Genomic DNA, 1,147,500 nt, shown 5'->3' on the forward strand with positions numbered 1-1,147,500 from the left:
AAATGCAAAAATGTAACCGACAGCAAAATAGCCAAAATGTTTTTTAAGTTGACTTTTGTGGCACCTATGTAATAATTTACTGTTATTTTATGTTTTTATGCATGATGAATTTATTTACTGGTGCATTTTGCGCCAGATGCTTTCTTGAGACCATAGGTGCAGACCCCAAATGCCAGTGCACGCCGGAGAAACCAAAAAAGTTGCACCAAACTCCCGTCATTCACTTACAGACCATGCGTATCTCAAAGTACGCATGGCCGCCACTAGGGGGTGCTGGGGGAACAACTTTCTCGGGCCCGACCGCCCTGACAGAGAGGGCCCAGACAGAAGCCCACTGCCGGATGCTGCCGCAACTCGCCGCTGCCCACTACAGAGATGGCCCCCGCTCTTAGTATTGAGAATGTCCCTCCCAAAATGGCCACAGCCTCTGACGAGACAGTTATTTAAAATGCTAGAGGAGGTGGCGGCAGTTGTGGGAGGGACATTTTCAAAAGATTGAAAGGGGCAGGCGGCCACTGTTGGGATAGCAGACTCGTGGTGGTGGTGGCAGCAGCGGCCGTTCCCCTGACAACGAGCAAGACCCCTGACAACGAGCAGAACCTGATAGGGGCATAACTGTGGGGCATAGTATGGTGACAGGGGCATAACTGTGGGGGCATAATATGGAATCAGGGGCATTACTTTGTGGGGCATAATATAGTGACAAGGCATAACTGTGGGGGCGTAATATGGTGTCAGGGACATTACTGTGGGGGCTTATTATGGTGCAAGGGGCATTACTTTGTGGGGCATAATATAGTGTTGCTCAAAGTATGTGCACAGAAATGTATATTTATATATATAGAAGATTTGTAGTTACCCGGCACTCCTATATGGGATGAGGAGTAATGCTTGCTGCGGTGCCTTCCGTGGGTTGATAGCACAACCCCTTAATAATTACCAAACTGTTGCGGCGGCACTCGTACAGACTTGCTCAGGATTTTATAAAAGTAGTAACTTTATTTTCCAACGCCGTTTCGGGGAAACCCCCGTCGTCAGGGTGATGTGCTGTCCCTGACGACGGGGGTTTCCCCGAAACGGCGTTGGAAAATAAAGTTACTACTTTTATAAAATCCTGAGCAAGTCTGTACGAGTGCCGCCGCAACAGTTTGGTAATTATTTATATATATATATATATATATATATATATACATACAGTATATATATATATATATATATATATATATATACAGTGTGTGTGTATATATATATATATATATATATATTGTTGAAGTCAAAAATATTACATACACACCACATACAAACTCCAAACAGATGGGTCTCTGTGCGTGCGCATAAACGCAGCGTGCACAGCGATATATGGTAGCATACGCATTCACACAGACAAGCCACAAAGATATATTCATCACATATTTCATACAACACATAAATTAAACATGTCAAGCACCAGACATTATAATGTATTTAGGGTTCACTACGATATGCCGGCGGTCGGGCTCCCGGCGACCAGCATACCGGCGCCGGGAGCCCGACCGCCGGCTTACCGACAGTGTGGCGAGCACAAATGAGCCCCTTGTGGGCTCGCTGCGCTCGCCACGCTACGGGCACAGTGGCGCGCTATGCGCTCCACACTATTTTATTCTCCCTCCAGGGGGGTCGTGGACCCCCACGAGGGAGAATAAGTGTCGGTATGCCGGCTGTCGGGCTCCCAGCGCTGGTATGCTGGTCACCGGGAGCCCGACCGCCGGCATACTGAAGACCACCCTGTATTTATATAAGAGAGTTATAACATCATATATATATATATATAATTGGAACAGAACAAGATAAACATATCATGCTTAGTATCAAAATGATCAGGATAATGTGTGTGTTAATTTGAAAGGTATAAGTAGATTGTAGCACATTGCAACGATTAGTTATGACCAAATGTATGAATACAAAGGATTTCCTGAAGACACATGTGCTAGCAACCTGAGACAAAAGCCCTCAAACTGACCAATGACACATCATGAATGAGAGATCTCCCTCCCCTGGACCAATAACAGAAGACTCAGTCCCAGACATGTACTTCCCCCAATACACAGTATATAGGTATTTCCCCTCACCCAGGAAGCTCTGTTTCATTGCTGTTGGTGCAGATTCAAAGATGGAGCGGAATGTGCATTGAGCAAATAGGGTGAAGTATGCTGGCTGTAATTGATCCTTATGTAACTACAACTGCTTCTTGTGTAATTGTAACTCTGTAACCATATATATACTGTACATATGTTATTGTCACGATCCGGGTATCTGGACGCCATTTCTTACCTATCAGATGCCTCCTAAGGCTGGCTCAGCGCTCCAGGACCGGATCCCATCTGTTATCCTGATGTGCACATTCCCGCATCCTCTCCTGTCTCTCTGGACGCAGTCACAGTAACGCCTTATACATCTGGCATGGCGTCTCCCGCGGCCTCCGCCGCCGTCCCTGAGCTTCTGCATTCAGAATGGCGATTACGTCAGCCGCGGCCTCCGCAGTGTCCGCGTGGTCGGATGTGCATCTGTCAGCCTGGCGTCTCCTGTCTCCGGTGGCCGGCGCCGCCATTACTGTTTTCCAGACCACATGGATTACAATCCAAACTTCCCTCCAAGTGTCTGCATGGGCGCAGCCATCTTGGATTCTGTCAGCTGATCTTTCCTACCAATCCGTTGTCAGTATTATTAATTTGCATAATTGCCTAGCCAATGCCTTCCTTGCTGCAGGTATAAATAGGTTGTGCCTGAGCAAGGAAGGTGTCAGTGCTTTGGTTGTCAAACCTAGTTCCAGTTTGTCTCTCTCCTGTGATTGTCTTCCAGGTTCCAGCTCCTGTCTCCAGACTTCTGCTATAGAGACCCGCACCAGCATTCCATCTGCGGTGTAGCCTGACTCTCCGATCCATTCTGGACTCACCTATTTCCAGCTACAATATCACCTGCTTCCAGCTCAGCTTCCAGCAGTGTACAGCTTCTCTTAAAGGGCTGGTGTCCTTTCTGCAGTTTACCACTCTCCACCGGTATTTATTATTTCACCGCTCTCAAATTCTACATTTCATCTATATTGCATCGCTCTCAAGCTTTACTTATTATTTAACTGGTTCCAGCCAGTATCCACTCCATGCCAACACCTGTCTGGTTCTAACCAGTACCCACAGCAGCATTTTATCTACAGCAGTCCAGCTTTCCCTGGAACACCAGCTGGTACGACCCTGGGCTTTCCTCATTGCTACAGTTGAGCCTGGTAAGGACTTTCCAACTTGCAGATAATAAGAACTGTCTCATACCACCAGAGCTCTGTGGCCCCTGCCACCCTGTAGTACCCAGGAACTGTATTATTATTTCTCTGCTGATTTTTATGTTTCTTTTTACTGCTACTGTGATGCATGGAGTTTGTCATAAATAAATATCATTGACTTTTACTCAAGTTGTCGTGGTCACGCCTTTGGGCGGTTTCTCTTCATGTTACTTACATGTCCAGGGGTCTGATACAACCTCCCAGGTTCCGGTACATCTCAGCCCCTACAACTGAGGCTGCCTTCCGTCAGCTCAGGCCCTCAGTTGTGACAGTAAGCACTGACCTAATGAATCCAGCCGGAGACCAGGATCAAGCGGCCAGGCCGATGCAAGAACTGGCAGCCCGACTTGAACATCAGGAGGCTGCACAGGGCCACATCATCCGCTGTCTCCAGGATCTCTCTACTCGGCTGGATGGGATTCAGACAACTCTCCGTGGATCAGGCGCATCTGGGGCGTCAACCTCCGTGACTCCAACTATAACCCCACCCACCTTACCCGTTTCTGCTCCACGTCTTCATCTTCCAACGCCAGCAAAATTTGACGGATCTCCAAGATTCTGCAGGGGATTTCTCAACCAGTGTGAGATTCAGTTTGAGCTACAACCTGGCAATTTTCCCAGTGACCGTACAAAAATTGCCTACATCATCTCTCTTCTCAGTGGCTCAGCCCTCGACTGGGCATCACCGTTATGGGAGAGGTCCGACACCCTGCTATCTTCTTACACTGCATTCGTGTCAACATTCAGGCGCATCTTCGACGAGCCAGGCCGGGTAACTTCAGCTTCGTCTGAGATTCTCCGTTTACGCCAGGGATCACGTACTGTAGGACAATATCTTATACAGTTCCAGATTCTGGCATCTGAACTGGCATGGAACGACGAGGCCCTGTATGCTGCATTCTGGCATGGTTTATCCGAGCGTATTAAAGATGAGTTAGCTACCAGAGACTTACCCTCCAAGTTAGATGAGCTAATCTCACTTTGTACGAAAGTTGACTTACGTTTCAGAGAGAGAGCAACTGAGCGTGGAAGATCATCTGCTCCAAAATCTTCTGCTCCTCCTCCTCGCCAACTGTCACCAACTAAAGATGAACCCATGCAAATTGGCCGTTCCCGTTTAACTCCTGCTGAGCGCCGAAGACGTCTCTCTGAGTCTCTCTGTCTGTATTGTGCAGCTCCGTCTCACACTATTAATGCCTGTCCCAAACGTCCGGGAAACTCCAAATCCTAGCTCGCCAAGGAGAGGGCCGGCTAGGAGTAATGATCTCCTCTCCATCTCCTCAAGATTGTAATCTCCCAGTCTCGCTTCAAATTGCTCAACGTTATCAGAACGTCATTGCCCTCCTGGATTCCGGAGCAGCTGGGAACTTTATTACCGAAGCCTATGTTAAACAATGGTCCCTACCCACCGAGAGACATCCTTCCTCCTTTTCCTTAACTGCCGTGGATGGCAGTAAAATTTTTGATACAGTTATTGCTCTAAGGACTCTACCAGTTCGTCTGAGAGTGGGAGTTCTTCATTCCGAACTTATTTCACTTTTAGTGATTCCAAGAGCCACACATCCTGTGGTCCTGGGCCTTCCATGGCTCCGTCTTCACAATCCTACAATTGATTGGACGACTACGCAAATTCTGGCATGGGGTCCCTCCTGTGCTGAGACATGTTTGTTTAAAGTGTTGCCTGTCTGTTCTTCCTCCCCCAGGTCGTCTGATGTTCCACCTCCTCCATATCAAGATTTCACGGATGTGTTCAGTAAAGCTTCTGCTGATATCCTTCCTCCTCATAGAGAATGGGACTGCCCGATTGATCTCGTTCCAGGGAAGGTTCCACCTCGAGGCCGAACTTATCCGTTGTCTCTGCCTGAGACGCATTCTATGGAGGAATACATTAAAGAGAACCTAGCAAAGGGGTTCATTCGACCTTCTTCTTCTCCAGCCGGCGCAGGCTTCTTTTTTGTAAAAAAGAAAGATGGTGGTCTGCGGCTGTGCATCGACTACAGAGGTTTGAACGACATTACCATCAAGAACCGCTATCCTTTACCCCTGATTACTGAGCTCTTTGACAGAGTTAGCGGAGCTACCATCTTTACAAAGCTGGACTTGAGAGGTGCATACAATCTCATCCGGATCCGTGAGGGTGACGAGTGGAAGACCGCATTTAACACCCGTGACGGACATTATGAGTACCTCGTCATGCCCTTCGGATTGAGCAATGCTCCAGCTGTCTTCCAGCATTTCGTCAATGAGATTTTCAGAGACATTCTATACCGTCATGTCGTGGTCTATCTAGATGATATCCTCATTTTTGCCAACAATTTAGAGGAACATCGTTTTTGGGTAAAGGAGGTTCTGTCCCGTCTCCGTGTCAATCATCTCTATTGCAAATTAGAGAAATGCGTCTTTGAAGTCAAGTCCATTCCGTTTCTAGGGTACATTGTGTCCGGTTCCGGACTAGAGATGGATCCTGAGAAACTACAAGCAATCCAGTATTGGCCGGTACCCTTAACCCTCAAAGGGGTCCAGAGGTTCTTAGGGTTCGCCAATTATTACCGAAAGTTTATACGAGACTTTTCCACCATTGTGGCGCCTATTACTGCTTTCACCAAGAAGGGTGCTAACCCGTCCAAGTGGTCTGAAGAAGCCATGCAAGCTTTTCATCTTTTAAAACAGAGGTTCATCTCTGCGCCTGTCCTGAAACAGCCTGACATCGACTCTCCTTTCATCTTAGAGGTGGATGCCTCCTCCGTTGGAGTAGGAGCGGTGTTATCTCAGAGGGCTAAAGATGGCCATTTACATCCTTGCAGTTTCTTCTCACGGAAGTTCTCCCCAGCAGAGCGCAACTATGCCATTGGCGACCAGGAGTTGCTAGCCATCAAGCTCGCTCTAGAGGAGTGGAGATATCTGTTGGAGGGAGCTTCTCATTCAATCACCATCCTTACAGACCACAAGAACCTTCTATATCTGAAAGGCGCACAATGTCTCAACCCTCGCCAGGCCAGATGGGCACTTTTCTTTTCCAGGTTCGACTTTAAACTCCAGTTCTGTCCGGGCTCTCAGAATCGCAAGGCCGATGCCCTTTCCCGCTCATGGGAGCAAGAAAATGAGTCAGAGTCTTCAGACAAGCATCCTATTATAAATCCGTTGGCATTCTCCACGGTAGGGATGGACTCTACGCCCCCATCAGGGAAAAGTTTTGTGAAGCCGACACTAAGGAAGAAGCTCATGCATTGGGCCCATGCTTCCCGCTTTGCCGGACATACAGGTATCCAAAAAACCCTGGAGTTTATCTCTAGGTCCTATTGGTGGCCAACTCTGAAAAAGGACGTTTTGGAGTTTATTGCATCTTGCCCAAAGTGTGCTCAACATAAAGTATCCCGCCAGTCGCCTGCGGGGCAACTGGTTCCACTATCTGTTCCCCGTCGACCATGGACCCATTTGTCGATGGATTTTATTACAGATTTGCCCATGTGCAACAAGTTTAATACCATCTGGGTGGTAGTTGACCGGTTCACCAAGATGGCACACTTCATTCCTCTTACCGGTCTTCCGTCAGCTTCCAAGTTGGCTCAAGTATTCATACAAGAGATCTTTCGACTCCACGGTCTTCCAGAAGAAATTATCTCAGATCGAGGAGTTCAATTCACAGCCAAATTCTGGCGAAGTTTATGTCAAGTCCTCCAAGTCAAGCTAAAGTTTTCCACGGCTTACCATCCTCAGACCAATGGTCAAACTGAGAGGGTGAATCAGGACTTGGAGTCCTTCCTCCGCATCTATGTGTCCTCCTCTCAAGATGACTGGGTTCAATTACTTCCCTGGGCCGAGTTCTGTCATAACAACCAGTATCATTCTTCATCTTCTTCAACACCATTCTTCACCAACTTTGGATTCCAAAGTCCCTGAGTTCCAACCGCTTCCAGCAACTTCTGTTCCCGCAGTGGATATCACCTTGCATCAGTTTGCCAATATCTGGAAGAGCGTACGATCAGCTCTGCTCAAGGCATCGTTCAGGTACAAGAAGTTTGCGGATAAGAAGCGTCGAGCAGTTCCTGCTCTCAAGGTGGGTGATCGGGTATGGTTATCCACGAAGAATTTGAGGTTAAGAGTTCCCAGTATGAAGTTTGCACCTCGCTACATCGGTCCTTTTAAAATTGATCAAGTCATCAATCCTGTTGCTTACAGACTCCAGTTGCCTCCCTTCTTAAAAATACCCAGGACATTCCATGTTTCCCTGTTGAAACCGCTAATCTTGAATCGGTTTCATTCCTCACTTCCTCCAACTCCGAAAGTCCAAACTCAACGAGGCGTTGAGTATGAAGTAGCCAAGATCCTGGACTCACGTCACGTTACGGTCAACTTCAGTATCTTATTGACTGGAAGGGTTATGGCCCTGAGGAACGTTCATGGACCAATGCTTCTGATGTCCATGCTCCTGCCTTGGTCCAGAGATTCCATTCCAAGTTTCCTCAAAAGCCAAAGAAGTGTCCTGGGGCCACTCCTAAAGGGGGGGTGCTGTCACGATCCGGGTATCTGGACACCATTTCTTACCTATCAGATGCCTCCTAAGGCTGGCTCAGCGCTCCAGGACCGGATCCCATCTGTTATCCTGATGTGCACATTCCCGCATCCTCTCCTGTCTCTCTGGACGCAGTCACAGTAACGCCTTATACATCTGGCATGGCGTCTCCCGCGGCCTCCGCCGCCGTCCCTGAGCTTCTGCATTCAGAATGGCGATTACGTCAGCCGCGGCCTCCGCAGTGTCCGCGTGGTCGGATGTGCATCTGTCAGCCTGGCGTCTCCTGTCTCCTGTGGCCGGCGCCGCCATTACTGTTTTCCAGACCACATGGATTACAATCCAAACTTCCCTCCAAGTGTCTGCATGGGCGCAGCCATCTTGGATTCTGTCAGCTGATCTTTCCTACCAATCCGTTGTCAGTATTATTAATTTGCATAATTGCCTAGCCAATGCCTTCCTTGCTGCAGGTATAAATAGGTTGTGCCTGAGCAAGGAAGGTGTCAGTGCTTTGGTTGTCAAACCTAGTTCCAGTTTGTCTCTCTCCTGTGATTGTCTTCCAGGTTCCAGCTCCTGTCTCCAGACTTCTGCTATAGAGACCCGCACCAGCATTCCATCTGCGGTGTAGCCTGACTCTCCGATCCATTCTGGACTCACCTATTTCCAGCTACAATATCACCTGCTTCCAGCTCAGCTTCCAGCAGTGTACAGCTTCTCTTAAAGGGCTGGTGTCCTTTCTGCAGTTTACCACTCTCCACCGGTATTTATTATTTCACCGCTCTCAAATTCTACATTTCATCTATATTGCATCGCTCTCAAGCTTTACTTATTATTTAACTGGTTCCAGCCAGTATCCACTCCATGCCAACACCTGTCTGGTTCTAACCAGTACCCACAGCAGCATTTTATCTACAGCAGTCCAGCTTTCCCTGGAACACCAGCTGGTACGACCCTGGGCTTTCCTCATTGCTACAGTTGAGCCTGGTAAGGACTTTCCAACTTGCAGATAATAAGAACTGTCTCATACCACCAGAGCTCTGTGGCCCCTGCCACCCTGTAGTACCCAGGAACTGTATTATTATTTCTCTGCTGATTTTTATGTTTCTTTTTACTGCTACTGTGATGCATGGAGTTTGTCATAAATAAATATCATTGACTTTTACTCAAGTTGTCGTGGTCACGCCTTCGGGCGGTTTCTCTTCATGTTACTTACATGTCCAGGGGTCTGATACAACCTCCCAGGTTCCGGTACATCTCAGCCCCTACAACTGAGGCTGCCTTCCGTCAGCTCAGGCCCTCAGTTGTGACAGTTATATTGTATGCATACCCTTTTAATATCAAATATATACATCTCTGAGCATTGGACCTCAGCCTACAATGTGTGCGTGTGCTTACTTTCTCTTGAGGGATATAGTGTTTGCGATGTACAGCGCACTTTTATAGTATATGGTAATAAGATGCACCTTGCGTCCGCAGCATATGTTAACGCTGGCATTTGAAATGTTTATTTAGAAATAATTAGAAATTTACAATATATATTTATTTTGTTTTTATTTATTTATTGTGGGGGAGGGGGGGAGGGGAGCTTATTTTGTCAGTCCCCAAATCTGAAAACAGGCGGATGTTCTCATGGGACGTCTGATCGCGGGAATTGCCTGGAATTGCGACTGCATTACACTTACCTCAAAACCAGGCGAGTCTTTTTAGCTGCTTGTTGAAGCCTCAGCTGTGTCAGTGGGGGAGGGGTGTAATCAAGAGTTCCCCACAGTGGAAGATGAAAAAAAAAATGAGATTACGGTGGGAATAATTTTTTGTCAGAAGCTAAGTAACCTACCAGTGCGTTTTTGGAGTGTGAGATAAAACCAGAGCACCCAGAGGAGAGCCACACAAACACAGGAGAACATACAAACTCCACACATATAAGGCCTTGGTGGGAACTGAACCTAAGACCTCAGTGCTGTGAGGCAACAAGTTAACCATTGTCCCACTATGAATGATGCTCACAATGTGAGTAAATGTGATCTACAGTATTGTAGGAAATATGGCGGTAGTTGATATATATATATTTTTTATATTCTCTTTAATTTTTTAAGGTAGTAGACAAAAAAACCTGTTTCTAAGAATAGACAATATGGGGTAAATTTACTAAAGTGGGAGTTTTTAAGAACTGGTGATGTTGCTCATAGCAACCAATCAGATTCTACTGTACATTTATCTAGCTGCTTCTAGAAGATAATAGATAGAATCTGATTGGTTGCTATGGACAACATCACCAGTTCTAAAAAACTCCCACCTTAGTAAATTTACCCCTGCATGTCAGAAACAGTATTAGGGGACAGTAAAAAAAAAACAAGAGCACGTTACCTTTCATAGCAATTTTTGCACATTAGCGTCAGGGTCTGAATCCGCCCCTTAATACGATCAACACAGAACAAAGAGAACTAAGAATCAGAATAAAATTATCGGTAATAGATATACCACGTTTCCAGAATTACTCCGCAGTTTCTCTTCTGCTCATTGGGCCTGACTTATAGATGTGCGGTGATGCCGTCTCAGCAGCGATTGTCTGTGCAGTGGCTGTGTGTAAAATATGCAAATGTTGCAGCCACTGGGATTTGTATTGAGGCGCCCACCAGCAGCTTTTACAAATCCCAGCGGCTGCGCACAGATATGCACCATTGGTTGCAGATCAGTCGATTATATAATTTCTAAGTATCCCTATGCTCGCACGGCATGGCCGCAGGAAGTAAACCACCAGAGCCATTGCAGCCGTGTATCGCAGTTGCAGCCTCAAACACGCCACCAAAATGGTTGCAGCCGCTCCGTTACCTCCCCAAACGCCCTTTGTCAATCACTGGGGGTGATTCCGAGTTGTTCGCTCGCTAGCTGCTTTTAGCAGCATTGCACACGCTAAGCCGCCGCCTACTGGGAGTGTATCTTATCTTAGCAGAAGTGCGAACGAAAGATTAGCAGAATTGCAAATAGAAATTTCTTAGCAGTTTCTGAGTAGCTCCAGACTTACTCAGCCATTGCGACGAGCTCAGTCCTTTTCGTTCCTGGTTTAACGTCACAAACACACCCAGCGTTTGCCCAACCACTCCCCCGTTTCTCCAGCCACTCCTGCATTTTGCAACTCGAACGCCTGCGTTTTTTCGCACACTCCCATAAAACGGCCAGTTTCCGCCCAGAAACACCCACTTCCTGTCAATCACACTACGATCACCAGAATGATGAAAAAGGTTCATTATGCCGTGAGTAAAATACCTAACTTTTGTGTAAAATAACTAAGCGCATGCGCTCTGCGAACCTTGCGCATGCGCAGTAATCGACTAATCGCAGTATAGCGAAAATCGGCAACGAGCGAACAACTCGGAATGACCCCCACTGTACGAATAAATCCTCTGTTGCAAGACCGCGGAGGCTAATGCACAGTGCGGCTTAGATACAGGCACAGACTGCTGATAATCGCGCAACTGCAAGAGAATCGGGTTTCCAATCCTTCTATAAATGACGTAGGTACATTATCCGTTTGACAGTTGTAGGAACAACGAGCATAGTATCAGTCACTGTCTCCCTGCAGCTCATATTGGTCAGTCACAGCCCCTTCAAGGGATTGCACATGGAAGCACCAATGGGGGTAAATCAGACCTGATCGCTGGGCAGTAATTTTTGCACTGCTGCGATCAGATAGTCGCCGGCTACAGGGGGAGTGTATTTTAGCTGTGCAGGTGTGCGATCGCATGTGTAGCAGAGATGTACAAATAGAACTTGTCCAGTCTCTGAGTAGCCCAGGACTTACTCAGCCGCTGCGATCACATCAGCCTGTCCGGGGCCGGAATTGACGGCAGGAACCCTTCCTGCAAACGCTTGGACACGCCTGTGTTTTTCCAAACACTACCTGGAAACGGTCAGTTGCCACCCACAAACGCCTTCTTCCTGTCAATCTCTTTGCGATCGCCTGCGCGAACGAATCTGTCGCACAAACCCTGAGCGGCGATCCGCTTTGTAGCCGTGCGACGCGCCTGCGCATTGCGGTGCATACGCAGGCGCAGCTTGTGTCTGATCGCCCGCTTTGCGAAAATGCACAGCAGCGATCAAGTCTGAATTACCCCCAATGAACGATCATTATATATATATATATATATATATATATATATATATATATATTTTGCCTGTGACATAAATCTATCTGTCTGTATGCACTGTATACCGTATATATACATATATAAGCCAATAGTTGATTTCCTGCCTGAAGTGAGCAGTAAGAGAGGACACAGTGTCTCTGGGTGTATGCAAAGTCACTATGATCCCGCAGCATGTGTTCTTCAGCATGGGGAGGGGGAACTATTTCCCCCATCATGAACTACTCATTTCAGTACTTTGTTTACTTAGAAGTGACACCTGCTCTTGAACGACCTCTATGCTGTTTGGCAGCGGCGCACGAGCTGATTACTAAGGTAGCGTGTCTGTCGGGTCTCCCCGTTCCCTTACATCCTTTATTTAAATAATATTCTGCTCTATTATGAATGCTGGTAGACTGCCCATAAAGGAGCTTCCTGCCGCCTTTATCTAGTAGGTAAATATATTTCCCGGCGTATAAAAATGAGAATCAGAAAAAGAGCTCATCAGGATGGTTTAGCAATTAATTAAATGAGCTGTCCACTTTAATGTGACATGCCAGGGCGTTGACGCAGAATATGTCGACATATCTGCCCTCTGTCTGCTTTATACACCCCTGTGTCCCATGTCATTAAGGGGTCTATTCATGAAGCAGTGAAACGTGTGGAGAAGTGAGCCAGTGGAGAAGTTGCCCATGGCAACCAATCAGCATTGAAGTAACATCTATAATTTGCATACTATACAATTGTACAGATGAGCTGATTGGTTGCCATGGGCAACTTCTCCACAGGCTCACGTCTCCTGCTCACAGTGGTTGCAGGTAGTGTCAGACTGGGGTATGAAGGAATGCATGGATGTGGCCAGCCGCCAGAGGGGGTGTGGCCAGCTGTCAGATGGGGTGTGGCCAGCCACCAGATGGGGTGTGGTTAGCCACTAGAGGGGATGTGGCCAACCATATTAATGGCGGACCTCCGTACAAACCAGCCAGTGTCTAAAGCTCAGTGAGAACTGCATTACGTTCAGTAAAAGTCAAATACATGTCATTGTAAAATAAAATAAAAGTTCAGTTACTTAATTATTACCACTGTGATGACTTGTGGAGGTGTTGGTTATTTTAATAAAAAAAAAATATATGGTACAAATACAGTCTACGTTTGCATTATGCTATGTTTTAAATATTTTCACACAAGAAAATACGAGGGGGAAGTTTATCAAATCTTGGAGAGAGATAAAGTACCAACCATTCAGCTTCTGTTCCTTTACAGGCTGTGCTAGAAGACAGGTGCTGATTAGTTGATAAGAGCAACTTTTACACTATGTCAATCTTAAAGATGTGAGAAATATAACTCTAGGGGGCCTATGTACTAAGCATTGGTTAAAGATAAAGGGAGTCATTCTGAGTTGATTGCAGCAGCAAGTTTGTTAGCAGTTGGTCAAAACCATGTGCACTGCAGGGGAGGCAGATGTAACATGTGCAGAGAGACTTAGATTTGGGTGGGTTATTGTGTTTCTGTGCAGGGTAAATACTGGCTGCTTTATTTTTACACTGCAATTTAGATTTCAGTTTGAATACACCCCACCCAAATCTAACTCTCTCTGCACATGTTACATCTGTCCCCCCTGCAGTGCACATGGTTTTGCCCATCTGCTAACAAATTTGCTGCTGCGATCAACTCAGAATTAGGCCCAAAGGTGGTCATTCCGAGTTGTTCGCTAGCTGTTTTCGGTCGCTGCGCAGCGATCATGCAAAAAAAAGGGCACTTCTGCGCATGCATATGCGGCTCAATGCGTACGCACAACGTACTTTCACAACGTCCGATGTATTTTTACACAAGGTCTAGCGAAGCTTTTCAGTAGCACTGCTGGCCGCAGAGTGATTGATATGAAGTGGGCGTTTCTGGGTGTCAACTGACCGTTTTCAGGGAGTGTTCGAAAAAATGCAGGCGTGCCAGGAAAAACGCAGATGTGGCTGGGAGAATGCAGGGCGTGTTTGTGACGTCAAATCCGGAACTGGACAGTCTGAAGTGATCGCAAGCTAGGAGTAGATCAGGAGCTGCTCTAAACCTGCACAATTTTTTTCGTAGCCGCTCTGCGATCCTTTCATTCGCACTTCTGCTAAGCTAAAATACACTCCCAGTGGGAGGCGGCTTAGCGTGTGCACGACTGCTAAAAACTGCTAGCAAGCGATCAACTCGGAATGACCCCCTAAGTGCAGAGAGATAACTGCAAACGAGCATGCAGCAATGCACAAAGTAGGTGTGTATTATTTAGCATCACATAGTAGCGATCCGTTCGCATGACTTACACATGTTTTCGTTAGCTTGCAAATATTTTTTTTGCTAAATATTTCATCCCATCCCTTTCTCAATTAAGAAACCAATTAGGCTAAGGATTTGTAATGTGATTGTACAATTAAGTGTTCAAAGGCTTCAAAATGAAGATTTTGGCCACCTAATTGCACAATAACAATCCTCAATTAAGGCTTAAAATATATTTTTTAACAAATCTTTGTAGCCCTATTTGTTCAATAGCACATCATTTAAATGTGTGTAATCCTTGACTGACATAATGGCCCTCATTCCGAGTTGATCGGTCGCAAGGCGAATTTAGCAGAGTTACACACGCTAAGCCGCCGCCTACTGGGAGTGTATCTTAGCATCTTAAAATTGCGACCGATGTATTCGCAATATTGCGAGCACAAACTACTTAGCAGTTTTAGAGTAGCTCCAGACTTACTCTGCCTGTGCGATCAGTTCAGTGCTTGTCGTTCCTGGTTTGACGTCACAAACACACCCAGCGTTCGCCCAACCACTCCCCCGTTTCTCCGGCCACTCCTGCGTTTTTTCCGGAAACGGTAGCGTTTTCAGCCACACGCCCATAAAACGCCGTGTTTCCGCCCAGTAACACCCATTTCCTGTCAATCACATTACGTTCGCCGGAGCGATGAGAAAGCCGTGAGTAAAAATACTTTCTTCATAGCAAAGATACTTGGCGCAGTCGCAGTGCGAATATTGCGCATGCGCACTAAGCGGAATTTCACTGCGATGCGATGAAAAATACCGAGCGAACGACTCGGAATGAGGGCCAATGTACATTACACAGTTTACCATACAGGTGTGAGTATCCCTTATCCAAAATGCTTGGGACCAGAGGTATTTTGGATATCGGATTTTTCCGTATTTTGGAATAATTGCATACCATAATGAGATATTATGGTGATGGGACCTAAGTCTAAGCACAGAATGCATTTGTGTTTCATATACACCTTGTACACACAGCCTGAAGGTAATTTTAGCCAATATTTTTTATAATTTTGTGCATTAAACAAAGTGTGTCTACATTCACACAATTCATTTATGTTTCATATACACCTTATACACACAGCCTGAATGTCATGTAATACAATATTTTTTATAATTTTGTGTATTAAACAAAGTTTGTGTACATTGAGCCATCAAAAAACAAAGGTTTCACTATCTCACTCTCACTCAAAAAAGTCCGTATTCCGGAATATTCCGTGTTTCGGAATATTTGGATATGGGATACTCAACCTGTATATGGTTTTTGGTTTAGTGTGTGTTAAAATGGGGAATGATAAAGTACCAAACAATCAGCTCCTAACTGTCAGGTCACAGCCTTTGGTTTTTAAGTGTCAGTTAGTAGTTCATTAAGTAGGCATTTCTCACTCTTCATTTTAACCATTTCCAAATGATGAAACATATCTAGCTATGTTATTTTCCTTTTACAGAACACAACACACCATTTTTGTTTTTTAAATGTGTATTTTTTTAAACATGTTTTTTTCCCCAAAAAAATAAAAATTATTTGTAAACATTTTTTATCTAAATAATTTCCTCCAGGAGACCATGTCAGTGGTCCTTCATCCGGCCCACAATTTCCTGCATCAAATCATTGGGATCTCCAACTGCATAATATGTAATGAATGGAACAATACACAATTATTTTCTCACATAACACAATATAGAAGCAAGGCACAAAACACACTTTAACCGGTCACTAGCTACAAAGGCGGATCCAGAGGGGGAGAGGGGGGGCACTTGGGCCTGTGCCCCCCCCCCATCCTGTCGTTTCTGACTTCTTTTTTCAAAAGGAGAACAGCAGCAGCACTACTGCGATTTCCGTCAGACAGATTTGATAAAAGAGCCGGCAGACACTAGGACCCACCGCTGCTCTAACAGCAAGTCCATGTGGTAACCAATGGGGAGCTCACACCGCAACCTACCTCCCCAGAGCCAGCCCTAACCAATATGATGCCCTAGGCAAGATTTTGGTTGGTGCCCCCTAGCACCGCCACTAGTCCCGCCTCTGACGCTGCACCTCTTTTCCAGCACCATCACCCCTAACCCATAGCAGTCCTCATTTTGGTGTTCCTACTAGTGATGTGCACCGGCAATTTTTCGGGGTTTGGGTTCGGTTCCGCGGCCGTGTTTTGGGTTCGAACGCGTTTTGGCAAAACCTCACCGAATTTTTTTTGTCGGATTCGGGTGTGTTTTGGTATTCGGGTGTTTTTTTTTCAAAAAACCCTAAAAAACAGCTTAAATCATTGAATTTGGGGGTCATTTTGATCCCATAGTATTATTAACCTCAATAACCATAATTTCCACTCATTTTCAGTCTATTCTGAACACCTCACACCTCACAATATTATTTTTAGTCCTAAAATTTGCACGGAGGTCGCTGGATGGCTAAGCTAAGCGACCCAAGTGGCCGACACAAACACCTGGCCCATCTAGGAGTGGCACTGCAGTGTCAGGCAGGATGGCCCTTCCAAAAAATACTCCCCAAACAGCACATGACGCTAAGAAGAAAAAAAAGAGGCGCAATGAGGTAGCTGTGTGAGTAAGCTAAGCGACCCTAGTGGCCGACACAAACAACTGGCCCATCTAGGAGTGGCACTGCAGTGTCACGCAGGATGGCCCTTCCAAAAAATAGTCCCCAAACAGCACATGACGCAAAGAAGAAAAAAAAGAGGCGCAATGAGGTAGCTGTGTGAGTAAGCTAAGCGACCCTAGTGGCCGACACAAACACCTGGCCCATCTAGGAGAGGCACTGCAGTGTCACGCAGGATGGCCCTTCCAAAAAATACTCCCCAAACAGCACATGACGCAAAGAAGAAAAAAAAGAGGCGCAATGAGGTAGCTGTGTGAGTAAGCTAAGCGACCCTAGTGGCCGACACAAACACCTGACCCATCTAGGAGTGGCACTGCAGTGTCACGCAGGATGGCCCTTCCAAAAAATAGTCCCCAAACAGCACATGACGCAAAGAAAAATGAAAGAAAAAAGAGGTGCAAGATGGAATTGTCCTTGGGCCCTCCCACCCACCCTTATGTTGTATAAACAGGACATGCACACTTTAACCAACCCATCATTTCAGCGACAGGGTCTGCCACACGACTGTGACTGAAATGACTGGTTGGTTTGGGCCCCCACCAAAAAAGAAGCAATCAATCTCTCCTTGCACAAACTGGCTCTACAGAGGCAAGATGTCCACCTCATCATCATCGTCCGATTCATCACCCCTTTCACTGTGTACATCCCCCTCCTCACAGATTATTAATTCGTCCCCACTGGAATCCACCATCTCAGGTCCCTGTGTACTTTCTGGAGGCAATTGCTGCTGGTGAATGTCTCCATGGAGGAATTGATTATAATTCATTTTAATGAACATCATCTTCACCACATTTTCTGGAAGTAACCTCGTACGCCGATTGCTGACAAGGTGAGCGGCGGCACTAAACACTCTTTCGGAGTACACACTGGAGGGAGGGCAACTTAGGTAGAATAAAGCCAGTTTGTGCAAGGGCCTCCAAATTGCCTCTTTTCCCTGCCAGTATACGTACGGACTGTCTGACGTGCCTACTTGGATGCGGTCACTCATATAATCCTCCACCATTCTTTCAATGGTGAGAGAATCATATGCAGTGACAGTAGACGACATGTCAGTAATCATTGGCAGGTCCTTCAGTCCGGACCAGATGTCAGCATCAGCAGTCGCTCCAGACTGCCCTGCATCACCGCCAGCGGGTGGGCTCGGCATTCGTAGCCTTTTCCTCGCACCCCCAGTTGCAGGAGAATGTGAAGGAGGAGATGTTCACAGGTCGCATTCCGCTTGACTTGACAATTTTCTCACCAGCAGTTCTTTGAACCCCTGCAGACTTGTGTCTGCCGGAAAGAGAGATCCAACGTAGGTTTTAAATCTAGGATCGAGCACGGTGGCCAAAATGTAGTGCTCTGATTTCAACAGATTGACCACACGTGAATCCTGGTTAAGCGAATGAAGAACTCCATCCACAAGTCCCACATGCCTAACGGAATCGCTCTGTTTTAGCTCCTCCTTCAATGCCTCCAGCTTCTTCTGCAAAAGCCTGATGAGGGGAATGACCTGACTCAGGCTGGCAGTGTCTGAACTGACTTCACGTGTGGCAAGTTCAAAGGGCAGCAGAACCTTGCACAACGTTGAAATCATTCTCCACTGCGCTTGAGACAGGTGCATTCCACCTCCTTTGCCTATATCGTGGCCAGATGTATAGGCTTGAATGGCCTTTTGCTGCTCCTCCATCCTCTGAAGCATATAGAGGGTTGAATTCCACCTCGTTACCACCTCTTGCTTCAGATGATGGCAGGGCAGGTTCAGGTTTTATTGGTGGTGCTCCAGTCTTTTGTACGCGGTGCCTGTACGCCGAAAGTGGCCCGCAATTCGTCTGGCCACCGACAGCATCTCTTGCACGCCCCTGTCGTTTTTTAAATAATTCTGCACCACCAAATTCAAGGTATGTGCAAAACATGGGACGTGCTGGAATTTGCCCAGATGTAATGCACGCACAATATTGCTGGCGTTGTCCGATGCCACAAATCCCTAGGAGAGTCCAATTGGGGTAAGCCATTCTGCGATGATCTTCCTCAGTTGCCGTAAGAGGTTTTCAGCTGTGTGCATATTCTGGAAAGCGGTGATACAAAGCGTAGCCTGCCTAGGAACGAGTTGGCGTTTGCGAGATGCTGCTACTGGTGCCGCCGCTGCTGTTCTTGCAGCGGGAGGCAATACATCTACCCAGTGGGCTGTCACAGTCATATAGTCCTGAGTATGCCCTGCTCCACTTGTCCACATGTCCGTGGTTAAGTGGACATTGGGTACAACTGCATTTTTTAGGACACTGGTGAGTCTTTTTCTGACGTCCGTGTACATTCTCAGTATCGCCTGCCTAGAGAAGTGGAACCTAGATGGTATTTGGTAACGGGGGCACACTACCTCAAGAAATTGTCTAGTTCCCTGTGAACTAACGGCGGATACCGGACGCACGTCTAACACCAACATAGTTGTCAAGGCCTCAGTTATCCGCTTTGCAACAGGATGACTGCTGTGATATTTCATCTTCCTCGCAAAGGACTGTTGGACAGTCAATTGCTTACTGGAAGTAGTACAAGTGGTCTTCCGACTTCCCCTCTGGGATGACGATCGACTCCCAGCAGCAACAACAGCAGCGCCAGCAGCAGTAGGCGTTACACTCAAGGATGCATCGGAGGAATCCCAGGCAGGAGAGGACTCGTCAGACTTGCCAGTGACATGGCCTGCAGGACTATTGGCTTTCCTGGGTAAGGAGGAAATTGACACTGAGGGAGTTGGTGGTGTGGTTTGCGCGAGCTTGGTTACAAGAGGAAGGTATTTACTGGTCAGTGGACTGCTTCCGCTGTCGCCCAAAGTTTTTGAACTTGTCACTGACTTATTATGAATGCGCTGCAGGTGACGTATAAGGGAGGATGTTCCGAGGTGGTTAACGTCCTTACCCCTACTTATTACAGCTTGACAAAGGCAACACACGGCTTGACACCTGTTGTCCGCATTTCTGTTGAAATACTTCTACACTGAAGAGCTGATTTTTTTGGTATTTTCACCAGGCATGTCAATGGCCATATTCCTCCCACGGACAACAGGTGTCTCCCCGGGTGCCTGACTTAAACAAACCACCTTACCATCAGAATCCTCCTTGTCAATTTCCTCCCCAGCGCCAGCAACACCCATATCCTCATCCTGGTGTACTTCAACACTGACATCTTCAATTTCACTATCAGGAACTGGACTGCGGGTGCTCCTTTCAACACTTGCAGGGGGCGTGCAAATGGTGGAAGGCGCAAGCTCTTCCCGTCCAGTGTTGGGAAGGTCAGGCATCGCAACCGACACAATTGGACTCTCCTTAGGGATTTGTGATTTCGAAGAACGCACAGTTCTTTGCTGTGCTTTTGCCGCAAGTCTTTTCTTTTTTCTAGCGAGAGGATGAGTGCTTCCATCCTCATGTGAAGCTGAACCACTAGCCATGAACATAGGCCAGGGCCTCAGCCGTTCCTTGCCACTCCGTGTCGTAAATGGCATATTGGCAAGTTTACGCTTCTCCTCAGACGCTTTTAATTTTGATTGTTGGGTCATTTTTTTACTGATCTTTTGTGTTTTGGATTTTACATGCTCTGTACTATGACATTGGGCATCGGCCTTGGCAGACGACGTTGATGGCATTTCATCGTCTCGGCCATGACTAGTGGCAGCAGCTTCAGCACGAGGTGGAAGTGGATCTTGATCTTTCCCTATTTTTTTAACCTCCACATTTTTGTTCTCCATATTTTGCGCACAACTAAAAGCCACCACAGGTATACAATGTAGATGGATGGATAGTATACTATTATTACTTATACTTATGGACGACGAGTGACGACACAGAGGTAGGTACAGCCGTGGCCTACCGTACTGCTGCTTAGTGCTTATATATATAATATACTGTATAACGGACCTGGTGGACACTGTCAGCAGACTGCTAAACAAACTAGTATGAAGAAAGAAAAAAAAAACACCACAGGTATACAATGTAGATGGATGGATAGTATTAGTATTACTTATACTTATGGACGACGAGTGCACTGACGACACAGAGGTAGGTACAGCCGTGGCCTACCGTACTGCTGCTTAGTGCTTATATATATAATATACTGTATAACGGACCTGGTGGACACTGTCAGCAGACTGCTAAACAAACTAGTATGAAGAAAGAAAAAAAAAAAACACCACAGGTATACAATGTAGATGGATGGATAGTATACTATTATTACTTATACTTATGGACGACGAGTGACGACACAGAGGTAGGTACAGCCGTGGCCTACCGTACTGCTGCTTAGTGCTTATATATAATATACTGTATAACGGACCTGGTGGACACTGTCAGCAGACTGCTAAGCAAACTAGTATGAAGAAAAAAAAAAAAACACCACAGGTATACAATGTAGATGGATGGATAGTATAGTATTACTTATACTTATGGACGACGAGTGCACTGACGACACAGAGGTAGGTACAGCTGTGGCCTACCGTACTGCTGCTTAGTGCTTATATATATAATATACTGTATAACGGACCTGGTGGACACTGTCAGCAGACTGCTAAACAAACTAGTATGAAGAAAGAAAAAAAACACACCACAGGTATACAATGTAGATGGATGGATAGTATACTATTATTACTTATACTTATGGACGACGAGTGACGACACAGAGGTAGGTACAGCCGTGGCCTACTGTACTGCTGCTTAGTGCTTATATATATAATATACTGTATAACGGACCTGGTGGACACTGTCAGCAGACTGCTAAACAAACTAGTATGAAGAAAGAAAAAAAGAAACACCACAGGTATACAATGTAGATGGATGGATAGTATTAGTATTACTTATACTTATGGACGACGAGTGCACTGACGACACACAGGTAGGTACAGCCGTGGCCTACCGTACTGCTGCTTAGTGCTTATATATATAATATACTGTATAACGGACCTGGTGGACACTGTCAGCAGACTGCTAAACAAACTAGTATGAAGAAAGAAAAAAAAAACACAGGTATACAATGTAGATGGATGGATAGTATACTATTATTACTTATACTTATGGACGACGAGTGACGACACAGAGGTAGGTACAGCCGTGGCCTACCGTACTGCTGCTTAGTGCTTATATATATATAATATACTGTATAACGGACCTGGTGGACACTGTCAGCAGACTGCTAAACAAACTAGTATGAAGAAAGAAAAAAAAACACCACAGGTATACAATGTAGATGGATGGATAGTATACTATTATTACTTATACTTATGGACGACGAGTGACGACACAGAGGTAGGTACAGCCGTGGCCTACCGTACTGCTGCTTAGTGCTTATATATATAATATACTGTATAACGGACCTGGTGGACACTGTCAGCAGACTGCTAAACAAACTAGTATGAAGAAAGAAAAAAAAACACCACAGGTATACAATGTAGATGGATGGATAGTATAGTATTACTTATACTTATGGACGACGAGTGCACTGACGACACAGAGGTAGGTACAGCCATGGCCTACCGTACTGCTGCTTAGTGCTTATATATATATAATATACTGTATAACGGACCTGGTGGACACTGTCAGCAGACTGCTAAACAAACTAGTATGAAGAAAGAAAAAAAAAACACCACAGGTATACAATGTAGATGGATGGATAGTATACTATTATTACTTATACTTATGGACGACGAGTGACGACACAGAGGTAGGTACAGCCGTGGCCTACCGTACTGCTGCTTAGTGCTTATATATATAATATACTGTATAACGGACCTGGTGGACACTGTCAGCAGACTGCTAAACAAACTAGTATGAAGAAAGAAAAAAAAAACACCACAGGTATACAATGTAGATGGATGGATAGTATTAGTATTACTAATACTTATGGACGACGAGTGCACTGACGACACAGAGGTAGGTACAGCCGTGGCCTACCGTACTGCTGCTTAGTGCTTATATATATAATATACTGTATAACGGACCTGGTGGACACTGTCAGCAGACTGCTAAACAAACTAGTATGAAGAAATAAAATAAAAAACACCACAGGAATACAATGTAGATGGATGGATAGTATACTATTATTACTTATACTTATGGACAACGAGTGACGACACAGAGGTAGGTACAGCCGTGGCCTACCGTACTGCTGCTTAGTGCTTATATATATAATATACTGTATAACGGACCTGGTGGACACTGTCAGCAGACTGCTAAACAAACTAGTATGAAGAAAGAAAAAAAAAACACCACAGGTATACAATGTAGATGGATGGATAGTATACTAGTATTACTTATACTTATGGACGACGAGTGACGACACAGAGGTAGGTACAGTCGTGGCCTACCGTACTGCTGCTTAGTGCTTATAAATATAATATACTGTATAACGGACCTGGTGGACACTGTCAGCAGACTGCTAAACAAACTAGTATGAAGAAAGAAAAAAAAACACCACAGGTATACAATGTAGATGGATGGATAGTATACTATTATTACTTATACTTATGGACAACGAGTGACGACACAGAGGTAGGTACAGCCGTGGCCTACCGTACTGCTGCTTAGTGCTTATATATATAATATACTGTATAACGGACCTGGTGGACACTGTCAGCAGACTGCTAAACAAACTAGTATGAAGAAAGAAAAAAAAAACACCACAGGTATACAATGTAGATGGATGGATAGTATTAGTATTACTTATACTTATGGACGACGAGTGCACTGACGACACAGAGGTAGGTACAGCCGTGGCCTACCGTACTGCTGCTTAGTGCTTATATATATAATATAATGTATAACGGACCTGGTGGACACTGTCAGCAGACTGCTAAACAAACTAGTATGAAGAAAGAAAAAAAAAACACCACAGGTATACAATGTAGATGGATGGATAGTATTAGTATTACTTATACTTATGGACGACGAGTGCACTGACGACACAGAGGTAGGTACAGCCGTGGCCTACCGTACTGCTGCTTAGTGCTTATATATATAATATACTGTATAACGGACCTGGTGGACACTGTCAGCAGACTGCTAAACAAACTAGTATGAAGAAAGAAAAAAAAAACACCACAGGTATACAATGTAGATGGATGGATAGTATTAGTATTACTTATACTTATGGACGACGAGTGCACTGACGACACAGAGGTAGGTACAGCCGTGGCCTACCGTACTGCTGCTTAGTGCTTATATATATAATATACTGTATAACGGACCTGGTGGACACTGTCAGCAGACTGCTAAACAAACTAGTATGAAGAAATAAAAAAAAAACACCACAGGAATACAATGTAGATGGATGGATAGTATACTATTATTACTTATACTTATGGACAACGAGTGACGACACAGAGGTAGGTACAGCCGTGGCCTACCGTACTGCTGCTTAGTGCTTATATATATAATATACTGTATAACGGACCTGGTGGACACTGTCAGCAGACTGCTAAACAAACTAGTATGAAGAAAGAAAAAAAAAACACTGCAGGTATACAATGTAGATGGATGGATAGTATACTATTATTACTTATACTTATGGACGACGAGTGACGACACAGAGGTAGGTACAGCCGTGGCCTACCGTACTGCTGCTTAGTGCTTATATATATAATATACTGTATAACGGACCTGGTGGACACTGTCAGCAGACTGCTAAACAAACTAGTATGAAGAAAGAAAAAAAAACCACCACAGGTATACAATGTAGATGGATGGATAGTATACTATTATTACTTATACTTATGGACAACGAGTGACGACACAGAGGTAGGTACAGCCGTGGCCTACCGTACTGCTGCTTAGTGCTTATATATATAATATACTGTATAACGGACCTGGTGGACACTGTCAGCAGACTGCTAAACAAACTAGTATGAAGAAAGAAAAAAAAAACACCACAGGTATACAATGTAGATGGATGGATAGTATTAGTATTACTTATACTTATGGACGACGAGTGCACTGACGACACAGAGGTAGGTACAGCCGTGGCCTACCGTACTGCTGCTTAGTGCTCATATATATAATATACTGTATAACGGACCTGGTGGACACTGTCAGCAGACTGCTAAACAAACTAGTATGAAGAAAGAAAAAAAAAACACCACAGGTATACAATGTAGATGGATGGATAGTATACTATTATTACTTATACTTATGGACGACGAGTGACTACACAGAGGCAGGTACAGCCGTGGCCTACCGTACTGCTGCTTAGTGCTTATATATATAATATACTGTGTAACGGACCTGGTGGACACTGTCAGCAGACTGCTAAACAAACTAGTATGAAGAAAGAAAAAAAAAACACCACAGGTATACAATGTAGATGGATGGATAGTATAGTATTACTTATACTTATGGACGACAAGTGCACTGAGGACACAGAGGTAGGTACAGCCGTGGCCTACCGTACTGCTGCTTAGTGCTTATATATATAATATACTGTATAACGGACCTGGTGGACACTGTCAGCAGACTGCTAAACAAACTAGTATGAAGAAAGAAAAAAAAACACCACAGGTATACAATGTAGATGGATGGATAGTATACTATTATTACTTATACTTATGGACGACGAGTGACAACACAGAGGTAGGTACAGCCGTGGCCTACCGTACTGCTGCTTAATGCTTATATATATAATATAATGTATAACGGACCTGGTGGACACTGTCAGCAGACTGCTAAACAAACTAGTATGAAGAAAGAAAAAAAAACACCACAGGTATACAATGTAGATGGATGGATAATATAGTATTACTTATACTTATGGACGACGAGTGCACTGACGACACAGAGGTAGGTACAGCCGTGGCCTACCGTACTGCTGCTTAGTGCTTATATATATAATATACTGTATAACGGACCTGGTGGACACTGTCAGCAGACTGCTAAACAAACTAGTATGAAGAAATAAAAAAAAAACACCACAGGTATACAATGTAGATGGATGGATAGTATTAGTATTACTTATACTTATGGACGACGAGTGCACTGACGACATAGAGGTAGGTACAGCCGTTGCCTACCGTACTGCTGCTTAGTGCTTATATATATATAATATACTGTATAACGGACCTGGTGGACACTGTCAGCAGACTGCTAAACAAACTAGCATGAAGAAAGAAAAAAAAAAACACCACAGTGTTTTTCAGGCAGACAAACGTATACTGGACTGGTGGTCACTGTCAGCAAAACTGTGCACTGTACTCCTGCTATAACTGCTCCCCAGCCCCCACAATTAGGCAGTGTGAGCAGTGCACTCAGCACAGATATATCATGCAGCAGTGCAGCACACTGAGTGAGCACAGATATGGTGGAGACTTTTTTTCAGGCAGAGAAACAAGGAATTATACTAATCAAAACCCTGCACTGTACTCCCTAACAGCTGCTCCCCGTCCCCCCAATTATAACTAACTAAGTCACTCTGTGTTCTACTATAACGGAGAAGACGCCAGCCACGTCCTCTCCCTATCAATCTCAATGCACGTGTGAAAATGGCGGCGACGCGCGGCTCCCTTATATAGAATCCGAGTCTCGCGAGAATCCGACAGCGGGATGATGACGTTCGGGCGCGCTCGGGTTAACCGAGCAAGGCGGGAGGATTCCGAGTCGCTCGGACCCGTGTAAAAAAAAGGTGAAGTTCGGGCGGGTTCGGATTCCGAGGAACCGAACCCGCTCATCACTAGTTCCTACCCCCTATATTTTAATTAAGAACAGTGCACACATTCGGCGCACAGCCCGAACAGGGGTGTGTTCTTGTTGGGAAGGGGCATGGCCACACAATATTATCACCAATTCAAATTACGCCACACAGTAGTGCAACTTTATTCACATTTTATCATGCGATAGTGTCCCTAATTCATGTTACATCACACAGTAATACCACTTTACCTTATATACATTACTAATCACAGTAGTGCCCCTTATTCACATTACACCTCACCATATTGCTCTTTATTCACATTACACCACACCATATTGCTCCTTATTCTCATTACACCACACCATATTGCTCTATATTCTCATTACACCACACCATATTGCTCTATATTCTCATTACACCACACCATATTGCTCCTTATTCACATTACACCACACCATATTGCTCTTTATTCACATTATACCACACCATATTGCTCTATATTCTCATTACACCACACCATATTGCTCTTTATTCACATTACACCACACCATATTGCTCTTTATTCACATTAGATGACACAGTAGTGCCTTTTCTATACGTTACGCCACACAGTAGAGCACCTTATACACATAATGCCACACATTAGTAATGCCTTTAAACACATAATACCACACAGTAATGCCCCTTACACATATGAGACACATTATTAATGTCCTTATAAACATAATGTGCCTTACACATTATGCCAACCTTTATTAATGCCCTTATACACATACTGTCCCTTTCACATATGCCGCACATTATTAGTGCACTTATACACATAATGATACGCATAGTGCCCCTTACACATTTGCTACACATTATTAATGCATTTATACACATGAAACACATAATGCCCCTTACACATATGCCGAACACTACTGCACAACCAACCTACCCGCACACAGCACTCACATGGTCGCTAACACTGTGACCTCTGACTCTGCTTGGATTCAGATGTTTCCTCATACATCTTGCCTCAATACGCCAAGCAGCAGGAGATGTCTGGCATGAGTCAGCTGGCAGCTCAACTAACAGTGGGCACCTTTTTTATGAAAATGCATCTTATTTGCATTACTATATGGCTAGGATGCACAAGCAGCTTCTGTTAATTAAAATGATATGCCGCATGCCTATATTCTGTGTACGACTGTATCTGCATATGAAATGCTACGTTACACAGATTTCTAGGAATACACTGTGACGTACCATTTCGTATGCTGATACAGCCGCAGTCACACACAGAATATAGGCATTCTGCATATCATTTCAATCAGCAGAAGCTGCTTGTGCCCCTAGGCATACCATATTTGCCTAGTTTGCCTATGCCTAGGGCCGGCTCTATACCTCCCCCACTGCCAGCTGGCCAGAGTCCAGCCCGGGCGCGGGGTTCAAATGCCAGCATGGAGTAAGACTGTTACTTATGACGGTGCAGAAGGCTTCATTAGCCCTCACTGCACGGCACAGTTTCCCAGCACTTCCTCCTCCACTCTCTTTACCACCATGCTAGGTGCAGTCAAACTCAGCCTCAGCTTTGAGAAGGCGGCCCGTGTGATTGTGACAGGGCTGTCCTGCAGATGTCTTATGCTGCTTGTTGGATATCCAGCTGGCTGCTTCTTCTAATCAAAGATGGGCAGTTCGTGTCCTGCAGTCTGAATCTCAGTGCAGTGCCCAAACAAGGTATGCTGCACCTGCCACCACCAACTAAACACTATAATAATTATATTGTGCTGGGGTGCCTTCCAGGCTCCCATACCTAATGGAACAGGTGACCAACATTTCAAGGCCCAATCAGCCTTTTCATCAGGGTGAAACATTGGCATTAAACCAGCGGGGGTGCGCTCCTACAGCCAATCATCACCTGATGGCGTATTCTGTGAGGCCACGCCCCCTGTGATACCACTCCTTTTATCTGGGAGCACGCGTGCCTTAGGTGCATGTAAATATAACTATTACCGTTCCCCTATCATGGTGGCCCCCCCCCTTTCATTTTCTTCTGGATCCGCCCCTGACTAGCTAGGTCAGGGATGTCGAACGTTTGGCTCTCCAGCTGTTGATGAACTATACATACCAGCATGGCCTGCAATTTAATAAAAAAATAGCCATGCTAAACTGGTGCAGGCCATGCTGGGATGTGTACTTCAGCCACATCTGTAGTGGTCAGGGTTCACCATTTCGAGTGTAGGGTCAGTCTCAGCAGATTGCGTCTCTACATCTGCTGGTGAACTACATATCCAAGCATGTCCTGACTCAGTGATAGCATGCCTTAATCCATAAACTGAGACAGGGAATGTTGGTATGTGTTTCAGAACAGCATTTTCAGGGGCACAGTTTGAAAACACTTGTACCTGTATCTACATTTCAAACAGCTTACTAATATATTTCTGTGGCAGAAATTACTCTCCCCGACGCCTGAAGAGCACCCTCCACCTCCTCAGGGGCCTCAGCTGCCCACTCTCCGGGGTAGCTTGGGATGGGGGAAGGGGCTTGAAAGGGGGTGGAAGGTTGGATGGGGGAAGGGGCGTGAAAGGGGGTTTGAGGTTGGACGGGGGAGGGTGTTTGAGAGCGGTGGTCAGATTGAGAGGGGGAGGGGGGGTTGAGAGGGAGGGTTAGATTGAGAGGGGGAGGGGGTAGAGAGGGGGTTAGATTGAGAGGGGGTTGAGATGGGGGGTTAGATTGAGAGGGGAAGTTGGGTTGAGAGGCGGCGGAGGAGGAAGAGAAGGAGGAGGAGTATTGATGGGGGAGGGTTGTTGAGGGGGAGGGGGAGAGGGGTTAAGAGGGGGAGGAGGAGGAGGATTGATGCGGGTCAGGTTGTTGAGGGGGGGAGGGTGGTTCAGAGGAGGATTGATAGGGGTGGGTTGTTGAGGGGGGGAGGCTTCTTGGAGTTCGTCATCGGATTCCTGCCTTTTGCTGTGCCTAAAAAGATAGAAACACACAAATATGTCATTATTTATTTTTATTTTTGATATTTTTATTATTTCTTTTGTAAATGTTTGTGTCATATGGTACCATTGTGTTATTTGTCATTTACCTTTTTTATTTTAGACCTTTCTATTTTGGTTTTCAAAAACTTTTTCTTTTGTTTTTGGTTTAACATTTATTTCCTATTGTAAATTGCACAGACATACAGGAATGTACTGTGCCACAGGAGTACGCAGGAGTTCTGTGGTGGTGCACTGTGCCTTGGCCTACCACCTGCACCTCTAGGGTTCCGGCTCCAGCTTGTGCACTTTAATTATACATAACACATATGTTAACTTAAACTACGCAGGACTATGGGCATTTTAATGGGCCTCATTGAGATTATCCTGCTTGCTGTAATTCCTGTATATAATTCCTGTATATATCTATGAAGGATCACACTCCATTCACTGTAAACTTGTATGTCAAACCAAAGTGGTGTCTGTCTACAGCCTCTGTGGAGACTGGCCACACCCCTACACATGGGCCCCTCCCACTCAGGGCCGGCCCGACGCATACGCGTTGAGCGCCAGGCAGTAGAGGGCGCTGCTGCAGACAGTGAGTCACAGTGACTCACTCTCTACAGCAGCGGTGGCCAGCAAGCGGCTCGATCCGCTCCCGGCCACCGCTGCCCGGCGCCAGAAAGCATAGGAGCTGAGAAGTGGTCTGTGGTCACCACCTGCAGAACAACTCTTTGATTGGGGGTGTATTGCTAATTGCCTATAATTTCCACCTGTTGTCTATTCCATTTGCAGAACAGCATGTGAAATTGATTGTCAATCAGTGTTGCTTCCTAAGTAGACAGTTTGATTTCACAGAAGCGTGATTGACTTGGTGTTACATTGTGTTGTTTAAGTGTTCCCTTTATTTTTTTGAGCAGTGTATATATATATATATATATACATATATATATATGTGTATATATATATATATATATATACGTATATATATATATATATATATATATATATATATATATATATATATATACACTGTTGCAAAGCGGATTACTGAGGCCATAACAACTATGCTGGTGTTAGAAGTGCGTCCGGTATCCGCCATTAGTGCAGAAGGACTGCAGTGCCAAACCTAGAGGGGCCAGGTGTTTGTGCCGCCCACTTGTGTTGATTAGCTTATTCATACAGCTACATCATTGCCTCTTTTACTTCTTGGCATGATGTGCTGTTTGGGTACTATTTTTAAGTGCCCTCCTGTCTGACACTGCATGCCACTCCTAGACGGGCCAATTGTGTGTGTCGCTTAGCTTAGTCATACAACTACCTCATTGCACCTCTTTTACATCTTTGCATGATGTGCTGTTTGGGGCCTTTTTTTATATCTGCCCTCCTGTCTGACACTGCAGTGCCACGCCTAGATGGGCCAGGTGTTTGTGCCGCACACTTGTGTCACTTAGCTTAGTCATACAGCAACCTTGGTGCACCTCTTTTTCATCTTTGCGTCATGTGCTGTTTGGAGCATGGTTTTTTAAAGTGCCATCCTGTCTGACACTGCCGTATAAGTACAGGGATACTGCTATATTAGTCCAGGGGTACTGCCGTATAAGTCCACCAATTGCAGAATTTTTTTAAAATGACTTGAGCGTGCAGGAGATGCTGTCAGTGGACTGAAAAATTGCGGGGTCACTTTTGACATTCAGCCACTGAATACCACTACTAGGTGGGCCAGGTGGTTGTGTCGCTTAGCTTAGTCATACAGCAGCCTCGTGTACTTCTTTTTCTTCTTTGCATCATGTGCTGTTTGGGGCCTAGTTTTTGAATAGTGCCATCTTGTCTGCAACTGCAGTGCCACTCCTAGATGGACCAGGTTTGTGCCGCACACTTGTGTCACTTAGCTTAGTCATACAACCACCTCTGTGCAACCTTTTGGCCTAAAAACAATATTGTGAGGTGTTCAGAATAGACTGGAAATTTGTGGAAATGAATGTTATTGAGGTTAATAATACCGTAGGATCAAAATTACCCCCAAATTCTGTGATTTTAGCTGTTTTTATGTGTGTTTTCCCCCCAAAAAATCATCCAGATCCAAAACCAAAACCAAAACACGAAAGGGTGGTTTTGGCAAAACCAACCCAAAACCAAAACACGAGCGGGGAATTAGAACCAAAACCAAAACACAAAACACGGATATATATATATATATATATATATATATATATATATATATAAAATTAACTACAGCAGGGGCGGATTGGGATGGAAAACCAGCCTGGGAAATGTATGGAACCAGCCTTAATGGGGGCTGGGTCTATTGTGGGGGTGGAGTCTGTTAAGGGGGACGGTATTCCTCCTCATAAGGTCTGATTCTGAGTTGGTAGCAGTTGCAGCCTTCTTTGCATTTTTTTCTGCACTTGTGTCAGAGACGTTATGCTAATGACGCTACAGTGCCCTTCCCTGGTCTACATCTGTGCATCCAAATACTGTATACAAGGACTGAGACGCTCACTTTAGTGTCCACAGACACTGCAATCATGCTTTGTGCATCTGTAGACGCCACCATCGGTCGCACCATTGTAACTTTGACCAGCCCTATGCTGGGTGCAGATCATCCGTCTGAGTATGGCCTCCTATGTGAGCAATTCAACCTCTCTATATGTAACCATTTACACGTAACCACTTTCAGCAACACGACCGTACTACATTACATCTGCGTCAGATTAGCCAACCCCCTGTAACCACAAAGGAATGATCAACATATTGCTAATACACTTCTTGGTGTGTGTGTCTGGTGTACAAACACCATCGCGGTACATGCATGTAAAGTGCAACTCAGACGCAAGCGCAGATTAAAAACATTGCACAAGAAAAAAAATAAAACTAATTGGCCCCCACAGGAAAAAATAATGAAATGTATAAAATAGCTTTTTGCATCGCAATGTGTTTAAAATTTTCATTGCTGTTTGGAAGGCCCAGTGACGCCAAGAGGTTTTATAATTCTTGGCTGTAACATCTATATATATTCATTTATTTATTAACATTTATGTAGTGCTAGCATATTCCATTGCACTTTCTATCAAAGTCGGGTAGGGGCGGACTGGAAACTGAAAGTGGCATTGCATGGGCAGCAGCAGAGGTATACCATGTAACCATGGCGACAGCACCGACCCTCACATGTCAACAAACAAAACAGGCCCCACATGCACAATTGTTACACCCACCAGGGTTTGGGTTGCTAGGATATCTTGAGGTAAGTATTTTACAAGAAATCGTAACCATAAAATAATAAACATTTATTATTCAGCAACGTAGAGTCTTGAAACTTCTTCCACAAGAAACACGTATATCAATTGTTTCAGTGATGCAGATAAATTTCCAACCTGCGGATAACTGAGCAATTAGATATTACGAATAATACTATTCCCAACATAGTATAAGTAACACTCTACCCTAGCTATCTTGTTTAACTAGCTCCTTGCAATCCTAATAAAAGTTTAACGTCTGGTAAAACAATTATTTAAACATAGGTCTTCATAGAACATACCCTGAAGTAATTAAGTGCAGTAATCCAGCTGAGAAGTACGGTGGTGCACATAGAACTCAAGATAGCATCTTACTGTATTTTCCTCTAAGGAAAAAATGCATTTGTGGCTCCTAAGCTTTGCTCATTAACCAACACTGTATCCTGAACGTAAGATGTGGCTGCTACAATATTAATGCGCTTGAATGGTGCAAACCCGGGTTTGTTGGTGGGTACTCTCCCTGCGATGTCTAGATGAACACTGTACTCCTTAGAATAAATTTGAGGAAAAGCTACTGCCCGCTGTTTCCACCTAGAAGACACAACACCGTGGCTCTAATGTCTTAACTTATCATTAAAACTCCTTACTCCAGTGAAGTCCCTCACTGTCATAAATTAATATGGTATCCCAACTCTGACAGCTGACTGTGGGTCCTAAGCCAGGGAATGTGGGCAACTGATTATTTGGCTGAACAGTAATCCGTAAATTCAGTGCAGACTGAATTTTAACTAGTTGAACTGTCTACAACGAGTCGTCTGTCAGCAGTGATAATGCTGCTCAATATAGTGTTTGTGTCCCAGGGGCTCAATTAATGTCGCTTTCCTCTACTATCAGCTGTGTAAATGTACTGCGTGGTGCTTTGAAGTACTACCTTTCCTGCAAGAGATGCTGGGGGTCATTCTGAGTTGATCGCACGCTGCCGATTTTCGCAGTGCAGCGATCAGGTTACTACTGCGCATGCGTATGCACCACAATGCGCACGTGCGTCATACGGGTACAAACAGCATCGTTGCTGGGCAATGCTTCTAGCCACGATTCCATTCGCACGGGTGATTGCAAGGAGATTGACAGAAAGAGGGCGTTTGTGGGTGTCTACTGACCGTTTTCTGGGAGTGTTTGGAAAAACGCAGGTGTGTCCAGGCGTTTGCAGGGTGGGCGTCTGACATCAATTCCGGGACCGGACAAGCTGAAGTGATCGCAAGGGCTGAGTAAGTTCAGACCTACTCAGAAACTGCAAAAAACTATTTCGTCCCGCTCGGCTGCACATGCAATCGCACACTTGCAAAATGAAAATACACTCCCCTGTGGGCGGCGACTATGCGTTTGCACGGCTGCAAAAAGTAGCTAGCGAGCGATCAACTTGGAATGAGGGCTGCTGTCCTTGTGTAATTCTCTCAGCTGTCTATGTCCCTGCTGCCTGTTTCAGCTACAGCTGTTAATCAATGGCGTGGCCAGACAGGGCATGGCTCCGCCTCTTTCACTATCTCTGTGTTGTGGCTGTCTGGGTTGCTCCGCCTGCCACTGTCAATCTAGCAGGCCGCTCCCCCTCTGGGATGGGTGTGGGTTGATAGATAGACAGTGTCTAGTTAGACAGTCAATAGATACACACCACATGTTAGACAGACATTAGGTCGACAGGGTCAAAAGGTCGACACAAAAAAGGTAGACAGTACAAAAGGTCGACATGAAAATGGTCGACACAAAAAAAGGTAGACACCCTGTTTTTTGCATTTTTGTGGTTTGTGTGGATAGTTTTGTCATCTGGGACCCCCAATTGTAGAAAGGCATTCCCTCGCGGGGCTCGCTTCTCTCGCCACGCTGCGCTCGCCACAAGGTTTATATCCAATTCTATGCCGACATGGATAGGGAAGGTATGAAATAGTTCAAAAACATGTAAAATGTAAAACAAACATGTGTCTATCTTTTTTATGTCGACCATTTTCATGTCGACCTTTTGACACTGTCGGCCTAATGTCTGCCTAACATACAGTATGGTGTCTATTGACTGTCTAACTAGACACTGTCTATCTATCAACCGGATACCCTCTAGGATGTCTCCTAATGCTAGGGCTGTAGTTGTGGCTCCGCCCGCCTTCCCCCGTCACTTACCAGCAGCCATGCCGCCTTCCTCCGCATACACACGCCCCGGGGATCACCGCCGTGGCTCCAGTGCAGACTGTCTGCGACACCTCTCTCCCTCCAGGACACAGGTACCCGCTCACGCTCCCTGCGCAGTACCTTTTTCTTTTCTTCCCCAGCAGCCACCGTGGGTCTGTCTCCGACGTCCGGCCGCGAGTAGTTCCTTCACCCTGTCCCTGCTCATGCCGCCTGGCTGTTCACTTCCCTCCTTGAGATCTGGTGCTATCCAAAGAGTGCCAGTGAAGGGGCCAGCCCGACTTCCCTTTGCGAAGGGAACATTTTATCAATTGTTTTTTCCTATGTGGGGGATCTATTGTCATGCAATATTTTCCTCGATGAGGGATCCTCAGCTGTACACAAACATCTTAAATAATGAACTTTTAAATAAGGTCCCCTATATGCATTATAATTGGTATAGGCCCTCATTCCAAGTTGTTCGCTCGCTAGCTGCTTTTAGCAGCCGTGCAAACGCTAGGCCGCCGCCCTCTGGGAGTGTATCTTAGCTTAGCAGAAGTGCGAACGAAAGTATCGCAGCGCTGCTACAAAAAAAGATTGTGCAGTTTCTGAGTAGCTCAAGACCTACTCCTAGCTAGCGATCACTTCAGTCTGTTTAGTTCCTGTTTTGACGTCACGAACACGCCCTGCGTTCGGCCAGCCACACCTGCATTTCCCCAGGCACGCCCGTGTTTGTATCTGACACGCCTGCGTCTTTACACACACTCCCCGAAAACGGTCAGTTACCTCCCAGAAACACCCACTTCCTGTCAATCACTCTGCGGCCAGCAGTGCAATTGAAAAGCTTCGCTAGACCTTGTGTGAAACTGCATCGGCTGTTGTGAAAGTACGTCGCGCGTGCGCACTGCACCGCAAGCGCAGAAGTGCCGCTTTTTTACCTAATCGCTGCGCTGCGAATGAAAACAGCTAGCGAACAACTCAGAATGACCCCCATAATCAGGGTGTTACACAACGGCCCACTTGGGTGACCGGTCCCATTTTTTATCCACTGTCCCACTGACTCTCCTGCAGGCCGCAGTGTCATGTGGTGATGGGGGGTGGGCAATTGGGAGGCTTCTGTCACTTGCTTCTCCTTTGCTGAGGCCATGCCTCTTTTGCGCAGTCGCGCACCGGGATCCCAAGTTCGCCATTATAAATGTTCGGAGGTGTGCGGCTGTGCTGCGGCGGGTGAGAGTACAGGTTAAATAAATAGTTCTGCTGGCTACGTTTAACCCTAGTAGTGCTGGAGGTAACTTTTAGGATTTTAAAAAATAAAGGCAAGAATTGCCATTGTAAAAACAACAACTGTGTGCTAACGATTTATAGGATTGGAGGGTGTTGTGTTATAATTTCCCACAGGACATGTGACACGAGCAGGTCATGGGATTCAGCTGCCTGTCCCTTTAAAGTGTTTTAAAATATAAAAATGAAATGTCCAAGTTAGTAGATCATGTCAAATTGCATCTAGTTAGTAGGACCTACAATTAGTATAGGATATAACAAAACTCTTATGCTTCCCTTCCGCCACCCTTACCCTTCCCTTCAAGATATTTAAAAGGATCCATAAATCCTCCAGATATACTGTAATTAATCATTACACTGGTCATGTTGTCATGTGGGCAATGGTTATGTTTTGCAGTGTTTGTGCTCCTGTCTATTTATGTCTTCAGTCTATTCTACAAATAAAGGGTCCGATTCAGCATGAATCGCTATTTGGTGATTTCCGCACATCGGAGGACGCCACTGTGCACACGATCGGAGTCTAAATCCTGGCAGGGACGTGGCATCGCTGCAGTGTTTGGGGGCGGCATGCGGCGTTAGCGGGCCACGGTCCGGATTACATAGGCGTGTCTGGACCTGTTGGGGGTGAGCCAAGGCGGCTGTGTGACATCACACACAGCCACTGCGACCTAAACATGGCAGCCTGGTGACTGCCTTTGCAGCTAGGCTGCGCAGGCAGGGGGCTACCCTAAACATGCGAGCGCTTCATTGTTTAGCATAGTGCTCGTGTTTCAGCCGGGTGGCCTTGCCCTGTGCTGGGCGGCCCCTCGCATGCTAGTGGAATGAGTTATAGTACTTGCCGGTGTGTGTACCCCAAGCTTCGGCACCTCTAATCTGCAGGACCTTAAGATGGATACACACTGGGGTTATGTTGCACCAAAATGCCATTTTGGTGCGACATATCGCTTACATCGCGCAGTGTGTACCCTGGATTGCGCGCTCCCGCGGTCACATGCGACAGACGCTTGGTTTTATGGGCTGCACATCAAACCAAGCATCCAGCGATAGCATCCTGTGTTATGTTAATGAAAGATGGGTCATGGTCGTTCCGTCCTTCATTAAAATCGTCCCTGTGTGTATGGGCAATTCAGGCTGACGTGTATTCGTTCCTATGTCGGAACAGATACCCATCGCTCCTGTGTGTACCCAGCCTTACTCCTAGTCGTGAGAACCTAACCGTACCATCTAACAGAACATCTCATAAACAGGAACAGCATTTATGGACTAATGCTAAAATAAAATAAGAACTGTGTCCCTTCTAACAATGGACATTCTTTACAGCACAGCACCCAAAGATCGATGGGGGTTTGCCGCGACCTGCGAGTACAAAGTCACATTTGACATGTGACTTCCATGCGAATGACCATTTGCAAAAAGAAGAAAAAAAACAGCAAATCGATCAAAGTCGACCGTTAGTAAATTTCCCACCTGGAGTACTCATGTAATAAGTCTTTGCAAATATATGTAACTAAGATCTCTGAATTAATTATTATCCTGTAGCTTTCAACTCTTATTGCTGATACCCCTTGGTGTGCTGGGGGAAAGTTTAATTTTTTCTTCTTCTTTAGAATAACCTTTCTTGTTTCATGCACTTGAGAAGTATTACTAAATTGATTAAGCAGTCTCACGATCCGGGTAACTGAACGCCATTACTTACCATCCAGATGTCTCCTGAGGCTGGCTCAGCGTTCCAGGTCCGGATCTCAGCGGCGTTGCTGAGATCCACACTCTACATCTCCCTCCTGTCATCCAGCAGCGCTATCACAGCGGCCTCATGTTAACCTCAGACTGGCGTCTCCGGCCCGCCGCGGCCGCCGCCGCTGCTCCTGTGTTTTCAGTTCACAGATTCTTCAGAGTAACGTCACCTGCCTGCTGCGGCTTCTGATGTCATTCATGTGTTTCCAGTGTGCAGGTTGCCTGTGTGGCATCTCCTGCCCTCTGCGGCATCCGCCGCCATTGTTACTGAATTCCCACATGGTTTTTTCCAAACTAACTTTCCCTCCAAGCACTACATGGGTGCAGCCATGTTAGTTTCAGTCACATGTCTTAGTTTACACCAATCCACTGCTCCACTGGAACCTGCTTAATTGTTTGGCCAATGCCTGCCTCCCTGCAGGTATAAATATCCTGTGCCTGAACCAGGAAATTGTCAGTGCTTTGGTTGTCAAACCTTGTGTTACCAGTCTCTCCTTCCTGTGGTCGTTTCTGCTTCAGGTTTCCAGCTCCTGCTTCCAAAACTCCACTAGAGACCCGCACCAGCCTACCACCTTGCGGTGCAGCCTGACTTCACAGTGCTCAGTGATTACATCTCACTCCTGGCTATTACTACACCAGCTTCCAGCGCCTATCTTCCAGTGGTGTCCAGCTTCTAAGCATATCGGTGCTCCGCCATCGATTATCTACAAACCATCGATCTCCATATTCATCGAACTCTAGCATCATTTAAGCACAGTATTCTACGGTTCATCACCCGACCGGTTCCGTCCGGCATACTCAGCAGTCTACCATATTGTACAGTATTGCCAGCTTCCAGGGAACACCTGCTGGCCAGTTACTCATCTTTTCAATACTCTGCATACGGGTTTCTGGTTAAGGACATTCCAACTCCTGGTCAATTAGAACTGTACCTGATATTTACTAGTACCCTGAGGCATTCGCTACTCCGCAGTTTTCTAAAGGAACTGTTATTGTTTCTCTTGCTCAATTCATTTCTGAAAAAGTACTGCTGTTGTTTATAAGAACTGTGCTTAATAAAAATCATAGACTTTTACTGCAGTTGTCGTGGTCATGCTTTCAGGCTTTTGTACTGCATCTCTACTGCATGTCTAAGGGTCTGATCCAACCCTCTAAATTCAAATACATCTCAGCCCCTACAACTGAGGCTTCCTCTCGTCAGCTCCAGCCCCCAGTTGTGACAAGCAGCTAACATTTTATATTGCAGTTCTGTGAGGCACAGATGGGACCACCATTTGGAGGACATTCTGGCTCTTGTAGTGCCATTAGCAGGACCTAGGGGTTACTCCAGGTAAATTGGCTCTCAATTTAGATAGATATATTTTTGTATGTGCTATTATCATGTGGCCTGACAACAAGCAATTATATGTTCCAGGGTGGGTACTGTTATCATGCACCGTTAAGGACCACCAATATCAGAGAAACCTTGACGTTGGCGTGGAGGCTACCATATCTTTGCAAATATATGTAACTAAGATCTCTGAATTTTCTATTAACATGTAGTGTTCAAGGATTTTTGCTGATACCCCCTTGTGTGCTGGGGGAAAACGTTATTTATTTTACGGATACCAGTCCAATCCTTGCACGCTTAATCTAAAGTTCCAAATAAAATTCCGAAATAAGCGAGTGACAGCGAGAGAATCCTTCTGAGATGAGATGACCGAGAGCAACTGAAGGGGGTATAAAAGCCTTGTGAAATACACCATTAGCAAAATGTTTGCCCTACACAAAAAAAAGACAATTGGAGATGGTTCACCTCCCCCAATTCAGTGTTGAGTGTAGTTAAGATTTTCCCAGTATTATATTTGTACAAATTATGAATATTGAATATTAGTATGTAATTTGGGTGGTAGCTGTTACATATGACAGTTGTGTGCTTTTGAAGCTGTGTATATCATTGTTTGGAATGTAGTTTTGCAGCAGTGGAAATGGATATACAGAACAAGATCCAAATACTTCCAGAAATAGTCCCTCTCCAGCGTATAATGTCATTTCAGTAATATCTCTTCACAAAAGTACATTTCCTTTCTGCAGTGCTCCACACACCCAGGCGCACTGATTGGTTTCTTGCATTTATTTGCCATAACCATTACAGGTACATACAGTTTATAACTCTCAGTCTGTGGCATAGATGTGAGCAGAATATTTTATTAGGGGGTGCATCATCGGAGGGGTGTTTAACACCACCTACTGGGTGTGTATAGCCTATTGGCACTCAATGCAATAAAAACACATACCGCAAGGGGCAAGCCACGCCATACATTTCTTGTCATGCTGGGAACATTCCTTTCCATTCCAAATGCCCTTTACCTATATGGTGGTTTCTTACAATGGAGAACCTCTGAAGAAATGTCTCCCTGGTCAGACAGCATCTTCAGTCAGTAATCACTATTCATTTAGGATATCACATGGTCTGGAAGGTGCCTGTTTGTGTAGGAATATATCCAAGATCATATTCATGCAACAGAGGATCAACCAGACTCTTGTTACCTCCTGCCCCATGCGTCTCAGCCACACCCTCATCTCCCACCTGCATCTCTCAGGCACACCATCATCTGCCGCCTGCATCTCTCAGCTACACTATCATTTCCTCCCTGTGTCTCTCAGCCACACCATCATCTCCTCCCTGTGTCTCTCAGCCATACCATCAGCTCCTCCCTGTGTCTCTCAGCCACACCATCATCTGCTCCCTGTGTTTCTCAGCCACACCATAATCTCCTCCCTGTGTCTCTCAGCCACACCCTCATCTCCTACCTGTGTCTCTCATCTCCCGCCTGCATCTCTCAGACACACCATCTCCTGCCCTCCATGCATGGTCTCTCACCCTCACCATCATTCCCTCCATCTCTCATTCACACCCTCATCTCCCACCTGCATCTCTCAGGCACACCATCATCTGCCGCCTGCATCTCTCAGCTACACCATCATTTCCTCCCTGTGTCTCTCAGCCACACCATCATCTCCTCCCTGTGTTTCTCAGCCATACCATCAGCTCCTCCCTGTGTCTCTCAGCCACACCATCATCTGCTACCTGTGTTTCTCAGCCACACCATCACTTCCTCCCTGTGTCTCATAGCCACACCGTCATCTCCTCCCTGTGTCTCTCATCTCCCGCCTGCATCTCTCAGACACACCATCTCCTGCCCTCCATGCATGGTCTCTCACCCTCACCATCATTCCCTCCATCTCTCATTCACACCATCATCTCCCACCTGTGTCTCTCAGCCATACCGTCATCTTCGACCTGTGTCTCTCAGCCACACCATCATCTCCCAACTGCATTTCACAGCCACACCATCTCCTCCCCTCCCTGCGTCGTCTCTCACTCCCACCATCATTCCCCCCCTGCGCAATTTCTCAACACACCAATATCTTCCACCTGCGTCTCCCTGCCATGCATCTATAACAATCCACCTCACTTTGTGTCTCTGAGTCACCCCCTTCGCTCTGTGCCTCTCAGCCTCCCACCCGTCACTGTGTCTCTCAGCCTGCCCCCTTCACTGTATCTTTTAGCCTCCATCTCCCTTACAGACAGTGCCCTCAGCAGTTGTGCCCCTTACACAATGCCTCCAGTAGTTGTTCCCCTTACACAATGCCTCCAGTAGTAGTGCCCCTTACACAATGCCCACAGTAGTTGTGCCACTTACACAATGCCCTCAGCAGTTGTTCCCCTTACACAATGCCTCCAGTAGTAGTGCCCCTTACACAGTGCCTCCAGTAGTAGTGCCCCTTACACAGTGCCTCCAGTAGTAGTGCCCCTTACACAATGCCTACAGTAGTAATGCCCCTTACACAATATCCACAGTAGTAGTGCCCCTTACACAGTGCCTACAGTAGTAATGCCCCTTACACATTTGCCCATGGTTGTGTCCCTTACACAATGCCTATGGTAGTAGTGCCCCTTACACAATGCCCATAGTAGTAGTGTCCCTTATAAAATGCTCATAGCAGTTTTGCCCCTTACACAATGCCCATAGTATTAATGCTGTTTACATAATGCCCATAGTTGTGCCCATTGCACAATGCCCATATTAGTAGTGTCACTTACACAGTGCCCACACTAGTAGTGCCCCTTACACAATGTCCATATAGTGGTTTTGGCGCTTACACAATGCCCATAGTAGTAGTGTCATTTCCACAATGCCCAATAGAAATAGTGCCCCTTGCACAATGTCCATTTGTAGAAAGGCCCCTTACACATGCCCATCCCCCCATGCGTAACGCCTATGGTCTGTGGCTTCTTGCTGCATCCATTCCCCACCTCACATCATATCACTGCCCCTGTCACATGCAGCCCTGTCCTCACTGACACATCACTCATCTCCTGAAATACTCTGTGCTGCTGGGGACCCTGCTCCTCCCACTATATAACTCTCAGTCTGTGGCTTCCTGCTGCCTCCATTCCCCACCTCACATCATGTCACTGCCCCTGTCACATGCAGCCCTGTCCTCACTGACACATCACTCATCTCCTGATATACTCTGTGCTGCTAGGGACCCTGCTCCTCCCACTATATAACTCTCAGTCTGTGGCTTCCTGCTGCCTCCATTCCCCTCCTCACATCATATCACTGCCCCTGTCACATGCAGCCCTGTCCTCACTGACACATCACTCATCTCCTGATATACTCTGTGCTGCTGGGGGACCCTGCTCCTCCCATTATATAACTCTCAGTCTGTGGCTTCCTGCTGCCTCCATTCCCCTCCTCGCATCATGTCACTGCCCCTGTCACATGCAGCCCTGTCCTCACTGACACATCACTCATCTCCTGATATACTATGTGCTGCTGGGGACCCTGCTCCTCCCACTATATAACTCTCAGTCTGTGGCTTCCTGCTGCCTCCATTCCCCACCTCACATCATGTCACTGCCCCTGTCACATGCAGCCCTGTCCTCACTGACACATCACTCATCTCCTGATATACTCTGTGCTGCTGGGGACCCTGCTTCTCCCACTATATAACTCTCAGTCTGTGGCTTCCTGCTGCCTCCATTCCCCTCCTCACATCATGTCACTGCCCCTGTCACATGCAGCCCTGTCCTCACTGACACATCACTCATCTCCTGATATACTCTGTGCTGCTGGGGACCCTGCTCCTCCCACTATATAACTCTCAGTCTGTGGCTTCCTGCTGCCTCCATTCCCCACCTCACATCATGTCACTGCCCCTGTCACATGCAGCCCTGTCCTCACTGACACATCACTCATCTCCTGATATACTCTGTGCTGCTGGGGACCCTGCTCCTCCCACTATATAACTCCCAGTCTGTGGCTTCCTGCTGCCTCCATTCCCCACCTCACATCTTGTCACTGCCCCTGTCACATGCAGCCCTGTCCTCACTGACACATCACTCATCTCCTGATATACTCTGTGCTGCTGGGGACCCTGCTCCTCCCACTATATAACTCTCAGTCTGTGGCTTCCTGCTGCCTCCATTCCCCACCTCACATCTTGTCACTGCCCCTGTCACATGCAGCCCTGTCCTCACTGACACATCACTCATCTCCTGATATACTCTGTGCTGCTGGGGACCCTGCTCCTCCCACTATATAACTCTCAGTGTGTGGCTTCCTGCTGCCTTCATTCTCCTTCTCACATCATGTCACTGCCCCTGTCACATGCAGCCCTGTCCTCACTATCACTCGTCTCCTGATATACTCTGTGCTGCTGGCTGACCTTGCACCTTCCATTACATAACTATATGACTGTGGAGTCTTGCTGCCTCCATTAGTGGGATGCTCTGGTGTCTAGCACCGCCTCTTTTTCCGACCATCCAGAATTTGTAAGGTAAATATTAATCACAGGAATTTAGTTAGTGGAAGTGACAGGCTGCAGTCACATGACTAGGAATCCAGATGACAACATGGCCGCCCCCCTGCTGTATGCAGCCAGCTGCTGTGTGGTGCTGTCACAGCCTCTTCCATGACCCTTACGCTGCTTGTTGCTGTTATTCCGATGTACTGTACATCATTTCTCCGCACTGTACAGTCTATTACTGCAGGATAAGAAAAGCAGATATTGTTCTCTCACAACAATGGCTGCAGACGAGGGCCTGGCAGACACACATGGGCTGTAGCAGGCACAATGGTTATAACAGCAGTCTATGTAATGCATTTGTAAAAGGAAAACAAATCCGCTTCTTTGTCAGACGCTGTGTCCTTGATTGCAGTCAAGGTGAAGGGTGGTTGTGAATCGGTTTTCTTCTAGGGATTAAACAGCGGCAGTCGCTGAGCTACCTGCGCCACACCTGCTGTATACCTTACTCTCCATACAGGGGCACTGCTGGTTAGAGAAGTCTGCAATTAGCAAAACACTACGTGCGGTTACACTGACATTTTTATCATGCAGGAGCTTAAACAAGGGCCTGCAGAATAAAACCCCACACAAAAGAGGCTTATGGCAAGAAAATGGATTAAACTATTTCATCATTTCTTTTCTTCTGCCGGGAGTCTCGCGGAATGATAATGGCGTTGTGCGAGCGAGGCGCCGCGCAGCTATCAGGTGTGCAAGTGATTATTATATAATGATTCCTGCCGAGGAGGATTAGAACAGTACACAAAATGTTCTCGGGAATCACAATGATAACCGGGGGGGTGACGAGGAAGCTGCCAGCGATGAATGTACATCTATATCTGTCTGTCTGTGTTTCAGAGGGTCTGAGGGGTGTTCCAGGGTTTATCAGTTTTAGGGCTCCGAGTGACCCGGCCTGGGAGGGTTATGACTTACGATCCGTACTATATCATTCAGCAGAGGCGGTTCCAGAGGGCCTGATCAGATTCAGTGGTTGTGGGCAGTGCTTAAAGTGGTTCTGGAGAGGTGGTGGAACTCACCCAGCCACCCACCCCAGCCATAAAGGCATTGGGCATGCCGTAGGCGCATGCCACAAAAAAGGGGCGTGGTCTCAAAACAGAAAAAGCGTTGGCTCCCAACATGACCGCAGCAGTATTTATTATCACCACCAGTTATTTATATAGCGCACACATATTCCGCAGTGCTGTACAGAGAATATTTGGCCATTCACATCAGTCCCTGCCCCAGTGGAGCTACAGTCTATATTCACTACCACATGTACACGAGCAATAGGGTTAAATTGTGTTGGGATCCAATTGACCTACCAGTATATTTTTGGATTGTGGGAGGAAACCGGAGTACCCGGAAGAAACCCACGCAAGTACGGGGAGAATATACAAATTCCACACAGTTAGTGGGAATTGAACCCATGCCCTCAGTGCTGTGAGGCAGTAATGCTAACCATTACACCATCCGCACTGGCCATTAGATCCCTTTCCTCCTTGCTCTGGCTGCCGCTGAGGGGAAGGTGGCGGTGCCCGCTGGTAACAGAACCTCAGCGGGCACCCATCATCCCCATGCTGCTCCGGGCTCACATTCTGGGTTAGGTGAGCCGGAGGAGGCGGAACTGCATTCCGTCTCCAATTGGAACTGATGGAACGCAGTTCCGCCGCGTTCCGGCTCACTTTAACCTCTGGTTGTGGGGCTACACGTGTGCAGAACAGGTTTTGCAATATTGCCCGCAGTCTCTTCACTATCATGATTGACGGGTGTGTTATAGAAGAACTACAATGTCTAGGTCATCAGATATGAGGTCGACCTCATCATTAGGTCGACACAGATAAAATGTCAACACATATTAGTTCGGCACTGACAAAAGGTCGACAAAGGAAATGGTTGCCAAACAATCGGTTGACACAACATATTTGATAAAAAATGTTGTGTTGTTTATACCGTCAGGGCACAGAGAAGCACAAGTAGTGTACCGCGTACTCTTACATGGCGCACGTTGCGGGCAAGGTGCCCCGCTCTGCTGCCGCTGTTCTCGGCACAGGTTACTATTCCCAATCATAGTACACGTACACTAAATCATGTCCAATCAACTGACTTTATCACAGGTGGACTCCAATTAAGCTGTAGGAACATCTCAAGGATGATCAGTGGAAACAGGATGCGCCTGAGCTCAATTTTGAGCTTCATGGCAAAGGCTGTGAATACTTATGTACCTTAGTTTTTTACTTTTCATAAATTAGCAAAAATCTAAAAAAAACTTTTTTCACGTTGTCATTATGGGGTATTGGGGGTCATTCCGAGTTGATCGTAGCTGTGCTACGATCAGGCACTCAGACATGCAGGGGGACGCCCAGCACAGGGATAATCCGCCCCGCATGTTAGTGCCGCCCCCCCCCCCCACGCAGAAATGCAAAAGCATCGCACAGCGGCGATGCTTTTGCATTTGAGGAGTAACTCCCGGCCAGCGCAGCTCCTGCGACTGGCCGGGAGAACCTCTTTGCTGCCCGGGTCGCAGCGGCTGCATGTGACATCACGCAGCCGCCGCGGCCCGCCCCCCCAATGGTCCGGCCTGCATTGGCTGGAGTACGCCCCCTAAATGGTGGCTTAACGCCGCCATCCAGCCCCCTCCCGCCCAGCGGCCGCCTCTGCCTGTCAATCAGGCAGAGACGATCGCTAGGCAACAACGGCCTTCGGCCTTCTGGCATGCGCCGGCGCACTGTGGTGCCGGCGCATGCGCAGTTCTGACCGGATCGCTGCGATAAACTGCAGTGAGTGATTGGGTCGGAATGACCCCCATTGTGTGTAGAATTTGGAGGAAAAAAATAAATTTATTACAGTCTGGAATAATGCTGTAACATAACAAAACGTGGAAAAGTGAAGCGCTGTGAATACTTTCCAGATGCACTGTACATCTATGTTAAATGTGAAGTCCTGCTCCTAGGAGTATATTTACTAAAGGGATTGTTGGTGGTTTTGCCGACAGAATTTAAAATGGAAATATATTAAATACAAAACGAGCCTGGTTCTGCCTTTAATACTGTTGCCGTTTTAAACCCTAAGGCCGGCAACAGTCAGTGGATGTTTATTAAATATATCTACTAGTCTCTTGGAAGTACACTTTGTAAACTCCGTCTTCAGCAACATACTATACATCAGGTGAGAGACATGAACTTACATAGAAAAATATCAGCCCTGCAAACAGTTGCTAAGGAAAGAAAAACTTCTGTTTGTACTTTTCATTAAACGTTTAGCCTTCAGGCAATTTACTAATTGTCGGTGCTCTGGGATCATTGTGTATCATTGTATATTTATGTGTATAGATTTTTAAGAGTTTTGCAACTAAACAGTATCTATTTGTTACACTCTCATGAGTATTCATTTATTCAGCCACCATAAGTGCTGAGATTTTGTTTTTTTTTGTTGTCTTTCTTTCTGGCTGTTGTGGGATTTGCTGACTCAGGGCCTAGATGGGTTTCAAGTGCACACCTTTGTTTAGTCTAAGTTGCTGTAGAAAGTTAAGATCGCCATGATTGGTTGCTATGGGTTACAGCACATTTTGCTCTTTTGCACAATGAGGTAAATGTATTATACCTTCTCAAAAGTGGGGAAGTAGATAAGTGGAGACGTCACCCCTAGCAACCAACATCTAGCTAGCATTTATCAGGTACATCCTATAAAATTCTAAGTAGAAATTGGTTGCTATGGCCACTTCATACTTCAGGGAGCTTTGCTATATCTCCCACCATGTTATCGAATTAGCCTATGTATATAATAAACTGATTTCTGAATGGTGCTTTCAGCACCATGGACAGCTGCTAATACCGTCTGTTATTTTATGGTTCTGCTGTGACTTTGTGTTATACCTAGTGCTTACAAAATATATACATTTCAAATATACAGGACTACATCATCATATAACATCTCCCCTTTTATATGATAAACATTTATTACCTTATTCCTGTAAGCGAGCTTTCTATCCATCACTATCTAGCTAGCACCCTCAGCTTTTAATTCTAGGAATTAGTAAAAGCATGAGATATGCCATGGTCATCATACTGTATTGTTATTATGGTAACATAACCTCCATATGTGCAGTAAAAGTTCTACGTCTTGAGTACAGGCTACGGACTGGTCATTTTACTTAAATTAATGATTTTTTTTTTTTAATTCCATTATACAGTATATTTGTCTAATGTAATTATTGAAGGATGGAAGCCTAAAAAATATTCTTTTTACATGATTTTATTTAGTTTTGTCATGGGCCAAGAAAGTCCATTTGCAGAGTTCACCAGTCAGTACAGTTGCCGTTGTTTCTTTTCTCTTCCTCATAGCGCTTCTATCGTCAGTCACTCTTAATTGAGTGTGACAAATCTTCTCAGAATACAACAGCTTGGAGGTGTAGACTAGTGGTGAGAAATAGATAACATTAAGTAAGCAGGACTATTGCAGGAGAGATCCATCCTCGGGTATCCATGTGGATGAGTAACGTTAGTGACACTGATTTGATAGAATACTGGTATGTAATCACTACTCAAGACCATGAGAGGTTGGGAGGCGACTCGTGAAATCTTCATTTATTGGAAGGTGTTCAGTGAGGTTATGGTACATGACTGGCAGAGACGATGAGTTTCTCAACAGTTTGGACCCAATAGATTTGATTTTCAGCAAAATACACTCCAGGCACTATCCAGCTTACTACTGATTCTCATTTAATATCCAAGGGCAAGAAGGGCAATAAATTGAGAGGTCACCCATCCCCCCACATCTAGCCCTTTAACCTATTACTGTCTAACCGATCAACCTTACATCTAATTTGTTATCTCCCCATACCGTTTACGGGCACTTGTGGAACTGAGCTGAAACTGAGCTTTTACAGTTTTAATAAATTACATTTTACTGTCATCTGTTTGAAACACTCTAAACGAAGATGAAATTAAATGATCACCAGTCAGTAAGACCAGGCCAGTAAGCATTACTCTGTTGCTGATGCTCAAATAATATACATGGGATTTTCTGATGAATGATTTTGAGCTGGTTGTTATTACAGATTTATAGTCCCTGAGGTCTTGTTTTTTGTTTTGTTTGTTTTTTCAGGGGGGGGGGGGTTGTAGATGCTGCTGTATCAATAGTGAATACATTTCGGAAATTATATAGTAATGCTGTAGGTTAATTAAAATGACGTTACTTGGGAATTTCCTTTATAACCAATAAATATCTTCTAGATTTGGTAACTTGGCTATAGACAAACGTCTTGGATTATCTTGTCTGCTCAGATCTAATTATATACAATACGACTGGATTTTCATTGTATAGAATAAGGCCACAAACTCAATTTTTGCAAATTACACACTTGGCACCGGCGGTGGCTGCAGCGCCGAACAAATAGTACATTGGGGGAGCCTGTTAGCACATATCAACATACATGCAGAGATGTATGTAACATGTGTGCTGGCGGAAGATCCCCAGGGATCGGATGCGCTGTGTCTATCACTATCGCATTGTATTAGTAATTACTCTACTGTCACTAAGGGCCTAATTCAGACCTGATCACTGCTCTGTGTTTTTGCCGAGGTCTGCGATCAGATATCCGCCGCCCATAGAGAGTGAAAAACCGCCCAGTGCAAGTGTGCGAATGCATGTGTACGCCGTGCAAAAACTTCACCAGACAGCGGACATCTGCAAAGCCGTTTGCAACTCACCATCAAATGATTTTTCCAGTCTGTATGTAGCCCAGGACTTACTCCTATTGGCCCTCATTCCGAGTTGATCACTAGCTGCCGTTGTTCACAGCGCAGCGATCAGGCTAAAAATCGGCATTTCTGCGCATGCGTACGGGCCACAGTGCGCACGCGCCAAGTACTTTCACACAAAACGATGCAGTTTTACACAAGGTCGAGCGACGCTTTTCTGTCGCTCTGTTGATCGGTGAGTGAGTGACAGGAAAGGGGTGTTTCTGGGTGGTAACTGAGCGTTTTCCGGGAGTGTGCTAAAAAACGCAGGCGTGTCAGAAGATAACGCAGGCGTGCCTGGGGAAACGGGGGAGTGGCTGGTCGAACGCAGGCGTGTTTGTGACGTCAAACCAGGAACTAAACGGACTGAGGTGATCGCAAGGTAGGAGTAGGTCTGGAGCTACTCAGAAACTGCAGGAAAAGATTTTCGGGCAGTTCTGCTAACCTTTCGTTCGCACTTCTGCTATGCTAAGATACACTCCCAGAGGGCGGCGGCCTAGCGTGTGCACTGCTGCTCAAAGCAGATAGCGAGCGTTCAACTCGGAATGAGGGCCATAGTGCGATATACACTGTCTGATCGGGGCCGGAGCTGACGTCACCCACCCACCCTGACAACGGCCAGTTACCACCCACAAACGTCCGCTTCCTGTCAATCAATCTGCGTTCGCCTAGCGATCAAAATTTTCGCACCATTCTGTTGCTGTTTGGGCTCGCGCCTGCGTATTGCGGTGCACATGCATGCGCAGTCACTCGATAATCGGCCGCTGTGTGATTTCGCACAACAGAGGTCAGGTCTGAATTAGGCCCTAAGGGACCAGTTATCAACAATCGCCAAACTACTCCATTATCTATTACTCCTTATTGCCACACGTCCCTTTCTAACATAAGCTGAATGTTGATGAGACTAAGATAGAATATAACATTGTCTACATTGTGGCTGACCGAGGCAGTAGTTACAGGCAGAATATTTTGTGGGGCCGCATAATGAACAGAGGTCTGCAAGAAAAAATTACATCAGTTTCTACAATGTGGGTGTAGTTTAGAATAAAATCGTTATGATGACTTGATGACATTACACTGCCGACAATATCAGTGTTGACATTGTGACTGCCCCCAAATGAACTGTTGTACAGATGGAGCCATCTTTATCTTGGCCTTTAATAGGATTAATTGAGCCAGGGCAGTCAGACTTAATCCCCTGCTGTATTGTTCTCTCTGTATTGTATTGCAGCTGAGAACAATAGATGAAAGACTTATACTAATAATAATAAACCATGGTGCACCTAGGCGCAGCAGAGATGCCAAGATAAGCGAGGCTCCATCTGTACCTCCCTTTAGAGTGATAGGTGGCAATATTTGTGGGGTATAATGTACAATTAAAGAATATAAATGTTTCTGTAAGAGTAGGTAAGGATATAGAGTAGGGCTAACATTATTTATAACTGAAGTCACGGATAAGATAATACTGATGTGAAAGCACTGGGGGGCGGGGGGGTTACCCTGGCCGTGGGAATCAGCTGATATTATAAAGGCTGATGCAGAGTTGGGCACAATATGGGCATAAAGTCATTTTTAAGAACATTTTTAAAATCCTGATATCATGCGCCATATGCATCTCTGGAGGCACAGAGCTCTGCATTGGCAGCATAAGTGCATGGATTATGCCAAGTCATCATCCGCATGTATTTACACTTGCTCTGTAGCCGCTGGGAATATCTGCGTACTATTGCTTACACAACTATGTGGCAGGGACGTGCAGTCAGGGGAGGCAGTGCCTCCCCTGTGATTAATTATTACAATCATACAAAGAAGATACTTATGACACATAGTCTGTGTCATAAGTATCTTCTTTATTTAATTGTAATAATTTGATGCATTTAAATGCATTTGGGAGGCACTGATAGCGGTGCCTCCCATAAATAATGGGATCGGGGGCAGAGCGGGGGGCGGGGCCAAGCACTGGGCTGTATAAGCCCATTCAAATAGATAGGGAAAGTGGCACTGAAAGAAGTGCCTCGCTGACAGGGACACCACCCCCATGTCAGCGAGGCACCTGTGATTGGGCAGCGTATCCAGTGCTGGATCCGCTGTCCAATCACCCACGCGACGCTGGAGGCGGAAGAGGCGGCGGGACCCGGCGGCTGTGACTGGCGTTGGAGTGTCGGGGCTGAAGCAGGAGTGAGGGGTGAGTTAGTTTTCTATTTGTTTGTCTAAAATGTCCCCGCAGTGCCCACCTCTCCACTGGGCCGCCCGCCTCCAGATCCCGTCCGTCTCTGCAGCCGTCCGCCTCCAGATCCCGTCTCTACAGCCTCCGCTCAGACTGCTTGTTGTTGCCAGGCGTCCCGTTACTAAGCAACGGGCCAGAGCGACAAGTGAGTCTCTCTCTCTCTCTCTCTCTCTCTCTCTACCCCCCCCCCTCTGTAACTGCTTATTTTCATTCACTTTTACAGGTGCCCCTATTGGATTCTAGTGGACGTGACCGGCGTGGGATGTAGGTAAGTATGTGTGAGTGTGTAAGTGTGTTATAATAAAATTTTACTTTCACGGTGTGTGTGTGTGTTGTGTTTTTATTTGGGTATTTTTGTTGTTGTAGAACTACAAGTACCAGCGAGCCCGTTATTTCCCCGCATGCTGGTACTTGAGGTTCTCCAAGTACCAGCAAGCGGGGGAGGCTTTCTGGGCCTTGTAGTTCCACAACAAAAAAACAATATTCTTTTTTTAACACTCATGACTATCAGCCTGGCACCCACCGCCCAGGGGTGCTGGGGACAGCCTCGGGCTTCACCCCTGGCCCTTGGGTGCCTGGAGGGGGGGACCCGTTGATTTAAGGGGTCCCCACTCCTCCAGGGAACCCCGGCCAGGGGTGACTAGTTGGGGGTTAATGCCTCGGCCGCAGGGACCTACGTAAATGTGTCCCCCGGCTGTGGCATTATGTCCCTGGCTAGTGGAGCCCGGTGCTGGTTTTAAAAATACGGGGGACTCCTACATCTTTTGTCCTCTGTATATTTGGAACCAGGACCGGGCTAAGAGCCCGGTGTTGGTTGTCTAAATACGGGGAACCCCTGTCCAATTTTTCCCCATTATTTAAACAACCAGGTCCGGCTCAAAGAGCCCGAGGCTGGTTATACTTAGGAGGGGGGAACCTCACGCATTTTTTTTTTTACATTTTTAACCCATTCAGACCCTTCTCCATTAAGTTAATGGAAGCCCTGGACAACAGAATTGCATTCATGTCCTCCTCCCACTCCCTTCCCAGTCCCAAACACTCATTTTTTTTTCTATAAAAATGTACAATATACAACAAGTATGATGAGCAGGCAGGCAGCGGGCATTGGCGGCATCGGACTGAGATGCAAATTAGTGGCGGAGGGCTGGGTCAGTTTATGGTGGGCGAGTTTGTAAGCCGGTGGCGGTGGCAGCGGGCATAGACACAGGGGCAGTAGCGGGCATTGGCTCGGCGGCGGTAGGGGTCATCGGCAGATTCGGCGGACATTATGGCTGTAGTGCCTCACCAGCCACTGACCTCACCGCACGCCACTGCTATGTGGGCGTTTCTGCTGGTTTGTCTGAGCCGCATTTGCACAAACACCCTCTGCGGGTGGATCAGTCGTGGAGGCAGGCAAAGCCTAATGTTTTACCTCTGCGCCTGCATCCAAGACCCACTGTGCAAGCGCCCCGATGGTTACCACTGGGGGATGCAGATGGAAATTGTATGGAAACTGGTGGGGTGGCTACCGGACGTAGGCGTGTTGTGGGTATGTCGGTGTCAGGAACTGCAGGGCATGTAGGCTGCACTGACACCACCAGCCGTGGTCACTCAGACATTCTGCTGCTGACATAGGCAGTGGCAATGTCTAAAAGTGTGACCGATGGTCTGCCAGTAGTGCGTCCTTGTATGCAGATCTGCAGATTTGTGACGCAGCGGGTGTCTCAATAGGACGCCCATCACCCTTGGCATTAGAATAAAGACACAACTGCATCCACTTCTGAATCACTCCTCTTATTCCCTGTCCTGTTCCTCTCGTCCAAGATACGCAATAGTCTGCATTGGCACATATCAGTGTGTGTCATTTATTTGCGAACATCTGCAGAATTGCTGGTACAAGTCACAGACAGGCAGATTGTGACTTCATACCTTGTGGTCTGCTCTCACACAATTCCTGAAGAATTCATAATGAAGATATATGCTTTACATGGATGGACGGAAGTTACATTGTTGCCATTCACTTTGTCATACAGGAAGTGTCTGTCATACAGGAAGTGCCTGTTATACAGGAGGTGCCTGTTCTATAGGAAATGTTTGTTATACAGGAAGTGCCTGTTATACAGGAGGTGCCTGTTATATAGGAAGTGTTTGTTACACAGGAAGTGCCTGTTATACAGGAGGTGCCTGTTATATAGGAAGTGTTTGTTATACAGGAAGTGCCTGTTATACAGGAGGTGCCTGTTATATAGAAAGTGTTTGTTATACAGGAAGTGCCTGTTATACAGGAGGTGCCTGTTATATAGGAAGTGTTTGTTATACAGGAAGTGCCTGTTATACAGGAGGTGCCTGTTATACAGGAGGTGCCTGTTCTATAGGAAGTGTTTGTTATACAGGAAGTGCTTGTTATACAGGAGGTGCCTGTTATATAGGAAGTGTTTGTTATACAGGAAGTGCCTGTTATATAGGAAGTGTTTGTTATACAGGAAGTGCTTGTTATACAGGAAGTGCCTGTTATACAGGAGGTGCCTGTTATATAGGAAGTGCCTGTTATACAGGAGGTGCTTGTTATTCAGAAGGTGCCTGTTATATAGGAAGTGTTTGTTATACAGGAAGTGCTTGTTATACAGGAGGTACCTGTTATACAGGAAGTGCCTGTTATACAGGAGGTGCCTGTTATATAGGATGTGTTTGTTATACAGGAAGTGCCTGTTATACAGGAGGTGCCTGTTATATAGGAAGTGTTTGTTATACAGGAAGTGCTTGTTATACAGGAGGTGCCTGTTATATGGGAAGTGTTTGTTATACAGGAAGTGCCTGTTATATAGGAAGTGTTTGTTATACAGGACGTGCCTGTTATACAGGAAGTGCCTGTTATACAGGAGGTGCCTGTTATATAGGAAGTGCCTGTTATACAGGAGGTGCTTGTTATACAGGAGGTGCCTGTTATATAGGAAGTGTTTGTTATACAGGAAGTGCTTGTTATACAGGAGGTGCCTGTTATATAGGAAGTGCCTGTTATACAGGAAGTGCCTGTTATACAGGAGGTGCCTGTTATATAGGAAGTGTTTGTTATACAGGAAGTGCCTGTTATACAGGAGGTGCCTGTTATATAGGAAGTGTTTGTTATACAGGAAGTGCCTGTTATACAGGCCTGTTATATAGGATGTGTTTGTTATACAGGAAGTGCCTGTTATACAGGAGGTGCCTGTTATATAGGAAGTGTTTGTTATACAGGAAGTGCCTGTTATACAGGAGGTGTCTGTTATATAGGAAGTGTTTGTTATACAGGAGGTGCCTGTTATATAGGAAGTGTTTGTTATACAGGAAGTGTTTGTTATACAGGAGGTGCCTGTTATATAGGAAGTGTTTGTTATACAGGAAGTGCCTGTTATACAGGAGGTGCCTTTTATACAGGAAGTGCTTGTTATACAGGAAGTGCCTGTTATATAGGAAGTGTTTGTTATACTGGAGGTGCTTGTTATACAGGAGGTGCCTGTTATATAGGAAGTGTTTGTTATACCGGAAGTGCTTGTTATACAGTAGGTGCCTGTTATATAGGAAGTGTTTGTTATACAGGAAGTGCCTGTTATATAGGAAGTGCCTGTTATACAGGAGCTGCTTGTTATACAGGAGGTGCCTGTTATATAGGAAGTGTTTGTTATACAGGAAGTGCTTGTTATACATTAGTTTCTGTCATTCAGAAAGTGTCTGTCATTCAGACCCTACACTGGCTCCCCTTTCCCTTCATCTGCCTCTCCTCTCCTACAGGCCCTACACCGGCTCCCCTTCATCTTCATCTGCCTCCCCTCTCCCACAGGCCCTACACTGGCTCCCCTTTCCCTTCATCTGCCTCTCCTCTCCTACAGGCCCTACACCGGCTCCCCTTCATCTTCATCTGCCTCCCCTCTCCCACAGGCCCTACACCGGCTCCCCTTTCCCTTCATCTGCCTCTCCTCTCCTACAGGACCTATACTGGCTTTTCTCATGTTTTGTCCATACTGTTTCTGTACTTTGTTAGGTACTGTGGACCCCTTGTGGCGCCAAATAAATACAGGATGACAATAATAATACACACTTGTATCTTGTTGTGTGCGATTGAGCAGCCAGTGTACAGACAACTTTAGGACAACAGGCCTAATTCAGTCCTGATCACTGCTGTGCATTTTCGCACAGCAGCTGATCAGGTCTGAATTGAGCATGCGCCGATGCCGCAGTGCGCTGGCACATGCCAGACAGCCGACGGTCATCTCAGCCCTGTGATCGCCTCTGCCTGATTGACAGGCAGAGGCGGTTGCTTAGTAGGAGGGGGCAGACCGGCGGCATTTGGCCGCTGTTTTAGGGGCGCAGTCTGGGCAACACTGGTGTGCCCTGGACCATGCGGGGGGCGGGCCATGGCGGCTGCGTGACGTCACACGCAGCCGCTGCGACCCGGACAGCGACAAGCAGCTCCCTGCCAGCTTGCAGGAGCTGCACGGTAGGGAGCTACTCTTCAAGTACAAAAGCATCACCGCTGTACGATGCTTTTGTACTTGCGCGAGGCGTTGTAGGGCCTGACATGCGGGGCGGACTAGTCCTGTGCTGGGCGTTTCCCCGCAGCATGTCAGGGAAGATGATCGTAGTTGTGCTAAATTTAGCACATCTACGATCAGGTCTGCATTAGGCCCAATGAACGAATTAGATGCAATGTGTTACAGCACCGTTGCACCTCCTTTACTATAATATACAGTATTTCTGTTTATGAAGCATACATCGGCTTAGATATAATGTTTATATATGGGTGGCATAAATAATGCGACTACAATTGCCTCACAAGCAGCGCCTCGCCCCCTGGGATGAACTGGCTGACATTTAAATTTGTACGTCTGTGCTTTTTCTATTTAGACAACCTCCTGTGACATCTCCCCCAATTATCCGTGCTAAAAGCCTCACGCCAGCAAACGCTGGGTCACAAAGGTCTCTCTATGCAGATGAATCAATTTATTCTACTTTGTCTGGCGGTTATTTGATTTGGATTTATTAAATTCGCCGTACATGCAGATAATGTGTAATGCCACAATTTATGCACTCTCCGTTCATTTTCTCTGACCAAACACAAACTGAGAACAGCTGCTGTATGGCCAAAACCAGAGGATAAACTTCCAACATGATCATGTTATTGACCAGCAGAATTTGTGCCCGCGTTTATCTTCCGTGACCCCTTCCCCCCCACACCTCAAAAAAAGAAAGTTCATGGTAAACCATATATCATTTGCAAGCAATCTTCACAATGGTCACCGAAATGGAGCAAAAAATTCGCTAATTTCTCATTGTAGAGTATAATCTCTCAAACTGGATGGGGCTAGTTGGGGTGCAGCGCCGGCCGCAGCAAATGTGAGGTCTCGCCAGAGAATGTCAACGGGATGATCATCACAGCTCAGATACATCTAGGGGGTCATTCCGAGTTGTTCGCTCGCAAGTGGATTTTAGCAGATTTGCTCATGCTAAGCCGCCGCCTACTGGGAGTGAATCTTAGCATCTTAAAATTGCGAACGATGTATTCGCAATATTGCGATTACACACCTCGTAGCAGTTTCTGAGTAGCTCCAGACTTACTCGGCATCTGCGATCATTTCACTGCTTGTCGTTCCTGGTTTGACGTCACAAACACACCCAGCGTTCGCCCAGACACTCCCCCGTTTCTCCGGCCACTCCTGCGTTTTTCCCGGAAACGGTAGCGTTTTCCCCCACACGCCCGTAAAACGGCCTGTTTCCGCCCAGTAACACCCATTTCCTGTCAATCACATTACGATCGCCAGAACGATGAAAATGCCGTGAGTAAAATTCCTAAGTGCATAGCAAATTTACTTGGCGCAGTCGCAGTGCGGACATTGCGCATGCGCATTAAGCGGAAAATCGCTGCGATGCGAAGATTTTTACCGAGCGAACAACTCGGAATGACCCCCTTATTTCCTTCATGTTAGGCCGCATCAGTGTCATCTGGCACCATCCTGTGCGTCATCGTCTTGTTGAAACACAAAGTTCCTCCCGGACCTGCTACATGGTGGCATGTCCTGTGTCCAGAGATAATCAGATTTATCTCCCCGTACTTACGTGGGTTTCCTCTGGGTACTCCAGTTTCCTCCTACAATCCCAAAATATAACGGAATGTTAATTGGGTCCCAACAAAATTAACCCTAGCATGAACGTGTGCACGTGTAAGCTCCAATGGGGCAGGGACCAGTGGTGAATTTCCCATTAGGCACGTGAGGCTCATGCCTAGGGGCAGCACTTATTTGGGGGCAGCACTTAGATGCTTGTGTTGGTACGGTCAGCCTGGAGTGTACCATTAACTGCTAGGTATTTCCACTGTACTGTATCATATGTCACCTTGAATGGAGTGTAAATGGGGAGGATATGCACATACTACCTCTATAAGCTGCCCTACTTAGTAAATATGTATAAATACAGTAATTAAAAATACAAATAAATGTAATAGTGGAGTTTCATTTGTTCTGTTAAACTGGCTATAATCAAATGAGGGTTTATAACCAATCAATGAAAATATTAAAATTAGGAGGGGTGCGGGTGTGGGGGGGCAGTGCGATGCTTTTGTACTTGTGCGGGGGGGGGGGGGAGGGGAAGGGGGGGCAGACATGCGGGGCAGACTAGCCCTGCGCCGGGCGTCCCCCCGCATGTCTGAGTAACTGATCATAGCCGTGCAAAATTTTGCACGGCTACGATCAGGTCTGGACTAGGCCCAGTGTACACAGATGGTCGCTACTGCACCCGCTCCAGAGCCCGTTGGCGAAGACACAGTTTCCATAATAAGCAAATGCTACTTTCAGCCTCCCCCTTGTGCACTAGCGAATGTGGGAGAGTACAAGTTCTGAGATGCCCATTTTCCGCGGCCCTATATGCAGTGGCGCCGCAGGTGGTTCCGGAGATTCTGCCATCCACTATAGGCGCCGTGTATCCTGTGTGGAAGTGGCTGTGCATTTGAGAAGGCAGACACTTTCACGAGAGCCTTCTTTTGCGCTCGCTTCGGCCCGCCTCCCAGACACCGCGATCTCTGATGCCAGCGCCTCTGTGCGCAACAGCGCTATTGTGCGTAGTCAGGGTAATGGGTGTGTCATAGGGCTTTTCAAAATAATTTGCGCATGCGCAAAAGTCACAGACTTTCTGAAACGTTTCATGAAAATGCACAAATGTAAAATCAATGTCAGGTATGAAACAGATTCTGTATGGGGAGCGTCTCAAGAGCTGGGTTCCCCCGCATTACACACGGGCTTATCACCCACATCTGCATCTGGTGGTGCCATTTTCTGGTGATGTATCTGGAGAGTTGGCACTTGTGCAGGAGACTGTGGCACAGTGACCGGACACCTTTCTAAACATATCACTGGAAATATGGCGCCACCAAAGGAGTATAGGGAGGGGAGCAGCTACAGTGGGCGGTCCTGGATGCAGGCCGTGCAGCGTGGGCGTTGACAATGAGGTGGCTTAGCGCACTCACCCAGAGGGTCCATCTTATGGGTGCATCCCTGAAGGTGGTTACACACACAGAGGCTCAGCTGTTCACATTGGAGACAGGGAAACCGCACCAGTCCTATGCTACGTGTAGCGTCTCCGTCAGAGTATGGCCCAGGATTGCCAGCCCATTATCAGTACATTTCCGATACCGTGCATCTCAATCGCAACTGCGCCCCTGTGTGGACACACCCTGTAATGCATGTGCCGTATGAGTTTTTAGAGTGGCAAAAAATAGCTCAACTCCGGGAAAATCAGCATTGCGTGCCACTTGGAATTTCTGAGCAGAGGTTTGTGGAGGCTGGAGGATGTACAGGTCGTGATCAGCGCGTTAGGAGGGATCCAGGCTCCAGGGGCAGAGAGCTCACAGGAAAGTGCTTTGTATCCATTTGCAGATGCATTTCCAGGTAGGAAGATAAATATAGAGAGGTATAAATAGGCGCAGGTGGCGCAGGCTCGGCGGGAGATGCATTTCTTGCCTATTACTGGTTTGCTTTGCTAACTCGGAAGGTCCTGGAATAGCAGCATGCAACATACACAGAGTGCTCTCTGACCTGTCCGGATATTGATTGGAATCAAAGAATATACTGAACAGGACAAACCCTGTTTGCTCATGGTAGTGGTAATATAAATAATACATCCATGCACCGTCTTCTGATGCAAACACATACGTTTTATTAGGGGATATCTGGGGTCACTGAAGATCCTTCTTTCTCGAGATTATAAAATCACTTGTTAGAATTTACTGGACAAATGCAAAAATAAATAAATTAACGTAGCTGTAATTGTCACACGGCGAATCTTCTGTTATACTGTATACTATATTCCACTTTAAAGGAGCCTCACACCCTCAGAGGACTTTACTGTATTGGCATGTATGAGCCACCCTTCAACTTTGACTAAACCTATTAGTTTATTTTACTGACATACAATATTTATATCATGATTCAGATTTTTTTTTCCTCTTACATCCTAAAGAATACCAGGGTCCATTTATTACCATGGGGTATAGACAGGTCCACTAGGAGCCATGGGCACTTTAAGAATTTGATAGTGTGGGTTGGCTCCTCCCTCTATGCCCCTCCTGCCAGACTCAGTTTATAAAATGTGCCCGGAGGAGCCGGTCACGCTGAAGGAAGCTCCTGAAGATTTTTCTGCATTTATTTTATATGTTTATTATTTTCAGGCAGGGCTGGGTGGCACCAGCCTGCCTGCTTCGTGGGACTTGGAGGGGGGGGGGGGACAGCCCAACCTCTTGCAGGGTTAATTGTCCCGTTCCTCGCTGACAGGACATCCTCTGCCCCGCAATCCACCCATATATATTGTATCGGCCGATCTCCGCCATACATTCAGCGATCCCGATCATATTTTGATCGGAATTGCCAGTAGGCGGGCCCTATACATTGACGATTTATTGTAACAATCATCATAACAAAACGGAGAATTGCCCCAATATATCGCAGAATGTAACTGATTGAGGTTATTTAGTAACTGACTCGGAAACAATTACTGTCCTGTTAAACGCTTTCTCATGCACTTCCCACCCTCCCCGGCCGCTGGTAACGTGGTGGAATTGGTGAGTGATCTATAACGTACGGTATAATATAATAATATAAACAGGAGCGATTAGGCTGAAATGTTCTGCAAACCATAATTAGATTTTCCTCCCCGTACGCTCTGCAATTGCAGCGGAAAGTGAGAGAGCGAGATGGCAGTTCTTAAGAAAAAATGACATTGTCAAATAAAAACCTACTCATATCTCAAATTAGAAACATGAATTTATAATTTCTTTTTTTTCCGGGAGAATATGAGTTATATAACGGATGACTTCATTATCCGAGCAGTATATTTCTGCATATATCTGCATAATAAACCTGATGACTCTGCACTTTCCTTCCTACTCTGTATCTTAGGCGTTTTGTTTTTTTCTTCATTTTCTTATGATTTAGTTAGATACAATCACTCTTTATCATACTATTCTTCATAACGAGTGTGGGGCGAGGCAGAGTTGCTGGCGAATTGGGTGGAATTGCTGTAAAAAAATAATAATAAAAAGAGCACAGAAAAATACCACCCACGGAGCCTGGCACATCTCAAGATGCCATCGCCTCCACATCAGCAGTGTGCACGACATGTGTGCAACACCCATATAGCAGGTGCAAAAGATAGGCCTCCTAAAAGGCATATGTGCTCGCACGGTGGCGGGAGGGGGGTAGGTGCATATTACCTGGAGGGGAGGGGGGGGGGGGGGGGGGAGGTTTAACCATGAACCTTCCTGCTACCCTGGGATGCACCCCCCAGCGTAGTGCCACTGCACTCGTAAATACTGGATGAGAGGGCACCGCCCACCTTGTAAATGTTGGATTCAATCAACAATAATTCTTATTAGGATGTTGACGTCTCCCAGGATGAGGGAAGGAAGGTCAGAGAAGAGGAGAGACGGTGGCGAGTCAGGCGGCAAAGTTATCTGGGAAGTGGAGGGTGGTGCCACGGGGACAGTAGATGACTGCCACCTGAAAGCAAACAGGTTGTAAGAGGCAGATAGAGAGGGCAAGGAAAGAGAAGGAGAGGGATAGGCAAGGTGCATCAGTGGAAAGGACTCTCAATCCACCACCTTTCAAATTCCCATGTTGAATCATGTACTGGAGCAGGAGGGAGAGCGGGAAAGCACACTCTCCTCCCCTTTCTCTGCTGATTGGCCAGAGCACGTCCTGGAGCAGGAGGGAGAGCGAGAAAGTACACTCTCGTTCCCTTGCTCTGAGGATTGGCCAGAGCACTTCCTGGAGCAGGAGGGAGAGCGGGAAAGTACACTCTCGTTCCCTTGCTCTGCTGATTGGCCAGAGCACGTCCTGGAGCAGGAGGGAGAGCTGGAAAGTACACTCTCGTTCCCTTGCTCAGCTGATTGGCCAGAGCATGTCCTGGAGCAGGTGGGAGAGCGGGAAAGTACACTCTCCTCCCCTTGCTCTGCTGATTGGCCAGAGCACTTCCTGGAGTGGGAGGGAGAGCTGGAAAGTACACTCTCGTTCCCTTGCTCTGCTGATTGGCTAGAGCACGCCCTGGAGCAGGAGGGAGAGCGGGAAAGTACACTCTCGTTCCCTTGCTCTGCTGATTGGCCAGAGCACTTCCTGGAGCAGGAGGGAGAGCGGGAAAGTACACTCTCGTTCCCTTGCTCTGCTGATTGGCCAGAGCATGTCCTGGAGCAAGAGGGAGAGCGGGAAAGTACACTCTCGTTCCCTTGCTCTGCTGATTGGCTAGAGCACGTCCTGGAGCAGGAGGGAGAGAGCGGGAAAGCACGCTCTCCTCCTCTTGCTATGCTGATTGGCCAGAGCACTTCCTGGAGCAGGAGGGAGAGCGGGAAAGTACACTCTCGGTCCGTTGCTCTGCTGATTGGCCAGAGCATGTCCTGGAGCAGGAGGGAGAGCGAGAAAGCACGCTCTCCTCCCCTTTCTCTGCTGATTGGCCAGAGCCCTTCCTGGAGTGGGAGGGAGAGCGGGAAAGTACACTCTCGTTCCCTTGCTCTGCTGATTGGCCAGAGCATGTCCTGGAGAAGGAGGGAGAGCGAGAAAGCACGCTCTCCTCCCCTTTCTCTGCTGATTGGCCAGAGCACTTCCTGGAGTGGGAGGGAGAGCGGGAAAGTACACTCTCCTCCCCTTGCTCTGCTGATTGGCCAGAGCATGTCCTGGAGCAGGAGGGAGAGCGGGAAAGTACACTCTCGTTCCCTTGCTCTGCTGATTGGCCAGAGCACTTCCTGGAGCAGGAGGGAGAGTGGGAAAGTACACTCTCGTTCCCTTGCTCTGCTGATTGGCCAGAGCACGTCCTGGAGCAGGAGGGAGAGCGGGAAAGCACACTCTCCTCCCCTTGCTCTGCTGATTGGCCAGAGCACTTCCTGGAGCGGGAGGGAGAGCGGGAAAGTACACTCTCCTCCCCTTGCTCTGCTGATTGGCCAGAGCATGTCGTGGAGCAGGAGGGAGAGCGAGAAAGCACGCTCTCCTCCCCTTTCTCTGCTGATTGGCCAGAGCACTTCCTGGAGCAGGCGGGAGAGTGGGAAAGTACACTCTCCTCCCCTTGCTCTGCTGATTGGCCAGAGCATGTCCTGGAGCAGGAGGGAGAGTGAGAAAGTACACTCTCGTTCCCTTGCTCTGCTGATTGGCCAGAGCACTTCCTGGAGCAGGTGGGAGAGCGGGAAAGTACACTCTCGTTCCCTTGCTCTGCTGATTGGCCAGAGCATGTCCTGGAGCAGGTGGGAGAGCGGGAAAGCACACTCCCCTCCCCTTGCTCTGCTGATTGGGCAAAACACGTCCTGGAGCAGGAGGGAGAGCGGGAAAGTACACTCTCGTTCCCTTGCTCTGCTGATTGGCCAGAGCACGTCTTGGAGCAAGAGGGAGAGCGGGAAAGTACACTCTCGTTCCCTTGCTCTGCTGATTGGCTAGAGCACGTCCTGGAGCAGGGGAGAGAGCGGGAAAGCACGCTCTCCTCCTCTTGCTATGCTGATTGGCCAGAGCACTTCCTGGAGCAGGAGGGAGAGCGGGAAAGTACACTCTCGGTCCGTTGCTCTGCTGATTGGCCAGAGCACTTCCTGCAGCGGGAGGCAGAGCGGGAAAGTACACTCTACTCCCCTTGCTCTGCTGATTGGCCAGAGCATGTCCTGGAGCAGGAGGGAGAGCGAGAAAGCACGCTCTCCTCCCCTTTCTCTGCTGATTGGCCAGAGCACTTCCTGGAGCAGGCGGGAGAGTGGGAAAGTACACTCTCCTCCCCTTGCTCTGCTGATTGGCCAGAGCATGTCCTGGAGCAGGAGGGAGAGCGGGAAAGTACACTCCCCTCCCCTTGAGGGAGAGCGGAAAAGTACACTCTCGTTCCCTTGCTCTGCTGATTGGCCAGAGCACGTCCTGGAGCAGGAGGGAGAGCGGGAAAGTACACTCTCGTTCCCTTGCTCTGCTGATTGGCCAGAGCACGTCCTGGAGCAGGAGGGAGAGTGGGAAAGTACACTCTCGTTCCCTTGCTCTGCTGATTGGCCAGAGCACTTCCTGGAGCAGGAGGGAGAGTGGGAAAGTACACTCTCGTTCCCTTGCTCTGCTGATTGGCCAGAGCACTTCCTGGAGCAGGAGGGAGAGCGGGAAAGTACACTCTCGTTCCCTTGCTCTGCTGATTGGCCAGAGCACTTCCTGGAGCAGGAGGGAGAGTGGGAAAGTACACTCTCGTTCCCTTGCTCTGCTGATTGGCCAGAGCACTTCCTGGAGCAGGAGGGAGAGCGGGAAAGTACGCTCTCCTCCCCTTGCTCTGCTGATTGGCCAGAGCACGTCCTGGAGCAGGAGGGAGATCGGGAAAGCACGCTCTCCTCCCCTTGCTCTGCTGAATGGCCAGAGCACGTCCTGGAGCAGGAGGGAGAGCGGGAAAGTACACTCTCCTCCCCTTGCTCTGCTGATTGGCCAGAGCACTTCCTGGAGCAGGAGGGAGAGCGGGAAAGTACACTCTCGTTCCCTTGCTCTGCTGATTGGCCAGAGCACTTCCTGGAGCAGGAGGGAGAGCGGGAAAGTACACTCTCGTTCCCTTGCTCTGCTGATTGGCTAGAGCACGTCCTGGAGCAGGACGGAGAGCAGGAAAGTACACTCTCGTTCCCTTGCTCTGCTGATTGGCCAGAGCACTTCCTGGAGCAGGAGGGAGAGCGGGAAAGAACACTCTCGTTCCCTTGCTCTGCTGATTGGCCAGAGCACTTCCTGGAGCAGGAGGGAGAGCGGGAAAGTACACTCTCGTTCCCTTGCTCTGCTGATTGGCTAGAGCACGTCCTGGAGCAGGGGAGAGAGCGGGAAAGCAAGCTCTCCTCCTCTTGCTATGCTGATTGGCCAGAGCACTTCCTGGAGCGGGAGGGAGAGCGGGAAAGTACACTCTCCTCCCCTTTCTCTGCTGATTGGCCAGAGCATGTCCTGGAGCAGGAGGGAGAGCAAGAAAGCATGCTCTCCTCCCCTTGCTCTGCTGATTGGCCAGAGCATGTCCTGGAGCAGGAGGGAGAGCGGGAAAGCACACTCTCCTCCCCTTGCTCTGCTGATTGGCCAGAGCACGTCCTGGAGCAGGAGGGAGAGCGGGAAAGTACACTCCCGTTCCCTTGCTCTGCTGATTGGCCAGAGCACTTCCTGGAGCAGGAGGGAGAGCGGGAAATTACACTCCCGTTCCCTTTCTCTGCTGATTGGCCAGAGCACTTCCTTGAGCAGGAGGGAGAGCGGGAAAGTACACTCTCCTCCCCTTGCTCTGCTGATTGGCCAGAGCATGTCCTGGAGCAGGTGGGAAAGCGGGAAAGCACACTCCCCTCCCCTTGCTCTGCTGATTGGCCAGAACACGTCCTGGAGCAGGAGGGAGAGCGGGAAAGTACACTCTCGTTCCCTTGCTCTGCTGATTGGCCAGAGCACGTCTTGGAGCAAGAGGGAGAGCGGGAAAGTACACTCTCGTTCCCTTGCTCTGCTGATTGGCTAGAGCACGTCCTGGAGCAGGGGAGAGAGCGGGAAAGCACGCTCTCCTCCTCTTGCTATGCTGATTGGCCAGAGCACTTCCTGGAGCAGGAGGGAGAGCGGGAAAGTACACTCTCGGTCCGTTGCTCTGCTGATTGGCCAGAGCACTTCCTGGAGCGGGAGGCAGAGCGGGAAAGTACACTCTCCTCCCCTTGCTCTGCTGATTGGCCAGAGCATGTCCTGGAGCAGGAGGGAGAGCGAGAAAGCACGCTCTCCTCCCCTTTCTCTGCTGATTGGCCAGAGCACTTCCTGGAGCTGGCGGGAGAGTGGGAAAGTACACTCTCCTCCCCTTGCTCTGCTGATTGGCCAGAGCATGTCCTGGAGCAGGAGGGAGAGCGGGAAAGTACACTCCCCTCCCCTTGCTCTGCAGATTGGCCAGAGCACATCCTGGAGCAGGAGGGAGAGCGGGAAAGTACACTCTCGTTCCCTTGCTCTGCTGATTGGCCAGAGCACGTCCTGGAGCAGGAGGGAGAGTGGGAAAGTACACTCTCGTTCCCTTGCTCTGCTGATTGGCCAGAGCACTTCCTGGAGCAGGAGGGAGAGTGGGAAAGTACACTCTCGTTCCCTTGCTCTGCTGATTGGCCAGAGCACTTCCTGGAGCAGGAGGGAGAGCGGGAAAGTACACTCTCGTTCCCTTGCTCTACTGATTGGCCAGAGCACTTCCTGGAGCAGGAGGGAGAGTTGGAAAGTACACTCTTGTTCCCTTGCTCTGCTGATTGGCCAGAGCACTTCCTGGAGCAGGAGGGAGAGCGGGAAAGTACACTCTCCTCCCCTTGCTCTGCTGATTGGCCAGAGCACGTCCTGGAGCAGGAGGGAGATCGGGAAAGCACGCTCTCCTCCCCTTGCTCTGCTGAATGGCCAGAGCACGTCCTGGAGCAGGAGGGAGAGCGGGAAAGTACACTCTCCTCCCCTTGCTCTGCTGATTGGCCAGAGCACTTCCTGGAGCAGGAGGGAGAGCGGGAAAGTACACTCTCGTTCCCTTGCTCTGCTGATTGGCAAGAGCACTTCCTGGAGCAGGAGGGAGAGCGGGAAAGTACACTCTCGTTCCCTTGCTCTGCTGATTGGCTAGAGCACGTCCTGGAGCAGGAGGGAGAGCGGGAAAGTACACTCTCGTTCCCTTGCTCTGCTGATTGGCCAGAGCACTTCCTGGAGCAGGAGGGAGAGCGGGAAAGTACACTCTCGTTCCCTTGCTCTGCTGATTGGCCAGAGCGCTTCCTGGAGCAGGAGGGAGAGCGGGAAAGTACACTCTCGTTCCCTTGCTCTGCTGATTGGCTAGAGCACGTCCTGGAGCAGGGGAGAGAGCGGGAAAGCATGCTCTCCTCCTCTTGCTATGCTGATTGGCCAGAGCACTTCCTGGAGCGGGAGGGAGAGCAGGAAAGTACACTCTCCTCCCCTTGCTCTGCTGATTGGCCAGAGCATGTCCTGGAGCAGGAGGGAGAGGGAGAAAGCATGCTCTCCTCCCCTTGCTCTGCTGATTGGCCAGAGCATGTCCTGGAGCAGGAGGGAGAGCGGAAAGGCACACTCTCCTCCCCTTGCTCTGCTGATTGGCCAGAGCACGTCCTGGAGCAGGAGGGAGAGCGGGAAAGTACACTCCCGTTCCCTTGCTCTGCTGATTGGCCAGAGCACTTCCTGGAGCAGGAGGGAGAGTGGGAAATTACACTCCCGTTCCCTTTCTCTGCTGATTGGCCAGAGCACTTCCTGGAGCAGGTGGGAGAGCGGGAAAGCACACTCTCCTCCCCTTGCTCTGCTGATTGGCCAGAGCACGTCCTGGAGCAGGAGGGAGAGCGGGAAAGCACACTCTCCTCCCCTTGCTCTGCTGATTGGCCAGAGCACGTCCTGGAGCAGGAGGGAGAGCGGGAAAGCACACTCTCCTCCCCTTGCTCTGCTGATTGGCCAGAGCATGTCCTGGAGCAGGTGGGAGAGCGGGAAAGCACACTCCCCTCCCCTTGCTCTGCTGATTGGCCAGAACACGTCCTGGAGCAGGAGGGAGAGCGGGAAAGTACACTCTCGTTCCCTTGCTCTGCTGATTGGCCAGAGCACGTCTTGGAGCAAGAGGGAGAGCGGGAAAGTACACTCTCGTTCCCTTGCTCTGCTGATTGGCTAGAGCACGTCCTGGAGCAGGGGAGAGAGCGGGAAAGCATGCTCTCCTCCTCTTGCTATGCTGATTGGCCAGAGCACTTCCTGGAGCAGGAGGGAGAGCGGGAAAGTACACTCTCGGTCCGTTGCTCTGCTGATTGGCCAGAGCATGTCCTGGAGCAGGAGGGAGAGCGAGAAAGCACGCTCTCCTCCCCTTGCTCTGCTGATTGGCCAGAGTACTTCCTGGAGCAGGCGGGAGAGTGGGAAAGTACACTCTCCTCCCCTTGCTCTGCTGATTGGCCAGAGCATGTCCTGGAGCAGGAGGGAGAGTGGGAAAGTACACTCCCCTCCCCTTGCTCTGCAGATTGGCCAGAGCACATCCTGGAGCAGGAGGGAGAGCGGGAAAGTACACTCTCGTTCCCTTGCTCTGCTGATTGGCCAGAGCACGTCCTGGAGCAGGAGGGAGAGTGGGTAAGTACACTCTCGTTCCCTTGCTCTGCTGATTGGCCAGAGCACTTCCTGGAGCAGGAGGGAGAGTGGGAAAGTACACTCTCGTTCCCTTGCTCTGCTGATTGGCCAGAGCACTTCCTGGAGCAGGAGGGAGAGCGGGAAAGTACACTCTCGTTCCCTTGCTCTACTGATTGGCCAGAGCACTTCCTGGAGCAGGAGGGAGAGTGGGAAAGTACACTCTTGTTCCCTTGCTCTGCTGATTGGCCAGAGCACTTCCTGGAGCAGGAGGGAGAGCGGGAAAGTACACTCTCCTCCCCTTGCTCTGCTGATTGGCCAGAGCACGTCCTGGAGCAGGAGGGAGATCGGGAAAGCACGCTCTCCTCCCCTTGCTCTGCTGAATGGCCAGAGCACGTCCTGGAGCAGGAGGGAGAGCGGGAAAGTACACTCTCCTCCCCTTGCTCTGCTGATTGGCCAGAGCACTTCCTGGAGCAGGAGGGAGAGCGGGAAAGTACACTCTCGTTCCCTTGCTCTGCTGATTGGCCAGAGCACTTCCTGGAGCAGGAGGGAGAGCGGGAAAGTACACTCTCGTTCCCTTGCTCTGCTGATTGGCTAGAGCACGTCCTGGAGCAGGAGGGAGAGCGGGAAAGTACACTCTCGTTCCCTTGCTCTGCTGATTGGCCAGAGCACTTCCTGGAGCAGGAGGGAGAGCGGGAAAGTACACTCTCGTTCCCTTGCTCTGCTGATTGGCCAGAGCACTTCCTGGAGCAGGAGGGAGAGCGGGAAAGTACACTCTCGTTCCCTTGCTCTGCTGATTGGCTAGAGCACGTCCTGGAGCAGGGGAGAGAGCGGGAAAGCATGCTCTCCTCCTCTTGCTATGCTGATTGGCCAGAGCACTTCCTGGAGCGGGAGAGAGAGCGGGAAAGTACACTCTCCTCCCCTTGCTCTGCTGATTGGCCAGAGCATGTCCTGGAGCAGGAGGGAGAGCGAGAAAGCATGCTCTCCTCCCCTTGCTCTGCTGATTGGCCAGAGCATGTCCTGGAGCAGGAGGGAGAGCGGGAAAGCACACTCTCCTCCCCTTGCTCTGCTGATTGGCCAGAGCACGTCCTGGAGCAGGAGGGAGAGCGGGAAAGTACACTCCCGTTCCCTTGCTCTGCTGATTGGCCAGAGCACTTCCTGGAGCAGGAGGGAGAGCGGGAAATTACACTCCCGTTCCCTTTCTCTGCTGATTGGCCAGAGCACTTCCTGGAGCAGGTGGGAGAGCGGGAAAGCACACTCTCCTCCCCTTGCTCTGCTGATTGGCCAGAGCACGTCCTGGAGCAGGAGGGAGAGCGGGAAAGCACACTCTCCTCCCCTTGCTCTGCTGATTGGCCAGAGCACGTCCTGGAGCAGGAGGGAGAGCGGGAAAGAACACTCTCGTTCCCTTGCTCTGCTGATTGGCTAGAGCACGTCCTGGAGCAGGAGGGAGAGCTGGAAAGTACACTCCCGTTCCCTTGCTCTGCTGATTGGCCAGAGCACTTCCTGGAGCAGGAGGGAGAGCGGGAAAGTACACTCTCGTTCCCTTGCTCTGCTGATTGGCCAGAGCACGTCCTGGAGCAAGAGGGAGGGCGGGAAAGCACACTCTCCTCCCCTTGCTCTGCTGATTGGCCAGAGCACGTCCTGGAGCAGGAGGGAGAGCGGGAAAGCACACTCTCCTCCCCTTGCTCTGCTGATTGGCCAGAGCACGTCCTGGAGCAGGGGGGAGAGCGGTAAAGTACACTCTCGTTCCCTTGCTCTGCTGATTGGCTAGAGCACGTCCTGGAGCAGGAGGGAGAGCTGGAAAGTACACTCTCGTTCCCTTGCTCTGCTGATTGGCCAGAGCACGTCCTGGAGCAGGAGGGAGGGCGGGAAAGCACACTCTCCTCCCCTTGCTCTGCTGATTGGCCAGAGCACGTCCTGGAGCAGGAGGGAGAGCGGGAAAGCACACTCTCCTCCCCTTGCTCTGCTGATTGGCCAGAGCACGTCCTGGAGCAGGAGGGAGAGCGGGAAAGCACACTCCCGTTCCCTTGCTCTGCTGATTGGCCAGAGCACTTCCTGGAGCAGGAGGGAGAGCGGGAAAGTACACTCCCGTTCCCTTTCTCTGCTGATTGGCTAGAGCACGTCCTGGAGCAGGAGGGAGAGCTGGAAAGTACACTCCCGTTCCCTTGCTCTGCTGATTGGCCAGAGCACATCCTGGAGCAGGAAGGAGAGCGGGAAAGCACACTCTCCTCCACTTGCTCTGCTGATTGGCTAGAGCACGTCCTGGAGCAGGAGGGAGAGCGGGAAAGTACACTCTCGTTCCCTTGCTCTGCTGATTGGCTAGAGCACGTCCTGGAGCAGGAGGGAGAGCTGGAAAGTACACTCTCGTTCCCTTCGCTCTGCTGATTGGCCAGAGCACGTCCTGGAGCAGGAGGGAGAGCGGGAAAGCACACTCTCCTCCACTTGCTCTGCTGATTGGCTAGAGCACGTCCTGGAGCAGGAGGGAGAGCGGGAAAGTACACTCTCGTTCCCTTGCTCTGCTGATTGGCCAGAGCACTTCCTGGAGCAGGAGGGAGAGTGGGAAAGTACACTCTCGTTCCCTTGCTCTGCTGATTGGCCAGAGCACTTCCTGGAGCAGGAGGGAGAGCGGGAAAGTACACTCTCCTCCCCTTGCTCTGCTGATTGGCCAGAGCACGTCCTGGAGCAGGAGGGAGATCGGGAAAGCACGCTCTCCTCCCCTTGCTCTGCTGAATGGCCAGAGCACGTCCTGGAGCAGGAGGGAGAGCGGGAAAGTACACTCTCCTCCCCTTGCTCTGCTGATTGGCCAGAGCACTTCCTGGAGCAGGAGGGAGAGCGGGAAAGTACACTCTCGTTCCCTTGCTCTGCTGATTGGCCAGAGCACTTCCTGGAGCAGGAGGGAGAGCGGGAAAGTACACTCTCGTTCCCTTGCTATGCTGATTGGCTAGAGCACGTCCTGGAGCAGGAGGGAGAGCGGGAAAGTACACTCTCGTTCCCTTGCTCTGCTGATTGGCCAGAGCACTTCCTGGAGCAGGAGGGAGAGCGGGAAAGTGCACTCTCGTTCCCTTGCTCTGCTGATTGGCCAGAGCACTTCCTGGAGCAGGAGGGAGAGCGGGAAAGTACACTCTCGTTCCCTTGCTCTGCTGATTGGCTAGAGCACGTCCTGGAGCAGGGGAGAGAGCGGGAAAGCATGCTCTCCTCCTCTTGCTATGCTGATTGGCCAGAGCACTTCCTGGAGCGGGAGGGAGAGCGGGAAAGTACACTCTCCTCCCCTTGCTCTGCTGATTGGCCAGAGCATGTCCTGGAGCAGGAGGGAGAGCGAGAAAGCATGCTCTCCTCCCCTTGCTCTGCTGATTGGCCAGAGCATGTCCTGGAGCAGGAGGGAGAGCGGGAAAGCACACTCTCCTCCCCTTGCTCTGCTGATTGGCCAGAACACGTCCTGGAGCAGGAGGGAGAGCGGGAAAGTACACTCCCGTTCCCTTGCTCTGCTGATTGGCCAGAGCACTTCCTGGAGCAGGAGGGAGAGCGGGAAATTACACTCCCGTTCCCTTTCTCTGCTGATTGGCCAGAGCACTTCCTGGAGCAGGTGGGAGAGCGGGAAAGTACACTCTCCTCCCCTTGCTCTGCTGATTGGCCAGAGCACGTCCTGGAGCAGGAGGGAGAGCGGGAAAGCACACTCTCCTCCCCTTGCTCTGCTGATTGGCCAGAGCACGTCCTGGAGCAGGAGGGAGAGCGGGAAAGTACACTCTCGTTCCCTTGCTCTGCTGATTGGCTAGAGCACGTCCTGGAGCAGGAGGGAGAGCTGGAAAGTACACTCCCGTTCCCTTGCTCTGCTGATTGGCCAGAGCACGTCCTGGAGCAGGAGGGAGAGCTGGAAAGTACACTCTCGTTCCCTTGCTCTGCTGATTGGCTAGAGCACGTCCTGGAGCAGGAGGGAGAGCTGGAAAGTACACTCTCGTTCCCTTCGCTCTGCTGATTGGCCAGAGCACGTCCTGGAGCAGGAGGGAGAGCGGGAAAGCACACTCTCCTCCACTTGCTCTGCTGATTGGCTAGAGCACGTCCTGGAGCAGGAGGGAGAGCGGGAAAGTACACTCTCGTTCCCTTGCTCTGCTGATTGGCTAGAGCTCGTCCTGGAGCAGGAGGGAGAGCTGGAAAGTACACTACCGTTCCCTTGCTCTGCTGATTGGCCAGAGCACTTCTTGGAGCAGGAGGGAGAGCCGGAAAGTACACTCTCGTTCCCTTGCTCTGCTGAAAGGCCAGAGCACTTCCTGGAGCAGGGAGAGAGCGGGAAAGTACACTCTCCTCCCCTTGCTCTTCTGATTGGCCTGAGCACGTCCTGGAGCAGGAGGGAGAGCGGGAAATCCTATTCTCCTCCCTTTGGTCTGCTGATTGGTTGGAAGGCATCCTTCAAAATCCAGCCTAAGGTATTGCAACACACAGTTAAGCGCTGGGATAGGATGATGCACAGTGGTGGGGCATAACGAAAATCATGAGGAAGTTTAGAGCGCAGAGTACTAGAGTATGGGGGAGGACCATGCACTCATGTAGGGAGGACAGGGCAAGAAGGAGACAAACAGTGTATGATGGGAGAAACAGTGGATGATCCGGGATCTTACAGTCATCTCATCCCCTAGTGAGACCGCTGTAGGGAAAAATACTTTGCTGATCTGCTCAATCTTTTAAGAAATTAAAAGATCTTTCTTTGAAGTTGATTCTAGAGGCCAACACCTACTTGGATAAAACATTGGGCTCAATTTCATATTCAGAAATACATCAGAAAATCTTACATAGAGCATAAGTCACCCCCAAGTTGCGACATCTTATTGGGGCTGCCTCCTCATCCCAGTGTTTCAAATGCGCTGCTCCAGACGCAGATCTGGTTCATTGCCTATGGTCCTGCCCCAAGGTGCAGGCACTCTGGCAAGCACTCCAGTCATATATCACAACAGACCTACAGATACAGTTTGATATCACTAAAACATGGGCATTTTGGGGCAGATATCCGAAATCCTCTCCTGTCAGACTGTCTAAAGGACAGCGCATTTTATTAATTAAACTAGCAGCTGCCGCTAAGAAGACAATCCTCTCCCAGTGGATCTCTGCCGATCCCATCCCCATCTCACTATTACACCCTAGGATCTCTCATCTTTTCCACCTTGACTGGACTAACACTACTTTACAAATACAGAAAAAAACAAGGACCTGTGGCGCTACTTGATATCTAAGAATTCAGTAATACATAAACAAATTTTTGAAAAATCTGTTTATTGTGAACATAGTACTAAGACAAAACGAAAATCAGTGTTAAATAAGCATTTAAAATGAGAGACAGCAATACCTTTATACTCGGGTTGTGGCTTAATAAGCACCTCACAGCACCTGTCTGTAATTATTAAAATTCACTGCTCACACATTTTCTTGTTCCACGTTAATTAATAAAGCATCCGAGTCTCAGTGATGCTGTTAGTGTAAAGGGGTGGTGGTTATTATAATTGATGTATATGTCTCAAGTTCATAAAGCCATAATAAATAAATGTGACAGTATTCTGATAAAACAAATGATAGGGTGTATAAATAACTTGATATAATGCAGTTTAAAAGCACTTAGTAAAAACACTTAATAAATTCTCCCATTGAGGAAGAGGGCCCTGTGTGCTGAGTCCAAATGAGAGAGCGCGCTCGGTCCTCTCTGTGCTTGCGGCCAGCGCTTGCCAGGGGATCTGGAACTCCGGGTTGGGGGCAGATGTGAGGGGGTGTGTCCATACACAGAGAGGACCGAGGAAGAAGTACTGCAGGCGCCTGCAGCAACATCGCGACCGCGGGGAGAGACTGACACACCGCCCTAGGTGAAAACATCAGGAGTCCCGAGCGGGACGAAGACACGTAAGTGAGAGACTTTTTTTTACAAACATCGGACCCAAAGAAACTCACTTGACAATACCCGACCCACATAAAGAAATCCTTCTTCCTTTTTTTGCCGCAGAAAGGAGAGAGAGCGCGCTCTCTCATTTGGACTCAGCACACAGGGCCCTCTTCCTCAATGGGAGAATTTATTAAGTGTTTTTACTAAGTGCTTTTAAACTGCATTATATCAAGTTATTTATACACCCTATCATTTGTTTTATCAGAATACTGTCACATTTATTTACTATGGCTTTATGAACTTGAGACATATACATTAATTATAATAACCACCACCCCTTTACACTAACAGCATCACTGAGACTCGGATGCTTTATTAATTAACGTGGAACAAGAAAATGTGTGAGCAGTGAATTTTAATAATTACAGACAGGTGCTGTGAGGTGCTTATTAAGCCACAACCCTAGTATAAAAGTATTGCTGCCTCTCATTTTAAATGCTTATTTAATACTGATTTTCGTTTTGTCTTAGTACTATGTTCACAATAAACAGATTTTTCAAAAATTTGTTTATGTATTACTGAATTCTTAGATATCAAGTAGCGCCACAGGTCCTTGTTTTTTCTGTATTTGTTATTGCTATAACGAGGAACCCTTGAAAAGAATTCCTCTTAGGCACCTGGGCTGCACTGGTATAACTTATCCCACAAAGACATATTCCAATTGGAGGGAGCGCAGACCACACCCCCATCTGTATAACACTACTTTACAGAAGGAAAAACTGACTGAACAATATTTTCGTATTTGGCTACCCTATGTCCTGACTCTTCCCCCGATTATAAAAGAGGCTCTACGGAAATGTTTTAAGGATACTAAATGGTATATTTTGGAGACTCTTGATTCCACAGCCCCCTTCTGATCGCACTGTTCCCAAATGTTCAACTGCCCCAATTGCTATTGTTATCTCTTGTTGATACGGTACCTGCTTGTCTCCTCTAGTGTATAGTTTTGATATCGCTTAGGGTCTAAGTGGAGCACTATTACAATTACAATTACTATTACTACTACGACTTTACGTATTTCTCAATGTTCTCATGTAATACATGTTGTTTCTTATTTGAATGATTATGATGTTCACCTGTCAATAAAAAACTTTTGGTAAAAAAAGAAGAGATTAAAAGAATTGCAGTGGAAAGGGAAATACTCTATGAAGATATACAAGAAAACACTTCCATAACTGCTCACAGCAGCAAGTGCAGCGGCTAGACTCTGATTGTGTCTGTGAACTACAGATGAGTTTAAACCATCGCAGAACTTCACGGTTGAAAGGATTCATGTTCCTAAATAAAGGTCTCCCTAGAGGCAGGAGATGTCGCCCCCACTCAGAACCAAAGGCAGAAAAACAAGTCGTGAAATGATTTGCAAATGTTGGGTCAGTGTTTCAACTTTATTTATGAAGCCAACCTACAGTAAAGAGGAGAAATGACAACTAGAGACATAATAATCGGAGACGTTTATTTGCAGATGCAATTCCGAGCTGCGGAATCCGGGTCCAGTGTTTTACAAAGTCACCTCTGAGGCTTCCATAGCAGAAAGGGCAGGGACTCCTCTCCCCTATCCTGTTCTGAGGCCACGCACGTCTCACAGCAGACATCGGATGTGTGTGCATTCAGTGTTATATAACGGAGGGTATGAAGCGAGGGCTGATTAGGTCACGAATACTTATATCCCCATTACATTCTGCCCACTGGTGCTGAAAGCGCTGTGCCATAGGTGGGTGGATGTTTATGTTTCCCATCGGCAAAGGATATTTATAAGCACTTATGGATGAAAAACACTGTGAAATCCTTGACCTCGCAGGTCCAATTTAATCGCCCGATAAAGCCTGGCTTTTAGAGGAATACATGTCTAATCACGTTGTGAAAATAACAAGTGTGGTTAATTAAGCATGTGTTAATTGGAAATATGTAAAATCATGGCTGGATGTAACCTCTGAGACCCTACAGAGTCTATACCAACCAAAATAGGATGCATTTAATTCTCGACTTGTCACATAAGCAAATAGCACATAATTGCAATATGGGAAGTGAGAGCGGGCGTTTCATTTGCAGATATCAGTGTAATAATTAACGGTAAGCTATAACAAGAGGCATCGCTTGCAGTGATTGAGCATCGATGATGAATACAGTTACTATACCAATGACTTAAGTCATTTCCCAACAAGACAAATGAGCACCCTCAGCTCAAATGTGTGTATTCCTGTTTTGTGAGAACATGCGCCTGTTTGTGTAGAGTTGCGCCAGTTGATCTAGCACCTACATAGCTTGTGGTCACAATTTGTTTTGCAGGCTGGGTGGATTAACACCTTCAATGTCTGCGAGTTCCAACTACGCAGTTGATACTGCGCCCAGCTGCATACAGAAAGTCTGGAGATATATGGGGTCTATTTACTAAGCCTTGGACAGAGATAAAGTGAACAGAGGTAAAGTACCAGCCAATCAGCTCCTAACTGTCATGTCACAGGCTATGTTTGTTAGGAACTGGCTGGTACTTTTATCCAAGGCTTAGTATATAGACCCCATAGTCTAATAAACTCTAGACGTGAAGCAGAATATAGATTGTCAATGGTTTAGTGGGTGCCTGATGAGTATTAAAGCCTACGATAAAACATATGGGCCTATTTATGCATTGGCGTTTCTATAATGGGTGCAATGGGTGCGGTGCATACGGGCCCCTGGGGCGGGGGGGGGGGGGCACACCACACACACTGCACCCATATTTGAATACTTACCTGCATTGGGCGAAGCAGCTGATGCGAAAATCACCACCAAAATGGCCACCTCGCATGTGCAGTAGTTAAATTGGTCTCTGGAATAGGTGCCATGTTTCTGGAGACCTGTGCATGTGAAGTAGACTCCAGCACAAAATGCGTAGACTATTGCACCGTACCGAGGAGGGTGCCCACCGGGAGTCTGCACAGGAAGCCTCCTCTGTTAAAACGCCTCTCCATAGACCCCTTTCTCTAGCAGTAATGGACATTTTTTATTGCAGCTTTTCGCACTACTCACCGCAATTTGCCACAAAAATAGCAACATTTTACGCAGAAACGTACCCAAACTTACCACATTGCTGGGTTCATATACGCATTCTTCAGCCAGATTGGATTTATCCAGTTTAGGGGGTCATTCCGAGTTGATCGCACGTAGCAACTTTTTGCTGCTGGTGCGATCAACTAGACGCCGCCTATGGGGGGAGTGTATTTTAGCATAGCAGGACTGCGACTGCTTGTGCAGCCCTGCTATGCTAAAAAAGTTTCCTGCAAAACAAGACTAGCCCTGCAGCTACTCACCCTGTGCGATGGATCCAGCGATGAAGGTTTCGGAATTGACGTCAGACATCTGCCCTCCAAACGCCTGTGTTCGCTGCTCAACACCCGGAAAACGGTGAGTTGACGCCCCGGAACGCCTTCCTCCTTTCAATCTTCTTGCGGTCGCCGCTGTGTCCGCTTTCTTCGCATGCGGCGTCGCTGCCCAGCGTCGACCGTCGCCAGGCAATGGCGCGCCTGCGCAATGCAGGCACCGCGCATGCTCTGTTCCGACCCAGTCGCACTGCTGCGATAAACCGCAGCGTGCAAACGGGTGGGTATGACCCCCTTAATACAAAGGTCCTGCTGCTTTCTGTTAGTTTTTATTCCATCTGGATTACGGGCCTAATTCAGACCTGATCGCAGCAGCAAACTTTTTCTCTAATTGGCAAAACCATGTGCAGTGCAGGTGGGGTAGATGTACAAATAGGTTGAATTTGATGGACAAATTTAACTTTTTTCAACCTTAGATACTATGGGGGTCATTCTGACCTGGTCGCACGCAGGCTATTTTTTGCACTGCTACGACCAGGTAATCGCCGCCTACAGGGGAGGGGGTTAGGGCTGTGCAGGGCTGCAATCGCTTGTGCAGGGAGCTGCACAAACAAAAAGTTTGTGCAGTCTCTGCACATCTCAGGACTTACTCACCCGCTGCGATGATCAGGCTTGGAGCGGACATCAGGAACCCTCCTCTTCAACGGCTGGGCACGCCTGCGTTTTGCCGGACACTCCTCGAAAACCGTGAGTTGCCGCCCAGGTCCGCCTTCTACTTGTCAATCTTCTTGTGTTCGCCGCTGCGAACAGCTTCTTCGTAAGGTCCGTCGTGACGGCCGTCGCCGGCGACCGACGCAACTGCACATTGCCGCCTGCGCGCATGCGCAGTTCTGACCCGTTCGCACGGCGGAGATAAACTGCAGCGTGCGAACAGGTCGGAATGACCCCCTATGTTACTATGTAACATGTGCAGAGAGAGTTAGATTTGGGTGGGGTGTGTTCAAACTGAAATCTAAATTACAGTGTAAAAATAAAGCAGCCAGTATTTACCCTGCACAGAAACAATATACCCCACCCAAATCTAACTCTCTCTGCACATGTTATATCTGCCCCACATGCAGTGCACATGGGGGCTCACTAGCAACTTTTTGAAGCGCTGCGATCAGATAGCCGCCGCCTATGGGGGAGTGTATTTTCGCTTCGCAAGTGTGCGAACGCTTTTGCAGCTGACGGCACAAAAAAGTTTTTTTGCAGTTTCTGAGTAGCTCTGGACTTACTCAGCCACTGCGATCACTTCAGTCTTTTTGGTCCCGGAATTGACGTCAGACACCCGCCCTGCAAACGCCTGGACACGCCTGCGTTTTTCCAAATACTCCCAGAAAACGGTCAGTTGACACCCACAAACGCCCTCTTAGTCTGTCAATCTCCTTGTGATCGGCTGTGCGAATGGATTCTTCGTTAAATCCATCGCCCAGCAACGATCCGCTTTGTACCAGTACGATGCGCCTGCGCATTGCGGTGCATACGCATGCACAGATTTGCCGAGTATTGACCTGATCACAGCGCTGCAAAAATTTGCTAGCGAGCGATCAACTCGGAATGACCCCCATGTTTTATCCCATTAGGGAAAGATTTTGCTGCTGCTATCTGAATTAGGCCTTATGTTGCATCAAGAAAGAAGTAAATACTTTTAATTGTATTACATGGGGGGTAATTCCAAGTTGATCGCAGCAGGATTTTTGATAGCAATTGGGCAAAACCATGTGCACTGCAGGGGAGGCAGATATAACATGTGCAGAAAGAGTTAGATTTGGGTGGGTTATTTTATTTCTGTGCAGGGTAAATACTGGCTGCTTTATTTTTACACTGCAAATTAGATTGCAGATTGAACACACCCCACCCAAATCTAACTCTCTCTGCACATGTTATATCTGCCTCCCCTGCAGTGCACATGGTTTTGCCCAATTGCTAAAAAAAATCCTGCTGCGATCAACTTGGAATTACCCCCATTATGTGGATTTTCAATGAAAGTTTATTAGAAAAATCTGTTTTGGTATATTGAAGAGGTGTCTTAAGAATCCCTGTCCATTACACTTGGGCCACTGGGGTGACAAAGCTGCAACTCCAGAGGACTGGTCTCTCTATCCCAGGAGGATTGGAAAAACCCAAGTGCTGGGCTGCTAACTTATGAGTAGGGTTACTTACCACCAGTGGTGGATTTTACCTATGGGCTGCAGGACTGCAGTAAACGCAGGCTGACTCCAGGCAGTCATGCCTGCCCATGGACCGAATACAAAGGACAATGTGGGATGGATCAGTAGATGACCGCATATCTCCCAAATGTCCCGTGAACAGTCCATTTTGTGGGGACTATCCCACCCGTGGGCTGCAGTGTCCCGTGATGGGGGGGGGGGGGGGGGCAGCCTAGCAGAGCAGCGGTGAACAGACAAGGGCCCTCATTCCGAGTTGTTCGCTCGCAAGCTGCTTTTAGCAGCATTGCACACGCTAAGCCGCCGCCTACTGGGAGTGAATCTTAGCTTTGCAGAATTGCGAACGAAAGATTCTCAAAATTGCGAATAGGAATTTCTAAGCAGTTTCTGAGTAGCTCGAGACTTACTCAGCAACTGCGATCAGTTCAGTGCTTGTCGTTCCTGGTTTGACGTCACAAACACACCCAGCGTTCGCCCAGACACTCCCCCGTTTCTCCAGCCACTCCCGCGTTTTTCCCAGAAACGGTAGCGTTTTTTCACACACACCCATAAAACGGCCAGTTTCCGCCCAGAAACACCCACTTCCTGTCAATCACACTCCGATCACCAGAACGAAGAAAAAACCTTGTAATGCCGTGAGTAAAATACCAAACTTCTTAGCAAATTTACTTGGCGCAGCCGCAGTGCGAACATTGTGCATGCGCAGTTTGCGGAAAATCGCTGCGATGCGATGAAAAAGAACGAGCGAACAACTCGGAATAAGGGCCAATGTGCACATGCGCACAGCACCTATTCACGGGAGACAGAGGGTTTGGTGCATGCCAGCAGCTGACAGAGCACTGGGCATGCACAGATAGTGACGAAAAATGGGGGCGTGGCTCCACAAAGCCATGCCCTTTCCTATAGGCAACACCCCCTTTTGGCTGCAGTGCGGTTTTGCCACGACAGGAGGTATGTGACAGTGATGCAGTGGTGCAAGTAGAAAAAAATTCTTCTGGGTACTGTGTGCGCGTGTTCATGGCAAAAAAATGGGTGTAGCCACATGCCACATGAGTTAGTTTTCTATTTGTTTTGTCTAAAATGTCCCCGCAGTGCCCACCTCTCCACTGGGCCGCCCGCCTCCAGATCCCGTCTCTACAGCCTCCGCTCAGACTGCTTGTTGTTGCCAGGCGTCCCGTTACTAAGCAACGGGCCAGAGCAACAAGTGAGTCTCTCTCTCTCTCTCTCTCTCTCTTCCCCCCCTCTGTAACTGCTTATTTTCATTCACTTTTACAGGTGCCCCTATTGGATTCTAGTGGACGTGACCGGCGTGGGATGTAGGTAAGTAATCTGTCTCTCATTTTACAGATTCCCCTACTGGATTCTACTGGACAAGTGGACGTGACCGGCGTGGGATGTAGGTAAGTAATCTGTCTCTCATTTTTACAGGTACCCCTATTGGATTCTACTGGACAAGTGGACGTGACCGGCGTGGGATGTAGGTAAGTATGTGTGAGTGTGTAAGTGTGTTATAATAACATTTTACTTTCACGGTGTGTGTGTTGTGTTTTTATTTGGGTATTTTTGTTGTTGTAGAACTACAAGTACCAGCGAGCCCGTTATTTCCCCGCATGCTGGTACTTGAGGTTCTCCAAGTACCAGCAAGTGGGGGAGGCTTTCTGGGCCTTGTAGTTCCACAACAAAAAACAATATTCTTTTTTTAACACTCATGACTATCAGCCTGGCACCCACCGCCCAGGGGTGCTGGGGACAGCCTCGGGCTTCACCCCTGGCCCTTGGGTGCCTGGAGTGGGGGGACCCCTTGATTTAACGGGTCCCCACTCCTCCAGGGAACCCCGGCCAGGGGTGACTAGTTGGGGGGGGGTGATGCCACGGCCGCAGGGACCTACGTAAATGTGTCCCCCGGCTGTGGCATTATGTCCCTGGCTAGTGGAGCCCGGTGCTGGTTTTAAAAATACGGGGGACCCCTACATCTTTTGTCCCCCGTATTTTTGGAACCAGGACCGGACTAAGAGCCCGGTGCTGGTTGTCTAAATACGGGGAACCCCTGTCCAATTTCTCTAACGTCCTAGTGGATGCTGGGGACTCCGTAAGGACCATGGGGAATAGACGGGCTCCGCAGGAGACTGGGCACTCTAAAGAAAGATTTAGTACTACCTGGTGTGCACTGGCTCCTCCCTCTATGCCCCTCCTCCAGACCTCAGTTAGAATCTGTGCCCGGCCAGAGCTGGGTGCTTTTAGTGAGCTCTCCTGAGCTTGCTAATAATAAGATTTTACTTACCGATAAATCTATTTCTCGGAGTCCGTAGTGGATGCTGGGGTTCCTGAAAGGACCATGGGGAATAGCGGCTCCGCAGGAGACAGGGCACAAAAAGTAAAGCTTTTCCAGATCAGGTGGTGTGCACTGGCTCCTCCCCCTATGACCCTCCTCCAGACTCCAGTTAGGTACTGTGCCCGGACGAGCGTACACAATAAGGGAGGATTTTGAATCCCGGGTAAGACTCATACCAGCCACACCAATCACACCGTACAACCTGTGATCTAAACCCAGTTAACAGTATGATAACAGCGGAGCCTCTGAAAGATGGCTTCCTTCAACAATAACCCGAATTAGTTAACAATAACTATGTACAATTTATGCAGATAATCCGCACTTGGGATGGGCGCCCAGCATCCACTACGGACTCCGAGAAATAGATTTATCGGTAAGTAAAATCTTATTTTCTCTATCGTCCTAGTGGATGCTGGGGTTCCTGAAAGGACCATGGGGATTATACCAAAGCTCCCAAACGGGCGGGAGAGTGCGGATGACTCTGCAGCACCGAATGAGAGAACTCCAGGTCCTCCTTAGCCAGAGTATCAAATTTGTAAAATTTTACAAACGTGTTCTCCCCTGACCACGTAGCTGCTCGGCAAAGTTGTAATGCCGAGACCCCTCGGGCAGCCGCCCAAGATGAGCCCACCTTCCTTGTGGAGTGGGCCTTTACAGATTTAGGCTGTGGCAGGCCTGCCACAGAATGTGCAAGTTGGATTGTGCTACAGATCCAACGAGCAATCGTCTGCTTAGACGCAGGAGCACCCATCTTGTTGGGTGCATACAATATAAACAACGAGTCAGATTTCTCCAGCTGTCCTTGCAATATATATTTTTAATGCTCTGACAACGTCCAGTAACTTGGAGTCCTCCAAGTCACTTGTAGCCGCAGGCACTACAATAGGCTGGTTCAGATGAAATGCTGACACCACCTTAGGGAGAAAATGCAGACGAGTCCGCAGTTCTGCCCTGTCCGAATGGAAAATCAGATATGGGCTTTTGTAAGATAAAGCTGCCAATTCTGATACTCTCCTGGCAGAAGCCAGGGCTAGAAGCATGGTCACTTTCCAAGTGAGATATTTCAAATCCACCTTTCTCTATCGTCCTAAGTGGATGCTGGGGTTCCTGAAAGGACCATGGGGAATAGCGGCTCCGCAGGAGACAGGGCACAAAAGTAAAGCTTTTACAGGTCAGGTGGTGTGTACTGGCTCCTCCCCCTATGACCCTCCTCCAGACTCCAGTTAGATTTTTGTGCCCGGCCGAGAAGGGTGCAATTCTAGGTGGCTCTCATAAAGAGCTGCTTAGAGAGTTTAGCTTAGGTTTTTTATTTTACAGTGATTCCTGCTGGCAACAGGATCACTGCAACGAGGGACAGAGGGGAGAAGAAGTGAACTCACCTGCGTGCAGGATGGATTGGCTTCTTGGCTACTGGACATGAAGCTCCAGAGGGACGATCACAGGTACAGCCTGGATGGTCACCGGAGCCACGCCGCCGGCCCCCTCACAGATGCTGAAGCAAGAAGAGGTCCAGAATCGGCGGCTGAAGACTCCTGCAGTCTTCTTAAGGTAGCGCACAGCACTGCAGCTGTGCGCCATTTTCCTCTCAGCACACTTCACACGGCAGTCACTGAGGGTGCAGGGCGCTGGGGGGGGGGCGCCCTGGGAGGCAAATGAAAACCTTTAAAAAGGCTAAAAATACCTCACATATAGCCCCAGAGGCTATATGGAGATATTTACCCCTGCCTAAATGTACTAAATAGCGGGAGACGAGCCCGCCGAAAAAGGGGCGGGGCCTATCTCCTCAGCACACGGCGCCATTTTCTGTCACAGCTCCGCTGGTCAGGAAGGCCCCCAGGTCTCTCCCCTGCACTGCACTACAGAAACAGGGTATAACAGAGAGGGGGGGCAAAATAAATGGCAATATATTAATATAAAAGCAGCTATAAGGGAGCACTTAATCATAAGGCTATCCCTGTCATATATAGCGCTTTTTGGTGTGTGCTGGCAGACTCTCCCTCTGTCTCCCCAAAGGGCTAGTGGGTCCTGTCTTCGTATAGAGCATTCCCTGTGTGTCTGCTGTGTGTCGGTACGTATGTGTCGACATGTATGAGGACGTTATTGGTGTGGAGGCGGAGCAATTGCCAAATATGAGGATGTCACCTCCTAGGGGGTCGACACCAGAATGGATGCCTTTATTTGTGGAATTACGGGATAGCGTCAACTCGCTTAAGCAGTCGTTTGCCGACATGAGGCGGCCGGACACTCAATTAGTGCCTGTCCAGGCGCCTCAAACACCGTCAGGGGCTGTAAAACGCCCCTTGCCTCAGTCGGTCGACACAGACCCAGACACAGGCACTGATTCAGGTGGTGAAGGTGACGAATCAACCGTATTTTCCAGTAGGGCCACACGTTATATGATTTTGGCAATAAAGGAGATGTTACATTTAGCTGATACTACAGGTACCACTAAACAGGGTATTATGTGGGGTGTGAAAAAACTACCAGTAGTTTTTACCGAATCAGAAGAATTAAATGACGTGTGTGATGAAGCGTGGGGTGCCCCGATAAAAAAACTGCTAATTTCAAAGAAGTTATTGGCTTTATACCCTTTCCCGCCAGAGGTTAGGGAGCGCTGGGAAACACCTCCTAGGGTGGACAAAGCGCTAACACGCTTATCAAAACAAGTGGCGTTACCCTCTCCTGAGACGGCCGCACTTAAAGATCCATCAGATAGGAGGATGGAAAATATCCAAAAAGGTATATACACACATGCAGGTGTTATACTACGACCAGCTATTGCGACTGCCTGGATGTGCAGTGCTGGGGTAGTTTGGTCAGAGTCCCTGATCGAAAATATTGATACCCTGGACAGGGACAATATTTTACTGTCGTTAGAACAAATAAAGGATGCATTTCTTTATATGCGTGATGCACAGAGAGATATCTGCACACTGGCATCACGGGTGAGTGCTATGTCCATTTCGGCCAGAAGAGCTTTATGGACACGACAGTGGACAGGCGATGCGTAGAGGAGTTATTTGGGGTCGGTCTATCGGATTTGGTGGCCACGGCTACGGCCGGGAAATCCACCTTTCTACCTCAAGTCACTCCCCAACAGAAAAAGGCACCGACCTTTCAACCGCAGCCCTTTCGTTCCTTTAAAAATAAGAGAGCAAAGGGCTATTCATATCTGCCACGAGGCAGAGGACGAGGGAAGAGACAGCAACAGGCAGCTCCTTCCCAGGAACAGAAGCCCTCCCCGGCTTCTACAAAAGCCTCAGCATGACGCTGGGGCTTCGCAAGCGGACTCGGGGGCGGTAGGCGGTCGTCTCAAGAATTACAGCGCGCAGTGGGCTCACTCGCAGGTAAATCCCTGGATCCTGCAGATAATATCTCAGGGGTACAGGTTGAAATTAGAGACAGAGCCACCTCGCCGTTTCCTGAAGTCTGCTTTACCAACGTCCCCCTCAGAAAGGGAGACGGTTTTGGAAGCCATTCACAAGCTGTATTCTCAGCAGGTGATAGTCAAGGTACCTCTTCTACAACAAGGGAAGGGGTATTATTCCACTCTTTTTGTGGTACCGAAGCCGGATGGCTCGGTAAGGCCTATTCTAAATCTGAAGTCCTTGAACCTGTACATAAAGAAGTTCAAGTTCAAGATGGAGTCACTCAGAGCAGTGATAGCGAACCTGGAAGAAGGGGACTTTATGGTATCCTTGGACATCAAGGATGCGTATCTCCACGTTCCAATTACCCCTCACACCAGGGGTACCTCAGGTTCGTTGTACAAAACTGTCACTATCAGTTTCAGACGCTGCCGTTTGGTTTGTCCACGGCACCTCGGGTCTTTACAAAGGTAATGGCCGAGATAATATTTCTTCTTCGAAGAAAAGGCGTATTAATTATCCCATACTTGGACGATCTCCTAATAAGGGCAAGGTCCAGAGAACAGCTAGAGATGGGTTTAGCACTATCTCAAGAGGTGCTAAAGCAGCACGGATGGATTCTGAATATTCCAAAATCCCAATTAATGCCGACAACTCGTCTGCTGTTCCTGGGGATGATTCTGGACACAGTTCAGAAAAAGGTTTTTCTTCCCGAAGAAAAAGCCAAGGAGTTATCTGACCTGGTCAGGAACCTCCTAAAACCAGGAAAGGTGTCTGTACATCAATGCACAAGAGTCCTGGGAAAAAATGGTAGCTTCTTACGAAGCAATCCCTTTCGGCAGATTCCATGCAAAGGGATCTGTTGGACAAATGGTCAGGGTCGCATCTTCAGATGCACCTGCGGATAACCCTGTCGCCGAGGACAAGGGTATCCCTTCTGTGGTGGTTGCAGGAGGCTCATCTATTGGAGGGCCGCAGATTCGGCATGCAGGATTGGATCCTGGTGACCACGGATGCCAGCCTGAGAGGCTGGGGAGCAGTCACACAGGGAAGAAATTTCCAGGGAGTGTGGTCGAGCCTGAAAAAGTCTCTTCACATAAGCATTCTGGAACTAAGAGCAATCTACAATGCTCTAAGCCAGGCGGAACCTCTGCTTCAAGGAAGACCGGTGTTGATCCAGTCGGACAACATCACGGCAGTCGCCCATGTAAACAGACAGGGCGGCACAAGAAGCAGGAGGGCAATGGCAGAAGCTGCCAGGATCCTTCGCTGGGCGGAGAATCACGTGATAGCACTGTCAGCAGTATTCATCCCGGGCGTGGACAACTGGGAAGCAGACTTCCTCAGCAGACACGACCTTCACCCGGGAGAGTGGGGACTTCATCCAGAAGTTTTCCACATGCTATTAAACCGTTGGGTAAAACCAATGGTGGACATGATGGCGTCTCGCCTCAACAAAACACTGGACAGGTATTGCGCCAGGTCAAGAGATCCGCAGGCAATAGCTGTGGACGCGCTGGTAACACCTTGGGTGTACCAGTCGGTATATGTGTTTCCTCCTCTGCCTCTCATACCAAAGGTATTGAGGATTATACGGCAAAGAGGAGTAAGACTAGTGGCTCCGGATTGGCCAAGAAGGACTTGGTACCCGGAACTTCAAGAGATGGTCACGGACGATCCGTGGCCTCTACTTCTGAGAAGGGACCTGCTTCAGCAGGGTCCTTGTCTTTTTCAAGACTTACCGCGGCTGCGTTTGACGGCATGGCGTTTGAATGCCAGATCCTAAAAGGAAAAGGCATTCCAGAAGAAGTCATTCCTACCTTGATAAAGGCAAGGAAGGAAGTCACCGCGAAGCATTATCGCCGTATTTGGCAAAAATATGTTGCGTGGTGCGAGCAGCGGAGTGCTCCGATGGCGGAATTTCAACTGGGTCGTTTTCCTACATTTCCTGCAATCAGGATTGTCTATGGGTCTCAAATTGGGATCTATTAAGGTTCAAATTTCGGCCCTATCAATATTCTTCCAAAAAGAATTGGCCTCAGTCCCTGAGGTCCAGATTTTTATCAAAGGAGTACTGCATATACAGCCTCCTGTGGTGCCTAAGGTGGCACCGTGGGATCTAAATGTAGTTTTAGATTTCCTCAAATCCAATTGGTTTGAACCACTAAAGAATGTGGATTTGAAATATCTCACATGGAAAGTGACTATGTTACTGGCCCTGGCTTCGGCCGGGAGAGTATCTGAACTGGCGGCTTTGTTTTATAAAAGCCCTTATTTAATTTTCCATTCGACATAGGGCAGAGCTGCGGACGCGTCCGCATTTTCTCCCTAAGGTGGTATCAGCGTTTCACCTGAACCAGCCTATTGTAGTGCCTGCGGCTACAGACGACTTGAAGGACTCCAAGTTGTTGGACGTTGTCAGAGCCTTAAAAATATACATTTAAAGGACGGCTGGAGTCAGAAAATCTGACTCGCTGTTTATACTGTATGCACCCAACAAGTTGGGTGCACCTGCTTCTAAGCAGTCGATTGCTCGTTGGATTTGTAACAAAATTCAACTTGTACATTCTGTGGCAGGCCTGCCACAGCCTAAATCTGTTAAGGCCCATTCCGCAAGGAAGGTGGGCTCATCTTGGGCGGCTGCCCGAGGGGTCTCGGCATTACAACTCTGCCGAGCAGCTACGTGGTCAGGGGAGAACACGTTTGTAAATTTTTACAAATTTGATACCCTGGCAAAGGAGGACCTGGAGTTCTCTCATTCGGTGCTGCAGAGTCATCCGCACTCTCCCGCCCGTTTGGGAGCTTTGGTATAATCCCCATGGTCCTTTCAGGAACCCCAGCATCCACTTAGGACGATAGAGAAAATAAGAATTTACTTACCGATAATTCTATTTCTCGGAGTCCGTAGTGGATGCTGGGCGCCCATCCCAAGTGCGGATTATCTGCAATACTTGTACATAGTTATTGTTAACTAATTCGGGTTATTGTTTAGGAAGCCATCTTTCAGAGGCTCCTCTGTTATCATACTGTTAACTGGGTTTAGATCACAAGTTGTACGGTGTGATTGGTGTGGCTGGTATGAGTCTTACCCGGGATTCAAAATCCTCCCTTATTGTGTACGCTCGTCCGGGCACAGTACCTAACTGGAGTCTGGAGGAGGGTCATAGGGGGAGGAGCCAGTACACACCACCTGACCTGTAAAAGCTTTACTTTTGTGCCCTGTCTCCTGCGGAGCCGCTATTCCCCATGGTCCTTTCAGGAACCCCAGCATCCACTACGGACTCCGAGAAATAGAATTATCGGTAAGTAAATTCTTATTTTTTTAGTAGTTCAAACCAATGAGATTTTAGAAAGTCCAAAACCACATTGAGATCCCACGGTGCCACTGGAGGCACCACAGGAGGCTGTATATGCAGCACTCCCTTAACAAAGGTCTGGACTTCAGGGACTGAAGCCAATTCTTTTTGAAAGAAAATCGACAGGGCCGAAATTTGAACCTTAATAGATCCCAATTTGAGACCCATAGACAATCCTGATTGCAGGAAATGTAGGAATCGACCCAGTTGAAATTCCTCCGTCGGAGCACTCCGATCTTCGCACCACGCAACATATTTTCGCCAAATTCGGTGATAATGTTGCACGGTTACTTCCTTCCTTGCTTTAATCAAAGTAGGAATGACTTCTTCCGGCATGCCTTTTTCCTTTAGGATCCGGCGTTCAACCGCCATGCCGTCAAACGCAGCCGCGGTAAGTCTTGAAACAGACAGGGACCCTGCTGAAGCAAGTCCCTCCTTAGAGGTAGAGGCCACGGATCTTCCGTGATCATCTCTTGAAGTTCCGGGTACCAAGTCCTTCTTGGCCAATCCGGAACCACTAGTATCGTTCTTACGCCTCTTTGCCGTATAATTCTCAATACTTTTGGTATGAGAGGCAGAGGAGGAAACACATACACCGACTGGTACACCCAAGGCGTTACCAGCGCGTCCACAGCTATTGCCTGCGGATCTCTTGACCTGGCGCAATACCTGTCCAGTTTTTTGTTGAGGCGAGACGCCATCATGTCCACCATTGGTCTTTCCCAACGGGTTACCAGCATGTGGAAGACTTCTGGATGAAGTCCCCACTCTCCCGGGTGAAGATCGTGTCTGCTGAGGAAGTCTGCTTCCCAGTTGTCCACTCCCGGGATGAACACTGCTGACAGTGCTATCACATGATTCTCTGCCCAGCGAAGAATCCTTGCAGCTTCTGCCATTGCACTCCTGCTTCTTGTGCCGCCCTGTCTGTTCACATGGGCGACTGCCGTGATGTTGTCCGACTGGATCAACACCGGTTTTCCCTGAAGCAGAGGTTCTGCCTGGCTTAGAGCATTGTATATTGCTCTTAGTTCCAGAATGTTTATGTGAAGAGACGTTTCCAGACTCGTCCATACTCCCTGGAAGTTTCTTCCTTGTGTGACTGCTCCCCAGCCTCTCAGGCTGGCGTCCGTGGTCACCAGGATCCAATCCTGTATGCCGAATCTGCGGCCCTCCAATAGATGAGGACTCTGCAACCACCACAGAAGAGACACCCTTGTCCTTGGAGACAGGGTTATCCGTAGGTGCATCTGAAGATGCGACCCTGACCATTTGTCCAACAGACCCCTTTGGAAAATTCTTGCGTGGAATCTGCCGAATGGAATTGCTTCGTAAGAAGCCACCATTTTTCCCAGGACTCTTGTGCATTGATGTACAGACACCTTTCCTGGTTTTAGGAGGTTCCTGACAAGCTCGGATAACTCCTTGGCTTTTTCCTCCGGGAGAAAAACCTTTTTCTGAACCGTGTCCAGAATCATCCCTAGGAACAGCAGCCGAGTTGTCGGCATTAACTGGGATTTTGGAATATTCAGAATCCACCCGTGCTGTTTGAGCACTTCTTGAGACAGTGCTAATCCCATCTCTAGCTGTTCTCTGGACCTTGCCCTTATTAGGAGATCGTCCAAGTATGGGATAATTAATATGCCTTTTCTTCGAAGAAGAATCATCATCTCGGCCATTACCTTTGTAAAGATCCGAGGTGCCGTGGACAATCCGAACGGCAGCGTCTGAAACTGATAGTGACAGTTTTGTACAACGAACCTGAGGTACCCCTGGTGTGAGGGGTAAATTGGAACGTGGAGATACGCATCCTTGATGTCCAAGGATACCATAAAGTCCCCCTCTTCCAGGTTCGCTATCACTGCTCTGAGTGACTCCATCTTGAACTTGAATTTCTTTATGTACAGGTTCAAGGACTTCAGATTTAGAATAGGCCTTACCGAGCCATCCGGCTTCGGTACCACAAAAAGAGTGGAATAATACCCCTTCCCTTGTTGTAGAAGAGGTACCTTGACTATCACCTGCTGAGAGTACAGCTTGTGAATGGCTTCCAAAACCGTCTCCCTTTCGGAGGGGGACGTTGGTAAAGCAGACTTCAGGAAACGGCGAGGTGGATCTGTCTCTAATTCCAACCTGTACCCTTGAGATATTATCTGCAGGATCCAGGGATCTACCTGCGAGTGAGCCCACTGCGCGCTGTAATTTTTGAGACGACCGCCCACCGTCCCCGAGTCCGCTTGAGAAGCCCCAGCGTCATGCTGAGGCTTTTGTAGAAGCCGGGGAGGGCTTCTGTTCCTGGGAAGGAGCTGCGTGTTGCTGTCTCTTCCCTCGACCTCTGCCTCGTGGCAGATATGAATAGCCCTTTGCTCTCTTATTTTTAAAGGAACGAAAGGGCTGCGGTTGAAAAGTCGGTGTCTTTTTCTGTTGGGGAGTGACTTGAGGTAGAAAGGTGGATTTCCCGGCTGTAGCCGTGGCCACCAAATCTGATAGACCGACTCCAAATAACTCCTCCCCTTTATACGGCAAAACTTCCATATGCCGTTTTGAATCCGCATCGCCTGTCCACTGTCGCGTCCATAAAGCTCTTCTGGCCGAAATGGACATAGCACTTACCCGTGATGCCAGTGTGCAGATATCCCTCTGTGCATCACGCATATAAAGAAATGCATCCTTTATTTGTTCTAACGACAGTAAAATATTGTCCCTGTCCAGGGTATCAATATTTTCAATCAGGGACTCTGACCAAACTACCCCAGCACTGCACATCCAGGCAGTCGCTACAGCTGGTCGTAGTATAACACCTGCATGTGTGTATATACTTTTTTGGATATTTTCCATCCTCCTATCTGATGGATCTTTAAGTGCGGCCGTCTCAGGAGAGGGTAACGCCACTTGTTTAGATAAGCGTGTTAGCGCCTTGTCCACCCTAGGAGGTGTTTCCCAGCGCTCCCTAACCTCTGGTGGGAAAGGGTATAATGCCAATAATTTCTTTGAAATTATCAGCTTTTTATCAGGGGCAACCCACGCTTCATTACACACGTCATTTAATTCTTCTGATTCAGGAAAAACTATAGGTAGTTTTTTCACACCCCACATAATACCCTGTTTAGTGGTACCTGTAGTATCAGCTAAATGTAACGCCTCCTTCATTGCCAAAATCATATAACGTGTGGCCCTACTGGAAAATACGGTTGATTCGTCACCGTCACCACTGGAGTCAGTGCCTGTGTCTGGGTCTGTGTCGACCGACTGAGGCAAAGGGCGTTTCACAGCCCCTGACGGTGTTTGAGTCGCCTGGACAGGCACTAATTGATTGTCCGGCCGCCTCATGTCGTCAAACGACTGCTTTAGCGTGTTGACACTATCCCGTAGTTCCATAAATAAAGGCATCCATTCTGGTGTCGACTCCCTAGGGGGTGACATCCTCATATTTGGCAATTGCTCCGCCTCCACACCAATATCGTCCTCATACATGTCGACACACACGTACCGACACACAGCAGACACACAGGGAATGCTCCTAACGAAGACAGGACCCACTAGCCCTTTGGGGAGACAGAGGGAGAGTTTGCCAGCACACACCAAAAGCGCTATATATATATCAGGGATAGCCTTATAATAAGTGCTCCCTTATAGCTGCTTTGTTATATCAAAATATCGCCATAAATTTGCCCCCCCCTCTCTGTTTTACCCTGTTTCTGTAGTGCAGTGCAGGGGAGAGACTTGGGAGCCGTCCTGACCAGCGGAGCTGTGAGAGGAAATGGCGCCGTGTGCTGAGGAGATAGGCCCCGCCCCTTTTCTGGCGGGCTCGTCTCCCGCTATTTAGAGAAATCAGGCAGGGGTTAAATATCTCCATATAGCCTCTAGGGGCTATATGTGAGGTATTTTTAGCCTTTATATAGGTTACATTTGCCTCCCAGGGCGCCCCCCCCCAGCGCCCTGCACCCTCAGTGACCGCGTGTGAAGTGTGCTGAGAGGAAAATGGCGCACAGCTGCAGTGCTGTGCGCTACCTTTAGAAGACTGCAGGAGTCTTCAGCCGCCGATTCTGGACCTCTTCTGACTTCAGCATCTGCAAGGGGGCCGGCGGCGCGGCTCCGGTGACCATCCAGGCTGTACCTGTGATCGTCCCTCTGGAGCTTGATGTCCAGTAGCCAAGAAGCCAATCCATCCTGCACGCAGGTGAGTTGACTCCTTCTCCCCTCAGTCCCTCGCTGCAGTGATCCTGTTGCCAGCAGGAATCACTGTAAAATAAAAAACCTAGCTAAACTTTTTCTAAGCAGCTCTTTAGGAGAGCCACCTAGATTGCACCCTTCTCGGCCGGGCACAAAAATCTAACTGGAGTCTGGAGGAGGGTCATAGGGGGAGGAGCCAGTGCACACCACCTGATCTGGAAAAGCTTTACTTTTTGTGCCCTGTCTCCTGCGGAGCCGCTATTCCCCATGGTCCTTTCAGGAACCCCAGCATCCACTAGGACGATAGAGAAAAGAAAGTATTTTAGTTAGGTTTTTTTATTTTCAGAGAGCTTCTGCTGGCGACAGACTCTCTGCTACGTGGGACTGAGGGGAGAGAAGCAAACCTACTAACTGCGGCTAGGTTGCGCTTCTTAGGCTACTGGACACCATTAGCTCCAGAGGGATCGAACACAGGACCTGACCTTGTCGTCCGTTCCCGGAGCCGCGCCGCCGTCCCCCTCGCAGAGCCAGAAGTCAGAAGCCGGCAGAAGCAAGAAGACATCGAAATCGGCGGCAGAAGACTCCTGTCTTCACATGAGGTAGCGCACAGCACTGCAGCTGTGCGCCATTGCGCCCACACTACCCACACACTCCGGTCACTGTAGGGTGCAGGGCGCAGGGGGGGGCGCCCTGGGCAGCAATTAGGATACCTCTTGGCAAAAAGACACATATATACAGCTGGGCACTGTATATATGTACGAGCCCCCGCCATTTTATTACACAGACCCGGGACAGAAGCCCGCCGCTGAGGGGGCGGGGCCTTCTTCCTCAGCACTAACCAGCGCCATTTTCTCTTCACAGCTCCGCTGAGAGGAAGCTCCCCAGGCTCTCCCCTGCAGTATCAAGGTAGAAAAAGGGTAAAAAGAGAGGGGGGCACATAAATTTAGGCGCAAATTATCATAAACAGCAGCTACTGGGTAAACACTAAGTTACTGTGTAATCCCTGGGTTATATAGCGCTGGGGTGTGTGCTGGCATACTCTCTCTCTGTCTCCCCAAAAGGCCTTGTGGGGTCCTGTCCTCAATTAGAGCATTCCCTGTGTGTGTGCGGTGTGTCGGTACGTTTGTGTCGACATGTTTGACGAGGACGGTTACGTGGAGGCAGAACAAGTGCAAGTGACTGTGGTGTCGCCGCCGACGGCGCCGACACCTGATTGGATGGATATGTGGAAGGTGTTAAATGATAACGTAAGCTCCTTGCATAAAAGGTTGGATAATCAGTCAGGGTCTCAACCCGTGTCTGATTCTGCAGCTCAGAGGCCGTCAGGGTCTCAAAAGTGCCCACTATCCCAGTTGGTTGACACAGATGTCGACACGGATTCTGACTCCAGTGTCGATGACGACGAGGCAAAGTTACAGCCTAAAATGACTAAAGCCATTCGATACATGATTATAGCAATGAAGGATGTATTGCACATATCGGAGGAAAACCCTGTCCCTGACAAAAGGGTGTATATGTATGGGGAGAAAAAGCAAGAGGTGACTTTTCCCCCTTCACATGAGTTAAATGAATTATGTGAAAAAGCATGGGATTCCCCCGATAAGAAAGTGCTGATTTCCAAAAGGTTACTTATGGCGTACCCCTTCCCGCCAACGGACAGGATGCGCTGGGAATCCTCCCCTAGGGTAGATAAAGCTCTGACACGCTTATCTAAAAAGGTTGCCCTGCCGTCACAGGATACGGCCGCCCTAAAGGATCCTGCAGATAGGAAGCGGGAAAGTATCCTGAAGTCTGTTTATGCACACTCAGGTACTATACTGAGGCCGGCTATTGCGTCGGCCTGGATGTGTAGTGCTGTAGCAGCATGGACAGATAATCTGTCTGAGGATATGGATACCTTAGACAAGGATACCATTTTACTGACCCTGGGGCATATAAAAGACGCTGTCCTATATATGAGGGATGCCCAGAGGGACATTTGCCTACTGGGCTCTAGAATAAATGCAATGTCAATTTCTGCCAGAAGGGTCCTGTGGACTCGGCAATGGACAGGTGATGCCGACTCCAAAAAGCACATGGAGGTGTTATCTTACAAGGGTGAGGAATTGTTTGGGGACGGTCTCTCGGACCTAGTTTCCACAGCTACGGCTGGGAAGTCAAACTTTTTGCCATATATTCTCTCACAGCCTAAGAAAGCACCGTATTACCAAATGCAGTCCTTTCGATCACAGAGAAGCAAGAAGGTCAGAGGTGAGTCCTTTCTGGCCAGAGGCAGGGGTAGAGGAAAGAAGCTGCACCATTCAGCTAGTTCCCAGGAACAGAAGTCCTCCCCGGCTTCCACTAAATCCACCGCATGACGCTGGGGCTCCACAGGAGCCAGGAGCGGTGGGGGCGCTTCTCCGAAATTTCAGCCACCAGTGGGTTCGCTCACAGGTGGATCCCTGGGCTATACAGATTGTGTCTCAGGGATACAAGTTGGAATTCAAAGTGATGCCCCCTCACCGTTACCTCAAATCGGCCCTGCCAGCTTCCCCCATAGAAAGGGAAGTAGTGTTAGCGGCAATTCACAAGTTATATCTCCAGCAGGTGGTGGTAAAGGTTCCCCTCCTTCAACAAGGAAGAGGATACTATTCCACAATGTTTGTGGTACCGAAACCGGACGGTTCGGTCAGACCCATATTGAATTTAAAATCCCTGAACATTTATCTGAAAAGATTCAAGTTCAAAATGGAATCGCTCAGAGCGGTCGTTGCAAGCCTGGAAGAGGGGGATTTTATGGTGTCTCTGGACATCAAGGATGCGTACTTGCATGTCCCCATTTATCCACCTCATCAGGAGTACCTCAGGTTTGTGGTACAGGACTGTCATTACCAATTCCAGACGTTGCCGTTTGGCCTGTCCACGGCACCGAGAATATTTACCAAGGTGATGGCGGAAATGATGGTGCTCCTTCGGAAGCAAGGGGTTATGATTATCCCATACTTGGACGATCTCCTCATAAAGGCGAGGTCCAGGGAGCGGTTGCTGATCAGCGTAGCACTCTCTCAGGAAGTGTTGCAACAGCATGGCTGGATTCTGAATATTCCAAAGTCGCAGCTGATTCCTACGACGCGTCTGCCCTTCCTGGGCATGATTCTGGACACAAACCAGAAAAAGGTGTTTCTCCCGGAGGAGAAGGCTCAGGAGCTCGTGACTCTGGTCAGAGGCCTCCTAAAACCAAAACAGGTATCGGTGCATCACTGCACGCGAGTCCTGGGAAAGATGGTGGCGTCATACGAAGCCATTCCCTTCGGCAGGTTCCATGCGAGGATCTTTCAGTGGGATCTGTTGGACAAGTGGTCCGGATCGCATCTTCAGATGCATCGGCTGATCACCCTGTCCCCCAGGGCCAGGGTGTCTCTTCTGTGGTGGCTGCAAAGTGCTCACCTCCTCGAGGGCCGCAGGTTCGGCATACAGGACTGGGTCCTGGTGACTACGGATGCAAGCCTCCGAGGATGGGGGGCAGTCACTCAAGGAAGAAACTTCCAGGGGCTGTGGTCAAGTCAGGAGACTTGTCTACACATCAATATCCTGGAACTAAGGGCCATATACAACGCCCTGAGTCAAGCGGAGCCTCTGGTTCGAAACCAACCAGTGCTGATTCAGTCAGACAACATCACGGCAGTGGCCCATGTGAACCGCCAGGGCGGCACAAGAAGCAGGGTGGCAATGGCAGAAGCCACCAGGATTCTTCGTTGGGCGGAGAATCACGTACTAGCACTGTCAGCAGTGTTCATTCCGGGAGTGGACAACTGGGAAGCAGACTTCCTCAGCAGGCACGACCTCCACCCGGGAGAGTGGGGACTTCATCAAGAAGTCTTCACGCAGATTGCAAATCGATGGGAACTGCCACAGGTGGACATGATGGCGTCCCGTCTCAACAAAAAGCTAAAAAGATATTGCGCCAGGTCAAGGGACCCTCAGGCGATAGCTGTGGACGCACTAGTAACACCGTGGGTGTTCCAGTCGGCCTATGTGTTTCCTCCTCTTCCTCTCATACCAAAGGTGCTGAGAATTGTTAGAAAAAGAGGAGTGAGAACAATACTCATTGTTCCGGATTGGCCAAGAAGGACTTGGTACCCGGAATTGCAAGAAATGCTCACAGAGGACCCGTGGCCTCTGCCTCTCAGACAGGACCTGTTACAACAGGGGCCCTGTCTGTTTCAAGACTTACAGCGGCTGCGTTTAACGGCATCTCGGTTGAACGCCGGATCCTAGCGGAAAAAGGCATTCCGGATGAAGTTATTCCTACGCTGATAAAGGCTAGGAAGGATGTGACAGCAAAGCATTATCACCGTATATGGCGAAAATATGTTGCTTGGTGTGAGGCCAGGAAGGCCCCTACAGAGGAATTCCAGCTGGGTCGATTCCTGCACTTCCTACAGTCAGGAGTGACTATGGGCCTGAAATTAGGGTCCATAAAGGTCCAGATTTCGGCCCTATCCATTTTCTTCCAAAAAGAACTGGCTTCACTGCCTGAGGTTCAGACGTTTGTTAAGGGAGTGCTGCATATTCAGCTCCCTTTTGTGCCACCAGTGGCACCTTGGGATCTTAACGTGGTGTTGAGTTTCCTGAAATCCCACTGGTGTGAGCCACTTAAGACCGTGGAGCTAAAGTATCTCACGTGGAAAGTGGTCATGCTGTTGGCCTTAGCTTCGGCTAGGCGTGTGTCAGAATTGGCGGCTTTGTCATGTAAAAGCCCCTATCTGGTTTTCCATATGGATAGGGCAGAATTGCGGACTCGTCCGCAATTTCTGCCAAAGGTGGTGTCATCCTTTCATTTGAACCAACCTATTGTGGTGCCTGCGGCTACTTGTGACTTGGAGGATTCCAAGTTGCTTGACGTAGTCCGGGCTTTGAAGATTTATGTGACCAGAACGGCTGGAGTCAGGAAGACTGACTTGCTGTTTGTCCTGTATGCATCCAACAAGCTGGGTGCTCCTGCTTCAAAGCAAACTATTGCTCGCTGGATCTGTGGCACGATTCAGCAGGCTCATTCTGCGGCTGGATTGCCGCATCCAAAATCAGTGAAAGCCCATTCCACAAGAAAGGTGGGCTCTTCTTGGGCGGCTGCCCGAGGGGTCTCGGCATTACAGCTTTGCCGAGCTGCTACTTGGTCGGGTTCAAACACATTTGCAAAGTTCTACGAGTTTGATACCCTGGCTGAGGAGGACCTTGAGTTTGCCCATTCGGTGCTGCAGAGTCATCCGCACTCTCCCGCCCGTTTGGGAGCTTTGGTATAATCCCCATGGTCCTTACGGAGTCCCCAGCATCCACTAGGACGTTAGAGAAAATAAGATTTTACTCACCGGTAAATCTATTTCTCGTAGTCCGTAGTGGATGCTGGGCGCCCGTCCCTAGTGCGGACTCTCTGCAATACGTGTATATAGTTATTGCTTACTTAAGGGTTATGTTATGTGGCATCAGTTGAGTGATGCTTGTTTGTTGTTCATACTGTTAACTGGGTAAGTTTATCTCGAGTTATACGGTGTGATTGGTGTGGCTGGTATGAGTCTTACCCTGGATTCCAAAATCCTTTCCTTGTAATGTCAGCTCTTCCGGGCACAGTTTCCTTAACTGAGGTCTGGAGGAGGGGCATAGAGGGAGGAGCCAGTGCACACCAGGTAGTACTAAATCTTTCTTTAGAGTGCCCAGTCTCCTGCGGAGCCCGTCTATTCCCCATGGTCCTTACGGAGTCCCCAGCATCCACTACGGACTACGAGAAATAGATTTACCGGTGAGTAAAATCTTATTTTTCCCCCAGTATTTAAACAACCAGGACCGGCTGTTTTTTTTTACATTTTTTAACCCATTCAGACTCTTCTCCATTAAGTTAATGGAAGCCCTGGACAACAGAATTGCATTCATGTCCTCCTCCCACTCCCTTCCCAGTCCCAAACACTCATTTATTTTTTCTATAAAAATGTACAATATATAACAAGTATGATGAGCAGGCAGGCAGCGGGCATTGGCGGCATCGGAGTGAGATGCAAATTAGTGGCGGAGGGCTGGGTCAGTTTTACAGTTGCATATGTGCAGTATGAACTCATATGTGTAATGTTTGTAATGTATGCTACGTTTTTCCTCCATGCTGCTGCTTGGCGATGCATTGTACCACAAAGAATTCCTAGTGTACGTGAGTACACCTGGCCAATAAAGCTGATTCTGATTTATGGTGGGCGAGTTTGTAAGCCGGTGGCAGCGGGCATCGACACAGGGGCAGTAGCGGGCATTGGCTCGGCGGCGGTAGGGGTCATCGGCAGATTCGGCGGACATTATGGCTGTAGTGCCTCACCAGCCACTGACCTCACCGCACGCCACTGGTACAGATATAAAGTGCACCTGAGAGCGCCAGCAATCACAGAGTAAAAAACGTTCTTTCTATCTGCAACAATGAGTATTTTAGCTGGAGCATTGGAACTGGTAATATAAAGCAAGTAATAGTTAAATATCACCCTGTGGTATTAAGGTAGGTGAGGTACTCGCAGGAATGCGGGACCCCCCTCCACCTGTCCCTATTGGTTCAAGGAGTGATTGTACCGGGATATAATACCCCTAAGAGCGTCAGCAGTAGCAATGTTCAAACAAATCTCACTACAATAGTGATTATTTAAGCTGGAGCATCAAAACCAGTTCAACTATACAGGTAAGTATTGGATATCACCCATGAAGTCTTCAGGTAGGCGAGGTGACCGCAGGGAAAAGGGAAAACGCGTTTCACACGGTCACGGGCTTGTTCACTTCTATTGAGAGCAGCTGAGTCATACTTTCTCTTTTTTCGTTGTATATGCCCTCATAGTGCCAGATATGCCCCCACAGTGCCAGATAAACATATTACCACATTACCAGATATGCCCCCACATTGCCAGATATGCCCTCATAGTGCCAGATATGCCCCCACAGTGCCAGATAAACATATTACCACATTACCAGATATGCCCCCACATTGCCAGATATGCCCTCATAGTGCCAGATATGCCCCCACAGTGCCAGATAAACATATTACCACATTACCAGATATGCCCCCACATTGCCAGATATGCCCTCATAGTGCCAGATATGCCCCCACAGTGCCAGATAAACATATTACCACATTACCAGATATGCCCCCACATTGCCAGATATGCCCTCATAGTGCCAGATATGCCCCCACAGTGCCAGATAAACATATTACCACATTACCAGATATGCCCCCACATTGCCAGATATGCCCTCATAGTGCCAGATTTGCCCCCACAATGCCAGATATGCCCCCAGCAGCGCAACTCACAGTTGTTGTTGCTGCTGCTGCTGTCTGGGGCATGCACTGTCTGCTGCTGCTGTCGGGGAAGGGAGAGGAGAGCGCAGCACGCGCCTCTCTGCCCTCTGTCCGTTCACCTCCTGCAGCAGCGGCGGCGTTCCGTAGATCAGATTTTGGCGCTGGTCCGCGAGCCTATCAAAGCTCGCGGTCAGGCAGCGGCGGACCCTGGTTGGCTGCCGGTCTGCGTATTCTGATTGGCTCACAAACCGGCGTTTGAGCACATGCCGCTGCCGCAGCCGCCGGACTCAAAGGGCTGTAAACGGGCTGAAAAGAGTAGAGAGGAGAGGTGCATGCAGCACTCTCCTCTTTCCACGCAAGGTGGCAGCCCAGCGGTACAGCATATCGGCTGGGAATTTCTTACCGGTACGCCGTACCGCCATACTTGCAGCACTGCAGTGATGTCACTAGCACTGCACCCCCACTGTGGGAATTCTGGACACTGCTGCTGATTTACAGACTGCCCAGAAGAACCCCGAATCTGAGATGGGGAGGTAGACAATCTTTTTGTGTACCAACACCGCGCTATAACACCCTGTTATAGTGGAAACCAGTCCAGGCTGTCTGAGGAATGGGTGTGGTATGGAGGGTCGACAACAGTTAGGTCGACAGTGTATAGGTCGACCAGTATTGGTCGACATGGTTTCTAGGTCGACAGGGACTCTAGGTTGACATGTACTACGTCGACATGACATAAGTTTTTTTCACTTTTTTTGGTGTCGTTTTCTCCATACAGTGACGGAACCCCAATTAGTGCACCTCACTCCGCTACCACTGTGTTTGGCAGAGGTTACCGTTCCCAATTGTAGTCCACGTGGATCGTAAAGTATGAAAAAGTAAAAAAAAATTAGGAAAAAAAAATGTGAAAAACTCATGTTGACCTTTTGTCATGTCGGCCTAGAGTTCCTGTCAACCTAGAAACCATGTTGACCTACTTACTGTCGACCAATAGTGGTCGACCTAGACACTGTCGACCAATAGTGGTCGACCTATGGACCGAATTCCCTGAGGAGTTGTGGAGGGGGCATAACTCTAATTTTTCATAATTATTATAATTCTTAGGTTTCAGGCAGTACCGTGTGGGAACACAATGGCTGTCTTTATCAGCAGTGGCACATGGAAATGCAAGTACCCACCAATGTGCAATATGCTGGGGCAAAACAGCTTCCATAAAAGTTAAAGCATAAAGAACAAGACCAAAGGTATATGGACACCAGAAAATCACAAATCTTTGTTTTTATAACCACCTCCATTTTGGGAAGGCCTTTCTAAAGATTTTGGAGCAGGGTAAATACTGGCTGCTATTGCATCATACTTGTCTACACTCCTGGAAATTGGGTGGCTCTTGAAATAGGCTCCCAAAAATCGTGTGGTTCTCCCTGCTGAGGCTCCGAACAAAAATATCCCCGATATTAGCTGCCGAGGATGCCGTTTTAGGGCTAAATTTATAGCCCCGTGGGAATAATTAGCCAATTGAATCCCCCCCTTAGTGTACAAACTATGGGGGTAAATACAGCACAAGGGATTCCATGGAAGACAAAGCTAATTATTTATCTTGAACCTAAGCTATATACTTATTAAAGACAACATACGCAATAGGCGCACGAGGTGCCGTAATGGTACGCACTTAGCGTAGCAGACGCTAGGCCGTGGTCGAGACGCACGAGCGGCACGTTTGCTCACGGCTTACGCTTGGTATCGAGCACGCTATAGGCGGCCCGAGTACCGTAATGCTACGCAAATAGCGTAGCAGATGCTGTACCGCAAGAGCGGGATACGAGCGGCGCTGACGCTCACTGATTTACACACAGACAATCTTGTAACAACACACTATAAGGGTATGCTTATACTGTAAACCTTAGTACTGTAATATTATCACAATGTAACGCTGATTAACCTTTATGATATGAAAGCTGTTTGAGCGACTGAGACGCTCAACAACCCTTTATACTAACTAGTGAAACACACACTCCTTGCTAAGGTTCCAACACCTTTACTGACGATATTTAGTACGTAAAAAGGGGAAAACAGATACAGTTCATACACTACAGACCTGACATTAATACCTAAACACAATAACTAAGCAGAAATACAAACACTAGCAAACGATTGCAAATACAAATAAACAGAAAGAGGATAAATGGCAAACACTTATAGGTTAGCTACAAAAGAACAATTGCATACATACAGAGTAACGAAATGGCCACAGAGAAAAACTTACACACGTGGGGATGAATCGCATGCGCTATCTGGAAACCAGCTCTCAGTCATCACGGGGAAAACCTTTTGGAGAGAAGTGAGGCTGGTCTGGCTATGGGGGTCTTTATATACACAACATACTGTACAATATAATGGGCCCTACAATCTCATTGTTCATTGGACACAGGAATGTCTCTCTGCACTATGACAAAAGGTCATAGGTGGATTTGAACAGGTGGGCTGTGACTATTTCAGAAATAAAACGATACGTGAAATACCACTGGACCAGCGCCTCACTTCTCATGGACCGATATATCTCAACCTCCGTATTACTCCTATTATGGAGATACTTCCAAGGGCATTTTCAGAGATTGTACCATGAAAAAGAAATGGTATGTAGACATAGTGTGATACTGTATAAAAGGTGGCAATTTAATACATAACACACATTACATGACCAAACATAACATTTAAAAAACAATTAAGAACAAAACAAGCCACACTGTGGTGGTGCAGACATTCACTATTATAACTGGCCTCCTAGGCAAAGATGTTAAGAATGGCTGATTACCGGCTGTAAGTGAGAACTGGCTCACACCAGTTCTAAAAGCATGAAAAAATCAGAGGAAGTCACCAAGCTGCAGCATAGGGATTCCCTGGTCTCAGCACTCCTTTACTCGCCGGAACAGTTCTTTATGCCATTAGCGTCCACACAGGAGGTCAGTCAAAAGAGCACCCACGCGTTACGACCCTCCTCGGGTCTTTCTCAAGGTCAGCTCCAATGTGTATGTCTGAAAAAGGTCTCCGGTTTATATCCCTACTTACTTCCTCCCATTGGTCCCAGCGCAGCTGATCTCTATACATTTGAATCCTAATCGTCCACGATCCTGTGCGCTAGGATCCTCCCTAACTACTGGGTGGCTTCCATAGCAACCCCACTTGTGGCTCGTCACTGACGGCTCCCACTGACACTTCCGCCCAATCGCGACCACGTGACGGATGCGTCATCACGCATTACGCGATACTCCCCTCTGACTTTCCCGATCACATGACTCGTCTTTCTCGTCGTTTAATGGTTGTTGGTATATCGAGGGTCCTCCTCTCTGGTATCCATGGTAACGCGGGTATTCATTAACCACGGATCCTCCTCTCTGGTTTCCACGGTTGCATAAACAATCGTTTAAGTCATCCATTGAAGTTCTTGTTCTAAAATAAGGCGCAATGAGCAAGCACCTTGTTTGGGATTTGTTCTTAAGTCCCCAATTGACATATCACTTCTGACGTAGATGCATAAGCAAGGGTTCTTATCACGTGGATTAATCCCTTATTGGGCCACAGGAAAGAACCTCTATTATCCTAGTGGATCAGAGAGTACAAGGCATTAGAATATTACAATGATAATACAGTAACACTCCCACCTATTGGGAAAGTATATATATGAAGTGTGTATCGTGCTTAAATTAAGACACAATGGTGATGGAAAGGTAGAGAAGTAAAGGGACCCATAAAGAACTACAGAAACCATTTGACTTCAAAATCTAAGTTGAGGCCCTTTGGCTGCAAAGTCCCTAGCTCGTAGATGGCTTTCATTTCTGCCTTTGCTAGTTGGTTTGGCAGATCTCGCCTCCTCCAGTGACCCTTTACACACTGTAAGCCTATAAAGCGCCTAATTGCAGTTGTGGAGCAGCCATGTTGCTTCCTAAAGTGGTCTGAGAGTGCATGCGTCTCCAGGCCTTTTCTGATGTTTCTTAAATGCTCTCCCACCCGTATTTTAAGGGCTCTAGATGTCCTCCCGATGTAAAACAGGCCGCAATCGCACTCTTTGGCATACACCACATTTTTAGTATTACATGTGATGAATTCTCTGATGTTAGATTTTTTGCCATTGATGGTAACTTCACTAGTCTTGCTTTGGTTCTCCATTTTAATTTCTCTACATCCTATACAATTCATGCATCTATAAAACCCCTTTGATTTTACTCCACCTTGTGGTACTGGTGGTAATGCGCTTCGTGTAAGGGTATTTCCTAAGTTGGGGGCCCTCCTATATATACATTTAGGTTTTGCGGGGAGTTGTTGTCCTAAAATGGGATCTTTCTGTAGGACCCCCCAATGTTTGTACATAATTTTCTCTATAGATTTGTACTGGTTACAAAAAGTGGTCACAAAGGCCCAATCAAAGGAGTTTTGCTTATTATCTTGCTTATCATCTTGTCTTTTATCATCTTTTCTTTCTAAAAGTTTACTCCTCTCCATCTTTTCGGTGTTCTCCAATGCCCTTTTTACTAGCTTGTTGTCATATCCGCATGAAAGAAATTTTAATTCCATTTCTTTTGCTTGTTCTTGATAGACATCTTGCCTAGAGCAGTTCCTTTTTACCCTTTTGAGCAGCCCCGCCGGAATGGTTTATAACCAGTTGGGGTGGTGGCAGCTCGTGGCATTAATATAACTGCTAGAGTCAGTGGGTTTGGTGAACGTTTTTGTCTGGATGGTGCCGTCCTCTACATAGATGGATATGTCTAGAAAGTTGATGAGTTCTCTACTGCTATTAAAGCTGAACTCAATATTTAAAGGGTTGTCATTGAGATAGACAAAAAATTCCCTTAGGGAAGTCTCGTCGCCCCTCCAAAAGAAAAGGACGTCGTCTATGTACCGGGACCATGATACCAGGCTCGCCCCGAATGGATGGTCACTCCAAACATATTCCAACTCCCAACTACCCATGAATATGTTGGCATAACTCGGGGCGAACCTGGTACCCATGGCGGTCCCTATCTTTTGCAAGTAGAACTCATCCCCAAAGGAGAAATAGTTGTTCTGAAGTATGAACATAACTCCTTCTAAAATGAATTCTTGTAGACCTTTGTTTAGCTTGCTCTTGTGGAGAAAACTCTTGACAGCCTGTAGACCATCTTTATGGTCTATAATAGTATACAGCGACCGTACATCGGCCGTCACCATAATACAGTCATTCTGCCATTCTAAATCTTTCAGAACCCTTAGGGCGTCATTGGTGTCTCTCAAATGAGATTTATTAAGCAAGACCAAAGGCTGCAGATAGTAGTCAATGAATTCTGATAGTCCAGCCGTGATTGAGTCTATCCCGGATACTATAGGTCTCCCTGGTGGATTGGTAAGGTCCTTGTGGATCTTAGGGAAAACATATAGCACCGGGATAACTGGTTCAGAATTGATGAGGAACTTTTGTTCCTTTTCACTTAGGACTTCCCGGGTTCTATACTTGTCGACTAAATTATTTAGTTTGTCTAAAATGTTACCCGTGGGGTCGGATCGTAGTTTATGATAGGTGGTTCTATCATCTAACTGGCGGAGAACTTCAGCCTCATATTTCGCCTTGTCCATGACCACTACCCCCCCGCCCTTGTCGGCGGGTTTGATGATGATTTCTGGGAGGTCTTTTAAGTTCCTAAGTGCCTGTCTTTCTTTGTATGTAAGATTTGATTTTTCCACATTCATAGTAATTTTATTCAAATCATCATGTACCAAAGAAAAGAAGGTTTCCACAAAATTACCTTTGATGTGTGATGGGTAGAATACTGATTTGGGCCTGAAGGGGGTACTGGCCCCTGGTTCATTTCCCTCATTGGTCTCGGTTTCCTTACTTAGAAAGAATTTTTTAATGGTCAACTTTCTAATGTACTTTTGTAGATCAACAAAGGTTGAAAATTTATTGATCGTATTTGAGGGAGCATACTTTAGTCCTTTCTCAAGGACAGATATCTCCTCCTTAGTGAGAAGATGGGAGCTTAAGTTGAAAATTTTCACAAACCCCTTTACTGGTTTATCAGTATTTTCAACCCCCTTCCTCTCCTGCTCCTTTTTCTGTTTACGTTTAGCTTTCTTGTACTGTTTTTTTCGGGAAAGTTGTTTTAATTTCTTTCCCTGACCTCCTCCCCTTTGGCCCCTAAATTTACGGAGGGTTACCTGCGCCAGTCTCTGTTTCTGCCCACCCCTAAAAAAGGAGTCCGTGGGTTACCCTCCTCTTCCCGGAGTACTTGGAACCTATTCGATCCCCAAGGAACCTGCCGTGGAGTTGTTATTTCTCCGGTATGGTCTTTTCTTACACCTCTTTCTCTCCATTCATTGGAATGTTCTTCTCTTCTATTCCTATTGTTGCCTCTGAAGCGAGGCCTTCCCTCTCTATCCATATGATAGGCATCTTCGTTACCCCCATGATTAGTAATATCTCTAAATCGGGGGGATCTGTCCCTATATTGCCGTAATTGTAGTTCTTGTTTTTTCAATGGGACATATTTTTGTTTTTGTTTTTGTTGTTGGGAGGCCCACCCTCCTCACGTGGTCGCGATTGGGCGGAAGTGTCAGTGGGAGCCGTCAGTGACGAGCCACAAGTGGGGTTGCTATGGAAGCCACCCAGTAGTTAGGGAGGATCCTAGCGCACAGGATCGTGGACGATTAGGATTCAAATGTATAGAGATCAGCTGCGCTGGGACCAATGGGAGGAAGTAAGTAGGGATATAAACCGGAGACCTTTTTCAGACATACACATTGGAGCTGACCTTGAGAAAAACCCGAGGAGGGTCGTAACGCGTGGGTGCTCTTTTGACTGACCTCCTGTGTGGACGCTAATGGCATAAAGAACTGTTCCGGCGAGTAAAGGAGTGCTGAGACCAGGGAATCCCTATGCTGCAGCTTGGTGACTTCCTCTGATTTTTTCATGCTTTTAGAACTGGTGTGAGCCAGTTCTCACTTACAGCCGGTAATCAGCCATTCTTAACATCTTTGCCTAGGAGGCCAGTTATAATAGTGAATGTCTGCACCACCACAGTGTGGCTTGTTTTGTTCTTAATTGTTTTTTAAATGTTATGTTTGGTCATGTAATGTGTGTTATGTATTAAATTGCCACCTTTTATACAGTATCACACTATGTCTACATACCATTTCTTTTTCATGGTACAATCTCTGAAAATGCCCTTGGAAGTATCTCCATAATAGGAGTAATACGGAGGTTGAGATATATCGGTCCATGAGAAGTGAGGCGCTGGTCCAGTGGTATTTCACGTATCGTTTTATTTCTGCATTTTGTACCAGGAGGTGGGAAAAGCCTCTCTTGTGACATACCACACCATTAGCTGCCTCTGCGCACTGCCTGGGTTCTTCATACTACCTATTGCACTTGTGACTATTTCAAACTGCTCAGATGGGAGGTATCCTCAAGATTCCCGCCGCATGGATAATGAACCGCAAATACAGTAAATGTCCATAAACTACTCATAGACATAACTATACGCAGGAGCGATTAATCTCTACCTAACCAGCACCGGATTGTTTCTAATAAAATACTCTTCAGTTAGGTACCAGACACCACTGTTCAACCTGTGTCAGACCCTTTGTATCGTGAAAAGAGGAATTCCCAGGTCCCTGAACCATTTACACTAAACATACTTGCAGACATTATTAAGGGGATTAATACCTACAAAACACATTACATTGGTTAAACATGTAGCGATCGAGTCGCCCGCTAGTCACACACAAACTCTACCGTAAATGCACATCCCCACGCGCAGGCGACGTGGGAGCGTCCCTTACGCAACCTGAGGGGATGCGTACGCACGGGGGAGTGGGTGCACGAGCAGCGGGCATGTGCATTTGGGTTAGTACATGGCGATGAGAATAACAATATTTTTCGACTTTGACAGTCCACCCTTTGGCAGTCACCAATAACTGCCACTTCCTAAACAATTCAAACAGAAAAATATATGTCATTATGTAAATACCTTTTTATGATTGGGTAGAGGGAGGAGAGGAGAAGGTGGGAAAGATATGACCTAGTGAGATAGTAAAGCATGTGTGTATGAATCCATGTCTGAGGGGTCATGTATCATCGTGCCGTACGTGTTTTAAAGCAAGCTTTGAGGTATTGCGAAGTATACATTTGAATCCTTCTTATCCCGTATTAAGGGTCTGTGGATGGGCTGTCAAACTCTACCGAGCTCTTTTCGGCTTTTGGTTGCAACAAATGGGGTGCATATTAGTGGATGATGCATGAGGGGGGGAGAGTATGTGGATGCTAATATGTGAGAATCACCTGTTGACTATGTGGGATACTACCTGGAGGTTGTAGAGATGAAGATAAGAAACAAGCGTTATAAATGCAGTCATATAACTATGTGAGTTTTAGTATACATTTGCCGATTGAGGTCTTGTTGATGTCTTGTCTGATGTACGTGTTGTCTGATGTCTCGCGGTGCTTTTGCTGTAAGTGGTGAACAAAAGCTTTTCCAGTGTCCATAAAATTACAGTCTCTAAAGTATTGGGTTTCCAGTAGATAGTTAAAGTCACTAAAAGTGTTGGGTGTCTGTGACATAGTTCATCAATGGTCTGTATAAAAGAGGTTGTCATATTCTTCTTCCAAGTGGATGTCCTTGTACCTTGGAGGAAAACAAAGGAGAAACGGGTGAAAGAAACGACCGTGGAATCACATTTTCATCACAACATTGTCTCTATCGTTGGGTCGTAAATTAAATTAGTTGTTGTTATTACAGTGTCCTCGCTCCTCAGACTCATCACTCTGGTACTACGTTTACACTTCATTAAAGTCCGAACGCATCTAAATATCAGACCAATCAATATGACGACTCCCAAAATACACAAGAGAAATTTTCCTACATCCATGATAATGCCTTGGGCCCATTCTCCTAAACCAGAGAACCAATTTCGTGGGTTCAACCATGACACCCAGCTGGTCAGTTCATTACCCACGGCAGCAAGAGTAAGATTATGCCTCCTTCGAAACTCCCACTTTAATTGCAAAATGTCATCCATCTTTTGGTCTATGACCTCGGCCGGGTCCTCAGTGCTGTTTGTAATATACGTGCAGCACTTTACACCATACTGAGTTGCTAGGGTAACACAATACCCGCCTGTCATTGCTGTGAGGTAATTGAGAATCATCCTATGCTGAACCAGCTCTGTTTTGTAGGCTTGTAGCTCTCTTCCAGTATACCTGAACGTGTCGTCATACATTTCGGTGATATTGTCTATCAGGTTCGCAAGTGCGTTTATATACCTAAAGTTTATCACTCCTCTGGCGGTACGAGTGATATCTAACACGAGTAGGAATTGAATCCCGGTGGATTCATGGATCAGATCAGAGGCCGGATGCTCTGTCCTCTCTATCAGGTGCCTTTTAACAACGTGCTCGTAATGAGTGTGAGTATAAGGAGCTTGGGCACCGCGGTGAATGTCTTTCATTTTGTTATGGGATACAGGCAGTACCTTTCCAATGCAACACAATCCCTCTGAGTTTGGGGCGAGCCACTTATACGCCTTCCTCCCGCATATGAAATATGCATCATCGGGGAGAACATATGGGACGGAGTATGACATAACCATGTTACAAACTTTCCATGTGAAATCTCCTAACCCTAATTCTCCCATCTGTCTAGTGCACGTATCCGGTTGTACAATATGTGCACAGTATCCTGGTGATACTTCTCCAACTCGCATGGTCCTACTTCCTAGAGTGTACCTATACCGGAAATATTTTCCACTGTTGGCTATCTGGCGTATAAGCTCTGAATCTATGGGCATTCTATCGGCTCTATGTGAAAATGTCATGGTTTGATTACTCCATGACACTTCCCAATTTCCCGGCTTTCGGGGATTGGAAATGTTAAAGCATACTAAGGACCTATCTACATGATATTGGTGGAGCTTCAAACTAGGAGGACTAGAGATATTAAACCTCTTGTCCACCGGCCTCCCACCACTTAACTCAAGTACCTCTCCTGTCGTTAAAGGGAATGGTACTAGTCCTGATTTGCTATGACCTTGAGGTACTTGAGAGCACACCCAGCAGTCTGTCTAGTTTAACACTTAACCCACTAAGGAGTGATAGTCACTCAATGGATGCCGGTCCATGTTGATATTAAAACTGGACTGACATTCCTTGATGCAATCGTCCTCAACTATATTTTTACAATTTCTACAGATGCCGTTCTCTTCAGCTAACAATCCTTCACAATGTCTACTAATGTCATAGCTACCAGATTGTTTACTGATACTCGCCTTTGCTCGGTGATTGTGTTGCTCTTGGAAATCTACGCCTCCATCCTGGTCATCAGAACCCATTCCAGATCCTTTCTCGACTTCCATGGTACTCTCACCGAAACAGACTGCTCTGGTCAACAACAGGGTCAACAGGAAAATCCGGAACACAGTCTCTTGGGGTAAGTCCATCTTAGAGGAGGGAAAGGATAGAAATAAGAAAGGGGAAGGAGAATAGGAGGGAGATGGGAACTGGAGAAAATAACAAAAGGGAAAAAGAAATCTTGGCTCGACAACCGCCTCCGATCTTATTGCTTTCAGTGCTCAGGTGCCGTCTCAACCTTCCTGAAACAGACACTCTAACGATACAATTTCCTCTACCGTCTGTTCTTTGTCACGGGACCTCTCTGGGTCAGCGACCTTCTTACAGTGAGACGAATGGACCCAAGTCTCCCTCTCGGCAACCTTCAATGCTGTTGTGCTGGTTAATAAGACTTGATATGGTCCTTCCCATCTGTCAATAAGGCAACCTGAGCGTAGAAAATTCCGTATCATTACATAATCCCCAGGTTCAATGTCATGACAATTACTGTCTGGCAGATCAGGAATCACTAACTTTAGATTATCATTCTAATTCCTCAATTGCTTACTCATCTTAACCAAATATTTTACGGTTACTTCATTGTTACACTTCAAATCATCCTGGGGGTTAATCATAACATGGGGTTGTCGACCAAACAGAATTTCAAAGGGGGACAGGTTAAGAGGGGACCTGGGAGTGGCTCTGATGCTATATAGTACAAGTGGCAAAGCTTCCGGCCATAACAATCCTGTTTCAGCCATCACTTTGCTTAACTTGTTTTTAATAGTGCTGTTTACTCTTTCCACTTTCGCACTCGCCTGGGGCGGTACGGAGTATGCAGCTTACTATTAATTCCCATTAACTTACACATTGCTTGAAAGACGTCACCTGTAAAATGGGTACCCCTATCACTTTCAATGATTCTAGGGATACCATACCTGCACACAAATTCCTGCACTATTTTCTTTGCAGTAAACACAGCGGTATTTGTGGCCGCGGGAAATGCTTCAACCCAATTTGAGAACACGTCAATACAGACCAATGCATACTTTAAATTTCTACAAGGTGGTAATTGTATGAAATCAATTTGTATTACCTGGAAAGGACCATCTGTAGGAGGGATATGGGATGGCTCTGTTGGTATTGCTTTTCCAATATTCTTCCTCAGGCAGGTGAGACATGTCATTGCTCTTTTACCCGCATGGGAAGAAAATCCTGGGGCGCACCAATAAGCTCTTACCAACTTACACATCCCTTCTTTGCCTAGATGAGTCAGCCCATGTGCCGCTTCCGCTAGACTTGGAAGGTATGCTCTGGGTGCCACTGGCTTACCCTGTCCATATGTCCAGAGTCCTGAGGACTCCTGGCCATATCCTTTTGACCTCCAAACTGCCTTCTCTTGTGGTGAACACAAATGTTGCATTTCACACAATTTCTGTGTGTTGACCGTATTGAATACCATCAGTTGTGTGATGTCTGTCTGTATGGGGGTACTGGCTGCTGATTTAGCAGCTTCGTCTGCTCGGCTGTTACCAAGTGATATCGGGTCTTGGCTATACGTGTGAGCTTTACACTTGATAACAGCCACTCTGTCGGGTTCCTGTATCGCTGTTAGGAGTCTTTTGATGTGGGCTGCATGTGCTACGGGTGTGCCAGCTGCCGTCATGAAATTTCTGAGGCGCCATAGGGCCCCGAAATCATGGACTACTCCAAAGGCATACCTAGAATCCGTGTAGATATTGGCCGCTTTACCTTTAGCCAATTCGCATGCTCTGGTTAGGGCAACCAGCTCAGCAACTTGTGCTGAGTGTGGTGGGCCTAGCGGTTCCGCTTCTATGATACCTTGGTCATTTACAACTGCGTATCCAGTACACAAGTCTCCCGAGTCCGTCTGTCTGTGACAACTACCGTCAGTGTAGAAAGTAAAATCTACATCTTCCAGTGGGTTTTCACTGATGTCAGGCCTTGCCGTGAAATTTTGGGTCAAATATTCCATACAATCATGCGTGTCGTTTCCTGTACTAAATCCTCCTTCACCATCACTCTCATCCTCCACCCTTTGTGCCTGTCCAGGCACACCTGGGAGATATGTTGCAGGATTTAGTGCGCTGCATCTCCTTATGGTGATGTTTACCGGGGCCATCAATGCCAATTCCCATCTTGTAAACCGTGCTGATGAGACGTGTCTGGTTTGGGCTGAATTCAGTAAGGCTGACACTGCATGTGGTGTATGAATGGTCAGGTTGTGTCCTAGCACTACATCTTCGCTTTTACTTACTAGCAATGCTATAGCTGCAACACTTTGCAAGCATGTGGGGAGGGATCGCGCTACCGTGTCTAGCTGAGCCCTATAGTAGGCTACCGGCCTGCTGGCATCACCATGCTTCTGGGTTAAGACACCTGCCGCGCACCCAGCACTCTGTTCCGTACAGCTCAAAGGGTTTCCCATAATCTGGCATACCTAATGCTGGTGCCTGCGTTAGGCACTGTTTAAGTCTTTCAAATGCCATCTCAGACTCGTCTGTGTGCGAAATCCGATCTGGTTTGTTTGATGAGACCATCTCCTGCAAAGGTAGGGCTAGTATGGAAAACCCTGGGATCCAGTTACGGCAATACCCACACATTCCTAAGAATGTTCTAATCTGTTGCTGGGTTTGTGGCAGAGTCATGTCATGAATTGCTTGAATTCTATCAGCGGTAAGGTGTCTCAGTCCTTGTGTCAGACAGTGTCCCAAATATTTTACCTTGGTCTGGCATAATTGTAACTTATCTTTGGAAACCTTGTGTCCTGTGTCTGAAAGATGAAACAGAAGCTGTTTCGTATCTCTCAAGGACGATTCGAGTGAATCAGAACACAGCAGTAAGTCATCTACATACTGTATTAATACTGATCTGCTCTCAGGTTGAAAAGACTGTAAACAATCGTGAAAGGCCTGCGAGAAAATACTTGGACTGTCAATGAACCCTTGTGGTAAACGAGTCCAGGTGTACTGAACTCCTCTGTATGTGAATGCGAATAAGTATTGACTGTCAGGGTGCAGAGGTACCGAGAAGAAAGCGGAGCAGAGGTCAATTACAGTGAAAAATTTGGCAGTGGGAGGGATTTGCATAAGGATGACAGCTGGATTTGGCACTACAGGGAATTGACTCTCAACTATTTTGTTGATCCCCCTTAGATCCTGCACTAGTCTGTAACCCCTCCCCCCACTCTTTTTAACAGGGAAGATGGGACTATTGGCAGTGCTGGACGTCCTTACCACAATGCCCTGTTGTAGCAAGCGTTCTATTACAGGGTAAACTCCTAACTCCACCTCTGGCTTCAGAGGGTATTGTGGGATTTTTGGAGCTATCCTACCATCTTTTACTTGTACAACTACTGGGGCTACATTTGCCATTAATCCAGTGTCTTGTCCATCCTTGGTCCAAAGTGATTCCGGTATCTGGGAAATCATTTCCTCTACCTTGGACGGACATCTATCTGTAACAGCAGTATGCGTCATTAACCTTTGTGGGGTATCTAACATATCCTGCACTTCCTGAGCGTGATTTTCAGGTATATCTAAAAACACACCTTCAGGAGTACAATATATGACACATCCCATTTTGCAAAGCAAATCTCTACCAAGTAGATTAGTTGGAGCTGATGCAGCCAGCAGAAAAGAATGCTTGGTATGCAAAGGCCCTATCGTAATCTCTGCAGGTTTGCTTAAATGATAGTGCTGTACTACTCCTGTTACTCCCATGGCTGGAATTGTTTTACCAGTGGTTCTCATGCCCACGGTCGAATTTATCACTGACTTGGCCGCCCCCGTATCTACAAGGAAAGGTAGAGATCTACCAGCTACATCAATTGTGACCTCGGGTTCACTTCCAAGGTTCGCAATCAATTTCACTGGCTGCAAGCTACAGGAGTGGTCCCACTCCTATGGTGTGTGGTGACCTCCCTGCATTGCGCTGGCAGCTATTACCTGTGGAGGGGGTAAATGGGAATTGTCAGAGACTTGCCAGTCTCTTCTTGGGCGATACCTTCTTGTTTCCCCTGCGTGTGGCTCATAACTCCGTCTCTGCGGTCCTTGATCCCAATTTCGTGTGTCATGTCGTTGCCTAGGGGTTTGATATGATTTTTGTGGATTTTTCAATCTACAGTCTCGTGCAAAATGTCCCTCTTTGTGACAGTAATAACAAGTTACCACATTTGACTTACCCACAGGGGTCTGGGGCTTATGCTGAGGTGGCCTTGTTGTAAGGGCTTGTATGCTTACTGCCATCAGCTTATCGCCCTGTGACTCCCTGTGCTTCGTGATGTTCCGATCATGATCAATAGCGGCCTCTCTCAAAGTAGCCACCGACAAACCTCGCCAACATGGTTGGGTGGTCTGTACCCTCGTCCTCAATACTTCCTTTAAACCATCCATTAACACAGAAACTGCTACTTCTCTATGATTAAAATTTGTCTTAATGTCTTCTATCCCTGTATACTTAGCCATTTCCTGCAGGGCCCGATGGAAATAATCAGCAGCTGTTTCTCCCTCCTTTTGTCTTATGGAGAAAATGTTGTTCCACTTGACAACAGCTGGGAAATATGCTCCTAACTGCAGGTTTATGCGTCTTACATTCCCCTGATTGTACTCATCAGTGAGGGGCATTTCTTCATCTAACCCACAATCTGTGACAAATCTCACAGAGTCAATGTGGGGGGGCAAACATGCCCTCAACACTGTTCGCCAATCTTTGTTATTGGGTTCTGAGGAGTTACCCAGTTCTCTAATGAACTTTTGACATGTAACTAGATCTTTCCTCGGATCAGGGAATTCAGACATAATTGCTCTTAATTCTGTCCGGGAAAAAGGGCAGTGCATCGCAATGTTTCTAACGGGAGTGACTCCCGAAGCATCAGTTTTCCCATTTGGGACCGCAATTACCCTGACAGGATTAAGTTCAATAACATCCCTCTGGGTTGATTCTACAATATGTGGTGTAACTGTTTCTGCGTAGTGTATTGTGCCGTACTTACCTGCCGACACGACCTCACCTGTCCCTCCGCTAGGGGCCTTTACTACTCCTCTTACTGGTTGGGCTGTGCCCACTGTAGTCTCTGCTATGGTGGCTGCTAGAGAGAGTGCCGATATTGTGGTAGGTTCATCTTCCTGCTCGCAATCCTGAGGGAAGTTTAAAACAGGGTACAACTTGCATGTGTTAGTATTAGTATCGATACAATTGTCTACATTACTCTTAACATTTATACATTTATTAAGTGCACGTTTATCATATACCAGTATGCCATTCTCTGCAGCCATTTTCTCTCCTGTTATGTATGGTGGGGGTACGGTGGCTATCAGTTTCCTGATAGAATTTGTACCAGCCGCTTGAGCCAATCCTCTTTGTATATCTCCTTCTTGTTGCCATAATTGTAAATAATCATAATGTCTGATCCGCTGCTTGCCAGATTTAATTAGACATATCCTTCTCCTTAAATTTTGTAACACCTCAGGACTAAAACTGCCTACTCGTGGGAACTTTTCCCCATCATGCACAGTCATTCGTTCCCACTCATTGCATAATACCTCTGCGTGTGATCCATATTTCTCAAAAATTATGTACCTCGCTGACCCGGTTGGGCGCGGAATATCATCAACCTGAACCTTGGTTGATCGCCCCTTACTTGAGCAACTGGCCCCCATTATTTGCAGGCGTTGCCTTCTCAGCGAACCCTTACAAAAAAAACAAGTTCCCAGAGGTAAGGCGACGGTGAAAGTTTACCGAGTACCTCCACACACTCTCGCCCACGTCGACCAATATGCCCACACGCTGCCTTAGCGCTGGCGTACTCAACCCAGGGCCCCTGCAACCTGAACCTCTATTTACTGGGACGTGTGGGTGTGATCCGCAGAGCACTTACTCTTCTCAGTAAATATCAGTTGCTGGAGAATTCCTGAGTGATCAGCGAACCTCCCTTAAAATAAAAAAAACCTACACAAATCACGTTAGAATGTACAAGTAGCGTTTATGATCCCACAGTAAATCTTAGTGGGTATCAAGGTAACAAACTAATGCACACACTTACGTGCGGTACAGTCGCACTGTGTATAAATAACTATTATTTATACGCCTTACGACCAGCGGAATCGATAATTGCGGCTGCGAATTCCTTTCAGCCAGAGCGTAATGGCCTATATGGGTATTGCACCAACCCTCCCGGGGTTGTGCCTCTTGACTCTATCTCTAGCGGACTTCCTAGTCTGCTGTACCTGGACCTCCTGGTCTGTATCTACAGTAGACTTCCTAGTCTGCTGTACTTCTAATGCTCTTATTTCAATATCAACAAGGGATGCCTCCTAAGCCTCCACGTGCTATCACTTTCACGGATGTACCTCACGAGAACTCGACTTCTAAGGTTCACCAAAGAGAAAAAAAACTTTTGCATACACACGATCTTTCACCTCATATACTCTTTGACTTTTCTGTACAGAAAATTTTTCTTTCACTCAGGTAACACAGGCTAATCCCAGAGGAGTTGCAACAAGAGAAGGATCTTTTTAAACTAGTTTTAGAAGACTGAAATCAATTTGTGCTATTATCGCGTTGCTCCCGTATCGCCTTACTAAAACAATGTTATCGTGTGATTTGTGTTTAGCGGGCGTATCCGTACGCTTGTTGCGTAATACACGCTACTTGCGTAGGCCTTTGCGTCGCGTACGCTTGACTCGCACTCGGTGAGAGACACGTGTACACAGCCTAGATACGTCCGCAGTAACACAAGTAACACGCTTCTATAAATGTAAACGATATTTAACTATAATCGCTTACTGCACATCACACAGTATTCCACTGTATCAACCTTTAATTAGGCCAGGCTATGTGTGTGCCTTACAATTACTCCCTTTAAGTATTTAATCTTGCGTTTAACTAAAATAGCAACAAATTTTTCTCAGCACGTTATCAAATGCAAATGGCAAACAGGAAGGAGATATGTGAAAAATACACAAATGACATTTGTATAAGTACAGAAATTTAAACCAGATTTAAAATACAATAGCTTACCGTTCTTACCTTTCCGGTTCCGGATTCCACCAGCATCCCTACAAACCAAGAGAATCAGACGCAGACGCTCATCTGATCAGCACTACGAGATACTACCTATTCGCCCTTTGCTGATCGATAAAGTCTGCGTGTCTTCGCCTGACTGCGGATATGAGGTGGACCGGACGAGCCCCCAATTGATAAAGCTAATTATTTATCTTGAACCTAAGCTATATACTTATTAAAGACAACATACGCAATAGGCGCACGAGGTGCCGTAATGGTACGCACTTAGCGTAGCAGACGCTAGGCCGTGGTCGAGATGCACGAGCGGCACGTTCGCTCGCGGCTTACGCTTGGTATCGAGCACGCTATAGGCGGCCCGAGTACCATAATGCTACGCAAATAGCGTAGCAGATGCTGTACCGCGAGAGCGGGATACAAGCGGCGCTGACGCTCACTGATTTACACACAGACAATCTTGTAACAACACACTATAAGGGTATGCTTATACTGTAAACCTTAGTACTGTAATATTATCACAATGTAACGCTGATTAACCTTTATGATATGAAAGCTGTTTGAGCGACTGAGACGCTCAACAACCCTTTATACTAACTAGTGAAACACTGTTAGGTTCCTGGTGCTCAGAACAAGGGAGATGTTATGAAGTGAGTCCAGAGCACCAGGACGTAACGCTGGGAAAGGGGAATGGAAAGGGAATAGCCCCTGGCGCCCTATCTCCGTTGTCTCGCCCGTGCTGTCAGTACACTCTTGCGAGACTATGGTTGCTTGAGCCCATGGCAGCCGCGTTTGAAGGGCGGATTACGTCTGCCCAACTTCGATGCCCCCTCAGGTCTTAATGAGAGACAAAGAGTGTACCGAGACATGGTGATAACAAGGGGCCCTCTTACTGAAACAACCAAAGCCAGGGGCTACTAACTAGCCTAAAACTAAATGTATGTGCGGCTTGCCGCCAAAGGAAAAGAACAACAAAGGAAATGCTGACCACACGCCGACACAATACTTTTGTGTCCCGGCGGTGACAGCATAAGCAGAACCCTCTGCAAAACACCAGTGACAGAAATAATAACGGAATACAGCGGCCTAGGCCGACGGACACGGCAGAGCCGCTACTCACGGAACCGGTACGAATACTGGCAAACGGACAGGAACTCCAAATGCTGCTGACACAGACTCTCAGAACTGGAGGACCGGCAGAATCCCAAACGACAGACCGGTGGACACCAAGAAGCCAGAAACTTGACCAGGCACAGGCAAAGCCACTGGACCTCAGGACAGGAACGCCTCACGGCAGGACACGGGATCAGACACAGGAATTGACACAGGGACTGACACAGGAATCGACACAGGAAGCAGTTCGACTGACACTGCTACACAGGAGCTCAGGAACTAGCAGGAACCAAGCTCAGAACTCAAGCAGACTGGAAACCTAGAAATATCACCAGCGTCTGTGAATAGCACTGAGCCAGCATATAACAGAGAGGCCTAATTAATAATCTCATGCAGCTGCCCTGTTGCATGACTCCAAACTGACAAGATGCAATTAGCAGCCAGGTGAGGCAGAACACATGGGAACAAGCTGCAATTACACAGACTCACTAGCGGCAGCAACCAAGAGTACTCTTAAACAGAGCAACGTGAAATCCTGGCCTGCGAAACAACTTATAAACATAAAATACCTAACTGACATGCAAAACAGGAATGAGCCACAGCCGTGGCTCATAACAGTACCCCCCCCCCTTGAGGAGGGGTCAAAGGACCCCAAAATACAGACTATCCAAAACAAGGGATACAAAAAAAAAAACCTGACACACTGGTCTAACAGACACGAAAACAGAAACAAGCTGCAACCACAGCTTGTAACAGTGCCCTCCCCCTGACGGTGGCCACTGGACACAAGATAAGGGGAAAAAAATCCTTTTTTTTTTTTTTTTATATCAAGGCAAGAGTCAAAAATTATTTATTTTTCTTCTTCTTCTTTTTACAAAGCTCTTTAGGTCTGACCAAGGTAATTCCCCAAACATTGTCTGAACTGATGGTACTACCCAGCAAGGCTGCGTTCAAATCAGAGACAGATTTCTTACCCTTGGGAGCTGAACTTTCTGGCAAAGTACTATTATTAGAAGAAGAAGTCATAAAAGCACATCTTGCAGTCAAAACAACAGGCTGGGACTCTTGTGCCGAGTTTACAGTATTTGGTGGACTCTCAGCAGACAAGACGGGTGACTTAGAGGAACCTGAACCAATTTCTTTGGAACCATATCTTTTAATAATTGCATCACTGAATGCTGGGGGATCCTGAAGAATGGGATCTTCAGCTTTCATTAGGCTGGTCGCCCACTCAATAGGCTCTCCTCTAAAAGAATAAATCAGATAGAGCGCAAGGTTCTCTGAAGTGATGCCTAGAAATGGTCTAGACAACATAATAATGTAATAGTGTTTGAAAAGCGCCAGAAATTGGGCTAAGTCCCCATCAAAGATTATGGATGTTGAGATATCAACAGAGTCAGGATCTGTTTCCATCCCATCTGACTGACTGGAGTGCTTTGCTAGGACCTGGTCACTATTGACCTTACTCGAGGCTGAGACTTTCTGAACCCCACACGGGGCAGTGACTTTCTGAACCCCACCCGGGGCAGTGACTTCTGAACCCCACCCGGGGCAGTGACTTTCTGAACCCCACCCGGGGCAGTGACTTTCTGAACCCCGCTGGGGCAGTGGCCTCCAGGAACCCCGCTGGGGCAGTGGCCTCCAGGAACCCCGCTGGGGCAGAGGCCTCCGGGAACCCCGCTGGGGTCAGCACCTCGGATTCTTTTACTGGGACCGAGCCGTCGGCCTCCCCCACTGGGACCGAGCCATCGGCCTCCCTCTCTGAGTCGATAATTATCGAAACTTCTCCCGGGACTATGACTTCCGGGACTTTTGCTAAAGCTATAACCTTCAGCACCTCCACTAATGCTACGCCTCTTAAGTTCTTTCCTGGGGACGGACCTCTAGACCCTTCTTAGAGGCTGCGTCTCTCGAGACCCCACTTGAGGATATTACTTCAAATATCCCTTCTGGGGTTTTGCTTCTCGAGTTCCCTTCTAGAACTATGGTTTTAGATACCCTTTCTGGGGTTGCGCTTTTCAAGTCCCTACCTGGGGTAACAGCTTCTGAGACCCCTTCTGGTATGGACACCTGAACTATAATATTTGATGTCCCTCTATAAGCTAGGGCATCGGGTACCGCTCCAGCACTCTGGGCATCGGGTACCGATCCAGCACTCTGGGCATCGGGTACCGCTCCAGCACTCTGGGCATCGGGTACCGCTCCAGCACTCTGGGCATCGGGTACCGCTCCAGCACTCTGGGCATCGGGTACCGCTCCAGCACTCTGGGCATCGGGTACCACACCAAGATCCTGAGCATCGGGCACCTCTCCAGGACCCTGGGCAACGGGCACCACTCCAGGACCCTGGGCAACGGGCACCACTCCAAGACCCTGGGCAATGGGCACCACTCCAAGACCCTGGGCAACGGGCACCACTCCAAGACCCTGGGCATCGGGCACCACTCCAGTACCCTGGGCATCGGGCACCACTCCAGGACCCTGGGCATCGGGCACCACTCTAGGAACCTGGGCATCGGGCACCACTCCAGGGGCTTGCAACTCTGCTTCAACAGGAACCTCAAGAGAGGAGAGAAACATTCTCTTTTGATTCCTGAATCTATAATGGGGCTCCCTTGCCCAAGGACCCCAATTATAGGACAGAGAGCTTTTTAGTGTGGGTTGTGTGACAAGTACCTCTGCCACAGTAGAGACAGGAGTAGGTCTTGTATCCTGACTCAACTTGACCAGAGGGCAAGACTCGTCACCACACTTTGGCTTGCACAACTCACAGGTCTGCAGATAGTGGCCTAAACCCCCACAATATAGGCGTAAGTTTACGTTTCTGCGACGCAGACGCTCCTCTTCTGGGAGCCTGGGCCGCAGAAAACTTTTAAACCTTTTCTCTTCAATTAAACCAGAGGATTCTCTTGTCACCATACTGTGAACAAGAGTCTCTTTAGAGATAGATGTACTCTCAACGACTTCTGGCAAGATGAGCAAGATTTTAGTCAGAAGGTTTTGCAGTTGCTTTAAGGATTGCTGCAAAACTTCTAGTCGCTCTGGTCTCAAAGCACTGAAAGCAGAGTTCAGGGCTGAGAGAGATGCCTGCAGGGCTTGCATAGTAGACATAGGAGGATTTAAAACTAGACAAGACAAGGCAAGACTAGACAAGGCAGGACTAGACAAGGCAGGACTAGACAAGGCAGGACTAAATTTTTGCTAAACAAAACAAGACTGTTTTTTTTAAAAACCGGACTGGATTCTAAACACCGGACTGGATTCTAAACACCGGACTGGATTCTAAACACCGGACTGGATTCTGCACACTGAATTCTAGACAGGACTGGATTCTAAACACCGGATTGGATTCTGCACACTGAATTCTAGACAAGACTGGATTCTAAACACCGGATTGGATTTTGCAAACTGAATTCTAGACAGGACTGGATTCTTGACTAGACCCTGGACTGGGCCAAAAAAGAAAAAGTTTTTATTTCTTTTTTGTGGTATGGCTGGTGATAATGTTAGGTTCCTGGTGCTCAGAACAAGGGAGATGTTATGAAGTGAGTCCAGAGCACCAGGACGTAACGCTGGGAAAGGGGAATGGAAAGGGAATAGCCCCTGGCGCCCTATCTCCGTTGTCTCGCCCGTGCTGTCAGTACACTCTTGCGAGACTATGGTTGCTTGAGCCCATGGCAGCCGCGTTTGAAGGGCGGATTACGTCTGCCCAACTTCGATGCCCCCTCAGGTCTTAATGAGAGACAAAGAGTGTACCGAGACAGGGTGATAACAAGGGGCCCTCTTACTGAAAGAACCAAAGCCAGGGGCTACTAACTAGCCTAAAACTAAATGTATGTGCGGCTTGCCGCTAAAGGAAAAGAACAAAGGAAATGCTGACCACACGCAGACACAATACTTTTGTGTCCCGGCGGTGACAGCATAAGCAGAATCCTCTTCAAAACACCAGTGACAGAAATAATAACGGAATACAGCGGCCTAGGCCGATGGACACGGCAGAGCCGCTACTCACGGAACCGGTACGAATACTGGCAAACGGACAGGAACTCCAAATGCTGCTGACACAGACTCTCAGAACTGGAGGACCGGCAGAATCCCAAACGACAGACCGGTGGACACCAAGAAGCCAGAAACTTGACCAGGCACAGGCAAAGCCACTGGACCTCAGGACAGGAACGCCTCACGGCAGGACACGGGATCAGACACAGGAATCAACACAGGGACTGACACAGGAATCGACACAGGAAGCAGTTCGACTGACACTGCTACACAGGAGCTCAGGAACTAGCAGGAACCAAGCTCAGAACTCAAGCAGACTGGAAACCTAGAAATATCACCAGCATCTGTGAATAGCACTGAGCCAGCATATAACAGAGAGGCCTAATTAATAATCTCATGCAGCTGCCCTGTTGCATGACTCCAAACTGACAAGATGCAATTAGCAGCCAGGTGAGGCAGAACACATGGGAACAAGCTGCAATTACACAGACTCACCAGCGGCAGCAACCAAGAGTACTCTTAAACAGAGCAACGGGAAATCCTGGCCTGCGAAACAACTTATAAACATAAAATACCTAACTGACATGCAAAACAGGAATGAGCCACAGCCGTGGCTCATAACAAACACACACTCCTTGCTAAGGTTCCAACACCTTTACTGACGATATTTAGTACGTAAAAAGGGGAAAACAGATACAGTTCATACACTACAGACCTGACATTAATACCTAAACACAATAACTAAGCAGAAATACAAACACTAGCAAACGATTGCAAATACAAATAAACAGAAAGAGGATAAATGGCAAACACTTATAGGTTAGCTACAAAAGAACAATTGCATACATACAGAGTAACGAAATGGCCACAGAGAAAAACTTACACACGTGGGGATGAATCGCATGCGCTATCTGGAAACCAGCTCTCAGTCATCACAGGGAAAACCTTTTGGAGAGAAGTGAGGCTGGTCTGGCTATGGGGGTCTTTATATACACAACATACTGTACAATACAATGGGCCCTACAATCTCATTGTTCATTGGACACAGGAATGTCTCTCTGCACTATGACAAAAGGTCATAGGTGGATTTGAACAGGTGGGCTGTGACTATTTCAAACTGCTCAGATGGGAGGTATCCTCAAGATTCCCGCCGCATGGATAATGAACCGCAAATACAGTAAATGTCCATAAACTACTCATAGACATAACTATACGCAGGAGCGATTAATCTCTACCTAACCAGCACCGGATTGTTTCTAATAAAATACTCTTCAGTTAGGTACCAGACACCACTGTTCAACCTGTGTCAGAACTAGGGATGAGCGGGTTCGGTTCCTCGGAATCCGAACCCGCCCGAACTTCATGTTTTTTTACACGGGTCCGAGCGACTCGGATCTTCCTGCCTTGCTCGGTTAACCCGAGCGCGCCCGAACGTCATCATCCCGCTGTCGGATTCTCGCGAGGCTCGGATTCTATCGCGAGACTCGGATTCTATATAAGGAGCCGCGCGTCGCCGCCATTTTCACACGTGCATTGAGATTCATAGGGAGAGGACGTGGCTGGCGTCCTCTCCGTTTATAGAAAAGAGAGTGAGACAGTAGAGAGAGACACAGTAGTAATTTTGGGGAGCATTAGGAGGAGTACTAGTTACTTGCTGAAGTGATAGATAGTGTGACTGTATATTATCTGACTTGTGGGGGAGACACTGACAGTGGGGAGCAGTTAGAGTCTGAGAGCAGGACTCAGGAGTACATATAACGTACAGTGCACACTTTTGCTGCCAGAGTGCCACACTGCCATTGTGACCACACTGACCACCAGTATAATATATATTGTGATTGTCTGCTTAGGAGTACTACTTGCAAGTTGCTGATAGTGTGACCAGTGACCTGACCACCAGTCACCACCAGTTTAATATATATATATATATATATATATATACAGAGCTGAGTTCCTGCACTCTCACTACAATATAGTCAGCTGCTGGGGTGCCCATCAAAGTCCAGTCACAAAAGCGACTGGGCCCATAGTACAATACAGGAAATCCCACTTGCATGGGAAAAGATAGCACTCTCCAGACTAAGTATATAAATAAAGCCAAATAAATTTAATGCAAAGGTAGTCTCACAGTTCATATGAGGTCTAAACGATCTCCAGCAGTGTCCAACGTTTCGGTCCCTGGCGGGGCCTTTTTCAAGGAACAAACAGAGTCAACAGTGGCAGCAGTGCAACATCAGTTCAGCCTAGCAGGGAAACTGGAGACACAGATGGGGCCTCACCGGCCCCTGCTAAATACCGTGTTATTGGCGCTAGCCACGCCCCCAAGATGGCCGCCGGCCGTATGGACCGCAGAGCTGGAACGCATACCTGTCACCTCCCCTGGAGGTGGGCTGCATCCAGCTATCTATAGATGAAGTGTAACGTCCTGGTAAATGATGCCGGGGACCGGGCCGCGTGTGAGGTGTGTCGCGTCACTTCCGGTGACGCGATGTCCCCATGGTAACAGCTCCGAATCCCGGAAGCAGCCAGTGTAAGGTGCGTCGCGTCACTTCCGGTGACGCAACGTCACCATGGTAACGGCTCCGAATCCCGGAAGTAGCCAGCGTAGGACACTGCACCGCACTTGGAACGCACCGCGTCACTTCCGGTGACGCGAGGTGCCGAATGTAAACAAAGGCAGTAACGTTAAACTGCTGGAGGCGTCATATTAAGCTTGCTGGTCACAATTAATGGGGAAGAAAGGGCTGCAGTATAAACACCAGTTTTAAAGTCCATGTTGCATATTTTGAGGTTGCAACATAGTATAATAGGTTAGATCTGTAGTGGTATAGCAGAGGCCGGTGAGTACACTCAGGGGGGTACATACAATGTGCAGTTAGGTGCATAAATAAAGTGCAATAGCATATATAACAATAAAAACTAGAATAAAGATATTAAACAGTGGTTTTGAAATTCAGTGAAAAAATAAAGTAAATATATACTGAATACATAATATTGTGGCTAGACAATGGTCATATACTTATTCTAGCAAATATGAACGAGGTAATTCAAGTTCTACTTCAGGAAAATTGACAAGGGGTTATTCTCATTCATGCCCCTCGGGGCTATCGTGTTAAGTCTATGTATCCACATACTCTCCTTTTTCTTCAATAGTAGGACACGGTCTCCACCCCTGGGTGGTGGCGGTATCCAGTCAATCAATTTAGATCGTAAGTCAGAGACCTGGTGTTTAGAGATCATAAAGTGCCTGGCTACAGGTAGGACTGTCGAGCCTGTGGCGATTGCCTGGTGTATAGATGTCCTGTGGTTTGCCATGCGATCCCTAAACCGTCTTGCAGTCATTCCCACATAGTATAGCCCGCAAGGGCAGGTCAAAATGTAAATCAGATGGTCCATGGCACAGTGAAGTCTGAATTTAATCGCTATGGGGCGACCCGAGTGTGGATGCGGGAAGTGTGTACCCGTAAGCATGGCCCTACAGGTTGTGCAGCCAGTGCATCTAAAGCAACCTGGCCGTCTCTCGTGTAGCCAAGTGGCACTTTGTGTTCCACCTGCGCTGGCCATGGGTCTAAGTAGTAGCTGTTTCAAGTTAGCCGATCTACGATAAGCCATCATAGGTGGCGGGCACCTCTTAAGTTTAAGGCGGTCATCAGTGGCGAGAATGGGCCAGTTTCTCCGTATGGTACCCTTGAGTTTATTGGAGGCATGATCATAGGTGGTTGTAAAGACCATCCGCTCTGGTGTGTGAATAGATACTGCTGGCGTCACAGGTGAATCAAATTTATTTCTTGCTTTGGCGAGACATCTGAGAACATTCTTCTTCTCATATCCCCGTTCAAGGAATCTTGTGGTCATATCAGCCAGTTGGGTTTCCATAGTGTTGATGTCAGAGTTATTGCGCATAACTCGTAGGAACTGCGAAATCGGGAGATTGTCCTTAAGTGCAGGCGGATGTTGACTGCTGGGATGGAGAAGTGTGTTCCTATCAGTCGGTTTTCTGTAGAGGCTTGTACTAATACGACCCCCCTCAAAGGAGATCGAAATGTCCAAAAAATTGACACTATACTGGTCAATGTGAAATGTAAATTTTACTGGGTTCTCCAATCCGTTCAGTGAGGAGATCATCCTCTGAAAGGCTTCTTTCGTACCTGTCCACAGCAAAAAAATGTCATCTATAAACCTCTTGTAGAATAGTATATGTTCTCCGAACCGGGGTAGGATATGTTGTTGTTCGTATTCAGACATGTAGATGTTAGCGTATGCCGGCGCTAGGTTCGAACCCATCGCTGTCCCCTTCAGTTGTAGGTAGTAACTGCCTTGATACAGAAAGTGATTCTGTTTGAGAACAAAGCTTGTCAGCTCGAGCAAGAAGTCAGAAGGTGGCCCACTCGGGGGTTGTTGTCGCCAAGCTTTAGCCAATGCTTGTAATCCCTCATCATGTGGTATAATAGTATATAAGGAACAGACGTCCATAGTGACAAGGAGAATATCATCCAACACATCCGGAATGGCTCGAAGCTTCTGTAGGAAGTCTGTAGAATCACGTAAGTAACTATCTCCCTGTTGTACTATGGGCTGAAGAAAGCTGTCTACATAGATAGCTAACGGTTGTAATATGGATTTCCTGGCCGAAATAATGGGCCTGCCCGGGGGTTGAACCAATGTTTTATGCACTTTTGGAAGGGTGTATATAATTGGACAAACTGGGTGCTCAACGGTCAAAAACTCAAGCGTATTTTTGTCAATATAGCGCTCTCTATGGGCCCTAAGTAATGACAAGTCAACTGCTGCTTTGATATCTTTAATAGGGTTGTGGTTTAGACAGACATAAGTTGTTTCATCGGACAATTGTCTCATAATCTCAGAGTTATAGTCAAACCAGTCCTGTATGTAATCCATATTACAACGGTTGTAATCCATATTACAACCGTTAGCTATCTATGTAGACAGCTTTCTTCAGCCCATAGTACAACAGGGAGATAGTTACTTACGTGATTCTACAGACTTCCTACAGAAGCTTCGAGCCATTCCGGATGTGTTGGATGATATTCTCCTTGTCACTATGGACGTCTGTTCCTTATATACTATTATACCACATGATGAGGGATTACAAGCATTGGCTAAAGCTTGGCGACAACAACCCCCGAGTGGGCCACCTTCTGACTTCTTGCTCGAGCTGACAAGCTTTGTTCTCAAACAGAATCACTTTCTGTATCAAGGCAGTTACTACCTACAACTGAAGGGGACAGCGATGGGTTCGAACCTAGCGCCGGCATACGCTAACATCTACATGTCTGAATACGAACAACAACATATCCTACCCCGGTTCGGAGAACATATACTATTCTACAAGAGGTTTATAGATGACATTTTTTTGCTGTGGACAGGTACGAAAGAAGCCTTTCAGAGGATGATCTCCTCACTGAACGGATTGGAGAACCCAGTAAAATTTACATTTCACATTGACCAGTATAGTGTCAATTTTTTGGACATTTCGATCTCCTTTGAGGGGGGTCGTATTAGTACAAGCCTCTACAGAAAACCGACTGATAGGAACACACTTCTCCATCCCAGCAGTCAACATCCGCCTGCACTTAAGGACAATCTCCCGATTTCGCAGTTCCTACGAGTTATGCGCAATAACTCTGACATCAACACTATGGAAACCCAACTGGCTGATATGACCACAAGATTCCTTGAACGGGGATATGAGAAGAAGAATGTTCTCAGATGTCTCGCCAAAGCAAGAAATAAATTTGATTCACCTGTGACGCCAGCAGTATCTATTCACACACCAGAGCGGATGGTCTTTACAACCACCTATGATCATGCCTCCAATAAACTCAAGGGTACCATACGGAGAAACTGGCCCATTCTCGCCACTGATGACCGCCTTAAACTTAAGAGGTGCCCGCCACCTATGATGGCTTATCGTAGATCGGCTAACTTGAAACAGCTACTACTTAGACCCATGGCCAGCGCAGGTGGAACACAAAGTGCCACTTGGCTACACGAGAGACGGCCAGGTTGCTTTAGATGCACTGGCTGCACAACCTGTAGGGCCATGCTTACGGGTACACACTTCCCGCATCCACACTCGGGTCGCCCCATAGCGATTAAATTCAGACTTCACTGTGCCATGGACCATCTGATTTACATTTTGACCTGCCCTTGCGGGCTATACTATGTGGGAATGACTGCAAGACGGTTTAGGGATCGCATGGCAAACCACAGGACATCTATACACCAGGCAATCGCCACAGGCTCGACAGTCCTACCTGTAGCCAGGCACTTTATGATCTCTAAACACCAGGTCTCTGACTTACGATCTAAATTGATTGACTGGATACCGCCACCACCCAGGGGTGGAGACCGTGTCCTACTATTGAAGAAAAAGGAGAGTATGTGGATACATAGACTTAACACGATAGCCCCGAGGGGCATGAATGAGAATAACCCCTTGTCAATTTTCCTGAAGTAGAACTTGAATTACCTCGTTCATATTTGCTAGAATAAGTATATGACCATTGTCTAGCCACAATATTATGTATTCAGTATATATTTACTTTATTTTTTCACTGAATTTCAAAACCACTGTTTAATATCTTTATTCTAGTTTTTATTGTTATATATGCTATTGCACTTTATTTATGCACCTAACTGCACATTGTATGTATCCCCCTGAGTGTACTCACCGGCCTCTGCTATACCACTACAGATCTAACCTATTATACTATGTTGCAACCTCAAAATATGCAACATGGACTTTAAAACTGGTGTTTATACTGCAGCCCTTTCTTCCCCATTAATTGTGACCAGCAAGCTTAATATGACGCCTCCAGCAGTTTAACGTTACTGCCTTTGTTTACATTCGGCACCTCGCGTCACCGGAAGTGACGCGGTGCGTTCCAAGTGCGGTGCAGTGTCCTACGCTGGCTACTTCCGGGATTCGGAGCCGTTACCATGGTGACGTTGCGTCACCGGAAGTGACGCGACGCACCTTACACTGGCTGCTTCCGGGATTCGGAGCTGTTACCATGGGGACATCGCGTCACCGGAAGTGACGCGACACACCTCACACGCGGCCCGGTCCCCGGCATCATTTACCAGGACGTTACACTTCATCTATAGATAGCTGGATGCAGCCCACCTCCAGGGGAGGTGACAGGTATGCGTTCCAGCTCTGCGGTCCATACGGCCGGCGGCCATCTTGGGGGCGTGGCTAGCGCCAATAACACGGTATTTAGCAGGGGCCGGTGAGGCCCCATCTGTGTCTCCAGTTTCCCTGCTAGGCTGAACTGATGTTGCACTGCTGCCACTGTTGACTCTGTTTGTTCCTTGAAAAAGGCCCCGCCAGGGACCGAAACGTTGGACACTGCTGGAGATCGTTTAGACCTCATATGAACTGTGAGACTACCTTTGCATTAAATTTATTTGGCTTTATTTATATACTTAGTCTGGAGAGTGCTATCTTTTCCCATGCAAGTGGGATTTCCTGTATTGTACTATGGGCCCAGTCGCTTTTGTGACTGGACTTTGATGGGCACCCCAGCAGCTGACTATATTGTAGTGAGAGTGCAGGAACTCAGCTCTGTATATTTAGAAGCAGTACAGTTATCTGTATTTGCTTTTTTTCTTGCACCCACCCTATTTTTGACTTTTTATAGGCAGGTACTCTAGACACATGATTCATCACTCATTGGGGATATTTACACGTGTGGGACTGTGCACTCTGGTTTTTTCTCTACAGGTATTTTGACTTAAGGTTGTGTATCTTCTATTTACCGTCATACCGCACTGGGCAAGCCCAAACACCATCCGAACTTGGAAGCTAATCAGTGCTGGGCCCGGTCAGTACCCACAGGGAGACCTTGGGGAATACCTGGTACGGTAAGTATCCTATTACATTACCTGGTGTCTGAACAGTATACCTATTGGCATGGCTCATAGCCAGGTTGGCTTTCTCGATGATAACCTCCTTGCACAGGCTGAGCATGGTGTGATCTCCCTTACGGACGATGACGCTGACAAGGTTCTGTTTGATCAGTCTGAATTTGAAACTCTACCTGCAGAAACCCCGACAGACCTCTATCACCAACTGTTAAGACTTAGAAAAAGGGAAATAGATTTGACTCTTCACGGTCAATTTCTGTCCGAATATTACCGCAAGAAGCAAATACCGAGGGGCTTTAGAATTAACAATATTCCTACATTGGGTAGGAATAACCCCACTTTTTGTAGCCGCTGGTGCGGAGTTTTGAACAAATGCTCACTGGACCTGGTGCTACTGGTAGTTGAAGAAGTGGGTATTGAATTAAAGAAAATTAAATCCCAGATTGAGACATTTAGCGGTTTACACCTGCTAACAATCAGAAATGATAAAACAAATAATTTAGTGGAGAAATTGCAAACTCAAATTGACAACTATAAAAAAGAGATAACCGCCTTTAAGCGCAGCAAACTTAATACTGTGATATCCGATTACCAGAACCACACAGTCTATAGGTGGCTTCTTGGTGACTCAAGATCAAATAGACAACAGAGGCCATTTAGACAAAGACGACAGGGGCGAAGACAAGTGTACACCCAAGACACTGGTTCTTCAGCTTCAGCCTCTGATACAGAGCTTTCTGACAACCGTCCATCACAGAGGCCTTTTTTAGAACACAGCAATACCCCCGACCTTCCTCCTATTTCAAATCAAGGAGGCCCCACCCAAGGAAGGGGAGATACTTGGCGAAGGTGCAGGGACAAGACCAGAACCTAGTATTTAACCTCTCGAGTAAGACACTGGACGAGGCTACGGTTAAACTCCTCTCCAGGGGTCTGTCCTTTATCCCTACAGCCCCCCATAAACAATTCGACTCCACGGTGGATATTTACAAGTTTGGCCGGAAGCTCCGTCTGAGGGAGCATTTTTCCACCGATATGGGTACTGATAAAATTCAGTTCCGGAAGCCTTCCACCTTTGACCCAACTTCCTCTAATGCAAGCATCAAGACGTTCACTCGTATGATTGAACATGATGCTTTGTCACCTGTTTCTAAAAAACGGTTTGATAATTTATCCCAAGCAGAACGCAGAGCTCTCAACTCTTTGAAAAAAGATACCAGCATAGTGATTAGACCAGCTGATAAAGGGGGTGCTGTCGTGATACAGGACTGGTTTGACTATAACTCTGAGATTATGAGACAATTGTCCGATGAAACAACTTACGTCTGTCTAAACCACAACCCTATTAAAGATATCAAAGCAGCAGTTGACTTGTCATTACTTAGGGCCCATAGAGAGCGCTATATTGACAAAAATACGCTTGAGTTTTTGACCGTTGAGCACCCAGTTTGTCCAATTATATACACCCTTCCAAAAGTGCATAAAACATTGGTTCAACCCCCGGGCAGGCCCATTATTTCGGCCAGGAAATCCATATTACAACCGTTAGCTATCTATGTAGACAGCTTTCTTCAGCCCATAGTACAACAGGGAGATAGTTACTTACCTGATTCTACAGACTTCCTACAGAAGCTTCGAGCCATTCCGGATGTGTTGGATGATATTCTCCTTGTCACTATGGACGTCTGTTCCTTATATACTATTATACCACATGATGAGGGATTACAAGCATTGGCTAAAGCTTGGCGACAACAACCCCCGAGTGGGCCACCTTCTGACTTCTTGCTCGAGCTGACAAGCTTTGTTCTCAAACAGAATCACTTTCTGTATCAAGGCAGTTACTACCTACAACTGAAGGGGACAGCGATGGGTTCGAACCTAGCGCCGGCATACGCTAACATCTACATGTCTGAATACGAACAACAACATATCCTACCCCGGTTCGGAGAACATATACTATTCTACAAGAGGTTTATAGATGACATTTTTTTGCTGTGGACAGGTACGAAAGAAGCCTTTCAGAGGATGATCTCCTCACTGAACGGATTGGAGAACCCAGTAAAATTTACATTTCACATTGACCAGTATAGTGTCAATTTTTTGGACATTTCGATCTCCTTTGAGGGGGGTCGTATTAGTACAAGCCTCTACAGAAAACCGACTGATAGGAACACACTTCTCCATCCCAGCAGTCAACATCCGCCTGCACTTAAGGACAATCTCCCGATTTCGCAGTTCCTACGAGTTATGCGCAATAACTCTGACATCAACACTATGGAAACCCAACTGGCTGATATGACCACAAGATTCCTTGAACGGGGATATGAGAAGAAGAATGTTCTCAGATGTCTCGCCAAAGCAAGAAATAAATTTGATTCACCTGTGACGCCAGCAGTATCTATTCACACACCAGAGCGGATGGTCTTTACAACCACCTATGATCATGCCTCCAATAAACTCAAGGGTACCATACGGAGAAACTGGCCCATTCTCGCCACTGATGACCGCCTTAAACTTAAGAGGTGCCCGCCACCTATGATGGCTTATCGTAGATCGGCTAACTTGAAACAGCTACTACTTAGACCCATGGCCAGCGCAGGTGGAACACAAAGTGCCACTTGGCTACACGAGAGACGGCCAGGTTGCTTTAGATGCACTGGCTGCACAACCTGTAGGGCCATGCTTACGGGTACACACTTCCCGCATCCACACTCGGGTCGCCCCATAGCGATTAAATTCAGACTTCACTGTGCCATGGACCATCTGATTTACATTTTGACCTGCCCTTGCGGGCTATACTATGTGGGAATGACTGCAAGACGGTTTAGGGATCGCATGGCAAACCACAGGACATCTATACACCAGGCAATCGCCACAGGCTCGACAGTCCTACCTGTAGCCAGGCACTTTATGATCTCTAAACACCAGGTCTCTGACTTACGATCTAAATTGATTGACTGGATACCGCCACCACCCAGGGGTGGAGACCGTGTCCTACTATTGAAGAAAAAGGAGAGTATGTGGATACATAGACTTAACACGATAGCCCCGAGGGGCATGAATGAGAATAACCCCTTGTCAATTTTCCTGAAGTAGAACTTGAATTACCTCGTTCATATTTGCTAGAATAAGTATATGACCATTGTCTAGCCACAATATTATGTATTCAGTATATATTTACTTTATTTTTTCACTGAATTTCAAAACCACTGTTTAATATCTTTATTCTAGTTTTTATTGTTATATATGCTATTGCACTTTATTTATGCACCTAACTGCACATTGTATGTACCCCCCTGAGTGTACTCACCGGCCTCTGCTATACCACTACAGATCTAACCTATTATACTATGTTGCAACCTCAAAATATGCAACATGGACTTTAAAACTGGTGTTTATACTGCAGCCCTTTCTTCCCCATTAATTGTGACCAGCAAGCTTAATATGACGCCTCCAGCAGTTTAACGTTACTGCCTTTGTTTACATTCGGCACCTCGCGTCACCGGAAGTGACGCGGTGCGTTCCAAGTGCGGTGCAGTGTCCTACGCTGGCTACTTCCGGGATTCGGAGCCGTTACCATGGTGACGTTGCGTCACCGGAAGTGACGCGACGCACCTTACACTGGCTGCTTCCGGGATTCGGAGCTGTTACCATGGGGACATCGCGTCACCGGAAGTGACGCGACACACCTCACACGCGGCCCGGTCCCCGGCATCATTTACCAGGACGTTACACTTCATCTATAGATAGCTGGATGCAGCCCACCTCCAGGGGAGGTGACAGGTATGCGTTCCAGCTCTGCGGTCCATACGGCCGGCGGCCATCTTGGGGGCGTGGCTAGCGCCAATAACACGGTATTTAGCAGGGGCCGGTGAGGCCCCATCTGTGTCTCCAGTTTCCCTGCTAGGCTGAACTGATGTTGCACTGCTGCCACTGTTGACTCTGTTTGTTCCTTGAAAAAGGCCCCGCCAGGGACCGAAACGTTGGACACTGCTGGAGATCGTTTAGACCTCATATGAACTGTGAGACTACCTTTGCATTAAATTTATTTGGCTTTATTTATATACTTAGTCTGGAGAGTGCTATCTTTTCCCATGCAAGTGGGATTTCCTGTATTGTACTATGGGCCCAGTCGCTTTTGTGACTGGACTTTGATGGGCACCCCAGCAGCTGACTATATTGTAGTGAGAGTGCAGGAACTCAGCTCTGTATATTTAGAAGCAGTACAGTTATCTGTATTTGCTTTTTTTCTTGCACCCACCCTATTTTTGACTTTTTATAGGCAGGTACTCTAGACACATGATTCATCACTCATTGGGGATATTTACACGTGTGGGACTGTGCACTCTGGTTTTTTCTCTACAGGTATTTTGACTTAAGGTTGTGTATCTTCTATTTACCGTCATACCGCACTGGGCAAGCCCAAACACCATCCGAACTTGGAAGCTAATCAGTGCTGGGCCCGGTCAGTACCCACAGGGAGACCTTGGGGAATACCTGGTACGGTAAGTATCCTATTACATTACCTGGTGTCTGAACAGTATACCTATTGGCATGGCTCATAGCCAGGTTGGCTTTCTCGATGATAACCTCCTTGCACAGGCTGAGCATGGTGTGATCTCCCTTACGGACGATGACGCTGACAAGGTTCTGTTTGATCAGTCTGAATTTGAAACTCTACCTGCAGAAACCCCGACAGACCTCTATCACCAACTGTTAAGACTTAGAAAAAGGGAAATAGATTTGACTCTTCACGGTCAATTTCTGTCCGAATATTACCGCAAGAAGCAAATACCGAGGGGCTTTAGAATTAACAATATTCCTACATTGGGTAGGAATAACCCCACTTTTTGTAGCCGCTGGTGCGGAGTTTTGAACAAATGCTCACTGGACCTGGTGCTACTGGTAGTTGAAGAAGTGGGTATTGAATTAAAGAAAATTAAATCCCAGATTGAGACATTTAGCGGTTTACACCTGCTAACAATCAGAAATGATAAAACAAATAATTTAGTGGAGAAATTGCAAACTCAAATTGACAACTATAAAAAAGAGATAACCGCCTTTAAGCGCAGCAAACTTAATACTGTGATATCCGATTACCAGAACCACACAGTCTATAGGTGGCTTCTTGGTGACTCAAGATCAAATAGACAACAGAGGCCATTTAGACAAAGACGACAGGGGCGAAGACAAGTGTACACCCAAGACACTGGTTCTTCAGCTTCAGCCTCTGATACAGAGCTTTCTGACAACCGTCCATCACAGAGGCCTTTTTTAGAACACAGCAATACCCCCGACCTTCCTCCTATTTCAAATCAAGGAGGCCCCACCCAAGGAAGGGGAGATACTTGGCGAAGGTGCAGGGACAAGACCAGAACCTAGTATTTAACCTCTCGAGTAAGACACTGGACGAGGCTACGGTTAAACTCCTCTCCAGGGGTCTGTCCTTTATCCCTACAGCCCCCCATAAACAATTCGACTCCACGGTGGATATTTACAAGTTTGGCCGGAAGCTCCGTCTGAGGGAGCATTTTTCCACCGATATGGGTACTGATAAAATTCAGTTCCGGAAGCCTTCCACCTTTGACCCAACTTCCTCTAATGCAAGCATCAAGACGTTCACTCGTATGATTGAACATGATGCTTTGTCACCTGTTTCTAAAAAACGGTTTGATAATTTATCCCAAGCAGAACGCAGAGCTCTCAACTCTTTGAAAAAAGATACCAGCATAGTGATTAGACCAGCTGATAAAGGGGGTGCTGTCGTGATACAGGACTGGTTTGACTATAACTCTGAGATTATGAGACAATTGTCCGATGAAACAACTTACGTCTGTCTAAACCACAACCCTATTAAAGATATCAAAGCAGCAGTTGACTTGTCATTACTTAGGGCCCATAGAGAGCGCTATATTGACAAAAATACGCTTGAGTTTTTGACCGTTGAGCACCCAGTTTGTCCAATTATATACACCCTTCCAAAAGTGCATAAAACATTGGTTCAACCCCCGGGCAGGCCCATTATTTCGGCCAGGAAATCCATATTACAACCGTTAGCTATCTATGTAGACAGCTTTCTTCAGCCCATAGTACAACAGGGAGATAGTTACTTACCTGATTCTACAGACTTCCTACAGAAGCTTCGAGCCATTCCGGATGTGTTGGATGATATTCTCCTTGTCACTATGGACGTCTGTTCCTTATATACTATTATACCACATGATGAGGGATTACAAGCATTGGCTAAAGCTTGGCGACAACAACCCCCGAGTGGGCCACCTTCTGACTTCTTGCTCGAGCTGACAAGCTTTGTTCTCAAACAGAATCACTTTCTGTATCAAGGCAGTTACTACCTACAACTGAAGGGGACAGCGATGGGTTCGAACCTAGCGCCGGCATACGCTAACATCTACATGTCTGAATACGAACAACAACATATCCTACCCCGGTTCGGAGAACATATACTATTCTACAAGAGGTTTATAGATGACATTTTTTTGCTGTGGACAGGTACGAAAGAAGCCTTTCAGAGGATGATCTCCTCACTGAACGGATTGGAGAACCCAGTAAAATTTACATTTCACATTGACCAGTATAGTGTCAATTTTTTGGACATTTCGATCTCCTTTGAGGGGGGTCGTATTAGTACAAGCCTCTACAGAAAACCGACTGATAGGAACACACTTCTCCATCCCAGCAGTCAACATCCGCCTGCACTTAAGGACAATCTCCCGATTTCGCAGTTCCTACGAGTTATGCGCAATAACTCTGACATCAACACTATGGAAACCCAACTGGCTGATATGACCACAAGATTCCTTGAACGGGGATATGAGAAGAAGAATGTTCTCAGATGTCTCGCCAAAGCAAGAAATAAATTTGATTCACCTGTGACGCCAGCAGTATCTATTCACACACCAGAGCGGATGGTCTTTACAACCACCTATGATCATGCCTCCAATAAACTCAAGGGTACCATACGGAGAAACTGGCCCATTCTCGCCACTGATGACCGCCTTAAACTTAAGAGGTGCCCGCCACCTATGATGGCTTATCGTAGATCGGCTAACTTGAAACAGCTACTACTTAGACCCATGGCCAGCGCAGGTGGAACACAAAGTGCCACTTGGCTACACGAGAGACGGCCAGGTTGCTTTAGATGCACTGGCTGCACAACCTGTAGGGCCATGCTTACGGGTACACACTTCCCGCATCCACACTCGGGTCGCCCCATAGCGATTAAATTCAGACTTCACTGTGCCATGGACCATCTGATTTACATTTTGACCTGCCCTTGCGGGCTATACTATGTGGGAATGACTGCAAGACGGTTTAGGGATCGCATGGCAAACCACAGGACATCTATACACCAGGCAATCGCCACAGGCTCGACAGTCCTACCTGTAGCCAGGCACTTTATGATCTCTAAACACCAGGTCTCTGACTTACGATCTAAATTGATTGACTGGATACCGCCACCACCCAGGGGTGGAGACCGTGTCCTACTATTGAAGAAAAAGGAGAGTATGTGGATACATAGACTTAACACGATAGCCCCGAGGGGCATGAATGAGAATAACCCCTTGTCAATTTTCCTGAAGTAGAACTTGAATTACCTCGTTCATATTTGCTAGAATAAGTATATGACCATTGTCTAGCCACAATATTATGTATTCAGTATATATTTACTTTATTTTTTCACTGAATTTCAAAACCACTGTTTAATATCTTTATTCTAGTTTTTATTGTTATATATGCTATTGCACTTTATTTATGCACCTAACTGCACATTGTATGTACCCCCCTGAGTGTACTCACCGGCCTCTGCTATACCTCTACAGATCTAACCTATTATACTATGTTGCAACCTCAAAATATGCAACATGGACTTTAAAACTGGTGTTTATACTGCAGCCCTTTCTTCCCCATTAATTGTGACCAGCAAGCTTAATATGACGCCTCCAGCAGTTTAACGTTACTGCCTTTGTTTACATTCGGCACCTCGCGTCACCGGAAGTGACGCGGTGCGTTCCAAGTGCGGTGCAGTGTCCTACGCTGGCTACTTCCGGGATTCGGAGCCGTTACCATGGTGACGTTGCGTCACCGGAAGTGACGCGACGCACCTTACACTGGCTGCTTCCGGGATTCGGAGCTGTTACCATGGGGACATCGCGTCACCGGAAGTGACGCGACACACCTCACACGCGGCCCGGTCCCCGGCATCATTTACCAGGACGTTACACTTCATCTATAGATAGCTGGATGCAGCCCACCTCCAGGGGAGGTGACAGGTATGCGTTCCAGCTCTGCGGTCCATACGGCCGGCGGCCATCTTGGGGGCGTGGCTAGCGCCAATAACACGATATTTAGCAGGGGCCGGTGAGGCCCCATCTGTGTCTCCAGTTTCCCTGCTAGGCTGAACTGATGTTGCACTGCTGCCACTGTTGACTCTGTTTGTTCCTTGAAAAAGGCCCCGCCAGGGACCGAAACGTTGGACACTGCTGGAGATCGTTTAGACCTCATATGAACTGTGAGACTACCTTTGCATTAAATTTATTTGGCTTTATTTATATACTTAGTCTGGAGAGTGCTATCTTTTCCCATGCAAGTGGGATTTCCTGTATTATATATATATATATATATATATATAATTGTATATAATATATATATAATATTGTATACCACCTACCCGTGGTTTTTTTTTTTCTTTCTTCTTTATACATACTACTATAGTAGCTTACTGTAGCAGTCTGCGGTGCTGCTGAGCTGACTGTGTCCAGCAGGTCCGTCATCAGTCATTACATAATAAATATATATACCTGTCCGGCTGCAGTACTAGTGATATTATATATATATATATATTGATTTCATCTCATTATCATCCAGTCTATATTAGCAGCAGACACAGTACGGTAGTCCACGGCTGTAACTACCTCTGTGTCGGCAGTCGCTCGTCCATCCATAATTGTATACCACCTACCCGTGGTTTTTTTTTTCTTCTTTATACATACTACTATAGTAGCTTACTGTAGCAGTCTGCGGTGCTGCTGAGCTGACAGTGTCCAGCAGGTCCGTCATCAGTCATTACATAATAAATATATATACCTGTCCGGCTGCAGTACTAGTGATATTATATATATATATTGATTTCATCTCATTATCATCCAGTCTATATTAGCAGCAGACACAGTACGGTGGTCCACGGCTGTAGCTACCTCTGTGTCGGCAGTCGCTCGTCCATCCATAATTGTATACCACCTACCCGTGGTTTTTTTTTTTCTTTCTTCTTTATACATACTACTATAGTAGCTTACTGTAGCAGTCTGCGGTGCTGCTGAGCTGACAGTGTCCAGCAGGTCCGTCATCAGTCATTACATAATAAATATATATACCTGTCCGGCTGCAGTACTAGTGATATTATATATATATATATATATATATATATATTGATTTCATCTCATTATCATCCAGTCTATATTAGCAGCAGACACAGTACGGTAGTCCACGGCTGTAGCTACCTCTGTGTCGGCAGTCGCTCGTCCATCCATAATTGTATACCACCTACCCGTGGTTTTTTTTTTTTCTTTCTTCTTTATACATACTACTATAGTAGCTTACTGTAGCAGTCTGCGGTGCTGCTGAGCTGACAGTGTCCAGCAGGTCCGTCATCAGTCATTACATAATAAATATATATACCTGTCCGGCTGCAGTACTAGTGATATTATATATATATATATATATATTGATTTCATCTCATTATCATCCAGTCTATATTAGCAGCAGACACAGTACGGTAGTCCACGGCTGTAGCTACCTCTGTGTCGGCAGTCGCTCGTCCATCCATAATTGTATACCACCTACCCGTGGTTTTTTTTTTCTTTCTTCTTTATACATACTACTATAGTAGCTTACTGTAGCAGTCTGCGGTGCTGCTGAGCTGACTGTGTCCAGCAGGTCCGTCATCAGTCATTACATAATAAATATATCTACCTGTCCGGCTGCAGTACTAGTGTGATATAATATATATTGATTTCATCTCATTATCATCCAGTCTATATTAGCAGCAGACACAGTACGGTAGTCCACGGCTGTAGCTACCTCTGTGTCGGCAGTCGCTCGTCCATCCATAATTGTATACCACCTACCCGTGGTTTTTTTTTTTTCTTCTTTATACATACTACTATAGTAGCTTACTGTAGCAGTCTGCGGTGCTGCTGAGCTGACAGTGTCCAGCAGGTCCGTCATCAGTCATTACATAATAAATATATCTACCTGTCCGGCTGCAGTACTAGTGTGATATAATATATATTGATTTCATCTCATTATCATCCAGTCTATATTAGCAGCAGACACAGTACGGTAGTCCACGGCTGTAGCTACCTCTGTGTCGGCAGTCGCTCGTCCATCCATAAGTATACTAGTATCTATCCATCTCCATTGTTTACCTGAGGTGCCTTTTAGTTGTGCCTATTAAAATATGGAGAACAAAAATGTTGAGGTTCCAAAATTAGGGAAAGATCAAGATCCACTTCCACCTCGTGCTGAAGCTGCTGCCACTAGTCATGGCCGAGACGATGAAATGCCAGCAACGTCGTCTGCCAAGGCCGATGCCCAATGTCATAGTACAGAGCATGTAAAATCCAAAACACCAAATATCAGTAAAAAAAGGACTCCAAAATCTAAAATAAAATTGTCGTCGGAGAAGCGTAAACTTGCCAATATGCCATTTACCACACGGAGTGGCAAGGAACGGCTGAGGCCCTGGCCTATGTTCATGGCTAGTGGTTCAGCTTCACATGAGGATGGAAGCACTCAGCCTCTCGCTAGAAAACTGAAAAGACTCAAGCTGGCAAAAGCACCGCAAAGAACTGTGCGTTCTTCGAAATCCCAAATCCACAAGGAGAGTCCAATTGTGTCGGTTGCGATGCCTGACCTTCCCAACACTGGACGTGAAGAGCATGCGCCTTCCACCATTTGCACGCCCCCTGCAAGTGCTGGAAGGAGCACCCGCAGTCCAGTTCCTGATAGTCAGATTGAAGATGTCAGTGTTGAAGTACACCAGGATGAGGAGGATATGGGTGTTGCTGGCGCTGGGGAGGAAATTGACAAGGAGGATTCTGATGGTGAGGTGGTTTGTTTAAGTCAGGCACCCGGGGAGACACCTGTTGTCCGTGGGAGGAATAGGGCCGTTGACATGCCTGGTGAAAATACCAAAAAAATCAGCTCTTCGGTGTGGAAGTATTTCACCAGAAATGCGGACAACATTTGTCAAGCCGTGTGTTGCCTTTGTCAAGCTGTAATAAGTAGGGGTAAGGACGTTAACCACCTCGGAACATCCTCCCTTATACGTCACCTGCAGCGCATTCATAATAAGTCAGTGACAAGTTCAAAAACTTTGGGCGACAGCGGAAGCAGTCCACTGACCAGTAAATCCCTTCCTCTTGTAACCAAGCTCACGCAAACCACCCCACCAACTCCCTCAGTGTCAATTTCCTCCTTTCCCAGGAATGCCAATAGTCCTGCAGGCCATGTCACTGGCAATTCTGACGAGTCCTCTCCTGCCTGGGATTCCTCCGATGCATCCTTGCGTGTAACGCCTACTGCTGCTGGCGCTGCTGTTGTTGCTGCTGGGAGTCGATGGTCATCCCAGAGGGGAAGTCGTAAGCCCACTTTTACTACTTCCACCAAGCAATTGACTGTCCAACAGTCCTTTGCGAGGAAGATGAAATATCACAGCAGTCATCCTGTTGAAAAAAGTGGATAACTGAGGCCTTGACAACTATGTTGGTGTTAGACGTGCGTCCGGTATCCTCCGTTAGTTCACAGGGAACTAGACAATTTCTTGAGGTAGTGTGCCCCCGTTACCAAATACCATCTAGGTTCCACTTCTCTAGGCAGGCGATACCGAGAATGTACACGGACGTCAGAAAAAGACTCACCAGTGTCCTAAAAAATGCAGTTGTACCCAATGTCCACTTAACCACGGACATGTGGACAAGTGGAGCAGGGCAGGGTCAGGACTATATGACTGTGACAGCCCACTGGGTAGATGTATGGACTCCCGCCGCAAGAACAGCAGCGGCGGCACCAGTAGCAGCATCTCGCAAACGCCAACTCTTTCCTAGGCAGGCTACGCTTTGTATCACCGGTTTCCAGAATACGCACACAGCTGAAAACCTCTTACGGCAACTGAGGAAGATCATCGCGGAATGGCTTACCCCAATTGGACTCTCCTGTGGATTTGTGGCATCGGACAACGCCAGCAATATTGTGTGTGCATTAAATATGGGCAAATTCCAACACGTCCCATGTTTTGCACATACCTTGAATTTGGTGGTGCAGAATTTTTAAAAAAACGACAGGGGCGTGCAAGAGATGCTGTCGGTGGCCAGAAGAATTGCGGGACACTTTCGGCGTACAGGCACCACATACAGAAGACTGGAGCACCACCAAAAACGCCTGAACCTGCCCTGCCATCATCTGAAGCAAGAAGTGGTAACGAGGTGGAATTCAACCCTATATATGCTTCAGAGGTTGGAGGAGCAGCAAAAGGCCATTCAAGCCTATACAATTGAGCACGATATAGGAGGTGGAATGTACCTGTCTCAAGCGCAGTGGAGAATGATTTCAACGTTGTGCAAGGTTCTGCAACCTTTTGAACTTGCCACACGTGAAGTCAGTTCAGACACTGCCAGCCTGAGTCAGGTCATTCCCCTCATCAGGCTTTTGCAGAAGAAGCTGGAGGCATTGAAGGAGGAGCTAAAAGGGAGCGATTCCGCTAGGCATGTGGGACTTGTGGATGGAGCCCTTAATTCGCTTAACAAGGATTCACGGGTGGTCAATCTGTTGAAATCAGAGCACTACATTTTGGCCACCGTGCTCGATCCTAGATTTAAAACCTACCTTGGATCTCTCTTTCCGGCAGACACAAGTCTGCTGGGGTTCAAAGACCTGCTGGTGACAAAATTGTCAAGTCAAGCGGAACGCGACCTGTCAACATCTCCTCCTTCACATTCTCCCGCAACTGGGGGTGCGAGGAAAAGGCTCAGAATTCCGAGCCCACCCGCTGGCGGTGATGCAGGGCAGTCTGGAGCGACTGCTGATGCTGACATCTAGTCCGGAATGAAGGACCTGACAACGATTACGGACATTTCGTCTACTGTCACTGCATATGATTCTCTCACCATTGAAAGAATGGTGGAGGATTATATGAGTGACCGCATCCAAGTAGGCACGTCAGACAGTCCGTACTTATACTGGCAGGAAAAAGAGGCAATTTGGAGGCCCTTGCACAAACTGGCTTTATTCTACCTAAGTTGCCCTCCCACAAGTGTGTACTCCGAAAGAGTGTTTAGTGCCGCCGCTCACCTTGTCAGCAATCGGCGTACGAGGTTACTTCCAGAAAATGTGGAGAAGATGATGTTCATTAAAATGAATTATAATCAATTCCTCCGTGGAGACATTGACCAGCAGCAATTGCCTCCACAAAGTACACAGGGAGCTGAGATGGTGGATTCCAGTGGGGACGAATTGATAATCTGTGAGGAGCGGGATGTACACGGTGATATATCGGAGGATGATGATGAGGTGGACATCTTGCCTCTGTAGAGCCAGTTTGTGCAAGGAGAGATTAATTGCTTCTTTTTCGGTGGGGGTCCAAACCAACCCGTCATTTCAGTCACAGTCCTGTGGCAGACCCTGTCACTGAAATGATGGGTTGGTTAAAGTGTGCATGTCCTGTTTATACAACATAAGGGTGGGTGGGAGGGCCCAAGGACAATTCCATCTTGCACCTCTTTTTTCTTTAATTTTTCTTTGCGTCATGTGCTGTTTGGGGAGTGTTTTTTGGAAGGGCCATCCTGCGTGACACTGCAGTGCCACTCCTAGATGGGCCAGGTGTTTGTGTCGGCCACTAGGGTCGCTTATCTTACTCACACAGCTACCTCATTGCGCCTCTTTTTTTCTTTGCGTCATGTGCTGTTTGGGGAGTGTTTTTTGGAAGGGCCATCCTGCGTGACACTGCAGTGCCACTCCTAGATGGGCCCGGTGTTTGTGTCGGCCACTAGGGTCGCTTATCTTACTCACACAGCTACCTCATTGCGCCTCTTTTTTTCTTTGCGTCATGTGCTGTTTGGGGAGTGTTTTTTGGAAGGGCCATCCTGCGTGACACTGCAGTGCCACTCCTAGATGGGCCCGGTGTTTGTGTCGGCCACTAGGGTCGCTTATCTTACTCACACAGCTACCTCATTGCGCCTCTTTTTTTCTTTGCGTCATGTGCTGTTTGGGGATAATTTTTTTGAAGTGTCATCCTGCCTGACACTGCAGTGCCACTCCTAGATGGGCCAGGTGTTTGTGTCGGCCACTAGGGTCGCTTATCTTACTCACACAGCTACCTCATTGCGCCTCTTTTTTTCTTTGCGTCATGTGCTGTTTGGGGAGTGTTTTTTGGAAGGGCCATCCTGCGTGACACTGCAGTGCCACTCCTAGATGGGCCCGGTGTTTGTGTCGGCCACTAGGGTCGCTTATCTTACTCACACAGCTACCTCATTGCGCCTCTTTTTTTCTTTGCGTCATGTGCTGTTTAGGGAGTGTTTTTTGGAAGGGCCATCCTGCGTGACACTGCAGTGCCACTCCTAGATGGGCCCGGTGTTTGTGTCGGCCACTAGGGTCGCTTATCTTACTCACACAGCTACCTCATTGCGCCTCTTTTTTTCTTTGCGTCATGTGCTGTTTGGGGAGTGTTTTTTGGAAGGGCCATCCTGCGTGACACTGCAGTGCCACTCCTAGATGGGCCCGGTGTTTGTGTCGGCCACTAGGGTCGCTTATCTTACTCACACAGCTACCTCATTGCGCCTCTTTTTTTCTTTGCGTCATGTGCTGTTTGGGGAGTGTTTTTTGGAAGGGCCATCCTGCGTGACACTGCAGTGCCACTCCTAGATGGGCCAGGTGTTTGTGTCGGCCACTAGGGTCGCTTATCTTACTCACACAGCTACCTCATTGCGCCTCTTTTTTTCTTTGCGTCATGTGCTGTTTGGGGAGTGTTTTTTGGAAGGGCCATCCTGCGTGACACTGCAGTGCCACTCCTAGATGGGCCCGGTGTTTGTGTCGGCCACTAGGGTCGCTTATCTTATTCACACAGCTACCTCATTGCGCCTCTTTTTTTCTTTGCGTCATGTGCTGTTTGGGGAGTGTTTTTTGGAAGGGCCATCCTGCGTGACACTGCAGTGCCACTCCTAGATGGGCCCGGTGTTTGTGTCGGCCACTAGGGTCGCTTATCTTACTCACACAGCTACCTCATTGCGCCTCTTTTTTTCTTTGCGTCATGTGCTGTTTGGGGAGTGTTTTTTGGAAGGGCCATCCTGCGTGACACTGCAGTGCCACTCCTAGATGGGCCAGGTGTTTGTGTCGGCCACTAGGGTCGCTTATCTTACTCACACAGCTACCTCATTGCGCCTCTTTTTTTCTTTGCGTCATGTGCTGTTTGGGGAGTGTTTTTTGGAAGGGCCATCCTGCGTGACACTGCAGTGCCACTCCTAGATGGGCCCGGTGTTTGTGTCGGCCACTAGGGTCGCTTATCTTACTCACACAGCTACCTCGGTGCAAATTTTAGGACTAAAAATAATATTGTGAGGTGTGAGGTATTCAGAATAGACTGAAAATGAGTGGAAATTATGGTTTTTGAGGTTAATAATACTTTGGGATCAAAATGACCCCCAAATTCTATGATTTAAGCTGTTTTTTAGGGTTTTTTGAAAAAAACACCCGAATCCAAAACACACCCGAATCCGACAAAAAAAATTCGGTGAGGTTTTGCCAAAACGCGGTCGAACCCAAAACACGGCTGCGGAACCGAACCCAAAACCAAAACCCGAAAAATTTCAAGTGCACATCTCTAGTCAGAACCTTTGTATCGTGAAAAGAGGAATTCCCATGTCCCTGAACCATTTACACTAAACATACTTGCAGACATTATTAAGGGGATTAATACCTACAAAACACATTACATTGTTTAAACATGTAGCGATCGAGTCGCCCGCTAGTCGCACACAAACTCTACCGTAAATGCACATCCCCACGCGCAGGCGACGTGGGAGCGTCTCTTACGCAACCTGAGGGGATGCATACGCACGGGGGAGTGGGTGCACGAGCAGCGGGCATATGCATTTGGGTTAGTACATGGCGATGAGAATAACGATATTTTTCGACTTTGACACATGGAAGACACCAGCCTAATTAGTTTGCCCCAGAAGATTGAGATGAGGGCTCATTCTCAATGGTGTTTTTAAGTGATGGGAAGTTTTAAGTATGGACCCACTTGTCCCTTCATATATCCCCATACAGCCAATATACCACTATAAAGCCACAAACTTCACCACATAACCAATACACCACTACTCGCCCACACAAACCACCAGACACCTAATGTCTCATCTAGGGGAAGACTTATCAAATTGTCTTAAGAGGACAAGTGGTGTTGCCCCTAGCAACCAATCACATTCTAGCTATCACATTTATAGACTATACTATATAAATGATAGCTAGAACCTGATTGGTCGCTATGGGCGACTTATCCACTTTGGAAGGTTCGATAAAAACTACACCATAAAAGCACATACAGTATATCAAGCTTTAGAGAGAAATAAAATGGAGAAGTTGCCCATAGCAACCAATGAGCTTCTGGCTATCATTCATCTAGCACAGTCTATAAAATGTCAGTTAGAACCTGATTGGTCGATATGATTGACATCCGCGCGCATTGCGACTCAGAACCGGCCCCACAGTCTGCAATCAGCAACAATGCATTCATGCATGTGAGCCAGCTTCTTCTACAAGGCTAATTGTGTGTAACAAATAAGATCCAAACCAAAAAGAAACCAAGTATATACTATTTAGGTTATATAAGTATCTCTATGTGCAATGTGCACAGTGCTGTAACAACTGCTTCCAGCTCAGCAGCTATAACGCGTTCTTAGCTGTTGTGTCCCGCGCAAGCCACCGTAGTTGTAGTCCTACTGATGCATGCCGGGAGATGTAGTGTAGGTTGTATGTTGTGCTCATGGCAGCAGCTTGGTGTTAGGTAAGTTGCTTATATCCCTGCCTGATACATATAATAAGTTTATTATAGATTGCTGGGGCTGGGTGTGACGGCATTTCCCTCTTTGAGGCCCGTGCTAGTCCCTGGCTGTGTAATACAGAGTGTGTGTGCATTGACGCTAATGCTACATGTGCAGGTGGTGCATAGTGCCTGACAGCACAGAAATCGGGACAGCTAAGGGTGGGGGGTGAGCAGGGCACCTACAATCTGCCCCCCTGCTGATTGCACAGGGTCATAGAGTCACTGCCAGTGCCTGTGATATGGTCAGTGCTCTGCATGCTGGGGGATTATCATACTCCTATTACAGTTTATATAAGTTATAGCATTGGTGCAATGATCTGCAGTCCAGAGTAATGTCCTTATATAACTCTGCAGTCCCTGCTTCAGGGCTGGGGGGCATTAACTGCAGACTTGTGCTGGAAAAGTTGCAAAATGCTGATTTATTTAGGAAGAAATTAATGAAAACTTTTTTTTGCTGTATATTACTTATTGCATTGTATATATGACATTTGCATTCGTTAAGTGTATCCCATCCCCTTGTGTAACCGATTATTATTGTGTAACGTCCAGTGTTCTCCGGCACGTAGGTAGAAGGTGCATTGTGTAATAACAAACTGCCTATTTCTTGGACCTACACTGTACTGTATGTCTCAATGTACAGTATTGCGTCCTCTGAGTGATTTATATAGCGCATGCATATTCCGCAGCGCTTTACAGAGAGTGTATGAGTCACTCACATCAGCCCCGGCACCAGTAGAGCTTACGCTCGATGGAGGTCATTCCGACTTGAACGCACGCTAGGTTTTTTAGCTGCGGCGCGTTCAGGTCAAAACTGCGTATGCACCGCAATGCGCAGGCGCGTCGTACGGGTACAAAGCGGGTCGTTGCTGAGCGATGGATTTAACGAAGAATACATTCGCACAGCCGATCGCAAGGAGATTGACAGGAAGAAGGCGTTTATGGGTGGCAACTGACCATTTTCTGGGAGTGTTTGGAAAAACGCAGGCGGGTCCAAGCGTTTGCAGGGCGGGTGTCTGACTTCAATTCCGGACACGAACAGGCTGAAGTGATCGCAGCGGCTGAGTAAGTTCAAACCTACTCAGAAACTGCACAAAACTTTTTTGTACCGCTCGGCTGCACAAGCGTTCACACACTTGCAAAGCGAAAATACACTCCCCTATAGGCGGCAACTATCTGATCGCAGCGCTGCAAAAAGTAGCTACCGAGCGATCAGGTCTGAATGACCCCCTATGTTCCCTACCACATGTGCACACATACAGACACGCTAGGGTTAATTATTTTGTCAGAAGCCAATTGATCTACCAGTATGAATTAGAGTATAGGAGGAAACTGGAGTACCACATAAACGTGGAGAAAACATCCAAACTCCACACAGATAGTGCCTTGGTCAGGAATGGACCTCCTGACATCGGTAATGTGATGCTAATGACTACACTCTCTGTACTGAAACAATATTTGTGTCTTTCTCCTCTTCTTCTCTGGAAAGTGCTCTATATTATGTGTTGCACATGTTGGCGTGCTGCTGCTGCTCAGATATTGGTATTTCCTTGTGGAATGAGGAAGGTAATGTGCAATATCCCCTGTTGCTTATGTGGAAATTTGCATCATGTGTTACAGTGATTTGCATACAACACGTTTAAGCAGGATGTAGTCACATTGCCGGCGGTTAGGATACAGACGCCGGAATTTCCGACCACTGACAATGCCGCCAGCTGGAATCCCGGCTAACAGGGGCTATTCCCACTTGTGGGTGTCCACGACACCCATACAGTGGGAATAAAGCCTGTGGCGCGCAGTGAGCCACTGAGTCCGCAAGGGGCTTCGTTGCGCTTGCCCCCTTCTAGCATACTAGCGACCGGGTTCCCAGCGTCGGTATGCTGACCGTTGCGATCCCATACCCAACGCGTTTATGCTACATATAATAATATGTGTTTAAGATCTGTTTCTAATGGAAGGTAAGTGCATGTAAGCCGTGCTTTCCTGTTCTCCTGGAAGGTCTGGGAGACTCCCTAATTTGGACTTCGGGGAGAGTAGCACAGTCTCCTGGATCCCGCCCATTTTCTCGGTGAAGTGGGCGGGGTATGATTATGTAGTTGGCAGCGAATCACATTTTCTCTAACGTCCTAGTGGATGCTGGGAACTCCGAAAGGACCATGGGGAATAGCGGCTCCGCAGGAGTCTGGGCACAACTAAAAGAAAGCTTTTAGACTACCTGGAGTGCACTGGCTCCTCCCACTATGACCCTCCTCCAAGCCTCAGTTAGATTTTTGTGCCCGGCCGAGCTGGATGCACACTAGGGGCTCTCCTGAGCCCTTAGAAGAAAGTATATTTTAGGTTTTTTATTTTACAGTGAGACCTGCTGGCAACAGGCTCACTGCAACAAGGGACTAAGGGGAGAAGAAGCGAACCTACCTGCTTGCAGCTAGCTTGGGCTTCTTAGGCTACTGGACACCATTAGCTCCAGAGGGACCGACCGCATGGAACTGGCCTTGGTGTTCGGTCCCGGAGCCGCGCCGCCGTCCCCCTTACAGAGCCAGAAGCAAGAAGAAGTCCGGAAAATCGGCGGCATGAAGACTTCTGTCTTCTCCAAGGTAGCGCACAGCACTGCAGCTGTGCGCCATTGCTTCTCATACACACTTCACACTCCGGTCACTGAGGGTGCAGGGCGCTGGGGGGGGGGCGCCCTGAGCAGCAATAAAAACACCTTGGCTGGCAAAACAATCACAATATATAGCCCCAGAGGCTATATATGTGATAATTACCCCTGCCAGAATCCTTAAAAAAGCGGGAGAATAGTCAGCGAAAAAGGGGCGGAGCTATCCCCCTCAGCACACTGGCGCCATTTTTCCCTCACAGTTCCGCTGGAAGGAAGCTCCCTGGCTCTCCCCTGCAGTCTACACTACAGAAAAGGGTAAAAAAGAGTGGGGGGGCACTAAATTTAGGCGCAGTAAATATTATAGCAGCTATAGGGGACATAATTCAGTTAGTCCCTACAGTATATAGCGCTCTAGTGTGTGCTGGCATACTCTCTCTCTGTCTCCCCAAAGGGCTTCTGTGGGGTCCTGTCCTCTGTTTAGAGCATTCCCGGTGTGTGTGCGGTGTGTCGGTACGGCTGTGTCGACATGTTTGAGGAGGAAAATTATGTGGAGGCGGAGCAGATGCCTGTAGAAGTGATGTCACCCCCTGCGGGGCAGACACCTGAGTGGATGGTTTTATGGAAGGAATTACGTGCAAGTGTCGACTCCTTACACAAAAATTTGACGACATGCCAAATGCGGGACAGCCGGCTTCTCAGCTTGTGCCTGCCCAGGTGTCTCAAAGGCCATCAGGGGCTCTAAAACGCCCGCTACCTCAGATGGCAGACCCAGATGTCGACACGGATACTGATACCAGTGTCGACGACGATGAGTCTACTTTAATGTCTACTAAGGCCATTCGCTGCATGATTGAGGCAATGAAAGAGGTGTTACACATTTCAGATTTAAACCCAGGTACCACAAAAAAGGGTATTATGTTTGGGGAGAAAAAACTACCCGTAGTTTTTCCCCCGTCTGAAGAATAAAATGAAGTGTGTGAAGAAGCGTGCGCTTTCCCTGATAAAAGATTGATAATCTCAAAAAAAATTACTAATGGCGTTCCCTTTCCCGCCAGAGGATAGGGCACGTTGGGAAACACCTCCTAGGGTGGATAAAGCGCTCACACGTTTGTCTAAAAAGGTGGCACTTCCTTCTCCGGATACGGCCGCCCTGAAGGAGCCTGCGGATAGAAAACAGGAGGCGATCCTGAAGTCTATATATACACACACAGGCATTATACTTAGACTAGCTATTGCGTCAGCATGGATGTGCAGTGCTGCCGCTGCGTGGTCAGATTCCCTGTCAGAAAATATTGACACCCTAGACAGGGACACTATTCTGCTAACCATAGAGCATATAAAAGAATCAGTCTTATACATGAGAGATGCACAGAGGGAGATCTGCCGGCTGGCATCTAAAATAAGTGCATTGTCCATTTCTGCTAGGAGAGGCTTATGGACCCGGCAGTGGACAGGGGATGCAGATTCCAAAAGGCACATGGAAGTTTTGCCTTATAAGGGTGAGGAGTTATTCGGGGATGGTCTCTCGGACCTCGTTTCCACAGCGACAGCTGGGAAGTCAGCATTTTTACCCCATGTTCCCTCACAGCCTAAAAAAGCGCCGTTTTATCAGGTACAGTCCTTTCGGACCCAGAAAAACAGGCGAGGAAAAGGCGGGTCTTTTCTGTCCAGAGGCAGAGGTAGGGGAAAAAGGCTGCAACAAACAGCTAGTTCCCAGGAGCAAAAGTCCTCCCCCGCTTCTTCCAAGTCCACCGCATGACGGTGGGGCTCCACAGGCGGAGCCAGGTACGGTGGGGGGCCGCCTCAAAAATTTCAGCGATCAGTGGGCTCGCTCACAGGTGGATCCCTGGATCTTTCAAGTAGTATCTCAGGGGTACAAGCTGGAATTCGAGGCATCTCCCCCCCGCCATCAGCCTTGCCAGCAACTCCCTCGGACAGGGAGACTGTGCTAGAGGCAATTCACAAGCTTTATTCCCAGCGCGTGATAGTCAAGGTGCCCCTTCTTCAACAAGGACGGGGTTACTATTCCACACTGTTTGTGGTACTGAAACCGGACGGTTCGGTGAGACCCATTTTAAATTTGAAATCCTTGAACACATACATAAAAAAATTCAAGTTCAAGATGGAATCGCTCAGGGCGGTTATTGCAAGTCTAGACGAGGGGGATTACATGGTATCCCTGGACATCAAGGATGCTTACCTGCATATCCCCATTTACCATCCTCACCAGGAGTACCTCAGATTTGCGGTACAGAATTGCCATTACCAATTCCAGACGCTGCCGTTTGGTCTGTCCACGGCACCGAGGGTGTTTACCAAGGTCATGGCGGAAATGATGATACTCCTTCGAAAAAAGGGAGTTTTAATTATCCCATACCTGGACGATCTCCTAATAAAGGCGAGATCCAAGGAGCAGTTGTTGGTAGGAGTAGCACTATCTCAGGAGATGCTACACCAGCACGGTTGGATTCTAAATATTCCAAAGTCACAGCTGGTTCCGACGACACGTCTACTGTTCCTGGGAATGATTCTGGACACAGTCCAGAAAAAAGTGTTTCTCCCAGAGGAAAAAGCCATGGAGCTGTCGTCTCTAGTCAGAAACCTCCTGAAACCAAAACAGGTGTCGGTGCATCACTGCACGCGAGTCCTGGGAAAGATGGTGGCTTCTTACGAAGCAATTCCTTTCGGCAGGTTCCATGCCAGAATCTTTCAGTGGGACCTGTTGGACCAATGGTCCGGATCGCATCTTCAGATGCATCGGCTAATAACCATGTCTCCAAGAGTGCTCATCTTCTAGAGGGCCGCAGATTCGGCATACAGGACTGGGTCCTGGTGACCACGGATGCCAGCCTTCGAGGCTGGGGGGCAGTCACACAGGGAAGAAACTTCCAAGGACTATGGTCGAGTCAGGAGACTTCCCTACACATAAATATTTCAGAACTGAGGGCCATTTATAATGCCCTAAGTCAGGCAAAATCCCTGCTTCAAAACCAGCCGGTACTGATCCAATCAGACAACATCACGGCAGTCGCCCATGTAAACCGACAGGGCGGCACAAGAAGCAGGACGGCGATGGCAGAAGCCACAAGGATTCTCCGATGGGCGGAAAATCACGTGTTAGCACTGTCAGCAGTGTTCATTCCGGGAGTGGACAACTGGGAAGCAGACTTCCTCAGCAGACACGATCTCCACCCGGGAGAGTGGGGACTTCATCCAGAAGTCTTCACACTGATTGTAAATCGTTGGGAACGGCCACAGGTGGACATGATGGCGTCCCGCCTAAACAAAAAACTAGAGAGATATTGCGCCAGGTCAAGGGACCCTCAGGCGATAGCGGTGGACGCTCTAGTGACACCGTGGGTGTACCAGTCGGTTTATGTGTTCCCTCCTCTGCCTCTCATACCAAAGGTACTGAGAATAATAAGAAAACGAGGAATAAGGACAATACTCGTGGTTCCGGATTGGTCAAGAAGAGCGTGGTACCCGGAACTTCAAGAGATGATCTCAGAGGACCCATGGCCTCTGCCGCTCAGACAGGACCTGCTGCAGCAGGGGCCCTGTCTGTTCCAAGACTTACAGCGGCTGCGTTTGACGGCATGGCGGTTGAACACCGGATCCTAAAGGAGAAAGGCATTCCGGAGGATGTCATTCCTACGCTGATTAAAGCCAGGAAAGATGTAACTGTAAAACATTATCACCGCATATGGCGGAAAAACTCACCTCTTTAGGCAAGCGTATCAAATTCCTGAACCGCCCACATAACTTTCATAAACCTTCCTATCAAATTACATCCACTCTGTACAGTCCACACATATCCTCACATGTCTTCTCATTCTATGCAATAGATAGCACCTTTCCTTATGTACATATGCCTATTTCCCTATAGATTGTAAGCTTGCGAGCAGGGCCTTCCTACCTCTATGACTGTTATCACCCAGTTTGTTATTGTTATTTCAAATTGTAAAGCGCAACGGAATTTGCTGCGCTATATAAGAAACTGTTAATAAATAAATAAATAATAAATATGTTGCTTGGTGTGAGGCCAATAAGGCCCCAACAGAGGAATTTCAGCTGGGTCGATTTCTGCACTTCCTACAGGCAGGAGTGTCTATGGGCCTAAAATTAGGCTCCATTAAGGTGCAGATATCGGCTCTGTCGATTTTCTTCCAAAAAGAACTAGCTTCACTACCTGAAGTTCAGACATTTGTAAAAGGAGTGCTGCATATTCAGCCCCCTTTTGTGCCTCCAGTGGCACCCTGGGATCTCAACGTGGTGTTGAATTTCCTAAAATCACATTGGTTTGAACCACTGAAGACCGTGGATCTTAAATATCTCACGTGGAAAGTGGTCATGTTATTGGCCTTGGCTTCGGCCAGGCGTGTGTCAGAATTGGCGGCTTTGTCATGCAAAAGCCCTTATCTGATTTTCCATATGGATAGGGCAGAATTGAGGACTCGTCCCCAGTTTCTCCCTAAGGTGGTATCAGCTTTTCACTTGAACCAACCTATTGTGGTGCCTGCGGCTACTAGGGACTTGGAGGATTCCAAGTTGCTGGACGTAGTCAGGGCCTTAAAAATTTATGTTTCCAGGACGGCTGGAGTCAGGAAGACTGACTCGCTATTTATCCTGTATGCACCCAACAAACTGGGTGCTCCTGCTTCTAAGCAGACTATTGCTCGCTGGATTTGTAGCACAATTCAGCTGGCGCATTCTGCGGTTGGACTGCCGCGTCCTAAATAAGTTAAAGCCCATTCTACAAGGAAGGTGGGCTCATCTTAGGCGGCTGCCCGAGGGGTCTCGGCTTTACAACTTTGCCGAGCTGCTACTTGGTCAGGGGCAAACACGTTTGCAAAATTTTACAAATTTGATACCCTGGCTGAGGAGGACCTTGAGTTCTCTCATTCGGTGCTGCAGAGTCATCCGCACTCTCCCGCCCGTTTGGGAGCTTTGGTATAATCCCCATGGTCCTTTCGGAGTTCCCAGCATCCACTAGGACGTTAGAGAAAATAAGATTTTACTCACCGGTAAATCTATTTCTCGTAGTCCGTAGTGGATGCTGGGCGCCCGTCCCTAGTGCGGATTGTCTGCAATAATTGTACATAGTTATTGTTTAATAACGGGTTATTGTTATGAGCCATCTGTTGAGAGGCTCAGTTTTGTTTTCACACTGTTAACTGGATATGGTATCACGTGTTGTACGGTGTGATTGGTGTGGCTGGTATGAGTCTTACCCGGGATTCAAAATCCTTCCTTATTGTGTCAGCTCTTCCAGGCACAGTATCCTAACTGAGGCTTGAAGGAGGGTCATAGTGGGAGGAGCCAGTGCACACCAGGTAGTCTAAAAGCTTTCTTTTAGTTGTGCCCAGACTCCTGCGGAGCCGCTATTCCCCATGGTCCTTTCGGAGTTCCCAGCATCCACTACGGACTACGAGAAATAGATTTACCGGTGAGTAAAATCTTATTTTCTCTATCGTCCTAGTGGATGCTGGGGTTCCTGAAAGGACCATGGGGAATAGCGGCTCCTCAGGAGACAGGGCACAAAAAGTAAAGCTTTAGGATCAGGTGGTGTGCACTGGCTCCTCCCCCTATGACCCTCCTCCAAGCCTCAGTTAGATTTTTGTGCCCGGCCGAGAAGGGTGCAATCTAGGTGGCTCTCCTAAAGAGCTGCTTAGAAAAGTTTAGCTTAGGTTTTTTATTTTACAGTGAGTCCTGCTGGCAACAGGATCACTGCAACGAGGGACTTAGGGGAGAAGAAGTGAACTCACCTGCGTGCAGGATGGATTGGCTTCTTTGGCTACTGGACATTAGCTCCAGAGGGACGATCACAGGTACAGCCCGGATGGTCACCGGAGCCTCGCCGCCGGCCCCCTTGCAGATGCTGAAACAAGAAGAAGGTCCAGAATCGGCGGCATGAAGACTCCTCAGTCTTCTTAAGGTAGCGCACAGCACTGCAGCTGTGCGCCATTTCCTCTCAGCACACTTCACACGGCAGTCACTGAGGGTGCAGGGCGCTGGAAGGGGGGCGCCCTGGGAGGCAATGAAAACCTATTTTTGGCTAAAAATACCTCACATATAGCCTCCGGGGGCTATATGGAGATATTTAACCCCTGCCAGAATCCGTTAAGAGCGGGAGACGAGGCCGCCGAAAAAGGGGCGGGCCTATCTCCTCAGCACACAGCGCCATTTTCCCTCACAGAAAGGCTGGAGGGAAGGCTCCCAGGCTCTCCCCTGCACTGCACTACAGAAACAGGGTTAAAACAGAGAGGGGGGGCACTAATTTGGCGTTAGAAATATATAAAAAAGATGCTATAAGGGAAAACACTTATATAAGGTTGTCCCTATATAATTATAGCGTTTTTGGTGTGTGCTGGCAAACTCTCCCTCTGTCTCTCCAAAGGGCTAGTAGGTCCTGTCCTCTATCAGAGCATTCCCTGTGTGTGTGCTGTGTGTCGGTACGTGTGTGTCGACATGTATGAGGACGATGTTGGTGAGGAGGCGGAGCAATTGCCTGTAATGGTGATGTCACTCTCTAGGGAGTCGACACCGGAATGGATGGCTTATTTAGGGAATTACGTGATAATGTCAACACGCGGCAAGGTCGGTTGACGACATGAGACGGCCGACAAACAATTAGTACCGGTCCAGACGTCTCAAAAACACCGTCAGGGGTTTTAAAACGCCCGTTTACTTTAGTCGGTCGACACAGACACAGACAGGGACACTGAATCCAGTGTCGACGGTGAATAAACAAACGTATTCCTTATTAGGGCCACACGTTAAGGGCAGTGAAGGAGGTGTTACATATTTCTGATACTACAAGTACCACAAAAGAGGGTATTATGTGGGATGTGAAAAAACTACCGTAGTTTTTCCTGAATCAGATAAATTAAATGAAGTGTGTGATGATGCGTGGGTTCCCCCCGATAGAAAATATGGGCGGTATACCCTTTCCCGCCAGAAGTTAGGGCGCGTTGGGAAACACCCCTTAGGGTGGATAAGGCGCTCACACGCTTATCAGAACAAGTGGCGGTACCGTCTATAGATAGGGCCGTCCTCAAGGAGCCAGCTGACAGGAGGCTGGAAAATATCCTAAAAAGTATATACACACATACTGGTGTTATACTGCGACCAGCGATCGCCTCAGCCTGGATGTGCAGAGCTGGGGTGGCTTGGTCGGATTCCCTGACTAAAAATATTGATACCCTTGACAGGGACAGTATTTTATTGACTATAGAGCATTTAAAGGATGCATTTCTATATATGCGAGATGCACAGAGGGATATTTGCACTCTGGCATCAAGAGTAAGTGCGATGTCCATATCTGCCAGAAGATGTTTATGGACACGACAGTGGTCAGGTGATGCAGATTCCAAACGGCACAAAGGTGTATTGCCGTATAAAGGAAGAGGAGTTATTTGGGGTCGGTCCATCGGACCTGGTGGCCACGGCAACTGCTGGAAAATCCACAGTTTTTTACCCTAAGTCACATCTCTGCAGAAAAAGACACCGTCTTTTCAGCTTCAGTCCTTTCGTCCCTATAAGAGTCATATCTGCCCAGGGATAGAGGAAAGGGAAGAAGACTGCAGCAGGCAGCCCATTCCCAGGAACAGAAGCGTTCCACCGCTTCTGACAAGCTCTCAGCATGACGCTGAGACCGTACAGGACCCCTGGATCCTACAAGTAGTATCCCAGGGGTACAGTTTGGAATGTCGAGACGTTTCCCCTGCGCAGGCTCCTGAAGTCTGCTTTACCAAGGTCTCCCTCCGACAAGGAGGCAGTATGGGAAAAAATTCACGAGCTGTATTCCCAGCAGGTGATAATTAAATTACCCCTCCTACAACAAGAAAAGGGGTATTATTCCACACTATATTGTGGTACTGAAGCCAGAAGGCTAGGTGAGACCTATTCTAAATCTAAAAAAATTTGAACACTTACAAAGGTTCAAATCAAGATGGAGTCACTCAGAGCAGTGATAACGAACCGGGAAGAAGGGGACTATATGGTGTCCCGAGACATCAGGGATGCTTACCTCCATGTCCCAAATTTGCCCTTATCACTAAGGGTACCTCAGGTTCGTGGTACAGAACTGTCACTATCAGTTTCAGACGCTGCCGTTTGGATTGTCCACGGCACCCCGGGTCTTTACCAAGGTAATGGCCGAAATGATGGTTCTTCTTCGAAGAAAAGGCGTCTTAATTATCCCTTACTTGGACGATCTCCTGATAAGGGCAAAGTCCAGGGAACAGTTGGAGGTCGGAGTAGCACTATCTCGGATACTGTTACAACAGCAGGGGTGGATTCTAAATATTCCAAAATCGCAGCTGATCCCGACAACAAGTCTCCTGTGCTTAGGGATGATTCTGGACACAGTCCAGAAAAAGGTGTTTCTCCCGGAAGAGAAAGCCAGGGAGTTATCCGAGCTAGTCAGGAACCTCCTAAAATCAGTGCATCATTGCACAAGGGCCATGGTAAAAAAAATGGTGACTTCCTTCGAAGCAATTCCAGTCGGCAGATTTCATGCAAGAACTTTTCAGTGGGATCTGCTGGACAAATGGTCCGGATCGCATCTTCAGATGCATCAGCGGATAACCCTATATCCAAGGACAAGGGTGTCTCTCCTGTGGTGGTTACAGAGTGCTCATCTTCTAGAGGGCCGCAGATTCGGCATTCAGTTTTGGATGTTGGTGACCACGGAGGCCAGCCCGAGAGGCTGGGGAGCAGTCACACAAGGAAAAAATTTCCAGGGAGTGTGATCAAGTCTGGAGACTTTTCTCCACATAAATATAGCTAAGGGTAAATTTATAATGCTCTAAGCTTAGCAAGACCTCTGCTTCAAGGTCAGCCGGTATTGATCCAGTGGGATAAAACATCACGGCAGTCGCCCACGTAAATAGACAGGGCGGCACAAGAAGCAGGAGGGCAGTGGCAAAAACTGCAAGGACTTTTCGCTGGGCGGAAAATCATGTGATAGCACTGTCAGCAGTGTTTCATTCCGGGAATGGAAACTGGGAAGCAGACTTCCTCAGTAGGCACGACCTCTACCCGGCAGAGTGGGAACTTCATGGGGAAGTTTTCCACATGATTGTAAACCGTTGGGAATTACCAAAGGTGGACATGATGGCGTCCCGTCTGAACAAAAAACGGGACAGGTATTGCGCCAGGTTAAGAGACCCTCAGGCAATAGCTGTGGACGTTCTGGTAACACCGTGGGTGTACCAGTCGGTGTATGTGTTCCATCCTCTGCTTTTCATACCTAAGGTACTGAGAATTATAAGACGTAGAGGAGTAAGAACTATACTCATGGCTCCGGATTGGCCAAGAAGGACTTGGTACCCGGAACTTCAAGAGATGCTCACAGAGGACTTATGGCCTCTGCCGCTAAGAAGGGACTTGTTTCAGCAAGTACCATGTCTGTTCCAAGACTTACCGCAGCTGCGTTTGACGGCATGGCGGTGGAACGCCGGATCCTAAGGGAAAAGGCATTCAGGAAGAGGTCATTCCTACCCTGGTCAAAGCCAGAAAGGAGGTGACCGCACAACATTATCACCACATGTGGCGAAAATATGTTGCGTGGTGTGAGGCCAGGAAGGCCCCACGAAGAAATTTCAACTCGGTCGATTCCTGCATTTCCTGCAAACAGGAGTGTCTATGGGCCTCAAATTGGGGTCCATTAAGGTTCAAATTTCGGCCCTGTCGATTTTTCTTCCAGAAAGAATTGGCTTCAGTTCCTGAAGTCCAGAAGTTTGTCAAGGGAGTATTGCATATACAACCCCCTTTTGTGCCTCCAGTGGCACTGTGGGATCTCAACGTAGTTCTGGGATTCCTCAAAACACATTGGTTTAAAACCAGTCAAATCTGTGGATTTGAAGCATCTCACATGAAAAGTGAACATGCTCTTGGACCTGGCCTGGACCAGGCGAGTGTCAAATTGGTGGTTTTTTTCTCAAAAAAGCCCATATCTGTTTGTCCATTCGGACAGGGCAGAGCTGCGGACTCGTCCCCAGTTCTCTCCCTAAGGTGGTGTCAGTGTTTCACCTGAACCAGCTTATTGTGGTGTCTTGCGCCTACTAGGGACTTGGAGGACTCCAAGTTGCTAGATGTGGTCAGGGCCCTGAAAATATAGGTTCCAGGACGGCTGGAGTCAGGAAAACTGACTTGCTGTTATCCTGTATGCACCCAACAAACTGGGTGCTCTTGCTTCTAAGCAGACTTTTGCTAGTTGGATGTGTAATACAATTCAGCTCGCACATTCTGTGGCAGGCCTGCCACAGCCAAAATATGTAAATGCCCATTCCACAAGGAAGGTGGGCTCATCTTGGGCGGCTGCCCGAGGGGTCTCGGCTTTACAACTTTGCAGAGCGGCTATTTAGTCAGGGGCAAACACGTTTGTAAAATCCTACAAATTTGATAACCTGGCTAAGGAGGACCTGGAGTTCTCTCATTCGGTGCTGCAGAGTCATCCGCAATCTCCCGCCCGTTTGGGAGCTTTGGTATAATCCCCATGGTCCTTTCAGGAACCCCAGCATCCACTAGGACGATAGAGAAAATAAGAATTTACTTACCGATAATTCTATTTCTCGGAGTCCGTAGTGGATGCTGGGCGCCCATCCCAAGTGCGGATTATCTGCAATACTTGTACATAGTTACAAAAATCGGGTTATTATTGTTGTGAGCCATCTTTCAGAGGCTCCGCTGTTATCATACTGTTAACTGGGTTCAGATCACAGGTTGTACAGTGTGATTGGTGTGGCTGGTATGAGTCTTACCTGGGATTCATAAATCCTTCCTTATTGTGTACGCTCGTCCGGGCACAGTATCCTAACTGAGGCTTGGAGGAGGGTCATAGGGGGAGGAGCCAGTGCACACCACCTGATCCTAAAGCTTTACTTTTTGTGCCCTGTCTCCTGAGGAGCCGCTATTCCCCATGGTCCTTTCAGGAACCCCAGCATCCACTACGGACTCCGAGAAATAGAATTATCGGTAAGTAAATTCTTATTATTGTCTCTACCGGTGCTGCGTGATGCTACCAATCACAGCATTTTGCTGTGGGGTGCCCGGTCATGATGACCCGAATCTCCGGCCTCGCACACCTGTACCCTGCGTCTTTCCCTTCGGGATTTTGTCCAGGAACCTTGCCAGGGCCAACACCACCCTAATGACGAATAAATATCCATCTGTCCACAACAGGCAAGCTTTCCGGGGCCCCTGCTTCAGCGGCATGCATTGGCCCTGACACATGCTTATAGTAGTGTGGGGGGTTTTCGGGAGGGGGGGGGCCCAAGCTTCCCAGCACTGGCCTTACCGAGTACCAAAGGCCATATCCCACATTGACCTCCTAACTTCGGAGGTAAAAGAAGACCCCCAGTATGACAGGCACCAGTATAGCCTCACAGGGGGAAAAAAGTTCCTTCTGACAAGAAAAATGACATGTAGATAAATTCCCCATGGTGTAGTTGTCCCACAATGTGTCTTGTTAGAAAGGCGTCCGATCGAAGCTAAATAAGGATAAGTAGTGGTTTTGGCCAGAACAGCCAATCAGATTCTAGCTACCATGTACTTAGTATACTCTAGCAAATGATAGCTAGTATTTGATTGGTTGCCATGGGCAACACCACCTGTCTTCTCTGGAATGCTACTCTTGACTTTTCTGTATATGTGTTGCTTTTCAATGCATAAGAATATATGCGACGATCTGTACAATTCTCAGCAACTGTGTTTTCAACGTATATGCCTATTGACCGGCATTTGTATGTCCGTTATTAAGTCACTATCTGCTTCTGGAAACAGAGGCCTTCCCGCGGGAATCGGGCCTATATGCCGTGACTATGAGCCATTGACTATGATGTCCTTGTTCCCCTGGCAGGACGTCTGCATCTGTGTGAATCTAGAACCTCCCAATCCACTTGGACTCCTTGAAGCTCATGCTGGCCTCACCCCGTCTGCTGACCTCGCGGATATTCCTGTTCCAGCTGGTACGTGGCATCCACATGGGAGACATGAGCTCAAAGACTCAGTTACCCAGCAAAGACGAAGCGCTGGCCGGTAGGTCAGGAGAAATGCAAGTGTCAGGTAGGTCACCGGTAGTAATAATCTATTGCAATTTGTATTCTGAAACATCAGACATAGGTGGCATGTACCATTTGTTAATATCTTACTAAAAATGTACAATGCTACATGAAATTCTGGTGTTTTATTTATCTATCTATCTATCTATCTATCTATGTAGTATTAGTGTAATTGGCGCCTTGGGGTTGTTAGAACACCCCTATTTTTGTGACAGAATGACCTAATGTCAAATAAAATCTTGTTTAGGAAAACAAACAATATGTTCCAATACGCAAAATTTATTAAAATTTATAAAAGATCATCTGATACTGTATTGATATAACTATCCATAAAACATTTTAACCACCACTAACATCCAGTGGTGGTCCACATAAGAGCAGATGTACAAATATTTATTTTGCGAACTCCTCCTTCAAGGATTGTAAGTTGGAGGTCAGATCACAACAAATTTGATAACCCAACGCGTTTCGTCTCTCACAGAGACTTCATCAGGGGTACATCTTATTCAAGTAATTAGCCTCAAATGCATTGGTCTGTGTTTGTGTGTCTGTCTGTGAGGTCACGCTGTGATGTCATAGTGGTAGTAACAGTCTATACCAGGGCTTTGCTGCTGCTCTGTCTCATACTTCTCCAGAGCCCGGGTAACACACAGGTCACCAGCAGGAGGCGATATCACATAAGGTTAGTGACTGGACAGAGATAAGGGCAGCCTAGTGCAATGCGGCGGCGGCAGACTTGGAGCGAGATTAAGGAGAGTCAGAGGAAAATAGAAATTACTGACTGTTAAGTTACAATCACAATACGACGGGGCATATTTAGTTTCTATTCCGTGCAAAAGTATTCAGACCTTCATCAATTTTGTCGTATTACTGATTAACAAATCTTACACTAAAGTTTTGCTCTTTTTGATATATTGGAGGGAATTCAATTGCTGGCAAAGGGTGCAAATTGCTGTTGCTGCGGTGTTTAAACGCCGGAAACGGCACCCCATCTCACACCCTCCACCTGGCCGGCCAAATGCCAGATTTGCACAAAAGTCTCGCAATCCTATGGGGCATCGAACACTTTGGTGCGAGATCGGTCGGCCGTGCAGTGCGCCTATTGTATCGCTGATTTGGCCATAATTGTATTATGATAGAAGCCTGGAACATATGGCTGGTGTAGGCATTTACTCCCTGTGGACGCGCTATGGTTTCACCGCTGCCAAACGCGTACACAGTGGTCTTGCAATTCCCCCTTTGCTTACGGCTGCAGGTGTCACATATTGGGTTCACCTGATTGCTAGTATATTCGGGCGCCTAGTGTTTTTTTTAACATCACACCGATAATCGACTGATCTGTGAGTAGCCCTACATCCCTGTACGCTGCTGCTGAGATTTGCAAAAATGCCGGCGTCTCAATACAAATCCTGACGGCTGCGTCAGGATTGTGCGAAGGATCCATTCGCAAGGGCGTTCGCAAGGAGATTGACAGGAAGAGGGCGTTTGTGGGTGGCAACTGACCGTTTTCAGGGAGTGTCCGAAAAAAAGCAGGCGGGACCAAGTGTTTGAAGGGAGGGTGTATGACGTCAAATCCGGTCCCGGACAGGCTGATGTGATCGCAGCGGCTGAGTAAGTCCTGGGCTACGCAGAGACTGCACAAAATCAGTTTGTGCAACTCTGCTACACATGCGTTCGCACACTTACACAGCGAAAATACACTCCCCCCTGTAGGCAGCGACTATCTGATCGCAGGACAGCAAAAATCGCTGACTAGCGATTAGATCTGAATTACCCTCTAAACCCACTAATTCCTAACTGGAGCCACTCAGGATCAAACAGGAGAATATCTTACAATGGCCCAGCCAATCCCGTAGAGAATTTGTGACAGTATTTGTAAATTGAGGTGTTCCAGCTTCACCTGACTTACCTGAAAGACACCTACCTGTAAGAATGGGCACATTTACTTTCCAGAGCTGCTGAAAACTTACCTCAAAACATGTACAGTAAGGCTGTAATTATTGCAAACGGTGGCTCTACAAAATATTCAATTCTGAGGATGTAATACATATTAAAACGGCGCATTTCAGAGTTTTTATTTTTATGTTCTTGCAACATAAAAGTCATATAAAAAAATAATAATCAATTTGAGTTTCGGTGCTTTGAAATAAGTATCTCGCAGAGAACACAATGTCAGTATAACCTTCGAAATGACGTATTTTATCATTTATGTAATTGTAAAATATATTGAAATGTGAAAGTTGATTCATCCAGAGGATAACGGGAGTCTAGGATAGTAAATATAGGAGTCATAAACTCACCCAGGGTAACACCAGTGTGGTTCATTTCTGGTGCAGCTTACTATTGCTAGAAAAGTATTATATTTTTACTGAGCTCTGTATTTTTCTTACTGACAAGCAAAAAGGTGTGTAAATGTTTACTGCAAGTAAATTTACTGACAGGCAGCAACCCTGACTAAAAGGCGTACAGCAACAGGGCTGTCTCACCTATATCTAGCTCAGCGGAGTGCGTAGAGGCCACGCTATTAGGAAAGCACAGTACACCTGCCCGGTAATGCATATGTAAATCAGCCAGTCACGTGGCAACAACATAAAAACGTGCAGACATGGTAAAGAGGTGCAGTTGTTGTTGAGGCCAAGCACCAGAATAGAAAAGACATATGATTGAGGTGACTTTGATTGTGGACTTTGATAGCCAGACGGGGTGGCTAAGTATGTCACAAACTGCTAATTTTCCAGAATTTTCATGCACAGCCATTTGAAGAGTTTACAGCGAATGGGGCGCAAAACAGAAAACATCCAGTGATTCTTTGGGTGAAAAACACATTGCTCCTATTCAGTTACATATACTGGGAAGTACACTCAGCATATAGGGAAGACAGCAAAAATAGACCCCTCCACACGTCACTGAGTTTCTTTCTACACACTGTTTGAAACTCGCTGATTGTTCTCCTGTGGTTCTTATTGTCCTATTTGAACCTCAGTGGACTCTAATATGACTGAAAGCGCCAATCTGGACATTGTTTCCATTATTCCAATACGCCTTCTTCAACAAAATGTACCATTTCTGCAGATTGTGCGCTGTGTGGCGGGCTCTGCTATGCTTCCAGAGCCCATGGCTGTATTGGCCCGGCTCCCGCTCTCAGGCAAGCCCAGGTAATTAGTGCCCACCCCCTCTCATTGAGCCTGCTCCGACAACGTAAGACTAAACCCAGAATGTTTAATACAATATTATCAAACTCTGTAAGAGAGAGGTATTCATCATACACACGTGGAACCGGTTTGTGCTGTTGGGGCGAGAAGAGTGAGGTGGTTAGCGTTCCGTCAGGGGTTTGATGGATAAGTACTGTTGCTATTACAACATTCAGGAAATGTAAACATGCTTAGGGTAATCCCCAGACATGGGGTGATCAGATGTGAATGTACTCTAGCAACGAAGGTTCTGCCCACAGTCTAGGAAGGGTTCTTTACTGTAAGGGGATTTGTGCTGTGTAATTACTTACCCAGTTGGATGCTGATGGCAAATTCACCCAAGTTTACACCACTGCCTGTGCCAGTTGCTGCTCTACCCCATAGACCCACACATTTGTGGAAAACTTGGGACTCTCAGGTGGCTTTAAAGCCGAGTTTCCATATGGGGCAAATGTTTTGCTTTTCACAAACTACTTCTGGGCAGAAGCTAGGAGGGAACTGCTGCAACTTCTGCTAAGACGGCCTCTTATTATGCAGTAAAACACGCCGCTGGCAGGACGGAGGATGGCCTCTCATGTAATAAAACGCGTCTCTGGCAGGAGGGAGGATGGCCTCTCATGCAATAAAACGGGTCTCTGGCAGGAAGGAGGATGGCCTCTCATTCAGTAAAACGCGTCTCTGGCAGTCGGAGATCAGCTGCATCTGTGTCATGTGGGTGAATCTCTGGAACACATCAGTGATATTTTCCTTCTGTGAACTTATGGAATATTAGTTTTGGGAGGGAATATTCCTTGATATTATTTGTATCAGTTGTTTTTTTGAAATGTTTTGTATATACTGTAACGGTGTAAAGAACTCTCTGACTAGTCTACATTGAAATTTGCTTTGTACGCCGTTGTGCTGCTTACATTTTGTTACCGCTGACTGTATAGCCCTGTGCAGTACAGAGTATGTAATAGTGTGTATTAAACGGCATGTACTAAATGCTAATTCAGTGAGGTGTCAATTATTTCTGACTGATTGGTAACCAATGACATGTCCTTCATAGTGAGGTCACTGGCAGACGGCTGTTGAAGCTTTCTCACCTATGGCCGGTATGTTCCTGTCTTCATATGTCCATGTTGGGGCTACATAGGTGGAGATACAGATGTATCCACTGTTATCTTGAGTAGTTTTCTGTGCCTAGTCACAAAATGACTTATTAGCATAAACCCTTCAGCTATTGTTCTCAACTGCAATACAATACAGAGAACAATACAGCAGGGGATTAAGTCATTACAGCAGGGGATTAAGTCTGACTGGCCAGTCACAGTTAATCCTATTAACCGTCAAGATAAATGTGGATACATCTGTAGTATATGACCTTTTACAATAACTATACATGTATCTGTAGGGTCTATTCATGAAGCAGTGAAAACAGTGGAGAACCAGACTAGTGGAGAAGTTGCCCATGGCAACCAATCAGAATCTCTCTTACATTTTACAAAATTTACTTGATAAATGCTTCCTTCAAAGCTGATTGGTTGCCATGGGCAACTTCTCCACTGGTCTTTTTCTCCACTCTCTTCACTGCTTCATGAATAGACCCCTGTTTCTACCTATCGCTTCATGACCGGATCTACATATGGAAAGATCCAGTAGACAAGTATCAGCGGAATTTTCACCCCAAGGGGCTGATTGAGTGACACGCCTGTGTTCACGTAAATTAGTGATTTTTGTGACTGCACACGATTCCCTCAGTGTCTGCGCACAGAGTGGCAGGACTGCTTAAGCCGCACTGACTCTGGAATGTATTGGGCGGTGACTTGGAGATGGCTAAACAGATGCACCAAGATATTCCGTGCCATGGGCGTGTTATGAGAGCGTTGCGGGTGTGGTAACCCAACCAGATAATTCATTGCGTGCGCTGGAGTGCAAACTCTGACAGAGATTCTGCAAGTCCCAGTGGTGCTTCCCATGGATGCGACGGCAGCCGCTCACAGTGGGGGAACCAGCACCGGCTGCGAGGAGCAGTATACAGAGGTGTTCTGCCGTTTATGTTACGTGGTAATCAGATTGGTCATCTCTCGTAAACTGCGTTCAGTATTGAAGCTCTCCCTCGTGTATATTTCATGGCTGGCTCAGACTTGCGCAGAACTTCGTCCGGGTTTTGATGACTGTTCTCACTCCGCATGGGTCTGAGGTGAGCAAGCACAACTTTGGGTAACCACGGGCGTCTGATAATCGGACCCCTCCCCACTGGCAGCTTAATGGGTGCAGCTGAGCAGCCACTGGGAGTTTGCACGCAGGATAAGTGCAGTGAGGGTGTAGGTGTAATTGCGGGTTATTCAGAGTTGAGCGTTCGTAGAGGTCAGCTTGGTTTCTTGCACCATGTATATAGCTGCTGCAGATATGCCCTGGTAGTACTGGCGGCTGCTTTCAAGATGGATGGGGGCATTGCAGACACACAGATGTCGCCAACTGTAAATACGGGCGAAGATCTGCAATCTTTCCTGTGCACACATTATGGGTGCACTTGCATTCAACTCTAAATCAGCCCTTTGGTGCCTCCTGCAGGTAAGTGGTACTGTCTGCTCAGGGAGACCATAACAATTTTCTGTCACTTTCATCGTCTTTCCAACTCCATTAGCCAAGGGATTCTGGGTGACTGAGCGCCCACACCCCATACTCCTGATACAACCTATCGGTACTGTTCTCTGAAGGTTGGTGCCAGGGTAAAAAGCTCTTCAGGGACAATATGGCACTTGCATGGCACGCCTTCACTTAGTGATAAGGGGCCTAATTCAGAGTTGATCGCATCAGCAAATTTGTTAGCAGTTGAGCAAAACCATGTGCACTGCAGGTGGGGCAGATGTAACATGTGCAGAGAGAGTTAGATTTGGGTGGGGTGTGTTCAAACTGAAATCTAAATTGCAGTGTAAAAATAAAGCAGCCAGTATTTACCCTGCACAGAAACAGTATAACCCACCCAAATCTAACTCTCTCTGCACATGTTACATCTGCCTCCCCTGCAGTGCACGTGGTTTTGCCCAACTGCTAACAAATTTGCTGCTGCGATCAACTCTGAATTACCCCCAGTGTCTGATACGTATGCTAGGTACTATGGATAACCTTAGTTTCAGATGACACTGCGTCCTATCTATTATTCCAGAAAACACAGTACAGAAGAATATAGATTACAGCTAATCCAGAAAACGTGCCTACCTGCCCCCCCCCCCCCCCCCCCCAGCCTTTATCCATACAATGGCACCCATTTATCAAGCCTTGGAGAGTGGTAAATTGCACGGTGATAAAGTACCAGCCAATCAGCTCCTAACTACTATGTTACAGGCTGTGTTTGAAATATGAGAGTGAGTAGCTGATTATTTAGTGACGCTGGGGCTTTTCCTGGCCTCCGATACTAGAAAGGGGCCCAGACTTATTTGACCGTAAAACCATTCATAGAGAAGAGTGCGCCAGAGGGGTTCCTTGCGCTACGTCCATGGCTTGGCCGGGTCCCCCAGACAATCCCGGGCCTGGGCAATCAGTACACTGCCACTCTCCTCACAGTGACTGTGGAAAGAAGCTCTGTTGTTTCTTCTGAGTGTCTGACATTGTTCCCCAAACCAGCAAATCTGCACTTTCTCATTTTGGAGAATGTCTTTTCACATAAGAGATCCCGGATCTGTATTTTCAAACTTTTTATTTTTATTTTTTAAATTATTAAGATTTTAAAAATGTTTCTTAGCAAATATTCTGGGCAGATTTTTGTGTGTGTGGAATCTCCGTCTCTCTACAAAGGCAGGAATGATTCCCCCCAGCTTTCTATTGTGGCATAATGTGGACGTCTCTAGCGCTCTACAAAAGCCCCCCTCCCATGTTTACTCAGTGGAGTAAGGCTGCAAGATGGAGATGTGACCACGCAGATCTATAGGAAGTTGCAATACAAGAAGTTCTGTTAGTCCAGAAACCCTAACCCCCCCCCCCCTCCCTACAGCCTAACTCTAACCCTCCCTTCCCCACAGCCTAATCCTAACACTTCCTAGTGGTGCCTAAACTTAACCCCCCTCCCTCCCTGCTGCCTAACCCTAACCCCCCTCCTCCCCACAGTCTAACCCTAACCCCCCTCCTCCCCACAGTATAACCCTAACCCCCCTCCTCCCCACAGCCTAACCCTAACCCCCCTCCTCCCCACAGTCTAACCCTAACCCCCCTCCTCCCCACAGTCTAACCCTAACCCCCCTCCTCCCCACAGCCTAACCCTAACCCCCCTCCTCCCCACAGTCTAACCCTAACCCCCCTCCTCCCCACAGTCTAACCCTAACCCCCCTCCTCCCCACAGTCTAACCCTAACCCCCCTCCTCGCCACAGTCTAACCCTAACCCCCCTCCTCCCCACAGTCTAACCCTAACCCCCCTCCTCCCCACAGCCCTAACTCTAACCCCCTCCTCCCCACAGTCTAACCCTAACCCCCCTCCTCCCCACAGTATAACCCTAACCCCCCTCCTCCCCACAGCCTAACCCTAACCCCCCTCCTCCCCACAGCCTAACCCTAACCCCCCTCCTCCCCACAGTCTAACCCTAACCCCCCTCTTCCCCACAGTCTAACCCTAACCCCCCTCCTCCCCACAGTCTAACCCTAACCCCCCTCCTCCCCACAGCCTAACCCTAACCCCCCTCCTCCCCACAGTCTAACCCTAACCCCCCTCCTCCCCACAGTCTAACCCTAACCCCCCTCCTCGCCACAGTCTAACCCTAACCCCCCTCCTCGCCACAGTCTAACCCTAACCCCCCTCCTCGCCACAGTCTAACCCTAACCCCCCTCCTCCCCACAGTCTAACCCTAACCCCCCTCCTCCCCACAGCCCTAACTCTAACCCCCCTCCTCCCCACAGTCTAACCCTAACCCCCCTCCTCCCCACAGTCTTACCCTGGAACCTAACCAAGCCAGCAGAGAGAGTGCCTGTGACACTGTAATTCTGCTATTCGGGGCAGTACCTCAGGCTCTCATGACTAAGCCATCTATGAGAGTGTCGGCTGTGACACTATGACATGCAATCGGATAAATGTCATGATTCTGTGCTGGACGTAGTCACGTCTGCGTCCTTATGCAAATGCCACTACAAACTCCTTCCCTTATGTACAGCCGTGCATTTCCCAGCGTCTGTACGCTACTTCAGGCAGTCACCCCGTAACCTCTGGTATAGGGTATATCGGCTGCCCACTCCCATCTCTCCAGCCTGCCACCCTTCCTCCTGATTGCCCAAACTCTGCGTTCCCCATTTCAAGTCCCCTCTCCCTCCTGATGCCTACCAAATCCCTAAATTGTAACTCTGACGAGCAGGGCCCCCGTATACACACGCACAAAGGTTATACTGGGTGCACTTCCCTAATGCAGAATATGTGCATGCATTGGTGTACTGTATGTGCTAGGCGGAGTAATAGGTGCATTGGTGCACAAAATAAAATCTATGGTGCACCCCTGTTTTTGAACTGTAGTTAATACCCTTTAGCGTTCTCTGCTCAACTCAGAGTTGATCGCAGCAGCAAATTTGTAAGCAGTTGAGCAAAACCATGTGCACTGCAGGGGGGGCAGATATAACATGTGCAGAGAGAGATAGATTTGGGTGGGTTATACTGTTTCTGTGCAGGGTAAATACTGGCTGCTTTATTTTTACACTGCAATTTAGATTTCAGTTTGAATACACCCCACCCAAATCTAACTCTCTCTGCACATGTTACATCCACCCCACCTGCAGTGCACATGGTTTTGCCCAGCTGCTAACAAATTTGCTGCTGTGATCAACTCTGAATTAGGCCCCTTGTCCGCTGTTTTGTTTTCTTGCACGCTCCTGACAGCGTACCGTGCTTTTCCCCCTCAGGCACTCAGAGGGTTAAGGAACCTGTGGTTTCACCATGTGGAAAGGACTCATTTCAGATTAGCAGCAGAATACGGACCCCAGCTCAATCTTTTCCGCCATGCATAGATTTGCCTGCCGATCGCTATCCATCGAGCAGGGGCCTGGCGTAATGGGAGGCTGTAATTAGGGAAGATAGCCAGGCGTCTGTATAATTTTAAATAGACAGGATATTAATATGCTGAAGATGCAGTGTTTGTGCCGCTCTACTTAAGGCCAATTAAAATTTATCGATTAAGTTGGTTTCCAAACTATAATATCTCTCATCAGGGCACTCTGGAAGCCTGGGCTAAAGAAAAATATTCTTATCTTGGATCTAGTTAGTACACCAATGCACTTAATGACCTTGTGCGTGTTTTATTTTAATTCTTTTTTTCTTTTATTACTCTCATATTTGAAGTTTAATAATTAATTTTCTCTTACGTCCTAGAGGATGCTGGGAACTCCGTAAGGACCATGGGGTATAGACGGGCTCCGCAGGAGACATGGGCACTCTAAAGACTTTAGAATGGGTGTGCACTGGCTCCTCCCTCTATGCCCCTCCTCCAGACCTCAGTTAGATCCTATGCCCGCAGGCGACTGGATGCACTGCAGGGGAGCTCTACTGAGTTTCTCTGAAAAATACTTTTTGTTAGGTTTTTTATTTTCAGGGAGCACTGCTGGCAAAAGGCTCCCTGCATCGTGGGACTGAGGGGAGAGAAGCAGACCTACTTAAATGATAGGCTCTGCTTCTTAGGCTACTGGACACCATTAGCTCCAGAGGGTCGAAACGCAGGTCTCACCCTCGCCGTTCGTCCCGAAGCCGCGCCGCCGTCCTCCTCACGGAGCCGGAAGATAGAAGCTGTGTGAGTATTAAGAAGAAAGAATACTTCAGATCTTCACTGAGGTAACGCGCAGCGGTAACGCTGTTCGCCATTGCTCCCACACATACACACACAGCAGGAACTGTAAGGGTGCAGGGCGCAGGGGGGGCGCCCTGGGCAGCAATATTAACCTTAAGGGACACTGGCAAATAGATTAGATACTGCGGAGGCAGTATATTGAAAAACCCCCGCCAGTATAAATAATTTGAGCGGGACCGAGGCCCGCCGGTGAGGGGGCGGAGCTTGATCCTCCAGCACTAACCAGCGCCATTTTCTCCACAGCACACTGCAGAGAAGCTGGCTCCCCGGACTCTCCCCTGCTGAACACGGTTACAGAGAGTAAAAAAGAGGGGGGGTGGCACATTTAATTGGCGCAGTGAGTGTATTTATATATTATATAAAAGCGCTGTACTAACTGGGATTTTATTCCAGTGTCCGGTGGCGCTGGGTGTGTGCTGGCATACTCTCTCTCTGTCTCTCCAAAGGGCCTTATTGGGGGACTGTCTCCATATAAATATATCCCTGAGTGTGTTGTGTGGGGGTGTCGGTACGTGTGTGTCGGCATGTCTGAAGCGGAAGGCTCATCTAAGGAGGAGGTGGAGCAGATGATTGTGGTGTCTCCGTCGGCAACGCCGACACCTGTCTGGTTGGATATGTGGAATGTTTTAAATGCAAATGTGTCTTTATTACATAAGAGATTGGACAAAGCAGAGTCCAGGGATAAAACAGGGGGTCAATCCATGGCTTTGACTGTGTCTCAGGGTCTCAGAAACGTCCTCTGTCCCACGTAACAGACACTGGTACCGACACGGATTCTGACTCCAGTGTCGACTACGATGATGCGAGGTTACACCAAGGGTGGCCAAAAGTATTCATTATATGATTATTGCAATAAAAGATGTTTTGCATATCACAGATGACCCCTCTGTTCCTGACACGAGGGTATGCATGTTTAAGGAAAAGAAACCTGAGGTAACCTTTCCCCCATCTCATGAGCTGAATGCGTTATTTGAAAAGGCTTGGGAAACTCCAGACAAGAAACTGCAGATTCCCAAGAGAATTCTTATGGCGTAACCTTTCCCCACGCAGGACTGGGTACGGTGGGAATCCTCGCCCAGGGTAGACAAGGCTTTGACGCGCTTGTCCAAAAAGGTGGCGCTGCCATCTCCAGACACGGCAGCCCTCAAGGATCCTGCTGACCGCAGACAGGAAACTACCTTAAAATCCATTTATACACATACGGGTGCCTTGCTCAGACTGGCAGTAGCGTCGGCATGGGTTTGTAGCGCCGTAGCAGCGTGGGCAGATAACTTGTCATCTGACATTGACACCCTTGATAGGGATAGCATTTTATTGACCTTGGGTCACATTAAAGACGCAGCATTATATATGAGAGACGCTGCGAGAGACGTTGGGCTGTTAGGTTCACGAGCCAACGCCATGGCTATTTCTGCTAGGCGAGCCCTGTGGACCCGCCAATGGACGGGTGATTCCGACTTGATGAGACATATGGAAACTTTGCCTTACAAGGGTGAGGTTTTATTTGGGGAGGGTCTCGCGGACCTGGTTTCCACAGCTACCGCGGGTAAATCTTCTTTTTTGCCTTATGTTCCCCCACATCAAAAGAAAACACCACAATATCAGATGCAGTCCTTTCGGTCGCATAAGTCCAGAAGAGGTCGGGGCTCTTCCTTCCTCGCCAGAGGTAAGGGTAGAGGGAAAAGAATGTCCTCCCCGGCTTCTACTAAATCCACCGCATGACGCTGGGGCTCCACTGAGGGAGTCCGCACCGGTGGGGGCACGTCTTCGACTCTTCAGCCAGGTCTGGGTTCTGTCAGACATCGATCCTTGGGCGATGGAAATTGTATCCCAAGGCTACAAACTGGAATTCGAAGAGGTGCCTCCTCGCCGATTTTTCAAGTCGGCTTTGCCAGCTTCTCCCCCAGAGAGGGAAATAGTGTTGGCTGCAATTCAAAAGCTGTGTCAACAGCAAGTGATTATCAAGGTTCCCCTAGTCCAGCAGGGGAAAGGGTACTATTCGACCCTTCCCGGAAGTCTCTCCATAACAGGAGTTATACGGAGGTTGGGATATATCTGTCCATGAGAAGTGAGGCGCTGGTTCAGTGGTAGCTCACGTATCGTTTTATCCTTGCACTATTCGACCCTGTTTGTGGTCCCGAAGTCGGATGGCTCGTTAGATCCATTCTGAATCTAAAATCCCTGAACCTGTACTTGAAAATTGGAATTAAGGGCCATATACATCGGCCTACGTCAAGCGGAGAATCTTCTTCGCGACCTACCGGTTCTGCTTCAGTCAGACAACATCACAGCCGTGGCTCATGTAAACCGCCAAGGCGGGACAAGGAGCAGAGTGGCAATGGCGGAAGCCACCAGGATTCTTTGCTGGGCGGAAAATCACGTAAGCACTCTGTCACCAGTCTTCATTCCGGGAGTGGACAACTGGGAAGCAGACTTCCTCAGCAGACACGATCTCCATCCAGGAGAGTGGGGACTTCATCAAGAAGTTTTTGCAGAGATAACAAGTCATTGGGGACTTCCTCAAATAGACATAATGGCGTCACGCCTCAACAAGAAACTTCGGAGGTATTGTGCCAGGTCTCGGGACGCTCAGGCAGTAGCGGTAGACGCCCTGGTGACACCATGGGTGTTTCAGTCGGTCTATGTGTTTCCTCCTCTTCCTCTCATCTCAAAAATATTGAGAATCATAAGACAAAAAAGAGTGCAGACAATACTCATTGTTCCAGATTGGCCTCGAAGGGCCTGGTATTCAGATCTTCAGGAGATGCTCACAGAAGATCCGTGGCCTCTTCCTCTCAGGGAGGACCTGTTGCAGCAGGGGCCCTACGTGTTCCAAGACTTACCGCGGTTACGTTTGACGGCATGGCGGTTGAACACCGAATCCTAGCTGGGAAAGGTATTCCGGAGGAAGTCATCCCTACTCTGATAAAGGCTAGGAAGGAGGTGATGGCGAAACATTATGACCGTATCTGGAGGAAGTATGTATCTTGGTGTGAAGCCAAGAATGCTCCTACGGAAGATTTCCACCTGGGCCGTTTTCTCCACTTTCTACAGACAGGAGTGGATATGGGCCTGAAGTTAGGCTCCATTAAGGTACAGATTTCGGCCCTATCTATATTCTTTCAGAAGGAATTGGCTTCTTTCCCAGAAGTCCAGACTTTTGTAAAGGGAGTGCTGCACACCCAGCCTCCTTTTGTGCCCCCAGTGGCACCGTGGAACCTTAACGTGGTGTTACGGTTCCTAAAATCTCACTGGTTTGAACCTCTTCAAACGGTTGAATTAAAATTTCTCACTTGGAAGGTAGTCATGTTGTTGGCCTTGGCATCTGCAAGGCGGGTGTCCGAATTGGCGGCTTTTTGTCTCACAAATGCCCCTATCTGATTTTCCATGTGGTTAGAGCAGAGTTGAGGACTCGTCCTCAATTTTTGCCTAACGTGGTTTCATCGTTTCATATGAACCAACCTATTGTGGTGCCTGTGGCTACGGGGGACTTGGAGGATTCCAAGTCCCTTGATGTAGTCAGGGCCAAAAAAAATTTACGTAGCCAGGACGGCTCGGGTTAGGAAAACAGAGACACTTTTTGTCCTGTATGCAGCCAACAAGGTTGGCGCTCCTGCTTCTAAGCAGACTATTGCTCGCTGGATCTGTAACACGATTCAGCAGGCTCATTATATGGCTGGATTGCCGTTACCAAATTCGGTAAAGGCCCATTCCACTAGGAAGGTGGGCTCTTCTTGGGCGACTGCCTGAGGCGTCTCGGCTTTACAGCTTTGCCGAGCAGCTACTTGGTCGGGTTCAAACACTTTTGCAAAATTCTACAAGTTTGATACCGTGGCTGATGAGGACCTCATGTTTGCTCAATCGGTGCTGCAGAGTCATCCGCACTCTCCCGCCCGTTTTGGAGCTTTGGTATAATCCCCATGGTCCTTACGGAGTCCCCAGCATGATTTTAAACCTACCGGTAAATCTTTTTCTCCTAGTCCGTAGAGGATGCTGGGCGCCCGTCCCAGTGCGGACATATTTCTGCAAGGCTTGTATATAGTTGTTGCTTACATAAGGGTTATGTTACAGTTAAGATCAGTTTCTGGCTGATGCTGTTTTGTTCATACTGTTAACTGGTTTCGTATATCCATGTTATACGGTGTGGATGGTGTGGGCTGGTATGAATCTTGCCCTTAGATTAACAAAAATCCTTTCCTCGCACTGTCCGTCTCCTCTGGGCACAGTTTCTCTAACTGAGGTCTGGAGGGGCATAGAGGGAGGAGCCAGTGCACACCCATTCTAAAGTCTTTAGAGTGCCAATGTCTCCTGCGGAGCCCGTCTATACCCCATGGTCCTTACGGAGTCCCCAGCATCCTCTACGGACTAGGAGAAAAAGATTTACCGGTAGGTTTAAAATCTTATTTTCTAGTATTAGTTCTTCACTGGCTTTCTAAGGATTTTATTTATGGTTAAAATTATGTTTCCGCAGCATTCCATCATGACCGGGCAGTTCTTAGAACTCACCCAGGTTATTTACTTAAGGTGGTGTCATCTTTTCACCTTAACCAAGAGATTGTGGTTTCCGGCCTTTATCTATTCTGACTTGTCCCCCAAAGATTCCCTTTTTGTACTGTTTGGTTTCCACAAACGTGGCTGGCCTGCGAATAAGCAAACCTTGGCCAGATGGATTAGAATGGGGATTGCACAAGCTTATGCGCAGGCTGGACTCCAATGTAGGAGCAGGTTAGAGGTCCTGCTGCTATTAAAGCCCATTCTAGTCAGTCTGTTGGACCTTCTTGTGCGGCCCTCCGTGGCGCTTGCGCAGAACAATTGTGCAAGGCGGCTGCGTGGTCCTCAGTGAACACGTTCATTAAGTTCTATGCCTTTGATACTGCCGCCTCCCAGGATGCTTCCTTTGGACCCTGGGTTCTCATACCCACAGTGTACCCTGCCACAGAAAAGGAGAATTATGGTAGACTTGCCATGGTTAACTCTCTTTCTGCAAGGTACACTGGTTTCAACAGGGAGCCCACCCTGATGCACCTAGCTTCTATGGGTTTGTATGGCATTAGCCGCTGGTCCCTTCTCCTGTCGTGAGAATGTGGTTTTATGTGACTAACATCTGCCGTCCCTCTAACCTACTCCTACATTGGACTGGTTAACGAAACTGTGCTCATAGTGCCTGGAGGCGGGGCTATAGAGGAGGCCCCAATGCATCCTGGGACAGCATAAAGCTTTAGCCTGTTTGTGCCTCTCTGGATCAGGATCAACTCTACACCCGATGTTTTCCCTGTGGAACCAGTGTACCTCGCAGAAAGAGAATTAAACATGGTAAGTCTACCATAACTCTCCTTTTGTGGTGCTTTTCTTAAAAATATTTGTCTTAAAACAAGTTCTGCAGACAGGTACCAGAAGATTAGCGGACTGCAAATAATAGTTCTGTTGGGCAGCATGGTGGTGTAGTGGTTAGCATTACTGCTCACAGCTCAGGTGTTATTTCCAGCCAAGGGTGTCCATATCTGTGTGGGGTCTTTATGTTCTCGTTGTGTTTTCATTGTTTTCCTCACACTACAAAAACATACTGTACGGATAGGTTAATTGGCTTCTGACAACAAATGAACACTAGTGTGTTCATTTGATAGGGAATATAGATTGTAAGCTCCAGTGGGGCAAGGACTGATGTGAGTGACTAAATAATCTCTGTAAAGCGCTGTGGAATATGTGTGCGATATATAAATAACTGTTAGTACATGAATTAATAGCCATCTGTTGTCAAAATTGGGGGCTTGTCCGTAGCAGATGAATAATGACAGGAAGGTGTATAGACCTTAGTTAAACTCCTCTTTTAAGAACGCCCCTCCTATTCTGTTTATATTAAGCAAGTTCCAAGTGAATAAAAACTTACCTTAATTATGTATAGTGTATACGTAATGAATTCAGCCTTGTGCACAGTAATATAACTGCACTCTTATGAGCCCTACACATTTGACGATCCGCCGCCGAGCTGCCCGATGGCGGATACGTCCGACGGGCGACCCGGCGGCAGGGGGGGTCAGTGACGGGGGGAGTGAAGTTTCTTCACTCCCCCCGTCACCCGGTTCCATAGCAGTGCAGGCAAAAATGGACGAGATCGTCCATATTGGCCTGCATGCACAGCCGACAGGGCACCAGCGATGAACGAGCGCGGGGCCGCGCATCGTTCATTGCTGGAGCCTCCACACTGAAAGATATGAACGGTATCTCGTTCATATCTTTCAGTATTCTCGCCCAGTGTGTAGGGCCCCTTAGCCTCCACCAGTGTTATAGATTAGTTGGGTATAGAACAAAATGTTGACATGATCTGAATATTGACATGGACAGAATGTTGACATGTCAAATGTCAGCACTAACGTAATACACAGAATGGTAGCTGCTCATATCAACTTACTAGTCCATCATATGTACATGTACTGTAATCTCCTCCTCTCTCCACTGCAGTCTATTCTCAATGCTGCTGCCCAGCTAATTTTCCTCACAAAACGCACTACGTCCACCTCCCCTCTCCTACAAGACCTTCACTGGCTCCCCTTCCCTTTCAGAATCCATTTCAAGCTTCTCACACTTGCTTACAAAGCCCTCACCCACTTCTCTTCCATCTAGATCTCTGATCTTATCTCCCTTTACATTACCACCCGTCATCTTCGCTCAGCTAATGCATGCCGCCTCTCCTGCCTACGGATCACCTCCTCCCACTCCTACCTCCAAGATTTCTCACGTGTTGCACCACTTCTCTGGAATTCCCTACCTCTCCCCCTCAGACTCTCCACTTCTCTACAAAACATCAAACGGGCTCTGAAAACCCACTTCTTCACCAAACCCAGCCAAATCTCATCCTAATCCTCTATTCCACGCTTTCTATGTACCCCATCTGTGTCAGCTCTGTCTGTCTACCCCTTCCCTTTAGAATGTAAGCTCTCACGAGCAGGGTCCTCGTCCCTCGTGCTTATCCTTTTTCTTACTTTAATAATCTTCAACTGCACCAAATCCAGCAGTCTTCTGCCACCTGATACTTATTTCAGGGTCATCTGCTGATGTAGCTATATTTATTTACCCTGTACTTGTCCTATATTGTCGTCAACTGTAAGTTGCTGTTTTCCTGTTTTGATTATTTGTTTATGTACTCTGTAATTGGGCGCTGCAGAACCCGTGTGGCGCCATATAAATAAAGGATAATAATAAATGTAAGAGAGGGGTTAATCTAGACTACAACTAAACAAATTCCCCCGGCACACTGTAATGGACCAGCAAAAGAGACCTACAGTACATCCTACATGAAAATAGTAATGCAGAGATCTCTGTGACTTACATTTGCAGACATATGGTAAACCACTACAGTATGTCTGGTGGCTTACCATAAGTTTGCAAATGTATGCAACGGACATAATGTTTGCATAATGTGAATGTCGGCAGTTTCATTTTTCCATACAGTTGTCTACTAACCCTAACCATAGCCTAACACTAACCCTTAAATCGTCCGTCGACATCCCATCTTTTGACATTCACAATGTTGGCATTCTGACAATGTATATACTACGTCCATGCCTTGTCGAGTGTCGGCACGAATGTATACCATAACACCCTCCGTGGAACCTTATATTCATGCACACTCCCACTTCTGCTGAGGACAGTGAGTAAAACTGGTCCAAAGCATACATAGAAGTAAGATGTATGAAAGGTCAGGTAGGACAATCTGATAGAGGTTCCGAGAATGAATTACAGGCCTTTGTCTGCTCCTTATCCCCGTCTCTCTGACCTTTGTAACATTATGACTGTGGTTTTGTTATCCCTACATTGTACCCTCCGGTGTTATTTTGATAGGTTATCTTTGTACGTCACTATATGGCATTACATAGTAAGCCAGGGTTTGGGCTGTACAGAGTCTCTAGACTGCTCCTGAGTATTGGATTAGTTCTGGTCACCTATCTACCAAGCTGACACGAGCCACGGTTCCGGCCTTCTCTGTAGCACGTCCCCAGCCCGTCCTTGCTCCGAGACGGCAAGCATCGCTGCTCCTCTTGTGGTGGTAGAGCCATGCTGACCGCCCGTTGTCCTCTCTGCTCCTGGATCCTTTTATTCCAGATACTTGGTATGTATTGAGCACTTTAGCCCAGATTGTAATTTATGCTAGATATTGAGGCAGAGGATTCTCCTCGTTTAGGGGTGAAAAGCTCTGGAAATATATTTGGGAAGTCATTTGGGGAGAATATACAGGACCAGCAGAGTTACAGATGTATCCTCATGCACCTAGCGTCTATGTGCCATACGTCGCGAGGCAAGCTGGGCAGCTGAGACGCTCTGAGCGGTGTATCCTATTGCATCGCAGACACAAATAAATTCCACTCACAGGGGGACATGTACTAAGCAGTGATAAAAGTGGAGAAGTGAGCCATTGGAGAAGTTGCCCACGGCAACCAATCAGCATTGACGTAACATTTATAATTTGCATACTTAAAAAAAAAATACAGAGCAGCCGATTGGTTGCCGTGGTCAACTCCTCCACTGGCTCCCTTCTCAGCTTTTTATCACTGCTTAGTACATGTCCCCCTCAGCGTGCTAGTGACGTCGGCCTGCCACTTTAACAGCACAGGATTAGTTTTAGACAAGTACAAAGATGAAGCACAGCGCAATGTGGCATGTTGTGGTGCTTCTTACACAGATTCTGACTGAGTCGCACACAGATGTACAAATGTCACACATGCAGGCCAACAGTGTAGTTTTGTCGCTCTCAGTTTTACTTACACGAATAAGACGCACATTTTGAGTGAGAAAGACGCTCAACGTGGGCGAGAGGGGCTGTTTGGCCTGAGTAAAGCCATCTATGTTTCCACAGTGCTATGTGTTTATAAGTTTATCCTGCGTAGTATATGTATAGAGACCGTGATTGATTGTAGATAACCTGATCCAGTTTAAAATACAGTGGAACTGGGCAGAGAGTTTGCTTCTCATCCATGTTTTTGTGTCAGGTGCTGAATGCGCCCCTGACACATCTTACAAAATGGCGTTACCGAGCAAAGAGGACGCTCTGCCCGGTAAGTCGGAGAATATCACTGTGTCAGGTAGGTTTGCTTTCATTTTATAATACAGTACATGTTTATGAAATTCTATATAGATTAAGTTTTCGTGCTATTTTGTCTTCTCCTTGTGCCTCTCCGTCCTCCGTACAGCAAGCTCTTATAAACAGTGGTGGTCATTCCGAGTTGTTCGCTCGCAAGCTGCTTTTAGCAGCATTGCACACGCTAAGCCGCCGCCTACTGGGAGTGAATCTTAGCTTATCAAAATTGCGAACAAAAGATTCGCAATATTGCGAAAAGACTTCTCTGCGCAGTTTCTGAGTAGCTCGAGACTTACTCTGCCAGTGCGATCAGTTCAGTGCTTGTCGTTCCTGGTTTGATGTCACAAACACACCCAGCTTTCGCCCAGACACTCCTCCGTTTCTCCAGCCACTCCCGCGTTTTTCCCAGAAACGGCAGCGTTTTTTCAAACACTCCCATAAAACGGCCAGTTTCCGCCCAGAAACACCCACTTCCTGTCAATCACATTACGATCACCAGAACGAAGAAAAAACCTTGTAATGCCGTGAGTAAAATACCAATCTTCATAGCAAATTTACTTGGCGCAGTCGCAGTGCGAACATTGCGCATGCGCAGTTAGCGTAAAATCGCTGCGATGCGAAGAAAATTACCGAGCGAACAACTCGGAATGAGGGCCAGTGTCTTATCCGATCTTTGGGGTATATTTACTAAGCATAAGGTCTTTGAAGAAGCCAATTTTCAGTGGTTTTTGATCAGTAGAATTTCAGTATTAATTTAATTAAGTTATTTCTCTGTGAAATAGAAGTGAAACATTTGTCAGGCCATTCCGACTAAGGTTAGATATCCAATTAGTCTTATTTCACTGACATTGCTTTATCTGTCATTATTATGCAGCTTTCTACATCAGTGTGTACAGTGTCCCCTCGTAGTGGTTATTCTGGGTGGCGGTTTTACATACATGTCACCATTTATTACCTTTAGTAACCGAAGCGTAGCGAGCTTGCGAGGGTACATGTTTCTACTAATTTAGATCATATATGGTTAAACATACAAAATGGCACCCAAAAATCCCCCAAAACATTTTTGTTGTGTTGACCGTTTTTATGTTAACCTTTTTAACCTATTGACCTTATGTACTGTCTACCTATGTCATGCTGATCTTTTGACCCCGTCGACCTACTGACCGTTGACCTATAGACTTTCGACCTGCCATAGAGTATGTTTGTGTCTCCTTTCCTGCGTGTGTCAGGCTAGTCTCCATGTGTCCATACCACTGTAAGACAGATTATTACATGCTAGGAAAGGAGACGGCTGCCCAGTGATGTGCTGCTTTACGTCTAATAGATTTGGGCCGGATAAATACGCCATTCTTTGCTTAGGATTGTATGGGCCGGTTAGCCAGGAGCTGTGAGGCAGTAATAGGACAAAACTGAATAATTCACCTATGTATGATTAAAGAAATCCTGAGAACATGACCTGCTTGGCGTTGAGCAGCCCTGGTCTGAATGATAAGACTGGTAACATTTGTACTAGTAAAATGTATGATACGGCGGCTCTTGTTAAAGATCTAATGACTTTTTATTTAGAATAATCCTTTTAGGACCATAGCCCTCATTCCGAGTTGTTCGCTCGCTAGCTGCTTTTAGCAGCCGTGCAAACGCTAAGCCGCCGCCCTCTGGGAGTGTATCTTAGCTTAGCAGAAGTGCGAACGAAAGGATCGCAGCACGGCTACAAAAAAAATGTGTGCAGTTTCTGAGCAGCTCCGGACCTACTCCTAGCTTGCGATCACTTCAGACTGTTTAGTTCCTGTTTTGACGTCATGAACACGCCCTGCGTTCAGCTAGCCACGCCTACGTTTCCCCAGGCACGCTTGCGTTTGTATCTGACACGCCTGCGTTTTTCCGCACACTCCCCGAAAACGGTCAGTTACCTCCCAGAAACACCCACTTCCTGTCAATCACTCTGCGGCCAGCAGTGCAACTGAAAAGCGTCGCTCGACCTTGTGTGAAACTACTTCGGATTTTGTGAACGTACGTTGCGCGTGCGCATTGCGCCGCATACGCATGCGCGGAAGTGCCGTTTTTTTGTCTGATCGCTGCGCAGCGACCAAAATCTGCTAGCGAACAACTCGGAATGACCACCCATATATAGTGACGAGCTGTCTTGAGCGCAGTCCTCCTCTTCTAAAACCGTGCACTCCCTCTGGCCAGTGTCTTTCTCTGCTATCAGGATATACCGTACATTATAACTGCTATTTACAAATGTCTGTACAAAAACGTTAGAACTTTGGGACAACTGACTAAAGAGGACAGCGTGGCTTGTCTGTAATTTATTTCTGCCCAGGTGTATCATGTAATGATACGCACTGCTTTGTTCAGAGAGTGCCTGTTCTTGTGCGGCGAGCTGCATTATTCAATATAATTATCACCTTCTGAAAGAATAATAAAGTGCAAATCTGAAAATTGCAGCCGACGGATTTACTGCAAACAAATACAATATTACGTGCTCGGTACTTCTATAAACTCCGGATGCCACCCATTGTCATTTTCCCTGCTGGGAAAAGCCTAACTTCAGTTCAGTGAAAACATTGATTTAGCGTCCGTAGAGCTAAAACAGTCGGTCGCTGGCATCCGTTACGCCGTTTACGTCGTTCTTCAGCAGCTAAGGCAAAATAGAATTATGCATAAAAAGTTTACAATACTGAAAACCAGACTGGTTTAGAATTAATGACTACACAGGAAGATAACAGCGAGCGTTGGCATATTGCGAAGAAGACGTTCACTTAATATATTAAATATATCTTTATGCAATATACACTATTGTCAAAACCATATCTAGTCTTCCTCTCCAATAGAAGCCTCTGTAGACTATAAGACTTGGCCCATTTGCAGAAACAGAGTACACATGATGTTACTATTCTTATTGAGTTTTTTTTTTTTTTTCGTGGCGGGTAGCATTCACCCGATTAAACGAAGATTGAAACTATTGCATGTGGCAATCCATATTTCCCATTGTCACGATTTAGCCACAACCGTCCTGCCATATTGATGTTTTTATCACTATCTAGTATTTCTAAGGCGCCACAAGTGTTCTGTAGCGCCATACATGGGGATGAGAGAGAATACAGAGAGTATATAATACACAAAGATATCTAATTAAAGTGAGCATTGGTATTATTGTGTAGAGAAGAGAAAAATAGGAGAGGGCATAGGCAAACATAGGGGGGTTTCCAGTTGCCCAGAAACCCTTCCTCCTCTTGGTAAGTGGCTCAAATTATGACCACAATAGCAATTTAATATAATCTGATTACAAAAGCTGCCACTGGGCATGAGCAGAGCAGCTGCACATGCTCAGTGGAAGTAGCTTCTTCTATCAAGTTTGCTGTGTGTGTGGATCGGAGTCCTCAATCGATGCACCGGACCAGAGAGCAGCTGCCTGGAAGAAGAGACAGGAGCCTTAGCATGAGGTGGGAGAATGTGTGCTTAGAAAGTGCAGTACTGGTTCTATTAAGTTTCTGTATTTATTTAATATGGTATGTTCACATTAATGTACAGGGTCTGTACTAGGTTCTTCTACCGCTCCCCCAGACTCCCGCACTTCCTCCAGTGTTCCGCAGAGTGGGAGATTGTGGACTGCATTTGTAAACCCCCCTGTAGAAATCCTGCGTTTGCCACTGGAGGGCCCTGCTCTTGTGAGCTTGCAGTCTGTAGGGGATATGGGTGGAGTCAGTGGAGAAAAGAGGGTGGAGACTGTTGGCCATCCCACGGATCTTGCATTGGTTTTGGTTGCAGGACAGCTGGAAGGTGTGATGGGTGTACCCTCAGTGTCAGTGACAGGTCTACACCCCGTGTGGCATTTCCACGCCCCCTTCTTGCGCAGTCTCCTGGCTGCGGACATCCACAAGCTGGAGCGTATCAGCTATCTAATACAACAACCTAAGTAGTCTTGCTTGTGTTTGAACTCAGTTACTCAACGGAGAGCACTTAAATGATCCTGACTTTTTTAAAGCACTGGTATACTGTATAACAGTTGCCTACAGGGTTTTTAAATGAAATACATTTTTATTTCTGCTTTAGCTGTTTTATATTGTTTTTTTTTTTTTTTTTTAAACCAGTCACTGTTGTATGTTATTACTTTGTATACAGTGACTGCGCCACACCTCGGGACACATTTACAGCTGACACATTATAAAGGCCCAGGGGGTAGGTCAGCTTGGCTCCATCCCATCTCTCTCTCTCTCTCTCTCTCTCTCCCCGGCTATGGCTTATTAAACGCACATTACAGCCCAGCAGGTGAGCTGACACTGTGCCACCGAGCATCGCGTGAGGAAATGTTCAGTGTCAGCGAGTATTATGCAGTAGACAAATACATGTCACATCAGGCCTCAGAGAATATGAAGGATGCGTGCTTTGCCGGTTCAATCTGCAACTCTATGAAGACGCTGGATTTACCGGCTGGGTATCAGTATGTTACAAGGGTTGCTAAACGCAGAGGAACAAGTCTATAACATTCGTATACCTGGTTTAAAATTCAAAGATCTACATTCATTAAACTACGCTCTGCAATCTGTACAGAAAATTGGGAATGGGCTGCATCGTCTGTCTCTCTGTGGAGTGTTAGCGTAGCACAGTCCTTAGAAAATTCAGTATACAGATGTGTTCCCATACACTGTTGCTGCAATCACACCAAATATCTCTTCTCGGTGCACCAGGTCCTGTGTTACTTGGCTTGCGCCGAACATCTTTTTCACTCAGTAGTGAGTCCTAATTGCTTCACGGGACTGCACTGATTCATTCGATATGCGAATGTGACACCTATATATATATCTGTGTGCGAATGAGTCTGAATTTCTGTATGAAGTGCTACTATGCAGCGGGCGCGGATTTTTTTCACGCCAGGTTTCGTTGTGCTTTGTATACAGAATCAGACTGTGGTCGCACACAGATATACAGTACAGGTGTCTCATATCAAATTAATCAGTGTTGTCTCGTTAAACGGCTTTGTTTATCACATTGCAATTAAGATGCGCATTCAAGCAAAAAAAGCTACGCCGCTCAGTGCAGCTTACTGGTGCCAGGTGTCTTGCCCCGCACAGCGTATCGAGGCTCGGCGTGCGAGGTCCCATCTGTAATTTCCTAGTTGGTTAAAGAGCTGTCCTGTCAGTGTGACTACGGACTATACCTACTCCCAGTTTTCCTTTCTTTTTGGATTTATGGTGTAATCTGGAGTCTTGGAGAGAGATAAAGTATCAGCCAATCGGCTCCTAGCTGTCACGTTACAGGCTGTGTTTGAAAAATGACAGTTAGGAGCTGATTGGCTGATACTTTCTCTCTCTCCAAGACTTAGGGGGACATTCCGACCCGTTCGCACGCAGCGGTTCTTCGCTGCGAACGGGTCGGAAATGCGCATACTCGGCGCGCAAGTCATTGCCTGGCGACGATCGTCGCTGGGCAACGACGCACCCGCCAGCGAGAAATGTGATCGCAGCGGCGATCGCAAGAAGGCGGACAGGCGGGAGGCGTTCCAGGGCGGATACTCACCGTTTTCCAGGCGTCACGGTTTTCCAGGCGTGGTGAGTCCAACGCAGGCGGATCCAGGCGTTTGGAGGGCGGATGTCTGACGTCAGGACCGGGACCTTCATCGCTGGATCCGTCGCACATGGTAAGTAGCTGCAGGGCTGGTCTTGTTTTACTTGAAACTTTTTTAGCATAGCATGGCTGCACGAGCGATCGCAGCCTTGTTATGCTAAAATACACTCCCCCATAGGCGGCGTCAGGTTGATCGCACGAGCAGCAAAAAGTTGCTACGTGCGATCAACTTGGAATGACCCCCATAGTACATCTTCCCCATATTCTCTACCACATGGGCTCATATACACACTAGGGTTAATTTTTGTTTAAAGCCAATTAGCCTGTATGTTTTTGGATTGCTGGAGTAAAGTGATGCACACGGATGATACCCACCCAAACACAGGGATAACATGCAAACTCCAAACAGATAGGAAAGAACCTGGCTGGAATTAAACACACAACCCCAGGGCTCGAAGGCAGGAATGCATCCACTGTGCTACCATGCTGTGTCCCAGTCCTCTTATTCCAGCAACTAAAGGGGTCACTTTTATAGGTGTTTTATGGATTTATGCCATACAAACATCTGGACAGTACGATTTTAATAACGGCCAAGTTGAATAACCGCTTGTCACTAGTTTGGTGATTTACCACCTATCTGATACAGAATGTGCACCGTGCATTTACATATATACCGGTTCCTGAATTGGCTGTAAAGTGGGAATTGATTGTGATAAATTCTGGAATTTTTGATAGCTGTGCTGCATTATCAACATACAGGTCAAGGCTAAGCTAGCGGGGCCACCGAAGGACACTTCCATATATATTCTTTAATAAATGCATAGTCCATAATAAAATACAAATCCTTCACCTGGTGATAGGTTCTCCTCAAAGGAGATAGATCCCCTGACCGTTCTCATTATTCTGCGTGGTCATCTGCGTGGCTGGGCCGCAGTGCGGGGCGTACATGTTGAAAGGGAGTTAATACGTCTTGAAATTATACAATTCTAACCAGGGCGTCCATCCAGTTTCTGCTAATCCAAATATGTATTTTGTTTAATCTTCCCATCAGCGTTTCCATCCAGATCCATTGCAGAATTTTGCCTGTTCCGAATGTGAAAAAACAAAAACACACAAAAAAACAACAACCGTAAAGTAAAAACAAGTCGACAGGAAAGAAATTTGTGTTGAAACCTGGCCGCTGTTTATGTCGGCTACAAATCGCTTTGTTACCTAAGGATCAATGTCATACGTGTGCGTAGGCTGTGCACATAGCTCATTTAGATCCCAGAAGAGCGCCCCGGCCTATTTGTGATTCTCCTCACGCCTGGACGTGTGTGTGTCGGCATGGAGCTTTGGCAGATGTAGCGATTCTTCCATCAGATGTCCGTAGGTCTAATAAGGGAACAAGCTTTCCCCGGCTTTTGTCCCCTGGCAACAGATTATAGGTTGCCGGGATACTGCACCACTCGAGGAGCACGGATGGAATCTTTTGGGTATAAAATGATTATAGCTTTCTCAACAGTGATTGAAGACTGTTTCATTTTATCTGTTTTAAAAAATAGTAATTTGTTTTTTTAGTTTTGGCAGTGTGGACGGTGAGCATTGAAAATGCATGTTGCTACATTTTATAAGCCTGTTCTTCTGGCTAATGCTTAATTACTGGCATTTTGGGACGGACAGTGGCTTTTTGGGAGATTGTGAAATTATTTGTTGTGTTGGCCGCCTATGTTAATGCATTCCTATGCTGCAGTATACACAGTGTTTGGTATCCTAGTAGCAGCGATACCTTGGGTGGTATAAAAAACGCAACATTTCTTTCCCACGAAAAGTTTTTGCCGCTATTGCACAAAAATAGTACCAAAAACGGCTTTTCACCAAAATGCGCGCTCCCGTTTTCTCAACCTATCCTATTCCAAATTCACGACAACGGGAGACCAGCAATAATTTCATTACAACCAGCGAAAACTGCAGATGAAAATGGGGAAATCAGCCTGTACCCCAAATACTGTCAAACTAACGTAGGAGAACAGTATAGAGGTCAGATTTTGGAGACTTAGGGGTACATGTACGAAGCAGTGGTAAAAGTGGAGAAGTGAACCAGTGGAGAAGCTGCCCATGGCAACCAATCAGCTACTCTGTACATTTTTATAGTATGCAAATTATAAATGTTACGTCGATGCTGATTGGTTGCCATGGGCAACTTCTCCACTTGCTCACTTCTTCACATTTATCACTGCTTAGTACATGTCCCCCTAAAATTGAGCCAAATAGCTGTTCTATGCATTTTTCTAAAAAAATGTGAAACAAATGATAAAATGCAAGTTTTTTTGTATAAAATAAATTAAAATCTATATATAAGTATATATTTGGGTCATTTTACAGGTATCTGGTTTCTAGGTCGACCACACTTAGGTCGGCAATGGCTAGGTCGACCACTATTAGTCGACAGTAACTAGGTCGACACGGTTTCTAGGTCAAAAGGTCGACATGATTTTTTCACCATTTTTTTTCTTTTTTTAAACTTTTTCATACTTAACGTTCCACCTGGATTACGACTGGGAATAGTAACCTGTGCTGAGCGCAGCGGTAGCATAGTGAGACAACTTGCCCGTAGCCTGATGAGGGGACACGGTGCACTAATTGGGGTTCCCGGTCACTGTACGGAGAAAACAACACAATTTTTTTTAAAAAAACCTCATGTCGACCTTTTCACATGTTGACCTAGAAACCCTGTCGACCTAGTTACTGTCGACCAATAGTGATCGACCTAGACACTGTCGACCGAAGTGTGGTTGACCCTCCATACCACACCCCATTTTAAGGTACTTTTAAAATAAAGTTGCAAAAAAAATGACTCCCACCTGCAAGCCTAAAAACATTTGTCCCACTCGTAAAGCACCCCAATATACCGGTCCCATACCTTGAACCCCAACTTCCATCACTTTGCATGTTTTCTTCAAAGAAATGACAAGTCATTATTGGCCAATTCAAAATTGTTAAAAACTTCTAAGTGCCTAATTGGTCATTCTGGGTGACTTTTACGGCAATAATGGTGTGTACACACGGTGAGATATTTTCTTACGATTTTAACTATATAGTCAAAATAGTAAGAAAAGTTAGTGCAGATCGCAAGGTGAAAGTCAACTTGCGATCCTGATTCGATCCCGCCGCGCGGCCGACATTGCAAGAATAGATAGACTGTACAGGCAAGTCAATTTTGACTATCTTTATAAAAGATATAGTCAAAATTGACACTTAGCCAAAATCGCACATGGGGGGGGGGTCATTCCGAGTTGATTGCTAGCTGCATTTGTTCGCAGGAACGCGATCAGGCTATAAAACGGCAGTTTTGCGCATGCGTATGCAGCGCAATGTGCACACACGCGTTGTACGGCCACAATGAACAATGTAGTTTTGCACAAGGTCTAGCGATGCATTTCAGTCGCACTGGTGGCCGCAGAGTGATTGACATGAAGTGGGCGTTTCTGGGTGGCAACTGATCGTTTTCAGGGAGTGTTTGGAAAAACGCAGGCGTGCCAGGGAAAACGCGGGTGTGGCTGGGCTAACGCTGGGCGGGTTTGTGGCGTCAAACCAGGAACTAAACAATCTGAAGTGATCGCAAGCGCTGAGTAGGTTTTGAGCTACTCTGAAACTGCACAAAAAACTTTGTAGCCGCTCTTCGATCCTTTCGTTCGCACTTCTGCTAAGCTAAAATACACTCCCAGTGGGCGGCGGCATAGCGCTTGCACGGCTGCTAAAAACTGCTAGCGAGCGATCCAACTCTGAATGACCCCCATAGTCAGTATCGCAAGCACAGTCATTATGCGGACCTAGCCCCTGTCGCATAGTGAGAATCGGGCATAGCCCGAATCTAACCGTGTGTATGGGCCTTAACTTGGATTCCTGGTTTTCACATTGGAGATAAGAAGCCCCATTTTTATTGCGTAGAACATTTTCACATCTAATAGGATACCCCTTCTATATCAGTGATAAAACACTGGCAACTATTTACCTATGTGTCAGTTAAGTCAGCAATACTCATAGAAAGTTTCTGTTTTGTATTTACTGTAAATGGCAAATTAATTAACTTCTAGGCATACAATGCGTAGTCATTTTTCTTATACCCCATTCAGATATAAACCTTGGCTTTAACTTGGTTTGTACCCTGGACTCAGAATATGGGGTGAAGCCAGGGTTTCAGTACTTACCCCTGTTCACATCTGGGTGATGGACCCGGGTCTTCTGTCGAGCAGTGGAAACTTGGAGATGATGTCATCTCCGAACGCTACTGTGGCTGCCAATGAACTTTTAGGCATGACCCGGGACACCAAGACCCGGCCATACCTTTCACACATAAGCCGGGGCACTAACCCGGGTTGCAAGTCCCGGGAATAACTGTGGTCTATTGCAGGGTCGACGAGACCCTTTAAGACACACGCAAGACCCAGGTAGACTCGCTGTGCCTCAGCAAAATTCCCGGGTTTTTGGATATGTCTGAAAAGGGAATTGGTAATCTTCCAATTTATGATTATCTCTTTTTCAAAGTCTCTCTGGAAGGAAATAAAGTATGGCTGCCAGATACAGATTCTGTCGGTCTGCTACACGACAAAGCCTCACACAGCTCTCAGCATATCATGGCGGAGGGAGAAAGACGTCGTAGTGCACATAAGTCCTAATTCTATCTGTCTGTCTGTGTATCTATCTATCTGTCTGTCTGTCTGTCTGTCTGTCTGTCTGTCTCATATATACAGTATCTACCAGTCTCCTATCTGTCTGCCTGTCTCTTTCTGTCTGTCCGCGTCATCGCCATACATACTGTAACGTCGGTAGTCAGAGCTGTACTATTGTCGTCTCAGTAAAGCAAACAGCAGCTTTATACTCTAATATGCATAAGTTAATTGAACATTGTGCGTGTTTGCACTCCCAGGAGATTTCTGATTACCTTTGCATTAATATGTGAATATTAACAAGGGTAATTGCTGATGCGGGCCACGGAGGTGACACGTTCCTCATCGTACGTATCCTAGTGCCTTTCTCAGCCTTCTCTGAAATGAATACGTGTGGGTTTTATTACTGGATGGCCCGTGGCAGCAGAAAACAATGTACTGTGGGTTACCTGCTGTAATCAGTGTGCAGACGTCTGTCACAGTGGGTGCGCTGGTACAGCTTAGCGGGGTCACCGTCTGTGGGGAACGGCATTTACAGAAGTGTAATAATTATGTTGTGGCAAAATACCTTCATCTTCCTCCTCCGCTTACCGACTCACTGCTAGAATGTCCTTCCTTCTGCGCCATGTGGTGCACATTAGGGTACACCGCATTCCCAGTCCAGTATTTCATCTGTGATCCAGGAAGATGTGTAAATAATTGCTGCAGCCGGCGATAACGTTATACACACAGACGTGACCACCAAGTGGCTCCGGCTGCTGTCACTGTGACACGCCGCTAAACCTGATTAACATTAGGGTCATTCTTATTGTTTTGTCATTTTCAGGGGACGTAAAGATTCTGCATATACAAAGTGACAGAAAAACCATGAGGGTCATCAGACCTGATCGCTCGCTAGCGTTTTTTGCACCGCTGCGATCAGGTCAGAATTGCGCATGCGTATGTACTGCAATGCGCAGGCGCGTCCAAGGTCCAAGGTTTTTTTGCTCTGCGATGGGTTTGGGGGCGAGGGGGGTGGGTTGGTTTGCTCACTGTAACTTTGCAGGCAAGTGTCGGAAAGTCACAAGGAGAGGAAGTCAGTTCAGCTCCCCAGAGACGCTACCCAGAGAAGGGAAACACACATTAATAATAATAATAATAATAATTATAATAATATAATAATGCACTAAGGCCGTGGGTTCGATTCCCACGCTGAAGTGCGGAGATCGCTATTCGGCTGCTCTGCACATGCGCAAAGACTTAGATTGCAATCCCACGTGATTGCAATCTAAGTCCCGGCAGGGGAAAGCGTCTCAGCGTTTTATGGGCGGCGGCATGGCATTGGGGGGGAGAGCGTGCTCCGGACAACGGAGGCCTTTGCGGGGCGGGCCGCGGCAAATGCGTGATGTGAAAACATGGAGGCCCAGCGACAGGGGGCTACCCTAAAGATACGAGTGCATAGCTGTTTAGTGGTAGGGGAGGACCCGGCATGTGGGACGGCCTTACCCTGTGCTGGGCGGACCCCCCCCCCGCATGCTAGAGAAAGGAGTTGTAGTGTTGCGATTTCTCCCAACACTATAACTCATACTGAATTAGGCCCTAAATACAAAATAAGCTGAACAGGAGAGAGAACTAAGCGTATGGGTTGCATTTTTTTGGGGGGGGGGGGGGGGACTAGAGGGGCATTCTTGAAATACGTGAGTAATAGGTAAGTCTTGAATCTGTTTTTATAGAGTGGGGGCCTCTTGCTGTGTGCGGGGCAGCAAAGGTCCATAGAGCGGGAGCCGCAAAGCTGAAAGCTCTACCCCCAGAGGAATTCTGGGAGATTCTAGGTACTGCTAAAAGTCCTTCATGGACAGATCACAGGTCTCGGGAGGGGCAGTGTGGGATCAGAAGCTGCTTCGGGTACACTGGTTATGTAGGGCTTTGAAAGTCAGAAAACCAGTCTTGAAATGTGCGCTGTTCCCGCTACCTGTTATAAGCACAGTTTATGCGCTGCGCATGTGGTGGGACGCAGAATTAAGGGAATTTCCGCAAAGTCTTTTACATCCACTCGGTCAAATGATGACTTTTCAGGCGGCCACGGAGCTTGTAAAGAAACCTCAGGTGTCAGCATTTGTGTTGGAGGTACATGTACTCGGATCCGGTCGTTAGGTCGACACTGTCTAGGTCGACCACTTTTGAGTAGGTTGTCATCGTTTCTAGGTCGACAGGGACTCCAGGTCGACGTGACAAAAGGTCGACATGAGTTGAAAAAAATTTTTCAACTTTTTTTAACTTTTTCATACATTCCGATCCACGTGGACTACAATTGGGAACGGTAACCTGTGCCGAGTGCAGCGGTAGCAGAGTGAGGCACCTTGCCTGAAACATGGCGAGCAAACACGGTGCACTAATTGTGGTTCCCGGTCACTAATTGTGGTTCCCGGTCACTGTACGAAGAAAACGACACCCAAAAAAGTAAAAAACAACAACAACGCATGTCGACCTAGTACATGTCGACCTAGAGTCCATGTCGACCTACTTGCTGTCGACCAATAGTGGTCGACCTAAGTCTAATCTACCTAACATACCACCCCCCATTGACTCTAGGAATTTGTTACTGAAGTCTGAGATTTGTGTCCAACTTCTTTTCCGAGGCTTTGAAAATTAACTTTTTAACATTTTTTTTTTTTTTACCCATTTTAGGGCGTAAATTTCTCTGGGTGCCAACAAATAAAAAAAAAAATGAATTAGGTTTTTTTTCTTCTCTTTTTTGGCATAAGTCAATGGGCCTAATTCAGCTGTGGTTGGAGCGAGCAGATATGGTAATGCGGCAGGAGGCACCTGGTATAAGTAGATGCCTCCTACATGCGTGTGTGATCCGTGCTGTGCCTGCAATGCAGCATCAGATCCCCTGCGTCACCATTGGCTTGCTGTGTGACACGTGGGGTCAGGCAGGCCATCTGCCGCAGCTCCGACCAAAAGGCCCTCTTTCGACGGAGATCCTCACCTTGGCACTCCCCCAAAACGGAGGTGACGCTCTTCCTTTTTGGAAAACTGTGGCCATCATCGCCCCCGTCTGTCCCCAAACGGCTGCAGACTGTCAATCACGCTGTTCTTTATAGTCTGCACAAGCGCTGCGGTGCTCTGTCACTTGACTGCTCTCTCCCACTGACAGTGTCACTACGTTGTGACATTAAATCAGAGAGAACCGGACACTGGCGAGTATCAGCGAGGGGCAATAACTGCATATTCATGTGAGACCAGGTCATCGCGAGGAGGTGTCACATCGGTTGCAGCAATGGAGTATTAGCATGGAATAGCAATATAGCATACAGTTCTGCCTCTTGGTGGTGGGAACCCCTTTATGATGGGGTCCCCTAGGCTGCAGCCTACACAGCCTGCCCCTAAATCCAGCCCTAATTCATCCAAGTAGGCATATACAGTAGCAGCATATAGATAAGGTCACAGCAGGGACCCCTGTTACGTTGCGGCACCGTCACAATTGCAAAACATTTAGTTTCTTGGTACTACGCAACTTGGAATAATTTATCCTCATATATTTGAATGAATATTAAAAAAAAAAAATATGAATAAACTCTGATCATTTACAGGGTAATTATTAGTAAGAAAGATTTCATATACAATTGTTAATCTCCTAAATAACACACACACACCGTGATTAGCGTAAGGAGTGCGGCATCTCTCGACTTGGGGAATGCTAATAATAACTGCACTTCCTATAATCAATAGAACGGTTTAAACATTGGGTTACAAATGTCAGCTTCCATTAACACTTTCCATAAATTAAACCCTCTCCAGACAGCACTATCGGGATTTCCAAACTATTGTCGGGTTGATTGCGTCGGTAATAAATGGTACAGTCAATTCCACTGCAGCCATCAGGGGGGGACTGTGGGGACTGATGTCCCGGGCCCTTACAGAGAGGGTGCCCACTCCTGACTCCTACCACCAGTACCTGTAGGACTGCACCGGTCTGCAAATGAACAGCAAGCTGTTGCGCAGGGACGGGCCCTGTCTATTTTGTCAGTCCAGGGCCTCACAATTTCTGACGGCAGCCCTGGTCCAATCAAAAACAACTTTTCAGATATTACCGTCCTGCTAATTTGTTAAGTCCTTGAGCTTCGTTGAAATCCTGTGAAAGGGGGGCTCTGTCCTCCCTTCCCCCTCTATCAGGAGCATCTGCCTATTAGCATTAATCAAGGCCTGACAAGTGCTGATCCAAAGCTATTATATTTCAATTAATTGATTTTCTGTTCCTTTAATTGCCTTTTGGCGAGAATCTTTTATCTTTTGCGTCATCAGCAGCAATGTTTCACGGCGGCTGGAAAGTTACCGAAAGTCACTTGTTTCAGATCTACAGATACATTGTATCAGACGTGGGTAACAGACCTGAGCGGTGTTCCCATTACAGGGAGAGTACAGCAGAAAGGACACAGTTCCTGTCTGTTCCCCCGGCTGCCTCTGCTCCAGTAAATGACAATTGTGCTCTCCTAGGAATATTCAACGTGAAGATAATTTGCATCTAGATTACATCAATCTTATTATACATTGCCAGATGTGTAAAGGAAGCCTTTATTGAGCTTTGTACATGTCGCTGCCTGAAAGCTGAAAATCATCATTTGTACAATTGAACCTCATCTAAATTGTGGCGTACGATTTAATTTCACCCTTTATTATAAGGAGCAGATGGATGCAGGAGCTCTATTGCACAGCTATATTGCAGCAACGATGATTTGAAGATCACGAAGAGCAAATATTTGATGTTAATAAATATTCAAGGTTTTTTATTACGGTATGCCGTCATTATGCCAACATAGACAAAAATGTCTACATGGGGATAATGTCGGCAGTGTGTATTTTTAACAGACACATTGTCGGCAGTCCAGGTTAGCCTCAGGTGTGCAGGTTAGGTTAAGGATTGGGCTGCAGCTAGAATTAGGCTAGGCACAGGCAGGGCCGGTGCAAGGGTGTTTGGCGCCCTCCTGCAAACTATAAATTTGCGCCCTCTCTCCCATACTTAATAAAGAGACAATGCAGTATGAAGTCTCACGCCGCAAAAAAACAGGTGGGGCGTGGTCACACAATAGTACCAATTCAAATTACTCCATACAGTAGTACAATCTTGTTCACATTTACACCGCGCATAGCGCACAGAGGGAACTCGATTCACCGCTGTCGGTACTCTGACTGTCATTTTACACTTTACGGCAGGTAAGAGTCCCCATTTTACACATTACGGCATGCAAGAGTCCCCACTTTACACATTACGGCAGGCGAGAGTCCCCATTTTACACATTACGGCAGGCAAGAGTCCCCACTTTACATATTACGGCATGCAGGAGTCCCCACTTTACACATTACGGCAGGCAAGAGTCCCCACTTTACACATTACGGCAGGCAAGTGTCCCCATTTTACACATTACGGCAGGCACGAGTCCCCATTTTACACATTACGGCAGGCACGTGTCCCCATTTTATACATTACGGCAGGCAAGAGTCCCCATTTTACACATTATAGCAGGCAGGTGTCCCCATTTTATACATTACGGCAGGCAGGTGTCCCCATTTTACGCATTACGGCAGTCAGAGTCCCCATTTTACACATTACGGCAGGCAGGTGTCCCCATATTACGCATTACGGCAGGCAGGTGTCCCCATATTACGCATTACGGCAGGCAGGTGTCCCCATTTTACACATTACGGCAGACAGGTGTCCCCATTTTACACATAACGACAAGCAGGTGTCCCCATTTTACACATAACGACAGGCAGGTGTCCCCATATTACGCATTACGGCAGGCAGGTGTCCCCATATTACGCATTACGGCAGGCAGGTGTCCCCATATTACGCATTACGGCAGGCAGGTGTCCCCATATTACGCATTACGGCAGGCAGGTGTCCCCATTTTACACATTACGGTAGGCAAGAGTCCCCATTTTACACATTATAGCAGGCAGGTGTCCCCATTTTACACATTATAGCAGGCAGAGACCCCTTCAACAAAGAGAGACAGAGTGAAAAAATCCAGACAGACACATAGATAGATAGATAGATAGATAGATAGATAGATAGACAGACAGCCAGACACATAGATAGATAGATAGATAGATAGATAGATAGATAGATAGATAGATAAAACATACAAAATACTCACTTAGTTCCTCTGATAGACACAACCTCCCGCGCAGTCTCTCTATTGTTCCTCAGTCCTGGTAGGTGATGAGATGGCTCCATGGATATGGGGGCATCTAGTGGCTCCTGGCAGTACTGCAGTCAAGTACAGTAGTCACTCCAGCTCTCTGCTCCCCAAGCCGTCCTTTGTCATCAGTCCCGCCCACACACCTCCCACTGCTAGCGCCAAGGCAGGAGGAGATTACATCAGCGCCGTGGGAGGAGATTACATCAACGCCGTGGGAGGAGATTACATCAGGACGGGAGGAGATTATATCAGTGCCGTGGGAGGAGATTATATCAGCGCCGTGGGAGGAGATTACATCAGCGGCGTGGGAGTGGGAACTTGAAGAGCCGGCAGCAACTGCACACATCAAAGGAATGCAGAGCAGTGAGAGCGCCTCTCCAGGCATGCGCCTCCCTGCACTGCATCCCTTTGCTGAGCGGGTTCCGCCGGCTCTGGGCACAGGGTTCGGCTGCAGTTATGGTTGGATGCAGCTAGGGTTGGGCTGTGGTTAGGGTTAGGCTGCGGTTAGGTTAGGCTAGGTATAGCGTTGGGCTGCGGTTAGGGTTAGGTATAGAGTTGGGCTGCAGTTAGGGTTAGGCTGGGGATAGGATTTGGCTGCAGATATGTTTAGATGCGGTTAGGGTTGGGCTGCGGTTAGGGTTAGGCAAGGGATAGGGTTGGGCTGCGGTTAGGGTTAGGCTAGGGATAGGGTTGGGCTGCGGTTAGGGTTAGGCTAGGGATAGGGTTGGGCTGCAGTTAGGGTTAGGCTAGGGATAGGGTTGGGTTGTGGTTAGGGTTAGGCTAGGGATAGAGTTGGGTTGTGGTTACGGTTGGGCTGCGGTTAGAGTTAGGCTGTGGTTAGGGTTGGGCTGAGGTTAGGGGTTGGGTTGTGTTTAGGGTCAAGTTAGGGATAGGGTTGGTTTAGGGATAGGATGCATTTAGGGTTAGACTAGGGATAGGGTTGTGTTGTGGTTAAAGTCAAGCTGGTGTTGGGTTAGGGATCGGGTTGGGTTAGGATGCAATTAGGGTTAGCCTAGGTATAGGGTGGTGTTGCAGTTAGGATTAGGGAGAGAGTTGGGCTGTAGTTAGGGTTAGGCTAGTGATAGGGTTGGGTTGGGGTTAAGGTTAGGCTAGGGATAGGGTTAGGGTAAGGCTAGCGGTAAGATTGGGTTGTAGTTGGGGTTAGGCTAGGGATACGGTTGTGTTGCGATTAGGGATAGGGTTGGGCTATAGTTAGGGTTAGGCTAGGGATAGGGTTGTGTTGCGATTAGGGATAGGGTTGGGCTATAGTTAGGGTTAGGCTAGGGATAGGGTTGTGTTGCGATTAGGGATAGGGTTGGGCTATAGTTAGGGTTAGGCTAGGGATAGGGTTGTGTTGCGATTAGGGATAGGGTTGGGCTATAGTTAGGGTTAGGCTGGGGATACGGTTGTGTTGCGATTAGGGATAGGGTTGGACTATAGTTAGGGTTAGGCTAGGGATAGGGTTGTGTTGCGATTAGGGATAGGGTTGGGCTATAGTTAGGGTTAGGCTAGGGATAGGGTTGTGTTGCGATTAGGGATAGGGTTGGGCTATAGTTAGGGTTAGGCTGGGGATACGGTTGTGTTGCGATTAGGGATAGGGTTGGGCTATAGTTAGGGTTAGGCTAGGGATAGGGTTGTGTTGCGATTAGGGATAGGGTTGGGCTATAGTTAGGGTTAGGCTAGGGATACGGTTAAGTTGCGATTAGGGATAGGGTTGGACTATAGTTAGGGTTAGGCTAGGGATACGGCTAAGTTGTGATTAGGGGTAGGGTTGGACTATAGTTGGGGTTAGACTAGGGATACGGCTAAGTTGTGATTAGGGGTAGGGTTGGACTATAGTTGGGGTTAGACTAGGGATAGGGTTGAGCTACTATCGACATTCTGGCAAGTTCGTACTGTACCTGTTTATTACTAGATGAATATTGTACATGAAATAAGTGGAGTTTATATACTTAAGCTAAATGTTACTGCCATGGGTTTTTTTTTCAGTTCTTTGTGGCAGGTTGTCATGTTAGAAGGATGGAGCTTCTCTAACACAGCAAATACAGAGGGGTACATTTCCTGCTGTGCAGGTTTATAGAAGTGGGGATGTTGCCCATAGCAACCAATCAGATTCTAGCTAATATATTCTAGAACAAATGATAAGTAGGATGTGGTTGCTATGAACAACATCTCCACTTCTATAAACCCGCACTTTAGTAAATATACCCCTTAGTGAGTGGCAGCTTGACAGTCTTGCATTGCCCTGGGTAGATCTGCTGATTCTTACATTTGGACAGGCTCAGTGATGTGGCAATGACACCGGTGTCCGTTTTGTGACCTGTATGAGTTACCATCGGAATATGCAGGCGCAATGTGAGTGTTAATAAATAAATAAAAGTGAAATCGATTATTTTGGGGAATTTATCGCCATTTATCTATATGACACAGAATACTGAATCATTTAGAGATTCTACATAGGATATATATTTCTCTTACGTCCTAGAGGATGCTGGGGACTCCGTAAGGACCATGGGGGTATAGACTGGCTCCGCAGGAGACATGGGCACTTTAAGACTTTAAATTGGCGTGAACTGGCTCCTCCCTCTATGCCCCTCCTCCAGACCTCAGTTAGATTCTGTGCCCAGAGGAGACTGGTCACACACTAGGGGAGCTCTACTGAGTTTCTCTAGAAAATAGACTTTGTTAGGTTTTTTATTTGCAGGGAGCACTGCTGGCAACAGGCTCCCTGCTTCGTGGGACTGAGGGGAGAGAAGCAGCCCTACTTTCCTAGACTGATGGGCTCTGCTTCTGAGGCTACTGGACACCATTAGCTTCAGAGGGTCTGAACACTGGTGTCGTCTAGCTGTTCGTTCCCGGAGCCGCGCCGCCGTCCTCCTCACAGAGCCGGAAGATAGAAGCCGGGTGAGTATAGGAAGCAAGAAGACTTCACAGGCGGCAGAAGACGTCAGATCTTCGTGAGGTACCGCGCTGCGCGCCATTGCTCCCCCACACACACAAGGCACTACAAGGGTGCAGGACGCAGGGGGGGGGGGGGCCCTGGGCAGCAAAATTTACCTCAAATACTAGACTGGCATAGTATATACACTGCATAGGCAGGGTATACAAACCCCCGCCAGTATAAATAATAGCGGGACCAAAGCCCGCCATTAAGGGGGCGGGGTTTCTTCCCTCAGCTCTAACCAGCGCCATTTTCTCCACAGCTTGCTGCAGAGACGCTGCTCCCGGACCCTGCCCTGCTATACACAAGTAACGGTGCAAAACGAGGGGGGGGGGGGACAGGACAATAATTTGGTGCTGATTTGATATTTATATATATATATATATATATATCTCCTATATAATAGCCCTATTCTGTGACCTTGTGATTCATTTGCTAATGCTGGGCGGAGTTACAACACTGGGCGGAGTTAGTCAAATGAGTCACAGAGATCTGGCCAAATCTACAGGAGACTAGGAGCAGAAGCAGATAGCATGGGCATTGGGCATGGCACAGGCAGGGGTGCATACCTCCCAGCTTTCTGCAGGAGCTTTCTCCAGGCAGAAGGAGGGAAACACACTCGGCGAAAAGGGGGCGTGGCTTCACGGGATGGTCCCCGTTTTCGTCAGTGAGGGAGCATGCCCAGCGCTCTGTGAGCTGCTGGCATGCTTCCAGGGGCTGATTATGAGTCCGGGGGGCCCAGGGCACTTGTGACAGGGGAGCCCTATCTCATTGCTGTGCCTGCTGTGGGTTGGGCGGCGTGGCCTAATCGCGCCCCACGCGACCACGCCCCCTTATGCAAATTTCGATTTTTATTTTTATTTTTTTGATGGGATTTTGGCCCCTCACCTAGGGCTAAATCTAGAGGAGGTGGTCGCTCCCCCCTAAACACCCGCACAGGCAGAAGAAAGCAGGGATACTGCTGCCTCCCTGCAACACCACAGACCTGCCAATATGCAGCAGCGTGTGCTGACTGTAGCACAATGCTGCCGCTGTTGCTGGCAGGACGGGGGGGGGGGGAGCTTCTGAGCTGGGACAGAGCTACTCCAGCCGGGGGGTCCCCTAAAACTGTGGGGCCAACGATACGTATCCCCTGCCACCCCCCACCTTAATCCGGCTCTGCTGCTGGAACCCCCCCATTAATCCGTACCCCCTGATGCCCCCTCTCCCTCTGTCTCCACTATTCACCGCTGCTCTGCTAAGCAGAACAGCGAGTACAGGAGCTTTCCAACTGCCCCCCCCCCACCGCCGGACACTGCGACCCGCGGGTGGGACAGCGGGACAGACCCCAAAAAATGGGACTGTCCCGCGAAAATCGGGACATTTGGGAGGTATGGGGGTGTGTGAGGGGTATGTCATACAGACAGACGGGCACCGGCTCACTGTGTGCTTGACCCCCCACATCGGCATACTCAGCAGGGTCTCTCTGATGCGGAGGAGCGTCACTTTCTGGCACACTCCACGCTTCTTAGCTGCAGTTTAGTGGGGCACCTGCCGCTGTGCAGGTTCCATACTGCCTCTGTTATCTCCAGCCCCGGCAACCCCACCGCTAGCTGCAGCGCTGCCACCCGCAGTGGAGTGCGCCCAGCTCATTCACACACTTTAGCTGGCGGGTAGCGCTGCAGAAATCCGAGCTGCTTGCAGGCTCTGACCCACTCCTCCCTCCAGCCGCAGCGTCTCCTGGGAGCTAACCAGTCACTCCCAGTCTCCCCTTACCACAGTGCCCGGAAGCCGTGAGGTCCGCGCCACGTGCATGCTATGACCCCCTCCTCCCTCCAGCCGCAGCATCTCCTGGGGGCTAACCAGTCATTTCCAGTCTCACCTTACCACAGTGCCCGGCAGCTGCGCGAGGTCTGCGGTGTGTGACTGAGGAGGGGGGGAGGGATGCGGACGGGCAGAGGAAGCAGGACTCCAGCCTGAGAGAGTCAGCTATGCCAAGTCTCCAGCAGCAGTAGATCCCAACAGGTTGGAGTGGAACAGCAGCAGCCAGCAGCAGTGACTCCGGTAAGACACATCTGTCTGTCACCACTGTTTTGTCCCTAATACCAATCTCTCCCGTGCCCTGTGTTCTGTCATGTCCCTGTCACCCCTGGCCTTGCCCTGCCACCCTTATCCTGGCCCTTTCACCCTTATCCTGGCCCTGTCACCCTTATCCTGTCCCTATCATTTCTGTCCTGGCCCTGTCACCCCTGTCCTGGCCCCGTCACCCCTGTCCTGGCACCGTCACCCCTGTTCTGACCCTGTCACCCCTGTCCTGGCCCCGTCAACCCTGTACTGACCCTGTCACCCCTGTCCTGGCTCTGTTACTGCATACCCTCCAACTACCTTTTATGGCATGTACAGTACCCGCAGCGCCTCCAGACCTCTCCCCAATGCACCACACCTCCGCACCTTCCCCTCCACCACATGCGGCACTCCACCCCTCCCCCACATGCTGTGCCTCCAGACCCCCTACACCACCCGTGGCTCCCACTCCTCCACCCCTTCACCACCCACAGCACCTCCAGGCCCCTTCCACCATTCACCCCCCTTATATGTCTCCCACCACACCTGCCCCACTCCACCCGCAGCATCTGCAGACACCCTCCTCCATCAGCGGTCCCCCTCTCACCCACCCCTCCCCCACCAATGGCACCCCCGCACCTGCCCCTCCACCACCTGCAGCACCTCCGGACCTCCTTTCCCATCCGCCGCAACACCCGAACCTGCCCCTACCCTACCCATGGTGCCTGCGGTCCCCTACCCCACCCCCGGCACTCCCGTCCCTTCCCATCCAACAGCACCTCCGGAACCCTTCATCCATCCACAACATCCCCACACCTGCCCCTCTCCCACCCGTGGCACCCCTGCCCCTCCCCCACCTTCAGTGCCTCCGGACCCCTCCCCCATCTGCATCCCCCACTCCTCTGCCCCTCCCCCACGCGCAGCACCTCCCGAACCTTCCCCATCCGGGCCCCACCCCCACTTCTGCCTCCCTCCACCCGCAGCATCTACAGACACCATCCGCAGTCCCCCCCCGCACCCGCTACATTCTGTACATCGTGCCCTGCAGGTGCTGTTCACGCCGTCGCAAGGGGCTGCGCCTCCTTCACCATCGCACGCCCTTTCATTGTGCAATATTTAACAACTAACAAAGGAATGCAGGTAATACTCCATATAATACAAATATTAAACCCCAGAAAGGCATGCAAGGGTTAAGGGGGCGTAGCCCCTTGCGACGGTGTGAAGAGCGCCCGTAGGGCGCGATGAAGCACCTAGTATATATATATATATATATATATATATATATATATATAAAAGCGCTTACAGGTCTGGGGTATTGTTAATATTTCAGACTGTGGCGGTGCTGGGTGTGAGCTGGCAAACTCCCTCTCTGTCTCTCCAAAGGACCTCATTGTGGGTCTGTCCCCTATAATTCAGTGTGTTTGGGGGTGTCAGTACTTGTGTGTTGACATGTCTGAGGCGGAAGGCTCTACGAGGGAGGAAGCGGAGCAGAATGTGGTCATGACTCCGTCGGCACCACCGACTGCTGATTGGGTAGACATGTGGAATGTTTTGAATGCAAGTGTGGCTTTATTACATAAAAGGTTGGACAAATTTGAGTCTCAGAACCAAGCATGGAGTCAATCCATGGATATTACTGTGTCACAGAACCCATCAGGGTCCCAGAAACGTCCCTTTACCCAGATAGCAGACACTGATACCGACACGGATTCCGACTCCAGTGTCGACTATGATGATGCAAGGTTACACACAAGGGTGGCCAAGAGTATTCAGTACATGATTCTAGCAATAAAAGATGTATTACATATCACAGAGGACCCTTCTGTCCCTGACTCAAGGGTCTGTATGTTTAAGGAGAATAAACGTGAGGTAACGTTTCCTCCATCTCATGAACTGAATGCTCTATTTGAAAAGGCTTGGGAAACTCCAGACAAGAGGCTGCAGATTCCCAAGAGAATTATTATGGCATATCCTTTCCCCTCACAGGACAGGTTACGGTGGGAATCATCACTCTCGGTGGATAAAGCCTTGACGCGGTTATCCAAAAAAGTGGCCCTGCCGTCCCCTAAAGGATCCTGCGGACTGCAAGCAGGAAACCACTTTAAAATCAATTTATGCGACTACGGGAGCCCTCCTCAGACCGGCAGTTGCGTCGGCATGGTTGGGCAGATAACTTGTCATCTGACATGGACACCCTCGACAGGGATACTGTTCTGTTAACTTTGGGTCACATCAAAGACGCAGCGTTATACCTAAGGGAGGCTGCGAGAGATATTGGCCTCTTGGGATCAAGGGCCAATGCCATGGCAATTTCAGCTAGGAGGTCGCTGTGGACCCGTCAATGGACTGGTGATGCTGACTCCAAGAGACTTATGGAGGCTTTGCCTTACAAAGGTGAAGTTTTGTTTGGGGATGGCCTCACGGACCTGGTTTCCACAGCTACCGCGGGTAAGTCTTCTTTTTTGCCTTTTGTGCCCCCACAGCAAAAGAAAACGCCTCAATACCAGTTGCAGTCCTTTCGGTCTCATAAATTCAGAAAGGGGCGTGGATCATCTTTCCTCGCCAGAGGTAGAGGAAGAGGGAAAAGAACACCAGCTACGGCTAGTTCCCAGGAGCAAAAGTCCTCTCCGCTCCTGCCAAATCCACCGCATGACGCTGGGGCTCCCCTGCGGGAGTCCGCACCGGTGGGGGCACGTCTTCGGCTCTTCAGCCAGGTCTGGGTTCAGTCCGACATGGATCCTTGGGTGCTAGGAATTGTGACCCAAGGGTACAAACTGGAGTTCGAAGACGTGCCTCCACACGGATTTTTCAAATCGGCCTTACCAGCTTCTCTCCCAGAGAGAACAATAGTTTCAGCGGCAATACAAAAGCTGTGTCAACAGCAAGTGATTATCATGGTTCCCCGGTTACAACAGGGAAAGGGGTTTTATTCAACTCTATTCGTGGTCCCGAAGCCAGACGGCTCGGTCAGACCGATTCTGAACCTAAAATCCCTAAACCTGTATTTGAAGAGATTCAAATTCAAGATGGAATCTCTCCGAGCAGTGATCTCCAGTCTGGACGGGGGGGATTTTATGGTGTCACTAGACATAAAGGATGCATACCTTCATGTCCCCATATATCCCCCTCATCAGGCGTACCTGAGATTCTCTGTGCAGGATTGTCATTACCAATTTCAGACGTTGCCGTTTGGGCTTTCAACGGCCCAGAGGATTTTCACCAAGGTAATGGCAGAAATGATGGTGCTCCTGCGCAAGCAGGGTGTCACAATTATCCCGTACTTGGACGATCTCCTGATAAAAGCGAGATCAAGAGAACAATTACTGAAAAACGTGGATCTCTCTCTGAGGGTGCTACAACAACACAGCTGGCTTCTAAATTTGCCAAAGTCGCAGTTGGTTCCGACAACTCGGCTGTCGTTTTTGGGCATGATTCTGGATATGGAAAGACAGAGGGTTTTTCTTCCAGTGGAAAAAGCTCAGGAAATCCAGAACATGGTCAAGGATCTGCTGAAACCAAAAAAAGTGTCGATTCATCAATGCACTCGAGTGTTGGGAAAGATGGAGGCGGCCTACGAGGCCATTCCGTTTGGCAGGTTCCATGCAAGAGCTTTTCAGTGGGACCTACTGAACAAGTGGCCAGGGTCCCATCTCCAAATGCATTGGATGATAAACCTGTCCCCCAGGGCCAGGATCTCTCTCCTGTGGTGGCTCCAGAGTGCTCACCTTCTAGAGGGTCGCAGGTTCGGAATTCAGGATTGGGTTCTCGTGACCACGGACGCGAGCCTCCGAGGATGGGGAGCGGTCACACAGGGAAAAAACTTTCAGGGAATATGGTCAAGCCAGGAGGCTTGTCTGCACATAAATGTGCTGGAATTAAGGGCCATATACAACGGCCTGAGACAGGCGGAGCATCTTCTTCGCAACCTACCTGTTCTGATCCAGTCAGACAACATCACAGCTGTGGCGCATGTAAACCGACTGGGCGGAACAAGGAGCAGAGCAGCAATGGCGGAAGCAACCAGGATTCTTCGCTGGACGGAAAATCATGTGAGCGCTCTGTCAGCAGTATTCATTTCAGGAGTGGACAACTGGGAAGCAGACTTCCTCAGCAGGCACGATCTCCATCCAGGAGAGTGGGGACTTCATCAAGAGGTCTTTGCAGAAGTGACAAGTTGCTGGGGACTCCCTCAAATAGACATGATGGCGTCACGCCTCAACAAGAAGCTTCGGACATATTGTTCCAGGTCAAGGGACCCTCAGGCGATAGCAGTGGACGCGTTAGTAACACCATGGGTGTATCAGGCGGTCTATGTGTTCCCTCCACTTTTACTCATCTCAAAAATATTGAGAATCATAAGAAGAACAAAGGTTCAGACGATACTCATTGTTCCAGATTGGCCTCGAAGGGCCTGGTATCCAGATCTTCAGGAAATGCTCACGGAAGATCCTTGGCCTCTTCCTGTCAGAGAGGACCGATTGCAACAGGGGCCGTGTGTGTTCCAGGACTTACCACGATTACGTTTGACGGCATGGCGGTTGAACACCAGATCCTAGCTAGGAAAGGTATTCCAGGGGAAGTCATCCCTACTCTACTTAAAGCTAGGAAGGAGGTAACGGAGAAGCACTATCACCGTATCTGGAGGAAGTATGTGTCTTGGTGTGAATCCAAGAATGCTCCTACGGAGGATTTCCAGCTGGGTCGTTTTCTCCATTTTCTACAGACAGGAGTGGATATGAGCCTAAAGTTTAGGCTCCATTAAGGTGCAGATTTCTGCCTTATCACTATTCTTTCAGAAGGAATTGGCCTCTCTTCCAGAGGTACAGACTTTTGTGAAGGGAGTACTGCACATCCATCCTCCTGTTGTGCCCCCAGTGGCACCGTGGGTCCTTAACGTGGTGTTACAGTTCCTTAAATCACATTGGTTTGAACCGCTTCAAACTGTTGACTTGAAATTTCTCACTTGGAAGGTGGTCATTATTAGCCTTGGCATCTGCGAGGCGGGTGTCCGAATTGGCGGCCTTGTCTCACAAGAGCCCCTATCTGATTTTCCATGTAGATAGAGCAGAATTGAGAACTCGTCCTCAATTTCTACCCAAGGTGGTTTCGTCGTTTTGTCGTTTCACATGAACCAACCTATTGTGGTGCTTGTGGCTACGGATGTCTTGGATGATTCCAAGTCCCTTGATGTGGTCACGGCTTTAAAAATCTATGTAGCCAGAACGGCTCGTATTAGGAAAACAAAGGCACTGTTTGTCCTATATGCGGCCAATAAGATTGGCGCGCCTGCTTCCAAGCAGACTATTGCACGCTGGATCTGTAACACGATTCAGCAGGCTCATTCTACGGCAGGATTGCCGTTACCAAAATCGGTAAAGGCCCATTCCACTAGGAAGGTGGGTTCTTCTTGGGCAGCTGCCCGTGGTGTCTCAGCGTTACAGCTTTGCCGAGCAGCTACTTGGTCGGGTTCAAACACTTTTGAAAATTCTATAAGTTTGATACCCTGGCTGATGAGGACCTCATGTTTGCTCAATCGGTGCTGCAGAGTCATCCGCACTCTCCCGCCCGGTCTGGAGCTTTGGTATAAACCCCATGGTCCTTATGGAGTCCCCAGCATCCTCTAGGACGTAAGAGAAAATAAGATTTTAAACCTACCGGTAAATCTTTTTCTCCTAGTCCGTAGAGGATGCTCGGCGCCCGTCCCAGTGCGGACTGAAATCTGCAATAATTGTACATAGTTATTGATAAGGTTACACAAAGTTTGTGTTACAGTTGAAATCAGGCTGTTGCTGTTTTTTGTTGTTCATACTGTTAACTGGTTTACTTATATACCATGTTGTACGGTGTGTTTGTTTTGTGAGCTGGTATGTGTCTCACCCTTAATTAACAAAATCCTTTTCCTCGTAATGTCCGTCTCCTCTGGGCACAGTTCCTAAAACTGGAGTCTGGAGGAGGGGCATAGAGGGAGGAGCCAGTTCACGCCCATTTAAAGTCTTAAAGTGCCCATGTCTCCTGCGGAGCCCGTCTATACCCTATTGTCCTTACGGAGTCGCCAGCATCCTCTACGAACTAGGAGAAAAAGATTTACCGTTAGGTTTAGAATCTTATTTTTTCCTTCCTTCGATTACAGTGGATATGTAGGGGCTGCAATTCATGATAATGCAGCCAATAAATTACCTATTGGCCAGTAACACATAAATATTTGTCAGGCCTAATTCATCTGTCTGGGTGAATCACTAATTAATAGCTGGGGTCCTCTTACCCCAGAGAATGGAGGGAAAAACTTTCCACAGAGGTCACAGCGCGTTTGTGTACGTGATCTAGAAACATGACATACACTTATTTGTGAGCATTAGTTATACTGGTATGTGAAAAATAATTCACATGCAGTAGGTAATACCCCTTTCTGACAGAAGAAATTGCCGGTTCTAGCATTTGGACCTAGTAATTTGCTGGCTCTACCCAGGTTCTTTTCTGTGTGAAAGGGTCAACCGGGTTGAAAATCCCGGTACTTCAACCCAACTTTTGACCAAGAGTCAAAGTCTTGGGAATTGAGACCCAGGTTGACCCAGAAGAAGGTCCCAGTTTGACTCTGCAAATTACCGGGTCCAAATGCTTGACACAGCAAATTCTTCTTCTGGGGCAGGGACCAGAAACCAACCCGTGCTTCAAATGGGAGGTCTTCGACCGCTTTCTTCCTGAAAGAGGTATAATACAGACATTTTGTGGAAGCCATCAATGTGACTTTAGAATACTCTCGCTTGATAGTCAGCAGAAAGGGGACGATAGGAACAGTTCCAAGCATAATCTCTCGCAAATCTCACACACACACACACACACACACACACACACACACACACACACACACACACACACACACACACACACACACACACGTGTGCACTTAAAGGTTCTGACCTATCCTACTGCTATGGTGCCATTTGCAAGGGAAAGACTGCCAAACTGTGTGCATGTGTGTGTCCGTGGCTGCCAGCCCCTGTGTTATTAGATTGTGATTGGCCTCACCTTTGGGCTCTTGTCCTGCCTGAAGAACAGGTGCCTACTCAGGTACCCGCAGTGACACTTGGAGAGATCTTTCCCTTCTCCCTGGATTTGTTCCTGTCTCGGGTGAAGTCCCCTAAATCCTGGAAACGAAAGAGGAGGGATCGCATAGACTGGCTTACTCGTGAGGTTCTGGTAGGACAAACGGTGCATTTACTTTTTAAGGGCTACAAATTAATTTCAGTCGATTACGCCACTTACTGCCCAGAGGAATTTCCCCTGAGATTTACTACAGCCAAACAGGTTGTGGCTAAGCTAATGGAGCTATTTTCTATAGTAGGCTTACCAAAGAAATCCTTACTGACCGAGAGACAACGTGGGTGTTAAAAATGTAATCTGTCCACGTTGAATACATTTATTGAGACAGAGAAGAGGTGGGATGCGCTTCACCCCTACTTGTTCTTGGCAGTCAGGGAGGTATACAGGCTTCGTCCGGCTTTGCACCCTTTAAGCTCCTCTATGAGACGGAAGTAGCAAGGTGTTTTTGACCTTCTTTGAGAAGTGTGGGATAGTGGTGTGTTCGCTAGTCCTTTCTTGCAGATTTGCCTCACTTTGTTCAGATTGGCTGGAGGACACTTGTGGACTTCAGTTTGCAAACCGTGCCACAGATCCTCAACTGGATTGAAATCTGTGGTCTTATTTACTAAGCAAGATACCACTTCCCGGTGTGTTTGAACCAATAATTTAAAGAGGTAATGCTTTTAATATCAAATGATGGGGTCTTTTAATTAATAATAATAAATTAATAATAAGTTAATAAACTCCCTTGGCTGTGAGTTGTCTATTTTAGAACATTCACCTTTTTGTCGTTCAACCACACCAGTGGCCTTGTGCTTAGGGTCATTTTCCTGCTGAAAAGAGAACTTTCTCCCAAGACTTGGCATTCTAGCAGACTGCAGCAGGTTGTCTTGCAGTATCTCCCTGTATTTTGCACAGTCCTTCAAGTTCAATGAAATGCCCAGTCCCTGCTGAGTAAAAACATTGCAACATTATGAGTCTTCCACACCTATACTTCAATGTTGGGATGGTGCTTGCTGAGGAATGGGTTGCAAATGAAGATATTATTTGTAGTGCAATAAGTTTCTGAAACTTCATAAATAGTTGTACTTGAACATTTTAGCAGCATTGACTCAAAATTGTAACAACGTTTGAGATGAATGTATGTTTCAGCATTGACACAGTAATGCAGAGCGTTATGGAGTTATGTTGGAGGAAAAGGTTTCATATTGGCCATTTAATTGTTAGTCTTTGTTTTGTCAGAATGGTTTCGGGTGTGTGAGTTTTCAGTGTTTGATGCCAAGTTTTTCCAAATTGTTTTCCGAAAACAGACCTCCGTAAATAATGTTATGCTGTTCTCATTACCACTAATTAAAAAATACCCCCCTCCCCACCCATATAGAATCCTCCAATGATTCTCTACAATTCACAAACCCAAATAAGATTCCATGAAGTGTGCAGTACTTGTTAAAGTTGAACACACACACCCCTCTCTCTCTCTCTCTTTCTCTCTCTCTCTCTCTGTCTGTCTCTCTCTTCTCCTCCCCCAAAACATTTTTGGCTTACAGCAGGTTGTGTCGCATGCGGACATTTCCAGACACAGAACAGATTTCTTATCTCAGAATAACAAATGGCTACAAACACTACATTACTGCTTATTAAAAATGACGTCCGGCCGCTGTGACACTTCCGAGTCCTTTCGGGTGGAACCAGGTGTATTTCGGCTGATGAGAGGGTTTGACAATTGCAAGATTTGGTAATTGATTTTCATTTCCGAGGCGTCGTTCCATTTCCCCCCCCCCTTATTATTTTTTATTATTGTTTTGTTTTTCTTACAGTTGTTTTTATCCTTTGTTGATGGGCGGGGGTCTCTATCCCCCCCCCCCCCCTTTCCTAATGCATTAACTGATCCGCAAAGGGCATCATTGGGAAAGACAGACTGGCACAGGCTGGAGCTCTGCCAAGACTACTTGGAATTGGGAAGATTGCCATGATGGGAGCACGGAAGAGACAGTGTGTAAAGGAAGAAGGGGGGGGGAACGGAGGCAATACTTGGCAGAGCTCGATCAAATCAGTTTCTTTTGTCTGCCTTCCCTGCATGAGCTTCCAGAAAGAAAACCTTTTTCGGGGGCTAAAAAGGAAAATTCAGAACTTTTTTTTTTTTTTGTTAAATTTGTTTTGTTCTGCAAACTTGGAAGCTGCTTTTCTCCTTTAAACCTTTGTGGCGCAGTACCTGCCATTCAGCAAAGTTGGTGAGATCAAAAACACACTTTACAAAATGACCTGCTGGTGATATGGTGTCCAGGTAACCGGCTCCTTTTTGTGTGCCTAAAAACGTTTGCATTTTTACAAAAGAAACCGAAGGATTTTCTCGATCTTTAATACCTGGCGGGACCGGACGCGGACTGGGAAGGCCGGGTTTGAAAACTTAAAAAACAAACTTTTTTTTTTTCTTTTCTTTTTTTTCTGCAAAGTGACTTCACAAAAACTGTTTGTCTAGTTGCGTGCGACCTAATGAGACATTTTTTGGGGAGAAAAAAAAAAGTTGCGATTCCTTTTTGGGTTCTGCAGTGGAAGCAAGCAACAGATATTCCTCGATGTCTCTGCTGGTGCAGCCTTCTGTATTGTCGCTGGTGCCTCACCACCCTGCAATTAGTGACTAGACTGTGAACCTAAACGAGAAGAGGACACTCAGACTGCACATCGTCTGATGGGCAAACCGGAACCGTGAGCATTCTCTCTTCATGTTTTGGCGTGTATACTTGTCTGTAATTGCACGTCTGTGATCCTCCTGGGAAATTCTCATGTACTTGTCTGATACGGAGATACGATAGACATGCAGCTTACTAATCAGACCTGTAGCTGTATTATTACATTGATAAATATATAATTATCATTTTTTTTTTAGTGTTTTGGAGTCTCATAAATGAATTTATGGCAATAGATAGTGTTTCTTTATCGTAGTTTTCTTGTTGCGCTGTTGGCGTTCGTACAGCGGCCGTACTCAGTATAGAAAGTGAATTTGGGCCTCATCTGGCATCAAAGTGCATCTTCATTGCGGTGCGAGTAGTCTTCAAATGTATCCAATCGGAACACGGTCGCCATGGCTAGCATAGTGTGAATGGCGGTGCCACTGTCGCAGGTGCGTGATGACGCAATACTATCTCACTTGAGTTTTATGGGGGCGGGTTTGCGGCGTTGGGGAAATCCGGGTTCTCCTATTTGTATGGTTTCACAGAAGTCCCACCTTTTATGAATGGTGATGCATTAAGTAACTTTTATGGTTTGTGTAATATTTTATGTTCGGGTCTGTTGCTGTATTACTAGTGGAGCGGCCCAGAATTAGACAGCCACGTGAATTGGATTGTATGTGATCAAATGTGTCTCCCAGTTGTTGTGGATCAATGACAGTCATCAATAATTGTCTAAATAATGATGTTTCCTTCCATTGTATAACTGTGTGTCTAGTTTCTTCACGTACTCTCAAGTGTCCCTGGGTAACACTGCCCTGTTTATACCCCTGTGTTGGCTAGAAGCACTTTAGTCTCTTCAGTAATGCTGCGTATTCATTAGTAACTGTATGAATAAATTCTCCCTGACAGGAATATTATGTGCACCAGCCGTTTACATGTAGTTCCGGAGCCGTTCAGAGGGGATTTGGTTAATATGCCGGTTGTTGGGATCCCGTCAGTCGGATTTCCAATGCTGGAATCCCGACGCCGGAATACAGCAAGGGTCATGCGTCCGACGCCGAAATCCTGTCAGCCGGCATAGTGACTTTAGTAAGTATAGCGCAGGTTAGGTTTAGGGCCGGGTGGGAGTGGGGGGTTTAATTTAGCCACCACCCAGGTGGGTTAGGCTGTGGCATGGGCGATGTTAAGGTTAGGTTGCAGGGATGGGGAGGGGTTTAGGGTTAGGCTGTGTGAGAGGGAAAGTTAGGTTTAGGCTGCGGATACGGGGGTTAGGTTTAGGCACCACTGCAGGGAGGTTAGGGTCAAGCACTAAGGGGGGAGGTTAGGCTACGGTAAAGGTGGGTTTAAGGGGTAGGGAAGTATATCACTTACTCACCCCTGACGGGATTTCATACAATGGGATCCCGGCGTCGGTGTTATGATCGCCAGGATCCCAAACGCTGGCAGTTCATACTGAACCCCCAAAGAAGGACGACTACAGACGCAGTTACAGCCCTGTGCTGTTAATACTTTGGGCAGTTCTCTGGCTATTGCCTAGAATAACCTTATATTGGAAAGGACTAACATACAGTGAGGGCAGCCATTTTGTGGCCTGAAGTTAGCCATAGAAACCAAGGGCCTTACGATATTCCATGGCAACCCATTCAACCGCTCTGGAGGCTAGCTTTTCACCACCCCCTAAAATGCACACCTGGCGCCATATCTTACCATTTGCATATTGATTTATCCATTTGGTGGCTAAATAAATGTATATATGCTGAACTGGTGTTTACCCTGTCAGCTCTCTGAGAGCTAGTGACACCTTTGAGACCTGAGGCACATTATTTTTGCCCTTCCCAAAGACACGCATCACACACCACACACAGACGGCTAGTTTGGTCGTATTTTACAATCATTTTAATGGCAAGACCAATGCGGTGTAGCCTTTTCAAGGATTGGCGCTTCAAAAATACGTCCAGACTCGCCAGAATCCTGCCTCTGCCTCTTGCAGGCTATTACATAAACCCCATAGGCCAATGGTTCCCAATCTGTGTGCCTTGACACCCTGGTGTGCCTCGGGGTACTTGCAGGGATGGCCTGGGTTGGTGGTGGAGAACCAACTCAAATAATTTATGGTCAGTTTAACAGACAACATCGGTGTTTGTGGCTTCAAATCATATATATGTGGACAAACAGAAGCAAATCCTGCCCCTCGCCTCATAACTGACCTTAATGTTTACATATAAACACAATTTACTTCATTTAATATTTTTTTCTGAATTTCTCAATAAGAAACTTTGGCCTGGGGGTGCTGTGACAAAAAATTCTGGTACTCTAGGGCGCCGTGTCTCAAAAAAGTTTGGGAACCACTGCCATAGGCATAGAATGATGGGCCCTTCCCAACTTACTTAAACATGTCTGATTGTAATTTTCATAGTCATAGTTATTACTTTCATCAGTCTATTACTTTAATCGGGACGCAGTTAATTTCCCGAACAATGGGATCCCAGTGGTCAGAATCCCGACAGCAGGGGAATTGCCGGCAGTCGGAATCCCGATCGCAGCCCGGTATTCCCACTCGGGTGGTGGATCCACGCCACCACCTGAGGGGAAATATAATAGTGTGGCAAGCGAAGCTCGCCACCAGACACGAAAGCATAGCAAGTCGGTGAGGGGACTTGATCTCGGGATTCCGGCTGTCGGTATTCCGGCGTTGGTCTCCTGACTGTCTGGATTTCATACCATAATGGCTTATGTGTGTCTGTGAAGAGTTAGGGGGTATTCAATTAAGTCCCGTTTTTTCGACTGGTTGAAACAACGGCACTAGTTCAACACGGGGTATTCAATTGCGGCCATTTTCTACAGTTTTTTAATCCATTTTCGCCTATGCCATTTCACTTTTTTTTTTGCCGAATTGGCATGGGCGAAAATTGCGCCACAAATGGGCGAATTCACCAAAACGCGTGTATCAGCGACGAATTCGCTGATACACGTGGTTTTTGCCAGTGCCGGATTTTTTGACCAGTCGAGAAAACGTCACGGGCATTGAATTCAACCTAAAAATGGGCAAAAGTCCAGTTAAAAAAAAACAGCACTTAATTGAATACCCCCCCCCATAGCCTCCAACTAAAAGCGATTAGCATCCAGCAGCATATTAAAGAGAAGCATCATCTGGACACAATTCTTCAGTGAAAACCATATAGATTTTAAAGGGTGTGTATATTTGGTTGACATGAGAATATCAACATTGACACTTACAGTATGAAGTGTTAATATGATTAGAGGGTCAACAAAACATCCCTGGCGCTCTAATGGCGACTACACCTGGTCCGGCAGCTCCAGTGGCGTCTCTGGGGTCCGGCAGTCAGGCGATGATAAATTCCGTCAGGTCCATTGTGAACATGTCAACACTCTGCACTTTCCGACATCCTAATGGCCCATACACACGGTGAGATTCGGGCTATGCCCGATTCTCACTATGCGACGGGCTAGGTCGGCACATAGTCAGTATCGCAAGCACACTCATGATGTGCTTGCGATACTGACTATGTGCGATTTTGGCTAAGTGTCAATTTTGCCTCTCTCTTCTATAGAGATAGTCAAAACGGACTTGCCTGCACAGTCTATCTATTCTTGCGATGCCGACTGCACGGGACCGCGCATCTGCGTCGGATTGGGATCGCAAGGTGATCTGCACTAACTTTTCTTACGATTTTGACTATATAGTCAATATCGTAAGAAAAAATCTCACCGTGTGTACACACCATAACTCTCAGCATTCTGAAAGTCAGTATTGTAAATATTATGACCACATCCCTTATTTATGTAAATGAATCGGTGCACTTAATGTATTTTAGAAAGTTATATAACGTTTTAAACAGTATATAAAATATATATCTGTCCTCCCAACATGTAGCAGTTGATTGTGCATTCAATCAATAGCCATTCATTCATGAGTATGCTCTGATTGCGATCCCCCCACTAGACTTGTAGCTCTTGCAAAGTAAGAAGAAGTAATATTACAGTCTTTTCTTCCTGTATTATGGAGCCTGAATTGAACAGAGCTTTGCCAGAATTCTGCTTAATTGGGGACTTGTGCCAGTTCAGGTCTGAAGAGGGTCTCTCGGGAAGAATAGCTATTTATCCACTTGTAGATCAGTCCAGCCCTTCTCCACAAAGACCCCTTTTTGTTTGTCAGCTTCTTAGCTTTTTGGTTGTAGAACAAGCTGTGAAGTGGAAGGCTGAAGTCATTAAGGGTCATATGTAGGGATGACTTTGTAATCCGCCACCCAAAGTCACATGAAACTCTCCTCTACAGAGGCACTCTAGTAACACAATGCTAAGTGAGCGCCACCTGGCTACATATATGTGGCAGGGTGACCATTACCAACTGTTTTCTCTTTTAGTTTCTGTTTCCCGTCATATTAATCACCTCGTGCCTCGCTCATAATGGTGGCAAAGGGTGCTTTGCCATGTTTTGATGCTCATAACAGGAATAGCTTAAAGGTATAAAGGTTTGTGGGACCAGTGGGTGGGGCTTCCGACGCTGACTAGCAGCCGGATGACAGAGAGGGCCGGTGGGGATTAGCTAGGGTCCAGCAAAGCCATATCTGGTGAATAAATGTGATGTTGCAACAGTTGTGAGGTGAAAAGAAGTTGCCTGATCAAGCAGACAGAGAGAAGAGTCATTCTTTGTAAAGCAGACCTTTTACTATATATATAATGTTTGCAGGCGGCACTCATGGGATTTAAATAAATCTAACCACAAGTCTCTATCATATCCTATGTTTCAGTTGCTGTTTATTGTGACTTTCCTCAGGTAATTGTCCCGTGGGTGCCACCTGTAAACGTTTCTGTTTTTTTGTGGTTTGTTGGACATCTGGGAGGACATGTAAACAATATATAAGGCGGCGTGCCGGTCTGAGTACATGGATATATATTTTATAATGTTCAATAAACAAAATAGTCAACATAAATAAATGAAAAGTCAATCAATCAATCAATCAATCAATCAATCTAATATACAATATTGATATACAATATTATATATAGCAAGGGTATAGCGAGTCTGTGTTTGACAAGTTTTGTAGCTTATATAATTAGTAATAATGAGGAATGGTGCACATATTTAAAAATAGGTAATATTGTTTATTGTAAACGTGGTCACAGCGCTCCACATATACCACTAGATGGTTAATGCAGTTAGTGAAAAGTGTATATATATATATATATATATATATATATATATATATATACTGCATCCTGTTTATACACATATACAGTTTGTACATGTACAGTATGCAGCAATAATCACAAACAATGAAAAATATTCAAAAAAGTTCTAAGGTGAGAGCTCTGGGAGTCTCTCAAAGCTGGTAAGGTACTGGTGTATCAATGTCCTGGTACCTAGGTACCATGTCCAGGTAACTTGATGAAGTCTGCACCGTGGGTGAGTGCGGGTGATGTGTTCTGTAGGGTCGGAGTCCCGTATCCCCTTTATAACCACAAATTTACCCTTTTGTCGATCTTGCGCTCACCTCTTAATATAATATATAACCAGTAAACTGAAAATCTCCAAAGTATTAGTGTAGAAATTTGAGTAGGCACTCAGCTAAACAAGAAACATACAGGCCAGAATAGTATATTGGCCTATTTGTGGCCCCCATGCTTAACCTTATGTGATGCCAAGAAGGAAGATGCAGAGTGCATAAGTGACTTTATCAGGAATCTTCTCAGAACACGCGCACAGTTGGCATAAGACAGGACAGGGAATGTATGTCATTTTACATGCAGTAACCACTGACCGTTGCTAATAAAATGTCATCATGCACAATAAAGGCCGCCTTTGCATAATTGTATATTTATGCCAATGGCAGGTGATCGCTTTTGCCCCTGCAGCCGTCATCGTTTCTGGAAGGTCTGTGAACTTGTAGACTTCAATTTAGAAGAACTTTCTACAGTATGTGAGCAACACAATAATCTTTCCCACAATCATTTTTTACTGTCTACATAAAATGTTGTTTAAAAAATGTATAGAAATAATTGCTAACATAAACATGAAGTATTGTAACAATGTCGGTCCCTCCGGTTGAATTAAAATATCCGGCGCAGCTACAGTAAGTATTATGGGGATTTGCACTGTTCACTTATATAACTGCAACACTAACTATACTGTGCTTCCAAGACTCGGAGACAAAATCGAGGAGGTGACAATTTCCCTAGTACGGCACTTGTGTGATGGTCGGCCAGAGATTCGGGGTGCAGCTGGTTCATTTTGATTCGCTGCTATCTCAGTAGTTCCTCCACCTCTGCGGCAAGGGGTCTAGCCTGCAGTTGGGACAGAAGAGATACAATGAGACTCAGAAATTCCTAGGTCTTCCCCTTTAGGCCAGTGTTAGGGTGTCCTATTCATGGGTTTCACCAAGCCCTGTTTTATATATCAATGAATGAATATATTTGTTTTTGGTGTTTTCTCTTACGTCCTAGAGGGTACTGGGGTTCCATTTAGTACCATGGGGTATAGACGGGTCCACTAGGAGCCATGGGCACTTTAAGAATTTGATAGTGTGAGCTCCTGAAGAGTTTTCTGCATTTATTTTATCTGTTTGTTATTTTCAGGCAGGGCTGGATGGCCCCAGCCTGCCTGCTTTGTGGGACTTAGGGGGGAGGGGACGGCCCAACCTCTTGAAGGGTTAATGGTCCCGTTCCCCGCTGACAGGACACTGAGCTCCTGAGGGAACTATTTGCAAGCCCCAACCATGGCGCTTCGTACATTCTCGCAGCACTCCGCCACCCCTAACAGAGCTAGAAGACAGAAGAGTGGTGAGTACTAAGCCGGCGTCCCGACTAGGGTCGCCGGCCATTATGGCGGCATAAGGGTACGGAGACGCACGGCTTCTAACCAGGGTGGAATGCGTCTCCAGACACAGTACACAGCTGCGTCTCCGTACACTGTACACAGTACCCACACTGGGCAAAACAGTTTTTCTCTCCATTTTAAGCACCAGATTACCTCAGCCAGTATAAAAAAAGCAGGAAGACCGCGCGTCATTGAAAGGGTGGGGCCTTCACTATGAGCGGATCCAGCAGCTACCCAGCGCCATTTTGCCTCTACAGTGGACACAGACGCTGACTGACAGGGACGCGCAGCTCCTCCGGAGAGACTCCAGATTACCTCAGCGGTACCAGGGGGTCATAGAAGTGGGGGAGCGATTCTTATACCCCTTTCACACCACACAATTAACCGGATATCGACACGGCATATTGCCAGGTCGACACGGGTCAGCGTGCGGTGTGAAAGGAGCAATTCAACCTGGGAATAAAACAGTGTTATACCCGGGTTGAATACAGGGTCAGTGGCTGCGTAAACGGGCTCCCGAGTCGATGCGTCCTGGGACACGTTTACTACAGCAGGGAGAAGGCGGCGCAGAGATAAGCTCATCTCCCAGTGCTACCTCCGCCCCTGCCGCCGGTTCCGCCCCCCGCTGCTATGGCACCCGCCCGGCATATTGCCAGGTCGGGGAAGCCTGCAGCAGCGGCCAATGCCAGATCCCAACTGGGAAGGACCCGTTTCCAATTCCCGGGTGGGATCCAGCATTGGCAGTGTGAAAGGGGTATTAGTGTACTAGGTCCCCTATCAGGGTACTTACTCAGGGTACTAGGTCCCCTATCAGGGTACTTACTCTGCGACCCGGCATTAGCAATAAGGGCGCAGTGGTAAATCTGTCTCTCCCTGAAGGGCTCTTTGTGGGTTAATTGTGCTTAACCTTTTCCTGTGTGTGTGTGTGTGTGTGTGTGTGTATGCTGTCACATTTACATTATGTCAGGCAATGAGTGTGTTTCTTGTACAGCGGAGTGTTCCTCTTCACCAGGGGGCTCACTACTGGGTACTCAGGGCAGTGCACCGCCCAGAATAGCGGGGCTGAACCGGATTGGGTTACTTCCATTAAGGGAATGATCTCAAATAATTCTGACGTTGACGGGTCAGACATTGAGGAGGGTGAGGTGGATTTGGAGGGGGGATGCTACTCTGTCACAGGGAGTAGAGGCTTTTATAGAGGCTATCAGAGATGTTCTGCAAATTCTTGATAAAGCGTCAGAGGACTGTGAGGAATCTTATTTTAATGTAAAAGAGAAGTACTCCGTCACTTTTCCTGCGTCAAAGGAATTGAATACCCTGTTTGAAGAACCATGGGTTAATCTTGATAAGAAATTTAAAATCCCTAAAAGGTTGCTCTCATCTTTTCCTTTTCCCCTAGAGGATAGGAAAAAAATGGGAAAATCCACCGATAGTGGACGCATCAGACTCTAGGCTGTCACAAAAAATTGTATTTCCTGTCCCTGGTGCAGCCTCCCTTAAAGATACGGCTGACAATAAAATTGAGACTACACTCAAATCATTGTACACAGCTGCTGGGGTGGCCCAGAGACCCAGTATTGGTTGTGCTTGGATCACAAAAGCCATTGCTAAATGGTCAAGTAACCTGATTGAGGGATTAGATTCCTTGTCTAGGGGGGATGTAGTTTTACTCCTGCATCATATACAGGACTCTGTGAACTTTATGGTGGAGGCCATAAAAGAGATAGGTTTGCTTAATACACGCACCACCGCTATGGCAGCGTCAGCATGCAGGGGCTTGTGGCTACGCCAGTGGACGGCTGATTCAGACTCCAGGAAAGGCGTGGAAGGCTTGCCATTCACAGGAGAGGCCTTGTTTGGAGACTAACTAGACAAATGGATCTCTAAAGCTACTGCGGATAAGTCTACGTATCTTCCTTCCACAGCTCCCCCAGCCAGGAAAGCTTATTCAGCTTCAAATTTACAGTCTTTTCGGACAGCCAAGTTTAAAGGAAAATCCGGAGGTGCTTCTACATCTTCCAGAGGTACAAGAGGTAAACTATGCAAACCAGCAAATGCAGGTGTTCAGGAACAGAGCTCAGGTTCTGCTTCCTCAAAGCCTTCAGCATGACGGTGGGCCGCGATGCCTGGAGGGCTGTCAGGTGGGAGCCCAACTAAAATTCTTCAGTCACATCTGTTAAAGTTCGTGCTGGGATCCCTGGGTCATAGATCTTATTTCCCAGGGCTACAGACTGGAGTTCCAAGAGCTCCCACCTCACAGATTCTTCAAATCAGGCTTACCAGCTTCACATGAGGCAAGTATAACTTTACAGCAGGCCATCCAAAAACTGGTCCAGACTCAAGTCATTGTTCCAGTTACACCTCATTTGCACAACAAGGGGTACTATTCCAACCTGTTTGTAGTACCGAAATCGGACGTTTCGGTACTACCAATTCTGAACCTCAATTCCGTGAATCCGTTCTTAAGAGTGTTCAACTTCATGATGGAGTCTCTGAGAGCGGTGATCTCAGGTCTGGGGGAAGGGGAATCCCTAGTGTCTCTGGATATCAAAGATGCGTACCTTCACATTCCGATCCGGCCGCCTCATCAGGCTTACCTGCGGTTTGCACTGCAAAACTGTCACTACCAGTTCCAGGCCCTGCCATTTGGTCTCTCTACGGCACCAAGGGTATTCACCAAAGTGATGGCAGAGATGATGTTTATCCCTCGCAAGCAGGGAGTGAACATAATTCCTTACCTGGATGATCTTCTGATAAAGGCGCCGTCCAGGGAGAGGTTGTTGGACAGCATTGCCTTCTCAACCAAATTCTCCAGGATCACGGGTGGATTTTGAACTTTCCAAAATCTCACCTAGAGCCAACACGGAGGCTCCCATTCCTGGGAATGATACTGGACACGGAGTCGCAGAAAGTGTTCCTTCCATTGGAAAAGGCATTGGTAATCCAGACGATGGTTCGGGATGGCCTGAAGCCAACCCGGATATCGGTGCATCTATGCATTCGACTTCTTGGGTAAAGGCACTTCAATACGGAAGGTTTCACACAAGACCCTTCCAGCTCGATCTGTTGGACAAATGGTCCGGATCGCGTCTTCACATGCTCCAGAGGATCCGTCTGTCGTCAAAAGCCAGGATCTCCTTTCTGTGGTGGCTACAGATTTCTCACCTCATCGATGGTCAGAGGTTCGGAATTCAGGACTGGATCCTATAACCACAGAAGCTAGCCTCATAGGTTGGGGAGCAGTCACCCAGGGGGTGCAGTTTCAAGGAAGATGATGAAGTGAAGAAGTCAACGCCCTTCTGCAGGCCTCTTATCTTCTTCCGGATCGGGCCATTCAGGTCCAGTCGGACAATGTGACGACAGTGACGTACATAAGCCGACAGGGCAGAATGAAAAGCAGAGCAGCAATGTCAGAGGTGTCAGGAATTCTTTTCTGGGCAGAAAAAAATGCTGTGGCGTTGTCAGCGGTCTTCATTCCGGGAGTGGACAACTGGGAAGCGGACTTCCTCAGCAGACACTACCCGCACCCGGGGGAGTGGGGCCTTCACTCGGAAGTGTTCAGGTGCTTGACACGTAGGTGGGGATATCCACACATCGACATGATGGCCTCTCGTCTCAACAAGAAGCTCAAGCGATATTGTTCCAGGTCGAGAGACCCACAGGCAGTGGCGGGGGACGCTCTGACGACTCCATGGGTCTATCAGATCGTGTACGTGCTTCCTCCACTTCGTCTGATCACAAGAATTTTGAAAAGAATAAAAAGGAAAAAGGTTCAAGCAATTCTCATTGCTCCGGACTGGCCAAGAAGAGCCTGGTACGCAGACCTCCTGGAGATGCTCCTCGAAGATCCGTGGCCTCTACTTCTTTGCGAGGATCTTCTGCAACAGGGTCCGTTCGTCTATCAGGACTTACCACAGCTACGTTTGACGGCATGGAAGTTGAACGGCTGATTCTTGCCAGAAGAAGGATCCCTAACAAAGTTATCCCGACTATGATCCAAGCCAGGAAGGGGGTAACGTATAAACATTACCACCATATTTTTAAGAAACACGTCTCTTGGTGCGAGGGTAGAAAATATTCTGCTGTGGAATTTCACCTGGGACGTTTCCTGCTTTTTCTGTAGGCAGCTGTGGATGTGGGCCTACGGCTGGGCTCTATAAAAGTCCAGATTTCGGCATTGTCCATTTTCTTTCAAAAACAATTGGCTTCTCTCCCTGAGGTCCAGACCTTTTTGAAAGGTGTTTTGCGCATCCAACCTCCCTTTGTGCCTCCCACGGCACCTTGGGATCTCAATTTGGTGCTGCAGTTCCTCCAATCAGACTGGTTTTAATCGTTACAGGAGGTTGACGCAAAATACCTTACGTGGAAGACCCGTCACACTGATGGCCTTGGCTTCAGCAAGACGTGTGTCGGAGCTGGGAGCGTTGTCTCACAAGCAGGGCCGTCTTAACAGCAGTGTAGGCCCCTGGGCACAGCAATGCACTGGGCCCCCTACCCATCCTCCAGCGGTAGGGGTGGGGGGGTGCTATCAGCAGCAGCTTTGATGTCCCATGGGCGGTAGGGGGTGTTCTATCTGCCACTCAGTAAGTAGGACCCGGAGCAGTAATTTCTGCTAATTACTCCTTTACTGCACAGATGGTGTAACATGGGACGGGAGGGAGAACTCTAAACGGTAGAAGAGGCATTGGGCTGAATGCAGGGGCCCCGGTACATAACTTCCAGGGTGGTAGGGGGTGTGTAATACGCAGTGGAGGGGTGGATAGTGGAGTGGACTTAATATTCATAATTTTCCGGTGGGAGGGCAGCTTGGTTGATTGCAAATATCTCCAGTTCCTGGAAATAGATTTCTTACCTTTTGAATGCGATAAAAAACGAAAGAGTCCCACCTTTCAAGAGGTTCTGGGGACTTGGGGATCAGAATTTAGGAGCCAGAGCAATCTACCGGCAAAAATATAAAACTGCAAACTAGATGTGTGGCGCTGGAGCAGGGTCCAGCTTCTTGAAGGCTTATATCTCCGGTTCTGGGCATAGTAGAGACAAGATGCCAGTGTCCACTGAAAGGGGGTGTCCCATCTTTTGGAGAATGCTCTCAAAATAACTCTATATCAGACAGAACCCAAGATATCTGGCTGGGAAGAGCAATTACCAGTCTTGGATGGGGACCATTGCTTCGAAGTCAGATATCTCCGGTTCCCCAGGGCCGATTTTCAAAAATCTGGTACCCCTGGAAAGAGGGGACCCTCAGCTATCAGCTTAGGGCCCTTAGACTCCTGGGGCCCTTGGGCAAGAGCCCATTGAGCCCATACGAAAAGACGGCCCTGCTCACAAGAGTCCCTACTTAATTTTTCATGAGGACAGAGCTGAACTCAGAAATCATCAGCAATTTCTTCCTAAGGTGGTGTCTGCGTTTTACATCAACCAACCTATTGTGGTTCTGGCTGTTACAGACATCTCTGCTACTTCAAAGTCTTTGGATGTTGTGAGGGCTTTGAAGGTATACGTAAAGAGGACAGCTCGTCACAGAAATCTGACTCGCTGTTCATTCTATGTGATCCCAATAAAATTGTGTGTCCTGCTTCAAAGTAAACAATTGCACGCTGGATCAGGTTCACTATCAAGCATGCTTATTCCACGGCAGGTTTGCCGGTACCAAAATCTGTACAGGCCCACTTTACTAGGTCGGTGGGTTCTTCCTGGGCGGCTGCACGGCTTTACAGCTCTGCCGAGCAGCGACTTGGTCAGGTTCGAACACGTTTGCTAAATTCTACAAGTTCGATACTTTGGCCTCTGAGGACCTTCAGTTTGGTCAATCAGTTCTGCAGGATCCTCAGCACTCTCCCACCCGGTTTGGGAGCTTTGGTACATCCCCATGGTACTAAATGGAACCCCAGTATCCTCTAGGACGTAAGAGAAAATAGGATTTTAATTACCTACCGGTAAATCCTTTTCTCGTAGTCTGTAGAGTGTTCTGGGTGCCCGCCTGGTGCTTCGTTCTTCCTGCACTGTTACTTGGTTAAGTGTTGTTGGTTCAGAAGGAGAGGCATAGAGGGAGGAGCCAACCCACACTATCAAATTCTTAAAGTGCCCATGGCTCCTAGTGAACTCGTCTATACCCCATGGTACTAAATGGAACCCCAGTATCCTCTATGGGAAAATGGGTGTAGTATGTGTTGCCGGCGGTCGGGCTGCGGTCGGGCTGCCGGCGACCAGCGTACCGGCGACGGAATCTCGATCGGCGGCATACCGACAGCTGGGCGAGCGCAAATGAGCCCCTTGCGGGCTCGCCACGCTGCGGGCACGGTGGCGCGCTACACGCGCCATGCTATCTATTCTCCCTCCAAGGGGGTCGTGGATCCCCAAGAGAGAGAAATGTTGTCGGTATGCCGGCGGTCGGGATTCCGGCGCCGGTATAGTGGTCTTCGGGAGCCCGGCCGTCGGCAACCTGAAGACCACCCTTTTTTTAGATATCAAACATGGGTGGTCATTCCGAGTTGTTCGCTCGGTAATTTTCTTCGCATCGCAGCGATTTTCCGCTAACTGCGCATGCACAATGTTCGCATGCGACAGCGCCAAGTAAATTTGCTATGCAGTTAGGTATTTTACTCACAGCATTACGAGGTTTTTTCTTCGTTCTGGTGATCGTAATGTGATTGACAGGAAGTGGGTGTTTCTGGGCGGAAACAGGCCGTTTTATGGGAGTGTGTGAAAAAACGCTGCTGTTTCTGGGAAAAACGCGGGAGTGGCTGGAGAAACGGAGGAGTGTCTGGCCGAACGCTGGGTGTGTTTGTGACGTCAAACCAGGAACGACAAGCACTGAACTGATCGCAGTGTAGGAGTAAGTCTTGAGCTACTCAGAAACTGCACAGAGAAGTATTTTCGCAATATTGCAAATCTTTCGTTCGCAATTTTGATAAGCTAAGATTCACTCCCAGTAGGCGGCGGCTTAGCGTGTGCAAAGCTGCTAAAAGCAGCTAGCGAGCGAACAACTCGGAATGAGGGCCACTGTAACATTTAAGAATTAAATAATTATGTATGTGAAATGTGAAATCAGAAGAGGTTAGTTACATACATGGTTCCGGATTGGGAACGGCGAAACATAATCTAACCAAATTTTAATATTTTGAAGATCAAGAAAATGTCAAAGAAGAATTGCAGTAAAATTCCTCTTTTTCCTGGAAATTTTGTTCCATTGTAGATCAATGAGTTGCGCTGTTGCGGAATGTAATTGGTGGTAGGGGTCTATTTACTAAGCCTTAGGTGGAGATAAAGTGGCCGGAGATTAAAGTGCCAGACAATCAGCTCCTAACTGTCATTTTTCAAACCCAGCCTGTGACATGGCAGTTAGGAGCTGATTGACTGGTAACTTATCGCCGGCCTCTTTATCTCCACCTGAGGTTTAGTAAATAGACCCCTTAGTCTCCCCTGAGAAACCGAACAAGAAGAGTAGCAAGACGGCTCTCCGCTGAAGATAACAGCATGTTATTCCTGAGGGTCTTGACACATTCATATTTTTTATACAGATATGTCTTCATACTGTACATCATTGAGACTCTGCTAGTGTCTGGCATCTGGTGGGCAGTGGGCCAATCAGGGAAGGGGGTGTGTGGAACTGAGTTTTGCATTGGGGAGGTGGGGGCTACATGCCGTGACCATTGTGATGGGGAAAAGAAACCAACAATATTCATGGCTCACTGGCATCAATGGTGGAGAACGATCGGATTTGCACCATTGATAGCTAAAAGATTGTTAGCAGACCATTGAGGATTGCTAGCCGCGGATGACCATACCTAGAGCAGCTGATGTGGCTCACTTATGAGGATCACTGGTCTTGAATTCACAAAACTTGGATTCATGACTCACACGGTTCATTAATATTTCCTCTTATGAGCAGTTTCGATATTACAGCTAAGCCACCTAGTTTCTCTTTACCGCTCCATAACACCGTGGATGATTACCCAGCAGCATTATACCACAATAATATTGCATGTCAGTTGCGTATGACTTGTGGCGGATAATGAGCGCTTTCACCGTGGCCAACAGAAGACAGAAGTTGATCCCAATGTACCCAAAGTGAATTCAAGTAAAAAGATCAGGAGGCGTCAACAAAATGTCATTGCAAAGCAAAGGTTATCGAGCACAAGTGCAAACACTGTAGAAGCTGGGTACGGGGTCACTGTTACTTATAGGACCATACTCATGTATATATTAATAGCAGAAGGACGACTTTTATGAGTGACATATTTCTATGATGCCATTGTCTGAGCAAGAAATTCAAGCTCTCGGTCCGTAGATTTGCAGGAATATATTGGCGTTGTAATGGATTGCTTCGTTTCGGAGTCATTTGGCAAAAGTTTGCCTACCATTTACGATGCATCACCATTGTGCTCTGGAAAATGTGAGAGTTGCTGAGCTCTGCCTGTGTAACTGCTGGGTGACCTGGAACATGTGACCTGATGGGTGGTCTGGAAACTGTGACAGCTATTTGCAGCCACCCACTAAGCAGGGATTTTTCTAATTGGTTGATGTACCAAGCAGTGTAAAGAGTGGAGAAGTGAGCCAGTAATCATTTACAAGGCAATACCAAGCTGGTTTTGCATTGTAAATAATTGCCGCTTTAAAAAAACAATGGGCAGACTCGCAGAAAGTCCCGCACCTCCGGCAACTAACTCGGAGGCTATCACATTTAGCCCCAGGTGTCCATATCATTGTTTACCATTTAATTGATTATGTTCTTCAATGAATTATAATTGAAAATAAAATGTAAATGGATCAGAAATAAATTAAGGAGAAGTCTTTGCGCCATAACAGGATAGCTTGTAGTATGGATTCACATCACATGGGTGGTCTTTGCGTCATCTTGCGGCCCGGTGAACCTGCAGGCTAAACCTTCCAACTCTGTACTCATGAAATCAGATAGCTATACTAATTAAATGAGCACAAGAATTAGATAAGATTAAGATAAATACTTTATTGTCATCGTAAAACAATGACGAAATTACAAACTAGGTCAACCACATACGCATTACAGGTCAGAACAGCCTATTGCTTAAAGGTCCTCAGTCAGGTTCATTCTAAGTATAATAGATGGAAAACAAACCTTCCTATACCGAGAAGTTCTGGATTGGATAACACCGAAAACCCCTTTTCCAGGGTATTAGAGAAAACACGCTGTGATTCGGATGCTGCAAACCTTTGTGATGCTATTTCCTTTGCGTAAACTGCTTGTAATTTACATTTCTTCAACAGAGGGCAACTTACTACCAGTCATTTTTGCCCTAACAGCTTACACAGAGCCGTAACTAGACTTTTTGGTGCCCTGTTCCAGAGAGAGAATTGGGGCCCCTCTCTTCCCCCCATTTTTCCCCAATAGTGTCATAAGGAGCGTGACTCATGGGAGAGCTCGTTGTCAATCAGTTACAATACCATTTATTAAATAACACATTTCTATTTATTGCCATACCCAGGATTCAAGCCTGTTGAATTCCAATCAAACACCCTACTCGTTCATCTATTTGATTCTGCATGAAAACTATGTACACTATATGAAGCTACTGGTACTTTGTAAAAAAAATAATCAGCATTGTAATTGAGCAGATCTATGTAGTGTGCAGCCACACATCCCTTGCAGCCACACACTACATAGATCTGCTCAGCCGCCATGCTGATCATTTTATCGCAAAGTACATGGTAAGCTTCTAACAGTAAGAATTCTGTAGCTTAGGGGGTCATTCCGAGTTGATCGCTAGCTGCCGTTGTTCACAGCACAGCAATCAGGCTAAAAATTGACATTTCTGCGCATGCGTATGCACCGAAATGCGCAAGCGCGTCGTACGGGTACAATGAGCATCGTGGGTTTGCATAGTGTAACGAACATTCCAGTCGCACGGCCGAACGCAGGAAGATTGACATGAAGTGGGCGTTTCTGGGTGTCAACTGACTGTTTCTCAGGGAGTGCTTAGATAAACGGAGGCATGGCAGAAAAAACGCAGGCGTGGCTGGGCATTCGCTGGGCGGATGTGTGATGTCAAAAGCTGTCCCTCCGTCGTTAGAATCAACGCACACGGAGAGTAACTACAGGGCTTGTTTTGCACAAAATGTTTTTGCAGGTGCTCTGCTGCATAAGCGTTCGCACTTCTGCAAAGCGAAAATACACTCCCCGGTGGGCTGCGACAATACGTTTCCACGGCTGCTAAATGTAGCCAGCGTGCGATCAACACGGAATGACCCCCTTAGAATGATCTATCTTTCTATGCAAGGGCAGATAGTGCAATGAATAGTGTCTGACTGCAATGCCACAGGCAATAGGTTAGAATCCCGGGTATGTCAGCATCTTGAAATGTAATAAAGGACAGTGTGACCGAGTAACAAAGAAATCTCAAGTTGAGTTTATGAATGTTGTATAGGTATTAGGGATCAGGGTAGGAGACAGCGGTGGCCAGGAGATGCTGGTCTTCAAAAAGGGGGGAAGCTGCAAGTGAAAGTAATTAAAACTAATAATTAACAGGGGCCGCCAACAGCGCCCCCTACCCTGCAGTGCTATGTGCGGTGCCCCCTCTGCACACACCTACAGACGGGAGACACGCTATTGCAGCATCTGGGACACACACGCACCCCATTCACTGCAATGGGAGCGTCTCTGTGCATTCCCGTAGCGTGGGTAGGCTCCGGATCGCCTAGCCGCACCGGTAGTGCACGTTTACGATGGAGCCGCATCAGATGAGCGCTGCCCCATCTGTAGTTACGGCCCTGAGATGCTAAAAGCATCTCTGGGCTGTGATCGCCTCTGCCTGATTGACGGGCAGAGGCGGTCGCGTGCAGGAGGGGGCATGCCAACGATGTTAGAACACTGTGTGTCCAGACTGTTGCAAGGACCGCTGCGACGCGGCTAGTAGCGGATTGCCAGCACGCAGGAGCTGCACTTTCAGGTAGCTACTCAGCGGGTGCAAAAGCATCGCCGCTGTGCGATGCGTTTGCACCCTTGCAGGAGGGGGGGGGGGAAGTAGGGCCAGACATGCGGGGCAGACTAATAAGGGTCTCTACTTTGTGGCCTAACGTGAATAAGGGGCACTACTGTGTGGTGTAAAGTGTATAAGGAGTACTACTGTGTGGCATAATGTGACTAAAGGTCGCTACTGTGTGGCATAATGTGAATGAGGGTCACTACTGTGTGGTGCAACGTGTATAAGGAGCACTACTGTGTGGCGTAATGTGTATAAGGGGAACTACATTGTGGTGTAACGTGTATAAGGGGTACTACTTTGTTGCATAAGGTGTATAAGGGGTAATACTGTGTTGCGTAACGTGTATACTATGTGGCGTAACATGTATAAGGAGTACTACTGTATGGTGTAAGGTGTATAAATAGTACTACTGTGTGGCACAATGTCTATGAGCAGTACTACTGTGTGGCATAATGTATTTAAGGGCTACTTCTGTGTGGCATAATGTGAATAAGGGGTACTACTGTGTGGCATAACATGACTAAGGGAGACTACTGTGTGGTGTAACGTGAATAAGGACACTACTGTGTGGCGTAACATGAATAAGGGACTCTACTGTGTGGAGTACTGTGAATAAGAAACTCTACTATGTAATGTGAATAAGGTAGCACTACTGTGGGGCATCATTTTAATTGGGGGTACTATTCTGTGGCCACACCCCTTCTCAATGAGCTTACACACCATTTATTGGCCACGCGCTGTCCCTATTTGAATATGTGGTGGGGCCCAATGCATATTGTTGCACCTGGTCCCACCACTCGCTATTTCCACCACTGTACAGAATCCAGTGTCGTACTGGGGCATGAATGGCCCACTGGGGCAATGCAGTGGTAGGGACCATGCTTAAGGGGTGTGGTCGTCCACAAGATGTAGCCAGCAACCGCAGACACTTGGCTAACAATCTTGGTGTAGTTTCTATAGAAGTGAACCAAGAACTAATTTTTATCGGTGGTCCTGCTCCATCAGATAACTGACCCTCTAATAGAGTGACAGTGTACAATGCAAGTGCACAATCTGGAACATGACACCTAGAGGAGGGGGTGGGCCCTCAAGAAGTGAGGCCCAATGGGGATTTTCCCTGTACCCCTGTGGATCAGTTCAACCCTGAAAAAAAAGAACAAAAAATGCTGGTGCACACTCTAAGTACTAAACACTCCTTGTCAGAACAATTATAATAAACTTTGCACTATAACATATAGAGTAAAACTGGGGTGTTTAAAATAATGGGGGTCATTCCAAGTTGATCGTAGCTGTGCTAAATTTAGCACAGCTACGATTATCTTCCCTGACATGCGGGGGGACGCCCAGCACAGGGCTAGTCCGCCCCGCATGTCAGTGCCGCCCCCCCCCCCCCCCCCCCCGCACAAATACAAAAGCATAGCACAGTGGCGATGCCTTTGTACTTGAGGAGTAACTCCGGGCCAGCGCAGCTCCTGCGGCTGGCCGGGAGTTAACTGCCACTGCCGCAGCGGCTGTGTGAGACGTCACGCAGCCGCCGCGGCCCGCCCCCCCCCAACGGTCCAGCCACGCCTGCGTTGGCTGGACCGCTCCCCCTAAACGGCGGCTTAACGCCACCATTCAGCCCACTTCCGCCCAGCGACCGCCTCTGTCTCAGAAGCGATCGCTAGGCAACGAAAGCTGCCATGTGCCGGCGCACTGCGGCTCCGGTGCATGTGCAGTTCTGACCTGATTGCTGCGCTGCAACAAACTGCAGCGAGCGATCGGATCGGAATGACCCCCAATGTTTGCCAAAAATATGGGCCCACCCACCACGTCCAGGTGACCTTATCAGGTGGGTCCCTAACATTCCTAAGGTTCAGAGTACAGGGCCCCCCAGGCCAGCACAACCCAACCGCCCCGGGCACCACACTAGTGAGAGGTAGCAATTAGTGTTAAATAGTGTTACATTAGTAAGAAGTAGCAACTATGGGGGTCATTCCGAGTTGTTCGCTCGTTATTTTTTTCTCGCAACGGCAGCTGCCAGTAGAACCCGTATAATGATTCAGTATCCGTAATTTGTTACTTTATATCATAGTTCTTTCACAAATGTAACCATCCAATATAACACATTTGGCTGTGTGAGAGCCATTCCCAGCAGAATTTTACGTGATAAAGCCCCTGTGGGAGGAGCGAAACGCGTCAGGAGTTTTGGATTTGGACCCCTGCTTGAATTGGACCCGTACTTTATATCATCTCTTAATCCTCCGTTGTCGCTAAGTATTATTGCCGGGAGGAAAGAAGCCGCCCAGCGGTGCCTGCAAACGGCACGTAGAGGTGTGGATCCGGGGAGCATAGAAGCCGCACATAATACCTCAGGGCAGGCGCCAGTTCAGGTGCCGCTCTCCCTACAGCCAGAAACCACCGTGGTAGTTACTGGGATCCTCGCTCTGCTGACTGCATAGCCTCACGTAAGATTCTGCTGGGAACGGCTCTCACACAGCCAAATGTGTTATATTGGATGGTTACATTTGTGAAAGAACTATGATATAAAGTAACAAATTACGGATACTGAATCATTATACGGGTTCTACTGGCAGCTGCTACGAGTTAACATTGACTTTTTATATGGACTGAGTTTTATATTTACAGAGACAGTCTATCTAATTCTGTGCACAGATTATACTTAAGTCCACCTCCTTTTAGTGTAGAACGGAAAATATATATTTACTCTTTTATTCAAAGGTTATTAATGATATTAAGACCGGTCTTGCTTTTTATTGTGGTATTTCTTCATTTATGAATAAAAAATCTTTATTATACTAAATAAATAGAAGTTTTGATATTATTGTCAGCCATATCATATATACAGTATCTTCTAATTTAGCGCAGGAGAGTAATTATTTTTGTTTGCAATACGTTTAAAACGAATTATGTGACAAAAGACATATTTATTGTCTAGAATACATTTGGCATTGGTAACAAGTCCTAGCCAAAGTGGTAAGTCATAGACTCTCCTAATTACTAGAGATGAGCGGGTTCGGTTCCTCGGAAACCGACCCCCCCCCGAACTTCACCCATTTTACAGGGGTCCGAGGCATACTCGGATTCTCCCGTATGGCTCGGTTAACCCGAGCGCGCCCGAACGTCATCATCCCGCTGTCGGATTCTCGCGAGATTCGGATTCTATATAAGGAGCCGCGCGTCGCCGCCATTTTTCACTCGTGCATTGGAAATGATAGTGAGAGGACGTGGCTGGCGTCCTCTCACTTTGTTTCAGGGGGCTGCATATCTTTATTCTGGGGACCAGCAGTATTATAGGAGGAGTACAGTGCAGAGTTTTGCTGACCAGTGACCACCAGTATTATACGTTCTCTGCCTGAAAAACGCTCCATATCTCTGCTCAGTGTGCTGCATATATCTGTGCTCACACTGCTTTATTGTGGGGACTGGGGACCAGCAGTATTATATAGGAGGAGTACAGTGCAGAGTTTTGCTGACAGTGATCACCAGTATACGTTTTCTGCCTGAAAAACACTCCATATCTGTGCTCAGTGTGCTGCATATATCTGTGCTCACACTGCTTAATTGTGGGGACTGGGGACCACCAGTATTATATAGGAGGAGTACAGTGCAGAGGTTTGCTGACCAGTGACCACCAGTATACGTTGTCTGCCTGAAAAACGCTCCATATCTCTGCTCAGTGTGCTGCATATATCTGTGCTCACACTGCTTTATTGTGGGGACTGGGGACCAGCAGTATTATATAGGAGGAGTACAGTGCAGAGTTTTGCTGACAGTGATCACCAGTATACGTTTTCTGCCTGAAAAACACTCCATATCTGTGCTCAGTGTGCTGCATATATCTGTGCTCACACTGCTTAATTGTGGGGACTGGGGACCACCAGTATTATATAGGAGGAGTACAGTGCAGAGGTTTGCTGACCAGTGACCACCAGTATACGTTGTCTGCCTGAAAAACGCTCCATATCTGTGCTCAGTGTGCTGCATATATCTGTGCTCACACTGCTTTATTGTGGGGACTGGGGACCAGCAGTATTATATAGGAGGAGTACAGTGCAGAGTTTTGCTGACCTGTGACCACCAGTATACGTTGTCTGCCTGAAAAACGCTCCATATCTGTGCTCAGTGTGCTGCATATATCTGTGCTCACACTGCTTTATTGTGGGGACTGGGGACCAGCAGTATGATATAGGAGAAGTACAGTGCAGAGTTTTGCTGACCAGTGACCACCAGTATACGTTGTCTGCCTGAAAAACGCTCCATATCTGTGCTTAGTGTGCTGCATATATCTGTGCTCACACTGCTTTATTGTGGGGACTGGGGACCAGCAGTATTATATAGGAGGAGTACAGTGCAGAGTTTTGCTGACCAGTGACCACCAGTATACGTTGTCTGCCTGCAAAACGCTCCATATCTGTGCTCAGTGTGCTGCATATATCTGTGCTCACACTGCTTTATTGTGGGGACTGGGGACCAGCAGTATTATATAGGAGGAGTACAGTGCAGAGTTTTGCTGACCAGTGACCACCAATATTATACGTTCTCTGCCTGCAAAACGCTCCATATCTGTGCTCAGTGTGCTGCATATATCTGTGCTCACACTGCTTTATTGTGGGGACTGGGGACCTCAGTATTATATAGGAGGAGTACAGTGCAGAGTTTTGCTGACCAGTGACCACCAGTATACGTTGTCTGCCTGAAAAACGCTCCATATCTGTGCTCAGTGTACTGCATATATCTGTGCTCACACTGCTTTATTGTGGGGACTGGGGACCAGCAGTATTATATAGGAGGAGTACAGTGCAGAGTTTTGCTGACCAGTGACCACCAGTATACGTTGTCTGCCTGCAAAACGCTCCATATCTGTGCTCAGTGTGCTGCATATATCTGTGCTCACACTGCTTTATTGTGGGGACTGGGGACCAGCAGTATTATATAGGAGGAGTACAGTGCAGAGTTTTGCTGACCAGTGACCACCAGTATTATACGTTCTCTGCCTGCAAAACGCTCCATATCTGTGCTCAGTGTGCTGCATATATCTGTGCTCACACTGCTTTATTGTGGGGACTGGGGACCTCAGTATTATATAGGAGGAGTACAGTGCAGAGTTTTGCTGACCAGTGACCACCAGTATTATACGTTCTCTGCCTGAAAAACACTCCATATCTGTGCTGCATTGTAGTATATAGTAGGAGTACAGTGCATAATTTTGCACTGTACTGCACTGACCACCAGTATATAATATATAGGAGTACGGTACAGAAGGCTACTGCTCTACCTACCTCTTTGTCGTCAAGTATACTATCCATCCATACCTGTGGTGCATTTCAGTTTTGCACAGTTTGCTGACCACCAGTATATAATATATAGCAGTACGGTACAGTAGGCCACTGCTCTACCTACCTCTGTGTCGTCAAGTATACTATCCATCCATACCTGTGGTGCATTTCAGTTTTGCACAGTTTGCTGACCACCAGTATATAATATATAGCAGTACGGTACAGTAAGCCACTGCTCTACCTACCTCTGTGTCGTCAAGTATACTATCCATCCATACCTGTGGTGCATTTCAGTTTTGCACAGTTTGCTGACCACCAGTATATAATATATAGCAGTACGGTACAGTAAGCCACTGCTCTACCTACCTCTGTGTCGTCAAGTATACTATCCATCCATACCTGTGGTGCATTTAAGTTTTGCACAGTTTGCTGACCACCAGTATATAATATATAGCATTACGGTACAGTAGGCCACTGCTCTACCTACCTCTGTGTCGTCAAGTATACTATCCATCCATACCTGTGGTGCATTTCAGTTTTGCACAGTTTGCTGACCACCAGTATATAATATATAGCAGTACGGTACAGTAGGCCACTGCTCTACCTACCTCTGTGTCGTCAAGTATACTATCCATCCATACCTGTGGTGCATTTCAGTTGTGCGCAGTATATATAGTAGTAGGCCATTGCTATTGATACTGGCATATAATTCCACACATTAAAAAATGGAGAACAAAAATGTGGAGGTTAAAATAGGGAAAGATCAAGATCCACTTCTACCTCGTGCTGAAGCTGCTGCCACTAGTCATGGCCGAGACGATGAAATGCCATCAACGTCGTCTGCCAAGGCCGATGCCCAATGTCATAGTAGAGAGCATGTAAAATCCAAAACACAAAAGTTCAGTAAAATGACCGAAAAATCAAAATTAAAAGCGTCTGAGGAGAAGCGTAAACTTGCCAATATGCCATTTACGACACGGAGTGGCAAGGAACGGCTGAGGCCCTGGCCTATGTTCATGGCTAGTGGTTCAGCTTCACATGAGGATGGAAGCACTCATCCTCTCGCTAGAAAAATGAAAAGACTTAAACTGGCAAAAGCACAGCAAAGAACTGTGCGTTCTTCTAAATCACAAATCCCCAAGGAGAGTCCAATTGTGTCGGCTGCGATGCCTGACCTTCCCAACACTGGACGGGAAGAGGTGGCGCCTTCCACCATTTGCACGCCCCCTGCAAGTGCTGGAAGGAGCACCTGCAGTCCAGTTCCTGATAGTCAAATTGAAGATGTCACTGTTGAAGTACACCAGGATGAGGATATGGGTGTTGCTGGCGCTGAGGAGGAAATTGACAAGGAGGATTCTGATGGTGAGGTGGTTTGTTTAAGTTAGGCACCCGGGGAGACACCTGTTGTCCGTGGGACGAATATGGCCATTGACATGCCTGGTCAAATTACAAAAAAAAATCACCTCTTCGGTGTGGAATTATTTTAACACAAATGCGGACAACAGGTGTCAAGCCGTGTGTTGCCTTTGTCAAGCTGTAATAAGTAGGGGTAAGGACGTTAACCACCTCGGAACATCCTCCCTTATACGTCACCTGCAGCGCATTCATCATATGTCAGTGACAAGTTCAAAAACTTTGGATGACAGAGGAAGCAGTCCACTGACCACTAAATCCCTTCCTCTTGTAACCAAGCTCCTGCAAACCACACCACCAACTCCCTCAGTGTCAATTTCCTCCTTACACAGGAAAGTCAATAGTCCTGCAGGCCATGTCACTGTCAAGTCTGACGAGTCCTCTCCTGCCTGGGATTCCTCCGATGCATCCTTGAGTGTAACGCCTACTGCTGCTGGTGCTGCTGTTGTTGCTGCTGGGAGTCGATCGTCATCCCAGAGGGGAAGTCGTAAGACCACTTGTACTACTTCCAGTAAGCAATTGACTGTCCAACAGTCCTTTGCGAGGAAGATGAAATATCACAGCAGTCATCCTGCTGCAAAGCGGATAACTCAGGCCTTGGCAGCCTGGGCGGTGAGAAACGTGTTTCCGTTATCCACCATTAATTCACAGGCAACTACATACTTGATTGAGATACTGTGTCCCCGGTACCAAATACCATCTAGGTTCCATTTCTCTAGGCAGGCGATACCGAAAATGTACACAGACCTCAGAAAAAGAGTCACCAGTGTCCTAAAAAATGCAGTTGTACCCAATGTCCACTTAACCACGGACATGTGGACAAGTGGAGCAGGGCAAACTCAGGACTATATGACTGTGACAGCCCACTGGGTAGATGTATTGCCTCCGCAGCAAGAACAGCAGCGGCGGCACCAGTAGCAGCATCTGGCAAATGCCAACTCGTTCCTAGGCAGGCTACGCTTTGTATCACCGCTTTCCAGAAGAGGCACACAGCTGACAACCTCTTACGGAAACTGAGGAACATCATCGCAGAATGGCTTACCCCAAATGGACTCTCCTGGGGATTTGTGACATCGGACAACGCCAGCAATATTGTGCATTACATCTGGGCAAATTCCAGCACGTCCCATGTTTTGCACATACATTGAATTTGGTGGTGCAGAATTATTTAAAAAACGACAGGGGCGTGCAAGAGATGCTGTCGGTGGCCCGAAGAATTGCGGGACGCTTTCGGCATTCAGCCACCGCGTGCCGAAGACTGGAGCACCAGCAAACAGTCCTGAACCTGCCCTGTCATCATCTGAAGCAAGAGGTGGTAACGAGGTGGAATTCAACCCTCTATATGCTTCAGAGGATGGAGGAGCAGCAAAAGGCCATTCAAGCCTATACATCTGCCTACGATATAGGCAAAGGAGGGGGAATGCACCTGACTCAAGCGCAGTGGAGAATGATTTCAACGTTGTGCAAGGTTCTGCAACCCTTTGAACTTGCCACACGTGAAGTTAGTTCAGACACTGCCAGCCTGAGCCAGGTCATTCCCCTCATCAGGCTTTTGCAGAAGAAGCTGGAGACATTGAAGGAGGAGCTAAAACAGAGCGATTCCGCTAGGCATGTGGGACTTGTGGATGGAGCCCTTAATTCGCTTAACCAGGATTCACGGGTGGTCAATCTGTTGAAATCAGAGCACTACATTTTAGCCACCGTGCTCGATCCTAGATTTAAAACCTACGTTGTATCTCTCTTTCCGGCAGACACAAGTCTGCAGAGGTTCAAAGACCTGCTGGTGAGAAAATTGTCAAGTCAAGCGGAACGTGACCCGTCAACAGCTGCTCCTTCACATTCTCCCGCAACTGGGGGTGCGAGGAAAAGGCTAAGAATTCCAAGCCCACCCGCTGGCGGTGATGCAGGGCAGTCTGGAGCGAGTGCTGACATCTGGTCCGGACTGAAGGACCTGCCAACGATTACTGACATGTCGTCTACTGTCACTGCATATGATTCTCTCACCATTGAAAGAATGGTGGAGGATTATATGAGTGACCGCATCCAAGTAGGCACGTCACACAGTCCGTACGTATACTGGCAGGAAAAAGAGGCAATTTGGAGGCCCTTGCAGAAACTGGCTTTATTTTACCTAAATTGCCCACCCTCCAGTGTGTACTCCGAAAGAGTGTTTAAAGCAGCCGCTCACCTTGTCAGCAATCGGCGTACGAGGTTACTTACAGAAAATGTGGAGAAGATGATGTTCATCAAAATGAATTATAATCAATTCCTCCGTGGAGACATTCACCAGCAATTGCCTCCAGAAAGTACAAAGGGACCTGAGATGGTGGATTCCAGTGGGGACGAATTATTAATCTGTGAGGAGGGGGATGTACACAGTGAAACGGGTGAGGAATCGGACGATGAGGAGGAGGTGGACATCTTGCCTCTGTAGAGCCAGTTTGTGCAAGGAGAGATTGATTGCTTCTTTTTTGGTGGGGGCCCAAACCAACCAGTCATTTCAGTCACAGTTGTGTGGCAGACCCTGTCGCTGAAATGATGGGTTTGTTAAAGTGTGCATGTCCTGTTTATACAACATAAGGGTGGGTGGGAGGGCCCAAGGACAATTCCATCTTGCACCTCTTTTTTCTCTCATTTTTCTTTGCATCATGTGCTGTTTGGGGACTATTTTTTTTGAAGTGCCATCCTGCCTGACACTGCAGTGCCACTCCTAGATGGGCCAGGTGTTTGTGTCGGCCACTTGTGTCGCTTAGCTTAGCCATCCAGCGACCACAGTGCACCTCTTTTTTTCTTTGCATCATGTGCTGTTTGGGGACTATTTTTTAAATCGACCATCCTGTCTGACACTGCAGTGCCACTCCTAGATGGGCCAGGTGTTTGTGTCGGCCACTTGGGTCGCTTAGCTTAGTCATCCAACGACCTCGGTGCAAATTTTAGGACTAAAAATAATATTGTGAGGTGTTCAGAATAGACTGGAAATGAGTGGAAATTATGGTTATTGAGGTTAATAATACTATGGGATCAAGATGACCCCCAAATTCTATGATTTAAGCTGTTTTTGAGGGTTTTTTGTAAAAAACACCCGAATTCAAAACACAACCGAATCCGACAAAACATTTTCAGGGAGGTTTTGCCAAAACGCGTCCGAATCCAAAACACGGCCGCGGAACCGAATCCAAAACCAAAACACAAAACCCGAAAAATGTCCGGTGCACATCACTACTAATTACGCACTGCCTTATTTCCTACTGCGGGACACTGTCAGATAGATAGATATTTATTTTTTATTTTTTGGGGGGCAAAGTAAATGATTAAACCTTAAGTGAAGTTCGCTTACGTATAAGTGGATTGCACTGAAACGTTTTCCTCTCCCATATCTGTGGTTTAAGATCGCATTACTGGTGTTTGCTAATCCTCGGCTATGATTTAATAAAGCCTTAGAGAAGATTTTCCCAGCTCAGCTGTTTTATATGGAGCTGGATGGGCTTACAGCGTTTGGATCGATTGCCTTTCATCATGTATTCTGTACCGGGTACTGCGGGATGCGTTCCTGACAGTAATTATCCGCATTCTCACTGCCAGAGACGGAAAGTTAGAACTTCCAGAAGTATGCAGCGGTGACGTTACAGGGAATGCGGAGACAGACTTTCCCTATACTGCTAATAAGTGAAATGAGAAGAGGAAGAAATAAGTAAAAACGTACAAAAAGAAAAAAAAATTGATACTGGCCACACATTTATTTCCTCTGATTGAGAATAAGCCGATTTCCGAACGTCGTGCTGATTTTCCTGCTGTTGTGTGGATTACAGCGTTGAAGCTTATCAGCTCCTTTAATCATTATTTAAACAGAGTAAAAAAAATAAAATAAAAGAATAACAGTGCTTGCATTGTATTTACTGTATACTAGGTGATTCATCGCGTCCTACGGGCGCTCTTCACACCCTCTTAACCCTTGCATACCCTTGTGGTGTGCAATATTTGTATTATATGGAGTATTACCTCCAATCATAATTATGTGAGTGGTTAAATATTGCACGGACAAAGGGCGTGCGATGGTTAAGGGGTCGTAGCCACTTGTAACGGCGTGAACAGCACACGCAGGCCCCGATGAATCACCTAGTAGGTGCTGTGGGTGGGGGGAGTGGTGGGTGCAGGGGAGACGCGGATGGGGGAGGGGTCCGGTGGTGCCGCGGGTGAGGGAGGGGTGGTTGCGGGGTGGCATGGGTGAGGGAGGGGCTGGTGTGGTGGTGGGGGAGGGGAGGGTGCTGTGGTGGGGGTCCGGAGCCACCGCGGGTGGCGGAGGGACGGGTGCGGGGGTGCTGCTGGTGGAGAAGGGGGTCCGGAGCCACCGTAGGTGGTGGAGGGGGGGGTGAGCGGGTGCCGCGGATGGGGCCCGGAGATACTGCAAATGGGGGAGGTGTGGGTAATGCTTCTCCTGCTTCTCCTCCTGGAAGCAGCTAGGCTGCTGTCCTCCCTTTGGCAGTGGCTCTCCCGGAGACTCGCACAGCAGCCAGTCACTATTGTTAGCGCCGGTGTCCCAACGCACTACATTACAGGGAAGAAGATGCACTCAGTAAACTACAGCTCCCAGCAGCCCTAAGGGCCGGAATGCTTCAGTGCTATAGGCTGCTGGGAGCTGTAGTTTATTTAGTGCTTCTACTTCCCTGTAATGCGGCGCGTTGGGACACCGGCGCTAACAATAGTGACTGGCTGACAGAACTGACTGACTGGCTGAATCATTGTAAAAGGTGAGAGTGCTGTGCAGTATCAGTGACACTGCACACCCACTGCACTGCACAGCACTGTCACCTTTACATTGATACAGCATCCATACATTACCCTCCGCGATATCACCCACTGTATCCGTTACATTAACCATCTCGGGGCTTCCAGGCCGGCAGGCCAGGTGCGGTGTTGCGGAGTCAGGGCCTCTGGGGATCTGGGTGCGGCTGTGGCAGGGGGGCTCTTCTGTGACATCACGCGCAGAGGAGGCTCCGGGGCTCAGAGAGTATGTGGCGCAGGGAGGGCTATGAAAGTCTTCCGTTGCGCCGCTTTCATACACATCTATGCCGGTGGCCGCAGCAGCTTTTGTTCTTCTGCGGTTAGGGAGTGGGGATTGTTGATGCTGGATGGGGCAGGCGGACTGGCAGTAGGACCTAGGGGGTCATTCCGACCTGATTGTAGCTATGCAAAATTTAGCACAGCTACGATCACTTACACTGACATGCGGGGGGACACCCAGCACAGGGCTAATCCACCCCGCATGTCAGGCCGCCCCCCTTCCCCCCCCCCGCACAAGTACATAAGCATTGCACAGCGGCGATGCATTTGTACTTGAAGAGTATCTCTCAGCCAGCGCAGCTCCTGCGGCTGGCCGGGAGTTAGTCGTCGGTGCCCTGGTCGCAGCGGCTGCGTTGGCCGGACTGTGCCCACAAAATGGCGGCCAAACGCTGCCGTGCCCCCCCTCCCGCCCACGTCCGCTTCTGCCTGTCAGTCAGGCAGAGGCGATCGCTAGGCAGCGACAGGCGTCGGCTGTGAGGCATGCGCCAGCGCACTGCGATGCCGGTGCATGAGTATTTCTGACCTGATCGCTGCGCTGCGATGAACTACAGCGATCGATCGGGTCAGATTGACCCCAATAGGACGCTGCAGTAAAAGTTGTTTTCTCTTACGTCCTAGAGGATGCTGGGGACTCCGTAAGGACCATGGGTATAGACGGGCTCCGCAGGAGACATGGGTACTCTAAGACTTTAGAATGGGTGTGCACTGGCTCCTCCTTCTATGCCCCTCCTCCAGACCTCGATTAGATCCTGTGCCCAGAGGAGACTGGGTGCACTGCAGGGGAGCTCTTCTGAGTTTCTCTGAAAAAGACTTTTGTTAGGTTTTTTATTTTCAGGGAGCACTGCTGGCAACAGGCTCCCTGCATCGTGGGACTGAGGGGAGAGAAGCAGACCTACTTAAATGATAGGCCCTGCTTCTTAGGCTACTGGACACCATTAGCTCCAGAGGGTCGGAACGCAGGTCTCACCCTCGCCGTTCGTCCCGGAGCCGCGCCGCCGTCCTCCTCGCAGAGCCGGAAGATAGAAGCCGGGTGAGTATTAAGAAGAAAGAAGACTTCAAAGGCGGCAGAAGACTTCAGATTAGGGAGGCCAATCTTGGGATCGGCGGGATCCCGGGATTTGGGCCCAAAAATGCCGGGATTTGAATCCCGGGATTGGAGCATCCAATCCCGGGATTCACAGGATTATAGTGCGCATGCGCGGGAAGGTCGGTGTGTAAGTAATACTACTTAACATTAGGCGGGCGGCAGCCATAGATAAACACTGAACGCGGCGGCACTTCAAATGTAGCGCCGGCCGCCAGCCAATCAGCTCTGGCGGACCGGCAGCCAATCGGGGAAACTGCCGTAGCAGCGGCAGCCAATCAGGAGCGACTGCTGCGGCCGTTTCCCTGATTGGCTGCCGGTCCGCCAGCTCTGGTTGGCTGGCGGCCGGCGCTTCATTTGAAATACCGCCGCGTTCAGCGTTTATCTATGGCTGCCGCCTGCCTAATAGTAAGTAGTATTACTTTCACCCACCTTCTCTCCGTGCAGTGCTAACAGGCTCCCTCCCGCGCCGCTACCCACACCAACCCTCCCTGCTACCTACACCCACCCGCACCGCTACCTACATCCTCCTGCCCAGCTACCTACATCCTCCCACACCGCTATCTACATCCTCCCACCCAGCTACCTACACCCTCCCGCACCGCTACCTACATCCTCCCACACCGCTACCTACATCCTCCCTCCCAGCTACCTACATCCTCCCACACCGCTACCTACATCCTCCCGCCCAGCTACCTACACCCTCCCGCACCGCTACCTACATCCTCCCGCCCAGCTACCTACATCCTCCCACATTGCTACCTACATCCTCCTGCCCAGCTACCTACATCCTCCCACACCGCTATCTACATCCTCCCACATTGCTACCTACATCCTCCTGCCCAGCTACCTACATCCTCCCACACCGCTACCTACATCCTCCCGCCCAGCTACCTACACCCTCCCGCACCGCTACCTACATTCTCCCGCACCGCTACCTACATCCTCCTGCCCAGTTACCTACATCCTCCCACACCGCTACCTACATCCTCTCGCCCAGCTACCTACACCCTCCCGCACCGCTACCTACATTCTCCCGCCCAGCTACCTACACCCTCCCGCACCGCTACCTACATTCTCCCGCACCGCTACCTACATCCTCCTGCCAAGCTACCTACATCCTCCCACACCGCTACCTACATCCTCCCGCCCAGCTACCTACACCCTCCCGCACCGCTACCTACATTCTCCCGCCCAGCTACCTACACCCTCCCGCACCGCTACCTACATTCTCCCGCCCAGCTACCTACACCCTCCTGCACCGCTACCTACACCCTCCCTCCCTTATGCGCCGCTAACTACACCCTCCCGCACCGCTACCTACCCTCCAGCGCTGCTCCCTACACCCTTTTTCACTGATCCCTACTGCAATCCCGGGAATCCCGGGATTGAGCGTTTTTCAATCCCGAATGGCCTCCCTACTTCAGATCTTCACTGAGGTAACGCGCAGCAGTAACGCTGCGCGCCATTGCTCCCACACATACACACACAGCGGGCACTGTAAGGGTGCAGGGCGCAGGGGGGGCGCCCTGGGCAGCAATATTAACCTCAAGGGACACTGGCAAATAGATTAGATACTGCAGGGGCGATATATTGAAACCCCCCCGCCAGTATAAATAATTTGAGCGGGACCGAAGCCCGCCGGTGAGGGGGCGGAGTTTGATCCTCCAGCACTAACCAGCGCCATTTTCTCCACAGCACACTGCAGAGAAGCTGGCTCCCCGGACTCTCCCCTGCTGAACACGGATACAAAGGGCAAAAAAGAGGGGGGGGCACATTTAATTGACGCAGTGAGTGTATTTATATATTATATAAAAGCGCTGTACTAACTGGGATTTTATTCCAGTGTCCGGTGGCGCTGGGTGTTTGCTGGCATACTCTCTCTCTGTCTCTCCAAAGTGCCTTATTGGGGGACTGTCTCCATATAGATATATCCCTGTGTGTGTGGGGGTGTCGGTACGTGTGTGTCGGCATGTCTGAAGCGGAAGGCTCATCTAAGGAGGAGGTGGAGCAGATGATTGTGGTGTCTCCGTCGGCAACGCCGACACCTGATTGGTTGGATATGTGGAATGTTTTAAATGCAAATGTGTCTTTATTACATAAGAGATTGGACAAAGCAGAGTCCAGGGATAAAACAGGGAGTCAATCCACGGCTTTGACTGTGTCACAGGGCCCTTCAGGGTCTCAGAAACGTCCCCTGTCCCAAGTAGCAGACACTGATACCGACAGGGATTCTGACTCCGGTGTCGACTAAGATGATGCGAGGTTACACCCAAGGGTGGCCAGAAGTATTCATTATATGATTATTGCAATAAAAGATGTTTTACATATCACAGAGGACCCCTCTGTCCCCGACACGAGGGTATGCATGTTTAAGGAAAAGAAACCTGAGGTAACCTTTCCCCCATCTCATGAGCTGAACGTGTTATTTGAAAAAGCTTGGGAAACTCCAGACAAGAAACTGCAGATTCCCAAGAGAATTCTTATGGCGTATCCTTTCCCTGCACAGGACTGGGTACGGTGGGAATCCTCGCCCAGAGTGGACAAGGCTTTAACGCGCTTGTCCAAAAAGGTGGCGCTACCGTCTCCAGACACGGCAGCCCTCAAGGATCCTGCTGATCGCAGACAGGAAACTACCTTAAAATCAATTTATGCACATACGGGTGCCTTGCTCAGACCGGCAATATCGTCGGCCTGGGTTTGTAGCGCTGTAGCAGCTTGGGCAGATACCTTGTCAGCTGACATTGATACCCTAGATAGGGATAGCATTTTATTGACCTTGGGTCACATTAAAGACGCAGTCTTATATATGAGAGACGCTTTGAGAGACGTTGGACTGTTAGGTTCAAGAGCAAACGCCATGGCGATTTCTGCTAGGCGAGCCCTGTGGACCCGCCAAAGGATGGGTGATGCCGACTCAAAGAGACATATGGAAGTTTTGCCTTACAAGGGTGAGGTTTTATTTGGGGAAGGTCTCGCGGACCTGGTTTCCACAGCTACCGCGGGTAAATCTACTTTTTTACCTTATGTTCCCCCACAGCAGAAGAAAACACCACAATATCAGATGCAGTCCTTTCGGTCGCATAAGTCCAGAAGAGGTCGGGGCTCTTCCTTCCTCGCCAGAGGTAAGGGTAGAGGGAAAAGAATGCCTGCTACGGCTAGTTCCCAGGAGCAGAAGTCCTCCCCGGCTTCTACTAAATCCACAGCATGACGCTGGGGCTCCACTGAGGGAGTCCGCGCCGGTGAGGGCACGTCTTCGACTCTTCAGCCACGTCTGGGTTCAATCAGACGTGGATCCTTGGGCGATGGAAATTGTATCCCAAGGCTACAAGCTGGAATTCGAAGAGGTGCCTCCGCGCCGATTTTTCATATTGGCTTTACCAGCTTCTCCCCCAGAGAGGGAGATAGTTTGAGCTGCAATTCAAAAACTGTGTCAACAGCAAGTGATTGTCAAGGTTCCCCTAGTTCAACAAGGGAAGGGGTACTATTCAACCCTGTTTGTGGTTCCGAAACCGGATGGCTCAGTCAGGGCCATTCTAAATCTAAAATCCCTAAACCTGTACTTGAAAAAGTTCAAATTCAAGATGGAATCGCTCCGGGCAGTTATCTCCAGCCTGGAAGGGGGGGATTTTATGGTGTCACTAGACATAAAGGATGCATACCTTCATGTCCCCATATATCCCCCTCATCAGGCGTACCTGAGATTCACTGTACAGGATTGTCATTACCAGTATCAGACGTTGCCGTTTGGGCTTTCCACGGCCCCGAGGATTTTCACCAAGGTAATGGCGGAAAATAAGAATTTACTTACCGATAATTCTATTTCTCGTAGTCCGTAGTGGATGCTGGGGACTCCGTCAGGACCAAGGGGGAATAGCGGCTCCGCAGGAGACAGGGCACAAAAGTAAAAGCTTTAGGATCAGGTGGTGTGCACTGGCTCCTCCCCCTATGACCCTCCTCCAAGCCTCAGTTAGGATACTGTGCCCGGACGAGCGTACACAATAAGGAAGGATTTTGAATCCCGGGTAAGACTCATACCAGCCACACCAATCACACTGTACAACCTGTGATCTGAACCCAGTTAACAGCATGATAACAGCGGAGCCTCTGAAAAGATGGCTCACAACAATAATAACCCGATTTTTGTAACAATAACTATGTACAAGTATTGCAGACAATCCGCACTTGGGATGGGCGCCCAGCATCCACTACGGACTACGAGAAATAGAATTATCGGTAAGTAAATTCTTATTTTCTCTGACGTCCTAAGTGGATGCTGGGGACTCCGTCAGGACCATGGGGATTATACCAAAGCTCCCAAACGGGCGGGAGAGTGCGGATGACTCTGCAGCACCGAATGAGAGAACTCCAGGTCCTCCTCAGCCAGGGTATCAAATTTGTAGAATTTTTCAAACGTGTTTGCCCCTGACCAAGTAGCAGCTCGGCAAAGTTGTAAAGCCGAGACCCCTCGGGCAGCCGCCCAAGATGAGCCCACCTTCCTTGTGGAATGGGCATTTACATATTTTGGCTGTGGCAGGCCTGCCACAGAATGTGCAAGCTGAATTGTACTACACATCCAACTAGCAATCGTCTGCTTAGAAGCAAGAGCACCCAGTTTGTTGGGTGCATACAGGATAACAGCAAGTCAGTTTTCCTGACTCCAGCCGTCCTGGAAACCTATATTTTCAGGGCCCTGACAACATCTAGCAACTTGGAGTCCTCCAAGTCCCTAGTAGCCGCAGGTACCACAATAAGCTGGTTCAGGTGAAACGCTGACACCACCTTAGGGAGAAACTGGGGACGAGTCCGCAGCTCTGCCCTGTCCGAATGGACAATCAGATATGGGCTTTTGTGAGACAAAGCCGCCAATTCTGACACTCGCCTGGCCGAGGCCAGGGCCAACAGCATGGTCACTTTCCATGTGAGATATTTCAAATCCACAGATTTGAGCGGTTTAAACCAATGTGATTTGAGGAATCCCAGAACTACGTTGAGATCCCACAGTGCCACTGGAGGCACAAAAGGGGGTTGTATATGCAGTACTCCCTTGACAAACTTCTGGACTTCAGGAACTGAAGCCAATTCTTTCTGGAAGAAAATCGACAGGGCCGAAATTTGAACCTTAATGGACCCCAATTTGAGGCCCATAGACCCTCCTGTTTGTAGGAAATGCAGGAATCGACCAAGTTGAAATTCCTCCGTGGGGGCCTTCCTGGCCTCACACCATGCAACATATTTTCGCCAAATGCGGTGATAATGTTGTGCGGTCACCTCCTTCCTGGCTCTGACCAGGGTAGGGATGACCTCTTCCGGAATGCCTTTTTCCCTTAGGATCCGGCGTTCAACCGCCATGCCGTCAAACGCAGCCGCGGTAAGTCTTGGAACAGACATGATCCTTGCTGAAGCAAGTCCCTTCTTAGTATCTCTTGAAGTTCCGGGTACCATCTTGGCCAATCCGGAGCCACGAGTATAGTTCTTACTCCTCTCCGTCTTATAATTCTCAGTACCTTGGGTATGAGAGGCAGAGGAGGGAACACATACACCGACTGGTACGCCCACGGTGTTACCAGAGCGTCCCAGCTATTGCCTGAGGGTCTCTTGACCTGGCGCAATACCTGTCCAGTTTTTTGTTCAGACGGGACGCCATCATGTCCACCTTTGGTCTTTCCCAACGGTTCACAATCATGTGGAAGACTTCCAGATGAAGTCCCCACTCTCCCTGGTGGAGGTCGTTCCTGTTGAGGAAGTCTGCTTCCCAGTTGTCCACTCCCGGAATGAACACCGCTGACAGTGTTATCACATGATTTTTCGCCCAGCGAAGAATCCTTGCTGCCATTGCCCTCCTGCTTCTTGTGCCGCCCTGTCTGTTTACGTGGGCGACTGCCGTGATGTTGTCCGACTGGATCAGCACCGGTTGACTTTGAAGCAGAGGTCTTCCTAGGCTCAGAGCATTGTAAATTGCCCTTAGCTCCAGTATATTTATGTGGAGAGAAGTCTCCAGACTTGACCACACTCCTTGGAAATTTCTTCCCTGTGTGACTGCTCCCCAGCCTCTCAGGCTGGCATCCGTGGTCACCAGAACCCAGTCCTGAATGCCGAATGTGCTGCCCTCTAGTAGATGAGCACTCTGCAGCCACCACAGAAGAGACACCCTTGTCCTTGGAGACAGGATTATCCGCTGATGCATCTGAAGATGCGATCCGGACCATTCGTCCAGCAGATCCCACTGAAAAATTCTTGCGTGAAATCTGCCGAATGGAATCGCTTCGTAAGAAGCCACCATTTTTCCCAGGACTCTTGTGCATTGATGCACTGACACTTGGCCTGGTTTTAGGAGGTTTCTGACTAGCTCGGATAACTCCCTGGCTTTCTCCTCCGGGAGAAACACCTTTTTCTGGACTGTGTCCAGAATCATCCCTAGGAACAGCAGACGTGTCGTCGGAAACAGCTGCGATTTTGGAATATTTAGAATCCACCCGTGCTGTCGTAGAACTACTTGAGATAGTGCTACTCCGACCTCCAACTGTTCTCTTGACCTTGCCCTTATCAGGAGATCGTCCAAGTAAGGGATAATTAAGACGCCTTTTCTTTGAAGAAGAATCATCATTTCGGCCATTACCTTGGTAAAGACCCGGGGTGCCGTGGACAATCCAAACGGCAGCGTCTGAAACTGATAGTGACAGTTCTGTACCACGAACCTGAGGTACCCTTGGTGAGAAGGGCAAATTGGGACATGGAGGTAAGCATCCTTGATGTCCAGGGACACCATATAGTCCCCTTCTTCATGGTTCGCTATCACTGCTCTGAGTGACTCCATCTTGATTTGAACCTTTGTATGTAAGTGTTCAAAGATTTCAGATTTAGAATAGGTCTCACCGAGCCGTCTGGCTTCAGTACCACAATATAGTGTGGAATAATACCCCTTTCCTTGTTGTAGGAGGGGTACTTTGATTATCACCTGCTGGGAATACAGCTTGTGAATTGTTTCCAATACTGCCTCCCTGTGGGAGGGAGACGTTGGTAAAGCAGACTTCAGGAACCTGCGAGGGGGAGACGTCTCGAATTTCCAATCTGTACCCCTGGGATACTACTTGTAGGATCCAGGGGTCCACTTGCGAGTGAGCCCACTGCGCGCTGAAACTCTTGAGACGACCCCCCACCGCACCTGAGTCCGCTTGTACGGCCCCAGCGTCATGCTGAGGACTTGGCAGAAGCGGTGGAGGGCTTCTGTTCCTGGGAAGGGGCTGCCTGTTTCAGTCTTCTTCCCTTTCCTCTACCCCTGGGCAGATATGACTGGCCTTTTGCCCGCTTGCCCTTATGGGGACGAAAGGACTGAGGCTGAAAAGACGGTGTCTTTTTCTGCTGAGATGTGACTTGGGGTAAAAAAGGTGGATTTTCCAGCTGTTGCCGTGGCCACCAGGTCCGATGGACCGACCCCAAATAACTCCTCCCCTTTATACGGCAATACTTCCATGTGCCGTTTGGAATCTGCATCACCTGACCACTGTCGTGTCCATAAACATCTTCTGGCAGATATGGACATCGCACTTACTCTTGATGCCAGAGTGCAAATATCCCTCTGTGCATCTCGCATATATAGAAATGCATCCTTTAAATGCTCTATAGTCAATAAAATACTGTCCCTGTCAAGGGTATCAATATTTTCAGTCAGGGAATCCGACCAAGCCACCCCAGCGCTGCACATCCAGGCTGAGGCGATCGCTGGTCGCAGTATAACACCAGTATGTGTGTATATACTTTTTAGGATATTTTCCAGCCTCCTATCAGCTGGCTCCTTGAGGGCGGCCGTATCTGGAGACGGTAACGCCACTTGTTTTGATAAGCGTGTGAGCGCCTTATCCACCCTAAGGGGTGTTTCCCAACGCGCCCTAACTTCTGGCGGGAAAGGGTATAACGACAATAATTTTCTATCGGGGGAAACCCACGCATCATCACACACTTCATTTAATTTATCTGATTCAGGAAAAACTACAGGTAGTTTTTTTACACCCCACATAATACCCTTTTTTGTGGTACTTGTAGTATCAGAAATATGTAACACCTCCTTCATTGCCCTTAACATGTAACGTGTGGCCCTAATGGAAAATACGTTTGTTTCTTCACCGTCGACACTGGAGTCAGTGTCCGTGTCTGTGTCTGTGTCGACCGACTGAGGTAAATGGGCGTTTTAAAGCCCCTGACGGTGTTTGAGACGCCTGGACAGGTACTAATTGGTTTGCCGGCCGTCTCATGTCGTCAACCGACCTTGCAGCGTGTTGACATTATCACGTAATTCCCTAAATAAGCCAACCATTCCGGTGTCGACTCCCTAGAGAGTGACATCACCATTACAGGCAATTGCTCCGCCTCCTCACCAACATCGTCCTCATACATGTCAACACACACGTACCGACACACAGCACACACACAGGGAATGCTCTGATAGAGGACAGGACCCCACTAGCCCTTTGGGGAGACAGAGGGAGAGTTTGCCAGCACACACCAAAACGCTATAATTATACAGGGACAACCTTATATAAGTGTTTTCCCTTATAGCATCTTAATATATAATAATATCGCCAAATAAGTGCCCCCCCTCTCTGTTTTAACCCTGTTTCTGTAGTGCAGTGCAGGGGAGAGCCTGGGAGCCTTCCTAGCAGCGGAGCTGTGTAGGAAAATGGCGCTGTGTGCTGAGGAGAATAGGCCCCGCCCCCTTTTCGGCGGGCTTCTTCTCCCGTTTTTCTGACAACCTGGCAGGGGTTAAATACATCCATATAGCCCCAGAGGCTATATGTGATGTATTTTTAGCCAGCATAGGTACTTTCATTGCTGCCCAGGGCGCCCCCCCCCCAGCGCCCTGCACCCTCAGTGACCGTTGGTGTGAAGTGTGCTGAGAGCAATGGCGCACAGCTGCCGTGCTGTGCGCTACCTTAAGAAGACTGGGAAGTCTTCAGCCGCCGATTTCTGGACCTCTTCTCTCTTCAGCATCTGCAAGGGGGTCGGCGGCGCGGCTCCGGTGACCCATCCAGGCTGTACCTGTGATCGTCCCTCTGGAGCTAGTGTCCAGTAGCCTAAGAAGCCAATCCATCCTGCACGCAGGTGAGTTCACTTCTTCTCCCCTAAGTCCCTCGTTGCAGTGAGCCTGTTGCCAGCAGGACTCACTGAAAATAAAAAACCTAACAAAACTTTTACTCTAAGCAGCTCTTTAGGAGAGCCACCTAGATTGCACCCTTCTCGGCCGGGCACAAAAACCTAACTGAGGCTTGGAGGAGGGTCATAGGGGGAGGAGCCAGTGCACACCACCTGATCCTAAAGCTTTTACTTTTGTGCCCTGTCTCCTGCGGAGTCGCTATTCCCCCTTGGTCCTGACGGAGTCCCCAGCATCCACTTAGGACGTCAGAGAAATGATGGTGCTCCTGCGCAGGCAGGGAGTCACAATTATCCCATACTTGGACAATCTCCTGATAAAAGCGAGATCGAGAGATCAGTTGCTGAAAAGCGTGTCGCTCTCCCTGAGAGTGCTGCAGCAACATGGCTGGATTCTAAATCTACCAAAGTCACAGTTGGTTCCAACAACTCGGCTATCATTCTTAGGCATGATTCTGGACACGGAACAAAAGAGGGTTTTTCTCTCAATGGAAAAAGCCCAGGAACTCCAGAACATGGTCAGAGACCTGTTAAAACTGAAAAGAGTGTCAGTCCGTCAATGCACTCGAGTACTGGGAAAAATGGCGGCGACCTCCGAGAGAAATGCTATTGTCCTCATCTACACTTGCTAGTTACCACCAAGATCTCTCTGTCAATACTTTTGAGCCTATTGGGGTTTCTTTCTTCTTTTCTCTTGGTTTTGATGGTGAGAGGTGATGAGCAGGATGATCAGACCATTATAATTAAACTTATTCATAGAGAAATTTGAGGTTTCCGGATACCGTTTGAGAAATATTGATTGTCAATGGATATTTTCGCTAGAGCTGCTTATTAATTCAGGATATATGGTATATTAATATTTATTATCAGAATAGCAGGGTATGCCACAAAACTTGGTGTAAAAATTGTTATATTCATAATTTTATAAAGATGAATTAAAAGGTAATTTTTAATTATGTAAGAAATTTATAATTTTATAAGTGTGCCCCAGAAAAGGCATTGTAGTCCCCGTTTTCCTTTTTTTGCATTCTTTTGTGAAAAAAACTTTTTGTGTTGAGTCTATTTGGACTAGTTATCTGGGAGCACCACCAACCAAGAGCTGATAGCGATTAATTTGGCAGCAACAGCTGGTATGTTGGTTTATAAATTATCTATCTAATTTTAAAGGTCCTGTGCGGTTTCAACTACAAGGTGGTCATGTTGTTGGCCTTGGCATCTGCAATGCGGGTGTCCGAATTGGCGGCTTTGTCTCACAAAAGCTCTATCTGATTTTCCATGTGGATAGAGCAGAGTTGAGGACTCGTCCTCAATTTTTGCCTAAAGTGGTTTCATCGTTTCATATGAACCAACCTATTGTGGTGCCTGTGGCTATGGGAGACTTGGAGGATTCCAAGTCCCTTGATGTATGCAGGGCCTTAAAAATTTACGTAGCCAGGACGGCTCGGGTTAGGAAAACAGAGGCACTGTTTGTCCTGTATGCAGCTAACAAGGTTGGCGCTCCTGCTTCTAAGCAGACTATTGCTCGCTGGATCTGTAACACGATTCAGCAGGCTCATTCTGCGGCTGGATTGCCGTTACCAAATTCGGTAAAGGCCCATTCCACTAGGAAGGTGGGCTCTTCTTGGGCAGCTGCCCGAGGCGTCTCGGCTTTACAGCTTTGCCGAGCAGCTACTTGGTCGGGTTTTTGCAAATTCTACAAGTTTGATACCCTGGCTGATGAGGACCTCATGTTTGCTCAATCGGTGCTGCAGAGTCATCCGCACTCTCCCGCCCGGTCTGGAGCTTTGGTATAATCCCCATGGTCCTTACGGAGTCCCCAGCATCCTCTAGGACGTAAGAGAAAATAAGATTTTAAACCTACCGGTAAATCTTTTTCTCCTAGTTCGTAGAGGATGCTTGGCGCCCGTCCCAGTGCGGAAATATTTCTGCAAGGCTTGTATATAGTTGTTGCTTACATAAGGGTTATGTTACAGTTAAGATCAGTCTTTGGCTGATGCTGTTTTGTTCATACTGTTAACTGGTTCGTATATCCATGTTATACGGTGTGGATGGTGTGGGCTGGTATGAATCTTGCCCTTAGATTAACAAAAATCCTTTCCTCGTACTGTCCGTCTCCTCTGGGCACAGTTTCTCTAACTGAGGTATGGAGGCGGGGCATAGAGGGAGGAGCCAGTGCACACCCATTCTAAAGTCTTTAGAGTGCCCATGTCTCCTGCGGAGCCCGTCTATACCCATGGTCCTTACGGAGTACCCAGCATCCTCTACGGACTAGGAGAAAAAGATTTACCAGTAGGTTTAAAATCTTATTTCTCCCCCCCCCCCTATCTACAGTGCAGAGACTTGCTGCAGATGCAGTGGCATACTCTCCAGCTGCACCTTTTTGGCAGGTACAAGACCTTTTTTTATGGTCTGTACCGATTTTTGGCTCTCCAAACTTCCATTGAAAGTATAGGAAAAGGGGCCTGACCACACCGCTGTACCCGATGCCACGCCCCCTTTTCGAATTTGCCCCAATTTGTATGTTTAAAGTGCTGGAGGGTGTGATGCTGCAGATGCTGTGGGCCTATTTTGGGGTGTGGACCTGGTTCTGCAGCTCCATCAGCCCCATTGTTAATCCTAATCTGGAGCAGCCAAAAGGCAGAGCCTCCCATTGGATGGAATCTGTGTGGGAGGGCGTTTCTTGCCCAATCAGCTGTGGACTGGGTGTGATAGACATGCTGCTAACCCAATGAAAGTTCCTAGCCACGCCCAGCGTTATCCACACAGTCACAGAGTGACAGATCTGGGCTATTATGGAGGAGATTGCAGTGATTTGGAACAGAGACAGGACAGCCTTTCATGCCAGTGATGTGTCTAGCTTAGGGCTCTATGTACTAATCCTTGGAGAGACATAAAGTGGACGGTGATAAAGTACCACCCAACCAGCTTTTGTCATTCCTCAAACTCAGCCTGTAACATGGCAGTTAGGAGCTGATTGGCTGGTACTTTATCACTCTCTCCACTTTATCTCTCTCCAAGGCTTAGTACATAGGGGGTGATTCCGAGTTGTTCGCTCGCTAGCTGCTTTTAGCAGCATTGCACACGCTAGGCCGCCGCCCTCTGGGAGTGAATCTTAGCTTAGCAGAATTGCGAACGAAAGATTCTCAAAATTGCGAATAGAAATTTCTTAGCAGTTTCTGAGTAGCTCGAGACTTACTCCTACACTGCGATCAGTTCAGTCAGTTTCGTTCCTGGTTTGACGTCACAAATACACCCAGCATTCGCCCAGACACTCCTCCGTTTCTCCAGACACTCCCACGTTTTTCCCTGGCACGCCTGCGTTTTTCCGCACACTCCCAGAAAACGGCCAGTTTCCGCCCAGAAACACCCACTTCCTGTCACACTCCGATCAGCAGAACAATGAAAAAACTTTGTTACGCCGTGAGTAAAATACCAAACTTTTGAGCTATTTTACTTGGCGCAGGCGCGCTGCGTACAATGTGCATGCGCAGTTTGCGACTAATCGCTCCGTAGCGAAAAAAAATAACGAGCGAACAACTCGGAATGACCCCCATAGACTCTTAACTCCTGTAAACTAGGGATGGCTACCATTATTGTTCCTGATCCGACGGAACTGCATCTTCCATGCGATGCCAGGACTGCGATTGTTTCTGTGCGATGACTGCTGATATTCATTCTGTTGCGTGCAAGAGGAATGTGTATCCACAGAAGAGCGTCGGGCGTCTTCTGCATGCGTATTAGCAAGCCATCAAATGGTTAACATGCAGTATACCAGGGGCACAGAGGGGCAGGAGGCATGACCACTCCCCCAAGATGGTGTTGCCACACCCCCTTTGGTGCACTGCTCCTATATAGGGCCCCCAGCAGTCATAGCCATTCGTACACCTCCTCTAGCACTGGAGCCCGCTACAGCTCTTGATGGCGCTACTGTAAACATGTCTGTGATGGACCTCCCTGGTGGATACCGCCTGCTACATTCTGCACTGCTACCATTGGTACACCCCATCACACAGTGGGCATCTCAGCGCTTATACACCCATCACACTGTGGGCATCTCAGCGCTCGTACACCCCATCACACTGTGGGCATCTCAGCGCTCGTATACTCCATCACACTGTGGGCATCTCAGCGCTCGTATACTCCATCACACTGTGGGCATCTCAGCGCTCGTATACTCCATCACACTGTGGGCATCTCAGCGCTTATACACCCATCACACTGTGGGCGTCTCAGCGCTCGTACACCCCATCACACTGTGGGCGTCTCAGCACTCGTATACTCCATCACACTGTGGGCATCTCAGCACTCGTACACTCCATCACACTGTGGGCATCTCAGCGCTCGTACACTCCATCACACTGTGGGTATCCCAGCGCTCGTACACTCCATCACACTGTGGGCGTCTCCGCGCTCGTGCACCCCATCACACTGTGGGCATCTCAGCGCTCGTACACTCCATCACACTGGGTGTCTCAGCGCTCGTACACCCCATCACACTGTGGGCATCTCAGCGCTCATACACCCCATCACACTGTGGGCATCTCAGCGCTCGTACACCCCATTACACTGTGGGCATCTCAGCGCTCGTATACTCCATCACACTGTGGGAGTCTCAGCGCTCGTACACTCCATCACACTGTGGGCATCTCAGCGCTCGTATACTCCATCACACTGTGGGCATCTCAGCACTCGTACACTCCATCACACTGTGGGCATCTCAGCACTCGTACACTCCATCACACTGTGGGCATCTCAGCACTCGTATACTCCATCACACTGTGGGCGCCTCAGCACTCGTACACTCCATCACACGGTGGGCGTCTCAGCACTCGTATACTCCATCACACTGTGGGCATCTCAGCGCTCGTACACTCCATCACACTGTGGGCGTCTCAGCGCTCGTACACCCCATCACACTGTGGGCATCTCGGCGCTTATACACCCATCACACTGTGGGCATCTCAGCGCTTATACACCCATCACACTGTGGGCATCTCAGCGCTTATACACCCATCACACTGTGGGCATCTCAGCGCTTATACACCCATCACACTGTGGGCATCTCAGCGCTCGTACACTCCATCACACTGTGGGTGTCTCGGCGCTCGTACACCCCATCACACTGTGGCTGTCTCAGCGCTCGTACACCCCATCACACTGTGGGCATCTCAGCGCTCGTATATCCCATCACACTGTGGGCATCTCAGCGCTCGTACACTCCATCACACTGTGGGCATCTCAGCGCTCGTACACTCCATCACACTGTGGGTGTCTCAGCGCTCGTACACCCCATCACACTGTGGGTGTCTCAGCGCTCGTACACCCCATCACACTGTGGGCATCTCAGCGCTCGTACACCCCATCACACTGTGGGCATCTCAGCGCTCGTACACTCCATCACACTGTGGGCATCTCAGCGCTCGTATACTCCATCACACTGTGGGCATCTCAGCGCTTATACACCCATCACACTGTGGGCGTCTCAGCGCTCGTACACTCCATCACACTGTGGGCATCTCAGCACTCGTACACTCCATCACACTGTGGGCGCCTCAGCACTCGTACACTCCATCACACGGTGGGCGTCTCAGCGCTCGTACACTCCATCACACTGTGGGCGTCTCAGCACTCGTATACTCCATCACACTGTGGGCGTCTCAGCACTCGTATACTCCATCACACTGTGGGCGTCTCAGCACTCGTATACTCCATCACACTGTGGGCATCTCAGCGCTCGTACACTCGATCACACTGTGGGTGTCTCAGCGCTCGTACACCCCATCACACTGTGGGCATCTCAGCGCTCATACACTCCATCACACTGTGGGCATCTCAGCGCTCGTACACTCCATCACACTGTGGGAGTCTCAGCGCTCATACACTCCATCACACTGTGGGCATCTCAACACTCGTATACTCCATCACACTGTGGGCATCTCAGCGCTTATACACCCATCACACTATGGGAGTCTCAGCGCTCATACACTCCATCACACTGTGGGCATCTCAGCGCTCGTACACTCCATCACACTGTGGGTATCTCAGCGCTCGTACACCCCATCACACTGTGGGCATCTCAGCGCTCGTACAGTCCATCACACTGTGGGCATCTCAGCACTCGTACACTCCATCACACTGTGGGCATATCAGCGCTCGTATACCCCATCACACTGGTGGCATCTCAGCGCTCGTACACTCCATCACACTGTGGGCATCTCAGCGCTCGTATACCCCATCACACTGTGGGCATCTCAGCGCTCGTATACCCCATCACACTGTGGGCATCTCAGCACTCGTATACTCCATCACACGGTAGTAGTCTCAGCGCTCGTACACTCCATCACACTGTGGGCGTCTCAGCGCTCGTACACTCCATCACACTGTGGGCGTCTCAGCGCTCGTACACCCCATCACACTGTAGGCGACTCAGCGCTCGTGCACCCCATCACACGGTGGGCGTCTCAGCGCCCTTACACCCCATCACACAGTGGGCGTCTCAGCGCTCATACACTCCATCACACTGTGGGTGTCTCAGCGCTCGTACACTCCATCACACAGTGGGCGTCTCAGCGCTTGTATACCCCATCACACTGTGGGCGTCTCAGCACTCGTATACTCCATCACACTGTGGGCGTCTCAGTGCTCGTACACTCCATCACACTGTGGGCGTCTCAGCACTCGTATACTCAATCACACTATGGGCGTCTCAGCACTCGTACACTCCATCACACTATGGGCGTCTCAGCGCTCGTACACTCCATTACACTGTGGGCATCTCAGCACTCGTATACCCCATCACACTGTGGGCATCTCAGCGCTCGTACATTCCATCACACTGTGGGTATCTCAGCGCTCGTACACTCCATCACACTGTGGGCATCTCAGCACTCGTATACCCCATCACACTGTGGGCGTCTCAGCGCTCGTATACCCCATCACACGGTGGGCATCTCAGCGCTCGTATACTCCATCACACTGTGGGCGTCTCAGCACTCGTACACTCCATTACACTGTGGGTGTCTCAGCGCTTGTGCACCCCATCACACTGTGGGCATCTCAGCACTCGTACACTCCATCACACTGTGGGAATCTCAGCGCTCGTACACTCCATCACACTGTGGGCATCTCAGCGCTCGTACACTCCATCACACGGTGGGCATCTCAGCGCTCGTACACTCCATCACACTGTGGGCATCTCAGCGCTCGTATACCCCATCACACTGTGGGCGTCTCAGCACTCGTACACTCCATTACACTGTGGGTGTCTCAGCGCTCGTATACCCCATCACACTGTGGGCATCTCAGCACTCGTACACTCCATCACACTGTGGGCATCTCAGCGCTCGTACACTCCATCACACTGTGGGCGTCTCAGCACTCGTACACTCCATCACACTGTGGGTGTCTCAGCGCTCGTATACTCCATCACACTGTGGGTGTCTCAGCACTCGTACACTCCATCACACTGTGGGCGTCTCAGCACTCGTACACTCCATCACACTGTGGGCGTCTCAGCACTCGTACACTCCATCACACTGTGGGTGTCTCAGCGCTCGTACACTCCATCACACTGTGGGTGTCTCAGCGCTCGTACAACCCATCACACTGTGGGCGTCTCAGCACTCGTATACTCCATCACACTGTGGGCGTCTCAGCACTCGTATACTCAATCACACTGTGGGCGTCTCAGCACTCGTATACTCAATCACACTATGGGCGTCTCAGCGCTCGTATACTTAATCACACTGTGGGCGTCTCAGCACTCGTATACTCAATCACACTATGGGCGTCTCAGCACTCGTATACTCAATCACACTGTGGGCGTCTCAGCACTCGTATACTCAATCACACTGTGGGCGTCTCAGCGCTCGTATACTCAATCACACTATGGGCGTCTCAGCGCTCGTACACTCCATTACACTGTGGGCGTCTCAGCACTCGTACACTCCTTCACACTGTGGGCGTCTCAGCGCTCGTACACTCCATCACACTGTGGGCATCTCAGCACTCGTACACTCCATCACACTGTGGGTGTCTCAGCGCTCGTACACTCCATTACACTGTGGGCATCTCAGCACTCGTACACTCCATTACACTGTGGGTGTCTCAGCGCTCGTACACTCCATTACACTGTGGGCGTCTCAGCACTCGTACACTCCATGACACTGTGGGCGTCTCAGCACTCGTACACTCAATCACACTATGGGCGTCTCAACGCTCGTACACTCCATCACACTGTGGGCATCTCAGCGCTCGTATACTCCATCACACTGTGGGCGTCTCAGCGCTCGTATACTCCATCACACTGTGGGCGTCTCAGCGCTCGTATACTCCATCACACGGTGGGCGTCACAGCGCTCGTACACCCCATCGCACTGTGGGCATCTCAGCGCTCGTATACCCCATCACACTGTGGGCATCTCAGCACTCGTACACCCCATCACACTGTGGGCATCTCAGCGCTCGTACACTCCATCACACTGTGGGCATCTCAGCGCTCGTACACTCCATCACACTGTGGGCATCTCAGCACTCGTACACTCCATCACACTGTGGGCATCTCAGCACTCGTATACTCCATCACACTGTGGGTGTCTCAGCACTCGTATACTCCATCACACTGTGGGTGTCTCAGCGCTCGTATACCCCATCACACTGTGGGTGTCTCAGCGCTCGTACACTCCATCACACTGTGGGCATCTCAGCACTCGTACACCCCATCACACTGTGGGTGTCTCAGCGCTCGTACACTCCATCACACTGTGGGCATCTCAGCACTCGTACACCCCATCACACTGTGGGCATCTCAGCACTCGTACACTCCATCACACTGTGGGCATCTCAGCGCTCGTACACCCCATCACACTGTGGGCATCTCAGCACTCGTATACTCCATCACACTGTGGGCGTCTCAGCTCTCGTATACTCCATCACACCGTGGGCGTCTCAGCACTCGTATACTCCATCACACTGTGGGTGTCTCAGCGCTCGTATACTCCATCACACTGTGGGCGTCTCAGCACTCGTACACTCCATCACACTGTGGGCATCTCAGCACTCGTATACTCCATCACACTGTGGGCATCTCAGCACTCGTACACTCCATCACACGGTAGTAGTTTCAGCGCTCGTACTCTCCATCACACTGTGGGCATCTCAGCGCTCGTACACTCCATCACACTGTGGGTGTCTCAGCGCTCGTATACTCCATCACACTGTGGGTGTCTCAGCACTCGTACACTCCATCACACGGTAGTAGTTTCAGCGCTCGTACTCTCCATCACACTGTGGGCATCTCAGCGCTCGTACACTCCATCACACTGTGGGTGTCTCAGCGCTCGTATACTCCATCACACGGTGGGCGTCTCAGCACTCGTACACTCCATCACACTGTGGGTGTCTCAGCGCTCGTATACTCCATCACACGGTGGGCGTCTCAGCACTCGTACACCCCATCACACTGTGGGCATCTCAGCGCTCGTACACCCCATCACACTGTGGGCATCTCAGCGCTCGTACACCCCATCACACTGTGGGCATCTCAGCACTCGTACACTACATCACACTGTTGGCATCTCAGCGCTCGTACACTCCATCACACTGTGAGCATCTCAGCGCTCGTACACTCCATCACACTGTGGGCATCTCAGCACTCGTACACTCCATCACACTGTGGGCATCTCAGCGCTCGTACACTCTATCACACTGTGGGCATCTCAGCGCTCGTACACTCCATCACACTGTGGGCATCTCAGCGCTCGTACACTCTATCACACGGTTGTAGTCTCAGCGCTCGTACACTCCATCACACCGCTGGTACACTCCATCACACTGTGGGCGTCTCAGCGCTCGTACAGCCATCACACTGTGGGTGTCTCAGCGCTCGTACAGCCATCACACTGTGGGTGTCTCAGCGCTCGTACACCCCATCACACTGTGGGCGTCTCAGCGCTTGTACACCCCATCACACGGTGGGGGTCTCAGCGCTCGTACACTCCATCACACGGTGGGCGTCTCAGCGCTCGTACACCCCATCACACCGTGGGGATCTTAGCGCACATACACTCCATCACACTGTGGGCGTCTCAGCGCTCGTAGACTCCATCACACTGTGGGCGTCTCAGCGCTCGTACACCCCATCACACTGTCGGCGTCTCAGCGCTCGTGCACCCCATCACACTGGGTGTCTCAGTGCTCGTACACCCCATCACACTGTGGGCGTCTCAGCGCTCGTGCACCCCATCACACTGTAGGCGTCTCAGTGCTCGTATACTCCATCACACGGTGGGCGTCTCAGCGCTAGTACACACCAACACACTGTGGGCGTCTCAGCGCTTGTAGACTCCATCACACTGTGGGCGTCTCAGTGCTCGTACACTCCATCACACGGTGGGCGTCTCAGCGCTAGTACACACCAACACACTGTGGGCGTCTCAGCGCTCGTGCACTCTATCACACTGTGGGCGTCTCAGCACTCGTGCACCCCATCACATGGTGGGTGTCTCAGCGCACATACACTCCATCACACGGTGGGCATCTCAGCGCTTGTAAACTCCATTGCACGGTGGGTGTCTCAGCGCTCATACACTCGCACGCTGGGCATCTCAGCGCTCGTACACTACATGTGACGTGTAAATTTGCTACTGCTCAGGTGCTTGGTGCATAAACTCGCCATTCACGTCTGTGCCCTGGGATCCATTTGCCCAGAACCAGGCTCGCTGTGTTTATGCACCTCCGTGGCGTGCAATCTTGCATGGGTCACAAGAATCGGTATACTGTAGCATCGGCCTGATAGCATATTTGATGCTTTCCAAAATAATGTCCTAAACAGATTGATACATAAATAAAGGCTTTCTCTACTGTCTGTAATAGTGACAGCCTCTTTATCCTTGACTTCCTCAGCAAGATGTTTTTTTCCCATGTGTGTCCCAAACATTTCTGCCGCATTCCCATTCTATACTGTGGGTGTAGGTGATCTACTACTGTATAGGACAAGCAGAGGCAAGTAGGTGGAAGAGAAAAGGGTAACCAGTCCCAGCTGCCCACTGTGTGTGTATGTGACTGTACCCAAATACAGAACGTAACAGCAAACATTTTAACCATCCCGATTTCGCCGGAACAGCCCCTGACGGCTCTGCCCTGTCTTTCCGATCGGAACGTCATGGGAGGTAAATCCATTTACACAGGTGAGCCGAGGTGCTGGTCACATCCCAGTGGGATCCGGTCGTTAGGTCGTCAGTAAGTAGGTCGACAGTGTCTAGGTCGATCACTATTGGTCAACAGTAAGTAGGTTGACATGGTTTCTAGGTAGACAGGGACTCAATGTCGACATGTTCTAGGTCGACATGAATTTTTCTATTTTTTTTCTTCATTTTTTAAACTTTTTCATACTTTACGATCCACGTGGACTACAATTGGAGATGGTAACCTGCCCAAAGCATGGCGAGCGAAGAGAGCCATGCGAGGGGATACGGTGCACTAATTGGGGTTCCCGGTCACGGTACGGAGAAAACGACACCAAAAAAAGTTTAAAAAAACCTCATGTCGACCTAGTACATGCCAACCTAGAGTCCCTGTCGACCAACTTATTGTCGACCAATAGTAGTCGACCTAGACACTGTCGACCTAATTCTAATCTACCTAACATACCACACCCCTGGCCAGTCACAAGGAAGTTAGAGTGCGTTACAGTACCTGGCGCGTGTATTGCCTGATGGGTATTGGAAGTTGGAGATTTGCTCAGACCTTGATTAACAAATGCATTTACCGTATAATTTAATTACATAGCTCAGCTAATGCCCTGTCCCTTCACTATGGATTTATATTATTCTTTAAAATACATATACAGTAGGGTGGCGTGATATTTTAAATGTCAGTGCCTTCGACGGAATATTCCAATTTGCCCGTGAGTACACGGAATTAAGCCCATTCTTTACTTTAGAGAGTAATCGCCTTTTTCATGCTACCTGTGTTCCCTGGAGCTTTAAAATGTCTCATGATCTTTAGTCTATTTGATACATTTTATGTTGGCAACACAAATGGGATTGATTGATACTGTATGTTTAGTCTGGATGTATATACAAGTTAATCATTATATTTTGTACCGCATGCCTTAACTTATTTTTATAAGACACTCGCAATCAAGCCGATTCCTCATACTGAAAGGAATGTATTGGTGACTGAGCTAGGCTGGCAGTTGCCTAGGGGCGTTCCTGTAATGGGGCATACTGAGTAATGAGGTTAATTGTCTCAGGCAGCACACTCTTTGGAGGGTGGGGGGTGGTCGACAGCAAATTGTATTAATTAACTTTTTTAAAAGCCTGAATTACAGGGTTTTTTTTTCTACATCCTTAAAAGAAAAAATTATTATGTTGTTTGGTGTAAAGGATAAGTAAGCGCCATTTAACGCATGGAAACACTTTGATATCTTTGGGTTTGTGTAAGAAAAACACTGCAGTATTTATTTTTATTACCAGTTATTTATATAGTGCACACATATTCTGCAGCGCCTTAAGGTGGGTACACACTATTAGATATATCTGCAGATCAATTGATCTGCAGATATATCTATGTACGGATCGGGCAGTGTGCTGTGCATACACACAGCCCGATCCGTCGGGGGACTGACGTCATGAACTGGGCGGGCGGGCGCGAGCGCCCGCCCAGTTCACCTGTCAATCACCGCCGGCCGCCGCAGCATGTGTACGGGCGGTCGGACGACCGCCCCGTACACACACAGCGACGGGCCAATATATCGTTAGATATATTGGCTGTTGGCTGTGCTGCGCGGCCGACGCGATACGTCTGTGAACGACGGAGTTCACAGACGTATCGCCCGTACACACTGGCCGACGGTCCCGCGATGTATCGGCCGTTCAAGAGAACGGCCGATACATCGACCAGTGTGTACGGGCCTTTACAGAGAATGTTTTGGCCATTCACATCAGTCCCTGCCCCAGTGGAGCTTACACTTTATATTCCCTACCACATGTTCACGCACACACATTCAAACTAGGGTTAATTGAAACCCACGCAAGTACGGGGAGAATATACAAACTGCACACAATTAGGGCCATGGTGGGAATCGATCCCATGACATCAGTGCTCTAAGGCAGTAATGCTAACCATTACACCATCCGTGCTGCCCCATTTACCTACATGTCATCCTGTGTCTCGGCTTTACTGTATCATCCAATGCCTGTTCCTTGATGGAGGTGGAATCTTCAGGCCTTGGAGTCATGGAGGTACCACCATGCTGGTTTAAAATTCTTGCTGCTCTGCCACTTTTCAGACTTTTAGTTGAATGTAACCATTGCCTCTCCATAAGAAGACAACTATCCTGCATAAGTGGAAGTGAAGGATATGTATAGTCTGGTCTCTGGTGGGACAGTACCCTGCAGTCTGCGGAGCCGCCCAGAGTTCCCTTAGGATGCTCCGGGCACTCCTTCTCTTCCTGGTCCCGGTGGCTCTGCCCTCTTGACGTGACGTCACATGTTCAGGAGAGGGCAAATTATAGCACTGCTGAGGCCATTTTCGGAGAACAGTTCTGCCCGTAGCTGCCATTGTAGCTTAACCCAAAGCTTGCACCAAGTGGAGGCCTGAAGTTTGAGCAAATGGTCCTCTCTCATGATAAACCCATTGATGGTGCGTTGTATATTGAATAATCATCGGGTCCCTCTTTGGTGGTAGATTGGGAGTTACAAGACGTCTTTGTCAAAATTATACTTCACACACTGGGCACTAATGAGAATTTCAAAGTGTAGGAATTTGCTAAATTAGCTTTCATATCCACATTATTTAAAGAAGATACATGGGTTTGTGCAACTACACCTGTCTGGCAAATGTGCCAGATTTATTCGCACCTGAGTGAGATCTTGCATTGTCTACATGGCAGAAGACAGAGGTTTCAATGACCACTACGCCATAAAATGCCCATAACAGTTGTTAAATGATACCTAATGTAGACGGTCCTTTGCTTTCCTATTGTAAAACGAAAGATAAAATGAATCTGCATTTTCACTAGAGTCACTTTTAGCCTCTAAATAGACTTTCTAAAAAGGATTATTAGAGCTACAATGATAATTGCACAAAATGCCAGTTACATCACACATAAAGGTCCAGATGGGTTCTAGAATCTGTCCAGTGGGCTTATCACCTAAGCTTTTGGCCTTCCCTATCTATCTGATGGTGATTTGTGCTGGCCTGAGTTCATTATTGAGGATACATTTCGATAGAAGGCTAAAATATACTTTGCTGGCCTCCAGAGTAGTGGTTGTGACCTCATCTGGATGCCCTTTCTGCAGGAGGGTGGAGCAGTCAGAGTTTGGAGAACCTACTCCTGAACATAGAGTCTTCTCTAGAGCAGCAGATTACGATAGACAGACGGTTCCACAGACAAATTGCGTTTGGCCTAAATTTACCACTAATGTGATTTCCTTCATTAAACATGCCATTATTGGGGAGGTTGAACTTTCAGACGAGGTCCTGAGGGAAACCTTAATGGAAAATGGTCTTGACCCATAATTAATGGTTGGACAAACCGCATAACCCCCGTACAAATACCAGTTGGCTCTCTCAGACAAGATTTGAGTGTCAAGCAGGTAACCTGTTACCCAAGGTCAAAACTTTGAAGTTTGGTGATATTTCCTCTCTTCTTTGGAAAGACTGTTATTGTATAAATATGGACCTCAATGAGGATTTCCATTCCAGTTCATACAGGATATCTCGGTGGAGCAGACTTTGATGCTGTCCCTGGGAAGATGTGGCTGGAGGTTGATTTCTCACAGCAAATGTGACCCTCAACCGATTCCAGATACCAGCATGTACCCTATAAGCACCTTTTCTCAGTGTGTAGATAGTTCAAATCAATTTTCAAATCAGAGATGGATTCAAGATTTAATTGGGAAGATCGGTTAATCTAGATTATTTTCCATTAGGTCGTAGTAGTATTACACCCCAGTCAGAAGTGTGTAGAATGCACGGAACCTCTAGATTATTTACTATTATAACATTTCAATGTACTCAAGATAAATAGATAAAACATGCACTGTCCTGAGTAAATAAAAAACCCAAAAAACATTACTCTAATGTGGCAGTTCTAATGTAAGAGATTGGTTGAGATGGGCAGTTGGGATGGCGTGCAAGAGCTAGTAATGGCAGAACGTTGTGGGCACTACGTGGCTTATCTTGCCCTGTTCCCCCATTGGGTGTGCGCAGTAAGAGGAGCTTTGTCGGTCTGCCGTAATCGTTTGTAATATGTGCAGCTGCACGTGACAAATTACGTATAGCAAGCGTGAGTTCCGGCCAAGACTATTGGGAACTGATGGCTCTTTCCACAAACTTTTCTACTCTTTCCCTTGCGATGCAAAATGTCAAAGAGATCCCTAATAATTTTACTTCAGGCTAAATATAATTGGACAGGGAAAACATTAGTATGGTGACAATGCTAAATTCCTTTGTCGTATAAACAACCCTTTATGAAGTCTAAGAACACTGTACGCTGCTTACTTAAGAAGTACCGTAAGGGTACGCTATTTGCGTAACGATCGCTCAGCCGTAGGCGAGACGCTCAAGCGTCACGTTCGCTCACGGCCCAGTGATCACAGGACAACACGTTATTGGTTATGACTAGAGTAATGATTCGCTATGGCGTAGCGGACGCTCGAGACCACGAGGAGATCACCAGCGACGCAGACGCTCACAACGCTATACCTTTATGTCTAAACCTTATACCAATGAAATGCACAGAATACCTTAATGTGAGTACAGGGTGTAAGTGCAACCTTGTGTAACCTGACTAACTACAAAGCTGCTTGAGCGTCACCGACGCTCAAGTGAACACTTAACACTATAGAAAATACACAGATACTGGTTTAGGGTCCAAAGCCTATTAACTGTATTATATCTAATATACTTGTAAAAGGGGATAACAGTACAAATGATACACTACAATATAACAGAGACTTCCTAACCAAAATACAATACTATCTAATACAATACAATACTAGTCTAGGGGAGATGTGAGAGAAAAGAGAAAGGAGAGAGAGAGAGAGAGAGAGAAATGGAGAGAGATGAGAGAAATTGGCTCACAGTAAGACAATGATTACGGAGAGAAACTTACGCACAGGGTAAACGATCGCAAGCGCCTGGACATCCAGCACCCGATTTTCAGCAATGAGAACCGTTGAAGAGTGAGAGCTGGATGTGGTCGGCCTGCCTATTTATGCCCCACACACAATGCAATCTCATAGTCCCTACAATCCCATTGTCCATTGGATGAAGGAATTCGACCCTGTATCACAACAAAAGGTCATAGGTTGATTCATACAGGTGGGCTGTGACGATTTCCAACAGCTCAGGTGGGTGGGAAACTAGGTTTCCCGCCGCATACCTGAGTATGAGTAAATAATAGAAATGGACATAAACTTCTTATGTCCATAACTATTCGCACGAGTGATTAATACGCTCCAAACCAACACCGGAATATTGCTAATTAAATACTCTTCCGATGGGTACCAAACACTGCTGTATGATTCCTGTTAGACCCTTCGTACAATACAAAGATGGATTACTTTAAACAGGGACCTTCTATATTAACCAAACTTTCAGAAACTATCAAAGGGATCATGATCTATAAACTACATTAATTGTGAAAATATGTAACGAATGAGTCGCACGCTACGACTACATAAACTCTACCGTAAATACGCATACCGCGCCTGCGAGTGCACGCTATTGCGGGTATACGCCTTCACGGGAGAGCGTACGCATGCGCAGCACGGACCAGTGTGCGGTGCAAATATGGCAACGTGCATGGGGATATTTTTCTGACTTTGACAGTCCACCCTTTGGCAGTCAATAATAACTGCCACCTTCTAAAACATTTCAAAAGGAGAAAAATATATGTCAGGGGTTAATTCATTTCCATGGTTGGGTGAGGGAGGAGAGAGGAGTAGGTGTGAAGAGGGTATGACCTAGTGTGATAGCAGAAGCATGTGTGTATGAGTCCATGTTTGGAGGGTCATGTATCATCGTGCCGTACGTGTTGTAAATCAAGCTTCGAGGTATTGCGAAGTATACATTTGAATTCCTTCTTATCCTGTGGTACAGGTCTGTGGATGGGCTGTCAAACTTTACCGAGCTCTTTTCGGATTTTGAACAAAATGGGGAGCACATTTTAGTTGATGATACATGAATGGGGGAGGTATGTGGTTGCTGATATCTGTGCCTGTATTCCCTATCGTCTATGTGTGTCATTACCTGAGGGTTGTAGAGATGAAGATAAAGAACACTTATGGAAAATGCAATGATATTCTATGTCAGGGAAATGTACATCTGTCGTCGAAGTTGTGTTCGGTATCTGTTGAGAGTCGTCTTCTTTGCGCTGTATTGCTCCTTGGGCATGAGCAAATAGCTTTGTCTGAGCCATCAGATTTACAAAAATGTTGGGCTAGCGTGAGTTTAAAAGTACTAGGGAAACTGGGGATCCATGGCAAAGTTCATCAAGTGTCCATATCATAGGTTGTCAAAACTTCATCTTTGGTGCTTGTCTGTTGTCTGTATAGCGTCTCATCAACTTCCTCGTCCAAGGGGGTCTTTGTATCTTGGAGAAAAGCAGAAAAACAGGTGAAAGAAACGGACCGTATAATCGCATTTTCATCACATCCTGGTTTCTATCATTGGGTCATAAATCAAATCCAGGTTAATTACAGTTTCCTCACTCCTCAAACTCATCACTCTTGTACTTTGTTTGCACCTCATTAAAGCCTGCCCGCATCTAAATATCAATCCAATAAATATAACAACACCTAAGATACATAGTAGAAACTTTCCAACATCCATTATGACTCCTTGAGCCCAGTCTCCTAAACCGGAGAACCAATTTCGCGGGTTCAACCATGACACCCAACCAGTCAGCTCATTACCTACAGCAGCAAGGGTGAGATTGTGTTTTCGGCGAAATTCCCACTTCAATTGGAGAATGTCGTCCATCTTTTGGTCTATGACCTCTACCGGATCCTCGGTGCTATTTGTGATATACGTGCAACACTTTATGCCGTACTGTGTTGCCAATGTAACACAATATCCGCCTGTTACTGCTGTAAGATAATTAAGAACCATCCTATGCTGTACTAGTTCTGTTTTGTAAGCTTGAAGTTCTCTTCCAGTGTATCTAAACGTGTCATCATACATTTCAGTGATATTATCTAACAAATTGGCGAGTGCGGAAATGTATCTATAATTCATCACTCCTCGAGCGGTGCGAGTGAAATCTAACGCTACCAGAACCTGAATCCCGGTGGATTCATGGATTAGATCAGAGGCCGGATGCTCTAACCTTTCTGACAGGTGTCTTTTAACTCGGTGCTCGTAATGAGTGTGAGTATAAGGAGCTTGGGCACCACGGTGTATGTCCTTCATTTTGTCATGTGTAACAGTCATCACTTCAGGCAATACCTTTCCAATATAACACAAACCTTCAGAGTTTGGGGCAAGCCACTTGTACGCCTTTCTCCCGCATATGAAATATGCGTCATCGGGGAGAACATATGGGACGGAGAAGGACATGACCATGTTACAAACCTTCCAGGTGAAATCTCCTGACCCTAATTCTTCCATCTGCTTAATGCACGTATCAGTTTGTACGATATGTGCACAGTATCCTGGTGATACCTCTCCAACTCTAGTAATCCTATTTCCTAAGGTATATCGATACCGGAAAGATTTTCCTCTACTGGCTATGTGGCGTACGAGCTCTGTATCTGTAGGCATTCTATCTGCTCTGTGTGAAAAGGTCATGGTAAGGTTGCTCCATGACACTTCCCAATTTCCCGGCTTACGGGGGTTGGAGATATTAAAACATAAGAGGGACCTATCCACATGGTATTGGTGGAGCTTCAAACTAGGAGGGCTGGAGATGTTAAATCTCCGGTCCACCGGTCTCCCACCACTTAGCTCAAGTACCTCCCCTAACGTTAAAGGAAATGGTACTAGCCCTGATTTGCTATGACCCTGAGGTACTTGAGAGCATACCCAACAATCTGTTTTGTTTAACACATTACCCACTAAAGAGTGATAGTCACTCAATGGATGCCGGTCCATATGGATATTAAAACTGGATTGGCATTTCTTTATGCATCCATCTTCAACCAGATTATCACAGAGCCTACAGATACAATTTTCTTCAGCTAACAATCCATCACAATTTCTTCTATCGGATCGTTTTCTGATACTCGCCTTTGCTTGTTGGTTTGGTTGATCTTGGAAAACTACGCCTCCATCATCATAATCGGAACCCATTCCAGATCCTCTCTCGACCTCTATGGTACTCTCGCCGGAACAGACTGCTCTGGTCAACATCACGGTTAACATCAAAATCCGGATCACAGTCTCTTGGGGCAAGTCCATCTTTGAGGAGGAAATAGAGAAGAATGAGAAGGGGGAAAAAGAAATTTCAAGGAAGAGGGGATGGGAAGTGGAGAAAAACAATAAAAGGGAGAGGGGAGTCGACAACTGCTTTCGGTCTTCAAGGCTCAGGTGCCGCCTCAGTCCTCCTGGAACAGACACTCCAGTGATACAACCTCTACCGTCTGTTCCTTATCACGGGACTTCTCTGGATCAGCAATCTTTTTGCAGTGGGATGAATGGACCCAAGTCTCTCTCTCAGCCACCTTCAATGCTGTGGTGCTAGTCAATAAGACCTGGTATGGTCCTTCCCATCTATCAATAAGACAACCTGAGCGTAGAAAATTTCGTATCATTACATAATCCCCAGGTTCAATGTCATGACAATTACTATCTGGTAAATCAGGAATCACCAACTTCAGATTATCATTTTGATTCCTCAACTGCTTACTCATGTTAATCAAGTACTTTACAGTTACTTCATTGTTACATTTCAAATCATCCTGAGGGTTAATCATGACATGCGGTTGTCGACCAAACAAGATTTCAAAAGGAGACAGATTAAGAGGGGACCTGGGAGTGGTTCTGATGCTATACAAAACAATGGGTAAAGCTTCTGGCCACGTCAATCCTGTCTCTGCCATTACTTTACTCAATTTATTTTTAATAGTGCTGTTCACTCTTTCGACCTTCGCGCTCGCCTGTGGACGGTACGGAGTGTGCAGCTTGCTATCAATTCCCATCAACTTACACATTCCTTGAAAGACATCACCTGTAAAATGGGTACCCCTATCACTTTCAATGATTCTAGGGATACCATATCTACATACAAATTCCTGCACAATTTTCTTAGCTGTAAACATAGCGGTATTTGTAGCTGCTGGGAAAGCTTCGACCCAATTCGAGAAAACATCTATACAAACAAGTACATATTTCAAATTTCGACATGGGGGTAATTGAATGAAGTCGATTTGTATTACCTGGAAAGGGCCGCCGGCAGGTGGGATATGGGATGGTTCTGTAGGTATTGCCTTTCCAATATTCTTTCTCAGACAGGTAAGGCATGACATTGCTCTTTTACTCGCATGAGCGGAGAATCCTGGGGCGCACCAGTATGCTCTTACCAATTTGCACATCCCCTCCTTGCCTAGATGAGTCAGCCCATGAGCTGCTTCAGCCAGACATGGAAGGTATGCCCTGGGGGCCACTGGTTTACCATGTCCATCCGTCCAGAGCCCTGAGGACTCCTGGCCATATCCCTTTGCCTTCCAGACTGCTCTTTCCTGTGTGGAACACAAATTCTGCATCTCACACAACTTTTGTGTGTTGATGGTATTAAATACCATCAGTTGTGTGGTGTCTGTCTGTATGGGGGTAGCAGCTGCAAGCTTTGCGGCTTCGTCTGCTCGGCTGTTACCAAGGGATACTGGGTCTTGGCTATATGTATGTGCTTTACATTTGATAACAGCCACTCTGTCGGGTTCCTGTATCGCTGTTAGAAGCCTTTTTATATATGCTGCATGCGCTATCGGTGTACCAGCTGCCGTCATGAAATTTCTGAGGCGCCATAGGGCTCCGAAATCATGTACTACCCCGAAGGCGTATCTAGAGTCGGTGTAGATATTGGCTGACTTACCCTTAGCCAATTCACATGCTCTGGTTAGGGCGACCAGTTCAGCAACCTGGGCTGAATGAGGTGGGCCTAGCGGTTCCGCTTCTATGGTGTCTTGGTCATCTACGACTGCGTATCCAGTACACAAGTCTCCCGAGTCTGACTGTCTGTGACAACTACCGTCCGTGTAGAAAGTTAGATCTACATCTTCCAGTGGATTGTCACTGATGTCAGGCCTTGCGGTAAAATTTTGGGTCAAATATTCCATACAATCATGTGTATCTTCCTTTGCATTAAATCCTCCTTCCCCATCACTCTCACCTTCCACCCTTTGTGCCTGACCAGGCACACCTGGGAGAAAAGTTGCAGGATTTAATGCGCTGCATCTCCTTATGGTGATGTTTACTGGGGCCATTAATGCCAATTCCCATCTTGTAAACCTTGCAGATGAGACGTGTCTGGTTTGGGCAGAATTCAATAAGGCAGATACCGCATGTGGTGTATGGATTGTGAGGTTGTGGCCTAGCACGACATCTTCGCTTTTTGTCACTAGCAATGCTATCGCCGCAACGCTACGCAAGCATGTGGGGAGGGATCGCGCTACCGTGTCTAGCTGGGCGCTGTAGTATGCGACTGGCCTGCTGGCGTCACCGTGTTTTTTGGGTTAGTACACCTGCTGCGCACCCAGCACTTTCTGTTCCGTATAGTTCAAAGGGTTTCCCATAGTCTGGCATACCTAGTGCTGGTGCCTGCGTTAGGCACTGTTTGAGTCTCTCAAATGCTGTTTCGGATTCGTCTGTATGCGAAATCCGATCAGGTTTGTTTGAAGAGACCATTTCCTGCAAAGGTAACGCCAATATGGAAAACCCTTTGATCCAATTACGGCAATACCCACACATTCCTAAAAACGTCCTGATCTGTTGCTGGGTTTGTGGCAGTGTCATGTCTCTAATGGCTTGGATTCTATCAGCGGTCAGGTGTCTCAGTCCTTGTGTTAGACAGTGTCCCAAATATTTTACCTTAGTTTGGCATAATTGTAACTTGTCTTTGGAAACCTTGTGACCTGTGTCTGAAAGATGAAACAGGAGCTGTTTCGTATCCTTCAGAGATGCTTCCAGTGAATCTGAACACAGTAATAAATCGTCCACATACTGTATCAATACTGATCCACTGTCTGGTTGGAAAGACTGTAAACAATCATGCAAAGCCTGAGAAAATATACTTGGACTATCTATGAAACCTTGGGGTAACCGAGTCCACGTGTATTGGACTCCTCTGTATGTGAATGCAAACAAATATTGGCTGTCAGGGTGCAGAGGTACCGAAAAGAAAGCGGAGCAGAGGTCAATAACAGTGAAAAATTTGGCAGTGGGAGGAATTTGCATTAGGATGACAGCTGGATTAGGCACTACGGGGAACTGGCTTTCAACTATTTTGTTAATCCCCCTTAGATCCTGCACTAGCCTGTAACCCCTCCCCCACTCTTTTTAACAGGGAAGATGGGACTATTTGCTGTGCTGGACGTTCTTACTAGAATGCTCTGTTGTAGCAAGCGCTCTATTACGGGAAAAACTCCTAACTCCACCTCTGGCTTCAGAGGATACTGTGGGATTTTTGGAGCTATCCTACCATCTTTTACTTGTACAATTACTGGAGCTACGTTTGCCATTAATCCAGTGTCCTGTCCATCTTTTGTCCAAAGTGACTCTGGTATCTGAGATATCATCTCTTCTACTTGGGATGGATTCCTATTTGTCATAATGGAATGTGACATTAATTTTGATGGGGAGTCTAACATGTCTCGTACCTCCTGAGCGTGATTCTCAGGAATGTCCAAGAATACACCTTCAGGAGTACAATAAATGACGCAACCCATTTTACATAGTAAGTCTCTACCCAGGAGATTAGTTGGTGCTGATGCAGCCAGCAAAAAGGAATGCTTGGTATGCAAAGGCCCTATTGTAATCTCGGCTGGTTTGCTAACAGGGTAGTGCTGGACTACTCCTGTTACTCCCATGGCTGGAATTGTCCTACCAGTGGTTCTCATGCCCACTGTCGAATTTATCACTGACTTGGCCGCCCCTGTGTCTACAAGAAAGTTTAAAGTTTTACCAGCTACATTGATTGCAATCTCTGGTTCACTTCCAAGACTGGCAATCAACTTAACTGGCTGCAGATTACAGGTATGGCCACACCCCTAGTGGGTATGCTGACCTCCCTGTATCCCGCTGGCAGCGACTACTTGTGAGGGGGTTAGCTGGGAACTACCAGAGGCATGCCAATCTCTGTTCGGGGGATATCTTTTTGTTTCCTCTGTATGTGGCTCAAAACTCCGCCTCTGTGGACCCTGCTCCCAATGTCGTGTGTCGTGTCGTTGTCTAGGGGGTTGAAAAGATCTTTGTACACTCTTTGTTCTACATTCTCGTGCATAGTGTCCCGGTCTGTTACAAGAAAAACATGTCATTACACTTGCCTTACCCACAGGATTCGGTGGTACATACGCAGGCTGCCTTGTGGTCAGCGCCTGTATACTTACGGACATCAACTTATCACTTTGCGACTCCCTGTGCCTAGTGATGTTTCTGTCGTGATCAATAGCAGCCTCTCTCAATGTGGACACTGACAGACCTCGCCAACATGGTTGTGTGGTCTGTACCCTAGCTTTTAATGTTTCTTTCAAACCATCCATCAGTACAGATACTGCTACTTCTCGATGGTTTGGGTTGGTCTTAATGTCTTCTATACCAGTGTACTTTGCCATTTCTAATAGTGCCCGGTGAAAATATTCTGTTGCCGTTTCGGACTCCTTTTGCTTAATGGAGAATATCTTGTTCCATTTAACAACGGCTGGGAAATACTCCTTTAGCTGTAAATTTATCCTTTTTACATTATCCTTGTTGTACACGTCTGTAAGCGGTACATCTTTATCCAAGGCGCAGTCAACTAAGAATTGAGTTGCGTCGACATTGGAAGGTAAACAAGCTCTTAGCAGTATCTGCCAATCCTTGTTGTTGGGTTCTACAGTGTTACCTAGATCCCTGATGTATTTTTGGCTAGCAACTAAGTCTTTCCTGGGGTCAGGAAATTCGGACACTATTGTTCTTAATTCCATTCGGGAAAATGGAGTGTACATGGCAATGTTCCTTATGGGAGTGGCTCCAGACACATCTGTTTTTCCATTGGGAACTGCTATTACCCTTACAGGAGCAATTCTAACAGCCTCATTCTGCGTAGATTCTACAACTTGTGGTACAATTGTTTCAGTGTAGTGCATGGTGCCGTACTTACCCGTTGACACGACCTCACCTATCCCTCCGCTAGGGGCTTTCACTAATCTTGTGGGTGTCGCTGTGCCTACTGTGGTCTCTGCTATGGTGGCCGCAAGAGAGAGAGCTGAAATTGTTGCCGAATCTTTTTCTTGATCACACTCCTGAGGAAGGTTCAAAACAGGGTACAACTTGCACGGGTTAATAATAGCATGAGTTACTTGGTTAACATCATTTACATTTACAGGGTCACTAAGTGTTTGTGTTTTACAACCCAGTGCGTTTCTCTCCGCAATCAACTTCTCTCCTGCAATGTATGGTGGAGGAGGGGCTGTGGCTATCAGCTTACTGACTGCCCCAGATCCTGCCGCCAGAGCCAAACCTCTCTGTATCTCACCTTCCTGGTGCCATAACTGTAAATAATCATGATGCTGAATTCGTCTCTTTGTTGATTTTACGAGACATATCCTCCTCCTTAAATTTTGTAACACGTCTGGACTGAAGCTACCTATTCTTGGGAATTTGTCCCTGTCTTGTACAGTCATTCTCTCCCATTCATCACATAAAGATTCTGTGTGACTTCCGTATTTTTCACACATGATGTACCTTGCCGACCCAACGGGTCGGTTCTCTGAATCAACCCGAACCGAGGTTGATCGCCCCCTACCTGAACAACTGGCCCCCATAATTCTGCAGGTGTTGCTTATTCCTCCTTGGATCTTTATATCAAGGTTTTCAGCGAACCCTTACAGCAAACCAAATTATTCAAAAATAGGCCGGCGGTGGCGGTTTACCGAGTACCCCACTCACTCGCCCACCTCGACCAATACGACCTGATCACACCGACGTGGTGCTGGCGTACTCGATACAGGGCCCTACCAAAAGAACCTTCGGTTTACTGGAACATATGAGGGTTACCCGCAGGACACTTACTCTTTCCAGTAAAGTTGGGGTTGTTAGATAGTTCCTGAGTGACCAGCGAACTTCCCTTTAAAAATAAAAAATTACACAAATCACGTCAGAATGTACAGATAGCGTTTGTGACCACTTTACTCTAATGGTATTAGGTCAGATTACTAACTACTGCACACAATTACGTGCGGTCCAATCGTTCAGTACATAAGCACTACTTGTCATGTACTGAAAGATCAATGGAATCGATGTTTCCGGCCGCGATTCCTTCAGCAAGAGCTTATGGCCTATATGGGTTCTGCACCAACACCCCAGGCGTTGTGCCTCTTGTACCTTTATAGCGGACCTCTTTGTCTATTTTACCTGTTACCTTATGACCTCCTGGTCTGTTACCGTCTGTTAATGACCTCCTGGTCTGTTACCTTATGACCTCCTGGTCTGTTACCTTCTGTTAATGACCTCCTGGTCTGTTACCTTATGGTCCGCTATACTCTAATGCTCAAATATTATTTAACCAGGGATGCCTCCCTAGCCACCGTATATGTCACTTACACGTGTGTCCCTTGACGAGTACCCGACTTTCCTTTTGGTTCAACCTCTAAGTTATATAAACTTATGTGATAAAAAAACACACTCACTCAACACATGTACACTTTGTTTCTATATCTATTTCTGCGCAGAAATTGTCTTCAGTCCAACTGTGTTACCAATTAGGAGCAGGATCTGTTAAACTAAATTTCAGATTTTTCCAAAAATAGATTTGCGTTATTTACCGCGTCGCGTTATTTATCGCCTTTGCGCTAATTATCGCTTTGCGCTAATTCAACTTTTCGTGACTTGAGCTACGTTGCGTAACCAGACGCTACGTTGCGTAATGTACGCTGCGTGCGTCTGCCGTTTGGATTGCGTACGCAAGTCTTTTGTTAGGGACACGTGTACGCAAAACAAAGATCCACCGTAGCACAATTTCTACCTTTATCAATGTAGATGATCCCTGATCATCTACCGCACACCACACTGACTGCCTTATCTCCCAGACAAGCCGTGTGTTGGTCTATACTTTAACTATTACCTCTACTATGAAATAACAGCAAATCTCTTTTAGCACTTTCTATCAACTATAAAACTTGGCAAACAGGAATAGTGATATACGAAATTTGAAAAAGAAATGCAGATAAATGTATGCGTGCGTGTATACGCAAGACAGAAGAGAAATAAAACAGTTTTAAAAGACACAAGCGTTTTGTTCTTACTTCCGGTTCCCGGATTCCTTCAGCACTCTTTATCTAAGCGAAGCAGACGCTTATCCCGTCAGCACTGCGAGACAACCTCCCACCCTTTGCTGGGGGGATAATGTCTGCTGATCTACCTAGTGCAGATATGAGAAGGATCGGACGAGTCCCCAATTGACAATGCTAAATTCCTTTGTCGTATAAACAACCCTTTATGAAGTCTAAGAACACTGTACGCTGCTTACTTAAGAAGTACCGTAAGGGTACGCTATTTGCGTAACGATCGCTCAGCCGTAGGCGAGACGCTCAAGCGTCACGTTCGCTCACGGCCCAGTGATCACAGGACAACACGTTATTGGTTATGACTAGAGTAATGATTCGCTATGGCGTAGCGGACGCTCGAGACCACGAGGAGATCACCAGCGACGCAGACGCTCACAACGCTATACCTTTATGTCTAAACCTTATACCAATGAAATGCACAGAATACCTTAATGTGAGTACAGGGTGTAAGTGCAACCTTGTGTAACCTGACTAACTACAAAGCTGCTTGAGCGTCACCGACGCTCAAGTGAACACTTAACACTATAGAAAATACACAGATACTGGTTTAGGGTCCAAAGCCTATTAACTGTATTATATCTAATATACTTGTAAAAGGGGATAACAGTACAAATGATACACTACAATATAACAGAGACTTCCTAACCAAAATACAATACTATCTAATACAATACAATACTAGTCTAGGGGAGATGTGAGAGAAAAGAGAAAGGAGAGAGAGAGAGAGAGAGAGAAATGGAGAGAGATGAGAGAAATTGGCTCACAGTAAGACAATGATTACGGAGAGAAACTTACGCACAGGGTAAACGATCGCAAGCGCCTGGACATCCAGCACCCGATTTTCAGCAATGAGAACCGTTGAAGAGTGAGAGCTGGATGTGGTCGGCCTGCCTATTTATGCCCCACACACAATGCAATCTCATAGTCCCTACAATCCCATTGTCCATTGGATGAAGGAATTCGACCCTGTATCACAACAAAAGGTCATAGGTTGATTCATACAGGTGGGCTGTGACGATTTCCAACAGCTCAGGTGGGTGGGAAACTAGGTTTCCCGCCGCATACCTGAGTATGAGTAAATAATAGAAATGGACATAAACTTCTTATGTCCATAACTATTCGCACGAGTGATTAATACGCTCCAAACCAACACCGGAATATTGCTAATTAAATACTCTTCCGATGGGTACCAAACACTGCTGTATGATTCCTGTTAGACCCTTCGTACAATACAAAGAGGGATTACTTTAAACAGGGACCTTCTATATTAACCAAACTTTCAGAAACTATCAAAGGGATCATGATCTATAAACTACATTAATTGTGAAAATATGTAACGAATGAGTCGCACGCTACGACTACATAAACTCTACCGTAAATACGCATACCGCGCCTGCGAGTGCACGCTATTGCGGGTATACGCCTTCACGGGAGAGCGTACGCATGCGCAGCACGGACCAGTGTGCGGTGCAAATATGGCAACGTGCATGGGGATATTTTTCTGACTTTGACAATGGGTTACCATGCCTCTACCGCCCCTGAGACTGCGGCTAGACCCTCAACCGGTGATAACATTAAATTGGAAGGGATACTTTCTATTGTGGGAAACGTGCACACAATACCAAGCAGTGAAAGTACGTCGATCTACAGAGGAATCGGTCCTATAATCGGCACATCTGTGTGTGACTGAGTCTGCAGTGCTGTGATGCAGCGGTTGCGGCTTTTTTTCACCCCAAGTTCCATTGTTCTTCGTACACAGATTCAGTCGCACACAGATATACAAGTGTCACACATTAAATTAATCAGTGTGGTCTCGTGAAGCGGTTTTGCTGCATCACATTGCGATGAAGACGCACATTCGCATAAATAAAAGAGGCTCACCGCGGCTCACTCTCACCAGTCATCCCGTCCCGCATGCCGTACTGAGGCTAGGTGTGCGATAACACATCTGTACCAGGAGCTTGAACAATTTAGCAGACACTTTATCCGCACAACACATTACTTTTGTGGCAGTGCCTTTAAGATCTCTCAGAACATAATAGTTTGGTCATTCAGAACCCAGGAGTAGTCTTTTTCCTGAATCCATTGAGTCCTTAGATTCCTTGCTTTGTGTCTGGGGTGAAGGCAGCCTGGGAAATGCATGCAGTGTACTTTTCTTAGTTAAGATCGGAGTCTCCCAAATGCTTGTTCCCTTTCGATTCTGTTGCTCGGTGTACTTCCCAAAATTAGATAAAGAGGCTGGAATATTGGTGGTGTCTGTAGTATGGCCATCCAGGATTTTGTCTCGGTAATTATTCGGTTACACATAAGTCCCAATATCCCTCTAGGCCAGGGGTGACCAACCAGTCATTGACAACGAGCCCAAAAATATTTTTAAGGATGTGAAAGAGCTGCATCATGCAAAAATGGGGCGTGGCCTTGTGCCTGCTTGGCCACACCCCTAGTATAAAATAAGAATTTACTCACCGGTAATTCTATTTCTCGTAGTCCGTAGTGGATGCTGGGAACTCCGTAAGGACCATGGGGAATAGCGGGCTCCGAAGGAGGCTGGGCACTCTAGAAAGATTTCAGACTACCTGGTGTGCACTGGCTCCTCCCACTATGACCCTCCTCCAAGCCTCAGTTAGGATACCGTGCCCGGACGAGCGTACACAATAAGGAAGGATTTTGAATCCCGGGTAAGACTCATACCAGCCACACCAAACACACCGTACAACTCGTGATATGAAACCCAGTTAACAGTATGAAACAACTGAGCCTCTCAACAGATGGCTCAACAATAACCCGATTTAGTTAACCATAACTATGTACAAGTATTGCAGATAAACCGCACTTGGGATGGGCGCCCAGCATCCACTACGGACTACGAGAAATAGAATTACCGGTGAGTAAATTCTTATTTTCTCTGACGTCCTAGTGGATGCTGGGAACTCCATAAGGACCATGGGGATTATACCAAAGCTCCCAAACGGACGGGAGAGTGCGGATGACTCTGCAACACCGAATGAGAGAACTCCAGGTCCTCCTCAGCCAGGGTATCAAATTTATAGAATTTTGCAAACGTGTTTGCCCCTGACCAAGTAGCAGCTCGGCAAAGTTGTAAAGCCGAGACCCCTCGGGCAGCCGCCCAAGATGAGCCCACCTTCCTTGTGGAATGGGCATTGACAGATTTTGGCTGTGGCAGGCCTGCCACAGAATGTGCAAGTTGAATTGTACTACAAATCCAACGAGCAATAGTCTGCTTAGAAGCAGGAGCACCCAGCTTGTTGGGTGCATATAGGATAAACAGCGAGTCAGATTTTCTGACTCCAGCCGTCCTGGAAACATATATTTTCAGGGCCCTGACCACGTCTAACAACTTGGAGTCCTCCAAGTCCCTAGCGGCCGCAGGCACCACAATAGGCTGGTTCAAATGAAACGCTGACACCACCTTAGGGAGAAACTGGGGACGAGTCCTCAATTCTGCCCTATCCATATGGAAAATCAGATAAAGGCTTTTATAAGACAAAGCCGCCAATTCTGATACTCGCCTGGCAGAAGCCAAGGCCAATAACATGACCACCTTCCACGTGAGATATTTCAGATCCACGGTTTTTAGTGGTTCAAACCAATGTGATTTTAAGAAACTCAACACCACGTTGAGATCCCAAGGTGCCACAGGAGGCACATATGGGGGCTGAATATGCAGCACTCCCTTTACAAATGTCTGAACTTCAGGTACTGAAGCTAGTTCTTTCTGAAAGAAAATCGATAGAGCCGAGATCTGTACCTTAATGGAACCCAGTTTTAGGCCCATATTCACTCCTGCTTGCAGGAAATGCAGAAATCGACCTAGTTGAAATTCCTCAGTTGGGGCCTTTTCGGCCTCACACCATGCAACATATTTCCGCCATATGCGGTGATAATGATTTGCTGTAACCTCTTTCCTGGCTTTAATAAGCGTAGGAATGACTTCCTCCGGAATGCCCTTTTCTTTCAGGATCCGGCGTTCAACCGCCATGCCGTCAAACGCAGCCGCGGTAAGTCTTGGAACAGACAGGGCCCCTGCTGTAGCAGGTCTTGTCTTAGCGGCAGAGGCCACGGGTCCTCTGAGATCATCTCTTGAAGTTCCGGGTACCATGTTCTTCTTGGCCAATCCGGAACCACGAGAATTGTGTTTACTCCTCGCTTTCTTATTATTCTCAATACCTTTGGTATGAGAAGCAGCGGAGGGAACACATAAACTGACTGGTACACCCACGGTGTCACCAGAGCGTCCACAGCTATCGCTTGAAGGTCTCTTGACCTGGCGCAATACCTCTCTAGTTTTTTGTTTAGGCGGGACGCCATCATGTCCACCTGTGGACGATCCCACTGATGTACAATCATTTGGAAGACTTCTGGATGAAGTCCCCACTCTCCCGGGTGGAGGTCGTGTCTGCTGAGGAAGTCTGCTTCCCAGTTGTCCACTCCCGGAATGAACACTGCTGACAGTGCTAGTACATGATTTTCCGCCCATCGGAGAATTCTTGTGGCTTCTGTCATTGCCATCCTGCTTCTTGTGCCGCCCTGTCGATTCACATGGGCGACTGCCGTGATGTTGTCTGACTGGATCAGCACCGGCTGGTGTAGGAGCAGGGATATTGCTTGACTTAGGGCATTGTAGATGGCCCTTAGTTCCAGAATATTTATGTGAAGGGAAGTCTCCTGACTTGTCCATAGTCCTTGGAAGTTTCTTCCCTTTGTGACTGCCCCCCAGCCTCGCAGGCTGGCATCCGTGGTCACCAGGACCCAGTCCTGAATGCCGAATCTGCGACCCTCCAGAAGATGAGCACTCTGCAGCCACCACAGAAGAGACACCCTGGTTCTTGCAGACAGGGTTATCAAGCGATGCATCTGAAGATGCGATCCGGACCACTTGTCCAACAGGTCCCACTGAAAGATTCTGGCATGGAACCTGCCGAATGGAATTGCTTCGTAAGAAGCTACCATCTTTCCCAAGACCCGCGTGCAGTGATGCACCGATACCTGTTTTGGTTTCAGGAGGTCTCTGACTAGAGAAGACAACTCCCTGGCTTTCTCCTCCGGGAGAAACACTTTTTTCTGGACTGTGTCCAGAATCATCCCCAGGAACAGTAGACGTGTCGTCGGGACCAGCTGTGACTTTGGGATATTCAGAATCCAGCCGTGCTGGTTCAGCACTTCCTGAGATAGTGCTACTCCCACCAACAACTGTTCTTTGGACCGTGCCTTTATTAGGAGATCGTCCAAGTACGGGATAATTAAAACTCCCTTTCTTCGAAGGAGTATCATCATTTCCGCCATAACCTTGGTAAATACCCTTGGTGCCGTGGAGAGTCCAAACGGCAGCGTCTGGAATTGGTAATGGCAATCCTGTACCACAAATCTGAGGTACTCCTGGTGAGGATGGTAAATGGGGACATGCAGGTAAGCATCCTTGATGTCCAGGGAAACCATGTAATCCCCTCGTCCAGGCTTGCAATAACCGCCCTGAGCGATTCCATCTTGAACTTGAATTTTTTTATGTACATGTTCAAGGATTTCAAATTTAAAATGGGTCTCACCGAACCGTCCGGCTTCGGTACCACAAATAGTGTGGAATAGTAACCCCGGCCTTGTTGAAGTAGGGGTACCTTGATTATCACCTGCTGGGAATACAGCTTGTGAATTGCCGCTAGCACCGCCTCCCTGTCTGAGGGAGCAATCGGCAAGGCAGGTTTTAGGAACCGGTGGGGTGGAGCCGCCTCGAATTCCAGCATGTATCCCTGAGATACTACTTGAAGGATCCAGGGATCCACCTGTGAGCGAGCCCACTGATCGCTGAAATTTCTGAGGCGGGCCCCCACCGTACCTGGCTCCACCTGTGGAGCCCCACCGTCATGCGGCGGACTTGGAAGAGGAAGCGGGGGAGGACTTTTGTTCCTGGGAACCTGCTGTCTGTTGCAGCTTTTTTCCCCTACCTCTGCCTCTAGACAGAAAAGACCCTCCTTTTCCACGCTTGCTTTTCTGGGTCCGAAAGGACTGAACCTGATAAAATGGTGCCTTCTTAGGCTGTGAGGGAACATGGGGTAAAAATGCTGACTTCCCAGACGTTGCTGTGGAAACTAGGTCGGAGAGACCATCCCCAAATAATTCCTCCCCTTTATAAGGCAAAACTTCCATGTGCCTCTTGGAATCTGCATCTCCCGTCCACTGACGAGTCCATAAGCATCTCCTAGCAGAGATAGACAATGCACTTACTTTAGATGCCAGCCGGCAAATTTCCCTCTGTGCATCTCTCATATATAAGACTGAATCTTTTATATGGTCAATCGTTAGCAGAATAGTGTCTCTGTCTAGTGTGTCAATATTTTCTGACAGTTTTTCTGACCATGCAGCGGCAGCACTGCACATCCAAGCTGACGCAATAGCTGGTCTAAGTATAATGCCTGAGTGTGTGTATACAGACTTCAGGATTGCCTCCTGCTTTCTATCAGCAGGCTCCTTAAGGGCGGCCGTATCCTGAGAGGGTAGTGCCACCTTTTTTGACAAACGTGTGAGCGCTTTATCCACCCTAGGTGGTGTTTCCCAACGTGACCTATCCTCTGGCGGGAAAGGGAACGCCATTAGTACCTTCTTAGGAATTACAAATTTTTTATCAGGCAAAAGCCACGCTTCTTCACACACTTCATTTAGTTCATCTGATGGGGGAAAAACTACGGGTAGTTTTTTCTCCCCAAACATAATACCCTTTTTTGTGGTACCTGGATGTAAATCAGAAATGTTTAACACCTCTTTCATCCCCTCAATCATGCAGTGAATGGCCCTGACAGGCATTAGGTTTGACTCATCGTCGTCGACACTGTTATCAGTATCCGTGTCGACATCCGGGTCTGCAAACTGAGGTAGCAGGCGTTTTAGAGCCCCTGACGACCCCTGAGGCACCTGGACAGGCACGAGCTGAGATCCCGGCTGTCCCACATTTGGCATGTCGTCAAATTTCTTATGTAAAGAATCTATACGTGCACTCATTTCTTTCCATAAGTGCATCCACTCGGGTGTCTGCCCCGCAGGGGGTGACGTCCCTTCAAAATGCATCTGCTCCGCCTCCACCTCATTATCCTCATCAAACATGTCGACACAGCCGTACCGACACACCCCACACACACAGGGAATGCTCAACAGAGGACAGGACCCACAAAAAGCCCTTTGGGGGGACAGAGTGAGAGTATGCCAGCACACACCAGAGCGCTATATATATACAGGGACTAACTGAGTTATGTCCCTAATAGCTGCTTTTCATATAATATATGTATATATACTGCCAAATTTAATGCCCCCCCTCTCTTTTCCCTCTTACTGTTACTGTATATTGCAGGGAAGAGCCAGGGAGCTTCCTTCCAGCCGAGCTGTGAGGGAAAAATGGCGCCAGTGTGCTGAGGAGATAGGCTCCGCCCCTTTTTCGCGGCTTATTCTCCCGCTTTTTATGGAATTCTGGCAGGGGTATTTACCTCATATATAGCCTCTGGGGTTATATATTGAGGTATTTTAGCCAGCCAAGGTGTTGTTATTGCTGCCTCAGGGTGCCCCCCCCCAGCGCCCTGCACCCTCAGTGACCGGAGTGTGAAGTGTGAGAGGAGCAATGGCGCACAGCTGCAGTGCTGTGCGCTACCTTGGTGAAGACAGAGTCTTCATGCCGCCGATTTTCCGGACCATCTTCTTGCTTCTGGCTCTGTAAGGGGGACGGCGGCGCGGCTCCGGGACCGAACACCAAGGACTGGGCCTGCGGTCAATCCCTCTGGAGCTAATGGTGTCCAGTAGCCTAAGAAGCCCAATCCGGCTGCAAGTAGGCGAGTTCGCTTCTTCTCCCCTTAGTACCTCGCTGCAGTGAGCCTGTTGCCAGCAGGTCTCACTGAAAATAAAAAACCTAAGTCTATTCTTTCTAAGAGCTCAGGAGAGCCCCTAGTGTGCATCCAACCTCGGCCGGGCACGAATTCTAACTGAGGCTTGGAGGAGGGTCATAGTGGGAGGAGCCAGTGCACACCAGGTAGTCTGAAATCTTTCTAGAGTGCCCAGCCTCCTTCGGAGCCCGCTATTCCCCATGGTCCTTACGGAGTTCCCAGCATCCACTAGGACGTCAGAGAAAATACATTTAAAAAAACAGATCCAACATTAAAAAAAAAACATTTTAAAAGCCAGATCTAACATAAAATACATTGAAATGCCACATCCACATAAAATACATTTTCAACGCAAGATCCAACATAAAATACATTGAAAGGGCCACATCCGCATAAAATACATTTTAAAAGCAAGATCTAACATAAAATACGTTGAAAGGGCCACATCCACATAAAATACATTTTAAAAGCCAGATCCAACATAAAATACGTTGAAAGGGCCACATCCGCATAAAATACATTTTAAAAGCCAGATCCAACATAAAATACATTGAAAAAGCCACTTACACATAAAATAAATGAAAAAGATAGAGCCACATAAAATAGATTGAGAAAGACAGATTCACATAATGCACTTCAGTTGCCCCATGTGTCAATCCAGCCCCCCATGCCACCGTAGCAGCCCCTCATGTTGTCACTGCAGACCTTCATGTGTCACTCTAGCCCCCGGTGCCATTCCAGCAGCCCCTGCCACATGTGTCCAGCAGCCCCACCTTGACCTGTGGTGGTCCATGCCAAGGTCCCTGTAGTTCTCTTCTTGCCGGTGGGTGTCTCACCTAGTATCCGGCTCTCTTAGTCCCCGCAGTGCTGCTGGTGTTGCGTGCCTGGTCCTGATCTTTTGCAGTAAAGTGACCTCGAGTCACAGTTGAATAAAGAAAGAGCCACATGCGTCTCGAGAGCCGTGGGTTGGCCACAGCTACTCTAGGACCATCTGTGGTTCTCCAATTGTGAGACTACAAGTCCCAGCACGCCCTGCCACAGTTTTGTGCTTAGGAAATGCTAAAGCTGTTGAAGGGCATGCTGGGACGTGTAGTTTCACTACCGCTGGAGAGACACAGGTTGGCCAAGCTTGCTTTAGGCCTAGACAGGGAGTCCAGTGGACCCTCAATACAAGTGGACGGCAAAATTCCGGGGTTTCTTGGATTACCCTTTCGCTTCCGTCACTACAATATTACTCTATATCTATATGTGTGTGTGTGTGTGTGTGTATATATATATATATATATATATATATATATATAAAGCAGAATAATGATAAAAATGATGTCATCACTTTGGCATGTAATGACAGTTGGTCTGAACCATTATCAGTGATGTCACTTTCAGAAATACTGACCTCTGTACCAATCTTCCCAGAATATATACTGTAATGTATGTCCTTCTTAAATGGCAGTTCAGGCATTTACTCTGTCACTTTTCTACTTACATCTCCTAAACTCGGCGCTTATTGCTAGGGCAACAGAATGAATCGCTCTTTGAGATCTTTGATTATCACAAATTCCGTAAGGTTATCATGTTATCTCCAATGAGCTGACATGAGCGTCTTACATTCTCCAGTCTATTGCGCGATTACTCCTTGTTAGGAATTAGGAAGATTCTACACTTGGTATGGATTAATGGGGGTCATTCCGAGTTGATTGCTCGCTGCCGTTTTTCGCAGCGCATCGAACAGGTTTCTACTGCGCATGCGTATGCACCGCAATACGCAGGCACGTTGTACGGGTACAAAGCGGATCGTTGCTTGGCGATGGAGTTAACGAAGAATGCATTTGCACAGCCGATCGCATGGAGATTGACAGGAAGAGGGCGTTTGTGGGTGTCAACTGACCGTTTTTAGGGAGTGTTTGGAAAAACGCAGGCGTGTCCAGGCGTTTGCAGGGCGGGTGTCTGACATCAATTCCGGGACCAAAAAGACTGAAGTGATCGCAGCGGCTGAGTAAGTCCAGAGCTACTCAGAAACTGCAAAAAACTTTTGCACACGCGTTCGCACACTTGCAAAGTGAAAATACACTTCCTTGTGGACGGCGACTATGCGTTTGCACAGCTGCTAAAACTAGCTAGCGAGCGATCAACTCGGAATGAGGGCCAATGTTTTTTGTTTCTATTTATCATTGGGTCTTTTCTATCAGGATAGAGATCCAACAACTTATTGAAGAGAAGAGTGGATGAGGGTGGTATGTTACGCTTAAGGCCCGTACACACTGGTCGATATATCGGGCGTTCTCCTAAACGGCCGATATATCGCGGGACCGTCGGCCAGTGTGTACGGCCGATACGTCTGTGAACTCCGTCGTTCACAGACGTATCGCGTCGGCCGCGCAGCACAGCCGACGGCCAATATATCTACCGATATATTGGCGCGTCGCTGTGTGTGTACGGGGCGGTCGGCCGACCGCCCGTACACATGCTGCGGCGGCCGGCGGTGATTGACAGGTGAACTGGACGGGCGTGTGTACACGCCTGCCCAGTTCATGACGTCAGTCCCCGACGGATCGAGCAGTGTGTATGCTGAACACACTGCTCGATCCGTCTATAGATATATCTGCAGATCAATTGATCTGCAGATATATCTGTTAGCGTGTACCCACCTTTAGAAGAAACTGAGATATTTACAGCTAAAAATACATTATTAGAACTTTTTATTGGCCGTAGCACTTTTTATAATTTTTCAGAAAACTGTTCCATAATATAACATGAGAATGACAGAAGCCAAAATTGATGCTTAAGGGTGACCCCTTATGATGTTGAGGCCACCATAAGTTCACCATTACGCACAAAGCAAGGCACTATTGCAGACTTTGGGGGACATTTACTAAGCAGTGATAAGAACGGAGAAGTGAGTCAGTGGAGAAGTTGCCCATGGCAACCAATCAGCACTGAAGTAACACCTATAATTTGCATACTATAAAATTATACAGAGCTGCTGATTGGTTGATGGGGCAACTTCTCCACTGGCTCACTTCTCCGCTCTTATCACTGCTTAGTAAATGTTCCTCATAGTAATCTCGATAAGATCGAATGTTTCAGAGCATTAACCAGGTGAGTAGTAATCTGCCCACCAGCTGTTGCTACAGTAAGTGGCAATCCGCCCTACGAGCAAGCAGTCGATTACAGGGATCTATGACCTGGAACAGCAGCCCAACCGACCCCATCCATTGCCTGTTGCCAGCTCTACTGTAGGATAAATTAGACTCTGTTGCGTTGTCTCTTAATTGTCTAAAACATGGGAGGTTTCCTTAATTACAAAGTTTATTAAATGGAATCCTCACTCCAATACTTCAATACTTCACTTTCAGTTCTTGATGGTCCATAATGATAGTCTAACACCAATTTACGTCATCTGGAAGGTAAAAAGCCTTGGAGAGTGATAAATTGCATGGTTAAAGTACCAACCAGCCAGCTAAGTGTAATTTTTCAAACACAGCCTGTAACATGACAGTTGTGAGCTGATTGGCTGGTACTTTTATCACCGTGTCATTTATCATTCTCCAAGGCTTGATAAATCTGGGCCGTGAGAGTACGGGTTGGTTGGATGTGGCTGATTGCTTTATGCAGTAATACATTTGAATGTTATGAACTTCAGTCTCCGTCCCTTTCTTGCATATTAAGATGTATTCAGAATTTGAACCTGTCGCAATACAGTTCTAAGGAATGGGATTATCATCGGTAAGCTTCTGAAGGGGAAGCAAGGGCATGTACAGCTGATCGCAGGTTTGCACGTGACTCACTAGTGCATGAGACCCGCAGCTGTGCACATTCGTAGCTTCCCTGTACTTATAGGAGGGTTCCGTGCCTTCAGCGGGAATCTGGAGGCTTGCAGCCTATGCCCGTCAGCTGTAGCTGGCAGGTTTATTCTATGCAACAAATTACGTTTGCAGGACATGTATTCCTGGAAACCACTGTTTCTTCCCGGTTCTCATCCCACTTGTACCCGGACTGCCGTAGCCTGAAACAGAGCTGATTGGCGGGTACGTTATCTGTCTCCTCTGTATATTTCTCCAAGGCTTAGACGATATACCCCAAAATGCCAACCAACCAGCTCCTAACTGCCAGTTGTCAAACACAGCCTGTAAGTTGGGGGGGGGGGGGTAAACATTTGAACCGGAGCATGCCAGACGGCCAAAGGCCGTAGCAGGGCTGCGATCGCCTCTGCCTGATTGACAGGCAGAGGCGATCGCTGGACGGGAGGGGGCGGAACGGCGGCGTTTGGCCGCCGCTTCGTGGGAGCGGTCCGGCCAACGCAGGCGTGGCTGACAGATCGAGGGGCGGGCCGCAGCGGCTACGTGACGTCACACGCAGCCGCTGCCGGACGGAGAGTGATGAGTAGCTCCCGGCCAGCACGCTAAAGCTGCGCTGGTCGGGAGCTACTCTTGAAGTGCAAAGGCATCGCCGCTGTGCGATGCCTTTGCACTTCTGCGCGGGGGGGCACTGACATGCGGGGCGGGATAGCCCTGTGCTGGGTGTCCCCCCGCATGTCAGTGTGAATGATCGTAGCTGTGCTAAATTTAGCACAGCTACGATCAACTCGGAATGACCCCCCATTTCTCTAACGTCCTAAGTGGATGCTGGGGACTCCGTAAGGACCATGGGGAATAGCGGCTCCGCAGGAGACTGGGCACATCTAAAGAAAGCTTTAGGACTAACTGGTGTGCACTGGCTCCTCCCCCTATGACCCTCCTTCAAGCCTCAGTTAGATTTCTGTGCCCGACGAGAAGGGTGCACACTAGGGGCTCTCCTGAGCTTCTTAGTGAAAGTTTTAGTTTAGGTTTGTTATTTTCAGTGAGACCTGCTGGCAACAGGCTCACTGCATCGAGGGACTAAGGGGAGAAGAAGCGAACTCACCTGCGTGCAGAGTGGATTGGGCTTCTTGGCTACTGGACATTAGCTCCAGAGGGACGATCACAGGCCCAGCCTGGATGGGTCCCGGAGCCGCGCCGCCGGCCCCCTTACAGAGCCAGAAGAGCGAAGAGGTCCGGAAAAATCGGCGGCAGAAGACGTTCCTGTCTTCAATAAGGTAGCGCACAGCACTGCAGCTGTGCGCCATTGCTCTCAGCACACTTCATACTCCGGTCACTGAGGGTGCAGGGCGCTGGGGGGGGCGCCCTGAGACGCAATAAAACATGATAAAAATACCTTACATGGCAAAAAAATACATCACATATAGCTCCTGGGCTATATGGATGCATTTAACCCCTGCCAGAATATACAGAAAAACGGGAGATAAGGCCGCCGAAAAGGGGGCGGAGCCTATCTCCTCAGCACACTGGCCCCATTTTCCCTCACAGCTCAGTTGGAGGGAAGCTCTCTGGCTCTTCCCTGCAGTCACTACACTACAGAAAGGGTTAAAAAAAGAGAGGGGGGCACTAATTAGGCGCAGTATTAAAACATACAGCAGCTATAAGGGGAAAAACACTTATATAAGGTTATCCCTGTATATATATATAGCGCTCTGGTGTGTGCTGGCATACTCTCCCTCTGTCTCCCCAAAGGGCTAGTGGGGTCCTGTCCTCTATCAGAGCATTCCCTGTGTGTGTGCTGTGTGTCGGTACGTTTGTGTCGACATGTATGAGGAGAAAAATGATGTGGAGACGGAGCAGAGTGTCTGTAACAGTGATGTCACCACCAAGGGGGTCGACACCTGAGTGGATGTACTGTTGAAAATTACGTGACAGTGTCAGCTCTGTATAAAAAAACAGTGGTTGACATGAGACAGCCGGCTACTCAGTTTGTGCCTGTCCAGACGTCTCATAGGCCGTCAGGGGCTCTAAAGCGCCCGTTACCTCAGATGGCAGATACAGACGCCGACACGGATACTGACTCCTGTGTCGACGGTGAAGAGACAACCGTGATTTCCAGTAGGGCCACACGTTACATGATTGAGACAATGGAAAATGTTTTATACATTTCTGATAATACGAGTACCACCAAAAAGGGGTATTATGTTCGGTGAGGGAAAAACTACCTGTAGTTTTCCTGAATCTGAGAAATAAAATGAGGTGTGTGATGATGCGTGGGTTTCCCCCCGATAACAATTGATAATTTCTTAAAAAGTATTGGTGTATACCCTTTCCCGCCAGAGGTTAGGGTGCGTTGGGAAACACCCCCTAGGGGGGATAAGGCGCTCACACGCTTGTAAGAACAAGGGCTCTACCCTCTCATGAGATGGCCGCCCTTAAGGATCCTGCTGATAGAAAGCAGGAGGGTATCCAAAAATGTATTCACACACATACTGGTGTTATACTGCGACCAGCAATCGCCTCAGCCTGGAGGTGCAGTGCTGGGTTGGCATGGTCGGATTCCCTGACTGGAAATATTGATATCCTAGATAAGGATAGTATATTATTGCCTATAGAGCATTTAAAAGATGCATTTCTATATATGCATGATGCACAGCGGAATATTTGCCGACTGGCATCAAGTATAAGTGCGTTGTCCAATTCTACCAGTAAAATGGTCAGGTGATGCGGATTCCAAACGGCATTTGGAAGTATTGCCTTTGAAAAGGGACATTTGGGGTCGGTCTTTTAGACCTGGTGGCCACGGCAACAACTGGGAAATCCACGTTTGTACCCCAGGTCGCCTCTCAAAATAAGACGCCGTATTATCAGGCGCAGTCCTTTGTTGGCAAGCGGACAAAAGGTTCCTCTTTTCTGCTCGTGACAGAGGGAGAGGAAAAAGGCTGAAGAGATTAGCCAGTTCCCAGGAACAGAAACCCTTTCCCGCCTCTGCCAAGCCCTCAGTATGACGCTAGGGCCTTACAAGCTCAGGCACGGTGGGGGCCCGTTCTCAATGAACTTCAGTGCGCAGTGGGCTCACTCGCAAGTAGACCCCTGGATCCTTCAGGTAATATCTCAAGGGTACATATTGGAATACGAGACGTCTCCCCCTCGCCGTTTCCAAAAGTCGGCTTTACCGACGTCTCCCTCTGACAGGGAGGCAGTTTTGGAAGCCATTCACAAGCTGTATTCCCAGCAGGTGATAATCAAGGTACCCCTCCTGCAACAGGGAACGGGGTATTATTCCACACTATTGTGGTACCGAAGCCAGACGGCTCGGTGAGACCGATTTTAAATCTAAATCTAAAATCTAAAATCTTTGAACACTTACATACAGAGGTTCAAATTCAAGATTGAGTCACTCAGAGCAGTGATTGCGAACCTGGAAGAAGGGGACTACATGATGTCTCGGGACATCAAGGATGCTTACCTTCATGTCAAAATTTACCCTTCTCACCAAGGGTACCTCAGGTTATGGTACAGAACTGTCACTATCAGTTCAGACGTTGCCGTAGGGATGGTCCACGGCACCCCGGGTCTTTACCAAGGTAATGGCCGAAATGATATCCCTTCGAAGGAAGGGAATTTTAGTTATCCCTTACTTGGACGATTCCCTGATAAGGGTAAGATCCAGGGAACAGTTGGAAGTCGGTGTAGCACTATCTCAGGTAGTGTTGCGGCAGCACGATTGGATTCTCAATATTCCAAAATCGCAGCTGGTTCCGACGACTTGTCTTCTGTTTCCTAGGGATGTTCCTGGACACAGTCCAGAAAAAAAAAAAGGTGTTTCTCCCGGAAGAGAAAGCCAGGGAGTTATCCGAGCTAGTCAGGAACCTCCTAAAACCGAACCAAGTCTCAGTGCATCAATGCACAAGGGTTCTGGGTAAAAATGGTGGCTTCCTACGAAGCAATCCCATTCGTTAGATTCCACGCAAGAACTTTCCAGTGGAACCTACTGGACAAATGGTCCGGGTCGCATTTTCAGATGCATCAGCGGATAACCCTGTCACCAAGGACAAGGGTATCCATCCTGTGGTGGTTGCAGAGTGCTCATCTTCTAGAGGGCCGCAGATTCGGCATTCAGGACTGGGTCCTGGTGACCACGGATGCCAGCCTGCGAGGCTGGGGAGCAGTCACACAGGGAAGGAATATCCAGGGCTTAGGGTCAAGCCTGGATACATCACTTCACATAAATATCCTGAAGCTAAGGGCCATTTACAATGCTCTAAGCTTAGCAAGACCTCTGCTTCAAGGTCAGCCGGTGTTGATCCAGTCGGACAACATCATGGCAGTCACCCACGTAAACAGACAGGGTGGCACAAGAAGCAGGAGGGCAATGGCAGAAGCTGCAGGGATTCTTCGCTGGGCGGAAAATCATGTGATAGCACTGTCAACAGTATTCATTCCGGGAGTGGACAACTGGGAAGCAGACTTCCTCAGCACGACCTCCACCCGGGAGAGTGGGGACTTTACCCAGAAGTCGTCCACATGATTAAAAAACTCGACAGGTATTGCGCCAGATCAAGAGACCCTCAGGCAATAGTTGTAGACGCTCTGGTAACACCGTGGGTGTACCAGTCAGTGTATGTGTTCCCTCCTCTGCCTCTCATACCCAAGGTACTGAGATTGATAAGATGGAGAGGAGAAAGCACTATATTCGTGGCTCCGGATTGGCCAAGAAGGACTTGGTAACCGGAACTTCAAGAGATGCTCACGGAGGATCCGTGGCCTCTACCTCTAAGAAGGGACCTGCTCCAGCAAGGACCCTGTCTGTTCCAAGACTTACCGCGGCTGCGTTTGACGGCATGCCGGTTGAACACCGGATCCTGAAGGAAAAAAGGCATTCCGGATGAAGTCATCCATATCCTGATCTAAAGCCAGGAAGGATGTAACCGCAAAAACATTATCACCGCAATTGGCGAAAATATGTTGCGTAGTGCGAGGCCAGTAAGGCCCGACGGAGGAAATTCAACTGGGTCGATTCCTACATTTCCTGCAAACAGGAGTGTCTATGGGCCTGAAATTGGGGTCCATTAAGGTTCAGATTTCGGCCCTGTCAATTTTCTTCCAAAAAAGAGCTGGCTTCAGTCCCTGAAGTTTAGACGTTTGTAAAAGGGGTACTGCATATACAGCCTCCTTTTGTGCCTCCAGTGGCAATTTGGGATCTCAATGTAGTTTGGGTTCCAAAAGTCACATTGGTTTGAACCACTTAAATCTGTGGAGTTAAAATATCTCACATGGAAAGTGGTCATGCTGTTGGCCCTGGTCTGGGCCAGGCGCGTGTCAGAATTGGCGGCTTTATCCTGTAAAAGCCCTTATCTGATTTTCCATTCGGACAGGGCGGAATTGAGGACTCGTCCTCAGTTTCTCCCTAAGGTGGTTCCAGCGTTTTTCACCTGAACCAACCTATTGTGGTGCCTGCGGCTACTAGGGACTTGGAGGAATCCAAGTTGCTGGATTTGTCAGGGCCCTGAAAATATTTCCAGGACGGCTGGAGTCAGGAAATCTGACTCGCTGTTTATCCTGTATGCACCCAACAAGCTGGGTGCTCCTGCTTCTAAGCAGACTATTGCTCGTTGGATTTGTAGTACAATTCAGCTTGCACATTCTGTGGCAGGCCTGCCACAGCTAAAATCTGTAAAAGCCCGTTCCACAAGGAAAGTGGGCTCATCTTAGGCGGCTGCCCGAGGGGTCTCGGCTTTACAACTTTGCCGAGCAGCTACTTGGTCAGGGGCAAACACGTTTGCTAAATTCTACAAATTTGATACCCTGGCTGAGGAGGACCTGGAGTTCTCTCATTCGGTGCTGCAGAGTCATCCGCACTCTCCCGCCCGTTTGGGAGCTTTGGTATAATCCCCATGGTCCTTACGGAGTCCCCAGCATCCACTTAGGACGTTAGAGAAAATAAGAATTTACTTACCGATAATTCTATTTCTCATAGTCCGTAGTGGATGCTGGGCGCCCATCCCAAGTGCGGATTGTCTGCAATACTTGTACATAGTTATTGTTACAAAAATCGGGTTATTATTGTTGGGAGCCATCTTTTCAGAGGCTCCTCTGTTATCATACTGTTAACTGGGTTCAGATCACAAGTTATACGGTGTGATTGGTGTGGCTGGTATGAGTCTTACCCGGGATTCAAAATCCTTCCTTATTGTGTACGCTCGTCCGGGCACAGTATCCTAACTGAGGCTTGGAGGAGGGTCATAGGGGGAGGAGCCAGTGCACACCAGTTAGTCCTAAAGCTTTCTTTAGATGTGCCCAGTCTCCTGCGGAGCCGCTTTTCCCCATGGTCCTTACGGAGTCCCCAGCATCCACTACGGACTATGAGAAATAGAATTATCGGTAAGTAAATTCTTATTATCGGGCAGCTTTGCACTTTAGATCGCGCCGTCGTCCAAGAGTGTACACACTTGCCGATGCATGGTCCCGTTGGATCGGCCGGCTACACATCGTTCTAGTGTTTAGCCAACCTGACATAGCGGTTAGGAGCTGATTGCTTTGCACTTTATCTATCCACTTTTTGTCTCCAAGCTTTGAGAAGTCTCCCCCTATGTAGGTCACACTCTACACCAGGATTTTTCATAAAGCTGGATGATGAATTAGTGACCTTGATTATTACATCACAGGGCTCCCTTGACATTACATGCCCCGTTCAGCCGTTCAGTGTTAATAAAGAGAAATGGCTTTTGCGCCATGCAAATGTACACACACACACATCTAAATCAGTTTCCCCGCAGCGCATGTCAAGCGTGTGGATGGTTCAGTGCAATCTCATTTCCCTAATCTGTGATTATTATTAAGAGCCTTATTCTAGATGTTTGATTCGTTACACTCTGCTCGCATTGCTCTCTCTTCAACCCAAATCTTTATTTCATGTTGCCACGGGTGATTTTTAGTGTGTAGCACTCAGTGGTGTGCGGTGAGGTCAAAGGATGGGGAGGCACTGGTTTCTCCACTACATCCCCAACAGCATAAGAACACAAATCTCAACTCACTTTGTAAGAACAGCAGATACACTAGAGTGCACGGGGGTGGGGGGTGGGGGGGGGGGGGCTGGTCCTGCAGCCTTGTGTATATACTGTGGTTAGAGGGGGTCATTCAGACCCATTTGCACGCTGCATTTTCTCGCAGCTGTGCGAACTGGTCTGAACTGCGCATGCGTGCAGGCCGCATTGCGCAGGCGCGTCGTTGCCCGGCGATGGGGGTTGCTGGAGAGCAGCGGCTTCTATGAAGAAATCGATCGCAGGGGTGATCGCAAGAAGATTGACAGGCAGAAGGCGTTTTTGGGCGGCAACTCACCGTTTTCTGGGAGTGTCGGAAAAAACGCAGGCATGTCCGGCCATTGCTGAGGAGGGTCCCTGACGTCAGCTGCTTCCTGGATTATCGCAGCAGGTAAGTCCTGGGCTGTGCAGTGAGCTGCACAAACTTTTGTTTGTGCAGCCCATTGCACCCCTGCACAGCGATTACCCCCTCCCCTGTAGGCGGTGATTTCCTGGTTGCAGCAGTGCAAAAAAAATGCCTGCGTGCGACCAGGTCTGATTTACCCCCTCAGTACTGATCAACACAGGATGGTATGGGCAGCATCACCAATTGGCTTCTGAATCCCCCTCCCCAATATCTCCCTGCAGCCCATGTCACCCGGGTGGCTGTAGAGGAGCTGGGGGTGAGCTGCCCCCTTCTCACCTGCGTCCTGGGCAGATGTGCCCTGTGTAGAGTCCCCAGTCTGTGAGAGTGCAGGCACCAGTGCTGCTGCTGGCTGGGAGGAGGAAGAAGAGGAAAGAGCGCCGGCCACTGCATGCACTCCCAGCTCTGGGCTTCTCGTTGCCTCAGGGGCTGCCACAGATTAGTTGCACTTGGCTCTGCCCCCCTCCCCAGTGCCAACTGTGGCGTGGTAATGGAGAGAGATCACCGGGCGGCAGCTGCTGTCAAGCTCCTATCACCACAAGGCGAGTCAGGGGGAATGAGAGGAGGTGAGCTGATGGGAATTATTGTAATGTGACCCAGGACCAGAGCACACTAGACATCTTGATGCCCTCTGCTAGAAGGAATGAGGGGAATTAGATCAGTTAGGGGAAGAAAAATATAGTACTGACCTAAAACAGCTCTGTGGGGTCTTGCTAAATAAACAATGCAGGTCTTTCTCACATAAATGGGAGCATTAGTGTGCTTCTGTCTGCCCAATAACCCCCCCCCCCCCCCCCCCCACACACACACACAGAGATACACACCAACACAGAGCCGGCCCTAACCAATATGATGCCCTAGGCAAGATTTTGGCTGGTGCCCCCTAGCACCACCGCTGGTTCCACCTCTGACCTTGCACCTCTTTCCCAGCACCATCACCCCTCACCCATGGCAGTCCTTATTTTGGTGTTTGTACCCCCTATATTTTAAATAGGAACAGTTCGCACATTTGGCGCACAGCCCAAAAAGGGGTGTGTTTTTGCTGGCAAGGGGCATGGCCACACAACAGAAACTCCAATTCCAATGACGCCACACAGTACTGCAACTTTATTCACATTTTATCATGTGATAGTGTCCATAATTCATATTACATCCCACAGTAGTATCACTTTACCTTATAAACGTTACTCCTCACAGTAGAGCCCCTTATTCACATTACATCACACTGAATTGCTCCTTATTCACATTACACCACACACTATTTCTCTTTATTCACATTAGACGACACAGTAGTGCCCTTTTTATACGCAATGCCACATAGTAGAGCACCTTGTACACATAATTCCACACAGTAATGCCGCTTACACATATGAGACACATTATTAATGTCCTTATAAACATAATGCGCCTTACACATTATGACCACCTTTATTAATGCCCTTATACACATAATGACACACATAGTGCCCCCTATACATTTGCTGCACATTATTAGTGCCCCTATACACATGACACAATGACACACATACAGTAGTACCCTGTTACACATATGCCGCACATTATTAATGCCCTTATACACATAATGACACACATAGTGCCCCTTACACATTTGTTGCACATTATTAATGCATTTTTACATGACACACATAATGCTCCTTACACATATTCCGAACCCACTCACATGCCCACAGCAATCACACTGCCACTAACACTGTGACCTCTGCCTCTGCTTGGATACAGATGTGTCCTCATAAATCTTGCCTCAATGATAACGTCGGGCACACCTTTTTTTTATGAAAATGCATCTTATTTGCATTGCTATGTGGCTAGGATGCACAAGCAGCTTCTGCTGATTAAACTGATATGCAGCATGCCAATATACTGTGTGAGACTGTGGCTGTATCTGCATATGAAATGCAACACACAAAATATAGGCATACCGCATATCATTTTAATCAGCAGAAGCTGCTGATGCCCCATGGCATATCAAATGCCCTAGGCAATTGCCTAGTTTGCCTATGCCTATGGCCGGCTCTGCACCTACACACCTGACAATTACAAGTGCTGACATCCTCATTTCCCTAGCCTCATCACATCATCTGTGCGTCTCTCTCTCCCGCAGCCTCCACTTCTTACCCCTCATTGCAGGTCGCAGACACACACCGCTGCTGGGCGCCGCATCCGAGGACAGGGAGAAGGCCGCGCCGTCGCTGGTCTCAGTACGCCTGTCTGGCATGGAGCGGGGCCGCAGCTCCCCTGCAGTAATCTTGCCGGCGGCGGTGGTAAGAGGCTGAGGACAGAGCTCCTGCGCTGTCTGGGACACTATCTGCCAAGCAGCCACAGCACAATCAGAAGTACACATGCTCTGCTGCCTGGTGTGTACGCCAGGTGCTTTCTCGTCCTGCCGCTGCTTCCCTGCGCCACAGTGCAGGTGATTGGACAGCGGATCCATCACTGGATCCGCTGTCCAATCAAATCAATCTCGCTGACAGGGGCGTGCTTTAATGTGTGCTGAAAGCCCGTCCCTGTCAACGAAGCACTCACACTAGTTCCGCTTTCTCCACTATATTTAATGGGCTTTTACAGCCCAGTGCATGGCCCCGCCCACCCCGCTTTATCCCGTTATAACTGTCAACGGGAGGCACTAGCTATCGGTGCCTCCCAAGCTAATTTTGATGTGTTAAAATGATTAGATTAATAAAAAGAAGATACTTATGACAGAATATGTGTCACAAGTATCTTCTTTGTATTACTGCAATCATTAATGACATGGGAGGCACTGCCTCCCCTGACTGCACATCCCTGGTAGCACTACATGTATATCAGAAAGCCCCAATGATAAATAGTGCATTGTGTGTTTTAGGAATTATTGTCGAATCAGGGGGTAGGGTGGTGGTGGTGGTGGGGGGAAGGGGGGGGGGGGGGTGAATTAATATAATCCTTCTTCTTATCCAAGAGGTGATATTTCTGCAGCGGGGTAAACTGGTATACCACAGGGAATAACATTGGGGTGTAGATTTGGCGTGGCTGGCATGGACACTGTACGTCTCAGTCTGCCACACAGGACGGGAATTCTGTGGACGCTCCTGCATCAGGCAGTGCTGCTCCCATAGATTTACCAGGGGGTGAACCTGCTGCTGGGGATGTGGGTGCTGGGTCGCTGGGTCCCTTACCTCTTCCACTCCACCTGTGGCCCTCGTGGCCAACCTAGAGCCACCCTGGTCTACCTTCTCTTGTATGTTAAATACTTTGGTAACACGTCATACGTCCCCTGTGGGACTACCTGTGCCATTGCAGCCACAAATTGTCCCTGTAGCTAATCCGCCTTGGGCGGACACACTATCTAACCAGATACAGGTTTTGAATAAATCCTTGGTTAAACAGAAGTCTACACCTCTGCCCTCTGGGGCTAAGGCGCCCTCTAAGCGTGTGGTTTCCTCCTCTCAATCCACTCATGTTTCAGATACTTCTTCTGATGAAGATTGGGCCTATACTGATCCGACTGATTCTGACTCAGCGGCCTCTGATGGGGAGCATGTACCTCAGGTTGATGTCCCTGAATTAGTGGAAGCTATCAAAATGGTTCTCCAGATTGATGATGAAGCTGATCCCACTACTGCATCAAAAAAGCCTGATAAATTCAAGCGTCAGAAGGTGGCAAAGGTAGTTTTTTCTCACTGTGACCTTTTAATTGATATACGTCAAGAGGCTTGGGTCTCCCCAGGAAAGAAGTTTGCCCTATCCAAGAAGATGTTGGCTCGTTTTCCTCTCCCTGTGGAGTTGACTAACAAGTGGGAAACTCCACCGTCGGTCGACTCGCATTTTGCCCGTATTGTGGTTTCCTCTTCTCTGCCTGTCACTACTGCCACCTCCCTGAAGGAACCGACAGATAAGCGTGTGGAGGGATGCCTGAAGTGTATTTATTCCCTAACTGGGGCAATTCACAGGTCCGCTATTGCGGCCTCTTGGGCTACAAAAGCTATTGATGCGTGGGTCTAGGTACTGGAGGAGGAGCTACCTCAGGATATTTCTGACATTGCCAAACAGTGTCTGTCTCATATTACCACCGCCTCCCATTATATTGAAGAGACGTCCTCTGAGGCAGGTATTCTGGCGTCCAAAGCATCCACTACGTCTATTTTGGCTCGCCGGATACTATGGTTGCGGTCCTGGAAGGTGGACCTAGATTCCAAGAAAACTCTGGCGGTGCTCCCTTTTAAGGGTGACATCCTATTTGGTGAAGATCTTAATAAGATCGTGACTGACTTAGCCTCTGCTAAGTCTGCGTGCCTTCCTAATACTACTACTTCTGCTCCGAAAGCTAAAAGTACTACTTTTCGTTCCTTTTGGACTTCAGGTAAATGAAAGGGTCACGGGTACTCAATCAAGCCTCGTACTTCCAAGGCTGGTAAGCCCAAATCTAAACAATCCTGGGCTGCCCGTGAGCCTGCTTCCAAACAGGACAAGCCTGCAGCATGATGGGGCGGGCCTCCACCTGGGAGACCTCAGGGTGGTAGGCCGACTCCTGCAGTTCACCCAGGTCTGGTTAAGGACCACTTCAGACGCTTGGGTACAAGAAGTTGTCTCTCACGGGTATGCAGCCTCTTTCAAGAGATGTCCCCCTCGCCAGTTCTGCGCAACGGTCATCCCATCGGACCTGTTGAAGGCGCAAGCTCTACACTTGGTTGTCCAATCCCTCCCGGAGACAGGAGTGGTGGTGCCGGTGCCTCTCTCTCAAAAAGGGAAGGGCTACTACTCGACCCTGTTTCTAGTATCGAAACCCAAAGGGTCTTTCCAGCCTATTCTCAACCTCAAGTCACTGAACAAGTTCATGAGCATTTCCAAGTTCCGTATGGAAACACTGCGCTCCATTGTACTGGCCAAGGAACCTGGGGACAACATGGTATCCCTGGATATACAGGATGCTTACCTGCATATTCCTATTTGCATTTCACATCAGCAATATCTGTGGTTTGCTATTGGCAACCTCCATTATCGATTCAGGGGTATGCCGTTTGGACTGATCGCGGCCCCTCGGATTTTCACCAAGGTTGCGGCCGTGATGACGGCTCATCTCCGTCAACAGGGAATCAGGATCCTGCCGTGTCTAAAACGATCTGCTGCTCCTGGCAAGCTCCCAAGCTGTCCTCCTGAGCCATCTCCAGCTGACGGCGCAATTCCTCACAGCCCACGGGTGACTGGTCAATTGGAAAAAGTCCTCCCTGGTCCCTGCGCGGCGCATGGTGAACCTTGGGGCTCCATTGGATATGCACAGCCGGAGGCTGTTTCTGTCTCCAGAGAAGGTCCTGAGGCTTCAGGACAGGATCAGATACTTCCTCTCTCGCCCAAAAGTGTCCATTCACTTGGCGATGCAAGTACTAGGTCTGATGATGTCAACTTTGGACATGGTGGAGTATGCTCAATTCCATTCTCGTCCTCTCCAATGGTTAATCCTATCCAAGTGGGATGCTCTGCCTCTGCGGATCAGGTCTCATATGATGGTCCTGACTCCGGAGGTCCACTTCTTTCTGTCCTGGTGGCTCCAGGATCAACAGTTGAGCAGGTGCCGTCCCTTCTGGATTCCCAACTGGGTCCTCTTGACAATGGACACCAGTCTGAGGGGCTGGGGCGCGGTGTTTGAGCAATATTGGCAGTATTCATTCCAGGTTTCCTCAACTGGGAAACGGATTTCCTCAGTTGTCAGGACGTACACGCCAGAGAGTGGAGCCTTCATCCGGAGGTTTTTCAACTCCTTGTGGACAAGTGGGGCCTACCAGATGTAGACCTGATGGTGTCTGACACAATCACAAGGTTCCGGTCTTCGGATCACAGACAAGGGATTCTCAAGCAGAGTTCGTGGATGCACTAGCAATTCCATGGAATTTTCGTCTGCCATACGTGTTCCCTCCGATGTCACTCCTGCCCAGGGTTCTGCGGAAGTTCAAGCATGAAGTCGCTCCAGCGTGGCCCAGACAGCATTGGTTCTCAGACCTGCAGGGTCTCTCGATGGAACATCCTCTACTACTTCCTCAACGCCCAGACCTCCATGTTCAGAGCCCTTGTGTCTGCCCAGACCTGGCCAGACTGGCTTTGACGGCGTGGCTCTTGAAGCATCACACCTGAGGGCCAAAGGATTCTCTGAGGTGGTCATTCAAACTATACGGAAGGCCCGTAAGCCGTCTTCGGCTCGGATTTACTACAGGGTCTGGAACTCTTACTTCACCTGGTGTGCTGCTAAGAACTACGATGTTTACAAGTTCAGAACCTCATGGCTTCTGGCTTTTCTGCAACAGGGCCTGGACTTAGGCCTTCATCTGACCTCCCTCAAGGTTCATATTTCTGCCTTGTCAGTGTGGTTTCAGGGTGTTTTGCGGATACAAACGGCCTATGTCCTTACTTTGGCTCCATGGGATCTGTCCGTTGTCCTTGACGCCCTGCAAGGGTCTCCCTTTGAGCCTATTTATTCTGTGTACCTGAAATGGCTTACTATTAAGGTCCTGTTCCTGTTGGCTTTTGCCTCTGCTAGGAGGGTGTCGGACTTAGGCGCTTTGTCCTGTCGCCCGCCCTTCCTGATATTTCATCGTGACCGGGCAGTTCTCCGTACTTGCCCTGGTTATCTGCCTAAGGTGGTGTCATCGTTCCACCTTAACCAAGACATTGTGGTTCCGGCCTTTGTCTCTCCTGGTTTGTCTTCCAAAGAAAGGTCTTTGGATGTGGTACGGGCTCTCCGTGTATATGTGAAGAGGACTGCCTCTGTTCGGAGGTCTGATTCACTCTTCGTACTGTTTGTTTTTCACAAACGTGGCTGGCCTGCAAACAAGCAAACCTTGGCCAGATGGATTAGAATGGTGATTGCACAAGCTTATGCGCAGGCTGGTCTCCCAGCTCATGCTACTATCAAGGCCCATTCTACTCGGTCTGTTGGACCTTCTTGGGCGGCCTGCCGTGGTGCGTCCACAGTACAATTGTGCAAGGTGGCTACGTGGTCCTCAGTGAACACGTTCATCAGGTTCTATGCCTTTGATACTTCCGCCTCCCAGGATGCCTCCTTTGGACGCCTGGTTCTTGTGCCCGCTACAGTGCATCCCTTCCCTTGAGGAACTGCTTTTGGATAGTCCCGATGTTACTCCCTGTGGAATACCAGTGTACCCCGCTGCAGAAAAGGAGATTTATGGTAAGACTTACCATTGTTAAATCTCTTTCTGCGAGGTACACTGGATTCCACAGGGCGCCCACCCTGATGCACTTAGCTTCTTTGGGTTTGTATGGCATTAGCCGATGGTCCCTTCTCCTGTGGTGAGAACGTGATTCTATGTGACTAACATCTACCGTCTCTTTGCCTTCTACTGCATTGGACTGGTTAACAAAACTGAGCTCCTGTGCACAGAGGAGGGGTTATATAGAGGAGGCGGTGTGGTGCTTCCTGGGAACAGTCAATGTTTTTAGCCTGTTGGTGCCTCGGATCAAGATCCAACTCTATACCCCGATGTTATTCCCTGTGGAATCCAGTGTACCTTGCAGAAAGATATTTAACAATGGTAAGTCTACCATAAATCAACCTTTTTTGCACTCATTACAGATGTTATTTACAGCCTGTCCCCAATCAGCCACCGGGTGCTGGTCTGGCTATGCTTCTTTATATATTATTCCAATTTAGTGCCATAAGTGTGCTGTTATGATTTACATTAAAACCTTGACCTCTCTTTGTTGTATCGGAGCTTCCCAGCAGGTGGCGCTGTGTATTTCATCTTAGCTAACAGCATTTCCTCTATACTGGACAATCCCCCAATTTTCAGGGTGTTGACCCATGGTTCCGCACCAGTAAGCTTAAGGGCGCCTGCACTTGGTATCATTAGTGGCAGCAAGTAGTGATTTGTAAGAGCCGGTAATAAAAGCCAGTGCCATTAAAGATCAGATGTTGACATGGGCTGTTAGTAAGTTTGGTTGTATAATTAGCTCCCATATGGTCACTGTTCCTCCACGCTAACAGAGCCCCATCAGATGGAAAGGCCAACAGTTTTACATTTGGCAATACATTTGTATGACCATATCTGACAGAGGTCAGTGGTTGCAATTGTACCTCCACCTTTATTTTACCTACTTCAGTAGATAGGTAATTTTCTGATTGCTGTCCTAAAATGTTTTCACTTAAAATGTATGTTATTTGTAGACAGCTGTATATAATATGTCCTGTTACTTGCATCCTGGAGACTAGCAGCATACTCCCAATGGGAGAAATGGTACATATATATATAAATTTGTTTTATATATATATATATATATATATATATATATATATATTCAGGTTGAGTATCCCATATACAAATATTCCGAAATACGGAATATTCCGAAATACAGACTTTTTTGAGTGAGATAGTGACAACTTTGTTTTCTGATGGCTCGATGTACACAAACTTTGTTTACTACACAAAGTTATAAAAAATATTGTATTAAATGACCTCCAGGCTGTGTGTATAAGGTGTATATGAAACATAAATGAATTGTGTGAATGTACACACACTTTGTTTACTACACAAAGTTATAAAAAATATTGGCTAAAATGACCTTCAGGCTGTGTGTATAAGGTGTATATGAAACATAAATGCATTCTGTGCTTAGACTTAGGTCCCATCACCATGATATCTCATTATGGTATGCAATTATTCCAAAATACGGAAAAATCCGATATCCAAAATACCTCTGGTCCCAAGCATTTTGTATAAGGGATACTCAACCTGTATATATATATATATGCTACCTACTGTATATTAAATAACTAGTTACCAGCCCGTCAACATGACAGTAATGTCAGCGCCGCCGGCTGTACACGCTTGAACGGAGAAACAATTGAATTGCTCCGTCGGGCGCCATCTGTTGGCCACCGGTGCACAAAACACTTGAATTCCCCCCATAGAGGGGAGGAGCAGTTTTTAGCGTTTTATTATACCGGATAGAATAAAAATCCCCCCTTTGGGTAGAGCTGTAAATACCACACGTTTTCTTTCCATCCACTTTCCCTCCAACTTCTCATCAAAGATTATATTCCGGAAGTGTGACTGAGGACAATTTTTATCAGAAGGCAGAACTAGTTTTGCAGAAGTGTTTGTGTTGTCTTTTGTCTCTCAAGGACGCACAATAATAACAGAGAGTCACAGAAGATGTGAGAGTCCTGTCTCTTCTTTAGTGAATGTCCAGACATTTTTTTTTCTGCGGACACAAAGGAAGATTTGCTGTGAGGACATTGTGTACAAGACGTATCGGGGAAGCTTGGTCTGGAACAGTTCGTGCAGAAGTGTGAAGGTGCATTAGGCGTTTTGTGTTCACAGTGCAGAAGAAATGTGCAAAACAGAGTAAGTGTTATAGTCCTGGCCGCTCAAGTGTTTTGTTGTTTTTCTTTCGTCTTAAAATGATTAAAGTTCTGATTTCAATGTCAGTACAGCGGAACATATTATACCTATTTTCTCTATCGTCCTAGTGGATGCTGGGGTTCCTGAAAGGACCATGGGGAATAGCGGCTCCGCAGGAGACAGGGCACAAAAAGTAAAGCTTTAGGATCAGGTGGTGTGCACTGGCTCCTCCCCCTATGACCCTCCTCCAAGCCTCAGTTAGATTTTTGTGCCCGGCCGAGAAGGGTGCAATCTAGGTGGCTCTCCTAAAGAGCTGCTTAGAAAAGTTTAGCTTAGGTTTTTTATTTTACAGTGAGTCCTGCTGGCAACAGGATCACTGCAACGAGGGACTTAGGGGAGAAGAAGTGAACTCACCTGCGTGCAGGATGGATTGGCTTCTTGGCTACTGGACATTAGCTCCAGAGGGACGATCACAGGTACAGCCTGGATGGTCACCGGAGCCTCGCCGCCGGCCCCCTTGCAGATGCTGAAACGAGAAGAGGTCCAGAATCGGCGGCAGAAGACTCCTCAGTCTTCTTAAGGTAGCGCACAGCACTGCAGCTGTGCGCCATTTTCCTCTCAGCACACTTCACACGGCAGTCACTGAGGGTGCAGGGCGCTGGGAGGGGGGCGCCCTGGGAGGCAAATGAAAACCTTTTTTGGCTAAAAATACCTCACATATAGCCTCCGGGGGCTATATGGAGATATTTAACCCCTGCCAGAATCCGTTAAGAGCGGGAGACGAGGCCGCCGAAAAAGGGGCGGGGCCTATCTCCTCCGCACACAGCGCCATTTTCCCTCACAGAAAGGCTGGAGGGAAGGCTCCCAGGCTCTCCCCTGCACTGCACTACAGAAACAGGGTTAAAACAGAGAGGGGGGGCACTAATTTGGCGTTAGAAATATATAAAAAAGATGCTATAAGGGAAAACACTTATATAAGGTTGTCCCTATATAATTATAGCGTTTTTGGTGTGTGCTGGCAAACTCTCCCTCTGTCTCTCCAAAGGGCTAGTAGGTCCTGTCCTCTATCAGAGCATTCCCTGTGTGTGTGCTGTGTGTCGGTACGTGTGTGTCGACATGTATGAGGACGATGTTGGTGAGGAGGCGGAGCAATTGCCTGTAATGGTGATGTCACTCTCTAGGGAGTCGACACCGGAATGGATGGCTTATTTAGGGAATTACGTGATAATGTCAACACGCGCCAAGGTCGGTTGACGACATGAGACGGCCGACAAACAATTAGTACCGGTCCAGACGTCTCAAAAACACCGTCAGGGGTTTTAAAACGCCCGTTTACTTTAGTCGGTCGACACAGACACAGACAGGGACACTGAATCCAGTGTCAACGGTGAATAAACAAACGTATTCCTTATTAGGGCCACACGTTAAGGGCAATGAAGGAGGTGTTACATATTTCTGATACTACAAGTACCACAAAAGAGGGTATTATGTGGGATGTGAAAAAACTACCGTAGTTTTTCCTGAATCAGATAAATTAAATGAAGTGTGTGATGATGCGTGGGTTCCCCCCGATAGAAAATATGGGCGGTATACCCTTTCCCGCCAGAAGTTAGGGCGCGTTGGGAAACACCCCTTAGGGTGGATAAGGCGCTCACACGCTTATCAGAACAAGTGGCAGTACCGTCTATAGATAGGGCCGTCCTCAAGGAGCCAGCTGACAGGAGGCTGGAAAAATATCATAAAAAGTATATACACACATACTGGTGTTATACTGCGACCAGCGATCGCCTCAGCCTGGATGTGCAGAGCTGGGGTGGCTTGGTCGGATTCCCTGACTAAAAATATTGATACCCTTGACAGGGACAGTATTTTATTGACTATAGAGCATTTAAAGGATGTATTTCTATATATGCGAGATGCACAGAGGGATATTTGCACTCTGGCATCAAGAGTAAGTGCGATGTCCATATCTGCCAGAAGATGTTTATGGACACGACAGTGGTCAGGTGATGCAGATTCCAAACGTCACAAAGGTGTATTGCCGTATAAAGGAAGAGGAGTTATTTGGGGTCGGTCCATCGGACCTGGTGGCCACGGCAACTGCTGGAAAATCCACCGTTTTTACCCTAAGTCACATCTCTGCAGAAAAAGACACCGTCTTTTCAGCTTCAGTCCTTTCGTCCCTATAAGAGTCATATCTGCCCAGGGATAGAGGAAAGGGAAGAAGACTGCAGCAGGCAGCCCATTCCCAGGAACAGAAGCGTTCCACCGCTTCTGACAAGCTCTCAGCATGACGCTGAGACCGTACAGGACCCCTGGATCCTACAAGTAGTATCCCAGGGGTACAGTTTGGAATGTCGAGACGTTTCCCCTGCGCAGGCTCCTGAAGTCTGCTTTACCAAGGTCTCCCTCCGACAAGGAGGCAGTATGGGAAAAAAATTCACGAGCTGTATTCCCAGCAGGTGATAATTATATTACCCCTCCTACAACAAGAAAAGGGGTATTATTCCACACTATATTGTGGTACTGAAGCCAGAAGGCTAGGTGAGACCTATTCTAAATCTAAAAAAAAAAAAAAAATTTGAACACTTACAAAGGTTCAAATCAAGATGGAGTCACTCAGAGCAGTGATAACGAACCGGGAAGAAGGGGACTATCTGGTGTCCCGAGACATCAGGGATGCTTACCTCCATGTCCCAAATTTGCCCTTATCACTAAGGGTACCTCAGGTTCGTGGTACAGAACTGTCACTATCAGTTTCAGACGCTGCCGTTTGGATTGTCTACGGCACCCCGGGTCTTTACCAAGGTAATGGCCGAAATGATGGTTCTTCTTCGAAGAAAAGGCGTCTTAATTATCCCTTACTTGGACGATCTCCTGATAAGGGCAAAGTCCAGGGAACAGTTGGAGGTCGGAGTAGCACTATCTCGGATACTGTTACAACAGCAGGGGTGGATTCTAAATATTCCAAAATCGCAGCTGATCCCGACAACAAGTCTCCTGTGCTTAGGGATGATTCTGGACACAGTCCAGAAAAAGGTGTTTCTCCCGGAAGAGAAAGCCAGGGAGTTATCCGAGCTAGTCAGGAACCTCCTAAAATCAGTGCATCATTGCACAAGGGCCATGGTAAAAAAAATGGTGACTTCCTTCGTAGCAATTCCAGTCGGCAGATTTCATGCAAGAACTTTTCAGTGGGATCTGCTGGACAAATGGTCCGGATCGCATCTTCAGATGCATCAGCGGATAACCCTATATCCAAGGACAAGGGTGTCTCTCCTGTGGTGGTTACAGAGTCTAGAGAGCCGCAGATTCGGCATTCAGTTTTGGATGTTGGTGACCACGGAGGCCAGCCCGAGAGGCTGGGGAGCAGTCACACAAGGAAAAAATTTCCAGGGAGTGTGATCAAGTCTGGAGATTTTTCTCCACATAAATATAGCTAAGGGTAAATTTATAATGCTCTAAGCTTAGCAAGACCTCTGCTTCAAGGTCAGCCGGTATTGATCCAGTGGGATAAAACATCACGGCAGTCGCCCACGTAAATAGACAGGGCGGCACAAGAAGCAGGAGGGCAGTGGCAAAAACTGCAAGGACTTTTCGCTGGGCGGAAAATCATGTGATAGCACTGTCAGCAGTGTTTCATTCCGGGAATGGAAACTGGGAAGCAGACTTCCTCAGTAGGCACGACCTCCACCCGGCAGAGTGGGAACTTCATGGGGAAGTTTTCCACATAATTGTAAACCGTTGGGAATTACCAAAGGTGGACATGATGGCGTCCCGTCTGAACAAAAAACGGGACAGGTATTGCGCCAGGTTAAGAGACCCTCAGGCAATAGCTGTGGACGTTCTGGTAACACCGTGGGTGTACCAGTCGGTGTATGTGTTCCATCCTCTGCTTTTCATACCTAAGGTACTGAGAATTATAAGACGTAGAGGAGTAAGAACTATACTCATGGCTCCGGATTGGCCAAGAAGGACTTGGTACCCGGAACTTCAAGAGATGCTCACAGAGGACTTATGGCCTCTGCCGCTAAGAAGGGACTTGTTTCAGCAAGTACCATGTCTGTTCCAAGACTTACCGCAGCTGCGTTTGACGGCATGGCGGTGGAACGCCGGATCCTAAGGGAAAAGGCATTCAGGAAGAGGTCATTCCTACCCTGGTCAAAGCCAGAAAGGAGGTGACCGCACAACATTATCACCACATGTGGCGAAAATATGTTGCGTGGTGTGAGGCCAGGAAGGCCCCACGAAGAAATTTCAACTCGGTCGATTCCTGCATTTCTTGCAAACAGGAGTGTCTATGGGCCTCAAATTGGGGTCCATTGAGGTTCAAATTTCGGCCCTGTCGATTTTTCTTCCAGAAAGAATTGGCTTCAGTTCCTGAAGTCCAGAAGTTTGTCAAGGGAGTATTGCATATACAACCCCCTTTTGTGCCTCCAGTGGCACTGTGGGATCTCAACGTAGTTCTGGGATTCCTCAAAACACATTGGTTTAAAACCAGTCAAATCTGTGGATTTGAAGCATCTCACATGAAAAGTGAACATGCTCTTGGACCTGGCCTGGACCAGGCGAGTGTCAAATTGGTGGTTTTTTTCTCAAAAAAGCCCATATCTGTTTGTCCATTCGGACAGGGCAGAGCTGCGGACTCGTCCCCAGTTCTCTCCCTAAGGTGGTGTCAGTGTTTCACCTGAACCAGCTTATTGTGGTGTCTTGCGCCTACTAGGGACTTGGAGGACTCCAAGTTGCTAGATGTGGTCAGGGCCCTGAAAATATAGGTTCCAGGACGGCTGGAGTCAGGAAAACTGACTTGCTGTTATCCTGTATGCACCCAACAAACTGGGTGCTCTTGCTTTTAAGCAGACTTTTGCTAGTTGGATGTGTAATACAATTCAGCTTGCACATTCTGTGGCAGGCCTGCCACAGCCAAAATATGTAAATGCCCATTCCACAAGGAAGGTGGGCTCATCTTGGGCGGCTGCCCGAGGGGTCTCGGCTTTACAACTTTGCCGAGCGGCTATTTAGTCAGGGGCAAACACGTTTGTAAAATCCTACAAATTTGATACCCTGGCTAAGGAGGACCTGGAGTTCTCTCATTCGGTGCTGCAGAGTCATCCGCACTCTCCCGCCCGTTTGGGAGCTTTGGTATAATCCCCATGGTCCTTTCAGGAACCCCAGCATCCACTAGGACGATAGAGAAAATAAGAATTTACTTACCGATAATTCTATTTCTCGGAGTCCGTAGTGGATGCTGGGCGCCCATCCCAAGTGCGGATTATCTGCATTACTTGTCCATAGTTACAAAAATCGGGTTATTATTGTTGTGAGCCATCCTTTCAGAGGCTCCGCTGTTATCATGCTGTTAACTGGGTTCAGATCACAAGTTATACGGTGTGATTGGTGTGGCTGGTATGAGTCTTACCCGGGATTCATAAATCCTTCCTTATTGTGTACGCTCGTCCGGGCACAGTACCTAACTGAGGCTTGGAGGAGGGTCATAGGGGGAGGAGCCAGTGCACACCACCTGATCCTAAAGCTTTACTTTTTGTGCCCTGTCTCCTGCGGAGCCGCTATTCCCCATGGTCCTTTCAGGAACCCCAGCATCCACTACGGACTCCGAGAAATAGAATTATCGGTAAGTAAATTCTTATTTTTTTTATCTAATTATTCAATTTCCAAAGTAATAACATAAAATGTTATTACATAGCTTAGAAGAAATTCCATAAATTCCATTACCCACGAGTTATTATTATTATTATTATTATCCTTTACTGCAGGGGTGGACATACTTTTTGAGTCGGTGATCTACTTTGAAAGCTGAAAAGCTTTTGTGATCTACCTAAATGGGATAATAGCGCGCGCCGCAGGCGCGTGCCCAAAAAAGGTTGTGGCATAACAAAAAAAGGGGGCGTGTGTAACAAAAAAAAGGGGCGTAGCCTTGCGGCACATGGTGTAATGATTGTCTCGCACAAAATCACGCATTGGCCCCCACAGGTAAAAACCTCAAACACATATGCCCCCACAGTGCCAGATATGCTCTCACAGTGCCACATATGCCCCCACAGTGCCAGATACACATATGCCCCCACAGTGCCTTGTCCCCACAGTGCCAGATATGTCCCCACAGTGCCATGTGCCCACTGTGCTAGATATGCTCCCACAGTGCCATGTGCCCACGGTGCCAGATATGCCCTCACAGTGCCAGATACACATATGCCCCCACAGTGCCTTGTCCCCACAGTGCCAGATATGTCCCCACAGTGCCAGATATGTCCCCACAGTGCCATGTGCCCACTGTGCTAGATATGCCCCCACAGTGCCATGTGCCCACAGTGCCAGATATGCCCTCACAGTGCCAGATACACATATGCCCCCACAGTGTCAGATATGCCCCCACAGTGCCAGACATGTCCCCACAGTGCCAGATATGCCCCCACAGTGCCATGTGCCCACAGTGTCAGATATGCCCCCACAGTACCAGATATGCCCCCATAGTGCTGCTCACCATTTTGCTGCTGTGGTGAGGAGAGCGCAGTGCGCGCCTCCGCTGCCTGCCGCCCTGCCCCTCAGTCTGGTCTCCGGCGTTGACGGCAGTGTGTATATCTCAAATCTTACGCGGGTCCGCGAGCTCCAATTGGCTAATGAACCGGCGCCTGATTTGAGATATACATTCCGCCGTCACCGCCGGAGACCAGACTGAGGGGAAAAAGCGGCGTGCGCTGCGCTCTCTTCACGTCTGTGGATGGGCGGCGGATTGCGATCGTCTGTTTGGCCACCCCTGCTTTACTGTATATGGTGCCACAAGGGTTCCGCAGCACCTAACAAAGTACATAAATGAGCAAAACATGAAAACAGGGACTTACAGTACAGGACATTGCAGGACAAGTACATGGTACTGTATATCACATTGCTGCATCAGGGGACAGGACACTGAAATAAGCATCAGGGTGGCAGAAATCGAGGGTTAGGTGCTGCTGTATGGAGTAGAAGATAGTATAAGAGAGGGGAGAGAGGGCCCTGCTCGTGGGGAGGGACAGACACACAGGGGTGACACAGAGGGAAGAGACAGTGAGCATGGAAAAGAGGGTTAGGATAAAGTTTTGATGAAGAAGTGGGTCTTGGGAATGAAAGAGGGGGAAATGAATGAGAGTGAGACAAGGGAAGAAAGAACTGAGGGGGAGAGAATAGGGGGAAAAGAGTGATCGAGAGAGGGAGTATGAATAGGTTGAGGCGAGATAGAGAGAGCTGAGTGGGGAGAGACACAGGGAATAGGGAGAAGAGAGAGATAGAGGCAGTGTGAATGGGAGGAAGAGAAATAGACAAGGAGAGCGAGAAACGAAGGGGGAGGGAAAACAAGGAGAAAAAGAAAGCGGGAAAACGGAGAAGAGGAAAAGAGAGAAACGGAGAAGAGTTAGAGAGATGGAATAGGGGGAAGAGCTAGACAGTGTAAATGGGGGAAGAGAGACAATGAGCCTAATTCAGACCTGATCACTCCTCTGTGAATTTACAGAGGTCTGCAATCAGATAGTCACCACCCAGACAGAGTGAAAGCTTGTCTCGTGTAAGTCTGCGAACGCCGGTCAGCCGCAAATCCGTTCGTAACTCACTCACCATCTAATGTTTTTTCCAGTGTGTGCGTAGCCCAGGATCTACTCCTACAGTGCTATGGAATCAGGCTGATCGGGTCCGGAGCTGACGTCACACACCCGCCCTGAAAACGCTTGAGAACGCCTGCGTTTTTCCTGACACTCCCAGAAAACGGGCAGTTACCACCCCCAAACGTTCGCTTCCTTTCAATCAACTAGCGATCGAAATAGTCGCTGAATTTTTTCGCAGTTTGGCCTCGCACTTGCAAACTACGATCCGTATGTATGTGCAGCTGATGGGTAATCGTCCGACCTGCGAATTCGCACAACAGTGATCAACTGGGGGGGGGGGGGGGGGGGGGGGTGAGAGAAAAGGGGAAAAGAGAGAGAGATAACTGGGGAAGGGGTAGAAGCAATAAAGGGAAGAGAAAGGCAATGTGGAGGAGGGGAAGAAAGAAAAGAGACAGACGAGGAGAGGACATTGTATGGGGATGAGGGAATGGAGCCTATTATCACACCTCTTACAGGACCCGGCCTGAGTAGTCTGATAGTGTATGTGGAAGGGGTCACCTCATGCCTGGATACATTTTGGGAAGCCAGTATGGGAACCTGTCATTAATAGCCTGCTGCCATTGCAAGTGGGTGTGGTTCATTAAGGTCGACATACATTCGGTCGACCACGTTTGGTTGACAGGATCACTAGGTTGACACGGTCATTAGGTCGACGTGTACTAGGTCGACAAGGAAAAAGGTCGACGTGAGTTTTTTTTTACTTTTTTTGTCGTTTTCTTCGTAAAGTGACCGGGAACCCCAATTAGTGCACCGCGTGCCCTCGCATGGCGAGCGAGCTTCGAACAAGGCGCCTCGCTCCGCTACCGCTGCGCCCGGCACAGGTTACTATTCCCAATTGTAGTCCACGTGGATCGTTAAGTATGGAAAAGGTCAAAAAATGAACAAAATTGTGAAAAACTCATGTCGGCCTTTTTCCATGTCGACCTAATGACCGTGTCGACCTAGTAATCATGTCGACCTAATGCATGTCGCCCCAATGTATGTCGCCCCAACTCATGTCAACCTAATGACCGCCATCCATAGCAAGTAGGTGAGTGGTTGTCACCAGGGAGCATTTCTCAGCCGCCATGGCAGCACGGTTACATACCTCCCAATGTCCTGATTTTTGTGGGACAGTCCGGTTTTTCTGGGACTGTCTCACCCGTGGACCACAGTGTCCTGCGGTGGGGTTGGGAGCAGTTGGGAGGCTCCTGACACTCTGCATCAGTGCACAGCAGCTGTGAATAGATGCGGTGCGGCAGTAAGGTGCTGCTTTCCCTCATAAAGATGATGGGAGGTATTTAGCTCTGGTTGGCCTAGAGCAGATCTTATTTCTTGGAGCCTGTGGTTTATTATTAGTATATCACGTTTTCCCCCCTCCGCCATGTGGCTGATGTTGTACAGTGTTTGTGTCCTGGCCCTGAGTTGTGCTTTCTGTTTCCTCTAATGCTCTATTGTTTGCTTGTCTCACTTAGTACAGCACAACAAGTAATATTGTCTAGCTGATGTGCCCGGTGTCAACCAGGCAAGGGTTTGCTGGTGGAACATTTTACCCCCTTTTCACCCCCTTAGTAATTGAATTTCATAAAAATCCCTGCTTAGTGGGTGGCTGCAAATAACTGTCACAGTTTCCAGGCCACCCGGCAGGTCACATGTTCAAGGTCACCCAGTAGGTGAACAGGGAGAGTTCATCAACTGTCACATTGACAGTCGGCATGGTGTCTAACAGGGACTATTCCCACTCGTGGCTGTCCATGACACCTGTAGAGTGTGAATACACTCTATGGGCCCGCAGTTAGCCCGCAAGGGGCTTCGCTCCTCTCTCCCCACCCGTTGTACATCTGCAAGCCGGGATTCCGGCGTCAGTATGGTGACCGCCGGTCACGCATACCAAACCCTTACCAGTGACTAGACATAAGACCAGTTCGCATATATATATATATATAAATGATCAGCACTGCAGACATCTGCATAGATAGCGGTGGTGCCTGCACTGATGTGACTGGGGCAGCCCCAATCCCAAACCTTTAGGGTAATGGCACATGCACCTAATCCTACGCCTTTGATATGTATGTGCGTACGTACGTACGTACGTACGTACGTACGTGTCCTCATGTATTGGGCGGCTTGTGGAAAATCAGTCTGCACCTTCACTTTCAGGATTGTGTGTGTGTGTGTGTGTGTGTGTGTGTGTGTGTGTGTGTACATATTGGAAAGAACAACATTAACACTTATGGCCACTTTCTTCATTCATGTATACTTGTATGTTTCCTACTAATATACTTCTCATTGTATCCTAAATTAAGTCTTAGATCAGTAGTACAGTGTGGGGAGGATGGATTGTTCCTGTGTTGCCCAGTTCTCTCTTTTGTGTTAGAAAGTTTTTATTATATTGGTCAATATTCTTCTAGATACGCGTTTTACCATATAGGGTGCGAAATGCGCCACTACAAAGACAGTACAGAACAATCCTCTCGCCACTGACTATTATTCTGACATAATAGGGGGATTGATGCTTCTTGTAAGGTGACTCTAAGTTATTCTTATACTGCGCTTACATCAACTTATTGCACAGGAATTACTGCGCAGTTTGCATCCCGTTCACTTACAAAGCAAATACATTCATATACGGTCATGCAGGCAGGCACGTATGAAACCTTACAGACAGAACGGGGGTGGGGAGAGGCGTCATCACATAGGTGAAGTTCATAAGGGATCACATAACTGCGGCTCGTGCAGACCAGCAATTATGCTTTTTCAAGATGGTGACTTGTTGTAAAGTAGGCTCCCCTGCAGCCGATGTGCACGGCTTTGTACATGTGCAGAAATCTGCTAATTTTACATACTTTTTGTTACCAACTCAGTGGCAAATGCAGGATTTCTAGAGGGGGTTTCCAAGTGCAGTCCACAATCTCCCACTCTGCGGAACATTGAATACAGCATTAATATTTAGCACTATACATGGTCTATAGCAGGCTTTTTCAACCAGTGTGCCGTGCACACTAGTGTGCCGCGACCAGTTGCAAGGTGTGCCGCGGAGCCAGAGTAGCTTCCTGCACCTTCAGAGTGAACTGTTGGCCCGGGCTCTCCTTAGAGGATCAGTCATGCTCCGGCTGTGACCTGTGCCTTGGTGACGCGGCGGTGTGATAACATAGGTCATGGCCGCCGCGTCTCACCACCCAGCCAGCCCACCCGCCTGCATACACATCTTCCAGTTCCCGCCTGCATCCACAGCTTTCCTTGCCCACCCACATCCACACCTGCCCGACCACCCGCTGCTCAGTATTCGCAGCACTCCACTATGAACAAACCCCGCCACTGAGGGACAGGGAGGAGGACAGCTGACCGGTAGGGGCTAATATTTGTTATGTTATTTTTCCTGTGGGGAGCAATAGGATTTATGGGGGGAACAATGTGAATAATTCATGTGGGGAGCAATAGGATTTATGTGGGGAGCAATGTGATTGTTTTTTCCGTGTAGGCCAATGTATGTGTGGATTTGTTTTTTACTGTGAGAGCCAATGTGTGTTTTTTTTCTGTGGGGAACTGATGGTGTGCCTTGGCAATTTTAAAATATTGTTCGGTGTGCCGCGAGTAAAAAAAGGTTGAAAATCACTGGTCTATAGTATAGGCTGTGTCAAATATATTTAAATAATATAAATAAGATAAGTGGTCAGGAAAAGGTTATATACATAATAAATAAATAAATAAATATACAAACATAATAGAACCAGCGGTGCACATTCTAAGCACACATTCTCCCACCTCATGGTAAGGCTCCTATCTCTTCTTCCTGGCAGCTACTCTCTGGTCCAGTGCACCGATTGTGGACTGTGAACCACACACACACAACACCAAACTTCCACTGGGCATGTGCAGCAGCTCTGCTCTGTGGTAGCTCTAGTTATTGTATTATATACCATCACTAGTGTCATAATTTGAGCCACTTGCCAAGAGGAGGGGGGTTTCCGGACAACCAGAACTCCCCGTGTTTGCCAATGCAACTGTCTGTCAGTTTTTCTACACTGACTGTTCCTGAATACTTTTAATATACTGGTGGTCATTCCGAGTTGATCGCAGCCAACAGCTTTTAGCTGCTGCTGCTGCGATCAATAGTCCACGCCTATGGGGGAGTGTACTCTAGCTTAGCAGTGCTGCGATCGCTTGTGCAGCCCTGCTAAGCTAAAGAAAAATCAAGCAGAAGTAGACTAGGGCTGGACATACTTACCGTGTGCGATGGATTCAGCGATGATGGGCCCGGCTTTGACGTCACACCTCCGCCCTCCGTTCTGCTGGACACGCCTGCGTTTTACTCACCACTCCCAGAAAACGGTCTCCAACGGTCCGGATCCGCCCATCTACGCCTCCTTCCTGTCAATCTTATTAGCGGTCGCCGCTGCGACCGCTTCCGTCGGTAGCCGCGACGTAACCCGGCAAACCCCTGTCGCCGGGCAAAGTCGTGCACAGCGGCCGCCGCGCATGCGCATTCCGTACCTGTTCGCACCGCAGCGAAAAACTGCTGCGTGCGAACAGGTCGGAATGACCCCCACTGAGCGATCACATTGATTGAATGATTGCATTTTTTTTTCCAGTTTTTTTTTTAGATTGCATTATGTAAGGGGGGAGATTTATCAATGCTTGGAGAGAGATAAAACCACTAACCAGTCAGCTCCCGTCATTTTTCAAACATAGTCTGTCAAATGTCAGAAGCTGCTTGGTTGGTACTTTATCTCTCTCCAGACTTTGATAAATCTCTCTCACGATATTTGATGTGTCCCACAGTGATGGCGGTAATTGAATGCTCGTGTGCCGGGATCACGTTGCGAGACACAGTAAATGAGCGGTGCCACACTGGCACTTGTAGTTCTACAACAACTAGAAAGGCATTATGTACATCTACTTTAAATGACACCGGAACTTTAAGTTTTTTTGTATAGTTAAAATAATTATTTCATGATTTACCCTGGATGATGGAGGGGTTCAGATCTGGGGGAGTGTTTTTGGTATAGGCGTCATGTAAATAGATCCTAGGAAGCGTCAGTGTGAATGTAATAATCCCATTCATGATAGCACTTTCCTGTGTCTCAGATCCTAATTGCGCCTTTGTGTTAAAAATAAATTCCGGCAGCACACCACCATCCCACATCTGTGACCTTTATTTAATTACCAAATAAGGGCAGTTTTCCACAGGAGAAAAAAACCCTATTTTGCATACATCAGGAGTTTTAAGAATTAATGAAGATGTCTGGGGAACACAATGCGCTGAAAGCAGGATCTCGGAATGAACCAGCAGCCTTCCTGGGAGAAAAGGGGGTCAGGATTGCATGTTGCTATGGCAACGCCTGCTGCAGTGTGATGGCTTCCGAGTCTCCTGGTGTATATCCAGACGCCCCTGCTGCAGTCTGACTTCTCACACGCCGGCGGCTGCAGCTGGATTCATGCAGTGCCATTTCTAAATAGATTTGTATATATGGAAGCAGCAACTGCGGCTCCAGGTACCTTTCCAGATGCTGTAGAACTACAAATTCCAGCATGACAACAGTAAAATACTCTATTTTAATCTAATCCTTGCTCATAAATTGCCAATTTCACCGCAAAAAAGTTATTGGCCACAATGTTCCTTCACCAACCGTATTGGAAGGCACTTTGCGGCCATTGTGCTGTATAGAATCACGCGGCTTCCCGTCATCGGCGATAGTATTGTCATCACTGGTAATTACACCGCTGGCAGTAGCATTGCATGGGGAAGCCTATTTAAAAGCATCGCCACGGTAATACCTGTTTTGCTTTCATCATATTAGGGTGGCGATAACCAATCAAACTTATAACAAAGCATAAATATATATTTTTTTAATATGTACTGTAGGTGCATATGACAGCAGTCTTCCCAGTTACTACTCTGTGCTATTAACAGTTAGGCGGATGCCCTGATTGGCTGCTTGGTGGCCTAGCCCCTCCCACTTCAGAGTTACCTGCTATAGAATGTGCAGGAGTCATTGCAGCTGAAATACAGGGCTCTGCTGCTGTTATCATTCCATAACTCTGATTGGTTCCAGCATGTCCTAGCCCCGCCCACTACTGGTCTGCCCAGTGCGAAACTATGAGTATGACATGTTCTCTGAGCTGAGACGTATACACCTAGGACCAAATGTCCCCTTCCGTGCTGCTTGCACCTCACACCCTGATAGGATAATGCCTTCCAGCCTTTGGTAGCAGGTTAGAATCTCCTTTAACATTTCCTGTGGTACCTCTGTTGCTGAATGCAAGTAAAATCCCCAGCACACAGAGTGTTCTATATATATATATATATATATGTATATATATATACACACACACATTATAAATGTTGCCGGCTAGATTGTCTCTGTCTCATGAATTGGTGGTTAGGGTTTGTGCAGCAGTTGCACATCCATCTCTGGTACACTATAACGTGTGCAGTCCTTCTCTCCGGAGAGCTACAGCCTTGGTGCAGGCAGCGCCTATCAATAGCACTCAGACAGGGATCGATTCCAATCTGCACAGCCCAGCATATAGAATATTCCTACTAATATGTTATTTCAAGATTTAGGGGGACATTTACTAAGCAGTGATAAGAGCGGAGAAGTGAGCCAGTGGAGAAGTTGCCCATGGCAACCAATCAGCACTGAAGTAACATCTATAATGTGCATACTATAAAATGATACAGAACTGCTGATTGGTTGATGGGGAAATTTCTCCACTGGCTCACTTCTCCGCTTTTATCACTGCTTAGTTAATGTACCCCATAGTCTTCTTTCGCAACAGTATTGGTTCAAATTCAAGCCTGCCGCATTTCTTCCTGCAGCAGACGCACGACAAGGTAGCCCGCCATCACTTATCGGGGTAATATAATGCCCATTCCAGCCTGCACTATGCTGCCTACTCACACAAGATTGCTCTTTTACTATACTGTATATTTACTAGTTAAAAGCCAGTAAAAATGACAGTCACCAGGGTCGGATTAAGGGGGGAGGGGGAGTTGCTACCCACACGGGAGGAGCTGCCGGGTTTACAGAAGTCCTGCTGCTGGAAGCTGGGGCTCTGTCATGTTGAGGGTGTAACTTTAGTCATATATATATATATATATATATATAGATAGATAGATAGATGCTGTATATATGTAGGGGGTAATTCCAAGTTGATCGCAGCAGGAAATTTTTTAGCAGTTGGGCAAAACCATGTGCACTGCAGGGGAGGCAGATGTAACATGTGCAGAGAGAGTTAGATTTGGGTGTGGTGTGTTCAATCTGCAATCTAAATTGCAGTGTAAAAATAAAGCAGCCAGTATTTACCCTGCACAGAAACAAAATAACCCACCCAAATCAAACTCTCTCTGCAAATGTTATATCTGCCCCCCCTGCAGTGCACATGGTTTTGCCCAACTGCTAAAAAATTTCCTGCTGCGATCAACTTGGAATTACCCCCGTAGTGGGCAGGCTATAACGATGCTGCACTATATACACCAGTACTGGCACATGTAAGCTCACCAGTCCCCGCACAGATCCCGGCCAGTCTGGGGGTACAGGACACCAGTAGCCTCCAGCAGCTGACCGGAGGGGTCTGGGCATGGCCTGTCCGAGGTGTGGGAGGGGCGAATACAGGACCCCGCCCCACCGCCGGCATGCAGTATATATAAGCATATAGTATATATCTCCTGGTCACATCACTGCTCACCCCACACTGGGTCTCATCCCTTCCTGCCTGACTGATTCACCTTCTCCCCCCACCGGTAAGTTGCCACACGTGTCCTCGGTGCCTCAGGTGTGAGCGCTGCGGGACCGTCTGGTGGTTCCTGCGTCCGTTTCCTGGTTACTGCTGCTACTTGTTACCGAGTCTCGCGATAGCAAATGACCTGGGGTTACAGTTAAGTATATGGAGGAGGGGGTGCAGAGTATACTGTATATGGCGTGACCAGTATATGGAGGAGGGGATGATGTATATAGGGGCACTATATGGAGGGTTATGGGGGTGCAGTGTGTATATAGGGGCAGTATATGGTGGGTGGTGCAGCGTACTCAGAGGTGGTGTGTGTGTCCGTGTCCCAAACGGCGCTCCGTCGGCCGTCATCCAGTGGCTGCCAGCAGCACCACAGAGGTGAGGTGCAGCGTTACGAATGATTTTATGCATGATGTACACGATCTCGACGCGTTGGATCCATATATTGTTGCGCGGTGTCAGGGTTTTCTTTGTTGTTTCTTCAGATCTTACCTGCTGCAGCCAAGATTTATCATTCTCATTAGCGATTTGGTGCAGAATGTTCGCGGTTTTGCACCTGCGATCGATCGCACGGACGATTTGCAGAATCATTAACAACACTGCATAGTTTTGCGAGTCGTTCTAATGTTTGGGGGCCTTTAGCATTTTATATACATAGATTAATGTAACCATTAGTGGAAATTAAACAAATGAATAGAAAATCCAGTCAATTTTGAACATGAAAGGTTGAAATGGCAACTGCCCCACCAAAAACCTACCCCCCGTCTTTCTCTCCCCAGCATCCTCTCTCCATATTCAACAAGTGTGAAATAGTCAGATCAGTATTTTTTACTTAATTACCGGCAGGCTGGAACATCTCCCTGCATGATCACTTTCATTAGGCCGGTGTGGCGGCCTCTGGTGGCCACCGGTGCACATAACAGAGGTGAGGAGCTGCTAGCCTTTTATTATATAGGATGTTTAGGTCAAATGCAAGCAAATTGCTTATTTTGGAACTACAAATCCCAGCACACCCTCTCCAGCTGTTGTGGCTTGCTGGGACTTGTAGTTCCACAGCAACTGGTGGACGAGGAAAGCTACATGTCCCACTCATAGCCGTACATTCAGCTGGCTTTTATTTTATAAATCCACTCGACTCTTTGGTTGTAATAGAACCTAGGAAGTTATGGTGTTCAAATGTCATGAGCGCCTCTATTAATTTCTTGCTCTGTATTCAGCTGGCTTTGCCTGTTTAATGATTACTACTTTAAATAATTTCAGTCATGAAAGTGTTGGCTGGAAGCATCATGGGGAATGTAGTGCAACAGTTGCTGACATATTGGCGCAGTTTACAGAATTCTCTGTAAATATTTACCTCATCCACCTACTGTACTACCATTATGACAGCATACTATAGCACAGCTCCCCAAAGGTTTAATAAGATGACGCCCCCTTCTCTCTGTCAGCAGTTGCCGTCACACGCCTGCCAACCTTCCCATATTAAATCCCATCTGAGCCAATTTAATCGACAGCGTCCCGCTGGGAATAGGTACGTGGGTCTGGTGTGGGCTTGAAATGGAATTTTATCCTACCGGGCTCCACTTGCTGCTGTCTTATCGCAGTCAGTCAGGTCTAACACTCCCTATTCCTGAGCACTAAACCCCTCTCGAACCCAGCGGCCACCTGCTGATGAGATTCCATACTCGCACTAAAGCACTGGTCTGACTGTCGCACGTTTCATAAAGATGGGTTGGAAAAGCTGTCTTTGAAAAAAAGATCTCGTCACTGTGATATCATCTCACCTCTGTTGTTCTTTTCGTTTTTATCTATCTCCTTCCTTTCTCCCGTCTTTCTCTTCTCTCTTCCCCCACAACAATAACTAGCTGCCAGGCTAATGTCAGGAATTAAATTACGGTTACACACGCACCCTTGATTGCATTGTTTCAAATACACTGCTATTAGCATACTGAAATGAAGCCTAATTTTGCACGTTTCACCTCGCTTAGGATCCGGGTGACAAGGGCTCGCCGGAACTGTTGATGTAATCTAAGCAATTGTTTCACATCTCCAGTCACATTAAAAGGCACGTTGCAAAAAATTGCAGAGCGGATGTACTGTAACCGCGTTCTAGTCACAGTATAGGATCTGGGTTTGCAAACACACAAGTGCTCGGCAGAGGAGCAGAGTGTGTGGGGCGTACGGTATATACGCTGAGGAATATAAATGGCTTTCTATATTGCCTTTTGGCTTTAACACTCCAGCGCTTGTTTGTTTGCATAATTCATGGCGTACAGTCTTATATCCCGGGCTTACGTCCTCTGATAATGAATACTTATTAGCATTATGGCTTCGGGGCAAGTAACCCTTGCCTTTTTTTTTTCGTCCTTCCCCCATCAAATGCAGGATGGTGTAAAGATGCTGTATTTTTTTCATTACAGACCATTATTTATCATTATGTACCAGGCTCCCGCTGTGATTAAACAGCGTTCGCACTGTGTATCGGGGGGGGGGGGAAAGGCGGCTATCTTTGTGTTTTCTGGGTGGTGAGAATGTTTTCTATCAGAGAGAGTTTTTTGCAGGATCATAGGAAATAACAATACATAAAATAATATAAAAGCTGTTAAAGTGACAGCCGAGCAGGGAGCGCTGTATTTGAAGTGCCTGGTATATTTGATGTGTTTTTATAAGTAAAGGCTTTATTATAACATGCAAAAGACTTGATGAGAACATTTGGAGAATCAGCTGAAATTTACTTCATGTTATGGAGGCGGCCATTTTGTGGGCTTGAATCAGTGTTGACTGCATGGTAATAGGAATGCAGCCTGTCTGTGACATCACTGAGACAAAAGGCTGTTCACAAAATGGCTGACTAACCTATGTGAGAGGGGGATGTAAGAGAACTTTATGACAGACTGATTTCACTGTTTGTACTCCAGGTTAGATATCCATGCTACCGATAGATGGATAAATCCCTATTGCATTGTAGGAAGCGGGGTCGCGATAAGAAAATTCACAGTCTATATGATTGGCTGAGTTCTCCAGGTAAAATATTGAGCCCCTCCATTCTACAGATATGTCCTCATACATCTTTGCCTGCGATGCGTTCGCATTGCAGACGAAGAATCCCTGCATAGCGTAACATTCGCGTCCGCTACAGTGTGCATAAAACGCCATGCGGTTGCAGGCAGTTTTGAGTAAGATGCTCCCTCTGCCCTACATAAGGAAGGAGGAGTCAGTGGCAATGTATGGGCACGGGTAGCGGGCAGTATGCTCCCGCTACCCGTAGTTACATGCGGGTTTACAAAGCAGCAGTCGCTGGGCATGTTCATACTCCAAAAATCAGATAGTTTAGCTGAGTAATTTGCTTATTCATAATGCCACCATCCCATGGAATATAACAATTCCTGGTCTTTGTGACTGATTCAGTGCTGGACCCAGGGTCGGATTGGCCCACAGAGGAAACCACCGATGGGCCCCACTGCCTATGGGCCCTCCTCATCCTCTAGGGATCAGGTTCCAGATTCTATCCTAGTGCACTTTAATTATGCATTATACTTATGTTACATTATACTGCACAATAATATGGTTTATTATATATTTACCAAGGGGTACAGAACATGTACTCTGTAATAGTTAGCCAAACCTCTGTGGTGACTGGCCACGCCCAAGTGGAGCCAGGCCACACCCTTAAGCATGGGCCCCTACAATAGCATCCCCCCGGTGGGCCCTTCATGTCCCAGTCCGACACTGGCTGGACCCAAAGCATCTATGCGTGCACAGCGGATCTGAGAACATAAGCTGCAGCCACTTCTGTACCAAGACGTCCACCGCCGACGTACAAAGATGCAGCATCGATTCATTGGTTGCTCAGAAAGTCCGCTGCAACTAAGACGTCGGGGCCAGAACTACGGAGTACAAGGACGCAGTCGATGGCTGCGAAACACCCCCCAAAATGGTTGAGACATGTCTGTCTTTTAGTAGCCACAACTCCGTTACCTCCACAGGTGGTCATGGCCTGTCAGCGTCCTAACCCACACTACGGCAGTCATCGCAAGACTGTCACGGCACTCCGACGTATGCGCAGTCCAATAGCGGCATTGCATACACCTCTGAATGTTCTATACATCATCGATCTTCTCATACAGCTTTGTACGTTCTGCATCATAAAGACTTCAAAGTAAACTGCCACAGATCAATGTTTACTGTTCATTATTGGTGTTTTTTCATGGTAATGGGAATCAGCACCTTTTTCAGCGATGTGCATCTGAGTTATTGCTTCTGACCAATGCAAATAGGTCCCAGCAGTGTTGTACAAAGCTCTGTTTTCATTTCAAGTAAAACATGAATAATTAGGCTGTATATTCCATTAGCCATAACTGTAAAATGTTCTCCATTGGATCCCAGTGCTCCTTTGTAGTAAGATCTAACGACAGTAGCAGTCTTGAGGCAGTAGGATGCCTCCTGCCTCGCTTTGAGGTACGTAGCAGGGCTAAAGCTGTCTCACCAGCACAGTCCGGTCTGTTGCAGTGACCTGGGGCCATATTAAGCGACAATTAATTCACATAATTAGGATCTTATTTGAAAAAAAGTTAATCTTTATCTTCACGGTGTGAGTGGATCTTAGACATATTTGAGGCTACTGTAACCCACCCCCAGGACCTGATATACTGTATGTAGGTAGGGCCTGTTGACCTGTGCCCCCTCTATACCCTGACTGCCCAACGTAACCCTCCCCCCCCCCCCCCCCCCCCACACTTTCATTCATAGGGTCCTTATCTTTCACACATCATTAATCATTAACCAGGGGGGAGATGTTTCAAAACTTTGAGGGAGATTAACTTGCGAAATTGCCCATAGCAACCGGTCTCTCAAAGGTTGTATACATCTCTCAAAAGGCCGCAAATTCAAAAGGTTTCCTCCGTCAAAAAGCAGGACTGATGCAGGTTATTCCCTTCTCCATTATCTGTGTAAGTGCCCTCCTGCAACTTTTACTAAATAGGCATCTTCAATCTGCATTTGTCACTCTCTTTTACCAAAGCCTTTCTATCATCCTGGCAGAGTTGACTGTTTCCAGTTCTCTTGGATATGAGGCACCTCAGCTCTAACTATTGCATACCGTGGTTTCATCAGAGTGATTGCGTCATCCCCAAGGTCAATGAAGGTGAACAAATTCTTCCTGGATGATATAGAGTCTTTGGTGGAAGAAAAGGCGATAAAGAAAAATAAAGCAGGCTCTATAAAGAGCTGCAGGAGGGCATACACAAACCAACACATTAAAGCCCCTTAGAGGATATTAATTCCTTTTAAACAATACATCAGCATCAGGCTGTACTACCCTGGTTAGTTACGTTGGTCCATCTCAGGTAATGACATACTAATAGTGCTGCACTCACCAGCTTGCTGATGCAGGAAAGTAACGTTAGGAGAACATGCTGTGCAGCAGGAGAGTAGAACCCCCAGCCCTCCGCCTCCTTTGCTCCTAGGCAGTGACCCACTCAGCCTCATGTTCCGTCTGGCCTCCTTTGACCTGACCTAGGCCCTGCTTCACCACTACTCATGAAATACCTCCTACCCCAATGTCTTTCCCTGGGCATATTTGAGTTTTGGTGACATGATTGCAGTATATGCTTCTTTTCTATTCTCGTTCTGTTGTGTGAAGTACGCAGCATTTGATGTTCCTCTACCCGCTGGCAGCAGAATAAGCTGGGTCACGGGTTGCCTCTATTAGAGGCGCATGGAGCCACCCCAGGGAACCTTCTTCACAGAATAGTAAGTACGTTCTCCAGGAGGGCTGCAGGCTCTAGAAAGCAGTATCCTTGGTTCTCTTTACAGGTAATGTAAGAACTGGGGACAATCAGTAATTATACAGACGGCTTCTTGCTATCCCTTACACGAGTCTGTACAACCAGGGCTGTCTTAACAGCAGTGTAGGCCCCTGGGCACAGCAATGCACTGGGCCCCCTACCCATCCTCCAGTGGTAGGGGTGGGGGGTGCTATCAGTGGCAGCTTTGAAGTCCCGCGGGTGGTAGGGGGTGTTCTATCTTCCGCTAAGCATGTAGGACCTGGAGCAGTCATTTCTGCTAATTACTCCTTTACTGCACAAATGGGGCTAAATTGTAGAAGGGGGCATTGGGCTGAATGAAGAAGCCCTGGTACATGACTTTTAGGGTGGTAGGGGGTGTTTAATACGTAGGGGAGGGGTGGATAGTGGAGTGGACTTAATATTTATAATTTTCTGGTGGGAGGGCAGCTTGCTTGACTGCAGATATCTCAAGTTCCTGAAAATATATTTCTTAGCTTTGAACGGGATAAAAAACTAGAGAGTCTCACTTTTCACATGGTATTGGGGAATTAGGGCTCAGAGTTCAGGTGCCAGAGCAATTCACCAATGAAAACCTAAAACTGCATATTAGGCGTGTGGAGCTGAAGCAGGGACCAGCTGCTTGAAGGCTGATATTTCTGGTTCTGGGCATAGTAGAAACAAGCTGCCAATATCCACTAAAAGGAGAGAGTCGCAGCTTTTGGATTATACCCTCAGAAAAACTCTAAGTCAGACAGAACCCAAGATATCTGGCTGGGAAGAGCAATTAACAGGCTTGGATGGGGACCACTACTTTGAGGTCGGATATCTCCGGTTCCCCATGGGCGATTTTAAAAAATCTGGTACCCCTGGAAAGAGGGGACCCTCAGCTATCAGCCTAGGGCCCTTATACTCCTGGGGCCCTTGGGCAAGAGCCCATTGAGCCCATACGGAAAGACGGCCCTGTGTACAACCTGTGATGAGGCTAGCTGACGTGGAACATGCAAGTCACAGCATCCTCTGGCAGAGCATGCTGGAACTTCTAGTTCCAGATCAGACGCTGAGATGAAGGTTTTCATACTATGCCTTCTACATGTTGCCATAAGCATTGTTTTGAGTGCAGTAGATGAAATCAACTTAAAATTAACTAGTGACCTTTGACATGTAAAACGCCTCGTTGACAGCTTCATAAGGAACCTGGGGTCTATTTACTAAGCCTTAGATGGAGATAAAGTAACAGCCAATCAGCTCCTGTCGTGTCACAGGCTAGGTTTGAAAAATGTCAGGAGCTGATTGGTTGGTATTTTATCTCCATCCAAGGCTTAGTAAACAGACCCACTGGTCACCATGGTGCAGCATAAGCTCCCAATAGCAGTGGGTACACGGGCAGTGCCCGTCTAGGTGACAGGACGATCCACCCGTATTGGGACTGCTGGGAGGTACTGTATGGCGTTTATGCAGGAAAATGATATTATACAATGACTGTGATGCGAGCATGTGCTGTCGTGGTCTGATCGTTCTCATTGTGACTGGATCTGCCTGTATATTATTTAATAACAGTTATTCTTATAGCTCACACATATTCTGCAGCGCAGTACAGTGAGCAGGGCCGGTGCTAGGGTGTTCGGCGCCCTCCTGCAAACTATAAAATTGCGCCCTCCCTCCCTTAACTCATAAAGGGCCAGCGTGCATCACAAAAGAGGGGTGTGGTCTCACATTGAAGGGTGTGAGCACACAATAGCACCTCACAATAGTACCTCCAATTAAAATTACGCCCCACTGTAGCACAAGCTTATTCACATTACACTGCACATTGGGGGTCATTCTGACCCGTTCGCACGCAGCGGTTTTTCGCTGCGCTGCGAATGGGTGCGGAATGCGCATGCGCGGCCGGCGCAGTGCGCGTGTGCGATGTTGCCCGGCGACAGGTGTCTCCGGGTTACGTTGCGGCTACCGGTGGAAGCGGTCGCAGCGGCGACCGCTAAGAAGATAACCAGGAAGGAGGCGTGGATGGGCGGATCCGGACCGTTTGAAGCCGTTTTTGGGGAGTGGTGAGTAAAACGCAGGCGTGTTCAGGACAACGGAGGGCGGAGGAGTGACGACAAAGCCGGGCCCATCATCGCTGGATCCATCGCACAGGGTAAGTATGTACAGGGCTAGTCTAGTTGGAGGGAAACTTTTTTAGCTTAGCAGGGCTGCACAAGCGATCGCAGCTCTGCTAAGCTAAAATACACTCCCCCATAGGCATGGACTATTGATCGTAGCAGCGGCTAAAAGTTGCTGGCTGCAATCAACTCGGAATGACCACCATAGTCCCCATGATTCATATTACAGAACATAGTAGTGTCCCTTATACTTATGTCCAGCATTGCCTGGGTTTATTTTATTTTTTTTAAGCTATTATTCCCAGCACTGCCTCAGGCTACTTTTACGTTTTCTCTTTTCCTCCTCTCTCTCTGTACCCCCTTTCCCCATCTATTTTCCATCCCCTCGTTCCTCTTCTGACTCCCACTACTTTGGGAGTTAGAGGGAGGGTGAGGGCAGGACGCTGACGAGAAGTTACAGGGAGGGTGAGGGCAGGGACGCAGAGGGGGAGTTACAGGGAGGGTGAGGGCAGGAACGCTGACGGGGAGTTACAGTGTGGGTGAGGGCAGGGACGCTGACGGGGAGTTACAGTGTGGGTGAGGGCAGGGACGCTGACGGGGAGTTACAGGGTGGGTGAGGGCAGGAACGCTGACGGGGAGTTACAGGGTGGGTGAGGGCAGGGACGCTGACGGGGAGTTACAGGGAGGGTGAGGGCAGGGATGCTGACGGGGAGTTACAGGGTGGGTGAGGGCAGGGACGCTGACGGGGAGTTACAGGGAGGGTGAGGGCAGGAACGCTGACGGGGAGTTACAGTGTGGGTGAGGGCAGGGACGCTGACGGGGAGTTACAGGGTGGGTGAGGGCAGGGACGCTGACGGGGAGTTACAGGGTGGGTGAGGGCAGGGACGCTGACGGGGAGTTACAGGGAGGGTGAGGGCAGGGATGCTGACGGGGAGTTACAGGGTGGGTGAGGGCAGGGACGCTGACGGGGAGTTACAGGGTGGGTGAGGGCAGGAACGCTGACAGGGAGTTACAGTGTGGGTGAGGGCAGGAACGCTGACGGGGAGTTACAGTGTTGGTGAGGGCAGGGACGCTGACGGGGAGTTACAGGGTGGGTGAGGGCAGGGACGCTGACGGGGAGTTACAGGGTGGGTGAGGACAGGGACGCTGACGGGGAGTTACAGGGTGGGTGAGGGCAGGGACGCTGACGGGGAGTTACAGGGAGGGTGAGGGAAGGGACGCTGACGGGGAGTTACAGGGAGGGTGAGGGCAGGGACGCTGACGGGGAGTTACAGGGAGGGTGAGGGAAGGGACGCTGACGGGGAGTTACAGGGAGGGTGAGGGCAGGGACGCAGAGGGGGAGTTACAGGGAGGGTGAGGGCAGGAACGCTGACGGGGAGTTACAGTGTGGGTGAGGGCAGGGACGCTGACGGGGAGTTACAGTGTGGGTGAGGGCAGGGACGCTGACGGGGAGTTACAGGGTGGGTGAGGGCAGGAACGCTGACGGGGAGTTACAGGGAGGGTGAGGGCAGGGATGCTGACGGGGAGTTACAGGGTGGGTGAGGGCAGGGACGCTGACGGGGAGTTACAGGGAGGGTGAGGGCAGGAACGCTGACGGGGAGTTACAGTGTGGGTGAGGGCAGGGACGCTGACGGGGAGTTACAGGGTGGGTGAGGGCAGGGACGCTGACTGGGAGTTACAGGGTGGGTGAGGGCAGGGACGCTGACGGGGAGTTACAGGGAGGGTGAGGGCAGGGATGCTGACGGGGAGTTACAGGGTGGGTGAGGGCAGGGACGCTGACGGGGAGTTACAGGGTGGGTGAGGGCAGGAACGCTGACAGGGAGTTACAGTGTGGGTGAGGGCAGGAACGCTGACGGGGAGTTACAGTGTTGGTGAGGGCAGGGACGCTGACGGGGAGTTACAGGGTGGGTGAGGGCAGGGACGCTGACGGGGAGTTACAGGGTGGGTGAGGACAGGGACGCTGACGGGGAGTTACAGGGTGGGTGAGGGCAGGGACGCTGACGGGGAGTTACAGGGAGGGTGAGGGAAGGGACGCTGACGGGGAGTTACAGGGAGGGTGAGGGCAGGGACGCTGACGGGGAGTTACAGGGAGGGTGAGGGCAGGGACGCTGACGGGGAGTTACAGGGAGGGTGAGGGCAGGGACACTGAGGGGGGTTACAGGGAGGGTGAGGGCAGGGACGCTGACAGGGAGTTACAGGGAGGGTGAGGACAGGATGCTGACGGGGAGTTACAGGGAGGCTGAGGGCAGGGATGCTGACGGGGAGTTACAGGGTGGGTGAGGGCAGGGACGCTGACGGGGAGTTACAGGGTGGGTGAGGGCAGGGACGCTGACGGGGAGTTACAGGGTGGGTGAGGGCAGGGACGCTGACGGGGAGTTACAGGGAGGGTGAGGGCAGGGATGCTGACGGGGAGTTACAGGGTGGGTGAGGGCAGGGACGCTGACGGGGAGTTACAGGGTGGGTGAGGGCAGGAACGCTGACAGGGAGTTACAGTGTGGGTGAGGGCATGGACGCTGACGGGGAGTTACAGTGTGGGTGAGGGCAGGGACGCTGACGGGGAGTTACAGGGTGGGTGAGGGCAGGGACGCTGACGGGGAGTTACAGGGAGGGTGAGGGCAGGGACGCTGACGGGGAGTTACAGGGTGGGTGAGGGCAGGGACGCTGACGGGGAGTTACAGGGTGGGTGAGGGCAGGGACGCTGACGGGGAGTTACAGGGAGGGTGAGGGAAGGGACGCTGACGGGGAGTTACAGGGAGGGTGAGGGCAGGGACGCTGACGGGGAGTTACAGGGAGGGTGAGGGCAGGGACGCTGACGGGGAGTTACAGGGAGGGTGAGGGCAGGGACACTGAGGGGGGTTACAGGGAGGGTGAGGGCAGGGACGCTGACGGGGAGTTACAGGGAGGGTGAGGACAGGATGCTGACGGGGAGTTACAGGGAGGCTGAGGGCAGGGATGCTGACGGGGAGTTACAGGGTGGGTGAGGGCAGGGACGCTGACGGGGAGTTACAGGGTGGGTGAGGGCAGGGACGCTGACGGGGAGTTACAGGGTGGGTGAGGGCAGGGACGCTGACGGGGAGTTACAGGGAGGGTGAGGGCAGGGATGCTGACGGGGAGTTACAGGGTGGGTGAGGGCAGGGACGCTGACGGGGAGTTACAGGGTGGGTGAGGGCAGGGACGCTGACGGGGAGTTACAGGGAGGGTGAGGGAAGGGACGCTGACGGGGAGTTACAGGGAGGGTGAGGGCAGGGACGCTGACGGGGAGTTACAGGGAGGGTGAGGGCAGGGACGCTGACGGGGAGTTACAGGGAGGGTGAGGGCAGGGACACTGAGGGGGGTTACAGGGAGGGTGAGGGCAGGGACGCTGACAGGGAGTTACAGGGAGGGTGAGGACAGGATGCTGACGGGGAGTTACAGGGAGGCTGAGGGCAGGGACACTGAGGGGGAGTTACAGGGAGGGTGAGGGCAGGGCGCTGACGGGGAGTTACAGGGAGGGTGAGGGCAGGGTGCTGACGGAGTGTGAGGGCAGGGACGCTATTTCTTTGATGCAGAGCAGCCCACAGGGGAGGCGGAGCTCAGTACTCAGAGAGGACTCTGAGCCTTGGTAGTGTACAGAGACAAACGCAGGATTTTCATGGGGGGGGGGGGGGGGGGGTTCCGTGTGTGTATTTTTCTGTTAGTAGCTTGGTCCAGCACTCAGTAGATCTCTCCACATACACTCGCTGGGTGCGCTCCGCAGATACCAGCAAGGACTCCGGGACATGTAGCAGCGAATGAAAATCAGAATAACAAGGATGTAGCAAACTGCAAAAAGAGGTAGTTAAATAATGATACCCATACAAAAGTATATATATATATATATATATATATATATATATATATATATATATAAAATATGGGATGCGGACGGCATTTTGACATGTGGTCATAATGGTGATGCTGGAACTCCAACACTTGATGAAATGCAGACTCTGGATTCCCAAATGCCGACATCCTGATTGTAAGTATGCAGTGACTGTCAGTGTTAGCCCGTGGAAGGGCGAGGTTAGGTTTAGGGACCACCCCGGGGAGGGGGGTTAGGGCTAGGCTGCAGGGAGGGAGGGTTGGGGCTAGGCTGCGGGGAGGGAGGGTTAGGGCTTAGCTGCGGGGAGGGGGGTTAGGGTTAGGACCCCAACGGGGAGGGTTAGAGTTAGGGTGGGGGGAGTTAGGGTTAGGCTGCCGGGAGGGAGGGTTAGGTTTAGGCTGCGGGGAGAGGGGTTAGGTTTAGGCACCACTGGGGAGGGTTAAGGGGCGTCTTGGGAGAGGGTGAGTATACCTTCTGTCGGGATTGTCTGCATCGGAATGCTGTGGTTGGTCTTCTGACCGCCCACATCCTGGACGCTGGGAAATCATATCACACATAAATATATATATATATATATATATATATATATACATATACATACATGCATATTAACACAAGACACACAAACACAGCTAGGACTTTGTGGGCCCCATAGCAACATTATGAAGGGCCCTCCACAGTTACATTACAAGAGCCTTCCACTGCTACATTGACATGAATATATTTACTCCTCCTCCTCCTCTCCCCCCCCCTCCCCCCCTCCCACACACACACACACACACACACACACACACACACACACACACACACAAACAAAGATATCAGCGATCTGCTCACTGTCACATTAGTATAAATTAATTCGCTCCCTCTGACATTAATATTCTCTCCCTCACACAGGTCGTCCTTGGCTCCTCCTCCATCAATACTCTGTTATCACCTGGGATGGGCAAGGGTAGATGCTAGATTGAAGTGGCGATGGCAAGGGACTGCAGGGAAGCACCAGTATCCGACTCCAGGCAGGTTCCTCAGTAGTAGAATGCCATCAGGTTGCGCACGGCAAGTGCAGAGACCTCCGAAAAAATTGTGGTCCGACTCAGGGGGGGTTTTGGGGTATGTAGAACTCCCCCCCCCCCCCCCCCCCCTTCCTTGCGTGCGGTGGTCTTCCTGGGCGTGCGGGCAGGAGGAGCGTATAATATTTGTGCGGCGCATCTCTTCATGTTGCCCGCTGCCCCTGCTGCCTGTGATGAGTGTTACAGGCGCTGGCAGCAGCGGCACCCGGCAGCAACAGGCGGGACATTGCAGCTCCGTTCGTAAGGAGGCAGAGAGGGGGAGCGCCGCTGCTGCCTGTCAGAGTGACAGGCGCTGGCAGCCGGCAGCGAAAGTGCACAAGGTAGCAGATCAGGGAGAGCGCCTCTCCGACCCGGCGCCTCCCTGCATTGCAGTCCTCGCTGAGCGGGTGGCGCCGGGCCTGACAGTGAGTATGCAGCAGACACATCAGTCCCTGCCCCAGTGGCGCTCACACTCTATTGGGGACATGTACTAAGTGGTGATAAAAGTGGAGAAGTGAGCCAGTGGAGAAGTTGTCCATGGCAACCAATCAGCTGCTCTGTATACTTTTTTTTAGTATGCAAGTTATAAATGTTACGTCAATGCTGATTGGTTGCCATGGGCAACTTCTCCACTTTTATCACTACTTAGTACATGTACCCCCCTTACACACACACACACACACACACACACACACACACACACATCACAGAGAGTGTATCAGTCACATCAGCCCCTGCTCCAGTGAAGCTTACACTCTATGGGGGTAATTCAGATCTGATCACTGGGCTGCGTTTTTTGCAGTCCTGCGATCAGATAGTCGCCGCCTACAGGGGGAGTGTATTTTAGCTGTGTAAGTGTGCGATCACATGTGTAGCAGAGCTGTACAAACTGATTTCGTGCAGCCTCTGCGCAGCCCAGGACTTACTCAGCCGCTGCGATCACATCAGCCTGTCCGGGGCCGGAATTGACGGCAGGAACCCTCCCTGCAAACGCTTGGACACGCCTGTGTTTTTCCAGACACTCCCAGAAAATGGTCAGTTGCCACCCACAAATGCCTTCTTCCTGTCAATCTCCTTGCAAACGCCCTTGCAAATGGATACTGCGCACAATCCCGTCGCTGACTGGCCATCCCCTGTGCAGCCGTCCGTCACGCCTGTGCATTGCAGTGCATGCGCAAGCGCAATACCCCCCTCTGTCCCGAAAACGCACAGCAGCGATCAGCTCTGAATTACCCCTATATTCCCTATCACATGTACACAAACACACCAGGATTAATGTTTTTTTCCGGAATCCAAGTCACCTACAGTACTAGTGTGTTTTTGGAGTGTAGGAGGACACGAGAGCACCCATAGAAAACCCTTGCAAATATGGGGGTACACACAAACTCCACACACTTAGAGCCACATTCAGAGGTAGACGCAAATTCCATAGCTACTGCGATCCCGTGCACAGCAGATCTGTGAAAATATGCTAATGCCCTAGCCACAGGGTTTTGCCCACCGCGACTGCGAACAGGGGCAGGCGCTGGCTGGGACATGCCCAGGAAACGTTATACCCATCCAAGGTTTGCATTTAAGGTATTTATTGCAGCATATAATCTGCCTAGTAACCTGACCATCTTGAGCCAGACTACCTGAGCCAGCAGGTTTTTGCGGGCAGGGTGTACGCTCTCTATCAGATAAGTGCGTGATCTTCACACTCAGGTATTCAATTAGTTGCGATAACGGACTTTTCACGTGAAAAAAATGACTTTTTCCGCGAATTGCAATTACAGCGTATTCAATTATCCGGGAAAATTTACTGGTGATAATTTTTTCACAAATTTCACTTCACCTACTCTGAGCAGTTGAAAAGTTGGGAAAAAAATCTCTATTTTAAGATAAAAATGTTTGGATATGGTACAGAACCCCTGGGACACCCCCCTTAATAACTCATTAGGCACGTTGACGGTTTTAATTATTTTTTAATTGGTCAATAATGACATGTCATTTTTGGGGTGAAAAAGTACAAAGTGATGGAAATTGGGGTTCAAGGTATGGAACAGGTATATTGGGGTTCTTTATGAGTGGGACAGGTGTTTTTAGGCTTGCAGGTGGCGTAATCGGTCTGTTGACACTTTTTTTTTTTTTTTTTAAGGACCCTAAAATGACCCAAATATATATTTATACCCATTTTCACGTACCCCAATTCTAATGAGAGCATTTATTTTGCACACAAAAATTGCTTTCTATAATTGTTTTTGCATTTTTTTTTGCAAAAATGCATATAACAGCCCCAAAAACTCTCTAATGTGATCTCTAATACATTTCTTTTCTGTTATCCTATGTTAATTTAGCATTTTTTAGAGTGCAGGCTAATGTCCCCATTTTCACCTACACTTTTCACTGCAAGAATTTTCATGTGAAATCCGTTTGGAATTAAATCGATCGAAAAACGGGAGCACGCATACCTGCGTAAAGCCATTTTTGCAGCAATTTTCGGCCGACTGCCCCCCTAATTGAATACCCCCCTCTGTCCCAAAAGAGAAGCATTAGTTCATTCCCGGCCCCCAGGGGCCAACAACACCTTAGAGGGGGCAGCGACCTTTATTTTAACTATCGCAGTTTGCCCCGTGGCAATATTAAGAGAAATGGCCAATGGTCTTCAGACCTCCCTCTTGAAATTTTGTTAAGGCTATGAGGGCTTGCTGGGACTTGTGGTACCCCAAAAAACTTCCCCCGTTACTAGTTTGTCACCTCGGTTAGACGTGTTTTATATTCGTCGAGGTACATTGTGTGTCTGACACTGGCTGGGGCTGTACGTCTGCACAATACTTATTCATCAGAACATTGAGCGCTGAGACGTAGACAAAGCTTTAGATTGCTATCGCGGCAGAGAGCATGGTAAATGACTGCCATTGTTAACTTGTTCATTAGAAGTGTTATTCCGAGGCATACAATAAATCAGTGCTCAGTCACCGGGGCCAGTAATTGTATTGTCTCCATAGAGCAAGTTGTTCCTGGGAGCGACACAACAAGCCTCCATCGCCTTCTGCAATCTGTAATGTTTCCGTTGTCTTCTTCATCACAATAAGTCACATAATTGGAGTTTGCCATCCATACACTGGCTGCCTGCTCTGCCCCGAGCTTTCCGCAACGCAGTAACACACTGTATTACTATACACGACAAGCTCATTGTGTGCATTTGTATAGACGTGTGGAGTAAGATGGAAAGATGAATAGATACAAGTTTTGCCTGCGTCTGGCTTGTTATTAAGCTGCCTCCATACAGTGTTGTACTGAACAAAAGAGGAGCTGGGATCTGTCTGCAGAGTGCACTTTTTAAAAGCATTGTAAATGGATGTGGCCCAATCTAGAGCACCATTCCTACCACTTAGAATGGACTGGTAAGTATATATATATATATATATATATATATATATAAAATTATAAATATATATATATATATATATATATAGATAACGCAGGTCCGGCACTCCTTGCCTCTCAATAAGCTGCGCCGGTGCCTTCACAGGATTTAATGTATAGCATGCAGAGGTGCGGCACTCAGGCTGGAATAAAGGACGCTAGGTCGGTGGAATGGTCATCAACATTTCAATATATTAAATATATTGAAACGTTGATGACCATTCCACCGACCTAGCATGCTTTATTCCAGCCTGAGTGCCGCACCTCTATATATATATATATATATATATATATATATATATATATATTTATTTATTTATTGTAACAGGGTTGGTTAAATAAGGACACACAACAGGCACTTTGCCGGTGTAACAGCGGCTTGTTCTGGAAGCAGGCACAGCAGTTCAGCAAATATAGACATTAGGCTGGAAGAACAGGCCTAGTAATTAAATAAACAGGTGTCAAACAACCCAGCACCAAGGTCTCTAGAGTTCATTCTGCTGACCTGGAGTGCAGCCATCTTCTGCTATGCTTCCTAGCACGGCTATTCAGTCGGTCCCTGGCACTAACCACACTCTGGCCTACTCACTGGCCGCTATCAAGCATCAGTGCCCAGAGCACAGGGTAAATGAAAGTTTTTAACTCTTCCTGTTCTCTGGTGATGATTCCCAGCTGACTTTGGGCAACCTGGAAAACCCGGAGTTACAAACCACCACTGCTGTTACAGAGTGCACAGTCTTTGCTGTCCTCTCCTTGGAGGGAGCTGATCCCACAGGACAACCTCTCACCACAATATCTATCTATCTATCTATCTATCTATCTATCTATCTATCTATCTATCTATCTATCTATCTATCTATCTATCTATCTATCTATCAGTATTGCATTACTCTTATGTATGTAGAGTATATATGGCATATGTTCCTATGTATGTACCTTACGCCCATGGTTGCAAACTCACACACTCCAGCTTCCCAAGGGCATGCACCTGCACATTGGTTTTCCAGGATCAATATGTTGCTGCGCGCTAGCTGATCAGTACAGGGATCTCATTGGGAGATGAGGTGAGCACCCAACACTGAGATCAGTTTCTCTGTGAGACCTGCCCAACTGCTAGCTGTCCTCTGTTCTGGAGCTGGTGGAGTGTCTCCTGGACTGCAGCAGCAGAGCCAGCCTGTGTAGTGAGTAGGGTGCTAGAAAGCCCATGTAGGACTTTCTCCTCTGGTGGGAGCGCAGGTGGAGCCATCAGTTCTCTGTGAGAGTCACGTCTGGGCAGCCAGTGAGTGCTGTTAGGGGAGGTAGGGGACGGACTTCCCTCAAGCTCTCTACTGATTATGCACTAGATGGGCAATAGCATCATTATATAACTGTTATATATACATTTATAAAATGGTGTGGTATATTGAGACAGAATTCACCCACGTGATTGGATACATAACATCACATGACTGTGCATTATTTCCCAACGACCGCACACCTCAGGCCTGATCTACTTCCTGCTATGACCAAAACCTCATTACTAAGCCAGTGCTGTATCACTCCACAAGTAATGCCGGGAACACACAATTGATCTGCAGATATATCTATGGACGGACCGGGCAGTGTGTTGTGCATACACACTGCCCGATCCGTCGTGACTGACGTCATGAACTGGGCGGGCGTTTACATGCGCCCGTCCTGTTCAACTGTCAGTCACCGCCGGCATCTGCAGCAAGTGTACGTGAGGTCGACTGACTGCCCCTACACACAGCACGGATCGCCAATATATCGTTAGATATATTGGCCGTCAGCTGTGCTGCAGGAACGATGCATTATGTCTGTGAACTACAGCATTCACAGACATATCGTTCGTACACACTGCCCGACGGATCCGTGATATATCGGCTGTTCAGTAGAACGTCCGATATATCAGCCAGTGTGTACGCACCCTAACAGTACCAGCTCTCACAGAGACACTGCTCACAGGTCAGCAGCACCTCGCTGCCTCATTATCACAGACATTTCTGACTGAAAAATGTCACAAAATGTCAAATTTAACACATAACTCACATGATATCACCTCAGACCCTCATTGAAAAGACTTGTACAATGATGATCTAATCAAAGAATTTGAACAGAACTTTCCTGAGCAGCCACTTCAGAATTAGCACAGTCAGGGCCAGATGCATCATCGCTTGGAGAGTGAGAAAATGGAGAGTGAAAAAATGCCAGCCAATCAGCTCCTAACTGCCATTTTGCAAACACATCCTGTGACATGGCAGTTAGGAGCTGATTGGCTGGCACTTTTTCTTTCTCCATTTTATCACTCTCCAAGCGATGATGCATCTTGCCGTCAGTGTTTTATTCACTTACGCTGTTCTTTTAATGAACACATATTTAACTGTATAAGTTAAACTAAACAGCCTATTCTGAACTATATTTTCCTCCTATTCTGTATTTTCTCCACATAGAACTAATTTGTCACAACAAGGACCATTTTATAAGATAGATTTACCACTCTTGGGTGTGCAGTCGGACTCTCATATACGCACGCCTTGTGTAGTATTAGAGCGTGACCACACGCCCAAGAGTGGTATATCTATTACTGTACGTATACTGAATCAGTGTCCTATATACTGTGTACAGCTTTTTAGCTATATTGCACAGCCCAGCAAAAAAATAAAAATAAATTGTTTAGTTGCCCTCAGATATTTGAGCAAATTTAGGGTATGTTGGGGCTGCTGAATTCCAAAATGAAAGTAGTTTATTCCCTATTGGCTCTAGTTCTTGAGATAATTGATACCATCAAATAATAGGGAACAAAGCCATAATACGTGCATATGGGAATCTGCCCGTACATTCTAGAAGGTGAGACACGCAAATATTCTATGAGTTCACTCTGCAATCATTCTAGAATATTCCTCCTCCTTATATTGGTGATTGGCCACTGTCAGGTGATTGTTGTCAGTTGAGCAGTTTGAGTTGTCGGTTGTGTTTTTCTTGTTTCTCCTTCGTATATCTAAAAAATTAGACCCAATCAAGCAAAACCGATGTCATATTCGGAATCAGCACCCCAAAGTTACCTCAAAATAGCTCTAACATGATTGGCAATAAAATGAGTGTTGATCAGTGTTAGCAATTTTTCATGTCTTCCATGTATTGTTTATCTCACACACCATAACCTGTGTATTGTGTCCAAGATGGCTTCCTCACCTGGTACTCTTAAGTATAGGATGAACAAAGCATGGATCTGATGATTTTGCAAGGATTGTGTATCTTGAATTCATTTTCCGTAGTATTCGCATTACGTATCATCTCATCTAGGCATTGCCTGTTTCGCCCAATGTATTCTTTTTAGTGTGCCCAAGATGGCTGCCTCAACTCTGCATTGTGTTCACAGTGTCTGCATTTTCTGTAAACCTAAACCTCGGTACTACTGTAAATTCATGATTTCAGTAAAGTTTCTTAAGTCCTTTTTCAGAAACTTGCAATATAAATAAAATGATTATTATTACAGTACTGGGTAGGGCTCCCTTTTGCCTTGGGACAGTATGAATTCTTTATGGTATGAATCCAAAAAGATATGGAAACACTCCTTAGAACTGAGGTGGCCACCAGTCTTCCAGGACACCCAACAGTTTTCCACATCTTCTCGCTGGTACACACAGGCTCGGACTGGCCCACAGGGGGTCAGGAGAAACCCCCAGTGGGCCACACTGCCTGAGGGTCTACACCCTCCTCTAGTGATCATGTTCCATACTGTTCACTGAAATTATACATTATGCATATGTTACATTATACTGCATAGAACTGTGGTGTATTTTCTACAGTTCTTTGCTGTTATTAATCTGGTACATTATCATGCATGCACTAGCAGCATTTACTATATTTATAAAGGGGCCCACACCACACACTCTGTAATGGCTAGGCAAGCAGCTGCGGAGGCTGGCCACACCCCCGCTGGAAGATGGGGACACCCCTAAGTATCACTGCATTCACCTGGTGGGCCCTTCATCCTGGGTGCACATGTCTATCCATTGCTAATTGCCAGTTTTGGGCAGGCTGTGGCAATAAGCAAAAATATCTAACAAGTATATATAAAAACGGGCACTGAAAATAGGGTGCTTTTTTAAGCAGCTGTATAGTGGGAGATAGTCTGCCTGCAAAAATGGTTAATGAAAAAGGGAAAACAGCGCTAACAGTGAGAGTAATTATAATTAAAACAATTTAATAACTATACATTAAAAACATGAATGAATAAATACTCCTGATTGTAGACAACAAATGTGGGCATAGAAAAACCAAATAGAGATATATTTGACTGCTCATAGATTGCCTGAGACTGTGTCCATAAATTGGAGCGGACAATTCACATTAAAGTGCAGACAGATGTCCATTGGTTTGAGTATTACTAGCCTTGTGTTCCTCAATAACGCGCCCGTAGCGATGGTTCCTAATTGTAGGAGGATTCCATGCAATTATGTCGGTATCCCTGGTCCACAATGTGGCTTCTTGTAGCTTATGGGTAGGTACCTGGGTGAATTGTTGTCCTTTGAATTTCTCCACGCTCCTAGCAAATGGAGCAAAGGTCTCACAAGTCTCTGTCAAATGTGGCGTTCGCAGTCTCTCCTTTTCAAGTGTGGCGTTTGCAGTCTCTTCTGACGCGTTTCGCTGCTCCAGGCATCTTTGTCAAAGTGGCAATAAAGCCAGCAACAATACTCAGACTGTGACATTTAGACCTGCTCATTTGGGATTAAGGGAACTGATGTGCGCCAAGAGAACATTCCCTACACCATTACTTCACCAGCCTGAACCGCTGACGGGATCCGGTCTGAAGATCGACAATGTTTAGGTCGACCACTATAGGTCGACAGTCACTAGGTCGACAGGGTCAGAAGGTCGACATGTTCTAGGTCGACAGGGCAAAAGGTCGACATGAGTTTTTTAAAAATAAATCTTTTTTAACTTTTTCATACTTAACGTGGGGTCCACGTGGGCTACGATTGGAACGGTAATCTTGCCCGAAGGATGCGAGGGGGACACGGTGCACTAATTCGCCTTCCCAGTCACTGTATGCAGAAAACGACACCAAAAAAGCATTAAAAACTCATGTCGACCTTTTGACCTGTCGACCTAGAACATGTCGACCTTCTGACCCTGTCGACCTAGTGACTGACGACCTATAGTGGTCGACCTAAACATTGTCGACCTAGACACTGTCGATCTAATGATCCACACCCACCGCTGACACCAGGCAGGATGGATCCATGAATCCATGGCTACATATTGGGGGTGATTCAGATCTGATGGCTGGGCTGCTAACTTTGCTGTCCTGCGTTCAGATAGTCGCCGCCTCCAGGAGCAGTGTAAATTTGCCGAGCAAGTGTGCGATTGCATGTGTACACCGAGCTGCTAAAATTCACTTTGTGCAGTCTCTGTACAGCCCAGTACTTACTCCTCCAGTGCGATCACATCAGGCTGATCGGGGCCGGAGCTGCCGTCAGACGCCGTCCCTGAAAACGTTTGGGCATGCCTGCGTTTTTCCAGACACTCCCAATAAACGCTCAGTTACCACCTACTAATGGCCTCTTCCTGTCAACCACCTTGCGAATGCCCGTGCAATCTGATTTTTCGCACCATCCTGTGGCTGACGGCGATACCCGTTGTTGTTGTCCGACGCGTGTGCGCATTGCGGGGCATAGGCATGCGCAGGTAGTACCTAATTGCCCGCTGTGCGAAAACGCACAGCAGCGTTCAGATCTGAATGACCCCCATTGTTTCTAGCAACTTGTCAGACCGGGAGATGTATTTTATAATCTTCAACTGTGCTTTGTTGGCGAGCCTCTGACAAAACCACAACTCCACTGAACGGAGAAACGCGTAAGTAACTTTCCTTACCAGGCGTCATGCAACTCTTGGGAGGTCTTTTATTTACGAGGAGGTCAGCAATGGTATCACCTAAAGCCTTCTAAAGTGCTTTGACTCTCTGGGCACATTGGAGATTAGCCACACTGGTAACGCGCCAGGTATGCGATGACTGATGAGCGGGTGTTGTAATTGGTAAGCTGCAGGGATCCCCATTTTAAAACAGTGCAACAAAGTGTCACGGCTGCACTATTGCTTATTGGCTGTCTCTCTCCACTCATATGAGATCCTAACATCGCAATGTAGCCCATTCATGGGCTGTCTCAGTTCAGAGTTGCTCTTCTGCATACCTCTTAACGCATGGTTATTTAGGTTACTGTAGCCTTTCTGTCAGCTTATTTCCCTTTCATGGACATGGTGTTTTGATGCGGCCATTTTCCCAGTGATTTTTCTACTGCGCTGCTGCTGCGCTGCGGGACTCCGGAGGGTAAGCATTAAAGATACTGGGTGCAGGGTGTGTGGGCCCGTGTGCACCGCACACACTGCACCCATTATAAATACGCCAGTGCAATCCACCCTGTCTGGCAATAAACAATAATACCATGGTCACATTTCTTCCTCATTCTGGATGTTTAGTGTGAACAACAACTGAACCACTTGACCATGGCTGCATGGATAAAAGTATTACACTGTTGCCACATGACTGAGTAGATATTTGCACTGTATACTGGTATTTGTGACCCTTGAGTGTCTCTCCTCTCACTCACCACACCTGGCTGTGAACTATTAAATGGACACTGGATTGAACCAGCATAATGACATCATTTATTGTCAGTATTCATACTGTGTGTATGTATGTGTATATATATATATATATATATATATATATACACACACAGTTGAGTCACATTGTTATGTCCACCTGTCCACCTCCTACATTTGATGTCAGCAGCGCGTAGCCCATACACGTATCGTATCGCTCACTGGCTTGGTGGGTATATAAGGTGCGTGACAGGCCGTCTGCACATCTATCACTCGTTGCTGTCATGGGTAAAAGGGGCGATTAATCCAGGTTTTGGACTAAGGGCGGACGTATTTCTGAAACAGCGCAGTCTGTAAACTATCCACGTGCTGCTGTGGTGAAAGTGTATCGTGACTGGACAAATGGCACCATTACGATTAACGGATGTGGAAACAGCGCAGCACCACGTGCCATTGATTTGAGAGGTGAACGTCGGCTATGAAGGTGCGTGAGGGCCGACCGACACGAGTGTGTGGAGCAGCTCACCGTCACATTGTACCTGGAGGCTGCCAGACGTGTGTCTAAAGTGACCGTTCAGCCCGTCTTGCTGCTGTCCGTGATGCACACGGCGGTTACTCTGGCTATTAGCTGGTGGTCATTATAATGGAACTCAACCGTATATATATATATATATATATATATATATATATATATATATACATACATACACAGAGGGAGACAGAAATTCACATACAGTAGATATTCATACAGCTAGGGTATAGTACTGTGTATCTGTGCACACATACACACCCAGTCATGCGGCACGTTGTGCATTAATGATTTATTTTGAGCTGTGCACTCCTTCCAGCAATCATTTTTAATTTCCTGGAGGTCACCGCTTTAAACTAAAAATACATATTACTACAGAGCGTGCTGAGGGACGGGTTAGCAAGGGTCTTCCATTCTGAGGCAAATTACCATCTGCTGTCGTCATGGAAACTGGAGCCGAGCTTCATAAAAGCCTTTTAATAGAGATTTACAAAAGCTTAACGTACTGAAGTCTAACAACATCCATTAGGGGAAAAACAAACTGCGGCGCTGACTATTCCAATACGTTGAGCACACTTCCACAGTGTTTGTTGTTTGTGCTTATGATGCAACGCTGCCCCAGTCAGTGCGGTGCGTTCATTACGATGCCTGACAGAGCCACAACTGGGGCTTTCATCCCTGGACACAAAGGAATCAGCGCGGTAAACAAAGCACGCAGCAGAGCAAAAAGCAGAAATCAATATATAGTGTGGAGGTATATTATATATAATAGAAGATTCACACCATGGGACACAGTCTTCGGTGTTATCCATGAGACCGGATGATTTCCATCTAGGGGAAAGCAATATTATAATAAATTTTATATTACATTTATTTTATTTGGACATTATTTCTCTTACGTCCTAGAGGATGCTGGGGTCCATATTAGTACCATGGGGTATAGACGGGTCCACCAGGAGCTACTAGCACTTTAAGAGTTTAATAGTGTGGGCTGGCTCCTCCCTCTATGCCCCTCCTACCAGACTCAGTTTAGAAAATGTGCCCGGAGGAGCCGGTCACAGCTAGGGGAGCTCTACAGAGCTTCTTTAGAAAAGTTTATTTAGAGGGTTTTTTTTACAGGGAGGCTGCTGGCAACAGCCTCCCTGCATTGAGGGACTGAGGGGGGGGAGCAGTGTCCGCCCTGTGGGGTCTTGAGCTACTGCCTCCGCTGACTGGACACTGAGCTCCAGAGGGTACAGATCGCGCTCCGCCACAGGGGAACGCTCACCCCGGCAGCCAGCTGCCACCCCCTCACTGAGCTGAAGTGTGGCAAGTTAGTCACTGTCCCCCCTTACAAGCGGGGGGTCAGTGTAAAGAGGGCGGCTTAAGGGTGGGAGCGCGGTATTAACCGCGCTCCCAGACGGCTCAGCGGTACTGCGGTGCGGCGCTGTGAGGGGCGCCCTGAGCTAGCAAGGTACCCTACACTGACCATTTCCAGCCTGTCGTGGTCCGCGGATCGCAGCCAGCACAAAATTCCTCATGCCAGTATAATCCTCAAGAGCGGGAAGACAGCGCCATTGAAGGGGCGGAGCTTCTCCTCAGAGCGGACCCAGCAGCGTTCAGCGCCATTTTTCCTGCCTGCAATCACTGCCAGTGGATGTCCAGGTCCCTCCAGAGCAACTCCAGCTATCTGCACGGTACCAGGGGGTTGTAGAAGGGGGGGGGGGGGGGAGGCTGTATACAGGCTGTGTCTCCTATTAAGGGACACAGTCAGCGCTGGTTAGGGTCTCCCTATACCTCTAATAGCGCTGTATGTGGGTTTGCTCCAATCTCTGTGTCTCTCTGCCATTATTGGGTGGAAACTCTGTCTACCCAGTACCCTGTGTGTTTGTGGGGTGTTTGGTGTGTATGTGACAACATGTCTAGGGACACTGTTTCATATGCTGCAGAGGATTTGTCTTCCCAGGAAGACTCCATACCATGTAATCAGGATTGCACTGTTGTAGCGCAGATCCCTACTAGAGAGCCAGAATGGTTAGTCTCTCTGCGGGGGACTATTTCTCAGATTTCTGACAGGGTTGTCAATCCTCTATGGTTGTATGGTCTGATACTGCTTCCTCGGGATCCCCTGCGGTACATTCTCACAAACGTGCACTTGCAATGCTTACGCAGGATGACACGGACACCGACTCTGACACTGCAGACGGTGACAGGGATGTGTCGAGGGGGACAGCATCACTTGCCAGAGGGGTGCAGTTGATGATTGAAGCGGTGTGGGATGTTTTACATATTTCTGACACAGCTCCTGAACAGGTGGAGGAGGCCTTCTTTACAGATAATAAGAAGCCCCCCCCCCCCCCCCACCTTCCCGGCATCCAAAGAATTAAACGCTATCTTTGAAAAAGCCTGGGAAACTCCGGAAATAAATTTCAGATCCCTAAGAGGGTCTTGGTTGCTTTTCCCTTCCCAGAGGGAGATAGAAAGAAGTGGGAATCTCCACCGATAGTTGACACCTCTGTCTCCAGGCTGTCAAAGCGTGTCGTTTTACCAGTCCCGGGATCTACCGCGTTGAAGGACCCGGCAGATCGCAAGGTGCATGCTACGCTAAAATCCATTTACATGGCTTCCGGGGCTATATTATGGCCTACTATGGCCTGTGCTTGGATTGCAAAAGCTATTGCCAGGTGGTCTATCACTCTGCAGGAGGAGTCGACTTCGCTGGATAAAGGTGACGTTGATGTATTTTTACGCCATGTTCAGGATTCTGCAGGGTTCCTGGTGGATTCCATGAAGGACCTGGGTTCCATGGCTGCGGGGATCTCCTCCATGTCCGTCTCGGCTCGCAGGGGTCTCTGGCTGCGCCAATGGTCTGCGGACGCTGAATCCATGAAGAACGTGGAGGGCCTACCCTATACTGGTCAGGCTCTCTTTGGGGAGGCGCTGGATGTGTGGATTACCACGGCTACCGCGGGTAAGTCTCCTTTTCTCCCCTCAGCTGCGCCGGCTACAAAGAAGCCTTTTACACCAGCCACGTCACAGTCCTTTCGGCCCACAAGGCCTAGATAGAACAAGCCTTCGAACACCTTCTTCAGGTGGTCGTGCTCCCGCAGGTTCCCAAGCCCAGAAGCCCGCTTCTGATGCGCCTAAGTCCTCCGCATGACGGTGGACAGCTAGGCCTGGAGGAGGGTCAGGTGGGGGCAAGACTCCGGCAGTTCAGCCACGTCTGGGTGTCGTCTGGCCTGGATCCCTGGGTACTGGATATAGTGTCCAGGGGGTACAGACTGGAGTTCCAAAATCCCCCACCTCACCTTTTCTTCAAGTCAGGCTTGCCAGCTCTGCAGGCAGATAGATCAGTTCTTCTGGAGGCCATCAGAAAACTGGTGGTGTCAGAGGTTGTTGTCCCAGTTCCGCCTCAGCAGTGGAAATGGGGTTATTATTAGAACCTTTTTGTGGTACCGAAACCGGATGGTTCGGTATGGCCTATTCTAAACTTAAAGTCTTTGAACCCTTATCTCAGGGAGTTCAAATTCAAGATGGAATCTCTGAGAGCTGTAATCTCAGAACTGACGGAGGGGGGCGTTCCTGGTGTCGCTGGACATCAAGGATGCTTACCACCACATTCCCGTTTGGTCGCTGCATCAGGCACACCTCAGGTTTGCACTGTTGGACGATCACTATCAGTTCCAGGCGCTGCCGTTTGGCCTCTCCACAGCACCAAGGATCTTCACCAAGGTGATGGCAGAGATGATGGTTCTCCGCAAACAGGGGGTGAACATAATTCCATATCTGGATGATGATCTGATCAAGGTGTCGTCCAGGGAGAGGTTGTTGCGATCCATCGCGCTCATGACACAGCTGCTCAGGAAGCACGGTTGGATCCTGAACCATCCAAAATCTCATCTGGAGCCGACAAGTAGGCTGTCTTTCCTGGGAATTATCCTCGACACGGAAGTGCAGAGGGTATTTCTCCCGGTGGAGAAAGCATTGGTGGTTCAATCAATGGTCCGGGATTTCTTGAAGCCTACCCGGGTTTCGGTTCATCAATGCATCCGCCTTCTGGGGAGGATGGTTGCCGCTTACTAGGCTCTGCAGTACGGCAGGTTTCATGCTCAACCTTTTCAACTGGACCTATTGGACCAGTGGTCGGGCTCTCACCTACACATGCACAAGAGGATACGCCTGTCTCCTCTGGTGGTTACCACTTCCGCACCTTCTGGAAGGCCGAAGGTTCGGGGTTCAGGACTGGATCCTTTTAACCACAGATGCAAGTCTAAGAGGTTGAGGTGCAGTCGCTCTGGGGGAAAGCTTTCAAGGAAGGTGGTCGAATCAAGAATCCCTTTTCCCAATAAACATCCTGGAGCTAAGGGCTGTGTACAACGCCCTTCTGCAAGCAGCACACCTTCTACAGGATCAGGCTGTTCAGGTGCAGTCGGACAACGTGACCACTGTCTCTACATAAACCGACAGGGCGGAACGAAGAGCAGAGCTGCCATGGCGGAGGTGGCAAAAATCCTCCTCTGGGCAGAAAGACACGCGGTGGAGATGTCGGCAATCTTCATTCCGGGTGTAGACAACTGGGAAGCAAACTTCCTCAGCAGACACGATCTCCATCCGGGAGAGTGGGGCCTCCATTCGGAGGTGTTCGAGGAGGTAACCGGTTGGTGGGGAGTTCCTCGCATATACATGATGGCCTCCCGCCTCAACAAGAAGCTGCGGAGGTACTGTTCCAGGTCGAGAGACCCACAGGCAGTGCTGGTGGACGCACTGGTAACACCATGGGTGGTCAAGTCAGTGTATGTGTTCCCTCCACTTCCTCTAATACCAAAAGTTCTTCAACTGGTAAGAAGAACAAAGGTTCTGGCAATCCTCATTGCTCCGGACTGGCCAAGGAGGGCTTGGTACGCGGATCTGCTGGATCTTCTGCTGGAGGATCCAAGGCCGTTACCTCTTCGGGAGGATCTGCTACTGGAGGCGCCATTCGCTTATCAAGACTTACCACGGCTACGTTTGATGGCATGGCGGTTGAACGCCAGATCTTAGCTCGGAAGGGTATCCCGATATAGGCTAGGAAGGGGAAACATCTAAACATTACCATCGCATTTGCAAAAAATATGTTTCTTGATGCGAGTCCAAGAAGTTTCCTGCGGTGGAGTTTCAACTTGGACATTTTCTCCTTTTCCTGCAAGCAGGGGTGGATATGAAACTAAGATTGGGCTCCATCAAGGTCCAGATCTCTGCTTTGTCCATTTTATTCCAAAAACAATTGGCTGTCCTCCTTGAGGTTCAGACCTTTTGAAAGGGGTTCTGCACATCCAGCCTCCCTTTGTTGCACCAACGGCACCCTGGGATCTTGATGTGGTGTTGCAGTTCCTGCAATCTACTTGGTTTGAGCCTCTACTGGAGGCTGATCTCAAGTTTCTCACGTGGAAGGCGGTCACCTTGTTGGCCTTGGCTTCTGCGCGACGCGTGTCGGAATTGGGGGCTTTTTCATGAAGACAGGGCGGAACTTAGGACTCGTCCACATTTCCTGCCTAAGGTTGTATTGGCTTTCCATATCAACCAACCTATTGTGGTGCCAGTGGCTATTGACTCCTCCATTGCTTCAAAGGCCTTGGATGTAGTGAGGGCTTTGAAGACTTATGTGAAGAGAACGGCTCGTCATAGGAAAAGTGACTCTCTGTTCGTCCTCTATGATCCCAAGAAACTTGGGTGTGCTGCTTCTAAGCAGACGATCTCTCGCTGGATCAGGTTCACTATTCAGCATGCTTATTCCACGGCAGGTTTGCTGTGTCCGAAATCTGTAAAGGTCCACTCTACTCTTAAAGTGGGGTCTCCCTGGGTGGCTGCCTGGGGTGTCTCGGCTGTACAACTCTGCAGAGCAGCTACTTGGTCTGGGTCGAACACGTTTGCCAAGTATTACAAGTTCGATACTTTGGCCTCTGATGACCTCGAGTTTGGTCAAGCAGTGTTGCAGGAGCCTCCGCGCTCTCCCTCCCGTACTGGGAGCTTTGGTACATCCCCATGGTACTAATATGGACCCCAGCATCCTCTAGGACGTAAGAGAAAATAGGATTTTAATTACCTACCGGTAAATCCTTTTCTCGTAGTCCGTAGAGGATGCTGGGCGCCCGCCCAGCGCTGCGTTTTCCTGCATTGGTTTTATAGTTCAGTACTGCCTGGTTCCTAGGTAAGTTCTGCGTTATTTACTGTTTCAGCTATTGCTGAGTTGTTCCGGCATGTTGGCCGGATTTGCCTGTTGTGTGAGCTGGTATGAATCACGCCACTATCTTTGTTATTCCTTCTCTCAAAGTATGTCGTCTCCTCGACTGAGTCTGGTGGGAGGGGTATAGAGGGAGGAGCCAGCCCACACTATTAAACTCTTAAAGTGCCAATGGCTCCTGGTGGACCCGTCTATACCCCATGGTACTAATATGTACCCCAGCATCATCTACGGACTACGAGAAAAGGATTTACCAGTAGGTATCCAAAATCCTATTTTCCTAACTTGTCAACAGTAGTGGGAACTACTTATTCTCTGTATGTGTGTCTATATGTGTATATGTCTCAGTGCGAGTGATAGAGGTCATCTTTAGGCTGCAAAATCCGTAAGAGAGATAGTGGGAACCTTAGGAGTGGCCAAATCAACAGTTTAGTACATTCTGAGAAATTAAGAACCCACTGGTAAGCTCGGCAACACAATAAGGCCTGGCCGCCCACTTCAGAGGAAAGCAGTGGTGGATGAACGCAGGGTCCTTTCCATGGTAAAGAATACTTTACAACCTTCAGCCAAGTGAAGAACACTATCCAGGAGGTAGGCGTAACCCTAACACTATTGAAGTCTGCCATGAAGAGAAGACTTCTCGAGAGCAAGTACATAAGGTTCACCACATTGTGCAAACGTACAAAATGTTGGCAGCCATGATCCTGACCCTCGGAATCCCGACAGTCACAATGCCGCCAGATCCCGGTGAGTATTTTAACCATAACCCTAACTCATTGCTCCTGCATCCTAACCCTAACTGTCCCCTGCGGTAGCCTAACTCCAACCGTCTCCTTTGGTGGCCTAACCATCCCCTTCCTCCGTCTAACCATCCCACCTAACCCTAATGCTCATCCTCGGGATTCTGCTGTCGAGATCCTGACTAGGTTGGTCTTGGCGTGTAAAGGATTGCCGCTTTAAAAATCCGGGTAGACCCAGAGGAAGTCCTGCATAGCCTGCTGCGCACAGGCTATTACATTTCACCCATTTTCTGTATCTAGATGGATAGATACTGTAGACACAGGGATGGATTTAGGTCCACATGGGCCTTAGGCTGCAAATGATCCAGGACATATAGTGATAAGTTTTGGCCAGTGCTGTGTGGGTGTGGACAGTGTGGGTGTGGCCAGTGCTGTGTGGGTGTGGACAGTGTGGGTGTGGTCAGTGCTGTGTACTATCATTCCCAATGTCTCTCTAATTATGTAAAAGCAAAAAAATGCATAATTTTGTCAGGAAAATAAAAAGTTTAATATTATGATTTATGGCTGACTAGGTGGCTGGTCATCATCGTGCCAGTCATGACGATGGCCCTGTTTTTTTTGTGCAGGCCTGGAGCTGTAGACCCATCTAATCCATTGTTAATCTGGTCCTGCTTGCATCACCAGCTGGGACTAGTCACATCCACGTTAGCCTCCATAGAAAGCCTATGAATCGCAGGTGCGAATATATGGGCGTGTGCATCTTGCCAGATGAGTCGCACGCACGGCAAGTCGCAGCAACAACCAGCGTGACTACATCTGTGCTTTGAAATTGCTGTGACCTTCAAGAAAATACTGCCCCTCCGCCCTAACATGTGTGTACACTGCAGTTACTGTGCGTGCATGGCAACGGAACATCGATGCTGGCAGTGGGCGTCTCAGACGCCTCTGTGGCATTACCATATTTTTGTATTGCTGCTACGCCCAAAGCAGTGATGCAGATCTCGTCCACCCCTGATTAAGGCCCTATATCTCATTTCCTGATTGGGGATATTCATTAAAGGTCGCTCACCTGCTGTCCAATGTGGTTCTAACACACACAGCAGGAAGCAGCACCTGGCGTGATTATTCCACTATCGCATATTGTACTTTTTAGCCCTTTTTTCAGACACTCTCAGTGCGTCTTGTCTTTCTGTTTGTGTGAATCTGTGCTTTACACAACAGATTAACCACAGAGACACATTAGATACAACAACAGATCTCACCCCCAGGTATTGGAAGGAGTCAGCTCATTGACTGTTCACTGCCTATAGGGCAAACAGTGCGCAGCAGCCACTCCCTCCATACGCAACTGGAGGTGACTTTTGCTTACTATATTATCATTCCACAGTCTATTAGTCACTACTAAATACTTGTCATTCTCTATGTACAGTATAATTCATTTTCTTTGCTCTTCACAATTTTGCGTGTTTCCTGAACTGGTTGATATAAGTGAGTGAATTATATTGTCTGGGATAATATTATATTGACCCACCTTGAATGGTATTTTACTGCCGTACAATACTGTTATTCAATTGAGTGTGCAATTATATATTTTTGGTGTCTGCCGAAACAGACTATCCTAGGGAATTTTCCTATAATAGGCTTTTTTAATTTTTTTTATTGCCTCTGGTTTCTGACCATTGTGACATTGTTGCTTGTTTATTGTATTTTAATTTTGCATACGGTATAAACGTTATAGACCATACGTTACTGTGATTATTTAATATTGGTCTCCTGTTCCTTGTTTTATAAGAGACTAGTAACAAGTATTGTAATTCGTATCATACACATTGTGGGGGTTATTTAGAGTTGTTCGCAAACCATAAAAGTTAGCAATTGGGCAAAACCATGTGCAGTGCAGGTGTGGCAGATGTAACGTGCAGAGAGAGTTAGATTTGGGTGGGTTATATTGTTTCTGTGCAGCGTAAAAACTGGCTGCTTTATTTTTACACGGCAATTTAGATTTCAGTTTGAACACACCCCACCCAAATGTAAGTCTCTCTGCACATTTTACACCTGCCCCACCTGCAGTGCAGCGTGGTTTTGTCCTTTAGTGCACTTTTTTGGTTTGCTAACAACTGAATAACCCCCTGCGTTAAGCGTGTTTGTGCCTTTTAATGTTCACTCGTGATCTGAAGCTGATATTAATTGGTTGTGGCCACCCAGGTGGTTTCTTTTTAATACATACCAATAGATGTTACGTTTTAATTATCAGTAGGACGAGTGTCACAACAAAAGAGAGTACTTTTTCTTTTCCTGTGAGATATATGTAATATGTTGTACAGAAGGTGTTCTAGAGAATAGCAGTAGTACTGACATAAATTCTGAAACTCCTGAACAATGGAGTCACATTAATAAAACGGGGTCAGAGGTCAGCGCTGTTTTATTGTTTTATACATGTCTTACTCTCATGGGGCCTGCATAGACCAAGAAGACAAGAAGCGGGGGATGGGGGTTTGATTGCACGCCTACGGTTTTTTTATGTTATTAATTTTCCTCAAATCCTTTAACCTGCAATAGTTCAGTCCATTGCCGTATGATTTACCAAGAGACTCACTTACAGGCCTATTATTAACTTTATTAAATTGTCAGAGGGTATGGCTGCCGCCATCGCTGGATAAATTCAGCAATGTTTTAAAATAAAAATATTTCCTTGTTTTAATTTATTTTAGATTTTTCAACATTATTCTTTTTTTTTTTTTTTTTTCTAGTTTTGCACCCTGACCATATTTTGCTGCAGTAGGGGGTAAATGTATCTGTCATACCTCCCCCACATGACCTCAAGCCATCACTACATGTCCATCAGACTTCTCACATGTCCATCATACCTTCTCCAAATGCTGTCAGACCAGCCCTTCGTCTGACCTCATATACCCATCAGAACCCGGCGCCATGCAGTCATACTCCCCCCATAATAGTAATATAAAGCGGGCATATGCCGGGTCACATCAGCCCTCCACACTTACCCCAGATGCGACTGTCTTATCTCTTTCTCCTGCTCCCTATTTGGGGCGAATGCAGCCAATGTCTATCTCAGGACCAGCCATTCTCAGTTATTACATAGATTACATGTTATTTAGCTGCGCCACAAGGGTTCTGTAGCGCCATATATTGTGGATGTAACATAGTTAAAAATTACATAGTACAGATTGGACAATTCAAAAATAAATACCACCTTTACGCCTCCACGTGCCCACCAAAAAGATGCATCGCCCCTTCCCACTTGCCGATACCAGTGGAGTGCATGCAGAGAGCAGAAGGGCAGGTGAGCACATTTTCCTTCTCCTAGCTCCTGCCCTGATTGGATGACCCGTGTGACCTCCCTGCATTGTGCAGCGCAGGCCACGTGATGTGGGTACATGTCCCAGCGCACACACGGCGGCATCCCTGAGCACTGAGGTCTTGGGTTTCAATTCCCACCACAGCCCTAAAGTTAAGGGCCCTAACAGTGTGGAGTTTGTATGTTCTCCCCATGATTGCTTGAGTTTCCTCCAGGTACTCCGGTTTCCTCCCACAATCCAAAATCCTGGATTGTATGTGTGTGTGCATGTGGTAGGGAATATAGAGTGTAAGCTCCCCTGGGCCAGGGACTGATGTGAATGGCCAAATATTCTCTGTACAGCGCTTCAGAATATGTGTGTGCTTTATAAATAACTGGTTATAGATAAATATGTTCCTGACAGAACATCATTTTGGCAGAAGCCTGTAAACCCACCAGTATATCGTTGGAGTTTGGGAGGAACACAGAGAACACATGTTAATACGGGAAGAGAATGGGTCTGGGACTCCAGGTCGACAACAAAAAGGTCGACACACCTTAGGTCGACGCCAATTGGTCGACACACCTTAGGTCGACATGGACAAAAGGTCGACAGGAACAAGGTCGGCATGGAAAAAGGTCGACATGAGTTTTTTATGTTTTTTTGGTGTCATTTTCTTCGTAGAGTGACGGGGAACCCCAATTAGTGCACCGCGTCCCCTCGCATGGCTCGCTTCGCTCGCCATGCTTCGGGCATGGTGCCTTCGCTCCGCTCCGCTTCGCTCGGCACAGATTACCGTTCCAATCGTAGTCCACGTGGATCGTAAAGTATGAAAAGGTTCCAAAAAAGAAAAAAATTGTGAAAAACTCATGTCGACCTTGTTCATGTCGACATTGTTCCATGTCGGCCTTGTTCATGTCGACCTTTTGTCCATGTCGACCTTTTGTCCATGTCGACCTTTTGTCCATGTCGGCCTAAGGTGTGTCGACCAATTGGCGTCGATCTAAGGTGTGTCGACCTTTTTGTTGTCGACCTGGAGTCCGGATACCGAAGAGAATACAAACTACGCTTTAGTTGGACTCGAAGTTGAACAGTGATGGGATGCAGCAATAGTAACCACTGTGCCACAGTGCTGACCTGATCTTTGAGCTCTCAATGCAGTTCCTTCTTCCACAAAGCAGATGAATCCCTTGAAAAAAAGCCGTCTCCACCCCTCTATGTCATGCACATTTCAACGTGGTCAATTAAAATCTGGAGGTAGCGTGTACTAATCTGCTCGTTTAACTGAACGTTGGTGACGTATGCTGCGTATAATTCATCCATTAATTCTATACACATGCCCAGCGGCGGAACTTCAGCCCCGGCACATGTATGAAGCAGCGCCAGTGCAGGAGGGGGCGGGAATGCAAAGGGGAACACAGTGTCACCTGGGTAAATGGGGATCCGGTCTCTAGGTCGACAGTGTCTAGGTCGACCGCTATTGGTCGACAGTAACTAGGTCGACAGGGTCTTTAGGTCGACATGTTCTAGGTCAACAGGTCAAAAGGTCGACATGAGTTTTTCACAATTTTTCTTCTTTTTTTGAACTTTTTCATACATGATCCACGTGGACTACGATTGGGGATGGTAACCTGTGCCGAGGCACTTTGCCCGAAGCTCGCTGGCCATGCGAGGGGACACGGTGCACTAATTGGGGTTCCCAGTCACTGTACGGCGAAAACGACACCAACAAAACATTAAAAAACTCATGTCGACCTTTTGACCTGTCGACTTTCAATACCATACCCGTGTAAATGGCCCATGTGGGTGTGGTTCATTGAATCGACCCTAACTAGGTTGACCACTGTTGGTCGACAGTGACTAGGTCGACACCTGAAATCGGTCGACACGGACATCAGGCCGACATGGAAAAAGGCAGACTTGGGGTTTTTTTTTTCCTTTGGGCGTCGTTTTCTTAGTAAAGTGACCGGGAACCTCAGTTAGTGCACCGTGTCCCCTCGCTTCGCTCGTCGCGCTTCGGGCAAGGTGCCTCGCTCAGTGGCGTTGCGCTCGGCACAGATTACTATTCCCAATTGTAGTCCGCGTGGATCGTTAAGTCTGAAAAAGTTCCAGAAATGAAATAAAATGTGAAAAACTCATGTTGATCTTTTCACGTGTTGATCTTTTCCATGTTGACCTATTGACTGTCGACCTAAATACCGGCCCACGTGCAACCTGTAGTGTTAGAGCCAGCCAAGACCCAGCACCTAGACTGCCCTCCTGCTTCTTGGCACGCCAACCCAGCACCTGGCGACGAGGCTGTACCCGTCCGTTGCCTCTGGGAATTACACCACTGCCAATACAGCAGGTCTGACCTCCCCAATTAAGATACAGGGAGTACTTCACGCGTTACCTCTCCCGGGGCGGGATGTACTAATGTACATCGCCGCCCATCGCCGCCCTGCGCCACGATGCTGATCGCATATGTACTAACATATGCGATCAGCATTGCGGAGGACAGCTCTTCCGATAAGAGCTGTCCTCCGCGATGCGCAGCGGCAGCCTGACTTCCGGGATTCGGCCCCAGGAGTCAGTCTGCGCATGCGCGGGGTGACGGGGGCGGCCGCAGGGCATGCTGGGAGGGATCCGATCGGATCCCTCACACAGCGCCGCGGAAAGAAGCCCATCGGCTGCTATGGGCTATCGCCAGCTAAAGCTGGCGTACCCCGCCGCGGCGCTGACCTGCCGGCCGGGGGTTAGTACATCAGGAAAATGCGGTAAACAGGGAGTTTACCGCATTTTCCGCTTAGTACATCCGGCTCACTGTATCTCCTCCAATAAAGTGTGTCTTGTGGTTAGAATATTTGGGGAGCGCTTCTCTTTTATCGGGTGCCTTGCTTCTCTGGGGAATTGCAGTTGAATGCCCCCCATAGAAACATAGAATCCGAGGGAAGACGGGAAGCAATGTTATTTTGTGTGGCTGTGATCCGATTTCTGACACAATCCATAACGCAGCCTTTATTTCTGTCCTGACGTACCCTAGGATTACAGTTGTGTAACTCCCAACAAAGACAACATAAGCGAAGACTTGAAAGTTGATGTTCTGTGTGGGGAAAACAATGCGGATTAGCGCTGTTTGTTACCGGCGTGCGTTCAATGGATGTCACTCTTATCCAGATCTGTTATTTGTCTCACAATGTGTTCTGACAGTAAATGGAGAGGAACAAACCTTTACAGAGCGTGTTGTGGGGTTGCTCGCCGCCGATTAGACCCGCGAGCGGTTACTTTATCTAGACGGGTAAATAACACACCTCACAATAGCAATGGCGCAGGAGTAATTGATCGCCCTGTAATTGCACAAGATTAAAATGACCTAATAAACGGGAACAGGTGACTCAATGTCTTTAGAATCGTGTGTGTATTATTATGTTTATCCTCATTCTATTCGCCGCGGCTTCCTTACAGTCCTGCGCCAGTAGCACCGAGACTAGAGGCTGCATTGTGTTTGGGCAGTCGGTACGCGAGGCAGTGCACAGGGTCTTACTGTTCTCGTGTTCATAGGTTACCTACATTGACTAGTGGGTTTTAAAGAAACAAATGCAATTCATACTATAAGGGGGCAGTATAAAAGGAATACCTGTTATGTTACATAGTTACATAGTCAGTGAGGTTGAAGAGAGGCAAAATGTTCAACCTGTTATCTGTGTTATACGCAGTAGCGGATCTTGCCACGGGCAAGCAGGACTTTTGCCCGGGGCGCCGCCTTCCGGAGGGCGCCGCACCATGGCAAGATCCACTACTCTGTGCCCCCCGCTGGCCGCTGTGTCCCCCGCTGGTCCCGCTGTGAAGGGAAACTAGATGCTACGCGTCTAGTTTCCCTTCGTGTAGAGGACTTTTGCTGTGCGGTGCGCGATGACATCATCGCGCACCGCACAGCATTGTGGGACTGACAGACGCTAGGGGTCATAATTGACCTCTACTGTCTGTCATCCGAGGAAAGGAGCGGCGCCGGCGGAGATCTGCAGCGGTCGGGAGCGGGGATAGTAAGTATTTTTTTTTTCTTTCAGCGGCGCTACTCCACTGTACAGGGGGCGTAACTGACCACGCCCCCTGTATGAAGCCACGCCCCCGTTTTCCGCCCGGGTCGCCAAAGGGTCTAGAACCGGCCCTGGTTATACTGTGCATATGATAATGCGCCTGCTGGAGTAATGGTGTAGTACCAATTTACAGCTATGATTCTTACCACTCCCAGATAATTTAATGTCAGTATGTTAAACTAGGTGATTCATCACACCCTACGGGCGCTCTTCACACCGTCGTAAGGGGCTACGCCCCTATTAACCCTTGCACGCCCTTGTGACATGCAATATTTTTATTATATGGAGTATTACCTCCAATCATAATTGTGTGAGTGGTTAAATATTGCACAGACAAAGGGCGTGCAATGGTTAAAGGGTCATAGCCCCTTGCAATGGCGTGAACAGCGCACGCAGGGCCTGATGAATCACCTAGTAGGTGCTATGGTTGGGGGAGTGGCAGATGCAGGGGAGACATGGATGGGGGAGGGGGTCCAGGGGAGATGCAGGTGGGGGAGGGGGTCCAGGGGAGACGCGGGTGGGGGAGGGCGGTTTGCGGGGAGGCCGCGGGTGGGGTTGGTGCGGTGGTACCGCGGGTGGGGGATGGGGTCCGGAGCCACCGCGGGTAAGGTTGGTGCGGTGGTGCAGCGGGTGGGGGTCCGGACCCACTGCGGGTGCGGGAGGGGTGGGTGCGGGGGTGGTGGGGGAGGGGGTTTGGAGCCACCGCAGGTGGTGAAGGGGGGGTGTGTGTGGGGGTGCCGCGGATGGGGCCTGGAGGTACTGCGAGTGGGGGAGGGACGAGTAATGCTTCTCCTGGAAGCAGCTAGGCTGCTGTCCTCCCTTTGGCAGTGGCTCTCCCGGAGACTCGCACAGCAGCCAGTCACTATTGTTAGCGCCGGTGTCCCAACGTCCCGCATTACAGGGAAGAAGATGCACTCAATAAACTACAGCTCCCAGCAACCCTTAGTGCCAGAATGCTTCGGCGCTAAGGGCTGCTGGGAGCTGTAGTATATTTAGTGCGTATACTTCCCTGTAATGCGGTGCGTTGGGACACCGGCACTAACAATAGTGACTGGCTGACAGAAATGACTGACTCGCGGAACAGCACTGTGACCTTTTACATTGATTCAGCGTCCAACATTACCCTCCGCGATATCACCCACTCTATCCGTTACATTAGCCATCTCGGGGCTTCCAGGCCGGCAGCCCAGGTGTTGTGTTGCGGAGTCAGGGCCTCTGGGGATCTGGGCGCGGCTGTGGCTTGGAGGCACTTCTGTGACATCACGCGCAGAGGAGGCTCCGGGGCCGCCGCTTTCATACAAATCTATGCCGGTGCTTTTGTTCCACCTGCGCTGCGGCTAGGGAGTGGGGATTGTTGATGCCGGAGGGGGCAGGCAGACTGGCAGCAGGACATAGAATGCTGCAGTAAAAGGATTTCCCCCCCCCTATCTACAGCGCAGAGACTTGCTGCAGATGCAGTGGCATACCCTCCAGCTGCACCTTTTTGGCAGGTGCAGGACCTTTTTTTTATGGTCTGTACCGATTTTTGGCTCTCCAAACTTCCATTGAAAGTATAGGAAAAGGGGTTTGGCCACGCCACTGTACCCGTGACCACGCCCCCTTTTCGAATTTGTAGTGATTTTTATGTGTAAATTGTTGGAGGGTATGATGCTGCAGATGGAGTGGGCCTATTTTGGGGTGTGGACCTGGAACTGCAGCTCCATCAGCCCCATTGATAATCCTGCTCTGGGAACACGCAGCAGCCAAAGGGCAGAGCCTCCCATTGGATGTAACCCCTGCGGGAGGACGTTTCTTGCCCAATCAGCTGTGGACCGGGTGTGATAGACCTGCTGCTAACCCAATGAGAGGACCTAGCGTTATACACACAGGCACAGAGTCACAGATCTGGGCTATTATATAAGAGATGCTATAGCCCTTGATACTTTTTCCAGTGAGAAATTTGTCCAGTCCGTTTTTAAATGCATTTACAGAGTCTGCCATTATTACCATCTCCGGGAGGGAGTTCCAAATCCTTATTGCCCTTACCGCGAAGAACCCTTTCCTACGTTGTGTATGGAATTTTGTATTCTCTGGCCTCAGCGAGTGCCCACGTGTCCTATACAGAGTTCTTTTATTAAACAAATCCCCTGCTAAATCCTTGTAATGACCCTTTACATATCTGAAGATATTAATAATGTCTCCTCTTAGACGCCTCTTTTCTAGTGTATACATATTTAGCCTAGTAAGCCTTTCCTCGTACTCCAGTGCCTCTAACCCTTTTATCAGTTTAGTATCGCGCCTTTGAACTCTTTCTAGTTCCCCGATATCTTTTTTTATAGTATAAAATTGAACCCAATAGTCCAGGTGCAGACGTACCAATGATTTGTACAGCGGCAGGATTATATCCTCGTCCCTTGTCTCAATGCATTGTTTAATGCATGCAAGCACTTTACTTGCCTTCTTTGCTGTATTTTGACATTGTGTACTGTTATGAAGCCTATTATCTATGAGCACCCCCAAATCTTTTTCCACCATAGTTACCCCTATATTTTCCCCATTTAGAGTGTAGGGTGTTTTTTGTCTCAAAATGCATAACTTTGCATTTTTCTATATTGAACCTCATTCTCCATTTAGACGCCCAGGTTTAAAGTTTAAATAAGTCATTTTGTAATTATGTGATCAAATGATGTGATTAATAGGCAATTTAGGAGATTTGCAGGAACAGGCATATTTGGGTAAGTGACCCACACTTGCTTGGATAGTATATTGTCATGACAGTAATATTAACATGAAGACTGTGAACCAGCAATGCTTTTTTGTGCATCGCAAGTTTTCCTACTTGTCTTCTGGTGTATTTAAAGGGGCATGCCCAGTTTCATCGTCCTTATTACTTCCTCCGGGAAATCATACTTTTCTGGAACTGCAGATTTTACTGAAACAGCGAAACGAACGTCACAGCACCCAAATTATAAGTTTTTGGATATTTGCCTAAATAGTCCTATTTCTCTCATCTCCTTTTTACAACTGTCACTTTTGTGTGTTAGATTTTTATTACACCGGTAGAAGTGCGTCTAGAAGCACAAAGGCGCTGTGCAAAATACGTCTCATTGTATATATAGGACGAAGTGCAATCAAGTACTTGTCCTGTAATTAGGGAATGGGGATAAATGAGACTTCTCCAGACCATTATCTTCATTTGAAATCTCTTTTTAGTAAAATAAAATCTTCCCTTTTTTTCATGTTTGTGACCGGTGTTCATTGAGGTATATCCTTGAATTCGCCAAACTCCTTCCATCGGTCGGTGTAAATTTGAAAATGATACCACCCTCCATATGCATCACAGAAAAATGGGTACAGTATTGGAAAATTGCGAAGTCAAAATAAATGAATGACCCTTACGGGATGATGTAGAGTTGAACGTACCGCACACAAATTTTAGTGAGGCCGAGTTTTCCGGAACTGCAGGTTTCGCAGACCTGGACGTAAGTGTAAATACGTCCGTTTCCAAGAGGTTGATTTGCACCAAGTGTAGCGTAGGTGCAAGTGTGCTGCTGATTATGTTGAGTGCCAAACCAAGTGCACCCAGGGGATAGGCGCACCACAGTATATATAGCTCTGCATACAGTACAGGACAATATACACATTTATTTCTGTGCACGCCGTACGGAAGCGAGTATTCTTCCTCTGGCCCTTAGTGCTGGTATAGGGGGATAAGTGATCTGAGGATACAGAAATATGTAATACTAATACAACAGTCCATGCTATCAGAACCACGTACTGATTGGAGGCCGCTGTGACAGTGAAATTGGGGCATGACTGGTATGGGGAAGATTATATAAATACTAGAAGTTCCCTTTATATAGAGAAGCCTTCCACACCACAAAGTTCCTGCTCCAGATTAATTTGGGTCACACATCACTGCTATGATGTCAGAGAGCAGGTAACGGCATTGCCTGACATTACCCTGTACTATAAGCTCCAATAGGGCAGAGACTGGTGTAAATGACAATCATTGGCGGGAGCAGAGGACTGGTCAGGGTCTCCTTTGTTTGTTAAAATTCCTTTGCGCTACTGTATATAAATAAACTGTAACTGTAATTATTGACATTCATTATTCATATGGAATAACATATACATATCTTAATGTCTCCACCATGCTCTTCCTCAGTCTCCTGCTGCAGGGTACCTGGGAGGGAGGAGCTGCTGTGACAGAGCAGGCAGGCAGTGACTGGCAGGCTACCAGACAGGCTTTGCTGGAATGCTCTTCGTTGATTGGTTATTTTATACACAGGAGCAGGGTCAGTGATGTCATGGAAACTCAGGCTGCCACTGTCCTAAACATGTGAGGGATGGGGGCTGCAGCTGTATGTAGTGCACACTCTTGCCTACAGGCAGCCATGACAAAGCAAGCTAAGCTGAAATACTCTGCTCTGCTATTAATGCTCTGACTGGCTTAGTGTTTTACACTCACCCCTTGCTCATCTGTGTTTAGTCCTAACATCCTGATTGTACAAGCCGCTGATCAGGGGCGTCTCCAGAGAGAAGGAGGCAGGTGTACAGGATCTGTCTGGGCCCCTACCTCTCTAGCCGGCATCACTTTGACACTAGGCACTCACCCAGAGTCTAGAGCGCATGCGTAGATCACCGGGAAAATGGCGGCCATTTTCCTAGTGATTTTTCTACTGCGCATGCTCAAAACTATTTTCCCAGTGATTGCTGGAGCGCTGCTGCTGCGCCGCGGGACTCCGGAGGGTAGGTATTAAAAAAACTTTTTTGGTTAAGAAAATGCTCCGGAGCAATTGGTAACTTACACCCCAGTCAATCGTACATAAGACCATAAAAGTACTGACAGGCCTTTTATATAACATCTCCAGCCCCGTGACAGCTGCTCCCATGTCAGGGACATCACCGCCTCTTTCTAATAAGAATTCAGGATCATCCTAGGTTTTTTATGTTTATTTTTACTGGAATCCAAAGTGGGGGAATGAAGACATTGTAACCTGTAATAAATGAATTATAGCCTCAATTATGTGCAGCGCTCTGGGGTTATAATATACCACACCTTTTATACTTCACCCTCTCTATTATATCACTCATGCTGTAATGCTAGTTCTGCTCAGTGTTATAAGCTGGCCTTATATTGAGGGAATGGCGTAAATCTGTAGTACAGAGTCACGTCTGTATTACTGAAATGTACTTATTATATCTGTGTTAAATGACACACATTGAGAGGGAATGCCTTATTGATCTAATGACTTCCACTAACCTGACACTTCCATAGTTAGCACTGTAACAAGCAGGGCAGCCCTCAGGGGGGGGGGGGGGGGGGGGACTGTGGGGACTGGTGTCCAGCCCCTTACAGAGAGTTACAGAGAGGGGGGCTCTGGCTCCTACCACCAATACCTCTAGAGCTGCACCAGTCTGTGAATCAACAGCAGTCTGATGCACAAGGAGGACTTCTTAAAACAAGCCTAATCTGCGCATCAGCTCTCTGTAAACCGTTCCAGTAGGTCTGCAACACTATACCTATGGGTGTGGATCATTAGATCAACAGTGTCTAGGTCGACAAAGTTTAGGTCGACCACTATAGGTCGACAGGGTCTGAAGGTTGACAGGGTTTCTAGGTCGACATGTGTTAGGTCGACAGGTCAAAAGGTCGACATGAGTTTTTCATGTTTTTTTTGTGTCGTTTTCTTCGCAGAGTGACCGGGAACCCCAATTAGTGCACCGCGTCCCCTCGCATGGCTCGCTTCGCTCGCCATGCTTCGGGCATGGTGCCTTCGCTCCGCTACCGCTTTGCTCGGCACAGATTACCGTTCCAATCGTAGTCCACATGAATCGTTAAGTATGAAAAAGTTCAAAAAAAGAAAAAAAGTGAAAAATTAATGTCGACCTTTCTCTATCGTCCTAAGTGGATGCTGGGGTTCCTGAAAGGACCATGGGGAATAGCGGCTCCGCAGGAGACAGGGCACAAAAAGTAAAGCTTTTTCCGATCAGGTGGTGTGCACTGGCTCCTCCCCCTATGACCCTCCTCCAGACTCCAGTTAGATTTTTGTGCCCGGCCGAGAAGGGTGCAATTCTAGGTGGCTCTCATAAAGAGCTGCTTAGAGAGTTTAGCTTAGGTTTTTTATTTTACAGTGAGTCCTGCTGGCAACAGGATCACTGCAACGAGGGACAGAGGGGAGAAGAAGTGAACTCACCTGCGTGCAGGATGGATTGGCTTCTTGGCTACTGGACATGAAGCTCCAGAGGGACGATCACAGGTACAGCCTGGATGGTCACCGGAGCCACGCCGCCGGCCCCCTCACAGATGCTGAAGCAAGAAGAGGTCCAGAATCGGCGGCTGAAGACTCCTGCAGTCTTCTTAAGGTAGCGCACAGCACTGCAGCTGTGCGCCATTTTCCTCTCAGCACACTTCACACGGCAGTCACTGAGGGTGCAGGGCGCTGGGGGGGGAGCGCCCTGGGAGGCAAATGAAAACCTTTAAAAAGGCTAAAAATACCTCACATATAGCCCCAGAGGCTATATGGAGATATTTACCCCTGCCTAAATGTACTAAATAGCGGGAGACGAGCCCGCCGGAAAAGGGGCGGGGCCTATCTCCTCAGCACACGGCGCCATTTTCTGTCACAGCTCCGCTGGTCAGGAAGGCTCCCAGGTCTCTCCCCTGCACTGCACTACAGAAACAGGGTATAACAGAGAGGGGGGGCAAAATAAATGGCTATATATATATTAATATAAAAGCAGCTATAAGGGAGCACTTAATCATAAGGCTATCCCTGTCATATATAGCGCTTTTTGGTGTGTGCTGGCAGACTCTCCCTCTGTCTCCCCAAAGGGCTAGTGGGTCCTGTCTTCGTATAGAGCATTCCCTGTGTGTCTGTTGTGTGTCGGTACGTGTGTGTCGACATGTATGAGGACGTTATTGGTGTGGAGGCGGAGCAATTGCCAAATATGAGGATGTCACCTCCTAGGGGGTCGACACCAGAATGGATGCCTTTATTTGTGGAATTACGGGATAGCGTCAACTCGCTTAAGCAGTCGTTTGCCGACATGAGGCGGCCGGACACTCAATTAGTGCCTGTCCAGGCGCCTCAAACACCGTCAGGGGCTGTAAAACGCCCCTTGCCTCAGTCGGTCGACACAGACCCAGACACAGGCACTGATTCCGGTGGTGAAGGTGACGAATCAACCGTATTTTCCAGTAGGGCCACACGTTATATGATTTTGGCAATAAAGGAGATGTTACATTTAGCTGATACTACAGGTACCACTAAACAGGGTATTATGTGGGGTGTGAAAAAACTACCAGTAGTTTTTACCGAATCAGAAGAATTAAATGACGTGTGTGATGAAGCGTGGGGTGCCCCGATAAAAAACTGCTAATTTCAAAGAAGTTATTGGCTTTATACCCTTTCCCGCCAGAGGTTAGGGAGCGCTGGGAAACACCTCCTAGGGTGGACAAAGCGCTAACACGCTTATCAAAACAAGTGGCGTTACCCTCTCCTGAGACGGCCGCACTTAAAGATCCATCAGATAGGAGGATGGAAAATATCCAAAAAGGTATATACACACATGCAGGTGTTATACTACGACCAGCTATTGCGACTGCCTGGATGTGCAGTGCTGGGGTAGTTTGGTCAGAGTCCCTGATCGAAAATATTGATACCCTGGACAGGGACAATATTTTACTGTCGTTAGAACAAATAAAGGATGCATTTCTTTATATGCGTGATGCACAGAGAGATATCTGCACACTGGCATCACGGGTAAGTGCTATGTCCATTTCGGCCAGAAGAGCTTTATGGACACGACAGTGGACAGGCGATGCGTAGAGGAGTTATTTGGGGTCGGTCTATCGGATTTGGTGGCCACGGCTACGGCCGGGAAATCCACCTTTCTACCTCAAGTCACTCTCCAACGGAAAAAGGCACCGACCTTTCAACCGCAGCCCTTTCGTTCCTTTAAAAATAAGAGAGCAAAGGGCTATTCATATCTGCCACGAGGCAGAGGACGAGGGAAGAGACAGCAACAGGCAGCTCCTTCCCAGGAACAGAAGCCCTCCCCGGCTTCTACAAAAGCCTCAGCATGACGCTGGGGCTTCGCAAGCGGACTCGGGGGCGGTAGGCGGTCGTCTCAAAAATTACAGCGCGCAGTGGGCTCACTCGCAGGTAAATCCCTGGATCCTGCAGATAATATCTCAGGGGTACAGGTTGAAATTAGAGACAGAGCCACCTCGCCGTTTCCTGAAGTCTGCTTTACCAACGTCCCCCTCAGAAAGGGAGACGGTTTTGGAAGCCATTCACAAGCTGTATTCTCAGCAGGTGATAGTCAAGGTACCTCTTCTACAACAAGGGAAGGGGTATTATTCCACTCTTTTTGTGGTACCGAAGCCGGATGGCTCGGTAAGGCCTATTCTAAATCTGAAGTCCTTGAACCTGTACATAAAGAAGTTCAAGTTCAAGATGGAGTCACTCAGAGCAGTGATAGCGAACCTGGAAGAAGGGGACTTTATGGTATCCTTGGACATCAAGGATGCGTATCTCCACGTTCCAATTACCCCTCACACCAGGGGTACCTCAGGTTCGTTGTACAAAACTGTCACTATCAGTTTCAGACGCTGCCGTTTGGTTTGTCCACGGCACCTCGGGTCTTTACAAAGGTAATGGCCGAGATAATATTTCTTCTTCGAAGAAAAGGCGTATTAATTATCCCATACTTGGACGATCTCCTAATAAGGGCAAGGTCCAGAGAACAGCTAGAGATGGGTTTAGCACTATCTCAAGAGGTGCTAAAGCAGCACGGATGGATTCTGAATATTCCAAAATCCCAATTAATGCCGACAACTCGTCTGCTGTTCCTGGGGATGATTCTGGACACAGTTCAGAAAAAGGTTTTTCTTCCCGAAGAAAAAGCCAAGGAGTTATCTGACCTGGTCAGGAACCTCCTAAAACCAGGAAAGGTGTCTGTACATCAATGCACAAGAGTCCTGGGAAAAAATGGTAGCTTCTTACGAAGCTATCCCTTTCGGCAGATTCCATGCAAAGGGAGCTGCTGGACAAATGGTCAGGGTCGCATCTTCAGATGCACCTGCGGATAACCCGGTCGCCGAGGACAAGGGTATCTCTTCTGTGGTGGTTGCAGGAGGCTCATCTATTGGAGGGCCGCAGATTCGGCATGCAGGATTGGATCCTGGTGACCACGGATGCCAGCCTGAGAGGCTGGGGAGCAGTCACACAGGGAAAAAAAATTTCCAGGGAGTGTGGTCGAGCCTGAAAAAGTCTCTTCACATAAGCATTCTGGAACTAAGAGAAATCTACAATGCTCTAAGCCAGGCGGAACCTCTGCTTCAAGGAAGACCGGTGTTGATCCAGTCGGACAACATCACGGCAGTCGCCCATGTAAACAGACAGGGCGGCACAAGAAGCAGGAGGGCAATGGCAGAAGCTGCCAGGATCCTTCGCTGGGCGGAGAATCACGTGATAGCACTGTCAGCAGTATTCATCCCGGGCGTGGACAACTGGGAAGCAGACTTCCTCAGCAGACACGACCTTCACCCGGGAGAGTGGGGACTTCATCCAGAAGTTTTCCACATGCTATTAAACCGTTGGGTAAAACCAATGGTGGACATGATGGCGTCTCGCCTCAACAAAACACTGGACAGGTATTGCGCCAGGTCAAGAGATCCGCAGGCAATAGCTGTGGACGCGCTGGTAACGCCTTGGGTGTACCAGTCGGTATATGTGTTTCCTCCTCTGCCTCTCATACCAAAGGTATTGAGGATTATACGGCAAAGAGGAGTAAGACTAGTGGCTCCGGATTGGCCAAGAAGGACTTGGTACCCGGAACTTCAAGAGATGGTCACGGACGATCCGTGGCCTCTACTTCTGAGAAGGGACCTGTTTCAGCAGGGTCCTTGTCTTTTTCAAGACTTACCGCGGCTGCGTTTGACGGCATGGCGTTTGAATGCCAGATCCTAAAAGGAAAAGGCATTCCAGAAGAAGTCATTCCTACCTTGATAAAGGCAAGGTAGGAAGTCACCGCGAAGCTTTATCGCCGTATTGGGCGAAAATATGTTGCGTGGTGCGAGCAGCGGAGTGCTCCGATGGAGGAATTTCAACTGGGTCGTTTTCCTACATTTCCTGCAATCAGGATTGTCTTTGGGTCTCAAATTGGGATCTATTAAGGTTCAAATTTCGGCCCTATCAATATTCTTCCAAAAAGAATTGGCCTCGGTCCCTGAGGTCCAGATTTTTATCAAAGGAGTACTGCATATACAGCCTCCTGTGGTGCCTAAGGTGGCACCGTGGGATCTAAATGTAGTTTTAGATTTCCTCAAATCCAATTGGTTTGAACCACTAAAGAATGTGGATTTGAAATATCTCACATGGAAAGTGACTATGTTACTGGCCCTGGCTTCGGCCGGGAGAGTATCTGAACTGGCGGCTTTGTTTTATAAAAGCACTTATTTAATTTTCCATTCGACATAGGGCAGAGCTGCGGACGCGTCCGCATTTTCTCCCTAAGGTGGTATCAGCGTTTCACCTGAACCAGCCTATTGTAGTGCCTGCGGCTACAGACGACTTGACGGACTCCAAGTTGTTGGACGTTGTCAGAGCCTTAAAAATATACATTTAAAGGACGGCTGGAGTCAGAAAATCTGACTCGCTGTTTATACTGTATGCACCCAACAAGTTGGGTGCACCTGCTTCTAAGCAGTCGATTGCTCGTTGGATTTGTAACAAAATTCAACTTGTACATTCTGTGGCAGGCCTGCCACAGCCAAAATCTGTTAAGGCCCATTCCGCAAGGAAGGTGGGCTCATCTTGGGCGGCTGCCCGAGGGGTCTCGGCATTACAACTCTGCCGAGCAGCTACGTGGTCAGGGGAGAACACGTTTGTAAATTTTTGCAAATTTGATACCCTGGCAAAGGAGGACCTGGAGTTCTCTCATTCGGTGCTGCAGAGTCATCCGCACTCTCCCGCCCGTTTGGGAGCTTTGGTATAATCCCCATGGTCCTTTCAGGAACCCCAGCATCCACTTAGGACGATAGAGAAAATAAGAATTTACTTACCGATAATTCTATTTCTCGGAGTCCGTAGTGGATGCTGGGCGCCCATCCCAAGTGCGGATTATCTGCATAAATTGTACATAGTTATTGTTAACTAATTCGGGTTATTGTTGAAGGAAGCCATCTTTCAGAGGCTCCGCTGTTATCATACTGTTAACTGGGTTTAGATCACAAGTTGTACGGTGTGATTGGTGTGGCTGGTATGAGTCTTACCCGGGATTCAAAATCCTCCCTTATTGTGTACGCTCGTCCGGGCACAGTACCTAACTGGAGTCTGGAGGAGGGTCATAGGGGGAGGAGCCAGTGCACACCACCTGATCGGAAAAAGCTTTACTTTTTGTGCCCTGTCTCCTGCGGAGCCGCTATTCCCCATGGTCCTTTCAGGAACCCCAGCATCCACTACGGACTCCGAGAAATAGAATTATCGGTAAGTAAATTCTTATTTTTGACCTGTCGACCTAGCACATGTTGACCTAGAAACCCTGTCGACCTTCAGACCCTGTCGACCTAGTGACTGTCGACCTATAGTGGTCGACCTAAACATTGTCGACCTAGACACTGTCGATCTTCAGATCGGATTCCCCACCTATATGTGGAGCAGTGCGACAAAATCTTTTTTTGGCTATTTGGCAGCCCTGATAACAAGTGTAATAAGTCAATAAAAGGTGGAACCATCGACCATCCGCAGGCATTATATACAGTATTTGGCCTCTAGTTAGTATTCTTCATGTATATGGCGCCACAAGGGTTCTGCAGCGCCTTGCGAAGTACATAATCAGGAACAGTGAAAACAGAGATGCAGCGGCTTACAGTACAAAACATTGCAGAACATGACACACGAGCTGTACAACATTGGGCTTGATGCAGAGCTGGCCGCTCTGTCAGTGTCAGACGTTTATGCTTCTGCACATACGTCCAAGTCGCACCATGCATGCTTCCCTATTGTGTCCGTGTAGAGTCTCATTGGCTTTAGTGAATTCTATTTATGCTGGAGCCAGCTGTCATATGTGCACATCAGCAATGATTGGGCCAATCAGAGTGGTCAGGTACTATGTTTGGCTCTTACTGCTCTGGAACAATGGGGGTCATTCCGAGTTGTTCGCTCTGTATTTTTTTCTCGCAACGGAGCGATTAGTCGCTAATGTGCATGCGCAATGTCTGCAGTGCGACTGCACCAAATAAATTTGCTATGCAGTTAGGTATTTTACTCACGGCATTACGAGGTTTTTTCTTCGTTCTGGTGATCGTAATGTGATTGACAGGAAGTGGGTGTTTCTGGGCGGAAACTGGCCGTTTTATGGGAGTGTGTGAAAAAACGCTACCGTTTCTGGGAAAAACGCGGGAGTGGCTGGAGAAACGGAGGAGTGTCTGGGCGAACGCTGGGTGTGTTTGTGACGTCAAACCAGGAACGACAAGCACTGAACTGATCGCAGATGCCGAGTAAGTCTGAAGCTACTCAGAAACTGCTAAGAAGTGTCTATTCGCAATTCTGCTAATCTTTCGTTCGCAATTTTGATAAGCTAAGATTCACTCCCAGTAGGCGGCAGCTTAGCATGTGCAAAGCTGCTAAAAGCAGCTTGCGAGCGAACAACTCGGAATGACCACCAATATTGCTGCGGTAGGGAGTCTCCTTCAGCTGCTTCAAACAAAAATGTTTTCATAGTTGTTGTGGTGATCAGTGATGCCAATGATAAATACTGTATGGCGCTGTATTTCTATAGTTACCAACTGTCTCTAGTTATCACATTAAGGTCTAAGTTTTAAAGATCTGTCCTGCCAAATTTGTGCTCTGGAAAATAATTTTTCAGTACTGTCCAGCTTCAACATAATCTTCCATTTTTCTATGTGTTGCCATCTGTTCTTACTCTCTGGGCTTTGTAAGTCTGAATTTCTTGAAATTAGCACTTTGACTACAAGAAAATATACTAGTATCACATTCATTAAGCATGCTGGAGACTGTAGTGCTGCATGATTTATCAGTGTAATCTGTGTAGATGCATTGGCTCACAAGCAGTTTTCCTGAAATTATGTTTTAGAATGTTGGCAACTTTGTTCTTCTAAAAGAGGACAGTAGATTTTCTTAATTCAAGGTTATCTACAAACAGCCACAATGTTGGCTGCTCCAAATAGAGAACCAATGACTGGGTAGCTATCAGAAATACACAACTGGTCAGCCACTTTGTCTTGAGGGAAGACGAGTAATGGAAGACACAGCTGAAGTCACTTGGTAGAATCGGGAGGGATGATTCTGAAGTCAGTTGTTTGGAGATGGTAGAATTGGGAGGGATGAATCTAGAGTCAGTTGGTTGGAGAAGGTAGAAGTGTGAGGGATGAATCTAGAGTCTCTTGGTTGAAGAAGGTAGAACCGGGAGGAACAAAGCTGGAGTCAGTCGGTTGGAGAAGGTAGAATAGGGAGGGACAAATCTGGAGTCAGTTGGTTGGAGAAGGTAGAATCGGGAAGGACGAATCTGAAGTCAGTTGGTTGGAGAAGGTAGAATTGAGAGGGATGAATCTAGTGTCAGTTGGTTGGAGAAGGTACAGTAGAATAGGGAAAGATGAATTTGGAGTCAGTCGGTTGGAAAAGGTAGAATTGGGAGGCGCAAATCTACAGTCAGTTGGTTGGAAAAGGTAGAATCGGGAGAGGCGAAGCTGGAGTCTGCGTGTTGGGGAAGGTAGAATCAGGAGGGGCGAATCTGGAGTCAGTCGGTTGGAGAAGGTAGAATTGGGACGGATGAATCTAGAGTCAGTTGGTTGGAGATGGTACAGTAGAATCGGGAGAGATGAATTTGGAGTCAGTCAGTTGGAGAAGGTAGAATTGGGAGGGGCGAATCTGGAGTCAGTCGGTTGGAGAAGGTAGAATCTGGAGGGATGAAGCTGGAGTCTGTCGTTTGGAGAAGGTAGAATCGGGAGGGGCAAAGTTGGAGTCTGTCAGTTGGAGAAGGTAGAATCGGGCGGGGTGAATCTGGAGTCAGTCGGTTGGAAAATGAAGAATCGTGCGGGACAAAGCCGAATGGGTTGAAGATGGTAACATTTAGGTGCTTTTCTGATGTGTTGGAGAAGGTAGATTATTGATGAATGAAGCTAAATGTGGTGGGTGCAGACGGTAGATACCAGAGGGATAAAGCAAATGTAACATGATGGAGGTTGTAGTGCTGGAAGGTTCACAGTAGTAATATTATTATTATCACTGTTGTTAACGGTCATTCATTATGCGCCATAAAGTGTCCACAGTGCCGTACGGGGTAAACGTAGAACACAGTAACAGGGTATCAGAGCTACAATGCATGTTGAGGCCGACACTAGTATCACCCCACAGACTGGGCAGGGCAGATAACGGACAAGAGCAGGGTACCTCACTGAAGTGATACAGTGGTGAGTCACGGGTGGCAAGTAATTTAGTACTCCGTGATCCTGTACCCAACGCATGGGCGAGCTGCCAGTGTCATTGTCACTGAAGTGGAGCACTGGTGACATGGATAGTGCTAGGGTGGAACACGTGGGCGGAGGGCCCTGCATATCAGAGCTTACGTACCACACATTGGCGTATTCTGAATAGTCAGCTCAAATGCAAATTTTCCCTGAAAACTATTTAACATTTCTGGCAGCTGTGTATTTCTGAAAGTGAACTTTGGATTTTCTTAATTTGATGTCATTTATGAATCAGTCAGAATTATTGTCGCTCCTATGAGAGATTACATTGGCTTCAGTAGCAATCGGAGATGCAGCAAACTTGCCAAGTCATTTGGTCCTAAGAATACGGGTCCCGAGGGACAAAGCCAAAGTCTACAGGTTGGAGAATGTAGAATCGTAAAGGACAAATCTGAAACTGATAAACAAGCAAACAAAAGACGTCTGTTTTACCTGCAGAATAAGAATGAAATTCCGCCGCTGTTTTTGCAAAGATCCGTAAGAGTGAGGGCCGTATAAATCCTGCGTACAGGGGAGGCCTGTCTGCGGCAGTCCACACGCAAAGGCCAATGTTCTAGTAGTTTAATCATTATCTGGAACTGTGCAAACTTTCCTGGAAACTACGGCACATGCATTACACAGAGTGTACACACTATGGTAAACTACCACATCTAATTGAATCCATCCTTTAGGACGGTTTCCAATTACCCGCGGTCATTGACCACGGTTAATTGCTTCGCCGGCGGCTATTTTATTATTCCCGGCACGATCTGCGGCTTATCAGAGATTTTGTTTCATCTGCCTCAGGCCGGCGGAGCAAAATCCCAGATAAGCACCGCCTTGTGCCGACATATCAGGGGCTCGTGCCGGTTTATCGGAGCTGTGTTTTCGCACAAAAAAGTATTTTTTTATGGCACATATAATTGGATTCCCCGTAAAAAAAATATCATGGTGAAACATTGGGAAAAATCACACAAAACAAAAAAAAAATTCGCTCCAGATGTTTCATCGTGAATAATTGGATAACCCCCTTAGTCGTTAAGTTGTTACAACTGACGTACAGCCATGATTGCGTAAGATCCGCACAGATATCGGCCACTCTCTGACCTGTTCCCATTATGGTGATGGTACAAGTTGCTGCATTTAAGATTCTGGTACCTAAGCCTTGTTTTATTGCACTCTGGTGTTTGCAGGTATGTACATTATGCTTCTGTGATCACTCTGCCTGCACGTCTCGGATCACAAGGAAATAACGTCTTGTTTTTGTTAATAGGCCCATTTGTCCCTCTGTGGCCTTGAGAAATATTGGTAGGTTTACATTGGGCGTGTATGGGCAAATGAGGACATGACAGAGTTAGCGTGCAATGATTTACTGCAAATCCAGTTGAAAGAGGCAGATAATAATTCATTGGACGAGGCCAAGGGCATGTTTGCTGGAAGGCGAGAGATTGAAGAGGAGTGCGCCTCTTGTTTGCATAAGAAATCATACAGCGTGTGATATGCAGTGTTGAGCATGTGTACTTTAACCCCCGGACCTCCGCACTCCATGTCTCCCATTTATCAAATCAACAAGCAATGAAACCTGTAACGATGCGGCGGTGAGAGAATTGCAGGCACCCAGGTTATACCATGTTCTGTAGCGGCTACCGGTCCAACATAAAGGTTTCTGCAGTCAGGTGCTACTCCGTACTACATCTATATCAGCTGCGACAGGTGTACCTATAGCTGAGCCTATGGCGATATGTATATTCTGAATATATCCACTCAGTTGTTAAAAAAGAAAATTAACCTTATTTAAGGGGGGCATTTTTCCACTTACTGTTGCCGTGAGCAGCAAACGTATCTTGTAAGAAATTCCTTCTTTATTTTCTGTTTAATAACCATGTTTTCCTAAGGTTAAGTCCAACAGACTGAACGTAGGTGTTTCCCTATAGAGTGACCTTGGTAAGGTGAACTTCTACAGTTCTATTATAACATACAGTATGTTCATTATATTGAACATCTGGTTCTAATAATTTCAACTTTCTGCTAAATATTACTCCCACACCCCATGTGCTATCCCTGGACTTTAATGGTCAGCTTCCAGTGACGCAAGTGAAGTTAAATTAAGCTTTTTCCATTTACTGAGGAGGTATTGGGCTAGAGATGCTTTTAGCCTGGTAGGGATGGTTTTGGCGTTGGATGGCAGGATTAGGATGGTCCTCGCCATTGCATATTCTTTCCAGTCTGTGATTTTGCAATGTTTGTGATGCCATACACCACAGAGAGGAATTCTGACTCATGGACAAGGCTTCCACCACAGAGAGGAACACTGACTCATAGACAAGGTTTCCACCACAGAGAGGAACTCTGACTCATGGACAAGGCTTCCACCACAGAGAGGAACACTGACTCATGGACAAGGCTTCCACCACAGAGAGGAACACTGACTCATGGGCAAGGCTTCCACCACAGAGAGGAACGCTGACTCATGGGCAAGGCTTCCACCACAGAGAGGAACGCTGACTCATAGGCAAGGCTTCCACCACAGAGAGGAACACTGATTCATGGGCAATACTTCCACCACAGAGAGGAACGCTGACTCATGGACAAGGCTTCCACCACAGAGAGGAACGCTGACTCATAGACAAGGCTTCCACCACAGAGAGGAACTCTGACTCATGGACAAGGCTTCCACCACAGAGAGGAACACTGACTCATGGGCAAGGCTTCCACCACAGAGAGGAACGCTGACTCATGGACAAGGCTTCCACCACAGAGAGGAACACTGACTCATGGGCAAGGCTTCCACCACAGAGAGGAACGCTGACTCATGGACAAGGCTTCCACCACAGAGAGGAACGCTGACTCATAGACAAGGCTTCCACCACAGAGAGGAACTCTGACTCATGGACAAGGCTTCCACCACAGAGAGGAACACTGACTCATGGGCAAGGCTTCCACCACAGAGAGGAACACTGACTCATAGACAAGGCTTCCACCACAGAGAGGAACACTGACTCATGGGCAAGGCTTCCACCACAGAGAGGAACACTGACTCATGGGCATTGCTTCCACCACAGAGAGGAACACGGACTCATGTCAAGGCTTCCACCACAGAGAGGAACACTGACTCATGGGCAAGGCTTCTTTGCACGTGCGCTAAGTAACATGGTCATTGGCAAGTGGGCCAGAGCGTGCCATCAATGGCTGAATCCATTGTATTGTTTAGAAATGATGGTTAAATGCCTCCGTTAGGCATGGAATGATGGGGGCAAAAATGTAACCATTTACTTCTGTTCTTCAACCATTCCTACATTGGACTATATTGTACAAAAAGTGTGTGATTCAGCCTGAGACCCTCCACTTCTCTGAGTAGGATTAGGAAGGCAGGTCTCCTTTACGGAGGTGCAGCAGTCTCCCGGACGTTGCAGGAGAATAAGTATGTTTCCAAGTCACTTGGCCATGTTATACTGTAGGTGGTGACAGTGTTAAGATCCTTAAGACATACTGTAGATAGCATTGCAGAAGTTTGAGTCGTGATCAGAGCTTCTATTCCTATTTATAACTCATATGTTTCTCTGCTTTGGAAAGATCTGGATGTTGATATATTCTGACATTCCAGTAATTGTATAAACATTCAGACTTTTCTTGGATAAGCAGTTTTACAGTTATGTACGAGGGTAATCCAGAAAGTAAAGACCAATTGGCTGTAAAAAAAAAAAGAAAAAACAAGAAAGAAACTACGTTGTTGTTGTTGTTTTTTGTTGTATTTTTTTTTTTTAACCCTTTGTCTATTTTTTACATACAGTAATCGCCTCCTTCATTTAGGCATTTATCATATCTGTCCAGGAGCTTTAGAATCCCCTTGTTGTGCTGACTGCCTCCACTCCATTGTACCATTTGCTTACTGCAAGTTACAGGTCATCATCACTTCCAAAATGTTTTCCGCCCAGAAGGTCTGTGAGCTCAGGTGAAAATCGATTGGAGCAAAGGGGGTCATTCCGAGTTGATCGCACATAGCAACTTTTTGCTGCTCGTGCGATCAACCCGACGTCACCTATGGGGGAGTGTATTATAGCATAGCAGGGATGCGATCGCTTGTGCAGCCGCGCTATGCTAAAAAAAAGTTTCCTGCAAAACAAGACCAGGGCTGCAATTACTCACCCAGTGCGACGGATCCAGCGATGAAGGTCCCGGTCCTGACGTCAGACATCTGCCCTCCAAACGCCTGGACACGCCTGCGTTGGACTCACCACGCCTGGAAAACAGTGAGTATCCGACCCGGAACGCCTCCCGCCTGTCCGTCTTGTTGCGATCGCCGCTGCGGTCACATTTCTCGTTGGCGTCGTCGTTCCCCGGCGACGATCGTCACCAGGCAATGACGCGTGTGCGCAATGCGGCCGCTGCGCATGCGCATTTCCGACCCGTTTGCACCGCAGTGAAGAACCGCTGCGTGCGAACGGGTCAGAATGACCCCCAAAGTCCGGACTTTGTGGTAGATAACTGAAAACCTCCCACTCAAAACTGCGCCAAGCGAAGTGTGTCCCGGCCGATCTTGGTCTAACAGGTCTGATCATCCATGACTGAACATCTCACACCACTTCTCACATCACCATACACCTGCTTTACCGTATATGATGATACATTTTATCAGGTCTCTGCGGATTCAAGACTCGAGCAGCACTCCTCATTTCAGGGGGTGTTGTATCATAGGGTTCATTTTAACGACGCACATTGCCAGACACACCATAACAGCGTGTCACTTACAGAGCACTTAGGGGGTTCTATGTACTAAGCCTTGGAGAGAGGTAAAGTGGGGTGAGATAAAGTACCAGTCAATCAGCTCCTAACTGTCATTTTCAAACACAGCCTGTAACATGGCAGTTAGCTGATTGGCTGTTACTTTATCTCCTTCAACGTTATGTCCATCCAAGGCTTAGTACATAGAGCCCTATTAGAAACAGAATAGAGGGGCCGTCCGACCATGATTTGGGGAGGGTGAATGACCTGCACGGTGAGAATGCCTGCACAGTGATTACTATCTGGATTACCCTTACTAATTAACAATTTTTATATTGGCACATATAATATTGCTTTGATGTTTGGACCTTGTCCTCATATTTGTATAATAGATATAAGTATAAGCTGTGTATTTTGGATTAATCTGTTTTGAGGGCCTAATTCAGACCTGATCGCTATTGTGCAAAATCTCACAGCGGCCGATTATGGAACGACTATGCATGCATACAGATCGTACTGCGCAGGCGCAAGGCCAAACTGCGAAAAAGTCCTGCGACTTTTTTGATCGCTAGGCGAACGCAGACTGACAGGAAGCGAGCATTTGTGGTTAGTAACTCGCCGTTTTTCTAGGAGTGCCTGGTAAAACGTAGGCGTTCTCAAGCGTTTTCAGGGAGTGTATATGACGTCAGGTTGGAGGCAGCCCATCATCTTCAAGAGTGCTGGACATCCCCCCATAGTATTGTAAGCGGGGGGGTTTGCCCCGTTTGCCTCGCCCCACCCCACCCCCACCCCCATTTCACAGTCGTCAATGTTGAGAGGTGTGGTATGCTTAGTCGACATTCAGAAGTGGACACCACAATGTTGACATGTTCTGAATGTCAACAATCAGAAGGTCTACGCAGTCATTAGGTCTGCCCCTCCCCTTTAGAATGTAAGCTCTCCCGAGCAGGGCCCTCTTTCCTCATGTGCTTATCCTTTTCTTACTTTAATAATCCTCAACTGCCCAAATCCTGCAGTTCTCGGCCACACTGATACTTATCTCAGTGTCGTCTACTGCTGTAGTTATGCTTAGTTACCCTGAACTTGTCCTATATTGTCTTCTACTGTAAGTCGCTGTTTTCCTGTTTGCTTATGTGCGTATGTATTCTGTGATTGGGCGCTGCGGAACCCTTGTGGTGCCATATAAATAAAGGATGATAATTATAATGATGATAATCACGTTAAGTGTGTCGACATTTAACAAGTCAAAAAGTTAAATAAGTATCAGAGTGTGACCTCCGAATACTTTAGACCTGGCGTTCAAAATTCACTAAATAAATAATGAATTACACACCAGTCAGGCTGCAATCTGGGATGGGACCGCTGCGTCGCTGCCCAATCTACATGCGCACAGAAGAGCAGGTTCCCGGTTGCGCCCAGCAGGTGTAATAAATAAATGATCCGCATAAACCAACAATTTAAACAAAATAACAAGAGTCTCCTTTATAAAGATATTTACTGTATAATAAATAGACAACAGATATCACATGTATAATAACATATATATAAAACAGGTAAGTAGATGGAACTGCAGTGATATTGGCATGTACAGTATAGTAAGGGTTAATCACACAAACATTATGGGACACATTCCTCTATGCTCAAATATGGGTCTCTAGAGTTAATGCCTCCAGGTAAAATACTTCCAACACAGAGAAGAACGAGAAATTAGGGATGACCCCCTGCATACGCGCCATCTTTTTTGACGTCGCGCAACCGCCCTGAAAATGGTCCAACACGCCTCAGTTGTCCGGACCACCCCCAGAAAGTGCTGCGTCGACCCCCCCCCCCCGCTACCCGACGTCCGCCGTTGTCAATCTTTATGCAGGGGGCTCCAAATGCGCCAATATGCAGTCCAATATAAAAACTGAGGTCAGAGAACAGCGGTCACGCGTTTCACTCTCATCATAGAGCTTGATCAAAACGTGTGATACCTATTGTCTATTTCTTATTATACAGTAAATTTCTTTATAAAGGAGAGCTTGTTATTTTGTTGCAAATTGTTGGTTTATGTGGATACTTCATTTATTACACCGGGAACATTTTTTTTCTTTGTGAGCATTTAACAAGCCGACACCAAAATGTCGATTTAAGATTTAATTTAAATAAAAAAAACAAATATTGACATTTTAACCAGGTTGACCTAAATGCATGTCTGCATATTGATTATCAGCCTAACGGCCATGTCAACACTCTGCCGACATTCAGAACCTTTCTGGATGTCAACAAGTCTGCTGGATGCCGCTTGGTTACACATCCAAGATGTAGACTTCATTCATGTAGTTTCAGACCTGAACTAGGCATAATATCATTTTATTCTGACTTTATACTTGAAATTCCGTGATTGCAGTTCTTCCCCGCTTCCCCGCAGCACCTCGCCGGGCAAAACGCATCAGCCGTACGGTTCTAACTCCTTGCTGAAACCAGGTCTCCGCCTAGATGTGATTTAATGACCCTGCAGCCATAGCGCGGGAGCTGCTTTGTTATAGCTGTAGTCTATAGAACTAGGGAATATATATAAAATGCCTAAATATAGCAGGGTTATGTGAGAGCAGCTGCTTATTAATAAAACATGGTATTGTGCTTGTGGAACATTGTAAATTATACCCATAGACTCCGGCGACAGCAACGTAATGTGTAGTGTTTCAATAAAGATAGCACATTAAGTCTGGCGCTCGGAGAGTTTATTAATACAATTTGCTTTCTTTTACCGCAGTCCTAGAGCCACGCAGCCGACACTGATGTCTTTTCATGTGCTCAGAGGGTGGGGGGGGGGGGGGGGGAGGTCACGGGAATCAAAGCCTTATTTGTTTGCAGGTGACATTTGAAGTAATGGTTGTTTCTTCTCTGTGTAAGTGGTATGCTTTCTTCTATAGTGCATCCGGATTTGTAGCTATCCGCCATATCCTTCTAATACCGTAAGTTAGCTGTGTGCCATCGGGAAGCCAATTATACATCTGCAGAAACATCCGTCCTCGGCCTGGAACTCTCCGAATGGTCAGCAGTGTTGCAGATTGTTGGGCTTGCCATACATTTTGTCATTCAGACATTACCACAATAGAAGGACATAGTGTAGATGGTTGTCGGGCTTTGCTTGCCGTTTAATGTGACCGCCGCCCATAAGCAAAATGGTAATGAGATATTTTATGAGAGGGTTAGGTATGATATGTCCTCAGTAATGGAATGACACCTTTTCCTGCTGGCTGCAGGTGACTTCCTGGTCTGTGGGTCATGTGACTGTCGCTTCCGGGTCAGAGCTGTGATCCTCCAGTGTTCCGTACAAGGGCCCTCATTCCAAGTTGATCGCACGTAGCAACTTTTTGCTGCTGGTGCGATCAACTAGACGCCGCCTATGGGGGAGTGTATTTCTGCATAGCAGGGTTGTGATCGCTTGTGCAGCCCGGCTATGCTAAAAAAGTTTCCTGCAAAACAAGACCAGGGTCAGACTTACTTACTCTGTACAACAGATCCAGCAACGAAGGTCCCGGGATTGACGTCAGACATCCGCCCTCCAAACGCCTGGACACGCCTGCGTTCGGATCTCCACGCCCGGAAAACGGTGAGTATCCGCCCCGGAACGCCTCCCCACTGTCAAACTTCTTGCGATCGCACTAGCGATCACTTTCTTCTTCTTGATGTTGCTCGGCGACGGCTGTCGCTGGGCAACGACACGCGTGCGCATTGCGGGCATCGCACATGCGCAGTTCCAACCTATTCGCACTGCAGCGAAGAACCGCTGCGTGCGAACGGGTCAGAATGTCCCCCTATATTTTCTCCTTTTACTTTGTTCTTGATTCCCTTTCCTTTTGCTTTCTACTACTTCTTTCTCTTCCTTTTTCTTCCTTATCTTTCTCTCCTTCCTGTATATTCTTTTCCTTTCTGTCACTGATACTAGTATAAATACTTGCATTTTGTTTCAACTGTACCACATGAATAAGGGGTCTCTTGATATTTAATGCCTAACCACAATGGGCCTAATACAGAGTTGATCACAGCAGCAAATTTGTTAGCAGTTGGGCAAAACCATGTGCAGTGCAGGGGAGGCAGATATAACATGTGCAGAGAGAGTTAGATTTGGGTGGGTTATTTCATTTCTGTGCAGGGTAAATACTGGCTGCTTTATTTTTACACTGCAAATTAGATTGCAGATTGAGCACACCACACCCAAATCTAACTCTCTCTGCACATGTTAAATCTGCCTCCCCTGCAGTGCACATGGGCCCTCATTCCGAGTTGTTCGCTCGCTAGCTGCTTTTAGCAGCATTGCACACGCTAAGCCGCCGCCTACTGGGAGTAAATCTTAGCTTTGCAGAATTGCGAACGAAAGATTCGCATAATTGCGAATAGGAATTTCTTTGCAGTTTCTGAGTAGCTCGGGACTTACTCTGCCACTGCGATCAGTTCAGTCAGTTTCGTTCCTGGTTTGACGTCACAAACAAACCCAGCGTTCGCCCAGACACTCCCCCGTTTCTCCAGCCACTCCCGCGTTTTTCCCAGAAACGGCAGCGTTTTTCCGCACACACCCATAAAACGTCCAGTTTCCGCCCAGAAACACCCACTTCCTGTCAATCACACTACGATCACCAGAACGAAGAAATTTCTTCGTTAAGCCGTGAGTAAAATACCTAACTTTTTGGCAAATTTACTTGGCGCAGACGCACTGCGAACATTGCGCATGCGCAGTTTGCGACAAATTGCTCCGTTGCGAAAACCACTAACGAGCGAACAACTCGGAATGAGGGCCATGGTTTTGCCCAACTCTAAATAACCCACCCAAATCTAACTCTCTCTGCACATGTTATATCTGTCCCCCCTGCAGTGCACATGGATTTACCCAACTGCTAACAAATTTGCTGCTGCGATCAACTCTGAATTACCCCCAATGTTTCTTCCTTTTTGGCCTAGGTCAATGTTTATTTTGTTGGTTGTAAAACTTATTATCAAACTGAATAAAAAGATTTACTCCTACCCCTTCATCTAGTGTCTAACCCTATCCTCCCGACCTTGGAGCCTTATACCCCTTTCACATCGCACAAATAACCCGGTATCGACACGGCATATTGCCGTGTCGAAACGGGTCAGTGTGCGATGTGAAAGCGCCTTTGCTGAATTAGCGGGTCGCCTGACCCGGTAATTCAACCCAGTAAAAAAGAAGGGTTATTACCATGTTAAATACCGGGTCAGGTGCAGTGTGAATGGGAGCCGTTCCGATGCGACACGGCTCCCATTCACAGCATAGGTAGAGGCGGCGCAGGAGATGAGCTCATCTCCCAGCGCCGCCTCCACCCCCGCCCCTGCTGCTGCTGCGCCCCCCGCTGCTATGGCAACCGACCCGGTATATTGCCGGGTCGGAAAGCCAGCAAAGGAGCGCAAATGCCGGATCCCACCCGGTAAGGACGCGTTTCTCTTACCGGGTGGGATCCGGCATTTGCGATCTGAAAGCAGCATAAGTCTAACCTCTCCTCCTTCCCCCCACATCCTAAGCCTCCTGCTGCCTTACCCTAATGTCGACAATCTGAGTATGTCGCCATGTTGACTGTAACGATTGTCATTATGGTGTCGACATACTGAATATCAAATTTGTTATTGTCAACCTTTTTATTACATCCACTTATGAGACGTGTGTCCGGGAGGGGTCATCACTTTTAAAATGCGTTCATAAATGTGAAATTAGTCACATGAGCAATTGGGGATTGTTAGTGGATTTAGATGGCAGCTGTCAATGGTCACAGCATGACGTCACCAACGTTCTGAGGGCATCTGGTGACCAGCATGTTGTGACCACATTGGTCAGTGTCAGGTGTTATTTGGCGTAGTCGGCTTGATGTCATCCACGAAAAATACTGAGGAAAAATGAAAATTTTCATTTTAGAAAATATTCTTAGAATATTTTAGAAAATATTTTTTGATAAGTCCTCTATGAATGACAAAACCATGAAAGCATAATGTTCAGTTTTCTGCAAAACGCCATTAGTGATTTAGGGGGACATTTACTAAGCAGTGATAAGAGCGGAGAAGTGGCCCCATCAACCAATCAGCAGCTCTGTATCATTTTATAGTATGCAAATTATAGATGTTACTTCAGTGCTGATTGGTTGCCATGGGCAACTTCTCCACTGGCTCACTTCTCCGCTCTTATCACTGCTTAGTAAATGTCCCCCATAGGGAGGATTCCACTCTTGGGCCCCACATGGTTGAGGAAGTGCTTGCTTGGGAAAAAAATTAAAGGTGAACTATGTTTATGGAAGATTCGTCACTGGAGGTATTGGATGGCTGCTGAGGAGACTCTTGTGTTTCTCCTTGAAAAGACGGGGGGTGGGGACGGGGGGGGGGGGTAGACCTGAGGATTATTGGGGATCAGTAGTTGTCTTCTCCTTTAGGGGTGGAGTAACCACCCCTGGGAGCCCTCTGCTCACACCCTTGCTTATAGGCATCCTCAGTTACCTGTGACCCCTATGGATGTATAACAGGATATGATGGTCACTGAGAAGCATTGCCATTATGCAGTCATAGTCTATGTTGCAACAGGTAACCATGTGTGCATTAGACCATCATTGCTTGTTCTTTTCAGTGTATTTTATATTTCCCAGAGCAATGCCTGAGCTGATTTGGGCATTACTGCTGTACAGAATAACAGTCACCTTTTTTCTCAACATAAAACCATAGTGAAAAGGATGTAAGTGATAAACACGCAGAAGGCAGTGTCATAGCTACAAGCTCTCCAGGCGGCACAGTGATGCACTCATGTAAGTCCTTTATTCCAGCTGCAGATTGATTTATCTGTAGGCAAGTAGCATTTGGACAGAGGGAAAAAATCATTGTAGTCCTACAGTATATACAGTATATATGAGTTACTTTGTTACTTTATTGCTTTTTTTTCTTCTTTTTTTTTTAGTGGGAAAGCATTTCTGGGTTAGTATGTGATATTTTTTAGCAGTTAGGAAAAAACATGGTGCTCATTCCGAGTTGTTCGCTAGCTGCATTCGTTCGCTGTGCAGCGATCAGGCAAAAACTCTGCACTTCTGCGCATGCGTATGCAGCTCAATGCGGACGCACAGCGTACTATTACAACAAACGATGTAGTTTTCCACAGGGTGTAGCGATGCTTTTCAGTCGCACAGGCAGCCGCAGAGTGATTGACATAAAGTGGGCGTTTCTGGGTGTCAACTGACCGTTTTCAGGGAGTGCTCGAAAAAACGCAGGCGTGCCAGGAAAAACGCAGGCGTGGCTGGGCGAACGCAGGGCGTGTTCGTGATGTCAAATCAGGAACTGAATGGTCTGAAGTGATCGCAAGCGCTGAGTAGGTCTGAAGCTACTCTGAAACTGGTCAAAAATTTTTTGTAGCCGCTCTGCGATCCATTCGTTCGCACTTCTGCTAAGATACACTCCCAGTGGACGGCGGCATAGCGTTTGTGCGGCTGCTAAAAACTGCTAGCGAGCGATCAACTCGGAATGACCACCTATGTGCACTGCAGGTGGGGCAGAAGTAACATGTGCAGAGAGTTAGATTTGGGTGGGGTGTGTTCAAACTGAAATCTAAATGGCAGTGTAAAAATAAAGCAGCCAGTATTTACCCTGCACAGAAACAATAGAACCCCTCCCATATCTAAATCTATCTCTGCACATGTTACATCTGCCCCACCTGCAGTGCACATGGTTTTGGCCAACTGCTAAAAAATTTGCTGCTGCGATCAGGTCTGAATTACCCCCAGTGTCTTCTCTTTCTTGATGCTGTTCGCAGTGATAAGTAATGACTATTCACGAGAATTTATTAGGAATCTCTTGCCGGCACAGTGCACCCGATAAGATGCAAAGAGTCCACGGTGAGGTGAGCGCCAGTGCTGTGACTGCACACTGCGTACTGACCTTACGATTTATAACAAACTGCGCCTGCGCTGTGGTCAGCATACCCAAATGAAAGCAATACGAGCGGATCTCACTCGTGTCTCCACTTGCGACTGAGTTGGGTGTCAGGAGTCAGTGGGACGTTCTAATGTTGGATTTGCGGTGGGTTCATTGACAGAATTGCTGAGTATTCATAGATGAACATATGCAGAGAGCTCTGTCCGACTTCAGTGGGAATTCTTGCACCAAGGCTTAGGCTGGTACAGACGTGCGCTGCTGCTGATGATGACAATACCGTTTGGTGCGTCTTTAGATGTCACCAACAGTCGCACCACCGAAACGTTTCTGCACCGTGCGTCATAATCTGAACTGCGACTTTGTACGTACAAAATTCTGACGCATGCGCAGTGCGGCTCGTATGCATGTGTATATGAAATCACTGCGTCCTACATCACCACTGCATCTGACTCAGTGTCATAGTAACTAAGGTTGAAAAAAAGACAATTGTCCATCGAGTTCAACCTATTTGTGGTCTCCTATGCAGTCTTATTATAGGACTCGTTATTTTTATGTTAGGACTAGTTATATTAACTATAATGCGTGCCTTCGCACCATAACCCTGAATATCTTTATCCAATAGGAATTTCTCTAACCCATTCTTAAAGGTGTTGACTGAGTCCGCTGTTACTACTCTCTCAGGCAGGGAATTCCAAACACGTATCGTCCTTACTGTAAAAAAACCTTTTCGCCTCAATGTGCGGAATTTCCTCTACTCTAACCTAAGCGAGTGACCACGTGTCTTCTGTGCTGATCTTCTAGAAAACAGGTCCCTCCCGAGCTCTGTGTATTGACCACTTATATATTTGTAGATGTTGATCATGTCCCCTCTTAGTCTCCTCTTTCCAATGTAAACATGCCTAGCCTTGCAAGCCTTTCCTCGTATTCCAGCGTCTGTCAGGCCCCTTTGTGTTAAGATGGGGGTTTGGAATTGGCAATAAATCAGTAAAGGGATTGGGCTTATTTGAAAAACGTTAAATTGCTGACCAATTGCAAAACTGCTCCGTGTAGCACTGAGCGTCTGGAACAGCCGAGCGATCTGAGGTGAGGAAAGAAGCAGCTCAGCAATCTCAGAGTAATGCTGTCTCGGCCGGCAATGTGCATTTGGCTCGTGAACCATTATGGAGTCTGTGACATGTCCCCTCTCTGGTTCCCGTATCAGCACAAGAGTTCCTGAGTCATCAGTGCTGGTCTGATGGAGGGGAACCGGCCGGGACCATGGGTAATTACTGAGCTGATGAAAGTTGGACCTAGAGAAAAATATAACCGTGAAGAGACGGATGTCACGGACGGTTTGGGGCTATTGATCACTGCTAACACTTTGTGACCCCATAGAATGCGAGATGGACTGTCTGCGGCCGGTAATTTACTGGCTCATAATTGTCAGATAGATTTGTGTATTATTCTGCCTAATTACACATCCTAATTGTAAATGAATTATAGCGAGTCCTTGGTTCTGATCACTAAAGTGGAAACAGGAAAATCCCGTTCACTGTCTGGATGCTGACAATGGTCGTCCTCATAAGGTACCGTGCAGGTAATAGACACTTGCCGACATGTGCCGACTTTATTCACAGACACAGGTCACAAATCTACTGAAAATGCTGAAGAAATAACAAAATAAGACAAAATATAATGTATATTATTATATTTGAATTATGATAATATAAATGTGAACTATAATCAATTGTTTACTACTGTATAAAGGTAATTTACAGTATGAATTGCAAAATATGTCAATGCAAATACGCCTTACAGCCACCTTGCGCATTGGACGAAAGTGAGCATGTTGGAAATTTTGTAAACGTCCCATCTAAGTCCATCCCACCCCCGTGACCAACTTTGTCATTATCCACGTTTCCCTTATTCCCCTAAAATAGTTCTTTTTAAGATAAATTGTGTCTGAAATTGATCAGGAGACAGAGAGCCTATGGCCTGCTCAATGTTTCCTTCTCGGATTGCTGTAACCCCGGCCTCTGTGGCTGTGGTTCTGCATTCTGTGTTTGCATGATCTTCCATCCATGAGACTGACAACCAGTGGCGTAACTAGAAATTTTTCTCCCCCAAGCAAAAAAATTCTTCGGCGCGCCCCCCCATCCCCCATAATTGTCACTAGAAAAGGGACAAATATGCGTATGTCGCATAAAGGGGTGTGGCTTCGCATAAAGGGGCGTGGCATTGCGGGAAAAGACTACCTTATACCCCAGTTTTGCAACCTGCACGCCCAGACGTTAGCCACCACAGGAAAGAAAAATAATCCTAATTCATGCCCCTTACATTATTTGCCATTTTTCCTCCTTATAGTAATGCCCAGTATACATTATGTCACATACTGCAATGGCCCTTAGACATTATGCCACACACAATAATGCACATGACACAATATGCACACACCGTAATGCCCCCGACACATTATGCCACACACCGTAATGCCTGTGACACATTATGCCACACACCGTAATGCCTGTGACACATTATGAGAGGAATCGCAATGCCCGTTATACATTATGCTACACACTGCAATGCCCCTGATACATTATAGCACATACAATGTCTGTGACACATTATGACACACACCGCAATGACCCTGAGACATTATACCACATACCACAATGCCCGTGATATAGTATACCACACACCGTAATGCCTGACACATTATGACACACACCGCAATGTCCGTGATACATTATGCCACACACTGCAATGACCCTGAGACATTATACCACATATCACAATGCCCGTGATATAGTATACCATACACCGTAATGCCTGTGACACATACCGCAATGCCCGTTATACCCTATCCCACACACCGCAATGCCCGTTATACATTATGCCACACTGCAATGCCCCAGAGACATTATACCACAATGCCCGTGATATAGTATGCCACACACCGTAATGCCTGTGACACATTATGACACACACCGCAATGTCCGTGATACATTATGCCACACACCGTAATGCCCATTCACACATTAAGTTCTACAGTAAGGCTTCTAATTACTTTTAAATGACCTGCTCGTTGCCAGGGGTTTCACGCTCTTGGTTCCATGCACGGTGCCAGGGGTTTTCATGCTCAGGGTGTCATGCTCGTTGCCAGGGGTTTCATGCACTGGGTGTCATGCTCGTTGCCAGGGGTTTTATGCACTGGGTGTCATGCTCGTTGCTAGGGGGTAGAGCTTGTTGCTAGCGCTGTGCTTTCCCAGTGCCACATATGCCCCCAGTGCCAGATATTCCCCCACAGTGCCAGGTACTCACATGCCCCCAGTGCCAAATACAGCCCTCTTCCCCCCCATGTGCCAGGTACACCTATACCCCCCCCCAGTGCCACATATGCCCCAAGTGCCAGATATTCCCCCACAGTGCCAGGTACTCACATGCCCCAGTGCCAAATACAGCCCCCTTCCCCCCCATGTGCCAGGTACACCTATACCCCCCCCCCCAGTGCCACATATGCCCCCAGTGCCAGATATTCCCCCACATTGCCAGGTACTCACATGCCCCCACTGCCAAATACTGCCCCCTTCCCCCCCCATGTGCCAGGTACACATATACCCCCCCCCCCAGTGCCACATATGCCCCCTCGGTGCCACATAAGCCCCCCTCCCACTCCACCTGTGCCGCATATGCTCCCCGAGTGCTCCCCTCGTTTTGTGATGGAGGGACACGGAGGGCACAGAGCGCGCCTCTCCTGTGTCCCTCCTGGGTCTCCGGCGGGTCTGTTAAAGGAAGTGCCGGTTTGTGAGCCAATCAGTGCTCACGAACGGCACTTCATTTATTAGACCCGCCGGAGACGCAGGAGGGACACAGGAGAGGTGCGTGCTGTGCCCTCCGTGTCGCTCCTTACAGCAGCGGAGGGAAGGAGACCGCAGATTGACATGCGGACGCTCGTCCGCATGTCAATCTGCGCTAAATCAGTGGCGCCCCCAAGCCACCGCGAGGGCTGCGGAGGCAGTAGTTACGCCACTGCTGACAACACTGCAATCACTTCTGTCCCTCAGTCACAGCCCATGGTTGTTATCCGCTGGCTCTACTGGAGGGGACTATGTACCCAACAGGGGTCTCTGCGTACAGTCAGCGGGACTGTATGCACCTGGGGCTCTTATAGAGGGTCCAAGGCTGCAGTGATGGGCATGGGGCTGTTATGATGGGCACAAGGCTGCAGTGATGGGCATGGGGGTGTTATGATGGGCACAAGGCTGCAGTGATGGGCACGGGGCTGTTATGATGGGCACAAGGCTGCAGTGATGGGCATGGGGGTGTTATGATGGGCACTAGGCTGCAGTGATGGGCATGGGGGTGTTATGATGGGCACAAGGCTGCAGTGATGGGCATGGGGCTGTTATGAAGAGCACAAGCTTGTAGTGATGGGCATGGGGCTGTTATAAAGGGCACAAGCCTGTAGTGATGGGCACGGGGCTGTTATGATGGGCACAAGGCTGCAGTGATGGGCACGGGGCTGGAATGAAGGGCACAAGGCTGCAGTGATGGGCATGGGGCTGTTATGAAGGGCACAAGGCTGCAGTGATGGGCACGGGGCTGTTATGAAGGGCACAAGGCTGCAGTGATGGGCACGGGCTGTTATGAAGGGCACAAGGCTGCAGTGATGGGCATGGGGCTGATATGAAGGGCACAAGGCTGCAGTGATGGGCATGGGGCTGATATGAAGGGCACAAGGCTGCAGTGATGGGCATGGGGCTGTTATGAAGGGCACAAGGCTGCAGTGATGGGCATGGGGCTGTTATGAAGGGCACAAGGCTGCAGTGATAGGCATGGGGCTGTTATGAAGGGCACAAGGCTGCAGTGTTGGGCATGGATCTGTTATGAAGGGCACAAGGCTGCAGTGATGGGCACAAGGCTGCAGTGATGGGCACAAGGCTGCAGTGAAGGACACAAGGCTGCAGTGATGGGCATGGGGGTGTTATGATGGGCACAAGGCTGCAGTGATGGGCATGGGGGTGTTATGATGGGCACAAGGCTGCAGTGATGGGCATGGGGCTGTTATGATGGGCACAAGGCTGCAGTGATGGGCATGGGGGTGTTATGATGGGCACAAGGCTGCAGTGATGGGCATGGGGGTGTTATGATGGGCACAAGGCTGCAGTGATGGGCATGGGGCTGTTATGATGGGCACAAGGCTGCAGTGATGGGCACAAGGCTGCAGTGATGGGCATGGGGCTGTTATGAAGGGCACAAGGCTGCAGTGATGGGCATGGGGGTGTTATGATGGGCACAAGGCTGCAGTGATGGGCACGGGGCTGTTATGATGGGCACAAGGCTGCAGTGATGGGCATGGGGCTGTTATGATGGGCACAAGGCTGCAGTGATGGGCATGGGGGTGTTATGATGGGCACAAGGCTGCAGTGATTGGCACGGGGCTGTTATGATGGGCACAAGGCTGCAGTGATGGGCATGGGGGTGTTATGATGGGCACAAGGCTGCAGTGATGGGCATGGGGGTGTTATGATGGGCACAAGGCTGCAGTGATGGGCATGGGGCTGTTATGATGGGCACAAGGCTGCAGTGATGGGCATGGGGGTGTTATGATGGGCACAAGGCTGCAGTGATGGGCACGGGGCTGTTATGATGGGCACAAGGCTGCAGTGATGGGCATGGGGGTGTTATGATGGGCACAAGGCTGCAGTGACGGGCACGGGGCTTTTATGATGGGCACAAGGCTGCAGTGACGGGCACGGGGCTGTTATGAAGAGCACAAGCCTGTAGTGATGGGCATGGGGCTGTTATAAAGGGCACAAGGCTGTAGTGATGGGCACGGGGCTGTTATGATGGGCACAAGGCTGCAGTGATGGGCATGGGGCTGATATGAAGGGCACAAGGCTGCAGTGATGGGCATGGGGCTGTTATGAAGGGCACAATGCTGCAGTGATGGGCACAAGGCTGCAGTGATGGGCATGGGGCTGTTATGAAGGGCACAATGCTGCAGTGATGGGCACAAGGCTGCAGTGATGGGCATGGGGCTGTTATGAAGGGCACAAGGCTGCAGTGATGGGCACAAGGCTGCAGTGAAGAACACAAGGCTGCAGTGATGGGCAGGGGGCTGTTATGAAGGGCACAAGGCTGCAGTGTTAGGCATGTGGCTGTTATGAAGGGCACAAGGCTGCAGTGATGGGCATGGGGCTGTTATGATGGGCACAAGGCTGCAGTGATGGGCACAAGGCTGCAGTGAAGGACACAAGGCTGCAGTGATGGGCATGGGGTGTTATGATGGGCACAAGGCTGCAGTGATGGGCATGGGGGTGTTATGATGGGCACAAGGCTGCAGTGATGGGCACGGGGCTGTTATGATGGGCACAAGGCTGCAGTAATGGGCATGGGGCTGTTATGAAGAGCACAAGCCTGTAGTGATGGGCACCGGGCTGTTATGATGGGCACAAGGCTGCAGTGATGGGCATGGGACTGTTATGAAGAGCACAAGCCTGTAGTGATGGGCTTGGGGCTGTTATGATGGGCACAAGGCTGCAGTGATGGGCATGGGGCTGATATGAAGGGCACAAGGCTGCAGTGATGGGCATGGGGCTGTTATGAAGGGCACAAGGCTGCAGTGATGGGCACGGGCTGTTATGAAGGGCACAAGGCTGCAGTGATGGGCATGGGGCTGATATGAAGGTCACAAGGCTGCAGTGATGGGCATGGGGCTGCAGTGATGGGCATGGGGCTGATATGAAGGGCACAAGGCTGCAGTGATGGGCATGGGGCTGATATGAAGGGCACAAGGCTGCAGTGTTGGCATGGGGCTGTAATGAAGGGCACAAGGCTGCAGTGATGGGCACAAGGCTGCAGTGATGGGCATGGGGCTGTTATGAAGGGCACAAGGCTGCAGTGATGGGCATGGGGCTGTTATGAAGGGCACAAGGCTGCAGTGATGGGCACAAGGCTGCAGTGATGGGCACAAGGCTGCAGTGAAGGACACAAGGCTGCAGTGATGGGCATGGGGCTCTTATGAAGGGCACAAGGCTGCAGTGATGGGCACAAGGCTGCAGTGATGGGCACAAGGCTGCAGTGAAGGACACAAGGCTGCAGTGATGGGCATGGGGCTGTTATGAAGGGCACAAGGCTGCAGTCATGGGCATAGGGCTGTTATGAAGGGCACAAGGCTGCAGTGAAGGACACAAGGCTGCAATGATGGGCATGGGGCTGTTATGAAGGGCAAGGGGCTGCAGTGATGGGCATGGGGCTGTTATGATGGGCACAAAGCTGCAGTGATGGGCATGGGGCTGTTATGATGGGCACAAGGCTGCAGTGATGGGCACGGGGCTGTTATGATGGGCACAAGGCTGCAGTGATGGGCATGGGGTGTTATGATGGGCATGGGGCTGTTATGATGGGCACAAGGCTGCAGTGATGGGTATGGGGCTGTTATGATGGGCACAAGGCTGCAGTGATGGACTCTGCAATGCTGAGTATGGAATTACAGTAGGTTGTGGGAATATACGGGCAACACATCTCTGGATCATGTTGTTGCCCATCCAGTAGCGCCAACCTGCTAATATGACACCTACAGCAGTAGAAGCACAGCGGCAACGTGTTTATTGAGTATTATGGTCATTTTTCCTGTGGCAAGTGTATTAACCCATCACAGCTAATGAAGAATTCAGTGGAACCCGTCTAGCGTAGATTTAGACAATGAAAGCCCTGTCCGTTGTCTTGCTCTGGGCTGTAGGACATTTTCTGGTTGATCTGATGGCCTTACTTGTACTTCTACACACTGCCTCAGCTTCTACTATTACTCTACAGCACTTTTCTCCTGGTTCTTCAGTTTTGGCTTATTAGAAAACTTTGCGTTTCTGTTCTTCCGCTCTCTCCGGCTGTTCAAGGACGCTGCCTTGTCTCGCCAACTCTTTTCTCGACAGCTTTACAGTTGTAAGTACAAAGCATCAATTAAAATCAGTTTAATGGGCTGTGAAAATGGGTATGTGGTTCATTTTAAAAGCAGAGGGTGTCGCATGTTACAATGAAGCTGAAAGGTAGGTGGTTGTATTCAGGACTGCCAGAAACACCAACAATAGCCGGCTTATTCGTTCTGTAGAGACGTGACACCGCCAACACGCAACGTCATCAAACTAAATTACACAAATGGGAAACGCTTATTAACATTCTATAGGGTATGGAACTTTCTGTGGCTTTGAAAGTAATAAATAGGAAATGCTTTGCTGAGAGGTAAGACATTCCTCTACATGGAAAGTTTTTATTCTGATTAATATTAAATATTATATTAATATTTCATTTTAATAGCATAGACCTAAGCGGTAGAACAGTGACGGGAGTGTTTTCAGGGCGGCTTAACGTCACACTCAGCCGCTTAGAGGAAAAAAAATGGCGCAGGACTGCCTGCCAGCGCAGCCATGTTGCGTAGGCAGGGTCACCCTTAAATCGATGCGTCTGCAATTAAATTGCGGATGCATCACGGGGTGGCACCACAGACTTGCTTGGTGGCCTTGCCCTGTGCTGGTCAGCCTTCAGCATGTGAGTAGATGGACGCAGATCTTGCTGCAGAATAGCCCCTAAACGCATTAAGTGTAGGTAGCCTTACAATTCTAAATGGGCCTGGCTCCTACACAGGGGAATGTTTCATTAAGGAAGAGCAAAGAGGTGAGCACCAAAATAGCAGGGCCTTCAGAACATCATAACTCCGCTTTTTGCAGCTGGGTACAATGGGATTCCACAGGGAATAACATCGGGGTGTAGAGTTGGATCTTGATCCGAGGCACCAACATGCTAAAAGCTTTGACCGTTCCCAGGATGCAACGCACCGCCTCCTCTATAACCCCATCTCCATGCACAGGAGCTCAGTTTTAAAGTCGGTGCCTGCATCCCTGAAGAAAAGACATGGTATCCCTGGATATACAGGATGCTTACCTGCATATACCTATTGCCATTTCACATCAGCAATATCTGCGGTTTGCTATTGGCAACCTCCATTATCAATTCAGTTCTCTGCCGTTTGGACTAACCACGGCCCCTCAGATTTTCACCAAGGTCATGGCCGTGATGACAGCTCCTCTCCGTCAACAGGGAATCAGGATCCTGCCGTATCTGGACGACCTGCTGATCCTGGCAAGCTCCCAAGATGTTCTCCTGAGTCATCTCCAGCTGACGGTGCAATTCCTCACAGCCCACGGGTGGCTGATCAATTGGAAAAAGTCCTCCCTGGTCCCTGCTCGGCGCATGGTGCACCTGGGGGCTCTACTGGATACACACAGCCAGAGGCTGTTTCTGTCTCTGGAGTAGGTCCTGAGGCTTCAGGACAGGATCAGATACTTCCTCTCTCGCCCAAGAGTGTCCCTTCACTTGGCGATGTAAGCACAAGGCCTGATGGTGTCGTCTTTCGACATGGTGGAGTATGCTTAATTCCATTCTCGTCCTCTCCAGTGGTTAATCCTCTCCAAGTGGGACGGTCTACCTCAGCGGATCAGGTCCCAAATGATATTCCTGACTCCGGAGGTCCGCTTGTCTCTAGCCTGGTGGCTCCAGGATTAACAGTTGAGCAGGAGCCGTCCCTTCTGGATTCCTCACTGGGTCCTCTTGACTACGGATGCCAGTCTGAGGGGCTGGGGCGCGGTGTTCGAACAACATTCTCTTCAGGGTCGCTAGACCAAGGAGGAGTCTCTCCTCCCCATCAGCATTCTGGAACTGCGGGCAGTGTTCAATGCATTGACGCTGGCCCTGCCTCTGATAAGGAACAGGCCTGTTCAAGTACAATCAGACAACTCAACCACAGTGGCTTACATAAATCATCAAGGCGGCACTCGAAGCTGCACTGCAATTATGGAAGTGTCAAGAATTCTTCTTTGGGCGGAACGCCATCTGCCAGCTATATCGGCAGTGTTCATTCTGGGTGTCCTCAACTGAGAAGCGGATTTCCTCAGTCGTCGGCACGTACACGCCGGAGAATGGAGCCTTCATCCGGAGGTCTGTCAACTCTTAGTGGACAAGTGGGGCTTACCAGATGTAGACCTGATGTCATCTCGACACAATCACAAGGTTCTGGTCTTCGGATCAAGGACAAGGGATCCACAAGCAGCGTTCGTGGATGCACTAGCAATTCTATGGGAATTTCAGCTGTTGTTGTACGTGTTCCCGCCGGTGTCTCTCCTGCCCAGGGTACTGTGGAAGTTCAAGCAAGACGGAGGAGTCCTGCTGCTGTTCGATCCGGCGTGGCCGAGACGGCATTGTTTTTCAGACCTGCAGGGTCTATCAATGGAATGTCCTCTACTTCTTCCTCAACGCCCATACCTCCTAGTTCAGGGCCCCTGTGTCTACCCAGACCTGGCCAGACTGGCTTTGACGGCATGGCTCTTGAGGTATCAGTCCTGAGGGCCAAAGGATTCTCTGAGGTGGTCATCCAAACTGTGCTGAAGGCCGGTAAACCAGCTTTGGCTCGGATTTACTACAGGGTCTGGAACTCTTACTTCACCTGGTGTGCTGCTAAGAACTACGATGCCTATAAGTTCAGAACTTCATGGCTTCTGGCTTTTCTGCAACAAGGTCTGGACTTAGGCCTTCGTGTGCCCCCTCCCTCAAGGTTCATATTTCTGCCTTGTTGATGTGGTTTCAGAGGAAGATTGCGTCTATTCCTGACGTTCATACCTTCACTCAGGGTGTTTTGCTGTTACAACCTCCCTATGTCCCTCCTGTGGCTTCCATGGGATCTGTCTGTTGTCCTTAACGCCTTGCAAGAGTCTCCATTTGAACCTCTTGAGTCTGTGGACCTGAACTGGCTTACGCTTAAGGTCCTGTTTCTCTTGGCTATTGCCTCTGCTAGGAGGGTGTCGGACCTAGGCGCCTTTTCCTGTCGTCCACCCTTTCTGATATTTCACTGTGACCGGGCAGTTCTTCGAACTCGCCCTGGTTATTTGCCTAAGGTGGTGTCATCTTTCCACCTTAACCAAGAGATTGTGGTTCCGGCCTTTATCTCTTCTGGTTTGTCCTCCAAAGAGTGGTCTTTGGATGTGGCAAGGGCTCTCTGTATATATGTGGAGAGGACTGTCTCTATCAGGAGGTCAGATTCCCTCTCTGTACTGTTTGTTTTTCACAAACGTGGCTGGCCTGCAAACAAGCAAACCTTGGCCAGATGGATTAGAATGGTGATTGCACAAGCTTATGCGCAGGCTAGTCTCCCAGCTCCTGCTGCTATCAAGGCCCATTCTACTCAGTCTGTTGGACCTTCTCGGGCGGACCGCCGTGGCGCATCCGCTGAACAATTGTGCAAGGCGGCTACGTGGTCCTCTGTGAACATGTTCATCAGGTTCTATGCCTTTGAGACTTCCATATCCAGGATGCTTCCTTTGAACGCCGGGTTCTTGTGCCCGCTACAGTGCGTCTTCTCCCATGAGGAACTGCTTTAGAACATCCCCGATGTTATTCCCTGTGGAATTCCAGTGTACCCCGCTGCAGAAAAGGAGATTTATGGTAAGACTTACCATGGTTAAATCTCTTTCTGCGAGGTACACTGGATTCCACAGGGCGACACCCAGACGCACTTAGCTTCTTTGGGTTTGTATGGCATTAGCCGCTGGTCCCTTCTCCTGTTGTGAGAACGTGATTCTATGTGACTTACATCTACCGTCTCTTTACGTGCTACTGCATTGGACTGGTTAACAAAACTGAGCTCTTGTGCATTGAGGCGGGGTTAAATAGAGGAGGCGGTGCGGTGCATCCTGGGAACAGTCAAACCTTTTAGCCTGTTGGTGCCTCGGATCAAGATCCAACTCTACACCCCGATGTTATTCCTTGTGGAATCCAGTGTACCTTGCAAAAAGAGATTTAACCATGGTAAGTCTTACCATATATCTCCTTTTTTTGCTGTTTCACTATTAAATATTGTATTATTTATTTTTGTATTAAAGATTGATATTTAAAATAGTAGAGACGAAAAATAAATAATCTTACTTCAAGTACGCATTGCTAATACCCTTCTATTTGCTCTTGCTAGTCACAGAATTGGGATATGGCATGGAGAGATACAGCAATATGACCACGTCCTAGGGGGAGATGTATCAAGCCTTGTCAAGCCGACTAGGCTGCTGATCTTCTCACTAACTCTCTTCCACTAGTCTGCTAATCTTCTTAACCACTGTCTCCTCCACTAGGCTTCTGATCTTCTCACTCAATGTCTCCTCCACTAGGCTGTTGAACTTCTTACTCACTATATCCTCCACTAGGCTGCTGATCTTCTCTTTCACTGTCTCCTCCACTAGGCTGCTGATCTTCTCTTCACTGTCTCCTCACTGTGCTGCTAATCTCACTCACTGTCTCCTCCACTAGGCTGTTGCACTTCTTACTCACTGTGTCCTCCACTGTGCTGCTAATCTCACTCACTGTCTCCTCCACTAGGCTGTTGCACTTCTTACTCACTGTCTCCTCCACTAGGCCGATGATCTTCTCTTTCACTGTCTCCTCCACTAGGCTGCTGATTTTCTCTTTCACTGTCTCCTCCACTGTGCTGCTAATCTCACTCACTTTTTCCACCACTTGGCTTCTGATCTTCTCACTCACTGTCTACTCCACTAGGCTGTTGCTCTTCTTACTCACTGTCTCCTCCACTAGGCTGCTGATCTTCTCTTTCACTGTCTCCTCCACTAGGCTGCTAATCTCACTCACTGTCTCCTCTACTAGGCTGTTGATCTTCTCTTTCACTGCCTCCTCCACTTTGCTGCTAATCTCACTCACTGTCTCCTCCACTAGGCTTCTGATCTTATCACTCACTGTCTCCTGCACTAGGCTGTTGCTCTTCTTACTCACTGTCTCCTCCACTAGGCTGCTGATCTTCTCTTTCACTGGCTCCTCCACTAGGCTGCTAATCTCACTCACTGTCTCCTCCACTAGGCTGCTGATCTTCTCACTCACTGTCTACTCCACTAGGCTGCTAATCTCACTCACTGTCTCCTCCACTAGGGTGTTGCACTTCTTACTCACTGGATCCTCCACTAGGCTGCTGATCTTCTCTTTCACTGTCTCCTCCACTGTGCTGCTAATCTCACTGGATCCTCCATTAGGCTGCTGATCTTCTCTTTCACTGTCTCCTCCACTGTGCTGCTAATCTCACTGTCTCCTCCACTAGGCTGCTGATCTTCTCTTTCACTGCCTCCTCCACTGTGCTGCTAATCTCACTCACTGTCTCCACCACTAGGCTTCTGATATTCTCACTCACTGTCTACTCCACTAGGCTGTTGCTCTTCTTACTCACTGTCTCCTCCACTAGGCTGCTGATCTTCTCTTTCACTGTCTCCTTCACTAGGCTGCTAATCTCACTCACTGTCTCCTCTACTAGGCTGTTGATCTTCTCTTTTACTGCCTCCTCCACTTTGCTGCTAATCTCACTCACTGTCTCCTCTACTAGGCTTCTGATCTTATCACTCACTGTCTCCTTCACTAGGCTGTTGCTCTTCTTACTCACTGTCTCCTCCACTAGGCTGCTGATCTTCTCTTTCACTGGCTCCTCCACTAGGCTGCTAATCTCACTCACTGTCTCTTCCACTAGGCTGCTGATCTTCTCTTTCACTGTCTCCTCCACTGTGCTGATAATCTCACTCACTGTCTCCTCCACTAGGCTGCTGATCTTCTCTTTCACTGTCTCCTCCACTGTGCTGCTAATCTCACTCACTGTCTCCTCCACTAGGCTGTTGCACTTCTTACTCACTGTATCCTCCACTAGGCTGCTGATCTTCTCTTTCACTGTCTCCTCCACTAGGCTGCTGATCTTCTCTTTCACTGTCTCCTCCACTGTGCTGCTAATCTCACTGTCTCCTCCACTAGGCTGCTGATCTTCTCTTTCACTGTCTCCTCCACTGTGCTGCTAATCTCACTGTCTCCTCCACTAGGCTGCTGATCTTCTCTTTCACTGTCTCCTCCACTGTGCTGCTAATCTCACTGTCTCCTCCACTAGGCTGCTGATTTTCTCTTTCACTGTCTCCTCCACTGTGCTGCTAATCTCACTCACTGTTTCCACCACTAGGCTTCTGATCTTCTCACTCACTGTCTACTCCACTAAGCTGTTGCTCTTCTTACTCACTGTCTCCTCCACTAGGCTGCTGATCTTCTCTTTCACTGTCTCCTCCACTAGGCTGCTAATCTCACTCACTGTCTCCTCTACTAGGCTGTTGATCTTCTCTTTCACTGCCTCCTCCACTTTGCTGCTAATCTCACTCACTGTCTCCTCCACTAGGCTTCTGATCTTATCACTCACTGTCTCCTTCACTAGGCTGTTGCTCTTCTTACTCACTGTCTCCTCCACTAGGCTGCTGATCTTCTCTTTCACTGTCTCCTCCACTGTGCTGCTAATCTCACTCACTGTCTCCTCCACTAGGCTGCTGATCTTCTCTTTCACTGTCTCCTCCACTGTGCTGCTAATCTCACTCACTGTCTCCACCACTAGGCTTCTGATCTTCTCACTCACTGTCTACTCCACTAGGCTGTTGCTCTTCTTACTCACTGTCTCCTCCACTAGGCTGCTGATCTTCTCTTTCACTGTCTCCTTCACTAGGCTGCTAATCTCACTCACTGTCTCCTCTACTAGGCTGTTGATCTTCTCTTTTACTGCCTCCTCCACTTTGCTGCTAATCTCACTCACTGTCTCCTCTACTAGGCTTCTGATCTTATCACTCACTGTCTCCTTCACTAGGCTGTTGCTCTTCTTACTCACTGTCTCCTCCACTAGGCTGCTGATCTTCTCTTTCACTGGCTCCTCCACTAGGCTGCTAATCTCACTCACTGTCTCCTCCACTAGGCTGCTGATCTTCTCTTTCACTGTCTCCTCCACTGTGCTGATAATCTCACTCACTGTCTCCTCCACTAGGCTGCTGATCTTCTCTTTCACTGTCTCCTCCACTGTGCTGCTAATCTCACTCACTGTCTCCTCCACTAGGCTGTTGCACTTCTTACTCACTGTATCCTCCACTAGGCTGCTGATCTTCTCTTTCACTGTCTCCTCCACTAGGCTGCTGATCTTCTCTTTCACTGTCTCCTCCACTGTGCTGCTAATCTCACTGTCTCCTCCACTAGGCTGCTGATCTTCTCTTTCACTGTCTCCTCCACTGTGCTGCTAATCTCACTCACTGTTTCCACCACTAGGCTTCTGATCTTCTCACTCACTGTCTACTCCACTAGGCTGTTGCTCTTCTTACTCACTGTCTCCTCCACTAGGCTGCTGATCTTCTCTTTCACTGTCTCCTCCACTAGGCTGCTAATCTCACTCACTGTCTCCTCTACTAGGCTGTTGATCTTCTCTTTCACTGCCTCCTCCACTTTGCTGCTAATCTCACTCACTGTCTCCTCCACTAGGCTTCTGATCTCATCACTCACTGTCTCCTTCACTAGGCTGTTGCTCTTCTTACTCACTGTCTCCTCCACTAGGCTGCTGATCTTCTCTTTCACTGTCTCCTCCACTGTGCTGCTAATCTCACTCACTGTCTCCTCCACTAGGCTGCTGATCTTCTCTTTCACTGTCTCCTCCACTGTGCTGCTAATCTCACTCACTGTCTCCACCACTAGGCTTCTGATCTTCTCACTCACTGTCTACTCCACTAGGCTGTTGCTCTTCTTACTCACTGTCTCCTCCACTAGGCTGCTGATCTTCTCACTCACTGTCTCCTCCACTAGGCTGTTGCTCTTCTTACTCACTGTCTCTTTCACTAGGCTGCTGATCTTCTCTTTCACTGTCTCTTCCACTGGGCTGCTCATCTTCTGTCTCCTGCACCAGGCTTCTAATCTTCTAACTCTTTGTCTCCTCCACTGGCCAGCTCACTGTCTACTCAACTAGGCTGTTGGTCTTCTCACTCACTGTTTGTTCTTCTTGGTTTTGACACTGAATAGATCAGGAAGTCAGTAGCCTCCTCAGGTACAAGGAGATGGGTAACCATGGTACTCCCTCAGCCTTGTTCTAAGGGTGGTGGCACCGGTTGCACTACCCTCTATAGGGACCTGCTAACATTACAGTGGCTTTCCTTGACACAGTTGCACTATTGTATGTTGTCACTGTCTAGTGCATGGACAACTGTCATGGTGAATATATGTTCATTATCCTTTAATCCGTGAACAGAACTTGTAATAATTACTGGCAGAGATCCAGAAAAGTGTTTATTAACATGAGGTTAATATGTTTGGCATATTTCCTTTGACAGTTATTTAGCATTATTAATGAATTTATTCCGCAGTAATTAACAGAAAATTATGAACTCATTTGCAGCCATATGGTCCACCTAACTTAATTTACTGTCAATTTTCCCTCAATTTGTTTAATGTAACGTTTTAGAAAGAATTTTGCCGTAACATAGTTTACTTAATTGCACCTTTTTGTGCTCAGTTTAATGTATTATCCATCTGCAAGGTGTATAAACATTCCCTGTCTGAGGTGGTGGTTGCAGATGGGCTTTGTCCGAGGTGGTGGTTGCAGATGGGCCCTGTCCAAGGTGGTGGTTACAAATGTGCCCTGACAGGCCCTGTCAACAGTGGTGGTTGTAGATGGACCCTGACTGAGGTGATGGTTGTTGATGTGCCATGTCCGTGGTGGTAGTTGCAGACGAGCCCTGTCTGAGGTGGTGGTTCCAAATAGGCCCTGTCCCAGGTGGTGGTTGTAGACGGGTCCTGCCGGGGTGGTGATTGCAGACGGATCCTGTCCGAGGTGGTAGTTGCAGATAGGCACTGTCCCTGGTGGTGGTTGCAGACGGGCCCTGTCCACAGTGGTGGTTGTAGATGGACCTTGTCTGAGGTGGTGGTTGTAGATGTGCCATGTCCGAGGTGGTAGTTGCAGATGAGCCCTGTCCGAGGTGGTGGTTGCAGATGAGCCCTGTCCGAGGTGGTGGTTGCAGATAGGCACTGTCCCTGGTGGTGGTTGCAGACGGGTCTTGCCGGGGTGGTGATTGCAGACGGATCCTGACCGAGGTGGTAGTTGCAGACATGTCCTTTCCCAGGTGGTTGCTGCAGACGAGCCCTGTCCCAGGTGGTGGTTGTAGACAGGTTCTGCCGGGGTGGTGATTGCAGACGTACCCTGTCCGAGGTGGTAGTTGCAGATGGCCCTTTTAAACCCCCATATAGAATTCAAAGGAGTATTTTAGTTTACGGCTAAACATTCACCACAGTTAAATTTAGTCTTAAAAATATTTGAGTGTAGGAGATCACTAACAGGTTGAACTCGATGGACTATTTGTCTCTTTTCATCCTCAGAAGCTCTGTTTCTTTGTTTGCCCGTGTACTCTCAGGTGGTCTTCTGGACTAAAAATCTGTTGACAACTATTAATTTTCTTTAAGTTTAATTTTAATTCTCTGCTCTGTGATATCTCTGTTGGTTTATTAAAATAGGACACTTTAATGAGTGTTGGGAAACATTTCTGCTGACTAATTATTAGCTAGAGGTACAGCAGCGTCAATGAGTAATCTGACATTTCTGCTGCACTTATTGCCATTGTTACCTTGTGCTACTTTCTACATTGAATCATTGCTCTTTGCTGTCTGGTTTACGAGTTCATGCAGTCCAAGCAGCGCGCGGGTGTCGCTGCTGCCTCAGAGTAACATACATGTGCATATGGAGGTAAATCCTGTATTGCTGTTTGCATAATACAACGCAACATAGGGCCTAATTCAGATCTGATCATGCGGGGGGGTGGGGGGGGGGATGCCCAGCACAGGGCTAGTCCGTCCCACATGTCAGGCCCTCCCCCGCCGCATAGGTACAAAAGCATTGCATGGCGGCGATGCTTTTATACCTGACGAGTAGCTCCCTGCCAGCGCAGCTCTTGCGCGCTGGCAGGCCGCTACTCGCCGCATTTCGGGTCGCAGCGGCAGCCGCCGTGGCCCGCCCCCCCCCCCCCCCAACAGTCTGGACGCGCCTCCGTTGTCTGGAACGCGCCCAGCCAACGCCGTTGGCGCGGCCCCTCCCACCCTGCGACCGCCTCTTCCTGTCGCACGCACTCCACCAAGTAATTTGGACTGCGATCCAGTCTGAATTCCCCCAAAGTGATTTCTCCTTTGTTCCATTGTAATTAGGTGCGTTACAATATCTGAGGACCTTGTGCTTCTCTTCAGGTGAATTTAAGCCAAACCCACATGGTGCTGTTTAAATGAACATTACATTTCTATACTCAGATGATAGATGTACTGTGTCATATCATGTGTACTGTATATCTGGCTAAAAATCTCAATATTACAAAGTTATAATACCCTATAGCATCAGATGATCTCTTTTTAAAGACCAGTATACACTGGGGACCCCCATGTTATTATTATAATTATTATTAACAGTTTCTTATATAGCGCAGCATATTCCGTTGTGCTTTACAATTAGAACAACAGTAATAGAACAAAACTGGGCAAAGACAGACAGACAGAGGTAGGAAGGCCCTGCTCACAAGCTTACACTCTACAGGGAAATAGGCATTGATACACAAGGATAGATGCTACCTATTGTTACATAATGGTCCACCAGATTGCTAGGTTCTTAATGGGTTGTATGATATGATCACCCAGCAATGTTGGAAGACAAAATGTGAGGTTATGTGGACTGTACAGAGAGGATGTAACTGGATAGGGAAGCATTGAAGGTTATGCGGGTGGGTCTGGAATTTGGTAGGCTTGTCTGAAGAGTTGAGTTTTCAGGAAACATTTAAAGGTTTGGAGACTAGAGGTGAGTCTTATTGTGCGTGGAATGGCATTCCACAGAGTGGGTGAAGCATGGAAAAAGTCCTGTAATTTTGAGTGGGAACAAGTAATACATGTGTAGCCTCCTCTGATCACCAGTGCACAATGAGTAGTCTCCTCTGATCACCAGTGCACAATTAGTAGCCTCCTCTGATCACCAGTGCACAATGTGTAGCCTCTTATCACCAGGGCACAATGTTTAGCCTCCTCTGATCACCACTGTACAACGTGTAGCCTCCTCTAATCACCAGTGCACAAAGGCCCTCATTCCGAGTTGTTCGCTCGGTAAAAATCTTCGCATCGCAGCGATTTTCCGCTTAATGCGCATGCGCAATGTTAAATTTGCTATGCACTTAGTAATTTTACACACGGCTTTTTCATCGTTCTGGCGATCGTAATGTGATTGACAGGAAATGGGTGTTACTGGGCGGAAACAGGCCGTTTTATGGGCGTGTGGGGAAAAACGCTACCGTTTCCGGAAAAAACGCAGGAGTGGCCGGAGAAACGGAGGAGTGTCTGGGCGAACGCTGGGTGTGTTTGTGACGTCAAACCAGGAACGACAAGCAGTGAACTGATCGCAGATGCCGAGTAAGTCTGAAGCTACTCAGAAACTGCTACGAGGTGTGTAATCGCAATATTGCGATTACTTCGTTCGCAATTTTAAGATGCTAAGATTCACTCCCAGTAGGCGGCGGCTTAGCGTGAGCAACTCTGCTAAAATCGCCTTGCGAGCGAACAACTCGGAATGACCTCCAATGTGTAGCCTCCTCTGATCACCAGTGCACAATGGGGGTAATTCCAAGTTGATCGCAGCAGGAATTTTGAAGGCAGTTGGGCAAAACCATGTGCACTGCAGGGGAGGCAGATATAACATGTGCAGAGAGAGTTAGATTTGGGTGGGTTATTTTGTTTCTGTGCAGGGTAAATACTGGCTGCTTTATTTTTACACTGCAATTTAGATTGCACATTGAACACACCACACCCAAATCTAACTCTCTCTGCACATGTTACATCTGCCTCCCCTGCACTTCGCATGGTTTTGCCCAACTGCTAACAAAATTCCTGATGCGATCAACTTGGAATTACCCCCAATGTGTAGCCTCCTCTGATCACCAGTGCACAATGTGTATCCTCCTCTGATCACCAGTGCACAATGGGGGTCATTCTGAGTTGTTCGCTCGTTATTTTTTTCTCGCAACGGAGCGATTAGTCGCTAATGCGCATGCGCAATATCCGCAGTGCGACTGCGCCAAGTAAATTTGCTATGCAGTTAGGAATTTTACTCACGGCATTACAAGGTTTTTTTCTTCGTTCTGGTGATCGTAATGTGATTGACAGGAAGTGGGTGTTTCTTGGCGGTAACTGGCCATTTTATGGGAGTGTGTGAAAAAACGCTACCGTTTCTGGGAAAAACGCGGGAGTGGCTGGAGAAACGGAGGAGTGTCTGGGCGAACGCTGGGTGTGTTTGTGACGTCAAACCAGGAACGACAAGCACTGAACTGATCGCACTGGCAGAGTAAGTATCGAGCTACTCAGAAACTGCACAGAGAAGTCTTTTCGCAATATTGTGAATCTTTCGTTCGCAATTTTGATAAGCTAAGATTCACTCCCAGTAGGCGGCGGCTTAGCGTGTGCAAAGCTGCTAAAAGCAGCTTGCGAGCGAACAACTCGGAATGACCCCCAATGTGCAGCCTCATCTGATCACCAGTGCACAATGTGTAGCCTCCTCTAATCACCAGTGCACAATGTGTAGCCTCCTCTGATAACCAGTGCACAATGTGTAGCCTCCTCTGATCACCATTGCACAATGTGCAGCCTCATCTGATGATGAGTACGAAATACAGAAGTCACCTAACCACTATTGCTCAATACAGAGCCCCATGCAGTGACCAGTTAAGCCCCATTAGTTTACGAGTACACAGTGTATCACCTCCTCTAATAATCATTATAAATGAAGAGTCAGCGGTCCCAGTGGTACTTGTGAGTTATAGAACTGAGGGCGAAACCCCAATCATCACCTACTGTACCCAGAGCTATACGGCTTCGGGGGATACTTATTTCTCTGACGTCCTAGTGGATGCTGGGAACTCCGAAAGGACCATGGGGAATAGCGGCTCCGCAGCAGACTGGGCACAACTAAAGAAAGCTTTTAGGTCACCTGGTGTGCACTGGCTCCTCCCACTATGACCCTCCTCCAAGCCTCAGTTAGATTTTGTGCCCGGCCGAGGTTGGATGCACACTAGGGGCTCTCCTGAGCTTCTAAAAAGAAAGTATATAATTAGGTTTTTTATTTTACAGTGAGACCTGCTGGCAACAGGCTCACTGCAGCGAGGGACTAAGGGGAGAAGAAGCGAACCTACCTGATTGCAGCTAGCTTGGGCTTCTTAGGCTACTGGACACCATTAGCTCCAGAGGGATCGACCGCATGGAACTGGCCTTGGTGTTCGGTCCCGGAGCCGCGCCGCCGTCCCCCTTACAGAGCCAGAAGCAAGAAGAGGTCCGGAAAATCGGCGGCAGAAGACATCAGTCTTCACCAAGGTAGCGCACAGCACTGCAGCTGTGCGCCATTGCTCCTCATACACACTTCACACTCCGGTCACTGAGGGTGCAGGGCGCTAGGGGGGGGCGCCCTGAGCAGCAATAAAAACACCTTGGCTGGCAAAAATACCACAATATATAGCCCCAGAGGCTATATATGTGATAATTACCCCTGCCAGAATCCATAAAAAAGCGGGAGAAAAGTCTGCGAAAAAGGGGCGGAGCTATCTCCTTCAGCACACTGGCGCCATTTCTCCTTCACAGATCCGCTGGAAGGAAGCTCCCTGGCTCTCCCCTGCAGTCTACACTACAGAAAAGGGTAAAATTTAGGCGCAGTATATATAACAGCAGCTATAGGGGACATAACTCAGTTAGTCCCTGCATTATATAGCGCTCTGGTGTGTGCTGGCATACTCTCACTCTGTCTCCCCAAAGGGCTTTTGTGGGTCCTGTCCTCTGTTAGAGCATTCCCTGTGTGTGTGCGGTGTGTCGGTACGGCTGTGTCGACATGTTTGATGAGGATAATGATGTGGAGGCGGAGCAGATGCCTATAGAAGGGATGTCACCCCCTGCGGGGCAGACACCTGAGTGGATGGACTTATGGAAGGAATTGCGTGCACGTGTCGACTCCTTACACAAAAAATTTGACGACATGCCAAATGCGGGACAGCCGGCTTCTCAGCTCGTGCCTGTCCAGGCGTCTCAAAGGCCATCGGGGGCTCTAAAACGCCCGCTACCTCAGATGGCAGACGCGGATGTCGAAACGGATACTGACACCAGTGTCGACGACGATGAGTCTAGTCTAATGTCCACTAAGGCCATTCGTTGCATGATTGAAGCAATGAAAGAGGTGTTACAAATTTCTGATATAAACCCAGGTACCACTAAAAAGGGTATTATGTTTGGGGAGAAAAAACTACCCGTAGTTTTTCCCCCATCAGAAGAATTAAATGAAGTGTGTGAAGAAGCGTGGGCTTTCCCTGATAAAAGATTGGTAATCTCTAAGAAGTTACTAATGGCGTTCCCTTTCCCGCCAGAGGATAGGTCACGTTGGGAGACACCCCCTAGGGTGGATAAAGCGCTCACACGTTTGTCTAAAAAGGTGGCACTACCGTCTCCGGATACGGCCGCCCTCAAGGAACCTGCTGATAGAAAGCAGGAGGCGATCCTGAAGTCTGTATATACACACTCGGGCATTATACTTAGACCAGCTATTGCGTCAGCATGGATGTGCAGTGCTGCCGCTGCGTGGTCAGATTCCCTGTCAGAAAATATTGACACCCTAGACAGGGACACTATTCTGCTAACCATAGAGCATATAAAAGACTCAGTCTTATACATGAGAGATGCACAGAGGGAGATCTGCCGGCTGGCATCTAAAATAAGTGCATTGTCCATTTCTGCTAGGAGAGGCTTATGGACTCGCCAGTGGACAGGGGATGCAGATTCAAAAAGGCACATGGAAGTTTTGCCTTATAAGGGTGAGGAGTTATTTGGGGATGGTCTCTCGGACCTAGTTTCCACAGCAACTGCTGGGAAGTCAGCATTTTTACCCCATGTTCCCTCACAGCCTAAAAAGGCGCCGTTTTATCAGGTACAGTCCTTTCGGACTCAGAAAAACAGGCGTGGAAAAGGCGGGTCCTTTCTGTCCAGAGGCAGAGGTAGGGGAAAAAGGCTGCAACAAACAGCAGGTTCCCAGGAGCAAAAGTCCTCCCCCGCTTCTTCCAAGTCCGCCGCATGACGGTGGGGCTCCACAGGCGGAGCCAGGTACGGTGGGGGGCCGCCTCAAAAATTTCAGCGATCAGTGGGCTCGCTCACAGGTGGATCTCTGGATCCTGCAAATAGTATCTCAAGGGTACAAACTGGAATTCGAGGCGTCTCCACCCCACCGGTTCCTAAAATCTGCCTTGCCGATTACTCCTTCAGACAGGGAGGCTGTGCTAGCGGCAATTCACAAGCTGTATTCCCAGCAGGTGATAATCAAGGTGCCCCTACTTCAACAGGGACGGGGTTACTATTCCACACTGTTTGTGGTACCGAAACCGGACGGTTCGGTGAGACCCATTTTAAATTTGAAATCCTTGAACACATACATAAAAAAATTCAAGTTCAAGATGGAATCGCTCAGGGCGGTTATTGCAAGCCTGGACGAGGGGGATTACATGGTATCCCTGGACATCAAGGATGCTTACCTGCATGTCCCCATTTACTATCCTCACCAGGAGTACCTCAGATTTGTGGTACAGGATTGCCATTACCAATTCCAGACGCTGCCGTTTGGACTCTCCACGGCACCGAGGGTGTTTACCAAGGTAATGGCGGAAATGATGATACTCCTTCGAAGAAAGGGAGTTTTAATTATCCCGTACTTGGACGATCTCCTAATAAGGGCGAGGTCCAAGGAGCAGTTGTTGGTGGGAGTAGCACTATCTCAGGAGGTGCTACACCAGCACGGTTGGATTCTGAATATTCCAAAATCACAGCTGGTTCCGACGACACGTCTACTGTTCCTGGGTATGATTCTGGATACAATCCAGAAAAAAGTGTTTCTCCCGGAGGAGAAAGCCAAGGAGCTGTCATCTCTAGTCAGAGACCTCCTGAAACCAAAACAGGTATGGGTGCATCACTGTACGCGGGTCCTGGGAAAGATGGTGGCTTCTTACGAAGCAATTCCTTTCGGCAGGTTCCATGCCAGAATCTTTCAGTGGGACCTGTTGGACCAATGGTCCGGATCGCATCTTCAGATGCATCGCCTAATAACCCTGTCTCCAAGAACCAGGGTGTCTCTGCTGTGGTGGCTGCAGAGTGCTCATCTTCTAGAGGGCCGCAGATTCGGCATACAGGACTGGGTCCTGGTGACCACGGATGCCAGCCTTCGAGGCTGGGGGGCAGTCACACAGGGAAGAAACTTCCAAGGACTATGGTCGAGTCAGGAGACTTCCCTACACATAAATATTCTGGAACTAAGGGCCATTTACAATGCCCTAAGTCAGGCAAAATCCCTGCTTCTACACCAGCCGGTACTGATCCAGTCAGACAACATCACGGCAGTCGCCCATGTAAATCGACAGGGCGGCACAAGAAGCAGGATGGCAATGGCAGAAGCCACAAGGATTCTCCAATGGGCGGAAAATCACGTACTAGCGCTGTCAGCAGTGTTCACTCCGGGAGTGGACAACTGGGAAGCAGACTTTCTCAGCAGGCACGACCTCCACCCGGGAGAGTGGGGACTTCATCCAGAAGTCTTCACGCTGATTGTAAATCGATGGGAACGGCCACAGGTGGACATGATGGCGTCCCGCCTAAACAAAAAACTAGAGAGATATTGCGCTAGGTCAAGGGACCCTCAGGCGATAGCTGTGGACGCTCTAGTGACACCGTGGGTGTACCAGTCAGTTTATGTGTTCCCTCCTCTGCCTCTCATACCAAGGGTACTGAGAATAATAAGAAAACGAGGAGTAACAACAATACTCGTGGTTCCGGATTGGCCAAGACGAGCGTGGTACCCGGAACTTCAAGAGATGATCTCAGAGGACCCATGGCCTCTGCCGCTCAGACAGGACCTGCTGCAGCAGGGGCCCTGTCTGTTCCAAGACTTACCGCGGCTGCGTTTGACGGCATGGCGGTTGAACGCCGGATCCTGAAGGAAAAGGGCATTCCGGAGGAAGTCATTCCTACGCTGATTAAAGCCAGGAAAGATGTAACTGCAAAGCATTATCACCGCATATGGCGGAAATATGTTGCTTGGTGTGAGGCCAAAAAGGCCCCAACAGAGGAATTTCAACTAGGTCGATTTCTGCATTTCCTACAAGCAGGAGTGACTATGGGCCTGAAATTAGGCTCCATTAAGGTACAGATCTCGGCTCTGTCGATTTTCTTCCAGAAAGAACTAGCTTCACTACCTGAAGTTCAGACGTTTGTGAAAGGAGTGCTGCATATTCAGCCCCCGTTTGTGCCTCCAGTGGCACCTTGGGATCTCAACGTGGTGTTGAGTTTCTTAAAATCACATTGGTTTGAGCCACTTAAAACCGTGGATCTAAAATATCTCACGTGGAAAGTGGTCATGTTATTGGCCTTGGCTTCAGCCAGGCGTGTGTCAGAATTGGCAGCTTTGTCATGTAAAAGCCCTTATCTGATTTTCCATATGGATAGGGCGGAATTGAGGACTCGTCCCCAGTTTCTCCCTAAGGTGGTATCAGCTTTTCACTTGAACCAACCTATTGTGGTGCCTGCGGCTACTAGGGACTTGGAGGATTCCAAGTTACTGGACGTAGTCAGGGCCTTGAAAATTTATGTTTCCAGGACGGCTAGAGTCAGGAAAACTGACTCGCTATTTATCCTGTATGCACCCAACAAACTGGGTGCTTCTGCTTCTAAGCAGACTATTGCTCGCTGGATTTGTAGCACAATTCAGCTGGCGCATTCTGCGGCTGGACTGCTGCATCCTAAATCAGTAAAAGCCCATTCCACAAGGAAGGTGGGCTCATCTTGGGCGGCTGCCCGAGGGGTCTCGGCTTTACAACTTTGCCGAGCTGCTACTTGGTCAGGGGCAAACACGTTTGCAAAATTCTACAAATTTGATACCCTGGCTGAGGAGGACCTTGAGTTCTCTCATTCGGTGCTGCAGAGTCATCCGCACTCTCCCGCCCGTTTGGGAGCTTTGGTATAATCCCCATGGTCCTTTCCGAGTTCCCAGCATCCACTAGGACGTCAGAGAAAATAAGATTTTACTCACCGGTAAATCTATTTCTCGTAGTCCGTAGTGGATGCTGGGCGCCCATCCCAAGTGCGGATTGTCTGCAATACTTGTACATAGTTATTGTTAACTAAAGGGTTATTGTTGAGCCATCTGTTGAGAGGCTCAGTTGTTTTCATACTGTTAAACTGGGTATAGTATCACGAGTTATACGGTGTGATTGGTGTGGCTGGTAAGAGTCTTACCCGGGATTCAAAATCCTTCCTTATTATGTCAGCTCGTCCGGGCACAGTGTCCTAACTGAGGCTTGGAGGAGGGTCATAGTGGGAGGAGCCAGTGCACACCAGGTGACCTAAAAGCTTTCTTTAGTTGTGCCCAGTCTCCTGCGGAGCCGCTATTCCCCATGGTCCTTTTGGAGTTCCCAGCATCCACTACGGACTACGAGAAATAGATTTACCGGTGAGTAAAATCTTATTTTTGATTAATTAACTTGCACAACAGGTGTTAATTTAGAACTGAAGAAGGGCTGGCTAGTAATAGCTTTGTACTTTATAAACCGGCTCCTGTTGCAGACGCACGCACGTAATAACTGTGAGTACTATAATGAAGCCAGATTTTATTGTTTTGTTGAACCTGAAAATCTGTAATGAGCAGCGAGAGTCATTTCAGCTGGAGAAAACAGATATTGATTAAATGCAATGTTTACATATTTGCCGTCAGCCAATAACCCTGGTTCCTGGCATACTGTATATCTATAGAGCAGCGCAGCCCCACTGTGGCTTTGTGGACTATAACAGCATCATTTACACTTCAGAACCGAGAGGTGGAGAAAAGAAAATACTATGCAATCTATCATAATTAAATCCCACGCTATATCAGGGAGGTCCTAGGGGGCCCGTATTGCGGAAAGCTATATATCTGTGTTATATTTGTGCATTAATATCTATCCAGTACCAGTACTCTTGTGAAGTTAGTAGCACGCAGGTGGGAGCCTGTTCTATGTGATGTACCTGAATGTAAGGGAATTGTATTGTGGGATCACTCGTTCCCATCATGATAATACTGCAGGGCTATCTATCCTGAGTTGAGAACTAAGCAGAAAAAATTATTGCTAAGGAGAGATGGTGATGGGGGGTTATTCTGTGCTAGGGAGAGGAAGGTTGTGATAGAGGTGCCCTGGGAGTACACTAGTGAGGTGTTAGGTAATATGGATAATATGAAGGCAAATGAGTGAGAGATGAATTGGAGAATTAAAGTGCAAGGGGATTTGTAGGATCAGGTGTGCGAGAGGGGATATGGAGTGTCAGGAGGCAATAGGTGATAAGGTACAGTATGTGGAAGATTGGTGGGGGTGATAGGTGGCTCAAAAGATCAGGGGTGGGGCAAGAGGCAATGCTGAGGATCAGTGGAGAGTGAGTTGTTATGCATAGAATCAGAGAAGGGTGAGAGTTAATGCAGAGGATCAGGAGAGGGAGAGAGGTGATGCAGAGCATCGGGGTTGGTGAGAGGTGATGCAGAGCATCAGGGGAGGATGTGAGGTGATGCAGAGCATCAGGGGAGGGTGAGAGGTGATGCAGAGCATCAGGGGAGGGTGAGAGGTGATGCAGAGCATCAGGGAAGGGAGAGAGGTGATGCAGAGCATCAAGGGAGGGTGTGAGGTGATGTGGAGCATCAGGGGAGGGTGTGAGGTGACGCAGAGCATCAGGGGAGGGAGAGAGGTGATGCAGAGCATCAGGGGAGGGTGTGAGGTGATGCAGAGCATCAGGGGAGGGTGAGAGGTGATGCAGAGCATCAGGGGAGGGAGAGAGGTGATGCAGAGCATCAGGGGAGGGAGAGAAGTGATGCAGAGCATCAAGGGAGGGTGTGAGGTGATGTGGAGCATCAGGGGAGGGTGTGAGGTGACGCAGAGCATCAGGGGAGGGAGAGAGGTGATGCAGAGCATCAGGGGAGGGTGTGAGGTGATGCAGAGCATCAGGGGAGGGTGTGAGGTGATGTGGAGCATCAGGGGAGGGTGTGAGGTGATGTGGAGCATCAGGGGAGGGTGTGAGGTGATGCGGAGCATCAGGGGAGGGTGTGAGGTGATGGGGAGCATCAGGGGAGGGTGTGAGGTGATGCAGAGCATCAGGGGAGGGTGTGAGGTGATGCGGAGCATCGAGAGGGTGTGAGGTGATGCGGAGCATCAGGGGAGGGTGTGAGGTGATGTGGAGCATCAGGGGAGGGTGTGAGGTGATGTGGAGCATCAGGGGAGGGTGTGAGGTGATGTAGAGCATCAGAGGAGGGACAAGAGGTGATGCAGAACATCAGGGGAGGGTGTGAGGTGATGTGGAGCATCAGGGGAGGGTGAGAGGTGATGCAGAGAATCAGAGGAGGGACAAGAGGTGATGCAGAGCACCAGGGGAGGGTGTGAGGTGATGTGGAGCATCAGGGGAGGGTGTGAGGTGATGTAGAGCATCAGAGGAGGGACAAGAGGTGATGCAGAGCATCAGGGGAGGGTGTGAGGTGATGCAGAGCATCGGGAGGGTGTGAGGTGATGTGGAGCATCAGGGGAGGGTGCGAGGTGATGTGGAGCATCAGGGGAGGGTGTGAGGTGATGCAGAGAATGAGAGGAGGGACAAGAGGTGATGCAGAGCATATGGGGAGGGTGTGACGTGATGTGGAGCATCAGGGGAGGGTGAGAGGTGATGCAGAGAATCAGAGGAGGGACAAGAGGTGATGCAGAGCATCAGGGGAGGGTGTGAGGTGATGTGGAGCATCAGGGGAGGGTGTGAGGTGATGCAGAGCATCGGGAGGGTGTGAGGTGATGTGGAGCATCAGGGGAGGGTGTGAGGTGATGTGGAGCATCAGGGGAGAATGTGAGGTGATGTAGAGCATCAGGGGAGGGTGTGAGGTGATGCGGAGCATCAGGGGAGAGTGTGAGGTGATGTGGAGCATCAGGGGAGGGTGTGAAGTGATGCGGAGCATCAGGGGAGGGTGTGAGGTGATGCGGAGCATCAGGGGAGGGTGTGAGGTGATGCAGAGCATCGGGAGGGTGTGAGGTGATGTGGAGCATCAGGGGAGGGGCTGAGGTGATGTGGAGCATCAGGGGAGGGTGTGAGGTGATGTGGAGCATCAGGGGAGGGTGTGAGGTGATGTGGAGCATCAGGGGAGGGTGTGAGGTGATGTGGAGCATCAGGGGAGGATGTGAGGTGATGTGGAGCATCAGGGAAGGGTGTGAGGTGATGTAGAGCATCGGGACGGTGTGAGGTGATGTGGAGCATCAGGGGAGGGTGTGAGGTGATGTGGAGCATCAGGGGAGAATGTGAGGTGATGTAGAGCATCAGGGGAGGGTGTGAGGTGATGTGGAGCATCAGGGGAGAGTGTGAGGTGATGTGGAGCATCAGGGGAGGGTGTGAAGTGATGCGGAGCATCAGGGGAGGGTGTGAGGTGATGCGGAGCATCAGGGGAGGGTGTGAGGTGATGCAGAGCATCGGGAGGGTGTGAGGTGATGTGGAGCATCAGGGGAGGGGCTGAGGTGATGTGGAGCATCAGGGGAGGGTGTGAGGTGATGTGGAGCATCAGGGGAGGGTGTGAGGTGATGTGGAGCATCAGGGGAGGGTGTGAGGTGACGCAGAGCATCAGGGGAGGATGTGAGGTGATGTGGAGCATCAGGGGAGGGTGCGAGGGGATGTGGAGCATCAGGGGAGGGTGTGAGGTGATGTGGTGATGTGCAGCATCAGGGGAGAGTGTGAGGTGATGCAGAGCATCGGGAGGGTGTTAGGTGATGTGGAGCATCAGGGGAGGGGCTGAGGTGATGTGGAGCATCAGGGGAGGGTGTGAGGTGATGTGGAGCATCAGGGGAGGGTGTGAGGTGATGTGGTGATGTGCAGCATCAGGGGAGAGTGTGAGGTGATGTGGAGCATCAGGGGAGGGGCTGAGGTGATGTGGAGCATCAGGGGAGGGTGTGAGGTGATGTGGAGCATCAGGGGAGAGTGTGAGGTGATGTGGAGCATCAGGGGAGAGTGTGAGGTGATGTAGAGCATCAGGGGAGGGTGTGAGGTGATGTGGAGCATCAGGGGAGGATGTGAGGTGATGTGGAGCATCAGGGGACGGTGTGAGGTGATGTGGAGCATCAGGGGAGGGGCTGAGGTGATGTGGAGCATCAGGGGAGGGTGTGAGGTGATGTGGAGCATCAGGGGAGGGGCTGAGGTGATGTGGAGCATCAGGGGAGGGTGTGAGGTGATGTGGTGATGTGCAGCATCAGGGGAGAGTGTGAGGTGATGTGGAGCATCAGGGGAGGGGCTGAGGTGATGTGGAGCATCAGGGGAGGGTGTGAGGTGATGTGGAGCATCAGGGGAGAGTGTGAGGTGATGTGGAGCATCAGGGGAGAGTGTGAGGTGATGTAGAGCATCAGGGGAGGGTGTGAGGTGATGTGGAGCATCAGGGGAGGATGTGAGGTGATGTGGAGCATCAGGGGACGGTGTGAGGTGATGTGGAGCATCAGGGGAGGGGCTGAGGTGATGTGGAGCATCAGGGGAGGGTGTGAGGTGATGTGGAGCATCAGGGGAGGGGCTGAGGTGATGTGGAGCATCAAGGGAGGGTGTGAGGTGATGTGGTGATGTGCAGCATCAGGGGAGAGTGTGAGGTGATGTGGAGCATCAGGGGAGGGGCTGAGGTGATGTGGAGCATCAGGGGAGGGTGTGAGGTGATGTGGAGCATCAGGGGAGAGTGTGAGGTGATGTGGAGCATCAGGGGAGAGTGTGAGGTGATGTAGAGCATCAGGGGAGGGTGTGAGGTGATGTGGAGCATCAGGGGAGGATGTGAGGTGATGTGGAGCATCAGGGGAGGGTGTGAGGTGATGTGGAGCATCAGTGGAGGATGTGAGGTGATGTGGAGCATCAGGGGAGGGTGTGAGGTGATGTGGAGCATCAGGGGAGAGTGTGAGGTGATGTGGAGCATCAGGGGAGGGTGTGAGGTGATGCAGAGCATCGGGAGGGTGTGAGGTGATGTGGAGCATCAGGGGAGGGTGTGAGGTGATGTGGAGCATCAGGGAAGAGTGTGAGGTGATGTGGAGCATCAGGGGAGGGGCTGAGGTGATGTGGAGCATCAGGGGAGGGTGTGAGGTGATGTGGAGCATCAGGGGAGAGTGTGAGGTGATGTGGAGCATCAGGGGAGAGTGTGAGGTGATGTAGAGCATCAGGGGAGGGTGTGAGGTGATGTGGAGCATCAGGGGAGGATGTGAGGTGATGTGGAGCATCAGGGGAGGATGTGAGGTGATGTGGAGCATCAGGGGACGGTGTGAGGTGATGTGGAGCATCAGGGGAGGGGCTGAGGTGATGTGGAGCATCAGGGGAGGGTGTGAGGTGATGTGGAGCATCAGGGGAGGGGCTGAGGTGATGTGGAGCATCAGGGGAGGGTGTGAGGTGATGTGCAGCATCAGGGGAGAGTGTGAGGTGATGTGGAGCATCAGGGGAGGGGCTGAGGTGATGTGGAGCATCAGGGGAGGGTGTGAGGTGATGTGGAGCATCAGGGGAGAGTGTGAGGTGATGTGGAGCATCAGGGGAGAGTGTGAGGTGATGTAGAGCATCAGGGGAGGGTGTGAGGTGATGTGGAGCATCAGGGGAGGATGTGAGGTGATGTGGAGCATCAGGGGAGGGTGTGAGGTGATGTGGAGCATCAGTGGAGGATGTGAGGTGATGTGGAGCATCAGGGGAGGGTGTGAGGTGATGTGGAGCATCAGGGGAGAGTGTGAGGTGATGTGGAGCATCAGGGGAGGGTGTGAGGTGATGCAGAGCATCGGGAGGGTGTGAGGTGATGTGGAGCATCAGGGGAGGGTGTGAGGTGATGTGGAGCATCAGGGAAGAGTGTGAGGTGATGTGGAGCATCAGGGGACGGTGTGAGGTGATGTGGAGCATCAGGGGAGGGTGTGAGGTGATGTGGAGCATCAGGGGAGGGTGTGAGGTAATGTGGAGCATCAGGGAAGGGTGTGAGGTGATGTGGAGCATCGGGGGAGAATGTGAGGTTATGTAGAGCATCAGGGGAGGGTGTGAGGTGATGTGGAGCATCAGGGGAGAATGTGAGGTGATGTAGAGCATCAGGGGAGGGTGTGAGGTGATGTGGAGCATCAGGGGAGAGTGTGAGGTGATGTGGAGCATCAGGGGAGGGTGTGAGGTGATGTGGAGCATCAGGGGAGGGTGTGAGGTGATGTGGAGCATCAGGGGATGGTGTGAGGTGATGTGGAGCATCAGGGGAGGGTGTGAGGTGATGCGGAGCATCAGGGGAGGGTGTGAGGTGATGCGGAGCATCAGGGGAGGGTGTGAGGTGATGCGGAGCATCAGGGGAGGGTGTGAGGTGATGCAGAGCATCGGGAGGGTGTGAGGTGATGTGGAGCATCAGGGGAGGGGCTGAGGTGATGTGGAGCATCAGGGGAGGGGCTGAGGTGATGTGGAGCATCAGGGGAGGGGCTGAGGTGATGTGGAGCATCAGGGGAGGGTGTGAGGTGATGCAGAGCATCGGGAGGGTGTGAGGTGATGCGGAGCATCAGGGGAGGGTGTGAGGTGATGCAGAGCATCGGGAGGGTGTGAGGTGATGTGGAGCATCAGGGGAGGGGCTGAGGTGATGTGGAGCATCAGGGGAGGGTGTGAGGTGATGCGGAGCATCAGGGGAGGGTGTGAGGTGATGCAGAGCATCGGGAGGGTGTGAGGTGATGTGGAGCATCAGGGGAGGGGCTGAGGTGATGTGGAGCATCAGGGGAGGGTGTGAGGTGATGTGGAGCATCAGGGGAGGGTGTGAGGTGATGTGGAGCATCAGGGGAGGGGCTGAGGTGATGTGGAGCATTGGGGGAGAGTGTGAGGTGATGTAGTGGATCAGAGCGGGGTGTGAAGTTATGCATAGGATTATCCACCTAACAGGAGCAGCCGCAGGAAGAATAGGCGTGACTGGATAGAATCGCCGCCGAGCAGGATTAACACACACCAGTCAAGCACCATTACTGACATAATCATCTGCCTGACTACCAGCCCTCACTGTACACTCTGTTTAATCAAATTCATATTTTAGTTTGCAGTGAGTGCTAGACACGCCCCTCCGACGGTGCACCCCCTAATAAAATGTGCTGTGCACGCCTATGCATGGATAGGATGGCATTCGCTGCATAAATGAAGGCCAGAAGACAAGTTTTCACCAACGCTTCAATATTCATGGGGGGTCATTCAGAGCTGATCACTTGGCTGCGATTTTTGCTGTCCTGCGATCAGATAGTCGCCGCCTACAGAGGGAGTGTATATACGCAGTGCAAGTGTGCACTGTACGCCGAGCTGCTAAAATCCACTGTGTGCAGTCTGTGCGCAGCCCGGGACTTACTCCTCCAGTGCCATCATATTAAGCTGATCGGGGCCGGAGAGTCCGACACCCTCCCAGAAAAAACTCTTGGGCACTCCTGCGTTTTTTAAAACACTCCCAGTAAACGGTCAGTCGTCACCCACAAACGGCCTCTTCCTATCAATCACTTTGCGAACGCCTGTGCAAACGGAATTTTCGCACCATCCTGATGCTGACCGGCGATGCCCATTGTTGTCCGATGCGCGTTGCGATGCATACATATATATATATATATATATATATATATATATATATAGCAAAATTGTGTTTTCTCTGGGTTTTTGCATCATATACTGTAGTACATATCTATTCCTGTGTCTCGCAGCAGAACATGACGTGCTTCCTCTTCTTATATTTTCCAGCTAAACACCATGTTAATGGCAATTCGATGGTTGAACCTTTCCCGCAAGGAACGCAGATGGCAATATTCGGTAAGTGCTTTAGAATAGACTTTCTCTAGTAAGGGTTATGTGGCCTGAAAATGTCGCCGTTCCCATCAGGCCAGACATTTATTTGTAAGTGATTGATATGTCTGAAATAAATGGATCTCACTTTATCCTTATCAATAAACGTGAGCGAAGGAGAGGAGGAACTTTGTTCTGAGTGCTGTAAGGCTGCTGCCCAGATCCTACAGGGCCTCACAGACATGTTCCGGGTCTTACCTGGGCTCCTGAACCAGAGAGAGATAAGGTGGGGAGAGAGAAAATACCAGCCAATCAGCGCCCAACTGCCATGTCACAGGCTGTTTGAAAAAATGACAGCTAGGAGCTAATTGGCTACTTTATCTCCGTCCACTTTATCTCTGCAGGTGGGGCAGATATAACATGTGCAGAGAGAGTTAGATTTGGGTGGGTTATTTTGTTTCTGTGCAGGGTAAATACTGGCTGCTTTATTTTTACACTGCAATGTAGATTTCAGTTTGAACACACCCCACCCAAATGTAACTCTCTCTGCACATGTTACATCTGCCCCTCTGCAGTGAACATGGGCCCTCATTCCGAGTTGATCGCTCGCAAGGCGAGTTTAGCAGAGTTGCTCACGCTAAGCCTACGCCTACTGGGAGTGTATCTTAGCTTCTTAAAATTGCGACCGATGTATTCGCAATATTGCGATTACAAACTACTTAGCAGTTTCAGAGTAGCTTCAGACTTACTCGGTATCTGCGATCAGTTCAGTGCTTGTCGTTCCTGGTTTGACGTCATAAACACACCCAGCGTTCGCCCAGACACTCCCCCGTTTCTCCGGCCACTCCTGCGTTTTTTCCGGAAACGGTAGCGTTTTTATCCACACGCCCCTAAAACGCCGTGTTTCCGCCCAGTAACACACATTTCCTGTCAATCACACTACGATCGCCGGAGCGAAGAAAAAGCCGTGAGTAAAAATACTATCTTCATGGTAAAATTACTTGGCGCAGTCGCAGTGCGATTATTGCGCATGCGTACTAAGCGGAATTTCACTGCGATGCGATGAAAATTACCGAGCGAACGACTCGGAATGAGGGCCATGGTTTTACCCATTAGAGTAGGGGTGGGCAACAGGCGGCCCGCGGGCCGGATGCGGCCCGCGATCCGATCCTGTCTGGCCCGCTGCCCCCCTCCAATGCGCAATGACAAGCGGCCCGAGCAGCTGAGCTGCTTGTCATTGCTGTACAGCAGCTCGCTCCTAGACGCGTGGGGCCTGCCGGCTGCTGCTCCCCTGCGCCGTCACGTTAGGTTACAGCACACAAGTAGCTTCTCCGCCGCTGCCACTCTATGTCCCCGCCCGCACTTCCGCCGCAGCTGTGAGTTCCTGGCCGCACTCCCGTCTCCCAGACGCTGACACTCGCTCACGCTGCTGGGTGATCTGGGCACAGAAAAACGGAGCTCCCTGCCGAACAAGGTCCATAATCTCCGGGGACTGTATATGTAAATGTGTGTGTGTGATAATATATATTATATATTATATATATATATATATATATATATATATAATTTTTTTTTTTAAAAAATATATATATATATATATATATATATATATATATATATATATACTGTATATATTTATTTTCTATATCGTCTGTGTTAAAGTATGAAGTATGGAACTACTTTTGTTACATTACCATTTCTGAATTATTTATTCAGTTCTTTCGTCAGGATATGTATCCTGATATAAGAACTGAATAAATAGTTCTGAAATATTGATGTAAGAATGGTGGTCCATACTTCATATTCAGAGTGCCGCTTTCGGAATATATATATATATATATATATATATATATATATATATATACATATACATATACACACACACACACTGTATGTACCTTTGTGGGACCCACCCCCTCTTTGCTGTTCTGTCCCCCAACACGCTCAGCCCACCACCCACTCCCCCTCACTCTCTACGGAGCGCACACGGGGGGGCCTTTTAAAAATCTTGCTGTGGGGCCCGCAAAGGTCTAGTTACGCCCCTGGTAGCACACAAATAGCTGGCAAGGGGTGCAGGGGTGCCGAGTATAGGGCGTATGTGTGTATGATGCAGCATAATATCATGCTGTGTTAAACTCTGAGATCTATTCCTATGGAGAGACCTGGTGATTTTGTGACACATTTACCTTTTAGAAGTGTGATTTTATAGAAGTGTAACTTCTGTATTAGGGGCCCTACACACTGGCCGATTACACTGAGCGATAGGAACGATCTCGTTCATTAATGAACGAGATATCGTTCATATCTTTCAGTGTGTATGCACCAACGATGAACGATGCACGGCCCCGCGCTTGTTCATCATTGGTGCCGGCTTGTTTATGCCTGCAAGCCAATATGGACAATATTGTCTATATTAGCATGCAGTGCTATGGGGCCGGGTGACGGGGGGAGTGCAGAAACTTCACCTCCCCCATCACCACCCACTTCCCCCCGCCGCCGCTGGGTCGTCTGAAGGCCGTATCAGCCATCGGGCAGCTCAGCAGCCAGTTGTGCAGTGTGTAGGGCCCTTAAGTGTGCCCAAGACCTGCAGGAGCTGGTCCCCATTTCCAATGATTTTCCAATGTGATAGGTATTGTATATACAAGATATTTTGTGTGCGGCCCTCGAATATTCACTGAAAGTGTTAAGTGGCCCACCAGCTGAAATAATTGCCCACCCCTGCATTAGAGGAAGATTTTGCTTTTGCGATCAACCCTGAATTAGGCTCATCGGGGGTAATTCTGAGTTGATCGCAGCAGGAATTTTGTTAGCAGTTGGGCAAAACCATGTGCACTACAGGTGGAGCAGATATAACATGTGCAGAGAGAGAGAGAGATTTGGGTGGGGTGTGTTCAAACTGAAATCTAAATTGCAGTGTAAAAATAAAGCAGCCAGTGTTTACCCTGCACAGAAACAAAATAACCCACCCAAATCTAACTCACTCTGCACATGTTACATCTGCCACCCCGGCAGTGCACATGGTTTTGCCCAATTGCTAACAAACTTGCTGCTGCGATCAACTCAGAATTACCCCCATCGTCTCATATTGCTGTTTAAACAAAAGATTCGCCTGTCCCTCTAGACTCTAACATCTGTCTTCTTGGTCTTACTGAAGCCTTGTGCATCACCCCCGACCTTCACACTGGCCAGGACGTCCTTCGCTGTCAGTGACAGAAATGTACTATTGTAGGAGCTGATCCATGAATTCAGGCGTCTCCCTGATATAGATTATCGGAGGCTGATAGATCTGTATATGATATGATGAGCCTGGTAATTGTGAATGTGGGAATCTATTGGCAGGAAGGTATCGGCTTCTTACAAATTAAATGTCAGTGTATCTACTTATTGAATTTAGGTATTATAAATGATAGTAAATATAGAAGACTTACAACCAGGATATAGGCGGAATGTATCAACATACTGTACATCACCGCCCATTGCAGCGATGTTGATCGCATATGTACTAACATATGCGATTAAATTGCAATGCTGTGACGGAAGCGCCACGCGATACCTGTGAGGTGGTGTGCGGGGGGTCTCCGTCCGTCACATCCTTGGGGTCTCCACCTGCTCACCTGCCGGGAAGCAGGCAGCAGGCTGTCCGGGGCATCTCCTCTTCCTCCCTACAGCCGGAAGGCTGTGTTGCTAGGGGGGGGAGGGGGAGTTTGACTTCCGGGTCCAGGCTGCCTAGAGGGCAGGGGGGTCGGCGTCAGCGGCTGGGATGCATTGGTCGGCAATAAGAAGCCCGTCGGCTTCTATAGGGTATTGCCATCCAAAGATGGCAATACCCTCAGGGTGTATCTACCCATTGGCCAGGATGGCACTCGCAGGGGTGCAAGCCGAGGAGGGGACACCGCCCAGGGCTGCCACCCTCAGCCAATGGGTGGAAGCCCTTAAGCGGTAGTGCAGTACCTGGTGTGCCGAGCTGGGCATTGCCTGGGATGGAGGGCGGAGGCTTGCACAGCAGGCAGGAGCTGGCACCGGTGTCTGACACCGCAATACACTACATTCAAGAAACTGAAAATAAACTACAACTCCCAGCAGCCTTGCTGTCATGATCTACCGACAGCAAGGGCTGCTGGGAGCTGTAGTTTATTTTCAGTTTCTTCACAAAGCATGGTGTGGTGCTGGACACCGGAGCCAGCTCCTGCCTGCTGTGCAAGCCTCCGCCCTCCATCCCAGGCAATGCCCAGCTCGGCACACCAGGTACTGCCAGACACTACAGCTTAAGGGATTCCACCCATTCTCCATCTCTTCTTACAGATTGTGCACCCATAAAGGATAGGAACCATAGCTAACTGCTGTATGTTCCTGTAGGTGTTATATGCCTTGTAAACTGCAAATCTAAAATGAAAGCAGTCTACATGCACCTAATGCAGCATTTATGTATTACACTCACATCGCAACATCTATTGCAACTGTTCCGCTCAGTGCAAAGTATATGAAACAAAGTGGGGGAAAGTACTGCCCAATTCTTTTATGTGCACCATCCCTCAGTGGCTCTGCCACTGGATCCCCAGCACCGGATCAATGGAAATCTGGAGAGTGATAGATAACTAGTGAAGTGGGGGCAGCAGGGCCAGCAACAGAAATCTTGGGGCCAGGTACATGGATATCTCGACCCCCGCACCCACACATTCCCAGGAGCGAGAGAGAAAGGGTGTCAGGGTGGGAGAGAGAAGTGAGATAGAGAGGGTGTCAGAGCAAGAGAGAGAGGGCTTTATGGAAAAAGAGGGAATAAGACAAAGAGAGGAGAGCGAGGGTGTCAGGGAGAGAGAGAGAGACAGAGAAGAAAGGAGCGCGAGAGTCAGGGAGAAAGGGATGGGAGAGGGAGAGAGAGAGAGATGGCATCAGGGAGGGTGTGTCAGAGAGAGAGAGAGAGGAGCAACAAAGAGACTCAGGGGAGCAAGCGAGAGTGAGAGAGCGTTTGTCAGGGAGAAAGAGAAAAAAGGGAGCAAGAGATACTAAGAGAGAGTGGCAGGGAAAGAAGAGGAAGAGATAGAGAGAGAAGGGGGATAGAGAGAGAAAGTGTCAGGGGAGAGAGAGATAGAGTCGCAGAGAGAGTGTCAGTGAGAGAGACAGGGAGAGAGAGACAGTGTCAGGGAGAGAGACCAATAGTCAGGGAGAGAAGGGGAGAGTGTGTCAGAGAGAGAGGCAGAGTCAAGGAGGGAAGGAGAGAGAGAGAGAGAAAGACAGTATTAGGTGCAGAGAGAGAGACTGTCAGGGAGAGATAGAGAGGGGGGATAGAGAGACAGTGTCAGGGAGAGAGAGATCGAGTCACAGAGAGAATGTCAGTGAGAGAGAGTGTCATGGAGAGTCAGAGAGAGAGACAGTGTCAGGGAGAGTGTGAGATGCACACCATCAGGGAGAGAGACCAAATGTCAGGGAGAGAATGTGTCAGAGAGAGGCAGAGTAACGGAGGGAGGGAGAGAAAGAGAGAGGGAGACAGTATCAGGGACAAAGAGAGTGATTCAGGGAGAGAGAGAGAGCGTCAGGGAGAGAGGAAAAGTGTTAGGCAGAGAGAGGGAGAGAGACTGTCAATGAGAGGGAGAGACAGGGAGAGAGAGAGACAGTATCAGGGACAGAGAGAGATTGTCAGGGAGAGAGAGCGGGGGGATAGAGAGACAGTGTCAGGGAGAGAGAGAGAGTCACAGAGAGTGTCCGTGAGAGAGACAGTCGGAGAGAGAGAAGGTCAGTAAGAGAGACAGTGTCAGGAAGAGTCAGAGAGAGAGACAGTATCAGGGAGAGAGAGACAGTGTCAGGGAGAGAAAGAGGATGAGAGAGAGTGTCAGGGAGAGTCAGAGAGAGAGAGAGAGAGACAGTGTCAGGGAGAGAAAGAGGATGAGAGAGAGTGTCAGGGAGAGTCAGAGAGAGAGACCGTGTCAGGGAGAGAAAGAGGATGAGAGAGAGTGTCAGGGAGAGTCAGAGAGAGAGACAGTGTCAGGGAGAGAAAGAGGATGAGAGAGAGTGTCATGGAGAGTCAGAGAGAGAGACAGTGTCAGGGAGAGTCAGAGAGAGAGACAGTGTCAGCGAGAGAAAGAGTATGAGAGAGAGTGTCAGGGAGAGTCAGAGAGAGAGACAGTGTCAGGGAGAGAGAGAGTGAGAGAGAGAGTCACAGAGAGTGTCCGTGAGAGAGACAGTCGGAGAGAGAGAAGGTCAGTGAGAGAGACAGTGTCAGGGAGAGTGTGAGATACACACCATCATGGACATAGTATCCTGAAAGAGCATGGGTCTTCAACCTGCGGCCCTCAAGCTGTTGTGGAACTATACATCCTAGCATGCCCTGCCTCGGTTATAGCATGCCTTAATAGCAAAATTGTGGCAGGGCATGCTTGGATGTGTAGTTCCACCGCAGCTGATGGCCCATGGCATAGACGGGTGTAGTATGGTATGCCGGCGGCCGGGCTCCCGGCGACCAGCATACTGGCGCCGGCATACCGACAGCGTGGCGAGCGCAAATGATCCCCTTGCGGGCTCGCTGCGGGCACGCTATTTATTATCCCTCCAGGGGGGTCGTGGACCCCCACGAGGGAGAATATGTGTCGGTGTGCCGGGTGTCTGGATTCCGGCGCCGGGATCCCGACATTCGTCAACCAGAAGACCACCCGGCATAGACTAGGGCAGTGGTTCTCAAACTCGGTCCTCAGGACCCCACACGGTGCATGTTTTGCAGGTCTCCTCACAGAATCACAAGTGAAATAATTAGCTCCACCTGTGGACCTTTTAAAATATGTCAGTGAGCAATTAATACACCTGTGCACCTGCTGGGTTACCTGCAAAACATGCACTGTGTGGGGTCCTGAGGACCGAGTTTGAGAACCTCTGGACTAGAGCATGTGGACTGGTGCAGCTGTCCAGGGTCCTGAAAGCAAACTGAGGTTGTTTATCCCTGCTGAATATCCCTGCAACAATGTAATGTCTCAGGGACTGGACAGATTTGGAACATGGTAAAGTAAAACTCATTAGTTTCCAGTCTCCAGAGCTGAGCAGAGGAGAGAGATTTACATACGTTGAATATACATAGGCCTGACAAACAGAAATATCCCCCAACGCTCAATAGACGAGTCCTTATTCTACGATAAATCTAGGTTTCTCTGACGTCCTAGTGGATGCTGGGGACTCCGTCAGGACCATGGGGAATAGCGGCTCCGCAGGAGACAGGGCACAAAATTTAAAAGTTTGACCACTAGGTGGTGTGTACTGGCTCCTCCCCCTATGACCCTCCTCCAAGCCTCAGTTAGGTTTTTGTGCCCGTCCGAGCAGGGTGCAATCTAGGTGGCTCTCATAAAGAGCTGCTTAGAGTAAAAGTTTTGATAGTTTTATTATTTTCAGTGAGTCCTGCTGGCAACAGGCTCACTGCAACGAGGGACCTAGGGGAGAAGAAGTGAACTCACCTGCGTGCAGGATGGATTTGCTTCTTAGGCTACTGGACACTAGCTCCAGAGGGACGATCACAGGTACAGCCTGGATGGGTCACCGGAGCCGCGCCGCCGACCCCCTTGCAGATGCCGAAGTAAGAAGAGGTCCAGAAACCGGCGGCTGAAGGCTTTTCAGTTTTCATGAGGTAGCGCACAGCACTGCAGCTGTGCGCCATTGCGCTCAGGCACACTTCACACCGGCGGTCACTGAGGGTGCAGGGCGCTGGGGGGGGCGCCCTGGGCAGCAATGTTAATACCTTTCTGGCTAAAAAGAATACATCACATATAGTCCATGAGGCTATATGGATGTATTTCACCCCTGCCAGGTCTCAGAAAAACCGGGAGAAGAGCCCGCCGGAATAGGGGGCGGGGCCTATCTCCTCAGCACACAGCGCCATTTTCCTACACAGCTCCGCTGCTAGGAAGGCTCCCAGGCTCTCCCCTGCACTGCACTACAGAAACAGGGTAAAAAACAGAGAGGGGGGGCATTTTTTGGCGATATTATATATATTTAAGCAGCTATAAGGAAACAACACTTAAGGTTGTTCCTATATAATTATAGCGCTTTGGTGTGTGCTTTGGTGTGTGCTGGCAAACTCTCCCTCTGTCTCCCCAAAGGGCTAGTGGGGTCCTGTCTTCTATCAGAGCATTCCCTGTGTGTCTGCTGTGTGTCGGTACGTGTGTGTCGACATGTATGAGGACGATGTTGGTGTGGAGGCGGAGCAATTGCCGGTAATGGTGATGTCACCCCCTAGGGAGTCGACACCGGAATGGATGGCTTTGTTTATGGAATTACGTGATAATGTCAGCACGCTGCAAAAGTCGGTTGACGACATGAGACGACCGGCAAACCAGTTAGTACCTGTACAGGCGTCTCAAACACCGTCAGGGGCTGTAAAACGCCCTTTGCCTCAGTCGGTCGACACAGACCCAGACACGGACACCGAATCTAGTGTCGACGGTGAAGAAACGAACGTATTTTCCAGTAGGGCCACACGTTATATGATCACGGCAATGAAGGAGGCTTTGCATATCTCTGATACTGCAAGTACCACAAAAAGGGGTATTATGTGGGGTCTGAAAAAACTACCTGTAGTTTTTCCTGAATCAGAGGAATTGAATGACGTGTGTGATGAAGCGTGGGTTACCCCTGATAAAAAACTGCTAATTTCAAAGAAGTTATTGGCGTTATACCCTTTCCCGCCAGAGGTTAGGGCGCGCTGGGAAACACCCCCTAGGGTGGACAAGGCGCTCACACGTTTATCCAAACAAGTGGCGTTACCGTCTCCTGATACGGCCGCCCTCAAGGATCCAGCTGATAGGAGGCTGGAAAATACTCTAAAAAGTATATACACACATACTGGTGTTATACTGCGACCAGCAATCGCCTCAGCCTGGATGTGCAGTGCTGGGGTGGCTTGGTCGGATTCCCTGACTGAAAATATTGATACCCTGGATAGGGACAGTATTTTATTGACTATAGAGCAATTAAAGGATGCTTTTCTTTATATGCGAGATGCACAGAGGGATATCTGCACTCTGGCATCAAGAGTAAGTGCGATGTCCATATCTGCCAGAAGAAGTCTATGGACACGACAGTGGTCAGGCGATGCGGATTCCAAACGGCATATGGAAGTATTGCCGTATAAAGGGGAGGAATTATTTGGGGTCGGTCTATCGGATTTGGTAGCCACGGCAACAGCCGGGAAGTCCACCTTTTTACCTCAAGTCCCCTCCCAGCAGAAAAAGACGCAGTCTTTTCAGCCGCAGTCCTTTCGTTCCTATAAGAACAAGCGAGCAAAAGGACATTCATATTTGCCCCGAGGCAAAGGAAAGGGTAAGAGACTGCAGCAAGCAGCCCCTTCCCAGGAGCAGAAGTCCTCCCCGGCTTCTGCAAAGGCCTCAGCATGACGCTGGGACCTTACAAGCGGACTCAGGGGCGGTGGGGGGTCGCCTCAAGAATTTCAGCGCACAGTGGGCTCACTCGCAGGTGGACCCCTGGATCCTGCAGGTAGTATCTCAGGGTTACAGGTTGGAATTCGAGAAGTCTCCCCCTCGCCGGTTCCTAAAATCTGCTTTGCCAACGTCTCCCTCAGACAGGGCGACGGTATTGGAAGCCATTCACAAGCTGTATTCTCAGCAGGTGATAATCAAGGTACCCCTTCTACAACAGGGAAAGGGGTATTACTCCACGCTATTTGTGGTACCGAAGCCGGACGGCTCTGTAAGGCCTATTCTAAATCTGAAATCTCTGAACCTGTACATACAAAAATTCAAGTTCAAGATGGAGTCACTCAGAGCAGTGATAGCGAATCTGGAAGAAGGGGATTTTATGGTGTCCTTGGACATCAAGGATGCTTACCTTCATGTCCCAATTTGCCCTTCACACCAAGGGTACCTCAGGTTCGTGGTACAAAACTGTCATTATCAGTTTCAGACGCTGCCGTTTGGATTGTCCACGGCACCCAGGGTCTTTACCAAGGTAATGGCCGAAATGATGATCCTTCTTCGAAGAGAAGGCGTATTAATTATCCCTTACTTGGACGATCTCCTGATAAGGGCAAGATCCAGAGAACAGCTGGAGGTCGGAGTAGCACTAACTCAAGTAGTGCTCCAACAGCACGGGTGGATTCTGAATTTTCCAAAATCCCAACTGATCCCGACGACACGTCTGCTGTTCCTAGGGATGATTCTGGACACTGTTCAGAAAAAGGTATTTCTTCCGGAGGAGAAAGCCAGGGAGTTATCCGAACTCGTCAGGAACCTCCTAAAACCAGGGACAGTGTCTGTGCATCAATGCACAAGAGTCCTGGAAAAAAGGGTCTCTCTGCTATGGTGGTTGCAGAGTGCTCATCTGTTAGAGGGCCGCAGATTCGGCATACAGAACTGGGTCCTAGTGACCACGGATGCCAGCCTGAGAGGCTGGGGAGCGGTCACACAAGGAAGAAACTTCCAGGGCGTGTGGTCAAGCCTGGAAACGTCTCTTCACATAAATATACTGGAACTAACAGCAATCTACAATGCTCTAAGCCTGGCAAACCCTCTGCTTCAGGGTCAGCCGGTGTTGATCCAGTCGGACAACATCACGGCAGTCGCCCACGTAAACAGACAGGGCGGCACAAGAAGCAGGAGGGCAATGGCAGAGGCTGCAAGGATTCTTCGCTGGGCGGAAAATCATGTGATAGCACTGTCAGCAGTGTTCATCCCGGGAGTGGACAACTGGGAAGCAGACTTCCTCAGCAGACACGATCTTCACCCGGGAGAGTGGGGACTTCATCCAGAAGTCTTCCACATTATTGTAGTCCATTGGGAAAGACCAATGGTGGACATGATGGCGTCCCGCCTCAACAAAAAACTGGACAGGTATTGCGCCAGGTCAAGAGACCCTCAGGCAATAGCTGTGGACGCTCTGGTAACACCATGGGTGTACCAGTCAGTGTATGTGTTTCCTCCTCTGCCTCTCATACCCAAGGTACTGAGAATTATACGGCAAAGGGGAGTAAGAACGATACTAGTGGCTCCGGACTGGCCAAGAAGGACTTGGTACCCGGAACTTCAGGAGATGCTCACGGAAGATCCGTGGCCTCTACCTCTAAGAAGGGATCTGCTTCAGCAGGGACCGTGTCTATTCCAAGACTTACCGCGGCTGCGTTTGACGGCATGGCGGTTGAACGCCGGATCCTAAGGGAAAAAGGCATTCCGGAAGAGGTCATCCCTACCCTGGTCAAAGCCAGGAAGGAGGTGACTGCACAACATTATCACCGCATTTGGAGAAAATATGTTGCATGGTGTGAGGCCAGGAAGGCCCCGACAGAGGAATTTCAACTGGGTCGATTCCTACATTTCCTGCAAACAGGATTATCTATGGGCCTCAAATTAGGGTCCATTAAGGTTCAAATTTCGGCCCTGTCGATTTTCTTCCAGAAAGAATTGGCTTCAGTTCCTGAAGTCCAGACTTTTGTAAAAGGAGTACTACATATACAGCCCCCGGTTGTGCCCCCAGTGGCACCGTGGGATCTCAATGTAGTTTTGGATTTTCTCAAATCCCATTGGTTTGAGCCACTCAAATCGGTAGATTTGAAATATCTTAAATGGAAAGTAACCATGCTACTGGCCCTGGCTTCAGCCAGGAGAGTGTCGGAATTGGCGGCTTTATCGTATAAAAGCCCATATCTGATTTTCCATTCGGACAGGGCAGAATTGAGGACGCGTCCTCATTTTCTGCCTAAGGTGGTATCAGCGTTTCACCTGAACCAGCCTATTGTGGTGCCTGCGGCTACTAGCGATTTGGAGGATTCCAAGTTGCTGGACGTTGTCAGAGCATTGAAAATATATATTTCAAGGACGGCTGGAGTCAGAAAATCTGACTCGCTGTTTATACTGTATGCACCCAACAAGCTGGGTGCTCCTGCTTCTAAGCAGACGATTGCTCGTTGGATTTGTAGCACAATTCAACTGGCACATTCTGTGGCAGGCCTGCCACAGCCTAAATCTGTCAATGCCCACTCCACAAGGAAGGTGGGCTCATCTTGGGCGGCTGCCCGAGGGGTCTCAGCATTACAACTCTGCCGAGCAGCTACGTGGTCAGGGGAGAACACGTTTGTAAAATTCTACAAACTTGATACCCTGGCTAAGGAGGACCTGGAGTTCTCTCATTCGGTGCTGCAGAGTCATCCGCACTCTCCCGCCCGTTTGGGAGCTTTGGTATAATCCCCATGGTCCTGACGGAGTCCCCAGCATCCACTAGGACGTCAGAGAAAATAAGAATTTACTCACCGGTAATTCTATTTCTCGTAGTCCGTAGTGGATGCTGGGCGCCCATCCCAAGTGCGGATTGTCTGCAATACTTGCACATAGTTATTGTTACAAAAAAATCGGGTTGTTTATTGTTGTGAGCCATCTTTTCAGAGGCTCCTACGTTATCATACTGTTAACTGGGTTCAGATCACAAGTTGTACGGTGTGATTGGTGTGGCTGGTATGAGTCTTACCCGGGATTCAAAATCCTTCCTTATTGTGTACGCTCGTCCGGGCACAGTATCCTAACTGAGGCTTGGAGGAGGGTCATAGGGGGAGGAGCCAGTACACACCACCTAGTGGTCAAACTTTTAAATTTTGTGCCCTGTCTCCTGCGGAGCCGCTATTCCCCATGGTCCTGACGGAGTCCCCAGCATCCACTACGGACTACGAGAAATAGAATTACCGGTGAGTAAATTCTTATTATTTCCCCACTTACCGTAATATTTGTGTGTTCTAGCAGAATAATGCAAGTGATCATTATCCGAGCCCTGGAGAGGCATAGATAACTTCCACTGTGTAGGGAAGCCACCCTCACCTGCTGCATGCCATGTGCACAGGATTACCCCGGGCCCGTCACCATGAGTTATCCCTGATGTAATAGTACACAGAAAACTTCTAACCTGCTAATTTCCAAATCATTTTTTAACCTTTCCCTCTGTATCCTTTGACGGCGCTGCCTCCTACTCTCTGTGACAGTGACTGACGCTGTCAAAACAATTGCTTAGAGATGACAGAGAGGCAGTATAGAAAGTTTCACTTAGTAGATGCCGATGTGGCCAAATTACCATACTATTTCATTTTTATTTTATTTTTTAAATGGGCCATTAACTTATCTTTTTTTGCTTCCTTTAACTTTATTAATGTGGATGTGGTCTGTTCTAATCTTAGTATGTGAAATAGCAATTTTGCAATATACCAATTCAGACCTGATCGCAGCAGCAAATTTGTTAGCAGTTGGGCAAAACCATGGGGGTCATTCCGAGTTGATCGCTCGTTATTTTTTTTTCGCAATGGAGCGATTAGTCGCTAATGCGCATGCGCAATGTCCGCAGTGCGACTGCGCCAAGTAAATTTGCTATGCAGTTAGGTATTTTACTCACGGCATTACGAGGTTTTTTCTTCGTTCTGGTGATCATAGTGTGATTGACAGGAAGTGGGTGTTTCCGGGCGGAAACTGGCCGTTTTATGGGAGTGTGCGAAAAAACGCTGCCATTTCTGGGAAAAACGCGGGAGTGTCTGAAGAAACGGGGGAGTGTCTGGGCGAACGCTGGGTGTGTTTGTGACGTCAAACCAGGAACGACAAGCACTGAACTGATCGCAGTGGCAGAGTAAGTCTGGAGCTACTCAGAAACTGCTAAGAACTGTCTATTCGCAAATCTGCTAATCTTTCGTTCGCAAATCTACTATGCTAAGATTTACTCCCAGTAGGCGGCGGCTTAGCGTGTGCAATGCTGCTAAAAGCAGCTTGCGAGCGAACAACTCGGAATGAGGGCCCATGTGCACTGCAGGGGAGGCAGCTGTAACATGTGCAGAGAGAGTTAGATTTGGGTGGGGTGTATTCAAACTGAAATCTAAATTGCAGTGTAAAAATAAAGCAGCCAGTATTTACCCTGCACAGAAACAATATAACCCACCCAAATCTAACTCTCTCTGCACATGTTATATCTACCCCCCTGCAGTGCACATGGGCCCTCATTCCGAGTTGTTCGCTCGCTGCTAATTTTAGCAGAATTGCTAATAGGCTAAAATCCGGCAGTTCTGCGCATGCATATGCACAGCAGGCTGCACGCGCTAAGAAAATTTACACTAAACTATGCTATTTTACTCACAGGCGAACAAAGCTTTTCAATCGCTCTGCTGATTGACAGGAAGTGGGTGTTTCTGGGCGGAAACTGGCCGTTTTCAGGGAGTGTGCTAAAAAAACACAGGCGTGCCAGGTAAAAACGCATGAGTGGCTGGAGAAACAGAGGAGCGGCTGGTCGGACGCTGGGCGTGTTTGTGACGTCAAACCAGGAACTAAACGGACTGAGGTGATCGCAATCTAGGAGTAGGTCTGGAGCTACTCAGAAACTGCAAGGAATTTTTTTTTTTAGCAATTCTGCTAATATTAGCAGAATTGCTAAGCTTTCGTTAGCAATTGCTAAGCTTTCGTTAGCAATTCTGCTATGCTAAGATACACTCCCAGAGGGCGGCGGCTTTGTGTTTGCATTTCTGCTAAAAGTAGCCAGCGAGCGAACAACTCGGAATGAGGGCCCTGGTTTTGCCCAACTGCTAACAAATTTGCTGCTGTGATCAACGCTGAATTACCCCCCATGTGCACTGCAGGTGGGGCAGATATAACACGTGCAGAGAGAGTTAGATTTGGGTGGGTTATATTGTTTCTGTGCAGGGTAAATACTGGCTGCTTTATTTTTACATTGCAATTTAGATTTCAGTTTGAACACACCCCACCCAAATCTAACTCTGTCTGCACATGTTACATCTGCCCACCTGCAGTGCACGTGGCTAACAAATTTGCTGCTGCGATCAGATCTGAATTAGACCCATAGGGCCTAATTCAGACCTGATCACAAGGGTACGTTTTTTGCATCCCTGCGATCAGGTAGTCGCCGCCTACAGGAGGGGGGGGAAACGCTGTGCAGGGGAGCGATAGCATGTGCAGGAGAGCTGCACAAACAGAAGTTTGTGCAGTGTCTGCACAGCCCAGGACTTACTCTTCCAGTGCGATGATCGGGGCCGGAGCTGACGTCAAAAGCCCTCCCTTCAGACGCCTGGTCACTCCTGCGTTTCTCCAGACACTCCTTTAAAACGGTCAGTTGCCACCCACAAACGGCCTCTTCCTGTCAGTCACCTTGCTATCACCCGTGCAATTGCTTTTCTCTCACCATCCCGTCGCTGCGGACCGACGCACCTGCACATTGCAGTGCATACGCATGTGCAGTTCAGACCTGATCGCCTGCTGTGCGAAAACACAACCTAGCAATCAGGTCTGAATTAGTCCCATAGTGCGCGGGGGTTTCAATTGATATCTTGTCATTCCTTAGTAGGGTAGCTGGAGAGTGCAAGCTTTCTGGACTACTCATGTCAGACATGGAATAATACAGGATCTGAAATGCCACACATTTTATTCACACATTGGGGGTCATTCCGAGTTGATCGCTCGCTAGCAGTTTTTAGCAGCCGTGTAAACGCATTGTCGCCGCCCACGGGGGAGTGTATTTTAGCTTTGCAGAAGTGTGAACGCCTGTGCAGCAGAGCGCCTGCAAAATCATTTTGTGCGAAACAAGACCAGCCCTGTAGTTACTCTTCGTGTGCGTTGATTCTAACGATGGTGGGACGGCTTTTGATGTCACACACCCGCCCAGCGTTCGCCCAGCCACGCCTGCATTTTCCCCAACACGCCTGCGTTTTTCTAAGCACTCCCTTAAAACGGTCGGTTGACACCCAGAAACACCCACTTCATGTCAATCTTCCTGCGTTCTGCCGTGCGACTGAAAGCTTCGCTAGAACCTGTGCAAAACCACAAAGGACTTTGTACCCATACGTCGCGCGTGCGCATTGCGGTGCATACGCATGTGCAGATTAGCCGTTTTTTTCACTGATCGCTGCGTAGCGAACAACGGCAGCTAGCGATCAACTCTGAATGACCCCCCTTGTTCAGTGTTAATTCTTGCACAAATTCTTGCACAAATATGAGTGCAAATAAATTGGGCAGCAGGTCTGTTAGCTTATTTGGGGTGCGGGGCTTATTTGGCCGTCAAATGAAATCAGCCACGGGAGGAGCCCGCAGCAAACTATTATTTGTTAATACGCACCTAGCGAGCAAATACTTTTTAAATGGACAATTGTTTCCTTTTAGAAAGTCACGACGCGCTCGTTTCCAGAGATTTCACCTGTTACGGCGTGTTTACACAAGTTTTAGGAACCGTTTGGGGGTAATTTAATATCAAATTTGCAATTGGAGCAATTACTCCAGATTAATTGCTCTTTTTGTTTCTAAAAATAAAATAAAAATAAAATCCAGACACTTAAAAGCCGACTGCGCACACCCCACTGATGTGACTAAATGAAAACAAAATTAGGATGGACGGCAGCGTCAAACTAATAATGTCAAACTGCCCCCCAAACAGAGTTGGATCTAGAACTTGTTTAATTTAACGTAATGAAGGTTGAGTAATTACACGGGGAACGTGCTCACACTGTGATAATGCTCTAATTTATCACTTGGAAAAACATTTAAAGGCAGCTATGGACGACGGGCCCTGAGCCTGCCCCGGCGATGCCGCAATAAGTCATTCTGTCTTTAATAACTCTGTATTACCGGGGACAATTATGTCGCTAGATTGAACAGGACGCCTAGAACTTCGAGGAAAAAGCGCTTCGCTGGCTGGCGTTTCCCTAGCCAAGTGCCACTGTGACTAGCCTGTGGCTAGTGTAACTGCAAGTCCCAGCACACACCCCAACAGCTCTTTTTGTTCCACAGAAGCTGGGGACCCACGGGGTGACCCAGCTTGGCTCAGGCTACTAGGATATTTCCTCCAAATACCAACTGCTGTGGAACTACATATCCTAGCTTGCATGCTGGGATGTGTAGTTCCACAACATCTGTAGTGCCTGCCCCTGAAATAACACATAAGAAGTACTCAAATGTAATATTTTTGAATAGTTTATATAAAATAAGAAAATAATTTTTTTTTATGTATTGTACATTTACCACAGGTAAATGTACAATACATAAAATGGTTGCTAAGGGTTACAGCACCTATGCACCAGTTTTCATAAGCGCCCACCTTTATGATTTCTGTAATTTACCAGGTATGAAAAGATTAAGCAAGTGCAGGGGAAACCAGAGAATTATTTCTTATACCTTTTAGAATTGACATTGAGTAAAGAAAAAAAAAACAATTCTAATCCCCCGCCCCCTCGCTGCAGCCTATCTCACCCACCCTCCCCCCCAGCTGTAGGATGGAGTTGCCTCTCTCAGCACGCGTGCAGAATGTGTGCTTGTAAATACAGTCAGATAACATATTAATAGTGTTCCGTGTGCTATTCAGCAGGGACTGGGAATACTGGCCTGAGGCAACCTCAGGCACTGTTGCCATGGTTACGGAAAGTGATGCAGCCATCTTGTGCCGGGGCAATGCATTGTATCTCAGGCAGATCAGCAGATCACCACCAGGTCGCTAGGATCTTTATATAAAGTGATATTTTTTTATGGTACACTCTGTCATGTTAAAAAGCATCCATAGACTAAATATCATGGCCTATCACCCAGTACGTATAGCAACCAGCTTATCAGTGTGGAATACGCAGATGTTAATATACAGGTATGGACGTTAAACACTAAAGGGGACATTTACTAAGCAGTGATAAGAGCGGAGAAGTGAGCCAGTGGAGATATTTCCCCATCAACCAATCAGCAGCTCTGTATAATTTCTCTGACGTCCTAGTGGATGCTGGGTACTCCGTAAGGACCATGGGGAATAGACGGGCTCCGCAGGAGACTGGGCACTCTAAAAGAAAGATTAGGTACTATCTGGTGTGCACTGGCTCCTCCCTCTATGCCCCTCCTCCAGACCTCAGTTAGAATCTGTGCCCGGCCCGAGCTGGTTGCACACTAGGGGCTCTCCTAAGCTTCTAGTAAAGAAAGTATTTGTTAGGTTTTTTATTTTCAGTGAGATCTGCTGGCAACAGACTCACTGCTACGAGGGACTAAGGGGAGAGAAGCAAACCTACCTGCTTGCAGCTAGCTTGGGCTTCTTAGGCTACTGGACACCATTAGCTCCAGAGGGATCGAACACAGGCCCAGCCTCGGCCGTCTGGTCCCGCAGCCGCGCCGCCGTCCCCCTTGCAGAGCCAGAAGCAAGAAGAACATCCTGAAAATCGGCGGCTGAAGACTCCGGTCTTCATTAAGGTAGCGCACAGCACTGCAGCTGTGCGCCATTGCTCCCTATGCACACCACATACTCCGGTCACTGATGGGTGCAGGGCGCTGGGGGGGGGGGCGCCCTGGGCTGCAATTAGAGTACCTTACATTGGCAAACAGCACATAATATAGTCTAAAAAACTATATATGTGCAAAAATCCCCCGCCATAATATAAATATAAGAGCGGGAGAAGTCCGCCGAGAAAGGGGCGGGGCTATCTCCCTCAGCACACTGGCGCCATTTCCTCTTCACAGCTCTGCTGGAAGACAGCTCCCCAGGCTCTCCCCTGCAGTTTCCAGGCTCAAAGGGTAACAAAGAGAGGCGGGGCACTAAATTTAGGCGCAAACTGTATATGTAAAGCAGCTATAGGGAAAAATCACTTTGTGTTAGTGAAAATCCCTGATTAAATAGCGCTGTGGTGTGTGCTGGCATACTCTCTCTCGGTCTCCCCAAAGGACTTTGTGGGGTCCTGTCCTCAGTCAGAGCATTCCCTGTGTGTGTGCGGTGTGTCGGTACGGCTGTGTCGACATGTTTGATGAGGAGGCTTATGTGGAGGCGGAGCAGGTGCCGATAAGTGTGATGTCACCCCCTGCGGGGCCGACACCAGAGTGGGTGGATATGTGGAAGGTATTAACCGACAGTGTCAACTCCTTACATAAAAGGCTGGATGACGTAACAGCCGTGGGACAGCCGGCTTCTCAGCCCGTGCCTGCCCAGGCGTCTCAAAGACCATCAGGGGCTCACAAACGCCCGCTACCTCAGATGGCAGACACAGATGTCGACATGGAGTCTGACTCCAGTGTCGACGAGGATGAGACATATACACAATCCACAAGGGGCATCCGTTGCATGATTACGGCAATGAAAAATGTGTTACACATTTCTGACATTAACCCAGGTACCACTAAAAAGGGTATTATGTTTGGGGAGAAAAGCAACCAGTGTTTTTTCCCCCATCAGATGAGTTGAATGAAGTGTGTGAAGAAGCGTGGGGTTCCCCCGATAAGAAACTGGTAATTTCTAAAAAGTTACTGATGGCGTACCCTTTCCCGCCAGAGGATAGGTCACGTTGGGAGATATCTCCTAGGGTGGATAAGGCGCTCACACGCTTGTCAAAAAAGGTGGCACTGCCGTCTCAGGATACGGCCGCCTTGAAGGAGCCTGCTGATAGAAAGCAGGAGGCTATCCTGAAGTCTGTATATACACACTCAGGTACTATACTGAGACCTGTAATTGCTTCAGCATGGATGTGTAGAGTGCTGCTGCAGCGTGGTCTGATACCCTGTCAGATAATATTGATACCCTCGACAGGGATACTATTTTGCTAACCATAGAGCATATTAAAGACGTCGTCTTATATATGAGGGATGCACAGAGGGATATTTGCCGGCTGGCATCTTGAATTAATGCAATGTCCATTTCTGCCAGGAGGGTATTATGGACCCGGCAGTGGACAGGTGATGCTGATTCTAAAAGGCACATGGAGGTTTTGCCTTATAAGGGTGAGGAATTGTTTGGGGATGGTCTCTCGGACCTCGTATCCACAGCAACAGCTGGGAAATCGACATTTTTACCTCAGGCTCCCTCACAACCTAAGAAAGCACCGTACTATCAGGTACAGTCCTTTCGGCCTCAGAAAGGCAAGCGGATCAAAGGTGCTTCCTTTCTGCCCAGAGGCAGGGGGAGAGGGAAAAAGCTGCACCAGACAGCCAGTTCCCAGGAACAAAAATCCTCCCCTGCTTCTACTAAGTCCACCGCATGACGCTGGGGCTCCACAGACGGAGCCAGGTGCGGTGGGGGCGCGTCTCCGGAACTTCAGCGACCAGTGGGTTCGCTCACAGGTGGATCTCTGGGTTCTACAAGTGGTATCTCAGGGATACAAGCTGGAATTCGAGGCGTCTCCCCCTCGCCGTTACCTCAAATCAGCCTTGCCAGCTACTCCCCAGGACAGGGAGGTAGTACTGGCGGCAATTCACAAGCTGTACCTCCAGCAGGTGATAATAAAAGTTCCCCTCCTTCAACAGGGACGGGGTTACTATTCCACAATGTTGTGGTACCGAAACCAGACGGTTCGGTGAGACCCATTCTAAATTTGAAATCCTTGAACACTTATATAAGGAAGTTCAAGTTCAAAATGGAATCGCTCAGGGCGGTTATTGCAAGCCTGGAAGAGGGGGATTACATGGTATCACTGGACATCATGGATGCTTACCTACATGTCCGCATTTACCCACCTCACCAGGAGTACCTCAAGGTTGTGGTACAGAACTGCCATTACCAATTCCAGACGTTGCCGTTTGGTCTGTCCACGGCACCGAGGGTGTGTTCCAAGGTAATGGCCAAAATGATGATACTCCTTCGAAAGAAGGGAGTTATAATTATCCCGTACTTGGACGATCTCCTTATAAAGGTGAGGTCCAAGGAGCAGTCGTTGATCGGAGTAGCACTATCTCAGGAAGTGCTACAACAGCACGGCTGGATTCTGAATATCCCAAAGTCGCAGCTGGTTCCTACGACGCGTCTGCTGATATTGGGCATGTTTCTGGACACAGAACACAGGAAGGTGTTTCTCCCGGAGGAGAAGGCCAAGGAGTTGTCATCTCTGGTCAGAGACCTCCTGAAACCAAAACAGGTGTCGGTGCATCATTGCACGCGAGTCCTGGAAAAGATGGTAGCTTCTTACGAATCAATTTTACTTCGGCAGGTTCCATGCAAGGAACTTTCAGTGGGACCTGTTAGACAAGTGAGGATCGCATCTTCAGATGCATCGGCTGATCACCCTGTCCCCGAGGGCCAGGGTGTCTCTGCTGTGGTGGTTGCAGAGTGCTCATCTTCTCGAGGGCCGCAGATTCGGCATTCAGGACTGGGTCCTGGTGACCACGGATGCAAGCCTCTGAGGTTGGGGAGCAGTCACTCAGGGAAGAAATTTCCAAGGACAATGGTCGAGTCAGGAGACTTTCCTACACATAAATATTCTGGACCTAAGGGCCATTTACAATGCCCTAAGGCAAGCAGAACCCCTGCTTCAAAACCAGCCGGTGCTGATTCAGTCAGACAACATCACGGCTGTCGCCCATGTAAACCGACAAGGCGGCACAAGAAGCAGGATGGCGTTGGCAGAAGCGACAAGGATTCTCCGATGGGTGGAGTATCACGTGCTAACACTGTCAGCAGTGTTCATTCCGGGTGTGGAAAACTAGGAAGCAGACTTCCTCAGCAGGCACGACCTCCACCCGGGAGAGTGGGGACTTCATCCAGAAGTCTTCACGCAGATTGTGAACCGTTGGGAACGGCCATAGGTGGACATGATGGCGTCCTGCCTCAACAAAAAGCTAAAAAAGTATTGCGCCAGGTCAAGAGACCCTCAGGCGATAGCTGTGGACGCACTAGTGACACCGTGGGTGTACCAGTCGGTTGATGTGTTCCCTCCTCTTCCTCTCATACCCAAGGTACTGAGGATAGTAAGTAAAAGAGGAGTAAGAACTATACTCGTAGTTCCGGATTGGCCAAGAAGAACTTGGTACCCAGAACTACAAGAAATGATCGCGGAGGACCCATGGCCTCTGTCTCTCAGACAGGACCTGTTACTGCAGGGGCCCTGTCTGTTCCAAGACTTACCGCGGCTGCGTTTGAAGGCTTGGCGGTTGAACGCCGGATCCTAACGGAAAAGGGCGTTCCAGATGAAGTGATTCCTACGCTGTTAAAGGCTAGGAAAGACGCTGCCTGAAGTTCAGACGTTGTAAAGGGAGTGCTGCATATTCAGCCCCCTTTTGTGCCTCCAGTGGCACCTTGGGATCTCAACGTAGTGTTGGATTTCCTAAAAATCACATTGTTTTGAGCCACTTCAGAACGTGGAGTTGAAGTATCTCACGTGGAAAGTGGTCATATATATATATTTGGCCTTGGCTTCGGCTAGGCGTGTGTCAGAATTGGCGGCTTTGTCATGTGAAAGCCCTTATCTGATCTTCCATAGGGACAGGGCAGAATTGAGGATTCGTCCCCAATTTCTCCCTAAGGAGGTATCAGCGTTTCATTTGAATCAACCTATTGTGGTGCCTGCGGCTATTCGGGACTTGGAGGCCTCCAAGTTGCTGGATGTAGTCCGGGCCCTGAAAATCTATGTTTCCAGGACGGCTAGAGTCAGAAATACTGACTCGCTGTTATCCTGCATGCACCCAACAAGCTGGGTGCTCCTGCTTCTAAGCAGACTATTGCTCGCTGGATCTGTAGCACGATTCAACTTGCACATTCTGCGGCTGGACTGCCGCATCCTAAATCAGTAAAAGCCCATTCCACGAGGAAGGGGGCTCTTCTTGGGCGGCTGCCCAAGGGGTCTCGGCATTACAACTTTGCTGAGCTGCTACCTGGTCGGGGTCAAACACGTTTGCAAAATTCTACAAGTTTGATACCCTGGCTGAGGAGGACCTTGAGTTTGCTCATGCGGTGCTGCAGAGTCATCCGCACTCTCCCGCCCGTTTGGGAGCTTTGGTATAATCCCCATGGTCCTTACGGAGTACCCAGCATCCACTAGGACGTCAGAGAAAATAAGAATTTACTCATCGGTAATTCTATTTCTCGTAGTCCGTAGTGGATGCTGGGAGCCCGTCCCAAGTGCGGACTCTCTGCAATACGTGTATATAGTTATTGCTTAACTAAAGGGTTTTGTTATGAGCCATCTGTTAATGAGGCTCATTTGTTGTTCATACTGTTAACTGGGTATAGTTATCACAAGTTGTACGGTGTGATTGGTGTGGCTGGTATGAGTCTTACCCTGGATTCCAAATCCTTTCCTTGTAATGTCAGCTCTTCCGGGCACAGTTTCCCTAACTGAGGTCTGGAGGAGGGGCATAGAGGGAGGAGCCAGTGCACACCAGATAGTTCATAATCTTTCTTTTAGAGTGCCCAGTCTCCTGCGGAGCCCGTCTATTCCCCATGGTCCTTACGGAGTACCCAGCATCCACTACGGACTACGAGAAATATAATTACCGGTGAGTAAATTCTTATTTTTATAGTATGTAAATGATAGATGTTACTTCAGTGCTGATTGTTTGCCATGGGCAACTTCTCCACTGGCTCACTTCTCCGCTCTTATCACTGCTTAGTAAATGTCCCCCTAAAGCAGCTATCTGCTGAAACTCCAACATTGCATCCAAATTGTATAATAGTGTATGGGCCACATGCTGACTGGGCAGCAAAATGAGCGTGTTTCATGCTGGGGCAAAAGGCATGGTATGTACAAACATTATGGATACTCCTATAAGCAGGAGACGCGTGTGTTTCTGTAAACCATGACAGTAAACCTTTAAGCGCGTCGCTACGCTGGGAGTTGCCAGTCATCTGGTGTTTTACGGTAGATTTTTATATAATCCAGGTGGGACCTGTAAAGCCAAAAATCGGAAAAAAACCCACAGAGGTTATATAAAGTACTTGTCCCTCCAATTTGTCGCTGCCGGGCCAGGCTGTGAGCATTCGTTTTGGGATAGACGTCATTTTTTTTTTACTGTATAAACGATTCATCGCTGCTGCCGCCGCCAATGATGTAATAGCTGCATTCGCAGCAGGTATGGCTACTGACAGGCATATATGCGGTTTTTGACCATGTTTGTGGTAATGCGCCTTTACAGCGCTCGGGCAGTGTGCTGACGCTCCATCCCTCCGCCATTCCACCTCTCTGCAATAGTACATCTCTGTGCGCCTGAGAAATCGCACAAAATGCGCTACACTAACCGGCGTAGTGCTCTCTCTGCGTCAGGCCCTTTGTGTCTGTAAGCATATGCACTGATGGCGTGGGTATGTGTGGCGGCATGGTTGTGGATTTTCAGTACTCCACGGGTCTCAGGTATGGGTGAGGGTAAGTAGCGGAATTGCTACTGATAAACTGTCACCTTGTAAAAACCCCTACAACGGAAGTTCTCAAACTTGGTCCTCTAGGCACCTTAGCACTCCAGGTTTTAAGGATATATGAAATAATTAGCACCACCTGTGCATCTTATACAAGGCGTCGATCAGAACTGAGCACACGTGTGCTCCAGCAAGGAGATATAAAGTTGAAGCTGAAGACTAAAGTTGAGAAACAGTGCTCGCACGCAGGACAGGTTGGTGGCGTCCAGCCCTGACCTGTGACCCTGTTGTCAGTCTCAGGATCTCCCATCGCTTTCTGTAGTTCCATCTATTACTGTGTAAGGTAAACCTTATCCATCTCAATAAAAGCCTCCACCTCTTTTTTTTTTAGCATGCTGTGGCACCCTAGGGTTGTGGCCGACCGGTTCCCTTACACACAGCAACCAATCGCCTTGCAGAGCTTCGGAAATGTGCGGTTCCGTACCACCAAGGGCCTAACAACCGTGGCACAGGCTTAGACGGTGGAAGTTGTGTACGATAGAGATTGTGACGCTTTTATAAGTATTGTGTTAGCATGTTCTCCTGATACATTCCTCTAATCACACAACTGCTCTGTTTCCAGGGATGGGCTGTTTCTGGGGAGCAGAAAAGAAGTTCTGGAGACAGAAGGGCGTCTACTCCACTCAGGTCGGCTATGCCGGTGGACATACGCCCAATCCCAGCTATCAGGAAGTCTGCTCAGGTATGTGAAATTATGCATGTGTGTATATACTGTATATATAATATATATAGGAATAGTAATAGGCAATAATATGGCAGCATCATTATTATGGTATCACTTGGAGACATATGGGTGGGGCAAAGATGACCCAACTTACCAGAATTTATGGTCCGAGCAGGTCTTCGTCCAGATGCTCGCACCCCTATGTTCTTGCTTTTTTAATGTGGTCGGGTCGTCCTTACTGCAGCTCACTGGCACCAAGTGTAATATTCAGAGGTACATGTTCCCTAACCTGCGGATACACATCTGCCGACACTAAATATAGAGATCTACTGTATATACAGTTACCAGTCTAATATACAGGTATCCGGACTCTAGGTTGACAGTGTCTAAGTCGACACACATTAGGTTGACACAGGAAATAGGTTGACACGACCATTAGAGGTCGACATGAGTTTATCACTGTATTTTTTATTTATTTTTTGAGCTTTTTCATACTTTACGATCCACGTGGACTACAGTTGGGAACGGTAACCTGTGCTGAGCGCAGTAGTAGCGTAGCGAGCACCTTACCTGAAGCATAGCGAGCCATGTGAGGGGACACGGTGCACTAATTGGGGTTCCCGGTCACTTTACGAAGAAAATGACACCAAAAAAGTCTAAGGTGCAGACTCATATCTGGTACTCTATCTTAATACACAACCTTGTTCCTGGTGCTCAAACTAATATGCACACTTATATCTGGTGCCCAATCTGATACGCAGACCCTTATCTTATAAAGGTGGGAAACCCCTCTAGCCAGGTAAGTATTATTTTACAGAAAATCGTAGCCATTTATATAGGGGTGCTGCTCAAGGGATACTTATGTTTATCCCCCAGGCCCCAAATTTTCAATCCACCCCCTTCTGCCTTCTCTCAGCTCTTATAATAGTGTCTGATTCTGATTTCCACGCAACACTACCGACGTTCCGCAGACAGATGCCTATGTGTCCATGGTGCAGGAGCAGTCTGCAAAGATCTCCGTATGCGCCCGCTTTCGGTTTTGCCCGCCACTCAGAATCAGGCCTTCAGCGAGGAGCGAAACCGTAATTTCTGACGCCGTTCACGATCTACGATAAACAACCCGCAATCCAAGTGAATAGTCTCCCTTGAGTTTTCGTCCCCTTGGTTAGTATCTCTGGTTAGAACCAGAGTGCGTGGGTTAATGATCCGGGAAGATGTTGATCAAATCATTTTCAGACCTAATTCATCCAAGTATCTGAGGGTATAATTAAAGGGAGCGTCTTACTTTCGGTTTCCATGGGAACCCAGCGTTGGAAAAGCTGCAAGATTAAGGTGTTCCTGATTTAATGAGAATAGTTTAGAACCTTTCCCGTTGCTGCTGTCAGGATAACGGGTCCGTGTTATGCCTTCATCGTGTCTTGCTGCAACCGTCGCCGATCAGAATAGCAGGAATATTAATAATGCGGTCAGGTTGCGGCAGATTGGGGCTGCGGTTGTTTTTGCACCGTTGCGGCGCCATCCGTCCTTATGTTTTCGTTTTTTTTTCTTTAGCAATCAGGCAAACGTACCCCAAATCTAATTACATAATATCAAGCCGTAGTACCCTTTTCTGATCTCTTACGGAAGCTAAGTGGAACAAAGAAATCTTTGACCCCCGTCCGTGCTTTATTATGAAACTTATTACAGCACAGGAGGCTAGTGGAGCATAAGAAATGCAATTATAACGTGGTATAGAAAGACTTTATATATATATATATACATATATACATATATATACATGTTTTCTGGCTGGAAAGAAAGCAGGAAGAATTTATAGCAGTCTTCTAGAATGAATAAGAAAGTGGCAATGCCGTATACTCGGTAGCTGGTGACAATATGATTGGTTGGTGACATAATAACGGACAATAACTCGTATGGGGCTTGTGGTGCTTTAAGGATGCTGCAGATAATATTATATACAAGCCTGCACAAAGTTTTGGGGAGGGGGACAGTGGTGAGGTGCAGTAGTCTTAGTATGTGGGTTTAGCTCATGTGGCCATCCTGTACTCATCCCAAAAATGATACTTGTATAACTTATGGGCCTATTTACTAAGTTCAAGGTCAAAAATAGCTGTTTTATGAGGATTTATGCATTTAAGAGCCCATGGGGTATTTAACAAGAGGGGCACCACAGCGGCTATTGGAGATATTTGCTGTGTTCCCCACTCAGCAAAAACATAGCTGTCTATGGGAACTGCGTTAAAGCCTGATTTACCATGGTCTGAAAAGCTTCATCCTTAGACTGTGTTAGCCCATTTTCACACATAGGACTTCCTGCGGTGTGTGGCTTCAGCATGTCTGCTAAAGCAGAATGCAACAGTCAAAAGGGAATGTATTAAACACACAAACAACATATTTACACAATAGTAGCAGTGTGGGCCTTCTCCACTAGCAACATTTCCAAATTGTACACTGTACATAAAATGCATACATACCGACTTAACATGGTACAATACAAGCAGTGTTACAACACATTTTCGACGTCCCCCATCACATCTCAGAAAGCAACAGAAATGTAAAGAAGACGAAAAGTAAACAGAAAATATAGGGACTTCCACATTAAAGCTACAGGATTCCTTCCGCTCATGTTTTGCTTTGGGAACCACAGAATAAAACGGATTAATGACTTTCTGCTCTTACGGAACTTCTATTTGCTGCGTCTGGAAAAAAAAAAACAGAAAAGAACACAAAATGATAATTAATCAGCCGCGATCTCTGGAGGAGTCAGTGAATGATGCAGCGAATTCGCAGTAACAGAGTAACATGTGTTTAGTGCGGCGTTAAAAAATTCTGGCTGTAAATAATTGTATTTTATGTTGGTAGAAAGTATGAGATGTGTCTCCGTCACACCGAACACTCTCCAGCATGTATCCAATTCCCCCAGAGTCTGACTCTATAAATTGCCGTGTCTGCTCGCTAAATATTCAGCAGCTGTGCATTTTATTACCAACTTGTTCAAATATTCATAACCATTGTTTTATTTTTAAGCTGTTGATGAAAGTACTGAGCGGTGCAATCCTTTGATGAGACGGCTATTATCAGTAATGGGTTTGACCCTTTCTCTGCTAGCGGCGATCGAGCTGACCGCTGACCTTGTAATAGATGAATGATTTCAGATGCTTCTTTTGCACAACAAAGACGTGGCCGTCACCGGTCATTGGTGGCCCTAGTAGGACCTCGCTCTGAGTCTCCAATAAGACTTGAGTGTGGCCTACTGCGCAGATATACATACTCCTCTTTGTAATTCAAAGTTATACGCATCTCAGATGCTGCTCGCAGACACTAAATTGACGTTTCTCTGAACGCACAGAAGAAAATAGTTTTCTCTAACGTCCTAGTGGATGCTGGGGACTCCGTAAGGACCATGTGGATAGACGGGCTCCGCAGGAGACATGGGCACTTTAAGAAAGAATTTAGGTTCTGGTGTGCACTGGCTCCTCCCTCTATGCCCCTCCTCCAGACCTCAGTTTGATACTGTGCCCAGACGAGCTGGGTGCTTTTCAGTGAGCTCTCCTGAGTTTGCTGAGAGAAAGTATTTTGTTAGGTTTTTTATTTTCAGGGAGCTCTGCTGGCAACAGACTCCCTGCATCGTGAGACTGAGGGGAGAGAAGCAGCCCTACTCTCTGAAGCTAGGTCCTGCTTCTTAGGCTACTGGACACCATTAACTCCAGAGGGATCGTACGCAGGATCTCACCCTCGCCGTCCGATCCCAGAGCCGCGCCGCCGTCCCCCTCGCAGAGCCGGAAGACAGAAGCCGGGTGAGTATGAGAAGCAAAGAAGACTTCACAGGCGGCAGAAGACTCCGTTCTTCACTGAGGTAATGCACAGCACTGCAGCTGTGCGCCATTGCTCCCACACACCTCACATACTCCGGTCACTGTAAGGGTGCAGGGCGCAGGGGGGGGCGCCCTGGGCAGCATTTGGGACCTCTTTTGGCAAAAGTTAAACATATATACAGCTGGGCACTGTATATATGCATGAGCCCCCGCCAAAAATTGCATATTTAAGCGGGACAGAAGCCCGCCGCCGAGGGGGCGGAGCTTCTTCCTCAGCACTCACCAGCGCCATTTTTTCTCCACAGCTCCGCTGAGAGGAAGCTCCCCAGGCTCTCCCCTGCAGATACACGGTAGAAGAGGGTAAAAAGAGAGGGGGGGTCACATAATTAGGCGCAAAAAACAATATATAAACAGCAGCTACTGGGTTAACATTAAGTTACTGTGTTATTCCTGGGTTTATAGCGCTGGGGTGTGTGCTGGCATACTCTCTCTCTATCTCTCCTAAGGGCCTTGTGGGGGAACTGTCTTCAAAAAAGGCATTCCCTGTGTGTGTGGTGTGTCGGTACGCTTGTGTCGACATGTCTGATTAGGAAGGCTATGTGGAAGCAGAGCGGGAGCAAGTGAATGTGGTGTCTCTGCCGACGGCGCCGACACCTGATTGGATGGATATGTGGAAGGTTTTAAATGATAATGTTAATTCCTTGCATAAAAGGTTAGAAAAAGCTGAAGCCTCAGGACAGTCAGGGTCCCAACCCGTGCCTGATCCTATGTCGCAGAGGCCGTCAGGGTCTCAGAAGCGCCCACTATCCCAAATTGTTGACACAGATACCGACATGGATTCTGACTCCAGTGTCGATTACGATGATGCAAAGTTACAGCCAAAATTGGCTAAATCCATCCGTTATATGATTATAGCAATTAAGGATGTGTTGCACATCACAGAGGAAATCCCAGTCCCTGACAAGAGGGTACATATGTATGGGGAAAAGAAGCCGGAGGTAACCTTTCCCCCCTCACACGAGCTAAATGAGTTATGTGAAAAGGCTTGGGAATCTCCATATAAAAAACTGCAGATTTCCAAAAGGATTCTTATGGCGTATCCTTTCCCGCCAACGGACAGGTTACGCTGGGAATCCTCCCCTAAGGTGGACAAAGCTTTAACACGCTTATCCAAGAAGGTAGCCCTGCCGTCACAGGATACGGCTACCCTCAAAGATGCTGCGGATCGTAAACAGGAGGTTACCCTAAAGTCCATTTATACACATTCAGGTACCTTACTGAGGCCGGCGATCGCGTCGGCCTGGTTGTGTAGTGCTGTAGCAGCATGCACGGATACCGTGTCTGAGGAAATTGAAACCTTAGACAAGGATACTATATTGTTGACCTTGGGGCATATTAAAGACACTGTCCTATATATGAGGGATGCTCAAAGAGACATTAGTCTACTGGGTTCTAGAATAAATGCTATGTCAATTTCTGCCAGAAGGGTCCTGTGGACTCGGCAATGGACAGGTGATGCCGACTCAAAAAGGCATATGGAGGTTTTACCTTACAAGGGTGAGGAATTGTTTGGGGAGGGTCTCTCGGACCTGGTCTCCACAGCTACTGCTGGAAAGTCAAATTTTTTGCCATATGTTTCCTCACAGCCTAAGAGAGCACCGTATTATCAAATGCAGTCCTTTCGATCACAGAAAAACAAGAAAGTCCGAGGTGCGTCCTTTCTTGCCAGAGGCAGGGGCAGAGGAAAGAAGCTGCACAACACAGCTAGTTCCCAGGAACAGAAGTCCTCCCCAGCCTCTACAAAATCCACCGCATGACGCTGGGGCTCCACAAGCGGAGCTAGGCCCGGTGGGGGCGCGTCTTCGAAATTTCAGCCACAAGTGGGTGCACTCCCAGTTGGATCCCTGGGCAATAGAGATTGTGTCTCAGGGATACAAGCTGGAATTCGAGGAGATGCCCTCTCACCGATGCCTCAAATCGGCCCTGCCAGCTTCCCCCCACGAGAGGGAAATAGTGTTAACTGCAATTCACAAATTGTATCTTCAACAGGTGGTGGTCAAGGTTCCCCTCCTTCAACAAGGAAGGGGTTATTATTCGACCATGTTTGTAGTCCCGAAACCGGACGGTTCGGTCAGACCCATATTGAATTTAAAATCCCCGAACATATACCTGAAAAGGTTCAAGTTCAAGATGGAATCGCTGTGAGCGGTCATCGCAAGCCTGGAAGGGGGGGATTTTATGGTGTCTCTGGACATAAAGGATGCATACCCTTATGTCCCCATTTATCCACCTCATCAGGCGTACCTCAGATTTGTGGTACAGGATTGTCATTACCAATTTCAGACGTTGCCGTTTGGTCTCTCCACGGCACCGAGAGTATTTACCAAGGTAATGGCGGAAATGATGGTACTCCTGCGAAAGCAAGGAGTCACAATTATCCCATACTTGGACGATCTCCTCATAAAAGCGAGATCGAGAGAGCAGTTGCTAATCAGCGTAGCACTTTCTCTGGAAGTGTTACGGCAACACGGCTGGATTCTAAATATTCCAAAGTCGCAGTTGGTTCCTACGACTCGTCTGCCTTTCCTGGGCATGATTCTAGACACAGACCAAAAAAGGGTTTATCTCCCGATGGAGAAAGCTCAGGAACTCATGACACTGGTCAGGAACCTATTAAAACCAAAACAGGTGTCTGTGCATCACTGCACTCGTGTCCTGGGAAAGATGGTGGCATCATACGAGGCCATTCCCTTCGACAGGTTCCATGCGAGGACTTTTCAATGGGACTTACTGGACAAGTGGTCCGGATCACATCTTCAGATGCATCGGTTAATCACCCTATCCCCCAGGGCCAGGGTGTCACTCCTGTGGTGGCTACAGAGCGCTCACCTTCTCGAGGGCCGCAGTTTCGGCATTCAGGACTGGGTCCTGGTGACCACGGACGCAAGCCTCCAAGGTTGGGGTGCAGTCACACAGGGAAGAAATTTCCAAGGTCTGTGGTCAAGTCAAGAGACTTGCCTTCACATCAACATCCTGGAACTAAGGGCCATATACAACGCCCTACGTCAAGCGGAGACCCTGCTTCGCGACCAACCGGTTCTGATTCAGTCAGACAACATCACCGCAGTGGCTCATGTAAACCGCCAAGGCGGCACAAGGAGCAGAGTGGCGATGGCGGAAGCCACCAAGATTCTTCGCTGGGCGGAGAATCACGTAAGCGCACTGTCAGCATTGTTCATCCCGGGAGTGGACAACTGGGAAGCAGACTTCCTTAGCAGACACGACCTCCACCCGTGAGAGTTGGGACTTCATCAGGAAGTCTTCGCACAGATTACAAGTCGGTGGGAACTGCCACAGGTGGACATGATGGCATCCCGCCTCAACAAAAAGCTACAGCGGTATTGTGCCAGGTCAAGAGACCCTCAGGCGATAGCTGTAGACGCCCTGGTGACACCGTGGGTGTTCCAGTCGGTCTATGTATTTCCTCCTCTTCCTCTCAAACCCAAGGTGCTGAGGATAATATGAAAAAGAGGAGTGAGAACAATACTCATTGTTCCGGATTGGCCACGAAGGACTTGATATCCAGATCTGCAAGAAATGCTCACAGAGGACCCGTGGCCTCTTCCTCTAAGACAGGACTTGTTGCAACAGGGGCCCTGTCTGTTCCAAGACTTACCGCGGCTGCGTTTGACGGCATGACGGTTGAACGCCGGATCCTAGCAGAGAAAGGTATTCCGGATGAGGTCATTCCTATGCTGATAAAGGCTAGGAAGGACGTGACAGCTCAACATTATCACCGTATATGGCGAAAATATGTTGCTTGGTGTGAGGCCAGGAATACGGAGGAATTCCAGCTGGGCCGTTTCCTTCACTTCCTACAGTCCGGAGTGAATTTGGGCCTAAAATTGGGTTCCATTAAGGTCCAGATTTCGGCCCTATCCATTTTTTTCAAAAAGAGTTGGCTTCTCTACCTTAAGTTCAGACGTGTGTAAAGGGAGTGCTGCATATTCAGCCCCTTTTGTGCCTCCAGTGGCACCTTGGGATCTTAACGTGGTGTTGAGTGTCCTGAAATCCCGCTGGATTGAACCACTCAAAACGGTGGAGTTGAAATATCTCACATGGAAGGTGGTCATGCTATTAGCCTTGGCTTCGGCTAGGCGTGTGTCAGAGTTGGCGGCTTTGTCACATAAAAGCCCCTATCTGGTTTTCCATGCGGATAGAGCAGAATTGCGGACCCATTCACAATTTCTGCCGAAAGTGGTTTCATCCTTTCATATAAACCAACCTATTGTGGTGCCTGTGGCTACTACTGACTTGGAGGATTCCAAGTTACTTGATGTGGTCAGGGCTTTGAAGGTTTATGTAGCCAGAACGGCTAGGGTCAGGAAAACAGAGTCTTTGTTTATCCTGTATGCTACCAACAAGTTTGGGGCGCCTGCTTCAAAGCAAACTATTGCTCGCTGGATCTGTAACACGATTCAGCAGGCTCATTCTGCGGCTGGATTTCCGCTGCCAAAATCAGTTCAGGCCCATTCCACTAGGAAGGTGGGCTCTTCTTGGGCGGCTGCCCGAGGGGTCTCGGCATTACAGCTTTGCGGAGCGTCTACTTGGAAGAGATCAAACACTTTTGCAAAATTCTACAAGTTTGATACCCTGGCTGAGGAGGACCTTGAGTTTGCTCATTCGGTGCTGCAGAGTCATCCGCACTCTCCCGCCCGTTTAGGAGCTTTGGTATAATCCCCATGGTCCTTACGGAGTCCCCAGCATCCACTAGGACGTTAGAGAAAATAAGATTTTACTTACCGGTAAATCTATTTCTCGTAGTCCGTAGTGGATGCTGGGCGCCCGTCCCAAGTGCGGACTTCTTCTGCAATACTTGTATATAGTTATTGCTTCAATAAGGGTTAAGTTATGGTTGCATCCGGGTTGGACCTGATGCTCTGTTATTTGTCATACTGTTAACTGGTTGTTATCACAAGTTGTACGGTGTGATTGGTGTGGCTGGTATGTATCTTGCCCTGGATTACCAAAATCCTTTCCTTGTACTGTCAGCTCTTCTGGGCACAGTTTCTCTAACTGAGGTCTGGAGGAGGGACATGGAGGGAGGAGCCAGAGCACACCAGTATCCAAATTCTTTCTTAAAGTGCCCATGTCTCCTGCGGAGCCCGTCTATCCCCCATGGTCCTTACGGAGTCCCCAGTATCCACTACGTACTACGAGAAATAGATTTACCGGTAAGTAGAATCTTATTTTTTTTATGGGTGTGCTGGGGCATGTCACATTATGTAGCCAGAGAAGAGTCGTACGTATGTGTAGGGATCTCATGCATGATCTCCTGTATGTGTAGGGATCTCCTGCACCGTGTATTGGTTAGGTGTACATGCAGATGTTGGTCATGACTGTTGCTCTTGCAACCAAAGCAGTTGGTGGGGCGGGGGGGAAGGGAGGTTGCATAGATTTGTTATACAGGCTTATATTCACATTAGCGTGTTTGTAGTCGCTTTTTCCGGAGATGTGTTCACATATGTACAACTCAGAACCATTGCGATAATTTTTTTTACATTTATTTGCTAGACACTTGTAATTTAATATACATCATTAATGGTGTATTGTGGGTCACCCAGTGTAACAGATTATAATCTAGACCATAGGTTTCAAACTCGGTCCTCAGGACCCCAATTGGTTCCTGTTTTCCAGGTCTCCTAACAGAATCACAAATAATTTGCTCCATCTGTGGATGTTTTAAAATGTGTCTGTGAGTAATGAATACACCTGTGCTCCTGCTGGGTGTCCTGCAAAACATGCACTGCGTGGGGTCCTGGGAACCGAGTTTGAGAACCACTGATCTAGACTTTGCTCTGATCTAGACTATTAGTATGGGTAATCCCCCATAGTAGTTAAGCGCCATATATAGTCAGAATGTCAACATGGGCAGAATATAGAGCGGTGTGTTACACTATAGTCGTCCTGCCTCACTGTAACAGGAGCTGTATATGAATACTATGCTGCTGAGTACCCTGATCCTTCCACTATATAACTCAGGACAGGGCTGCAGAACTGGCCTTACTAACACATCAGCATACTCGCCTTCTCTCCTGGAACATCCACAAAACTCTAGGGTAGCTCACCCGGATGCCTGGGATAGTGGCCAATTCTCCCGTAGAGCCACCACGCGGCCACCCCTTCCCAAGTGAAGTGGACAGTCTGGGCGATTTGATGATGCAGTTTGCGCTGAATTCCATCATCATGGCCCTGCACTCCCCCGTCAACACTTTACCATGCAGGTAATTGTGGCATTGTGTAGCAAAAATGGGGCCACACTGACACAACTGCACAGACACCCGTGCACTGCCCACTTGGCGGTGCCAAGCTCCTCACACCTGGCTACTCCTCCTAGAGGGGGTGGCCAAAAAGTTGGTATGTATGCACTTCACTCATCTCCTGATATACTCTGTGCTGCTGGGGGAGCCTGCTAATCCCACTATATAGCTCTCAGTCTGTGGCTTCCTGCTGCCACCATTCCCCTCCTCACATCATATCACTGCCCCTGTCACATGAAGCTCTGTCCTCACTGACACATCACTCATCTCCTGATATACTCTGTGCTGCTGGGGCCCCTGCTCCTTCCACTATATAACTCTCAGTCTGTGGCTCCTGCTTCCTCCATTCCCCTCCTCACATCATATCACTGCCCCTGTCACATGCAGCCCTGTCCTCACTGACACATCACTCATCTCTTGATATACTCTGTGCTGCTGGGACCCTGCTCCCACTATATAACTCTCAGTCTGTGGCTTCCTGCTGCCTCCATTCCCTCCTCACATCATGTCACTGCCACTGTCACATGCAGCCCTGTCCTCACTGACACATCCCTCATCTCCTGATATACTCTGTGCTGCTGGGAACTCTGCTCCTCCCACTATATAACTCTCAGTCTGTGGCTTCCTGCTGCCTTCATTCCCCTCCTCACATCATGTCACTGCCCCTGTCACATGCAGCCCTGTCCTTACTGACACATCTCATCTCCTGATATGCTCTGTGCTGCTGGGGACCCTGCTCCTCCCACTATATAACTCTCAGTCTGTGGCTTCCTGTTGCCTCCATTCCCTCCTCACATCATGTCACTGCCACTGTCACATGCAGCCCTGTCCTCACTGACATATCACTCATCTCCTGATATACTCTGTGCTGCTGGGGTCCCTGCTCCTCCCACTATATAACTCTCAGTCTGTGGATTCCTGCTGCCTCCATTCCCCTCCTCACATCATGTCACTGCCCCTGTCACATGCAGCTCTGTCCTCACTGACATCACTTGTCTCCTGATATACTCTGTGCTGCTGGGGACCCTGCTCCTCCCACTATATAACTCTCAGTCTGTGGCTTTGTGCTGCCTCCATTCCCCTCCTCACATCATGTCACTGCCCCTGTCACATTCAGCCCAATCCTTGGGTTGCCCGTTGAGGCAAACGCCATCGATGTTTGATAGTTTTAAACCATTGACAGGAAACCATCAGTGAATGAGCCAACAATGTTTGGGGGCTTAACACAATCACGCATGTACACATCTCTGCTGTTGGACCTTCTCCACTGGTACAGTATGTGGCATCGGACCTTCTCAATCAATGACAAAACCATTTGACATCTGGCACAGACCCAGGATGGCGGCAAACCACCTATGGCCAATGGCCGTCCCTACCCTGGTTTCAGTAATGTAATCCCATGGGAGGGTACTTGTCTCTAGTTCCAACATGATGGCTCATTACCTGCTAATTTTACATTCTGATGATCTGATTGGCTGTAGCTTGTTCTAGCCCCGCCCCTGCAAAACTGCTGTACTGATTACAATATGCAGCTCAGATCATCTTATCCCATTGCTTGAGTGTATAATGTTACAGATGTGTTCTCATACACCTAGCCTCTGTACGATACACGGCATGAGACGCCTGGTGCATCTGAGTCACCGTGAGAGGTGTAGTGTAGCGTGTTTTGCATCTTATTGGCATCGCAGATGCAGCGAAAGCCACTCACAGTGCACTACAGAGGCTGAGTTGCCACTTTAACCGCACAGGAATTCGTTTGACACACGTACAAAGTGGCAGATGAAGCACACTGGGAACTCTGCATAAGAAAAAGCCGCAGCTGCTGCATCGTAGCACTTCTTATACAGATTCAGACTCATTCGCACACAGATGTACAGGTGTCACACATCAGATCGATCAGTGCAATCTACAGAGTTGTTTTGTCACTTCCAGTCTTTTTGTTAATACGAATAAGACGCTCAGTGCGTCCGAATCGCTCAGGTGCTATATGGACGACTGAAGTCGCAGTGTACTAGGGACACATCTCTATGTTTTCACTAATACTGTCGTTTCTGTAGCATTTAGAGTGAGCGAAAAACAAGGCACATATTACCCCAGCACACTGCAGTGGACCAGCAAAAAATTACAGAGTACAGAAATAACCGGGAGCATGGAGCAGGGACATATTCCTAAATTCTACTTGCATCTCACTGTGGACAGAGGATGCACACACCCCTTCCTCTCTTACACCGCCCCTGGGCGTGTTCGAATTTACGAGAAAACGCCCTCTACTGCACTAGGCCCCGCCCCACCCATCCAGATGCAGTGTGGTTTCTCACATGTTGCGCTGCACCGACAGGTCTAGCGCTCACTGGGCCTAATTCAGAGTTGATCTCAGCAGCAAATTTGTTAGCAGTTGGGCAAAACCATGTGCACTGCAGGTGGGGCAGATGTAACATGTGCAGAGAGGGTTAGATTTGGGTGGGGGGTGTTCAAACTGAAATCTAAATTGCAGTGTAAAAATAAAGCAGCCAGTATTTACCCTGCACAGAAACAAAATAACCCACCTGCCCAAAATAGCCCAACTGCTAACAAATTTGCTGCTGAGATCAACTCTGAATAACCCCCACTGTGCGTCAGCCCCAAAGTGTTCGGAATTTCCGTGCCGTGGCTTGCGTCGGAAATCACTGCTAGCCGCTCCGGCTGCTAAGTTATAAAAGCAGCTATCCCAAAAAATAAAAGTTTTGCCGTTGCTGACAAGGAATGTGATGAGTGTATGGGAGTAAGTCTGATTTTCTGTCTCCTGCGTTTTCTGACACGTTGCCTCCTGCCTGGCACTTGTCTAATAAGAGGGCTGGAAGAATGGTTCTTTTAACGCCGTGCATATGCTAACTGCAGCTGTTGGGAGATCAATGATAAGATGCCACACTGCTACTTAAACACCACGCGTGGTCTACTTATTGCTTCTGTAAGTACAAGTTAATAATACGCCATTCATCGGAAAGTTGAACGCAGCTCGCAGAGCTCCAGCCTGGGTTTAAATGTCCCAGGTTTTTGTCAGTGTCTCTAGCAGGAAACAGTCCGCCCCCCTCCCCCCCTCTGTCGGGCCTAACAATTTTATCTTCAGCTTCACATGTGCCAGATGCTGCATCAATGAAGCTTCCTGTCCATCCCGACGATACTTAAGCCCAAAATTGTTTAGAAAATGGGAGCCTTTAGCGTAGCGTTGGTTAATGTGATTGCACCCCGCATTAATTGACCGTTATTACGGGCCCGGCTTCTCGTCTTAGAGGAGGACAATGGGACAATAGGCCTTGGTTGTAATTAAGGGAATTTATTTTGGGACATTAAAGATGGATGAGGACGGGGGAGTGTTAGGAGAGGCCCGTGCACGGGGGGGCCTACCAGAAAAAATATACAGATAAAAGTAGAGATTTGTGTAGAGTTTGGAGGCAGCTGCAGCGTCAGTCAATCCTCTCTCTCCCTGCGTGGGGGAAGCGAGCGATCATACCTGCACCTCGCCGCCTGTTGCCCGCTGGCCCTAAGCCCCTCTTATCTACAGCACTAGAGGCCTCAGGTGGCCACTAACCACCAATCAGCTCCTAACTGCCATGTTACTGGCTGTGGTTGAGAAATGACTAGAGCTGATGGGCGGGTACTTTATCTCTCTCCAGGGCTTGATACATTTCCCCCTCAGTCTGGCATTTTTCTCAGAATATAAAATTCTGCCTCTAAGCATTGTAGCGCTAGGTAGGCCTGTCTACGTTGCTGCATCAGGTCATTGATAGGATCACCTGAAGGAAGTACCCTCCCGCGTGTGGGGGTACACAGGAAATGACTTGTGAACCGTAAGATCAGACAGACATACAGTAAGAGTCTATTTCTAATGTATGAGTAGGAGGAGATGGGTGGGAGAGTCTAGCGCTCTGTTCCCTGTTAAGCTACTGTATATAAGTGGATTATTATCATCCTCCCGAACCTATAACATGGGGCTGATGCAACCGTTCATATACCATACAATAGATCCTATTACCCAGTCAGCAGTGGGCCAGAATGAGGCAGTGGGCGGTCTATTTTGTTCTGTTGTTAGCTGACATGAGGGAAGGTGTATCAAGCCTTGGAAAGGGATCATCTGGAGTAGTTACCCATAGCAACCAATCAGCTTTATAACTGTCATTTCATAGATTGTGCTAGAAAAACAACAGAAGCTGATTGCTTTAAGCAATCTTTCTCTAAGGCTTGATACATCTCCCCCCAAGATGTGTAGGACCTCCCTTGTTCATATAGCATATTATAGGATGAATGTGAAATGTATGCTTAGCACTGGTGTCTGCTTATCATTTAACTACAGAGAGGGTGATCAAACTCCCTTCATTCTTCTTCACTGACAGTCTGATGCCTCCTTCTGTCTGCCGCTGGAGACCCGTACTGCACATTTGCAGAACTGGTCCGGCGCACGTGCAAAGTATCAAACATCGGTGCTATGCACTATCTGCCGCAGATATGCTGGGAGCTGAATAATACCCGCAGTGTAGTAATCCGTAGCCTACACATGATGACTGCACTTCGGTTGTACCGTGAGAAGTCACACACAGCTGCTTCTTCCCCTCACACATGCTGTTTGCTCGAGGGTGGCAGGGTGGGGTTAAAAGATGCTGTCGGGAGGGGTTGGGTATGGAATCCTGGTGGCCGGGATCCCGTCTGTATTCCGGGATATTAACTACATCCCGTCGGGAGATGGGTTCCTTAGGAAATACTGAGGGAAGTTGATAGATCATTTTAAACATAGATCTGGCTAATATCCATCTGATTCCGAATAGGACGGACATTTGCAAAAATGCGTAAATACACATCTGCACTGCGCTGTAAGCAGACACTCGCAATTTGTGGCCGTCCGACTCATAATCTGGCCCATAGTAAGAATATACACCATAAACTGAAGGACGTCTCACCTGTAGAGAAACAGACTGGAAGGATCACGTCCTGACCACTCGAAGTCCGCTTAATATCCCACACACGCACCACATGGCAGTTGTAGATGGAAAGTTTAGAACAATAACAGCTTAACTGCAGCTGATTGTTACTCAGGCAGAAATGGAAGGTTCTACGCATTACATTCACCTCATGAATCCCACAGAAAATTGCTTGTGATCTCCTGTGGGTCCTATGTGTAGGCGGACTGCTGCTTGCTCTTGGCTCAGTATCGGCACCGCGCAATTTACAGTATTGCAGATAGGCTGTCCTGGAATTACCTCTGATGAAGCTGGGAACACCACCGTAACACGTAAGGCCTGGATACACCTATTTGGACTTCAGACTGCAGTTTCCTTTCACAAATCCCTCCACTGGATCCCCTGTGTCTATCTGGTGGACTTTATATACCGATTCCGAGTTTCTACTTATACAGCCTTCCAGCAACCGGCTGTCCACACCGCAACTCACTCCCTCACGTCAGATGTTTAGGAAGCTGCTAGCTATTACCCAGTTACCGATGAGACCTGGTGATACAAATGATTTGAAATGATCAGTAATATGGATCTAAGATGGACATATTGGTCTCATTAACCAAGTCATACACTTCAAGATTACATGCTAATAGCTCTCTAATGTGTTTCATTTATGATATAATTGTATAAATGTATGTTTGTTTTATACACACGTAATACTGTAGTTTACTTTTTTATTTGCTCATAAATTGATGGTTCTAAACGCGCTAATCCTTTGTAGATCTAAGATCACTTATCCTTTGTGAATAAAAACTCACTATATGCTTTGTGGTTCTAAATTCACTATATCCTGTGTGGTTCTAAACTCACCTTTGTGGTTCTAAGCTCTCTTATGCTTTATGGTTCCAAGCATGCTTATCCTGTGTGGTTCTAAGATCACTTATACTCTGTGGTTCTAAGATCACTTATCCTTCGTGGATCTAAGCTCAGCTTTGTGGTTCTAAGCTTGCTTATCCTTTGTGGTTCTAAGATCATCTATACTCTGTGGTTCTAAACTCGCTTATCCTTTGTGGTTCTAAGCTCACTTATCCTTTGTGGTTCTAAGCTCAGCTTTGTGGTTCTAAGCTTGCTTATCCTTTGTGCTTTTAAGATCTATACTCTGTGGTTCTAAGCTTGCTTATCCTTTGTGGTTCTAAGCTTGCTTATCCTTTGTGGTTCTAAGCCTGCTTATTATTTGTGGACCTGAGCTTTGTTATGCTTTGTGGTTCTAAGCATGCTTATCCTGTGTGGTTCTAAGCTTGCAATTGGGGTTCTAAGGTCACCTTTATGGTTCTAAGCTTGCTTATCCTTTTGTGGTTCGAAGCTTGCCTTTGTGGGTCTAACCTCGCCTTTGTGGTTCTAAGCTCGCTTATCCTTTGTGGTTCTAAGCTCGCTTATCCTTTGTGGTTCTAAGCTCACTTCTGCTTTGTGCTGTCTATGCCTGCAGGTTTTTGCTGTTTCTGGATAGTTGACTACCCTGTTGCTGACAGCTGGCATTATGTAGTGCCAACCTATTAAATCGTACCCTTATATCTCCATGTGCTGTGGGCTGGGAAGCGGTACGACCATAAAGCTGTGTATGACTCAGAGTATCAAGAAAGCTAGAGATTATAGCACAGGTTCCCAAACTGTGTGCCGTGGCTCCCTGGGGTTCCTCAGAACACTTGCAGGGGTGCCTTGAATGGTGGTCCAGGACCAATCAAAATTATTTCTGGTCAGTCATAAAATATGTGGACAAACAGAAGCAAATCTTGTTCCTCACCACATAATGGAACCTATAGATGACATATAAACACATTTTTGATTTAATATTTATTTCAAAATTTCTCGCTAAGACATTTTTGGCCTAGGGGTGCCGTGAATAAAATTCTGATACTCTATGGAGCCGTGATTTCAAAAAGTTTGGGAACCACTGGATTAGAGAGAGCACTTCTAGTTACTCGTTAAGGGGCATTGCGTGGTGGATTTATGTAATTCGTATTTTATATGTGAAGGAAACACACTGTTGCGGTCATCTTCATCAGCATGTGTAGGGACTGTGCTACAGACTTTTAGGACCCAGAATAATAATACCGCTTTCACATCGCAGTGCCGGGTCCCACCCGGGAATTGGAAACGGGTCCTTCCCGGCCCGGGTGCGACCTGGCATTGGACCCTACACACCGCCATCCCGACCCGGCAATATGCTGGGTCGATAACGGGTTATTTTTGCGGTGTGAAAGGAGTATTATTCTGCACTCCATTCCACTACTCTATAGTAAGGGTCCAAAACTGCAAGTCACTGGAAACACTTAGATACAGCTGCTATTTTGCCCATCGCAACTGAACTTCCTACTCTAAATCAGGCCTTTGCGGCAGGTGCACAACGGCGCAACTTACGTATTGACTTAAATATTTGCCAAGGTGAGTGGGTCATAATGACGCGTCTTAATATTTTTGTTGGAAATGAATGCTAGTCCATTCTGAGGTTTGCTTTTTTTCTATTAACTTTTATTTATTTATTCATTCATTCATTTATTTAATTGGTTTACACCATGAAACACTGGATTTACACCTATAAGAATGGAAATTGGTTTATGCCACGCAAGAGTGACTTTACTTCTAGATGCAAAAACTCCAGTATTTGTTTGTATTAGCTCCTTCTGGCTACTCGTAACCTGGAGGGAAATGTCATTTGTTCTCTCAGATTCTTTATTATGTTGAAAGTGGCATGTGCTACTGCGCAGACTCCGTGTTGCTACTTCTCCAGGGAAGCTTCATTCCCTTTACCAAGATGGCCGCAGAGGCTATTACTAATCATGCGTGAAGCCATCTTGGGACTGTGTGAGAGTGCCACAGAGGGAGACAGTAGTCTTCCACTAAGCTCCAGTGGATTACCTGCGATAGACAAGTTGTGTCAGTGTTTCTGCACCCGCTACCCAATACCTACATACATTCACCGACTTGTGAACTATATGATGCTCTTCTCTGTTCTAGCTCTGCTCCATCTACCAGTGTGTATAACAGTGAGTACAGCTGTCCCTGCTTTATTTTCAATAAAACCACTCGACTGGTTAAGCAACTGGGCTGTCCGTAGTTGTAGGGAATTATGTAGAATGCTGGTCTCATTTGTCTCTGACTACAGGGTCATGTTGTGCCTTTATGTCCCTTGTCAAACATGCACAAAGGCCTTTTTTTTGTTTTTAGCATTTTGAAGTGTGCAGTCTACCCGCAGATTGTTACTTTGTATCTTGAGAAGAACCAATTCGTTGTCCCTTATTTTGAACCCATCATCTGTTGGGCTGGGAGCAATTTTGCTGAAAAATGGGGATTTATTAACAAAAAAAAAAAATCACATTGTCCCATTATAAAACATCCACTTCTTTTTATTTATTTACTGTTATTTTTAGATTGGGTTCGTTCCCCACATTTTATAAGTTCCAAATCCTGCTACTTACCGTACATGTAAAAAAACATGTATAGAAAACACCCATCTCTTACATGGGATGTAGTAAGGATCCCGGCCGTCGGTCAGAATCTCGACGCTACAGGCTGTGGGGGGGGGCGGGGGGGGGGGGCGGCGCATTACCTTCTCCCAGTCAAACCTTCTAGCGCTCCCTGAGAACTCACCTCTTCAGCCACATAACCTTCATAAGCTGTCCTACCCAATCACCTCCTCTCTATACAGTAATGTTACTTATGTTCTCTTTCTGTGCTCACACAACCCAATGACTTCACAGAAAGGGTAGTGGATAAGTGGAATAGCCTCCCATCAGAGGTGGTAGAGGCTAAGACTGTAGAGCAATTTAAACATGCTTGGGATAGGCATATGAATATCCTTACAAAGAATGAAGGTTCAAACAGGGTTGAGATTGCCTAAAGGATAAAAAAAAGGGGCAGACTAGATGGGCCAAGTGGTTCTTATCTGCCGTCAAATTCTATGTTTCTATGTAATAACCCCAGACCAGCTGTGACTGGCTCATACAGCCCACCAAGAGCCACTGCAATCTGGATGGAGCAATCTGCAATGTGTAGCTCCTGTCCTCATACATCTAACCTCAGCACGCCATGCAGCGTGAGAAGCCTGGCGTGTGTGAGCAGCCAGGTCCCGTGCAGTTCTGCTAAAATCTGTATAAGGAGCAGAACAGAACCTGTATTGGGAAAAATGCTGCAGCTGCTACATTGTAGCACTTCACATGCAGATTCAGAGACTTGGTCGCCCAACATATGCAAGTGTCATACTGTATATTAAATTGGTCAGCACAGTCTCCTTGTGCGTCACATTTTTGGCAGACGCTAGAGTCTCATGTGACCTGGCGTGCCAAGAGGGACTGTATGACGTGACTACAAGTGGCCAGCGTGGAAAAAAAACTTGTGTGACTGATATTGTATCCAAGCTTTCAAGGTGCTTACCGGGTACACAGTAGACATGAAACCAGAGCCGGCACTAACCAATATGATGCCCTAGGCAAGATTTTGGCTGGTGCCCCCTTGCACAGACGCTAGTTCCGCCTCTACCCCTGCACCCCTTTCCCAGCACCATCACCCCTCACCCATAGCACTCTTCATTTTGGTGCTCCTACTGACAATGCTAAATTCCTTTGTCGTATAAACAACCCTTATGAAGCTAAGAACACTGTACGCTGTTTACTTAAGAAGTACCGTAATGGTACGCTATCTGCGTAACGATCGCTCAGCCGTAGGCGAGACGCTCAAGCGTCACGTTCGCTCACGGCCCAGTGATCACAGGACACGTTATTGGTTACGTCTAGGGGAAAGATTCGCTGTAGCGTAGCGTACGCTAGAGACCACGAGGAGGTCACCAGCGATGCTGACGCTCACAACACTATACCTTTATGTTAAAACCTTATACCGATGAAATACACAGAATACCTTAATGTGAGTACGGGGTGTAAGTGCAACCTTGTGTAACCTGACTATCTACAAAGCTGCTTGAGCGTCACCGACGCTCAAGTGAACACTTAACACTATAGAAAATACACAGATACTGGTTTAGGTTCCAAGGCCTATTAACTGTATTATGTCTAATATACTTGTAAAAGGGGATAACAGTACATATGATACACTACAATATAACAGAGACTTCCTAACCACAGAACTAAACAATAAATACAAAAAGACAATACTACACTGACCTAAATGCAATACGATACAATACTATAATACTATAAGGTATTTAAGAGAAAAAGAGGAGAGAGAGAGAGAGAGAGAGAGAGAGAGATTGGCTCGCAGAAAGACAATGATTATGGAGAGAACTTACGCACAAAGGGTATGATCGCCAGCGCCTCGATATCCAGCTCCCGATTATCAGCAGATAACCGTTGATGAGAGAGTGAGAGCTGGATATGGTCGGCCTGCCTATTTATGCTCCACACACAATGCAATCTCCTGGTCCTACAATCCCATTGTCCATTGGCCGAAGGAATTCGGCCCTGCATCATAACAAAAGGTCATAGGGTGGTTCATACAGGTGGGCTGTGACGATTTCCAACAGCTCAGGTGGGTGGGAAACTGGGTTTCCCGCCGCATACCTGAGTATGTGTAAATCATAGAAATGGACATAAACTTCTTATGTCCATAACTATTCGCACGAGCGATTAATACGCTCCAAACCAACACCGGAATATTGCTAATTAAATACTCTTCCGATGGGTACCAAACACTGCAGTATGATTCCTGTTAGACCCTTCGTACGATGCAAAGAGGGATTCCTCAGCTCTGGGACATTGTACTTTAACCAAACTTACAGAAACTATCAAAGGGATCATGATCTATAAACTACATTAATTGTGAACATTTGTAACGAATGAGTCGCACGCTACGATCACATAAACTCTACCGTAAATGCGCATACCGCGCCTGCGTGTGCACGCTATTGCGGGTATGCGCCTCCACGGGAGAGCGTACGCATGCGCAGCACGGACCAGTGTGCGGTGCAAATATGGCAACGTGCATTGAGACATTTTTCTGACTTTGACAGTCCACCCTTTGGCAGTCAATAATAACTGCCACAAAACATTTAAGGAGAAAAATGTAAGTCAGGGGTTAATTGATTTCCATGGTTGGGTAGGGGAGGAGAGAGGAGAAGGTGTGAAGAGGGTATGACCTAGTGAGAAAGCAGAAGCGTGTGTGTATGAGTCCATGTTTGGAGGGTCATGTATCATCGTGCCGTACGTGTGGTAAATCAAGCTTCGAGGTATTGCGAAGTATACATTTGAATTCCTTCTTATCCCGTACTAAGGGTCTGTGGATGGGCTGTCAAACTCTACCGAGCTCATTTCGGCTGTGGTTGCAACAAAATGGGGATGCACATTTTAGTTGATGATACATGAATGGGGGAGGTATGTGGTTGCTGATATCTGTGCCTGTATTCCCTATCGACTATGTGTGTCATTACCTGAGGGTTGTAGAGATGAAGATAAAGAACACTTATGGAAAATGCAATGATATTCTATGTCAGGGAAATGTACATCTGTCGTTGAGGTTGTGTTCGGTATCTGTTGAGAGTCGTCTTCTTTGCGCTGTATTGCTCCTTAGGCATGAGCAAATAGCTTTGTCTAAGCCATCAGATTTACAAAAAATGTTGGGCTAGCGTGAGTTTAAAAGTACTAGGGAAACTGGGGATCCATGGCAAAGTTCATCAAGTGTCCATTTCTCAAGTGGTCAAAAGCTGCATCTTTGGTCTTGTCTGTTGTCTTGTCTGTATACCGTCTCGTCAACTTCCTCGTCCAAGGGGTCTTTGTATCTTGGAGAAAAGCAGAAAAACAGGTGAAAGAAACGGACCGCATAATCGCATTTTCATCACATTCTGGTTTCTATCATTGGGTCATAAATCAAATCCAGGTTAATTACAGTTTCCTCACTCCTCAAGCTCATCACTTTCGTACTTTGTTTACACCTCATCAAAGCCTGCCCGCATCTAAATATCAATCCAAACGATATAACGACACCCAAAATACACAGTAGAAACTTTCCAACATCCATTATGACTCCTTGAGCCCAGTCTCCCAAACCGGAGAACCAATTTCGCGGGTTCAACCCTGACACCCAACCAGTCAGCTCATTACCTACAGCAGCAAGGGTGAGATTGTGTTTTCGACGAAATTCCCACTTTAATTGGAGAATATCGTCCATCTTTTGGTCTATGACCTCTACCGGATCCTCGGTGCTATTTGTGATATACGTGCAACACTTTATGCCGTACTGTGTTGCCAAGGTAACACAATATCCGCCTGTTACTGCTGTAAGGTAATTAAGAACCATTCTATGCTGAACTAGTTCTGTTTTGTAAGCTTGAAGTTCTCTTCCAGTGTATCTAAACGTGTCATCATACATTTCAGTGATATTATCTAACAAATTGGCGAGTGCGGAAATGTATCTATAATTCATCACTCCTCGAGCGGTACGAGTGAAATCTAACGCTACCAGAACCTGAATCCCGGTGGATTCATGGATAAGATCAGAGGCCGGATGCTCTAACCTTTCTGACAGTTGTCTTTTAACTCGGTGTTCGTAATGAGTGTGAGTATAAGGAGCTTGGGCACCACGGTGTATGTCCTTCATTTTGTCATGTGTAAAAGTCATCACTTCAGGCAATACTTTTCCAATATAACACAATCCTTCAGAGTTTGGGGCAAGCCACTTGTACGCCTTTCTCCCGCATATGAAATATGCATCATCGGGGAGAACATAAGGGACGGAGAAGGACATGACCATGTTACAAACCTTCCAGGTGAAATCTCCTGACCCTAATTCTTCCATCTGCTTAATGCACGTATCGGTTTGTACGATATGTGCACAGTATCCTGGTGATACCTCTCCAACTCTAGTAATCCTATTTCCTAAGGTATATCGATACCGGAAAGATTTTCCTCTACTGGCTATGTGGCGTACGAGCTCGGTATCTGTAGGCATTCTATCTGCTCTGTGTGAAAAGGTCATGGTAAGGTTGCTCCATGACACTTCCCAATTTCCCGGTTTTCTAGGATTGGAGATGTTAAAACATATAAGGGACCTATCCACATGGTACTGGTGGAGCTTCAAACTAGGAGGGCTGGAGATATTAAACCTCCGGTCCACCGGTCTCCCACCACTTAGCTCAAGTACCTCCCCTAACGTTAAAGGAAATGGTACTAGCCCTGATTTGCTGTGTCCCTGAGGTACTTGAGAGCATACCCAACAATCTGTTTGGTTCAACACGTTACCCACTAGAGAGTGATAGTCACTCAATGGATGCCGGTCCATATGGATATTAAAACTAGATTGGCATTTCTTTGTTACAGAGCCTACAGATACAACTTTCTTTTTGAACTAACATTCCTTCACAGTTGTTTACAAATAACATGGTTGTTAGATCGTGCCCGGTACTCGCCTTTGCTTGGTGATTGGGTTGCTATTGGAAATTTACACCTCCGTCTCAGTCATCAGGACCTTTCTGGATCCTTTCTCGACCTCACTGGTACTCTCACCGAAACAGACTGCTCTGGTCAACATCATGGTTAACGGGAAAATCCATGTCACAGTCTCTTGGGGCAAGTCCATCTTACAGGAGGAGAAAAGAAGAAGTTTGTAAAGGGGGTATAAGAAAATCAGTTTGAGGGGGAGAGAACTCGTTACGATAATAAGTTCTCTCGTTTTGTTGTTCTTCTTGTTCTGCTGTCCTCTCAAAAGGTGCTGTCTCTTCAGTCTTCCGAATGAACCTTCTGGTGATGTAATCTTTCTTCCTAACTAGCGATCTTTCTGTGTGGAGCAAAAATCTGGCATTACCATTGGTTAACACTTAGGGGTGACATACCATCTTTAAATCATGGAAACATGAGTGAGGAGAGAGAAAAAATAAAAAACAAAAGAGATAGAGAACAATTCATGTGCATATATACATTACATAACTCGACAATAACCACCAATGAGAAAAGAGAAACAAAACATTTTTAAACATTGTCAACATTAAGAAAACATTGTTAGCATTAGAAAAACATTGTCAGGCTTATTAGGCTGTCATGTCTATGTGTCTACTGGTCTCCTTGAGCAGTCCCTCCCCACCAGCACTTGCATTATTCCACTGTCTGTATCTGGCCAGAATACATTGTGGTGGATAGGTCATGCTGGGGTTTGGTAGACTTCTGCAAGGACCAAGCGAATATGCAATGTGTGAATTCTTACCAATACTCGTCAGAGATGGGGATAGAGAGAGAGAGAAAAAAAAACATTTCACAGATACATTTACAACGTTTAACCTGGTCATTCCTGTGTCTTCAGTGAATGACCTCCCACTTCATTAACCGTTACCTTAGGCTTGCCTCCATTCCTAACAATCACCTTTCCTGCCTATGTGATTCTTGATTGTAATGGTGTGTGTTGTAATTTTGCTCATTTCTTGGTCTAGGGGGTCTAACTTTATGTGGGCTGTTGCAGTTGTGGGCATAATGCCCTTCTCTCCTACAATGGTAACAAATCCTGGGCTTCCTCCCCGTGTCCATGACCTGAGGTTTTGGTTGATTTGATGCCTCCTCAAACGCTCGGATGCTCATCATCATCAATCGTTTCCCCTGTACTTCCCTGATTCCTTGGAATTTGTGATTATGGTGTTGTTTTTCTCTTGATCTACAATCTCTTGCAATGTGTCCCTTTTTATGACAATGGTAACAGACTACCATATCTGGGTTTCTCGCAGGGGTGTGGGGCTTTTGTTGGGGTGGTCTTGTGGTTTGGGCCTGTATTTTTGCTGCCATTAACTTATCTCTTTGTGACTCTCTGTATCTGGTGATATTCTGATCCTGATTGATGACGGCCTCTCTTAGTGCGGTCACCGAGATATCTCTCCAGTTTGGGTTGGTGGTCTGTACCCTTGTTTTTAATTCATCTTTTAAACCCTGCATCAATACCTTAACCGCTATTCCTTTATGTTGTGCATTTGTCTTGATGTCTGCGATCCCAGTGTTTCTAGCCATTATTTGCAGTGCTCGATTGAAATAATTAGAAACATTTTCCCTTTCGTTTTGCCTTATGGAGAAAATTTCATTCCACTTGACAGCAGCTGGGAAATATATTCCTAACTGTCGGTTAATCTGCCTAATACATTCCTGATTGTGTTCCTCCGTACAAGGTACCTCTGTGTTTAATTTACAATCAGCAATGAACTTTTCAGGGTCAACCCTGGAGGGCAAACATGCCCTCAGCACTGTCCGCCACTCTTTGTTGGTGGGTTCTGTGGCGTTTCCTAGTTCTTTTATAAACCTTTGACATTTGGCTAGATTTTTCCTAGGATCAGGAAATTCAGACACAATTGATCTCAATTCGGTCCGGGACAAGAGACAGCGCATTGCACTATCCTTGACGGGAATGATTCCCTGATCGTCAGTCTTCCCATTGGGGACTGAGATCACCCTGGCCAGATCGAGCTCAGTTACATCATCTTGTGTTGATCTTACATTTTGGGGTATATCTGTTTGTGCGTGATATGAAACATTGTACGTACCTGTGGACACGACCTCACCTGACCCTCTGTTAGGGGGTTCGATTATTGCCTTTACCAATTTGGTCGTGTCCACCTGGATGGCTTTTGTGATGGTTGCTGGAAGAGGTGCTGACATCGTTCTGGGCTCACTGTCTTGTTTGTATTCCTGAGGGAGGTTTGACATGGGGGGCAACTTGCACAGGTTAATAGTTGTACATTCAACAGTATTACAATAATCATGGTTACATTTATTACACTTATTCTTATAATCTATATTACAGTTGCTAAGAGCGTTTTTATTGTTCCACTTTTGTGCTTTTCTCTCCGCAATCAACTCCTCTCCTGCTGCCATGTCTCTCCCCTCAAGATAAGAGTCAGAAAAGTCAATAGACTCTTTTTGTAATTCACTTTCCTGTTGCCATAACTGTAAATATTCATAATGTTTATTTTGTCTCTTCGTTGGTTCAACGAGACTTATCCTCCTCCTTAAATTTTGTAACACCTCTGGACTGAAGCTACCTATTCTTGGGAATTTGTCCCTGTCTTGTACAGTCATTCTCTCCCATTCATCACATAAAACTTCAGCGTGATTTCCATATTTCTTACACATCACATATCGTGCCGACCCGATGGATCGGTTCTCTGAATCAACCCGAACCGAGGTTGATCGCCCCCTACCTGAACAAATGGCCCCCATAATCTGCAGGCGTTGCCTATTCCTCCTTGAATATCAAGGCTTTCAGCGAACCCTTACAAACAAACCAAGATGTCCTTGGGCAGGCCGGCGGTGGTGGTTTATCAAGTACCCCACTTACTTCTCGCCCACGTTGGCCTGTGCCGCAATCACTGTAACCAGAGCTGCGGTACCCAACCCAGGGCCCCTGTGAACCTTTACTTACTGGGGCGTGCTGGACCTACCAGTCCCCAGCAAGTATCGGTTGTTGGATAGTTCCTGAGTGACCAGCGAACTTCCCTTCCCAAAAAAATAAAAAATTACACAAATCACGTCAGAATGTACAAATAGCGTTTGTGACCACTTTCAGATCACTAACTACTGCACACAATTACGTGCGGTCCAATCGTTCAGTACACGAGCACTACTTGTCATGTACTGAAAGATCAATGGAATCGATGTTTCCGGCCGCGATTCCTTCAGCAAGAGCTTATGGCCTATATGGGTTCTGCACCAACACCCCAGGCGTTGTGCCACTGTACTTTTATAGCGGACCTTTTTACCTTATGACCTCCTGGTCTTGTTACCTTATGACCTCCTGGTCTTGTTACCTTTACCTTATGGTCCGCTATACTCTAATGCTCAAATATTATTTAACCAGGGATGCCTCCCTGGCCACCGTATATGTCACTTACACGTATGTCCCTTGACGAGTACCCGGCTTTCCTTTTGGTTCCACCTTAAAGTTATATAAACTTTTGTATACAAAACACACTCACTCAACACATGTACACTTTGTTTCTATATCTATTTCTGCGCAGAAATTGTCTTCAGGCCAAGAGTGTTACCAATTAGGAGCAGGATCTGTTAAACTAAATTTCAGATTTTCTAAAAACAGATTTGCGTTATTTACCGCTTCGCGTTATCTATCGCCTTGCGCTAATTATCGCTTTGCGCTAATTCAACTTTTTCGTGACTTGAGCTACGTGAGCGTAACCGGACGCTACGTTGCGTAATGTACGCTGCGTGCGTCTGCCTTTTGGATTGCGTACGCTAGTCTTTGTTAGCGACACGTGTACGCAATGCAAAGGATCCACCGTAACACAATATATTTATTTATCAATGTAGGTGATCCCTGATCATCTACCGCAATCCACACTGACTGCCTTGTATCTCAGACAAACCGTGTGTTTGTTCTATACTTTAACTATTACCTTTACTATGAAATAACAGCAAATCTCTTTTTAGCACTTTCTATCAACTATAAAATTTGGCAAACAGGAATAGTGATATACGAAAAAATGAAATACACAAGTGAAAAGAAATGCAGGTATGTATGCGTACGCAAGACAAAAGAAAAATAAACAGTTTTAAAAAGACACAAGCGTTTTGTTCTTACTTCCGGTTACCGGGTTCCTTCAGCACTCTTTATCTAAGTGAAGCAGACGCTTATCCCGCCAGCACTATGAGACAATCTCCCACCCTTTGCTGGGGGATAATGTCTGCTGATCTACCTAGTGCAGATGTGAGAAGTATAGGACGAGCCCGCAATTGACAATGCTAAATTCCTTTGTCGTATAAACAACCCTTATGAAGCTAAGAACACTGTACGCTGTTTACTTAAGAAGTACCGTAATGGTACGCTATCTGCGTAACGATCGCTCAGCCGTAGGCGAGACGCTCAAGCGTCACGTTCGCTCACGGCCCAGTGATCACAGGACACGTTATTGGTTACGTCTAGGGGAAAGATTCGCTGTAGCGTAGCGTACGCTAGAGACCACGAGGAGGTCACCAGCGATGCTGACGCTCACAACACTATACCTTTATGTTAAAACCTTATACCGATGAAATACACAGAATACCTTAATGTGAGTACGGGGTGTAAGTGCAACCTTGTGTAACCTGACTATCTACAAAGCTGCTTGAGCGTCACCGACGCTCAAGTGAACACTTAACACTATAGAAAATACACAGATACTGGTTTAGGTTCCAAGGCCTATTAACTGTATTATGTCTAATATACTTGTAAAAGGGGATAACAGTACATATGATACACTACAATATAACAGAGACTTCCTAACCACAGAACTAAACAATAAATACAAAAAGACAATACTACACTGACCTAAATGCAATACGATACAATACTATAATACTATAAGGTATTTAAGAGAAAAAGAGGAGAGAGAGAGATAGAGAGAGAGAGAGAGAGAGATTGGCTCGCAGAAAGACAATGATTATGGAGAGAACTTACGCACAAAGGGTATGATCGCCAGCGCCTCGATATCCAGCTCCCGATTATCAGCAGATAACCGTTGATGAGAGAGTGAGAGCTGGATATGGTCGGCCTGCCTATTTATGCTCCACACACAATGCAATCTCCTGGTCCTACAATCCCATTGTCCATTGGCCGAAGGAATTCGGCCCTGCATCATAACAAAAGGTCATAGGGTGGTTCATACAGGTGGGCTGTGACGATTTCCAACAGCTCAGGTGGGTGGGAAACTGGGTTTCCCGCCGCATACCTGAGTATGTGTAAATCATAGAAATGGACATAAACTTCTTATGTCCATAACTATTCGCACGAGCGATTAATACGCTCCAAACCAACACCGGAATATTGCTAATTAAATACTCTTCCGATGGGTACCAAACACTGCAGTATGATTCCTGTTAGACCCTTCGTACGATGCAAAGAGGGATTCCTCAGCTCTGGGACATTGTACTTTAACCAAACTTACAGAAACTATCAAAGGGATCATGATCTATAAACTACATTAATTGTGAACATTTGTAACGAATGAGTCGCACGCTACGATCACATAAACTCTACCGTAAATGCGCATACCGCGCCTGCGTGTGCACGCTATTGCGGGTATGCGCCTCCACGGGAGAGCGTACGCATGCGCAGCACGGACCAGTGTGCGGTGCAAATATGGCAACGTGCATTGAGACATTTTTCTGACTTTGACACTACCCCTATATTTTAAATAGGAACGGTGTGTAGCCCAAAAAGGGGCGTGTTCTTGCGGAGAAGGGGCATGGCCACACAATAGTAACCCCAGTTGAAATTACGCCACACAGTAGTGCAACTTTATTCACATTATATCATGCAATAGTGTTCCTTATTCACGTTACATCACACAGTAGTACCACGTTACTCCTCACACTAGTGCCCTTTATTCACATTACAACACACCATATTGCTCTTTATTCACATTAGACCACACAGTAGTGCCCTTTCTATATGTTACACCACAAAGTACTGTAGTACACCTTATACACATAATGCCGCACATTAGTAATGCGTTTTGTATGCAGATAGAGCCACAGTCACACACACAGAATATAGGCATGCTGCATATCATTCTAATCAGCAGAGGCTGCTTGTGCCCCTAGGCATTTGCCTAGTTTGCCTAGGGCCGGGTCTGCATGAAACCCCAAAAATTTGAATATCTACAGTACACCCAAAAGGGGAAATGTTTTCTATTATATTAGGTCATATAAAACCAGTGTAATACGCTGCAGTCACAGCTGAATGTTAAATCAAAAAGTAATTATATGTGAACGTTATATGAGTCCCTGAGCTACGTAACGAATGCTTTGATTTCTCCAATGTGCTCTTTTTCACTTAGTTAAACGGTAGTTAAGGTGCGTTCTGGATGAAGGCTGCGGACAGTTCATTGTACTGTAGGGTCACGAGGACTGCATTGTCATATACTGTGTGCACGTGTGTGATATCCTATGCTAATTCCTTCTGATTGTCCTATTGCAGGGAGAACAGGTCATGTGGAAGTAGTTCGCGTCGTCTACCAGCCAGAAAACATCAGCTTTGAGAAATTACTGAAGGTCTTCTGGGAGAATCATGACCCAACACAAGGTAGAGTGATGAGCGAGCCGGTGTTTAATTATCTTCCTAATTATAGCCAAGGATAATTAGAGTTTTGAGCTTCATGTAAGAGACGACACTTGGAATCGCACTATATAGGATTTTATTTACTGACGAATTAGGGCGACAGGCTGAAGTCGTTACTCACAAGCCTCAGAGTAGATCTGGAGAAAGGAGTTCCCCCTGCATCGTAATAGAGGCTAATATTCTATAAGTACTTATGTCGGAGCTACAGTATTGTACGTACAGTAAGGACATATTCACATAATTGTGACTGTGTTAGACACAGGTGGGTATTGAATTAGCGCCAAAATTGCAACAATTTACTGCGATTGCCATTTTTGCCATATTTGCGCCATTTTTGCGGTTATGCGCGCTCCCATGATTCTCCGTATTCATATGCAAATTAGCGAAAACGGGATTGCCGCAAAAATTGATTCCGAAAGGGAAAAATGGGTAAATCTGTTCGTACCCCCCAAAAAAGCTAAACTACTGTAACATCGGCTAACAGTATAAGAGATTATTATTTGCTGTAATAAAAGTATTTCTGGTACTTAAATTGGGTCAGTGGGATGTTATATGCATTTTTTTTAAATGTAAAAAAATTATAGAAAGCAATTTTTTTCCATCAAAATAAGTGCTAAAATTAAATTTGGGGTAGATAAAAATGGGTATATATTTGGGTAATTTTAGGGGATTTTAAAAAAAAAAGTGAAAACAGTCCGATTACTCCCATCTGCAAGTCTAAATACACTTGTTCCACTCATAAAACGCCCCAATATTCCTGTCCCATACCTTGTACCCCAATTTCCATCATTTTGCACTTTTTCACCCCAAAAATGACATGCCATTCTTGGCCAATTAAAATTAATTAAAAACTTCTAAGTGTCTAATTAGTCATTCAGGAGTTGTCCCAGAGATTGAGAACTGAAAATAGGGATTTCCCTCACCTGCTCCGAGTTGGTGAATTGGAATTTGCGGTAAAATTGGAGCGAAAACTTTTTCGCGGACAATTGAATAGGCGTTTGGCAAAATTACAGCAAATCGCGGCCATTTCGCATCTTTACCGTGAAAACGCATTTTCGACAGTAACTGAATACCCCCCTATGACGCACATAGAGAAAAGCCAGACAGGTGTATGTGTTTTGCTGGTGCTCTAGGGCTGACAATGAGAATGACTATCAGCAGTGCGATCTATCCGCGTCTGATTGGCTGTTTGTAGATTGCCCTGCGGCTGATATTACAGTACGTCAGTTATCAGCACCACGCAGCGATGCATCCGTTACGTATGTAGTGATTGTGACTTTCGCTTTTACTAATAGGAATTATTCTCTCTCGTGCATTTTGCTGCACAATGTAATGTATAAAACATCTTTCTATTACGTTATGCATTTATTACTAGTATACGCGACATACGGTAAGGATAAGCGCTAGTTAAACGCATCACAAGATGGGTACCACTTGTACGGACGCAAGCACCCGTACGCGTCCAGCTTTAAATGAGCCCCCTGATGCAGAGCGACCATCTTTCTGGTCTACAGGAACGTCTGTGCAATGGGCTTCTAGATAAATCTTATACATGTAATAAATGCTGATCTTAAAGGAGAACCGTGATGAAAACTGAGCCTAAGTCATACTGCGTGTATACGCTATATATGGGTGGAATAAAGATTAGCATTGCTGCCTCATAGTGCTTCAGTCTTGGGTTCCGTTCCGACCAGCTTCGCATCTGTGTGTAGTCTGTATGTTCTCCCCCGTGTTCTCTTGGATTACCTTGCAGTATTGCGGGTTTCCTGCTACAGCCTGAAGCCATACAGGTTTTTCATTGGCTTGTGACAAAACTGTGCCTGTGGCAGGGAGATGTCATTATAAACTGTGCTGAGGCGAAAACGAATATTTATATATTTTTCTGTTCATATTATTATTATTAGTATCATTATCTTATATTTATATGGTGCCACAAGGGTTCCGCAGCGCCCATTATGTTTTATATTCATGTTTAATGCTACCGCCTTGCTGGGATGATGCAGAAATCTCTCAGTATCCCCTAAACATTGCCGCCCGCTGCCGTTTGAAGTGTAATGAGGAGAAATCTGTTCCGGTATGATAAAAGAACGTATTTAGGAGGCTGGAAAAACGTTCAGCACTTTACTATGTGTTTCTTGTATTGTTTCCTGCATTTCGCAACATTCATATCTATTTTGAATAGGAAACATTCCAGTTGATTTTCAGCATAAGGCGGGGCCGGAGCTGTGAGGGCCGCGCGGTTTGCGAGCCGGGGAGATTAAGAAGATTAATGCTCCGTGCAATGTACTCTCACATATTTCTTATCAGCAGGCACTTTTGTCTTTTGTTTTTCGAGGACTGTACTGTTTTTAGCCAATGCATAAAGAATCCATCATCTGCATATAATTAGATGCTGGAAATTACATTGTATTGCTAATGAGCAGATGTGTCTTTCCTTGTGAGGGAACAGCTGCACTCGTATGAAAAGCCGCAACACCCACAGCCTAGTATTACAGGTTTAAATGCCGACTTGTACCCTTCCTGCAGCGTTCTGTGCCATATGCCGAGCCTTGCTAACACATATCTGACCTGGGGTCGCTGCGAGCGCTCTGCAGCTGTAAAGGGGAATGCAGGTCAGCCGGCACTGCTCTGGCGTTGCGTGCGCAGAACTGTGAGCCTGATTGGGAGTTGTACGCAGACGCGATGGTTTGCATACACCTCCGATGGTGGGCGGACTGCCACAGCCTCATTGACAGGCTGTAGTCATTCAGGGGCGGGCAGGGAGCAGCAACGAGGACCACCGGGATCCTGAAGGTAAGTATCTGGGTTGATATTACGGTTAGAGCCCGGGGGAAGGGGGGGTAGGCTTAGGGTTAGGCATTACATATAGCCCCAGTGGGGTGGGGGGTAGCTTACTTACCCCCCAAAAGTGTCAGGATTCTCCGTTTCGGGGTTCTGGGATCGATCATCCCCGGACAGCTAACATCCTGGACAGCCGACATCCCAAACGCCAGGATAATGTATCGCACCCGCTTCTGCATATAGCCCACAGATGTTAGACAGCTTTATTTTTACACTGCAATTTAGATTTCAGTTTGGACACACCCCACCCAAATCTAACTCTCTCTGCACATGTTACATCTGCCCCACCTGCAGTGTAACATGACATTGCCCAGGTGCACAGTTACTTGCTGTTTTTTGCTTTAATTGCAAATCAGAATCAGGACCAATTTATACAGACAAGCAGCACATTTACTTCTACACACACCACAGCTGCACTGGTCACCACATCCACACACTGCTGCCATACTGGTCACTGCAGCCAAGTGTACAGCTATACCAGTCACTGCAGGCAAGAACCACAGCCATCCTGGTCACCGCAGGCAAGAACCACAGCCATCCTGGTCACCGCAGGCAAGAACCACAACTATACCGGTCACTGCAGCCATGACCACAGCTATACTGGTCACTGCAGCCAAGTGTACAGCTATACTGGTCACTGCAGCCAAGAGCATAGCTATACTGGTCACTGCAGCCAAGAGCATAGCTATACTGGTCACCGCAGCCAAGCACTGCAGCCAAGAGCACAGCTATACTGGTCACTGCAGGCAAGAGCACAGCTATACCGGTCACTGCAGCCAAGCACCACAGCTATACTGGTCACTGCAGCCAAGCACCACAGCTATACTGGTCACTGCAGCCAAGAGCACAGCTATATTGGTCACCGCAGCCAAGCAGCACAGCTATATTGGTCACCGCAGCCAAGCAGCACAGCTATACTGGTCACTGCAGGCAAGAACCACAGCTATACTGGTCACTGCAGCAACGACCACAGCTATACTGGTCACTGCAGCCATGACCACAGCTATACTGGTCACTGCAGCCATGACCACAGCTATACTGGTCACCGCAGGCAAGAACACAGCTATACTGGTCACTGCAGCCACGACCACAGCTATACTGGTCACTGCAGCTATGACCACAGCTATACTGGTCACTGCAGCCAAGACCGTAGCTGCACTGGTCACCACATCCACACACTGCTGCCATACTGGTCACTGCAGCCAAGTGTACAGCTATACTGGTCACTGCAGCCAAGAGCATAGCTATACTGGTCACTGCAGCCAAGCACTGCAGCCAAGAGCGCAGCTATACTGGTCACTGCAGACAAGCACCACAGCTATACTGGTCACTGCAGCCAAGAGCTCAGCTATACTGGTCACCGCAGCAATGACCACAGCTATACTGATCACTGCAGCCAAGAGCACAGCTATACTGGTCACTGCAGACAAGCATCACAGCTACACTGGTCACTGCAGCCAAGAGCACAGCTATATTGGTCACCGCAGCCAAGCAGCACAGCTATACTGGTCACTGCAGGCAAGAACCACAGCTATACTGGTCACTGCAGCCACGACCACAGCTATACTGGTCACTGCAGCCATGACTACAGCTATACTGGTCACCGCAGGCAAGAACACAGCTATACTGGTCACTGCAGCCACGACCACAGCTATACTGGTCACTGCAGCCAAGACCGTAGCTGCACTGGTCACCACATCCACACACTGCTGCCATACTGGTCACTGCAGCCAAGTGTACAGCTATACTGGTCACCGCAGCCAAGAGCACAACTATACTGGTCACTGCAGCCTGACCACAGCTATACTGGTCACTGCAGCCATGACCACATCTATACTGGTCACCGCAGCCAAGCACCACAGCTATACTGGTCACCGCAGCCAAGCACTGCAGCCAAGAGCACAGCTATACTGGTCACTGCAGACAAGCACCACAGCTATACTGGTCACTGCAGCCAAGAGCACAGCTATACTGGTCTCCACAGCAATGACCACAGCTATACTGGTCACTGCAGCCAAGAGCACAGCTATATTGGTCACCGCAGCCAATCAGCACAGCTATACTGGTCACTGCAGTCAAAAGCACAGCTATACTGGTCACCGCAGCAATGACCACAGCTATACTGGTCACTGCAGCCATGACTACAGCTATACTGGTTACTGCTGCCAAGAGCACAGCTATACTGGTCACTGCAGCCAAGCACCACAGCTATACTGGTCACTGCAGGCAAGAGCACAGCTATACTGGTCACCGCAGGCAAGCACCACAGCTATACTGTTCACTGCAGCCAAGAGCACAGCTATACCGGTCACCGCAGCCAAGCACCACAGCTATACTGGTCACCACAGCCATGACCACAGCTATACTGGTCACCACAGCCAAGCACCGCAGCCATCCTGGTCACCACAGCCATGCACCACAACTATACTGGCCACTGCAGCCATACACTGCTGCCATACTGGTCACCACAGCCAAGCACCACAGCTATACTGGTCACCGCAGCCACACACTACAGCTATATACTGGTCACTGCAGCCACACATCACAGCCATCCTGGTCACCGCAGCCAGGCGCCACAGCTATACTGGTCACTGCAGCCATGACCACAGCTATACTGGTCCCTACAGCCATGACCACAATTATACTGGTCACCACAGCCAAGAGCACAGCTATACTGGTCACCACAGCCAAGCACCACAGCTATATGGTAACTGCAGCCAAGCTCACAGCTATACTGGTCACCGCAGCCAAGCACCACAGCTATACTGGTCACCCCAGCCAAGAGCACAGCTATACCGGTCACCGCAGCCAAGCACCACAGCTATACTGGTCACTACAGCCAAGAGCACAGCTATACTGGTCACTGCAGGCAAGCACCACAGCTATACTGGTCACTGCAGCTAAGAGCACAGCTATACTGGTCACTGCAGCAATGACCACAGCTATACTGGTCACTGCAGCCATGACCACAGCTATACTGGTCACTGAAGCCAAGAGCACAGCTTTACTGGTCACCACAGCCAAGCACCGCAGCCATCCTGGTCACCGTAGCCATGCACCACAGCTATACTGGTCACTGCAGCCACACACTGCAGCTATACTGGTCACAGCAGCCAAGCACCACAGCTGTACTGGTCACTGCAGCCATGACAACAGCTATACTGGTCACTGCAGCCAAGAGCACAGCTATACTGGTCACTGCAGCCATGACCACAGCTATACTGGTCACTGCAGCCATACACCACAGCTATACTGGTCACTGCAGCCAAGAGCACAGCTATACTGGTCACTGCAGCCAGGAGCACAGCAATACTGGTCACTGCAGCCAAGAGCACAGCTATACTGGTCACCGCAGCCAAGCACTACAGCTATACTGGTCACCGCAGCCATGACCACAGCTATACTAGTCACTGCAGCCATGACCACAGCTATACTGGTCACCGCAGCCAAGCACCACAGATATACTGGTCACTGCAGCCAAGAGCACAGCTATACTGGTCACCGCAGCCAAGCACCACAGATATATTGGTCACTGCAGCCAAGAGCACAGCTATACTGGTCACCGCAGTCAAGCACCACAGCTATACTGGTCACTGCAGCCATGACCACAGCTCTACTGGTCACCGAAGCCAAGCACCACAGCTATACTGGTCACCACAGCAATGCACTGCAGCCACACTGGTCACTGCAGCCACACACCGCAGCCATCCTGGTCACCGCAGCCAAGCACCACAACTATACTGACCACTGCAGCCATACACTGCTGCCACACTGGCCACTGCAGCCAAGCACCACAGCTATACTGGTCACTGCAGCCAAGCACCAAAGCTATACTGGTCACTGCAGCCAAGCACCACAGCTGCACTGGTCACCAGAACCACACTTTATCACCGCAGCCATACTGGTTAGCAAGCCATATTGTTCACTGTAGCCACACTGGTTACACACACACCTCAGTTACACTGCTCTGACAAACACACACATCACTGTCACACTGCTCTGACACATTTACACATAGTCACAAACACCACGGATACACCACTGTGACACACACACACGATGGTTACACTGCTGTAACACACAGACACACCACTGTTACACTGCTCTGATACAGTTATACACACACACACACACTAATTTTACCCCGTTCTGACACACACAGAGACACACACCACTGTAACCCCGCTATGACACACAGACACACACACACACCATGGTTACACTGCTTTGACACCCACAAACACACCCACACTCAACAGTTTCCCTGCTCTCAGACACACACACACACACACACACACACACACACACACACACCACTGAGGAACAGTCACACACAAAACGCGTAACCCTGCTCCTGACACACCCCACTGTTACTCCGCTCTGACACTTGCCACAGATGTGACGGCTTTCCCCTATACCCTTGTGCCTATAATATAAATGTATTCTATGTTATATTTTTCCTGCGTATACGCCTGATAATGGCAGATGGCGCATTGTGTATAAATCCTGCACACAGGAGCTGTGTATAATGCTGTCAGACTACACTGCAGACGTGGCACAAAGAGCTGCGATGTGTATTTCTCTCATTCTCTCATCCCACTCCAGAGGCTGTGCTGCATGCCATTGCTGAGACAATAGGGGGAGAGCTGGTCTTTTCATGTTCCCTTTCACTGCTGCCAACAGATAATCTCTGGCGTATGCTTGCAAATAGCTCCACTCACACGGCTTTGTATCCCTGTCTATATGGCCTATTTACTGGGAATTATATATAGAAACCCCATCATTGTGCACTGCTGAGATAGCCGCTCTGACGGCTTCTGCTGTACTGAGGTAAACGTTTGCTGTATCTGTCCGCTGTATGAGTGGGTAACCAGGCCAAACCATCTATCTAAATCAAAAGCTGGCAACCTGCGCTTCTCCAGCTGTGGTGGAACTACAAACCACAGCATGCCCTGCCAGCTGGGTCTTCTATTACCACAGAAGCTGCGTGACCACATATTGCGACACTTGGGCCTGGTATAGTCCGAGGGCGGCATGACACAGTGGCACTTCAGTTGCACAATAGCTGGACCGTCACAGGAGCTGTATAGCAGCAGCACAGATCTACCATGTGAGAACAGATGGTAGGTGGTACATGCCGGCATGATGTGTTCATGGGAGAATGCCATGTTTAGTGTTGGGACACCATTTGCACTTCATGGGAGGGGCAATTTATAGGTGGGCGTGGTTCCATAAATTGCATCATTAAGGCCCGGGACTACCTCATTCAACGACATCCAAAAGTCTCCCGGACTATCCGGCAGAGTAGGAGGCCCTACTGCCTGAGGCTCCCACCTCCTCCTCCTCTAGGGGTCAGTAACTCAATGTTACAGGATTATGGATGAACTTGGGTGTTTGTTTTTTTCTAAAGCTACACCAAGATTAGCCCTCCTGCCAATCAAAATGGGTGGCCCTCTCTAAAAGCCCTCTCTAATGGTTGGCCAAGGACCTCTTTGGTGGCTGGCCACATCCCTTAAGCTTCACTGCATTCCTTGGTAGGAACTTCATGCTCCAGGCTGACACTGTACTCTCCGATGTGACAGAACTGATAAAGCTTAAGAATGCTATATGGAAATGAGGCGTGGCTGGTTTATATAGCAGTGTGGGCATATGATGCCACGGGACGGGTGCCTGCTTGCTGTAATGCTATAAATTCGGCTTTGTGTGACACGGACGTTTCCCACACTTTTGCGTGTTTGCACTAGAGATGCGGGATGGATATGAAAGACATGGCAATGTGCATGCATGGAGTAATTTCCTTAGAGCGTTTGGACAAGCTCCAGGTGTTTAATGGTGGCCACTGATTCTGATGGGCATCGGCTGGTGGCCGCTTAAATGGGGCAGGTGCGAGAACGCCACAATAGCCACGGTGGTGTAGCCTAGTAGTGTCCCTCATACAACAGGAAGAAGTGTGCAGTGGCTACTTACCGCTGCCTGATCTGTGCACTTGCAGACGGAGGATTGTGCAGGTGCCAGCGCCAGGTACTGGGAGGTCAGATAGCATTCTCCTGCCAACTCCTGGAGACCTTGTCCTTATGCTGTGGTTCCTCCTGGGAGAAGTATATCGAGGAGTGTACCAGAGACCCGGGGTGCAGAGTGTGATGGGTGGTTGAGGAGCATGAAATGAAAGGTTCCTCAGCCCGCAGGACACCCCTCACCACCAGCTTATTGCATTGGCACCTGAAAAAGACCAAAGGGTCTGCAGACCGTTCTCTGTACAATTGTACATCTTAAAACCTGTATTGGAATTAGGTCTTATGAGCAGAGCTATTTTTTAAAATCTACATGACAGAGTTGACATTTTATATATACTTTACAAATGTCTGAATGTACAGTATAGGGAACAATAGGATTATAATTACCTACCGGTAAATCCTTTTCTCGTAGTCCGTAGAGGATGCTGGGGTCCATATTAGTACCATAGTGTATAGATGGATCCACCAGGAGCCATTGGCACTTTAAGAGTTTAATAGTGTGGGCTGGCTCCTCCCTCTATGCCCCTCCTACCAGACTCAGTCTAGAAACTGTGCCCGAGGAGACAGACGACATACTTAGAGAGAAGGAATTACACAGATAGTGGCGAGATTCATACCAGCTCACACAACAGGCAAATCCGGCTAACATGCCGGAAAAACTCAGCAACAGCTGAAGCAGTACTGAAACAGTAACAACGCAGAACTTACCTAGGAACCAGGCAGTACTGAACTGTAAAACCAAAGCAGGAAAACGCAGCGCTGGGCGGGCGCCCAGCATCCTCTACGGACTACGAGTAAAGGATTTACCGGTAGGTAATTAAAATCCTATTTTCTCTTACATCCTAGAGGATGCTGGGGTCCATATTAGTACCATGGGGATGTACCAAAGCTCCCAGTACGGGAGGGAGAGCGCGGAGGCTCCTGCAACACTGCTTGACCAAACTCGAGGTCATCAGAGGCCAAAGTATCGAACTTGTAAAACTTGGCAAACGTGTTCGATCCAGACCAAGTAGCAGCTCGGCAAAGTTGTACCGCCGAGACATCCTGGGCAGCCGCCCAGGAAGAGCCCACATTACGAGTAGAGTGGGCCTTTACAGATTTTGGACACGGCAATCCTGCCGTAGAATATGCATGCTGGATGGTGAACCTGATCCAGCGTGAAATTGACTGCTTAGAAGTAGGACACCCAATTTTCTTGGGATCATAGAGGACAAACAAGGAGTCAGTCTTTCGATGACGAGCTGTCCTCTTCACATAAATCTTCAAAGCCCTCACAACATCCAAGGCCTTTGAAGCAATTGAGGAGTCAGTAGCCACTGGCACCACAATAGGTTGGTTGATATGGAAAGCCGATACAACCTTAGGCAGGAACTGTGGACGAGTCCTAAGTTCCGCCCTATCTTCATGGAAGATCAGATAGGGACTCTTACAAGATAAAGCCCCCAATTCCGACACCCGTCGAGCAGAAGCTAAGGCCAACAAAGTGACCGCCTTCCACGTGAGAAACTTGATGTCAGCTTCCATCAGAGGCTCAAACCAAGCAGATTGCAGGAACTGCAGCACCACGTCCAGATCCCAGGGTGCCGTTGGCGCCACAAAGGGAGGCTGGATGTGCAGAACCCCTTTCAAAAAGGTCTGAACCTCAGGGAGGACAGCCAATTGTTTTTGGAAGAAGATGGACAAAGCAGAGATTTGGACCTTGATGGAGCCCAATCTCAGGCCCATATCCACACCTGCTTGCAGGAAAAGGAGAAAACGGCATGGCGGTTGAACGCCGGATCCTAACGGAAAAGGGCATCCCGGATGAAGTGATTCCTACGCTGATAAAAGCTAGGAAGGATGTAACAGCTAAGCATTATCACCGTATATGGCGAAGATATGTTGCTTGGTGTGAGGCCAGGATGGCCCCTATAGAGGAATTCCAGCTGGGTCGATATCTGCACTTCCTACAGTCAGGTGTGACTATGGGCCTGAAATTAGGGTCCATAAAGGTCCAGATTTCGGTCCTATCCATTTTCTTTCAAAAAGAACTGGCTTCACTGCCTGAGGTTCAGACGTTTGTAAATGGAGTGCTTCATATTCAGCCCCCTTTTGTGCCACCAGTGGCACCTTGGGATCTTAACGTTGTGTTGGATTTCCTGAAATCCCACTGGTTTGAACCACTTAAGACCGTGGAACTAAAGTATCTCACGTGGAAAGTGGTCATGCTGTTGGCCTTAGCATCGGCGAGGCGTGTATCAGAATTGGCGGCTTTGTCATGTAAAAGCCCTTATTTGATCTTCCATATGGACAGGGCAGAATTGCGGGCTCGTCCCCAATTTCTCCCAAAGGTGGTATCATCGTTTCATTTGAACCAACCTATTGTGGTCCCTGCGGCTACTCGGGACTTGGAGGACTCCAAGTTGCTGGACGTAGTCCGGGCTTTGAAAATATATGTTTCCAGAACGGCTGGAGTCAGGAAGACTGACTCGCTGTTTATTCTGTATGCACCCAATAAGCTGGGTGCTCCTGCTTCAAAGCAAACTATTGCTCGCTGGATCTGTAGCACGATTCAGCTGGCTCATTCTGCGGCTGGATTGCCGCATCCAAAATCAGTGAAAGCCCATTCCACAAGGAAGGTGGGCTCTTCTTGGGCGGCTGCCCGAGGGGTCTCGGCTTTACAGCTTTGCCGAGCGGCTACTTGGTCGGGTTCAAATACTTTTGCAAAGTTCTACAAGTTTGATACCCTGGCTGAGGAGGACCTTGTGTTTGCTCATTCGGTGCTGCAGAGTCATCCGCACTCTCCCGCCCGTTTAGGAGCTTTGGTATAATCCCCATGGTCCTTACGGAGTCCCCAGCATCCACTAGGACGTTAGAGAAAATAAGAATTTACTCACCGGTAATTCTATTTCTCGTAGTCCGTAGTGGATGCTGGGCGCCCGTCCCAAGTGCGGACTTTCTGCAATACGTGTATATAGTTATTGCTTAATAAAGGGTTATTGTTATGAGCCATCCGTTGAGTGATGCTCAGTTGTTGTTCATACTGTTAACTGGGTAAGGTTATCACGAGTTGTACGGTGTGGCTGGTATGAGTCTTACCCTTGATTCCAAAATCCTTTCCTTGTAATGTCAGCTCTTCCGGGCACAGTTTCCCTAACTGAGGTCTGGAGGAGGGGCATAAAGGGAGGAGCCAGTGCACACCAGATAGTACCTAATCTTTCTTTAGAGAGCCCAGTCTTCTGCGGAGCCCGTCTATTCCCCATGGTCCTTACGGAGTCCCCAGCATCCACTACGGACTACGAGAAATAGAATTACCGGTGAGTAAATTCTTATTTTTTTCCAAATCCGATGGTAATGTTTAGACGTTACCCCCTTCCTAGCCTGTATCAGGGTAGGAATAACCTCACTCGGGATACCTTTCCGAGTTAAGATCTGGCGTTCAACCGCCATGCTGTCAAACATAGCCGTGGTAAGTCTTGATAAGCGAACGGCCCCTGCAGTAGCAAATCCTCCCGAAGAGGTAAGGGTCTTGGATGGAGCCTCTAACAGAAGATCCAGCAGATCCGCGTACCAAGCCCTCCTTGGCCAGTCCGGAGCAATCAGGATTGCCAGAACCTTTGTTCTTCTTACGAGTTGAAGAACTTTTGGTATCAGAGGAAGGGGAGGGAACACATACACTGACGTGAACACCCACGGTGTTACCAGTGCGTCCACCGCCACTGCTTGTGGGTCTCTCGACCTGTAACAGTACCTCCGCAGCTTCTTGTTGAGGCGGGAGGCCATCATGTCTATGTGAGGAACCCCCACCAACTGATTACCTCCTCGAACACCTCCGGATGGAGGCCCCACTCTCCTGGATGGAGATCGTGTCTGCTGAGGAAGTCTGCTTCCCAGTTGTCTACACCCGGAATGAAGATTGCCGACATCACCACCGCGTGCCTTTCTGCCCAGAAGAGGATTTTTGACACCTCTGACATGGCAGCTCTACTCTTCGTTCCGCCTTGTCGGTTTATGTAGGCCACCCTGGTCACGTTGTCCGACTGCACCTGAACAGCCCGAGGTGTGCTGCTTGCAGAAGGGCGTTGTACACGGCTCTTAGCTCCAGAATGTTTATTGAGAGAAGGGATTCTTGATCCGACCACCTTCCTTGGAAGGTTTCCCCCTGAGCGACTGCTTCCCAACCTCTTAGACTTGATTCCGTGGTTAGAAGGATCCAGTCCTGAACTCCGAACCTTCGGCCTTCCAGAAGGTGAGGCAGTTGTATCCACCAGAAGAGCGAGATCCTGGCTTTCGGAGACAGACAGATCCTCTGGTGCATGTGTAGGTGAGATCCCGACCACTGGTCCAAGAGATCCAGCTGAAAGAATCGAGCATGAAACCTTCCGTACTGTAGAGCCTCGTAGGCGGCGAACATCTTCTCCAGAAGGCGGATGCACTGATGAACCGAGACCCGGGTAGGCTTTAAGACATCCCGGACCATTGATTGGATCATCAATGCTTTCTCCACCGGCAGAACGCCCTCTATACTTCCGCGTCTTGGATCAGTCCTAGGAAAGACAGCCTCCTTGTCGGCTCCAGATGAGACTTCGGAAGGTTCAGGATCCAACCGTGCTCCTTGAGCAGATGTGTCATGAGAGCAATGGATCGCAACAACTTCTCCCTGGACGACGCCTTGATCAGGAGTTCGTCCAGATACGGAATTATGTTCACCACCTGCTTGCGCAGGAGAACCATCATCTCCGCCATCACCTTGGTGAAGACCCTCGTTGCTGTGGAGAGGCCAAACGGCAGCGCCTGAAACTGATAGTGATCGTCCAACAGTGAAAACCTGAGATATGCCTGATGTGGAGACCAGATGGGAACGTGGAGGTATGCATCCTTGATGTCCAAGGACACCAGGAACTCTCCCTCCGTCAGACCTGAGATGACAGCTCTCAGAGACTCCATTTAGAATTTGAACTCCCTGAGGTAGGGGTTCAAAGATTTTAAGTTCAGAATTGTCCGTACCGAACCATCCAGCTTCGGTACCACGAAAAGGTTCGAATAGTAACCTTTGTTCCACTGATGAGGTGGAACTGGAACAATGACCCTGGACACCACTAACTTTTGGATAGCTTCCAGAAGAATTGTTCTGTCTGCCAGCTGGTAAGCCTGACTTGAAGAAGCGGTGAGGCGGGAGATCTTGAAACTCCAGCCTGTACCCTCTGTACACTATATCCAGTACCCAGGGGTCCAGGCTCGACGACACCCAGACGTGGCTGAAGTGCCGGAGTCTTGCCCCCACCTGACCGTCCTCCAGGCCCAGCTGTCCACCGTCATGCGGAGGACTTAGGGGTATCAGAAGCGGGCTTCTGGTTCTGGGAGCCAGCGGGAGCAGGCTTCTTTCCTTTAGCACGACCACCTCTGAAGAAGGTGTTCGAATGTTTGTTCTTTCTAGGCCTCGCGGGTCGAAAGGACTGTGACGTGGCTGGTGTAAAAGGCTTCTTCGTAGCCGGTGCAGCTGAGGGGAGAAAAGGAGACTTACCCACTGTAGCCGTGGCAATCCACGCATCTAGCGCTTCTCCAAAGAGAACCTGACCTGTATAAGGAAGACCCTCCACACTTTTTCTGGATTCCGCATCCGCAGACCATTGGCGCAGCCAGAGACCTCTGCGAGCCGAGACGGACATGGAGGAGATCCCTGCAGCCATGGAACCCAGGTCCTTCATGGAATCTACCAGGAATCCTGCAGAATCCTGAATATTACGTAAAAATAAATCAATGTCACCTCTATCCATTGTAGTCGATTCCTCCTGCAGAGTGATTGACCACCTGGCAATAGCTTTTGCAATACAAGCACATGCTATAGTAGGCCGCAGTATAGCCCCTGAAGCCTTGTAAATGGATTTTAGCGTAGCAGCCACCTTGCGATCTGCCGGTTCTTTCAACGTGGTAGATCCAGGGACTGGTAATACCACCTGTTTGGACAGCCTGGAGACAGAGGCGTCAACTATCGGCGGAGACTCCCACTTTTTCCTATCTGTTTCTGGGAAGGGAAAAGCAACTAAGACCCTCTTAGGGATCTGGAATTTCTCTTCCGGATTTTCCCAGGCTTTTTCAAGGATAGCATTCAATTCTTTGGACGCCGGGAAGGTGAGGGGGGGGCTTTTTACTGTCAGTGAAAAAGGCCTCCTCCACCTGCTCAGGAGCTGTGTCAGTAATGTGTAACACATCCCTTACAGCTTCAATCATCAACTGCACCCCCTTAGCAAGTGATGCCGTCCCCCTCGACACATCCCTGTCACCGTCTGCAGCGTCAGTATCGGTGTCCGTATCATCCTGCATAAGCTTTGCAAGTGCACGTTTGTGAGAATGTACCGCAGGGGACCCCGAGGAAGCAGTATCCGACCATAGAGGATTGCAGGACCTGAGTTGCATGCTCAGTCCTAGCAACCCTATCAGAAATCTGAGAAATAGTCCCCCGCAGAGAGACTAACCATTCTGGCTCTCTAGTAGGGATCTGCGCTACAACAGTGCAATCATGATTACATGGTATGGAGTCTTCCTGGGAAAATAAATCCTCTGCAGCATATGAAACAGTGTCCCTAGACATGTTGTCACACACACACCAAACACCCCACAAACACACAGGGTATTGGGTAAACCGAGTTTCCACCCAATAATGGCAGAGAGACACAGAGATTGGAGCCAACCCACATACAGCGCTATTAGAGGTATAGGGAGACCCTAACCTTAATAGGTGACACAGCCTATTATACAGCCTCCTCCCCCCCCCCCCCCCCTTCTACAACCCCCTGGTATCGTGCAGATAGCTGGATTTGCTCTGGAGGAACCTGGACATCCACTGGCAGTGATTGCAGGCAGGAAAAATGAACGCTGCTGGGTACGCAATGAGCAGAAGCTCCGCCCCTTCAATGGCGCTGTCTTCCCGCTCTTGAAGATTATACTGGCCTGAGGAATTTTTATCTGGCTGAGATCCGCGGACCCCGACAGGCTATATGTGGTCAGTGTAGAGTATTTTGCTGGCCCAGGGCGCCCCTCACAGCGCCGCACGGCTGAGCCTTCCCGGAGCGCGCTTAAAACCGCGCTCCCACCCTTAAGCCGCCCTCTTCACACTGAACCCCCCGCTTGTAAGGGGGGACAGTGACTAACTCGCCACACTTCAGCTCTGTGAGAGGGTGGCGGCTGGCTGCCGGGGTGAGCGTTTCCCTGTGGCGGGGCGCGATCTGTCCCCTCTGGAGCTCAATGCCCTGTCAGCGGACTCAGTGGCTCAAGACCCCGCTGGGCGGACACTGCTCCCCCCCTCAGTCCCTCGATGCAGGGAGGCTGTTGCCAGCAGCCTCCTGTAAAAAAAACAAACTCTAAATAAAACTTTTCTAAAGAAGCTCTGTAGAGCTCCCCTAGCTGTGACCGGCTCCTCCGGGCACATTTTCTAAACTGAGTCTGGTAGGAGGGGCATAGAGGGAGGAGCCAGCCCACACTCTCAAACTCTTAAAGTGCCAATGGCTCCTGGTGGACCCGTCTATACCCCATGGTACTAATATGGACCCCAGCATCCTCTACGGACGTAAGAGAAAACAGGTTATATAGAATCTCGGCAATTCCCATGTCATTTCCGTCTTCTTATTGTCTTAATTAAAATCTTACACAATGCCGCCTTGTAATTCTGGTCGTTAGATTTTTTGTTTTTTTCTCATTTATACTTATTTTGTGCATGTTTTCTTAAGTGATCACAAAATGATGATAAATAATAGGGTGACGGCTAAATGTAATTATGGAATTAGATATTAGATATTTAATCTACATTTACAGTGAGTTCAGCAATTTCATTTGCTCCTGTGATTTCGTGAGGTGAGTAACGAAACAGGTTCTGTGTGTTCCCAGCGGGATCCGGTCTGAAGATCGACAGTATCTAGGTCGACAATGTTTAGGTCGACCACTATAGGTCGACAGTCACTAGGTCGACATGGATGGAAGGTCGACAGGGTTTCTAGGTCGACATGTGCTAGGTCGACAGGTCTAAAGGTCGACATGAGTTTTTCACATTTTTTTTCTTTTTTCATACTTAACGATCCACGTGGACTACGATTGGAACAGTAATCTGTGCCAAGCGGTAGCGGAGCGAAGGCACCATGCCCGAAGCATGGCGAGCGAAGCGAGCCATGTGAGGGGACGCGGTGCACTAATTTGGGATCCCGGTCACTCTACGAAGAAAACGACACCCAAAAAAAAAAAAATCCTCTTGTTGACCTTTAGACCTGTCGACCTAGCACATGTCGACCTAGAAACCCTGTCGACCTTCCATCCATGTTGACCTAGTGACTGTCGACCTGTAGTGGTCGACCTAAACATTGTCAACCTAGATACTGTTGATTTGATGAACCACACCCGTTCCCAGCGCCATCACCGTACTAATGTAATATCCCAGTAACATAAGATATCCCCTTATAGTGCACACATGACCTGCACTCACCACTCCTAGGTTTCAGGTGCCTGAGATATGTGACCATATCTATATACTGTATATAAAAGTAAAAGTATTGTATATGTATTTGTTTGTTCTTCATAGGCTCCTACAGGGTGGTCTTCAGTATGCCGAATGTCGGGATCCCGGCGCACAGTATACCGGCGCCGGAATCCCGACACCCGGCATACCGACAGCTATTCTCCCTCGTGGGGGTCCATGACCCCCCTGGAGGGAGAATAAAATAGTGTGGCGCACCACCGTGCCCGCAGCGTGGCGAGCGCAGCGAGCCCGCAAGGAGCTCCTTTGCGCTCGCCACGCTGTCAGTATGCTGGTCGCCGGGAGCCCGAGCACCGGCATACCATACTACACCCCTCCTACACGCCTTGATGGATCTGGACCACACTTGGTGCACACACCCTTCATTATCCATCGAAAAATACTTGTGGGGTTTCAAGTGGAAAAATCCACCCCTTGCGGGGCCAGGACCCCAATCATGAAAATACATATAGAAAATGCATTGGTCTGTGTATGTGTCTGGTCTGTCTGTGAGGTCACGCTGTGATGTCATAGTGGTAGTAACTGCCTATACCAGGGCTTTGCTGCTGCCCTGTCTCATACTCCTCCAGAGCCCGGGCAACACACAGCTCACCAGCAGGAGGCGATATCACATAAGGTTAGTGACTGGACAGAGATAAGGGCATACTTGCCTACTTTTGGAAACCAGTTTCAGAGAGATTCTATACGGTATGGGAGTTCTTGCGGCACACTGCTGAGAGAGGCATGTCATGCTCCGCCTTAAGGGCATGTCTAGCTCCACCTATGGGCGTGCCTACTGCAGGGGGCTGTCCTGCAGTGGCACACAGGTGTTAATGCCACTCTACACACACAGGAGTTATTGCTAGCCTACATATACACACACAGGGCAGGGACGCTTTAAAAGAAGAGGAGGCCCCTGTGCTCCTCCGTTCGGGCTCCCTCCTCTCTGCCGGCAGCGCTGGAGAGTCTGAGCACTAGAGGGCTCAGACTCTACTGCGCATGCGCAGATCACCAGGAAAATGGCTGCTGCACCCTTTTCACAGTGATTCTGTAGCGCTGCTGACTTCGGCGCGGGACTCCGGAGGGGTAAGTATTCAAACAGTGGGTGCAGCGTGTGCCCCTTCTTGACTCGGGCCCGTGTACAGCGCACATACTGCACCCATTATGGATACGCCAGTGACACGGGACAGTGTCAGCTTATACACACATGCCAGGTAAAGCCCCTTTAACACAATATTCCAGGTAGAGCCCCTTTTACGCATTACTCCAGGTTGATCCCCCCTTTACATATTATGCCAGGCAGAGACCCTTTTATGCGTGTGTGTGTGTGTTATATTTATGTTTGGCTCTGGAGAAGCAGCTTCCACCAGCTGGCCCTTTTACACGTGGCTGTGTGTTCTTCAGACCCTGCGGACAAGCTGGGAAGAACGGGAGCTGCGGCACTGCCCGGCTACCTATGTAACAAGTAGCCAGGCTATTGCGGCGGTGGCAGCATGGCTGTGTGGGTGCTGCTGGTGGTTCTGTGCCATCACTGCATATTTGCTGTGTGTCGGCGATGCTGGCACAACCTCCAGTTATTGCTCTGGTACCTATTTACCAATATTAATTCATTAACATATTGTCCAGCCAAATTCTATAAATATAAATATGTAAAAAAAAAAAAGTCTCAGAGTAAATTACACGCGCACACACACACACACACACACACACACACACACACACACACACACACACACACACACACACACACACACACACACACACACACACACCAGTGGTGGCAGACTAAACACACATACATACAGATGTCAGTGGTGGCAGACTACACATACATACATACATACATACATACATACATGGGTCAATGGTGGCAGACTATACACACACACACAGCACAGTGGTCAGTGGTGGCAGAGTACAGTACACACACACAGTGGTGGCAGACTACGCACATAGGTCACACACACAAATACAGACACTCCTACCTCTTCTCCTGCCTCTCCTCCGGACTCCCAGGTGCCTCACTCTTTCCACTAGAGCGTCCGCGACACACCAGATCCCCCATCACTACCAACTAACAGCTGCTCCAGTCCCGATGTGCGGGGAGGTGGAGGGCGGGCAGGGGGAGTGATCAGCTGCTGATGCCGCCGGTGATCCGCTGCTGATGATGCCGCGGTTACACTGCCTTACTGCATGGTCGGGCAACAAGCTCCGCCCCTGTCGCGTCCAAAGTCGCCAATACTCAGTCCGGTTTTCAAACATGGCTGGGTGGATTCCGGGGGATTGTGAGGGCTTTCCGGGGTAGCGGGACACTGGGCGAGAAAACGGGAGCCTCCCGCAGAATGCGGGAGTGTCGGTAAGTATGGATAAGGGCAGCTTAGTGCAATGCGGCGGCGGCTGCAGTCTTGGAGCGAGATTAACCAGAGTCAGAGGAAAATAGAAATTACTGACAGTTACACATTCCCTTCATTATCCATCTTACAGTACTGGCGGGGTTTCAACTAAAATAATCCACCCCTTTCAGGGCCATGGCTATATATTTCATTGGTCTGTTTCTTTGTCTGTCCGGTTATGCATTCGGACACCCGTGCACCGGTTGGGATGAAACCAACATTAGTGGTCGGAACTTAACCCTCCCTCGCCCGAGGCCTAACTCTAACCCTCCCGGGAGTGCCTAACTTAATCCCCACTCTCTGCAGCCTAACCCTATCCGCCCCCCTCTCCTTGCAGCCTAACCCTCCCCGGGGGTGCCTAAACCTAACCTGCACTAATACTAATACTGCCAGTTCCCGCATACTTACATGTGGTATGCCAGCGGTCAGGATTCCGCTGTCAGCATTTCGTCTGCTGTTGGAGTTTTGCCGTCGGCATTATGGCCACGTGTCGGTGTTCCGGCATCCGTATTCTCGACCGCACCCCCTCATGTGTATCCACCAAGTGCAGTAATCATTTCCTCAGTATTACAGGCCGTCACAAGAGAAAGTCGCACGCATTCCCCTAGTTCTTTCTGTCGTGTCTTGTAGCATTGCGCATTTGATAAATCGCCACCAACTAGATTTACCCTATCAGCAGATTTTAATTCACTTGAAGTGCGTGTGATGTACGGGTATTTGTGTTCCTCTGTATTTTCATTAAAAGATATTTTTGTCTACAAGCTCGCAGTTCACCCCGGGGCGGAGCGCTCGCTGCCGCCATCTGCTAGACGTAATATGGAGATGGATAATTGTGCTTGGTTTGGCTGACTGTGTAAATGCCCCATGGTGATTTTATCTTGGCTCCTGTAATAATGCAGCCCTGGAAATTCACCTGTTCTCGTTGTCAGTAGTAGATTTCAGGCGTGCGATGTCCTAGAAGAATTACGCCATGCTGCAGGATAGAGGGACGTGCTTTATAGCCAGGGTGTAGTTCTGTAGGTCAGTGATGGAGCAGCTCCTGCACCTCTAAGTTCTAGAGCTCATTTCTGGCCTTCATTCTGGGGCCTTTCCCTCTGTGTGGGCGCCGTCACATGTGTCGCTCGTCGTGTGGCTGAATGGGCTGTGACCAGACAAGCCTGTGTTCTGACCTGTTCCATGTTAGCGTTTGGATGATAATTTACCTCAGGAAATCTGGTGGCTCACCTCACATTTTCCGTTTGACGGTCACCAGTTTGCATAACGTATCTTGGCCCTCATTCCGAGTTGTTCGCTCGCAAGCTGCTTTTAGCAGCTTTACACACGCTAAGCTGCCGCCTACTGGGAGTGAATCTTAGCTTCTTAAAATTGCGAACGAAAGATTCGCATTATTGCGAAAAGACATCTCTGTGCAGTTTCTGAGTAACTCGAAACTTACTCGGCATCTGCGATCAGTTCAGTGCTTGTCGTTCCTGGTTTGACGTCACAAACACACCCAGCGTTCGCCCAGACACTCCTCCGTTTCTCCAGCCACTCCCGCGTTTTTCCCAGAAACTGTAGTAACATAAAACGGCCAGTTTCCGCCCAGATACACCCACTTCCTGTCAATCACAGTACGATCACCAGAACGAAGAAAAAAACGTGAGTAAAATTCCTAACTGCATAGCAAATTTACTTGGCGCAGTCGCAGTGCGAACATTGCGCATGCGCACTAAGCGGAAAATCGCTGCCATGCGAAGAAATTTACCGAGCGAACAACTCGGAATGACCCCCCTTGCGTAAAATCGGGCTGCACAAGCTCAAGTGGTGGGCACCTGGGGAGACATGCGGGATTCTGTCACTCACGCCCACCTGTGAAGGCAGAGTACGGTAACGGCCTGTCTACTCAAATGAACTTTGAACATGTTGACATGTGCAGAATGTTGACGTGCTCACAATGACGACACCTGAAATGCCGACATCCGCATGGAGAATTGATGCAGGAGGGAAGAGTTATGGTTAGGCTACAGGAGGAAAGAGAGGTAGGTACTAGGGGTAAGATTAGAGATAGGCTATTGGAGGGGAGGTTATGGTTAAGAACTAGTGGGTGATGGTTAGGCTACCGGAGGGGAGGTTAGGGTTAGGCACTAGGGGGGGCATGTTAAGGTTAGGCACTAGGGGGCAGGTTAAGGTTAGGCACTATGGGGCGGGTTAGGCACTAGGGGGAGGGTTAGTGTTTGGCTGTGGGAGGGGTGGATATGGTTAGGCACTAGGGGGTGATGTCAGGCTACGGGAGCGGAGTTTGGGGTTAGGCACTAAGGGGCAGGTTAAAGTTAGGCACTATGGGGCGGGTTAGGCACTAGGGGGAGGGTTAGTGTTTGGCTGTGGGAGGGGAGGATATGGTTAGGCACTAGGGGGTGATGTCAGGCTATGGGAGCGGAGTTTGGGGTTAGGCACTAAGGGGCAGGTTAAAGTTAGGCACTAGGGGGCAGGTTAGGCACTAGGTGGGAGGGTTAGTGTTTGGCTGTGGGAGGGGAAGATAAGGTTAGGCACTAGCGGGTGATGTCAGGCTACGGGAGGGGAGGTTAGGGTTAGGCACTAGGGGGCAGGTTAAGGTTAGGCATTAGGGGGCGAGTTAGGATTAGGCACTAGGGCACTGATTCTCAAACTTTTTTGAATCAAGTAAATTGTGTTTATATGTCATCCTTAGGGTCAGTTATGTGGTGAGGGACAATATTTGCTTCTGTTTGAGCACATATGTTATGATTGGCAGCCACCAGCACTGGTTTTGCCTATTACATTGACCATAAATAATTAGAATTTGTCCTGGACCACCAATCCAAGGCCCCCCTGCAAGTTCCCTGAGGCACCCCAGTGGCGCACAGTTTGAGAACCACTGCACTAGGGGGTGATGGCCAGGCTATGGCAGGGGAGGTTAAGGCTAGGCACTAGGGCCAGGTATAGGGGTTATCTGCCGGAAGACATTCTGATTTCACCACTGGGGCTGCCGGAGCAGGTAAGCCACCACAGTATCACCAGTGATGTTTTATCGACATAATAATCATGTCAACATTTCATCAATGTAGACATGATGAATGCTGACAAAAATATACCACACCCCAATAAATACCTGTCTGTATATCATATATTTGTTGTTGGTCTTGGTTACACCACGGGAGCCGGCTATAGATTCCAGGTTCCTGTCACGCTGTGATTTCTCCTGTACCACCCTGCGTCACTGCGTAGGATCGGCAGATAATGTAAGGTAATATACTAAAGCTCCCTACACACTGGGCGACGGAAGCAATATGGACGATGAACGATCTGAATGATGATCGATATCGTCCAAATTGTTTTGCATTGCAAAACGACGGGAAACCAACTATGATCGACCGTGGGGCCGCGCATCCTTCATCGTAGGTGCCTACACACTAAAGATATGAACGATATATCGCTAGTTTCTGAGTGATATCGTTCATATCGCCTGTCACCATCGCCCAGTGTGTAGGGCGCTTTAGACATTCGCCTTGCTGCCAATCCTGGCCTGTATAACACAACGATGTAGCATAATCTATTCTATATCATTGTTATCCAGATGACAAGGGTTGACTCAAAAAGCAATATACAGGAGTTCTGTAGTATTATTACATGTACGCTGATTTTATATATGTTCTTTGCTTATTTGTACCTAGAAATAGGATAGGTATGTCAGATGCTTATATTAGCTCTGTTACAGGTGGTATGCCATGTTAGTGGAATAGACCTGCTCAGCCATAGTTTGGAGCTGCGGGGTTTGACATGCCTCACAGCCAGACTGCGCCCCTCGGTGACATCAGGCACCTCCTACTACACCACATTCCAAAGCAGCTGCATTTGGGAAGTGATTGTGCCTTGTACCGGTTTCATGGACATGCCCCGCCCCCAGTAATGTCACAATAGCCCATGCCACTAGGCCGCACCCCATGCTATTGTTCTGTGAAAGGAGTATCTCTATCAGTAAGACTGTCACGAGAGCTCTGAGGGGCTTTGCCCCGCCCCCAGTGATGTAACAGTAGCCCATGCCACTAGGCCACACCCCATGTTATTGTACTTTGAAAGGAGTATCACAGTCAGTAAGGCTGTCAGGTGAGCTCAGAGGGGCTTTGCCCCGCCCCCAGTGATGTCAATATAGCCCATGCCACTAGGCCACACCCCATGCTATTGTTCTGTGAAAGGAGTATCACTATCAGTAAGACTTTCAGGAGAGCTCTGAGGGGCTTTGCCCCGCCCCCAGTGATGTCACAATAGGCCATGCCACTAGGCCACACCCCACGCTATTGTACTGTGAAAGGAGTATCACAATCAGTAAGGCTGTCAGGTGAGCTCAGAGGGGCTTTGCCCCGCCCCCAGTGATGTCACAATAGCCGATGCCACTAGGCCACACCCCATGCTATTGTGTTGTGAAAGGAGAATTTCTATCAGTATGGGTAGTAAGGAGCATTGCATTGATAGTCATTGAGGAGGAATAATGTGAATGGACTGTGAGGGTAGATGTAGCAAACCTTTTTAAACCAACATAAAATGGAGTAGTTGTCCATAGCGACCAATCAGCATCTGTCATTTCATAGACTGTTTTAGCTAAATGACAGACGCTGCAAGACTTGATACAGCTCTCCTTTTGTGCTCCAGAATCTGCACACTCTGTACATGGGGGGTCATTCCGAGTTGTTTGCTCGTTATTTTTTTTTCGCAACGGAGCGATTAGTCGCTACTGCGCATGCGCAATGTCCGCAGTGCGACTGCGCCAAGTAAATTTGCTATGCAGTTAGGAATTTTACTCACGGCATTACGAGGTTTTATCTTCGTTCTGGTGTTCGTAATGTGATTGACAGGAAGTGGGTGTTTCTGGGCGGAAACAGGCCGTTTTATGAGTGTGTGCGAAAAAACGCTACCGTTTCTGGGAAAAACGCGGGAGTGGCTGGAGAAACGGAGGAGTGTCTGGGCGAACGCTGGGTGTGTTTGTGACGTCAAACCAGGAACGACAAGCACTGAACTGATCGCAGATGCCGAGTAAGTCTGGAGCTACTCAGAAACTGCTAAGAGGTGTGTGGTCGCAATTTTGAGAATCTTTCGTTCGCAATTTTAATAAGCTAAGATTCACTCCCAGTAGGCGGCGGCTTAGCGTGTGTAAAGCTGCTAAAAGCAGCTTGCGTGCGAACAACTCGGAATGAGGGCCATGATTCGTTAGCGCTGGCAGTTCCAGAGCGGCCTACCGTGCAGCCCGAGGGATATCAGCTGCCTACGGCTCCTCGGATAGAGACCACAGGTTACCTTTCCTGCATTCTGGAACGGTGCATTGAGGCATGGATTAATTAATCAGAGTTTCCCAGTAATTACTAGCCTGCCTTCAGTCTGTTAATCTTTATAAGGTCATAGCTCAGCCGAATACATTTTCAAGGAAAGCTTCATCTTTGAATTTTGGCCCAAAAAATTCCCTTTGTATATTTGCGGTGTAGGCAGGTAATTCCATCAGGGCTGGCAGGTAATGGGAGTCTTGCTGCTCAGAGATTACACTTATGGCTTTGGCTTTATATGTTGGATGTGTGTTACTGTATGTCAGACAATGCGTGTTGTTATTTATAAATCACTGTACACAGAGTGGGAGTATAACCAACCATTGTTCTGCCGGTTCCACCAATCTACTTACTGACTGTTAAATCATTTATTGTGCACAGGTGGGTGTGTACACGTAGACGTGATGTCCGGAGCGGATGTGTACATGTAGAATTGATGTGCACAGGTGGGTGTGTACACGTAGACGTGATGTCCGGAGCGGATGTGTACATGTAGAATTGATGTGCAGAGGAGGATGTGAACATGTAGAATTGATGTGCAGAGGAGGATGTGTACATGTAGAATTGATGTGCAGAGGAGAATGTGTACATGTAGAATTGATGTGCAGAGGAGGGTGTGTACATGTAGAATTGATGTGCAGAGGAGGGTGTGTACATGTAGAATTGATGTGCAGAGGAGGATGTGTACATGTAGAATTGATGTGCAGAGGAGGATGTGTACATGTAGAATTGATGTGCAGAGGAGGATGTGTACATGTAGAATTGATGTGCAGAGGAGGATGTGTACATGTAGAATTGATGTGCAGAGGAGGATGTGTACATGTAGAATTGATGTGCAGAGGAGGGTGTGTACATGTAGAATTGATGTGCAGAGGAGGGTGTGTACATGTAGAATTGATGTGCAGAGGAGGATGTGTACATGTAGAATTGATGTGCAGAGGAGGATGTGTACATGTAGAATTGATGTGCAGAGGAGGGTGTGTACATGTAGAATTGATGTGCAGAGGAGGATGTGTACATGTAGAATTGATGTGCAGAGGAGGATGTGTACATGTAGAATTGATGTGCAGAGGAGGATGTGTACATGTAGAATTGATGTGCAGAGGAGGGTGTGTACATGTAGAATTGATGTGCAGAGGAGGATGTGTACATGTAGAATTGATGTGCAGAGGAGGATGTGTACATGTAGAATTGATGTGCAGAGGAGGGTGTGTACATGTAGAATTGATGTGCAGAGGAGGATGTGTACATGTAGAATTGATGTGCAGAGGAGGATGTGTACATATGGACTTGCTGTACAATGGCGGGCATGTGTATGTAGACACAATATACAGAGGCGGACTTGTACATGTAGACTTGATGTACAAAGGTAGGCATATACATGTAGACTCATTGTACAGAGGCGGGCATATACACATGGACTTGCTGTACAGAGGTGGGTGTGTACACATAGACTTGCTGTACAGAGGCGGGCGTGTACATGTAGACCCAATGTACAGAGGTGGGCATGTACACATGGACCTGGTGAATGGAGGCTGGCATGTACACGTAGACTCTATATACAGAAGCGGGCATGTACACGTAGATATGCTGTGCAGAGTACATCTAGACTTGCTGTACAGATGCAGGCGTGTACATGTAGACTTGATGTACAGAGGCGAGCCTGTGCATGTAGACTTGCTGTGCGGAGGCGGACACGTACACGTAGACTTGCTATACGGAGACGGTCATGTACATGTAGACTTGCTGTACGGAGGCGGACACGTACACGTAGACTTGCTATACGGAGACGGCCATGTACACGTAGACTTGCTGTACAGAGTACATGTAAAGTTGCTGTATAGATACAGGCGTGTACATGTAGACTTGATGTGCAGAGGCGGGCATGTACATGTAGACTTGATGTGCAGTTGCGAGCATGTACACGTAGATTTGATGTGCAGAGGTGGGCGTGTACATGTACAGTAGGATTAATGTACGGAGGCAGGCGTGTACACATAGACTTGTTGCACGGAGGTGGCCGTGTACATGTAGACTTGCTGTACGGAGGTGGCCGTGTACACGTAGACTTGCTGTGTGGAGGTGGGCATGTACACATAGGCCCTCATTCCGAGTTGTTCGCTCGCTAGCTGCTTTTAGCAGCAGTGCAAACCCTAAGCCGCCGCCCTCTGGGAGTGTATCTTAGCTTAGCAGAAGTGCGAACGAAAGGATCGCAGAGCGGCTACAAAAAAAGATTGTGCAGTTTCTGAGCAGCTCCAGACCTACTCCTAGCTTGCGATCACTTCAGACTGTTTAGTTCCTGTTTTGACGTCACGAACACGCCCTGCTTTCGGCCAGCCACGCCTGCGTTTCCCCAGGCACACCCGCGTTTGTATCTGACACGCCTGCGTTTTTACACACACTCCCCGAAAACGGTCAGTTCCCACCCAGAAACACCCATTTCCTGTCAATCACTCTGCGGCCAGCAGTGCGATTGAAAAGCGTCGCTAGACCTTATGTGAAACTGCATCAGCTTTTGTGAAAGTACGTCGCGCGTGCGCATTGAGCCGCATGATTTTTAGCCTGATCGCTGTGAACAACGGCAGCTAGCGATCAACTCGGAATGACCCCCATAGACTCGATGCGCGGAGGTGGGCGCGTACATGTAGACTTGCTGTGCAGAAGCCAGCGTGTACACGTACAGTAGACCTAATGTACAGAGATTGTGCTCAGTACAAAATAATATTATTATTATTATTATTATTATTATTATTATTATGGGTTTTTTTCAGTCTTTGCTGCCTATCCTAAGTCATTACTGCAGTATGATGCTCCTCCTCTGTCATATTCCTCCAACTGGTGCTTACAGCCGCAAGTGTCACTGTTGCTATTGATGTTCATGAAAAGGGTCAGTGAGGAAATGTTATCTGTATGACAGCAGTTTCTTTGTCTTTATTTCTCAGGGATGCGTCAGGGTAATGACGCCGGCACCATGTACCGCTCAGCCATCTATACGTACACCACAGAACAGATGGACACTGCCCTAAAGACCAAAGAAGATTACCAGAAGGTAGGATTTACTGGATGACACACATGGCAGACTCTGACAGTCAGGCTCGGCCGGCGGTATCTCAGCACTGGAGAGATGAGATCCTGGCTTCTGCAGAGCAGAATCTGGTCACACAGGGGGGAGATGATCATAAAGCTTCCTGAGCGCTCTTACACTCTATGGCTCATTGTTATGTCTGTCACTGTTGTTTCTGTAACGCTTACGTTTCACTGTACGCAGCACTTTACCGAGAATATTTACCCATTCACGTCAGTCCCAGCCACAGTGGAGCTTGCAGTGTATATACCTTACTACCTGTGCACATACACACAAGCATTAGGAATAATTTAGGGGGAGATGTATCAAATCTTGGAGAGAGATAAAGTACCAACCAATCAGCTCCAAACTGCCATGTTGCAGGTTGTGTTTCAAAAATGACAGGAGCTGATTGGCTGGTACTTTATCTCCGTCCACTTTATTACTATTTATTTATTAACAGTTTCTTATAAAGTGCAGCAAATTCCGTTGCGCTTTACAATTGGAACAACAGTAATAGAACAAAGCGGGGTAATAACAGACAGACATAGAGGTAGGAGGGCCCTGCTCGCAAGCTTACAATCTATAGGGAAATAGGCACTGATACACAAGGATAGCTGATATCTATGGCATAATGGTCCACCAGATTGCTAGGTTCTTGGTGGGCTGCATGATATGGTCACACAGTGATGTCAGGAGGGTGTGAAAGTGAAGAACGATAAAATATGTCAGCATTGCTTAAAAGTGGTCCTAGAGAGGTGGTGGCACTCATTGCCTCCCCTCACCCCACCTCCACACCTGGGAAATAAAGGGATTGTGTACACCGCAAAAAAAAAGGGGCGTGTTCTCAAAAAGAAAGTTGTGTGGTCACCTAATAGTATCCCAATTCAAATTACACCAAACAGTAGCACAATCTTATTCACATTACACCACATAGTAGTGTCCATTATTCATGGTATGACACAAATTAGTGCCCCTTATACACAAAGCCCACAGCAGTATCTCCCCAAATACACATAATGCCCACAGCAGTAGTGCCCCTTATACAATGCCCTCAATAGTAGTGCCCCTTATGCATTGCCCACTGTAGTAGTAGTGACCACAGTTGTAGTGCCCCTTATGTAGAGCCCATAGTATTGGTGCCCCTTATACAGTGCGCCCATTAGTTGTGCCCCTTATGTCCCCAGGAGTGATGCCCCTTATTAAGTGCCCCATATGCTATACCCTCATTAGTAGTGTTCCCAGTAGTAATGCCCCTGTGTAGTATTGCCCCCAGTAGTAATACCCCCAGTAAATGTGCCTCCTGTAGTTGTGCCTCCAGTAGATGTGCCCCCAGTAGATATGCCCCCAGTCAGTAGTTGTGCCCCCAGTAGATGTGTCCCCAGTAGATATGCCCCCAGTCAGTAGTTGTGCCCCCAGTAGATGTGTCCCAAGTAGATATGCCCCCAGTCAGTAGTTGTGCCCCCAGTAGTTGTGCCCCCAGTAGATGTGCCCCCAGTAGATGTGCCCCCAGTCAGTAGATGTGCCCCCAGTAGATGTGCCCCCAGTCAGTAGTTGTGCCCCAGTAGATGTGCCCCCAGTAGATATGCCCCCAGTCAGTAGTTGTGCCCCCAGTAGATGTGCCCCCTCTAGTAGCACTGCTTACACACACACTCACAAAAAAACACAAAATACTTACCAGCCCCGCTCTTGCTTCCGGACCGCTGCCCGCCACCTGCTCCTCGGAACTATGGGAGAGACGTCATGAGGTTGGTTAAAAGAAGATTTGAGGAAAAATTACTCCACAGAGAGGGTAGTGGATACATGGAACAGCCTCCAGTCATAAATGGTGGAGACTAAGAGTAGAGCAATTTAAACATGCTTGGGATAGACATAGGAATATCTTTACAATGATCTAATGAACAAATAGGGTTGAGATCACCAAAATAAAAATAAACAGCTAGTGGAAACCCACGTAGACAAATGGAGGACATAAAAACCCTACACAGATATGACCTATTACCGCTGTGCTGTGAGGCAGTGATGCTGGCCAGGTTCACTGTGCCGCCGGAGTACAGTAGTGTGCAATTGACACTTTTAATGTCTGCAAATGGTTTGCTTGCCAGCAGAGTATTAAGAGGAGAAATCCATACAAGCGTTATTTCCTTTTATAAAGCCCAGAGTGTGAGTCTACCCTCATGTTTTCCCCTGTGTTGTACCTGGCTCCACTGATGTACTGTAAGCTCTAGCACATATGGCTGTGACGCTGTCCGTTACCATCAGACGAGCAGGAACCACCATCTCTGCCAGTCGTCTTAACTTGAGTGATGGCTTCATGAGGTATATGGCTGAGCAGAAAAACTCCTCAGCATTGAAGCAAGGCATGATGGGACAGGTAGTTCTGGAAGTGAGTAGGTATGGCCATCAGTGGGTTAACCATCAATGGCACCATCGATGGTTAACTTTGATGGTATAAAACCATCTGCAAAGGAACCATCGTTGGTCTTCCCTCATTTACTATTCAATGGAATGCGGGCCAATCAGTGCTTGGTACGGGTCTTTACAGGTGTCAGGAGGCGGAGCTATGCTCCATGTTCGTCACCTTGTAGAAAAAATAAAACAAAACCATCTGTACCATCGATGGCGGAAAACCACCTGGTTTCCCCCCCATCGATGCAAAAACTATTCAACATCGGGCATGAACCATCCATGATTTTGAATCATTGGTGGTCGATGGCTATCCCTAGTAGTGAGTAGGAATAGCTTACAAATTCCTCAGCAGCCTCCACTTTTCCCCTTGATGCTCATGACTTTGTGCCACCTACTATAGCAACAAAATTGACACCTTCCAATGAGAAATAGCTTCTGGCATAATCCATAACCACAAACCCATCTTCTCCTCCACTCATCAATTCTTTCCCTCCTGTTACTGTTGGTGAAGACCTTTGTAAACGTCGGTTTACTTACAGGACTAAAAGCACTACTTTAAAAAGACATTTAATACACTTTAAATGGAGCCGCTGCGGCCGCTGTAATCAATCCTTAGCCTACGTACTTTTTACACCATTAGCGTACAAGCCCCATACTGTGTACGTACTTTGTGTACAAACGCCGCGCTGGCCGTACAAAGTACACACAGCGCGTACACACCCAAAGATACACCGTGAGCACTTAGCAGCTACACATGTGATTGTAATACACTTATAACCTTAGCAAGGAAAGGAGACATAACACCAGATTGTACTTAAAATGCCGGGTTCCGACACACCAACATATAATTACTGAAAGGGGGTTACAATAACAATACAATACAATAGAATAATGGCTACAATCAATGGTACATACGTGTTTGGTTTCGCCTGCGCTTCCCGGCCGGTCCTCAGTCATCTAGGGAGATGACCTTCAGAGTCTGTGTGTGGCCGGGCATGCAGCTGGCTCTTTTGTACAATATTCCAAAACCTAACACAATGGATACTGTAATCTCTTTGTCCATTGGACACAGGGATGGATATTTACAGTACAGGAGAGGTCATAGGTTGGTTTGAATAGGTGGGCGATGTCTGTTCCAGGTGCACTTGCAGGTGGTCTCCTCTGGGTTCCCGCTGCATACATAATGTACAGTAAACACAGTTAATATTTATATTCTGCTCCTGCACATAACTATTCACAGGAGCGTACGATCTTCTGCAAACCAACACCGGAATATTGCCCTTAAAATACCCTACAGCTGGATACCAAACACCACCTTATAACCTTGTTCTGTCCCCTCCTATCCTGTAAAGGGGAATCCCTTTGTTCTTATACCATTTAAACTAGTGTAACTTGCTGGTGTGGTGCTGGGAGACTATGTGTACATTGTGCACTATTTGGATTAAATATGTAATGTGTTTTTATGGCTTTTCCATGCGATCACAAACTCTACCGTAATTACCCATACCACGCAATAATACGCAGGACTGCGGGAGCGACCATACGCAAATTGCGAATATGTGCACGCACGGCAGAGCAAGTACGCGCACGGAGGCCATCTGTGTGTAGTTTGTACGTGATGTGTGTACTGCAATATTTTTCGACTTCGACACCTTTCCACACCCCTTTCTTTCTCTTTATTATCGATCCATATTCTCAATCGCTTTCCACCCCAACTCAGGCACACCCCCACCAATCTTTGTGTACACCTAGCTATTACCTATTCAACTTCAACTTCACCTTCCCACTGACCTCTTCCATTCCCTCATGAAACATGCGCTCATCTCTCCTATCCTCAAAAAACACACCCTACCAGCTACCCATTTTGTACTCCCTTTAGCTTCCAAACCACATGAGCGGCCTGAGTACAACTTACTATGCTCTCACTCTATGTGTGACCGTCTACACTCCACAGAGACTACCATCGCTAAAGTGACCAATGATCTACTCGTGACTAAGCCAGAGGGTTACTTATTTCGATACAGTGTCAACCACCCTCTTCTTCTTGATACTCCTCACTCCCTTGGCCTTCAAAGCACTGTTCTCTCCTGGTCCACCTCTTACCTTTCTCAATGTTACTTGAGTGTCTCTGCTACTGGCACATCCTCTCCTTCACTCCCTCTGTCTGTTGAGGTTCCTCAAGCCCTTGTTCTTAGCCCCCTGCTTTCCTCTCGTTATAATGTACAGTGCATCCGGAAAGTATTCACAGTGCTTCACTTTTTCCACATTTTGTTATGTTACAGCCTTATTCCAAAATTAAATAAATTCATTTTTTCCCTCAAAATTCTACAAACAATACCCCATAATGACAACGTGAAAAAAGTTTTTTTTTGAGATTTTTGCAAATTTATTAAAAATAAAAAGTAAGACATCACATGTACATAAGTATTTACAGCCTTTGCTCAATATTTTGTTGATGCACCTTTGGCAGCAATTACAGCCTCAAGTCTTTTTGAATATGATGCCACAAGCTTGGCACACCTATCTTAGGGCAGTTTTGTCCATTCCTGTTTGCAGCACCCCTCAAGCTTCGTCAGATTGGATGGGAAGCCATTTTCAAACCCCTCCAGAGATGTTCAATCGGATTCTGGGCTCTGGCTGGGCCACTCAAGGACATTCACAAAGTTGTCCTGAAGCCACTCCTTTGATATCTTGTCTGTGTGCTTAGGGTTGTTGTCCTGTTGAAAGATGAACCGTTGCCCCAGTCTGAGGTCAAGAGCGCTCTGGAGCAGGTTTTCATCCAGGATGTCTCTGTACATTGCTGCTTTCATCTTTCCCTCTATCCTGACTAGTCTCCCAGTTCCTACTGCTGAAAAATATCCCCACAGGATGATGCTGCCACCACCATGCTTCACTGTAGGGATAGTATTGGCCTGGTGATGAGCAGTGCCTGGTTTCCTCCAAACATGACGCCTGGCATTCATGCCAAAGAGTTCACTGTTTGTCTTATCAGACCAGAGAATTTTGTTTCTCATGGTCTGATAGTCCTTCAGGTGCATTTTGGCAAACTCCAGGCTGGCTGCCATGTGCTTTTTACTAAGGAGTGGCTTCCGTCTGGCCACTCTACCATACAGGCCATATTGGTGTATTTCTGCAGAAATGTTTGTCTTTCTGGAAGGTTCTCCTCTCTCCACAGAGGAATGCTGTAGCTCTGAAAGAGTGACCTTCGGGTTTTTGGTCACCTCCCTGACTAGGTCCCTTCTCCCCCGATCGCTCATTTTAGACGGCCGGCCAGCTCTAAGAACAGTCCTGTTGGTTCCAAACTTCTTCCATTTACGGATGATGGAGGCTACTGTGCTCATTGGGACCTTCAAAGCAGCAGATATTTTTTCTGTACCGTTCCCCAAATTTGTGCCTTGAGACAATCCTGTCTGGGAGGTCTACAGACAATTCCTTTGACTTCATGCTCGGTTTGTGCTCAGACATGCATTGTCAAGTGTGGGACCTTATATAGACAGGTGTGTGCCTTTCCAAATCATGTCCAATCAACTGAATTTACCACAGGTGACCTCCAATTAAGCTGTGGGAACATCTAAAAAATGATCAGTGGAAACAGGATGCACCTGAGCTTAATTTTGAGCTTCAAGGCAAAGGCTGTGAATACTTATGTACATGTGATCTCTTAGTTTTTTATTTTTAATAAATTTGCCAAAATCTAAAAAAAAACTTTTTTCATGTTGTCATTATGGGGTATTGTGTGTAGAATTTTGAGGGGGGGGGGGGGGAAATGAATTCATTCCATTTTGGAATAAGGCTGTAACAAAATAACAAAATGTGGAAAAAGTGAAGCGCTGTGAATACTTTCCGGATGTACTGTACTGTACCTTTATGCTCCGTGAGCATATACTTTCCTTCCATTACAACCATTGTGCTGACAACACATGGATGCCTTGGATACTTGGATGCCCTTATGCTACCTAATGAGCTTTGTCCTAAAATCTTCCCCTCTCCTGATGTTACCACCCCTCCTTTATTTTCCCTTACGGCTGACAATACCACCATCTCCACTATGGGGCAGATGAGTGGAAGGTGATAATGCACCAGCCAATCTGCTCCTAACTGGAAATTTACATATTGGAGCTGATTGGCTGGTGCGTTATCACCTTGCACTTATCACTACATCTGACTGTATATCCCAAGCCTACTGCCTTGGTGTCTCTGTCCTCCGCCTCACTGCACACTTCGTAACTGCATCCCCCACTGCGTTACTGCTAATCCCTGCAGTGACTCCAGAATTCAAATCAAACGTCAACCTCCCGTTCAAAGCCCTCACAAACCCTTCTCCTTCATACTGTACATCTCTGACCTCATCATGCTATCCTCTCCCTCTCACTGTCTGCTGGCTGCCTCTGATATGCACCTCTTCTCCTCCTTGATAATCCCTTAGAATTGTAACCTCCAGGATGTCTCCACAGGAAATTTAAAACGGCAATACTGTCTCGCTTAAACGCGCGAACAAGCGGCAGATTCCGCTGGTTAGTAAATTGCCTCCATAATTGGGACTTTCCCGCTATAAGGTGAACTCCACATAGACCCTTCATGCCAACCAAACTTATATTGCTGCTGTTCTAGCCAGTCTCCACAATAAAGCAAGTGCCAGCAGCAGTCAGGCCAGGCAACCACTGACCATGATAAAATGAATTAGACAATATTTGGGGTCCAGTCAGTGTTACTAAAAGGAAAAGTACAGTGTAATTATATGCATCTAAATCCAATTGTAGCCGGGACATTAGGCAGCTGGCACCGCAGATAGAGGAAGTCTTCTGTGTATTGTGCCCGGCCAACAGCTCGTGTGTGAGGATTCCTCTGTGGCAGAGAGCAATGCATGCCATGAACGTCAGCCCTCTGCTAATTATTCATCATCATTATTACATGCGTTGCTCAGTGGATGATACTAATACAGAGTCTTACTCAAGGAGAATTTATACACCTATAGTTATACATGAGCTGCCAGCTGCATGCTGCCATATTTCTATGAAAGACTGCCCGGTACTGGAGTGTGGATATACTTGGTAGTGAGCAGTGTCTGCAAACCTTCACCTATATACTGGTATACTCCTTGAAAAAGTAAAACTTTGAATAAAGAAAATGTTATGTTGAGGTTGCTGATTGGCTATCATAGCATTCCCTAGCTGTGGTTCAGTAGGAAGGCTTGGCGCAAGGGTGTGGTAATAAGAGGGGTGGGTGGCACACTGCAACAACAATAATTACAGGGCAGAGGGACACGGGGGAGATCATCACTAATGTGCAGCTTAGTGCACATTAGTGATTATCATTAATTAGGTCGACCATTATTGGTCGACATGATCTAGGTTGACATGGAAAAAGGTCAACATGAGTTTTTCACATTTTTTTTCTTCATTTTTTGAACTTTTTCATACTTTACGATCCACGTGGACTACAAATGGGAACGGTAACCTGTGCCAAGCGCAGTGGCAGTGGAGTGAGGCGCCTTACCCGAAGCATGGCGAGCAAAGCGAGCCATGCGAGGAGTCACTGTGCACTAATTGGGGTTCCCAGTCACTTTACAAAGAAAACGACACCAAAAACAGTTAAAAAAAAAAAACTCATGTCGACCTACTGCATATCGATCAATAGTGGTCGACCTAATGACCCATACCCATTATGTGCGTTGTGTATAAATGCTTTAATAATGTGCGGCATATGTGTAAGGGGCACTATGTGTGTCACTATGTGTATAAGGGCATTAATAATGTGCGGCATGTGTGAAAGGGACATTATGTGTATATGGGCATTAATAAAGGTTGGCATTATGTTCATAAGGACATTAATAATGTGTGTCATGTGTAAGGGGCATTACTGTGTGGTAGCATGTGTATAAAGGCATTACTAATGTATGGTATTATGTGTGTAAGATGCTCTACTGTGTGGCATACCGTATAGAAAGGGCACTACTGTGTTGTGTAATGTGAATAAGGAGCAATTCAGTGTGATGTAATGTGAATAAGGGGCTTTCTACTATGAGGAGTAACGTATATAAGATAAAGTGATACTACTGTATGATGTAACGTGAATAAGGGACACTATCGCATGATATAATGTGAATAAAGTTGCAGTACTTTGTGGTGTAATTTGAATTGGGGGTACTATTGTATGGCCATGCCCCTTCCCAGCAAGAACACGCCCCTTTTTGAGCTGTGCACCAAATGTGCGCACTGTTCCTATTTAAAATATAGGGGGTAGGAGCACCAAAATGAGGACTGCTATGGGTGAGGGGTGATGGTGCTGGGAAAGGGGTGCAGGGTCACATGCGGAACTAGCGGCGGTGCTAGGGAGCACCAGACAATATCTTGCCTAGGGCATCATATTGGTTATGGCCGGCCTTGCTCCCCCCCCCCCCCCACACACACACACACACACACACCCAACAGCTCACACTGCAGTGGTGGCACAGACCAGCTGGAGGAGAGAACCACCACACTGGAAATGGGGTTAGTAATAGTTAGCCAGTGGCATCTGCAGTTACACTGGAGGTATGCGCATGCACGACGGATCTCTGCTGCAGCTCCTCTTTGCTGGTGAACGCAGGAGACTGGAATCCAGCAGACTTCCACGAGCCAACGCAAACCGTCCTGTCATCGAATGGAAGAAGTATTTCCATCAGATCGGGAACATTCCATCAGTTTCTGATGGCCAACCCTGGTCCCTGCGCCAGTAGAGCTTGCAATCTATGGGGGGTCATTCTGAGTTGATCGCTCGCTAGCTATTTTTTGCAGCGCTGCGATCAGATAGTCGCCGCCTATAGGGGAGTGTATTTTAGCTTTGCAAGTGTGCGATCGCATGTGCAGCCGAGCGGTACAAAAAAGTCTCTGAGTTGCCCAGAACTTACTCAGCCGCTGCGATGCCTTCAGTCTTTTTGGTCCCGGAATTGACGTCAGACACCCGCCCTGCAAACGCTTGGACACGCCTGCGTTTTTTCCAACCACTCCACTGATAGGTATCATACATGGATGGCTAGCTGGCACCTTTCCTGTGGGCTAGTAAAATAGTCAGAGGTTTGCTGCCAGATTAACCTTTTCAAAGCCTGGAACGTGGCACCATCCAGCTGGTAATAACGTGTAAATGTGGTGTATTTGGAGGGGAATAGTCATTAGACAGCCATGTAGGTGTATGTAATCTCCGTAGAATGTATTTTGCCCATAGATTATACATTGTATCAGGCATACACCGGCTATTGTGGCGTTTAGCATTGGTCAGCTGTTTTCTGATTGCATCTGTGGCTGCGCGACCGGTGACATGACAGCGAAGCATTGTACAGATTGTCTGCGGCTTGCATAAGTCCTCTCCTGAAGCATTTTCATGTGGGTCTATAGTCTTTGTGCCTCTTTTATCTTCAATCATTATGATTTGTTAGGTATTTTATGGGCTAGTAATTATAACAAATAAATCACCGCATAATGCGGTGGCTTTTTATTACAGGGAGGAAAAGACTGTAGGACTATAAATTGCTGTTATTTTTTTTTTTTTTTTTCCTTGTTGCAAAATGCAGCATCTGCCTGTGACTTGCTTACATACTGCCCTCTAGTGGATCTTCTGTGCAGCACAAGCGATGAGCACCGTACAGATAAAAGCACTGCTTCAGCCGGTAATCACCGCAGGACCAGATCAACAGTGGGGACGATGGGACTGCAGCTCCTGGCCTCTACATAAAAATAGGCCCCCCCGATATATTGTGCTGCCTGGGAGTCCTCATCGAATTTTACCCCAGCAGGACCCACTAGACAGAGCCCGGCCCGCTGCTCCCCTGTCTTCATATTCATTGGATAGAGGAATGGAAATTTGTGGCTGCAGCAATTCTGCCACCATAAATGGCCCGGAACCTCCTGACAGTAACACTTGGGCTCTGTGTGGAAGCGGACAACACCGTACTGCCATGCCGCATATGACACATTGGAGATGGGGGGGGCACTGGATTATTGTGGTGGCTTTGTCTGCCATGAGGGGGATCTGGGTGCTATGGGGGTCACTGGAAATTACTGACAGGGCTGCTTGCACACACATTAACAGCACCACTACCACGCTGGGAATATCTCCTTTTTCTATTTCTGTGACCTCTCAGATAGTAAAGGGAGAGATGTGTCAAACTTTCTAAAGAGTGTGCAAGTGGACATGTTGGGAGGTTGCCCCTAGCAACCAATCAGCTCCTAGCTCTTTGGGAGTACATCCCAGCAGTGTGTTACCGCATTCTGTAACTAAAGTGTGTACTAGTGTAGGCCGTGCATCGCATGGAGCGATTCTCTGGAATGGCGGCGAGCATGAGCTCCTAGAGTCACGACAGAGGCGCCATTCCTGGAATGAGCCAGTGTTCATAGGACTGCAGCCAATGATTCTCCCGGGATCATTGACCAGGAGCCATTTTGTGAAGCAGTGATCTGACTGTTTCCTGTTGCAATTATAAGGGGTGTTCTCATTGGCTGTGAACACAGAATGGCTGCTGTTGCTGCTATGTGAAGAAGCCAGGTACAGTGGCGCTATATCGTGTAGCCGGAGAAGTTTGGGGTACCTGGAAGGCCCTTTGTACTATTCATAAAAATGTGAGGTTAGTTATCATTGCTGTAAATAGTCACTTTGTAGAGTCTGATCTATTACTGACTAGTCATTACCGCTTACATATTGCTGTTTGTTTCACAAGTGTTTGGGGTTGTTCTCTGATCAGTTCCCACAGGTATTGTGGGAATTTAAAGAATTTAATGTTGCACGACCTCGCACATAAGAAAATGCGCTATATGCCAATTACAGGCCTTTCCTGGAGCTTGTCCGCCCTAGCTGAGCACCAAGTGGGAGTGAGAGTGTGAGGACCAATCACAAGCCACAAACGGGCGCCATTTAAAGTTTGTGAATGGAATTGATTTGTCAGTTCCTGAAACCAAATCGCCAGAGTCCCGGGAAACATGGCTGCGTGTAGCGGAACTTGGGGGACCAGCTATGGAAAGGGCACCATAGTATGTATCAAAGCATGGAGAGAGATAACGTTGGAGAGAGATAAAGAGGGAGAATTCTGAAAGCCTGTATAGAGATAAAATGGAAAGAGGTAAAGTACCAACCAATCAACTCCTAACTGTCATGTTACAGGCTGTGGTTTGAAAAATGTCAGGAGCTGATTGATTGGTTGGTATCTTTCTTCACTTTGTCGCTCTCCAAGCTGTGATAAAAAATATCCCAAGGTAGCAACCAATCAGCTCCTATCAGTGCCATAACTAGACATTTTAGCGCTGTGTGCAAGACACAGCATCAGCGCGCCCCCCCCCCCCCCCCCCCCATACAAAATGGTGCCAGTGCGCGCTGTAGGCAGGCAGAGTCCCTCTTTTTACACATTAGACAGGCAGAATCCCCATTTTTACACATTAGACAGGCAGTCCCCCTTTTTATACATTAGACATGCAGAATCCCCATTTTAACACATTAGACAGGCAGTCCCCCTTTTTTCCACATTAGACAGGAAGAGTCCTCATTTTTATACATTAGACAGGAGCAGTCCCCCGTTTTACACATTAGACAGGCAGTCCCCCTTTTTACATATTAGACAGGCAGTCCCCCTTTTTACATATCAGACAGGCAGTCCCCCTTTTTTCCACATTAGACAGGCAGAGTCCCCCATTTTTAGACATCAGACAGGCAGTCCCCCATTTTTAGACATCAGACAGGCAGACCCCCATTTTTAGACTCAGACAGGCAGTCCTCCATTTTTAGACATTAGACAGGCAGTCCCCTATTTTTTATTTTTTTTACACAGGCAGAGGGAGAGGAGAGAGTGGGGGAGGGGGGAAGAGAGAGAGGGAAAGAGACAGAGAGAGAGAGACTTGCCTGCCGTCGGGGGAGCCGCCACTCTTCCTGGGAGCCCACAGCACGGAGGAAGTCACCTCTCTGCTCCTAGATGCCGCCGGCGCCGCGAGATAACAGCATCTGGAGCGGGGGGGGGGGCAGCGGGGGAGCAGCTACGCCGTCCAACAGCGCCAGAGAGACCACACTGCGTGGAGACAAGAAGCTACAGCGCCCGACGGCCAGTCTATATTACATGCTGACAAGGTTGCCGGGCGCTGCAGCTTGTCGGCTGCACGCTGGTTTCCCTTGTGCGGCGCAGCCCTGTGCAACGTGTGTGGGTCAGCGGATGCGCCTACAGCGCAGACGCGCTGTGGGCAACGCACCGTTGGCCCACACGTAGTTACTGCACTGGCTCCTATGTCTTTTTTGTTTTTCAAACACAATCTGTAAAATAACAGAAGCTGGTTGGTACTTTATCTCTCTCCAAGGTTTGATACACCTACCCCCAAAGCTGCTAGTGATGGTTAATCTAATTAGTTGCAATACCTTCTTAATCCTGTAGGGGTTGCTACGCATCTTGTTCTGACTTACAGGAGATCAGTACTGAAACTACAAAACAAGAAGATATTAAAGTAAAGAAGTCCGTAAATTGCAATATTTAGTATTATCATTAGCATGTGTTTATAAAGCACCAGCATACGCCGAATACTTTATACACAATGGCCAGCAAGCTCTTATGTCAGAATCATTCTTCACCGTCAGGCTGGAGACCGGCAGAGAGGGGGGCCCTATTGTTTGCAGTTTGCTCCAAATGCATTTTTCTGTCTTTATTTCCTTTATATGAAAAGCTTTTACCTTTTTTGTCTCCGGTAAAACGTCTAATCAGAATGGCAGGCCAGACGTTCGGCATAATGCACTTAAAAAGCTTTTTTGGACAAATGTGAAAAAAAAACCACATAAAACAATGCTAGCATGTTAACTTTGCAAAGAGGAAGTTTTAAGGCTGAAATATTTATAGGATATGTTTTAATTATGGATAGAAATGGCTGAGGGCATTCCAAATGAGCTGGAAGAAGGCTGCTGAAATCACTTACCCCGTACCTAGCTGCGCCCAGGTCCCCTGCGCTGACGGCGGCAGCATTCATTAGCTACAGAACCCAATGTACCGAGCTGTAGGCTACCATTGTGTGATAAATGAGATCGCACCAAGCTTGTTTAACACGCCGACTTCGGTTACGCCACACGGCTGTGCCATAAATGTGCGCGATTGTGCAGAGTTACCAGATATCGACTTTAGGGTAACTGTTCATTTTATAGGGCAGGGGTTCCCAAACTCGGCTCTCGAGGCACCCTAGCAGTCCAGGTGTTAAGGCTAGCCATTCATGAGCACAGGTGAATTAGTTAGTGGCTCAGTCATTTTGATTTAACCATCCGTGCCTAACCATGGATATTCTTAAAATCCGGACTGTTTGGGTGCCTTGAGTTCCGTGTTTGGGAAGGGTTGGGTACGGAATCCCGGCGGTCAGAATCCCGACGGTCAAAATGCTGACATAGGAATCCCGACCGTCAGAAAGCCAGCAGGGGGGGAGGGGTGAGCAGAACGAAGCCCCTTGCGGGATCGGTGGCTCGCTTCGATCACCACAGGTCGTGGACACCCAGGAGTGGGAATAGCTGTGGCGGCGTTGCCGGTATTCTGGCGGTCGGGATTCCAGCTACATCCCGTTTTATAACCACTGTTATACGGTATACAATATGTAGGGTCCTGCATCGTTTTTGGTACTCCTATTAAAACCGTCGGACATTTTCATTAATTTCTTTGGATTTTTTCAGATTTTTTTAGCTTGTATTTTTGGCAAACACTAATTCGGTATTCTGTATACAGTACTTACAGCCTCATTCGCTTGCAGAGAGTCACCCGTCGCGGTATACGGCACCATCTCTCTCATCTTATAATTATCCTTTGCCGTCGCCAAGTTGGCATTTGGAGACTCGCTACCGCGGGATGGCTAACGCGTTTAAACTTCTGCAAAGTTAAGCGCTGAGTTTATCCTATGAAAAGGCGCCTCTGTTCCCCTTACGAGATAACAGCTTTCATTTGATTCTCTCTCTGCCAAGGCAGCCCGGGGAGCGACATGAAACACTTACAGTATATTGCTAGATATTTTTCTTTTTTAGGTCAAAATAAAAGTGAGAGTGGAAAAAATAAAATATATATTTAAAAAATAAAAAAGAAGCAAGCTTCCCGCGGAGCTCAGATCTTCCTTTCAGGCTTAATATAACCCTTCCGGCCTATACTGATTTTGACATCAGTGAACCCCTCCAGGGTGCCTCTTCTCCGTAACGTCAGCCATATTCCCCAGTCGCCCTGACTCCTGTGACATCTGCTCCGACGAGCCGTGGATTTGGTACGTTACCAAGGCAGCGATATTGAAGGCGACTCTTATTGGCTTACGACAGAAAAAAAAAGAGCAGAGAAATTAAAGTTCTTCCGTGTCAAAGTTCATGCCCCTGGTGGGAACTTGCCAGTGTTTTCAATCAAACGCTTCTCTTGGCTGAATTAAGTGCATATACGGAAGGGGTCTGGGTTCATGAGGTCGGGGGGGGGGGGGGGGGGGTCTGCCAGCTGTGTATTCCGGGACGGGTGGGGAATCTGGCCCCACGGTCAATGTCATTAGCTTTATCGGCAAGGAGTCTGGAAATATAAATCACGGATAACCTAGTTCCTTTCAGACCTACTGCGTGGAGCGCACCCTGTGTAATTACCCAAACCGTTGTATGTTTCCCCGTGCCTGCGTTATCCGCTCACATCTGCTGACAGGATGTTTTCACCGCAATGTTTCTCGCAAAAACGCATTAAAGCTTTTTCTTACGTGCTAATCCGTCGGCGCTGGTTACGATTTAACATTCCCGATCATTTCCTTTTCCGCGTGCTAATCTATCGTGATGGCAGACGATATTACTGACTTGACTAACTAAAAAAATTGTAATAAACAGCATTTAATACTTATTATAGGAAGCTAGTTACCAGCCCCGTCAACATGACAGTAATGTCAGTGCCTTCGGCTGTATGCGTCCGAACGGAGCAACAATCGAAATGGCCTCGCCGGGCGCCATCTGATGGCCGCTGGCATGCAAACCCTTGAATTCCCCCCCATAGAGGTGAGGAGCAGCGTTTGCCTTTTATTATATAGGATGTAGTATAATGTATCATGCCCCACATATCGTGCATCTATAAGAAAAAGACCGAGCGTCCAGCTATCGCAAAGCCGCTCCATATTTTTGTTATACAGTATAAGATAGGACTGTGTTCAACGTTCTGTTGTGTCCTGGGCCAATATTTACTAAAAAATCGAGTTTGTCCGATTTGTGTTTTTTTTTCTAAGTCCCAACACGGGAATTCACTAAACTCAAATCTCGGCAGTGTCTGGTCTATTCGTAATGGTTTGAATGACAAAGTTCAGAAATACGAATGAATAGACCATCGGTCAAACGCGGCTGTTATTTCATACAATACGGGTATTCACTATTCATTCGTATTTGGGTGTTAGGGGTATATTCAATTAGCAGTGATAACGGACTTTTCACGTGAAAAGTCCGGTTTTCGGGTGAAAAAACTGACTTTTCACGTGAAACGCAATTACAGCCTATTCAATTTTCCGTGAAAACTTATCGGTGATAATTTTTTCACTAATTTCACTTCACCTTCTCTGAAGCAGGTGAAAAGTTGGGAAAAGTCACTATTTTAAGGTAAAAATGTTTGGATATGGTACAGAACTCCTGGGACACCCCCCTTAATGACTAATTAGGCACGTTGAAGTTTTTAATTATTTTTAATTGGCCAATAATGACATGTCATTTTTGGGGTGAAAAAGTAAAAAGTCATGGAAATTGGGGTTCAAGGTATGGGACAGGTATATTGGGGTGCTTTATGAGTGGGACAGGTGTTTTTTAGGCTTGCAGATGGGAGTAATCGGTCTGTTTCCACTTTTTTTTAAAGTACCCTAAAATGACCCAAATATATACTTATACCCATTTTCATGTACCCAAAATTTAATGAAAGCATTTATTTTGCTAAAAAAAAATTGCTTTCTATAATTTTTTTGCATTTTAAAAAAAATGCATATAACAGCCATTTCACACAATTTAAGTCCCCAAAAACGCTCTAATATGATCTCTAACACACTTCTCTTCTGTTTTCCTATGTTAGTTTAGCATTTTTTGGGGTACAGGCTGATTTCCCCATTTTCACCTGCACTTTTCACTGCAAGAATTTTCACGTGAAACCCGGTCGGAATTGAATAGGTCGAAAAATGGAGCGTTTTCGCGGCAATTTTCGGCCGATTGCCGCGAATAATTTTCGGGCGCAAAATTGCCGCGAATTTGCAGATAATTGAATATCCCCCTCAGTCTCTGAGTGCTCAAGTGCGGGTCTATTTTTTTGCGATTCGTTAAAAAAAGCAGCAAAAAAATAGACCTGCTTTTTCCAGGCGAGTTTGGATTATCATGCACGGATCAGTGAGATCTGTGCATGGTTAAATATGGGAAAAGGTCTGTTTACTGTAAAAACTTGAAAAAAAAATTGCGTGGGGTCCCCCCTCCTAAGCACAACCAGCCTCGGGCTCTTTGAGCCGGTCATGGTTGAAAAAATATGGGGGGGAAATTGACCGGGGTTCCCCCATATTTGATCAACCAGCACCGGGCTCTGCGCCTGGTCCTGGTGCAAAAAATACGGGGGACAAAAAGCGTAGGGGTCCCCCGTATTTATGGAACCAGCACCGGGCTCCACTAGTCAGAGAGATAATGCCACAGCCGGGGGACACTTTTATATAGGTCCCTGCGGCCCTGGCATTAAATCACTAACTAGTCACCCCTGGCCGGGGTACCCTGGAGGAGTGGGGACCCCTTAGATCAAGGGGTCCCCTCCTCCAGTCACCCAAGGGCCAGGGGTGAAGCCCGAGGCTGTCCCCCCCCATCCAAGGGCGGCGGATGGGGGGCTGATAGCCAAGTGTAAAAATCAGAATATTGTTTTTTGTAGCAGTACCCAAATACCCAACAAAAAACAGAACACACACACCGTGACAGTAAAACTTTATTACATACATGCACACCTACATACACACATACTTACCTATGTTCACACAAGGCTCGCTCCACTTCTCCATGTAGAATCCTCGGGGTACCTGTGAATAAAATTATACTCCCATAATCCAGTGTAAGTTGTGTCCTGTTTGTAATCCACGTACTTGGCAAAAAAACAAACCCCCCGTGACTCCTGTCAAAGAGGGTCCCTTCAGCCAATCAGGGAGCGCCACGTCACGGCACTCTCCTGATTGGCTGTGCGCTCCTGAGCTGACAGTCAGGCTGCGCACTGAAGATACAATGTAGCGCATAGGCGCTACATTTTATCCAATGGTGGGAACTTTGCGGTCAGTGGTTGACCGCGAGTAACCTCAACCGCTGACCGCAAAGTTCCCACCATTGGATACAATGGAGCGCCTATGCGCTACATTGTATCTCTGCCGTGCGCAGCCTGACTGACAGCTCAGGAGCGCACAGCTAATCAGGAGAGTGCCACGACGTGGCGCTCCCTGATTGGCTGAAGGGACCCTCTTTGACAGGAGTCACGGGGGGTCCCGCCAGTCGGGGAAAGGGGTCCCATGTGTAAACATGGGACCCCTTTCAGTGCGTGGTTCGGGTTTTTTCGATTTGTTTTTTTGCCAAGTACGTGGATTACAAATAGGACAGAAGCTACCCTGGATTAGGTGAGTATAATTTTATTCACAGGTACCCCGTGGATTCGTCATGGAGAAGTGGGCCGAGCCTCGTGTGAACATAGGTAAGTATGTGTGTATGTAGGTGTGCATGTATGTAATAAAGATTTACTGTCACGGTGTGTGTGTTCTGTTTTTTGTTGGGTATTTTTTTTGTAGTAGTACTACAGGTACCAGCGGGCCCGTTTTTCCACCGCATGCTGGTACTTGTGGTTCTCCAAGTGGCAGCTTGCGGGGGAGGCTTGCTGGGACTTGTAGTACTGCTACAAAAAACAATATTCTGATTTTTACACTTGGCTACTCCTCCAGGGTACCCCGGCCAGGGGTGACTAGTTAGTGATTTAATGCCAGGGCCGCAGGGACCAAGATAAAAGTGTCACCCGGCTGTGGCATTATCTCTCTGACTAGTGGAGCCCGGTGCTGGTGTGAAAAATACGGGGGACCCCTACGCTCTTTGTCCCCATATTTTTAGCACCAGGACCAGGCGCAGAGCCCGGTGCTGGTTGTTCAAATATGGGGGAACCCCTGTCAAATTTTTCCCCGTATTTTTACAACCAGGACCGGCTCAAAGAGCCCGAGGCTGGTTGTGCTTAGGAGGGGGGACCCCACGCAATTTTTTTCATAATTTGTAACACTTTAAACACCTTTTAAAGGTACACAATGAAGCCCTGCATGGATCTCACAGATCCGGCCGGGATTCCTTGTGTTTTGTCAGGCAGTGTTTTACTCATCACTCCTGACATTACGAATCACATCGACATCGGAAAAAAACGAATGTGAAAAACTCGGCAGCTTAGTAAATGACCGTATCAGGATTCAAAAAGTTGCAGTAAAATGCACCCGATACCATTCGAGATCAAACACCCTTAAAAACGGCTAAAACACGAATATTAGTAAACATACCCCGTGGTCTCCTATATAAAGCGCTTGTAATCAAGTCAGGAGACGATGACACACAGGTGGGAAATGCGCACAGTTAGGACAGAGAATAAGCCCCCTCTCACCACTGGCGATGCTTCCTTTCTATTAACGCTGTTTGTTAATCACACTCAGTAACACAATGATAATCACATACGTGAGGGCGATGCACAGATTAATAGCTGCTGGGCCTGTGTTCTGTCTTGTGACTACAGCACCACCTAGTGGCAGTCCTGTGCTATAGCTAGTGACAAATATATATTGTCTTCTGTATGTAAATCACAATAAGTGTTTTACAAAGAGATCAGTTTAAGGTGTTGCTGTGAGAGATACGTTCATTAATTTAGAGACAATATAAACAACAAATGGTTTTTGTAACTGTTTGGGCCTTTCCTTTCTCACTGGAATCGTCCCTCTCCAAAACGTATCGGCTGTCAGTCCCTATAGATGGTGGTATTGGTAAATTACGGGTGTGTTGGGGGTGTTTGCGCACTATATAGTCAGGTTGTGGCGTGATGCGCAGACTGCGGGCAGGAGTTGAGGACATGTAACCTTAAGATGTAAAGATTTCACTTGAGGTGCCCCATCCTCTGGAACTTATTCCCTCGCCTAGCAAGACTTAAAGCCTCCCTGGCTTTAAATGTGGCCTTAAAAGGTACAGTAACTTTTTGCCAAAGCTTACATGCCCTCCTCATAACACAATACCTCTCCAACCCCCCTCCATATGTCCTTCCCAGTTCACCCCTCCCACTTAGTATGTAAACTCCTACAGGCAGGGCCCTCCGCCCTCCTGTTATTCCCTAGCACACTCCATGTCACCAGTGCACCCCTCTCTTGGCTCCTTCTCCCCCTCAGAGACTCTGACACGACTCTGCTCGACCTTACGTTGGGGACAGAATCACTGAGCGCTGGACTGATTCCCACCTGTGGCCCCTGATGCCTTCCGCTGCCATCTGTCCTACCCAGTCTGTGGTGTGATATTATGTTGGTACTTATGCGATGTACTGATGGTATGGACAGCCTAGTGTATTGTACTTGTGCTCCGATACTCTGTAACTGGGAAATGTATCTATGTGTACCATGTATGGCGCCGCAGACCCTTTATGGCGCCTGAGAAATAAAAGCTACTGATGGTAACATGAGCAGTTAGGAAGTGTAGCTGGAACACATGAATTATATATACTGGACAGTAAGAAGAAAACAACAGAATTGCTTGTCTTTTTAAGGGAACACGTCATTGAGGGGAAAGGTAATGGTTGACATGTTGGAAAATTACGAAAAAAACGTGGTTTTACTCATGAAGCCTAGAGAGTGCAATGCGGACAGCACTCCTGTTATATCACACACTGTCCCGACATACCAGAGAAGCAGGCGTTATTGCTACACAGTCCCCAGGAATATTTCCAGGTTATTACAGTCAGTACAGTCTGAGGGGTCTATTCATGAAGCAGTGATAAGAGCAGAGAAGTGAGCCAGTGGAGAAGTTGCCCATGGCAACCAATCAGCAGTGAAGTAACATTTATAATTTGCATACTATAAAATTATACAGAGCAGCTGATTGGTTGTCATAGGCCACTTCTCTACTGGCTCACTTCTCCACACTTTTCACTGCTTTGTGAATAGAGCCCTGAGTCTGCACTGATGGGTGGGGGCTGCCTAAGGGGAGCCCACAATCCATGTGCACGCCAATGGCCATTAAAGTGCCCCAGTCACCTGTATATAAACCAGAGAGGAAGACATTTTTAGGTGAACCGTTATCCTTGAGAATGTAGGCTATCAATTCACTAGAAGCTAGCGAGTACCTCGTGCCTCGGTGATGTCTCCAGTCCCTAGTAATTACGGGTGCAGCCCATCAATCTCAGCGTCGAGGCACATGCACATAAATCCATGTTATATTGTGATTAGTGTGTGATGGTTCGTGTAGCCTGACGTATAACACCAGACACCTATTACAGGTGCTCCTGAAGCCCCCCCGTCCTGCTCCACCTGCGGTGACTAGCAGCTGCATTGCAGAGAAAAGATGAAACAACAAGGTGACAGAAATATGTCTGACTCAATCACATTGATACCGGCACTGAGTGGTCTTCTAGACATTTGTCTGATCGACGCTTCCATTTTTCTGCCAGTGTTATTGTATTTTTTAGGCATAAATAGCCGGCATTAGTGATTGCTCAATTCTAGAGGATATATCACCTATATATAAAATCCCTTTAGACCAGGCATTCCCAACCGCGGTCCTCAAGGCACACCAACAGTGCAGGTTTTAGTGATATCCAGGCTTCAGCACAGATGGTTAAATCAAAATAACTGAGCTACTAATTAAGTCACCTGTGTTTAACTTTAAGCCTGGATATCACTAAAACCAGGACTGTTAGTGTATCTTGAGGACCGTGGTTGGGAAACACTGCTTTAGACTGTAAGCTCCATGGGCATGTTGTTGGACCGTGGTGTCATCATAGCGTCATCCTGGGATTACTGCACATTTTTCTGGCTGTCTACAAGGGGAAGCTCCCAGCATAGTGTATGTAATGACATGGGGACCCCAATACAAATCCCCGGTCCCCACTTCAGTAATAGACAGGCTGGAGATGTAATATATCCAATAAATTCCACAAGCTGCCTCGTATGCCTCAATCTGTGGGACAAAACATTTATATATATATATATATATATATATATATAAACAGTATATATGTAATATAATAATATCACGTTGTGAACATTTAGGCAACATTGATTAAGGATCGATAGTCACATATAAAACAGATTTGCCAGGGAAGATGAATGAGTTACGGAAGCTCAGCTTGCTGGCCCCATGCGGCGCTAGAGCTGGTTGCTATGGAAACGCCTGCAATATTTTACATACATATAGCACACATAGGTGTGGGGAGATACATACATTTATTTATTCTCTATATAGATGGTTAATGCTGCACATTGTTGCCGGGGGCAACCAATACCTAGGCGGAGGACAGTACTGTTCTCCTTTGGGGGGAAAGCAAACGGGAATATGCCTGCAGAGCACACACAGGTCAGACAGCCATGTTGTGGACTGAGAAAAATAATAGGTAGGCAGCACGTCTATTCTGTTCACTAGGAGCCAGTGACTAGCAGCAGGAGACGCAAAGTACCTCGTGGCTCAGTGGTGTCCCCAGTTCCTAGTGAATTCATAGGCTGCATTCCCAATACTCTTGTTGTTTCAGCCATTTTGTGCCTGTGTGCTATCACAGGATTACTTGTGAATCGATGGACTGTTCTAGCCCGCAAAATGGCTGCCGTATTTGCAACTGGATACACCAAAGAGGCGGGTTTTGTAACATAGCATTTCATCATGTACACTCTCACAGTATATACGGTCTTTGCCCAGTTACTGACACATTTCTAACTTAAAAGGTTTATTACTAAAACCATAAAAGCCGTTTAAATCTGCAGTCGGTGCAGGTACGTTTTCTGGATCTCATGGTGTGCGATTGAACTGCGCACGTCTTCCAAATAATGAATGAATGCACTTTCTGTGTGAAATGGTTGTATAACGAGCCATTAGCAGCAGCCGAGGCCTGAGCTCTCATCATCGGAATATCTTACCCGTATTGAGGGGGTAATAAGGCTACATATACTCCTGCTACAGTCCCTGCATCTTGACGTTCTTCAGCACATCCCGCCCTGCAACCTCACCCGAAGACCTCTCTTTGCTCCATAAACTGTCAGTCTTCTATACAGCACACCCGTTTTTGTTTTGGTCGCCCTCAAGGCAATCTATAATCTGCCTGTTTATCTGTAGAGCCAAGCTGTTCATTCTCTTCCCATTCAACTCTTCTCTGTAATTCCTCCCTGCCGCAGGAACTCTCTACCTTCCGACCAGTTGCTCTAACACCCAATAGAAAACTAACCTTACAGATGACTTTCATCAGACATCACAGTACATCCGATGGCCGCCACTTCAGTTAATCCTCTATTTTTTCTCTATGACTTCTCTCATTCAGAGATTGTAAGCTCTCCGGTTTAGAGGTGCCAGGATGTGATTGGCTAAGAGCATGTACAGTATATTCCTCTGAAGCGCTACTCTGGGTGGGGGCAAAAGTGATATGAATCTGACGTTGACTGTAGGGTTGTTAAAAAATATATATATTTATTTATTTAGTGGTCCGCACAAAGATTTGTCGCATGTTGACCCAGTATGGCATTATTATAAACGCAGTCCGTTAGTGTTTTGGGGGCGGTTTGGTTGTGGTTTCTTGCAGTGTTCTTGTCGTGTCTCATCCTCTTGACTTTGAGTCATTGTCACACTCTGAACATTTCCGTACCACACGTGGGAGTTTATTTTTGGCTGATGTGAACACATTCCGTTTTCCTACTCCCACCGCTTCTCCCAGCCTTTGTTCCTTTATATATTGCTTCCATTTATCATGGTCTCTGCCAGCTGCGCCTCACCTTTATTTTTTGTTTCATCCAGCTCTTCTCCGCTCTGAGTTATGGCGGACGGCGGCTGCTCCCAGCCAGACACTTTATCATCAACTTCTAAGCAATTCATACAGTGTATTAAGTCTCCTTCCTTCAGACTCTGCATCGCTGGGTTCTTCACACATTGCAGAAGACACGCTTGTGACGCATTCGCCAATATTTATCCACATTGGCTGCATTTTTCTTCTTACAATGCGGAATCGCAGCAACAACTTATCAATCCTTGTTCTTACAGGGGATGGAAACTCCTGGCGCGCCACAATGCGGAATCGTATGACAGCAATGGGGCTTGCTGACCAAAGATGGTGTCCCAACGCTCTGTGTGGGTGGGCGTCATGTGATCAGCTGATATCCCACACTGAGACGACCCATTTGTTCCTCTGCTGGCAAGTCTTGGCCTTCCTATTACCTGTTAATTTATGTCATAGGAGTGTGAGCTTTGCTCCGAGCCAACGTTAGTTAGCGTTTGCTGAATATGGCAGCCTGCACTTCTATAGCAGGAACCCGGATGTCTACATCGACCCAGGGTTCCGCAATGTGGCCAGGAACCACCTTTTTCAGTTCCTGGCTACGCAATTGTTAGGTTGTGCATTCAAAAAGAATGTTGGACACAGCTTCATTTGTTGACTTCCCCTGGCCGGGGAAGTCAACAAATGAAAGTACAGATTTTTCCTCATACACCTCACATACGACATGCCTGGATTGACTGATACGGTCCGAGAGGTGTTGCATACCATCATTAAAAAAAAAAAGTCTTGTATGTATTGCGACTTTCTGGCTGCCCGCAGCAAAGACGCCTGGGACCTGGCGTTCCGAGTGGGGCTGCTTGCTGCATTTGAAGCCGCAGTGCAAACGTACACTGCGCCATAGAATCACAGGAAGTAAAATAAAAAATAGTGACGTGAAGGAACAGCATAAACGGGTGTCAGGAAACTGAGTTTGTATTCATTTTAAACCTAGTCCATTTCATAGTTAGATCGGGCAAAAGGATCAACCATATCTGCGCAGCTGTAATCCTGAGAACGGCAAAAGCAAAATTCCATTTCTAATCCTAGCAAAGAACTACGGGCAAATAGTCACTGTTCTATCGTTCCAAGGTATGGAAACCTTTGCAAAGAAGTCCACCTACGGAAACTTTTCTTCTCCCGTGGGCAGCTGAGCTCACAAATAAGACATTATCGCTCCCCGTCTTTGCTGCTGTGTGGTCTGCTCAGCTGCCATGTTTTCCTGAAGTGTCACTTCTCAGCCATAAAACGTTTGGAGGAAGGAGGGGGGGCAATATTTTTAGTTGCACAGTACAGATCTGCCGATCTGTCCATTTCCCTGGTGAGTGGAAGTGATGAGTTTGTGTTCATTAATTTGAGGCCATCTGGTGCTGAAATGCTGCAGTCTGTCAACGGAACATGCATCAAACTCCGGGGATCGGATAATGGCCGTGCCCAATGTATACAAGTAAAAGCACTGGGTTCCACTACAACTGCTGTCTATAGACTGCCATCAATGGCTTTTCAATGGAGAATTTGCGACGCAAATATATTTCAGTCTGATATACTTGAACACTTTCCCGTATTGACGTTTTATACCTAGCAGAATTGTTATTTATATACTCCGGGCCTGATTCTGAGCAACGCAAAATAACAAAGCAAGTAACTTTGTGCTTGGAACAGAGCAATGCAAGGGGTGCACATACATATCTCCCAAGTAGTTCCATCTTTCTCAGCTGCAGTGTCCCATAGGGGGAAGCACACTCTTGTGATGGTAGTGTTTTAGCCATTCGATTGCAGCAGTCCGATGTTATTGAAATGCTGAGAGCTGTGCTGCCCCTGCACTTTTTGGCTGCTGCTATCTACATCGGGGAGTCATCTTGGTGACCGTAGGAGGCTGTACTGTGCCTAACGTGTCCCACTCAGTCCCTCCTCTCTCCCAGGCGATTGTTAGCTCTGATTGGCTCTATGAGGGTAATTCAGATCTGATCGCAGCAGCAAGTTTGTTAGCAGTTGTGCAAAACCATGGGGGTAATTCCAAGTTGATCGCAGCAGAAATTTTTTTAGCAGTTGGGCAAAACCATGGCCCTCATTCCGAGTTGTTCGCTCGTTATTTTTCTTTGCATCGGTGCGATTTTCCGCTAACTGCGCATGCGCAATGTTCGCACTGCGGCTGCGTCAAGTAAATTTGCTAAGAAGTTTGGTATTTTACTCACGGCATTACAAGGTTTTTTCTTCGTACTGGTGATCGGAGTGTGATTGACAGGAAGTGGGTGTTTCTGGGCGGAAACTGACCGTTTTATGGGTGTGTGTGAAAAAACGCTGCCGTTTCTGGGAAAAATGCTGGCGTGGCTTGAGAAACGGAGGAGTGTCTGGGCGAACGCTGGGTGTGTTTGTGACGTCAAACCAGGAACGAAACTGACTGAACTGATCGCAGTGGCAGAGTAAGTGTCGAGCTACTCAGAAACTGCTAAGAATTTTCTATTCGCAATTTTGAGAATCTTTCGTTCGCAATTCTGCTAAGCTAAGATACACTCCCAGTAGGCGGCGGCTTAGCTTGTGCAATGCTGCTAAAAGCAGCTTGCGAGCGAACAACTCGGAATGAGGGCCCATGTGCACAGCAGGGGGGGCAGATATAACATGTGCAGAAAGAGTTAGATTCGGGTGGGTTATTTTATAATACTGGCTGCTTTATTTTACACTGCAAATTAGATTGCAGATTGAACACACCACACCCAAATCTAACTCTCTCTGCACATGTTATATCTGCCTCCCCTGCAGTGCACATGGTTTTGCCCAACTGCTAAAAAAAAATCCTGCTGCGATCAACTTGATGTTAAACATTGAAAAGCTGAGAGGTATGCACATACATGTATTATTTTTGCATGCAGGGTAAATACATACTTTGCATGTAGCCCACAAATGCTGGGCAGCTTTATTTTTACACTACATTTTATATGTGTGTTTGGACACACGGCTCCCAAACCTAACTCTCTCTCTGCACATGTTACATCTGCCCCACCTGCAGCACAACATGGTCTTACCAAGGTGCAAAGTTACTTGCTTTTGTTTGCCTTGCTCCCAACACAGAATCAGCCCCTCTGCTCACATATATGTAAAATAAATGCAGCGTAGCCAACGACATCACATATTACAGCATTTTAAATTGACTTTCATCCATGTGTCTTAATATGGCAATTATTAGTTTGTCCGAATACTAAGTTACACTTTTATGTGACAATTTATGTGTTGAATTGTGTGGTCATTCTTTGCATTTAGGGTGCGATTCAGAGATGGCGTCTGTTCGCAGTAGGCGCCTGCATCTGGTCTGCGTGACCGCCACCATGCGATCGCATTTCGGAAGGACGCAATCGCATAGGGATTGACAGCCGTGAGCGTCGGGTAGCGGCACCACAGCATTTAACGGGCGCGGCCCGAACCATTTTCGGGGGGGAAAATTGGTACCAGATCGCAACGCTGGTAGGGGTCAACCTCAAATCGATACGTCCACAGCATGTGAGTAGATAGTCGCGGCTCTTGCTGCGGGAAGCAGGATCTGCGTCCATCTCTAAATAACTATATTTAGTTCTAATTGTGTAAAACTTGACTATGTTTTTCCTTCTTTTTTTTTTTTCCATTCCATTAAATATATACAGTATTTGGCCAGGAAAAAATGAGTCTCTAAATACTCTGGAATTAATCTGGATGTGAGTAATAAAATAGCTTTCCTGAGCAAGCAGGCGGAACGTAGAGACGCGACAATCGGTCAGGTTGATTAGGTGGTACAAGCCATTATGAAATGGAAAGATCTCCCCCTCCCGGTTAGATATTAGCGACCGGCTCTTTGGCTTCTGCTTGGAGAGGTGTCCTCAGCCTTGTACTGTATTTTATTATGTTTTTGTTTGCTCCATTATTTCTGTACTGACAATAAGTTGTAAGATAAAGCGTTCTGTGAAATGTCACGGGCACAGCATAATACAGAACAGGATGACGCAGGCCCGGCTGGGGAAGCGGGAAGAACGCAGGGAGCCTCACCTCTCCCCGTCTCTCCACGATCCACCTTCTTCATAGTTCTTGTTGGCTCGGCAGACGCTGAAATAAATGACTTTGCTGTAAGTTTCCGGAGGTGGAGGTGTCTATTCCTGGCCTTCTCGCTAACTTAGAACTTTGTTTATTGTTCCGTGGCGTAATTCAGTTCTGCATTTTGGAACGTTGGAAATAACCAGGCGGTGAGGACGATGCTGTCCATTTAGATTGTCCACCGCTTATCTGATACTTCTCAGGCCCACACGTTCTCCAAGAGCCCCTTAATGTTATCACTGTGAGCAGCTGCCTGCTATCTTAATGGTATCGGCCAGCGTTATATATACACAATTGGGGTTTTAATTGAAATTTAGCTTTAAATTAAACTACACATTTCTTGGCACTACAGTTATTTATCAACAACCCCCGTTGTAATCTGAAAAAGAAAATGTCTAGTATAAAACACTTCTATACACCGTGCTCCTATACATGTACTGTATGTGCGGCAGCGGAATGTATGTCAGCCAAATGGCGTTTATATTGCGCTGTGATTTCAAGGTAGCCTTATCACAGACATTCAGTATCGGGGGGTCAGCACCCTGTAACCACCGTCACAATACTAAATCCATAGAAAGGAATAGAATACATTACCAAGAAACTGAAATGTAATGGCAGTATATACACTACTGGATACCAGGCGCCAAAATGACGGGATAACATAACGGTAATGTCAGCGGCGTCGGCTGTGCACGGTCAAACTGAGCAACAATTGAATTTTCTCCATCGGACGCCATCTAGTTTCCGTCAGAGTGCAAAACACTTGAATTCCCCCATAGAGCTGAGGAGCTTCTTTATCCTTTTATTATATATGATATTAGCAGTTTCCAGTACAAAAACTTGCTAGATATAGCAATGCTGATACAGGGGGATATTTATGACGTATTTGTCACAGCGCCTACGTCACGGGGGGGGGGGGGGGGAGGGGGGTGAATTCCCCTTAAAATTTGCAAATTAGTAGCCCAGAAACGGGGAGATCCGCCATGGTACATTCTGGGGATACTTAATATTTGCAGGTATCTCACAAACATTCTTTGAGGAATAGGACCCAAAATGTCTAAAACTAATTGTATTATTACTATAGGGGGTCAAATACTTTAACATTTGCTGGATATTCTCCGGAAACAGTCGTTTACAGGGATACCCGCAAATATAAGGTATTCCCTCCAAATTACCATGAAGGAACCAAAGCAGATATCTCTGAGCTCGCTGTAAGGTTCTGCTTTGTAATCTCCACTTTTCCTTGGTTTGCTTCTTCAAGCTGCATAATTCTGCAGGCGTTTCATGGTGTAATGTGACTACTGTGCCGCCCACAGTCACATGATGTTTTAAGCAGAGAGTCTTTGTAACATCCACCACCCCCCTAGTCCTCTCTAGTTCTCCCATCACATGACCTGCTGAGAGTTGTGTCTGGCAGACATGCTGGTCTGTGCTCCAGAGAGATTTTGAAAAGGAGATAATAGTTTGAAAGAAGATAGAGATGAAAAATGACTATTACAAGGTACAAAAATAGCTTCTGAAAGAAGAAAATAAAACTTCTGTGTGGGATGTATGCTTTGTGGGTGGATACTGTTTGAGGACTCGAATCGATACAGTGGCAACTAGAAAATCCGTTTCAGTAACAAAGTTTCCAATAAATGTGTTCAGTGACCTTAACAAACGGGTGAGAAGCCAAGAATGTTATTTCCAGTACTTCTATGAATACTCATATTTATGAAGGTAACTGGGCTGGTTACTGTAGTATAGCCACTTTCTAACCTGTACCAACAAAAACTGATTTACTACTACCAGTAGCGTGATTGATCATGTTTGGGTTAAACAAAGGTATTTATTGGAATATAATCCGTAAATATCATTCATATAATGCAGTATTGTTTAAGGAAGTTTTGCTGGGTTATTTAATAATGATCTTTAATTGAATAAGCGTTTTACATCTTCAGCTCACAGACGTTTATTGGACAGTTGAGTCCATCACTGTGTACTGTATGTGACAGATTCGCAAAGGCCATCTGCTGTGTTTTCTCTACACCCGTTCTGTTGACACGCCCTAAAGGTGTGTCCGTCAACTTTACACAACGAGCGTGACCCCTGTGTCGGCTGGGCGAATGTTTCTGAGACTGCAGCCTATCAAGTCACTAGAAACTGTGACATCACTTAGGCCTGTGACGGGCAACAGGCCACCCTATGGCCACGTGCAGCCGGCAGCACCTCTCTGCTTTATTGTCAGGCCTGTTAGTAGTGGTAGGGTCTTTCATTAAATATATGTGGCAAAGAAACTGGGGCAGTGGTGGAATTACCCCCCTCGGCTATTCATTAAACAAAGTACAGTACAAATATACCTGCGCGTTGATCACTCTTAACTAGTTCTTTTTCACGTTACCTACAACTTATTGGAGTAAACACCGATAGCTGCCTGACATTGCCTACGTACAGTAAAACTCAGAAAGGCACTGTCGCTGCCATTTGACAGGCTCCCAAAAACTAAAGCCCCTTACCAACCTCTGCACCCATGGAGACTTAACAGTGCGGACTAGATTTTGTTTCCATGGTTACAGATGTTGCTAAGGAGTGTCATTCTTTAACGGCAACAGTGTGTTTCTGCATTTTAAGCTGGGTGTTTCAGGCAGGTGTGCTATTTCAGGTATCAGGATTCATTCTGTAGTTGTAATCGGCGTAATTAAGCAACAGCCTAGTATAATATACTTTCCTACCAGTGGCGCAGTTTATGAAACGATCCAAGAAAGTGACTTGGCATGTGGGATGGACTTACAGTAAATATGGCAACGGGAAGAGAGAAACCTTTTTGTTTTTTGTTTTTTTACCCTTAATGAACAGAGCTGTTCTGATATTAATTCAGAAGACAATATAGTTCATTGTCCTTAAAAGTTATATACTGTATATATTGTATTCGGTACGTTTAGAAACGTTACAGAAAATAAATTATATTCCCACCTTCCTGTGTGAGAAAGATATAGGGCCCGATTCAGACCTGATCACGGCTGTGCATTTTTGCACATCGGGTGATTATCGAACTACTGCGCCTGCGTATGCACCGTTATGCGCACACGCACGTCGCCAAACAGTGACAGGATGGTGCAAAAATTTCGATCGCAAAGTGATTGAGAGGAAGAGGAACTTTGTGGGTGGTAACTGCCCGTTTTCAGGGAATGCTCCAGCCCCGATCAGCCTGATTCCTTCACACTGGAGGGGTAAGTATTGAGCTACGCACACACTGCACAGAATGGGAAAACGTTCAATGGGGAATGGTTATGCAGCTGTCCGCTGACTGAGGGGAATTTTCGCACAGCGCACACATGCCATCGCACACTTGCACGGCAAATTTTCACTCCCCCCTGGGCGGCGACTATCTGATCGCAGGACAGTGTAATTTGCAGCACAGCGATCAGCTCTGAATTAGGCCCAGTACAACTTCTCTGTGTTTGAATGCAATTCTCAGTCCTGCTTCTCAGTCACACACAGAGGCTGTGAATGATCACTAATGAGATACGTTGAAGAGTTTCCTGGGGCCTTTCCCCACTACTGCCCTGTAAAATGCTGCAGTGCCACCTGATTCTTACACGGTAATGAGCGCAGTACTGTAAATGTGTAATGCATAAGAAGCTTGCAGAAAATGACATCACAAACAAGATATGCAACAGGGTAGACACACCGGGAGGGGTAAAACAAATGATTGATGACCTAGCTAGACTTGAGAAATGGTCAAGAACATGGCAACTACAGTTTAATGCTAAAAAATGCAAAATCATGCACTTAGGTCTCAAAAACCCAAAGGCTAAATATAGTATCAAGGATATTATAATGGAAACTACTGAGGAGGAAAGAGATTTAGGAGTCACTATTTCAAGTGACTTGAAGGCAGGAAAGCAATGCAACAAAGCAATGAGAAAGGCAAGTCAGATGCTTGGTTGCATAGGGAGAGGAATCAATAGCAGGAAAAAAGAAGTAATAATGCCACTGTATAGGTCATTGGTGCGGCCTCATCTAGAATACTGTGTCCAGTTCTGGAGACCATTATATAAATATATTAGAGAGTGTACAAAGAAGGGCAACTAAAATGGTGCATGGCCTACATCACAAAACTTACCCGGAAAGGCTAAAAGATCTTAACATGTATAGTTTGGAGGAGAGGAGGGAAAGGGGGGACATGATAGAAACTTTCAAATATATCAAGGATCTTAACAAAGTTCAGGAGGGAAACATTCTTCAAAGGAAGAGAAGTATTAGAACTCGAGGACATACACTGAGACTGGAGGGGGGGAGGTTCAGGGGAAATTTAAGGAAAAATTACTTCACAGAAAGGGTAGTGGATAAGTGGAATAGCCTCCCATCAGAGGTGGTAGAGGCTAAGACTGTAGAGCAATTTAAACATGCTTGGGACAGGCATATGAATATCCTTACAAAGAATTAAGGTTCAAAAAGGGTTGAGATTACCTAAAGGATAAAAAGTAAAAAGGGGGCAGACTAGATGGGCCAAGTGGTTCTTATCTGCCGTCACATTCTATGTTTCTATGTATAAAGTGTGTGCGCGACTGACTTTGTTTTACCCATCTTCCAAGCCTGTAAGTGCCAGTCACAGCAGCTGCAGCCACGGATGACAGGATGACTTCAGCTTTGCTGCAAGTCACTGTCACAGGTAGGGCCACCAGTAAGTTGTGCGATCCCCTGCTACACCACATGCACGAAAAAAATCCCTAAATACTCCTACGGCGAATGTGTTCCACAGAGAGTACGCACACAGGCGCTGCTGTGACTGCCATGCACAGTCTCAGAAGTGTCTTGGAAAAGTGCTGGACGGTGACTGGGAGCTGGCTAAACAGGCGCACGCACGCAGATGGTCCGTCTTGTGTGTGTGTTACTGACGTGTTTGCTTACGCACATGCTCAATTGTTCACTTTGGAGGCCCCACTCTGATGGAGAACCTGCACCTGCCAAAGGGCTGCTGCAAGCTTTGATGGAGCGACCAATGGTGGTCTAAATACGCCCGGATGTACACCAGGAAAGGACTTTGTAGTGGCACTTGCACAAAGTTGCAGATGGGCAACCACCAAAGAATGCGTCCGCTACTGCGTGCGCCTCTATATCAGGCCCAATAAGAGTTGTCATACAGTTTTGATGGATCGGATAGTGTCATCATGTGACACCCCCCTATTCTCCCTACCCAGGTTCCCCGGCTCCTGGAAGCGGAATATGCACAGCAGATAAATGTCATTAGAATACTTCATGTGTGACATATTAAGCAACAAGAGATTATGTGTGCAGCCAGGCCTGAGATGTGGAACCTGAGTTATGGATCTATAGATGGACTAAACAGAATAATTGCTCTGCGTAATGACATTTCCCCACGCCAAGCTGGCAAGATGGATATATTAATGTCAGTCATGCAGCAATAAGTGATTCAGTTGTTATTGCGAGAAGCCTTTCTACTCATTCATATTTCCACTGTGACTTCAGGCTGTGTAACCTATATTACATTCCCAGACCGCAGCCAAACGCAGCGGTGTCCTGTCACCAGGGACACTCTATGCAGGCTGTGTCCTCATCCTTACATCTAATAATACAGTATCTCAAGTAACTATAATCTGCTGCCTGCATTCTGAGCGATCTGACAGGTGAATGATGCCGGCTGACTGACTCAGTAAGCGTAATAGAGTATGCACAGCACAGTGGTTACACTGGAGGCACAGTGTGTAGGGGGAGGAGCCTGTGCACGTAGAGTATGCACAACATAGTGGTTACACTGGAGGCACAGTGCGCAGGGGGAGGAGTCTGTGCACGTAGAGTATGCACAGCACAGTGGTTACACTGGAGGCACAGTGTGTAGGGGGAGGAGCCTGTGCACGTAGAGTATGCACAACATAGTGGTTACACTGGAGGCACAGTGCGCAGGGGGAGGAGTCTGTGCACGTAGAGTATGCACAGCACAGTGGTTACACTGGAGGCACAGTGTGTAGGGGGAGGAGCCTGTGCACGTAGAGTATGCACAACATAGTGGTTACACTGGAGGCACAGTGCGCAGGGGGAGGAGTCTGTGCACGTAGAGTATGCACAGCACAGTGGTTACACTGGAGGCACAGTGTGTAGGGGGAGGAGTCTGTGCACGTAGAGTATGCACAACACAGTGGTTACACTGGAGGCACAGTGTGCAGGGGGAGGAGTCTGTGCACGTAGAGTATGCACAACACAGTGGTTACACTGGAGGCACAGTGTGTAGGGGGAGGAGTCTGTGCACGTAGAGTATGCACAACACAGTGGTTACACTGGAGGCACAGTGTGTAGGGGGAGGAGTCTGTGCACGTAGAGTATGCACAGCACAGTGGTTACACTGGAGGCACAGTGTGTAGGGGGAGGAGTCTGTGCACGTAGAGTATGCACAGCACAGTGGTTACTCTGGAGGCACAGTGTGTAGGGGGAGGAGTCTGTGCACGTAGAGTATGCACAGCACAGTGGTTACCGTGCACTGGAGGCACAGTGTGTAGGGGGAGGAGTCTATGCACGTAGAGTGGGGGTAATTCCAAGTTAATCGAAGCCGGAATTTTTTTTAGCAGTTGGGCAAAACCATGTGCACTGCAGGGAAGGCAGATATAACATGTGCAGAGAGAGTTATATTTGGGTGGGTTACTTTGTTTCTGTGCAGGGTAAATACTGGCTGCTTTATTTTTACACTGCAATTTAGATTGCAGATTGAACTCGCCCCACCCAAATTTAACTCTCTCTGCACATGTTATATCTGCCTCCCCTGCAGTGCACATGGTTTTGCCCAACTGCTAACAAAATTCCTGCTGCGATCAACTCAGAATTACCCCCAGTATGCACAACACAGTGGTTACACTGAAGGCATAGGGGGTCATTCCGAGTTGTTCGCTCGTTGCTGATTTTCGCTATATTGCGATTAGTCTCTTACTGCGCATGCGCAAGGTTCGCAGAGCGCATGCGCTTAGTTATTTTACACAAAAGTTAGGTATTTTACTCACGGCATAACAAGGTCTTTTCATCGTTTTGGTGATCGTACTGTGATTGACAGGAAGTGGGTGTTTCTGGGCGGAAACTTGCCGCTTTCTGGGCGTGTGCGAAAAAACGCTACCGTTTCTGGGAAAAACGCGGGAGTGTCTGAAGAAACGGGGGAGTGTCTGGGCGAACGCTGGGTGTGTTTGTGACGTCAAACCAGGAACGAAAAGGACTGAGCTGGTCGCAATGGCAGAGTAAGTCTCGAGCTACTCAGAAACTGCTAAGAAATTTCTATTTGCAATGCTGCTAATCTTTCGTTCGCAATTCAGCTATGCTAAGAATCACTCCCAGTAGGCGGCGGCTTAGCGTGTGCAATGCTGCTAAAAGCAGCTAGCGAGCGAACAACTCGGAATGAGGGCCATAGTGTGTAGGGGGAGGAGTCTGTGCACGTAGAGTATGCACAGCACAGTGGTTACCGTGCACTGGAGGCACAGTGCAGGGTGAGGAGTCTGTGCACGTAGAGTATGCACATCACAGTGGTTACCGTGCACTGGAGGCACAGTGTGTAGGGGGAGGAGTCTGTGCACGTAGAGTATGCACAGCACAGTGGTTACCGTGCACTGGAGGCACAGTGTGTAGGGGGAGGAGTCTGTGCACGTAGCGTATGCACATCACAGTGGTTACCGTGCACTGGAGGCACAGTGTGTAGGGGGAGGAGTCTGTGCACGTAGAGTATGCACAGCACAGTGGTTACACTGGAGGCACAGTGTGTAGGGGTAGGAGTCTATGCACGTAGAGTATGCACAGCACAGTGGTTACCGTGCACTGGAGGCACAGTGTGCAGGGGGAGGAGTCTGTGCACGTAGAGTATGCACAGCACAGTGGTTACCGTGCACTGGAGGCACAGTGCAGGGGGAGGAGTCTGTGCACGTAGAGTATGCACAGCACAGTGGTTACCGTGCACTGGAGGCACAGTGTGCGGGGGGAGGAGTCTGTGCACGTAGAGTATGCACAGCACAGTGGTTACCGTGCACTGGAGGCACAGTGTGCAGGGGGAGGAGTCTGTGCACGTAGAGTATGCACAACACAGTGGTTACCGTGCACTGGAGGCACAGTGTGCACATAGACCAGTGGTGGCCAACCTGCGGCTCTCTCATCCGCCGCATGCGGCTTGGTCGGCTTCCGGCCACCACTGCCCGACACAGCCCCAGACACACACCTCTCCGGCGACGGTGTCTCTCCTCAATTCGGCGCCACCCTGTGAGCCAATCAGAGCTTGCGGACCGCAGCTAAGACTCCTAATTGGCTGCCAGACCGCAAGCTTTGATTGGCTCAAGGACTGGCGCCTAATCGAAGAGACACACCACCACCAGAGAGTGAGGGACATGAGAGGCGCACGCTGCGCTCTCCTCCCCTCATACACATCAGCACTTGGGGTGGGGGGGCGAGCACTGTGTGGACATGAGTATCTGGCACTGGGGGCATAGCTGGCACTGTGGAGGCATTTGTATCTGGCACTGGGGGCATATCTGGCACTGTGGGGACATGTGTAACTGGCACTGGGGGCTTATGTGGCACTGTGGGGATATGTGTATCTGGCACTGGGGCATATTTGGCACTGCAGGGGCATGTGTTTCTGGCACTGGGGGCATATATGTATCTGGCACTGTGAGGCATATATGTATCTGGCACTGTGGGGCATATATGTATCTGGCACTGTGGGGCATATATGTATTTGGCACTGTGGGGCATATATGTATCTGGCACTGTGGGGCATATATGTATATGACACTGTGGGGCATATATGTATATGGCACTGTGGGGCATTTATATTTGGCACTGTGGGGCACATATGTACCTGGCACTGTGGGGCATATATGTACCTGCCACTGTGGGGCATATATGTACCTGCCACTGTGGGGCATATATGTACCTTCCACTGTGGGGCATATGTGTACCTGGCACTGTGGGGCATATGTATCTGGCACTGGGGGCACGTAGAGTATGCACAGCAGTGGTTACCGTGCATTGGAGGCACAGTGCAGGGGGAGGAGTCTGTGCACGTAGAGTATGCACAGCACAGTGGTTACCGTGCACTTGAGGCACAGTGTAGGGGGAGGAGTCTGTGCACGTAGAGTATGCACAGCACAGTGGTTACCGTGCACTGGAGGCACAGTGTGCAGTGATAAAGCTAAATATTTATCTTACTTAAAACCCTTTAAGAGGTCTAAGAACACTGTACGCTATTAACGTATGGAATACCGTAAGGGTACGCACGTTGCGTAACAATCGCTTAGCCGTAGTCGAGACGCTCAAGCGTCACGTTCGCTCACGGCCAAGAGATCACAGGCAGGCACGCTATTGGCTGCCGACTAACGTAATGATTCGCTATAGCGTAGCGGACGCTCGGGACCACGAGGAGATCACCAGCGGCGCAGACGCTCACGATGTTAAACCTTTATAACTATACCATAAAACAGTGTATTATGCAGTAAACCTTGGTGTAGTGATAAGATGAGAATGCAACACAGTGTAAGATGGCTTACACTAAAGCTGTTTGAGCGATAGAGACGCTCCTATTACCCACTGCAATATAATGAACACACAATACCAGTCTAAGGGTCTAACGCCTTTTAAGGAAATGAATGAACGTTCAAAAAGAATAATACAATACAAGTCATACACTACCAATATAACATAGACTACCTAACCAGATAACTACACATGAAATACAATAGCAGTACAATAACTATATAAGAGAAACGAGAGAGAAAGAGAAGAGAGAGAGATATGGCTCACAATAACAAGAAAGACAATATGATTGCGGAGAAAACTTACGCACAAAGGAACGATCGCATGCGCCTCTGGATATCCAGCTCCCGATTATCAGCAATGAGAACCGTTGAAGAGTGAGAGCTGGATATGATCGGCTTGTCTATTTATGCCCCACAAACAATACCATTCAATGGTCCCTACAATCTCATTGTTCATTGGACACAGGAATTCGTCTTCGCACTATAACAAAAGGTCATAGGTTGATTCATACAGGTGGGCTGTGTCTACTTCCAACTGCTCAGGTGGGTGGGAAACTAGGTTTCCCGCCGCATGGATAAGTAAGTGCAAATAATAGTAAATGGACATAAACTTCTTATGTCCATAACTATTCGCACGAGCGATTAATCCGCTTCAAACCAACACCGGAATATTGCTAATTAAATACTCTTCCGATGGATACTAAACACCACTGTATAATCCTTGTCTGACCCTTTGTATCATACAAAGAGGGATCTCTCTGTCCTTGAACATGCTACATTAACTAAACTTTCAGAATCTATCAAAGGGACCATGATCTACAAAATACATTATATGGTTAAAATATATATCGATTGAGTCGCCCGCTAGACGCATACAAACTCTACCGTAAATCCGCATATCGTGCGCCTGCGGGTGCACGCGAAGGCGAGTATGCGCACGCACGGGAGAGCTCTTGCACGCGCAGCGGGAGCTCGCATGAGGTGCAAATATGGCAGTGTGCATAGTGATATTTTTCTGACTTTGACAGTCCACCCTTTCGCAGTCAACAATAACTGCCACTTCCTAAAACATTTCAAAACGAGAAAAATATATGTCAAGTGTAAATACATTTCTCTGACGTCCTAAGTGGATGCTGGGGACTCCGTCAGGACCATGGGGATTAGCGGCTCCGCAGGAGACAGGGCACAAAACTAAAGCTTTAGGATCAGGTGGTGTGTACTGGCTCCTCCCCCTATGACCCTCCTCCAAGCCTCAGTTAGGTTTTTGTGCCCGTCCGAGCAGGGTGCAATCTAGGTGGCTCTCTTAAGGAGCTGCTTAGAAAAAGTTTTTAGGTTTCTTATTTTCAGTGAGTCCTGCTGGCAACAGGCTCACTGCATCGAGGGACTTAGGGGAGAGAAGTTCAACTCACCTGCGTGCAGGATGGATTGGCTTCTTAGGCTACTGGACACCATTAGCTCCAGAGGGAGTCGGAACACAGGTCTCACCCTGGGGTTCGTCCCGGAGCCGCGCCGCCGACCCCCCTTGCAGATGCTGAAGATTGAAGGTCCAGAAACCGGCGGCAGAAGGCTTTTCAGTCTTCATGAAGGTAGCGCACAGCACTGCAGCTGTGCACCATTGTTGTCACACACTTCACACCAACGGTCACGGAGGGTGCAGGGCGTTGCTGGGGGCGCCCTGGGCAGCAATGTATAATACCTTATTCTGGCTAAAAATACATCACATATAGCCCCTGGAGGCTATATGGATGTATTTAACCCCTGCCAGGTCTCAGAAAAACGGGAGAAGAAGCCCGCCGAAAAGGGGGCGGGGCCTATTCTCCTCAGCACACAGCGCCATTTTCCCTCACAGAAATGCTGGTGGGAAGGCTCCCAGGCTCTCCCCTGCACTGCACTACAGAAACAGGGTTAAAACAGAGAGGGGGGGCACTTATTTGGCGATATGTATATATATATTAAAATGCTATAAGGGAAAAACACTTATATAAAGGTTGTCCCTGTATAATATAGCGTTTTTGGTGTGTGCTGGCAAACTCTCCCTCTGTCTCCCCAAAGGGCTAGTGGGGTCCTGTCCTCTATCAGAGCATTCCCTGTGTGTGTGCTGTGTGTCGGTACTTGTGTGTCGACATGTATGAAGACGATGTTGGTGAGGAGGCGGAGCAATTGCCGGTAATGGTGATGTCACTCTCTAGGGAGTCGACACCGGAATGGATGGCTTATTTAAGGAATTACGTGATAATGTCAACACGCTGCAAGGTCGGTTGACGACATGAGACGGCCGGCAAACCAATTAGTACCTGTCCAGGCGTCTAAAACACCGTCAGGGGCGTTAAAACGTCCTTTTACCTCAGTCGGTCGACACAGACACGGACACTGACTCCAGTGTCGACGGTGAAGAAACAAACGTATTTTCCTTTAGGGCCACACGTTACTTGTTAAGGGCAATGAAGGAGATGTTACATATTTCTGATACTACAAGTACCACAAAAAAGGGTATTATGTGGAGTGTGAAAAAACTACATGTGGTTTTTCCTGAATCAGATAAATTAAATGAAGTGTGTGATGATGCGTGGGTTTCCCCCGATAGAAAATTATTGGCGGTATACCCTTTCCCGCCAGAAGTTATGGCGCGTTGGGAAACACACCTTAGGGTGGATAAGGCGCTCACACGCTTATAAAAACAAGTGGCGTTACCGTCTCCAGATACGGACGCCCTCAAGGAGCCAACTGATAGGAGGTTGGAAAATATCCTAAAAAGTATATACACACATACTGGTGTTATACTGCGACCAGCGATCGCCTCAGCCTGGATGGGCAGCGCTGGGGTGGCTTGGTCGGATTCCCTGACTGGAAATATTGATACCCTTGACAGGGACAGTATTTTATTGACTATAGAGCATTTAAAAGATGCATTTCTATATATGTGAAACTCTGGCATCAAGAGTAAGTGCGATGTCCATATCTGCCAGACGATGTTTATGGACACGACAGTGGTCAGGTGATGCAGATTCCAAACGGCACATGGAAGTATTGCCGTATAAAGGGGAAGAGTTATTTGGGGTCGGTCCATCAGACCTGGTGGCCACGGCAACAGCTAGAAAATCCACCTTTTTTACCCCAAGGCACATCTCAGCAGAAAAAGACATAGTCTTTTCAGCCTCAGTCCTTTCGTCCCCATAATATCTGCCCAGGGATAGAGGTAAGGGAAGAAGACTGCAGCAGGCAGCCCATTCCCAGGAACAGAAGCCTTCCACCGCTTCTGCCAAGTCCTCAGCATGACGCTGGGGCCGTACAAACAGGTGCGGTGGGGGGTCGTCTCAAGAGTTTCAGCACGCAGTGGGCTCACTCGCAAGTGGACCCCTGGATCCTACAAGTAGTATCCCAGGGGTACAGATTGGAAATTCGAGACGTCTCCCCCTCGCAGGTTCCTAAAGTTTGCTTTACCAACGTCTACCTCCGACAGGGAGGCAGTATTGGAAACAATTCACAAGCTGTATTCCCAGCAGGTGATAATCTAAGTACCCCTCCTACAACAAGTAAAGGGGTATTATTCCACACTATATTGTGGTACTGAAGCCAGACGGCTAGGTGAGACCTATTCTAAATGGAGTCACTCAGAGCAGTGATAGCGAACCAGGAAGAAGGGGACTATATGGTGTCCCTGGACATCAAGGATGCTTACCTCCATGTCCAAATTTGCCCTTCTCACAAAGGGTACCTCAGGTTCGTGGTACAAAACTGTCACTATCAGTTTCAGACGCTGCCGTTTGGATTGTCCACGGCACCCCGGGTCTTTACCAAGGTAATGGCCGAAATGATGATTCTTCTTCAAAGAAAAGGCGTCTTAATTATCCCTTACTTGGACGATCTCCTGATAAGGGCAAGGTCCAGAGAACAGTTGGAGGTCTGAGTAGCACTATCTCAAGTAGTTCTACGACAGCACGGGTGGATTCTAAATATTCCAAAATCGCAGCTGTCTCCGACGACACGTCTGCTGTCCCTAGGGATGATTCTGGACACAGTCCAGAAAAAGGTGTTTCTCCCGGAGGAGAAAGCCAGGGAGTTATCCGAGCTAGTCAGGAACCTCCAAAAACCAGGAAAAGTGTCAGTGCATCATTGCACAAGGGTCCTGGGAAAATTGGTGGCTTCTTACGAAGCGATTCCATTCGGCAGATTTCACGCAAGAACTTTTCAGTGGGATCTGCTGGACAAATGGTCCGGATCGCATCTTCAGATGCATCAGCGGATAACCCTGTCTCCAAGGACAAGGGTGTCTCTTCTGTGGTGGCTGCAGAGTGCTCATCTACTAAAGGGCCACAGTTATGCATTCAGGACTGGGTCCTGGTGACCACGGATTCCAGCTTGAAAGGCTGGGGAGCTGTCACACAGGGAAAAAAATTTCCAGGGAGTGTGATCAAGTCTGGGGACTTCTCTCCGCATAAATATACTGGAGCTAAGAGCAATTTACAATGCTCTAAGCTTAGCAAGACCTCTGCTTCAAGGTCAGCCGGTATTGATCCAGTGGGACAACATCACGGCAGTCGCCCACGTAAACAGACAGGGCGGCACAAGAAGCAGGAGGACAATGGCAGAAACTGCAAGGATTCTTCGCTGGGCGGAAAATCATGTGATAGCACTGTCAGCAGTTTTTCATTCCGGGAGTGGACAACTGGGAAGCAGACTTCCTCAGCACGACCTCCACCCGGGAGAGTGGGAACTTCATCGAGAAGTTTTTTTCCAGATGATTGTGCACCGTTGGGAAAGACCAAAGGTGGACATGATGGCGTTCCGCCTGAACAAAAAACTGGACAGGTATTGCGCCAGGTCAAGAGACCCTCAGGCAATAGCTGTGGACGTTCTGGTAACACCATGGGTGTACCAGTCGGTGTATGTGTTCCCTCCTCTGCTTCTCATACCAAAGGTACTGAGAATTATAAGACGTAGAGGAGTAAGAACTATACTCGTGGCTCCGGATGGGCCAAGAAGGACTTGGTACCCGGAACTTCAAGAGATGCTCACAGAGGACTCAGGGCCTCTGCCGATAAGAAGGGACTTGCTTCAGCAAGTACCATGTCTGTTCCAAGACTTACCGCGGCTGCGTTTGACGGCATGGCGGTTGAACGCCGGATCCTAAGGGAAAAAGGCATTCCGGAAGAGGTCATTCCTACCCTGGTCAAAGCCAGGAAGGAGGTGACCGCACAACATTATCACCACATGTGGCGAAAATATGTTGCGTGGTGTGAGGCCAGGAAGGCCCCACGAAGAAATTTCAACTCGGTCGATTCCTGCATTTCCTGCAAACAGGAGTGTCTATGGGCCTCAAATTGGGGTCCATTAAGGTTCAAATTTCGGCCCTGTCGATTTTCTTCCAGAAAGAATTGGCTTCAGTTCCTGAAGTCCAGAAATTTGACAAGGGAGTACTGCATATACAACCCCCTTTTGTGCCTCCAGTGGCACTGTGGGATCTCAACGTAGTCCTGGGATTCCTCAAATCACGTTGGTTTAAACCGCTCAAATCTGTGGATTTGAAATATCTCACATGGAAAGTGACCATGATGTTGGCCCTGGCCTCGGCCAGGCGAGTGTCAGAATTGGCGGCTTTGTCTCACAAAAGCCCATATCTGATTGTCCATTCGGACAGGGCAGAGCTGCGGACTCGTCCCCAGTTTCTCCCTAAGGTGGTGTCAGCGTTTCATCTGAACCAGCTTATTGTGGTACCTGCGGCTACTAGAGACTTGGAGGACTCCAAGTTGCTAGATGTTGTCAGGGCCCTGAAAATATAGATTTCCAGGACGGCTGGAGTCAGGAAAACTGACTTGCTGTTATCCTGTATGCACCCAAAAAACTGGGTGCTCTTGCTTCTAAGCAGACGATTGCTAGTTGAATGTGTAGTACAATTCAGCTTGCACATTCTGTGGCAGGACTGCCACAGCCAAAATATATAAATGCCCATTCCACAAGGAAGGTGGGCTCATCTTGGGCGACTGCCCGAGGGGTCTCGGCTTTACAACTTTGCCGAGCTGCTACTTGGTCAGGGGCACACCCTGGCTGAGGAGGACCTGGAGTTCTCTCACTCGGTGCTGCAGAGTCATCCGCACTCTCCCGCCCGTTTGGGAGCTTTGGTATAATCCCCATGGTCCTGACGGAGTCCCCAGCATCCACTTAGGACGTCAGAGAAAATAAGATTTTACTTAACCGATAAATCTATTTCTCGTAGTCCGTAGTGGATGCTGGGCGCCCATCCCAAGTGCGGATTGTCTGCAATACTTGTACATAGTTATTGTTACAAAAAAATCGGGTTGTTATTGTTGTGAGCCGTCTGTTCAGAGGCTCCTACGTTTGTCATACTGTTAACTGGGTTTAGATCACAAGTTATACGGTGTGATTGGTGTGGCTGGTATGAGTCTTACCCGGGATTCAATATCCTTCCTTATTGTGTACGCTCGTCCGGGCACAGTATCCTAACTGAGGCTTGGAGGAGGGTCATAGGGGGAGGAGCCAGTACACACCACCTGATCCTAAAGCTTTAGTTTTGTGCCCTGTCTCCTGCGGAGCCGCTAATCCCCATGGTCCTGACGGAGTCCCCAGCATCCACTACGGACTACGAGAAATAGATTTATCGGTAAGTAAAATCTTATTTTCCATGATTGGGTAAGGGAGGAGAGGAGAAGGTAGGAAAAGGGTATGACCTAGTGAGATAGCAGAAGCATGTGTGTATGAATCCATGTTTGGGGGGGTCATGTATCATCGTGCCGCACATGTTTTAAATCAAGCTTCGAGGTATTGCGAAGTATACATTTGAATTCCTTCTTATCCCGTGGTACGGGTCTGTGGATGGGCTGTCAAACTTTACCGAGCTCTTTTCGGCTGTGGTTGTAACAAAATGGGGAAGCACATTTTAGTTGATGATACATGAATGGGGGAATATGTGATTGCTGATATCTGTGCCTGTATTCCCTATCGACTATGTGTGTCATTACCTGAAGGTTGTAGAGATGAAGATAAGACACAATTATGGTAAATGCAGTAGTATTCTATGTCAGGTTAATGAACATTTGTCGGTTGAAGTCTTGTTCGGTGTCTGTTGAATACAGTCTTCTTTGGGCTTTTGCCAATAGGTGTGAGCAAAAGCTTTGTCAATGTCCATAGACTTACAAAAGTGTTGGGCTAGCGTAATTTTAAATTTCTAGGGAAACTGGGGGTCTATGGCATAGTTCATCAAATATCTGTGTATAAGGTTGTCAAAACTTCTTCTTTAATCCATCAGTTGTCTGTATACAGGCTCGTCAAATTCCTCGTCCAAGTGGGTCTTTTTACCTTGGAGAAAACGGAAAAACAGGTGAAAGAAACGGACCGTATAATCGCATTTTCATCACATCATTGTTTCTACCGTTGGGTCATAAATCAAATCCATTGGAATTACAATTTCCTCACTCCTTAGACTCATTACCCTGGTACTACGTTTGCACTTCATTAAAGCCTGACCGCATCTAAATATCAAGCCAATCGTTATGACAACACCTAAGATACATAGGAGAAACTTCCCTACATCCATTATGACTCCTTGAGCCCATTCTCCTAAACCAGAGAACCAATTTCGCGGGTTCAACCATGACACCCAACCAGTCAGCTCATTACCCACAGCAGCAAGGGTGAGATTGTGTCTCCTGCGAAATTCCCACTTTAATTGGAGAATATCGTCCATCTTTTGGTCTATGACCTCGACCGGATCCTCGGTACTATTCGTAATATATGTGCAGCATTTCACGCCGTACTGCGTTGCCAGTGTGACACAATATCCACCTGTCACTGCCGTGAGATAATTGAGAATCATTCTATGCTGAACCAGTTCTGTTTTATAAGCTTGAAGCTCTCTTCCAGTATACCTAAAAGTGTCATCATACATTTCTGTGATATTGTCTAACAAATTTGCGAGCGCAGATATGTATTTATAATTCAACACTCCTCTGGCGGTGCGAGTGATGTCTAACGCGAGTAGAACCTGAATCCCGGTGGATTCATGGATCATGTCAGAGGCCGGATGCTCTGTTCTTTCTATCAGGTGCCGTTTAACTACGTGCTCGTAATGAGTGTGAGTATAAGGAGCTTGGGCAACACGGTGTATATCTTTCATTTTGGCATGTGATACAGTCATTACTTCAGGCAGTACTTTTCCAATATAACACAATCCTTCAGAGTTTGGGGCAAGCCACTTATACGCCTTCCTCCCGCATATGAAATATGCATCATCGGGGAGAACATATGGGACGGAGTAGGACATAACCATATTACACATCTTCCATGTGAAATCTCCTAACCCTAATTCTCCCATCTGTCTAGTACACGTATCAGTTTGTACGATATGTGCACAGTATCCTGGTGATACCTCTCCAACTCTCATAATCCTACTTCCTAGGGTATACCTATATCGGAAATATTTTCCACTACCAGCTATGTGGTGTATAAGTTCTGTATCTGTCGGCATTCTATCTGCTCTATATGAAAAGGCCATGGTTTGGTTACTCCATGACACTTCCCAATTTCCCGGCTTTCGGGGATTGGAAATGTTAAAACATATTAGGGATCTATCCACATGATATTGGTGGAGCTTCAAACTAGGAGGACTGGAGATATTAAACCTCCTGTCCACCGGCCTCCCACCACTTAGCTCAAGTACCTCCCCTATCGTTAAAGGAAATGGTACTAAGCCTGATTTACTATGGCCTTGAGGTACTTGAGAGCATACCCAACAATCTGTCTGATTTAACACATTACCCACTAAGGAGTGATAGTCACTCAATGGATGCCGGTCCATGTGGATATTAAAACTGGACTGACATTTCTTGATACACCCGTCCTCAACTACATTGTCACAGAGCCTACAGATACAGTTTTCTTCAGCTAACAATCCTTCACAATTCCTTCTATGGTCTATGTTATCGGATCGTTTTCTGATACTCGCCTTTGCTTGTTGATTATGTTGTTCTTGGAAAACTACGCCTCCATCTCTGTCATCAGAACCCATTCCAGAACCTCTCTCGACCTCCATGGTACTCTCGCCGGAACAGACTGCTCTGGTCAACATCATGGTCAACAGGAAAATCCGGATCACAGTCTCTTGAGGCAAGTCCATCTTGTAGGAGGAAACGGAGAAGAATGAGAAGGGGGAAAAAAAATTGTTGAGGGAGAGGGGATGGGAAGTGGAGAAAAACAATAAAAGGGAACAGGGAATCGACAACTGCTTTTGATCTTGTGATTTTCAATGCTCAGGTGCCGCCTCAGTCCTCCTGGAACAGACACTCCAGTGATACAACTTCCTCTACCGTCTGTTCCTTATCACGGGACCTCTCTGGATCAGCAACCTTCTTACAATGGGACGAATGAACCCAAGTCTCTCTCTCGGCAACCTTCAATGCTGTAGTGCTAGTCAATAAGACTTGGTATGGTCCTTCCCATCTGTCAATAAGGCAACCTGAGCGTAGAAAATTCCGTATCATTACATAATCCCCAGGTTCAATGTCATGACAATTACTATCTGGTAAATCAGGAATCACCAACTTCAAATTATCATTTTGATTCCTTAGCTGTTTACTCATGTTAATCAAGTATTTTACAGTCACTTCATTGTTACACTTCAAATCATCCTGAGGGTTAATCATAACATGCGGTTGTCGACCAAACAAGATTTCAAAGGGAGACAGATTAAGAGGGGACCTGGGAGTGGTTCTGATGCTGTATAGTACAATGGGTAAAGCTTCTGGCCATGTCAATCCTGTTTCTGCCATAACTTTGCTCAGTTTATTTTTAATAGTGCTGTTCACTCTTTCCACCTTCGCACTCGCCTGCGGACGGTATGGAGTGTGCAGCTTGCTATCAATTCCCATCAACTTACACATTCCTTGAAAGACATCACCTGTAAAATGGGTACCCCTATCACTTTCGATTATTCTAGGGATACCATATCTACATACAAATTCCTGCACAATTTTCTTAGCAGTAAACATAGCGGTATTTGTGGCCGCAGGAAATGCTTCGACCCAATTTGAGAACACATCTATACAAACAAGTACATATTTCAAATTTCGACAAGGGGGTAATTGGATAAAGTCAATCTGTATTACCTGAAAAGGTCCGCCTGTAGGTGGGATATGAGATGGTTCTGTTGGTATTGCCTTTCCGATATTCTTTCTCAAACAGGTAAGGCATGACATTGCTCTCTTACCTGCATGGGATGAAAATCCTGGGGCGCACCAATATGCTCTTACCAACTTACACATTCCCTCCTTGCCCAGATGAGTCAGCCCGTGTGCTGCCTCAGCTAAACATGGAAGATATGCTCTGGGGGCCACTGGTTTACCTTGTCCATCCGTCCAGAGTCCTGAGGACTCCTGGCCATATCCTTTTGCCTTCCAGACTGCCTTTTCCTGTGTGGAACACAAATTTTGCATCTCACACAACTTCTGTGTGTTGATGGTATTGAATACCATCAATTGTGTGGTGTCTGTCTGTCTGGGGGTACCGGCTGCTAACTTAGCAGCTTCGTCTGCTCGGCTGTTACCAAGTGATACTGGGTCCTGGCTATATGTGTGTGCTTTACACTTGATAACAGCCACTTTGTCGGGTTCCTGTATCGCTGTTAGAAGCCTTTTTATGTGAGCTGCATGCGCTACCGGTGTACCAGCTGCCGTCATGAAATTTCTGAGGCGCCATAGGGCTCCGAAATCATGGACTACCCCGAAAGCGTATCTAGAGTCGGTGTAGATATTGGCTGACTTGCCCTTAGCCAATTCACAGGGCGACCAGTTCAGCAACCTGGGCTGAGTGAGGTGGGCCTAGCGGTTCAGCTTCTATGGTGCCTTGGTCATCTACGACTGCGTATCCAGTACACAAGTCTCCCGAGTCCGACTGTCTGTGACAACTACCATCCGTGTAGAAGGTAAGATCTACATCTTCCAGTGGGTTGTCACTGATGTCAGGCCTTGTGGTAAAATTTTGGGTCAAATATTCCATACAATCATGTGTGTCCTCCTTTGTATTAAATTCTCCTTCCCCACCACTCTCATCCTCCACCCTTTGTGCCTGTCCAGGCACACCTGGGAGATATGTTGCAGGATTTAATGCACTGCATCTCCTTATGGTGATGTTTACGAGGGCCATTAGTGCCAATTCCCATCTTGTAAACCGCGCTGATGAGACGTGCCTGGTTTGGGCAGAATTTAGCAAGGCTGACACTGCATGTGGTGTATGGATTGTGAGGTTGTGACCTAGCACTACATCTTCGCTTTTCGTTACTAGCAATGCTATCGCAGCAACGCTTCGCAAGCATGTGGGGAGGGATCGCGCTACCGTATCTAGCTGAGCGCTGTAGTATGCTACTGGCCTGCTGGCATCACCGTGCTTTTGGGTTAGGACGCCTGCCGCGCAACCAGCACTTTCTGTTCCGTACAGCTCAAAGGGTTTCCCATAGTCTGGCATACCTAATGCTGGCGCCTGTGTTAGGCACTGTTTAAGTTTCTCAAATGCCATCTCGGACTCGTCTGTATGCGAAATCCGATCCGGTTTGTTTGAGGAGACCATCTCCTGCAAAGGTAACGCTAGAATGGAAAACCCTGGGATCCAGTTACGGCAATACCCACACATTCCTAAAAACGTTCTGATCTGTTGCTGGGTTTGTGGCAGAGTCATGTCTCTAATTGCTTGAATTCTATCAGCGGTCAGGTGTCTCAGTCCTTGTGTTAGACAGTGTCCCAAATATTTTACCTTAGTTTGGCATAATTGTAACTTGTCTTTGGAAACCTTGTGTCCTGTGTCTGAAAGATGAAACAGGAGCTGTTTCGTATCCTTCAGGGATGCTTCCACTGAATCAGAACACAGTAGTAAATCATCCACGTACTGTATCAGTACTGATCCACTCTCTGGTTGGAAAGACTGTAAACAATCATGCAAAGCCTGGGAAAATATACTTGGACTGTCTATGAAACCTTGTGGTAATCGAGTCCATGTGTATTGGACTCCTCTGTATGTAAATGCAAACAAATATTGGCTGTCAGGATGCAGGGGTACCGAAAAGAAAGCGGAGCAGAGGTCAATAACAGTGAAAAATTTCGCAGTGGGAGGGATTTGCATAAGGATGACAGCTGGATTTGGCACTACGGGGAACTGACTCTCAACTATTTTGTTAATCCCCCTTAGATCCTGCACTAGCCGGTAACCCCTCCCCCCACTCTTTTTCACAGGGAAGATGGGACTATTGGCAGTGCTGGACGTACTTACCAGAATGCCCTGTTGTAGCAAGCGCTCTATTACTGGGTATACTCCTAACTCCACCTCTGGCTTCAGAGGGTATTGTGGGATTTTTGGAGCTATCCTACCATCTTTTACTTGCACAACTACTGGAGCTACGTTTGCCATCAATCCAGTGTCTTGTCCATCTTTAGTCCAAAGTGACTCTGGTATCTGGGATGTCATTTCTTCTACTTGGGAGGGAGTCCTATTTGTCATAATGGTATGTGACAGTAATTTTGATGGGGAGTCTAACATGTCTCGCACTTCCTGAGCGTGATTCTCAGGTATGTCCAAGAATACACCTTCAGGAGTACAATAAATGACGCACCCCATTTTACACAATAAGTCTCTTCCCAGGAGATTAGTCGGTGCCGATGCAGCCAGCAAAAAGGAATGCTTGGTATGTAAAGGCCCTACTGTAATCTCGGCTGGTTTGCTAACAGGGTAGTGCTGGACTACTCCCGTTACTCCTATGGCTGGGATTGTCTTACCAGTGGTTCTCATGCCCACTGTCGAATTTATCACTGATTTGGCCGCCCCCGTATCTACAAAAAAGTTTAATGATTTACCAGCTACATTAATTGCAATTTCGGGTTCACTTCCAAGACTTGCAATCAATTTTACTGGCTGCAGATTACAGGTATGGCCACACCCCTATTGGGTATGGTGACCTCCCTGAATCCCGCTGGCAGCAACTACTTGTGAAGGGGTTAAATGGGAACTACCAGAGGCTTGCCAGTCTCTGTTCGGGGGGTATCTTTTTGTTTCCCCCGCATGTGGCTCATAACTCCGTTTCTGCGGACCCTGCTCCCAATGTCGTGTGTCGTGTCGTTGTCTAGGGGGTTGATAAGACTTTTGTACGTTTCTCGATTTACAGTCTCGTGCAAAGTGTCCCTCTCTATGACAGGAATAACAGGTTACCACATTTGACTTACCCACAGGGTTTGGTGATCTATACAAAGGCTGCCTTGTGGTCAGGGCCTGTATACTTACGGCCATTAACTTATCACTTTGTGACTCCCTGTGTCTGGTGATATTCCGATCGTGATCCACAGCTGCCTCTCTCAAAGTAGCCACCGACAGACCTCGCCAACATGGTTGCGTGGTCTGTACCCTTGTCTTTAATGCCTCTTTTAAACCATCCATTAGTACAGATACTGCTACTTCTCGATGGTTTATGTTTGTTTTAATGTCCTCTTTGCCTGTGTATTTTGCCTTATCTAGTAATGCCCTGTGAAAATACTCTGCAGCTGTTTCTGACTCTTTTTGTTTAATGGAGAAAATCTTGTTCCATTTAACTACAGCTGGAAAATACTCCTTTAACTGTAAACTTATCCTTTTTACATTGTCTTTGTTGTACACATCTGTAAGAGGTACATCCTGATCCAATCCACAGTCAGCTAAAAATTGAGCCGAGTCGACATTGGAGGGTAAACAAGCCCTCAGCAATACCTGCCAGTCTTTGTTATTGGGCTCTAAAGTGTTCCCTAGGTCTCTGATGTATTTCTGGCTAGCAACTAAGTCTTTCCTAGGGTCAGGGAATTCAGACACTATGGTTCTTAATTCCATTCGGGAAAACGGGCTGTACATGGCAATGTTTCTGATAGGAGTGGCTCCTGTGGTGTCCGTTTTCCCATTGGGAACTGCGATTACCCTAACGGGAGCAAGTTTAATAACATGGTTCTGTGTAGATTCTACAGCCTGTGGTGAAATGGTTTCAGCATAGTGTATGGTGCCGTACTTACCCGTAGATACGACCTCACCTGTCCCTCCGCTAGGGGCCTTTGTTACTAATCTTAAGGGTTGGGCCGTGCCTACTGTTGTTTCTGATATGGTGGCTGCTAGAGAGAGCGCCGATATTGTTGCCGACTCGTCCTCTTGATCACACTCCTGGGGAAAGTTCAAAACAGGGTACAACTTGCACGGGTTAATACTTGCATTGGTTAACTTATTAACATTTACACAGTTGCTAAGTGTTTATTTGTTACACCCTAATGCGTCATTCTCCGCAACCAATTTCTCTCCTGATATGTATGGTGGCGGCGGGGCCGTGGCTATCAGTTTCCTGATAGGATTAGATCCCGCCGCCTGAGCCAATCCTCTCTGTATTTCACCCTCCTGTTGCCATAACTGCAAATAATCATAATGTTTGATTCGTCTCTTTGTTGATTTAATGAGACATATCCTCCTCCTTAAATTTTGTAACACTTCTGGGCTAAAGCTGCCTACTCTTGTGAACTTCTCCCCGTTTTGTACAGTCATTCTCTCCCATTCATCACATAAAACCTCTGTGTGTGAACCGTATTTTTCACACATTACGTACCTTGCCGACCCGATTGGTCGGTTTACTGAATCAACCCGAACCGAGGTTGATCGCCCCCTACCTGAACAATTGGCCCCCATACCTGTAGGTGTTGCTTTCACCACCTCTGACCTTCAATCAGGGTCTTCAGCGAACCCTTACAAAACCAAAATGTTCAAGATAGGCTGACGGTGGCGGTTTACCGAGTACCCCACTCACTCGCCCACGCCGACCAATACGACCTACACACTGCCCTAGTGCTGGCGTACTCGACCCAGGGCCCCTATGAACCTTCGTTTACTGGAACATGTGAGTGTGATCCGCAGAGCATTAACCCTTTCCAGTAACTGTTGGTTGTTGGATAATTCCTGAGTGACCAGCGAACTTCCCTTTAAAAAATAAAAAATTACACAAATCACGTCAGAATGTACAAATAGTGTTTATGACCCGTTTCGTACACAAATGGTACTGGTCAGATTAACTAATGCACACAATTACGTGCGGTATAATCGTTCAGCACATAAGCAACTAATCTTATGTGCGGAGCGACCAGTGGAATCGAAAATTGCGGCTGCGAATTCCTTCAGCATGAGCTTTATTGGCCTATATGGGTTCTGCACCAACCCCCTGGGTTGTGCTCTTTTCTCTATTTATAGCGGACTTCTTTGTCCGCTGTACCTGGACCTCCTGGTCAATTCCGGACCTCCTGGTCTGTGCTACAATAGACCTCCTGGTCTGCTATACTCTAATGCTCAGATTTTATGTTTAACAAAGGATGCCTCCCTTGCCACCATGCACGTCACTTACATGTATGTACCCTGCGAGAACTCGACTTCTTGTGGTTCAACCTCAAAAAAATTGTATAAACTTATATATGCAAACACTCACTCACCACATGTACACTTTTGTTTCTATTTCTATTTCTGCGCAGAAATTTTCTTTCCTTTAGACCAGATGTGTTGTGAATTTGGAGAAGGATCTGTTAGTCTAAATTTCGGACACTAAAATAGATTTGCGCTATTTATCGCGTTGCCACCTTTTCGCCTGTTACAATAACACTAGCGTGTGATTTGAGTTACGTGGGCGTACCCGGACGCTCCGTTGCGTAATATACGCTGCGTGTGTCGGCCTTTGAGTTGCGTACGCGAGTCTCACCCTTTGTTAGAGACACGTGTACACTACACAAAGCAAATATCCACCGTAACACAATTTTTCACGTTTATCAATGTAGATGATCCTCGATCATCTACCGAACACCACACCACTCTCTCCTTGTCTCTTTAGGTAGAGCTGCGTGCGTGTTTTGCAATTTATTCCTTAATGTATTACTTTTATACTTTAACTATGAAATAGCGACAAATCTCTCTTAGCACGTTTATCAATTAAAAAATGGCAAACAGGAGAGTGATATATGAAAATACACAAATGAAAAGAAATGCAGATATATGCGTGCGTACGCAAGACAGAAATAACAGTTTTAAAAGACACTAGCGTGTTGTTCTTACCTCCGGTTCCGGATTCCCTCAGCACCCTTTACTAAGCAAAGCAGACGCTTATCCAGACAGCACTGCGAGGAATATGATCTCCCGCCCTTTGCTGATGGATAATGTCTGCTGAAATTACCTAGCAGAGATATGTGAAGGACGGACGAGCCGCCAATTGATAAAGCTAAATATTTATCTTACTTAAAACCCTTTAAGAGGTCTAAGAACACTGTACGCTATTAACGTATGGAATACCGTAAGGGTACGCACGTTGCGTAACAATCGCTTAGCCGTAGTCGAGACGCTCAAGCGTCACGTTCGCTCACGGCCAAGAGATCACAGGCAGGCACGCTATTGGCTGCCGACTAACGTAATGATTCGCTATAGCGTAGCGGACGCTCGGGACCACGAGGAGATCACCAGCGGCGCAGACGCTCACGATGTTAAACCTTTATAACTATACCATAAAACAGTGTATTATGCAGTAAACCTTGCTGTAGTGATAAGATGAGAATGCAACACAGTGTAAGATGGCTTACACTAAAGCTGTTTGAGCGATAGAGACGCTCCTATTACCCACTGCAATATAATGAACACACAATACCGGTCTAAGGGTCTAACGCCTTTTAAGGAAATGAATGAACGTTCAAAAAGAATAATACAATACAAGTCATACACTACCAATATAACATAGACTACCTAACCAGATAACTACACATGAAATACAATATCAGTACAATAACTATATAAGAGAAACGAGAGAGAAAGAGAAGAGAGAGAGAGAGAGATATGGCTCACAATAACAAGAAAGACAATATGATTGCGGAGAAAACTTACGCACAAAGGAACGATCGCATGCGCCTCTGGATATCCAGCTCCCGATTATCAGCAATGAGAACCGTTGAAGAGTGAGAGCTGGATATGATCGGCTTGTCTATTTATGCCCCACAAACAATACCATTCAATGGTCCCTACAATCTCATTGTTCATTGGACACAGGAATTCGTCTTCGCACTATAACAAAAGGTCATAGGTTGATTCATACAGGTGGGCTGTGTCTACTTCCAACTGCTCAGGTGGGTGGGAAACTAGGTTTCCCGCCGCATGGATAAGTAAGTGCAAATAATAGTAAATGGACATAAACTTCTTATGTCCATAACTATTCGCACGAGCGATTAATCCGCTTCAAACCAACACCGGAATATTGCTAATTAAATACTCTTCCGATGGATACTAAACACCACTGTATAATCCTTGTCTGACCCTTTGTATCATACAAAGAGGGATCTCTCTGTCCTTGAACATGCTACATTAACTAAACTTTCAGAATCTATCAAAGGGACCATGATCTACAAAATACATTATATGGTTAAAATATATATCGATTGAGTCGCCCGCTAGACGCATACAAACTCTACCGTAAATCCGCATATCGTGCGCCTGCGGGTGCACGCGAAGGCGAGTATGCGCACGCACAGGAGAGCTCTTGCACGCGCAGCGGGAGCTCGCATGAGGTGCAAATATGGCAGTGTGCATAGTGATATTTTTCTGACTTTGACAGCAGGGGGAGGAGTCTGTGCACGTAGAGTATGCACAACACAGTGGTTACCGTGCACTGGAGGCACAGTGTGCAGGGGGAGGAGTCTGTGCAAGTAGAGTATGCACAACACAGTGGTTACCGTGCACTGGAGGCACAGTGTGCACATAGACCAGTGGTGGCCAACCTGCGGCTCTCTCATCCGCCGCATGCGGCTTGGTCGGCTTCCGGCCACCGCTGCCTGACACAGCCCCAGACACACATCTCTCCGGCGACGGTGTCTCTCTTCAATTCGGCGCCGCCCTTTGAGCCAATCAGAGCTTGCGGACCGCAGCTAAGACTCCTGATTGGCTGCCAGACCGCGAGCTTTGATTGGCTCAAGGACTGGCGCCTAATCGAAGAGACACACCACCACCAGAGAGTGAGGGGCAGGAGAGGCGCATATGTGTACCTGGCACTGTGGGGCATTTGTGTACCTGACTCTGTGGGGACATGTGTATCTGGCACTGGGGGCATATATGTATCTGGCACTGTGGGGCATATATGTTTATGGCACTGTGGGGCATATATGTGTATGGCACTGTGGGGCATATATGTGTATGGCACTGTGGGGCATATATGTACCTGGCACTGTGGGATATATGTGTACCTGGCACTGTGGGGGCATGTGTATCTGGCACTGGGGGCATATATGTATCTGGCACTGTGGGGGCATGTGTACCTGGCACTGGGGGCATATATGTATCTGGCACTGTGGGGACATGTGTATCTGGCACTGGGGGCATATATGTACCTGGCACTGTGGGATATATGTGTACCTGGCACTGTGGGGGCATGTGTACCTGGCACTGGGGGCATATATGTATCTGGCACTGTGGGGACATGTGTATCTGGCACTGGGGGCATGTGTATCTGGCACTGTGGGGGTATATGTGTATCTAGCACTGTGGGGACATATGTGTATCTGGCACTGTGGAGGCACCCGTTTTTTTTGGCGTTTTTATATGTATGTGGCACTGTACTGGGGCATTGTATATATGTGGCACTGTACTGGGGCATTATATGTATGTGGCACTGTACAACATGACTAAAAACGGGGTTATGACACAAGGTCATACTCCTACAAACGTCATACCGAAAGGTGTGCGCACAAAAACGGGGTGTGGCTTTGTGACTACTAGGCCACGCCCCCATGTTTGCGCGCCTTTGATAGTAGCTCTTGCTCTTGACTACAGATCTTTCCTGACTCTTTGCCTCTGACTGGTTGGCCACCCCTGGCATAGACTATGCAGAACACAGTGGTTACCGTGCGCTAGAGGCACAGTGTGCAGGGGGAGGAGTCTGTGCTTGCTGGACTTGCTTCAGCACCCCTTGCCCCCCCCCCCTCCCCATGACTAATTAGGCATGTGGAACCTTGCAATTATCTTAGTTTTGCCAATACAGGTGAGTCTGCCATTGCCAGAATTCCAAAATACTTTTTTTTTTTTTTTTACCACGACTGAGATAATGACACATGTGCTTTCTGCTGGGTCAGTGCACGCAACCTTTGTATAACGCATAGATTTAAAATATTGTATGAAATTACCTTCAGGCTATGGGGTGAATTTACTAAGACGGGAGTTCTATTGCTATTGCCCATAGCAACCAATCAGATTCTACTTATCATTTACAGTATCTAGCACCTTTTAGAAGATACATCTGATTGGTTGCTATGGACAACATCCCATCTTAAATAGAACTCCTATATTAGTAAATTTACCCCTATGTGTATAAAGTGTTTCAAAAACCTAAATGAATTTTGTGTATGTAAAGAAACTTTGCTTAATGCACATAATTATTACAAATATGGTATAAAATGACCTTCAGTCCGTGTGTATAAGGTGTGGGATCCGGTCAGTATCCCGGCTCTCAAAATACCTACCTCAGAATGATGATGCTGGCAACCCCACAGCCTGATTGGAGAGGGGGGTTATGTTTAGGCTGTGGGGGGAGGATTCTGGGAAAGAGGGTTAGGTTGAGGCTGCAGGGAGAGGGGTGGGGGGGGGGGGGTTAGGCAGCCCGGAGAGGGTTAGGGCTAGGCTGCAGGAAGGGGGGAGGACGATTAGGTTTAGGCTGCGGTGGAGGAAGAGGGTTAGGTTTAGGCACCACCCCGGGAGAGTTAGGGTTAGGCTGCGGGAAGGAGGGATGGGTTAGGGTTAGGTTGCGGTGGGGGGGGGTTAGGTTTAGGCACCACCGGGAAAGTTAGGGTTAGGCTGCGGGAAGGAGGGATGGGTTAGGGTTAGGTTGCGGTGGGGGGGGTTAGGTTTAGGGACCACCGGGAAAGTTCGGGTTAGGCTGCGGTAAGGAGGGATGGGTTAGGGTTAGGCACCACCGGGGAGGGTAAGGGTTAGGCTGCGGAGTGGAAGGGTTAGGCTGCAATAAGGGAGGGTCAAAGTTGAGGGCAGTGGTGGATTTCCCACTAGACATGTGCCTAAGGGCGGCATTTGCTGGGGCGGCACGCCAGGCTGATGAGGCCAGGTTATTCTTTTTTCTCTGACGTCCTAGTGGATGCTGGGTACTCCGTAAGGACCATGGGGTATAGACGGGCTCCGCAGGAGACTGGGCACTCTTAAAAGAAAGATTAGGTACTATATCTGGTGTGCACTGGCTCCTCCCTCTATGCCCCTCCTCCAGACCTCAGTTAGTATCTGTGCCCGGCCAGAGCTGGATGCACCCTAGGGGCTCTCCTGAGCTTCCTAGAAAAGAAAGTATTTGTTAGGTTTTTTATTTTTAGTGAGATCTGCTGGCAACAGACTCACTGCTACGTGGGACTGAGGGGAGAGAAGCGAACCTACCTGCTTGCAGCTAGCTTGGGCTTCTAAGGCTACTGGACACCATTAGCTCCAGAGGGATCGAACACAGGCCCAGTCCTCGGTCGTCCGGTCCCGTAGCCGCGCCGCCGTCCCCCTTGCAGAGCCAGAAGAACGAAGAGAAGTTGAAAATCGGCGGCTGAAGACTCCGGTCTTCATTAAGGTAGCGCACAGCACTGCAGCTGTGCGCCATTGCTCCCTTAGCACACCACACACTCCGGTCACTGATGGGTGCAGGGCGCTGAAGGGGGGCGCCCTGGGCAGCAATTAGATTACCTTACTTGGCGAAAAGCACATAATACAGTCTGATAAACTGTATATGTGCATTAACCCCCGCCATTAAAGTACATAAAAGGACAGAAGCCCGCCGCTGAGGGGGCTGGGCCTTCTTCCTCAGCACACCGGCGCCATTTTCTCTTCACAGCTCAGCTGGAAGGAAGCTCCCCAGGCTCTCCCCTGCAGCATCCTGGTACACAAAGGGTAAAAAAGAGAGGGGGCGGCACATAAATTTAGGCGCAAAACTGTGTATATAAGCTGCTATAGGGGAAAAATCACTCAGTATAGTGTACATCCCTGTATTATATAGCGCTGTGGTGTGTGCTGGCATACTCTCTCTCTGTCTCTCCAAAGGGCCTTGTGGGGGAACTGTCTTCAAATAGAGCATCCCCTGTGTGTGTGGTGTGTCGGTACGCGTGTGTCGACATGTCTGAGGTAAAAGGCTCCTCTAAGGAGGTGATAGAGCGGATATGTGTGTGGGAGGGTGTCTCCGTCGACAACACCGACACCTGTTTGGATATGTGTAAGTGCTGAGGTAAAATTATTGCACAAAAGGTTAGGGAACAGAAAGGAAATCTACCCTGGTCTGTCCCTCTGTCACAGAGTCCTTCAGAGTCTCTCTATGTTCACTATCCAAAATAACAAAGTATCAACACGGAGTTTAACTCCACTGTCGACTACGATAATGCAAAGTTACAGCCAAGAGGGCTAAAAGATATTAAATATATGATTATTGGAATAAAAGATGATTTGCATAACACTGATGACTCATCTGTCCCTGACACGAGAGTACACATGTTAAGGGGAAGAATGCTGAGGTAAATTTCCCTCCTCTCATGAGGAAAAAGAGCGGGAATCTCCAGACAAGAGACGGCAGCTTCCCACAAGAGAATTCTCAGGCTGTATCCTTTCCCCACTAGGGCCAGGATGTGTTGAGAATCTTCCCCTTGGGTGTCCTGTTTGCACTAGCTATTCTCAGGGATCCTGCAGATAGTGTGCACATTCTAGAATACTACCCAGACCGGCGATTGTGTCGGCATGGGTTTATAGCGCTGTGGCAGCGTGGACAGGTACCTTATCAGCAGAGATTGAGACCCTAGTATGCATATAAATATTTTAAGATGCTGTCTTAAGTGATAGATATATAATTATAAAGCATGCCCAAAGGGACATGAGTATACTGGGTCCTAGAGACAAAAGCTATGTCGATTTCTGCTTGACGTGTCCTGTAGAATATACATTGGACAGATGATGCCGACTTAAGAGGCATATGGAAGGCTGAGGATTGTGTGGAGAAAGGTTCTCGGGCCTGGTCTCCACAGCTATAGCTGGTGATTCTGATATTTTGCCTTATATTCCTACACAGCCTAGGAAAGCACGACATTATTAAATGCAGCTTTTCGAATAAAGAAACAAGAAAGTCTGAGGTGCGTCCTTTCTTGTCAGAGCAGGGGGCAGAGGAAAGAAGCTGTACAACACAGCTAGTCCCCAGGAACAGAAGTCCTCCCCGGCCTCTACAAAAATCCACCGCATGTCGCTGGGGCTCCACAGGCGGAGCTAGGCCCGGTGGGGACACGCCTTCGTAAATTCAGCCACAAGTGGGTTCACTCCCTGTTAGATCCCTGGGCAATAGAAATTGTATCGCAGGGATACAGGCTAGACTGTGAGAAGATGCCCCCTCACCGAGGACCCGGCGGGCTTCCCCCCAAGAGAGGGAGCCAGTGTTAACTGCAATTCGTAAATTGTATCTTCAACAGGTGGTGGTCAAGGGTCCCCTCCTTCAACAAGAGGGTGTTATTATTCGACCATGTTATAATCCCGAAACCAGACGGTTCGGTTAGACCCATATTGTATTAAAATCCCTGAACATATACCTGAAAAGGTTCAGGTTCAAGATGGAATCGCTAAGAGCGGTCATTGCAAGCCTGAAATGAATCGGGACATAAGGGATGCATACCTTCGTGTCCCCATTTATCCACCTCATCAGGCGTACCTCAGAATTGCGGTACGGGATTGTCATTACCAATTTTACCAAGGTAATGGCGGATATGATGGTGCTCCTGCGGAAGCAAGGTGTCACTATTATAACATACTTGGATGATCTCCTCATAAGAGCAGTTGCTGGACAGCGTATCACCTTCTCTGGAAGTGAAACGGCAACACGACTGGATTCTATATATTCCGAAGTCGCAGTTGGTTCCTACAGCTCATCTGCCTCGCCTAGGCATGATCTTAGACACAGACCAGAAGAGGGTTTATCTCCCGATAGAGAGAGCTCAGGAGCTCATGACACTGGTCAGGAATTCATTGAAAACCAAAACAGGTGTCAGTGCATCACTGCACTCGAGTCCTGGGAAGGATGATGGCATCATACGAGGCCATCCCCTTCGGCTGGTTCCATGCAAGGACAATGGAACTTACTGGACAAGTGGTCCAGATCACATCTTCAGATGCATCGGTTAATCACCCTATCCCCCAGGGCCAGGGTGTCTCTCCTGTGGTGGCTGCGGAGTGCTCACCTTCTCGAGGGCCGCAGATTCGGCATTCAGGACTGGGTCCTGGTGACCACGGATGCAAGCCTCCGAGGGTGGGGGGCAGTTACACAGGGAAGTAAATTCCAAGGTTTGTGGTCAAGCCAACAGACTTGCCTTCACATCAATATCCTGGAACTAAGGGCCATATACAACGCCCTAAGTCAAGCGGAGTTCCTGCTTCGCGACCAACCGGTTCTGATCCAGTCAGACCGCAAGGGCTCATGTAAACTGCCAGGGTGGCACAAGGAGCAGGGTGGCGAGGGTAGAAGCCACCAGAATTCTTCGCTGGGCGGAGAATCAAGTAAGCGCACTGTCAGCAGTGTTCATTCCGGGAGTGACACGACCTCCACCCGGGAAAGTGGTGACTTCATCAGGAAGTCTTCACGCAGTTTTGCAAATTGATGGAAACTGCCTCAGGTGGACTACATGGCGTCCCACCGCAATAAAAAGATAAAAAAGGTTTTACGCTGGGTCAAGGGACTCTCAGGCGATAGCTGTGGTCGCACTAGTAACACCGTGGGTGTTCCAGTCGGTCTATATATTCCCTCCTCTTCCTCTCAGACCCAAGGGCTGAGAATTGTAATAAACGGAGGAGTGTGAACAATATTCTTTGCTCCGGATTGGCCAAGAAGGACTCGGTACCCGGAACTGCAAGAAATGCTCTCAGAGGACCCATGGCCTCTGCCTCTCAGTCAGGACATGTTGCAACAGGGACCCTGTGTGATCCAAGACTTACCGCGGCTGCGTTGGACGGCATGGCGGTTGAACGCCGGATCCTAGCGGAAAAGGGCATTCCGGATGCAGTTATTCCTACGCTGATAAAGGCTAGGAAAGACGTGACAGCAAGACTTTTTCACTGTATATGGCGAAAATAGGTTGCTTGGTGTGTGGCCGGGAAGGCCCTACAGAGGAATTCCAGGGGGGGTCGATTCCTGCACTTCCTACAGTCAGGAGTGACTATGGGCCTAAAATTAGGATCCATAAAGGCCAAGATTTCGGCCCTATCCCTTTTTCTCTCTAAAAGAACTGGCTTCACTGCCTGAAGTTCGGGCGTTGTTACAGGGGTGCTGCATATTCAGCCCCTTTTGTGCCTCCAGTGGCACCTTGGGATCTTAACGTGTGTTGGATTCCTAAAATCCCACTGGTTTGAGCCACTTAAGACCGTGGAGCTAAAATATCTCACGTGGAAAGTGGTCATGCTTTTGGCCTTAGCTTGGACTAGGCGTGTGTCAGAATTGGCGGCTTTGTCATGTAAAAGCCCATATCTGATCTTCCATATGGAAAGGGCAGAATGGAGGACTCGTCCCCAATTTCACCCTAAGGTGGTATCATCGTTTCATTTGAACCAACCTATTGTGGTGCCTGCGGCTACTAGGGACTTGGAGGATTCCAAGTTGCTGGACGTAGTCCGGGCCCTGAAACGTTATGTTTCCAGGACGGCTAGAGTCAGAAAAACTGACTCGCTATTTATCCTGCATGCACCCAACAAGCTGGGTGCTCCTGCTTCAAAGCAGACTATTGCTCGCTGGATCTGTAGCACGATTCAGCTTGCACATTCTGCGGCTGGACTGCCGCATCCTAAATTAGTAAAAGCCCATTCCACGAGGAAGGTGGGCTCTTCTTGGGCGGCTGCCCGAGGGGTCTCGGCTTTACAACTTTGCCGAGATGCTACTTGGTCGGGTTCAGACACGTTTGCAAAATTCTACAAGTTTGATACCCTGGCTGAGGAGGACCTTGAGTTTGCTCATTTGGTGCTGCAGAGTCATCCGCACTCTCCCGCCCGTTTGGGAGCTTTGGTATAATCCCCATGGTCCTTACGGAGTACCCAGCATCCACTAGGACGTCAGAGAAAATAAGAATTTACTCACCGGTAATTCTATTTCTCGTAGTCCGTAGTGGATGCTGGGAGCCCGTCCCAAGTGCGGACTCTCTGCAATACATGTATATAGTTATTGCTTAACTAAAGGGTTATTGTATGAGCCATCTGTTGAGAGAGGCTCAGTTATTGTTCATACTGTTAACTGGGTATAGTTATCACGAGTTGTACGGTGTGATTGGTGTGGCTGGTATGAGTCTTACCCTGGATTCCAAATCCTTTCCTAGTAATGTCAGCTCTTCCGGGCACAGTTTCCCTAACTGAGGTCTGGAGGAGGGGCATAGAGGGAGGAGCCAGTGCACACCAGATATAGTACCTAATCTTTCTTTTAAGAGTGCCCAGTCTCCTGCGGAGCCCGTCTATACCCCATGGTCCTTACGGAGTACCCAGCATCCACTACGGACTACGAGAAATAGAATTACCGGTGAGTAAATTCTTATTTTTTTTTGTCATTACAATTTTTTTTCTCTTACGTCCTAATGGATACTGGGGATCTGTACTTTAGTACCATGGGGTATAGATCGGGTCCACTGGAGTCTGGTATTTTAAAACTTTTAGTGTGAGCTGACTCCTCCCCCCTATGCCCCCCTACCAGACTCAGTTTAGAAAAATGTGCCCAAGGAGCCAGGTGCATTTCTCTGGAGCTCCAGAGAGTTTCCTTTATTTTTTATTTTATTTTATTATTTTCAGGTAGTACTGGTTGGCAAGCAGTCTACCTGCTTCGTGGGACTTAGAGGGGAAACCGAACCAACCTCCTGAGGGTTAATGGTTCATAATCCTAGCTGACAGGACACTGAGCTCCTGAGGTGCTGTTCACACACCGTTAATGTGTGTGCCCATGCCAGCAGCTAGCCGCCATCCTCTAAGAGAGTGTTAACACCGGGGTCCTGGTTAGCGGGTCCCCAGTGCGGTTTTGGCGGCATGTCACGGGCCACGAGCTGCGGTGCCCGCCACGGACTAGACTGGCTCAGGGCTCACGCCCCGCAGTGCTCACTGTCCATTAGGGCTTGTGTGTAGTGTTTTATATATATATATATATATATATATATATTTCTGCAGCGGGGTACACTGGGTTCCACAGGGATAACATTGCTGTGTAGAGTAGGATCTTGATCCGAGGCACCAACAGGCTAAAGCTATGACTGTTCCCAAGATGCTCAGCGCCGCCTCCTCCATAACCCCGCCTCCGTGCACAGGAGCTCAGTTTGTAAGTTGGTGCCTGCAGTGCAAGCAGCTAACAGGCAGGGCTGCTCCAGCAGCCCTGAAAAGTGCTTTTAAAAGTGAAGATAGAAGACTTCAAGGGCTGTCCATGCTATATGTCATTCTGACATCTCCTGCGGCAGCTCCCTCACCTCCCCCAGCGGCGCTGTATACTCCCATGTCCCTGGTTGCCGGGTACTTACAGCGGAGGCTCCGGTTCTCTACTTCAGGCACACACACCAGCCGCAGCTCTCCGGGATCGCGTGGCCGCATTCAGGGAGGAGGTAAGAGGGTCCCCCAGGCAGGACCCGCTGGAAATCGCGATCCGGCGCTGCCATTAGGAGGCGGGCCGCGCGCGCGCGCTGGCGTGGACACTGGCGTGGACACTGTGTCAGTACAGGGACCCCACTAAACCACCAGGGCAGGGGCACAGGTCGGTTTTACTAAAAAAACGTTTTCATATGGCCCACAGTACCCGGTGGTGAAGTCCAGCAAGGGGATAAGGCTCTGACCTGTAGCCCCTCCCCCAGCCGCAGGGCGCCATTTAGAGTAAATGTTCCCGCCCTGGAGCTGTATCTCTCACTCTCCCTCACTCACTCCCATCTTCACATGCTGAGCTGATCCTGGGACTGTTTGGGCAAAGCCTCCTCTGTAAAGCTGCCTGCAATGTGCATTTTACAGGACACTTAAGTATTCTGCATGTCTGTTGACGGTGTTAGTTAAGAAACGGTGCATTACTTCAGGGTTATGTACAGTAGTACAAGTACCCTGTGATATACATCCAGTCTTTACTGTGCATTGTTATATCTGTTACTCTGTATAGGTGTACTTAGTATTACTCTGTATTGCTAGTCCAGTGCAGTTTTATTGCATGTCATAATTCCTGCATTGTACATGTGACTGTGTGTGTGTGCATATAGCTGCTGCGTGACTTCTACTCCATGTATCTCACTCAGATTGCTATCCCTATATTATGTACCCTGAGGGGGGCTTAAGTGCGTCATGGTCATTATTTGATCTAGGTGTTTCACAGGATATACTTATTGTGTATTTTTCTCTGTGATTTTCAGTCACTGTATGCCTCTTGAATCCTCTGTTTGTGATTTCACACTGTACAGGGGGTTCTCAGTAAGGTATTATACTGCTGATATTGTGCCCGTGATTTACGCTTTCAGATATGTCAGCTTCAAGGGGTGACGGTGCTGCTGCTGATCCCACAATGCGTGGTGGTGACGCTGCAGACACATTAGAGGAAAACATAGCAGACGGTTCAGGTTCTGTGGGTTCACTACCCTGTAGTAGGGCCGTAGCAACGGGGGTCCATAATGACCCACCTTGGGCTACTTTCGCTACTCTACTAAATACGCTGGTAACTAGACTTACGCCCCCTATGGGACATCATGTGCCGGTACAGCCACATATTGTCCCTGCGTTTAATCCGACATGGGCAGATCTTCTGTCCACTCAGTTACAGCAATTGAACCACTCGCTGAACAAACAAAATCCTAACCCTCGCCCGCCTAAGTCCAAGGGGTCCTCTAAGTGGACCATTACTTCCTCACAATCCACCATATTCCAGACACTTCATCTGATGAAGATTGCGTATATACTGACCCCACAGACACTGATCCAGATGCTTCTGATGGGGAATCTGTCTCACAGGTGGATGTTCCTGACCTATTGGAGGCTATCAGGCTGATTCTTCAAATTGATGATGACCCAGAACCTGTCGTTACCTCTAAGAAACCAGATAGATTTAAACGTCAGAAGGTTATTAAACAAGTTTTACTTCATTCTGACCACTTAGTTGACATACGTCAGGAATCCTGGGAAAATCCAGGAAAGAAATTCACACCTCACAAGAAGATGCTGGCTCGCTGCGGAGCTAATTAAGAATTGGGAAACGCCACCGCCGGTGGATTCACAAGTGGCGCGGCTGGTGGTGCGCTCTGCTCTGCCTGTAACTACCATCACCTTTTCTGAAAGAACCGATGGATAAGAGTGTGGAGGGTTGTTTAAAGGCTATTTATACCCTCGCAGGAGCTGTGCATCGCCCCACTGTTGCAGTTACTTGGACTGCAGAAGCTATTAAAGCGTGGGCTCAGGAGGTGGAAGCAGAGCTGCCGTCCAACTCTTCTGATAGTGCTAGACAATGTCTCTCGTATATTGTCACAGCCTCTCATTACATTAAGGAGGCGGCTTCTGATGCCGGTATTCTGGCTGCCAAGGCTTCTACTACGTCCATTTTGGCTAGTCGGATTCTCTGGTTACGGTCCTGGTCTGTGGATCTGGACTCTAAGAAAACCCTGGAGGTGCTCCCTTTTAAGGGAGACATTCTTTTTGGTGGGGATCTCAACAAGATTGTGGCTGACTTAGCTTCTGCTAAGATGGCGTGTCCTCCTAGTACTGCTCCTTCGGTCCCGAAGGTTAAGAGTACTTCCTTTCGTCCTCCAGGTAAAGCAAAGGGTCAGACGTACCCGAAACAGGCTCGCACTTCCAAAACCACTAAGCCCAAACCTAAACGTGCCTGGGCTGCCCCTCAGCCTGCTTCCAAATCAGACAAGCCTACTGCATGACGGGGCAGGCCTCCCCCTGGGGGATCCCAGGGTGGGAGCCCGACTTCTAAGGTTTACCCAGGAATGGTTGAAGACCACTTCCGACGCCTGGGTACGGGAAGTCGTCACTCACGGATACGCCGTATCCTTCAAGAATCGTCCCCTTCATCGATTTTGCTTGACGGACATCCCATCGGATCAGGTGAAGGCAAAAACTCTTCATTTGGTGGTACAATCCCTCCTGGACACAGGAGTGGTAGTACAGGTGCCTCTGGCTCAGAGAGGCAAGGGGTACTATTCACCGCTGTTCCTAGTCCCGAAACCGAATGGTTCCTCCCGGCCCATTCTCAACCTCAAGTCCTTGAACAAATTTGTGAGAGTCTCCAAGTTTCATATGGAAACCCCTTCGCTCTATTGTTCTGGCTTTGGAGCCTGGGGACTTTATGGTCTCCCTGGACATACAGGATGCTTGCCTCCATATTTCGATTGCCATGTCGCATCAGCAATACCTGCGGTTTGCTATTGGCAACCTCCATTATCAACTTCGGGCTTTACCTTTTGGTTTGACCACGACTCCGCAAAGGTAATGGCGGCTTTACTCCGCCGTCAGGGTGTCAGGATCCTACCATATCTGGACGACCTGCTGATCCTGGCGAATTCCCCAGAAATTCTCCTCCATCATCTGGATCTGACGGTCCAGTTTCTGAAAGCCCACGGGTGGCTCATCAACTGGAAGAAATCTTCCCTGGTCCCTGCTCAGAGCATGGTGCACCTGGGGGCATTGTTGGACACTCACAACCAGCAGTTGTTCTTGTCTCAGGAGAAGGTCCTGAACCTTCAGGACAGAATTCGATGCTTCCTCTCTCGTCCACGAGTGTCTATTTACTCAGTGATGCAAGTACTAGGCCTCATGGTGTCTGCTTTCATTCACTCGGCGATGCAAGTACTAGGCCTCATGGTGTCTGCTTTCGACATTGTGGAATACGCTCAATTTCATTCCCGCCCTCTGCAGAGATTGATTCTTGCCAAGTGGGACAGCCTGCCTCACCGGATCAGGTCTCACATGATCTCATTGTCTCCGGAGGTTCGTCGGTCACTGAACTGGTGGCTCCAGGACCAGCGATTGAGCAGGGGTCGTCCCTTCTGGATCTTCAACTAGGTCCTTCTGAAGACGGATGCCAGTCTGAGGGGTTGGGGTGTGGTGTTGGAGCAGCACACCCTTCAGGGTCGGTGGACCAAGGAGGAGTCTCTCCTCCCGATAAACATTCTGGAATTGCAGGTGGTGTTCAATGCTCTGAACCTGGCCCAGCATCTGATACAGAACAGGCCTGTTCAAGCACAGTCGGACAACGCCACCACGGTGGCGTACATAAATCATCAAGGTGGCACTCGAAGCCGCATGGCAATGATGGAAGTATCCAGGATTCTTCAGTGGGCGGAACGCCATCTGCTAGCCATATCGGCAGTGATTATTCCGGGGGTCTTCAACTGGGAAGCGGACTTCTCAGTCGTCAGGACGTACATGCCGGAGAGTGGAGCGTCCATCCAGAAGTATTTCAACTCCTTGTGGACAAGTGGGGCCTACCAGACGTAGAAATGATGGCGTCTCGACACAATCACAAGGTTCCGGATTTTTGGAGCAAGGACAAGGGATCCTCAAGCAGCGTTCGTGGACGCACTGGCAATTCCATGGAACTTTCGGCTGCCGTACGTGTTCCCTCCAGCGTCACTTCTGCCCAGGGTGATAAGGAAGTTCAAGCAAGAAGGAGGAATCCTGCTTCTGATCGCTCCAGCGTAGCCCAGACGGCATTGGTTCTCAGACCTTCAGGGTCTCTCGATAGAGCGTCCTCTTCTACTTCCGCAATGCTCAGACCTCCTCGTTTAGGGCCCTTGTGTATACCAAGATTTGGCCCGGCTGGCTTTGACGGCGTGGCTCTTGAAGCTTCAGTTCTGAGGGCCAAAGGATTTTCTGAGGCGGTCATTCAAACCATGTTGAAGGCCCGGAACCCAGCTTCTGCTCGGATTTATCATAGGGTCTGGAATTCTTTCTTTGCTTGGTGCGCAGCTGACAATCATGACGCTTACAAGTTTAGTACGGCCAAACTTTTGGCCTTCCTGCAACAGGGCCTAGACTTGGGCCTTCATCTGGCCTCCCTCAAGGTTCATATTTCTGCCTTGTCGGTTTGGTTTCAGAGAAAAATTGCGACTCTGCCTGATGTTCATACATTCAGTCAGGGTGTGTTGCGGATTCAACCTCCCTATGTCCCGCCTGTGGCTCCTTGGGATTTGTCGGTGGTTCTGGAGGCCTTGCAAGAGTCTCCGTTTGAACCTCTTGAGTCTGCGGACCTTAAGTGACTTACTTTTAAGGTTTTATTTCTGCTGGCTATTGCCACTGCTAGATGGATTTCAGATTTGGGTGCCTTATCCTGTCGGTCTCCCTTGCTGATTTTTCACCTTCGGACACGCCCTGGTTATCTACCTAAGGTGGTGTCTTCTTTCCACCTTAACCAAGAGATTGTGGTTCTGGCCTTTATCTCTCCTGAATTGTCATCCAAAGAGCGGTCTTTGGTTGTGGTACGGGCTCTCCGTATTTATGTGAAGAGGACAGCTTCCATTCGGAAGTCTGATTCTCTCTTTGTCCTTTTTGGTTTTCACAAACGTGGCTGGCCTGCGAATAAGCAGACCCTGGCCAGATGGATTAGAATGGTGATTGCACATGCTTATGTACAGGCTGGCCTTCCAGCTCCTGCTACCATTAACGCCCATTCTACTCCGTACGGTTGGACCTTCTTGGGCGGCCCGCCGTGGTGCGACCCTTGAACAATTGTGCAAGGTGGCTACGTGGTCCTCAGTGAATACGTTCATCAGGTTCTATGCCTTCAATACTTCCGCCTCCCAGGATGCTTCCTTTGGACGCCGGGTTCTTGTGCCCGCTACAGTGCGTCCCCTCCCATAAGGAACTGTTTTAGGACATCCCGATGTTATTCCCTGTGGAGTCCAGTGTACCCCGCAGCAGAAAACGAGATTTATGGTAAGAACTTACCGTTGCTAAATCTCTTTCTGCGAGGTACACTGGGCTACACAGGGTGCCCACCCTGACGCACTTAGCTTCTTTGGGTTGGTATGGCATTAGCCGCTGACACCTTCTCCTGTCGTGAGAATGTGGTGTGTGTGGCTACTAACGGTTGTCGTCTCTTTTACCTGCTACTGCATTGGACTGGTTAACGAAACTGAGCTCCTGTGCATGGAGGCGGGGTTATAGAGGAGGCGGCGCTGTGCATTCTGGGAAGAAGGTCAAAGCTTTTAGCCTGTTGGTGCCCCGGATCAAGATCCTACTCTACACCCCCAATGTCATTCCCTGTGGAGCCCAGTGTACCTCGCAGAAAGAGATTTAACAACGGTAAGTTCTTACCATAAATCTCGTTTTTTCATTAGATTATATACCCGAAATTTCATCAAAGAACGTATTTCAACAAAAAATGATTGCTGTCAATTATTTAAACATTTAAAAAAAAAAATAAATGAGTCGCCTCAAACAACTCTAAAATCACCTTTTTTTCTACTTATTTTTTTTTGCTTTAATTTCTTTTGTAATTAAATAAAATTCTTAAGCTTTTATAATTTTCTTAAAATGCACAAATCCGTTATTTGACTCATTTATAGAGCGCCCAGTACTTTCCTTATGCCCACTGACCATTCTGTACGGTCCTGCTAACAAACTTGTCACTTATTTGGGGTCCAGGAAGGTCTCCCCAATTTTTCATGCACTTCTCCCTGATCTCATTTAGTCAAAAATTGCCCCCTTTCGCCGCGGGTACTGTGGATTGGCGTTTCTAATTGGATCTCGAATTTCTCATCCGCGCACATTCGTGCAAAATCTGCGAGTTCATTTAACCACCTAATTGTATCTCCCCCCTATGATGTGGATGATGTTCCCTCGCTTTCACTTGGTTCTGAGAGTAGAAGACTCATTATCCGCTTTGGCAGGTGTAAGGGAACTGCTTCCATTCCCCGGAAGTTACAGAAGCCTGAGATGCAAGTATGTGTCTCTATGATGTAATATGGTCTGTGATGTCAGATCATTGGCAGTGACAGCTGATGGCAGGGAGATTTGCTACATGAACCTCGATCCATGCAAAGTGTCTCAGTGATCATCTTTACCACTATGAATGACTTCTACTGACTGCTAGTTACTGTTCCAAAGAGTGTAAGCCTTTGCAGGTGCAAGGTCAGTACAAAGGACTTGTATTCTCTAGCATCAGCTGTACCTGTCCGTTGTACAGCCATCATTGTCAACCTGAAGCTTTTATAAATGGCTCCCACACTTGCAGATGAGAGGAAGAAATGCAGGATGTCTGAGGTTGCACCTTTGGTAAGCTACTGGGTCCTAGAGCCCAGTGGCTGTCTGGCTCTGGTGCAGCCCCAGAGGCAGCACAGAGCGTCCCAAAAACTGTTTTCGGGACAGCGGGTCACAGACCTCAATTGCAGTATGGGGTGTATAGTAACCCTATTTGTGCAGTTATCCTGATTTAAGCGTCCTCCTATAGCTCCCCCTAAGCTGGGTATACACTGAGTGATATATCAGACGTCGTTCTCAGACATATTGCGTTGTCTCTGTATCACAGCCGATGCCCGATATATCAGCGCATTTGGCGGACCACCCGTACTCTTGCTGCAGGGGCTGACGTCACAGCTGGGAGGGCAAGTTGAAATGGTCACCGAGCTGTGATGTGAGGACCAACATATATCGACTGGCCTTTTGGTTAGTGTATTCTTACTTGAATTGGCCGCTCTGTCATCACAATGTCGGGTCCACCGTCAAGTCAGCGTAGTGTGTACCCAGCTTTACACTGACCCTTTCCTTGTATCATCCGTTTGTCTCCGCCCTTCCCCTATAGCTTGTTAGCTGTATGAGCAGGGCCCTCCTCCCTCCTGTGCTCACTTCTTACTTCTGTTGCTCCCCAGCCAGAGTGTGTCTTACTGTAGTGTGTCGTTTTCTGTTGTACTGCCTTACCGTGTGCTGTCTTACTGTATGACTGTCTTATTGTATGCCCTATGTATGGCGGTGTTTAATAATAACTAGGTGATTCATCGCGCCCTACGGTCGCTTTTCACACCATCGCAAGAGGCTACGCCCCCTCAACCCTTGCACGCCCTTGTGGCGTGCAATATTTTTATTATATGAAGTACCTCCTATTAGAATTTTGTGAGTGGTTAAATATTGCACGGACAAAGGGTGTGTGATGGTTAAGGGGCCGCAGGCCCTTGCGACAGCGTGAACAGCACAGGCAGGGCACCACCGTGGGTGGGGGAGGGTAGGGGGTGTCGCAGGTGTAGGAGGGGCGGGTGCGGGGCTGCCGCGGGTGGGGGTGTGGGGCGGTTGCGGAGGTGCCGCAAGTGATGGAGGGGCAGGTGCGGGGGTGCTGCATGTGGGGGAGGGGCGGGTGCTGCGGATGCAGTGGGTTGGTGAGGGGCAGGTATGTAGGTGCCGTGGGTGGGGGAGGGGCGGCTGCGGGAGTGGCGGGTAATGCACACCCACCCAGGCTCAGATGAGAGATGTTCCCTGCACGTTGTGTGTCAGTGTCATCTCCCTTTTCTGTGTCTCACACAGCAGCCACGCTGCCGCGTACCTGACACATCTCCCCCTCCCTCCCCGCTAGTGTCTGCTGCCTGGCCGCCCCCTCCCTCCTCCTTCTCTAGGCATTGCGAGCAGCAGCAGCACCGGTGGCGGCAGCTCGGGCTTGCTGTGCTGCGGTGTTTCTCTGCTGACGGATACCCGGGAGACGCGCTGCAGCTGCCCCCGATCGCTGGCCACATGTCCTGCAAACAGGCGAGCTATGCGGCACGGGGGGGGGGGGGGGATGTCTGCTAAACCGGGGCTCCCCTTCCTCCAGCCAGGCAGTGTGTCCTCTGTTACTGCTGCGGCTGCCGCCTAGGTGATGGGGAAGAAGGGGCAGGCTGCTATCTGCTTCTACTGATAGGAAAGGCCGGGCTATTGTAGCTCTGTGCGGGACACGTAGCGGCAGAGCCTTTCCTGCCATTATGTGCAGGTTATCTCGGGAATCCCCTCCTGGGCTCGGTGCTGGGGATGTGCTCTGCTTCCACCCAATCGTACTGCGCTCACATTTGAATATTGATGTGTGGTGATAGGCCAGATCTGTCACTCTCGGCCAATCAGCTGTGGGCTGGGTGTGATAGACCTGACCCTAACCCAGTGAGAGCTCCTAGCCACGCCCAGCGTTATCCACACAGTCACTCTGGGCTTGCTACAACTTTCAGAGTTACAAAACAAGGGAATGGAGCAAGCAGATTGGAAGCCACTCACCACAGATGCCACCTCTGCTACCCTTGTCACTGCCACACAGCAGTGATGCAAGATGCTCTTAGTAAGCGGTGGGATGGAACCTCGAGGTGAACTGTGCCTCATACACTAAGGGGTATTTCTCGAACGTCCTAGTGGATACTGGGAATGTACTTTAGTACCATGGGGTATAGATCGGGTCCACTGGAGCCTGGCACTTTAAGAAAACATTAGTGTGTGCTGGCTCCTCCCCTCTATGCCCCTCCTAGCAGACTCAATTTAGAAAAATGTGCCCAAGGAGCCAGGTGCATTCCTCTGGAGCTCCAGAGAGTTTTCTTCGACGCCATTTCCTGCTGCTGCTGACTGAAAGGCTGCATGTTGGAGCTGCTCCTCCACAGACCCTGCTGGACCACCAATAGGGTTGGTTCTATATCGGTGGGGCTGAAGGGATCTTGTGATGTATTGAGGGGAGGAGCTACGTCACCAGGGGGAGGAGCTACGGGCGAACAGGGTACCCGAAAAGTACCCTCGCGGGCTCGCTTCGCTCGCCACGCTTCGGGCACGGTGGCTCGCTCCGCTCCGCTTCGCTCACCACCTAATTACTAAAGGTAATAGTTGGTGGCGTGGATAGTAGAGGAACTATCCCGCTGGCCTAGCTCCTCCCCCTTGCGTCGTAACTCCTCCCCCTTACGGAAAAGGTCCCTTAGCCCACTTGATTCTAGCATCTACCCCACCAATAGTACTGGTACCAGGGGGTTTATAGGAAGGGGGGAGTATATCAGCGGTGGTGACACTGCTGCAGTACAAAATTGATTTATATTGAATATACCCAGCGGAGAGCTGCTTTGCCTGGGTATTGTGTGCTGGTCTCAATCCTCTCTGTGTCACTCCATTCGGACTGTCTGGGGTTGCTGTGGCGTTTCACTATCTGCGTTGTCACTACACTGTGTTTATTCACATAACTCTGTGTGTTTCTACATTAGAATGTCTGGGGAAAAGACTGTGTGTCTCTCATGTAACACTAAGTTTACTCCCTCCCCAGAAGGGTCGCTCCTGTGTAACCAATGCTTTATACCCTCTCAGGGTAGTAGTGTGCAGGAACCTGAGTGGTTAGAATCATTCAAAAGCATGATCCATAATATTATTACAGAGTTACAGAGTTAGCTACTGCTAGAAAAGAAAGGCAGAACTTAAACAATCTGTTGATAATATGTTTGTTAAAGCTGCTGACCACAGACAGGCTCCTCAGCCCCCTCTGTTGGCCTCGCATAAGACGTGCACTCCCACAGGCACTCCAGCTTCACCCATAGCAAGGGTTACCTTGCAAGACGCCATTCAAAAACTGCTACGAACGGGGGTCCCAGTACCTCCCCTGTTGCACAACAGGGGTTTTTACTCCATTCTTTTTGTTGTACCAAAATCGGACGGTTCGGTATGGCCCATCTTGAACCTAAAATCTCGGAACCCGTATCTACGCATTTTCAAATTCAAAATGGAGTCACTGAGAGCGGTGGTTATCGGGCTGGAGGAGGGGGAGTTCCTAGTATCCCTGGATGTCAAGGATGCTTAGCTACACGTCCCCATATAGCCTCCTCATCAGGCTTACCTCTGGTTCTCTCTACTGGACCACCACTTTCAATTTCAGGCCTTACCCTTTGGTCTCTCCACAGCCCAAAGGGTAGTCACAAAAGTTATGGCAGAGATGATGCTGCAATTGCGCAGGATGGGAGTCAACATAGTCCCCTATTTGGACGATCTCCTGATAAAGGCAGTCCCCAAGGAATATCTGCTACACAGCATAGACTTGACCACTCGTCTGCTTACAGACCACGGGAGGATCCTAAATTTCCAGAAGTCTCACCTGGAACCGTCACAAAGATTCCAGTTCCTAGGCATGACACTGGACACGGTAGCTCAGAAGGTATTCCTCTCCATGGACAAGGCTTTGACAATCCAGACTATGGTCCGCTCGGTGCTCAGACCTCGCAAGATCTCGATTCATCTTTGCATTCGCCTGCTAGGCAAAATGGTGTCCTCCTATGAGGCAATCCAGTATGGCAGCTTCCATGCCCGCCTGTTCCAGCTGGATCTGCTGGACAAGTGGTCAGGGTCTCACCTGCACATGCACCAGAGTATAGCTCTGTCGCCAAAAGCACGGATCTCCCTGTTATGGTGGCTACAAGTCTCTCACCTTGTGGAGGGTAGGAGTTTCAGTACCCAGTCCTGGACAACTACTGACAATGGATGCCAGCCTCCGAGGTTCCCAGGGGGCTCAGTTCCAGGGAAAGTGGTTGTGTCAGGAATCTGCACTCCCTATAAATGTTCTGGAACTCAGGGCAATTTACAATGCTCTTCTGCAGGCCTCCTATCTTCTCTGAAATCAGGCCATTCAAGTACAGTTGGACAACGCCACGGCAGTGGTGTACATAAACCGGCAGGGAGGAACAAAAAGCAGGGCCGCAATGCGAGAGGTGTTACGGATACTCCTCTGGGTGGAAGCCAACGCAAGGGCCATCTCAGCCAAATTCGTTCCAGGCGTGGACAATTGGGAAGCGGACTTCCTCAGCAGGCACGACCTCCATCCGGGGAATGGGGCCTTCACCCTCAGGTGTTTCAACAACTGGTTCACCGGTGGGGGGTGGCACTTGATATGCCGCCTGTCGGGATTCCGGCGCTCAGCATACCGGCGCCGGAATCCCGACAGCCAGCATACGACAACTATTTTCTCTCTTGGGATGTCCACGACACCCCTGGAGGGAAAACAAATAGCGTTGAGCGCAGTGAGACCGCAAGGGTCTCTTTTGCGTTCGCCCCGCTGCCAGTATACCGGCTGTCAGGATCCCAGCGCCGGGATCCCGAGCGCCGGCATACCGTAGTAGACCCCACTGGTGGGGCTGTCCACAGATAGACCTGATGGCTTCTCATCTCAACAAGAAGCTCCATCGTTACAGTTCCAGAACAAGGGATCCACAGGCTCCAGCAGTGGACGCTCTGACAGCTCCGTGGTCTTACCAGTTCGTGTACCTGTTTCCTCCAATCCAAAAAGAGTTCAGGCAATTCTGATTTCCCCCGGATTGGCCTCAACGGGCCTGGTATACAGACCTCCTGACCATGTCCCTGGAGGAATCCTGGCCTCTGCCGCTTCTCAAGCACCTTATTCAACAAGGGCCGTTCGTTTATCCAGACTTACTGCAGCTACGTTTGACGGCTTGGAAGTTGAGAGGGAGATTCTAGCCAGGAAAGGTCTTCCGTCCAAGGTGATCTCCACTATGGTCCAGGCCCGTAAGGTGGTCACGTCTAAACATTACCACCGTATCTGGAAGAAATGCGTTTCCTGGTGTGAGGGTAGAAAATATTCTCCTGCGGAGTCTCGGCTTGGCCGTTTTTTGCTCTTCTTGCAAGCAGGCGTGGATATGGGCCTAAGGTTAGGCTCCATCAAGGTTCAGATTTCTGCTCTCTCCATCTTCTTCCAGAAACAGCTGGCGGTGCTCCGGAAGTACAGATATTTCTGAAGGGTGTTCTCCGCATTCAACCACTCTTTGTCCCTCCCACGGCTCCATGGGATCTCAGTGTGGTCTTAAACTTTCTCTAGTCGGACTGGTTTGAACCCTTGCACAGGGCGGACCTGAAATATCTTACTTGGAAGACTGTCATGTTGCTGGCTCTAGCTTCTGCTAGACGGGTGTCTGAATTGGGGGCCTTATCTTGTAAGAGCCCATATTTGATATTTCATGAGGATAGGGCGGAGCTCAGGACTCGTCCGCAGTTTTTGCCGAAGGTGGTTTCGGCCTTTTACATAAATCAGACGATTTTGGTTCCGAAAAATGTCAGATACGGCAGTTGCTCCAAAGTCCTTGGATGTTGTGAGGGCTTTGAGGATTTACGTCAGTAGGACAGCCCGTCACAGGAAGTCTGACTCGCTATTTGTCCTTCATGACGCTACTAAAATTGGATGTCCTGCCTCTAAGCAGTCCATTGCTCCTTGTCTTAGATTGACCATTCAACAAGCCTATTTTTCGGCAGCATTGCCACTACCAAGTCCTGTCCAGGCCCACTCCACAATATCGGTAGGCTCTTCCTGGGCAGTTGCCGAGGGGGATGACAGGGTGGCCCTACAGTTGTGCCGTGCAGCTACCTGGTCAGGGTCGAACACGTTTGTTAAGTTCTATAGGTTCGACACCTTGGCCAGTGATGACCTTCAGTTTGGTCAGGCGGTTTTGCAGGGGTCTCGGCACTCTCCCACCCGTTCTGGGAGCTTTGGGACTTCCCCATGGTACTAAAGTACAAGACCCCAGTATCCATTAGGACGTTGGAGAAGATAGGACTACTGGTAATTCCTTTTCTCGTAGTCCATAGTGGATACTGGGCGCCCGCCTCAGTGTTTCGTGTTTCTGCTTACCTGGTTGTAAGTGTTCTTGGTTGGGTCTGCTGTTGCTGTCCCTGTTCCATGTTTGGTTAGCTTTGCTATCCTTGTTATTAGTGTGGCTATCCTCTCTTCTGCTTAGCGCTGCTATCTTTTATTACTGTTGGTTGTTGGTTCGTTACCTCACCGCTATCTTGTTGTATATTCCTTCTCTCATGGTATGTCCGTCTCCTCAGGCACAGTTTTCCTAGACTGAGTCTGCTAGGAGGGGCATAGAGGGGAGGAGCCAGCACACACTAATGTTTTCTTAAAGTGCCAGGCTCCAGTAGACCCGATATATACCCCATGGTACTAAAGTACATTACCAGTATCCACTACGGACTACGAGAAAAGGAATTACAGGTAGGTATTAAATTCCTATAATTTATTAATACCCCTTTCACATCTCCAATGCCGGATCCCACCTGGGAATTGGAAACAGGTCATTCCCGGTTGGGATCCGGCATTGGAGACTCTCCTACCTCTTTCTGATGGCTTCTAGACCCGGCAATATGCCGGGTCGGTTGCCATAGCGGCGGGGGGCAGAGCCGGCAGCGGGGGCAGATGTGGAGGCGGCGCTGGGAGACGAGCTCATCTCAGCGCCGCCTCTCCCTATCTTGTAAACATATCCCGGATCGGCTCGACCCGGGAATCCGTTTACAGAGCCACTGACCAGGTATTCAACCCGGGAATAACACTGCTTATAACCCGGGTTGAATTACCGGGTCAGGCGGGCCGGGAAATCCGACATGGCGCTTTCACACCGCACACTGACCCGTGTCAACCCGGCAATATGACGGCCCGATACCAGGTTATTTGTGCGTTGTGAAATAGTTATAACATTATTTTTACTAAACTAATGTGAAAAGGGTGTTTTCTGTTCTCAAACCCTTTTCACATTATTTTAGTATCACTCAAATGTATTAAAGGACATTTGGAGCAGTTTAATTGTAATTTTTTTTAGTAACCCACATCGCATTCCCCATACTTATAATAGGAAATGCGGTGTGGCCGAATTTACTAAATAAAAAATTTAAAAAACACTGCAGTGTGCCCGTAATAATTTCACCAGCTCAGGCTGGAGAATTCACAGGGCAGCACTGCGATATGCAGCCTTTGCCCAGCTTTCCCGGCCACCTATCAGAGAAAGTTGTGCAGGGACCGAGCTACAGTGATGGACACACAAGTCTATCACAGTGTAAAAAAAATCCCCCAAAAACATACTTACCAGTCCAGGGAGCCGGTGTCCGCAGCTCCGGTGAGTGCTGCCGGGCGAGAGGTCCCCCATGTGCTGTGCTGTGATCCCGGTGCATTAAAGTGATGCTGCGAAGCGACAGCGCACTTTACAGCACTGGGGGTCACAACACAGAAGAAGGACCCAGCACCCAACAGCCTCCTGGAGCATCGGACACCAGCTCCTGGACTGGTTAGTATAAAATCTGGGGGAAGGGGGGTGGGGGGGGGGCTGATTGAGGCGAAGGGCTAGTAGCGTCTGGAGGGGTTCCCGGCGGCGGCACATGCGCAGCAGGACATCGGGGTATTTTTTACGAAAAATACCCCGATAATGTTGCGGAGAGGCATCGCAGGCTCTGTCCCTGCATGCGATAATTGATATATGCATGCGATGTAATCAGTTATCCCAGTGTTACTGCTTATAGCACCCAAGTTTCGTTTTGAACAATAGGGATTGCTTATACTATATGTGGGGATGATATTGAGGTGATCCACCACGGAATACTTCCACGTCATGTGACACACGTGACATCACTTCCCTGAAAATATATGCAATGACATCACCGCTCGCCAAATACAGGGCTTTTTCCTCCGCTCTCTGCTGACAGTGTTCACCTAAAAGTACAAGCAAAACTTTTAAGTAATTACCGTGGTTTTTTTATTTTATTTTTCCCTCAGAGCTCTCACTACTGTTCTTAATTTCCTGACCAGCTTGTGCCCCCTCCCCCGCTCCTTTCCTAGCATCTGTGGTCGTTTTAAATTGAGCTGCACTACCTGCTGCTCCGGCTCTCTAACATACCATACCAGTTGGTTTGCCAAAGCGTAAACTGCCAGCCATCTGCCATACGAGGCACAATTTACATTGTTCCATCTTAAGACAACACCTCCGGAATATCAATTATATATAGGCATCTACGCTTGTGTTTTTGTTTTTGGGGAGGGGGGGATTGAGCTGAAAGCGATCCAGAGACGCAGTCATGCCAAATGTTCCCGGGTGAGAGACACACTGTAGCGGATGATATGTATTGCAATAATATTACTCGTACTTTCACCAGTGGCTGTCTGCGCACCCTGCTCACGACGGTCCCACCGTGATCCCGGGTAGCAGCAGATTGTACGGATGACAGACGGCGCAATTGCCAAACAAAAGCAGAGGAGAGAGAGTAAGAAGAGAAACAAAATCGTAGAAACGGCGACTGGGAATCGCAAGGTCACCGAGTGTTGCAAGATGGAAATTGCTGTCTGATCGTCTGCGTACGCTGGGCGTGGGTTACCTGTTACCGATAGACTGTGTTTTATTTATTATGCAGCTTACTGTATTACTACGTGTTTGAGTTCGATATTTCCATACTGCCAGTTTAAAATTTCCACTTTGACCACTTAGGTGGTAAAGCAGGTGACGTCACTGGGGGTCATTGACACCTCATGATCTTAAAAGCCCCCCACTGTACTGTCACTGAGGAAGAGTCTGCATTTTGGTGTCATCCCACGAAACCCCCAAAGTGACGCCACTGGTAGCGTTAGTACATTTATTATGACTAGGTGTCTTTAATTGCCAACATTTGACTGGAGTTTTCAACGAAATGCTGCTACTGGGTTCGTCCAGGTACTCGGTTACTTGCTCTTTCTTACTTTATACCTAAATCAAAATCGGGCCAAGAGAGCAGTGTGTGAGGACATAGCAGGACAGGGAGTGGTGTGTGAGTATATAACAGGACAGGGAGCGGTGTGTGAGGATATAACAGGACAGGGAGCGGTGAGGGAGGATATAACAGGACATGGAGCGGTGTGTGAGGACATAGCAGGACAGGGAGTGGTGTGTGAGTATATAACAGGACAGGGAGCGGTGAGGGAGGATATAACAGGACAAGGAGCGGTGTGTGAGGATATAACAGGACAGGGAGCAGTGTGTGAGGATATAACAGGACAGGGATCGGTGTGTGAGGATATAACAGGACAGGTAGCGGTGTGTGAGGATATAACAGGACAGGGAGCGGTGTGTGAGGATATAACAGGACAGAGAGCAGTGTGTGAGAACATAGCAGGACAGGAAGCAGTGTGTGAGGATATAACAGGACAGGAGACAGTGTGTGAGGATGTAACAGGACAGGAAGCGGTGTGTGAGGACATAGCAGGACACGGAGCGGTCTGTGAGGATATAACAAGAGAGGGAGCGGTGTGTGAGGATATAACAGGACAGGGAGCGGTGTGTGAGGACATAGCAGGACAGGGGGCGGTGTGTGAGGATGTAACAGGACAGGGAGCGGTGTGTGAGGATATAACAGGACAGGGAGCAGTGTGTGAGGATATAACAGGACAGGGAGCAGTGTGTGAGGATATAACAGGACAGGTAGCGGTGTGTGAGGATATAACAGGACAGGGAGCGGTGTGTGAGGGTATAACAGGACAGAGAGCAGTGTGTGAGGATATAGCAGGACAGGAAGCGGTGTGTGAGGATATAACAGGACAGGGGGCGGTGTGTGAGAATGTAACAGGACAGGAAGCGGTGTGTGAGGACATAGCAGGACACGGAGCGGCGTGTGAGGATATAACAAGACAGGGAGCGGTGTGTGAAGATATAGCAGGACACGGAGCGGTGTGTGAGGATATAACAAGACAGGGAGCGGTGTGTGAGGATATAGCAGGACAGGGAGCTGTGTGGGAGGATATAACAGGACAGGGAGCGGTGTGTGAGGATATAACAGGACAGGGAGCTGTGTGGGAGGATATAACAGGACAGGGAGCGGTGTGTGAGGATATAACAGGACAGGGAGCGGTGTGTGAGGATATAGCAGGACAGGGAGCGGTGTGTGAGGATATTACAGGACAGGGAGTGGTGTGTGAGGATATAACAGGACAGGGAGCTGTGTGGGAGGATATAACAGGACAGGGAGCGGTGTGTGAGGATATAACAGGACAGGGAGCGGTGTGGGAGGATATAACAGGACAGGGAGCGGTGTGTGAGGATATAACAGGACAGGGAGCGGTGTGGTAGGATATAACAGGACAGGGAGCGGTGTGTGAGGATATAACAGGACAGGGAGCGGTGTGTGAGGATATAACAGGACAGGGAGCGGTGTGTGAGGATATAACAGGACAGGGAGCGGTGTGTGAGGACATAGCAGGACAGGGAGCGGTGTGTGAGGACATAGCAGGACAGGGAGCGGTGTGTGAGGATATAACAGGACGGGGAGCGGTGTGTGAGGATATAACACGACAGCATTCTGTGAGGATATAACAGGACAGGGACGATGTGAGGATGTAATAGGGCAGGGAACGGTCTGGGAGGATATAAACAGGACAAGATGCAGTCTGTGAGGATATAACAGGGCAGGGAGCAGTGTGGGAGGATATAACAGGACACTGAGTGGTGTGGGAGGATATAACAGTCCAGGTAGCAGTATGGGAGGATATAACAGGACAGGGAGCGGTGTGTGAGGACATAGCAGGACAGGGAGTGGTGTGTGAGTATATAACAGGACAGGGAGCGGTGTGTGAGGATATAACAGGACAGGGAGCGGTGTGTGAGGACATAGCAGGACAGGGAGTGGTGTGTGAGTATATAACAGGACAGGGAGCGGTGAGGGAGGATATAACAGGACAAGGAGCGGTGTGTGAGGATATAACAGGACAGGGAGCAGTGTGTGAGGATATAACAGGACAGGGAGCGGTGTGTGAGGATATAACAGGACAGGTAGCGGTGTGTGAGGATATAACAGGACAGGGAGCGGTGTGTGAGGATATAACAGGACAGAGAGCAGTGTGTGAGGACATAGCAGGACAGGAAGCAGTGTGTGAGGATATAACAGGACAGGGGGCAGTGTGTGAGGATGTAACAGGACAGGAAGCGGTGTGTGAGGACATAGCAGGACACGGAGCGGTCTGTGAGGATATAACGAGAGGGAGCGGTGTGTGAGGATATAACAGGACAGGGAGCGGTGTGTGAGGACATAGCAGGACAGGGGGCGGTGTGTGAGGATGTAACAGGACAGGGAGCGGTGTGTGAGGATATAACAGGACAGGGAGCAGTGTGTGAGGATATAACAGGACAGGGAGCAGTGTGTGAGGATATAACAGGACAGGTAGCGGTGTGTGAGGATATAACAGGACAGGGAGCGGTGTGTGAGGGTATAACAGGACAGAGAGCAGTGTGTGAGGACATAGCAGGACAGGAAGCGGTGTGTGAGGATATAACAGGACAGGGGGCGGTGTGTGAGAATGTAACAGGACAGGAAGCGGTGTGTGAGGACATAGCAGGACACGGAGCGGCGTGTGAGGATATAACAAGACAGGGAGCGGTGTGTGAAGATATAGCAGGACACGGAGCGGTGTGTGAGGATATAACAGGACAGGGAGCGGTGTGTGAGGATATTGCAGGACAGGGATCGGTGTGTGAGCATATAACAGGACAGGGAGCGGTGTGTGAGGATATAACAGGACAGGGAGCTGTGTGGGAGGATATAACAGGACAGGGAGCGGTGTGTGAGGATATAACAGGACAGGGAGCGGTGTGGGAGGATATAACAGGACAGGGAGCGGTGTGTGAGGATATAACAGGACAGGGAGCGGTGTGTGAGGATATAACAGGACAGGGAGCGGTGTGTGAGGATATAACAGGACAGGGAGCGGTGTGTGAGGACATAGCAGGACAGGGAGCGATGTGTGAGGATATAACAGGACGGGGAGCGGTGTGTGAGGATATAACACGACAGCATTCTGTGAGGATATAACAGGACAGGGACGATGTGAGGATGTAATAGGGCAGGGAACGGTCTGGGAGGATATAAACAGGACAAGATGCAGTCTGAGGATATAACAGGGCAGGGAGCAGTGTGGGAGGATATAACAGGACACTGAGTGGTGTGGGAGGATATAACAGTCCAGGTAGCAGTGTGGGAGGATATAACAGGACAGGGAGCGGTGTGGGAGGATATAAGAGGCCAGGTAGCGGTTAGGGAGGATATAAGAGGCCAGGTAGCAGTGTGGGAGGATATAACAGGACAGGGAGCGGTGTGGAAGGATATAACAGGACAGGTAGCGGTGAGGGAGGATATAACAGTCCAGGTAGCGGTGAGGGAGGATATAACAGTCCAGGTAGCAGTGTGGGAGGATATAACAGGACAGGGAGCGGTGTGGAAGGATATAACAGGACAGGTTGTGGTGTGGGGGGATATAAGAGGCCAGGGAGCGGTGTGGGAGCATATAACAGGACAGGGAGCGGTGTGGAAGGATATAACAGGACAGGTAGCGGTGAGGGAGGATATAACAGTCCAGGTAGCAGTGTGGGAGGATATAACAGGACGGGGAGCGGTGTGTGAGGATATAACACGACAGCATTCTGTGAGGATATAACAGGACAGGGACGATGTGAGGATGTAATAGGGCAGGGAACGGTCTGGGAGGATATAAACAGGACAAGATGCAGTCTGAGGATATAACAGGGCAGGGAGCAGTGTGGGAGGATATAACAGGACACTGAGTGGTGAGGGAGGATATAACAGTCCAGGTAGCAGTGTGGGAGGATATAACAGGACAGGGAGCGGTGTGGAAGGATATAACAGGACAGGTTGTGGTGTGGGGGGATATAAGAGGCCAGGGAGCGGTGTGGGAGCATATAACAGGACAGGGAGCGGTGTGGAAGGATATAACAGGACAGGTAGCGGTGAGGGAGGATATAACAGTCCAGGTAGCAGTGTGGGAGGATATAACAGGACGGGGAGCGGTGTGTGAGGATATAACACGACAGCATTCTGTGAGGATATAACAGGACAGGGACGATGTGAGGATGTAATAGGGCAGGGAACGGTCTGGGAGGATATAAACAGGACAAGATGCAGTCTGAGGATATAACAGGGCAGGGAGCAGTGTGGGAGGATATAACAGGACACTGAGTGGTGTGGGAGGATATAACAGTCCAGGTAGCAGTGTGGGAGGATATAACAGGACAGGGAGCGGTGTGGGAGGATATAAGAGGCCAGGTAGCGGTTAGGGAGGATATAAGAGGCCAGGTAGCAGTGTGGGAGGATATAACAGGACAGGGAGCGGTGTGGAAGGATATAACAGGACAGGTAGCGGTGAGGGAGGATATAACAGTCCAGGTAGCGGTGAGGGAGGATATAACAGTCCAGGTAGCAGTGTGGGAGGATATAACAGGACAGGGAGCGGTGTGGAAGGATATAACAGGACAGGTTGTGGTGTGGGGGGATATGAGGCCAGGGAGCGGTGTGGGAGCATATAACAGGACAGGGAGCGGTGTGGAAGGATATAACAGGACAGGTAGCGGTGAGGGAGGATATAACAGTCCAGGTAGCAGTGTGGGAGGATATAACAGGACGGGGAGCGGTGTGTGAGGATATAACACGACAGCATTCTGTGAGGATATAACAGGACAGGGACGATGTGAGGATGTAATAGGGCAGGGAACGGTCTGGGAGGATATAAACAGGACAAGATGCAGTCTGTGAGGATATAACAGGGCAGGGAGCAGTGTGGGAGGATATAACAGGACAGGGAGCGGTGTGGGAGGATATAAGAGGCCAGGTAGCGGTTAGGGAGGATATAAGAGGCCAGGTAGCAGTGTGGGAGGATATAACAGGACAGGGAGCGGTGAGGGAGGATATAACAGTCCAGGTAGCGGTGAGGGAGGATATAACAGTCCAGGTAGCGGTGAGGGAGGATATAACAGTCCAGGTAGCAGTGTGGGAGGATATAACAGGACAGGGAGCGGTGTGGAAGGATATAACAGGACAGGTTGTGGTGTGGGGGGATATAAGAGGCCAGGGAGCTGTGTGGGAGGATAGAAGAGGCCGTGGAGAGTGATGTTGCATAGGGTTCTGCAGACGTCTTGTCTGTCTTTAGGTGGCATTACGCATTGTGCCGCATATGCAGAGATCTGTCTGATTTCTGATGGATCTCTTCCACCAGGTATATACGACTGGTCTGATTGTGTGTATAGGGGTGGTGACACACACAACGCTGCATACAGGCCATCATCACATTGTTCAGGGTTGGCACTATTTAGTGATGCCAGCTCTGCCCATGCATGCGCTCACTATTACTGTACGTACAGTATGTCGGCTGCGGCATGATTGTTGCAGCCACATGACAGCAGAAAGGTGGAACCATGTGTTGTCCTAGTTCTGTTATGAAGGCGTTCATCTCCCCCAAATATTTGTCAGATTTCCCATGATGCTAAGCGTGTGACCTTGTGAGAGATGTCACTCGCTGCTGTGCTGGCTGCTCCCACCTATTTTGTTGTGCAGGCGAGTGACATCCTCCTCTGTGCAAGGCTTTTACCCAATCTGCCACGCACCCATTCTACTTAACAGCTTCACTGTTATCATCTGCAAATCATATGTTCTGGTCTGCTTTCCGTTCTCAAAGTGAGGATAAGAAAGTCACCCGGACGATTAAGATTGCTTAGAAGAGATAGCGGTACAGGGGTCTAAGTCCCTTGGAGAAAGAGCGCTACAGATGGAGCCTCGCTCATCTAGCCGTCTCTGCTGCACCATGGTGCACCAAGGCTTATTAGCATAAGCCTTTCATCTATTGTTCTCAGCTGCAATACAATACAGAGAGAACAATACAGCAGGGGATTAAGGTGGTCATTCCGAGTTGATCGCTCGCTAGCTGTTTTTAGCAGCCGTGCAAACGCTAAGCCGCCGCCCTCTGGGAGTGTATCTTAGCTTAGCAGAAGTGCGAACGAAAGGATCGCAGAGCGGCTGCAAAAAAAGATTGTGACAAGATTGTGCAGTTTCAGAGTAGCTCCAGATCTACTCCTAGCTTGCGATCACTTCAGACTGTTCAGTTCCGGATTTGACGTCACAAACGCGCCCTGCGTTCGGCCAGCCACGCCTGCGTTTTTCCTGGCACGCCTGCGTTTTTCCGAACACTCCCTGAAAACGGTCGGTTGATACCCAGAAACGCCCTCTTCCTGTCAATCACTCTGCGGCCAGCAGTGCGACTGAAATGCTTTGCTAGACCTTGTGTGAAACTGCATCGGCCGTTGTGAAAGTACGTCGCGCGTGCGCACTGCGCCGCATGCGCAGAAGTGCTGGATTTTTCCTTAATCGCAGCGCAGCGAACATTTTTAGCTAGCGATCAACTCGGAGTGACCCCCTAAGTCCGACAGCACTGTAGATGAGCAGGGCTCCATCTGTATATAACTAAAGTTATTATTACTGCATACAATCAAACAGTGCTTTATTTTGCGTTACAACTTTTATTTATGGGATGGAAAGCATTCAGCAGCAATTACATAGACCCTCTGCATATTCTGCTAAAAGAAACGGGCTCCCGGCTTTACTTTACAATACATGGACGCCAACATCCGCAGTATGTGGCAATTTTCAGTAGGGAAGAGCTGGAGAAAGCACGGGTCAGCGTGTCTCCTTATCCCCTCCGCCGAAATCATTTCCAGCTACACTTAAGCATCCTGATCACAGGAAGGGGCCGTTCTTCTGCCGGGAAATAAAGGAATCTCATGTATTTGGCAGCAGAACTTCGTGCGCCCGTTCTCTATCTGACTCTCCGTTTGCATCCCCGGATTTTGCTGGCAGCGCTGAAAGAAAAGCTTGTTACAAGCTGCACAGATTGTAAACTATTTAAATGAGCTGCAGAACTTGGCGGGGGATGAAGTCATCTGTTAGCTGCACGTGGACCCGTCGCAGTGGGGTCCTGCGGAGAGAGCCACTTAATGCTACATTTACGCCTCAGGAGCGGAGATGAAGCCGTGTCACGGAACGTTGATGAATAAAGTTTGTCTGATACAGATGTCAGTCTCTATCAGTGTCCGTCTCTCATACAGTATAAGGGTGCACACATATGGGTGCTGCGGAGAGACGCTGGATAACAGCGAGGCCACATCCTTGCACTCTGTCATCGCTTTAGCAGACGCTATCCTGCAGAACCGTTTTCTATGCACTTAGGGTGTTATTCAGATTTAGCTATTCAATAAAATCTGCGATCACTAAAATCACGCGCCGGGGGCCGCTCAGCACAGGGCAAAGCCGCCCAGCATGTGAGCGCCGCCCCGCTCCGCTATGCGATCGCAGATCAATTGCAATTGCATAGCAAAAACCTCAAATAGAGGTGGACCCCCTGCCTACGCAGCGTAGGCAAACGCACTGCCGCCATGTTTCCGATGTCAGAAAACACCGGCATTGTCATCCGCTGCCTGTGAAAACGTCCACGACACGGCTACCTGGTGCACTCTCCCCCAACGCCGCGTCGGCGCCCACTGCCTTTCAATCATGACGTGAATGCATTGTGATGTCGACACGCTGCCCGCCTCCCGGATTATCAGTGACAAAGTGCATTTAATCAGACTTTGAGAATGCAGATCAAACACTTAATGAACGCCTGTGTGCGAGGTCTGAGGCGAGACTTAAAATTAGGCCGACCTACAGTAACTGCAACGCCTGTACCAGGGCAGGGCACTGATTTTTATCCAGTTTAAAAAATAAAAAAAAAGTCATAAAAATAAATCGTAATTGTTGGTCTCATATTTTCGGCTGTTTCGGAATGACATATTGAGCATATTGCTCAGTGTGTTTGCCCGATATGTGGACGCCCATGTTGCCAGGCTAGATGTTCCGCACGTCAAACCTAGCGATAAAGCTAGCGACCACGGCATGTGTAATGAAGGATGGAACGATATGTCCCCTTCATTATATCGTTCAACATGTGCCCAGGATCCGATATGTTGGGGCGACATATCAGCTAGGGACACATCGCCCCAGTGTGTACGCAACTTTCCACTCCCCCAATACCACCTCTCTGCGATCACCCATCATAAACTCTGACCACATGTCTTCCTGGGGGCTAAGGTAGAATGTGGACCTTCAGGGGGGCACGTAGACCAATGCTTTAGGCAACTTCTCTACTTTATTTCTCTCCAATGCTTGATACATCTCCCCTACGGACAGGTAAATATTTATGTATTGTTAAACAAAGCAAGTTCCTCTCTAGGAGACCGCCCTTTTGTTCTGCGGTTCCTCTCTAGGAGACCGCCCGTTTGTTCTGCGGTTCCTCTCTAGGAGATCGCCCTTTTGTTCTGCGGTTCCTCTCTAGGAGACCGCCCTTTTGTTCTGCGGTTCCTCTCTAGGAGACCGCCCTTTTGTTCTGCGGTTCCTCTCTAGGAGACCGCCCTTTTGTTCTGCTGTTCCTCTCTAGGAGACCGCCCTTTTGTTCTGCTGTTCCTCTCTAGGAGACCGCCCTTTTGTTCTGCGGTTCCTCTCTAGGAGACCGCCCTTTTGTTCTGCGGTTCCTCTATAGGAGACCGCCCTTTTGTTCTGCGGTTCCTCTCTAGGAGACCGCCCTTTTGTTCTGCGGTTCCTCTCTAGGAGACCGCCCTTTTGTTCTGCTGTTCCTCTCTAGGAGACCGCCCTTTTGTTCCGCGGTTCCTCTCTAGCAGACCGCCCTTTTGTTCTGCGGTCCCTCTCTAGGAGACCGCCCTTATTGTTCTGCGGTTCCTCTCTAGGAGACCGCCCTTTTGTTCTGCGGTTCCTCTCTAGGAGACCGCCCTTTTGTTCTGCGGTTCCTCTCTAGGAGACCGCCCTTTTGTTCTGCTTCCCATATTGTGTTGTCCCCTCGTGGACTGTGCTCTTGCATGTTGGTTCCTTTAGGGCCTTTCTTCTAAGCTGGTTATGGAGGCATGACCTTTTCTTAATAAGATGATTATGGATGTTGAGCTACTTTATCGACCTGGATCATGGCAGCCCTCCTGCAAATAGCCATATACACCCTTTTTTCAAGGCAGGTATGAGCGTCCCCTGGCTAACATGGCCTACCCATCTCAGCAGGTTTAGTATGAAATACCTACGGTCAAAATCCCGACAACAATTGACCGACGGTCAAAATCCCGACAAGGCCAAAATACTGACATTTAAAATGTCGACAGGTCAAAACAGTTTTTCATTTGGGGTTTTTTTGTGTGTGTGTCGACATGGACACCGTATAAGTGTGGCTCGCGGCTTCGGGCACGGTTCCACACTGCACTCGGCACACTATTATATTCCCACTCCAGGTCCACTGGGTTGGTAAAGTATGAACAAATCGGTTTCAGTGAAAAACTCCTGTCAACTTTTTGACCTGTCGACATTTTGACCTTGTCGGTGTTTTAAATGACTGTATTTTGACCTTGTCAGGATTTTGACCGTTGGGATTTTGATTGTAGGTAAATTGACCGCATCCCGTCTCGGCTGGTGCTTCATGAGATTGTTATGACCCTCAAGATGTGCTTCCTCCAAAATACTGGATTAGCACACCAGTCTGCTGTAAAACTCCCGGTTCTTCAGCACGTCTACCGTGTGTCCTTCAGGCACAGTATCTCTTATTTACAGATCATCTGGGCTGAGTGAGTTAGGAGCCAAGCAAATAACAGCAAGTACTGTAACTTTGCACCTGGACAAAACAAGCTGCAATGCAAGGGGTACAAATACATGTATTCCTTTTTGCAGGCAGGGTAAATACTGGCTGCTTTTGCATGTAGCCCACATACGCTGGATGGGCAGCTTTTTCTCTGCACTGCATTTTAGATTTAGGTTTGGAAACACCCCACCCACATCGAAGCCTCTGCACATTTTATATTTGCGGAACCCGCAGTGCAGCATGATCTTACCCAGGTGCACAGTTACTTGGCCGTTTTGCTTTGCTCCCGAATCAGCTCTATAATCTTCAGTCACTTTATCCTAATCCTTGAAAAAGCTCCACCGATGCTGGTCAGCCGCCATATCAGCCATACAAGGTAACAGCAGTGATCCGCAGTCTGTAATACACTCAGGCCATAGGATAGGACTGAGGAACGATGGGCGCTGCTTTTAGACTAATGCCTTTTTGTCGTACGGCTGGGGGGACATTTGTGAAGAATGGCTTCCACTAAACCAGGCGATCTAGTCACTAACGCCTGTCATTTGTCTATGTAATGCAGCGTGGACAGTGAAAGCTAACATCTGCTGGCTACGGGCCCTCACTGTGCCGTGCCATCTCCGCCCGCAGGTTCTGGCAACCAGGCACAAACCATTGTAGCTTCTGCAGTTTCATTGGAAAATAAAAGCTAAAGCACCGAACTGTCAGCGTGGGTTCTGATTTCATTCCGGCGGACAGTTCATTGACGGTGGGAACACACCGCCGTAACAGACTGCCTAAGAAAGGCATCCAGACGTCGCGGGGCATTGTTGGTGATGCCTTTCTGTCACAGTGTGACATCCCTCAGTCCCTGGTCGCACAGCACATCTGCACTGCCATCTGCAAGGAACGGCTTATGCAGGATGCTTGTCTCTTCTGCCAGCCTGCTTAGGATCTATAAGCTATAGAATCGATAGAAAGTTCTGGTTCCAGAGACGCTACGTATCCGGGAGCTGCGTGTATTTGATGGTATTTCATCCCAGCGCCAAGTGCCTAGCTACAGAAACGATCGCCCCCCCTAGCCCAGGGACCCACCACATTCGTCTCTCGTCAGGTGTGGTATCACCTGTGCCTGGAACCTTGGAGATGGTGGCAGAGGCTTACACAAGTTACTTGCAGCAGAAGGGCCTTCAGGCAAAAGTCAGGGCTGTGCCAGGGCTTATCACTGGGCGGCGGTGTGCCGGGCAAGGTGGGTGGGGGGGGGGGGGGGGAGTCATCTCTAATTCACTCAGCAACATACACTGCCATCCTGCTCAGAGCTGTGACAGACTTCCAGCCACCGGTCACGGCACCATCTACACACAGCATCTGTATTGGAGTAATAGGCCTGAAGCACGAGGCTTACACTCACAGCGGCTGATCAGATTAATAGAATGGAATCTGTAATGATATAGGGGGGATATAATTTATTTTTATTTAAACAAAATAACTGCGCTCATTAACGTTTCATATAGCAGCCAATCTTCCTCATTGTCCTGCACTCCTCTATAGGGCGCGAGGTGAAAATAGCGCAGTTGCTGGTAGTGCTTCCCCCCCGGCCATTCCGCAGCCACTTCACAGCCATCGCAAGGAACTGATTTGCCCCTTATACAATTGTTTAGGGTCATTTGTATAAGAGGCAAGCAGGGCACCATGCCAGTGCCCGTAGTGGAGGGAAATTGATGGAAACACTCTTAAAAGAAAGAGTTGTAGATTATCTCAAATCCGGCAATTTACTGGATCCCAAACAGCATGGATTCACTGGGGGGAGATCATGTCAAACAAATCTTATTGACTTTTTTGATTGTGTGACTAAAGTGATGGATAAAGGTGGAGCCATGGATATAGCTTATCTAGACTTTAGTAAGGCTTTTGACACAGTTCCACATCGCAGACTGCTAAATAAACTTGAAAGTTTGGGATTGGATATTAGGATTATTGAATGGATAAGATCTTGGTTGAAGGATAGAAAACAGAGAGTTGTGGTAAATGGAGTGCATTCACAGGAGGGAAATGTTACCAGTGGAGTACCCCAGGGATCTGTACTTGGACCAGTGCTTTTTAATATCTTTATTGGTGACATTGCAAATGGCATTAAAGGGAAAGTATGCGTTTTTGCAGATGACACAAAGGTATGCAACAGGGTAGACACACCAGGTGGGGTAAAACAAATGATTGAGGATCTAGGTAGATTAGAGGAATGGTCAAGAGTCTGGCAATTACAGTTTAATGCCAAAAAATGCAAAATCATGCACTTGGGTCTCAAAACTCCTAAAGCTAAATACAGTATTAATGGCACTATACTGGAAACTACTGAGGAGGAAAGGGATCTAGGAGTCACTATTTCAGGTGACATAAAGGCAGGTAAGCAATGTAACAAGGCAATGAGGAAGGCTAGTCAGATGCTTGGCTGCATTGGCAGAGGAATCAGCAGCAGAAAGAAAGAAGTAATAATGCCACTGTATAGGTCATTGGTACGGCCTCATCTAGAATACTGTATTCAGTTCTGGAGGCCATATCTTCAAAAGGATATTAATACATTAGAAACTGTACAAAGGAGGGCAACTAAAATGGTGCATGGCCTACATCACAAAACATACCCAGAAAGACTGAGAAATCTCAATATGTATAGTTTGGAGCAGAGAAGGGAAAGGGGGGACATGATAGAAACTTTCAAATATATCAAGGGTTTTAACAAAGTCCAGGAGGGAAACATTCTCCAAATGAAGAGAAGCAATAGGACACGAGGACATGCACTGAGACTGGAGGGGGGGGGGGGTTCAGGGGAAATTTGCGGAAAAATTATTTCACAGAAAGGGTAGTGGACAAGTGGAATAGCCTCCCATCAGAGGTGGTAAAGGCTAAGACAGTAGAGCAATTTAAACATGCATGGGATAGACATAAGGATATCCTTACAAAGAAATAAGGATCAAATAAGGTTAGAGATAAAAATAATATATAAAAAAAAGGAGGCAGACTAGATGGGCCAAGTGGTTCTTATCTGCCGACAAATTCTATGTTTCTATGTTTCTATGCTGAGCCGATCTCCTCATCATCTCATATATCGTATGTTCCTTTATCAGACGGTGGGCCTGATTCAGCACCCGCTGCCGGAAGCCCTGGGTATGATAATCTGCAGATGCTGGTTTTAGGCTTTCCCTTGTGCACTAGCGTGCGCCGGAGAGTGTCAGCCCTGAGACGCCCGTCTCCTGTGCACAGTAGCACCAAGGATGGTTCTAGACGTCCCACCATTGGTGCACCATCTTGTCCTACCGCTGACACTTGCACCAGCCCAGGGACGAACTGGGGGCCGAAATTGGACCTGGCGCGCCCATTACACGGGCGCGTGCACTGCTAGGGGGGCGCCCGAACACTAGCAACGGAAGCGTTGCCGCGAGTCAAGGGGGTGTGAACTCGCGGCACGCCCCTATTACCATGAAAATAGGTGGGGGCGTGGATTCGTGGCATGGAGACGGGCAGGGGGCGGGGGGAGCATCCACAACAGAGAGCCGGAGGCTGCGCTGCGCCCGACCTTCCCAGCTCTCTTTAATGACAGGACCGGCCCACTAGCCCATCGGTTCTTCTGGCATTCGGCCCTGCACCAGCCTATGGCAGATGCAGTTTCTCTGTCTGACCACGGCCTCCGGATCATGCTCCTGAGAATGCCGTCGGCTTGCGCTGACTCGCCCGTGACAGTCCATGGATATTTTTTTGCATACATTACAGTCACCGCCTAGGAATACCCAGTGCGTGACTACTCAGGAACCAGCAATCCCAGTATGCAATAGCGCCTTTGTACATACACTCAGGTTCACACATGTGCCCTAGCGGGTTTCCAGAATAATTTGCGCATTGTGCCGTACTGATCCTGTGTCTTTGAATAAGTTCCCGAATGTGATATCACATGCAGTAATGACATCGCCCCATAGTATAGTACATCTGCTGTATTGTGCACTCAGACCGCAGTGTTCCAGATTCCCAGTTACATTCACTTATCATAATAATACTGTTTTCATTCCAAATGGTATGTGATGGTTGTGCCGCATATGAATATCTATGACTTCTCATTATTTCTCCTGGGGTGATTTGTTCTCATGTTATTGAAAGTCCAGACGCACGAACAAGGCCTTCAGCAGTCATTAGATGTTTACAGAAACAGGTCCGTGTCCTGCAGCCGGTGCTGCTAGGGTGGTGGTGTGCTGATACCATAGGGCAACGCCGCACAGGGCTATATATATATATATATATATATATATATATATATATATATAGCTATATAAAGAGAGAGGGTAAGTGATTGCCTGTATATATATATAGACAGTATATAGAGCTATATATATAGAGAGAGAGATAGAGAGGGTCAGTGATTGCCTGTCTCCCTGAGCCCTGCCCTGCTGTTCTGAAATGCCTAGTACAGTACCTGTAATACAGAGTATCCTACTTATATGAGGGGTAATACAATACTCCATGTCTACCAACACTCTGAGCTGGAGAATCAGGATGGCCGTGGACTGTCACAGGGGCAATGCCCTTATTCCCTTCCAGTCCTCATTATGCTCTTATCCCTTCTGTGCATAGTGCTGATATTGGGGAGTAATACTGTGTGTCCTCCTTCTGAGGAGATACACACCTCCCAACCACGGCAGATGATAAGGAGGGGGCGTGGTCTATATAAAAGAGGCACGGCTTCGCTGGAACTATGGGGGCATGCCCCCAGTCTCCTGTGAATAGACGCTGTGCGCACACCTAGCAGAGTATTGACTGATAGGAGCTTCCAAACTGCACCCCCCCCCACCTGGTGGGAAAGTCCCCAAAAATTCAGGACAGTTGGGAGGTATGGAGATAATACCATACCTCCCAACGTTTATCTTCTAGAAAGAGGGACCTGCTCGAAAAGGGGCATGGCCTCGAGAAAAGGGGGTGCGGCCTTGCGGCAATGCTGCGGACGCTTGCCACGCCTCCCGTTTTCATCACTGAGGGGGTATGCCCAACGTTCTGTGAGCTGCTGGCATGCCCTCTCTCCCTCTGCCAGAGCAGCGAGTGACAGCCTCCCAACTGCCCCCCCATCGCGTGACACTGCTGCCCCTCGGTGGGACAGTGGGATAGTCCCAAAAAAACTGAGAGGATCAGACTGTGTATAATGCTGACATTAGAGGATAATACTGAGGGGTCAGACTGTGTATAATGCTGACATTAGAGGGTAATGCTGAGGGGATACTGCTGTTTGTAGTACTGAGGGGATAATAATGTGTATAATGCTGACATTAGAGGATAATACTGAGGGTATAATACTGTGTATAGTGCTGACAGAGGATAATACTGAGGGGATCAGAGTGAGTATAATGCTGACATTAGAGGATAATACTGAGGGGATAATACTGTGTATAATGCTGACATTAGAGGATAATACTGTGTATACTGCTGACATTAGGGGATAATACTGTGTATAATGCTGACATTAGAGGATAATACTGAGGGGATAATACTGTGTATACTGCTGACATTAGGGGATAATACTGTGTATACTGCTGACATTAGGGGATAATACTGTGTATAATGCTGACATTAGAGGATAATACTGAGGGGATAATACTGTGTATACTGCTGACATTAGGGGATAATACTGTGTATACTGCTGACATTAGGGGATAATACTGTGTATAATGCTGGCATTAGAGGATAATGCTGAGGGGATAATACTGTGTATACTGCTGACATTAGGGGATAATACTGTGTATACTGCTGACACTAGGGGATAATACTGTGTATAATGCTGACATTAGAGGATAATACTGAGGGAATAATACTGTGTATACTACTGACATTAGGGGATAATACTGTGTATAATGCTGACAGAGGACAATACTGATGGGATAATAGTGTGTATAATGCTGACATTGGAGGATAATACTGAGGGGATAATACTGTGTATACTGCTGACATTAGGGGATAATACTGTGTATACTGCTGACATTAGAGGATAATACTGAGGGGATAATACTGTGTATACTGCTGACATTAGGGGATAATACTGTGTATAATGCTGACATTAGAGGACAATACTGATGGGATAATAGTGTGTATAATGCTGACATTGGAGGATAATACTGAGGGGATAACACTGTGTATACTGCTGACATTAGAGGATAATACTGTGTATAATGCTGACATTAGAGCATAATACTGAGGGGATAATACTGTGTATACTGCTGACATTAGGGGATAATACTGTGTATACTGCTGACATTAGAGGATAATACTGAGGGGATAATACTGTGTATACTGCTGACATTAGGGGATAATACTGTGTATAATGCTGACATTAGAGGACAATACTGATGGGATAATAGTGTGTATAATGCTGACATTGGAGGATAATACTGAGGGGATAATACTGTGTATAGGGGGTCATTCCGAGTTGTTCGCTCGCAAGTGAATTTTAGCAGATTTGCTCATGCTAAGCCGCCACCTACTGGGAGTGAATCTTAGCATCTTAAAATTGCGAACGATGTATTCGCAATATTGCGATTACACACCTCGTAGCAGTTTCTGAGTTGCTTCAGACTTACTCGGCATCTGCGATCATTTCACTGCTTGTCGTTCCTGGTTTGACGTCACAAACACACCCAGCGTTCGCCCAGACACTCCCCCGTTTCTCCAGCCACTCCTGCGTTTTTTCGGGAAACGGTAGCGTTTTTTCCCACACGCCCATAAAACGGCCTGTTTCCGCCCAGTAACACCCATTTCCTGTCAATCACATTACGATCGCCAGAACGATGAAAATGCCGTGAGTAAAATTCCTAAGTGCATAGCAAATTTACTTGGCGCAGTCGCAGTGCGGACATTGCGCATGCGCATTAAGCGGAAAATCGCTGCGATGCGAAGATTTTTACCGAGCGAACAACTCGGAATGACCCCCCATACTGCTGACATTAGAGGATAATACTGTGTATAATGCTGACATTAGAGGATAATACTGAGGGGATAATACTGTGTATACTGCTGACATTAGGGGATAATACTGTGTATACTGCTGACATTAGGGGATAATACTGTGTATACTGCTGACATTAGGGGATAATACTGTGTATAATGCTGACATTAGAGGATAATACTGAGGGGATAATACTGTGTATACTGCTGACATTAGGGGATAATACTGTGTATAATGCTGACATTAGGGGACAATACTGATGGGATAATAGTTTGTATAATGCTGACATAGGAGGATAATACTGAGGGGATAATACTGTGTATACTGCTGACATTAGAGGATAATACTGTGTATAATGCTGACATTAGAGGATAATACTGAGGGGATAATACTGTGTATACTGCTGACATTAGGGGATAATACTGTGTATACTGCTGACATTAGAGGATAATACTGAGGGGATAATACTGTGTATACTGCTGACATTAGGGGATAATACTGTGTATACTGCTGACATTAGAGGATAATACTGAGGGGATAATACTGTGTATACTGCTGACATTAGAGGATAATACTGAGGGGATAATAGTGTGTATACTGCTGACATTAGAGGATAATACTGAGGGGATACTGCTATTTGTAGTACTGAGGGAAAATACTGTGTATACTGCTGACAAGACTTATACGCAGACAGATTGATCTGTCCTTCCATGGGGCCTAATTCAGACCTGATCACTCGCTAGGGTTTTTTTTTGCACTGCTGCGAGCAGATAGTTGCCGCCCATAGAGTGTATTTTCGCTGTGTAAGTGTGCGATCGCATGTGTAGCAGAGCTGTACAAACAGATCTTATGCAGTTTCTGAGTAGCCCAGGACTTACTCAGCCGCTGCGATCACTTCAGCCTGTCCGGGACCGGAATTGACGTCAGACACCCTCCCTGCAAATGCTTGGTCCCGCCTGCGTTTTTCCAACCACTCCCAGAAAACGGTCAGTTGCCACCACAACGCCTTCTTCCTGTCAATCTCCTTGCGATCGCCCGTGAGAATGGATTCTTCGCACAAACCCATCGCTTAGCGGAGATCCGCTTTGTACCTGTGCAACGTGCCTGTGCATTGCAGTGCAAACGCATACGCAGTTTAGACCTGATCGCAGGCTGTACGAAAACGCAGCCTAGCGATTAGGTCTGAATTACCCCCGTGGAGCGCTCTTTTCCGTGAAATTAGTTTTGTTTTTTATTAAGATGAAACATTATTTCTCATCATTGCAATACTTTATAGGGGACAAAATAGCCTGGGTCATGAATAGACCCCTTACAGTAGCTCAGCCCTGTATGTATGTCAGATATTCCGAGTTGGAGACAGGTTTCCCGCTAGTGGGTGTCTATATAATGCTGCATGTACCATTATCAGGGCTTTCAGTTTCACTTCACATGTGGGGACCAGATCGCCGGGGCACGCATGCGTATATTTCGGGATATGCTGGGATTTGTAGTTCCTAACTGATTCAAGGGCACAGTATGCTTAAGCGTGGTACAGTGAAGTCCCTTTAGAATATGCCATTACAATGTAGTAGTGTAGCGCGGCCAGTTCTCTGAGGTGTCTGCGCTGAGAGTGTGGTACACAATGTGGCAGTGTGCGCGCAGCACCTGAGGAGAGCTAGCATGCAGGGGGACATTTGGCCATCTTTAGTATGGTCCATGTGTCACCTGAATCCGGACAACTGGAGAGTGGAAGTGATTTGCCCCTTACCTATACTGCGCACCCAGCAGCTGCTCCTGACAGGTGTTTTCTTCCTCCGTGGCAGATGGTGACAAAATTGGGATTTGGCAGGTCTCAGTGCTGCCTGCACAGCACACATACCGCGTGCTACAGACACGCACTGAACTGAGCCGTGTGACAGCGGAGCTGGGGATATGGTAATCCATCCTCTGTAAATCCTCATTCCATTTATATGTATGCAAAATGGGTATTTACTACAGCCCTATCTGACGACTGACTGCCACCATCAGCGCTCATTACTGATTGCCGCAAAGGGACTTGTGATCTGAATCTATTAATTCCATAGGCACAGTGACATAGCCTAGTACCTAATGCCTCCTCAGTGACATAACCTAGTGCCTGATGCCTCCTCAGTGACATAACCTAGTGCCTGATGCCTCCTCAGTGACATAACCTAGTGCCTGATGCCTCCTCAGTGACATAACCTAGTGCCTGATGCCTTATCAGTGACATAACCTAGTGCCTGATGCCTCCTCAGTGACATAACCTAGTGCCTGATGCCTCCTCAGTGACATAACCTAGTGCCTGATGCCTTATCAGTGACATAGCCTAGTACCTGATACATCCTCAGTGACATAACCTAGTGCCTGATGCCTTATCAGTGACATAACCTAGTGCCTGATGCCTTATCAGTGACATAACCTAGTGCCTGATGCCTTATCAGTGACATAGCCTAGTACCTAATGCCTCCTCAGTGACATAACCTAGTGCCTGATGCCTTATCAGTGACATAGCCTAGTACCTAATGCCTCCTCAGTGACATAACCTAGTGCCTGATGCCTCCTCAGTGACATAACCTAGTGCCTGATGCCTCCTCAGTGACATAACCTAGTGCCTGATGCATCCTCAGCGACAGTGACATAACCTAGTGCCTGATGCCTTATCAGTGACATAGCCTAGTACCTAATGCCTCCTCAGTGACATAACCTAGTGCCTGATGCCTCCTCAGTGACATAACCTAGTGCCTGATGCCTCCTCAGTGACATAACCTAGTGCCTGATGCCTCCTCAGTGACATAACCTAGTGCCTGATGCCTCCTCAGTGACATAACCTAGTGCCTGATGCATCCTCAGCGACAGTGACATAACCTAGTGCCTGATGCCTCCTAAGTGACATAACCTAGTACCTGATACATCCTCATTTACATAACCTAGTGCCTATTGCCTCCTCTGACATAACCTAGTGCCTGATGCCTCCTCAGTGACATAACCTAGTGCCTGATGCCTCCTCAGTGACATAACCTAGTGCCTGATGCCTTATCAGTGACATAACCTAGTGCCTGATGCCTTATCAGTGACATAGCCTAGTACCTAATGCCTCCTCAGTGACATAACCTAGTGCCTGATGCCTCCTCAGTGACATAACCTAGTGTCTGATGCCTTATCAGTGACATAGCCTAGTGCCTGATGCCTTATCAGTGACATAACCTAGTGTCTGATGCCTTATCAGTGACATAGCCTAGTACCTAATGCCTCCTCAGTGACATAACCTAGTGCCTGATGCCTCCTCAGTGACATAACCTAGTGCCTGATGCCTTATCAGTGACATAACCTAGTGTCTGATGCCTTATCAGTGACATAGCCTAGTACCTAATGCCTCCTCAGTGACATAACCTAGTGCCTGATGCATCCTCAGTGACATAACCTAGTGCCTGATGCCTTATCAGTGACATAACCTAGTGCCTGATGCCTTATCAGTGACATAACCTAGTGCCTGATGCCTTATCAGTGACATAACCTAGTGTCTGATGCCTTATCAGTGACATAGCCTAGTACCTAATGCCTCCTCAGTGACATAACCTAGTGCCTGATGCCTCCTCAGTGACATAACCTAGTGCCTGATGCCTTATCAGTGACATAACCTAGTGTCTGATGCCTTATCAGTGACATAGCCTAGTACCTAATGCCTCCTCAGTGACATAACCTAGTGCCTGATGCCTCCTCAGTGACATAACCTAGTGCCTGATGCCTTATCAGTGACATAACCTAGTGCCTGATGCCTTATCAGTGACATAACCTAGTGCCTGATGCCTTATCAGTGACATAGCCTAGTACCTAATGCCTCCTCAGTGACATAACCTAGTGCCTGATGCCTTATCAGTGACATAGCCTAGTACCTAATGCCTCCTCAGTGACATAACCTAGTGCCTGATGCATCCTCAGTGACATAACCTAGTGCCTGATGCCTCCTCAGTGACATAACCTAGTGCCTGATGCCTTATCAGTGACATAACCTAGTGCCTGATGCCTTATCAGTGACATAGCCTAGTACCTAATGCCTCCTCAGTGACATAACCTAGTGCCTGATGCATCCTCAGTGACATAACCTAGTGCCTGATGCCTCCTCAGTGACATAACCTAGTGCCTGATGCCTTATCAGTGACATAACCTAGTGCCTGATGCCTTATCAGTGACATAACCTAGTGCCTGATGCCTTATCAGTGACATAGCCTAGTACCTAATGCCTCCTCAGTGACATAACCTAGTGCCTGATGCCTTATCAGTGACATAGCCTAGTACCTAATGCCTCCTCAGTGACATAACCTAGTGCCTGATGCATCCTCAGTGACATAACCTAGTGCCTGATGCCTTATCAGTGACATAACCTAGTGCCTGATGCCTCCTCAGTGACATAACCTAGTGCCTGATGCCTTATCAGTGACATAACCTAGTGTCTGATGCCTTATCAGTGACATAGCCTAGTACCTAATGCCTCCTCAGTGACATAACCTAGTGCCTGATGCCTCCTCAGTGACATAACCTAGTGCCTGATGCCTCCTCAGTGACATAACCTAGTGCCTGATGCATCCTCAGCGACAGTGACATAACCTAGTGCCTGATGCCTCCTAAGTGACATAACCTAGTACCTGATACATCCTCATTTACATAACCTAGTGCCTATTGCCTCCTCTGACATAACCTAGTGCCTAATGCATCCTCAGCGACAGTGACATAACCTAGTGCCCGATACCTCCTCAGTGACAGTGTCATAACCTAGTGCCCGATGCCTCCTCAGTGACAGTGTCATAACCTAGTGCCCGATGCCTCCTCAGTGACAGTGTCATAACCTAGTGCCCGATGCCTCCTCAGTGACGTAACCTAGTACTGAATGCCTCGACAGTGACATAACCTAAAGTTCGGTGCTTCCTCAGTGACATAACCTAGAGCCTGATGCCTCCTCATTGACAGTGACATAACCCAGTGCCTAATGCCTCCTCATTGACAGTGACATAACTTAGTGCCTAATGCCTCCTCATTGACAGTGACATAACCTAGTGCCTAATGCCTCCTCAGTGACATAACCTAGTGCCTAATGCCTCCTCAGTGACAGTGACATAACCTAGTGCCCGATGACTCCTCAGTGACATAACCTACTACTGAATGCCTCGACAGTGACATAACCTAGTGCGTAATGCCTCCTCAGTGACAGTGACATAACCTAAAGCTTGGTGCTTCCTCAGTGACATAACCTAATGCTTGATGCCTCCTTAGTGACAGTGACATAACCTAGATCCTGATGCCTACTCATTGACAGTGACATAACCTAGTGCCTAATGCCTCCTCAGTGACAGTGCCCTTAGTACCGAATGCCTCCTCAGTGAGTGTGACATAGCCAAGTGCTTCAATGCCTACTCAGTGGCAGTGAATACCTACTGAGTGATGTAACCTAATGTCTCCTCAGTGACATAACCTAGTGCCCGATGACTCCTCAGTGACATAACCTAGTGCCTAATGCCTCCTCATTGACCGTGACATAACCTAGAGCCTAATGCCTCCTCAGTGACATAACATACCTGGTGCCTCCTCAGTGAGCGTGACCTAACCTACTGTAGAACCAAATGTCTCAATGACCATGACATAGCCAAGTGCCTTAATGCCAACACAAGACGTAACCTAGTGCCTAATGACTCATCAGTGACATAACCTAGAGCAGGCATGTCCAAACTGCGGCCCTCCATCTGTTGAGAAACTTCACATCCCAGCATGCCCTGACACAGCTTTAGCATTTTCTGACAGCAAAACGGTGTCAGGGCATGCTGGGATATGTAGTTTCTCAACAGCTGGAGGGCCGCAGTTTGGACATGCCTGACCTAGAGCCTGATGCCTTCTCATTGACAGTGACATAACCTAGTACCAAATGCCTCTTCAGTGACACTGACCCTAGTACCGAATACGTCCTCAGTGAGCGTGACATAGCCAAGTGCCTTAATGCCTACTCAGTGACATAACCTAGTGCCTGATGCCTCCTCAGTGACATAACCTAGTGCCTAATGCCTCCTCAGTGACATAACCTAGTGCCCGATGACTCCTCAGTGACATAACCTAGTGCCTGATGCCCAGTGGCGTCGAGAGAGGGGTAGGAGGGTACAAATTACCTGGGCCCAGGTCTGATAGAGGGGCTCAGTGGGGTCCACGCCTTATTTGATTAGGCCATGCCCCCTGAAAAGATCCTGGGCCCAGCCAGGCTCTCTACTACCCTGGCTGGGAGTCATGCCATGCTCCTGTGAGTGGATGCTTCTGATATGCTAGACACGCCCCCAAAGAGGAGTGGCCATGCCCTAATGCCTCCTCAGTGACAGTGTCATAACCTAATGCCCGATGCCTCCTCAGTGAGCGTGACATAACCTAGTACCTAATGCCTCCTCAGTGACCGTGTCATAACCTAATGCCCGATGCCTCCTCAGTGACCGTGTCATAACCTAGTACCCAATGCCTCCTCAGTGACATAACCTAGTGTCCGATGCCTCCTCAGTGACATAACTTAGTGCTCGATAGCTCATCAGTGACATAACCTAGTGCTTAATGCCAGCGCAGTGACATAACCTAGTGCCTGATGCCTCCTCAGTGACATAACCTAGTGCCTTATGCCTCCTCAGTGACATAACCTAGTGCCTGATGCCTCCTCAGTGACATAACCTAGTGCCTGATGCCTTATCAGTGACATAACCTAGTGCCTGATGCCTTATCAGTGACATAGCCTAGTACCTGATACATCCTCAGTGACATAACCTAGTGCCTGATGCCTTATCAGTGACATAACCTAGTGCCTGATGCCTTATCAGTGACATAGCCTAGTACCTAATGCCTCCTCAGTGACATAACCTAGTGCCTGATGCCTTATCAGTGACATAGCCTAGTACCTAATGCCTCCTCAGTGACATAACCTAGTGCCTGATGCCTCCTCAGTGACATAACCTAGTGCCTGATGCCTCCTCAGTGACATAACCTAGTGCCTGATGCATCCTCAGCGACAGTGACATAACCTAGTGCCTGATGCCTTATCAGTGACATAGCCTAGTACCTAATGCCTCCTCAGTGACATAACCTAGTACCTGATGCCTCCTCAGTGACATAACCTAGTGCCTGATGCCTCCTCAGTGACATAACCTAGTGCCTGATGCCTTATCAGTGACATAACCTAGTGCCTGATGCCTTATCAGTGACATAGCCTAGTACCTAATGCCTCCTCAGTGACATAACCTAGTGCCTGATGCCTCCTCAGTGACATAACCTAGTGCCTGATGCCTTATCAGTGACATAGCCTAGTACCTAATGCCTCCTCAGTGACATAACCTAGTGCCTGATGCCTCCTCAGTGACATAACCTAGTGCCTGATGCATCCTCAGCGACAGTGACATAACCTAGTGCCTGATGCCTCCTAAGTGACATAACCTAGTACCTGATACATCCTCATTTACATAACCTAGTGCCTATTGCCTCCTCTGACATAACCTAGTGCCTGATGCCTCCTCAGTGACATAACCTAGTGCCTGATGCCTTATCAGTGACATAACCTAGTGCCTGATGCCTTATCAGTGACATAGCCTAGTACCTGATACATCCTCAGTGACATAACCTAGTGCCTGATGCCTTATCAGTGACATAACCTAGTGCCTGATGCCTTATCAGTGACATAGCCTAGTACCTAATGCCTCCTCAGTGACATAACCTAGTGCCTGATGCCTCCTCAGTGACATAACCTAGTGCCTGATGCCTTATCAGTGACATAACCTAGTGCCTGATGCCTTATCAGTGACATAGCCTAGTACCTGATGCCTTATCAGTGACATAACCTAGTGCCTGATGCCTTATCAGTGACATAGCCTAGTACCTAATGCCTCCTCAGTGACATAACCTAGTGCCTGATGCCTCCTCAGTGACATAACCTAGTGCCTGATGCCTCCTCAGTGACATAACCTTGTGCCTGATGCCTCCTCAGTGACATAACCTAGTGCCTGATGCCTCCTCAGTGACATAACCTAGTGCCTGATGCCTCCTCAGTGACATAACCTAGTGCCTGATGCCTTATCAGTGACATAACCTAGTGCCTGATGCCTTATCAGTGACATAGCCTAGTACCTGATGCCTTATCAGTGACATAACCTAGTGTCTGATGCCTTATCAGTGACATAGCCTAGTACCTAATGCCTCCTCAGTGACATAACCTAGTGCCTGATGCCTCCTCAGTGACATAACCTAGTGCCTGATGCCTCCTCAGTGACATAACCTAGTGCCTGATGCATCCTCAGCGACAGTGACATAACCTAGTGCCTGATGCCTCCTAAGTGACATAACCTAGTGTCTGATACATCCTCATTTACATAACCTAGTGCCTATTGCCTCCTCTGACATAACCTAGTGCCTAATGCATCCTCAGCGACAGTGACATAACCTAGTGCCCGATACCTCCTCAGTGACAGTGTCATAACCTAGTGCCCGATGCCTCCTCAGTGACAGTGTCATAACCTAGTGCCCGATGCCTCCTCAGTGACGTAACCTAGTACTGAATGCCTCGACAGTGACATAACCTAAAGTTCGGTGCTTCCTCAGTGACATAACCTAGAGCCTGATGCCTCCTCATTGACAGTGACATAACCCAGTGCCTAATGCCTCCTCATTGACAGTGACATAACTTAGTGCCTAATGCCTCCTCATTGACAGTGACATAACCTAGTGCCTAATGCCTCCTCAGTGACATAACCTAGTGCCTAATGCCTCCTCAGTGACAGTGACATAACCTAGTGCCCGATGACTCCTCAGTGACATAACCTACTACTGAATGCCTCGACAGTGACATAACCTAGTGCGTAATGCCTCCTCAGTGACAGTGACATAACCTAAAGCTTGGTGCTTCCTCAGTGACATAACCTAATGCTTGATGCCTCCTTAGTGACAGTGACATAACCTAGATCCTGATGCCTACTCATTGACAGTGACATAACCTAGTGCCTAATGCCTCCTCAGTGACAGTGCCCTTAGTACCGAATGCCTCCTCAGTGAGTGTGACATAGCCAAGTGCTTTAATGCCTACTCAGTGGCAGTGAATACCTACTGAGTGATGTAACCTAATGTCTCCTCGGTGACATAACCTAGTGCCCGATGACTCCTCAGTGACATAACCTAGTGCCTAATGCCTCCTCATTGACCGTGACATAACCTAGAGCCTAATGCCTCCTCAGTGACATAACATACCTGGTGCCTCCTCAGTGAGCGTGACCTAACCTACTGTAGAACCAAATGTCTCAATGACCATGACATAGCCAAGTGCCTTAATGCCAACACAAGACGTAACCTAGTGCCTAATGACTCATCAGTGACATAACCTAGAGCAGGCATGTCCAAACTGCGGCCCTCCATCTGTTGAGAAACTTCACATCCCAGCATGCCCTGACACAGCTTTAGCATTTTCTGACAGCAAAACGGTGTCAGGGCATGCTGGGATATGTAGTTTCTCAACAGCTGGAGGGCCGCAGTTTGGACATGCCTGACCTAGAGCCTGATGCCTTCTCATTGACAGTGACATAACCTAGTACCAAATGCCTCTTCAGTGACACTGACCCTAGTACCGAATACGTCCTCAGTGAGCGTGACATAGCCAAGTGCCTTAATGCCTACTCAGTGACATAACCTAGTGCCTGATGCCTCCTCAGTGACATAACCTAGTGCCTAATGCCTCCTCAGTGACATAACCTAGTGCCCGATGACTCCTCAGTGACATAACCTAGTGCCTGATGCCCAGTGGCGTCGAGAGAGGGGTAGGAGGGTACAAATTACCTGGGCCCAGGTCTGATAGAGGGGCTCAGTGGGGTCCACGCCTTATTTGATTAGGCCATGCCCCCTGAAAAGATCCTGGGCCCAGCCAGGCTCTCTACTACCCTGGCTGGGAGTCATGCCATGCTCCTGTGAGTGGATGCTTCTGATATGCTAGACACGCCCCCAAAGAAGAGTGGCCATGCCCTAATGCCTCCTCAGTGACAGTGTCATAACCTAATGCCCGATGCCTCCTCAGTGAGCGTGACATAACCTAGTACCTAATGCCTCCTCAGTGACCGTGTCATAACCTAATGCCCGATGCCTCCTCAGTGACCGTGTCATAACCTAGTACCCAATGCCTCCTCAGTGACATAACCTAGTGTCCGATGCCTCCTCAGTGACATAACTTAGTGCTCGATAGCTCATCAGTGACATAACCTAGTGCTTAATGCCAGCGCAGTGACATAACCTAGTGCCTGATGCCTCCTCAGTGACATAACCTAGTGCCTTATGCCTCCTCAGTGACATAACCTAGTGCCTGATGCCTCCTCAGTGACATAACCTAGTGCCTGATGCCTCCTCAGTGACATAACCTAGTGCCTGATGCCTCATCAGTGACATAACCTAGTGCCCGATGCCTCCTCAGTGACATAATCTAGAGCCTAATGCCAGTGCAGTGACTGTGACATAACCTAGTGCCTGATGCCTCCTCAGTGACATAACCTAGTGCCTGATGCCTCCTCAGTGACAGTGACATAACCTAGTGCCTGATGCCTCCTCAGTGACATAATCTAGTGCCTAATGCCTCATCAGTGACATAACCTAGTATCTGATGCCTCCTCTGTGACATAACCTAGTGCCTCATCAGTGACAGTGACATAACCTAGTGCCCGATGCCTCCTCAGTGACATAATCTAGTGCCTAATGTCAGCGCAGTGACTGTGACATAACCTAGTGCCTGATGCCAGCGCAGTGACATAACCTAGTGCCTGATGCCTCCTCAGTGACATAACCTAGTGCCTTATGCCTCCTCAGTGACATAACCTAGTGCCTGATGCCTCCTCAGTGACATAACCTAGTGCCTGATGCCTCCTCAGTGACATAACCTAGTACCTGATGCCTCCTCAGTGACGTAACCTAGTGCCTGATGCCTCATCAGTGACATAACCTAGTGCCCGATGCCTCCTCAGTGACATAATCTAGAGCCTAATGCCAGTGCAGTGACTGTGACATAACCTAGTGCCTGATGCCTCCTCAGTGACATAACCTAGTGCCTGATGCCTCCTCAGTGACAGTGACATAACCTAGTGCCTGATGCCTCCTCAGTGACATAATCTAGTGCCTAATGCCTCATCAGTGACATAACCTAGTATCTGATGCCTCCTCTGTGACATAACCTAGTGCCTAATGCCTCATCAGTGACAGTGACATAACCTAGTGCCCGATGCCTCCTCAGTGACATAATCTAGTGCCTAATGTCAGCGCAGTGACTGTGTCATAACCTAGTGCCTGATGCCTCCTCAGTGACATAACCTAGTGCCTGATGCCTTATCAGTGACATAACCTACTGGCTGATGCCTCCTCAGTGACATAACCTACTAGCTGATGCCTCCTCAGTGACATAACCTACTGACTGATGCCTCCTCAGTGGCAGTACGCAGTGCCGATGCAGGAGCGATAGCCAATAAGCGGCTTATAATGCTCCTGAATCGGTCGGGACTGGGAGGTCGCATCTTATCCGCTGCACATGTGACTTCCCGATCCCCATAGAAGACCCAAGACCCGCTGCTGCTGCCCCGCCTTGCAAGAGGTCTCAGGGGGTCGCAGCTGATAATGCACACATCCCGGCGGTTTGGGAGCATTGACCCGATCAGCCGGGGATCGAAGAAGTGTGTACCCAGCTTTAGACATATCCTTCCTTGTTCCAGTCTAACTCTCAGGCACATCAGCAGCAAAAACAGTCCAGGCCAGAGTCGAAGCCACCGGAAGGCCCCACTGTCTGAGGGCCCACTACCTCCTCTAGGGATCAGGTTCCATACTCTGCACTTGTGTTATACATGATAGATAGATACATACCTCCCCATTTCTGTATTAGTGGATTCGAGACTCCTGCGAGCCGATGGCGCACCTGCGCCCGAAAAGGGGCATGGCTAAGCAAAAAGTAGGCGTGGCTTTGCGGGAATGCTGCGATCTCGAGCCATACCTCCCATTTCGGTTATTGTGGGGGCATGCTATGAGCAGCTGGCTGTGCCCCCAGTCCCCCCTGTCTCCCGTGAATACGTATGAAAGTGTGTTTCCTCAGTCCGTACAGTTCACCATCTAATGTTCACTTTTAAGCAGTGGTGATTTGCTAAAACAGTTGTCAAATAGTGACCACTACCAGTAATATTGCAGCGGAGGTCTGCAGGTTTCAGCAGCGTTCCGCCAGTTGTCTGACTCACCGAGCCCGTACTTTGTGTTCTACATATTGTATAGGTGCAGGAATAAATGCTGTTCCTGATTTACTGCTAATGCATCATTTTCAGATAAGTGATGCCTGTGGTTGGGCTGTCTGTGTGGGTTTAGATTAATTGCTGTTTTATATGTTTGTAATGAGCAAAAATATGTTGGCTCAGTATTACACATCTTGTCTTCTGCCTGCTGTGTACATCTAGAAGTCTTCTACTTCTGCTCTTTAAAAATGTAAAACTTTGGAAAGTACAATATCCAGTTCTAAGCAAAAACAAGTTTGATTTACAAGTTTTGTTTCTTTTGCCATCTGCCCACACCAACCTCACTGCCATGTGTTGCTGGGGGATAATGCTTCCACTATATAACTCTCAGTCTGTGGCTTCCTGCTGCCTCCATTCCCCTCCTCACATCATGTCACTGCCCCTGTCACATGCAGCCCTGTCCTCACTGACACATCACTCATCTCCTGATATGCTCTGTGCTGCTGGGGACCCTGCTCCTTCCACTATATAACTCAGTCTGTGGCTTCCTGCTCCCTCCATTCCCTCCTCACATCATGTCACTGCCCCTGTCACATGCAGCCCTGTCCTCACTGACACATCACTCATCTCCTGATATACTCTGTGCTGCTGGGGACCCTGCTCCTTCCACTATATAACTCTCAGTCTGTGGCTTCCTGCTCCCTCCATTCCCTCCTCACATCATGTCACTGCCCCTGTCACATGCAGCCCTGTCCTCACTGACACATCACTCATCTCCTGATATACTCTGTGCTGCTGGGGGATCCTGCTCCTTCCACTATATAACTCTCAGTCTGTGGCTTCCTGCTCCTTCCATTCCCCTCTCACATCATGTCACTGCCCCTGTCACATGCAGCCCTGTCCTCACTGACACATCACTCATCTCCTGATATACTTTGTGCTGCTGGGGGATCCTGCTCCTTCCACTATATAACTCTCAGTCTGTGGCTTCCTGCTCCTTCCATTCCCCTCTCACATCATGTCACTGCCCCTGTCACATGCAGCCCTGTCCTCACTGACACATCACTCATCTCCTGATATACTCTGTGCTGCTGGGGGATCCTGCTCCTTCCACTATATAACTCTCAGTCTGTGGCTTCCTGCTGCCTCCATTCCCCTCCTCACATCATGTCACTGCCCCTGTCACATGCAGCCCTGTCCTCACTGACACATCACTCATCTCCTGATATACTCTGTGCTGCTGGGGGATCCTGCTCCTTCCACTATATAACTCTGAGTCTGTGGCTTCCTGCTGCCTCCATTCCCCTCCTCACATCATGTCACTGCCCCTGTCACATGCAGCCCTGTCCTCACTGACACATCACTCATCTCCTGATATACTCTGTGCTGCTGGGGGATCCTGCTCCTTCCACTATATAACTCTCAGTCTGTGGCTTCCTGCTGCCTCCATTCCCCTCCTCACATCATGTCACTGCCCCTGTCACATGCAGCCCTGTCATCACTGACACATCACTCATCTCCTGATATACTCTGTGCTGCTGGGGACCCTGCTCCTCCCACTATATAACTCTCAGTCTGTGGCTTCCTGCTGCCTCCATTCCCCTCTCACATCATGTCACTGCCCCTGTCACATGCAGCCCTGTCCTCACTGACACATCACTCATCTCCTGATATACTCTGTGCTGCTGGGGACCCTGCTCCTCCCACTATATAACTCTCAGTCTGTGGCTTCCTGCTGCCTCCATTCCCCTCCTCACATCATGTCACTGCCCCTGTCACATGCATCCCTGTCCTCACTGACACATCACTCATCTCCTGATATACTCTGTGCTGCTGGGGACCCTGCTCCTCCCACTATATAACTCTCAGTCTGTGGCTTGCTGCTGCCTCCATTCCCCTCCTCACATCATATCACTGCCCCTGTCACATGCAGCCCTTTCCTCACTGACACATCACTCATCTCCTGATATACTCTGTGCTGCTGGGGACCCTGCTCCTCCCACTATATAACTCTCAGTCTGTGGCTTCCTGCTGCCTTCTCCCCCCCTCCTCTCATAACTTTGTGGGCCCCTCAGGCACTTTTTGAAGGGGCCCCTGTACGAGTGCTTCTGGAGAGACACCTCTCTGCAGCAGTTGGTAATTGTATGCCCCATAACATAACATAATTGCCCTAGTTCATTTTCTGACCCATAGTAGTGCCTTGGTTATTATTATGCCCCATAGCAGTAGCGCCCTAGCTCACACTATGTCACATTGTAGGGCTGCCAGTACACATTATGCAACACAGTGACCCCAATTCACATGATGATACAGTGTCCCCACTTCATATTGTGACACATTACAGTGCTGCCCCAGTTTATATTATGTAACAGTATAATGCCCTCCAGTTCATTTTACACCACATTACAATAAGCAGGTCCAGGGGCATACCGAAATATGTTGCAGTCACCAAGGCAAAACTTTGTGTAGCCCTTATGTACCACCCAGTGGTGAAAAACATATATAACACATGTAACTGTGACAGGGAAGGTGGCCCCTCTCAGCTCTGGGCCCCATAGCAGCTGCACTCCCTGCACCTATGGTAGCTATACCCCTGTATATAACACATGTAACTGTGACAGGGAAGGTGGCCCCTCTCAGCTCTGGGCCCCATAGCAGCTGCACTGCCTGCACCTATGGTAGCTACACCCTGTATATAACACATGTATCTGTGACAGAGATGGTGACCCCTCTCTGCTCTGGGCCCCATAGCAGCTGCACTCCCTGCACCTATGGTAGCTACACCCTGTATATAACACATGTAACTGTTACAGGGAAGGTGGCCCCATAGCAGCTGCACTCCCTGCACCTATGGTAGCTACACCTCTGTATATAACACATGTAACTGGGAGAGGGATGGTGGCCCCTCTCAGCTCTGAGCCCCATAGCAGCTGTACTCCCTGCACCTATGGTAGCTACACCCTGTATATAACACATGTAACTGTGACAGGGAAGGTGGCCCCTCTCAGCTCTGGTCCCCATAGCAGCTGCACTGCCTGCACCTCTGGTAGCTACGCCCTGTATATAACACATGTAACTGTGACAGGGAAGGTGGCTCCTCTCAGCTCTGGGCCCCATAGCAGCTGCACTGCCTGCACCTATGGTAGCTACACCCTGTATATAACACATGTAACTGTGACAGAGATGGTGACCCCTCTCTGCTCTGGGCCCCATAGCAGCTGCACTCCCTGCACCCATGGTAGCTACACCCTGTATATAACACATGTAACTGTGACAGAGATGGTGGCCCCTCTCAGCTCTGGACTCCATAGCAGCTGCACTCCCTGCACCCATGGTAGCTACACCCTGTATATAACACATGTAACTGTTACAGGGAAGGTGGCCCCTCTCAGCTCTGGACTCCATAGCAGCTGCACTCCCTGCACCTATGGTAGCTACACCCTGTATATAACACATGTAACTGTGACAGGGAAGGTAGGCCCTTCTCAGCTCTGTTCCCCATAGCAGCTGCACTACCTGCACCTATGGTTGCTACACCCTGTATATAACACATGTAACTGTGACAGGGAAGGTGGCCCCTCTCAGCTCTGGGCCCCATAGCAGCTGCACTCCCTGCACCTATGGTAGCTACACCCTGTATATAACACATGTAACTGTGACAGGGGTGGTGACCCCTCTCAGCTCTGGGCCCCATAGCAGCAGCACTCCCTGCACCTATGGTAGCTACACCCTGTATATAACACATGTAACTGTGACAGGGAAGGTGGCCCCTCTCAGCTCTGGGCCCCATAGCAGCTGCACTCCCTACACCTATGGTAGCTACACCCTGTATATAACACATGTAACTGTGACAGGGAAGGTGGCCCCTCTCAGCTCTGGTCCCCATAGCAGCTACACTCCCTGCACCTATGGTAGCTACACCCTGTATATAACACATGTAACTGTGACAGGGAAGGTGGCCCCTCTCAGCTCTGGTCCCCATAGCAGCTGCACTACCTGCACCTATGGTTGCTACACCCTGTATATAACACATGTAACTGTGACAGGGAAGGTGGCCCCTCTCAGCTCTGGGCCCCATAGCAGCTGTACTCCCTGCACCTATGGTAGCTACACCCCTGTATATAACACATGTAACTGTGATAGGAAGGTGGCCCCTCTCAGCACTGGGCCCTATAGCAGCTGCACTACCTGCACCTATGGTAACTACGTCCTGTATATAACACATGTAACTGTGACAGGGAAGGTGGCCCTTCTCAGCTTTGGGCATCTGTAATCCAGACAAGTGTGTGGGCGGAGACTCTGCAGAAGTGAGCTGTGTGTGCAAATAGCAGGTTTTGAGGAGGTGAGCTCTAGCTGCATAGAGTTTTACATAGGGAGTTTCCCTGCTGGCTTTTCCGGGTGGGATGGATCTCCCCGGGGGAGAGAGCTCCCTGAATATGGACTGCATCCAGAGCACTGAAAGTGCTACGACAGTACACTCTGGAGCCATAGCAATAGGCAGCCAGCCAGTGGCAGAAGTGGGCAGTTGTTCCATTAATGCGGACTCCCCCAAACTGTAGGATGGTGCTCCTCTGAGTGAAGGTGTAACTCAGGGGGGCACGATCTTTGGATGCTGGGGAGAATGTGCCGGCATCCCCGGGAGATACAGAGGATGAGGAGGAGATGGAGACGTATGAAAATTACACTATTAAAGAACTGCAGCGTGAAAGCCTGTCTCTGAACAATAAAATTGCAAGTAAAAAGAAGAAATGGAACTCATGCTATAAATGGGAGCAGCCAATTTTGAAAGAAGAGCTTCTTGTGCTAACATCTGCCCTTGAAAGGGTTAAAGCTCAACTGGCAGTGAAGCGGTTACAGGAGAAAAGCAAAGCAAAAAGTGACTTACCTGTTGTTTCCTGTGAGTCTGTGGTTAAAGTTAATCAAGAATTGGAAGTCTGTCAATCGGACAGACAAAGTTCTGTTGCGGAGGTACCGGTGGCTGTGGAGATTAGGACTGGGGAGGCGTCTCTCCAAAATTCAGCAGTGATGCAGGCAGGAAAGGGTGCACAGGATACTGAGGTAGCAGGTGCCGCAATAATTGCTGCTGAACTTGCTGGGCCGACGCCCCTGCTGTGTGAACCTTCTACTGCTGGTGCAGCAGCTGAAAGTGAAGGTCTGGAAGTGGAGCGTTCTGACCTCCAGCTAAGGATGGATATTATTGGCGTGGAAATCTTGTTGGCGGCAAGGGCGGAAAAGACCACTGAGGCAGGCACCTCTGGGGCGGCTTTGGGTGCAGATAGGTGTTCGGCACCGAATGGCAAACCAGAGGTTAATGCCCAAGAAGTGCAGTCTCTTTCTTCCACAGGTACAGAACAGCAGCACCAGCGAACAGCACAAAGAATGCCAATTTTGCATAAGAATAAACTGTCATCTGGGGAACAACAGATCATTGAGACTGTATATGGACAGATGCTGGTGCCGGAAAGAGCTCAAGTGGCAGCTCAGTTATTGCATAAGGAGCAAGTAAGATTGAATCAGGGGTCTGGGGAAGGTAATGCAATATCTGTGCCATTGGATGATGTCAATAAGCAGCCAGTCCCAGGTACTATTTCCTATGCTAACTTGGTTAGTGCTAAGGCAGGTATAAGCGCTAATATTTTCCAAACAAATGTGGGATCAGGTCAGGTGGGGAAGAGGAGAAATTTAATTCAATTTAAATGGCTGGGTAAAGGTGAATCACCTTCCAAAGAAGTTTTCCTGCAAATGATCTTTAGTTTGGGGTTCCATGCAACTGACCTATACGCCTGTATCCATCCAGTAAAAACTGCAGATTTCGATCTGAGTTTTATTTCATATCAGGGGCTTCAAGCTTTTTGGATGAAATGGCAGGCGTATAGGTCATCTAAGCCATATGATGCATATAAGGCAGTGCTGGTTACAAAACAGGATAAGGTGAAGGTGAATATTTTGGTGAGGAATGAATCCATTCCTGTGCAAGATATTAAATACTGGCTAACAAGGTTTTGTGATGTGGAGTCAGATTTGATAAAGGTTGGCTTTACCATGGGAGTGTGGGGAGGAGCGTGGGCTGCAATGGTCAAATTAAGGAATACAGACAGGGGATTTGCACATATTTCTTCTGCTGCCTATATTGGTAGAGATCGTATACAATGCTTTTACCAGGGGCAACCAAGAACATGTTTCCGTTGTGGGGACTTCCGCCACTTAAGTAGCGATTGTACTGTGACTAAATGTACTTTATGTTGTAAACTGGGACATACTTCTAAGGAATGTAATGTTACGTGTAATCTGTGCGGGGAGGAGGGTCACCCCTACAGCAGATGCCCCTGGGCAGAACACAATATGGAGGAGGATGTGCCAACTGGGGGAAAGAAAGACGGTCAGAATCAGGCATTTCAGTGGGTAGCAGGTAAGGAAGCAGCAGGTCAGGAGGGAAATCAGAAGACTGTGAATAAGGAGGTAACATCTGTTGTGGTAGTGGAAAATCCTACAGTAGTGGATAAAAATGATTCCTTTCAAGAAGCAAAGAAAAGTAGTAAGAAAAAGAGAAAGGGTGAGGAAGCACAAGTGAGTTTAAGTAACTGGTTTGACATTTTAACTTCAGATGAGGAGAATGAAGGGGAAATTGCTAGAAATGGGGGAGAGCCCATTTTAGTTCCCAAGGTGAACAGATGCAGAGCAAGGAAAGTGGTAGTAAGCCCTAAGGTAGGGGTGGTGCAGGGCAAAAAGAGTAAGGAAAAGAAAAAGAATATTAGAAAGAGACAGGCAGCGGAAATAGAATCTGATGTGGAAATCCAGGACAGTCTGGAATGGGACCCAGTCGGCACAGAGCTGGTTAAAGAAAGTGTGGAAAGTGTGGGGGAAGAAAGTGACCTAAGTGATGTGTTATTAAGTGGTGGTGGGAAAAAATTAGAATCATCTGGGTCAGTAATAGGTCCAAGTATTCCACTGGAAGATAAGGTACTGGGTGATCAGTGCCTTGAAATTAAGTCTGCTTGTGAACCACCAGACCCAGGACCCCCTCCTAGTGAGGACTCTGGGAAAATGGTGGTTAAGAAGGGTAGAGTCACTTCCAAGAAGGTGACTAGTCAGAATGCTGGATCCTCTAGGAGGGTCTCAACAAGGTTTGTAAAGGAAAAGTGAGTAGGGTCCTGCTTCTATAACCCAAAGAAACATGGATCCCCAACCCATACGATGTGCCACCATTAATGTGGCTTCCGTAGTTTCTGAGCGAGCTCGTTATATGGCCTTTGATTTTTTCAATACAGTTGAGATTGATTTTTTGTTTTTGCTAGAGACCAGAATTAGTAGGTTGGACATCCTCCACAAGGCGAAAAGGGAGTGGAGGCGTGGGCCTTCCTACTGGTCTCTTGCGGCCGAGCCGTACAGTGGGGTGGCGGTGCTCTTTACTGGTATGGTAACCGTGCACATGGTTATAGAACTACAGGCAGGTAGATGTATGATTTTAGATGTCAACCTAAGGGGACATGACCTGAGGCTTATTAATATCTATGGGCCACAGTCAAAGTGGGACAGGAAATGTCTCTTCAGGGGGATAAAACCGTTCCTTTTTACGGCTCAGCAGATTGTCTTTGGTGGTGATTTCAACACCATTATTAGGCCAAAAGACAGGGGAGGTTCAAAGACAGCCCTGGGCTATGACTCTAATTTTTTAGTTAGTATGATTAGACAGGCAGGTTTGGTGGATGTGCACGTTCGCCATTATCCAGACCTCACAGGTTACACTTTCTTTAGTGGTAGTGGTAGTCATAGATCTAGGATAGATAGATTTTTTGTTAAAGAGACCTCAAAAACTTTGCCTCCAGAGGTAAAGCCAGTAGAGTTCTCTGATCACGTTTTTGTCTCTGTCATTTTGAATGCTTCAATAGCTGCTCAGAAGGGGCGAAGCCTATGGCGACTGAATTCTGAGCTCCTAAAGGATGAAAAGATTAGACAATCCCTTAGAGACTTCTTTCAATCTCAGGAAACACTTTTGGAGGCTGGATGGAGTAGATCTGAGTGGTAGGAAGAAATTAAAAAAAGAATTCGGAGATTCTTCAAGAGGTTGGTAGCAAAAAAGAACTTGATAAAGCAAAATATCTACCAGAGTTTGAGAAGGAAATTAGGTTTCTTGATTTCTGAGTGTGGAGATAGTGAGGAAATCTCCCAAGTGAAGGCTCAGATGAAGGGATATCAGTATAACCGGCTGGATTCTTTGATTTTGGAAAGGGATTTTGGCAAATACCACTCGCCTGATCCTTACCAGAATTGTGGAAGATCAGTTGATGGTGTTCTTTGTGAGGATAAGGAAGGCATCTTGGGAGTCATTAGATCTTATTACTCCAATCTTTTGTCTGAGCAGCCACTTATCAGAGAAAGGATGGAAAAATTTCTGAGGGAGACGCCTGGACTTTCTAATCCAGATGCCTCGATTGAAACCTTGGGTAGGAATGTGACGGCAGAGGAAGTTAAGATGGCAATTGATAAGTTAAATTGTAAGAAATCCCCAGGCCCAGATGGTTTAACATCTGAATTTTATAAAGTATTTGCAGACGTCTTAATTCTTCGCCTAGTAGAAGTATATAATGAGTGCCTGGGTGAGGGAACCCTCCCTCCTTCTATGAGGATATCTGCCCTCATATTACTGTCCAAGGGGAAAGATTAATCTCGTATTGAGAACTGGCGCCCCATTGTCCTTCTCAATACAGATAGGAAGATTTTGGCAAAGGTACTTTTCAACAGGTTGTCAGAATTTTCAGAACAACTGCTTTCCCCATCTCAGCATTGTACGGTGAAGGGTCGAAGCACATTTAGTGCTGTCCTTGGTGTCCAGGAAGCCATAGAGCGGTGCCGTGCTGAGAAATGGGGAAAATACTTGCTGGCATTGGATCAGTCTAAGGCTTTTGACCGAGTAAATCATGAGTACCTATGGGCTCTACTTGAAAGGTATGGTTTTCCAGTCAGGGTGGTGAATTGGCTCAGAATAATATACAGTCAGGCCGAGAGCTTCCCGCTTGTTAATGGTTGGGTGGGTCCTACTTTTGAGGTGAGCTCTGGAGTCCGTCAGGGTTGTCCCCTGAGCCCCCTCCTGTATGTATTCGCGATTGACCCCTTCATAAGAAGGGTAGAGAACGGTGCGGTGGGAGGGATGCAGCTGAGCCCAGAGTTACCTTTTAAGGTGGTGGCTTACGCAGATGATGTCACAGTGGTTCTGTCATCAGTGGCAGAGGCACATGACGTTGAAGAGCTCATCTGTGAATACTCTGTAGCCTCGTGCTCTAGGGTAAACCAAGAGAAGTGTGAAGCTTTCTGGATGGGGTAAGAAGGGAAAGAATTTTCACTTCCGGACAGCATCCCCTGGGCCAGTCCTCAGATAAAGATTCTAGGTATTTGTTTTGACCATGGTGATTATGCCACTCTAAATTGGGTGAGGTGTCTGGAGAATGCTGCCAAGAAAGTGGAGTGCTGGAAGAGATGTAAATTCTCTTTCAGGGAAAGGGTGGACTTGTGCAAAACTTACCTGATCCCATTATTTTTATATGTCATCTATGTGTGCTTTTTGCCTCAGTATTTATGGGTCAGATTGAACTCCTTGTTTTTCCTTTTATTTTGGGGAAACAGGAAGAATCTAATCAAGAGAGGTATTACTTACAAGTAGAGGAAAGACGGAGGGGCTGGCATGATCAACCCTGTAGTCTTTTTTGTTACAACCTTTTTAAAACTTAACCTTGGGAGTTTATTGTTAGAAACTCCTCCTCGATGGGTGGGTGGTTTTGAGGTCTGAGTGTCCCCCTTCCTCTAACTTTGGTTAGGTGGTGGCCAAGTGAAGAATCCTCAAATTCGGAAAGGGTATCTTCCGATCTACGTTGTCCAGAGCTTGAAGGTGACAAAGCGTTGGGGTCTGGAAGTGGGTGAAGTCAAAAGCCTTTTCAGGAAGGAGTTGGGGGAGAGGATTTTGAAAACCCATTTTCATGTTCTGCTGTCACTAAGGGATTGCCCAAGTGATGTCGCTTCTGCTGGATTAGCTCTCATAAATTCAGAGAGGATACCGTTGAAGTTTAGAGACATTGCTTGGCTTTCTTTCCATGGGAAGCTTTACGTAAAGGGGAACATGATGTGGAGAAATGCCAATGATCGTGGTTGTCCACGGGAGGAATGTCTAGGGGAGGTGGAGACAATGGACCATTTCTTGATCAAGTGCCCCTAATGTAACAGTTTACAAGAGAGTTTCGGGAGCTTTGGGTATCCCATGTCTTTCAGGGCTTAGTTACCCAGAGTGGGCTTATGGAGCATTCAAAAGATATGGTGTATTTAATTTGACCACAATTTATTTAGTCAGTTTAGCAGTTAGATATCACACTTGGATGGCACGGTGTCAGGTTTCCCTAAGAAATAAAATCCTTCCTTGTGAAGTGGTGGTGGATTTAATTCTGCACGAGGTGGAGCGGATGATGGTTCTAGATAGGGAAAGGGTGGATACTGTCAGGTGGTCCAATTGGTGGGGCCACCTGAAACCCCCTTGAGTGGGTGGCCGAAATCCTTTTTCAAAGTCTAGCTGGTACTTTTTCTATCCTTCCACATCCCGTAGATTTTTGTGATCATGATTATTTTAAGGAACAGGTTTTGCATAGGTCTAAAAAGCTTTACTCAGTTTTCCTTTACGAAATGTGTAAATAGGATAATAATATGAAGTTGTGGGTTGTTGTTTTTTTGTGTACATATTTCTTTACTTTGATGATATGTCTTGGTATATTGTGGATTGCATTTTAGTTTATGTTGTATTATGTATCATGATGTGATATATTATTTATATATTTATTAATTTATTTAATTTATTTATTGTATTATATTGTATTATATTGTAAATATTGTAATATAAGTTGCAAGTTCAATAAATGGGAGCATTCACTCTCAGCTCTGAGCCCCATAGCAGCTACACTCCTTGCACCTATGGTAGCTACATCCTGTATATAACACATGTAACTGTGACAGGGAAGGTGGCCCCTCTCAGCTCTGGGCCCCATAGCAGCTGCACTACCTGCACCTATGGTAACTACTTCCTGTATATAACACATGTAACTGTGACAGGGAAGGTAGGCCCCTCTCAGCTCTGGTCCCCATAGCAGCTGCACTACCTGCACCTATGGTAGCTACACCCTGTACAGTGGGGATTGAAAGTTTGGGCACCCCAGGCAAAAATTCATTTTAATGTGCAAAACGAAGACAAGGAGAGATGGAAAAATCTCCAAAAGGCATCAAATGACAGATTAGACATTCTTATAACATGTCAAAAAAAGTTTGATTTTATTTCCATCATTTACACTTTCAAAAGAACAGAAAACAAAAAATGGCGTCTGCAAAAGTTTGGGCACCCTGCAGAGTTAATACCTTGTACTGCCCCCTTTGGCAAGTATCACAGCTTGCAAACGCTTTTTGTAGCCAGCCAAGAGTCTTTCAATTCTTGTTTGAGGTATCTTCGCCCATTCTTCCTTACAAAAGTCTTCCAGTTCTTTGAAATTCCTGGGCTGTCTGTGACGCACTGCTCTTTTAAGGTCTATCCATAGATTTTCAATTATGTTGAGGTCAGGAGATTGTGAAGGCCATGGCAAAACCTTCAGTTTACGCCTCTTGCTGTAATCCACCGTGGATTTTGAGGTGTGTTTAGGATCATTATCCATTTGTAGAAGCCAGCCTCTCTTTAACTTCAGCTTTTTCACAGATGGCATCAAGTTAGCGTACAAAATTTGCTGGAATCTTATTGAATCCATTTTTCCTTCTACTCGTGAAATGTTCCCTGTGCCACTGGCTGCAATACAACCCCAAAACATGATTGATCCACCCCCATGATTAACAGTTGGACAGAGGTTCTTTTCATTAAATTCTGTGCCCTTCCTTCTCCAAACGTACCTTTGCTCATTCCGGCCAAAAAGTTCTATTTTAACCTCATCGGTCCACAGTACTTTATTCCAAAATGCATCAGGCTTGTCTATATGTTCATTTGCAAACTTCAAATGCTGATTTTTGTGGTGAGGACGTAGAAGAAGTTTTCTTCTGATGACTCTTCCATGAAGACCATATTTGTACAAGTATCTCTTTATAGTGGAATAGTGTACCACAACTACAGTGTCTGCCAGATCTTCCTGGAGGGATCGTGCAGTCAAACATGGATTTTGACTTGCTTTTCTCACAATCCTGCGAGCTGTTCTGTCTGATATTTTTCTTGGTCTTCCAGATCTTGCTTTAACTTCCACTGTTCCTGATGACTGCCATTTCTTAATTACATTCCGAATAGAGGATATGGGCATCTGATAACGCTTTGCTATCTTCTTATAGCCTTCTCCTGCTTTGTGAGCGTCAACTATTCTCAGTTTCAGTGTTCTACACAACTGCTTAGAGGAACCCATGGTGCTGATTATTGGAGCAAGGTCAGATGAGTCTGGCCTTTTAAAACCTTTGAGATTGACATCACCTGGTCTTTCAAGACGATGATTGAGAACAATCCATGACACTGCCAGGTCTCAGCTGTCCAAAGGGGGCAGTACAAGGTATTAACTCTGCAGGGTGCCCAAACTTTTGCAGACGCCATTTTTAGTTTTCTGTTCTTTTGAAAGTGTAAATGATGGAAATAAAATCAAACTTTTTTTGACATGTTATAAGAATGTCTAATCTGTAATTTGATGCCTTTTGGGTTTTTTTCCATCTTTCCTTGGCTTCTTTTTGCACATTAAAATGAATTTTTGCCTGGGGTGCCCAAACTTTCAATCCCCACTGTATATAACACATGTAACTGTGACAGGGAAGGTGGCCCCTCTCAGCTCTGGGCCCCATAGCAGCTGCACTACCTGCATCTATGGTAACTACGTCCTGTAAATAACACATGTAACTGTGACAGGGAAGGTAGGCCCCTCTCAGCTCTGGTCCCCATAGTAGCTGCACTACCTGCACCTATGGTAGCTACACCCTGTATATAACACATGTAACTGTGACAGGGAAGGTGGCCCCTCTCAGCTCTGGCCCCATAGCAGCTGCACTCCCTGCACCTATGGTAGCTAAACCTCTGTATATAACACATGTAACTGTGACAGGGAAGGTGGCCCCTCTCAGCTCTGGGCCCCATAGCAGCTGCACTGCCTGCACCTATGGTAGCTGCACCCTGTATATAACACATGTAACTGTGACAGGGATGGTGACCCCTCTCAGCTCTGAGCCCCATAGCAGCTGCACTCCCTGCACCTATGGTAGCTACACCCTGTATATAACACATGTAACTGTGACAGGGAAGGTGGCCCCATAGCAGCTGCACTCCCTGCACCTATGGTAGCTACACCTCTGTATATAACACATGTAACTGTGACAGGGAAGGTGGCCCCTCTCAGCACTGGGCCCCATAGCAGCTGCACTCGATGCACCTATGGTAGCTACACCCTGTATATAACACATGTAACTATGACAGGGAAGGTGGCCCCTCTCAGCTCTGTTCCCCATAGCAGCTGCACTCCCTGCACCTATGGTAGCTACACCTCTGTATATAACACATGTAACTGTGACAGGGAAGGTGGCCTCTCTCAGCTCTGGGCCCCATAGCAGCTGCACTGCCTGCACCTATGGTAGCTGCACCCTGTATATAACACATGTAACTGTGACAGGGATGGTGACCCCTCTTAGCTCTGAGCCCCATAGCAGCTGCACTCCCTGCACCTATGGTAGCTACACCTTGTATATAACACATGTAACTGTGACAGGGAAGGTGACCCCTCTCAGCTCTGGGCCCCATAGCAGCTGCACTCCCTGCACCTATGGTAGCTACACCCTGTATATAACACATGTAACTATGACAGGGAAGGTGGCCCCTCTCAGCTCTGGGCCCCATAGCAGCTGTACTGCCTGCACCTATGGTAGCTACACCCTTTATATAACACATGTAACTGTGACAGGGAAGGTGACCCCTCTCAGCTCTGTTCCCCATAGCAGCTGCACTACCTGCACCTATGGTAGCTACACCCTGTATATAACACATGTAACTGTGGCAGGGAAGGTGGCCCCTCTCAGCTCTGGGCCCCATAGCAGCTGCACTCCCTGCACCTATGGTAGCTACACCCTGTATATAACACATGTAACTGTGACAGGGGTGGTGACCCCTCTTAGCTCTGGGCCCCATAGCAGCTGCACTCCCTGCACCTATGGTAGCTACACCCTGTATATAACACATGTAACTGTGACAGGGAAGGTGGCCCCTCTCAGCTCTGGGCCCCATAGCAGCTGCACTCCCTGCACCTATGGTAGCTACACCTCTGTATATAACACATGTAACTGTGACAGGGAAGGTGGGCCCCTCTCAGCTCTGGGCCACATAGCAGCTGCACTCCCTGCACCTATGGTAGCTATGCCCTTGGCTGGCGGAAACCCTGCTCCTTCCACTATACACCTCTCACTCTTATCTGTTCCTTATTATGTTATAGTAACATGATCGCTGCCTCCGAGAAGATTGTCACTTGTACAGCTGTGAACATATTATTATGCTTTATTTATATGGCACCACAAGGGTTCCACAGCGCCTAATAAAGTACAGAAACAAATAGGAAAACTCTCACAGTACAAGACAATGCAGGACAGGTACAGGGTATGTAACATCACTGCATCAACGCTCATAAGACTCAAGTAAGCATCAGGATGGCAGAAACCAAGGGTTAGTTGCCATTATAGGGAGTATGGAGTAGGTGATAGTATCAGTAAGGGAAGGAAAAGCATATGAGGGAAGAGGGTCCTGCTCGTGAGAGCTTACATTCTAGGGGCAGAGGCAGACAGACAGGGGTGACACAGACGGGGTAGACAGTGAGCGTGGAACAGAGGGTTAGGATGAGAGACGGCTGGGATTGATGAAGAAGTGTTTCTTGAGAGCCCGTTTGATGTTTTGTAGGGAGGTGTAGTAGGTTCTGATAGGGAAAAAAGGGAGAGAATTCCAGAGGTAGGAATTCTCATTGGTTTGCAAACTGGGGACGCCCCATCAGAATGTGATAAGTGATGCAGAATATATGTGCACTGTATAAATAACAGCTAATAAATGAATTATAAAGTTATCTGGCCTTAGTAAAAAGCCCCTTACGTCAGGGTGCAGACAAGAGGTATCACTTATGTGGCATTATTACTTTCTGTGTAATGTAACAAATGGCAGAACACAATTCCTTACTCTTATTTCCCCGTTCCTTGGTATGTTACATACCCACAGCCTCCACCTGATAAATACAGCATTGTGTCACCTTTTTTAACGATTGTTCTTTATTTCAAGAAATAAGCAATTTATCCGCCCAGCGCCACTCAGTAACTATGACATCTGGCTGTGGAATCCGTGCCAAGTGGCTGCTGATATGAAGCTGGCACAGAGACGCATCAGATGGCGTACTGGGGAATGCATGTTGCATGGAGAGCTCTTGCAGTATATGGATCATCTGAGGTTGCCCTTGAAAATCTCCATAATGTACCTAATAGCTCCCGAGTCGTATATCTCACATCTTACTATACGTACCTGCTTCTCCTTATTGTAGAGATCATGGTGTCATGTACTAATGGCCCGTCGCAGCACCATAACGCCGCCATATGAGCATATTTCATAGCACCAGCAAGCTGTATAGGGACTTTATTGAGCTATATACTGAATATACATATGTCCTCATACACCTAGCATCTATACGCCATATGGCACGAGATTCCCCTTAATGGTGTGCAATAAGTTTCCGGATGCACAAGAAGTATTTAATTTACAAAGAAAGTGAATATAAATTTTTTTCAAAGTATTCGCCAGGGGAGTCTGTGCAAAGTTGCATGCATTGGTGAAGCAGCTGGACCTGTCCTCCATATGCTGGATGAAGGTCTCCGCTGAAGCCTCCAGTGACTCAAGCAAATCCCACGCTTCTTGCACTTGATTTGTGGGAACTTGAAAATGTCTGGGCTGTACGGAGGATGACTAAGCTCCTGGATGCTTTCATGGGCCAGAAAATCAACTTTCCTAGACTACTGGGTAGGTGTTTGTCATGATGGAGAAGAGCACAATGAGTGCAAGTTCTTATACGGTGCTTTCAAATGGCTTCCAGCACTTGCGGCAGGCATTGGTTGGCTTACCAGTCCCCAGTGACGGTGCACTGCTGCATGAGTGGTGCGGTAGCTACATGTCCAGTCTTGGCTACAAAAATAGCCACCATCTGCTTGGCCACTCTGCGCTCACGTCAGAACTTTTGTGGCGGCGCACCTCCAACTTGGGTCCACTAAGCTGATTGTTGTTTGGTCTCAGGGTTGAAACTGTAGATCCAGGATTCATAACCACTGATGATCTCCCAGACAGAGTTTGAGTGACTGGCATCAAACCTGGCCAGCATGTTGTAGCACCAAGTCACCCGAGCAACCTCCTGCCCTTGAGTCAGCTGATGGGGCACCCAGTGTACAGAAATATTGCCCAGGCAGTGGCGTCACAAGGCGAGTGTGACGCCTGGAGGAGGGTGACACCAAATGTCAGCTCCTCCGCACTGACAGGAACCAGGTGCTGCAGTGAGAAAGTCTCCTACAGCACCCGGCTCCTGTCACAGAAGAGGAGCCGACAGCGGACGGAGACTGGCTCTGGGGGAAGCCCAGCATCCCGGGAGATGCTGGGCACGCCCCCAGAGTGACGATTCCGGGATCCCCGCGAAGCCATGCCCCCTTAGTACAAGGCCACACCCCTTTTGCCGCGATCGCGGCAGGAGATCAGGGGCGCGCACCGGGTGTCACCACACCCGGTGACGCCTCTGAGCCCAGGTCAAGCATTTCATGGAGTATCAAGTAGATGCATCCTGATAAGATGCCTATCTCCTCCTCCAACTGGGCCACGGTCACCGTGGCGTCCAACTCAGATATGGCCCACACAGCAGCAACGTTGTCCTCAGTGATGGTGGACACAGATTGGCTGCAGCGTTCCTCGTGCTGACATTCTGCAAACCACTCAAACACAGTGGTTTGGGGCAGTGCTTCCTTCCCAAAAGCAGCTCGCAGTTTGTCCATACTCTCCTGCTGTTGTAGGCATAGAAGACCATGACTCTCCAGTGGCCTCTGTTGAGCTCCATAACGCATTTGTGAAGGAAGTGAGCATGCTGACTCCTTCTGTGTACAGTATCATCCAGCACTACATACACTGGGCGATAACCGGACAGTATCATCCGGCACTACATACACTGGGCGATAACCGGACAGTATCATCCAGCACTACATACACTGGGCGGTAACCGGGCAGTATCATCCGGCACTACATACACTGGGCGATAACCGGACAGTATCATCCGGCACTACATACACTGGGCGATAACCGGACAGTATCATCCGGCACTACATACACTGGGCGATAACCGGACAGTATCATCCGGCACTACATACACTGGGCGATAACCGGACAGTATCATCCAGCACTACATACACTGGGCGATAACCGGACAGTATCATCCAGCACTACATACACTGGGCGATAACCGGACAGTATCATCCGGCACTACATACACTGGGCGATAACCGGACAGTATCATCCGGCACTACATACACTGGGCGATAACCGGACAGTATCATTTGGCACTACATACACTGGGTGGTAACCGGACAGTATCATCTGGCACTACATACACTGGGTGGTAACCGGACAGTATCATCTGGCACTACATACACTGGGCGATAACCGGACAGTATCATCCGGCACTACATACACTGGGCGATAACCGGACAGTATCATCTGGCACTACATACACTGGGCGGTAACCGGACTGACAGTATCATCCAGCACTACATACACTGGGCGATAACCGGACAGTATCATCCAGCACTACATACACTGGGCGGTAACCGGACTGACAGTATCATCCGACACTACATACACTAGGCGATAACTGAACAGTATCATCCGGCACTACATACACTGCAATATAACCGGACAGTATTATCCGCCACTACATAGACTGGGAGATAACCAGACAGTATCATCCGACACTACATACACTGGGAGATAACCGGACAGTATCATCTGGCACTACATACACTGGGTAGTAACCGGACAGTATCATTCGGCACTACATACATTGGGTGATACCCAGAGAATATCATCCTGCACTACTTACACTGGGCGATAACCGGACAGTATCATCCTGCACTACATACACTGGGCGATAACCGGACAGTATCATCCAGCACTACAAACATTGGGTGATAACCGGACAGTATCATCCGGCACTACATACACTGGGTGGTAACCAGACAGTATCATCCCGTACTACATATACTGGGAAATAACCGGACAGTATCATCCCGCACTTCATACAATGGGAGATAACCAGACAGTTTAATTCATCGCTACATACACTGGGCGATAACTGGACAGTTTCATCCGGCACTACATACACTGGGCGGTAACCGGACAGTTTCATTCATTGCTACATACACTAGGCAATAACCAAAAGTGTCACCTGGCACTAAATACACTGGGAGATAATCGGACAGCATCATCCCGCACTACATACACTGGGCGATAACCATACAGTATCCTCGCGCACTACATACACTGGGAGATAACTGAACACTGTCATCCGGCAATACATACACTTGGCGATAACCGGACAGTATTATCTGGCAATGCATACACTGGGGAATAACCAGACAAGCTCATCCGGCACTACATACACTGGGCAATAACCGGACAGTATCATCAGGCACTACATACACTGGGTGATAACCAGACAGTATCATCTGGCACTACATACACTGGGAGATAACTGAACACTTTCATTCGGCGCTACATACTTTGGGCGATAACCGGACAGTATCATCCCGCACTACATACCCTGGGCGATAACCAGACAGTTTCATTCGGCACTACATACACTGGGCGATAACCGGACAGTATCATCCAGCACTACATACATTGGGTAATAACCAGACAGTATCATCCCGTACTACATATACTGGGAAATAACCGGACAGTATCATCCTGCACTTCATACACTGGGCGATAACCAGACAGTTTCATTCGGCACTACATACACTGGGCGATAACCGGACAGTATCATCCAGCACTACATACACTGGGCGATAACCGGACAGTATCATCCTGCACTACATACATTGGGTGATAACCAGACAGTATCATCCCGTACTACATATACTGGGAAATAACCGGACAGTATCATCCTGCACTTCATACACTGGGAGATAACCAGACAGTTTAATTCATCGCTACATACACTGGGCGATAACTGGACAGTTTCATCCGGCACTACATACACTGGGCGGTAACTGGACAGTTTCATTCATTGCTACATACACCAGGCAATAACCAAAAAGTGTCACCTGGCACTACATACACTGGGAGATAATCGGACAGTATCATCCCGCACCACATATACTGGTCGATAACCGGACAGTATCATCCAGCACTACATACACTGGGCGATAACCAGACAGCATCCTCGCGCACTACATACACTGGGAAATAACTGAACACTGTCATCCGGCAATACATACACTGGGCGATAACCGGACAGTATCATCTGGCAATACATACACTGGGGAATAACCGGACAATCTCATCCGGCAATACATACACTGGGCGATAACCGGACAGCATCATTCGTCAATACATACACTGGGGAATAACCGAACAAGCTCATCCGGCACTACATACACTGGGCAATAACCGGACAGTATCATCAGGCACTACATACACTGGGTGATAACCAGACAGTATCATCCGGCACTACATACACTGGGCGGTAACCGGACAGTATCATCCAGCACTACATACACTGGGCGGTAACCGGACTGACAGTATCATCCGACACTACATACACTAGGCGATAACTGAACAGTATCATCCGGCACTACATACACTGCGAGATAACCGGACAGTATTATCCGCCACTACATAGACTGGGAGATAACCGGACAGTATCATCTGGCACTAAATACACTGGGTGGTAACCGGACAGTATCATTCGGCACTACATACATTGGGTGATACCCAGAGAATATCATCCTGCACTACTTACACTGGGCGATAACCGGACAGTATCATCCTGCACTACATACATTGGGTGATGATAACCGGACAGTATCATCCGGCACTACATACACTGGGTGGTAACCAGACAGTATCATCCCGCACTTCATACACTGGGAGATAACCAGACAGTTTAATTAATCGCTACATACACTGGGCGATAACTGGACAGTTTCATCCGGCACTACATACACTGGGCGGTAACCGGACAGTTTCATTCATTGCTACATACACTAGGCAATAACCAAAAGTGTCACCTGGCACTACATACACTGGGAGATAATCGGACAGCATCATCCCGCACTACATACACTGGGCGATAACCATACAGTATCCTCGCGCACTACATACACTGGGAGATAACTGAACACTGTCATCCGGCAATACATACACTTGGCGATAACCGGACAGTATTATCTGGCAATGCATACACTGGGGAATAACCAGACAAGCTCATCCGGCACTACATACACTGGGCAATAACCGGACAGTATCATCAGGCACTACATACACTGGGTGATAACCAGACAGTATCATCTGGCACTACATACACTGGGTGATAACCAGACAGTATCATCTGGCACTACATACACTGGGAGATAACTGAACACTGTCATTTGGCACTACATACTCTGGGCGATAACCGGACAGTATCATCCCGCACTACATACCCTGGGTGATAACCAGACAGTTTCATTCGGCACTACATACACTGGGCGATAACCGGACAGTATCATCCAGCACTACATACATTGGCTGATAACCAGACAGTATCATCCCGTACTACATATACTGGGAAATAACCAGACAGTATCATCCTGCACTTCATACACTGGGAGATAACCAGACAGTTTAATTCATCGCTACATACACTGGGCGATAACTGGACAGTTTCATCCGGCACTACATACACTGGGCGGTAACCGGACAGTTTCATTCATTGCTACATACACTAGGCAATAACCAAAAAGTGTCACCTGGCACTACATACACTGGGAGATAATCGGACAGTATCATCCCGCACCACATATACTGGTCGATAACCGGACAGTATCATCCAGCACTACATACACTGGGCGATAACCAGACATCATCCTCGCGCACTACATACACTGGGAAATAACTGAACACTGTCATCCGGCAATACATACACTTGGCGATAACCGGACAGTATCATCTGGCAATACATACACTGGGGAATAACCGGACAATCTCATCCGGCAATACATACACTGGGCGATAACCGGACAGCATCATCCGTCAATACATACACTGGGGAATAACCGAACAAGCTCATCCGGCATTACATACACTGGGTGATAACCAGACAGTATCATCTGGCACTACATACACTGGACGATAACCAGACAGTTTCATTCGGCACTACATACACTGGGCGATAACCGGACAGTATCATCCGGCACTATAAACACTGGGCGATAACCGGACAATTTCATCCAGCACTACATACACTGGGAGATAACCTGACTGTATCATCCTGCACTACATACACTGGGCGATAACCAGACAGTATCCTCCCGCACTACATACACTGGGAGATAACTGAACACTGTCATCCGGCAATACATAGACTAGTAGATAACCTGATAGTATCATCCGGCACTACATACACTGGGCGATAACCGGACAGTATCATCCTGCACTACATACACTGGGCTATAACCGTGCAGTATTGTCCGGCACTACATACACTGGGCGATAACCAGGCAGTATCGTTACACTGGGCGATAACCGGACAATTTCATCCGGCACTACATACACTGGGAGATAACCTGACAGTATCATCCGGCACTACATACACTGGGTGATAACGGGACAGTATCATCCGGCACTGCATACACTGGGCAGCAACCAGACAGTATCATCCAGCAATACATACACTGGGCGATAACCAGACAGTATCATCCGGCACTACATACACTGGGAGATAACCTGACAGTATCATCCGGCACTACGTACACTGGGCGATAACCAGGCAGTATCATCCCGCACTACATACACTGGGCGATAACCGGGCAGTATCATCCCGCACTACATACACTGAGCGATAACCGGACAATTTCATCCAGCACTACATATACTGGGAGATAACCTGACCGTATCATCCTGCACTATATACACTGGGTGATAACCAGACAGTATCCTCCCGCACTACATACACTGGGAGATAACTGAACACTGTCATCCGGCAATACATACACTGGGCGATAACCGGACAGTATCATCCAGCACTACATACACTGGGAGATAACCTGACCATATCATGCGGCACTACATACACTGGGAGATAACCTGATAGTATCATCCGGCACTACATACACTGGGCGATAGCCGGACAGTATCATCCGGCACTACATACACTGGGCGATACCCGGACAGTATCATCCTGCACTATATACACTGGGTGGTAACCGGACAGTGTCATCAGGCACTACATACACTGGACGATAACTGGACAGTATAATTCGGCATTACATACACTGGGAGATAACCGGACAGTATCATCCTGCACTATATACACTGGGTGGTAACCGGACAGTATCATCCTGCACTACATACACTGGACGATAACTGGACAGTATCATTCGGCATTACATGCACTGGGAGATAACCGGACAGAATAATCCGACACCATACCTCCCAACATGACCCTCTCCAGGAGGGACAAAATGTTCTCTTCCTGGACTTCTCTCTTAATGTAGGATTGCCCTCACCTGTGTTAAACTAGTTACTTCATAAGTAAGGTGTTTCTGAACAGGTGATGCCAATCATAAATTAAGAGGGAAGTCCAGGAGCAGAGCATTGTGTCCCTCCTGGAGAGGGTCATGTTGGGAGATATGTGGCACTACATACACTGGGCGATAACCGGACAATTTCATCCAGCACTACATACACTGGGAGATAACCTGACCATATCATCCTGCACTACATACAATGGGAGATAACCTGACAGTATCCTCCCGCACTACATACACTGGGAGATAACTGAACACTGTCATCCGGCACTACATACACTGGGCGATAACCGGACAGTATCATCCAGCACTACATACATTGGGTGATAACCGGATAGTATCATCCAGCACTACATACACTGGGCGATAACCAGACAGTATCCTCCCGCACTACATACACTGGGAGATAACTGAACACTGTCATCCAGCACTACATACACTGGGAGATAACCTGACCATATCATGCGGCACTACATACACTGGGAGATAACTTGATAGTATCATCCGGCACTACATACACTGGGCGATAACCGGACAGTATCATCCTGCACTACATACACTGGGCGATAACCGGGCAGTATCATCCCGCACTGCATACACTGGGCGATAACCGGACAGTGTCATCAGGCACTACATACACTGGACGATAACTGGACAGTATCATTCGGCACTACATACACTGGGCGATAACCAGACAGTATCATTCGGCACTACATACACTGGGAGATAACCGGACAGTGTCATCCGACATCATACCTCCCAACATGACCCTCTACAGGAGGGACAAATTCTCTTAATGTAGAATTGCCCTCACCTGTGTTGAACTAGTTACTTGATAAGTAAGGTGTTTCTGAACAGGTGATGCCAATCATAAATTAAGATGGAAGTCCAGGAGCAGAGCATTCTGGAGAGGGTAATGCTGGGAGATATGTGACACTACATACACTGGGCGATAACTGGACAGTATCATCCGGCAATACGTACACTGGGCAGTAACCTGACCATATCATCCTGCACTACATAAATTCTAGTATGGCCTGTAGATAGAGAAGAACACTTAGCGTTGCACCCACACTTAGGGGCACCCTTGTTTGAAAGTGGTGAGTTCCCTCTTTCATATGATGTTCCCCTGAATAGTTATTGTTTGGTGTACATCCTATACTGCAGAAAGTGTCAGAAAGTCCATATTGTATATACTGGGGCTTATACTGAGTCCGATGCTGCTGCGTCCACGTCTCCGTATTTTGTCACTCACACACCTGCAGTTCTATACAAATGCCCATACATAGCCCTTCCCCGGTGTACGGGTGTGTGCCTGACTGTGCACGGCGCCGGTAGAACTGATCACACAGCCCTACGGCAGGTGTGTGACCTCCTATGGAGGTCATTCCAAGTTGATCGCACGAACCTACTTTTTGCAGCCCGTGCGATCAACTAGACGCTGCCTATGGGGAGGGATTTTTTGCACAGCAAGGCTGCGAACGCTTGTGCAGCCCTGCTATGCAAAAAAAGTTTTGAGCAAAAGAAGACCAGGGTCAGACTTACTTACCCTGTGCGACGGATCCAGCGTCGAAGGTCCCGGAATTGACGTCAGACATCCGCCCTCCAAACGCCTGGACACGCCTGCGTTCGCCTCACCACGCCTTGAAAACGGCCAGTTGACGCCCCGGAACGCCTCCCGCCTGTCAGTCTTCTTGCGATTGCCGCTGCGATCACTTTTTCCGCTAGCGGGGTCGCTGTCCGGCGACAGCGCGCGTGCACAATGCGGCCACTGCGCATGTGCAGTTCCGACCCATTCGCACCGCTGCGACAAACTGCAGCGTGCGAACGGGTCGGAATGACCCCCAATGTGAGCACATGTGCAATAATTTCCAGCGACACGTGAAAATGTAGCCATCGCCTCTACGTGCAGCATGATCGGGATATCAATGCCACCTCTTACAGTGTAATTACTCTCTATATGCAAGAGGAACGTCACGGATTATACATGTTACACATTGTTACACTAATTAATATTTGCATGTATTCCACCATAAAGCAAGCCTATGATTAGGTGCAGAAGTAATTCAGAGGTCAGTTTTATCTGCTGCTAGAGCCGGGCTATACATTACCACGTCTTCGCGTGCGGAATGGGTCATTTGAGGATATACTGTACATCGTATGGCAGCTTTAGCTCAATGGTGATCTGGGCAGAGATACGCAACGCTGCCATCTGTCTTGCCATCTGTTAGACTTTCCAGGCACAGCCTGAGTAGCCCAGAGGGGTATGGAATCCAAGTGCCGCAGGACCCCTTTCAATAAGGCAGGGGCTCCTCTGTGCTGGAAGCCTGGGAAGAACACGGCACAGTATCCAGCCAGAGCGGCACATTGCCGCACATCAACTTGGCCACAGGAACTGCGTTCCTTCCCCCAAACCCATCCAGCATCCCTAGCGATACCCCTTTTACTGACAAACACCCATTCATTCATAATTATTACTAAGTACGTGCTGATCAGGTAAACACAAATATTACACACCACTTAGGGGCATATATAACGTGAATTTCCTGAAAAACAGGAGGAAATGGCATTGTCCGCATTTTTGGGGGGTATTTATTTCAAATATATTTCGTAATGATAAATACGCCTTTTAGTTTTGAGTTCATTTATGCATCTTTATATGTTATTTTTAACCCTCATACATTGAAATATATAATTTGATTTGATATATCAGCACGCTATACTTGCAGGACACATATGTTTTACATTTTTTTGATTGGCTGATCCATTTAGGAATTCTGTGCGGCACGGCTTATCTTGTGCCACAGAGTTCACCAATGGGATGTCCGTCAGTCCGATGCGTGCATATGCCTGTAGCTTGGTTGGCGCATGCACAGATGAAGAGGTAAGTCCCTAAGCTTGGGAAAGTCCAGCACTTCTTGCGATACTTACAGTCTAATAGACTTGCATACAGACCAACCCTCTTAGCCAGGACAGGTAGGTATCGGAGGAGCTGTCCCGGCTCTAGAATAATGATATATACCGACGATTGTTTTAATGTTAAACATGCAATGAGCGGCAATATAGATTGTTAATTTAGGGGTTTCCCCCCCAAAAAAATATTGATACATATCTTTGAACTTTTACAAATTGTGAATTTAGGGGGTAATTCCAAGTTGATCGCAGCAGGAATTTTGTTAGAAGTTGGGCAAAACCATGTGCACTGCAGGGGAGGCAGATGTAACATGTGCAGAGAGAGAGAGATTTGGGTGCGGTAAGTTCAATCTGCAATCTAATTTGCAGTGTAAAAATAAAGCAGCCAGTATTTACCCTGCACAGAAACAAAATAACCCACCCAAATCTAACTCTCTCTGCACATGTTATATCTGCCCCCCCTGCAGTGCACATGGTTTTGCCCAACTGCTAACAAAATTCCTGCTGCGATCAACTCAGAATTACCCCCTTAGTCTTGGTAAAACGCGTTGATGGGTCTCAGTTGTTACTCACATGATGTACTATTATGTAGACTATACACCGTCTGAAAAATGACATTGTGCCTCTGTAACCTAGCAACGTAGTCGTGTTGGCGTTCCGTCTTATCACACGTACAGCTTCTGAGTCTGGCATTACAACTAGAGATGAGCGGGTTCGGTTTCTCTGAATCCGAACCCGCCCGAACTTCATGTTTTTTTACACGGGTCCGAGCGACTCGGATCTTCCCGCCTTGCTCGGTTAACCCGAGCGCGCCCGAACGTCATCATCACGCTGTCGGATTCTCGCGAGGCTCGGATTCTATCGCGAGACTCGGATTCTATATAAGGAGCCGCGCGTCGCGGCCATTTTCACACGTGCATTGAGATTGATAGGGAGAGGACGTGGCTGGCGTCCTCTCCGTTTAGAAATTAAAATAGATAGGAGAGTGAGAGTGAGACACTTCATTTACTTACTGGAGCTTAGGAGGAGTTATACTAGTGACTGATGACCAGTGACCTGACCACCAGTGCAGTTTTATAATTTATTATTATTTAATAATCCGTTCTGTTCTTGTTCTCTGCCTGAAAAAAACGATACACAGTGACTCAGTCACACTCACATACCATATCTGTGCTCAGCCCAGTGTGCTGCATCATCTATGTATAATATCTGACTGTGCTCACACAGCTTAATTGTGGGGGAGACTGGGGAGCAGTTATAGGTTATAGCAGGAGCCAGGAGTACATATTAAACAGTGCACACTTTTGCTGCCAGAGTGCCACTGCCAGTGTGACTGACCACTGACCACTGTGACCAGTGACCTGACCACACTGACCACCAGTATAGTATATTGTGATTGAATGTCTGCCTGAAAAAGTACACTCGTCGTGTGACTTGTGTGGTGTTTTTTTATTCTATAAAAATTAAAAAACTCATTCTGCTGACAGACAGTGTCCACTCCAGCAGGTCCGTCATTATATAATATATACCTGTCCGGCTGCAGTAGTGATATATATATATTTTTTATATCATTATTTATCATCCAGTCTACTAGCAGCAGACACAGTACGGTAGTTCACGGCTGTAGCTACCTCTGTGTCGGCACTCGGCAGTCCATCCATAATTGTATACCACCTACCCGTGGTTTTTTTTTTTCTTTCTTCTTTATACATACTACATCTCATTATCATCCAGTCTATATTAGCAGCAGACACAGTACAGTACGGTAGTTCACGGCTGTAGCTACCTCTGTGTCGGCACTCGGCAGTCCATCCATTATTGTATACCACCTACCCGTGTTTTTTTTTTCTTTCTTCTTTATACATACTACATCTCATTATCAACCAGTCTATATTAGCAGCAGACACAGTACGGTAGTTCACGGCTGTAGCTACCTCTGTGTCGGCACTCGGCAGTCCATCCATAATTGTATACCACCTACCCGTGGTTTTTTTTTTCTTTCTTCTTTATACATACATACTACATCTCATTATCATCCAGTCTATATTAGCAGCAGACACAGTACGGTAGTCCACGGCTGTAGCTACCTCTGTGTCGGCACTCGGCAGTCCATCCATAATTGTATACCACCTACCCGTGGTTTTTTTTTTCTTTCTTCTTTATACATACTACATCTCATTATCATCCAGTCTATATTAGCAGCAGACACAGTACAGTATGGTAGTCCACGGCTGTAGCTACCTCTGTGTCGGCACTCGGCAGTCCATCCATAATTGTATACCACCTACCCGTGGTTTTTTTTTTCTTTCTTCTTTATACATACTACATCTCATTATCATCCAGTCTATATTAGCAGCAGACACAGTACAGTACGGTAGTCCACGGCTGTAGCTACCTCTGTGTCGGCACTCGGCAGTCCATCCATAATTGTATACCACCTACCCGTGGTTTTTTTTTTCTTTCTTCTTTATACATACTACATCTCATTATCATCCAGTCTATATTAGCAGCAGACACAGTACAGTACGGTAGTCCACGGCTGTAGCTACCTCTGTGTCGGCACTCGGCAGTCCATCCATAATTGTATACCACCTACCCGTGGTTTTTTTTTTCTTTCTTCTTTATACATACTTCATCTCATTATCATCCAGTCTATATTAGCAGCAGACACAGTACAGTACGGTAGTCCACGGCTGTAGCTACCTCTGTGTCGGCACTCGGCAGTCCATCCATAATTGTATACCACCTACCCGTGGTTTTTTTTTTCTTTCTTCTTTATACATACTACATCTCATTATCATCCAGTCTATATTAGCAGCAGACACAGTACAGTACGGTAGTCCACGGCTGTAGCTACCTCTGTGTCGGCACTCGGCAGTCCATCCATAATTGTATACCACCTACCCGTGGTTTTTTTTTTCTTTCTTCTTTATACATACTTCATCTCATTATCATCCAGTCTATATTAGCAGCAGACACAGTACAGTACGGTAGTCCACGGCTGTAGCTACCTCTGTGTCGGCACTCGGCAGTCCATCCATAATTGTATACCACCTACCCGTGGTTTTTTTTTCTTTCTTCTTTATACATACATACTACATCTCATTATCATCCAGTCTATATTAGCAGCAGACACAGTACAGTACGGTAGTCCACGGCTGTAGCTACCTCTGTGTCGGCACTCGGCAGTCCATCCATAATTGTATACTAGTATCCATCCATCTCCATTGTTTACCTGAGGTGCCTTTTAGTTGTGCCTATTAAAATATGGAGAACAAAAATGTTGAGGTTCCAAAATTAAGGAAAGATCAAGATCCACTTCCACCTCGTGCTGAAGCTGCTGCCACTAGTCATGGCCGAGACGATGAAATGCCAGCAACGTCGTCTGCCAAGGCCGATGCCCAATGTCATAGTACAGAGCATGTCAAATCCAAAACACCAAATATCAGTAAAAAAAGGACTCCAAAACCTAAAATAAAATTGTCGGAGGAGAAGCGTAAACTTGCCAATATGCCATTTACCACACGGAGTGGCAAGGAACGGCTGAGGCCCTGGCCTATGTTCATGGCTAGTGGTTCAGCTTCACATGAGGATGGAAGCACTCAGCCTCTCGCTAGAAAACTGAAAAGACTCAAGCTGGCAAAAGCACCGCAAAGAACTGTGCGTTCTTCGAAATCCCAAATCCACAAGGAGAGTCCAATTGTGTCGGTTGCGATGCCTGACCTTCCCAACACTGGACGTGAAGAGCATGCGCCTTCCACCATTTGCACGCCCCCTGCAAGTGCTGGAAGGAGCACCCGCAGTCCAGTTCCTGATAGTCAGATTGAAGATGTCAGTGTTGAAGTACACCAGGATGAGGAGGATATGGGTGTTGCTGGCGCTGGGGAGGAAATTGACCAGGAGGATTCTGATGGTGAGGTGGTTTGTTTAAGTCAGGCACCCGGGGAGACACCTGTTGTCCGTGGGAGGAATATGGCCGTTGACATGCCTGGTGAAAATACCAAAAAAATCAGCTCTTCAGTGTGGAGGTATTTCAACAGAAAAGCGGACAACAGGTGTCAAGCCGCGTGTTGCCTTTGTCAAGCTGTAATAAGTAGGGGTAAGGACGTTAACCACCTCGGAACATCCTCCCTTATACGTCACCTGCAGCGCATTCATAATAAGTCAGTGACAAGTTCAAAAACTTTGGGCGACAGCGGAAGCAGTCCACTGACCAGTAAATCCCTTCCTCTTGTAACCAAGCTCACGCAAACCACCCCACCAACTCCCTCAGTGTCAATTTCCTCCTTCCCCAGGAATGCCAATAGTCTTGCAGGCCATGTCACTGGCAATTCTGACGAGTCCTCTCCTGCCTGGGATTCCTCCGATGCATCCTTGCGTGTAACGCCTACTGCTGCTGGCGCTGCTGTTGTTGCTGCTGGGAGTCGATGGTCATCCCAGAGGGGAAGTCGTAAGCCCACTTGTACTACTTCCAGTAAGCAATTGACTGTCCAACAGTCCTTTGCGAGGAAGATGAAATATCACAGCAGTCATCCTGCTGCAAAGCGGATAACTGAGGCCTTGACAACTATGTTGGTGTTAGACGTGCGTCCGGTATCCGCCGTTAGTTCACAGGGAACTAGACAATTTATTGAGGCAGTGTGCCCCCGTTACCAAATACCATCTAGGTTCCACTTCTCTAGGCAGGCGATACCGAGAATGTACACGGACGTCAGAAAAAGACTCACCAGTGTCCTAAAAAATGCAGTTGTACCCAATGTCCACTTAACCACGGACATGTGGACAAGTGGAGCAGGGCAGGGTCAGGACTATATGACTGTGACAGCCCACTGGGTAGATGTATGGACTCCCGCCGCAAGAACAGCAGCGGCGGCACCAGTAGCAGCATCTCGCAAACGCCAACTCTTTCCTAGGCAGGCTACGCTTTGTATCACCGCTTTCCAGAATACGCACACAGCTGAAAACCTCTTACGGCAACTGAGGAAGATCATCGCGGAATGGCTTACCCCAATTGGACTCTCCTGTGGATTTGTGGCATCGGACAACGCCAGCAATATTGTGTGTGCATTAAATATGGGCAAATTCCAGCACGTCCCATGTTTTGCACATACCTTGAATTTGGTGGTGCAGAATTTTTTAAAAAACGACAGGGGCGTGCAAGAGATGCTGTCGGTGGCCAGAAGAATTGCGGGACACTTTCGGCGTACAGGCACCACGTACAGAAGACTGGAGCACCACCAAAAACTACTGAACCTGCTCTGCCATCATCTGAAGCAAGAAGTGGTAACGAGGTGGAATTCAACCCTCTATATGCTTCAGAGGTTGGAGGAGCAGCAAAAGGCCATTCAAGCCTATACAATTGAGCACGATATAGGAGGTGGAATGTACCTGTCTCAAGTGCAGTGGAGAATGATTTCAACGTTGTGCAAGGTTCTGATGCCCTTTGAACTTGCCACACGTGAAGTCAGTTCAGACACTGCCAGCCTGAGTCAGGTCATTCCCCTCATCAGGCTTTTGCAGAAGAAGCTGGAGACATTGAAGGAGGAGCTAACACGGAGCGATTCCGCTAGGCATGTGGGACTTGTGGATGGAGCCCTTAATTCGCTTAACAAGGATTCACGGGTGGTCAATCTGTTGAAATCAGAGCACTACATTTTGGCCACCGTGCTCGATCCTAGATTTAAAGCCTACCTTGGATCTCTCTTTCCGGCAGACACAAGTCTGCTGGGGTTGAAAGACCTGCTGGTGAGAAAATTGTCAAGTCAAGCGGAACGCGACCTGTCAACATCTCCTCCTTCACATTCTCCCGCAACTGGGGGTGCGAGGAAAAGGCTCAGAATTCCGAGCCCACCCGCTGGCGGTGATGCAGGGCAGTCTGGAGCGACTGCTGATGCTGACATCTGGTCCGGACTGAAGGACCTGACAACGATTACGGACATGTCGTCTACTGTCACTGCATATGATTCTCTCACCATTGAAAGAATGGTGGAGGATTATATGAGTGACCGCATCCAAGTAGGCACGTCACACAGTCCGTACTTATACTGGCAGGAAAAAGAGGCAATTTGGAGGCCCTTGCACAAACTGGCTTTATTCTACCTAAGTTGCCCTCCCACAAGTGTGTACTCCGAAAGAGTGTTTAGTGCCGCCGCTCACCTTGTCAGCAATCGGCGTACGAGGTTACATCCAGAAAATGTGGAGAAGATGATGTTCATTAAAATGAATTATAATCAATTCCTCCGTGGAGACATTGACCAGCAGCAATTGCCTCCACAAAGTACACAGGGAGCTGAGATGGTGGATTCCAGTGGGGACGAATTGATAATCTGTGAGGAGGGGGATGTACACGGTGATATATCGGAGGATGATGATGAGGTGGACATCTTGCCTCTGTAGAGCCAGTTTGTGCAAGGAGAGATTAATTGCTTCTTTTTTGGTGGGGGTCCAAACCAACCCGTCATTTCAGTCACAGTCGTGTGGCAGACCCTGTCACTGAAATGATGGGTTGGTTAAAGTGTGCATGTCCTGTTTATACAACATAAGGGTGGGTGGGAGGGCCCAAGGACAATTCCATCTTGCACCTCTTTTTTCTTTAATTTTTCTTTGCGTCATGTGCTGTTTGGGGAGGGTTTTTTGGAAGGGACATCCTGCGTGACACTGCAGTGCCACTCCTAGATGGGCCCGGTGTTTGTGTCGGCCACTAGGGTCGCTTATCTTACTCACACAGCTACCTCATTGCGCCTCTTTTTTTCTTTGCGTCATGTGCTGTTTGGGGAGGGTTTTTTGGAAGGGACATCCTGCGTGACACTGCAGTGACACTCCTAGATGGGCCCGGTGTTTGTGTCGGCCACTAGGGTCGCTTATCTTACTCACACAGCTACCTCATTGCGCCTCTTTTTTTCTTTGCGTCATGTGCTGTTTGGGGAGGGTTTTTTGGAAGGGACATCCTGCGTGACACTGCAGTGCCACTCCTAGATGGGCCCGGTGTTTGTGTCGGCCACTAGGGTCGCTTATCTTACTCACACAGCTACCTCATTGCGCCTCTTTTTTTCTTTGCGTCATGTGCTGTTTGGGGAGGGTTTTTTGGAAGGGACATCCTGCGTGACACTGCAGTGACACTCCTAGATGGGCCCGGTGTTTGTGTCGGCCACTAGGGTCGCTTATCTTACTCACACAGCTACCTCATTGCGCCTCTTTTTTTCTTTGCGTCATGTGCTGTTTGGGGAGGGTTTTTTGGAAGGGACATCCTGCGTGACACTGCAGTGCCACTCCTAGATGGGCCCGGTGTTTGTGTCGGCCACTAGGGTCGCTTATCTTACTCACACAGCTACCTCATTGCGCCTCTTTTTTTCTTTGCGTCATGTGCTGTTTGGGGAGGGTTTTTTGGAAGGGACATCCTGCGTGACACTGCAGTGACACTCCTAGATGGGCCCGGTGTTTGTGTCGGCCACTAGGGTCGCTTATCTTACTCACACAGCTACCTCATTGCGCCTCTTTTTTTCTTTGCGTCATGTGCTGTTTGGGGAGGGTTTTTTGGAAGGGACATCCTGCGTGACACTGCAGTGACACTCCTAGATGGGCCCGGTGTTTGTGTCGGCCACTAGGGTCGCTTATCTTACTCACACAGCTACCTCATTGCGCCTCTTTTTTTCTTTGCGTCATGTGCTGTTTGGGGAGGGTTTTTTGGAAGGGACATCCTGCGTGACACTTCAGTGACACTCCTAGATGGGCCCGGTGTTTGTGTCGGCCACTAGGGTCGCTTATCTTACTCACACAGCTACCTCATTGCGCCTCTTTTTTTCTTTGCGTCATGTGCTGTTTGGGGAGGGTTTTTTGGAAGGGACATCCTGCGTGACACTGCAGTGCCACTCCTAGATGGGCCCGGTGTTTGTGTCGGCCACTAGGGTCGCTTAGCTTAGTCATCCAGCGACCTAGGTGCAAATTTTAGGACTAAAAATAATATTGTGAGGTGTGAGGTATTCAGAATAGACTGAAAATGAGTGTAAATTATGGTTTTTGAGGTTAATAATACTTTGGGATCAAAATGACCCCCAAATTCTATGATTTAAGCTGTTTTTTAGTGTTTTTAAAAAAAAACACCCGAATCCAAAACACACCCGAATCCGACAAAAAAAATTCGGTGAGGTTTTGCCAAAACGCGGTCGAACCCAAAACACGGCCGCGGAACCGAACCCAAAACCAAAACACAAAACCCGAAAAATTTCCGGCGCTCATCTCTAATTACAACCCCACGGTTATAGAGCTGGTGCTTTGCCTACGGTGGACATACTCAGAGATGCTCATGTACGGATATAATCAAATTAAATATAGTTATGGTTTTTCAACATAACTCTATGGCAGGGCCAGCAACAGAAATTTTGGGGCCCCGTACAGTGATATCGCTGGGGCCCCCTCAGATTTTATATATACATACATATAAATATATATATACTAGGTGATTCATCGAGCCCTACGGGCGCTCTTCACACCGTCGTAAGGGGCTACGCCCCGTTAACCCTTGCACACCCTTGTGGCGTGCAATATTTTTATTATATGGAGTATTACCTCCAATCATAATTGTGTGAGTGGTTAAATATTGCACGGACAAAGGGCGTGCAATGGTTAAGGGGTGGAAGCCCCTTGCAAAGGCGTGAACAGCGCACACAGGGCCTGGTGAATCACCTAGTAGGTACTTTGGTTGGGGGAGTAGGGGGTGCGGGGAAGAGGCGGATGGGATCCTGGGGTGCCACGGGAGGGGCGGTTGCGGTGGTGCCGCAGGTGGGGGAGGGTGCATGGGTGCCGCAGGTGGTGGTCCGGAGGCGCTGCGGGTGGGGGAGGAGCAGTTGCGGGGTTGCCCCGGGTGGGAGAGGGGTGTATGTGGTTGGAGGTGCGGGGTCGCTGAGGGTGGGGGAGGGGGTCCGGAGCTATCACGGGCGCTGGAGAGGGTTTGTGGGGGTGCCGCGAATGGGACCCGGAGGTACTGGTGTCCCAATGTGCCGCATTACAGGGAAGAAGATGTACGCAATAAACTACAGCTCCCAGCTGCCCTAAGGGGCGGAATGCTTCGGCGCTAAGAGCTGCTGGGAGCTGTAGTTTATGTAGTGCCATTACTTCCCTGTAATGCGGCGCGTTGGGACACTGGTGCTAACAATAGTGACTGGCTGGCAGAACTGTGTGACTGGCTGAATCAATGTAAAAGGTGAGAGTGCTGTGCAGTGTCAGTGACACTACACACATGCAGCGGCGCCAGAAGCACAAAACCTTTTCTCCCCCTCGGCGCCGACAGCACAAAGCCTCCTCTCCCCCTCGGCGCCGGCAGCACAAAACCTCCTCTCCCCCCTCCCCTCCCCTGTGTGACATTCAGTGGCCGGGAGGGAGCCAAAGTGGGCGGAGCTAGATGGGAGTAAGGGGCAGAGCTACACGGGACCATGCTGCAGCAGGAGGATGATCTGCTACAGCTTCGGCCAGCCAGACTTCATTAGATAAGTGTCTGGAAAGAGAGTGAGTGTGTGTGTATATATACAGTGTCTGTGTATACTGTATATATGTGTGACTGTGTATGTGTGTAATGTATGTGTGTAAACGGTACTGGGAGAGGGGGCATTACGTGTGTAAGCGTCACTGGTATAGGGGGTGTTACGTGTGTAAGCGTCACTGGTACAGGGGGCGTTATGTGTGTAAGCGTCACTGGTACAGGGGGCGTTACGTGTGTAAGCATCACTGGTACAGGGGGCGTTACGTGTGTAAGCATCACTGGTATAGGGGGTGTTACGTGTGTAAGCGTCACTGGTACAGGGGGCGTTATGTGTGTAAGCATCACTGGTACAGGGGGCGTTATGTGTGTAAGCGGCACTGGTACAGAGGGCGTTACATGTGTAATTGTCACTACTACAGGGGGTGTTACTTGTGTAAGCGTCACTGGTACAGGGGGGGTGACATGTGTAAGCGACACTGGTACAGGGGGCGTTACATGTGTAATCGTCACTGCTACAGGGGGCATTACGTGTGTAATTGTCACTGCTACAGGGGGTGTTACTTGTGTAAGCGTCACTGGTACAGGGGGGGGCGTAACATGTGTAAGCGTCACTGGTTCGGGGGGCATTACATGTGTAAGCGTCTCTGGTACAGGGGGCGTTACATGTGTAAGTGTCTCTACTACAGGGGTCATTATGTGCGCTGTGCGTTTGTAAAGTATGCAAGGGTGCAAATTTATAGTTTGCAGGGGGGCGCCGAACACTCTAGCACCGGCCCAGACTGCACACCCACTGCACTGCACAGCACTGTCACCTTTTACATTGATTCAGCGTCCATACATTACCCTCCATTATATCACCCTCTCTATCTGCTACGTTAACCATCTCGGGGCTTCCAGGCCGGCAGGCCAGGTGCTGTGTTGCGGAGTCAGGGCCTCTGGGGATCTGGGCGCGGCTGTGGTGGGGAGGCACTTCTGTGACATCACACGCAGAGCAGGCTCCGGGGCTCAGAGAGTATGCGGCGCAGGGAGGGCTATGAAAGTCTTCCGCTGCGCCGCTTTCATACACATCTATGCCGGTGGCCGCAGCAGCTTTTGTTCCACCTTCGGCGCGGCTAGGGAGTGGGGATTGTTGATGCCGGAGGGGGCAGGTGGACTGGCAGCAAGACATTGGTGGTCATTCCGAGTTGATTGCTCGCTAGCAGTTTTTAGCAGCCGTGCAAATGCTATGCCGCCGCCCAGTGGGAGTGTATTTTAGCTTAGCAGAAGTGCGAACAAAGGGATCGGAGAGCGGGTACAAAATATTTTTGTGCAGTTTCAGAGCAGCTTCAGACCTACTCGGCGCTTGCGATCACTTCAGACCATTCAGTTCCTGATTTGACGTCATGAACACGCCCTGCGTTCGGCCAGCCACGCCTGCGTTTTTCCGAACACTCCCTGAAAACGGTCAGTTGACACCCAGAAACGCCCTCTTCCTGTCAATCACTCTGCGGCTGCCTATGCAACTGAAAAGCATCGCTAGACCCTGTGTAAAACGACATCGTTCGTTGTAATAGTAAGCCGCACGTGCGCATTGCGCTGCATACGCATGCGCAGAAGTGGCGAGTTTTTATCTGATCGCTGCACAGTGAACGAATGCAGTTAGCGATCAACTTGGAATGACCCCCATAGGACGCTGCAGTAAAAGGATTGTTTTCCCCCTATCTACAGCGCAGAGACTTGCTGCAGATGCAGTGGCATACCCTCCAGCTGCACCTTTTTGGCAGGTACAGTACCTTTTTTTATGGTCTGTACTGATTTTTGACTCTCCAAGCTTCCATTGAAAGTATAGGAAAAGGGGCGTGGCCACGCCGGCTTACTCGTGGCCACGCCCCCTTTTCGAATTTGCATAAATGTTTATGTGTAAATTGTTGGAGGGTATGGTGCTGCAGATGCAGTGGGACTATTTTGGGGTGTGGGGCTGGAGCTGCAGCTCCATCAGCCCCATTGCTAATCCTGCTCTGTGAAAACACAGCAGGCAAAGGGCAGAGCCTCCCATTGGATGTAACCTATGTGGGAGGGCGTTTCTCGCCCAATCAGCTGTGGGCTGGGTGTGATAGACCTGCCACTAACCCAATGAGAGCTCCTAGCCACGCCCAGCATTAGAAACCCAGGCACAGAGTCACAGGGCTATTATATAGGAGATATATATATATATATACTTGCAGTTCAGTCGGCACTCTTAGATTAAATAAACACAACTGGCCTTGTCCATTTGTTGGTAGTGTTGCTGTTAACTTGAGGAAAGGGCTGCTGCCCTGAAACAGCTGTTGTTGTTGCAATACATCTCATTTTCATATTCTTTGCGTCCAGTGCCGTTTTATCTTGGAGTACTATATATATATATGTATATATAAGCGAAACAGAATTTGCTGCGCTATATAAGAAACTGTTAATATATATATATTTATACAAATATAAATATGTATATCTCTCCTTCCCCCCCCCCCCCCCCCCACCATAGTCTGTGTCTCCCTCTCTCCTTCTTCCCACACACCCCACAGACTGTCTCTCTCCAGTGACTTCATGCTGCTTTCCCACCTCCCTCACCTCATCCCAAAGCCCTGTATCCCCTCACCATTCCACTCTTACCCCAGGGAGAGACTCACCTGCGCTGCCTCCCCAGTATCCAGACCCGAACATCACACAGCAGGAACCATGCGGCCCTCACACCCCACCAGGAGAGGCCAGTGCAGGTCACGGAAATCCTGGCCAGCTGCTGCCATGTCCTGTAACTGCCTGTAACAGAGTTGGACCCGGAAGAGCGGACGCACACTCATGCCGCACAGTCACTGTGTGTGAGAGGCTCCTGTCACTCTGAGGATGTGCACACACCGCCTACAGCTCGCCTATTTGGACAAGATGGCTCACTTCCCTGCTGGGCTTTAAGAGGCATATCTTTGGGGCCCCTCTGATCCTTGGGGCCCAGTACAGTTGTCCCCTTTGACCTCCCTTGTCGCCGGCCCTGCTCTATGGGAGTGACTCAAGTCTCCGTGATGTATCACCACGATGTTCGGCTCGCTCATTATCATGTATTGTACTGTGATATAGTAGCTCTTGTATGTTGTGTTTGGTTGTCATCAAATATGGCATTGTGCATTAGACAACTAGGCAACTCCATTATGCTGTAGTCTTTCTAGGGGACATTGGTAAGGCACCTCTGCTAACATCACAACTCGTACCACTGGTAACTATGAGAACTGTATGTTCAGTATAGAATCCTTATTCACTTCATCTTGTTACTTCCCATCCACTGCGGACAGGGACCAAGATGCAATACTCACCTGGCCTTTGGGGTAGCAGCGCTGCCTTTACTTCACACTGGGAACAATCCCTCCTTCACTAGACGTTCCTGAGTGCATCAGTAACAGCATCAAGAGGCAGATGTATTATTAATCACATTTTATCATGCAGAAAGTAACGTTTTTCATTGTGGCAATCTGGGTTGGGGAAAAAAACATTTTAAAAAAGAAATACATCAAAATAGATCGTTTTTTTGGTCTAAACCGTTTTTATTTTTATTTTTTTGGTTTAAACCAGGTTTTTTTTCATTACTGTTTTAATGAAAACAAATGACTCCTGATAATTATATTAATACTGTGAAACATTGTTATGTATAAGAATCCTTGATTATCCATGTTTTAATGCTTTCTGACATTAACAATCCAAAGTTATTAGGCTTTGATATGATTTATTTTCTCTATCGTCCTAGTGGATGCTGGGGTTCCTGAAAGGACCATGGGGAATAGCGGCTCCGCAGGAGACAGGGCACAAAAGTAAAGCTTTCCGATCAGGTGGTGTGCACTGGCTCCTCCCCCTATGACCCTCCTCCAAGCCAGTTAGATTTTTGTGCCCGGCCGAGAAGGGTGCAATCTAGGTGGCTCTCCTAAAGAGCTGCTTAGAAAAGTTTAGCTTAGGTTTTTTATTTTACAGTGAGTCCTGCTGGCAACAGGATCACTGCAACGAGGGACTTAGGGGAGAAGAAGTGAACTCACCTGCGTGCAGGATGGATTGGCTTCTTGGCTACTGGACATCAGCTCCAGAGGGACGATCACAGGTACAGCCTGGATGGTCACCGGAGCCTTGCCGCCGGCCCCCTTGCAGATGCTGAAGTAAGAAGAGGTCCAGAATCGGCGGCAGAAGACTCCTCAGTCTTCTAAAGGTAGCGCACAGCACTGCAGCTGTGCGCCATTTTCCTCTCAGCACACTTCACACGGCAGTCACTGAGGGTGCAGGGCGCTGGGAGGGGGGCGCCCTGGGAGGCAAATGAATACCTATTTTGGCTAAAAATACCTCACATATAGCCTCCGGGGGCTATATGGAGATATTTAACCCCTGCCAAAATCCGTTAAGAGCGGGAGACGAGGCCGCCGAAAAAGGGGCGGGGCCTATCTCCTCAGCACACAGCGCCATTTTCCCTCACAGAAAGGCTGGAGGGAAGGCTCCCAGGCTCTCCCCTGCACTGCACTACAGAAACAGGGTTAAAACAGAGAGGGGGGGCACTAATTTGGCGTTAGAAATATATAAAAAAGATGCTATAAGGGAAAACACTTATATAAGGTTGTCCCTATATAATTATAGCGTTTTTGGTGTGTGCTGGCAAACTCTCCCTCTGTCTCTCCAAAGGGCTAGTGGGTCCTGTCCTTCTATCAGAGCATTCCCTGTGTGTGTGCTGTATGTCGGTACGTGTGTGTCGACATATAGGAGGACGATGTTGGTGAGGAGGCGGAGCAATTGCCTGTAATGGTGATGTCACTCTCTAGGGAGTCGACACCGGAATGGATGGCTTATTTAGGGAATTACGTGATAATGTCAACACGCTGCAAGGTCGGTTGACGACATGAGACGGCCGACAAACAATTAGTACCGGTCCAGACGTCTCAAAAACACCGTCAGGGTTTTAAAACGCCCGTTTACTTTAGTCGGTCGACACAGACACAGACAGGGACACTGAATTCAGTGTCGACGGTGAATAAACAAGCGTATTCCTTATTAGGGCCACACGTTAAAGGCAATGAAGGAGGTGTTACATATTTCTGATACTACAAGTACCACAAAAGAGGGTATTATGTGGGATGTGAAAAAACTACCATAGTTTTTCCTGAATCAGATAAATTAAATAAAGTGTGTGATGATGCGTGGGTTCCCCCCGATAGAAAATTATGGGCGGTATACCCTTTCCCGCCAGAAGTTAGGGCGCGTTGGGAAACACCCCTTAGGGTGGATAAGGCGCTCACACGCTTATCAAAACAAGTGGCGGTACCGTCTATAGATAGGGCCGTCCTCAAGGACCAGCTGACAGGAGGCTGGAAAATATCATAAAAAGTATATACACACATACTGGTGTTATACTGCGACCAGCGATCGCCTCAGCCTGGATGTGCAGAGCTGGGGTGGCTTGGTCGGATTCCCTGACTAAAAATATTGATACCCTTGACAGGGACAGTATTTTATTGACTATAGAGCATTTAAAGGATGTATTTCTATATATGCGAGATGCACAGAGGGATATTTGCACTCTGGCATCAAGAGTAAGTGCGATGTCCATATCTGCCAGAAGATGTTTATGGACACGACAGTGGTCAGGTGATGCAGATTCCAAACGGCACAAAGGTGTATTGCCGTATAAAGGAAGAGGAGTTATTTGGGGTCGGTCCATCGGACCTGGTGGCCACGGCAACTGCTGGAAAATCCACCGTTTTTACCCTAAGTCACATCTCTGCAGAAAAAGACACCGTCTTTTCAGCCTCAGTCCTTTCGTCCCTATAAGATCATATCTGCCCAGGGATAGAGGAAAGGGAAGAAGACTGCAGCAGGCAGCCCATTCCCAGGAACAGAAGCGTTCCACCGCTTCTGACAAGTTCTCAGCATGGCGCTGAGACCATACAGGACCCCTGGATCCTACAAGTAGTATCCCAGGGGTACAGATTGGAATGTCGAGACGTTTCCCCTTCGCAGGCTCCTGAAGTCTGCTTTACCAAGGTCTCCCTCCGACAAGGAGGCAGTATGGGAAAAAATTCACAAGCTGTATTCCCAGCAGGTGATAATTAAATTACCCCTCCTACTATAAGAAAAGGGGTATTATTCCACACTATATTGTGGTACTGAAGCCAGAAGGCTAGGTGAGACTTATTCTAAAAAATTTTTTGAACACTTACAAAGGTTCAAATCAAGATGGAGTCACTCAGAGCAGTGATAACGAACCAGGAAGAAGGGGACTATATAGTGTCCCGGGACATCAGGGATGCTTACCTCTATGTCCCAAAATTGCCCTTCTTACTAAGGGTACCTCAGGTTCGTGGTGCAGAACTGTCACTATCAGTTTCAGACGCTGCCGTTTGGATTGTCCGCGGCACCCCGGGTCTTTACCAAGGTAATGGCCGAAATGATGATTCTTCTTCGAAGAAAAGGCGTCTTAATTATCCCTTACTTGGACGATCTCCTGATAAGGGCATAGTCCAGAGAACAGTTGGAGGTCGGAGTAGCACTATCTAGGATACTGCTACAACAGCACGGGTGGATTCTAAATATTCCAAAATCGCAGCTGATCCCGACGAAACGTCTGCTGTGCCTAGGGATGATTCTGGACACAGTCCAGAAAAAGGTGTTTCTCCCGGAAGAGAAAGCCAGGGAGTTATCCGAGCTAGTCAGGAACCTCCTAAAAACAGTGCATCATTGCACAAGGGTCCTGGTAAAAATGGTGGCTTCCTACGAAGCAATTCCATTCGGCAGATTTCACGCAAGAACTTTTCAGTGGGATCTGCTGGACAAATGGTCCGGATCGCATCTTCAGATGCATCAGCGGATAACCCTATATCCAAGGACAAGGGTGTCTCTCCTGTGGTGGTTATAGAGTGCTCATCTTCTAGAGGGCCGCAGATTCGGCATTCAGGATTGGATGCTGGTGACCACGGAGCCCAGCCCGAGAGGCTGGGGAGCAGTCACACAAGGAAAAAATTTCCAGGGAGTGTGATCAAGTCTGGAGACTTTTCTCCACATAAATATACTGGAGCTAAGGGTAAATTTATAATGCTCTAAGCTTAGCAAGACCTCTGCTTCAAGGTCAGCCGGTATTGATCCAGTGGGAAAAACATCACGGCAGTCGCCCACGTAAACAGACAGGGCGACACAAGAAGCAGGAGGGCAATGGCAAAAACTGCAAGGACTTTTCGCTGGGCGGAAAATCATGTGATAGCACTGTCAGCAGTGTTTCATCCCGGGAATGGAAACTGGGAAGCAGACTTCCTCAGCAGGCACGACCTCCACCCGGGAGAGTGGAAACTTCATCGGGAAGTTTTTTCCACATGATTGTAAACCGTTGGGAAATACCAAAGGTGGACATGATGGCGTCCCGTCTGAACAAAAAACGGGACAGGTATTGCGCCAGGTCAAGAGACCCTCAGGCAATAGCTGTGGATGTTCTGGTAACACCGTGGGTGTACCAGTCGGTGTATGTGTTCCCTCCTCTGCTTCTCATACCTAAGGTGCTGAGAATTATAAGACGTAGAGGAGTAAGAACTATACTCATGGCTCCGGATTGGCCAAGAAGGACTTGGTACCCGGAACTTCAAGAGATGCTTACAGAGGTCTTATGGCCTCTGCCGCTAAGAAGGGACTTGCTTCAGCAAGTACCATGTCTGTTCCAAGACTTACCGCAGCTGCGTTTGTCGGCATGGCGGTGGAAAGCCGGATCCTAAGGGAAAAAGGCATTCCGGAAGAGGTCATTCCTACCCTGGTCAAAGCCAGAAAGGAGGTGACCGCACAACATTATCACCACATGTGGCGAAAATATGTTGCGTGGTGTGAGGCCAGGAAGGCCCCACAAAGAAATTTCAACTCGGTCGTTTCCTGCATTTCCTGCAAACAGGAGTGTCTATGGGCCTCAAATTGGGGTCCATTAAGGTTCAAATTTCGGCCCTGTCGATTTTCTTCCAGAAAGAATTGGCTTCAGTTCCTGAAGTCCAGAAGTTTGTCAAGGGAGTATTGCATATACAACCCCCTTTTGTGCCTCCAGTGGCACTGTGGGATCTCAACGTAGTTCTGGGATTCCTCAAATCACATTGGTTTAAAACCAGTCAAATCTGTGGATTTGAAGCATCTCACATGAAAAGTGACCATGCTCTTGGCCCTGGCCTGGACCAGGCGAGTGTCAAATTGGTGTTTTTTTCTCAAAAAAGCCCATATCTGTTTGTCCATTCGGACAGGGCAGAGCTGCGGACTCGTCCCCAGTTCTCTCCCTAAGGTGGTGTCAGTGTTTCACCTGAACCAGCTTATTGTGGTGCCTTGCACCTACTAGGGACTTGGAGGACTCCAAGTTGCTAGATGTTGTCAGGGCCCTGAAAATATGTTCCAGGACGGCTGGAGTCAGGAAAACTGACTTGCTGTTATCCTGTATGCACCCAAAAAACTGGGTGCTCTTGCTTCTAAGCAGACTATTGCTAGTTGGATGTGTAATACAATTCAGCTTGCACATTCTGTGGCAGGCCTGCCACAGCCAAAATATGTAAATGCCCATTCCACAAGGAAGGGGGGCTCATCTTGGGCGGCTGCCCGAGGGGTCTCGGCTTTACAAATTTGCCGAGCAGCTACTTGGTCAGGGGCAAACACGTTTGCTAAATTCTACAAATTTGATACCCTGGCTAAGGAGGACCTGGAGTTCTCTCATTCGGTGCTGCAGAGTCATCCGCACTCTCCCGCCCGTTTGGGAGCTTTGGTATAATCCCCATGGTCCTTTCAGGAACCCCAGCATCCACTAGGACGATAGAGAAAATAAGAATTTACTTACCGATAATTCTATTTCTCGGAGTCCGTAGTGGATGCTGGGCGCCCATCCCAAGTGCGGATTATCTGCAATACTTGTACATAGTTACAAAAATCGGGTTATTATTGTTGTGAGCCATCTTTTCAGAGGCTCCGCTGTTATCATACTGTTAACTGGGTTTAGATCACAAGTTGTACGGTGTGATTGGTGTGGCTGGTATGAGTCTTACCCGGGATTCAAAATTCCTCCCTTATTGTGTACGCTCGTCCGGGCACAGTACCTAACTGGCTTGGAGGAGGGTCATAGGGGGAGGAGCCAGTGCACACCACCTGATCGGAAAGCTTTACTTTTGTGCCCTGTCTCCTGCGGAGCCGCTATTCCCCATGGTCCTTTCAGGAACCCCAGCATCCACTACGGACTCCGAGAAATAGAATTATCGGTAAGTAAATTCTTATTTTTACATCTTTCAATAAAACCAATTTTTAACTGCTTATTATTCCTATTACATCTGAATATACAGTATGTAGATAGGCTACACATTTTTAAACATACAAAGTACACTCAGAGATATACAGTATGACACTGAAAATGAGAACAAGTCAATATTAAGCATTAGTCCTACTTATTACTTATAATTTAATAAATCTGAATAGCAATACTAAATGGAAAATGCAAAAGCACTTTTGAGAGAAACATAAACACATACACACATTGAGTGATTAAGCATTAGCACTGACTGGCATTAAACATTTTTAATAATTAACACTTGTTTTTTAGTATAATAGGCTTTCACTGTAGTGAGGACGGTGTTTAGCTAACATACGAGTGGAGTCGTGTATACTGTAGGTATTAGATGTTATGACAAGTACAGAAAATCTGTTCAATCTTCTGTTGCCACCAGTATATGTTCTCTGTGCTGGGAGAGACTCGGGAGAGGGATGAGAAAAGATGCCTCTCCTCCCCGGGCATGCTCATGAAATTCTACAAAACTCACCATCAAAAGATGGCAAAAACTAAAGCAATCAAATGCAAATGAAAATCCTTTTCTGTACTTGATACACGTGAAAAGTAAACTCAATGTTTTTGCGATTATTTTACTTTTTTCAATTTTCGTGGTAGACATCTGGGGGTATATGCAATTCCGGACGAATTGCGTCTTTTTTTCGCCCGTTTTTAAATTCGACACAATTCGACCGTCGAATTCCGGCCGGCGGCTGCCGGAATTCGACATATTCAATTAAAAACGTATTCGACAGTCCCGCTGTCGAAAAACGGACCAATTGACGTATAAGTGCTTCCTGGATTCGACTTTTCGGACGGCACAAAAATGGTTAAAAAACCCTAAAAAAAATTGCGTGGGGTCCCCCCTCCTAAGCATAACCAGCCTCGCGCTCTTTGAGCCGGTCCTGGTTGTAAAAATACGAGGAAAAAATTGACAGGGGATCCCCGGTATTTTTAGAACCAGCACAGGGCTCTGCGTCCGGTCCTGGTGCAAAAAATACGGGGGACAAAAAGCGTAGGGGCCCCCCGTATTTTTAACACCAGCACCGGGCTCCACTAGCTGGAGAGATAATGCCACAGCCGGGGGACACTTTTATACCGGTCCCTGCGGCCGTGGCATTAAATCCCCAACTAGTCACCTCTGGCCGGGGTACCCTGGAGGAGTGGGGACCCCTTAAATCAAGGGGTCCCCCCCCTCCAGCCACCCAAGGGCCAGGGGTGAAGCCCGAGGCTGTCCCCCCCCCCATCCATGGGCTGCGGATGGGGGGCTGATAGCCTTGTGTAAAATAAAAGAATATTGTTTTTTGCAGAAGAACTACAAGTCCCAGCAAGCCTCCCCCGCAAGCTGGTACTTGGAGAACCACAAGCACCGGCATGCGGGGGTAAAACGGGCCCGCTGGTACCTGTAGTTCTTCTGCAAAAAAATACCCCATACTTACCTATGTTCACACGCCGACTCTGTCCACGTCTCCAAGTAGAATCCGGGGTACCAGAATCCGGGGTACCTGAAAATAAAATTATACTCACCTAAATCCAGTGTGTCCTGTTCTTTTTTTGTAATCCACGTACTTGGCAAAAAAACAAACCGCATACCCGATCCACGCACTGAAAGGGGTCCCATGTTTACACATGGGACCCCTTTCCCCGATTACTGAGACCCCCCGTGACTCCTGTCACAGAGGGTCCCTTCAGCCAATCAGGGAGCGCCATGTCGTGGCACTCTCCTAATTGGCTATGCGCGTCTGAGCTGTCAGACAGTGCATCGCACAGTCTCTCCATTATCTACAATGGTGGGAACTTTGCGGTCAGCGGTGAGGTCACTCGCTGTCAGAGGCTGACCACGGGTAACCTCACCGCTGATCGCAAAGTCAATTTTTCCCCCGTATTTTACAACCAGGACCGGCTCACAGAGGCCGAGGCGGGGGACCCCACGCAATTTGTTTTCTGGATTTTAACCCATTCCCACCCCTTCCCACTGAAAACCATGCTCTCTCTATTTTAGTCAGTTAAAAAAAAATATTATTTTAAAATATATAAATAATAGTTGTGTCTCCTAATAGACAAACCAAGTACCTAATCCCTTCTAATATAAATAGATATGCTATTAGCAATAAAAAAACCACACAAAAAAAACATGTTTTTAAATTTTTTTATTAGATTCCGCCAGCAAAGTGAGGCGGAATGAAATTGACGAAATGACTGTCGAAAAGCACTGTTGTCGAATCGACATTCTTCAATTGAATATACTTTTGTCGAAAAGCCGCATTTTTACCATTGAGACATGTCGAATTTGACAACTGACGAATTTTAAAAAGTCGAATCTGAAAAGTCATTTTTTTTGTCGAAAAGTACTGTATTGCATTGTCGAATATTTTTTTTGTGTCGAAAATGCCCCGTTTTTCGACATTTGCGGCAATTCGAACGCAATTGCATATACCCCCTAATGCGTTAACAGTTTAATACATATTGGGCCATGGCGGTGTCAGCCTGCGCTTGTTGTACCATGGAGGTGTCAGCCCACTCTTGCTATACCGTGGTGGTGTCAGCATACACTTACTGTGCAAAGGAGGTGTCAGTCTACACTTACTGTGCCATGGGCATGTCGGCCTGCCCTTATTTTGCCATGGACATGTTGACCTGTCCTTACTGTGCCATGGGGGTGTTGGCCTACCCTTACTGTGCCTTGGACGTGTTGGCCTTCCCTCTACTGTGATATGGGCAAGTCTGCCTGCCCTTTCCGTGTCATGAGCGTGTTGGCATACCCTTACTGTGCCATGGATGTGTTGGCCTGCCGTTACTGTGCCATGGGTGCGTCGCCTATGCTTACTGTACCATGGACCTGTCGGGTTGCCCTTACTATGCCAAGGGCATGTCGGGTTGTCCGTACTGTGCCATGGGTGTGTCGGGTTGTCCGTACTGTGCCATGGGTGTGTCGGCCTGCCCTTACAGTGCCATGGACGTGTTGACCTGCCCTTACTGTACCATGGGCATGTCGGCCTACCCTTACTGTGCCATGGACATGTCGGCCTGCCCTTACTGTGCCAAGGACGTGTCTGCCTGCCCTTACTGTGCCAAGGGCGTGTTGGCCTGCCCTTACTGTGCCATGGATATATTGGCCTGCACTTACTGTACCATAGGCTTGTTGGCATATCCTTATTGTGCCATGGGCGTTTTGGCATTCCCATAGTGTGTCATGGGCGTGTCGGCCTACTCTTACTGTGCCATGGAAGTGTCATCCTGCCCTTACTGTGCCATGGGCATGTCGGCCTGCCCTTACTGTGCCATGAGAGTATCGGCCTGCCCTTACTGTGGGATGGACGTGTTGGCCTGCCCTTACTGTGCCAAGGTTGTGTTGGCCTGCCCGATCTGTGCCATGGGCATGTTGGCCAGCCCTTACTGTGCCATGGGCATGTTGGCAAACCCTTACTGTGGCATGGATGTTTTGGCTTGCCCTTACTTTGCCATGGGCATGTCGAGTTGTCCGTACTGTGCCTTGGGCCTATCCTTACTGAGTCATGGGCTTGTTGGCATACCCTTAGTGTGAGTAGCTGAAGTCCTGGTCTCCCCATTCTTTTAAATCCCCCTTTGTTCGCATATTTGCTATGAATATCCATGTACTGTATAGAGATATGTGTCATTATATGCAGTATGCTGGGTTCTGGCATAGTTAACTGAATGCCTCCATTTTTCTTACAGGAGCTGACTGCGAAAGGATATGGAAATATTACCACGGAAATCCGCCCGGCAGAACACTTTTACTACGCAGAAGATTATCACCAGCAGTATCTGAGCAAGACACCCAACGGTTACTGTGGACTGGGCGGCACCGGGGTCACCTGCCCAATTGGCCTCAAGTAGATAGTTACTAGGGTTACCAGAATGCTTCATACTCAGCTGATGACTCGGATCCTTCTAAAACGGCCATCTATAGTGCAGGTTTTCTCAATTACTCCCATATAGACACATCATACAGTAATCACCTTCTTTCCTTCCACGCTTCAAATATATCAGCCGCTTCTCTGCACCAAACTCTTCTCATAAGCTAATGAGTTTATAGCACCCCATCTTATTAGAATATAGCCTCTAGTGTTAGTCGTCTGACCGCACAATGCCAGCTGATGCCTCCTAACCATAGCTGCGGCCAAAAACCGTGACAGGCGAAAGAGCCTGGTTTGCCTACGATAGTGCATTGAGGCTGGAAACAGACTGCACAATGGTGGTTTCGTAAACAGTCTGATATCACTGCTCCGGCCAAAAGACAACTTTAAACTCTGCCCCTCAAAATCCAATTAGATGTGAACAAATCGGGGTATAAATTATGTTCTCCTGAGGGTGTGAGTGGTTGACCAAGAGCCCTTGAGATGGTCATTTCCCCCATCACAAAACGCGCCTGATCTGGTAGCATAGCAGTAATGTGGAACACCCACATTTGTAGCTAGCTCAACACAGACAAATAAACTGTGAGGGTCATTTACTAATATTTAGGCATAACTTAGCACTAAACCATAGCACTCAATCATGAGTTAGTTTTTATCTGTCTAGTACATGTTAAACCGGTGGTGGGACAAGACCAGGCCTGGGGGGCCTTCCCCTGCACATGCAGCTCTAGTCTACCAATGGGACTTATTCTCTGCTTTATGTTATAAAGGGGTCTATTCATAACGCAGTGAAAAGAGCGGAAAAGGGAGCCAGTGCAGAAGTTGCCCATGGCAACCAATCAGCATTGCAGTAACATTTAGCAAGTGCATTCTATAAAATTATATGCAGCCGCTGATTGGTTGCCGTGGGAAATTTCTCCACTGGCTAAAATCTGTACTCTTTTCACTAGAGATGAGCGGGTTCGTTTTTACTCGGATTTACTCGGTTCTCAAAACGGCACCTTATTGGCTCACGGATGTCATGTGTTTTGGATAGCCAATAAGAAAAATCCAGATAAAACCGATCTGGCGTTAATTCTGGCGTTACATCCGAACCCGCTTATCTCTACTTTTCAATAGACCCCAAAGAGAGTAAGACTGAACAGGGGCAGCCGGCTTCCATATTATCTGGCCCTCTCTGCCCACTGCACGGATGTCATTCACCACATCTAATGGTAGGAGGAGGTGCACATGCTCCCTTCCCTTCCCGCTGGGCACATTAGCTAGTGATTTGGGGGCTTGTGGAGAGATCTGAGTGACATTTCGGGCCAGTTCATAGCAAGTGGTGCTCTGACCACAAAAGGGGACGTTGCTGGCGTATAGGAGCATTGTGGAGCAAGTAAGAGGCCTGAGGGGCATGTGGTAGAATTTTGGAGCATGTGTGGGCATTTTAGGATGGGTGTTGTGGGGGTGCCAAGGCTGTTTTAGGGCTTTTTAGTAATTACATGAGGAACATGTGTGTCCCTTAAGTATATCAGATTCCCCATCACTGTGTAACACACTGGAAGAAGATGCCTCGGTACTATGACACATTTGCACCAATGCAACAGTAGTAAAGTAACATCAGTTTATGGGGTCTATTAATGAAGCAGAGAAAAGTGTGGAGAAGTGAGCCTGTGGAGAAGTTGCCCATGGCAACCAATCAGCTGCTCCGTACAATTGTATTGTATGCAAATTATAAATGTTACTTTAATGCTGATTGGTTGCCATGGGCAACTTCTCCACAGGCTCACTTCTCCACACTTTTCACTGCTTCATGAATAGACCCCTAAGTGTCTCTGAAATGTCTGTCCCTGGTTGGTCACTAAGCTAGTACTATTGATTCACATATTCACCAGACCCTTAGACATATCCCTGTGGAATTCATATATATTCCTGGTGGACTGGATGCCGGCAGCGGGGGCGAATGCTACGCGTCCCCTAGCAAGCACGCTGCACTCGCCACAGGATCTATTCCCACGCTATTCCGGCGTCAGGATCCCAACAACTGGCAAATTGATTGCCTCCCATCCCTGCTAGGATACTGTAATCTTGTCAGCCTGAGTTCTATAGCCTCCATTTTCTCTATCGTCCTAAGTGGATGCTGGGGTTCCTGAAAGGACCATGGGGAATAGCGGCTCCGCAGGAGACAGGGCACAAAAAAGTAAAGCTTTTACCAGATCAGGTGGTGTGCACTGGCTCCTCCCCCTATGACCCTCCTCCAGACTCCAGTTAGATTTTGTGCCCGAACGAGAAGGGTGCAATCTAGGTGGCTCTCCTAAAGAGCTGCTTAGAGAAAGTTTAGCTTAGGTTTTTTACTTTACAGTGAGTCCTGCTGGCAACAGGATCACTGCAACGAGGGACTTAGGGGAGAAGTAGTGAACTCACCTGCATGCAGAGTGGATTTGCTGCTTGGCTACTGGACACTAGCTCCAGAGGGACGATCACAGGTACAGCCTGGATGGTCACCGGAGCCGCGCCGCCGGCCCCCTTGCAGACGCTGAAGAGAGAAGAGGTCCAAAATCGGCGGCTGAAGACTCCTGAGTCTTCATAAAGGTAGCGCACAGCACTGCAGCTGTGCGCCATTTTCCTCTCAGCACACTTCACACAACAGTCACTGAGGGTGCAGAGCGCTGGGGGGGGCGCTCTGAGAGGCAAATAAAAACCTTATTAGAGGCAAAAAATACCTCACATATAGCCCACAGAGGCTATATGGAGATATTTAACCCCTGCCTAACTTCAAAAATAGCGGGAGACGAGCCCGCCGAAAAAGGGGCGGGGCCTATCTCCTCAGCACACAGCGCCATTTTCTCTCACAGAAAAGCTGGAGAGAAGGCTCCCAGGCTCTCCCCTGCACTGCACTACAGAAACAGGGTTAAAACAGAGAGGGGGGGCACTGATTTTGGCGATATTGTATATATATAAAAGATGCTATAAGGGAGAAACACTTATATAAGGTTGTCCCTATATAATTATAGCGTTTTTGGTGTGTGCTGGCAGACTCTCCCTCTGTCTCCCCAAAGGGCTAGTGGGTCCTGTCCTCTGTCAGAGCATTCCCGGTGTGTGTGCTGTGTGTCGGTACGTGTGTGTCGACATGTATGAGGACGATGTTGGTGAGGAGGCGGAGAAATTGCCTGTAATGGTGATGTCACTCTCTAGGGAGTCGACACCGGAATGGATGGCTTATTTAGAGAATTACGTGAGAATGTCAACACGCTGCAAGGTCGGTTGACGACATGAGACGGCCGACAATCTATTAGGACCGGTCCAGGCGTCTCAGAAACACCGTCAAGGGTTTTTAAAAACGCCCATTTACCTCAGTCGGTCGACACAGACACAGACACGGACACTGAATACAGTGTCGACGGTGAATAAACAAACGTATTTCTCATTAGGGCCACACGTTAAGGGCAATGAAGGAGGTGTTACGTGTTTCTGATACTACAAGTACCACAAGAAAGGGTATTATGTGGGAGTGAAAAAACTACCTGTAGTTTTTCCTGAATCAGATAAAATAAAATGAAGTGTGTGATGATGCGTAGGGTTACCCCGATAGCAAATATTGGCGTTATACCCTTTCCCGCCAGAAATTAGGGTACGTTGGGAAACACCCCTTAGGGTGATAAGGCGCTCACACGCTTATCAAGTGGCGTTACCGTCTCCAGATACGGCCGCCCTCAAGGAGCCAGCTGATAGGAAGCTGGAAAAATATCCTAAAAAGTATATACACACATACGGTGGTTATACTGCGACCAGCGATCGCCATCAGCCTGGAGATGCAGTGCTGGGTTGGCTTGGTCGGATTCCCTGACTGAAAATATTTTATTCATGTAGAGCATTTAATAGGATGCATTCTATATATATGTATGTGAGATGCACAGAGGGATATTTGCTCTCTGGCATCAAGATAAGTGCGTTGTCCATATCTCCCAGAAGATGTCAGGGACACGACAGTGGTCAGGTGATACAGATCCCATACGGCAGATGGAAGTATTGCTGTATAAAGGGAAGGAGTTATTTGGGGGTCGGTCCATCGGACCTGGGGACCACAGCAACAGCTGGGAAATCCAACCTTTTTTACCCCAAGTTACATCTCAGCTAAAAAAGACACCGTCTTTTCAGCCTCAATCTTTCCTTTCCCATGAGGGCATGCAGGCAAAAGGCCAGTCATATCTGCCCAGACATAGAGGTAAGGAAAGTAGACTGCAGCAGGCAGCCCTTTCCCAGGAAAAGAAGCCCTCCACCGCGTCTGCCAAGTCCTCAGCATGACGCTGGGGCCGTGCAAGCGGACTCAAGGTGGGGGGGTAGTCTCAAGAGTCTCAGGGCGCAGTGGGATCACTCGCAAGTTGACCCCTAGATCGTACGAGTATTATCCCAGGGGTAAAGATTGGAGAGTCGAGACATCTTCTCCTCGCAGGTTCCTGAAGTCTGCTTTACCAACGGCTCCCTCCGACAGGGAGGCAGCATTGGAAACAATTCACAAGCTGTATATCCAGCAGGTGATAATCAAAGTACCCCTCCTACGAAAAAGGGTATTATTTTTCCACACTATATTGTGGTACTGAAGCCAGACGGCTTGGTGACACATAGTCTAAATCTAAAATGTTTTGAACACTTACATAAAAGGTTCAAATCGAGATAAAGTCACTCAGAGCAGTGATAGCGAACCGGAAAAAAGGGGACTATATGGTGTCCCTGGACATCAAGGATTACCTCCATGTCCAAATTTTGTCCTTCTCATCAAGGGTACCTCTGGTTCGTGGTACAGAACTGTCAATATCAGTTTCAGACGATGCCGTTTGAATTATCCACGGCACCCCGGGCCTTTTTACCAAGGTAATGGCCGAAAAGATGTTTCTTCAAAGAAAAAAGGCATCTAAATTATCCCTTACTTGCACGACCTAAAAAGGGCAAGTTCCAGAGAACAGTTGGAGGTCGGAAGAGCACTATCTAAAGTAGTTCTTCGACGGCACGACTGGATTCTAAATATTCCAAGAATCGCAGCTGTTTTCCGACGATACGTCTGCTGTTCCTAGGGATGATTCTGGACACGGTTCAGAAAAAGGTTTTTCTTCCCGAGGAAAAAGCCAAGGAGTTATCCGACCTGTCAGGAACCTCCTAAAACCAGGAAAGGTGTCTGTACATCAATGCACAAGAGTCCTGGGAAAAATGGTGGCTTTTTACGAAGCAATTCCATTCGGCAGATTCCATGCAAGAATTTTCCAAAGGGATCTGTTGGACAAATGGTCAGGGTCGCATCCTCAGATGCACCTGCGAATAACCCTGTCGCCAAGGACAAGGGTATATCTTCTGTGGTGGTTGCAAAAGGCTCATCTATTGGAGGGCCGCAGATTCGGCATACAGGATTTGATCCTGGTGACCACGGACGCCAGCCTGAGAGGTTGGGGAGCAGTCACACAAGGAAGAAACTTCCAGGGGGTATGGACGAACCTGGAAAAGTCTCTTCACATAAACATTCTGGTACTAAGAGCAATCTAAAATGCTCTAAGCCAGGCGGAACCACTCCTGCAAGGAAAACCGGTGTTGATTCAGTCGGACAACATCACGGCGGTCGCCCATGTAAACAGACAGGGCGGCACAAGAAGCAGGAGTGCAATGGCAGAAGCTGCCAAGATTCTTCGCTGGGCGGAGAATCACGTAATAGCACTGTCAGCAGTGTTCTTCCCGGGCGTGGACAACTGGGAAGCAGACTTCCTCAGCAGACACGATATTCACCCGAGAGAGGGGGGTCTTCATCCAGAAGTCTTCCACATGCTAATAAACTGTTGGGAAAGACCAATGGTAGACATGATGGCGTCTCGCCTCAACAAGAAACTGGACAAGTATTGCGCCAGGTCAAGAGATCCACAGGCAATAGCTGTGGACGCACTGGTAACACCTTGGGTGTACAAATCAGTATATGTGTTTCCTCCTCTGCCTCTCATACCAAAGGTATTGAAGATTATACGGTGAGGAGGAGTAAGAACAATACTAGTGGCTCCGGATTGGCCAAGAAGGACTTGGTACCCGGAACTTCAAGAGTTGGTCACGGACGACCCGTGCCCTCTACTTCTGAGAAGGGACCTGCTACAACAGGGTCCCTGTCTCTTTCAAGACTTACCGCGGCTGCGTTTGACGGCATGGCGGTTGAACGCCAGATCCTAAAAGGGAAAGGCATTCCAGAAGAAGTCATTCCTACCTTGATTAAGGCAAGGAAGGAAGTCACCGCGAAACATTATCACCGCATTTGGCGAAAATATGTCGCGTGGTGCGAGGATCGGAGTGTTCCGACGGAGGAATTTCAACTGGGTCGTTTCCTACATTTCCTACAATCAGGATTGTCTATGGGTCTCAAATTGAGATCTATTAAGGTTCAAATTTCGGCCCTGTCAATATTCTTCCAAAAAGAATTGGCCTCAGTTCCTGAGGTACAGACTTTTGTTAAAGGAGTACTGCATATACAGCCTCCTGTGGTGCCTCCGGTGGCACCGTGGGATCTAAATGTAGTTTTAGATTTCCTCAAATCCCATTGGTTTGAACCATTGAAAAAGGTGGATTTTAAATATCTCACATGGAAAGTGACTATGTTACTGGCCCTGGCTTCCGCCAGGAGAGTATCTGAATTGGCGGCTTTATCTTATAAAAGCCCTTATCTAATCTTCCATTCGGATAGGGCAGAACTGAGGACTCGTCCGCATTTTCTCCCTAAGGTGGTATCAGCGTTTCACCTGAACCAACCTATTGTGGTGCCTGCGGCCACTGGCGACTTGGAGGACTCCAAGTTGTTGGACGTTGTCAGAGCCTTAAAAATATACATTTCAAGGACGGCTGAAGTCAGAAAATCTGACTCGCTGTGGTTACTATATGCACCCAACAAGTTGGGTGCCCCTGCTTCTAAGCAGACGATTGCTCGTTGGATTTGTAACACAATTCAACTTGCTCATTCTGTGGCAGGCCTGCCACAGCCTAAATCTGTTAAGGCCCATTTCACAAGGAAGGTGGGCTCATCTTGGGCGGCTGCCCGAGGGGTCTCGGCATTACAATTCTGCCGAGCAGCTACGTGGTCGGGGGAAAACACGTTTGTAAAATTCTACAAATTTGATACCCTGGCAAAAGAGGACTTGGAATTCTCTCATTCGGTGCTGCAGAGTCATCCGCACTCTCCCGCCCGTTTGGGAGCTTTGGTATAATCCCCATGGTCCTTTCAGGAACCCCAGCATCCACTTAGGACGATAGAGAAAATAAGAATTTACTTACCGATAATTCTATTTCTCGGAGTCCGTAGTGGATGCTGGGCGCCCATCCCAAGTGCGGATTATCTGCAATACTGTACATAGTTATTGTTAACAAATTCGGGTTATATTGTTAAGGAGCCATCTTTAAGAGGCTCTTTCTGTTATCATACTGTTAACTGGGTTTAGATCACAAGTTGTACGGTGTGATTGGTGTGGCTGGTATGAGTCTTACCCGGGATTCAAATTGCCTCCCTTATTGTGTACGCTCGTCCGGGCACAGTACCTAACTGGAGTCTGGAGGAGGGTCATAGGGGGAGGAGCCAGTGCACACCACCTGATCTGGTAAAAGCTTTACTTTTTTGTGCCCTGTCTCCTGCGGAGCCGCTATTCCCCATGGTCCTTTCAGGAACCCCAGCATCCACTACGGACTCCGAGAAATAGAATTATCGGTAAGTAAATTCTTATTTTCTCAGGGATGTACTATTATCACATATGCTGGGAGGAAACAAGTATAATAAAGTATCTTTGTTGTCTAAAGCAAATTCCCTATTATGCTGCTTTGTGTGTTTACTAGAGGCACTGGCTCCTATGATATAAAAACTATTTTTAACTGAGGAACCTGACTTACTACTGTGCACCCATCACCTCCACACAGAGTCATTCAGTCTGGGGGGCTGACCCAATAACCAGTGTGTCAGTCATGAAGTGCCTCATACCTCGTACCTCAGTAACATTGCTAGATCCTACTGATCCGGCAGGCTGCATTCTCTTGAACATTGATTCGGCCCAGAAAATGGCGGCTCCTCTGCGCGGACCGTGACGGGTGCACATTAGGAGTCAGATGAAATGTAGGTTTCTGTTGCCTGTACCAGAACATTCACGCCCACGGTACAGTGTTCCCAGCGCCTCACGCCTGCTGCATGACACATTGTGCTAAAATTACATATCATTTTGGAAAATGTGTTTATCTAAGTGCTACGTGTCAGGAATCAATTCACAGGAATAAAGAAAATGTAATCAGTTAGTAAAATGCAAAAAAAAAAAAATCTGCTGCGTTGTTTTTTTCTTCTTTCTGAAACCCCACTGACTAATACCGTGTCATTTATCCCCCTTATTTATTTCAATTAATTTTTGAATTCTGCCATAGATGACTGAACAGGGACTTGGTTGGGTTCCATGTTCGGAAAACAAGAGTAAGTCAGTCTGTGCTCCGCCTGCAGTCTGGATCAGAGAGCACTGCAGAGTACAGTCCTTGCTCCAGCATGTGCTGCAGCCCTGGCAGAGGCGCTCAGCTACTATCACCTTGCTCCAGTGAGTTGTTGCCTCAGCGTCACTGAACAGATGGCGAAAGGTAAATGACCCCGCGTGTGCTGCAACATTCAGGTGTAAGAAGGAATCATTATAACCTGGACCTCAGGCCCCCTGCTGCGGACCTACCTCATTCATTATCCACTGCAGTGCTGGGCTAAATTATAGTTTGCTGCACCTCACAAGTGACACCTGGGGGTATCTGTTGTGGAGAGATGAAATGATATTATGGTATCAGAGCAGTAGCAGGAAGTTTTCACATACTGTAGCCCAAGCAATAGTTAATGTGAGTGGATGCATAATGAAACTCATAGGATGTGTGACTGCACTGCGCTCACTCTGTAATGTCACTATCCAATCACACACTAACCTGCTACATAGACTGGGTGACTGTGCTGCGCTCACTCTGTGACATCACCATCCAGTCACACACTAACCTGCTACATATACTGTGTGACTACGCTGCACTCACTGTGTGACATCACCATCCAGTCACATACTAACCTGCTATATATACTGTGTGACTACGCTGCACTCACTGTGTGACATCACCATCCAGTCACATACTAACCTGCTACATATACTGTGTGACTACGCTGCACTCACTGTGTGACATCACCATCCAGTCACATACTAACCTGCTATATATACTGTGTGACTACGCTGCACTCACTGTGTGACATCACCATCCAGTCACACACTAACCTGCTACATAGATTGTGTGACTACGCTGCACTCACTGTGTGACATCACCATCCAGTCACATACTAACCTGCTATATACACTGTGTGGCTGCGCTGCCTCACTCTGTGACATCACCATTCAGTGACAACCTAACCTGCTACATAGATTGTGTGACTGCGCTGCACTCACTCTGTAATGTCACTATCTAATCACACACTAACCTGCTACATAGACTGTGTGACTGCGCTGCGCTCACCTGGGGCACATCTAGAGAGGAGTCCCGTGTCCGTCTGAGCCCCCTTTTCTTTAGCCGGCAGCACTGTAGCTCTGGGCACTAGGATCACTAGGGGACCCTAGCGCTGTCCCAGAGTCTAGAGCGCATGTGCAGGTCTCCAGGAAGATTGCACAGTGGCCATTTTCCCAGTAATTTTGCCTGCCACACCATTTTCCCAGTGATTTCTGCAGCACTGCTGCTTTTGTGCCACGGGACTCTGGAGGGTAAGTATTGAAAATAATGGGTGCGGTGTAGGCTCCCCTAGACCCCGGGGGCCCATGTGCAACCAACACACTGCACCCATTATAAATATGCCAGTGGTGTCACCCTATAATATCACCATCCAGTCACACACTAACCTGCTAGATAGACTTTGTCACTGCGCTGTGCTCACTCTGTGACATCACCATCCAGTCACACACTAACCTGCTACATAGACTGTGTGACTGCACTGCCCTCATTCTGTGTCATCACAATCCAATCACACACTAACTTGCTACACACACTCTCTTACAGATGTGTCCTCATACACTGTTAACCCCTGCAGTGGTGGGTTTTAATTTAAAAACCCCCTGGGGGGTGTTTTTAAATTGGCGTGGGAGTAGGGGGGAAGGTGCTGGGGGGGGGGGCATGGCGAGGTTATCGCCTGGCGATCACCCGCGGGCATCGCCAGCCCCAGCGCTGATTCCCAGCTGCCTTGTGGCGCCAGGGAATCAGCATAAGCCATTTTACAGTCAAGCCCGCCCCCTCGGCCAATATCAGTCTGGGGGGCGGGCTAAACTCCATAATGGAGTATGCTGAATCCCAGGGGCCGTGCACGCTGCACGGCTGTCCCCAGGGAGTTAGGAGGTATTGAGGCTTGACGTATGAGGACGCATCTGTACATCGATCTCTACGTGTGGCCCTGAGGAGCATTTGGGACCCCCGTGAGAATGGGGGAGAAGAGGAATTTTGTTTCCTGCACACTTTGCCCTGGATTTGTCATCTCTTCAAGTGTTATCTATGATGTGACAAAATCTGGAGATCTCCACACAAACCTGTGTGCTGTGGAACATGTGAATCCCAGCTCAGCCCGGCACATCTTACACGCTAAATAATAAATGGTGAAATTCGTGGATAAAATATTACACTGAATAAAACCATCAATAATACAGTACATCATTCTCACATGAAATTGCTGGTGCGGCCATCAGAGGACTGTGCCGGAGGAAAGACAGGTTCGCTGACTCAGGGGTAACGTGGTCATCAGGAACAAGACAGCCAGAAATAGTGATTTTACTGATAACCTGTGACGCAGAAGACGGGGCTTATTATAGGCACCGCAAATAATAGAAATATGTCATCAGCCCGGGCACACAATGTGGGGTATATAGCCTGTATATTTTATTAGGAATCCATTTTGTTTTCTGGCACCTCTGCAGTTCACTTCCTGAGATGAATATTTCAGATTATCAGGGGTATCCATATTAGCCGCAATAACGCGATCCGTGACGCGGCAAAGGTTATTGCAGCTATCTCCAGAAATATCAGCTTATCACAGCTTGCACACACCCGTTTTTTGCACCTATCCTAGTCCAAAATGGCAGAAACAGGATTCGCGTGATAATTCTATCCGGCAAAAGCAGAGATAAGTATGGGAGAAAGTGGGGAAATCTGCCTGTAGCCCCAAAATGCCAAACTAATATAGGAAAACATTATAGAAGTCTATTAGTGGCCATAATAAAACTCTATGGTGTAAAAAAATTTTAAATGTGAAAAAATTATTTAAAACTAATTTTGTCAGCAAAATAAGCGCTCTCATTAAATTTGGGGTACATACAAATGGGTATAAGTATATATTTGGCCTATTTTAGGGGACTTTAATTAAAAGTGGAAACGGACCGATTACTCCCACCCACAAGTCTAAAAACACTTGTCCCACTCATAACGCACCCCAATATACCTGTCCCATACCTTATACCCCAATTTCAATCACTTTGCATTTTTTGACCCCAAAAATGACATGTCCTTATTGGCCAATCTAGATATATATAAATGTGAAAGTCCTCCCTCACTCACTGACTGACTCATCACTCATTCTCTTACTTCCCGATATGTTAGGAAGCTGAAATGTAACATAGGTATCCTGCAGGTGGGAAATAGGAAAACTATGATGAACAGGGAGTGGACATAATGACGTCATTATCGATATGTGGCTTGCGTTGAATGAACAATAACGCCCAAACGGACAATCGGATCAAAATTTGGATTGCACCTCCAGTGTGTAGAATTTAATAAACTACAAAAATGGTCCAGCCACTTTTTACCATATCTGCTACAGGTGCTCCTCAGGTAATGCCAAGAACCATGGATTCATATTTACTTACATTAAGCCATCTTAAATTTACATCTCTATAGATTTACCACAATTTTAACACTCATTTATATTTACAACCGTGAAAATCAGAAACTCCCGTGCAAAGAACGGGTAGAACAAGTAGTTTAAAATTAGTCATTCAGAGGGGTGTCTTGGGGCTTCTGAACCAAATCCCAACATTTTTAACTTAAAATAGGGATTTTGCACTACTTATCACCTGCTCAGAGATGGTGAAGAGAAATTTGCGATAAACCGTATAGAGATTTATCACCAATAACTTTTTGCAGCTAATTGGATAACGAATTATTACAAATGTTATACTTTATTGCGAAACGCGTTATTGCGGCTAATTGGATACCCCCCTATGTGTGGGATAGATTAAAACAAAACAATTCCCTGCACTGTATACTGACACACTTCTTACCTTGTGCGCATTTTCTCACAGTCGTTGTAAAAAAATAAATAATATAATAATAATTTCCTATCTTCAAAGGTTACGTTTGTCATGATGGTGATCAATGATAAATTGTCTGAGACTTTAGTATTACCTCAGGAACTCCAGTATATTCTTTCAATTAGATTGTGACATTCTACGGCCTTATTACACTATGGATTTTATGCCATAACCTGAGAGAACAGATTTCCTGTGTTGCTGCTTCCTTTATCCATAACCAGAAAATATTGTGTCCTTCAAGCCGAGGCTGCGTCACATCTGCAAAGGTCTTGGGACCCTCTAAGAGACCCCAGCGGCTGCAGATGTTGGAGACCACTCTTCTATGCTGTATAGAGTGGTTTAAGAGAGGAGTTGGTCCCCATGTGGACTCCGCCCCTTTACACCCTCACCTCTTACAAGCACAGTTGTCAGGTAGAGTTTACTGTGCAGATATTCAGGAAAATGGTTGCCATTTTCCAGTTATATCTGCGGCGTTGGAATGGTAACTATAATATGTGGGCCCCCTGTGCACCGCACAGCCTGCTACCGTGGACAGATCCAGGAGGGGTGGCAATGCCTCTAGAAAAAAATATATATTTTGCTGCACCTCAAATCTATCCTCCTCAGCAGCTGACCCATGCCCCTCCAACAAGGCCAGGCCTGGGTAATCAGTATCTGCCCCCCTCCCTCCCTCGGTGTACCTTCCTATCTGTGTGGTGTTTGCACGTTCTCACCATGTTTGTGCCTAGGTAATCAGTATCTACCCCTGAGCGTCTGTCATTCCTATTAAACAGAGTGGCTTTGCTGTGACTGGTCACCATATTTTTCTTTTCTTTTTTCTAACTGCAATCTGGCCTCCTCAACCGGCCCCTTCACTCCCCTGACCTGCCTCTCTAAACACAGAGAGGTACAATGGGGATGTCTCAGTCTGCATGCACAGCAGCAAAGAAACGCATTTTACAAAGGATAAAATGGCGAAATGTGTTTATTCCAGCTCTGCATGAGGCCAGGCAGAGCTTGGTTATTGACCAGGTTGGAACAGGTTCCCGCCTGGCATTACTGAATGTGGAGATGTCTGGGTTTCTCAGGACCCCATTGCATCACCGCAATGCTTCTACTACGTACCCCATGGCAATGCCACCACCGGCAGTTCCATGCGTCTTCTGTATTCCAGGACCTCTCACACCGATTCCTCCCAGTATATAACACCCAAAGACCTCTGATCAACGTGTTCCAAGGAATATATGCGGCAGTTTTATATATTCCTATTCAGGAGTCAAACTTGTCTTAAGAACGTTTCTCGTTTGCACTGTTCCCTCCGCCCCGATGACCCCAGAAAGCCCGAACCAATCTATTTGTGTTGCTCGAGGTCCTGTGAGCCTCCCAAGATGGATGTTAGCAGAGCAGGGAAGTGTTTCTCAGCAAGCAGGCGGAGAATTTCCCCTCTGCATCTTGAGAAGATCGATGTTCTGCGACAGATTTGCCAGAACGATTATTTTTTAATGAGACACAGGTGAAAGAAATGTGCAATTCTTGTACTCATGCATATTTCAGCACTTTTTATTGCTATTGGGGAATTCAGTTACTTTAAGGGACGACGTGTTTTCTACAAGAGGCATAAAAATCACCAGACTAAGCGGAGACGCTTTTGTTTACAATCTGTACATTTGGTGTGTTCAGTCTCCGAGGCAAAAGTTTAGGAACGAGTTTTATATCTCCTCACTGTCATGCCTAAAATAAATCCATCTCTAATTGCACCCTAAATAATGCCTGAATGCAATGTTCCATTAGAGTCTGTCTGGTTGTAATGCGGGAATTGCCCTCAGTTTACACCATTATAATTAATTACATCTGATTTTCTCTGACGTCCTAGAGGATGCTGGGGTCCACATTAGTACCATGTGGTATAGACGGGTCCCTTTGGATCCATGGGCACTTTAAGAGTTTAATAGTGTGGGTTGGCTCCTCCCTCTATGCCCCTCCTACCAGACTCGGTTTAGAAAATGTGCCCTGGTGGAGCCTGTCACAGCTAGGGGAGCTCCTAGGAGTTTTTCTGGTTTTATTGTTTTTTTAAGATGTTAGGTACAGGGAGGCTGCTAGCAACAGCCTCCCTGCTTCGTAGGAACCAACTCTAGAGGTTAATGGTTCTCTATCTCCGCTGAAAGGACACACAGCTCCTCCCGCAGCACGGCCACCACCCCCTAACAGAGCCAGAAGATAGAAGAGTGGTGAGTATGACGCCGGCGACCCGGGAAGCGGGTCGCCGGCGGGAATGGCAGCACAAGGGTGGGAGCGCAGCTCTGACAGGCTGCGCTCCGGAAGGCTCAGCGGCACTTCGTGTGCGGCGCTGTGAGGGGCGCCCTGGGCCAGCGCAACATACCCTACACTGGTCACATATACTAACAAAGGCTAATCCCACTGTTAGCTGCAAAATCACCTCAGGCCAGTATAATCTGTGAAAGCGGGAAGGACGCACCATTACAGGGGGCGGGGCTTCTCCTCAGAGCGGATCCAGCACTCACCAGTGCCATTTTCTCCCTGCAGATCACACTGAAGAGACGCTGACAGGGAGCGCTGCCCTCCACTTAACTTCAGCATACCTCTGCAGTACCAGGGTGTTATAGATGGGGGGGGGGGAGTGTTATCATAGCTGTTTAATCCTATTATGGTTATTCAGTTCAGCGCCGGCCTGGCACCCTGTGGCTCTCTGAAGGTACTCTGGGGGAAACTGTGTCTGCATTTTCCTGTGTGTGTAAGTGTATATATCTCACATAAGCATGTCTAATAGGCCTTACACACTGGGCGATTATACTCAAAGATATGAACGATCTCGTTCATTAATGAACGAGATACCGTTCATATCTTTGAGTGTGGAGGCTCCAGCGATGAACGATGCGCGGCCCCGCGCTCATTCATCGCTGGTGCCCCGTCGGTTGTGCATGCAGGCCAGTATGGACGATCTCGTCCATATTTGCCTGCACTTCTATGGAGCCGGGTGATGAGGGGAGTGAAGAAACTTCACTCCCCCCATCACTGCCCCCCCCCCCTTCCGCCGCCAAGCTGCCCGGCGGCCGAATGCGGATCGATCAATGTATAGGGCCCTTAAGAACTCTGTATCTTGTGCTGCAGAGTGTGTATCTACTCCTGAAGAGTCTATTCCATGTACTCAGGAATGCCAGGTTCTTTCTCAGCTTTCTGAATCCTAACCCCCATGGGTGGATTCTATTAGGGGCATTATATCCCAGATTTCATCTCGGATAGCTCATTATAAGACTGAAACAAAGGTTTTAAGAAAGTCTGTTGAGGTTTTGTCGTATTCAGCTCCCACTACCTCATCTAAAGCCCCCATTATATGCCCAAAGAAGCGTGCTCTTGCCCAGATAATGCAAGCTGACACGGATACCGACTCTGATACAGGGGACGGTGATGGGGATATGCAGGGGGGAGATGCATCCCTTGCTAAGGGGGTGCAACTCATGATTGAGGCTGTTAGGGACATTTTACACATTACTGATAAGGTACCTGAGCAGGTAGAGGAGGCTTACTTTACTGACAATAAGAAATCCTCTCTTACATTCCCTGCGTCTAAGGAATTAAACGCATTGTTTGAAAAATCCTGGGAAAACCCGGAGAAAAAATCCAGATCCCAAAAAGGGTTCTCATTGCTTTTCCTTTCCCTGAGGAGGACAGGAAAAAGTGGGAAATCCCGCCTGTAGTAGACGCTTCTGTGTCCAGGTTGTCTAAAAAGGTAGTTTTACCTGTCCCTGGGTCCACCGCTTTAAAAGAGCCAGCTGACCGCAAGATTGAGACTACGCTCAAATCACTATACACAGCTACTGGAGTAGCTTTAAGACCCATTATTGCTTGTGCGTGGATTTCTAAAGCCAAAGTAAAGTGGTCAGGCACATTACTAGAGGAATTGGATTCCATGGATAGAAGTGACATTGAATTGTTCTTACATCACATACAGGATTCTGCAGGTTTCATGGTGGAGGCCATGAAGGACCTTGGCCATCTTAATACGAGGGCTTCTTCCATGGCTGTCTCGGCATGCAGAGGACTCTGGCTGCGCCAATGGTCTGCGGATGCAGAATCCAAGAAAAGTGTGGAGAACCTCCCCTTTACAGGTCAGGCGCTGTTTGGGGAAGTGTTAGATGCGTGGATCTCCACGGCAACTGCGGGTAAGTCAACCTTTCTTCCCTCAGCAACACCGCCGACCAGGAAATCTTATCCTATGTCTACAATGCAGTCCTTTCAGACCGCGGAAGTTAAAAAGTCAAAACCCCCTTCCATTTTCTTTAGAGGAGGTCAGGGGAAATCCCGAAAACCTGCACCAACAGGTTCCCAGGAACAGAAACTTGGTTCTGCTTCCTCAAAATCCTCGACATGACAGTGGACCTCCCTGCCTGGAGATCGGGCAGGTGGGAGCAAGGACTCAGAAATTTCAGTCATGTCTGGGCGTCATCATGCCTGGATCCCTGGGCACAAGATATTGTTACCCAGGGGTACAGACTGGAGTTTCAAGAACTCCCACCTCACAGATTTTTCAAATCAGGCTTACCAGCTTCGCTGACAGAAAGTGCTATCCTACAGGAAGCCATTCAAAAATTGGTAAAGTCAAATGTCATTGTTCCAGTTCCACCTCACCTCACACACAAGGGTTATTGCTCTAACCTGTTTGTGGTACCGAAGCCGGATGGTTCGGTGAGGCCAATATTGAACCTAAAGTCATTGAACCCTTATTTGAGGGAATTGAAATTCAAGATGGAGTCTCTGAGAGTGGTGATCTCAGGTCTGGAGGAGGGGGAATTTCTAGTATCCCTAGATATCAAGGATGCATACCTTCACATTACGATCTGTCTGCCTCACCAGGCTTATCTAAGATTTGCGCTGTTGGACTGTCACTATCAGTTCCAGGCGCTGCCGTTTGGCCTCTTCACGGCCCCGAGGGTGTTCACCAAGGTCATGGCGGAGATGATGCTACTTCTCCGCAAGCAGGGGGTGAACATAATTCCTTATCTGGATGATCTGCTGATAAAAGCGTCTTCCAGGGAGAAGCTGTTGCAGAGCATTGCTCCCTCAACTACTCCAGGATCATGGATGGATCCTGAATCTTCCAAAGACGCATTTGGAGCCGACAAGGAGACTGTCCTTCCTGTGGATGATCCTCGACACGGAAGTACAGAGGGTGTTTCTGCCGGCGGAGCAAGCGTTGGTGATACAAACAATGGTCCAGGATGTCCTGAAGCCAGCCCGGGTATCGGTTCATCAGTGCATTCGTCTTCTGGGGAAGATGGTTGCCTCCTACGAGGCTCTGCAGTACAGAAAATTTAATGCACGGTCCTTCCAACTGGATCTCCTGGACAAATGGTCGGGATCTCATCTTCACATGCACCAGAGGATGCGTCTGTCGCAGAAAGCCAGAATCTCGCTCCACTGGTGGCTGCAAACTTCTCACCTACTGGAGGGCTGCAGGTTCGGGATTCAGAATTGGATCCTTCTAACCATGGATGCAAGTCTCAGAGGCTGGGGAGCAGTCATCCAGGGGGAAAACTTCCAAAGAAGGTGGTCAAGTCTGGAATCCATCCTTCCGATAAACATTCTGGAACTAAGGGCCGTGTACAACGGTCTTCTACAAGCGGCACATCTTCTAACCATTCAGGTTCAGTCGGACAATGTAACAACGGTGGCCTACATAAACCGACAAGGCGGAATGAAGAGCAGAGCTGCAATATCAGAGGTAACAAGAATCATCCTCTGGGCAGAATAGCACGTGGTGGTGCTGTCTGCAATCTTCATTCCGCGAGTGGACAACTGGGAAGTGGACTTCCTCAGCAGACACGATCTCCATCCAGGAGAGTAGGGCCTCCACCCGGAGGTGTTCACTGAGGTGACATGTCTTTGGGGCGTACCTCAAATAGACATGATGGCCTCCCGCCTCAACAAGAAGCTTCGGAGGCACTGTTCCAGGTCAAGAGACCCACAGGCAGTGGCTGTGGACGCCCTGGTGACTCCGTGAGTGTTCAAGTCCGTGTATGTATTCCCTCCACTTCCACTCATCCCAAGGATTCTCAAACTAATATAGAGAACAAGAGTTCAGGCGATCCTCATTGCTCCGGACTGGCCAAGAAGGGCTTGGTACGCGGATCTTCTGGAGTTACTGCTGGAAGATCCGGGGCCTCTTCCTCTTCGCGAGGACCTTTTGCAACAGGGGCCATTCGCTTATCAAGACTTACCATGGCTATGTTTGACAGCATGGAGGTTGAACGCCAGATCTTAGCTCGGAAAGGGCATTCCGAACAAGGTTATTCCTACCCTGATACAGGCAAGGAAAGGAGTAACGTCTAAACATTACCATCGAATTTGGAAAAAGTACGTGTCTTGGTGTGAATCCAAGAAGTTTCCTACGGTGGAGTTTCAACTTGGGCGGTTTCTCCTCTTTCTGCAGGCAGGTGTGGATGTGGGCCTGCGTTTGGGCTCCATAAAAGTACAGATTGCGGCCTTGTCCATTTTCTTCCAGAAACAATTGGCTGCCCTCCCTGAGGTTCAGACTTTCTTGAAAGGGGTTCTGCACATCCAGCCTCCCTTTGTGCCCCCTACGGCACCTTGGGATCTTAGTGTGGTGCTGCAGTTCCTGCAGTTGGGTTGGTTCGAACCTTTACAGGAGGTTGATGTCAAGTTTCTTACTTGGAAGGCAGTCACTCTGTTGGCGTTAGTATCTGCTAGACGTGTGTCAGAATTGGGGACATTGTCCTGCAAGAACCCCTACTTGATTTTCCATGAAGCTCAGGATACTTCAGCAATTTCTTCCAAAGGTTGTGTCAGCTTTTCATATCAACCAATCTATTGTGGTGCCAGTGGCTACTGACTCCTCAATTACCTCAAAGTCCTTGGATGTTGTGAGGGCTTTGAAGATTTATGTGAAGAGAACTTCTCGTCGCAGAAAGTCGGACACTCTGTTTGTCCTCTATGATCCCAGCAGGGTTGGGTGTCCTGCTTCTCAGCAGACAATTTCTCGCTGGATCAGGTTTACTATCCAGCATGCTTATTCCACGGCAGGATTGCCGTGTCAAAAATCTGTTAAGACCCACTCTAGTCATAAAGTGGGTTCTTCCTGGGGCTGCCCGGGGTGTATCGGCTTTACAACTTTGCCAAGCGGCTACTTGGTCAGGGTCGAACATGTTTGCTAAGTTCTACGAGTTCGATACTTTGGCCTCTGAGGACCTTAAGTTTGGTCAATCTGTGCTGCAAGAGCCTCCGCGCTCTCCCTCCCGTACTGGGAGCTTTGGTACATCCCCATGGTACTAATGTGGACCCCAGCATCCTCTAGGACGTAAGAGAAAATAGGATTTTAATTACCTGCCGGTAAATCCTTTTCTCTTAGTCTGCAGAGGATGCCGGGCGCTCGCCCAGCGCTTCGTTTTCCTGCATTTGTTACTTGGTTAAGTACTGCGTTGTTACTTGGTTAAGTACTGTTGCTCAGCCGTTGCTGAATTGTTTCAAGCTGGTTAGATTGGTTTTCTGTTGTTATGTGTGAGCTGGTGTGAATCTCGCCACTATCTGTGAGCTGGAGCCCTACCAATCCACTGTGGGCTTTGGTCTCTGTAGACTGGCTGAGGGCGCTATCTATATAATTCTGTAAGTCATGTTTAGATAGATAGATAGATAGATAGATAGATAGATAGATAGATAGATAGGGGGTCATTCTGAGTTGATCGCTCGCAACTTTTTGCAGCACTGCGATCAGGTTAAAACTCTGCAAAACTGCGCATACGTATGCACCGCAATGCGCAGGCGCATCGTACGAGTACAAAGAGGATCAGTGCTAGGCGATGGATTTAACGAAGAATCTATTCACACAGTCGATCGCAAGGAGATTGACAGAAAGAAGGCGTTTGTGGGTGTCAACTGACCGTTTTCTGGGAGTGTTTGGGAAAACGCAGGCATGTCCGGACGTTTGGAGGGCGGGTGTCTGACGTCAATTCCGGGACCAAAAAGACTGAAGTGATCGCAGCGGCTGAGTAAGTCCAGAGCTACTCAGAAACTGCAGAAACTGTTTTTGTACCGCTCGGCTGCACATGCGATCGCACACTTGCACAGCAAATATACACTCCCCCGTATGCGGCAACTATCTGATCTCAGCGCTGCAAAAAGTTGCTAGCGAGCGATCAACTCGGAATGACCCCCATAGATAGATACTGTAGATACAGTGGTGGATTTGGGGGAGGCACACTGGCACGTGCCAGTGTGCCAGTGGAGTGCTGAGAGGTGTACTTCTCTTTTTAACTGTGCTGGCACTGTTTTATTTCAACAAATGACTATAATGCACAGACCGTGGAGAGGAGCCAAGCCGCCATCACTTGGAATAGCCACCATGAGGACACGGTCATCCACCAGGAGACAAAACCCACAGCATGGCAAGCAAGTAAGGGTGATGGCCTTGTTTTTTTCGCATGTGCCCCCAGGTGTGCCAAAAATGAGGTGTGCGGCTTGCTGGGGCAACATACCTTGTGAGGCCACGCCCCTTGTAGCAAGGCCATGCCTCTTTTCTAGGAGCGTGCATGCCTTCGGCACGAACAATATGACTAGTGCCGCTGTCCTTTCCCTTTTCATGGTGCCCCCCTGTCATTTGTTTCTGGATCCACCCCTGGATCCAGAAATCCCAGCAGCTGCAACATCTGCCTATGTTCCCACGGCCGCTGCGTACTTAATCGTAGCTGTGCATATGCGTCCATCGCTACATCAGGCCCTGCACGTCATCCAACCATCAGACAAACAATGTGTATCCTGTGTAATATTCTGTGATGTGTACGCTTTCTGCAGAAGCACATACTGTAGCGTTGTACCCTGTGTATAACAATGTGGCAGACGAACGTTCTGCTTTTCCCATTGTGACACAATCTATAGCACTTATTCACACGCTGTTTCAAATTGCTTGATCACAGAATTCAGTGTTAATATATTTGTTCGTCATCTTTTTTTTTCCCCCTTTTCTTCTCAAAGCCCCTTGTATTATTCGAGACCTTTTCAGAGAACAGCCGGTTTTAATCTACTATAGACCGACTGGATGCAGAAATTATAGTCATTTTGCCATTAAACATTTGATTGCTCAAATACGTATGTATCAAATGTAAATTGCATCTCATATGTTGGAATAGACACTTTGTACTATTAAAAGTTTGAGTAAAGACGCAGAATATTATATTAAGTGCCGGAATTACACTTCATATATGAGAACGCTGTTTACTGGCGAGATACGACAAAGGAAAGGTGACATTAAACTGGTAATGTGGGGTTTTTACTGGAACAGCTAAGCACAATGGATGCGTATACAGAAAACTTGTTATGTGGTCTCAAAACTTATTCATGTTTATTGTTCATCAGCTGCAGCTTTCGCCTGATAAAGTAACTGTAGTGAATGCTGCCACTTCCCGATCTCCAATGCAGAGTAATGGGGTTTAAGTTCCAAAGCAGGACATCTAAAATATAAACTATGAAGGTAAATTCAATATACGATGTTACACCGTGCAAACATTGGAAAACTATTACAAAGCACCAGGGCTATAGAGAGTTGCGCCAGGCTTGGGTACTGTAAGGGGTGTGGCCTAATCAAATGGGGCGTGGTCGTCTCCTACAAAAACATATGGCCACCGGGCTGTCTCTTGGGCTGAGTAGATAATGTGCGGTTCGGTTCTCCAGAAATCTGACTCCACGTGAATTTTGTGGCTTCAAAGTTAACTATCTCAGGAAATCTGAACATCAATTTGGGATAACTACTGTATATTTGATGTGATTGGGATATAGGGGGTCATTCCAAGTTGTTCACTCGCTAGCAACGTTTTTCAGCGCTGCGATCAGATAGTCCCCGCCTATGGGGGAGTGTATTTTTGCTTTGCAAGTGTGCGATCGCTTGTGCAGCCGAGTGGTACAAAAATGTTTTTGGCAGTATCTGAGTAGCTCTGGACTTACTCAGCCGCTGCGATCACTTCAGTCTTTTTGGTCCCGGAATTGACGTCAGACACCCGCCCTGCAAACGCTTGGACACGCCTGCGTTTTTCCAAACACTCCCAGAAAACGGTCAGTTGATACCCACAAACGCCTTCTTCCTGTCAATCTCCTTGCGATCGGCTGTGCGAATGGATTCTTCGTTAAATCCATCGCCCAGCACCGATCCTCTTTGTACCCGTACGACGCGCCTGCTCATTGCGGTGCATACGCATGCTCAGTTTTGCAGAGATTTAACCTGATCGCAGCGCTGCAAAAAGTTGCTAGCGAGCGATCAACTCGGAATGACCCCCATAATGAGATAGGTTTTACTAACCTTGCTGCAACTGTACACATAAGTCCATCCTTGGTATACGGCTCCCGAGGGGGATTTCTGATTTCAGTTCAGATCATTTGCCCCATTTACTAATCGCCTCCGTCTCTTTACATTCCAGTTCAGAGGCAGCAGTGATTAAATATAATGAGAGTAAAGTGGAGTCCTGTGCCTGCCTGTGGCTCACTGTTACGTTTATCCTGCACTCTTATTACAGCGTATACATTCTCAGCTTTTGGCTTTTTATTTTTTTCTTCTGTTTTTTTTTTCTGCTTTCCTTCAACCATAATTCTCTGAGTAACCCCGGGCTAGCGAGCGTGCAGGGCCTACTTCTCCGCTCTCCTCTCTGCCTCTCGTCTCTCCGGAGAATAGATTTCTCATTAGTGAGTAGAAAGGGCTCCTGCTGCATTTAGTTAATTGTGAACAGAGAACTTGCGGATAAGTTTTAAAACTTTATGCCTGAATCACAATAGTACACTACGCTGATGTTTTTGCAATTGAGCGATTACTGGGGGTCATTCCGAGTTGATCGCTTGCTGCCGATTTTCGCAGCGCTGCGATCAGGTAAAATAAACGGCAAAACTGCGCATGCGTATGCACTGCAAGGCGCAGGCGCATCGTACGGGTACAAAGAGGATCGGTGCTGGGCGATGGGTTTAGCGAAGAATGCATTCGCACAGCCGAACGCAAGGTGATTGACAGAAAGAGGGCGTTTATGGGTGACCACTGGCCGTTTTCTGGGAGTGTTTGGGAAAACGCAGGCGTTTGCAGGGCGGGTGTCTGACGTCAATTCCGGCACCAAAAAGACTGAAGTGGTCGCAAGGGCTGAGTCCAGAGCTACTCTGAAACTGCACAAATTTTTTTGCTGTGCACGGCTGCACAGGCGTTCGCACACTTGCAAAGTGAAAACACACTCCCCCGTGGGCGGCGACTATGCGTTTGTGTGGCTGCTAAAAGTAACTAGCGAGCGAACAACTCGGAATGACCCCCATTGTCTGTCTGCCACACACATCTGAATCAGTGCGACTGGGTCAGAACATTTCCAAATACGGCAAGTCTTGTGGGGTGTTCCTGGTATGCAGTGGTTAGTAGTACCTACCAAAAGTGGTCCCGGTGAAGGGGTTATGGGCACCCAGCGCTCATTGTTGCACATGGGGAGTGAAGATAGCCCATCTCTTCTACACTTATTGTCGAATACCTCTTGTAGAGTTTCCTACGCTGTGGAAGCAGGTAACCTAGGGAACATACTGATGATATTGGTTAGATACCCTGGTTTTATGTCCTTACCTAACCAGTGTCTCCCCTAGTTTGAAGTCGTTGGTTCTAAAAGATATTTGTGGACTAACTTTCAAGCAAGACGTATACAGAATATTACTTGCAACTCACTCCCTTCTGAAGAGCTGTCTTTATTTTCAGACACTGTTAGATACGCTCTTCTATAATGTGTATCTAACTAAACCAGATAGTCAGGCAATATCCACAGCGCCCAAATAGTGCATCCACTGACTATCGCCACAGGCTAGGGTGGCCAATCCCGGGCCATTTTTTAAATCCTGGGAATCGGGATTGAAAAATAATAAATCCTGGGATTCCCAGGATACCCATGATTGGCTGCTTTTCAATGTGTCCCACCCCCCTGCAATGACCAGACCGGATAACTCACCCTAATCTGTACAGGAGGGAGGGTGAGCGACTTGCTGTGAGGGCAGTGCAGGGCGGCGGTCAAATCCGGCAGGCGGCTGGTTGCGCAACGTTACATCTAACTTTACGTCACACTGCGCAGTGCACACAGCCGGGGTGAGGGGGATCCAGGCAGCGTCTAAGCCTCCTGAGGGCGCTCAACGCTGCCCGGCATAGAAACAACTATGGTGGTCACCAATTTAGAAATCCCCGGGATTGGAAGATCCGATCCCGGGATTGAATCCCAGACAATTTTAGGCAGGGATCCCGCCGTTCCTGGGACTGGCCACCCTACCGCAGGCAGCTTGTGGCCATTGGCCATGTGGATTTCCCACTAGTTCTGATCAACACATTTAACACGAACAGATATTGGTCTCTCTAGCTGATCACTTTGGGGCCTATTTTGAGCTGCGCGCAAGTTGCAATGCGCACAGATCCCGAGAACTTCAGCATTCTCTGCATGCGCCAAAGTAAGAGCATGCGTTGGATCTGGTGTCGCACACGGATGGAGACGGCTAGTGCGTATGGGGTTACATATATAAGGGGGCAGGGCTGAAGGAAGGCTACCGGCATCAGTGATTGGGATGTCTTATGCACTACATAAATCTGTTTACATTTTTGCAGTGAAGCCGCCATCTTTTCCACTCATTCCAGCGTACGATTTATACAGAACGGTTGTTTCCCAGCGGCAGCGCAGCCTGGGAGACGCGTGTGATGGATGAGCTGTCAGGAGAGCACAGGCAGACGTACATGTATTGTGGGCTGGAGATCCCTAGGTGAGGGACACATCTCCTGGTGTTGGAGATATAATATGTCACCTGCTGACCAGCTCAGGACTGAGGCCTCAGGTTACAGTGACAGTCCTGTCTGCTCCAATCCTTACTGCAGGATATATGAATCACAGGGGCAGTATGAACATTACACACCCACACGTCATCCTTTCCTAATGGTGGGGGCTTCCATGTATGTTGTAAAGCACCAGTGAGCCTATTTGTTAAATCCATAGCTCTCACGAGCAGGGCCCTCTCCCCCCACGTGCGTTTACTTCCCTCACTTACATCATCATCTCCTCCCCACTGCCTACAACGGCACCAAAAACCTTGGGTGCTGCCTATTTGTGCAATGACTGCAGCTGCAGCAATGTTTTTACTCCGTGCCCATGTGCTGCAATGCTCTGCACTGTAAGTCCCTTTCTTCTTGTTTTGTTCATGCTATTTCTGTTTACTTACCGTTAGGCGCTGCAGACCCCTTGTGGCGCCATAGAAATACAGGATAATAATAATGATATTATATCAGCTATCTGTCCCCCACCAGTAAAGTAGTCCCATTAGCTTTCTATGTGGATTGCATTTTTATAATCCATTTACCAAGCTCAGCCAAGAGATGGGAGTGGTTAGGATTGGATTAGCCAGCCCGGTTATCTGTAGAGGCCCGGGGAGAGCAGGGGAGGTGTAATTCTGCACCCCATGATGCAGTGACCGTGCCCCCAACACGTGCAGCATATAACAAGGGGCATAGCTGCACCCCCTCCCATCTCCACGTTACCTCAGCAGCCCTGTGCACGACTCGCTGCCCACGCGGTAAGACTGGAACCTGGTAATGCAATGGTGTAACCAGGAATCAGATTATTATCTAACAATCTTTGGGCCTGATTCCGAGCTGCACGTAGACAAGATTTTTTATGTGTACGGATCCCTAAGGCCTCCATTGCACGGAGTGTACAAATGCGCTGTTGCGATCGAGGCGCACGGTATCAGAAATGTGCTGGGCGGTGACTGGGAGGTGTCATGGTGCACACACGGTTATGGGCCATCTTACAGGCGTGTTACGGGAGAGTCGCGAGCATGTACGTGAAAACAGTTGCGTTCACAGACGCTCAACCACTGACATAGGGCTGGTGCACGGTTTCGATGGTGCGACCATTGCTACCTCTAAAGGAGCATCAGTGTTTCAGCGCCTAAGGACATTGCCACCCGGCGTCTTAGTCGCTGCACATAAGGATGCACGGATGTACACAAGGGATGGGCTGTGTAGCGGTATTTGTGCAAAACTGCAAATGGACGGCCGCCATGACAGCTTCTGCTTCCGCCTCTGCATCAACTCATTTTATCTCCTGCTCACCCATTACGTACAAGGTTTTTAGGTGGAAGGAGACAGAACAGCTTTTAGCCAATCAGATTATCTGAGTGATCACGCCACGAGCCGGAACTGCTTTCTGTGGATGAAATTTGAGCTCATTCTATGACTGATGCTGAATTTTGTCCCGGGGCCTCACTAAAGTTTTAGTACAGCTCTTGGGCTCTGTCCGCGTTCTCTGTGACATCTATATCGCGCCAAGGCTGAAACAGATTTCGGGACACGAATGACGGTGACGATGTGTGTCCAATCTTGTTAACAAAGAGCTTCCAGCCGCCTGCGTCCAGCACCACAGCTATTCGTATTCTCTATGTGTATGTTCTCAACCATATTTTTATTGAAAAAGAGATAACACCACATCGCCGTGAAATTGTCTGCTGGCTCCTTTTCCTTCTGGCTTCCTAGAAAAGTAAATGCAATTTTGAATTGCAGATGACTTACGGAGAAAGGATGACATTACACTTCGAGAACCGGGGGCAAACACAGGATTTCTAGAGGGGGGTTTCCAAATGTCTTCCACAATCTCCTGCTCTACTGAACATTGGAGCAAGTGCGGGAGTCTGGGGAAGTGGTTGACGAACTTAGTACCGACCCTGGACATTGGTCTTTTTATATACTAGATGGTCTATAGTATAGGCTGTAACAAACATATTTAATATAAATAACTTAAGAGGTGAGGAAAAGGTTAAACACCCCATATTATATAAATAAACATACATAATAGAACCTATAGGACACAGAACTGCACATTGGGGGTCATTCCGTGTGGATCATAGCTGTGCTAAATTTAGCACAGCTATGATCAGTCACACTGACATGCGGGGGGACGCCCATCACAGGGCTAGTCCGCCCCGCATGTCAGTGCCTCCCCCCCCTCCCCCGCAGAAGTGCAAAGGCATCGCACAGCGGCGATGCCTTTGTACTTCAAGAGTAGCTCCCGACCAGCGCAGCTTTAGCGTGCTGACTGGGAGTTACTCGTTGCTCCCCGACCCGCAGCGGCTGCATGTGATGTCACGCAGCCGCCGCGGCCCGCCCTCCCAACGGTCCGGCCGCGCCTGCGTTGGCCGGACCGCGCCCCCTAAACGGCGGCTTAATGCTGCCGTCCAGCCCCCTCCTACCCAGCGACCGCCTCTGCTTCAGAGGCGATCGCTAGGCAAAGATGGTTGGCATGCAAACGGAAACCCCACCTGCGTTTGCCTAGGAGAGGTTCTGTGGGCTTATTAGCAGGTTGGATATTCATTAGGATGTTCGTCAGCAGTGAAAACCCATTAGCTTCACCCTACGGTAGATTCAGAGAGTCCAGACATCATAGACGGTTATCTGAGTGTAAAATAAATATATGTCTTTGCCTTAAAATTATTACTCATTATTCCCCAACAATACTTAAGCAGGTTTGCAGATGTTACTACTACAGATGGAGCCTCGCTTATCTTGGCTTCTCTGCTGCACCTAGGTGCACAATGGTTTATTAGCATAAACCCTTCATCTACTGTTCTCAGCTGCAATACAATACAGAGAGAACAATACAGCAGGGGATTAAGTCATTACAGCAGGGGATTAAGGTGGTCATTCCGAGTTGATCGCTCGCTAGCAGTTTTTAGCAGCCGTGCAAACGCTATGCCGCCGCCCACTGGGAGTGTATTTTAGCTTAGCAGAAGTGCGAACGAAATGATCGCAGAGCGGCAGCAAAGTTTTTTTGTGCAGTTTTAGAGTAGCTCAATACCTACTCAGCGCTTGCGATGACTTCAGACTGTTCAGTTCCTGTTTTGACGTCACAAACACGCCCTGCGTTCATCCAGCCACGCCTTAGTTTTTCCTGGCACGCCTGCATTTTTTCAAACACTCCCTGAAAACGGTCAGTTGACACCCAGAAACGCCCACTTCATGTCCATCACTCTGCGGCCAGCAGTGCGACTGAAAAGCTTCGCTAGACCATGTGTGAAACTACATCGTTCGTTGTAATAGTACGTCGCGCGTTGCATTGCGCCGCATACGCATGCGCAGAAGTGCCTTTTTTTGCCTTATCGCTGCACAGTGAATGAATGCAGCTAGCGATCAACTCGGAATGACCACCTAAGTCCAACTGCCCTGGCCAAGATAAAGATGGCTCCATCTGTAATATACTATTTTATTATGTTCTGTAAAACCGTTACCTAATAGAAAATACACCTTTGATAAGTAATATATGTAGGTAAGAGACAGCATAATAGGTAACCAACAAAATAAAGGACGGGCAGTACTTGGCCACACAAACAGGGTGACATTGCATCATATATGACCCAAAAATGACCATGATGCACATTAATGATATAATAAATAAGAATTTACTCACCGGTAATTCTATTTCTCGTAGTCCGTAGTGGATGCTGGGACTCCGTAAGGACCATGGGGAATAGCGGCTCCGCAGGAGACTGGGCACAACTAAAAGAAAGCTTTTGGTCTAACTGGTGTGCACTGGCTCCTCCCTCTATGACCCTCCTCCAGACCTCAGTTAGGATACTGTGCCCGGAAGAGCTGACACAATAAGGAAGGATTTTGAATCCCGGGTAAGACTCATACCAGCCACACCAATCACACCGTATAACTCGTGATACTATACCCAGTTAACAGTATGACAACAACTGAGCCTCTCAACAGATGGCTCAACAATAACCCTTTAGTTAGGCAATAACTATATACAAGTATTGCAGACAATCCGCACTTGGGATGGGCGCCCAGCATCCACTACGGACTACGAGAAATAGAATTACCGGTGAGTAAATTCTTATTTTCTCTGACGTCCTAAGTGGATGTTGGGACTCCGTAAGGACCATGGGGATTATACCAAAGCTCCCAAACGGGCGGGAGAGTGCGGATGACTCTGCAGCACCGAATGGGCAAACTCTAGGTCCTCCTCAGCCAGGGTGTCAAACTTGTAGAATTTAGCAAATGTGTTTGACCCCGACCAAGTAGCTGCTCGGCAAAGTTGTAGAGCCGAGACCCCTCGGGCAGCCGCCCAAGAAGAGCCCACCTTCCTTGTGGAATGGGCTTTCACTGATTTAGGATGCGGCAGTCCAGCCGCAGAATGTGCAAGCTGAATCGTACTACAGATCCAGCGAGCAATAGTCTGCTTTGAAGCAGGTGCACCCAACTTGTTGGGCGCATACAGGATAAATAGCGAGTCAGTCTTTCTGACTCCAGCTGTCCTGGAAACATAAATTTTCAGGGCCCTGACTACGTCCAACAACTTGGAAGCCTCCAAGTCTTTTGTAGCCGCAGGCACCACGATAGGTTGGTTCAGATGAAAAGCTGATACCACCTTAGGGAGAAACTGGGGACGAGTTCTCAATTCTACCCTATCCATATGGAAAATCAGATAAGGGCTTTTACATGACAAAGCCGCCAATTCTGATACACGCCTGGCCAAGGCTAAGGCCAACAACATGACCACTTTCCACGTGAGATATTTCAATTCCACGGTTTTAAGTGGCTCAAACCAATGTGACTTTAGGAAATCCAACACCACGTTGAGATCCCAAGGTGCCACTGGAGGCACAAAAGGGGGCTGAATATGCAGCACTCCCTTAACAAAAGTCTGAACTTCAGGTAGTGAAGCCAGTTCTCTCTGGAAGAAAATCGATAGAGCCGAAATCTGGACCTTAATGGAACCCAATTTGAGGCCCATAGTCACCCCTGACTGTAGGAAGTGCAGAAAACGGCCCAGCTGAAATTCCTCCGCTGGGGCCTTCCTGGCCTCACACCACGCAACATATTTTCGCCAAATGCGGTGATAATGGTTTGCGGTCACTTCTTTCCTAGCTTTAATCAGCGTAGGAATGACTTCCTCCGGAATGCCCTTTTCCTTCAGGATCCGGTGTTCAACCGCCATGCTGTCAAACGCAGCCGCGGTAAGTCTTGGAACATACGGCCCCTGCTGCAGCAGGTCCTGTCTGAGCGGCAGAGGCCATGGGTCCTCTGAGATCATTCTTAAAGTTCCGGGTACCAAGCTCCTCTTGGCCAATCCGGAACAATGAGTATAGTTCTTACTCCTCTTCTCCTTATTATCCTCAGTACCTTTGGTATGAGAGGAAGAGGAGGGAACACATAAACCGACCGGTACACCCACGGTGTCACTAGAGCGTCCACAGCTATCGCCTGAGGGTCTCTCGACCTGGCGCAATATCTTTCTAGCTTTTTGTTTAGGCGGGACGCCATCATGTCCACCTGTGGCTTTTCCCAACGGTTTACAATCAGTTGGAAGACTTCCGGATGAAGTCCCCACTCTCCCGGGTGGAGGTCGTGTCTGCTGAGGAAGTCTGCTTCCCAGTTGTCCACTCCCGGAATGAACACTGCTGACAGTGCTAACACATGATTTTCCGCCCATCGGAGAATCCTTGTGGCTTCTGCCATCGCCGTCCTGCTTCTTGTGCCGCCCTGTCGGTTTACATGGGCGACTGCCGTGATGGTGTCTGACTGGATCAGTACCGGCTGGTTTTGAAGCAGGGGTTTTGCCTGACTTAGAGCATTGAAAATGGCCCTCAGTTCCAGAATATTTATGTGTAGGGAAGTCTCCTGACTTGACCATAGTCCTTGGAAGTTTCTTCCCTGTGTGACTGCCCCCCAGCCTCGAAGGCTGGCATCCGTGGTCACCAGAACCCAGTCCTGTATGCCGAATCTGCGGCCCTCTTGAAGATGAGCACTTTGCAGCCACCACAGCAGAGACACCCTGGTCCTTGGAGACAGGGTTATCAGCCGATGCATCTGAAGATGCGATCCGGACCACTTGTCCAACAGGTCCCACTGAAAAGTTTTTGCATGGAACCTGCCGAATGGAATTGCTTCGTAGGAAGCTACCATCTTTCCCAGGATCCGCGTGCAGTGATGCACCGACACCTGTTTTGGTTTTAGGAGGCCTCTGACTAGAGATGACAGCTCCTTGGCCTTCTCCTCCGGGAGAAACACTTTTTTCTGTTCTGTGTCCAGAACCATTCCCAGGAACAGTAGACGTGTCGTAGGGACCAGCTGTGACTTTGGAATATTTAGAATCCAGCCGTGCTGTTGTAGCACCTCCCGAGATAGTGCTACCCCGACCAACAACTGCTCCCTGGACCTCGCCTTTATCAGGAGATCGTCCAAGTACGGGATAATTAAAACTCCCTTCTTTCGAAGGAGTATCATTTCGGCCATTACCTTGGTAAATACCCTCGGAGCCGTGGATAGACCAAACGGCAACGTCTGGAATTGGTAATGACAATCCTGTACCACAAATCTGAGGTACTCCTGGTGAGGATGGTAAATGGGGACATGCAGGTAAGCATCCTTGATGTCCAGTGATACCATGTAATCCCCCTCGTCCAGGCTTGCAATAACCGCCCTGAGCGATTCCATCTTGAACTTGATTTTTTTTATATATGTGTTCAAGGATTTCAAATTTAAAATGGGTCTCACCGAACCGTCCGGTTTCGGTACCACAAACATTGTGGAATAGTAACCCCGTCCTTGTTGAAGTAGGGGCACTTTGACTATCACCTGCTGGGAATACAGCTTGTGAATTGCCTCTAACACTGCCTCCCTGCCTGAGGGAGTTGTTGGCAAGGCAGATTTGAGGAAACGGCGGGGGGGAGACGTCTCGAATTCCAGCTTGTACCCCTGAGATACTACTTGAAGGATCCAGGGATCCACCCGTGAGCGAGCCCACTGATTGCTGAAGTTTTTGAGACGGGCCCCCACCGTACCTGGCTCCGCCTGTGGAGCCCCAGCGTCATGCGGTGGACTTGGAGGAAGCGGGGGAGGACTTTTGCTCCTGGGAACTGGCTGTATGCTGCAGCTTTTTCCCTCTACCTCTGCCTCTGGGCAGAAAGGACGCGCCTTTAATCCGCTTGCCCTTATGGGGCCGAAAGGACTGTACCTGATAATACGGTGCTTTCTTTGGCTGTGAGGGAACATGGGGTAAAAATGTAGACTTCCCAGCTGTTGCTGTGGAAACGAGGTCCGAGAGACCATCCCCGAACAACTCCTTACCCTTATAAGGCAAAACTTCCATGTGCCTTTTAGAATCTGCATCACCTGTCCACTGCCGAGCCCATAACCCTCTCCTGGCAGAAATGGACATTGCACTTATTTTAGATGCCAGCCGGCAAATATCCCTCTGTGCATCTCTCATGTATAAGACTGCGTCTTTAATATGCTCTACGGTTAGCAATATAGTGTCCCTGTCTAGGATATCAATATTTTCCGACAGGGAATCTGACCACGCAGCTGCAGCACTGCACATCCATGCTGAAGCAATAGCTGGTCTCAGTATAATACCTGTGTGTGTATATACAGACTTCAGGATAGCCTCCTGCTTTCTATCAGCAGGTTCCTTTAGGGCGGCCGTATCTGGAGACGGTAGTGCCACCTTCTTTGACAAGCGTGTGAGCGCTTTATCCACCCTAGGGGATGTTTCCCAACGTGACCTATCCTCTGGCGGGAAAGGGTACGTCATTAGTAACCTTTTAGAAATTACCAGTTTCTTATCGGGGGAAGCCCACGCTTCTTCACACACTTCATTTAATTCCTCAGATGGAGGAAAAACTACTGGTAGGTTTTTCTCTCCAAACATAATACCCTTTTTTGTGGTACCTGGGGTAACATCAGAAATATGCAACACATTTTTCATTGCCTCAATCATGTAACGTGTGGCCCTATTGGAAGTTACATTAGTCTCATCGTCGTCGACACTGGAGTCAGTATCCGTGTCGACATCTGTGTCTGCCATCTGAGGTAGCGGGCGTTTTAGAGCCCCTGATGGCTTTTGAGACGCCTGGGCAGGCACAGGCTGAGAAGCCGGCTGTCCCATATTTGGTATGTCGTCAAACCTTTTATGTAAGGAGTCGACACTGTCGCGTAATTCCTTCCACATAACCATCCACTCAGGTGTCGACCCCGCAGGGGGTGACATCACATTTATCGGCATCTGCTCCGCCTCCACGTAAGCCTCATCAAACATGTCGACACAGCCGTACCGACACACCGCACACACACATGGAATGCTCTGGCAGAGGACAGGACCCCACAAAGCCCTTTGGGGAGACAGAGAGAGAGTATGCCAGCACACACCAAAGCGCTATATAACACAGGGATTAACACTATAACTGAGTGTTTTCCCTTATAGCTACTTATATATATATATATTGCTGCGCCTAAATTTAGTGCCCCCCCCTCTCTTTTTTACCTTTTTGATGCATGAAACTGCAGGGGAGAGCCAGGGAGCGATCCTTCCAGCGGAGCTGTGAGGGAAAAATGGCGCCAGTGTGCTGAGGAAGATAGCCCCGCCCCTTTTTCGGCGGACTTTTCTCCCGCTTTTTTTTAAATGGATTCTGGCAGGGGTATTTATCACATATATAGCCTCTGGAACTATATATTGTGATTTTTTGCCAGGCAAGGTATGAATATTGCTGCTCAGGGCGCCCCCCCCCCCAGCGCACTGCACCCATCAGTGACCGGAGTGTGAGGTGTGCATGAGGAGCAATGGCGCACAGCTGCAGTGCTGTGCGCTACCTTGTTGAAGACCGAAGTCTTCTGCCGCCGATTTTCAGGACCATCTTCATGCTTCTGGCTCTGTAAGGGGGACGGCGGCGCGGCTCCGGGACCGAACGATCGAGGTCGGGTCCTGTGTTCGATCCCTCTGGAGCTAATGGTGTCCAGTAGCCTAAGAAGCCCAAACTATCTTCAATCAGGTAGGTTCGCTTCTTCTCCCCTTAGTCCCTCGTAGCAGTGAGTCTGTTGCCAGCAGATCTCACTGAAAATAAAAAACCTAAAATATACTTTATTTTCTAGGAGCTCAGGAGAGCCCCTAGTGTGCATCCAGCTCAGCCGGGCACAAGATTCTAACTGAGGTCTGGAGGAGGGTCATAGAGGGAGGAGCCAGTGCACACCAGTTAGACCAAAAGCTTTCTTTTAGTTGTGCCCAGTCTCCTGCGGAGCCGCTATTCCCTATGGTCCTTACGGAGTCCCAGCATCCACTTAGGACGTCAGAGAAAATAATATTTGTGGGATTTCACTCCAAAACACCATTTGCAAAGCATTCCAGATCTTGCCCACGGCAAACCACATATGGCGTTAGCCGCATAGGCTACAGATGGCAGAAATTCCAGAGGAAGCATTCCATAGGAACTCTCCCCTGCAATGGCCGCCACACATGTGCAGTCAGCAAACAGCAGCACTGCAGGGTTGAGGTAGAGAAGTGATCCCATCAGCAATCACTTCACTTCTTACACATCGCTGGGTTACATATATATTAGATATTGGGGCCTAGTATTTATTAACATTATTTAAAAATAAAAAAAAATTGCATTATTTTAGTACAGTATCTCTCTAATGTATTAAAGAGCTTTTGGAGCAGTTTTTGTGAAAAAATGCTCCAAACCCTTTAATTCACTTTTTTTTTTTTTTGAGTAATCAGATCGCATTTCCCATAGTTATAATGGGAAATGCGATCTGGACAGAGAAGACTATGCAGGGAGCCGGCAATGTGATCAGCTCTGTGTGTCCATTGGATCACTGTGTAAAAAAAAATAAAAAAAAAAATCACAAAACAGAAACCCATACTCACCTCCCGAGCAGGAGCTGCTCTTCCCACAGGCAAGCAGGATTCTTGCCCAGGGAGGCACCGTGTGAGAGGTGCGGTGCGTGTGGTGGTGCCTGCTGCCGTGCAGGTGTAGACTCTGTACTCACCAGGCGCCGCTCTCTCTCACCTTCAGGTACCGGAACCTTCAACGGACCTGGAATTCTTCAGTCGGATCCGGACGCGGCGATTCCCTCTTGGAGCTGACCGTCGACCGAGCTGAGGAGAGAATGGTTTACATTAAAGGGGGTATCGACCCTTCTTCCACTGGAACAGGGGATACCCCAGGGGTGGCTGCGACCTTCACCGGCTGGGTGAATGGTCATCACCGGCACAAAGCCTCAGCTACCCAGCTTTCACACACTCGCGCTTTCGCACGTAGTGTGATGAAAGGGATTCTCACGTCCGTGAGCAATCCTAACTCCGGCGCTCGGGGACAAACAAGGGACAGACGTACACGGATGCTACTCACCGTCACGAGTCTTGCACTCCAATCTTCTCCACTTACAGGTCCCTGTAAGGAGGCAAAGAGAAACAGCCGTGCAGGGCCTAACTCTGACCTAGTGTCACACCCTATACTATCTACAACAGCGGAGCCCTCAAACTAGCTCTGTGGGTGTGGTGCAACACAACTATGCACAACTTACACAACACATACACTTTGCCCTGCACGGTAACAACATATAACACACTATCGGAGTTACAACATAAAACGGTGCTGTCCCTTTATCTACCCGACCCAGAACACCCAGTAGTGGGGACCGCACAGCTCACCCACCTACCGTACTCTCAGGGTGGCCTGAGCCTAGCGCCCAGTACCACCTTTACTCACCTCAGGGAAACACTGCTTCGCTGGGCCTAGCGCCCCCTAACTGCCCACAGGCCGGAGGCCTGACTTTGCCCACGGGCCTAGCGCCCGCCTACTTGCCGCCCGTTGGGTGACCTGGGCCTTGTGCCCAGGGTCACCTTATCGTATCCCTGATTTGGCCACAAATACCCTAGGGCCTAACGCCCTCTATTAGCCACAGGCCTAGTGCCTAGATTGTTCCCCGGGCCTAGTGCCCGCCTAACTGGTGCCGCATGAGTGGGGTGGCTTGGGCCTAATGCCCAAACCACCTCATCAAATATTGGGGGCCCAAACTCCTAACTGCGCCCAGGCCTAGCGCCTGAATTGTGTCCTCGGGCCTAATGCCCGTCCCTGGTGGTCGAGGGAGGAAAAGGGGAGGGGGAGGATAGCCTCACTGAGGCCTTACCTAACCTGGGGGCCTCCACCGTCTTCTGCCGCTGACCCGTCCTGGCCAGCGGCGCCTCCGTCTCTTCCCTGCGTCCAGCCGCTGGACATCTTCTTTCTGCAGGCCGACGTCTTCTGGCCTCTTCCGCGGCCTCAGGACCTCCTCTCCCCGCGGTCGTCGTCTTCTCCTCGGCGCCGGATCCTCTTCTGCGCTCCGGCGCGCCGACGACCTCCTCCGCTGCTCCCGGCCGTGTCTTCTCTTCCTCGCGCTCTTCGGCGCGGCCTCCCCTTCTTGGTCCCGCCCGGCGTCTGACGTCAGACGCCGGAGGCGGGGCCTATGACGCGGCGAGCGCCGATTGGCTCGCCGCGTCTCTCCCTGATTGGCCGCCGCCCCGGGAGCCGCGATTGGCTCCCGGAGGGCGCCAACATTTAAAAGCCTCTGGTCCGGTGCAGGGAAAAGTGTAATCCCTGCACCGGACACCCGCCGCCACTCACCCAGCGCTGGGGACAGACAAGCTGCCCCAGCGCTGTCCCCAACTAGGGACAACACAGATGTGCCCACAGGGCACATCCTTACATTTCCCCCCCCTTTTTCCTTTGTAGTCCCTACAAAGTTCCTCACGACGTCCATTGTCCGCGGGTCAGGGAATTCCGAGGTCCCTCCGGCGAGGGTGCATTCGGGGGCCCAGCCTGGACCAGCTGTGACCCCACATCCTTCCTCCTCCAGCTCCGGGTTCCTCTTGCGTCCTGACCTCCATCGGCGGATCCTCTGGGGGAGTGGCATCTCCTCACGGTCGCTTGACGTTGGCCACCAAGGGGAATCTTCTTCCACGGGGACAACAGTCACCCACTCTTGGCCTCCGATATCGTCTGTGGCTTCGTCCCTGTCTTCCGGGTGTGGTATCGACCACCACCCAACAGCGGAATCCTCCGGGGCATCCGTTTCCTCCCGGGCAACAGCCACCACATGTCGAATTTCCTCGTGGGGCATCTCCAAAGGTCCTGTGTCTTCCTCTGGAACGGGTCCTCCCACGGCATCACAGTCCTGTCCCCGTACGTCGGTCCATCTCGGCACTCCCGGCAGGTACTCTTGCTCCAGGACTATCTCCTCCTCTTCACGGAGGGCATTCAACTGGGAGCATGACTCCACCCGATCCTGCCAGTCACTCTCGTCGGCGCTTCCGACGCCAGAGTCGTCCTCCATCTGTTCTGGGAGGGATTCGTCGGCGGACAGCTCACCGTAGTCTGAGTCCTCCTCCGATACTTGGACTGGGGTATTACTTTCCTCCTCAGCGTACTTCTTCGCTTCCGCTGGCACCTCTGCTTCCTCAGCGTACTCTTTCGCTTCCGCTGGCATCGTTACTTCCTCAGCGTACTCCTTCGCTTCCGCTGGCATCTCTTGGTACCCAGGACACTCCTGTTCCGCACGTCCTGGTCGTGTACGGTTCCATCGTGGAGAGATTCCAGACGTCTCAGTCACTGGGTCTTCACGCTTTTCTTCGCAGCGTGGTCTCTTCACCTCCCAGTCGTCCACCTCCGCCTCATGCGGGAAAGGATTCTGCCTTACTGGGGTCACTTTCTTGGGACAGAGTAGGTCCGCGGCATCTTCCCAAGGGCACTCACTGGCCGCATGTCCTGGTCGCCGACACTTCCAACAAGGGAGGGCCACTGCCACCTTCTCCAAGACGGGTTCCTGATCCACCTCCTTCACTGGGGAATCTTCACCCGTTGGTTCCGGCTCAGAGGAAATGGGCACCTGCGAACTAACTTCAAACAAGGCCTTCCGCTCCATTTTCCTGGTTTCCTCCTCCCATCTCTGGGCGCGACCATCCGCAATCATCCGGTCTTCGTTCCACGGACAATCGGGAAGCGCATGTCCTCTCGCCTCGCAGAGCGCACACACAGGCTCTGCAGCCACCCGGTCCCAAAGCTGCTGACGAGACTCCGTCAGCTGCTTCACCGTGGCCTCGTAGTCCGTCCGGTCTTCAGTCCATGGACATTCCAGGAGCCGATGTCGGGGATCTCCACAGTTTTCACACCAGGAATCAACCTCGTCTTCGCTCAACTCTTCGTCCCAAGGACAACTGTTGTGCTCATGCCCGTAGTTTCCGCAGAGCAAACACCAGGACTCCTTCTTCGCTTGGCCCTTCTGACGTCTTCGGTCCGCTTCCTGGACCACCTTCTTTGGGGACGTCTCTCGCCAAGTACACTCGTCGGCAAAGTGACCTGTTTGCCGACATTTCTTGCAGGGCGTCACAGCGGCCTTCTTGCGCCCCTTCTCCCGGCGCTCTTCTTTTTCACGCTGGACCGACCGCTGCACCATCTTCAGGATGTCTGCCCCAGACACCGTCACCCAGTCGCTCTGGTCCGCACACGTCCGGGGGTGAGTCTTCTCCGGAGCCGTCCGCAGGGAGGTCTTCTTGGTGGCGTTCCACATCGTGTCCGTGATCCGGTCTCTTTGATCCTGCCGACTACGCCAAGTGTGAGAGGTGCGGTGCGTGTGGTGGTGCCTGCTGCCGTGCAGGTGTAGACTCTGTACTCACCAGGCGCCGCTCTCTCTCACCTTCAGGTACCGGAACCTTCAACGGACCTGGAATTCTTCAGTCGGATCCGGACACGGCGATTCCCTCTTGGAGCTGACCGTCGACCGAGCTGAGGAGAGAATGGTTTACATTAAAGGGGGTATCGACCCTTCTTCCACTGGAACAGGGGATACCCCAGGGGTGGCTGCGACCTTCACCGGCTGGGTGAATGGTCATCACCGGCACAAAGCCTCAGCTACCCAAGCTTTCACACACTCGCGCTTTCGCACGTAGTGTGATGAAAGGGATTCTCACGTCCGTGAGCAATCCTAACTCCGGCGCTCGGGGACAAACAAGGGACAGACGTACACGGATGCTACTCACCGTCACGAGTCTTGCACTCCAATCTTCTCCACTTACAGGTCCCTGTAAGGAGGCAAAGAGAAACAGCCGTGCAGGGCCTAACTCTGACCTAGTGTCACACCCTATACTATCTACAACAGCGGAGCCCTCAAACTAGCTCTGTGGGTGTGGTGCAACACAACTATGCACAACTTACACAACACATACACTTTGCCCTGCACGGTAACAACATATAACACACTATCGGAGTTACAACATAAAACGGTGCTGTCCCTTTATCTACCCGACCCAGAACACCCAGTAGTGGGGACCGCACAGCTCACCCACCTACCGTACTCTCAGGGTGGCCTGAGCCTAGCGCCCAGTACCACCTTTACTCACCTCAGGGAAACACTGCTTCGCTGGGCCTAGCGCCCCCTAACTGCCCACAGGCCGGAGGCCTGACTTTGCCCACGGGCCTAGCGCCCGCCTACTTGCCGCCCGTTGGGTGACCTGGGCCTTGTGCCCAGGGTCACCTTATCGTATCCCTGATTTGGCCACAAATACCCTAGGGCCTAACGCCCTCTATTAGCCACAGGCCTAGTGCCTAGATTGTTCCCCGGGCCTAGTGCCCGCCTAACTGGTGCCGCATGAGTGGGGTGGCTTGGGCCTAATGCCCAAACCACCTCATCAAATATTGGGGGCCCAAACTCCTAACTGCGCCCAGGCCTAGCGCCTGAATTGTGTCCTCGGGCCTAATGCCCGTCCCTGGTGGTCGAGGGAGGAAAAGGGGAGGGGGAGGATAGCCTCACTGAGGCCTTACCTAACCTGGGGGCCTCCACCGTCTTCTGCCGCTGACCCGTCCTGGCCAGCGGTGCCTCCGTCTCTTCCCTGCGTCCAGCCGCCGCTGGACATCTTCTTTCTGCAGGCCGACGTCTTCTGGCCTCTTCCGCGGCCTCAGGACCTCCTCTCCCCGCGGTCGTCGTCTTCTCCTCGGCGCCGGATCCTCTTCTGCGCTCCGGCGCGCCGACGACCTCCTCCGCTGCTCCCGGCCGTGTCTTCTCTTCCTCGCGCTCTTCGGCGCGGCCTCCCCTTCTTGGTCCCGCCCGGCGTCTGACGTCAGACGCCGGAGGCGGGGCCTATGACGCGGCGAGCGCCGATTGGCTCGCCGCGTCTCTCCCTGATTGGCCGCCGCCCCGGGAGCCGCGATTGGCTCCCGGAGGGCGCCAACATTTAAAAGCCTCTGGTCCGGTGCAGGGAAAAGTGTAATCCCTGCACCGGACACCCGCCGCCACTCACCCAGCGCTGGGGACAGACAAGCTGCCCCAGCGCTGTCCCCAACTAGGGACAACACAGATGTGCCCACAGGGCACATCCTTACACACCGCATCCTGAAGGGCGCTGCCGGTGCTGCGCCGCCTGACACTTGCTGCGCCTGACTGGACTACACCTCCCTTCGACCACCGGGGCTAGCGTCTGACGTCACGCGCTGCGGGCAGCCTCTGAGCAACTCCGGTTGGGCCGCTCCTCCTCCAGTCACACAGCAGCATCGGCCGGGGAATGACGGCAGGAGTAGCCAGGGACTCCCCATCAGGACTGCAGCTCCCCACACCCACTGCGGCGGGGGCGGACATAGCGGACGACCCTCCGTTCGTGTTAGGCAGGTGGGTGATGCCTGCTCTGCAGTCCCCGGGGTCCTATACTCATGTCCTCAGTCATGTCCATAGGCGTGCACACGGGGGGTGCCTGGTGCGCACAGGCACACCCTAATGTCCGGCAGCCCCGCACACACGCCTTCTGCTGCTGCTGCCGCCGCCAATTCCCATCTCTGATGCTGAAGAGAGGAGAGCACAGTGCATGTCTCTCCTGCCCCTCACTTTGTCCCCGTCTACGGCAGTAATTTAAAATGTCTCTCGGCTGTCAGCCAATCAGTGCTCGTGGACCGGCTCTTGATTGGCTGCCGGTCTGTGAGCTTTGATTGGCTGACAGCCAGGGACACTGTGAGTGAGGTGAGGCACAGGAGAGACGCGCGCTGCACTCTCCTCCCCTCAGCGCCAGACAAGGGAATTGACGGCAGCAGAGGAGGGTGAGCAGAGCACCGCTGGGGGCATTTGTGTATCTGGCAGCACTGGGCATATATGTATCTGGCACCGCTGGGGGCATATGTGTATCTGGCACCGCTGGGGGCATATGTATCTGGCCCAGTAGGTGGTGCTAAACACACCCCTCTGACGGTGCACCTCCTAATAAAATGTTCTGTGCACGCCTTGTCATGTCTGTACTGTCCAAGGTACAGCTACAGTGGACAAAACTACAGGCGGCACAACTCTACCAGAAGTACAGCTACAGGGGGCACAACTCTACCAGAGGTACAGTTACAGGGGGCACAACTCTACTGGGGGTACGGCTACAGGGGGCACAACTCTACTGGGGGTACGGCTACAGGGGGTACAGCTACAGGGGGGCAAAGCCTCTTCCCTATGAAGCCATGCATCTATTTTGCCACGCGCCTATCGTGCACTAACCCTGTTTTGCCTGTTGGGGGCGGGGGGGGGCAAAGGGAACTTTCGTCCTGTGCGCCACAGGGTCTAGAACCGGCCCTGCTCCGAGAGTCCGGTGGTCGGTGCTGATCTGGAGCTGGCTGCTGGTCGTTGGTGCTTCCTGTTGCTCCTGTGACCTCCTCTGCAGTAAAGTGATGCTGCAAAGCAGCATCTCACTTTACAGCACCGGAGGTCACATCAGCAGGGAGCCTGACGACCAGCAGCCCTCCAGGATCTCCGCCCACCGATCCCCGGGTTTGGTGAGTATGATCACCCGTTGGAGGGGGTTGACCCGGCAGAGGCGATGTCGGCAGTGGCGGCTCGTGCGCAGCAGTACAGTCAAGGGCGTAGCCAGTACTTTGTGGGCCCCATAGAAACATATTGAAGGGTCCCCTGTCCCAGTGCTGCTATAGAGACACCTCTCTGCAGCAGTTGTTAATTGTATGCCCTATAATATTGCCCTACTTTATTTTCTGAACCATAGTAATGCCCTAGTTGACATGGGGCCTAATTCAGATCTAATTGCAGCAGCAAATTTGTTAGCTAATGAGCAAAAACCATGGCCCTCATTCCGAGTTGTTCGCTCGCATGCTGCTTTTAGCAGCATTGCACACGCTAAGCCGCCGCCTACTGGGAGTGAATCTTAGCTTATCAAAATTGCGAACGAAAGATTAGCAGAATTGCGAATAGACACTTCTTAGCAGTTTCTGAGTAGCTAAACACTTACTCGGCATCTGCGATCAGTTCAGTCAGTTTCGTTCCTGGTTTGACGTCACAAACACACCCAGCGTTCGCCCAGACACTCCCCCGTTTCTCCAGCCACTCCCGCGTTTTTCCCAGAAACGGTAGCGTTTTTTCACACACTCCCATAAAACGGCCTGTTTCCGCCCAAAAACACCCACTTCCTGTCAATCACATTACGATCACCAGAACGAAGAAAAAACCTCGTAATGCCGTGAGTAAAATACCAAACTTCTTAGCAAATTTACTTGGCGCACTCGCAGTGCGAACATTGCGCATGCGCAATTAGCGGAAAATCGCTGCGATGCGAAGAAAATTACCGAGCGAACAACTCGGAATGACCACCCATGTGCAGTGCAGGGGGGGCAGGTGTAACATGTGCAGAGAGAAAGATTTGGGTGGGCTGTGTTCAAACTGACATCTAAATTGCAGTGTAAAAATAAAGCAGACAGTATTTATCCTGCACAGAAACAAAATGACCCACCCAAATCTAACTCTCTCTGCACATGTTATATCTGCCCCACCTGCAGTGCACATGGTTTTGCCCATTAGCTAACAAATTTGCTGCTGCGATCAGATCTGAATTAGGCCCATAATGTCACATTGTAAAGCTGCCAGTACACATAATGCCACACAGTACCCCCAATTCACATTATGACATACAGTGCCTCAGTTCATTTTATACCACATTAGAATGAGCAGGTCCAGGGACACAACTATATATAGTAGGCCCCAAGGGAAGAGTTTGTAAAGGCCCCTATGTATCTACCAATCATGAAAAAGTGTATATAACACATGTAACTGTGACAGGAAAGGTGGGCCCTCTCAGCTCTGGGCCCCATAGCAGCTGCACTCCCTGCACCTATGGTAGCTACACCCTGTATATAACACATGTAACTGTGACAGGGAAGGTGGCCCCTCTCAGCTCTGGCCCCATAGCAGCTGCACTGCCTGCACCTATGGTAGCTACTCCCTGTATATAACACATGTAACTGTGACAGGGAAGGTGGCCCCTCTCAGCTCTGGCCCCATAGCAGCTGCACTCCCTGCACCTATGGTAACTACGCCCTGTATATAACACATGTAACTGACTGGGAAGGTGGCCGCTCTCAGCTCTAGGCCCCATAGCAGCTGCACTGCCTGTACCTATGGTAGCTACACCCTGTATATAACACATGTAACTGTGACAGGAAAGGTGGACCCTCCCAGCTCTGGGCCCCATAGCAGCTGCTCTCCCTGCACCTATGGTAGCTACGCCCTGTATATAACACATGTAACTGTGACAGGGAAGGTGGCCCCTCGCAGCTCTGGGCCCCATAGCAGCTGCACACTCTGCACCTATGGTAGCTAAGCCCTGTATATAACACATATAACTGTGACAGGGAAGGTGGCTCCTCCCAGCTCTAGGCCCCATAGAGCTGCACACCCTGCACCTATGGTAGCTACGCCCTGTATATAACACATGTAACTGTGACAGGGAAGGTGGCCCCATGCCGCTCTGGGCCCCATAGCAGCTGCACTCCCTGCACCTATGGTAGCTACACCCTGTATATAACACATGTAACTGTGACAGGGAATGTGGCCCCTCTCAGCTCCGGGCCCCATAGCAGCTGCACTCCCTGCACCTATGGTAACTACGCCCTGTATATAACACATGTAACTGACTGGGTAGGTGGCCGCTCTCAGCTCTGGGCCCCATAGCAGCTGCACTGCCTGTACCTATGGTAGCTACGCCCTGTATATAACACATGTAACTGTGACAGGGAAGGTGGACCCTCTCAGCTCTGGGCCCCATAGCAGCTGCACTCCCTGCACCTATGGTAGCTACGCCCTGTATATAACACATGTAACTGTGACAGGGAAGGTGGCCCCTCTCAGCTCCGGGCCCCATAGCAGCTGCACTCCCTGCACCTGTGGTAGCTACGCCCTGTATATAACACATGTAACTGTGACAGGGAAGGTGGCCCCTCTCAGCTCTGGGCCCCATAGCAGCTGCACTCCCTGCACCTGTGGTAGCTACGCCCTGTATATAACACATGTAACTGTGACAGGGAAGGTGGCTCCTCCCAGCTCTAGGCCCCATAGAGCTGCACACCCTGCACCTATGGTAGCTACGCCCTGTATATAACACATGTAACTGTGACAGGGAAGGTGGCCCCATGCAGCTCTGGGCCCCATAGCAGCTGCACTCCCTGCACCTATGGTAGCTACACCCTGTATATAACACATGTAACTGTGACAGGGAATGTGGCCCCTCTCAGCTCCGGGCCCCATAGCAGCTGCACTCCCTGCACCTATGGTAACTACGCCCTGTATATAACACATGTAACTGACTGGGTAGGTAGCCGCTCTCAGCTCTAGGCCCCATAGCAGCTGCACTGCCTGTACCTATGGTAGCTACGCCCTGTATATAACACATGTAACTGTGACAGGGAAGGTGGACCCTCTCAGCTCTGGGCCCCATAGCAGCTGCACTCCCTGCACCTATGGTAGCTACGCCCTGTATATAACACATGTAACTGTGACAGGGAAGGTGGCCCCTCTCAGCTCCGGGCCCCATAGCAGCTGCACTCCCTGCACCTGTGGTAGCTACGCCCTGTATATAACACATGTAACTGTGACAGGGAAGGTGGCCCCTCTCAGCTCTGGGCCCCATAGCAGCTGCACTCCCTGCACCTGTGGTAGCTATGCCCTGTATATAACACATGTAACTGTGACAGGGAAGGTGGCCCCTCTCAGCTCCAGGCCCCATAGCAGCTGCACTCCCTGCACCTGTGGTAGCTACGCCCTGGACAGAGCTTTTTCACAAGCTCTGTCCCTGTGGATTGGGTCGATTATCATATGCCATCCGTATCTTTGGATGCAGATGGTGATAAACCGGCCCCTTGGTCATTTAAAGAAATTGGTGATTTCATCATAACCCCCCAGATGCCCTTATTTTGCCAATGTATGCAGTATGACTTCCTCAGGGGGTAATGGTGGATGTTACGGCTTGCCAGTTTATATACCCTGATCAACACCAAATTCAGAACAGGTGTTCAACTCTAAACATTGCTGAAACAGGATCTCTCTCACACACGCACAGTACTTTGTAACATATATCATGCAGTACCGCACAACTTTAGAAAGTTGGGAGGAGGGACACAGATGCGCGCCGGAGGCATGCACCGAAAATAGGGGGTGTGGCCTCGTGGGTAGTGGTGTGGCCTCGCGGAGGGTGCCACGATTGCGGAACACGCTCCTGTTTTTTGCCGCTGTGGGGGCATGCCCAGTGCTCTGAGAGCAACTGGCATGTGCCCTGTCCCTCTCTCCCAGTGAACAGAACAGCATCTAGAGGGTCTCCAAACTGCCCCCACCCCCCCCACCCGCACCGCCGGACACTGAAAATGAGGAGAGTTGGCAGGTATGATATATCCAAGGCACAGTGTCGGAACATACTCCATCAGTCTCTAGAGCCCCTCTGTGTAGAACTGATCCATAATACTTACAGTGGTCATTCTTGGAGTGTCTGCTGCTAAACCATATAAGGCACTATTCCTTAGATGCCCAGTGATTTTGGCAAGTTCACATAAGCGGTCTTCTGTTTGCCAGTGGCCGGGCTCCCGACGACCAGCATACCGACGCCGGAATCCCGGCCGCAGGCATACCGACAGCTTTTCTCCCTCTTGGGGGTTCACGACCCCCCTGGAGGGAGAATAGATAGCGTAGCGCGCGTACAGTAGCTAATTTGCGCTTGCCCAGCTGTCGGTATGCCTGCGGTCAGGATTCCGGTGCTGGTATGCTGGCTGCCGGGAGACCGACCGCATAACATACTACACCCAGTTCACATAAAATTAAAGTGGCAACCAGCCTAGTTTTTCCAAAATCACACTGGTTCCTTAATTTCGGAAACCTATTAGATAACCCAGTGGCGTAAGTTTGTCCCAGTTACCCGGAGGCAAGATAAATTTTGGTGCCTATACAATTAATTGTCTTTTATTTTAAATCACACATTTCTTAGCAGTCATACCCAGGATTAGAACCCATGACCTGTTACACTAACAGCAAATACACTTTACTGATGGAGCTATTTGCTCCTGTACGGGAAGCATGAGAATACTAACTATATGAAGTTACGTGTAATTGTCAGAGAAGTAACTTCATATAGTTACAATTCTCATATTTCCTATACAGGAGCAAACAGCTTCATCAGTAAGGTGTCTGCTTCCAGTGTAATAGGTCGTGGTTTCTAATCCTGGGTGTGATACAGGTTGAGTATCCCTTATCCAAAATGCTTGGGACCAGAGGAATTTTGGATATCGGATTTTTCTGTATTTTGGAATAATTGCATACCATAACGAGATATTATGGTGATGGGACCTAAATCTAAGCACAGAATGCATTTATGTCTCATATACACCTTATACACACAGCCTGAAGGTCATTTTAGCCAATATTTTTTATAACTTTGTGCATTAAACAAAGTGTGTGTACATTCACACAATTCATTTATGTTTCATATACACCTTATACACACAGCCTAAAGGTCATTTAATACAATATTTTTAATAACTTTGAGTATTAAACAAAGTTTGTGTACACTGAGCCATCAAAAAACAAAGGTTTCACTATCTCAGTCTCACTCAAAAAAGTCCGTATTTCGGAATATTCCGTATTTCGGAATATTTGGATATGGGATACTCAACCTGTACTTGTAAAATGTGTATATTCAGTATAATAAAGAGGGTGTGATTGGTAAGGTGCAGGGACCAGTGAGAAAGTCGGCCACTATAAAGATAACGGATGCTATCAATTAACTTAATTTAATGGTGTCACAGAATGGGAGAAGAGGTGCCCCCCTTCAGAGCAGGAGCCCGGCGGCAGATGACTCCATTGCCTCCTAGAGTTCTGCCTCTGAGATAACCCCCAAACTGTTGTCTCAGTGCTGTGAAGCAGTAATAATGACCATACATACTGTATGTAGACTCTATAAACCTACGCGCACATTGCAGACATCCACATGGAGCGATGAAGCAAAAGCAGAACTTGAATAATGTATCATCGGAACTTTGCAACTCTGCAGAGCGCCCTCTACTGCCACAAACCTGCATTTATATGAAATTTCACCACAATATAGTTCATCCCTGATACTCAGTAAATCGAGAAGAGACGTTTCCATGCAGGTAATGGGTCGCTTTTTGGACTGTATCATGCTTAGCGTGAGATGTAAATGGTGGTCAGGCCTACCTGTCCCTCTGTGAGAGCCTTTGGACACCTTTAGTAGCAGCAAGAAGGATGAAGATAACTCAGCTTGATGATGTGTCACTGGGAACAGTGGCTGAGGTGATGCAGTCCAAACCTCTTGGTTCCTCCTTATACTTCCAGCCTCATTTCCTCACAGACTCCCCCCAGCCCTCTGCGCTCCTACCCTCTGCAATCCCCGCGCTCCATGACACTTTCATCCAGCCTCCTAGCATGCAGGTTCTAGCCTCCTATACTCTGTTCTCCCTATTGGGAAGTGTATCAAACCTGTGCTGAAGTTGCCCGCAGCAAAGAATTCACTCTAGTACATTGTAATGGATAAGTAGAATCTGACTGGTCGCCATGGGAAACTAGTCCACTTGTCCTCTTTAGAAGATTGATAGATTGTAAGCTTGTACGAGCAGGGCCCTCTACCCTCTGTCTTACCTACACTTATGCTATTGTACACTGTCATTATGAGCCCCATTCCGTGGTGCTTGTGTACATTCTGACTTTGGCGCATACACTGTATGCAGAACATCGCTCCACTGCGTCCTTAGTCAGTCCAAATCCGGCCCTATGTTTCTATGTGACGGTGGTGTGACCTTGCCTGTATCAATATGTACAGTAAGTGGTTGTCTGTTCTATTCCCCTGTGCGAGGCTACAGAACCCTGGTGACACCTTATAAATAAAAGATAATATTTTATGTCCAGACAATTGTTCTTCCCTTCCTATTACTTCACAAACGTTAATGTAACAAAGCGAAAGGATCTAAATTGGAATTTTTAAGAGTTTCTCCTCTGTCGGCTGTAAATAAAGCGTCTACTAGTGGGAGAGTGTGATATCCATTGTCACTATTTTCGGCTGAGATCCCCGGGGTGTGAACGCTCTGTTATTCTAACCGCCTGGCCAGTTTTAACTTCACAGACACAAATCATCAGTCATATAGCTTAATTAGGTAATTATTTATGGCAAGCCTGCATATGTTCTGCAAATACCGAGTAACAGGGAAAACCTGCTTCTATTTGATCATACGTTTAAATGTGTTAAGTGACAAATGTGCAGAAATGAAAGTATTTATAGTCCAGGGAGAAAGTATCACTAAATGGCGAGCTGGCGTGATGTCATTAAGTGTCGCTATAGATTTCATTTCTGTAATTGTGTGTTAACGTTTGATTATGATAATACGGGAAGCAGTTAGCTTTCCGACGAATGGGATCCCGGGGGGTCTATATACCGACGCTGGGATCCTGAGGGAGGACAGAAACCCAGAGTCACTATACCGACATCAAACGGGATGCCGGCGTCAAAATACCAACTGCCGGCATCCCAATCGTTCTAAGGGGGGTTAGGGTTAGGCTGCAGCGACGGAAAGGATAAGGTTAGGCTGCAGCGACGGAAAGGATAAGGTTAGGCTGCAGCGACGGAAAGGATAGGGTTAGGCTGCAGCGACAGAAAGGATAGGGTTAGGTTGCAGCGACGGAAAGGATAGGGTTAGGCTGCAGCGACGGAAAGGATAGGGTTAGGCTGCAGTGACGGAAAGGATAAGGTTAGGCTGCAGCGACGGAAACGGTAGGGTCAGGCTGCAGCGACGGAAAGGATAGGGTTAGGCACCGGGGAGGGAGGGTTAGGTTTAGGCACCAAGCGGGGGGTTTAGGTTTAGGCAGCGGGGAAGGGAGGGTTAGGGTGAGGCACCAAGCGGAGAGGGTTAGGGTCAGGCACCCCCAAGGGAGGGTTAGGGTAGGGTAAAGGTGAGGGTTAGGGGGCTTCCTGTGGGGCTGTTGGGATTCTGATGGATGGGATGCTGCTGTCGGTATACTGACAGCCGGCATCCTGTCCATCGGCAAATCATACTGATGCCAATGTAAGGAACAACACTTGAATTGCTCCGACAGGCGCCATCAGTTGGCTGTTCTGTTGTTCTGTCATTTTGACGGGCTGCTAACTTGTTTTGGAAAATGGACAATACTACAGTATAGGGCCTGATTCTGAGTGGGGGGCGCAGCTGCGATGTCGGGCGCAGTGAAGCAATGTTTTTCGTCTGCACATGCATCTGAGTCGCACCGCGCATTTGCCCCGATTTTGGGGGTAATTCCAAGTTGATCGCAGCAGGAAATTTTTTAGCAGTTGGGCAAACCCATGTGCACTGCAGGGGAGGCAGATATAACATGTGCAGAGAGAGTTAGATTTGGGTGGGTTATTTTGTTTCTGTGCAGGGTAAATACTGGCTGCTTTATTTTTACACTGCAATTTAGATTGCAGATTGAACTCACCACACCCAAATCTCTCTCTCTCTGCACGTTACATCTGCCCCCCCTGCAGTGCACATGGGCCCTCATTCCGAGTCGTTCGCTCGGTAATTTTCATCGCATCGCAGTGAAATTCCGCTTAGTACGCATGCGCAATAATCGCACTGCGACTGCGCCAAGTAATTTTACAATGAAGATAGTATTTTTACTCACGGCTTTTTCTTCGCTCCGGCGATCGTAGTGTGATTGACAGGAAATGGGTGTTACTGGGCGGAAACACTGCGTTTTCGGGGCGTGTGGATAAAAACGCTACCGTTTCCGGAAAAAACGCAGGAGTGGCCGGAGAAACGGGGGAGTGTCTGGGCGAACGCTGGGTGTGTTTATGACGTCAAACCAGGAACGACAAGCACTGAACTGATCGCAGATGCCGAGTAAGTCTGAACCTACTCTGAAACTGCTAAGTAGTTTGTAATCGCAATATTGCAAATACATCGGTCGCAATTTTAAGAAGCTAAGATACACTCCCAGTAGGCGTAGGCTTAGCCTGAGCAACTCTGCTAAATTCGCCTTGCGAGTGATCAACTCGGAATGAGGGCCATGGTTTTGCCCAACTGCTAAAAAATGTCCTGCTGCGATCAACTTGGAATTACCCCCTTTATTCGTACAGAGTCGCAGAACACATTTAGACGCCCTGTAGCAGACATGTGAGGGGCGTTCATGGCCGGTGACTGGGAGATAATACGGGGATGGCTAAAAAGACACATGGCTATTTACTTTGAGATGTATGAAGCATGCCCATGGCAACCAATCAGCTGCTACCTATCATTTTATAGAATGCACTTGATAAATGTTACTTCAATGCTGATTGGTTGCTATGGGCAACTTCCCCATAGGCTCACTTCTCCACTCTTTTCACTGCTTTATACATTTCCCCCTGTATTCCCAATGGTAGTGTCGCAGCATTTCACTTAAAGCAATTACTGTATGTACAGAGATGCTCAGCCGCTCACACTAGAGGCCGTACTCAGGCGGAGAAGCTGTACCCGCCATAGGTCTGGTGTAAGCTTCCATGACATGGCGCGCAAGGCAGTAATGTAGCATCTGCTGACGCTGAGCATCCTGCGTACTTGGAAGTATAGCAAGAACACCAGGGGAAGTAAGACGCAAGGACAACCACAGCTGCGTACGACTTAGGATCAGGCCCATGGGACCTAATCTAGACTTGATCATATTTTACGTAATAAAACACAGGCGTAAAATCAGTAAAAAATAAAAAGAGTTGCAAGTATGTTAAGATACACGTGACTCTGCATGTGATGAGGGTAGTGTAATGGCCACGTGGTTAGTATGCATGGAGTATTACCTTTTGAAAGAGGTCAAGGTTGTTAAATGTACTGATTGAAGTGTCATGTGGAGGAATTTTAGGGTCTGAGGGCATGTAGGGGTCATTTTATGGCTAGGTGGGGAGCTGAGGGGCATGTGATGGAGTTTTGGAGCAAGTGTGGGTCATGTGACGAGGGACTTGAGAAAAGGTTTGTCTGAAAAGCGTTGCATGAAGATGGTTGCGTGATAAAGGGTTTGTAGAGAAAGGCATGAGGCAAGGGGTATGATGAAAGGCATGAGATGAGGGGTGTGTGATGAGAGTCATGAGATGAGTGGTGTGTGATGAGAGGCATGAGATGAAGGGTGTGTGATGAGGGGTAGGAGATGACAGGTGTGTGATGAGGGGTGTGTGATGAGAGGCATGAGATGAGGGGTGTGTGATGAGAGTCATGAGATGAGGGGTGTGTGATGAGGGGCATGAGATGAGGGGTGTGTGATGAGGGGTAGGAGATGACAGGTGTGTGATGAGGGGTGTGTGATGAGAGGCATGAGATGAGGGGTGTGTGATGAGAGTCATGAGATGAGGGGTGTGTGATGAGGGGTGTGTGATGAGGGGTAGGAGATGACAGGTGTGTGATGAGGGGTGTGTGATGAGAGGCATGAGATGAGGAGTGTGTGATGAGAGGCATGACATGAGTGGTGTGTGATGAGAGGCATGAGATGAGTGGTGTGTGATGAGAGGCATGAGATGAGGGGTGTGTGATGAGAGTCATGAGATGAGGGGTGTGTGATGAGAGGCATGAGATGAGGGGTGTGTGATGAGGGGTAGGAGATGAGGGGTGTGTGATGAGAGTCATGAGATGAGGAGTGTGTGATGAGAGTCATGAGATGAGGGGTGGGTGATGAGGGGCATGAGATGAGGGGTGTGTGATGAGAGGCATGAGATAAGGGTGTGTGATGAGGGGCATGAGATGAGGGGTGTGTGATGAGGGGTAGGAGATGAGGGGTGTGTGATGAGAGTCATGAGATGAGGGGTGTGTGATGAGGGGCATGAGATGAGGGGTGTGTGATGAGAGGCATGAGATAAGGGTGTGTGATGAGGGGCATGAGATGAGGGGTGTGTGATGAGGGGTAGGAGATGACAGGTGTGTGATGAGGGGTGTGTGATGAGAGGCATGAGATGAGGAGTGTGTGATGAGAGGCATGAGATGAGGGGTGTGTGATGAGAGTCATGAGATGAGGGGTGTGTGATGAGGGGCATGAGATGAGGGGTGTGTGATGAGAGGCATGAGATAAGGGTGTGTGATGAGGGGCATGAGATGAGGGGTGTGTGATGAGGTGTAGGAGATGACAGGTGTGTGATGAGGGGTGTGTGATGAGGGGTGTGTGACGAGAGGCATGAGATGAGGAGTGTGTGATGAGAGGCATGAGATGAGGGGTGTGTGATGAGAGGCATGAGATGAGGGGTGTGTGATGAGAGGCATGAGATGAGAGGTGTGAGATGAGAGGCATGAGATGAGGAGTGTGTGATGAGGGGCATGAGATGAGGGGTGTGTGATGAGAGGCATGAGATGAGGGGTGTGTGATGAGAGGCATGAGATGAGGGGTGTGTGACGAGAGGCATTAGATGAGAGTCGTGTGATGAGAGGCATGAGATGAGTGGTGTGTGATGAGAGGCATGAGATGAGGGGTGTGTGAAGAGGGGCATGAGATGAGGGGTGTGTGATGAGGGGCATGAGATGAGGGGTGTGTGATGAGGGGCATGAGATGAGGGGTGTGTGATTAGGGACATGAGATGAGGGGTGTGTGATGAGAGGCATGAGATGAGGGGTGTGTGATGAGAGGCATGAGATGAGGGGTGTGTGATGAGGGGCATGAGATAAGGGGTGTGTGATGAGAGGCATGAGATAAGGGGTGTGTGATGAGAGGCATGAGATGAGGAGTGTGTGATGAGAGGCATGAGATGAAAGGTGTGTGATGAGAGGCATGAGATGAGTGTGTGATGAGAGGCATGAGATGAGGGGTGTGTGATGAGAGGCATGAGATGAGGGGTGTTGAGAGGCATGAGATGACAGGTGTGTGATGAGGGGCATGAGATGAGGGGTGTGTGATGAGAGGCATGAGATGAGGAGTGTGTGATGAGAGGCATGAGATGAAAGGTGTGTGATGAGAGGCATGAGATGAGTGTGTGATGAGAGGCATGAGATGAGGGGTGTGTGATGAGAGGCATGAGATGAGGGGTGTTGAGAGGCATGAGATGAGGGGTGTGTGATGAGGGGCATGTGATGAGGGGTGTGTGATTAGGGACATGAGATGAGAGGTGTGTGATGAGAGGCATGAGAGGAGGGGTGTGTGATGAGGGGCATGAGTTGAGGGGGGGTGATGAGGGGTGTGTGATGAGGGGTGTGTGATGAGAGGCATGAGATGAGGGGTGTATGATGAGAGGCATGAGATGAGGGGTTTGTGATGAGAGGCATGAGATGAGGGGTGTTGAGAGGCATGAGATGAGGGGTGTGTGAAGAGGGGCATGAGATGAGGGGTGTGTGATGAGGGGCATGAGTTGAGGGGAAGGTGATGAGAGGCATGAGATGAGGGGTGTGTGATTAGGGACATGAGATGAGGGGTATGTGATGAGGGGCATGAGATGAGGGGTGTGTGATGAGGGGTGTGTGATGAGAGGCGTGTAATGAGGGGCATGAGATGAGGGGTGTATGATGAGAGGCATGAGATGAGGGGTTTGTGATTAGGGACATGAGATGAGATGTGTGTGATGAGAAGCATGAGATGAGGGGTGTGTGATGAGAGGCATGAGATGAGGGGTGTGTGATGAGAGGCATGAGATGAGGGGTGTATCATGAGAGGCATATGATGAGGGGTGTGTGATGAGGGGCATGAGATGAGTGTTGTGTGATGAGGGGCATGAGATGAGTGGTGTGTGATGAGAGGCATGAGATGAGTGGTGTGTGATGAGGGGTGTGTGATGAGAGGCATGAGATGAGGGGTGTGTGATGAGAGGCATGAGATGAGGGGTGTGTTATGAGGGGCATGAGATGAGGGGTGTGTGATTAGGGACATGAGATGAGCGGTGTGTGATGAGAGGTATGAGATGAGGGGTGTGTGATTAGGTACATGAGATGAGGGGTGTGTGATGAGGGGCATGAGTTGAGGGGGGGTGATGAGAGACATGAGATGAGGGGTGTGTGATGAGAGGCATGAGATGAGGGGTTTGTGACGAGAGGCATGAGATGATGGGTGTGTGATTAGGGACATGAGATGAGGGGTGTGTGAAGAGGGGCATGAAATGAGGGGTGTGTGATTAGGGACATGAGATGAGGGGTGTGTGATGAGAGGCATGAGATGAGGGGTGTGTGATTAGGGACATGTGATGAGGGGCATGAGATGAGGGGTGTGTGATGAGGGGCATGAGATGAGGGGTGTGTGATGAGAGGCGTGTGATGAGGGGCATGAGATGAGGGGTGTGTGATGAGGGGCATGAGATGAAGGGGGGGGGGGTGATGAGAGGCATGAGATGACGGTTGTGTGATGAGAGGCATGAGATGAGGGGGGGGGGTGATGAGAGAAATGAGATGAGGGGTGTGTGATGAGAGGCATGAGATGAGGGGTGTGTGATGAGAGGCATGAGATGAGGGGTGTGTGATGAGAGGCGTGTGATGAGAGGCATGAGATGAAGGGGGGGTGATGAGAGGCGTGAGATAAGGGGTGTGTGATGAGGGGTATGTGATGAAGGATATGTGATTAGGGACATGAGATGAGTGGTGTGTGATGAGAGGCATGAGATGAGTGGTGAGTGATGAGAGGCATGAGAAGAGGGGTGTATGATGAGAGGCATGAGATGAGGGGTTTGTGATTAGGGACATGAGATGAGGTGTGTGTGATGAGAGGCATGAGATGAGGGGTGTGTGATGAGAGGCATGAGATGAGGGGTGTGTGATGAGAGGAATGAGATGAGGGGTGTATGATGTGAGGCATATGATGAGGGGTGTGTGATGAGGGGCATGAGATGAGTGGTGTGTGATGAGGGGCATGAGATAAGTGGTGTGTGATGAGAGGCATGAGATGAGTGGTGTGTGATGAGAGGCATGAGATGAGTGGTGTGTGATGAGAGGCATGAGATGAGGGGTGTGTGATGAGAGGCATGAGATGAGGGGGGTGTTATGAGGGGCATGAGATGAGGGGTGTGTGATTAGGGACATGAGATGAGCGGTGTGTGATGAGAGGTATGAGATGAGGGGTGTGTGATTAGGGACATGAGATGAGGGGTGTGTGATGAGGGGCATGAGTTGAGGGGGGGGGGCGTGATGAGAGACATGAGATGAGGTGTGTGAGATGAGAGGCATGAGATGAGGGGTGTGTAACGAGAGGCATGAGATGAGGGGTGTGTGATTAGGGACATGAGATGAGGGGTGTGTGAAGAGGGGCATGAAATGAGGGGTGTGTGATTAGGGACATGAGATGAGGGGTGTGTGATGAGAGGCATGAGATGAGGGGTGTGTGATTAGGGACATGAGATGAGGGGTATGTGATGAGGGGCATGAGATGAGAGGTGTGTGATGAGGGGCACGAGATGAGGGGTGTGTGATGAGAGGCGTGTGATGAGGGGCATGAGATGAGGGGTGTGTGATGAGGGGCATAAGATGAAGGGGGGTGATGAGAGGCATGAGATGAGGGTTGTGTGATGAGAGGCATGAGATGAGGGGGGGTGTGATGAGAGGAATGAGATGAGGGGTGTGTGATGAGATTCATGAGATGAGGGGCATGAGATGAGGGGTGTGTGATGAGAGGCATGAGATGAGGGGTGTGTGATGAGAGGCGTGTGATGAGAGGCATGAGATGAGGGGGGTGATGAGAGGCATGAGATGAGGGGTGTGTGATGAGGGGCATGTGATGAAGGATGTGTGATTAGGGACATGAGATGAGTGGTGTGTGATGAGAGGCATGCGATGAGTGGTGTGTGACGAGGGGCATGAGATGAGGGGTATGTGATGAAGGCATGAGAAGAGGGGTGTATGATGAGAGGCATGAGATGAGGGGTGTGTGATTGGGGACATGAGATGAGGTGTGTGTGATGAGAGGCATGAGATGAGGGGTGTTTGATGAGAGGCATGAGATGAGGGGTGTGTGATGAGAGGCATGAGATGAGGGGTGTGTGATTAGGGACATGAGATGAGGGGTGTGTGATGAGGGGCATGAGTTGAGGGGGGGTGATGAGAGGCATGAAATGAGGGGTGTGTGATGAGGGGCATGAGATGAGGGGTGTGTGATTAGGGACATGAGATGAGCGGTGTGTGATGATAGGCATGAGATGAGGGGTGTGTGATGAGAGGCATGAGATGAGGGGTGTGTGATTAGAGGCATGAGATGAGGGGTGTATGATGAGAGGCATGAGATGAGGGGTGTGTGATGAGGGGCATGAGATGAGTGGTGTGTGATGAGGGGCATGAGATGAGTGGTGTGTGATTAGGGACATGAGATGAGCGGTGTGTGATGAGAGGCATGAGATGAGGGGTGTGTGATGAGAGGCATGAGATGAGGGGTGTGTGATTAGAGGCATGAGATGAGGGGTGTATGATGAGAGGCATGAGATGAGGGGTGTGTGATGAGGGGCATGAGATAAGTGGTGTGTGATGAGAGGCATGAGATGAGTGGTGTGTGATGAGGGGTGTGTGATGAGATGCATGAGATGAGGGGTGTGTGATGAGAAGCGTGAGATGAGTGGTGTGTGATGAGAGGCATGAGATGAGTGGTGTGTGATGAGGGGTGTGTGATGAGATGCATGAGATGAGGGGTGTGTGATGAGAGGCGTGTGGTGAGCGGAATAAGATGAGGGTTGTGTGATGAGAGGCATGAGATGACTGGGGGGTGATGAGAGGCATGAGATGAGTGGTGTGTGATTAGGGACATGAGATGAGTGGTGTGTGATGAGAGGCATGAGATGAGGGGTGTGTGATGAGATGCATGAGATGAGGGGTGTGTGATGAGAGGCGTGTGGTGAGCGGAATAAGATGAGGGTTGTGTGATGAGAGGCATGAGATGACGGGGGGGTGATGAGAGGCATGAGATGAGGGGTGTGTGATTAGGGACATGAGATGAGTGGTGTGTGATGAGAGGCATGAGATGAGGGGTGTGTGATGAGAGGCATGAGATGAGGGGTGTGTGATGAGAGGCATGAGATGGGTGTATGATGAGAGGCATATGATGAGGGGTGTGTGATGAGGGGCATGAGATGAGTGGTGCGTGATGAGAGGCATATGATGAGGGGTGTGTGATGAGGGGTATGAGATGAGTGGTGTGTGATGAGGGGCATGAGATGACTGGTGTGTGATGAGAGGCATGAGATGAGGGGTGTGTGATTAGGGACATGAGATGAGGGGTGTGTGATGAGGGGCATGAGTTGAGGGGGGGTGACGAGAGGCATGAAATGAGGGGTGTGTGAAGAGGGGCATGAGATGAGGGGTGTGTGATGAGGGGCATGAGATGAGGGGTGTGTGATTAGGGACATGATATGAGGGGTGTGTGATGAGAGGCATGAGATGAGGGGTGTGTGATTAGGGACATGAGATGAGGGGTATGTGCTGAGGGGCATGAGATGAGGGGTGTGTGATGAGGGGCATGAGATGAGGGGTGTGTGATGAGAGGCGTGTGATGAGAGGCATGAGATGAGGGGTGTATGATGAGAGGCATGAGATGAGGGGTGTGTGATTAGAGGCATGAGATGAGGGGTGTGTGATGAGGGGAATGAGATGAGGGTTGTGTGATGAGAGGCATGAAATGAGGGGGGGTGATGAGAGGCATATGATGAGGGGTGTGTGATGAGGGGCATGAGATGAGTGGTGAGTGATGAGAGGCATGAGATGAGTGGTGTGTGATGAGAGGTATGAGATAAGTGGTGTGTGATGAGAGGCATGAGATGAGGGGTGTGTGATGAGAGGCGTGTGATGAGGGGAATGAGATGAGGGTTGTGTGATGAGAGGCATGAGATGAGGGGGGTGATGAGAGGCGTGAGATGAGGGGTGTGTGATTAGGGACATGAGATGAGCGGTGTGTGATGAGAGGCATGAGATGAGGGGTTTGTGATTAGGGACATGAGATGAGATGTGTGTGATGGGAGGCATGAGATGAGGGGTGTGTGATGAGAGGCATGAGATGAGGGGTGTGTGATGAGAGGCATGAGATGAGGGGTGTGTGATGAGAGGCATGAGATGAGGGGTGTATGATGAGAGGCATATGATGAGGGGTGTGTGATGAGGGGCATGAAATGAGGGGTGTGTGATTAGGGACATGAGATGAGGGGTGTGTGATGAGAGGCATGAGATGAGGGGTGTGTGATTAGGGACATGAGATGAGGGGTATGTGATGAGGGGCATGAGATGAGGAGTGTGTGATGAGGGGCATGAGATGAGGGGTGTGTGATGAGAGGCGTGTGATGAGGGGCATGAGATGAGGGGTGTGTGATGAGGGGCATGAGATGAAGGGGGGGTGATGAGAGGCATGAGATGACGGTTGTGTGATGAGAGGCATGAGATGAGGGGGGGTGTGATGAGAGGAATGAGATGAGGGGTGTGTGATGAGAGGCATGAGATGAGGGGCATGAGATGAGGGGTGTGTGATGAGAGGCATGAGATGAGGGGTGTGTGATGAGAGGCATGAGATAGGGGGGGTGATGAGAGGCGTGAGATAAGGGGTGTGTGATGAGGGGCATGTGATGAAGGATGTGTGATTAGGGACATGAGATGAGTGGTGTGTGATGAGAGGCATGCGATGAGTGGTGTGTGACGAGGGGCATGAGATGAGGGGTATGTGATGAAGGCATGAGAAGAGGGGTGTATGATGAGAGGCATGAGATGAGGGGTGTGTGATTGGGGACATGAGATGAGGTGTGTGTGATGAGAGGCATGAGATGAGGGGTGTTTGATGAGAGGCATGAGATGAGGGGTGTGTGATGAGAGGCATGAGATGAGGGGTGTGTGATTAGGGACATGAGATGAGGGGTGTGTGATGAGGGGCATGAGTTGAGGGGGGGTGATGAGAGGCATGAAATGAGGGGTGTGTGAAGAGAGGCATGAGATGAGGGGTGTGTGATTAGGGACATGAGATGAGCGGTGTGTGATGAGAGGCATGAGATGAGGGGTGTGTGATGAGAGGCATGAGATGAGGGGTGTGTGATTAGAGGCATGAGATGAGGGGTGTATGATGAGAGGCATGAGATGAGGGGTGTGTGATGAGGGGCATGAGATGAGTGGTGTGTGATGAGGGGCATGAGATGAGTGGTGTGTGATTAGGGACATGAGATGAGCGGTGTGTGATGAGAGGCATGAGATGAGGGGTGTGTGATGAGAGGCATGAGATGAGGGGTGTGTGATTAGAGGCATGAGATGAGGGGTGTATGATGAGAGGCATGAGATGAGGGGTGTGTGATGAGGGGCATGAGATAAGTGGTGTGTGATGAGAGGCATGAGATGAGTGGTGTGTGATGAGGGGTGTGTGATAAGATGCATGAGATGAGGGGTGTGTGATGAGAAGCGTGAGATGAGTGGTGTGTGATGAGAGGCATGAGATGAGTGGTGTGTGATGAGGGGTGTGTGATGAGATGCATGAGATGAGGGGTGTGTGATGAGAGGCGTGTGGTGAGCGGAATAAGATGAGGGTTGTGTGATGAGAGGCATGAGATGACTGGGGGGTGATGAGAGGCATGAGATGAGTGGTGTGTGATTAGGGACATGAGATGAGTGGTGTGTGATGAGAGGCATGAGATGAGGGGTGTGTGATGAGAGGCATGAGATGAGGGGTGTGTGATGAGAGGCATGAGATGGGTGTATGATGAGAGGCATATGATGAGGGGTGTGTGATGAGGGGCATGAGATGAGTGGTGCGTGATGAGAGGCATATGATGAGGGGTGTGTGATGAGGGGTATGAGATGAGTGGTGTGTGATGAGGGGCATGAGATGACTGGTGTGTGATGAGAGGCATGAGATGAGGGGTGTGTGATTAGGGACATGAGATGAGGGGTGTGTGATGAGGGGCATGAGTTGAGGGGGGGTGACGAGAGGCATGAAATGAGGGGTGTGTGAAGAGGGGCATGAGATGAGGGGTGTGTGATGAGGGGCATGAGATGAGGGGTGTGTGATTAGGGACATGATATGAGGGGTGTGTGATGAGAGGCATGAGATGAGGGGTGTGTGATTAGGGACATGAGATGAGGGGTATGTGCTGAGGGGCATGAGATGAGGGGTGTGTGATGAGGGGCATGAGATGAGGGGTGTGTGATGAGAGGCGTGTGATGAGAGGCATGAGATGAGGGGTGTATGATGAGAGGCATGAGATGAGGGGTGTGTGATTAGAGGCATGAGATGAGGGGTGTGTGATGAGAGGTGTGTGATGAGGGGAATGAGATGAGGGTTGTGTGATGAGAGGCATGAAATGAGGGGGGGTGATGAGAGGCATATGATGAGGGGTGTGTGATGAGGGGCATGAGATGAGTGGTGAGTGATGAGAGGCATGAGATGAGTGGTGTGTGATGAGAGGTATGAGATAAGTGGTGTGTGATGAGAGGCATGAGATGAGTGGTGTGTGATGAGGGGCATGAGATGACTGGTGTGTGATGAGAGGCATGAGATGAGGGGTGTGTGATTAGGGACATGAGATGAGGGGTGTGTGATGAGGGGCATGAGTTGAGGGGGGGTGACGAGAGGCATGAAATGAGGGGTGTGTGAAGAGGGGCATGAGATGAGGGGTGTGTGATGAGGGGCATGAGATGAGGGGTGTGTGATTAGGGACATGATATGAGGGGTGTGTGATGAGAGGCATGAGATGAGGGGTGTGTGATTAGGGACATGAGATGAGGGGTATGTGCTGAGGGGCATGAGATGAGGGGCATGAGATGAGGGGTGTGTGATGAGAGGCGTGTGATGAGAGGCATGAGATGAGGGGTGTATGATGAGAGGCATGAGATGAGGGGTGTGTGATTAGAGGCATGAGATGAGGGGTGTGTGATGAGAGGTGTGTGATGAGGGGAATGAGATGAGGGTTGTGTGATGAGAGGCATGAAATGAGGGGGGGTGATGAGAGGCATATGATGAGGGGTGTGTGATGAGGGGCATGAGATGAGTGGTGAGTGATGAGAGGCATGAGATGAGTGGTGTGTGATGAGAGGTATGAGATAAGTGGTGTGTGATGAGAGGCATGAGATGAGGGGTGTGTGATGAGAGGCGTGTGATGAGGGGAATGAGATGAGGGTTGTGTGATGAGAGGCATGAGATGAGGGGGGTGATGAGAGGCGTGAGATGAGGGGCGTGTGATTAGGGACATGAGATGAGCGGTGTGTGATGAGAGGCATGAGATGAGGGGTTTGTGATTAGGGACATGAGATGAGATGTGTGTGATGAGAGGCATGAGATGAGGGGTGTGTGATGAGAGGCATGAGATGAGGGGTGTGTGATGAGAGGCATGAGATGAGGGGTGTGTGATGAGAGGCATGAGATGAGGGGTGTATGATGAGAGGCATATGATGATGGGGTGTGTGATGAGGGGCATGAAATGAGGGGTGTGTGATTAGGGACATGAGATGAGGGGTGTGTGATGAGAGGCATGAGATGAGGGGTGTGTGATTAGGGACATGAGATGAGGGGTATGTGATGAGGGGCATGAGATGAGGAGTGTGTGATGAGGGGCATGAGATGAGGGGTGTGTGATGAGAGGCGTGTGATGAGGGGCATGAGATGAGGGGTGTGTGATGAGGGGCATGAGATGAGGGGTGTGTGATGCGGGGCATGAGATGAAGGGGGGGTGATGAGAGGCATGAGATGACGGTTGTGTGATGAGAGGCATGAGATGAGGGGGGGTGTGATGAGAGGAATGAGATGAGGGGTGTGTGATGAGAGGCATGAGATGAGGGGCATGAGATGAGGGGTGTGTGATGAGAGGCATGAGATGAGGGGTGTGTGATGAGAGGCATGAGATAGGGAGGGTGATGAGAGGCGTGAGATAAGGGGTGTGTGATGAAGGATGTGTTATTAGGGACATGAGATGAGTGGTGTGTGATGAGAGGCATGAGATGAGTGGTGTGTGACGAGGGGCATGAGATGAGGGGTGTGTGATGAGAGGCATGAGAAGAGGGGTGTATGATGAGAGGCATGAGATGAGGGGTGTGTGATTGGGGACATGAGATGAGGTGTGTGTGATGAGAGGCATGAGATGAGGGGTGTTTGATGAGAGGCATGAGATGAGGGGTGTGTGATGAGAGGCATGAGATGAGGGGTTTGTGATTAGGGACATGAGATGAGGTGTGTGTGATGAGAGGCATGAGATGAGGGGTGTGTGATGAGAGGCATGAGATGAGGGGTGTGTGATGAGAGGAATGAGATGAGGGGTGTATGATGAGAGGCATATGATGAGGGGTGTGTGATGAGGGGCATGAGATGAGTGGTGTGTGATGAGGGGCATGAGATAAGTGGTGTGTGATGAGAGGCATGAGATGAGTGGTGTGTGATGAGAGGCATGAGATGAGTGGTGTGTGATGAGGGGTGTGTGATGAGAGGCATGAGATGAGCGGTGTGTGATGAGTGGTATGAGATGAGGGGTGTGTGATTAGGGACATGAGATGAGCGGTGTGTGATGAGAGGCATGAGATGAGGGGTGTGTGATGAGAGGCATGAGATGACGTGTGTGTGATGAGGGGCATGAGATGAGGGGTGTGTGATGAGGGGCATGAGATGACAGGTGTGTGATGAGAGGCATGAGATGAGGGGTGTGTGATGAGAGGCCTGAGATGAGGGTCGTGTGATGAGGGGCATGAGATGAGGGGTGTGTGATGAGAGGCATGAGATGAGGGGTGTGTGATGAGAGGCATGAGATGAGTGGTGTGTGATGAGAGGCATGAGATGAGGCGTGTGTGATGAGGGGCATGCTTGGTAAATCCGACACCTCTGTGGCCCTCAGCGTCAGCCCCTTTGTGTTTTTCTTCACACATGAAATGACCTTGGAACCACCTATGGGCATGGTGCGACTGTGTAATAATTACAGTACAGGAAGGAGAACGTTCTATTGTTCCTGGAGGAATAAGATGATAAAAGTCACGTTTTTTTTTTAATTTAGCATTTATCAAGGATGTTTCCCATTGCACATTTCCAACATTTTGATTAGATTGTAGTTTTTTCTTATTCATTTATATACCCATCTACAGTTGTACTGTTCTCTGGGCATGATTCAGAGATGTACGCAAATCCGATGGTTGGAGCACATCTCCGATGTTTGTTAATCTGCGTGTGCCCAAGATCTGTGTGTGCGCCGACAGTCGCAGTGCCCCCTAAGCCAAAGCAAGATTGACCTTCTGTGGTCGTTTAGTGGAGGAGAAGGGTTGGTGACGAGCAGTGTTGCAGAAAATGGGGGTGTGACCTTGAGCTCACAGGACCCTACTCATCCCTACAGAAGAAATTGCAGACACGGCCGCTTAAAACTGAATTAGCTTCCTCTGTACAAACTCCACTCTGGCAGCTAATAGGTGTCAACATATTGTCCATCACAACCCCAGCCTCCCGCGTTCCAGTGTTGTCATACGATTGTTCCTAACTCCTTCTTCTACTAATACCCCTTGTCTTTGTTCTGCCCCTGGCAAGTGGCCTGACCTACCTGCTGCTTATTCCATTGGCTTTGTATTTCCTGCTGTGTTACCAGACCTGACTTGCTGACTACCCTTTGCTATCCTGCTTGGAACCACCTCATGAGGCCAGTGCTGGGTGCCACTAAGTCCAGACCACTTTGCTGGTGTTACCTGATAAAAATCACCAGTACCTGAGCCTTCAAGCCTCTGTCATTGTTTTGCCACTATAGTTGATAGTGCAAATCCATTATGTAACACCCCCGGGTTTGGCAGGATATGTCGAAGTGGTTGAGAGAGGTATCACAGTTGTTATGTGGCTATGTGACGGACCTTTCCCCTGAAATGTTGTTCCCAGTACCGTACTCAGAGAGGTAGTATAGATCAGTGGTTCTCAAACTCGGTCCTCAGGACCCCACACGGTTCACGTTTTCCATGTCACCCAGCAGCTGCACTGTGTATCACCAACTGTCACATTTTAAAAATCTACAGGTGACCTGCAAAACATGAACCGTGTGGGGTCCTGAGGACCGAGTTTGAGAACCTGTGGTATAGATTAATGTGAATCAGAAGTGAGTCAGTAATTCCAACAGAAGGTCTTTTTCTTGACCTGCAATGAACTCTTGCAGATGATTGATTAACTGACTTTGAATTTAAAGAATCACAACAGTGATTCGGCATCAAAGAAAAAAATAGAGAAGACAATATGCTTCAGTTCACACCACAGTGGATCATTCAGTATGTAAAAGACAATTGGCTTTAATCACAGAAGAAGAGGAATATTATTGGAATCACAAATCAACAAAAAATAATTGAAATTAATAGCATAAGACATTTAGCATTCTCTTCTATAATGTGGTGATGAGAAGAGTGATGGAAAACATGCTCAGTAATCATAAACAATAACTGTCTAGCTTTCTCTAGCCAAGGTACAAATATCTTCACCGGCAAATATCGATGGAGCTCTGGTTGAAGTCTGCAGTGTCACAGCGTGTCAATGGGGGAAATGGGCACACAGATATATGGTGAAATCCTGGGTTGGGATAATGTCAATTATACTCAGTTCTTTATTCAAAGAGGGTGTAGCTAGCGAAGGAAGGGTAATGTCGCTTGACAATGGCAACTCACTTAACGAGGTTCTTCCGCCCTGCTGAATGAGTGACTGCACCCATACATGGAGCAGAGGGATGTGGACAAAAGATCGTGAAGAGCAATCAAGAGGTGGAGGGCAATCACTAGATAAAGACCTTACGACCAACCAAAGGGGTTGTCCTGGCTGGTACTTTCCACCAGCAACCAGTGGCCTAGAGCTAAGTTATTGCTTCTAACCCCATTAGATATTATGGTGGTTTTCTAGGCATTAGTCCTTTCAACCGCTGCTGTCTGGTTGTCATATATAATACAGCACTGAATACTAAGGGATCAATTCAATTGTTTCTGCGTGACCGATCTCCTGTCTAAAATGGCGGCGGGAACAGGATGCAGTATTCAAAAACAAATGGTGGTTGGCCGCATAAAGTGGCTAAACTAAACCCGTCTAAAGTAATTGGAGTAAAGCGAAAAGTGCTGTTTTTGCACCCAAACAGCCTCCGGGGTCTGCAAGCTCAAATGTGACACCCCCTCCCCACAGCTAATCGTGCCTGAACGAAGAAGCAATTGCAACCCTCCCCCCTTTCCCTCAAATGTCTTGGCAATTGAAGGCTTTTGCCATTTAGGATTGTCTCTCTATGACCTCTGTATTCTATAGCTTTCTGGTGCTATTTATTCTACCCCATCTTCTAATATAATTGTAATGAGTAAAACTAAAGCATGGTTTTGTTAATGTCACATTTAGTTGCTGTTTGCACACAATACACGTACATGTAATTTTTTTGCCATTTTTACATATTTCCGCCTGGGTTAGAGCTTAACACTAAGCACTTAGGAATCAGTCCTGTTTAGCTAGAAGTTGACTGTAATAATGTAACTTTTCTTATAAAAGCTAAAAAAAAAAAAACACTTTAAAAATTAAGAAACCTACCAAAATAATACTTTTTAATAAAGTGGAAAATTGTATATCAAAGATATTTTCCAGCGCATTTTCAGATTCCACCTCCACTTTGTAATTCCATTGAGTACAAAGAAAACAGTGACTGTATATAGCGCAGACACCTAACAATGGGGGTCATTCAGTCCTGATCGCACGCTAGTTTTTTTTTTGGCTGTGCTGCGATCAGGTCAGAACTGCGCATGCGTATGCACCGTAATGCGCAGGCATGTCGTACGGGTACAAAGCGGTTCGTTGCTGTGCCATGGATATAACGAAGAATCCATTCACACAGGCGATCGCAAGGAGATTGACAGGAAGAGGGCGTTTGTGGGTGGCAACTGACCGTTTTCTGGGAGTGTTTGGAAAAACGCAGGCGTGTCCAAGCGTTTGCAGGGCGGGTGTCTGACGTCAATTCCGGGACTGGACAGGCTGATGTGATCGCAGCAGCTGAGTAAGTTCTGGGCAACTCAGAAACAGCTGAAAACTTTTTTGTACCGCTCGGCTGCACAAGCGATCGCACACTTGCAAAGCGAAAATACACTCCCCTATAGGCAGCAATTATCTGATTGCAGCGTTGCAAAAAATAGCTAGCGAGCAATCAGGTCTGAATTAGGCCCAATGTCCGTATGGACTGGAGTATATCAAAATGATATAGGAAGATAAATCCAACAAGCCTTTAGCAGCCTTCAATGTGCTGCATAGTCCTCTGGCGCCACCTGCTGCATAAACTTGTGAACTGAAATTATCATCCAAGTCCGTCCACTTGAAGTGTTTTTAAATGTTGGATATTCCGGCTCTGTGTCAGTCTATTACAGACACTTCTCACAAAGTAGGAATTTAAATTAAATGTAGGTAAACGTAAAGAATGCAAGAAGAATGCATTGTTATACTGTAATGTAAATATTTCTTTATTCATTTATGTATTAACAGTTACTTATATAGCACCAGCATATTCCGAAATAATAATTATATATATGATATATTTCAGGAGTACTGTGTGTTGTTTTACTATATTTTACCAAATGCAATATTATAATACTGCCATACAGATCTATGACAGTAATGTTTTCTAGTCTGGTAGAATATCTCTTAATCACCACAAGAGGGCAGTCATATCCATTGTAATTGTAGTTTCTAAACTTGCAAAATATTGACTTATAACAATAATAATAATAATAATAATATATTAGGGATGGCCATCGGTGGGTTATTCATCGATGGTTACCATCAATGGTACCATTTATGGATAACCTCGATGGTGTGAAACCAATGGTTACACCTGCTATCATGTCCACGAGCTGTGAGCCAATTAAAGTTCGTGGGTGGGGCTTTGCGGGGGCCAGGGGGCGGAGCTAGTCACCGTGTCCCGACACCTTGGGTAAAAAATTAAACATTTGGTTGCTCTATAACATCGATGGCAGGAAAGCATTTGTTTCTCCCTTATTGATGCTAAAAGTAGTTACCATCGGTCATAATCCATCGATGATTTAGTCAATGGCTGACCTTAATTCAGTGGTTCGCAAACTGTGTACCGTGGCACCCTGGGGTTCCTCATTGCACTTGCAGGGGTGCCTTGGATTGGGGGTCCAGGACCAATTCATATTAATTATGGTCAAGGTAACAGGCAGAACCAGTGCTGGTGGCTGCCAATCCTAAAATTATATGGACAAACGGAAGCAAATCCTGTCCCTCACCTCACAGTGGAACCGAAGGATGACATATAAACACAATTTACTTACAGTAAATATATCTTTATATTTCTTTCTAAATTTCTCAGTAAGAAACTTTTGGCCTAGGGGTGCCGTGAAAAAAATTCTGATACTTTTAGGCACCGTAATTGAAAAAAAATTGGGAATCACTGTGCTAATTTATATCTGCTTCTGGAATTAGGGTCTGTGCCCCGTCATTCCAAAAACAGTCCCCAGGATGTCCCAATGTCCTGGTTTTGTGAGGAGGGCAGCCGGTGGGGTGGCCGACGTGCTTGTGGGGCAGCCTGTGACTTTTTTATAATTAGCTGCTGCTGCTAATACAGGACACCTGTGCCCTCACTGTCCTACCATGGACACAGCAACAGTTTCCAGCGGCATTCTGAGCGTCTGATTACAGGACCAAGTGACATGTCCCATGTGCAGTGGCTGCACCACTACCTCCTACTACTCCTGCCTATCAGACCTTAACCCAGAGCCGTAACTAGACATTTTGGTGCCCTGTGCCAGAAAGATAACTGGTGCCCCTCCCCCCATATGTGAAATATCAACAGTGCCTGCCAAAGGCGCGTGGTAAAAATGTAGGGGCGTGGCTTCATGGGGAAGGGGTGTGGCTACATAATTCATATTACATTACACCGCACAGTAGTGTATATTAGTCACATGACACCTCACAGTAGTACCCCTTATCATGTTACACCACAGTAGAGCCACTTATACACATTATACCAGGTAGCCCATTATACACATTGCATCAGGTAGCCCCTTATACACATTGCGGCAGGTAGCCCATTATACACATTGCACCAGGTAGCCCATTATACACATTGCATCAGGTAGCCCCTTATACACATTGCGGCAGGTAGTCCATTATACACATTGCACCATGTAATCCCTTATACACATTGCACCAGGTAGCACATTATACACATTGCACCATGTAATCCCTTATACACATTGCACCAGGTAGCCCATTATACACATTGCGCCATGTAATCCCTTATACACATTGCACCAGGTAGCACATTATGCACATTGCACCATGTAATCCCTTATACACATTGCACAAGGTAGCCCAGTATACACATTGCACCATGTAATCCCTTATACACATTACACCAGGTAGCACATTATACACATTGCACCATGTAATCCCTTATACACATTGCACCAGGTAGCCCATTATACACATTGCGCCAGGTAGCCCATTATACACATTGCGCCAGGTAGCCCATTATACACATTGCGTCAGGTAGCCCATTATACACATTGCGGCAGGTAGTCCCTTATACACATTGCACCAGGTAGCCCATTATACACATTGCACCATGTAATCCCTTATACACATTGCACCAGGTAGCACATTACACACATTGCACCATGTAGCCCCTTATACACATTGCACCAGGTAGCCCATTATACACATTGCGCCAGGTAGCCCATTATACACATTGCGTCAGGTAGCCCATTATACACATTGCGGCAGGTAGTCCCTTATACACATTGCACCAGGTAGCCCATTATACACATTGCACCATGTAATCCCTTATACACATTGCACCAGGTAGCACATTACACACATTGCACCATGTAGCCCCTTATACACATTGCACCATGTAGCCCCTTATACACATTGCGTCAGGTAGCCAATTATACACATTGCGGCAGGTAGTGCCTTATACACATTGCACCAGGTAGCCCATTATACACATTGCACCATGTAATCCCTTATACACATTGCACCAGGTAGCACATTATACACATTGCGCCATGTAGCCCCTTATATACAACCAACCTGTATGCTGTTGGACCCCACTGGAGTGCTTGCCGCTGCTCTGTAGCTGTCCTCTCCCTCTCCTCTGGGTGGGCTGGCTGGGAGTGATGTCATCTCTCCCAGAAGGAAGAAGCCGCAGAGTGCGGACACACAAAGGGGAGCCAGGACGGGAGGGGCAGAGCTGGAGCTTCATGACCGACTGAAGCTGTCACTGCCCGGCTTCCTTTAGGTGAAGTAGCCGGGCAATGCAGCCAGTAAGCGGCAGGCAGACAGCGGCGCGGACATAAGTGTGGTGGTGGCACGGTCGAGCGGGTGTTGCCTGCGGTCCTGCGCCCACAGTGCTTTTGCGCTGTGTGCCAGGCACCGCTGGCCCATAGGTAGTTACGGCTCTGCCTTAAACTGCCGACCAACTAAATCTGGGGATTGGGTAGAGAGCTTACAAGTGCTTTGCCTGCTGTGCTGTATTACGTCACCCTGTATAGTATTCGTGTAGAGAATGTACTGACAGCACCTCACCCTATGGGAGAAAACATTGCCAGACTTTGCCATGAAAGGCTCACCAGTTAATACAGTAGTAGGGCCCAAGTTTAAAGGTGTGGCCTGCCACCAAAGGAGGTGTGGCCATCCAATCATTAGAGAAGACATGCAAAGCACAGGGCCCCTTTACAAGGGAGGGACAGGGGGTGTCAGGACCACCCACTTTGGCAGGAGGGATAATCTAGGTATAGTTTCGATAGAGAGAAAGCAAGCACCCAAGTTCATCCATGATCCTGTCCATCAAGTTACTGACCCCTAGAAGAGGGGGCGTGACCCTCAGTCAGCAGGGCCCACTGGAGATTCCCTTGTACACCTGTGGGTCAGTCTGACCCTGCCAACATATATGAGCCAGACACATCAGCTAAACCCGCCAATGGCCATCTCTCTACCTCTGTAATGCCTTACTTAAGGTGATGGTACAGATGGTGTGGAGTTTGTGCCTGTTGGCATTACCTCTCTGATACATCGAGATCTGGCTTCTTTGTTCAGTAACAACTCAGACCACATCACAGCAGAGAGGCAAGGGTTCTTCCCCCAGACCAGTAGATGCAGTGGCGTAAGTTCGTCCCAGTTGCCCGGAGGCAAGATAAATATTTGTGCCCCCCCCTATTTCCTATATTAAGATAAATAAATGTGTGTGTGTGTGTGTGTGTGTGTGTGTGTGTGTGTGTGTGTGTGTGTGTGTGTGTGTGTGTAGTGTTCTGAAAAAAAATGTATATACTGTATTTATACACTTAATTGACTTTTATTTTAAATCACACAATTCTTAGCAGTCATACCCAGGATTTGAACCCGTGACCTGTTATACTGACAGCAGACACTTTACTGATGGAGCTATTTGCTCCTGTACGGGAAGCATGAGAATTCTGACTATATGAAGTTACGTGTAAGTGTCAGAGAAGTATCTTCATATAGTTAAAATTCTCATATTTCCTATACAGGAGCAAATAGCGTCATCTAAGGTTTCTGCTTCCAGTGTAATAGGTCGTGGTTTCTAATCCTGGGTGTGATACTTGTAAAATGTGTTTATTCAGTATAATAAAGAGGGTGCGATTTGTAAGGTTCAGGGACCAGTGAGGAAGTTGGCCACTAAAAAGACAGCGACAGATATCAATTAATTTATTTCAATGGTGTCACAGAAAGGGAGGAGAGGTGCCCCCCTTCAGAGCAGGAGCCCGGCAGCAGATGACTCCGTTGCCTCCCAGAGTTCTGCCTTTGAGTAGATGTGTAACCAGGCTAGCATGCATAAGAATAGAATATTTCATTTAACTGATCCCAGGTAAGAACTGGAAAGGGGTATCAAGATGTTTGTAAATAAATTAAATGAGATTTACATGTACATTAAAGTCACAATAAATCAAAAAACAATCTCACAATTACTGATATCACGGTAGAATTACAGAATGATTTTATAAGACAAATCCTATATACATAAAATACATAAAACCTGCATATTCACATAAACCTAATGTAATATACATTCTGCTAACACTCTACAAATGCCCCTTTAGGTAATGGAGGGTCCTTTACCCCAAATACCAATGTCCAGAACACTATAAAATCTGATGTAGATGTTCTAAATGAAGTGTATGTTGGTAATCTGGGTCATATCGGAGCCTTCGTGTACGTACACCTTGGGGCTCTTGCAGTGTAAACACAACTACACTCGGACATCTGCAACTGGCGGCTTTTGCGACCCCATGGGTGCTCCAGGGTTGGACTGGCCCACAGGGGTACAGGGTGAACCACCAGTGGGCCCTACTGCCTGGGGCCCCACCTCCTCCTCTACTTGATCAGGTTCCAGACTGTACTGTTACTAATCTAGTACATTATCATGCATGCACTACAGTATATACTGTATATATTTATCTAGTGGACCAACACCTACAAAATGGTTAAGCAAACCAATGTAGCGGCTGGGCACACTCCTTCTAGAGACTGGCCACACCCCTAAACTGTATTCCCCCGGTGGGCCCTACATGTACCAGTCCGACACTGGGTGCTGCAAGCCACCCGATGGTGTCGCATTGATCTGATACCTGTGTCCTAGGTTGCAGCTCAGATCACTACTGCAGCAGGAAGTGTATACTTCATTTACATAGATAGTTACCCCTGCTGCTTCCAAGGAATGGTTTAATTCATTTACCTGATTACAATAGATGATAGCAAGTCACCTGCGAATTGCCAGGTTACTTGTTTGTTAGACCAGCATATGCACCTGACCAGAGCTGGTGCAGCCCGCTCACCAGAGTATGCAAAACAGGGAGGCGCCAGGCTGAAGAAGCGCTCTCCTCACTCTGCTACTCTGCTGCTGTTGCTGCCGCCTGCCGCTGCATCTGTCACACGGTATGACAGGCAGCAGCACCTGCAACATGAAGTGCAGGCTCTTCCGGCATCAACTATCTCCCTCCCTCCTCTCTCTTCCCTGCAGTCAGCACCTGCTTGACTGTAGCAGCAGTGTGGTAGTAGTGTGTGCATTATGTGTGGCACTACAACTGTGGGCATTATGTATCCCACTACTACTGTGGGCATTATGTGTATAAGGGACACTACTGTGGGCATTATATGTGGCACTACTACTGTGGGCATTATATGTATAAGGGACACTACTACTGTTGGCGTTAAGTGTGGCACTACTACTGTGGGCATTATGCGTGGCACTACTACTGTGGGCATTATGTGTAAGGGGCACTACTACTGGGGACATTATGTGTATAAGGGACACTACTGTGGGCATTATATGTGGCACTACCACTGTGGGCATTATGTGTATAAGGGACACTACTACTGTTGGCGTTAAGTGTGGCACTACTACTGTGGGCATTATGTGTGGCACTACTACTGTGGGCATTATGTGTAAGGGGCACTACTACTGGGTGTTAGGCGCCGGGGTCCGCTTGTCCGCGCAACCCGGCGCCTAGCAACTAGGGACGCCGTGCACGTACAGCCGCCGGCTCCCTAGCAACGCTAGACGCCGGACGCGCTGAAGCCGCACGGACCCTAGCAACGGGGACGCCACTGGCGGACCGCGTTCCCCGTTGCTGGGTTTTAGGATTAATGCGTTCACCTGTTCTCTGGCCGTGCAGCAAGGCAGCTGCACGGCATTTAGTCCAATCAGCCTCTAAACAGCTGATTGGAGGACTCCCTGTTAAGTACACTCCCAGGGCTTCTCACAGACGCCGGTAATAGCTTCCTGCATGCTGCCTTTGTTTGCTGAGAGTCTGTTTCCAGTCCTGCTGTATCCGGTCATTCCAGTCTTCAGAAGTCCTGTACTCGGGAGTTACCATCTCATCCCTGGAGTCCTGACTGATCACCGTTTTATATCCAGTGGTGTTCGTGAGTTGCGGCTCTGCCGTGTGTTGCGGCTCAGCCGCTTTACCTTTTATATTCCTCAGTTACCTTTGGGTAGGTGTGTCACCATGCATGGCTTAGATGGGAGTCCGCTGTCTAATGGGATTATTTCTCTCCGTACACCCCCTGTACTACTTACAGTAGGAGCTCTACATTCCGAGAAAATCGAGTTCTTTCTTACACATTGCCCAGCAGTTCCAGTTGTTCTGGGTCACCCTTGGCTGGCCTTTCATAATCCCACCATTGATTGGCGGTCGGGGGAGATTTCACAATGGGGTACTTTTTGTGATAAGGAATGTATCACGTTTCCAGTCAGAGTAGCAGCTATCATTCCAGAACCCATTCCGGTGGAATACCAGGAGTTTGCTGATGTTTTCTCCAAAGGCAATGCGGACATTCTGCCTCCCCATCGGCCTTATGATTGTGCTATTGAGTTAATTCCTGGTGCCGCATTGCCAAAGGGAAGATTATATGCATTATCCGGGCCAGAAACTGCGGCTATGAATGATTATGTAAAGGAGAGCCTTGAGAAAGGATTTATTAGACCATCAAAATCTCCTTTAAGTGCAGGCTTCTCGTTTCAAATTTATAATCACTTTCAGGCCTGGTTCCAAGAATACTAGGCTGATGCCCTGTCACGCAGCTTTCTTCCGGTTCACAATAACAGTCCTGTTACTCCCATACTTCCATCTTCGGTCATCTGGGCAGGCCTCACACAAGATTTATTTACCCAGTTAAAACAGCTTCAACACCAAGCTCCTGGAAATACTCCTGCTGGTCATCTTTACGTCCCTGAGTTTTTGAGAGCTACTGTTTTAACGGAATTCCATGATAACAAAGTTTCCGGGCATCCGGGAATCTCTAAGACTTTGGAGTTAGTCTCTCGCTCAGTATGGTGGCCTGGTCTTTCTAAAGACGTTAGGGAGTTTGTTTATTCATGTCAGGTTTGTGCACAGCATAAGGTTCCCCGTTCCTTGCCTATCGGGCAACTTATGCCCTTAAATGTTCCTCTCAGGCCATGGTCCCATACTTCCATGGATTTTGTGGTTGCGGATTCCGAGTCATATGGGTGGTAGTGGACCGTTTTAGCAAGATGGCTCATTTTATTGCTCTCCCCCGATTGCCTTCTGCCCAAGGGTTGGCAGTTTTGTTTCTCCGCCATGTTTTCAGACTTCATGGGTTGCCTACTGATATTGTTTCTGATCGGGGTCCACAATTCATCGCACAATTCTGGAAATGTTTTTGTGCCTCATTAAAGATGAAATTGTCGTTAACATCCGGTTACCACCCACAATCCAACGGGCAAACCAAGCGAGTTAACCAATCACTGAAACAGTATTTGCGCTTGTATTCTGCCAAACTCCAGAATGATTGGTCCGAGTTTCTTCCGTTGGCGGAGTTTGCTTACAATAATTCTTGTCATTCCTCCACTAAAGAGTCTCCATTCTTTTCAGTTTTTGGTTTTCACCCCAGAGCTAATTCTTTTTTTCATCATTCCTCAGTCTCCTCGCTAACCTTAACCTCCCATCTCAGAGCCATTTGGAAAAAAGTGCACCTTGCTCTCAGAAAAGCGGCCTTTCGAGAGAAGAAATTTTCTGACAGGCTCCGACGTCCTTGCACTTTTAAGGTGGGAGATAGGGTATGGTTGTCGACTCGTAACATCAGGCTTCGACAATCCTCGGCTAGATTGGGACCCAAATTTATTGGGCCATTTCTTATTATTAAAAGAGTCAACCCAGTTGCATTTCGGTTACGTTTACCAAGATCTCTCAGGATTGGAAATACGTTTCATTGTTCCCTGTTGAAACAATACGTTTCTTCCAGTAAATTTCCTCGGAGCATCTCTCAGGGTAGATCTCCGGTGGATGTACAGGGACAACAGGAGTTCTTGGTGGAGAAGGTTCTCGATTCCAAATTGTCCCGGGGCCGGCTTTATTTTCTGGTTCACTGGAGAGGCTATGGTCCGGAGGAAAGGTCTTGGGTCCTGGATAAGGATCTTCATGCCCCGAGGCTCAAGAGGGCATTTTTTCGGGAATTTCCTCGGAAACCTGGCTTTAGGGGTTCCTTGACCCCTCCTCAAGGGGGGGGGTACTGTTAGGCGCCGGGGTCCGCTTGTCCGCGCGACCCGGCGCCTAGCAACTAGGGACGCCGTGCACGTACAGCCGCCAGCTCCCTAGCAACGCTAGACGCCGGGCACGCTGAAGCCGCACGGACCCTAGTAACGGGGACGCCACTGGCGGACCGCGTTCCCCGTTGCTGGGTTTTAGGATTAATGTGTTCACCTGTTCTCTGGCCATGCAGCAAGGCAGCTGCATGGCATTTAGTCCAATCAGCCTCTAAACAGCTGATTGGAAGACTCCCTGTTAAGTACACTCCCAGGGCTTCTCACAGACGCCGGTAATAGCTTCCTGCATGCTGCCTTTGTTTGCTGAGAGTCTGTTTCCAGTCCTGCTGTATCCGGTCATTCCAGTCTTCAGAAGTCCTGTACTCGGGAGTTACCATCTCGTCCTTGGAGTCCTGACTGATCACCGTTTTATATCCAGTGGTGTTCGTGAGTTGCGGCTCTGCCGTGTGTTGCGGCTCAGCCGCTTTACCTTTTATATTTTGTGTTTGGAGCATTTGCGGAGGGTTCCGCTTCCACAAGTCCTCTCTGGTACTCGGCGGTGCCGGGTAGGAGAATTGGACAAGTGGATATTTTGGTTGTCCTTTTCCTTGGCGGTTTCTCCGCACATATTATAGTTTTGAGTTTGCTTAGCCCCTGGCCTGGTTGTTTAGTTAGAGGGCCTCTTGTTATCACCCTGTCTCGGGTTTCCCTTTGTCTCTCATTAAGACCGGGGGGCATCGAAGTTGGGCAGACATAATCCGCCCTTCAAACGCGGCTGCCAAGGGCTCAAGAAACCATAGTCTCGCAGGGGATTTCTGACAACATGGGTGAGACAACAGAGTTAGGGCGCCAGGGGCTATTTTCCTGTCCTGCTCCCTTCCCCAGCATTCCGTTCCAGTGCTCCGGTCCTTGCCAAAAGATCTCCTCTGACCAGAGTGCTGGAATCATAACACTGGGGACATTATGTGTATAATACTACTGTGGGCATTGTATATAAGGTGCACTATTGTGTAGCATGACGTGATTAAAGGGTACTACTGTGTAGTGTGAAGTTCAGATTATTTCTCATAAATATTTATAATGCCAGCGTTAATATATGCTGTGGACGCAAGGCACATCTTATTACCATATGCGATAAAAGTGCACTGTACGTCGCAAACACTACATCCCTCAAGAGTAAACAAGCACTCGCACACATTGTCTGAATTCCAATGCTCAGTGATGTATATATTTGATATTAAGAGGATATGCATACAATATAACACATGTACAGTATATATATGGTTACAGATTTACAATTACACAGGAAGCATTTGTTACAAAAGAATCCATAAAGCCAGCATACTTCACCCTATTTGCTCAATGCACATTCTGCTCCATCTCTCCCTCTCTCTCAATGCTCAGTCATTTCCATCTCTCCCTCTCTCTCAATGCTCAGTCGTCTCCATCTTTAGCTCTCCTTCAACAGCAAACAAACAGCAACTGGGACAGCAACCAGCAAAACAGAGCTTCTTGTGTGTCTGCAATCACCTATACACTGTGTATATTCGGGGAGTAAAGGTCTGGGACTGAGTCTTCTGTTATTGGTCCAGGGCAGGGAACTTTCTCATTCATGATGTGTTATTGGTCAGTTCATATGCAAGCAACGTCCAGCCTTGAAGATGCAGGAATGTCTTTTATTCTCATTTGAATTGTGGCTTCATATTCATACATTCAATCATAACTACTCATTGCAATGTGCTACAATCTAATCACAGGTATCAAATTAACACACTCATTCCCGATTATTTTGACACCAAGCATGACATGTTTATCTTGTTCTGTTCCAATAATACATATACATGATGTTATACTCTGTATATAATTTAATACATTATAATGTCTAGTGCTTGACATGTTTAATTCATGTGTGGTATGAAATATGTGTTGAATATATCCTTGTGGCTTGTCTGTGTGAATGCGTATGCTACCATATATATCGCTGTGCACGCTGCATGTATTTGCACGCACAGCGACTCATCAGCGTGGAGTTTACATGTGCTGTGTATGTAATATTTTTGACTTCGACAGTAGCGTAATGTGTATAAGGGGTACTATTGTGTACCGTGACGTTTATAAGGGCTACCAGTATGTAGTGTGATGTGTATAAGGGGCATTACTGTGACTAGCGGGCACTAATGTGTGACATAATGTGCATCAGAAACACTACTATGTGATGTAACATGAATTAGGGGCACTATGTGCGGTATAATGTGAATAAGATTGTGCTACTGTGTGGTATAATTTGAATAGTGGTTACTATTGTGTAGCCATGTCCCTTCCTGTGACTCCTTCTGAATGATTTCCTAACTACAGTACCTGTCTTGGCCTCTTCCTCGGCCTGCCTGGGTACTTTCATTATATACTCCAGTATAGCTTAAAGTTTATGAATAGACCGCTCACCTCTGCCTGTACTATTTTCTGTCCCTTGAGATGTGACTTAAAGGTTTTAACTGTGAGCCGAGCACTAGATTTTTAGGCCCCACAAGCAAAAATTGGATTGCTGTTTCAGAGAGTGCAGACAGTGGCAGAACTGCCGCCACTGAATGGTGTGAGAAGGTGCTTCTCTGAGCTCTGTAGATGCTGCACACCTGCACCGACAGTAGTTTCACCACTGACCATGCATAGTTATTTGATGCTAAGCAGGGCCTGTGTTAGGGTGTTCAGCGCCCCCCTGTGAACTATAAATTTGTGCCCTGCCTTACTTTACAAAGGGACAGTGCAAACCTTTGACGTGCGGCAAAAAATTGGGCGTGGTCTCATAAGGAAGGGATGTGGCCACACAATTATACCCCTATTTAAAATTACGCCACACAGTAGCACAATCTTATTCACATTACACTGCATGTAGCAGTGCTGCTTATACACATATTGCCCCCAGGGCCGGTGCAAGGTGTCTCAGAACCCTAGGCAAATCTTCAGCACCCCCCCCCCCCCAAAAAAAAAAAACAAAAAAAAAACAAAACAACAAAAACCTAAAACCATTGATTAATATCACAGGATGGGGGTTCAGCTGCTGGCTGCGGACTATCACTCCCTGATCCCAGTGACCAGTCTGATGGTGATGGGCTATTGAATGGGGGAAGCACTGGAGTAGTGGGCTATACCCAGCTTCGATCTGCTTTGCTAATTGGCTGTGTTGGTCATACTTACCGACTTTTTGGCTGCTCTCTCCGGGAGAGAGCAGCCAGGTCGGTTCGGCAGGGGGGCGGGATGCGATGTGCGTGCAGAGGGGGGCGGGCCGGAGGCGGACCGGGGGCGTGGCGGGTCGGGGGCGCGACTACGGGGATCGTGACGTGTAAGCCCCACCCCCCGCTGTGTAATGCCGCTATTATGGCATTATGCAGCAGGGGGCGTGGCTATGATGACGCGATTCAACAAGAATCGCGTCATCGCCTGCCCGGACCGCCCACTTTACTCGCTAAGTGGGCGGCCGGGCTGGGGGGGGCCCCTGTAATCGTGAGACTTGCCTGCTCTTCCGGGGGGCCGGGAGGGTCACCCGATTTTCGGGAGCCTCCCGGCCATTCCGGGAGAGTAGGCAAGTCTGGTGTTGGTGCAGTGCTCAGTTAAATTGCACCCGCCAGGAACTTTCTCTGCCTAAGGGGCTGGAGCTGCAACAGTGCCGGTAGTAATTGATGGCTCCTATCTCAGCTGCTTTCTGGTCAGGCAGTGTGTGGTGGAGGAAGGTGGGGGAGGGTATGAGCTTGCGGCTGGTGTCAGGAGTAGGGGCTTACAGCTGGTGTTTAGGCTCGGGGTAAGGGCTTACGGCTGATGCTATGGATCAGTCCGAGCTTCCTTCCAACATGTTTCAGCTTCTCCTAGCTACAGATAATCTTGAAACAATGGTGGTCATTCCGAGTTGATCGCTAGCTGCATTTGTTTGCAGCGCAGCGATCAGGCTAAAAAACGGCAGTTCTGCGCATGCGTATGCGGCAAAATGCGCACGCGCGTCGTATGGGCACAACGAACGATGTAGTTTCACACAGGGTCTAGCGAAGCATTTCAGTCGCACTGGTGTCCACAGAGTGATTGACAGGAAGTGGGCGTCTCTGGGTGTCTACTGACCGTTTTCAGGGAGTGGTCGAAAAAACGCAGGCGTGCCAGGAAAAATGCAAGCATGGCTGGGCGTGTTTGTGACGCCAGAACAGGAACTGAACAGTCTGAAGTGATCGCAAGCGCTGAGTAGGTTTTGAGCTACTCTGAAACTGCACAAAAAAGTTGTAGCCGCTCTGCGATCCTTTCGTTCACACTTCTGCTAAGCTAAAATACACTCCCAGTGGGCGGCAGCATAGCGTTTGCACGGCTGCTAAAAACTGCTAGCGAGCGATCAACTCGAAATGACCCCCAATATGCCCAGTCCAGATTCCTGATGGGGCAGAGGGGAATCCGGGGGTTTAAACTTTCTGTGGCAGCGGGAGACACCCAATTCACTTTAGAGTGCAGATGTGGGAGGGCAAGCAACTATACTAAAACTGTTTGACATATATGACAGGCAATAAACCAAATACTTTTCAGTTTTGAAAAAAGCCAAGCTCTTATGTGAATGCACTTTGTAACATTCACGATATATAATATACAATATTTACACACACATAAATGCACATACAAACACACACTATTCTAACATATAAAGGTCAATAAAAGAAACTTAGGTTATTGGCCGGGATGAACTAAAGGGAAAAATGCGGTAAAACCCCCGTTTTCTGAGGGTTTTACCGCATTTTCATATGTACTAAACCCCTACCCTATAGAAGCCTATGGGCTTCTTAACGCCAGCCACCCCAACCCGCCGCCCCTCGCCGCTGACACCGGCCCCCTGCCCCCGGCACACCTCTGTTAAGGCATCCTGGCACCGGAAGTCAAACTCCTCCTCCCCAGCCATTGGTCCTTCTGGCTGCGGGGAGGAGGAGGAAGCGTCGGGGACAGCCTGCTGCTGATTCTCAGCCAGGGAGGAGAGGGAGAGCCCGGGGAAGTGACGGAGACCCCCCCCCCTCCCCCCCGCACACCACCTCACAGGTATCACGGAGGGCCTCCATCACCGCATTGCGATGCTAATCGCATATGTTAGTACATATGTGATTAGCATCGCTGTGAGGGGCGACGATGTATGTTAATACATCCCGTCCAGAAGGTAAACCGTGAAATAGAACATTATTAGAAGCATGAGGCAGACAACAAGCGTTGGGAATGTTCTACTGGTAAAGACAGCTACTCACTTGTCCTGTTTCTTCCCAACCACCACAGGAACCAACACAGTGCTTTAGGGGCTTTGCTCTGGTGCTCCATGCTGGCTGTCCACGTGGTGTGAATGGCTATTGCAATCTCTGCCACAGATGACGAGCGGTCAGCAGCTCCCCCTGAACATTATGTAGACAGCTATGCTGTCTGTGTCTGCTGCTGGGGCGAGCTCCGCGGTCGCGATCGCGGCTTTTACTGAGACGGAGACACTGCTGTCTCCGTCTCAAAAATAAAAATCTGGCTCCCCTCTCAGCTAAGTCAGCTCCACCTGCCGCCCACCCTCACCAGTCAGCCCAGCCTCTCAGTACAGCCGGCTGACTGAGCACTCTCCTGTGCAGCCCCGACCAGCAGCAGCTCACTCAGCCTGGCCCCTAATCCCAGCCGCCTGCCTGCTGCACATATGTGCCTGGCCCTCTGACCCTCTCCTCCTGTCCCACCTTCTGCTCTTCAAACAGCCGCTGCCGGTCAGATCACGCTGCGAGGGGGGACCAATCTGCTCGCTGTTTGTTGAAGAAGTACACTTTCTTTTTCTCCCTGTGTGAAGGTGCCGCCCCCGATCATCAGGGCGGGTGGGAGGAGGGTGGGAGCGAGCGATGCAGCAGGGGAGGAGGGAACAGCCTCAGACATGGAGAGCAGAGAGCGGGTGCCTTACATTTTTTTTGTAGTACTCCACACCGCCCTCCAAGTGCCGGCGCCCATAGGCAGCTGCCTAAAGCTGCCTAATGGTAGCGCCGGCCTGATTGCCCCCTAGTAGTAGCACCGCTTATACACATAATGCCTCCGCAGTAGTAGCACTGCTTATACACATAATGCCCCCCAGTAGTAGCACCACTTATACACATAATGACCCCAGTAGCGGTGCCGCTTATACACATAATGCCTCCAGTAGTAGTACTGATTATACACATAATACCCCCAGTAGTAGCGTTGCTTATACACATAATGCCCCCCCAGTAGTAGCACTGCTTAAACACATAATGCCCCCCCAGTAGTAGCACTGCTTATACACATAATGCCCCCCAGTAGTAGCATCACTTATACACATAATGACCCCAGTAGCGGTGCCGCTTATACACATAATACCCCCAGTAGTAGCACTGCATATTCACATAATGCCCCCCAGTAGTGGTGCCGCTTATACACATGCTGCCCCCAGTAGCGGTGCCGCTTATACACATAATGCCCCCCCGTAGTGGTCTCGCTTATACACATACTGCCCCCAGTATCGGTACCGCTTATACACATAATGCCCCCAGTAGTAGCACTGCATATTCACATAATGCCCCCCAGTAGTGGTGCCGCTTATACACATGCTGCCCCCAGTAGCGGTGCCGCTTATACACATAATGCCCCCCCGTAGTGGTCTCGCTTATACACATACTGCCCCCAGTATCGGTACCGCTTATACACATAATGCCCCCAGTAGCGGTGCTGCTTATACACATACTGCCCCCAGTAGTGGTACTGCTTATACAGATACTGCCCCCAGTAGCGGTGCCGCTTATACACATACTGCCCCCAGTAGTGGTACTGCTTATACACATACTGCCCCCAGTAGCGGTGCCGCTTATACATGCCTCCATAAGTAACGCTGCTTACACATTATGACCACACACAGATACACACACACACACACACACACACACACACACACACACACACACACACACACTTTCTCTCACTCACTTTCCCTCAACTTACCTATCACAGGCTGGCAGGAGCTATAGCAGCTTATCTACCTGTGGTAGCAGCCTTGTCCTGTGTAGCTCTGCCTCCTCCATACTGTGCAGCTCCACCCCCTTTTCAGGCCCGAGTGCTGCCACTCTGACAGTAGGGGGAGAGGACACTGCAAGCTGCTGGCGGTGCTGGCTGTCATAGAGTGTGGCAGGCACAGCAGTAGGGTGGACACTGATAGCAGTAGTGGCTCTTGCCAAGGGCAAGCATGCTTTTTGCCCGGGGCGCCGCTACCCTGAGGGCACCGCCGTGGCAAGAGCAGCTACTAAGCCTCCCTCCCTCCCCGCTCCCCGGCTGCAGCGAGCACCATGTGCGCCCGCTGCAGCTGGCGTCCCTGACGCTAGAGGTCAAAATTGACCCCTAGTATCAGTGCAGCGCTGCTATGGGAGAGACGTCATGACGTCTCTCCCATAGAGAGGAGCCGGCGCCCGGAGACAGCGGCAGTGGCGGTCTGGAAGCAGGAGCGAGGCTGGTAAGTATTGTTTTTTTATCTTTTAGGCTTTGAAAGCGGCGCTACTACAGGGGGCACATACAGGGGGCACAGCTACAAGGGGGCACAGCTACAAGGAGCACTACTACTGGGGGCACAACTGCAGAGGGCACATACTGGGGGCACTGCTACAGGGGGAACAGCTACTGGGGGCACTACTACAGGGGGCACATACTGGGGGCACTGCTACAAGGGGAACAGCTACTGGGGGCACTACTACAGGGGGTCACATACTGGGGGCACTGCTACAGGGGGAACAGCTACTGGGGACACTACTACAGGGGGCACATACAGGGGGCACAGCTACTGGGGGCATAACTGGCCACGACCCTCCCCTATGAAGCCACGCCAGTTAAAACTTTCGCACTGGGCGCCGCAAGGTGTAGAACCGGCCCTGCTGACAGGTGCAGCAGCAGGGATGCAGAGCAGGTAGAGCACCGCTCCAGCTTGGCGCTTCCCTGCTATGCATCCCTCTGCTGAGTGGGTAGCACGGGGCCTGGTGCTAAGTCTCGTAGGCAGAGCCACATATGGGATAAGTACTGCACACTCTGTTTACCCAATTTGTAAACAATATAATAATGCAATGAAATGTCGTATACATTTATAAATGTGAAAATGTATTTACCATCTAATATGACACACGCATAAGTCTTTTTTACGTGTGCAGACAGTACCGAAATGCATATTTTATGCTGAACATCCACGCATACATCCAACTCGCCATTATGGGGCTACAAGCTTAGACAAGGGGGCAGATCACTTGTTATACCATATATCTGAATGTCAGCCCCAGTTTAGGAATGCCCAGTAACTCCTATGGGCTATACCAGTGGTGGCCAACCAGTGGCTCTTGAGCCTCATGCGGCTCTTTCTTTATTCAAATGTGGCTCCCGACACTCAAAATCATGTGACCACAACAGACCCGGAAACTGCTGCACTCCAGCCAGACACATAGCAGCACTACGGGGACTGAGAACTGAGGAAGCCAGATACTAGAGGCCACCAGCAAACAGTGGATACATTAGGGGCTGCTGCAATGGCATGAGTTGCGAGGGTCTGTAGTGACACATGAGGGGGGGCTGGAGTGACACAAGGGGGAACTAACTAGAATAACACAAGAGGATGCTGGCAGGAGTGACACATGGGAGAGCTGGCTGGAGTGACACATGGGAGAGCTGGCTGGAGTGACACATGGGAGAGCTGACTGAAGTGACACATGGGAGAGCTGACTGAAGTGACACATGGGAGAGCTGGCTGGAGTGACACATGGGAGAGCTGACTGAAGTGACACATGGGAGAGCTGGCTGGAGTGACACATGGGAGAGCTGGCTGGAGTGACACAGGAGGGAGCTGACTGAAGTGACACATGGGAGAGCTGGCTGGAGTGACACAGGAGGGAGCTGACTGGAGTGACACATGGGAGAGCTGACTGGAGTGACACATGGGAGAGCTGACTGAAGTGACACATGGGAGAGCTGGCTGGAGTGACACAGGAGGGTCCCAGCAGGAGTGACGCGGGAGGGTGCTGGAAGTAGTGACACATGGGAGAGCTGGCTGGAGTGACACATGGGAGAGCTGGCTGGAGTGACACATGGGAGAGCTGGCTGGAGTGACACATGGGAGAGATGGCTGGAGTGACACAGGAGGGAGCTGACTGGAGTGACACATGGGAGAGCTGGCTGGAGTGACACATGGAAGAGCTGGCTGGAGAGACACAGGAGGGTCCCAGCAGGAGTGACGCGGGAGGGTGCTGGAAGTAGTGACACATGGGAGAGCTGGCTAGAGTGACACATGGGAGAGCTGGCTGGAGAGACACAGGAGGGTCCCAGCAGGAGTGACGCGGGAGGGTGCTGGAAGTAAAGACACATGGGAGAGCTGGCTGGAGTGACACATGGGAGAGCTGGCTGGAGTGACACATGGGAGAGCTGGCTGGAGTGACACATGGGAGAGATGGCTGGAGTGACACAGGAGGGAGCTAACTGGAGTGACACATGGGAGAGCTGGCTGGAGTGACACATGGAAGAGTTGGCTGGAGTGACACAGGAGGGTGTTGGCAGGAGTGACACAGGAGGGTGGTATCAGGAGTGGCACATGGAGGAGCTGGCTGGAGTGACACAGGAGGGTGGTATCAGGAGTGGCACATGGAGGAGCTGGCTGGAGTGACACAGGAGGGTGGTATCAGGAGTGGCACATGGAGGAGCTGGCTGGAGTGACACAGGAGGGTGGTATCAGGAGTGGCACATGGAGGAGCTGTCTGGAGTGACATAGGAGGGTGGTATCAGGAGTGGCACATGGAGGAGCTGGCTGGAGTGACACAGGAGGGTGGTATCAGGAGTGGCACATGGAGGAGCTGGCTGGAGTGACATAGGAGGGTGGTATCAGGAGTGGCACATGGAGGAGCTGGCTGGAGTGACACAGGAGGGTGGTATCAGGAGTGACACACAGAGAGCTGGCTGGAGTGACATAGGAGGGTGGTATCAGGAGTGACACATGGAGGAGCTGGCTGGAGTGACACAGGAGGGTGGTATCAGGAGTGACACACAGAGAGCTGGCTGGAGTGACACAGGAGGGCGGTATCAGGAGTGGCACATTGAGGAGCTGACTGGAGTGACATAAGAGGGTGGTATCAGGAGTGACACATGGAGGAGCTGGCTGGAGTGACACAGGAGGGTGGTATCAGGAGTGACACACAGAGAGCTGGCTGGAGTGACACAGGAGGGTGGTATCAGGAGTGGCACATGGAGGAGCTGGCTGGAGTGACACAGGAGGGTGTTGGCAGGAGTGACACATGGGAGAGCTGGCTGGAGTGACACAGGAGGGTGTTGGCAGGAGTGACACACAGAGAGCTGGCTGGAGTGACATAAGAGGGTGGTATCAGGAGTGACACATGGAGGAGCTGGCTGGAGTGACTCAGCAGGTTGCTGGCTGGAGTGACACATGGAGGAGCTGGCAGGAGTGACACAGGAGGGTGCTGGAAGTAGTGACACATGGGAGAGCTGGCTGGAGTGACACAGGAGGGTGGTATCAGGAGTGGCACATGGAGGAGCTGGCTGGAGTGACACAGCAGGTTGCTGGCTGGAGTGACACATTGGATTTTATTTTGTATTTTATGTTGGTTCTGGCTTTAAAAATTGTATTTTATGTGGTTCTGGATTTTTCAATGTATTTTATACCAGGGGCAGGGTCTAGCAGGCACAGGGCCACATCCCATTTTTACATGCGTGCATTCGGATCGATGTCGGCTCTTTGACGTGTCTAACAACATTTTTTGTCTCTTTGGGGTAAATTTACTAAGATTCGTATTTTCCCGTTTCAGGTCAAAGTTCAATCACGAATGACATCGAAAGTGTAAAACTGCAACTTTTTGAATTTATTACGCCTAATTTACTAAGCTGTCGTATTCGGATTTTTCATTTGTTCCGATGTCGATGTCATTCGTGTTTTTTTCCCGTTTTGTACGGCAGTGATTAGCAAAACACTGCCGACTTTATCACAATGAATCTCGGCCGGATCTGTGTGATCCGTGCTGGGGTTCATTTTTTTTTTTTTTTTTAAATAAACACTGTAAAACTTAAAAAAAAATTGCGTGGGGTCCCCCCTCCTAAGCATAACCAGCCTCGGGCTCTTTGAGCGGATCCTGGTTGCAGAAATATGGGGGGAAAAATGACATGGGTTCCCCCATATTTAAGCAACCAGCATCGGGCTCTGCGCCTGGTCCTGGTTCCAAAAATACGGGGGACAAAAAGAGTAGGGGTCCCCCGTATTTTTAAAACCAGCACCGGGCTCCACTAGCTGGACAGATAATGCCACAGCCGGGGGTCACTTTTATATAGTGCCCTGCGGCCGTGGCATAAAAAATCCAACTAGTCACCCCTGGCCGGGGTACCCTGGGGGAGTGGGGACCCCTTCAATCAAGGGGTCCCCCCCCAGCCACCCAAGGGCCAGGGGTGAAGCCCGAGGCTGTCCCCCCCATCCAATTGGCTGCGGATGGGGGGCTGATAGCCTTTTGTGAAAATGAAAAGATATTGTTTTTAGTAGCAGTACTACAAGGCCCAGCAAGCCTCCCCCGCATGCTGGTACTTGGAGAACCACAAGTACCAGCATGCGGCGGAAAAACGGGCCCGCTGGTACCTGTAGTAGTACTACTACTAAAAAAATACCCCAAAAAAGACAAGACACACACACCGTGAAAGTAAAGATTTATTACATACATGCACACAAACATACATACATACTTACCTTATGTTCACACGCAGGTCGGTCTTCTTCTCCAGTAGAATCCAAGGGGTACCTGTTGAATAAATTCTACTCACCAGATCCAGGGTCCCAGGGTCCTCGGGGCAACCATTTGTAATCCAGGTACTTGAATAAAATAACAAAACGGATACCCGAGCCACGAACTGAAAGGGGCCCCATGTTTTCACATGGGACTCCTTTCCCCGAATGCCAGAAACCCACTCTGACTTCTGTCTAAGTGGGTTTCTTCAGCCAATCAGGGAGCGCCACGTTGTAGCACTCTCCTGATCGGCAGTGTGCTCCTGTACTGAGTGACAGGCGGCACACGGCAGTGTTACAATGTAGCGCCTATGCGCTCCATTGTAACCAATGGTGGGAACTTTCTGCTCAGCGGTGACGTCACTTTAGGTCAACCGCAGGGCAGAAAGTTCCCACCATTGGTTACAATGGAGCGCATAGGCGCTACATTGTAACACTGCCGTGTGCCGCCTGTCAGACAGTACAGGAGCACACAGCCGATCAGGAGAGTGCTACAACATGGCGCTCCCTGATTGGCTGAAGAAACCCACTTAGACAGAAGTCAGAGTGGGTTTCTGGCATTCGGGGAAAGGAGTCCCATGTGAAAACATGGGGCCCCTTTCAGTTCGTGGCTCGGGTATCCGTTTTGTTATTTTATTCAAGTACCTGGATTACAAATGGTTGCCCCGAGGACCCTGGGACCCTGGATCTGGTGAGTAGAATTTATTCAACAGGTACCCCTTGGATTCTACTGGAGAAGAGGACCGACCTGCGTGTGAACATAAGGTAAGTATGTATGTATGTTTATGTGCATGTATGTAATAAATCTTTACTTTCACGGTGTGTGTGTCTTGTCTTTTTTGGGGTATTTTTTTAGTAGTAGTACTACTACAGGTACCAGCGGGCCCGTTTTTCTGCCGCATGCTGGTACTTGTGGTTCTCCAAGTACCAGCATGCGGGGGAGGCTTGCTGGGACTTGTAGTACTGCTACTAAAAACAATATCTTTTCATTTTCAAAAAAGGCTATCAGCCCCCCATCCGCAGCCAATTGGATGGGGGGGACAGCCTCGGGCTTCACCCCTGGCCCTTGGGTGGCTGGGGGGGGACCCCTTGATTGAAGGGGTCCCCACTCCCCCAGGGTACCCCGGCCAGGGGTGACTAGTTGGATATTTGATGCCACGGCCGCAGGGCACTATATAAAAGTGACCCCCGGCTGTGGCATTATCTGTCCAGCTAGTGGAGCCCGGTGCTGGTTTTAAAAATACGGGGGACCCCTACTCTTTTTGTCCCCCGTATTTTTGGACCAGGACCAGGCGCAGAGCCCGATGCTGGTTGCTTAAATATGGGGGAACCCCTGTCAATTTTTTCCCCATATTTCTGCAACCAGGATCGGCTCAAAGAGCCCGAGGCTGGTTATGCTTAGGAGGGGGGACCCCACGCAATTTTTTGGGAGAAAATAATCACTTTCCTACCCCTTCCCACTGATATACATGCACGGATCTCATGGATCCCTGCATGCCTATACAATCACGGTAAAAAAAAGCAGGTCTGTTTTTTTTAAGCACTTTTTTACGAGTTGTAATTTTTCACGGCAGTGTTTGTTTTTTTTTTGCTTTGCACTTCTTAGTAAATTACCGAGATTCATAGTTAAACAGCCGCGTTTTGACCGATGGTATATTCATTCGTAATTTTTTTGTTGGACTTCCAAAAAATTACGAATGCCCTCATCACTGCCGTGATTATTGCTTAGTAAATTACCGAGATGACACTTTGATGAAAAAAACGGCATCTCGGTCAAAATCGGGACCTTAGTAAATTTACCCCTTTGTCTCTGAATGGTTGGCCACCCCTGGGCTATACTGTGTAGCCACATGATGTTATTTGTTGTGCAACTCGTTCATTATTCTCAGTTTCCGTTATGTTTGTGCTGGGCCATGAGATGGAAGTCTGTATACAGGTGATATACATATATATATTGTTTCCATATAAATAACAGTCTTATTCTCTGGGTCAGTGGGGGATTATATGAAACCTCGTTACAGAAGTAAACAGTATTTCCTGTCTCATGCCAGAAACAGCTGTGCGGAATAAAGACGCTTATCAGTGTCCTGTCCCGTATACTGTATTGTGTGCCCGGGGCTGTGTGATACTGTGTCTGCCTGGCATAGGAAGCTGTGTATTGGCACACAGTAACCGGTGATATCAGATACAGTTATAAATGTGACTGAGATTGTCTATACATATGCCACTGTCACATGTACTAACCACATTAATGATACAACTGCGACACCAAAGACAGGCTGACTTTATTTATTTCATTATTAACAGTTCCTTATATAGCGCAGCATATTCTGTTGCGCTTTACAATTGCAACAACAGTGATAAAACAAAATTGGGTAATAAAATAACAGACAGTCATAGAGGTAGGAGGGCTCTGCTCGCACGCTTACACTCTATAGCAGAGATTTTCAACCTTTTACAACTCGCGGCACACTCTCATATGTGTATAAGCAGTACCACTACTGGGGGTCAGTATGTGTATCCCTCTCATATCGGTGTTACCATGGGAAAAAAATGTATATATATATATATATATATATATATGTGTAATAACGTTTTTGACTGCAACATATATATATATACATTTCTCTGACATCCTAGTGGATGCTGGGAACTCCGTAAGGACCATGGGGAATAGACGGGCTCCGCAGGAGACTGGGCACTCTAAGAAAGAATTAGGACTACTGGTGTGCACTGGCTCCTCCCTCTATGCCCCTCCTCCAGACCTCAGTTAGAATTTTGTGCCCGGCCGAGCTGGATGCACACTAGGGGCTCTCCTGAGCTTCTAGTAAAGAAAGTATATTTAGGTTTTTTATTTTCAGTGAGATCTGCTGGCAACAGACTCACTGCTACGAGGGACTTAGGGGAGAGAAGCGAACCTACCTGCTTGCAGCTAGCTTGGGCTTCTAGGCTACTGGACACCATTAGCTCCAGAGGGATCGAACACAGGCCCAGCCTCGGTCGTCCGGTCCCGGAGCCGCGCCGCCGTCCCCCTTGCAGAGCCAGAAGACGGAAGATCCGAGGACAAAATCGGCGGCTGAAGACTCCGGTCTTCATTAAGGTAGCGCACAGCACTGCAGCTGTGCACCATTGCTCCCCATGCACACCTCACACTCCGGTCACTGATGGGTGCAGGGCGCTGGGGGGGGGGGCGCCCTGGGCTGCAATTAGATTACCTTACAAAATGGCAAAAATACACATAATATAGTCTAATAAACTATATATGTGTAAAAATCCCCTGCCATAATATTAATATAAAGAGTGGGAGAAGCCAGCCGAAAAAGGGGCGGGGCTATCTTCCTCAGCACACTGGCGCCATTTTCTCTTCACAGCTCCGCTGGAAGGACGCTCCCCAGGCTCTCCCCTGCAGTTTCCAGGCTCAATAGGGTAAAAAAGAGAGGGGGGGCACTAAATTTAGGCGCAATACTGTGTATTATAGCTGCTATAGGGAAAAATCACTTTGTGTAGTGTAATATCCCTTTGTTATATAGCGCTGTGGTATGTGCTGGCATACTCTCTCTCTGTCTCCCCAAAGGACTTTGTGGGGTCCTGTCCTCAGTCAGAGCATTCCCTGTGTGTGTGTGGTGTGTCGGTACGGCTGTGTCGACATGTTTGATGAGGAGGCTTATGTGGAGGCGGAGCAGGTGCCGATAATTGTGATGTCACCCCCTGCGGGGTCGACACCAGAGTGGATGGATATGTGGAAGGTATTAACCGACAGTGTCAACTCCTTACATAAAAGGCTGGATGACATAACGGCCGTGGGACAGCCGGCTTCTCAGCCAGTGCCTGCCCAGGCGTCTCAAAGGCCATCAGGGGCTCAAAAACGCCCACTACCTCAGATGGCAGACACAGATGTCGACACGGAGTCTGACTCCAGTATCGACGAGGATGAGACACATACACAATCCACAAGGGGCATCCGTTGCATGATTACGGCAATAAAAAATGTGTTGCACATTTCTGACATTAACCCAGGTACCACTAAAAAGGGTATTGTGTTTGGGGAGAAAAAGCAACCAGTGGTTTTTCCCCCATCTGATGAGTTAAATGAAGTGTGTGAAGAAGCGTGGGCTTCCCCCGATAAAAAACTGGTGATTTCTAAAAAGTTACTGATGGCGTACCCTTTCCCGCCAGAGGACAGGTTACGCTGGGAGACGTCCCCGAGGGTGGATAAAGCGCTCACACGCTTGTCAAAAAAGGTGGCACTGCCGTCTCAGGATACGGCCGCCTTAAAGGAGCCTGCGGATAGAAAGCAGGAGGCTATCCTGAAGTCTGTATATACACACTCAGGTACTATACTGAGACCTGCTATTGCTTCAGCATGGATGTGCAGTGCTGCAGCAGCGTGGTCTGATTCCCTGTCTGATAACATTGATTCCCTTGACAGGGACACTATATTGCTAACCATAGAGCATATTAAAGACGTAGTCTTATCTATGAGAGATGCACAGAGGGATATTTGCCGGCTGGCATCTAGAATAAATGCAATGTCCATCTCTGCCAGGAGAGTATTACGGACTCGGCAGTGGACAGGTGATGCGGATTCTAAAAGGCACATGGAGGTTTTGCCTTACAAGGGTGAGGAATTGTTTGGGGATGGTCTCTCGGACCTCGTTTCCACAGCAACAGCTGGGAAGTCGACATTTTTACCTCAGGTTCCCTCACAGCCTAAGAAAGCACCGTATTATCAGGTACAGTCCTTTCGGCCCCAGAAAGGCAGGCGGGTTAAAGGCGCGTCCTTTCTGCCCAGAGGCAGGGGTAGAGGGAAAAAGCTGCACCATACAGCCAGTTCCCAAGAACAAAAATCCTCCCCTGTTTCCACTAAATCCTCCGCATGACGCTGGGGCTCCACTGGTGGAGCCAGGTGCGGTGGGGGCCCGTCTCTGGAACTTCAGCGACCGGTGGGTTCGCTCACAGGTGGATCCCTGGGTTCTACAAGTGGTATCTCAGGGATACAAGCTGGAATTCGAGACATTTCCCCCTCGCCATTACCTCAAATCGGCCTTGCCAGCTACTCCCCAGGACAGGGAGGTAGTACAATTCACAAGCTGTACCTCCAGCAGGTGATAATAAAAGTTCCCCTCCTTCAACAGGGAAGGGGTTACTATTCCACACTGTTTGTGGTACCGAAACCAGACGGTTCGGTGAGACCCATTCTAAATTTGAAATCCTTGAACACTTATATAAGAAGGTTCAAGTTCAAAATGGAATCGCTCAGGGCGGTTATTGCAAGCCTGGAAGAAGGGGATTACATGGTATCACTGGACATCAAGGATGCCTACCTGCATGTCCCCATTTACCCACCTCACCAGGTGTACCTCCGTTTTGTGGTACAAGACTGCCATTACCAATTCCAGACGTTGCCGTTTGGTCTGTCCACGGCACCGAGGGTATTTACCAAAGTAATGGCCTTAATGATGATACTCCTTCGAAAGAAGGGAGTTATAATTATCCCATACTTGGACGATCTCCTTATAAAGGCGAGGTCCAGGGAGCAGTTGTTGGTCGGAGTAGCACTATCTCAGGAAGTGCTACAACAGCACGGCTGGATTCTGAATATTCCAAAGTCGCAGCTGGTTCCTACGACGCGTCTGCTGTTCCTGGGTATGATTCTGGACACAGAACAGAAGAAGGTGTTTCTCCCGGAGGAGAAGGCCAAGGAGTTGTCATCTCTGGTCAGAGACCTCCTGAAACCAAAACAGGTGTCGGTGCATCACTGCACGCGAGTCCTGGGAAAGATGGTAGCTTCTTACGAGGCAATTCCATTCGGCAGATTCTGTGCAAGGATCTTTCAGTGGGATCTGTTAGACAAGTGGTCCGGATCGCATCTTCAGATGCATCGGCTGATCACCCTGTCCCCGAGGGCCAGGGTGTCTCTACTGTGGTGGCTGCAGAGTGCTCATCTTCTAGAGGGCCGCAGATTCGGCATACAGGACTGGGTCCTGGTGACAACGGATGCAAGCCTCCGAGGTTGGGGGGCAGTCACTCAGGGAAGAAACTTCCAAGGACAATGGTCGAGTCAGGAGGCTTCCCTACACATAAATATTCTGGAACTGAGGGCCATTTACAATGCCCTAAGTCAGGCAAGACCCCTGCTTCAAAATCAGCCGGTGCTGATTCAGTCAGACAACATCACGGCGGTCGCCCATGTAAACAGACAGGGCGGCACAAGAAGCAGGATGGCGATGGCAGAAGCCACAAGGATTCTCCGATGGGCGGAAAATCACGTGATAGCACTGTCAGCAGTGTTTATTCCGGGAGTCGACAACTGGGAAGCAGACTTCCTCAGCAGGCACGACCTCCACCCGGAAGAGTGGGGACTTCATCCAGAAGTCTTCCAACTGATTGTCAACCGTTGGGAAATGCCTCAGGTGGACATGATGGCGTCCCGCCTAAACAAAAAGCTAAAAAGATATTGCGCTAGGTCAAGGGAACCTCAAGCAATAGCTGTGGATGCTCTAGTGACACCGTGGGTGTACCAGTCGGTCTATGTGTTCCCTCCTCTTCCTCTCATACCAAAGGTGCTGAGGATAATAAGAAAGAGAGGAGTAAGAACTATACTCATCGTTCCGGATTGGCCAAGACGGACTTGGTACCCGGAACTGCAAGAAATGATCTCAGAGGACCCTTGGCCTCTGCCTCTCAGACAGGACCTGCTACAGCAGGGGCCCTGTCTGTTCCAAGACTTACCGCGGCTGCGTTTGACGGCATGGCGGTTGAACGCCGGATCCTGATGGAAAAGGGCATTCCGGTTGAAGTCATTCCTACGCTGATAAAGGCTAGGAAAGATGTAACAGCAAAGCATTATCACAGCATATGGCGAAAATATGTTGCTTGGTGTGAGGCTATGAAGGCCCCCAAAGAAGAATTTCAGCTGGGTCGTTTTCTGCACTTCCTACAGTCAGGACTGACTATGGGCCTAAAATTGGGTTCCATTAAAGTCCAGATTTCGGCCCTGTCTATTTTCTTTCAAAAAGAACTGGCTTCACTACTGGCTTCACTACCATTTGTTAAGGGAGTGCTGCACATTCAGCCCCCTTTTGTGCCCCCGGTGGCACCTTGGGATCTCAACGTTGTGTTGGATTTCCTAAAATCGCATTGATTTGAGCCACTTCAGACCGTGGAATTAAAATATCTCACGTGGAAAGTGGTCATGCTTTTGGCCTTGGCTTCGGCTAGGCGGGTGTCAGAATTGGCGGCTTTGTCCTGTAAAAGCCCCTATCTGATCTTCCATATGGACAGAGCAGAATTGAGGACGCGTCCCCAATTCCTCCCTAAGGTGGTATCAGCGTTTCATTTGAACCAACCTATTGGAGTGCCTGCGGCCAGAGCCGGATTAAGGGGGGGGTCCCGGGGATACGTACCCCGGGCCCCCCTTTCCAAAAGGGCCCCCTGCCACACCACAGATCGGATCTTTCTTCAATCCGATCTGCGGTGCAGCGCTCACGAGCCCCGGCTCCCCGCTGCCCTGTCCCTCCTCCTCCTTCAGTACAGCGTGCGGCCAGTGCCGTTTAGCGGCGAGCGGCTCACTTTGTGACTACTTATCTCCTCCCTCTCTCTCCCCCCGAGCGCTCCTGCTCGGGGGGCGGGGCTTCGCGGAATGACGCGTTTGCGTCGTGACGTCACAACGCAAACGCGTCATTCCGCAAAGCCCCGCCCCCCGAGCAGGAGCGCTCGGGGGAGAGAGAGGGAGGAGAGGAGATAAGCATCGAAGGAGGAGGCGGCCGGCGCGAGGGACGTGAGTCGGCGGGACCCGAAGAGCGGGAAGATGTAAGTATTATTATTTTTTCTCTCTTTCTCTCTCTCTCTTCCTCCCTTCCTCCCCCCCACTTGACACCTGCCTGCCGCACTATGTAAAATGAGGATACCTTCCGCACTGTGTAAAATGGGGGCACCTGCCGCACTATGTAAAATGAGGATACCTTCCGCACTGTGTAAAATGGGGGCACCTGCCGCACTGTGTAAAATGGGGATACCTTCCGCACTGTGTAAAATGGGGGCACCTGCCGCACTGTGTAAAATGGGGATACCTTCCGCACTGTGTAAAATGGGGATACCTGCCGCACTGTGTAAAATGGGGATACCTGCTGCACTGTGTAAAATGGGGACACCTGCCTGCGTACGGTGTAAAATGGGGACACCTGCCGCACTGTGTAAAATGGGGACACCTGCCGCACTGTGTAAAATGGGGACACCTGCCGCACTGTGTATAATGGGGATACCTTCCGCACTGTGTAAAATGGGGATACCTGCCGCACTGTGTAAAATGGGGGCACCTGCCGCACTGTGTAAAATGGGGACACCTGCCTGCGTACTGTGTAAAATGGGGACACCTGCCGCACTGTGTAAAATGGGGACACCTTCCGCACTGTGTAAAATGGGGATACCTGCCGCACTGTGTAAAATGGGGACACCTGCCTGCGTACTGTTTAAAATGGGGACACCTGCCTGCGTACTGTGTAAAATGGGGACACCTGCCTGCGTACTGTGTAAAATGGGGATATCTGCCTGCGTACTGTGTAAAATGGGGACACCTGCCTGCGTACTGTGTAAAATGGGGACACCTGCCTGTGTACTGTGTAAAATGGGGACACCTGCCTGCGTACTGTGTAAAATGGGGACACCTGCCTGCGTACTATGTAAAATGGGGACACCTGCCGGCGTACTGTGTAAAATGGGGATATCTGCCTGCGTACTATGTAATATGGGGACACTTGCCTGGTGTAATGTGTAAAAAGGGGACTTTTTTTATTTTTATTTTTTTTCCCTGTGGTGGGTGTGATGATATCAGACGAGGCCACGCCCATTTTAATCAGGCCACACACCCTTGTCGGGAGCGCGCGCGCATGCTTTTTCTTTTTCTGGCTATATGGGGGGGGCTCGCACATTTTTTTTATAGCAAGGGGGGGGCGCATTTTGAAATCTCGCACTGGGAGCCAAATTGTCTAGAAACGGCCCTGCGTGCGGCGCACTAATGACGGAGCCGCAGGCTTGCTGAGCCGGACAGCAATTGGACAACTGAGCCGTCGCTCAGCTGCGCTGACTACAGCTCTAAGAAGAGTGCTCTAACAGCTGTAGTCAGGGCAGCTGAGCGACGGCTCAGCTGTCCAATTGCTGTCCGGCTCAGCAAGCCTGCGGCTCAGTCATTGGCGCGCCGCACGCTGAACTGAAGGAGGAGGGATTCTTAGATAAATTATATATATATATATATATATATATATATATATTAATCCCTCCTCCTTCAGTGGACTAAAAAACTAATAATAAAATAATAATAATAATAATAATAAAAAATAATATATATATATATATATATATTATTATTTTTTTATTAGTTTTTTAGTCCATGGGGGCCCCCTGCAATTTAGTACCCCAGGCCTCCCGGGGCCTTAATCCGGCTCTGCCTGCGGCTACTGGGGACTTGGAGGCCTCCAAGTTGCTGGATGTAGTCCGGGCCCTGAAAATCTATGTTTCCAGGACGGCTAGAGTCAGAAAGACTGACTCGCTGTTTATCCTGCATGCACCCAACAAGCTGGGTGCTCCTGCTTCTAAGCACATTCTGCGGCTGGACTGCCGCATCCTAAATCAGTCAAAGCCCATTCCACGAGGAACGTGGGCTCTTCTTGGGCGGCTGCCCGAGGGGTCTCGGCTTTACAACTTTGCCGAGCTGCTACCTGGTCGGGATCAAACACGTTTGCAAAATTCTACAAATTTGATACCCTGGCTGAGGAGGACCTTGAGTTTGCTCATTCGGTGCTGCAGAGTCATCCGCACTCTCCTGCCCATTTGGGAGCTTTGGTATAATCCCCATGGTCCTTACGGAGTTCCCAGCATCCACTAGGATGTCAGAGAAAATAAGATTTTACTCACCGGTAATTCTATTTCTCGTAGTCCGTAGTGGATGCTGGGCGCCCATCCCAAGTGCGGATTGTCTGCAATACTTGTATATAGTTATTGCCTAACTAAAGGGTTATTGTTATGAGCCATCTGTTCAGTGAGGCTCAGTTGTTATTCATACTGTTAACTAGAGATGAGTGGGTTCGGTTCCTCGGAATCCGAACCCGCCCGAACTTCAGCTTTTTTTACACGGATCCGAGCGACTCGGATCTTCCCGCCTTGCTCGGTTAACCCGAGCGCGCCCGAACGTCATCATGACGCTGTCGGATTCTCGCGAGGCTCGGATTCTATCGCGAGACTCGGATTCTATATAAGGAGCCGCGCGTCGCCGCCATTTTACACGTGCATTGAGATTCATAGGGAGAGGACGTGGCTGGCGTCCTCTCCGTTTAGAGAAGAAATAGATAGGAGAGTGAGACAGTGACACTTCATTTACTGGAGCTTAGGAGGAGTACTCAGACAGAGAGTGCAGAATTTTGCTGATAGTATTAGTTAGTTATACTAGTGACAGAGTGAGACAGTGACACTTCATTTACTGGAGCTTAGGAGGAGTACTCAGACAGAGAGTGCAGAATTTTGCTGATAGTATTAGTTAGTTATACTAGTGACTGACCAGTGACCACCAGTGCAGTTTTATATTATTTAATATAATCCGTTCTCTGCCTGAAAAAACGATACACAGTGACTCAGTCACATACCATATCTGTGCTCAGCCCAGTGTGCTGCTGCATCATCTATGTATAATATCTGACTGTGCTCACACAGCTTAATTGTGGGGGAGACTGGGGAGCAGTTAGGTTATAGCAGGAGCCAGGAGTACATATTAAAATTAAACAGTGCACACTTTTTTTCTGCAGGAGTGCCACTGCCAGTGTGACTGACCAGTGACCTGACCACCAGTATATAGTATACTATATTGTATTGTGAATGTCTGCCTGTAAAAGTTAAACACACGTCGTGTGACTTGTGTGGTGTTTTTTTATTCTATAAAATAAAAAACTCATTCTGCTGACAGACAGTGTCCAGCAGGTCCGTCATTATATAATATATACCTGTCCGGCTGCAGTAGTGATATATATATATTTTTTATATCATTATTTATCATCCAGTCGCAGCAGACACAGTACGGTAGTTCACGGCTGTAGCTACCTCTGTGTCGGCACTCGGCAGTCCATCCATAATTGTATACCACCTACCCGTGGTTTTTTTTTTCTTTCTTCTTTATACATACTACATCTCATTATCATCCAGTCTATATTAGCAGCAGACACAGTACAGTACGGTAGTCCACGGCTGTAGCTACCTCTGTGTCGGCACTCGGCAGTCCGTCCATAATTGTATACCACCTACCCGTGGTTTTTTTTTTCTTCTTTATACATACTACATCTCATTATCAACCAGTCTATATTAGCAGCAGACACAGTACGGTAGTCCACGGCTGTAGCTACCTCTGTGTCGGCACTCGGCAGTCCATCCATAATTGTATACCACCTACCCGTGGTTTTTTTTTCTTTCTTCTTTATACATACTACATCTCATTATCATCCAGTCTATATTAGCAGCAGACACAGTACAGTACGGTAGTCCACGGCTGTAGCTACCTCTGTGTCGGCACTCGGCAGTCCGTCCATAATTGTATACCACCTACCCGTGGTTTTTTTTTCTTTCTTCTTTATACATACTACATCTCATTATCATCCAGTCTATATTAGCAGCAGACACAGTACGGTAGTCCACGGCTGTAGCTACCTCTGTGTCGGCACTCGGCAGTCCATCCATAATTGTATACCACCTACCCGTGGTTTTTTTTTCTTTCTTCTTTATACATACTACATCTCATTATCATCCAGTCTATATTAGCAGCAGACACAGTACAGTACGGTAGTCCACGGCTGTAGCTACCTCTGTGTCGGCACTCGGCAGTCCATCCATAATTGTATACCACCTACCCGTGGTTTTTTTTTCTTTCTTCTTTATACATACTACATCTCATTATCATCCAGTCTATATTAGCAGCAGACACAGTACAGTACGGTAGTCCACGGCTGTAGCTACCTCTGTGTCGGCACTCGGCAGTCCGTCCATAATTGTATACCACCTACCCGTGGTTTTTTTTTTCTTTCTTCTTTATACATACTACATCTCATTATCATCCAGTCTATATTAGCAGCAGACGCCAGTACGGTAGTCCACGGCTGTAGCTACCTCTGTGTCGGCACTCGGCAGTCCATCCATAATTGTATACCACCTACCCGTGGTTTTTTTTTCTTTCTTCTTTATACATACTACATCTCATTATCATCCAGTCTATATTAGCAGCAGACACAGTACAGTACGGTAGTCCACGGCTGTAGCTACCTCTGTGTCGGCACTCGGCAGTCCATCCATAATTGTATACCACCTACCCGTGGTTTTTTTTTCTTTCTTCTTTATACATACTACATCTCATTATCATCCAGTCTATATTAGCAGCAGACACAGTACAGTACGGTAGTCCACGGCTGTAGCTACCTCTGTGTCGGCACTCGGCAGTCCATCCATAATTGTATACCACCTACCCGTGGTTTTTTTTTCTTTCTTCTTTATACATACTACATCTCATTATCATCCAGTCTATATTAGCAGCAGACACAGTACAGTACGGTAGTCCACGGCTGTAGCTACCTCTGTGTCGGCACTCGGCAGTCCATCCATAATTGTATACCACCTACCCGTGGTTTTTTTTTCTTTCTTCTTTATACATACATACTACATCTCATTATCATCCAGTCTATATTAGCAGCAGACACAGTACAGTACAATAGTCCACGGCTGTAGCTACCTCTGTGTCGGCACTCGGCAGTCCATCCATAATTGTATACTAGTATCCATCCATCTCCATTGTTTACCTGAGGTGCCTTTTAGTTGTGCCTATTAAAATATGGAGAACAAAAATGTTGAGGTTCCAAAATTAGGGAAAGATCAAGATCCACTTCCACCTCGTGCTGAAGCTGCTGCCACTAGTCATGGCCGAGACGATGAAATGCCAGCAACGTCGTCTGCCAAGGCCGATGCCCAATGTCATAGTACAGAGCATGTCAAATCCAAAACACCAAATATCAGTAAAAAAAGGACTCCAAAACCTAAAATAAAATTGTCGGAGGAGAAGCGTAAACTTGCCAATATGCCATTTACCACACGGAGTGGCAAGGAACGGCTGAGGCCCTGGCCTATGTTCATGGCTAGTGGTTCAGCTTCACATGAGGATGGAAGCACTCAGCCTCTCGCTAGAAAACTGAAAAGACTCAAGCTGGCAAAAGCACCGCAAAGAACTGTGCGTTCTTCGAAATCCCAAATCCACAAGGAGAGTCCAATTGTGTCGGTTGCGATGCCTGACCTTCCCAACACTGGACGTGAAGAGCATGCGCCTTCCACCATTTGCACGCCCCCTGCAAGTGCTGGAAGGAGCACCCGCAGTCCAGTTCCTGATAGTCAGATTGAAGATGTCAGTGTTGAAGTACACCAGGATGAGGAGGATATGGGTGTTGCTGGCGCTGGGGAGGAAATTGACCAGGAGGATTCTGATGGTGAGGTGGTTTGTTTAAGTCAGGCACCCGGGGAGACACCTGTTGTCCGTGGGAGGAATATGGCCGTTGACATGCCTGGTGAAAATACCAAAAAAATCAGCTCTTCGGTGTGGAAGTATTTCACCAGAAATGCGGACAACATTTGTCAAGCCGTGTGTTCCCTTTGTCAAGCTGTAATAAGTAGGGGTAAGGACGTTAACCACCTCGGAACATCCTCCCTTATACGTCACCTGCAGCGCATTCATAATAAGTCAGTGACAAGTTCAAAAACTTTGGGCGACAGCGGAAGCAGTCCACTGACCAGTAAATCCCTTCCTCTTGTAACCAAGCTCACGCAAACCACCCCACCAACTCCCTCAGTGTCAATTTCCTCCTTCCCCAGGAATGCCAATAGTCCTGCAGGCCATGTCACTGGCAATTCTGACGAGTCCTCTCCTGCCTGGGATTCCTCCGATGCATCCTTGCGTGTAATGCCTACTGCTGCTGGCGCTGCTGTTGTTGCTGCTGGGAGTCGATGGTCATCCCAGAGGGGAAGTCGTAAGCCCACTTGTACTACTTCCAGTAAGCAATTGACTGTCCAACAGTCCTTTGCGAGGAAGATGAAATATCACAGCAGTCATCCTGCTGCAAAGCGGATAACTGAGGCCTTGACAACTATGTTGGTGTTAGACGTGCGTCCGGTATCCGCCGTTAGTTCACAGGGAACTAGACAATTTATTGAGGCAGTGTGCCCCCGTTACCAAATACCATCTAGGTTCCACTTCTGTAGGCAGGCGATACCGAGAATGTACACGGACGTCAGAAAAAGACTCACCAGTGTCCTAAAAAATGCAGTTGTACCCAATGTCCACTTAACCACGGACATGTGGACAAGTGGAGCAGGGCAGGGTCAGGACTATATGACTGTGACAGCCCACTGGGTAGATGTATGGACTCCCGCCGCAAGAACAGCAGCGGCGGCACCAGTAGCAGCATCTCGCAAACGCCAACTCTTTCCTAGGCAGGCTACGCTTTGTATCACCGCTTTCCAGAATACGCACACAGCTAAAAACCTCTTACGGCAACTGAGGAAGATCATCGCAGAATGGCTTACCCCAATTGGACTCTCCTGTGGATTTGTGGCATCGGACAACGCCAGCAATATTGTGTGTGCATTAAATATGGGCAAATTCCAGCACGTCCCATGTTTTGCACATACCTTGAATTTGGTGGTGCAGAATTTTTTAAAAAACGACAGGGGCGTGCAAGAGATGCTGTCGGTGGCCAGAAGAATTGCGGGACACTTTCGGCGTACAGGCACCACGTACAGAAGACTGGAGCACCACCAAAAACTACTGAACCTGCCCTGCCATCATCTGAAGCAAGAAGTGGTAACGAGGTGGAATTCAACCCTCTATATGCTTCAGAGGTTGGAGGAGCAGCAAAAGGCCATTCAAGCCTATACAATTGAGCACGATATAGGAGGTGGAATGCACCTGTCTCAAGTGCAGTGGAGAATGATTTCAACGTTGTGCAAGGTTCTGATGCCCTTTGAACTTGCCACACGTGAAGTCAGTTCAGACACTGCCAGCCTGAGTCAGGTCATTCCCCTCATCAGGCTTTTGCAGAAGAAGCTGGAGGCATTGAAGAAGGAGCTAAAAGGGAGCGATTCCGCTAGGCATGTGGGACTTGTGGATGCAGCCCTTAATTCGCTTAACAAGGATTCACGGGTGGTCAATCTGTTGAAATCAGAGCACTACATTTTGGCCACCGTGCTCGATCCTAGATTTAAAACCTACCTTGGATCTCTCTTTCCGGCAGACACATGTCTGCTGGGGTGCAAAGACCTGCTGGTGACAAAATTGTCAAGTCAAGCGGAACGCGACCTGTCAACATCTCCTCCTTCACATTCTCCCGCAACTGGGGGTGCGAGGAAAAGGCTCAGAATTCCGAGCCCACCCGCTGGCGGTGATGCAGGGCAGTCTGGAGCGACTGCTGATGCTGACATCTGGTCCGGACTGAAGGACCTGACAACGATTACGGACATGTCGTCTACTGTCACTGCATATGATTCTCTCAACATTGAAAGAATGGTGGAGGATTATATGAGTGACCGCATCCAAGTAGGCACGTCACACAGTCCGTACTTATACTGGCAGGAAAAAGAGGCAATTTGGAGGCCCTTGCACAAACTGGCTTTATTCTACCTAAGTTGCCCTCCCACAAGTGTGTACTCCGAAAGAGTGTTTAGTGCCGCCGCTCACCTTGTCAGCAATCGGCGTACGAGGTTACATCCAGAAAATGTGGAGAAGATGATGTTCATTAAAATGAATTATAATCAATTCCTCCGCGGAGACATTGACCAGCAGCAATTGCCTCCACAAAGTACACAGGGAGCTAAGATGGTGGATTCCAGTGGGGACGAATTGATAATCTGTGAGGAGGGGGATGTACACGGTGATATATCGGAGGATGATGATGAGGTGGACATCTTGCCTCTGTAGAGCCAGTTTGTGCAAGGAGAGATTAATTGCTTCTTTTTTGGGGGGGGGGTCCAAACCAACCCGTCATATCAGTCACAGTCGTGTGGCAGACCCTGTCACTGAAATGATGGGTTGGTTAAAGTGTGCATGTCCTGTTTATACAACATAAGGGTGGGTGGGAGAGCCCAAGGACAATTCCATCTTGCACCTCTTTTTTCTTTTAATTTTCTTTGCGTCATGTGCTGTTTGGGGAGGGTTTTTTGGAAGGGCCATCCTGCGTGACACTGCAGTGCCACTCCTAGATGGGCCCGGAGTTTGTGTCGGCCACTAGGGTCGCTTATCTTACTCACACAGTCAGCTACCTCATTGCGCCTCTTTTTTTCTTTGCGTCATGTGCTGTTTGGGGAGGGTTTTTTGGAAGGGCCATCCTGCGTGACACTGCAGTGCCACTCCTAGATGGGCCCGGTGTTTGTGTCGGCCACTAGGGTCGCTTATCTTACTCACACAGCTACCTCATTGCGCCTCTTTTTTTCTTTGCGTCATGTGCTGTTTGGGGAGGGTTTTTTGGAAGGGACATCCTGCGTGACACTGCAGTGCCACTCCTAGATGGGCCCGGTGTTTGTGTCGGCCACTAGGGTCGCTTATCTTACTCACACAGCGACCTCGGTGCAAATTTTAGGACTAAAAATAATATTGTGAGGTGTGAGGTATTCAGAATAGACTGAAAATGAGTGGAAATTATGGTTTTTGAGGTTAATAATACTTTGGGATCAAAATGACCCCCAAATTCTATGATTTAAGCTGTTTTTTAGGGTTTTTTGAAAAAAACACCCGAATCCAAAACACACCCGAATCCGACAAAAAAATTCGGTGAGGTTTTGCCAAAACGCGGTCGAACCCAAAACACGGCCGCGGAACCGAACCCAAAACCAAAACACAAAACCCGAAAAATTTCCGGCGCTCATCTCTACTGTTAACTGGGTATGGTTATCACGAGTTATACGGTGTGATTGGTGTGGCTGGTATGAGTCTTACCCGGGATTCCAAATCCTTTCCTTATTGTGTCAGCTCTTCCGGGCACAGTTTCCCTAACTGAGGTCTGGAGGAGGGGCATAGAGGGAGGAGCCAGTGCACACCAGTAGTCCTAATTCTTTCTTTAGAGTGCCCAGTCTCCTGCGGAGCCCGTCTATTCCCCATGGTCCTTACGGAGTTCCCAGCATCCACTACGGACTACGAGAAATAGAATTACCGGTGAGTAAATTCTTATTTTTTTTCCCATGGTAACACCGATATGAGAGGGATAAACATCTCATTGGAGGGGACAGAGATTCATCCACGAAAGAAACCGAGATATGTTTGTTGCAGCCTTCCTTTTTGTAAGTGAGGTATGCCCATCCTTTTTGGTTGAGAGTTATTTTGCCTGACATAGTGGTGGATTAAAGATACCTTTATGGGTCTAACCCCTTTTTTTGGAAAAGTGAGTTGGGTACGCCTCTTCAGTCAAATAACCATCAGCGGCACTGTTTAGAAGTGTTTAACAATAAGAGAGACTTGTGTTGAGTTAAAAAACTTTATTACACATTTGTATAATTTTTTCCTTGCATGGTGACATCCACATGAGAAAGGAAAGCTGTATTGAAGAAAAACAGAGTGCTATCTACACAGTGGAGTGGAACACATCCAAGGAACGTATTTCTAAGTATTGCAGCGCCTGTAATTGTTTGAGTCCCACACACCTGTTTGTTTTACATTTGTTTAAATCTTTTGAATCATTGGTGAGGTTCAATTGTGGTGAATCACACTGCGGGCAGCTTCCAGGGCGCCATTTTATTAGGGTTCACAAACCTTTCAGTCAGACTTAATCACCTGCTGTAATGACTTATTCTCCCTGCTGTATTGTTCTCTGTATTGTATTGCAGTTGAGAACAATAGATGAAGGGTTTATGTTAATAAACCATGTTGTGCTTAGGCGCAGCAAACTAGCCAAGATAACCGTGGACCCATCTGTAGTCACACAGCAATGTTGACCAGAGGTCAGAAGGATGTCAAGTTGAAGAAAAAGAAAATACTGTATGGTAGGAGAATGTGTGGACTGTACAGAAGGGATGCAATTAGATAGGGAGGTATTGAAGGTTATGTGGACAGTTCTGGAATTTGATAAGCTTGCCTGAAGAGGTGAGTTTTCAGGGAACGCTTGAAGGTTAGAGGAAAGTGTTATTGCGCGTGGGAGAGCATTCCACAGAGTGGGTGGAGCCCGAAGGAAATCCTGCAATCGTGAGTGGGAGTATGAGAAACGTAGATTTTGTGAAGAGCGAAGAGGTCGGGTTGGGAGATATTTTGAGATAAGCAAAGAGATGTACATTGATGTAGTTTGGTTAATAGCCTTGTGTGTGAGGAAAAATATTTTATATTGACTACGGTAGAATACAGGTAACCAATGGAGGGACTGACAGAGTGGATCTGCAGACGATGAACATCTAGCGAGGAAGATTAGCCTTGCAGCTGCATTCAGAATGGATTGTAGTGGTGAGAGCCTATGTTTGGGAAGACCAGTCAGGAGACTATTACAATAATCAATGCGGTAGATAATGAGAGCATGGATTAGAGTTTTTGCAGTGTCTTGTGTAAGGTATGGTCACATTCTGGATATGTTTTTCAGATGCATGTAACATGATTTAGAGACAGATTGAATGTGGGGAGCAAAGGATAGTTCTGAGTCAAGTATGACACCTAGGCAGCGAGCTTGTGGGGTAGGATTGATTGTCAAGTTATCAACAGTGACAGAGATATCAGGTTGGTAACTACTATTGGCTGGTGGAAATATAATTAATTCTGTTTTGGAAATATTAAGTTTGAGGTGGCGAGACCGAAAGTAAACAGAAGAGAAACATCAACACTACCACATATGGACTGCCTTAATGCCTCAAAAGTATGTAATTCATCTTATGCATATTATCTGTCTTTTTTTTAACTATGACAAGACTTTCCCAATCTGCTCACTACAGTTCTCTCTTATGCAAACTCATGTATGTTTTCTGATGTAATGATTTGCTTGTAATTGGCATTGCATGTGTGGGGAAGTTGCTCAGTGAAACATAGTTTATTATTGCATGCTGTCTGGTGTTTACCTCCTTTGATCATTTGGCCATTGTGGTCAGGTGTACTATATATTTACATTTTGTGAAGTGTAGTCATGGTGTAAAGGACAGAGTATGATTCCTGATTAGTAAAAAACAAAAACAAATACCAAACACTGAGCAACATCACCAAACAGGTAATTTCAACTTTAAACTTGTCATTTATTTTGTACTGTCTGGACATGGCTACTAATAATAGATGCACAAACAAAACTCTTAAAGCTATGTGTGCAAATGCTAGGAGCTTAGGACACAAAATTCCAGAGCTAATTGCGATAATAACAAGGGATAACCTGGATATTGTGGCAATTACAGAGTCATGGTGCAATAAGAATCATGACTGGGACATAGCTATACCTGGATACAATTTATTTAGGAAGGATAGAATGGGAAGAATAGGATGAGGGGTAGCAATGTATGTGACAAAAACCTAAATGTTACTTTAATACAAAATATTGATGACAAAACTGAAGCCCTTTGGGTCACCACAGAAACCGGGGAGAAGGACATTATTTGCATTGGGGTGATCTACAGACCGCCAGGCCAGGGGCAGGATTTGGACAGGAACCTATTGTTGGACATCACTAAAATGGCTTTAAAGGGAGAAGTCATAATCATGGGAGACTTTAATTTACCTGATGTCAATTAGAAGGGGTCTTTTGCAAGTTCAGCTACAAGTGGCAAATTTCTAAATTCCTTACAGGTAGCATCTCTCAAGCAATTGGTGAGGAAGCCCACTCGCAAAGACTCAGTATTAGATTTAATTCTTAGAAATGGTGACAGGATATCAGACATGTATGTGGGTGAGCACCTGGGATCCAGTGATCATCAAGCAGTATGGTTTAGTATAAAGACAGGATCCAACTCCTGTCACACAAAAACCAATGTGTTGGATTTTAGAAATGCTGACTTTGCAAAAATGAGGAGATGTTTAAGTGATTCATTGGTGGACTGGAGGAACTTGGAAGGGGTGCAGGAGAGGTGGGAAAAACTGAAAAGTGCAATACTAAGGGCAACAGACCACTGTATCAAAAGGGTTAGGAAAAGCACCAGGAAAAGGAAGCCAGTGTGGTTCACAGCCAGTGTGGTTCACAGAAGAAGTAGTAACTAGTGTGAAAGCAAAAAAGATGGCTTTTAGGAAATACAAACAGACTCAAAATAATAATGACAAAGAGGTGTATCTTGACAGACGGAAGGATGCTAAGAAAGTGATCAGATGTGCAAAGGCAGAAGCTGAGGAGAACATGGCCCAGTCAGTAGATAAAGGGGGCAAAACTTTTTTTAAGTATATAAATGAAAGGAGAAAATCAAATGGAGGAATAATAAACCTTAAGACAGAGGGCCTAATTCAGACCTGGTTGCACGCAGGCTATTTTTTGCACTGCTGCAACCAGGTAATCACCGCCTACAGGGGGAGGGGGTAATCGCTTTGCAGGGGTGCGATCGGCTGTGCAGTGAGCGGCACAAACAAAAGTTTGCGCAGTTTCTGCACAGCCAAGGACTTACTCACCCGCTGCGACAATCCGGACAGGTGGTGACATCAGGAATCCTCCTACGGAACGGATGGGCACGCCTGCGTTTTTCCGGACACTCCCAGAAAACGGTGAGTTGCCGCCCACAAATGCCTTCTGCCTGTTAGAATCATCGCTGCCCAGCGACGGCCGGCGACAGCAGCCGACGTGCATGCACATTGTGGGCCACACGCATGCGCTGTTCAGACCCGATCTCACGGCTGCGAAAAAATGCAACGTGCGATCGGGTCTGAATGACCCCCCAGAGAGTGAGAATTTGGTGGAGGGAGACAAGGCAATAGCAGATCACCTAAATAATTATTTTAGCTCAGTATTTACTACAGAAGGAGAAGGGAAGGGGCCACAGTTAAGTTGCAGGGACATTCATAAAAATAAGGTAGGTGAAAATAAGATTTTACTCATCGGTAAATCTATTTCTCGTAGTCCGTAGTGTATGCTGGGGACTCCGTAAGGACCATGGGGAATAGATGGGCTCCGCAGGAGACTGGGCACTCTAAGAAAGATTTAGTACTACTGGTGTGCACTGGCTCCTCCCTCTATGACCCTCCTCCAGACCTCAGTTAAGGAAACTGTGCCCGGAAGAGCTGACATTACAAGGAAAGGATTTTGGAATCCAGGGTAAGACTCATACCAGCCACACCAATCACACCGTATAACTTGTGATAACATACCCAGTCAACAGTATGAACAACAACAGAGCATCAGACAAACCTGATGCAACCATAACATAACCCTTATTTAAGCAATAACTATATACAAGTATTGCAGAAGAAGTCCGCACTTGGGACGGGCGCCCAGCATCCACTACGGACTACGAGAAATAGATTTACCGGTGAGTAAAATCTTATTTTCTCTAACGTCCTAGTGGATGCTGGGGACTCCGTAAGGACCATGGGGATTATACCAAAGCTCCCAAACGGGCGGGAGAGTGCGGATGACTCTGCAGCACCGAATGAGCAAACACAAGGTCCTCCTCAGCCAGGGTATCAAACTTGCATAACTTTGCAAAAGTGTTTGAACCCGATCAAGTAGCTGCTCGGCAAAGCTGTAATGCCAAGACCCCTCGGGCAGCCGCCCAAGAAGAGCCCACCTTCCTTGTGGAATGGGCTTCTACTGATTTTGGAGGTGGCAAGCCAGCCGCAGAATGAGCCTGCTGAATCGTGTTACAGATCCAGCGAGCAATAGTTTGCTTTGAAGCAGGAGCACCCAGCTTGTTGGATGCATACAGGATAAACAGCGAGTCAGATTTCCTGACTCCAACCGTTCTGGCTACATAATCTTCAAAGCCCTGACTACATCTAATAACTTGGAATCCTCCAAGTCACGAGTAGCCGCAGGCACCACAATAGGTTGGTTCAAATGAAAAGATGACACCACCTTTGGCAGAAATTGCGGACGAGTCCGTAATTCTGCCCTGTCCATATGGAAAACCAGATAGGGGCTTTTACTAGAGATGAGCGGGTTCGGTTTCTCTGAATCCGAACCCGCCAGAACTTCATGTTTTTTTTCACGGGTCCGAGCGACTCGGATCTTCCCGCCTTGCTCGGTTAACCCGAGCGCGCCCGAACGTCATCATGACGCTGTCGGATTCTCGCGAGGCTCGGATTCTATCGCGAGACTCGGATTCTATATAAGGAGCCCGCGTCGCCGCCATTTTCACACGTGCATTGAGATTGATAGGGAGAGGACGTGGCTGGCGTCCTCTCCGTTTAGAATTAGAATAGATTAGAGAGACACTTGATTTACTAATTTTGGGGAGCATTAGGAGTACTCAGTAGTGTACAGTGCAGAGTTTTGCTGATAGTGACCAGTGACCACCACTTTTATTTATAATCCGTTCTCTGCCTGAAAAAAGCGATACACAGCACACAGTGACTCAGTCACATACCATATCTGTGTGCACTGCTCAGGCTCAGGCCAGTGTGCTGCATCATCTATTATCTATATATAATATTATATATATCTGTCTGACTGCTCAGCTCACACAGCTTATAATTGTGGGGGAGACTGGGGAGCACTACTGCAGTGCCAGTTATAGGTTATAGCAGGAGCCAGGAGTACATAATATATTATATAGTGAGTGACCACCAGACACACAGTGCAGTTTATTTAATATATCCGTTCTCTGCCTGAAAAAAGCGATACACACAGTGACTCAGTCAGTCACATACCATATCTGTGTGCACTGCTCAGGCTCAGGCCAGTGTGCTGCATCATCTATATATATATTATATATCTGTCTGACTGCTCAGCTCACACAGCTTATAATTGTGGGGGAGACTGGGGAGCACTACTGCAGTGCCAGTTATAGGTTATAGCAGGAGCCAGGAGTACATAATATTATATTAAAATTAAACAGTGCACACTTTTGCTGCAGGAGTGCCACTGCCAGTGTGACTAGTGACCAGTGACCTGACCACCAGTATATAATATTAGTAGTATACTATCTCTTTATCAACCAGTCTATATTAGCAGCAGACACAGTACAGTGCGGTAGTTCACGGCTGTGGCTACCTCTGTGTCGGCACTCGGCAGCCCGTCCATAATTGTATATACCACCTAACCGTGGTTTTTTTTTCTTTCTTTATACATACATACTAGTTACGAGTATACTATCTCTTTATCAACCAGTCTATATATTAGCAGCAGACACAGTACAGTGCGGTAGTTCACGGCTGTGGCTACCTCTGTGTCGGCACTCGGCAGCCCGTCCATAATTGTATATACCACCTAACCGTGGTTTTTTTTTCTTTCTTTATACATACATACTAGTTACGAGTATACTATCTCTTTATCAACCAGTCTATATATTAGCAGCAGACACAGTACAGTGCGGTAGTTCACGGCTGTGGCTACCTCTGTGTCGGCACTCGGCAGCCCGTCCATAATTGTATATACCACCTAACCGTGGTTTTTTTTTCTTTCTTTATACATACATACTAGTTACGAGTATACTATCTCTTTATCAACCAGTCTATATATTAGCAGCAGACACAGTACAGTGCGGTAGTTCACGGCTGTGGCTACCTCTGTGTCGGCACTCGGCAGCCCGTCCATAATTGTATATACCACCTAACCGTGGTTTTTTTTTCTTTCTTTATACATACATACTAGTTACGAGTATACTATCTCTTTATCAACCAGTCTATATATTAGCAGCAGACACAGTACAGTGCGGTAGTTCACGGCTGTGGCTACCTCTGTGTCGGCACTCGCCAGCCCGTCCATAATTGTATATACCACCTAACCGTGGTTTTTTTTTCTTTCTTTATACATACATACTAGTTACGAGTATACTATCTCTTTATCAACCAGTCTATATATTAGCAGCAGACACAGTACAGTGCGGTAGTTCACGGCTGTGGCTACCTCTGTGTCGGCACTCGGCAGCCCGTCCATAATTGTATACTAGTATCCAATCCATCCATCTCCATTGTTTACCTGAGGTGCCTTTTAGTTGTGCCTATTAAAATATGGAGAACAAAAATGTTGAGGTTCCAAAATTAGGGAAAGATCAAGATCCACTTCCACCTCGTGCTGAAGCTGCTGCCACTAGTCATGGCCGAGACGATGAAATGCCAGCAACGTCGTCTGCCAAGGCCGATGCCCAATGGCATAGTACAGAGCATGTCAAAACTAAAACACCAAATATCAGTAAAAAAAAGGACTCCAAAACCTAAAATAAAATTGTCGGAGGAGAAGCGTAAACTTGCCAATATGCCATTTACCACACGGAGTGGCAAGGAACGGCTGAGGCCCTGGCCTATGTTCATGGCTAGTGGTTCAGCTTCACATGAGGATGGAAGCACTCAGCCTCTCGCTAGAAAACTGAAAAGACTCAAGCTGGCAAAAGCACCGCAAAGAACTGTGCGTTCTTTGAAATCCCAAATCCACAAGGAGAGTCCAATTGTGTCGGTTGCGATGCCTGACCTTCCCAACACTGGACGTGAAGAGCATGCGCCTTCCACCATTTGCACGCCCCCTGCAAGTGCTGGAAGGAGCACCCGCAGTCCAGTTCCTGATAGTCAGATTGAAGATGTCAGTGTTGAAGTACACCAGGATGAGGAGGATATGGGTGTTGCTGGCGCTGGGGAGGAAATTGACCAGGAGGATTCTGATGGTGAGGTGGTTTGTTTAAGTCAGGCACCCGGGGAGACACCTGTTGTCCGTGGGAGGAATATGGCCGTTGACATGCCAGGTGAAAATACCAAAAAAATCAGCTCTTCGGTGTGGAGGTATTTCACCAGAAATGCGGACAACAGGTGTCAAGCCGTGTGTTCCCTTTGTCAAGCTGTAATAAGTAGGGGTAAGGACGTTAACCACCTCGGAACATCCTCCCTTATACGTCACCTGCAGCGCATTCATAATAAGTCAGTGACAAGTTCAAAAACTTTGGGTGACAGCGGAAGCAGTCCACTGACCAGTAAATCCCTTCCTCTTGTAACCAAGCTCACGCAAACCACCCCACCAACTCCCTCAGTGTCAATTTCCTCCTTCCCCAGGAATGCCAATAGTCCTGCAGGCCATGTCACTGGCAATTCTGACGAGTCCTCTCCTGCCTGGGATTCCTCCGATGCATCCTTGCGTGTAACGCCTACTGCTGCTGGCGCTGCTGTTGTTGCCGCTGGGAGTTGATGGTCATCCCAGAGGGGAAGTCGTAAGCCCACTTGTACTACTTCCAGTAAGCAATTGACTGTTCAACAGTCCTTTGCGAGGAAGATGAAATATCACAGCAGTCATCCTACTGCAAAGCGGATAACTGAGTCCTTGACAACTATGTTGGTGTTAGACGTGCGTCCGGTATCCGCCGTTAGTTCACAGGGAACTAGACAATTTATTGAGGCAGTGTGCCCCCGTTACCAAATACCATCTAGGTTCCACTTCTCTAGGCAGGCGATACCGAGAATGTACACGGACGTCAGAAAAAGACTCACCAGTGTCCTAAAAAATGCAGTTGTACCCAATGTCCACTTAACCACGGACATGTGGACAAGTGGAGCAGGGCAGGGTCAGGACTATATGACTGTGACAGCCCACTGGGTAGATGTATGGACTCCCGCCGCAAGAACAGCAGCGGCGGCACCAGTAGCAGCATCTCGCAAACGCCAACTCTTTCCTAGGCAGGCTACGCTTTGTATCACCGCTTTCCAGAATACGCACACAGCTGAAAACCTCTTACGGCAACTGAGGAAGATCATCGCGGAATGGCTTACCCCAATTGGACTCTCCTGTGGATTTGTGGCATCGGACAACGCCAGCAATATTGTGTGTGCATTAAATATGGGCAAATTCCAGCACGTCCCATGTTTTGCACATACCTTGAATTTGGTGGTGCAGAATTTTTAAAAAAACGACAGGGGCGTGCAAGAGATGCTGTCGGTGGCCAGAAAAATTGCGGGACACTTTCGGCGTACAGGCACCACGTACAGAAGACTGGAGCACCACCAAAAACTACTGAACCTGCCCTGCCATCATCTGAAGCAAGAAGTGGTAACGAGGTGGAATTCAACCCTCTATATGCTTCAGAGGTTGGAGGAGCAGCAAAAGGCCATTCAAGCCTATACAATTGAGCACGATATAGGAGATGGAATGCACCTGTCTCAAGTGCAGTGGAGAATGATTTCAACGTTGTGCAAGGTTCTGATGCCCTTTGAACTTGCCACACGTGAAGTCAGTTCAGACACTGCCAGCCTGAGTCAGGTCATTCCCCTCATCAGGCTTTTGCAGAAGAAGCTGGAGGCATTGAAGAAGGAGCTAAAAGGGAGCGATTCCGCTAGGCATGTGGGACTTGTGGATGCAGCCCTTAATTCGCTTAACAAGGATTCACGGGTGGTCAATCTGTTGAAATCAGAGCACTACATTTTGGCCACCGTGCTCGATCCTAGATTTAAAGCCTACCTTGGATCTCTCTTTCCGGCAGACACAGGTCTGCTGGGGTTGAAAGACCTGCTGGTGACAAAATTGTCAAGTCAAGCGGAACGCGACCTGTCAACATCTCCTCCTTCACATTCTCCCGCAACTGGGGGTGCGAGGAAAAGGCTCAGAATTCCGAGCCCACCCGCTGGCGGTGATGCAGGGCAGTCTGGAGCGACTGCTGATGCTGACATCTGGTCCGGACTGAAGGACCTGACAACGATTACGGACATGTCGTCTACTGTCACTGCATATGATTCTCTCAACATTGATAGAATGGTGGAGGATTATATGAGTGACCGCATCCAAGTAGGCACGTCACACAGTCCGTACTTATACTGGCAGGAAAAAGAGGCAATTTGGAGGCCCTTGCACAAACTGGCTTTATTCTACCTAAGTTGCCCTCCCACAAGTGTGTACTCCGAAAGAGTGTTTAGTGCCGCCGCTCACCTTGTCAGCAATCGGCGTACGAGGTTACATCCAGAAAATGTGGAGAAGATGATGTTCATTAAAATGAATTATAATCAATTCCTCCGCGGAGACATTGACCAGCAGCAATTGCCTCCACAAAGTACACAGGGAGCTGAGATGGTGGATTCCAGTGGGGACGAATTGATAATCTGTAAGGAGGGGGATGTACACGGTGATATATCGGAGGGTGAAGATGAGGTGGACATCTTGCCTCTGTAGAGCCAGTTTGTGCAAGGAGAGATTAATTGCTTCTTTTTTGGGGGGGGGTCCAAACCAACCCGTCATATCAGTCACAGTCGTGTGGCAGACCCTGTCACTGAAATGATGGGTTGGTTAAAGTGTGCATGTCCTGTTTTGTTTATACAACATAAGGGTGGGTGGGAGGGCCCAAGGACAATTCCATCTTGCACCTCTTTTTTCTTTTCTTTTTCTTTGCATCATGTGCTGATTGGGGAGGGTTTTTTTGGAAGGGACATCCTGCGTGACACTGCAGTGCCACTCCTAGATGGGCCCGGTGTTTGTGTCGGCCACTAGGGTCGCTAATCTTACTCACACAGTCAGCTACCTCATTGCGCCTCTTTTTTTCTTTGCGTCATGTGCTGTTTGGGGAGGGTTTTTTGGAAGGGACATCCTGCGTGACACTGCAGTGCCACTCCTAGATGGGCCCGGTGTTTGTGTCGGCCACTAGGGTCGCTAATCTTACTCACACAGCTACCTCATTGCGCCTCTTTTTTTCTTTGCGTCATGTGCTGTTTGGGGAGGGTTTTTTGGAAGGGACATCCTGCGTGACACTGCAGTGCCACTCCTAGATGGGCCCGGTGTTTGTGTCGGCCACTAGGGTCGCTAATCTTACTCACACAGCTACCTCATTGCGCCTCTTTTTTTCTTTGCGTCATGTGCTGTTTGGGGAGGGTTTTTTGGAAGGGACATCCTGCGTGACACTGCAGTGCCACTCCTAGATGGGCCCGGTGTTTGTGTCGGCCACTAGGGTCGCTAATCTTACTCACACAGCTACCTCATTGCGCCTCTTTTTTTCTTTGCGTCATGTGCTGTTTGGGGAGGGTTTTTTGGAAGGGCCATCCTGCGTGACACTGCAGTGCCACTCCTAGATGGGCCCGGTGTTTGTGTCGGCCACTAGGGTCGCTAATCTTACTCACACAGCTACCTCATTGCGCCTCTTTTTTTCTTTGCGTCATGTGCTGTTTGGGGAGGGTTTTTTGGAAGGGCCATCCTGCGTGACACTGCAGTGCCACTCCTAGATGGGCCCGGTGTTTGTGTCGGCCACTAGGGTCGCTAATCTTACTCACACAGCTACCTCATTGCGCCTCTTTTTTTCTTTGCGTCATGTGCTGTTTGGGGAGGGTTTTTTGGAAGGGACATCCTGCGTGACACTGCAGTGCCACTCCTAGATGGGCCCGGTGTTTGTGTCGGCCACTAGGGTCGCTTATCTTACTCACACAGCGACCTCGGTGCAAATTTTAGGACTAAAAATAATATTGTGAGGTGTGAGGTATTCAGAATAGACTGAAAATGAGTGTAAATTATGGTTTTTGAGGTTAATAATACTTTGGGATCAAAATGACCCCCAAATTCTATGATTTAAGCTGTTTTTTAGTGTTTTTTGAAAAAAACACCCGAATCCAAAACACACCCGAATCCGACAAAAAAAATTCGGTGAGGTTTTGCCAAAACGCGGTCGAACCCAAAACACGGCCGCGGAACCGAACCCAAAACCAAAACACAAAACCCGAAAAATTTCAGGCGCTCATCTCTAGCTTTTACATGACAAAGCAGCCAATTCTTGACCACTTTCCACGTGAGATATTTTAACTCCACGGTCTTAAGCGGCTCAAACCAGTGAGATTTCAGGAAACTCAACACCACGTTAAGATCCCAAGGTGCCACTGGTGGCACAAAAAAAGGGGCTGAATATGCAGCACTCCCTTTACAAACGTCTGAACTTCAGGTAGAGAAGCTAGTTTTTGTATGAAAGAAAATGTATAGGGCCGAAATCTGGACCTTAATGGACCCCAATTCTAGGCCCAAAGTCACTCCCGACTGTAGGAAGTGAAGGAAATGGCCCAGCTGGAATTCCTCTGTAGAGGCATTCCTGGCCTCACACCCAGCAACATATTTTCGCCGTATACGGTGATAATGTTTTAGCCGTCACGTCCTTCCTAGCCTTTATCAGCGTAGGAATAACCTCATCCGGAATCCCTTTTTTCTACTAGGATCCGGCGTCCAACCGCCATGCCGTCAAACGCAGCTGCGGTAAGTGTTGGAACATACAAGGTCCCTGCTGCAACAGATCCTGCCCTATTTCTTGCAGCTTTGGATACCAAGTCCTTCTTGGCCAATCCGGAACAATGAATATTGTTCTCACTCCTCTTTTCCTTATGATTCTCAGCACCTTGGGTAAGAGAGGAAAAGGAGGAAACACATAAACCGACTGGAACATCCACGGTGTCACCAGTGCGTCTACAGCTATCGCCTGAGAGTCTCTTGACCTGGCGCAATACCTCTGCAGCTTTTTGTTGAGGCGGGATGCCATCATGTCCCCCTATGGCAGCTCCCACCGACCTACAATCTGCGCGAAGACTTCTTGATGAAGTCCCCACTCTCCCGGGTGGAGGTCGTGCCTGCTGAGGAAGTCCGCCTCCCAGTTGTCCACTCCCGGAATGAACACTGCTGACAGTGCACTTACGTGATTCTCCGCCCAGCAAAGAATTCTGGTGCTTCATCGCCACCCTGCTCCGTGTGCCACCTTGGCAGTTTACATGAGCCACTGCGGTGATATTGTCTGACTGAATCAGAACCGGTTGGTCGAGAAGCAGGGTCTCCGCTTGACTTAGGGCGTTGTATATGGCCCTTAGTTCCAGGATAATGATGTGAAGGCAAGTCTCCTGCCTTGACCACAGCCCCTGGAAATTTCTTCCCTGTGTGACTGCCCCCCACCCTCGGAGGCCTGCATCCGTGGTCACCAGGACCCAGTCCTGAATGCCGAATGTGCGACCTTCAAAGAGGTGAGCACTCTGCAGCCACCACAGGAGAGACACCCTGGCTCTGGGGGATAGGGTGATTAACCGATGCATCTTGAAGATGTGATCCGGACCACTTGTCCAGTAAGTCCCATTGGAAGGTTCTCGTATGGAACCTGCCGAAGGGAATGGCCTCGTATGATGCCACCCTCCTTCCCAGGACTCGAGTGCAGTGATGCACTGACACCTGTTTTGGTTTTAATAGATTCCTGACCAGTGTCACGAGCTCCTGAGCTCTCTCTATCGGGAGATAAACTCTTTTCTGGTCTGTGTCTAGGATCATGCCTAGGAGAGGCAGATGAGCTGTAAGAACCAACTGCGACTTTGGAATATATAGAATCCAGCCGTGTTGCCGTTACACTTCCAGAGAAAGTGATACGCTGTTTAGCAGCTGCTCTCTTGATCTCGCTTTTACGAGGAGATCGTCCAAGTACGTGATAATAGTGACATCTTGCTTCCGCAGGAGCACCATCATTTCCGCCATTACCTTGGTGAATATTCTCAAGGCCGCGGAGAGACCAAACGGCAACGTCTGAAATTGGTAATGACAATCCCGTACCGCAATTCTGAGGTACGCCTGATGAGGTGGATAAATGGGGACATGAATGTATGCATACTTTATGTCCCGAGTCACCATAAAATCTCCCCCTTTCAGGCTTGCAATGACCGCTCTTAGCGATTCCATCTTGAACTTGAACCTTTTCAGGTATATGTTCAGGGATTTTAAATTCAATATGGGTCCGACCGAACCGTCTGGTTTCGGGACTACAACATGGTCGAATAATAACCCCCTCCTTGTTGAAGGAGGGGAACCTTGACCGCCACCTGGTGAAGATACAATTTGTGAATTGCAGATAACACTGTTTCCCTCTTGTGGGGGGAAGCCGGCAGGGCCGTCGGTGAGGGGGCATCTTCTCAAAGTCCAGCTTGTATCCCTGAGACACAATATCTATTGCCCAGGGATCTAATAGGGAGTGAACCCACTTGTGGCTGAACTTACGAAGGCGTGCCCCCACCGGGCCCAGCTCCGCCTGTGGAGCCCCAGCAACATGCGGTGGATTTTTGTAGAGGCCGGGGAGGACTTCTGTTCCTGGGAACTAGCTGTGTTGTGCAGCTTCTTTCCTCTGCCCCCGCCTCTGGCAAGAAAGGACGCACCTCGGACTTTCTTGTTTCTTTATTTGAAAGGCTGCATTTGATAATGTCGTGCTTTCCTAGGCTGTGCAGGAATATAAGGCAAAATATCAGAATTACCAGCTATAGCTGTGGAGACCAGGTCCGAGAACCCTTCTCCACACAATCCTCAGCCTTCCATATGCCTCTTAAGTCGGCATCATCTGTCCATTGCATATTCTACAGGACACGTCAAGCAGAAATCGACATAGCTTTGACTCTAGGACCCAGTATACTCATGTCTCTTTGGGCATGTTTTGTATATATATACATATCTCTTAAGACAGCATCTTTAATATATATATATCTCTACATATATATATCTATATGCATACTAGGGTCTCAATCTCTGCTGATAAGGTACCTGTCCACGCTGCCACAGCGCTACAAACCCATGCCGACGCAATCGCCGGTCTGAGTAGTGTACCAGAATGTGCACACTATCTGCAGGACCCCTGAGAATAGCTAGTGCTACCTTCTGGGCAAACGTGACACCCTAGGGGAAGATTCCCATCACATCCTGGCCCTAGTGGGGAAAGGATACTGCCTGAGAATTCTTTGTGGGAAGCTGCAGTCTCTTGTCTGGAGATTCCCGCTCTTTTTCCTCATGAGAGGAGGAAAATTTACCTCAGCTTTCTTCCCCTTAAACATGTGTACCCTTGTGTCAGGGACAGATGAGTCATCAGTGATATGCAAATCATCTTTTATTACAATAATCATATATTGAATACTTTTCTGCCATTTTGGCTGTAACTTTGCATTATCGTAGTCGACACTGGAGTCAAACTCCGTGTCGATATCAGTGTTTATTATTTTGGATAGTGAGCATTGTGAGACTCTGCAGGTCTCTGTGACATAGGGACAGACATGGGTAGATTTCCTGTCTGTTCTCTAATCTTTTGTGCAACAAATTCACCTTAGCACTTACACATATCCAAACAGGTGTCGGCGTTGTCGACGGAGACACCCTCTCACACACATATTTGCTCTATCTCCTCCTTAGGGGAGCCTTTTACCTCAGACATGTCGACACACACGTACCGACACACCACACACACAGGGGATGCTCTATTTGAAGACAGTTCCCCCACAAGGCCCTTTGGAGAGACATAGAGAGAGTATGCCAGCACACACGACAGCGCTATATGACCCAGGAATCACACAGTAACTTAGTGTTAACCCAGTAGCTGCTGTATATTTTGTTTTTACGCCAAATTTATGTGCCCCCCCTCTCTTTTTCACCCTCTCTATTTGCAGGGGAGAGCCTGGGGAGCTTCCTCTCAGCGGAGCTGTGGAGAGAAAATGGCGCTGGTGAGTGCTGAGGAAGAAGGCCCCGCCCCCTCAGCGGCGGGCTTCTGTCCCGCGATTTTGTGTAAAATTGATGGCGGGGGCTCATGCATATAACAGTGTCCAACTGTATATATGCTGCTTTTGCCAGGAGGTACTTAATTGCTGCCCAGGGCGCCCCCCCCTGCGCCCTGCACCCTACAGTGACCGGAGTGTGTGGTTTGTGTGGGCGCAATGGCGCACAGCTGCAGTGCTGTGCGCTACCTCATATGAAGACAGGAGTCTTCTGCCGCCGATTTTGACGTCTTCTTGCTTCAACCCGCCAGCTTCTGTCTTCTGGCTCTGCGAGGGGGACGGCGGCGCGGCTCCGGGAACGGACGACAAGGTCAGGTTCCTGTGTTCGATCCCTCTGGAGCTAATGGTGTCCAGTAGCCTAAGAAGCGCAACCTAGCCACAGTTAGTAGGTTTGCTTCTCTCCCCTCAGTCCCACGTAGCAGAGAGTCTGTTGCCAGCACAAGCTCTCTGAAAATAAAAAACCTAACTAAAATACTTTCTTATTAGCAAGCTCAGGAGAGCTCACTAAAATGCACCCAGCTCTGTCCGGGCACAGATTCTAACTGAGGTCTGGAGGAGGGGCATAGAGGGAGGAGCCAGTGCACACCAGTAGTACTAAATCTTTCTTAGAGTGCCCAGTCTCCTGCCGAGCCCGTCTATTCCCCATGGTCCTTACGGAGTCCCCAGCATCCACTAGGACGTTAGAGAAACTACATTTACAGAGGAGAAGGTCCTAACAGAACTTTCAAAACTAAAAGTGGATAAATCAATGGGGCCAGATGGGATACACCCAAGGATACTAAATGAGCTAAAAGATGTGCTGATTACACCATTAACAGAATTATTTAACCAGTCACTAAATACAGGTGCCATTCCAGAGGAATGGAAAAGAGCAAATGTACTGTAGTTCCTCTATACAAAAGTGGAAGCAAGGAAGAAGCAAGCAACTACAGACCAGTAAGCCTTACATCAGTAGTATTGAAAGTAATTGAAAAACTATTAAAAGAAAGAGTTGTGGAATATCTTAAATCAAACAACTTACAGGATCCAAAACAGCATGGATTTACTGGTGGGAGATCATGCCAAACAAATCTTATTGACTTTTTTTGACTCTGTGATGAATATAATAGATCAAGGGGGAGCTGTAGATGTAGCATATCTAGACTTTAGTAAGGCATTTGACACTGTCCCACATCGCAGACTGCTAAATAAACTTGAAAGCGTGGGGGTGGATTATAAAACAGTTAAATGGATAAGAACCTGGCTGCAGGATAGGAAACAGACAGTTGTAGTAAATGGAGTGCAATCTATGGAGGTAAATGTTACCAGTAGAGTACCCCAGGGACCTGTTCTCTTTAATATCTTTGTTGTTGACATTGCAAATGGTATTGAAGGGAAAGTATGCCTTTTTACAGATGATATAAAGATATGCAACAGGGTAGACACACCGGGAGAGGTAAAACAAATGATTGATGACCTAGCTAGGTTTGAGAAATGGTCAAGAACGTGGCAACTACAGATTAATGCTAAAAAATGCAAAATCATGCACTTGGGTCTCAAAAACCCAAAGGCTAAATATAGTATCAAAGGTACTATAGTGGAAACTACTGAGGAGGAAAGGGATTTAGGAGTCACTATTTCAAATGACTTAAAGGCAGGAAAGCAATGCAACAAAGCAATGAGAAAGGCAAGTCAGATGCTTGGTTACATAGGGAGAGGAATCAGTAGCAGGAAAAAAGAAGTAATACCTGTAATGCCACTGTATAGGTCATTGGTACGGCCTCATCTGGAATACTGTGTCCAGTTCTGGAGACCATATCTCCAGAAGGATATAAATAAATTAGAGAGAGTACAAAGAAGTGCAACTAAAATGGTGCATGGCCTACATCACAAAACTTACCCAGAAAGGTTAAAAGATCTTAACATGAATAGTTTAGAGGAGAGAACGGAAAGGGGTGACATGATAGAAACTTTCAAATATACCAGGGGGTTTTAACAAAGTTCAGGAGGGAAACATTCTTTAAAGGAAGAGAAGTATTAGAACTTGAGGACATACATTGAAACTGGAGGGAGGTTCAGGGGAAATTTAAGGAAAAATTACTTCACAGAAAGGGTAGTGGATACGTGGAATCGCCTCCCATGAGAGGCTAAGACTGTAGAGCAATTTAAACATGCTTGGGATAGGCATATGAATATCCTTACAAAGAATTAAGGTTCAAAAAGGGTTGAGATTACCTAAAGGATAAATAAAAGGTGCAGACTAGATGGGCCAAGTGGTTCTTTTATTTTTATTTTTATTTTTTCAAAATATATTTATTGGATTTTGTTATTTGAAAATAGATATTACAGAGTAAGGAAAATGCATAATACAAAAATTCACAGTGTGCATACAATTCACCACATCAAATTTTTCACAGTCAAAGAGACCGGTCAACAATATGGGTATACTGGTTTAATCAGTATCATCGCTCCAGTGGAGTTATGATAACTCATTTTGGTCTCAATGGAAATGTATAGTGACATTGTTTGGTTCAGTGTTTTGCCTGTCAATTGAAACATATACACTTCACCTTCTCCATATAAACATCCAGGGTCTCCTAAACATCATAAGAGCCTCTGGAGGAAGATTCAACAAGTAAATGTAACAGGGATAAAAAGGGTGGGGGGGGCAAACTGGGGAAGGATTGGGGGTGAGGTCAATCCATCGTCTGGTTAAGAACATCTCGAGTCTCATGTCTCAAGATAGTGTGGTAGTGTCTGTACATCTGATATTGCCGCTGTTTCCCTTCGAGATTGGAGGGGGAGTATTTGCGGTGGTTTCGTGTCAATTTGGTTTAGCAGCTCAGTGTGGGGAAGCTATAGTGTGAGGGATGTCGTGCTTATAAACGGTTCCCATTTCCTATAAAACCGTGTCGACTCAGTAGAGGAGCCCGTAGGAATAAGGCTTTTGTCATAAGACATATAAATAGCTAGGAGGTTCTCTACTTCCGTTAAGCTCGGTGTGTGTCTAGATATCCAGTTATTGAGTATTACCTTTTTTGCTACCGTGACTAATATCATCAGAAAGGGTATCATCTTTCTCTGTGGTATGGGGATATCCCAAATCTCAAAGTTGGCAAACAGCAGTGCTGTAGGTTCTAATGTAACTGTTAAGGAGAGGGATGTATTAATATATCCAACAATCTTATACCAGAACTTTTTTATGTGACCGCAAGACCAGATATTGTGATAAAAGGTGGCCGAGAAGTATCCACATTTTGGGCATCTTCCCGTTTCTTCTGGTACAAAGTGACTTCTCTGGCTCTGTGACACATATGCCCTATACAGTGTCTTTACGTGTATTTCCTGGAGGGTTGAAGATTGAACCACTCGAAGTGTCTGTGTATAATATTTGAATATTGTATGACTATTTTGTAATAAAGGTATATCTCTACTCCAGGTGTCAGTGGTCTTTTGCCATATCTGTGCATGAAACGGTTCCATAAGTTTTAAGTAGATATCTTTGGGTTTATAACATTTTTTGATAAACTTAGAAAAGATGGGTAGTAAGGGATCTGCTGAAAGGGAGGAGGAAGTCATCGGAGGGAGTGAATGTATGTAATGATATAGTTGTAATATGGAGAACTGATAGGAATCTGGGATTCCATATAGATCTTGTATATCCTGAAAAGACATCAGCTCTCCCCCTGGATCAAATACTTGGGCAATCGCTTTAAGGCCTTTTGTCCGAAGACGTTGGAAAGCTGGATTCTCCAATCCTGGAGTAAACATTGGGTTTCCCCATATAGGTAACCAAGGGGAGCTGCGGGGGTTATGGTGTAGTTTCTCATTTACAAACCACCAGGCTTCATAGGTATCTCTGAATATTAGTTTATTATATATATGTGTCGGGATGTGGGATCTGGGTGTGTGTAGCAGTGCTCCTGGGGAGAATGGGGTTAAAACAGCACTGTCTAGTGTTACGTCAGTGTAAATATTCTGTTCCGTCAACCAATCAAGGGCATACCTCAGTAAAAGTGCCCGTGAGTAATTAGCAAGATTGGGAAGTCCCAACCCTCCCTTTGTTTTGGGTAATTGCAGTTTTATCAATGAGATGCGGGGTTTTTTTGATTTCCATAAGAATTTGCTACATGCGGCCATTATACGTTTCGTGTCTTTCCCTGTCAGTTTGATAGGTAACATTTGCATGATATATGTCAGCTTAGGGAATATCACTGTCTTAATGACTTCGAGTCTACCTAGCAATGATAAGGGAAGGTTATGCCACCGTGATAAGGATTGCTCCATAGATGTAATCACTGGGGGGTAATTTAGTTTATATAGGGATTCTAGTCTGTCTGGGATGTATATTCCAAGATATTTAAGTTTAGAGTCCATTAGCTTAACAGTGTTCAGGTTGGTCGTCGTTGGGAGGGTAGGTCTAGGACCATTCAGTACGAGGAGTTCCGATTTACTGACGTTTATTTTATAGCCAGAGAACTCTCCAAATTGCTGGATGATATTAAGTGCAGTTGGGATTGAATGAGTGGGGTACGATAGAAATAGCAGCATGTCGTCCGCAAATAGTGATAAGCGGAGATCTGAGTTTCCTATCATAATACCTTGATATAGGGGGGAATGTCTGAGGGCGATAGCCAGTGGTTCGAGGGCGAGGGCAAACAGCAAGGGTGACATTGGGCATCCCTGTCTGGTTCCCCGTCTGATCTTAAAACTTGCTGACATCAGTCCATTGCATATGATTCTAGAGGTAGAGGAAGTGTATAAAGTTTTAATAAACTGTATAAATTTTTCTGGGAAGTGGAACCTGGCCAGGGAGTCATATAAATGGTCCCAGTGCACCATGTCAAAGGCCTTCTCGGCATCTAGGGATAAAATTGCTCGTGGTATTTTGGACATGGCGCACTGGGAGTCTTGTACCGCGGCCAGCACTCGCCGGATATTATTCACAGAGTTCCGTCCTATGATGAAGCCCGTCTGATCTCGGTGGACCACCAAGGGCAATACTATTTTTAAGCGTTCTGCCAAGATCTTGGTCAGAATCTTGTAGTCTAAATTCAGGAGCGAAATTGGGCGGTATGAACCTGGATCAGACAGATCTCTGCCCGGTTTCGGGAGTATTCTTAGTGTTGCTTCATTAAAATATTTTGGGAGGGTTTCTGATGTTAACATATTGTTATAAACTAGTGTGAGGATTGGAGCTAGTTTAGCAGAAAGTAATTTATAGAGATCCGAGGTAAAGCCATCCGGGCCAGGCGCCTTCCCATGTTTCAATGTTGATATTGTCGCCAAAACCTCTTCCACTGTGATTTCCGCTGTCATTTGTGTGTGGCAGGAATTCGGTAGCTGTGGGAGAGGTAAATTTTCCCAAAATGTTGGCATAGAGTGGGGGGCAGTGGGGGGAGGGGTATATAGGGATTCATAGAAGTTCTGTAGAACTCCAGCTATTTGTGCATTAGATGTGGTCAGGGATCCATCTTGTTGTTTTAGAGGGTGTATGGTGGATGGCGCTCGTTGGCCCATAAGCAGATTTGACATCAATTTGCTAGATTTATTCCCATACCTGTGGAATTTGCATCTTCCTTTGAATGTGTATGAGGACTCTAAGCGTGTAAATAATTTATTAAAGTTCTGATTGGCTAGCTTATAAGTATCTTTTGTGGCTGTCGTGGGGTTATTTTTATAAGCCTGAAATGCTGTGGTAAGAGATTGTTGGGCCTTAAGGTACTCTGCAGAGAGAGTTCTTTTGCCTGAAATCGAGTGTGAGATAATTACTCCTCTCAATATGGCCTTGGCTGCTTGCCAGAATAATGTGGGGTTGGAGTGTAGTGTAGAGGAGTTGTCTGTTTCATAATGGTCCCAGGCTGTAGATACTGCCAGCTGCAAGGGGGTGGACATAGATAAGGATGCTGGACATCTCCAATTGATAAAATCATTTTGTTCTCTACTCAGAAATAAATCTGTCCAGACTACCGCGTGGTCAGACAAGGAAATTGACTCCATTTCAACCCTCTCCACTCTGGGCAGTAAGGAACTGGAGAATAACATGTAATCAATTCGTGAGAGCGTCCCCCTGGCAGCTGACAGGCAAGAGAATCCTCTTTCAATCGGGTGTTTAACCCTCCACATATCTAGCAATAGTAGTTGTCGTGCTAAAGCTGGTACTCCAAATTTAGGGAGTCTATGTCCAGCAGTTCTAGGAAATTGCTTGTCTAGTTGGGGGAGAGAGATAATGTTAAAATCTCCACATAGGATAATAGGTGTATCTAGAAAGGGGGTAAGTAAAGAGACAATGGTTTGGAAAAAGGAGACAGAGTAGACCGAGGGAGCATATACATTTAGGCAGGTAAATTTTTGTTGGTCGCACTGCAGCTGGCACAACACGTAGCGGCCCAAAGGGTCGGTCGTGAGCCCGGTTACTTCTATTCTGAGGTGATTTGCTGCTAATATAGCTACTCCCCGTGATTTAGAGTTATAGGACGATGCCGCTAAGACCTTCCACTTAAGCATGTTGAGTTTCAGGACTTCAGTGGGGACCAGGTGCGTTTCCTGGAGAAACAGTAAATCTATATGGAGCTTCTTTAAGTACATCAATATACGTTTCCGTTTTGCAGGGGAGTTTATACCTCCCACATTCCAACTACCTATTCTAAGAGACATTGATAAAACATAATTGGGAGCAGCACAGCACGACCGTTTTCAAGTGAGGGTCCGCTGTCCCCGCGCTGGGACCCGTCCCAAGACACCCAGCACCGAGACAGCAGAAACCCCAGTTCAGGGTGGGGAGAGACACAAGACTACATTTCAGAATGCCCTGCCGAGGGATTAATAGACGATTACAGGGATTAACATAATTTCTGGTAACAAAAACAATAGTAAACAATACAAACATGTAATGACTTCCGGCATAGTGGAGAGTATTGCCAAACATGGAAGTATCAATCGTGAGCATATCTTGCTCCTAAGCAAACGCGCCTAGCTAGTAAAACAACATAATTTCTATAGTGCTGTGTTTCACCCGGTGTCATGGTGATTCGCTCCCTGAGTTCTGTAAACACGTAAAGCTTTACCCATGCAAGCTCATTTCTCTGGGAGCGGTCCATGTGCCAATGTATGTCCGGGACATCTGGTTAGCTTCACCGGTATCAAGCAAACGTTGTGTAGATGGTTTGACCCGTATTAGAGCGTGGCTCTCATAGTAGTGCTACGTCAAGTTTGTATATGACAAATAAGCTCTCGTCAGTCGCAGTCAGACATTCCATGCCGGAGGCCCTGGGGGTCAGATTCCTCGGATAGGAAGGCCTCTGCATCTGATACAGTTAAGAAATCTTTAAAGGTAGAACCATTGTAGAGACGCAGTCTCGCGGGATATAGCAGAGCAAACTTGCGGTTCTCCTGAATTAATCGGGAACAGAGCGGAGCAAAGTCTTTCCTCATTTTGGTCAGTTCTGCAGAATAGTCCTGAAAGATTAGTATCTTTTGACCTTCCCACGTTATATTTCTCTGCCTGCGTGAGGCAGACCATAACAATTCTTTGTGCAAATAATTGAGGGTTTTGAATATTACTGCACGTGGTCGTGCTCCTTCTTGGGATCTGATTGGCCCTATCCTGTGTGCACGCTCGATAATAATATCTTCACATCGATCACGGACATGTAGCAAGTCGGGCAAAGTGAATTTAATAAAATCAAACAGTTCCTGCCCTTTCACTGTCTCAGGGAGTCCGATAATCCTGAGATTATGTCTCCTAGACCGATTTTCAAGATCTTGTATCTTATTGTGCAGCTGATAAATTTCTTTATCGTGGCGGGCGGTCGCCTGCTTCAGACCCGCAACGTCTGCAAAAGTTTCCCACAGCCTGTGTTCAGTGTGCAAAACCCGTTGTGTGAGCAGAGAGAGCTGTTTATTTATGTCTGCTGTTTGTGCTTTAAGGAGTGGGCCCATTGCTAGGCGTATGGCTCCGATCATGTCCCCATATGTGACTGGGGTGTCAGGTGGTGGCAGAGGTATTCTGTGTCTGCTGGGGGGCTAGATTGTGTGTTCCTCTCCCCTTCAGTGCCTACCTCTGATCCAGGAGTCAGGATGTTTTGCTGTGGGAGCGGCTGGGGAGTGGGTGTAGCGTTGGAGCTGGCGTCCGGCGCCATCTTGGATTCCGTCCGGCGCCGCTCTTTTTCTTTCTGTGAGCGGTTTCTGTAGCTGGGCATCGGGAGTAGATACTTGTCCATACAGTGGACAGAGCAGGGTAAATAGCGGGCGTTAGCAGCACCGTGTGGGAGGCTTTTAAAGCCGTGAAATAGCTGGCAGGGCGCGTTCAGCAGCGGAGCTCACTGCCTCAGCTGCCTCTCATCAGGTAGCCGGAACCGGAAGTCGGGCCAAGTGGTTCTTATCTGCCGTCAAAATCTAGGTTTCTATGAGATGACATACAAGATGAAACAGCAGAAAAGGCACAGCCCATTATAGTTGGTGACAAGTCTGGTGAGGATAGGTAGATTTGAGTATCATCTGCATACAGATCATACTGTAATCCGAAAGAGCTGATTGGTTTACCAAGAGATGTGGTATAGATTGAGAAAAGCAGAGGGCCTAAGACTGAGCCTTGCGGTACTCCAACTGATAGAGGTAGTGAAGAGGAGGTGGATTCAGAGAAGCAAACACTGAAAGAGCAATTAGATAGGTAGGATAGAAACCAGAGCTCACTGCCTCAGCTGCCTCTCATCAGGTAGCCGGAACCGGAAGTCGGGCCAAGTGGTTCTTATCTGCCGTCAAAATCTAGGTTTCTATGAGATGACATACAAGATGAAACAGCAGAAAAGGCACAGCCCATTATAGTTGGTGACAAGTCTGGTGAGGATAGGTAGATTTGAGTATCATCTGCATACAGATCATACTGTAATCCGAAAGAGCTGATTGGTTTACCAAGAGATGTGGTATAGATTGAGAAAAGCAGAGGGCCTAAGACTGAGCCTTGCGGTACTCCAACTGATAGAGGTAGTGAAGAGGAGGTGGATTCAGAGAAGCAAACACTGAAAGAGCAATTAGATAGGTAGGATAGAAACCAAGAGAGGGCCGTGTCCTGTAGACCTAGGGATTGCAGCGTTTGTATGAGAAGAGAGTGGTCAACAGTGTCAAAAGCATCAGAGAGATCGAAAAGAATAAGAAGTGATTAATGGCCTTTAGCCTTAGCAGGGACCAGATCATTCATCACTTTTTCATTCCCAACACTCTATGAAAAACCTGACTGAAGTGGATCCAATAAGTTGTGGGAGTTAAGAAAGTGTGTGAAGCAAGTGTAGGCAAGTCTCTCAAGTAACTTGGAGAAGCACTGGAGTTGAGAGATGGGACAGTAGTAATCACTGCATGCTTGAACAGTGAAGAAAAGATACCAGTAGAGAGAGAGAGAGATTACAGATGTTAATTAAGGTTGGGATGAGCACAGGAGACACAGGAGGGTATAGGATCAAAAGGAGAGGTAGTAGAGTAGCAAGATGAGAAGAGTGTTAATACTTCATCTTCATTTGTGGGATCAAATGAAGTGAAGGTGCCAGAGGGTTCTGGTAGGGAATTGAGCAGGTCACTGGCTGAGGAAGAGCATATAATTTCAATTCAGATCCTATCAATTTTGTCCTTGAAGTAGGAAGCATGTTGTTGTGCACTGATAGTAGCTGGAGGGTTAGGTTATGGAGAAGTGACTTAAATGTTTTAAAAAGTCACTTGGGGTTAGTGGCTTAAGCAGAGATGAGTGATTGGAAATATGTTTGTTTAGCAGTGTCTATGGTATTATGATAAGAGTGGAAGTTGCTAGGACTACGAGATTTACACCACTGATGCTCTACTTTATGTGAGAGTTTTTTAAGGTGTCTTGTTAATGTAGAATGCCATGGTTGACATCTAAGCCTACGTGGAATGTAATAGGTAGCAGGAGCCATTTCATCAAGGGCTGTTACCAGGTTATGGTTCATGTGTGATACAGCAGTCACATGAGAGGTGAATGTAGAAATCAGTGGCATCAGTTGTTGCAGAGAGGTGGAAAGTTGTTGAAAATGTATAGTGTTAATATCTCTGCGGATTTTAGAAAGCTTGATAGACTTCCGTGCCAATGAGTTTGAAGAAATGGAGGAGAGCTTGCAAGTGATTTGAGAAAGGGAAAGGAGTGTTAGTGAATTAAAAAACTGAGCATAGTCTGGTGAATACTAGATCAAGGCAGTGGCCCTCCTGATGAGTAGAGGAGTCAGTCCATTGGGAGAGGCCGAAAGACTAGGTTAGAGAGAGTAGTTTGGAGGCATGAGCAGCAGATTTTGGACTATCAATAGGGATATTGAAAGCACCCATGATGATAATGGGGATGTCAGGGATGTCAGAGGAAAAGAAATGAGGCAGCCAGGCAGAAAAATCTTCCAGAAATTGTTTGGGTTGCTCCGGTGGGTGACCGCTGCAACACGCAGAGAGAAAGGTGTTAAAATCCTGATAGAATGTACTTCAAATGATGTAAATGAGAGTGATGGAACCTGTATTAGAACAGTGTACTGTACAGTATTTAAAAGCTTAGGATAGTAATATTCCAATTCCACCTCCTTTACTGTTGCTTGGCCTGGAGGTGTGTGTGGAGACCACCATGTGACCGTGCTGCAGGGGAGGCCATGTTTCTATTATAGCCAGCAGATATAAATTGTTAGATATGTAGAGATCATGGATGGATGTCAATTTGTTACAAACAGAGCGTGCATTCCATAAGGCACATTTTAGTGATTTGGAAGGTGATGGGAGACGTGAGGTTTATGAGGTTAGCTGGATTTCTGTATTGCTGCAAATCAGGTGAATGTGAGTGGGGTAATTATTGGGGCCTGGATTTGGTGATATATCACCAGCTAATAAAAGCAGAAGAGAGAGATAAATATAGTTAGAGGAGGTTTGTGGATGTTTTTTATGGTGAGAGAGTGTGAATGTTACAGTCAAAGTATATAAGTAAGTAAAAAGCTCATGAGTGCTGATAAAAGGGGAGTGGATAATTGAAGCAACAGTGGCCCTCATTCAGAGTTGTTCGCTCGCTAGCTGCTTTTAGTAGCATTGCAAACGCTAGGCCGCCGCCCTCTGGGAGTGTATCTTAGCTTAGCAAAATAGCGAACGAAAGATTAGCAGAACTGCTACTAAATAATTTGCTGCAGTTTCTGAGTAGCTCTAGATCTACTCCTAGACTGCGATCACCTCAGTCCATTAAGTTCCTGGTTTGACGTCACAAACACACCCTGCGTTCGGCCAGCCACTCCCCCGTTTCATCAGCCACTCCTGCGTTTCTACCTGGCACACTTGCGTTTTTTAGCACACTCCCTGAAAACGGCCAGTTTCCGCCCAGAAACACCCACTTCCTGTCAATCACACTACGATCACTCGAGCAATGAAAAAACGTTGCACGACCTTGTGTAAATCTACAAAGTTTTGTGTGAAAGTACTTAGCACATGCGCATTTTTGCAGTTTTTTTTCTTAATCGCTGCACTGCGAAAATCGTCAGCGAGCGAACAACTCGGAATGACCACCAATGTGCAAAGAGGAGTGAGTTGCAGGGAGACTGAATGATGTAATAATCAGCAGCAAATACCATGCAGTGATATGAGCAAAAGCATTTTGTGGTATATGTTGTGTTTGAATAAGTCAAAAGTAATTTTGGGTTTGTGTAAAATAAGTGAAAGTTGTAAAAGTTTAATTACCTTTTCTTCATGTTGTTCAGCTGGTTTTTTTTAATTGTTCATTTTCAAAACACTTAGAGATATGAACACTCTGAGTATTTGAAACACACAGCTGTTCCTGGCTACATCTACAGATATACAATGGCAAATTAACACAGGCTGCAGGTGAGGCAAATGTCTCACTAATCAAAGGTGTTAAATTTCACTATGTGTGACTATGCAAACACCAGCCCAGGATGCATTCATTAACTATGCAACACTTACCAAAATTACAAACACAGGTATTTACAATTGCAAGATATGACAAATTACAAGATTGCAGTAGGCGGACTACAGGGTGAAATATTTGAACATACATTTAGTATAGAGATTGTTTGCAGCATTCAGATTGCAGTAGGCAGATTACAGGGTGAGATATACGTTATCATTATTACATATAAATAGCGTGCTGTGACAGTGGATGGCAGCAGTAGTATAGCAAATGTATTCCGTGGCAGAGACTGGTCCAGTAAAAGGTGTCCATTTAACTCAATGCATTCCTCTGCTAGTTGCAGCTTTTTCAAGAGACAGTACCGTCTCTTGAAAAAGCTGCAACAACCAGAAAAATGCATTGTGACAACTAGGGAGGCCAATCCCAGGCCATTTTTTCAATCCCGGGTACCGGGATTGAAAAATGGTCAATCCTGGGATTCCCAGGATACCTAGGATTGTCTTTTTTCCTCTGTGTCAGACCGTCCCCCCTCCCCACCCGCCCCGCTCCGCACACATAACTCAACATACTGTGGGGGTGGGTAGGACACTTCCTTCGGGCTCGGCGGTGGGTGATTGCGGGCGGCTGACTGTGCAGCGTGTCCTCTGACTTCACATCATGCTGTGCAGGGGTAGCTGAGAGGAGGGAGCCGGGCAGCGTTTGAGCTTCCTGAGGACGCTCAACACTGCCCGGCTTTAAAAACACAAAGGGCCGTCTGATCCCGCAATCCCCAAAATTAGAGCTTCCAATCCCAGGATTGAATACCGGCAGATTTTTGGCCTAAATCCCGGGATCCCACCGATCCCGGGATTGGCCACCCTAGTGACAACGTGAGACATAATATCCCGGCCGGTTGAGCTACTTCTCTTTTTTACTACACAAGCCATGGTTAATTTGCTGCCCACATGTCTACAAGCAAGCACTGCTTTGACTCCATCCGGCAGCTACATGGGTCCTGGTGGGCTTAGAAACGTGCAAGCCATACTGGTGCTTTCCATTTAATTGCCGCACTCAACACATGGGAGGTTTCGCTCTACTATCTCTTTCCTACTGAGGTTAACACAAAGGGCTGGTGAGTTACCAAATGTGCTGAGACTAACCCTTCCTTCTGTGTCTCTCAGCCTCCCACCCTTCATTCTGTGTCCGTCAGCCTCCCACTCTTCATTCTGTGTCTCTCAGCCTCCCACCCTTCATTCTGTGTCTCTCAGCCTCCCACCCTTCATTCTGTGTCTCTCAGCCTCCCACCCTTCATTCTGTGTCTCTCAGCCCTCCACCCTTCCTTCTGTGTCTCTCAGCCTTCCACCCTCCATTCTGTGTCTCTCAGCCTCCCAGCCTTCATTCTGTGTCTCTCAGCCTCCCACCCTTCATTCTGTGTCCCTCAGCCTCCCACCCTTCATTCTGTGTCTCTCAGCCTCCCACCCTTTATTCTGTGTCCCTCAGCCTCCTACCCTTTATTCTGTGTCTCTCAGCCTCCCACCCTTCATTCTGTGTCTCTCAGCCTCCCACCCTTCATTCTGTCTCTCAGCCTCCCATCCTTCACTCTGTGTCTCTCAGCCTCTCCCCTTCATTCTGTGTCTTTCAACCTTATCCCTTCACCCTGTGTCTCTCAGCCTCCCACCCTTCATTCTGTGTCTCTCAGCCTCCCTTCCTTCACTTTGTGTCTCTCAGCCTCCCACCCTTCACTTTGTGTCTCTCAACCTGCCACCTTTCATTCTGTGTCTCTTAACTTTCCACCCTTCATTCTGTCTCTCAGCCTACCACCCTACACCCTGTGTCTCTCAGCCTTCCACCCTTGATTCTGTGTCTCTCAGCCTCCCATCATTCACTGTGTCTCTCAGCCTCTCCCCTTCATTCATTCTGTGCCTTTCAACCTTATCCCTTCACCCTGTGTCTCTCAGCCTCCCACCCTTCATTCTGTGTATCTCAGCCTCCCTTCCTTCACTTTGTGTCTCTCAGCCTCCCATCCTTCACTTTGTGTCTCTCAACCTGCCACCTTTCATTCTGTGTCTCTTAACTTTCCATCCTTCATTCTGTCTCTCAGCCTCCCATCCTTCACTTTGTGTCTCTCAGCCTTCAACCCTTCATTCTGTGTCTCTCAGCCTTCCACCATTCACTCTGTGTCTCTCAGCCTCTCCCCTTCATTCTGTGCCTTTCAACCATATCCCTTCACCCTGTGTCTCACAGCCTCCCACCCTTCATTCTGTGTCTCTCAGCCTCCCTTCCTTCACTTTGTGTCTCTCAGCCTCCCACCCTTCACTTTGTGTCTCTCAGCCTCCCACCTTTCACCCTGTGTGTCTCAGACTCCCACCCTTCAATCTGAGTCCTTCAGCCCCCCCTTCATTCTGTGTCTTTCAGCCTTCCACCCTTCATTCTGTGTCTCTCAGCCTTCCACCCTTCATTCTGTGTCTCTCAGCCTTCCACCCTTCATTCTGTGTTTCTCAGCCTCCCATCCTTCATTCTGTGTCTCTTAGCCTCCCATCCTTCATTCTATGTCTCCTAGCCGCCCACCCTTCATTCTGTGTCTCTCAGCCTCCCACCCTTCATTCTGTGTCTCTCAGCCTCCCATCCTTCACTTTGTGTCTCTCAGCCTTCCACCCTTCATTCTGTGTCTCTCAGCCTTCCACCCTTCATTCTGTGTCTCTCAGCCTTCCACCCTTTATTCTGTGTCTCTCAGACTTCCACCCTTCATTCTGTGTCTCTCAGCCTCCCACCCTTCATTCTGTGTCTCTTAGCCTCCCACCCTTCATTCTGTGTCTCTTAGCCTCCCACCCTTCATTCTGTGTCTCTCAGCCTTCCACCCTTCATTCTGTGTCTCTCAGCCTTCCACCCTTTATTCTGTGTCTCTCAGACTTCCACCCTTCATTCTGTGTCTGTCAGCCTCCCACCCTTCATTCTGTGTCTCTTAGCCTCCCACCCTTCATTCTGTGTCTCTTAGCCTCCCACCCTTCATTCTGTGTCTCTTAGCCTCCCACCCTTCATTCTGTGTCTCTCAGCCTCCCACACTTCATTCTGTGTCTCTTAGCCTCCCACCCTTCATTCTGTGTCTCTCAGCCTCCCATCCTTCATTCTATGTCTCCTAGCCGCCCACCCTTCATTCTGTGTCTCTCAGCCTCCCACCCTTCATTCTGTGTCTCTTAGCCTCCCACCCTTCATTCTGTGTCTCTCAGCCTCCCACCCTTCATTCTGTGTCTCTTAGCCTCCCACCCTTCATTCTGTGTCTCTTAGCCTCCCACCCTTCATTCTGTGTCTCTCAGCCTCCCACCCTTCACTCTGTGTCTCTCAGCCTCCCATCCTTCACTCTGTGTCTCTCAGCCTTCTCCCTTCACTCTGTGTCTCTCAGCCTCCCATCCTTCACTCTGTGTCTCTCAGCCTCCCACCCTTCACTCTGTGTCTGTCAACCTTCTCCCTTCACTCTGTGTCTCGCCTGGCCAGGCAGGTGCCGCAAGAAGAACAGATAATTGTCTCTTCTTCACGACAGGCAAGACAGCATGTCGCATCGCGCTCCCACCACTCAGCAGCTCAGGCAGAGTGGAAGGCAGCGAAAATGGGGGGACGGGTCACAGGTGCACTGCAAAGTGTGCGTCGGGCAGTACGGTGTACCCACTGCTGAATTCTTACCCAAGTGTACCCGTACACGTGCACCACTGTTGGCTCTCTACATTAGGGTGTGCCTATGCACACCAGACACACCCTGTGCGCACACCTATGACTTTAACCAGTACAACAGGAACACTGCAATGTACAGTATGGTGACAGATGCAATTAGAACTGTTCATGTTTCGCCTCACTCTCATACAGGGTCAGTGCTACTAGTGCCGTGCCAGATAATGGACCTTAGGCTGAAAATGATTATGGGCCTACTGTGAGAAACAGGGGAGGTGTGACCAGTGTTGTGTGGGTGTGGTCAGTGCTGTTTGGGTGTGGCCAGTAGTGTGTAGGTGTGGCCAGTGCTGTGTAGTCGTGGGTAGTGCCAAGTGGAGTTGATCAGAAGTCTGTTTGCAGAGCATGTCTTACATGTTACCTTACACATGGTCAGGAACTGAGCACAGGTGTAATCTCCCTCTAAGGGTGTCGTGGACACCCACAGAGGACGAAAAGCCTGTGGCGCAAGTATTCTGGCGGCATTTCACAGCTAGTCGGGATTCCAGTGACACCATTGTGACCGCCGGGATACCGACTAGCGGTATTGTAACCACTTCCCCTCTGTAGTACTTACCCACTGGGACAGGACTCAGGAGGACTCTCTGTATGTCTCTCTCCCCTGTCCTGAAATGCCCTCATCAGACAGGTTACACATCAATCTGGCCTTCTATATATAGGGAAGATCCTTGGTTCGCTTACAGCCCTTTCCTGTACCTCTTCTCAAGGTGTGGCCCGCGCCTGGGTGTGACACCTGGAGGAGGTGACACCAAAATGTTGGCTCCTTCACAGTGACAAGAGCCAGGTGCTGCAGTGTGAAAGTTTCCTACGTCACTCGGCTCCTGTCACAGAAGGAGCCGACAGTGCTGGAAGACTGTCTTCGAAGGCAGCCCAATACAGCATGCTGGGCACGCCCCTGGAGTGATTTTCTTGGGATCCCTGTGAGGCCACGCCCAATTCTCCCTTTTTGCTGCGAGCGCGCCGGGAGATCAAGGGTGTGCACCAGGTGTCACCACACCTGGTGACGCCTCTGTCTCTGGCTGCACTGCACACTGTACCTGCTCGCACTTTGGCTGTCCACCTTCTTTCTTCTGCTGCTGCTGCTGCTGCTGCACAAGAGTGTGCTATGGCTGGGGGGCCCGGTGTACAGTGTCCCCTGCGCCCACTCCCCCTCTTAATCCAGCTCTGCACGTAGGCCTGCCTGTCCCCTAAATCCATCTCCTCTGTTAATTACATTAGGAATTAATGGAGTGATCGCCGGCTGCAAATAGTCACAGCCCGGCGTGGCTTGCTGCGTTGCGGGCTGTGACTATTTGCAGCAGGCGATTGCTCCATTAATTCCGCAATGCAGCATGCCATATCGCAGCAAAGATGAGCATGGCTACATCTGGAACTGGATATAAAATCCCTTTGGAAATGGGATAGTTCTTAGTAAGTAAAATGTACAAAATAATAACTATTTCTATGTTGTGCTGTACAATACGGTGCAGTGCAAACAGATACGGTACAGATGGTGCTTGACCACTGGCTGGCACGGTACCGACATCGCTAGCTCACTGGCTGGTATGGTACAGACATCGCTAGCTTACTCGATGGTACGGTACAGACATCACTTTCTCACTGGCTGGTACGGTACAGACATCGCTAGCTCACTGGATGGTACGGTACAGTCATCGTTAGCTTACTCGCTGGTACGGTACAGACATCGCTAGCTTACTCGCTTGTACGGTATAGACATCGCTAGCTCACTGGCTGGTATGGTACAGACATCGCTAGCTCACTGGCTGGTACGGTACAGACATCGCTAGCTTACTCGCTGGTACGGTATAGACATCGCTAGCTCACTGGCTGGTACGGTACAGACATCGCTAGCTCACTGGATGGTACGGTACAGACATCGCTAGCTCACTGGCTGGTACGGTACAGACATCGCTAGCTCACTGGCTGGTACGGTACAGACATCGCTAGCTCACTGGCTGGTACGGTACAGACAGTACTTACCCACTGGACAATGTGATCATTACAATGATGCTTTACAACCCCAGACTGACCCTCCATTACCTCACGGTGACCAGTAGCAGCCGTCTGACCCCTGTCTGGAACATGCCCTCAGCTGACCATTGTGCAGAGATAATAAACTCTTACCTTCTGTTTCCTATGCAAGTAAACAAGGAGAGGAGGGGGACGGGGAGACCTGTCTGAATGGACACGTTCTAGAATAAAAGAGATGCAGACAAACAATTGCCAAGGTTATTAGCTCGCTGTAAAGTCTGCACAGAAAGTGTTCACAATCCGACCTCTATAAATAGACAGTCCCAGTTTTCCCCCCTCATCCCTCGGCAGTCCTCGTTCACAAAGAGAGAACCTTGCCACTTCCTCCGCCTGACAAGTGTCTTTGTGCTGTCCGGCTTCCTCCCTGTGTGGGAACCTCGCCTCTCCAGCCAACATCTGCACGCCGACTGCCGTTTTCTCATATTTGTCAAAACCGGCTCGATGGAATTGTGATCAGGCTTCTCGTGGCCGAACAATAAACGCTGGGGTCTCGGCGGTGCACGATTTGTACTCCCCGTGGACACGCGCCGTCCCCGCTTCCTCCATTCACATGCCCTTGCCTCATTCATGCTACACGTGCGGCCGTGCGAGCCATTGTTAGGCCAGGCCGGCCTGTCTTCTCCTGTAAGGTGGCCGGAGGAAAAAGTTTGGATTCCGTAGGAAGCTGAGCGCTTTCATTGTGTGTTATGGGATATGTCTCCCCCGAGGGGGGTGTTTAGTGGCTACAAGATGTTTATCTGTTTAATTAACCATGCACCTGCTGAACGCTTGCTCCGTAATTCCCAGCGTGTGACCCGTGTCCTCCAAATGTTTCCTATTCTGGCAAAAGAAAGAAAGAAGTAATAATGCCACTGTATAGGTCATTGGTACGGCCTCATCTAGAATACTGTATTCAGTTCTGGAGGCCATATCTTCAAAAGGATATTAATACATTAGAAACTGTACAAAGGAGGGCAACTAAAATGGTGCATGGCCTACATCACAAAACATACCCAGAAAGACTAAGAAATCTCAATATGTATAGTTTGGAGCAGAGAAGGGAAAGGGGGGACATGATAGAAACTTTCAAATATATGAAGGGTTTTAACAAAGTCCAGGAGGGAAACATTCTCCAAATGAAGAGAAGCAATAGGACACGAGGACATGCACTGAGACTGGAGGGGGGGAGGTTCAGGGGAAATTTGCTGAAAAATTATTTCACAGAAAGGGTAGTGGACAAGTGGAATAGCCTCCCATCAGAGGTGGTAGAGGCTAAGACAGTAGAGCAATTTAAACATGCATGGGATAGACATAAGGATATCCTTACAAAGAAATAAGGATCAAATAAGGTTAGTGTTAAAAAATAATATAAAAAAAATTAAAAAAAATAAGGGGCAGACTAGATGGGCCAAGTGGTTCTTATCTGCCGACAAATTCTATGTTTCTATGTAAAGTGTTGGATTTACAGTATTTCCATTTGTCCGCGCAATGTTTCTCTGTATTTGCTGTGATTTATATACTTCTTAATGGACACCGTCAAAAATACGCTGTACCCACAGGAGTCGGACATAGGGGGTCATTCCGAGTTGATCGCTAGCTGCTTTCGTTCGCTGTGCAGCGATCAGGCAAAAAAATAGGCACTTCTGCGCATGCGCATGCGGCACAATGCGCACGCGCGTCGTACTATTACAACGAACTATGTAATTTCACACAAGGTCTAGCGAAGCTTTTCAGTCGCACTGCTGGCCGCAGAGTGATTGACAGGAAGAGGGCGTTTCTGGGTGGCAACTGACCGTTTTCAGGGAGTGTTCGAAAAAACGCAGGCGTGCCAGGAAAAACGCAGGCGTGGCTGGGCGAACGCAGGGCGTGTTCGTGACGTCAAAACAGGAACTGAATAGTCTGAAGTGATCGCCAGCGCTGAGTAGGTCTGTAGCTACTCTGAAACTGCACAAAATTATTTTGTAGCCGCTTTGCGATCCTTTCGTTCGCACTTCTGCTAAGCTAAAATACACTCCCAGTGGGCGGCGGCATAGCGTTTGCATGGCTGCTAAAACATGCTAGCAAGCGAACAACTCGGAATAACCACCATAGTGCCAATGGTTGTGCAATGTTCAACTGCGCACATTTAAAGTTGCGAAAAAAGTCACACATCACTTGCCTGGGAGTGTTGCAGGTACGGTGGCTACGTTCTCAGACGCACGATCGCATACATTGGAGGCTTGTAGAGGTACAGTCTAGGCACAAAGTCGCACACATGGACGCCCCGTAGTTTGGGCATAAAGGTGTATTTTATTTATCATTCTTAAGGGGAGATGTATCAAAGCTTGGAGAGGGATAAAGTTCCAACAAATCAGCTTCTGACATTTTTTCAAACACAGGGATGTATATTTACTAAGCCGTGTAGAGAGATAACGTGGCTGGTACTTTATCTCTCTCCAATTAGCTTCTAACTGCCATGTTACAGGCTGTGCTTGAAAAATGACAGGAGCTGGCAGGCTGGCACTTTATCTCTCTCCAAAGCTTAGTACATAGACCCCCACATCCTGTAAAATGACAGGAGCTGATTGGTTTGTACTGTATCTCTCTCCAAAGAGAGATAAAGTACAAACTGCTTACTGACACTTTATTAATGTAAAGATAAGCACCCCCCCCCCCCCCCCCCCCTCTCCGCGGCTTTTTCTTTACATTAATAAAGTGACAGTATGCAGAGCTGGATCTCGGTTGCATTGGTCTTTTTAGACCACGGAAATTTAGCCATTGATAACCCCTAAGGATCATGTAAATGCCACTTTATCACCTTACGTTTTATCACTCAGAGATGTATATAATGTTCGGGAAAATGAACTGTAAATGGAACATACAGTACAATCAGACAGGAGCTTTCCATCTCAGCCGTCCTGCCTAGAGTGATGTCTCAAGCCTTGGAGAGAGATAAAGTGGAGACGGTGCCCCAAGCAACCAATCACCAGTTAGAGGTTGATTGTTTAGTTTGGGCAACTTATTGACTGTAGCTCTCTCTTATGGCATAATTATGGCAATCCATGTGGATGGATGTGGATGGGTTTGGATAAATCCCCCCTAATCTGCAATGCGATAATTGAATACATTGTGAGGATGTAACAATTATCACATGCCCCCCCTCCCATTACACTTACCTGCATGCCAGGAGTGGTGAGCCAGATGACCAGCTGGTCACCTGATCCTGTGCTTCATTGCGACTCCCAGGTGCTGCAAAATGAGATGCCGGCTTCCCAGCATCACTTTACTGCACTAGGAAACACAACAGTGATCCGATGACCGACTGCTCTCACCGGAGCACCACTCCCTGGGGTGCAGGTAAGTATTACTTATTTCTTTTTTTCACACAGTGACTGGGGCCTGTGGTCTATAAAACACACATGGTTGACCACAGGGGCCGGATCTGAGCTCAGCCTTCTCTGCCAGCAGGGACAAAAGGCTGAGCTAGAGCAGGGGAAAGGAGGGAAGGCTGGATAATGCTATCTGGAGATATCATTATTATCACAGAGCTCCCTCTGGTATTTAAAAATAAAAATTATTTTGGGCAGATCGCATTTCCCATCACAAATGTGGGAAATTTAATCTGATTACTAAAAAAAAATACGAATTTAAGTGCTTGGAGGAGAAGTTTGCGAATTCTCCTCCTATTGACCATTTGTACATTCGGGTGATACTAAAATAATGTGAAAACACAATTTTTCACATTATTTAAGTAAGAATAATTTTGGTAAATATGCCCACAAGGCTTGATATAGGATGAAGGATAAAATGCCAGCTGTCAGAATGCCGACACCGGAATCCCGTCAGGTTCAGGAGACAGATGATGGAATCCCGACTGCCAGGATCCTGACCATAAGTATAGTGGGCGGGTTAGGACCATGGGGAGGCGTTAGATTTCGGCACTAAGAGGCTGCGGGGCATGGGTGATAAGGTTTAGGCACCACCAGGGGGAGGTGCAGCTTCTGCCCCATTCCTGTCCCTCTTCCCTTCAGCCTCAATGTGCATTGGACCAAGTGAATGCAGCGAAGGTGTATGCACTATGCACCAACATCTGTCGTTATGGGTGAGCTGGGCGACCTTCACCATGGACTTGTATAAGACATCAAGCGGTTCATAAGCTTTGTGACCCGCCATATAGGAAGCAATACAAGAATACATCGGACACAATGTGTTAGTGGAATGCTGACTTATGACTTGTATCTTCCTGTCTTTTCATTCATCAGAGCAAGAGTCTGCGTAGCCTCCCGGCGAACTTCCTGACAAATGGCTTATATCAGTGGTTCCCAAACTTTTTTTAATTACGGCATCCTAGAATATCAGAATTGTTTTCATGGCACCCCTGGGCCAAAAGTTTCTTATTGAGAAATTTAGAAATAAATATTAAATTAAGTAAATTGTTTTTATATGTCATCCTTAGGGTCAGTTGTGCGGTGAGGGACAGGATTTGCTTCTGTTTGGCCACATATTTATGACTGTCAGTCACCAGCACTGCTTTTACCTATTACACTGACAATAAATAATTGGAATTGGTCCTGGATCACCAGTCCAAGGCACCCCTGCAGGTGCTCTGAGGCACCCCAGGGTGCCACGGCACACAGTTTGGGAACCACTGGCTTATATTATAAATAGGCACAGGGAACATTGGTCAGTTCTGCCGCAGATGTTATTGCTGGGAAGAGGGAACTAATATCACAAAGTTCTTGATGTCACATAGGAACGTACTGGATGAGTATATGCAAGAGGTAACATCTCAGCTCACTCTCTGCAGAGCAGAGGCTCAGGCCATACCTACGCAGGAGACACCAAGGCAAGTTAGGGTGGCCGCCAGACATGACATAGAACATTGAATGGATATTCATTAATGGCACACATAGTTAATGCTTCTATATCTTATTTAGGACCTTAGAGGAGGTATGAGGTAGATCTTATGGCTTTAGCACCCTTTATCTCACATGGATGAGCTGATTTTCGCTTCACAATAACGGGAGCCCCGCAGGTAGCACTGATGGAAAAATATGTCTTAACCAATCAGCTCAGTCACTTCTAAATAAACCGGTTTATGATAGCTTCAACGGCACATGCACGACTCCTCCCTGGTCCCAACCATGTATGAAGCAAAGGGAATCATCGCTTGCTGCAGGTCCTGAACACCACCTGAAATAGAGTCAATCTCCGTGGAGAGTCAAACAATCTCCCTGATACCGGGCCAGGCTGGCGCAACACAGTGATGGTCCAAAGCGCAGAATCCTATCACGATTGCCTGCTACCGCCATTATCTAGCTGTGGAGGCTGCTGGATTTACCAAGCTCCGGAATGCGAGCTAGCCTTCGCAGTTTTATTTTGGAAAGGGATCTGTCTGGTGCAGACACAGTAGCGCAGCTGATGGGACAAAGGAGGAAGCAGTATGATCACAATGTAATCATATTACGTCTCAGTGATCGTAGCCCTTTCCTGGTGACTCACCAATGGTGCATCCTAGCAGATTAAGATTCCCTATTTCCTCAAATCGTGGCAATATGGAATCTTTATTTTCAGGGGTGGGGGGAGGCAGGCAGTGGACCCCACTCCTCCCCTTACTCCTGTCACCACGGTAACACCACCTGATAGATACAAAAGCTAATGGACTAACGGGGGACACAATTGTGTCGACCAATATGGTATGGTACACTGTATTACTCACTGGGTGATTCCATCCATGTCCCTAGGTCCATTTATGAACTGCTCCCTAACGTGTGTGCAAGTGAGTGGAGTTAAAAAGGAGGATTGTGGAGACTATTTTTTAAAAAGAGATAAGCGGGTTCGGTTCTCAGAGAACCGAACCCTACCGGACTTCACGTCATGAGTCCGGATCCGAGTAAGGCTCGGGTTTTCCTGCCTGACTCAGAAACCAGAATAAGGCAAAACGTCATCATCCCTCTGTCGGATTTTCATGGGGTTTGTATTCCATATAAGGACCTGCGCGTCGCCGCCATTTTCACTCCGGTATTGGAGAGTGTAGAGAGAGGACGTGTCTCCGTCCTCAGTGTCCTCAGTGTCTGTGTCTTGTGCTGCATCTGTCCTGTCACAGTGGTTGTGTCCTCTGCTGCCATATGTCCAGTGCTGCTGTATAAGTACAGTCCAGTGGTGCTGTGTTGTGCTGCATCAGTCCAGTGGTGGTGTATTGTGCTGCATCAGTCCAGTCACAGTGGTGGTGTCCTCTGCTGCCATATGTCCAGTGCTGCTGTATAATAAGTCCCTTACAGTGTTGCTGTGTTGTCCTGCATCAGACCAGTGCTAGTGTCCTGTGCATCAGTCAGTCCAGTGACCAGTCACAGTGGTGTCCTCTGCTGCCATATGTCCAGTGCTGCTGTATAAGTCCAGTCCATTGCAGTGGTGCTGTTATGTCCTGCATCAGTCCAGAGGTGGTGTCCCTGTGCTGCCATATATGTCCAGTGGTGCTGCCGTATATGTCCAGTGGTACTGCCGTATATGTCCAGCGGTACTGCCGTATAAATCCAGTGATCCTGCCGTATAATTCCAGTAATCCTGCTGTATAAATCCAGTGATTCTGCCGTATAATTCCAGTAATCCTGCCGTATAATTCCAGTAATCCTGCCGTATAATTCCAGTAATCCTGCTGTATAATTACAGTGGTACTGCCGTATAAATCCAGTGATCCTGCCATATAATTACAGTGGTATTGGCGTATAAATCCAGTCCAGTGATACTGCCGTATATATATATATATCTCCTATATATTAGCCCAAGTCTGTGATTCTGTGCCTGGCCGTAACGCTGGGCGGAGTCACAGAGCCCGCCCACCACATGTGCAGCAAGTCTCTGCTCCTGCTGCCTGTCCATCTCACCCCCCCCCCCCCCCCCCCCAGCAACTCTGACTCCCCAGCCACGGCGCCGGCCGAACAACAACAGCTGCTGCCACAGGCATAGACATTAGGAGGGTGGCGCAGGAGAAGGCTTCATAGCCCTCCCTGCCCCGCGTACACAGACCCGCCGCCTCCTCCGCACACATCCAGCTGTCCGCTCTCCTGCTGTGACAGGAGCCGAGTGCTGCAGTGAAGTCATCTCCTGCAGCACTCGCCTCCTGTCACACAGCCGGCACACACACTTCAGTCTCCGGGGGCTGCCAGCATCTACAGGCAAGCTGGAAACACCCCCGGAGCGAGAGAGAACATACCCGCGAGGCTACGCCCCCCTTTTACTTCAGGCCACGCCCCCATTTCGCCGTGCGGGGGGGCGGGGGAGGAAATGTCATAGTACAGACTGCTCTCCCACACCTGGTGACGCCTCTGGATACTGGACTATTTCACAGCCTGCAGCAGCCACCCACAGCCCCAACGGTGAGTCCTTCCAACCATCCTAGCCACTGTATCTATGTCTGGTCACCACTTTACACAAGTCCACCCCCTCCACTACGTCCCCCCTTTCTTCATCAGCTTCCTCACTGGGGACCCTCCCTACCGCCCCGCGTGTCTCTATCCCCTCCCTACCGCCCCACATCTCTCTGTCCCCTCCCTACCGCCCCGTGTCTCTGTCCCCTCCCTACCGCCCCGTGTCTCTGTCCCCTCCCTACCGCCTTGCGTCTCTCTGTCCCCTCACTACCGCCCCACCTCTCTGTCCCCTCCCTACCGCCCGCGTCTCTCTGTCCCCTCCCTACCACCCCACCTCTCTGTCCCCTCCCTACCGCCCCGTGTCTCTGTCCCCTCCCTACCGCCCCACGTCTCTCTGTCCCCTCCCTACCGCCCCACCTCTCTGTCCCCTCCCTACCGCCCCGCGTCTCTCTATCTCCTCCCTACCGCCCCACCTCTCTGTCCCCTCCCTACCGCCCCGTGTCTCTCTTTCCCCTCCCTACCACCCCACGTCTCAGTATCCACTTCCTACCACCCTACGTCTGTTTCCCCTCCTCCCTATGCCCCGCGTCTCTGTCCCCTCCCTACCGCCCCGCGACCCTCTATCCCCTCCCTACCGCCCCGCGTCTCTCTATCCCCTCCCTACCACCCCGTGTCTCTCTATCCCCTCCCTACCGCCCCGCGTCTCTCTTTCCCCTCCCTACCGCCCCGCGTCTCTCTGTCCCCTCCCTACCGCCCCACCTCTTTGTCCCCTCCCTACCGCCCCGCATCTCTCTGTCCCCTCCCTACCGCCCCACGTCTCAGTATCCACTTCCTACCACCCTACGTCTGTTTCCCCTCCTCCCTATGCCCCGCGTCTCTGTCCCCTCCCTACCGCCCTGCGTCCCTCTATCCCCTCCCTACCACCCTGCGTCTCTCTATCCCCTCCCTAACGCCCCACGTCTCTCTTCCCCTCCCTACCGCCCGCGTCTCTCTTTCCCCTCCCTACCGCCCCGCGTCTCTGTATCCCCTCCCTACCGCCCCATGTCTCTGTATCCCCTCCCTACCGCCCCATGTCTCTGTATCCCCTCCTCCTACGCCTCTGTATCCCCACCCTACCACCCCGCGTCTCTCTATCCCCTCCCTAACGCCCCGCGTCTCTCCCCTCTTTACCGCCCCGCGTCTCTCTTTCCCCTCCCTACCGCCCCGCGTCTCTGTATCCCCTCCCTACCGCCCCATGTCTCTGTATCCCCTCCCTACTGCCCCATGTCTCTGTATCCCCTCCTCCCTACACCTCTGTATCCCCAGCCTACCGCCCCGCTTCTCTCTATCCCCTCCCTACCGTCCTGCGTCTCTCTATCCCCTCCCTACCGCCCTGCGTCTCTGTATCCCCTCCCTACCGCCCTGCGTCTCTGTATCCCCTCCCTACCGCCCCGCGTCTCTCTATCCCCTCCCTACCACCCCGCGTCTCTCTATCCCCTCCCTACCGCCCCGCGTCTCTGTATCCCCTCCCTACCGCCCCGCGTCTCTGTATCCCCTCCCTACCGCCCCGCGTCTCTCTATCCCCTCCCTACCGCCCGCGTCTCTCTATCCCCTCCCTACCGCTCTGCGTCGCTCTATCCCCTCCCTACCGTGTCTCTCTGTCCCCTCCCTACCGCGTCTCTCTGTCCCCTCCCTACCGCCCGCGTCTCTATGTCCCTTCCCTACCGCCCGCGTCTCTATGTCCCCTCCCTACCGCCCGCGTCTCTCTGTCCCCTCCCTACCGCCCGCATATCTCTGTCCCCTCCCTACCGCCCGCCTCTCTGTCCCATCCCTACCGCCCGCGTCTCTCTGTCCCCTCCCTACCACCCCACGTCTCTGTATTCACTCCCTACCGCCCCGCGTCTCTGTCCCCTCCCTACCGCCCCGCGTCTCTCTATCCACTCCCTACCGCGTCTCTCTGTCCCCTCCCTACCACCCCGCGTCTCTCTATCCCCTACCTACTGCCCTGCGTCTCTCTATCCCCTCCCTACCGCCCTGCATCTCTGTATCCCCTCCCTACTGCCCCGCCTCTCTCTATCCCCTCCCTACCGCCCCGCGTCTCTATCCCCTCCTTACCGCCCTGCGTCTCTGTATCCCCTCCCTACCGCCTAGCGTCTCTGTATCCCCTCCCTACCGCCCTGCGTCTCTGTATCCCCTCCCTACTGCCCTGCGTCTCTGTATCCCCTCCCTACCGCCTAGCGTCTCTGTATCTCCTCCCTACCGCCCTGCATTCTGTATCCCCTCTCTACTGCCCTGCGTCTCTGTGTGCCCTCCCTACCGCCCTGTGTCTCTGTATCCCCTCCCTACCGCTCTGCGTCTCTGTATCCCCTCCCTACCGCCTAGCGTCTCTGTATCCCCTCCCTACCGCCCTGCGTCTCTGTATCCCCTCCCTACTGCCCTGCGTCTCTGTATCCCCTCCTTATCGCCACGCCTCTCTCTATCCCCTCCCTACCGCTCTGCGTCTCTCAATCCCCTTCCTACCTCCCCGCGTCTCTGTATCCCCTCCCTATGGCCCTGCGTCTCTGTGTCCCCTCCCTACCCCCCTGCGTCCCATACAGGGTCCATACCACCGGCTCCTTGATACCTCCCTGACAAACCCTCACCAGGAGGACAGGAGCCATAACCCCCTGCGGTGCTCACCGTAGTTACCGGTATATTGGTGATACTCCGCTCTGCCGCCTCCTCCCTATCCCTCACTCAGCAAGCGCAGGGCGCAAGCCCAGCACCAAGCAGATGATCGCGCTGCCCATGGCCATTGGCCCTGGGAGCAGCTCCGGCCTGCGCACCCTCCTCCTACTGCACCTGAGGGGGCGCGCACATAGCGCATGCAGAGGGGACTGGTGGGCCTGTGGCCGCGTGGAGACATTGCGTGCGCAACATGTCCGCGTTGCTACACCTGAAGGATCAGACGGTGTAGAGAGAGGACACAGCTGCCTCTGCTCCGCACTGTACCAGCACTCCCCTCTGTGTCTAATGACACCATATACCTCTTCATGCGGGTATGTCTGTATCACATACATCCTTATCCGTGTCCTATATATTGTTACACATACAATCACATAGTTCTAGGTCCTGCACCCCCCCCCACCTTCATCCACTGCCCCCCCCCACCCGCAGCATCTACATACTCCCTGCCTCATCCGCGCCCCCCCCCCCCCGCACCCGCTTCATTCTGTACATCGTGCCCTGCAAGCACCGTTAACGCCGTCGCAAGGGCCTACACCCCCTTCACCATCTGAAGCCCTTTCGTCGTGCAATATGTAACCACTAACAAACCTAGGAATGCAGGTAATACTCATACAAATATTGAACCCCAGCAAGGCGTGCAGGGGTTAAGGGGGCGTAGCCACTTTCGACGGTGTGAAGAGCGCCTGTAGGGCGCGATGACGCGCCTTGTATATATATATTATCTGTTGCAAAGCGGATTACTGAGGCCATAACAACTATGCTGGTGTTAGACATGCATCCGGTATCCGCCATTAGTGCAGTGGGACTGCAGTGCCAACCCTAGATGAGCCAGTTGTTTGTGCCGCACACTTCTGTCGCTTAGTTTAGTCATACAGCAACCTCATTGCCCTCTTTTACTTCTTGGCATGATGCATGGGTTAAAGTGAGCCGGAACGGGGCGGAACTGTGTTCCGTCAGTCTCCTCCAGCTTACCTAATCCGATGTGTCCCTGGCGCCGCACAGGGAGATGACGGGCACCCGCTGAGATTGTGTTACCAGCGGGCGCCTGTCTCTCCTCTACACTGAAGCCGGAGGCAGGAGCTCAGTACTGCGCTCCGGCTTCTGGCGCTGTCACTGTGCGGCGTGCACTATGGGAGAGACGTCAGTCATGACGTCTCTCAGTGGTGAGGAGCAGACGCCAAGAGAGGAGGACTGCAGCGGTCTGGAAGCAGGAGCGGGGCTCGGTGAGTATGGTGTGTTTTTTTCTTCCTTAGTGCAGCGGCGCATCTACTGGGGGGGGAGGGCATTACTATTGAGGGGGCATCTACTGGGGGCAAACTATGGGGGGACATTACTACTGGGGGGCATCAACAAGGGGCATTACTACTGGGGGGGCAATACTACTGGGGGGAAAACTACTGGGGGCATTATTACTGGGGGCATTGCTACTGGGGGGTCATCTATTAGGGAAAAACTCCTTGGGGGCATTACTACTGGGGGCAGCTACTGGGGGCAAACTACTGGGGGACATTATTACTGGGGGGCATCTACTGCGGGCAAACTACTGGGGGACATTATTACTGGGGGCCAACTACAAGGGGGCAAACTACTGGGGGTAAGCTACAAGGGGGCAAGCTACAAGGGGGCAAACTACTGGGGGCAAGCTACAAGGGGCTAACTACTGGGGGCAAACTACAGAAGGGCATTATTACTGGCGGTGTACAGGGGCATTACTACTTGGGGGCTAAACTACAGGGGGGCTAAACTACTGGGGGCATAACTACAGGGGCTAAACTACTGGGGGCATAACTACTGGGGGCATTACTACAGGGGCTAAACTATTGGGGGCATAACTACTGGGGGCATTACTACAGGGGCTAAACTACTGGGGGCATTACTACAGGGGCTAAACTACTGGAGCCATAACTACAGGGGCTAAACTACAAGGGGGCAAACTACAGGGGGGCATTACTACTGGCGGCTAAACTACAAGCAGGCAAACTACTGGGGGCATTACTACTGGCGGCTAAACTACAAGCAGGCAAACTACTGGGGGCATTACTACTGGCGGCTAAACTACAAGCAGGCAAACTACTGGGGGCATTACCACTGGGAGGCTAAACTAAAGGGGGGGGGTAAACTACTGGGGTCATAACTACTAGGTCGCTAAATGACTGGGGGCATTACTACAGGCAACATTACTACTGGGGGCAATACTGTAAAGGGGGCACTTCATAAGGGGCATCACTCCTGGGGACATAAGGGGCACTACTACTGGGGACATTGCATAAGGGGCAGCACTACTATGGGGTCTACTCTATATAAGGGACACTACCACTGTGGGCACTATGAGTACAGTGGACATTGCATAAGGAACACTACTACTGTGGGCATTGTATAAGAGGTGCTACTGCTGTGGGCATTATGTGTATTACGGGGTGCTCCTACTGTGGGCATTATTACTATTGTGTGACCACGCCCCTTTCTTTTGGAGACCACGCCCCTTTTTTGTGGCGCGTGATGTGCTGTTTGGGTACTATTTTTTTTTAAGTGCCATCCTGTCTGACACTGCAGTGCCACTCCTAGATGGGCCAGGTGTTTGTGTCGGCCACTTGGGTCGCTTAGCTTAGTCACACAGCTACCTCATTGCACCTCTTTTACATCTTTGCATCATGTGCTGTTTGGGGACTATTTTTTAAATCTGCCATCCTGTCTGACACTGCAGTGCCACTCCTAGATGGGCCAGGTGTTAGGGTCGGCCCTAACCAATATGATGCCCTAGGCAAGAATTTAGCTGGTGCCCCCTAGCACCACCGCTGGTTCCGCCTCTGACCTTGCACCTCTTTCCCAGCACCATCACCCCTTATTTTGGTGTTTGTACCCCTATATTTTAAATAGGAACAGTTTGCACATTTGGCCCAAAAAGGGGTGTGTTTTTGCTGGCAAGAGGCATGGCCACCCAATAGTAACCCCAATTCCAATTATGCCACACAATACTGCAACTTTATTCACATTTTATCTTGCGATAGTGTCCATAATTCATATTACATCCCACAGTAGTATCACTTTACCTTAAACGTTACTCCTCACAGTAGAGCCCCTTATTCACATTATATCACACTGAATTGCTCCTTATTCACATTACACCACACCATATTGCTCTTTATTCACATTAGATGACACAGTAGTGCCCTTTCTATACGCAACGCCACATAGTAGAGCACCTTATACACATATGCCACACATTAGTAATGCATTTATACACATAATTCCACACAGTAATGCACCTTACACATATGAGACAAATTATTAATGTCCTTAAAAACATAATGCGCCTTACACATTATGACAACCTTTATTAATGCGCTTTTACACATAATGTCCCTTACACATATGCCGTACATTATTAATGCCCTTATACACATAATGACACACATAGTGCCCCCTACACATTTGCTGCACATTATTAGTGCCTCTATACACATAATGACACACATACAGTAGTACCCTGTTACACATATGCCGCACATTATTAATACCCTTATACACATAATGACACTTATAGTGCCCCTTACACATATGTTGCACATTATTAGTGTCCCTATACACATAATGATACACATACAGTAGTACCCTGTTACACATATGCTGCACATTATTAATGCCCTTATACACATAATGACACTTATAGTGCCCCTTACACATATGTTGCACATTATTAGTGTCCCTATACACATAATGAAACACATACAGTAGTACCCTGTTACACATATGCTGCACATTATTAATGCCCTTATACACATAATGACACACATAGTGCCCCTTACACATATGTTGCACATTATTAATGCATTTTTACATGACACACATAATGCTCCTTACACATATTTTCCGAACACTACTGCACAGCCAACCCACTCACATGCACACAGCACTCACCCTGACACTAACACTGTGACCTCTGCCTCTGCTTGGAGACAGATGTGTCCTCATAAATCTTGCCTCAATGCTAACGTCGGGCACCTTTTTTTTATGAAAATGCATCTTATTTGCATTGCTATGTGGCTAGGATGCACAAGCAGCTTCTGCTGATTAAAATGATATGCAGCATGCCTATATACTGTGTGAGACTGTGGTTGTATCTGCAGGGCCGTCTTTTCGTATGGGCCTAATGGGCTCTTGCCCAAGGGCCCCAGGAGTATAAGGGCCCTAGGCTGATAGCTGAGGGTCCCCTCTTTCCAGGGGTACCAGATTTTTGAAAATCGGCCCTGAGGAATCGGAGATATCTGACTTGAAAGCAGTGATCCCCATCCCAGCCTGTTAATTGCTCTTCCCAACCAGATATCTTGGGTTCTGTCTGATTTAGAGTTTTTCTGAGGGTATAATCCAAAAGCTGCGACTCTCTCCTTTTGGTGGACACTGGCAGATTGTCACTTTTATGCTCAGAACCAGAGATATTAGCCTTCAAGCAGCTGGTCACTGCTCCAGCTCCACACGCCTAATATGCAGCTTTATATTTTTGTTGGTGAATTGCTTTGGCTCCTGAACTCTGATCCCCAAGTCCCCAGCACCTCCTGAAAGGTGGGACTCTCTAGGTTTTTATCCCATTCAAAGCTAAGAAATATATTTTGAGGAATTTGATATATCTGCAGTCAGGCAAGCTGCCCTCCCACCGGAAAATGATAAATGTTAAGCCCACTCCACTATCCACCCCTCCCCTACGTATTAAACACCCCCTACCACCCTGGAAGTCATGTAACAGGGCTTCTACATTCAGCACAATGCCCCCTTCTACAGTTTTGCCCTATTTGTGCAGTAAAGAGTAATTAGCATAAATTAATGCTCCAGGTCCTACATGCTGAGCGGAAAAGATAGAACACCCCCTTCCGTCCGCAGAACATCAAAGCTGCCACTGATAGCACCCCCCACCCCTACCGCTGGAGGATGGGTAGGGGGTCCAGTGGATTGCTGTGCCCAGGGGCCTGCACTGCTGTTAAGACAGCCCTGTGTATCTGCATATGAAATGCTACACACAGAATATAGGCATGCCGCATATCATTTTAATCAGCAGAAGCTGCTGATGCCCCAAAGCATATCAAATGCCCTAGGCAATTGCCTAGTTTGCCTATGCATATGGCCGGCTCTGAGCTTAGTCATAGAGCCACCTCGGTGCAACCTTTTGGCCTAAAAACAATATTGTGAGGTGTTCAGAATAGACTGGATATAAGTGGAAATTAATGTTATTGAGGTTAATAATACCGTAGGATCAAAATTACCCCCAAATTCTGTGATTTTAGCTTTTTTTTTATGGGTTTTTTTTTCAAAAATCATCCAGATCCAAAACCAAAACACGAAAGGGTGGTTTTGGCAAAAAGTGCCCGCCGCACATCTCTCTAGTTTTTAATAAAACACAGGTTTTTTTAATACAATTCTCAGTGGTCGTTCCTACTTGCAGCCTATCATCTCAGCTGCGTGGAACATCCTAAGTGTAAAAAAAAAAAAAAACTGTAAAGGATATAAAATGTCCATATATTAGAAAATAGGTTACAATATACATAGGTTACATTTACGGGACTATTTCAAGGGCATGTTACATACTGCTCGTTGTCAGGGGTTTATATATTTTTTACTTAGCCTATGCTTGTTGCTGTTTGCAATCCCGGCACTACCAGGTATCGCTGCGGCCATCTGCACATTCGGTCTCCTAGTGTGCCCTAGTGCCAGTTCCCTAGCACATGTGCGGCTGTGTGCTGCAGACATCCTTATCTTCAGAAGTCTATACACATCCGCAGCGGCGGCGCACTGTCCTCCTACACACTGCCTCTCCTTTAGGCTAATACGTTGCGGCCATGTGATGGCCCCTGATATGCAGGGGGCCCAGGGCCGCCCCTGTTGCTCCCCTATTATCAGGCCCTCCCCTTCTCCCTGTATGTGATTGTAAGTATATTCCCACGAATGTTCATTTCGTATTGCCCCAAGGGGGCCAGTGTGCACCCATTATCGATACACCAATGTTTGTAGCGGCATTAACATACAGTTGAAGATGGAATATATATACGATATCCCGTAGCCAGGGATGCCGCCTGCCAAAATACTGAAAGTGGCATCCCGGAGGTTAAAATCCCGACAGTCCTCCAAAAAGTAAGCTAACCCTGATCCCTTTCCCACCCTCACCCTAACCCACCTTTCCCACAGCCTGAACCTAACCCTCCCTCCTCAGCAGCCTAACCCTAACCCTCCCCGGGGGTAGCTAACCCTAACCGCCCCTACTTCCAACCTAAGCCTAACCCTTCCACCCCCGCAGTCCAACCCTAACCATCCCCCCGCAGCCAAAACCTAAGTCTCCAATCCGCAGCTTACCAGTAGTGAATTCTGCATTTCAATTGATGTTGGGATGCAGACGTCAGCATTTCGATCAGTATCAGCATTCTGGCGTCAGCATCCCAACTGCCGGGATGCTGAATGCCGGTATCTTAACCGCATCCTGCTACAGCGTCACATGACGCAGGTGTGGCCCATAAGACTTTATTATACACGTCTGTGAATGTCGCCATTTACTCTGTTACACAAGGCAGTCAGTATTATAGGCCCTTTAATGAGGACATTTCCTTGAGAAGGCTAAAGCCTGGAGTCTACCCACCTTCAGTTCCTAAGCCGGCGCCCCCAGGGACCAGCAGACAACCTTACCTCACTCCTCGTGAACGCCTGACCTCTGGCTCTTGGCAGCCGCTAATATTTCATATATATGAATGAATAGAAAAGGATTATAGGAAGCACCTGCCGGCCAGGAAATCCAGGACAACTTTTATTATCCCCGTTCAGTGGTCTATTCACAACTGCATTAGGGGCTTCCTCTTCCCTCTCTGGTACTTCATACTGGCTAATAACAAAAGCCATAATATTGTCCTCATAAATGATATTATGCCAAGAAGTATTACCGAGGATCCCAAGGAACACTCGCCAACCTTCTCAGAGATATTATTTAGGGACAAGAACAATACACTCACGCTATCTATTGCAATGTGCAGCGTATCCAAGTCTTCTCTATGACTGGCACAAGTACAGCGTTGCTGTGGGAAAATGATATTCTGTAATTACACAGCAGCAAAGGGATCTACTTGGGGTCAGTCACGCTACATATCACAAAATATCACTGCTTTTCAGAGATATTTTCCACCTGGCCGGACAGCTCCACCTGTGTGGTCATAGAATGAACCCAATGCCCAGTGAGACTGAGCCAACGATTATGGGTAGTAAACTATGAAGATGATCATTACCGGCCGTACTTGGCAGAGTATACACAGGTACCATTCGTACACAGCTCGGTGGCATCACTACTTGCAGCTGCGGGGCGGGCGTAAGTAGGTGGTAATGGGGGATTTAAATGTGTCTAATATATATATTAGTTGAAGTACTCGGTGTTACCCAGGTTAAAATTTTCCAGTTATCAATGAGTTGGATGTTGTAATCAACAAATTAAAAATAATTAGTGGCTATTTCAACACAGCCATGAGGTGGCTGCACAGTGTCTTTTTTGTTTTTGGGGTGTCGCCAGTAGCCCTGAGGACCTCCCAGGACCCCAACCCCCTAGTTTGTCTTCTGGGATCCAATGTTACCAATCTGTGAAGTTTTCTTCCAAATCCATCCAGCGGAAGGCCCAGAACAGGCTCCTTAGGTTAAAGTTCTGCCCTGTACATTCCGCCGTGAGGTCCGACCGGGACCCCAACCCCCTAGTATGTCTTCTGGAATCCAATGTTACCAATCTGTGAAGTTTTCTTCCAAATCCATCCAGCGGAAGGCCCAGAACAGGCTCCTTAGGTTAAAGTTCTGCCCTGTACATTCCGCCGTGAGGTCCGACCGGGACCCCAACCCCCTAGTATGTCTTCTGGAATCCAATGTTACCACTCTGTGAAGTTTTCTTCCAAATCCATCCAGTGGAAGGCCTAGAACAGGTGCCTTGGGTCAAAGTTCTTCCTGGCGCATTCTGCCATGTGGTCCGACCGGGACCCTAACCCCTCTAAAACCTGGCGTTGGTTTCATCCCATTCAGTGCAGGGTTGTTCGAATGCATAACTGGACAGACAAACAGACAGACCAATGAGTTTTACATATAAGATATATGTATATGTATATATATATATATATATATATATATACATACGACTGGTATGGATTGTTTTCCTACCTAGAGGGGGTAAGTGGCAGACACTGTAGTAAAATGACTCCGCAAGGCCGTTTGCAATCAATGCAATGTTGGGTTGCAATGTACGGATGTACACAGCACCATAGCCCAACATCCCCCATTTATCTTGTGCACCTCTATGAGGTCAGGGTTGGGTGTGCACTGACTGGTGTAAAACTAATAGCAATAACTGTGTGTGGTTGGTCACAAACAGTGAAACACACCCATTTATGTGTAACCTCACAAACTGCTGCAGCAGTGTGTTACACTATGAGTGGGTGCACTGTGTCTATACTATATAGGCCCCGGGGCCAGCTAGTGTAATGAATGGGTTCCACTGCTAGTACAAATGTGGAGAGACAGCTTCTATAGAGTGTAAGCCTGCAAGCTGGGTACTGCTACCTCTTTCCTTGCTGTTACTTAGGGGTCTATTTACTAAGCCTCGGATGGAGATAAAGTGGCTGGAGATAAAGCGATTGGCTGGTACTTTGGGTATCATTTACTAAGCAGTGATAAGAGCAGAGAAGTGAGCCAGTGGAGAAGTTGCCACATCAACCAATCAGCAGCTCTGTATCATTTTATATAATGCAAATTATAGATGTTACTTCAGTGCTGATTGGTTGCTATTTTCAACTTCTCCACTGGCTCACTTCTCCGCTCTTATCACTGCTTAGTAAATGTCCCCCTTTATCGCCATCCATGGCTTAGTAAATAGACCCCCTTAGTCTTCTTTTATTACTGTTTTGGTCACAATTTTGTAAAGCACAAGAGAACATTCTCTTAATAAAAGTACAAGTGGGTACCACTGATAGTGTAATGTGTGGCCAAACAGGTAGTACATGAGTGGGTGCCAATGCTAGCGTTATTACTGCCAGATGAGTTTTGTAGCAGATGTGAGCAAAGAGGTGAGTCCACAAGTTGATTCCAAACCTGAGAAAGTTTTATTAAAAACTTGGATATCTGGGGTTGCCTGTGTTAGACCTTGATGTCCATCTGCAGTCTTCAGCTTTTTACATTGTTTCCACCTACTACTGATACTGAAAAGGACCCGCCGTTTGGTTTTAGCCATAAAAAGGCGCTAACTAGCCATTTCTACAAAGGATTTAAACACTGTTACCCCAACACTGATGTATAAACACTGTTGTTTGTTTTTCCATTAGGAGCCAGAATGAAAAGCCCCAACTCTTGAACATGCCACATACAACCGCCCATACAAAAAGCAAGGAGTTTGTAGGTCAACTCAATACCTTCTACCTTCAAAGATTGACCTTGGGCCTTATGGATGGTCATTGCATAAGAGAGTTGGATTGGACAGTGCAATCTCTTGAATTCAAATGGCATGTCTGTTGGTTTGGCAGCGATGTGAGGAATGAACACAAATCCTCTCCTTTACCACTTCCCGTCATGATAGTAGCTTCAGTGATATGGGCTTTGAGTAGCATGCAACATTTCTTACAACTGAAAAACTATGTGGAAATCAATGGCAAGAATATTTTCACATCGTCTTTTTGCTTCCTGGTGCCCATCTCAATTGGAGTGAATTTGAAGGAAATGATGGTTCTAATTGGGAAGTCGGTGCAGTGATCCTACTCAATGGTAGACTTTACACTGAACTTTACATTTTCCATACATGTACAGTATATTGAATCGTCCACTAGACCTGTAGCTCCAAAGGATATCATTTGGAGAGTTATATTTTCAAATGTCTGAGCAAAACACTTTTGATTCATTGGTCGGTATTCAATTCTTTTCACCCCCTTCCACACCTGTTCTGTTTCTGCTGACGGGCGTGATATCATCATTTCAGCTTGCTACCCCTGGGGTAGCGAGGGCGCCCAACCTTTTTTGCAGCTAAGCCTGCTTACTATGGGTGCAATATGCACGATAACTGGGATCACTTTAGAAAGGAGATTGGGCGTGATATATCATTTGAATACCAGTTAATGTGTGTTCCAGCAACCAGAGACTTGGTTGCTCAGGTGGTTCCAAGAGTGGTGGGAGTTTCACCTTGCTCCCACAGCAACACATACCAGGTGCTTCTCTGCCCCATGTCATAGCACTGCAGTGCATGCGTTGCCTGGACATGTTCCCAATATTTACCTTACATCAATCTCACAGCAGTACAGCACTGTGTTGCTCCAATAACACAGGGACAGACTTGTTATAGAGGTATGTAAACAAGTCCTGCACCTGGAGTCTAAACAGTCTGACCTTTAAGTTTGGTGAATAATATTTACATAGACATGTGATGTTATTAAAACAGAGGAGTCATGCACAATAACACACAGTTAAGGAACAGCACATAGCAATTAACCATATAACTACATATCAACAATTATGAGTTTGGAATGAGCTAATATAATGAATGATATAGGACCTGATTCTGAGTCAGATGAATGTGTGGGCACTTCTCAGTCTGGGCGCATCAGCCTGCCTGCTGCCTTTTGTCAGGTGCCATCCGGTATGTGATGAATATCTGACCGCCTTATTTCAGAATGCTTGGCCACTCGCTCTTTTTATGTCTGCAGCTGCATTCCTTAGTGTCGGCACTTACACCCACCCAGGGCTGTAGGAAGGGTGGTTCCAGTGGAGGGCAAGCTCCAGGCGCCGAAATCGCCAGAGGGTGCCACTGGGTCCTGGAGCTGCAGGAAGGTTGAGTAGCAGAGTGGCAGATCCCGTAAATCAGGACCACCCTCCTGCCTCTCACGAATTAGCGCTTGATCTCAAGTGCGTGCAGGGGGGGGGGCGGAGTGTGGGAAGGGAGAGAGACAGTGCAGCGGCAGCACCATGGTGATCAGCGTGCGCTGTGCAGGCAGGATGTGGGAGCGTGGTGTGGGTGGAGCGGGAGCTGACAGGCCAAGCTCCAACAGATGTCGTCCCTCCTCCTCTTTCTCCTGCAACAGAAAAGTAGAAACACCGCGATAGAAGCACCGACCACCGGTACCTGGCAGCGGCCGCAACTACTGTATATCAAAGGTGTGTCCCCTTTACTGAGCTCCTTTCATTATGAACAATACTGCTCTGCCCAGCTTCTCACTATAACTGTCTCCGCCCTCCCCGATGCTCCAGTATGTGTCCGCATACCCAAGTTACAATGTGTGTGTGCCCTCTTACACTGTCACAGGACCCAGTGTCACCCCCTTCCCCCACGCCCCTGAAGCTACAGTGTGTGTGCGCCCACTTGAACTGTCCCAGGCCTCAGTGTCAATCCCCCCACTTGAAGCTACAATGTATGTGTGCCCTCTTATACTGTCGCAGGCCCCAGTGTCAGCAACCCCTCCCCCCCTAAGCTACAGTGTGTGTGTGTGTGTGTGTACCCCCTTGTACTGTCCCAGGCCCCAGTGTGTTGCCTCTGCCCCCCCTTCCCCTCTGAAGCACAGTGTGAGTGTGCCCTCTTATACTGTCCCAGGCCCCAGTGTGTACATGGGGCTTCCCGGAAAAATTTGATTATAGGGTTACCTGGCGTAATGTGTATATGGGGCTACCTGTCATAATGTGTATATGGGGCTACCTGTCGTAATGTGTATAATGGGCTACCTGGCCTAATGTGTTTAAGGGGCTCTACTGAGGTGTAATGTGTGTAAGGGGCTCCATCATGGCATAATTCAGGTTGCCGCTGCAGGGAAGGTGATGGAGCTGGGCTTTGAGGAAGGTGAGGGCTGAGGATGTTGATGGGGCTGGGAATGGTGAAGGGGCTGTGGCTGAGGAAGGTTAGGGGGCTGTGGCTGAGGAAGGTGAAGAGACTGGGAGCTGAGGGTGGTGATGGGCTGGGAGCTGAGGAAGGTGATGGAGCTAGGTGCTGAGGAAGGTGATAGAGCTGGAGGCTGAGGAAGGTGATGGAGGCTGAAGATTTGGCTGTGGCTAAGGATGATGATGGGTCTGGTATCCGTTCACATGGTCGACCATGTTATGGTCGACAGTCATTAGGTCGACCACTATTGGTCGACATGGACACATGGTCAACACATGAAAATGGTCGACACATGAAAGGCCGACACATGAAAAGGTCAACATGAGTTTTTTAACTTTTTTTTCTTTTGGGGAACTTTTCCATACTTTACGATCCACGTGGACTACGATTGGAACGGTAAACTGTGCCGAGCGAAGCGAAGGCACCATGCCCGAAGCATGGCGAGCGAAGCGAGCCATGCGAGGGGACGCGGTGCACTAATTGGGGTTCCCAGTCACTTTACGCAAAAAACGACACCAAAAAAAGTAAAAAAAACTCATGTCGACCTTTTCATGTGTCGACCTTTCATGTGTCGACCATTTTAATGTGTCTACCATGTGTCCATGTCGACCATGTCAATGTCGACCAATAGTGGTCAACCTAATGACTGTCGACCATAACATGGTCGACCATTCATACCGGAACCGATGGGTCTGGGGGCTGAGGATGGTGAAGGGAGCTCTGGCTGAAGAAAGTGATGGCGATGTGTTTATGTATATATGGGGGGAGTGCCGTGGCATGGCTTGCTTCGGGTGCTATGGCTACACGCTACACCTCTGCACCCACCCCATGGTGGATACAAAAGATCTGTCTGGAACAGCTTACACGCATGCAACGTTCCCATGGCATGCTCTGTAATATATAGCTGTACAAAGTGGTAAGAAAATGGCAGTACATCATTTGTAATAGATAGTAGACTGAATGTGACTAGCAGAAGACGGCATTAGAATAAATGAAACAAATGTATGAAACAAATTTAGCAATAGATAAGACAGTGAGTGACAGAGGTAAAGAAAAGAAAGCACAGTAGTGGTGAGAGGCAGAAGCATAAGTGTAAAAAGAGCAGTAGATGTGGGGGCATTTACCACTGGTACGCTAAGCCAGGGACAATAAGGAGATGTTCAAGGGAAGGGGACAACGAGTGCAGGGAGCGGATGCAAGAGAGAGACAGAGAAGTCTAACCAGTAGTGGTGACCAGAGAGGCACTGAGGGTTGAGGCACAGTAATCACAATAATCACTCTGGGAATTCCCTGGTCTCCTGAACGCCGAGATCCTGACAGCCGGTATTTTAACTGCATCCCATATATATCACAGAACCACATAGACGGGGTCCAACTCACTTTATTTTCCACCACAGACAGGTTACAGAGTTTCATGCAGGAATCGCAGGTCAGGTTTTACAGGTAGTTTCAAACAGCAACAGAAATCACAGCACAACAGGGTACAGTCTCCTCAATTACGTTGTTACAAACAGGGTTGGACTGGCCCACAGGGGAAACCACCGGTGGGCCCCACTGCCTGTGGGCCCACCTCCTCCTCTAGGGATTAGGTTCTAGGCTGTATCCTAGTGCACTTTAACTATACATTATGCATACTATATGTTACCTTATACTGCACAGGACTATGGGACCAGCCCATGCACTCTCTTACGGTTAGGTGAGCCTCTGTGGTGGTTGGCCACATATCCACTATTGCCTGGCCACATCCTTGAGCATGGGCCCCTACCACTGCATTTCCCCGGCGGGCCCTTCTTGCCCCAGCCAGACACTGGTTACAAAGATCCAATGGTTCCTAATGTAGTGCCCAAACACCCCTCCTATTGCCTGGGCGACTACTTCATCATCAGGAACAGTCTCCCTGCTGCTTCTTTTACCAGGATCACACAGGTGATTGTGCCTGCTGCTCAGCTGTGCATACAGAAAACCTGGCCTGGATCTGACATCCTGCATTTTACATTGCAGTATTTCGGTATTACCCCTGCCACAACAAACAGTCAACAGGTCGACATGGATTAGGTCAACAGGGTCAAAAGATCGACAGCTTCAAATGGTCAACATGACAATGGTCGACTCACATATGGTGGACACAAGATTTTATTTTTGTTTTTTACTTTTTCATACTTTACCATCCATGTGGACTACGATAGGGAATAGTAACATTGCCCAGGGGTGTATCCGGGGAACAAATGATAGGGGAGGGGGGGGGGGGTGCATCTTGTGCACACCTAGCAACAAGAGTCATGGCCTCAAAGGCAATGCCGTATTCGTATGATGTGGAGAGGGTGATACCTTGAAGAGGCAGAGGGTGAGAGGGTGATGGGTATAGTGACGCAGGGGAAAGGCAGAGGGTGAGGCAATGGGTGACAGAGAGATAGTGGGAGACTGACAGGCAGTGGGTGACAGGGAGAGGGTGACAGTGAGAGGCAGTCTGGGTAACACCAGGGAAAGGGTGACGGGCAGAGGTTAAAGTGAGCCGGAACGGGGCAGAACTGCGTTCCGTCAGTTCCATTTGGAGATGGAACCAGTTCCGCCTCCTCCGGCTCACCTAACCCACGCTGTCAGCCGGCGGTGCAGGGAGATGCTGGGTGCCCGCTGAGACTTTATTTCCAGTGGGCACCCAGCTTCCTCTTTACAGCGGTACCTGGAGCTCATTCCTGAGCTCCGGCTTCCGGCTTTTGCAGTGTGCGGTGTCTGTGCGCTATGGGTCTCTCCCATAGTTCCGAGGAGGAGCGGGCGGCAAGGAAGAAGGACGTCAGCGGTCGGATGCAGGAGCGGGCCTTAACGTGAGTATATTGTGTAGTTTTTTTTTTTTGTGTGTAAGCGGCACTACTAAAGGAGGCATACCTACAAGGGGCACTACTAAAGGGGGCATAGCTACAAGGGGCATAACTAAAGGGGGCATAGCTACAAGGGGCATAACTAAAGGGGGCATAGCTACAAGGGGCATAACTAAAGGGGGCACAGCTACAAGGGGCATAACTAAAGGGGGCATAGCTACAAGGGGCTCTAGTAAAGGGGGCATAGCTACAAGGGGCTCTACTAAAGGGGGCATACCTACAAGGGGCATAACTAAAGGGGGCATACCTACAAGGGACAATACTAAAGGGGCATACCTACAAGGGGCATAACTAAAGGGGGCATACCTACAAGGGGCACTACTAAAGGGGGCATACCTACAAGGGGCACTACTAAAGGGGGCATACCTACAAGGGGCACTACTAAAGGGGGCATACCTACAAGGGGCACTACTAAAGGGGGAATACCTACAAGGGGCACTACTAAAGGGGGCATACCTACAAGGGGCACTACTAAAGGGGGCATACCTACAAGGGACACTACTAAAGGGGGCATACCTACAAGGGGCACTACTAAAGGGGGCATACCTACAAGGGGCACTACTAAAGGGGGCATACCTACAAGGGGCATAACTAAAGGGGCATACCTACAAGGGGCACTACTGAAGGGGGCATACCTACAAAGGACACTACTAAAGGGGGCATACCTACAAGGGGCATAACTAAAGGGGGCATACCTACAAGGGGCACTACTAAAGGGGGCATACCTACAAGGGACACTACTAAAGGAGGCATACCTACAAGGGGCACTACTAAAGGGGGCATACCTACAAGGGGCACTACTAAAGAGGGCATAGCTACAAGGGGCACTACTAAAGAGGGCATACCTACAAGGGGCATAACTAAAGGGGGCATACCTACAAGGGGCACTACTAAAGGGGGCATACCTACAAGGGACACTACTAAAGAGGGCATAGCTACAAGGGGCACTACTAAAGAGGGCATACCTACAAGGGGCACTACTAAAGGGGGCATACCTACAAGTGACACTACTAAAGAGGGCATAGCTACAAGGGGCACTACTAAAGAGGGCATACCTACAAAGGGCATAACTAAAGGGGGCATACCTACAAGGGGCACTACTAAAGGGGGCATACCTACAAGGGGCACTACTAAAGGGGGCATACCTACAAGGGGCACTACTAAAGGGGGCATACCTACAAGGGACACTACTAAAGGGGGCATACCTACAAGGGACACTACTAAAGGGGGCATACCTACAAGGGACACTACTAAAGGGGGCATACCTACAAGGGGCATAACTAAAGGGGGCATACCTACAAGGGGCACTACTAAAGGGGGCATACCTACAAGGGGCACTACTAAAGGGGGCATACCTACAAGGGACACTACTAAAGGGGGCATACCTACAAGAGACACTACTAAAGGGGGCATACCTACAAGGGACACTACTAAAGGGGGCATAGCTACAAGGGGCACTACTAAAGAGGGCATACCTACAAGGGGCATAACTAAAGGGGGCATACCTACAAGGGGCATAACTAAAGGGGGCATACCTACAAGGGGAACTACTAAAGGGGGCATACCTACAAGGGGCATAACTAAAGGGGGCATACCTACAAGGGGCATAACTAAAGGGGGCATACCTACAAGGGGCACTACTAAAGGGGGCATATCTACAAGGGGCACTACTAAAGGGGGCATAGCTACAAGGGACACTACTAAAGGGGGCATACCTACAAGGGGCACTACTAAAGGGGGCATACCTACAAGGGACACTACTAAAGAGGGCATAGCTACAAGGGGCACTACTAAAGAGGGCATACCTACAAGGGGCACTACTAAAGGGGGCATACCTACAAGTGACACTACTAAAGAGGGCATAGCTACAAGGGGCACTACTAAAGAGGGCATACCTACAAGGGGCATAACTAAAGGGGGCATACCTACAAGGGGCACTACTAAAGGGGGCATACCTACAAGGGGCACTACTAAAGGGGGCATACCTACAAGGGGCACTACTAAAGGGGGCAATCCTACAAGGGGCACTACTAAAGGGGGCATACCTACAAGGGACACTACTAAAGGGGGCATACCTACAAGAGACACTACTAAAGGGGGCATACCTACAAGGGACACTATTAAAGGGGGCATAGCTACAAGGGGCACTACTAAAGAGGGCATACCTACAAGGGGCATAACTAAAGGGGGCATACCTACAAGGGGCATAACTAAAGGGGGCATACCTACAAGGGGAACTACTAAAGGGGGCATACCTACAAGGGGCATAACTAAAGGGGGCATACCTACAAGGGGCATAACTAAAGGGGGCATACCTACAAGGGGCACTACTAAAGGGGGCATATCTACAAGGGGCACTACTAAATGGGGCATAGCTACAAGGGACACTACTAAAGGGGGCATACCTACAAGGGGCACTACTAAAGGGGGCATACCTACAAGGGACACTACTAAAGGGGGCATACCTACAAGGGGCACTACTAAAGAGGGCATACCTACAAGGGGCATAACTAAAGGGGGCATACCTACAAGGGGCACTACTAAAGGGGGCATACCTACAAGGGGCACTACTAAAGGGGGCATAGCTACAAGGGACACTACTAAAGGGGGCATACCTACAAGGGGCACTACTAAAGGGGGCATACCTACAAGGGACACTACTAAAGGGGGCATACCTACAAGGGGCATAACTAAAGGGGGCATACCTACAAGGGGCACTACTAAAGGGGGCATACCTACAAGGGGCACTACTAAAGGGGGCATAGCTACAAGGGACACTACTAAAGGGGGCATACCTACAAGGGGCACTACTAAAGGGGGCATACCTACAAGGGACACTACTAAAGGGGGCATACCTACAAGGGGTACTACTAAAGAGGGCATACCTACAAGGGGCATAACTAAAGGGGGCATAGCTACAAGGGGCACTACTAAAGGGGGCATACCTACAAGGGGCACTACTAAAGGGGGCATAGCTACAAGGGGTATTACTAAAGGGGGCATAGCTACAAGGGGTATTACTAAAGGGGGCATAGCTACAAGGGGCATAACTAAAGGGGGCATACCTACAAGGGGCACTACTAAAGGGGCATAGCTACAAGGGGCATAACTAAAGGGGCCATAACTACTGGGGGCATATCTACAGGGGGGGAAACGAAAGGGGGCATATCTAAAGGGGACATAACTACTCGGGCATATTTACAGCGGCAAAACTAAAGGGGGCATATCTACTGGGGGCATATTTACAGGGGCCAAAACTAAAGGGGCATACTGTACAGGGGCCATATCTACAGGGGGCAAAACTAAAGGGGGCATATCTGCTGGGGACAAACTAAGGGGGCATATCTACAGGGGGCATATCTACTGGGGACATAACTAAAGGGGGCATATCTACTGGGGGCATATCTACAAGGGGCATAACTAAGGGGGCATATCTACAAGGAGCATATATACATGGGCAAAACTTAAGGGGGCATAGCTACTGGGGCATATCTACAGGGGGCAAATCTACAGGGTGCATATCTGCTGGGGGCAAACTAAAAGGGGTATATCTACTGGGGGCATAACTAAAGAGGGCATATCTACAAGGGGCATATCTAGAAGGGGCAAAACTAAAGGGGGCATATCTACTGGGAGCATAACTAAATGGGGCATATCTACTTGGGGCAATACTACATGGGGGTATTACTACATGGGGGCACTACTAATGAGGGCATTGCATAAGGTCCAATTCATAAGGGGCATCACTTCTAGGGACATAAGGGGCACTACTACTGGGGTCACTGCATAAGGGGCACCAATACTATGGGCTCTACAAAAGGGCACTACCATTACAGTGGGAATTGCATAAGGGGCACTACATATGGGCTCTACCACTGTGGGCACTACCATTACAGTGGGAATTGCATAAGGGGCACTACTACTGTGGGCATTATGTGTATTTGGGGTGCTACTACTGTCGGCTTTCTGTATAAGGGGCACTAATGTGTGTCATAACATGAATAAAGGACACTACTATGTGGTGTAATGTGAATAGGATTGTGCTACTGTGTGGCGTAATTTGAATTGGGGATACTACTGGGTGACCACGTCCCTTTCTTTTTGAGACCACGCCCCTTTGTGTGGTGCGCGCCGCAGGCGCACGGGCGGTGGGGGGGGGGGGGGGTGAGTTCCACCACCTCCCTAGGACCACTTTAAGCACTGGTGACGAGGAGAAAGTGGGTAATGCCAGGGGGAAGTGGCAGTGGGTAACAAGTAGAGAGAGACAGGGAGAGGCAGTGGGTACGTAAGGTCCCTGAAGGAGTAGGAGGGAGTAAAGGGGGTAAATTAGGTTGAAACGGTTTACTAAGACATAAAGGGAAAGTATCACTGGGAAAACAGGCAGAAGAAAACATGGGAGTTTAACAAAATAGCTGAGTGGAGAGGGAGAGAAACATAGAAACACTGAATTTGGCCTATCTAGTCTGTCCCATTTTTTTACCATATTTTTTTTAATCTCAAACCTTATTTGATCCTTATTTCTATGTAAGGATATACTTATGTCTATCCCATGCATGTTTACATTGCTCTACTGTCTTAGCCTCTACCACCTCTGATGGGAGGCTATTCCACTTGTCCACTACCCTTTCTGTGAAGTAATTTTTCCTCAGATTTCCCCTGAACCTCCCCCCCTCCAGTCTCAGTGCATGTCCTTGTGTCCTATTGCGCCTCTTCATTAGGAGAATGTTTCCCTCCTGTACTGTGGTAATACCTCTGATATATGTGACAGTCTATCAGGGCCGTAACTAGGTGTGTGCTAATGGTGCATTGCCCACCATCTGGCAGCACAACCAGCACGGCCGCTGTATGTCACTCAACTCCCGCTGTCCGCCGCCCGTCACTTTTGCACTGCCTGTGGTGTGCGCTCAGCTCCTCAGCTGCTGCGCGCACCCACACACTAAACGAGGCAGCTCTGGTAGGAGGAGGAGGCAGCAGCCGCATCCTGACCAGGAGCAGCAGACCAGCGCCTGGGGGGCAGGGCTAAGGTATGACTTTAAATTAAATAAATAAAAAATTAAGGAGGCAGAGGGAGGGAGATTGGGGGGCAGTGGCGTAATTACCATTGGTGCCGGGGATGCGGTAGAGAAGCCGGTGGGGTCCCACCGCTTCCCGCCACCCGGCAGACCACTGCATCTGGTCGCTTCTTGTTTTTTTGTATTCCACCGCCGCTGCCCCCCCCCCCCCCCCCTCGCCGCAGGTGACCCGCACTTCCGGCCGAGCATATATGTAAACTGCCACAGCAGCAAGCTGCTTCTCTCCCCTTACTCACGGAGGGGGAGCTCTCTTTCCATCTGCGGGCAGCCGCGTGTTTCCTGCCCAGCTTGGGTGCTGCGCCTAACTGCTGAACTCCGGAGGGGAGGGGGGGAGTGTATGAGTTGTGCAGTGACAGTTGGCTTGGGGAGGGGGGGTGTATGAGTAGTGCAGTGACAGTGGGCTTGGGGGGGGGAGAGTTGTGTAGTGACAGTGGGCTTGGGGGAGGGTGTATGAGTTGTGCAGTGACAGTGGGCTTGAGGGGGATGTATTAGTTGTGCAGTGACAGTGGGCTTGGGGGGGGGGGGTGAGTTGTGCAGTGGCAGTGGGTTGGGGGGGTGTAGTAGTTGTGCTGTGACAGTGGGCTGGGGGGGTGTATGAGTTGTGCAGTGACAGTGGGCTTGGGGTGGTGTACGAGTTGTGCAGTGACTGTGGGCATGGGGGGTGTATGAGTTGTGCAATGACAGTGGGCATGGGGGGTGTATGAGTTGTGCAGTGACTGTGGGCATGGGAGGTTGCATGAGTTGTGCAGTGACTGTGGGCATGGGGAGGTGTATGAGTTGTGCAGTGACTGTGGGCATGGGGGTAATTGGTGACGGCGCCACTGCAACAGTCCCTCTCCTTCCACATAGGCTGGCCGCCGCTCCTGTGAATGCTGGGATGCGCTTCCCTCATCCCAGCATTCACAGCGGCGGCCAGCCAATGCAGAAGGAGAGGGACAGCTGCAGCAGCGCCGCCAGCAATTACAGTGCGCTGCTGCAGCTCCAGAGTCCCCCTCCCTCCTCTTCCTTCTCCCCTGCCCCCGGAGCTGCCGGCACCGAGGAGCCTGACTGCCTGAGCCAGCGGAGAGATGGTAAGTATCATCTATGCTGTCTGTCTGTCTACCTAATGTGTAAAAAGGGAACGCTGTCTGCCGTAATGTGTAAAAAGGGGACGCTGTCTGCAGTAATGTGTAAAAAGGGACGCTGTCTGCCATAATGTGTAAAAATTGGGATTGTCTGCCGTAATGTGTAAAAAGGGGACGCTGTCTGCCGTAATGTGTAAAAAGGGGACGCTGTCTGCCGTAATGTGTAAAAAGGGGACGCTGTCTGCCGTAATGTGTAAAAGGGGACGCTGTCTGCCGTAATGTGTAAAAAGGGGGATTGTCTGCCTTAAGGTGTAAAAAGGGGGTCGCTGTCAGCCAGCGCGTGGCAGACTACAGAGGCAGAGACTGGTGCTCCACATGTATGGAGCAAGCATTCTACACCCCGTAATCCAGTGAAGCTCCAGAGAGAGAGAGAAAGAGCAACTGTACAAGGAGGTGGCTCAGAGCAGTGTGGTGATTCCGCTCAGTAACCGGAGAAGGGAAGCGGGTAGCGCGGTGCTACGCTGCCAGGCAGAGTAACCTGTATGAGGCTGCACCTGGAGAAGCAGATCTTCTCTACAGCTGTTGGACGTGAGTCTGGCTAGTTTAGCCACTGAGTTGTGGAGCGTGCATTACAGTGAGATGAGACAATAACACAGACCGCAGCCCCTCCTTAGTCAGTGGAGTATTCTAACAAGTGGGACAGTCACAGACACCATATTGAGCAGTTGAGAATGGGCGTGAAGCCCCATGATTAGCCTCTGGAGGAGTGTGAAGTAATGTAAAGGTCCCTGCCTTCCCCGCAGCAGACTCCAAGGCTAGACAGATTATGAGTAAGAAAAGAGACACTATGGTCACTAATGACTGAACAGTACAGTTGCTTAATACACTATAATAAAACCGGGACTCTGCTACTCCAGAGGAACTGACATTTACTTAGTAATCAGCCTTGTGAAGTGATCCCTGACACTACTGCGCCATCTGGTGGTAGTAATTAAAAATAGAATAATTTCCCTTTCAAGCAGAAAGGAAACTCAAAGGAGAACTTCCAGATTGAGATTGTCACTTTAACAAGTATCTTGTTAGGACTTCTTCCGGATACCACCCGTGTCATTGCACCTGGTAATACTTATTTTGCATCTACTAACTTCTGCATGTTCTATGGAATCCAAATCTACTTAAAGATTTATAACACTAAAACCCTGTGCACAGGTCTAAGTCCAGAACTGGGACATTTAGTGTACTACCTATGCTCGTGTACCTGATGCTAGAATTCATGAAGTTATTGAGAATTGTTGTGACAATAGAGTGTTGTATTATTTAAATGTTATTCTGGGACCGCATCAGAGATACTCAATTATTTGGCTTTAGTTATATCCCAGAGTCAAGTTGTTCTTGCTACTACACTTCAGAGAGTGTAGTTCAGCACTGACTAAAAGTCCTGCATTTCAAGCCATCCATACTGTAGCCCTAGAATGGCAGTGATTATTGCCTATTTTTGCAGGTAAACGCTATCAAGTGACTCAGAGGTTGCCACTACGTTAGTACAGAGAAAGGACCAGGCAAATATCAATAATATGTAATGTTTGTGACTGAAGCTATCATTGTTGTTATTACAGTATATGTTCTTTACTGGGTTGCTGCCGTGATAGTGTGTACCTGTATAACCTTGTAAATGTATAAAGTGTTTTTGGTCAGGATGGACTGGGTGGAGGGTATTGTTGATAGAGGTAAACAAGTTGATAGGTTTTTCAATCTCTGGGAATCCTATATCTCCACTTAATGCCGTCAGTATACTAAACGATTATCTACATATAATGCAAAAGTCTGTTGTTTGACGTATGTGAATTTGCTGTACAACCCTTAGCTATATTCCCTCTGCATTACTATATTTTACAGTTTCTACACATTTTATCCTGTAATGTGAATTCTGTGATGTCTCAATAAAAAAGTTTATTAAAAATAAATAAATAAAGTGTTTTGGGGCTAACCCATATCCCAACAGTGTCACACACACTGATTATCGAGTTGAATAAACATGCATTACTAACAATTTTTGTCTTCCATGCTCAAAAGAGTGTGAATAACACATTCCAACTTCTCCACGCAGAAAACAAGAGTATTATTGTTCAACTGAAATCTGGTAACAAGTTATTGCCACAAGTGATTAATCCTAGAGTCCCACAATTAGAATTTGGCATCCCACGAACAAGATAACGAACGGGGAAAGAACATGCCTTCAGTAGAGCAAGACAAGGAGGCACCAACAACATCACAGCCGGGTACACCAAGACCAAAAACAACCCCACCACCAGCAATGGCCAATGTGAATCCCATTACACTCCCATATTACTTTGGAGCACCATGGCTCCCCACATACTCAGGAAATAAGAACAAGAAAGACTCAAGCTCATGGACGGAATTCAAGAACACGTTACAGGCCATGTTCAGGCTCTATCCTCTGGCCAAACAACAAGTCAAAATCCTAATCGGCCAATTAAAAGACTCTGCTCTAAGAGAGGTACTATCGTGGCCAGACACCAAATATTTCAGCGTTTAGAGACAATATTCAACACAAGCACTTGGCAGAATTAAAATCACACTTCTATGCCTGGAAACAATGTCCCGGAGAGTCACTACGAGACTTTGCCCTGAGTCTACAGGAGGTATTGAAGAATATCCAGGAGATTGACCCTTCAGAAGTGAGAGAGGTGGATGAGACGCTAATTAACCAGTTCATGGAGGGTACAAGTAGAGAAGGAATCAGCACCCAAATGCGGTTACTAAGGCTCCAAGTCCCCAGATATTCATTTCTAAATTTCAATGAGGCTGCCATTAAAATTATCAGCCCACTCCGGCCCTGTAAGACTCACTTCCCAGAGATGCTGGGTTATCAGGAGAGGAGGAAGGATGACAAAGCCTTTCAAGCGCCGGCATGAGAGGCCCCTAAACCAAAACGAGCAGTTGTATAGACGGGACAGAATTCCCAAACTGATTCGATGAATGACCTGAAAGGTCGAATAGAAGAACTAAGTGTAGGGATTGATACCATGAGTCGGGAGCTACAGAGGTTACCTAGACGTACACCTCCGGAAAGGAATGAGCCCAATTGGAGGACAGGTCGGAGGTAAGGACGGAATGATCGGTGGGAGCTCCCTTCAGGAAGGGGTAGAAGAAGCACTGACCAATTTGACTCATTAGGTCATCCTATATGCCGAAGATGTAACCAAAGCAGCCATATAGAAAGGAATTGCCGGGGCGTGGCTTAGCTACTGAAGGAGACAGACGTGCAGCTCAGGAGCTCCTGCACACTACCCTGCCAAAAGCCCTTTATAAGACACTCGGGGTCACCCACCCACATCCTATCATCTCCCCCACTGCTCTCCAGCTGGCTTGGATCATCCTGGGGGGCGCCGCGGAATCGGGGAGTGCTTTTCAGTGCTCCTGCGGGTTGCAGCCCTGTCCCCAGATTGAAGCCGGGGCCTGGAGTGACCACGGGTCCTGACCTGGACTCCCAGAGCCGCGCCGACACTCTGATCCGCTCTCCAACGCTCCCGGAGCTCTGTGCAGGGATTACTAGAACCCCACCTCCGTCTGGCTGCCCTTGTGAACACCCGGCAACCCGGGACGTTGGGCAGCGGGGATCAGCGTGAGTGCGGCCGCCATCTTGCCGCGGCCTTACCTGGGGCCGGAGACGAGCGGCCCGGAAAACACCCGTCAGCGGCTCGCAACGCCCGAGCCCGGCGCTCTCTCCTTCGCGGCCGGGGCTTCCGGCTGTCGGAGCACCCGCAGCAGATCACTGGTAAGACAGGACGGGGGCTGGCTGTTCGCCCCGGAGCTGGGGGGTCATACCTGTGCTGCGCTCCATACTGCAGCACTCTGGCTTCACTGCAGCTCTCCCGCATATTAGGGCACAGTCGCAGCATCTGTGGCCTCCCTTGTCCCCTGGGTCCGAAGTGCTGTGATCCCGAAGCAGTATCAGCTTTACTACCCCCCCCCTTTTTCGTGGGGTGACAGTGATTGCTCGGGCCCCCGCCTTATACCCGGTATACCGCAGTGGGGGCGCAGGAGGTAAGAAATACCCTCCCCACCAGCCTACTATCTTACGACCGCGGGGGCGCATGAGCGTGACGTGGCTGGTCCCTACACGAGGCTCCCTGCCGCTGCAGTGGTCCGCTGACTGGCCCGCCATTTTATAATTGCCACTGGCTCCTTGTCGGCCTGGGCCCCGAGACACTGGGGCGCCTCACTCCACCCCACCGTGAATCTCTGCTGATGGCGGCCCGTGCTCTGCGAAGCACTTCATGGCGCCCCTGATGCCTGCCCTAGCCTAGCCTATCCTGCGGTCACCTAGCGCTTGAGGGTCAGCTAATGCTCTAGCCGAGGCCTCTCGAAATTATTTTCCGGATACTTCTGAGATTTCCTACGCAGAGTTGATACTCTGGATACCTACGTTCCCGCTCTATTATGTCGCAAAAAAATCGCAAATCAAACGCTGCTAATAAACCCAGCATTCTACGTGCATGGGAGAAAGCTGGATCTACTTCTCGTAACTTATCAGCTGCAGAACGCATGTCCGATTCGGAGGATACTTCATCGCCAAGAGCTCCCTCCACCACCCAAGATATCGTCTCTATTGTGACCAAAACTATTCAAACCGAAATGAGGTCAGCGCTGGCGGAATTTAGAAAAGATCTGACCGACCTGGGCACCCGTACGGATTCGTTGGAACGTAAGATGGACGAAGTGTGCCAGTATCAGGCCGTGCTTGAACAGGAGCTAATTGACCTCCGCACTGATGTCGACGTGCATGAGGACCACCTGGAGGATTTGGACAACCGGAACAGGAGAAATAATATCAGGATCCGTAACATCCCTGAGAGCGTTGTCTTGGACGCCCTCCCGGGTTTTTTGGAAGGCCTGTTTCTGAATTTACTCCCCGGTACTCCAAAAGACCTGTTCCTACTGGACAGAGCGCATAGAGCGCTCCGCCCTCGGCCTCCTCCGTCCCAACCACCCCGAGATGTCATCCTCCGATTCCACTATTTTAAATCTAAGGAAAAGGTTATGTCAGCCGCGCGGGAACTCCAATCTGTGGATTACTCAGGCACTCAACTTCAAATTTATCAAGACCTAGCTCCCTCTACGCTCAAAAAACGTTGAGACCTTGCTGTGATTACTAGAGTCCTCCGTACTAACTCTATTAAATACAAATGGGGATTCCCTTTTCAACTCCACGTGACCAAAGATGGGTCCCATCACTCCATTAAAACCCCTGCTCAAGGTTACGACCTCCTCAAGACTCTTGGCATTTTTGATACTCTACCTGGCGAGCTCAGGAATCAACTTACTCCCACATCTTCACCAAGGCCTGTGGCACCAACTCCGGATTGGTCTACTAAATAGCATGACACTTTGATGTTTGCAGACACGTAACTATGTTTTGCTGATTACGAGACAGTCTCTCCCCCCCCCCCCCTCCCTTTTCTTTTAAATTTCACCTTACGCACATTGCTCATGTTGTTTTACGGACTGTTAGAATTATGGGACGTATAGGTATTGGTCGTGCCTGGACCCAGGGGGAAAGTGTCTACTGTGCCTTGAATTGGTAAGGCTAATATTGAACTCAATAGCATGGGGCCGGCCCAGGCTCTATATCCGTACTTATTGCCACCCCTAACCTGCTTCCCGTTGTCACATGCTACTGTTATTCACTAAATGTTATTATGTGACTCTGTTTGCTCTCTCAAAAAGGTCATCGTCCCCCTCTTCTCCCCCCCCCCTTTTTTTTTTTACTTTTCCCTCCCCGCTCCGCAACTAGCTACTGTCGCTGTAGTCATTTAGTTATGTGTTTGCCTAGATAAGCCGTGAAGTTAAGTTGCTCTTTTTAGGCTATGACCTGTTTATTTCTAAACCCTCGCGCTTGACCGCAGGATGTCTTAGTTCTTGTTATACACGTTCTGGTTTTCTAATTATTATTCTCTTATATTATCGTTACCCCCCACACTGAAGGGGCTGCCTGTGCGGTACTACCCCTTCTTTTTGTAGGCCCTACCCGCTCCTAGGCATGGGCCTGTACTTTGAGTTTCTTCTTGCTCCTCTTCTTTTCTATTCTTCTCTGTCCCTTCACTTGCCCTGCAGTTGGCCACATCAATGGTTGTTCACTATGTTGCGCATGGGTGATTATTACCCTCCATGACCTTGGAATTGTTATCTATGAATGTCAATGGCCTCAACTCCCCGACAAAGCGTTCCATGGCGTTCCATTTTTTTGCCAGACACAAGCCAGATATAGTCTTTCTTCAAGAGACGCACTTTAAGTCCCCCCACCCTTCCCTAAACAGTAAAAAATACCCCCACACCTTTCACTCTACTATGTCAGCCAAGCGCAGGGGTACTGCTATACTGCTTCACAAAGATCTTCCTATAGTCATTCATGATTCTTATCACGATGACAATGTTAGATTTGTAATCCTCTCGGGTACCCTCAACCAGCAGCCTATCACTTTGGCGTCCGTATATGCCCCAAACATGCAGCAGGGTTCTTTTTTTGGGACCTTCTCTGACCAGCTTGCTAAATTCCCGAACTCCAAAATTATAATTGCAGGGGATTGTAACGTTACTCTCGACCCTCACTTTAATAGGTCTCATCCAGTTACGGGGACGTCCTCTCACTCAAAGTTGTCTAAACTTCTACGGAACTGTATCTCCTCTCACAACTTGTATGATAGCTGGAGGACTTTGTATCCTTCCGCCAGAGGCTTCACGCACTATTCACCCCCACACGACCTTTACACCCGCATCGACTACATCTTTGTTGACCGTGATTCCACTCAGTGCCTCCGCGGGGCACAAGTAATCCCCACTACTTGGTCAGACCACTACACCCTTATCTTGGACATTACTGTCCCTCATACCCTTTCGTCCCCTCGGACATGGCGTTTACAGGAGTCTCTTCTTCTTAAACCCTCTAACATTGTCGACATTACCGCCATGATTCAGACTTACTGTACTGAAAATAGCTCTCCGGATATTTCTCCTGCAGTGTTATGGGAGGCTCATAAGGCAACGTTACGTGGCCTCCTTATTAATCTTGCCTCAGCTCATAAGAAGATAGAGACTAAACGTATTCGTGACTTGGAAACGGAACTAACCTCCCTAACCCTTCTTCACCAGCGTTTCCCGAAAAAGCGTCTTTATACTAAGATCCTCTCACTTAAGGGACAACTGTCACAAATTCTCCCGAAAAAAACGGTTAAATCACTCCTATGGATCCGCCAGAAATTTTATGAAAAGTCAGATAGAGCTGACACTTTGTTGGCTCGTCGCCTCCGGGCTAAAAGGACACAAAACCGCATACTCGCTTTGAAATGCTCTGACGGATCCGTGACTTGTGACCCCAAAATTATGGCCTCGCAATTTCATGATTATTATGAATCACTCTACAACTTACCTCCACCTGCTAATATTGATTCATCTCACATTCCCAACATTCAACATTACCTCACCACCTGTCGCTTACCAAAACTTTCTGCTTCAGACCTAGAAACGCTCAACGCCCCTATCTCCAACGAGGAAATTCTGGTCACAATATCTCAGTTGCGCCGTTCGTCCGCCCCAGGTCCCGATGGCTATACGGCCATCTATTACACAAAATTTGCGCAATCGCTTCTCCCCATGCTTCACTCGTTATTCAACTCTTTACTGGAACTAGGCTCCCTGGACGCAGCCACCACCAGGGCTAACATTATCGTTATACCCAAACCTGACCGTGACCCGCTTGAAATGAAAAACTATAGACCCATTTCATTGTTAAATACAGACCTTAAGTTGTTCGCTAAAATTCTTGCGAATAGATTAGCCCCATTCCTGCCGGATCAAGTCAGCTTTATTCCTAATCGACAAGCGGCGGACAATACTCGCCGGCTTATCAACCTTATCCACCTATATCAGCGGGAGTCCCTTCCGACCCTGGTGGTGGCTTTGGATGCAGAAAAAGCCTTTGATAGGGTAGCATGGCCCTTTATTCGCCAAACCTTGGAAAACATGGGCGTGCATGGTGCCTTTTATAATGCTGTCACCTCACTTTACCATAATCCCTCTGCTTCCATTCTCGTCAACGGTCTGGCTTCCCCGTCACTCTCTATTAGAAATGGCACCCGGCAGGGCTGCCCACTTTCCCCATTGCTATTTGCTCTGGTGATGGAGCCTTTGGCAGCCAAAATCAGACTGAATACCAACATCTCGGGCATTACGGTGGGGAATCACGACTTCAAGATAGCGTTGTATGCGGATGACGTCATTCTCACTTTAACTGACCCACTCATATCTTTACAACACCTGTTTGAGGAGATTCAAACTTATAGTCGTCTGTCTAATTACAAACTCAACGCTGATAAAACAGAAATCCTGGATATACACGTGACTCCCCGGGATCTACGCCTTCTTCAGTCCTCTTACCCGTTTAAATGGCAACACACTAAACTTAAGTACCTAGGTATCTACCTAAGTCTCACGCGTCACTATACACGGCCAACTTCCCGCGTCTATTTGCATCTATACGTACCGACCTTGGGGGCTGGAACAAATTCTTTATCTCTTGGCTTGGGCGTATAGCTGCTATCAAAATGAATATACTTCCGAGTTTGCTATATCTTTGGCAGACCCTCCCTATTCATATACCGACTAAAATCTTGAAGAATCTGCAAAGGGATCTATCGATCTTCATCTGGGCTGGAAAGAAACCCAGAGTCAAGATACGACTACTCCAACAACATCGTGACTTAGGGGACCTCGGTATGCCGGATCTGATTAACTATTATGGCACTCACCTCCTGAACAGAGATTATGGACGCTTTTGGAAGCTCAAGTAATAAATGTATATTCTCCTTCAACCCTGTTATAGTGCGCGCCTCGCTCCCGCCCGGCCTCATCCCTCTTGTTGCCGACGATGCGCTTTGCACTATCGGTGTGGGATCAATGCACCCGCTTTTATCGTCTTCGTTCCTATAATCCGTTGCTGACTCCCCTCTGTAACAATACCAAGTTCCCCCCAGGTACTAACCACCTTGCTTTTAAACACTGGACTTCTCACAATGTCCTTTTCCTGATTGATCTGGCACCCCTTTCTTCCTTTCCCTTGTTTGCGGACCTTCAATCACGCTTCTCTCTTCCTCACTCATCTTTCTATCAATTACTGCAAATTCGTCACTTTTATTCTACTCTAAGTAACACTGCTCATTCTATACCCAAAACTGCATTTGAATCTTTATGTTGTGGTCAACGTTCTACAAAAGGTTTGTTGTCTGCAATCTACCAAATCTTGCTATCACACAATTCCCTTGCGAAAGAGTCTCATGAAATAGCGTGGGAACGAGACATAGGGGAGACTTTGACTATCGAAGAGTGGGCTGACATCAGACAGGAAATTGCTAAGAGCTCCTTGTCGGTTCGTATCAAAGAAAATTCTTATAAAATTTACTACCGATGGTACCTTGTGCCGTCTAGACTTCAGGCTATTTACCCTTCCTGTTCTGATAGATGTTGGAGACTTTGTGGACAGAGGGGAACCATGCTGCATGTTTGGTGGTCCTGTGGGATTGCCCGCCGCTACTGGCGACAAATTCATAAACTAATACTAGAAATCACCGATATGGTCATCCCAGACTCCCCATCTTACTCTCTACTTTTACGCCCAGTTCCAGACACGCCGAGTCATCTACTAAAACTTATCAAGCACATTTTAAATACGGCCAAATGCCAAATTGCAGCGAATTGGAAATCCACCTCTCCCCCTACTCTTCCCGCCACTATTAATGCTATATGGACCACATACAAGCTGGAACGCATCACCGCTGCCCTTCACGACACATCAGTCACTTTTATACGCACTTGGACGCCATGGACAACGCACTATAATGCTGAATCGCCATTGACAACCATCTGATCCACTTTCTATATAGATGGCAGAACTCGATTTAGTGACCAACTTTGTCTGGCCGACGCTTCCACCCCCCTCTCCTCTTTCTTATCTCTTGCTCTTACTTTCTTTTTCCTCTTTTCACGCTTCGCTCTTTCTGTAACTATATTGTAGTTTACGTTACCTTTCTTTGCTATTCGATAAATAGGATCACTACGACCGGTGCTGTTAGTATGTGTTTATATTGGGGGGGTTTTGTACTCCCTCAATTTTATGCACTTCCTATGTTGATCCACAAATATTGTCTAATGTTTATGCTTCTGTGTTTCTTAATACATAAACCAATAAAACTTATTTTCAAAAAAAAAGAAAGAAAAAAAAAAAGAAAGGAATTGCCAACTGCCGGAGCCGTTAAAGGCCGACTCCCCGAGGCCAGATACCATCCCATGGGGAGAACCAACCATGTAGTTCCAACCCCGGAAGAGTGGTGCCCCAAATATGTGGAATAGTGCCCTGTCATCACCATTCAGATTAATGGAACCCCTGTATTAGCCATGCTCGACACAGGGTCATAAGTGACCACCATCCATGCTGGGGCATATTACCAGTATTGAGGCGTGACAGACATGATTCCTCTGCCCCTGTCATGGTTGAGGCTGCTAGCCAGTAACGGGCTCGATATCCAGTGCCAAGGCTACTGTGAGCAACACTTCAGAATCGGCAAAGCCGAGCTAATTAATCAAGGGTGCCTGATCACTGACATGGATGATCCGACTATCCCCCCTATCATTGTGGGGATGAATATACTTCAGAATTCCCCAGCTGAGCTAATCTCAGCCTTGAAAACAGAATTTACCGCGGCCCCACCGGATACACAGAGAGCACTCAGCATGATGATAAGAACCCTACAAGGACAGCTGCGGTTCATTAGACATGATGGAGAAGTGAGTAAAGTGAGGGCTGCCAGTCACAGACCCCTGACATTACAGCCAAATGCGGAGACTGTGGTGTGGGGAAAGTCCAAATGTGGCCCCCAAGGGAAGACCTATGATGCAGTGGTTGAAGCATGCCTGACCACAGTAAGGAACGATATAGCAATTGCACGGGCTGTGGTTACAGTGACGGGAGGAAGAGTTCTGGTAAGGATCCTCAATCACAACGATTATCCGATATGGCTCTATCGCCACCAAATCATGGCGAGTCTATCTTGGGTGACTTTTTTGGGACATGGTAGAAGTGTCCACCGTGGCCGCCCAAATGCTCACGCAAAAGGCAGAGCCTGCCGAGGAGAAAATTGAATGGTGGCACGATGTTCATATAGGTAATACGCGTGATCCAGGAGAATGCCCGTAGTTTCAGTCAACATCCTGCTGATTTCAGAAAAGTTGGTGACATCCAGCACCATATCCCGACTGGAGAAGCATCCCCTATTAAAGAATGCCACCGGCCTTTAGCCCCTGCGCTATACCAAGCAGTGTGCAAGATGCTGAAGGAGATTAAGGCCTCCGGTGTGATTAGCGAAAGCCACAGCCCTTGGGCGGCTCCCATGGTCCTGTTGCAGAAAAAGGATGGAAGTCTATGCTTTTGCGTGGACTACCGGAAGTTTAACCAGGTTACTCACAAGGATGCTTACCCCTTACCTTGCATCACTGCACTCAATTCAGCTGCCTACTTTTCGTCGCTGGACCTGACCAGTGGCTATTGGCAGGTGGAGGTGGCGGCAGCCGATAGTGAAAAGACAGCATTTATCATTCCCATGGGCCTATACGAGTTTCTATGAATGCCCTTTGGGCTGTGCAATGCCCAAGGAACCTTTCAGAGGGTAATGGAGCACTGCCTGGGGCACAAGAATTTTGACATGGTGCTCCTTTACCTCAATGACGTGATAATCTACTCTAAAACCTATGACGAGCACCTGCGACACCTAAGTGATGTGTTCCAGCACCTGGAGGGATCCGGTCTAAAACTAAAGCCCTACAAGTGCCATCTATTAAAGACCAGCATCCAATACTTGGGGCACATTGTAGGCACCAACGGGGTCACCCCTGACCGAGAGAAAATTGCTGTTGTCCGAGATTGGCTTGTACCCACAACTGTAAAAGAAGTGAGAAGCTTCCTCGGATTTGTTGGGTACTACCGAAGATTCGTCCCCCGGTTCACCCAGGTTACAGCCCCTCTCCATGAACTGCTCTGTGATGTGCCCTCAGCTCAGCATGGGAAGAGGATACCTGTGGCATGGACAGAGGCTCAACAAACTACCTTCGATAAACTGAAGAGCCTGCTGATGGAGGCCTTGATTCTTGCATACCCAGATTACAGTCGACCATTTCACCTGTACACCAACGCGAGCAACTGTGGTCTGGGAGCTGTACTGTCCCAAGAACAGCAGGGTCAAGAATGCGTTATTGACTACGTGAGCAGGAGCCTCAGAAGAACTGAGCGCAATGATGCCAGCTACAGTGCGTTCAAATTGGAGTTCTTAGCACTGGTATGGGCAATAACTGAAAAGTTCAAAGATTATTTGTTAGCGACACCATTCGTAGCCTTCACCGATAATAACCCTCTGGCTCACCTGAATACTGCTAGCCTAGGTGCATTGGAGCAACGGTGGTATTCCAGACTGGCGAACTACAATTTCATGATTAAAAATCAAAGTGGCAAAATCAATGCTTTAGACCCCGAACTGATAAAGCTGTGGAGACAAAGAGAACGACTACACATCCGGAAAGGATTGTTGGTTCACCACGGGGTTAACCCCAAGACCCACCTGGCAATAATGCAGATTGTGCTGACCAGACGAGATAGCGGTTGAGTACTGGAAGCTTATCACAATCAGTCTGGACATTTTGGCCTCCAAAAGATAGAAGCCACACTATGACGACGATTCTATTGGGTGAACATGAGAGAGGATATCGAAGAGTGGAATTTGAATTGCCCAAACTGATTGATAAAGAAGAAGCCCCCTGCAGATCAGCGAGCAGTGCTACAACCCATTGTGACTCATCATCCACTAGAGTTGGTCTCAATCGACCATGTTAAACTGAAACCTAGCCGGGGGGCGTGGCCTGGTCGTCTTGGAGAGTGGAAGTGCTCTCCTCAGCTCCTGCATACTCAGGCCCTTTATCCTTCTTTTCCCTCCCCGGATCTGTGCTGGGTCGCCCCAGACTTCTGCCTGAGACCCCGAGTGTGTGCCTGCAGCTGCTGTGGGGGACCCGCGGAGTCGGGGAGTGCTTTTAAGCACTTCTGCGGACTGCGGCCTTGCCCCACCCTTGAAGCCGGGGGCTCGATTTTGGAGCCGGGCCGGATCGGCGGAACGGAGCCGCGTCGCCGCTGGGAGCCACCCTGCCTGCTCCCACCTGTGTCTGCTTCTGCTTCCTGGGACCTGGAGCCGGCCGGCTGGTGGACGTGGCCGGAAGATCGTGCTGCGGGCGGCGGCCGTCTTGTGAAGGGACGCCGGGAGCCGGGACGCTGACGGGGATGCCTGGGTTCGGCGGCGGTCGGCGGTAACCCCCCTGGTAGGTGCGTCCCGCTGCGCCCCCTGCCCCTGTCCTGAAACCCGAGCCTGCACGCTCGGAAGGCTTCCGGCTGCATCTGAGGATTGCGGCCTTCCCCCCTGGCCCTGAAGCCGGGACCTCGATTTCGGCCCCGGCCCGGCCGAGAGTTCCGGACCCGACCTGCCCCCACGGGGGGCTCCGATGGCCGCCTGACGGACTCCTCTTCCCTCTCTACTCACCTGCTGGTGGTGCTGGCCCTCCTGACGCTCCTGGACGGCATGGATCCTCTTGCAGGACCCCAGAACACCACCCGGCTCCAGCTCCACTTCCATAAAGCTGATAGAGGCCATCTTGCAGGCCTCCTGACCCGCCTCCACCGATCCATCCAAGCAGTGCTCCCCCCTGCTGCCGGCATCCGGAGTCTACCTTGCATGCCCCCAGGAGACCACTGCCGCTACTAGCCGTGGGCCCCTCTCCCCCTGCTTGCTCCCACCGGCACTGCCCTGGTCCCTGATCCGATATTGCCGACATTAGCTCCAGAACCGACCAACTTGAACGACGAGTGGAAGAGGTGGTCTCGTTTCAACAAACGGTCGAGACCGACTTCCATCAACTCCGCCAAGATGTCGCCCACCTGCGGGAGGAGCATGAGGACCAGGACAATAGGGCAAGGAGAAACAACCTGAGGATCCGGGGTATCCCCGAGGAGGTCGAGACGGCCCACCTTGACCTCTACCTCAAGCGCCTCTTTGCCCACCTATCACCTGATACCCCTGAAGAACATCTGCTACTGGACCGAGCGCATCGAGCCCTGCGACCTCACTCCCAGGATTCCTCCCAACCAAGAGATGTCATCCTCCGTCTGCACTACTTTACTGCAAAGGAGGCTTTCATGAGAGAGGCCCGATGACTGGGCGCTGTGACTTTCCAGAACACCCCTCTCCAGATCTTCCACTCACTCTGGCCAAACGTCGAGATTTCAAGCCCAGTACCTCCCTGCTTTCCCGCCATAATGTCAAATACCGCTGGGGCTTCCCCTTCCGTATCTTGGTATGGCACCAGGAGAAGCTCCTCACGGCCAGGGATTTACCCGAGGCTCAGAAGCTGCTCTCCAAGCTGGGCATCCACACCGGTGAACAGGATATCCAGTCTCAAGACCTGCCGCCATGGACACAGCGGGATCCTCCTCAGCCTCCTCGATCCGAGTGGTTCGTGGTCCCGGCCTCGACGACCTCCCAGGCTCCACCCCCTGTTCCCTGATGTACTCTCAGTTCTTTAACCCCATGTTTACTCTGGCCAATCGGGTCGACCCCTCCTGGTCGCACTCCCCTACCCCGGGAGATGCTCTATTTTAGGCCCCTCATATCCTGAGTTCCCGACCCCTTAGATACCTCATGACCCTTTTGTTGTTATTTCCTGCTGAAAAGTTATGCTGTTAAAATGTTATCTTACTGAGACTGGACTATCTGTTTCCGACCTACACCCCCCCCCCCCCCCCCCCTCCCTTCCTTTTTGGAGTTGGCGCTCCACCTATTCTCTCTTTCAGTCCTCTCTCCAGTTTTTTCCCTCAGGCCCTCCCAGGGGAGGCCCGCCTGCCTTATACTTCTTTTCTTTTATTTTTTTGCTGAGTGATTTGTGGTCCGCTGTCCGGACCCCATGCCGTGCCCCCTTAGGGCTTCAAGCCCTCTTGCTGACCTAGGTGCCCTCCTGACACCTAGTCTCCCTTTCCCCTGTCAGCACCACTGGTCCTGGCCCCTACTGCCGGATGACCAACTACCCCCCTTCCCCTCCCGGTCTCCTTTTTTTTCCCTCTCTCCTCATGACCACACTCTCCCGTGCTCTATATCCTTCTTCTCTTTCTTCCCCCCTCCTTCCTTTGCTCTCAGTGCTCTCCACTCTCTCTACTTTGCCTGTCTCTTCGCTGCTTGCCCATGGGTCTCCGGGTACTATATTTTAATGTTAAGGGCTTGAACAGCCCCCAAAAGAGAGGCAAGCTTTTTGCCTCCCTTAAACTCCATAAAGGTGACCTGGTCTTCCTACAGGAGACTCATTTCCTACATGACACTCACCCTACGTTGCAATGTAGGCCCTACCCAGACTCCTTCCATGATTGTGACCATTCGGCCAAGAAACGAGGGGTTGTGATCTTATTTGCCCGCCATCTCACCTTTGAACCCCTAGACTCATACGCCGACAAAGACGGCCGGTTTATAGTCTTGGTGGGGAAATTGAATAACAAGATCTGTACACTAGCCAATGTTTATGCCCCTAACCAACGTCAGGAACGATTTTTTACAAAACTAGATAACCTCCTAACCCGAGTCCGACAAGGTGACCTCATACTTGCAGGGGACTTTAACTCCGTGCTGAACCTCCAAATAGACCGCTCCCCCCCTCCCTCTACTGCCTCCTCGTCGGACTCCCTCCGCTCCAGATCCCTCCTCGGTCTCATGCGTTCCCAGCTTCTCTATGACTCCTGGAGGATAAAAGACTCCTCCGCCCGTGACTATACCTTTTACTCTGCCCCCCATAATTCCTACTCCCGCATTGACATGATCCTGCTCAGCCATGACCTCGCCTTAAACCTCCGTGAAGCTCACATACACCCGCTAATTTGGTCCGATCATGCCCCCATCTCCTGTGACCTTTTAGGTCTGGCCTCACGCCCCCGCCCCATGACATGGTGCCTTAACGACTCTCTCCTCCACAACCCGGAGATGTGTTCCCACCTTTGGGATACGATCTCCGACTACTTTTTCCTGAATGATACCCCTGAGATTTCTAGGTCCACTCTTTGGCTGGCACACAAGGCAGTTCTTCGTGGCCTGGCTTCCAAAACCAAAAAACAATCTCTTGCCCACTTTAACAAACTCTCTATTAAACTCCACGCACTTGAAACCCAGCATAAGGCGTCCTCCGACCCAGCTGTCTTGTCCGAACTTCGTACTATTCAGGCGGAACTTGATCTCCTTCTCTCTGCCCGGGTGGCCAGGCGCCTTAAATGGCTCCGCCAGTCCTTTTATGAGAAGGGGGACAAGGCGGACAAGACCCTGGCGGCACGACTTCGTTCCACGAGAGCCAAAACTAACATTGTCTCTATTAGAAACTCCCTCAATCAACTCGTCCAAGACCCCGCAGCCATTAGAGCTGCCTTCCATTCCTATTATGCAGACCTATACAACCTCCCGCCCCCCACACCTGGTTCCTCCCCTCTGCCACACTCTGATCTAGTCTCACACTTCCTTACAGCTTCTAACCTACCCAGATTGCCCCAGGACGCCATGGACCATCTTAACAGTGAGATCTCGGTGGAAGAAATTGCTCAGACTATTCTTATCCAAAAAACTGGTAAATCTCCGGGCCCGGATGGGTTTACAGCCCTTTATTATAAAAAAATTTCTGCTCTTCTTGCCCCCCACCTGCAGTCTCTGTTCAATGGGATTGTCCATGGTGACTCCTTCCCCCCTAAGATGTTGGAGGCCAGAATTGTAGTAATCCCTAAAGAAGGCAAGGATACCCTTAACTGCGATAGCTACCGCCCTATGGGGGTAATTCCAAGTTGATCGCAGCAGGAAATTTTTTAGCAGTTGGGCAAAACCATGTGCACTGCAGGGGAGGCAGATATAACGTGCAGAGAGAGTTAGATTTGGGTGGGTTATATTGTTTCTATGCAGGGTAAATACTGGCTGCTTTATTTTTACACTGCAATTTAGATTGCAGATTGAACTCACCACACCCAAATCTAACGCTCTCTGCACATGTTATATCTGCCACACCTGCAGTGCACATGGTTTTGCCCAACTGCTAAAAACTTTCCTGCTGCGATCAACTCAGAATTACCCCCTATATCTCTCTTGAATCTGGATTTGAAAATCTTCGCCAAGATCCTGGCCAACCGTCCTAACCCCTACCTCCCCTCTCTTGTACATTACGACCAGGTGGGGTTTATCCCGGGCCGTCAGGCGAGAGATAATACCAGACGTGCTGTTGATCTCATACACATCTCGAACTCCAGGGGATCCCCCACCATCATGCTGTCTTTAGACGCTGAAAAGGCATTTGATCGGATCTCCTGGAGTTTTCTGAAAGCCGCCCTGGGGACCTATGGCTTGTCTGGTGGCTTCCTCACTGGCGTCCTGGCACTATACTCTGCTCCCTCTGCCACGGTCTTAATCAATGGCGTCCCGTCAGCCCCACTTAGCATATCGAATGGTACACGTCAAGGTTGCCCCCTCTCACCATTAATATTTGCCCTTATTATTGAACCCCTCGCATCCCAAATCAGAGCCCACCCGGACATACACGGAATACAAGTAGGCCACACGACCCTAAAATCTCCCTCTTCGCTGATGACATCTTACTCTCCCTGACCCTACCCCTTATCTCACTCCTAAACTTATTCTCACTCCTGCAATCTTATAGCCTTATATCAGGATATAAGATCAACTGCTCCAAATCCGAGGCCATGCTACTTCACGTCCCTCACCGAGAAGCTGAGTCTCTCCGCACCACCTTTAACTTTAAATGGCAGCCCATAAAGATTAAATACTTAGGGATTAACCTGACCTCTCGCTATGATTCTCTCTTCCGGGAAAACTTCCCATCCCTTCTCACTAGCACACTCGCTGCCCTGACCTCCTGGAACAGTCTTTTTATTTCATGGCTGGGCAGGATCATAGCGGTTAAAATGACCATAGTCCCTAAATGGCTTTACCTTTTCCAGACCCTCCCAGTAGCAGTCCCGACCTCCTTTCTTCGCACTATCCAACGAGCCCTTACACGTTTTATTTGGAACCACAGACCTCCCCGCGTCGCCGCCAATACCCTGAACAGGCCAACCCCCGCGGGAGGTAGGGGCCTTCCTGATATCACACTTTACTATCTTGCCTCCCACTTATCCCATATTGTCACCTCCTATGCTCCTCCGGGATCTATATCTTGGCTGGATATTGAGGCGGCCTTCATTGGCCTCCCGGACCTGACCCCCTTATGGGGTCTGACCCCTACCTCCCGCCCCCCAACCTCTAAACTTCTCCCCACTTCTCCCCACTATTAAATTTAACTTTAAAACTTGGGACTCCCTCTCCCTGAAGAAAGGTCTCACCACTACTCCCTCGCCCTTGACCCCTGTCTGGCAGAACCCTATGTTTCCTCCTGGACTCTCGACCATGAGGTTCCGTCCGTGGATAATGCTGGGCTTCAAATTTCCGTTCAATTTTGCAGAGCGGGGCCAATGGCTGTCCCTACCTGACCTTCAACAAAAGACCCCTTCACACCCACTTAATCCCTTCCAATTTTTACAAATACGCCACTTTCTAGCCTCTCTCCCCTCCTCCGCCGTGCTCCGTGCCCTCACCCCCTTTGAAATCCTATGCACTACCTCCCATCTATCCAAAGGCCTAATCTCCCAACTCCACTCCCTATTACTAGATGCTTCTCTTTCCCCCTCCCGGCCCCATGAGCTTGAATGGGAACGTGATCTTGGACCCCCACCGGATGGCGGGGACTGGGAGGATATGAGACTGGGGTTTGCTACATCCTCCATCGCTACTGTCTTTAAAGAAACAGCCTACAAAGTCTACTACCGCTGGTACTACACCCCTGACCGAATTAACAAATTCTTTCCATCTTCTTCCCCTAATTGCTGGAGGAATTGCGGGGCCAGGGGCACTATGCTCCACATATGGTGGACCTGCCCATCCATCGCTCCCTTTTGGGACTTAGTCCACTCCCTCCTCAATTCGCTTTTGGATTCTCCTGTGCTGAAAGATCCTTGGATCTCTTTACTATGTCTCCCTCCTCAATTACTCAATAAATTTTCCCAGAAACTGACCTCACACATACTGGCGGTGGCAAAGTCGCTGATAGCTCTTAATTGGAAGAACCCCTCACCACCCTCTCTCCAGTCCCTTAAAACCAAAATATGGCACATTGCCTCAATGGAAAAAATCACATACTATCTCCACGACCGGGGCCACACCTTTGAACAGGTCTGGGCCCCGTGGCTCGCTGCTGAACGTAGAAGCCCGCCCCCCCCACCCTTGCCCCTAGCTTACTCCGCAGACCCATGGGCACTGCCTGCTGCTTTTCCCCTATGTTTTTCTCCCCCATCTCTTTCTCCCTCTCACTCTCCTCCCCCTTTTACTTTTTTCTACTCTTCTTCTTTCTCCCCCTTGATCCCCCTTCTCCCCCTTTTTCTTCTTCCTACCATTTCCAGGATATACATTGAACACAGATGATACCGTGGTCCCCCCCCCTTTTTTTTTTCTCTCCCCTTCCTCCCCCCTGAACTCCTTATTAAAATGTTACTGCTCTGTCCTTTTAGACTAACCCTGTTGTTTATCTGAAAATCTGTGGTTTATGCTGGACGTAGGCTCTGTTGGCCTCCGATCCCTCTTGTTTATACAATGTTTCTATACCATGTTTAACCACGTATAAATAAAGAATTAAAGAAAAAAAATTGAAACCTAGCCAGAGTGGCTACCAGTACGCCATTACCATAATTGACCACTACTCCAAATTTGCTGTTGCCCTTCCAGTTAAAGACTTGTCCGCATCAACTACAGCCGAGCTATTGTGGAGGGCCTTTGTGAGACTGTATGGCTATCCCAAAAAGATATTGATGGATCAAGGATCTGTCTTTGAATGCCGCTTGTTCCAAGAATTGTGCGACCTCTATGGGTGTCGTAAATTGCACACGACAACGTACCACCCCCAATGTAATGGAGTGTGTGAATGAATGAACCAATCACTCATTAACATGCCCCGGTCGATACCCGTGGAGACCAGACGAGACTGGCCCAATCTTCTGTCAGAAATCACATTCCAATACAACAATACAGAGCACAGCTCCACCGGGTATACTTAATTCTACCTCCTATTCAGAAGAGAAGGGCGATTACCTGCGGACGTACGACTATCCCTCACGGAGGAAGTCACTCAAGGGGATATGCTGCAGATGGATATGGTGCTGGAGCACCAGAGATGGCTCCTGACTGCCTATGCTATCGTCAAACAACGTAAGGAACAGGGTCAGAGACGTCAAGACGATGATTATAACCGCCATGCAAAGGCCGAACTTCTCACTGTTGGAGAACTGGTGTGGAAAAAGCAAAACCGTTGTGGTAGTAAACTTGATGGGTATTGGGAGACTACTCCCTATAAAATTGCTGAAATTCCATACACAGAAAGTGATGTATACAGAATTGCAAGCCTTGAAAATGAGAGATCAATGGTTGTTCATCGCAATCAGTTGAAGAAGTACTTGTCTGGCCATCGAGAAATGGTGGAACCGCAGCTCACAAAGGCAGACAGGTCAAGTACACCTGAACCCCCCTGCAACAGTGACCCTATATCTGAGATGTTAATTGTGTTCTAGCCAGTATGGGGGCTGCAACACCCTACTGGCAGGTCTGAAACTGTACTTCATTCTGTACCAGAAATTGATAATGACAATGTGATAGATGTCTGTCCCCTTATACCGAATGTGCCAGTTCCTGATGTAACTGAGTCAATTGACCAAAGGGAGATAGTTGGTCCATCCAAAGAGAGACGGTCAACCCGTTCTACGTGGGGGCAAATGCCAACCTGATATAGATATTAATGTACTTTCCTTCATTAACTGCTTGCCTGTCTGTGTTATAAGGCGTGAGCACACGCCTCATTTCAGTGGGGCAATTTGTGACATCCCACTCCCAAGTGATGCCCCTTATAAGAGCACAGGAGAGGGTTACAAACTGTGGCTATGATTGTGTCACTTGTGAACTTGGTGAACTGTGTCAGTCTGGAGTTCTGCACTTTCAGCCCAGGTGCTAGGCAACCAAGGCTGTACAAAAGGAAACAATCTGGAGGGCGTTGAGACCCAGGGAAGCTGACTATGCCCGGGGAGAGAGCGGAAAAGCAGAGAGGCAACTGATTGGTCAAAAGAGCGGGATGCGACATCAGATACCAGAGGAGCCTGAGAGAGACTGGAGAAGGATGGAGCCAGCACGCAGAGGACTACAGAGGCAGAGACTGGCGCCCCACATGTATGGAGCAAGCGTTCTACACCCCGTCATCCAGTGAAGATCCGGAGAGAGAAAGAAAGAGCAACTGTACAAGGAGGTGGCTCAGAGTGGTGTGGTGATCAGTAACCGGGCAGTAGTGACTGGAGGAGGGAAGCGGGTAGCGCGGTGCTACGCTGCTGCACAGAGTAACCTGTATGAGGCTGCACCTGGAGAAGCAGATCATCTCTACAGCCGTTGGACGTGAGTCTGGCTAGTTTAGCCACTGAGTTGTGGAGCGTGCATTACAGTGAGATGAGACAATAACACAGACCGCAGCCCCTCCTTAGTCAGTGGAGTATTCTAACAAGTGGGACAGTCACTGACACCATATTGAGCAGTTGAGAACGGGCATGAAGCCCCATGATTAACCTCTGGAGGAGTGTGAAGTAATGTAAAGGTCCCTGCCTTCCCCACAGCAGACTCCAAGGCTGACAGATTATGAGTAAGAAAAGAGACACTATGGTCACTAATGACTGAACAGAGCAGTTGCTTAACAGACTATAATAAAACCACTGTAACTCTGCTACTCCAGAGGAACTGACATTTACTTATTAATCAGCCTTGTGAAGTGATCCCTGACACTACAGCGCCATCTTGTGGTAGTAATTAAAAATAGAATCATTCCCTTTCAAGCAGAAAGGAAACTCAAGGGAGAACTTCCAGATTGAGATTGTCACTTTAACAAGTATCTTGTTAGGACTTCTTCCGGATACCACCCGTGTCATTGCACCTGGTAATACTTATTTTGCATCTACTAACTTCTGCATGTTCTATGGAATCCAAAGCTACTTAAAGATTTATAACACTAAAACCCTGTGCACAGGTCCAAGTCCAGAACTGGAATATTGAGTGTACTACGTATGCTGGTGTACCTGATGCTAGAATTCATGAAGTTATTGAGAATTGTTGTGACAATAGAGTGTTGTATTATTTAAATGTTATTCTGGGACCGCATCAGAGATACTCAATTATTTGGCTTAAGTTATATCCCAGAGTTAGGTTGTTCTTAGTAGTACACTTCAGAGAGTGTAGTTCAGCACTGACTAAAAGTCCTGCATTTCAAGCCATCCATACTGTAGCCCTAGAATGGCTGTGATTCTTGCCTATTTCTGCAGGAAACGCTATCAAGTGACTCAGAGGTTGCCACTACGTTAGTACAGAGAAAGGACCAGGCAGATATCAATAATATGTAATGTTTGTGACTGAAGCTATCATTGTTGTTATTATATGTTCTTTACTGGGTTGCTGCCATGATAGTGTGTACCTGGATAACCTTGTAAATGTATAAAGTGTTTTGGTGCTAGCCCACATTCCAACGGTGTCACACACATTGATTATCGAGTTGAATAAACGTGCATAACAATTGTTGTCTACCATGCTCAAAAGAGTGTGAATAACACATTCTGACCTCTCCGTAAAGAAAATAAGAGTATCATCGTTCAACTGAAATCTGGTAAGGGTATTGCCATGAGTGATTAATCCTAGAGTCCCACATATGTAGACATTATATACATAGGAGACTTTGGAGGGTGGGGGCAGGGCAGGGTCTGAGGGGAACATGTAGACATTATATACATAGGAAACTGTGGGGGGTGGGGGCAGGGCAGAGTAGGGCCTGAGGGGGACATGTTGTAGACATTATATACATAGGAGACTGTAGAGGGTGGCGGCCGGGTAGTGCCTGAGGGGAACATGTAGACATTATATACATAGGAGACTGTAGGGGGTGGGGGCAGGGTAGTGACTGAGGGGAACATTTAGACATTATATACATAGGAGACTATGGGGGGTGGGGGCAGGGTAGGGCATGAAAAGGGCATGTAGACATTATATACATAGGAGACTGTGGGGGGTGGGAAAAGGGAATGGCCTGAGGGGAACATGTAGACATTATATACATTAGAGATGAGCGCCGGAAATTTTTCGGGTTTTGTGTTTTGGTTTTGGGTTCGGTTCCGCGGCCGTGTTTTGGGTTCGACCGCGTTTTGGCAAAACCTCACCGAATTTTTTTTGTCGGATTCGGGTGTGTTTTGGATTCGGGTGTTTTTTTTAAAAACACTAAAAAACAGCTTAAATCATAGAATTTGGGGGTCATTTTGATCCCAAAGTATTATTAACCTCAAAAACCATAATTTACACTCATTTTCAGTCTATTCTGAATACCTCACACCTCACAATATTATTTTTAGTCCTAAAATTTGCACCTAGGTCGCTGGATGACTAATCTAAGCGACCCTAGTGGCCGACACAAACACCGGGCCCATCTAGGAGTGGCACTGCAGTGTCACGCAGGATGTCCCTTCCAAAAAACCCTCCCCAAACAGCACATGACGCAAAGAAAAAAAGAGGCGCAATGAGGTAGCTGTGTGAGTAAGATAAGCGACCCTAGTGGCCGACACAAACACCGGGCCCATCTAGGAGTGGCACTGCAGTGTCACGCAGGATGTCCCTTCCAAAAAACCCTCCCCAAACAGCACATGACGCAAAGAAAAAAAGAGGCGCAATGAGGTAGCTGTGTGAGTAAGATAAGCGACCCTAGTGGCCGACACAAACACCGGGCCCATCTAGGAGTGGCACTGCAGTGTCACGCAGGATGTCCCTTCCAAAAAACCCTCCCCAAACAGCACATGACGCAAAGAAAAAAAGAGGCGCAATGAGGTAGCTGTGTGAGTAAGATAAGCGACCCTAGTGGCCGACACAAACACCGGGCCCATCTAGGAGTGGCACTGCAGTGTCACGCAGGATGGCCCTTCCAAAAAACCCTCCCCAAACAGCACATGACGCAAAGAAAAAAAGAGGCGCAATGAGGTAGCTGTGTGAGTAAGATAAGCGACCCTAGTGGCCGACACAAACACCGGGCCCATCTAGGAGTGGCACTGCAGTGTCACGCAGGATGGCCCTTCCAAAAAACCCTCCCCAAACAGCACATGACGCAAAGAAAAAAAGAGGCGCAATGAGGTAGCTGTGTGAGTAAGATAAGCGACCCTAGTGGCCGACACAAACACCGGGCCCATCTAGGAGTGGCACTGCAGTGTCACGCAGGATGGCCCTTCCAAAAATCCCTCCCCAAACAGCACATGACGCAAAGAAAAAAAGAGGCGCAATGAGGTAGCTGTGTGAGTAAGATAAGCGACCCTAGTGGCCGACACAAACACCGGGCCCATCTAGGAGTGGCACTGCAGTGTCACGCAGGATGTCCCTTCCAAAAAACCCTCCCCAAACAGCACATGACGCAAAGAAAAAAAGAGGCGCAATGAGGTAGCTGTGTGAGTAAGATAAGCGACCCTAGTGGCCGACACAAACACCGGGCCCATCTAGGAGTGGCACTGCAGTGTCACGCAGGATGGCCCTTCCAAAAATCCCTCCCCAAACAGCACATGACGCAAAGAAAAAAAGAGGCGCAATGAGGTAGCTGTGTGAGTAAGATAAGCGACCCTAGTGGCCGACACAAACACCGGGCCCATCTAGGAGTGGCACTGCAGTGTCACGCAGGATGTCCCTTCCAAAAAACCCTCCCCAAACAGCACATGACGCAAAGAAAAAAAGAGGCGCAATGAGGTAGCTGTGTGAGTAAGATAAGCGACCCTAGTGGCCGACACAAACACCGGGCCCATCTAGGAGTGGCACTGCAGTGTCACGCAGGATGGCCCTTCCAAAAAACCCTCCCCAAACAGCACATGACGCAAAGAAAAAAAGAGGCGCAATGAGGTAGCTGTGTGAGTAAGATAAGCGACCCTAGTGGCCGACACAAACACCGGGCCCATCTAGGAGTGGCACTGCAGTGTCACGCAGGATGGCCCTTCCAAAAAACATTCCACAAACAGCACATGACGCAAAGAAAAATTAAAGTAAAAAGAGGTGCAAGATGGAATTGTCCTTGGGCCCTCCCACCCACCCTTATGTTGTATAAACAGGACATGCACACTTTAACCAACCCATCATTTCAGTGACAGGGTCTGCCACACGACTGTGACTGAAATGACGGGTTGGTTTGGACCCCCACCAAAAAAGAAGCAATTAATCTCTCCTTGCACAAACTGGCTCTACAGAGGCAAGATGTCCACCTCATCATCATCCTCCGATATATCACCGTGTACATCCCCCTCCTCACAGATTATCAATTCGTCCCCACTGGAATCCACCATCTCAGCTCCCTGTGTACTTTGTGGAGGCAATTGCTGCTGGTCAATGTCTCCACGGAGGAATTGATTATAATTCATTTTAATGAACATCATCTTCTCCACATTTTCTGGATGTAACCTCGTACGCCGATTGCTGACAAGGTGAGCGGCGGCACTAAACACTCTTTCGGAGTACACACTTGTGGGAGGACAACTTAGGTAGAATAAAGCCAGTTTGTGCAAGGGCCTCCAAATTGCCTCTTTTTCCTGCCAGTATAAGTACGGACTGTGTGACGTGCCTACTTGGATGCGGTCACTCATATAATCCTCCACCATTCTTTCAATGTTGAGAGAATCATATGCAGTGACAGTAGACGACATGTCCGTAATCGTTGTCAGGTCCTTCAGTCCGGACCAGATGTCAGCATCAGCAGTCGCTCCAGACTGCCCTGCATCACCGCCAGCGGGTGGGCTCGGAATTCTGAGCCTTTTCCTCGCACCCCCAGTTGCGGGAGAATGTGAAGGAGGAGATGTTGACAGGTCGCGTTCCGCTTGACTTGACAATTTTCTCACCAGCAGGTCTTTCAACCCCAGCAGACTTGTGTCTGCCGGAAAGAGAGATCCAAGGTAGGCTTTAAATCTAGGATCGAGCACGGTGGCCAAAATGTAGTGCTCTGATTTCAACAGATTGACCACCCGTGAATCCTTGTTAAGCGAATTAAGGGCTCCATCCACAAGTCCCACATGCCTAGCGGAATCGCTCCGTGTTAGCTCCTCCTTCAATGTCTCCAGCTTCTTCTGCAAAAGCCTGATGAGGGGAATGACCTGACTCAGGCTGGCAGTGTCTGAACTGACTTCACGTGTGGCAAGTTCAAAGGGCAGCAGAACCTTGCACAACGTTGAAATCATTCTCCACTGCGCTTGAGACAGGTGCATTCCACCTCCTATATCGTGCTCAATTGTATAGGCTTGAATGGCCTTTTGCTGCTCCTCCAACCTCTGAAGCATATAGAGGGTTGAATTCCACCTCGTTACCACTTCTTGCTTCAGATGATGGCAGGGCAGGTTCAGTAGTTTTTGGTGGTGCTCCAGTCTTCTGTACGTGGTGCCTGTACGCCGAAAGTGTCCCGCAATTCTTCTGGCCACCGACAGCATCTCTTGCACGCCCCTGTCGTTTTTTAAATAATTCTGCACCACCAAATTCAAGGTATGTGCAAAACATGGGACGTGCTGGAATTTGCCCATATTTAATGCACACACAATATTGCTGGCGTTGTCCGATGCCACAAATCCACAGGAGAGTCCAATTGGGGTAAGCCATTCCGCGATGATCTTCCTCAGTTGCCGTAAGAGGTTTTCAGCTGTGTGCGTATTCTGGAAACCGGTGATACAAAGCGTAGCCTGCCTAGGAAAGAGTTGGCGTTTGCGAGATGCTGCTACTGGTGCCGCCGCTGCTGTTCTTGCGGCGGGAGTCCATACATCTACCCAGTGGGCTGTCACAGTCATATAGTCCTGACCCTGCCCTGCTCCACTTGTCCACATGTCCGTGGTTAAGTGGACATTGGGTACAGCTGCATTTTTTAGGACACTGGTGACTCTTTTTCTGAGGTCTGTGTACATTTTCGGTATCGCCTGCCTAGAGAAATGGAACCTAGATGGTATTTGGTACCGGGGACACAGTACCTCCAACAAGTCTCTAGTTGGCTCTGCAGTAATGATGGATACCGGAACCACGTTTCTCACCACCCAGGATGCCAAGGCCTCAGTTATCCGCTTTGCAGTAGGATGACTGCTGTGATATTTCATCTTCCTCGCAAAGGACTGTTGGACAGTCAATTGCTTGGTGGAAGTAGTAAAAGTGGTCTTACGACTTCCCCTCTGGGATGACCATCGACTCCCAGCAGCAACAACAGCAGCGCCAGCAGCAGTAGGCGTTACACGCAAGGATGCATCGGAGGAATCCCAGGCAGGAGAGGAATCGTCAGAATTGCCAGTGACATGGCCTGCAGGACTATTGGCATTCCTGGGGAAGGAGGAAATTGACACTGAGGGAGTTGGTGGGGTGGTTTGCGTGAGCTTGGTTACAAGAGGAAGGGATTTACTGGTCAGTGGACTGCTTCCGCTGTCACCCAAAGTTTTTGAACTTGTCACTGACTTATTATGAATGCGCTGCAGGTGACGTATAAGGGAGGATGTTCCGAGGTGGTTAACGTCCTTACCCCTACTTATTACAGCTTGACAAAGGCAACACACGGCTTGACACCTGTTGTCCGCATTTCTGTTGAAATACTTCCACACCGAAGAGCTGTTTTTTTTTGTATTTTCACCAGGCATGTCAGTGGCCATATTCCTCCCACGGACAACAGGTGTCTCCCCGGGTGCCTGACTTAAACAAACCACCTCACCATCAGAATCCTCCTGGTCAATTTCCTCCCCAGCGCCAGCAACACCCATATCCTCCTCATCCTGGTGTACTTCAACACTGACATCTTCAATCTGACTATCAGGAACTGGACTGCGGGTGCTCCTTCCAGCACTTGCAGGGGGCGTGCAAATGGTGGAAGGCGCATGCTCTTCACGTCCTGTGTTGGGAAGGTCAGGCATCGCAACCGACACAATTGGAGTCGGACTCTCCTTGTGGATTTGGGATTTCGAAGAACGCACAGTTCTTTGCGGTGCTACTGCTTTTGCCAGCTTGAGTCTTTTCATTTTTCTAGCGAGAGGCTGAGTGCTTCCATCCTCATGTGAAGCTGAACCACTAGCCATGAACATAGGCCAGAGCCTCAGCCGTTCCTTGCCACTCCGTGTGGTAAATGGCATATTGGCAAGTTTACGCTTCTCCGACGACAATTTTATTTTAGGTTTTGGAGTCCTTTTTTTACTGATATTTGGTGTTTTGGATTTGACATGCTCTGTACTATGACATTGGGCATCGGCCTTGGCAGACGACGTTGCTGGCATTTCATCGTCTCGGCCATGACTAGTGGCAGCAGCTTCAGCACGAGGTGGAAGTGGATCTTGATCTTTCCCTAATTTTGGAACCTCAACATTTTTGTTCTCCATATTTTAATAGGCACAACTAAAAGGCACCTCAGGTAAACAATGGAGATGGATGGATACTAGTATACTTATGGATGGACTGCCGAGTGCCGACACAGAGGTAGCTACAGCCGTGGACTAACGTACTGTGTCTGCTGCTAATATAGACTGGATGATAATGATATGAAATCAATATATATATGTATGTATATATAATATCACTAGTACTGCAGCCGGACAGGTAGATAATATATTTATTAGGTAATGATGACTGATGACGGACCTGCTGGACACTGTCAGCTCAGCAGCACCGCAGACTGCTACAGTAAGCTACTATACTTGTATACTATAGTAGTATGTACAAAGAAGAAAGAAAAAAAAAAACCACGGGTAGGTGGTATACAATTATGGATGGACTGCCGAGTGCCGACACAGAGGTAGCTACAGCCGTGGACTACCGTACTGTGTCTGCTGCTAATATAGACTGGATGATAATGATATGAAATCAATATATATATGTATGTATATATAATATCACTAGTACTGCAGCCGGACAGGTAGATAATATATTTATTAGGTAATGATGACTGATGACGGACCTGCTGGACACTGTCAGCTCAGCAGCACCGCAGACTGCTACAGTAAGCTACTATACTATAGTAGTATGTACAAAGAAGAAAGAAAAAAAAAAACCACGGGTAGGTGGTATACAATTATGGATGGACTGCCGAGTGCCGACACAGAGGTAGCTACAGCCGTGGACTAACGTACTGTGTCTGCTGCTAATATAGACTGGATGATAATGATATGAAATCAATATATATATGTATGTATATATAATATCACTAGTACTGCAGCCGGACAGGTAGATAATATATTTATTAGGTAATGATGACTGATGACGGACCTGCTGGACACTGTCAGCTCAGCAGCACCGCAGACTGCTACAGTAAGCTACTATACTCTATAGTAGTATGTACAAAGAAGAAAGAAAAAAAAAAAACCACGGGTAGGTGGTATACAATTATGGATGGACTGCCGAGTGCCGACACAGAGGTAGCTACAGCCGTGGACTACCGTACTGTGTCTGCTGCTAATATAGACTGGATGATAATGAGATGAAATCAATATATATATATGTATGTATATATAATATCACTAGTACTGCAGCCGGACAGGTAGATAATATATTTATTAGGTAATGATGACTGATGACGGACCTGCTGGACACTGTCAGCTCAGCAGCACCGCAGACTGCTACAGTAAGCTACTATACTATAGTAGTATGTACAAAGAAGAAAAAAAAAAAAAAACATGGGTAGGTGGTATACAATTATGGATGGACTGCCGAGTGCCGACACAGAGGTAGCTACAGCCGTGGACTAACGTACTGTGTCTGCTGCTAATATAGACTGGATGATTGATAATGAGATGAAATCAATATATATATATATATGTATGTATATATAATATCACTAGTACTGCAGCCGGACAGGTAGATAATATATTTATTAGGTAATGATGACTGATGACGGACCTGCTGGACACTGTCAGCTCAGCAGCACCGCAGACTGCTACAGTAAGCTACTATACTATAGTAGTATGTACAAAGAAGAAAGAAAAAAAAAACCACGGGTAGGTGGTATACAATTATGGATGGACTGCCGAGTGCCGACACAGAGGTAGCTACAGCCGTGGACTAACGTACTGTGTCTGCTGCTAATATAGACTGGATGATTGATAATGAGATGAAATCAATATATATATGTATGTATATATAATATCACTAGTACTGCAGCCGGACAGGTAGATAATATATTTATTAGGTAATGATGACTGATGACGGACCTGCTGGACACTGTCAGCTCAGCAGCACCGCAGACTGCTACAGTAAGCTACTATACTCTATAGTAGTATGTACAAAGAAGAAAGAAAAAAAAAAAAACACGGGTAGGTGGTATACAATTATGGATGGACTGCCGAGTGCCGACACAGAGGTAGCTACAGCCGTGGACTAACGTACTGTGTCTGCTGCTAATATAGAGTCTAGACTGGATGATAAATTATTGATAATGAGATGAAATCAATATAATATCACTAGTACTGCAGCCGGACAGGTACTATATATATTTATTATGTAATGACTGATGACGGACCTGCTGGACACTGTCAGGTCAGCACAGCACCGCAGACTGCTACAGTAAGCTACTATAGTAGTATGTATAAAGAAGAATGAAAAAAAAAGAAAACCACGGGTAGGTGGTATACAATATTATATATATATATATATATTATATACAATTTTATATATATATATATATATATATATATTAAACTGGTGGTGATTGATTATTAAACTGGTGGTCACTTCAGGTCACGTTGCAACTTGCAACTAGTACTCCGAGGCCTAAGCAGACAATCACAAAATATATTATTATACTGGTGGTCAGTGTGGTCACAACAATGGCAGTGTGGCACTGACTCTGGCAGCAAAAGTGTGCACTGTACGTTATATGTACTCCTGAGTCCTGCTCTCAGACTCTAACTGCTCCCCACTGTCAGTGTCTCCCCCACAAGTCAGATAATACACTTACAGTCACACTATCTATTATCTAATCTAGTATAAATATCACTTCAGCAAGTAGTATAGTAGTATACAGTATAGTAGTACTCCTCCTAATAATGCTCCCCAAAATACTGTGTCTCTCTCTTCTCTAAACGGAGAGGACGCCAGCCACGTCCTCTCCCTATGACTCTCAATGCACGTGTGAAAATGGCGGCGACGCGCGGCTCCTTATATAGAATCCGAGTCTCGCGATAGAATCCGAGCCTCGCGAGAATCCGACAGCGTGATGATGACGTTCGGGCGCGCTCGGGTTAGCCGAGCAAGGCGGGAAGATCCGAGCCTGCTCGGACCCGTGTAAAAAACCTGAAGTTCGGGCGGGTTCGGATTCAGAGGAACCGAACCCGCTCATCTCTAATATACATAGGAGACTGTGGGGGGTGGGTAGTGCCTGATGGGGACATGTAAACATTATATACAGAGGAGACTGTGGGGGGTGGGAACAGGGAATGGCCTGAGGGGAACATGTAGACATTATATACATAGGAGACTGTGGGGGGTGGGTAGTGCCTGATGGGGACATGTAAACATTATATACAGAGGAGACTGTGGGGGGTGGGGGCAGGGTAGGGCCTGAGGGTGACATGTAAACATTATATACATAGGAGACTGTGGGGGCAGGGCAGGGCCTGAGAGGGAAATGTAGACATTATATACATAGGAGACTGTGGGGGTGGGGGCAGGGCAAGGCCTGAGGGGGGACATGTAGACATATACATAGGAGACTGTGGGGGTGGGGCAGGGCAAGGCCTGAAGGGGACATGTAGACATTATATAGACTGTGGGGGTTGGGTGGGGGCAGGGTAGAGCCTGAGGGGTAGACATTCCATACATAGGAGACTGTGGGGGGAGGGGAGGGCCTGAGGGTTAGACATTAATGTATATACATAGGAGACTGTGGGGGGGTGGGGGCAGGGTAGTGCCTGATTGGGGCATGCAGATATTATATACATAGGAGACTGTGGGGGGGTGGGGGCAGGGTAGGGTCTGAGGGGGACATGTAGACATTATCTACATAGGAGACTGTGGGGGGTGGGGGCAGGGTAGGGCCTGAGGGGAACATGTAGACATTATATACATAGGAGACTGTGGGGGGTGGGGGCAGGGTAGGGCCTGAGGGGAACATGTAGACATTATATACATAGGGGACTGTGGGGGGTGGGGGCAGGGTAGGGCCTGAGGCCTGAGCGGTACAAGGTCCTCGCAGGCTCGGTGGCTAGCTGCAGGTTCTATTCTCACTTTATGGAAATAGCCCACGTGTGCCAGTATTGTGGCTGTCGGCATTGCCGGCTGGTGGGATTCCGGCGTCGACATCCTGATGCCAGGATTCCCCACAGCCAGCAAATTGAATGGATCCAGTTGCAGCTGCCCTCCACGCTGTCCCTGTCACTCCTGGTGTCTGGGCAGAGGTTGTTCCAGCAAACACTGCCTGCTTCCCAGCCTTCTACTCCCCCTGGATCTTGTTTCTCATACCCCGGCTTGTCTGCAGAGAGGGGGCCTGCGTGACAGCAGTGTGGATTGGCACCACCTGCTGATTGCAGCTGGCGCTCCGCTCCTGGTTGGCTTGCCATCCATGAGCTCCGATTGGTTAGAAATTTGAAGTGCAGACTCCATAGGTATCTCCCAGTGTGCCAGCTGCAATCAGCTACCGGCACCAATCCACACCGCTGCCACCTGGGCCCCCCTTTTGTCAGGGCATGAAATGCAGGCCTGGCAGTGTCCCCCTGATGGCAGCCCTATATAGCGCAGCATCTGTTTTATTAACTGAACATATTTCCGATCATAAGTTTTCTCATCTAAGTGGAAAGCTGGCCATAAACTCTGATGATTTTACGTACGAATACACAATTTTGACGCCTCGGTCGATGCATCATGTGCACATCATGCATTTTTTGGGCACGATTACGATTCGATGCGTGGTCCCGCGGATCGTATGTCGCATCTTCTCATCACATGTGCAGCCCATATTATCTGTCATAATCTTACACACATTGGGCCTGATTCAGCATGGATCGCAAAATCTTTCTCTAATGGGCAAAACCATGGCCCTCATTCCGAGTTGTTCGCTCGCAAGTGGATTTTAGCAGAGTTGCTCACGCTAAGCCGCCGCCTACTGGGAGTGTATCTTAGCATCTTAAAATTGCGAACGATGTATTCGCAATATTGCGATTACACACCTCGTAGCAGTTTCTGAGTAGCTCCAGACTTACTCGGCATCTGCGATCAGTTCAGTGCTTGTCGTTCCTGGTTTGACGTCACAAACACTCCCAGCGTTCGCCCAGACACTCCTCCGTTTTTTCCGGAAACGGTAGCGTTTTTTCCAACACGCCCATAAAACGGCCTGTTTCCGCCCAGTAACACCCATTTCCTGTCAATCACACTACGATCGCCTGAGCGAAGAAAAAGCCGTGAGTAAAAATCCTAACTTCATAGCAAATTTACTTGGCGCAGTCGCAGTGCGGACATTGCGCATGCGCCTTAAGCGGAAAATCGCTGCGATGCGAAGATTTTTACCGAGCGAACAACTCGGAATGAGGGCCCATGTGCACTGCAGGTGGGGCAGATGTAACATGTGCAGAGAGAGTTAGATTTGGGTGGGTTATATTGTTTCTGTGCAGGGTAAATACTGGCTGCTTTATTTTTACACTGCCATTTAGATTTCAGTTTGAACACACCCCACCCAAATCTAACTCTCTCTGCACATGTTACATCTGCCCCACCTGCAGTGCACATGGTTTTGCCCATTAGAGGAAGATTTTGCTTTGCGATCCCTGCTGAATCAGGCCCATTGTACCAGGGGGGTCATTCCGAGTTGATCACTAGCTGCCGTTGTTCGCAGCGCAGTGATCAGGCTAAAAATCGGCATTTCTGCACATGCGTGTAGGCCGCAGTGCGCACGCGCGATGTACTTTCACAAAAAACTATGCAGTTTCACACAAGGTTGAGCGACGCTTTTCAGATGCTCTGTTGATCGGTGAGTGAGTGACAGGAATGGGGCGTTTCCGGGAGGTAACTGAGCGTTTTCCGGGAGTGTGCTAAAAAACGCAGGCGTGTCAGATGAAAACGCAGGCGTGCCTGGGGAAACGGGGGAGTGGCTGGCCGGACGCAGGGCGTGTTTGTGACATCAAAGCAGGAACTAAACACACTGAAGTGATCGCAAGGAAGGAGTAGGTCTGCAGCTCCTCTGAAACTGCTTGAAATTTCATCCCGTTCTGCGATCCTTTCGGACGCAGTTCTGCTAAGCTAAGATACACTCCCTGAGGGCGGCGCCTTAGCGTTTGCACTGCTGCTAAAAGCAGCTAGCGAGCGAACAACTCGGAATGAGGGCCCATGTTTTATGCACATACAATGCATCATTCGATCAGCGTCATTTGAGTATCTATCTATCTATCTATCTATCTATCTACCTCATTTCTATCTATCATTCTATATATCTAGCTATCTCATATCTATCTATCTATCTATCTACCTAGCTATCTCATATCTATCTATCTATCTATCTATCTATCTATCTATCTATCTCATTTCTATCTATCATTCTATCTAGCTATCTCATATCTATCTATCTATCTATCTATCTATCTATCTATCTATCTATCTATCTATCTATCTATATATCTATCTACCTAGCTATCTCATATCCATCTATCTATCTATCTATCTATCTATCTATCTATCTATCTATCTATCTATCTATCTATCTACCTCATTTCTATCTATCATTCTATATATCTAGCTATCTCATATCTATCTATCTATCTACCTAGCTATCTCATATCTATCTATCTATCTATCGATCTATCTATCTATCTATCTATCTATCTATCTATCTATCTATCTATCTCATTTCTATCTATCATTCTATCTAGCTATCTCATATCTATCTATCTATCTATCTATCTATCTATCTATCTATCTATCTATATATCTATCTACCTAGCTATCTCATATCCATCTATCTATCTATCTATCTATCCATCTATCTCATATCTATCTATCTATCTATCTATCTATCTATCTATCTATCTATCTATCTATCTATCTATCTATCTATCTATCATTCTATCTAGCTATCTCATATCTATCATCTATCTATCTATCTATCTATCTATCTATCTATCTATCTATCTATCTATCTATCTATCTATCTATCTATCTATCGATCAGTCTGTCTATCTGTCTACCGATCTGTCATATATAGAAGGTGCCGTCCCATACTGCCGTGTTGCGCTGCTGTTTCATCTCACCAGTAATCTGTTGCTGTTATTTGTCTCTCAGGATTTCAGGATTATCTGTGTTGCTGGTATTTCATTGTTCTCTGTTCCTCACTCAGCGCAATCTACAGATTATCTGTGTTTTTCTGTCGCCTCCTCTCTAAGCCCTCTCACTAAATAATGTTCCCGGTATAATTGTGGTCAATTTAAGGTTTTATTTTGCATGTTTGACTCATTTTTTGGTATTAATGTCACTGTTCTACTCATCCTACATTTCCAGTTCCAGAAATTCAAGGCTTGGATATAATTATATATCAATTTGCAGTTTGGGGTTAATGATCCTTTCATTTATCAATGTAGCCATCATTTGATGGGTCTTTCTCTTGCATTGCATGTGACCCATGCCAAAGGAGGTGTAACTGTGGGGGCAGAGGGCCGTGTGGTCCATCATCTCACTCCATCACTTTCCTGTGTGTGCCAGTGGCAGCATAAACAATCCACAATCCCAGCCGTGGCACATCCTCACGCAGTCATTGGCTGCTGCCATCAGGGCCGGTCTTTGGCAAGATATCACCCAATGCTGAGACCAGGATGGGGAGCACGAGGGAAGTAGTACTGTGCAGATGGTCAGAATAACAGTGTAAAGGACATTTCTCCCAGAACCTATTCCAGCAAATTATAGGCAACTCTTGTGTCTATCAGCTGATCACTGGCTCTGTAACTTCCTGTATATCAAGTGAATGGCAATAATACAGCGCTGTAGAGGGTGATTCTGGGCTCAGGTACTGTAGTGGGTGTGACCTAATTGTGCAGGTGTGGCCATGACCCCTACAAAAAACATGAAAAACCATTCATTGTGGTGGGCTGGTGAGCAGCGAGTGCCGGGCTAGTGAGAGAGGGTGGGGGGAGACTCACCCGACACTACACAGCCTGACCATGTGCACACTGCACTACACCACACTCGCCCTACACACCCTACACTACACAGCCTGACCATGTGCACACTGCACTACACCACACTCGCCCTACACACCCTACACTACACAGCCTGACCATGTGCACACTGCACTACACCACACTCGCCCTACGCACACCACACTACACAGCCTGACCATGTGCACACTGCACTACACCACACTCGCCCTACACACACCACACTACACAGCCTGACCATGTGCACACTGCACTACACCACACTCGCCCTACACACACCACACTACACAGCCTGACCATGTGCACACTGCACTACACCACACTCACCCTACGCACACCACACTACACAGCCTGACCATGTACCCACTGCACTACACCACAATCGCCCTACACACCCGACACTACACAGCCTGACCATGTGCCCACTGCACTACACCACACTGGCCCTACGCACACCACACTACACAGCCTGACCATGTGCACACTGCACTACACCACACTCGCCCTACGCACACCACACTACACAGCCTGACCATGTGCACACTGCACTACACCACACTCGCCCTACGCACACCACACTACACAGCCTGACCATGTGCACACTGCACTACCCCACACTCGCCATACGCACACCACACTACACAGCCTGACCATGTGCACACTGCACTACACCACACTCACCCTATGCACACCACACTACACAGCCTGACCATGTGCACACTGCACTACACCACACTCACCCTACACACACCACACTACACAGCCTGACCATGTGCACACTGCACTACACCACACTCGCCCTACACACACCACAATACACAGCCAAACCATGTGCACACTGCACTACACCACACTCGCCCTACACACAACACAATACACAGCCTGACCATGTGCACACTGCACTACACCAGACTTGCCCTACACACACCACACTACACAGCCTGACCATGTGCACACTGCACTACACCACACTCGCCCTACGCACACCACACTACACAGCCTGACCATGTGCACACTGCACTACACCACACTCGCCCTACGCACACCACACTACACAGCCTGACCATGTGCACACTGCACTACACCACACTTACCCTACACACACCACACTACACAGCCTGACCATGTGCACACTGCACTACACCACACTCGCCCTACACACACCACAATACACAGCCTGACCATGTGCACACTGCACTACACCAGACTCGCCCTACACACACCACACTACACAGCCTGACCATGTGCACACTGCACTACACCACACTCGCCCTACACACACCACACTACACAGCCTAACCATGTGCACACTGCACTACACCACACTCGCCCTATGCACACCACACTACACAGCCTGACCATGTGCACACTGCACTACACCACACTCGCCATACGCACACCACACTACACAGCCTGACCATGTGCACACTGCACTACACCACACTCGCCATACACACATCACACTACACAGCCTGACCATGTGCACACTGCACTACACCACACTCGCCCTACACACCCTACACTACATAGCCTGACCATGTGCACACTGCACTACCCCACACTCGCCCTACACACCCTACACTACATAGCCTGACCATGTGCACACTGCACTACACCACACTCGCCCTACACACCCTACACTACATGGGTGTGGTTCATCAAATCGACAGTATCTAGGTCGACAATGTTTAGGTCGACCACTATAGGTCGACAGTCACTAGGTCGACATGGATGGAAGGTCGACAGGGTTTCTAGGTCGACATGTGCTAGGTCGACAGGTCTAAAGGTCGACATGAGGAATTTTTTATTTTTTTTTGTGTCGTTTTCTTCATAGAGTGACCGGGATCCCAAATTAGTGCACCGCGTCCCCTCGCATGGCTCGCTTCGCTCGCCATGCTTCGGGCATGGTGCCTTCGCTTCGCTCGGCACAGATTACCGTTCCAATCGTAGTCCACGTGGATCGTTAAGTATGAAAAAATTCAAAAAAAGAATTAAAAAAAAAAAAAACTCATGTCGACCTTTAAACCTGTCGACCTAGCACATGTCGACCTAGAAACCCTGTCGACCTTCCATCCATGTCGACCTAGTGACTGTCGACCTATAGTGGTCGACCTAAACATTGTTGACCTAGATACTGTCGATCTTCAGACCGGATCCCCACTACATAGCCTGACCATGTGCACACTGCACTATACCACACTCGCTCTACACACCCTACACTACATAGCCTGACCATGTGCACACTGCACTACACCACACTCGCCCTACGCACACCACACTACACAGCCTGACCATGTGCACACTGCACTACACCACACTCGCCCTACACACCCTACACTACATAGCCTGACCATGTGCACACTGCACTACACCACACTCGCCCTACGCACACCACACTACACAGCCTGACCATGTGCACACTGCACTACACCACACTCGCCATACACACCCTACACTACATAGCCTGACCATGTGCACACTGCACTACACCACACTCGCCCTACACACCCTACACTACACAGCCTGACCATGTGCACACTGCACTACACCACACTCGCCATACACACCCTACACTACACAGCCTGACCATGTGCACACTGCACTACACCACACTCGCCATACACACATCACACTACACAGCCTGACCATGTGCACACTGCACTGCACTACACCACACTCGCCCTACACACCCTACACTACATAGCCTGACCATGTGCACATTGCACTACACCACACTCGCCCTACGCACACCACACTACACAGCCTGACCATGTGCACACTGCACTACACCACACTCGCCCTACACACCCTACACTACATAGCCTGACCATGTGCACACTGCACTACACAACACTCGCCCTACACACCCTACACTACATAGCCTGACCATGTGCACACTGCACTACCCCACACTTGCCCTACACACCCTACACTACATAGCCTGACCATGTGCACACTGCACTACACCACACTCGCCCTACACACCCTACACTACATAGCCTGACCATGTGCACACTGCACTACACCACACTCGCCATACACACATCACATTACACAGCCTGACCATGTGCACACTGCACTACACCACACTCGCCCTACACACCCTACACTACATAGCCTGACCATGTGCACACTGCACTACACCACAGACTCACCATACACATACCATACTACACAGCCTGACCATGTGCACACTGCACTACACCACAATCACCCTACACACACCACACTACACAGCTTGACCATGTGCACACTGCTCTACACCACACTCACCCTACGCAAACCACAATACAAAGCTTGACCATGTGCACACTGCACTACACCACAGACTCACCCTACACACATATACAGTGCTCGAAGTGAGCTGTTATATAATGCTATGGCATACCGGCACTTCGATTACACTAACCCGGAAGTTGCTGTACAGCGAGGGGAGGGGCTTGTGGCGTGCAGCATGTGGTACAGCCACACACTCCGAAGCCATGCAGTGCCGCCCGCCCACTTGCTCTCCTGCCTGCCTGTGTAATATCGCATCCTCCATTCTTGCTTCACCTGTGGCTGTCTGCCAGAGCCCGGTGGTGGCACATCCTGTCCTGGTCCCCGCTAGCGCTGAGGTAGAGATCCAGTCTCCCTCCCCTCCAGGCTGCTTCTGTGGTACCCTGAAAGGTGGTGTTCAGGCCCCTTTAAGACCTGGCTCACAAGTCCGCAGCAGAGGGGGAGAACGCGGCACAGCAGGAGTTAAAGCTGGGACCCTGGTCCAATCACTTGGTTGGGATGCGGACCGCTAATTGGACAGGGGCAGCCTGGGAGGGCAGAGCTTTGTGGGAAGAAGGTGGTGGAGCAGAGCTGAGTGTGAGAGGAGGTGTATGAACGGTTGCTGCACGTGGAGCTGAGCGGGAGCTAAGTGACAGCCACGGGACGCTGGGTGGTGAGAGCAACGCTGCAGAGTGCGAGCAGCGGGTTGCTGCCAGAGAGACAAGTGCCGGGTGAGCAGGTGTTGAGATGCCGCAGCCGGGAACCGGACACTGTCAGGCCTGAGGAGAGGCGTGGATGCCACGGCCTACTTGGGACTGAAAGGAGCTAGTAAAGACGGGCTGAGCAAGTGAACACCTCTGTTAAGACGGTCTGAGTGAGCATACAAGTATACAAACAACAAGAGCCCCGGGGAAGTTTGATAACCAGGTTAAGGGACCCCTGTCCATATCTGTGAAAGTAAAGGGCATGGGCAGCATAATGCCATATTACTTAAGTTAGACACTGCAACGCCACAATTCCGCCAGCCAAGCCCTGCAAGGAATTTATTGAAGCAACTCTACCACATTGAGACTATGAGATTCAGTGAAACTAAGTTGTGGTATCAGCGCAAGTACAGACATTTATTGTGAGAGACTGAGTTTGTGACAAGTTTGTGTACAGTACTGCATTGGAAATACCCTCATTGCTAAGTGAATTGTACTTGTTGAGATACACTGTCATTCCTTTGCTAGTTACATCTTCTTTGCATAGAACGGTGGATAACTGACTCTGTTATCATTCAGGATTTCCCCTTGCATGTGCTTGTCAATTCCCCATTGACATACTATGGCACAGCAGACTTCTACCTGAGCTCCAACATTAATTGCCTGTGAAGATTGAAATACCTTGGCTAAGGAAAGCTAGAAAGTTAGTGTTGATCACGCTAATTGTATTTTTCGTCACTCTACTCATCACCACATTATGTGATTCCAATTTTTTCATGCCAGTATTTGTGATTCTAATTACCATGTTCACCTGTGATTCTAATGATATTCTGCCATTCTGTTATGATTTTAAATAATTGTCTTTTGCATATTGAATGCTCCGTTGTGTTGTGAACTGTAGCCAATTGTCTTCTCTTTGTTCATCTTTTACACCCAATTTCTTCTTTTTTCGTGATTATTCAACTTTAATGCTAATTAATCATCATCTTCAATCCAGAGTTCATTGCAGCTCAATAAAAGACACCTTGTTGGAATTGCTGACTCATTCGTATCAATCTATCCTACCTCTCTGAACACGGTACTGAAGGACAAGGTACAGGGAGCAACATTCCAGGAGAAAGGTCCATCACATAGCCACCCAACACCTGTGATAACTCTCTTAACAATAGCAGCCAAACCCGGGGTGTTACACTTGCCTGTGTGGCTGTGGGAGGGGCGGGGGTTGCACGGCCCACTGTGGTGTGGGTGTTGTCGAAAACTTATCTTCCACCACGTGTTCCCACCTTCAGTCCGCTTAGGCAACTTGGACAGTACTGGAACACGGTTCGGACACGGATGGTAACCTCCTGTTGTAAGCTCGAAAGAACGAGACACATGGTACACAGGGATGACCTCCACTGGGCTCAATGAATGGTCATCATTGGCACTAGTGGCCTCAGACTGGGTGCCCCCGTTTTGGTGTGACCCCTGAACAAAAATGCCTAAACGGGAAATGGACAACATACACACAAATTATGCACGAGACACGAATATGCTCACTGGATGTAACCTCGGCCTCCTGCCAGACAACTGGCCCTTCTCCTGTTACCTGTAATAGACACAAAGATGCATCCCACTGACATGGTGCTGCTACACTTCTCCTACGGTTCCTGTCTGGCCAGAGGTGCAGACAATACAAAGGGAAATTACCATGCAAAGGTTACAAAAGGTTACAAAAGAATGCAATTATACAGTTCCAAACCTTATGATACTCACCAGCAGGTACCTTCTGACAGCCTACCTTTAATGGGGGCCTGACTGCTCACCCTAGACCTAGCGCCAGATCAAGAGATACCATGGCCTTGCGCCAACTTACTATAGCTGTGGCCTAGCAACGTATCAAGAGATACCACGACCTAGTGCCAACTCACTGTGCTGTCAATTACACAATGGAATACTACAGGGCCTTGTGCCCTTTTTGCTGACCGTGCCTACCGTACACCTAAATAAAACTCCCACAATAGCTTTGGGACTAGTGCCCACTGTGCCCCAAGCCTATTGCTCCTATCAGCGGGTCTTAACCACAAACCACCTAATCCACACCACACAACCCTAGGGGCTGAATGCCCTCTGTGACACGGCCTAATGCCGCCCAACTTGGGGCTCAATATACTCCTCCTTTGAAGGGCCTAATGCCCCATTATGATCCTCTTGGCTTAGAGACCTCGTAACTGCGCCACAGGCCTAACGCCAGACGTACCCACGGGTATAGTGCCCTGGTGGTCTAGGAGGGTTTAGCTGAACAAAGCCTGTTTCAACCACTGCCACCGTGTGGTCTTCGCTGGAGGTGGGACAACTCCCACCACCTCCGGGCTTCCTAAAGCCTTTACCTGGGCAGTGGTGGCCAGTGCTAGCTCTTTTGCATTGCGTACCGCTGCCTCGGGGCTTCCAGAGGCTTCACCGACGGGTTTCGGGCCCTTGATCTTCACCCAGCAGGCGGCCTGTTCTTGCTCTTATAAAATGGCCGCTGCTATATGGACAAATCCTTAAATAAGCCTCCTGGGGAGTGGTGTTTTATATTAAAGTTCATACTATATTGCACCTTATATGTTGTGAGTTTTAAATATGTTTTCTGTCCAGTTGACTGTGGGGTATATGATTTTATTTTAATAAATTGAATTTGTGGTTTTTTAATACTTTACAAGCGCATGTGTCATTGTTTCTTTCTAATTTGTGCCCCCTACAAATGCCCATGTCACGGAAAGTGAGATTCGTCAATGGATGTAATGCTCAGATGGCACGTTCAGTCTATGTGCAGCGTGTGTGCAGCCTGCAATTGCTTTCTGCAGCACTTGCAAAGTTTTAACTACCCATGGGATCTCTCCGCATTTGTTCATACATCCGGCTCAGAATCGGGCCCAAGGTATGTGAATATTCCCAAAAAGTGTATAATCTCTCTCTGTCTTCAGGCAACCATCATGTATGATTAGAAAGAATCCTTTAATGTTGGCAAATGATTACCGCCATTATAGTCTCTATAAACGTTGTCTCGTTTTACTGATACAATAAACTGTTATTTAAAGTTTGATTCTGCAGACTGACAATACCCTGAGACACTATTTAAGGTTGGCGTATGGAACATGACATATTACATGTGGCCACTAGAGGGAGATAAAGAACCATATTGCTGCATCCTTCAACACACAGAAGTCAGGCTTTAATTGCCTTTCCATAAGGCCCAGCTGTGTTTCTGTAATGGGAACAGGAACGACAAACCCACTGCATACGGCCCCTTCATTTCTTAAAATGTCCATGATAAGGCAAATCCAGTTTCTTGACGTTCTGCTGCTCTTTTTCTTGATTGCAGCGGCAAAGGCAGGATTTCTAGAGGGGGGTTTCCAAATACAATCCACAATGTACCGCTGTGCGGAACATTGGAGAAAACGGTAGAAGCAGTGCCGTTTCTTGCGGCGGGTGCGCCGTGCAACCGCACGGGGCGCCCGCCGCGGCACTTTGCTGGTCCCTATTTCCCCCTCTTCCCGAGTACTCCTGCTCGGGGGGCGGAGTTTCACGGAATGACGCGCTTGCGTTGTGACGTCACAACGCAATCGTGTCATTCCGCTAAACTCCGCCTCCCAAGCAGGAGTACTCGGGAAGAGGAGGGGGAGCCAAGCTGGAAGGAGGAGGCGGCCGGCGCGAGGGAGGAGAGGCGGCCTGGCCTGAAGAGCGGGAAGAACATCTTCAAATGTAAGTTGTCTCTCTCTCCCCCCCCCTCTCCCTTCCTTCCCACACACTTGACACTTGCCTGCCGTACTGTGTAAAATGGGGTCACTTGCCTGCCGTACTGTGTAAAATGGGGTCACTTGCCTGCCGTACTGTGTAAAATGGGGACTCTTGCCTGCCATACTGTGTAAAATGGGGACACTTGCCTGCCGTACTGTATAAAATGGGGACTCTTGCCTGCCATACTGTGTAACATGGGGACACTTGCCTGCCGTAATGTGTAAAATGGGGGCTCTTGCCTGCCGTAATGTGTAAAATGGGGACTCTTGCCTGCCGTAATGTGTAAAATGGGGACTCTTGCCTGCCGTAATGTGTAAAATGGGGACACTTGCCTGCCGTATTGTGGAAAATGGGGACACATGCCTGCCGTAATGTGTAAAATGGGGACACATGCCTGCCGTAATGTGTAAAATGGGGACTCTTGCCTGCCGTAATGTGTAAAATTGGGACTCTTGCCTGTGTAATGTGTAAAATGGGGACACGTGCCTGCCGTAATGTGTAAAATGGGGACAGGTGCCTGCCGCAATGTGTAAAATGGGGACACGTGCCTGCCGCAATGTATAAAATGGGGACACGTGCCTGCCGCAATGTGTAAAATGGGGACACGTGTCTGCCGCAATGTGTAAAATGGGGACTCTTGCCTGCCGTAATGTGTAAAATGGGGACTCTTGCCTGTGTAATGTGTAAAATGGGGACACGTGCCTGCCGTAATGTGTAAAATGGGGACTCTTGCCTGCCATAATGTGTAAAATGGGGACACAAGCCTGCTCTATTGTGTAAATTGGGGACTCTTGCCTGCCGTAATGTATAAAATGGGGACTCTTGCCTGCCGTAATGTGTAAAATGGGGACTCTTGCCTGCGTAATGTGTAAAATGGGGACTCTTGCCTGCCGTAATGTGTAAAATGGGAACTCTTGCCTGCCGTAATGTGTAAAATGGGGACTCTTGCCTGCTGTAATGTGTAAAATGGGGACTCTTGCCTACGTAATGTGTAAAATGGGGACACGTGCCTGCCGTAATGTGTAAAATGGGGACTCTTGCCTGCCGTAATGTGTAAAATGGGGACACATGCCTGCCGTAATGTGTAAAATGGGGACACATGCCTGCCGTAATGTGTAAAATGGGGACTCTTGCCTGCCGTAATGTGTAAAATGGGGACTCTTGCCTGCGTAATGTGTAAAATGGGGACACGTGCCTGCCGTAATGTGTAAAATGGGGACAGGTGCCTGCCGCAATGTGTAAACTGAGGACACGTGCCTGCCGCAATGTGTAAAATGGGGACACGTGCCTGCCGCAATGTGTAAAATGGGGACACGTGTCTGCCGCAATGTGTAAAATGGGGACTCTTGCCTGCCGTAATGTGTAAAATGGGGACACGTGTCTGCCGCAATGTGTAAAATGGGGACTCTTGCCTGCCGTAATGTGTAAAATGGGGACTCTTGCCTGCTATAATGTGTAAAATGGGGAGTCTTGCCTGCCGTAATGTGTAAAATGGGGACACGTGCCTGCTGTATTGTGTTAATTGGGGACACGTGCCTGCTGTATTGTGTAAATTGGGGACTCTTGCCTGCCGTAATGTGTAAAATGGGGACTCTTGCCTGCCGTAATGTGTAAAATGGGGACTCTTGCCTGCGTAATGTGTAAAATGGGGACTCTTGCCTGCCGTAATGTGTAAAATGGGGACTCTTGCCTGCCGTAATGTGTAAAATGGGGACTCTTGCCTGCTGTAATGTGTAAAATGGGGACTCTTGCCTGCGTAATGTGTAAAATGGGGACACGTGCCTGCCGTAATGTGTAAAATGGGGACTCTTGCCTGCCGTAATGTGTAAAATGGGGACACATGCCTGCCGTAATGTGTAAAATGGGGACACATGCCTGCCGTAATGTGTAAAATGGGGACTCTTGCCTGCCATAATGTGTAAAATGGGGACTCTTGCCTGCGTAATGTGTAAAATGGGGACACGTGCCTGCCGTAATGTGTAAAATGGGGACAGGTGCCTGCCGCAATGTGTAAAATGGGGACACGTGCCTGCCGCAATGTGTAAAATGGGGACTCTTGCCTGCTGTAATGTGTAAAATGGGGACTCTTGCCTGCGTAATGTGTAAAATGGGGACACGTGCCTGCCGTAATGTGTAAAATGGGGACTCTTGCCTGCCGTAATGTGTAAAATGGGGACTCTTGCCTGCCGTAATGTGTAAAATGGGGACACATGCCTGCCGTAATGTGTAAAATGGGGACACATGCCTGCCGTAATGTGTAAAATGGGGACTCTTGCCTGCCATAATGTGTAAAATGGGGACTCTTGCCTGCGTAATGTGTAAAATGGGGACACGTGCCTGCCGTAATGTGTAAAATGGGGACAGGTGCCTGCCGCAATGTGTAAAATGGGGACACGTGCCTGCCGCAATGTGTAAAATGGGGACACGTGCCTGCCGCAATGTGTAAAATGGGGACACGTGCCTGCCGCAATGTGTAAAATGGGGACACGTGTCTGCCGCAATGTGTAAAATGGGGACACGTGTCTGCCGCAATGTGTAAAATGGGGACTCTTGCCTGCCGTAATGTGTAAAATGGGGACTTTTTTTTTTCTCCCTGTGGTGGCTGCGATGATGAGATCAGATGAGTCCACGCCCATTTTAATGAGACCACACCCATTTAAATGAGGCCACTCCCATTTTAATGAGGCCACACACCCTTGTCGGGAGCGCGCGCGCATGATTTTTTTTATTTTTTTTTATATCTGGGGGTGGGTGGGGCACATTTTCTTTATGTCAAGGGGGGGGGGGGGGGGGCGCATTTTGAAATCTCGCACTGGGAGCCAAATTGGCTAGAAACAGCCCTGGGTAGAAGGACCAAGACCCAACCCTGGACATTATTGTACACATTGGTCCTTTCATACACTGGATACTGTGTTGAACACAGTATTAATATTTAATACTATAGATCAGGGGTGGCCAAACAGTCGATCGCGATCGACCAGTCGATCGCGGACATGCGACCAGTCGATCGCGATCCGCCGCCCAGCCACCCGAAGCCGCGCCTCTCCTGCCTGCCGCTCTGCCTCCTCAGTCTGGTCTGCGGCAGTGATGGCGGAGTGTATAGCTCAAATCAGGTGCCGGTTCGTTAGCCAATGAGAGCTCGCGGACCGGCGCCTGATTTGAGCTATACACGCTGCCGTCACCGCCGGAGATTAGACTGAGAAGCAGGGTGGGCGGCAGACAGGAGAAGCGCGCACTGCGCTCTCCACTCCGGTGAGCTCTACTATGGGGGCATATCTGGCATTGTGGGCACATGGCTCAGTGGGGGCATGTCTGGCAATGTGGGGCATATCTGGCACTGTGGGGTCACATGTGGCACTGGGGGCATATCTGGCTCTGCGGGCACATGGCACTGTGGGGGCATATCTGGCACTGTGGGGGCATATCTGGCACTGTGGGGGCATATCTGTAATCTGGCACTGTGGGGGCATATCTGGCACTGTGGGCACATGGCACTGTGGGGGCATATCTGTAATATGGCGCTGTGGGGGCATATCTGGCACTGTGGGCACATGGCACTGTGGGGGCATATCTGGCACTGTGGGGGCATATCTGGCACTGTGGGGGCATATCTGGCACTGTGGGCACATGGCACTGTGGGGGCATATCTGGCACTGTGGGGGCATATCTGTAATCTGGCACTGTGGGGGCATATCTGCATCTGGCACTGTGGGGGCATATCTGGCACTGTGGGCACATGGCACTGTGAGGGCATATCTAGCACTGTGGGGGCATATCTGGCACTGTGGGGGCATATCTGTAATCTGGCACAGTGGGGGCATATCTGGCACTGTGGGCACATGGCACTGTGGGGTATGTGTATCTGGCACTGTGGGGGCATATGTGTTTGAGGTTTTTACCTGTGGGGGCCAATGTGTTATATCATGTGAGGCAGTCATTACACTCTGTGCAGCAAGGCTACGTCCCTTTTATTGTTATACCACGCCCACTTTTTGTTATACCACGCCCACTTTTTGTTATACCACGCCCCTTTTTGCGCGCGCCTGCGGCGCACGCTATTATTCCTCCTAGGTAGATCACAAAAGCTTTTTAGCTTTCAAAGTAGATCGCCGACTCCAAAAGTCTGGCCGCCCCTGCTATAGATGGTCTATATCTTAGGCTGTATCAAACATATTTAACTAATATAAATAAAATAAGTGGTCAGGTAAAAGTTAAACATCTGATAATGAATAAATACACAAACATTAGAGAACCAGTAGGAGACAGAACTGTACTTTCTAAATACACATTCTCCCACCTCATGGTAAGGCTCCTGTCTCTTCTTCCTGGCAGCTACTCTCTGGACCACTGCAGTGACTGAGGGTTCAGATCCACACACACACACACACACACACACACACACACACACACACACACACACACACACACACACACACACACAGCAAACATGGTAGAAAAAGCTATTACCACTGGGCATGTGCAGCAGCTCTGTCCCTTTAAACTGCAGGTTGGCATTTCCAGGCAACCGGAAACCCCCCCTGCATTTGCCTATGGATTGTACTCAGTTGTAATGTGTATACAAATTTAAACTTGTCCAGATTATGATAACTGTCCGCAGGTTTGATGACGTTGTAATACAGAACTACAGGTGCCCCTTGATTGCACAAACATGCACAACAATACTGGATTCATATACAAATATATAATATATTTTTTAAACTATAAAGTGTATATAACTCCCAGAAATAGGGTATACATAATGGATCAGCAGGAAATACTACATATAACATCAACATCACAAGTGATGAAAATTCTAGTAAACGTAGATAAATCCATACAATAAATAAAAATAACAAATAAAAATTGCTTTTATATTATAGAAGTAGCCACATAAAACAGTTATATTGTATCAGACACAGGCCCAGGTTTATTAAGCCTTGGAGATTGATAAATTGCACGGAGCTAAAGTGCCAGCCAATCAGCTCTTAACTGTCATTTCTCTGACGTCCTAAGTGGATGCTGGGGACTCCGTCAGGACCATGGGGATTAGCGGCTCCGCAGGAGACAGGGCACAAAACTAAAGCTTTAGGATCAGGTGGTGTGTACTGGCTCCTCCCCCTATGACCCTCCTCCAAGCCTAAGTTAGGTTTTTGTGCCTGTCCGAGCAGGGTGCAATCTAGGTGGCTCTCTTAAGGAGCTGCTTAGAAAAAGTTTTTAGGTTTCTTATTTTCAGTGAGTCCTGCTGGCAACAGGCTCACTGCATCGAGGGACTTAGGGGAGAGAAGTTCAACTCACCTGCGTGCAGGATGGATTGGCTTCTTAGGCTACTGGACACCATTAGCTCCAGAGGGAGTCGGAAACACAGGTCTCACCCTGGGGTTCGTCCCGGAGCCGCGCCGCCGACCCCCCTTGCAGATGCTGAAGATTGAAGGTCCAGAAACAGGCGGCAGAAGGCTTTTCAGTCTTCATGAAGGTAGCGCACAGCACTGCAGCTGTGCGCCATTGTTGTCACACACTTCACACCAACGGTCACGGAGGGTGCAGGGCGTTGCTGGGGGCGCCCTGGGCAGCAATGTATAATACCTTATTCTGGCTAAAAATACATCACATATAGCCCCTGGAGGCTATATGGATGTATTTAACCCCTGCCAGGTCTCGGAAAAACGGGAGAAGAAGCCCGCCGAAAAGGGGGCGGGGCCTATTCTCCTCAGCACACAGCGCCATTTTCCCTCACAGAAAGGCTGGTGGGAAGGCTCCCAGGCTCTCCCCTGCACTGCACTACAGAAACAGGGTTAAAACAGAGAGGGGGGGCACTTATTTGGCGATATGTATATATATATTAAAATGCTATAAGGGAAAAACACTTATATAAAGGTTGTCCCTGTATAATATAGCGTTTTTGGTGTGTGCTGGCAAACTCTCCCTCTGTCTCCCCAAAGGGCTAGTGGGGTCCTGTCCTCTATCAGAGCATTCCCTGTGTGTGTGCTGTGTGTCGGTACTTGTGTGTCGACATGTATGAGGACGATGTTGGTGAGGAGGCGGAGCAATTGCCGGTAATGGTGATGTCACTCTCTAGGGAGTCGACACCGGAATGGATGGCTTATTTAAGGAATTACGTGATAATGTCAACACGCTGCAAGGTCGGTTGACGACATGAGACGGCCGGCAAACCAATTAGTACCTGTCCAGGCGTCTAAAACACCGTCAGGGGCGTTAAAACGTCCTTTTACCTCAGTCGGTCGACACAGACACAGACACGGACACTGACTCCAGTGTCGACGGTGAAGAAACAAACGTATTTTCCTTTAGGGCCACACGTTACTTGTTAAGGGCAATGAAGGAGATGTTACATATTTCTGATACTACAAGTACCACAAAAAAAAGGGTATTATGTGGAGTGTGAAAAAACTACATGTGGTTTTTCCTGAATCAGATAAATTAAATGAAGTGTGTGATGATGCGTGGGTTTCCCCCGATAGAAAATTATTGGCGGTATACCCTTTCCCGCCAGAAGTTATGGCGCGTTGGGAAACACACCTTAGGGTGGATAAGGCACTCACACGCTTATAAAAACAAGTGGCGTTACCGTCTCCAGATACGGACGCCCTCAAGGAGCCAACTGATCGGAGGTTGGAAAATATCCTAAAAAGTATATACACACATACTGGTGTTATACTGCGACCAGCGATCGCCTCAGCCTGGATGGGCAGCGCTGGGGTGGCTTGGTCGGATTCCCTGACTGGAAATATTGATACCCTTGGCAGGGACAGTATTTTATTGACTATAGAGCATTTAAAAGATGCATTTCTATATATGCGAAACTCTGGCATCAAGAGTAAGTGCGATGTCCATATCTGCCAGACGATGTTTATGGACACGACAGTGGTCAGGTGATGCAGATTCCAAACGGCACATGGAAGTATTGCCGTATAAAGGGGAGGAGTTATTTGGGGTCGGTCCATCGGACCTGGTGGCCACGGCAACAGCTAGAAAATCCACCTTTTTTACCCCAAGTCACATCTCAGCAGAAAAAGACATAGTCTTTTCAGCCTCAGTCCTTTCGTCCCCATAATATCTGCCCAGGGATAGAGGTAAGGGAAGAAGACTGCAGCAGGTAGCCCATTCCCAGGAACAGAAGCCTTCCACCGCTTCTGCCAAGTCCTCAGCATGACGCTGGGGCCGTACAAACAGGTGCGGTGGGGGGTCGTCTCAAGAGTTTCAGCACGCAGTGGGCTCACTCGCAAGTGGACCCCTGGATCCTACAAGTAGTATCCCAGGGGTACAGATTGGAAATTCGAGACGTCTCCCCCTCGCAGGTTCCTGAAGTTTGCTTTACCAACGTCTACCTCCGACAGGGAGGCAGTATTGGAAACAATTCACAAGCTGTATTCCCAGCAGGTGATAATCAACGTACCCCTCCTACAACAAGTAAAGGGGTATTATTCCACACTATATTGTGGTACTGAAGCCAGACGGCTCGGTGAGACCTATTCTAAATGGAGTCACTCAGAGCAGTGATAGCGAACCAGGAAGAAGGGGACTATATGGTGTCCCTGGACATCAAGGATGCTTACCTCCATGTCCAAATTTGCCCTTCTCACAAAGGGTACCTCAGGTTCGTGGTACAAAACTGTCACTATCAGTTTCAGACGCTGCCGTTTGGATTGTCCACGGCACCCCGGGTCTTTACCAAGGTAATGGCCGAAATGATGATTCTTCTTCAAAGAAAAGGCGTCTTAATTATCCCTTACTTGGACGATCTCCTGATAAGGGCAAGGTCCAGAGAACAGTTGGAGGTCTGAGTAGCACTATCTCAAGTAGTTCTACGACAGCACGGGTGGATTCTAAATATTCCAAAATCGCAGCTGTCTCCGACGACACGTCTGCTGTCCCTAGGGATGATTCTGGACACAGTCCAGAAAAAGGTGTTTCTCCCGGAGGAGAAAGCCAGGGAGTTATCCGAGCTAGTCAGGAACCTCCAAAAACCAGGAAAAGTGTCAGTGCATCATTGCACAAGGGTCCTGGGAAAAATGGTGGCTTCTTACGAAGCGATTCCATTCGGCAGATTTCACGCAAGAACTTTTCAGTGGGATCTGCTGGACAAATGGTCCGGATCGCATCTTCAGATGCATCAGCGGATAACCCTGTCTCCAAGGACAAGGGTGTCTCTTCTGTGGTGGCTGCAGAGTGCTCATCTACTAAAGTGCCACAGTTATGCATTCAGGACTGGGTCCTGGTGACCACGGATTCCAGCTTGAAAGGCTGGGGAGCAGTCACACAGGGAAAAAATTTCCAGGGAGTGTGATCAAGTCTGGGGACTTCTCTCCGCATAAATATACTGGAGCTAAGAGCAATTTACAATGCTCTAAGCTTAGCAAGACCTCTGCTTCAAGGTCAGCCGGTATTGATCCAGTGGGACAACATCACGGCAGTCGCCCACGTAAACAGACAGGGCGGCACAAGAAGCAGGAGGACAATGGCAGAAACTGCAAGGATTCTTCGCTGGGCGGAAAATCATGTGATAGCACTGTCAGCAGTTTTCATTCCGGGAGTGGACAACTGGGAAGCAGACTTCCTCAGCACGACCTCCACCCGGGAGAGTGGGGACTTCATCGAGAAGTTGTTTCCACATGATTGTGCACCGTTGGGAAAGACCAAAGGTGGACATGATGGCGTCCCGCCTGAACAAAAAACTGGACAGGTATTGCGCCAGGTCAAGAGACCCTCAGGAAATAGCTGTGGACGTTCTGGTAACACCATGGGTGTACCAGTCGGTGTATGTGTTCCCTCCTCTGCTTCTCATACCAAAGGTACTGAGAATTATAAGACGTAGAGGAGTAAGAACTATACTCGTGGCTCCGGATGGGCCAAGAAGGACTTGGTACCCGGAACTTCATGAGATGCTCACAGAGGACTCAGGGCCTCTGCCGATAAGAAGGGACTTGCTTCAGCAAGTACCATGTCTGTTCCAAGACTTACCGCGGGTGCGTTTGACGGCATGGCGGTTGAACGCCGGATCCTAAGGGAAAAAAGGCATTCCGGAAGAGGTCATTCCTACCCTGGTCAAAGCCAGGAAGGAGGTGACCGCACAACATTATCACCACATGTGGCGAAAATATGTTGCGTGGTGTGAGGCCAGGAAGGCCCCACGAAGAAATTTCAACTCGGTCGATTCCTGCATTTCCTGCAAACAGGAGTGTCTATGGGCCTCAAATTGGGGTCCATTAAGGTTCAAATTTCGGCCCTGTCGATTTTCTTCCAGAAAGAATTGGCTTCAGTTCCTGAAGTCCAGAAATTTGACAAGGGAGTACTGCATATACAACCCCCTTTTGTGCCTCCAGTGGCACTGTGGGATCTCAACGTAGTCCTGGGATTCCTCAAATCACGTTGGTTTAAACCGCTCAAATCTGTGGATTTGAAATATCTCACATGGAAAGTGACCATGATGTTGGCCCTGGCCTCGGCCTCGGCCAGGCGAGTGTCAGAATTGGCGGCTTTGTCTCACAAAAGCCCATATCTGATTGTCCATTCGGACAGGGCAGAGCTGCGGACTCGTCCCCAGTTTCTCCCTAAGGTGGTGTCAGCGTTTCATCTGAACCAGCTTATTGTGGTACCTGCGGCTACTAGAGACTTGGAGGACTCCAAGTTGCTAGATGTTGTCAGGGCCCTGAAAATATAGATTTCCAGGACGGCTGGAGTCAGGAAAACTGACTTGCTGTTATCCTGTATGCACCCAAAAAACTGGGTGCTCTTGCTTCTAAGCAGACGATTGCTAGTTGAATGTGTAGTACAATTCAGCTTGCACATTCTGTGGCAGGACTGCCACAGCCAAAATATATAAATGCCCATTCCACAAGGAAGGTGGGCTCATCTTGGGCGACTGCCCGAGGCGTCTCGGCTTTACAACTTTGCCGAGCTGCTACTTGGTCAGGGGCACACCCTGGCTGAGGAGGACCTGGAGTTCTCTCACTCGGTGCTGCAGAGTCATCCGCACTCTCCCGCCCGTTTGGGAGCTTTGGTATAATCCCCATGGTCCTGACGGAGTCCCCAGCATCCACTTAGGACGTCAGAGAAAATAAGATTTTACTTACCGATAAATCTATTTCTCGTAGTCCGTAGTGGATGCTGGGCGCCCATCCCAAGTGCGGATTGTCTGCAATACTTGTACATAGTTATTGTTACAAAAAAATCGGGTTGTTATTGTTGTGAGCCGTCTGTTCAGAGGCTCCTACGTTTGTCATACTGTTAACTGGGTTTAGATCACAAGTTATACGGTGTGATTGGTGTGGCTGGTATGAGTCTTACCCGGGATTCAATATCCTTCCTTATTGTGTACGCTCGTCCGGGCACAGTATCCTAACTGAGGCTTGGAGGAGGGTCATAGGGGGAGGAGCCAGTACACACCACCTGATCCTAAAGCTTTAGTTTTGTGCCCTGTCTCCTGTGGAGCCGCTAATCCCCATGGTCCTGACGGAGTCCCCAGCATCCACTACGGACTACGAGAAATAGATTTATCGGTAAGTAAAATCTTATTTTTTCAAACATAGATTGTGACTTGGCAGTTAGGAGCTGATTGGATTTATCACTCTCCACTTTATCACTTTTCTATGTATGTTTCAAAGTCCCAATCTGCAGAAAAGGATTGATACAGTATATGTTAGTATTTATAATAGTACAGGTTGAGTATTCCATATCCAAATATTCCAAAATACGGATTATTCCAAAATACGGATTTTTTTGAGTGAGAATGAGATAGTGAAACCTTTGTTTTCTGATGGCTGAATGTACACAAACTTTGTTAAATACAAAAAATTATTAATATTGTTAATTATTAATTATTGTAATAAATTACCTTCATGCTGTGTGTATAAGGTGTATATGAAACATAAATGTATTCTGTGCTTAGACTAGGGTCCCATCACCATGATATCTCATTATAGTATGCAATTATTCCAAAAATGGAGAAATCCGATATCCAAAATACTTCTGGTCCCAAGCATTTTGGATATGGGATACTCAACCTGTAATATAATAGTAAGATTTATGCAAAGTTCATTAATATACAAGGTAGTTAATAGCACCAGTATCTCCGGAGACTCTCAGATTTTGCAGCCACAATAATAAGATGTCCAACAATGAATGGGTGTATAGGATACCATGTTAGTGGATAACTAAAACTTGATGGTAAAGTTAATACTTTGGGACTTCCGCTTCTGTGTGCGGTGAAACGCGTTGAATGATACGGAGTGATCAGCCGCTGTTATACCTTCTATTACTATTACTATTTATACCCATTATGGGGAGCCATTGTGCCAACGCCGGCTTTGCGCTAAGCCCGGTTACTGCAGCCTGCAAAGAAGCATCTCTCTTTGAGCACAGCTTACTACCCCCTCATTGCTAGGAGACACCGTTATATCCCGCCAGTATCTGCGGCTGCCTCATCTACATTGCTGGCATTCTATATAAATTCAGTAGTTAGGGGCTAATTCAGGGTTGATCGCAAAAGCAAAATCTTTCTCTAATGGGCAAAACCATGTGCACTGTAGGTGGGGCAGATGTAACATGTGCAGAGAGAGTTAGATTTGGGTGGGGTGAAATTTAAATTGCAGTGTAAAAATAAAGCAGACAGTATTTACCCTGCACAGAAACAATATAACCCACCCAAATCTAACTCTCTCTGCACATGTTACATCTGCCCCACCTGCAGTGCACATGGTTTTGCCCATTAGAGAAAGATTTTGCTTTTGCAATCATCCTTGAATTAGGCCCATAATATTGTCATTATGGGCACAGTGGCTATTACCTTTACCATCAAGTTAATCCGGTATTGTTGTGTATGTTTGTGCAATGAAGCGCCACCTGTATTTTTGTATCTTTATGTTTGTGTTAGGTGGACTGGCCATCCTCCGTCAGGCTAGGTCGCTCTATTGCACATTTGAGTACCACAATGTTGGGCGTCAGGATAGTTTTTGTGATAACGTGGTACCTCCTGGTGGGAGAGAGTGAGCAGGTTGGGGTGTCCGTGCTGTGGCACAGATATGCATCTCGTATTGCATCCATATAAAAAAAAAAAAAAAATATGTATATATATATATATATATATATATATATACACTGTATATATATTTTCAATTGTGGAATGAGATATATAATGAATCTCCAGGGAGACTTTAAAGGTCACTGATGAAATGTGCGCGGGTGGAATACTTTTCTGTTTGTACACATCCACCTGATGTATGAGAAGGAGGTTTCACTATTGCTTGGTTTTGCCACTGCCACAGAAAAACGTGCTGCACAACCGTTAGTGGGTCTGGCTGGAAACGCACAAGGCTGTTACAATGAAATGTTACTTCAAAAGCCACTCCAGGAACCAGGGGCATCTTAAGAGAGGAGAGGGCCGTGTAACATAGTAACATAGTATCAGTAGCGGATCTTGCCACGGGCAAGCAGTACTTTTGCCCGGGGCGCCGCCTTCCGGAGGGCGCAGGGCGCCCTCCGGAGGGCGCCGCACCAGGGCAAGATCCGCTCCTGGTGTGTGCCCCCTGCTGCCTGCTGTCCGCTGCCCCCGGCCGCTACCGCTGCAAAGGGAAACTAGACGCGTACGCGTCTAGTTTCCCTTCCTGGAGAGGTCCTTTACTGTGCGGTGCGCGATGACGTCATCGCGCACCGCACAGCAAAGGTCCTCTCCACGAAGGGAACTAGACGCTACGCGTCTAGTTTCCCTTCGTGGAGAGGACCTTTGCTGTGCGGTGCGCGATGACGTCATCGCGCACCGCACATCAATTCAGCTGTACAGGGGGCGTAAATGACCACGCCCCCTGTACAAAGCCACGCCCCCTAAAGCCGCCCGGGGCGCCACAAGCCCCGGAGCCGGCCCTGCATAGTATCTAACATAGTATCTAAGGTTGAAAAAAGACAATTGGTCCGTCAAGTTCAACCTATTTGTGTTCTCCTATGCAGGATTATTTTGGTCTAAATTTTGTCTGATGCTGATGTCAGCCGTTGTGTTTTATTCCCTCTTCATAGTAACTATAGTGTGCGACTACGCACCATAACCCTGGATATCCTTATCCATTAGGAATTTATCTAACCCATTCTTAAAGGTGTTGACTGTGTCCGACATTACTACTCCCTCAGGCAGGGAATTCCAAACACGTATTGTCCTTACTGTGAAAAAACCTTTACGCCGTATTGTGCGGAATCTCCTCTCCTCTAACCTGAGCGAGTGTCCACGTGTCCTCTGTGTTGATCTAACCAAAAACAGGTCCTGTGCAAGCTCTGTGTATTGACCCCTTATATATTTGTAGATGTTGATCATGTCCCCTCTTAGTCTCCTCTTTTCCAGTGTAAACATGCCTAGTCTTTCAAGCCTTTCCTCGTATTCCAGCGTCTCCATGCCCTTAATTAGTTTGGTCGCCCACCTCTGAACCTTTTCTAGCTCCAGGATATCCTTTTTGTAGTACGGTGCCCAGAATTGTACACACTATTCAAGGTGTGGCCTCACTAGTGATTTATATAATGGGAGTATAACACTCTAGTCCCTTGCATAAATTCCCCGTTTTATGCATGCTAATATCTTATTAGCCTTCTTTGCTGCAATCCTACTTTGGGTGCTGCTTAGTTTGCTATCTATGTGTTAGGCGCCGGGGTCCGCTTGTCTGCGCGGCCCGGCGCCTAGCAACTAGAGACGCCGTGCGCGTACAGCCGCCGGCTCCCTAGCAACGCTAGACGCCGGGCGCGCTGAGCCGCACAGACCCTAGCTATGGGGACGCCACTGGCGGACCGCGTTCCCCGTTGCTAGGCTTTAGGAAATTAAGATATTCATCTGCTCTCTGGCCGTGCAGCAAGGCAGCTGCACGGCATTTATTCTAATCAGCCTTTAGCAGCTGATTGGAGGACTCCTTGTTAAATACACTCCCAGGGCTTCTCACAGACGCCGGTAATAGCTTCCTGCATGCTGCCTTTGTTTGCTGAGAGTCTGTTTCCAGTCCTGCTGTATCCGGTCATTCCAGTCCTCAGAAGTCCGGTATTCGGGAGTTGTCATCTCATCCCAAGAGGTCGTTTGGTTCCCTGGAGTCCTGACTGATCACCGTTTTATATCCAGTGGTGTTCGTGAGTTGCGGCTCTGCCGTGTGTTGTGGCTCAGCCGCTTTACCTTATATATTTTGTGTTTGGAGCATTTGCGGAGGGTTCCGCTTCCACAAGTCCTCTCTGGTACTCGGCGGTGCCGGCAGGGGCGGAACTCTGGGAGGCAGTGGAGTCGGCTGCCGCCGGGCTCCTGGCCTCAAGGGGGCGCATCTCCTCCACTGTCCCCAGTGCCGCTCACCGCGCTGCTGCTGCTGTCTGTGAGGGGAGGGGATCGCAGCGTGCGCCTCCCCTGCCCCTCACTCTCCGGCGGCGGCGCGCTTCAATTCAGCGCCGGTCCGTGAGCCAATCAGAGCTCGCGGACCGGCAGCTAAGGCTGCCGGTCCACGAGCTTTGATTGGCTCATGGACCGGTGCATAATTGAAGAGGGACACAGCCGCCGGAGAGTGAGGGGCAGGAGAGGCGCACGCTGCACTCTCCTCCCCTCACAGACAGCAGCAGCAGCGCGGTGAGCAGCACAAGGGATGGGGGGGAGGGTCATCTATATGTGGCACTGGGGGCATTGCTGGCACTGTGGGGACCTGTATACCTGGCACTGGGGGTCATATCTGGCACTGTGGGGACACTGGCACTGGGGGCATTGCTGGCACTGTGGGGACCTGTATACCTGGCACTGGGGGTCATATCTGGCACTGTGGGGACACTGGCATTGGGGGCATAGCTGGCACTGTGGGGACCTGTATACCTGGCACTGGGGGTCATATCTGGCACTGTGGGGACACTGGCATTGGGGGCATAGCTGGCACTGTGGGGACCTGTATATACCTGGCACTGGGGGTCATATCTGGCACTGTGGGGACACTGGCATTGGGGGCATAGCTGGCACTGTGGGGACCTGTATACCTGGCACTGGGGGTCATATCTGGCACTGTGGGGACACTGGCATTGGGGGCATAGCTGGCACTGTGGGGACCTGTATACCTGGCACTGGGGGTCATATCTGGCACTGTGGGGACACTGGCATTGGGGGCATAGCTGGCACTGTGGGGACCTGTATACCTGGCACTGGGGGTCATATCTGGCACTGTGGGGACACTGGCATTGGGGGCATAGCTGGCACTGTGGGGACCTGTATACCTGGCACTGGGGGTCATATCTGGCACTGTGGGGACACTGGCATTGGGGGCATAGCTGACACTGTGGGGACCTGTATACCTGGCACTGGGGGTCATATCTGGCACTGTGGGGACACTGGCATTGGGGGCATAGCTGGCACTGTGGGGACCTGTATACTTGGCACTGGGGATCATATCTGGCACTGTGGGGACACTGGCATTGGGGGCATAGCTGGCACTGTGGGGACATATATATCTGGCACTGGGGTCATATCTGGCACGGTGGGGACACTGGCAATAGGGGCATAGCTTGCACTGTGGGGACATATATATCTGGCACAGGGGGGCATATCTGACACTGGGAACACTGACATTGGGGGCATAGCTGGCACTCTGGGTACATATATATCTGGCACTGGGGGCATATCTGGCACTGGGGGCATGGCTGGCACTTTGGGGACATATATATCTGGCACAGGGGCATAGCTGGCACTGGGGGGACACGTATATCTGGCACTGGGGGCAAAGCTGGCACTGTGTGGGGACATGTATATCTGGCACTGGGGCATATCTGGCACTGTGGGGACACTGGCATTAGGGGCATAGCTTGCACTGTGGGGACATATATATCTGGCACTGGGGCAGAGCTGGCACTGTGTGGGGACATGTATATCTGGCACTGGGGGGCATATATGGCACTGTGGGGACACTGCATTGGGGGCATAGCTGGCACTTTGGGGACATATATATCTGGTACTAGGGGCATAGCTGGCACCGGAGGCATATCTGGCACAGGAGCATAGCTGGCACTGGGGGGACACGTATATCTGACACTGGGTGCAGAGCTGGCACTATGTGGGGACATGTATATCTGGCACTGTGGGGACACTGCATTGGGGGCATAGCTGGCACTTTGGGGACATATATATCTGGCACTAGGGGCATAGCTGGCACTGTGGGGACACTGGCATTGGGGGCATATCTGGCACTGGGGGGACAAGTATATCTGGCACTGGGGGTCATGTGTATCTGGCACTGTGAGGCATATATGTATCTGGCACTGTGGGGACATATGTTTCTGGCAGTGTGGAGGCACCCATTTTTTGACATTTTTATATGTATGTGGCACTGTACAGGGGCATTATAGGTGGTCTTCAGGTTGCCAACTGTCGGGATCCCGGCGCACAGTATACCGTCGCCGGAATCCCGACAGCCGGCATACCGACAGTTTTTCTCCTTCGTGGGGGTCCACGACCCCCCCTGGAGGGAGAATAAATAGCGTGGCGCGCGTAGCGAGCCCGCAAGGGGCTCATTTGCGCTCACCATGCTGTCGTTATGCCGGCGATATGTAGGGGGGGCACCAACATTTATCATGCCTCCGGGCGACTGGGGCGAACTTACGCCACTGGGTGCCGGGTAGGAGAATTGGACAAGTGGATATTTTGGTTGTCCTTTTCCCTGGCGGTTTCTCCTTACATATTATAGTTTTGAGTTTGCTTAGCCCCTGGCCTGGTTGTTTAGTTAGAGGGCCTCTTGTTATCACCCTGTCTCGGGTTTCCCTTTGTCTCTCATTAAGACCGGGGGACATCGAAGTTGGGCAGACATAATCCGCCCTTCAAACGCGGCTGCCAAGGGCTCAAGAAACCATAGTCTCGCAGGGGATTGCTGACAACATGGGTGAGACAACAGAGTTAGGGCGCCAGGGGCTATTTTCCTGTCCTGCTCCCTTCCCCAGCATTCCGTTCCAGTGCTCCGGTCCTTGCCATAAGATCTCCTCTGACCAGAGTGCTGGAATCATAACATTATTACCGGCCATACCAAAACTTAAAATTAAACGGGGTTTAATTTTTTCTCATTCAGTTTTGTGAGAGTTTATCGGCCTCATGAATCCAACAGGTTTAGGGCCAAATCCTGGTCAGCTCTTAGTCAGCCAGATTCAAGAACTTACTCAGATGGTTCAGGATCTTTCTCTTCGGGTGAAGTCGCAGGAAGATCTTTTGCGAGCTTCCCCAAGGGTAGTCCCTGAACCAAAGATGCATTTGCCTGACCGTTTTTCTGGTGATAGAAAAGAGTTTTTTTAATTTTAAAGAATCCTGTAAACTTTATTTTCGTTTACGACCGACTTCCTCGGGTACTGAATCTCAGCGGGTCGGGATTATTATTTCTTTGCTCCAGGGGGATCCTCAGACCTGGGCATTTGGTTTAAGAGCAGAGGATCCGGCATTGTTGTCAGTTGACGCTTTTTTTGAGTCTTTAGGGCTCTTGTATGATGACCCTGATAGAGAGGCGTCCGCTGAAAGTCAGTTGCGCGCTCTCAGACAGGGTAGAAATCCTGCGGAGGTTTATTGTACGGAGTTTCGCCGTTGGTCGAACGACTGTGGCTGGAATGACCCAGCCCTGCGCAGTCAGTTTCGCCTCGGCTTATCAGAGTCTATAAAAGACAGTCTCCTTCAGTACCCCGCTCCTGAGACTCTCGATAAACTCGTGGAGCTTTCTATTAAGATTGATCGTCGTCTCAGAGAGCGGAGGGCTGAAAAAGGAGCACCTGTAAGGTCAAGTCCGTGTGTATATTCCATTCCTGAAGACGTAGAGGAGCCCATGCAGATGGGTCTCTCCCGGCTGTCTCCTGAAGAAAGAGCCAGAAGGCAAAATTCTGGTCTTTGTCTGTACTGTGGGGGTAAGGGACATTTTGCTCGTAATTGTCCGAACAAGTCGGGAAACGCTTTGACCAGGTGAATTGTGAGGGGGTTCACCTAGGTCTGCAGCTTATCTCCTCGAATAACTCCCTTTTAGTCCCAGTTAAAGTTTCCTTTGGCAGCCTCAGTTCTTCGGTGTCGGCTTTTGTTGACAGTGGAGCTGCAGGAAACTTTATGGATTTAACTTGGGCTAAGGCCTTAGGCATTCCTCAGTTACTTTTGGATAGGTGTGTCACCATGCATGGCTTAGATGGGAGTCCGCTGTCTAATGGGATTATTTCTCTCCATACACCCCCTGTACTACTTACAGTAGGAGCTCTACATTCCGAGAAAATCGAGTTCTTTCTTACACATTGCCCAGCAGTTCCAGTTGTTCTGGGTCACCCTTGGTTGGCCTTTCATAATCCCACCATTGATTGGCGGTCGGGGGAGATTTCACAATGGGGTACTTTTTGTGATAAGGAATGTATCACGTTTCCAGTCAGAGTAGCAGCTATCATTCCAGAACTCATTCCGGTGGAATACCAGGAGTTTGCTGATGTTTTCTCCAAAGGCAATGCGGACATTCTGCCTCCCCATCGGCCTTATGATTGTGCCATTGAGTTAATTCCTGGTGCCGCATTGCCAAAGGGAAGATTATATGCATTATCCGGGCCAGAAACTGCGGCTATGAATGATTATGTAAAGGAGAGCCTTGAGAAAGGATTTATTAGACCATCAAAATCTCCTTTAAGTGCAGGCTTCTTCTTTGTGTAGAAAAAGGATGGCTCGCTTAGACCTTGCATTGATTTTAGAGCCCTGAATAAGATCTCAGTTAAAAACACCTATCCTTTGCCGTTGGTTTCTGTACTCTTTGATCAGTTACGTTCTGCTGTGATTTTTTCTAAAATTGACCTTAGAGGAGCGTACAACCTCATCCGAATTAAATCTGGAGATGAGTGGAAAACGTCCTTCAGTACTCAGTCGGGTCACTACGAATACCTGGTGATGCCGTTCGGCCTGTCCAATGCTCCGGCAGTTTTTCAAGACCTCATTAACGATGTGCTCCGTGACTTCCTAGGGAAATTCGTGGTCGTTTACTTAGACGACATCCTGATTTTTTCTGAATCAATGGAACAACATGTTACCCAGGTGCGTCTGGTTCTTCAAAAGTTACGTGAGAATCATTTATATGCCAAGCTGGAGAAGTGTGAGTTTCATGTCACGGAAGTATCTTTTTTAGGGTACATAATTTCCCCTCAGGGATTTTCCATGGAACCAAAGAAACTCCAGGCCATCCTTAGTTGGGCGCAACCCACCAATTTAAAAGCAATTCAGCGCTTTTTAGGGTTTGCGAATTATTATAGGAGGTTCATTCATTCTTTTTCTGACCTGGTTGCTCCCATTGTAGCTCTGACAAAGAAAGGAGCGGATCCTACCAACTGGTCGCGTGAAGCTGAGTTGTCCTTCCGGGCCTTGAAACAAGCCTTTGTCTCGGCTCCAGTTCTCAGACATCCTAATCCGGAATTGCCCTTTGTGGTGGAGGTTGATGCCTCGGAGGTTGGAGTGGGGGCTATCCTTTCTCAAAAGGATCCGGAGTCTCTGGAGTTACATCCTTGTGCCTTTATGTCCAGGAAATTCTCCTCCGCTGAGTCCAACTATGACGTTGGTAATCGGGAGTTACTGGCGGTAAAGTGGGCTTTCGAGGAGTGGAGGCATTGGCTGGAGGGAGCAAAACATACTGTTTCGGTATTGACTGACCATAAGAACCTGCAATACATTGAATCGGCTAAGCGGCTTAATGCCCGGCAGGCACGTTGGGCATTATTTTTTACGCGTTTCAAATTTATAATCACTTTCAGGCCTGGTTCCAAGAATACTAAGGCTGATGCCCTGTCACGTAGCTTTCTTCCGGTTCACAATAACAATCCTGTTACCCCCATACTTCCATCTTCGGTCATCTGGGCGGGCCTCACACAAGATTTATTTACCCAGTTAAAACAGCTTCAACACCAAGCTCCTAGGATTACTCCTGCTGGTCGTCTTTACGTCCCTGAGTTTTTGAGAGCTACTGTTTTAACGGAATTCCATGATAACAAAGTTTCAGGGCATCCAGGAGTCTCTAAGACATTGGAGTTAGTCTCTCGCTCAGTATGGTGGCCTGGTCTTTCTAAAGACGTCAAGGAATTTGTTTATTCATGTCAGGTTTGTGCACAGCATAAGGTTCCCCGTTCCTTGCCCATCGGGCAACTTATGCCCTTAAATGTTCCTCTCAGGCCGTGGTCTCATATTTCCATGGATTTTGTGGTTGACCTTCCCCTTTCAGCCGGATTCCGAGTCATATGGGTGGTAGTGGACCGTTTTAGTAAAATGGCTCATTTTATTGCTCTTCCCCGATTGCCTTCTGCCCAAGGGTTGGCAGTTTTGTTTCTCCGCCATGTATTCAAGCTTCATGGGTTGCCTACTGATATTGTTTCTGATCGGGGTCCACAATTCATCGCACAATTCTGGAAATGTTTTTGTGCCTGATTGAAGATGAAATTGTCGTTAACATCCGGTTACCATCCACAATCCAACGGGCAAACTGAACGAGTTAACCAATCATTGAAACAATATTTGCGCTTGTATTCAGCCAAACTCCAGAATGATTGGTCCGAGTTTCTTCCGTTGGCTGAATTTGCTTACAATAATTCTTGTCATTCCTCCACTAAAGAGTCTCCATTCTTTTCAGTTTTTGGTTTTCACCCCAGAGCTAATTCTTTTTTTCATCATTCCTCAGTCTCCTCGCTAACCTTAACCTCCCATCTCAGAGCCATTTGGAAAAAGGTGCACCTTGCTCTCAGAAAAGCGGCCTTTCGAGAGAAGAAATTTTCTGACAGGCTCCGACGTCTTTGCACTTTTAAGGTGGGAGATAGGGTGTGGTTGTCGACTCGCAACATCAGGCTTCGACAATCCTCGGCTAGACTGGGACCCAAATTTATTGGGCCATTTCTTATTATTAAAAGAGTCAACCCAGTTGCCTTTCGGTTACGTTTACCAAGATCTCTCAGGATTGGAAATACGTTTCATTGTTCCCTGTTGAAACAATACGTTTCTTCCAGTAGATTTCCTCGGAAGATCTCTCAGGGTAGATCTCCAGTGGATGTACAGGGACAACAGGAGTTCTTGGTAGAGAAGGTTCTCGATTCCAAATTGTCCCGGGGTCGGCTGTATTTTCTAGTTCACTGGAAAGGCTATGGTCCGGAGGAAAGGTCTTGGGTCCTGGATAAGGATCTTCATGCCCCGAGGCTCAAGAGGGCATTTTTTCGGGAATTTCCTCAGAAACCTGGCTTTAGGGGTTCCTTGACCCCTCCTCAAGGGGGGGGGTACTGTTAGGCGCCGGGGTCCGCTTGTCTGCGCGGCCCGGCGCCTAGCAACTAGAGACGCCGTGCGCGTACAGCCGCCGGCTCCCTAGCAACGCTAGACGCCGGGCGCGCTGAGCCGCACGGACCCTAGCAACGGGGACGCCACTGGCGGACCGCGTTCCCCGTTGCTAGGCTTTAGGAAATTAAGATATTCACCTGCTCTCTGGCCGTGCAGCAAGGCAGCTGCACGGCATTTATTCTAATCAGCCTTTAGCAGCTGATTGGAAGACTCCTTGTTAAATACACTCCCAGGGCTTCTCACAGACGCCGGTAATAGCTTCCTGCATGCTGCCTTTGTTTGCTGAGAGTCTGTTTCCAGTCCTGCTGTATCCGGTCATTCCAGTCCTCAGAAGTCCGGTATTCGGGAGTTGTCATCTCATCCCAAGAGGTCGTTTGGTTCCCTGGAGTCCTGACTGATCACCGTTTTATATCCAGTGGTGTTCGTGAGTTGCGGCTCTGCCGTGTGTTGCGGCTCAGCCGCTTTACCTTTTATATTTTGTGTTTGGAGCATTTGCGGAGGGTTCCGCTTCCACAAGTCCTCTCTGGTACTCGGCGGTGCCGGGTAGGAGAATTGGACAAGTGGATATTTTGGTTGTCCTTTTCCCTGGCGGTTTCTCCGCACATATTATAGTTTTGAGTTTGCTTAGCCCCTGGCCTGGTTGTTTAGTTAGAGGGCCTCTTGTTATCACCCTGTCTCGGGTTTCCCTTTGTCTCTCATTAAGACCGGGGGGCATCGAAGTTGGGCAGACATAATCCGCCCTTCAAACGCGGCTGCCAAGGGCTCAAGAAACCATAGTCTCGCAGGGGATTGCTGACAACACGGGTGAGACAACAGAGTTAGGGCGCCAGGGGCTATTTTCCTGTCCTGCTCCCTTCCCCAGCATTCCGTTCCAGTGCTCCGGTCCTTGCCATAAGATCTCCTCTGACCAGAGTGCTGGAATCATAACACTATGAGGACACCTAAGTCCTTTTCCAGTACAGACTCCCCTAATGTTACCCCATTTAGTATGTAGGTGTAATTTTTGTTCTTGCTACCACAGTGTATTACCGTGTGCAATCTCCATCTGGGCCCTGTCCACTCTAGCTGGCCGCGCAGTGGAACTCTGAGCACTAGGGTCACTAGAGACCATAGCGCTGTACCAGAGTCCAGTACGCATCCACAAGTCTCCGGAAAAATGGTGTAGTGGCATTTTCCCGATGATTTTTCTACTGCGCAACTTCTCCACTCCTTTCACTGCCCCTTGGGGGCAGACCCTTGTTCATACATCAGCCCCTAAAGGGTCTATTCAGAGAGCAGGGAAATGCCCTGTTTTGCATAGTGCTATTCACAGAGCAGGTTACCGTGGAGAAGTTAATAGCTCTCTAGCGCCCCCCAGCTCTGTGGCTGAATCATATCACCATACTATAGTAAAGATCGGAGAGCTCAGCTTTCCATTAACGCAGTCGTGTACAGATTCGCCATCTCAGGGTGGCGTAGTCTGTACTACAATGTGAAAAGGACAGCGTAGGTGATTACTTCCCTGTCTGTCAGCCCGGCAGCCATTCTTACATCCCAGCAGCCTCTCCTGAACTCCACGTAGAATGGACCTGACTGTCGAATCCAGACTGAAGAGAGAATTGTTGGTGCCCCGGATACTGGATCGCTTCGTTGGAAGGGTAACCCTACATGAGTTGCTACTTAGCCACGTTATACATCGCATGAAACTGATGCCATATATGAGTATAGTGAAAACTAACAATTCATTTGCACAAAACTTCATGAATAGGACCCCTTGGTCTCCTAAATGACAGCTCGATTTAGCTTCATGTATGTCTTACATTAATCATCAGAGTGACGGGACCTCAGGACTGTCCTTACTATATGGGGCATACCAACTTTCTATGTTTGAGAATGCCCCTGAGTCATGCCTGGAGGGCGGCACAGCAGGATGATGAGACCAAGTGATTATTATTATTTTTTTTTGCATTGTCTTTAGGACTTAATTTTTAAATATTATATGTTGCTACAGACGGGAATGAGGAAAATGGGCCTGAGGGTGAGGTTTTGGGCTGCTTTTGCAGTCTTGAGGCATCTGACTGGGCCTGACATGAAGGGGCAGTGACGCAATGGGGGGGAGACCAATAATGTGCTTTGGGCGGCTTGACCCCTAAATTAACCCCTGATCACCCCAACATTCCAGCAGTCAGAAGGAAAGCCCTGACTATTACAGTTGTAGGTATGACAGCCAGGATTTTTCATCCCGGCTGCTGGAAATGTTGGTTGGTTTGACCCACTCAGCAGCTGCTGTGTGTACTGCGTCCAATCAGAATCATACTGTGCAATATGACAAGTGGATTATGTATGGGGGGAAAGGACGCAGGGAGTTGTACAATCCTGGGCTGAGTTGTTCATTCAGTCTGGTTTAATCTGAGAGCTAATGGTTAATAGTTTGTGTACAGTAACGTTTACTCAGGTAACCAGTAGAATTTTTAATTATCCCTTTCTCCTGGTCCTGACCCAACAATACACAAAGTGTCCTATATTGACTCAGAGACATCATGTTCCTATAAACCAGGAGACAATAGGGGTCATTCCGAGTTGTTCGCTCGTTATTTTTTTCTCGCAACGGAGCGATTAGACGCTAATGCGCATGCGCAATGTCCGCAGTGCGACTGCGCCAAGTAAATTTGCTATGCAGTTAGGTATTTTACTCACGGCATTACGAGGTTTTTTCTTCGTTCTGGTGATCGTAATGTGATTGACAGGAAGTGGGTGTTTCTGGGCGGAAATTGGCCGTTTTATGGGTGTGTGCGAAAAAACGCTACCGTTTCTGGGAAAAACGCGGGAGTGGCTGGAGAAACGGAGGAGTGTCTGGGCGAACGCTGGGTGTGTTTGTGACGTCAAACCAGGAACGACAAGCACTGAACTGATCGCAGATGCCGAGTAAGTCTGGAGCTACTCAGAAACTGCACAGAGAAGTCTTTTCGCAATATTGAGAATCTTTCGTTCGCAATTTTGATAAGCTAAGATTCACTCCCAGTAGGCGGCGGCTTAGCGTGTGCAAAGCTGCTAAAAGCAGCTTGCGAGCGAACAACTCGGAATGACCCCCAATGAGAACACAAGGACCTAAGGGGGTCATTCCGAGTTGATCACACGTAGCAACTTTTTGCTGCCCATGCGATCAACTCGACGACGCCTATGGGGGAGGGTTTATTTTGCATAGCAAGGCTGCGAACGCTTGTGCAGCCCTGCTATGCAAAAAAAGTTTTGTGTAGAACGTAGACCAGGGTAACAGTTACTTACCCTGTGTGAGCGATCCAGCGATGCAGGTCCCGGAATTGACGTCAGACATCCGCCCACCAAACGCCTGGACACGCCTGCGTTGGACTCACCACTCCCGGAAAATGGTGAGTTGCCGCCCCGTAACGCCTTCCTGCTGTCAATCTTCTTGTGATCGCGCCAGTGATTACTTTCTTCGTTCTTCTGGTCATTGCCCAGCGGCGGCCGTCGCTGGGCAACGACGCGCGTGCGCATTGCGGGCACCGCGCAGGCACAGAACTGACCCGTTCACACCGCTGCAACAACCAGCAGCGTGCCAACGGGTCGGAATGACCCCCTATTTGCGATTCCTTATATTGTAAGTGGTCCCTGTGAGTAGAGTGCTGTATTAGATGTGGCCACTAGAGGGAGTGATACAACCACAGAATTACTCTATGGCTGGAAGCTGGAGTTCATATACAGTAAGTCACCTATGTTCACACACATATATCAAAGTATATCGTATCAAGGAAGAAGTCACTCTTCATATTATTATATTATTATTATTATATATACTCATCGTGCTGTATGAAAGGCGGCCGCTGTCACAGCAATATACTGCCTGGCTAGTTACCAATTAATCAACCAATCAGCAATTTGCACTGACTGGTGGAGGGAATAATGTATGCAGATGTCTTACTGGTCACTCCTGGGTGCTGTACACTGGAATCTACAGTAACTATGACATGAGTGTAGTTTATGGGTAGCAAAGGAGAACTTGTGCCAAACAGACCTAAACAGCCTCAAGATAGGAAGAGATAATCGGTATTCAGCCAGCTTTATGGAGAGGATATGGTTGCACCATGGTCTTCATATATAGCTTCTGCTTACTCTGACATCTGAAGACATTGGGAGAAGTACCGTCTTGACACACTGGGCAGCTGCCCAATGACTGTAGGGGATGGGACTTTATTCAGGGGTGGGCTGGGTCAGGGGAACTCTGCCTTCATGGCTGGTGTCTACAGGAGCTACTTGGGAGGCAGGTAGTGAATGCTGCCCGAGCTGCTCTTATTGAGTGGGCCAATCAAAGAGGCCAGGCAGCATTCTATAATTGCCTCCCATTCTGCAGCCACACAGTGATTGGCTGTCAGCATGCCATTGGTGGATGGATGGAGCTATCCACCAATCAGAATGCTGATAGTCATTCACTGTATGGAAGCATGTGGAGAGAGCACTGGGCCACAGGGGGAAAAAGTTCTGATTTTTTTTTTTTTTTTTTTTCATTTGTGCACGAGTAGGGTGGATTGTCAGATCTGTGGTTTGCTTTATTAATTGGGGTGGGGGCATTTAGATGTCTGATTAGGGGTATGACATTGGGGAAATGGAGCAGTGGGTGTCTGCCCTGGGGTCTGAATATATTAACGGGGGAGAGTGTCAGATCATAGGGGCCCCAGTGCATTGCTTTGCCCAGGGCCTACAACAGTGCCGGATTTAGCGGGGGGGCGATGAGGGTGATCGTTCCCCGTACCATACAGCACAGACACGCCTACTTGCTGACGCTGGCTGGTCAGCTCTGTCATCCCGCGGCCCGCTGCTACTGTGGTAACATTCCCAGGAAACAGCCGCACGGAAGGACTAAGCGTCAGGACATTTTAGGAGCCTGAGGTCAGCGCCATACAGCTGTCACAAGCCGCCATGTACCTGGAGCTGCCCCAGCCCTACTTGGCGGAGGCGCTGTACAGGTACTTCCGGTTTCTGTTTGTGTGACAGCAGTCGAGTCTCTCTCCCGCATCCCAGCTCCTCTTTCCCAAATCCCCTTATGCTGCCGTCCAGCCCCCGGGGAGAATGTAGTGTATAAAAAAGAAAAAGAAATAGCTCTTTGGTTTTTGGGATGTAAAATATAAAATATGAACTGCAGTTTAGATTAAAAGGTAGTTGAATTTATAAAAAAAAACCATAACAAACATTTATTGGCACAGATGTATAATATAATATAGTAGCAAGGTCTGATATTAGGAAAGACCGGTCTGACAGATTCCAGTGGGTGTTAAAGAGTATGGCCCATCAGATTATATAGACTTAATGATTTCAGGATGCAAGATTAGCAATATGTATAGGTCCGGTGTAATGCCCAGCAAATGGAAATTATATTACCCAGCAGTCATCAGGGGGGGAATGAGAGTACTGGAGTCCTTATAGAGAGGGAGTCCCACCCCTGGCTTCTGCTGCCAATAACTGGAGAGTTGCACAGGCTGTTGGCATGGAGAACTTAAAACAACAAGACTTTGTGGTGGAGCAGTGTGGCAGATTCTTTTTTTTTTTCTTTTGTGGGGGGCCCTCTCTATTTTGTCAGTCCCGGGCCCCACAATTTCTGACGGCAGTCCTGTTACCCAGTCCGAACTGTACAATCCGTATGTTCCTGCTTTTTACTGACTGAATACGGAATGTCACAGGGGATGTAGTTATGTGACCGGCAGTCAGGAGACCACCAGTCACATGACCCCCCCCCCCCCCCTACATCCTGACCCCTCACAAATCCGACAGTCGGCATGGCAACCAGCAGGGTCTATTCCCACTCGTGGGTGTCCATGACACCCATAGAGTGGGAATAGAACCCATGGCGACTGCAGGTCGCCACTAAGCCCGTAAGGGGCTTGCTACGCTTGCCCCCGTCGGCATTCTGCGTCGGGATGCTGACCGCCGGGATCCCCAACGTCGGCATCCCGGAACACATCCTGTCACAAGTTGCTTTTTGGATTTCATGGCTAAAATGGCTACCATTATCGCACGAAGGCTGCATACGGATGGTGTAATGGTTACCATTACTGCCTCACAGCACTGAGGTCCTGGGCTTGGTTCCCGCCAGAGCCTTATATGTGTGGAGTTTGTATATTCTCCCGTGCTTGCATGGGTTTCCTCCGACAACCCAAAAATATATTGGTAGGTTAATTGGCTCCGACAAGTGCGGTTGGTTGGAGTTGGCTATTAATATGGGGCTATTACTGAAATGTGCAGGTCGTTATGGTGTGTAGGTACGGTATGCAGTTAATGTAATGCATGCGATGAGTGTAAGTTATTAATGTCATGTGGTCATATAGAGGCCTATTTATTAACATTATTTTTACTAAAATAATATGGAAAAGGGTGTTTTCTGTTTTCACACCCGTTTCACATTATTTTTGTAACACCTGAATGTATTAAAAGGCATTTGGAGCAGTTTTCATGAAAAATTGCCCCAAACCCTTTAATTGTCATTTTTTTTAGTAACTCAGATCGTATTCCTAATGGGAAATGCGATGTGGCCAAACTTACTAAAAAAAAAAAAAAAAATGTTAAAAAATACTGCAGTGATCCCTGTGATAATAACGCCCGCTCAGGATGGCGAGATCACAGGGCAGCACTGCGATGGACACACAGGCTGATCACTGCTTAAAACAAAACCCCAAAACATACTTACCTGTCCAGGAGCCGGTGATCAGTGCTTCAGTGTGGGCGCCGGGTCCCTCATGTGCTGCACTGTGACCCCCGGTGCAGTAAAGTGACGCTGTAAAACGGCAGCTCACTTTACAGCACCGTGGGTCAATACAGCACACAGGATCTGGCGCCCGGCAGCCCTGCGAGATCAGCGGGGACCGGCTCCCTGGACTGGTAAGTATAATTACAGTGCAGGAGGGAGGGGGGGGGGGGTCCGTGGCGTGCGTGCGTTGCAACAGGGGGGTGTCGACCCGGCGGCGGCAGGAGCGGCGATGTCGGTGGGAGTGGTGCATGTGCAGTAGGACATAGGGATATTTTATCCGTAAAATACACTGATAATGCTGCGGACAGGCATTGCAGGGTCAGAGCTTGCCTGATAATTGATACATCCCTGCGTTGTACTCAATTATCGCAGTGTGAACATGGGCAATTTTATCACATGACATCCGCATCATCAGATTCAGATGGTGATAAATAGACCCCATAGTCACTATATTGTAGAGACGAGGGGGAGATATATATAAGAGGGTGAGCTGCTTCATGGAGCTGCAGGGGAGATGGTATAGAGTGCTTAGTATAGGTCATAATGACGAGGGAGAAGAGAGGGATAATTGAAAAGAAAGGGAAATAAAATGGATAGAAGAAGCAAAAAGATAAATAATGAATGGAAATAGGAATGAATACACAAAGCTATGATTGCAGGTCACTGCCTAAAAATGAAAGGAGCCAAAACTGAAAGCGGGAGGAGGAAAATTAGAGAGGGGAGGAGTCAGGACTAATTCTTAACCTCCACCCCTCCCAATGACAAGTCTAGATCCGCCCCTGCCTTACAATGCTGTTTAGGTGGTCCTATTTGGGAGTGGGATCTGGTGGATTTCAATCCAGTATTTGAATCATCTTTTTCTGCTTTTCTCTAATGGAAATTAGTTTTAGAATATATATATATATATATATATATATATATATATATATATATATATAAAACCACTGCAGACACATGTAGGGTGGGATGTACTAAGGGGAAAATGCAATAAAACAACCGTTTTTGGGGGTTTTTACGCATTTTCGTATGTACTAACACCTGGTCACCGCGTTTTCGCCCATGAGGGTATCGCCATAGGCAATACCCTATAGAAGCCTAGGGGCTTCTTTTCGCCAGCCACCGCAACCCGCCGCCCCCTCCGCAGATGCCGACCCCCCTTCCCCCGGCATACCTTCCTCCAGGAAGCCTGGACCCGGAAGGTAATCTCCTCCCTCTAGCAACGCAGCCGGAGGTCCTTCCAGCTGCAGGGGGAGGAGGAGGCGCCGGGGACAGCCTGCTGCCTGCTTCCCAGCAGGGGAGCAGGTGAAGAGCCCAGGGAGGCCTCCGTCACCACACAGGTATCCGTCACCGCATTACGATATTGATAGCATGTGTTAGTACATATGCGAACAACATCGCTGCGATAGAGGGCAAGGGCAGCGATGTTGATACATCCCACCCATAGTCATATTCACATAAAGGGGTCTATTCATAAAGCAGTGAAAGCTGTGGAGAAGTGAGCCAGTGGAGAAGAACCAATCAGCATTGAAGTAACATTTATAATTTGCATACTATAAAATCATACAGAGCAGCTGATTGGTCGCCATGGGCAACTTCTCCACTGGCTTACTTCCCCACTCTTTTCACTGTTTCATGAATAGTCCCGATAGACACAATCCCACACAGGCACACTCACATGGAGGCACAATCCCACACAGGCACACTCACATGGAGGCACAATCCCAAACAGGCACACTCACATGGAGGCACAATCCCAAACAGGCACACTCACATGGAGGCACAATCCCACACAGGCACACTCACATGGAGGCACAATCCCACACAGGCACACTCACATGGAGGCACAATCCCACACAGGCACACTCACATGGAGGCACAATCCCACACAGGCACACTCACATGGAGGCACAATCCCAAACAGGCACACTCACATGGAGGCACAATCCCACACAGGCACACTCACATGGAGGCACAATCCCACACAGGCACACTCACATGGAGGCACAATCCCACACAGGCACACTCACATGGAGGCACAATCCCACACAGGCACACTCACATTGAGGCACAATCCCACACAGGCACACTCACATGGAGGCACAATCCCACACAGGCACACTCACATGGAGGCACAATCCCACACAGGCACACTCACATGGAGGCACAATCCCACACAGGCACACTCACATGGAGGCACAATCCCACACAGGTACACTCACGTGGAGGCACAATCCCAAACAGGCACACTCACATGGAGGCACAATCCCACACAGGCACACTCACATGGAGGCACAATCCCACACAGGCACACTCACATGGAGGCACAATCCCACACAGGCACACTCACATGGAGGCACAATCCCACACAGGCACACTCACATGGAGGCACAATCCCACACAGGCACACTCACATGGAGGCACAATCCCACACAGGCACACTCACATGGAGGCACAATCCCACACAGGCACACTCACGTGGAGGCACAATCCCACACAGGCACACTCACGTGGAGGCACAATCCCAAACAGGCACACTCACATGGAGGCACAATCCCACACAGGCACACTCACATGGAGGCACAATCCCACACAGGCACACTCACATGGAGGCACAATCCCACACAGGCACACTCACATGGAGGCACAATCCCACACAGGCACACTCACGTGGAGGCACAATCCCAAACAGGCACACACACTCACATGGAGGCACAATCCCACACAGGCACACTCACGTGGAGGCACAATCCCAAACAGGCACACTCACATGGAGGCACAATCCCACACAGGCACACTCACATGGAGGCACAATCCCACACAGGCACACTCACATGGAGGCACAATCCCACACAGGCACACTCACATGGAGGCACAATCCCACACAGGCACACTCACATGGAGGCACAATCCCACACAGGCACACTCACATGGAGGCACAATCCCACACAGGCACACTCACATGGAGGCACAATCCCACACAGGCACACTCACATGGAGGCACAATCCCACACAGGCACACTCACATGGAGGCACAATCCCAAACAGGCACACTCACATGGAGGCACAATCCCACACAGGCACACTCACATGGAGGCACAATCCCACACAGGCACACTCACATGGAGGCACAATCCCACACAGGCACACTCACATGGAGGCACAATCCCACACAGGTACACTCACATGGAGGCACAATCCCACACAGGCACACTCACATGGAGGCACAATCCCACACAGGCACACTCACATGGAGGCACAATCCCACACAGGCACACTCACGTGGAGGCACAATCCCACACAGGCACACACACTCACATGGAGGCAGAGGGGTCTATTTACTAAGCCTTGGATGGAGATAAAGCATCAGCCTATCAGCTCCTAACTGCCATTTTTCAAACCCAGCCTGTAACATGACAGTTAGGAGGTGATTAGCTGGGACTTTATCTCTGTCCACTTCATCTCAATCCAAGGCTTAGTACATAGACCCCAGAATCCCATACAGGCACACGCTCATGGAGGCATGGATACACGAGTATAGGTGCTATCCATTGCATAGTTGTCCACCAGACTGCAGAGGCTCTTGGTGGGCTGTATGATATCACATCACAGCAATGATGAACCAGGGTCAGGAGGACGGGAGAGTGAAGAAAGAGGAAACATGTGGGGGATATGTGTGGACTGTATTGTGGGGATATCATTGGATAGGAAAGCTTATGAAGGTTGAGTAAATGGTTCTGGAATGTGATACACTTGTCTGAATAGATGAGTTTTCAGGGAACGTTTGAAGGTTTGGAGACTAGAGGAGAGTCTTATTGTACGTGGTAGAGCATTCCACAGAGTGGGTGCAGCCCAATGATAGTCCTGCAATCGTGAGTGTGAGCGAGTAATGAGTGTGGATGAGAGACGCAGGTCTTGTGAAGAGCGGAGAGGTCGAGTAGGGAGATATTATGAGATAAGCGAAGTGATGTATGTTGATGTAGTATGGTTAATGGCCTTAAGTGTGAGTAACAGTATTTTATATTGAATACATACATGCACACTCACATACAGCCACACTCACAAATGGGCACACTCACATAGAGGCGCAATTACACTCACATACAGGCATACTCAGATACAGGCATACTCACATATGGGCAAACTCACATGCAGGCAAACTCACATGGAGGCACACTCACATGCAGGCACAATCCCATACAGCCACACTCACATACAGGCACACTCAGGCTCGGACTGGCACACAGGGGTACAGGGGAAACCACCGGTAGGCCCCACTGCCTAGGGGGCCATCCTCCTCCTCTGGGGATCAGGTTCCAGACTGTGCACTTGAATTATATATTATACATATGTTACCTTATACTGCACAGGATTATGGTGTATTCTCTACAGTACATTGCTGTCATTAATCTGGCACATTATCATGCATGCACTAGCATTAATTACTATATAAATTATCAAGGCGTCCAGACCAGGTCCTCGATAATGGTTAGCCAAATGTCTGTGGTAGCTGGCCACACCCCCTTTGGAGGCTGGCCACACCTCTAATCATGGGCCCCTACCACTGCATACCCCCGGTGGGCCCTTCATGCCTCCAGTCCGACACTGGGCACACTCACATGGATGCACACTAACATGGAGTCACACTCACATACAGGCACACTCACGTATGGGCACACTTGCATACAGCCACACTCACATACAGGCACAAACACATACAGACACAATCATCACATACAGCCACACCGGCCCTCCACTGTGCCAGTAACCACCGGCACCGACTGTCCACCATGCCTGTGCTTGCCACCTGCTGGCTGCGTTGTTGTGTATCACAGCAGTGGCAGCAGTGTGTCATGGGAAGGGGGGCAGGCAGCAGAGCACAGGGGCAGGGCAGCAGGGATTCAGCACATAAGCTTAAACCTATTAAAGGGCCAATGAGACGTAAAAATGGTGGCAGAAATTCTGCAGAACTAATATGGGTATCGCCCTTGTGTAATATGGGTATCGCCCTTGTGTAGTATGGGTATCGCCCTTGTGTAATATGGGTATCGCCCTTGTGTAATATGGGTATCGCCCTTGTGTAATATGGGTATCGCCCTTGTGTAATATGGGTATCGCCCTTGTGTAATATGGGTATCGCCCTTGTGTAATATGGGTATCGCCCTTGTGTAATATGGGTATCGCCCTTGTGTAATATGGGTTTCGCCCTTGTGTAATATGGGTATCGCCCTTGTGTAATATGGGTATCGCCCTTGTGTAATATGGGTATCGCCCTTGTGTAATATGGGTATCGCCCTTGTGTAATATGGGTATCGCCCTTGTGTAATATGGGTTTCGCCCTTGTGTAATATGGGTATCGCCCTTGTGTAATATGGGTATCGCCCTTGTGTAATATGGGTATCGCCCTTGTGTAATATGGGTATCGCCCTTGTGTAATATGGGTATCGCCCTTGTGTAATATGGGTATCGCCCTTGTGTAATATGGGTATCGCCCTTGTGTAATATGGGTATCGCCCTTGTGTAATATGGGTATCGCCCTTGTGTAATATGGGTATCGCCCTTGTGTAGTATGGGTATCGCCCTTGTGTAATATGGGTATCGCCCTTGTGTAGTATGGGTATCGCCCTTGTGTAATATGGGTATCGCCCTTGTGTAATATGGGTATCGCCCTTGTGTAATATGGGTATCGCCCTTGTGTAGTATGGGTATCGCCCTTGTGTAATATGGGTATCGCCCTTGTGTAATATGGGTATCGCCCTTGTGTAATATGGGTATCGCCCTTGTGTAATATGGGTATCGCCCTTGTGTAATATGGGTATCGCCGCTCAGGTGGAACATGCCTAGAGCTGGCCCCGCAGACAGGAATGTTGGTGTAGCAGCACTCTGCACTGCCCCTAAGCTGCATATACACCAGGCACTAGGACCCAGAGTCTGCAGGGAGGTGCAACCTTCAACCTAACGAGCTACTGCACACGTGCAGACTACAGCCATCATCTGTATGGCGTAACTGTCACAGTACCAAGAACATGTGCACTGTGCAGTACTTAGGTGAGACACCTATTAGCTGCAATACCCTGTGTTTGATGCCACCGCTGTTAACCCCTGCACTGGAAACAACGGGGATAAAACAAAACTGGGTAATAACAGACACAGAGGTAGGAGGGCCCTGCTCGCAAGCTTTCACTCTTTAGGGAAATAGGCGTGTGATACACCAGGATAGCTGTTATTCATTGCACAATGATCCAGCCAGATTGTGAGATGTTTTCCTGCTCGGACTGTGATAGCTTAGGGCAGACATGTCCAAACTGCGGCCCTCCAGCTGTTGTGAAACTACATATCCCAGCATGCCCTGACACAGTTTTGGTGTTAGAGAATGCTAAAGCTGCGTCAGGCTATGCTGGGATGTGTAGTTTCTCAACAGCTGGAGGGCCGCAGTTTGGACATGCCTGGCTTAGGGCCACGTTCCACCGGCGAAACATGCGACATCTCGCGGCCAGGAAGGTGAATACATCGCTAAACAGCTTTGAAAGTGTTGCTCATCTCCAGGCGACGTCTTTTATATGTAAGCGTGCAGAGAGTAAGCCGCACAAGCCACCGCATGAAGACTGAGGTTGTTACCCGCTACTGTACACATCCATTTAATGAGCCCATCTGCAGGTTGTAAAGATCAGTTTGATCATCTAGGCTCACCGCGCTGCTGGCTGACTTCATAAAGCCCAACTGTAAACACGGCTGTGGTTTGGCAGACAGGCAAATCACTCGTTGGGCTAATGCACAGCTCCTTCTCGCTTAATCCTCTCTATTCCCTTACACCAAATCCCACAAGGCTTTACCTCTTCTCAAACGGCGTGTAATCCCTCTGTGTGATCAGTAGCGGCAGGTTTAGGTCGCATTTGGGTTTGTAGAAAAACGTTGTCCTCCTCCTCAGCTTTTCATCTGACTTGTAAAAAGTTTACATTGATCTTAAACTGCTTTAATGTTGGATCTAGACAGAGGCCGGGGCAAAAGTTGCTGGTTTCGGGGAATTAGCGGAGTATCCTGGGCTCTATCATAAAATCGCAACAGGTGAAATCTGTATTAAAACCTGACTGTCATTTCAGGACAGAGGAGCATGGGAAATAATGGGAATTCTGGGAGCGGGTCTGAGTCAGATAATATCGGCTGGTGATTTATGGATTGGGATGTTGAAAATCCAGCTGAGCCAATAGGGGAGACTGATAGAGCTGCAGTCTTGTAACATTGCACCATAGGGAACTCTTAATATGTGACTGATTAAGTAGCAGTATAAGGGCTGTAATTCTACATAAATAAAGGTGCTTTGGCCCTCATTCCGAGTTGTTCGCTCGCTAGCTAGTTTTAGCAGCCGTGCAAACGCATAGTCGCCGCCCACGGGGGAGTGTGTTTTCGCTTTGCAAGTGTGCGATCGCATGTGCAGCAGAGCGGTACAAAAACACTTTGTGCAAAACAAGACCAGCCCTGTAGTTACTTATCCTGTGCGATGATTCTAGCGTCGGAGGTCCCGGAATTGACGTCAGACACCCGCCCTGCAAACGCCTGGACACGCCTGCATTTTCCCTACCACTCCCAGAAAACGGTCAGTTGACACACATACGCATCGCGGGACAGTGCAAATGCGCCGTACTGTGAGTGATCGTAGCGGGCGTTTGCTCCATAGGAATACATTGTTTGCGTGTGCGTACGCAGCGGGCACACTTGCCGCGCCATACATATCGCGGCAACATGTGTACATCTGGAGACCTCATGGCGGGTCCACAGCAAGTCCCTGAGAAGCGTACAGAGAACCTATGTAAACATTTGCGGCAGATTCAATTAGCTGTCAGTTCCGTACTGTGAAGTCCCTCCTCTTACCTTCTTCTCTGTGCTTGTTGCCGGGCTCCAGTAAGCGGCCTGCCTTCCTAGTACTGGTCTTGGTCTCCTTCGTCACCTCGTCAAGCTCGAGCTTTGCCCCTGCTATGTCGGCTGTGCTCTCTGCATGCACAAGGATCGGTGACCGGGTGGAAGGTCAGTTGTTTGCTCACAGCATACAGTCTCCCTCTGCCTCTCCCTCTCTCTTTCCCTTTCTCCCTCTCCCTCTCCATCTCCCTACCTCTACCCTGTCCCTCTTTCTGGACACACCCCTAAACATGGGCCCCTACCACTGCATTCCCCCGGTGGGCCCTTCATGCCTCCAGTCCAACACTGTACATGTAACACATCATTACACCGCTTTCCCATCCATACACACCCAATATACAGATGTAGACATGCTCATCGTGGCTACATCTAGGTGGGAATGCGCTTCGTTTGCCATGACCTCGTGCACGTCTTAGACGCGTAATCATCACAGTAATTTTGAATGGGGCGGCAAAAGAAGCAGCTTGATGCGGCTAGGCGTGGGTGTACCTAGCCGTGCCGGGAGTGCCTGTCCCAGCAAGACGTAGCCACCCTGAACTGAAACCCCGCCAGTACTGTAAGTTGGATAATGAAGGGAATGTGTAACTGTCAGTCATTTCTATTTTCCTCTGACTCTCGTTAATCTCGCTCCAAGTCTGCCGCCGCCGCATTGCACCAAGCTGCCCTTATCTCTGTCCAGTCACTAACCTTATGTGATATCGCCTCCTGCTGGTGAGCTGTGTGTTACCCGGGCTCTGGAGGAGTATGAGACAGGGCAGCAGCAAAGCTCTGGTATAGACAGTTACTACCACTATGACATCACAGCGTGACCTCACAGACAGACCGGACACATACACAGACCAATGCATTTTCTATACACATTGTCGTGATTGGGGCTCTGGCCCCGCAAGGGGTGGATGTTTTCACTTGAAACCCCGCCAGTATTATAAGTGTGATAATGAAGGGTATATGTACCATGTAGGAGCCTTTGAAGAACATACGTACAAATATACATACATACTTTGACTTTTATATAGATAGATAGCTCTGGTCTTGCCTATTCTCAAAAAACCCAGCCTCGACCCCTCATCACCCACTAACTACCGCCCCATCTCTCTTCTCCCTTTCGCCTCCAAATTACTTGAACGACTAGTCTACAGCCGTCTCACAAGCTACCTCTCTGACAACTCCATCCTCGATCCACTACAATCTGGCTTTCGCCCACTCCACTCAACTGAGACTGCCCTGGTGAAAATCACCAATGACCTGCTTTCGGCCAAATCCAGGGGCCACTTCTCTCTGCTCATCCTTCTGGACCTTTCTGCTGCCTTTGACACCGTAGATCATCCTCTCCTCCTCGGCACACTCCAAAACGCTGGCCTCTATAGCACTGTCCTTGACTGGTTTTCTTCTTACTTCACTAACCGCTCCTTCTCTGTGTCTGCCTCCAGCACCACCTCACACCCTTCCATCCTTCCTGTTGGTGTCCCTCAGGGTTCCGTCCTTGGACCCCTTCTGTTCTCCCTGTACACCTCTTCCCTGGGTGCGCTCATTAACTCATTTGGCCTTCAATACCACCTCTATGCTGATGACACACAACTCTACCTCTCATCTCCTGATCTGTCCCCCTCTGTCCTCTCTCAGGTTTCCAGCTGCCTCTCTGCAATCTCCTCCTGGATGTCTGAACGCTCTCTAAAGCTCAACATGGACAAAACGGAACTCATCATCTTCCCCCCATCCAGAGCAACACCCCCGACTAATATCTCCATCATTGTTGACAACACCACCATCTCCCCCGTTCCCCAACTCCGCTGCCTGGGTGTCACTCTTGACTCCTCCCTCTCCTTTGCATCCCACATCCTAGCTCTGGCACAATCCTGTCGTTTCCAGCTACGCAACATTGCTTGTATCAGGCCATATCTCTCCCAGAGTGCAACTAAACTCATCATCCACTCACTGGTCATCTCACGACTTGACTACTGTAATGTCCTCCTCACTGGCCTCGCTTGCTCCCATCTTGCTCCCCTCCAATCTGTCCTGAACTCCGCAGCTAGGCTTACCTTCCTCTCCCGCCGCACCACATCTGCCACTCCCCTTCAACAAAATCTACACTGGCTCCCATTCCCCTACAGAATCCTCTTCAAACTCCTCACCCTCACATACAAGGCCATCTCTAATTCCACTGCTCCCTACATCTCCAACCTCCTTTCCCTTCATACTCCCTCCCGCCCCCTACGGTCGACTAATGACCGTCGCCTCTCCACCGCCCTGGTCACTGCTTCCCATGCACGAGTTCAGGATTTTGCCCGTGCTGCACCCCTTCAGTGGAACGCACTCCCCCGCTCCATTAGACTCTCCCCAACCTTGCAAAGCTTCAAACGGGCACTAAAAACCCACCTATTCATCAAAGCATACCCTCCCGATGCATAACCCAGTGCTGAAGCCGCGCCTCCACCCCCCTGCCTCATGCCGTGAACATCTCAGCTTTGCTTGCATACTGCCATCAGGCTACCTCCCACTTGCCTGCACCTCTTGTCATCTGTCTGTCGCCCCTCCCCATTAGATTGTTAGCTCTTCAGAGCAGGGCCCTCTTTCCTCTTGTTATCTAAGCCCTCGTCTCAACACATTTCACTCACAGCTCTCCCCTACTCAACGACCATCTTTATCCTGCTAGTAAAGGCTCATCTCCATCTATGGCCACCAGCCTCTAGTAGTACGATGATCACTCCCTCGATACTTACATCTTAGCTGTATTATGTCTTGAGAATGTGTGGTGCTCTGTTACCTGTACTCTATTTCTGTTATTTATTTACTGTAATGCTATGTTTTGTCTCCTGTACTGTCCTTTGTACGGCGCTGCGAAACACTTGTGGCGCCTTATAAATAAAATGTAATAATAATAATAATAGATAACATTGCCCTTATTTTACTATTTAAAACCTCTAAATACATCATTATTCATTGGGAGGGGTGTCCCAGTGGCACTGCAATGTGTCCTGTCATTTTTAAATTAAAATAAGGATTATTACACTATTCTTCACTTAGTCTGAACTTGGGAGCTAAAAGCCACAAACTTCATAGTACATTGGGGGTCATTCCGAGTTGATAGCACGTAGCAACTTTTTGCTGCTCGTGCAATCAACTAGACGCCGCCTGTGGGGGAGTGTATTTCTGCATAGCAGGGATGCGATCGCTTGTGCAGCCCTGCTATGCTAAAAAAGTTTTGTGCAGAACAAGACCAGGGTGAGACTTACTTACCCTGTGCGATCGATCCAGCGATGCAGGTCCCACAATTGATGTCAGACAACCGCCCTCCAAACGCCTGGACACGCATGCGTTCGGATCTCCACGCCCGGAAAACGGTGAGTATCCGCCCCGGAACGACTCCCCACTGTCAATCTTCTTGCAATCGCGCTAGCAATCACTTTCTTCTGGTCGTTGCTGGCGACGGCCGTCGCTGGGCAACGAGGCACGTGCGCATTGCGGGTGCCGTGCATGCGCATTTCCGACCCATTCGCACTGCAGCAATAAACCGCAGAGTGTGAACGGGTCAGAATGACCCCCCCCTAGTCATGGCGTTAAGCAATATGCGGCCAACTCACGGCTAACTGAATTGGGCCCTAAGTGGTTTGATTGTATGGAAACGCTGAAAACACAACTGAGGCTGCGCATTCTGCATCTCTGCTCTGCGCACTTTCTGAAAAGCGAATAAAAGCTTGTGCGATGGCCGAACCTCATCAGACGGGGTCCACATTGCTTAGTGCCTCCATTTATGTGTGCAAGATAGCCCCCTTCTTCATATTCACTGTAGCACCATCTGCTGTCTCTGGCGCTGATTCCCAGAGACACACAACTCGCAATGCGCACAAATCTCGCGGACTTCAGCGTACTGCACAGAAATAAATCTGAGTATAAATCATATGGTGCGGATGCTGCCACCGCCTTCCGGAGAAGTGTCCGCCGGCACGCCTGACTCTGCGGCAGCTGGACCCCCATATTGTGTCACTAAGGGGCAGCTCCTACCTCCTCTCTCCGTGTATCAGCACAGCGACGGCCACAGGGCTGCAGGAAGTGGTTACTGGGCCTGTGGCTGCCAAATCATTAATTGTGAAGTGTTGTATAAACAAGGAAATAGTAAATATAGTTCTAGTTCATGCAGTGTTGTGTGTTCATCAATTATTGCAGCTATTTTCCTGTTTACACAGCACTTACAAGCTACACGTTGCCTGGAAGAGGGGTCTGGGTAGTGGCTTGTGTCTATCGCTTGGAAGTTTGGGTCACTTTCACTATTTTGGGAGGGATGTCAGCAAAGCCCCATTCTGTGATCAGGCTAAGTTAGTGGAAAGGGTCAGAGGGCATTTCCTGGGCATTCCCGGTTTCCTGGTTGTGGGATGACCCAACATTCAAGGTCACCAGGACAATCCAAGCTGATGTGTGTAATACTAGAATGAAAGGACTAGGCCGGCCGCATACTGTAACATGCCGGTGTGATGAGAAACTACTTATGTCAGATGCGCAAAATAATGGTGGTTCTATGCTAATTGGTGGGCGTGGTTTCACTAAAGGCGAGACTTGTTTAATGATGAACACATAGAGGCGGAGTGCAATTTTTATAACGTATAAAACAGATATTGTTACATCTTGTTATTTATTTTAAGTGTATTCCTTTACTTTGTCGGATAAACTTGCATCTGCCTCATTATATCTTGTGCGTGCGGTACAGAATGTCGTCATGTTCTGAACGGCAACAGTCGGCATGTCAGCCATGCATGTCAACCATTCCATTACGAGGGAAGCACACCTTACCCTACACGAAAACCTAACCATAAGCATAACCCTATCAGTGGGGCTCATCCAGAGGTGGGCGCTGCAGCGCAGCCGCTACATCTTTGTACGCAGAGGCTGCGCAAAATTATGCAAAAGCCGCAGGAGGCGCCTTAAGTAAAAGGATGCCCACTCTCTGATCTGCTGCTGCGTCAAAGGATGCAGCATCGGATTAACTGCATGACTATCGGACATCTGAGTAAAGCTCGGATTACGCAAAATGTCCGTCAAAATCATGCTGCAGAGCCAGTTAAGCTGCATCCAAGGACGCAGGCACTGGCTTCGGCAGGGTCAGAAAACGGGGCAACATGCACCCATTTTCTGAAACGCTCTCTAATTTCTGCCCCCAATTGCCATTGGGTTACTGCAAGTATTATCACAGGATCTGATCTGCACATCATTTGCACAGATCATTAAATATCAGAGATTTATGTGAATATCGGATTTAGGGACATATCTGAATTAGGCCCAGTAACCCTCACCCTATTTGCAGCCTGCATCAATAAATATCTTTGCAAATATATGTAGACTGAGATCTCTGTAGTTCTATTATCATGTAGGATTCAAATCTTATTGCTGATCCTTTTCAGTGTGCAGGGGGAATATGTTTTTTTTTTCTTGTCTAGAAAGACTGCGTAGGGAACATACTGTGACCGCAGCAGCATAAACGCACCGTCAGGGATTCCGCAGCGCCGCTCTGTGCATCACCTTGGCTTGGAAGGGGTTAATGTTTTGTGGTGGGAGGAACGTGGACAGAGTGTCCGAGGGGCTGATTGGCTGGATCATGTATAGGGGCTGGCCTGTCATACATATAGGCTGCTGACAGGGTACTTCCTCCCTCTTTTCAGCTCTTCTCGTGACACTGATAAGTAACCCTCTTTTGTTATCAAGTGAATTACTAAAAGTCTTTCCTTTTCCATTCACTTTATTCCTTTTTCTCCCTATATTATTCCTTCTACCCTCTCTCTGCTTTCCTTTTATCTCACCTTCTCCTACTTCTATCCCTGTCCTTGTATGTTCAGGCTCCCCTACCCCCCCTGCATTTCTCATCATGAATTCCTCTCAAGGCGCAGCGCAGGGCTCCCCGCACGGCTTATGGACGCTGATGGTGTCCGGCCGTCACGGGGTAGACCTGGGCGCCCTGCTGTGCTGGAGCTCCGGCGCGCGCGGCTGTGCACGGCACCCGCCCGCGCTCCCTGAGGCCTCACTCTCCTCTCCGTCACCGCCGCTGGCTGCGGCGCTAGACGGAGCGACGGGGGGTCCGCGGCTGTCTGATGCACGGCACCCGCCCGCGCTCCCTGAGGCCTCACTCTCCTCTCCGTCACCGCTGCTGGCTGCGGCGCTAGACGGAGCGACGGGGGGTCCGCGGCTGTCTGATGCACGGCACCCGCCCGCGCTCCCTGAGGCCTCACTCTCCTCTCCGTCACCGCCGCTGGCTGCGGCGCTAGACGGAGCGACGGGGGTCCGCGGCTGTCTGATGCGGCCTGCCAGGGACGGTGTCCTGCCGTCCCTGGATCCGCTCGAGGCTGCTGCTGGACGGGCTGGCCACGTGGGCGCCGGGAAACAGTCTCCCACCCTGCGCTCCGGCTGCCCGGGGGGGGGGGGTGTGTGTTGTGGTAAGCGAGGGGGGACCCATGCGGCAATATATGGTTTCAGCAGGAGGGAGGGGGGACCGCGCGGCTGCCAGACGCCAGGGGTCTGGCCAGCGCGCGCGTGCCACTACCTCCACGGGGACTACAGGGACCCATATGAGGCCTGTTGCTGCGCCACGGGTGACACGCTCGCTGGCAGGCTCCCTCCTGTGGCAGGGCGGCGCAACACACGCTCTGCGGCTTCGGATGGCCTGCTGCTGGCGACGGCCATTGTAACAATCTGTCGCCCAGGGGCGTGCCGCGTCCGCCCGCGGTGTGACGGGCTGCCTGGCCTCTCCTGGCGCAGGCCGCTTCGTACTACCGCCAGCCGTGACCGTGTGGCCGCTACCGGTCTCATACGGGGACGGCGGGAGGCGTGCGTTCTGTCCCGCCCCGCGTCTGGTTGTCGGCTTCCGTCGCTGCAACGGATAGCCCTCAGTCCGACGTGGACATGCCTCTTTCTAGTGCTGGCGATTCTCCGGTTTCTCCTCCTGGGGCTACTGCTCGGGATGGGAGGAGGTCGCGGCGCGGGCTTTTCGATCGGGGGTTATCACAGCGGAGCGGACGTGCCATTGTACCTGACAGTGAGGGATCATCGGAGTCCTTGCTCCCGATGGGAGGTTTGCAATCATCCCGTGGGGCGCGCGACTCGCGTCCGGGTCTGATCTTCGAGCCATTTGTGCCTTTGTCGTGTCGGCGGTGGCTCCCTTGTTATCCTCCGTACCCGGGGGACCGTGTCTGGCCACCGCTTCTTTGGAGGATAGCATTGCGCAATCTCTTATCCCGCCCCTGTCCCCTGGCTCGTCGGTCGCCCCGCCTACCCCACTCCCGGCGGCTGCTGGTTCGATTAGGGAACAGGGGAACATTGTCTCTCTTTTGCTTCCCCAGCCGCGTACGTTGGGCCAGGAATGTAGTCAGTCGGCGCATCCACAAGTCGTACGTCAGCTGCTGGGAAGGATGATTTCCCCCTCGTACTGGTGAGTCTTCCTCGGACCCTGACTGGTCCAAGGGGAGCGCACTTTCCCCCCATAGTGGGGGGGGGGAAGCTAGTACTCAGTCCCGCTCCTATAGCAGCGCGTAAGGGTAACGGCAGGCGCGATAGGCGCAGGCATCGGGTCACGGACCCTTCCCTTGCCGCCACGTCCTCAGAGGGTGTCCTCCTAAGACGATGGTTGGGACAGGGTCAAGCGCCAAAAAACGGCGGCAGCGACGGCATTCCGCCTCGCACGTGTTGGCAGTGTCGGACTCCGTTACTGCGCCAACATGGCAATGCACAGTGGTCTCCGGCCCCGGGTCCAAGACTGGATCCGTAAGGGCCTATCTGTATATTTTGCCATTACTAGCGATGATCGTATAGCCTTGCTTTCAACTAAGCAAAGGACCGGGGCAGCGAGGACGCTTTGCGCTTCTACCCGACTTGAGTTAGATCATGTCGATCTTTGCGGCGTGTTAATCAGAGACGCGCCCGGACGAACACATGAACATCATGCGCCATCAATTCCATATACATGTGCGGTACCATCCTTGGCGGCGTTACTACAAGGACTTCCGTCGCGAACGGCATGGGCGGCAGATCTATACCTTCGGTTAGAAGTTGGTGGTATTGTGCTCGTAGCTGCCGAAGGGTTTAGTCGGTACAGCAGGAACGACGGGTTCCACGACCTGCCTCTCATTCTGCTGGCTTTGGAGGGGGTTCATGGCGCACGGGGCATGGTTAATGCTTCACTTTCAATCCTGCCCAATGCGGTTCTGGGCGGTGGTGTCACATTCGTCACTCCTGATCAGCTGTGGTGTAGGCCTCGGGATCAAGGACTGCCCCAGTACACGGCGCAGGGGTAATTCCGGCCCCCACCACAATTAGACTTGGGGTGGGGGCCGCGACGGTTTCCCGCGGCCAGTGGACGCCCTATTCTTACACTCGGGTTTGCGCACCACCTCGTTTTCTCTTGCCAATACATGGACTGGCGGGTCCCGGGGCTAGTACGAACTTGCATTCGGCTCGGGAGTTTCCGGACGTCCTCCGGCAGAAGGTTGCTGCCGCATTGTCGTTGGCCGGTATGATAGGCTTTCTCATCCATCTTTCCTGTCCTCTCGGGTCATCGGTTTATAGGCTGTCCCTATTATCAGGTAGGGTCGGTTACCTATCGGTATGTTTTGATTCGGCCATAGATGCCATTCGGTCGTTTGGTCCGGGGGCGGTGATGTGTGAATTGGACATCGAGTCAGCATTTTGCTCCTCCCGCTGCACCCTTTCGCCTTTCGATTTATGGGTTTTCAACTGGATGATGGCTAATACATCCATCGCTGCCTCCCTGTGGGGTTTTTCTCTCTCGTGTGCTGACTTTGCAAGGTGCAGTTCTTTCCTCCGCTGGGGCCTGCAGCAGGCGACGGGCGAGCGGGGTATCTCGCACTACTTGGGGGATTTTCTTTTGCTCGGCCCACCTGGCTTTGTTCGCTGCATCGTCTTACTGCGGTGACCATTGGCAGGTCCCTCCGCCTCCTTGTTTACCTCGAGATTCAGATGATGGTCTCTGTAGGCTCCTTGGGGACAAGGTGTTGCGTCTTCCTGATGGTTTCCTCTATGAGCTTGCCGCGGACAAGCTTACTCTACAACAGGCTCAATCCTTCTTGGGCCCGCTTCTTTTTGTTTGGAAGGTTATCCCAATGAGTAGAGTCTTTCTTTGGAAAATTGGAACGGGCGACAGTTGGGATTATACGCCCTCATCATTTTCTTAGTTTAGCACTCGAGGGGCTTACGTAGGTGGGACGGATTTCTAGTTCGTTTCACCTCCTCTTGGAATTTTTCACGGACACCTCTGTTGCTTGCGATTCTTGCGGTTGCTGTAAATTTTTCCCATGCTGGGCGCAGTGGCGCTTTGGCGCTATGCCCTGCGTAACAAACAGGTGGTCTTCTGGTGCGACAATTTAGGCTTGGTTTTTTGCCATCATTAGGCAGGGGTCCACATCCTTGCTGGACTGCGGGTCTTCGCGAGATAGTGTTGCTATGCTGGTTGACCAACATTACGTTGCGAGACAAGCATGTCCCGGCCGAGCGCAACAAACTTGATGATACCCTTTCGCGCGGCGACTTGCAGTGGTTTAGGCAGTTAGCTCCTGCAGCTCTAATCCAAGGGGATTTCCGTCCTGCGTCTGCGTGCGGATTGGACGATTTAGCCCAAAGGTCTTTGGTTCCTGCAACTTTTACGGACAGTTGGACCATAGTTGCATTGGATTCGGGATGTCTGGGATGGTGGCAGAAGGCCGATCCCATAACATCTGGGTAGCAGGCCCTCAGGGATGGTGGCAGAAGGCCGATCCCACAACATCTGGGTAGCAGGCCCTCAGGGATGGTGGCAGAAGGCCGATCCCATAACATCTGGGTAGCAGGCCCTCAGGGATGGTGGCAGAAGGCCGATCCCACAACATCTGGGTAGCAGGCCCTCAGGGATGGTGGCAGAAGGCCGATCCCATAACATCTGGGTAGCAGGCCCTCAGGGATGGTGGCAGAAGGCCGATCCCACACCATCTGGGTAGCAGGCCCTCAGGGATGGTGGCAGAAGGCCGATCCCATAACATCTGGGTAGCAGGCCCTCAGGGATGGTGGCAGAAGGCCGATCCCATAACATCGGGGTAGCAGGCCCTCAGGGATGGTGGCAGGAGGCCGATCCCAGAACATCGGGGCAGACGGCCCTCCAACATTTAGGATATTATTTAAATTATAATTCTGAGATATTTTATTTTCATGAGCTGTCTGCTTTCGGCTTAGTGGGACAGGGAGTATTTTCATTCGAGTTTAGATTTAATAGGCCTTCCTTTCAGTCAATAACGGCCGTCGACGTACGCCCCGAAGGTTTGGGGTGTTGGATTCAGCGCTCACGATACAAGGATACGGGGATACGATATGGGGATTCAAGGTTCGCCTCTACATGGTGGCCTTTCCGATGGCCTTCCACGGTGCCCTCAGGGGTGGGTGAGCTGGGGTCCGTCTCTCGGACTTCAGCCTCGCCCATGCTGGCGGCCCGCGTCGTCGTATGCCCCGTCGGTTTGTGGTGTCGGATTCAGCGCTCCAAGACGGACGTAGTCGGCAGGGGGCAGTGGGTTCGAGTGGGTCAGACTCGTGCGCGGGGCATTTGTCCAGTGCCGCGGCCCAGGCTTATTCGTCCCTACGGCCTCCAACGCCAACCGGGTGGCTCGTCCATCGTGACGGTTCCCCGTTGTCCAGATATCTCTCCCGGTCGGTTTTGGATCGTTGTCTTTTGTACCTGGGTCTATCTCCGGCCGACACTGGGACTCACTCTTTCCGCATCGGCGCTGCGTCAGCAGCCGCTGCGGCGGGTCGGTCCGAAGTCGAAGTCCGGGCACTGGGTAGCTGGGGGTCTGATATGCTATATCAGGCTCTTTCCTACCAGTGCGCCCCTTTGAGGACTAGCCGCTCGTCGCAGTTGCACTTTGCGATTGCGGGGGCCTTGAGGAATTTTTGTTTTATCGTTGGTTTTAATTACGGCTTTTGCCGGCTAACGAAGTTTTGTGTTTTTGCCTCAAGTCAAATTGGGCGACCCTTCCCCCCAAAACCCCCTCCCCGTTAGGGAAGCAGTTAGGTTGCCCATCTACCACTCATTTTATCTTTAGCTGGTTTATTAACCTGCGTCACACCCTTCCATTGCAGGACGGCGGTTAGATCCGCACTTTATATGATTTGACGGCCATTCATACATCTACGGGCTGTTCGTGTCTGCTCTGGCCTGTAACACAATGTGCGCTGGTGGAGGCCTCCGCTGAGGACGGCCTGCTGGACTGGCTTCGGGCGGCAGTTGGCCGATTTGGATACCCGCGGTTTCTGGTCTTGCATCTAGGTGGCATTGATCTGGTGCGCGCACTGGGCTCGACCTTCGCCTCGAGATCAGACGTCAGCTGTTGAAACTGAGGGCTGACTGGCCGTTTTGCCTGATCCTCTGGTAAGACATCGTCCCTCTGCGGTCTTTGCGTGGAGCCTGACCTAGTTCGGAGGCGGGTCAATGGGGTTGTCGGTCGTACTGTCCTCCAGCATGGCGGCCTCGGTGATATCTCCTTCCATGATCCGTCACAGTACTGGTATGACGGGGTGCATCTTGTCGTCGGCTGGTATGCTGATCTTCTTGGAGGTCATTATTCACATTTTTAGGCCCCTTTAGGTAGTTTTTTCTTGGGTTTCCGTTGCGTTAGTCCGTGTCCTACTTTTAGGTCTCTTTGGTTAGTTTCATTCTGCTTTTTAGATCCCTTTAGTTAGTCTTTTCGGAGTAGGTGGCGGTGGCAGGTTGGTAACCTGGCAGTTGGCCGGTTTCTGAACGGTTACTTAATTTTAATTATGAGTTCAAGGTTAGTAAGTTTGGGTGTACTCTTAGGGAAATTTTATAGTTTCATAATTAGTTTACGGGCATCGCTTTACCAAGTGGGTCCATATAACTGGTATAAACATATGTGGATGGTGGGGCCGGTGGCCCAATTTTTACCATGTAGGGGCGGAGCGTACCTCCGTCCCTGCAACTGTTGGTGGGGCAGGGGTAGTGGCAGAAGGCCGACCCCTGTCCTTGGATTTTTGATTTTCGATGTCTGGGATGGAGGCAGGAGGCCGATCCCGGAACATCTGGGGCAGAAGGCTCCCTCACACATATGTTTTTTATTGCTTGTTTTTCTGTATTATAACATTGATCACCCATGTTACGTTTATCATGCTTAACCGTTCTTCTCCCCGCCACCTTAGTTAGATAGGGAAGTCTGCATTTTAGTTTTAGTATTTAATAGGCCTCCCTATCAGTCAGAAAAATAAAAGCTGACCCCTTTCACGCCAATTACAGTTGTTGTGTCTTTATTTTATAAGATAAGTGTGCTTGAGTGGCGCATGGATGCATCTGACGTGTGAGGTTTAAGACTGCGTAGGGAACATACTGTGACCGCAGCAGCATAAACGCACCGTCAGGGATTCCGCAGCGCCGCTCTGTGCATCACCTTGGCTTGGAAGGGGTTAATGTTTTGTGGTGGGAGGAACGTGGACAGAGTGTCCGAGTGGCTGATTGGCTGGATCATGTATAGGGGCTGGCCTGTCATACATATAGGCTGCTGACAGGGTACTTCCTCCCTCTTTTCAGCTCTTCTCGTGACCCGCCCTCCCGCCCTGGGGACTTGGTTTTGTTTTTATTTCATTTGTTCTACAGTCAGGTTCATTGTGTCGGCTTTTGGTGGCCGGTTTCTGAACGGTTACTTAATTTTAATTATGAGTTCAAGGTTAGTAAGTTTGGGTGTACTCTTAGGGAAATTTTATAGTTTCATAATTAGTTTACGGGCATCGCTTTACCAAGTGGGTCCATATAACTGGTATAAACATATGTGGATGGTGGGGCCGGTGGCCCAATTTTTACCATGTAGGGGCGGAGCGTACCTCCGTCCCTGCAACTGTTGGTGGGGCAGGGGTAGTGGCAGAAGGCCGACCCCTGTCCTTGGATTTTTGATTTTCGATGTCTGGGATGGAGGCAGGAGGCCGATCCCGGAACATCTGGGGCAGAAGGCTCCCTCACACATATGTTTTTTATTGCTTGTTTTTCTGTATTATAACATTGATCACCCATGTTACGTTTATCATGCTTAACCGTTCTTCTCCCCGCCACCTTAGTTAGATAGGGAAGTCTGCATTTTAGTTTTAGTATTTAATAGGCCTCCCTATCAGTCAGAAAAATAAAAGCTGACCCCTTTCACGCCAATTACAGTTGTTGTGTCTTTATTTTATAAGATAAGTGTGCTTGAGTGGCGCATGGATGCATCTGACGTGTGAGGTTTATAACCCCTCGCTTTCATGCACCCGTGGAAGACTATTACATTGGTTGAGTATCCATCATTTTATATAAACCCTAAACCTAACAATAGATTCAATAGAAAGTTACATGGCATTCTGCCCATGTTGACATTCTGAATGTATACCTTTTTTGTCACATGGTCCTTTATAGGCGGCTAAATCAACAGTGAAGTCTATAAAAAACAACTGAACACACTAATAAAATGAGGATGCATTGTACCGAAACAATAACTATTTTACAAGCTAGGTATTATTGTATAAAACAATGAATTGCAACGTTCAAATCATTTTTTTATTTTTCCAATATTTTTAAAAATGTATTTTATATAATGTAATTTTCCTTTAGGGCTGTGCACCTATGTATACAGTATATATATATACATAGTATTAAGGAGGCAGTCAATTAGCACAGTACTGCTGGACCCAGTCACTGTGTATTCTGCATAGTTTGCACATCTGTGGCCATCTACTGCGTGGGATAATGGTTACGTTTCAGCGTGATATATGGTTGCAGCATGTTATTAATGACTTGCTGATTTTTACCTTTACAACTTTGGGTGAGTTATTTATTATGTCCTACGCATGATAGATGTGAACAGCATAATAATCTATGTCCGCTGGTCAGGAAAATCTATATAGTGTTTAGCAAGTACCTAATACATCCACTCTGCATAACGTGGCTGGAGATGTACATACCCACATTTCCATAGAATTTACCATAATTCCTCAAAAATACGTCAAAAACATTTTATTTAAAATGACTAAATTATACTGAGAAAACTTTTTCGTTCATTTATTTTGACTAGTGCTTTTCTTTCCGCTGACTCTTTATTGCATTGTAATTATATTTTCTGTATTATGTACTATGCCACTTTATGAGGTTACGTGGTATAAACAGGCTTTTCTAGTTTTACTCCTGATATTAAAGGAGAACATTTAATGAGAGAACACAGCTGCACAAAAACATACACGAAACGTGATTATCCAATTGTAAGGTGCAACGGAATCCGCTGGAGCTATACAAGTGGATGTTAGTAAATCATAAATAAAATAATTCTAGTAAATATAATGCCACACTAGTTCAACGTTTAAAGCTTGAGAACAAAGTGGCAAATTACTAATCTCCCGTAAGGGTTTCCTGGCTCATTGATGGGTCACTGAGAGACTTATGTCCCTACTGTTGACTATGCCGTTTCATAGAACCTGATTACATTACAATTTCCATCTGTTGGAAATCGGGGAAATAATATCTAAGGTTGAAAAAAGACAATTTATCCATCGAGTTCAACGTGTTTGTGGTCTCCTATGCAGGATTATTTTGGTCTAAATTTTGTCTGATGCTGATGTCGGCCGTTGTGTTTTATTCCCTTTTCATAGTAACTATAGTGTGCGACTACGCACCATAACCCTGGATATCCTTATCCATTAGGAATTTATCTAACCCATTCTTAAAGGTGTTAACTGAGTCCGCCATTACAACTCCCTCAGGCAGAAAATTCCAAATACGTATTGTCCTTACTGTGAAAGAACCTTTACGCCGCATTGTGTGGAATCTCCTCTCCTCTAACCTAAGCGAGTGTCCACGTGTTCTCTGTGCTGATCTTACCGAAAACAGGTCGTGCGCAAGCTCTGTGTATTGTCCCCTTATATATTTGTAGATGTTGATCATGTCCCCTCTTAGTCTCCTCTTTTCCAGTGATAACATGCCTAGCCTTGCAAACCTTCTCCATACCCTTAATTAGTTTGGTCGCCTGCCTCTGAACCTTTTCTAGCTCCAGAATATCCTTTTTGTAGTATGGTGCCCAAAATTGCACACAGTATTCAAGATGTGGCCTCACTAGTGATTTATATAATGGGAGTATAACACTCTCGTCCCTTGCATCAATTCCCCGTTTCATACATGCTAATATCTTAAAATGACCTATAAAAGAAAAACCCTCAGCTTTATACTTTTTAAGGTTCATTCACAAACGTACGAATGCGGATTATTAATATGTGTACTCTGGTAAAAGGATGTGTCTGAGAGTATAGATATTTCTGATCTCAGAAGAGAACATACTTCATCTGAGAGGCTTCCTCAGAGCTCCAGACGAAACGCGCAGGGTGGCCTTTCATGCTGTGTCTGACCTGTAAATTATTGATCATATGTGTATCGGTGGGATCACATGCGTCTGCACCCCTTTTTGGAATTGTACTCCAGTAGGCTCTGGGATTATCGGATATGTGCTGTTTGTTTGTTTGTTTGTTTTGTAAGCATCTGTTTTATTGATCAGTATAACGTGGTATATTTGGTAATGCACTAGGTGTATGCACCTTGTTTTTTTTAATTAATTTTAAGTGAGAATAAGCTGGAGGAAAATCTATATTCACCGAGTTGTGGAACAAAGGAACATCAGATTTGAACTAGTGATGTGCACCGGAAATTTTTCGGGTTTTGTGTTTTGGTTGTGGATTCGGTTCCGCGGCCGTGTTTTGGATTCGGACGCGTTTTGGCAAAACCTCCCTGAAAATTTTTTGTCGGATTCGGGTATGTTTTGGATTCGGGTGTTTTTTTACAAAAAAAACTAAAAAACAGCTTAAATCATAAAATTTGGGGGTCATTTTGATCCCATAGTATTATTAAACTCAATAATCATAATTTCCACTCATTTCCAGTCTATTCTGAACACCTCACACCTCACAATATTATTTTTAGTCCTAAAATTTGCACCGAGGTCGCTGGATGACTAAGCTAAGCGACCCAAGTGGCCGACACAAACACCTGGCCCATCTAGGAGTGGCACTGCAGTGTCAGACAGGATGGCAGATTTAAAAAATAGTCCCCAAACAGCACATGATGCAAAGAAAAAAAGAGGTGCACCAGGGTCGCTGGATGGCTAAGCTAAGCGACACAAGTGGCCGACACAAACACCTGGCCCATCTAGGAGTGGCACTGCAGTGTCAGACAGGATGGCACTTCCAAAAATAGTCCCCAAACAGCACATGATGCAAAGAAAAAAAGAGGTGCACCAAAGTCACTGGATGGCTAAGCTAAGCGACCCAAGTGGCCGACACAAACACCTGGCCCATCTAGGAGTGGCACTGCAGTGTCAGACAGGATGGCACTTCAAAAAATAGTCCCCAAACAGCACATGATGCAAAGAAAATTGAAAGAAAAAAGAGGTGCAAGATGGATTTGTCCTTGGGCCCTCCCACCCACCCTTATGTTGTATAAACAGGACATGCACACTTTAACAAACCCATCATTTCAGCGACAGGGTCTGCCACACGACTGTGACTGAAATGACTGGTTGGTTTGGGCCCCCACCAAAAAAGAAGCAATCAATCTCTCCTTGCACAAACTGGCTCTACAGAGGCAAGATGTCCACCTCCTCCTCTTCCTCCGATTCCTCACCTCTTTCACTGTGTACATCCCCCTCCTCACAGATTATTAATTCGTCCTCACTGGAATCCACCATCTCAGGTCCCTGTGTACTTTCAGGAGGCAATTGCTGGTGAATGTCTCCACGGAAGAATTGATTATAATTCATTTTGATGAACATCATCTTCTCCACATTTTCTGGAAGTAACCTCGTACGCCGATTGCTGACAAGGTGAGCGGCTGCACTAAACACTCTTTCGGAGTACACACTGGAGGGGGGGCAACTTAGGTAAAATAAAGCCAGTTTGTGCAAGGGCCTCCAAATTACCTCTTTTTCCTGCCAGTATACGTACGGACTGTCTGACGTGCCTACTTGGACGCGGTCACTCATATAATCCTCCACCATTCTTTCAATGGTGACAGAATCATATGCAGTGACAGTAGACAACATGTCAGTAATTGTTGGCAGGTCCTTCAGTCCGGACCAGATGTCAGCACTCGCTCCAGACTGCCCTGCATCACTGCCAGCGGGTGGGCTCAAAATTCTTAGCCTTTTCCTCGCACCCCCAGTTGCGGGAGAATGTGAAGGAGGAGCTGTTGACAGGTCACGTTCCGCTTGACTTGACAATTTTCTCACCAGCAGGTCTTTGAACCTCTGCAGACTTGTGTCTGCCGGAAAGAGAGATACAACGTAGGTTTTAAATCTAGGATCGAGCACATTGGCCAAAATGTAGTGCTCTGATTTCAACAGATTGACCACCCGTGAATCCTGATTAAGCGAATTAAGGGCTCCATCCACAAGTCCCACATGCCTAGCGGAATCGCTCTGTTTTAGCTCCTCCTTCAATGTCTCCAGCTTCTTCTGCAAAAGCCTGATGAGGGGAATGACCTGACTCAGGCTGGCAGTGTCTGAACTGACTTCACGTGTGGCAAGTTCAAAGGGTTGCAGAACCTTGCACAACGTTGAAATCATTCTCCACTGCGCTTAAGTCAGGTGCATTCCCCCTCCTTTGCCTATATCGTAGGCAGACGTATAGGCTTGAATGGCCTTTTGCTGCTCCTCCATCCTCTGAAGCATATAGAGGGTTGAATTCCACCTCGTTACCACCTCTTGCTTCAGATGATGGCAGGGCAGGTTCATGATTGCTTGCTGGTGCTCCAGTCTTCGGCACGCGGTGGCTGAATGCCGAAAGTGGCCCGCAATTCTTCGGGCCACCGACAGCATCTCTTGCACACCCCTGTCTTTTTTAAATAATTCTGCACCACCAAATTCGATGTATGTGCAAAACATGGGACGTGCTGGAATTTGCCCAGATGTAATGCACGCACAATATTGGTGGCATTGTCCGATGTCACAAATCCCCAGGAGAGTCCAATTGGGGTAAGCCATTCTGCGATGATGTTCCTCAGTTTCCGTAAGAGGTTGTCAGCTGTGTGCCTCTTATGGAAAGCGGTGATACAAAGCGTAGCCTGCCTAGGAACGAGTTGGCGTTTGCGAGATCCTGCCACTGGTGCCGCCGCTGCTGTTCTTGCTGGGGGAGGCAATACATCCACCCAGTGGGCTGTAAACAGTCATATAGTCCTGAGTCTGCCCTGCTCCACTTGTCCACATGTCCGTGGTTAAGTGGACATTGGGTACAACTGCATTTTTTAGGACACTGGTGACTCTTTTTCTGACGTCTGTGTACATTTTCGGTATCGCCTGCCTAGAGAAATGGAACCTAGATGGTATTTGGTACCGGGGACACAGTACCTCAATCAATTCTCTAGTTCCCTGTGAATTAACGGTGGATACCGGAAACACGTTTCTCACCACCCAGGCTGCCAAGGCCTGAGTTATCCGCTTTGCAGCAGGATGACTGCTGTGATATTTCATCTTCCTCGCAAAGGACTGTTGGACAGTCAATTGCTTACTGGAAGTAGTACAAGTGGTCTTCCGACTTCCCCTCTGGGATGACGATCGACTCCCAGCAGCAACAACAGCAGCGCCAGCAGCAGTAGGCGTTACACTCAAGGATCCATCGGAGGTATCCCAGGCAGGAGAGGACTCGTCAGACTTGACAGTGACATGGCCTGCAGGACTATTGGCTTTCCTGTGTAAGGAGGAAATTGACACTGAGGGAGTTGGTGGTGTGGTTTGCAGGAGCTTGGTTACAAGAGGAAGGGATTTAGTGGTCAGTGGACTGTTTCCGCTGTCACCCAAAGTTTTTGAACTTGTCACTGACTTCTGATGAATGCGGTCCAGGTGACGTATAAGGGAGGATGTTCCTAGGTGGTTAACGTCCTTACTCCTACTTATTACAGCTTTACAAAGGCAACACACGGCTTGACACCAGTTGTCCGCATTTCTGTTGAAATAATTCCACACCGAAGAGGTGATTTTTTTTTTGTATTTTGACCAGGCATGTCAATGGCCATATTCGTCCCACGGACAACAGGTGTCTCCCCGGGTGCCTGACTTAAACAAACCACCTCACCATCAGAATCCTCCCTGTCAATTTCCTCCCCAGCGCCAGCAACACCCATATCCTCATCCTGGTGTACTTCAACAGTGACATCTTCAATTTGACTATCAGGAACTGGACTGCGGGTGCTCCTTCCAGCACTTGCAGGGGGCGTGCAAATGGTGGAAGGCGCCACCTCTTCCCGTCCAGTGTTGGGAAGGTCAGGCATCGCAACCGACACAATTGGACTCTCCTTGGGGATTTGTGATTTAGAAGAACGCACAGTTCTTTGCTGTGCTTTTGTCATCTTAACGCTTTTAAGTTTTCTAGCAGGAGGATGAGTGCTTCCATCCTCATGTGAAGCTGAACCACTAGCCATGAACATAGGCCAGACCCTCAGCCGTTCCTTGCCACTCCGTGTCGTATATGGCACATTGGCAAGTTTACGCTTCTCCTCAGACGATTTTGATTTAGATTTTTAGGTCATTTTACTGAACTTTATTTTTTTGGATTTTACATGCTCTCTACTATGACATTGGGCATCGGCCTTGGCAGACGACGTTGATGGCATTTCATTGTCTCGGCCATGACTAGTGGCAGCAGCTTCAGCACGAGGTGGAAGTGGATCTTGATCTTTCCCTATTTTACCCTCCACATTTTTGTTCTCCATTTTTTAATGTGTGGAATTATATGCCAGTAATATATCAATAGCAATGGCCTACTACTATATATACTGCGCACAACTGAAATGCACCACAGGTATGGATGGATAGTATACTTGACGACACAGAGGTAGGTAGAGCAGTGGCCTGCTGTACCGTACTGCTATATATTATATACTGGTGGTCAGCAAACTGTGCAAAACTGAAATGCACCACAGGTATGGATGGATAGTATACTTGACGACACAGAGGTAGGTAGAGCAGTGGCCTACTGTACCGTACTGCTATATATTATATACTGGTGGTCAGCAAACTGTGCAAAACTGAAATGCACCACAGGTATGGATGGATAGTATACTTGACGACACAGAGGTAGGTAGAGCAGTGGCCTACTGTACCGTACTGCTATATATTATTTACTGGTGGTCAGCAAACTGTGCAAAACTGAAATGCACCACAGGTATAGATGGATAGTATACTTGACGACACAGAGGTAGGTAGAGCAGTGGCCTTCTGTACCGTACTGCTATATATTATATACTGGTGGTCAGCAAACTGTGCAAAACTTAAATGCACCACAGGTATGGATGGATAGTATACTTGACGACACAGAGGTAGGTAGAGCAGTGGCCTACTGTACCGTACTGCTATATATTATATACTGGTGGTCAGCAAACTGTGCAAAACTGAAATGCACCACAGGTATGGATGGATAGTATACTTGACGACACAGAGGTAGGTAGAGCAGTGGCCTACTGTACCGTACTGCTATATATTATATACTGGTGGTCAGCAAACTGTGCAAAACTGAAATGCACCACAGGTATGGATGGATAGTATACTTGACGACACAGAGGTAGGTAGAGCAGTGGCCTACTGTGCCGTACTGCTATATATTATATACTGGTGGTCAGCAAACTGTGCAAAACTGAAATTCACCACAGGTATGGATGGGATAGTATACTTGACGACACAGAGGTAGAGCAGTGGACTACTGTACTGTACTGCTATATATATATAGTTATACTGGTGGTCACTGGTCAGCAAAATTCTGCACTGTCCTCCTACTATATACTACAATGCAGCACAGATATGGAGCGTTTTTCAGGCAGAGAACGTATAATACTGGTGGTCACTGGTCAGCAAAACACTGCACTGTCCTCCTACTATATAATACTGCTGGTCCCCAGTCCCCACAATAAAGCAATTAGCACACTAAGCACAGATATTTGCAGCACACTGAGCACAGATATGGAGCGTTTTTCAGGCAGAGAACGTAGATATTGCAGCACACTGAGCACAGATATTTGCAGCACACTGAGCACAGATATTTGCAGCACACTGAGCACAGATATTTGCAGCCCACTGAACACAACTGAGAGAACGCCAGCCACGTCCTCTCACGATCATCTCCAATGCACGATTGAAAAATGGCGGCGACGCACGGCTCCTTATATAGAATACGAATCTCGCGAGAATCCGACCGCGGGATGATGACGTTCGGGCGCGCTCGGGTTAACCGAGCAAGGCGGGAGGATACGAGTTGCTCGGAACCGTGCAAAAAAATGTGAAGTTCGGGCGGGTTCGGATTCCGAGGAACCGAACCCGCTCATCACTAACTTGAACACATCCATTTGAAAGAAAAGCCTTTAAGTGCAATATAAAACACTGTAATGTTAAGAGATAATTAATGGAAATAACATATGCTCTATAATATATAAAACTAAAGAAAAGAGTGATTTTTATATAATAATAAAATAATTGTAATATAATTGGACTAGAGTTGGATTCGATCTTGCACAAATTGTGGCGTTCGGATGGTAACAGTTAATTGCACGAGACGGCATGTTCTGCACACAAGGAATGAAATAGGACTTTTTGCGCCTGGCCTGTACTTTATAGGTGATGATTTAAATTGCAAGAAGCTAAACATGTATTCTTTTATTCACTGGTGATTATGTTGCAGGGAAGACAAATAAGCCCCTTGGAATTTCCAAAAATATCTGTATGCAAGTCACATCATTGGTGAATTAGAGATATTTAACTGCGCTCCGTTCAGAGTATTAGAGTGCAAGCTTTTGTGAGCTTTCTCAAGAAATGTTGTTTATTATAAGACTGATTATTTTTATTACCATAATTGTGAGCTATGCACATTGCGCTTTCCTTTCATATGTATATTGGAGTGTAGAAGTCATATCAATTATTGGCGAAGCCCTTGATTTAGTGTTTGTAGCTTATAGATTGCGTTTTTTAAATACAAATGAAATAGGTGATTTTAGGGCGTAATTGTGGGTGATTTGGTGTGCCGCTGTGAGTGCTCTAACACCGCTGCCACTGCAAATCATGGGAATTGCCGACAGTCCGCCAGCAAGTAAATGGACCTCATAGGGGGAATTCAAATGTTTGAAAAGTTGGTTGGGTGTCTGTTTTTTCCTGTCTATTGGATAGGAAAAAAATAGACACCCAACTGACTTTTTAAACAATTGAATATCCCCCAGAGTGTCTATTTATGTAAGGGCAACAGGTGCAATTCTCCGTTCTCAGTACCTGTCCTTACACTGTATGTATGGCAATCTTACCTTGTTCTCTGTGTCAGATTGTATTGTCCATGAGTTGAAGGACGTGAGTGTAGGTCAGAAAATGCTCATGCAGAGTCAGCGATTACTCCAAGATCCGTTTCCACTTGCGTCTGACTCAGAATCGGGCCCCACGTATGTGAATTTAATTTTAGTTCCTCCAAATTTTATCCTAAAAGCATTTTGCAATAATGAAGTAATTTTACACCTTAAAAGTGGTTACACCTCCCGGAGTAGGGCAACGCTGCGCCCTGAGCTGGACGTATCCCCCTAAACATGTGGCGTCATGATGTCACGCTGAGGGGGCGGGGCCACCAGCACTGGGAAATACAGCACTGCACAGGTGGCTGTACAAACTGCAGGGTGAATGCCTGGAGCATACATAGGACGTTCAGGGGGCAGCTCTGCGACAGCTGCACACCCCTAGTTACAGCCCTGCTCGCACCATATCATACCCTCCAACATTTTACACACAAAAATCGGTACAAATGAGAAAAGGGGGCATGGCCGCTGGAAAAGGGGGCGTGTCCACACCCCTTTTCCCATAGTATAGAGCCAAAAATCGGTACAGACCATAAAAAAAAGGTACTGTACCTGCTAAAAAGGTGCAGCTGGAGGGCATGCCATATCGTACCTCTGATCCTTGGGGCCCGGTACAGGTATCCCCTTTGATTCCCCCGTCACTTCCCCCTGTCACCCGCCCTGACCACATGAACATATCCTGAAGGTAAACTTAGTTTTAACTTCTGTCATTTTAACAATAACAGTCTTAGGAGTAAATTTACTAAAGCTTCTAAAACAGAGAATTGGTGATGTTGCCCATAGCAACCAATCAAATACTATCATTTTCTCAGAGGCAATAGAGAACAGCATCTGATTGGCTGCTATGGGCAACTTCACCAATTCTCTGTTTTAGGAGCTTTAGTAAATTTACCCCGTAGTGACCAGGGACGTGCAGTCAGGGGAGGCAGGGGAGGTAGGAGGCAGTGCCTCCCCTGTCATTAATGATTAAAATAATATAAAAAAGATACATAAGACACATATTCTGTGTCATAAGTATCTGCTTTATATTAATCTAATCATTATCCCTGCCTAAATGTGTTTGGAGGCACCGATCGTGGTGCCTCCCGTTGTGAATGGGGAAAGGTATGGGAGCGGGCGCGGGCGGGGTCTAGCCATGGGCATTAAAAGCCCATTGAAAATACATAGGAAAGCGGCACCATTGGAGGTGCCGCTTTCATACAGGGACGTGCTTTCATCCCATGAAAGCACGCCCCTGTCAGTGAGGCCACAGTGATTGGCCAGCGGATCGGCGGAGGTGCTGGCGGCTGAGGTGCGGGTGGCATAGGTGCAGGCGGCGGGAGGTGGCGGAGGTGCGGGCAGCGGGTGGCGGCGGAGGTGCAGGCAGCGGAGCAGAGTTTGGCAGCGGAGCTGTACCAATTTCAAAAATGGCGCCTCAGCGTCATTTTTGAAATTCAAGATGGCCACCGCGAGCATCATCGCCCCGCCCCCTCCGGCTGACTTATATAAGTCAGCACGAGGCAACGGCGCGTCAGTCCGACGGCGGAGGAGGAGCAGAGAAGAGCTCCTGAAGGCAGAAGACGCCGGAAGTCCTGGATGGGCGGTGGCTATACAAAAGAGCTTAGCAGCCGCTGCCCACCAGGTGAAGACGCCGGAAGCCCTGGGGAGGCAGCGGCCATGCAAAAGAGCTTAAAGGCCGCCGCTCCCCCCCCCCAGGTGAAGACTCTGACTAATAAACTTTTTTTTTAAAGATAGTGTGGTGTTTTTGTTTTAATATTTTCTTTACAGGTGGACTACAGGTGCCAGCGGGCCATTTATGTCCGGGCATTCTGGCACTTGTGGTTCTCCAAGTGCCAGCATGCTGGGGCAGGCTTGCTGGGACCTGTAGGCCACCTGTAAAGAACAATATTAACAATGAACGCCACACCCACCACCACCGGGTGTGCAGGGCATAGCACTGGGCTATCAGCCCACTGCTGGCTATTGCTGGTGAGGGAGACTCCATTTTTATTTTTTGGGGTCCCTACTTCCGAGGAATTCCAGCCCTGGGCTGACTAGTTTGGGGGGGCAGATTAATGCTATGGCAGGGGGACCCCATACCGAGTGTCTCCTCTGCTATGGCATTCAGGGCCGCCATCAAGGGGGTGCCCTGTGTACAGCTGTCCTGGGTCCGGCCACTCTGACAGAGTGGAGGGCCCGGGCTGTACACACAGCCAGCCGTGACTATTCCACCAGTATATAATATATAGCAGTACCGTACAGTAGGCCACTGCTCTACCTACCTCTGTGTCATCAAGTATACTATCCATCCATACCTGTGGTGCATTTTAGTTGTTGTGCGCAGTATATATAGTTGGAGGACAGTGCAGAATTTTGCGGACCACCAGTATATAATATATAGCAGTACGGTACAGTAGTCCACTGCTCTACCTCTGTGTCGTCAAGTATACTACAAAAGTTCAGTAAAATGACCCAAAAATCAAAATTAAAAGCATCTGATGAGAAGCGTAAACTTGCCAATATGCCATTTACGACACGGAGTGGCAAGGAACGGCTGAGGCACTGGCCTATGTTCATGGCTAGTGGTTCAGATTCACATGAGGATGGAAGCACTCATCCTCTCGCTAGAAAACTGCAGTGCCACTCCTAGATGGGCCAGGTGTTTGTGTTGGCCACTTGTGTCGCTTAGCTTAGTCACACAGCTACCTCATTGCACCAATTTTTTCTTTGCATCATGTGCTGTTTGGGGACTATTTTTTAAATCTGCCATCCTATCTGACACTGCAGTGCCACTCCTAGATGGGCCAGGTGTTTGTGTCGGCCACTTGGGTCGATTAGCTTAGTCACACAGCTACCTCATTGCACCTCTTTTTTTCTTTGCATCATGTGCTGTTTGGGGATTATTTTTTTAAATCTGCCATCCTGTCTGACACTGCAGTGCCACTCCTAGATGGGCCAGGTGTTTGTGTCGGCCACTTGGGTCGCTTAGCTTAGTCATACAGCTACCTCATTGCACCTCTTTTTTTCTTTGCATCATGTGCTGTTTGGGGACTATTTTTTAAATCTGCCATCCTGTCTGACACTGCAGTGCCACTCCTAGATGGGCCAGGTGTTTGTGTCGGCCACTTGGGTCGCTTAGCTTAGTCACACAGCTACCTCATTGCACCTCTTTTTTTCTTTGCATCATGTGCTGTTTGGGGACTATTTTTTAAATCTGCCATCCTGTCTGACACTGCAGTGCCACTCCTAGATGGGCCAGGTGTTTGTGTCGGCCACTTGGATCGCTTAGCTTAGTCACACAGCTACCTCATTGCATCTCTTTTTTTCTTTGCATCATGTGCTGTTTGGGGACTAATTTTTAAATCTGCCATCCTGTCTGACACTGCAGTGCCACTCCTAGATGGGCCAGGTGTTTGTGTCGGCCACTTGGGTCGCTTGGTTTAGTCACAAAGCTACCTCATTGCACCTCTTTTTTTCTTTGCATCATGTGCTGTTTGGGGACTATTTTTTAAATCCTCCATCCTGACACTGCAGTGCCACTCCTAGATGGGCCAGGTGTTTGTGTCGGCCACTTGGGTCGCTTAGCTTAGTCACACAGCTACCTCATTGCACCTCTTTTTTTCTTTGCATCATGTGCTGTTTGGGGACTATTTTTTGAAGTGCCATCCTGTCTGACACTGCAGTGCCACTCTTAGATGGGCCAGGTGTTTGTGTCGGCCACTTGGGTCGCTTAGCTAAGTCATCCAGCGACCTCGGTGCAAATTTTAGGACTAAAAATAATATTGTGAGGTGTGAGGTGTTCAGAATAGACTGGAAATGAGTGGAAATTATGGTTATTGAGGTTAATAATACTATGGGATCAAAATGACCCCCAAATTCTATGATTTAAGCGGTTTTTGAAGGGTTTTTGTAAAAAAACACCGAATCCAAAACACACCCGAATCCGACAAAAAATTTTCAGGGAGGTTTTGCCAAAACACGTCCGAATCCAAAACACGGCCGCGAAACCGAATCCAAAACACAAAACCCGAAAAATGTCCGGTGCACATCACTAGCATATATGTATCTGGCACTGGGGGTATATATGTATCTGGCACTGGGGGCATATCTGGCAGGCACAGTGGGGGCATTTCTGTATCTGGCACTGGGTGCATATCTGTCAGGCACAGTGGGGGCATTTCTGTATCTGGCACTGGGTGCATATCTGTCAGGCACAGTGGGGGCATTTCTGTATCTGGCACTGGGGCATATCTGTCAGGCACAGTGGGGGCATTTCTGTATCTGGTACTGGGTGCATATCTGGCAGGCACAGTGGGGACATTTCTGCATCTGGCAGTGGGGGCATATCTGGCATGCACTGTGGGGCATATATGTATCTGGCACTGGGGGCACATCAATGTTTGTGTGTATATATATATATATATATATATATATAAAGAAAAATGAGGTGAGATCTTAAGGTGTCTGGCGAATTAAAAAATTTAAACTAAAATAAATAAATAAATATTCCTACCTTGAAAACACAGACTTGAGGGGCTGGCTTCATGTCTGCATAGAAATATTGTTTCTTTTTTGGAATATATACTTATTTTTATTTTACTTTTTTTTCCGGGGGGGGGGGGGGGCTTCCTATTTTGTCAGTCCCGGGCCCCACAATTTCTGGTGGCAGCCCTGATGGCATTATCCCCCCTGGCTGGTTCTGCCTGGTGCTGGTTTCACCAATGTATGGGGTGGGGGGCTACACTTTATTTTTTCCCCCACTCTATGGGGGGGGGGGGGAGATGGTTAGCTGCTTGTGCCTCCCCAGCCACTGACCTCACCGCACGGCACTGGTAGTGACAGATGTACTAAGACTTTCAGGCCAATTTATCACCATCCCCATCTGATGAAGTGGAGGGAGCTCTTTTGCGGCTGGGGGGCTCTTTTTCGACCCCTCCTTCCCCCGTCGCGACTACCCCTGGCCGCAAAAGAGCCCCCTCTCTCCGGGGATTTATACTTACCAGTCCCAGGTGTGATGTCCGCAGCTCCAGGAGGCTGCCGGGCACCGGATCCTTATTTCGTGACCCATGGTGCTGTAAAGTGAGCTGCCTGCTTTGCAGCGTCACTTTACTGCACAGGGGTCACAGCGCAGCACATGGATGGCCCAGTGCCCGGTTCCTTGGACTGGTAAGTATGATTTTTATATATATATTTTTTTACCAGTGATCAGCTTGTGAATCCATCGGACACAAAGAGCTGATCACACTGCCCAGGTCCCGCGTAGCTTTCTCTGCCAGGGGGCAGAGAAAGCTGGGCAGAAATAGGGATCTTGCAGTGCTGCCCTGTGTTACGCCAACCTGCGCTGACGTTAATATCACAGGGCACACTGCTGTATTTTTTTACATTTTGTTTTTAGTAAATTCGGCCATATCGCATTTCCCATTATAAGTATGGGGACTGCGATGTGGGTTACTAAAAAAAATGGCAATTAAAGGGTTTGGAGCAGTGTTTCACGAAAACTGCTCCAAAAGCCCTTTAATACATTCAGTGATACTAAAATAATGTGAAAAGGGTGTGAAGACAGAAAACTCCCTTTTTCACATTATTTTAGTAAAAATAATGTTAATAAATAGGCCCCTTGGAGAGAGATAAAGTCTCAGCCAACCAGCTCCTAACTGCCATGTTACAGGCTGTTTTTCGGGGCAAAAAAAGTTAAGAGCTGCTTGGCTGGTACTTTATTTCCTCCCACTTAAACTTTTTTTCTGATTTGGCATTAATGTGTTTTCATTAAAAAAAAACTTTGGGAGAGATAAAGTGGAGAAAGATAAAGTACCAACCAACCAGCTCCTGTCACTTTTCAAGTGTTTGAAAAGTGAAGTGACAGTTAGGAACTGGTTGGTTGGTACTTTATCTCTCTCCAATCGTTGATAAATCTGCCTCTTTGTTCTCTCTCTAACTCAGAGACATTTCAGCGGTGGCGTATCTATAGTGGGTGCGTGGTGTGCAGTTCTCTACTCTGCTAATTAGAAAAGCAATCAGGCTTGTGTCTTCCTTGTAGGGCAGGAGCGGGGAAAGTACTGGCAATCCTTTATTATCACTCAGAAGTTTGTAATGCGATAAAAGCGACAGGCAGCTCAATGTTTCCAGGCCTAAATTACACTCATTTAGGCAGTGGATTAATGGTCTGTCTCTTCGGCGGGCCAGCTGCTGCAGTCCGCCCACGCACTGCCAGTGTGGTATATATGAGCCCCGCTCTCCACCTGGGTGGAGAGTGGGCGTCAGAATCCATTAAGGAACAGGACCTTTGTTTAAGATACACTAAGAAACCAGCTGCACTTACAGGCGCCTGTCACTTACGGAGAGTAACTTAGTGCTGCGAGACAAAGCGAATGTCAGGGAAAAATTATTATAATGTGACCACGAAGGCCCCCCGACATTATTTCAGCATTGGGCGACACAGCCAGGAGTCCGCAGAGACCACCATTGATGTACGTCTGCCTTCCAAATTTGATCACAGTATTGCACTAGTTAGCACTTATCCGGCGCTTTCATAAATCTTGCCAGGATCCGCTTGGCGCAGGGGAATAGTACAAGAGCCAATTTGTTTAGTGTGGCAGGGGTCAGGCGGGTGGGTTGGGTATGCGCTAAAGATTTTAGACCAAACAATGTGGTTTTTATTTATTAAAGACATATTGGGGGAAATTCAAATGTTTAAAAAATCAGTTGGGTGTCCGTTTTTTTCCAATCTAACAGACATGAAAAAACAGACACCCAACCGACTTTTCAAACATTTGAATTCCCCCTATAGAATGTCTCACAATGGCTACTGGTCAAGTGTGATCTGGAAAAAAAAAAGTGATAATGTAAACGCTACGGAAAAAAAAAATTAAAAGAATCATTTTGAGAGGAAGTAAGTTATACAACTGCGGGATTGTGAAATGATGGGATGAGCGGAGACCAAGGGGCAGGGCGGTCACGACGAAGGTCTAGTTTGCGACCTTTGTGGGACACACTGACGATAAATCACCGAAGAAATCTGGAATTCCGTGTCCCAACACTTTTATCGGTGAGGTTGCGATTTGAGAGCGATCTCCATCAATTTTTATTTCTTTTTTTAAAGATAAATCCACAAGCCAGGCTTCATCATTTCAAGGTGAAGTATTTTTTTTAATATATAATTAACACATTTCTCCAGATTTACTAATGCTTCTAAAACAGATAAGTTGTGGTGTTGCCCGTAGCAACAATCCAATTCTGCCTTTTACTTTCTAGAAGACAATAGAGAAATTATGTCTTGAGTCTGATTGGTAGCCATAGACAACATCTCCACTTATCTCTGTGCACTCTTTTCTGCAAGACAAAAGGACTTTCCACGTGCGTATTACTTCCCATAGACAGATACTGTTCTTTGTAATTAGCAATTAGCATACACCTGGCAGCACAGACGGTGACTTCAGGACTGAGAGCTTTCGGAACATCTAACGGATGTAAGGACCTGATTTAGGGATGGACTGCGTCTTTTTACTGGGCCTTTATACTAGAGATGTGCGGGTTCGGATTTACTCGGTTCTTAACGCCAGAATTAACGCAAGTTCGGATTTATCCGCATTTTTCTTATTGTCTATCCAAAACATATGACATCCGAGAGCCAATAAGATGCCGTTTTGAGATCCACACATCTCTACTTTATATTAATGGCGCAGCCAATGGAACTCGTACAGAGACACCCGTCTGCAGCTCTTACCCGCCGCTTTGCACAAAAAGTTGCATCCGTTGTACCATTGAACATTAGAGCAGATTGTCGGTCAGAACATGGCCACCAGTGATAGTGCAATGCGTCTTTGGACGCAGTCCCTAGCCGCAACACACCTGTGTCTGCATCTCAGAGAGTGCTGGGCAAAGCCCCCCTGCTGTGAAGTGATCAGCGGTGTCACGAGACTCCACCCCCTTTCGCTGAGGCTCCACCCACTTTTAAATAAGTAAATAAGTCCAATTATTAGAGATTCTGATTTACTCGGTTCTTAACGGCAAATTAATGCGAGTTCGGATTTATCTGGATTTCTGTTATTGGCTATCCAAAACATGTGACATCCGAAAGCCAATAAGATGCCGTTTTGACATCTGGGTAAATCCGGGTAAATCTGAACCCGCACATCTATACCAATTATACAGTATGTCTATTATAATAAACTAAAATAAGAATTTACTTACCGATAATTCTATTTCTCGGAGTCCGTAGTGGATGCTGGGGTTCCTGAAAGGACCATGGGGAATAGCGGCTCCGCAGGAGACAGGGCACAAAAAGTAAAGCTTTAGGATCAGGTGGTGTGCACTGGCTCCTCCCCCTATGACCCTCCTCCAAGCCTCAGTTAGGATACTGTGCCCGGACGAGCGTACACAATAAGGAAGGATTTATGAATCCCGGGTAAGACTCATACCAGCCACACCAATCACACTGTACAACCTGTGATCTGAACCCAGTTAACAGTATGATAACAGCGGAGCCTCTGAAAAGATGGCTCACAACAAATAATAACCCGATTTTTGTAACTATGTACAAGTAATGCAGATAATCCGCACTTGGGATGGGCGCCCAGCATCCACTACGGACTCCGAGAAATAGAATTATCGGTAAGTAAATTCTTATTTTCTCTATCGTCCTAGTGGATGCTGGGGTTCCTGAAAGGACCATGGGGATTATACCAAAGCTCCCAAACGGGCGGGAGAGTGCGGATGACTCTGCAGCACCGAATGAGAGAACTCCAGGTCCTCCTTAGCCAGGGTATCAAATTTGTAGGATTTTACAAACGTGTTTGCCCCTGACTAAATAGCCGCTCGGCAAAGTTGTAAAGCCGAGACCCCTCGGGCAGCCGCCCAAGATGAGCCCACCTTCCTTGTGGAATGGGCATTTACATATTTTGGCTGTGGCAGGCCTGCCACAGAATGTGCAAGCTGAATTGTATTACACATCCAACTAGCAAAAGTCTGCTTAAAAGCAAGAGCACCCAGTTTGTTGGGTGCATACAGGATAACAGCAAGTCAGTTTTCCTGACTCCAGCCGTCCTGGAACCTATATTTTCAGGGCCCTGACCACATCTAGCAACTTGGAGTCCTCCAAGTCCCTAGTAGGCGCAAGACACCACAATAAGCTGGTTCAGGTGAAACACTGACACCACCTTAGGGAGAGAACTGGGGACGAGTCCGCAGCTCTGCCCTGTCCGAATGGACAAACAGATATGGGCTTTTTTGAGAAAAAAACCACCAATTTGACACTCGCCTGGTCCAGGCCAGGTCCAAGAGCATGTTCACTTTTCATGTGAGATGCTTCAAATCCACAGATTTGACTGGTTTTAAACCAATGTGTTTTGAGGAATCCCAGAACTACGTTGAGATCCCACAGTGCCACTGGAGGCACAAAAGGGGGTTGTATATGCAATACTCCCTTGACAAACTTCTGGACTTCAGGAACTGAAGCCAATTCTTTCTGGAAGAAAAATCGACAGGGCCGAAATTTGAACCTTAATGGACCCCAATTTGAGGCCCATAGACACTCCTGTTTGCAGGAAATGCAGGAATCGACCGAGTTGAAATTTCTTCGTGGGGCCTTCCTGGCCTCACACCACGCAACATATTTTCGCCACATGTGGTGATAATGTTGTGCGGTCACCTCCTTTCTGGCTTTGACCAGGGTAGGAATGACCTCTTCCTGAATGCCTTTTCCCTTAGGATCCGGCGTTCCACCGCCATGCCGTCAAACGCAGCTGCGGTAAGTCTTGGAACAGACATGGTACTTGCTGAAACAAGTCCCTTCTTAGCGGCAGAGGCCATAAGTCCTCTGTGAGCATCTCTTGAAGTTCCGGGTACCAAGTCCTTCTTGGCCAATCCGGAGCCATGAGTATAGTTCTTACTCCTCTACGTCTTATAATTCTCAGTACCTTAGGTATAAAAAGCAGAGGATGGAACACATACACCGACTGGTACACCCACGGTGTTACCAGAACGTCCACAGCTATTGCCTGAGGGTCTCTTAACCTGGCGCAATACCTGTCCCGTTTTTTGTTCAGACGGGACGCCATCATGTCCACCTTTGGTAATTCCCAACGGTTTACAATTATGTGGAAAACTTCCCCATGAAGTTCCCACTCTGCCGGGTGGAGGTCGTGCCTACTGAGGAAGTCTGCTTCCCAGTTTCCATTCCCGGAATGAAACACTGCTGACAGTGCTATCACATGATTTTCCGCCCAGCGAAAAGTCCTTGCAGTTTTTGCCACTGCCCTCCTGCTTCTTGTGCCGCCCTGTCTATTTACGTGGGCGACTGCCGTGATGTTTTATCCCACTGGATCAATACCGGCTGACCTTGAAGCAGAGGTCTTGCTAAGCTTAGAGCATTATAAATTTACCCTTAGCTATATTTATGTGGAGAAAAGTCTCCAGACTTGATCACACTCCCTGGAAATTTTTTCCTTGTGTGACTGCTCCCCAGCCTCTCGGGCTGGCCTCCGTGGTCACCAACATCCAAAACTGAATGCCGAATCTGCGGCCCTCTAGAAGATGAGCACTCTGTAACCACCACAGGAGAGACACCCTTGTCCTTGGATATAGGGTTATCCGCTGATGCATCTGAAGATGCGATCCGGACCATTTGTCCAGCAGATCCCACTGAAAAGTTCTTGCATGAAATCTGCCGACTGGAATTGCTTCGAAGGAAGTCACCATTTTTTTACCATGGCCCTTGTGCAATGATGCACTGATTTTAGGAGGTTCCTGACTAGCTCGGATAACTCCCTGGCTTTCTCTTCCGGGAGAAACACCTTTTTCTGGACTGTGTCCAGAATCATCCCTAAGCACAGGAGACTTGTTGTCGGGATCAGCTGCGATTTTGGAATATTTAGAATCCACCCCTGCTGTTGTAACAGTATCCGAGATAGTGCTACTCCGACCTCCAACTGTTCCCTGGACTTTGCCCTTATCAGGAGATCGTCCAAGTAAGGGATAATTAAGACGCCTTTTCTTCGAAGAAGAACCATCATTTCGGCCATTACCTTGGTAAAGACCCGGGGTGCCGTGGACAATCCAAACGGCAGCGTCTGAAACTGATAGTGACAGTTCTGTACCACGAACCTGAGGTACCCTTAGTGATAAGGGCAAATTTGGGACATGGAGGTAAGCATCCCTGATGCCTCGGGACACCAGATAGTCCCCTTCTTCCCGGTTCGTTATCACTGCTCTGAGTGACTCCATCTTGATTTGAACCTTTGTAAGTGTTCAAATTTTTTTAGATTTAGAATAGGTCTCACCTAGCCTTCTGGCTTCAGTACCACAATATAGTGTGGAATAATACCCCTTTTCTTGTTGTAGGAGGGGTAATTTAATTATCACCTGCTGGGAATACAGCTCGTGAATTGTTTCCCATACTGCCTCCTTGTCGGAGGGAGACCTTGGTAAAGCAGACTTCAGGAGCCTGCGCAGGGGAAACGTCTCGACATTCCAATCTGTACCCCTGGGATACTACTTGTAGGATCCAGGGGTCCTGTACGGTCTCAGCGTCATGCTGAGAGCTTGTCAGAAGCGGTGGAACGCTTCTGTTCCTGGGAATGGGCTGCCTGCTGCAGTCTTCTTCCCTTTCCTCTATCCCTGGGCAGATATGACTCTTATAGGGACGAAAGGACTGAAGCTGAAAAGACGGTGTCTTTTTCTGCAGAGATGTGACTTAGGGTAAAAACGGTGGATTTTCCAGCAGTTGCCGTGGCCACCAGGTCCGATGGACCGACCCCAAATAACTCCTCTTCCTTTATACGGCAATACACCCTTGTGCCGTTTGGAATCTGCATCACCTGACCACTGTCGTGTCCATAAACATCTTCTGGCAGATATGGACATCGCACTTACTCTTGATGCCAGAGTGCAAATATCCCTCTGTGCATCTCGCATATATAGAAATGCATCCTTTAAATGCTCTATAGTCAATAAAATACTGTCCCTGTCAAGGGTATCAATATTTTTAGTCAGGGAATCCGACCAAGCCACCCCAGCTCTGCACATCCAGGCTGAGGCGATCGCTGGTCGCAGTATAACACCAGTATGTGTGTATATACTTTTTATGATATTTTTCCAGCCTCCTGTCAGCTGGCTCCTTGAGGACGGCCCTATCTATAGACGGTACCGCCACTTGTTCTGATAAGCGTGTGAGCGCCTTATCCACCCTAAGGGGTGTTTCCCAACGCGCCCTAACTTCTGGCGGGAAAGGGTATACCGCCCATATTTTCTATCGGGGGGAACCCACGCATCATCACACACTTCATTTAATTTATCTGATTCAGGAAAAACTACGGTAGTTTTTTCACATCCCACATAATACCCTCTTTTGTGGTACTTGTAGTATCAGAAATATGTAACACCTCCTTCATTGCCCTTAACGTGTGGCCCTAATAAGGAATACGTTTGTTTATTCACCGTCGACACTGGATTCAGTGTCCCTGTCTGTGTCTGTGTCGACCGACTAAAGTAAACGGGCGTTTTAAAACCCCTGACGGTGTTTTTGAGACGTCTGGACCGGTACTAATTGTTTGTCGGCCGTCTCATGTCGTCAACCGACCTTGGCGCGTGTTGACATTATCACGTAATTCCCTAAATAAGCCATCCATTCCGGTGTCGACTCCCTAGAGAGTGACATCACCATTACAGGCAATTGCTCCGCCTCCTCACCAACATCGTCCTCATACATGTCGACACACACGTACCGACACACAGCACACACACAGGGAATGCTCTGATAGAGGACAGGACCTACTAGCCCTTTGGAGAGACAGAGGGAGAGTTTGCCAGCACACACCAAAAACGCTATAATTATATAGGGACAACCTTATATAAGTGTTTTCCCTTATAGCATCTTTTTTTATATATTTCTAACGCCAAATTAGTGCCCCCCCTCTCTGTTTTAACCCTGTTTCTGTAGTGCAGTGCAGGGGAGAGCCTGGGAGCCTTCCCTCCAGCCTTTCTGTGAGGGAAAATGGCGCTGTGTGCTGAGGAGATAGGCCCCGCCCCTTTTTCGGCGGCCTCGTCTCCCGCTCTTAACGGATTCTGGCAGGGGTTAAATATCTCCATATAGCCCCCGGAGGCTATATGTGAGGTATTTTTAGCCAAAAATAGGTTTTCATTGCCTCCCAGGGCGCCCCCCTCCCAGCGCCCTGCACCCTCAGTGACTGCCGTGTGAAGTGTGCTGAGAGGAAATGGCGCACAGCTGCAGTGCTGTGCGCTACCTTAAGAAGACTGAGGAGTCTTCATGCCGCCGATTCTGGACCTTCTTCTTGTTTCAGCATCTGCAAGGGGGCCGGCGGCGAGGCTCCGGTGACCATCCAGGCTGTACCTGTGATCGTCCCTCTGGAGCTAATGTCCAGTAGCCAAAGAAGCCAATCCATCCTGCACGCAGGTGAGTTCACTTCTTCTCCCCTAAGTCCCTCGTTGCAGTGATCCTGTTGCCAGCAGGACTCACTGTAAAATAAAAAACCTAAGCTAAACTTTTCTAAGCAGCTCTTTAGGAGAGCCACCTAGATTGCACCCTTCTCGGCCGGGCACAAAAATCTAACTGAGGCTTGGAGGAGGGTCATAGGGGGAGGAGCCAGTGCACACCACCTGATCCTAAAGCTTTACTTTTTGTGCCCTGTCTCCTGCGGAGCCGCTATTCCCCATGGTCCTTTCAGGAACCCCAGCATCCACTAGGACGATAGAGAAATATAAATAAATATAAGCCAATGGACACACAGACGCATGCACAATAGGATTCCGAGGTGATAAATCCAGACGCCTTCTCGTGGCCGGAATAGCTCTTATTGGAAGAACTGTTCTGGAAGTCGAGTATTTCTGTATACCGGTGATCAAAAATGCAGGTTTGCAGGCGAATGGTGGCGGATGTATTGGAATTTTCTTGCAAAAATTGATACATCCTACCCCATTTAAGTAATGTCATTTGGAAGCTTGTCCCTATAATTGAATTATCCCCCTTTCTATGAAGGGCTTGCATATAACCTCTGCATAACAGTGTGTTGCCTTAATCCTAGTGCATCATCATTTCCCGGTTAGCTCACAGCTTCCTGTTATGCAGCAAGCACATCAATGTGTATTGCAGCTGCTGCTGAGACTGTGTCACCGGTTTCAGGGGACTGGTGGAAATAGTATAGGCATGACGCATAGAGAGATGGACGTTAGATCCACACTTCCAGGTAGGAATTGTCTGCGTGGTGTATTTATGAAAGGACTGTTTGGGCGCTCATCCAAACCTGCTCCAGATGCTTTCTCCGCTTCCCGTTTCCCATTTACCTTCTTTTGTGTCTCCACTGGGACTTTATTAGAGGGGAGGGATGGAAATCTTGCTTCAGCTTGTCTTCAGGTATGTCCCTGTTTGTGCTTGTGACAAAGTGGTGATACCCGCTGCAGTGTAAAAAGGTGATCTCTGTTGTCCTTAGGTATTCATGTACAGTATGCAGGGCTGCCATCAGAAATTGCGTGGCCTGGGAATGACAAAATAGACAGGGCTCTCCCCCCTGGACAAAAAGATTCTGCCGCACTGCTCTGTGGTGTCACACATTGTGATGTTACACATAGGTGGAGCATTGCAGACCAACAGGAATGGTTCAGAGACCTGATGCGCAGTTGAAGGCTTGTTTTAAGAAGTCCTCCCTGTGCATCAGTCTGCTGTTGTTTTACAGCCTGGTGTAGCTCTCCAGGTATTGGCGGTAGGATCAAGGGGTGGGCCTCCCTCTCTGTAAGGGCCCAGGACACAAGTCCCCACAGTCCCCCCCTGGTGGCTGCCATGACAGTATGTTGTAGTACATGTTCAGTGTTGAAATATAAAAATGGTGTAAAAACATTCTAAAACCGTTTTGCTGACAGACCTACACTCTTGCTGTCAGGCCGTCCCTTGAATTTTGTGTCCTGGTTTAGCCTCTAGAGAGGGAGAAATAGTTAAGGATTAAAGGTGCACGTAGGTGAGTAGATAATTATGCAAATCAGCAGCCACCTAATGGAGAGATAGCCGGTCTCTCCTGGTTACCAGGATCAGAATATAGAACTAATTAGGTGGCGCTTAATAATGCATATCCAGTGTGAATTCTAAAGATTTTTTAATAAACAATACACACAACGTATTCACAGATATTAAAAATGAATAAAAAGTACAATCAAAGTCACTGCTGAGTATAAAATTATTCATTTATAGGACTTGTTGATATTCCTAAAGGGTATGGGTCGTTGGGTCAACAAACATTAGATCGACATGCATTGAGTCGACCGCTAAAGGTCGACATGCACTAGGCCGACAGGGTGTCTAGATCGACAGGGTCATTAGGTCGACGTGTGCAAGGTCGACAGGTCAAAAGGTCAACTTTTTTTTTTACTTTTTTTGTGTCGTTTTCTTCGTAGAGTGACGGGGAACCCCAATTAGTGCACCACATCCCCGCTGCGCTCGGCACAGATTACCGTTCCCATTAGTAGTCCACGTGGATCGTAAAGTATAAAAAAAGGTCAAAAAATTAGAGAGAAACAAAATCGTGAAAAATGCATGTCGACCTTTTGACCTGTCGACCTTGTACATGTCCACCTAATGAACCTGTCGACCTAGTGCACGTCGACCTAATGACCGCAACCCATTCCTAAAGCGGTATGAAGGTCTGGAGTTCAGACCGCAAATAGTAATGCCGTTACGCTGTAAATTAGATGGAAGGCTGAATGACACAAGTTGGTATCGTTACCAGTTCATATAACGAGCGGAGACTCTCAATTCTTATGCAGTCAGTCTCAACGCCCATGAGGTCCCGCTTGGTTGTCGGTTGTGCTTTAATAGATATTCTGGGTAGTTATACCACTGCAGTGTTTTGAGCAAGTCTGGAGGAAGGTGCGCTGTGCGAGCCAACAGGTTTAAATGGACGTCTCCATATCATGGGTGTGATGCTGCACTCCAGCAGTCAGCATTATGTATCGTACTGGTCAGTCACCAGCGCACGCAGCCTCGCTCACCGGTGTTCAGTGGGCGGTCAGGAATCACCGTCAGGCATGCGTCAATCCTCAGTATTTGGAATGTGAGTGTGGAGCAGGCGTAGGCAATAGCTCCAGACCTTCGGCTCTCTGTGTCCTCAACGCGTTTCTCCGCACAAGGGCGGTTTTGTCTTTAGGAATATCAACAACTCCTGTAACTGAATAATTTTATACTCAGCAGTGAATTTGCTTGTACTTTTTATTCATTTTTAGTATCTGTGAATATGTTGTGTGTATTGTTTATTAAAAACAAAATTATAATTCACACTGGATATGCATTATTAATTGCCACTTGTTAATTATGAAGACACCAGTTGAACTTGCCTCTCTGTAAATGAATAATGATGAGGACCAGGTAGAGAAGGCCAACTCAATTTTGCACCAAACACATAACTATCAGCAAGCTTCTAAGAGACACCTCCACCACCCTCTGCAGTATCTAAGGGGTCTATATACTAAACCTTGGAGAGAGATAAAATGGCCGGAGATAAAGGGGTCTATTCATGAAGCAGTGAAAAGCGTAGAGCAATGAGCCAGTGGAGAAGTTGCCCATGGCAACCAATCAGCATTGAAGTAACATTAATCATTTGCATACTATACAACTGAACGGAGCAGCTGATTGGTTACCATGGGCAACTTCTTCACAGACTCACTTCTCCTCACTTTTCAATGCTTCATGAATAGAACCCCAAACTACCAGCCAATCACCTCCTAACTGTCATTTTTCAAACACAGCCTGTAGCATGGCAGTTTGGAATTGATTGGCCGGTACTTTATTTCTCTCCACTTTATCTCCATTCAAGGCTTAGTAAATAGACCCTTTATTGATCTCCGGGCTTATTGCTGGTTGCTATGACATTAATCCACAACCCTCAGCAGCCTCATTCATACGGTGACTGGGAATTCATTCTGCAAGCTGACTGTTCGGGCTCCAAGACATCAGGCGTAATGCGACCTACAATGATACTAGTAAGGGGGAGGAAGACTGAAGGTTTTTTTTAAAGATAATTGCAAGTATATTAATTTGGGAGTATATTTACTAACAAGCAGGCCTGGACTGGCCCACAGCGGTACAGGGGAAACCACCGGTAGGCCCCCCTGCCTGGGGGCCCCTCCTCCTCTAGGGATCAGATTCTAGACTGTGCACTTGAATTATATAATATACATATGTTACCTTATACTGCACAGGATTATGAGGTAGTCTCTACAGTACATTGCTGTCATTAATCTGGCACATTATCATGCATGCACTAGCATTAATTACTATATAAATTATCAAGGAATCCAGGCCAGGTCCTCTATAATGGTTAGCCAAACCTCTGTGGTGGCTAGCCACACCCCCTTTGGAGGCTGGCCACACCTCTAATCATGGGCCCCTACCACTGCATACCCCCGTGGGCCCTTCATGCTTCAGTCCGACACTGCCAACGGGGGGGTGGGGGTAGGTTGTCGTGGCTGTAAACCATTGGCAGCTTTGGAAAACCACCCATTAATAAATATACCCCTTGGTTTCAACTGTGTTTTGTTTAGATGTGAAAAATAACAAAAAGATTGTTCGTGAAAAGTCACACAAAGCGCTGGTGTGGCAATAGCCTACGCTGGAGAAAAAGGATTATGATATAAGATTTCAGGTTTTAGAATGTATGGAGGTTTTCTCTACTGGTAAAACTCATTTAGAAACACATCTCTGTCCTACGTTTTCCTCTATATGAAGTTCCTGGTCATTCATTATTTTTTGCTGTAGCTCAATGTCAACAAAATATTTTGCCAAAGCCGACCTCCTCCGGAGCGCAGTGACTCACAACAACAGGAAGCAATCACAAAGCTGGGTATTAACAATTTTGGTGGGTGATCAAGGTCGTAGCTATAGGAAACACTTAGCACTTCCAATTATGGTGATTGTCACAATCTCTATGCAAGAAGTGAGCCGCCAAACTAGTTTTACTGCTGCCACGTAAGAAACACCAACGGGGCAGACGGTATAATAAAGGTGGTGAAAAATGATGCGCTGCGATTGGGAGATGGATTGATTTAAATGCAAAAAAGATCTCATATGCGTGTTGTGGGAATGTTATGATCATGTCAGATCAAGCGGGTGTGTTCCCAGACACACCGGCGCAGGCATAGGAGCCCCTGGCCAGACAAAGACGCTGCTCTTGCCATAGAGCTGATGGCGCAAACGTTGATGGGGTATGAGAATGTACCAATCGGTATTGCAGCGTGTATTGGCGCTAAAAGTGTGGATATTGAGCCACACAAGGGGAGGAGTTTGTTTGCCACATGCATAAACTCTCAGGCGGGCGGCCCGCCATCAGCTGCTGCTGCTTTGGTTTGTGCCTGCAGCTCAGAATCAGGCCCTTTACTTTTACAACCAAATTCCATTCAGTTGAATGCCTGGAAAGTGATGTGCCCTGTTAAACGTAAGACCCCCTGAATACTGCGTGTGCTAAATGAGTAACTGAGCATCCTGCACACTACAGTTTACCGTCTGGACTGTATAAATGGGCGTCTGACACAAATCAGTTTGAAGATGTCAGGAAAAACAGTAGAAACAAAAAATTGCCTAAAAAGTTTTTGGCAAAATAGACCTAAGCTGATTGGTAAAGTTCTTAGCGCCCAGCAATTCTGACATCAGTTAAGGTGTGAGTAACACAAACACACTGTGACAAAGCCAACTAACTGACTGCAGGTCTCCATGTGTCTGGCCCAAAATGGTTTTGGACCCCAGTCAACATTTGATCGGGATATAGATGCCCTTTTGGGACGAGCAGTAAATACATTTGGATGATGGTCTGACCGTGTGTGCCCTCACTCACCATCCAACCAAGATAATATTCAGTGTCCGAAGTGGCCTTTCTGCCTGATCACCAACCAGTGATATCCTTCTGTGTATGTACGACTGTACGTCTACTGTATGACTGATTCTGACCACTCAGTTTGATCGCTCGGTGGTCAGACATGGCAGTAAGATCACCCTGCATATGGGCACTTTAGCAGAATAGTGGGGTGTGTGTTGTGCACTAGCAGGGCCGGCTCCAGGCCTACTAGCACCCTGTGCGAGAAAATGTAAAAGCGCCCCCTAACCCCTATGCGCGCGCCGAAGGCGCGCGCGCTTCGTGAAAAGTGGGCGTGGCCTCCTGGGAAAGTGGGTGTGGCCTCGTAACTTCATATTATTAAACTATAAATAAATATATTTTTTCACACCCCCTCTATGCACACAATTAGCAGCCTTATGCAGAACAGCCACAGTAGTGTTCCTTACACACAATGTCTCCAGTGTAGTGCCAGCTACACATGACATGCCCCGCAGCAGTGCCAGCTACACATGACATGCCCCTCAACAGTGCCAGCTACACACAATAGACCCCCAGCAGTGCCAGCTACACATGATAGTGTTCACGTTTTAGGGCAGGGTGCTGATCACAAGGAGGGCACATTTTTAAGTAAGGAGGGCAAAATGATGTACATACTGTAATACTTGGTGCTCCTCCACCCACATGCTGAAGCAGGGACAGTGCGCGCCGAAGGCGCGCAGCAAAAATTTAGGGCCGTTGCTTCGTGGGGAAGGTGCATGACCACAGAGTAGTGGCAATTCGCATTACACCACATAGTAGTGCAGCTAATACACATTGCACCAGGTAGAACCTCCTACACACTTTGCGCCAGGCAGAGCACGTTAGACACTTTGCGCCAGGCAGAGCACGATAGACACTTTGCGCCAGGCAGAGCACGATAGACACTTTGCGCCAGGCAGCGCACGATAGACACTTTGCGCCAGGCAGCGCACGATAGACACATTGCCTAGCCACAGATGCCTAGTAGATACACTACATGATATGCCCCCCAGCAGTGCCAGCTACACGTGACATGCCCCCCAGCAATGCCAGCTACACGTGACATACCCCCCAGCAGTGCCAGCTACACGTGACATGCCCCCCAGCAGTGCCAGATACATAAATGGCCACACAGTGCAGATATGCCCCCAGTGCCAGATACATAAATGCCCCCACAATGCCAGATACATAAATGACCACACAATGCCAGATACATAAGTGCCCCCACAGTGCCAGATGCATCAATGACCCCACAGTGCCAGATACATAACTGCCAGATACATAAATGCCCCCAGTGCCACAAAACATAAATGCCCCCACAGTGCCAGATAAATAAATGCCCGCCGTGCCACAAAACATAAAAGCCCCCACAGTGCAGATATGCCCCCACAGTGCCAGATACATAAATGCCCCCAGTGCCAGAAACATAAATGCCCCCACAGTGCAGATATGCCCCCACAGTGCCAGAAAATTAATGCCCCCACAGTGCAGATATGCCCCCACAGTGCCAGAAAAATAATGCCCCCACAGTGCAGATATGCCCCCACAGTGCCAGAAAAATAATGCCCCCACAGTGCAGATATGCCCCCACAGTGCCAGAAAAATAATGCCCCCACAGTGCAGATATGCCCCCACAGTGCCAGAAAAATAATGCCCACAGTGCAGATATGCCCCCACAGTGCCAGAAAAATAATGCCCCCACAGTGCCAGAAAAATAATGCCCCCACAGTGCAGATATGCCCCCACAGTGCCAGAAAAATAATGCCCCCACAGTGCCAGAAACATAATGCCCCCACAGTGCAGATATGCCCCCACAGTGCCAGAAAAATAATGCCCCCACAGTGCAGATATGCCCCCGTGCCAGAAAAATAATGCCCCCACAGTGCAGATATGCCCCCACAGTGCCAGAAAAACAATGCCCCCACAGTGCCAGAAAAATAATGCCCCCACAGTGCAGATATGCCCCCACAGTGCCAGAAAAACAATGCCCCCACAGTGCCAGAAAAATAATGCCCCCACAGTGCAGATATGCCCCCACAGTGCCAGAAAAATAATGCCCCCACAGTGCCAGAAAAATAAACGGCCCCACACAGTGCCAGACAGATTTTAACTTACCTGTCTGTCACTGACACTGCGGTGCTGCTGGGAGCCGGGAATACTGCTGTGGGCGGGCCGCGGACGGAGGAACAAAACTGTGTGCGCGCTATGCACGCTGCGCGGCGCCGGCGTCCAACGTCAGACGCCGGCGCCGCACAGCGCGCTGCATAGCGCGCACACAAGCGGCCGGGAGTCGGAGTCGGACACACAGAGGCTGGCTCCAGGCAGGAAAATGGCGGCCGCAGCGTGCGGCGCCCTGTAAGAGTGGCGCCCCGCGCGGCCGCTCTAGTCGAACATGCCTGGAGCCGGCCCTGTGCACTAGTCACCAGTACAAACCATGCCCACAAAATAAACAAGACACTCTTTTTTATTAGTTTTATTTATAAATGTAGCAGCAACACATTACATTGTCCTGTGACGGCGTTCTCCCTGTTGCTCAAGTCGTGTTGGTTTGTCGGCTCTGATCCATTAAAACATCAATTTGGTTTAAAATATTGTGCTGATGCTCTATAGTGCCCCCCCACCTCTACAAAAACAAAATGCGTCATTCATTTGTACAGACAGTGTTTTACTCTTATTAGTTTACGTACATTCTACATTTCTCTTTGGTGATTCCAGCATTGTGAACACCTTTCCTTTATCATATGAACTGACACGTTTCATCCTAGGGCAAGCCATGAACTGACGCGTTTCATCATAGGGCAATCCATGAACCTACGCGTTTCATATGAACTGATGCGTTTCAACATGGGGCAAGCCATGACACTTTGCATTACATATGTAAACTAGATAAGCCCTGAACAATATATCTATGTATGTTAGTCATGCACGGCTGCCTTTTAGTGACACAACACAATAACATTAAAGTCAATAGAATATTTTAAATTGTTTTCTCGTGTTATACATTAAGTACAAGATGGACTGCTAAATGCAGGTAATGAATAAAGTGCTCGCAGTGAAGCTATTTTAACACTAGAAATACACAGATTGAAAACCCTAGATAAGACCAGTGGATGAGATGTATATTCCTCGCTGCTACGTATGTCTAGGAATTGTGACGTCTGCCTGCTCTAGCACCACTGACGCATTTCACGTCAGACTCTCTTTCAGCCCTGAAGCTTAAATTATAACTGAATCAGTAACACTAAATTGCTGTGGTCAAGCCTTGCAATATAGGTGCTTGTGCGTTATGTGGTACAGTAATTACAACGGAAAATGTACAAAAGCAAGTGAAATAAATACATTTCTTACGGACAACACAAAGAGCTGTGTAATTAGCTTTAAGTAATAAGTAAGTCTTTTGTACAGTGTTTACATAATATATACATTCTAACATTTCTATCATTTATTTTCCGTGTTCCCAGCTTTTTTCACCTTTCTTGTCAAAGTTTCCACAACAGTTAAAGTTTGCATGAACAGGTCAGCAGTTTGTAGATCTCGCACAACATTTGCAGCATACCTGATTCCTCTATGCTTACCAATTGTGAATGTGACATAAGGGGAGATTTATCAAAGCTTGAAGAAAGATAACATGGAGAGAGATAAAGTACCAACTAATCTGCTCCTGTAATTTTTCAACCATAGCCTGTAACATGGCAGCTAGGAGTGCATTGGTTGGTTCTTTGTCTCTTTCCACTGTGGGGGTCATTCCGACCCGATCGCTCGCTGCAGTTTATCGCAGCGCAGCGATTGGGTCGGAATTGCACATGCGCCGGTGCTGCAGTGCGCCGGTGCATGCCGGACGGCTGAAGGCCATCATTTTCCTGCGATCGCCTCTGCCTGCATTGGCCGGAACGCGCCCCCACAACGGCGGCCCAGCCATTATGGGGGCGTGGTCCGGCCAACACAGGCGTGGCCGGACCGTGCGGGGGGCGGGCCACAGCGGCTGCATGATGTCACACGCAGCCACTGTGACCAGGGGCAGCGACGATCAACTCCCGGCCAGCTGCAGGAGCTGCGCTGGCCGGGAGTTACTCAACGATTACAAAAGCATCGCCGCTGTGCGATACTTTTGTAATTGTGCAGGGGGGGGGCGCGGCACTGACATGCGGGGCAGACTAGCCCTGTGCTGAGCGTCCCCCTGCATGTCTGAGTGCCTGATCGTAGCTGTGCTAAATTTAGCACGGCTACGATCAACTTGGAATGACCCCCTATATCTCTACAAGACTACTTGATAAATCTCCTCCCCCAACCCCCCCACCCCCTACCCCATAGGTAGTCACTGCACTAGAAAATTCCTAGTGTGTGGGGTTGCACTGAACAGTGGATCCTGAATGCAGCCTTTCATGGTGAAGTTATCATTCCTTTAAAAGTTATGATTTTCAATTTGCACCCTGTACAGGGGACATTCACATTTTACAGAGAAAAAAAAGGGTATTATTTACTGACACATTTATACATATCAACCAATCAGAAATTTTCTTTTATATTTTGAAAAAACATATTTTTCTTAAATAACAGCTGGTTATAATTGGTTGCCGTGAGTGACAGAACATCTGTACATTAACTCGTGTTGATGGCATGAAGGTGGGATATATATCAAACCTAAAGAGGTCAAGTGGTGAAGTTGCAGCCACTCAGGTTCTACCTATCATCTGCCTAGTACATTCTATAAAATACTAGCTAGAATCCGATTGGTTTCTATTGGCAGCTTCTTCACTTGCAGAAGGTTTGATAAATTTCCCACCTACAGTATGTCCCTCACTTATAACACTACATTGGACAGCAACATAAGCAGTAAAAATAAATACAACTGGCAGGAAAAGTGGATCCATTGGTCTTTATCTGCCTTCATCATTCTATGTTTCCGTTCAGTTGTTCATACATAAATAAAGCTGTATAACAGTTATCCAAACCGATCCCTCAATGTGGGGATGCTAGTTATCTGTGTAGTTACTGTTTCCTACTCAGAGAATGGGAATGACACAATCATGAAACTTGTGTTGCGAACAAATACTTGACAATGAATCTCTGTTGCTAAGTTAACCAGCCAATCACGGATCAACCTACTATTTGGGGTCTGGGAGGCCTTTTACAAATAAGTGTCCAACACTGGTCCAGTAATTCAAAGGTACAAGGTCCAACTTGAGGTCTAAAATCCTGCTGACAACTAAGAACAGACTGCAGGGGTATTCATGGAAATAATGGAGACAAATTGCACCATATGTAACGGTTCTGTGTTTTTTTATGAACAATATTACTCAAATTAGAATGTTTCAACTTCTGCGTTACAGTTAAGTGAAGAGATGCAAAGCTCCAATGCTTCTTAGAAGTCCAAGTCATCTTGGTCAATAATGTCCTCATCCAAATCCTTCTTCGATTTATTGTCACCTTTCTCAAAGCTGCCATTGCTATTTACATGTGCCTGATCAATAGTTTCATTTTTACCTATGCCGACGGGACTTGCACATGGTGTATCCCCATCCTCGTCTTCAGAGGAACTAGCTGGATACATCTGTGACTGTTTGCTACCCGAACTGTTTGACTGTCCATTAGGGGATGTTTTTCCTACGTTATTATTTATTTCATTGCATCCTCTGTCTGCATCCTCGCCATAGCCATTCTGCGTTATTAGAGAGCCCTGGCACAAAGAATACTTCTGTAAGTATGAGCCACTGGTTTCTAAATTATCAGCGTCTCTTTCTTGGACATCTCCCTCAACATTGCTGGTGTTTTCATTGCAATCCTCATCTTCTAAAAACTCATCTGTTGGAACATTAGCTACATCAGTCTTGTTTGGCTCATTGTCAGATTCTGATGTCTCTTTGGTTTCCTTATGATTATCTGCTGACTGTTGGGCGGTGCCTTCAAGTAGTTCTTCAGAACTATTTTCTTGCTCATTTAACTTTTCCTCTTCACACCCTGTTGTAGTTTGATCATCTATTGGACATTCCATGTTCATTTCTTTCACTTCCACCTCATCAGATTTAACACTTTCCACTTCTTCATCTAAACCTTCTGGAGACTTGCCCTCCTCTTCAGGGTTGTTCTCCAATGGTTCTGTTTCCTTTTCATTATTTGTAGCATTACACTGAAAATCATTTGATGCACAAACTTCACATTCATCCACTACTGACCTGTCCTCATGACAATTAAGGTCATTATCATCTCTTGAAATGTCAGATGTTCTTTTCAAGATGTCATCTCCAGTCCCACTGGGGTCTTCTTCACTCTCTGCAGAGCAGTCATTTCCCATTCTGGGTTCAACCTCTCTGCCACAGTCCTCCAGTGAAGGGATGACAGCTCCATCATTTTGATTATTTTGAGGGTCAATATTGTCCCTCTTCATTTTTAAGATCTGTTGAAGGTCAAATGCTTTAATGATAGGAGCATCAGCAACGGCTGCCTGGGGTTTTGCTAATTTGATGGCCCTTTTCTCTTTTATACATTTTTCACATGGGCAGAAATCATCGTTTGGTTGTCCAGTGCTCTCATCTCCAAATGAAGCACTAAAAGTTAGGTCTTCTTCATCCGTTTCACATGAAATGTAATTTGTTCCGCCTTGCATTGACCGCATATGCATTGTTTGTAAGTGTCTTCGTCTTTCCTCTGCTTGCAAAGAAGACTTACGCCTTGCACTTTCTGGGGGTCTCGGCACCTTAGTTCCTGATCTACTTTTTATTCTCTTTAGTTCATTTGAAATACTTCTCTCGATTCTTTGACTCACCTCATTCTTAAGTTCAGCAATCATTTCGTCAAGGTTCTCGTTGTCTTCTAAATTCCACCTGACTTTAAATTCATTCATTGCATCCACGTAGTGAGTCATAAATTCTTTCTCAATTTTTTTCAGCAGTTTCAATACCCAAACTGGGTCAGCATCGTATGTTTGTTTATCAATAATTGGCTCTTTATCCCCATTTGAATCAGATGTTGAATTGGCGCCTGACTGGCACTTTCCAGGAGAATTAATGTAGTTTGTCTCCTGTAAATTGGACTTACTGGATATGGGAACATTTTCAGTGTGGTTATGGATGTTCATGGTATCATGACTACACATCCTGGGTTCGTCTAGGGTTTTTATACACTCATCATTTACATTATTCACTGAATCATTATCGCCATACTCTTTTTTTATATTCATTTGTAAGTCATTGTCACCATTGTCTATCTTCTTCTCATTCATATTTTCATCCATAACACATGATTTGATCTCATCCAAGCAAGCATCAAGGACTTCAGTTGAAGTTTGTTGACCATGACCTTTATCTTGATCTCCAGAAGCAACTGGCTCTTGTCCACAGTATTGTGTATTGCTGGTAGCACATTTGACTTCATGGGTTACTGTGGACAACTTTTCAGCTATCATTGCACTGTCACCTCCACCAGTTAAACTGCCATCACCAGAACCTCCAAAACCACTATTGATATCAACTCCTGAGGAGGAAACTGGAGTTAATTCGTCTTCTCTGATGTAGTTCTTTCCAGAGGTTATGCTTGTTATGCTCTTACTAGTTGGACCCTCTGCCCATAGCGCCTGAAATATGTTCAATAATTCAATGTACTTAGATTTGTTCAAGTCATTTGAGTTCTTTGTGGGGTCAGCAGGACCTTCGTCTAGAAGCTTAAGACTAGCGAGACATGAGATCAATACTTTTGCTGAGTTACTGAGCTTTCTCCCCATGGTTTGTGATAGTTCAGGTAAACTGTTCGACCGGTCAAACTTCGATTCTTGTGAGGGGCATAACAATGCTTTCATTATTTGCACCGAGGTCTGAATACTGTTTGGAAGTGAATTTTTATCCCAGGCAGCCTTTGTAGTAATGGCCCCACTTTTCACATTATTATTATTATTTGTTGTTGTGTTATTTAACACCTCATTTTCATTTTTGTCACAAATATTTGCATCTGGAGTGTTATCTGAGCTGTTAAGGTAGCACACACCATGGGTAATTTCCTCCGTAACTTGGCTGTTATTTTGTATCTCCGCTATTGAATCCTTACTCAACTCTACATCATCTTCTTTATCAACGATTGTCTTTGATGTTTCATTTTCTACTTCTTTACATGCTTTTTTTTGGCATTCATCCACTTCATATTCAACGACCATTGTTTGTGAAGGAATTTTCCTTAGCCACTCATTTACCACTTCCTCTGGGGTCACATTTGGTAATGCAGATGGAATAAGATCGCCACTTATTTTATTGTCTGTATCTAAAGATTCTCCCTTCTGTTTTCTCTTTGAAGAACTGGAGCTGTTTTTACGTTTTTTGTTATTTTGGACTTCCTCCGTGCTGTTGTGTGCGGTTACAGCTTTTTTTGTGTTTTTGCAGGTCTCTGTACTGATCCTCGATGCCAACATTCCCTTTACACCTGGTGTAGATGACCTTGAGCTGTCTGTATTTTCACCATTGGCTATTTTCATTGGGTCACTGCCTATACTAGTATTGGAATATTTAAACTGTGCTGACCTTGGATGTCTGTTGGCTGGTTTTCCTTTTGGCGGAGAAGGACTATAAATACAATTAGTCTCTGAAGTTGTTTGTGTGGTACACCTCTCAGCATCTTGAATGTGGTCATTTTGTTCCACACCTTCTTGTGATGGTTCTCTGGCACTGTCTTTGGATGAGTCCTGGTCGCACATTTCAGGGGAAACTGAAAGTCTGCTCTTTTTTTCAGATATTGATGAAACTCTGGAACTTACACTGAAAACCTTATATTCCTGGCTGCTAACATAGTTGTATTTAGAGTTAAATGACTGGGATTTGCTTGATAACAGTGAAATGGGAAGTCTATCCTGGCCATCATCTTCTGAAGTAGGCGTGGAACAATCTCTCGATTTGTCTGCATGGTGAGTTTTAGTGGGTTCATTGCAATTTTCCTGATGGTTTGGGATTTCTGGATCTTCTTGTGCACAAGGTAAGGCTGATGTAGTTACAGATGACATTGACGAATGGGAACTGTTGGATTGAAAGCTTTGTCCTTGATTTTCTGTATAGGATTTTGTTTTAGATTTAGAGGTAGAGTAGTTTTCCTGCACTCTCTCATTCTCACAAGTATCTATACTTCCATGCTTGTGCAAAAGGCTTTCACTATTTTGCTTTGAAATGGAAGTCAAGCAAGGAGCGATAGATACACCCTGATCATCGTTTTGACTATGAATGTTGGTTTCCTCCTTAGTAGGAGATATGGAATGAGAAGGAGATCCTGTTAGACAGTTATCACAGTCACTGTGACTGGCTCCTAAAGGACCACTTGCTGATATACTTTCATCATCGTTGTGATCGTCAGGCAATTCATTATAATTTGGGCTGTTTTTTAGTTCTGTACATTTGTTACTACAGAGGTCTTCTGAGACTCCCATTTCTGTCGACATGCCTTGGTTGTTCTTCAGTGATGCTGTAGTGCTTAGTTGGTCTTTTTCTTCCTCTTCATTATAGCTGATACTTGACCCAATGCTTTTTTGGTTAGTGCTATTTTGCTTCAGCATTCTCTTCTGGCTCTTTGTAGACCCTAGCGATGACTGTGAAACAACACTTGCTCTTTGACTACAGTTCTCACCATCCACACAAGGTGCAGATGATGTTTCAACAGGCTCTTCAAAGCTACCACTGTGACTTTTCAGGTCATTTTGTTCTTCCCAATTTGGGGATTGTCTTTGCAAGGAAGTTTGACTTTTTAAGCTGGAACATAACTTGTGCTGGCTGTCACCCGTGTTTTTCCGCCCAGTATCTGAAACTGCGTCTACGTTTGATGCTATAGCTGACTGGCCGCTACAACTTGTGCATCGACTAACGGTTGAATATCTAACCATTGTTTCTCCATTTTCAATGGATTCTGAATAATGTGTAGATTTGTGCACAATATGTTCTGTGTACTCTTCAGAAGACATGGTATGGAGACTATCTACAGATGTCTTTTTACCGCACATTAATTTGTGGTGTGAGGACGTGCTTGAAGCAGATGACCGTGTTTGCCATGTGGATCTCTTGACGTAGTCCTCTTGTTGGTTGGCATGCATAGGATTTTTCCAAATATCGTACTCTTGACACTGCATGCCACAGTTGGCACAGTACATGTCATCTAATTCTGCCTCGTTATGTTTCGAGCTGTACGAGTCGGCGTCACATGGATAGAAGGAGTCATCTGTCTCTGAAAAGGTTTCGGGATTCATGCCCTCTGTTTTGCCATTCTCATTGTGCAAGCAAAGCTGCTCGCCCTTTGACTTGCCAAATGTGCTAGACTTCTTTATTTGTGTGGACCACTGCAGGGTTTCTTCGTTGAGCAGGCGAAAACGGACTTTCATCTCCACTGAAAGGCTGCCATCTTTGTTCACGTGAACCCTTTTCTCAATGTCATCGTTCACTATAGAATGCCCTGTATCCTCTGATTTTTCACGTGTACACGTATTTGGATATGAGCCGAATCCGCTGTTTTCCGGCGACATGTTTAAATCATTGGGATAAGATTTTTCTGAGGACAAGGAGAACCTGGTCTTGTTGCTTGATGCTGAGCGAGGGTGGATCACACTCTTTTTGGCTTTGAGTCCAAAATTTGCTGTAAGTCGTCATCATGCCAACAAAGAATAAAAAAGAAAAAAAATCATATAAGATATTAGAATTCATTGAGTGCATGTCTCAGGAGCATTTTCTTTTATCAAGTAAATTCACTAGTGTTTAATGCATGGTCGCATGGGATGCGACTGCAGCCAGATGGGCTTTCACTGACACAGTCACATACCATTGCAACATGCCCTTGTGCATTTTAAGAGGAAATCCATTCTGCACATGGACCGACAACATCCCATGCTGAGACTGCAGTGCCATAGGCATTCTGGAACACATGCAATGGTTGCAAAGGTGCAAAGAACTTCAGGTCACCTCTGAGCATTGTTACCCTGATACCTGCGAGTGCAGAGATCATCTGCGTCAGAGGAACTGTCCACCAGTACCCTTTCCCCAAGACATGCATTGCAGTGTTCTCCATTAGTTGAAGGGGTCACTGGCACGGGGGGGGGGGGGGGGGCTGTTGCCACTGAAGGGGGTGGGGAGGTTTAGGAGGTGTGAGGTTAATTCTGCTGTGAGACTTCCTTTGCCCTGGTGTTTTGGCTAGGGCAAGGATAATTTTTTATCCCCCCCGGCCTTCTGGCTGGGGCTTATTTATTTATTTACCCACGCACGTGTTTTGCACTTTTGGGCACAACACCACCACTTATTTTTGTTTAGTGTGTCACATCACGTTTTTTTGTTCGGGGTTTAGGTGTGACCCTTATGGGCCACCCTCTCCCCTAGTTGCCGAGGCCCTCTCCTTTTGGGGAGGGCCAGAGGCTGTTTTGATCCCCAGGGGGAAGCTTTGGCCAACCTTGGGGATACACGAGGGTCCCTTTGCGCTTCGGCAAGGTGGGACCCACAGTCCCTTTTTCCCCTCAGTAGGCCTTTTGGCTCTGAGGGGCAGGGCTGTAACGGGGCACTTCTCCTTTCAGAGAGGGTCCAAGAACCTACGCCCCCAGCACGTTTGGTCACAGACACTAGGTGATGAAGCCACGCACCTCGGGCTTCAAGTAAAAAAAAAAAAATCAGTTGCCCCCTGGAGAATGGTAGACAAAGCAACAATAAGGACATATGGACAATGGAGGTGGTAGTGGGTAATGATACAAGTAAGAACTATGGACACAGGGGGTGGGGGTAATACCACAAAAATTACATACAGACCCTGTAGGGGTAGGGGGAATGCTACAATTGGGGGGGTCAATTGCTACAGGAAGGTCAGAGGTCATGGGAGAATGTATGAGTCTGCTAGACATGCCCCTAGGGTGGTTCTAGACACCTACTGAGTGGATTTTTCATTCACTAAAATAGCTACATTTGTTTTTCAATTATTATACCTTTTTTAAATAATTAATTAAAAAAACATATCTGTTTAAATCGGGTGGTGGGGGGGGGGCGCAAATGGGGCCCGGAGGTACTGCGAGTGGGGGAGGAGCTGCTGTCCTCCCTTTGGCAGTGGCTCTCCCGGAGACTCGCATAGCCCACAAGGGGCTTGCTGCACTCGCCCCTCCCCGCCGGGATCCCGGCATCGGTATGCTGCTGGGACCCCAGCGTCGGTATGCTGACCGGCGGTCAGGAGACCATCGGTCAGCCATACAACACCCGGACTTAGGACACTGCAGTAAAAGGATTTTTTCCCCCCTATCTGCAGCACAGAGACTTGCTGCAGATGCAGTGGCATACCCTCCAACTGCACCTTTTTGGCAGGTACAGAACCTTTTTTTATGGTCTGTACCGATTTTTGGCTCTCCAAACTTCCATTGAAAGTATAGGAAAAGGGACGTGGCCACGCCACTTTACCTGTGACCACGCCACATTACCTGTGACCACGCCCCCTTTTCGAATAGCGATTTTTATGTGTAAATTTTGGAGGGTATGTTGCGGCAGATGCAGTGGGCCTATTTTGGGGTGTGGACCTGGAGCTGCAGCTCCATCAGCCCCATTGTTAATCCTGCTCTGGGAACACACAGCAGCCAAAATGCAGAGCCTCCCATTGGATGTAACCTGTGTGGGAGGGCGTTTCCCGCCCAATCAGCTATGGACTGGGTGTGATAGACCTGCTGCTAACCCAATGAGAGCTCCTAGCCACTCCCAGCATTATCCACACAGTCACAGAGTGATAGATCTGGGCTATTATATAGGAGATTGATTATAATACATTCCCGGGAGTATCATTGATATTCTATGATTGTATTGTTTTGTTAAATACACATTTATATGTGCTTTTAGATTTAATTTAGTATACTATTTTGATACTCTATTTTTGCCATTATTGGTGATGTCAGCTACCCTAGTGGGAACTGAGGTCGGTGGAGCCGCAGCAGAGTTCCGTGCGACTCAGAACAATACGGGTGCTTGTGGCTGACGTGCGGAATTCCTGTAACGTTGTGCACTATTCGGCATCAGGCCCTTAGCTGCAAGCTATTCTGCAACATTTCTTACAAGATGCTCAGAAATCAAAGTAGCTGAATATATTTAGAGAACGAGGAACCTCACGTCCTTTCTCCTCCATCCGAGTTCTCACGGCAGTCTCTGCCTCTCTCCTGGACACACTAACTTTGAAGTGTGCTACTACAAGCTCACTCACGCCCGACATCAAACAGTGTTTCAGGGCCTCTGGATTAGCCGAAGATGGTAAAGCCACAGGGATAAACAGTAAGGCATGGTGCTTCTGTGTAAACCTTCCCTTCCTGAGCTCCCAGAATTAACATATCAATGTTCCAGATCTGTTTATGTAGCAGCCAGTTTTATTGCAGAGTAATACGACGTGATAATAGCACTTTAATGAACTGCAACTTTTGTTATTGGCCAGACAAGCAGGTGCTTTTCCTAGTCATCGTGCATATATTTGGAGTTCTGTATATAATTAATTTAAAGGTAGGTATGATGACTGCGCGATTATCAGAAAGTTTGTTCTACGTGTACTAACTAATAACTGGATTAAATCGTTTCATGACATCAAACGTGAACGACAGACATATAAAAGTGTTGGTTTCACAGTCTAAGTTTCACCGTCTTCCCAGCGGCTGCCAGTACGATGGAGACAGTAAAATGTATTGCATCTTATAGAGACTGACTGACACTTAGGGGGTAATTCAGAGCTGATTGCAGCAGCAAAGTTGTTATAAGTTGGGCAAAACCATGGCCCTCATTCCGAGTTGTTCGCTCGCTAGCTGCTTTTAGCAGCATTGCACACGCTAGGCCGCCGCCCTCTGGGAGTGTATCTTAGCTTAGCAGAATAGCGAACGAAAGATTAGCAGAATTGCTACTAAATATTTTCTTGCAGTTTCTGAGTAGCTCCAGACCTACTCGCAGATCGCGATCAGCTCAGTCCGTTTAGTTCCTGGTTTGACGTCACAAACACGCCCTGCGTTCGGCCAGCCACTCCCCCGTTTCTCCAGACACTCCTGCGTTTTTCCCTGACACGCCTGCGTTTTTTAGCACACTCCCGGAAAACGCTCAGTTACCACCCAGTAACGCCCCTTTCCTGTCAATCACTCACCGATCAGCAGTGCGACTGAAAAGCGCAGCACGCACAACAGCAAAACTGCTAAGTTTGTAGTTAAATAACTAAGCGCATGCGCGCTGCGTACCATGCGCATGCGCATTTAGCAACAAATCGCAGCATAGCGAAAATCGGCAACGAGCGAACAACTCGGAATGACCACCCATGTGCACTGCAGGTGTGGCAATAACATGTGCAGAGAGAGTTAGAGTTGGGTGGGTTAGATTGATTTTGTGCAGGGTAAATACTGGCTGCTTTATTTTTACACTGCAATTTAGATTTCAGTTTGAACACACCCCACCCAAATCTAACTCTCTCTGCACATGTTACATCTGCCTCACCTGCAGTGCACATGGGGGGTCATTCCAACCCGATAGCTCGCTGCAGTTTGTCGCAGCGATCGGGTCGGAACTGCGCATGCGCCGGCGTGGCCGGACCATTGGGGGGGGGGGGGCCGTGGCGGCTGCGTGACGTCTCACGCAGCCGCTGCAGCCAGTGGCAGTGACAATCAACTCCCAGCCGCAGGAGCTGCGCTGGCTGGGAGTTACTCCACAAATACAAAAGCATTGCCGCTGTGCGATGCTTTTGTATTTGTGCGGGGGGGGGGGGGTGGACTGACATGCGGGGCGGACTAGCCCTGTGCTGGGCATCCCCCCGCATGTCAGGGAAGATGATCGTAGCTGTGCTAAATTTAGCCCAGCTACGATCAACTCGGAATGACCCCCATGGTTTTTCCCAACTGCTAACAAATTTAGTGCTGCGATCAACTCTGAATTACCCCCATAGTGCAGCATAAAACACTTTTACAGCGAGTTCCTATCAGAATCGGACGCTCAGCTAGGGTTCTTCTTATCTTTTACAAAACAGATATAAACATGATCAACTTACAAAGCTAAACCTTTGAACATAATATGCCACAAACCCAACGTGCCAGGCCATGCCAACAAACACACACTGAAAACATGGACTGCTGTGGGTAGGTGACCCTTTCTTTGCCAAGGTAAGAAAGAAAGGCGACACTATATCACCCATGGGGCCAGATGTACTAAGCCTTAAAAAGTGATATTTGAGTTTGTCAATATTTGTTGAAACTCTTGCAAAACGCATCGGGGTGCAAAATCCCACCTTTCTGTAAAATGAGGCCCAGCACTACATATCCTTCTACTGGATTCATTCATCTTCATTGCCTAGATACAATTAACTTACCATTTTTCTTATTGTCCAAGACCTCAGTGTTATTGCTTTGATAAGATCGGAGACCCGGCAGCTTCTCCGTAATACTTTTATGCATATTTTCTGTTTGCAGCGACTTAAAGGGCTCCCGTCCCACACACAGGAGGATGCTGGGAGACTGGAGAACCGCCTGGATGTTTTCCAACTGTCATATTCAGAAACAAAAAGCAAATATGTGACTTTTATTACATGAGGACACAATAATATCGCTCTGGCAGATGGTCATCACTGGATTCAGAATTTATGATAGCACAGAAAATAACAGTATTCTATGTTTATGTAAAACATTGCAGAAAAATAACAATTACATATCCAGATGTTGGTGCGTTATATACACCTGGTTTGCAACCTCTGTGGATCTATATTTCCCTGCTTACTGCATGTTGGACTGGAAATTGCACTTCCACGCAGAATTTAATCTCCCGGTGTTTCTGACTTGGACCTATACTTACCATAAAATGCTTTTCAAAGCCACCACATCTTCAGTGGTCTGAGCCGCTGGCTTTAAAGGGGCAATTATATTCAATACAAAACATGCGTGGTTTTGGTGTATTGCATTGTGCATTGCCCACAAATCCAGAAGGGAAACAGCTGAAGATGCAGCAGCTTTGTAATGCTCTATATAGTAAATTTAGCCCATACTTACAAGTTCTGGATAAAAGAGAAAAGGGAAACCGCTACAATAGCTTTAAGCAGTATAAGAGCAAAGCTGTTTTAATTTGACATTATGCAGGGCATAAATAAACCTCCATTGAGTTCAAACATTCGCGCACGCAGGGGGGGTTTCCGAGTACCTGGAAACCCCCCTGCACACCAATATATTGCCGCAACTGACCGATTTTCATTCTTGCTTTTTATTTATCTCACAGAGGAGCAGACACTGGTAGCGTCACACGGGGAACTGCAGCGTGCATTCCCCAGCTCCCACTCAGACAGGCTGCACCCCATACCCATGACGGAGCACTGATCGCGGCGTGTGCTCACTCACATGCTGGGTGGTGCAGGCGCGCGCTGGGCGGTGTGCCTTTGTGCTGGATTTCCGGGGTACTTTCTGTTTACCCTTCTCTCCTTACTAGTAGCCGCGGCCTCTGTCCGCCAGCACCGCGACTGCTACCACTGTGACCCGCTGTCATGTAGTGACAGCGCTGCAGCCACACTTAGAGCACTGAACTCAGAGGGCACAGGAGGCAAGGTCTGGAGACCTCAGTTAATTGGGTTGTGCAGCAGCAGCGGTGCTGTGGAGCATGTATGGTTACAGCTGCACAGTCCTTACTTTCCTCACTGGTTACTCCTCCCCCAACAGCGCGGTGGAAGCATGCTGCATTGCTGCAGGACCTGCTCCTACTCTATGAAGGCCATTCATGCTGTGTGACTGGAAGCAGTGAGCAAGCTGGTAAGTATCGTGGCCCTGTGGCACACACTGAAAATGGGGATTATTTTATTGTCTACAGTAGCTAATGCGGCCTTGCAGATTTTATTCCTCTGTGTCGCTTATTGATCCCCTATTAGTCCCTTGTCTCTCTCTGTCTCTCCAATATCTCACTCTACCCCTCCCCCGTCTCACTCTCTATTCCCCACATCTCGCTCTCTATCCCCATGTCTCTCTCACCCAAACATCTCTCGTTCTCCCGCCACTGCTACTCCCAGCCTGCCCCCTTCTCTGCTCTACTACTCCCATCCTTCCTTATGACTACTATACTGAACTTGCCCCCTGCATCCCACTACTACTCCCATCCTTCCTTTTGACTACTATACCGAACTTGCCCCCTCCATCCCACTACTACTCCCATCCTTCCTTATGACTACTATACCGAACTTGCCCCCTGCATCCCACTACTACTCCCATCCTTCCTTATGACTACTATACCGAACTTGCCCCCTGCATCCCACTACTACTCCCATCCTTCCTTATGACTACTATACCGAACTTGCCCACTGCATCCCACTACTACTCCCATCCTTCCTTTTGACTACTATACCGAACTTGCCCCCTCCATCCCACTACTACTCCCATCCTTCCTTATGACTACTATACCGAACTTGCCCCCTGCATCCCACTACTACTCCCATCCTTCCTTATGACTACTATACCGAACTTGCCCCCTGCATCCCACTACTACTCCCATCCTTCCTTATGACTACTATACTGAACTTGCCCACTGCATCCCACTACTACTCCCATCCTTCCTTTTGACTACTATACCGAACTTGCCCCCTCCATCCCACTACTACTCCCATCCTTCCTTATGACTACTATACCGAACTTGCCCCCTGCATCCCACTACTACTCCCATCCTTCCTTATGACTACTATACCGAACTTGCCCCCTGCATCCCACTACTACTCCCATCCTTCCTTATGACTACTATACCGAACTTGCCCCCTGCATCCCACTACTACTCCCATCTTGCCTCTTACTTTCCACTACTACTCCCATCCTTTCCCTAATCCTCACAACTAATACTCTAAGCCTGTCTCAAAAGATGGTAGAGTGTATGGAGCTCATGCTTCAGGCACTGACTTCGTTGGTGGGTAATAGGCTAACCAGCCCTATCCCCTAGCCTCACAGTACAATACCACCCTAAACAAACACCCCCACCTCCGGAACCTCTCTCTCTCCATGCGTCTCTTGCTCTCTCTCAATGCTCCTCTCTATTCCCCACGGCCCCTCTCTCTCTCTCTCCACCATGCCTCTCCCCCCCCCCCCATGTATCTCTCTGTGCCCATGCCTCTTTCTCTCTCTCCCGCTTGTCTCTCTCTCTCTCTCTCCATGCCCCCCAGCCTTTCTGGCTCTGTGAGATATTCTATCTATCTATCTATCTATCTATCTATCTATCTATCTATCTATCTATCTATCTATCTATCTTGTGTGTAAGCCTATATATATATATATATATATATATATAGCTGCTGAGATCTCACCACAAGGAAAGGAAGAGGCGGCACTCTTATATTCCAAATTTTTCACGTGGCTTTAGTGAAACTTCATTACATATTACTAAAGCCACGTGAAAAATTTGGAATATCAGAGTGCCGCCTCTTCCTTTCCTTGTGGTGAGATCTCAGCAGCTATTTATTTCTCCGGGAGGGCACCTGAGTTTTTGCACGTATATTTGGAGTGCCAAGCCAAGACACAGTATATATATATATATATATATATATATATATATATATATATGTATAAATTTGGAAACCCCCCTATAAAAATCCTGCGTTTGTCCCTGAGTTCCAAGGTTCCAAAACATCCCATGCAACCATTGCAAAACTGGGAGACGTGGTATTCCAAATGAGGTGGTGTCCGACAGCATTGTGACGGACATTACACTTGTTCAGTCTAGTCCTGGAAAGGATCAGTCAGTGTGGCGGAAGTAAGTGAGAATACACAAACACTGGGTAAACATGTATGTAAGTATGTAAGTATGTTTTCATCTCACCCCTCTGTCTCTCAATGTCTTTCTCTTCCCCCCCCCCACCCCCACCCTCCCTCCCATATGTTTGTGAGTCTTTAGGGGATACAGTATGTATCAAACCTTCTGTAGAAGTTGCACATAGAAACCAAGAAGCTTCTACCTATCATTATACATAGAGAGTACTAGATAAATGATCAATAGAAACGATTTGGTTGCTATGGACAACCTCTCGTCTTGTCCTGTTTAAAAGGTGTGATGCATCTCCCCCCGGGTTCCGGTATGAATGGTCGACTATGTTATGGTCGACAGTCATTGGTCGACATTGGCATGGTCGACATGGACAAATGGTCGACACATGAAAGGTCAACACCTGGACAGGTCGACATGAGGTTTTTTACTTTTTGGTGTCGACAGTCATCAGGTCGACCACTATTGGTCGACATTGGCATGGTCGACACATGAAAGGTCAACACATGAAAAAGTCGACATAAGTTTTTTTACTTTTTTTTTGTGCACTGCGTCCCCTCGCGGCTTTGGGCAAGGTGCCTCGCTCGGCACAGATTACCGTTTCCAATCGTAGTCCACGTGGATCGTAAAGTATGAAAAAGTTCCCCAAAATATATATTTTTAAACTCATGTCGACCTTTTCATGTGTCGACCTTTCACGTGTCGCCCATGTCAATGTCGACCAATAGTGGTCGACCTAATGAATGTCGACCATAACATGGTCGACCATCCAGATACCCTCCCCCTGTGGGTGTTTGCGCCTTTCATTCTGCTAATACTGGAACACAGGAAGATGGAAGCAGACAAATCTCTAGTCATAAATGATTCTCTACATGGAGTTATACTTTCACAAGGATACAAAAAAAATGGTGACTTTTGCCAAACAAGTGTACTGTATGGCGGTCACCGATATGCTGAATAGACACTATGGCCATCACTGAGATGTTTACTGTACTGCATGGTGTTGACTGAGATGCTCAGTGTTTTGTATGGTGGTCACTGTGACGTTCTTACCATATGACTTTCACTGGAATGTTTAATGTTCTTTATGCATTTCACAGGGATGCTCAGTGTACTATATGGTGTTTACTGGAATGTTCAATGTACTGTATGACATTCACTGGGATGCTTAATGTTTCGTTATGGTGAGCAGCACAGTGATGATGCCCGTACTATATGGTAGTCACTGTGTTACACAATGTACTATATGGTGTTCACTGGAATGCTCAATGTACTGTATGACATTCACTGGGATGCTTAATGTTTCGTTATGGTGAGCACAGTGATGATGCCCGTACTATATGGTAGTCACTGTGTTACACAATGTACTATATGGTGTTCACTGGAATGCTCAATGTACTGTATGACATTCACTGGGATGCTTAATGTTTCGTTATGGTGAGCACAGTGATGTTGCCCGTACTATATGGTAGTCACTGTGTTACACAATGTACTATATGGTGTTCACTGGAATGCTCATTGTAACGTATGGCATACCTCCCAACAACGAAGGCACTCGAAGCAGAATCCTGCATTCTCAAATAGTAGGTGGAGCCTTGTTGAAAGGGAGCGGGGCACATGACACTCCAATCACGTCACATTGGTGGCATGCCCTGCACTGTCTAAGATGTGCTTCCCCAACTTCCCCCACCACCACCACCACCACCACCACCACCACAGGACACTGTGGCCTGTGGGTGGGACAGTCCTAGAAAAACGGGACTGTCCTGCTGAATGTGGGACAGTTGGTAGGTACACTGTATGGCATTCACTGGGATGCTCAATGTTTCTGTATGAAGATCACTGTGATGCTGTCCGTACTTAATGTAGTCACTGGGTTGCTTCTAGTATTGTATGGCTGTCACTTAGATACTGTCTATCCTGTGTGGTTGTCACTTGGATGCTGTGTGTACTATATGGCGGTCAATAGGATGTTGTCTGTCAAGGATGGCAGTCACTGGAATACTGTCTGTACTGTATGGCACTCACTGAGATGCTGTCTATACTGTATGGCGGTTGTGTATGGTAAGCTCACATTATTGTATTAGTCATGTTGTGGTTGCTAAAGGTTTAGCAGCCTGCCTACATTTTATTTGGCCCTGCCTGCATGAGGTCACTTTCAGAATTTTTCACAAGGTCACTTTAAGTTCCCAATTTGCCTCTGCTGGTCATAATGATCCAAATGACAGACTATTGCTGGATATTTAATGCAGAGGTGCCTTTAGGGGGGTAGTCGTGTTGCCCAGAAACCACCACAAACTGGAATCATAACAGTATTTGGTTTAGAAGAAGGAAAAAAGTTTCTAGAACCCTTCTAGTAAGCAGGGCTGCCAAGAGAAATCCTGGGCCCCGGTACAACAACTTCCTGGGCCCCCCGGGCTCCCCTGGAGGGGGTGTGGTGACAGCATGCTGTGGGCATGGCCACACCTTTTGGGGACATGTTTAGCACATGAGAAGCACTTACAGGAGCATGGCATGCCTCCCAGCCAGGGCAGTAGAGAGCCTGGCTGGGCCCAGGTACTTTTCAGGGGACATGGATTAATAATGGGAGGCGTGGCCAGGCACCCTTACAAAAAAATACAGAAAAAATTGTATTTTAAGCCCTTCCCTACTTTTTGGTGCCGGACTTGACGTCACACATCCGCCCTCCAAACGCCCGGACACGCCTGCGTTTTCCCTACCACTCCCAGAAAACGGTCAGTTGACACCCATAAACGCCCTCTTCCTGTCAATCTCCTTGCGATCGGCTGTGCGAATGGATTCTTCGCTAAATCCATCGTCCAGCAACGATCCGCATTGTACCCGTACGACGCACGTGCGTATTGCGGTGCATACGCATGCGCAGTAGAGACCTGATCGCAGCGCAGCGAAAATCGGCAGCGTGCGATCAACTCGGAATGACCCCCTATACCTGGTGTAGAGATACGTCTGAAATCAGAGAGACGTCTGCGTATGCTCACCTCTGATTGGCCTGCACTTCTGCCGACACACCCAAGATAGTCCCTGAGAACACATGCGGGTGGAGATGCGTATGACTCTGAACCGCCTGTAGTTTCCCACAGTTACGTATGTTTGGCTATGTATGTAGCATGTGCAGGGTGAAACAGTACACAGCTCTATATTATACTCTGAATCAGACCCTAATAGTACACAGCTCCATATTTATATGCAGCCAATTATTTCTCAACAATTATTTTTGTCTTTCATTCTATAATTTTCTCTAACGTCCTAGTGGATGCTGGGAACTCCGTAAGGACCATGGGGAATAGCGGGCTCCGAAGGAGGCTGGGCACTCTAGAAAGATTTATGACTACCTGGTGTGCACTGGCTCCTCCCACTATGACCCTCCTCCAAGCCTCAGTTAGATCTTGTGCCCGGCCGAGGTTGGATGCACACTAGGGGCTCTCCTGAGCCCTTAGAAAGAAAGTATAGACTTAGGTTTTTTATTTTCAGTGAGACCTGCTGGCAACAGGCTCACTGCAGCGAGGGACTAAGGGGAGAAGAAGCGAACTCGCCTGCTTGCAGCCGGATTGGGCTTCTTAGGCTACTGGACACCATTAGCTCCAGAGGGATCGACCGCAGGCCCAGTCCTTGGTGTTCGGTCCCGGAGCCGCGCCGCCGTCCCCCTTACAGAGCCAGAAGCAAGAAGAGGTCCGGAAAAACGGCGGCAGAAGACATCAGTCTTCACCAAGGTAGCGCACAGCACTGCAGCTGTGCGCCATTGCTCCTCATGCACACCACACACTCCGGTCACTGATGGGTGCAGGGCGCTGGGGGGGGGCGCCCTGAGCAGCAATATAAACACCTTGGCTGGCAAAAATACATTACATATAACCCCCAGGGCTATATGAATGTATATTAACCCCTGCCAGATTCCATAAAAATGCGGGAGAAAAGTCAGCGAAAAAGGGGCGGAGCCTATCTCCTCAGCACACTGGCGCCATTTTTCCCTCACAGCTCCGTTGGAGGGAAGCTCCCTGGCTCTCCCCTGCAGTCTACACTACAGAACAGGGTTAAAACAGAGAGGGGGGGCACTAAATTTAGGCGCAGTATAAATTATATAAAAGCAGCTATAGGGGACATAACTCAGTTAGTCCCTGCATTATATAGCGCTCTGGTGTGTGCTGGCATACTCTCACTCTGTCCCCCCAAAGGGCTTTTGTGGGTCCTGTCCTCATTGGAGCATTCCTTGTGTGTGTGCGGTGTGTCGGTACGGCTGTGTCGACATGTTTGATGAGGAGACTTATGTGGAGGCGGAGCAGATGCCGATAAATGAGATGTCGCCCCTGTGGGCCGACACCAGAGTGGATGGATAGGTGGAAGGTATTAACCGACAGTGTCAACTCCTTACATAAAAGGCTGGATGACGTAACAGCTATGGGACAGCCGGCTTCTCAGCCCGCACCTGCCCAGACGTCTCAAAGGCCATCAACGCTCCCTCAGATGGCAGACACAGATGTCGACACGGAGTCTGACTCCAGTGTCGACGAGGTTGAGACATATACACAATCCACTAGGAACATCCGTTACATGATCCCGGCAATATAAAATGTGTTACACATTTCTGACATTAACCCAAGTACCACTAAAAACAAAGGGTTTTATGTGTGGGGAGAAAAAGCAGGCAGTGTTTTGTTCCCCCATCAAATGAGTGAATGAAGTGTGAAAAAGCGTGGGTTTCCCCGATAAAAAACTGGTAATTTCTAACAAGTTACTGATGGCGTACCCTTTCTCGCCAGAGGATAAGTTACGCTGGGAGATATCCCCTAGGGTGGATAAGGCGCTCACACGTTTGTCAAGGTGGCACTGCCGTCTTAGGATACGGCCACTTTGAAGGTACCTGCTGATAAATAGCAGGAGGCTATCCTGAAGTCTGTAATTACACACTCGGGTACTAGACTGAGACCTGCAGACTGCTGCAGCGTGGTCTGTACCCCTTTCAAACAGGGATACTATTTTGCGAACATAAGACGTCGTCTTATATATGAGGGATGCACAGAGGAATATTTTGCCGGCTGGCATCCTGAATTATTGCAATGTCCATTCTGTCAGGAGGGTATTGGAGACCCGACACTGGACAGGTGATGCTGACTTTAAAAGGCACATAGAGCCTTATAAGGGTGAGGAATTGTTTGGGGATGGTCTCTGGGACCTCGTATCCACAGCAACAGCTGGGATGAAAATATTTTACCTCAGGTTTCCTCACAGCCTAAGAAACGCACTGTATTATCAGGTACAGTCCTTTCTGCTTCAAAAAAGCAGGCGGGTCAAACGAGGGAAGAGGGAAAAAGCTGCACCAGCAGCCAGTCCCCAGAATCAAAATTCTTCCCCTGCTGCCTCTGAGTCCACCGCATGACGCGGGGGCTCCACAGGCATAGCCAGGTACGGTGGGGGGCCGCCTCAAAAATTTCAGCGATCAGTGGGCTCGCTCACAGGTGGATCCCTGGATCCTTCAAGTAGTATCTCAGGGGTACAAGCTGGAAGTCGAGGCGTCTCCCCCCCGCCGTTTACTCAAATCTGCCTTGCCGACAACTCCCTCAGGCAGGGAGGCTGTGCTAGAGGCAATTCACAAGCTGTATTCCCAGCAGGTGATAGTCAAGGTGCCCCTACTTCAACAAGGACGGGGTTACTATTCCACACTGTTTGTGGTACCGAAACCAGCTGGTTCGGTGAGACCCATTTTAAAATGGAAATCCTTGAACACTTACATAACAAAGTTCAAGATGGAATCGCTCAGGGCGGTTATTGCAAGCCTGGACGAGGGGGATTACATGGTATCCCTGGACATCAAGGATGCTTACCTGCATGTCCCTATTTACTTTCCTCACCAGGAGTACCTCAGATTGTGGTACAGGATTGCCATTACCAATTCCAGACACTACCGTTTGGACTGTCCACGGCACCGAGGGTGTTTACCAAGGTAATGGCAGAAATGATGATACTCCTTCAAAAAAGGGAGTTTTTATTTATCCCATACTTGGATGATCTCCTTATAAAGGCAAGGTCCAGGGAGCAGTTACTGGTCGGAGTAGCACTATCTCAGGAGGTGCTACAACAGCATGGCTGGATTATGAACATTCCAAAGTCACAGCTGGTTCCTTCCACTCGCTTACTGTTCCTGGGGATGATTTTGGACACAGAACAGAAAAAAGTGTTTCTCCCGCAGGAGAAAGCCAAGGAGCTGTCATCTCTAGTCAGAGACCTCCTAAAACCAAAAAGGGTATCGGTGCATCGTTGCACACGAGTCCTGGGAAAAATGGTGGCTTCATACGAAGCAATTCCATTCGGCAGGATCCATGCGAGGACCTTCCCGTGAGACCTCTTAGTTAAGTGGTCGGGATCGCATCTTCAAATGCATCAAATGATAACCCTGTCTCCAAGGACCAGGGTGTCTCTACTGTGGTGGATGCAGGGTGCTCATCTTCTAGAGGGCCGCAGTTTCGGCATACAGGACTGGGTCCTAGTGAGCACGGATGCCAGCCTTCAAGGCTGGGGAGCAGTCACACAGGGAAGAAACTTCCAGGGCCTATGGTCAAGTCAGGAGACTTCCCTACATATAAATTCTGGAACTGAGGGCCATTTACAATGCCCTAAGTCAGGCAAGACCCCTGCTTCAAAATCAGCCGGTACTGATACAGTCAGACAACATCACGGCAGTCGCCCATGTGACCCGACAGGGCGGCACAAGAAGCAGGATGGCAATGGCAGAAGCCACAAGGATTCTCCGATGGACGGAAAATCACGTACTAGCACTGTCAGCAGTGTTCATTCCGGGAGTGGACAACTGGGAAGCAGACTTCCTCAGCAGACACGAACTACACCCGGGAGAGTGGGGACTTCATCCAGAAGTCTTCCTGCTGTTGGTAAACCGTTGGGAAAGGCCACAGGTGGACATGATGGCGTCCCGCCTCAACAAAAATGCTAAAGAGATATTGCGCCAGGTCAAGGGACCCTCAGGCGATAGCTGTGGACGCTCTAGTGACACCGTGGGTGTACCAGTCGGTTTATGTGTTCCCTACTCTGCCTCTCATACCAAAGGTACTGAGAATAATAAGATGGCGAGGAGTAAGAACGATACTCGTGGTTCCGGATTGGCCAAGAAGGGCTTGGTACCCGGAACTTCAGGAAATGATATCAGAGGACCCATGGCCACTGCCGCTCAGACAGGACCTGCTTCAGCAGGGGCCCTGTCTGTTCCAAGACTTACCGCGGCTGCGTTTGACGGCATGGCGATTGAGCGCCGAATCCTGAAGGAAAAGGGTATTCCGGAAGAAGTCATTCCTGCGCTTATTAAAGCCAGAAAAGATGTTACGGCAAAGCATTATCACCGCATGTGGCGGGAATATGTTGCATGGTGCGAGGCCAAAAAGGCCCCAACAGAGGAATTTCCACTAGGTCGATTTCTACATTTCCTGCAAGCAGGAGTGAATATGGGCCTAAGTCTAGGCTCCATTAAAGTACAGATCTCGGCTCTGTCGATTTTCTTTCAAAAAGAATTAGCTTCAGTACCTGAAGTTCAGGCATTGTGAAAGGAGTGCTGCATATTCAGCCCCCGTTTGTGCCCCCTGTGGCACCTTGGGATCTCAACGTGGTGTTGAGTTTTCTTAAAATCACATTGGTTTGAGCCACTAAAAACCGTGGATCTAAAATATCTCACGTGGAAAGTGGTCATGTTATTGGCCTTGGCTTCAGCCAGGCGAGTGTCAGAATTGGCGGCTTTATCATGTAAAAGCCCTTATCTGATTTTCCATATGGATAGGGAAGAATTGAGGACTCGTCCCCAATTTCTTCCTAAGGTGGTGTCAGCGTTTCACCTGAACCAGCCTATTGTGGTCTACTAGTGAATTGGAGGACTCCAAGTTGCTAGACGTTGTCAGGGCCCTGAAAAATAAGAATTTACTTACCGATAATTCTATTTCTCATAGTCCGTAGTGGATGCTGGGAACTCCGAAAGGACCATGGGGAATAGCGGCTCCGCAGGAGACTGGGCACAAAAGTAAAAGCTTTAGGACTAGCTGGTGTGCACTGGCTCCTCCCCCTATGACCCTCCTCCAAGCCTCAGTTAGGATACTGTGCCCAGGCGAGCGTACACAATAAGGAAGGATTATGAATCCCGGGTAAGACTCATACCAGCCACACCAATCACACCGTACAACCTGTGATCTGAACCCAGTTAACAGCATGATAACAGAGGAGCCTCTGAAAAGATGGCTCACAACAATAATAACCCGATTTTTGTAACTATGTACAAGTATTGCAGACAATCCGCACTTGGGATGGGCGCCCAGCATCCACTACGGACTATGAGAAATAGAATTATCGGTAAGTAAATTCTTATTTTCTCTGACGTCCTAGTGGATGCTGGGAACTCCGAAAGGACCATGGGGATTATACCAAAGCTCCCAAACGGGCGGGAGAGTGCGGATGACTCTGCAGCACCAAATGAGAGAACTCCAGGTCCTCCTCAGCCAGGGTATCAATTTTGTAGAATTTTACAAACGTATTTGCTCCTGACCAAGTAGCTGCTCGGCAAAGTTGTAAAGCCGAGACCCCTCGGGCAGCCGCCCAAGATGAGCCCATCTTCCTTGTGGAGTGGGCATTTACAGATTTTTGGCTGTGGCAGGCCTGCCACAGAATGTGCAAGCTGAATTGTACTACAAATCCAACGAGCAATAGTCTGCTTAGAAGCAGGAGCACCCAGCTTGTTGGGTGCATACAGGATAAACAGCGAGTCAGATTTTCTGACTCCAGCCGTCCTGGAAACATATATTTTCAGGGCCCTGACAACGTCTAGCAACTTGGAGTCCTCCAAGTCCCTAGTAGCCGCAGGCACCACAATAGGTTGGTTCAGGTGAAACGCTGAAACCACCTTAGGGAGAAACTGAGGACGAGTCCTCAATTCCGCCCTGTCCGAATGGAAAATCAGATAAGGGCTTTTACAGGATAAAGCCGCCAATTCTGACACGCGCCTGGCCCAGGCCAGGGCCAACAGCATGACCACTTTCCATGTGAGATATTTTAACTCCACAGATTTAAGTGGTTCAAACCAATGTGACTTTTTGGAACCCAAAAACTACATTAAGATCCCAAGGTGCCACTGGAGGCACAAAAGGAGGCTGTATATGCAGTACCCCTTTTACAAACGTCTGAACTTCAGGGACTGAAGCTAGTTCTTTTTGGAAGAAAATTGACAGGGCCGAAATTTGAACCTTAATGGACCCCAATTTCAGGCCCATAGACACTCCTGTTTGCAGGAAATGTAGGAATCGACCCAGTTGAATTTCCTCCGTCGGGCCTTACTGGCCTCGCACCACGCAACATATTTTCGCCAAATGCGGTGATAATGTTTTGCGGTTACATCCTTCCTGGCTTTGATCAGGATAGGGATGACTTCATACGGAATGCCTTTTTTCCTTCAGGATCCGGCGTTCAACCGCCATGCCGTCAAAGGCAGTCGCGGTAAGTCTTGGAACAGACAGGGTCCTTGCTGAAGCAGGTCCCTTCTTAGAGGTAGAGGCCACGGATCCTCCGTGAGCATCTTTTGAAGTTCCGGTTACCAAGTCCTTCTTGGCCAATCCGGAGCCACGAATATAGTGCTTACTCCTCTCCATCTTATCAATCTCAGTACCTTGGGTATGAGAGGCAGATGAGGGAACACATACACTGACTGGTACACCCACGGTGTTACCAGAGCGTCTATAGCTATTGCCTGAGGGTCCCTTGACCTGGCGCAATACCTGTCGAGTTTTTCCCAACGGTTTATAATCATGTGGAAGACTTCTGGGTGAAGTCCCCACTCTCCCGGGTGGAGGTCGTGTTCTGCTGAGGAAGTCTGCTTCCCAGTTGTCCACTCCCGGAATTGCTGACAGTGCTATCACATGATTTTCCGCCCAGCGAAGAATCCTTGCAGCTTCTGCCATTGCCCTCCTGCTTCTTGTGCCACCCTGTCTGTTTACGTGGGTGACTGCCGTGATGTTGTCCGACTGGATCAACACCGGCTGACCTTGAAGCAGAGGTCTTGCTAAGCTTAGAGCATTGTAAATGGCCCTTAGCTTCAGGATATTTATGTGAAGTGATGTCTCCAGGCTTGACCATAAGCCCTGGAAATTCCTTCCCTGTGTGACTGCTCCCCAGCCTCGCAGGCTGGCATCCGTGGTCACCAGGACCCATTCCTGAATGCCGAATCTGCGGCCCTCTAGAAGATGAGCACTCTGCAACCACCACAGGAGGGACACCCTTGTTCTTGGTGACAGGGTTATCCGCTGATGCATCTGAAGATGCGACCCGGACCATTTGTCCAGCAGGTCCCACTGGAAAGTTCTTGCGTGGAATCTGCCGAATGGGATTGCTTCGTAGGAAACCACCATTTTACCCAGAACCCTTGTGCATTGATGCACTGAGACTTGGCTCGGTTTTAGGAGGTTCCTGACTAGCTCGGATAACTCCCTGGCTTTCTCCTCCGGGAGAAACCCTTTTTCTGGACTGTGTCCAGGATCATCCCTAGGAAACAGAAGACGAGTCGTCGGAACCAGCTGCGATTTTGGAATATTGAGAATCCAATCGTGCTGCCGCAACACTACCTGAGATAGTGCTACACCGACCTCCAACTGTTCCCTGGATCTTACCCTTATCAGGGAATCGTCCAAGTAAGGGATAACTAAAATTCCCTTCCTTCGAAGGAATATCATCATTTCAGCCATTACCTTGGTAAAGACCCGGGGTGCCGTGGACCATCCATACGGCAGCGTCTGAACTGATAGTGACAGTTCTGTACCATAAACCTGAGGTACCCTTGGTGAGAAGGGTAAATTTGGACATGAAGGTAAGCATCCTTGATGTCCCGAGACATCATATAGTCCCCTTCTTCCAGGTTCGCAATCACTGCTCTGAGTGACTCAATCTTGAATTTGAACCTCTGTATGTAAGTGTTCAAAGATTTTAGATTTAGAATCGGTCTCACCGAGCCGTCCGGCTTCGGTACCACAACAATGTGGAATAATACCCCGTTCCCTGTTGCAGGAGGGGTACCTTGATTATCACCTGCTGGGAATACAGCTTGTGAATGGCTTCCAAAACTGTCTCCCTGTCAGAAGGAGACATCGGTAAAGCCGACTTTAGGAAACGGCGAGGGGGAGACGTCTCGAATTCCAATTTGTACCCCTGAGATATCACCTGAAGGATCCAGGGGTCTACTTGCGAGTGAGCCCACTGCGCGCTGAAATTCATTGAGACGGGCCCCCCACCGTGCCTGATTCTGCTTGTAAAGCCCCAGCGTCATACTGAGGGCTTGGCAGAGGCGGGAGAGGGTTTCTGTTCCTGGGAACTGGCTGATTTCTGCAGCCTTTTCTCCCTCTGTCACGGGGCAGAAATGAGGAACCTTTTGCCCGCTTGTCCACGAAAAGACTGCGCCTGATAATACGGCGTCTTCTCATGTTGAGAGGCGACCTGGGGTACAAACGTGGATTTCCCAGCTGTTGCCGTGGCCACCAGGTCTGAAAGACCGACCCCAAATAACTCCTCCCCTTAATAAGGCAATATGCCGTTTGAAATCCGCATCACCTGACCACTGTCGTGTCCATAACCCTCTACTGGTAGAAATGGACAACGCACTTAGACTGGATGCCAGTCGGCAAATATTCCGCTGTGCATCACGCATATATAGAAATGCATCTTTTAAATGCTCTATAGGCAAAAATATACTGTCCCTATCTAGGGTATCAATATTTTCAGTCAGGGAATCCGACCACGCCAACCCAGCACATCCAGGCTGAGGCGATTGCTGGTCGCAGTATAACACCAGTATGTGTGTAAATACATTTTAGGATACCCTACTGCTTTCTATCAGCAGGATCCTTAAGGGCGGCCATCTCAGGAGAGGGTAGAGCCCTTACAAGCGTGTGAGCGCTTTATCCACCCTAGGGGGTGTTTCCCAACGCACCCTAACCTCTGGCGGGAAAGGATATAATGCCAATAACATTTTAGAAATTATCAGTTGTTATCGGGGGAAACCCACGCATCATCACACACCTCATTTAATTTCTCAGATTCAGGAAAACTACAGGTAGTTTTTCCTCACCGAACATAATACCCCTTTTTGGTGGTACTCGTATTATCAGAAATGTGTAAAACATTTTTCATTGCCTCAATCATGTAACGTGTGGCCCTACTGGAAGTCACATTTGTCTCTTCACCGTCGACACTGGAGTCAGTATCCGTGTCGGCGTCTATATCTGCCATCTGAGGTAACGGGCGCTTTAGAGCCCCTGACGGCCTATGAGACGTCTGGACAGGCACAAGCTGAGTAGCCGGCTGTCTCATGTCAACCACTGTCTTTTATACAGAGCTGACACTGTCACGTAATTCCTTCCAACAGTTCATCCACTCAGGTGTCGACCCCCTAGGGGGTGACATCACTATTACAGGCAATCTGCTCCGTCTCCACATCATTTTTCTCCTCATACATGTCGACACAAACGTACCGACATACAGCACACACACAGGGAATGCTCTGATAGAGGACAGGACCCCACTAGCCCTTTGGGGAGACAGAGGGAGAGTTTGCCAGCACACACCAGAGCGCTATATATATACAGGGATAACCTTATATAAGTGTTTTTCCCCTTATAGCTGCTGTATCTTTAATACTGCGCGTAATTAGTGCCCCCCCTCTCTTTTTTAACCCTTTCTGTAGTGTAGTGACTGCAGGGGAGAGCCAGGGAGCTTCCCTCCAACGGAGCTGTGAGGGAAAATGGCGCCAGTGTGCTGAGGAGATAGGCTCCGCCCCCTTATCGGCGGCCTTATCTCCCGTTTTTCTATGTATTCTGGCAGGGGTTAAATGCATCCATATAGCCCAGGAGCTATATGTGATGTATTTTTTGCCATCTAAGGTATTTTTATTGCGTCTCAGGGCGCCCCCCCCCACCCCCCCCAGCGCCCTGCACCCTCAGTGACCGGAGTGTGAAGTGTGCTGAGAGCAATGGCGCACAGCTGCGGTGCTGTGCGCTACCTTATTGAAGACAGGACGTCTTCTGCCGCCGATTTTCCGGACCTCTTCTGCTCTTCTGGCTCTGTAAGGGGGACGGCGGCGCGGCTCTGGGACCCATCCATGGCTGGGCCTGTGATCGTCCCTCTGGAGCTAATGTCCAGTAGCCTAAGAAGCCCAATCCACTCTGCACGCAGGTGAGTTCGCTTCTTCTCCCCTTAGTCCCTCGATGCAGTGAGCCTGTTGCCAGCAGGACTCACTGAAAATAAAAAACCTAATTTAAACTTTTACTCTAAGCAGCTCAGGAGAGCCACCTAGATTGCACCCTTCTCGTTCGGGCACAAAAATCTAACTAACTGAGGCTTGGAGGAGGGTCATAGGGGGAGGAGCCAGTGCACACCAGCTAGTCCTAAAGCTTTTACTTTTGTGCCCAGTCTCCTGCGGAGCCGCTATTCCCCATGGTCCTTTTGGAGTTCCCAGCATCCACTAGGACGTCAGAGAAATATATGTTTCCAGGTCGGCTGGAGTCAGAAACTCTGACTCGCTGTTTATCCTGTATGCACCCAACAAAGCTGGGTGCTCCTGCTTCTAAGCAGTCTATGGCTCGCTGGATTTGTAGTACAATTCAGCTTGCACATTCTGTGGCAGGCATACCACAGCCAAAATCTGTAAATGCCCATTCCACAAGGAAGGTGGGCTCATCTTGGGCGGCTGCCCGAGGGGTCTCGGCTTTACAACTTTGCCGAGCAGCTACTTGGTCAGGGGCAAACACGTTTGCAAAATTCTACAAATTTGATACCCTGGCTGAGGAGGACCTGGAGTTCTCTCATTCGGTGCTGCAGAGTCATCCGCACTCTCCCGCCCGTTTGGGAGCTTTGGTATAATCCCCATGGTCCTTACGGAGTTCCCAGCATCCACTAGGACGTTAGAGAAAATAAGAATTTACTCACCGGTAATTCTATTTCTCGTAGTCCGTAGTGGATGCTGGGCGCCCATCCCAAGTGCGGATTGTCTGCAATACTTATAAATAGTTATTGTTAACTAAAGGGTTATTGTTGAGCCATCTGTTGAGAGGCTCAGTTGTTTTCATACTGTCAAACTGGGTATAGTATCACGAGTTGTACGGTGTGATTGGTGTGGCTGGTAAGAGTCTTACCCGGGATTCTAAATCCTTCCTTATTATGTCTGCTCGTCCGGGCACAGTGTCCTAACTGAGGCTTGGAGGAGGGTCATAGTGGGAGGAGCCAGTGCACACCAGGTAGTCATAAATCTTTCTAGAGTGCCCAGCCTCCTTCGGAGCCCGCTATTCCCCATGGTCCTTACGGAGTTCCCAGCATCCACTACGGACTACGAGAAATAGAATTACCGATGAGTAAATTCTTATTTTTGGGATAGTTTTTACATATCACATGGGATATTGACAATCTACTGTATGTTTAATCACATATTTTTTTTTTTTTTTTTTTTAGCACGTTACCTGGGACAACTTGTGACAAGGCCGAGCAGGAAACGACATCAGCGAGGCACGGTGTGGAAATAAATAATTCAGCCATGCGCTCTGAATGTTACTAAGCCAAACCCTAATACAGCAAAGCCTGATTAACAGTTAAATATGTTTAATCTATTCACGCCACTGTGTCTGGTCCTTCTAAGCAGCGTGATCAGTAGTCACGTGGCTGCAGTGAATTCTAGGACTTGATTTTGTCTTTTTCCGTAGAGAAGTTTTGTGAAGGTATCAATGATATCGGCTGACAAAGGAAGGCAATATTTTCCGGGTGGTATTCATGTGACCGGCGGTCGGGAGACTGACAGTCACATGACCTCCTCCACCGTCCCGACCCCTCACTATCCCGATGGTCGGCATGCCGACCAACAGGAACTATTTCCACTCGTGGGTGTCCACGACACCCATAGAGTGGGAATAGAACCCGTGGCGACCTGCGGTCGCCACCGAGCCCGCAGCGTGGCGAGCGCAGCAAGCCCGCAAGGGGCTTGCTGCACTCGCCCCTCCCTGCCGGGATCCCGGCGTCGGTATGCTGCCGGGATCCCGGCGTCGGTAAGCTGACCGCCGGTCAGTCATATTACACCCATATTTTCCCAGTTTAGCCGTATGTGGCTCAATGGTTCACATGTATGCCTTGTGTTAGTGTGGGTTTCCTTACAGCCCTTACTGCGGGGTAGGGTCAGACTGGCCCACAGGAATACACGGGAAACCCCAGTGGCCCCCATTGCCTGAGGCTCCTCTAGGGGTAACTTGGTGGAGCAGGCTCATGGATGACCTTGGGAAACTATTCCTAGATTATCCCTCCTGCCAATCAAAGTGGTTGGTTCACTCCTGACACACTCTTGTCCTCCTTTATAAAGGGGCCCTGCTCTTTTCATGTCCTCTAGAGGTTGGCGTGTATTTACGCCTGTTTAGAGATGGATCTTTTGCACCAAAGATAGAACTGGTGCAAGTGCACCCTGATGATGGTGGCAGATATAAAACCAAGCATATGGATGTGTGGCGGTCCTGTCCCATACTTGCGGACAACTCTGCGTACAGTTGTATACATATGCAATTAATTCCAGGCATGAGCAATTGAGGCCTACTCACGCTCAACTCAGCATCATGCCCATTAAGTGCACATGCTCAATCACTAACCATAATACCAAAGTGATGATATCTCTAAGTAAAACGGGTATAAAATTAGAACATTAACAACAGTTTTTCTATATAATAAAATCAAGTGCTGATAAAAATGATGTCATCACTGTGGAATGTAATGACAGTTGGTGTGAACTCTGACCCCACTCATCTGTGTCAGAGATGTACAGGAGAGAGTGCGGGACGGAGAAAGAGAGAGACAGTGGGGGAGGGAGAAGGAGAGGTCAGCATAAAGTGTTGAGGTGGGGATGAGAGAGAAAGAGGAGGAGCTAGTTGATAATACCCCTTGTGCATGATAAAGCATCCTTATTACTTACTCTCCTTCCATCCACAGTGTACAGCTTTCGCACAGTATACTGCAAGAGATCAGAAGCATCCTCCAGGAAAGTCCTGAAATTGCGAGTGTTTCTGCGGTTTAGGATGATGGAATGTCTAATGGTGGGATCTCCATTCTTCACCAGGACTATTTTCTTCCTTAGTTTCGGCACCTGTTGGAAATGAGCTGAAGAGCACTCCTCCTCTGGTTCCTCATGATGACTCTGCTTTCGGGCACTCGCTGGGCGACTGACTCTCTGAGTGCCCATTTTCCGTACAGCCATGGGTTGCACATATTTTTTATCGGAACAGATATAACTCCCCCCATCTTGGAGTTGCTCTAGTTTGTTTATGCTATGAGTTCCCCTAGGAGTCGTGATCGTCCGCACCCCAAAGGGCAAAGGGACTCGGTTTGAAAGATCATCCATGAGGGCGCTGAAACTTTTGAAACTGCGCCGGTTGATGGCCATCTTCACTCCACCGAACTGGGGATCTCCACTCTTAAAGAAGGTTATCTTCTTGGCCGGCGTCACTTCAGAGACTGCATGAGTCCGAGCCACGGGTGGTAAACGCTGGTCTGGACTGGACGGAGTGGCCAAGTGACCTTCAGCCGCAGCGAGGTTCATTATGGATGTTGATCTGTGGCGGAAAGCAGAGCATACAGAATAATTAATACAAAATACAAACTCAAATGATAAAATGGTGACTAAATCCTCTCTCTTCCCAATACTACTGTAGTCCCTACCAATTATTCACTATATTAGCAGGGTCCCAGTGCTTACATGTAGGCCCAAATGTAATAGCCTGTGAGATGTAGGCAACTTTGCGATTTTTCCAATTTAACCACTAGATTTAAAGTGGCAATAATTTAAAAGGCAAAAAAGTTCTGAGTTTGCATTTTAAATAATTGCTGTTTTAAATCTACTTGCGGGCTATTTAGGCTATAGATAGTTCTTCTACTGACCACATCTGATCCTGCTCAATTCTTTTCCATAGCAAAAAAGGGAAGTGATGTCAATGGTGCGTTCAGTGGGTGCATCTACAGACGCTCCAAGATGGAAATGCACCATCTCAAGATGTTGCAGAGGGCCACCTCAGTTTATCTGCTTCAGAATCAGACCCTAAACATCTGGCCTTGTAAAATGTACATGAAGAACGTATATAGGTGTACATTGTCGGGGGAGATACTGTAAGGAGTGATAATAACGCATGTCATAGGTGAACGTGAAAATAAAATATTGAGACAAACTGGGGCAGCCCCTTGGATAAAAGCCATCGCAAACACTTCCTCTAGTGTCCCTCTGCGGCAGCCAACACTGCCCACAGTGATGGATTTATAATATTAATAGTTATAATTAACTACAGCCATATATCAAGAGCAGTGTCTCCTGTGAATGTAGGCGGTGTTTTATGGCTTTAGTCCTCCTTTAGCGAATATCCCGTGTGTTTATTTTGATGGACTCACTTTATTTCAGAGTCTTCCTAATCAGTGACGTTGGGAGGTGCAGAAATATGATGGAACAGTTATTGCTATATACAGTCACTATGTGCTGAATGAATGAAGAGTTATCATGTGCCCTTTTGCAAACAGGAAGGGGCTTTTAAAGAGTTGCACACGGGTTCGTTTAGCGGGCGGATATTGCGATTTTCAGCATTGCGCATGCTCCGTTCAGGGACGTCTTTTCGTATGGGCTCAATGGGCTCTTGCCCAAGGGCCCCAGAAGTAAAAGGGCCCTAGGCTGATAGCTGAGGGTCCCCTCTTTACAGGGGTACCAGTTTTTTTAAAATCGGTCCTGGGGAACCGGAGATATCCGACTTCTGGTCCCCATCCAAGCCTGTTAATTGTTCTTCCCAGCCAGATATCTTGGGTTCTGTTTGACTTAGAGTTTTTCTGAGGGTATACTCCAAAAGCTGGAACTCTTCCCTTTCAGTGGACACTGGCAGCTTGTTGCTACTATGCCCAGAACCAGAGATATCAGCCTTCCAGCAGCTGGTCTCTGCTCCAGCTCCACACGCTTAATATGCAGTTTTATATTTTTGTTGGTGGATTGCTCTGGCTCCTAAAGTCTGATCCCCAAGTCCCCAGTACCAGCGCCGTAACTACCTGTGTACCAGGTGTGCCTGGCACACAGCGCAGTTGCCCTAAGGGCGCACAGCCAGCGGCTTGTAATGAGTCAAATTGACTCATTACAAGCTGCCTGTTCTGTGCCGTGCGCCACGCTGGAGGAGAGCAGCAGCACCGGAGGCAGGGAAGGAGGAGGAGGGAGGGGGACTGGAGCTGCAGCAGCGCTGTGTCATTGGTAGTAGCGCCGCTGCAGCAGTCCCCTCTTCTTCCGTATTGGCTGCTCTGTGCTGCTGTGAATGCTGGGATGCGGTTCCCTCATCCCAGCATTCACAGCGGCGAGCAGCCAATGCGGAAGGAGAGGGGGCTGCTGCAGTGGTGCCTCAACCAATTACGTAGCGCTGCTGCGGCTCCAGTCCCCCTCCCTGCTCCTCCTTCTCCGCTGCCCGGGAATGGATCTGCCTGCACGAGGAGCCTGACTGCCAGCGGGAAGAGATGGTAAGTACAGTATCTCTGTCTCTCTCTCTCTCTCTCTCTCTCTCTCTCTCTCTTCTGTCTGCTACAATGTGTAAAAAGGGGGACTGGCTGCCGTAATGTATAAAAAGGGGGATGCTGGCTGCCGTAATGTGTAAAAAGGGCAACGCTGTCTGCCGTAATGTGTAAAAAGGGGGACGCTGTCTGCCGTAATGTGTAAAATGGGGGATGCTGTCTGCCGTAATGTGTAAAAAGGGGGACGCGGTCTGCCGTAATGTGTAAAAAGGGGGACGCTGTCTGCCGTAATGTGTAAAAAGGAGGACACTGTCTGCCGTAATGTGTAATAAGGGGGATGCTGTCTGCCGTAATGTGTAATAAGGGGACGCTGTCTGCCGTAATGTGTAAACAGGGGGACGCTGCCTGCCGTAATGTGTAAAAAGGAGGACTGTCTGCCATAATGTGTAAAAAGGAGGACGCTGTCTGCCGTAATGAGTAAAAGGGGATGCTGTCTGCAGTAATGTGTAATAAGGGGACGCTGTCTGCCGTAATGTGTAAAAAGGAGACGCTGTCTGCCGTAATGTGTAAAAGGGCACGTTGTGTGCCGTAATGTTTAAAAAGGGGACGCTGTCTGCCGTATTGAGTAAAAGGGGATGCTGTCTGCAGTAATGTGTAATAAGGGGACGCTGTCTGCCGTAATGCGTAAACAGGGGGACGCTGCCTGCCGTAATGTGTAAAAAGGAGGACTATCTGCCATAATGTGTAAAAAGGGGGACGCTGTCTGCCGTAATGTGTAAAAAGGGGGACGCTGTCTGCCGTAATGTGTAAAAAGGGCACGTTGTCTGCCGTAATGTTTAAAAAGGGGACGCTGTCTGCCGTAATGAGTAAAAGGGAATGCTGTCTGCAGTAATGTGTAATAAGGGGACGCTGTCTGCCGTAATGTGTAAATGGGGGACGCTGTCTGCCGCAATGTGTGAAAAGGGGGACGCTGTCTGCCGTAATGTGTATAAAGGGGGACGCTGTCTGCCGTAATGTGTAAAAAAGGGACGCTGTCTGCCGTAATGTGTAATAAGCGGGACGCTGTCTGCCGTAATGTGTAAAAAGGGGGACGCTGTCTGCCGTAATGTGTAAACAGGAGGATGCTGCCTGCCGTAATGTGTAAAAAGGAGGACTGTCTGCCGTAATGTGTAAAAAGGGGATGCTGTCTGCCGTAATGTGTAAAAAGGGGGACGCTGTTTGCCGTAATGTGTAAAAAGGGGCTCTACCTGGTGTAGTGGCGCTACTGTGCAGCGTAATTTGAATAACGGAGACTACTGTGCACCGTAGTATGAATTGGTATTATTTTGTGGCCATGCCCCTTCACCATGAAGCCACGCCCCTATATATTTTTTTGCATGCACTGCCCCTATCTTGCATGGGGGGGGGAAGAATGCAGTTTCTTGCACAGCAATAAAAAGCCTAGTTACGGCACTGCCCAGTACCTCCTGAAAGATGGGACTCTCTAGTTTTTTTTATCCCATTAAAGCTAAGAAATCTATTTCCAGGAACTGGAGATATCTGCAGTAAAGCAAGCCGCCCTGACCCCCGGAAAATGATGAATATTAAGCCCACTACACCATCCACCCCTCCCCTATGTATTAAACACCCCATACCACCCTGGAAGTCATGTACCAGGGCCCCTTCATTCAGCACAATGTCCCCTTCTACAGTTTAGCGTTCTCCCTCCTGCCCATCTGTGCAGTAGAGGAGTAATTAGCAGAAATTATTTCTCCAAGTCCTACATGCTGAGCGAAAGATAGAACACCCCCTACCCCCGGCGGGACATCAAAGCTGCCGCTGATAGCACCCCCTACCCCTGCCGCTGATGGGTGGGTAGGGGCCCCAGTGCATTGCTATGTCCAGGGGCCTACACTGCTGTTAAGACAGCTCTGGCTCCGTTGCTGAGCGTGTTCTACTTAGCACAATGAGACCCTGCGATATACTGCATCCGTGGCTCTCCTCACCGCTTATACAAGCACCGCTACCTCCATACAGTCACCGGCTGGTGGTCTGTATACTCCACTCAGTATACAGTGGAGTACGGCTGTACATCCATATTGCTGCCAAATAAACCACTCCACTGGTTTTGGGTTGCTTCGTGACTTTAAGGGGTCTGCTACTGTGTTTGTACTATTACTTTGCTATTACCATCGCCAACACAGTACATACATATTGGGGGTGATACCGAGTTGTTCGCTCACTAGCTACTTTTAGCAGCATTGCACACGCTAAGCCGCCGCCCTCTGGGAGTGTATCTTAGCTTAGCAGAAGTGCGAACGAAAGATTAGCAGAATTGCGAATAGAAATTTCTTAGCAGTTTCTGAGTAGCTCCAGACTTACTCAGCCATTGCGACCAGCTCAGTCCTTTTCGTTCCTGGTTTGACGTCACAAACACACCCAGCGTTTGCCCAACCACTCCCCCGTTTCTCCAGCCACTCCTGCGTTTTGCAACTGGAACGCCTGCGTTTTTCCGCACACTCCCATAAAACGGCCAGTTTCCGCCCAGAAACACCCACTTCCTGTCAATCACACTACGATCAGCACAGCGATGAAAAAGCTTTGTTATGCCGTGAGTAAAATACCTAACTTTTGTGTAAAACTAAGCGCATGCGCTCTGCGAACCTTGCGCATGCGCAGTAAGAGACTAATCGCAGTATAGCGAAAATCGGCAACGAGCAAACAACTCGGAATGACCCCCTTTATAACAACAATAAGGTGAATAACTACTCTCCCCCTCATTATAACAGCCCTTCCCATGAAATATACTTATCTTGATTGAAATACTGTAGTTGAAATAGAGAAAAAACAAGAACGACCGTCCAACATTAAATAATCATAGTGGACGTTGTGGGGAAACACTAGTCGGTGGCTGATCAGTTATAAGAAGTTTGGGAAACTCCTGGCTTTAAAACTATAGTGATCATTTTTTTATGGTAACTGTTATATTGAATTGGATTAATACGGTGTCAATTGGCGTAATAACGTGTGGAAATTGAGCATCCGAAGTACCATTTGCAGCTCTTTTCTAGGTCAGGTCTGTTTTATATAAACCCCCACCTTGTATTTTTATTGTATTTGATATTTTATTTTATTTTTCCTGGTCGAAAAATAAATGAACAAAAAAAAATCTAAAAAACTTATATTTCTACTCTCAAGATACTTATTGTCAAATTTGTCTTGTCTTGTCTATGTTGTACATTTATTGACTTTGTATATTTGTTTGTCAACTATTTTTATAAATAACATTTTTTTTTGTTTTTTGTTTTTTTATAGCTGCCGACAACCACAAGGGTGAAAGCTCCGTCTCCAAGGGGGAGATGTACCCAGTCTTGGAGAGAGAGAGAAAGTGGAGAGAGATAAAGTGCCAGCCAATCCGCTCCCAACTGCCATGTTACATGTGCTGTGATTGAAAAATGACAGTTGGGAGCTGATTGGTTGGTACTTTATCTCTCCCCACTCTCTCTGAGGGTAACTCCTGCAAAGCCTGGGAAGTTGATGTTGCTGTGGAGAGAGGAAGAAGAGGAGAGTGCTGTGTATTTATATGTATACCTGTGATATTCAGGCAATGTTGGAAAGCTGGCAGGCCACGCCGGGACATGTACTCTGGCAGCGATTGCGTAAGCTGTGGGTTAATGCATTGAGGTAACGTGGGCCCCATTAGGTAATGCTGGGATAAAGCTGACAGATAAGCGGGATGCTTAGTAATGGAAAAAGAAGAAACCGAGATGTTTCTTGCAATGAGCTTTGAAAGTACTGTATGTAGTAATAGCAGCAGGAAGTTACATATTATATTATTCTATCTTCCTCTTAATAATATGCTGTCCTAATCAAGCTGCAGAATTACCAAAATGATACATTTGCTGTAGGGTATCGAAACATTGCTTACTCTCTACTGTACAGCAAACCATGGGGGTAATTCCAAGTTGTTCGCTCGCAAGCTGCTTTTAGCAGCTTTGCACACGCTAAGCCGCCGCCTTCTGGGAGTGAATCTTAGCTTCTCAAAATTGCGAGCGAAACATTTGCAATATTGCGAAAAGACTTCTCTGTGCAGTTTCTGAGTAGCTCGAGACTTACTCTGCCAGTGCGATCAGTTCAGTCAGTTTCGTTCCTGGTTTGACGTCACAAACACACCCAGCGTTCGCCCAGACACTCCTCCGTTTCTTCAGCCACTCCCGCGTTTTTCCCAGAAATGGTAGCGTTTTTTCACACACACCCATAAAACGGCCTGTTTCCGCCCAGAAACACCCACTTCCTGTCAATCACATTACGATCACCAGAACGAAGAAAAAACATCGTAATGCCGTGAGTAAAATACCTAACTGCTTAGCAAATTTACTTGGCGCAGTTGCACTGCGGACATTGCGCATGCGCATTAGCGACTATTCGCTCCGTTGCGACAAAAAAATAACGAGCGAACAACTCGGAATGACCCCCCATGTGCATTTAAATTGGTGGAAATTAGCTGATGTACAAAACCTATGGTGAATATTTATTGATCTTACATTGCAGAAAAAATAGCAGGGGGAAAAAAGAAAGGAAAGGTATTCTCATTCACTCTTAGTTAATAAATGAAAACTTAACTTTTATTTTTACAATAATAAAATCAAAGTAATGCTTATTGCATAGTACAACCATCAACAGGGTTCACCATATGGAATAGTTGAAAGCAGATTCCTACTGCTCTTCCTTTACCCCTAAATGCAGGACACCAGAATGGACCCGCTCACTTGCTTTATACCCTGCGGTCAAACCATGCGTAATATACCCAATTACGTCTGATCTTGGCAGTAAAAATAGGATTTTGGTTACCTACCGGTAAATCCTTTTCTCGTAGTCCGTAGAGAATGCTGGGGTACACATTAGTACCATGGGGTATAGACGGGTCCACCAGGAGCCATTGGCACTTTAAGAGTTTGAGAGTGTGGGCTGGCTCCTCCCTACCACACAGTCTAGAAACTGTGCCCGAGGAGAAGAACATCTTCGAGAGAAGGATTATACACAGATAGTGGCGAGATTCATACCAGCTCACACATACAAGGCACATCAAGCTAACTTAGCTTGAAAACTCAGCAACTGCTGAAACATTACTTACCAAGTAACAATGAAGTACTCTACTTAAACAAAGTTGTACTGAACCAAATAACGCTAGCAGGAAGACGAAGCGCTGGGCGGGCGCCCAGCATCCTCTACAGACTACAAGAAAAGGATTTAACGGTAGGTAACCAAAATCATATTTCTCTTACGTCCTAGAGGATGCTGGGGTTCAGATTAGTACCATGGGGATGTTCCAAAGCTCCCAGAACGGGAGAGAGAGCGCGGAGGCTCCTGCAGAACTGATTGACTGAACTTCAGATCATCAGAGGCCAAAGTATCGAACTTGTAGAACTTTGCAAACGTGTTCGACCCAGACCAAGTAGCCGCTCAGCAAAGCTGTAAAGCCGAGACACCCCAGGCAGCCGCCCAGGAAGAACCCACCTTACGAGTAGAGTGGGCCTTAACAGACATAGGACATGGCAACCCTGCCGTAGAATACGCATGCTGGATAGTGAACCTGATCCAGCGAGAGATAGACTGCTTAGAAGCAGGATACCCAAGTTTCTTGGGATCATACAGGACAAACAAAGAGTCCGATTTTCTGTGACGAGCAGTCCTCTTCACATAGATTTTCAGAGCCCTTACAACATCCAAGGACTTTGATGAAACTGACACCACAATAGGTTGGTTGATATGAAATCAGAATCAGAATCAGCTTTATTGGCCAGGTGTACTCACGTACACTAGGAATTCTTTGTGGTACAATGCATCGCCAAGCAGCAACATGAAGGGGGAATACATAGCATACGAAGGGGGAAGAACATAGCATACATTACACGTATGAGTTGATACTGCACATTGCAACTGTACAATAGACTCAACATATTAGACATATTATACACGTAGGACTAAACACAAAGGCTGCTTGGCAGAGCAGCACCGAGGCAGCCATCCGCGGCGCCAACTAGAACTCAAACAATGCACATAATACAGAAGATTTAAGTATTACATCAAAAGATAAACCACACAGACAATAAAGACAGAAAGCATAATGCAGGGTTGGTGTAAGCATTTTGGGTAATAACCTCCAGGGGTTGTGTATTCCACCCTCACAAGGTACCAGGTGCGGCAGCCATCTTAGGCGCTCTGCGTAGGATTACCCAGGGTGGAATAGTCCACCCCCAGAAGAGAACACAAAACGGGGAGATTGCAGAGTCCTTAGGTTCAGAGTAGGGTTCCAGTAAAACCATCAGGTCCATGTATTTTTCATCCCATCCACAAGTTTACCAGATAAGGCAGCCATGTTGCCGACACAACCTTCGGAAGGAACTGCTGACGTGTCCGGAAGATCAAGTATGGGCTTTTACATGACAAAGCCCCCAACTCCAACACACGTCTAGTAGAAGCTAAGGCCAACAAAGTGACAGCCTTCCACGTGAGAAACTTGACCTCAACCTCCTGTAGAGGCTCAAACCAGTCCGACTGGATGAACTGCAACAGCACGTTAAGTTCCCAGGGCGCCGTAGGCGGTACAAAGGGAGGTTGGATGTGCAGAACTCCCTTCAAAAAAGTCTGAACCTCAGGGAGGGCAGCCAACTGTTTCAGGAAGAAAATGGATAGGGCCAAAAACTGGACCTTCACAGATCCCAACTTGAGGCCCAAATCCACTGCTTGCAGGAAGAGGAGAAACCGTCCCAGTTGAAACTCCACCATAGGAAACTTCTTAGACTCACACCAAGATACATATTTTTTCCAAATACGATGGTAATGTTAAGACGTTACTTCTTTCCTAGCCTGTATCAGGGTAGGAATAACCTTGTTCGGAATGCCCTTCCGAGCTAATATCTGGCGTTCAACCTCCATGCCGTCAAACGTAGCCACGGTAAGTCTTGATAGGCGAACGGCCCCTGCTGCAGCAGGTCCTCCCGAAGAGGAAGAGGCCTCGGCTCTTCTTGCAGTAGATCCAGAAGATCCGCGTACCAAGCCCTTCTTGGCCAGTCTGGAGCAATGAGGATCGCTTGAACCCTTGTTCTCCTTATGAGCTTTAGAACTCTTGGGATGAGTGGAAGTGGAGGAAACACGTACACCAACTGGAACACCCACAGAGTCACTAGGGCATCCACCTCCACTGCTTGTGGGTCCCACGACCTGGAACAATACCGCCAAAGCTTCTTGTTGAGACGAGAGGCCATCATGTCAATCTGGGGTACACCCCAAAGATCTGTTATCTCCTCGAACACCTCCTGATGGAGACCCCACTCCCCTGGATGGAGATTGTGTCTGCTGAGGAAGTCCGCTTCCCAGTTGTCTACTCCCGGAATGAAGATTGCTGACAGCGCCAACACGTGTTTTTCTGCCCAGAGGATGATTCTTGTTACCTCTGATATTGCAGCTCTGCTCTTCGTTCCGCCCTGTCGGTTTATGTAAGCCACCGTTGTCACATTGTCCAACTGTACTTGAACAGCCCGATTTCTCAGAAGATGGGCCGCTTAAAGAAGACCGTTGTAGACGGCTCTTAGTTCCAGAATGTTTATCGGCAGGCCGGCTTCCAGATTTGACTAACTTCCTTGGAAGGTTTCCCCTTGAGTGACTGCGCCCCAGCCCCGGAGACGTGCATCCGTGGTTAGAAGGATCCAGTACTGAATCCCGAATCTGCGGCCCTCCAGAAGGTGAGGCAGTTGCAGCCACCAGAGGAGAGAAATCCTGGCCTTTGGAGACAGACGTATTCTCTGGTGCATGTGTAGATGGGATCCAGACCACTTTCCAGGAGATCCAGTTGGAAAGATCGAGCGTGAAACCTCCCATACTGCAGGGCCTCGTAAGAGGCCACCATCTTTCCCAGAAGGCGAATGCACTGATGAACCGACACCCAGGTTGGCTTCAGGACATCCCGGACCATTGTTTGTATCACCAACGCTTTTTCCTCTGGAAGAAACACCCTCTGCACTTCCATGTCAAGGATCATTCCCAGAAAGGACAACCTCCTGGTTGGTTCCAGATGTGACTTTGGAAGATTCAGGATCCAGCCATGTTCTCTGAGAAGCTGGGTTGTGAGGACTATGGATCGTAACAGCTTCTCCTTGGATGATGCTTTTATCAGCAAATCGTCCAGATATGGAATTATGTTCACCCGCTGTCTGCAGAGGAGAAACATCATTTTCACCATCACCTTGGTGAACACCCTCGGGGCTGTGGAGAGGCCGAATGGCAGGGCCTGGAACTGAAAATGACAGTCCAACAGTGCGAATTGAAGATAAGCTTGATGCGGCAGCCAAATCGGAATGTGGAGGTACACATCCTTGATATCCCAGGATACCAGGAATTCCCCCTCCTCCAGACCTGATAGAACTGCCCTTAGAGACTCCATTTTGAACTTGAACTCCCTCAGAAAGGGGTTTAGTGATTTTAAGTTCAGAATGGGCCTGACCGAACCATCCGGTTTCGGTACCATGAAAAGGTTCGAATAGTAACCTTTGTTTTGCATATGAGGTGGTACTGGCACAATGACCTGTGCCTCCACCAACTTCTGGACGGCATCTTGCAGGACAGTCCTGTCCGCCAGCAGAGCTGGCAAGCCTGATTCGAAAAATCGGTGAGGAGGGAGATTTTGAAATTCCAGCTTGTAACCCTGAGACACAATATCTTGCACCCAGGGGTCCAGGCCGGATGACACCCAGATGTGACTGAAATGCCTGAGTCTCTCTCCCACCGGCCCCACCTCAGGGGCGTGCAGTCCACCGTCATGCGGAGGACTTTGGTGTACCTGAAGCAGGTTTCTGTTCCTGAGAACCTGCAGCTGCAGGTTTCTTGGACTTGGGCCGACCTCCCCGAAAGAAGGTGTTGGACGGTTTGGCCTTTCTGGGCAGGTGTAGCTGAGGGAAGAAAAGGTGACTTACCAGCCGTAGCCGTGGAGATCCATGTATCTAACACTTCCCCAAAGAGAGCCTGACCTCCACACTTCTGGATTCCGCGTCGGCAGACCACTGGCGCAACCACAGTCCTCTACGAGCTGATACAGACATGGAAGAAATTCCCGCAGCCATGGAACCCAGGTCTTTCATGAATTCTACCAGAAATCCTGACGAATCCTGAATGCTACGTAAAAACAAATCAACATCACATTTCTCCATAGTATAGTATACTATAGCTTTGGCAATCCAAGCACTGGCATTAGTGGGGTGTTTTATTGCCCCAGAAGCTGTGTACATTGATTTGAGCATATTATCAATTTTACGATCAGCTGGCTCTTTCAAGGCGGTAGATCCTGGAACAGGTAAAACCACCTTTTTTGAGAGTCTGGATACTGACGCATCAACATTAAGCGGGGTTTCCCATTTTTTCCTATCCTCTACCGGGAAAGGAAATGCCACCAGAACCCTTTTAGGTATCTGGATTTTTTTATCCGGGTTTTCCCAAGCTCTTTCAATTAAAGCATTTAATTCCTTTGACGCAGGGAAGGTTAGCGAGGCTTTCTTATTGTCAGTGAAGTAAGCCTCCTCAACCTGCTCAGGTGTTGTATCAGCAATATTCAACACATCTCTAATAGCCTCTATCATCAGTCTCACATTATAAATACTATGGCTTTATGTACTGGTGTGGTCTCACATTATAAATACTCTGCCTTTATGTACTGGTGTAGTCTCACATTATAAATACTCTGCCTTTATGTACTGGTGTAGTCTCACATTATAAATACTCGGCCTTTACGTACTGGTGTAGTCTCACATTATAAATACTCTGGCTTTATGTAAAGTTGTAGTCTCACATTATATATACTGCCTTTATGTACTGGTGTAGTCTCACATTATAAATACTCAGCCTTTTTGTAGTGTTGTAGTCTCACATTATAAATACTCTGCCTTTATGTACTGGTGTAGTCTCGCATTATAAATATTCTGCCTTTATGTACTGGTGTAGTCTCACATTATAAATACTCGGCCTTTATGTACTGGTGTAGTCTAACATTAAAAATATTCTGCCTTTATGTACTGGTGTAGTCTCACATTATAAATACTCTGGCTTTATGTACTGTTGTAGTCTCACATTATATATACTGCCTTTATGTACTGGTGTAGTCTCACATTATAAATACTCAGCCTTTTTGTACTGGTGTAGTCTCACATTATAAATACTCTGCCTTTATGTACTGGTGTAGTCTCACATTATAAATACTCTGCCTTTATGTACTGTTGTAGTCTCACATTATAAATACTCTGCCTTTATGTACTGGTGTAGTCTCACATTATAAATATTCTGCCTTTATGTACTGGTGTAGTCTCACATTATAAATACTCTGCCTTTATGTACTGGTGTAGTCTCACATTATAAATACTCTGCCTTTATGTACTGGTGTGGTCTCACATTATATATACTCTGCCTTTATGTACTGGTGTAGTCTCACATTATAAATACTCGGCCTTTATGTACTGGTGTAGTCTAACATTAAAAATATTCTGCCTTTATGTACTGGTGTAGTCTCACATTATAAATACTCTGGCTTTATGTACTGTTGTAGTCTCACATTATATATACTGCCTTTATGTACTGGTGTAGTCTCACATTATAAATACTCAGCCTTTTTGTACTGGTGTAGTCTCACATTATAAATACTCTGCCTTTATGTACTGGTGTAGTCTCACATTATAAATACTCTGCCTTTATGTACTGGTGTAGTCTCACATTATAAATACTCTGCCTTTATGTACTGGTGTAGTCTCACATTATAAATATTCTGCCTTTATGTACTGGTGTAGTCTCACATTATAAATACTCTGCCTTTATGTACTGGTGTAGTCTCACATTATAAATACTCTGCCTTTATGTACTGGTGTGGTCTCACATTATATATACTCTGCCTTTATGTACTGGTGTAGTCTCACATTATAAATATTCTGCCTTTATGTACTGGTGTAGTCTCACATTATAAATACTCTGCCTTTATGTACTGGTGTAGTCTCACATTATAAATATTCTGCCTTTATGTACTGGTGTAGTCTCACATTATAAACATTCTGCCTTTATGTACTGGTGTAGTCTCACATTATAAATACTCTGCCTTTATGTACTGGTGTAGTCTCACATTATAAATACTCTGCCATTATGTACTGGTGTAGTCTCACATTATAAGTATTCTGCCTTTTATGTACTGGTGTAGTCTCACATTATAAATACTCTGCCTTTATGTACTGGTGTAGTCTCACATTATAAATATTCTGCCTTTATGTACTGGTGTAGTCTCACATTATAAATATTCTGCCTTTATGTACTGGTGTAGTCTCACATTATAAATACTCTGCCTTTATGTACTGGTGTAGTCTCACATTATAAATACTCTGCCTTTATGTACTGGTGTAGTCTCACATTATAAATATTCTGCCTTTATGTACTGGTGTAGTCTCACATTATAAATACTCTGCCTTTATGTACTGGTGTAGTCTCACATTATAAATACTCGGCCTTTACGTACTGGTGTAGTCTCACATTATAAATACTCTGGCTTTATGTAAAGTTGTAGTCTCACATTATATATACTGCCTTTATGTACTGGTGTAGTCTCACATTATAAATACTCAGCCTTTTTGAAGTGTTGTAGTCTCACATTATAAATACTCTGCCTTTATGTACTGGTGTAGTCTCGCATTATAAATATTCTGCCTTTATGTACTGGTGTAGTCTCACATTATAAATACTCGGCCTTTATGTACTGGTGTAGTCTCACATTATAAATATTCTGCCTTTATGTACTGGTGTAGTCTCACATTATAAATACTCTGGCTTTATGTACTGTTGTAGTCTCACATTATATATACTGCCTTTATGTACTGGTGTAGTCTCACATTATAAATACTCAGCCTTTTTGTACTGGTGTAGTCTCACATTATAAATACTCTGCCTTTATGTACTGGTGTAGTCTCACATTATAAATATTCTGCCTTTATGTACTGGTGTAGTCTCACATTATAAATACTCTGCCTTTATGTACTGGTGTAGTCTCACATTATAAATATTCTGCCTTTATGTACTGGTGTAGTCTCACATTATAAATACTCTGCCTTTATGTACTGGTGTAGTCTCACATTATAAATACTCTGCCTTTATGTACTGGTGTGGTCTCACATTATATATACTCTGCCTTTATGTACTGGTGTAGTCTCACATTATAAATATTCTGCCTTTATGTACTGGTGTAGTCTCACATTATAAATACTCTGCCTTTATGTACTGGTGTAGTCTCACATTATAAATATTCTGCCTTTATGTACTGGTGTAGTCTCGCATTATAAACATTCTGCCTTTATGTACTGGTGTAGTCTCACATTATAAATACTCTGCCTTTATGTACTGGTGTAGTCTCACATTATAAATACTCTGCCATTATGTACTGGTGTAGTCTCACATTATAAGTATTCTGCCTTTTATGTACTGGTGTAGTCTCACATTATAAATACTCTGCCTTTATGTACTGGTGTAGTCTCACATTATAAATATTCTGCCTTTATGTACTGGTGTAGTCTCACATTATAAATATTCTGCCTTTATGTACTGGTGTAGTCTCACATTATAAATACTCTGCCTTTATGTACTGGTGTAGTCTCACATTATAAATACTCTGCCTTTATGTACTGGTGTAGTCTCACATTATAAATATTCTGCCTTTATGTACTGGTGTAGTCTCACATTATAAATACTCTGCCTTTATGTACTGGTGTAGTCTCACATTATAAATACTCTGGCTTTATGTAAAGTTGTAGTCTCACATTATATATACTGCCTTTATGTACTGGTGTAGTCTCACATTATAAATACTCAGCCTTTTTGTAGTGTTGTAGTCTCACATTATAAATACTCTGCCTTTATGTACTGGTGTAGTCTCGCATTATAAATATTCTGCCTTTATGTACTGGTGTAGTCTCACATTATAAATACTCGGCCTTTATGTACTGGTGTAGTCTCACATTATAAATATTCTGCCTTTATGTACTGGTGTAGTCTCACATTATAAATACTCTGGCTTTATGTACTGTTGTAGTCTCACATTATATATACTGCCTTTATGTACTGGTGTAGTCTCACATTATAAATACTCAGCCTTTTTGTACTGGTGTAGTCTCACATTATAAATACTCTGCCTTTATGTACTGGTGTAGTCTCACATTATAAATATTCTGCCTTTATGTACTGGTGTAGTCTCACATTATAAATACTCTGCCTTTATGTACTGGTGTAGTCTCACATTATAAATATTCTGCCTTTATGTACTGGTGTAGTCTCACATTATAAATACTCTGCCTTTATGTACTGGTGTAGTCTCACATTATAAATACTCTGCCTTTATGTACTGGTGTGGTCTCACATTATATATACTCTGCCTTTATGTACTGGTGTAGTCTCACATTATAAATATTCTGCCTTTATGTACTGGTGTAGTCTCACATTATAAATACTCTGCCTTTATGTACTGGTGTAGTCTCACATTATAAATATTCTGCCTTTATGTACTGGTGTAGTCTCACATTATAAACATTCTGCCTTTATGTACTGGTGTAGTCTCACATTATTAATACTCTGCCTTTATGTACTGGTGTAGTCTCACATTATAAATACTCTGCCATTATGTACTGGTGTAGTCTCACATTATAAGTATTCTGCCTTTTATGTACTGGTGTAGTCTCACATTATAAATACTCTGCCTTTATGTACTGGTGTAGTCTCACATTATAAGTATTCTGCCTTTTATGTACTGGTGTAGTCTCACATTATAAATACTCTGCCTTTATGTACTGGTGTAGTCTCACATTATAAATACTCTGCCATTATGTACTGGTGTAGTCTCACATTATAAGTATTCTGCCTTTTATGTACTGGTGTAGTCTCACATTATAAATACTCTGCCTTTATGTACTGGTGTAGTCTCACATTATAAATACTCTGCCTTTATGTACTGGTGTGGTCTCACATTATTAATACTCTTCCTTTATGTACTGGTGTGGTCTCACATTATAAATATTCTGCCTTTATGTACTGGTGTAGTCTCACATTATAAATACTCTGCCTTTATGTACTGGTGTGGTCTCACATTATTAATACTCTTCCTTTATGTACTGGTGTAGTCTCACATTATAAATACTCAGCTTTTATGTACTGGTGTGGTCTCACATTATAAATACTCTGCCTTTATGTACTGGTGTGGTCTCACATTATTAATACTCTTCCTTTATGTACTGGTGTAGTCTCACATTATAAATTCTCAGCTTTTATGTACTGGTGTGGTCTCACATTATAAATACTCTGCCTTTATGTACTGGTGTGGTCTCACATTATAAATACTCTGCCTTTATGTACTGGTGTAGTCTCACATTATAAATACTCTGCCTTTATGTACTGGTGTAGTCTCACATTATAAATACTCTGCCTTTATGTACTGGTGTGGTCTCACATTATAAATACTCTGCCTTTATGTACTGGTCTGGTCTCACATTATAAATACTCTGCCTTTATGTACTGGTGTGGTCTCACATTATAAATACTCTGCCTTTATGTACTGGTCTGGTCTCACATTATAAATACTCTGCCTCTATGTGTTTTGTTTTCTCTTTTTTAAAAACTCTTTTCGAAAATTCTTTGTTGATTTGTTGATTTCTGTCCTATATGGTGTTGTACTATGCAAGGAGCATTACTTTGATTTTTTATTTTTACTGTAAAAATAAAAGTTAAGTTTTCATTTATAAGAGTGCTCCCTTCCCCTTCCCCAACCCCCCCCCCCCCCCCCCAAAAAAAAAAATAAGAGTACCACTCCTTTATTTTTCCGCCCTGCTACTTGATATACAAATACTCTCTGGGGTGCATATGAGAGACCTCTGTCTAATAACAGTGACTTTCTATATTGTACTGAAATTGTGGATATAGTAAAACATTTTTGAATGACATATATAACTCAGTTACCTGGGTGTTTAGCTTGTGCATAGATTACGCCCCTTTAATGTTATTGAGGAAAAGGTCCCTGCAGACTCTAAGCATCCCCGGGATGTAACAAGGAAGGGCAGCAGCAGATATCTCTGAGATTTGCACGGTTCCTCCAATTCTGATAGCAGCCCACATAGGCTTCCGTGGGGGTGGGGGGGCACTAAACGATCAGATTTAGCTCTGGGCAGCCTATGAGCTACAGTAATGCAAATCTTTACAAAGACAGATCCATCGGATGCCTCTCCATATGCCACTACTGGTGTACGTGCAGGCTGACAGCCGCACATGCACAGAATGTGCACCGGCTCTGAAGGCAGAAGCGTGCGCAGTTTTCTGATAGTTTGAAAACTGCGTGAACAACGGAACCTGAAGCGGGCCCATAGCGCATCCTGGTGCCATCTCTTCCTCAGGTAAATGACACACGCACCTGGCCGTCCACATAATGTAAAAGAAAACGTAATTCATCAGACTAGATGTCGTGTCATATACCCATCACAATTTGGCCCCGGTCAAAGTCGCTCATTCGCCAATTTTTCCTGCTTCCAAAACAGCAATTTACTGCCTCAAACCGTTTTCAGATCGCAATGCCGGGTCCCACCCGGGATCTGGAAACTGGTCCTTCCCAGGTGGAAGCAGCATTGGACCCTACACACTGCAATCACGACCAAGCAATATGCCGGGTTGGGTTGCCATCCCAGGAGCTGGGGAGGGAGCCGGCATTGGGGGTGGGTGCAGAGATGGCGCTGCAAGAGGACATGATCTCCGCGCAGCCTCTTCCTATGGTGTGAACGGGTACCGGGTCACATCGACCTTGGTAACGCGTTCACACTGCGCCTGACCCGGTAATTACCCAGCAATAACCTTTCTTATAACCCGGGATTTTGTCCATGGCCCCTTTCACACTGCACAGCGACCCGTGTCGACATGGAAATTTTCCAGTTTGGAACCGGGTTATTTGTGCAGTGAGAAAGGGGCCATTAATAGAATCCTCTATAATGTCTATAAATACATAGTGATGATCTGTGGTATTTTAACTCAGTTGAGGGTCAGTGGTGCAGTGTTAGGTGCTCAAATGAGGGTTCACACGTAGCTTGTCCTAGTTTCAATAAATAAAATTCAGCTTTCCTGTTTTCATCATGCATAAACAGAACACAAAACTAGAGATGAGCGGGTTCGGTTTCTCTGAAACCGAACCCGCACGAACTTCATGTTTTTTTTACGGGTCCGAGCAGACTCGGATCCTCCCGCCTTGCTCGGTTAACCCGAGCGCGCCCGAACGTCATCATGACGCTGTCGGATTCTCGCGAGACTCGGATTCTATATAAGGAGCCGCGCGTCGCCGCCATTTTCACACGTGCATTGAGATTGATAGGGAGAGGACGTGGCTGGCGTCCTCTCCATTAGAAATTAGATTAGAAGAGAGAGAGAGATTGTGCAGAGTCAGACAGAGTTTACCACAGTGACCAGTGCAGTTGTTGTTAGTTAACTTTTATTTATTTTAATATAATATATCCGTTCTCTGCTATATCCGTTCTCTGCCTGAAAAAAAACGATACACAGCAGCAGCCAGTCACACAGTGTGACTCAGTCTGTGTGCACTCAGCTCAGCCCAGTGTGCTGCACATCAATGTATAAAAGGCAAAGCTTATAATAATTGTGGGGGAGACTGGGGAGCACTGCAGGTTGTTATAGCAGGAGCCCCCAGGAGTACATAATATTATATTAATTTAAAATTAAACAGTGCACACTTTTGCTGCAGGAGTGCCACTGCCAGTGTGACTAGTGGTGACCAGTGCCTGACCACCAGTATAGTAGTATATTGTTGTATGTATTGTATACTATCTCTTTATCAACCAGTCTATATTAGCAGCAGACACAGTACAGTGCGGTAGTTCACGGCTGTGGCTACCTCTGTGTCGGCAGTCGGAACTCGGCAGGCAGTCCGTCCATCCATAATTGTATTACAATATATACCACCTAACCGTGGTATTTTTTTTTCTTTCTTTATACCGTCGTCATAGTGTCATACTAGTTGTTACGAGTATACTACTATCTCTTTATCAACCAGTGTACAGTGCGGTAGTTCACGGCTGTGGCTACCTCTGTGTCGGCAGTCGGCAGGCAGTCCGTCCATCCATAATTGTATTATTATTATAATATATACCACCTAACCGTGGTTTTTTTTTCATTCTTTATACCGTCATAGTGTCATACTAGTTGTTACGAGTATACTACTATCTCTTTATCAACCAGTGTACAGTGCGGTAGTTCACGGCTGTGGCTACCTCTGTGTCGGCAGTCGGCAGGCAGTCCGTCCATCCATAATTGTATTATTATTATAATATATACCACCTAACCGTGGTTTTTTTTTCATTCTTTATACCGTCGTCATAGTGTCATACTAGTTGTTACGAGTATACTACTATCTCTTTATCAACCAGTGTACAGTGCGGTAGTTCACGGCTGTGGCTACCTCTGTGTCGGCAGTCGGCAGGCAGTCCGTCCATCCATAATTGTATTATTATTATAATATATACCACCTAACCGTGGTTTTTTTTTCATTCTTTATACCGTCGTCATAGTGTCATACTAGTTGTTACGAGTATACTACTATCTCTTTATCAACCAGTGTACAGTGCGGTAGTTCACGGCTGTGGCTACCTCTGTGTCGGCAGTCGGCAGGCAGTCCGTCCATCCATAATTGTATTATTATTATAATATATACCACCTAACTGTGGTATTTTTTTTTCTTTCTTTATACCGTCGTCATAGTGTCATACTAGTTGTTACGAGTATACTACTATCTCTTTATCAACCAGTGTACAGTGCGGTAGTTCACGGCTGTGGCTACCTCTGTGTCGGCAGTCGGCAGGCAGTCCGTCCATCCATAATTGTATTATTATTATAATATATACCACCTAACTGTGGTATTTTTTTTTCTTTCTTTATACCGTCGTCATAGTGTCATACTAGTTGTTACGAGTATACTACTATCTCTTTATCAACCAGTGTACAGTGCGGTAGTTCACGGCTGTGGCTACCTCTGTGTCGGCAGTCGGCAGGCAGTCCGTCCATCCATAATTGTATTATTATTATAATATATACCACCTAACCGTGGTTTTTTTTTCATTCTTTATACCGTCGTCATAGTGTCATACTAGTTGTTACGAGTATACTACTATCTCTTTATCAACCAGTGTACAGTGCGGTAGTTCACGGCTGTGGCTACCTCTGTGTCGGCAGTCGGCAGGCAGTCCGTCCATCCATAATTGTATTATTATTATAATATATACCACCTAACTGTGGTATTTTTTTTCTTTCTTTATACCGTCGTCATAGTGTCATACTAGTTGTTACGAGTATACTACTATCTCTTTATCAACCAGTGTACAGTGCGGTAGTTCACGGCTGTGGCTACCTCTGTGTCGGCAGTCGGCAGGCAGTCCGTCCATCCATAATTGTATTATTATTATAATATATACCACCTAACCGTGGTTTTTTTTTCATTCTTTATACCGTCGTCATAGTGTCATACTAGTTGTTACGAGTATACTACTATCTCTTTATCAACCAGTGTACAGTGCGGTAGTTCACGGCTGTGGCTACCTCTGTGTCGGCACTCGGCAGGCAGTCCGTCCATCCATAATTGTATTATTATTATAATATATACCACCTAACCGTGGTTTTTTTTTCATTCTTTATACCGTCGTCATAGTGTCATACTAGTTGTTACGAGTATACTACTATCTCTTTATCAACCAGTGTACAGTGCGGTAGTTCACGGCTGTGGCTACCTCTGTGTCGGCAGTCGGCAGGCAGTCCGTCCATCCATAATTGTATTATTATTATAATATATACCACCTAACTGTGGTATTTTTTTTTCTTTTTTTATACCGTCGTCATAGTGTCATACTAGTTGTTACGAGTATACTACTATCTCTTTATCAACCAGTGTACAGTGCGGTAGTTCACGGCTGTGGCTACCTCTGTGTCGGCAGTCGGCAGGCAGTCCGTCCATCCATAATTGTATTATTATTATAATATATACCACCTAACCGTGGTTTTTTTATACCACCTAACCGTGGCAGTCCGTCCATAATTGTATACTAGTATCCAATCCATCCATCTCCATTGTTTACCTGAGGTGCCTTTTAGTTCTGCCTATAAAATATGGAGAACAAAAAAGTTGAGGTTCCAAAATTAGGGAAAGATCAAGATCCACTTCCACCTCGTGCTGAAGCTGCTGCCACTAGTCATGGCCGAGACGATGAAATGCCAGCAACGTCGTCTGCCAAGGCCGATGCCCAATGTCATAGTACAGAGCATGTCAAATCCAAAACACCAAATATCAGAAAAAAAAGGACTCCAAAACCTAAAATAAAATTGTCGGAGGAGAAGCGTAAACTTGCCAATATGCCATTTACCACACGGAGTGGCAAGGAACGGCTGAGGCCCTGGCCTATGTTCATGGCTAGTGGTTCAGCTTCACATGAGGATGGAAGCACTCAGCCTCTCGCTAGAAAACTGAAAAGACTCAAGCTGGCAAAAGCACCGCAAAGAACTGTGCGTTCTTTGAAATCCCAAATCCACAAGGAGAGTCCAATTGTGTCGTTTGCGATGCCTGACCTTCCCAACACTGGACGTGAAGAGCATGCGCCTTCCACTATTTGCATGCCCCCTGCAAGTGCTGGAAGGAGCACCCGCAGTCCAGTTCCTGATAGTCAGATTGAAGATGTCAGTGTTGAAGTACACCAGGATGAGGAGGATATGGGTGTTGCTGGCGCTGGGGAGGAAATTGACCAGGAGGATTCTGATGGTGAGGTGGTTTGTTTAAGTCAGGCACCCGGGGAGACACCTGTTGTCCGTGGGAGGAATATGGCCGTTGACATGCCAGGTGAAAATACCAAAAAAATCAGCTCTTCGGTGTGGAGGTATTTCACCAGAAATGCGGACAACAGGTGTCAAGCCGTGTGTTCCCTTTGTCAAGCTGTAATAAGTAGGGGTAAGGACGTTAACCACCTCGGAACATCCTCCCTTATACGTCACCTGCAGCGCATTCATAATAAGTCAGTGACAAGTTCAAAAACTTTGGGTGACAGCGGAAGCAGTCCACTGACCAGTAAATCCCTTCCTCTTGTAACCAAGCTCACGCAAACCACCCCACCAACTCCCTCAGTGTCAATTTCCTCCTTCCCCAGGAATGCCAATAGTCCTGCAGGCCATGTCACTGGCAAGTCTGACGAGTCCTCTCCTGCCTGTGATTCCTCCGATGCATCCTTGCGTGTAACGCCTACTGCTGCTGGCGCTGCTGTTGTTGCCGCTGGGAGTCGATGGTCATCCCAGAGGGGAAGTCGTAAGCCCACTTGTACTACTTCCAGTAAGCAATTGACTGTTCAACAGTCCTTTGCGAGGAAGATGAAATATCACAGCAGTCATCCTACTGCAAAACGGATAACTGAGTCCTTGACAACTATGTTGGTGTTAGACGTGCGTCCGGTATCCGCCGTTAGTTCACAGGGAACTAGACAATTTATTGAGGCAGTGTGCCCCCGTTACCAAATACCATCTAGGTTCCACTTCTCTAGGCAGGCGATACCGAGAATGTACACGGACGTCAGAAAAAGACTCACCAGTGTCCTAAAAAATGCAGTTGTACCCAATGTCCACTTAACCACGGACATGTGGACAAGTGGAGCAGGGCAGGGTCAGGACTATATGACTGTGACAGCCCACTGGGTAGATGTATGGACTCCCGCCGCAAGAACAGCAGCGGCGGCACCAGTAGCAGCATCTCGCAAACGCCAACTCTTTCCTAGGCAGGCTACGCTTTGTATCACCGCTTTCCAGAATACGCACACAGCTGAAAACCTCTTACGGCAACTGAGGAAGATCATCGCGGAATGGCTTACCCCAATTGGACTCTCCTGTGGATTTGTGGCATCGGACAACGCCAGCAATATTGTGTGTGCATTAAATATGGGCAAATTCCAGCACGTCCCATGTTTTGCACATACCTTGAATTTGGTGGTGCAGAATTTTTTAAAAAACGACAGGGGCGTGCAAGAGATGCTGTCGGTGGCCAGAAAAATTGCGGGACACTTTCGGCGTACAGGCACCACGTACAGAAGACTGGAGCACCACCAAAAACTACTGAACCTGCCCTGCCATCATCTGAAGCAAGAAGTGGTAACGAGGTGGAATTCAACCCTCTATATGCTTCAGAGGTTGGAGGAGCAGCAAAAGGCCATTCAAGCCTATACAATTGAGCACGATATAGGAGATGGAATGCACCTGTCTCAAGTGCAGTGGAGAATGATTTCAACGTTGTGCAAGGTTCTGATGCCCTTTGAACTTGCCACACGTGAAGTCAGTTCAGACACTGCCAGCCTGAGTCAGGTCATTCCCCTCATCAGGCTTTTGCAGAAGAAGCTGGAGGCATTGAAGAAGGAGCTAACACGGAGCGATTCCGCTAGGCATGTGGGACTTGTGGATGCAGCCCTTAATTCGCTTAACAAGGATTCACGGGTGGTCAATCTGTTGAAATCAGAGCACTACATTTTGGCCACCGTGCTCGATCCTAGATTTAAAGCCTACCTTGGATCTCTCTTTCCGGCAGACACAGGTCTGCTGGGGTTGAAAGACCTGCTGGTGACAAAATTGTCAAGTCAAGCGGAACGCGACCTGTCAACATCTCCTCCTTCACATTCTCCCGCAACTGGGGGTGCGAGGAAAAGGCTCAGAATTCCGAGCCCACCCGCTGGCGGTGATGCAGGGCAGTCTGGAGCGACTGCTGATGCTGACATCTGGTCCGGACTGAAGGACCTGACAACGATTACGGACATGTCGTCTACTGTCACTGCATATGATTCTCTCAACATTGATAGAATGGTGGAGGATTATATGAGTGACCGCATCCAAGTAGGCACGTCACACAGTCCGTACTTATACTGGCAGGAAAAAGAGGCAATTTGGAGGCCCTTGCACAAACTGGCTTTATTCTACCTAAGTTGCCCTCCCACAAGTGTGTACTCCGAAAGAGTGTTTAGTGCCGCCGCTCACCTTGTCAGCAATCGGCGTACGAGGTTACATCCAGAAAATGTGGAGAAGATGATGTTCATTAAAATGAATTATAATCAATTCCTCCGCGGAGACATTGACCAGCAGCAATTGCCTCCACAAAGTACACAGGGAGCTGAGATGGTGGATTCCAGTGGGGACGAATTGATAATCTGTGAGGAGGGGGATGTACACGGTGATATATCGGAGGGTGAAGATGAGGTGGACATCTTGCCTCTGTAGAGCCAGTTTGTGCAAGGAGAGATTAATTGCTTCTTTTTTGGGGGGGGTCCAAACCAACCCGTCATATCAGTCACAGTCGTGTGGCAGACCCTGTCACTGAAATGATGGGTTGGTTAAAGTGTGCATGTCCTGTTTTGTTTATACAACATAAGGGTGGGTGGGAGGGCCCAAGGATAATTCCATCTTGCACCTCTTTTTTCTTTTCTTTTTCTTTGCATCATGTGCTGATTGGGGAGGGTTTTTTGGAAGGGACATCCTGCGTGACACTGCAGTGCCACTCCTAGATGGGCCCGGTGTTTGTGTCGGCCACTAGGGTCGCTTATCTTTCTCACACAGTCAGCTACCTCATTGCGCCTCTTTTTTTCTTTGCGTCATGTGCTGTTTGGGGAGGGTTTTTTGGAAGGGACATCCTGCGTGACACTGCAGTGCCACTCCTAGATGGGCCCGGTGTTTGTGTCGGCCACTAGGGTCGCTTATCTTACTCACACAGCGACCTCGGTGCAAATTTTAGGACTAAAAATAATATTGTGAGGTGTGATGTGTTCAGAATAGGCTGAAAATGAGTGTAAATTATGTTTTTTGAGGTTAATAATACTTTGGGATCAAAATTACCCCCAAATTCTATGATTTAAGCTGTTTTTTAGGGTTTTTTGAAAAAAACACCCGAATCCAAAACACACCCGAATCCGACAAAAAAAATTAGGTGAGGTTTTGCCAAAACGCGGTCGAACCCAAAACACGGCCGCGGAACCGAACCCAAAACCAAAACACAAAACCCGAAAAATTTCAGGCGCTCATCTCTACACAAAACCAGCCTAGCCCTTCATCAGAGCACTAGCTCACTTCTTAAACCCTAACAATAATGGGCAGCTAGTCTGCAAACTTCTCACATAAAGTTGTGTGCTTCCGCTCTGCCTCCTGCAGGTACAGACGCTGGCCTCCTGGTATCATTTCTCACTCTCTGGCCTCCAAGCACACTGGGCTCATTGGCTGCCACAGTGATACTTGCACTGTTGGACTGTCTCCACAGGGCAGCCTGACTTTACTGCCACACGCCCACCTGGGCTGTATACCCAGAGTAACTATTAGATGTGGGCACCTCCCCTTTTCCTTCCCTGTGTGAAAGGATCACCACCTAATAAAGTGACCCATATGCCAGGTCACCTCACTCTGACCCCCCCCCCCGTTCTCCCTGTACATCCCCCCCCCATCATCGGCACTGTCCCATCGGCCCCAATCCCTTCCTTACTCTGTTCTTAGTGACCTGGCTGGTCCTCCTCCTCTCTGGATAAAGTTGACCCTTCTCCCTAGCAGTGGCAATAGTTGGGGGGGTGGGGTAGCTTACTTATATAAACTCTATACTGCCATATTCCCCTCTGCTACTTCATCTTTAGTGAAGTGGTTCAGTTGGCACGAGTACATCACTGAAAGCCCTCAACTGTTACCTCCTGCGTAACGATTCCAGGTTTATTGTCATGTTTTTTTACCTTGCATTATTATATCACCAGGTCTATTTTCTTCTTGTACATTATTTAACATATACCTGTACTTACCCTGTGTGTTTCCCCCTTTTTGCTGTATCCCCCTTTAGTCTCTTTAAAAACTAAATAAAAAACATTGTTTAAAAATAAAAAGTGACAAATCAGTGCTCAAAAAGAACACTAAGGCTTAAACTGTGTGTTCACAGATCCCTGAGGAGAGTCTAGGGGTGTCCATGTTGGCTATGTGTGACTCTTACATTTCTCACGCTGTCCTTGTAGAGAAGCCTCTTTCACCTCCTCCCACCATTTCTGCACCATCTGCACATGTGGGGAGCAGTACAAGTAAAGATGGTGATGAGGACATAATAGAAATTGAGGATGCTAGTATGGAAGTGGAACAGGGTGAGGGCATATGTGTGTACTACTACTATCTGACACTATTGAGGAGAATTAAGAAGTTGATGATGTTTGTGTAAGTCAGTCACCTATGGCAGCAGTTCTTGCCCGTGATACAAAGAAAGTCATTGTGATGCCTGGGCGCAACACCAAAAAAACCACCTCTTGGGTGTGGGATGATTATTATTATTATTATTATTATTATTTTAAATTGAGTATTTGTTTATCAATTTTCAAAAACATAGAACCAATAACATGCCATATTATGAGTTACATCCACATATATCAGTACATACCGATTCTAACATAGGAGAAACATGCCCAGAAAGCTAGTAACTAGAGACTATAGCGTATCAGGCTGTACAGAGTATATATGTAGAGTTTGTCAGCATAAATGTAACACATCTGACATCAAATTATAATCTACCATCAAAAAACTAAATACAAGGAAAACAAAGTAAATCAAATCAATGGTGTGATGTGATGCACCACCCACACACAATTAGTACATTGTTATGCACACCAGTGCCTGCAGGAAAGTACTGGTGTTTGAACTGTTATGCAAAACAAATGGACTCACAGACAAACTGGGGAATATGACATAACGTACACAGAAGGTGATAGGGTAACAAAATACACACACAGTGAACAGAGAAGCCCAGAGGCTAAGGAACTGGGTATCTCCCTTGTATTAGAACTGCTCAGATGTAAAAAGCAAGATGTTGTGTTTTAATACGTAGAGAACCCGAAATGCTGTTGCTAAGGGCAACAGCAAAACCCTAAAGGGTTACCAACGGGTGTGGCAGTAAACTCCTTGGTCAGAGATGGAATGATAGACACAAGGAGAGCCTCCACAATCCTGATTCTCACTTGCAGTGCACAGGTTTAAGCTTACTGCCACTAAACTGACCCCTGACACCTAGCACAGTGAGACAGGATTAGACAGGCAAGTGTTAGAATACAGCCGCAAACTTGCTAAGTTCACAGAGTAATAACAGAACCCCAGCAAGCTAAACGACTGACTCCAGTCTTACTGCTAGGTCTGGATTGGCAGAGTGTAATACCAAATTCCCAGGCCTATTTGCAGTAAGCAACAAACAAATACAAAGCTACACAGTACTGGCTAACTTTCATGAACTGACTAACCAACAGAGATTCAGCAGCATCTGCTTACCCTGAAAAGAGGCCTTATAAAGCAGGTGCTGTCCACGCCCCACTCAGACCTCACAGACTGTGAGCACAAAAACCAGCACCAGATCCCCTGCCGTGCACAGAGCCTATAACCACTGCACAGCAAAAGACCCGAACCGGAGTATCAGCTGCGCTCAGGTTACTCCACTAGCACTTGTCTCCCGGTTGCCATGACGACGTGGCAGCACAGGGCAGGAGACCCTAACAGTACCCCCCCTCTGACGAGGGGTCAAAGAACCCCTACCACCGGGTTTATCGGGGAACTGCGAGAAGAAAGAGCGTATCAGTCTGGGGGCATGAAGATCACAACTGCGCACCCACGACCGCTCCTCCGGGCCATACCCCTTCCAGTGCACCAAAAATGACAGCCGACCCCGAACCACCTTGGAGTCAAGAATCCTTTCAACAACAAACTCCCTCTGGCCACGTATCAGAAGAGGGGAAGGTCTTCCACTGGAAGAAGGATTACTAATCGCCCGTTTTAAAAGGGAACAATGAAATGTTTTATTGATACCCAAAGAACGGGGCAGATCTAACTGAAATGCCACCGGATTGATAACCCTGGTGATCTTATAAGGGCCGATGAACCGGGGCCCTAACTTATGAGATGGCTGTCTCAACTTCAAATTCTTGGTAGACAACCAGACGAAGTCTCCTAATTTGAAGCTGCAGGGTCTTTTCCGCTTATCAAAAACCCTTTTGGTCACTAATGACACAGACACAAGGGCTTTCTTCACTTTCCGCCAAATACCTCTAAGGACCGAAACCACAGAGGAACCACCAGGCGTGGAGTCCAGGGGGTCAAAAGAATTGGCCTTAGGATGATGCCCATACACACAAAGGAAGGGAGAGATCCCTGTAGCAGAGTGAGCCGCGTTGTTATAGGCAAACTCCGCCATGGACAGATGAGCAACCCAGTCAGTCTGACACTTGGAGACATAACACCTGAGGAACTGCTCCAAGGACTGGTTCACCCTTTCAGTCTGCCCATTAGACTGCGGATGGTAGCCTGACGACAAGCTGACAGAAATCTGGAGATCGGAACAAAATGCCCTCCAGAATTTGGCCACAAACTGGGATCCGCGGTCAGAGACCACATCAAGTGGCAACCCGTGGAGACGCACAACATGCAGCATAAATAATTCAGACAGGCGTCTGGCTGATGGCAGCCCAACCAGTGGAACGAAGTGCGCCATCTTCGAAAACCTGTCAACGACAACCCAGATGGCTGTCATCCCCGAGGATTTGGGCAAGTCCACCACAAAATCCATTGAAATGTGGGTCCATGGCTTAGATGGGATAGAGAGTGGATGTAATGGGCCAACAGGAACCCCTCTAGGAGTCTTATTTCGGGCACAGATGTCACATGCCCGAACCCACTGATCCACATCCTTAGCCACCGAGGGCCACCACACCGCCTTAGATAGCAACTCCCGAGTTCTGGCAATACCCGGGTGACCTGCCGACTTCTTGGCATGGAATTCCAGGAACACTCGCTGTCTTAACCTAGGAGGCACAAACAAAAGACCTACCGGAAGGTCTGGAGGAGCCTGCTCCTGTGCTCTAAGGACTAATGATAAGAGGTCCTGGGTAATGCCCACTTTAATACATGATGGGGAAACAATGGGCAACGGCTCCTCGGTGGTCTCCTGGATTGGAGCAAAACTCCGCGAGAGCGCATCAGCCTTGATGTTTTTTGACCCAGGGCGATATGTTATCAAAAAATTAAAGCGAGCAAAAAACAAAGCCCATCGTGCCTGCCTGGCATTGAGACGCTTCGCTGACTCTAAATATGCCAGATTCTTATGGTCAGTGAGAATTGAGACCACAAACTTAGCCCCCTCAAGCCAGTGTCTCCACTCCTCGAGTGCATCCTTAATAGCCAACAATTCCCGGTTACCCACGTCATAATTCATCTCGGCAGGCGAAAATTTACGGGAAAAGTAAGCACAGGGATGAAGGCGATTATCAGACACTCCCATCTGAGAAAGCACTGCCCCAATACCCATCTCAGAGGCATCCACCTCCACCACAAAAGGACGCTCTGGATCTGGGTGTCGCAGCACCTTGGCCGAAACAAATGCCCTTTTGAGACGGGCAAAAGCCGCTTTAGCCTCACAAGACCAGTGAGCAACATCCGCCCCTTTCTTAGTGAGTGCCACCAAGGGCGCCACTATAGACGAAAATCCAGCGATAAATCGTCTATAAAAATTCGCAAAGCCCAGGAAACGCTGAAGCGCCTTCAAACTAGTGGGCTGCACCCAATCCAGGACTGCCTGTACCTTGGAACCCTCCATTTGGAAACCTTCTGGGGAGATAATATATCCTAGAAATGCGATTTGCTGAACTTCAAATTTGCACTTCTCCAGCTTCGCCCCAAGCCGGTGGTCTCTGAGTTTCTGGAGGACTAAGCGTACATGCTTCTGATGTTCCTCCAGGGAATGGGAGAAGATTAGGATGTCATCTAAGTATACAACTAAGAATCTATCCAAATATTCCCTGAGCACATCATTCATGAAATCCTGGAAGACTGCCGGGGCATTACAGAGCCCAAAAGGCATCACCAAATATTCATAATGCCCTGAGTGGGTATTAAAGGCAGTCTTCCATTCATCCCCCTCTCTTATTCGGATTAGATTGTACGCACCGCGTAGGTCAATCTTAGAAAAAATGGTGGCAGTACGAAGCTGGTCAAACAAGACCGAAATGAGAGGCAGTGGGTATGAGTTTTTAATCGTGATACGGTTCAATTCCCTGAAGTCGATGCAGGGTCGCAACGAACCGTCCTTTTTACCCACGAAGAAGAACCCCGACCCAACTGGAGACTGTGAAGGTCTGATAAATCCCTTAGCCAAGTTCTCCTGAATGTACTCTGCCATAGCCTGAGTCTCAGGACGTGACAGGGAGTACAACCTGCTCTTGGGAAGCTTAGCATTTGGCAACAAATCAATGGCACAGTCATAGGGGCGATGGGGAGGTAGTACCTCTGCAACTTTTTTGGAGAACACGTCCGCAAAATCTGCATAACACCCTGGCAATCCTGGCAAACTTAGCTGCGAGAGCCTGACTGGAAGGCTCAAGCAACTCCTGAAACAATCAGTACCCCAACTAAGAATCTCCCCAGAGACCCAGTCAAATTGAGGATTGTGGGCCCTTAACCAGGGTAACCCCAACACCAATGGGGCAAAAGTACAGACAGTCACATAAAAGGACAATTTTTCAGAGTGTGTGGCTCCAATAAACAAAGAAATCTGGCTAGTGCAAGAGGTAATTTTACCTTGGGATAATGGTTCCCCGTTTAACCCACAAATCTCAATTTCCGATGCCAAGGGTACTAAGGGAACAGAGTGTTTTAGGGCGAATTGGCGGTCCATAAAAACCCCGTCGGCCCCAATGTCCACAAAGGCCTCAGTCTTGACAGTTTGACCGAGGATCTTCAAGGTCACCGGAATGATAAAAGTCTTCTTGGGAAATTCTGACTTCTGGCCTGACAGGATATTTCCCATCACCCTCAGGCCCTGAAGTTTTCCGGCTTTTCTGGGCATGATACTACCACATGACCTTTATTCCCACAGTACAAACACAACCCCTGCTGTCTCCTCCGCGTCTTCTCACGCGAGGAGAGGCGGGTAGCCCCAATCTGCATAGGCTCCTCAGAAAATTCCTCAGAGTCTGAGGTTCCCTTGGGAAGGAAGGAAATCTCAGTCTCCCTTTCAAGCCTACGCTCTCTCAGCCGTCTATCCACCCGGATGGATAACTGCATGAGCTGATCCAAGCTATCAGGCAAGGGATATTGTACCAGTTGGTCCTTTATCTGGTTAGAAAGACCTCTTCGGTACTGGTGTCTCAGGGCTGGGTCATTCCACTGGGTATCATGGGCCAACCTCCGAAACTCCGTACAGTAAACCTCAACTGGCCTTCGCCCTTGCTTAAGGATCGAAATCTGAGCCTCGGCTGAGGCCGTCTTGTCAGGGTCATCATACAACATGCCCAGTGCCGTAAAAAAAGCATCAACACTTTTAAGCGACGGACAGTCAGGCTGCAACCCATATGCCCAGACCTGTGGGTCTCCTTGTAGCAAGGAAATCACTATGCCCACCCGCTGAATCTCCGACCCAGAAGACTGAGGCCTAAGCCGGAAGTATAGCTTGCAGCTCTCCTTGAAACAAAAGAACTGCGAGCGATCTCCAGAAAAACGATCCGGGAGATTTACTTTCGGCTCCTTAACCCCTGCAGGTGCTGCTGCTGCGGGAGCTCCGCCAGCAGCCTGGGAGGTGTGCATTTTGATGGACAAATCATTAAATTGTCGAGTCAGGACCTGCACCTGATCGACCACCTGTTGCAACGTATTTTGAGGGGTATGCTCCATATTCCCACAAAATTTCAACAGGAGTATTAGGCTGCTGAATATGTTATGCACACCAGTGCCTGCAGGAAAGTACTGGTGTTTGAACTGTTATGCAAAACAAATGGACTCACAGACAAACTGGGGAATATGACATAACGTACACAGAAGGTGATAGGGTAACAAAATACACACACAGTGAACAGAGAAGCCCAGAGGCTAAGGAACTGGGTATCTCCCTTGTATTAGAACTGCTCAGATGTAAAAAGCAAGATGTTGTGTTTTAATACGTAGAGAACCCGAAATGCTGTTGCTAAGGGCAACAGCAAAACCCTAAAGGGTTACCAACGGGTGTGGCAGTAAACTCCTTGGTCAGAGATGGAATGATAGACACAAGGAGAGCCTCCACAATCCTGATTCTCACTTGCAGTGCACAGGTTTAAGCTTACTGCCACTAAACTGACCCCTGACACCTAGCACAGTGAGACAGGATTAGACAGGCAAGTGTTAGAATACAGCCGCAAACTTGCTAAGTTCACAGAGTAATAACAGAACCCCAGCAAGCTAAACGACTGACTCCAGTCTTACTGCTAGGTCTGGATTGGCAGAGTGTAATACCAAATTCCCAGGCCTATTTGCAGTAAGCAACAAACAAATACAAAGCTACACAGTACTGGCTAACTTTCATGAACTGACTAACCAACAGAGATTCAGCAGCATCTGCTTACCCTGAAAAGAGGCCTTATAAAGCAGGTGCTGTCCACGCCCCACTCAGACCTCACAGACTGTGAGCACAAAAACCAGCACCAGATCCCCTGCCGTGCACAGAGCCTATAACCACTGCACAGCAAAAGACCCGAACCGGAGTATCAGCTGCGCTCAGGTTACTCCACTAGCACTTGTCTCCCGGTTGCCATGACGACGTGGCAGCACAGGGCAGGAGACCCTAACATACATATAGTAATTTCAATACCATCGCTGCCCATAAACAGGAGAAGGGGATGTACCCTTTAAAACTGTAAGATGTATCAAAAAGCTGAGACTGCACCCATTTACTCCAAATTTAGATTCAGTGAGCCTGATGAGAAATATATACGTATGTTTTTCATGGCACACCGTAGAGTTAACTAACATGGTCCATGACATAAAATCAGGACCAGTGACCACCAACCAGGATCTAGCAATAATGACCTTTGCCAAAGTACAAAGATTAATGACATATTGTGTAGTATATTTATCTAATACTTCGGGAGGTAATATTCCTAGAACACAGACCCTAGGATTAAATATTAAGATAGAAACACCCAGGGGCGGATTGGGATGGAAAACCAGCCCGGGAATTTTATGGAAGCAGCCCTAAAAGGGGTGTGGTCTGATGAGGGGGGGTGGGGTCTGCTGAGATAGAGCCTGACTGTAAGCAATTGCTGCCTTCCTTGCATGTTTTGCTGCAGTTGTGGCTGAGGCCAGGGGTGAATTGGTAACTAAAAGTGTCCCTGTACAATTTTGTAGAAGTGCCTTGTCATGGGCAGCACCGGGCCCGCCACTGTCAAGAGGCCCAAAGCAGCGCGGCATGTAATGAGTCAAACTGACTCATTACATGCCGCTGTATGCTGTGGGCCACCGCCGCCCGCAGCACACAGCCGCCCACCGAGAAGAGGAGAGAAGCGCAGCGGCTACGGGGGAGAAGGAGGAGGAGGGAGGTGGAGGAGGAAGCCGCAGCAGCGCTGTGTAATTGGTGGAGGCGCTGCTGCTGCTGTCCCATTCCTTCACCATAGGCTGTCCTCCGCTGCTGTGAATGCTGGGAAGTGCATCCCAGCATTCATAGCGGCAGAGGACAGCCTATGGTGAAGGAGAGGGACAGCAGCAGCAGCGCCTCCACCAATTACACTGCGCTGCTGCGGCTCCCTCATCCACCTTCCTCCTCCTCCTTCTCCCCCGCCCGGGATCTCTGCCAGAAGAAGCTGCACCGAGGAGCCTGACTGCCAGTGGAGACAGTAAGTATAATTCATTCTTTCTTTCTGCCGTAATGTATAAAATGGGGACGATGTCTGCCGTAATGTGTAAAAATGGGCTCTACCTGGTGTAGTGGTGTTACTGTGCGGCGTAATTTGAATAATGGAGACTACTGTGCACCGTTATATGAATTGGTATTATTTTGTGGCCACACCCCTTCTCCGTGACGCCAGGCCCCTAGATTTTTTTGCACGCGCCTACGGCGCACACTGGTCCTATTTTACATAGAAAGGGGCTCCAATGCCGTTTCTTGCACACAGCGCTAAAATGTCTAGTTACGGCACTGTTGCTAGGTATCCATTTCTCTAGCCCTGAGCAGGTCCCCCTCACCAGATCCTCTCCAGGGGTGAGGGGGTGGACTTGGATGGGATGAGGGGGGACGGGGGCAAAGCATTTTGTCGCACCTGGGCCCACCGCTCGCTAGTTCTGCCACTGGGCAGCACCATAGGTATAACATACCGTGTGGCAATGGTGGCAACACTGCATGGCAGAGTTGCTGTACTACAGAGATGGAATAACAGAATGAATGGGGACAATGCAGTGTGGTGAGCTTCCTGTCATGTGGGGGTGGGGCCACATGACAACAAACAAAACAGGCTCCACAGACACGTTGGCCTACCAGGAATCTTCCTGGTGAGCTCTATGGCCAATCCGCCCCTGGGAACACCAGTATTAGAGTAAAGTTGCTCCGAAAAACCCTACCAGGGAGCAATCCCATACCATGTGCCAAAATGTGCCACTACAAGCTTTATGCTTAGGGCATATGTCAGATGCTCTCCCTGCTAATTTCAGAAGCCTAACAGGTGTGAGATAGGTTCTGTGAAAAATAAACAGTTGAATTTGCTGAAACCTAACAGAAGTAGTAGCAAATCTGGGAGAGGTCATGGCAAGATTCTAGGAATTGTCACTCATAGGGCCAATATCTACTACCCATTGATCTCTAAGACCAGGAAGATCAGAATTATGCTGAGCAGATAGAAGAAACAATACAAACCAGAAATGTTTTTTTGAGGACATCTAGATAATAGCACATTTTTGAGTAGGGGGAGGGGTATTAGAAAACTGGACAGACAAAGCATGGCGCAAGTGAAGATATCTGTAAAAATAAGAGGCCTGAAAATGGAATTCAGTACATACAGTAGTTGAGAAAAAGCTTTAAGGACACCGCTGTCATATAATTGGCCAATAGAAACCACTCCCCGAGAACCCCAAACAGAATCGATTTGTAGGGAGGGCAATTCAGTTAACAATTTAGAGTTCCACAATGCGGTATCCGGATCCAACTTCACATAATTTACCTGTTTAGCAGCCATTTCCCAGATTTTTATTGCCTGAAAAAAGGAGGGTCTATGCAAGAGCATCTACCCGCCAGTAACGATTGCAGTGTGACCCGGTGACACCCGGGTGACTAACATGCTAACCAATTCAGTAACAGTATTCCTCTGTACTCTGTAACCACCCACGTATATGCACCAGCTGAGCTACCATATAATAAAGCCTAAAAAGAGGTAGAGCAAGCCCCCCAGTATACCGAGTCCTAGTGAGAGTATTCAGTTGTATCCTGGGGTGTTTGTTCATCCAGACCAAAGAGGACACCAAGCTATTTCATTTTCTAAATACAGACAACGGGATATAAATAGGAGAATGGTAAAACACATATAAAATTTTAGGTTGGATCACCATTTTCACCAGGGTATCCCGGCTGGTCACAGTGAGAGGCAGTTTAACCAATGATTGATACTTCACCCGTACATATTCCACTACAGCCTGTACATTCAAAAGAACATAGTCACGCAGAGAATTGGTAATCCAGATGCCCAGATATTTGAATAGATCAACCCATTGCAAGAGGAGAGCTAATCTAGGAGAAGTAGGGTAGGACCCCCTAAATGGAATAATATGGGTTTTTTTTCCAGTTAATCCTCAAACCAGAATAATTCCAAACACTGTAATAGTGTGGGATTATTTTTACTCAAAATCATGACAATGTTTGTGTAGACATCTGCTCTATTTGTGAGGCCAAAGTTAGTAGAGGTAGTGATGTTAACCATCTAAGCATTTCCTCCATGTTACTACATTTGCGGCGAGTTCATGAAATGTATAAAAAAAATTAAAATGTAATTAACACCTTAATCATCAACCTCCTCATTAGTGATTGGAGGTAGTTCTTCCAAATAAATGTTTTGTGGGGCCCAAACAAACCAAGCACTTCAGCCACAAAAGTGCCAGTCCATGTCACTGAAGTGCTTGGTTTGTTAAACTGTCTTTTTTAATAGTCAACATAAAAGTAGGTGGGAGGGCCAAGGATAAATTCATCTTGCACCACTTTTCCTTTCATAAAGGGGTGTATTTTAGGGGGGTATTGGGGGTGGTGTGTTTTGCATAGACAATTTATTGGTTATTTCTCCAACACATGCCAAATTTACTAAATTAATAAATTACTTCATTCATTCATCAATCAATCAATCAGTCATTAATTCTTATATTTTTATGGCCTTTTGTCTCATTCTGAGCTGCTGCAAAACAGGATAGTTATTGTCTATTTTGCATAGATATTTTTATTGGTTATTTCTCCAACACATGTCAAATTTAGCTACTCAATCAATCAATCAATCAATCAATCAATCATTCTTGTATTTTTTATTGCCCTTTGTCTCCTGAGCTGATGAAAACATAATAGTAGTAATGAAAAATATAACATTTTGCATAGACAAACATCACCTCTAATAAAGGGAAAGTTTACTGCCAAAAAATATACAATTGCCAACAGTGGAATCCATCATTACAGAAGTTTCCTCATTGAATTTGTAGTTAATTTTTATGGGCTGGTAACGTGTGACCGCCGGTCACCATACTGACGCCGGGAACCCGGCATTGAGATGCCTGGTGGGGGAAGGGGGGGGAGCGCAACGAAGCCCCTTGTGGACATGGCGGCGAGCTGCGCTCACCACAGGTGCTATCCCCACTTTATGGGTGTCATTGACAACCATGAGTGGGCATATAGTCCCTGTTAGTCGGCATGCCGACTGTAGGGATTGTGAGGGGGCGGGATGTAGGTGCCAGTATTGTGACCAGCGGTCTCCTGACCGCCGGTCACATAACTACATCCCCAATTTTCTGAACATGAGTCTTTTCCCACATATCATCAGTTGTTACTTCAAATGTCTTTTTCAGTAGCTTGCATAAAACAGAGAGTATTCTCCAGTGTGCTGGAGTAAGGTACATACCGTACATCACCCCTCCTCTCCCTATGTTATAGCTTCTTCTTGTATAGGTTTTGAAGGCTTATCGCTGTTCCTCCATTCGCTGAAACCTGTAAAGGTTGCAATTCCACCTAGTCACTACCTCTTGCTTCAGTTGGTGGCATGGCAAATGGAACTGTTCTTGCAGCCACTGCAATCTTCTACGGTATCCGGACTATAGATCTACTAATGGCAGACATGCATTAGCTCAACAGGATAAAAAGGTCGACCGGGTCAAAAGGTCGGCATGTAAAAGGAAGACAGTTAAAAAGGTCGACAGGGTCAAAAGGTCGACATGATAATGGTCGACACACATAAGGTAGACACACGGTTTTTCCATTTTTTTCTTCTTTTACCATCCATGTGGACTACGATTGGGAACCTGTGCCAAGTGCAGTGGTAGCAGAGCGAGGCACCTTGCCCTCACATGGCGAGTGAAGCAAGCCATGCGTGGGGACGTGGTACACTAATGGGGACTTTTACATGTCGACCGTTTGACCCTGTTGATCTTTTGACCCTGTCCACCTTTCCTACTGGCTACCTATTCTATGTCGACCTGTTGACCTAATGCATGTCTACCATTAGTGGTCACAAATGTCCTAGCCCCCCCGCCCCTCTCCTTCATAAACTTTTTTAGTCAAAAATTAAATTGCATTAATTAACTAACGAATCGATTCTTCCGTCTTTCTTTTACAGTAACTGAGAAGAGAAAAGGCCATGAAAGATTAATTTTCAATTACCGACACCACTGCCCCCACTGATTAAAATTTTCAGACTCAGAGGTCATGAGATCAATTTCCACCATGGCCCTAACTGTGTGGAGTCTCCCCACACTTGCAAGACTTTCCTCCAGGTTCTCCGGTTTCCTCCCACAATCCAAAAATATGCTAGTAGTTTACTTGGCTAACAACAAAAAAGATTAATGTGTGCATTAAATGGGCCAAGTGGTTCTTAAAATATCTGTTTTGAAGCTAATCCTTCTCTCTTTCTTTTACAGCAACTGAGGAGAGTAAAGGTAATAAAATAATCCATTTAATACTGTCCAAATCCCCAATGCCTCCCTTGATTAACATTTTCAGAATTAAAGAATTCAATTAAATTAACTTGCAAATCAATCTTTCCTTTCCGATTTAGTTCTTGATTAATGAAAACATTCTTGGTTACTTTCTATGAGGTCTTATAGTTTATTAAACTGCCATCCTGTCTGTCACTGCAGTGCCACTCTTAGATGCGCCATGTTTAAAACCACTTAACCGGCATGGTCAGGTCACATGCGACCGCACCACTCTACAGTGTCCCCCAGTTTTTAACAAGGAAATCCGTTCTGCAGATGTGGTTCCCAAACTTTTTTGAATCACAGCACCCTATGGTGCACCCAGGGGCGGATCCAGAAAAAAATTACAGGGGGGGCACCATAAGGGACATGGCTTCGTTGGAATGGGCGTGGCTTCGTTGGAATGGGCGTGGCATTGCAGGAAAAGACTACCTTATACCCCAGTTTTGCAACCTGCACGCCCAGATGTTAGCCACCACAGGAAAGAAAAATAATCCTGATTCATGCCCCTTACATTATTTGTCATTTTTCCTCCTTATAGTAATGCCCAGTATACATTATGCCACATACTGCAATGGCCGTTAGACATTATTCCACACACAATAATGCACATGACACAATATGCACACACCATAATGCCCAAGACACATTATGCCACACACCGTAATGCCTGTGACACATTATGACAGGAATCGCAATGCCCGTTATACATTATGCTACACACTGCACTGTGTCACAACTGAGGGCCTGAGCTGACGGGAGGCAGCCTCAGTTGTAGGGGCTGAGATGTAACGGAACCTGGGAGGTTGTATCAGACCCCTAGACATGTAAGTAACATGTAGAATAACTGCCCGAAGGCGTGACCACGACAACCAGGATAAAAGTCAATGATGTTTATTATGACAAACTCCGTAACACAGCAGCAGTAAAAGGAAACATAAAAGTCAACAGAGGATAAATACAATTCCTGGGTACTACAGGGTGGCAAGGGCCACAGGCACTGGTAGTGTGAGACAGTTCTTATAATCTTCTAGTTGGAAAGTCCTTACCAGGCCTGACTGTAGCAATGGAGAGAATCCAGGATCGTACCAGCTGATGTTCCAGGAAAGGCTGGGCTGCTGAAGGTAAAACGGCTGCTGTGGATACTGGCTGGAACCAGACTGTTGTTGGTACGGAGTGGATACTGGCTGGAACCAGTTAAATAATAAACGAACTTGAGAGCGATGAAATAATAATGAAGTTTGGAGTTTGAGAGCGGTGAAATAATAATACCGGTGGAGAGTGGTAAACTGCAGAAAAGGACACCGGCCCTTTAAGAAAAGCTATACACTGCTGGAAGCTGGGCTGGAAGCAGGTGATTGTTTGAGAGCGGTGAAATAATAATACCGGTGGAGAGTGGTAAACTGCAGAAAGGACACCGGCCCTTTAAGAGAAGCTGTACACTGCTGGAAGCTGGGCTGGAAGCAGGTGATTGTTATAGCTGGAAACAGGTGAGTCCAGAATGGATCGGAGAGTCAGGCTACACCGCAGATGGAATGCTGGTGCGGGTCTCTATAGCAGAAGTCTGGAGACAGGAGCTGGAACCTGGAAGACAACCACAGGAGAGAGACAAACTGGAACTAGGTTAGACAACCAAAGCACTGACGACTTCCTTGCTCAGGCACAGCTTACTTATACCTGCAGCAAGGAAGGGGTTGGCTAGGCAATTATGCAAATCAACAATACAGACAGCAGATTGGTGGAAATGATCAGATGACAAAATCCAAGATGGCTGCGCCCATGCAGACACTTGGAGGGAAGTTCGGTTTGTAATCCATGTGAGAATTGAAACAGTAATGGCGACGCCGGCCACAGGAGACAGGAGACGCCAGACTGACAAGCGCACATTTAACCACGCGGGCACAGCGGAGGCCGCGGCTGATGAAATCACCACTCTGACATTCTGCATGTGGAAACTCAGGAACAGCGGGATCCGGTCCTGGAATGCTGAGCCAGCCTTAGGAGGCATCTGAAGGGTAAGTAATGGCGTCCAGATACCCAGATCGTGACAGCACCCCCCCCTTTAGGAGTGGCCCCAGGACACTTCTTAGGCTTTAAAGGAAACTTTGCGTGGAAATTTCGGACCAAGGCAGGAGCATGGACGTCTGAGGCATTGGTCCAAGAGCGTTCTTCAGGACCATAGCCCTTCCAGTCAATGAGGTATTGTAACTGACCGTAACGGAAACGTGAGTCCAAAATCTTGGCCACCTCGTACTCGACTCCCCGTTGAGTCTGAACTTTGGGAGCTGGAGGAAGTGCGGAATGAAACCGATTCAGGATCAGCGGTTTCAACAAAGAAACATGAAATGTCCTGGGTATTTTCAAGAAGGATGGTAACTGTAACCTGTAGGCAACAGGATTGATGACTTGTTCAATCTTGAAGGGTCCGATGTAGCGAGGTGCAAATTTCATGCTGGGAACTCTCAACCTCAAATTCTTCGTGGACAGCCACACACGATCACCCACCTTGAGAGCAGGAACCGCTCTACGCTTCCTATCGGCAAACTTCTTATACCTGAATGAGGCTTTAAGCAGGGCTGCGCGGACGTTCCTCCAGTTATTTGAAAACTGACGCAAGGTGACATCCACTGCTGGAACAGAAGTTGCGGGAAGCGGTTGGAATTCTGGGACTTTAGGGTGGAATCCATAATTAATGAAGAATGGTGTAGAAGAAGATGAGGAATGGTATTGATTGTTGTGGCTGAACTCGGCCCAAGGAAGGAGTTGAACCCAGTCATCTTGAGAGGAAGACACATATATACGGAGGAAGGCCTCCAAGTCCTGATTCACCCTCTCGGTTTGACCATTGGTCTGAGGATGGTAAGCCGTGGAAAACTTTAACTTGACTTGGAGGGCTTGACACAAACTTCGCCAAAATTTGGCTACAAATTGTACTCCACGATCCGAGATGATCTCTTCAGGAAGACCGTGAAGTCGGAAGATCTCTTGTATAAACACTTGAGCCAACTTGGAAGCTGACGGAAGACCGGTGAGAGGGATGAAATGTGCCATCTTGGTGAACCGGTCAACTACCACCCAGATGGTATTAAACTTGTTGCAGATAGGTAGATCGGAAACAAAGTCCATCGACAAATGGGTCCAAGGTCGACGGGGAACAGATAATGGAACCAGTTGCCCCGCAGGCGACTGGCGGGAGACTTTGTGTTGGGCACACTTTGGGCAGGAGGCAATAAATTCCATAACGTCCTTCTTCAGAGTTGGCCACCAGTAGGACCTAGAAATAAATTCAAGGGTTTTCTGAATGCCTGTATGTCCAGCAAAACGGGAAGCATGGGCCCAATGCATGAGCTTCTTCCTTAGAACTGGCTTAACAAAACTTTTCCCTGGTGGAGGCGTAGAGTCCATCCCTACCGTGGAGAATGCCAACGGATTAATAATAGGATGCTTGTCTGCAGACTCGGACTCATTTTCTTGCTCCCATGAGCGGGAAAGGGCATCGGCCTTACGATTCTGAGAACCCGGACAGAACTGGAGTTTAAAGTCAAACCTAGAGAAGAAAAGTGCCCATCTGGCCTGACGAGGATTCAGACATTGTGCGCCTTTGAGATATAAAAGATTTTTGTGGTCGGTAAGTATGGTGATTGAGTGGGAAGCTCCCTCCAACAGGTATCTCCACTCCTCCAGAGCGAGCTTGATGGCTAGCAACTCCTGATCGCCAATGGCATAGTTGCGCTCAGCTGGGGAGAACTTCCGGGAGAAGAAACTGCAAGGATGTAGATGTCCATCTTTGGCCCTCTGGGATAACACTGCTCCTACTCCAACGGAGGAGGCATCTACCTCTAAGATAAAAGGAGAGTCGGTGTCGGGCTGTTTCAGAACTGGTGCAGAGATGAACCGTTGCTTCAGAAGGTGAAAGGCCTGTGTAGCTTCCTCGGACCACTTGGACGGATTAGCACCTTTCTTGGTTAATGCAGTGATAGGCGCCACGATGGTGGAAAAGTCTCGTATAAATTTTCTATAATAATTGGCGAACCCTAAGAACCTCTGGACCCCTTTGAGGCTTAAGGGTATAGGCCAATTCTGGATTGCTTGGAGTTTCTCAGGATCCATCTCTAGTCCGGAACCGGACACAATGTAACCTAGAAACGGAATGGTTTTAACTTCAAACACACACTTCTCCAATTTACAATAGAGGTGATTGACACGGAGACGGGAAAGAACCTCTTTTACCCAGAAACGATGATCTTCGAGATTATTAGCAAAGATGAGGATGTCGTCTAAATAAACCACGACATGGCGGTACAAGATGTCCCTGAAAATCTCATTCACGAAGTGCTGGAAGACTGCTGGAGCGTTGCTCAATCCGAAGGGCATGACGAGGTACTCATAATGTCCGTCACGGGTGTTAAAGGCGGTCTTCCACTCGTCACCCTCACGGATTCAGATGAGATTGTAGGCACCCCTCAAGTCCAGCTTTGTGAAAATAGTTGCACCACTAACTCTATCAAAGAGCTTGGTAATCAGGGGTAAAGGGTATCGGTTCTTGACGGTAATGTCGTTCAGACCTCTGTAGTCGATGCACGGACGCAGACCACCGTCTTTCTTCTTAACGAAGAAGAAGCCTGCGCCGGCTGGAGAAGAAGATGGTCGGATGAAACCCTTCGCCAGGTTCTCTTTGATGTACTCTACCATGGAGTGTGTCTCAGGCAGAGACAACGGATAAGTTCGGCCTCGCGGTGGAACCTTCCCTGGAATGAGGTCGATTGGGCAGTCCCATTCTCTATGAGGAGGAAGGATATCAGCAGAGGCTTTACTGAACACGTCCGTGAAGTCTTGATATGGAGGAGGCGGAACATCAGATGACCTGGGGAAGGAAGAACAAACAGGAAGAACTTTGGCTAAACAAGTCTCAGCACAGGAGGGACCCCATGCCAGTATTTGCGTAGTCGTCCAGTCAATTGATGGGTTGTGGAGACGGAGCCATGGAAGGCCTAAAACCACTGGATGTGTGGCTCTTGGAATCACTAAAAAAGAAATATACTCAGAATGAAGAACTCCCACTCTCAGACGAACTGGAAGAGTCCTTAAGGAAATGACTGCGTCAAAAATCTTGCTGCCATCCACGGCAGTCAAAGAGATGGACGAGGACAGTCTCTCGGTGGGTAGGGACCACCGTTTAACATAAGCTTCGGTTATGAAATTCCCAGCTGCTCCGGAATCAAGGAGGGCAATGACGTTCCTGTAACGTTGAGCAATTTGGAGCGACACTGGGAGGTTACAGTCATGAGGAGATGGAGAGGAGATCATTACTCCTAGCCGGCCCTCTCCTTGGCGAGCTAGGATCTGGAGTTTCCCGGACGTTTGGGACAGGCATTGATAGTGTGCGACGGAGCTGCACAGTAGAGACAGAGAGACTCAGAGAGACGTCTTCGGCGCTCAGCGGGAGATAGACGGGAACGACTAATTTGCATAGGCTCATCCTTGGATGGAGATGGTTGACGAGGAGGAGGAGCAGAAGATTTAGGAGTAGATGATCTTCCTCGCTCGGTTGCTCTCTCTCTGAAACGTAGATCAACCTTCGTGCAAAGAGAAATTAGCTCATCCAACTTAGAGGGCAAGTCTCTGGTAGCTAACTCATCCTTGATGCGTTCTGATAAGCCATGCCAGAATGCAGCATACAGGGCCTTGTCGTTCCATGCCAGTTCGGATGCCAGGATTTTAAACTGTATAAGATACTGTCCCACAGTACGTGTTCCCTGGCGTAAACGGAGAATCTCAGATGAAGCAGATGTTATCCGGCCTGGCTCGTCGAAGATGCGCCTGAATGTAGCTACAAAGTCAGTATAGGAGGATAGCAGGGGATCAGACTTCTCCCATAAAGGTGATGCCCAGTCAAGGGCTGAGCCACTGAGAAGGGAGATGATATAGGCAATTTTGGTACGGTCACTGAAGAAATTGCCAGGTAGAAGCTCAAAGTGGATTTCACATTGATTGAGAAATCCCCTGCAGAACCTTGGAGATCCATCAAATTTTGCTGGCGTTGGAAGATGAAGATGTGGACTGGAAATGGGTAAGGTGGGTGGGGTTACAGCTGGTGTTACTGTAGTGGACGCACCGGACGTGCCAGGTCCACGGAGGGTCGTTTGAATCCCATCCAGCCGTGTAGAGAGATCCTGGAGACAGCGGATGATGTGGCCCTGTGCAGCCTCCTGATGTTCAAGTCGGGCTGCCAGTTCTTGCATCGGCCTGGCCGCTTGATCCTGGTCTCCGGCTGGATTCATTTGGTCAGTGCTTACTGTCACAACTGAGGGCCTGAGCTGACGGGAGGCAGCCTCAGTTGTAGGGGCTGAGATGTAACGGAACCTGGGAGGTTGTATCAGACCCCTAGACATGTAAGTAACATGTAGAATAACTGCCCGAAGGCGTGACCACGACAACCAGGATAAAAGTCAATGATGTTTATTATGACAAACTCCGTAACACAGCAGCAGTAAAAGGAAACATAAAAGTCAACAGAGGATAAATACAATTCCTGGGTACTACAGGGTGGCAAGGGCCACAGGCACTGGTAGTGTGAGACAGTTCTTATAATCTTCTAGTTGGAAAGTCCTTACCAGGCCTGACTGTAGCAATGGAGAGAACCCAGGATCGTACCAGCTGATGTTCCAGGAAAGGCTGGGCTGCTGAAGGTAAAACGGCTGCTGTGGATACTGGCTGGAACCAGACTGTTGTTGGTACGGAGTGGATACTGGCTGGAACCTGTTAAATAATAAACGAACTTGAGAGCGATGAAATAATAATGAAGTTTGGAGTTTGAGAGCGGTGAAATAATAATACCGGTGGAGAGTGGTAAACTGCAGAAAAGGACACCGGCCCTTTAAGAAAAGCTATACACTGCTGGAAGCTGGGCTGGAAGCAGGTGATTGTTTGAGAGCGGTGAAATAATAATACCGGTGGAGAGTGGTAAACTGCAGAAAGGACACCGGCCCTTTAAGAGAAGCTGTACACTGCTGGAAGCTGGGCTGGAAGCAGGTGATTGTTATAGCTGGAAACAGGTGAGTCCAGAATGGATCGGAGAGTCAGGCTACACCGCAGATGGAATGCTGGTGCGGGTCTCTATAGCAGAAGTCTGGAGACAGGAGCTGGAACCTGGAAGACAACCACAGGAGAGAGACAAACTGGAACTAGGTTAGACAACCAAAGCACTGACGACTTCCTTGCTCAGGCACAGCTTACTTATACCTGCAGCAAGGAAGGGGTTGGCTAGGCAATTATGCAAATCAACAATACAGACAGCAGATTGGTGGAAATGATCAGATGACAAAATCCAAGATGGCTGCGCCCATGCAGACACTTGGAGGGAAGTTTGGTTTGTAATCCATGTGAGAATTGAAACAGTAATGGCGACGCCGGCCACAGGAGACAGGAGACGCCAGACTGACAAGCGCACATTTAACCACGCGGGCACAGCGGAGGCCGCGGCTGATGAAATCACCACTCTGACATTCTGCATGTGGAAACTCAGGAACAGCGGGATCCGGTCCTGGAACGCTGAGCCAGCCTTAGGAGGCATCTGAAGGGTAAGTAATGGCGTCCAGATACCCGGATCGTGACACACTGCCCCTGATACATTATACCACATACAATGTCTGTGACACATTATGCCACACACTGCAATGACCTTGAGACATTATACCACAATGCCCGTGATATAGTATACCTTACACCGTAATGCCTGTGACACATACCGCAATGCCCGTTATACCCTATGCCACACACCGCAATGCCTGTTATATATTATGCCACACTGCAATGACCCTGAGACATTATACCACATACCACAATGCCCGTGATATAGTATACCACACACCGTAATGCCTGACACATTATGACACACACCGCAATGTCCGTGATACATTATGCCACACACTGCAATGACCCTGAGACATTATACCACATATCACAATGCCAGCGATATAGTATACCATACACCGTAATGCCTGTGACACATTATGACACACACCGCAATGTCCGTGATACATTATGCCACACACCGTAATGCCCATTACACATTAAGTCCTACAGTAAGGCTTCTAATTACTTTTCAAATACCTGCTCGTTGTCAGGGGTTTCATGCACTGGGTGTCATGCTCGTTGCCAGGGGTTTCATGCTCTTGGTTCCATGCACGGTGCCAGGGGTTTTCATGCTCAGGGTGTCATGCTCGTTGCCAGGGGTTTCATGCACTGGGTGTCATGCTCGTTGCCAGGGGTTTCATGCACTGGGTGAAATGCTCGTTGCTAGGAGGTAGTCCTTGTTGCTAGGGCTGTGCTCCCAGTGCCACATATGTCCCCAGTGCCAGATATTCCCCCACGGTGCCAGGTACTCACATGCCCCCAGTGCCAAATATAGCCCCCCCCCCATGTGCCAGGTACACATATACCCCCAGTGCCAGATATTCCCCGACAGTGCCACATATGCCCCCAGTGCCAGATATCGCCCCCCCAGTGCTATATATGCCCCCAGTGCCACATATGCCCCAGTGCCAGATATTCCCCCCCCAGTGCCACATATGCCCCCAGTGCCAGACAATGCCCCAGTGCCAGATATCCCTCCCCTGCCAGTTATTCCCCCCAGTGCCAGATATTCCCCCCAGTGCCAGATATCCCCCCCCCAGTGCCACATATGCCCCCAGTGACCGATATCCCCCCCCCAGTGCCAGATATGCCCCCAGTGCCAGATATTCCCCCCAGTGCAGATATTCTCCCCCCCCCCTCCCTGCCAAATATGCCCCCAGTGCCAGATATTCCCCCCCAGTGCGTCCCCCCCCCTTCCTCCGCCGCCACTGCCGCCGCCGCTGCTCCCCCCGCTCCCCTGCTGTTAGGAGGGACACGGAGGGCACAGTGCACGCCTCCCTGTGTCCCTCCTGTGTCTCCGGCGGCCGCGGGTCACTGTAATAAAGGAAGTGCTCACGAACGGCACTTCCTTTATGAGACCAGCGGCCGCCGGAGACCCAGGAGGGACACAGGAGAGGCGCGCACTGTGCCCTCCGTGTCCCTCCTAACAGCAGGGGACGAAACGAGACCGCAGACTGACATGCGGACGCTCGTCCGCATGTCAGTCTGCACTAAAAATGACAGGGGGGGCACGTGCCTTGGTGCCCCCCCCCCCTAAATCCGCCACTGGGTGCACCCCTAGGCCAAAAGTTTCTTATTGAAAATTTAGAAATAAATATTTAATTAAATTGTATTTGGATGTCAACCTTAGGGTCATTTGAGTGGTGAGGGACAAGATTTGCTTCTGTTTGTCCACATATTTTATAATTGACAGCCACCAGCACTGGTGCCTATTACTTTAACCATAAATTTGTTTATTTGGTCCTGGACCACCAACCCAGGGCACTCCTGCAAGTGTTCTGAGGCACGCCAGGGTAGTTTGAGAACCAGTGATTTAAACATTTAAAAAAAAAAACATTTTAAACCATATTAAATTAAAAAATGAATAAAAAACAACTTTATGAATGTTTTTGAAGCGAAAAATCGTCAGTTAGGTGGTTACAGTTGAACTGCCATGTGTGTGTGGTCACATACCCAGCCAACTAGCTCGGTGCAACCTTTAGAACTAAACCGGATGAAAACAAGGGGGGTAATTTCAAGTTGATCGCAGCAGGATTTTTGATAGCAATTGGGCAAAACCATGTGCACTGCAGGGGAGGCAGATATAATGTGCAGAGATAGTTAGATTTGGGTGTGGTGTGTTCGATCTGTAATCTAATTTGCAGTGTAAAAATAAAGCAGCCAGTATTTACCCTGCACAGAAACAAAATAACCCACCCAAATCTAACTCTTTCTGCACATGTTATATCTGCCTTCCCTGCAGTGCACATGGTTTTGCCCAATTGCTATCAAAAATCCTGCTGCGATCAACTTGGAATTACCCCCATGGGCCCTCATTCCGAGTTGATCGGTCGGTATTTTTCATCGCATCGCAATGAAAATCCGCTTAGTACGCATGCGCAATATTCGCACTGCGACTGCGCCAAGTAATTTAACAATGAAGATAGTATTTTTACTCACGGCTTTTTCATCGCTCCGGCGATCGTAATGTGATTGACAGGAAATGGGTGTTACTGGGCGGAAACACGGCGTTTTATGGGCGTGTGGATGAAAACGCTACCGTTTCCGGAAAAAACGCAGGAGTGGCTGGAGAAACGGGGGAGTGTCTGAGCGAACGCTGGGTGTGTTTGTGACGTCAAAACAGGAACGACAAGCACTGAACTGATCGCACAGGCAGAGTAAGGTTGAAGTTACTCAGAAACTGCAAAGTAGTTTGTAATCGCAATATTGCGAATACATCGGTCGCAATTTTAAGAAGCTAAGATACACTCCCAGTAGGCGTAGGCTTAGCGTGTGTAACTCTGCTAAATTCGCCTTGCGACCGATCAACTCGGAATGAGGGCCAATATTGTGAGCTGTGAGGTGGTCACAACTGAATGGAAATTAATGTTATTGAGGTTAATACTTAATAGTACTATCAGGGCAGTAGAGAGCCAGGCTGGGCCCAGGTACTTTTTACGGGGGCGTGGTCTAATTACAGGAGGCGTGGTCATGCACCCTTAGAAAAAAATACTGAAAAAAATTGTATTTTAAGCCCCTTCATGGCCACACTGCAACCCAGCACACTGCAGTGTATGCTGTGCTGAGGAGAAGAGGTGCAGCTGCTGCTGCCAGGTAAGAGGGAGGGGGCCCGGGGCCCTCACTGGTCCCCTCCATCAGCCCTGGGCCCGGGTGATTTGTACCCTCTCTCGGCACCACTGAATACTGTAGGAACAAAAACATGTCCAAATTATGTTAATTTTTATAGTTTTATCAGTTTTTAAAGAAAAAAAGTACAGATCCAAAGTTATTGGGGTTGGCGCACATCTCTAAAACAACATTACGCGCAGCATTCGGCTACTGTCACAGTATAGGAGCCGACACTGCAGCCACACGTCTTCTGGGGCAGGCCAGTATCTCCGGGACCCTCGGAGTGACACAAATGGGGGTCGGCCTGTGAGGTCACACCCGCTTCTGGCAAGGCCACACACCCTTATTGCCGGTGCGTACCTTCAAAGTACGTATGGATTCAGTCTGCAGCACCGGATGTCGCAAAGTTTAGTGACGCCCCTAATATATACACAGAATAGCAGAGTTAGGCACTTTGCGGGTCATTCTGAGATGATCGTAGCTGTGCTAAATGTAGCACAGCTACTATCAGTCACACTGACATGCGGGGGGACGCCCAGCACAGGGCTAGTCCGCCCCGCATGTCAGTGCCCCCCCCCCCCCCCCCCCCTACAGAAATGCAAAGACATCGCACAGCGGCGATGCTTTTGCACTTCAAGAGTAGATCCCGGCCAGCGCAGCTTTAGCGTGCTGGCCAAGAGCTACTCATCGCTCCCTGGGCCGCAGTGGCTGCGTGTGACGTCACACAGCCGCTGCGGCCCGCCCCCCGTTCTGTCCGGCCACGCCTGCGTTGGCCGGACTGCTCCCACGAAACGGCAGCCATACGCCGCCGTTCCGCCCCCTCCCGCCCAGCGATCGCCTCTGCCTGTCAATCAGGCAGAGGCGATCGCAGCCCTGCTACGGCCTTCGGCCGTCTGGCATGCGCCTGAGCACTACGGCGCCAGCTCATGCGCAGTAGGGACCCATTCGCTCGGCTGTGACAAAAAGCAGCGAGCAAACGGGTCAGAATGACCCCCTTTAATCCAACAAAACGTCTTAAATAGGGTGCGAGAGATGAGCAAATATGAAGTTGAGAAATGCCCAGCAATTGTAGAAAGAGACACCAAAGTGTTTTCTGAGCCAAAATAGAAGCAACATTTCGAGCTACACACACGCACAATTTGGTGTAAGTATGAGTCATGTCCCAGCGCAGCCTTACGGGCAACGTTCTCAGGGGAATAGTATGCAGGAAGAAGGCGAATGACACGCAGGACATTTAAGGGAAAATGAGATAAAACGCATGTGTAACTCCGGGAGCACCTGGTGAGTTCAGTCTCCCCCTGGCAGAGACACGCAGAAGGTGCTATTTCCCTCTCCTCAGAGCAAAACTCTACCACCTGCCACAGAGCAGCAGATTCTACTGAAAGACACATCTAGCTGCCTTGTAACCGGCAGCAGCTGAAGGTATTCATCACTGCATGATAAGGGATGATTACAGTGACGAGCAGTCACTTACTGTGATGCATGTGTAACACCTATACCCCTGGGGCGCTGCTCTGCTGCGTCGTCACTTCAACTTAGTGATGGAGCAGCGACAGGTCTGTAAGCTCTGTGATGGTGGGGGAAGGTCAGAATCCCCAGCACGGGGTGGGGAGCGACATAGGAGGAATGATAGATAGATAGATAGATAGATAGATAGATAGATAGATAGATAGAAATAAAAAAAATGCTGATGATTCAAGAAAGTTTGGAAACCACTTTTGAATCTGATATATATATATATATTTATTAAATGGCACTGTGCCGCAGTGGTTAGCATTACTGTCTCCTATCACTGGGGTCATGAGTTAAATTTATGTGTAGAGTTTGTATGTTTTCCACGTGTTTGCTTAGGTTTCCTGCTACACTCCAAAAATATAGTGACGGGTTAATTGATATCTGATCAATATTAACTCTAGCGTATGTTAAGGAATATACTGTAAGGCCTAATTCAGACCCTGCCGCTGATGTGCAAAGATCGCTATGAAACGATTCTTGCACTTCTGCGCATATGCGTATGCCGGTACGCGCATGTGCAGGGTCCGAACCTGCGTCCTCTTCAAAACACAGTTTAAAACTTGGAGAGGGGCGGGAAAGGGGCGTCGACGCGTGTTTTGTGAGTGTCGACGCTCCGTTTAAGAGGCGTGGTATGGACAACAGAGGCGTGTGTGGACCGTTGCTTAGGCGTGTCGCGGTGCCTGCATGACGTCCCTCACAGCCGCTGCAACCCTTAACATGGCGGGTAGCCGTCTGCCTTCTAAGCTAGGCTGCATAAGCAGAGGGCTACTCGAAACATGCAAAAGCATCGCTGCTGTGTGATGCTTTCGCATGTCTGCGGGGGGAGGGGGAGCTGGATCCGGCATGCGGGGCGGACTTATCCTGTGCTGGGCGTCCCCCCGCATGTCAAAGAATTTGATCCTAGATGTACTTTTTTTGCACAGCTACGATCAGGTCTGAATTACCCCCATATTAGGGCAGGGTCCAGTGTGACTGGTAAATATGTTCTGTACAGCGCTACATAATACGGTGGTGCTATACAAACATATGATAACAATATTTATTTTTTCTGTTTCTGTTTGAGTAAGCGAAAATGGATTTATTGTGGGGGAAATAGCGCACTGAGCTACCTGTCTAGTGGTATAACGAAAAATGCAAAAACCGGAATAAGAAGAATATTTAATTTTAATAATATCTAATGTAAACCATTACTTGTTGAATTTTTAAATGTATCAAAATAACAAACGCCCGGCGGTGCTCCCTTGAGTTGTTAAGGACATATTGGTTAATGAGCAAGAGAGAAAAGACAACTCCTTTTTATGGGGCACTCATTAGTAATATTCTAAAACGTAACTTTTATTGAAAACGGACTTACATTGACATACAACATAAAACACTTAATTTTGGGAATGTTAATGGTGTAACTGGCTATATTGATTAATTACGACTACCCCTTGCAAATAATTTGTAATTCCTTTAATCAGACAAATCACACAACACTGCCTACATACGGCTGATTAATTCACCCAATGGGGTAATTAATAAATATTGTGTGAGAAAAAAATTATAATTAATGAAGATAAAGGTCAGAAAGAAGAAAGGGAGGAATAGATGATAATGCCTGGTTTCTGCTTTTGAAGATCTGCTTGAAAAGCATCGAATCCCCAATGAGAGAACCAACTGGAGCATATATGCACCACTCCCAAGACCTGTATCTGCTGTTAACTCCACCTAACAGGACTGAGGCAGAGTTAATGAGAGTGCAGGGGAGAAGTCCCTAGCCAGTGTTAGATGCCTGTGATACTGACTGTTTTATAACACATGTGAACTTCACTTTGGGTGTCACCCTCTTGCATATATTCACAGTGAATTGTGTGACTTTTAGTGAAAGAACACTCAAAGAAAACAACAATTGCTTTAGTATCTATCTGCAACACATTCATTAAGTCGGTTTCTAGGAAATACAGCTTTCATATGCAGTGACACCCAGGATGTCTACTGTCCCCAATCTTATCTAATGACATCGAATTGAGGATGAGAGAGTCCTAATGGGTGTGAGTGCAATATGAAAATAGGGTGCTTCTGCTGTCGTTGTCTCAATAGATGAGTCAAGCCGATGAGAGAGCACTTAAAAGGAAAAATGAAAAAAGAAGAAAAAGAAGAAAAAGAAAACAAGATTAAATATGTTTCAGGTAGTGCTGTCAATAGAATATATATCTTTCTAGAGTGTGTTCACTACATATCATAAGTGCAAGGGATTTGCTCAGTATCAACCATTATTTCTCCTTCCCGTATAACTGCCCAACAAATTATATATTAATCAATTGAGTACATAATTCATGTGGTATGTTTGATATCCACACAGAAAGGATCATATCCTAATAAAAACACATTTGCATTATATATGCTCTAGTCAAAATAATTTGCATCTTATTTGCAATAAGCGGCATAGTGCATGTGGATGTGACCCCAATAGCTCGTATCACAGTAAGAACAGCACCCTACTGATTAATTCATCCGCAATAACTCACATTATACTGATAGAAAATTAATTACTAAGTACTTATGCATGTCATTGCCATTAGGTAATAAAGTAATAAAGTGAGGATAAGGAATGCTGTTACTTATCCTTTGTGTATTCTTATCAATTCCCCTCGGCTGCTATCAGTGTGCGGCTCCTCACTGATCGTTTTGTTCGGAAGCCGTGATGTCAGAAAATGTAGAGACTGCTTTCACCGTCTTATACCTCCCTTCAGGATATCCTTATTCTAGATTGTCCTCGGGATGGTTGGTCACAGTCAGATACCTGGCATCCGAGACCGCCGCGGGCAGCGTACAGCTCGTCGTTACCGCTGGATCAGTGTAAGAGCAGGGAAGGTAATTTTCGGGTAGCATCCACCTATGCCGTAAACCCGCCGTTACCCTGCTGTTACCAGTGTACGGCTCCTCACTGATCGTTTAGTTTGGAAGCCGTGATGCCAAAAGATGTAGAGACTGCCATCACCGACATGTACCTCCCTTCAGGATATCCTTAGTTTCGGACGTCCTCGGGATGGCTGGTCACAGTCAGATGCCTGGCGTCTGAGACCGCCGCGGGCAGCGTGCAGTTCGTCGTTGCCGCTGGATCAATGTATGTGAGTAGGAGAGGCAAGTATCGGGTAACATCCACATGCACCGTTAAGCCGCCGTAAACCCAACGTGCACGTTTCACCTGGACGGCTTCGTCAGGGGTAATGAGACTATACCTGCTAGTTGTCTTATTTATCTGAAAAGGTGTAACTCATTCAGCCAATCATTACTATCCTACGATCTGCTTCAATGTGAATTGAGTTAACTCATTTAGCCTTGCTGTATTATGGGATTTGTAGTTTTAGATTCCTATCCATATTCAGTGATTAATATAATTATGGGTATGGTACTTGATCCCAGCAGCTAAATGGAACGCAAATTAGCATATAATGAAATTCACAATGTGGCAATGTGGTTAATTCAAAAATTACAAACAATGCAAATATATAGGGATACCAACAACCACATTGAACAGTATAATGATGAATATTTTACAAAGAATAAATACAACTATTATAATAATAATTCTAAACGCACCAAATCCGAAATGAGAGCCAAACAGTTACCGAAAATTATTAAATAGGGTAAGATAGAATATTAAGTATAATAACATAAAAATAAAAATAGAAAAATATATATATATAGAAAAATATGTATAAAACCCCAATTAAATCATTATTAAGGAAAAATATTTATCCATTCATATTAATTATCCCATACATTTATTTTAGAGACTGATTGATTACAATTTACAAATAAAACTGTTGAGACATTTACATATAGAGTCATATCCACCTCTTAAATCGTATATAAGGTTTTACTCATTCTCAAACTAGTTCAATATAATTGGGAAATATAGTAAGCAGCAGGTGTTGCGCCCCATCTTTGTCATGATGCGGAATCATTTATTGAGATTTACCTGCCCCCCTCCTACATAAAAGAACATTTATTTTAGGAGAGAGAGAGAGAGAGAGAGGTCAGTTCCGGCATTCATTCCAAACACATCAAGCAGTAACTAAAAAGAATTTATTTATTCAATAATTATTTCAGACCTTTAAGCGCTTTCTCAGAGTTCAGAGTAGGTTTTGCAGTGGTAGTGTACAAGAATAATGGTCTCCTGTGCGCACTGGGGAAGCCCTCGCTCCACGCTAGCGCAGTAATAGCGATATTTCTGTTATTGAGGGCTGTTTTTTCCCCTCTGATAAATCGCACCTTAAGAACCGCAACGTAATTTTCCCCGTTATCTCTGCTGCGCTGTTGATGTGGGACTACATAGAGGTAAGTATGAGAGGTAAGTATTAAAGACCTTGGGTGCAGGGTGTGTGATGTGGGCCCTCCTGGACCATTGCACATCCTACACCCATTATAGATACGCCACTGCTCGATGTCCTGAGCTAGAAAGAGAAGAAAGGGGCAGATTTATAAAAGCTTGGCAAGAGATAAAGTGGAGAGAGATTGGGGTCTATTTACAAAAAATGCATCCAAAATCCCCGTGAGGCGAAAAATAAAAAAGGTTGGATACTTACAGGTACTGGCCGGACCAGAGGTCTCCGCGGCTCCCAGTCATCTCCCCTCCATCTTTCCACTGCTGAGGAGGATGCTGGGAGGGGAGGTGGCTGCTGGGAGGGGACGTGGCTGCTGGGAGATGTAGTTCTCCCTGCTGCTGCATCCAGACACACACACGGGTGCTGCAGACTGTCCTTACTCCCCATGCCAGAATAGTTTGTAATATATAAATGGGCCATTCAGGGGAAAGGGCAGAGTTGAGGTCTGTGGACCAACACTGGGAAGAGGGTTGGGGAGTTTGGGGAAGAAATATGGGCCCTCATTCCGAGTTGTTCGCTCGCAAGCTGCTTTTAGCAGGTTTGCACACGCTAAGCCGCCGCCTACTGGGAGTGAATCTTAGCTTAGCAAAATTGCGAACGAAAGATTCGCAATATTGCGAAAAGATTTATCTGTGCAGTTTCTGAGTAGCTCGAGACTTACTCTTCCAGTGCGATCAGTTTAGTGCTTGTCGTTCCTGGTTTGACGTCATAAACACACCCAGCGTTCGCCCAGACACTCCCTCGTTTCTCCAGCCACTCCCGCGTTTTTCCCAGAAACTGTAGCGTTTTTTCACACACTCCCATAAAACGGCCAGTTTCCGCCCAGAAACACCCACTTCCTGTCAATCACACTCCGATCACCAGAACGAAGAAAAAACCTTGTAATGCCGTGAGTAAAATACCAAACTTCTTAGCAAATTTACTTGGCGCAGTCGCAGTGCGAACATTGCGCATGCGCAATTAGCGGAAAATCGCTGCGATGCGAAGAAAATTACAGAGCGAACAACTCGGAATGAGGGCCATTGCTGGGCTCTCTGCCATCGATGGTGGAGGATGATCAGATCTACCCCATTGATGGCAAAACTATTGACCAATAGCCATCGCTAGGTCTTTGACCACACCATGTGGAACACAATTGGTGTGACCCTGAAGTTAACCATTGGGAATCAGACCATGCATGACATTCATTACTGACGCATCAGAGGCTCCCGTTCTTGTGCTGTGATCTTCTGGCCAGCCTGCACTGTACCAAACATTACCGCCTGCAAATTCTAGTAGATTCACCAGACTATTTAAGGTTTGTGTAGTCATGTTGATGATAGGTGTCAAAGTCGAAAAATATCATGATGCATATGCCTTGCACTAACTCCATGCACATGCCCGCTGCGCGTGCACTCGCTCTGCCGTGCATACGCATATCCGCACTTTGTGTAACGGAGCTTCCACGGCCATGCGCATTGGCGCGTGGTATGCGCATTTACAGTAATATTTGTGAGCATATAGCGTGCGACTCGATCGTAGCATATTTAATCCAAATAGTGCATTTTGTAGTTAATATTCCCCTAGACCATGTCAGCGAGTATGATTAGTTCAAACTGTTCCTGGACAGAGAGATTCCTCTTTGCATGATAGGAAGGGTCAGATAAAGGTTGAAAGGTGGTGTCTAGTATCCAGCTGTAGGGTATTTTAAGGGTAACATTCAGATGTTAGTTAGGAAAGGATCGCTCGCTCCTGCGTATAGTTATGTACAAAAGTAGATTATGAACATTAACTGTATTTGCTGTAAATTACACATGCGGCGGGAATCCTGAGGATACCTCCCACCAGAGCAGTTGGGGAAAGACACAGCCCACCTGTTCAAATCCACCTATGACCCTTCCTGTAATGTAGAGACACATTCCTGTGTCCAATGAACAATGAGATTACAGGGACCATTGTATTGTAAATGTATGTTGTGTATATAAAGACCACTGTTGCCTGGCCAGTTTCATGTCTCTGAAGGCTTTCTACCTGAACAGCTGAGGACTGGACTCCAGGTCGCGCTTGCGAAAGATACCCCACGTATGTATATTTCTCTGTAGCCATTTGTTCGCCATTGTATGTTTTATTCTCTGTTATTCTGTTTAGATTTCCCTGTTAGTTTGTAGTGTATAATTTGTACTGTTTTCCCCTTTTATTCTGAATAATCCGCGGCGGTGTTAGAGCTGCTGTGGTTATAACCAAATTCGGTGTTGTGTCTTCACTTTCCTGCAAAGGGCTCTCTTAGCGTCTTAATCGCTCAAACAGCATACACATTGTTAGAGGTTTTAAGCGTTACACCGTTACAGAATTTGATTATCAAGGTTTAGAGTATAAGCATATTCTTACTGTGTTTAGTTAACAAGGTTTAAAGGTTATCACCTGTGTGTGCGCCCGCTGTGTGTATTCCGTACACTCAGCGCAGCGTGTGTACGCCAAGTGTGTACCACATGCGGGACTCTGTACGCAAATAGCGTACAAAGTGCGTAGCACGTGCACGTGGTCTAGCGGCCATAGCGGCTCCACGGTAATAGTATATAGCTTTATGTTTAAAGATAATATTTCACATTATCAATTGGGGGCATCGTCCGGTTCTCCTCATATCCGCAGCCTAGCAGGACAAGGCAGACTTTTATCTATCAACAAAGGGCGGGAAGGTAGTATCCCCTTGTTAGCCGTTTTGTGGTCGGGGATACATTAGTGCTGATTAGATAAGCGTCTGCTCCGCTTGGTTTGAAGGGATGCTGGTGGGACCCGGAAGGTAAGAACGTAAAGTTATTATTGTTGTGTTTTAAATCTGTTAAATTTCTGTTTGGTGCCAATTGCGCACGCAACACACGTAACACACGCACACACCTGTATTTCATTTGTGTATTTTCGCATATCTACCCTTTTGTTTGCCATTAGCATTGATCACGTGCTGGGAAATTTGTTGCTATTTAGTTAAAAGTAAAGAGTAATATTTAAGGGAGTAATTGTAAAACACACACGCAGCCTGACCCAGTTATAAAGGTTTATATAGGAGATACTGTGTGGTGCTTGGTAAGCGATTATAGTTAAATATCGTTTACATTTATAGAAGCGTGTTATTTGTGTTACTGCGGACGTATCCGGCCTTTGTACACGTGTTTAGGGCCGCGTGCGAGACTGCGTACGCAACGCAAAGGCCTACACACATGGCGTGTTTACGCAACGTGCGTACAAATACGCCCACTAAATACAAATCACACGATAGCATTGTTTTAGTTTAGGCGATCCGGTAGCCACGCGATAATAGCACAAATTTGTTCAGTTTCCAAAATTTTAGTTTAAAAGAACCTTCTCTTATTGTGACAACTCTGGGATTAGCCTGTTTCACCTGAATAAAAGTAATTTTCTGTACAGAAAAATCAAAGTGTATATGAGTGAGCAAGAGTGAGTGTGCAAATAAAGGTTTTGTGAACCCAGAATTCGGGATCCCGTCGGAGACCACATCAGGTGAGTGGACACTTGGTGGCGTGGGAGTGGCTTTCTCACGTTAACATTGTATAAGGTATAAAGGAGCAATTAGTATTACAGCAGACCAAAAGGTCGGCGAAGTCAAAAATCCGCTTACCAGGCCTAGCGAAGTCTGAAAACCCTGGCCTGAGAAAGGTCAGAGGTAGAGAGCGCAGCCCCGGGGGTTTGCGTAGTACCCATATAGGCACGTTTTGAGAATACGCTCCGGCTGAGGTTTCGCAGCCTAAACAACCGATTCCGCTGGTCGTTCGGCGGATAAGTAATAGTTATACTTATACGCAGTGTAATAGTAATAGTTATACTTATACGCAGTGCGACTGTACCGCACGATACTGTGTGCATTAGTTAGTTCACCTTGATACCCACTAAATTCTGCGGGATCATAGACGCTAATTGTACACGTGACGTGATTTGTGTAACAGTTTTTTTTATTTTAAGGGAGTTTCGCTGTTCACTCAGGAAATCTCCAACAACTGATATTTACTGGGAAGGGTAGCATACTCCCACACGCTCTCAGTAAATAGAGGTTACACAGGAGCCCGAGGTTGGGTACGACCGGCATTGGGCACAGTGTTTGGTGTATTGGCCAATAGGGGCGTGAGTGGGTGAAAGCGCTCGGAGAACTTTCACCGTCGCCTTACCACTGAGTAATTTGGTTTTTGTAAGGATTAGCCGAGAAGGCAATACCTGCAAAGAATGGGGGCCAGTTGCTCAAGTAGGGGACGATCAACAAGGGTTCACGTTGATATTTGTCGGCCCAAAGGGTCGGCGAGGTACATAATGTGTGAGAAATATGGATCACACGCAGAGGTCTTATGCAATGAATGGGAACGTATGACTGTGGATGACAGGGAACAGTTCCCTAGGGTAGGCAGTTTTAATCCTGAGGTGTTGCAAAATCTAAGGAGAAGGATATGTCTGATAAAATCCAGAAAGCAACGGATTAGACATTATGATTATTTACAGTTATGGCAACAGGAGGGTGAGATACAACGGGGATTATCTCAAGCAGCTGGTTCCAACCCTAGCAGGAAACTGATAGCAACAGCACCACCACCACAACCATACATAACAGGAGAGAAAATGGCTACAGAGAATGGCATACTGGTATACGATAAAAGTGCACTTAATAAATGTATTAATGGTGATAAAAGTAAAGTAGATAAGTGTATTGATGCTAATGCTAACCCGTGCAAGTTGTATCCCATCTTCCCTCAGGACTGCGACCAGGAAGATGAGCCCACCACGATATCGGCACTCTCTCTAGCAGCCACCATACAAGATACTACAGTGGGCACGGCCCAACCAGTAAGAGTAGCAGCGAAGGCCCCTAGTGGAGGGATAGGTGAGGTCGTGTCCACAGGTAAGTACGGTACTGTACATTATGCAGAAACAATTACACCTCACATTGTAGAATCAACCCAGAGTGATGTAATTGAACTTAATCCTGTCAGGGTGATCGCAGTCCCAAATGGAAAGACTGACGCTCAGGGAGTCACTCCCGTCAGGAATATTGCAATGCATTGTCCCTGGTCCTGGACAGAATTGAGGACAATTATGTCTGAATTCCCTGATCCCAGGAAAGATCTAGCTGCATGTCAAAGGTTTATTAAAGAACTAGGTAACGCCGCCGAACCCAATAACAAAGATTGGCGGACAGTACTGCGGGCATGTTTGCCCTCTACTATTGACCCTGTAAAATTCATTACTGATTGTAGGTTAGACGAAGAGGTACCCCTCACTGATGAAAACAATCAGGAGAATGTTAAACAGATCAATCTGCAGTTAGGAGTATATTTCCCAACTGTTGTCAAGTGGAACAAAATTTTCTCCATTAGACAAAAAGAAGGTGAAACTGCTTCTGACTATTTCCATCGAGCATTAGAGGAAATGGCTAGATACACTGGGGTTGTAGACATAGAAGAAAATGGGCATCATAGGGAGGTAGTGGTGTCCGTATTAATCAACGGTTTAAAGGAAGTGTTGAGAACAAGGGTACAGACCACTCAACCTAACTGGAGAGGTATCTTGGTGGCTGCACTAAGAGAGTCCGCTGTCGGGCATGATCGGAACATCGTTAGACACAGGGAGTCACAGGGCGATAAGCTAATGGCAGTAAGTATACAGGCCCTTACAACAAGGCCACCTCAGCCTAAGCACCAGACCCCTGATGGTAAGTCGTATGTGGTAAAATGTTATAACTGTCAGAGGGAAGGACATTACTCACGGAACTGCACCTATATAGACCCACATAAGGTATATTGACCCCCTAGACCAGAACATGACACACGGTATGGCGCACGCAAATGGGATCAGGGACCGCAGAGGAGGAGTTATGAGCCACATGCAGGGGAAACGAGGTACCCACCAAAGAGAGACTGGCAGGTCTCTGAAAATTCTCTGTTACCCCCCTCACATATTGTAGCTGCCAACGCACTGCGGGGAGGTCACCACAACTTACAATAGGGGTCAGGCCACACCTGTAGTCTGCAACCAGTGAAATTAATTGCGAGCCTTGGAAGTGAACCTGAGGTCACAATTGATGTAGCTGGTAGATCACTACCTTTCCTAGTAGATACGGGGGCGGCCAAGTCAGTGTTAAATTCAACGGTGGGTATGAAGACCACAGGCAAAACAATTCCAGCAATGGGAGTAACAGGAGTAGTACAACACTACCCTTTAAGTAAACCAGCAGAGATTACGATAGGGCCTTTGCAGACCAAGCACTCCTTTTTGCTAGCTGCATCGGCTCCGACTAATCTACTTGGGAGAGATTTACTGTGTAAGATGGGGTGTGTCATATATTGTACTCCTGGAGGTGTTTTCTTAGATATACCCGAGAATCACTCTCAGGAAGTGCAGGATATGCTAGACTCCCCTCAAAGGTTAATGTCACACACTGCTGTTACAGACAGGTGTCCATCCAAGGTAGAGGAAATGATCTCCCAGATACCGGAGTCACTTTGGACCAAGGATGGACAAGACACTGGATTGATGGCAAATGTAGCTCCTGTAGTAGTTCAAGTAAAAGATGGTAGGATAGCTCCAACAATCCCACAGTATCCTCTGAAGCCAGAGGTGGAGTTAGGAGTTTACCCAGTAATAGAGCGCTTGCTACAACAGGGCATTCTGGTTAGGACGTCCAGCACTGCCAATAGTCCCATCTTCCCTGTGAAAAAGAGTGGGGGGAGGGGTTACAGGCTAGTGCAGGATCTAAGGGGGATCAACAAAATAGTCGAGAGCCAATTCCCCGTAGTGCCAAATCCAGCTGTCATCCTTATGCAAATCCCTCCCACTGCGAAGTTTTTCACTGTTATTGACCTCTGCTCCGCTTTCTTTTCGGTCCCTCTGCACCCTGACAGCCAATACTTGTTTGCATTTACATACAGAGGAGTACAGTACACCTGGACTCGCTTACCACAAGGTTTCATTGACAGCCCAAGTATTTTCTCACAGGCTTTGCATGATTGTCTACAATCCTTTCAACCTGAGAGCGGATCAGTATTAATACAGTATGTAGATGACTTACTGCTGTGTTCTGATTCACTCGAATCGTCCTTGAGAGACACGAAACAGCTTTTGTTTCATCTTTCTGATACAGGACACAAGGTTTCAAAGGATAAGTTGCAGTTATGCCAGACCAAGGTAAAATATTTGGGACATTGCTTGACACAAGGACTGAGACACCTCACCGCTGATAGAATACAGGCAATTCGCGACATGACTCTGCCACAGACCCAGCAACAGATTCGCACTTTCCTAGGAATGTGTGGGTACTGCCGAAACTGGATCCCAGGGTTTTCCATACTAGCCTTACCTTTGCAAGAGATGGTCTCGTCAAACAAACCAGATCGGATTTCGCACACAGATGAGTCCGAACTGGCATTTGAGAGACTCAAACAGTGCTTATCGCAGGCACCAGCATTAGGTATGCCAGATTATGGGAAACCCTTTGAATTGTACGGTACGGAGAGTGCTGGGTGTGCGGCAGGTGTTTTAACCCAGAAACATGGTGATGCCAGCAGGCCGGTAGCCTACTACAGCGCTCAGCTAGACACTGTAGCACGATCCCGCCTCACATGCTTGCGAAGTGTTGCAGCGATAGCATTGCTAGTGAGTAAAAGCGAAGATGTAGTGTTGGGACACAACCTGACCATCCATACACCTCATGCAGTGTCAGCCTTACTGAATTCTGCCCAAACCAGACACGTCTCATCAGCACGGTTTACAAAGGTGGGAATTAGCACTAATGGCCCCTGTAAACATCACCATAAGGAGATGCAGCGCACTAAATCCTGCAACGTATCTCCCAGGTGTGCCTGGAGAGGCACAAAGGGTGGGGGATGAGAGTGATGGTGAAGGAGGATTTAGTACAAACACTGACACACATGATTGTATGGAATATTTGACCCAAAATTTCACTGCAAGGCCCGACATCAGTGACAACCCACTGGAAGGTGTAGATTTTACTTTTTACACTGACGGTAGTTGCCACAGACAGACGGACTCGGGAGACTTGTGTACTGGATACGCAGTCGTAGATGACAAAGGTACCATAGAAGCGGAACCCCTGGGCCCACCTCACTCAGCACAAGTTGCTGAGCTGGTCGCCCTAACCAAAGCGTGTGAATTGGCTAAAGGTAAGTCAGCCAATATCTACACGGATTCTAGGTATGCCTTTGGAGTAGTGCATGATTTCGGAGCCCTATGGCGCCTCAGAAATTTCATGACGGCAGCTGGCATACCCGTGGCGCATGCGACTCACATCAAAAGACTTCTAGCAGCGATACAGGAACCTGACAGAGTGGCTGTTATCAAGTGTAAAGCCCACACGTACAGCCAATACCCAGTGTCACTTGGTAACAGCCAGGCAGACATAGCTGCAAAATCAGCAGCCAGCAACCCCATACAGACAGATATCACACAACTGATGGTATTCAATACCGTCAACACACAGAAATTGAGTGAAATGCAAAATTTGTGTTCCCCACAGGAAAAGGCAGTCTGGAGGTCAAAAGGATATGGCCAGGAGTCCTCAGGACTCTGGACAGATGGACAGGGTAAGCCAGTGGCACCTAGTGATGAGCACCGGAAATTTTTCGGGTTTTGTGTTTTGGTTTTGGGTTCGGTTCCACGGCCGTGTTTTGGGTTCGAACGCGTTTTGGCAAAACCTCACCGAATTTTTTTTGTCGGATTCGGGTGTGTTTTGGATTCGGGTGTTTTTTCCAAAAAACCCTAAAAAACAGCTTAAATCATAGAATTTGGGGGTCATTTTGATCCCAAAGTATTATTAACCTCAATAACCATAATTTCCACTCATTTTCAGTCTATTCTGAACACCTCACACCTCACAATATTATTTTTAGTCCTAAAATTTGCACAGAGGTCGCTGGATGGCTAAGCTAAGCGACCCAAGTGGCCGACACAAACACCTGGCCCATCTAGGAGTGGCACTGCAGTGTCACGCAGGATGGCCCTTCCAAAAAACACTCCCCAAACAGCACATGACGCAAAGAAAAAAAGAGGCGCAATGAGGTAGCTGTGTGAGTAAGCTAAGCGACCCTAGTGGCCGACACAAACACCTGGCCCATCTAGGAGTGGCACTGCAGTGTCACGCAGGATGGCCCTTCCAAAAAACACTCCCCAAACAGCACATGACGCAAAGAAAAAAAGAGGCGCAATGAGGTAGCTGTGTGAGTAAGCTAAGCAACCCTAGTGGCCGACACAAACACCTGGCCCATCTAGGAGTGGCACTGCAGTGTCACGCAGGATGGCCCTTCCAAAAAACACTCCCCAAACAGCACATGACGCAAAGAAAAAAAGAGGCGCAATGAGGTAGCTGTGTGAGTAAGCTAAGCGACCCTAGTGGCCGACACAAACACCTGGCCCATCTAGGAGTGGCACTGCAGTGTCACGCAGGATGGCCCTTCCAAAAAACACTCCCCAAACAGCACATGACGCAAAGAAAAAAAGAGGCGCAATGAGGTAGCTGTGTGAGTAAGCTAAGCGACCCTAGTGGCCGACACAAACACCTGGCCCATCTAGGAGTGGCACTGCAGTGTCACGCAGGATGGCCCTTCCAAAAAACACTCCCCAAACAGCAGCACATGACGTAAAGAAGAAAAAAAAGAGGCGCAATGAGGTAGCTGTGTGACTAAGATAAGCGACCCTAGTGGCCGACACAAACACCTGGCCCATCTAGGAGTGGCACTGCAGTGTCACGCAGGATGGCCCTTCCAAAAAACACCCCCCAAACAGCACATGACGCAAAGAAAAAAAGAGGCGCAATGAGGTAGCTGTGTGAGTAAGCTAAGCGACCCTAGTGGCCGACACAAACACCTGGCCCATCTAGGAGTGGCACTGCAGTGTCACGCAGGATGGCCCTTCCAAAAAACACTCCCCAAACAGCACATGACGCAAAGAAAAAAAGAGGCGCAATGAGGTAGCTGTGTGAGTAAGCTAAGCGACCATGGTGGCCGACACAAACACCTGGCCCATCTAGGAGTGGCACTGCAGTGTCACGCAGGATGGCCCTTCCAAAAAACACCCCCCAAACAGCACATGACGCAAAGAAAAAAAGAGGCGCAATGAGGTAGCTGTGTGAGTAAGCTAAGCGACCCTAGTGGCCGACACAAACACCTGGCCCATCTAGGAGTGGCACTGCAGTGTCACGCAGGATGGCCCTTCCAAAAAACACTCCCCAAACAGCACATGACGCAAAGAAAAAAAGAGGCGCAATGAGGTAGCTGTGTGAGTAAGCTAAGCGACCCTAGTGGCCGACACAAACACCTGGCCCATCTAGGAGTGGCACTGCAGTGTCACGCAGGATGGCCCTTCCAAAAAACACTCCCCAAACAGCACATGACGCAAAGAAAAAAAGAGGCGCAATGAGGTAGCTGTGTGAGTAAGCTAAGCGACCCTAGTGGCCGACACAAACACCTGGCCCATCTAGGAGTGGCACTGCAGTGTCACGCAGGATGGCCCTTCCAAAAAACACCCCCCAAACAGCACATGACGCAAAGAAAAAAAGAGGCGCAATGAGGTAGCTGTGTGAGTAAGCTAAGCGACCCTAGTGGCCGACACAAACACCTGGCCCATCTAGGAGTGGCACTGCAGTGTCACGCAGGATGGCCCTTCCAAAAAACACTCCCCAAACAGCACGTGACGCAAAGAAAAAAAGAGGCGCAATGAGGTAGCTGTGTGAGTAAGCTAAGCGACCCTAGTGGCCGACACAAACACCTGGCCCATCTAGGAGTGGCACTGCAGTGTCACGCAGGATGGCCCTTCCAAAAAACACCCCCCAAACAGCACATGACGCAAAGAAAAAAAGAGGCGCAATGAGGTAGCTGTGTGAGTAAGCTAAGCGACCCTAGTGGCCGACACAAACACCTGGCCCATCTAGGAGTGGCACTGCAGTGTCACGCAGGATGGCCCTTCCAAAAAACACTCCCCAAACAGCACATGACGCAAAGAAAAAAAGAGGCGCAATGAGGTAGCTGTGTGAGTAAGCTAAGCGACCCTAGTGGCTGACACAAACACCTGGCCCATCTAGGAGTGGCACTGCAGTGTCACGCAGGATGGCCCTTCCAAAAAACACCCCCCAAACAGCACATGACGCAAAGAAAAATGAAAGAAAAAAGAGGTGCAAGATGGAATTGTCCTTGGGCCCTGGGCCCTCCCACCCACCCTTATGTTGTATAAACAGGACATGCACACTTTAACCAACCCATCATTTCAGTGACAGGGTCTGCCACACGACTGTGACTGAAATGACGGGTTGGTTTGGACCCCCACCAAAAAAGAAGCAATTAATCTCTCCTTGCACAAACTGGCTCTACAGAGGCAAGATGTCCACCTCATCATCATCCTCCGATATATCACCGTGTACATCCCCCTCCTCACAGATTATCAATTCGTCCCCACTGGAATCCACCATCTCAGCTCCCTGTGTACTTTGTGGAGGCAATTGCTGCTGGTCAATGTCTCCACGGAGGAATTGATTATAATTCATTTTAATGAACATCATCTTCTCCACATTTTCTGGATGTAACCTCGTACGCCGATTGCTGACAAGGTGAGCGGCGGCACTAAACACTCTTTCGGAGTACACACTTGTGGGAGGGCAACTTAGGTAGAATAAAGCCAGTTTGTGCAAGGGCCTCCAAATTGCCTCTTTTTCCTGCCAGTATAAGTACGGACTGTCTGACGTGCCTACTTGGATGCGGTCACTCATATAATCCTCCACCATTCTTTCAATGGGGAGAGAATCATATGCAGTGACAGTAGACGACATGTCCGTAATCGTTGTCAGGTCCTTCAGTCTGGACCAGATGTCAGCATCAGCAGTCGCTCCAGACTGCCCTGCATCACCGCCAGCGGGTGGGCTCGGAATTCTGAGCCTTTTCCTCACACCCCCAGTTGCGGGAGAATGTGAAGGAGGAGATGTTGACAGGTCGCGTTCCGCTTGACTTGACAATTTTCTCACCAGCAGTTCTTTGAACCCTAGCAGACTTGTGTCTGCCGGAAAGAGAGATCCAAGGTAGGTTTTAAATCTAGGATCGAGCACGGTGGCCAAAATGTAGTGCTCTGATTTCAACAGATTGACCACCCGTGAATCCTTGTTAAGCGAATTAAGGGCTCCATCCACAAGTCCCACATGCCTAGCGGAATCGCTCTGTGTTAGCTCCTCCTTCAATGTCTCCAGCTTCTTCTGCAAAAGCCTGATGAGGGGAATGACCTGACTCAGGCTGGCAGTGTCTGAACTGACTTCACGTGTGGCAAGTTCAAAAGGTTGCAGAACCTTGCACAACGTTGAAATCATTCTCCACTGCGCTTGAGACAGGTGCATTCCACCTCCTATATCGTGGTCAGTTGTATAGGCTTGAATGGCCTTTTGCTGCTCCTCCAACCTCTGAAGCATATAGAGGGTTGAATTCCACCTCGTTACCACTTCTTGCTTCAGATGATGGCAGGGCAGGTTCAGGCGTTTTTGGTGGTGCTCCAGTCTTCTGTACGTGGACCCTGTACGCCGAAAGTGTCCCGCAATTCTTCTGGCCACCGACAGCATCTCTTGCACGCCCCTCTCGTTTTTTAAATAATTCTGCACCACCAAATTCAAGGTATGTGCAAAACATGGGACGTGCTGGAATTTGCCCATATTTAATGCGCACACAATATTGCTGGCGTTGTCCGATGCCACAAATCCACAGGAGAGTCAAATTGGGGTAAGCCATTCTGCGATGATCTTCCTCAGTTGCCGTAAGAGGTTTTTAGCTGTGTGCGTATTCTGGAAAGCGGTGATACAAAGCGTAGCCTGCCTAGGAAAGAGTTGGCGTTTGCGAGATGCTGCTACTGGTGCCGCCGCTGCTGTTCTTGCGGCGGGAGTCCATACATCTACCCAGTGGGCTGTCACAGTCATATAGTCCTGAGTCTGCCCTGCTCCACTTGTCCACATGTCCGTGGTTAAGTGGACATTGGGTACAACTGCATTTTTTAGGACACTGGTGAGTCTTTTTCTGAGGTCTGTGTACATTTTCGGTATCGCCTGCCTAGAGAAATGGAACCTAGATGGTATTTGGTACCGGGGACACAGTACCTCCAACAAGTCTCTAGTTGCCTCTGCAGTAATGATGGATACCGGAACCACGTTTCTCACCGCCCAGGATGCCAAGGCCTCAGTTATCCGCTTTGCAGCAGGATGACTGCTGTGATATTTCATCTTCCTCGCAAAGGACTGTTGGACAGTCAATTGCTTGGTGGAAGTAGTAAAAGTGGTCTTACGAGTACGACTTCCCCTCTGGGATGACCATCGACTCCCAGCAGCAACAACAGCAGCGCCAGCAGCAGTAGGCGTTACACGCAAGGTTGCATCGGAGGAATCCCAGGCAGGAGAGGACTCGTCAGAATTGCCAGTGACATGGCCTGCAGGACTATTGGCATTCCTGGGGAAGGAGGAAATTGACACTGAGGGAGTTGGTGGGGTGGTTTGCGTGAGCTTGGTTACAAGAGGAAGGGATTTACTGGTCAGTGGACTGCTTCCGCTGTCGCCCAAAGTTTTTGAACTTGTCACTGACTTATGATGAATGCGCTGCAGGTGACGTATAAGGGAGGATGTTCCGAGGTGGTTAACGTCCTTACCCCTACTTATTACAGCTTGACAAAGGCAACACACGGTTTGACAAATGTTGTCCGCATTTCTGTTGAAATACTTCCACACCGAAGAGCTGATTTTTTTGGTATTTTCACCAGGCATGTCAATGGCCCTATTCCTCCCACGGACAACAGGTGTCTCCCCGGGTGCCTGACTTAAACAAACCACCTCACCATCAGAATCCTCCTGGCCAATTTCCTCCCCAGCGCCAGCAACACCCATATCCTCCTCATCCTGGTGTACTTCAACACTGACATCTTCAATCTGACTATCAGGAACTGGACTGCGGGTGCTCCTTCCAGCACTTGCAGGGGGCGTGCAAATGGTGGAAGGCGCATGCTCTTCACGTCCAGTGTTGGGAAGGTCAGGCATCGCAAACGACACAATTGGACTCTCCTTGTGGATTTGTGATTTCGAAGAACGCACAGTTCTTTGCTGTGCTTTTGCCAGCTTGAGTCTTTTCATTTTTCTAGCGAGAGGCTGAGTGCTTCCATCCTCATGTGAAGCTGAACCACTAGCCATGAACATAGGCCAGGGCCTCAGCCGTTCCTTGCCACTCCGTGTGGTAAATGGCATATTGGCAAGTTTACGCTTCTCCTCTGACAATTTTATTTTAGATTTTTGAGTCCTTTTTTTACTGATATTTGGTGTTTTGGGTTTTACATGCTCTGTACTATGACATTGGGCATCGGCCTTGGCAGACGACGTTGCTGGCATTTCATCATCTCGGCCATGACTAGTGGCAGCAGCTTCAGCACGAGGTGGAAGTCGATCTTGATCTTTCCCTATTTTTGGAACCTCAACATTTTTGTTCTCCATATTTTAATAGGCACAACTAAAAGGCACCTCAGGTAAACAATGGAGATGGATGGATACTAGTATACTTATGGATGGACGAGCGACTGCCGACACAGAGGTAGCTACAGCCATGGACTACCATACTGCGTCTGCTGCTAATATAGACTGGATGATAATGATATAAAAAATATATATATATATCACTACTGCAGCCGGACAGGTATATATTATATAATGACGGACCTGCTGGACACTGTCAGCACTGCAGACTCCTAAAGTAAGCTACTAGTATCAAGAAGATAGAAAAAAAAAAAAACACCACAGGTAGGTGGTATACAATTATGGATGGATGAGCGACTGCCGACACAGAGGTAGCTACAGCCGTGGACTACCGTACTGCGTCTGCTGCTAATATAGACTGGATGATAATGATATAAAAAATATATATATATATCACTACTGCAGCCGGACAGGTATATATTATATAATGACGGACCTGCTGGACACTGTCAGCAGCACTGCAGACTCCTAAAGTAAGCTACTAGTAGTATCAAGAAGATAGAAAAAAAAAAAACACCACAGGTAGGTGGTATACAATTATGGATGGACGAGCGACTGCCGACACAGAGGTAGCTACAGCCGTGGACTACCGTAGTGCGTCTGCTGCTAATATAGACTGGATGATAATGATATAAAAAATATATATATATATATATCACTACTGCAGCCGGACAGGTATATATTATATAATGACGGACCTGCTGGACACTGTCAGCAGCACTGCAGACTCCTAAAGTAAGCTACTAGTAGTATCAAGAAGATAGAAAAAAAAAACACCACAGGTAGGTGGTATACAATTATGGATGGACGAGCGACTGCCGACACAGAGGTAGCTACAGCCGTGGACTACCGTACTGCGTCTGCTGCTAATATAGACTGGATGATAATGATATAAAAAATATATATATATATCACTACTGCAGCCGGACAGGTATATATTATATAATTAATGACGGACCTGCTGGACACTGTCAGCAGAATGCGTTTATAGAATAAAAACACCACACGACGAGTGTTTAACTTTTTCAGGCAGACAATCACAATATACTGGTGGTCAGACAGTGGTCACTGGTCAGTCACACTGGCAGTGGCACTCTGGCAGCAAAAGTGTGCACTGTTAAATAATATGTACTCCTGCTACTGCTCCCCAGTCTCCCCCACAATTAAGCTGTGTGAGCACTGAGCACTCAGCACAGTCAGATATACATAGATGATGCAGCACACTGAGGCTGAGCACAGATATGGTATACTGTTACTGTGTCACTGTGTATCGTTTTTTTTCAGGCAGAGAACGGATTATATTAAATAATAATATAATAAAAAAACTGCACTGGTGGTCACTGGTCAGTCACTAGTAAACTCTGCACTCTCTGAGTACTCCTAAGCTCCAGTAAATCAAGTGTCTCACTCTCACTCTCTCTCTTCTAATCTAAATGGAGAGGACGCCAGCCACGTCCTCTCCCTATGAATCTCAATGCACGTGTGAAAATGGCGGCGACGCGCGGCTCCTTATATAGAATCCGAGTCTCGCGATAGAATCCGAGCCTCGCGAGAATCCGACAGCGGGATGATGACGTTCGGGCGCGCTCGGGTTAGCCGAGCAAGGCGGGAAGATCCGAGTCTGCCTCGGATCCGTGTAAAAGGCTGAAGTTCGGGGGGGTTCGGATTCCGAGGAACCGAACCCGCTCATCACTAGTGGCACCCAGAGCATACCTTCCAAGTTTAGCTGAGGCGGCACATGGTCTGACTCATCTAGGCAAAGAAGGTATGTGCAAGTTGGTAAGAGCCTACTGGTGCGTGCCAGGATTTTCTTCTCATGCAGGTAAGAGAGCAATGACATGCCTCACCTGCCTGAGGAAGAATATTGGAAAGGCGATACCAACAGAACCATCCCATATCCCGCCAACGGACGGCCCTTTTCAGGTAATACAAATTGATTTCATACAATTGCCACCTTGTAGAAATTTTAAGTATGTATTGGTTTGTATTGATGTGTTTTCAATTGGGTAGAAGCGTTCCCCGCTGCCACAAATACTGCTGTGTTTACTGCAAAGAAAATTGTGCAGGAGTTTGTGTGCAGGTATGGTATCCCTAGGATAATTGAAAGTGATAGGGGTACCCATTTTACAGGTGAAGTCTTTCAGGTAATGTGCAAATTAATGGGAATTAATAGTAAGCTGCATACTCCGTACCGCCCACAGGTGAGTGCGAAAGTGGAAAGAGTAAACAGCACTATTAAGAACAAGTTGAGCAAAGTGATGGCTGAAACTGGATTGTTGTGGCCAGAAGCTTTGCCACTTGTATTATACAGCATCAGAACCACTCCCAGGTCCCCTCTTAATCTGTCACCCTTTGAGATTCTTTTTGGTCGACAACCCCATGTAATGATTGACCCCCAGGATGATTTGAAATGTAACAATGAAGTAACTGTGAAGTATTTGGTTAAGATGAGCAAGCAGTTGAGGAATCAAAACAGCAATCTAAAGCTAGTGATTCCTGATCTGCCAGACAGTAATTGTCATGACATTGAACCTGGGGATTATGTAATGATTCGAAATTTTCTACGCTCAGGTTGCCTGATTGACCGGTGGGAAGGACCGTACCAAGTCTTACTAATCAGCACGACAGCATTGAAGGTTGCCGAAAGAGAGACTTGGGTCCACTCGTCCCACTGTAAGAAGGTCGCTGACCCAGAGAAAGCCCGTGACAAAGAGCAGAGTGTGGAGGAAACCATATCACTGGAGTGTCTGTTTCGGGAAGGTTGAGAGGCAGGACTGTTGTCACGGCACCTGAGCACAGAGAACTACAAGATCAGAGGTGGTTGTCGCACCAGTTTTCTTTCCCTCCTAATTATTTTCTTTACCCCCGTTACCACTCTTTCTTTCTCCTCCTGCAAGATGGACTTGCCCCAAGAGACTGCATTCCGTGTTTTCCTGTTGACCCTGTTGTTGACCAGAGCAGTCTATTTCGGTGAGAGTACCAGAGAGGTCGAGAAAGGATCTGGAAAGGGTTCTGATGACAAGGATGGATTCGTAGAATTCCAAGAGCAACACAATCACCGAGCAAAGGCGAGTATCAGAAAACGATCTGGTAGTAGACCTTGTGAAGGATTGTTAGCTGAAGAGAATTGTATCTGTAGGAATTGTGAAAACATAGTTGAGGACGGGTGCATCCAGAAATGTCAGTCCAGCCTTAATATCAACATGGACCGTCATCCATTGAGTGACTATCACTCATTAGTGGGTAAGGTTTTAAACCAAACGGAATGCTGGGTGTGCTCACAAGTACCTCAAGGTCATAGAAAGTCAGGACCAGTGCCATACTCTTTAACAATAGATGAGGTACTTGAATTAAGGGGTGGGAGACCGGTGGACAAGAAATATTGGTGGAGCTTCCTAGTTTGAAGCTCCACCAATATCATGTGGATAGGTCCTTAATATGTTTTAACATTTCCAATCCCCGAAAGCCGGGAAATTGGGAAGTGACATGGAACAACCAAACCATGACATTCTCACACAGAGCCGATAGAATGCCCATAGACTCAAAGCTTATACGCCAAATAGCCAACAGTGGGAGATATTTTCAGTATAGGTATACTCTAGGTAGTAGGACCATGCGGGTTGGAGAAGTATCACCAGGATACTGTGCGCATATCATACAGCCTGATACGTGTACTGAACAAATGAGAGAGTTAGGGATAGGATTTTTCACCTGGAAGGTTTGTAATATGGCGATGTCATATTCTGTCCCATATGTCCTCCCCGATGATGCATATTTCATATGTGGGAGGAAGGCGTATAAGTGGCTTGCCCCAAACTCAGAGGGATTGTGTTACATTGGAAGAGTGTTGCCAGAAGTAATGACCATTACCCATGATAAGATGAAAGACGTTCACCACAATGCTCAAGCTCCTTACACTCACACTCATTACGAACACATTGTTAAGAGACACCTTATAGATAGGACAGAGCACGCAGCCTCTGATTTGATCCACGAATCCACCGGGATTCAATTCCTACTCGCGCTAGATATCACCCGTACCGCCAGAGGAGTTATAAATTTTAGGTATATAACTGCGCTAGCGAACCTGATAGACAATATCACCGAGATGTATGATGACAACTTCAGGTATACTGGGAGGGAATTGCAAGCTTACAAAACGGAACTGATCCAGCACAGGATGGTTCTCAATTACATCACAGCAGTGACAGGCGGGTATTGTGTCACCCTAGCAACTCAGTATGGTGTGAAGTGCTGTACATATATCACAAACAGCACGGATGACCCAACCGAGGTCATAGATCAAAAGATGGACGATATCTTGCAATTGAAGTGGGAGTTCCGAAGGAGACACAACCTTACCCTTACTGCTGTGAGTAATGAACTGACCGGCTGGGTTTCATGGTTGAACCCACGCAATTGGTTCTCAGGTTTAGGAGAATGGGCTCAAAATGTTATCGTGAATGTAGGGAAATTTCTCTTGTGTATCCTAGGAGTTGTCGTATTGATTGGTTTGATATTTACATGTGTTCGGATTTTAATGCATTGCAAGCGCAGTACCAAATTGATGAGTTTGAGGAGCGAGGGCATTGTTACAACAACTGGTTTAATTTATGACCCATCAATCGAGACAATGTTGTGATAAGACGTGATTCCACGGTCCGTTTCTTTCACCCGTTTCTCCTTTGTTTTTCTCCAAGGTAAAAAGACATCCACTCGGAAGAAGAGTTTGATGCACATATCTACAGACCGTTGATGAACATTTCAACAGACCTTTGATGAACTTTTTCACAGACTTTGCGAGACACTTTAGAGACTTTAACTTTCTATGGACACTTGAAAAACTTTGCTTACCACTTACAGCAAAGATACAGCAATCCGGACAAGACTTCAACAGACGCCCAAGGACAACCACACACATTACCATATGAATGTATTTATAACACATGTTTCTTATCTTCATCTCTACGATCTTCAGGTAGTGACACACATAGACGACAGGTGATATAGGTACATATATTAGCACTCACATATTTTCCCCCTCCATGTATCATCAACTAATGTGCACCCCATTTGTTGGAACTAAAAGCCGAAAAGAGCTCGGTAGAGTTTGTTAGCCCACTTACAGACCCTTAATACGGGATAAGAAGGATTCAATGTATACTTCGCAATACCTCGAAGCTTATTTAGAACATGTTTGGCACGATGATACATGACCCCTCAGACATGAACTTCATACATACATGGTTTTACTATCCCACTAGGTCATACATTTCCCACCTTCTCCTCTCCTCCCTACACCCAATCATATATAGGTATTTCACGGTATTATATATTTTTCTGCTTAAATTGTTTAGATAAGTGGCAGTTATTGTTGACTGCCAAAGGGTGGACTGTCAAAGTCGAAAAATATCATGATGCATATGCCTTGCACTAACCCCATGCACATGGCCGCTGCGCGTGCACTCGCTCTGCCGTGCGTACGCATATCCGCACTTTGCGTAACAGAGCTTCCACGGCCATGCGCATTGGCGCGTGGTATGCGCATTTATGGTAGAGTTTGTGAGCGTATAGCGTGCGACTCGATCGTAGCATATTTAACCCAAATAGTGCATTTTGTAGTTAATATTCCCCTAGACCATGTCAGCGAGTATGATTAGTTTAAACTGTTCCTGGACAGAGAGATTCCTCTTCGCATGATAGGAAGGGTCAGATAAAGGTTGAAAGGTGGTGTCTAGTATCCAGCTGTAGGGTATTTTAAGGGTAACATTCCAATGTTAGTTAGGAAAGGATCGCTCGCTCCTGCGTATAGTTATGTACAAAAGTAGATTATGAACATTAACTGTATTTGCTGTAAATTACACATGCGGCGGGAATCCTGAGGATACCTCCCACCAGAGCAGTTGGGGAAAGACACAGCCCACCTGTTCAAATCCACCTATGACCTTTCCTGTAATGTAGAGACACATTCCTGTGTCCAATGAACAATGAGATTACAGGGACCATTGTATTGTGAATGTATGTTGTGTATATAAAGACCACTGTTGCCTGGCCAGTTTCATGTCTCTGAAGGCTTTCTACCTGAACAGCTGAGGACTGGACTCCAGGTCGCGCTTGCGAAAGATACCCCACGTATGTATATTTCTCTGTAGCCATTTGTTCGCCATTGTATGTTTTATTCTCTGTTATTCTGTTTAGATTTCCCTGTTAGTTTGTAGTGTATAATTTGTACTGTTTTCCCCTTTTATTCTGAATAATCCGCGGCGGTGTTAGAGCTGCTGTGGTTATAACCAAATTCGGTGTTGTGTCTTCACTTTCCTGCAAAGGGCTCTCTTAGCGTCTAAATCGCTCAAACAGCATACACATTGTTAGAGGTTTTAAGCGTTACACCGTTACAGTATTTGATTATCAAGGGTTAGAGTATAAGCATATTCTTACTGTGTTTAGTTAACAAGGTTTAAAGGTTATCACCTGTGTGTGCGCCCGCTGTGTGTATTCCGTACACTCAGCGCAGCGTGTGTACGCCAAGTGCGTACCACGTGCGGGACTTTGTACGCAAATAGCGTACAAAGTGCGTAGCACGTGCACGTGGTCTAGCGGCCATAGCGGCTCCACTGTAATAGTATATAGCTTTATGTTTAAAGATAATATTTGACATTATCATAGGAAACGTAATCTTCAACAAAAGAGAGCCAGATCTTCGAACACTGACATCTCCTTATAGATGTCATTTAACAAAACATTCAGCTTTTACAACGTGGAATTTGGGGGGTAATTCAGATCTGATCGCTGATCCGAATTGCGCATGCGTCTGAGCGTCGCATAACAGCAACAGGCATCGGTGCCTAGCGACGGAATGGAGAGGAAAAATCCGAACGCACGTGCGATCACAAGGTGACTGACAGGAAGAGGACGTTTGTGGGTGTCAACTGACCATTTTCCAGGAGTGTCCGGAAAAACGCAGGCGGGATCAGGCGTTTTTAGGGAGGGTGTCTGACGTCAGCTCCGGACCCGATCAGCAGGATTCCATTGCATCGGCTGAGTAAGTCCTGGGCTGAGCAGAGACTGCACAAACTGATTTTTGTGCAGCTCTGCTACAGAAGCGATCGCACACTTGCACAGCTTTTTCCCCCCTCCCCCTGTAGGCGGCGACTATCTGATCTGACTATTCTGCCACGGGCATTGCATTGTTGCCTCTCTAGAACTCATTGGGGGTCATTTCGAGTTGATCGCTCGCTACAGATTTTCGCAGGGCAGCGATTATGGCAGAACGGGGCTAATCATGCGCATGCGTATGCACCGCAATGCGCACGCGCGTCGTATGAGTACAAACAGCTTTGTGGTTTTGCACAGGTTTTAGCGACGCTTCCATTCACACTGCCGAACGCAAGGAGTTTGACAGGAATAGGGCGTTTCTGGGAGGCAACTGACCGTTTTCTGGGAGTGTTTGGAAAAATGCAGGCGTGGCCGGGCGTTTGCAGGGCGGGTGTCTGACGTCATTACCGGGAACTTAGTCACAGCAATCATCGCACAATAAGTAACTACAGGGCTGGTCTTGTTATGCACAAAATGTGTTTGCTGCCGCTCGGCTGCACAGGCGTTCGCACTCTTGCAAAGCGAAAATACACTCCCCCACGGACGGCGACTATGCGTTTGCACGGCTGCTAAAAGTAGCTAGCGAGCGATCAACTCGGAATGAGGGCCATTGATGGCAGTACATCCACTGCAGAGTGCATGCAGTATATTGGAGAATTATCTGTTGTGTTAAAATAAATGATTAAATAAAATAAAAACATCATCTTTATACTCAATGTATATTTCAAAACCAGGTAGTTTTGGCCCAATCCGTAAGGTGGTCAGCTTTGTTCTGAACGGGCTGAGTCCCACTATGCCAGCGGGGACAGTTGCTGGTAATAAGGGTCATATCAAGAGACAACTATTTTACAACCCCAGGAATAATAGTGCATACTGTATATTGCAATTTACAGCGACCAATCATAACGGCTTTCATTAATCTAACATTTCCTGGGCGCTGGACATGGTCCTGTTAAAGAGATCACGGAGGCTGCGCATGACTGAAGCCAGCTCTCTATAAAAAGAATATGAGCCGATAGGTTTAAGTGAAGCACTATGATAATAGCCTTCAAATGCTTTTGACCTTCTGAAACACGTGAGCTTCCGTTCCCATCTCTAGAGAGAGCTGTGGGCACTAATGGAAGACTTCATTTAGTCTTAAGGGAAGATGTATCAAGCCTTGCAGTGTGATAAATCAAAATTTGTTTGCTTAACTGCGCACTGAGTCCCTTTTTGTTCGGATAAGCTGCCGCACTTAAAGGTGACCAACCTCCAAATAGAAACAAAAAATACAAATTTGTGCTGCGCTCAATCCTGGTGATTGTAATGTGCTTACCCCTCAATTTGTTATCACTAATTGTCTGTATGGTTTTAGGTACAGTATAACCTACACAGGAAGGTGATATATGAGACAATAGCTTTTATAGTTGACCAGTGTAATTTATAAAGTATAGTATATACCAGATCGTGGATGAAATAATTATGTGGCAACTGTATTTTTTAAAGTGCTAAGCTCCGTTTATTTAGGCAATTTAGTCCAGTATTGTCCATATCATTTCTCAATGTCACCCTTTCTTAATGCGGCGTCCCGCATGCAAGTTTCACCAGATTCTACTTGGTACAGTCTTTTGAGTACTCGATTGCTTCTGCAGTAATACTGTAAAAGGTACTTGAGTCTTCACGGTGTGGAGCACTCAATGTTCATTCATATGGTACACAGACACAGTGGTTTCCTCCGGACTGGCTTCCTCCTCTCACCCTGGCTGTCTGTGGTGCGTCCTGCTTCGGACGTTCCCCGTGCGCCAGTCGGTTCAATTGAGCAGCCTGTCTGAGGCAAGGGAGTCCGGGGGGCGCTCTACGGAGCTGCTCACCAGACTAACCCCGCCTCATACGGACACTCACCTGTTGTCTTTTCCCGATGATGACCCGAGTTCCGACACCGACTTCTTCCTCCGTTCCTCGTCCTGCGGTTGCTTAGTTACGAGCGCGCTCTCTGAATGTCCGGGTCACGTGACCAGTTCTTTCATGGATCGTCTCGTCCCCTCTGCTCCGTGCGGCAATGATAAATGAAATGTGGATAATAAAATCAGTGGTGCCTCCAACGCGTTTCAGCCTCTGTCAGGCCTTCCTCTGGGAGAATGGTGTATTCAATTAGTGAATTGTTCTGATTTTTAAAGGGTGAATGGAATGTCTTTTCCGGTCATGTGGTCTTCATATGCTGCTCCTATTGGTCTAGACTCCTTTCTGTTTAGTGTATAGGATAACCTGATTGATCTGATTGTTCTAAAGGGTCCTGATTAAATATTTATCCCTTTATCTAAAAGTCTAATTTCCCTTTAAATTGATAAATAAGAATTGCTGATGTTGATAGATGTATATAGGTTATGCACAAATGCCAAATCTGGATTAAATGTTAGGGAATCCTATCTTAAAAGTGACAGATATGTTCATTTTTTGCAAATAACTGATTTCACTTCATTATCTTTATTTAGTCCAAAAGGAGCCAGTGTCTTCATTTCATACATCCACCTTAGTTCTATTTTATTGATTTTTTCAATAAAGTCACCTCCCCTCCAATTAGGGTGAACCTCCTGTATCCCTATGAATTTTAATGATTTCGAGTTACTCTCATGGTGATCTTTAAAGTGTTTTGATAAATTGTGTTCCTCCAGTCCCCTTTTGATATTACGAATATGTTCACTAATTCTGGTTTTCAATGGGCGCGTGGTTCGTCCTATGTACTGTTTTTTGCATCCACATTCTAATATGTAAATAACCCCTTTGCTATTGCATGTCAGTCTGTCCTTGATATTATATACTTTATGTGTGTTGGTGGAACTGAAGCTGTTTACTGGTTTGGTGCTCTGCGGTCCTCCATTTCTGCATCCCAAACAGGTCCCACAATAGTAGAAACCTGTTCTGGGTTTGGATTGATTGATGTGTGTTTGTATCAATGTAGTTGGTTGTAGATGACTATGTACCAGTTTCTTCTTTAGATCTGGTGCTTTTCTAAAGATGACTTTTGGTTTTGTGTCTAAAATGTCGTTCAGAATTTCATCCTCCATGAGAAGTGGCCAGTGTTTCTTGAGTATGTGCTGTATAGATTTGGCTTGTTGTGTGTATTCCGTGATGAATATAACTTCCTCCAAATGTTTTTTGTCTTTCTTATCTCTATACTCGAGTAACTGTCCTCTATCTGTTTCCCCCACCTGTTGGTATGCCTGTTGTATACTGTCCTCCTTATACTTTCTTTCTCTGAATTCTGTAATTAATTCTTCTCCTTGAATTGTATAATCTGATTTCTTAGAACAATTTCTCCTGAGTCTGGTAAATTGTCCTTTTGGAATTGACTCTAACCAACTGGGATGGTGTCCACTTGTTGATAAGATGTAGCTATTTACATCCACGTTTTTCTTGAAGGTTTTTGTATGTATATTGCCTCCCTCTACAAAAATGTTTAAATCTAGGAAACTGACATTGGTCTTACTGTAGGTAGTGGTAAATTTAAGGTTGTTGCTGTTTCTATTCATATATTCTATAAATCCACTCAGTGTGTCCTCCTCTCCTTGCCATATGAAAAAAATGTCGTCTATGAATCTGGTCCAGAGCACGAGACTCGCCCCAAGCCCCCCCCCCCCCACACACACACACGAACCGGTCCTCCCACCAGCTCATGAAGAGGTTGGCGTAACTCGGGGTGAATCTCGTGCCCATCGCTGTCCCCGTGGTCTGGAGGTAAAAGGTGCCTTCAAACCACACATAATTATGTTTAAGGATGTAGATAATACTGTCGATGATGAATTGTCATTGTACCTCTGTCAGACCTGTGTCTTGATCTAGATGGTATTTAATACTTTCCGTCCCTTGGTCGTGGTCAATTATTGAATATAGTGATGTGACATCAGAAGTGACTAGCCACATGTCTTCTTTCCACTCTATTCCTTGTAATTTCTTAAGTATATGAGTGGTGTCTCGTAGATAGGATCTTTGTTTCTGCACATAGGGTTGCAAGAATGTGTCCAAATATTCTGATAACTGAGATGTCAAGGAACCTATCCCCGATATAATTGGTCTACCTGGTGGATTTTGTGTGTCTTTGTGCATTTTTGGAAGGTAATAAAAAAATGGAATAATTGGGTGTTGAGTTTGTATGTACTGATGTTCAAATTTATTGAGAATCCCCTGATCTGCTCCTTTTTGTAGGTGAATGTCTAGTTCTTTTTGAAATGTTACTGTTGGATCTCTTTGCAATTTCTGATATGTATTTGTATCATCTAATATGCGATTAGCTTCTTTAATATAGTCTGTTTTATTAAGCAAGACTATTCCACCACCTTTGTCTGCCGGTTTTACTACTATGGAGTTGTTCTCTTGTAATTCTTGTAGGGCTTTCTTTTCCTGTCTAGTCAAGTTATTTGAGGATTTGGTTACATCAAGTTTTTCAATGTCTCTTTCTACCATTTTAATGAACGCATCAATTTGTGTGCCCTTCAAGTGACTTGGGTAGAATGTGGATTGTGGTTTGAGTTGACTGTGTCTGTATTGGTCTGGTTCAGTATGGTTTCTTACCGCTGCAGGTGTTGTGGTTGCAAAATATTTTTTCAATGTCAGTTTGCGTGCAAATTTGTGAAGGTCGAGATAGGTGTTGAATTTATCCATTTTGTTTGTGGGTGCGAATTTCAAACCTTTATCTAAAAGTTTTAGATCACTGTTGGTTAATTGTGTATCACTTAGGTTAAAGATTCCTTTGCCTAGTTCCTCTACCTCTATTTGTTGTCTGTTTTTGTTCTTTTCTCCCCCTCTGACTCCTCGCCTAGTTCTTCTAACTTTCTTTTCATTTTTTTGATGGGTGTATTGTTGTTGTTCGTGTGGCGTCCCTCCGAACTAGAGGAAGAACTAGGCGAGGAGTCAGAGGGGGAGAAAAGAACAAAAACAGACAACAAATAGAGGTAGAGGAACTAGGCAAAGGAATCTTTAACCTAAGTGATATACAATTAACCAACAGTGATCTAAAACTTTTAGATAAAGGTTTGAAATTCGCACCCAGAAACAAAATGGATAAATTCAACACCTATCTCGACCTTCACAAATTTGCACGCAAACTGACATTGAAAAAATATTTTGCAACCACAACACCTGCAGCGGTAAGAAACCATACTGAACCAGACCAATACAGACACAGTCAACTCAAACCACAATCCACATTCTACCCAAGTCACTTGAAGGGCACACAAATTGATGCGTTCATTAAAATGGTAGAAAGAGACATTGAAAAACTTGATGTAACCAAATCCTCAAATAACTTGACTAGACAGGAAAAGAAAGCCCTACAAGAATTACAAGAGAACAACTCCATAGTAGTAAAACCGGCAGACAAAGGTGGTGGAATAGTCTTGCTTAATAAAACAGACTATATTAAAGAAGCTAATCGCATATTAGATGATACAAATACATATCAGAAATTGCAAAGAGATCCAACAGTAACATTTCAAAAAGAACTAGACATTCACCTACAAAAAGGAGCAGATCAGGGGATTCTCAATAAATTTGAACATCAGTACATACAAACTCAACACCCAATTATTCCGGTTTTTTATTACCTTCCAAAAATGCACAAAGACACACAAAATCCACCAGGTAGACCAATTATATCGGGGATAGGTTCCTTGACATCTCAGTTATCAGAATATTTGGACACATTCTTGCAACCCTATGTGCAGAAACAAAGATCCTATCTACGAGACACCACTCATATACTTAAGAAATTACAAGGAATAGAGTGGAAAGAAGACATGTGGCTAGTCACTTCTGATGTCACATCACTATATTCAATAATTGACCACGACCAAGGGACGGAAAGTATTAAATACCATCTAGATCAAGACACAGGTCTGACAGAGGTACAACGACAATTCATCATCGACAGTATTATCTACATCCTTAAACATAATTATGTGTGGTTTGAAGGCACCTTTTACCTCCAGACCACGGGGACAGCGATGGGTACGAGATTCACCCCGAGTTACGCCAACCTCTTCATGAGCTGGTGGGAGGACCGGTTCGTGTGGGGGGGGGCTTGGGGCGAGTCTCGTGCTCTGGACCAGATTCATAGACGACATTTTTTTCATATGGCAAGGAGAGGAGGACACACTGAATGGATTTATAGAATATATGAATAGGAACAGCAACAACCTTAAATTTACCACTACCTACAGTAAGACCAATGTCAGTTTCCTAGATTTAAACATTTTTGTAGAGGGAGGCAATATACATACAAAAACCTTCAAGAAAAACGTGGCTGTAAATAGCTACATCTTATCAACAAGTGGACACCATCCCAGTTGGTTAGAGTCAATTCCAAAAGGACAATTTACCAGACTCAGGAGAAATTGTTCTAAGAAATCAGATTATACAATTCAAGGAGAAGAATTAATTACAGAATTCAGAGAAAGAAAGTATAAGGAGGACAGTATACAACAGGCATACCAACAGGTGGGGGAAACAGATAGAGGACAGTTACTCGAGTATAGAGATAAGAAAGACAAAAAAAATTTGGAGGAAGTTATATTCATCACGGAATACACACAACAAGCCAAATCTATACAGCACATACTCAAGAAACACTGGCCACTTCTCATGGAGGATGAAATTCTGAACGACATTTTAGACACAAAACCAAAAGTCATCTTTAGAAAAGCACCAGATCTAAAGAAGAAACTGGTACATAGTCATCTACAACCAACTACATTGATACAAACACACATCAATCAATCCAAACCCAGAACAGGTTTCTACTATTGTGGGACCTGTTTGGGATGCAGAAATGGAGGACCGCAGAGCACCAAACCAGTAAACAGCTTCAGTTCCACCAACACACATAAAGTATATAATATCAAGGACAGACTGATATGCAATAGCAAAGGGGTTATTTACATATTAGAATGTGGATGCAAAAAACAGTACATAGGACGAACCACGCGCCCATTGAAAACCAGAATTAGTGAACATATTCGTAATATCAAAAGGGGACTGGAGGAACACAATTTATCAAAACACTTTAAAGATCACCATGAGAGTAACTCGAAATCATTAAAATTCATAGGGATACAGGAGGTTCACCCTAATTGGAGGGGAGGTGACTTTATTGAAAAAATCAATAAAATAGAACTAAGGTGGATGTATGAAATGAAGACACTGGCTCCTTTTGGACTAAATAAAGATAATGAAGTGAAATCAGTTATTTGCAAAAAATGAACATATCTGTCACTTTTAAGATAGGATTCCCTAACATTTAATCCAGATTTGGCATTTGTGCATAACCTATATACATCTATCAACATCAGCAATTCTTATTTATCAATTTAAAGGGAAATTAGACTTTTAGATAAAGGGATAAATATTTAATCAGGACCCTTTAGAACAATCAGATCAATCAGGTTATCCTATACACTAAATAGAAAGGAGTCTAGACCAATAGGAGCAGCATATGAAGACCACATGACCGGAAAAGACATTCCATTCACCCTTTAAAAATCAGAACAATTCACTAATTGAATACACCATTCTCCCAGAGGAAGGCCTGACAGAGGCTGAAACGCGTTGGAGGCACCACTGATTTTATTATCCACATTTCATTTATCATTGCCGCACGGAGCAGAGGGGACGAGACGATCCATGAAAGAACTGGTCACGTGACCCGGACATTCAGAGAGCGCGCTCGTAACTAAGCAACCGCAGGACGAGGAACGGAGGAAGAAGTCGGTGTCGGAACTCGGGTCATCATCGGGAAAAGACAACAGGTGAGTGTCCGTATGAGGCGGGGTTAGTCTGGTGAGCAGCTCCGTAGAGCGCCCCCCGGGCTCCCTTGCCTCAGACAGGCTGCTCAATCGAACCGACTGGCGCACGGGGAACGTCCGAAGCAGGACGCACCACGGACAGCCAGGGTGAGAGGAGGAAGCCAGTCCGGAGGAAACCACTGTGTCTGTGTACCATATGAATGAACATTGAGTGCTCCACACCGTGAGGACTCAAGTACCTTTTACAGTATTACTGCAGAAGCAATTGAGTACTCAAAAGACTGTACCAAGTAGAATCTGGTGAAACTTGCATGCGGGACGCCGCATTAAGAAAGGGTGACATTGAGAAATGATATGGACAATACTGGACTAAATTGCCTAAATAAACGGAGCTTAGCACTTTAAAAAATACAGTTGCCACATAATTATTTCATCCACGATCTGGTATATACTATACTTTATAAATTACACTGGTCAACTATAAAAGCTATTGTCTCATATATCACCTTCCTGTGTAGGTTATACTGTACCTAAAACCATACAGACAATTAGTGATAACAAATTGAGGGGTAAGCACATTACAATCACCAAGATTGAGCGCAGCACAAATTTGTATTTTTTGTTGCAGTGTGATAAAGCGGAGAGAGATAAAGTATTGGCCAATCAGCTCCTAACTGCCATGTTACAGGCTGTGTTTGAAAAAATGCCAGTTAGGAGCTGATTGGCTGGTACTTTAGGGTCTATTCATGAAGCAGTGAAAAGAATGGAGAAGTGTACCAGTGGAGAAGTTGCCCATAGCAACCAATCAGCTGCTACGTATATTTTATAGAATGCACTTTAGAAATGTTACCTCAACACTGATTGGTTGCCATGGGCATGCTATCAAATTATACGTATCGGCTGATTGGTTGCCATGGGCAACTTCTCCACTGGCTCAGTTCTCCACACTTTTCACTGCTTCATGAATAGACCCATTTATCTCTCTCCTCTTTATATTTCTCAAAGGGGTCTATTTATGAAGCAGTGAAAAGTGTACAGAAGTCAACCAGTGGAGAAGTTGCCCATGGCAACCAATCAGTATTGAAGTAACATTTATAATTTGCATACTATACAATTGTATGGAGCAGCTGATTGGTTGCCATGGGCAACTTCTCCTCGGGCTCGCTTCTTCACTCTTTTCACTGCTTTATGAATAGATCCCCAGTGTCTTAGTACATCTGCCCCTTATTAGGCAGGAGGTGAGGCTTCACAATTATAGCAGAAAATACTGAAGAATCAACACAGCCGCAGGGAGCATGTAAAATTAATTATGAACAATAAACATTTAAGTACACATTAATAAACGCCTCCCCCTTTAAAAGCTGACTAAGAATTATGTTTTATTACTGCAAACCGATTGTTTTTGTCACTGTAATCCTGCAAATAACAATAGTACTAAAATAGCATACATGGGAGGGGTTTGACTTAATTCATCAGAAGCTGCTGCTGGAAGTTAACATTATCAGTTTGTAACTTGATGCGGGGGCCAGAGCCATCTTAACAGTATTGTAGGCCCTGGACTAAGCGATGCGCTGGGCCCCCCACCCACCCATTCACGGGAATTTTTTTTTTTTTTTAAATCATAACCCTTCCTGCGATCCCACACCAACTCTCCACATGCTCCAATAAAGTGAATGGCTGTCAACACTCTGATTGGTGGATAGCTCCAGCCATCCACCAATCAGAATGCTGACAGCCAATCACTCTCTGGTTACAGGCTGGAGTCAGATAGAGAATGCTGCACTCTGATTGGTGGATAGCTCCAGCCAGGGCCGTAACTAGGTGTGTGCGGAGGGGGCACCGCACATAGCGCTGCAGGCTAGGGGGCGCTACTGGCAGCACTTGTCAATTTATCTGTTTTATTTTCACTTGCAGCTTCCCCCCTTTTTGAAGCCCAGCATCTCCTGACCGCCACTGTCTCCTACCCTGACCCCTTCTGTTGCTAATATCTATTCAACATTTAGGAACTGAACTTGATTTCTTTATTATCCGGTTGCACTGGCCTTTATTACATTTCAAGATGCTGACATAACTGGGATTCAAACCCATTGCCTGTGGCATTGCAGTCAGGCAACCTATTCATTGAGCTATCTGCCCTTACATAGAAAGGTAGTTAGTTCTAAGCTAGAGAATTCTAACTATTTGATATATACACACAGAGGAAAAACCACAGCACTCACCACACCAGAAGCGGGGCACAGCTATGCACTTACCACTCACAGGGTGGGGTGCATGTAACACTGCACTCTCCACCACAGAAGCGGGGTACACAGCTGTACTTACCACTCACAGGGCGGGGTGCATGTAGCCCATGACCACATCGCTCTAATAAATACAAACAGAGAACCCAGCACTCACCAAAGTAAACTCACTTATCCTCAATAATTCAATAAATAAATGATGGGGGTTTAGTTGGTGGATTGGCCAATGCACGGAAGCCTGCATACCGATTTTCAAGGTACCCCACCTTCATGCAGGTCCTACACTATCACAGAGTCTTAAAACCTGACTACTTCACTGCTGCATCATCTGCCTGCTAGATGCTAGATGTAATGTGTACCTGCCCTGTCACATAGGTCTGCTCTTTCCTCTTCGTCCGCTACCTGTGCCACAGTGATGGCGGCCAGACCACCAGCCTCTGGATCCTGTGTGGCATCCACTACAGGGAGGCTGCGTGTCTTCCCCAATCTACTGAGCATAGGCAGGGGACCTGCTATGTCCACAGCAACTTGCTGTAAAGGTCCTCCTATGGGCAGAGGCCCAGAGACAACACAACCGCTGGAGTGCCCCAGCTGCCAACGCATGGCACCAGTCTTACAGTTGGTCTGGGCGTCATCCGACATTCCAGACCAGGGTAAGCTCTGTGTCAGGCACTTCAGGGTACGGTCTATCTCTGAGTGGCTGTCCAAAGGGGTTTCACTGGCAACCGACACCGGATGCGCAGGAAAGTTCCCTGGGGGGACCAGTTGGACACATTCCCTATCTGGTCTATCCCCTCCCACTTTCTGGGCTACCCTGTACCTTAACCCTTCCCGCCAGGTCAAACTTCCTACCCCAACCCTGTCAAGGCCGCTGCCAGAGTGGCACCTCATGCCTTTCAGGGATGGGTCAGAGAGTTGAGCCTTCCTAAACTCCTGCCTGTGGCCCTCAATCTCTCCTAAATTGGGACACTCTACAGGGGGATCTAGGTGGGGACTACTAGGGTCAGTCTGGTAGGGGTCAGTCACGGAAAGGTCAATGTGGTTTCTCATACTCACCGCCGGAGTTGGCAAACCACTTGGTTCAGGAGCATCATTGGGCACCCCCACAGGATCAAACGGGCTGGAACCAACATCCTCTGTGTTGCTAGGGGACGTAGGCATCCAGAGGCAAAAGGCATGCGGGGTCGATGTGCCGATCTAGCCGCTGTAATCTTTTCCTCTGGGCTGGTTGATGCTGTGGTTGGCTGTGCTGGCAGTTGTCTAGCAGCTGTAGTCTTTTCCTCTGGGCTGTGCTGAGCTGGAGTAGCTGATGTCAACGGTGGTTGTGGAACTTGACTCCGGGAAATGGCGCCAGCAAACGTGGTGACGATCCCACCACCCAGATCATTTCCTAGGACCACATCAGTTGGGAGACCATCCATGACGGCAACTTCTCGCAACTCTGGTCCAGCTCCCCAGTCCAGGTAGACTCTTGCCATGGGAACCGCTTTCTCCGTTCCATCTGCCAGGGTGACCTTGGCAGTGCGATCCTGCAGTACTGCAGCAGGATCTATAAGGTGGGGGCTCACCACAGTGATTGAGGCCCCAGAGTCTCTTAGGCCTTCCCCCTGCAGGGGTCCCACGTGGACCGGCTACAGGTGCCTCCACATGTTGTGTAGGGGCTGTTTGGCCATGCAGGTGACTCTCTCCGCAGAGTGCACCTGTTTCCTGCCACACTCCATCTGACTGACTGGAGGGGGAACAGTCTCTGTAGGCTCATCTCCACTCGTCAAACAACGAGCCGGGCTCCAGCACTTGGATTTGGGGAACGAGTCTGGGGTGCTTGGGATGCAGGACAGTTCATCCTCAGATGTCCGATTTTCCCACAGCCGTAGCACTTATTCTCCAGTCGTGGCACCGATGATCTCTGATCAGTTGCAGGGATGCTGCGGTGCGGTTGCTGGCCAAGAGCACCCAGGTTGGAAGAGGCTTGTTTTTGGGGGTGATGAGCAGAAGAGGGGTGTCCCCTGGTGGTACAGTCTTTTGGAGCTGGCTGCTGGCTGGGCGTTTCTGCCCCTGTGGCCGAATTGCCACATACTTGTCGGCTAACTGGGCAGCCATCTTTAAGCTGGATGGCTCCCGGTCTAGCACCCACTCCTTCACTTCTGGGGCGCACCTGCGGTAGAACTGCTCCCTGCAGATCAGGTCAATCAGTGCGTCCCATGTAGTGGCTTCAGAATCCTTCACCCACTTCACCACGTACTGCCGCAGCTGGGTGGCAAACTGCTCATGGGTGCTGTTAGGGTTCTTGGGCAAGTCTCTGAACTTCTTCCTGTAAGACTCTGGAGTGATGAAGAATCGCTGGAGGAGGGCCTTCGCGACTTCATCGTAATCCCCACAGTCCTCCCTGGCCACTCCTCGATAGGCCTCCAAGGCCTCTCCATGCAGAGTGGGCACAAGGTGTCTCACCCACTCCGACTTGGGTAAATTATGTAGTTTACAAGTCCTTTCAAAAACTTGTAAATGTCCATCAATGTCCCCATTACTGTCTGAAAACTTAGCAAACTGAATGCGTCCCAATCTGTGTGCAGCAGCTGACAATGGTTCCCGGGGTACCACGGCCTGCGGTGCCCGCTGATCACTCCACATCTGGATGATGATCAAGCGCTCTTGCTCCGTTGCCCTTTCCCCCAATTCCGCTAGCCAATCTGCTAGGCTATCCATGCCGCCCCCCCTGGGACGTTGGGATCCTGACCCTGCTAGGGATTGCTGGGAAACATGGCTGTTGATAGAGGGGGCGGGGCTTGTGGGTCTCACCGGTTCCTTACGAAGGTCCACTGGTGGGCCGTCCTCTCGGATGCTGACGCCGTCAGTGCTTTCCACCTCCGCTCGGCGGGACTCCTCCAAGCTCATGAGCGCCGCCCTCATGACGCTCTTGGACGCGTTGGAAGGGATATGCACACCCTTCTGCCGACACACGATCTCCAAATCGTCCTTAGACATTCCGCTGAAGTCCGCCATCTTGTGCGTTCTCCTGCGCTGCAGTTACTCCTCTCCTGAGTAACTCAGCTTCTCCAGTCGGGTGACCGAAAAGCCGCCTGGGATTATCCCACCGCTATGCCACCAATTTTTGTGACCGGACGGTCCCGTACGAAAGACCTCACCGCTTTCGCGTCCCATCCCCTGTACACAGATTGGAAGTTTAGGTCACACGGGACCTGGCCACATAGGGGATACCCGCTTACCATCAGTAACTGCTTGTTACTGACTCCACCCACTGCACCGTGGGCAGGTTTATGCTGCCACCACCAAACTCCTAACCTGCTGTGGTGTTTGGAACCACGGTTCTGCTCTGTATGTGCCGACATGCTGCCTTACCACACCTGTGTTGTGTGGACGAATCCCCACTAGTCGCTGACTAAGCCTCTACCAGTAGCTGGCGGAAGGCGGAACTTGGAGACGCTGGTTCACCCTGGACAGCCGGTGAACGGGGCTAGGTTTTGCATAGCCCTGTAGGTCACAAGATGACGCAATCTTCTTGAGGCAGATGATGTTTTAATGCCAACAAATAGTTCTGAAAAGAACTCAGCAGTACAGCAAGATGTTACAGCAGAAAGAAAATGGTATAATACACTCTGGAGGCTCACAGGTCTCCTCTTTTTATCTCAGTTCTACACACAGTACCACAGGGGGGTAAACCCTCCCTGTCTTCTCCAACCAATCAGGTTATCGCACAAAATATAAATAAATACAAGTTACATTTCAAAAGTTAAGAATTAGATAAAGCACATTCCTGCTGCTTTTCATATATAACCAAACCAGTGTGCTTTCCCAAACACAATCTGATTACCATGTTCCTGTCTCTTTCACAAATGTAAATATAACTTGCATTTCAATTGCATTCACCCTCTCACACATAGACAACGTTCTTATACTGTAACTTAAACATAATCTGCATCACACATAATGCAGCCTAAGAAATGTTACATCAAACTGTTGGTAAACGTAACCCACTAGTGTGCATTCATAAAACACAATCTGATTTAGCAGCCCCTTGTGTCTCCATGCAAAACCAGTTTTGAGTTATCACACCACAGGAGATGCTGAAAGCACAGTCTTCTTTCCACACCTTCGTTTGTACCTGAAAGAAAACATTTGCTGACCAAAAGGCCTGCTAATCGCCACCCTGCTTTAGCTAGGACAATTAACATATGACTGGCTATGTGTAAGTTGCTGAACAACAATTGTCAAGGTCTTTTAGAAACAAAATACCTTGTACTTTCCTCATAAGTGCCCTGTCCATCAGTTCATCATTCCCCAACTGCACACTGCGCAGCGATATAACATATTAAGACAAACTATTAATCAGATTTTAAATACCCGGTGCCTAGCACCCACAATACATTTAAAGATGGCGACCAGCGCCAGTGCACAGTTTAAAAGTGGCGCCAAGCGCCCATTGTCCTCCTAATGGCGAGGGCACTAGGGGTTAACCCCTTCAGTGCCGCGGCCACTATTACACGTGTGGCTGGTTAGTCTCTCCGGCCACAACTACTATGGGGCATAACATTAAATAAGACTCTACTATGGTTCAGAGATTGAACTAGGGCACTATTATAGGGCATAAACTTAACAACTGCTGTATAGAAGTGTTTCTCTAGAAGCATTGGGTCACTTCAAAATGTTGCTCTGGGGCCCACAAAGTTCTGGCTATGCCCCTGGTTGTGTTTATTAATGCTGTATGCTTGAAGATAATCTGGAAGGAGCACTCTCCTGGTAAAAGCCGCCCTTTGCGATAGAAGGACTTCCGGGTTTAGGATCCGGGATTTCTTCTGCGCATGTGTCGAGCATAACAGCCAGCAACTGTATCATTTCATCATTAATATTTCTCCCCGCATAGTGTGCAGTGGTTTCCTTTTGTTGATTTTTTTACATACGTGGTGGAAGTGTTCCTGTACCACATGGTCATGTTTAGTATGATAACACCCAAACATATAGACAGTTTGATAACTGAGAACACATAACTACGCTCTTTCACACCATTATCCATTACTACAGGCTCTCATGTCATGGAAGCTGCTGAAATGTTTCCTTTTCTTATCATCATCACCATCGTCGTCGTCGTCGTCATCATCGTCATCATCATCATGTAGCTGCCCAAGGGCCTCACAATTCTAGGGGCCTTCAAGCAGGGGCAGGTTGGACTGTGGGCATCTGCCTCCCGGGCTGGTGCCTCCTGAGCTTCTTAGTAGAGAATGCTGCCTGGCTACTTTGGTTGTGGGGGCCCCTGGGAAACAAACTTGTGGGGGCCTCTGTTATATAATTGTCATATATAGAAGGGGTTCAGTATGATTTGCCGATGGACGGGATGCCGGCTGTCAGTATACCGACAGCGGCATTCAGTCCATCAGAATCCCGACAGACCCCATTATTCCCCCTAACCCTCCCCTTTTCCCTACCCTAAACCTACCCTGTGAGTGCCTAACCCTAACTCTCCCTGAGGTGCCTAACGCAAACCCTCCCCACTTGATGCCTAACCCTAACCTCCCCTTCTAAGTGGCTAACCCTCCCTTCCCGGTCCCTAATCCTAACCTTCCCATCCCTACTCTCTAACCCTAACCCCCCTTTCTCCTGCCTAAACCTAACCTCCCCCGCGGCAGGATACCGGCGCGTCCTGCTGTGGGGACGATCGGGATGCTGGCTGTCGGTAATGTGACGCTGGCATCTTGAGCGGCATCGGTATGTAGACACTGGCATTGCGTCCTCCCTTGGAATCCCGACGTCGGTATATTGACCGACGGGATCCCATCCGTCGGAAAGCTAACTGCTTCCCATAGATAGATAGATAGATAGATGGGTGGACGGACGTACAGACGGACAGACGGACAGACAGACTCACACAGGAGGAGGAGAGAGAGATTGCGAAGAGATAGATCAAGATTGGGGAAGAGAGAGATAGATGGGAGAGAGAGAGACAGTGATTAGAGAGATGAGGAAAGAGAGAGCAAATGAGAAAAGATAGAGATGGGGATGAGAGTGAGGGAGAGGATGAGAGAGAGAGGGAGAGGACAAGCGAGAGAGGGAGAGAGGACGAGAGAGAGAGAAATTAGGACGAGAGAGAGAGATGAGGACAAGAGAGATAGAGAGAAGGGATGACGACGAGAGAGATAGAGAGACAGGGGGGATGAGAGAGAGAGAAAAGAAATAAAAATAAAAAACAGGGACAACTATGGAGCTTAACAGCACGGTGAAGGTGCACAGTTCCAGATGTCCAATCAGGGCAGGGGATTGCCGGGACTCTCCCATGGTGCTGGGGATGTATATAATGGTAGGTGTACGTTGGGGCAGGAGGACACCCGCATTATTCCCAGTAGGGTGTTGCACTGTACCTGCGCTGATCCCCGGGGTACAGACACTGGGCTGCAGTGGAGGGTATCCGTTTGGCAGGTCGACCCTACTTAGGTCGACAGTCACTAGGTCGACCACTATTGGTCGACATTGACATGGTTGATATGGACAAATGGTCGACACATGAAAATGGTCAGCACATGACAGGTCGGCACATGAAAATGGTCGACACATGAAAAGGTCGACATAGCTTGTATATTTTTTTTTTATAGAATTTGAATTTTTTTCATACTTTACCATCCACATGGACTACAATTGGCAATAGTAACCTGTGCCGAGCGCAGCGGTAGCGGAGCGAGCCATGCAAGAGGACGCGGTACACTAATTGGGGTTCCTGGTCATGTTACAGAAAAAATGACACCAAAAACAGTTCAAAAATCCACGTCGACCTTTTCATGTGTCGACTTTTTGGCCCCGCGCTGTGAGTGGTAAGTACAGCTGTGTACCCCGCTTCTGTGGTGGAGAGTGCAGTGTTACATGCACCCCACCCTGTGAGTGGTAAGTGCATAGCTGTGCCCCGCTTCTGGTGTGGTGAGTGCTGTGGTTTTTCCTCTGTGTGTATATGAAGGGGTTAATCTATGGTTAGCTCTTATTAACCGTGGCCACTAGCTTTCTCATGCACCCCTGTGTGGACTTTATTATCCTGAACCTGTCTCAGCTGTTCTTTAGCAATCATCTTTGAGCCAGTGCAATAGGTGACTAGTGTGCCTTTAAAAGCCATAGCAGGTCCCCTGCCTATGCTCAGTAGATTGGGGAAGACACGCAGCCTCCCTGTAGTGGATGCCACACAGGATCCAGAGGCTGGTGGTCTGGCCGCCATCACTGTGGCACAGGTAGCGGACGAAGAGGAAAGAGCAGACCTATGTGACAGGGCAGGTTTCCCAAGTCATAGGTCGACAGAGGAAGATTTGAGGGCAGGTCTGACAGTTAGGCCAGACAGTTGCCAGATAGTAATGACGAAGGTGAAGTGCCTGGGGCATCATGTGGGAGGAGACAGGGGTAGGCCCAAAGCAGAGGTGACCACAGGCTGTCTCCGGCCCACATCACCCAGACTGGTACTGACCTTAGAACCTGTAAGGCCCTACGGACACGTTGTCATTAGTCCTGTAGTGAACCCCTTTACAGAGATGGCTAGGAAGGGCATTCCCAAGTCAGTGGACTTTGCACCCGCTTGCGAGTTGGCATTCCAGTCATTGAAGGAGGCTCTGGTACCCGCTCCAGTGCGTATGGCGCACATTCTTGACCAGAACTGTGTTTTATGAACTACTGCGCCACTCTCATGGACTGGGAGTAGTACCGAGCCAGGAGGAGCAATATGGACAGGAGCACCCTGTGGCCTGTTTGAGCAGAATACTGCTATGGTGGGAGGTGGGGTATGCTGCAATTGGGACACCTTGGGTATACATTGGACCAGTTTTTACTCTGTTCGTGTAACTGGCCCCCCACAGTGGTGACTTACCACCCACCTGTTAGGTGGCTGCAACCTACCCTGGGGAAATTGGACAGACTTTTGTGGTGGAGACTTGAACTTGGACTTCATGTGGACATTGTGTCCTCACAAGAATCGGGCCACCATAATATGGATGAACTGTCTAGGCCGGAGCCTACACCCCCCAGGTAGCGTCCCCTTCAACCCAACAGACTGCGGGACCAGGAGCCATATCGTTGGGACATGACTCGCTGGTTTTCCCGCTTGAATTGGGGGGGGGGAGGAGTGTGGCCGGAGAGACTAACCAGCCACACGTGTAATGGCGGCCGCGGCACTGAAGGGGTTAACCCCTAGTGCCCTCGCCATTAGGAGGACAATGGGCGCTTGGCGCCACTTTTAAACTGTGCACTGGCACTAGTCGCCATCTTTAAATGTATTGTGGGTGCTAGGCACCGGGTATTTAAAATCTGATTAATAGTTTGTCTTAATATGTTATATCGCTGCGCAGTGTGCAGTTGGGGAATGATTAACTGATGGACAGGGTACTTATGAGGAAAGTACAAGGTATTTTGTTTCTAAAAGACCTTGACAATTGTTGTTCAGCAACTTGCACATAGCCAGTCATATGTTAATTGTCCTAGCTAAAGCAGGGTGGCGATTAGCAGGCCTTTTGGTCGGCAAATGTTTTCTTTCAGGTACAAACGAAGGTGTGGAAAGAAGACTGTGCTTTCAGCATCTCCTGTGGTGTGATAACTCAAAACTGGTTTTGCATGGAGACACAAGGGGCTGCTAAATCAGATTGTGTTTTATGAATGCAAACTAGTGGGTTACGTTTACCAACAGTTTGATGTAACATTTCTTAGGCTACATTATGGCCCTCATTCCGAGTCGTTCGCTCGGTAATTTTCATCGCATCGCAGTGAAATTCCGCTTAGTACGCATGCGCAATAATCGCACTGCGACTGCGCCAAGTAATTTTACCATGAAGATAGTATTTTTACTCATGGCTTTTTCTTCGCTCCGGCGATCGTAGTGTGATTGACAGGAAATGGGTGTTACTGGGCGGAAACACGGCGTTTTAGGGGCGTGTGGATAAAAACGCTACCGTTTCCGGAAAAAAACGCAGGAGTGGCCGGAGAAACGGGGGAGTGTCTGGGCGAACGCTGGGTGTGTTTATGACGTCAAACCAGGAACGACAAGCACTGAACTGATCGCAGATACCGAGTAAGTCTGAAGCTACTCTGAAACTGCTAAGTAGTTTGTAATCGCAATATTGCGAATACATCGGTCGCAATTTTAAGAAGCTAAGATACACTCCCAGTAGGCGTAGGCTTAGCGTGAGCAACTCTGCTAAATTCGCCTTGCGAGCGATCAACTCGGAATGAGGGCCTATGTGTGATGCAGATTATGTTTAAGTTACAGTATAAGAACATTGTCTATGTGTGAGAGGGTGAATGCAATTGAAATGCAAGTTATATTTACATTTGTGAAAGAGACAGGAACATGGTAATCAGATGGTGTTTGGGAAAGCCACTGGTTTGGTTATATATGAAGAGGAGCAGGAATGTGCTTTATCTAATTCTTGACTTTTGAAATGTAACTTGTATTTATTTATATTTTGTGCGATAACCTGATTGGTTGGAGAAGACAGGGAGGGTTTACCCCCCTGTGGTACTGTGTGTAGAACTGAGATAAAAAGAGGAGACCTGTGAGCCCCCAGAGTGTATTATACCATTTTCTTTCTGCTGTAACATCTTGCTGTACTGCTGAGTTCTTTTCAGAACTATTTGTTGGCATTAAAACATCATCTGCCTCAAGAAGATTGCGTCATCTTGTGACCTACAGGGCTATGCGAAACCTAGCCCCGTTCACCGGCTGTCCAGGGTGAACCAGCGTCTCCAAGTTCCGCCTTCCGCCAGCTACCGGTAGAGGCCTAGTCAGCGACTAGTGGGGATTTGTCCACACCACACAGGTGTGGTAAGGCAGTGTGTCGGCACATACAGAGCAGAACCGTGGTTCCAAACGCCATGGCAGGTTAGAAGTTTGGTGGTGGCAGCATAAACCCGCCTATGGCGCAGTGGGTGGAGTCAGTAACAGGCAGTTACTGATGGTAAGCGGGAATCCCCTATGTGGCCAGGTCCCATGTGACCTAAACTTCCAATCTGTGTACTGGGGACGGGACGCGAAAGCGGTGAGGTCTTTCGTACGGGACCGTCCGGTCACAGTAGTGCCCTAGTTTCTTTTATGACTCGCAGTAGTGCTTAATTTCACTCCATGTCACATTTCAGAGCTGCCGGTACACATTATGCCGCACAGTACCCTGTTACAACTGAGGGCCTGAGCTGACAGGAGGAAGCCTCAGTTGTAGGGGCTGGGCTGAAGCTAAACTTCGGAGGTTTTATCAGACCCATGGACATACGAGTAGGATGTAGAAAGGTTGCCCGAAGGCGTGACCATGACAACCAGGATTAAAAGTCAATAAGTATTTATTAACAGTACTCCATGTAATCACAGCAGTAATAAGTCAATGAAGATATACAGCAGATTTGATAAAAACAGTTCCTGGAGAACTACGGGTTGGCAACGGCCACAGGGTACTGGTAGCAGTAGGTACAGTTCTTAATGTCCCAAAGATGGAATGTCCTTACCAGACCCGTACGTAGTATAAGGTAAAGCCAAGGAACACACCAGCAGATGTTTCACTGGAAGCCGGTAGCACTGTAGTTGAGGTAGCTGCTGGGGACGCTGGATGGAACCAGCCAGGTGTTAAAACATGGAGTAGATGCTGGATGGAACCAGCCAGATAGTAGAATGAAGCTAGGGAGCGAAGATGTAGAAACCGATGGTTTGCGGGTACCGATGGTATGCAGGTAACCGATGGTATGCAGGTAACCGATGGTATGCAGGTAACCGCTGGAAAAGCACCCGCTCTTTAAGAAAGCTGATCACTGCTGGAAGCTGACCGCTGGAAGCAGATGAGACTGTAGCTGGAGACTGGAGCAAACACAGGAGACTATAGAGTCAGGCTGCACCGCAAGATGGTAGGCTGGTGCGGGTCTCTTAGTGGAATCTGGAAACAGGAGCTGGAAACCTGAAATGGAAACAACCACATTAGAGAGAGACTGGAAACAAGGTTTGACAACCAAAGCACTGACGATTTCCTGGTTTAGGCTTAATCCCTTTATACCCTTAGGTATGCAGGGATTGGATGAGCAATTAGGCAGACTTCAGCGGAGCTATGGATTGGAGGACAGGATCATGTGACTAGAACTAAGATGGCTGCGCCCATACCGGCCACTGGAGGGAAACCTTGTTTGTAACACCACATGGAGATTCCTCTGTAATGGCGGCGGCGAACACAGAACGCCGACCCGCGCCCCAGACCTCCAGCGGGGACGGCCGCGGCAGACGAGGAGCACCACACAACCTGCAATGCACCGAGAATACACAGACGTGCCCGAGGCCCCGCCGGCCGGCGACGCCACGCCAGTCGCCCGGGCACCGGAAGGACAACATCCACGGACCAGCAGAGACGAGACACGACACGAGAATGCCAGCAACACAGCTGGGAACCGGGCCCAGGACGCTGAGCCAGCCCCAGGAGACACCCGAAAGGTAAATAATGGCGTCCAGATACCCGGATCGTGACAGCACCCCCCCCTTTAGGAGTGGCCCCAGGACACTTCTTAGGCTTCTGAGGAAATCTGGAGTGGAAATTCCGGACCAAGGTAGGAACATGGACATCTGAAGCATTGGTCCAAGAGCGTTCCTCAGGGCCATAGCCCTTCCAATCAATAAGATATTGTAACTGACCATAACGGAAATGTGAATCCAGAATCTTGGCAACTACGTACTCAACTCCCCGTTGAGTCTGGACTTTAGGAGCCGAAGGTAGTGCAGAATGGAATCGATTCAGGATCAGCGGTTTCAGAAGGGAAACGTGGAATGTCCTAGGAATTTTCAAGAATGGGGGTAACTGGAGTTTGTAAGCAACAGGATTGATAACTTGTTCAATTTGAAAAGGACCGATGTAACGGGGAGCAAACTTCATGCTTGGAACTCTCAACCTCAAATTCTTTGTAGACAGCCAAACACGATCACCCACTTTGAGGGCAGGAATTGCCCTACGCTTCTTATCTGCAAACTTCTTGTATCTAAACGATGCTTTGAGCAGAGCCGCTCGAACATTCTTCCAGTTGTTTGAAAACTGGCGCAAGGTGATATCAACTGCTGGTACAGAAGTCGCTGGAAGCGGTTGGAATTCTGGAACTTTAGGGTGGAATCCGTAGTTGATGAAGAATGGTGTTGAAGAAGATGAGGAATGATATTGGTTGTTATGGCTGAACTCGGCCCAGGGAAGGAGTTGAACCCAGTCATCTTGAGAGGAAGACACATAAATGCGGAGGAAGGTCTCCAAGTCCTGATTCACCCTCTCAGTTTGACCATTGGTCTGAGGATGGTAAGCTGTAGAAAACTTTAATTTGACTTGGAGGGCTTGACACAAACTTCGCCAAAATTTGGCTACGAATTGTACTCCTCTGGCAGAGATGATCTCCTCGGGAAGACCGTGTAGTCGGAAGATCTCCTGAATGAACACTTGAGCCAACTTGGAAGCTGACGGAAGACCGGTGAGGGGAATGAAATGTGCCATCTTGGTGAACCGGTCAACCACTAACCAGATGGTATTAAACTTGTTGCACATAGGCAGGTCTGTAACGAAGTCCATCGACAAATGGGTCCACGGTCGACGGGGAACAGATAATGGAACCAGTTGCCCCGCAGGTGACTGGCGGGATACTTTGTGTTGGGCACACTTTGGGCAAGAAGCAATAAACTCCATGACGTCCTTTTTCAGAGTTGGCCACCAATAAGTCCTAGAGATGAAATCAAGGGTTTTCTGAATGCCTGTATGTCCGGCAAAACGGGAAGCATGTGCCCAATGCATGAGCTTCTTCCTTAGCACCGACTTCACAAAACTTTTCCCTGGTGGGGGCGTAGAGTCCATCCTTACCGTGGAGAATGCCATCGGATTGATAATAGGATGCTTGTCAGAAGACTCCGACTCATTTTCTTGCTCCCAAGAGCGGGAAAGGGCATCGGCCTTGCGATTCTGAGAGCCCGGACAGAACTGGAGTTTAAAGTCGAACCTAGAAAAGAAAAGTGCCCATCTGGCCTGACGAGGATTGAGACATTGTGCGCCTTTCAAATACTAAAGATTCTTGTGATCGGTAAGTATGGTAACAGAATGAGAAGCTCCCTCCAGCAGGTATCTCCACTCCTCCAGAGCGAGTTTGATTGCCAGCAACTCCTGATCGCCAATGGCATAGTTGCGCTCAGCTGGGGAAAACTTCTGGGAGAAGAAACTGCAAGGATGCAGATGACCATCTTTTGCTCTCTAGGATAGCACCGCGCCTACTCCAATGGAAGAGGCATCCACCTCAAGGATGAAAGGCGAGTTGATGTCGGGCTGTTTCAATACCGGAGCAGAGATGAACCGTTGCTTTAATAAATTAAAGGCTTGCATAGCTTCTTCAGACCACTTGGATGGATTAGCACCCTTCTTAGTTAACGCAGTGATAGGCGCCACAATGGTGGAAAAGTCTTGTATAAACTTTCTGTAATAATTGGCGAATCCTAAAAATCTCTGGACCCCTTTGAGGGTTAAAGGTATCGGCCAATTCTGAATAGCTTGTAGTTTCTCAGGATCCATGTCTAGTCCAGAAACGGACACAATGTAGCCTAGAAACGGAATGGATTTGACTTGAAAAACGCACTTCTCCAATTGGCAATAGAGATGATTGACACGGAGACGGGTCAGAACTTCCTTTACCCAGAAACAATGTTCCTCCAGATTGTTGGCAAAGATGAGGATATCATCGAGATAAACCACGACATGACGATATAAGATGTCTCTGAAGATCTCGTTCACGAAATGCTGGAAGACAGCTGGAGCATTACTTAATCCGAAAGGCATGATAAGGTACTCATAATGTCCATCACGGGTGTTAAATGCGGTCTTCCACTCGTCACCCTCTCGGATCCGGATGAGGTTGTAGGCACCCCTCAAATCTAATTTCGTGAAGATGGTTGCTCCGCTAACTCGATCAAAGAGTTCTGTAATCAGGGGTAAAGGATATCGGTTCTTGACAGTGATGTCGTTCAAGCCTCTGTAGTCGATGCATGGCCGCAGGCCACCATCTTTCTTCTTGACGAAGAAGAAACCTGCGCCAGCTGGGGAGGAAGAAGGTCGAATGAAACCCTTCGCCAAATTCTCCTTAATATATTCTTCCATAGAATGAGTTTCTGGTAAAGACAGCGGATAGGTTCGGCCTCGAGGTGGAGCCTTTCCCGGGATGAGATCGATTGGACAGTCCCATTCCCTATGAGGAGGAAGGATATCGGCAAAAGCTTTACTGAACACGTTCGTGTAATCTTGATACGGAGGAGGTGGAACATCAGACGACTTGGAGGAGGAAGAACATACGGGAAGCACTTTGGACAAACAGGTCTCAGTACAGGAAGGACCCCATGCCAGGATTTGGGTAGCCATCCAGTCAATCGAAGGGTTATGGAGACGAAGCCATGGAAGGCCCAAAACCACTGGATGTGTGGCTCTTGGAATTACTAGAAAGGAAATTAATTCTGAATGAAGAACTCCTACTTTCAGATGAACTGGTAGAGTTCTTGAGGAAATAACTGCATCAAAAATCTTACTGCCATCCACAGCAGTCAAAGATATGGACTAGGAAAGTCTCTCAGTGGGTAGGGACCACCGTTTAACATATGCTTCAGTTATAAAATTCCCAGCTGCTCCGGAATCTGGGAGGGCAATGACGTTCCTATAACGTTGAGCAATTTGAAGCGAGACTGGGAGATTACAATCATGAGGAGATGGAGAGGAGAGCATTACTCCTAGCCGGCCCTCTCCTTGGCGGGCTAGGACTTGAAGTTTCCCGGACGTTTGGGACAGGCATTGATTACATGAGACGGAGCTGCACAGTAAAGACAAAGGTACTCAGAAAGACGTCTTCGACGCTCAGCTGGAGATAGACGGGAACGACCAATTTGCATGGACTCATCTTTGGGTGGAGACGGTTGACGAAGAGGAGGAGCAGAAGATTTCGGGATAGATGACCTTCCCCGCTCGTTAGCCCTTTCTCTGAACCGTAGATCAACTTTTGTACACAGGGATATTAGCTCATCCAACTTAGAGGGCAAGTCTCTGGTAGCTAATTCGTCCTTGATGCGTTCAGATAAGCCATGCCAGAATGCAGCATACAGGGCTTCGTCGTTCCATGCCAGTTCAGATGCCAGGATCTTGAATTGTATTAAGTACTGTCCCACAGTACGCGTTCCTTGGCGTAAACGAAGAATCTCAGAGGAAGCAGAAGTTACATGGCCTGGCTCGTCGAAGATGCGCCTGAATGTCGTTACAAAGTCAGTATATGAGGACAACAGGGTGTCGGATTTCTCCCATAAAGGTGATGCCCAATCAAGGGTGGAGCCACTGAGGAGGGAAATAATGTAAGCAATTTTAGTGCGATCACTAGGGAAACTGCCGGGTTGTAGCTCAAAATGAATGTCACATTGGTTGAGAAATCCCCTGCAAGATCTTGGAGATCCATCAAATTTTGCTGGCGTTGGAAGATGAAGACGTGGAGCAGAAATGGGTAAGGTGGGTGGGGTTACAACTGGTGTCACTGTGGTGGACGCACCGGACGCCCCTGAACCACGGAGGGTCGTTTGGATCCCATCCAGCCGAGTAGAGAGATCCTGGAGACAGCGGATGATGTGGCCTTGTGCAGCCTTCTGATGTTCGAGTCTGGCTGCCAGTTCTTGCATTGGCCTGGCTGCTTGATCCTGGTCTCCGGCTGGATTCATCTGGTCAGTGCTTACTGTCACAACTGAGGGCCAGAGCTGACAGGAGGAAGCCTCAGTTGTAGGGGCTGGGCTGAAGCTAAACTTCGGAGGTTTTATCAGACCCCTGGACATACGAGTAGGATGTAGAAACGTTGCCCGAAGGCGTGACCATGACAACCAGGATTAAAAGTCAATAAGTATTTATTAACAGTACTCCATGTAATCACAGCAGTAATAAGTCAATGAAGATATACAGCAGATTTGATAAAAACAGTTCCTGGAGAACTACGGGTTGGCAACGGCCACAGGGTACTGGTAGCAGTAGGTACAGTTCTTAATGTCCCAAAGATGGAATGTCCTTACCAGACCCGTACGTAGTATAAGGTAAAGCCAAGGAACACACCAGCAGATGTTTCACTGGAAGCCGGTAGCACTGTAGTTGAGGTAGCTGCTGGGGACACTGGATGGAACCAGCCAGGTGTTAAAACATGGAGTAGATGCTGGATGGAACCAGCCAGATAGTAGAATGAAGCTAGGGAGCGAAGATGTAGAAACCGATGGTTTGCGGGTACCGATGGTATGCAGGTAACCGATGGTATGCAGGTAACCGATGGTATGCAGGTAACCGATGGAAAAGCACCGGCTCTTTAAGAAAGCTGATCACTGCTGGAAGCTGACCGCTGGAAGCAGATGAGACTGTAGATGGAGACTGGAGCAAACACAGGAGACTATAGAGTCAGGCTGCACCGCAAGATGGTAGGCTGGTGCGGGTCTCTTAGTGGAATCTGGAAACAGGAGCTGGAAACCTGAAATGGAAACAACCACAGGAGAGAGAGACTGGAAACAAGGGTTGGCAACCAAAGCACTGACGATTTCCTGGTTCAGGCTCAATCCCTTTATACCCTTAGGTATGCAGGGATTGGATGAGCAATTAGGCAGACTTCAGCGGAGCTATGGATTGGAGGACAGGATCATGTGACTAGAACTAAGATGGCTGCGCCCATACCGGCCAGTGGAGGGAAACCTTGTTTGTAACACCACATGGAGATTCCTCTGTAATGGCGGCGGCGAACACAGAGAACGCCGACCTGCGCCCCAGACCTCCAGCGCGGACGGCCGTGGCCGCAGCAGACGAGGAGCGCCACACAACCTGCAATGCACCGAGAATACACAGACGATGCACGAGGCCCCGCCGGCCGGCGACGCCACGCCAGTCGCCCGGGCACCGGAAGGACAACATCCACAGACCAGCAGAGACGAGACACGACGCGCGAATGCCAGCAACACAGCTGGGAACCGGGCCCAGGACGCTGAGCCAGCCCCAGGAGACACCCGAAAGGTAAATAATGGCATCCAGATACCCGGATCGTGACAACCCCCAATTCACATTATGATATATAGTGCTCCCCATTCATATTGTGCCTCATTACAGTTCCCCGGTTTATAGTATATAACATTAATATGCCATCCAGTTCATTTTATACCACAGTACAATGAGCAGGTCCAGGGGCATACCTAGATATATTGCAGACCCCAAGGAAAAAGTTTGAAAGGACCCCTATGTACCACCCAATGGCGAAAAATGTATATAACACATGTAACTGTGACAGGGAAGGTGGCCCCTTTCAGCTCTGGGCCCCATAGCAGCTGCACTGCCTGCACCTATGGTAGCTACGCCCTGTATATAACACATGTAGCTGTGACAGGGAAGGTGGCACCTCTCAGCTCTGCGCCCCATAGCAGCTGCACTCCCTACACCTATGGTATCTACTCCCTGTATATAACACATGTAGCTGTGACAGGGAAGGCGGCCCCTCTCAGCTCTGGGCCCCATAGCAGCTGCACTCCCTGCACCTATGGTAGCTACTCCCTGTATATAACACATGTAGCTGTGACAGGGAAGGTTGCCCCTCTCAGCTCTGGGCCCCATAGCAGCTGCACTCCCTACACCTATGGTAGCAACACCTTGTATATAACACATGTAACTGTGACAGGGAAGGTGGTCCCTCTCAGCTCTGGGCCCCATAGCAGCTGCACTCCCTACACCTATAGTAGCTACACCCTTGAGCACAATGACACGCTTACAATGAGTGGGTGAATAGATCGAATTCAATATGCAATGCATCGTACATCATGCCCATTATCTCATTACATTGTGCTATTGACAGGATGTTACTACAACTGGTGAGAATCTCTCTGAAGTGTTAGTACATCAAGTCTAGGACCATCTCTTACATTACTAGATGGAGAGCAATCAGGGCAAAAGAGGCAAAGTTCAGTGTTACCAGCATATTGGTGGAAACAGAGGCCGAAGGATTCTGAGGGTGAAAGTATAGAGGGAGTGGAGAAGGGGACCACGGGCAGATCCTCGGGGGACACTGATGATGGGAAAGTGGCAAGGTGGAGGCAGACGACTGAAAATTTTCAGGAGACGGGGATGGCTGAATGCTGCCAAGAGGTTTAGGAGGTAGAATGAGAGTGGCAGTCACGTCACATGAGAGTGTCAGCTCTTTGTCCAGTAACGTAAAGCTACAGTGTGCTGATAAGGTAAGGAATAAGGAAGGTTTGTCAGAGGATCTTCTTCTGTTACGTACCACTATTAACCACATTTTGAAAAAGTGTCTAAGCTCGCCATTTATCACCTGCAGACATATTTACCATACAAACATAGGGGGTCCCCCGGGGCTATTCAGCTAGCCCCGACTTCAGCCCGCAGGCTGCAGATAACAGATTTCTTGTTAGGGTCTCAGCAGACCCAAAATAAATCTCTGAAAAATTGTCTGTTATCAGGTGCCGCGCAACCATTACCACATGGGTCCGGGAACTTTTCCAGGATTTTATGTGTTAACACCCGATAACAGGGTAATTTATCAGGCGTTAAAAAAGGGTTCTAATTAAATAGCCCCGGGCGTTAAAGCCCGAGGCTAACACCTATTTTCACGCCCCGTAAATTACCAGGTCTAACTGAATTCCCCGGATGGTGTTGCATTGTCAGTTGTGTTCTACTAGCGTATGTTGGTGCGCAGGGCTAATGTTTTTCGACCGCGCACAGTGCATCAGCCTCATGATCTATACTTTCAAGTATTTCATAGATTCCCCGTCAGTGGTTCCCTAACGGCTCATGTTTTCCAAGTCACCCGGGAGCTGCACTGTGTATCACCAACTGTCACATTTTAAAAATCCACAGGTGACCTGGAAAACATGAACCGTTAGGGGTCCTTGAGGACGTATGGTTTAATGGGGCAGATGTGTTAACCTGGAGAAGGCATAAGGAAGTGATAAACCAGTGATAAGTACAAAGTGATATACGCACCAGCCAATCAGTTCCTAACTGTTAATTTACATATGGGAGCTGACTGGCTGGTGCATTTATCACCTTACACGTATCACTGGTTTATCACTTCCTTATGCCGTCTCCAGGTTAATACATCGGGTGGTATTCATGTGACCGCCGGTCAGCTGACCGACAGTCACATGACCTCCTCCACCAGCCCGATGGGCCACTGTCCCGATGGTCGGCATGCCGACCAACAGGGACTATTTCCACTCGTGGGTGTCCACGACACCCATAGAGTGGGAATAGAACCCGTGCGACCGCAGGTCGCCACGGAGCCCGCAGCGTGGCGAGCGCAGCGAGCCCGCAAGGGGCTTGCTGCACTCGCCCCTCCCCGCTGGGATCCCGGCGTCGGTATGCTGCCGGGATCCCGGCGTCAGTAAGCTGACAGGCGGTCAGGAGACCGCCGGTCAGCCGTACTACACCCAATACATCTGCCCCAATGTATGAAGCAGTGATAAGAGTGGAGAAGTGAGCCAGTGGAGAAGTTGACCATGGCAACCTATCAGCATTTAAGTAACTTTTATAATTTGCATACTATAAAATTATACAGAGCAGCTGATTGGTTGCCATGGGCAACTTCTCCACTGGCTCACTTCTCCAATCTTATCACTGCTGCATACATTTACCCCAGAGTTTGGGAACCACTGGTGTAAGTCTATCTCTGGGATACCACCAGTGGCAGCTCCAGAGGTGGGGCAGCAGCGCGGTTCAAAATCAAATAGGGGAGCCCCACCAACTGTCACCCCAAACATCGCCGGCCGGGACTCACTGGCAGTTGGTGTGGCTCCCCTATTTGAATTTTGAACTGTGCTGCAGCCTCACCCCTGTAACTGCCGCTGGACACCACTGCGCTCCCGTTACTTCCTATGGGCCCTCACCTACTGCCAAAATTTGCCGTGCTTTGTAGTTTTATAGGCAAAACTGATATTCAGCTGGGGCAATGAGAATTTCTGGAGTTTTAAATAATGTGATAGGGTATATATTAATTTATCTATTTCAGTTGAATTAGTGAAAGCTGATCTGGGGTATTTTCTTGCTTCTTATATCTTTTTCTTTTTAGACTAAATTGTCGTTCTATATTTCATTTATTTTTTAATGATTACTGTTGCCAACTCTCAGGAGACTCCCGAATAAGGTAAATAAATACCTCCATGAAGAGTAGACAACTTCTCCCTGCCAGGGTACTTTGTACACGTGCACAGTTGGTTGGGTAACAGGCTAGCAGCGTGAGGCTTTATTTCAATAAGCCACACCCACATCATTGAATGCGTAGAGGGCACCCTCAACATATCCACCTTTTTTTTTATTATTCCTGCCCTCCATGTCTCCTAGCAGGCAGGGGCAGGTATGAAAATAGGCAAGTATGATACTGCGTTCAACAGGAGCTAGACTAGTCAACTCTAGAGCCTCGTGTTGTCTCCCTCTGGTTTAAGACATTTGAGTTTCTAGATGCTATGTAAATTATCTTCTTTAATCCAGTGGCTGCTATGAACCGAAAGGCACATATCTATCTATCTATCTATCTATCTATCTATCTATCTATCTATCTATCTATCTATCTATCTATCTATCGATATGTCTGTCTATCCTTTCATGTAGACACCCTTAATATGCCGGGGTGCCTTACTAGAGTTTTAACCACAAACAGGTATCGCATGCTGGAAGGGTTAGGCGGCACTCCATGGACATATAAATGCAGATTTAGTGCTTTATTATTATAGCCAACATTTAAAGATTGGGAAGGTCATTTCATCAGAGTGCTTTTTTATGCACCTTGACGAAAGACCTCACCCGGTCTTGAAATGTTGCATACTGTATCCTGCAAATGTACTGCGGCGTAGAAGAAAGGCGCTCTCCAGTTGTGTAGTCAAGAAGAATTAATTAGTGATCTGTTGCTTACAGGGTAGCCAAAGTTTTGATTTTTTTGTTGGAATGTTTTCCAAGGCATCAATTGTCAGTACAAAGGGTGGGGGGGGTGGTCTTTAGGTTGCCAACTGTCGGGATCCCGGCACACAGTATACCGGCGCCGGAATCCCGACAGCCGGCATACCATACTACACCCCAAACGGGGTTATTCAGAGTTGATAGCAAACCAAAAAGGTACCATGTTGCACTGCAGAGGGGGCAGATGTAACATGTGCAGAGAGAGTTAGATGTGGGCGGGGTGTGTTCAAAGTGAAATCTAAATTGCAGTGTAAAAATAAAGCAGCCAGTATTTACCCTGCACAGAAACAATATAAACCCACCCAAATTTAAATCTCTCTCAGTGCACATGTTACCTGCTACCCCCCCCCCCCCCCCCCGCAGTGCAACATGTCCAAATGCTAACTTTTTTGGTTTGCCAACAACTCTGAATAAGCCTCATAGTGCTTATGATTAAACTAGCATAAAGACAACCTGTATATATTATATATATATGTTTAACAATACTATGATAGCAATTGCAATGATGTTTTAATTCTGAACGATAGAGTAGGACTGACCTAGAAGCAGACTTAGGCACAGTTGGTCAGCTTAACAAATGTAGCAACATTTCCTGTTTACAAAGTATAGAGACTGCTTGGAGTGTCTATAACAGAGGTTCTCAAACTCGGTCCTCGGGATCCCACACAGTGCATGTTTTGCAGGTAACCCAGCAGGTGCACAGGTGTATTAATTACTCACTGACACATTTTAAAAAGGTCCACAGGTGGAGCTAATTCACTTGCGATTCTGTGAGGAGACCTGCAAAACATGCACTGTGTGGGCCCCCGAGGACCGAGTTTGAGAACCTCTTGTCTATAACATATATTGTGAGTGCAGAGATTCTGTGATATTATATAAATTATCTACAGGCTGCAGGGGAAGGGGGGCATTAGGATTAGGCTGCATGAAGGGTGGGATAGGAGTAATGCAAATAGCAAATCTTCCTCCAAGTTATGTTTTATTTACATTTGATATCAGGTTTATATACCCATACATGTAGCACAGCTAATCCTCTGGTCATGAGGCACTGGCAGGGACTTCAGTACCTGCTACAGTATGTATTAGCTATGTCATCATACAATGACACGCGTGTAACATGACACAAATGAACAGCATACCTTGCAGCAATGGCAACGTAACATATTACTGGTACATTCTCCTACCGGTGCAGCAGCTTCCAGGCCTAATCCTTCTTCTCAGGACACATTGATGTTAATTAGGTCATCAGCTATGGGGGGATTAGGGTCAAATCATTGTCACTGTGGTGGAGAATAAGCAATTCGCTCACCCCAGATAATGTGTATGGAAAGGCCCGAGCTAGCGCTAGTCCCAAACAGGTCCCATTACTATCATGGCGGTAACAAGAGTGCGTAAAAGACGTCATTACTTGTGTCACAATTGTGCGATCTGATATTAAATTAAATGTTAGCACAATCAAAACTGTAGTAAAGGAAAATTAGCGTTGTCATCCCCTTGATGTTTTTATTAAGATTATGGTTGACACTGAGTCAAAGAACTCATAATAAGAATGGGGTAGATGTATCAAGCCTTGGAGAGAGATAAAGTAGAGTCGCTGCCAGCAGCAACCAATAATCTTCTACGGGCCTGATTCAGAGGTGGTGTGGCTGCTGCGTCCGCTCTAGCGCCCGTTGCCAAAGTCTCAGGTGCCATTGTATGCAAATGGTAGTTTTAGCCTTCCCCTTGTGCACTAACGTGCGCCGGAATGTACAAGCCCTGCTACGCTCACTTTCTGCACCCCTGCACGCAGTAGCACCGCCGATGGTTCCAGACATTCCACCATCGGCATTCCACTGACACGCGCACGTGCTATAGGCTGGTGAAATGCCTTCGCTGAACATTTGCTGCACCCATTACACACCCACATTGTCGATTTTTTCATGTTCCCTTCAGGCCACCTCCCAGACACCGCCAGGGAACACCCATTTCTTTACTTCACCGTTTCTAATACCTGCGTCTGTGTACGCAACAGGTAACACATGCACAGTAGGGATTTTCAGAATAATTGCCGAATATGGAGGAGCAAATACACGATCAACTGTGCAAACATTAGCATTGCGCTCAGTTAGCGTCCACCTCTGAATCACATCCAAACTGCCATTTCTAGGACTGTGCTAGATAAATGACAGTTAGAACCCGATGGGTTGCTTCAGGCAACTTCTCCACAAACGGCCTGTTCAGGTTTCTTAGCAAAGCAAAAAAAGCAAGTAACTGGGCAACACCATGCTGCACTGCAGGTGGGGCAGATGTATCAAGTGCAGAGAGACTTAGATTTGGGTGGGGTGTGTTCAAACGAAATCTAAATTGCATTGCGACAATAAAGCTGTCTGACATTTGTGGGCTACATGCAAAAGCAGCCAGTATTTACACTGCACAGAAAAATATATATATTTGCTCCCCTTGCATGGCAACATGGTTTGTTACAGACACAAAGTTACTCGTTTTTTGTTGTTGTTTTTTTTTTTTTTTGCTTTACTTAGAAAGATGAGTCAGGCCTCTTATCTTTCTCCAAGGCTTGATACATCTCCCCCAATGTAGCAAAAGCGAATACTATAACATTGAAAAAATGACACTGTAAACACAAGCCCGGTTCAGCCAGTTTAGGTTAGGACATAGACACTGGTTTATGTAGGTAAGGGCATAACAGTACAGTAAGCAAGTTTGGCTCTCTCCAGATTACACCTGTGTGAGGCCTGTGCTGGCCTTAGCCCTCAATGGGGTTTGTGCAAGAAATACAAATACACAGGAGGTCATTCCAAGTTGATCGCAGCAGGATTTTTGATAGCAATTGGGCAAAACCATGTGCACTGCAGGGGAGGCAGATATAACATGTGCAGAGAGAGTTAGATTTGGGTGGGTTATATTGTTTCTGTGCAGGGTAAATACTGGCTGCTTTATTTTTACACTGCAAATTAGATTGCAGATTGAACACACCCCACCCAAATCTAACTCTCTCTGCACATGTTAAATCTGCCTCCCCTGCAGTGCACATGGTTTTGCCCAATTGCTAACAAAAATCCTGCTGCAATCAACTTGGAATTACCCCCACTGTCCCTTTTTTGCATGGCATAATTAAGACATGGGGCTGAGTCTATTTACTAACACGAACAGACTGGATGTGGAGCACATTATGATCCCATAATGCTGGTCTACCTGTTATAATGTGCCCAGCCCCAACCTGGCAAAGCCTGGATGCATAACTTAGGTAGAGGCCCAGCGATGCCCATGTAGGGTCCCGAGACCCCTGATCTGGAAAGAATAGAGCACTGTGCATGGTGGTGTGGTGTTCAGGGAGTTCTGTGGCTGTGTGGGGTAGGCAGGGAACCTCGAAGGGAGGGTCCTCATCCTGTAGCAGCTCCTTGCACTAACGCTACTGTAGTTCCGCCACTGCTACTTACACATCAAATGGAATACAATTGGGGGAAATCTGAGATGAAAATAAAGATTTCGGAATAGTAGATGAAAAAGAGCAGAGTAGCTGCACTCAGTGCGGACTAGCTACAGTCAGTGTCAGGCAGACGCTGGAAAGGGGAGTTATGTCTTGGATTAATAAAAAGTGGGATAAATATAAATGATACATAGTATTATACCAACTAGTTGCCAACCCATCAAAATGACAGAACAACATAATAGTAATGTCAAGCGCCGGCGGCTGTGCACGCCCGAATGGAGCAACACTTGAACTGCTCTATTGGGCGCCATCTAGTGGCCACCAGCGCGGAAAACACTTGAATTCCCCCATAGAGGTGAGGAGCAGCATTATCCTTTTATTATATGTGATGTATGGGGAGGTATTCAATTTGCAGACTGTTGGAATCCCGGCTGTCAGGAGACCGACACCGGCATCCCAACACCCGGTGAAACACCTTGGATGGTAGTCCACCCCACCACCCAAGGGGGAATACAACCCTGTGGCGACCTAAGGTCACCACTGTGTGGCAGGCCCGAAGCGTGGCGAGTGGATATGCTGCGCTCACCGACGGTATTCTGGTTGTCGGGATCCTGGTGTCTGTCTCCTGACCGCTGGGATCCCGACAGCCGGGACATAATACCGAATCCGATGTATGAGCTTCTAATTACACCACATCTTGAACATGGAGAACAACTTTGTGCCTTCACTGTAAACAGGATGTGGGAAAAATGTTATCCTCATTAATAAAGGGAATTAAATGGTTACATTATAAAAAGAGATTTAGAGGTGACCTAATTACTATGTGTAAATATATCCCACTCAATACAATGATTTGCCCAATAAACTTTATGTACCCAGGATCACACAAAGAGCAAGGGGCCTTCAGCTGCGAATGGAAGGAAGATGGTTTTGCCCTCAATTTAAGGAGGATTCTTTACAGTAAAGGCAGATATCTGGTAAATTTCTTACTAAATGTTGTACTTATATCAAAGCCACCAACAGATCTGAAAAATGGATTGGATGCCTTTATTTCAGTAAACTGTATCTGATGCTGTGATTGGCAGAGGATATTAGAGGATAATCCGAGGACTATACGAGTTTGGGGCCAGGAAGGAATATATCGCTTTGAGGGGCTACACTGGGGCTAGTGCAGGGTTTTCCTTTCTTCCTAATCGGCACAATTAGTATGTATGAAATGGTGAACTCGATGAATCTGCGTCTTCAGTGTGTAGCTACGTTACTATGACATCGCCAAATGCTATTTGTGCTGTGGGACGACATTTTTTTTTTTTTTAGCAGTATCCATTAATTATTCATTGTGTAACAATACACCCGAGAAAAATGTGTCTATAAAGCAGAATTTACAATTGCTTTCATTTTATCAATACAGAAATTGGAAATACCCTACGCCAGGCATTTGTATATGTCTCGCTATTAAACAACTCATTAGTTTAAGACAGCATTAGGCATCCTGCGGCTCTTAAACTGTTGCAGAACTACAAGTTCCAGCATGCCCTGTAAGACAATGGCTGGGATTTGTAGCTCATAACAGGTGGAGAGGCACAAGTTGTATATGACCATCTTCTGTGATCTTCTGTAATGTGGTATACAGTGGTATAGATTTTCATTTGCTGAAACATTACATATAGCCTTATAACAAATGGCATCTAAATCAGGTTGGACCAAGCTTGATAGCACATTTACTTTATATAAGAACAAGCCTACCTGTTTCACAGCTGCATCAGTAACTTGTTGCTCCCCTCTTCAAAATAGTTCACGCTGCCCTGTTGACATTACATTCCCGGCCCATCGTGAAAAGAATCTTTTGCCAAAAATAATCGTTCAGTGAGACGCTGTCAGGATCCGGCGCCGCGCCCGTGTACTCTTGCCTGGCATGTTTGCTGATCCACATGAAAAAGGAATCAGATTTTTTTCTGAGTGGTCACTTTGAAATGGCTTATGGTGAGAGCAAAGAGGATTACTGCCAGGGCCATCTGTAGGATAGATGATTAACTAATAGGGTTAGTGAGACCATTTCCTCGCTGTATTCGGACGCAGCTCGCTGCTCTGTCATTAAGGGAAAAAGTCCAGTTGATTTTTAGACTTGAATTGACTTTCATTGGTCAAAGTGCAATTTAGGCCCTCATTCAGTAAGGGACGCAGAAGTCTGAAAATCGCAATCGACCGATTTTCGGACTTCTGCGCAAACTTTCACAGTGTGATTGCATCCTGGTAGGATGTGATGGCACTTTGACAGCGTCGGAGCGGTGGCAACGCAACGCGGCATTAGGAGGGAGTGGTCCAGACAATGGAGGCGTACCCGGACCATGGGGGTAATTCCAAGTTGATCGCAGCAGGATTTTTGATAGCAATTGGGCAAAACCATGTGCACTGTAGGGGAGGCAGATATAAAATGTGCAGAGAGAGTTAGATTTGGGTGGGTTATTTTATTTCTGTGCAGGGTAAATACTGGCTGCTTTATTTTTACACTGCAATTTAGATTGCAGATTGAACACACCCCACCCAAATCCAACTCTCTCTGCACATGTTATATCTGCCCCCCCTGCAGTGCACATGGTTTTGCCCAACTGCTAAAAAATTTCCTGCTGCGATCAACTTGGAATTACCCCCCATGGCCGCTGTGAGACTATGGCCCCAGTGCGGTGAAAAATGTGGCAGTGCAGCTGTATACGCAGCCATGCTGCGTGTGCAAGGGGCTACCACTATGCCGGCGCCTGCAATTCAATCGCATTTTTAAATGCGGGGCGGATCTTCTGTTGCCCTCTGGTGGTCAGCCGCTTTAGGGATTTAGCAAAAACTGCTACTGATACTAATGAGGTTCTTAGGGGGTTATTGAGAGTTGGTCGCAGATTTTGCTATCTTAGCAAAATCTGTGACCACTGAAATTGCCTGTTTGCGATTTTCTGAACACTGCAATCAACTCTGAATAGCCCCCATAGTGTCTTACTGAAAGGAGCAATGGGCCTCAATCCGAGTTGATCGCTCGCTAGCAACTTTTTGCAGCGCTGCGATCAGGTTAAAACTTGGCAAAACTGCACATGCATATGCATCACAATGTGCAGGCGCATCGTACGGATACAAAGTGGATCGTTGCTGTGCGATGGATTTAACGAAGAATCCATTCGCACACAGAGCCGGCCATAGGCATAGGCAAACTAGGCAATTGCCTAGGGCATTTGATATGCCTAGGGGCATCAGCAGCATCTGCTGATTAAAATGATATGTGGCATGCCTATATTCTGTGTGTAGCATTTCGTATGCAGATACAGCCACAGTCTCACACAGTATATAGGCATGCTGCATATCATTTTAATCAGCAGAATCTGCTGATAAGATGCATGAAAATGCATCTTATTTGCATTGCTATGTGGCTAGCACATAGCAATGCAAATAAGATGCATTTTCATTAAAAAAAAGTGCCCGACGTTAGCATTGAGGCAAGATTTGTGAGGACACATCTGTATCCAAGCAGAGGCAGAGGTCACAGTGTTAGTGGAAGTGTGAGTGCTGTGTGCGGGTGGGTTGGTTGTGCAGTAGTGTTTGGAATATGTGTAAGGAGCATTATGTGTGTCATGTAAAAATGCATTAATAATGTGCAATATATGTGTAAGGGGCACTATGTGTATCATTATGTGTATAAGGGCTTTAATAATGTGCAGCATATGTATAACAGGGTACTACTGTATGTGTGTCATTATGTGTATAGGGGCACTAATAATGTGCAGCAAATGTGTACGGGGCACTATGTGTGTCATTATGTGTATAAGGGCATTAATAATGTGTAGCATATATGTAAGGGACATTATGTGTAAAAGGGCATTAATAAAGGTTGTCATAATGTGTAAGGCGCATTATGTTTATAAGGACATTAATAATGTGTAAGGGGCATTACTGTGTGGAATTATGTGTATAAATGCATTACTAATGTGTGGCATTATGTGTATAAGGTGCTCTACTATGTGGCGTTGCATATAGAAAGGGCACTACTGTATCGTCTAATGTGAATAAAGAGCAATAGGGTGTGGTGTAATGTGAATAAGGAGCAATTCAGTGTGATGTAATGTGAATAAGGGGCTCTACTGTGAGTAGTAACGTTTATAAGGTAAAGTGATACTACTGTGGGATGTAATATAAATTATGGACACTATCGCATGATCAATGTGAATAAACTTGCAGTACTGTGTGGCGTAATTGGAATTGAGGTTACTATTATGTGGCCATGCCCCTTACCAGCAAAAACACACCCCTTTTTGGGCTGTGCGCCAAATGTGTGAACTGTTCCTATTTAAAATATAGGGGGTACAAACCCCAAAATAAGGACTGCTATGGGTAAGGGGTGATCGTGCTGGGAAAGAGGTGCAAGGTCAGAGGCGGAACCAGTGGTGGTGCTAGGGGGCACCAGCCAAAATCTTGCCTAGGGCATCATATTGGTTAGGGCCGGCTCTGTTCGCACAGCCGATCACAAAGAGATTGACAGGAAAAAGGCGTTTGTGGGTGGCAACTGACCATTTTCTGGGAGTGGTTGGAAAAACGCAGGCGTGTCCAAGCGTTTGCAGGGCGGGTGTCTGACGTCAATTCCGGGACCGGACAGGCTGAAGTGATCGCAGCGGCTGAGTAAGTTCTGGCCAACTCAGAAACTGCACAAAACTTTTTTTGTACCGCTCGGCTGCACATGCGATCGCACACTTGCAAAGCGAAAATACACTCCCCTATAGGTGGCGACTATCTGATCGCAGCGCAGCAAAAAGTTGCTAGCGTGCAATCAACTCGGAATGAGGGCCCATGTCTTGTAAGAGATTTATGTGCAAAGTTCTGTTTAATCGTATTTAAGAGAATACTTGTGTCATGAGCTCAAGAACTGGTTTAAGGCAGCGTTTCCCAAACGGGGTCCTCAAGGCAGGGCCGACACTAGGATTTTTGCCACATAGAGCAAGGCAGTAGTTTCCCACTAACAGTCCAGGTTTTAGAGATATCCATGCTTGACCACAGATGGTTAAATCAAAATAACTGCGTTACTAATTAAGCGGCAGATGTACTAAAGTCTTCGAGAGTGATAAAGTGGATGGAGATAAAGTACCAGCAGCCAATCAGCTCGTAATTGTCATTTTTCAAACACAGCCTGTTACATGGCAATTAGGAGCTGATTGGCTGGTACTTTATCTCCATCCACTTTATCTCTCTCCAAAGCTTTGGCCCTCATTCCGAGTTGTTCGCTCGCTAGCTGCTTTTAGCAGCATTGCACACGCTAAGCCGCCGCCTACTGGGAGTGAATCTTAGCTTCTTAAAATTGCGAACGAAAGATTCGCAATGTTGCGATAAGACATCTCTGTGCAGTTTCTGAGTAACTCCAGACTTACTCGGCATCTGCGATCAGTTCAGTCAGTGTCGTTCCTGGTTTGACGTCACAAACACTCCCAGCGTTCGGCCAGACACTCCCCCGTTTCTCCAGCCACTCCCGCGTTTTTCCCAGAAACGGTAGCGTTTTTTCACACACTCCCATAAAACGGCCAGTTTCCGCCCAGAAACACCCACTTCCTGTCAATCACATTACGATCACCAGAACGAAGAAAAAAACGTGAGTAAAATACCTAACTCCATAGCAAATTTACTTGGCGCAGTCGCACTGCGGACATTGCGCATGCGCACTAAGCGGAAAATCGATGCGATGCGAAAAAATTTACCGAGCGAACAACTCGGAATGACCCCCTTAGTGCATAGACCCCTTTGTACTCTAAGGGGACAATTCAATTACATGCAACGTAAGATCACATGTGACAGTGCTAGCTATGGATATGGATCAAAATCAACCCTAAGGTTTAGTACATCCCCTTTTACAGCTGTGTTATATTACATCCATCGCAGGCAGTAAGGCACAGCACAGCTCCCGATATCCGTGCAGGGGATGTGTTCAGAATGCCGGCTGGAATCCCGACAGCCGACAATGCCGTCAGCCGGCAAAACAGGACCATTCCCACTAGTGGGTGTCCACGACACCCACAGAGCGGGAATAGATGCTGTGGCGAGTGCGGCGAGAAACCGAGCCTGCAGTGTGGCGGGCGCAGTGAGCCTGCAAGGGGACTTAGCGCTAGCCCTGCTGCTGCCAATCTGGTGGGCGGGATGCCGCTGTCGGGATATGAACAGTCGGCATCCTGCCCGTCGGTAAATCATACCGATTCCCTGTTCAGAATATAACATGTATGCTGCCAGAGGTAGAAGGGAGCGGTGATCCTGCTACCGCCAGTTGCAAGGGGGAGCCGGCATAGGTTGGTCAGCAATGGTAGCGGGAAGCGAATGTAGACTCTTAACTGCAGCACAACAGCAGAAGCGTGCGTACATATGCTCCTCGCTACCATAGCATTCAATGGGGAGTTGGATGCTGCGGGAGGAGGCACTATGCACATCTTAAATTTAATTTAAATGTATATAATAAAATAAATAGCTGATAGAAATGATGTCATCTCATAGGAATGCAAAAACTCCTCCCAGCTGTGTCAGAGATGCACAGGGGAGAGTGAGGGGACGGTGCCAGAGAGAGACAGTGGGGAGGGGAAAGAAGAGGTGGGGAGAACGTGTTGGGGTGGAGAAGACAGAAGAAAGAGAAAGGTGGGAGAGGAGAGAGGTGGGGGGGGGGGGGGAGAGAAACAAGTGGGGGGGGGGGAAAGAAGGAGAAAGATGGAGATCATCTCACATCACAGCGGTCAGATATTATTATGTAATTGTATATAACAAAAAGCTCTTGGTATATAAGATAATAAGATCCCTTTCTGGTTTTACTCACTAGCGATAGTACTTTGATAAAAAGGGGACTGTGATAAGTGTGTTATTGATTACAATGTATCTCACATGAGGCGGAAGTAACTTTTTGTAATCCCTGTAAGTATAGGTTCTCAAACATTGAAGCCTTGTATATAGGGTGATACTTAACAGTTCCTACAGTTCCACTGATGACTTGTTACCCTGACTCAGCAGTCAAGAGACATTACTCCGTCTTCGCTCTCTGACATACACAAAGTAGTTTCCATATTTCTGTAACAAAACAGAGAGGTCTATTTATCAAGCTACTTTTTGCATAAAATTATGTAGGAACTGCTGTAACTAGACTTTTTGGTGCCCTGTGCCAGAAAGAGAATTGGTGCCCCCCCCCCCCCCCCCCCCCCTCCCGGTACATATTTATACTGTACACTTTATACGCAATCAGAGGGCGCTGATACTTCAATCAAAATGGCTATTATATTTATATAATTATATATTAAAACAGCAATACCATACCACTCAGAACAATTAAAAAATTCACCATAAAAGCAATGAATTACATAAAACTGTTTTGCAGCCACATCATGCATCCGGAAATGTAATAAAGGACAGTGCAACTGAACAAAAAAGATCTATCAAGTCAAGTCCATGGACGCTGTGTAGGTATTAGCAACAAAAGGGGTGGGTGTAGGCCAGGGGTGCTCTAACAGGGAAGGGGACCTGTCTGCACCTCCTGGTGGGCCCCCTCCTCTGCACGGAGCAGTAATCTCCGGCAATGTGCCAGAGTCTACTGTGCATGCACAGGTCTCCGGAAACATGGCGCCCACCATGTTCCGGAGACCAATTTGGCTACTGCGCATGTGCAGCGGACATTTTGACTGTGATTTCTGATGCGAGAGCAGCACCCGACGCTGAACTCTGGAAAGGTGAGTATGGGTGCAGTGTGTGCGGGCGGCCCCCCTGGACCCAAAAAGGGGGGAAGTTGCAAGTGAAAGTAATTAGATAATTGATAAATGCTGCCAACAGCGCCCCCTACCTTGTAGTGCTATGTGCGGAGCACACTCCGCACACATCTAGTTACAGCCATGGTTATATGTATACCAGTACATATTTATAGCCAAATTTCACAGAATTCTCCTGCAGAAGGCTAATTAGCACTACAGGCCATGGTTCCTATTATTCTCAGGACTATGGTCTGACCTTTATGTACCAAACTCCATAGTCAGATTGCTCAAACTCCTTTATGCCTATGGAGAGATTCTTCCAGGAGAGGGATCTCACGATTCCTTTCCCACAGCCTCAGTCAAGCTTTGGTAACTGACACTGGGCCAGATTCTTAGTCTAAAGGTGGGTACACACTAACAGATATATCTGCAAATCAATTGATCTGCAGATATATCTATGGACGGATCGAGCAGTGTGTTCAGCATACACACTGCTCGATCCGTCGGGGACTGACGTCATGAACTGGGCGGGAGTGTACACACGCCCGCCGAGTTCACCTGTCAATCACCGCCGGCGGCCGTAGCATGTGTACGGGCGGTCGGCCGACCGCCCTGTACACACACAGCGACGCGCCAATATATCGGTAGATATATTGGCTGTCGGCTGTGCTGCGCGGCCAACGCGATACGTCTGTGAACGACGGAGTTCACAGATGTATCGGCCGTACACACTGGCCGACGGTCCCGCGATATATCGGCCGTTCAGGAGAACGGCCGATATATCGACCAGTGTGTACGGGCCTTTAGTCTCTCGACTATGTGAATGCTCCTCTAATGTGCTGAGGATGTACCTAGCGGAGACAGCAATCTTTCGCTAGCGCTGTCTGTACAAGTTATCTTTTGTACATCTAGGGGGGACACATTTCCCTAAAAAGAAAAAGTCTGCCACAATACGGAATGTTAACACTCAGAATCAGAATCAGCTTTATTGGTCAGGTATACTCGCGTATACTAGGAATGGTTGCACTGCTGCCATTTTGGTACCTCCCCTGACTTGAATTTGAAAATAAATTATAAACTCATTATTTATTTCACCAAGTAATCAGATCACGAACTCTTATTTACTGTGACTTTCTTATTTACTGTGACTCTCCTATTTACTGTAATTCTCTTATTTACTGTACTCTGGTTTAAAAATGTCAATAATTAAAGTTAGAAAAAATTCTGCTCAGTCACAACTTTAATACAAATTTGTCCCTGAAATTTTTCTCTAGCAAGTTTTTAATACTAACCAACTAAACAAGATTATTTATTCTATTCTATACAGGAAATAACAGACTCATGAACTGCTCTCATTCACGGGACTGTAAATTAAAATAAGATTTTAAACCTACCGGTAAATCTATTTCTCCTAGTCCGTAGAGGATGCTGGGGACTCCGTAAGGACCATGGGGTATAGACGGGCTCCGCAGGAGATAGGGCACCTAAAAGAACTTTGACTATGGGTGTGCACTGGCTCCTCCCTCTATGCCCCTCCTCCAGACCTCAGTTAGAGAACTGTGCCCAGAGGAGATGGACACTACAAGGCAGGATTTGGAAATCCAAGGGCAAGATTCATACCAGCCCACACCAATCATACCATGTAGCCTGGATCATACATAACCAGTTAACCGTATGAACAAAAAACAGCAACGGTCCAAGACCGATTTCAACTGTAACATAACCCTTATGTAATCAACAACTATATACAAGTCTTGCAGAGTTTCCGCACTGGGACGGGCGCCCAGCATCCTCTACGGACTAGGAGAAATAGATTTACCGGTAGGTTTAAAATCTTATTTTCTCTTACGTCCTAGAGGATGCTGGGGACTCCGTAAGGACCATGGGGTTTATACCAAAGCATCCAAGAGTGCGTATGACTCTGCAGCACCGACTGAGCAAACGCGAGGTCCTCATCAGCCAGGGTATCAAACTTGTAGAATTTAGCAAAAGTGTTTGACCCCGACCAAGTCACCGCTCGGCAAAGTTGTAATGCCGAGACGCCTCGGGCAGCCGCCCAAGAAGAGCCCACCTTCCTAGTGGAATGGGCCTTAACCGAATTTGGTACCGGCAATCCAGCCGTAGAGTGAGCCTGCTGAATCGTATTACAGATCCAGAGAGCAATAGTCTGCTTCGAAGCAGGTGCGCCAATTCTTATTGGCCGCATACAGGACAAACAGGGCCTCTGTTTTCCTAATTCTAGCCGTCCTGGCTACATAAATCTTTAAGGCCCTGACTACGTCCAGGGATCTGGAATCCTCCAGGTCACTTGTAGCCACAGGCACCACAATAGGTTGATTCACATGGAATGAAGAAACCACCTTAGGCAAAAATTGCGGACGTGTCCTCAATTCAGCTCGATCCACATGAAAAATCAAGTAGGGGCTTTTGTGTGACAAAGCCGCCAATTCTGATACTCGCCTTGCCGATGCCAAGGCCAACAACATGACCACCTTCTAAGTAAGAAATTTCAACTCAACCTTGTTAAGCGGTTCAAACCAGTGTGATTTTAGGAACTGCAACACCACGTTGAGGTCCCATGGTGCCACTGGAGGCACAAAAGGGGGCTGGATGTGCAGCACTCCCTTTACAAACGTCTGGACTTCTGGAAGAGAAGCCAATTCCTTCTGAAAGAAAATCGAGAGGGCCGAAATCTGCACCTTAACAGAGCCTAATTTCAGGCCCATATCCACTCCTGTTTGTAGGAAGTGGAGAAAACGACCCAGATGAAAATCTTCCGTAGGTGCATTCTTGGTCTCACACCAAGACACATACTTTCGCCAGATACGGTGATAATGCTTAACCGTCACCTCCTTCCTAGCCTTTATTAAAGTAGGGATGACCTCTTCCGGAATTCCCTTTTTTGCTAGGATTCGGCGTTCAACCGCCATGCCGTCAAACGTAACCGCGGTAAGTCTTGAAATACACAGGGCCCCTGTTGCAACAGGTCTTCCCTCAGCGGAAGAGGCCAGGGATCTCCTGTGAGCATCTCTTGTAGATCTGAGTACCAGGCCCTTCGAGGCCAGTCTGGGACAACGAGTATCGTCTGTACTTTTCTTCGTCTTATGATCCTCAACACTTTTGTGATGAGAGGAAGAGGAGGAAACACGTAGACCAATTTGAACACCCACGGTGTTATCAGAGCGTCTACTGCTACTGCCTGAGGGTCCCGAGACCTGGCACAATACCTCCGAAGTTTTTTGTTGAGGCGTGACGCCACCATGTCTATTTGAGGAGTTCCCCAAAGACGTATTAGGTCTGCAAAGACTTCTTGATGAAGTCCCCACTCTCCTGGATGGAGATCGTGTCTGCTGAGGAAGTCTGCTTCCCAGTTGTACACTCCCGGAATGAAGACAGCCGACAGAACGCTCACGTGATTTTCCGCCCAGCGAAGAATCCTGGTGGCTTCCGCCATCGCGACTCTGCTTCTTGTCCCGCCTTGGCGGTTCACATGAGCCACTGCTGTGACATTGTCTGACTGAATCAGAACCGGTAGGTTTCGAAGAAGACTCTCCGCTTGTCGAAGGCCGTTGTATATGGCCCTGAGTTCCAACACATTGATGTGTAGACATGACTCCTGGTCTGACCAAAGTCCCTGAAAATTTCTTCCTTGTGTGACTGCTCCCCATCCTCGGAGGCTCGCGTCCGTGGTAACCAGGATCCAATCCTGAATTCCGAATCTGCGACCCTCCAGTAGGTGAGCACTTTGCAACCACCACAGGAGAGACACCCTGGCCCCTGGGGACAGAGTAATTTTTCGATGTAAGTGTAGATGGGACCCGGACCACTTGTCCAGAAGGTCCCATTGAAAAGTCCTTGCATGGAACCTCCCGAATGGAATGGCCTCGTAGGCCGCCACCATCTTTCCCAGAACTCGAGTGCACTGGTGAACAGACACCCTTTTTGGTTTCAGCAGGTCTCTGACCATGTTCTGGATGTCCTGGGCTTTCTCCATTGGAAGGAAGACCTTCATTTGTTCCGTATCCAGTATCATACCTAGGAACGGTAGTCGAGTTGTCGGAATCAACTGTGACTTCGGTAGATTTAGAATCCAACCGTGTTGCTGGAGCACTTTCAGAGAGAGCGCCACACTGCTCAGCAATTTCTCCCTTGATCTCGCTTTTATCAGGAGATCATCCAAGTATGGGATAATTGTGACTCCATGCTTGCGCAGGACCACCATCATTTCCGCCATTATCTTGGTGAAAATCCTCGGGGCCGTGGAAAGTCCAAACGGCAACATCTGAAATTGGTAATGACAATCCTGTACAGCGAATCTCAGGAATTCTTGATGGGGGGGATATATGTGGACATGAAGGTACGCATCCTTTATGTCCAGAGACACCATAAACTCCCCCCCTCCATATTGGCTATTATCGCTCTGAGCGATTCCATTTTGAATTTGAATCTTTTTATGTACAGGTTTAGGGATTTCAGATTCAAGATAGGTCTGACCGAACCGTCCGGTTTCGGGACCACAAAGAGGGTTGAGTAGTAACCTCTTCCCTGCTGGTTCATGGGAACCCTGATTATCACTTGCTGTATACACAGCGTTTGAATTGCAGCTAACACTACATCCCGTTCCGACGTGGAAACTGGTAGGGCCGACTTGAAAAATCGGCACGGGGGCACTTCTTCGAATTCCAGTTTGTAACCCTGGGAAACTATTTCTAACACCCAGGGATTCAGGTCTGAGCTGAGCCAGACCTGGCTGAAAAGTCGAAGACGTGCGCCCACCAGTGCGGCCTCCCTCAGGGGAGCCCCAGCGTCATGCTGTGGGTTTTGGAGTAGCCGGGGAGGACTTTTGTTCCTGGGCGCCTGCCGAAGCAGGTGCTCTTTTGCCTCTGCCCTTACCTCTGGCAAGGAAGGAGGATCCCCGACCTCTTCTGGACTTGTGCGATCGAAAGGACTGCATCTGATAGGGTGGCATTTTCTTTTGCTGTTGGGGAATATATGGTAAAAAATTTGATTTACCTGCTGTAGCTGTGGAAACCAGGTCCGTCAGCCCATCCCCAAACAATACATCACCCTTATAGGGTAGTACTTCCATATGCTTTTTGAAATCCGCATCACCCGTCCATTGGCGAGTCCATAAGGATCGTCTCGCTGAGATCGACATGGCATTGGCCCTAGAAGCCAGCAATCCAATGTCTCTTTGAGCATCCCTCATAAATAAGACTGCGTCTTTTATATGGCCTAGAGTTAAGAATATAGTATCCTTATCCATATTTTCAAAATTATCTGTCAGCTCATCTGCCCAAGCTGCAACTGCGCTACACACCCATGCCGACGCAATCGTCGGTCGTAGTACAGCACCCGTATGAGAATAAATACACTTTAAGGTAGTTTCTTGCCTGCGATCTGCAGGGTCCTTAAGGGCTGCTGTGTCAGGAGACGGTAGCGCCACTTTCTTGGACAAGCGCGTCAGGGCCTTGTCCACAGTGGGGGGTGATTCCCAAATCTCCCTGTCCTGCTTGTCAAAGTCAGAAAAATATCTCTATGCACACTACCATATTTGCACCTCACACAGGTCCGTGCTGCGCATGCGTACGCTCTCCCGTACGTGCGCATACTCACAGTCGCGGGCACCCGCAGGCGCACGGTATGCGTATTTACGGTAGAGTTTATGTGATCGTAGCGTGCGACTCAATCGTTACATATTTTCACTATATAATGTGTTTTGTAGATCATGGTCCCTTTGATAGATTCTGAAAGTTTGGTTAATATAGAATGTTCGTGAACAGAGAAATCCCTCTTTGTTTGATACGAAGGGTCAGACAGGAGTAATACAGTGGTGTTTAGTACCCATCGGAAGAGTATTTAATTAGCAATATTCCGGTGTTGGTTTGAAGCGGATTAATCGCTCGTGCGAATAGTTATGGACATAAGAAGTTTATGTCCATTTACTATTATTTGCTCTTACTTAGCCATGCGGCGGGAAACCCAGTATCCCACCCACCTGGGCAGTTGGAAATAGCCACAGCCCACCTGTATGAATCAACCTATGACCTTTTGTTATAATGCGAAGACGAATTCCTGTGTCCAATGAACAATAAGAATGTAGGGACCATTGTACTGTATTGTGTGTAGTGTATATAAGGTCAGCCAGCCTGAACAGGGATCAGACTCTCTCCACAAAGGGTTATCATATTGACAAACTTGGGGTCTGGTACCAGGCTGCGCTGCGATCGTTCCCAGTGTGTGTATGTAAGTAATTCTCTGTAATCATTGCTCTTTGTTTGTATTTGCCACATTCTCTCTCTCTTTCGGTTTAGTTTAAGATTGTAACGTTATTGTATATTTCTGTCTAGATATTCGGTTAGATTTATATGTTAGTTTGTAGCGTATGACTTGTGAATTGTTTCCCCTTTTTGAAATAACTTAAGACTCTTGTTAGTAAAAGGTTTTGGACCCTTAACACGATAGTGTGTATTCATTATATTGCAAGGGGTAATAAGAGCGTCTCAATCGCTCAAACAGCTTTAGTATTAACAAGGTTAAACAGCGTTATATCGCTACATTGGTTCTAGTACAAGGTTACAGCATAAGAATATCTTTTCTGTGTGTTACATACAAGGTTTAATGATTGTTATCTTGTGAGCGTCTGCGCCGCTCGTGATCTCCTCGTGGTCTCGAGCGTCCGCTACGCTGACAGCGTAGCATTACGGTAGTCACTCACCTATAGTGTGCCCGATACCAACAGCGTATTCTCGCGAGCGTTTGTGTCGCTCGAGCGGCTCGCTCCCGATACAGCGTCCGCTACGCTAAGAGCGTACCCTTACAGTACCTCGCACGCCAATTGCGTACTGTGTCTCTTAACCTCCTAGAGTGTTTAATAAGGTAATAGAAATCGACATTCTCAATTGAGGGCTCGTCCTCCCTCCACACATCCATCCGCACTAGCGAAAACAGACTTTATCTGTCAGCAAAGGGCGGGAACGCAGTATCCTTTCGTATCCGTATTGGTGGTGAGGGATACAGTAGTGCTGACTAGATAAGCGTCTGTTTCGCTACGCTGTAGGAGTGCTGGGGTGGAATCCGGAACCGGAGGTAAGAACAATACACTATTATCGTTTAAAACTGTTTATTTCTGCTTTTGCATACGCACACACGCATGCACGCACACATCTACATTGTTACAGCTCACTTTCTTGTTGCCATTAGAATTGATTATTAGACACGTGCTGAAGAAATCTGGTGCTATTTAGTTAAGATTACAAAGGAAAATTGTTAAGGGTATAAGTGTAAAGAACACACACACAGCATAGCAAATACTGTGTGGTGTACGGTAAGCGATTTCTGTTGAGTATTGTTTACATTGATAGAAGCGTGTTGATTGTGTCGCTGTGGGCGTATCTGCACTCTGTGCATAAGTGTCTCGGACAACGTGCAAAAGCACGTACGTGACGCAAAGGCATACGCACGTGGCGTGTTTTACGCAACGGAGCGTACGGATACGCCCATTAAGACTCATATCACACAATAACCTTGTTTAGGGTGGGCGGTATAGTATAGCCACCTGATAAATAGCACACAGTTGTTCAGTTCAGTTTACTAAAAGTATTAGTGAAAAGAAAAAACCTTTTTCTACTGCAAACCCAGGGATTGGACTCCTACCTGTATGAAAGGAATTTCTGTACAGAAAGATTAAAAGTGTATATGATTGAATAGGAGTGAGTGTGGAACTTAAGGCATTGTTTTTGTGAACCCACAAATCGGGATCCCGTCGGAGACCACATCAGGTGAGTGGACACTTGGTGGCGTGGGACTGGCTTGCCCGCGTTAACATTATATAAGGTAAAGGAGCAAGTAGTTTCCGCAGACAAAAGGACTGCGAGGTATTCAAGCGCAGCCCCGGGGGGGGTTTTGCGTAGCACCCATATAGTTAAAGCTCCGGCTGAAGGTTTCGCAGCCTAAACAACCGATTCCATTGGTCGTAAAGCGTATAAATATTTAGTTATTTATGCGCTGTGCGACTGGACCGCACGTAATTGTGTGCATTAGTTTGTTACCTTGGTACCCATCAACAATTTATTGTGGGATCATAAACGCTATTTGTACATTCTAACGTGATTTGTGTAGGTTTTTGTTATTTTAAGGGAGTTTCGCTGTTCACTAAGCAAATCTCTAACGACCAATACTTGCTGGGGAGGGATCGCATACTCCCACGCGCCCCAGTAAATAGAGGTTACAAAAGATCCCACGGATTGGATAGGCCAATTGGGGCGCAGAGTGAGTGAAAGAACTAGTTGAACTTTCACCGTCGCCTTACCGCGGGCAATTTGGTCTGTTTGTCAGAATTAGCTAAGACAGCAATATCTGCAAACGATGGGGGCCAGTTGCTCAAAGAAGGGACGTCCAACAAGGGTTCACGTTGGTAGTTGCTGGCCCAAAGGGTCAGCCAGGTATCAGGTACTATGCAACGAATGGGAACTTATGACAGAGGATGATGGGGAACAGTCTCCCCGGGTAGGCAGTCTGAACCCTGAGGTATTGCAGAACCCACGAAAAAGGATAGGTCTAATAAAATCTGCTAAGCAGAGGATTAGACAAAATGATTGTTTACAGTTATGGCAACGGGAAAGTGAAATACAAGGAGAGCTAGCTCATACAGCTGACTCTCACCTTGGTGAGAGAAATGTGGCAATGAAAGAGAAGGTGGTTACAGAGAATGACACACTGGTGTACGATAAAAATGCACTTAGTAACTGTGTTAAGAATGAAAGTGTAAAATGTAATAATGTTTATGAAAATGAAAGTGTTAAATGTACAAATGTTAACCTGTGCAAGTCGCACCCCATGTTAAACTTCCCTCAGGATTATCAGCAAGAAAGTGAGCCCAGAACGATGTCGGCACCTCCTCCAGCAGCCATCACACAAGACATCCAGGTGGACGCGACCAAATCGGTAAAGGCAATAATCAAACCCCCTAACGGAGGGTCAGGTGAGGTCGTGTCCACAGGTACGTACAATGTTATATATCATGCACAAACAAATGTACCTCATATTGAAGAACCAACACAAGATGATATAATTGAATTTAAGCCTGTCAGGGTGATCACAGTCCCCAATGGGAAGACTGACGATCAGGGAATCATTCCCGTCAAGGACAGTGCACTGCGCCGTCCCTGGTCCCGGACAGAATTAAGGTCAATTATGTCTGAATTCCCTGATCCCAGGAAAAACCTAGTAGCATGTCAAAGGTTTGTTAAAGAACTAGGAAACTCCACAGAACCCACCAACAAAGAGTGGCGGACAGTGCTGAGGGCATGTTTGCCCTCCAGTGTTGACCCTGAAAAGTTCATTGCTGATTGTAAATTAGACACGGAGGCACCTTGCACGGAGGAACACAATCAGGAATGTATTAAGCAGATCAACCGACAGTTAGAAATATATTTCCCCGCCATTGTCGAGTGGAACAAAATCTTCTCCATAAGACAAAACGAAGGGGAAAGTATTTCCAATTATTTCAATCGAGCACTGCAAGTAATGGCTAGGAACACTGGGATCACAGACATCAAAACAAGTGCACCGCACAGAGAAGTAGCAGTATCTGTGCTAATGGATGGTTTAAAGGAAGTGTTGAAAGCAAAGATACAGATCACCAATCCATACTGGAGAGATAAATCAGTAACTGCATTAAGGGACTCTGCTGTTGGGCATGAGCAAACCAGCATCAAGCGAAGGGAAACAAAGAAGCCTCAGATCCCTGTGGTTAAGCCAAAGGTGACAAGGTGTTATAACTGCCAAAAGGAAGGTCATTTTGCAAGAGATTGCAGATCAGGAAGTAGACAAAATTCACATAAACCCCCTAGACAAAGATATGAGCAGGGTTATAACACCCCAAATTATAATCAGGGATCACATAGGAAGAATTTTGAGCCACACCCATGATATGTAGTCAGGAAAGGTGATCATTAGGACTGATGGTAAGCCTGAGGTAACGGTTAATAAATTGGGAGGTCATTCCCTGAAGACACAGGAATGACCGGGTGAAACGTTGTAAATGTATCTGTGAAATGTTTTCTTTTTCTCTCTCCCCACCTCTGACGATTATTGGTAGGATTCAAACATTGCATATACTTGGTCTTTGCAGAAGTCTACCAAACCCCAGCATGACCTATCCGCATCAATGTATTCTGGCCAGATACAGACAATGGAATATGGAAGTGCTGGGGGGAGGGACTGCGCAAGGAAACCATGGGACATGTAGATATGACAGCCTGATGATCTGACAATGTTTTAGAAAATGTTTATGTTTGAAAAATGTTTTTTTTTCTGTTGTTTATTGATGTGTTATGTTATATATACATATATGAATTGTTCTCTCTCTCTTTTGTTTTTTTTTGTTTCCTCTCTCTTCTCACTCATGTTTTCATGTTTAAAAGATGGTATGTCACACATCAGTTAGACAAATGGTAATGCAAGATTTTTGCTCCTTACAGAGAGATCGCTGATTTGGAAGGAATATTGCATCATCGGAATGTTCGTTTGGAAGACTGAGAGACAGCACCTTTGAGATGACAGCAGAACAAGAAGAACAACAAGACTAGAGAACTTAATTATCGTGACAAGCTTCTCTCCCCCTCAAACTGTTTTCCTGTACCCCCATTACAAATTTCTTCTTTTCTCCTCCTGTAAGATGGACTTGCCCAAAGAGACTGTGATATGGATTTTCCTGTTGACCATGATGTTGACTAGAGCAGTCTGTTCCGGCGAGAGTACCAGTGAGGTCGAGAAAGGATCCAGAAAGGTTCTGATGACTGAGACGGAGGTGTAAATTTCCAATAGCAATACAACCACCAAGCAAAAGGCGAGTACCAGAAACGATCTAGCAGCCATGTTATTTGTAAACATTGTGAAGGATTGTTAGCTGAAGAAAACTGTATCTGTCGGCTCTGTAACAATGTCATTGAGGATGGGTGCATAAAGAAATGCCAATCCAGTTTTAATATCCATATGGACCGGCATCCATTGAGTGACTATCACTCCTTAGTGGGTAGTGTGTTAAATAAAACAGATTGTTGGGTATGCTCTCAAGTACCTCAAGGTCATAGCAAATCAGGGCTAGTACCATTTCCTTTAACGTTAGGGGAGGTACTTGAGTTAAGTGGTGGGAGACCGGTGGACAGGAGATTTAATATCTCCAGCCCTCCTAGTTTGAAGCTCCACCAATACCATGTGGATAGGTCCCTATTATGTTTTAACATCTCCAATCCCCGAAAGCCGGGAAATTGGGAAGTGTCATGGAGTAATCAAACCATGACCTTTTCGCATAGAGCAGATAGAATGCCTACAGATACAGAGCTTATACGCCACATAGCCAGTAGAGGAAAATCTTTCCGATATAGGTATACCTTAGGAAATAGGATTACGAGAGTTGGAGAGGTATCACCAGGATACTGTGCACATATCGTACAACCTGATACGTGTACTAAGCAGATGGAAGAATTAGGGTTAGGAGATTTCACATGGAAGGTGTGCAATATGGTTATGTCCTACTCCGTCCCATATGTTCTCCCCGATGATGCATATTTCATATGCGGGAGAAAGGCGTATAAGTGGCTTGCCCCAAACTCTGAAGGATTGTGTTATATTGGAAAAGTACTGCCTGAAGTAATGACTGTATCACATGACAAAATGAAAGACATACACCGTGTTGCCCAAACTCCTTATACTCACACCCATTACGAGCACGTAGTTAAACGGCACCTGATAGAAAGAACAGAGCATCCGGCCTCTGACATGATCCATGAATCCACCGGGATTCAGTTTCTAATCGCGTTAGATTTCACTCGCACCGCCAGAGGAGTGTTGAATTATAAATACATATCTGCGCTTGCAAATTTGTTAGATAATATCACTGAAATGTATGATGACACGTTTAGGTATACTGGAAGGGAGCTTCAAGCTTATAAAACAGAACTGGTACAGCATAGAATGGTTCTTAATTACCTCACAGCAGTGACAGGCGGATATTGTGTCACACTGGCAACACAATACGGCGTGAAATGCTGCACATATATAACGAATAGCACCGAGGACCCGGTCGAGGTCATAGACCAAAAGATGGACGATATTCTCCAACTGAAGTGGGAATTTCGCAGGAGACACAATCTCACTCTTGCTGCTGTAGGTAATGAGCTGACTGGTTGGGTGTCATGGTTGAACCCGCGAAATTGGTTCTCTGGTTTAGGAGACTGGGCTCAAGGAGTCATAATGGATGTTGGGAAGTTTCTCCTATGTATCTTAGGTGTTATCATAACGATTGGCTTGATATTTAGATGCGGTCAGGCTTTAATGAAGTGCAATCGTCGTACTAGGGTAATGAGTTTAAGGAGTGAGGAAACTGTAATTCCAATGGACTTGATTTATGACCCAAATGTAGAAACAATGATGTGATGAAAATGCGATTTCTACGGTCCGTTTCTTTCACCTGTTTTTCCGTTTTCTCCAAGGTAAAAAGACCCACTTGGACGAGGAGTTTGATGAGCCGATATACAGACAACAGATGGATTAAAGAAGAAGTTTTGACAACCTGATACACAGATTTTTGATGAACTATGCCATGGATCCCCAGTTTCCCTAGAAATTTTAAAATTACGCTAGCCCAACACTTTTGTAAATCTATGGACATTGACAGCTTTTGCTCGCACCTTATGGGCAAAAGCACAAAGAAGACTGCATTCAACAGACACCAAACAAGACCTCAATCGACGAATGTACATTTACCTGACATAGAATACCACCGCATTTACCGTAATTATGTCTTTTCTTCATTTCTACAACCCTCAGGTAATGACACACATAGTCGATAGGGAATACAGGCACAGATATCAGCAATCACATATCTCCCCCATTCATGTATCATCAACTAAAATGTGCTCCCCCATTTTGTTACAACCAAAGCCGAAAAGAGCTCGGTAAAGTTTGACAGCCCATCCACAGACCCGTACCACGGGATAAGAAGGAATTCAAATGTATACTTCGCAATACCTCGAAGCTTGATTTAAAACACGTACGGCACGATGATACATGACCCCCAAGCACGGATTCATACACACATGCTTCTGCTATCTCACTAGGTCATACCCTTTTCCTACCTTCTCCTCTCCTCCCCTACCCAACCATGTAAATGTATTAACCCCTGACATATATTTTTCTCTTTTTGAAATGTTTTAGAAGGTGGCAGTTATTGTTGACTGCCAAAGGGTGGACTGTCAACGTCAGAAAAATATCTCTATGCACACTACCATATTTGCACCTCACACAGGTCCGTGCTGCGCATGCGTACGCTCTCCCGTACGTGCGCATACTCACAGTCGCGGGCACCCGCAGGCGCACGGTATGCGTATTTACGGTAGAGTTTATGTGATCGTAGCGTGCGACTCAATCGTTACATATTTTCACTATATAATGTGTTTTGTAGATCATGGTCCCTTTGATAGATTCTGAAAGTTTGGTTAATATAGAATGTTCGTGAACAGAGAAATCCCTCTTTGTTTGATACGAAGGGTCAGACAGGAGTAATACAGTGGTGTTTAGTACCCATCGGAAGAGTATTTAATTAGCAATATTCCGGTGTTGGTTTGAAGCGGATTAATCGCTCGTGCGAATAGTTATGGACATAAGAAGTTTATGTCCATTTACTATTATTTGCTCTTACTTAGCCATGCGGCGGGAAACCCAGTATCCCACCCACCTGGGCAGTTGGAAATAGCCACAGCCCACCTGTATGAATCAACCTATGACCTTTTGTTATAATGCGAAGACGAATTCCTGTGTCCAATGAACAATAAGAATGTAGGGACCATTGTACTGTATTGTGTGTAGTGTATATAAGGTCAGCCAGCCTGAACAGGGATCAGACTCTCTCCACAAAGGGTTATCATATTGACAAACTTGGGGTCTGGTACCAGGCTGCGCTGCGATCGTTCCCAGTGTGTGTATGTAAGTAATTCTCTGTAATCATTGCTCTTTGTTTGTATTTGCCACATTCTCTCTCTCTTTCGGTTTAGTTTAAGATTGTAACGTTATTGTATATTTCTGTCTAGATATTCGGTTAGATTTATATGTTAGTTTGTAGCGTATGACTTGTGAATTGTTTCCCCTTTTTGAAATAACTTAAGACTCTTGTTAGTAAAAGGTTTTGGACCCTTAACACGATAGTGTGTATTCATTATATTGCAAGGGGTAATAAGAGCGTCTCAATCGCTCAAACAGCTTTAGTATTAACAAGGTTAAACAGCGTTATATCGCTACATTGGTTCTAGTACAAGGTTTATAGCATAAGAATATCTTTTCTGTGTGTTACATACAAGGTTTAATGATTGTTATCTTGTGAGCGTCTGCGCCGCTCGTGATCTCCTCGTGGTCTCGAGCGTCCGCTACGCTGACAGCGTAGCATTACGGTAGTCGCTCACCTATAGTGTGCCCGATACCAACAGCGTATTCTCGCGAGCGTTTGTGTCGCTCGAGCGGCTCGCTCCCGATACAGCGTCCGCTACGCTAAGAGCGTACCCTTACAGTACCTCGCACGCCAATTGCGTACTGTGTCTCTTAACCTCCTAGAGTGTTTAATAAGGTAATAGAAATCGACATTCTCATGCTTAGGGAAGGGGTATGCCATATAAATTCTTTTGGGGATCTGCGGTCTCTTTTCCGGAGTCTCTCAAGCTTTTCCAAAGAATTCATTTAATTCATGAGATGTGGGAAAGTTAATAATCTGTTTCTTTTCCTTAAACATGTGTACCCTTGTGTCGGGGACCGAGGGTTCATTCTCAATATGCAAGACATCCCTAATAGCCACAATCATACACTGAATGGTTTTAGTCACCCTAGGGTGCAATTTTACTTCGTCATAGTCGACACTGGAATCAGAGTCCGTGTCGGTAGTAGTGTCTTGTGTTAAGGGACGTTTGAGACCCAGACGGGCCCTGTGAATCGGTCCAATCCGAGGATTGACCCCCTGATGTTCCCCTTAATTCAGCCTTATCAAGCCTTTCATGTAAAGATGTCACACTTCCATTTAACCTATGCCACATGCTCATCCAATCCTGAGTCGGCACCAGCGACGGGGACACACCACTCATTTGCTCCATCTCCTCCTTGGAGAAGCCTTCCGCTTCAGACATGTCGACACACACTTACCGACACCCCACACACACACAGGGGGTTACCTATAAGGGGACAAAACCCCAACCAGGCCCTTAGGGGAGACAGAGAGAGAGAATGCCAGCACACACCCAGCGCCCAAACACTGGAATATATGACCAGATAGCATTTTTATATATTTATAATGTTAATCTCCACTCACTGCGTCGCCAATGTGCCCCCCTCCTCTTTTTTTCCAGCCTGTGAAGCTCAGCAGGGGAGAGAACAGGGAGCCAGCATTTTCTCATGCAGCCTCTGTGGAGAAAATGGCGCTGGTTAGTGCCGAGGATCAAGCCCGGCCAACCCGACGGCGGGCTTCGGTCCCCTCATGATATTGTAAGAAAATGGCGGGGGTCCGTGGATTTACTGTCCCACAGCCTAATCCAACATATTTATGCCCAAATAGAGGTTTATTGCTGCCCAGGGCGCCCCCCCCCCCTCCCGCGCCCTGCACCCTACAGTGCCTCTTGTATGTGTGTGTGTGTGTGTGTGTCTGGGAGCAATGGCGCGCAGCTTACCGCTGCGCGCTTACCTCATGAAGATCTGATGTCTTCTGCCGCCTGAAGTCTTTTCCTCAATACTCACCCGGCTTCTATCTTCGGCATCTGTGAGGAGGACGGCGGCGCGGCTCCGGGACGAACCTCAGGTGAGACCTGTGTTCCGACTCCCTCTGGAGCTAATGGTGTCCAGTAGCCTAGAAGCAGTGCCCAACCTTACAAGCTTCTCTCTAATCAGTCCCACGATGCAGGGAGCCTGTTGCCAACAGGACTCCCTGAAAATAAAAAACCTAACAAAATTCTTTAAAACAGCAAACTCTTGAGAGCTCACTGCTTTGTACCCTTTCTTCTCTGGGCACAGAATCCAACTTAGGTCTGGAGGAGGGGCATAGAGGGAGGAGCCAGTGCACACCCATAGTCAAAGTTCTTTTAGGTGCCCTATCTCCTGCGGAGCCCGTCTATACCCCATGGTCCTTACGGAGTCTCCAGCATCCTCTAGGACATAAGAGAAAATGTATTAAAGATGCAATGTTAACACAGAAAAAAACATGTTATAATCATGTTAGGGAACATATCACGATGGGGGTGTTGGTTTATTAATAGACAGCAGGTACAGCTGTACTCACTGTTACATGCACACTGGTGATGGAGCGTAGTTTGGGCATAAGAGGGTGTCATACACTTCAACAGCTAGTGAGTGTATGCTGTGCAGGGATGCTGAAACAGCTGTACATCAGGTATTTATCATGTTTCTCATAGAAGCTAAGCAGGAGACTTCTGTCTTCCACCATGTCACTCTGCACAGTAAAGAAAATATGGCCCCTGCACATGCTCAGTAGAGAACTTGGTGGCCATCTTGGGATAGGGCATGAAGCCTCCCTGAGTACAGGAAAACTGGAGTTCGCGCAGTAGTGCACTCCTCTTTCAACAAAGTCAACATATTTTTCTTGGGTGTCTCACTAGGATATGGTTATTATACTGTGTGACACAGAAAACATCAGAAACAGAGAAACAAGTGAGAGAATGCTGAACTTTCTTTATTCTGTATATTCTGTATATTAACTAGAGATGAGCGCTGGAAATTTTTCGGGTTTTGGTTTTGGGTTCGGTTCCGCGGCCGTGTTTTGGGTTCGAACGCGTTTTGGCAAAACCTAACCGAATTTTTTTTGTCGGATTCGGGTGTGTTTTGGATTCGGGTGTTTTTTTCCAAAAAACCTAAAAAACAGCTTAAATCATAGAATTTGGGGGTCATTTTGATCCCAAAGTATTATTAACCTCAAAAACCATAATTTCCACTCATTTTCAGTCTATTCTGAATACCTCACACCTCACAATATTATTTTTAGTCCTAAAATTTGCACCGAGGTCGCTGGATGACTAAGCTAAGCGACCCTAGTGGCCGACACAAACACCTGGCCCATCTAGGAGTGGCACTGCAGTGTCACGCAGGATGTCCCTTCCAAAAAACCCTCCCCAAACAGCACATGACGCAAAGAAAAAAAGAGGCGCAATGAGGTAGCTGTGTGAGTAAGATAAGCGACCCTAGTGGCCGACACAAACACCGGGCCCATCTAGGAGTGGCACTGCAGTGTCACGCAGGATGTCCCTTCCAAAAAACCCTCCCCAAACAGCACATGACGCAAAGAAAAAAAGAGGCGCAATGAGGTAGCTGTGTGAGTAAGATAAGCGACCCTAGTGGCCGACACAAACACCGGGCCCATCTAGGAGTGGCACTGCAGTGTCACGCAGGATGTCCCTTCCAAAAAACCCTCCCCAAACAGCACATGACGCAAAGAAAAAAAGAGGCGCAATGAGGTAGCTGTGTGAGTAAGATAAGCGACCCTAGTGGCCGACACAAACACCGGGCCCATCTAGGAGTGTCACTGCAGTGTCACGCAGGATGTCCCTTCCAAAAAACCCTCCCCAAACAGCACATGACGCAAAGAAAAAAAGAGGCGCAATGAGGTAGCTGTGTGAGTAAGATAAGCGACCCTAGTGGCCGACACAAACACCGGGCCCATCTAGGAGTGTCACTGCAGTGTCACGCAGGATGTCCCTTCCAAAAAACCCTCCCCAAACAGCACATGACGCAAAGAAAAAAAGAGGCGCAATGAGGTAGCTGTGTGAGTAAGATAAGCGACCCTAGTGGCCGACACAAACACTGGGCCCATCTAGGAGTGTCACTGCAGTGTCACGCAGGATGTCCCTTCCAAAAAACCCTCCCCAAACAGCACATGACGCAAAGAAAAATTAAAGAAAACAGAGGTGCAAAATGGAATTGTCCTTGGGCCCTCCCACCCACCCTTATGTTGTATAAACAGGACATGCACACTTTAACCAACCCATCATTTCAGTGACAGGGTCTGCCACACGACTGTGACTGATATGACGGGTTGGTTTGGACCCCCACCAAAAAAGAAGCAATTAATCTCTCCTTGCACAAACTGGCTCTACAGAGGCAAGATGTCCACCTCATCATCATCCTCCGATATATCACCGTGTACATCCCCCTCCTCACAGATTATCAATTCGTCCCCACTGGAATCCACCATCTCAGCTCCCTGTGTACTTTGTGGAGGCAATTGCTGCTGGTCAATGTCTCCGCGGAGGAATTGATTATAATTCATTTTAATGAACATCATCTTCTCCACATTTTCTGGATGTAACCTCGTACGCCGATTGCTGACAAGGTGAGCGGCGGCACTAAACACTCTTTCGGAGTACACACTTGTGGGAGGGCAACTTAGGTAGAATAAAGCCAGTTTGTGCAAGGGCCTCCAAATTGCCTCTTTTTCCTGCCAGTATAAGTACGGACTGTGTGACGTGCCTACTTGGATGCGGTCACTCATATAATCCTCCACCATTCTTTCAATGTTGAGAGAATCATATGCAGTGACAGTAGACGACATGTCCGTAATCGTTGTCAGGTCCTTCAGTCCGGACCAGATGTCAGCATCAGCAGTCGCTCCAGACTGCCCTGCATCACCGCCAGCGGGTGGGCTCGGAATTCTGAGCCTTTTCCTCGCACCCCCAGTTGCGGGAGAATGTGAAGGAGGAGATGTTGACAGGTCGCGTTCCGCTTGACTTGACAATTTTCTCACCAGCAGGTCTTTCAACCCCAGCAGACTTGTGTCTGCCGGAAAGAGAGATCCAAGGTAGGCTTTAAATCTAGGATCGAGCACGGTGGCCAAAATGTAGTGCTCTGATTTCAACAGATTGACCACCCGTGAATCCTTGTTAAGCGAATTAAGGGCTCCATCCACAAGTCCCACATGCCTAGCGGAATCGCTCCGTGTTAGCTCCTCCTTCAATGTCTCCAGCTTCTTCTGCAAAAGCCTGATGAGGGGAATGACCTGACTCAGGCTGGCAGTGTCTGAACTGACTTCACGTGTGGCAAGTTCAAAGGGCATCAGAACCTTGCACAACGTTGAAATCATTCTCCACTGCGCTTGAGACAGGTGCATTCCACCTCCTATATCGTGCTCAATTGTATAGGCTTGAATGGCCTTTTGCTGCTCCTCCAACCTCTGAAGCATATAGAGGGTTGAATTCCACCTCGTTACCACTTCTTGCTTCAGATGATGGCAGGGCAGGTTCAGTAGTTTTTGGTGGTGCTCCAGTCTTCTGTACGTGGTGCCTGTACGCCGAAAGTGTCCCGCAATTCTTCTGGCCACCGACAGCATCTCTTGCACGCCCCTGTCGTTTTTTAAAAAATTCTGCACCACCAAATTCAAGGTATGTGCGAAACATGGGACGTGCTGGAATTTGCCCATATTTAATGCACACACAATATTGCTGGCGTTGTCCGATGCCACAAATCCACAGGAGAGTCCAATTGGGGTAAGCCATTCCGCGATGATCTTCCTCAGTTGCCGTAAGAGGTTTTCAGCTGTGTGCGTATTCTGGAAACCGGTGATACAAAGCGTAGCCTGCCTAGGAAAGAGTTGGCGTTTGCGAGATGCTGCTACTGGTGCCGCCGCTGCTGTTCTTGTGGCGGGAGTCCATACATCTACCCAGTGGGCTGTCACAGTCATATAGTCCTGACCCTGCCCTGCTCCACTTGTCCACATGTCCGTGGTTAAGTGGACATTGGGTACAACTGCATTTTTTAGGACACTGGTGAGTCTTTTTCTGACGTCCGTGTACATTCTCGGTATCGCCTGCCTAGAGAAGTGGAACCTAGATGGTATTTGGTAACGGGGGCACACTGCCTCAATAAATTGTCTAGTTCCCTGTGAACTAACGGCGGATACCGGACGCACGTCTAACACCAACATAGTTGTCAAGGCCTCAGTTATCCGCTTTGCAGCAGGATGACTGCTGTGATATTTCATCTTCCTCGCAAAGGACTGTTGAACAGTCAATTGCTTACTGGAAGTAGTACAAGTGGGCTTACGACTTCCCCTCTGGGATGACCATCGACTCCCAGCAGCAACAACAGCAGCGCCAGCAGCAGTAGGCGTTACACGCAAGGATGCATCGGAGGAATCCCAGGCAGGAGAGGACTCGTCAGAATTGCCAGTGACATGGCCTGCAGGACTATTGGCATTCCTGGGGAAGGAGGAAATTGACACTGAGGGAGTTGGTGGGGTGGTTTGCGTGAGCTTGGTTACAAGAGGAAGGGATTTACTGGTCAGTGGACTGCTTCCGCTGTCGCCCAAAGTTTTTGAACTTGTCACTGACTTATTATGAATGCGCTGCAGGTGACGTATAAGGGAGGATGTTCCGAGGTGGTTAACGTCCTTACCCCTACTTATTACAGCTTGACAAAGGCAACACACGGCTTGACACCTGTTGTCCGCATTTCTGTTGAAATACTTCCACACCGAAGAGCTGATTTTTTTGGTATTTTCACCAGGCATGTCAGTGGCCATATTCCTCCCACGGACAACAGGTGTCTCCCCGGGTGCCTGACTTAAACAAACCACCTCACCATCAGAATCCTCCTGGTCAATTTCCTCCCCAGCGCCAGCAACACCCATATCCTCCTCATCCTGGTGTACTTCAACACTGACATCTTCAATCTGACTATCAGGAACTGGACTGCGGGTGCTCCTTCCAGCACTTGCAGGGGGCGTGCAAATGGTGGAAGGCGCATGCTCTTCACGTCCAGTGTTGGGAAGGTCAGGCATCGCAACCGACACAATTGGACTCTCCTTGTGGATTTGGGATTTCGAAGAACGCACAGTTCTTTGCGGTGCTTTTGCCAGCTTGAGTCTTTTCAGTTTTCTAGCGAGAGGCTGAGTGCTTCCATCCTCATGTGAAGCTGAACCACTAGCCATGAACATAGGCCAGGGCCTCAGCCGTTCCTTGCCACTCCGTGTGGTAAATGGCATATTGGCAAGTTTACGCTTCTCCTCCGACAATTTTATTTTAGGTTTTGGAGTCCTTTTTTTACTGATATTTGGTGTTTTGGATTTGACATGCTCTGTACTATGACATTGGGCATCGGCCTTGGCAGACGACGTTGCTGGCATTTCATCGTCTAGGCCATGACTAGTGGCAGCAGCTTCAGCACGAGGTGGAAGTGGATCTTGATCTTTCCCTAATTTTGGAACCTCAACATTTTTGTTCTCCATATTTTAATAGGCACAACTAAAAGGCACCTCAGGTAAACAATGGAGATGGATGGATACTAGTATACAATTATGGATGGACTGCCGAGTGCCGACACAGAGGTAGCTACAGCCGTGGACTACCGTACTGTACTGTGTCTGCTGCTAATATAGACTGGTTGATAATGAGATGTAGTATGTATAAAGAAGAAAGAAAAAAAAAACCACGGGTAGATGGTATACAATTATGGATGGACTGCCGAGTGCCGACACAGAGGTAGCTACAGCCGTGGACTACCGTACTGTACTGTGTCTGCTGCTAATATAGACTGGATAATAATGAGATGTAGTATGTATAAAGAAGAAAGAAAAAAAAAACCACGGGTAGGACTAGGTGGTATACAATTATGGATGGACTGCCGAGTGCCGACACAGAGGTAGCTACAGCCGTGGACTACCGTACTGTACTGTGTCTGCTGCTAATATAGACTGGATGATAATGAGATGTAGTATGTATAAAGAAGAAAGAAAAAAAAAACCACGGGTAGGTGGTATACAATTATGGATGGACTGCCGAGTGCCGACACAGAGGTAGCTACAGCCGTGGACTACCGTACTGTACTGTGTCTGCTGCTAATATAGACTGGATGATAATGAGATGTAGTATGTATAAAGAAGGAAGAAAAAAAAACCACGGTAGGTGGTATACAATTATGGATGGACTGCCGAGTGCCGACACAGAGGTAGCTACAGCCGTGGACTACCGTACTGTACTGTGTCTGCTGCTAATATAGACTGGATGATAATGAGATGTAGTATGTATAAAGAAGAAAGAAAAAAAAAACCACGGGTAGGTGGTATACAATTATGGATGGACTGCCGAGTGCCGACACAGAGGTAGCTACAGCCGTGGACTAACGTACTGTGTCTGCTGCTAATATAGACTGGATGATAATGAGATGTAGTATGTATAAAGAAGAAAGAAAAAAAAAACCACGGGTAGGTGGTATACAATTATGGATGGACTGCCGAGTGCCGACACAGAGGTAGCTACAGCCGTGAACTACCGTACTGTGTCTGCTGCTAGTATCGACTGGATGATAAATAATGATATAAAATATATATATATATCACTACTGCAGCCGGACAGGTATATATTATATAATGACGGACCTGCTGGACACTGTCTGTCAGCAGAATGAGTTTTTTAATTTTTATAGAATAAAAAAACACCACACAAGTCACACGACGAGTGTACTTTTTCAGGCAGACATTCAATCACAATATACTATACTGGTGGTCAGTGTGGTCAGGTCACTGGTCACAGTGGTCAGTGGTCAGTCACACTGGCAGTGGCACTCTGGCAGCAAAAGTGTGCACTGTTTAATATGTACTCCTGGCTCCTGCTATAACCTATAACTGCTCCCCAGTCTCCCCCACAATTAAGCTGTGTGAGCACAGTCAGATATTATACATAGATGATGCAGCACACTGGGCTGAGCACAGATATGGTATGTGAGTGTGACTGAGTCACTGTGTATCGTTTTTTTTCAGGCAGAGAACAAGAACAGAACGGATTATTAAATAATAATAAATTATAAAACTGCACTGGTGGTCAGGTCACTGGTCATCAGTCACTAGTATAACTCCTCCTAAGCTCCAGTAAGTAAATGAAGTGTCTCACTCTCACTCTCCTATCTATTTTAATTTCTAAACGGAGAGGACGCCAGCCACGTCCTCTCCCTATCAATCTCAATGCACGTGTGAAAATGGCCGCGACGCACGGCTCCTTATATAGAATCCGAGTCTCGCGATAGAATCCGAGCCTCGCGAGAATCCGACAGCGTGATGATGACGTTCGGGCGCGCTCGGGTTAACCGAGCAAGGCGGGAAGATCCGAGTCGCTCGGACCCGTGTAAAAAAACATGAAGTTCGGGCGGGTTCGGATTCAGAGAAACCGAACCCGCTCATCTCTAATATTAACCCTTTGATGTTGCAGTTTGCTGAGTTTTTATTATCAAGAATGTGCAATGAAACACGAGGAAGTCCCGCTACTCTTCTGCCCTAGGGCATGGCATATGTTGCTATTACACAGAAGTGGTCCTACATACACCACATGCCTAACAATCCCTTTTAAATGGTTTTGAAAGGGAGATTATTAACATCTCAGACGCCAAACAACTCTGATTTTCATGGAATAGTGATGATTCTTCATGGTCCGAAAAAGGCAGCATTCAGCATTGGGGGCTTCGGTGTATCAAGGCATGTCTAATTTTGCCCCTAATGCTTGACCAGCTGTCAACTGGACGAAAAACCAGTCTTCAATTGAGTCATTATGGTTTCATCTATATAGATGTAGATAATGTATTCTAGAAAAATATATTTTAGAAAATCTAAGCAATCTAGTTGTTAACTAGACAATAAATGGTCTACACTTGAGTCATTATGGGTAAAGCTATGGTTATATAGGGAATAGTATAGGCAGTGACGTAACTAGAAATTTTGCTCCCCCAAGCAAAAAAGTGTCCGGCGCAATGTGTCCGGCGCCATCCCCCCCCCCAACCCCTCCCATTGCTATTTTAAAAGTAAAGATTCAGCGCTCGCCACAGGCACGCACTGCCCAGAAAAGGGTGTGTGGTCTCACTGCAAGGGGCGTGGCATTGCAGGAAAAGACTACCTTATACCCCAGCTTTGCAACCTGCACATCCAGACGTTGGCTACCACAGGAAAAAAAAATCCTGATTCATGCCTCTTACATTATTTGCCATTTTTCTTCCTTATAGTAATGCCCATTACACATGATGCCACACACTGCAATGCCCATTACACATTATACCACACACCGTAATGCCCATTACACATTATACCACACACTGTAATGCCCGTGACAATATGCCACACACCGTAATGCCTGTGAAACATTATACTACACACCGCAATGCCTGTGATGCATTATGCTACACCACAATGCCCCTAACAGACTATACCAGACACTGTAATGCCCATGACACAGTATGCCATACACCGTAATGCCTGTGACACATTATGCCACACACCACAATGCCTGTGATGCATTATGCTACACCACAATGCCCCTAACAGACTATACCAGACACTGTAATGCCCATGACACAGTATGCCACACACCGTAATGCCTGTGACACATTATGCCACACACCACAATGCCCGTTATACATTATGCCACACACCGCAATGTCCGTGATACATTATGCCACACATCACAATGCCCATTACTCATTATGCCCCATAGTAAGGCTACTAATTACATTTAAATTACCTGCTTATTGCCAGGGGTTTCATGCTCTTGGTTCCATGCACGGTGCCAGGGGTTTTATGCGCTGGGTGTCATGCTTGTTGCCAGGGGTGTGTAATGGATAACAGAAATATATTTATAGAAAGTATACCAGCTCTCCTCATGCAACTCTTGCACCACTTGTAAGCTGGTATTGATATCTCTTTTTGGTGTCCGCGGCGGTCATGCATGCAGTGTAGTGGCTCTAGCAGCTACCCTTCTTTCAGCATGCTGGTGGCTTGGCTCTTCTTCCTGCTGCGGCACACACAGTGACGCGCAATGATGACATCACTGTGTCTGTCCCGACGATGCCCAACAGCCAGAGGGGGACTGGAGAAGGCTGAGCGGGGGGAGGCACTCACTGTTTTAGCACTGCCCACTCGCCACATCTATTGATGTGGGAGGCGCGGCTCACTGTGTGACTCCTTCATACAGCCAGCCACAGTACATCCTGCACACAGTGCTGTGGTCTGGTTAGGTGGGCCGGCAGAAACCAGTTCTGCCCCGTTCCGGCACACGTTAACATCTGAACATTTAGCAGAATGACATGCGGACGGCTAGTCCGCATGTCAATCTGCAGTGAATCAGCGGAGGCGCCCCCGCAGCCCTGCACCTCCAAGCCTCCTCAGTGGCTGCGGGGGTGGTAGTTACGCCACTGAGTATAGAGTCATTATATAAAGGTTGAACTCGATTGACAACTTGTCTTTTTTCAATCCATTAACTATGTAACTATGTAATTATGTAACTATGTAACCATGAACACTGTTTGATTTTGTTACGTTTTATTGTGCAAACATGTTTTGCAGTGCTGTACGTTTACGGAGATACATTTACCACACAATGATAACAACACAGGACAATACAATAGAAGGGGAGGCGAGAGGGCCCTGCTCATCCCAACCTAGGTGTAAAGTTATTAAGGTGGGAGTTCTTTCTAGAACTGGTCATGTTGCCTATAGCAACCAATCAGATTCTACATAACATTTATCTAGCTGCTTCTAGAAGATAATAGATAGAATCTGATTGGTTGCTATAGGCAACATCACCAGTTCTAAAAAAATCCCCACCTTAGTAAAATTACCCCATAGTGTCTATGGGGGGGGGGTGTATGTACTCTGTACCAACCAAACGACCATAAAGTTGTTTTTACCGGTTTTGGACGCAAATGTAAGCATCAGCCATAAACTCATCCTGTTAGCAGCACTCTTCCAGACCTGAATATAGATAAAACCAAAACATAAGTGAGAGATACAGGTAGGTTGTACTGTACCATCAACTAACACCTTACTTGCCTACCTGACCCTCTCCATGAGGGAGAAAATGCTCTGTTCCTGGACTTTCCTGGTAATGTATGATTGCCATCACCTGTGGTGAGCTAGGTAATTGATAAGAAAGGTGTTTCACCGCAGGTGATGGCAATCATACATTACCAGGAAAGTCCAGGAACAGAGCATTTTCTCCCTCATGGAGAGGGTCAGGTAGGCAAGTATGACTAACACAGAGTTTTGTAAGAGAGGACTAAGGGGTCCATTTATAAACAATTGATAAAACTCGTTGTGAACGATAAAACTTGTTGCACATTATAAATGGTGCTCCAGCCAATCAGCTTCCAATTGTCATTTTTCAAACACATGACAGAAGCTGAACACATGACAGTTGGGAACTGATTGGCTGCAGCACCATTTATCATATGAGTTTTATCATTCACGATAAGTTTTATCACTCGTTGATAAATAAGTGTAACAATCTTACTGCATCTGATTAACAAAAACCTCAAATTACTGCTATGTGCTTTTCAGGAAACTCATACTTGCCTTCGGCAACAGAAATCTTGGGACCTGGTACACTGATATCTCTGCGGGCCCCCCTCCCACTAGTGTTTTTCACAGAAATGGTGTAGCATTCAGTGCAAGATGCACTAATCTCCCACTATGAGCAGAAAGCTTGATCCGGCCATCAATTGTTAATCAAAATATATGATCCCATACCCTCCAACATGACCCGCCCCACTAGGTACAAAATGCTCTGTTTCTGGACTTCCCTCTTAATTTATTATTGCCATCACCTGTGAAAAAACAGCTTTCTTATCATTTAGCTAGTTCAACACAGGTGATGGAAATCATAAATTAAGAGGGAAGTCCAGAAACAGAGCATTTTGGGGCAGATGTATTAACCTGGAGAAGGCATAAGGAAGTGATAAACCAGTGATATGTGCAAGGTGATAAACCCACCAGCCAATCGGCTCCAATATGCAAATCGACAGTTAGGAACTGATTGGCTGGTGGGTTTATCACCTTGCACATATCACTGGTTTATCACTTCCTTATGCCTTCTACAGGTTAATACATCTGACCCTTTATACCTAGTGGGTCGGGTCATGTTGGAGGGTCTGTGATCCCTATTTCTCACCTCAATGTGAGATTCTTGTTTAACAGATTTAGCTTGTAATAATAACTAGTAGGTATAGGGTTGAGTTGTAATCAGATTTAGATTAATCAGACTAGAAAAAAACATGGCACTGACCCATACTTGCCTACCTGACCCTCTCCATGAGGGAGAAAATAAGAATTTACTTACCGATAATTCTATTTCTCGTAGTCCGTAGTGGATGCTGGGACTTCCGTAAGGACCATGGGGAATAGCGGCTCCGCAGGAGACTGGGCACAAAAGTAAAAGCTTTAGACTAGCTGGTGTGCACTGGCTCCTCCCCCTATGACCCTCCTCCAAGCCTCAGTTAGGATACTGTGCCCGGACGAGCGTACACAATAAGGAAGGATTTTGAATCCCGGGTAAGACTCATACCAGCCACACCAATCACACCGTACAACTCGTGATCTGAACCCAGTTAACAGTATGATAAACGTAGGAGCCTCTGAAAGATGGCTCACAGCAATAAACAACCCGATTTTTTTGTAACAATAACTATATACAAGTATTGCAGACAATCCGCACTTGGGATGGGCGCCCAGCATCCACTACGGACTACGAGAAATAGAATTATCGGTAAGTAAATTCTTATTTTCTCTGACGTCCTAGTGGATGCTGGGACTTCCGTAAGGACCATGGGGATTATACCAAAGCTCCCAAACGGGCGGGAGAGTGCGGATGACTCTGCAGCACCGAATGAGAGAACTCCAGGTCCTCCTCAGCCAGGGTATCAAATTTGTAGAATTTTTCAAACGTGTTTGCCCCTGACCAAGTAGCTGCTCGGCAAAGTTGTAAAGCCGAGACCCCTCGGGCAGCCGCCCAAGATGAGCCCACTTTCCTTGTGGAATGGGCTTTAACAGATTTTGGCTGTGGCAGTCCTGCCACAGAATGTGCAAGCTGAATTGTACTACAAATCCAACGAGCAATCGTCTGCTTAGAAGCAGGAGCACCCAGCTTGTTGGGTGCATACAGGATAAACAGCGAGTCAGATTTTCTGACTCCAGCCGTCCTGGAAACATATATTTTCAGGGCCCTGACTACGTCCAACAACTTGGAGGAGTCCTCCAAGTCCCTAGTAGCCGCAGGCACCACAATAGGTTTGTCACGATCCGGGTATCTGGACGCCATTACTTACCCTTCAGATGCCTCCTAAGGCTGGCTCAGCGTTCCAGGACCGGATCCCGCTGTTCCTGAGTTTCCACATGCAGAATGTCAGAGTGGTGATTTCATCAGCCGCGGCCTCCGCTGTGCCCGCGTGGTTAAATGTGCGCTTGTCAGTCTGGCGTCTCCTGTCTCCTGTGGCCGGCGTCGCCATTACTGTTTCAATTCTCCCATGGATTACAAACCAAACTTCCCTCCAAGTGTCTGCATGGGCGCAGCCATCTTGGATTTTGTCATCTGATCATTCCCACCAATCTGCTGTCTGTATTGTTGATTTGCATAATTGCCTAGCCAACCCCTTCCTTGCTGCAGGTATAAGTAAGCTGTGCCTGAGCAAGGAAGGCGTCAGTGCTTTGGTTGTCTAACCTAGTTCCAGTTTGTCTCTCTCCTGTGGTTGTCTTCCAGGTTCCAGCTCCTGTCTCCAGACTTCTGCTATAGAGACCCGCACCAGCATTCCATCTGCGGTGTAGCCTGACTCTCCGATCCATTCTGGACTCACCTGTTTCCAGTTACAACAATCACCTGCTTCCAGCCCAGCTTCCAGCAGTGTACAGCTTCTCTTAAAGGGCCGGTGTCCTTTCTGCAGTTTACCACTCTCCACCGGTATTATTATTTCACCGCTCTCAAACTCCAAACTTCATTATCAATCACCTGCTTCCAGCCCAGCTTCCAGCAGTGTACAGCTTCTCTTAAAGGGCCGGTGTCCTTTCTGCAGTTTACCACTCTCCACCGGTATTATTATTTCACCGCTCTCAAACTCCAAACTTCATTATTATTTCATCGCTCTCAAGTTCGTTTATTATTTAACTGGTTCCAGCCAGTATCCACTCCGTACCAACAACAGTCTGGTTCCAGCCAGTATCCACAGCAGCCGTTTTATCTTCAGCAGCCCAGCCTTTTCCTGGAACACCTGCTGGTACGATCCTGGGTTCTCTCCATTGCTACAGTCAGGCCTGGTAAGGACTTTCCAACTAGAAGATTATAAGAACTGTCTCACACTACCAGTGCCTGTGGCCCTTGCCACCCTGTAGTACCCAGGAATTGTATTTATCCTCTGTTGACTTTTATGTTTCCTTTACTGCTGCTGTGTTACGGAGTTTGTCATAATAAACATCATTGACTTTTATCCTGGTTGTCGTGGTCACGCCTTCGGGCAGTTATTCTACATGTTACTTACATGTCTAGGGGTCTGATACAACCTCCCAGGTTCCGTTACATCTCAGCCCCTACAACTGAGGCTGCCTCCCGTCAGCTCAGGCCCTCAGTTGTGACAGTAAGCACTGACCTAATATATCCAGCCGGAGACCAGGATCAAGCGACCAGGCCGATGCAAGAACTGGCAGCCCGACTTGAACATCAGGAGGCTGCACAGGGCCACATCATCCGCTGTCTCCAGGATCTCTCTACACTGCTGGATGGGATTCAAACGACCCTCCGTGGACCTGGCACGTCCGGTGCGTCCACTACAGTGACACCAGCTGTAACCCCACCCACCTTACCCATTTCCAGTCCACATCTTCATCTTCCAACGCCAGCAAAATTTGATGGATCTCCAAGGTTCTGCAGGGGATTTCTCAATCAATGTGAAATCCACTTTGAGCTTCTACCTGGCAATTTCTTCAGTGACCGTACCAAAATTGCCTATATCATCTCCCTTCTCAGTGGCTCAGCCCTTGACTGGGCATCGCCTTTATGGGAGAAGTCTGATCCCCTGCTATCCTCCTATACTGACTTTGTAGCTACATTCAGGCGCATCTTCGACGAGCCAGGCCGGATAACATCTGCTTCATCTGAGATTCTCCGTTTACGCCAGGGAACACGTACTGTGGGACAGTATCTTATACAGTTTAAAATCCTGGCATCCGAACTGGCATGGAACGACGAGGCCCTGTATGCTGCATTCTGGCATGGCTTATCAGAACGCATCAAGGATGAGTTAGCTACCAGAGACTTGCCCTCTAAGTTGGATGAGCTAATTTCTCTTTGCACGAAGGTTTATCTACGTTTCAGAGAGAGAGCAACCGAGCGAGGAAGATCATCTACTCCTAAATCTTCTGCTCCTCCTCCTCGTCAACCATCTCCATCCAAGGATGAGCCTATGCAAATTAGTCGTTCCCGTCTATCTCCCGCTGAGCGCCGAAGACGTCTCTCTGTCTCTACTGTGCAGCTCCATCGCACACTATCAATGCCTGTCCCAAACGTCCGGGAAACTCCAGATCCTAGCTCGCCAAGGAGAGGGCCGGCTAGGAGTAATGATCTCCTCTCCATCTCCTCATGACTGTAACCTCCCAGTGTCGCTCCAAATTGCTCAACGTTACAGAAACGTCATTGCCCTCCTTGATTCCGGAGCAGCTGGGAATTTCATAACCGAAGCTTATGTTAAACGGTGGTCCCTACCCACCGAGAGACTGTCCTCGTCCATCTCTTTGACTGCCGTGGATGGCAGCAAGATTTTTGACGCAGTCATTTCCTTAAGGACTCTTCCAGTTCATCTGAGAGTGGGAGTTCTTCATTCTGAGTATATTTCTTTTTTAGTGATTCCAAGAGCCACACATCCAGTGGTTTTAGGCCTTCCATGGCTCCGTCTCCACAACCCATCAATTGACTGGACGACTACGCAAATACTGGCATGGGGTCCCTCCTGTGCTGAGACTTGTTTAGCCAAAGTTCTTCCTGTTTGTTCTTCCTTCCCCAGGTCATCTGATGTTCCGCCTCCTCCATATCAAGACTTCACGGACGTGTTCAGTAAAGCCTCTGCTGATATCCTTCCTCCTCATAGAGAATGGGACTGCCCAATCGACCTCATTCCAGGGAAGGTTCCACCGCGAGGTCGAACTTATCCGTTGTCTCTGCCTGAGACACACTCCATGGAAGAGTACATCAAAGAGAACCTGGCGAAGGGTTTCATCCGACCATCTTCTTCTCCAGCCGGCGCAGGCTTCTTCTTCGTTAAGAAGAAAGACGGTGGTCTGCGTCCGTGCATCGACTACAGAGGTCTGAACGACATTACCGTCAAGAACCGATACCCTTTACCCCTGATTACCGAGCTCTTTGATAGAGTTAGTGGTGCAACTATTTTCACAAAGCTGGACTTGAGGGGTGCCTACAATCTCATCCGAATCCGTGAGGGTGACGAGTGGAAGACCGCCTTTAACACCCGTGACGGACATTATGAGTACCTCGTCATGCCCTTCGGATTGAGCAACGCTCCAGCAGTCTTCCAGCACTTCGTGAATGAGATTTTCAGGGACATCTTGTACCGCCATGTCGTGGTTTATCTAGACGACATCCTCATCTTTGCTAATAATCTCGAAGATCATCGTTTCTGGGTAAAAGAGGTTCTTTCCCGTCTCCGTGTCAATCACCTCTATTGTAAATTGGAGAAGTGTGTGTTTGAAGTTAAAACCATTCCGTTTCTAGGTTACATTGTGTCCGGTTCCGGACTAGAGATGGATCCCGAGAAACTCCAAGCAATCCAGAATTGGCCTATACCCTTAAGCCTCAAAGGGGTCCAGAGGTTCTTAGGGTTCGCCAATTATTATAGAAAATTTATACGAGACTTTTCCACCATTGTGGCGCCTATCACTGCATTAACCAAGAAAGGTGCTAATCCGTCCAAGTGGTCCGAGGAAGCTACACAGGCCTTTCACCTTCTGAAGCAACGGTTCATCTCTGCACCAGTTCTGAAACAGCCCGACACCGACTCTCCTTTTATCTTAGAGGTAGATGCCTCCTCCGTTGGAGTAGGAGCAGTGTTATCCCAGAGGGCCAAAGATGGACATCTACATCCTTGCAGTTTCTTCTCCCGGAAGTTCTCCCCAGCTGAGCGCAACTATGCCATTGGCGATCAGGAGTTGCTAGCCATCAAGCTCGCTCTGGAGGAGTGGAGATACCTGTTGGAGGGAGCTTCCCACTCAATCACCATACTTACCGACCACAAAAATCTTTTATATCTCAAAGGCGCACAATGTCTGAATCCTCGTCAGGCCAGATGGGCACTTTTCTTCTCTAGGTTTGACTTTAAACTCCAGTTCTGTCCGGGTTCTCAGAATCGTAAGGCCGATGCCCTTTCCCGCTCATGGGAGCAAGAAAATGAGTCCGAGTCTGCAGACAAGCATCCTATTATTAATCCGTTGGCATTCTCCACGGTAGGGATGGACTCTACGCCTCCACCAGGGAAAAGTTTTGTTAAGCCAGTTCTAAGGAAGAAGCTCATGCATTGGGCCCATGCTTCCCGTTTTGCTGGACATACAGGCATTCAAAAAACCCTTGAATTTATTTCTAGGTCCTACTGGTGGCCAACTCTGAAGAAGGACGTTATGGAATTTATTGCCTCCTGCCCAAAGTGTGCCCAACACAAAGTCTCCCGCCAGTCGCCTGCGGGGCAACTGGTTCCATTATCTGTTCCCCGTCGACCTTGGACCCATTTGTCGATGGACTTTGTTTCCGATCTACCTATCTGCAACAAGTTTAATACCATCTGGGTGGTAGTTGACCGGTTCACCAAGATGGCACATTTCATCCCTCTCACCGGTCTTCCGTCAGCTTCCAAGTTGGCTCAAGTGTTTATACAAGAGATCTTCCGACTTCACGGTCTTCCTGAAGAGATCATCTCGGATCGTGGAGTACAATTTGTAGCCAAATTTTGGCGAAGTTTGTGTCAAGCCCTCCAAGTCAAGTTAAAGTTTTCCACGGCTTACCATCCTCAGACCAATGGTCAAACCGAGAGGGTGAATCAGGACTTGGAGGCCTTCCTCCGTATATATGTGTCTTCCTCTCAAGATGACTGGGTTCAACTCCTTCCTTGGGCCGAGTTCAGCCACAACAATCAATACCATTCCTCATCTTCTTCTACACCATTCTTCATTAATTATGGATTCCACCCTAAAGTCCCAGAATTCCAACCGCTTCCCGCAACTTCTGTTCCAGCAGTGGATGTCACCTTGCGTCAGTTTTCAAATAACTGGAGGAACGTCCGCGCAGCCCTGCTTAAAGCCTCATTCAGGTATAAGAAGTTTGCCGATAGGAAGCGTAGAGCGGTTCCTGCTCTCAAGGTGGGTGATCGTGTGTGGCTGTCCACGAAGAATTTGAGGTTGAGAGTTCCCAGCATGAAATTTGCAACTCGCTACATCGGACCCTTCAAGATTGAACAAGTCATCAATCCTGTTGCCTACAGGTTACAGTTACCATCCTTCTTGAAAATACCCAGGACATTTCATGTTTCTTTGTTGAAACCGCTGATCCTGAATCGGTTTCATTCCGCACTTCCTCCAGCTCCCAAAGTTCAGACTCAACGGGGAGTCGAGTACGAGGTGGCCAAGATTTTGGACTCACGTTTCCGTTACGGTCAGTTACAATACCTCATTGACTGGAAGGGCTATGGTCCTGAAGAACGCTCTTGGACCAATGCCTCAGACGTCCATGCTCCTGCCTTGGTCCGAAATTTCCACGCAAAGTTTCCTTTAAAGCCTAAGAAGTGTCCTGGGGCCACTCCTAAAGGGGGGAGTGCTGTCACGATCCGGGTATCTGGACGCCATTACTTACCCTTCAGATGCCTCCTAAGGCTGGCTCAGCGTTCCAGGACCGGATCCCGCTGTTCCTGAGTTTCCACATGCAGAATGTCAGAGTGGTGATTTCATCAGCCGCGGCCTCCGCTGTGCCCGCGTGGTTAAATGTGCGCTTGTCAGTCTGGCGTCTCCCTGTCTCCTGTGGCCGGCGTCGCCATTACTGTTTCAATTCTCACATGGATTACAAACCAAACTTCCCTCCAAGTGTCTGCATGGGCGCAGCCATCTTGGATTTTGTCATCTGATCATTTCCACCAATCTGCTGTCTGTATTGTTGATTTGCATAATTGCCTAGCCAACCCCTTCCTTGCTGCAGGTATAAGTAAGCTGTGCCTGAGCAAGGAAGGCGTCAGTGCTTTGGTTGTCTAACCTAGTTCCAGTTTGTCTCTCTCCTGTGGTTGTCTTCCAGGTTCCAGCTCCTGTCTCCAGACTTCTGCTATAGAGACCCGCACCAGCATTCCATCTGCGGTGTAGCCTGACTCTCCGATCCATTCTGGACTCACCTGTTTCCAGTTACAACAATCACCTGCTTCCAGCCCAGCTTCCAGCAGTGTACAGCTTCTCTTAAAGGGCCGGTGTCCTTTCTGCAGTTTACCACTCTCCACCGGTATTATTATTTCACCGCTCTCAAACTCCAAACTTCATTATCAATCACCTGCTTCCAGCCCAGCTTCCAGCAGTGTACAGCTTCTCTTAAAGGGCCGGTGTCCTTTCTGCAGTTTACCACTCTCCACCGGTATTATTATTTCACCGCTCTCAAACTCCAAACTTCATTATTATTTCATCGCTCTGAAGTTCGTTTATTATTTAACTGGTTCCAGCCAGTATCCACTCCGTACCAACAACAGTCTGGTTCCAGCCAGTATCCACAGCAGCCGTTTTATCTTCAGCAGCCCAGCCTTTTCCTGGAACACCTGCTGGTACGATCCTGGGTTCTCTCCATTGCTACAGTCAGGCCTGGTAAGGACTTTCCAACTAGAAGATTATAAGAACTGTCTCACACTACCAGTGCCTGTGGCCCTTGCCACCCTGTAGTACCCAGGAATTGTATTTATCCTCTGTTGACTTTTATGTTTCCTTTACTGCTGCTGTGTTACGGAGTTTGTCATAATAAACATCATTGACTTTTATCCTGGTTGTCGTGGTCACGCCTTCGGGCAGTTATTCTACATGTTACTTACATGTCTAGGGGTCTGATACAACCTCCCAGGTTCCGTTACATCTCAGCCCCTACAACTGAGGCTGCCTCCCGTCAGCTCAGGCCCTCAGTTGTGACAAGGTTGGTTCATGTGAAACGCTGAAACCACCTTAGGGAGAAATTGAGGACGAGTCCTCAATTCTGCCCTGTCTGAATGAAAAATTAGGTAAGGGCTTTTATATGACAAAGCCGCCAATTCTGAGACACGCCTGGCTGACGCCAGAGCTAACAGCATGACCTCCTTCCATGTGAGATATCTTAATTCCACAGTGGTGAGTGGTTCAAACCAATGTGATTTTAGGAACCCTAAAACTACATTGAGATCCCAAGGTGCCACTGGTGGCACAAAAGGAGGCTGTATATGCAGTACCCCCTTGATAAACGTCTGAACTTCAGGCACTGAAGCCAGTTCTTTCTGGAAGAAGATCGACAGGGCCGAAATCTGAACCTTAATGGATCCTAAATTTAGGCCCATAGACAGTCCTGCTTGCAGGAAATGCAGGAAACGACCCAGTTGAAATTCCTCTGTGGGGGCCTTCTTGGCCTCACACCACGCAACATATTTCCGCCAAATGCGGTGATAATGTTTCGCGGTTACATCCTTCCTGGCTTTGATCAGGGTAGGGATGACTTCATCTGGAATGCCTTTTTCCATCAGGATCCGGCATTCAACCGCCATGCCGTCAAACGCAGCCGCGGTAAGTCTTGGAACAGACAAGGTCCCTGCTGGAGCAGGTCCTTTCTTAGAGGTAGAGGCCACGGGTCCTCCGTGAGCATCTCTTGCAGTTCCGGGTACCAAGTTCTTCTTGGCCAATCCGGAGCCACGAGTATAGTTCTTACTCCTCTCCTTCTTATGATTCTCAGTACTTTGGGTATGAGAGGCAGAGGAGGGAACACATACACTGACTGGTACACCCACGGTGTTACCAGAGCGTCCACCGCTATTGCCTGAGGGTCCCTTGACCTGGTGCAATATCTGTCCAGTTTTTTGTTGAGACGGGACGCCATCATGTCCACCTTTGGTTTTTCCCAACGGTTCACAATCACTTGGAAGACTTCTGGGTGAAGTCCCCACTCCCCCGGGTGGAGGTCGTGTCTGCTGAGGAAGTCTGCTTCCCAGTTGTCCACTCCCGGAATGAACACTGCTGACAGTGCCACCACATGATTTTCCGCCCAGCGGAGAATCCTTGCCGCTTCTGCCATTGCCCTCCTGCTTCTTGTGCCGCCCTGTCTGTTGACGTGGGCGACTGCCGTGATGTTGTCCGATTGGATCAATACCGACTGACCCTGAAGCAGAGGCCTTGCTTGACTTAGGGCATTGTAAATGTCCCTTAGTTCCAGAATATTTATGTGAAGAGACGTTTCCATGCTTGACCACAAGCCCTGGAAATTTCTTCCCTGTGTGACTGCTCCCCAGCCTCTCAGACTGGCATCCGTGGTCACCAGCATCCAATCCTGAATGCCGAATCTGCGGCCCTCTAGAAGATGAGCACTCTGTAACCACCACAGGAGAGACACCCTTGTCCTTGGAGATAGGGTTATCCGCTGATGCATCTGAAGATGCGATCCGGACCATTTGTCCAGCAGATCCCACTGAAAAGTTCTTGCATGGAATCTTCCGAATGGAATTGCTTCGTAAGAAGCCACCATTTTTCCCAGGACTCTCGTGCATTGATGCACTGACACTTGGCCTGGTTTTAGGAGGTTCCTGACTAGCTCGGATAACTCCCTGGCCTTCTCCTCCGGGAGAAACACCTTTTTCTGGACTGTGTCCAGAATCATCCCCAGGAACAGTAGACGTGTTGTTGGAATCAGCTGTGATTTTGGGATATTTAGAATCCACCCGTGCTGACGTAGCACTACCTGAGACAGTGCTACTCCGAACTCTAACTGTTTCCTGGATCTTGCCCTTATCAGGAGATCGTCCAAGTAAGGGATAATTAAGACGCCTTTTCTTCGAAGAAGAATCATCATTTCGGCCATTACCTTGGTAAAGACCCGGGGTGCCGTGGACAATCCAAACGGCAGCGTCTGAAACTGATAATGACAGTTTTGAACCACAAACCTGAGGTACCCCTGGTGAGAAGGGAAGATTGGGACATGGAGATAAGCATCTTTGATGTCCAGAGATACCATATAGTCCCCTTCTTCCAGGTTTGCTATCACTGCTCTGAGTGATTCCATCTTGAATTTGAACCTTTTTATGTAAGTGTTCAAGGATTTTAGATTTAAAATTGGTCTCACCGAGCCATCCGGCTTCGGTACCACAAACAGCGTGGAATAATACCCCTTTCCCTGTTGTAGGAGGGGTACCTTGATTATCACCTGCTGGGAATACAGCTTGTGAATGGCTTCCAATACTGCCTCCCTGTCGGAGGGAGACGTTGGAACAGCAGACTTCAGGAATCGGCGAGGGGGAGACGTCTCGAATTCCAGTTTGTACCCCTGTGATACTACCTGCAGGATCCAGGGGTCCACTTGCGAGTGAGCCCACTGCGCGTTGAAATTTTTGAGACGGGCCCCCACCGTGCCTGAGTCCGCTTGTAAAGCCCCAGCGTCATGCTGAAGACTTGGCAGAAGCGGGGGAGGGCTTCTGCTCCTGGGAAGAGGCTGCCTGGTGCAGTCTTTTTCCCCTTCCTCTGCCCCGGGGCAGAAATGAGTGGCCTTTTGCCCACTTGTTCTTATAGGAACGAAAGGACTGAGTTTGAAAAGACGGTGTCTTTTTCTGCTGAGAGGTGACCTGGGGTAAAAAGGTGGACTTTCCAGCCGTTGCCGTGGCCACCAGGTCTGATAGACCGACCCCAAATAACTCCTCCCCTTTATACGGCAATACTTCCATATGTCGTTTGGAATCTGCATCACCTGACCACTGTCGCGTCCATAACGCCCTTCTGGCAGAAATGGACATCGCACTCACTCTTGATGCCAGGGTGCAAATATCCCTCTGTGCATCCCGCATATATAGTAATGCATCCTTTAAATGCTCTATAGTTAATAAAATACTGTCCCTATCCAGGGTATCAATATTTTCAGTCAGGGAATCCGACCAAGCCACTCCAGCACTGCACATCCAGGCTGAGGCGATTGCTGGTCGCAGTATAACACCAGTATGTGTGTATATACCTTTTAGGATATTTTCCAGCCTTCTATCAGCTGGTTCCTTGAGGGCGGCCGTATCAGGAGATGGTAACGCCACTTGTTTTGATAAGCGTGTGAGCGCCTTATCTACCCTAGGGGGTGTTTCCCAACGTGCCCTAACCTCTGGCGGGAAAGGGTATAGTGCCAATAATTTGTTAGAAATCAGCAGTTTTTTATCGGGGGAAACCCACGCTTTATCACACACCTCATTTAATTCCTCTGATTCAGGAAAAACTACTGGTAGTTTTTTCACACCCCACATAATACCCTTTTTTGTGGTACTTGTAGTGTCAGAAATGTTCAATGCCTCCTTCATTGCCGTGATCATGTAACGTGTGGCCCTACTGGACATTACGTTTGTCTCCTCACCGTCGACACTGGATTCAGTATCCGTGTCTGGGTCTGTGTCGACCATCTGAGGTAACGGGCGTTTTAGCGCCCCTGACGGTGTCTGAGACGCCTGAACAGGCACTAACTGATTTGCCGGCTGTCTCATGTCGTCAACAGTTTTTTGCAAAGTGCTGACATTGTCACGAAATTCTTTAAATACGACCATCCAGTCAGGTGTCGACTCCCTAGGGGGTGACATCACTAACACAGGCAATTGCTCTGCTTCCACATCATTTTCCTCCTCATACATGTCGACACAATCGTACCGACACCCAGCACACACACAGGGAATGCTCTGATAGAGGACAGGACCCCACTAGCCCTTTGGGGAGACAGAGGGAGAGTTTGCCAGCACACACCAGAGCGCTATATATATACAGGGATAACCTTATATAAGTGTTACTCCCTGTTATAGCTGCTGTATTTATATATTAGCTGCCAATAGTGCCCCCCCTCTCTGTTTTACCCTGTTTCTGTAGTGCAGGACTACAGGGGAGAGTCAGGGAGCCGTCCTTCCAGCGGAGCTGTGAAAGAAAATGGCGCTTGTGTGCAGAGGAGAAAGGCTCCGCCCCCTTCACGGCGGCCTTTTCTCCCGCTTTTTTCAGGAAAACTGGCAGGGGTTAAATGCATCCATATAGCCCAGGAGCTATATGTGATGCATTTCTTTAGCCATATAAGGTTTTTACAGTGTTTTATTGCGTCTCAGGGCGCTCCCCCCCAGCGCCCTGCACCCTCAGTGACCGGAGTGTGAAGTGTGCTGAGAGCAATGGCGCACAGCTGCAGTGCTGTGCGCTACCTTATTTGAAAACAGGAACGTCTTCTGCCGCCGATTTCTCCGGACCTCTTCGCTCTTCTGGCTCTGTAAGGGGGCCGGCGGCGCGGCTCCGGGACCCATCCAGGCTGAACCTGTGATCGTCCCTCTGGAGCTAATGTCCAGTAGCCAAGAAGCCCAATCCACTCTGCACGCAGGTGAGTTCGCTTCTTCTCCCCTTAGTCCCACGATGCAGTGAGCCTGTTGCCAGCAGGACTCACTGAAAATAAAAAACCTATTTAAACTTTTACTTCTAAGCAGCTCAGGAGAGCCACCTAGCATGCACCCTTCTCGTTCGGGCACAAAAATCTAACTGAGGCTTGGAGGAGGGTCATAGGGGGAGGAGCCAGTGCACACCAGCTAGTCTAAAGCTTTTACTTTTGTGCCCAGTCTCCTGCGGAGCCGCTATTCCCCATGGTCCTTACGGAAGTCCCAGCATCCACTAGGACGTCAGAGAAAATGCTCTGTTCCTGGACTTTCCTGGTAATGTATGATTACCATCACCTGTGGTGAAACACCTTTCTTATCAATTAACTAGCTCACCACAGGTGATAGTAATCATACATTAACAGGAAAGTCCAGGAACAGAGCATTTTCTCCCTCATGGAGAGGGTCAGGTAGGCAAGTATGCACTGACCCTGATTCACCAGAGGTACCACCAAAGCAATCCTGTAGCCCAGCACTGCAGTCTGTCAGACCGCTGCTGTGCTGCTCCCTTTCTCCTAGACTGGTGCCCGGCCCGCAGCCTGCGTGTTACTCAAAGGAGGATGCGAAGCCACAGCAGGCAGGGACAAACAGGAAATGGTTGGGTAGCATCGTACGTCACATGATGAGTGATGTCACAGGTCAGAGTGACACAGGGACGGCCGGGACCTGGGGGCTACATTAGCGCCGCCATCACCGGAGGCCGCCGGCTCGCCGCTGGACTATTAAACATATTTTTCATGTGCGGCCTGGTGCGGCAGCAGCCCGCATAATGTGTCTATAGTATGTGTATATAGGTTTATGCTACTAGTGCCCCCCACACCTTGGGGCCCCTCAAAGCCTCGTGGCCTGGTATGGGGGTACCCTTTGTACCCCCCCAGTCGCCGGGCCTGCTAATGTCCAGAAGGCTCTTGAAAATCAGGTGGAGCTCCCAGCCGCCTACAAGAGTGTACAAGTCTCCCAGAGCCAACTGGTACCTGCCCACAGTCACTCACATGCCGAGCGAAGTCCGTGAGGCTGATGGTGCAATTTGCGCTGAATTGCATCATTGTGGCCCGGCCCTGACTTTACAAAGTTGATAATCATGTGTCGTAATGCCCACCAAACCCTGTCACATGCTGCCCTGTCCTAACGAACACACCTGATATACTCTGTGATGCTGGGGGACCCTGCTCCTTCCACTATATAACTCTCAGTCTCTGGCTTCCTGCTGCCTCCATTCCCCTCCTCACATCATGTCACTGCCCCTGTCACATGCAGCCCTGTCCGCACTGACACATCACTCATCTCCTGATATACTCTGTGCTGCTGGGGACTCTGCTCCTCCCACTATATAACCAGGGCCGGCCCAAGCTTCATTTTTTTGGTAAGCGAATATAGATTTTGGCGCCCCCCCCCCCATGGTTGATGGAAAATATTATACTATTGTCAAAGTCGAAAAATATTGTAATGCATATGCCTTGTACTAACCCCATGCACATGCCCGCTGCGCGTGCACTCAGTCTGCCGTGCGTGCACATATCCGCAATTTGCGTAAAGTAGCTTTCCACGGTCATGCGCCTCAGCGCGTGGTATGCGCATTTACGGTAGAGTTTGTGAACCCATAGAGGGTTATTAGAACATTACATATTTAACCCAAATAGTGTACATTTTAGATATAGTTCCCCTACACCACATCAGTGAGTATTAATAGTCTAAACAGTTCCTGGACAGAGGGATTCGCCTTTGCATGATAGGAAGGGTCAGATAAAGGTTGGAAAGTGATGTCTAGTATCCAGCTGTAGGGTATTTTAAGGGTAACATTCCGGTGTTGGTTAGAGAAAGATCGCATGTTCCTGCGTATAGTTATGTGCAAAAGTAGAATATGAACATTAACTGTATTTACTGTATATTATGTATGCGGCGGGAATCCAGAGGATACCACCCACAAGAGCAGTTGGGGAAAGACATCGCCCACCTATTCAAATCCACCTATGACCTCTTCTGTAATGTAAAGACACATCCTTGTGCCCAATGGACAATGAGATTACAGTGACCATTGTATTGTGTATGCATGTTGTGTATAAAAAGCCCATTGTTGCCTGGCCGGTCAGAAGACTCTGAACGCTATCTGTATGACCAGCGGAGGACCGGCCGAGTTGCGCTTGCGAACATTCTCACGTATGTACATTCTCTGTAGCCATTATTCTGTTTAGATTTATCTTGTTAGCCTGTAGTGTATGATTTGTACTGTTTTACCTTTTGGAATTAATCCACTGTGGCCTTAGAACCCTGTGGTTGCAACTACAAATCAGTGTTGTGTCTTCAGTTTCTTGCAAGGGCTTTAAAGTGTATTTATCTGTATAAGGTGTATAAGTATTGATAAGGTGTACGCACTGCGGATACTTTATACCGTCAGCGCTACTTAAGGTTTAAGGTATAACATCGATTACAGTACTTTGCTGTTAAGGGCTTAATGTGTAATCATATCATTGCATTGTATCATTAACAAGGTTTAAAGGTTAGCAATTGTGTGTGCGCACGCTGTGTGTACTCTGTACACTCAGCACGGCGTGTGTATGCCAAGTACGTACCACGTGCGGGACTCTGTACGCAAATAGCGTACAAAGTGCGTAGCACGTGTATTCAGTCTAGCGGCCATAGCGGCTCCACGGTAATAGTGTATCTAGAGGTATAGCTTTTCGGTCTAAGATAATATTGACTTTATCACTATATAACTCTAAGTCTGTGGCTTCCTGCTGCCTCCATTCCCCTCCTCACATCATGTCACTGCCCCTGTCACATGCTGCCCTGTCCTCACTGACACATCACTCATCTCCTGATATACTCTGTGCTGCTGGGGACCCTGCTCCTCCCACTATATAACTCTCAGTCTGTGGCTTCCTGCTGTCTCCATTCCCCTCCTCACATCATGTCACTGCCCCTGTCACATACGGCACTGTCCTCACTGACACATCACTCATCTACTGATGTACTCTGAGCTGCTGGGGACCCTGCACCTTCCACTATATAACTCTCAGTCTGTGGCTTCCTGCTGCCTCCATTCCCCTCTCACATCATGTCACTGCCCCTGTCACATGCAGCCCTGTCCTCACTGACACATCACTCATCTCCTGATATACTCTGTGCTGCTGGGGACCCTGCTCCTCCCACTATATAACTCTCAGTCTGTGGCTTCCTGCTGTCTCCATTCCCCTCCTCACATCATGTCACTGCCCCTGTCACATACAGCACTGTCCTCACTGACACATCACTCATCTCCTGATGTACTCTGAGCTGCTGGGGACCCTGCTCCTCCCACTATATAACTCTCAGTCTGTGGCTTCCTGCTGCCTCCATTCCCATCCTCACATCATGTCACTGCCCCTGTCACATGCAGCCCTGTCCGCACTGACACATCACTCATCTCCTGATATACTCTGTGCTGCTTGGGACCATGCTCCTCCCATTATATAACTCTCAGTCTGTGGCTTCCTGCTGCCTCCATTCCCCTCCTCACATCATGTCACTGCCCCTGTCACATGCAGCCCTGTCCTCACTGACACATCACTCATCTCCTAATATACTCTGTGCTGCTGGGGACTCTGCTCCTCCCACTATATAACTCTCAGTCTGTGGCTTCCTGCTGCCTTCATTCCTCTCCTCACATCATGTCACTGCCCTTGTCACATGCAGCCCTGTCCTCACTGACACATCACTCATCTCCTGATATACTCTGTGCTGCTGGGAACTCTGCTCCTCCCACTATATAACCAGGGCCGGCCCAAGCTTCATTTTTTTGGTAAGCGAATATAGATTTTGGCGCCCCCCCCCCATGGTTGATGGAAAATATTATACAAAAGCTTAAAGCGCATTAAGCGAAACATGGGTGAAATCAACTGCCTACCATAAAGTTAAAACTTAAAGGGCAAAGCCGTTAAATAAGTGTTTTCTAATTAATCTAACTTTTAAAAATTGGGGTCCTACCTGTCCTTTTCTTGGTCCCATTGGAATGAAGGTTTACTTTTTATTAATCTTATTAATTATTCAAATATAAAAACAGAGACTTGATTTGGACACTACAAAGTGTTGAAAGGGGGGGATGGGGTGACAGTGCTGCTGGGCTGTGTAGCATACAGGACACTGTCAGAAAGTAAATTGGTGCTCGTCCCCATATCTGAGTACAAGGACAGTGCGCGCACCAAAAATTTAGGGGCGTGGCTTCATGGGGAACTAGCATGGCCACATAATAGTACCAATTCACATTACACCACACAGATAGAGCACATTACACACACTGC

At 48.0% G+C, this 1,147,500-nt stretch overlaps 2 protein-coding genes, 1 long non-coding RNA gene and 2 pseudogenes across 7 annotated transcripts; 3 read left to right on the forward strand and 2 right to left on the reverse strand.

Moving 5' to 3' along the window:
• Positions 1 to 130,409: 130,409 nt before the first annotated feature.
• Positions 130,410 to 130,527, forward strand: LOC134912927 (5S ribosomal RNA; annotated as a pseudogene).
• A 4,390-nt stretch (positions 130,528 to 134,917) lies between these two features.
• Positions 134,918 to 135,035, forward strand: LOC134912928 (5S ribosomal RNA; annotated as a pseudogene).
• A 12,465-nt stretch (positions 135,036 to 147,500) lies between these two features.
• Positions 147,501 to 668,514, forward strand: MSRA (methionine sulfoxide reductase A). Of its 5 annotated transcripts, none has more exons than XM_063915077.1 (7): positions 147,501 to 147,600; positions 162,099 to 162,304; positions 420,967 to 421,035; positions 445,655 to 445,774; positions 475,760 to 475,864; positions 503,882 to 503,988; positions 660,538 to 668,514. In XM_063915077.1, exons 2-7 carry the CDS (start codon positions 162,157 to 162,159, stop codon positions 660,697 to 660,699), a joined length of 711 nt encoding a protein of 236 aa, XP_063771147.1. In that variant the 5' UTR covers positions 147,501 to 147,600; positions 162,099 to 162,156; the 3' UTR covers positions 660,700 to 668,514. The 5 variants fall into 5 exon arrangements, with proteins under 5 accessions (XP_063771147.1, XP_063771148.1, XP_063771150.1 ...); XM_063915078.1 differs by lacking the exon at positions 147,501 to 147,600 and adding an exon at positions 147,858 to 147,881; XM_063915080.1 differs by lacking the exons at positions 147,501 to 147,600; positions 162,099 to 162,304 and adding an exon at positions 181,273 to 181,366.
• Positions 447,403 to 495,451, reverse strand: LOC134908872 (uncharacterized). Its single transcript, XR_010175813.1, has 2 exons — positions 495,223 to 495,451; positions 447,403 to 448,455 (listed from the first exon to the last, which is right to left on the reverse strand). It is a non-coding gene; the product is annotated as an uncharacterized LOC134908872 (long non-coding RNA).
• A 285,833-nt stretch (positions 668,515 to 954,347) lies between the features above and the next one.
• Positions 954,348 to 1,098,069, reverse strand: RP1L1 (RP1 like 1). The gene is made up of 4 exons (XM_063915083.1): positions 1,097,775 to 1,098,069; positions 984,789 to 985,425; positions 965,400 to 965,571; positions 954,348 to 960,698 (listed from the first exon to the last, which is right to left on the reverse strand). The coding sequence occupies exons 2-4, from the start codon at positions 985,410 to 985,412 to the stop codon at positions 955,471 to 955,473; spliced, it is 6,024 nt and encodes a 2,007-aa protein (XP_063771153.1). The 5' UTR covers positions 985,413 to 985,425; positions 1,097,775 to 1,098,069; the 3' UTR covers positions 954,348 to 955,470.
• Positions 1,098,070 to 1,147,500: the final 49,431 nt, after the last annotated feature.

Source organism: Pseudophryne corroboree, chromosome 4 (assembly GCF_028390025.1).
Source record: "Pseudophryne corroboree isolate aPseCor3 chromosome 4, aPseCor3.hap2, whole genome shotgun sequence".
NCBI lineage: Eukaryota > Metazoa > Chordata > Amphibia > Anura > Myobatrachidae > Pseudophryne > Pseudophryne corroboree.

Coding starts and splice junctions, on each gene's coding strand:
- MSRA (XM_063915077.1), top strand. CDS start 162,157: ATGCTGGCCTCACCCCGTCTGCTGACCTCGCGGATATTCCTGTTCCAG. Junction 445,775..475,759: donor CTATCAGGAAGTCTGCTCAG/GTATGTGAAATT, acceptor GTCCTATTGCAG/GGAGAACAGGTCATGTGGAA. Junction 475,865..503,881: donor GAATCATGACCCAACACAAG/GTAGAGTGATGA, acceptor TTTATTTCTCAG/GGATGCGTCAGGGTAATGAC.
- RP1L1 (XM_063915083.1), bottom strand. CDS start 985,412: ATGAACCTCGCTGCGGCTGAAGGTCACTTGGCCACTCCGTCCAGTCCA. Junction 965,572..984,788: donor ACACTGTGGATGGAAGGAGA/GTAAGTAATAAG, acceptor TGAATATGACAG/TTGGAAAACATCCAGGCGGT. Junction 960,699..965,399: donor CTTGGACAATAAGAAAAATG/GTAAGTTAATTG, acceptor GACGACTTACAG/CAAATTTTGGACTCAAAGCC.